Below are 1153433 nucleotides of genomic sequence, written 5' to 3'. Positions count from 1 at the left end.
TAGTTATGTCATACAATTGAAAATTAGGTCATGAATTACTGATCATATTTCCGATGACATGTGGCGAAAACTATTCACGAATAACGTTTTCCGCACGAAATATAATTCAAAAGTCTTACTACTTTTTTTCACAAACTTAGATTCAAATTAAAAATAGCATAGTCTCACATCAAACTCCTAAATTTTGTTCGGATCCGACTTTCGGTTCCGGAGTTACATTATAATGACAGGTGTATTAAAACAGGGTTTTTCTCACAAACACACGTATATTTCCACAGGTACATATAACAGATATCTGCGTTTCTGATATCTAATAAGAATTTTATATCGTCGGAACTTATTAGAGAGAACACCGAATGCGAATTATTTTGACGTTTCAAGGGGCATAATGCATCATTGTTTAGAGTCATGATGTCTTTTGTAAGAAAAATATTATAAAATTCTAACTTCGATGGAATTTCATAGGAGGATTCGTATAGTTAAACACAGCATTTTAATAACACTCAGAATTTAGCCTTACAAACTCATAATTAAATGTAATTCAATTAGATTACTATGGCATACAATTATGCCTATTAGAATATAATTAAGGTGACGTTTAAAATCGTTGCTTCGGGACGATAAAATTTGATCTGTATCTTCGTTAGTAAGAGCAGTACACACCAATAACATCTCTGTGCCTTGTACTCCCACGCAATGGGTGTGCATGTCGTGGCAATGATTACCCAGACCAGCGCCAGTGAACGGGATCCATTCGTAGTCCGGACCTCCGATTGAGCAGACGTGTTTTTCCTCAGCTTTTCGATTTCCATCATCAGGCACTGGCGCATCACCGCACGGCATCGGTAAGGAAACGACGATTCACCCTGTATAAGATACCGATGTAATTCAGCAAAGTTCCACCTGCTTAAATTTCCTATCCCGTCAACAAAAAATATCCCTTTCTTTTCCTCTAGCCAACGACAGATGGCCCACTGGTTAGGGATCCGCAAGTTTTCTCATCCTTCCCCTCCAGATAGTGTTATACTGTCGTGGGGTTAATGCGATACGATGCGGATTACTTTTCGATAGATGCATAAATAGGTAAATAAGGGAGGGGAAATGATTCGGGAAACTGTTAGAGTCGACAGGGGTTTGCCATAGGGGTAAACAGTGAGAGAGAAATTTAGTACGGACTTCGTAAACATGCTGGCCATAAATTACGTTTGTTTGCTTTGACCAAAGAGAAACTAACCTACATAGGATGATTTTTAAGTAACGTAAAAAAAGGTGTCGAGGTTTCTTGGAGCAATTCTGCATTCGTTTTTTTTTTTTCAGAAAACACCGTTTATTTTAGAAAAATCACGAAAATGTGCATTGATTGATCAACTGCACACAAACTGTTTTATAATAAGATTTTTTGGTGTTTTAGGTTATTCAACACAGTAAAAAAGACATGAAAATTTACTGTCAAAATTCGAATAATTGAAATAATCTGAATCGCCTTCATAGTGCACTGAATATACACAGAACGAAATTATGTATTTCACAAGTGACATAATTCTACAAACGATACAATTCATAACTAGTCAACTTCTCAAATGACGCAATGTTCCATTCGTACAGAAATTTACTGGTTCCGAGTGTAGTTTGCACTCGGCTAGCAAGTGAGGCTGTATGAATTTATATGCACGGTTTCTAGAGATGGGAAATATCGACAATAATCGGTTATCGATAATATCGATACTGGGCAGTCCGATATCGATATTATCGATAAATATCGATAATTTTGTCAGTCGAATGGTATGTAAAGAGCCGGTTTTCAAAGTGATTGCATAGCCTTCATATATGAGAAAGGCAAAAACTCCTCTAGTGCTGTGGTGATGCCTTTCTCTACACTGAAAATCATTTCTATCTATTGTTTGAGGAGAAATCACTCATTGTCGAGCTCTTCTATAAGCTACCCAAAATTAGGTCGTTATCTACTCAAACTTTGAGTTGTTGATCGGCAAAAATGGGTAGTGTGCTTTGTTATGGCATAACACTTGGACTAAACTTACATTTACCTAAATTTTGAGGTCATCACTCGTTACCAAAAATTGGGGAGATGCACTTTAGTTTATTTTGGGTAGGGTTCGATCCAAAATTAGGCAGCGGCTGGTAAGTCTGTCAGTCTCATTCAAACAGTTTTTTTATTACGATAATTTCTGACACGGATTCACTCTGATTCTTGACATAAATTCACCCAGATTGATTAGATTAGTGCACAAAAGAATGCTCAACAGTATTCCCAAAATCAAAAGTATCAGCAATAACAAAATTAACTTAGCCCTTGATCACTTCAGCGAATAAAAAACACACGATATGTCGATTATGTCACTAATACGATCATCTCTCCGGAACCAGAAGTATCAGCGATTGGATCTTAGAAATTGATCAATGATCTTAAAGTCGAAATTAATTCACATCTTAAAATTAGCTTCCAAACAAGACTGAACTTGTTAAACTTGGTTATCATATCGACATACTTGAATATACATATATTTTCAGATCTCGTCGAGCAGAGTCGAATGGTATATAACACTCGGGGTCTCCGCAGCTACGATCAGAAATCGGTTTTCCAGCAATTTTTATATATTTCAATAGAGAACGACAAACAATTGTACTATCTCTAATTCCAACAGAACTATGATGTTTATTAACACATCGTGTTTGCTCGTGTCCTTTTTATGGACACATGCCCAGGGAACACCAACATGTGTTCAAGCTTATTTTTATAGGGTCCCAAAAATTGTTCAACTTTCTTAAAAACGACAGGAAAATCAGTTTGAGACTTCTTAAAATTAAATCGTTGCATTTTCCTCCCGTTTTAAGAAGGTTTAAAAATATTTAGGGAACAAGATATCTCGAAAATGCGTCGGATTTTTCTTGTAGACGCTCTCGGATTACTCACTGTACCATTATCTTATACTCCGACTAAAATTGCTGGTTGCTTTTTTGTTGCATTTTGCTTGCTGCACAACGCAACCCCATTTTTTTACCATTGTCGTTGATCGGAAATTCGACAAAGAAATAGCAGCAATAATTTTTTCTAAATAAACTAAGATTTATCAGCGATAGCGAATAAACTGCTTTTGTGTTTCTCAATAATGACTATTCTATGAAATTAAGTAGAACCTAAAGTACTTTACACCCTATAGAGGATCAGTAGGGAGTTAATGTTAAGTTTACTTATTTCGGAGTAATCTCTCATTTAGTATAAACTTAACCATAACCATAGTTGCATTTGGAATTACAATTTCATGTTTTTATTTCGCTTGCGTAGTTATTGCTGTCGACCTATTGATTTTTTTATTCCATTCGTTTTAAAATCATGTAATTTTCAAATCACACAATTTTACATGTTCTTGAATATAAATTTGTGGAAAATATGACGCTCCATTTATGTGCATCTGATAAAATGTTAAATCACAAGAATTTTTCGAACTGTGTATAATATTGGATATGTGTAATATACTGGATAACTATGGAAAAAAATATTAGTATTTGCAGGAAAAGGATGTTCTAGGTCGCATCACATTCCAAGGTGGCGACTTCCGGTTCATCGATATTCGTTACAAACCATCAGAATATGGGTATTTTTGGAACGAAGTTTGAGGAGTACATGTTGGATAAAGATGTTTGAGGTGGTTCTGAATTTTAAGATGGCGACTTCCGGTAGTTTGATATTCTTTGAAAACCCTTACAATATGTGTCGATATTACGCGAACTGCTCGAATACCTTCACAGTATGCATATTTTCGGGACGGTTTTCATGAGTAGACATGCACATTTTCGAATTAGTAGTATAATATCTGCGACAGATCTAAACTATAGCCGGATTTAGTAAAAAAATACTAAAATACCGGTTAAATCAGATTATCAGGACTGTTGAAATTGCTGAACAAGTGTCCCAAATAAAGCGAAATTCTACATATTAATAACTAAAGCAGAATTCAGCACCACCTCAAACATCGCTCCCAACATCTACTCATCAACCCCGATATTGTAGGGGTTTTTAAAAATATTGTAAGGGGTTTTGAGGAATGCCAATATATCGGAAGTCACCATCTTGAAATTCAGATACATTTTAAACATCGTTTTGCGACATTTACTCATCAAATCCATTCCGAGAACATCCATATTATAAGGTTTTTCAAGGAATATCAATAAACCGGAAGTCTTCATCTTCAAATTCAGAACCACCTCAAACATCGTTTTCCGACATCTACTCGTCAAACCCGTTCCGAAAATACCTATATTTTAGTAATTGCCATGGAATATAAATAAGCCGGAAACGATTTCCATTGTATGAAAAAATCTTTTTTTACGAAGTAGGTTCGTAAAAAAAGATAACGTTATTTGGGATTTTGCTCGTAAAAAGAGTGACGTAAACAGAGGTAACGTAAAAAATGTTTACGTAAAAGGAGGTTTGGGTGTACTACTGATTTGAATATCGTGTAAATTTCAATAATTTTTTACTTCGTGGGCAGACTAATGTTGGATGTTGGCAGAGTGCAGTCATCTTTCAATGCATAACATGTTCTAAGATGCTGCTGTTTCATGCGAAATTGAAATGAGGAATTTAACATCTAGCAACTACCGAAAAACCGTTAACAGCAATCAAAAGCATCACATCCATACATATACTTGTTTCATCACCGATTAAATCCGCTGTTGCAAGTTGATTGCCATCCTCATAATAATTATATAGCATCCGAATTCATAAAACGAAAACACATCCACGGCAAGGATCATAAGCGACATGATGGGACGGCTATAAACATACCAATAAGTATTCCAACAACCTTGCAGAAGAACAACGAAAGTGATGAGCTAGCGAGTAACCACGGTAACTTTTAGGAGCTAATAAATTCGTCTCCTTTCAAAGGCGCAAACACCGCCCCCCGTAGCGAAAGTACTTACAATGCTAGAAATCGGTAACAATTGCCACAAAATGTGAAATTTAATTATTATTGATCATATAGCCCGGCTCGCTTATGAAATGGGGTCGTATTCGCGTTAATGGCAAACCAATATTGGTATGTTGCCTTAAAAATGTTCACACTCCTTATCTAGTAGGGAAGGCGGAAGTGTCCCCGAACACGACACAAACCAATAAGATGGTGCTAAAATTTGATTGAATTTCCCTTTGTTTGTCAGTGGGTCAGTTGTCCTTCAGACTATGTAAGAGAGTTTTCTGCCGCTGACACCGGCCAACAAAGAATCGTGGGGAAGCAAAATAAAATTTTACGATGAATTTGTCACTGAAGAACATTTTCAATGAGACCCGACTATACAGAGCCGACGTTTACGGCGTCTCCGGTCGGTAATTAAACAGGTTGCTCAACCAATTGAGCGTCACTCAGCAATTAGTTCGAAACAGGACATAAACCCACTCGACTCGATAGATGAGTTGATTGGATGGAATGTCGATTGCAGGACGCGAGACGTGAAACGCATCGGAAGTGACCGGCGGGGAGCGTGAAACGAGCATTAAAAATGCTTCGAACTAATGACATTTGAATGCCCTGCAAGCATGGGAACTAATTTCGTTGTCTGTGCTATTCAGACCGAACTTGCGGCAGCCAATAATGCACTGCAACTATTTTCAAGATCATTTGGAACAAATAAATACTTTTTTCCATATTTGCAATCAGCTTACTCTCCCCACAGCACATTTGACAAGTTTCCGTTCGAATCGAAGCATGTCCGGCACTCGAACATAGGCTGATTCAATATCGCATTGCTCAAATGTTATTCGAAGCAATGGCAATTTGCTGAACAAACGGAGCAGCTATATCAATTACCTCCTCCTATCCTCATGCCAACCCGGACCAACGGTCAATCAATCCCAGGTGCATTGCTCTAACCCTCGCAGTTCGCAGTTGTTCCGGTCTACCTGACTCGTGCTTCCGGAACAAATTTTGCGGTCGATTTCATCTGACCAAAACTAACCTGTCGATACCAGCCGGTGGCACATCATGTTCCCGCTGGGCATCAAGATTCAATCTCATTTCTACGATAAGTTCCAACTGAAATTTTCGATCCGTTCAAACAGGAGCTAAGAGTATTGAGAATAGTGTGCATCAACGGTGCACCGGCCGAGCAGCAGTTATACAGCTCGGAAGTCACTGCCCGCGACAAATTGACGATACAAGACCAGTCGCATTTGCAATCCCATCACGTCGAGCCTGTCTCGTTTGTTCGCGATGTCCGTCCTGGCAGGGTTCTCCCACTCGTCCTCCTCATCCTCCTCCTCCTCCTCCTCCTCCTCCTGTGAGTATGTGCTCGGGACATGCGTTGAAATAAGGCCGTGCGTTTTAATTTGATCTTCAATAGATTGGAAATAACTTGGAAATAAAGGTTTGATTTGCGAGTGATACCGGCAAAGGAACAAACGATAATCTGATTTTCAAATTATGAGTGCTTACATCCGGTATACAGACGCCATCGAGAATTAAATTAATGCAGTAATGTTCAGTAAACCTAGAAGTGTTCAAATAAGATCAAAGTATTCAGCCTATATTTTTCAGATTCAAAGGAATGGTGAATTATTCCTATAAGCTTCTATCAATTCTGCCCTTGGTGGCTCTTTTTAAAATCTTCTCTGATTGGTTACGAAAAATCTGTCAGTCGGAGACTGCACGACATCATCCGTTGGCCGTTAGCTCTGGAGTAACCCAAGGCTGTCACTTGAAGTCACTAGTATTTTTGTTTTACGCTTTTAGAATGCAGCGAGCGCAGAACAGCAGAAAAAAACAGTCGCTGCCGGGTACACAGCAAAACCACACCAAAAGCCTGCCAGTGAAAGTCGTCAGTTGTCATGGAAGTGCTGCTCAGTTAAGTTGTCCGGAATTTGAATCGGAATTCATTGCCAGTTTCAATTGCACCAACTGCTTCCGCCTGAAATGGATTGTTTCTTCTTCTTTGGAATCCAATTGAAAATCACAATAATTTTGAGTTAAATTTCGGACGAGTTTACCGAGTGTATACGCAAAGAGCCATCTTTGATCTAAATGCAAATCCTATTGGTCGTGACAAATTCAAAGCACATTTCAGTCCCACAGATCATCATAAAGAATGAATTGAATTTTCTCCATTTCCTACCAAAAGCATCAGATTCATCAAAATGGAAGTTGACAAAGTTTGTGCCATCACTAACACATTCAATTACGACGGACAACGCTCTTACGTGATGCGAAAATGAAAAATATACCATGCGAAAAAGGGTTGCACATACACAAATTAATCTGTATTTTATTTCTCCTGGAAAATACAGATTTGAATGTTGCGAAAGGAAAGAATTCTTAATATCGCTAAAAATCCAAGTTTGTTTAAAAAATATTTTTCTAAATATATTTCATGTTTATAAGGAGTGTATCGAAAATAAGCTATCCACATACATTTGTGTTGTACACATGTATTTGTGATGGTTTTTTATGCTCAGATCACAGCATGCTGTGCGTTTGGCTGTCAGCTTTCGTTTGTTTACTTATTTGTGCGGTTGAAATTCTGCGTTTTCAAAATGTCGCGTATTGAAAAGGAAGTGAAAATTAAGGTTCTGGGCACATGGCTAAGTGAGAAGGGTATTACTATGCGAAAATTGACGAAGCGGTTTGGAATTCATCATGTCAGTGTTAAAACCATCATTAATACGTTTGGAGAACACTATTCTTTGGATGAGCTACCAGGAAGAGGCAGAAAACCCGGTTCTTCCAACCCGAAACTGGACCAGAAAGTGGTATGTCTAACCATGAAGAACAAATCAATGTCAATACGTGATTTGGCCAAAAAAGCAGGAACGAGTGTCGGAATGATCCAGCGTATCAAGAGGCAAAATCAGTCGGTGTTGAACAGTATTTCGCATCGCACGCGTATAGCTCCTGGCTTCTGGAAAATTTTTCTGGCTACCTAGAGTTTCATTGATTCAAGGCTTCAGTCTTTTTCAAGGCTACCTGAATCACTAACAGTCTTTTTAAAGACTATCAATTAGTCAGCCTTTCTCAAGGCTATACAAAGAATGATATTAGAGTGACTAAGTGATACAAAAAGTGATATTAGAGTGACAAAAAAATAATCAGCCTTTTTTAAGGCTAGCTATTCAAAGAACTATTCTTCGAACTAATCAGTCTTTATCAAGACTTTTTCAAACTAGGAGTCTAATCGAAGACTAATATAGCCTAGTTAATATAATTTAAAATTTCATTCATTTCAAAAACGCCTGCGTCCAACCGGAAAGGCAACAAGCCTAAGGCTAGAAATAATTCAATACCGAATAAATCACAATCCGTTATTCAACATTTTTCTAATAACATTCACGATCTTATAGAATCTGAATGTAAAAATAAAAGACAACGGACGGATTTCCCTTCCGTTGATCCTATGCCGTCTAACAATATTTACGAGATTCTTCCTGAATCCGATTGTAGCGACATAGAAGAAAATTCTTCAAAAATTCCCAAAATGGACGCTTGTCGTTCTGGGAAGAAACAACAATCTATGCCACCAGTGACAGTGATGATTTCCGACTTCAAAGCATTCCGTACTGAACTTTCTACTTTTCTCCCGGAAGTAAAAGTCTCATTTCAAATCGGACGAAGAGGAGAATGTCGAGTCTTGGTTGATGGATTGGAAGATTACGAACGTCTTATTCGATATTTGTCCGAGAAACTTCATAAATTTTGTTCATATGATATAAAATCAGACAGACCCTTCAAGGCTGTCTTGAAAGGCTTATCAAATGATCAAGGTACTGATGAAATTCAAAATAAACTAAAAGAATTGCTTGGTTTTGCCCTTTCCCAAGTAATACTTATGAAAAAAGAGCGAATGGTACTTCTAAACCACGCTCTGGAATTTCCCATGAGCTTTACCTAATACACTTCAATCGAAGTGATGTAAATAATTTGAAAACTTTAGAAAATGTACGTTTCAATTCCCACTTTAAAATTCATTGGGAACATTATAAACGGCATAATCGTGTTGCAAACTTAACGCAATGTCGTCGTTGCCAAGGCTTCGACCATGCAACCAAAAATTGTCATATGGATATACGGTGTTTGAATTGTGGTAAATCGCATTCGAAAGACGTTTGTCCAATGAATGAAACCACTGATAAATTTTCATGATCAAATTGCGATGGAAATCATAAATCCAATTATCTGAAATGTCCTGTCAGGGAAAAAATTTTAAACGCTCGTTCAACGACCTTAAATTTACAGAACATACCTGAAAATCAAAAAAACCGTTACAAATGCCACGAATAATTCTTCTAAGGCACTGATTTCTTCGAATTTAAAACAAAAAGCAGGTACGCCTGAAAATTCGTCTTCTAACGAAAACAATTTATTGACAGGTAGATCGATCTCGTCATCATCTTCATCTATTCTCAGTTATGCTAGTATGACAGGTAAAAATCTACCACTTAATTCTTCTAATGTAAATAATCAAAACACAAGACCGCCTGGCAGTTCATATTCTAACGAAAACAATTTATCAATAGGTACATCGGCTTCTTCGCCTATAAATATTCCTTCAATGCCATTCGCTTCTTTAAATGAATTTGATTTAGGCGATATAACTGAAAATAAAATGATCTACCTACAAGATCAACTTTTTCAAATGATCATCCGAATGAATTCGACTTCATCACTTTTTGAAGCATTTCAAATCGGATGGCAATTCGTAAAAAATATTATAATGAATTTAAAATTTAACAGTGATGTTAAATAATTACTTGAATATTTTATATTGGAATGCTCGATCTTTGAAATCGAGTGAAGATGAATTTTATAATTTTCTCAAAGTTCACAAAATTCATATTGCCATTGCATCTTAAACCAAATGTAAAATTGAAAAGTAATCCACATTATGTGGTTCATCGATTTAACAGGTTTACTGGAATGGGTGGTGAAGTTGTCATTTTTGTCCAACGGCAAATTAAACATCGAATTTTATCTTCTTTCAATTCCAAAGTTATTGAAAGCTTGGGAATCGAAGTTGAAACCATTCATGGAATTGATTGCATCGCTGGAGCATATTTGCCATTTCAATGCACCGGCGAACAATTAAATTTCTTTAAAGGCGATTTGCAAAAACTCACAAGATATCGACCGAAATTTTTCGTAATAGGGGACTTAAATGCTAAGCATGTCCAGTGCCCGTCTACAATTGATCTGGTTCTAACGGATCAAAGTCACATTTGTAGTGAACCGATTACACATGCTGACTTAGACTCAGAGCATCTTCCAGTAACATTCAGACTTTCCAACGATGCTCTAATTAATCCAATTACTTCTATACTCAACTATCATGGAGCTGATTGGTTGGATTACAGATCTCACATTGAAAATCATGTGGATCATGAAACTATTTTAGAAAATTCTGCGGACATCGACATAGCAATTGATAATTTGAATCATTACATTATCGAAGCTAGAAATTTTTCAGTTCCCAAAGCTCAAACTAAATTAAATTCTCCTATCATCGATGACAATCTTCAACTGCTCATTCGATTGAAGAATGTTCGTCGACGACAATATCAACGTTCTCGTGATCCTGCTATGAAAAACATAGTAATGGATTTACAAAAAGAAATTAAACATAGATTTACTCTTTTGCGAAATGAAAATTGAATTTTGATGAAATTAAATCAATTATTAGGAAACTTAAAAACATTAAGGCTCCTGGTAATGATGAAATCTTCAATATTCTTATTAAAAATCTTCCCGATGTTGCCTTGAGACTCCTGGTTAAAATTTTCAACAAATGTTTTTCATTAGCTTACTTAAATAAAATTAAATAAATCTTCTGGGTTATCCACTGGAGTTGCTCTTCTAGACATAAAAAATGCATTCGACAGTGTTTGGCACAAAGGTTTAATAGCAAAAATGTCTGATTTCCAGTTTCCTATTTATTTGATCAAAATGATTCAAAATTATTTAACTGATCGTACTCTTCAGGTTAGCTATCAGAATTGTAAATCTGAATTGCTACCCGTACGAGCCGGTGTTCCGCAGGGTTCGAGTGTAGCTCCAATCTTGTATAATATTTTCACTTCTGATCTTCCAAATCTACCCGTTGGTTGTCAGAAATCGCTATTCTGTGACGACACAAGTCTGTTAGCCACAGGTAGAAATCTAAGAGTGATCTGCATTCGCCTACAAAGAAACTTATTTTTTCAGTGATTATCTTTCAAAATGGAAAATAAAACCAAATGCAGCAAAAACGTAATTAATTATCTTTCCTCATAAGCCAAGAGCTTCTTTTTTCAAGCCACACAATAATCACATTCTCAAATTGAATGGCTTGGAATTGACATGATCTGATCAAGCTAAATACTTAGGTTTAACGTATGACAAAAACTCACTTTCGAGGATCACATTGAAGGAATCCAGGCAAAGTGTAATAAATATATTAAATGTTTATATCCTCTTATAAACAGAAATTCTAAGCTCTGTCTAAAAGACAAATTGTTGATTTATAAACAAATTTTCAGGCCAGCCATGCTTTATGCAGTACCAATTTGGTCAAGTTGTTGTTTCACCAGGAAGAAAACGCTTCAAAGGATTCAGAATAAAATTCTGAAAATGATTTTTAAGCGTCCTCCTTGGTTTAGTACAAATGAGTTACACAGATTCACAAATATAGAACCATTAGATGTAATGTCACATAATATTATAAGCAAATTCCGACAAAAATCGATGCAATCTTCAATTGAATCGATTCGCTCTCTGTATTAGTTAGTAAGTTAGTATATAAGTTCCTTTTTTCCATTACACAATACAAGTAGGTTTAGAATTTTCCCTACACAAAAATCTCAGAATTGCGGAAGCAAATAATGTCCTCATGGTAATAACCAAATCATCTTGCGTATACAAATCAACATAATTTTTCTTTATTTTTACGTTTCGTCTTTGACTCATCAGTGCAGAGCAGTTCAAATTGAACTGCTTAGTGCTAAACTCGGCAGTTCAATTTGAACCGCTAAGCAGACGTAAAGTTTCTGCTATTTACAGAACACTTTTTGTTTTGCAACGAAGTGCAATGTCTTTTCTGACGTGCCGAACGAAAACGTGTTTTCGACTATTTCTGGCCGATGCAGGTATGGTCATTTAGGGGTTAGCCAAATTTTGTGCTAGGGCACATAACCGTTTTCATTATTTTTACGTTTCGTCTTTGACTCATCAGTGCAGAGCAGTTCAAATTGAACTGCTTAGTGCTAAACTCGGCAGTTCAATTTGAACCGCTAAGCAGACGTAAAGTTTCTGCTATTTACAGAACACTTTTTGTTTTGCAACGAAGTGCAATGTCTTTTCTGACGTGCCGAGCGAAAACGTGTTTTCGACTATTTCTGGCCGATGCAGGTATGGTCAATTTGAACTGCTCTGCACTGATGAGTCAAAGACGAAACGTAAAAATAATGAAAACGGTTATGTGCCCTAGCACAAATTTTGGCTAACCCCTAAATGACCATACCTGCATCGGCCAGAAATAGTCGAAAACACGTTTTCGTTCGGCACGTCAGAAAAGACATTGCACTTCGTTGCAAAACAAAAAGTTTTCTGTAAATAGCAGAAACTTTACGTCTGCTTAGCGGTTCAAATTGAACTGCCGAGTTTAGCACTAAGCAGTTCAATTTGAACTGCTCTGCACTGATGAGTCAAAGACGAAACGTAAAAATAATGGAAACGGTTATGTGCCCTAGCACAAAATTTGGCTAACCCCTAACTGAACATAATTTTTGCTAAATACCATCGGAAATATGATCATTGAATCATGATAACATTTTCAGTTGTGTAACATAATCTCAAATAGTTCAAAATTAATTTTTTCTGAAAAGTTTGGTATCAACGAGTATTAAAGAGGACTCATGCCGCGTGAATGAAGGTGAATCGTTTCAAGTTCTAGTAGTGAAGACGGGGAATGTTTGCACAATTCACACAATCGATCAACTAACTGATACTCGGAAGTGTGAAGGAAGCGTACTTGTTTTATTCTTATTTAGGAAATTCAGTTATGTCTCTGACATTAATCATCCGCTTTTCTTATCGAAGAGCTATCTTTTGAGGATTGGGAACAGATAATAGTGCTACCGGGCCAAATCGGATGAATGAGGAGGATGGATGTGCTATTGAAGCTCTAAATCATCTGAAATTCTGGTGATGCTTTTGGTTACAGTCAAAAATTATAACTTAACATTGCTTTTAATCGGACAAGCCTAGGGTTGTATTTGCGGCCACCATGTGCCAGTGTCACCTGGATGAGTTCCAACCCACCATCCGTTGTCGATTACCATCCGAAGACAGGCTGACCGTTACGCAAATGCGACGTCACCCCAATAATTGAAATTACCCTAGTTTTAAAAATATAGTTAATAAAAATTAGAAAATGCCCTACGCTATGTTAACGCTATTACAATTTAAGTATAATTTATTCATTCATTTATTGATTCATTTATAATTTAATTAATTAATTAATTGATTAATTAATTTATTTATTTATTCATGTATTTATTTATTTATTTATTTTTGCCTTTCTCATACAGAAAGTTTATGCAATCACAGTGAAAACCGACTTTTTAACCTTGAACCGGAGGGCCTAACTTTACATACCATTCGACTCAGCTCGACGAACTGAACAAATGTCTGTGTGTGTATGTATGTGTGTTTGTAACACAAATTGGCACGCGATTTTCTCGGATATGGCTGGACCGATTTCCACAAACATAGATTCAAATGCAAGGTCTTTTGGTCCCATAGGTTAATATTGAATTTTACTCCGATCGTACTTCCGGTTCGGGAGTAACGGTGTAAAATGTGCAATAAAAATGAATGAAGAGTGCACTTGATTTTCTCAGAGACCGCTCAACCGATTTTTTTCAACTAAAATTTAAATAAAAGGTCTTATAGTCCCATAGGTTGCAATTGAAATTCATCTGGATCCGACTAGGGATGTCGTAATATCGATCTATTAATCGAGTAATCGATTAATAACCCAGATAATTGAGTAATATTTAATCGATTAGCTTAAAACTAATATTCGATTATTAAGCTAATCAATAATTTAAAAATCCCATAATTATAATCGAATGAATAATCGAGCCCAGATAATCGAATAAATTTCAATCGATTAGTTTCAAAATTATATTCGATTATTAAATAATCGAATAATTCGAGAATTCCGACATCCCTAGATCCGGGGTTCGAGAGTTACGGGGTAATATGTGCAAAATGAACCAAAAACGTTCAATCGATTTTCTCAGAGACCGCTCATCCAATTTTCAAAAGTCTAGGTGGAAGGTCTTACAACCCGAGAAGAGTGTGAGATTAAAAAGAAAACTCAATTTAATGTTGTGCTGTTCGTATATATCGATTACTTAATTTGCTATCGTTTTGGTCGTTTTAACGGTTAAAAGATCAAAATTGAAAGCAAAAAAATGCTGTATGACTTCAAACTGGAAACTAGTTTTGCTCTCAGTGAAAGCACATTGAAAACTTAATATGATGTAGATTTTCTTGAAATGACACGTCACGAGCATAATCTAAAAATAGCACAGCCAAAAATGGTCCGGGATAGTATACATTTAGGCGATGTTACTCGCAAGAAAGAAAAAGGATTTTATGCAATCTCCATATTAGTCGCAAGCAAGAAAAAAGATTTCATGCAATTTTTACATTACCGCGGAGAGAATCCGGTTTCGAACTTAGGTAAATTGGAATGCGATCTTTTTGCGATTGCTATGGACTGTAAGTGCTAGCTATCAGGAGATGGAAAATGTTCGGTTAGATGACAAGCAGTGCTGTTTCACAATGTTGTATGCAAGTAGTTTCTGTCAGTGCACACTCGTTGCGTCGCTTCCATCGCGCAGTTAGTTCTTGTGTAGACTTATAATTTACGATCATTTGATGCAGAATTAGTCCTGTGACTCAAAATTATGAAGATTTAGTTAGACGGTTTCTTTAAAAAAGTGTGGTAAAATTCCAAGATCTATTAGATGATTGATAAAATACTTCTCATAGTATCTAGCGTTAGTGAGAATATGAAGTTCTAGGCATTTATAACTAGGAATGAAAAATGTTTTGAAGAGGTTCTTCGACACAGTTTGTGGACTACTTAGGAATATACAAATTAAACATATATTTTCTTGGTGTAGAGGAGCCACTAAAGTATTAATAAGAATTAACTCTAGGTTCTGAAATCTGAGACATTCAATGTTCGATGTTCGAGCTTCGTGAACAATGATTTTTTTCCATACTGTTGGATATAAAGTTATGGATATTTTCAGAACGGGTTTGGCGAGTAGATTATTTTCGTCATCCAGGTCCCCGATTTCTGGATGCACTGAAAATAATGGTCTAAAAACTTTGGAATGAACTTCGCGACGTCGTATGATTACAAATATCGAAAAAATTTTTTTTAAACTAAACGCAAAAATTGTTACAAATAGCATTATTTGCGTAAGAGTTGAAAAAATGTTGAAAAAAATCGTTTCTTCGCGGTTATGGTTGCGGTCAACTGCAGGATCTCGGCGGGATGTCAAAGCATTTTTGTAAATCAATCCTATTTTCAGGTCTTTCTTCGTAATATCAATCGATTTTCAACAACCGCAATCAGCCTGCTTTCGGCATGCGAAAGAAAATTTAACCAGAAATACGACTTATGAATTAAATTTGGGTAAAACGGGTTAAATAGGCTAGTACTGTCATTCCCATTGTGTTTAATTGGATTACAGATGTTTTGCACGTAATATGAACCAATATTGGTAGGTCATATTGGATCTGCCTCGGGATTGTGAATCTGGATTCAACATAAAATTATATTTGTGGGAAAATTGGGGTAAACATAACTGTCTGTCTTGTTTAACCAAAATTGCTCCAAACACCGATCAGTAGAACTTTTTTTTCTGTAAATTAATGGAAGAAGATGACTGGGAGTAAAACAGAATATAGTTGTTTGCCGTCAATCTTATTAAAAACAATCCATTTATCTAACTTATGAACATGTCAGGAATACCTTCCGATTGGTTGAATTGATTTTTTCCTGAGTTTCAAAGTAAAGTCAGAAAAAAGAGGAATTTGAGCAAAACGGGCATGATAGTGAATTTTGCGGATCTTCTAACTATCATAAATCGATTCTACAGAAAAATTTGCATAATAAATGCTTACTTTGAAAATATTTGCTTATGTTTTTATAAAATTATTGAGCAAAGTCGTATTTCTGATCGTTTTTCCCCACTGTGCGTCGTCTAGAGTACGATGGAAAAATCGTATAGAATTTCAGAGTTTGGATAAAAACTAGTGGAGTTTGTACGAATGTTAGTTGGTGGCCATAAGAAGCGACTTCTATTATACCGGTTCTCAGGTTCCGGTGCTGGAAGTACCTGTAATAGTGAACCGACTGTTTCATTCTGTATATTATACTGGTTAATGCACAAACAATCCCTTGGATTCTTCCAAAAATCGAAGAGAAACATTTGGAATAGAATACCACTGTAGTTATTATATATAAGAATATAATTGGTATGAGAAAAGCATCATTACATCACTACGTGGATTAAAACAGGTGTTTTATTTATTTACTTATTTATTTATGTATTTATTTATTTATTTATACATTTTTTGCTCATAAATATATCTTCCAACTGACCTATGTTGGTATTCATGAAATATTGTATGGATATTTGAAAATTCAACAATCTTTAAAAAAATCCATCTTCTTTTCTACTTTTTCACAAACACACATACTTACATATCATAATCTTAAATATATCTAATTACATAACATATATGGGTTTTAAAAATCGTTAGGTATAAAGAGGCGGGTGGGTAATGTCAGAGACATAACTGGATGTCGTGAACACGAAAACAACTGGCATGTTCATTAACACTTCCGAATATTAAGTAGAATTATGCAGGCATTCTCCTATTTCACTACTAGAAAAAGATGCACCTAAACTAAAATTTAGATTAGTTACATTAAACGTTTTGAAACACAATTAAATATTATGAAATAACCAGTATAGTTCTAGTATAGTATAATAAATATTCAGATTAATCTGTATACCTGGCAACCCAGTTTCGCACGGCATATTTCGAAACGACACCCATACTAGTATAAAGGTGTGTTCTACATCAATACTTTCATTTTAGCATTGCGTGAGTCGTATTTGAATGTGTTAGTGACGGTGCATGCTTTGTCTACTTCCATTTTGATAAATCTGATTCTTTCGGTACGAAAGAGATAATTCAATTAATTCTTTATATTGATCTGTAGCACTGAAAAGTGCTTTGAATTGTCACGACCAATAGGATCTGCATTCAAATCCGAGATGGTTCTTTGCGTGTACACTGATGATTTCAGCTGGCAGGCTTCTGGTGTGGTTTTGTTATGTGACCGCGGTCCGGCTGCGACTACCGCTCACTGTATTTCAGCGTGAAGTCTTCGATATTGCTCCCACAACCTAACTGAGCATCTCTTCCTTGACGACTGATGAATTCAGCTGGCAGGCTTCTGGTGTGGTTTCACTGTATGGCAGGCCCGATGTTACTTTTGTGTGTGTCTTCCTGCTGTAACCGTTGCTCACAAAATGATAGAAACAGTGGCACAAAATGATAGAAAAAAGTTGTTCTCTTCCTCAGAACGCGTTCTGATTGGCGGGTGCTGAAATGGATCAAATCAGACAGGTTTTTCAATTGTGTACTATTGAAAAACTTCAATGCTGTTGTAATATACGTTCAAGTTGAAAAATGTCGAATCTTTTGCTAGTTAGATTATATAAATACTTCCACAGATCACTGAGCTTTCAAAATACGAGAAAGCAATCAAGCGTCATGTGTTTTCCTCTTCGGTACTCGTTGATACCAAACATTTCAGAAAAGTTTAATTTTGTATTATTTGAGATTATGTCACACAACAGAAAATTTTATCATAAAATTGTGATCATATTTCCGATGGCATGTAGCAAAAATTATGTTAATACGTTAGATGCAACAAGAGATATTCAAGATCAAAAACTTATCGCTCTCTCAGGGGGTAAATTTTGAAAAGACGCCCTATAGTAAAGTGAGTCGTATTCACGACAAAGTTTATTATCTATTGTAATCTCTTAAGTCTTATTTTGAAAACGGCACTAGACACGGAGAAGTCAAAATGGTCACACACACACTGTTAAATACATTACACATCGCCCTGACCTTTGATTTCGTATGGAATTGCTCAAGAGATTCGTAACTCTCTAGAAGAGAACATATTCTACATTTTTATTTCAAAGGAACAGGAATTACCCACAGGAAATCAACACTTCAAGATATATTCCTATCCGTGACAGCCTCCTAAATGTCCCTGACTCAACTTTATTTTTCGATACATCCATGCAGCGCAAAGTGCGTGGAATCCCGGATCACCTACGCTCGATGGAAATCCCAAAAAAAAATTTCAAGTAAGTTTAGGCATATTGACTCTGAGAAAATGTTTTACACGGACGGATCACGAATTGAAGAGGCTACTGAATTTGGTATATTAAACAATAATGTTTCGACTTCATTTAGGCTTCAAGAACCTGCATCTGATTATATAGCAGAGTTAGCAGCAGTTCATTATAGTTTGAGTGTAATCGTCACATTATCTCCAAACCATTATTTTCTCTTCACAGATAGATCTTCTTCGCTCGAACGCTGCTGGCAAAAATGAACCGTTTTTCTTGGACAAAATAAAACAGTGCCTGAACGACATATTGAATAATAATTCTCAAATCACAATAGTTTGGGTCCCGGCTCATTGTTCCATTCCAGGCAATGGAAGAACCGATAGTTTAGCCAAACGTGATGCTTTTGAGGGTGAAATTTATGAGCGACCGATTTTTATCAACGAATTCTATAGCGCATCTCGCCAAAGAACACTTACCAGCTGGCAAGCTTCTTGGGATAGAGATGATCTTGGTCGGTGGATGCACTCAATTATTCCTAAAATATCGACAAAGGTATGGTCCAGGGGACTGGATGTGAGTACCCGAGCAAAATAAAGTAGCAAAATAATAACATGTTTTGCTACTTTGTTTCAGTAACACAGTTTGTTATAATTAAGGATCCGTTAGTTGCTTAAATAACATAACTGATAACAAAAAACTCATGAAACTTATCAAGAAAATAACAAAAGTTAATACATCTGTAACAAAATAAGAACAATTTCAGATTTGCGTGTGATAACAAATTTTGCTAGAAACTTGTTACTTTATGCTATGATCAGTAACAGAAATATAACTTATTTTGTTTTTGGTTTAATATGTCAAATTTTGTTTCAAGTCAAACAATATAATTTTGTATTTCAATCCATTTATTAAAGTAATATTTCAACGCATATTATTTGTTATAATTCAACTTCAAAAATGTCCCATTTTGGCATAATATGCAATTACTATTGCCATATGTCTTCCGGATTGTCTCGCAGATTCTTGTGCAGCAGTCGTTGGATCCATTCCAGTCAGTATTTTCCTTTCATAAAGGCGTTCTAAAACAGGTAAAAACATAAATGATTTTCTCATGCACACTTCAAAAATTTTACCTTTAACATAGTTGACCTTTTCTTTCTCAAGTGGTTCTTTCTCAGAATTATCGTTTGCCAAGGGCATATGAACTGATGAATTAGCATTGCTGACATCAATCGGTCGACCTGAAGGATTATTAGATGCTCTACCAGTTACAGTTCTGCCGTGAAATCCCTGTGGCCAGAGTTCTTTCATTACAAGTTTAATGAAAATGAAATCACTATCTCCAGCGTGATTCGAGAGCTGAGTTAATTTTTCCGCAGATGGATACCCGGGAACTGTCTTAAAATTGAAATTGTCTTTACTTGGCAATAGACGAGATGTTAATGCACATGCTAAACGGTTTGATTTAATGCGTAAATCACGATATACTGTCGTAATCTTTGTTAAACGTTTTGTTAAACTTAGAATTCTTTTACTAAGTATCTTACAATTGACGCAACCTGAAATCGATTAAGTGAATAATCAAAAAATTAACCAATGATACTATAAAAAATGGGTTTAATAACCTTTTGAAGAGTAATCGCCAACGTTAGCCATATCGTCAGTTGAGGAATCTGTAAAGCTGTTGGTTGCTGGAGATACCCTATTACTTAAGGGGGTCAATATAGACTGCATACGATTTTTTTTCTTTGTGGTATCTCTAATGATTGTTCGAATTGTTTTAGACATAGGTAATTTAGAACGAGAAACGAAATATTCGCCGTTGACATCATCCAATGAAATAAAGTCTGTATCCGAAGATTTTATTAATTTTGATTCTATTCTTGTAACAACTTTCGCATTATTGGTGACAGAAGAGTTGTTAATCTGCAAATATTCTACATGAAACTTAAAAAACTATAACTATTTTTCACTTAAGTAAATTTACCGGTGGATGTTTTCCAACTACGTTAGCTGTCTTCGTTTCTCTCAATAGATCTGAGTCACATATCGAATTCGTAATAGCTGATCGTCGCGAATTAACTGTGTTCAGTTTGGATTTTCCAGCAAATATGCCTTCAAACTGTTGATTTGCCTCTAAATTCGTCACGGCCGTCTCTTTTATGTTGCTGGGATAATCAGAGTTCAGATATCATTGACGCAGTTTATCTGATTTTACTGTAATATTTTTATTTACAGATTTATTCGTTGGTGTTGCTTCAGTTGAAATATCAGTAGAATCAAAATCTTGAAGCCTCACCGAAGCGCTTTTAGAAAAACTCTGAACAAAACAACTGTTGTAAATGTTATGTATGGAAAGTTTTTTTACATACCTCCACTGAAGAACAGCGAATCAAGGTTTTCGTAATTTTAGAATTTCGATTAAATTCCGAATTTTGATTTGCAATGCATGGTGTGCATGAACAAATTTGTCTTTTCTTTCGTAGCCGTACTCTGCAAGACCTCTTTATGCCAAGTGTATTACAATTTTGCGTTCTCCGTTCTTCCATTTCGCATTCTTCATCAGATTCTGAATGGTTATCGAGATATAGTTTGTCCAACTTCGACCTCTTTTTTGGTGAACATACACTTTCCTTTGAGCTATTCAAATCAGGTTGTTGCAAGCGAGCTCCACCTGATCGGGAGCCGGTAGCTGGTATAGGATGTTGACTTTCTGTTTGTTTTGGTTTCGGAGACCGTTTACTACAATCAGATTTTATGGCCGTTTTTCTTGGAAATTTCTGTACAAATTAACAATACTTAGTATAACGAAGACGTACAACAATAATTTTGTTACGAACCTGAGGGGAATCGCACTTTCCCGTTGCATCTGAAACATTGTGCTGATGAACATTCTGCGAAAAAATGAGGTTATATATAGTTGAAAGTTTTTCGAAAAAAATAAATATTTTTACCTCTTGCTCAGATCGAACTATATCAGCGACAAATGCAATGTTGTCACGGTTCGATTTCAAACGCAGGCTTGTATTTTGCTTCACAACTCTTGTCTTTTTCTTCTTCATGCTGTACCAGTTGAAAAACTGACCTCGATAGGAAAACGTGACCGTTGTTTTTCCGACAATTTTAATTATGCACGTTAAATCAAATATATAGAATTTTTAGTGAAATGTACTCTTCTCCTTGAACTTCCGAATTTCAACAATATTTGCTAACGATTAGTTATTCACCAAAAGGAGTTTAAAATATGATTTGCACAATCGAAGTGTCGTAATTTTCTGCAAAAAAGAGGCACACTGAGATTTTTATTTGCTTTTATGCATATTTCCGAAGTTTTGCGATGCGTACCTTCCAGATGGGAGATGAGTAATATGACAGACATAATTGGAGGACGTGAATACGAATAAAAATATTAATCGTTCGTATTAGTTGATTGTGTGAATTTCGCAACTTTTACTACTTCCAGAATTGAAGCGGTGCATTTCTACTAAAGATTGAGTTATTGGCAACAAATATTTTCTATCATACAATTAAACAATGCGGAACGAATGAAGTCAAAAATAGCAACATACGGAATTTTGATGCCGATTATTCCATTTCGGATTTGCATATTTCAGTACAAAAATGATCAAAATACTGTACGGAACCTCTGACACCCAGACAGAAGGGCCAAGTTGTGTAGTTCTCTATAATCTTAAACACTGTTCGGATATAAACGACAGCAAACACTGTTGCAAATTTTGCTTTAGAAAATTTCATAAAGCTAATAAAATCTTCTAGATTTGCACTACACTGATATTTTAATCTCCGATTTGCAAAGAAACAATCTTTAGATAACATTTGGAGCCATTAAAAGGGCTGATTTTGCATAATGTTCCCCATTGTTGTCCGCTTTTTGTTGTATTTTGCTCCAATGCAAACGACCTGCAGCTGAATGACGCAATCGATTTTCGTTGAAGGGATACTGGTTCTGCAAACGTCCCGCAATTGATTCAATACTGAACTGAATTATTGATACTGTAACTGGAACTGAGCTCTGGACCTGAACCAACTGGAATGATAGATTTACATAGTAGGAAAGCTTCGTATAGCTCTTTGGGAATATATTAATAGTTCTAAAAAGAACCGGTTTTTAGAATTCAGAAACTGGACCACAATTCAAGAGCTAAACAAAACTCAAAAACTCAATTGCCAAATTTTATCACAAATTCCTGATCACATTTCCGATAACTTGTAGAAAAAATATGTTGTTGGGTTAAGTACATCAAGAGATATTCGTGATAAAGTTCTGCCCATTCTTGTACAGGGTCACTTTCGTGTAGTTTTCCAGAGCTAGCTCACATATCCACACATTAAAAAGATCGAAATAACTTATCTAATTCATATCTTAATTCTGACTGAACTCATTTTCTCTGGCTATAATTAATAAACTACTCATAATATGAATATTTTCAGTTAGCGTGTATTCTGAATTGGCATATATAAGACCCTGTCAGCTTGGAGCGAAATCAATCTTCAGTTCAGCAACGCCATCGCACGGTGTCACCACAGACTAACAGACATGACAGTATGAGTAAATTTTTATAAAAATAATTTTTCGTTATGCACTAGTTCCACCTATATTGTACTGCGCGAACTATTTACTATCTGTACACCCCTTGTGTTACGTAAAAGTTTTTTTACTAGTTGGTTTCCCCTCGTTTGTCAACACCGATCAGCTGCTTGCAGGGTTGCCTGATTTCATCGAAATATTTGAAAATGAATCGTCACAATAAATTTTTGGATTACGTTGATAATATATTTAACTTTTTTAGCGATCTTGGAAGGTAAACATTTATTTTACTCAACGTTGTTCATCTAGACTATTTTTGATTGTGTTGGTAATTTTCACCCGAAATTAAGTGACGGCAGACCAGAAGCAAGTAAATATTGTAACAAAACGGGTTCGATTTTGTATTACGTTGTAGGATGAGAAGTAGGCACAATTCTGTATATAGTTTTGGCAATATGTAATTAATCTGTATCCTGCATGAAATTCGCATGGAGGTATACAAATCAATACATTACAGGTAATTCTGTATGAATGGCAACTCGGTTGGTAAATGAAAAAAATAAACACAGTCTAGATGACAGGCAGAATGTTTTTGATAGGGTAACGTGGTGCCATCATGACACATGTGAGTACTGTCCCAAATAAAGGAATATTCGAAATGACCGTTTATATGGTTAAAGAATCTAATTTGAGTGTCCTGTCTGTTAGTCTGTGGTGTCACATTCAACATATCATGTCAATTGTATGGGTGCGCAGTGCTACTATTTTGGCGCGCACGAATTTGACATTTCTCTTCCCTACTTCTGTGTACGAGATTCGATGCGAACTCGCCTGAGGGCGCCATGCTCGCAAAAAATGTTGTTGCCAATGATTTGTTCGGGAAATGTAAAGCTGGATATCTTGTTAATATGATGTCTTTGCATATATGCATGCACCAGAGATGCCAGTATCATAGATTAATCTGTGCAACACAAATTTTTGAATTGTTGCACAGATTTCTATGAGACACATAGAATTGTTAAACACATATTTTGGTTATTTAACACCAATTTGAACAGATTATATGATGGTGCACATTCGTGAAACCTTTAGCTCGGCAAAATCGATTTAGCAAGCAAAATTTAAAGCCTCCTTTACCTTCACAGATATTGGTACAACATGACATGGCTTCCCTGGCTCACACTATTTATTTATATGAGCTCGTTGACAAGAATATGCCGCTGCAGCTAATTTGAACGTAGTGAACATCTATAGTAAACAAATCGGTTCCAACCCCAATTTCATGATCACCCGTCAGAGGACTGATTCATATTCGTTTTCTACCATTTGTGGAACACTATGTAATAATAAGTTCTAATAAAGGCATTCAATTACTCGTAGGCATGAGCAATCGTCGTCCTAAACATAATTTTCTCAGTTTTCCGTGGTACGGCAAGAAATATGTAAAAAAGGTGTGTAAGTTACAATGTACAATGCACTTTGATTGAGTGATGTGCCTGAAAATAAAAACCTTAGTGTACGTACGTAAACAATTTATAAATTCATTGATATGCAAACAAAATCGTCAAACATATCTATCCGGAAAATATTTTCAAATGTTGCTTCCTTCTACATAGCAGGCTTCTGGTTGACCAGTTATTTTTTCTCATAAAATCTAGCAAAGTGACTTTGAAAACTCAATCAATTTATGATTATTTTGATCTTCCGCAGAGGCGCACACGAAACATGTGTGTTATCAATGACGTAGAAAGTCATCCATACACATCGAGGATTCCAAATTTGTCATTGAGTGACATTACTTCGGATGAACTTAGTTGGGAACAAAATGCGAGTACGCACAGAAGATCCATACGTTCTATTTGATTTAAAATACAGTCGAAAAATAAGTATAATGATTATGTGTGCTAATCCAATTTTTACAGCATCTCAAGTAATATGCATCGGTACACCTAGTAGCAAAATCAAGATTCAAAATCAAAAAGACGGAGTGATTTTATCACAACACACATCGTTTGGGGAATCAGAGGTGTCCGAAGAACTTAGCTCAACCGGTGAAACTTCACACTTGAATTATTTCTTTGGAGAGGTGATTATCAATTATTTTTCCCAAATTTGCATGAACACAAAATTGGAAAGCACATTTGAACTCAGGAATATTAAAAATACCTAATACTCATTTCAGAGGTTTCAATAATAAAACGAAGCATTTCTATTACAGGAAGTGTCTGGAAAATTCAATGAAGTTTTAAAACTGACGAATAGCTTGCAAACTTTCGATGTTATGTTTATGTTGCTGAACTTCTATATAAGACATCAATTGACCCAACAAGCATTGGAAGATCTACTGTCAATGATGAACGTCATCGTCGGCAAGAAAATTTTTCAGAAACCTTTTCAAGTTTTACATCTGCATTTCCCGATAAATTTGACGCAACAAGGGTATATTTTTGTAAGAATTGTCAATCCAATCTTGGGACTAAAAAACCTGTTAAAAATTTCCGTTGCTTTATGAATCAATGTTATAGTCAAGAATTTGACTACTTCATAACATTCCCGATCGAATGTCAAATCCGTGAAACAGTCCAAAGGTATGAGAAAGAAATACAACAATATTCCAAAGAAATATTAAAATATAACCTCAGTGATATAAGAAACGGATATGTTGCAAAAGAGATTATCGATAATGAAGACGGAAGATTTATAACTCTATCAGTGAATACGGATGGTGTAGAAGTGTTTGAGTGTTCAATGAAAACACCTATGTATCCTTTATTTAATTCTGGCTGCATTATGGATTTCTAATGGTGAACCGAACATGCCACTTTTCTTTCAAAATTTTTGTTTAGAAATGAGGAAACTTCGTGAAGGAATGTTCATAGACAATATTTTATACAAGATTGTAGTTCTCCAGTGTTGTGTCGATTCAGTTTGTCGATGTAAAATCCAAAACATGAAACAATTCAACGGCTATTTCGGATGTAGTTTATGTCTTCATCCAGGAGTAGCAATCGGTAAACAAGTTCGCTATCCATACCGAAAATGCCAAAAAAGGGATCACAGTAGTACTAAACAACATATGATAATTGCACAGGATACCGCCAAAGAACTGTTTGGTAGGCAGAAATGGTAATATTTTAATCGTATGTACAGAAATTTTATTTTTCAGGTATAAAGGGTTTACCGGTAATTCTACCGAACTTTGACATTATTCGAGGATTTGGTGTTGATTATATGCATGCTTCGCTCCTAGGAGTGACCAAACAAATGTGGAATCAGATTGTGACAAGTGACCTAGGAATCAATCGAAACGTAGTTGAGGAAAGACTAATCAGCATAAGATTTCCTAGCGTTTTCCCACGACATCCGCGAAAACTTGACGAGGTAGCAAAATTTAAAGCTAGTGAATGGGAGTGCATCGCATTATACTGTTTTTACCCTTTTTTTATGGTTTAATACCAAAAATCAACATGGAACATTTCAAGAAGTTTTCATCGAGTTTATTTCAATTGCTTGAAACAAACATTTCAGTTGAAACTGTAAAAACATGTGAAACAATGTAAGTGGAATTTGCTCAAGAATTTGCACATCTTTATGGCACTGATCAAGAGGTTTACAATGTTCATTTACAAACACATTTATCAGATGTCGTTAGGAATCTGGGAGCTTTGTGGAATAGTTCACTTTTTCCGTATGAGTCTGGAAATGGAATGTTATTGGATTTAAAAACAGGTCATAACCATCCTGTCGTTCAAGTAACTAAGAAATATTGTTTAAAACGTTTTTGTCATTATACACCAATGCCTATTAACTCACCGATCAAGAATTGGGTGTATAATCTATGGGAGCCACGAAAACTTCCTCGTTTGCGATATGATTCAAGATTTAAGTTCGTTGCAGACAGAGAAATACTTGATAAAGATATTGTTGCTACTAATTTTTCATATCACAGTAAGTTTTCCTTCAAAGGAATCAGATATTGCACCAAATTAACATGTGAAAAATTCAAATATGATGATTCTTTCATATTTTTAAACAATTGTTTCTTTCAAATACAGAATATTCTAACCGATGAGTATGATAACATATACATTGTAGGACAGGAATTGAATTCAGAGCGTGTTTTTAATAATTTATTTCTATACGAGTTCAGCTCCTTATGTCGAATCATCAAGATAAACAATACAATAAGACAATGTGTGAACATGACAATAAGGCAGGTAAACGAAATACTAAATTTCATCTCTTGTAAGTTTCGCACTCAAGTCGACTAAAAAGTACAAATAACTACAGATATTAGCAGCATATCAATCAATAATTGTAAGAGACATACGGAAAAATTTAAAACTTTAGAGACTAGCATAAATCTCCAAATGTTTTTTTAAGTTTCAGATAAAAGAGTTTGTGATAGTAATGGAATAAAACAAAATTATCCTTTTTATTTGTCGGTTATATTTTTTGGTAAGAATAAAAACTAACATAATAAAATTTAAAAGATAGCCCATAATGTGAACTCAGTTATTTCTTTATATTTTCCGTTGATGGCAACTATCAAATGAGTAACAAATTTTTATGTTTACCATTCCGATTATTGATAACAAGTGGATATCAAAATTTGTTACCTTCTACTTTTTTCAGGATTTGGAACCAAAACTAGTTTTTTTTCTGTTTCTTGTAACAAAATAAAATATTTTTCTGCATCCGGTTTGTTATTCTATTATACTCGGGTAGGGACTTCATTCGTGTGATGTCCAGACTAATGTCCAATCACTACACGTTAGATGCACATATCCTTCGAATTGGACTTTCCGAGACTAATCATTGTGCTTGTGGCGAAGGTTATCGCGATATTGATCATGTCGTTTGGACATGCGTGAAGTATCGTGATGTCAGATCTCAACTAATAAATTCCTTGGGTACCCAAGGTAGACTATCCAATGTCCCAGTTCGAGACATTCTTGCTTGTCGTGACCTTTCTTACATAAAACTTTTTTATCATTTCATAAAGACAATTGAAGTCAATTTAATAATTGACCCTTTTGAGGGTTAGTTCTGACTCCTACTGCGTCCATTAGTTCATCCAAGAGCAAAATTTTAATAAAAATGATAAAAATATACTCAAAATAGGTTACGAAATCAACAACAAAATGTATAAAAATTTCAGCTTATTTTATAATTTATAGCAGTTAATCGTTTGTTTCAAATAATATGATATTTAAAAAATAAGAGGAATATGTTTTATTAAACTAAAATCGTTGTTCTTTTTTTATTCAATAGAATAATATATATTTTTAGGCACACTGCTTAAGCTCTAAGATGCCAAGGGTATTTTCTAATCTTAATTAACGACTAACTTAAAACTAGACTAGTATCATTAGATTATGTCGTCTCGAATTTTCGAAAAAAACTTTTAGCTGGCGTTCGGCAGTGGACGGTGAATTGAATATTGCATGACTTCCAGATGGCGCTATCTATGGCCGCTTTCTTTCGGTTCGTGTGGGTCCGTGGGCTAAAATCGTTGTGACTATATTAGTATTATATTAGGATAAGAATTCTATGTAAAAGTGATGCTACGACGAAGAAAAAATTATGTAAATTGCCTTAAGAAATAAACGTATTTATAAAAACAAAAACAGGAATTGCCTGTTTAGTTAAGATGACCGATGATTACAAGCCACGTCCATCCGGATTCGACGTGGTCACCGTTGGTGTACTATGAGCATTGTTGTTGCTAAACGTGATGACATCGTTTCCTTCACATCAGCGAACGGAACTACCGACGTACGCGACTGTCGGAAGAAAACATTGCCCACACTCTCCGAAGCAGTGATGGTACTCGCAACCCTAATTTCCTCTAATTGCTGGATGGTTCATGCGGCGTACAATTGCGCGTTTTAGGGTGAACACCTTTTATCCGTAGTTCAGCGTTACAGTACAATCAACAATTGTGGAGGAAAATTTTTCGGAACCACCCTGCAACGGTCGGCAGGCAAACTACCCGCAGAAGCTACCGCACAAGTCGCCATAGGTAGGCTTTCCCCCGGTGCTTGTCATCGTCGTTTTCTCCCGGCAGGTAAATGTGTGTAGTTTTGATTGAAGATAAAGATGCCTAATGTTTCCCGTACAGCACCGCACATACACGAGCTGTCCGCGTCCGTTGACTAATGCGACCTCCGTGTACGGAAAACTCGTCCTCCTCCTCCTCCTCCACCTTCTTCTCCGACTCCTCACAGCACGTGCGTGTTAGTCAGTGGACACGTGAAGTGTGTGCCCGTGGAAAGTGCAATCCCGCGATAAAAGGCAGGATTCGTGGTACCATCTGTCCGTTGTCGTTCCGTATATGCAAATAGTCGCTTCGTGCCGTACATCTGTTCGGTTAACTTGACTGCTTCTATTCCAGAGTTTTGAAGCGGCTCGATGAAGATATTTACTGAATTATTCGTGAACCGCTTCGCTTTTTGTGAATCTGAAAAATGGAATTAGAGAAATCAAATCGATCCGCTGCATAGAATCGGCGAAATGATTTACAGCATATAAGTATTTTCACATCAACTTAAAAAAATAAATAAATTAATGAAAAAAATTAAAAAAATGAAACCATGCGATGTTGTGAAAAAATGCCATTCAACATCTATATCATAGTTATTCTTATATTGGCAAAGACTGAAAAAGTTCTTTCTATTTTTATATTGTGATGCAGCTCCATCAGACAGAAATTAAATTAAATCTCTTTTAATTAAATTATGTAGTATCAATTTCTCTAACTTATGAACAAAATAGCAAACGAACTTATCCTTCTGTTTTATAAACGTTTCTATATTGCATCTGTCAGTTGTGGCCCATTGTTCAAAAATAATTTCAGCAATACATTTTTTATCCATTGCTTTTAATAAACTTTTTTCCAATGAGGCTGAATCTATGCAATTTTCGCATTGTCGTAAAAACATTCTACTGTTACATTTTCACATGTCAAACTATTTGTGTGTACTTTCAATTCATTATATAAGCCATATTTTTTTAAGCTATGGACGATTAGATTCACCTTTTCGTGAATGGCACATACACACACGTTGTGGGTCCCTGAGTATGTTAATAGTTTGCAATTCTTAGGCCAGAGTTGAGTAAAGGACGAAAATCCAATTTGCATTTCAGTATTCAATTCCTTTAATCGGTTGTAGGCTTCTCGCAATGTAGTGGTCATTAGACTATTTTGAACAGCCCGGTGTTTTTCGTCCTTCCTAATTCTTACACATCTCCTTCGAATTGGACTTTCTGAGACTAATCATTGTGCTTGTGGCGAAGGTTATCGGTATATTGATCATGTCGTTTGGACATTCGTGGAGTATCGTGATGTCAATTCTCTCCCTGCATACCCAAGGTAGACTATCCAATGTCCCAGTTCGCGACATTCTTGCTTGTCGTGACCTTCCTTACATGAAACTTCTTTATCATTTCATTAAGCCTATCGGAGTTCCAATTTACTTTTTATTTTATGTTAGATTCCTTCCTCTTCCATGAGTTCAACTAATAGCCATTACATTGAATAAAAGTGATGAACTGATACAAACAAACCTGAAATAGTCATAAGATAAAGTACAAAAAAAATGTTTTTTACTTAATGTAATTTATTATGGATCAGGGTCATTCCGCCGAAAGGGTCATTTCGCCGATTCTTGTAATTGTGTTAATATTATAATTGGAATTGATTTCAAATAAACACAAATGAGTTTGATTCATGAACCTCAGAACGGAGTTCCCAAGGAAACTTGTTGACGATTAGCCACTAAGCAATTGCATAGGTGTATCTACCAAGCAAATGTATGTGGTATTTTCCGTTTACTAAGTGAAAAAAGACGGGTGGGTAATGTCAGAGACATAACTGGATGTCGTGAATACGAAAAAAGTAGCACGCTCCCATCACTTTTCCGAATATCAGTTAGTTGATTGATTTTATGAATTGTGCAAGCTTTCCCCTTTTTCACTAATAGAGTTTGAAGCGATGCACCTACATTAAAATACAGATTAGTAACATTAAACAGCTACTATTCTATAACTATATATTCCAAACTTGAAACAACTCCTTCTTAATTTGCCAATATAGGGGGCTAGGTACGACAAATTTGTAGTTTATTTTTATTGAAGCTATGGAGTTCGAAGATATCTGATTCTTCTCGAAATTTCAGTACGAGACGATTGCAATGGCCTGATCTGAAATGTATCGACGATCTTCGGTATGCAAGAGTCATTTTAATAATAATAATGATAGTAATAATAATAATAATAATAATAATAATAATAATAATAATAATAATAATAATAATAATAATAATAATACTAATAATAATAATAATAATAATAATAATAATAATAATAATAATAATAATAATAATAATAATAATAATAATAATAATAATAATAATAAAACAGATTAACCTGTATATATGGCAACCCTGTTTCGCATGGCATATTTTCACACGACCCCATACTAGTATAAAAATGTGTTCAACATCATCAGTTAAGCTTTCACATCGCCGTTCGTAATTGAATGTGTTAGTGACGGTACAAATTATTTTAATTTCCATCTTGATGAAAATCTGCCTTTCTACCGGTTTTCGGTGCCATCGTGCTGACGGTGTCTCGTACGTTCAGAGTAGCTGCTTTAACTTAAATGACGCTATTTCTCACATGACATTTCGTTTTATACCTGCTACTGCAGCTGTGTACGGACAGCCCTTTCGGCAAAATTCCTTTTCCTGTTCACAGAACGGGAAATAGTGAGACGACATAAAAAAGAGAGGTAGTAGAGCAGCAGCCAGTAATACTGAATTGACTGTCTAGCTGTGAACAGCATCTGATGGAATTTTTACGCAGAAACACGCAAACAGGAGGAACAGTTAAGGGCAAGGCAAAGTCCCGCTTGAACCGTGCTGGTCTGCAGTTTCCAGTTGGCAGAATCTATCGTCTGCTTCGGAACGGAAACCTCGCCGAGCGTGTCGGTGCCGGTGCATCAGCCTATCTGGCGGCAGTGATGGAGTACTTGGCTACCGAAGTGTTGGAATTGACCGGTAACGCTGCCCGTGACAACAAGAAAACGAAAATCATCCCTCGCCATCTGCAGCTGGCCATCCGTAACGACGAGGAGTTGAAAACCCCGTCTTTTTCAGGACGACCACATCACTGTGATAAAGAAATATTTCAGATTGCTTTCAGTTTAGCCAGTTCTGATACGCCTGAAAAGTAGAATGCGCAAATCAAGTAGAAACCTTTGTTCTGACAATTTGTTAATTTTTGTTTTCGGCCGCATACTAAAGTATTCACGAAAAAATACATTTTGATCTGTATACGTGGCAACTCTGTTTCGCAAGGCATATTTGTATACTAGTATAAAGATGTGTTCAACATCATCAACTCCAATTTCGCATTTCCGTTCGTAATTGAATGTGTTAGTGACGGTGCAAATTATTTTAACTTCTCGTGTGTTGCCGAAACAAAGATAGCAGTTGCTCAGAAAATGGTAGGAAAACGACAAAATTCAACTAGTTCTTTATGATAATCTTTAGCATTGAAAATGGCTTTGAATTGTCTGAAAAGCACTGAAAAGTGTTTTGAATGAGTCTTGCTGGACTTTTTGGCTGCCTTCCTATCGATTTTCGGTGCCATCGTGCTGACGGTGTCTCGTACGTTCAGAGTAGCTGCTTTAACTTAAATGACGCTATTTCTCACATCAAATTTCATTTTATACCTGCTACTGGCAGCAGTGTACGGACAGCCCCTTTGCCAAAATTCTTTTTCCTGTTCGCAGAACGGGAAACAGTGAGACGACAGGTCCTCAATGTTGCTCTCGTGTGTGTCTTGTTTCGGGAACAGTTGCACGTTCAAGTTGAAAATTTTCGATTCTATTGGTAGTTAGATTATTTAAATCCTTCCACAGATCACTGAGCTATGAGCTTTCAAAATACGAAAAAGGCAAACGCGCCTTACGAATTATCCTCTTTGATACTCGTTTATACCAAACATTTCAGAAAAGTTTAATTTTGAACTATTTGAGATTATGTCACACAACTGAAAATTTTATCATAAAATTGTGATCATACTTCTGATGGCATGTAGTAAGTATTATGTTGATTCATTAGATACAACAGGAGATATTCACGATCAAAAACTTATCACTCTCTCAGAGGGTAAATTTTGAAAAGGCGCCCCATAGTAAAGTGAGTCGTATTCACGACAAAATATCTTATGCGGCTTCGCCACATCGATTTGATTTGGGTGCTGTCCGACCTCGCTACCGCTCGTTCGGACCTAACTAAAGCAAAGAAATCTAGCCTTGAGTAGACCGGACAAACGAGGCGGTTACAGGTTGTATGCAAGAGATCGCCACTTTATCGAAATGACCTGTTCGGCGAAACGACTTTCGGCGAAATGGCTCTCGACGAAATGATCCGCTCACATTTATAATAGCAAATCGTTTGATAAAAACAGTGTTTATATTACACTAATGAATACCGACATACTAATATGATATTCGAAGTATATTAGATTTAAAATACTATGTATTGTGGATGCACCGGCGAAGAAAAACTTTTGTACCTTATGAAATAACCGTGCACGGAAAAAAATCCGTTACTGCCCTCATGATTAGAAATTTACGAAACCATTTTAACTTATCATGAAACCATGAGCAATAACTCTTCTTCCATGAAAATTAATCATGGTTCGAAAAAGCGTTACTTGAAGAATGCATTTTGTTCAAAGTTCGTAACTCTAATTTTCTACCCGGATATCACTTTGAACCCTCTGTCTCAAATACCGTGTGATAGATTGCTTAATAGATTAATGGTGAAGCAAAAAGCAGACATTGAAAAGCAAGACCTACTGAAAATGGTTACTTGATCCTGAAGCATGTTCATTTAATAATCATGTTGTTTTACCCACCGGCTGATAGAGAATTTGTTAAACATACCATAAAACTAAAGATAATGAACCGAAAATTGACATCACAAGAGACTAAGCACGGCTACGCTTTTCATTTGACAAACAACAATGTTCAATTTTGTTTGAATCGTTATAAATAACGATGTTTTGAAAACATAAAAGGAAAAATCGATCCGCGGTATTTGCAAGTTTCTTTTTAACCGGTTTGATGCACACGTGTTTTTTTCATGCAGTTCGTTCAAGGGTTTAAATTTAAAATCAAAACGGAAGCAATGAACTACAGTAAACACGTTATTTTGGGCGTTGTCGTTTTCAAAAAAACATAATATTTTAATTGTTAATGATTCTGATTGAAACAAGTTCGTTGTGCTTTTCACTGAATTTAGGTTGCAAAAATTACCATCGTAGCAGAAACACGCCTAAAGTTATACCCAACAACGTCAAGCGCGTTACGTTTAAATTTCAGCGAAATCAGTCCAAATGGATCATGATCCGAGAAGTTTTAATCATGGTATATTATCATAACATGAAAATATATTATTTTCCCCAAATCATGACACGTTTTGCTCATTTATAGAATCGGAATTTTGCTCGCGTAAAAAATGTCGAATTCTGTATAATTTTCCAAGTATGTAAAATTTTAGCAAACATTGGTAGTTCTCTAAACAGAGTTGTTGATGCCTTTTCCATTGAGAAATGTATTTATTTCATTCAAGCACAACACCACACTTACGGTCACTTCATTGTGAAGGAGTAGATAAGAATATTTGGTCTCTATTTCCTTTAAGAATTCTAAAAAAACTATAACCTCCATTATTTCATTTCAAAATGACGACATTGACGAAGCCTGTGTGAAAAAGTGAGTATACATGGTTGAAAGATCTTACTATCGTTAATCGATTTTGAAGAGGTTTCTATAAAGTAAAATGAGTTTCATTCGAGCCCAATTGGTAAGAACTGGCTTAGCCCATATCTGAGAAAGAAGTGCCGTTTTGGAACTTGTTCAAAGAATTCTATTCGTTTTTGCACCACCATGTATAGAAACACGCTCTTGAAATTACAGTTTTCAATTCATCACCCTGTAATATTTATAACCGAAATCCTGACAAAGTTCAGCTACTCGTTTGTGGCACTACTCAATGTATCAATTCATAGCATAGAATAACAGAATTTGAGTGCTCGGTTGGAATAGGTTTAAACACTGGAACTAGGAACATTGCTTGGAATTACTCAATTGATTTGAAATCATGAGCACTCAACTTACATATTATAGGAAAATGTGTCTACATAATCAAAGGAGAATAAATTAACGTCTATAAAGAGTGCCCCTCCCCGTGCAAGTGAGCATGGCTGATAATTTGAATACCAAGGAAGGAGTGGCTCTTCCGTGGTGTGTCTTTCTACTGAGCTATCGCCTAGTGGGCAATCACCAAAGGTGAAGATAATAAATTAATTGAATTAAAAGGAATCATCCTGGGCGAACATATGGGGAGAGGAAAAAAAAATGAAATAGAAAAATACAACAACATCCTCGCAAACCTATGGACATCCGCGGTCCGGACACGGAGAGGGGGTCAGCACTGGAAGTAGAAGTTTCATGTTGCACGTATTTATTTTTGACTGATGACACGGCGGAATTACGATAGGGCGTGCGGACTTGGCGCACACTTGTCCTTCTGGGGCTCGTTCATTAGCCGGCTCGTGTGAGAAACGGTGGTCATCGTCTTGGGTGTGGTTTATCCTTGGGGAGTCTTATGTTATTCAAATTAGCACTGTAGTCAACAGAAGAAACTCATCGGCCAAGCCTTACTTGGGCCGGCACTTACTTAGTGGTGCATGACTCAGCTAATCGGACTACGAGGCATTCACTTGGCTGGATTATTTTGCTTGTTGCACATTTCTCAATGCAACAGATTGCATTTTACAACCCAGCATGACATCTCACATGCCCAGTACAAAACGTTACGCATATTTCAGACTGAATTGCCAGTAACAACATCAGTCGAAGTGTTGCTCCTTCTGTACTTTTATACAATTTTTCTATTCAGTGAACATAAGTACTAGGAAAAAGAAAAAAAAACGAAAGAATAATTTAGAGTGGACAACTGTAGCACAAGTTCAGGTCCGGAAGTTTTACCGAAGAATCCTAGGGACATGTCCGACATCACCCCCTGAATGGCACGTGGGTCAGGAGGGCGAGGGAATCACCCTTCAGCTTTTATTACACCATCCACTCGTAACGAGTGAGCAAACAACCTGTGCCTGTGTACCTGTGCCCCATCCGGATAGCCCGGTTGCCGAAGGATCTTGGCTCGGGTTCTTTATACGTACCAATGCGTTTACAGTCTAACATAATGGGCTTATGCTCGGTCTTCGGAGAGAAAATGGTGAACACTTTGTCAGCTATAGGAAAAAGGTCGCCGTTGATGCTTAATTAAAAGTATTCTTTTTCTGCCACCTACCCGATCCCTCACGACGGTTGCAGGAATCAATCCTGGGAGAACCAATGAAACTAAATGAAGCGACACAATTTTATCTCAGCTTTTATGGATGATCGACGGCAATAAATTCACACCTAAACGCAAATTGCTCCACTGGAGCTTGAACGACTTCAAGGACCGGCACTGTGCTATTTCAGGACATGTGCGCCACGCATGGACACCTTCGGAAAGATTGTAATCTGTGAGCACCGTAAGAAGACCGGTGAATGTGGATCGGCCCGTAAGTTAACTAGATAAGTGTGAGATGTCTTTATGCACTTGGAATGAATTTATTCTTCTATGCACGAAATGAACCTATAAAAACTTATCGAATAAGGAAGAATTAAGCATACTACAAAACCACAAAATTGCTTGATTTAAAAAACTTTTTATTCAATTCGAAGGTTCTTGCGTTCAATATCCTGATTTTAGGTAAAGTAACTATAATTACACACTTAGGAAAAATCGTGTAAACTTACGTCTTTATGCACATAAAAACAAGCGTCGCAATTCACTTGAATTCCCAATTCAAAGCATGTAATGATAGGTGATATCATTAACTACACAGTTAATTTAACTGAAGTTTATATCTATACAGACACAAAAGCTATTTTTACATGTTAATGGACGTAATATTGTGTCATCACCGAATAAATTACGGAGTGCTCGAATTTATATCGAGCGTACATTTTATTTCTTCTAAGAGTGTATAGTTTCTAGAACAGCTATGCGAAAATTTAATGACAAGTAAGTTGAATTTACTTTGCCGTTGAATATTATTTACTCAAATTTAGATTGAATGTGGTTATCTTCATTTTAGTTTACGAAACGGAACTCTCGCTGTTCGGTGGTTTTGCTGTGATTTTACATCTTATTAGATGCACATAAATGGAGCATCGCAGTTCACTCAAGTTTACGTCGAAGAACATTTAATATTATGTCTAAAACTCCATGACATGAAACTCATTGAAATAAAAAAAAGAATACTGATTAGCAACCACCACGACTTTGGACCGAGAATCATTGGATCGCAAGTACGTCTGTTAATCGACTGAGCCACAGAAGCATGCATCTGCTTGGCGGGTAAAAGGTGCATTTGAATTCATATAGTCGCACCTGCTAGCAGAACGCAAGTTACAGTCGAAACCAGTAGAATTCAAGCTCATTTAACATTAAATCATCACAAATAAAATTTTCCTTCATTTGACAAATTAGGTCTTATTGAATTAAAATCTACTAAACCGATTCTTTTCAAACTTGACACATACTTTCTTGGTATGAAATGCCACCCCCTCTCATATTATGGCGGTTTTTCACCTCAAAATAGTGGAAAAATTTGTGAGTGTGAGTTTCGCTTCAAACAAGAACAATAGCATCCGTATTCAGCTGCTGGTCGTTCGCATTGGAGCCAAGTACACCAAGTACAGAAAAGTGAACAACGACGTACGACATGTTTACAAAAGAGCTACACGAAATATTCAACTGTTAAAATATGCAAATCGAAAATGAAAATAATAAGTTTGATAAACCGTGTGCAATGCAAACGCACCATTGTGTGTATTGGTTTGAATGCGTTTTAGTGACTTCAGATTATGCGAGTGGTGTAAGATATTTGTTTTTATTTTATTGATCATTACATCTAAATTAAATTAAAGGAAATTTTCGTATTCACGTTAATTCGGTTATGTCTCTGATATTACCTACCTTCATTTTTCGCCTTTCTCATATAGAAAGGTTATGCAATCACTTTGAAAACCGACTTTTGAACCGAGGGCCGAGTGTCGTATACCATTCGACTCAGTTCGTCGAGTAAGCAAAATGTTTGAGTGTGTATGTGCGTATGTGTGTGTGTGCAACTTTTTTTCACTAAATTTTCTCAGAGATGGCTGTACCGATTTTCACAAACTTAGGTTCAATTGAAAGGTCCATACGTAATTCCTGAATTTCATCCAGATCCGACTTCCGGATTGACATGAGAAAGACATAATTACACCACTAGGTGGATTAAAACAGGTTTTTCTATAATTTCTTCTGTGTTAAATAAAAGATAATAGGGTAACGGCTCCAGTAGTCATCTCAAATACTAGAACCGTTCGTTAAAGCGAGATCTGTTGTCTCTGTTCGATAGATTGCACTTAAGGGTAAGATGAAAAACTCTTTTCAATCCACCTAGAAGTGTGATACACACCTAGTAGTGTGTTACACAAGTCGACGGAACCCAATTACAAAAAGAGATTTTTCTCAAGCCAGTAACAACTATCGATCGTATAACCGCTTTCTCTATTCAAAACACGTGGAACGAACTCAGTCAAATTTGAAACGGAATCCAAAGCAATTTTGGTCTGTTGTTAATGGTAAACGCAAAGAGAATGGACTTCCTTCCTGTATGTTCCTTGAAAACGAAACTTCAAACACCATAAGTGACACATGTAATCTATTTGCAAAACACTTCTCGAGTGTGTTCAACTCCGATTCGGCTAACTCTACTCAGGTTGAATGTTGCCTACAAAACGTACCCCGAGGTGTTATACATGTCGACAATATTCGTTTTTCTGATGAGGATATTATGGTGGCAATTAACAAGTTGAAATCCTCTACATCGGCAGGGCCAGATGGGATTCCATCTATAATCCTGAAAAGATGTTCAAGGGTATTGTGTACACCTCTGAGAATAATTTTCAACCTATCATTGTCGCAGTCACGATTTCCTTTGAACTGGAAAAAATCATTTATGTTTCCTGTCTTCAAAAAAGGAGACAAACAAGATGTTACAAATTACCGAGGTATAACTTCACTCTGTGCCGGATCTAAGCTTCTTGAGATTTTAGTTGGAGACGTCCTATTTCGTGAAACAAAGTCGTATATCTCGAAGGATCAGCATGGTTTTTTCCCAAACAGATCGACTATCACCAATCTGACACAATTCTGTTCTTATTGTATTAAAAATATGGAAACTGGATCACAAGTAGACACAATATACACGGACCTCAAAGCTGCGTTCGATCGTGTAGATCATACACTATTACTAGCAAAACTTGAGCGTTTAGGAGTATCATCAAACTTCTCTGCGTGGCTTAAATCATACCTCATAGGCCGAGTTCTGTCTGTAAAGCTTGGAAACGTTGAGTCATACAACTTCATCAATATGTCGGGTGTTCCTCAAGGAAGCAACCTCGGTCCATTACTATTTTTGCTATTTTCAATGACGTTTCTCTCGTCATACCACCAGGATACAGACTTATGTATGCGGATGATTTGAAATTATTTCTTGTGGTACGATCAACAGCAGATTGCGAGGAACTTCAGCGGTACTTAAACAATTTCTGTAATTGGTGCAATCTCAACCTCTTGACTATAAGTGTGTCTAAATGCTCGGTAATTTCTTTTACACGTAAGAAAAGCCCAATACTTTGGAACTACAGCATCTCTGGTGAAACACTTGAAAGAGTATCAGTCTTTAAAGATCTCGGCGTGCATCTTGATTCCCAACTTTCATTTAGACATCATTACGCTCATATAATAGCTCAGGCAAATAGAAATCTTGGTTTCATTGTAAGGGTCGCCAAAGAGTTTAACGATCCGTACTGCTTGCGAGCATTATATTATTCGCTAGTTCGGTCTGTCCTCGAAGCATCAGTACATATTTGGAGCCCATACGTGAGCGTCTGGATCAATAGAATCGAAGCAGTACAAGCACGATTTCTCCGATTTGCTCTTAGATCTCTGCCTTGGCGTAATCCGTTAGAACTGCCACCATATACCGATCGCTGTTGTTTGCTCGGTATGGACACACTAGCCAAACGAAGGACCATATTCAGAGCGGTATTTATAGCAAAATTACTAAGTGGACAAATCGATGCTCCGGAGATTCTCTCTCAAATACATATCAATGTTCCTCCGAGAAGCCTTAGAGCGTGGAAAAAAGTAGAAAAAGTAGAAAAGATGATGGGTTTTTGCGCGCATTTGAAGATTGCTGATTTTCAAATGGGCTTTTCCCATCCATACACTATTTCATGAAGACCAACATAGGTCAGATGGAAAATAAATAAATAAATAAATAAATAAATAAATAAATAAATAAATAAATAAATAAATAAATAAATAAATAAATAAATAAATAAATAAATAAATAAATAAATAAATAAATAAATAAATAAATAAATAATGCCTTTCTCTTGTAGATTTAAGTAGTCTCATTAAAACATTTGAAAGATTTCGTCCTCGGCCATTAGTATTGTGAGTTTTCAAACGAATCTAAGTTTTTCAAAATCGATTCTTTTGTCTCCGAGATATTTTTTTTAATCCTCCTAGCAGTGAGATGACCTTTTTGTCAATCAGCGTGTGATTCTCGCGTGAATATTCTTCGTTGTGCTTAGTTTTCTTGAAACTATTTTAATGACCGTTTTTTTGAATGCATTGTAATTAAAATTTTGGAACTGCAAGACGAATCGAAGATAGAAACTGTATGAAACCTTAAAATTGTTCCTTTCAACCTAAACGTGTGGCAATCGATCAAGCATTTCATGAGATGTAGAAGTGAGTTCCTCTTCACAGTTTTTGTCCATATTCATTGTACTTCCAGAAACGGTATTCAGAGAACAGCATAACAAAAATAGTCCGTTTGTCCATGAATTAGTATGACGAATAAATTGAAATAGTTTTGAGCCCAACTGTGATGTTTTTTGGTATGTTCTATGACGGTTTGAATTTTAAAAACTCATCACCCTGTAATTTCAAAATTGGAAGTCGGAATTGAATAAAATTCACCAATTTTGTATGGGACCATAAGTTTATTTTAATTAAAATGTTTTTCAATAAAATGGCTTCGGCCTTCTTGTAGCTTCTATACTCCCGATGCATTCGGTAACGGAATTCGGAAATCGGTGTAGCCGAAGTCAGTCAATTTCGCCTAACGGATTGTTAAGCATTTTACTAGTTTCGAAATTTTTAAAAATCAGCGTGGCCATCTTAGAAAAATCGTAGTGCATTACACATAATTTGGTTATCTTCCGGGATCTAAAACCGAATACCAGTAAAACTGAAATGAGTTTATTTGCTCGTCGACTCTCAAAATCTGTGAACCCGATAAATTTATGTAGAATTTTTACACAAATACCCTGTATCCCCTGAACCGGAAGTCGGATCTAATTGAAAAAACCTGTTTTAATCAACCTAGTGGTGTAATGATGCCTTTCTCATGTACATATAATATTGTGGTATTCTATTCAAAAATTTTCTCTTCGATTTTTGAAAGAAACCAAGTGATTGTTTATGCATAACATACAGAATAAAACAGTGCTTTGATTGCGTGAGCCACCCTTAAGAGAACGAAATGGGTTCACTATTATATGCACTTCCGGCACCGCAACCCGAGAACCGGTATAATCGAAGTCGGTTCGTACGGCCACCAACTAACATGACACACAAACTCTTCTAGTACGCACCCTATAACTCCAGATTCGGAAATCGGATCCGGATGAAATTCAGGAATTCCGTATGGGACCGGAAGACCTTTCATTTGAATCTAAGTCTGTGGAAATCGGTCAAACCATCGCTGACAAAAGTGAGTGAGATCCATTTTGGTATATATGACCACTATTTCTGGTACTTCCGGAACCGGATACCGGGAACCAGGATAGCCGAAATCGGTTTGTTTAGTTGCTTACTAATAATGACTATCGATTTGTGTAGTTTTGAGATCAGTTTAGAAAAATTTTCACGTTTTTTGCTTCGCCGGTTTAAGTGACGGTGTACAATATTGAACACACTTTACCCTATAATTCCGGAACCGGAAGTCGGATCCGGATGAAATTCAGGAATTCTGTATGGGACCACGAGACCTTCCATTTGAATTCTAGTTTGTCAAAATCGGTTCAGCCATCTCCGAGAAAACCTAGTGAGATTATTTGACACATACACACACACACATACATACACACACACACACAGACATTGCTCAGCTCGATGAACTGAGTCGAATGGTATATGACACTTGGCCCTCCGGGCCAATTTTCACTAGTCGGTTTTTCAAGTGATTGCATAACCTTTCTATATGAGAAAGGCGAAACAAGAAGTTTTTATGAGACCTCAAGATCCTGCATTTCAATGTTAGATGGACCTAATCGCTTCAGCTATCTACTAGCAAATTGAGTGACATTATTTTAATTTCGTTACACATATCATCCTATAGTTCCGGAACCAGAAGTCGGATTCGAATAAAACTCAGAAACCTTTCACACCCAAACCTCCATTTACGGAATAATCGGGACTTCGTAAATCGAATTATGACGTAAAAAAAGTTTACGTTATGTGGAATTTTTAACGTAAAAAAAGATTTCCTTATGTCTGTAAATTATTTGATATGTATAATATAATGGATAACTATGGAACAAAAATCATCCTTTTCCTGCATTTGCAGGAAAAGGATGTTCTAAATCGCATCAATTTCACAGATGGCGACTTCCGGTTCATCGATATTCTTTACAAACCATCAGAATATGGTATGGGTATTTTTGGAACGGGTTTGATGAGTGATGAGTGAATTAGAAAACGATGTTTGAAGTGATTTTGAAATCCAAGATGGCGGCTTCCGGTTTATTGATAGTTCCCTAAAACCCTCACAATATGGGTATTTTCGGAACGGTTTTCATGAGTAGGCATTTACATTTTTGAAGCAAAAATACAATATCTGTGGCAGATCTAAACTGTAGCGGGATTTAGTAAAAAAGTACTAAAATACCAGTCAAATCAGATTATCAAGACTGTTCAAACCGCTGAACAAGTGCCGTACATAAAGCGAAATTTTACATATAAGGAACTAAAGCAGAATTTAGAACCACCTCAAACATCGTTTCCGATATCTCCCAAGTAGCCATTATTGTTCTAGAACTGAATTCATCAACTTTTTTCGCAACGACTATGCGATTGGAAAAGCGTACTTTTCTTGTTTGATGTGCAACAAGTTTCTTGTTTCAAATGTTTCACAACAGTGATATTTACTAAGTGGAAACCAGAATTGAAACTGATCAAATGAGCTTGTTGTAGAAACTTAATCCATTCAGATTTTTTAATTTGGTTTAACTAGCAGTAATATGAATGAATTTTACATCCCTTACAAAAACTTGTTTATTTATTTATTTATTTATTTATTTATTTATTCCATTTATTCATCTGACAATATAATGAGTCTTAATAAATATATCATTCAAGTTATAAAATATTCGATCGTAACACTTTCTGAATAAACTTATGTGTCGGTTTATTAAAATCGAAAAGATTTTCAACAGTGGAAAATGTTTTTATACATGTAGTTATCGGTTCATGGAATCCGAACGTCGCACAGTGGTTCGAATCAATAAAAACGTGGACATAAATCATTATCTGCCAAACCGTTCTTTTAATGCATATAGTTGCTTTGAAGAAATTATTTACAAATATATACCGCGTAATTTGATCCTATCATTAATTGTTCATGGCCTACTTTGACAAAAAATGTAACCATAACTTTTTTTTCTGAAGAGATAGAAATGTTTTTTCTTCTACAAAGTTTTAGAACTATTAAAAATAATTTACTTTGTCAAATATACCAAAAGTCTAGGTCGCACTGTTTCGGATATACAAAGCGTTTTTATGACAACCCCCTTAAAATCAGTTTTTTATTCATAAATTGTTTCGAGTTATTTTGTTATGCATACTTTGTTCGGGATAACTGTAGAATTTATAATATCGCATATTTTTGTTGAAGATAGTGCATAGGTTTGTTCTTTCCTGGCAAAGTTATGCAACATTTTACCTTTTTTTTACCTAGGATAAAACCTTGCACCGAAGCGAAATATGCAACTTTATGCAGCTGATTTTTACAAAATTTGTTGGAAAAGATGTGCCCAATATAATAAAAAAAAATCTGAGTGGAACTCGGTGGAACTTTTTTTTTAGGTCTTTTCAAAGTTAGTTTTAATTACTGAATTATGGCAACCCCCTTAAAACTAGTTTTCTAGTCATAACTTGTTTCGAGTTATTTTTTTATGCATACTTCGTTTGGAATAATTGTAGAAAATATAAAATTTCATAATTTTGTAGAAGCTAATGCATAAGTTTATTCTTTTCCTTGTGTCGAAGCGAAATATGCAACTTAATGCAGCAAACTTTAATAATACTTAATGTACCTTATCAAATTTATGTACCTTATCAAATTTGTACATGTACCTTAACATGTACCTTATCAAATTTATTTTCCAATGAGAATATCTTGAGTAATATTCGTGTGACTCATTTTCACTATGGCCATGCTGAAACCATGAATGGTTAAGAAACGGAGGGCACACAGTGGTCCAAACTGGAAAAAGACGGTCACAAGTCTGTACAGACTTTCACTGATTTTTAAGAGGTAACGTGTCTTCGAAGAAGTTTTACAAAATTATATAACGCTTCTTTTGAAAGTAGCACCTTAATTTTTGTTAAGGGGGTAGTACCGATTTCGAAAAAAAATAATTTTGTTTTTGACGAAACATTTTTTTTTCTATCTCATTTCAAAGAAAAAAACATTTCAAGTATTTTTGCTGAAGATATGAATAATGTGAAAAAAATATTTTTTGAGATATTCGCTTTATTTTAAAAACAGTTTTTTTGGATTTACCTACGTAGAATTTATCTACTACTACTGTATCTACTACAAAGTTAGCATTTAAATCAGTAACTTTTACCAATACTTTTCACAACCTAATCAATCAACTAGGTAGTTAATGTTACCTAATAAATCATTACAATATGTCACTTAGTCGCATTGCATTCGATCAATCAGTATCAGTCACGCTATCGTCCGAGTTTTCCGTATCGCTAATTTCTTGTTCTGTTGTAAGTTCTAGCATATCAATTGCTTCCAGTGACAATTTCTTTCCAGTTTTGATAGGTTTGTAATAAATATTCGAAATCAGTGGGTCAGACGCTACTAGGAGTCTACAAAAAACATCTGTCATCGTTTTTTCACGGCTGTTTTTCCTCGTGCCCAAGTTTGGATTTTTTTTATTTATTTATTAATTTTTAACTTTTTTCATTCAATAAACTATAAAGGTTGTTTTATGGAATCGCTTATTTGAAACCTTAGAAAAAACCGTACATTCATGCCTTGGACGAATTTTTGTATCTTTGTTATATTTTACAGACTGTTGAAAAAAGGCTTTGTGTGAAATACCCCATGGATTATTACTATACATGCTATGCATGTATGCAAAGATATTTCTATCCTATTTCCGCCTACCAGTCTGGACGCGCGTAAACATGCATAAACAAGTTCAAAATTGTTGCGATTTTTATTTTGTTACTTTTCATAATTGACAATATTAGAATAAATCTAAGTGGAACTAGATGCAATTTTAGGCCTTTTCAAATTTAGTTTTAATTATTGAAAATCCGAAAAATTATCAAAACTTCAACACATATTTAAAAAATGGAAAAATGTTTTCTGGACAAAATATGATAAAACATTGTTAAAGTGCAAATCTTAACGAAGAGATTTCATGTTTAAACGTGTAAATAAATTGAGTTATCGCGAAGCAACACGTTTTTTAAGACGAGATGTTGTTCGGGCGACGCTCACTGCAAAAGTGAGTTACAGAAATAGCAGACGCGTGGCGCCCTCTGTTTCTTAACCATTCATGGTTTCAGCATGGCCATAGTGAAAATGAGTCACACGAAGAGTACTCAAGATATGCTCATTGGAAAATAAATTGGATAAGGTACATGTTCTCCTATAAGTATTATTAAAGTTGCATATTTCGCTTCGGCACAAGGTTTCCTAGGTAAAAAAAGGTAAAATTATGCATAAATTTTCCAGAAAAGAATAAACTTATGCATTAGCTTCTACAAAATTATGAAATTTTATATTTTCTACAATTATTCCAAACGAAGTATGCATAAAAAAATAACTCGAAACAAGTTATGACTAGAAAACTAGTTTTAAGGGGGTTGCCATAATTCAGTAATTAAAACTAACTTTGAAAAGACCTAAAAAAAAGTTCCACCGAGTTCCACTTAGATTTTTTGTTATGATATTGGGCACATCTTTTCCTACAAATTTTGTAAAAATCAGCTGCATAAAGTTGCATATTTCGCTTCGGTGCAAGGTTTTATCCTAGGTAAAAAAAAAGGTAAAATGTTGCATAACTTTGCCAGGAAAGAACAAACCTATGCACTATCTTCAACAAAAATATGCGATATTATAAATTCTACAGTTATCCCGAACAAAGTATGCATAACAAAATAACTCGAAACAATTTATGAATAAAAAACTGATTTTAAGGGGGTTGTCATAAAAACGCTTTGTATATCCGAAACGGTGCGACCTAGACTTTTGGTATATTTGACAAAGTAAATCATTTTTAATAGTTCTAAAACTTTGTAGAAGAAAAAAAATTTCTATCTCTTCAGAAAAAAAAGTTATGGTTACATTTTTTGTCAAAGTAGGCCATGAACAATTAATGATAGGATCAAATTACGCGGTATATATTTGTAAATAATTTGCTCAAAGCAACTATACGCATTAAAAGAACGGTTTGGCAGATACTGATTTATGTCCACGTTTTTATTGATTCGAACCACTGTGCGTCGTTCGATGATATCCCAGTTGAAGTAGACTAGTAGAACGCTGCAATCGTTGCGTGGCGCGGAAATCAAGTAGAGACAAAAGTTTCGATGAGTCGATATCGCCATTGATTAGTTTTGCCACAAACACAGCTTGTTGAATTTTCCGGGGTTCCAATGAATCAAGACCTATCAGACGACAGCGATCGGGGTATGGTGGAAGGTCAAGCGGTTTTGCCAGGGAAGATTTCTTAGAGCCAGTCGAACAAATCTTTTCTGAACACGTTCAATCCGTAAGTTCCAAAAATCTCAAACGGGCTCCAGACTAAACTAGCATTCTCAAGTAGCGGTCGAACCAATGAACAGTATAATGCCTTCAAGCAACGGGAATCTTTGAAGTCACGTCCGATTTTAGCAATAAAACCGTGTTGCTTTTAAAATCAATGTTGAGCGATGTAGATTGAAGGTAAGTTTGGCATGTAACAAAACATCAAGGTCATTAACATGATCAACTCTTTGGAGCGTTTGTTCATCAATTTGATAATCAAAATGCAATGGATTCTGTATTCGGTGGAACGTTATGACCTGACATTTCGCAGTACTGATAATCTTTTGCACCAAGCAACAAATGTATCGAGGAGCTGTTGGAGCCAGACACAGTCGTCAATAGATCGAATTACATGGAGCAGCAAAATAGCATCATTGAAAAACAAAGAGAACAGATGTGGACCCATATTGCTCCCTTGAGGTACTACTGACACATTCGTAAACTGAGATGAAACGCTCGAGCCCAATTTTATTCATAAAATTGTACCACAAAAGCAAGAGTATAACCAATCAATGAACTTTTGAGTTCCACCTAATCGCGACATCTTTCGAAGGAGTATTCGATGGTCTATTCGGTCACACGCTGCTTTTAGATCCGTGTATACCGCATCGATTTGTACCTTTTCCTCCATACGCGAAATGCAGGTCGAAGTGAAATCTAATAGATTTGTGCTGACCGAGCGTCCAGGCATAAACCTATATTGTTCAGTAGAGATATAATGTTTAGTGCGAAAGAGCATCTCATTGCTTTCAATTATTTCGAAAAGCTTTGAAGCAGCAGATAAATTTGTTATGCCTCGATAGTTTCTTACATTACGACGGTCACCACTCTTGAATAGAGGGAAAATGAAGGATTGCTTCCAAATCTCATGAAAAATGCCTTACTCGAAAGATTTGTTGAAAATAATGCACAGAGGCTCAGCCAAAGCAGCAGCAGTGTGAACTGCCGCGGGTGAATTATTTGTCTAACATATCTAACAAAAATAACCTATCTGAAGCAATCGTGAAGCAAGTCAATTATAACAAGTTTTACTTGCTACTTGGGCTACTCATCAAACCCGTTAATGTTAGGGTTTTGAGGAATGCCAATATACCGAAAGTCGCCACCTTGGAATTCAGAACCACCTCAAACATCGTTTTCCAACATCTACTCATAAAACCCGTTCCGAAAATACTCATATTGTAGTAATTGTCATGGAATGTAAATGAGCCGGAAATGATTTTCCTTGTGTGCAAAAACCTCTTTTTACGAAGTAGGCTCGTAAGGAAAGTTTACGTTGTTTGGGGTTTAATTCGTAAAAAATGATTACGTTATTTGGGATATTGTTCGTTAAAAGAGTTACGTAAACGGAGGTTTGGGTGTATGGGAGCATAGGACTGTTCATATGAATCTAAGTTTGTAAAAATCAGTTAGGTCACCTCCGAAAAAAATTATTGAAATTATTATTAACACGCGAATTTGCTTATCTCGACGAATTTCTTCGAATGGAATAAGGGTGTAAGAAGTAGTGTTCTTCTAGTAATTGATGTTACTGGTAGTATAAATCAATATAAATATGAAATTGTTTTGAATTTTAAAATACTGCAATCTTTCTAATAAATATGTCATGTTCTAATGATTATGTTGCCAAAAACGAACAGTGCTAAAATCGGAACGTCATGAAAAAGGGTGCTGTGCATAGTTTTTTAGGTGCTAAGAAATAATTGCATGAAACAGTATTGAAAATCGTGTTTCACTTTGCTCCAAAACATCTCTTTATCATCAAGCGCGTGAAACTCCAACTACTGGAATAAGGCGAAAAGTCGCTTACACAAAAATATTGATATCTCCGTTAAAAATGGACAGATTTTTACAATCTATGGCTTGTTGTATAGCTATTATCGTGCGGAATCTAAATAAAAAAACATATTCTGTTTTCAAGGTCAATTGTGACATATATTGTGATAAAACCAAAAATTTTGACATAACAAATTCAAAAAGTAAACATCCGATCTGAAAACCATTCAATAGCGTTCAGAATGACGGGGAGACCTTCCATTTGCGACTAGTTTAATCAAAATCGGTCCAGTCATCTCTGAGATTTTGACCTCCTTGTTGACAACACACATACAGACACGGACATTTGCTCAGTTCATCGAACTGAATTGATTGGTATATCTCTGCCACGAAAAAAATTTGAGTTTGAGCGAATTCTATACCTATTTATTATTGCTATAAAAAAGGTAAAAAAATGTGTTTGCAGAAGTTTGCCAATGGCTTTTTACTAATTAATGAATTCCATCTAATCTAATCTCCTAACGTACTGAGGCATTGTGAAAAAGGTACTGCTCCTCACACTGTCGTAAAAAGCAACCGCAGGAGATTTTCCTATACCGATAAGGAAACTACCATGTTAGCCTACGGCTTTCTGTCCATCAGGTTTGCAAAACTATAATTCCGGTGACGACGCTAGGCAGTAACCTACTAAACCAATGGAATCATTATCTTAGGGTTTTAGTGTCCGGGAAAAAAAACCTGTTGTTCCAATCCAAACAAGCACCAAGGCATATTATTTGTTCATTTCGTTCGTCCTGTGCCGCCACGGCCTGGTTCCCCCACTAGTCGATCGCGGACGACATACCGGGGACACCCCGGGCCACCAGCATGCAAAATGCTGACCACATTTTACGCGGTTCACGCGGCCGAAATCCCTTTTGTGCATGCCAAGCTTACGTTGGCTTTGGAGGGGGCAAATTATATCTTGTCCTTCCTGTGTTGATTGCCCCGCGTACTTTGCTGTTGTTTGTCCTCCAGCGAGGAAACATGGTACAATTGCCTAATGGATTCGTTCGTTCGAACATGCGAGCCCCAGGTAAGATAAGACTGTAAACCCGTGGGTTGTTCGAGGAAAGAGGGCATAAACAAGAAAAAAAAGAAAAACTGGCTCGATTTGTGATTATTATGACCAAAACAAAAAATCCAAACAGTACATGATGAATAAAAATTGGTTTTACCCGGGCCGTTCCGAAAGATCAAATCTATTTTATTTACGATTGCCAGTTAGCAGATTTTTCCGGATTCCGGATTTTGCCCGACGATAACCTTTTCCTGGCTCACGGTATTCCCAAGTAATTTGCGTCACGCAAAGGTGAGCGTGCGGGTAGGCAATCATATGCATTATTGATGATACTTTCTCGCACTAGTGTCGCCAATAGGCGAGATAAATGACAGCGATAAACTACATATCCTTACACAGCTCGGACGGCCTTTGAACTTCTGGCTGAGTCACTTCGAATCAACGGAAGAATAAAATTCGAATCTACACAAATTCGGTCAAAATGCCGACCTCGTATTCGGTGCACGATTCAATTAGGTGATCTACAAAACACTGAGGTTTAACCCCTCTCACAAACCTTTCCTACGTGCCGAGGAATTGAAACAATTTAAGCTAAAAATGGTATTGATGCGTCAGACGAAAACTTTCGTCCGCTCGGCAAAATATTAAGCTGAAACAATGTTATAAAGAAACTTTTCCTAGCACCATTATCTTTATTGAGATATCTTTATTGTGTTTGGCTGTACAGAAAATCCTTTGCGTAAAGTTGTTCACCATGCACATGCAGCATTTGCCATACATCGCATCGCATCGTACATGATTCGAGCGTCTAATGAGACTCGAGTAGCAAGAAAATCCTACGTGTTTTTTTTTTCTACTCGTTTGCTCCTTGTTTCAGGGGTGAGTCTCCGAACAATCGGTACCGAGCCGGACAAAGTGCAGGTAAAAAACAACCCAATCGAAATTAAAGGAACCCACTAACCAGTTCAAACTTTTCCCATCCACATGTCTTCAAAAAAAAAGTGATGCTCACTCCGTGATGTAGTACAATGGCGCACTGGATGGTAAGCATAGTATAAAAACGAGATTCAAACAATTTGGATCTTTAGCTTGTTAGAAAACATATGAACACTTAGATGACCTATCTGGTGAAGGTGATTCTCGATATTCATGGAGTAGTAGTTAGGAGCTCTAGGGGGTGCCTCTTCTATCCGATTAAATTATCAAAATTTATAACAAATTGAGATATTTATTACACAAAACAGATGTAGTAATAAATTTGTCTTATTCAATTTATCAAATTATACCTATCGTTAGTCTGGGTTACAACTAAATTGTTATGAACTTTGATAAATTACTTACGATAAAAAACACTTTTAAAACAAATGTGGATTTTTAGCGGTGTTAAGAAATTTTTTCTTGTCGGAACATTTAAATCTGTATTTTTCAGGAGAAATAAAATACAGATTAATTTGAATATGTGGCATATTTAGAAACGACACCCATACTAGTGTAAAGATGTGTTCTACATCAATACTTTCATTTTCGCATTGCGAGAGAGCTTTGCCGTTGTAGGTGATTGTGTACGTGACGGCGCAAACTTTGTCAACTTCTATTTTGTTTGATGAATCTGATGCTTTTTTGAATGGAGAAAATTCAATTCATTCTTAATGGCGGTCTGTGGGATTTAAAAGTGCTCTGAATTGTCACGACCAACATTCTAATTTGATTCCAAAGAAGATGAAACATCAATTTCGGGTGAAATTAGTAGGTGCATTTGGAACGCACAATGAATAACTTCCACTGGCAGCCTTTTGGTGTGGATTTGCTGTATGCCCGACTGCGACTGTGAAAAAAAATATCAAAAAGTTCTTTAATAACTAATTTGCTGACAACAAGGATGGCTTTTATCTATCAAAGAACGCTCACTAACAACTCTTCATACGATTCAATCAGTGCCATCAAAAAGAGACGGATATCATTGGAGAAACAACAAACCGGTATGGTTTATTAAACATTGAATAGACACCAGTGCGAGAGCGAATTTCTCTCGATGACCTGTCTGAGAATCAAAGGTTAGCTCGCTGCTGTGGGGATTCTCTCTGCAGCAACAAACGGTAGCTTATTCTCGTCTCGCGATCCGATTATGTATGGGCAGTGGATAATTGCGATAGAATCATTTTACTATTGCCGCTTATTCTAACTATGTGCATATAACCTTTGTATAAGTTGTGTCTATAAAAATGTCTGTTGATGATCCATACAAGGGATTTGAAATATTGCAACCTAGTATGAGAATCGTCAAGTCGAATCATCGATCAGTCGAGAATCATCAAGTCGAATCAGTCGATGGGATAATTGTCAACTTGCGATTCTCTCTTGGTAAATTCTACACAGCACCAATCATTATCAGACTGTAATTTTTTTAAGGGCCGTGAAATACTCAGAGTGTGAAGTGGAGCGAAGAAATGTAGAAAAATTCTCTCACGGTTCATGCATTGAGGGACACGAATTCTGGTAGCATCTTCTACCGGATTGAAAATTTTGTATGCAATATTGATAAATATCGAGCAATTTATTAGTTGAATTAGAAAAATAAAATCTTGTTTTCAACCAACATGAATGGTTGAATTGGCTTCTACAATCTGCAGCTATTAGGCTCTCTGACAGCTCAATTACAACCACAAATGCAAATGAGATTGGTTTGTTTTCATCAGGAAACACAAGCATTAAACACGATTCAGACGATCAATCAACTTCAGTCGACGCCCAGATTAACTTATTCATTTTTTTAACTGAATATTGCTCACGTTTCCGACGTTAAAATGTTTCGTGAACTTGCCGTAGTGTCCTTTCATATGAATTGCTTACAATTAATATTAATGCTGTGTGTGAATCGCTTTTATATATTGTTTTGTTTTCATCAGGAAACGTGTTGGCCACCCATTTTTCAGTAGGGCCGCCGTTCATTTTTCACCGGGAATAGAAACCTCAATATGGCGCACTGTCACCGAAAATACGTTAACACTGTAATGACTACTAGCCACTAGATGGCACACTACTACCGAAAAGAATTTTGCAGTCGCGGTTGTCTTTTCTATATTGGCATGTATAAATATGAAAGCGACTTCCCGTGTTGTATTTGCGGAAAAAGACACAAATCACTGTTCTCTTCATTCGACTCAGCGAAATCGACTCTCTCATTGATAACTTCGAGCACTCGGAAAGCAAAACCCAAATTCAAGTAGGACTCCGGACCATGAAATAACAAGAAGCCACAAAAAGCAACCGCCTACTACGAGTATTCTACACTACTATGAAGGATCTTATTTTCTTGATCCAAACCTATGTTTATGAACCTACTTTTCTCATTGTTTCGATATAGGCTTCAGCTGGAAGAACTACAACCAGTTTGTTTATTCTGAGGAGCAGGGAAAAGCCCGATGGAGATGAAATATAGCAATCTCTCTCTCTCCAGCAGGCATAAAACCTCTTCATCTTTTGTATCAACAGATTACAATGATCCAACAGATACATTTACTTTTAAAACTAACAATTAAAACTAATAGTTAAAGCTAAACTACTAACCCTATAACTAGTAGATGACACAATATTACATCATTAAAGAGCAGCTTTCTTGAAATGCGAGATGGAAGAGAAAAGAGTTGAAATATAGCTAGGAATATACAACGAACTTCGTTTGACATATACAATCAGAGTGCAACATTCGAAACTCATTTCACTGTTCTACGTAAAAACATTATTACGCACAACCACATAAAATGTGCACAAATCCAGAATAAATACACTTTGCACTAAGAGTTTACGGCATCTTTACATATCGGTTTAGAAATTTAAATATGAGTATATCGTAACACATGCGAAAAAAACAAAAAAAGGCGGGTGGGTAATGTCAGAGACATAACTGGATGTCGTGAATACGAAAACAACTGACATGTTCCTTAACACTTCCGAATATCAATTAGTTGATCAATTGTATGAATTATGCAAGCATTCCCCTTACTGTGAATTTCACACAGCGAAAAGTGCAAAAATCAAATCAAACAGTTCTAGATTTGCACTAAATTGAGGATATTTCCCTTTGATTTGCGAGCAAGAAATCCTAATAATTCTTTAGAAAACTTTTAGAGCCATTAGAACGGCTGATTTTATGTAATGCTCTCCACCGTTTCTTTTTCACCAATGCAAATGACTGGCAGCTGTGACGTAATCGCTCTTGTTGGAAGCAAAACTAGCTTTGCAAACGACACAAAATACATCTGCTCGCAGTGGCGATAGAATCCAAACTGATCCAATTTTTGTTGTAGCTTTTTCACTAATGGGCGGTCCTAACGGCTATAAAAAAAGCCGCATACATAATTTCAATGTCGATTATTTCATTTCGGGTTTGCATTTCATTGAAAGAAACTATTCGGATGCTGTACGGGATTCATTCATGCCTTTCAGAAGGACCAAATTGTGGAACTCACTACGATATTAAACACTTTTCGGAACATTTTCTCGAACGATTTGTTGTACAGCAGCAGATATTTTGTTCTCTTCCTCAGAACGCGTTCTGATTGGCTGGTGTTGACATGGATCAAATGAGACAGGTTTTTCAATAGTGTACTATTGAAATACTTCAATGCATTTTCTATACACGCTTAAGTCGAAAAATTTCGATTCTATTGGTAGTTAGATTATATAAATCCTTTTACAGATCACTGAGCTATGAGCTTTAAAAATACGAGAAAGGCAAACGCGCGTTATGAATTATCCTCTTTGATACTCGTTTATACAAAACATTTCAGAAAAGTTTAATTTTGAATTATTTGAGATTATGTCACACAACTGAATATTTTATCATAAAATTGTGATCATATTTCCGATGGCTTGTAGCAAAAATTATGTTGATTCGTTAGATACAACAAGAGATATTCACGATCAAAAACTTATCACTCTCTCAGAGGGTAAATTTTGAAAAGACACCCCATAGTAAAGTAAGTATTCACGACAAAATTTTTTTGAGCTAACCCCAGAACTATTCCATTCGATAATCATTATCAGTAGACAGCCCAACAAAATGATTTCGGCTATCCTGGTTCCCAGTTTCCGATTCAGGAGGCACAGGAAAAAGTGGTCATATTTTCTCAAATGGTTCTCACTCTCTTTTCTCAGTGATGGTTTGACCAATTTTCACAAATTCACAATTCTTAATGAAAGGTCCTGTGGTCTTGTATGGAGTTTCTGAAATTCATCCGGATCCGATATCTGGTTCCGGAATTATAGTATAAAGTGTGTTAAAAATTTTATACCATCACGCGGGCGAAACAGAAAACGTGAAAAAATTATAAATCGGCCAAAAAACTACTCCAATCGGTAGTCATTATCAGTAAACGATCAACTAAACCGATTCCGGTTAATCTTTCAAGAATCGAAGGAAACTATTTTGAAGAATACCACAGTATTATATAGAATAGTATGTTCGATGTGAGAAGGATTAAAACAGGTTTTTAATGCATTGTTTTGCTTCGACACTTCTCATGAATTTTTGGTTAAAAAAAATAATAAAACCGATTTCTTTTTTGTTTCCTTTGTGCTGTCTTTCAGCAGTGATGGTGACAGACAGATAGAATCAAATTTCCTGATTTTAATAACAAAATTAGGTGCCAATGAGCATTTCGTTTTGGATGAAATTTTGCTGGTTTGTGTCCAGGATATTTTCCAACTAAACACATTCTCTAAAACAAAAGTTTTTTCAGTAAAGTAAATTCTGAATTTCAACTAATTTAATAGATATTCTGGAAATTTTGTTGTTGAAATCAAATAATTCAAAAACAGTAATACGAATTAGGCTCTGAGCAGACCCTGTCAGCTTGGAGCGAAATCAATCTTCAGTTCAGCAACGCCATCGCACGGCATCACATTCAACATATCATATCAATTGTATGGGTGCGAAGTGTTACTATTTTGGCGCGCACGAATTTGACGTTTCTCTCCCCTACTTCTGTGTACGAGATTCGATGCAGACTCGCCTGAGGGCGCCATTCTCGCAAAAAAAGTATGTGTGAGCTGGATATCTTGTTAATATGATGTCTTTGCTGAGAGCTGATTTCGGTCGTTCCGTGTACTTTTACATGCGGGTTGACCGAAAATTAAATTTTACTTCCTTGCTCCATCAATTTATACATGAATAGTCTTCCAAAGAAAATCAAGGGAAAACACTGTTTCTATCAGTGTTGGTGATTGCCGATAATTTGACACAAGCTACTCGATATTTCTCTATATTGTATACAACATTTTCAATTCGATAGAAGATGGTACAAGAGCTCGTGTCTCTCAATGCATGAACCGTGAGAGAATTTTTCTACATTTCTTCGCTCTACTTTATACTCTGAGTATATCACGGCCCTTAAAAAAATTACAGTCTGATAATGATTGGTGCTGTGTAGAATTTACCAAGAGAGAATCGCAAGTGGACAATTATTGCAGAAAATCGAATCGATGATTCGACTTGATGATTCTCATAATAGTTTGCAATATTTCAAAACCCTGGTGACATAACTTATACAAAGGTTTTATGCACATAGTTAGAATGCGCGGGAATAGTAAAATGATTCTATCGCAATTATCCATATGAAATTATAGAATCGGATCGTAAAACGAGAATAAACGACCGTTTGTTGCATCAGAGAGAATCTCCACAGCAGCATGCTAACCTTTGATTCTCAGACAGGTCATCGAGAGAAATTCGCTCTCGCACTGGTGTCTATTCTATTTTAATTGAATCATGCCTTTTTTTGTTGCTGCGATGATATCCGTCTCTCTTTTATGGCACTGATTGAATCGTGTGAAGAGTTGCTAGTGAGCGTTCTTTGATACGATAAAAGCCATCCATGGTTTCTATGATTTTGCTTCTACGACTTTTCAACCGAGGTTCGAAGGGCCGAATGACATATACCATTCGATTCAGCTCGACGAACTGAGCAAATGTATTTATGTGTATGTGACAAATGTTGTCACTCAGATGGCAAACCCGATTTCCACCAATTCAGATTCAAATGAAAGATCTTATAGTCCTATACAAAGTTCCTGAATTTCATTGGGATCCAACCTCCGGTTTCGGAATTATAGGCTGATGTGCACCAAGACAGTGAAAATAAAGTGATTCATTGTTCTCGGAGACGGCTGAACCGATTTGCACAAACCTAAATTCAAATGGAAAGACTTGCGGTCTCACACAAAGTCTTCAAATACCATAAAAATATCCCGATTTTTATTCAGATCCAACAACCGATTTCGGAAATAGGATGCTTAGAGTAAAAAATTTGAATTCAAGAGTATTTTTGCCATTCTCATATAGAAAAACTGTGAAACCCGATTTTTGAACGGAGGCCACCTCGATTTTCTCAGAGATGGCTGAATCGATTTTCACAAACCTGTATTCAAACAAACAGTCTTATGGTACCATAGATCACTATTGAATTTTATCCCGATCCAACTTCCGGTTCTGGAAATACAAGGCAAATTTATGAGTAAATGCGCACTCTATTTTCTCGAAATTTTTTTAAACGATTTTACAAACTAAGATGCAAATAAAAGGTCTTGAAATTCTCTAAAAAGTCTCTGAGAAGTTAATCCCGATCCGACTTCCGGTTCCGGTATTACTGTGCGATCAGCAAAAATTTTAAATTTCATTAGTATTTTTTTCACAAGCGATAGCGAAACGAGGTGCGCATATTTATAAAACTTGCTGTTAAATTAATCCAGTTGGCAGATATTGTTAGTTGAATGAATATATAAAACTACTTTGGGACTAGTAGTCCCCGGTTTCCGCTTCCGAAAACAGCGATAACAGTGAAGGAAAGCTTCAAAAACAGAACTCACTCCGATTTCTCAGCAACGGTAAGCCGATTTTCACGAATTATGATTCAAATCAAAGCTCTCATTGTCTTTAAATATACGGTGCAATTTCATCCAGATCCGACTTCCGGTTCCGAAATTTTAGGGCGATGGGTATCAAAACATTCAAATCGTCATTCAAAATGACGATGCAAAACTGGTACGCGTTGGTACGTGCGGCTTGACCCCGTTCGTAGCGTGCTTTGTTCAATTTCGTTTAGTATGCAGGGTTTAAATCTTTATTTTTCAGGTGAAAAATATGTAAGTTTGTAAATCTTTTATTCAATTTGTACCTACTTGTTGGTGTTACCACAAAATCATGATAACGATGCTTTTCTATAAAATTGCTTTTCTCATATAGAAAGTTTATACAATCACTTGAAAAATTGACTAGTGAAAATTGGCCCGGAGAGCTAAGTGTTCTATATCATTCGACACAGTTCATCGAGCTGAGCTATGTCTGTGTGTGTATGAATGTGTATGAGTATGTGTCACATAATGTAATTCATAGAATAAAAAGTTTCATAGTATCATAGGTTGCTATTGAATTTCACACCGTCATTTAGAGTGACGAAGCAAAAGAGGGTAAATTCTTCTAGATTTGGGTCAAAACTGATTCAATTTGTAGACTATATTAATTACTTACTAAACGAACCGACTTCGGTTATACTTGTTTTAAGTTCCCGGTTCCAGAAGTACCGGAAATAGTGATCAAAAACTTTGAAGACGAGACTCATTCAATTTTCTCAGAAATGATTTGATCGATTTCCACAAACAGGCACAAAAAAAGTTCCTTTAGTCTCATAGGTTACATTTAGCTTATATAATATCCATTGAAACCAATGATTTGTTATACTTCAGATTTGATTTTGTGATATTGATCGAGTAGTGCCAAAACCGTTAAGATGAACTCAAAGCTACAACCTTACGAAGCAAATCCCACATTTTGCTCTTCCTACCCTGACCCAAACTACGCCACTGAAGCTCCACACTGCAGAAAGACAAAGGAACCAAATGAAAGAAAATGATCTAAAGAAAGTCTATGCTCGAGTTCCAACTGGAAAACGATACTACCGTTTTGGCATGGCGAAGAGAGGAGAGGGTGGATGGCCTAGTGCGCTGTTGTGCCCTGTTGATAACCCTTTTCAGCACGTGGTGCCGTATCGCATCGAATCTTAACTTGGTTCCGTTCGATAGACTGGGAAGCAAAAGAAAGCAAAAGGATTGCTAGATTGTCAAAAGGATACACTTTGAGGTCGTATTTAATTTGATCTTATCTGTAAGTGGGTTCCCTCGCTCCTCGCTCGTCTTGCAGCAGGACCCGTATACCGTGTTGGGGTGGGTGGTTATGAGCAGATTGAGTCTATTTGGAAAACAAAGACCAGTGATTCTTCGAACCAATTTGCGCTTCCTTCTTTGTTGGTGAAGGAAGACGACTGTAGGAAACTTGAGTGAGCTTTTGCCGGTTTGCAGAATGAATATTGCAAGGGAAATGCAACTCTGCAAGGCGGAAAACGTTCGGAGTTATTTTGCTTAAGAAGTGTCAACGTTGGCACTTGCACCGGTGCTAGAGGATGAAAGGCCACATTTGCATAATTTGTTCATTCTTGTGACGGCACCCTGCTCAGCATATGTATGAGATCACAAGGATTTTGTGCATCCGGGTGCGCCGTGAAAATCGGCACGGCGATTTCACCCGGCATGTGTGTGTGTTGTTTGCTTTGGAGTTTAACTTAATTCGTCCCGTTCCATGTCGAGCTTGCTTTTCCTCATCCACACGTGATAAGCGACGATGACTCCAAGCAGGGATACGAAAGGTGCGGCGCCGTTGTAGTAATCTTTTTAATTTACTTTTAAAAGACGATATCACACCATTAGGACTACGGCACCGACGGTTAATGGGAGATAATTAGAAGCGATATGCTAATAAGGCCCCGACTATTCTTGCGGAATCATATGAGAAGTAACCCTCCGGATTGAGTGAGGTGTGGCTCGGTGAAATCATTCTGCATAGTCTCAGCCGTAGCCGGAATGTCCTTCCAGTTGCGACACAGCCCGTTCGGGAAGGGTGTGCTAAACATCTTCTTTATTGCTGGAAGTTGAAAAGTTTTCCGGTTGATCCCTTCTGGCTATTTCTATTTTATTAGCTGGACTCTGAATCAAGCACTCCGGTATTGCCGCTGCTGCTGACACCCATTCACATGCTAATCTTTCAAAAATGTCTTAACCCATGCCCGTAATCAGCTCCAGGACTCTTGAAACCAGTAGCCATTTACGGTACCCAAAAGCAATAAATAGAAATGAGAAGATTAGGAGTATGTGACATTAAAACAGACAACGGTCCGGAATTGACAACTGTCTTATTCTTAAAATAGACCGCTTCTGACCAGAGGCTATTTTGAAAGGAAATTAACCGAAATTTATTGAGCTGCCCAGATTTGCAACAACAAAGCGGGATATCCGCTCAGCAGGAGTGACTGATAATTTGTGTTACCCCTTCACTAGTCGGATCCAGTCGAGAGAAGTAGTACTTGCCGGTAGCATATTCAAATTGGGAAGAGATGTTCCATCGGATATAAATGCTATTGTTCCGATTTGATTCATCTGACTGGAGAGCATTCGATTCGGTGAGTTGTATTTAATGAAGCATTGGACAGCGGTATGAATATATGCTATTGGCAAAACAATACGAAGTAGCTTGAGGGCAGTAGACACGTAGGGTGCTGCTGCTAAGTATGTCAATGGAACAATAACAAAAAAAATGATTTGCATGATTTGAAGTTTCTCTTGTGTTATTAGAATTTTCGGAAATTTCTCCTAAAGTCATGTCACCTAAACTTATTCCTTCACAAGCCGGTTCGCCGAAATGATCATTTTGGAGGGAAACATTTCTCCGAAGGCCATGCCACAGAAAGTCGAAAAGGTGATTTCGCAGATTTAATATTATTTTAAAATTTTGACGAAATTGAATTCATGTAACGTATAACAAAATACGTAGGCTTTCAAACATGTCTTGTTGAACTACGAGACGAGAAGATCTCCAGTTTTTTTACTACTGTTATGTTATGCTTTAATTTGAAATATTGATAATTTTTTTTTTTTTCAATAGTATAATATATATTTTCAGGCACACTGCTTAAGCTCTAAGATGCCAAGGGTATTTCCTAATCTTAATTAACGACTAACTTAAAACTAGAATAGTATCATTAGATTATGTCGTCTAGAATTTTTGAAAAAAGCTTTTAGCTGGTATTCGGCAGGTGTCGGTGAATTGAATATTGCATGAATTCCAAATGGTGCTATATATGGCCGCTTCCTTTCGGTTCGTGTGGGTCCGCGGGAAACACCCCCAGGCTACGAAGGCCCGGCGGGTGGCCCGCATGCTGGTCATCGTCTGGAGCGTAGGACCGTAGGCGGTGATGGTGATGTTACGAAGAGATGAGAAAATAAAAAAAGTAAATATTGTGAAAACCGAGGTAAATAGGGGGTATGGAAACAAAATGTCTGAAAACTACAGAGATCTAATTAGTTGCCATCGAGATGGTGAAGAGACATGGAAGGGGGGAACGAAAAGTTAGTGACAAAAAAAGATCTTGTTAGTTCCAATGAAGATGGTGGACAGGGACGGTGATCTAGAGAATCGAGCGGATGTTAGTGTCGAACCTGTAGGTGGAGATTATACTTTCTGAGCGAGGTATAACAGATTACACTTGGATATTAATGTGTTTGAGGTACTGGTATATAAGAAGCATATAAGAGATATCCCGACTAGCCAACACATCTCGGACCGGAACTTCAGGTGGTCTACCTCGGGCCCTTAGGGAGTCCTTTAATAAAGACCTGGCGTCACGATACTCCGTACACGTCCATACGACATGCTCGATGTCCTGATAACCGTCACCACAAGCGCAGAGACCGCTCTCCACGATTCCAATACGCCGGAGATGCGCGTTGAAGGTGTAATGGTTTGACATGAGCCGAGACATCACACGAATGAAGTCACGACTCACGTTCATCCCCCTGAACCAAGGTTTCGTCGATACCCTAGGGATAATGGAATGCAGCCATCGTCCCAGTTCGCCATTGCTCCATGAAGTTTGCCAACTTTCGAGAGTTTTCTGACGAGAGATACTGAAAAATTCATTGAAGCAGATTGGTCTTTCATAAATATCACCTTCCAATGCGCCCACTTTAGCCAATGAGTCTGCCTTTTCATTGCCCGGAATGGAACAATGCGAGGGGACCCAGACTAACGATATTAAATAAGACCGTTCAGATAAAGTTCTCAAATGTTCCCGTATTTTCCCCAGGAAATATGGGGGATACTTTCCTGGCTTCATTGCCCGGAGAGCTTCTATTGAGCTTAGACTGTCCGTGACAATGAGGTAATGGTCTTTGGGCAAGGTTTCAATGATCTCGAGGGTGTACTGAATAGCAGCTAATTCTGCGACGTAAACTGAAGCCGGATCACTGAGTTTGTACGAAGCGGTGATGTTCTGATTGAAGATTCCGAAGCCTGTGGACCTGTTGATGTTTGATCCGTCAGTGTAAAACATCTTTTCACAGTTGACTGTTCTAAATTTATTATAAAAAATATTTGGGGCCACTTGAGGGCGCACGTGATCCGGAATTCCACGAATTTCTTCTCTCATGGATGTGTCGAAAAACACAGTAGAATTAGTAGTATCCAAGAAATGAGCACGGTTGGAAACAAACGAAGAAGGATTAATATTCTGAGCCATGTAATCAAAATACAAGGACATAAAACGGGTCTGAGAATTGAGTTCGACAAGCCTTTCGAAGTTTTCAATCACCATCGGATTCAAGATATCGCATCGGATTAGCAATCGATATGAGAGATCCCAGAATCGGTTTTTCAACGGTAAGACGCCCGCGAGCACTTCGAGACTCATCGTATGAGTCGACTGCATGCAACCTAAGGCAATACGCAAACAACGATACTGAATTCTTTCCAGTTTAATGAAATGGGTGTTCGCGGCGGATCGGAAGCAGAAGCATCCATATTCCATTACAGACAATATCGTTGTTTGGTACAGCCTGATCAGGTCTCCTGGGTTTGCACCCCACCAAGTTCCGGTTATTGTGCGAAGAAAATTGATTCTCTGCTGGCATTTTTGTTTCAGATATCTAATGTGACATCCCCAGGTGCCTTTGGAGTCGAACCAGACCCCGAGATATTTAAATGTGAAGACCTGAGCTATGGTTTCACCCCCTAGTTGAAGCTGTAATTGTGCTGGTTCTCGCTTTCTTGAAAATACGACCAGCTCAGTTTTCTCCGTAGAGAACTCGATACCCATTTGAAGAGCCCATGTCGACAAGTTGTCGAGGGTATCTTGTAATGGTCCTTGGAGATCGGCAGCTTTGGGTCCTATAATGGACACAACGCTGTCGTCGGCAAGTTGTCTTAGCGTGCAAGATGTGTTGATACATTCATCAATGTTGTTTACGTAAAAGTTGTATAAAAGGGGGCTTAAGCATGAGCCCTGAGGAAGACCCATGTAACTGAATCGTATTGTCGACAAATCACCATGTGCAAAATACATGTGTTTCTCGGACAATAGATTATGTAAAAAGGTGTTCAAAACCGGCGAAAGACCATGCTGGTGCAGCTTCTTAGATAGGATATTTATAGAAACTGAATCAAAAGCCCCCTTGATATCTAGAAATACTGATGCCATTTGTTCTTTACGAGCAAATGCCATTTGAATTTCGGTTGAGAGCAACGCAAGACAATCGTTCGTTCCTTTACCTCTGCGGAAGCCGAATTGTGTATCTGAAAGTAAACCATTAGTCTCGACCCAATTGTCTAGACGGAAGAGAATCATTTTTTCGAACAACTTCCGGATACAGGAAAGCATAGCAATCGGCCGATACGAATTGTGATCGGAGGCTGGTTTCCCAGGTTTTTGAATGGCGATAACTCTCACTTGTCTCCAGTCGTGTGGAACAATATTATCCTCGAGGAACTTGTTAAACAAATTCAGCAAGCGCCTTTTGGCAGAGTCAGGAAGCTTTTTCAACAAGTTGAATTTAATTCTGTCTAACCCCGGGGCCTTATTGTTACACGACAAGAGCGCAAGTGAGAACTCTACCATCGAAAACGGTGTTTCGTTTGTATTCGAAGTCGCGGCGCGGGATATCTTCTGTTCCGGAACAGAATCAGGACATACTTTTTTAGCGAAATCGAATATCCAGCGGTTAGAATATTCCTCGCTTTCGTTCGTTGTGTTTTGGTTGCGCATTCGTTGGGCTGTGTTCCAAAGAGTGCTCATCGATGTTTCTTTTGTTAATCCGTCAACAAACCGTCGCCAGTAACCTAGTTTCTTTGCTTTAACTAAGTTCTTCATTTGCTTATCTAGCGCTGCGTAATTTCTATAATTATCAGGTGTTCCATATTTTCTGAACTTTTTGAATGCTAAAGATCTTTCCGCGTTCAGTGATGAGCACTCTTTGTCCCACCACGGGTTGGGAGGACGAATGTTAGTATTCGCGCCGGGTATACGTTTCGTCTGAGCTTGAATCGCAGTGTCGAGAATCAAGCCAGCCATAAACGTATACTCTTCCTCCGGAGGAAGTTCTTGTGTTGTTTCTAGTTTCTCAGATATCGATATTGCGTAGCATTTCCAATCAATATTTCGTGTGAGGTCATACAAAACATTGATTGTTTCCGATGGTCTTAATCCGCTGGCGATTGAAATTACGATAGGCAGATGATCGCTACCGTGGGGATCAGGGATTACCTTCCACGTGCAATCCAACCGTAGCGATGTCGAGCAGAGGGATAAGTCCAGCGCACTTGGTCTTGCTGGTGGTGCGGGAATTCGTGTCATTTCTCCCGTATTCAAGATTGTCATATTGAAGTTGTCGCAAATATCATGGATCATAGCTGATCTGTTATCATCATGAAGACAACCCCATCCCGCACCGTGAGAGTTAAAGTCTCCTAAAACTAACGTCGGTGCGGGAAGAAGTTGCATGATACTGCTGAGCCAGTGGTACCCAACTGAGGCTCTAGGGGGAATATAGATGGAAGCAATACAAAGGTCCTTGCCTTTAATTGTGACATGACATGCGACAACTTCAATACCTGATATCGAGGGGAGGTTAATTCGAAAGAAGGAATAGCACTTTTTGATCCCCAAAAGTACTCCTCCGTAGGGATTATCTCGATCCAGGCGAATAATGTTAAAATCGTGGAAGTTTAGTGATACATCAAAAGTTAACCAAGTTTCGCACAATGCAAATGCGTCACATTTCAGATTATTTACTAAGTATTTAAAAGGATCTATTTTCGGGATGATACTTCTACAGTTCCACTGTAAAACAGTGATCGAATCCTTGACCTCGTTCGAAAAATTAGCCATCGAAGGAAACGATTGCTGAGAGGAGGGGCCATTTTGCAGTCAGCTGCATCAAAAACATTTTAACTTTTGGCAGGAAAGTCATCAAAATACCTTTTAGGGGGTCAGAAATGTTGAAGACGGAAAATATAAAGTCCACAATGTCACTGAATTTTACAAGTCCAGCACTTGATGTGTTTTCTGGTTCCTTGGGGACTTTCGGGGTTTTGGGTGTCCCCGGAAGTGTTGGATATTCTTTCTCCGATTTCAAGTCTCCGGAACTAGGAGCTTTTGGCTTCTTCTTTTCGTTTTTTTTACCAACACTTCCTTCTGCTGTTACTTTTGGAGGGCCTTCAAGAGATATCTTCGAACCCTTTCTAGGGAGTTTAGGAGATGATATATTTTTCCTCTTCCTAAAACTACGAGGGACAGTTGAAGATGTACCTTCTTGAGGATCGTCAGAGTCGCAATCGTCCGCAGACAAACAGGTGTAGGGGTTCTGTTCAGGTGGTGTGGCGATTTTCAGCATTTCTGCGAACGAGCGGTTTGATCGTTGCTTGAGAGATCGTTTCAAATGATCTCCACGCAATTTATACGCAGAACATGCTGTGAGGTCATGCGGGGCCGCCCCACAGTAAAGACACTTTTCAATGTCTCTGTCGCAAACGCCATCCGCATGACTTTCTCCACACTTCGAGCAGCGGGGCCGATTTCCACAATGGGAAGCTGTGTGTCCTAGTTGTTGACAACTAGTGCAATTCATTACCCGTGGTACGAAAAGTCGTACAGGTAGACGAACCCTGGCCAGGAGAACGAATTTCGGCAAAGCCGAGCCGGAGAAGGTCACCCGATACGAGTCCGAGTGGGGATAAGACTTTGTCCCATCCGCGGCGATCGATACTGAATGCAAACGTTTGCAGTCCAGTATCTTGACATTCTTAAGCAAGGGATCTTTAAAACATCCGACCCCATGTTTGAGAATGTCCTCGCATGTCAGACTTGGATCCGTGATCACTCCGTCTATCTCGACTTCGCGAGCTGGTATATAAACGCGGTAGTCCCGCGTAAAGTGATCGTTTCGAGCGATCTCATTAGCATGTTTCAGACTGGTCAACGAGACCCTGAGCTTATCGGGACGAATTTTTGAAATAAATTTCAATGTTGTATATTTCGACTCCAAGTCTTTAGATATTTTCAAAATATTAAGCGGTTTATTCTTCTCTTTGGTCCGAAAATAAACCACATAAAGGCCGGCCGAGGGTGAAGGCTCTTCGGGATACTGTTTAACCCGGTGAGTCTTACTATTTGGAGCAGATTTAAAATCTGTTTCCATTTTATCTTCGGGGGGCAGGGGAGAATTTAATGGACTTGCCATAGCGCGGTTGAGGTTCCGCGCAAATTATAGGGGGAGTCAAAATATAAGACGATAAAGGGACACGAAGGGAAAAAATATTATACTTAGCTAATGATCCGTAGCAACTCGGCCGCTGAGGCCAAGCGTTAGTTACAACGACCTCCGAGAATTAATATGCACACAGCACCGGTTCACGGCACCACACTAAACGTCGGTTCACTGTTCTTATTGTTTTACCACAATAGCACCCGGCACTGTCTAACGGTATTTATTGTTTATACTGTATTGATCTACTGCACAAGCTCACGAACAAAAGATCTGATATTAAATGACCTTGAAACGGATTAGAATGGATTAACGCACAGCTGCTCTAATGCAAACTACCATCCGATCGATACGACGGTCACGAAAGGAATGATGTAAATATTGATAATTAATATTTTCCTGCGTTCTGGCAGCACAGCCACAAAGAGGTATCAAAATGTTCAGTTAGGAAAAAATAACGAGGTGTGTTAGTTTAGTTGTTCAAGGCCGTGTTATTTCAACTTTTAGTTAAAATTTGACAGTCGGGCAGTTATTTTTTGTCTAGTAGATAAATTTACCAAAAAAAGTTTGACAAATGGTAAGTTATGTGAGTTTATTGTGCACTGGAAAAATGATATCAAGTGGTATAATACTTGCAATACAGCGAACATAAGAAGAACTCCGAGCCAAACTTATGTCGTTTGACAATGTATCTTTCTATTTTTTGACTGAAATATAAAAAGAGATTACACATAAGTCATTTTTACTAAAGATCTGAAATTAGAATTTAGATTTTCTCAGTGTCGGAAAATAACTATCGAACTGTCAAAAAAACGTGCTTCCGAGCAGGGTTATCTTTGACAACGACAAAATATCTGCTCGACTGTCAAAACTTAAACTTGTTCAACTTGTCAAGTCCTAAGAATCAAATGTAAACCAAGATTATTTGTGTTAATAATTGTGTATTACGTAAATTTTATTTGGTACGTATGTCATAGATCTATGTATTTATATAGGCAGTGCCACCGAAGTCGAAGTGGCTGGAGTGGATTAAGTTTAAAATAATCTTTTTAGCAATAATTTATTCTAAAACGAATGTTATGCCTGACTTTTTGGATGAAATATCAGCTTTGTTCAGTGTTTCACTAATGTTTTATGGAAAATTGCTTACATTTTATGAGTGTAGATTTTAATTACCCAATAAAAAAAAGCTAGCTACACTGCTTCTACTAAATATTTTCTGTTAAAAAAGAAGTTTTTCGAAAAAATAAATAGTTTTACTGTAAAACTAAAACTTTTACGACAACCTTCCATATCGATTGCGTTTCACGTGGTAAATTAAGGGTTACTATTTTGCGGGATTACTTATAAAATGGTCCGTAAATCTTTATTTCGCAATAATATCTGTAAGTAACTGAAACTGAAATAATTTTTCTCGAGCAGTTTTCAGCAAAACAGAAAAGTTTTAGACTAAGATTTTTGCTTTTCTTGAATTGCAATGAACTGACTTGTTTTTTTTTTCAACCATATGGAAGATCAATTATAGACGAACATTCAATAAGGGCGGAAGTGCCAAAATGTAAACAAAGTATATTACACTTTATTTTGGTAGACTTGCGAAAAAACTATATCTTCCACTTAAGCATGTGCTAAGAATTTCTATTGTTTTACCTAAAACCAAAGTTTGTTTAAAGTCATAATTCAAATGTTGTATTAGGCGGATGCTCTTTTTTTACGCCTTCCAACATAAATCGTCAACAAATCAAAACTAAACGTTTGCGGTTTCCATGCAAATACTTGGTAAATTGATGCCTGCATGATCGTGCATAGTTTGGGGGCGATTTGGAAGTATTTTTCTGTATAATATATTATACCTCTCATTTCCTTGTTGTTAGGCCACTTTCAAAAAGTTTTCGTCATCACGAAAAAATTGACAACATTGTAATTTCGCCGTGGCTTTTATTTTAGTTTTGTGGAACGAATGTGTTTACGCTAAGACCGAAAATATTTCGTCAAACGAGAAAAATATCTTTTTATCTCCATAAACAGGAAAATTCTTGAAATTGTCGTGCAATCTCTAAGATCATTGTTAATACACCAGGTAAATACGTATATTTGAGACTATATTCTCAAAATAAAATGAAATATTTCATATTTCTAGATGCAACTGATTATATCGATGGCACAGATTCATTTTAAGTGCGTACGGCATTATAAACGATAAAAAAGATACCAAATTAGTCATCAGTACGAATTCTGGCAGATATCTTCCATTATTGTAGTAAAGAAAATTATTATTCGTACGATAAAATTGTTGTATATGGAATGGCATAATTCCACGGCGAATTTAAAGTGATACCAGATTTAAGGATGAACAGATGGACGAAATGACCACGTTCATGCAAAACAGAGCGTATTTTATTTTTATCTATTTTAAGAGGATTGAAACTCTTATGTGCATAAGTTTTGTTGTAAGATTGTGAGTAGTTTTGTTTCAGAGGATATACACGTTATAAGTTATTGGGCCGTATGAATAAGATGTAGTAAAGTCTGTTGTTTGTAGTATCTTCTCAAAAACAAAGTCCACAGAGTATAACGCGGTTTGGTATGAATAAAAAACAAGTTCGAACATGTAGTTAATGCTACTTCCGAATTTAAGCATTTACTGCATAGCGTATCGACACAGAGTCGGAAAAGCTGGCATAAGCATGCACAAAGCAAGAAACGTACTTACATCTGTAAAAATGCCACTTTTTTAGTTTCTGTACTTCACTTTATCAGCAAACACACGAGTAGCAACCTCTAGAGCTACCTACCGAAAACTTGTAGTAAACACTACAGTTTGTAGCATATTTTGACAGGAACGTGATCCACACGTAGCATTTACTACCGAAATTCAAGCATGCTACGTTTTATTCATACGGCCCATTGTTTGAAACATTGGGCCGTATGAATAAAATGTAGTAAAGTCTCTTGTTTGTAGTATCTTCTCAAAAACATAGTCCACAGAGTAAAACACGTTTGGTTTGGTTTTAATTTTCTACTTCACTTTATCAGCAAACACACGAGTAGCAACCTCTGGAGCTACCTACCGAAAAATTGTAGTAAATACTACATGTTCGAACGTTGTTGTGTAGTAAAGTCTCTGCTTTTGACAGGAACGTGATCCACATGTAGCATTTACTAGCGAAATTCAAGCATGCTACGTTTTATTCATACGGCCCATTGTTTGTGAAATAGGATTTGATTATTGCGTCTCAAGTTCTCCAAGCTATTTTTTTTTGAATGCATGAGTTTGGAATTCCGCCAAATTCAAATGTTGGTCTAGAATCAGGAAAAAAACGCACAAAAGCACACATTATTGACATTACTCATACGCTTGCAAAGTTTTTAAAAAAGAACTGATGTTCTCAGATTGCCATGCTATACTTTTGGTGGACAACCTCGAAAAAGTAAAAAGAAAAACTCATGCGTTATTGAAGCAATAGGAGGTCCGAATCGCTGCAAAATGGCTTCAAATTAAGCGAAAGAAACAGTTTGTCTGAGACAATGCGCCTTTATGCAAGAGGTTCAAATTGCTTCTCCATCCATTTTATTCGCACGGTTTGGCTTCCTTGAACTATTATCTTTCCGTAAGCCTCCAGTTGGTATGAATTTTGCTTTGGAATCATCGACAGCTACTTCCGGATCCGGAAAGCGAAAACCGCGATAGCTAAAGTAATCTCTGCAGATTTTATTTTCAGTGTAAGGCTCATTTAGGATTTTTCGTAGTGTTTTCATTCGAAAACTTGTCTGAAAACCACAAGTAATTTTTGACACTTTTTGTAGGAATTGTCATTTTTCGACTATAGCCATTTGAAAAAAAAAGGTTGTTAAGCCCTTTTCAGAAGACAATCTAGATCAATTTTGAAAAGGCTAAGTATGCAAAGTGGAGTTTTGAGCCAACATCTACAGGGTGCTTCATCTTTTATGTTGGTATGTAAACACTGAAAAACATTCACATTTACCAAGCGAGCGATTGCATTAGGTATGTTTTGGAAACTTGAATTCAGTACATTTTTTGCAATGGATCGTTTCACACCGAAACAACGCTCTGAAATAGTGATACTTTACAGTCGATGTAAAGTATCACTCAGCAAATTCTTTTAGTTTTGCTTGTTATTTTCATCCAATAATGGTATCTTGAAACTTTTTGGTAGCCTTCCTTCGCCTTCTTTCACCTTCGTTTCTCGTTCCTTCACAGTAAATAAAACACCACCCTGTTGAAACCATCTCTACCATATTACTTCCAATAGAGCATAATAATCAAAAGTCTTCTCAATTATTCGATAAGTAATAATGTAAAAATCACTCGATTTCTACAAAACTGAAAAAGTCAAAAGTCAACCAATAGCTAGCAAAACTGCTGATATCAACTATTGATCCTTCGATACATTGTTCCAACCGAACCGCATATTCTCGGTAAGCGCAAGATACGTTTCCCCATCTTGTACTTGTAATTTGTTTGGCCAGTCTTATCTACAAACTTTGTCTAAATATTGACACAATCGATCGATGGCACCGCTTTTGCCCAGGCTCAGGCGTCATTCAAGGACCATATGTGACGGATAGCAATAATACAAGAGCATGGGTTATTTGTAATAGAGCGGGTAGAAAAAATTACGACTGCCGTGCTTACCTTCATTAGCTCAATCGCGTCGCTCCGCCGCGAAGTTTAGTTAGCATGTCCCGCTTTTGATAAGAAATCATTTAATGCGCCGTGCCACCAACGACAGCGACATCCGACGGCCGTCGATGATTTTCCCCCATTTTTCCGAATCGCTCCGTTTTCACCTGCTAGTTCACCCACGCGAGGCATTAATCAGTCCAACGTGTTGCTGGTGCTTCCAGGGATGGGAAGAGGAACCGACACACAATTTGTGTCCATACGTTCAATCTAATAAAATAAGCAGTTTTCCCTGTCATAAAAAGATATTTATCTTATCGGGGTGATATTTTTTTTTTCTGTTTTTCCTCGACTGAGTGGTTTACCTTTAACGAATTTTTCGGTCGATAATGGTAGTACTGAAAGAGAGTATGCTTAATCAATTTTGAGTGAGAGACACCAAATGAATTTCAAGAATGCACACTAAGATTTTATTTCGTCGCTCGCTAATTTCTTTAACGAAAACTTTTGGTAAACATCCAAAATTACCGAATTTTTGGTTTACGAATTTAAGTTTACAAGAATTATATAAATTTTTACAGTACGATCAGTTGCACGCAAATTTTTTATAGAATTCTGTTTAAAAAAGTACAATTGATACGGTAAATATGAATAGTCGCCGAGTACGGTTAAAGTAATTTTCGATTACCGAACTTCGGTGAATATAAAAACCAACGAAAACCAACTGTCAAGCAGTAACCATTTTGAGAATTTCCATTAGTTGACACCGCTGAATTTACTGAATGTTCGGTAGTTGTATGACAGGTCAACAAAATTTCCATTGTCGAACCCTCAGCAATAAATTGAAATATCGAACTGATTACCGAATTCGGTAAAATGTTTTTATTGTAACTACTATTACTATGTAGTTAGAATATCCCCCTGTAGAAAGAGTTCGCTTTTACAATCTTATTGCTTACACTTGATTTTAGAAACCCAGATTTAATGTATTTTCATTGCAAGAGTTGAATTTATAGTGGGATGAATTGAAAAAGCACAGTCCGAAATAAATAAACAAATCGTAGTCACAGTTATTTTGTACCATAAGTATCTCATGTGATGTTGATTAAAACAAAAGAGTTAGTCAACGACCAACGTCGCTGCAATTTGAAAAGTCTGCAGCACTATATACGAAATCTTCAGATTTACAGACAAATCTCGGTTAATTTTTCAAAAGGGCGTATAAGCCAGTGAAAGTTTCTCTTTAATCACTCTCTCTTTCGATTATTGTGATGTGAATAAAAAGATTTTCTTTGATATCACTATTCTGTTTGAAAGTCGAAAGTTTCGGGTATCATTTCATGCAAAGAGTTGAGTGATAAACGCGGAAACCGCTTGGTAATTAACAGAAGAGAAAGTAAACAAAGAGAAACTGTCACTTGCTTATACGCCCTTTTGAAAAATTAACCGAGAAATCTTCAGACCTGACACCCGCTTGTGAGGAATTCTGGCAACCGTCAGAAGACTGGTTGCATTCCGGCTGCTGTCAAAATTGTCCAGGCGAAATTATTAACTTATTGCCTTTCATATGTACTTTTTATTGAAAAAATAAAACCAAGGCGCTAAAACTGTAGAACCGATTCTGCCAATCTTGTATGGCAAGAACCCGACAGAAACAGAACCGTTAATAACCGCTAGGCGAAATTCTCTTCCGGAAACGGTTGTTGCATTGTTGCCAAACTTTTGCTGAAATACTGGCAGAATTCTGGCAAAAATGGCTGCCAGACATAGCCAGCCGTCTGGGGGGAAATCTGCCCGCCGCGCACAAGTGGGCATCTCTGGTCGGAATCATAGATGCCAGTTCTCAGATTTGCATGTGAATTTGACGATTTTTATTGTTCACAAACTTTGCAATTTTTTAGGCTTTTTACAGATTTTTGTATACAATCGTCAAATTTCTTGTTTGCTTTTCCTTGCCATGAAATTTAACACTTGTATTTGAGGATTTCCAGTATGAAGACTTGAAAATTTTACCTGCCATCTCTGCCAAAAGTTGGACACTTGTTTTAACATCTTCGCTGTCTGTTGTACAGTACAACTGACAACTGACAGTCAGTTGACAGGGTCTGCTTTAATCCAAACCAGACGATTTATTTATCTATTCGCTCTAATGCTTGATATAAAAATGCTGTAAACTTCAGTACAACTAGTACAACTTGTACTGAAGTTTACAGCATTTTTATATCAAGCATTAGAGCGGATAGATAAATAAATCGTCTGGTTTGGATTAAAGCAGACCCTGTCAGCTTGGAGCGAAATCAATTTTCAGTTCAGCAACGCCATCGCACGGCATCACATTCAACAGATCATGTCAAATATATGGATGCGCAGTGCTGCTATTTTGGCGCGCGCGAATTTGACATTTATCTCCCCTACTTCCATATACGATATTCGATGCGGACTTGTCTGAGGGCGCCATACTCGCAAAAAAGGATATTGCCAAAGATTTGTTCGAAAAATATGAGAGCTGAATATCTTGTTACTATGATGTCTTTGATTAAAGGCAATTACAGATTTAAAGCGTAAAATTCTCTACCAACAAGAATTATTTGTTTGTACACTAAAAGAAATTTTTTGGCATGAATAAATACATCAATAAATTTGACATCACTATTTCTGACACGTAACCTAGCAGTCAGGCCCGTACCCAGGATTTCGTTTCGGGAGGGGCCCACAAATAAGAAATAATGCGTCTAAGTGATGATTCTTGTGCCTTTAGTATTTTTTGTTTTATTTTTTATTGAAGAGTGAGTGCAAGTATGTAGCATTTTAAGTAAATATGTGCTCACATACTTCGGATTGGACAATGAGAGATTTAAGCAAAAATTTCTATGTGTCAAAGGGAAGGGATCGATTTTTACATTTCTTTTAGTCCTAGTCCCATAGTTCGGATTCGACTTCTAGTTCCGGGAAAGCTGAGTGATGAGTATTAAAACCTTCAATTTCAATGATGTGTTCTTATAAGCCACGATGTAAGAAGGAACAGATATTTCGAAAATATTCAGTAAGCACTTCTAGTTTTGCAAAATTTGTTGGTTATTTGTCGAACAGATGGTCAAGCCGATTTTAACAAGTTTATATTGAAGTGCCATATAATCTCACGTGATCCTATTAAATTTCATCGAGTCAACTTCCGTGTCTGGATCAGAAATGCCTGCAGATTTGTTTGTAAATCAGCAGATTTATAAAATAAGCTGTAGACATGTTTCAGTTGCAGCCTTTTTTGTAAAAATTTACCGATTTTTTAAATTGCCGCGATCTTTTTTTTTGTTCGCTATACCAATTCCGTGCTTCATTCTTTGAAGAAAATTTGGAGTTCGCGAACTTTTTTTAGAGTTTAAATTTTTGAATATATTTCAGATTTTCAGAGGAATATATGCATGAATATATTTGAAATTTTACAGGGTGATGAGTATAAAATTTAAATTCCTTATTGGGAGTGATGATGTAACAAAATAAAAATTTTCGTAGCAGCATTCAAAAACTCCAAAACGGAACTCACATAAATTTCTCAAAGCTCACACCGATTTTCAATCGCTCCAATAATTCACACTTATACTTATATTACCGAAATCGGTAATGTCCTGTTCTCTGGCGTATAATAATGGAGAAAGTCAACAGTAACCAACCGACACCATCATCATCATCATAGGCGAACATGCTTCTGAAGTGTGCTCGCGTTCATCTTTTTTATCCTGAGTATACAAGTGCAACATCCAACGGCAGGACATCTTTTTCATTCGCAGAATCTTGCTAAAACTATGATATGTTTGCTCAGTACTAATCTTCATGGCACTTTCTGATCATCCAGTACCATTTCCTTTAATTTTTACATTGATTGTAATCACTGTGAAACGCGACTTTTGAGCCTTGAAAATAAATTCGATTGCAAAAAGAAGCGGGTTATTTAAAACTGGTTGGTAAAATCTTCTAATTAGCACATCTTGTTAGTTGATAACCAAAAAACTCATTTCTGTTCCTGATTCCGGAAATAAAAGTTAAAAATCCCAAAATGGAAATTACTTTGTTTCCATTTCGGGAGGGGCCCGGGCCCCTTCGGCCCCCCCTCTGGGTACGTGCCTGCTAGCAGTTGAAATATTTTCAGCGTGCTAAGGCAACGAAAAGAAGAATAACGTTGGATGTTGGAGGAATGAGATGTCAGTTGTCAGGTCTTGTCTTAGGTATTCCGGTATAAGATTCTTTTAACCACTAGATCTGTTGCTTCAGAAATCGAAAATCAGGGACCAGAGTTTCCATGGCTAAAGCTCAGAGATGCGAGGTGAAAATACCTTCAGACAGCGTTGAAAAGTCTTTAAACTCGAAAAAAATATCTGCGGGCTTCCGGTTCTCCAAAACAAAAGATGCGCGGCATTGGTTTAGCAAGCAAAAAAAAAGACCGCGGGGATTTCAGAAGTCTGTAAACATTGACAAATGTCAGCGAAAAACGATATATTCAACTAAAATCAATTTGAGTACAATGGGTATTACGCAATTTTGGGTAAATATGCTTTTCGTAAAGTTGTGAGTAGAACCAAAGACATCATATTAACAAGATAGCCAGATCTCACATTTCCCGAACGAATCATTGGTAACACCCTTTTTTGCGAACATGGCGCCCTCAGGCGAGTTCGCATCGAATCTCGTACATATAGAAGTAGAGGAGATAAATGTCAAATTCGTGAGCGCCAAAATAGCAGCACTGCGCACCCATACAATTGACATGATATGTTGAATGTGATACCGTGCGATGGCGTTGCTGAACTGAACATTGATTTCGCTCCAAGCTGACAGGGTCTGGTAGAACCTACTCCCTTTTGTTGACATTTATAAATGAGTGTAAAGTATCTACACGCTTAGAAAAAATACTTAGAGTTTGTCATTTTCAAATGAGTAACTCTTACTCTAAGTTTAAGTTCAACACAAGAACTCATTTTTATGTTATTATTCGCAAGATCAGTCTAAAAGTTGTAATAACTATTTGTAGAAACAGGTTCTATTTTGTCGTGAATACGACTAACTTTACTATGGGGCGCCTTTTCAAAATTAGACATATGGAAGAATGGACAGAACTTAATCGTGAATATTTCGACTTGTATAAACTGCAGCAACATAAATCTTTCACTATTTCATCAAAAATATGATCAGAAATTTAGGATAATATTTTGTACAGTGTGAGATAACCACAAACAACTCAAAAATTAAGTTTTCTCAAAATTTGAAAACAACTCGGAAAATTCTTTACTTTCGCTTGGGTTTTTCGCGCAAAGACGACAATTTTGAGGTAGTCAGCCACATATCTTCAACTGAACGTTGTAAAAAAGGGGAAACGTGGTCAAAAATCGATCATTCCCTCTTGTGCGTTGGATGGAAGTAGATGTCAGGGCAAGAAGACGCATTCAAACCGCCGTCATCGGAGAGCAGACCTTCTGTGTGGTTGAAAAAAGAAACGTACAGGTCGTAGTTCTCATTTGCCTTCCGGTCGTCAAGGTGAGAAGACGCATTAAACCATTTGGCATCATTTGGCACTGCGAGCGGATATGTTGCGGTTAGTTTGCAATGCTAGTTTCAATTCAAGCAAGAGCGACAGCGTCAGACAGCAGAGCTGCTGATCGTTTGCATTGGAGAGAAAGAAAACGAAAAGTGGACAAAACTATATAAAATCAGCCGTTCTAATGGCTCTAAATGTTATCTAATGAACTATTAAGATTACTTCTTTGCAAATCGAAGGTAGAAAATAAACTAATCTGTACTCTAGTCTAGGTACATCGTTTAAAATTCTAGTAGTGAAAAGGGGGAAAGTTTCACAATTCACACAATCGATCAACTATCAATTCGAATTCGGAAGTATAAAGAAATCGTGTCAGTTTTATTCGTATTCACGACATCCAGTTATGTCTCTGACATTACACACCCGTACTTTTTTGTTAGTGAGACCGCGTATTTCAAGGATGAGTCGCTTAACGGTGTTGTGTCTGCAAATACCGGAATGGTTACTGTGATCTTGGTTGTGCAATCGACGCAGATATTGTGTTCAGCAGTGCCTAGTATTGTTCTTCAGAATGGAAACGATTTTTCCCAAATGTCATTTATGAGGAATAAGTGTCTGATTCGTGCCTGAGCATTACTAACATGTATGTTAATGTGTGATTGACACACTACTCCAAGCGACCGCCACTTGATATGATGTCTCGAAGTTAGAAATCAATTGTAAACGGAATTATAAATAAACACAGTAGGGTTATTTTAAGTATTGAGTGTTAATACTTGATATTTTAATACAATACACTCAGAATTTGTGTGCTAATTACGCTATTTTTGGCACATTTACAAATAAAGCATTACTCAGTAAACGGGTAGATTTTACCCAAACATCGTTTCCAGTGGAAGAACTCAAATTTGAGTGACTAAGGAGTTACTCTAAATTAGAGTTGTTCCACTTTTTTTGTAGGTGTAGTATTATTATTCGAGTTATATGGATCTAATTTTTTTTTAATTTACGTACGTTTCAATGCAAACCCTACATGGAACCAGAATAACAGTTTTCGAAAATAAGTTCTTTTCATTCACTCACTGAGTATTGAAACTTGTAGTAGGTACACTGGGGTCTCTTTTTACGCGGTTTTTTTTATCCGGTTTCTTTTTACGCGGCTTTTTTTACGCAGATTTCCGAAGTTACGCGGTTTTTTTTACGCGGATTTCCGAAGTTACGCGGATTTCCAAAGTTACACGATTTTTTTGCGCGGTATTTTTTTACGCGGTACGTATCCCCCGCGAAAAAAGAGACCTCAGTGTAATGTTAAAGACATAACTGCTAGATTGGCGTAGGACTGCTGTCGACAATAGGCAGATCACTTTAAAAATGTGCATCGATTTTGGTACATTGTTCTACTAATAAATTATCCATTTCAAGTAAAATCTCATTAGATCTTTGTAAAATGCTTTGGATTCTTAAAAGAACCGAAAGTTACCATTTCTTCTACTTGCTACACAGTTGACAATTATTTCCACGAGAAAACTTCCGGAAAAATCGGTTGCCCCTCGTTTGGCGAACGGCGCACAATGTAAATCTGCCACTTGCTTGAGTGCCCTTCCTCAGAGCGCTAACGTTCCGCACCGAGTCGTGGTACCCATTAAGTTGGACGTCGTATGGATTAGTGACGACACTTATCCTGATTGAAAATCGATTTTTTAATATCAAATTGATCTCCAATCCAATTAACTGTTTGCTTGACTCTATGTAAAGACACAGGCAATGGTTAGGAACTGAATGATTACGGTCAAATCATTGCGAATTATAGCACTATCATTTATGGACCTTAGAACTGTCAATTTGTATATGTATTCTCTCCGTTGTGTTCATACTTCATGAATAATGAATAATACATCAAAAGTTCAAAAGAGCGATTATAACGGCTACAAAAATACCAACGCATAGGATTTTTAGGTTGACTACTTCATTTCGGATTATCATTTTTCATTTTTCAGCCTAATTTAATCTATTTTTTTCTTTTACTCGCACGCAAACGACCAGCAGCTAAATGATGTAATCGCGGGACTCATTTCAGGCTATCAGAAGGTATTCCCCATAGTTTTCCATCTTTCGTTTTGTTTTCGTCCAATGCAAACGACCAGAAGCTATATAATGCAACCACTCTTGTTTGAAGCTCACAGAAAACTAGTTGTTGTTTTCTGCGTTCAGGCTTGAGGAACGGAACCTCATATTCACCTTTGACAGAAGCACCAGATGAATAATGCCGGGTGTAATTTCACTGTCTTGACGTAGATGGCGGTCTGCGCACTCGATGTGTCTCAGTTCATGGATTATCACAAACTAAAGCTAATAAACGTCCAAGAGGGTCTACAGTCTATTCGATTGACGTTGATGTTTCGTGTTTGGACCTACTTTTGCCTTTCTCATATAGAAAGGTTATGCAATCACTTGAAAAACCTACTAGTGAAAATTGGTACGGAATGCCAAGTGTCATATAGGGACCGTGCACGAGGGCGTGGTTTAGTGGCCGGCGACGACAGCGCACGAGGCGGCGAGTAGAAAAAATAAAGCTACCATAGCAAAACTTGTAAACTGAGTTTGAAAATACTATCTAGCGTATTTTCTCTGCGGATTTTTTTTCCGAACCCTATGGAATTATTCGCGTGTGGTGCGAACGATTGTTCAACACCGACTGACTATTAAGTTTTGAATCGAATTATTCATTCTGTATCCAAATACGGCCACGTCATTTTCTGTCATTGCAGTTGGATTTGTGTCTAATATTTGTCATATTCACTCAAATTCAAACACTCAAACGATATTCTCAGCACATTAAATGATTTTTTAATCGACTTGACCGGAAACACTGAAAAATATCTTGCTAAAACATTCTAATTTCAGACCATTAGTAAAAATTGCTTCTGTGTAATTTCTTTTTATACTTTCACTCAAAGAAAATACCCCAATAAAAAGTTTAAATATTTTTTAAATGAAGTAAGCTTATCTCGAAGTTATTTTTACTTTCGCTGAATTGCAATTATTACACCACTTGCTATTACTTTATTTTCAGAGCAAAATAGACCCAAATAATTTTCCATCCGTCAAACTTTGAAATGGGCCACAGTTTTAGATAAATTTAACTACTCGATAAAAAATAACTGCCCGACTGTCAAATTTTAACTAAAAGTTGAAATAATTCGAAGAAGGGTCCATACTCTTAGAATGGAGGAAGAATATAAATTGTAATCGTAAAAAAGCTAGCAATCACACGAGTAGCCAGTTTGACGTATATTGAAAATACGAGTCACGAAGCTAACAACAAATAATCATTTTATTGAAACGCTGAACTGTTTTGCCTTTCTCATATAGAAAGGTTATACAATTACTTGAAAATTGAATAGTACAAATTGGCCAAGTGTCATATGCCATTCCACTCAGTTCGTCGAGCTGAGCAATCTATCTTTGTGTGTGTGTTTCTCGAAAATGCTCAAATGAAAGGTTCTGCACGGAGTTTTTGAATTTCATCCGGATCCGACTTTCGGTTCCGGAATGATACGGCAAAGTGTGTTAAAAATTGTGTACGTCACTTGAAGAGTCGAAACGAAAAAAGTGAAAAGTTTTCTAAATTGGTCTCGAAAGTATTCCCGGTTTTCGAATAACAACGGCAGATAATAGTCAAAAAAGGATCTCACTTACTTTTACACTTAGTCCGGTATTCCTAATCTTAGGTTCAAATGAATGATCTTATGCTCCTACCGAAAATTAAGCATATTTTTTGGGTGCAACTAAAATCATGTTAGTTGATGGACATACAAACCAACTTCGATTATACGTTCTCGGGTTCTTGTGCCCGAAATACCTACAATAATGGAACTCCCTTCGTTTTCTCATCGATGTCAGAGAACTGTTTCATTCTGTAGGTTCTACTAGTTAATGCACAAACAATCTCGTTGGTTTATTTTAAGAATCGGAGAGAAATATTTTTAATAGTATACCACAGTATTATATATGAGAATATGATTGATGTGAGAAAAGAATCATTACACCACTATGTTGTATTAAAACAGGTTTTTGACTGTTTTATTCAGCGTGAACATATGGTAACAGTGTAAAGCTATGGTAGAGTTTTTTCGCCTATTCGCCACTAATGGCGCTACTTGTAACCGTGCACGGTCCCTATACCATTCGACTCATCGAGCTGAGCAATGTCTGTGTGTGTATGTGTCAAATAATCTCACTAGGTTTTCTCGGAGATGGCTGAACCGATGTTGCCAAACTTAGATTCAAATGAAAGGTCTCGTAGTCTCATACAAAATTCCTGAATTTTATCCGGATCCTACTTCCGGTTCCGGAGTTATAGGGTAAAGTGTGTTCTATATTGTACTTAAACCGGCGAAACAAAATACGTAAAAAAAATTCTAAACTGGTCTCAAAACTACACAAATCGATAGTCATGATCAGTAGGCAACTAATCAAACCGACTCCGGCTATCCTGGTTCCCGGAATCCGGAAGTACCAAAAATAGTGGTCATTTATACCAAAATGGATCTCATTAACTTTTCTCAGTGATGGTTTGACCGATTTCCACAAACGTAGATTCAAATGAAAAGTATTCTGGTCCCATACGGGATTCCCGAATTTCGTCCGGATCCGACTTCCGGTTCCGGAGTTATAGGGTAAAGTGTGTTCAATATTGTACGCCGCTACTTAAACCGGCGAAACAAAATACGTAAAAAAATTTCTAAAAAAATTATAAGTAGGCAACTATACAAACCGATTTCGGCTATCCTGGTTCCCGGTATCCGGTTCCGGAAGCACCGGAAATAGTGGTCATATATACCAAAATGGATCTCACTTTTCTCAGCGATGATTCGACCGATTTCCACAAACTTAGATTCAAATGAAAGGTCCCATACGGATTTCCTGAATTTCATCCGGATCCAACATCCGGTTCAGAGGTTATAGGGTAAAGTGTGTTGAATATTGTACACCGTCACTTAAACTGGCGGAACAAAACCGTAAAAAATGTTGTAAACTGTACTCAAAACCCTTATTCCCAATCTTAGGCTGAAATGAAAGGTCTTATGGTCCTACCAAAAATTACTGCATATTTTCGGATTCAACAAACAATTAAATCGTCATTTAGCGTGCGATGGTAAAATGGTATAAAATCATCAAAATTTGAATAAAAACTCGTAGAGTTTGTACGTCATGTTAGTTGGTGGCCGTACGAGCCGACTTCGATTATACCGGTTCTCAGGTTCCAGTGCCGGAAGTGGATATAATAGTGAACCCACTTCGTTTTCTTAAGAATAACCTACGCGAGCAAAGTATTGTTTCATTCTGTATGTTACACTAGTTCGTGCACAAGCAATCCCTTGGTTTTTTTCAAAAATCGAAGAGAAATTTTTTTAATAGAATACCACAATATTGTACATGAGAAAGGCATCATTACACCACTTGGTGGATTAAAACAGGTTTCGTGAAAAATTAAAGGAAATATTCAAACAGGGTAAAAGTTGTTAAGAAAACAAATCTGGAGTAATTTCGTTACACTTTCGTGTTGTGAAATTTTGAAAGTGCACCTAGGTGAGTATAGTAAAGAAGACGTAGTCCTACGTCAAAACACCTGATAAGGCATGTTACTGAAAAGGAAATTGAACGTTTTTAAAGTTCATTGTGTCATAATGTATTATTTCACCTATTACTTGGTTTTGGTATTCTCCACATCCATATTGGTGTCGGTAATCCATTTTACTTCTGTACCACATTGGTGAATAAAGATAAATTTAAACTAGCTAAAAAACTAAAAATTTTCAAATTAAAGAATTAATCTACTTGTACATGTGCAGTGGCATAATGCATATGGTTGTAGGGGTGGTGGTTACCCTAACTAAAACTTTCAGATGCATCACAATTAGCCTACACACACCGCCATTAACTTGACTGTTGGTTCGGTTAACCAAGGTACCGCGTCATTTCTCAGCTTCGGTTAACCCGAAGGGGGCTCACATCAATCAATGCCACTTGGATGGACAGTAATTTTTTCGCAGTGTTTGTCAGTGTGTGGGAGGGTGTGTGTGCGAGAGTAGCCGTATCTGAAATCCGGAGGCAAGCAAATTTGAAATTAGATTACTGCCTTCCCACAGAATTCAACTGGGTGCTGCTGCTGCTAGGATGGTGATGGTGAAAAGCACCCAAAAACAGCAAATACTGGACCACCGAAGAGTAATAAAAAAGACCAATATTGGAGAAAGTAGGCTCTGTGTCAATTATAACAATGCACATCGGTTGCTATCGAACGCCACCCCCTCCACCAACAAAAATGCGTTTTGGAATTCGTTGCGAAATTAGAGTTCATGCTGCATCCGGGTATATTTTTTCTGTGCCTCCAACATCTGGGTGCGTAATAATTCTTGATTGACGTTATATGTCCTGTAGCGCCCATGGGAGAAAGATTCAGCAAAAACTGGAAAGCTTTCGGTGGAAAATATCATGGACCGCGAATGCAATGCAGTTTCGGATGCACCGGCTGGACGTTCCAACTGGGACGTCTGCTGCTGTCAAGGATACCCCAACGCGTTAGGAAAGTGCGTCGAAAATAATTCGATTATGTTGCATAGTTTTTACTGCTTCGGGTGTCACAGGTGTTCGTATGACTCTTTTTTTGTTTTGTTTGTAAAACTGTAATTGGTATATTTCAGTTTCGATACTCATTTCTCGAGATTCAAGCCGCTCTAGCTAATTCCGGGGTACAAAGGGTCACATGTTGAGAACATTGGTAAAACTACCATATGCTTCACTGTTTTTCAAATAAAGTGAAGACAAAATTTCGGTATGAATGTACACGCCTACTTGAGGTTACCCAAAATTGGGTCAAAAGTCACCCAATTTCTTTAAAAGTATACCTATCGAGATTATCGCGAAATTTGAGTAGATTTTACTCACTTTTGTTGGTATTTGTGAATGAGTGCGAAATTCCATGTATTTGAAGACATCCTGCATGAATGGACGCAGGTTACCACGTAGAAACTCTTTACACCGACTTTAGTAAAGCTTTCGACCGAACTGACACACCATTAATTCTATACAAACTTCAAAAATATGGCATAGAGCCTAGCAGGCGCGTACCCAGAAAAAAATTTCGGGGGGTGTTTCAGAACATGTTGATCAATTTCCATACAAATGGAACTTTTTATATAATTATTTGAAATTTTTTTATTGTGGAGTCGTTTGTTGAAAATTATTCATTTTATTTTTTACTTATTTGAAAAAAAAGAGTTTACATAATCTCTTACTTTTTTGAGTTTCGGAGGGGGTTTGAACCCCTAAAACACCCCCCTGTATACGCGCCTGGAGCCTAGCCTTCTGGAGTGGCGAATCGTGTACAAGTAGTTCGCTTCCAAAACATAAACTCCGAGCCAATTAATGTAACATCTAGCGTATCTCGGTTCTCTCACCTAGGGCCTCTTCTTTTCATTTTACATATAAACGACATTTCCTTCATACTCAAAAATCTAAAAGTGCTTATATATGCAGACGACATGAAACTCTTCATGGAAAATAAAAAAATTAACGACGCTGTAATATTTCAGAACGAAATCAATCTATTCCACATTTGGTGCTGCAAAAGTCTACTTCAACTCATCGTAAAAAAATGCAACTCAATAGCTTTCAGTTGTAAAATCGAAACCCATGCTGTAGACATATTTTTAGTAATTAAAATAGTAGAAAAAAGTAAAATTGTACGAGATTTAGGTGTAATCTTGGACTCCAAACTAACATTTGTGGAACATTACAACACAATAGTCAATAAAGCAAATAGTATGCTGGGTTTTATCTAACGCTTCAGTCATAATTTTCAAGTCCCATATACTATAAAATTGCTTTATAGTACATATGTCATACCTATTTTAGAATATTGCAGCCTAGTATATGGAATCCATATAACACTATTCACGAAGAACGCATGGATCGTTATTGCGCATTTCATACTTGATTAGACTCCTGCGAAATAAATATTTGCACAGTCCGTTTCCCGCAGTACACACATACAAAAAAGTCCAGTATATGAAAACTAGTGATGCCACTTATGCAGATTTATACCTGAATTTAAAGATTTCTGATTGACGCCGTAGATATTCCATAATATGAAGCACGCTTAGAGCTAGAGTCTAAAAATTCGTAACATTGGCAATACAAAAACAATTTCTTTTATATGCACTTCGTAAATTAAACTGGACAACATCTTCTCTACCATAATATGAAGCACGCTGCATGCTCTACAATATACAAACACTTAAAGAACGCCGCGACTTTGCAATGCTTAATTTTATCAGCGACATTATTTCTCAACGCATTCAATCAGCTCCATTATGATCGCAATTAAATTTTTATATACCCAGCCGTCAACTACGTTCCAGGAAATTATTTTTAGAAAGACATACTAGAACAAATTATGCAAAATATGATTTAGTCAATCGAATAATGCGCCATTACTATCAATACTGCGAACGTCTTACTATGTCAAAAAATCAAATAAAATTTCAGCTTTCTCGTAGAAATAATGCGTAGTATGTAAGTGAACATTGTAAACAATGTACTATTTGTAGTCTACATTTGCTTGACGAAATAAAAAATAAATAAACGAATATCATAAACAAACTATACTAAATATTGTCAAACGTTCAAGAATATGGTTAGGATCTTACATGGAATAGTTTATTGCATTGATCAAAAGGTACTTTTACATACAGGATGTATCCGAAACAGTATTGCATCTTACCACCAAAAAACCACGACATTGGAAATCAATTTATATTTCACAGTGTATTGAAATCACTGAAATAGAAATTTTATTCATATTCATTATAATTTTAGTTCATAGTCATATAAAAACTTATAATCTTTAGTGGGGCTGGGGTCCACTAGGAGATCAATAGTACCTATTAGCTCTCTCCGGACAGTACCAGCCTAGATGCCGTGTGGAATCCGGCGGAAAAAAATTAACCAAGAATAGATCCACAGGGTTCCTGCTTCCATGTCGTAAAAGGCGACAATTGCAGGAGTTTCATTTTCCTTTCAGTTATCAGATATTTTCAATGTTTTACTTCTGATTACTCTATTTTACTAAATCATCTCTTTATTCAACCTATCAATTTCCGTCTAGCTTCGTAAAAAAGTTTTATTAGGAATGATTTCATCTTCCATGTTATTGATTGTCTCTCAGTATTATAAAATGAATGATAAAAATCAACCATTGCGCAAATCCGTTTATATTACAAAGTTAATAACAGAGATGACATGTATCGGTATATTGAATACATAGTAAAAAACACTTGATATTAATATTTCAAACAGTAAATTAATATTTTTCTCGGTAGCCGGCTGCCCAGATCAACTAATATAACCAATTAATAATTTTAATAAATAATTAAAATAATAAAGCGGAAATAATAAAGAATCAAGACGCGTGTGAAATCTGTTGACCTTTGTTTGGTGATTTAAAATGATTTTATAATAACTGTTTAGAATATTTTAATGCAATGAATCAACTTTTTTGTCTAAATCCTATTCGCTCGTTTATTTTGTATCACGTAGTTTCATTTATAAAAACGTGCTTAATCCACCTAGCAGTGAGATGATACCTTTTTTTTTTTATCAATCCGAATGTGTTTTTATTGCATGACTAAAAAAACGCGAAAGGTAGATGCATAAACGAGTGACTGCATACTCGACAGCCGGCTGTCCGGAGTTTTGTCAATTTCGGAGATTGACTGTTTTGTGCATTATATTGCCAGCACAAAGTAACACATAAAACGATAATACTTTAAAACATTCTTGGTAGCCGGCTACCCAGAGCAATAAACACATGATAACATTATTAAAATATTTACTAACAAAGTATCCTCTCCTGTGATGCATGTGGGAATGCAGAGGATTCCTCGGTTCTTAGTAGCAACATGCATCGAACTAACAATCCTTTCCCTCCCAAGTAGATCTGCATTCGGACGTGGCCGGCGTCGGTATTGATCAGCATGCATGGTTCAATACAGTTTGCACAGTGTGAAACAATGTGTTATTCCCAAACATGTTACTTCAAAAAATCATTTTGCAATCTCAATTGGTCCAGATCAATAACGGAGTAGCAACACACGGGCGGTCTCTAATGCTAATGCTAATGCTAATATAAAAACTTATAATCTTTAGTAAAAATGTACATGAAATTTAAATCCGTGTAACCATTAGAACAAATTCAGCAGTTGGAAATTTTACATGAGAGATCTATAATAGAACTGAAACTGAAAAAAAAAACGTATCTCCAGCAAGCCGTTCTAGTTCTATCTATTCGAACAGTTTTACTATCAAATTTAAAACTGGTATACACTGCCGATCTATTTTTTGTATTTTTGAAACAAGAGTACCTTATGATCAAAAAAGAACCGGAATTTTCCCGCGCTTGTCCAATCGGTAAACTTTTATTCTCTCAACATTGGCAACACATTTATACACATTCTGTCAAATTTTGACGCATATCGTACGATTAGTTTTTGTTTGGCGTCTATACAAAGAAGTTGAAAAATTTTCGTGTGGCGATTTTTATGATGGATGAAAATTACAACATAAACGGCAACGTCGTTTCAGTATTTCAATTGCATACTATTGAAAAATTGGGTAGAACCGACCTATGTTTTCATCCAACAATCCCAGCTGACCAAAATGATATCAGTCTCTTGTGATTTTTTGTGAAGGGTCGACGGTTTCGATCATTGGTCTACACCTATAATTTCATACAGTAGAAGATCTGCTTCGTTCGGCGAAGCTTAGCACAAACAGAAATAAATATATGCTACATAACATTGCTTTGCCTAGTTGATGCTTGCCTGTGAATGGAACAAGTAACTCGCCCAATGAGGTGATGACTGGATTGTGTATGCGTTCGCTCGCTGGATTGTCGCTTTTGCATTGTATGTTGGTGCAATTTCCTACTGTATGCGGCACACCGTATTCGCTTAGTTACTTAGTTAGTACAAATGAGTTTCACAGACAGACATATACAAAACTATTAGATGCGATTTCATAAGGAAATCAAAACGCCCCACAAAACAAGTTAGTTGGTGTGCTGTAAAGAATGATGCAAAATATTATAAATTACGTCAAACTCGGGCTTACTAAAACGCCTTTAATGAACAGAAAATAATATAACATGCAGTTTACAATATACAGTACGGATGTCGGTTAAATTTTTGCAAATGTCAAACCGTGAGAACCCTTTCGATTCGGTAGCTCATTTGTATATATTGAGATTTTATGGCACACTTTGGTTGAAATGATAACGATGCAATTAGTCTCGTGCTCCACCAAGCGGTGAGTGCGGTCATTTCAGAAGGTACCGGGAACGAACCACATTTTTCAAAAATATTTATATGCACAAATATGTCTTTATTATTTATCTTTGGTTCTACTGACTTGATCATTATTCATAGACGACGTTCGGTGAAATTTACAAATAATCCGTAGCCATATGAACGTCGTGAACTGTGAAGTGTTACCATTTTTCGGTAAATTTCACTGATAACTCGTATATTGAAGAAAGAACCTAAATTTAAAAAATATTACAAACAATATTTGTTTTAACAAGTCAATTATAATTATTATTATAATAATAATAATTATTATTATTTTTATTATTATTATTATTATTATCATTATTATTATTATTATTATTATTATTATTATTATTATTATTATTATTATTATTATTATTATTATTATTATTATTATTATTATTATTATTATTATTATTATTATTATTATTATTATTATTTTTATTATTATTATTATTATTATTATTATTATTATTATTATTATTATTATTGATATAATTGTTATTATTATTGTTTCAAATCCCACCCCCTTCCGAAACTCAAAAAAATATTAGGGTGCTGGACCGGACAGCTTAAATATCTTGTAGACCTTCAATTATTTCGATTCATGGACTGACTTTGTAAACGCGCTTAGATCTGGCGCGGTAGAGATGACTTAGGTAAACACCCAGTTGTAATAAATGTTTTTTTCAATTTCAAGAAGTGTCTGATTTAGCCCCGATCTCCCCTATATTATTAAACCGTTCAATTTATTTGGATATTCCGGCACGGAAATAGTTTTAAAAAAAAAATTGAAAATGAACTTACCTCTATTTTTAATATAAGCGATTCTGAGAAAAGCATCATTACACCACTAGGTGGATTAAAATAGGTTTCTCATTTTAATTTCTAGGCCTTAAACAAGATGTGACATCTGGTTTAAGTTCAATATGGTATTTAAATTTTTCTTGCTTTTCATGGGCCCTGTCTGTACTGTCAACAATTGACAGCTATTGACGAGTATGCGGAAATGTTTGCAGTGCAGTAAGTTTCTTCTACTTATTTATGAACGGTTTTATTTCCTAATAGTTTTCCCCGTCATATTAAAGAATGTTTCGCCTTATTTGGTCTAATACTAAATCATTCAACACTTTAAAGGTTTTATGAGTTTCTAACAAACCTGGTTAGGGTCTTAAGATTAAACGTGAAAATGATTATTTTGATTTCATTTGACCACTTCCTCTAATCCTGATGCAAACTCGGCGAATAGAATGAAAATGGCCCTTCGGTCAAAAAACAGTGTTTTTTTTTTAAACAGATTTCCAAAGTTACGCGTTCTCAAATCTTTTAAAGACGTTTCTCCCCAAAAATTTTTTTTCTTGGATCACACCATATCTCAATGTTTCATACATTTCTAAAACATTTGGCATCAATAAAAAATTGGTCTATTTCGGAAATCTCAATTTTTTTCCAAAATTGATTTAAAAAAAATTGTTATTGAGGTTACACCAGATCTGGACGTTTCATGCTTTTCTAAGATATTTCTTTAGTTTTGCGGATTTTTTCATGCGAATTTTCGAATCCACGCAATTTTTTTGCACGGCTTTTTTACGCTGTATCCCCCACGTAATAAGAGACCTCTGTGTAATACGTTGAAGGTGATAAAGTGGCTCCCGAGGCCTGGCTCCACAATTGAAACGTGAGTTGTTTTGTCTTGCCTTAGGTCCGAGCTGTTTTTTTTTCTAAATTTCGACTTTCAGATGATCAAATACTACTAAGAAAGAGAAGTCCTAACAAAGAAAATGTCGATTTTTTACCGTAAGAGCTTTTTTATTTTTCAGTTTAATCTCCATCTAGAGCGATACACTTCACCCATCGGTCCTCCAACATTTCCAGGTTCTTTGAAAAATAAAAACAGATTTTTCAAGGCATTCAAAACAGGCTTCCGTTTCTGCAATGAGCTCAGTATTCGACGAAAATTTCTTTCCCTGGAGAAATCTTTCCAAGTTTGAAAATAGATAATATTCACTGGGGGCCAGCTCTGGAGAATAAGGGGGATGCTGGACCAATCCGTACCGCAAATTATTCAATTTCATCGTTGCTTTTATGCTGAGTGCTGAAACTCGTCTTTTCTCATAGCTTGAAGAAAACGATCAGCGCTTATTCAAACACTAGTAGATAGATTGTCATGAAATTTGGTATGGGGTCATCTAATTGCTTGTTTTCAACAACAATATACACGGTTCTAAACTATTCACGTATTTTCTGTGAGAGGCCCGAGACTTCTCATTCCATGTAGTAATGCTGTGTACTATTCACTATTGATCGTTTTACCCTTTTCAAGCTAATTTAATGAACAAGTTTCCATTCGCTTCCCAAAATACCTTACCTCATCGATGTTTGCATGACCATGTTCAAATTCAGCATGCCAGCATGTTTGATCAACACACAAAATTCATTCTTTTCCGTGGTTTCTGATTTTCCTAGAGTAGCGTCACTGAAAACACAATAACTAACACACAATAATAAACCGAATGTTGTGAAATTTTATCAGATGACAACTGAGGAGAGTCTCTGTTAAACGCAAGAGAGATTTTCAATTAGTGACGTCGTTTGTCAGACCGGGGACTTGTCAGAAAAAGATTGGCCTAGCAACCTATTTTAACATTACTTAAGATAAAAACCTTTTTCAATACACCTAGTGGTGCAATGATGCCTTTCTCATATTACTTATATTGTCAAGAAATATCACTGGATTTTGCGAAGAAATGTTACGTCAAGTTAATAAGATTTATTTTGCATCGTCGCACTAAATGATTGAACACACTTCACCCTATAGATCTGGACCCGGAAGTCGGACCAGGATGAAACTAAACAGCAACCTATGAGACTATAGAAACTTTCATTTGAGCCTGTTTGTGGAAATCGATCAAATCATATCTGAGAAAATTGAGTGAGTCTCATTTTAAACTTTTTGAACACAATTTCCGGTATTTCTGTAACCGGGAACTTAGAACCAGTAATACCAGAGTCGGTTTGTTTAGTATGTAACTAATATAGCCTACAAATTGAATTTGTTTTAAACCAAATCTAGAAGAATGCTACCCTTTTTTGTATGGTCGCTTTAAATGACGGTGAGAATGTCAATAGCAAGCAACCTATGGGACTATGATATTATTTGACACATACTCACACACTACACGCACAAATACATACATTGCTCAGCTCGATGAGCTGTGTCGAATCATATAGAACACTTAACCCTCTGTGCCAATTTTCACTAGTCAATTTTTCAAGAGATTGCATAAACTTTTTATATGAGAAAGGCATAGTTATTATGATCTTGTAATAACACTAACAAGTAGGTAAAGCAAAGTCCTGGCATAACATTCCTTTTGTGGAATTTGGCCTTTCTGTTTCAACAGACTTCGAAGCCGATTCTTAGTGTACAGAATCATTGCATGGCTAGTACTATGGATCCTACTGACACTAAGAATCCTTCCAGGTCGGGGCTCAAACATATGACAACTGACTTGTAAGATGTAAGCACCCTATGTATTGAACCGCGAACCCGGGAGTAGGTACAAATTGAATAAAACAATTAGAAATTAACATTTTTTTTCACCTGAAAAATATAAATTTTTATGTGGCAACCCTGCACGCTATAGAGACCGAGCACGACAACAAGTAGCGCCATTAGTGGCGAATAGGCGAAAAAACTCTACCATAGCTTTACACTGTTACCATATGTTCACGCTGAATAAAATAGTCAAAAACCTGTTTTAATACAACATAGTGGTGTAATGATCCTTTTCTCACATCAATTATATTCTCATATAGGCTACCTGCGCAGCTCCGGAAGCGCCACCATGTGGAGCATAGCGTCTCCAGCGCGGTGCGCTGCATCGATCGCATGAAATGTCCAACAAAGTGTGATAGCTTACAAAGTTTACAATGGTCTCTATTTTCTTCATTTACATAAACACAACTGGAATTTCGAACACTTCTGTCTGCATTATCTGCAAAACCCAGATTTTTTTGGTGAGTTTCCACAAAATTTTTGTAAATATAAAAAAATAGGTGTAGGATTCGCTCGAATTTTAGGAAATTAACCGATGCAAGGAAGGCCATCCGATTCAGCTCAACGAACTGTTGTGTGTTGTTCACAAAGATGTCAAAGGAAAGGTCTTCTCGTCAGCCAGTACACAACTGATTGGTTCAGCGATTTGATGTTTACTTTTAAAGTTTTTTTTTTGTAATAGCAATAATTGGATTGCATAGTTTCAAGCCAAAGATTGTGAAAATCCATTCACTTTTAACAGAGTGCTCAGTGGTCCCAACCACATCAAAATACGTTTTCTGTTTGAGTTTCAGAAGTTGATTTTGGGGCTTCATTGCATTCAGAAAAACTCTTGTTTGGAACTGTCTTCTTCTTTGAATAAAATCAAAGTTGTCATTAATCCACTTAGAAGTGAGTTGTAAGTTTTAATTTGCATCTATTGCGTGGTAGTGAATTCAAGACTTTCGAAGAATTACAGAACATGTTACTACAAGAAAATATGCAAAACATATGAGCCCTCTAAAATGCATTGGTGTCGATATAAGGAGCATAATTGATATGAGGCCCCCCAAATGTAGTTTTTCCATCATAACTTTCTTAAACACACAGACGAAAAAGGGAATTGAGGGAACCACGTGGTGGATTCACAATTTATACGGGACTCACTATGCTCAGGCCTTAAATAAATATGAATATACACTTCTAGAAATGAGTGTCTTAAGATTCCTTACTAAACGTAGCACTCTAATATGCGTTAGTTGTTCCTTAGTTGTTCCCAAAACCTGTTGGGAGGTGTAAAAATGTTCTTTCATTATTTCTATCTGAAACAAATGATAACGAACGAGTCTAAAATAAAACACGTCATTTGCGTCACTTATATCATCATATCTCTGGAACTGGTAAGGATAGCCACTTGATCTTCAAACTTCACCAATAACTCAATAGTAGCTTTCAAACGAATCTAAGATTGTTTTAATTGGTTCAGCTTTCAACACACACAAACACACATACGCACACAAAGAAACATTTTCCTGTCTCGTCGAGCTGGTCGTCTGATCGAGCTCGATCAAAAGTCGTCTTTTTCCCTGTAATTCTATTACCCTTTATAGAAGAAGGCAGAAACATTGGTGCAAGAGTATTCAAATGTATGTAGTGAGGATAATACACATTTTCGCGCTTTAGCGAGCTATTTGTGCGCAAAACAGTTCCTTGGAGAAACCCATTGTCGCTCTTCCTTATTTTATTCCCTTCTTCAATGATTTACTAAGGAATTTAACGGATTGAAAGAGATTTTCAATAACCGTGCTATACTTCATCTGATTATGCAAATAATATTAATTAAAATAGTCGGGTTTAACTTGTAAAACCATGGTTAAGAATATTACAGAGTACCACGCTGACGACGCCAGCCATCACAAGGTGTCGCTTTAATCGCTATTTCGAGATATGCAGTTAGCCTATATGTCTACGCTAAATAAAATGGTCAAAAACCTGTTTGAATCCACCTAGTGGTGTAATGATGCCTTTCTCATATCAATCATATTCTCATATTTAATACTGTGCCATACTATTAAAAATATTTCTCTTCGATTCTTCAAATAAACTAAGGAGATTGTTTGTGCATTAACTAGTATAACCTACAGAATGAAACAGTTCTCTGACATTCATGAGAAAACGAAGTGTTTTCCACTATTGTAAGTATTTTTCAATATTATACACAAATCCAACTGCAATGACAGAAAATGACGTGGTCGTATTTAGATACAGAACGAATAATTCGACTCAAAATTCAATTGATGAACAATTGCTCGTACCGCACGCAAATAGTTCCTGGCTCCGGAAAAATAGTACGCAGAGAAAATACGCAAGAGAGTATTTTCAAGCTCAGATTACAGATTTTGCTATGGTAGGATTATTTTTTCCACTCGCCGCCTCGTGGGCTGTCGTCGCCGGGCCACTAAACCACGCCCTCGTACACGGTCCCTATATGAAATTGAACAAAGCACGCTGCGAACGGAGCAAAGCCGCACGTACCGTTGCGTACGTCATTTTGAACGAAGATTTGAATGTTTTGACACTCATCGCCCTATAATTTCGGAACCGGAAGTCGGATCAGGATGAAATTGCACAGTATATTTAAAGACAATGAGAATTTTAATTTTTATGACAATGAGAACTTCAATTTTAATCATGATTCGTGAAAATCGCTTAATCGTAGCTAAGAAATCGAAGTGAGTTTTATTTTTGGAGATTTTCTTCACTATTATCGGTGCTTTCGGAAGCGGAAACCAAGAACTAGTAATACCAAAGTAGTTTTATATATTCTCTAAATAGTAAGATCTGATAATTAGATGAATTTAGCAGTGAGTTTTTTAAAAATGTGCTATTCGTTCCGCTATCGCTTGTGAAAAAATACTCATGAAATTGAACATTTTCACCAATCGCACTGTAATACCGGAACCGGAAGTCCGATCTGAATCATTTTTTCGGGGACGTTTTAAAAATTTTCAAGACCTGTTATTTGTTCCTTAGTTTGTAAAATCGGTTAAGAAATTTCCGAGAAAATTGAGTGCGCATTTTTTAATAAGTTTGCACATATTTCCTTGTAATTCCGGAACCGGAAGTCGGATCCAAATGAAACCCAAGAGCTTTGTATGGGACCTTTAGACTTATCATTTCAATCTAAGTTTGTGAAAATCGGTTCAGCCATCTCGGAAAAAATTGAGTCACATTATTTGTCACATACACACATACATACATACATACATTCATACACACATACACACACACATTTTATGATCTCGACGAACTGAGTCAAATGGTATATTACACTCGGTTGTAAAGTCGGTTTTCACAGCGATTGCATAGCCTTTCTATTTTAAAAAGGTAAAAATGACATAACTATTCGTAAGAGGGCTTAGTTTTTTGACTCCTGAGAAATTTACATAAGCTGTCGAAGAACTGGAGCTTCATTTATCGTATAATGATGTGGATTGTTCTCAGTTTCCGACCATGGACTTCAATTCCCCTTAGAGAATATTAGCGATCGATTTGTTATTTAAAATTTAAAAATAGTGTTTAGAAAATAAATCAGTTATTGAAAAGTTGTCTTAAATGTCTTGCTATGATATCAAAGTAGTTCAACGATAAATGCATAAATACTTGCTGTTTGTTGTCTGAGTTAGACAGCAGCATTTTACATTCGGTTGCTGTTTTCTAAGCTTAATTTTTTCTTCATTTCCACCCGGAACCTGGATCAGCAGTGGAAGCAAAAGCTTTGGGCTCCAATGCGACTTAATTAGTGATTGTCTAATTGGCATCGACGTCCGTCAATGTGAAATGCAAATTACATTTAGAAAGAGATTGAAATTGTCAACATGACCGGAACCGGAGGGGGTGATAAACGTCAAGTCCTGTCCACATACCTAGCCGACTGACGACGGCCATTTCAAGCTATCTTGTGCTACTGTAGGATTGAGAAAAGGGACGTCACACCAGAGGAACATCGTACCATTGAGAAGTATCAACCGGAAAGAAAGTCCGATTCCGACAGTTTACACACACAGACACATACACCCATACATACACACTGATCGGCCGACTGACGACGGAGCTGGTGCATCTTTGCCGGTCAAATATCCGGTAGATTCGAAAAACATACACCGGTACTATCTATAGTCTAGCCGTACGACGAACGAAGTATGAAGATTGCGTCGCTAGCTGGTGCCGATACTATCGGGGACTTGGATAAGGTTTCATCAGGATGTCCGAGTGATAAGTTCCTGTGTTCGGTACATATGCATATAATTGTGTAACTCGTGTCAATTGGCTGTCGTTTGCGTTATTGGGAGTGTAGGTGAAAATATTGAACGCTTTATTATTCAATTATTTTATCTTGTCTAATAACATCTATACGGAAGCACAATTGATATTGTGCTATATAAACGGATTAGTATATGATCTGGATAGTTTGGAAACCCTTTGAAAATTGTGGAACTGTATTAAACTTTGAATTACGGGATAATACATTTTCTCCCAAAATCATTGTTCATCAATCAACATACATAAACATTCAAGCTGTAGATAAAAAGTAATAAGTAAACCGTGTTTACACTGTTGACTAAGCTAAAAACCAGTGCAAGATGGATTGAACAATTATTAACTACCTACAGAACTTTGAGTTGTATCAATAACTTTTAGCTTTTCAGCTGAGGCGTGAAACAACAATTGTAATATTGAAAATCGTCAACTGAACTTTCCAACTAGTTATGTATATAATTAATAGCATTCCGCCAATTATCAACCGAATACAGAATGCGGAGTTCTGTGAAAATGTGTGTCAAAGCCCTCAGCATGACCCCGCGCAATTATGTAATTTATATGTAGTTGATTGTACATTTTTGGCCCCGAATTTTCTATCCGTTCGTCACTTCCAAACTTTCCCTGACCTCGGTACCGGGATGAAAACCGCCGAAAGTGATGCAGGAAGTCAATTATTAACCGAATTTCCACACATCGCCGTTTCGGAAAGAGAACACAACGTCACAAAACACATGTTTTCGCTGTTTGCTCATTTTCCCCAACGCTATTTTTTTTTGTTTATTTCGCACAATCATTTGCATTCCCATTTCCCGGAGCAAAACTGCTGAGGCTCGTCAGAGGGGCGTCTGCTTTCCACACGTCGCCACAGAAGCTCATTGAATTTTTGGCAACTTGTTAATTTTCACGGCCAGGAAACTTGTTATGTATGCCGGTGCCGGCAGCGGTAGGGTGAAGACCCGGTGGTGGAAGGGTCACAACAAAAAAATAAAAATAAAAATAATATTATGACGACATGGATGGGCCCGGACTCATCGCTATCGCTACCGGCGTCTGTTGCACCGTACCCAGGTGCAACAGGCGCCAACAGTGATAAGTGGAACCAACAACAACAACAACAAAAAAAGCTGAACTCTCGGGAAAATGTTTAATGGAAAATGCGAATTTACTGTGTGCTTATAATGAACGTGGATTTCGGAAGGGTCTGACGGTGAAGCAACTGGTAAGTAGGGATAAAACGTACGCCTGAACGTATTTTATCCATGTAAATCGTTTTTCTGCTAACTAATATTCATGAAAAACGTACAGTCAAGGTCATTGGCAAATTACGATTTGGCAAGGAAAATGAGTAACCCAAATATACTCGCAAATTCAACCATACCTCATTCGTTGACTACATACGAATTTTTTTCCGAGAATCTTTATTTCAATAAACAAGTTAACCAAAATACATCTTTTAAACGTTTCAGAAAATAATTCAACTATCAACTATCTGTTTTGTTAGATTTTAGAAATTTTGATAGATTCGGTAATTATCACGACGGTTTTCTTACTTTTTTCATACTTTGCTTGTTTCTTTTTAGAGTGTATTGTTTACATCCGCTCCAGAAATGTTAGGTCTGCAGGTTTTCAGATAGTCGTCCAATTGTCGTGTTTTTTTCCCGACTAAACCAATTCCATTCGCCTAGAGTATGGAGCGCACTTTTTTAAGTTCGCAGAACTTTTTAATCCTGTCCGAAGATATTGAAGACTTTTACCCGGTGTCTCTGATCCGCTTAGTTGTGCAGTTTTCAATGAGATGTTAGTCAGGATGACAAGAAATCAGTAATCACGAGAGGATTGTGTTGCTCTCATACTAAATCATGGGTTTTTGCATAAAACTTTAAGAAAACCGATCGACAATTTTATCGAAATTTCAAAGTTGGAGCTGGACGAAAACCGGGTACAACGCGCAGGAAGCACTGATAGCATATTTCAACCGGAATTTTAATTTGATTCAAAAACCTGTTTCAATTCACCTTGTGGTGTGATCAGGTGCGTATACAAGAAGGGCTTTAGAGATTCAAACCCCTCCCGAAGCCTAACAAAATAATTATGTTATGAAAACTCTTTTCTATAAATACGACGAATTTTTTTTTTCTTGTCCCAAAAAGTCACTTTGCATAGGTTTTTCCAAAATTGAACCAAACTGTCTTTTGAAAAGGGCTAAACATTTTTAAAAAAATTTTCAAAGAGTTATTGTCGAAAATGATAAGTCCTACAAAACTGTGTTATACTAGTGAGTTTCACAATTTTTAATAAAAATACTGAAAAAATCCTTATCGTGTCTTACACTGAAAAACGTTGATTTTAAATATTTAAAATCGATTCACAAAACAAAACCATTATCGATTTTGTAAAAATTATGTGCCAAGATAGGTGATTAAGTTCCCTACCAAAAACTACAAGGATCAGTCCCATGGGGTTGTTCGAGCCATTGATGTGGAACAAGGCAACCAAAATTTCTAATGATCTACAATAAAAAAAGTTCAATCAATCCGAACCAACACCAACTCATCATTTGAAGACAAACACGAGAAAAGGTTTTAAATGCAAATGACAGTTTCTCTTTGTTTACTTTCTCTTTCGAGTATTATGTTACGGTCCAATCAGCAATCTTCCCATCTAACACTTCACATAGGATTATAGCAAAAACCATCAACTTTCGATATTCACTGTAGAATTTGTTGGAAATTACTGGAATTTGCCGTAATAATTGAAAGAGAAAGTAAACCAAGAGAAACTGCCACTTGCACTTGGGACCTTTTCTAATGTTCATCGAGATTTGTCTTGATTTGCATTTGTTTTTTTAACCGACGAAATTGCACCATTATCCCAAATGTATGCAATTATATCTCTGTACATACTTGCGATTTCGATAATTAAGCTTCTTTTCGCCAAGCTTGTGTTCAAGTTTTTTATACAAGCAGTTTTTTTAGCGTTAAAATCGTCAAAAGCGTCAAAACTTTCTTGGCCACCCGGCCACATCGAGAGTCATTTTACACATTTACGAGAGAGCATTGAGAGAAATGTTATACGCACAGCGAGCAACACGGTTTCACGCTAACAACTGGCCTCAGCCCTTCAAGCTTCAAATCGTTCTATGACACGTTTTTGTCTTGCACTCTAGCAACAACCTACCTCTAGCATGCTACGAGTAGGACAGAAACGTTAGCTTTAATTTCGCTTCTATTTATAGATTCGCGTGCTTCCAACAGCTTCGCTTTTGCATCGATTGACCAATCAGAGCGATGCTCTCTCTTTGATACATCGTTTACTCCTTCAAAACCGTCGTCTATTGCAGGGACATCCGGTATGCTAAAGATTTTTAGCAGTCAAATAGGACACTGCTTGCTACTAATCAAAATTTCAATCAAATATAATTGAAAATACGTGGCTTGATACATTCAAAAACGTAGAAATATTTCCTATCAAATGATGAAATAATATTAATAATTGATACAAAATAGACTGAGCTGTAAGTGTTTAAAACCTGACCACATTTCTACGTGTAGTTTTTCTTGAGTTTCTGATTTGCACCACTATATAGAAAATGAAGATGTGTTCCACATCAATACAAGATGGGCACATTGAAGGAAAAGACCTGTTTGAATCCAGCTAGTGGTGTAATGATGATTCTCTTAAGAAAACGAAGTGGGTTCACAAACACTACTAGTTTTTATTCAAATTTTGAAGTTATTATACGATTGTGCCATCGTACTCTAAATCCGTCATTTAAATTTTTGTTTTGAATCCAAAAATATGCAGTAATTTTTAATAGGACCATAAGACCTTTTATTTGACCCTAAGATTGAAAATATCGGTTCTGCAAACTCTGAGAGAAGTGAGTGAGATCCATGTTTGAGCATATGACTATTTTCTGCCGTCGTTAATCTAAAACCAGCCAGAATCGCATTGTTTAGCTGCCTATTGATAATGGCTATTGATTTGTGTAGTTTGGAGTCCAGCTTCGAAAATTTGTTACATTTTTTGTTTCGCCGGTTTAAGTGACGGCGTACAATTGTTTTCTCACTTTACCCTATTATTCCGGAACCGGAAGTCGGATCCGGATGAAATTAAGGAATTCCGTATGGACTCGTGAGACCTTTTATTGGAATGTTTGTTTGCCAAAATCGGTTCAGCCATCTCAGAGAACACCTAGCGACACATACACACACGGACATTTTTCGACTCGATGAACTGAGTCGAATGGTATATGGCACTTTTACAATTTTTACTAGTCGATTTTTCAAGTCATTGCATAACTTTTCTATATGAAAAAGGCAAAAATACCGTTCAAGCGAAGCAATGGCTTGAAAAGTGTTATGGAGACTCCTTTCCATCAGAAACAACAATAAAATGTTGGTTTGCTGACTTTAAACGCGATGTTGCAGAACGCAGTGGACATCCAAATGAGGCGTTAACACCACAAAACATGAATAATATCCACAAAATCGTTTTGAATTATCGAAAAGTGAAGTTTCGTGAGTTAACTGACATCGTAAAGATATCAAAAAAACACGTTGGCTCTACACTACATGAGCATTTGACTATGACAAAGTTCTGTTCAAAGTAGGTGCTGCATTTGCTCACTGTTGACCAAATACGAGAACGCGTTGATGATTCTGAGCAGTGTTTGGCCATGTTTTAACGTAACAAACCGGAATTTTTGCGTCGATATTTGACAATGGATGAAATATGGATTCATTACTTCACTCTGGAATTAAAACGATCGTCATCTGAATAAACAGCAAATGGCAAAGAAAAAAAAATTGTTTCATCAAGACAACCCACCGTGTCACAAGTTAATCAAAACAATAGTAAAACTAGAAGAATTGAACTCCGAATTGCTCTCACACCCACCGTATTCGCCAGATTTGGCTCCCAGCGACTACTGACTGTTCGTAGACCTGAACAAATACTCGCCAGTAAGAAATTTTTCGAAATTTCGCACGAATGAAGAGGTTATCGCTGAAACTGAGGCCTATTTTGAGGCAAAAGATAAATCGTTTTACAAATGTTGTATTGAGATCAGTGCTGTAAAACTTCATTCAATTCAATTGAAACTGAATGTGGAACACATTGACGATCTCTTTAATGCAGTAAACTTCACTCTCTGACACACACAATGTTTGCTGACGGCCCGAGTGATGACTGAATGCTGCTTTTCCGATTTGGATGAAACTTTGCACATTTCTTCAGTATGGCAAACCATAAGTTTTGAACCGATGGAGTGGTCAATCTGACTCACGACTGATTTTTAAAAAGGGCGTATGTATTTTTGCATATCACGTAAATTGCCTTTTTCAAATCGTTGTAACTCGGAAACCGTTAATTGTACAAAAATGGCGTTCAGGAAGAAGTTGTAGGAAATCGATTAGAAACTCTAAAAAAAATATAAACTGAAAAATTTTTTCATTTGTTTCTTAATAATTTCAAAATAATCCGAAACAGCTAAATAAAAAAAAGCAGGATTTTAATTTTTTTGATAATTTTTATTTTAAAGCTGTTATTAAAGTCTACAGTTTGAAGGTTACCCCATCCGTGCCTATATATTTTTTAGAGTGCCCTATTGATTCCCTACAACTTCTTTCTCGACGCCATTTTTGTACGATGAACGGTTACCGAATTACAACGAGACCCGTAAACAGCTTTAAAATAAAAATTATCAAAAAAAATCGAAACCTTGATTTTTTTTATTTAATTTTTTTTGGTACATTTTTGTAAGATGTACGGTTTCCGAATTACAACGAGACCCGTAAACTGTTTTAGCTGTAACTACTTCATTTTTCAAAAGGCACGGAAGGAATAGCCATCAATCTGTAGATTTAATTAACAGCTTTAAAATAAAAATTATTAAAAAAATTAAAACCATGCTTTTTTATTTAACTTTTTCGGATTATTTTGAAATTATTAAGAAAAAAATCAAAATATTTCTCAGTTTATGTATTTTTTAGAGTGCCTAATCAATTTCCTACAACTTCTTCCTGAATGCCATTTTTGTACAATTAACGGTTTCCGAGTTACAACGATTTGAAAAAGGCAATTTTCGTGATATGCAAAAATACATACGCCCATTTTAAAAATCAGTCGTGAGTCGGATTGACCTCTCCATCGGTGCAAAACTTATGGTTTGCTATACTAAGCCATGTGCAAAGTTTCATCCAAATCGGAGAAGGTCGAGTCTGATGATCTGCTAAGCATTTCTGGAATTGCAGATGGGACTTTTGGATGGAGATTTTTGATGTGGAACACATCTTTTTTTTCTATATAGGGGTGCAAATTAGGAATTCAAGGGTAAATACAAGTAGAAATATGGTCAGGTTTTAAACACTTACAGCTCAGTCAGTTTAGTTTCAATCAGTAATATTATTTCACCAATTGATTGAAAATATTACTGCCTATTGATATGAATGATCATAGCCATATATTTTCAATTATATATCATTGAAATGTTGATTAATAGCTAGCAGTGTCATATTTTGTCTGCAAAAAATCTCCGGCATACCCGGATTTCCCTGCCGTAGTCGACGCTTTTGAAGGAGTGAGCGATATATCAATGGGAAAGCATCGCTCTGATTGGCCAATCGATGTGAAAGTGAAGTTGTTGCAAGCAAGCGAATCTATAAATATATGCGAAATCATAGCTAACGTTTCAGTCCTACGTGTAGCATACCAAAGGTAGATTGTTGCTAGACAGCAAGATAAAAAGTGCCATGAAACGATTTGAAGCTTTACTTGGTATGCTCTGATCTTGTGTGATGCGAGTTCGGATGAAACTCCATGTTATGTCGTTTTCGTCTGAGAAATTTGTAACTTCCCCAAGGTCAATTTTGAGTGCTTCAGATTAATTTCTTATTTATATTTAATAAGATGAAAGCGATTAATAATGAGAAAATTTTTTTCGTTTCAACCGAAATCGCAGAATGGTAGAGAAAATTAACGCTATAAAAAATATGCTTGCATACAAAACTTGAACACAAGCTTGGCGAAGAGAAGCCTAAATATCGAAATCCATATCGCAAGTATGTACAAAATATAATTGCATACATTTGGTATATTGATGTAATCACGTCGGCTATAAATTTTGGTTGCCTTGTTCCACAAAAAATGGCTCGAACAACCCCATGGGCCGATCCTTGTAGTTTTTATGTTATGAGTGACATTATTTGACACATATTCACACACATACACATACAGACACATACATTGCTCAGCTCGATGAACTGTGTGGAATGATATAGAACACTTAGTCCTCCGGGCCAATTTTGACTAGTCAATTTTTCAACTGATTGTATAAACTTTCTATATGTGGAAGGCAATAAGTGTACTTTTAAAGAAAAGCATCGTTATCATGATTTTGTAATAACATTAACAAGTAGGTGGATATTGAATAAAAGATTTACATATTTCCAGTTTTTTTACCAGAAAAATATAGATTTAAATTTGGCAACCCTGCATGCTATACGAAAGTGAACAAAGCACGCTGTGAACGGGGCCAAGCCGCACGTACCGACGCGTACCAGTTTTGCATCGTCATTTTGAATGACAATTTGAATGTTTTAATACTCATCGCCCTATAATTTCGGAACCAGAAATCGGATCAGGATGAAATTGCACAGCATATTTAATGACAATGAAAGTTTTAATTTGAATCATGATTCGTAAAAATCGGTATTATCGGTGCTTTTGGAAGCGGAAACCGGGGACTAGTAGTCCCAAATTAGTTTTATATATTCGTCAACTAACTAGATTTGTCAACTAGATGAATTTATAAATATAATGTTTTATAAAAATGTTCACCTCGTTTTGCCTTCACTTGTGAATACATACTCATGAAATTGAAAATTTTCACTAATCGAACTGTAATACCGGAACCGGAAGGTCGGATCTGGATAATCTTTCCAGGGTTTTCTTTTCAAATTTCAAGATTTTTTTTTTGCATCTTAGTTTGTAAAAATCGGTTGAGAAATTTCCGAGATAATTGAGTGCTCATTTACTCATAAATTTGCTCATATTTTCTTGTAATTCCGGAACCGGAGGTCAGATCGGGACAAAATTCAATAGCGATCTATGGGATCATTAGACCTTTCATTTGAATCGGATTTTGTGAAAATCGGTTTAACCATCTATGAGAAAATTAAGTGACATTCTTTGTCACATAAACACATACATACATATATACATACATATATACATACATACACAGACATTTTGTATATGACACTTGGCCCTCCGGGCCTTCGTCCGAAAGTCGGTGTTTACAGTGATTGCATAGTCTTTCTATATAAGAGAGGCAAAAAAAGTTCAATCAGTCGAATGATACGTAGTGACGTATAAACTTTGTAGTCATCTGAACTTTAATGGTGTCAATAAATCAAATTAAAACTCAGCTTTATCGTAGAAATTATGTGTTTGAGTGGGATCGCTTCCTTGTTGTTTTGTGATTACCTACCTGTCTCGTTCGTTGTAGTCATTGATATTTTTGTACACCTCGATTCGCTGGATTCACCGTGCCATAAAAGTTATTTAATTTGTTCCATTTATAAAGCGGTTAGTTTCATGTTTATGGCTCCCAAATGCTTCGCATATTCAGCATTCGTTTTGGAATTATCATCATATTTCGATTTCATTGCCGTTTCAACCTTCCGAGCGAACAGACGTGCTTTTGTGAACTGCGAAACGCTGAAAACCAGTGCCGTGTGTGATAAAGCGATCGGACAATCGACATTGTACCGTTATTGTATAATAGACAATGGTGCTCGTTCCGCTGAGAGGTTTTCATACATAATACAATAGTGCAGTGTATAGACTTTGAATAGTGAACATTTGGAGTAGTGTCGTGACCCGGTGCTGTGTGCTTTTTTTCCTCTTAGAGGTTTTTGGCACACAGATACAACAACAATTCAACCAACGCGTGGCCCCAGCGGCCGAGTTTCGTAGCACACCGATTAGCCAAGGCCAGGCATTGGTGGCTATCCATTATTAAGCTAAGTATCATTCTCTTTTCCTTTTTTTCTGTCCTTGAAATTATCTGGTGGTATCCCAGATTTCTAACCCGTGCGGATACAATTCCGTGCCATGACAAACCCTGTGAAACAAAACCCTGACCCACCAGATGATAAAATGGAGACAACTGTCGATAGCAAAACTCGCATTAAGAGCTATCCCGACGGACTTGCACTCCCGGCCGGACCGTACACGGTTTATTTCCGGCCCAAATTAAATGGAAAAAAATTAAATTGTCTCCATATATCGCGAGAGCTGACGAAGCGATACTCTACTATCAAGAGTATTGACAAAGTACGCCCGGACAAGCTTAGGGTCTCGTTAACCAGCTCAAAACAGGCTAACGAGATCGTTCAGGGTGAGCTTTTTACGCGGGAATACCGTGTGTACATCCCAGCTCGTGAAGTCGAAATTGACGGTGTTGTCACCGATGCCAGTTTGACTTGCGATGACGTTCTTAAGTACGGGATGGGTTGCTTTAAAAACCCCCTACTTAAGAACGTAAAGATACTGGATTGCAAGCGATTGCATTCAGTGTCGATCGCGGGGGATGGTACCAAATCATACCCCCAATCAGACTCGTATCGGGTGACATTCGCTGGCTCGGCTTTACCTAACTACGTCCTCCTGGACCGAGTTCGCCTCCCTGTTCGTCTCTATGTTCCACGTATCATGAACTGCACCAACTGCAAGCAACTGGGACACACAGCGTCCCATTGCAGCAATAAGCCCCGTTGTGCTAATTGTGGGGAGGCTCATGCGGATGGCTCCTGCGGTAAGGGTACTGCAAAGTGTCTTTACTGTAAGGAGGGTTCGCATGACCTGATGGCATGTCCCGCGTACAAAGTGCGCAAGGATAGTTTGAAACGTTCCCTGAAGGAACACTCCAAGCGTTCCTTTGCTGACATGCTCAAGAGTGCCACCCCCCCTAAGCAATCAACGAACATCTATACCTGCTTGTCAACTGACGAGAGCGATTTTGACGACCCATTAGAAGGTACATCTTCAGCGGCCCCTCATAGCTATAGGAAAAGAGTAAACAAATCCTCTCCTAAGCTCCCTAGTAAGGGTACGAAGTTGTCTTCCAATGGGCCTCCAACATTTATGTTTAGAAGTAGTGGAGACAAAGCTCCGAAGCAAACAGTTCCTGGTCTCGGAAAACTCAATTCTGAGAAGGAATTCCCACCACTTCCCGGGACACCAAAATCCCCAAGTGCCCCTGAAAACCCAACAGAGAACCAGCTGGGTGCTGGGCTCATAAAATTCTCTGATGTTGTGGACTGGATTTTTAACACCTTCAATATTTCTGATCCTCTTAAAAGCCTGTTTATGGCTTTGATACCTACAGTTAGAACTTTTTTGAAGCAGTTGACTGCAAAATGGCCCCTTCTTTCAGCGATCGTATCCTTCGATGGCTAACTCATCCACCGAGGTCACGGATTCAATCACTGTTTTACAGTGGAATTGTAGAAGTATCATCCCAAAAATAGATTCTTTTAAAATTCTTGTGAATAATCTGAAATGTGACGCATTTGCATTGTGCGAAACTTGGCTAACTTCTGATGTTTCCCTGAACTTCCACGATTTTAACATTATTCGCCTGGATCGAGACGATCCCTACGGAGGAGTACTTTTGGGGATCAAAAAGTGCTATTCCTTCTATCGAATTAACCTCCCATCGATACCAGGTATTGAAGTTGTCGCATGTCATGTCACAATGAAAGGCAAGGACCTTTGCATTGCTTCCATCTACATTCCCCCTAGAGCCTCAGTTGGGTACCACTGGCTCAGCAGTATCATGCAACTTCTTCCCGCACCGACGTTAGTTTTAGGAGACTTTAACTCTCACGGTGCGGGATGGGGTTGTCTTCATGATGACAACAGATCAACCGCGATCTATGATCTTTGCGATAACTTCAATATGACTATTTTGAATACCGGAGAAATGACACGGATTCCCGCACCACCAGCAAGACCAAGCGCGCTGGATTTATCCTTATGCTCGACCTCGCTACGGTTGGATTGCACGTGGAAGGTGATCCCCGATCCCCACGGTAGCGACCATCTACCTATCGTAATTTCAATCGCCTACGGATTAAGACCATCGGAGACAATCAATGTTTCGTATGACCTCACACGAAATATTGATTGGAAATACTACGCAAATTCGATATCTGAGAAACTAGAATCAACACAAGAACTTCCTCCGGAGGAAGAGTACACGTTGTTGGCTGGCTTGATTCTCGACACCGCGACTCAAGCTCAGACGAAACGTGTACCTGGCGCGAAAACCAACATCCGTCCTCCTAACCTGTGGTGGGACAAAGAGTGCTCATCACTGAACGCGGAAAGATCTTTAGCGTTCAAAAAGTTCAGAAAAAATGGAACACCCGATAATTATCGGAATTACGCGGCGTTAGACAAGCAAATGAAGAACTTAGTCAAAGCAAAGAAACTTGGTTATTGGCGACGGTTTGTTGAAGGATTATCAAAAGAAACATCGATGAGCACTCTTTGGAACACAGCCCGACGAATGCGCAACCAAAACGCCACGAATGAAAGCGAGGAATATTCCAACCGCTGGATATTCGATTTCGCTAAAAAAGTATGCCCAGACTCTGTTCCGGAACAGAAGACCACCCGCGCCGCGACATCAAATACAAACGAAACACCGTTTTCGATGGTAGAGTTCTCACTCGCACTCTTGTCGTGTAACAATAAAGCCCCGGGGCTAGACAGAATTAAATTCAACTTGTTGAAAAATCTCCCTGACCCTGCGAAAAGGCGCTTGTTGAATTTATTTAACAAGTTTCTTACGGGTAATATTGTCCCACACGACTGGAGACAAGTGCGAGTGATCGCCATCCAAAAACCAGGAAAACCAGCCTCCGATCACAATTCGTATCGGCCGATTGCTATGCTTTCCTGCATCCAGAAATTGTTCGAAAAAATGATTCTCTTTCGTCTTGACAATTGGGTGGAGACTAATGGCTTGCTTTCAGATACACAATTTGGTTTCCGCAGGGGCAAAGGAACGAACGATTGTCTTGCGTTGCTCTCAACAGAAATTCAAATGGCATTTGCTCGTAAAGAACAAATGGCGTCAGTTTTCCTCGACATCAAGGGGGCCTTTGACTCAGTTTCCATAAACATCCTATCTGAGAAGTTGCATCAGCATGGTCTTTCACCAATTTTGAATAACTTTTTGTATAACCTATTGTCCGAGAAACACATGTATTTCGCGCATGGTGATTTGTCGACAATACGATTCAGTTACATGGGTCTTCCTCAGGGCTCATGTTTAAGCCCCCTTTTATACAATTTTTACGTAAGCAATATTGATGAATGTATCAACACATCTTGCACGCTAAGACAACTTGCCGACGACAGCGTTGTGTCTATTATAGGACGCAAAGCTGCCGATCTCCAAGGACCATTACAAGATACCCTCGACAACTTGTCGACATGGGCTCTTCAAATGGGTATCGATTTCTCTACGGAGAAAACTGAGCTAGTTGTATTTTCAAGGAAGCGAGAACCAGCACAATTACAGCTTCAACTAGGGGGTGAAACCATAGCTCAGGTCTTCACATTTAAATATCTCGGGGTCTGGTTCGACTCCAAAGGCACCTGGGGATGTCACATTAGATATCTGAAACAAAAATGCCAACGGAGAATCAACTTTCTTCGTACGATAACCGGATCGTGGTGGAGTGCCCATCCAGGAGACCTGATCAGGTTGTACCAAACAACGATATTGTCCGTTATGGAATATGGATGCTTTTGCTTCCGATCCGCGGCGAACACTCATTTCATCAAGCTGGAAAGAATCCAGTATCGTTGCTTGCGTATTTCCTTAGGTTGCATGCAGTCAACTCATACGATGAGTCTCGAAGTGTTGGCGGGCGTCTTACCGTTGAAAAACCGATTCTGGGATCTCTCATATCGATTGCTAATCCGATGCGAAATCTTGAATCCGAAAGTGATTGAAAACTTCGAAAGGCTTGTCGAGCTCAATTCTCAGACCCGTTTTATGTCCTTGTATTTTGATTACATGGCTCAGAATATTAACCCTTCTTCGTTTGTGCCCAACCGTGTCCTATTCTTGGATACTTCTGATTCCACTGTATTTTTCGACACATCCATGAGAGAAGAGATTCGTGGAATTCCGGATCACGTACGCCCTCAAGTGGCCCCCAATATTTTTTATAACAAATTCAGAACAGTCAACTGTGAAAAGATATTCTACACTGACGGATCATACATCAACGAGTCCACAGGCTTCGGCATCTTCAATCAAAACATCACCGCTTCTTACAAACTCAGTGATCCAGCTTCAGTTTACGTCGCAGAACTAGCTGCCATTCAGTACACTCTTGAGATCATTGAAACCTTGCCCAAAGATCATTACTTCATTGTCACGGACAGTCTAAGTTCAATAGAAGCTCTCCGGGCAATAAAGCCAGGAAAGTATCCCCCCTATTTTCTGGGGAAAATATGGGAACACTTGAGAGCTTTATCTGGACGGTCTTATTTAATATCCTTAGTCTGGGTCCCATCGCATTGTTCCATTCCAGGCAATGAACAGGCAGACTCATTGGCTAAAGTGGGCGCATTAGAAGGTGATATTTATGAAAGACCAATATGCTTCAATGAATTTTTCAGAATCTCTCGTCAGAAAACTCTCGAAAGTTGGCAAACTTCATGGAGCAATGACGAACTGGGACGATGGCTACACTCCATTATCCCTAAGGTATCGACGAAACCTTGGTTCAGGGGGATGAACGTGAGTCGCGATTTCATTCGTGTTATGTCGCGGCTCATGTCAAATCACTACACCTTCAACGCACATCTCCGGCGTATTGGGCTCGCGGAGAGCGGTCTCTGCACCTGTGGCGACGGTTATCAGGACATCGAGCATGTCGTGTGGTCGTGCGTAGAGTATCGCGACGTCAGGTCGGAGCTACTGGAATCCCTTAGGGCCCGAGGTAGACCGTCCAATGTTCCGGTTCGGGATGTGTTGGCGAGTCGGGATAGTTTATATATGCTTCTCATATACCAGTACCTTAAACACATTAATATACAAGTGTAATCCGTAGTTTCCTCTCTCTTGTCGAGGCTAAGAATAATCTTCACCTGCAGGTTCGAGACTAACATTCGCCCGATTCTCCAAATCCCTCGCCTGTCCACCATCTCTGTATGAAATAACAAGATCTTTTTGCTGTCACTAACTTCTTCGTTCCCCCTTTCTCCGTTTCTCCACCATCTCGATGTCAACTAATTAGATCTTTATCGTGTTTGGTCATTCGTTCTCATACCCCCTTTTTCATCCCGTTTTCCACAAAATTACTTCTCTATACTTCTTTCATTCTCTTAGGCAAAGGCATCGCCCACGGGAAAACTGCTTCAATCGATGAACAACATGCGGGCCACCCGCTGGGTCTCTGTGACCTGGGGGTGTTTCCCGCGGACCCATTGAAACGTATAATCGTCATCTAGAAGAAACTAATGCCATATTTAATCCACCGACCATTGCCGATCGCCAGCTGCAGACTGAATTTGCAGAATCGACCATTGCGACCGGAATTCGCCACTACCCTAATGATAATACCCTAGTTTTAAGTTAGTTTTAATTTAAAATAAGAAAATGCCCTTGGCATCTAAGAGCTTAAGCAGTGTGCCTTCAAACATGTTACTATTGAATAAAAAAAAAAATCATATTTCGATTTCTCGAATATAATAATACAATAATAATCCTTCATCGGTAGGATCAGTTCACGTGAATGAGACGGAGAAAAACAAGAAAAAGCTATTCGAAACTTGTAACTCAGGTTCAATTACAGGAGAATATTATTAAAAAAGTACTTCAATGGCAAATAGGGAATACCAAACTGTACTGAAATTGAAATGCATTGCAGGTTTTAATGAAACAAAAACATGTGAAAACTTTTCATTGGCACCATAAAAGAAAATTACCCAGAAAGGCGGATTGATAAAAAAGATGTTCGTCGATGATTAAAAAAAATCTCGTTGGTGGTGGCGGGGTTTGATTTCATAAACCAGTATATATTTGGTGACATCATCGTAGCATCATGACAATTCAACTGAAGGCTGTAAAGTTTGTGTTGGAAAAAATAATTGAGAAAACTTTTGAGTATACTTTCTTCAATTATTGGCTATCAACCGATCGGGCTGTGTTCAAACAATCTACCAAAAAAAAGCACAGAATACCAATAGCGTAAAAGCAGATACTCGTAAGCTCAAAAATAGGTCACGGCACTGTTATCGGTTGTGTATGTACTTGAAATAATTAAATCGCTGAGCAGCAGTCAATCACCAAAATTAAACTCAATCCGAAGAATTGCATGTGCGAAATATGCCAAAAAAAAATAACTGTAAACCACCCTCTTCACCTGTGCCTACACGAATCAAATTGAGCGAATTATATAATTATTGACAATCGATAGAACAAGCAACCGGAAAGGTTCAGTTCCGTCTATATGCTGTCACTTTAATGTGGGCTCGTACGACATGCACGAAAAATTTGTCCAAAAAATTTAAATATATTCGAAACCGGGTGAACTGTTTCATTTGATTGCTCGGTTGAATGAAACCACGTTCGCAGTCATCCTTTAAGTTCAATGATCCAATAGGCCAACCTGACACAGCCAATCGTCACCCACCTTCGGCTCGGAAATCGGAAAAAAGTGCTAAAGTTCACTTCCAAAAAAAAAACCCCGGCTGTAGCATATATGGAATTTCCCCTTTCTAGAGTACATAGCTGCAGCCTAGTGCCATTCAGCCAGAAAGAAAAGAAAAAGTGCATATGTTGCAATCGGAAAGGGGCCGAATACTTTTTTTCCTCTGTATCGCGTACTTGTCAATCCTTTCTTCTCCTGCGGAAAAATTGTGGTGCAGTTTGTTTCGCTGGCTAACGTTGCCAACGTCATCACCGTCATCGCCGTCATCATCATCATCATCATCGGCGATCGGTGGAAACTCGGCATCAAGGTTGATGCATTCGAGTGGCAAATTTGAAGACCTTCGCCGTTGGACGAGACGCGAACGGTTCGATCCCGTACATAGTTGCATTTTCCCAGCAATAAGCGTACCGAGTGGTAGGTAGTCTTGCATCACCGACCGTTGGTTATGGCATGCATTCACTACCCACCACCACCCCGACTGACTTGGCCACTGGAGACCGAATTTTGCGTTTTCAATCGATGTGTGTTGTGCATCCTCCAAAGGACGCCGAATGTGGAATGGAGATTTTTTTTCCTCATCATCATGAGACTAGCTTGGTTGAAAACAAAACTTTTCGGATAAGGGTCTTGCTGGTTGCTTTGCTTGCTAGGTTAGCTGAGCCATTCGATTTGCCTTTATGAGCGCATTTGTTTCTAGTATTTCGTAACGCATCTACCTGGTAATGAACAGATATCTAAAGGTAAAAGAAGATGGGGATTCTTAGATTTTAACTTCACTAACGCTTACTTAATTTCTGCTCGCGAAATATCGACATGTTCTCCTTCACACAGTTTGTATACATTAATTGACAAATGTTCTACTGAATTTGGGTAAAAGCTAACTCACTGTTCCAAATCTCTACAAACGCATTTGTTTATTTTGATAAGGGAAAATAGAAGAATTTTTAAAATTGTTCGTAATAGGAGACTTAAATGCAAAGCATGTTCAGTGGCATTGTAGACAAACTCTCTGCTAATTACTTTACAGTTCTTTATCTCAATAATCCGACTTGTTTCTCTTCCGTGAGAAACCCCTCTACAATTGATTCTAACAGTTCACATTTGTAGTGATGAGTGTGAGACTTCGACTCAGATCAACTTCCTGTAACATTCAGATCTCACATTTAAAATCATGTGGGTCATAAATTTATTTTAGAAAGTTCGGCGAACATCGACACAGCAAAAGATAATTTGAATCATTACATTATCGAAGCTAGAAATCGTTCAGTTCCCAAAGCTCAAACTAAATTAAATTCTTCTATCATCGATGACAATCTTAAACTGCTCATTCGCTTGACGAATGTTCGTCGACGACAATATCAACGTTCTCGTGATCCTGCTATGAAAAACATAGTTAAGAATTTACAAAAAGAAATTAAACATAGATTTACTCTTTTGCGAAATGAAAATTTCGCTAAAGAAATCGAACAAATTAAGCCACCAGAACATTTCGGGTTTCGTCATGAACATTCAACTACTCGTAAACTTGTTAGAGTAACGGACATGATAAAAGCAAAAAAATTTCTGGGTATTCAACTAGAGTTACTGTTCTAGACATAGAAAAAGCATTCAACAGTGTTTGGCACAAAGGTTTAATAGCAAAAATGTCCGACTTCCAATTTCTTATTTATTCGATCAAAATGATTCAAAATTATCAGACCCTGTCAGCTTGGAGCGAAAACAATCTTCAGTTCAGCAACGATACCGTGCGATGGCGTTGCTGAAGCATTTCATGTCAATTGTATGGGTGCGCAGTGCTGCTATTTTGGCGAACACGAATTTGTAATTTCTCTCGCCTACTTTTATGTACGAGATTTCTTTGTCATGCAAGCAAAAAAAGATGTTACCAATTATTTGTTCCAGAAATATAAGAACTGGATATCTTGTTAATATGACATCTTTGATATTATTAAACGGATCGTCAGGCCCGTATCTAGGATTTTATTACGGGAGGGCCAGTTGACATTACCAGCTCCGGAAGCAACGGAAAAAGCGGTCAAAAACGTCTGAGAATACACCAGAAATATAAAATTTTTAGTGCTCAAAATCTCAAACAGTTATACACATTTATGTTTCTTCACTGACTTCTATTAGAGTTGAAGATGTACTCGTCTTTTTTAGCATAATCGAAAGGTTGATGAGGGTATAGCGACTCAAGTTTCATTTTTGAGTTTTTAAATAAAATTGGTGACTGGCTCGAGATCAGGTTATTTACATTTACTGTTATGCCATTTCTGTCACACATTTCTAAGACCTTCTAAATGTCCATTAATAGAGCAGCACAATCCACAAGACTTATGGTCACACGATAGATTTTGAGAGGTGGTATTACATAGCTCTCTTACTCCGGATTCCGATCTTCCGAAAACAAACGTCAAAATTTCTAAAACGAAACTCACATCGAATTCTCCGAGATGTTTTGAGGTTGGGGTACAGATAATAGTTCGAGGAAGCCAAATCAAGTGAACAAGGTGGATGGGCAAATATTTGAAACACAAAACCGTTGATTTTAACCAAGCTAGCGGAAAGTCATTTCACAGCAATTTCGTTCTTTAATCGCTCCATTAATGCACGATAATACTTGCATTTCTGTTTTGAAGCAGTCCTTCAAACCATGATAATCCCAGAAAACCGACATCACGATCTTTCCTATCCAATAAGCCTCCTTTGAGGCACTCGTGCTGACTTCAGTCCATTTTCGGGTAATCATTCTGTTCTCTAGCGTAATATTATGGATTCCGCAGAACATGTATTCGAAGTGCACTTGCGTTCGTCTTTTTAGTTCTAAATAAGTATGTGCGGGATCCAGCGGCAGGATATCTTTCTCATCTGCAGAATCTTGAGCAACTATAGCATGCTCGCGCACTTCCTCCTTCCAGTCATCCAGTACAATTTTATGTATCATTTTTATTGTCGATTATTTCGTTCCGGTTTCAACTTCCATTTTATACAGTTTTCATTTGATTTCTCAAAACCACTATTTCACGTTGTAATTTGCAGTATCAACTGTCCCATAATATTCATCATACAGTTTTGTTTCTGTTTTTTTTAATTTCGGGAGTGCCTGATTGATCGTACCTTCTATTTTAGTATCGTACCTTCTAGTTCGAGTGTAGCTCCGATCTTGTATAATATTTTTTACACTTCTGATCTTCCAAATCTACCCGTCAGAAATCCATATTCTGCGACGATACAAGTCTGGTAACAACAGGTAGAAATCTAAGAGTGTTGTGTAGTCACCTACAAAGAAGCTTAAATATTTCGTTATTTTTATCAAAATGGAAAATTTCAGCAAAAACTAAATCAATTATCTTTCCTCATAAGCCAAAAGCTTCTTTCCTTAAACCAAACAAAAATGGCTTGGAATTGATATGGTCTGATCTAGCAAAATACTTAGGTTTAACGTAAGGCAAAAAACTCACTTTCGACGATCACGTAGAAGGAATCCAGGCAAAGTGTACTAAATATGTTAAATATTTATATCATCTTATAAATAGAAAATCTAACCTCTGTCTTAATAAAAATTATTATTTTTTATAAACAAATTTACAGACCAGCCATGCTTTATGCAGTACCATTTTAGTCAAGTTGTTGTTCCATCAAGAAGAAAACGATTGAGAAATGATGTAAATTTAGCACCACTTTGTAAATTGAGCTAACTTGAGTGAATGTTCATAGTGTCGTAATAAAAAAAATCCTATGACATCATTCTCCGTATACACTGGAATGTTGTATTTCATGTTTTCATGCTCCAGATAGTTCACATTGATATTGTTGTTAGCGTATTTGACTCTTTTTAACTCATTATTGAATTGAATATATTCAACATTACAAGCTTTATTCAGTTGAAGTGTATGCACTTGCTTTAAATCTAGATCCGACGTTTGCTCCGTAGGCAAATTTTTAAGTTTTGGGAATGAATGCAGAGTTTGACACAACTTGTAGTCAACAGCGCCGGTAATTTTTTCGCCCCATTGTATTTCGTTTGTTAGGTGTGCTCTCTGTTTCTGTTTTACCAGTCGTAAGGGGATATTGTTTCAACCGTCTCGGACACTGATGAATTTTTTATTCGGTTTTGTATGGCCACCGTTAGCAGCCAATACGGTTGTTATACGACGAGGTATATTATCGGTGCAATTCTCACATTTTTCCTGATCTGTTCGTTTTTTTCAGTCATTATTATGTACACGAATCCGATCCAGCTTGACTGTAAGAGCATGTTTAAAAGCTTCACATTTCACAAAGTCTCAAACATTCTCTTAAGGATTCATTTCTGGAGAATCCGCCGGCCAGCCAAGAACGGTGACTTTACGTTGATAACCGTTTGAAATGGTGTCATGAGTAACCGCGAATTTTAAACCATGTTTCCTTCATTAGAAGTAATAACAACTAAATTAAATCTTCTTCAATATCAGCCTTTGAAAGACTCACGAATGTTCCACTCATCACAAATCAAGCATACATTTACAAATCGTTCCGTTCAAAATGTAGGCGCATTTTACTTTGACTTCTAGAGGTACCTTCGGAGATGGCTGAACCGATTTTAACAATTTTTTATATTCAAATGGAAAGTCTTGAAATTCGGAACAAAATTCCAAAATTTCATTATGATACAACTTCTGCTTTCGAAATTACAGAGTGATTAGAGTACATTTTTTTCGTTTCAAGAGTGTTTTTCCACATATGACCATGTAAAAAGCAGCAATTCCCTTGAACGTTGTTCATAAATTTCTTTATTTTTTTTTTATAAAATTTTTTTTATTCAGGCCAATTTGCGTACAAGGTTTACGTGGCCGAATGAGCCATGTTTTTATTAGATGAAATAATTTTTTTACCGTTGGATCTCGTTGTCACCCTTTTTCTAGGGGGAGAGAAGCTTCCATTTTTATCTTGCGATGAGTGAGGGGCACTTTGTTCGTTGCTCGTCTCGTCCTCCATTGCCGCATCGGTGGTATCGTTGTTGGTTTCCGTTTTTTCTTCGTTTTCCTTGTAATTCGCATTCTTGGGTTGGTTGTTAGTTGCTGTAGACGCGCCTTGTTGTGCATTAATTGCAGTTGCTGGTGGGTTTGATGGTACAACAGGAGTACTGCGCTCACTAGTTTCCGTTGTTGGGCGGTTATCCTTATTTTTGTTTGAAGATGTCCTTTTTGCAGTTTCAGCGCAAGGTTTGCCGTAGTGTGCAGGTTGTTCACAAAACTGGCATGTAACCAGTTGATTTTCATACGTAATCAGCGTTTTACACGGATGTATCCCGTCTTGATCACAAATGATGTAAGATGGAATTGCTTTACGTAGTTGCATACGTGCCATACTTGCCTTTCGATGGAAAGAACTTCACCGTACTGCGACATACTTTCCCGAACGAACTCATCCCTGGTCTGCGGGGGAAGGTCATGCACGCGTACTTCTATGGCATTGTCCACCATGTACACAGGGTTTTTATATTTAACATTGTCATGATCAATACCCCGTTATTAACCGAAGCAAATGCAATTGCATCTTTTTCACGTTTGAACATAATGTACACACAGCTAGACGCCTTGTTGAATTGAATCTCACTTACATCATTAACTTTTAGATGCATTCGTTCCTTAAGCAAGATTTCAATTTCGGTTGCTGCTGGTCTAACTTTGCAGCGCTTGAAATCAATACAGATTGAATTTGGCCTTGTAGGCCAAGTTTCAGGCTTTGTTAAATCGTATTTGCCCATTTCGTACAACCTATTGTTCACTACACTGTATTGTCTTTGTTTCTATCGTCTCGACCGTAAGCAATTGTCGACTGTGTCTGATGACATGTGAGCATGAACTGATAAATTTCTCTAGTTTGAATGTCTTGTTGATAGATGACCCAATAATCTCATTTCAGTTATAACGGTCTTTAGTTTCCGGTTCCAGATGAACCGAAAATACACTGTTAGAAAAAATCTTGTGATTTTACATCTTATAAGAACCAAGAAACACAAGATCACAAGCACATCGATAACTCTAATGAACCACAAAAGCACATATCTGTTCATTGAATAATTGATACATATAAATCCATACAGCGGCACTTGGTAGCCAAGTGGTAATTACGTTCGGAACGTGTAAAATATTAAATATTAGTGAATTGTATCATTTATAGAATTATGTCACCAGTAAAATTTATAATTTTTTTTTCTGTGTGATAATAAAAATCTTTGAAACGGAACACATTTAAATTTATCAGAACCAGAGCTAATAAAAGTCATTTTCATTGACTGAAAAATAAACGAAAATGACAATAAATTATTGTCACTCTCAGTTTCGCTTGCAAACTATGAGAACGAAATCTATGTCCAGTCAATGACATGAACGGGACAGTAGTTTCAAAATAGTGTTTTTTCTTTCATTTGCCCTTTCAGTCATTTGCAGTTTTCAGTGAAAATCCTATAGTATTCAGTGTCGATATTCAACCAAAGCTGTGAGAATTGAAAACGACAGAAAAAGGGTTCACAATAAGTTTTAACTGTTGGTGCTCGAATTTGTAGTAGTTTTGGTTTCCAAAGAAGTTCTGGGATGTAATTACTTCGATTTGCCATATTTTAGTCACTTTTTATAGCCACATATTTTCAATACACCGATGCAAGAATGAAAATTTCAACTCTGCTGTTGCTACCTGAAGACGTTAGTTTGGTTTCGTCTTGTCATAGAGGAAAGAGTGACGTTGGCAATTATCCTCTCTCATTTTTTCGATGAGAAACTAAAATGCTTCGTCTCTCTTCGTTTGTTCTGGTGTCGGTCATTTGCGAATGAGACAGTAAAACATTGAAAATGAGACTGCTGAAATGGTTTCTTTCATTGAGAATGTGTGACAATTTTAAGCTCTGATCAGAACTGGTGAGGCCGATTTACAAAAACTTATTTTCAAACTTATCACACAGAACATTAACTAGGTTTTAATTTCATCCGGATCCGTTTCGCGGTTCCAATATTATATGATGATGAATGTTACAAATTGCATACCGTCATTCAAAGTGACGATGCAGATAACGTAAAAACTCTTCAGGACAGTGCTAAAAACTATTCCACTGTTTGACCAAACGATCCTACTTTGTCTTTACCGATATCCCCAGATATCCTAAGCGAAGCTCACTCCGATTTTTCAACGATGGCTCAGGTGATTTTCTAAAACTAAGATTCGAATGAAAGGTGTTATGGTTCCATACAAAATTCATGAATTTTACCCGGATCCAAGTTCCGATCCTGGTGGTAATGAGATCTTGAACTTTCAAACCATTGTTTCAGAACGACGATACCAAAAACGGAAAAAAATGTTCAAAATTTGATTGAACACTGTTCACATATTGAAAAGGTTATGTTCAAAAGAACTTCCTTGTTTCTATTCACAATTCAATGAAAAGTTTTCAAGGAATCTCTAATGTTTATGAATATATGAGTAATAAAAGAAAAGCATCCTTACATCACTAGGTGAACTAAAAAAGTTGTTTTTTTTTAAAGGATCTCCCCACAATATACGTTTATGAAAAAGGTATCATTACACCGCAAGGTCGATTCTAACAAGATTTTTGAGACATAGACAATAACAACGGAATGCTTCTATCGACAATTGTTAAAATCATCCACCTGAGGCACTATCGTGAGCGAAAAAATTGCTTTCTATTAGTCACTAGTAGAACTTTGCATTGAAAAAAATTCTCAAAAAACATAAGATCTGGCAGGATTCGCAGCAACGATTATTGATTCCCCATCGTTGAATAAAAACCAAATAATGTTGTATAGTTAGGAACAACACAGGTATTAGGGGACGGGTATAGCGTGATGGGTAAGTCGATGCCCTTTCACGCAGCCCACTTGGGTTCGATTCCCATCCCCGCCCATAGGGTCAGAAAATTTTTCTGGCCCGAAGAGGCGAATGACCTTAAGGTTAAAACCTCTATAATCGAAACAAAAAAAAAACACAGGTATTTAAATTTACTACCATTCTCCCACAACAAAGTGTAGCTGTGATCTTTTGTTCGCTTGATTACTTAGGTTTTCGTTAAATAGATCATTTGTTTTATGTAAACGAGTTCTAAATACTACAGTTTTAGAAAAAATGAAATTTACGCTTGACGTAAATTCAAGCATGCCGTAATTTATTCGGTGATGACACAATATTACATCTGCTAACAAGTAAATATAAATCGATGTAAGTTTCAACTAAATTAACTGTGAAGTTTATGATACGACTTATCCTTAAATACTTTGAATTATGAATGTAAGTGAATCACGACGCTTTTTGCCTTTCTCATATAGAAAGGTTATGCAACCACTGTGAAAACCGACTTTTGAACCGAGGCCCGGAGGGCCTAGTGTCATTTACCATTCGACTCAGTTCGTCGAGTACGCAAAATGTCTGTGTGTGTATGTGCGTATGTGTGTATGTAACGTTTTTTTCACTAGCTTTTCTCAGAGATGGCTGAACCGATTTTCACAAATTTAGATTCAAATGAAAGGTCTTGAGGTCCCATAAAAAATTCCTGAATATTATTTGTATCCGACTTCCGGTTCGGGAGTTATGGGGTAAAATGTGCAAAAAACGAACATATGTGTTCGAACTTTTCTCATAGACGGCGCCATCTATTTTCACAAACTTAGGTTCAAATGAAAGGTCCTGTGATCATATACGTAATTCGTAAATTTCATGCGGATCCGACTTCTGGATCCGGAAATATAGGGTAAAGTGGGTTAAAAATTCTATACCATCACTGAAAATGGGGATAAACCTTAAAAATTTTCAAAATCGACCTCAAATCTTTTTCAATTGATAGTTTTTATCAGTAGACGGTCAAACAGTATTATATATGATAGTATGATTGATATGAGAAAGGCATCATTACACCCCTAGGTGGATTAAAACTGGTTTTTTCATGTGCATCTATAAAAATGAAAAAAAAAATTAGTGTGTAAATGCCTCCAAAAACTCAATTAACGTATACTGCAACTATGAACCGCTCAGTCATGGATCCGAAAATACACTAGACTTGGAAGCTCCTAATATTGTCGTTTTTATCGTTATGAAACAGGAATCTAGTGGATAAATTCTTGGGTAAAGGATTTCTAAAAGATGCCGCATGGCTTCCGTGGTTGGTGGATTTATACCACCATACATAAGCTACCAGAAGTTCCACAATTACTTAAAACAATCACTTTCTTGCTGCTTAAAAGTACACGTGGTACTTTTGGAAGCTTGGAAGTACAGAACAAGTTCCGTGTGAAATTTTTCGCTGCATAGAAGCTGAACAATGTATTCTAGAAGTAGCTCAGAAGTTCGTCCCGTTGCGTCGCACGAATTTTCAACTGTGGAAAAACGAGATGCTTAGGATTCTATTCATGAACTTTGTAAGCTGCTTAAGCCAAGTCAGTTTCTTTTATCCGAACTTTTGGTTGGGTAGGTAGTGTTATTCATAGACAGTTAGGAATCGCTACCGACACTACATTTTCAAAAATACAGTCGATTTTCAATATATTAATTGAGTTTGGCAATTACTGTGTGGAAACGTATACTGGTAGAGCCAAATGAATGATAACCTCACAGAAAAGATGATTTTTTGGAAAATGATAGGACTCGAACCTGCGTTCTTATGCAATCCATGCATACGCGTTTACCATTTTCGCCACCCTGAGCTGTAGTAGACACAGTTCTACCACAAAACTGGGTTGGTAAGTGTATATCGAACAAATCCTATCTGCCTCACGACCGGTAGGATGACGGAAATGGTAAACTCGTATGCACGGGTTGCAGTCCCCAGTATATGTTTCCACTCAGTCATTGTAAAACTGAACTTAGTTATGGCAACCTCATTTCAAACGATCTAAAGATTATTAAATCAAATAAATTAATTGCATGTAAAATTCCATCAAAAGAGACCCATACCGTCCACTAGAAGCAAATTTTTTTCTATTCAATTATAATCAAGCCATGCATTGAGGGCATTGAAACTATCGATCTGGCAAGGGATGTGTTGTTAACGTTGTATATGCAGTGTCTGAATTATAAACTAATGAAACAATCAAAACTCACAAAGTTGCTCTGATTTTTTGTCAAACTTATTGTCACAGGATCAACCCAGTTTTATGTGACTGAGTTCTAGATAAAAGATGGCTCCAAAAGCTCCCCTTTCAACTGGCGGTAAGAATAAAATTGTCCTCGATCGACAGATCTCATTATTCATTTTTTTTACCAGCCTTACCGTAGTAGATACTTTCGTTCGGTCAAATCAAAAGTACAGATGGGTGCGAAAGTGAAGGCATCGAGAACCGGAAAAGGACCGATCCCCGCACACATCCAACCGGTACCACTACTGGACATTCGTCGCGAAGGACATTGACGAAGAAGAATGTGCAATGTGCATCCCAAACTGCAAGTCCGTTCTGAGTCACATTAAACACACAGAAAAAAAACAGATTCATATCCGCGGTGGACAAGGACTTATACACATGCACGAGTTGCATATAAGGTAAAACTTTTTTCAGCGTTTCAGTTTTTTGTTTTAGTTATCTCCTGGAGCGCCCGCGATGCATGCACAGGCTTTTTTTGCGCTTAAATCTGACTAGCGTAAACAAACTGTCCCAATATTGGAAAGCGTTTTAGCTATTGCGTACATAGGCCTAAAACCGAACACCCGATTCGGTGGAAAATGCGTCTTTCCGTGGCATTGCGCGAAAGTGTAAATGTGTGTACGTAGATATTCGCTTTATATATGTTAGGAAAACGCGTGCACATTGCGTTTACGCTCTAGGCCTGCATTCAGGGGAGATAATAGAAAATGCATCGCATCGCATCACAGGTTCGCAGGTTGCTAAATGCATAGGAAGTAGGGTAGGGTAATCTTTGGAAATAATCGATCGTTTTTGATCATTCCTGAAAAAAAAACTAATTTCGTGTCCGTCACGAAAAACGAACCATTCACGGTGAGCTTCTATTTTTGTTGACATCTTTTGTCATTGTCGCGGAAAGCGCGACCTTTCTCCTGTTGCCCGCGAACGGGAACTGTTGTATGTCACACACTTTGTCACGCTCTGGGTCCTGTGTGTAAGTGTGAAAGGCGGAGCGGAAAAAAGGAATAAAAAAGTTACCCTCCGATATACGGCAAATACAATCGGACGCTTGCGCCAGAAAAATGTATTGATGAAATATATGTGTATGAAGGCTTGTTTTTTTCCACCGATGATTTTCCGCGCCATCCACCGGTGATCAGCCCGCGCGCGCTATCGCGCTTAGTCCCGATGGGGTGACACACAGAAGGGAAAATTTGAATTTTTCGTTTCGGAAAATTTATGTATAAACAGACCAGCACACGCTCATGCACAGTGTGGAGAGGTCGCGAGAGTTCTATGAGCAAGAGAGCCAGAACCCCCCACCTAAAATTGGAATCGGGCGCAAACCTTTTTTTTATCCCACCCAGCCGCGCGGGTTGCATACATACAGGGATCCAGCTGCACGCTGTTTTTGCCTATAACCTTTCTCCGCACGCCACTGTCGCTACTCTGCAGTTGAGGTGGATTCTTCCATCAAACTGGGAAAACTCGGAAAATGATAAATTTTTTCCCGATCCACAAAACGCAGTTGGAAACGGGGGATTTTTTCCTGCTGCTGCTGCTGTACGTTTGCCTACCCTTTTCGATGTTCGGCTCGTCGCTTTTGGGGGAAAAAAAGCTGCCTAGGCTCTCCTGGTCCCGGATCGCTGGCTGGCTGACTGGTTGGTTTGAGTCCCCATATAGTATGTACGTGTATGTAATTACCCAGCGGTCAGTGTTTCTTTTTAGCGCATAATGACGCTCAGTCACGCTGTTCTAGCGTCGTTGTTAATACGCGTGTTATCGCCGTCCGTCGCGCGATGCCAAAAATACCGGCGTCAAATTTCTTATTTTTTCCATTATAAGTAAAAAAAATATCTTTAAACAATCGTCATCTACCAGCAGAAGTAAATCCAAAACACATCCAGTTCAGAACCAGACCAAACGAACAACATCCGGAATATATATAGTAATTAAAAAAAAATTATATGGATCACGAGCCGCGAGGAGCACCGGAGGTGAAAGATAGGGAAAGTAAAATTGCCAAAAATGTGCACCGTTAAAATTAATCGATAATTAAAGCGGAACGAATTAATCTCGTTAAGTAAATCTCGCCAAATGCGAACTGTTTCAACAACGTTTCGGAACTAGTCCTGGAAGCTCATAATAATATTCTCCGCAAGGAAAACCCATTTTCGAACACTCTTTGCATGATTTTGTACTTGTTTAGTGAGTTTGCATTCCGTTCAATTTCGGACCTTCGGAAAGTTCATCTCTGTTCCAGTTGAGCATTTCGAGAAGTTCATAATTCAGTTGGACCAAAACCAAGTTCGCGAGTTTCTGAAATACAAAAAAAAACAAGTCAAAACACTAGTGAAAAACTGAGTTCAAGCTAGTTTCAACGATGTAGAGCATAATGTTTGGACTCTAAACAATTGTATTATTATTAAAAAATAATGTGCAATACTAGATAAAAAATATGACCCTTCGAGGAAAACGACGCTAAACGCCGGACTGAACCAGCTAGCCGCGCCTAACCCGCGTATTAGCAGCCCACCCCGGAGTGACAATCGCACATCCGGCTGGGCTGCTCATTAGCCAGCGGTGCCGCCATCTGGTGGGTGAACTGTGTATTAGTGAACGGTACGAACGTGTGTGTGTGTTGTTATTGCCGCCCCGCCTCGCGTTGACATTAGCCGCCTGCTGCTCTAAGAAGCTAAACTAAACTTCTGCCGTGAAGAGCCTGTCCTGTGTGCTTTGTCCTGTGAGCGATCCTCGGCAGAAAACTGAACGCGCGCGGCACTGAGCCAACCAACCAAAAAGTAGATTGGACTAAAGTTGACAGAACAGTGCCAGCTCTTAACTTTTTGCCTAGGTAAGAAATACCCTCAGTATCAGCCGCATTCAAATGGTTTTATTCGGATTTCTTGGGAATTTCTTTGTTCCAGACGGTAATGGATTTTAGGTTTATGAAACTTACTGCAAGACAAAAGAAAACTTCCTGAATTTGCTCCTCTCCTAACTCAACCATCGGTTGCAGCGCGTTCGAATGTCCAAAACTGAAGTTGAAGTTGTGTTTTCCGAATATTCATTATACAAGTTTATCGTGAGCCAAACATCAAGCATTACCGTCCATCGGGTCTATTTCTGCTGTTCCGGCGGCGGTCACTCTCCGGATTACGCGCAGTATCACCCCTCTAATTTAGTCCGACTAATTTCCCTGCGGTCGATGCTATCTGATGGGTGCACAATTTAGTTTCCCATTCCGACGTTGTAGCCCCAGAAGCAGTGAAGCAGTGTGCGTAAGTCAAACGTTAATTGAAGTTGTAAAGTCAAACTAATCATTTCACCATTTCACTGAAATCAAGTGATTGAGGCTTGCCACTTGAGTTCAAATATGTAGATTCTTCATGAAATTGTTCCGACGGATAAGTTGGAATCAGTACACGAGCATTTTAAAAACCGACCATTAGGTTAAATTGTGCGTTGCCTCTCACGGCGCAAGAAAAACGGGTCACAAAATTAACCATCAGTTCAACCTAAATGAGTAGATGAGCTGATACATCGAACCGATTCTTTTTGGTGAGCTGATTTAAAATCCTGTGTAATTTTCAAATTTGCTATACGTTGGAAACACTACTGTCACCTACTCGACTGTTCGCCGCAATCTTTCAAAACGTTGCACTACGATCCGGAACGATAAAAAAATCCTTCTGCCTGGAAATATTCCAACTATAACAATTTCAACACTTATCACATGATTTTCCTAAGTGACAACTTTATTTCCATGTCACATAAATCACACGAGAATTTTATCAGAATAAAACCAAAATAAACTTCATTTTAACCAAAAACAAAACACCAAAAAAATGTGTCTCAAGTGAAAGCGGCACCCAAATCGTGATGGCACCTTGTGTCGATCGTGGTGACATCTGTAAGCGTTCGCCACGCTGATTGAGCAAATTTTACACACAGTTCATATGTTAGCCTGTATATCTGTTATCTGTTGCTGATCGGTTCGGAGCTGACTTCTCCACGGAACCGCAAAACAACCTAATTTTAAGTACATTCCACCCAATTTTAGGTAAAGTGGCTCTAGGTAGTTTCCGTAAGGCACATGCAAAAAAAAATACTTTAATATGAGTTATATCTACTCAATGGTAAGTTATATATCTACAGTTGAGTAATATTGACTCAATTTTAGGTCGATACGGGTCACTTAATTTTCGCTTAATGAACGAAACTCTCGCTGTTGGGTGGTTTTGCTCTTTGTATTTTGACAACAATGGAAGAAACGAATGAAAGAAAAGATAGTTTTTATTTTCCATGTAGGATTCACTCTAAGCAACCCTCTAAGAAAAAACGGAAGTCCTCCGATGAATTTCCGACGGTAGGCCGACACGGGACTTTCGTTTGCCGATTTTGAAACAAACCATTGAACCGAGTCCCGTTTTTTCGTTTCAACAGACCCGACAGACAGAGGTTCATTGTTGAGCCTAGTTTTACTGGAGAACTTTGAAAGTTTCTAACCACCCATATATTTTTTTTAAATAAACACTAATTATCTGTATGAAGAAATCACTCAATTTTCACACTATAATTATAGGATAGGAAATAACAACAAACCGTTCTAGCAAACTTAACGTGTATTTCGTTCAGTATGTCGATATGTTCAGTATGTTTTTCTAGTGATCCTACAACCAGAGATCAACGGAGAGCAAAATCGTAGATCTGGCAACGAGATAAACAAAACTAAAGCTCTGGCACCGCTTGCAGTTGTATTTAGGTGTGAGTTTGTTCGCTTGTAAAGTATCACAAAAATAGCAAAGCAAAGTCTTGACCAGTGCTGCTATATGTCACTATCAACGAGCAACTTTGCACGATGAAAATTGGAAAACTTTTGTCACTGGACTGCTGCCAATCAGGCTCTAAAAATCATCATACCACGCGTTTTTTTTTATAATGGCCAATAAGCCTCCTTTCAACTTCCACTTTCGAAAGAAATTGCATGCGAGCTATGAAAAATAGAGTATTAATTTTAACACGAGACGAAAGAGAAAACTTTTCTCTACCATTTACTATTATGACTTACTCTCAACCAGTGCCGAGTCATTCGAAATTACTCTTCAAAGTGAATGTTGATGGATGGCTTATTGGCCGTTATCAAAAAAACGCATGATATATTGTGTGTCTGAGAGCCGATCTGTCAGAACTTAAATTCTCTTGAAATTACACTCACCAGAACGCTCATTGATTGCCGATGTGATTAATATTATCTTCATTTCTCCTGTCACTGCTTTATTACGTTGTCTTTGACTGAGTATGCTTCTACTTGGTCATAGAACTATCGAGTATCTCATTTGACAGTCCCTTTCACCGTACCGATTAGAGTTGACGATGATTTTAGTCAGTTTGTCAAGGTCATTTGACATGACTGACAAATTGCAACTCTGGTCTTGGCATTACATTTCTTTTGTGGAATTTGGCTTCCTTGTTTCGCAGTCGATACATAGCTAACAGAACCATTGCATGGCTAGTATTACGATCCTACTGACACTAAGAATCCTTCCTGGTTGGCTGGGCTTGCAAGACCATTAAACCGCCAATCCAGGCTATCTCACACTTGTAGTTAAACATAAAGTTTATCGAAGCGAACGTACCTATTTTCATCTCACCCTTACAGGAAATTTACCGAACAGAGACATAAGTTCTCACTCTAACTAATGGTTTTCGAGTATGAGCTGAGATGAATGTTACCCTGTGACTTATCAAATGAGTTTGCAAAATGATTGAGCTCATTTAGAATTTTTCTCATTCTCCTACCAAAATGACCGAGCTCACGAAAAAAGTACATTTCCAGAGATGCAAGGTAAAAATTTCAAATATCTTCAAGCAGGGTTGAAAAAGTCTTTTAACTCGAGAAAACTACAAGGATCAGCCCCATGGGGTTGTTCGAGCCATTGATGTGGAACAAGGCAACCAAAATTTCTATTCATCGACATTTTCAATCAATCGTCACACTTTTGAATGCGCAACTGCACGAGAGTCTGTTTAGATTGATCTTTATTATGAACCAACATCAAACACGCAAACCCAAAATATAGACTCTATTCGTCTTGATTTGTATTTGTTTTGTAGCCGACGTGATTACATCAATATCCCAAATTGTTATGCAATTATATCTTTGTACATACTTGCGATACGGATTGCGATATTTATGCTTCTCTTCGCCAAGCTTGTGTTCAAGTTTTGTATGCAAGCAGTTATTTTTATAGCGTTAAGTTTCTTTACCATTCAGCGATTTCGGTTGAAGCGATAAACTTTTTCTCATTATCAATCGATTTCATCTTAAATCAATTTGAAATTCATCTTAAGTACTCAACATTTACCCTGGGATAGTTGTTAATTTCTCAAGCGAAACTCCATAACATGGAATTTTATCCGAGCTTTCATGACACAAGATCAAATAATACCAATTAAAGCTCAGTTCGTGCTGGCATCTCACCCGACTTCGTCGAAAATCGTTTACGGTCGAAACAACAGCAACAAAGACAATACGCCAGTGAACAATAGAGTGTACGGAATGGTCAAATACGATTTAACAAAGCCTGAAACTTGGCCTGCAAGACCGAATTCAATTTGTACCTATAGATTTCAAGCGTTGCAAAGTTAGACCAGCTGCAAATAAAATTGAAATCTTACTTAAAGAACGAATGCATCTAGACGCTAACACAGTAAGTGAGATTCAATTCAACAAGGCGTCTAACTGTGTGAACATTATGTTTAAACGTGAAAGCGATGCACTTGCATTCGCTTCGGTTAACAACGAGGTGCACACCGTTGAGTGTGACAACATTGAATACAAAATCCCTGTGCACATGTTGGACAATGCCATAGAAGTACGCGTGCATGACCTTCCCCCGCAGGCCACCGATATGTTCGTTAGGGAGAATATGTCGCAGTACGGTGAAATCCTTTCCATCGAAAGGGAAGTATGGCGGATTTTTTTCCCCGGCATCCGGCATGGCGTGCGAGTTGTACGTAAAGCAATTCCATCTTACATCATTTGTGATCAAGGTGGGACACGTCCGTGTAAAACGTTGATTACCTATGAAAATCAGCTGGTTACATGTCAGTTTTGTGAACAACCTGCACACTACGGTAAACCTTGCACTGAAACTGCGAAAAGAACATCTTCAACCAAAGACAAGGTCAACCGTTCAACAACGAAAACTAGTGAGCGCAGTACTCATGTTTCACCATCAAACCAACCAGCAACTGCAACCAATGTACAACAAGGCGCATCTAAAGCAACTAGCAACGAGCTCAAGACTACGAATAACAAGGAAACGAAACGAAGACGGACACCAACAACAATACAACCAATGAGGCAATGGATGACGAGACGAGCCACGAACAAAGTGCCCCTCAACCCTAATTCGGCCACGTAAAGCTTGTATGCAAATAGGCCTGAAAAAAATATCTTTAAAAAAATACCAATTAAAGCTTCAAATCGTGTTATGGCACTTTTTGTTTGCTGTCTAGCAACAACCTACCTCTAGCGTGCTTCCAACAGTTCTGCTTTTGCATCGATTGACCAATCAGAGCGATGATTTCCCTTTGATATATCGCTTACTCCTTCAAAACCGTCGACTATGGCAGGGAAATCAGGTATGCCAAATATTTTTAGCAGGCAAAATAGGACACTGCTCGCTATTAATCAAAATTTCAATCATTTATAATTGAAAACACGTGGCTTGATACATTCAAATCGAAACTTAGAAATATTTCCAATCAAATAATGAAATAATGTTAATAATTGATGCAAAATATACTGAGCTGTAAATGTTTAAAACCTGATAACATCTCAACGTATATTTTTCCTTGAGTTTCTGATTTGCACCTCTATATAGAAAATAAAGATGTGATCCACATCAAAAAGTCTGCGGATTTAAGTTCACTCTAAAAAAAAGGTTTAGCAATCCAGGTTCTGTAAATTAGGACGAATGTCTGCGAAAAACATGATTTTCAAAAGTGTACAACTGAAACATGACTGCAGTTTATTTCAGAAGATTAGATATGAATGTGGATATAGCAAGTGCCTCTAAAAAGGGGAGTGTAATGTTTGTCACGGAATAACTTCGAACTACTGAGCGGATTGCTATCAAACTTGACACAGATACGTTTTGTAAAATTCAAATATGTTCTTCAGGGTATTTGTGGGGAAAAAAGGGGTCAATATGAAGATGATAGAATTTTCCAAGAACGGTTTTTTTGCTAAGCACAGATATTATTTACACTTCAGATGAGCATCCCTGTTCCCTGTTTAGTGGAAGGGGGTTGCAAAGATCAAATTGTTTATATGATCGAACATAACCCTAAAACAACTGAATAGATTACCACCTAACTTGGTGCAAGTAATTTTTCTGTTCTGTTTAAGGTGAAATGTTTCAAATTTTGCTGAATCGACATTTTTCGGTAGGCACGGATATTCATTACAACTAAGAGATGGTCGTAAGGATATTTATACGCTTGAAATTATAGCAAGTGTCTCTAACAAAAAAGCTCTCAGTCTAATTGTTTGTGTATTTCGACATAATTCTATAACATCTCAGTAAATTATCACCGAACATGGCACTTTTTTATGAATATTATTATTTTTTCTGCAAGCTTAGATATTCGTTGCAGAGGTGAACCACAGATAACAGATATACAGGCTCACATATGAACTGTATGTAAAATTTGCTCAATTAGCGTGACGAGCACTGGCAGATGTCACCACGATCGACACAAGGTGCCACCACGATTTGGGTGTCGCTTTCACTTAACGCTAGATTTTTGTTTTGCTGTTGGTTAAAATGACAAGTTTTCTCGTGTGATTTATGTGACATGGAAATAAAGTTGTCTTTAGCACTTAGGAAAATCGTGTGATAAGTGTTAAATTATTGTAGTTTCAATATTTCTATAACAGGCAGGAGGATTTTGTTATCGTTCCGGAACGTAGTGGAACGTTTTGAAAGATCGCGGTGAACAGTCGAGTAGGTGGCAGTAGTGTTTCCAACGTATAGCAAATTTGAAAATTACACAGGATTTTGAAAAACAAAATGCTCGATCCTGTATATCTGTTATCTGTGGCTAACCCATAAAGCGCTAAAATCCCATGTCAACTTATGAAGTCAACAGTTTGAAACTAGGTAAGTACATGGAAGTATGTCGGAGTATGTCTTGTTGATTCCGATTGTTAATGAAAAATTTCCAATATTATATTCAATACTGCTGTGTATCTCAGCAAACATTGAATTTATCGTTTTAGAAACATAGTATGTATGAATTACGAAAAATGAGTATTTCAGTATGCTATATGCAATCTTCAGCGGAATATCAGTTCTGAGTATATACTATTATCTGTTACTATTTCGTGACATTAGTTACAAAAGTTGTAAAGAATTCAAATTTCTACATAAATTTAGTCGTATTTTTCTGATTTACTAGTGGATACAGATAAACACATACTTTTTATTCGGGGTAATACAGATTTTCTATGAAAATATCTGTTACTTCTGATCTAGAGAAACGTTATTGTATACTAGAGATAAGCCAAATCCGAGCACAGATTTCGATTCGTTTTTTACTTTGAAAAGTTAAAAAAATGTCTATACAAATCTTACTGATAGGTTCAAGGATGGCTTTTATCCTATCAAAAAACGCTCTCTACCAACTGTTCAGACGATTCAATCAGTGCCATCAAAGAGAGACGAATATCATCTCAGCGACAAAAAACCGACATTCTTCATCTAACATAGAATGGACACCAGTGCGAGAGCGAATTTCTCTCCATGACCTGTCTGAGCATCACGAGTTAGCAGGCTGCTGTGGGGATTCTCTCTGAAGCAACAAACGGTCGCTTATACTCGTTTCGCGATCCGATTCTATACGGGCAGTTGATAATTGCGGTAGAATCATTTTATTATTGCCGCTTATTCTAACTATGTGCATGTACCCTTTGCATAAGTTGTGTCTATGAAAATGTATGTGAATGCTCCACACAAGGGTTTTGAAATATTGCGTCGTAGTATGAGAATCATCGATTTGAATTTCTGTGATAATTGTGAACTTGATTCTCTCTTAGTAAATTCCACACAGCATCGATCATTATCAGATTGTTATTTTTTTAATGGTCGTGAAATACTCAGAGTATGAAGTAGAGCGAAGAAATGAAGAAAAATTCTCTCACAGTTCATGCATTGAGAGACACGAGTTCTTGTGGAATCTTCTACCGGATTGAAAATGTTGTACATAATATATATAAATATCGAGCAGCTTATGTCAAATTATCGGCAATCACAAACACTGGATAGGTTGGTTAGGGAATTTCGGACTATTCAATCGATTAGCAGTTGCGAAAGAAAAATTTACTTTTATTTCAAATAAATCTATCAGCCGAAAGTTCTACAGGGATGAATGCATGATAACACACATTACTGCATTTATAAAAACACGCCAATACCCCGTAAAGTTTTGACGTGATTTGGCTAAGTTCCACAACACTCGAGAGAAACTTCAGATAACAAGAACAATTTATTTGCGAATTTCGTCCGATAGAGCAATATTGGATAAACGTTGAGTGGAAACTGCAAATTACAGGAAAGTGAAACAGGAAATTTCAGGATGAAATAAAATAACCTCTGAAGATGAAGAACAAAGTGTTCCAAAGATGAGTGCAAAATTATTTAAGAAAAGTCCACCATTTAACAGAAATCAACACGGAACGATTGATGATTTGAAGCTACATTACCATCAAATGAAAGTTTGACTTCCTGACACTTTCACAATCGGTTCTTTTTGTTAACACTCCACAAACGAACCACTGGCATGCTGGTTTGGTGCGCAGTTTGTTTTGTTCTGTACGGAACAATCATCCCTCTGGATGGTGGATTTGTTTTTACATATTGTTGTTTTTATTGTCGATGGTGGCATTTCATTGTCCGCAGTGCACATTTCCGTTCATTTGTTCCGCTTGTTACTGCAGACATGCCACACGAAATTGCACCCGTAATTGCTATTGTTGGAGACAATTTGTTTTAGCATTTAGTGTGTGTTTGTGTGATTGTTGTGAGATCTTCCAATTCGGTGCGAACAATTGAGGAATTCGTTCGGTGAAATTTCATAACTTAAATTCAATCCCCGCGATCGATATATTTTATTAATTTAATAAAAATACACCGGAAAATGAAGACCCGGAAACGCGTCAAGTATCGAAACGCAAATTGTGAAAGGATACAATACCATACTATTGAATATCAATTCGCAGTTTAATTATTTTTTTTCGGCAAACATACCACATATTCCATCCATTCCATCGTCTCTTTTGCGTTCCACGACGTTGTCGGTGCTTCAATTTTTTTCTCTATCTCTCTCTCTCTCTCTCTCTCTCTCGACAGAACGACAGCAATCCCATTACTCAATCGAATAATTTATGATTTTTATTCTGTTTTGAGCCCGACGATGAACGACGGCGGCGTTGATGACGAACGTGCAGTTGTCCTTGTTGTTGTCGTCGATACTTGGGTATGAACGTGTGTATGTGTGGGTGTGTCTGTGTGCTTGCAGTTTTCCTGCTTCACTTTTCAGTTCAAATGTTATGCGATATTTCCGCAAGGAATGGAACGGGGCAAAATGCAGCCGGAAAAAGTAGCTCTACAACACCCGTGCGGATCAACCCGGTTTGTGGACGTTTTTTATTTTTTTTTGTTCTCCATTCGCCAAACGGTCGTTTGGTGGGTCTGTTGTTCGGTTTTATATGTCAATTTGGTTACATTGTCAGATTCGTCGACGGAGTCCCATCGGAATCTATGTCTTCTGTTTTGCACCGTTTTGAGTGATTGTAACACAAACATTTTAGGATAATTGAAAGCATCAGGCTAAGCCATTACATTGGGATCAGATTCAGTCTTCGAAATGAATTCTTGGTATGGCATGACGGCTGATCAAAGGACAACTTTTAAAATATAGGTTAGTTTCGGGATCGACTTGATCTGATTTGGATGAAACATTGTACACATTCTCAGTAGGACAAAAAACTTGGTATTAAATTCATTATGTGGAATTGGACATTCTGTTTCAACAGACTTCGCAGCCGGTTCATAGCATATAGACCCAAGTTACCACAACGTATAATATACCTACACAGTTCGAAATTATATGTGATTTTACATGTCATAAATTGCATATAAATGAGGCGTCGTATATCACACAAATTTATTTTCAAGAACATGTAAAATTGTGTGATTTGAAAACTACATGATTTGAAATCGAATGAAATAAAAAAAAAACAAAAGATCGTTGGCAACAGCGCGACTGGAACCAAGAACCATCAGATCACAAGCACTTCAGTTAATCGACTGAACTACAGAAGCCCATTTCTGTTTGCACTTGGTAGCCGAGTGCAAAATACATTCGGAGCAAGTAAAATTAATTACAAATGGAATATTGCGTCATTGGAGCAATTGAGTAGTTATGACTTGTATCGTTTGTAGAATTATGTCACCTGTAAAATTCATATTGTTTTCCGTGTTTTAGTTTTCATGAATCACTCACTACCCTGTAATGTCGAAACTACAAATCGCATCGAATTTGAATCTAAACATGTGACAATCGATTGCACATTCCATTAGATGTCGAAGTAAGTCCACTTTAGAGGTTTTCGTCATTATTTACGATACTTCCAGAGCCGGTATTCAGGAACCAGCATAACCCAAAATAGCTCGTATTTCCATGAGTTAGTATGACGAATAAACCGAAATAGTTTTGAACTCAACTTTGAGCTTTTTTGGTATCGTCATCTTCTATGACGGCTTGAGTTTTAAAACCTCATCACCCTGTAATTTTAAAATTGAAAGTCGGAATCGGATAAAATTCACAAATAGAACCATGAGTATAATTTAATTTGAATTTTGTTTATTAAAATCGATTTAGCCTTCTTTTAGCTTCTCTATTCCCGATACTTTCGTGCACGGAACTCGGAAATTGATGTAGCCGAAGTCAGTTAAATTCTCCTTATGGATTGAAAGCCATTTCATTAGATTCGAAAGTCTTAGAGAAATCGTAGAGCACCACATAAAATTTTTAGGTACCTTCCGGGATTGAAACCCGAATACCGGTATAACTGAAATAAGTTTATTTGGTCGTCGACTCTAAAAATCTGTTAATCCGATGAACCCGATAAATTTATGTGATTTTTTTTACACTAATCACCCTGTATCTTCTTAACCGAGAGTAGGATTTTATTGAAAAACAAGCAGTTTTTATTGGACCTTTATTTGAATATTAGATGGACGAAATCAGTTCAGCCATCTACTAGCAAATATTTTAATTTCATTACATATATCATCATTTAGTTCTGGAACCAGAAGTCGGATCCAAATGAAACTCAGAAAATTTATATGGGATGCCTATTTTATTCATGCCTATTTGCGTACAACATAAAAATATTTTGTGAATTTACATCTATTTTCATGTAAATATTTGGAGCAGGAAATCAAACATAAAGTTACTTTACAATTCTGTACATTTCAATATAATTTAAACACAAAACTACGCGTTAATTGAAGGACACAGTTCTATTCATTGAAAAATCAATACAATGTAATTTAGTTTTGCATCTATGATGTTTTTCAATCAAAGTTTTGAAACAACTGATGTCTATTCCACATTTCTATTGATTTACATGTCGTGTAAATTTCATTATTTCTTTCTGTGAAGCTTTACGTGGCCGAATGAGCTGAGATTTTAACTAAAATTTTTTTTGTGTTGGATCTCCTTATCACCCTTTTTCTAGGGGGAGAGGAGCTTCCATTTCCCTCCTGCGATGATTAAGGGGCACTTCGTTCGTGGTTCGTCTCGTCATCCATTGCGTGGTATTGTTGTTGATTTCGTTGCTGGTTGCGGCCTTGTTGTACATTGTTTGCAGTTGCTGGTGGGTTGGATGGTAAGCTGATAACTGCAGCTGGTGTACTTTGTTCTATAGGGGATACGTTGGATGGTTTCGTTGAAGGGGATACTTCATTGTTGTTGGTGACTGTCACAGGTGCTGGGGTTGGTGTGAAGGAAGCACCGTTGTCCTTTGGTGTAGTTGTCTCATTGTCCAGTTTATCATATGGCTTACTGTAGTGAACAGCTTTTTGGCAATATTGACATGTGACCATCTGATTATCATAGGTAACAAGTGATTTGCACGGGATTCTTGTATCCTGACCGAAAGTTACATAAGAAGGTATAGGCCTCTTCAAGCGCATGCGTAACAAACGTATGCCATTTAGAATACCGGGGGAAAAGTTCTTCCACTTTTCTTTTTCGATAGAGAGAATCTCTCCGTATTGGGGCATAGTTTTACGAATATAAGGATCGATGACGCCTAAGGGAAGATCATGCACACGCACTTCTATAGCACTATCTTCCATATATACTGAAACAGTGCACACTGTTATTGTCTTTTGCGAATTGAATTGAATCCAACTCTTTATAAAACTGGATGTAAACAAACTTATTTGTCTTATTTCATTGAAGTAAATGCATACGTTTAATGTCAAGATGCATTTGCTCCTTAAGCAAACCTTCAAGTTCTTGTAAAAACCGTTAAGCCATCTCTGAGAAAAATAAATGAAATTATTTTTCACACACAAATTTGCTTATATCGACGAACTTCTTCGAATGGTATACGGGTGTAAGAAGTTGTGTTTTCCCAGCAATTATCAGTATAAATCATATATGCCATCTCTCTAATACATACGGTCATATTCGAAAGATTATGTTGCCAAAAACTAACCGTGCTAAAATCTAAATGTCATGAAAAAGGGTCTCCTAGGTGCTACGAAATAATTGTGTAAAACAGCCGTGAAAATCGTGTTTCACTTAGCTCCCAAACATCGAAAAACTCCTACTACTGGAATAAAACGAAAAGTCGTTTTTCACAAAAATATCGATAGCTCCGATGAAAAAAGACAGATTTTAACAATCTATGGCTAGTTGAAAATCGATATTACCGCGAGGAATCTAAGTCCAAAAACATATTCTATTTTCAAGGCCAATTGTGACAGATATTCTCAAGAATCGGAAAGCACATCCGCACACGGATATTTGCTCAGTTCGTCGAGCTAAATCGATTGGTATATGACACTCTGCCTGTTTCTAAAGTTTAAGCGAGTTCTATACCTATTTTTTATATTTATAAAAAAGGTAAAACGCGTTGCATCGGCTACGTTACTTATAAAAATTATAAAAATTTGCACGATCGATTCATATGTAAACACCACTTCAATTCAATATGTTTTTTTCATTTCAATACATAACCAAAGCGATTTTTTTAAAGATTTGATGTGCAAATTCACTAAGATGCGAGATTGGAATATTTTTCACTTATTTATGATGTTTTTTTTTTTTTTGAATGTGATGTGTTTTGCTATGAAATCAAACTACACGTGTTAAACACTTCGTTTTCTAGTGGAGATGAGTACAGCACAAATGTATGTGCAAAACACTTGAATCGGTCAAATCCATTTCAGTTGAGATCTATGTGGAAAACAATGAGAGAATCACATGAAAGGCATATAGAATCTAGAGTTAACGATATATCTTATCGTTTTTATATGCATTTCATATAAACGTAGCATGATTTCCACTAAATATCAATAGTTTTTACACTCATTTTATGAGTTAAGTGTATATTTTCATGAATTTCATGTGTTCTACAATCAGTGATACACACTTAAAAAAATTCCTGTGATTTTACATCTTATAAGATGCACATAAATGGAGCGTCGCAGTTCACGCAAATTCACGTGGAAAAACTTTTAATATTGTGTCTAAAACTCCATGACATGAAATTCGTTGAAATAAAAAAAATACTGATAGCGACCACCGCGACTTGAACCGAGAGTCATTGGATCGCAAGTACGTCTGTTAATCGACTGAGCCATAGAAGCATACATCTGCTTGGTTAGTAAAAGGTGCATTTAAATTCATACACTCGCACCCGCTAGCAGAATGCAAGTTACAGTCAAAACCAGTAAAATTCAAGCTATTCTAACATTAAATCATTACAAATGATATTTGCCGTCATTTGACAAATTAGGTCTTTATGAATTACATCGTATGAGAAATTATGTCATCTGTAATATTCAAATTTTTTGGTGTGTAGATCAAATACTTTGCACATGATGCTGGCGCGCAAATTATTTTCAGTGTACCAACCAATTGATCTTCGAACTTGATTCGCAACCTTATAGTAGCTTTCAAACGAGGCTAAACTTGTAGAAATTGTTTCAGTCGAGTCGAAATATAAATAACACTAGGGACTCTCCGATCGTACGTCGAGTTTTCCTGCAATTCTAATACCTTTCTTAGAGAAAGGCAAAAATGTTTTAATGAGACTATGTGAATGACAAGAGAAAGACATTATCACGAAACTAGGTGAATTAGGAATCGCTTTTCTTTTACAACCTGTGGGATCATAAGACCTTTTGTTTGAGCCTAAGTTTGAGAAAATTGAGTTTGTCATCTTTGAGAAAATTAAGCTAGTTCGGTTTTGAAGTTTATAAACACTATTTACATTACTGCCGGAACCGGGAACTGGCAACCGGGTTAGTCTAAGTCGGTTCGTGTGGCCAGTAACTAATAAAAGGTACAAATTGAAAAGGCTTTGAACTAAATTTGGACGAATTTTTCGTTTGAAACATCGCTCTAACTGATGGATTGAAATTTTCAACAAACTTTATCTTGTTAGTCCGAAACCATAATTCGCATAAGGATGAAATTGAATAGCATCTTACGGGACCATAAACACACACACACACTAACAGACAGGATACTCAAATTGGATTCTTTAATCATTTTAACGGTCATTTCGAATCACATTCATTTTAGTTGGGACAGCACTCGCATATGTCATGATGGCGCCACGTTATCCTATAAAAAATTGTCCAGTTTGCCAGTTAATTTAAGGGAACTGTGTCACTTCTTTTATGTGCATCTATTATTATTATTATTATCAATGTCGTTTATTTATACCAGGCTTTAGCTATGTGCATCTGGAATTTTATATACCTGCACGGCAAAGCCAGCGATCGCAAAACAACTAAAGCCCCAAAGTTCGACGATGTTAACCTGTTAACCGATCGAAGCGCTGCCTACATGTCATTGTTGTGTTGTCGGATTTCTATGGAATGTTGGAAAGTTTACAAGTCGATTGTGTCATTCAGACTGAAGGTCTAGGGTTGTTCTGCAGCGGACCCATTCGCGAGTGTTTTTATTTATTCTTTCAGTGGTCGTGTTTCATCTCGCATTCCTGACAGCCGACCGAGCAGGAGAAAAGGAATGTTGGTGAGATCGTTCCATGGAGATATGTTATATTTTTCTTACTTATTATATTTCTCCTAAATATCGAAAACCAGATTTTGTTGAGATCATATTGTTTACCAAAACATATCCGGATCTCTTTCCCTCCCTACTAACAAATCTCCTATCCCGTGATGCTCATGGAGATACAGTGGTACCCGCGGTCTCTAGAAACAACGAGTATCGGACTAACATTCCTTCCTTTCCCTCAGTAGCACAGCCTTTGTTCGTAGCCAGCGTCGTTATTGATCGTTTAATAAAAAGTTAGGAGTGAGTGGGTATATGCAGTGAAAATGATTTGCTTCTCCCAAGCTTCATTTTCTTGGTTCATTGTACATTTCCACTCATTCGGTCAATCACGAAGTGCAACTACGGGCGATCTACTCCAGCTCAGCTCAGCTCATTTTATGCAAAGAGTTGAGTGATAAACGTGGAAACCACTTGATAATCAATAGAAAAGAAAGAAAACAAAGAGAAACTGTCACTTGCTGGAAGTTTAGCAATGACACCTAGCAAAGACATGTATTACAAACGAGTGATGAAATGTTACAGTTGAGCAATGACATACATCCTAAGATGAGAATGAAACGTTTCATTGAGGTGTAACTCATGCAACTGAGCAATGACACAAACCCAGTGCAGTTACCTGTATGCAAGGAAGCAAAAAATGTCTCAGTTGTTTTTACCAGATATTCAGTTGTTTGAACTTAAGACGCATATAGTGCTAGTCTCTTCGAGGGGAAACTAATCGTTCAGCGCAGATGAAATTAAAATATTTATGCTGTAGGAATATCTATTCAATATATGGAAAACTTGTTGTACTATTAACTCCTACATTCTTCTGCATACTTTCACTTACATGAAACGGCCACTACGTAACTGACATAAATGACGTTCATTTGCCATTGAAAATTTTCAACGTAAAACGTTTCTGGTGAAATGAAGAGGATATTTGTTTTGCATTATGCTGTCTTAGTTCTTAGCCAAGTGACAGCATTCGAATGCATTTCTTTTATCTGAATGGTTATAACAAAATCAACAGATATCAACAGAGATCAACAACATTTTAGTTGAAATAACCAAAACGTGAAACAACATTTGCAATGTTGTAATTTTGTGATCTGCGGGCTCTCCGTGTACATGATTTTTCGTACTGTGTAGATGAAATCAATTCGACAGTCCCGCGACGAATAGGCCTAACTGCAAATGACAGTTTCTCTTTGTTTACTTTTTCTTTTACGATTTAACGGATTGATTTGATATTTGACGCCTTACTCTTCACAAAACTTTTAGTTAAAACTACAAACTTTCGATTCATATTGGAAACCTTCAAGAAGTGGCAGTAATGGCTCCGAAATAATCAAAAGATAAAGTAATCAAAAAGAGACTCTCATTTGCAGTTAGGCCCTTTTATCGTGGGACTGTCGAATTGAAAGTAAAAAAATGGCGTTTTCGCTTGCAGCGAAACGAAACCTTGTGGTCGAAACAATTGCTGTCAATTGTATGGATTTGCAGCACTTGAGGTTGAAGCTGGGTTAGTTTTGTAATCAAGCGAAAACGTCATTGAACATTAAATAAAATTCACGCAATTGAATTGTACTGTTCTTCATTTAATCGTTGCAACTCGAAAACTATCAACTGCGCGAAAATTGTGTTCAACAATAAGCTGTACACTGAACATAATTTGCACACTAGTATCATGTGCAAAGAATTTGAACTATCACTACATGTATAACACATGGAAATCATGCTACATTTATCTGAAATTCACATCCAAATGATAAGATGTATCGTTACTTTTAAAATTTATATGAATTTCATATGAATGTCACATTGTTAGCCATAAAGATTTCAATTGAAACAAGGTTGACCGAATCAAGTGTTTTGCACATACATTTGTGCTGTACTCATTTTCACCAGAAAATGAAGTGTTCAACATATGTAGATCGATTCAATAGCGAAACACATATATCCAAAAGAGAAACACAACAAAGCTAAGTAAAAAATAATCTAATCTTGCATCTTACTGAATTTGCACATGAAATCTTAAAACTCAATCGTTTTTCTTGGGAAAAATAAGATAGTATCTGAATGACATATTGAATAATGATTATCAAATCACTATAGTCTGGGTCCCAGCTCATTGCTTCATTCCAAGCACAGAGAGAGCCGATAATTTAGCCAAATGTGGTGCCAAGGTGAAATTTTTTGAGCGACCGATTGCTTCAACGAATATTATAGCGCTTCTCGCCAAAGGACACTTGCCTACTGGCAAGCTTCTTGGGATAAGGAAGATATGGGTTTCAAAAGACTTCTCAGCCGATTCACAGCGTACAGAACCATTGCCTGACTAGTGCTACGATCCTACTGACACTAAGAATCCTCCCAGATCGGGGCTATAACATACGACAACTGGCTTATGACACCAACGTCTTACGCATTGACGTGCCAACCCGGGTAACTGTGAATGAATTCATAAGACTTCCATATTCATAAGATATTCATATTCTTGAGTTTTTCATATTAAAGAATGAAAAGCACGCTAGGTTGATGAATCGAAACCCCGTTTTTAGAGCTTACAACAAAAATGCTATAAAATCAATAATATCGAGGTATCTTATAAAATTTTAAAAGCTACATTTAACACTTGTGATTAGCTTTAGAACAAGTTCAGTCGAAGCAACTGTCAAATTCGTGACCACAACAGGAAATACACGACTATGGAAAATGCTTGAATAATTCATTGCCTTCAAGTGCAGGGCAATGCCCATAACAACAACAACAACAACGGATAAATTAACCTCACGGTTACTCCATTGGCAACATATCGGTGATCAGTTTAATTATTGAACTTTTTAGTGATTCTGCTGAATATATAGACATAGGAGCTGTTATTTATTAGGAGGTCGATAACTCAATTATCTTTCTCCGGAAATAATTAGCCGCGGACATCCGGCGGAGGTAGAGTATTTTAGTCGTAAATTGATTAATCGGATTTGCTTATTCCAATGCAGTGAGAATCATTTTTTATCGCCATTAATTCAATTCATACTTGTTTTTTGGTTTCCAAACTAGAAGATTGTTTTATTTTTTATATCAGTGTTGCATCGGGATTACGTCCGTCAGTAATCTATAGTATATCAATTTTGGCCGGAAGATTTTAGTTCAAGCAATATTTATATTGTGTTGCTATTATTCGTTTGACTATCGCAGAGACTCATAATTCGAATAATTCAAAAGTGATGAAAATGGTGACATCCAAAACGCAAGCTGCACAGTACAATTGATAATAATTCAAGAGCGAGCTGACTGTTCGAAGTTAGAGCATCTCAGTCAAGTCAGCTGATTAGATTTTTGGATAGTTACTTTTAAATAAAACTGATTAATTTATTAAGGCTTGTTCGTTGTCCTACTACACATTTGACTGGGAGCGGAACTAATATGATAAACAGAATGTAACGCTTGCAAGTTGCATCACAAATATTTGACGAAGTTTTCCTGCAAGATAATGAACGATGAAATTTATGTTCAGGGAGACTTTTGGCAGCTTCCCGGAATGTATTTTAATACTGCCAGACAACGGAATGGCATAGAGGAGCATTTCAGAACGAAGAAAATGGCCAAGTTTACTATAAAATTTGGCAGGCGATATGCAGATGCATCACTATTGGAACGGAAAACAAAGAAATATACCGTGAAGAATACCTAAAGATACACATGTTACCATTCTTACGCAGCCATTACGCTCCCTCGCTATTCTGGTCTGATTTGACATCTTGTCACTACGATAAAGATGTTTTGGGATGATATAAAGCGAATGTATCGAAAAAGACGAATCCATCTAACTGCCCGGAGTCTCAACCTATCGGGCCGCATTGGGCTCTTGTGAAGAGAGAACTATCTCAATATAAGCAACAAGCTGCAACTACTGATAAAAAAAAATCGAAAATTTTAGACAAAAGCAACTGAATCGGTTGTAGAGAAGCCTGCACGGACTCTAACGGCTGGAGTAAACTCAAATGTTCGTTGTTTCTTCATGCAACCTAGTTAGATAACTGTAATTAGTTTTAAAATGACTAATTATGCACAACTAAATGAATGAAAAACTCAAGTATCACACGTTATTACACTTCAATGACAGTAATTTACATGAAACAAATTCAACCGTTAGTGGCTTTAAAGTCCTAGAAAGGACTATTTTGTTACGAACGATTACGTTTGTATTCCAGGAAGAACGTCCAACAGCAGATATAGAACACAGAAGAACTAGTTTTTGTTCTTCTGCGTTAGGCTTGAGGAACGGAGCCTCATATTCACCATTGACTGTAGCAACAGTTGCACAATGTCGATTGTAGTTCCATGGATTGTCATAGACTAAAGCTAGCGAACGGTTATAGATTCGGTTGATTTTGATGTTCCGTATTGGGACCTACATAACAACAATCTTACACTTTCTTCCATTCGTTTCGAGAATATATAAATACTCAAACAGAGAAAAAGTTATTGAGAAATCAAATCTGGAGCAATTTCGTTACACTTTCGTGTTGTGAAACTTTGATAATGCATCCAGGTGAACATAGTGAAGAAAGACGTAGTTCTACGTCAAAACAAAGTTTGTTTCGCACAAATGCCGGAAAGAAATCTCTGGAATTCCAATAGCGTTTCGTATTAACACAGACTCAATTATACCTGTTTCCTTTTAAGTTCAGTAATTTTTCTTTACTTCTTGAGGTAATTTTATTGTCGAGGAAAATGTATATTTTTATCGTGAGAACAGAAGGTTTCAAAAAAATGCGCTATAAAATTTCAAAGAACAGTATCTCCGAAAATATTCAAAATAAGACTTTCAAAACAGGAACATATCTATTGATTAATACGAGAAATACATCGATTTTTCATAGAGTGCCCTACTTTACCTCAAACGTTGGCTTTAGTAACAGATTTACAATATAAGAATTTTTTATGTTTTTTATGTTTTTGGCGTTCATGGACGGCTTTAGTGACAGATTTACAATATAAGAATTTTTTATGTTACTGTTACTGTTACTGAACTATTTTCAAACTACTGGTTTGAAAGCTATTTTTGTGATAGAAAACAAAAGACTGTATTTAAAGATTTTTTGTCTAATTCTCTGGATAATTCACTTGGAATGCCTTAGGGCAGTTTCCTAGCACCAATTTTATTTATTATGTATATTAATGATATGAAACGATTTTTTGATATCAATTTATTTGCTGACGACATGGCTCTGTTTATTACATCTAAGGATTTGAATGAACCTGTTGCACCTTTAAACAAAGACCTACATTCTCTAGCACGTTGGTTAAAATTCAAGCAATTAAAAGTGGATGTCTCAAAGACATAATATATGATGCTAACGTTGAAATTGATGGTAAAATTATTGATCGCGTAAGGGAGAGATGAAGTATCTAGGAGTCATAATTGATGAAAAGGTAACATTAAAATCTCACATTAAGAACGTCATCTGGAAGTTTGCCAAAAATATACGCCGTACAATGGATGTACTTCCATGTTATTCACAGTAGAGAACACAATTTGATTTTCCGCAGAACATCAAATTCCGGCTACAACGAAAGTAATGGCTCAATAAAACATTTATTATTTAAAGAAACATATCATACCGGAGTACAAACAAATTTTATGCAGAAGCTATGTATGATGGTTGTAACAATGGAGAAGATAAGCGTTGCGAGGATCTTTATCCCGTAAGAATGCTCTGGGGGATTTCTTGTCACGAATATTCGTCGAATGTTGAACAAATTTGTTCTTAATATCGCGAAACATATCGCTACTAATAGTACTGTTGTTGTACCGTTGAATTCCATTATGTCACGTCATTACACTCTCACAAAGTCACTATTTTCACAGTCACTATTTTTCCGAAAGTGTATCAAACGTTATAATACAGATACGTATTTCGAAATGTTATTTACATCCTTGTTCAGTGGTTTTATAACGTTTGATACACTTTCGGAAAAATAGTGACTGTGAAAATAGTGACTGTGAAAATAGTGACTTTGTGAGAGTGTAATGACGTGACATAGTGGAATTCAACGGTACAACAACAGTACTTTTAGTGAGAATATTCTACTAACAGCTCAAACAGAAATTTAGCATATCGCTATGTTCGGATTTAATTTCTATTTGCAACTAATTCCACATATGAACACATACACTTATTTACATCACTCAGTTTTGCACTGAAGAATAAATGGCTACTTTGATGAATCATTGAATTTCGGTTGAAAGTTGTTTACCGAGATTTCGGTAAGTTGATATCACTAATTTGCTGATTTCAGCAAAACGACCAATTGCTGGTAAACACTGTAGTCAGCGTCTTTTTTCGCCGAGATAAAAATTAAGTTTTAAGTATGTACAACTCTAACTGAGTTCAATTATATATTTCACATGTGAAATCTGTCTTGTGAATAGATTTTAAAATATTTATTATAATTTGATTTCCAAAAAACTATGTAAAATCAAGAAGATTGTATTTTGACTTATTGCTATTTTTTGCTCTCTCATGTAGAAAGTTTATGCAATCATTTGGAAAGCCGACTAGTAAAAATTGGCCAAGTTTCATATTCCACTCGGCTCAGTTCGTCGAGCTGGTTTGTGTGTGTGTGTGTCAAATAATCTCACTAGGTTGGCTGAACCGATTTAGACAAACTTAAATTCATATGAAAGGTCTTACAATCCCATACGGAATTCCTGAACTTCATCCGGATCCAACCAGGGCTTGCAAATTGAAGCAACGAATGTTAACAAAAGAGTTTCACCCTCTGTGCTATTCACACACACAGATTCACATGTCAGATAAAATACACAGCGCAGCCCAAGCAAGGAGAGCTGCTTCGTTCTTTCATTGGTTCATGAATATGCCCGCTAGCTGACACCTATGTTTCATGAGGTTAGCATTTGATGAATGGTTCTCCTATTGAAGATGCCTATGACGAAACTAGATTCATTACTTTTAGTTCCGATGAATATTAATTTAAAGAACATTAATTTTAGTGTTTCTAGGATATATGCACAGTGTAAGTTCCCAAGAAACAAATTGGTTGGTTTGAAAATGGGCTCAAATGCAAAATTTCTGCTATAAAAAGTTTAAAGTATGTTTGAAATGTGATCAAATTTGGTCTTGGAATGCGAACATTATGTTCAAAAATGATTTCTGTAAACCTACACTGTTAGAACACCGTAAACATTGCCTATATGACTTTACTTCGCGTTTTGTAGCTCGCCGTGAAGCAAGGCCTTCTTTCTCGTACAATACTAACGAGAGCGAGCCCTTCATTTCATTACAGTGCCATGGATTGCTTAGTTCATGTGTTAACTGAGCTCTCAGCACAGGCAATTTACTAGGCAAGGGAATTGGTCTGCTCAGTAGCATATACTCTCACGCATCCAGTTTCTCTCTAATACAGGTCTCTCATTCAGCTTGTTTTTTTTGTTGCTTCGTTCGTTTGAGGATTCACAATACAAGCCCTGGATCCGACTTCCAGTTGTGGAGTTATAGGGTAAAGTGTGTTCAATATTGTACACCGTCACTTAAACCGGCGAAACAAAAACCGTAAAAAACTTTCTAAACTGAACTCAAAACCGTTATTCCCAATCTTAGGGTCAAATGAATGGTCTTATGGTCTTACCAAAAATTACTGCATATTTTCGGATGTAAGTATAGTTTGTTCGTCATGTTAATTGGTAGCCGTACGAGCCGACTTCGATTATACCGGCCCTCGGGCTCCGGTGCTGGAAGTACATATAAAAGTGAACCCACTTCGTTTTCTAATGGATGGCCAAACCGATCTGAGAACTGTTTCGTTCTTTATGTTATACTAGTTAATGCACAAACAATCCTGGTTTCTTTCAAAATTTAAATAGAATACCACAATATTATATATGAGAAAGGTATCATTACACCACTAGATGGATTAAAACAGGTTTTTTTTTGCAGATGTTAAAAGTTCTTATGATCTGTATGATAATGATGGAGTTTTTTTCATTATAATTATTTAAGAGTTAATAATAATAATAATAATAAATGAGTCAAAGACAACCTAGAAATGGGATATGGCTGAATTGAAAGACATTATTGTTTGAGAACAATTATGATTTTCTTAAGTTCAAGCTGGGATCTGTTGCTGATATTGGGCTTGGTTCTGCTCATTCGCAGTCTTGTTATTTCATCGTAGCTGGTGGTGATAACGAAGAAACGGGCCTGGTGAACTATCTGGTCGAGATATTGGGTTCGATTCTTAATTTGTTCAACGATCTTCCCGAGTTGGACATTTTCTTGATCAACTCTGGATAGTAATTGTAATAAGATATAGTATAGTAATTTCTTTTTGCTCGGCTGTTCTATTGAAGAAGAATCTATGCTTGCTAAGTGTGTGATATGAAAACGTTAATCAATTTGGCTTTTCCAAGACTAAAGACAGCTGGAACTCTGATTTCCAGTTTCACTCTACAGTAGGGCAACAACTTTTTGAAACAAGACCTGAGTACAGCAAATTCAAAAATTTCTGCACTCAATTGTTTGTTTTTTTTCATAAATACGTTTATTTCATAAGGCAGTTTACATAAGTTTTTCTTCGCCGTAGCATCACTTTTACATAATATTCTTATCCTAATTTAATTCTAACATAGTCACAACGTTTTGCATTTATTAAAACATATTCTCTTATTACTTAAATATCATCTTAGGTAACTCGTCATTAATTATGAAATCTACTCGGAAATATTATTTGAACCAAACGATTAACTTCTATAAATTATGAAATAAGCTGTTATTTTCAGACATTTTGTTAATAATTTCATAAACTGTTTCGAGTTTGTTTGTATCATTACATTATTTTTATTCTAATTTAGCTATTGGTTGAACTCATGGACGCAGCTGGGATCAGAACTAAGTCTTGAAAGGGGCCTTTATTAAATTGAAACTCCAGTTTTCTTTATGAAATGATAAATAAGTTTCATGTATGAAAGGTCACGACAAGCAAGAATGTCTCGAACTGGGATATTGGATAGTCTACCTTGGGTACGCAAAGAATTTATTAGTTGAGATCTGACATCACGATACTCCACGCATGTCCAAACGACATGATCAATATCCCGATAACCTTCTCCGCAAGCACAATGATTAGTCTCGGAGAGCCCAATTCGAAGGAGATGTGCATCTAACGTGTAGTGATTGGACATGAGTCTGGACATCACACGAATGAAATCTCTACTCACATCCAGTCCCCTGAACCATGCCTTTGTCGATATTTTCGGAATAATTGAGTGCATCCACCGACCCAGATCATCTTTATCCCAAGAAGCTTGCCAGCTGGCAAGTGTTCTTTGGCGAGACGAGCTATAGAATTCGTTGAAAGCAATTGGTCTCTCATATCAATTGTTTGTGTTTTGAATAATAAAAGAAAAACATTACCCAAGTTACACAATAAACTATGCGTCCCCATCAAATCCAATAATTTTAAAGGTACTGAACGGTGGATGGAGATAGCGATCGGTTTGAGATTTGAGCCCAATGTCTAAGCCACCGCATCCTCACGTTCGGCACACCACCCACCAATCAATTTCGGAACAATCTGACCCGATCTGACCTGATCACTTTCACTATCGCAAATCGAACCATCGAGTTCCACCCGGCAGGATATCCAATGGGAAATCCTACCGGCCAAAACCCTCAAGGTGGCGTACGGACGATTTTGTTGTTTTGATCGAAAGCATCGCGAAAAGTGAGTGCAGCAGCAGCAGCATCAGTCTCCGGGCTCCGAGAGAAGCGTTGTGTGGTCCACGACGTTTTCGGAAGGAATAGCAAAGTTCACTTTCGTTTTCCTTCCAAGGAGACCGACCGATTGCGACCGATGCAGCTGCGCAGTTTTCCCTTTCGGAGGCTTGGAGAGCTTTCTTGGCTTTGCCGGAGATGATTGCGAAGGATGCTCGGCGATTATTATAATAGCAATATAGTATTAAAGTTAATGTTATGTGTTGGGAGTCGGTGTTCGGTAGCAAACCGAACGGGACAAACCGGTATATAGGGTCTTCAGTACCAACACTAACACACTCACGCACACACACACGCCTGGACGGGTGGTGATGATGGGTTTTTTTTCTGCTAGTTCTGCGAGGACAGAGTACAATAAGATTAAGGAAACTGTCAAGCAGAGAAATTCTCGGCTTTCCGAAGGAAAACTGCTTCGTGCTGCTGCTAAAATCCGGAGCTTAGGTATATGGAGGGGGTGGAATTGTGTGAACCAGTGGGTCCTACCGGGAATAAGGGTGACGATGGAGGGGTTGTGAAACGGCTGCGCCCGACACGATGTGTTAGAGAGATAGTCTACATAATGCGGTGAAAATAGTGATGGAGGGAGAGAACCGGTCGGCCGTGCGTTTAGAAAGTGGTGGTCGCTCGGAGCGTAGGGCGCATGAGCACCCCTAAATTTTCCTACCGCTAATGGACGATGGTGGCAGGGGTTTTTCAACTCTCTGCACGCGCTGTTCCGGTGTTTCGTCTAAAGCTGTTTTGAGGTGGTGAAAGGACACGGGAGAAAGTTTTTTTTTTGCATTCGAGTGTGTGTTTGTGTGCGATTGTCGCTGTTTCAGTGTATGAGAGAAGAGAGTATACCGTGTGTGTGTGCGCTGGAGAGAGCGAAATATTGAGCAAGTGTGAATCAAGAAACCAGCCAACTCAGGCCGGATGGATAGAGTTTTCCGGGATTGGCGGTGACTGGTGGGTGGTGAACGTCGTAATCGTGAAGCTTTAGGGATATGACGCGCTCGGATGGACAGCCGTGTCTTCGCGCGGTGAGCTTGTCTGGAGCTGGTCCGCTGGTGTGCGTACGTTTTTGGTTGGTGTCCTGTCAGGTCTGGTCTAGTCTTTGGGTGTGAGAGTTGGTGTGTTCGTGTGATGATGGGCAGCAGCAGCAGCAGCAGCGCGCGCGTTTTCCTCTGTCTGTAGGAGTTTGCCTGTGATAAGCAGAGTTGCAGTGTGTCCGAGAGCACGAGAAAAACTGCCAGAGCAAGAGCAAGAGAGTCCAAAGCCCGAGTCGCCCTGAGTGTGAGGCACAAATTGTAAGGAAGGAAAATTGGCGCTCCCCATATTCTCAAGTCGTCAGTCGTTAGCCAAAAGTCGGACGAGATTGCTGCAAAATTAAAAACATCTTCGGTCACACGCGCGCATATAGTAAAAAAAAGAAGAAAGAATAATAACAAAAATAATTCCGACTTTATAGACTTTTACACAGATGTGTATATATTTTAGTGTGTATAGCTATAGTTAGATACAAAGTGACCGAAAAGGCAAGAGCAAGGAGCAGAAGCGCAGAGAAGCACAAGAGAAAATCGGACTATCGTCTCAAGTTACCCCTCTTATATATTATTATATATTCTTTAACTTGGAAAATCGGCTACGGAAAAACCACCCCTTCGAGAAATTTTCTCTATATAAAATTTAGTGTAATTTTCTTCTCTTAATAAATATTTACCCACACACCCGGCGTGATATCCAGCAAGCGGCAGTAAGACCGAACGTACACTTCTGCCTTCCGCCTTCTCCCGTTTCGGTTCGAGTCGTCCGAGAACTGTTAGGGGCCGTTTTAGTTTCCTACAATCGTTTCCCTCGTGTTGTTTGGTCGGTTAGATACCAAGGAGTTGTCCTTACGTATTATCATAGCTTCAGAGAAAGTCGGGCACCACATCTAACTCGACTCTCTTACGGTTCGGACCTAAAAAGCGTATATTTCTTAGCTCCTTGAACAAGAACGTCAAAATCTACCGAAATTTAAGAAAGAGTAAAAACTAAACCCGGATTCGAGTATATTGTGATTTGCTTCGAACAGCTAGCGAACAGCATAGTTATAGAAGAAGAAGAAGAAAAAACTGAAACAAGTCGTCAAACCAACCGAATCGTGTTGATTCCAGCAGCTCAAGAAAACTCAACATCAATAGCTCAATCTGCACTCAGCCTCACATCAGAAAATAAAAATGCTAGAGATGGATCAAAACCGTGTTTGAAATGGAACGAAATGATCGCTGAACAAAAACAAGCCAAAAATAATAAACAAAATATAACGCCGAGGATTAAGTGGTGAAAAATAAAAAATAAAGAATAAAGTGTTGCGCGCTAAAAACCAAAAAATCATGACCATCAACCAACAACGATCATCGGTGGTCGCCAGTCTGCTGAATTTAATGGATACAACCACGAACGGCCTGCGGCAGTCCAACGACGCGGCCGGACCTCGCGAATCAGTGTTCCCACCAAGCGAAATGGTGTTCTTGCTTTGAACAAGTTCTTTAGTTGACTTTTTAGTTCTACAAAACCCAAACAAACTGATCATACGAACCTAATAATAAACGACTATATCTAGTGTGTGTGACATGTTCTCCAGGAAAACCGATAAATATAACATAAAGCATCTTGTTTCATTAATCGTACACAAAACGGAACCCAATATAGTTGGACTCTGAACACAAAAGATGCTGATACCAGAATCCCGTACCAGGCGTCAACATGAAAAAAATACGCAAACTGGTCAATTTGTTGCAAAATGTCATCCGAAAGAAATGAGTGAAAAGTTATGTGAAATCGCAAAATGGTCAGACAATTACAATGACGATTGATGGCCTGCGGAGCCTCGATCGTGTATTGGACTATAGAAGCTAAATAGTAAAACAATAAAAAAAATGATAACACTAATATCGTAAAAAAAACAATATGAAAATTATTCCCCCCCAAACAAAAAAAATAACAACAAAACACGCAAATACAAAATGCACCCAAGTGCAGTAGAAGTGTCACCCCCCGAAGTTTAGTTTGTCGTATTTTTTACTACTGCAAAAATCAACCACGACCAAGACCACAGAAGACCAGTGAGAGTGAAAATTTTCCGAAAACGTTAGAAATGTGAAAAAAACATGACGAAAAGTCTGAGTGAAATATTTTATGTTTGAGCTAACCGAACAACTACTGAGGAAGACAAACGACATATTCAACAACAACAACCCAAAAAAAAACAACTATCGGAAAAAACAGCGTTCGGGATAAAGTAAAATAAAACAAAAACCGACCGAAAATCAAACGAACAAACAAAACAGAAAACAGTTTTAGTTTAAGTGTGCCACACAGCAAAGTGAAACAAACATTGAACAAGTGAAATTCTTGTGCGACCGATGGACGCCCTATAATCGATAACTGTAATGTGCGGACACAGCCCCCGTATGTAGACTAAGGTCCCGACGAACGCTAAAACTAAGGGAGCTACCCGCGTGGAAACGAGGAACTTCGCCATCGCATAACCCCGGATGACGAATTCATTCCAAGTTCCCGGAAATCTTCGGCCGACTCCCGACTCAAAACAAAACGAGAAAAAAAACCACAACAAGAACAAAAACCCAACGGACACAAGTGAAGTAAACGCAAAAAAAGTGAGTGTGTGTGTAGATTCCCGAAAACAAAAAAAAACTGGAATACTCGCTCCCTGCCCGAAGAAAACGAAAAGATAATAGTGAAAAATTATAAACTACGAGACATATTTAACCGAACAGAGAGTGAACAGCCAAAGCTTTAGCAAATCACAGACTGAAAGTGAAATTACCCTACCGTAAAGTGAAAGTGTGTAACGTGAGCTGAAAAGGACAGCGTGAACAACATAAAACGAAACAAAACAATTGTACAAAAGGTGCATTACAAACCTTACCGAAACAAAAAAAAAGTCTCTAAATCACCCCCGGTACGTGTGTCACATGTGTGCAAAATAGTAACCCACAAAAAAAATAGCAATCATCCTGCTCAACCCTTGATTCCCCGTGATTCAGCTTCATCCCGATTCGCATTCACAACTCCGTAGCCTTGTCCAGTCCTTGCTGGAACCGAAATAAGCATGACCTCATCAGAGAATGTACGATTTCCCGGACCTGTTTGACCCAAGTCCACTCTACCTCTAGGAAAAAAACAAAATCACTTTCGCCATTCTCATAGCGAAGTCATTCGTTTTCTTTTTTTCTTCTTGAACTACAACTGGCCTGGCTCAAGTCCAACGAGCCAACAGACAAAAAAAAACCCTCATTGACTGGACTAATAAATGTCTACCATTTGCGCCAATCAACTGGTAGCCATTTTCCTAATCAGTGTCAATTAGGAGGGGTTTGAATTTCCAATTCCCAAACAAAACAAAAAAACACGTCCCCCAAACCAGGCCGTTCAAAAGTCCCGTTGTTTACATTTTGTTGTCTGCCGTCTGTCGTAGAGAGGTAAAACAAAACCAAATCAGCCAGTCCCGCAAACTATACACGTGGCATTCGCTTCCCGTCATCCGGTCCCCACTAACTTCCGTAACGTAACGGCAAGAATCCCGCGTAAACGTCCTTGCCGTTGTCGTCGTCGTCGTCTGCATCCGCGTCTTCGTTCTCGCCGAAAGGGTGGCTGCCGGCAGTGCTCGTCCCGTGCGCCTCGTATGAGGCAAATTGCCACGGACAGGAGAAAAAAACGGAAGGAGAAGAAGAAGAAGAAAAAAGGAAGATCGGCACGTATTAGGAAGCTGCTGCTGCTACTGCTACTACTGCTTCCGGGCGGTTGCATTGCAGCAAGCAGAAGCGGAGGAGAGAAGGAGAGAGAGGGAGAGAAAAACGGAAAAAAGCGGTCCCTCGTGTGTCCGCATACGTGTGTGTGTTTGTTTGTGTGATGCAGTCAACATGCAAAAGCACCTGCTGCGAATTAAGCGGAAAAACTAAATGTGTGAACTGTTGCATAGCCCAAGTAACCGAACAAAACCGAGAATCGAAAACAGAAAAACAAAACGCACAAGTTAATCGAACAAGAACTGACTCTGTGTGGACGGTTTCACATATGGTGATGTATCATTCAAGAAAAAAAAACAACTAAACTAAATACTAACCGTATCAAACTATTAGGTTAAACGATTAATTTTTCACATTGATTTGTTTTGAGATAGGAAAGGCATTTTTTTTTGTTTGGTTACAAAACAGTGCACCGTGTAGGAAACCACTTTTTCGGCCGACGAAAATCAAAATTGTTTAGAGCGGTTTCTAGGGAAACTCGAAGGGTTCGCGAGGTTTTGCGGCGTTAGTTATGTTGTTGGCTCTGCTGGATTGGATCACTAGTTTTGGTTGGAATCTATCATTTCATCAGTTTTCTGTTACCATTCAGTTAAATAAAAACCATTTATGTTGTATTTTCCTTCTTTTTTTCATATCACATATCTGTTATGCTGTTTGTCTGGTAGGATTTCATTTTACATCAGTTTTTTTAAATTATTTTTTATTTTGCTTTTGTGTGAATAATGTTCGAACCGATTTTAAAACTTACTACTTCTATTTAAATTTTGATTTGTTTTGGCTTTTTTTTTTTGGTTACACTGTACCGACACAAAATCGAATGCATTCGCCTAAAATTATTCTTCAACGGTGCAACACAGTAAAGAAGAAAACGGAAGGGTGACATTTATTGAGAGAGCAATCAATACTTAAATGATTTGATTTACTATTTATCTATATGAAGGCCCTTTTTACCGTTCTCACTTCCACTTTCACATTCACTTCACTTACATGTCACTTCACTTGATTTTCCCAATTACCAGTATCACACATGGTGAAGTGATCACTGTAGTGGAAAAAACTCATTTTTTCAACGAAATGTGGGTGGCGTGATGTTCATAATGACATCAAGTTCATCCAAATAATTACTTTTGCCTTTGAAGCGACTTCCGTACTAAGGGTCTAGATTCACTTCTCTCGATTTTCACCGTGAAGTGATACCGATAATAAGGGACGAAAAATGTTTTAAACAGTCCCAGTCAGTTTGGAAATCATACTAAATTCCGAATAAAATTCTAGATGAGTTAACTGGGGTGGTATGAAGACAACTGGTTCACGATTAATTAGGTTTTTTACAGTCACTGCTAACCTCAATCGGATGAACACATTTTGACAGTTCAGCAGTACTGTTTGTAAACAGAAATTTCTTTTGTTTGTTTATTGACAAATTGGATCAGACCATTTACGGTCCGTATCGCCTAACTAAAGTTTTAAAACATTTGTTCACGATTGAATACGGTTTGTTTTTGATATTTGTTAAATAAAAGTGACTAGTTGCAAAGTGTAAAGATGATTGCGTTAGATGTGCTCTTCGATTTTTGTTTAAGCTTGTTTGTAAACAGTACCGCTGAACTGTCAAGGATGAATACTTGTTCATTTGTGTCGTCACGATAAAAAAAACCTAATGATAATGTTGATTAAGATGTTTGCCACGAGATAGCGTGATGGTGGTGCTTTCGCTTTGATATTATTACTCAAAAAATAATCACATTATAGTTACGTGAAAAGTTATATAAATATTGTTAACCGTACTTTTCTCGTAATTTTCAATGGAACCGAGAATCAGCTACGTGTTTTACAGGTGAAAAGTAACTGGTCACTTTTACCTGCTTGGTAGACGATCGTCATATTTAAATAAGCTACATGTAATTCAAATCTAATTTACATAATATTGCGACAACATTTATCTGAAGTCGTGTTACCTTCTATGATTGTTTGTGGGAATTCGCGTGGAAGCTTGTCTCGAAACACCAATAGGTGTAATAGAGACCTTCACATTTTCGTATAAATAAATAGGATTCTTACCACCAAAAAGGGCAATCGCGTGTTCGTAGATATCAACTAACAAGACGTTCAAACTGCGACATTCTACGCCAGATGTCGAGTTCTGATAAAATTCAAATTGCTGCCGATAAGACCGTAGGAGTGTGTTTGTTTCACTATCAACTGACAAAGTCCACAATGTTTAAAGATTTGGTTTATAGAAATTTCTTCTTGCTTTGTAGCATTTGAATGGATTTTTAGCAAAATTTCCAAACTACTTACACTCACTGCACGTAATTTTCAAGATCGAATTATTCACACTCGAATTTCACGTATATTGTTTAACGATTGGTCATTGATCCTATTCATGTTATAGAATGTTCGCATAACATTCATTTGTATCACGTTCAATATTCACTTTAACGTTTGAAAGCATTCCACCTGATTTTTCTAGTAATTCTAGATTTTTTATTTGAGTGTAGAGTTTGCACAATTGAACACTGATAAAAATTCGCATCGGTTCATATGTTAATAGCACTTCAATTCAATATACTCTTTCATTTCAATACATAACCAAAGCGATTTGTTTTAAGATTTCCTGTGCAAATTCACTAAGATGCAAGACTAGGTTATTTTTCACTTAGCTTTGATGTGTTTTCTTTTGGATGTGATGTTTTCACTATTGAATCGAAGTACATGTATTAAACACTTCATTTTCTAGTGGAAATGAGTACAGCGAAAATGTATGTTCGCTCGGTCTGCTGTGTTTCAATTGAAATCTATGTGGAAAACCATGTGACATTCATATGAAATTCATATAGAATCTAAATATCAACCGTTTTTACACTCATTTCATTAGTTAAGTGTATAGTTTCATGGAATTCATGTGTTCTACAAGTAGTGATAGTTCAAATGATCAGCACATATGCTAGCGTGCAAATTATTTTCAGTGCAGATGATAGAAACTTCTTATAGTTTAAAAAAGATTACTAAATTTTAATGCTGAATCACGGTGAAAAAAATGCTTCAATCCTAAGTTTGGTGCTTGTCCATTCTTGCCGAAATTTTCAGTGAAAATATTGCTGTTAGCTCGGAAAAGCCCAAGTGACAATTCGAATGGCTCTAGGTTTAAAATATAATTCATGAGGTTGTTGTAATTGATTCAGCAAATGACTACCTATTTAATGACAGTTATAATCAATGTCTGTCTTGAAAAATAATGTAATTGTGTTCAAGGTGTTTCGTAAACATTTAGAAAACCTTTTGACCGAACCAACCACTTATCAAAATTTTGGCCTTATCATTGGGTTCTAAATAGCATTCCAACTTACTAAGGATCAAATAACTAGTGCTAGAATAAAACAAGACATACACTCCGAATGCTTGAGTTTTACTCATAGCAAATTTGAATATTTTCAAGTACATTCATTAAACATTTGTTGTGAGCTACAGGATTTATCACTTCTTTGGTTAAATGATGCTGGTATTAGGGAAAATTTCAATGTCGCCATTTTGATGTTCTACTGTAGCATTTATGGACATCACAAAAATTCAAAAGACAATAAGGAGAAAAATATATGAATGACTTTGACGTTTCTTTTTTCAAAATGACTCCACAATTTTTGGCCCAACGAAGCTGTTTTATATCGAAATGACGATTTAATTTTTTTTTATAAATCATGCTGACTTTCGCGGAAAACCTTTTTATTTGATTTTATTTTATGGCCATTAGTTATAATTCTAATTTTTATCTATACATTCATGGTAAAATAGAAGCGTCCTTATTTTTCACATTTATGTCGTTTTTACTTGAGAAAACTGAAACTGACTCAGGGTAGTTTCATCAAAGAAACACTTTTCACTGTGTTGGTTTCGCACTTAGCAACGGGGGTTTGAACAAACCTGATATAAAATCCAGGCTCGAAACTGACTCGATTTTCAGTTCAACAACGTTGAAACTAGGTTTGAAACTAGCTTCAAACAAACGATTTGACAGCAAAAAACGGCATAGCACACTTGTTCAAGAAAAAATATTAACAAATTGACTATTTATTTATTACAGAATTTATGTAATCCAAAATTTTTTAATGAAGCTCGTAAGGTTGATTATGAAACTTTGATGAATTTTAACCGTAAGCTTATGCTGATTATTTATTTTGCTTAACAAACCATATGGAAAATGGTCCACTTAGTTGGTATATGATTTTATAGTTGTATTCAAGTCTTTAATGGAGTTTGAAGTTTAAATACTAGATTTCTCGGTTGATTTTTTAGAAAGCCGTAAGAGCAAGTGACAGTTTATCTTTGTTTACTTTCCCTTCAATTAAGTACCAAACGGTTTCCACGTTTATCACTCAGCTCTTTACTTGTCCTCAATAGCACAGACAATGAAAGTAGAAGTAACGCTTCCATACTGGATAATAAGCATTCAAGAGTTTCATAAGTTCAGGACTAGTGGACTATGTAAAAATCCATGCCATTAAGTGATACGGATTCTAAAAAAAACCTTTTGAATTTAATAATTGTTATCTTTATACTTCATAATTTTTCACATCGTATATATCAAACACTAGTCAGTGATGTGGAAGAATCTTAATTTTGTTTTTTGCATTCATTATCGACAACAATGTAAACGAGAATCTGAATCAGTTTTGAATCTGAAATTTTCTGTTTCTTGAAAATGATTGAATCGCTACCATATCTTTATATTCTCAGTAATCGTGTTTGAAAAAAAAAAATGTTTCGTTCAATTTTTTTCGCACCGTTTATTCAACACACTGATTTACGTTAGAGGCACAAATAACTGTTTGTATTATAGTTATTTCAATGATTTTTTCTACAAAATACAGATCAATATTATTTGAGCGTGCTTATCTACCTTCTTTATCGACAATGCAATCTGACCCAGTCAACTCGTCTGGAAATTGGATTGGAGTTCTGTATGATTTCTAACCGATCCGAGTTGGAATTCCGAATCCAATTCCATACGAGTTGACTGGAGACTTTCAGTTACGGGTTAACAGTGTGATGTTAGTAAAAATTTCTCGAAATAAATGTAATGCCAAGCCATTTCAATAGTATGGATGGCTTTATAGCTTTCTTTGAGATAGCTTCGTGACATAAAACGTGTTACGGAAGTTTTATGTCCGAAATCTCTGTAACCAAACGCAAATTATTCACTTTTATAACTGCGCAACGTTTTAGTATGATCGCAGTTTTATTCGCGGTCCTCCAAAAATACACCACAGAACCCCCAGAGTCAGGGTTTGGGAATAGTTGACATCGGAGGATCGGAGATACCAGGTCTCCAGATTTATCTGTAAATTTTTTTAAAGCTGCTGCAAACATTTTTCCAGAGGTTCGTAGACACTCTTCACAATTCACAGATGACTAATACTTTATAGAGAACTTGAATCTCGCAGAGTGTTTCTCGAGTTCAAAGAATTTTTCAATCCTGTCAGAAGATAGATATTTAAATATTTTTTCCTCGCATCTCTAACAGGTTGACCACGAGAAATCACATTAAAACTCATGGTCAACATTTTTAATAATGAAAAATGAAGTATTAATTTGAACACTAAACGATAGCGAAAACTTTTCTCTTTCGTTTACTATTATGACTTATTCTCAGCGAGTAGGGGAAAGTCTTATAAAGCGTCCCTGCTAGCCAAAATTCCCCCTTTCCTTTCTTAAGCATTGAAGACTTTTCTGAACCAAAGTTTTATCACTAACACTATCTTTCTGCTATGCAAGTTTGGTGGTTGTCGTTTGCAGGAAAGTATGAAAAACCTAAAAATTTCATGTGGCAGCTTTTCGATGTAAGGTTTTGCTTCGACTAAATAGATGTTTTATCCGCCATTTCTTTGACATACTGATTATTTCAAAACAGTAACTTTATGGACATTTCAAGAAGCATAATGCATCATTGTTGTGGGATAAAATGTCTTTTGTTGTGTGTCATGCCACTGACTTGTTGTGAGACATATTTTACGGCTGCTGGGGCATTATGTCTGAGGCGAGCGAAAAAACTAAGAATGTGGCCGTTTTGGAAAATGTGTTTATATCAATCAATTCTCATCTTTTCTATTGGAGTCATTGAAAATTATGTTCCTCATCCGTATTGCAATGAAATATTTACATTCTCGAGGAAAATATATCAATACACTTAAAAATATCTCAATGTTTTCTTAAGGGGGGCATATTATAACACTTTACCCTACCGATTCTTTCGGAATTCCCCTTCAAAGTGAATGTTGATATGTGGCTTATTGGCCGTCTTTCACGAAAACCGCGAGACTTATTTCTATGCTTACCTCTATGATAGCGCAGCACGGGATGTTTGATAATCGATTGATTTTTCTAGTAATTCATCGATTAGTTAAGTGATCGAAAAATGACCCTAGTAATCGATTGCTTTGAAAGATTATATTTGATTATTAGATAATCGCTCTTCGTAGTTCACCACAAAATACTCATGCGATTAGAACACCTAGCATACGAACCAATGTTCGCCATGACGTTCAAGCTTTGATTGTAATAAATTTCAGTGAGCATTGCCGCCATTATAGAAAGTCTGTGTAGTGTTGTAGTCCTTCTTCGTAGACATGCTTATTACCTGGACAAGTCATTGAATAATTACATTCATTTAGGTATTAACGGTTTGTCATCCGTTAAAATGCAGTAGAAAAATTCGTTTGTTCTGGAAAATTTGGAAAAATATTTGGTAAGATGCTAATCTTACTTCAATATGATTTTTTTGCTACCAAATAGTTCAATTTAGATCTATTTAATAGTTTTTTCTCAATACTTCCCAAAATACAATAGTTTCAGTGAGGCCTGAATTTTTTTGTAACAGTTTTTGCTTTTCAGCAGTTTTCTCCATTTCTAGTCTCTGATTTGGTATCTTTTTCATTCGCGTTTCTCTGGTATATTCAGTCATCGAGTGTCTTTTTGTGTTTCGTAGATTTTATACAATACTGTTTTTGTGGTTTGTGATTATAGTGATAATAATGTAGAAATGAGCTAAATAATTTCTATTCTACATTTCCGGTTTTCTAGAAAACAGCAAATATACTTAGAAAAAAAAAACCTAGCAACCCTAATACAAACATGTGCTTGTTGCAACTTTTCTTAAAAGAACTCCAATTTGTTTGCCTCATTTATCATTACAAATAAACAAAGAAATTAAGGAGTAGTCAAATTCCATTTGATTGCGTCGAATTTATGTTGGAATACCATTTGCATTTATTGTAAATCTCGCGCACGTTTAATAAAATTTTACTTTGATGCTTCACAAAATTATTATAGAAGAAGACATACATCGAGTGTTTTGTGCTTCACCAAATCATAATAAAAATTTATAAAGCATACTTTAATATTATAATGACATATAGAATGTTCAATTTTGGCATAGTGCAATATTGTTTTATTCTGCACTACGATGCTATTTGTCGTTAAATTCATTAATTGAAAACTTTAGTATCTTGCGTTAATCTGCCGTTATTGCACCACCATTGCATTTTAAAGTAGTCATTTCTATATAACTCGTTGGTTTTCGAATACCATAAATGATAATAATGACAAAAGCAATGTTTATAGTTTGCCATATGCTACTCGTTCGATCTTTTGGTTTCTGGTAGCATAGATCGCCTTTGGTATAAAAATTTATTGTTCAGCTAACGTAGCGTGAGTTGCTCTTAATTTAGTTTTGCCATAACGAAACGTGTTTTGATTATTTTATCGTTTGTCAAAACATAGTTTGAACTGTCTTAATTTAGTTTTGCCATAACGAAACGTGTTTTGATTATTTTATCGTTTGTCAAAACATAGTTTGAACTGTCTTAATTTAGTTTTGCCATAACGAAACGTGTTTTGATTATTTTATCGTTTGTCAAAACATAGTCTGAACTGTCTTCTGCAATATATATATTTACTGCGATTCAAATCCCTCTCAGGATTGAAATTGAAGCCGCAAATTATTATCGAAAAATTTATCCAGAAGATGGAAATTGTGAAGTCAAGCTTATTTTCTCGCTGTGTCGACGCAGCCGTTTCGAGCTCCACAAGTCGTATTATTGTTCTATTTACAGTAGATTTCACCATAGTCAGTGTTTGCCCAATCACTAGTATAGACCAGAGATGCCATTTATACAGATTTATCTGTATTATACAGATTTTTACAACCTCATACAGATCTAATACAGAATACAGATTACCTAAATTTAATACAGATTGATAGATTTCACAGGAAGTTATAAAGAAAAATTAAACTGTTTTCGTCTGAGCTATCTTTTAGTATTTGATTGCAGTGACGAGATGAAAGTTTATTAATCAACGGACAAATCACAAATTGAAGTAAAAATTGGTGTGCAGATATTTGATGATCAACACAAAAAAAACATTTAGACAGAATGAGCACGAGAAAGCAGAGCTAAACTTGGTACTGACCAAAGCGAGTAATACATTTACAGTAAATTAAAAGGACCTTGTCAGATGGAAAGCCCCATTTGGCTTGCTGAATTAGCAGGGCCCTTTGGCTTGCTGACATTAGCAGACCAAAAGAGGGAAGCATACCCCTCTTTTGGTCGGCTAATGTCATCCACCAGCTCGATTCAGCTTTTCGTGTTTATTCTGTCTGCGGCCTGAGAGTTGTATGACCTGACTTGAAGTTGCATATTATGTCAACTTGTAAATCTAGAAAAGTATATGGAATTGAAATTTGATTGTGGTTGAAAAAATATTCATATTAAATTTCGTCTTTACATATTGCTGTGAACTACGAAGATATGAAAAATAAATGCTCATTGAAAATTCATTTCATTGTAGAAATTTCATTTCATTTGTGAATACAGATATATACAGATTTTTATATAGGGTAATACAGATTCTCTCTGAAAATATCTGGCATCTCTGGTATAGACCATATATTACAGAAAATAAAACTTCCGCTTCACCCTCATTGAACATAACTCAACTGAGTGACACATCACTCAAATTCATGAAAAGTGCACGTACTCTAAGCTTGAATTACCACATATCTACTCACTTTTGAATTAGGGGCGAAGCTATCAAAACTTGAGTGTTTTTTACTCAAACTAAGAAAAAAATATTTTTTCAAAATTTGAGTAAGCTTAACTGATAATTTAAGTTCGTTGCACCCAAAATAGAGAAGTTCTTATTCGTTAATGATTATATACATGGTTTTCTAGTTAAAGTCATTCTTTTTTCTTTTAAATGGGAATCGTAAAAAGTGATTCAAACCATTTCCTTTTGACTGGTTTGGAAATAAAATTGATTAAAATTCCATTAAATGACGAAAGTTTTCATTGTTGTGTAGCACTTCTAAAGTGAAAAAAATGTGATTTTACACAAATGTACACCTGCTGCAATAACATTTCCTAAACATTAGAGCTTTCGATCAAGTATCTGGTAGGTAATCAAAACCGAAGTCCTTGTTATGAAAAGAGTTGCCTACAGAGAGAAACCGAATAAACAACAGAGCCAGAGTAGCACCAAACGACCAAGGTGCAAAGTGAATAAACATTGCTTTGTTGCTGAAAAAATTTGCTGAATTTGTTCAATAAAGACCTAACACATTATCTACAATTATCAATTTGTTGTTTTAATCGAGGAGCGTATGTCCAGAGTCAAAACTCAAACGTGTTGAAATTGCAAATCAAGTCATTTTAGCCTCACAAAAGCCAGAGCAAACACCAAAACATCACTCATGCATGACGCGTTTGTGATATTTTTTCTTTGCGTGACTCTTGTATCATGGACTCTGGTCAAAACTACTAAAACATTATCGTTTTTCAGACGTTTCATTTTCTTGTTAGAATATTCAAACGATTAAACAGCTGGAACCGATCCAATCCAGTGTATTACGCCAACAAGTACGCTACATGCAGCGCATTCCGATTAGAATAGGCACGCGTATACATTGCGCTACCGTCCGCAAGAGCGCACCATCGGTCCACTTTCAACCCCTTTTCGGCCAAACCAGTCCTCACCGAAACGGATGAGGATAAACAAAAAATAAACTCTAACCCCGTGTACTCGCCCAACAACAAAACGAACCGTGCTCGCCTTCATCCGACGGAATGAAAACGAAAACCTTTGCCGTAGCGTGTTCAAAATCAAATTGAATCCCCTGAAATTGAAACTGTTTGTTTTTAGTTCAACATCTTTGTATTTTCCACGATTTCTAACTGTTTCTCGCTCGTTGCAGATACTTCCACCAAACACACCGATTCGACGCTTACCCGAAGTATAACACAAAAGCCAGGTGAGTACCTTCTTGTCTGTTGAAATTATCCGGCTCCGAACACATTCCCAAGGCATCGGTATCGGCGCCTACAGCAGCTTTCGCGTAAACAATTTTAACACTAAAACAATTCCTTTTGAATCTAGCATTGCGATTGCCGTCATACTTCTTCCGATTCGTCAACGTCCGACTAGGAACGGCACGGAAGTCATGTGTTTTCGGTAAACACTTTTCTCAAGTCATTTATCGGAAACCTTGAATCGAAACCTAGCGTTTTTCGTCCCGACAGTTGATTGATTTGTTTTTGAATATTTTTTTTGTTCCACAAGTGAAGCAGACGGTGGTATCCTGAAATTGAATCCCTAATCAACGTTTGCGGAAAATTAAAACGAGTAAGCAATGCGTCAACACATCATCAATGTTCGAACCGCTCGGAAAGAAAGTTTGCTGGTATAAAAGAACCACACACTTCCGATTGTCGGTTTCCGGAACGACTAATTTTCTTAGCACCCCCGTCAACACCCTTCGTGAGTATTTGCATTGGATCAGGGTTCCGTTGCATTTGAAGTTAGTTTTTTTTCTCTTGCCACATCGTGTTTTATAAGCCCGAACCTGTCTTCGCTCACGAACAGAAGAAACGAGCTGTCTTCCGGATCGATAGTTTGGCATATCACTTCCCATGACCGCCTTCAACAACAAACGCGAGTTTCAAGTTTTGAATTGGTTAAAATTCTTTCTTTCGAATTGGTATTTTTTTCATTCATTCATTCCACCCACCCAACCGATCTAATTCTTAGCGATGCAAGAACGAAGCGGTTTCCACTGACTAACAAACGGAATGCAAGTCAACGGAGAAAGAATACACGAAGGTGTGGGATTCGACGGTGCGCATTGTAGCCAGTGGAGAAAAGCTGGTAACCGAAAAAAAGGAATAGGCGTACGGGGGAAAAAAGAATGAACCGCTTTGGTGTTATGTGTTGACGTGTTGTTTTTAATCGGAAGCGATGACCCGGAAAAACGTGTGCATATTTCGACGAGCTCCAATTTGCAGCACTAGTTTAAGAACATTCATGGGTGGTGCTGAAAGTGGGACTCGCAGTACGATAGCATGCTACAATGGATCAAAATTCAACAGCTCGCTACTAATTTTTCCAATGAGGAGAATAAAGAATTACATTATTGTAACCAAGATATTGCTATAATTTGATTGTTTTACTGAAAGTGTGACGAACTCTTCGAAACATTTTTGAGGATAATGTGGTCAAATACATTATGGAGCATAGTGCAAACTATCAATTTGGATAGTTCTTTTAATATTTTGAGCATTTCAGATCAGGTAGTAACTTGAGAACTGATCAGAATGGGAACCAATTAGTCTATGCTGAAAAAGGTGTAATTCACAATCTTGGGAAAACATCAACTGTTGAAAAGCACCAAAGCTTTTTCTCTACTGCTAGAAAAATCTTCGTGAAAAAAATATATTTAAACAATTTACTATAGAAATTCACATTTTTTTAAAGATTTTTGCTTTACTACATACCAAAATACGATCACTGAGACAAGTTACGATTTTAGAACAGAGATAAAGATAAAAGGTAAATATTTCAAATGTCTTCAGACACGGTTTGAAAAGTCTGTGAACTCAAAAATAAGTCTGTGGACTTCAAGTTGAATTTATTCTTTCCTATTTCATGCGAAATCTGTATGCGCGGTTAAAATCTGGGTAATACAAATAATCTGTATGATATGTTAGTCTCTGTTTAGGGAGCAGCTTTGACGCCATCGATGTTGTACTGTCTTTACCACAGGACTACTGATCCCGATGATACAACAACCAGTGATTGGCGGAGACTTTGTTATCATTCCAATTGAACTATCAGAAGCGCCTTGCTCGCTGTAAACCATAAAGTGATAAAGTGAGTTCGCTGAACCAGATTTATTAAAAGCTTATTGCAGATTGCTTCCAACGTTGATTTTTTGACACAGATTCTTAACCACACTCTTTTCCTGAACAAATATGATTACTGAAAAAAGGTTGATAAAATCAACAAAAAAACAGTTTTTTTTCTATAATGCTTTCTTGAATGTCTGCATAACTGGTAACCCAGCTTACGAATTTAATAACGAGCAGAAAAGTAACAAAGAAAAAAAAACAGAACCATATGATTGTGTTGTCGTTTACAGGTGTCAGAGTTCTGTCAGTTCAGAGCAGTGCACTGATCACACTTCTGACTGTGAACAGTTTCATACTATGCAGCTCGATTTGGTGTGAACTGTGCAATATAATATATCCATAATTTGAGATGATTCAGTACAGGACCAAATAGGAAGTATCCGTAAATAGGACTAATATGGTTAATCAAATTATACAATAATACGTGAAAAAGTAAACGAAATTGGCTGCACTGACAATGACTAGCCGCGCAATGTAGAATTTTACACGGGTGACGAAATGTTTTTATATGTTAGTGCGGTTGTCATTTTTTATCGAAAAACGTGCTTAATCCACCTAGCAGTGAGATGATACCTTTTTTTTATCAATCCGCATGTGTTTTTTGCATGAATATTCTTCGGTGTTTCAGTTTTCATGACATTATTCTAATGTCCGTCGATTCAAGTGGCAATTTGAGATTTTAATCACTCATTACTCTGTAATGTCGAAACAGCAAATCGGATCGAATTTGAATCTAAAAGTGTAACAATCGATTAAACATTCCATGATATGTCGAAATAATTTCCACTTTAGAGTTTAGGGTAATTTAAGGTACTACCAGAGCCGGTATTCAGGAACCAGCATAACCCAAACCCAATCGTATGGCCATATGACGATTAAATTGCAATATTTTTGAGTCCAACTTTGAATCTTTTCGGGATTGTTATCTTATATATCGCCTTGAATTTTAAAAATTCATCATCCTACAATTCCAGAATCGGAAGTCAGAATTGGATAAAATTGGATTTATTTAAATTTGAACTTTTGTTTCTGAAATTCGATTTGGCTTTTTTTTAGAAAACGATTGAGCTTTGAGAAACGATTCGATACTGGAACCGGAATTCAAAATTCGGTGTAGCCGAAGTCAGACAAATTTATCTGAATAGCTATGTAGTTTACATTTGATTTAAAATGTTTAAAAATCAGTGCAGACATCTTTGAGAAATCGTAGCGCAAATTAAATTTTTGAATACCTTCCGAATCAAAAACTGAGTACAACCAAAAATGAAATAAGTTTTTTTGGTTATCGACTATACAAATCTGCTAACCCGATAAGCCTGATTAATTTATGTGCAATAGACATTTTTATACTACTCACCCTGTATCCCCTAAACCGGAAGTTGAATCTGACTGTAAAACAAGATGTTTTATAGAATTTCAAAACTTTTAATTTGAATCTTAGTTGATTCTTAAATTTCATTTGAATCTTAGATCGGTTCAGCCATCTACGAGTAAAATGAGTTACGCAGTTTTAATTTCGTTTCACATATCATCCTGTAGTTCCGGAACCAGAGGTCGGAACCAAACATAATTCAGGAGTCTTGTTTGGGAGTATACGATTTTTCATATGAATCTGAGCTTGTAGAACACGGTTGAGTCATCTCCGAGAAAAATTGAGTGAAATTATTGGTCACACACGGATTTGCTGATCTCGACGAACTGATTCGAATGGTATATGGCTGTTATTTTCTTCCAGCATTTATTTCTGTAAGTCGTTTAAATCAATATAATTATGGAATTGCTTTCAACTTGAAAATTCGTCTGGTTTGCATATGTCATATTCGAACGATTATGTTGCCAAAAACGAACCGTGCTAAAGTTGGTCCGAGGCAAAATATCATGTTGTACACAGTCTTTTGGGTACTTAAAACCAAATGTATGTAACAGTATAAAAAATCGTGTTTTATGTTGTTCCCAAGCATTTCTTTGCCAGACAGCGCTCAAAACTTCTACTGCTGGAATAGGGGGAAAAGTCGTTTACACAAAAATTTCGATATCTCCGTTAAAAATGGACGGATTTTAACAATCTATGGCTTGTTGGATAGGTATTATCGTGCGGAATCTAAGTCTGAAAACATATTCTGTTTTCAAGGTCAGTTGTGACAGATACTGTCAAAAAACTGAAAATTTTGACATAAAACTTCGTATAACTCAAAAAGTAAACATCCTATCTCAAAACCATTCAATAGCGTTTTGGGTGACGGGGAGACCTTTCATTTGCAACTAGTTTGATCAAAATCGGTCCAGCCATTTCTGAGATCTCGACCTCTTAGTTGACAACACACATATAGACACACACACATACACACACACACAGACATTTGCTCAGTTCGTCGAGCTGAATCGATTGGTATATGTCATTCGGCCCTCCGGGCCTCGGAAAAATTTTCGAAAGTTTGAGCGAATTCTATACCTATTTTTTATATATATAAAAAAAGGTAAAACCGAAAAATGTGGGGATATATTTCGACAGGGCTAATGATATAAAAAACACAAAAATAATTGGCCTCTTGTCTCATTTTGTTTATACTAGAAGTGCACAAATTATTTGATTTATACTCTTAAAACATCACAAGTCTGAAATTAAAAATCAATTTTGCAATAAGTAAGCAAATATAAGAATTCGATTTATTTTGAAGAATTTCATTGACATTGACACAGAAGAAAAAAATCCTGTTTTGAGCAGGGAAATGTGAAGCAAGATCTCTTAATATAAATCAAAAAGCAGAATTTAAAAGGTGTATAATAAAAATAAAATTACAATTGTGGTAACTGGAGTAGCAGCCCGTGCCACTTTGTGTCAGTCTTGTAAACTGCTTTCATCAACATCGTAACATAAAAGCACTCACCGCAACTCACTTGCACAAAATGCTGTTTTACCTAAAATTGGATAGAATCCTATCAAATTGATTGATACGATGTCTAATGAAAGTGCCGCTATATTATATAAATGCTTAAAATGTGGGATTGAAAGAATCTACATTTATTGTACTGTGCATACTGTGAATCAAAAATTTTTCCTTTTCAAACACTTGGCCAAACACCAATCGACAAATTTCTATTCATGTTTTTAAAAAACTTACTTATCGATGTGATTTTTCATTACTGTATTTCTAAAACGCAATCATCCATAAATATTGCAATGCTATGCACATGGCGCGCTAATGCTCGATATAAGGCCCATAATTGCTACCGAGTGTGATTTTTTTCCTTGCGCTCAAAAAAATATTTAATTTTGATTGGATTGTAATTTTGTTCAACCGAATCACTTGCACCTTCTTTAGATCGAGATACATTTGGCCCGGTGTGACTTTTGTTCCCTTGGTTTCCTCATCCAACAATTGTTTTTTTCCTTTTTATAATGCAACACATTTCTATTCGACGGAATGACTGGGCGATATGCACCAAAACAATAAAAATAATGTCACCTAATTTTTTCGGAGACGGCTAAACCGATTTTCACAAACTGAAATTCTTCTGAAAGATCTTAAGATGCCATTAGAATATCCCGATACTTATTCTGATCCAACATCCGGTTCCGGATGACAGTAAGACAGTCCGATAAATAATTTGTTGAATTTTCTCCAAGTACGACTTCTGAAGAATTTCAAAGTGATACTACGAAGAAAAACTGTTTCAATCTTAGTAGTGTAATGCTACCTTTCTCATATTACTCATAACATCATAAATATCGCTGAGGAATTCTAAAAACAACTGTTCATTGAACGGAAACAGGAAAGTTTGTTCGAACGAAATCTACAAACCAAAACACCATATAGTTCCGTAATCAGAAGTAATATCCACAACAAATTCATGGATTACGTATGAAACTGTAAAACTTTGAAAACTCATAAGTTCCTGAAAATCGATAAGGCCGAAAAAAGTGAGTGAGATCCTTATTGCAGTTTTTGACCACTATTCCCAATACTTCCGAAACCGGATTGGCTGAAGTTGGTTCGTATGGTAAGCAACAAATATGACCTACAAATTGGAACAGTTTTGAACCTATAGTTAAAAAGAATTTTCCCTCTTCCACTTCGTCGCTTCAGAAGGCGGTATAAATCCAGTAGGCGCCAAATCCAGTAGATCCGAAACCAGAGGTCGGACCCGTATGAAATTCAGGAATTTTATATGGAAGCATAAGACCTTCTACTTGACCCATAGTTCGTGAGAATCGTTCCAACCATCTCTGAGAAAATATACTAAGTTTCATTCTGGAGTATTTGAACACTATTTTTCGGTGCTTTTAGAGTCTTTCTTAGGTTTTTTGCTTCGCCGCTAAAATCTAAAACTCTAAAATACTCTTCACCCTGTAATTCCGGTACCGAAAGTCGTACCCGGATAAAATTCCAAAATTTTGCTTTAGAGCATAAGACCTTAAATTTGAATCAAAATTTGTGAGAATCGGTCAATCTGTCGGTCTGTATGTGAATAAGTTATCAGAAACATTAAGTCGTCTTAAGACCTTCACTTGAATCTAAGGTTGTGAAAATCGGTTTAGCCATCTCCGAGCAAAGCGAGTGCACAAAAGTGCTACATACACAGATATTTTGCGTACTCAATGAACTGGTTCGACTGGTATATGACACTCGGACCTCTGGGCCTCGGTGCAAAGATCGGGTTTCGCAGTGATTGTATAACCTTTTCACACGAGAAGAGCAAAAATCCCGTAAAATAATATTTCTTTCTGAATATTGCCCGGGTTGGCGGTTCAAGCCAGTTGTCAAATGTTCGAGCCCCAACCTGGAAGGATTCAAAGCGTCAGTAGGATCGTAGTACTAGCCATGCAATGGTTCTCTACGCTAAGAATCGGCTGCGAAGTCTGTTGAATCAGAAAGACCAAATTCCACAAAAGGAATGTAATGGTAAGACTTTGCTTTGCTTTTTAATTTTAGGGATAATATACTCATGAAATTGAAAATTTTCCACTTATCACGGCTTAGCTCCGAAAACCGGAAGTCAGATCCAGATGAAATGTTCTAGAAGTTTTAAAAAAATTACTGGGTGACACATGAAAAATTTCGAATTAAAAAATGCAATAATGAAAAACCTGTTTTAATCTACCTAGCGGTATAATGATGCCTATCTTATATTACTCATAACATTATAAATAAAACACGGAACTGGAAGTATTATCTATAACGAATTCTGGAGTTCTGTATGAAACCGTAAGCCTTTTCCTTCCATAAGTTTTTGAAAAACGATTTCCAGGGTTGTTACGGTCGCGCGGATTTCGCGATTTTCTTTGCAAATATTTTAAGCTTGTGAGTTTCATGAAACCCCAAAAAATTAAAGATGGGGGAACGGTTCAGCAATTAGTCGAGCTGGCCGAATTGGTGAATTTTCACCTTAATAAAACCAAAAGTTACGAGAAGGCGGTTCTAGCAAATATTTTCTTCAATGGACAAAATTTCGATTTTATGCTCTCCGATCTCGAGTGGTACAAATTGCTATTTCAGCAGAGCTCTTATAAGGAATTACAAAAACTTTTCGATATATGTTATTGCGTTTCCCAATTCTAATGCAGAAATCGAAAGAAGATTTTTGTACTCAAATCTATTGATATCTGATGAAAGATATTGTCTCCGTGAAAACACATTAAATAATGCAAAGGACTTAATAAATGGAATGCTATTCTTCGATAATATGGTCACAAATTTTGTGTGTGATATAAATCGCAAAGAAAAGAAACGAAGAAGAAATAGTTAAAACGTTCATCTAGTGCTGGATCCGCGGGATTATATCCGTAGTGATAAGAAATTGTTCTAATAGTTTGTTGGTTCCACTACTTATATTTTGAATTGGCTTCCATCATATCTAACTGGTCATGAAATGATAGTGAAAATAGGAGACTGTAAAACCTTACCCGGGTTGGCGGTTCATTGCATAAAACGCTGGTCTTAAAAGCCAGTTTGAATGTTCGAGCCCCGACCTGGAAGGATTCTTAGTGTCAGTAGAATCGTAGTACTAGCCATGCAATGATTCTGTACGCTTTGAATCGGTTGCGAAGTCTGTTGTAACAGAAAGGCTGAATTCCACAAAAGGAATATAATGCCAAGACTTTGGCAACCTAACCATTTGCTGTTATCTCTGGAGTTCTTTAAGGAAATCACCTTGGACCGTTTATAATTTTATTGTATCTCAACGATCTAAATTTTTCGATCAAGTGTATGAAACTATATTTCGCCGATAACCTTCAAATATTTCATATAATCAAATCTGCAGCTGACTCAAAGCTCCTACAAGAACAGTTGCATAATTAAACTAATTGGTGTAACATCAACAATCTAGCATCGGATTCCCTATGCTAGATCTAATTATGGATATAACGAGCCTATTGTTAGTATGTGCCGCATATTTAACAAATGTTTCAATTCTATCGACTTTGTTTTATCACGTAATGTTATCAAGAAAACATTCCTCATGTTATTGTCTCAATAAATTTAGTTACTATAGAAGCACTAGATTTAAAAAAAATGTATGATTTGGATAAGTGTAATCTGTAAAAGATGAGGAGGTTTTATGTCTGCAGAAGGGTAAGTTTGACAGAAACTGTGGGCTTTTCCCTGCTACAAATAAAAGAATAAAAGATGAGAAGGAAAAGAAAGACATTCAGAGTAAAATCCGACAATGCGCTGTCTCAGAAAACAGAAGCTAAACAGGAGGCGATGAATAATTGAAACTGAAATTAAAAAAAGTAAATCAGATCATCCTACCTTGAAATTTTTCTTACTGAGAAGGAAGAATTTGCCGGGCAAGAAGATCTACCTTCACTGAAATCTGTTGAATTTCTTTCAAAATCGCAATTTTATTTTTACTGTAACATTTTCCGTACATCAGAGAGTATAAATTAACTAAGGACACCGAAAAAGATGAAGAATAAAAATGAAATCGTTTCTCAAAGTGACGTGATGTATGCGGACTTATTTATTGTTTATATGACAAACTTATACTAATCTTAGTAACGATTTTCAGCAATATGATTTTCCTACTAATAGTACTGTTGTTGTACCGTTGAATTCCACTATGTTATATCACGTCATTACACTCTCACAAAGTCACTATTTTCACAGTCACTATTTTTCCGAAAGTGTATCAAACGTTATAATACAGATACGTATTTCGGAATGCTATTTGCATCCTTCTTCAGTGTATCGGTTTTATAAGTTTATTGAAAGAATGCTGCAGTGAAGTTCCTTTTATACAAACGTAAGTAGGTAGAAACGTAAGTAGGTAAACTACAAAAGGAAAAAAAATTGAAAAGGTAAAACCAGGTAACAGAAAACTGGAAGAGTTAAGTGTTTTCTATGTTTGTTTTTATCTTGGATATGGGTAGTAACTGTGAAAATAGTGACTTTGTGAGAGTGTAATGACGTGATATAACATTGTGGAATTCAACGGTACAACAACAGTACTATTAGTGAGAACATTCTACTAACAGCTCAAACAGAAATTTAGAAACAGAAATTTAATGATTTTCCTGATACAACAAATGATAAGATGAAGGCCATTTTGTGTTTGAGCTAGGAGTTCAGTACAAGTTTTGAAACTTCTTGTTTTCCCTCACAGGTTCAATCCATTGAAAATGGAGCCAACACCTCAGCAATTTTAAATCAATAAGAGCTTTCTTAGTTGCCATCAATAACAGCACAATGAATGCTCATAATGAAAAATAAGGATAATTTGGATGCTTCTGCTGAATTTCTATTAAATCTTGACAAATATTAGAAAAGATTCCAAGTGCAAATGACAGTTTCTCTTTGTTTATTTTCTCTTTCAATTATTACTGTATTTTCCAACATTTTTTTAACAGCAGATCGAAAGTTGATAGTTTCAGTCGTTATTCTATGCAAAGTGTAAGATAGAATGATTGCTTATAGGACCATAATAATCGAAAGAAAGAGGAACTGTCATTTGCACTTAGGACCTTTTCTAGTGTTTTCAAATTTCAGAATAAGTATGCATAATGGTAAAAGTAACATCAAGTAACATGTTTGTTTGATAAATATTTTAAGAAATCTTAGGGGCCGTGTTTTTAGTTACCAGCCAATAATTTCCCTAATTGCACTTAAATTTGTCTCAGTAATGTCAAATTGTGACAATACTTGTTTAGTAATCTTGGTATTGATTCCAATAGAATTCACAAAATCGACAGAGCTGTCGACTTTCATTTTATCCACCGTTTGCAAGGAGTATTTAATTTCCTTCTTTGACAGCTGAAATTGCTTTTCCAGAGTTCGTAAGAGCCTGTTCAGTGTCAATGATAGGAGAATCAAATTTAGATCATCTCAGTCACTAGAGGCATAGATGGTTGTTGTTTTTCCAAAGTGACAAGCGTACATTTCAAGAATTGTAGAAGGATTTTGTTCTCTCGCCCAAACCCAACTCTGAAAGAATATCGTATATGTTGTTAGCAATGGTCTCTCGTCCTCATATGCACCTCGTGCACTGCACAACTGGTCAAATAGGCTCTGCGAGAACTTCTATGCACACATTCAGGAGAGGCTTCAGTGCCTTATGCTTATAGCAGTTGAAAACAAATTGCTGTCTCAGTTGCAACGTCGGAACGGTTCTGATATCATACCGTATATGAAGTGTACAACCCGTAAATTTTGTCACGAGACGCCACTGGTTGTTAGAAGTAATCGGGTTTGAGGGAGTAGTGTTGTGCTTTAGTTCATTCATTTTTAATTTTTAACTCTATACTATACCAAACTAAAAAAATTGGAATACACTAGAGATGGTCAGTCCGCGTACGGTCCAACAGAACTAGTTTTCCTCGAAGATTGGAGTTCTTTATTAAAGAATGATAGCTCACTGTTCTTCTCAATAGAATAGTCTTTCAAAACGTTTGCTGGTTTGAGTAATCTGTTAGAATTCTGCGAACTTTGTATACAAAATATACAAAAGATACAATGTATACAAAAGAGAATGATTATTGGTTGCAAAAAGATTTTATTATTATTGAATCTGTTAACTACAAAATATAATTTATAGCTCTCATATTATTTTCGAAGAAACATACAGTTTCAGAAAAACGAAAGAAAGGTTCAATAGAACTAATTCTTTCGGTACAACTATCAAGATTTCAACAGTTCTTTGAAATTAACGGTTTTGCCCATTTCTAGAATACATAACTTGCATAAGTTTAAAAAAGGACTGATTTTCCAGACAGTCTTTAAAAGACTGATTCAGTGGTAGTCTTGAAAAAGATTGAATAGTTCGTTTAGACAAACTGCTCATGAGAGTTTTAATCGTAGTTCTAAGGAGATACCCGAAAAACACTTATTTCTCAACTCTCGATGTGTTTTTGGACATGTTAAAAAACCGGGAATTTTTTGTCTCGTGCACTGGAAAAACCGGGAAATTGAAATCGTTTATTTACTTGCCACCCTGGTTTTTTCGACTTTGCGCGAATTTCACGCGTTTTGATTTTGAAATTTTTTGTAACAACCCTAGATTTCGCAATATAGAAAAAAAATCGGTCGCATTTGTCATAAAATAGCAAAAAGATTTACCAATATAACACACTAGTAGCAGGCATCCGTAACCGTTCCGTTTTCTTTATAGCGTGTACGAAATAGAACAAACGTTCTTCCACGTTGCACGTACCGGTGTTGTATTGTCATTCTATATGCCGGTTTGAAAGCTTTGACGCTCATAGCTCTTAACTGTGGAACCGGAAGTCGGATGAAATTTCACAGTAGCTTTAAAGACAATATGAGTTTTAATTGGAACCAAGATTTGTGAGAATCGGTTCAAGCATCACTCAGGTGTCGAAGTGAGTTCTATTTTTGAAGTTTTTCTTCACTATTTTTGGTGCTTTCGGAACAGGAAAAGGGGGGACCAGTAGGCCGAATTAAGTTTATATACCCCCAAACTAACAAGCTCCGCAAACTAGAAGAATTTAACAGACAGTTTTAGAGTATTTGTACCTGTTTTTGACTATCGTTCGTGAAAATATACTCATGAAATTGGTAACTTTTTACTTATAGCGCTTCAAATCGAGATGAAATTCAATAGTAGGGGGGTCCATATCACCTGCTTAGTAATATTCACTATCTTGATAAGTTGCACAATCAGTACCACAATATAGGACAGAAACCCCAAATTTTCCCCCAGAGATATCTTTTGAGCTCGAATCTAAATGTTATCACTCGGAACACAATGAATCCTGTATCAAATTATCTTCCGCATGGTTCTACATTCTATCTCTCTACATGAAACACATCAAACACATTATGGTAGCAAATGCTTTGATAGTAACATTGTTTCGATAGAAAAGAGGAATACTACACTTTTTCAAACCGTTCATTAGAGAGAGAGAAACGCTTGATCAAAGCACGTGAACTTACTCTGGTGACTGCAGCCGATAGTATAGTAGCAACGTAGCCAATCTTAATCAACCTGATGCTGTTCAGCCGATCAACACCCCAGAACACAAACAAAGCCTTCCCGGCACTGACTGGCTCAAAGAGTCGTTCATCAATACATTTTTCCAATCATACTAATGCATCCTGCATCCTCACGAAAGTAGCATCGATGCATCCAATCAAAGGTAAGACCCAATTGCTATCCGGTGACATTTTCAATATCCTTCCACATTTGAAGAATCATCATCCATCATTTGAGAGACAAAATTTATCCACAGGACTGTTGATACCGCCCCCCTTCCATTCTCCTCATATCGGACTGGAAGATATGGAAGTAGTGCCGGAGTGCCACTGCACAAAAGGGACGAATCTCACTTCCGGCTTTGCATTGCTGCACCACTCGAAAAGTATTCTTCCCATGATGGCACCTCGAGTGGCTGGAAGTGGGACGCAATCGCTCATTGTTCAATAAAACCGTGAAAAATGAGCAAAAAAAAAAACAACCGCAGGAACAAAACAAACAAACCGACAGAGACAAAAGATTACTAATTAGTTGCAATACTCGATGCACACCGAGAGTGAAAGAAGAACTCCTCTCCGGCCTGATGGTTGGCGAACGTTGTTCTTTTTTTTTCGTTGAAATTGCCAACATCGGCCAATTCCAGCTAGACAATAGTGCGATGATTTCTAAATATGGCTTCTCTGTTGTTGGCGCTCCAAGTTTCAGCATTTTACCGAGGGCCAGCAGCCACGATATTTTCCACACTAAAGCTGCGATTCTTGCGCAAAAATAACAACAACAACAACAGGAGCAAAACCCGAACAATAGAACAGCTCAATCCTCATCCCCCGCTTTTCCGCCTGCTCACGTTCGGAACAAAAAATCACTTGCTCGTGACGGCGACTCCAGGCAGTGTAAAATGGCGTTTGCGCTAATCTTTTTGTACTTTGGATTGGAATTTTCCATTTGTGTCCAGTGGAAACGGACAGTCACCACTTACCGGGGATATTTTTCTATTAGCTCATTATATTGTACAAGCTATCCGACTCAGTAGTACACACAACAATGGCGTGCGTAGGAAAATGAAAAAAAAACAGCAAGATTTAGTGCAGCAGATTATTCCGGAGAGTCAGTCGCATACAAAAAAAAACAACAACAGCGCCATGTTCTTTATGGATATTAAGCTTAATCATTTGCTTTGGATTTATACAAAGCTCTTCGCTCCCCTCCGAGCCGGATCCCGGCTTCGTCAGAAAACTGCTGAGCCGGACTGGACCGGAAATCGCGTTCACGCTCGCGATCGGTCGGTGTCGAGTTGGCTGGCGTCACGATGATTGGGTTGAATGCTATCTAATTTTGTGAGCGGCAATGATGATAGAGATACTTGAGACTTCGATCGGTCATTGAATAGTAGCTGACATTGTAGAACATAACGATAACTAAATAAACTATGCATTATTCTTGAAAGAGACCTGAGTCAGTTTTTGAGCCGTCAGACTGCTGTCAATTTGTTAGACCGTGCAACAAAAAAAATTGTTTTTGATTTATTATACGTACTTCTAAGTCGCTAAGATTTCCGCGTCTAAGTTAAGTGTAATCAAGGACGAAAATTGAAATATTGGATCTACAAATAATCTCAAATACTGAGGCCATAACTTCACCAACCCACATTTGCGTTTTTGGCCGCTTTGGACAGTTCTTACCGACTGCAGTCCACTCGGCTAACGACCTCTTCGACTCCGGCGGAGTGTAATGATGGATCCAGGTATCGTCCATTGTCACATATCGACGCAAAAAATTCGGTATATTTCGGTGAAACAGCTTCAAACAGCGCAAGGAATTAACGTCGTTTAAGGAAAATAGTGATATCTTCAAGATGTCAGCATTTTGGCGCAATTTTGATTAACGGTTTTCCAAAACGGTGGCCTTTTTTCACGGTTTCCGGTGTAATTGTCGCCCATTTTCAGCCATTGCTGTGCCAAACTGTGTTTTTTATCAAACAAAACAATGATAAATCAACATACGAAATTCTTTCGAAACGATTGTTTTGAGAATATCAAGACTAGTGTAAATCGTGGACCAAACCGGAATGTCATGAAATTTCGAAAGGTATGTTTTAAGGGCTGAGACCAGTAGGTCGCGTATAACCACGTGCCTCGCTCTGCGTATTACATTCCTCTCCATGCTCTCTCGCATACGTGCAAAATGACTCCCGATGGGCCGGATGGCCAAGAATGTTTTGATATTTTCGGTTACGAGTTTGACTACATCACATAAAATTCAATAAAGCTACCGCTTGTTTGACAGCCTTTCTGAGCCGATTTTATTTCTCTCTCATATTTCTCTACGTTACCAGGAAACTGGAGCAGAAAAAAAAGGCGCGTGCATAGAACACGACTTACCTTCACAAAAATAACATTAATTTCATTTTGATCGCGATAACACCTATGTTTTTATGCACTAATCGCATTTAAATTAAATTATCTAGACATTGTCTGGATAAATTTTTGATGCATGCCTTTGAAGGCGAGATATTCAATGAACAAGTTGGAAGTTACCGTTTTCAGCTATGCAATTCTTCCTTCAGAAAAAAGACATTCCCGAGCGCTAAAGTCAATGAATCATTCTGAAATTTTCACAGAATAATCTAAACTAATTTTCTAAGTGATTGTAAGTTGGGTTTTTTTTTGCTATTCGTCACCGTTTCTGAGAAAATCAGATTTGAAGCGTGAAAATAGCCCTCTAAAACACACTGGCCTTAGACCTTAATAGGTAAATGACACGCCATCTATATATCAGTTTCCGTACTTATTGTTACTTCGCTCTAGATCACAACATTTCCTATCATCTTCTCTACGAGAAACCAATACTGATTGTTTCGTGAATGAGTATTTTTCCAGTTTCCTATTCAAAAGTTGAATTTGAAATCAAACTGTATTTTTTTCGGTGGCAAAACTTATTCCCAATAGAAACTCAGTCGATATAAAATATCATTGTTCTTTGAGCGAAGATTGTCCCAGAAAGTAGGTCGAAGAAGAAATTGTGATGAAATTGGGAAGAAATTGAAAGAAGAAATTGTGATGAAATTGGGTTGAGAAATCTCACCGCAGCCACAAATAGCTTGCTAGACCATCACATTCTTGCCAAATTTTTTGCATTTCGCGAATTTTTCGTCTAAGATTGTATCAATACCTTCCATTCTCACATCATATAATGTTGTGGTTTCGGCAAGAATTTGTAGTCGAATTTCATGTAGGTAACACCGTCCATGACTATGCAGCTCGAATTCCCAGCAAGCATAGGATCGTATGCAAATTATGAGCCCAATCGATGTTTTTTGTTTCAGACAGCTATAAAAATTACTTGATTCTTAATTATTGCGAAATATCAGCGTCAGTTCGCATTCACATCTCATCCAAGTAAGTCGATAAAACAAAACCGCTTACGTTCGGGACGGAAGAAACCAAATACAGTATTGTGTAGTGAACAATAGAACGATCTCGAAATGAGTGAACCAAACGAACAAAAGCTACCGCCGCTACGAAAGAATACAATTATTGTTCATTTCAGACAGTGCAAAATTCGACCTTCGATACGAGATAACTTGAAGGTTTGCTTAAGAAGCAAATGCATCTTGACATTGAACGTGTGCATTTCCTTCAATGCAATAAGACAAATAATGTTGTTTACATCCAGTTTTATAAAGAGCTGGATGCAATTCAATTCGCAAAAGACAATAATGTGCATTATGTGGAGCACGAAAACATTAAGTACAACATTCCAGTATATATGGAAGATAGTGCTATAGAAGTGCGTGTGCATGATCTTCCCTCAAGCGTCATCGATCCTTATATTCGCAAAACCATGTCCAAATACGGAGAGATTCTCTCTATCGAAAAAGAAAAGTGGAAAAACTTTTTTCCCGGTATTCTGAATGGCGTAAGTTTGTTACGCATGCGCTTGAAGAGGGCTATACCTTCCTATTTGACTTTCGGTCAGGATACAAGAATCCCGTGCAAATCACTTGTTACCTATGATAATCAGATGGCCACATGTCAATATTGCCAAAATGCTGTTCACTACGGTAAGCCATGTGATAAACTGGACAAGGAGACAACTACACCAAAGGACAACGGTGCTTCCTTCACACCAACCTCAACCAACCCCAGTACACATGTACTCCCTATAGAACAAAGTACATCAGCTGCAGTTAACAACTTACCCTACGCCGGTGAAATAAATAACGATTGTTCCACCAACAACAGTGATGCCGAACCAATGAACGGGAGCGTGAATAGCGAACCACTGCTCCCTTCTTCATTCACTAGATATCAGCGAAAGCGCCTCTCTTCGATTTTCTCGCGAGCCGCCTAACCGATTTTCTTGAACTTTGACTCAAATAGTCCTATAGCCTGCTATTGAGTTTCTTCCAGATCCGATTTGCGGTTCCGAAGTAACGAGGTAAAATGAGCAAAACAATGAAAAAAGCACTCAGTTTCTCCGGAGATCGCTCGACCAATTTTCACAGGGTTATTTTAAAGTTGAATGTCTTACAATTCTGTAGGAACTCTGTCGAATTTTATCCGAATGCGATCTCCAGTATGAACTTTCTTGTTCCAATTTGTGTTTTTTTGATTTTTGAAGAATCTCTTGTGTGTATGTGTATGTGTGTGTATCAGAGATGGTCGGGTAAAAATTTATTCAAACCCAAACCTGCGATCAATTTTTCGTCCAAACCCGAACCCGACCCATACTCGATAAAAAAATAGAAATCTTTACCCGACTCGAATTCGAAAAAAGCGAAACCTGATCAAATTTTTTAACTGTACCTGTTGAAAATGAAAAAAATCGGCACCCGAACATGATTCGAACCTGATAAACATATCTTTTTCTGTACCCGATCCCGACCTATACCCATCGGGTTCGGGTTGGGTTTCGGGTACAAAAACCCATCTCTGTATGTGTGTTTGTCAAAAATGTAAATTAGATTCAAATGAAAGGTCTTTTGAACCTATAGGATGCTTTTGAACTTTACCCGAATCGAAATTCCGGTTCGGAAGTAATGGAGTAAAAAATACATTCGATTTTCTTAGAGACCACCTCATCGATTTTCTTCAACTAAGTTTCAAATTAAAGACTTCAGAGCCCCATAGAATGCTATTGAATTTGCCACGGATTCGGCTTCCGGTTCCGAAGTTACAGGGTAAAATGTGCAAAATGAGCTAAAAAAAAGTGCAATCGACTTTCTCAGATACCGCTCATTCCATTTTTACAAGCTTAGGTCTAACAATCCCAAATAACTATCGATTTTAATCCCGATACGACTTCTGGTGCCGAAATCACAGGCTGAAAAATATAAAAATTTCGTTTGCGGAAGCGTGTTTGGAATAGTGAAATATCACTATAATTCTTTAATTGAACAGGTTTGATTAGTTGATGACCACATTTACAATGTCTCCAGAAACGACTGGATCGATTTTCACCATCGTAGATTCAAATGAAAGGTATCATGTTCGCCTAAGTAAGTGTAGGATTTTATTCGGATACGACTTGCGGTTCTGGAAACACAGGGTTGAGTGTGTAAAAAATAGCAATTCGTCATTTAGAGCGATAATGCAGAAAACGGGAAAAAATCATTCAGGATAATTATGTGCTTAGGTCACATAACCGTTTTTATTTATGTTTACGTTTTCGTTTGAACTGCTATGTACTGATAAGTCGAAGGCGAAACGTAAACAAAAGGAAAAAGACGAACGAACCGATTTCAGCTATGTCGGTTTCCAGTGATCGGTTCCGGAAGTTCCGGAAGTCCCGGAAATAGTGATCAAAAATTCAAAAATGGAACTGTCATCATTTTCTCGGAGAGAGCTGAATCGATTTTCACAAATTTAGACTAATATGAAAGATTTTATGGTCTCATACAATGATATTGACTTTTGTTTGGATGCTACTTTCGGTTTCGGGACAACAGGGTGGAGTATGTTTAAAATTTATGCCGTCATGTGGAGTGAAAATGCAAAAGAAAACGGAGAACTATAAACTTCTCTTAAATCTGCTTAGAAATTGAAAAAGTTACGCTAGTTTATTTATGAAAACATTAGGTACAATTACACTACTAGGTGGCTTAAAACAGGTGTTTTGCCTTTCTCATATAGAAAGGTTATGCAATCACTGTGAAAACCGACTTTTGAACCGAGGCCCGGAGGGCCGAGTGTCATATACCATTCGACTCACTTCGTCGAGTACGCAAAATGTCTGTGTGTGTGTATGTGCGTATGTGTGTATGTAACGCTTTTTTGCACTAACTTTTCTCGGAGATGGCTGAACCGATTTTCACAAACTTAGATTCAAATGAAAGGCCTTGAGGTCCCATACAAAATTCCTGAATATTATTTGGATCCGACTCCCGGTTCCGGAATTATGGGGTAAAATGTGCAAAAAATAGTGAAAATAAGTTCACTAACTTTTCTCATAGATGGCTGATGAAACCGAATTTCACAAACTTAGGTTCAAATGAAAGGTCTTGAAGTCCCATACAAAATTCCTGAATATTATTTGGATCCGACTTCCGGTTCGGGAGTTATGGGGTAAAATGTGCAAAAAAAGAAAATATGTGTTCAAATTTTTCTCATACATGGCGCGACCGATTTTCACAAACTTAGATTCAAATGAAAGGTCCTGTGGTCCCATACGTAATTCCTGAATTTCATGCGGATCCGACTTCCGGAAGTGGGTTAAAAATTGTATACCATCACTGAAAATGGGGAAAAACCTTAAAAAATTCTCTAAATCGACCTCAAATCTTTTCCAATTGATAGTTTTTATCAGTAGACGGTCAATCAAACCGATTTCGATTATTCTTTCAAGAATCGCAGTATTATATATGATAGTATGATTGATATGAGAAAGGCATCATTACACCACTAGGTGGATTAAAACAGGTTTTTTCTATTTTATTGGATTTCAATCGCACAATTTGGATGTGCTTAAAAGTAAATTTGCGTAAACTGTGATGCTTTATTCAAGTACATCCCGTAATATGTCAAATCACCAGATTGGTTTGAACTGTACACGATGACAAAATCATTCACATTTGCTTTGTGGCACTTCTCAATTTTGAAGGAATCGATCCTGAGGCCAGAACTCATTCTTTACTGAACTGGCTCTTTGCAGTGCTTTAGTGATTCCGACTTTAGTAGAGCGACATGAAATGAGCGTTCGGCATAATTTTGAATAAATTAATAATATGTGAAAACTAAACATGCTCATTACTAAGGTATATAAATTTCAAATGTACTTTAACCATTACTATGTTTCATTACTGTTTGTTTAGTATTGAGAAGAACCTATTGCATTTCAGATAATATTTTGACATATCAAATTCAACACATGACTAGTTGTCATCTTAATTATTTTTTGGGAACTGAAAATCTTGAATAAATATTCAGAACTTTATTATGTGTTGAAGATTAATTAAAATTTAAGCTAATCTCATCAGTATTCTACAATCTCTATTTTATTATGCTTTATTGTACTTGCAATTGCAAAGAGCTCCCAGCTCCAGAACTGATCGCGTTTATTCACCTCAGTTTCCATATTTCATCATAATCATTGTTCGGAACGATAACATCCGTGTGCCTACTTAGTAAATGCAGTCAACCGTATAAGCAACGGGGAAGGAAAGGGCCGGAAATCCCACCGAGTGGCCGGCTTGGAGCCAGACTCTGACAACATCTCTTTTTTTTTGTTGTTGTATGTTCTACCCCACCCCTAACTTAAACCCATCTCGTCGACTTGTTGAAACCACGCTCTTATTATTTCGCCGCGTCCATTGTGTTCGAATTGCGACATCGGCTCCAGCGAGCGCGCGCGAGTCCGACGTTCCAGAGTTCCGCCCCAAATCGCATTCTCGTCGGTAAGCGAGAGATGGATGGGCCCTCGAAAGTTATCTGAATAAATACTTCCTCACATCCGGTGCTTTGCGGTTCACAGCACACATTCCGAAACGCCACCAAGCCGTCAAGCTTGGCCAGGGTTCGACGACGCCGACGATTACTGTGCTGATCAGATCTAGGTTCCATCATCATCATCAACAGCAGCAGCATCAACGTATGTGACAAGAGAACCTCTGGTCATTGCCGGTATGAAGTCCACTGAACAGGTTGCGTTTAATAATCGACCGGCCCTCCCAAGAATACAGCCCTGCTCGAAGGGAATCAAAGTCACCTCATCGATGAAGCCACTGTGCTGTGGTGCCGGTAGCGATGCGACGACTATTTGCTATGCTATTGGGAGGTTATATGACGCACCCACTCAACTGTCAATGATGAAATTTTTCAATTTGTGAAAGAATTTTGTTAATGACCAAAATGATTCATGCTATTTTTAAAATCTCCAAATTTTATTAATTGCAAAAACAAGCTTCCATTTACTTTCTTCCCATTTTTTCATGATGTTAATATGAACATTTTCATGTGTCAACTAATGGCATAGGTGTTGCATGGCTCCGACTTAATCAAGTTAGAATATGTTGAAACCAATTCCGTGAAACCTGACAGAGAAATTGTTGCTACCCAAAACGTTCATTTAATATGGTTAAGTATTCACAGAGTCTTGCGAAACGTTTGAATTTATTGAGAGTAGAAGATCGAATGTTTCAACAGAATCCATTGAAAACTGAAGTTCTTACTCGAAAAAAATTCGTCAGAAGTTGCTTCATCGAAAATCATTTAGAGGGAGATGCGCATTTCTTAGTCTGAATGGGATGATTCCATAAAAGAAATATATTTTGGTCTGTCAATGCACAGGTTAGCGGAAGACTAATGTCTCTAAAGAAAGTGGATCTGAGCTTCTGAATTCTCATTATAATCTAGCAAACAATTGAATAGTAAGGCACAATCGAGATTATTTATGATCATACACAATTTCATATTCAAGAATATGTAAAATTGTTTGATTAGAAAATCTCAAGGCTTGAAATCGGATAAAATAAGAAACAAAGGATCGATAGCAAGAGCGTGACTTGAACGGAGTAATCACAAAACACATCAGTTAATTGACTGAGACACAGAAGCACATATATGCTTAATGAATAATTGATATGTTACATATAAACCCATACAGTGGCACTTGATAGCAGAGTGCAAATTACAGTCGGAGTCTGTAAAATTATATACCAATGGAATATTGCGTCATTGAACAAGTGAAGACCCGGTGAACGACCGCAACTAGGTTAAAACCGGGTATAAATAAACGATATAAAAAAAAAAAAAACAAGTGAAGTAGTTATGAATTGTATCGTTAGTAGAATTGCGTCACCTGTAAAATTCATATTTTTTTCTGTGTAGTTGAGTTCGAATTTCGATGGATACCCCAAACTTCCGTCATCTGTTTCAAGGCTGAGCTGTTGTTCGTGGGTGCTTAATTTTGTTGAAAAAAATGCCCCTTTTTCACAGCGATAAGAGCACAAATCTTTCTACTGACACCTCTATCTGGTGTCCTTGAAACACCCGGTGCAAATTACTGCTAAATGAAAGGTTTCTCGTTTAAATATTTATGTAATTACACGTTTACAGTCAATAGGGCGGGGCTAACGAGACCAAAAGCTCAACAACTTTTGCAATGGTACCGCACAGTGATGTAAGACGTACTTACGCCATGCCCATCGATCTGAGTTACATGTTAATATAATCAATTTCTATGAAAAGCATTGAAGCAAAACTTGTTCTCGGATAATTTGCACGATATTGCCTAGTGATCGATGACAACCGAAATGTTTCCTAACTAAGGTTTAAATTTTTCGCTTCAAACGGAGATGACTACAGAACGCGTTGTTGCGCATTTTCTACTTGATTAGACTCCTTCGAGAAAATAATTTACACAGTCCGCTTCTCCCATTACACGCATAAAATTAAGATCATTCTATTAAAATTGCATTTTTATTTGACTTGACATCCCAGATGTAAATGGCATGTGACATTTGTACTAATAGTAGTGAGCGAGAAAAAAGTTTCTGTCAAAGTTTTTAGCGCAAGAGTCTCAAAATTCACTGCATTTTTAATAAGTATTTTATTTTGCAAGCGGTTCGCATTGCCAACTTCGTTTCTCGATCCACTAAGTTGTAACCTCGCTTAATGAGGTGTTGGGGCCAGGTTTGATGGGTTGAGATAATTTCGTCTGCTTTTCTTCGTGAAATTTAAGCTGACTTACAAGTTTTGTTGCTTTTTCGAGATATCTGGATACCTGGACCCTTGAGATTTTGGATTCTTGGTTTCTCAAGCTGTTGGAGTTTCGAATTCTTCGTGATTGATGTAGTTTTTTTTGTTTTTTTTATTGGAAATTCGAATCTTTTTGCCAATTAGACTCTTCAACTTCCGGTCTTCTTGAAATCGCGGACTTCGGAACATATCATAAATTATTAATTTCGAATTGGATTGGATTTTTAAAATGTTAGATTCGTAGATTCTTGCACTGCTAGACTTTGGTACCTTTGTAGTCTTTGAGTGTGAGACCATTGACTCTTGCACTATTGAACTTTGATTTTTGGTCCTTTTAGCTCTTGAATTTTTGAACTCTTTTACTGTCGGAATCTGGGACTCTGAGCTCCTGGACTATGCGATTCTTTGATTCTTGGGTTCTTAGTCTATTGAATCCTTAAACTCTCATACTGTTTGACTCGCACATCCTTGGACTCTTCAGCTCTTGGCTCTTGGATTCTTGGATCCTAGAACTCTTGAGTATCTGGACTTAGACTCCAGGATTCTAGGCCTCTTGGATTTTTGTTTTCTCTCGTGCTTGGAATTCTGTCTTCGAATTTTAGACCCTTCAAGACTTGGAACTTCTTCATTCTTGAATTTGAAGTAAACTCTCAAACTCTTTGGCTCTAAGTCTTCGTGACCCCAGAACTATTAGACAATTGGACTGTTGAAATTTTGTCTTCTTCCATTTTTACCTTTCTTATATAGGGCCGAGTATCATATAGCATTCGAATCAGTTCGTCGAGAATAGCAAATGTCGACATGTGTGTGTATGTCTCATTTTTGTGCACTCACTTTTCGCAGAGATGGCTGAACCAATTTTTACGAATTTAGATTCAAATGAAGGATATCAATTCCTACAAAATTCCTGACTTCCGGTTTCGGAGTAACAGTTAATTTCGAAAATCTTCTTAAAATCATCAAAATTTGGCTCAACACAACACAAATTGACAAGATTTTGCTATTTTTGTCCTAATGAACTTTCTTGTTTTTATACAAGATTCAATGAAAAGAATTTTTAAGAATCCCTTTAGTAATATTTTTGAGAATATGAGTAATATGAAAAAGGCATCATTGATGGATTAAAACATGTTCTTATTATCAAACTTTGGGGCTTTTGGAATCCCAACATCTAACAGTCGAACTCTTGTACTATTGGAAGTTTGGATTCTTGATTTTCTTGACTCTTGCACTCTTAAAATACTCTAAATTTGTAATCTGAAATTCTTCTCACTACCCTCTAATTCCGCACCGCAAACCGGATCTGGATAAAATTGGGGCCAGTTACCGTGTTATACCGTAAGGGTTTTATTCTAAATCTATCTATCTATCTTCCAACTTTTCGATACCATTTTTGTAGTACGATTTGTCCTTTGTCTCAAAATAGGCCTCAGTTTCAGCGATTACCTCTTCATTGCTTCTAAATTTTTTACCAGCGAGCATTCTATTGAGGTCTGAGAACAGGTAAAAGTCACTGGGGCCAAATCTGGAGAATACGGTGGATGAGGGAGCAATTCGAAGCCCAATTCGTTCAATTTCAGCATGGTTTTCATCGACTTGTGACATTGTGATTGTGAGCTCACGCGGCACCCATTTTGCACAAAGCTTTCTCATATCCAAATATTCGTGAATAATATGTCCAACACGTTCCTTTGATATCTTTAGCGTGTCAGCTATCTCGATCAACTTCACTTTACGGTCATTGAAAATCATTTTGTGGATTTTCTTCACGTTTTCATCGGTAACAGCCTCTTTTGGACGTCCACTGCGTTCATCGTCTTCGGTGCTCATATGACCAGTACGAAATTTTGCAAACCACTTACGAATTGTTGCTTCGCCCGGTGCAGAGTCTGGATAACACTCATCAAGCCATTTTTTGGTATTGGCGGCACTTTTTTCATCAAAAAGTAGTGTTTCATCAACACACGAAATTCCTTTTTTTCCATTTTTTTCACAATAACAATAGTAGCTTCACTCAAAATGCAATATCTCACAAACTAATAATCAGACAGCTGTCAAATTTATACACGTATCTTTTGAAGGTTGGTACTAACTTAATATGGTATGGATTTAATTCTAGTGGCGCCCTCTCATAGAAACGATACGAACTTTTCAGCCGATCTGTTAAGCTAGTTTGGCAAACAACTTGCAATACTGTGAGAGTTTTATTACTAGTTTTAAAGAATTTACTCCTTCTAATATCGTCGTATATAAAAATGACCTTCAAAAATGACAAATTGAAAAATTTCATGAGCAGTCTATGAGACTACAAGATCTTTTATTTGAATCTAAGTTTGCTAAAATCGGTTGAGCCATTTCTGAGAAAGCTGAGTGCACATTTTTGCATTTTTTTTTTTTTGTACATATCGTTCTGTAATTCCGGAACCGAGGGGCTGGGGTCCACTAGGAGATTGATAGTACCTATTAGCTCTCTCCGGACTGTACCAGCCTAGATGCCGTGTGGAATCCGGCGGAAAAAAATGAACCAAGAATAGATCCACTGGGTTCCTGCTTCCATGTCGTAAAAGGCGACAATTGCAGGAGTTTCTTTTTCCTTTCAGTTATCAGATATTTTCAATATTTTACTTTTGATTACTCTATTTTACTAAATCATCTCTTTATTCAACCTATCAATTTCCGTCTAGCTTCGGAGAAAAGCTTTATTAGAAATGATTTCTTCTTCCATGTTATTGATTGTCTTTCAGGATTATAGAGTGAATGATAAAAATCAACCATTGCGCAAATCCGTTTATATTACAAAGTTAATAACAGAGATAACATATATCGGTATATTGAATACATAGTAAAAAACCTGTTTTAATCCACCTAGTGGTGTAATGATGCCTTTCTCATAGCAATCAAACTATCATATATAATACTGTGGTATTCTTCAAAATTATTTTTCTTCGATTCTTAAAAGAATAATCGAAATAGATTTGTTTGACCGTCTACTGATAAAAATTATCAATTGGAAAAGATTTGAGGTCGATTTAGAAAACTTTTTAAGGTTTTTCGCTCTTTTCAGTGATGGTATAAAATTTTTAACACACTTTACCCTATATTTCCGGATCCGGAAGTCGGAACCTTGAAACTATGTTTGTGAAAATTGGTCGCGCCATCTATGAGAAAAGTTAGAACACATATTTTCATTTTTTTGCACATACACACACACACAAACACACACACAGACATTTTGCGTACTCGACGAACTGAGTCGAACGGTATATGACACTCGGCCCTCCGGGCCTCGGTTCAAAAGTCGGTTTTCACAGTGATTGCATAACCTTTCTATATGAGAAAGGCAAAAAAAAAATTTCTTCGATTCTTCAAAGAATAACCGAAATCGGTTTGTTTGACCGTCTACTGATAAAAACCATCAAATTGGAAAAGATTTGAGGTCGATTTAGAAAATTTTTTAGGGTTTTTACTAATTTTCAGTGATGGTGTACAATTTTTAACACACTTTACCCTATATTTCCGGATCCGGAAGTCGGATCCGCATGAAATTCAGGAATAACGCATGGGACCACAGGACCTTTCATTTGAACCTAAGTTTGTGAAAATCGGTCGCGCCATCTATGAGAAAAGTTAAAACACATATTTTCTTTTTTTTGCACATTTTCCCCCATAACTCTCGAACCGGAAGTCGGATCCAAATAATATTCAGGAATTTTGTATGGGACTTCAAGACCTTTCATTTGAATCTAAGTTTGTGAAAATCGATTCAGCCATCTCTGAGAAAAGTTAGTGCACTTATTTTCACAATTTTTTGCGCATTTTACCCCATAATTTCGGAACCGGAAGTCGGATCCAAATAATATTCAGGAATTTTGTATGGGACCACAAGACCTTTCATTTTAATCTAAGTTTGTGAAAATCGGTTCAGTCATCTCCGAGAAAAGTTAGTGCAAAAAAACGTTACATACACACATACGCACATACACACACATACACACACACACACTCATACACACACAGACATTTTGCGTACTCGACGAACTGAGTCGAATGGTATATGACACTCGGCCCTCCGGGCCTCGGTTCAAAAGTCGGTTTTCACAGTGATTGCATAACCTTTCTATATGAGAAAGGCAAAACACTTGATATTAATATTTCAAACAGTAAATTAATATTTTTCTCGGTAGCCGGCTGCCCAGATCAACTGATATAACCCATTAATAATTTTAATAAATAATTAAAATATTAAAGCGAAAATAATTAAGAATCAAGACGCGTGTGAAATCTGTTGACCTTTGTTTGGTGATTTAAAATGATTTTATAATAACTGTTTAAAATATTTCAATGCAATGAATCAACTTTTTTGTCTAAATCCTATTCGCTCGTTTATTTTGTATCACGTAGTTTCATTTATAAAAACGTGCTTAATCCACCTAGCAGTGAGATGATACCTTTTTTTATCAATCCGCATGTGTTTTTTTTTTTGCATGACTGGAAAAGCGCGAAAGGTAGATGCATAAACGAGTGACTGCATACTCGACAGCCGGCTGTCCGGAGTTTTGTCAATTTCGGAGATTGACTGTTTTGTGCATTATATTGCCAGCACAAAGTAACACATAAAACCATAATACTTTAAAACATTCTTGGTAGCCGGCTGCCCAGAGCAGTAAACACATGATAACATTATTAAAACATTTACTAACAAAGTATCCTCTCCTGTGATGCATGTGGGAATGCAGAGGATTCCTCGGTTCCTAGTAGCAACATGCATCGAACTAACAATCCTTTCCCTCCCAAGTAGATCTGCATTCGGACGTGGCCGGCGTCGGTATTGATCAGCATGCATGGTTCAATACAGTTTGCACAGTGTGAAACAATGTGTTATTCCCAAACATGTTACTTCAAAAAATCATTTTGCAATCTCAATTGGTCCAGATCAATAACGGAGTAGCAACACACGGGCGGTCTCTAATGCTAATAATGCTAATGCTAATATCGTTCTGTAATTCCGGAACCGGTAGTTGGATTTGGATAAAATTTAGTAGCTCAGTGCTCATTTATATGACTGTAAAACATCCCGATCCGACTTTCAGTTTCGGAATTACAGTCGGAACTTGAAATCGGATCGGGATAAAATTCAATAGCAAACTATTGGGTCAAGAGTCTTTTCATTTAAATCTAAGTTTGTTAAAATCGTTTCAGTCATCTGCAGGAAACTGAAGTACATACTCAAATATTCTCTGATCTCGACAAATTTTGCAGTTATTGAGATTGCATTGCCTTTCTATTCTCTTCGTGTACATCCTTTAAAAAAATTATATAGTTTATCCTGTTCGAAAATCTTAATTCTTCGGTCCCGTCAAAGTTTTCCGAAAATTAGCAGGAAGGAACTAATAATCATTGAGATTGGACTCTAGATTTTGAAATATTGGTGTTGTCGGTAAGATTGCTCTAATTTTAATTTTTTTTTGCACTTCATGAAAAAAACAACTTCCTAATTCCTGATTCCATCTTATACCTTGGTCGTATGGCTAGCTTAGAGTAAATCCTAGACCTCATATTCTATTCAAATCTATGGCATTTATGGAAGAGAATGATGAGTCGTCGTACGTCCGAAAAGTAACTTAAACATTCCAATTTCCCCTTCTCCTTCTCCTGTTGATATGATCAGTTTAAGGTTGGAATAGTACTCAGTTATCACGATCATTACAAACCAAACCCAATTTCGCGACTGTTGCCGATATAATAAATCAAATTTAGTTTGTTTATAAGTAGGTACTCAAAAGAGTACCTTAGTCTGCGTTCTGTCCCATTCAATCCGCTGCGTCGTATCGCCTCCCTCGGTAGCTGCTATTATTCAATTCTATCGACAAAGTTTGTTTGCAGTTGCTTTCCATTTTCTCATTGAAAGAACGATTTTATTTTGTAATAATTTTAAAAGTCCCCCTCTTTTCTCTGCAGCCAATTGTTCCAATAGAGTTCTGTTTTGTTTTTCTGCTATTATTGTATGATTCTTCCCATTCGTGCTGAGCTCTCGGTGGACTGACGGTGTTCGGCTGTTTGTTTTTTTTTTCACTGCAATTGCTCGGCCCCATGAGTTTAGCGCGCTGTAATTTAGTCCGGTTTTGGTATGTCGTTCTGATTTAGCCGTGCCTTTCCCCGCAGCCCGCAGACTGTCCCCCTCGTTCTGCTACTAGATCTTTCCTAATGTGGACTTCTGTTTTTGCCTCATCTCGGACTTCCCCTTTTACTACGGTGTGCAGCACTATTGGCACTTCCACTTTGCTCTAGTTTGACGTATGACCGCCCTTCCGCCACCGCTACACCGTCACGCAGTTTGGTGGAAATCTTTCGACAGTAGTTCCGGTCAATTTACATGCTTTCCGTAGGGTGGTGCTGGATAATTCCGACACGGTTTTGATTCTTGTCTGATTACTGATTGTTGTGATGGAAAATTCATTAGTTCTATCGGTCTTGTTCTCTTCACTTTATGCTATTTACATCTGTCTGTGTTTGTCATTAAGAATTATTCTCAATGTTAATCGATGTCCGCGGCAGGCTAATCGAATCGGACTACCCCACAAACCTGCAACAACACATCCATCACGCATCGCACCTTCTTTGCCGGCAACAATAATTCTATGAGCGGTGGACAGACTTCCGAAAAAAATGTCTCATTTTTGCTGCTACCCATATTGGACGAGGTGTCCCCCCTTTTTTTTTGTTTGATTCGTTCATTCGAATGACAAAGCACGGACACGGACGGTGAGCTTCTCCTGATGGATGGAATAGATTAATTTGAAAATGAAAAAAAAAATCAACGACAACCTGCTTAACACGATCCCGGGAGGGTGCGACCAGATTCTTGACGGAAATTGTAATCGGAAGTAAATTAAGTTTAACAATTTGGCCGATTGGGGTCAATCTTAGGAAAACGAAGCCAATTTTAAAAACTGGAACGGAACTTCGAATGTTGACACTGAGAAATGATGTGAAATATTGCATATCGCGTCCGCTACTAAATCACCGAAAAATGACACCGTCACCATCTGATGATGATGACAACAACAATGCATTATTAAAGAAGATAGATTCTCCTTGCCCCCAGAACTGGGCACCTATCGACCATGACGATGAGCACGTGACATCGAACGCACTGAACGGTGAATCCTTCCGGTCGCCAGTGGCTGAAAGTACCCACCTGATAAGTTAGTACCTACAATCGTACCTTTCGAAAACCCATTCTCTGATTTACCTGCTGATGAATGGGGAGGTGTTCATTTTCGTGCAGCAGTTGCCCGCAGTAGGAGAGCAAAGATCCGGTCTTAATTAGCGTGTCATTACTGATGCGACTGAAGCAACCGAACACGTGGTCATAATTAAGATCCCGTGTGCTGGTTGTTTTTTTTTATGGTTCCGAGCAGTCAGCGCATGTCATGGTGATGCGTGTCACAACAAGCGATGATACTGTTTTAATAGTTTGGATTGCATTTTCACGGCAAGGTGGTCAGAGTGATCACATCGATTCAGTTATATTTTGTTGTTGTTGCAATACTGCAATCGAACTTCTACCTCTACAAAGAAGTTGCCCAATTCCAACGGTCAATCAATCTACAACGAATGAAAATCATTACTGAATTCGCACGAATCTTCATAAATTCGTGCGCAACATTAAACGTTTTATTCGAATGTTTTGACTTTTTAAATATTCTACAAATGTTATATAAGAAGCATTCAAAACTATTTTATGAGTGAAGTATAAATAGTAGCAGTAAAATCAATGATTAACTTTACATACGAAAATTCAAAATGTCCTGTATATTTTTGTACATTATTGAGTATTATGATACCAAAGCAAAATTGAACGATAATTAAATTAGACCATCCATAACCTAAACCAGTGATTCTCAAATTGATCCCTACGGCCCACCAGTGGGCGCTAGTTTTTTCTAGTTGGCAGTTATCTCGAAATGGTCAACCGGTGGGCAGTGAGACTTATTTTTTCGATGTGGTCACTGATTAAGAAGGGAGTAAGGGATAATTTTCATCAAAAAACTACAAGGATCAGCCGCATGGGGTTGTTCGAGCCAATGTGGAACAAGGCAAAAAAAATTTCTAATGATCTACTATCAAAAAGTTCAATCAATCTTCACACTTTTGAATCTGCAATTGCACGAGAGTCTGCTTAGATTGATCTTGATTAGGAACCAAAACCGAGCATTGTTTGTTTTATAGCCGACGAAGTTACACCAATATCCCAAATGTATGCAATTATATCTTCGACCATACTTGCGATACGATTTTAATATTTAAGCTACTTTTCGCCAAGCTTGTGTTAAAGTTTTGTTTGCAAGCAGTTATTTTTATAGCGTCAAGTTTCTCTACCATTCTGCGATTTCGGTTGAAGCGATAAACTTTTTCTCATTATCAATCGAGTTCACCTTATATAAATTAGAAATTAATCTTAAGCACTCAAAATTTACCGTGTGGTAGTTGTCCATTTCTCAGGCGAAACGACACAACATGGAATTTCATTCGAGCTTGCACGACACAAGATCACAGCATACCAATTAAAACTTCAAATCGTTTTATGGCACTTTTTGTCTTGCTGTCTAGCAACAACCTACCTCTAGCATGCTACGCGTAGGACTGAAACGTTAGCTATAATTTCGCTTCTAGTTATAGATTCGTGTGCTTCCAACAGTTTCGCTTTTGCATCGATTGACCAATCAGAGCGATGCTTTCACTTTGATATATCACTTACTGCTTCAAAACCGTCGTCTATGGCAAGGGAATCCGATATGCCGGAGATTTTTAGCAGACAAAATAGGACACTGCTCGCTACTAATCAAAATTTCAATCATTTATAATTGAAAGTACGTGGCTTGATACATTCAAAACGAATCTTAGAAATATTTCCAATCAAATAATGAAATAATATTAATAATTGATACAAAATATACTTAGCTGTAGGAGTTTAAAACCTGACCATATTTCTACGTGTACTTTTCTTTGAGTTTCTGATTCACACACCTATATAGAAAATAAAAATGTGTTCCACATCAAAACACTTGTTTTGTATTTTTTTACGGAGAAACAGAACAGGCAAATTTATTCAAACGATTTTTACATTATAAAGCATCATTTAAATAATACTTAGATAAAATTCCGCATATTAATATTGCAAAATAATGCGGTAACAAAGTAACCCCAAAACCTCTTTTGAGAATCACATTGCGCGGCGAACACGATAACTCGGCGTAGAATTATCTGAAATCAAAAATGTTCTTAAATTTACCTAAAGTACGAATTATTTCTCCCCCATCTGTCGTTCTCAAGTTATTATTTCGATTTTTTTAACAGTTCGTGGCATATTTAAGCAGAAAAACGCGATCCTACGCTAAATTTTCCGTTAATTTTGAGGTGAAAAACGACCATAATATGAAAATGGCAAAATTTTAACAAGAAAGTATGTTCCAAGTTTAAAAAGAATCGGTTCAGTAAATTCTGCAGGATCGTGTTCACAAATTTCGAAAAAGTGGTTTTCAAAAAACGCGTTTATTTTTTTTTTACCTCAAAAAGAGCAAAAAAATATTTTTGGCAACTTACACTGATCGATCCTAGGTCCAAACTACAAGAAAATGTAAAAAAAACGATTTTCCAAATTCAGCTAAATTTGTTCCAATAATTGGAGCAGTACGTTTTTCACTGAGTGTTTGCTAAATTCGATCCATTTTTTATATTGAGTGCAATATTTAAGTTTGATGTTTTGATTACTGTTGTGTGTTGAAGAGTAGATTATACTCCAGAGATGGGAAAAAATATTCGCACTAACTGAAAATGATTCTAGATATGATCACTACGCTGTTGTTTCAATTTTGACAAACAGGGCTAATATACCATTAGTCATTTCATTAGTAGAGTCGCCATGTTATTTTTTCAACGAAGTAAACTTAATTACAAGTTTCATTAAGTTATTAAATTTCATTGAGACCAAAACTCATTTTCCGTATCTTGACCAACGACTAGCGAAGGTCAAAGATCTTCAAGAATATTGTCCGCAATTACAATCTCTTCAAAAGGACTTCACTTCGAGATTTGACGACATTCTTAATAGTTAGCTATCTTTGCTTGGATACTTTACCCACTCGATTTTCTTAAATTCAGATTCAAATGAAAGGTCTTATGATCCCATAGATCGCTATTGAATTTTATCCCGATCCGACTTCCGGTTCAGGAGTTACAAAGTAATATGTGCAAATCTATGAGAAAATGCGCACTCAATTTTCTTGGAACTTTCTCAACCGATTTTCACAAACTAACATACAAACGTCTTGAATTTCTTTAAAAAGTCCCCCAAAAGTTGATCCAGATCCGACTTTCGGTTTCAGTATTACAGCGCGATAAGTGGAAAATTTTCAATCCCATGAGTATTTTTTCACAAGCGATGGCGAAACAAGGTCCAACGTTTTGAATTGCTTTTGTCGTGAATTTGTCGTGAAATATGGAAGAAATCCTATGTGTTTCCAGTTTACAAAAGTGTCCAACTACCGTGGAATTGCTGCTTTGTGCGCTGTATCGAAGTTGTTTGGAATTATAGTTCTGAATTTTATAACACATAGTTGCTCTGACTTCATATCTGAGACTCAGCATGGTTTCGTGCCAAAGCGTTCAACTTCCACAAATTTAGTAATAAAAACTTCCCTCATCATACGTTCTTTACAAGCACGACTACAAGTAGATTTTATATACACCGATTTCTCTGCTGCGTTCGACAAAATCAATCATCACATAACGATCTCCAAGTTAAGTAGACTGGAATTTATCGGATAATTTTTTAATAGGATTCGATCATATCTAACTAGTCGTGAAATGATACTGAAACTGTACAACCTCACCATTTGCTTTGACCTTTGGAATCCACCTTGGACCGTTTATATTTTTATTGTATTCCAACGATCCAAATTTTTCGTTCAAGTGTATGAAACTATCGTTCGCCGATGACCTCAAAATATTTCATATAATCAAATCTACAGCTGACTCAGAGTTTTTATAAAAAAAAACAATTGTATAATTCAGCTAATTGGTGTAACATCAACAAAATGGTTTTACATGCCTCTAAATGCTCCGTTATCTCTTTTAGTAGCAAAAAGTCTGTATTCAAATTCGACTATAATATTCCACAAACTATTCATTTACGCGCATCGTCTGTTAAGGATCAGGGTGTTCTTCTGGATTCCAAGTTAAATTTTAAGGAGCACATAGGGTTTACTATCTCCAAAACCTCTAAGCTATTAGGATTTATTTTCCGTGTTACTTAAAAATTCTCTGATGTACATTGGTTGAAAGCTTTGTATTGCGCTTCATGTCACTCAACTCTCGAATATGCTGCTGTTATCTGGCCTACTTATTACTAATAGGATATCCAAAGCATTGAAGCGATTCAACGCAAATTTGTCCGATTCGCTGGAGATATCCTTTAAACTTACCGAGTTACCATGATCGCTGCAAACTGATTGGTTTCGATTTGTTATCTGTTCGTCGCGATGTTTGTAAGGCTACTTTTGTGGCAAACCTACTTCAGTCGTGAATCGATTGCTCCGAGTTATCGCAATTGTTACCATTAGACATTCGACGTCGTAATCTTCGATTCTAATTTTTCTTCGGATTCCCTATGCTAGAACTAATTATGGATATTACTAGCATGTGCCGCATATTTAACAAATGTTTCAATTCTTTCGGCTTCCACTTATCACGTAATGTTATCAAGAAATCGTTCCTCGTATTATTGTCTCATTAGATTTCGTTACTATAGAAGCACTGGATTTAGGGAAATGTACCGTTTGGATGATTGTAATCTATTGATGCAAAAGATGAGGATGTTTTATGCCTGCTGGAGAGCAAATTTGACAGAACTCCAGTGGGCTTTTCCCTGCTCCAATTAAAAGAATAAAAGATGAGGGGGAAAAGAAAGACATTCTGAGTAAAAGCCGACAACAAGAGAAGGCGCTGTCTCAGAAACAAAAGCTAAACAAGATAAATAATTGAAACTGAAATTATAAAGATTTAATCAGATCATCCTGATGACTATATTAATATTCTTCTTACCGAGAAGGAAAAGCTGGCCGAGCAAGAGGATCTTGAATGAAAAAAATGTCTTCGCTGAAATCTGTTCAAATAACAAAATTGTGGGCAATTTTATTTTCGCTTTTACATTTCCCGTACATCATTTCACGACTAGTTAGATATGATTAATCAAGGACATCAAAAAAGATGGAGAATTAAAATGAAATCGTTTTGAAGGGGTTTCTCAAATTTACGTGTTGTATGCGGACTTATTTATTGTGTTTATATGACAAACTTATGCAGATTTTTAGATTATATTCAAGTGGATTTTCAAGTTCTGCGGAAAGTAACACCTGCCTAAAAATAGTGGTGTGAACGCTTCGCACGAATATCGCGCGTTTTAGTTTACAACTTCGCGCGGATTTCGCGCGTTTTGATTTTGAAATTTTTCGTAACAACCCTGAATTTTCTCAGAGTCCGCTCATCCAATTTTCACAAGCTCAAGCTCATTTTAAAATAGTGTCTTACAACCCCATGTAACCCTATCGAATTTCATCAGGATACGATTACCGGTTCCGGGATTTCAGGTTGATAAGTATAAAAATTGTATTTTCAAGACACGGAAAAATCAAGCCAAATACTTACAAATAGTCGTACAATTCTTCAATTAGCCAGGTATGATTAGTTTATGACCAAATACGTTGACTTTGAGTATACCGGATCATCGTTCCTGGTTCCGGAAAACACTCTAATTTTTCAAAAACGACCAGACAGATCTGCGTAAACTCAGATTCAAATGAAAAGTATTATGTTTCCATGAATTAATGTAGAATTTTTCCAAATCTGTCATATCGAATGCTGCAAAAACGTTAAAAATTCTTCCAAATTTGATTCAAAACTGTTTCAATTTATAGGTTACGCTAGTTGCTGACGAAACGAATTATTTTAAACTATACCGGTTCCCGGCCCCCGGTTCCGGAAGTACTGGAAATAGTGGATGAAAACTCAAAAACGGAACTTCCTTCATTTTCTCAGAAACAGTTGGGTCGATTTTTACAAACTTAGACTCAAATAAAAGTGACAACATTAAAAAAAAAAATATACTGAATTTGCCCTTTGTTCGGATCTCACTTTCGGTTCCGAAACAACAGAATGAGATGTGTTTAAAATTTGTATTATTTTTTTAAATTCTAAATCCTATTAACATGGGTTGAAACTGTTAAAAATTGAATAGGTTTTGCTTATGTATGCCCAAGCAAACGTTTTTGTTCCTATTCAATATTCAAAGAAAAGTATTGTGAGGAATCCCTTAGTAATATTAATGAAAACATGAGTTATATGAGAAATTTTTTTTTCCGTGTGTGTGAAGTCTATAGAGCAACTGAGCATTGCATACTTCTTGAAAGATATCATTCCTTAAAGATGACATTCTTGAAACCGTGCTCAGCTAGGACGTACGCCAATATCGTTTAAACTGCGATTATATTTATATGATATTCGATTATTTTGGTTAAAAAGTTTTAGTTAAAAACCAACATAAAATCGCATTGTGTAACGTGATTGATTCGATGTGGTTATATCTTACCAGTTACGGTTGCCTCTTTGAAATACAGAACGCGAAACAATTTTACGAATTTCGAAAAATATTTTTTTTAAACAGTACATATTGACAAAAATGTATAAAATTTCAACTTATCCTCGTTCATGATTTCGTTCATCTTAACCTCATTTACAGGATTTTTTTGAAAATGAGAGTTTTTTATTTCACGAATCTAAAAACGTAGTCTTGCATCGTTGCTTCGTTGAAGCCCTATTGAAAATTTCGATGAATTCACTTTTATAATACTTTAAGCGATAAATTTTGTACTAAAAGAATTGTAAGAAAAAGTAAGGAATAATTTCAAACCTACAATGGAAACGAGTTTCGCACGAGCGTCCACCTTTTTGATAGATCGAATCGATTGGGTCTTCAGTTCCACATTCAGATATACATACAAAAAGAAATGACGACAGTGCTCCCGTTTTCAATTCCCCACCACGAAGACACACGGGAACCGATGCCGATGGTTGATCAGTCGAGCGTTGCCTGTTGGACCAGCATTCTCCGCTTTCCAGAAATGTATGAGTGCCCAGCTCATTCAGAACCAGTGAGCGTGTTTCTTTCATCGTCCAGAGTCGCGTTGTTGGGTGGGATCTCTAGCCCCACCCCACTCCACCGGTTGCGAACGAAGCACACGAAACAAAAATCTGAACAACCATTCACCATGTAGATCTGCTTTGACTGCTACCACACAACTGGACCGGGAGGAGAAATGGAAATGCGGGGTCAATCTGTGCGAAAGAAACGGTGGATTGGGCGCGATTCTCGCGAACCGGCAAGAGCGAGATCGCGCGTTGCAATATTTTCTTTTTCCGCTCGAGAGCTACTCGATATAGCGCTCGAAAGCTGCCTCGCCATCAACAGTTCTCCGGTTACCTGCACCGGTACCATCACCACCACCACCACCCGATGGTCGATCCCACGATCTAAGGCGGACGACAGTAAAAATGGCGGAAACAAGTGGACTGAGGCGATTCAAAAATAAGTAAACTTGCCTTTGGTCCGTTCGTGGCTGACGATGAAACTGGCCTGGCCTGGCCTAGCCTGCCTGCTGGTGAAAAACGCTGATGCTATCCACTAGGCGCACAAAGTTTGTCCGCGAACCGTATCTCCGGACTGGACTGGCCGTGCGGATTCGCGTTTAATGCACTTTGCTGCATCAGGTCTCTGCTTGGTTGAATTTCAAAGAGAACGAGGCACATTCCATCACACTCAAACGATTCATTATTGTGAAGAAGTGATAGTGGCCTCCAATACCGGGAATGGTACGATTCCCGCCGTTGCTTCTACCTCCGCCACCGTCGAGCCTTAGCGAGTGAGTGTACTTTCGCGAAACTCCGCGATGGGCTCACCGGCCAGATCTGCGCTTTGTCTCTAAGGATACTGCATTCGCTGCGTTCGGTAGGAACTATTATTAGAAACTTTCCGGGCTCCGGTTGTCCTGAATGGAAAAAGTAGTTCTTCGCCCAGAGTGCAGCAAGCCTATCGAAGTGGGACGCCGCTGCTATGCTTTTGAAATCTCGGGCACTCGCTAACGAGAATTTTGATGATTCGGCTACATATTGTGGGCACTTGGCTACGGTAGTGGCAAGTGGAACTTCTAGACTTTCGGCCGAATGTTGTCCTGTGAAGCTGCGAAACACTCCAACGCCAAGTAGTTCTCAGTAACAATTCTATTTAAGTTGGTTGTTGAAAGTCGGTTTTTTTGGTAGAAAATTGGGTGTTTTAATGAGATGGGAACGTTAATAATCCTATAAATTACGAATGAAATTTCTGTATAAAACGTGCCCAAAAAATCATAAGTCATGCTTCAAAAGCAAAAGCAGCCAATAAAACACTAGAGATTTCAATCGGTAAAATGAACAACACCAATCTTCAATTGTGCGGAACTTGTCCGGAAATGTCTTACCAGTTAAAGGGCTAAAGCATGCCGGAAGCGTTCTTGCCACCAAATTTCCGTTTCTTATTAACACCGACTATCAACCGATAAACCCGCACTACCGGAAAAGGTGGGAGAAGTCGTTTCCGGTTTCCACCTTGCAAATCAACAAAAACAGCCGCACACCTTCAGGAAATGCTCTAATAAAAGTCTCACGGTTTTGCTGAGTTCGCTTCTGGCGGTACTTTTTGTAGCTCTATTCGACAGAAGGGGAAAAACAATGCTGTTGCGTGATTTACCTGCTGAATAATGCATGTAAATTAGATGTTTCGATATTGCGGTGGGAACTCTAGTGAAGGATTTGAAATTCAGATTAAAAAAAAGCTACAATTGTCTAAACTTCAAGAAATAACTACAGATGAGATAAAACTATTCAACGGAATTCATTCTCAAAAAAATACATGCTACCGCCGAAGTTCACCAAATTAGCTGTCTAATAAATTCTCTAATTTAACGTTTGAGTAATCGTTCCTCATCGTTCCCCCGGAATAACTATTATTGCGAAACCGCACGAAACTCGGTAACGCACCCAGCCCGAAGTCCGTTCCGAGAAATCGAGCAAGCGGAACGTAACAACCCACCGTCAACCATGGGAAGGTCCTTCGCTGCCACCTCACCAAATAGTATAGCACTTTTTTTTTCTCTCTATCACCCGAAAGTATTTCCCAGGATTTCTTCACATTTTATTGTTTTTATTACAACCGGCCGAGCCGGGAATTGGCAAGCATTATTCCACCACCATCAACACGGCGGTCTGTTTCTTTCCCAGGCTTTCACGAACGAGGTGAAAATACCGGCACTGAACAGACATTCTCCTGTGAGGGTGGGTGCCGTATGGGAAAAAATTCCTTCATATTCACTGTACCTTGACGAATCCCACTGGTCTGCTGGGGTCTATCTGCTGGGTAAGCGAACAATTTTTTGCTGGCTTTCTTGCCTTCATTAATCAATTTTGGCTTGAATTAATTAAAGTTCGAAAAAGTGTCCCAATGCTTTTCATGTTTTGCACTCATAGTCTTGAGGCTGCCAGAAGACAACATATGTGTAGATGATCTCCTGTTTCTAGTAACTGGAAAGAAAAAGACTGCCATGTGGGATAAAGGCTTCGATAATCACGAAAGGGTAAAGTTGCTAGCTTGATTAGGTGGTGGAACTTTTTGGCTGGGGTTAAACTTTGATAAACTTTAATTGACTTCGTGTTGTCCGATGATCCGCAAAATTCTTATCCACTTGAATCTCTCGGCATCACGTGTGTGTGTGTGGGAAACGAAAGAATCCCAATGATTAATGAATATTGCTTGATGGCTTATGAATAGCGTACGTTTCATATCTGAGCAGTTTTTACAATCACTACAAAGTGTGAGAAGTGCGGGTCTGTGGTATTGAATATAAGGCAGTCAGTAGTAAAAACACGTCGGTCGAAAAGTCCACGGTCCGATGAAGAAAGTAACTCTTTTTTCAATGCAATTTTCGATAATATTCATCACATATGGCCTCAAAAATTCGCTTCAGTTTCATCGATAACTTCACCATTCGATTCGAATCTTTTACTAGCAAGCAAGTTTGAGTATAGACTAGAGTTGCTGGGGCCTGATTCTGGCGAGTATGGTGAAATCCCAGTTCATGAAAATAAGCCATCGCCGTAAGGAGTTGATAGTTTTTAGTTCTACGAACAATACTATCAATATCAATGATATAACCGGGCAAACTAGACTATCGCATCTCACGCAGCATATCTGGGTTCAAAACCTATTTCGGAAATAGAGTGGTAATGGTAATCTGATTCAAGCTGTATTTCACAATACAACTTTAACAACTAGCATTAGCATTAGAAAACCGCCCGGGTGTTGCTACTCCGTTATTGATCAAAAATGAAATCTTTTTCTGAAAGAACTCGCTTGGGAATAGCACGTAGTTTCACATTGTTTGAGCTGTATCTTGAATAAAATAAGAAACTTTCTTTGGGTATGTTAGTTCATAATAACCACAATAATATTTGTAAACAGTTATGTTATGTCAAGTTTATAATAGTTTTTCTTTATTTTGCATCGTCGCACTAAATGATTAAACACACTTTACCGTATGAGACTAAAAGAACTTTTGTTTGAGTCTGTTTGTGGAAATTGATCAAATCATCTCTGAGAAAATTGAGTGAGTCTCGGTTTAGACTTTTTGATAACTATTTCCGGTATTTCTGGAACCAGGAACTTGGAACCAGTATAGCCGAAGTCGGTTCGTTTAGTAAGTACTAACATAGCCTACAAATTGAATCAATTTTAAGCCAAACCTAGAAGAATATTACCATTTCTTGTATCGTCGCTCTAAATGACGGTGTGCAAACTTAAACACACTTTACCCTATGAAAGCATGATGAAATTCAATAGCAACCTATGGGATGATGAGATTTTTTATTTTATGAGTGACATTATTTGACACATACTCGCACACATACAGGCACAGACTCATACGTTGCTCAGCTCGATGAACTGTGTCGAATGATATAAGACAGTTAGCCCTCTGGGCCAATTTTCACTAGTCAATTTTTCAAGTGATGGCATAAACTTTCTATATGAGAAAGGCAATAAGTTTACTTTTATAGAAAAGCATCGTTATCATGATTTTGTAATAACACCAACAAGTAGGTACAAATTGAATAAAAGATTAAGTAATTTACACTTTTTTCACCTGAAAAATATAGATTTAAATGTGGCAATCGTGCACGCTATACGAAATTGAACAAAGCACGTTGCGAGTGGCAAGCAAAGCCGCACGTACCGACGCGTACCAGTTTTGCATCGTCATTTTGAGTGATGATTTAAATGTTTTGACACTCATTGCCGTATAATTTCGGAACCGGAAGTCGAATCGAGATGAAATTTCACACTGTTTTTAAAGACATTGAGAGCTTTAATTTAAATCATGATTTGTGAAAATCGGTAATCGGCTGAGAAATCGAAGTGAGTTTCGTTTTTGGAGATTTTCTTTACTATTATCGGTGCTCTCGGAAGTGGAAACCAGAGACTAATAGTCCCACAGTAGTTTTATATATTCACGAACTAACAAGATCTGCAAACTTAGCAGTGAGTATTATAAAAGTTAAAAATGTACACCTCGTTTCCCCCATCACCTCTGAAAAAATACTCAGTAATCTCTGAGAAAATCGAGTGACATTATTTATCACATACACACATACATACATTTGCTCAGCTTGTCGAGCCGAGTCGAATGGTATACGACATTCGGCCCTCCGGGCCTCGGTTCAGAAGTCGGTTTTCACAGCGATTGTATAGCCTTTCTATATGAGAAAGGCAAAAAGGTGAAATATTTCTAAGAAACTTCTCCTATTCGCATTGTTGTAAAAAACGCAAGGTGACGAACCACTACAGAAAAAATAAGATAAACAAACAACACACTTGCGGTTCGGTTTACTGCAAACCAAATTTAGATTTTTAGCTAGGATCAAAAATTGACACACGATTGACTTGTAAATTTTCTCACATTTTATATAAACCTGGTAACAAAAATCTGATAACACCGACAATGATACGCAGATGGCGCTTCAGTCGGTTGAGTTTAATTTTGGACGATAAATTAGCAGTATTCGTCGCTGGAACATTTTTTAGTTTCGGGAATCAGTATTATTCAATAAACAACACTTTTCACTAATCAACACACACTTGCAACAGCTGCACTATCACTCAAAATAACTGTTTCGACCAATCACTTCACTAGAAGTGTTTGAAACACATTGAAATTGGACTTTTTTGAGAGCAACACTTAGGCACCGCATCGTACCTTCCAGTGATGACAACTCTCCCGGTCCAACTTTCAAAACTAGGGGCAAGTAAAGTCAGAAACATTATTGCGAAATTGAGGTAGGCCGTTTTACAAAACATTGCTTCCGAAGTCGAGCATGTTCTTATCTGATCTGAAGAGAGGGCTACCGATTTTTGTGCTCGATACAGTAATACAGATAAGCTCTCTGAAAAGCGATAATTCAATTTTCATATAGATGAATACCGATTTTCAATTTTTGTGTTTGGTTGCATAGTGTTGAACCTAGTGGTGCGACCTGTTTTTGCTCTCAAAACCAGTTAGCTCACAATAGATTTTTCGAGATAGTTGTTTTACAGATTGTTTTTTTCTGCCAAATACAGTTATTTGAAAACATTTAAAAAAGAGTTACGATCATAGTTTCTTTATGCATTATATGCTGAAATGCATTTTTTTTGTTTGTATTATAGAGATTTTAACCTTAAGATCATTCGCCTCTTCGGGCCAGAAAAACTTCCTGGCCTATGGCGAGGTAGGGAATCGAACCCAGGTGGGCTGTTTGAAAGGAATCTAAAGCTTGCTTCAGATAGAATTGGAACAAAGACAATTGCCTGTATTTCAGTTATTTATTATTAAATTCAAGATCTTTTTTATACAAATGTAGCGTTTTCTTCATACTTTTAAGAAAAAATACGGATAAAATTATTCGTCACGGTTTCGAAGAAATTCTCGAATGTTTCCTGTAACACGGCTCATTAGGTTGTGCACACATTATTCGTCCATCGTTTTAGCTATCTTATTCCACCAGTTCGTCATCTGATTGATGTGCTTGACAACCTTTCCCTTTGCCTTGAGTCTCCTCTTCATTATTGCCCAGTATTGCTCAATAGGGCGGAACTGGAGGCAGTTGGGTGGGTTAAGATTTTTCGGAACAAACTGGACCCCTTTCTCTGCATACCATTCTTGAACGACTTTGCTGTAATGACTGCTTGCCAAATCTGGCCAAAACATTACGGGATGGTTGTGGGATCGAATGAACGGCAAAATTCGTTTTTGGAGACACCCTTTTTGGTATAGTTCCGATGTCATTGTCTTATTAGTAACGAAAACTCTTTTTTTTTGCGACAGCTGCAAATGCCTTGCCAAATCATAAATTTTCTTGCAAATTTGTCGGCAAAAACAAATTTAAATTTGGCTGGAACATCCCCACCGAGCCGTTGCAAAGTAAAATTTTTGATCTGGGATTTGCCCGAAGTCAGCCTTGACATAGGTTTCATTGTCCATCAGAAGACACCCGTCGAACTTGGTCAGCACCTGGTCATATAGTAATCACTGAAGAATGAGCGTTCAAAATTTTGACTGAAAATTAATTTGTAATAAACTCGAATTCTTAAACTTTGACAATAAAGATATATGTTCCTACTCATTTTCTCATTTCCTTTATAACACTGAAATTGTCGGTATGGATTTGAAATAGTCGGCATAAATTGGAACGAGACCAATACTGCAGCAAATGGTTTATATTTTGTCTGTTAGTTATATGTGTGAAGCAAATTAGGCTTTACGACAGTTCATTTACAACCACAACTGCAAATGAGATTGGTTTGTTTCCATCAGGTAATGTCAGGATCAAATACGATTCAGACGATTGATCAACTTCGGTCGACATTGCTTACAATTAATGTTGTCGTTCCGTAACCGTTCCAAGCCGGTGATAGTTCGCTGATGCCACGTGTGAATCGCTTTTACATATTGTTTTGTTTGCATCACGAAATATATTGGCCACCAATTGAAAACTGGGGTCGTCGCAAGTGAATAAAAGAAAAATCTAAATAGCAATTTGTGATTGTTTAGGGGTCTGGAAAAGGCATTTTATACTGGTTAACTGGACTGATCCTGGAACTAAACTTTGAATCTGGATACTGGAACTGAATTAATTGCCTTGAATCTGAAGCATTACCAACTGCACTGGCTGAAACGCCCTTTTCAATCAACTGCCTAAAATTAGACCGAAGACATCTCATCCGTAATGTTAGCAACAACTCAAAATATTTCATCCCGAATGTTGGCAGTTTCGTTAGCTTTATATAGTGTTTGACAGGTTGTTTGTTTGTTCGTTTGAAACGATACTGATAATGTATCTTCCGAACGAGCAGCTGTCGTCATTACAGATTTGCACAAAAGAGATTATTTTTACTTCATTTTTATAGCTCTCGGAAGGGCCCAATATATAGAATTTTCTTCGTTGTTGTTCAGTATTCGGTGTATTCTGCACAAATGTAAAGACCAGCAGCTGAATGTATGTGATTTTAACAACGCTTAAAGCTTAATAATCTACTCGGTGGCTTGATTCGTTGAGTTCTTCTGTTGCTAAATACTGTTGGTGGTATTTTCCTTGAAGATGAATTATACTTGTAGTTTCATTCTCTTGGCGTAGATGGCGCTATTGCTCCGCTCATGAATTAACTTAGACTGAAACCAGAAATCGTGCAACAGAATGTATTTATAGATTCAGTTGATTTTTATGTTTTGTGTTTGGAAATGTTTGTTCACTATTTGAAAAACGTATACGCATTAAACGTTATATTGACAACATTCTTACTGCATTTGTTTTGTGAAAATATTAAAGAAATTACTCAAACAGGGAAAAAGTTATTCGGTAATTTAATCTGGGAAATGTGAAATTTAGAAAATGCACCCAGGTGAGAATAGAAAAGAAAAACGTCGTACTGTCAAAACTGTCATTCATGCTGAATTGAAAGTCTTCCCATTACGTGTTTAGAAATCGATTTTCTCTTAAAACTAGGTCAAATAAATGAGTGAAAGCGACAAAGTAGTACCACAATTGATCGTAAACAGCAATCGGACAAACCAGACTGAAAGAACCTATTTCCACTAAATTTACTGCGTTTAATAAAGAGTGAAAGTTACATCCCATCTATCAACCACATCCGCATCGGAGAATGGGACTGTTTATAAATATTCCAGGTTTCACACCCCGTCAACCCTTGCATTTTTTTTTTGCATTAAATTGCTGAGTTTTCCCCCGATTCCTCCTGACGCAGCACTCATTTTTATGAATTATTAACTTGTAACATTTTCCCGTGTTTATTTAGTACATTATCCATAGCTAACTGCACTTATCACCCGTCCACGGACCATTTCCACCCCGGGATCACCAGTTTTGCGGACGTGAAACGTGTGCCGGCCGCGAGGGGTGTGAGTTTCGCAGCTCTTTTCCCCGGGGTGAATTTCCACCGATCCGCAACAATCGTCTAATGCTCGGAGCGCTTACGGGACATCCGGGAAAAAAAGCATATCCCGAGAGGGGCCGCAACTAGCTAAAGTTGTAATCCAACCGGTGGCAACCCGAATCCTACTTGCGTAGTTCAGAAAGGATTGACTATTAGTAGCGATAACAACCGTTGATTTCAACCGTATGGAAGCCACCTCAATCACCTCGGCTGGGATAGGACTGGTGCGGGGCAACTAATAGCAATGTGTTTTATTCTATTTATAACTGATTTGGTACTAATCGCTGTAGTTGCTGTTTGTGGGAAGTTACGCTGGTGATAGGCAGATAATTGATACATTGGAAGATTATCACGGCACTGGGAACTTTGACAAATCGGGAGACTTTGGGAACCGTCAGAGAGAGACAACTTTTTTTGAACCGTGCTATTATGGAGAAAGAACGATTTGACGGCTGGGAAATGAATACGCGCCTGAGTACCTTGATATCTTTCTCCTTCTTTCTCAAGGTCAATGTAAAGTAAAATTAACCCTTCCTTTTTGTGAGCTTTGACCTTATGTTTCAACAGATTTCCCAGCTGATTTATAGTGTACGGAACCATTGTTTGACTGGTGCTACGATCCTCCCGATAATAAGAATCCTTCCAGGTCGGGCCTCGAACATACGACAACTGGCTTGTTATGAAAAGGCAGGTGTCCATGAAAAAGTTTTTTTAAAGGTGTCGATTCATGAACTGTGGGGGCTTCCTAAGTGGCGCTAACCTTCCAGGCCCCCCAGTAGTTACGTCACTGACTTAAAATAAGAATCTTGGAATTTGTGCAACCGAATTGTAAAGTCTGTCGTAGGAGTTTGGCTCTTGTAACATAGAAATTAGTACTTATTATTTGGATCATGGAACTTGGAAATAAAGACTTATAGTTATAAGTATTTTGGAACATGAAACCTAAACCTTGAATCTGGGAACTTAAAACTTGGATCGATGAACTAAGAACTAAGAACTTGGCGGCTCATGTAACATAGAATTTAATACTTGTTATATTGAACATGGAATTTGGAAGTAGACACCTAAATCTCCGAGCTCTGGAATAGGAGCTTGAAACTAAGAACTTGAAGAGGGAAGCTTAAAAGATGAGAAACTTGTTACTTGAAACCTAGAACTTGGAATTTGAACTTATGGATTTTGGAGTATGGATCTTGAAACTAATTCAACGAAATCGTAATCTTTGTCTTAAGAACTTGTTGTTAACAACTTTCTCACTCTAATTTAATGTTTGTTCTATCTAACACATAACTTGGAAGTAGAGACTTGAATCCCAGAACTTGGAACGTGGAGCTTGGAGTTTGAAACTTGGGGTTAGGAACTTGGAGCTTGAAACTAGGAGCTTAGAACTTCGAACATGGAACTTAAAACTGGGAATTTGGAAATTGGAACTTATAACTTGGAATTCAAGGAGCTTAGAACTTGGGAGTTGTACTTATGGATCTAGGAGTATGGATCTTTCAACTTTTTGCATCTTTGTCGCTGACATGCGACTTGAAACTTAGAACGTGGAACTTGGAGCTAGGAATTTGGAGCTTGGATCTTGAAACTGGGTACTTGAAGATTGCAACTTGGAATTCAGGAATAGGAATTTGTTACTTTAAAGATAGAATTTGGAAGTTGAACCTTTCAATATTTGAACTTGTTCAACGGTACTTTGTCGTAGGAACTTAGTTCTTAAAACATAGAACTAAAAGCTTGTTTTATGGAATACAGAACTTGGGTGTAGCGTCATGAAACTAACAACTTGGAACTCGAAACTTGTAGCTTGGAAATTCGAGCTTGTAGCTTGAAATCTAAACTTCAGAAATAGGGATGTGAAACTTACAAATTGGAACTCCGAAGTTGGAATTATGGATCTTGGAATTTGTTCAAAAGAATTGAATACTTTGTCGTGAAAACTTAGTTCTCACAACTCTGGAACATGGAAATAATTACTTATAGTTTTAACTCATATTATAGGTTTTCTAACTGGATGCCTGGTCCTTGAAGCTTTTAACTTGAAATTTGGATATAAGAACTAAGAACTTGGCTCGTATAACTTAGCATTTAAGCTGGTTTTATCCAACAAAAACTTGTAAGTAGAGACTTGAATCTCAGAACTTTGAACGTAGAGCTAGGATGTTCGTTCATGGAACTTGGATCTTGAAACTGGGTACTTTAATATTTCAACTTGAAACTTGGGATTCACGAATAGGAGATAGGCTTGGAGATTATAATTTGTAACCTGGATTGCAGGTATAGAAACTTGAAATTACCTACTTGGAGCTTGGAAGATAGAATTATAGATGTTGAAACTTATTCAATGGAATTGAAAAAAAATGTCGTAAAACTCAGAATTTAATACTTGTAATACGAAACATAGAACTTCGAAGGCGAGACATGGTACGCAGAACTTGGAACTTGGCAACCGGAACGTCATAACATGGATTTCAAGAAGTTTAGAACTTGGGACTTGTAAATTGGGCCTGTGGATCTTTGAACTTGTTCAATGAATTTCGAAAGTTCCTCGTAGGCACTTGTCTAAAAAAATTGAGAATTTAATACTTGTTATATCCATCATGGGAATGAAGATATGACACTAAGACCTTTGAACTTGAAGCTAGGAACTTCGAGTTCGGAACTTGCAACTTGGAACTAGGAGCCCGGAACTTGGAACTTGGAATTTAAAATTTGCAATCCAGGAATTGAAACTTAGTAGTTGGAATTATGGATCGTGGAACTTGTCCAACGAAATTGTGAACATTGTCGTAAAAACTTGGCTCTTACTGCTCAGAATTTAATACTTGTTATGTTATATGAAACTTGTAACTTCGAGGTTGAAATATGATATTCAGAACTTGGAAATTGGAGCATGGGACCTGTAGCTAGAAACTTAGAACCTGAAGCTTGAAGCTTCGAGTTTGAAACTTGGAGCTAGGGACTTTGAAGTTTGAAACAGGAAACTTGAAAATGAGAACCTCATAACATGGAACTGATGGATTAGGCCTATGGACCTTGGAATACGAACGTTTGAACTTATTCAACGTATTTGGAGAGTTGTCTCTACAAACTGAGAATTTAGTACTTCCATAATGGAATTTGGAAAAAGAGACATGAAACTCAGAACATCATGTTCTAAGCTAGATATGTAGAGCTAGAAACTTTTTGTTTCAATTATAGAGATTTTAACCTGAAGGTTATTCGCCTCTTCGGACCAGAAAACGTTTCTGATCCTATGTGCGGGGTTGAGAATCGAACCCAGGAGGGCTGCGTGAGCTAGAAATTTAATACCTGGATCTTGAAACTTGGAACACACAAAACCACGTAAAACAATCTGCGTAAAAAAACGTTTAACTTCGGAAATCCGCTTAAAAAACCGCAAAACTAAAGAAAAAAAAATTGATGCCAAAAATCTTAGAAATGCATGAATCAGATATGTTGAAATCTCAAAAAAATCGACTAGGAACTTTGAGATTTCCGAAATCGAACATATTTTTTGATGCTAAATGTCTTAGAAATGCATAGAAAATTTCTGGATAAGTTTTATGCATTTCTAAGACAAAACAACTCCGGAAATACGCGTAAAAAAGCCGCATAAAAAAGACCTCAGTGCACGAGAGTAGAAATTTACAAGATGAAACTTAGAACTTGGAAGTTAAACTTACGGATCTTGAAGTATGTATCTTGGAACTTGTTCAATGGATTTGTAAACTGTCGTCGGAATTAGTCTCTTACAACTTCGAACTTAATACTCATTTGATGAAACATGGAGCTTAGGAGTAGTGACATGAAACTTGGAGCTTGGTGCTAGGATCCTGGAGTTAGAAATTTGGTGCGAGAAACTTGAAGCTTCGAGCTTGGAATTTGGAGCTTAAAACTAGGAGATTGAGGCTTGGAACATCAAATTCAAGAAAAGAAACCTATGGAATGAATGACTTGAACTTGTGGACATTGGAGTTTAATCCCTGGAGCTTGTTCAATGGATTTGGCAACTCGGTCGTAAGAACTCTCACAACTTAGTAACACTCTCACATATAACACTTGATATATGCGACATGTAACTTTACGATAGAGACACGCGTCTCGGAACTAGGAGCTTGGAGTTGAAAATTATAATTTGTCGTAGGAACTTCCCATCTCGAAGTTACAACTTGAAATTTGCGGCTGGATCATCAAAGTAGAAAAATGAAACTAGAAACTAGAAATTTGGAGCTCGGAAACTCCGCATAAAGCTTAAAAACAAAAAACTTGGAACTAGGAATAGGAGCTTGCAACTTGAACTGAAAAACTTGAAAGTCGTATTTAAAGGCTCTTTTCTTGATTCTTACAACTTAGTATCCAATACTTGTTATATGCAGCAAGTAACTTAGAAGTAGAAATTTGAATCTCAGAACTTGTAGCTTAGAACCACAACCATGGAACTTGGAACACGGAATAGGAACTTGAAGCTTACACTCTTGGAAAAAATTAAACTTACACTTGACGTAAACTCAAGCATGCCGGGGATGACACAATATTATTTCTATTAACATGTAAAAATAATATTTATGTCTGTAACAATGTAAACTTCAGCTAAATTAGCTGAATTATCTTTACATGCTTTGAATTGTAAATTTATTTGAATTACAACGCTCTTGTGCATCTATAAAGAAGTAAATTTATACAATTTTGGAAATTTTTAATGGAACTAGGAATATTGTTGTAAGAGCTTGGTTCTGACATCTCAGAATTCAATACTCGTTATATGCAACATGGAACTTGGAAGTAAAGACATGTAACTTAGAACTTGAAGCTAGATAATTGGAACTTGGAACTTCGAACCCGGGGTACTTGGAGATTGAAACTTGGTCCAGGTGGAAGAAATTTGACTTTTTAACAATAAATTTTTATTGTTTCATCTCTGCACGTTGCTGCATGGTAAGTTTGATTTAATTCAAACTTTTCATCATTGGTTAATTGACTGCTACAGGTTTCAATTTTTTCACTTAGATGGTTAACTGCGACCTAGTTTGGTATGATGGAAGTTGAACTTACGAATCTTGAAGTATGTAGCTTGGAACTTGTTCAACGGATTTGTAAACTGTCGTCTCTCACAACTTAGAAATTAATTCTCATTACATGAAATATGAATCTTGAAATTCGAGACATGGAACTCAAATTTAAAGTTTAAAACTAGGAGATTGGGATTTGAAACTTGGAAATTTGAACTTAAAACTTTTCAATTTTCGGAAAATAAGCTGCAACTTAGAAGATTGATTGATGGATCTTGGTTTATGTATCTTGCTATGTTTGATAAATGCTTTACTTGCTATATGCAACAAGAAACTTTGGAATAGAAACTTGAATCTCTGAACTTGGAACCTGCAGCCAGCAACTCGATTCTACAAACTTGAAGCTTAGAGAAAAAAATGAACACTTAACATTTAGGAACATGTTGGACTTATGGACAAAAGGGGTCATTGTAGCTCGTCCCGGGTTGGCGGTTCAATGCATAGGACGCTGGTCTTACAAACCAGTTGTCGTATGTTCGAGCCACGACCTGGAAAGATTCTTAGCGTTAGTAGGATCCATAGTACTAGCCATGCAATAATTCTGTACGCTAAGAATCAGCTGCGAAGTCTGTTGAAACAGGAATGCAAAATTCCACAAAAGAAATGCAATGTTAAGACTTTGCTTGTAATTGGAGCTTGTTCAACGGAATTGGTAGTTGTCTTAGGAATTTCTAACCTCGAATGGAATGGCGAGCTTGAAACTTAGAACTTGAAGATTGCAACATAAAACTTGAAATTTAGGAATAAGAACATGCAATTTGAAACTTGGAAGTTGGACTCGGAGTATAGATATTAGAACTTGTTCAACGTAAAAGGTATTTGTCTTAGAAACTTGACTCGTATTATTTAAAATTTGATATTTGCTATATTCAATTTGGAATTTGGAAGAAGAGACTTGAAACTCTGGAGCTTGGAATTTAAAATTAGGAACTTGGAGTTAGGCACTTTGAGATTGTAATTTGTAAATTAAATATTAGAACTTAAAACTTCAAGCTTAGAACCTAGAGCTTGGATTTTTTAGCTTAAAACAGGGAGCATAGAATCTAAAACTTGGATTTCAGAAATAGGAGCCTGCAACTTAGAAGTTGTACCATATTTGTATATAGGAGTAGGTATCTTGGAACTTGTTCAACGGAAGCGGAATTTGTCTTAGGAGCTTAGCTCTTGCAAGTTGGAATTTATTGCTTCATATATGCAACATGGAACTTGAAAGTAGAGACAAGAAACTCAAAACTCGGAGCTAGAAGCTTGTATATGGGAGCATGGAACTGGGAACATGGAGCTTGACTCTTCGAGTTTCGAACCTGTAGTTTGAAACATGCAACTTAAAACTTAGAAGTTGGAAGTTGGAGTTATCTCTTGTGATTTAGAACTTAGGACTCATAGCAAAGATGGTTGGATTTGGATTTGCATTTTAATCGTGTAGCGTAGATTTTTAGACTTATAATCTAGATATCAGACCTTGTAGCTGGGAGTTGAAATCTGAAACTTGATACCTAGAACGTGAAATTTAGCTTTTCTACGAGGCATAATCCCAAAGTAACGTCCATTTTGTCATAATATAAAATCTTACGAAATAGAAATCAAGAGCATATTCAGTTTCATACGAACCTATCATCGATCATTTTCAAGTATGTTTAGATTGTATGAAGGGTGGTTAAAAAGTTCCCTACCAAAATCTTGGCTCTTAGCTGCGGTGTAAATTCTATCGATAAGATTTAACTGGTGAAGATGTCTTCCCCGGTGAACGACCAAAAGGTTAAAGCCGGAGTAAAATAAATGATATTAATATTAATAATAATGGTGAAGATGTTTTTGCACACAAAAAAACCTTTTTACTTCACTGATTCGCAGACATTGTCGCTGTACGCACAGAACGGCAAATAACAACGGATTCTAGATGACCTCTAAAATAGCTGGACGAGTAGTTCACGAACAGATGCTTCAACGTGCCACGACTTGTTAACTAAAAAAAACGAATGGCTTTTACTTTTCGAATCGAATATCTTCGTACAATTAAAAATTTAGATCTTGAAGCTTGCAACAAAATTGAAATTGGGAATTTGGTACATGAATCATTATCTCTGAACAAGAAACTTACAGTTAGGAAATATGAAATCTGAAATCTCCTGAAACTTTCTAGCTGCAACTTAAGAAATAAAAGATTTAATCGTCAACAAAAATTTCAGTACTCATCGAAACGCCATTGAAACTCAACTAGAACAACTTGGCGAACTTATTCCGAGCAACCACAACAAAGCAACGGACGTTTTCCTTCCCACGAATCGACCGTTCTGAATAAATCCACCCAGCTGCCAATCCGTTCGCATCCATTGATTGACATTCGAATAATTATCCGGTCCTCCTTCTTGCACCTTAAGGAACCGCTAGAAGGATAACCCCCGAAATCGATCAATAATACGCCCTTTCCCACAGCCACCACAGGCATTAGCATTCAGCAGAAAATCGAAATCAAAAATCCGCTTTTGATCCGTTCGAAAGAAAACAAAAATCTGACCAGAAAAACCCCGAAAGGAAACCGGCAAAAATGGACCTTCTGCTTTGGTCTTTCAAGTGCGAGCGCGGGTGCGGGGTGTGAGACAGTCAGTTCTCAAGATGAGTAATTGAAACTCGTCTGCAAAATAAAGAAGAAAATTAAAACCCTTCGGTTTTCGACCTGGACCTGGAGAAATAGAAAGACAGAAAGAGAAAAAAAACTTATATTTGATCGACCATTGAGTCCCCGAAAAAGGGGTTGTGATTTTTGAAGTTACTGCGGTTGATGTGCTTTTTTTTCCTTTCTCTCTCTCTCGAGTGAAGTTGGTCTCCCGATAATGGGATCGGTTCAAGACTGAGGAAACGTACTTTTCCGTTGCGAAAGCAACTGTACTTAGAGTTTCGGACTTGCTCGAATGGAAGGCCTTCCACCTTTCCACCTGCCCGAGTCCCGAGTTCCTACTTGCAATGTCGGTTTTGTTCATTTTGGAAAGTTTTCCCGGCCGTCCATTCCGAAGCGAAAGTAAATCTACTTATGAACTGAAGTTGAAAGTTTTGCACCGGTCGCTGAAGGAATTATTGACAAGTCGAAGTGTGGCGAGAAGACAAAGGTAAAATTCCTTGTTCGGGGTTCGCAAAGGTGCGGTTGCTTGTGCGGTAAGATGTTTTTTTTTATGGGCTGGCAGGAGGTACTTCATCGAAATGATGCTGGTCGCTTTGTTCGGTTCCGTACACCGTAGACAATCAAGGTGCTAAACCGACGTGAGTCTGTCTCCGATCCATCATAACTGAGATGACACCTACTCAAGACAGCCCAACGACTTCAAAAGACAATCTGCCATTATTCAAACGGTGGAAGTTTGCATTTCGAAAAGAACAGATGATGCAATGAGCATGAAACCATAAAAACATTGTGATTTGAGCAGTTCGTTTGTTGAAAAGTTTCCCCCGGGGAGCCAAATTATGATGAAACTTATTCAAATCAGCTTTTATAGCAATTTCCAAACTGCGTGACCAATCTCATCCCACCCGCAACCAGAAAGCAGCAGACGGTTGTTCTTCCTTTGCAAGACGTCCTTGTTTTCCACTTCAACACCACGAGTAACGAGATAATTAACGCTTCTCTGCTAACTCTCCAGCAACGACAAACTCATCAGCCTTAAGAAATTCCACAAGATTTTCCACCCTTGAGGATATCAAAGGAGAACGGCTTGGCGTGCAAAACGCTGTAAATCACCCACCGTGAAATATATAAAAAAAAACGTTGCAAGGAACAAAGCAAAGTCGGAATTAATTACAAGAAGAAACACTCGGTTTTCGCTTCAGGACGGACAAAACTTCCCACAAGTGGCAAATCGTCACTTGGCTCTTGGTTTATCATGATTTTGTTTTTTTTTTTCGTTGGCTTCATTCTTCGTATAACTGCACAAAACCCTTTTGTTCTCCATCGTCATCTTTTGCTCTCCGTCCAGCTCCAGCGATGGAGAAGAAACCCGAGTCGAACGGAAGAAATCCCCAAGAAAGTGGCACTGGCTTCTTCGGCCTTGTTCTTACCTTGCGGGTCAATATTTTCTTTTGGTTTTGTGTTTTCGAGAGGAGGGAGCACAAGATGTTTTTCCTTCCGGTGAGGGTGGGAAGTACCATCGAACAAAGAAGATTTACTCCTGTTGTTGAACAAGTGGCGCAACAAGTTTTCGGGGTGGTACGTGTAAAGTTGTTAAGGGTGGCGAAGTGTTGTGCTGCAAGAGCTCTGAGACGATGAATGCTTCTCTCTGAAGAAACCGAGGACCGAGGGGTACACTTGGAACTGTACCCAGTAGAAGCGCGCATTGAACATGGAGAATGGAAATACTAACTTCCTACTGTTCACGATACGCGGACAAAGGGTGTGCCATTGTTGGCACTGATTTATCTACACAGAAAAAAATTATGAATTTTACATGTGACATAAATCTACGAACGATATAATTCATAACTACATGATTTTTCAAATGACGCAATATTCCACGCGCACAGAATTTTACACGCTCCGAGTGTAATTTGCACTCGGCTACCAATTACCGCTGTATGGTTTTATAGTTATCAATTATTCAGCAAGCATATACATGCTTCTGTGGTTCAGCCGAGTAAACGATGTGCTTTGTTATCTAATGTTTCTCGGTTCAAGTCCCACTGTTGCTATTGATCTTTTGTTCTTTATTTCATTCGAGTTCAAGGTATGTACTTTTCAAATCACACAATTCTACATGTTCTCGAATGTAAGTTTATGTGAAATACGACGCTCCATTAATGTGCATCTTCTAGGATTTAAAATCACAAGAATTTTTCGAGCTGTGTATGACAGTTGTTTCCAAGTTGTAAATCAGAACTAGTAAAGATTCTTAATTCATGTTTTTGTGAAGATATAAAACTGTAGAAAAAAGGCGGGTGGGTAATGTCAGAGACATAACTGGATGTCGTGAATACGAAAACAAATGACATGTTCCTTAACACTTCCGAATATCAATTAGATGATCAATTGTATGAATTATGCAAGTATTCCCCTTTTCCACATTTTTCGCAAAAACAAAGAAGGCTTCACTTGATCTCGATTACTGTGAATTTCACACAGCGAAAAGTGCAAAAATCTAACCAAACTGTTCTACATTTGCACTAAACTGAGGATATTTTCTTTCGATTTGCGAACAACACATCCTAATAGTTCTTCAGAAAACTTTTAGAGCCATTAGAACGGCTGATTTTTTATAATGCTTTCCAAACGATGCTTTTTCATCCATCGAAATGACTGGCAGCTGTGACGTAATCGCTCTTGTCGGAAGCGAAACTAGCTTTGCAAACGGCACAAAATACATCTGCTCGCATTGGCGATAGAATCCAAACTGATTAGATTTTTGTTAGGAGCTTTCTTTTACGTGATTTCGTTTGTAGCTTTTTCACTAATGGGCGGTCCTAACGGCTATAAAAATAGCCGCATACAGAATTTTTATGTCGATTATTTCATTTCGGATTTGCATAATTTATTGAAAGAAACTATCAATATGCTTTAGGGATTCGTTTCTAGCATTCAGAAGGACCAAATTGAGGAACTCACTACGATATTCACCACTTTTCGGAACATTTTTCTTGAACGATTTGTTGTACAGCAGCAGCTATTTTCTTCTCTTCCTCAAACGCGTTCTGATTGGCTGGTGTTGGCATGGGTTAAATGAGATAGGTTTTTCAATAGTGTACTATTGAAATACTTCAATGCTTTTGCTATACACGTTTAAGTTCAAAAATTTCGATTCTATTGGTAGTTAGATTATATAAATCCTTCCACTGATCACTGAGCTATGAGCTTTCAAAATACGAGAAAGGCAAACGCGCCATATGAATTATCCTCTTTGATACTCGTTTATACCAAACATTCCAGAAAAGTTTAATTTTGAACTATTTGAGATTATGTCACACAACTGAAAATTTTATCATAAAATTGTGATCATATTTCCGATGGCATGTAGCAAAAATTATGTTGATTCGTTAGATACAACAAGAGATATTCACGATCAAAAACTTATCACTCTCTCAGAGGGTAAATTTTGAAAAGGCATCCCATAGTAAAGTAAGTCGTATTCACGACAAAAAAATCAATAGCGGTTGTCATTTTAACTAGCATATGCATGCCAAGCAATTCTGTGTACCAAATGAAATAGAGGATGATTTACTGATTTACTGATTTGATTCAATCAGTCCTGCAAGGTAAAAACAATGGATAATGAATCGATTTGAAGGGTTGTTTGGTAATAGGCGATCTTCAAAATTCTGTTTGCAGGTAAATTTCGATTTGAACTATTTGTTGATGAAGCTCTCGAATGGATGGATCAAATTGTGCATAAATGAAACAAAAGAAGTGCTCAAAAAAGGCTGTTTTCTGAATTCTAGTAAATAACTAGTCGGATGTAATAAATTGACCCCAATTGAGGCGACTTGGTGCTGAGAATAATATTTCTGTATGTAATTATGTAGAAAAAAAACAACGCCATCACACCTACAAAAAAATGTGTAAATTTACGTCTTCTGAGACCGACATATGCAAGCGTCAAAAATGCTGAAGCACGAAAATTTACACATCTGTTTGAAAGGAGGAGTTTTTTAGACACATATTTAAATTATTTTTTTAAAATTCAGTCGTTTTAAGAATTGCATTAAGCCATGTGTAGATTTGCGTCATCTGTAGTCTGTGTTTGTGTTGACACAATATCACTTGATTCCAATGAAAGTAGTGTATCTAACAATGATTTGTTTTAGTCTTTTTGAGAAGTAGAGCCGTCTTGAGCTAGTTTAAAATTTGTTTATTTTCTAACGGGGAAAACCAATTGCAACTATGTAATGAAAGCTTCGAAAATGTTACCGCAGAGACGGGACGCGAACCCGATTGATCTTCAATATATTATGCTCGAGATCACAATCGTCACTGATGCAGCAAAAGAGACAAACACAAAATCTCAAATCAGCGTCTGACGGCAAAGCAGAAAGAGAAGATATAGACATGTGATGCTGTGTGTGTTGTATTTCTGTTGAATGTGCTTCCGTAGAGATAGGGCTATAATTAAATGCGGTGGCGACCAAGTAAAGCGAAGCATGCTTGGTTCTTCTAGTGCTAGTTTTAAATTTGATCAGTTTTCAACGAGGAAAACAGATTGGAAAACCAACCTGTGGATACAGCTATGAAATGGAATCCGCGAAAAAGTTACCGCAGAGACGAGACTCGAACACGCTCCAAAAGTGACCCTGCATGTGAAACACACGAGAAAACAGCCCAATTAAACAGAAGTCCCGACCATGTTCAACTTTGTTCGTGCGCTACGCGGCTAAAATATAGTCATATCTCTATGGTCAACAATTCCTGTTCGTCGCATCGCAATTCTATTTTCATTTTCCGCTTCACCGTTAGACGCCGGTTTGAGATTTTTTGTTTTGTCTTTTTTGCTGCCTATGGGATAGGAGCTAGCTACGAGTTCGAGTCCCGTCCCTGCGGTAGTTTTTTCGCGCTTTTCATTTCATTATTGTATTCGCATGTCATTTTTCCAGTCTGTTTTCCTAGTTGGAGACTGATAAAATTTAATCGTAGTTGACCCGGAACAAATAGTGATTTTTTCGAATTTCAATGAATTTCTGGATGAATTTGAACATTGCATTTCAAATGTCATCGTAGTCGGTCTTGTTTACTACACAACCCTTAAATATTTTGCCCTTGTGTGTTTCGCTTCATATTTGTACTGTTAAAATTCTGCACGCGAAGCATTGAAAGTTTGCTAAACTCACACAATCAATCAACTAGACAGATCACAAAATTACAATATTGCAATTGTTGTTTCAACTGAAATGTTGTTGATTTAACTAACATATCTGTTGATTTTGTCATAACCATTCAGGTAAACAAAAGTGCTGTACTCAAATGCTGTCACTTGGCGGAAAACGAAGACGGCAAAACGCAGAGCTAACAAAAATCCTCTTCACTTCACCAAAAACGTTTCATATTAAAAATTTCCATGGCAAATGAACGTCATTTTTGTCAGTTACGTAGTGGCCATTTCATGTAAGTGAAAATATGCAGAAGAATTTCAAAACAAGTTTTCCATGTGTTAAAGGGATATTCCTTCGGTATTAAGTTTTTAATTTCATCTGCAAGTAATGTATTTTCGGACAGTTCATGTTAATGTACCTAAAAACGCTTAACGCTTAAAAATTTACTGCTAAAGTGTATTTTCTTGAAAGTGCATCTGTAGCATTAGGCTTATCAGCAACATTCTTGAAAACGGAATCGAAAAAACTCCTCCAGCGAGCCATTCTGAAAGTGGAGGGAAAATTTCTTAATGCCCTGTGAACATATTGCAGGTGAATTCTCTCTTGGGAATTATAATCATCCGTGAGTTCAGTGATAAAGTTATTTTGCTATTTTTTAGTAATTTTGCTGGGATTGTGTCACTGCCCAGTTGCACGAGTGACACCTTACTGAAACGTTTCATTTTTCGCTGATTGAAACGTTACATTTTCCGGGTGTATGTCATTGGTCAACTGTAACGTTTCATTACTCGTTTGTGGTGCGTGTATTTGCTAGGGGTCATTGCTAAACTGCACGATAAATAAAAAATGACAGTTAGGTTAAAACAACAATCGATTAGTTGTACCAAATTTTAACCAATCAAATTCAGAAAAACAACTAATAATTTCAACAAATATCTAAATTCTGTTGCATTCATTCCATTCAACTGATCGGTTCAGAGTCCTACCGAAACCAAACGTCTTGCTGGATTCTTCCCCAATTTTATACATTGTTTATCCACAAGGAAAGCCAAACTTCTTCACTCTCTCGGCTCAATTTACATCGTTTAACATCGCCCCTTTTTTCGCTGGTATGGGTTTCCTTCCGAGGAGGGAAGAACGGATGCCCAGATTTACCCGAAGAAAATTACCGGTAGCGAATAACTTTTCACCAAGTTGAGGGCAAATAACTTGACTAGCAGATTATTAGATGTTTTATTGTTATTACGGGCAATAGGCAATAGGATCTTCCTTCGTTTCCCTCGGCTGTACTGTAGGAAGTGAAATTGTGGGATATCTTCAAGGTTACCCACCACCACCGCTTTTGGTAGGCAGACACGGGTCGGATGAATAGAATGTCTTGAATAAATTTTGGGTGAAAGATGCTTCTTCGACACTGTCGGTTGGGTTTGCTACTTCGAAGTACTTTGGCAACTAGAAGGGTGCATTATCAACAGGTTTCCAATCCGGAACAAAATTAGGGTGAACAATATTGACACAATTATTAATGCACTACAGCTGTTAGGATTTGTACCGGCAAAGTTTGCACATTCGCTCCATTGAATTTGGAAAGGGGGGGGGGGGGGGCAAAATCAGATTGATTATGCGTAATTCGGTAAATACCACAATGGCATTCCATCCCAGCCAAACAAAGGCCGAACCACTTCTGACGGCAGAAGATTCGCTTAGCTTGGCTTGCGCCCGACACGCGACACTTCGGTGCAAGGTAAACGCTTTGCCGCACGTGTGGAGTTTTCTTTTCCACCTTCATTTTCAAGCGAAAACATCGTCATTTATTTACGACACTGCGATTAGATTTCCCCACCTATTCGTGTGACTTTGTGTAGAAACGGCAGGCGGATGGCGTTTCTAGAATACTGTGCTTCTGAGGGTTCGCTATATATCTCTCTCTCTCTATCTCTCTTCCCTGATCCGGGAACTTGGTAGCATACAAGCGATTCGAACCGACGACACCTTTTCATTATCGCTTCATTACGAATTCCCTTCAGGCGTTTTATTACGGGTATTAAATGCAGAAAGAGAACTGTGTCTTACCGCTGAAAGTTAGAACAGCTGATTTATCGCAGGACGGAATACAGCGGTCTATTCCGAACTGCTGGTTCGCTAGGTTTCTCACTTGGTGTTTAAGTTAGTCTGGGTCGCAAACGACTGACTGACTCAAGATCAATGTGTTCAGACAACAATAAATGAATCTCGATGGGATGAGCCTATTATGCTTATCAAAGTAAAGAATTGCATGATTTATCTTAGCGCACAATTGCCCTAAGTGTACTCAAAGAATATTATCAAAATTCCCGGAAAAATTCCATAAATAGTATAATTAATTTTGTACATTCGGTTAACTTCATCGTAACAACTTCGTTGCAGTAATATTTGACTCTTCCAGAAAGACATCCCATTTTTCGTACTCATTGAGTCAGGTCTGGCCAAACAAGCTGCCTTAATTGTTCTTAGAAAATCAACGGAACCAGTTTCCCGACCCTCAACGAGTTGAAAACACGCGCCGCGCACAAGCCACACAACTCGATCCCTACCGCGAATCGAGCAGATGTTCGATTTGCGCATCCCAGTAAGTTAAGCGCAGGCAGGTATGACTGAGTAGCGACAAGAAGACCCTTGCGAGAGGCTCTTGGCGCGGGTTATACTCTTAGATAAGCACAGAACTGTGCACGCATTTGTCACTGTATGCAGCTTGCGCGTTTGCACTAGACCGAAGGGGACCTTTCGACCTAGAACTACGAAACTACGAAGCAACACAAGGGAACTCACCTACGGTGGTGTACTTCTTCTGTGCAGGGCTTCGATACGAGAACAATGGTGGTTCCTAATTCCTGAAGCATTGCCCTTCATCTCACGAATACGAATACGACCACGGCTCTCTTTTCCCCTATTTTTCTTTGATAATCAACAAAGGTTGGCTTTACGTCACCGATGCAGCTGCCGTTTTTGCAGACTTGCTGGTTCCACGATACATAGCCATTTCTTGCTTTGACAGTGTATGAAGAAGAAGAAACTTGTTTGCGCAGGGTAGATTCTGACTTCAAATCCGCGCTTATACCGTAGGGATGTACAGCGAAACTATCAAATCGGATTTTCCAATTTTTAAAATATCTGATTATTTGAAAAATGGTTTGGACACTTGAAAAATCAAAGTTAGTTGTGATTGAAAAGATTAATGTATTTAATTAATTTAACTCCTGGATAATAAAATTAGCATGCATTGAACTGCGAAACAAATACAAAACTTATGGTTGCTATATAAGAAGCAATAAAAATAAAACTTACTATCAATCGCTTAGTTACAAATAATTAGGCAATGAAATAAACTTGCATTCCAGTAGCGATTGATGTAAACATAGAAAAATGCTAATGAACGTAAAAAAGATGTACAGATATTGAAATTTTCACGGGCTTGAATGATGTTTATGTTGCTTTTTTTCGTTAATTGCTTGGTAGATTTTAATATACATATCTTTGGTTTTCATAAGAGTAATATTACCTGTATCCAAAATCGTTCTAATTTTTGGTTAATACATGAGCATATGAGATTGGCCAATCTTAGCTACCATTCTTTGAATACTGTTCTCTAAAATGTTTTATGTGTTTTACTTACGTTTCAATAGTAGAAGGGTTATTTGAATTTAAGTTTATTAAAAGTGGTTTATCCATCTGCAAGAAATCGATGTGAGTTCCATTTTGGAGTTTTTGACAACTCTTTCTGGTACTTCTGGGTCTGCAAAAGTTGTTTCGTTTGTCCATCAATGAGCAACTCTGACAAATTGGGATTGAATTTTTTTTTCTTCGGTTCTCCGCACTCATCTCTCAGCAATTTCAAACCCGTAAGTCGGATTCGGTATAAAATTCAATAGCAATTCAATGGTACCAATGGAAGACCTCTCAGTTTTGAAATTCGTCCCTTTATCTCGGAGTAAATGAAAGACATTATTTGACACACGCATGCCTACAAAATCACACTTAGATACACACATTGCTCAATTCAACAAACTGAATCGAGTGGTGACACTTTACAAAAAAATGTATTTCTATATAGGAAAGCAAATTGGCAAATAATCGCGCATGTTTGTTATAAAGCTTATAAAAATGCTTCCGAAACATTAAATTTATAAAGTAATTATTCAAATATTAAGCAACGTAAATATTTCAAAGGGATGTCAATGCAATTACATATTCTGTTTATTTGATTTCTCTCGATTATTTTTCTGTCATTATACAAACGTTCGTTAGCTCTCTAGTACTTACAGTAAAATCAAAGTTTTGGGATGGTACTTCTGTTAATTCCGCTATCTGAAAAATGTTTAGGTTAGAAAGACTTTCTATGTTTAATCTTTGTAAACACTAGTAAAAAATGTACTAATCATTTTCAAATCCAAATTCTTACTCTTCGAGTCTATTGTTATTGCGTATGTTTGATCGTATTCGTTTTGCTTTGCGCCGTCTGCCTTGGAAAGATGCATCAAATCTTCCAAACCACGAAAATCGATGTTTTCTCATAAAGCTGCCTGTTCGCCGAGATACTATCAAAGTAGTTCAATCCAATCTTGCGACTGGATTGCGCAGATCTACTGCAACCGCTAAATTCTGACATCCGTCGTCGTAATTTGTGACTCAATCGTTTTCTCAGACTTCTTCGTGCTAGTGTTAAAGTTTAGATTAAAATAATGATAAGATAAGACACTATGATGTATCATTTGGCTGTATGAAATCTGTTGATATAAAAAATAAGATGGTTCTATGCCTGTTGGAGAAGAAGAATGATAGAATTTCAGCTCCAGTAGGCTTCTCCCTTACTTCCTCACTCCCAAACAAACAAATATATTTATACCAATATTGACGAACCCTGCCAACTCCTCCGCGACTGCTGTGCTGTTCAAATAGCAAGCATAAAACTAGATAATGATAAAAAATGTGTAATTGGGTCTGGAGACTTTGTCAGTTTTTCACATTTTTCTCTAAAATATCAATTGCCAAAATAGAAAAACGTAAAAAAAGATTATGTGATTATGCCATTAAATTAAATTATTGTTCGTTCATTCTAAGTCCGAAAAAAAACTCGGAAATGCACTTCAGGAAACAACAATTTGTAATTGATTTCAAAATGATTTTAATATCTCATTTTCCTTATTTTTTATATTAGTCATCATAAACGTGCGTCCTCTACTAGTAAAACGTTAAGTTAGACCGCGAATTCGAACATTATACGTGTTTTTTTGCTGATAACGGCCAGTAGCCTTCTGTCTACATTCTCTAGGGTAAAGGGTTCCGGATGACTCGACTCTCGCTAAGAATCTCTGTTATGACAGTAATCGAAGAAAATCTCTAACTATTGATTACACAATTATTGTCAAAATCACTGCTAGAATTTGTTTGAATATTTAGTCAGCAGCTATTTTATGTTTCAAATTTTGTTTCTTATGTTTCAAATTTCAGTGACTTGAATAATCACAAAAATGTACGTGTGCCCAGTTTTGATCTTTCTCTAAAAATATGAAGTGCGCTTCGTTTTATATTTTTTATCACTATTTTTTAACCATCCACTAATCAGACCTGCAAACTTCAAGAATTATACAGCTAGTTTGCTCCGTTTTTTCTAGCTCATGTATAAAAACACGTGCTTGAAATTGAATTTTGTATACTTATCAGCCTACACAGAAAAAAAATTAAATTTACACGACATGTAAATCGGTAGTAACATGGAATAGACATGGGTTGAATCAAAAGTTTAGTTGAAAATTATCATCGATGCATAACTAAACCGGATTGTATTGATTTTTCAATGAGTAGAATTGTATCTTTCACTCAGTTTTGGTTTTAAATTAAATTGAAATGTACAGAACTGTAAAGTAAGTTTATGTTGAATTGTCTGCTCCAAATATGTACATGGAAGTAGATGTGAATTCACAAAATATTTTTATCTGTGTATATTTCCGGAAGTAGCATCTGAGTACAATTAGATAGTAATCAATGAGATTCGGAAGGCCTGTCATAACAACCTAAGATTATGGCAATCGGTCGAGAGGTTTCTGAAAAAATCGAGCGTAATTAAATGTAAGGCTATGGACATGAATCTAAGCTTGTTAACACTAGATATACGGATTTTGGTTATATACCTTTTCTACTGGAGTGAGCCAATTGGACTCACACAAGAAAGTTGAAGTTTTTTTTCAAAGAAAAAGTGCGAACGAACATATAGTGAACAAATGTTTTATGAGTCAAATTGGCTCGGTCCGTAAATCTAGTGTTAAAATCGGCTAAATTGTCTTCGTGGAAGTCAAGTGCACATTTTTTTTTCATTTTTGGAGCATTTTACCCCGTTGCTCCGGCACTGGAAGTTCGAAGACCTTTCCATTTCAGTCTGAGTTTGCAAAAAGAAACGAACCAGTAATTTCCAAGAAAATCGTGTGCATTAATTTTTTTTGTTCATAAATATACATGCACAAACCGTTATTTTTTATCTCGGTGAACTGATAAGAATGGTATATTGCACTCGACCCCCCGTGTGGAGGAACCACTGTTGTCTTTTGGTGTAGATGTCTACTTTTCAGGTTTTCACATGGTTATTAGCATAGTGAACAGCTTTTTGACATGTAGACATCTGATCGTCATAGGTAACAAGTGATTTGCACGGAACCTTTGTATTCTGCCCGAAAATCACATAAGAAGGTATGGCCTTCTCCAAGCGCATGCGCAACAAACGTACGCCATTAAGAATACCGGGGAAAAAGTTCTTCCACACTTCATTTTCGATGGAAATAATCTCTCCGTACTGGGCAGGGCTTGCAAATTGAAGCAACGAATATGAACAAAAGGGTTTCACCATCTGTGCTATTCACACACATTCGTATGTCAGGTAGAATTCACAGCGCAACCCAAGCAAAGAGAGCTGCTTCGTTCGTTCATTAGCTCATGAATATGCCCGCTTGCTGAGACCTCATGAGGTTAGCATTTGATGAATGGTTCTCATATTGTAGATGCCTATGAGGAAACTAGATTCATAACTTTTAGTTCCGATGAATATTAATTTAAAGAACATTGCTTTTAGTGTTTTTAGGATATATACACAGTGTAAACTGCCAAGAAACAAATTGATCGTTTTGAAAATGGGCTCAAATGCAAAATTTCTGCTATAAAATGTTTTAAGTATGTTTGAAATGAGATCAAATTTGGTCTTGGAATGCGAACATTATGTTAAAAATGATTTCTGTAAACCTACACTTTAAAAATAAATCGTGAACATTGCCTATATGACTTTACTTCGCGTCTTGTAGCACGCCGTGAGGCAAGGTCTTCTTTCTCGTACAATACTAACAAGAGCGAACCTTTCATTTCATTACATTGTCATGGATTGCTTAGTTCATGTGTCAACTGAGACTGAGAGCACAGACAATTTACTTGGCAAGGGGAATTGGTCTGCTCAGTAGCATATACTCTCACGCATCCAGTTTCTCTCTAATATAGGTCTCTCATTCAGCTATGTCAAGCAAAGTGTTCACAGTAGATGTTTTTTGTTGCTTCGTTCGTTTGAGGATTCACAATACAAGCCCTGGTACTGGGTCATAGTTTTGCGAATATAAGGATCGGAGATGCTTGAAAGTAGATCATACACACGTACTTCTATAGCACTATTTTCCATATATACTGGTTTGTTGTACTTGATGTTTACATTGTTATTGTCTTTAGCGAATTGAATTGCATCCAACTCTATAAAACTGGATGTAAACAACATTATTTGTCTTATTGCATGGAAGTAAATGCACATGTTTAATATTCATTTGCTCCTTAAGGATACCTTCAAGTTCTTGTATCGAAGATCGAATTTTGCACTATCTGAAGTCAACAACAATTGTATTCTTTCCTATTGGCTGCGGTGGCTTTCCTTCTCACATTGTTATTTTTCCTTTTCATATTGTTCTTCCATTCTTTTTATGAATTTTGTTAACGATATTTTAGGTGTACTTTTTGCATTTTGATATATATTGAAAAATTGCATTCAAATGCTTCAATCTAGATATGGGCAATTCATTAGGATTCAAAAGAGTTAGTTCTTCTGGAGGAATGAGTGGCCAACAAATAACGAAGAACGATAGTTTCTTCAGTTGTTTTCATATAAACAAAAGTGATTGAATTCTTTAAGAAAGTATTCATACACTTTCTGTATATAACGCAACGGTCGTAGTTTTCAAGAATGCGGTAAAAATTATGTACATTCGCGATCTGCATTGTTCTGCATTTCCATTTCCCCGAGTTTGTTACCAACGAAATATTATTTGCTCTTGCACGGCACATTCAAAATTCCTACAGAACGAAGGGTTCAAGAGAACTAGTTCTTTCGGTAGAACTATCAAGTTCTGAACGATTTTTTGAACTTTGAACTGTTTTGCCATCTGTACTTTAAAATATTCGCTTAGCTAACATCTCAACTGTTTACTCCTCAGCTCAACTCTGTTATATTTTGCAATATTTCTACATGAACGAAAAGGATGGTTTGGAAAAATTGATTCCAGAATATAAGATTTTGGTCATGTTCTTTCATGCAAAACAAACTTTAATGAAAAAAAAAATTTCCGAAGAATATTATATTTTGATCATCCCTAGACAAAAACCGATATCATTTGGCAAAACAACTCTCCCTCTGCGCAGCGCTACAGCAGTGTATCGAACGCAGAAGAAGATAAGACCCGGCCAACGGAACTTTACCACGAGAACGCACACTCGGTAACCGGCGTAGTACTTACGGCTAACGAAAACAACTTTCCAATAATTCCGTTCCCCGGTCTTGATCTCGATCGCGAAGGGGTGGGGTGAGTGATTCTCGCTTGGAATCGGCATCGGTAAGTTTTGGAATGCCGAAACTCACGCATACGCGTATATCGGCAGTCAGATGGCCGTTCTTCTAGTTCTTGTTCTCTGTTTAGTGTTTTTTTTTTGTTTGCTTTCACGGCACCCTCTTCCAGACCGACTGCCTACCAGGTAACGCTGTTCCGTAGGGTCCTCATTGTTCCTCAGGAAGTTACACCCGATAGAAAGAATTGAGTGAACGATCGGAACCCGAACTGGAAAGTGTACTAAAATTGGTCTCTTCTTCAATTTCATCACTAAATGTGAAACACACTGGAATCAGCAAAGTAGCTTTACAGGACAAACTCACAGTGAATTTTATTTTTGGTTCTGAATCGCGCATACATGACAGCTCGGGTCACCAACGACGTCTCGCACTGTTGAAAGGGAACAGAAACCCCTAGGTACAGAACAAGAAGAGACGAAGACCCTGCCACAGGGAACAGAGAGCTGCTCCTGCAGGAAACAAAAAAATTATAGTTGGAAATAATAACCTTGCATTTTCGCATAGATGAGGGTACAACAGAACGCGCAACGGTACAATCGGCTGACAAAGTTTAGGGCCCCTGCATGCATGCATCGTACGCGCGCGCGTTCGGCCTGAGTGTATTTAAGTTGGGCTGTGAGATATGCGAGTTTTTCGTCAAGGGTGATGGAACACCCAAGGACAACGATGATGACGATGAGGACGCGTGACAGCTGGACGAAAACTAAACACATCTGACGGATCGGCTGGCAAACTTCTTTGTTTGCCAGTAATTGGCCCTTACAACGCAAAAGGGGGAAAGTTTTCAACGACAGCCACCGCAAGGCTCGACGCGTCACTTTCTGGCCCTGGTCGAGATCCGTTACGATTTGCCCCAGTACGACATGAGCAGATGTTTGCCCGCGGAGGTTCCAGACACGAATGACTCAAGTCACTTTCCTTAACTTCATCGCAAGACACTGCTATCGGTCGGATTGGGATAGGCAATGGTTTTTTTCCCCTTCGCCTGGAAGAAAACGTTACGTCATTGTTACTTGTTTTCTTACACCATCGAGACACTGGTTTTTCCCCTTACAAGTTCTCAGAAGAATCGAAAGAAAAGGCACTCAATACATAGAAGGGAAGTGTGTTTGTCTGAAATTGTCGACCTTTAAATTTCTTACGTCACCGACGATTATTTCTTGAGGCGTGCCTCTAATTCGTGTTGGTGTGAGTGCTTTCTTGTAGGAAAATTTGTCGTTTATTTGTTAAGATTTTCGATCCAAAGCAAAACGAGATAGTAGAGATTCCTATAAGAAAGCTTTAGGTAAGAAAACGAACCTTTTCTTGTTGGGCTCTTTATTTCAAACTTCTGCTTCACCTACCATATGTTCTTCGGTTGGTTCTTCGGAAAGAAGAGGTCGTTTAACTTTGCGGAGGCGCTTGTTTGTTTACTTTTTGGTATCCCATTAGGCTATTAGGATGCTTAGACGGAGAATCATCGTTTGCTTCTTCCGCCGCGGGCACGTTGAGTTATAGGTAAACATGCTCTTTTTTATTTTCTGAAATTTCCGACCTTGCCACAGATCGGAACTAGGAAAATGTTTTCAGGAAATTGATGGAACAGATGTTTGATTCCGATGTAGCACTCGACCAATGTGAATAGACGGTTAGGCCCCTCTCGAACTTTTTTTTTGTTTGAAACTTTATGACGTTGAGTGGCGATCAAGCTTTATGCGTTAGTTGCTTAATTTGTTTTTACTTTTTATTCTTCCAGACAAACCGTGCCCCAGTACAAGATTGCCAACTGATAACTTTTCGTGTTTTCATTGTTTTCTTCAAGTGAGATATTTTCTAGGCGAACAACTCCGATTAATGACTGTTCTTTGAAAATTGTTTACGGTTGAGTGATTACGCGTTCGTCTAATTGATTATCCTTGTAATGTTCGATATTCTTATGGACAGTGTGGTGTCTATGGATGTTAACATGGTTGATAGATTGAAATAATAAACAGATAACTTCGAATGGTCATACGTAAAAGATATATACAAAACAGTTTGTACATTTAGTGTTGATTCATGCAACACTTTTTTCCATAAATACGTTTATTTCGTAGGCAATATACATAAGTCTTTCTTCGCGGCATCCACAATACATAGTACTTTAAACCTAATACATTTCGAATATCATATTAGTATGTTGGTATTCATTAGTTAATCTAAACACTATTTTATCAATCTAAACACTGTTTGCGATTGGCTATTATAAATTACAATAAATAAAATACATTTATTTTGTACATTTATTTATTTATTTATTTATTTATATATTTTAATCAACAGACAAACTAAACATGATCTTATAACTATTTAAGGCTTATTTGTATCAGTTCATCACTTTTATACAATATAAGATAGCTGGTTATTGGTTGAACTATGGGAGAGAAAGGAGTCTAACATAAAATAAAATTTAAATTGGAGCTCCAATGGACTTAATGAAACGATAAAGAAGTTTCATGTAAGGAAGGTCACCACAAGAGCAACAATCAAAATCTTTGAACGGCCAGTTCAGTCACCTAATTGTTTCCTTCGGAGACATCAGGAAAGCCATTGTGCTTCGGCGCAATATAAAAGTGTTTCGCTAATAGCGTTAACGTTACGTCTGTTTAGCGGTTCAAAATAAACTGCTTATGTTTTCACGAGTCGAAGACGAAACGTAAAGAATAGTTGATTCTATTTTTTTATGTACATTTCTACACTACTTTCCTACCACGAAGCATCCTTAGTCTAAAAAAACACTTCAGTCTAAGCGATGACCTCCTCATTCGATACAAAACTCTTTACTTTTTTTCCAAATCAGAGAACATAAAATAGTCGCTAGTAGCTAAATCTGGCGAATATGGTGAACTCGAATTTCAATTAACTTGTTTATTTGTTGCTGCATATTTTATCTCACAGTAGGTGTTTTATGAATAAACTAAAATTATTGCTAAATTTTCACGGAACACAACACGAAAAAGGTCAAGTAGCTTGCGGTAAAACAAATTGGACGACAAATTAAAATCAAAAACGCAGCAAACTCGTTGAATTGTCGACATATGCATCTAAATGGCTGATGTTGTCCATATACTACATATCAGTGAACAAAATTTCGTTCGCATTCAAATATACAGTGACCATAACCTTGCTTGCCACTGGCTCACCAAGTCTTCGGACACTTAGATCGGTTTTTACCAGCTGTTGGCTATTCGGTTCACTGCCGATTTTACCATCATGGATGGATGGATCCATATTTCAGCCATTGTAACGTATTGACGCAAAAATCTCGATTTATCACACTTTAAAATGGTTATGCAATGCTCTAATCCAACGATACGTTGCTGTTTTCAATCAACTCTGAGAAGACGTGGCACACGCATGAATTCTCTTCTAACAGTCTTTCTAGTAGACTTGTAAATATCAGCAATCAGTTGAAATTGAAAAAATGAAGGACCGAAAGGATTCTGGATAACATAAAACTGGTTTTATTTGATATTGTACTTGTAGCTAAGTTCGAAGTCCAAATATGACTACCACAGTGGGGTACCTCCAATGAAATTTTATCAGGTGGAAAATGTGTTTAAATGTGATCACCATCATTTTGTTAGTTACAAAATTTACAGTAACTCGCTTCTAGAAAAACTATTCTCAATCCACCCGGTGCTGTGCTAATGCCTTTCTCTTTCATCGGCACAATCTCATTAAAATAATTTTTGCCTTTTTATTGAGATAATTTCTGACACTAATTTGTGCTCATTATTAATACCAATTTATTCAGATTGATTCGGGCAGTTCAAAGCAGCATACTTCAGCGTTTATGTCACATATTCGGCAACATGTCTCAGATCAAGCGTATCAAAAATAATACATTTGAACTTAATCATAGGTCAAAATCTGAAATAATTGTACTGATAGGCAAAAAATAATTTGACGATTACGTCACTTGTACGATTATATATTTGAAACTTGACGTGACAGCCATAGGATGTTCGAAATCGACCCACAGTCCAATTGTAGTCTAAAATTATTGATATCGGTTTATCCATTTAAAAAAAAATTGAGCGGTAATGAGTTTTGACGTTTACGTCACATAAGCCATTATATCACCGGAACCGTAAGATGAAGCCATTAGAAATTCAAACCTGTATAATGAATCAACAGTAGTTTCCAAACGAGCCCAACTTCGTTGAAATCGGCTTGGTGGTCACGAGAAAATTGAGCGTTTAGTTGATTACGTTACTTATACCATTATATCTCCGGCAACAGAAGTCACAGCCCATTTGATCTTCGAACTTGATGAATTACCCAACAGTACATTTCAAATAAGCCTGAGTTTGTTGAAATCAGTTCTGCTATCTCTGAGAAAATTTAGGGGTAAGAAATAAAGCGCGTTTTGTCGTGTACGTACACTTATGCCATTATATTGTCATCTTGAACCAAAAGCGACAGTAATTTGAGCTTCGAATTTGATGAATGACTCTATAATATCTTTAAAACGAGTCCAAGGTTGCTGAAATCGGTTGCTATCTCTAAGAATACTGAGTGGTAATAAAAAAAACGTTTTGTCGGTTACATCACTTATACCATTATATCTCTTGAACCAAAGGTGACTGTCATTTGAAATTCAAACTTGAAGAATGACCTCATCGTAGCTTTCAAACGAGCCTCAGTTTGTTAAAATAGATTGCCATCTCTGAGAATATTGAGCTGTAAGAAATGAAGCACGTTTTGTCGTCTACGTAAACTTATACCATTATATTGTCATCTTGAACCAAAAGAGACAGTAATTTGAACTTCAAACTTGATTAATGGCTTGATAGTAGCATTTAAACGCGCTTGAGTTTGTTAAAATCGGTTGCCATCTCTGAGTACGCGCTTTTTCGGTTACGTCACTTATACCATTATATCTCCGACAACAGAAGCGACAGCCATTTGATCTTCGAACCGGATCAATGGCTCAATAGTAGCGAACTTAAGTTTGTTACAATCAGTTTAGCGATATTCGGGATAATTGAACACGAACAAAAAATCGTTGAGAAGAGCACACACACAGAAATTTTTTGATCTCGTTGAGCTGAGTCGAATGATATATAATACTATGGGTCTCCGAGGCCGTTCGAAAGGCGGAGCAATTCTTTTACCTTTCGATAGAAAATGAAAAAAAGACGATGCTGTACAAAGCAAATATTTCAAGCTCGAAAATGCAATGATAAAAAAACGGTTTGATAGATTTCAATGATTATAATTTTTTTTTGAAAGGTTGATTCATGAAATTTATTATGAAAAATAATTTCGTTCAAATGACCCCCATGGTTGGCTTGGCAGTAGCCAATCCGATCCACCCAATTTTTGAGTACATTTTCAATTGCTTCTGGCCTTATGCCATCAATAGCAATATGAATTTCGTGGTATATAAAACAATACATTAGACTGAAGATTATAAATACTAATATGTTAATGAAAATCTATGACACTATCAAAAACTACCATTAAATAAAATGAAACATATTAACAAATTCAAATACGGTAGCAACAAAGCTTTCGACCTTTTCTTATCGAATTTAGTCGTTCACTATTGTTTTGGTTTCATTATGCCAAAACTTCTCGATAATCTAATACCTTTTCGAGTGAAGTCGATGATCGAGTTCGAATCGAGAACCATAATACGAAACATGGTCGATTCGATAAAATTTTAGTCGAATCGAGATACATAATGCCACCCCAGATCACAAAACTCGAGGATTAAATGTCTTCACTAAGCAGATAACCCATGGGAGGATTTTTTTGCCAAGACCAGAATCAGTCTACTTAGACAAAACCATGCACATCTCCTACGCAACCCATTTGAATACATACACCCCTTACAAAGTGCAAATAATACAGTGTAATAAGTTTCCAAGTACGACTTCATCATCAGGTATCAAGAAATGTAGAAAAAGGTAATTCTCTTCAATCGCATTTTTTTGCAAACTGAATTACTGCCGGCGAAGGATGCTTCCGACGTGGTAACCCAGAAGCTTTTGCAAGCCATTCACTAAGAAAAAAGCAACTAAAAGTTTCATAAGACTGAAGGAACCAAGCAGAAATCAATTGCATTAAGAGGTAGAGATTTTCACAGACAGTGTTATGGTTTTATAAATTCCTATCTATGCATAACACGTGGGCTGAAAATTCCCGGGCCTAACACATAGATGGCGCTAGTTTTACTGCAGTCACATTTTTTCAGTTAATGACTTTAAACGTGGGCATAAAGACACCGATGATGCAGAACGCAGTGGACGTCCAAATGAGGCGGTAGCACCAGAAAACATTAAAAATATTCACAAAATCGTTTTGAATGATCGAAAAGTGAAGTTGCGTGAGTTAGCTAATATCGTAAAGATATCAAAAGAACGTGTTGGCTTTATATTGCATGAGCATTTGACAATGAGAAAGCTCTGTTCAATGTGGGTGTCGCATTTGCTCACTGTTGACCAAAAACGAGAACGTGTTGATGATTCTGAGCAGTGTTTGGCCATTTTTAAATTTAACAAACCGGAATTTTCGCATCGATATGTGACAATGGATGAAACATGGATTCATCACTTCACTCCGGTATCAAAACGATCGTCATCCAAGTGGACAGCAACTGGTAAATCTCATCTAAAGCGTCCGAAAGCACAACAATGGCCTTGGTATTTTGGGATATGTGTGGTGTAATATTTATCGACTATCTTGAGAAAGGAAATACTATTACCAGTGAATATTATATAGCGTTATTGAAGCCTTTGAAGGCTAAAATTGCAAAGCAACGACCACATACGGCAAAGAAAAAATATTGGTTATATCAAAAAAAATTTCGTGTCACAAGTCAATCAAAACAATGGCAAAACTACGTGAATTGAACTTCGAATTGCTCCCACATCCTCCGTATTCGCCAGATTTGGCTCCCACTGATAACTGAAAAAAATGCTCGCCAGGAACAAATTTTGCACGAATGGAAAGGATATCGCTGAGACGGGGGCAAATTTTGAGGTAAAAAATTAATCGTTCTACAAAAGTGGTATTGAAATATTAGAGCGACGCTGGAACGATTGCGTTGCTCTTGATGGAGATTTCGTTGATGAATAAGGTTAATTTTGAAACAAAAAAAAATGGTGTTCTTTTTGTTAAGCCCGGGACTTTTCAGCCCATGTGTTATTATATTTGTATACTTTATGTATTTCATCAAAAGTCCGTAATGTCAAATTATCAAAATTTTATCTAAGGATTTCGCCATGACAAAACTGCTTCCAGTATGGAATAATTTGGGATCGGAATAAAATAATAAATTGAATCCGAAAAAAAATTATACATTTTAATATTCCTGCCTTGGAACGAATTGTTAAAATTTACTTTGGAGAGGAGTTTTTGTGGAACCGTCTTGCATCAAAAATGTTAACGAAAGGGAAATTAATTTTATTTTGATTGAGGCGAAAATTTATGTTGCATTTCTTTGTAGTCATAAGAACCACTAGTCATTCAAATCCCCACTATCTGTGACGTGACTTGTTTTTAGTATATATTGATTATACGGAAAATATGTTTTTTTTTAATAGTTGGTACATGAAATGTTCAGAATATTTGAACTAAAATATTAAAGAATTCCTTTTCTATATCATAAGAAAAAACGTATGGGATATATTTATTATTCTTATGTCTAAAAGAAAGTCATGATTCGTTCGAAGATAATTTTGTCTGAGTGTGGACTTTTTTAAAGAATAACTTAAATTGAAAGCCTGCATTTATCGATATTGTTGACTTATGCAATGAAACAAGGCACCTCGGATATCCATTTCGCTCAAAACCCCATGGAAGGTAATTTTTCTGTTTCGAACTTTGAGACAATAAAACAGCCACAAAGGAGGAGGGTCGCTCGGTACTTGATTGTTATGCTTCTGCATTGCAAGGAAACAATTTTTAGAATTAGTTTTTTTGTGTGTGTATTCACTTCACTGCCATTACCTCGACCCGTAGCCAGGACTTATGCGTTTTAGTCTCCAGAAACTTGATTGAATAAAAACTCTTTATGTCGATCTCGTTCACGGGTGGATGCTGCTCAAAGGCAATATGAGCATGTTGAGGCAAGAAGAATAGAAGTTTTGCACCGGTTGCATTGCGCACACATCGTGTACCTGACTATAGCAAGTGAGTGCACCGAAAGGACCCTGGCCATCGTACGGAGAAAAATCCGTTCCTTTTGTTTTTCAATTACGAATATGTTGCTTCGACAAATCCCACCTCACCGGAACCGGATTCCAGATATGCCTCGAGCCACGGTTGTGGGCGGTGCTGACCGTGGAAAGGGTCATTGCGTTAATTGAGAAGGCAAAACAGGATAAAAGTACGTTCACTAGTTTCGAGCATTGAGAACTGCAGGTAGCATGCGGTTCGGTTTGGAGGGAACGTTCTTTCATCTCGACTCAACTTGACAAGGAGCGGAAAATTGGAAAATGCATTCTATGCAAATGTTGTCCCCGGTTTCCGTTCGGGTGCGGTCTCCTCCCATTTATTGGATAACACCGTCTGTTCAACCAGTGCAGTACAGAGTACAGTGCAGTAGAAACCAATTCTGGAATACTACTGGCAGTAGACAAGAGACAGCAAAACCGAAATTTGAAATGGGAAACCCTGGACCGAATTGTGGGTGGATTACTTTAAATGTTTGTTTGTTTTTTTGCTTTTCATCTCTCGAAACAGTGAATGTAATTCGTAGGAGCTAACTTGGAACGATGAGTTACAGATCAGACATTTATCGATTGACCTCGAACTTGTTACCAAAACTGGTATTCTTGAGGAATAGAAGAAATATTTCTCGAAAGGAAGTCACACCTGCTGTGCCTGCCGTCGACGATCGCACTTACCTGTGTAACGTCTTCGATTGGTTCTGCATTTCTGCTTCGACAGAAACTCTAATCAACTGTGACGCTAAAGAAAACCAGCGCCGCATTACTGCATTCGAGCGCATTCAGAGCCAAGAAAATGACTTGCTAAAAATTTCACCCAAATTTCACCAACCGTCGTGTCGTGTTCTCGTGACTGGTTTCCCGTTCAACGCAGCCACATTCTTCACTTTGCCTAGCGCAGCTCTGCTGGTGCCGAAATTAATGACGCCCAGCTGCCTTTTAATCCTTCCGACTGCCGGTTTCGTTTCCACATCCCCGAGGCCTTTCACACTTTCCACAATGCCATTGAGCGGAGGGCGAAAAAAAGGGAACCGCTTCAAGACGGTCGTCCCGGTCGAGACGGCAGCGGCGGCGGCGGCGGCGTCGGCAGAGTTCCCCGATGCAGTTCTGCATACAGCCAGAGGTCTGTGTGCTGAAGCTGACTGACTGACTGACTGACGACTTGAGCATCATTGTAATTTGCTTCATTGACGGAAAGGGGGCTAGCGAAGGCTCCCGAACTCCGGCGAACATTTTCGTTTTCGTTTATTTTTTTTCTCTATATTTTTTTCGTACACACTGAGAGTGCCCTACCAGATGCAGTTTGCTTATGTAATAATGCAAACTGCACTTTTCCACCCGCGGCAGCCGCACTGTATCAAAACTTTTATTTTAATTTTAATTTTTTTTTGTTTGTTTGCATGCTGTTACCCGAAAACGGTCTGTCTGCGGGAAAAAGTGGCAACTTGAACTGATACATAGGCATAAATCATAATTCTCCTCGAAAAATTCGCTGCATCTACCACCCACCGGCAAACGGTCGGTGACTTCGGTGTGAGGGACAGGAAACTGGCAGTCTTTTTCGCAGCCCATCCGGAAAATCCATCCAAATCATAAGCTTCGTCAGTTGTTTGGGTGTGTGCGGTGTGTGTGTGCTTGGTTTTTTGCTTTCGTACAACCCGGCAATTTTGTGCGAAAAAAAAATGCTAGTAACGAACTTTCCTCCTCGCACGGGTAGAAGTGTGTGATTATATGGAAAACTCCTTAAAATTTTCATTATAAGCCCACAGCACAGTGGAGAAAGAGATAGAAAGAATCAAATAAAAATCCTTATCAACCACACCGCCATTCCAGGGGACGCACGCTTTTCTCGACCGTACCACCAGTAGTAGTAGTAGTAGTAGTCCTGCACAACACAATATCTCCGGCCTTGTGCACTCACTCGTTTCAGGACGTTTCGGGAAGAGCAAAACCCGGACGGCGCGCACTGCACTCATTATTGCTTAATATGTGATTTTTTCGCTGAAATGAAAACAAAAATGCACTTTTGTCGAGTCCCATCCCACCGGCACGAGACGCCGCCAGTTCGCAATATTTAGCTAACTTCCTTGCGAAATTTCATCCCCCACAACGTCAGGTCAAATCTACAGCCTAAAAATTCAACCGCAGTGCATCGTTTGCAGCCAGGAAGTAATGTTGATTTTTGCAACTGCACTTGCACTACGACGAGAGGCATTAGGCTTGAAACTGGGATTTTTTTTTTGTTTTTTTTTCTCTCTGTGTGTGCAGATGTTGTACTCCAGAATTGATGGCATGCAACGCATCCTCTATCGGGATAACTACCTAAAATGGTCCACAGCCGATCGGGCTGCACCGAAGATAGGCTGGAACGATGGAGTATGCATTTTCTAATGGTTCAACGATGCGGAAAAAAATCCAACAAACCTTGGCCAGTCGGAGGAAGAATCTCCTGTGTCGTAGACTAGCGATTTGCGGTGGTTTCCAGCGTAATGCTGGCACATTCAGCTGAATTTTTGAAATCTGTTGCAGTTAATCGTTTTGCGTAGTTGGTTGATTTTTGTTTGGTTTGAAAACTCGGATTCGTTCTTCTTTAGTAAAGAAGCAGTAAGCCAGTTTTGAGTCAAGCTCGAGAAAATGTGAAAGCGTGAAAAAATAATATATACTTCGAATTGTGAGTTGGTCTAACTTAAAGAATTATAGAAACACTGAACACATGTATTGCATCAATGGGACAGGACAAAAAAGTGCTTCCGCTGTCTCTTTTGAATAAGAAAAACAACAAACGGAACAGTGCACATGTTAAGAGCTGTCAAGCTCTTAAAATGTGCACTGTTCTGACAAAATCCAAAGTTGTCTTGCGATTTTCGCAGATTTGACGCGTTTTCTGTCCAGGTTTTAGTTAGGTAGCGCCGGTATCACGGGAATTCTTTGAAATTTTAGAGATCAATTTTAGTTCTGATGAAAAAGGCCTTAAAAATCGTCGACCACGTCGACAAATCAATCCATTTTTATGCGTACAATATTGAAGCAATGCTTTCGAATGAAGTTAAATGTGATAAAGTGTTGATGGCTTCACCGAGATACAAGCTTGAAGCTCCTGGGCCCGAAAAATATATGACAAATATAATTCTGAATTGGTCTACTAGTTACCGTAGAATTAAAATCAACCGCTAATTGGTATTCAATATACTGAAGTGAACACGGTGGGTATACTAAAAATGACGTCCACGTACCGCAATCAGTGCAAAAGCGAACCGAAGAATGTAGCTTCTAGTTTTGTCATCCACTCGATCTCCAGTCAAACTACTTGCCTCGCCCACAGCGGTACCAGATCGATCGCGCTGGATTTCCGTATTCCATCTAATATAGGGGTTGGCAGAGGAAAAAAAAACGTATAACTTATTTTACATTGATTACATGTATTTTATATCAATTATTACGTAATATATGTAAAGGCGATTTTTTGTTTTAATATATTTATTATTTAATACGAAAACCTGTTTTAATCCACCTACTGGTGTAATGATGCCTCTCTCGTATTACTCATAACATCATAAATATTACTGTTGAATTCGTAAAAACAAATTTAGGAATTCCGTATGAAACTATAAGACTTTTCCTTTGAACCTATAAGTTTGTGAAAATCTATTTGGCTATCTTAAAGAAAAGTGAGTAGATAGTTATAGTAGTAGTTTGCAATTTTTGATCACTATTTCCAATACTTCCGAAACCGGATTCGGAGGACCGGAATAACCGATGTTGGTTCGTTTGTCAGCAACAAATATGACCTACAAATTGGAACAGTTTTGAACCTAGTTTAAACCTAGACTTATTATCTCATGCTCTATTTCGATTAAACCAATTAAACGAAATCTAACAAACGAAGCGAATTTGCGTTTCTGTTGCTTTGGCATACGTAAGTCAAGCTAAACAGCATGATTCAGCAGCATAAAACATGTAGTAGGATTATTATTATTATTATTATTATTATTATTATTATTATTATTATTATTATTATTATTATTATTATTATTATTATTATTATTATTATTATTATTATTATTATTGTCATCACTACAACACCGGGTCATTTCGCCGAAAGCCATTTCGCCGAAAGCCATTTCGCCGAAAGTCGTTTCGCCGAATGCCATTTCGCCGAGAGTCGTTTCGCCGAATAGGTCATTTCGCCGAAAGTCGTTTCGCCGAAAGGGTCATTTCGCCGAAAGGGTCATTTCGCCGAAAGAGTAATTTCGAATATATCAAATTAGTTTTTTTTTGTGTTATTATGCCTCCTGTATAACTGATGTGGCGCAGCCACATAACCGAAGCCAAGATGGCTCGGCGGCATAAAGCCGCCGCGGCGACGCCGGCTGAGTTGGCTGCCGACCCGCCGTCGGAAGCGGCGGCCTCTTGCATACAAACCTGTAACCGCCTCGTTTGCCCGGTCTACTCAAAGCTAGGATTCTTTGCTCTAGTTAGGTCCGAACGAGCGGTAGCGAGGTCGGACAGCACACGAATCAAATCGATATTTTCCATTTAGTAAACAGAAAATATCACATACCGTTTCTTGGTAGATACACCTATGGAATCATTCATTTATGTTTATTTGAAATTAATTCCAATTATAATATTAAGACAATTGCAGGAATCGCTGAAATGACCCTTTCGGTGAAATGGCTTTCGGCGAAATGACATTCGGCGAAGTGGACCATTCGGCGAAATGACATTCGGCGAAATGACTTTCGGCGAAATGGCTTTCGGCGAAATGCCCTGATCCGTATTACTGTACTATCGGCTGTGAAAATTGCATTTACATCGCCAAGCTTGAAATATCGATGTATGTTTATTTTTTGAAATAAATTTTAAATCATTGACAGTCTCTTATTCTTTCAGTTGCACTTATCATAAAATAGTTAAAATTTGCATCTATCGCCGCACCGTCTTTTACCAATATCACACATCCGTAGCCATTTCGTCTTCATCTTCTTTTACTTCTGGCTAGCGTTACTTCACTTGAAATGACACCGATTGATAGCACAGCAATTTAAGCTATATTGCCAGTTAATTTTTGTTTATAGTCCTATGGACTTTCTGTTCACTGGACTACAAGTGGAAGCCTCGCTGCTTGACAACGTCGAGTCGCCAAAGTACGGATAAAAATCCATTCCTTCTCGTAAAACACTCAAATTTTCACCGCACATACACGATACAACGTGTTCACTCTTTGAAGGTTTCACCGGAAATGTTTCGTTTTCTTTATGTTGTGTTTTCTTCTTCCACGTTGCACGTACCGGTGTTGTACACTCATCGCCCTGTAACTGCGGAACCGGAAGCCGAATCCGAATGAAATTTCACAGTAGCTTTTGAAACAATGTGAGCTTTAATATAAAATTTATGAAAATCGGTTCAAGCATTGCTGAGAAATCGGAGTGAATTCTTTTTTTGGATTTTTTCTTCAGCACTTTCGGTGCTTCCGGAACAGGAAAAGGGGGAATTTTAACATATTACTATGTAATTCCGAAAGCGGAAGTCCGATCCAAATAAAATTCAATAGCAGGCTTTGAGACCATAAGACCTTTCGTTTGAGTCTAAGTTTGTGAAAAAATTGGTTTAGCCATCTCTGAAAAAAGTGAGTGCATATTTTTTCCATGTTTTTGGTGTTCATCACAATATCTCTGGGAACGGAAGTCTGATAGGAATGAAATTCAATAGCAGGCTTTGGGACAATAAGATTTTTCATTTAAATCTAAGTTTGTGAAAATCGGTTCAACCATCTCCGAGAAAGGTGAGTGCATATTTCTGTAACATACATAAATATGCATTCACAGAGAGAGAGAGAGAGATTTTTTCAGTTTGTTGAGCTGAGTCGAATGGTATATGACATTCGGCCATCGGTTAAAATGTCGAAAGGAAAGAGCAACTGATGGATAAAAAGGTGCATGAGTGTATTGAAGGTGCAGAATACTTCAAGTTTGTACATGTACTACAAACATTGGGTGCGTACTGAAAGTTCAACAGTTAATTAATTCAACTGAGTTCAACTCGGGCAGGTTTTCAATGATTTAACCCAGTGAATTTTGTCGGCCGGAATTGCTTCCGATTGTCAAAACATCACATGATAAAGCAGGAAAACTTTCTGTACTATTACTTATATTCTTGAAAAAAACAGACTTTCTTGAAGATATGTATAAAATCAGTATTTGTCGTAAAATCCGTATAAAATTCACTCAATTTTACTAATCTACTTGAAAATCAATGGAATGCTGAAAAATCTGTATATCTGATAACCCTGCTTGACAAAAGTCGAGCGTTTACTGAGCTAAGTAGGCGTCAGTGCATAAATTCATATATTTCCTTTTGTGCGATAGTGCGTTCTGTCCAAAACGGTGCTCGAGGGTGACATCATTATGGCAAACTGTGATTGGATCGTGAAAACATACACAGCAAAAAATTATGAAATTTACAGACGACCCAAATCCACACATGACACAATTCATGAGAACGTAATCCGTGAAACGACTGAATCTTACCAGAATTATATAAATATACGTCAAACATACCCCGCTTTTAAAGCAATCGAGTAAATTTACTTGTTTTAGTACCTAAAAATGTGTTAGAATGTATTAAATATAAGTTAGATTTACTGTAATATCGAATCATTTTTGACGCTCATATATCTCGGTCTCAGAAGACGTAAATTTACACGATTTTTTCTAGGTGTGTAGATCAATTGGTATACTATTGAAACACTCAAACGACTTTGCTTTACATGTTGAAGTTTAAGTTAAACCGTGCGAACCACGTCCAACACATTCGTTCAGCTAGAGCACGCTCACCATACACTTCCACCAAAATACGACGACTTTCAGCAGCTGTTTTCTTCATATTTCGCAAAAAGACAATAAAAACCTGTTTTAATTCACCTAGTGGTGTGATGATGCCCTACTCATATTACTTATATTTTCAAAAATATCACCAGGAGATTCTTTCAAGAAGTTTTTTTTCAATCTTGAATAAAATAAGAAACTTTCTTTGGGTATAAATTAACATAACCTTTTCAATTTATATTTATTTTTAAAGATATTTTTATTCACGACTATTTGCGTACAAGCTTTACGTGGCCGATTGAGCCGATTTTTTAAATAATTTTTTTTTGAGTTGGATCTCGTTGTCACCCTTTTTCTAGGGGGAGAGGAGCTTCCATTTCCCTCCTGCGAGGATTGAGAGGCACTTCGTTCATGGTTCGTCTCGTCATCCATTGCCGCATCGATGGTGTTGTTGTCGATTTCCGTCTTCTTTTCGTTGGTAGTTGTTGTAGATGCACCTTGTTGTACATTGGTTGCAGTTGCTGGTTGGTTGGAGTTGGTTGGCTGTTAACTGCAGCTGATGTACTTTGTTCTATAGGGGATGATGATGGATTCGTTGAAGGGGATGCTTCATTGTTGTTGGTGGCTGTCACAGGTGCACTGGGGTTGCTTGGGGTTTGTGTGAAGGAAGCACCGTTGGCCTTTGGTGTAGTTGTCTCCTTGTCCAGTATATCACATGGCTTACCGTAGTGAACAGCTTTTTGGCAGTATTGACATGTGGCCATCTGATTGTCATAGGTAACAAGTGAATTGCACGGAATTCTTGTATCTTGACCGAGAATCACATTAGAAGGTATAGCCTTCTTCAAGTGTATGCGTACGCCATTTAGAATACCGGGGGAAAAATTCTTCCACTTTTCTTTTTCGATAGAGAGAATCTCTCCGTATTGGGACATAGTTTGGCGAATATAAGGATCGATGACGCTTGAGGGAAGATCATGCACACGCACTTCTATAGCACTATCTCCCATATATACTGGAATGTTGTACTTAATGTTTTCGTGCTCCACATAGTGCACATTGTTATTGTCTTTTGCGAATTGAATTGAATCCAACTCTTTATAAAACTGGATGTAAACAACATTATTCGTCTTATTACATAGAAGTAAATGCACACGTTTTATGTCAAGATGCATTTGCTCCTTAAGCAAACCTTCAAGTTCTCGTATCGAAGGTCGAATTTTGCACTGCCTGAAGTCAACAACAGTTGTATTCTTTCGTGTCGGCGGTAACTTTTGTTCGTTTGGTTCACTCATTTCGAGGTCGTTCTATTGTTCACAACACAATACTGTACTTGGTTTCTTTAGTCCCGAATGTAAGCGGTTTTGTTTTATCGACTGACTCGGATGAGATGTGAAAGCGAACTGAACCTTTTCAATTTGTAAACAGTTATGTCAAGTTAATATGAATTTTTCTTTATTTTGCATCGTCGCACTAAGTGATTAAACACACTTTACGCTATAGTTCTAGAACCGGAAGTCGGACCCGCATGAAATTAAACAGCAACCTATGAGACTATAGGAACTTTTATTTGAGCCTGTTTGTGGAAATCGATCCAATCATTTCTGAACAAATTTAGTGAGTCTGGGTTTAGATTTTTTGACCACTATTTTCAAGGGGAACGTGCCATTTGAGCCAATTTGTTCAGATTCCTGAACCAGTATAGCCGAAGTCTGTTCGTTTAATAAGTAACTAATACAGCCTACAAATTGAATCAGTTTTAAGCCAAATCTAGAAGAATGCTACCCTTTTTTGCATCGTCGCTCTAAATGACGGTGTGTAATCTTGAACACACTTTACCCTATGAAAGCATGATGGAATTCAATAGCAACCTATGGGACTATGAGATTTGTTATTTTATGAGTGACATTTTTTGGCACATACACACATACACGCGCAGAAACATACATTGCTCAGCTCGATGAACTGATATAGAACACTTAGCCTTCTGCGCCAATTTTCACTAGTCAATTTTTTAAGTGATTGCATAAACTTTCAATATGAGAAAGACAATAAGTGTACTCTTATAGAAAAGTATCGTTATCATGATTTTGTAATAAAACTAATAAGTAGATACAAATTAAATAAAAGATTTAGAAATTTACATTTTTTTTTCACTTAAAAAATATAAATTTAAATGTGCAACCCTTCACGCTATACGAAATTGAACAAAGCACGCTGTGAACGGAGCAAAGCCGAACGTACCGTTGCATACTAGATTTGCATCGTCATTGAACGACAATTTGAATGCCTTATAATATCGGAACCGGAAGTCGAATCTGGACGAAATTGCATAGTATATTTTAAACAATGAGAGCTATTTTATATCATTTATTTTACCCCGTCTACAACGAGAGCTTTAATTTGAATCATTATTCATGTAAATCGGTTCAATCGTTGCTGAGAAATCTAAGTAAGTTCCATTTTTGGAGATTTTCTTCGCCATTATCGGTGTTTTCGGAAGCGGAAACCGGGACTAGATATATTCTCTAACTAGCAAGGTCTATCAACTAGATGAATTTAGCAGTAAGTTTCATAAAAATGTGCACCTCGTTTCGCCATCGCTTCTGAAAAAATACTCATGAAATTAAAAATTTTCACTAATCTCACTGTAATACCGGTACCGAAAGTCGGATCTGGATCAACTTTTCAGGGACTTTTTAAAGAATTTTAATACCTTTTATTTTATTCTTAGTTTGTGAAAATCGGTCAAGATTTAATAAATTTGCACATATTTTCTTGTATTTTCGGAACTGGAAGTCGGATTCAAATGAAATTCAAGAAAATTATATGAAGCCACAAGACCTTTCATTTGAATCTAAGTTTGTGAAAATCGGTTCAGCCATCTCTGAAAAATTGAGTGACATTATTTATCACATACACACACATACACACAAACACATACACACACAGACAGTTTGTGATCTCGATGAACTGAGTCGAATGTAATATGACACTAGGCCTCTCGGTTTTCACAGTGATTGCATAACCGTAACATAAACTATTTTTTGTGAATACTGTGAATTCTAAAACTTTAGTGCTTTAAATTTTGACATACGCACACTATTATTAGTGCAAAAACCACATGTCGTTCACAACAGGGATGCCAGGTTGAACTGCTAGGCAGATTTTAAAAAGTTTGTGCAATCAAGCTTCTTCAATGGCAGTGGAAAATATCATTTTTAGTTAGCAAAAATGAAAGTCAAATATACGAAGTTGAAAGGTACGCAAATTTCAAAAATGACTATTTGACATTTATTTATTTGTCCGGGCCAATAAATATCTGCAGCGTTCATTAGAAATCTGTAAATTTGGAGCTAAATCTGCAAATGTGACATCACTGGTTTTCATTCGCTGAGCTTATTCCAGATGTTTTTCAAAGAAGGGCGAATCTTACAAAAGGTTAACAAACCGAGTTTCTCTCACTCACCAATTGCATAAATATCTCAATCTTAGTAATACAAAGAACTATAAAGGGCGAAACTGCCATTCTATTTGTTTACGTAAGTTTCACCTTCGTATTCCATGCCAACAAATAGGGCGATACTTCAATTGCTAGTAAGAAGGGGCGAAACTATTTATTTTCTTTGTTTTAGATGGTTTCCGAACCTTTTACTACTTGAAATAGTGAAATAGACGATAAAATTACCCGAAGATATATCTTAGTCGCGAAAACCAACCAATTTTACGAAAAATGCGCAAGGGCGTAGCTTCATAAATCACACAGAAAGCATAAAAGTGAACAAATCGAAAAAGGCGAAACACTTTTTATGTTGATTTATTCAGTAGATGTAGAAGTAAAATGGTAAAATTTGCATGCCTTTCAAAGATAAACCAACAATTCGTCGACTAATCATAAATTGATCTGAGAATATGCAATAATTTCTAAATAGGCTTTGAAACCAAAATCGAAACATTCATCGAAGTTTTTTCTCCATTTGCTGTCAATTTTAGATTCGCCCATCTTTGAAAAACAGCTGATTTGTGTTTTGAGGGAAACGAACTGTGCTAATAATTTTCCCGAAAAGTCTAATCAAGAAAAAAATGCACAGAATTCAAAAACTAAATTACCTTTAGAAAAATATACGCATGAAACATATTAAACACAAAACTACTCAGACGACACCTACACTGATTAACTCAACTGCAACTATTGACTTTTCTGACAGCTCACTTACAACCACATATGTAAATGGGATTGGTTTGTTTTCATCAGGAAATGCCAGTATCAAATACGAATCAAAAGATTGATCAACTTCAGTCGACGCCAAGATTAATTTAAGAAATTCTTTAGCCGGAAATTATTCACGTACCGGTGATAGTTGGCTGATGCCACGTGTGAATCGCTCTTACATATTATTATATTGGCCAGTAATTTTTCTCTTGGATCGTCGTTCTTTTTTCACCGGGAATAGAAACCTCAATAGAAGTATTCCCAAACGACTTTCACGAAAACGAATCAGAGATTTATGTTGTAATTGCTACTAAACATGTGTGATTTAAGTAAACCCGATATAAGAATCAAATTCGAAACTGACCCGAATCAGAGGACCCTGACAATGTCAGTATAATGATTTGCAACCAATAAAGACTGTATTCGAAAAAAATGTAATATGAAAATAAGGGAAGCAGAAGTAGTTTCGTGATCGACTGAAAGTGAAAATGACATAATGAACCAACTAATATTCTACTTGTATTACCATTGCGGGATGTTCCGTGTAGTTTTTTCCGATTCTAGCCTGTTTTCAATGAAGCAATATCAATCAAGCTCATCGCTTATTAGCATCGAAAATTGTTTCACCACCTTCTCGAGACGACATCCGGTATTACTTTTTATCCGAAAGACCGGAACCAGCAGCATTTCATCGATCCTTTGTTTGATACATCTTTACAGCAAAAAAAAAGAAAGACAACCATTCAAAGGACAAGACAAAAACAAGTAAATAGTGCTTCCTTCTAGCAACCCTTCGGAAGTATAATTATACGCAGTTCGTCAATTGTTCCACAAGTTTCGGTTTCTCGGTCTCTCGAGCCCCAGGGCGGAATGTTTGCGTAAGTCAGCCTCAGCCGAGTGACCTTTGGCTTGTATAGATTTTGTTTCAATTTCCAATCCCTCCTTCTTCGGACCCATCGGCTCGAACAGCAAGGTGTCCTGACTGTTTGACTGTTTAGTCTGTTTCGTCAACAGTTCAATCGGCACTCGGCGATGCCGAAATCCATTCATCGGAACCGAAACCCGTTGCAAGTCAATTCGGACTTTCTCATTCGAATCGGTTGACCACTGTGACACGCGGGAGGGTGCCAAATTGCATTATAATGACTGCTCATTATATTACTGAATGAGGAATGACGTTGACTGTTTTGTCAAGGTGTGAAATTGCATTCGGTTGATTTGTTCGATGCTCTTCCGGGTGCATTTATTCCGGAGAACCAGAAGTCTGAAAGCAAAGATGTGACTCGTTCTGGATGCAACCTGAAAACTGTGAAACATATGCCACGGAAGGCGATCTGTTTTTCGATGAATAATGATTGGATCGAAACAATCGGAGCAAAAATCCCTCATATCGTTTCTTCGACACGATTTTTTTTCTTCTGAGTTTCTGTTTTGCGCTCATCAGGATCCACATGCTTCCTTCATTCAATTCAGAGCAATGCCCGCATGTTGCGTATTTTTTTCATCCCTATGCCTTGATGCATTGATCCTTTTCGGGCTATGCCCTCTGCGCCTTGGTTTATGAACCGGCTGCGGCACGGGATCCAAAAGTGCTTCTTTTTTGGAGAACTGTCAGATGATCTATGCGTTACCATCTTCGGTGTAGATTTTGTTATTCGGATCGAGGTAATTTTGGCCCGTGCCGGAATCTGCTTAATTCATTCTGCAGGATGATTTGAGAATAAGAGAAAAAAAAAATGAGCAAAACAGAAAACCGATATGCCATATTGTGCCACTTTGGTTAGCAGACGATCACATCACAGATCAGTTTGCTGGGTAGGGATCGATCGCGAGGGAGGTTATTAACTATCAGGCGCTTAAGGGACCCACCGGGACTGTTGTTCATCGGGGAACTTGGCATGACTCGCAACAATTGAATTAAAACTTGATGTAAAATTATTGTAGAAATTCAAATTTCAGCCCAATTTCTGTGGCGAATTTGTTCCACCACACCAACAACCGATGCACCCCTCGTTCCGATGCATTACCATCTCGGTTTCGGTTCAGCGATGTTGCGGGAGGCGGCGCACCTTTCGTACCTTCCGACCAGAGGGATAGTGAGTGGCGTGAGGATGTCGAACACGAACACAGGAAAAGCAGATAGTATGTTCCGCGTCCCGAGGAACTGATGGGACACTGAAGATCTGCTGTTAGTTGTTCTGCTTGTATTATGGAACACCTGGCCAGTCGGTAGCGCGTGCTGTCCCTAGTGGCTGTTTAATAAGTACCAGTCGTTGATGAGAGTATTACTTAGTAAGGACATTTTACGGTGGGAATTTATTAAACAGCACAACGCGTTTTTTGAGTTTTGCCTGTTCAGAAAAACATGAGTCGAATGCAAAATTGAATGCTTCTGAAGATAGTTAAAGCTGGGTTTCGTGAAAGCAAATTTCATTTTCATTCAGCGAAGAGCAAAAAAAAATTGCCACATGACAGTTTTATCAGACCCGTACCCAGGATTTCGTTGAAAATAATTCTACTTCTACAATTTCATTTCCAAGAGTATTTTTTTAAAAGTGACGACGAAAAATAAGGGAAAGTCTTTAATTCTATCCAGTAATTTCTTTTAGTCATTTGGGGGGTTGGAACCTCTTGAGTTCCGGTTTGTGCTTTCATCTTTCAGTGTCGGTTCAGACTGCATTCCATCTGTTTTACTGAAAAAATGTTCTAGCAGTCTGCTAGTTCCATTATCGATATTATTTAACAACTCCTTAAGAGAAGGAATTTTCCCCGACTTACGGAAAGAATCATACATCTTCCCAGTTTTTAAAAAAGGACGCAAAAACGAAATTCCCAATTACCGAGGGATAGCGGCGTTATGTGCAGTATCTAAATTATTCGAACGGATTGTCTTGGACCTTATTACGCATAACTGCTCAAATTATATATCCGAGAGCCAACACGGTTTTATGCCGAAACGATCTGCATCTACAAATCTTGTATCATATACTTCGTTTATCATTCAATCCTTACAAGCACGACTACAAGTAGATGCCATATACACCGATTTCTCTGCGGCTTTTGATAAGATAAATCATCAGATTACCATTTCCGAACTAAGTAGACTTGGTCTCAATGGCTCTTTTCTGAGCTGGCTTAGCTCATACCTAATAGGGCGCAAAATGTCAGTGAAAATTGGTGACTGCTTTACATCACCGTTTGCTGTCAGCTCCGGAGCTCCACAGGGTAGTCATTTAGGACCATTCATATTTTGCTCTACTTAAATGATTTACATACTTTGATGATATGCAGGAAATTATCCTTTGCTGACGATTTCAAACTCTTCCAGGCTGGGGACGGGTATAGTGTGATGGGTAAGTCGATGCCTTTCACGCAGCCCGCCTGGGTTCGATTCCCAACCCCGCACATAGGGTCAGAAAGTTTTTCTGGCCCGAAGAGGCGAATGACCTTAAGGTTAAAACCTCTATAATCGAAACAAAAAAAAAACTCTTCCATCTAATCAAAACTACCAATGATGCTATATTTCTGCAGTCACAATTAGACATCTTTACAAAATGGTGCAGAGTAAATAGAATGACTATAAACGCCTCGAAATATTCAACTGTGTCGTTCACATGAAAACACTCAGTAGTTAAATTCGACTGCTCTATTTCACAAACCGTTCTTAAAAGAGAATCGTTCGTTAAAGACTTAGGAGTTATCCTGGATTCAAAAATGAACTTCAAGCAGCATGTGGATTACACAATCAACAAAGCTTCTAAGTTACTCGGATTTATTTTTCGTGTTACGAGATGCTTCGAGAATATACATTGCCTAAATTGCTATATTGTGCTCTGGTTCGTTCTACACTCGAATACGCAGCTGTTGTTTGGTCACCTTATTATCAAAATGATATTCAGCGTATAGCAACCATCCAACATAAATTCATTCGTTTCGCGCTTCGTAAACTTCCTTGGAGAGATCCCCTGAATCTTCCGACTTACTCAGACCACTGCAAGCTAATAGGTCTCGATCTATAGTCTATTCGTAGAGACGTGTTTAAGGCAACTTTCGTCGCAGATCTGCTTCAATCTCGAATCGATTGTTCTGAACTCTTACGCTCACTAGACTTCAATATTCGCCGTCGTGTTCTTCGAGCTCATACTTTTCTCCGTCTTCCTTCCGCTAGAACCCATTACGGTCACAACGAGCCTTTCGTTAGTATGTGCCGTCTATTTAATCGTTGCTCAAATGTTTTCGATTTTCACTTAACTCATAACAGCATAAAGAATTTGTTTCTAAGATTTTTGTCTCGCTAGCTATTAGTATTGTATTAGTATTAGTTTTAGAGATGAGAGGTTTTATGCCTGCTGGAGAGAGAGCTAAAATTTAATGATGCTCAGATCCAGTGGGCTTTTCCCTGCTCCAAATAAAAAAATAAACAAATGCACATGACTAACTTGAATTGTTTACGTTTTGCATTCAACTCAGCAGTGCATTACCATTGCATGCATTGTTGAACTACTCCAACATTCTTCGGTGGATTCAATCGTATCTTTGCAATCGACGGCTGGCAGTTAAGTTTTTTTGCTTTTTCTGGTATTCCACAAGGCAGTCATCTCGGACCACTGATATTTCTACTGTATTTCAACGACGTGAACTTTTCATTGAAAGGTTCACGATTATCTTTCGCGGACGACCTAAAGTTATTCCAAACTTTCAAGACTCTTGAAGATGCCTGTCTCCTTCAAAGTGAACTTGAAATTTTCTCCGAGTGGTGTGAAACTAATAAAATGACGCTAAATATCAGCAAATGCTCGATTATCACCTTCACACGAAAAAAAACACCAATTCGTTTCAATTATTGTCTTCGAGGATCAGTGATTGATAGAGTCAATTGTGTCAAAGATCTTGGCGTTCTTCTCGACGAACAATTGAATTACAAGCAGCATATTTCGTACATCGTGGCAAAAGCTTCTCGTTGTCTAGGATTTGTCATGAGAACCGCCAAGCAATTCACAGATATATATTGTTTGAAATCTCTCTACTGCTCGCTTGCACGGTCAACACTCGAATATTGTTCGTCAGTATGGAACCCTCACTTTCATAATGGAGCTTTAAGACTTGAATCAATACAGCGCAGATTCGTTCGTTTCGCTCTTCGTCGTTTGCCCTGGAATAACCCTCACCAGCTGCCTAGTTATGAAAGCCGTGCGATGCTCATCGGATTCGATACTCTACAAGTACGCCGAGATCTGTTCCGTGCAATGCTGATTGCCGATATTTTAACGAACAATATTGATTGCCCTGCACTACTTAGTGAAATCAACATCAACGTTCGTTCTAGAGCTCTTCGCAACAACAACCTCCTCAGAATGCCTTTACGTCGTACTAACTACGGAATCAACGGTGCCGTTATTGGATTGCAGCGAACCTTCAATGGCGTATCTATGGGATTCGATTTCCATTTTCCTCGTAGCAGAATAAAAGCGAATTTTTTGAATATTCTTAGAAATAATCATTAGGACTTTAGTTTGTCTGTTGATTAAAATATATAAATAAATAAATAAATAAATAAACTACTAATGCACAAACCGGAACTCAAGAGGTTCCAAACCTCCAAATGACTATTATCTACTTTCGGCACATCAAAATAGACATTTAACTTTTAGTGTAAAACAAACGCGTTACCAATAGCAATGACTTCACGTCTGCTTAGTGGATTATGTTGATCCGCGAGGTGGCATTAGTAGTTCAACATAACCTGCTAATGCACAGATGAGCTGAATGCAAAACGTAAATAATTCAATTTCTCTTAGTTCATGATTTTTCCTACAAATTTAATTCGAGTATACAAGCAACCCTGTTTCCGATTTCGGAAGCACCAGAAAGAGCTTGCATAAAGACTCAAAGAAGTCTAAATCGACTTTCTCCAACTTATATTCCAATGAAAGGTCTTATAATTTAAAATGTTTTCTATTTAATTTCACCAAGATCCAAATTACCCGGGTTAGTGGTTCCGTTCATAAGGCGCTGGTCACACAAGACAGCTGTCGTGTGTTCGAGTCCCGAGCTGGGAGGATTCTTAGAGTCAGTAGGATCGTATTACTAGCTATGCAATGATTCCAAAGTCTGTTGAAAAAGAAAGGCCAAATTCCATAAAAGAAATGTAAACTCAAGGCATTGCTTTGCTTTGAGATCCAACTTCTGGGTTCGGAAATACATTATTATGAGTTTTGTTCATGCATCCTTATTATCTTGGATTATAGTTGGCTTATCGCACAGGCTTTTGACTTTTTAACTATCCTCACATTCAACTGGATTCGTTATTTTCGAGTATTCAAATTAGGTTGAAGATTGAGTTCGTGATATTATTATGGAATTACACTTTTCAAGGTTCACAGTTATGCAATTTCTATCACACCAATCTAATGTGCAACAGTCGAAATTTGCATTTTTTTAGCACAACAATGCATCAGACTTGTGATAAAGGGCGATATTTTGAGATCATGAGCAAATTTCACTCTAATTGACGACATTCACAACTAGCATTAACAAGCGTGGTCTGAGGTGGCTCCCTTGTGGAACACTCGAAAGGAAGACTCAAAGAGTACCGCTAGGACTTGAGAAAAAAAAAACGGAAAAAAGCTATCTGAATTTAGTTCAACACTATTACAGTTCGTAGGTTTCATTAAATGATGGACATATAAACTTTCTTTGACTTTTCTTTTGACCTGTCTCAGGTTCGGAGGTAGTGAACCTTATATCGATTTTTTGGAGCTTGTTCGATATACACAAACTGAAATTCAAATTTTCAAAAGGCGGCGGGAATGGAAATCAACATTCTTCAATTTTGATCTAGTTTTGCCTTACAATTTAGCTATGCAACATTTTTGTACACTCAATTTTCTCAAAGATTTTTACAAACTTAGTTTCAAATGAAGGGTCTTCAAGTCCTATATAAAGTTCCCGAATCTCATTCGAATTCAACTTCCGGCTCCGGAACTACAGTATGATATGCGCAAATTAATCAAATTTGTGCATTAATTTTTCTCAGAGATGGCTAAGCTGATATCCACAAACTCAGGTTCAAATGGAAGGTATAAAAATGCCATACAAAGTTCTTCAATTTTATCTTGATACGACTACTGGTTCCAGAATAACAGGGTGATTAGTGCAAAAGTTTCAAATTTGGAGGTGTTCTTTCATAAATTTACATGGTCATTGCGAGCTGCAATTTCCTTGATAATTGTTCATAAAATTCTCTAGTTAACAGTTTTGACAACTGTCAAAATAATCTCACTTCAGTCTCCAGTCCCCAGGTTTCGGTTCCGGAATCACCGATAATAGTGGTGAAATATTCTCAAGAGGTGGCTGAGCCGATTTTCCTAAACTAAAAGAAGGTATCATGGTCATATAGAAAACTTCACGCGTTTTTTTATAACGGCCAATAAACCATCCATCAACATTCACTCTGAAGAGTAATTTCGAATAACTCGGCACTCGCTGAGAGTAAGTCATAATAGTAAACGGCAGGAAAAAGTTTTCTCTTTCGTCTAGTCTTAAATGTAATACTCTATCTTTCATAGCTCGCATGCAATTTCTTTCGTAAGTGGAAGTTGACAGGTTGCTTTTTGGCCGTTCTAAAAAAAAACGCGTGACTTTTCAATTTCATCCGAATTAGGCATCCGCTTCCGGAATTACAATGTAATGAAGGCCTAATTTTTCAAACCGTCCTTAAGGAGCGACGATGGGGAAACAGAAAAAAGTGTTCAAAATTTAGCTTAACACTGTTTACAGATTGAAAAGGTTAAGCTGTTTTATGTCCAAATGAGCTTTTTTTGTTTATTGTTTACTCTTTATTGTGGAGCAGGGAAAAGCCTACTGGAACTAGTTTAGTTGAAACTTTCTTTCCAACAGGCATAAAACCTCCTCTTCTTTTGCATCATCAGATTATAATTATCCAAATGATGTATAATACATAATAATTTAAAACTAAAACTTTGAAAATATACAATGATAAGAGAAAACTAATACTAAATAAACTATTCTAGTTACAATAACCCATTGAGACAGATAACTGAGAAACAGCATTATGAGATAGGCGTCTTTGCGACACTAAGATTTGAATAAAATAAGGTTATTTTTCTAAAATCAACCCCATTTAGGACGATACAATTGCTGCAATGATTTTCCAAAATTTTTTATCCCATCCGAAAAGTAATTTTTTTGGAGGCTCGGTGAAATACTCTTCCGCCAGGTCGATCATTTCTTCAGCGCGAGCTGAATTTTTGTATTGATGGATCAACTTTTGAGATATGAGAATAGATAACAACTTGAAGGAGCCAAATTCAGCAAACAAGGAGGGTGAAAATGCAATTACAGCCCTCAATAATTGATTTTAATCATGGTTGTGATACTCTTGTGTACCGTCTTATCGCCTTGAAAAAACAAAATTATTTTTCGACGTTTTACGGTTTCTGATCGTTTTTATTTTTTTGCGAAAATGCACGAAAAGTGTTCTTATTCAAATTTACAATAATCGAATATAATTTTCAAACTAATCGATTAAGTTTTAGTCGAATGATACACTGATGAAGGTTGTAAATAGCACATCGAAACTTTATTATCTGTTTCTGTTTCTATTTAGTAGCATTAATGGCGAAATAGCAAAAATATAAATTAAATTCATTTTGGTTTAAAGCGATTATCAGGATCAGAAGCTCGATTACTATGTTTTAGTCTTTTTAATTGCCCGATTACTTTAATAATCGAATATTATTTTGAAACTAGTCGATTCAATTTCAGTAGATTATCGAGGTTACTGATCGATTACCCGAATCATCGATCGATATTTCGACTTCACTAGTTATAACAATCCCAACCTATATTGGCCACTTCGAATCACCTATGCCAACTTCAGTTCATTACCGGTTTTTGGAGTGTAATAGCAGACCCTGTCAGCTTGGAGCGAAATCAATCTTCAGTTCAACAACACCATCGCACGGCATCACATTCAACATATCATGTCAATTGTATGGGTGCGCAGCCCTGCTATTTTGGCGCGCACGAATTTGACATTTCTCTCCCCTACTTCTATGTATGAGATTCGATGCGGACTCACCTGAGGGCGACATGCTTGCAAAAAAGGATGTTGCCAATGATTTGTTCGGGAAATGTGAGAGCTGGATATCTTGTTAATATGATGTCTTTGGTAATAGTGACCAACCGACGCCAGAAATCCACCCGATTTCACATCAGCGTGGCCAAACACCCTTCCGAAGTGCGCTTGCGTTCGTGTTTCCAGTCCTGAGTACTAATGAGTCATTTTTACGGGCATTTGTTTTTTCATCTGTAGATTTGTGCCTAAAGTATGGCATGTGCACTCAGTAGCAGTGCGGTAAAACTTCATTTCAATTGAATATTTTTTCACGAAAATGAAATTTATGGTCGCTGACTGTCAGCATATCCCTTCTCATTCAATTTACTTTTTTTTCCGAAGCACCCAGAATTCATCGTCAATTAAATAACCGTGCCTAGTTACCTGAAGTTTTGCTTGCTAAGTTTGTAGTGCCAAGTAGTCTACTACGTTTCATTGTCTTCTTTGTCTTCACTGTGGGTAGTGAGCAAGTGCAAATGAGAAGGCATATACATCAACTCGATAACCAAAACTCTCTCCGACCATAATGATAAATAGAGGGTAGCGGAAGAAATAAGAAGAGTTTTCATTTATCACCAGCAAATTAAAATCGATAATTTCGACTGTTTGAAATGTATTGGGATGTGTTTCGAAATATTAAAAATGAACATTGAAAGAGGGAACAAATAATTTATTTTTTTTTTTATTCAATATTATAATACAATTTTAAGGCACACTGCTTAAGCTCTAAGATGCCAAGGGTATTTACTAATCTTAATTACGACTATATTAAAACTAGAATAGTATCATTATGTAATGCCGGTGAATTGGATATTGCATGAGGGTCTCCCATATGGCGTTTGCAAATGTCCATGTTGGCCGCATCCTTCGGTCCGTGTGGGTCCGCGGGAAACACCCCCAGGCTACGAAGGCCCGGCGGGTGGCCCGCATGCTGGTCATCGTCTGGAGCGTAGGACCGTAGGCGGTGATGGTGATGTTACGAAGAGATGAGAAAATAAAAAAGTAAATATTGTGAAAACCGAGGTAAATAGGGGGTATGGAAACAAAATGTCTGAAAACTACAGAGATCTAATTAGTTGCCATCGAGATGGTGAAGAGACATGGAAGGGGGGAACGAAAAGTTAGTGACAAAAAAAGATCTTGTTAGTTCCAATGAAGATGGTGGACAGGGACGGTGATCGAGAGAATCGGGCGGATGTTAGTGTCGAACCTGTAGGTGGAGATTATACTTTCTGAGCGAGGTATAACAGATTACACTTGGATATTAATGTGTTTGAGGTACTGGTATATAAGAAGCATATAAGAGATATCCCGACTAGCCAACACATCTCGGACCGGAACTTCAGGTGGTCTACCTCGGGCCCTTAGGGAGTCCTTTAATAAAGACCTGGCGTCACGATACTCCGTACACGTCCATACGACATGCTCGATGTCCTGATAACCGTCACCACAAGCGCAGAGACCGCTCTCCACGATTCCAATACGCCGGAGATGCGCGTTGAAGGTGTAATGGTTTGACATGAGCCGAGACATTACACGAATGAAGTCACGACTCACGTTCATCCCCCTGAACCAAGGTTTCGTCGATACCCTAGGGATAATGGAATGCAGCCATCGTCCCAGTTCGCCATTGCTCCATGAAGTTTGCCAACTTTCGAGAGTTTTCTGACGAGAGATACTGAAAAATTCATTGAAGCAGATTGGTCTTTCATAAATATCACCTTCTAATGCGCCCACCTTAGCCAATGAGTCTGCCTTTTCATTGCCTGGAATGGAACAATGCGAAGGGACCCAGACTAACGATATTAAAAAAGACCGTTCAGATAAAGTTCTCAAATGTTCCCGTATTTTCCCCAGGAAATATGGGGGATACTTTCCTGGCTTCACTGCGCGGAGAGCTTCTATTGAACTTAGACTGTCCGTGACAATGAAGTAATGGTCTTTGGGCAAGGTTTCAATGATCTCGAGGGTGTACTGAATAGCAGCTAATTCTGCGACGTAGACTGAAGCCGGATCACTGAGTTTGTACGAAGCGGTGATGTTCTGATTGAAGATTCCGAAGCCTGTGGACCTGTTGATGTTTGATCCGTCAGTGTAAAACATCTTTTCACAGTTGACTGTTCTAAATTTATTATAAAAAATATTTGGGGCCACTTGAGGGCGCACGTGATCCGGAATTCCACGAATTTCTTCTCTCATGGATGTGTCGAAAAACACAGTAGAATTAGTAGTATCCAAGAAATGAGCACGGTTGGAAACAAACGAAGAAGGATTAATATTCTGAGCCATGTAATCAAAATACAAGGACATAAAACGCGTCTGAGAATTGAGTTCGACAAGCCTTTCGAAGTTTTCAATCACCATCGGATTCAAGATATCGCATCGGATTAGCAATCGATATGAGAGATCCCAGAATCGGTTTTTCAACGGTAAGACGCCCGCGAGCACTTCGAGACTCATCGTATGAGTCGACTGCATGCAACCTAAGGCAATACGCAAACAACGATACTGAATTCTTTCCAGTTTAATGAAATGGGTGTTCGCGGCGGATCGGAAGCAGAAGCATCCATATTCCATTACGGACAATATCGTTGTTTGGTACAGCCTGATCAGGTCTCCTGGGTTTGCACCCCACCAAGTTCCGGTTATTGTGCGAAGAAAATTGATTCTCTGCTGGCATTTTTGTTTCAGATATCTAATGTGACATCCCCAGGTGCCTTTGGAGTCGAACCAGACCCCGAGATATTTAAATGTGAAGGCCTGAGCTATGGTTTCACCCCCTAGTTGAAGCTGTAATTGTGCTGGTTCTCGCTTTCTTGAAAATACGACCAGCTCAGTTTTCTCCGTAGAGAACTCGATACCCATTTGAAGAGCCCATGTCGACAAGTTGTCGAGGGTATCTTGTAATGGTCCTTGGAGATCGGTAGCTTTGGGTCCTATAATGGACACAACGCTGTCGTCGGCAAGTTGTCTTAGCGTGCAAGATGTGTTGATACATTCATCAATGTTGTTTACGTAAAAGTTGTATAAAAGGGGGCTTAAGCATGAGCCCTGAGGAAGACCCATGTAACTGAATCGTATTGTCGACAAATCACCATGTGCAAAATACATGTGTTTCTCGGACAATAGATTATGTAAAAAGGTGTTCAAAACCGGCGAAAGACCATGCTGGTGCAGCTTCTTAGATAGGATATTTATAGAAACTGAATCAAAAGCCCCCTTGATATCTAGAAATACTGATGCCATTTGTTCTTTACGAGCAAATGCCATTTGAATTTCGGTTGAGAGCAACGCAAGACAATCGTTCGTTCCTTTACCCCTGCGGAAGCCGAATTGTGTATCTGAAAGTAAACCATTAGTCTCGACCCAATTGTCTAGACGGAAGAGAATCATTTTTTCGAACAACTTCCGGATACAGGAAAGCATAGCAATCGGCCGATACGAATTGTGATCGGAGGCTGGTTTCCCAGGTTTTTGAATGGCGATAACTCTCACTTGTCTCCAGTCGTGTGGAACAATATTACCCTCGAGGAGCTTGTTAAACAAATTCAGCAAGCGCCTTTTGGCAGAGTCAGGAAGATTTTTCAACAAGTTGAATTTAATTCTGTCTAGCCCCGGGGCCTTATTGTTACACGACAAGAGCGCAAGTGAGAACTCTACCATCGAAAACGGTGTTTCGTTTGTATTCGAAGTCGCGGCGCGGGATATCTTCTGTTCCGGAACAGAATCAGGACATACTTTTTTAGCGAAATCGAATATCCAGCGGTTAGAATATTCCTCGCTTTCGTTCGTTGTGTTTTGGTTGCGCATTCGTCGGGCTGTGTTCCAAAGAGTGCTCATCGATGTTTCTTTTGTTAATCCGTCAACAAACCGTCGCCAGTAACCTAGTTTCTTTGCTTTAACTAAGTTCTTCATTTGCTTATCTAGCGCTGCGTAATTTCTATAATTATCAGGTGTTCCATATTTTCTGAACTTTTTGAATGCTAAAGATCTTTCCGCATTCAGTGATGAGCACTCTTTGTCCCACCACGGGTTGGGAGGACGAATGTTAGTATTCGCGCCGGGTATACGTTTCGTCTGAGCTTGAATCGCAGTGTCGAGAATCAAGCCAGCCATAAACGTATACTCTTCCTCCGGAGGAAGTTCTTGTGTTGTTTCTAGTTTCTCAGATATCGATATTGCGTAGCATTTCCAATCAATATTTCGTGTGAGGTCATACAAAACATTGATTGTTTCCGATGGTCTTAATCCGCTGGCGATTGAAATTACGATAGGCAGATGATCGCTACCGTGGGGATCAGGGATTACCTTCCACGTGCAATCCAACCGTAGCGATGTCGAGCAGAGGGATAAGTCCAGCGCACTTGGTCTTGCTGGTGGTGCGGGAATTCGTGTCATTTCTCCCGTATTCAAGATTGTCATATTGAAGTTGTCGCAAATATCATGGATCATAGCTGATCTGTTATCATCATGAAGACAACCCCATCCCGCACCGTGAGAGTTAAAGTCTCCTAAAACTAACGTCGGTGCGGGAAGAAGTTGCATGATACTGCTGAGCCAGTGGTACCCAACTGAGGCTCTAGGGGGAATATAGATGGAAGCAATACAAAGGTCCTTGCCTTTAATTGTGACATGACATGCGACAACTTCAATACCTGATATCGAGGGGAGGTTAATTCGAAAGAAGGAATAGCACTTTTTGATCCCCAAAAGTACTCCTCCGTAGGGATTATCTCGATCCAGGCGAATAATGTTAAAATCGTGGAAGTTTAGTGATACATCAGAAGTTAACCAAGTTTCGCACAATGCAAATGCGTCACATTTCAGATTATTTACTAAGTATTTAAAAGGATCTATTTTCGGGATGATACTTCTACAGTTCCACTGTAAAACAGTGATCGAATCCTTGACCTCGTTCGAAAAATTAGCCATCGAAGGAAACGATTGCTGAGAGGAGGGGCCATTTTGCAGTCAGCTGCATCAAAAACATTTTAACTTTTGGCAGGAAAGTCATCAAAATACCTTTTAGGGGGTCAGAAATGTTGAAGACGGAAAATATAAAGTCCACAATGTCACTGAATTTTACAAGTCCAGCACTTGATGTGTTTTCTGGTTCCTTGGGGACTTTCGGGGTTTTGGGTGTCCCCGGAAGTGTTGGATATTCTTTCTCCGATATCAAGTCTCCGGAACTAGGAGCTTTTGGCTTCTTCTTTTCGTTTTTTTTACCAACACTTCCTTCTGCTGTTACTTTTGGAGGGCCTTCAAGAGATATCTTCGAACCCTTTCTAGGGAGTTTAGGAGATGATATATTTTTCCTCTTCCTAAAACTACGAGGGACAGTTGAAGATGTACCTTCTTGAGGATCGTCAGAGTCGCAATCGTCCGTAGACAAACAGGTGTAGGGGTTCTGTTCAGGTGGTGTGGCGATTTTCAGCATTTCTGCGAACGAGCGGTTTGATCGTTGCTTGAGAGATCGTTTCAAATGATCTCCACGCAATTTATACGCAGAACATGCTGTGAGGTCATGCGGGGCCGCCCCACAATAAAGACACTTTTCAATGTTTCTGTCGCAAACGCCATCCGCATGACTCTCTCCACACTTCGAGCAGCGGGGCCGATTTCCACAATGGGAAGCTGTGTGTCCTAGTTGTTGACAACTAGTGCAATTCATTACCCGTGGTACGAAAAGTCGTACAGGTAGACGAACCCTGGCCAGGAGAACGAATTTCGGCAAAGCCGAGCCGGAGAAGGTCACCCGATACGAGTCCGAGTGGGGATAAGACTTTGTCCCATCCGCGGCGATCGATACTGAATGCAAACGTTTGCAGTCCAGTATCTTGACATTCTTAAGCAAGGGATCTTTAAAACATCCGACCCCATGTTTGAGAATGTCCTCGCATGTCAGACTTGGATCCGTGATCACTCCGTCTATCTCGACTTCGCGAGCTGGTATGTAGACGCGGTAGTCCCGCGTAAAGTGATCGTTTCGAGCGATCTCATTAGCATGTTTCAGACTGGTCAACGAGACCCTGAGCTTATCGGGACGAATTTTTGAAATAGATTTCAATGTTGCATATTTCGACTCCAAGTCTTTAGATATTTTCAAAATATTAAGCGGTTTATTCTTCTCTTTGGTCCGAAAATAAACCACATAAAGGCCGGCCGAGGGTGAAGGCTCTTCGGGATACTGTTTAACCCGGTGAGTTTTACTATTTGGGGCAGATTTAAAATCTGTTTCCATTTTATCTTCGGGGGACAGGGGAGAATTTAATGGACTTGCCATAGCGCGGTTGAGGTTCCGCGCAAATTATAGGGGGAGTCAAAATATAAGACGATAAAGGGACACGAAGGGAAAAAATATTATACTTAGCTAATGATCCGTAGCAACTCGGCCGCTGAGGCCAAGCGTTAGTTACAACGACCTCCGAGAATAAATATGCACACAGCACCGGTTCACGGCACCACACTAAACGTCGATTCACTGTTCTTATTGTTTTAACACAATAGCACCCGGCACTGTCTAACGGTATTTATTGTTTATACTGTATTGATCTACCGCACAAGCTCACGACAAAAGATCTGATATTAAATGACCTTGAAACGGATTAGAATGGATTAACGCACAGCTGCTCTAATGCAAACTACCATCCGATCGATACGACGGTCACGAAAGGAATGAACAAATAATTTATGTTTACTTTGTAATTGATATTTCAGTTATCATGACTGGTTGACCTTTCATCCATTATCTTGAACAATTCGAATGTTTACATGAACTTCACTTGAGGACCGCTGTCTCATTCAATTGTAAGAGATATTTTGTTACTTCAAGAGATAAATTGACGGTGGTTAAACTGAGCTTCGGTAGAAAGAGAACCGAATGAAGGATGAGATGATTCCCATTCGGTGCGACAGCGACGGTTGTGTGCTAGAATGTGAAGTTTACTACAGTAGAGTGCTCGTCATTGTGTGCACACATTCTATTTCAATTGAATTGAATGAAGTTTTACAGCACTGCTCAGTAGTCAACTATGTTGTATTTGTTAGTTCACGTTTTTTTTTTACTTTCCGGTCGGCCAGTTCCATTTAATACATTTTTGACACTATCCACGGCAACCCAACCAGATAGCCTTCCGATTTGAGCATCAACGAGTGAGAAGTTATGGCCATTACCAAACTTTCGACACCATTATTTCCGGTGTAGTTGTGCGGATGCACTCGTCCCAAAATATTTATTCAATTTTTCTATGATTTCCTGCGACATTTTGCTTCTAAAAATATGTTCTACGGGAGAACGAAAATAAGTCTTATAGAATAGAGCCCAGTATGTCGAGTGTCATATACCAATATGTCTGTTTGTATGAGCAAAAAATATGCACTTGATTCCATTGAAAATAGCTTAACCAATTTTTTACTTACCTTTAGTCATATCCAAGGTCCTACTTTCCCTTAGATTCCTCGGTTCCAGAGTTATAGGGTGGTACGTGAAAAAAGAAAGCATTTCAAGAGCAAGTTTCAATACATGGCGATCTAAAATTGAATAAAACTCATTGGACTAGTCTTATAATTGTTATACCGTAAACTTCTTGTTAGCTAATGGCCAAAATATTGATTTCGAATGCATCGGTTTTCAGTTTCGTAAGAACCGAAAATTGTGATCAAAAACCCCAAAATACTCTTCACTCAACTCAACTCACATTTCATCCGGATTCGACTTTCGGTTTTAGAATTACGAGGCTATTGTGTTGACAATTTCAATCCGCCTTTTCTAGCAAGTATGCAGAAATCGAAAAAAAATACGTATAAATTTTGTCTCAAATTTGTTTCAAATTTAATGCAAATTTCGTCTCAAGCAAACCTTCATGATTTTATTCATGATTTAGTGGAAAGTTTTTTGAAGAATGCTGCTGCAACATTTATGAGAATAATAGTAATAGCACACGTGGTGGATTTAGACAGGCCTTTTCTATGTTCAATTATCGGCTGTCAAAACAAAACTAAAATTTGACAGTATAATCTGAATAGGCTACGCATTCGAAAGAACCCAGCGCCTGCGTTTCATGAAACTGCTTCAATATTTTATTGAGGTAATTAAACAATGTGCGCCCTGTAATATCAAACATAAAGACCGATAAATTGTTTCCTAGCGGTATCGAAATCTTCCCCTACAAACAGGATTGATTTCAACAGAACACAGTCGGTGGAGTGCTTTTTTCCTGTTTCTTCGCCGTTTCAAAACAACCTTTCTTTTCTGTCTTAAATCAATAAAAAGAATCCCCGATAACATGTGGCAAACCTACTCGGGGGAAAGGTGATGCACGATCACTGATGGTCGGTGGGTGGATTTCCATTCCGTTGCCATCTGACTCCAGGATTCTGTGTGTGAATAAGGTCTTTGTTATTGATATGTTACGAAGGAATTGCTTCTTATAGAAATGTTCGGAAATTTTAAGTAAAAATGTTTTAAACCCTATATTTGATTTTTTTTCCCATCCACCTCACCAGCTCTACGATAACGAGATATATACAAAATCGGGAAATTTTTCCATTTAACGACAATCAACCCAGCTATTACTGACCAACAGTAGTTATAGTAACAGCCTTTCAGCGAACGACACGACAGAAGCATCCCACAAATAGCAGTGCATTGTTGGACCCACACCTAGCGGGTTGGCGGGGGGAGGGTTGTCACACTTTCAACAATGCATAAATCAAAGTGTCAATTCTGACGGACACGCGACTTTTTCCCCCGGTTGGTGTCCGGCTGCTGTCGATCCCGTTCGTCAGTTCAACATTTTTTTTTTGGTTTGTTTTTCTGTTCGTTTCCCCAAAAACGTGCCCGAGTGCGAAAGCCTTCCGTCCGTCGTTTCGAGCTGGAGGTGTAATGTGCTCCATAAGCTCCAACTTCCGCCTTTCCGTGACAGTCCTTTTTTGGTTCGCATTTGTTTCTGTGTAAAGAATTGCGATGCACTCTCAACGAAATGCAAATTTAGACCCGGACTGAAGTGCGTTCGTATCAAAAAGGCCACTTGTTTTTTTCCCATGGATGGCTAAACCAATTAGGATCCAATGAAAGTTTAATATCCTCATCGTTTGCACTTGATTGTTGATTCGATCGGATTAACGGTTCCTAAATACAGTCACAAATAAAACTCCCGCATTATTCAGCTCAGTGAAAACATGGAACACATACTTTAAATACCCGGTACATTACACTAAAGTTCTGCTTTTCAAAGACGCATTCAATTTCGTTATCCTAACCCAGAAGAAGTTCCAAGAAATATATCTTCCAATATTTGCAACCAGTACTACCAAAATAACTAATAGGTGGATTGTGCTAGGCTGTTCAGAATGCAACAATGCAAATGGCTAACGAAATTGGAAAAATGTTACAATTTTTACGGAATATAAAAAGCAAAAAAATGGAAAGTCCACTCTTGAAAAAAAAACGAAATCCTCCCCGGAGGGAATTTGTTCAATGAAATAGTGTTATGTACAAAAAGTTTCTCCGATTCGAGTGGACTAACAGTGGATACTTCAGCATTCGCTGCGTCTCTCAGGAACAACAACCAATGGATTTGCTGAAAAATAATTAAAGAGATTCTGTATTCTCAGTGACATATTATTAATACAGTAGTTCTAATTTTTGTCGTAAACCAGATTAAATAAAATAATAAACAAGTAAAACAACGAAAATGATCGTTTGGGAAACAACATCCCACCCAGACAGGACCTGCAAGAATTCTTCAATATGAATATTTTCAGGATGAGTTCTATGAAAACAGGAACGGCGAAAGCGATAATCGAAGTCATTTCAAAATTAAATTCAGAAAATGCATATTTAATTAAAAGATAACAGAAGCAAGTTACTCGTTGTTTACTTTCTCTTGGAAACTTATTCCCAGATCGCACCGGGTAAAAAAATTGCATAAAAAATCGCGTTACTTCGGAAATCCGCGTAAAGAAACGCAAAACTAAAGAAATGTTTTTTTGTGCCAAATGTCTTAGAAATGCATGAAATGTCCAGATCTGGTGGAATCTCAAAAAAATGTTATTTTTTTAAATCGATAAACTCCAAAAATATGCTATTGACAACAATCGAAAATTTTCTAAGAGTCAGAGAGTAATGGACAACACCAGATCTCGACATTTCATGCATTTCTAAGACGAAACAAGAAAACTGAATAACTTTGAAAATTCACGTAAAAAACTGCGTAGCTTCGGATCCGCATAACTTTGGAAATCTGTGTTAAAAAAGTTGCGTAAAAAAAGCTTCATAAAGAAAGTTAATTTAAAAAAAAACACATAAAAAACTGCGTGAAAAAGGACCTCAATGTATTTTTTACTGGGTCGTACCTACACATTTATAAAAAATTGTGTAAATTTACGTACTCATAGATGCGCATAAATCTTGCGTAAATCTTTTTTTTTTTTAAGTGTACTTTTACCCTTCAACTCTTAGTACGAAATGATACCTTTGAGTTCAGTATCAGTACAGGAAAATTGCTAAAATATCTTCATAATCGCACCACAATATTCTGTAAGAGTGTAAACAAAAAGATACAGTCACTTCATCGAAAAGTAACATTTCATTGGCATATTTAAGTTGAAATGATGTACAGATGAGTGAATTTTTTTTTCTTCCAGCAAATTCATCCTGAAAATATTCATATTGTAATACACTGAGGTCTTTTTTTATGCGGTTTTTTACGTGACTTTTTTATGCGAATTTCTAGAGTTATGCGGTTTTTTATGCGAAGTTTCAGAGTTATGCGGTTTTTTTTATGCGAATTTTGAAAGTTGTGCGGTTTTTTTAATGCGAAGTTTCAGAGTTATGCGAATTTTCAGAGTTATGCGTTTTTTTATGCGGTTTTTTTATGCGGTACGTAAATTCGCATAAAAAAGACTTCAGTGTACTTTTAAAGAATATCAACGAAATGGAAACCGATATATTGGGTTTTGAGATGAATTCAAACTTTGTTTTTCAGAATCTGTTCCTCGAACTCGTCTTATAAGTACATAAATATTTAGCAAAATAGTTTTATGGCAGAAGTGGAAGAAAGTTTTTTTTTAACTTCGAGCTGCTCAAGCAAATTTTAATTCATTGTGAAACACCTGACGATTTTATAGAATCGATTTCAAAAATGCATCGTCGACTGTTGTGCGTAATTCATTAAACATCGAAATTCTTTAAAATTCATGTTTGAACATCTCGAAAACGGCTACTTCTAGAAGAAAGGTCACCAAGTGTAAATGTATTGTTTTTTTTTTGTCTGTAGAATAAAATTCGATTATTTAACAAAAACGAGGAACGATAAGATATTTCCCTTGAAAAAGACCACAACCAGTGGTCGAAACGTCGGGCAGTATATAACAGCCGTTCTTATTTAACAGACCGCTAAAGCCGAAACCATAGTAACGAGAATAATATCCGGCTAACGAATTTCTTAGATTAACTTGGCGTCGACCGAAGTTGATAAATTGCCTGAATCGTGTTTAATATTGGCATTTTCTAATTAAAACAAACCAATCTCATTGGCGGTGGTTGTGAACAGTCAGAAAAGTCAATTGATACTATATTTCTCGGTTGATCTTTCAAAAGGCCGTAAAAGCAAATGACAGTTTCTTGTTTACTTTCACTTCTATTAATTACCAAGCGGTTTTCACGATTATCACTCAACTCTTTGTATTAAATGATACCCAAAACCTTCAACTTTCAAACTGAAATGTAAAATCCAAGAGAATCTTTAAAATCACGTCACAATAATCGAAAGAGAAACTGTCACTTGCTCATTCGGCCATATGGAAAATCGATCGAAATTTGTGATTCTATGGAACTCACTTGTACTAAATCGATGTGAACGCTTCAAGATTATTTTCATCGTCATTTTTTCCTTTGTTCCTAAAACTTCCGTGCATGATCAGTTTGCTTTTTTGCGTAGACAACAATAGAGAAAGCGAATGGAAGAAACGGAACCTGAAATAAGTAAAAAGTAGTCAATTAATAGGTTTCATACTTACTTTCAGTGAGTTTTGCCAGCAGTAAATTTATGTTGTTGCCAATATTTTTATTCTCATTTCGAAGAGATATCAACACTGTACAGGGTCCGGCACTCGAAGTGTAACCAACTTCAGACCGCTCGCGCAGCTGATGCACGGGCATCAGCTCTCTAGAAATTTGCTAAATGACAGTTCGGAGTTGTATTGTTTACAAGCGCAAGAAAGCATTTTGCCAAAAGTGAACGCGAAAAAAAAATCTTGACTTGAGAGAGCGAAGGAGTTGCTTCGTTTGGCCGAAAGCGGTCAATTTCCGAACATTGTATTTTCTGACGAGAAAATTTTTCCAATTGAGCAATTCGTAAACTCTCAAAACGATAGGGTTTACTTGACCGACCGTTCATACGAGAATTTGAGTCATCGATTGGCCACCAGGAGGCAGCACCCGCAACAGATAATGGTTTGGGCCGCTGTAACCGCAGATGGGCGCTCTCCAATCGTTTCCATCGAGCCTGGCGTCAAGGTAAATGCGACATATTATCGGGAAAGTATTCTGGAGGTTGCTTTGAAGCCGTGGGCAGACAAACATTTCGGTGGCAGACCATGGTCGTTTCAGCAGGACTCGGCACCGTCTCACAAAGCTCGAGTGAACCAAGAATGGCTGAAAAACAACGTTCCGAACTTCATCACGTCCACACAATGGCTCTGGAATTCACCAGATGCGAATCCAATGGATTATTCTCTTTGGGCCATTTTGGAGAGCAAAGTCCGAACTAAAAGATACACCAGTCTCGAGGCGCTGAAAAAAGTTATTGTCCGCGAGTGGGCCTAAATACCTGCAAGTCACATTCGGCAACTTGCAATTCGTTTTTTGACCGTCTCAAGGCCATAGTCAAGGCAAAAGGTGGTCATATCGAGCAAAAGTGAATTGATTCTGAATTTTGTATTATTTTTACACATTTTGTACTTTGAATTAAGTAAAAGTAATTTTCCAAACTGAATTTATGGCCTTTTTAATTGGTTACACTTCGAGTGCCGGACCCTGTACATACAAAAAACTCTTGCCTCCATACGAAAGTCTACCGGTGAATAAGTATGCAATTGAATGGCGCTGCATCCGTGAACTTTGTGAAATTGTGAACATATAGCATTGAGTTAATGTCGAACTGTTTCACTATTTCGCGCGAAAAATTGCAAACTCGATACTAAATTATGACTTAAAAATATTTAATAGATTATATGACTTGATTTGACTGGCTAACTTCCTGTTCATTCGTGTGGACGATCCAACGTTGTATTTCAGAAAGATGAACTCATCTGTCTAAAATAACGAATTTCATCCTAAATAATGATCCATAAATCAATTCCACTACTGTTTTTAAGCAAATAGATTGTGTTCGTGTTAGAATACCCACGTTCTATCTGTATTATTTTGCTAGAACCAAGAATTTGTCAGCGTCAATGAAGATTTTCAGTTCCGGTTTTACAATAAGCGAAAGTGTATCGTTGACCATTTTCAAATGACCATTTTTTACTAGTAATAAATCTTAAATTAAAATAACTTTAGTTCTACAGAGTACAGGATGTACCATTTAGACAAGACCCATTAAAATGTTAAATTGCTTCTTCGTTCATCAGTCAATTTGGACAAATAGTCCAGATTCTGGAATGTCAAACTTTGCCATTTTAGTCATGGCTGTAATTGTAGCGATGAACATAGAAAACAATACTTTAATTGTTAATACTCTGCGTGCTTATCGTAAAAAATATGAGACATTCGACGTCATCGGAAATGGAGTGCCTTTTCAATTTTTTTTATATGAATGAGTGATAAGTTTTTGTTGGTGAATATCGCTTGTTTTATAAACGTATCCACAATTTTTTTCTCCACGTCGTCAGAGATATGCTCAGCAATTTGTGACGGAATTTTAAGTAGTATGAGATAACCACAAATAGCTCAATTTTAAAGTTTTCTAGAATGTTTGATAAGCATGGAAGGTAAAAATTTGATGCTTCATTCATTCTAGCCAGCGTAGTTGATTCGTTCGGTTCATACCAGAATCCAGATCTAGAGTCCAATTCTAGAAATCAGTTCTAAAATGCAGTCCTAGAATTCAAGACCAGATCTTATTTTTTATTTCCAGAATCTAGATATCAAATTCAGTTTTTCAGAATCAAAGGCCTGAATCGAGTTCCAGAGGTCTGGAACTGAGACCGAATTCCTGAACTTTAGGCTGGACTTTAGAACATTTTTTTGGAAATGAACTCTAGACTTGAATCAGCATTGTGAAACTGAATTCTGGAACTGAAATTAACGTTCATACCAGAATTCAGTCTTAAAATTCTTTTCCGGAATTCAGAGCTCTGAAACTGAGTTCCTGAAGTTATGGAACTTCAGACTGAAATTCAGATTCAAAATTCTGTTGTATTTCCAGAATTTAGTTCTTAAATGTATACTTCAAAAAAAAACCTGGGAATATATATCTTTTTAGATGCACATAAATGGAGCGTCGCAGTTCATGCAAATTTACGTGGAAGAACATTTAATATTATGTCTAAAATTCCATGACATCAGATTCATTAATATAAAAAATAAGAATACTGATTGCGACCACCGCAACTTGAACCGAGAATCATTAGATCGCAAAGTACATCTGTTAATCAACTCAGCCACAGTAGCACACATCTGCCCGGTTGATAAAAGTTGCACTTAAATTCATACAGTCTCACCCGCTTACCGAGTGCACATTACAGTGGAAACCAGTAAATGCAATCTTATCTAACATTAAGTCATTACAAAGGAAATTTTCCGTCATTTGAATTACATCGTATGAGGGATCAAGTCACATGTAAAATTCAATTTTTTTTGTGTGCGTACCAGAATCCAGGTTTAGAACTCAGTTCCAGAATGCAGCTCTAGAAGTTGGTTTTAAAATTCAGTTCCATAATTCTAGAAGTGCAACTGAAATCAGGAACTAGATCTGGATTCTAGAACTGAGTTTCCGAGCTGAATTTTAATTCCAAATTTGAAAACGCATTCATCCGGACACTGCAGAAGACGCGAATGCAATTTCCGGGCCTTTGTTGCTGCTCGCATCTTCTGTTCTACACTTTGTTTCGAGATTTTCTGCTTCTGGTAGGTCTTCAGGTGATCTCGCCTCTTGATACGCTGGATCATTCCGACACTCGTTTCTGCTTTTTTGGTTAAATCACGTATTGAAATTGGTTTGTTTTTAATGATTAGAGATACCACTTTCTGGTCCAGTTTCGGGTTGGAAGAACCAGGTTTTCTGCCTCTTGCTGGTAGCTCATCCAAAGAATAGTGTTCCCCAAACTTATTAATGATGGTTTCAACTCTGGCATGATGAATTTCAAACCGCTTCGCAAATTTTCGCATAGTAATACCAGTACAGAACCCTAATTTTCACTTCCTTTCCAATACGCGACATTTTGAAAACGCAGAATTTCAACCGCACAAACAAGTTAACAAACGAAAGCTGACAGCCAAACGCACAGCATGCTGTGATCTAAGCATGAAACACCATCACAAATACATGCGTACAACACAAATGGATGTGGATAGCTTATTTTCGATACACTCCTTACTCCACAAGATGCCTAGCAGTTAGAATCATATTAGCAATAAAAATATGTATCGATATCTTGTGCGTTTTTTTAGCTATCATTTAATTTCTTTGCTCATCAGCGCATTGAAATCGTAGACATTCTGCACTTTAAAATTGGGATGACATGACGGATGTACCTATTGTTTATTGACAGATATATTAGAAAAACATGGTGTTTTAGAAGGCAGTCGAACGGTTTTGCTAAATCTTAAGTACATGTACATCTAATGATTCTAAATTGAATTTTAATTCATTCTGTTTTTTTTAGGACATGGGATATCTGTTTAAAGCTTGAATTAAAAGGAATATTTTTAAAAAACAGAGGCGATTGTAGCCTATTCCAAAAACCGGGAATTTTTATCTCTCAAACCGGGAAAATCTAGGAAATTGAAATCGGCAATTCACTTGCCACTCTGATAATTTTTTTGGTTAAAATAACAAAACTCAGATGGCGTGTCAGGTACAATTAGTTTTGCGTTAGATTGTCACATTTCAAGGCAAATAGTTTTCTAGTTTCAACACGACACTGACTTTGCAATGCGTCGAGTTACATATTTTGAAAAAATCAATGTAAATTTAGGGTTTCAGATCTTCGCACATAGGAGCGTTACGAGCGAAGTATTTTGACATGAGATTGCGCATAGTAATGCAATTTTAAACGTATTGCTTAAAACTAACAAAGACTCGATAATACTTGCACCAACGCCAGAACGAATGTAATGCTCAATAACAATTTAATGAGTTATGCAGGTAAAGCCGAAACAAGACACTGCTACAGGCTTTCTGCCGAGAAATACGAGTCTGCTGGCGAAAGTCGTCGGCGCTGGTTTCTCCCCCACCTTTATAACGAAAACGTTCGAAGAAGCATATTAAAAGTAACGATTGACTAAATAGTGCGCAAAAAATGTGAGGGCAAGAGAAACTTCAGCGTGGTTCGTCTTGATAAAAGTGCAAAATAGAGCAGTTCAGCGAGAAATCCGGGTACTTAGTAGTCGAACCATTTGGCATTCGAGACGGCACGGCCAAAGCCAAAGATCCACCAGCAAGCGGGAAATTCGTTTATTCAATTTTGTTTCTTCCATACCGTCAGGTGCGTATGAACGCTTATCAAATGTCACATAAAACCCAAACCTCTCCCCCCTACCCCAACCAGTGTCAGTTTATTGGCTCGTGCCGAAACACGGCGTTGGACGATTGTTTAAAACTGATAACTCTTCGACTGTTTGGTTTTTCGGTTGCCCATTTATCTCTGACAACACCAGCCAGCACTCCATCGATCCCAACATTAAAAGGCTGTTATCCATGCAGTGTCCAATATCCCCCAGGATATACATTTCTCACAATCGTCGTTTAAACAAATCTCCTCCAGAGAAAGCCCTCTCGAAGCTTCGTTTCAAACAGAATTAATTTTTGTTTAGTCTCTCGCCAGCAGCCTCCTGCAGTCTTCTTCACGAGCCTACCACGAGCCGGCCTGGTGGTGCCTGTCGAGAATCTCTGAAAAACACGTTCGGACCACACCCATACTGCAAACATCCCATCTAACGTTGCGTTGCATTGCGTTGCGTTGGATATCCAATACCCAATCTCTCCTGTCCTGTCCCTTTTGGCAGTTGATCCTTGCCGTTTCGATATGTGCAGCAGCTTCAGCCTCATGTGTAAATGCATTGTGTGCGTTACTGACGGAGAGCTGCAACTCGGAAGTGCATCCAATGCAACTGCAACTCAATAATAACACAGAACGAGAGATTGAGCCTACATAAGCCTTCAAAGCATTAATCCTATTTTGTTCCCGCTACAACGAGGCAGCACCCGCTTCTCCAAACAACACTGCCATCGGTGCCCCGCTCGGAACGATGCACCAGCACTGCCAGTACATAACGTATATCAAACGCACATCCTTGCACAAGCAAAGCTTTCTCCCGCTTCCAGCTACTTTTGTTCGATGTCCGAACGTAGAACGCGTGAGTAGGTCCCCAAAAATCTCACCCCCCGAAACGGATCCCACCCAGATCGATACGGGGTGGTGATGCACTGTGCGTTCACATACGGACACGCACCAGAACTTCGGCATCGGCATCGGCATCGAAAACGTCGCCTCGGTTAACCCACCGGACGGATGCATCACCGAACGCGACCAAATTGCGTACCAAGAGCATCTCGGGGCCAAGAACTGATCGTGATCGGGAGTAGGCCAGGAGGCGGCATGACGCCAAACAATGCAACTCTGACTGCCAAGGGGGAAGCTGAATTGCCTCTTTTTTTTTGCTGCTGTCGTTGTTGTTGTTACTGCCTGTCTGTTTTGAATTCCTACGGTCCACCCGGTGCGACCTATAAGCTTAGAATGGTCCGTCCAGCTAGCAGCAGTTCCGGGGCCAATCGAAAATGCCTATGCATGTTTAACGCAACAGCATCCAGGGGGTGGTATATAGCCCACCCCGTTCCTGCTGGCTGCCGGAGAGAGTGAGATAGAGAGAAAGCCACCACCAGTGGAGTGGAGTGAGTGGAAAAACTTTCAACTCGGGAAATCCCGGAGAAGTGAAATGCATTTTTGCTATGTACTAGCAGACGCCACCGCCACCGTTGCCATCGCATCTTGGTCCTACTTTTTCGGGATGCATTTCTCGTTTGTTCGGCTAGATGGTTGCTGTGAAACCACCCAACCCACACTCGATTGCATTGACTGGTTGGCTGGCTGGTTGGTTGGCAGGCAGGCTGGTTAGCTGACCAGGATCACCGTCGGGAACGAGAATTGGGGTGGAAACAGAGCGAGGGGGGGAGGGGGCATTCCAGCGTCATACAGCAGAACCGCCGTTGCTGCTACCCAACCCCAGCCATGATGAATGTGCTCGGAAACGCATCGCCTCTAGTTGATCTCGATTTTTCAACTCTCATTCCTGCCTGCTATGGCCGTGCTCGGTACGGACCGGAAGTTAGGGGGGTGCGAGTGGCATTTGGCGGCAGCTACGGTTGGAGTAGTGCTTGCTGGTTTTTTTTTCTCTCTATCCACTTCGCTGTTCCTGTCGATGGTCCTGACCATCGTATTTTGGTTTTGGACTAAAATCTTGTCCTCGGCAAACAGATGCGTAGCGAATCTTGTTTTTTTTAGGAGTGCAGTTTCTCGGCAACATAAAAAGGTAAAGTCAATTTAATGATCTATTAACACTTTTGTGCGTGTGATACTGTCGCAAAAACTCATGTCTAAGCTGTATGAATTTGAATATGTAGATGATTTTTTATATGAGAATCGCAACAGAAAATGTTCTTGATTGAAATACAGACAAAATAAAGCTGAATATTTTCATGTTTTCTAAGAACGTTCGTTTGTTAGAGAATGATCCGGGCACTTCCATACAAAATTCATTCGCTCAAAATATTGGAAAAATTGGTGAATTACCAATTATCACTTTGTTAACAAGTTCACATCGAGGTAGAGTAATCAACATCAAAGCTAATCACCATGTGCTATAAAACTATTCTGTGATACTGAATATTCAGTTATTTTGTCGACCGTTCATTATGTAACGCTAATATATTTTCGGCAGATCTTTGTGTGACGTTTTGGTAGCCCAGTTCTGCGCCCATACATTTTTCAATGGCATATAGAAACTCAATGAAGATTAGAAAGGTTAGCAAACCAACACGAGTGTGAACAGAACTAGGAAAGGACACCCCTAAATCGCGAAGTCAGCAGAAAATTTCATAACTCACCAAACACAGTTCAATAAATGCCTTTCTGTTGTCGTTTAATCGGTCTCATTAAAACACTTTTTTTTTCGTTACGATAATTTCTGATACGAATCTCTAGCACACACACGGATTGACTTGGTTAGTACTCCTGGCTATAGCGCTTCCGTCGCATATCCGAAAACATTTTGGAAACCAGAAAGTATCACCAATAATACATTCGAACTAGATCATTGATCACTCTCTGAAAAAATGTACGTATCGAAAAAAAACGCGATTTGTCGGTTACGTTACTTATACGATTATATCTTCGGAACCGGAAGTATTCTGAAATTTGATCCAGTAGTAGCTCCCAAACAAGCCTAGGATGAAAACGATTTGTTTTAGTCTTTGTTAAGACGTACACAGAAAGAAATAATGAAATTTACACGACATGTAAATCAATAGTAACATGGAATAGACATTCGTTGAATTGAAATATTGATTGAAAACTTTCATCGATGCAAAACTAAATAGGATTGCATTGAATTTTCAATGAATATAACCGTATCTTTCAATTAATGCTTAGTTTGCGATTAAATACAATTGAAACCTACAGAATTGTAAAGTAACTTTATGTTTAATTGCCTGCTCTAAATATGTGCATGAAAATAGATGTAAATTCACAAAATATTTTAATATGATCAGTATCTAACGGGGAAACAGATTGGAAAACCGACATATGAACACAATGATGTAATGAAAACCGCGAAAGTGTTACCGCAGAGACGGGACTCGAACCCGTAGCCAACTCCTAACCGGGGAAAATTTTTTTACCAATTAAATTATCCTGCATATGAAAACACATGAAGAGGAAGTCCAATTGATTGGATGAATCTAAGCACGCTGTACTTAGCCACCACGGTATTCACTTACACTTACATTTAAGTCTAGGATGGTTGAAATCGGTTCATCCACCTTCAAGAAAATTGAGCGGAAACTAGAAAAAATGCGTATAGTCGGTTATGTCCTTGTATCAATACATCTCTACAACAGAAAGTGACAACAACGAGCCCAAACCTGTTAAAATCGGTTCTGCCTTCTCCGAAAAAAATGAACGAAGAACAAAATCTGGGAAAAGTGCACACCCACAGCCTCTTTTCCGATATCGACGAGCTGAGTCGAATGGTATGGAATACTAGGGGTTTCTGGAGCTCCGATGAAACGGCGACATGAAAAGAAATAGAAAGCATACTTAAGGATTGAATCTCACAGGGTAGCCATCTAGGGCCTTTAGTATTCTTGCTGTATTTCAACTTTTCTCCGAAAGACCTCTCGTCTATCGTTTGCTACCGGTGTCAAGATCTTTCATTCTATTTGAAGATGCCCGGAGAATGCAACTTTTATTCAATGGCACTTATGAGGCTTCCAAGAGTGCTGCAAAGTGCGGTCACATTCCGAAGCTTACAATTTACCACGCATTCTCGATGAAACTGTCCAACAACCTCATATTCATTTTTTGCTGCCTCATTCGTAAATGACTGCATCCACAACAAACGAGGAGAGACAAAGCATTTTCGTCTCTCATTGCAAAAAAGAGAGTATCACTGTTAAGTCATTCGTTCCTCAATGTCAAGACGAAATAAAACTAACGTCTGCAGGGAGAATCAGTAGAATTTCAATTCTCGTTTTCTTTTGAAAATCTTTGACGAGTCTCCAAAACATGATAAATCGAAGTAATTACACCCCAGAAGCCCTCCAGAAACCAAAACTACTAGAAATTAGAACACCAACAGGTGAAAGTCATTGTGAATAGTTTTTTGTCATTATCGATTCTCAAGGCTTCGGTTGAATATCGACACTGTATGCTGTGGGATTTTCACTGAAAACCGAAAAGGACTGCAAGGGCAAATGAAAGAAAGAAAACTATTTTGAAACTACTGTTTTACTTAAGTTGCGCAACTGAGAGTGACATTTATTTTGCGTCATTTTCGTATATTTGGAGTCGATGAAAATTGAATCATTTTCTAGCTCTGCCGGTATCACTTATAGTGACGATATTGAATCCGAACAAATGCTCGGCTATTACGACTATGAGGATGAAAATCACATGGCTTGAAATTCATTGTAGGGGAGACCAGAGATAAACCGGACAGCTTAAATATCTTATGCACCAGCAACTATGTCGATTCAAGGGTTGATTTTTGAAACGCACTTTTTTATGACAGGGTCAGGAAGTCAGTAAGCTGGATGATAGATGGAGTCAATTCAGTGTTGCGTTAATCGTGTTCATTAGAGATGGTCGGGTAAGTATTTTTTCAACCTCGAATCCTGCCCGTACTTGATCGAAAATAAAAAAACTTTTACCCGTACCTGATCCGAACCCGAGATACATTTTTCTTCCAAACTCAAATCCGACTCGTAGTCGATAAAAAATAAAAATGCTCACCCGTACCCGACCCGAACCCGAAAAAAGTTCCGAAACCCGATAAAACCCGAAACAAATACCCGGCGTGTCATCCATCTCTAGTGTCAATATTGCTTTCAGACATTTTCTTTAAAAACATTATTGTCAATTCAATTCTTTCATAAATCTAATTTTGTGTGTGTGCGTGTTCATTGGATGATAGCTTCACTCAGAACAAAATCCACCATTTTGATGTTCTATATCGTAGCAACTATTGACATCAAATAAACTTCGAATAAACTGTTACTCGGATTACTGTCTAATTAGTAATAGTAAGTTTAAATCTAGTTAGTGTTAAAGTAGACGAATTAGGTATAAGAAAATATTTGATTTGGATGATTGTGATCTGTTGATGCAAAAGAAGAAGATGTTTTATGCCTGTGTGACAGAAACTAACTTCAAACAATAAAAAAATTAAGTCCTGTGAAACCAAAATTAAATGAAATTTGTACATGAAAAAGTTTCTTTTTTTTTTTTGAATGTATGCTACCGTATTCGTATTGTAGAATATAATATTTAAGTTACACGGTGTGAAAAATGGCAACTATATAACGAAAACTATGATAAAGCAGAGTATCTTAAAATCTTTACTGCCTTGATGAATATTTATTAAAGCATCGAATAGTGCTAACACATGAGCAGAAAAGTCCCGACCCTAACAAAGAGAACACTATTTTTTGGTTCAAAATTAACTTTATTTATCAAAGTAATCTCCATCAAGAGCCACGCAACCATTCCAGCGCCGCTCTGACATTTCAATACCACTTTTGTAGAAGGATTTATCTTTTGCCTAAAAATATGCCTGAGTTTCAGCGATAACTTCTTCATTCGTGTGAAATTTCTTAACGGCGAGACTTTTTTTTCTCAGGTCTGTGACAAGCCAATAGTCGCTGGGAGCCAAATCTGCCGAGTACGGTGGATGTTGGTGTAATTCGAAGTTTAATTAATGTAGTTTTGCCATTGTTTTGATTGACTTGTGACACGGTGCGTTGTCTTGATGAAACAAAATTTTTTTCTCTGCCATATGTGGTCGTTCTTTGCAATTTCAGCCTTCAAACGCTCCAATAACGCTGTATAATATTCACTGGTAATGGTTTCCTTTCTCAAGATAGTTGGTAAATATTACACCACACACATCCCAAATTACCGAGGCCATAACTTTTCCAGCCGATTGTTGTACTTTCGGGCGCTTCGGACGAGGTTCACCAGTTGCTGTCGACTCAGATGACGATCGTTCTGATTCCGGAGTGAAGTGATGAATCCATGTTCCAACCATTGTCACATGTCGGCGCAAAAATTCCGGTTTGTTACTTTTAAACATGGTCAAACACTGCTCAGAATCATCAACACGTTCTCGTTTTTGGTCAACAGTGAGGAAACGCGCTTTGAACAGAGCTTTTTCATAGTCAAATGTTCATGCAATATAAAGCAAACACGTTCTTTTGATATCTTTACGATGTCAGCTAACTCACGCAACTTCACTTTTCTATCATTCAAAACGATTACCGCTTCATTTGGACGTCCATCATCGGTGTTTCTACAACCACGTTTGAAGTCAGCGAATCAACGGTTTATTGTTGTTTCTGATGAAGCGAAGTCTCCATAGCACTTTTCCAGCCATTGTTTCGCTTGAATGGTATTTTTTCCCATCGAGAAGCAGTGTAAAATTAAAACACGAAATTGTTTTTGATCCATTGTTCTGAAACTAACTAAAGCAGCGTCACTCTTAGCACAATAACTCACAAACTAATAAATAGAATATCATGAAATTTTAACAGCTGTCTATTAAAGGTTAGTATTAACTGCAAAAAGGTGACTGTAGTAAAACTAGCGCCATCTGTGTCTTAGCCCTGGGACTTTTCAGCCCATGTGTTAATTTGGTTGGTTTGTCTGCCGAAGACATTTAACTTCACAGGCGTAAACAATGAATTCTGTTTGTTTAGGGTTGAGTTGTTTAGTTTGTACTAGAATCTTTTAACCAATATTAGTTTCATGATGTTTCGTCTTCGATTCGTCAGTGTATGGCAACTCAATTTGAATGAGTAATCGCAAAGCTGGAATTTTCCATTTAAAACAACTTTATATTTTTTGTGTCTGCCATGCACTGAATAATCGAAAGCAAAAACAAAGGAAGTATTGTTCTGTTGATAGTTTTATTAGTCTCTTTCGAGTTTAACAGTTCGCTTCGATTGTGTTGTTTATAAAATCTTTGCCTAAAAAATAGAACAAAAATTCTACTTGCTTGGTTATACAGAAGATCAAATAAAGAAACAATAACAAAGACTCTTTGCCCTTTGTTTCAACGTACAACAAAACAATTGCGTGGCTAGTGCTGCGACCCAATTGACACTAGGAATCGTAGAGGGAACGATCGGGATCGCAGTTTACTATCCGACAAGCATTCGGTGTAGTGAACCGTCAACCCGGAATATGAGGTACCTCTCCGAATAAAGTGCACTCGTCTCATTTGATTAGTCGTTAATAGCGTGCTAAAAAATCATGTCACATCATCTTTAAAATACGCCACTAGCACAAACACACACACACTCATACCCGAACGAACGACATCACTGACGAACCATAAACATCACCAGCCATGCCGTGGTGGGCAAACCTAAATCATCAGTTATCCAAATTAAATCCCTCCATTGTTTCTCTCCCTTGAATATTACCGCTATATTTGCTGTGCATCGAAAAGGCAGGACAGGCGCCGGACAAAAGGACGGAAAAGGAAAGCGCGTGTGATCCGAGTCCGTTCTTGAAACCGGATGCAACTTCAGCGGAGCCTTTCGCCATGCGATTTCACACACGTACCGACATTGCCGACCGAGCAGGTACACAACAATTCACCAACCACTACACGGACAGCGGTAAATGAAATGTTCGCTCCCTGTTGACCATATACTTGTATGATATTCACAAGCCTTTTCATAGTCTCTCCTTCCTGCCGTCGTCCTTCCGTCGACGGCACACCGAAAAAGTCATCATCCAAACACCATCATCGTGTGCATCAAGGGCCGCAGCATCAACCTCCGCAGCGCGTACTCCTTCTGCAACTCTTGGATGCACTTTTTTCCTCCGTTGTCGCTGCCATCAGTCGTCAACCCATCCATCCATCCGTCCATCAGTTCAACACCATCGTAATGCCAATGTGTTTTTCCCGCCTGGCCTGGCCTGGCCTTGCAATGGCATGGCATGGCCAGCAAACGATGATGTCCTTGTGTTACCAGGCAGAACCTCGTTAGCCTTTTTCCTGTGTCTCTCCCGGAGGTGGTCCGGAATTCGGATCCACTCGGCCTTTTTTCCTGTTATCCCGACTCTCTAATAGCCTGTCAAAGTAGCACCTCACCGCGCACCCGACCGACCGACCGTTCCTTTCGGGACCGGCGAACGGGTTCCGTGCCATTCGCGGTTTTAGATTGGTCCGAATCGGGTCCGACCTGGCCAAGCTGCAGCTCACTTTTTTTTTTGTGTGTACCCGTGCTTATGCTTTCCTTCTCGCTTCTATTTAATTTTGCACATGCACATAGGCTTTTTTGAAATAGAAATTCCCTGGGCTTCGATGAAACCTCCCATCCACTCGTGCTCCCCGGAGATGGCATTGCATTTTGTACATAGGATTTGGAACGGCGAGGAAAAAAATAACATCCGCGGACATAATGCAACGAAGGCACAGAAATATCGATCGGCCGTCGAGCGGCCATCAGAACCTCGCAAGATGCTGACTAACTTTGGGAAAGCTTTTGCCGTGGGGATGCGAACCGCGAACCGAGTGCGAGCAAAATGGGGCCGGACGGGGGTTGATAATTGTTCAGTTGCCTGATGGATTTCACGCTCCCAATTTCCACCCATTACTTTGAGCTTCCTCCTTGCTGTTATCGATTCACAGCGTCCGTCGGCCGTCACCATGACCACTGCACAATGAATATGCAGTTGGAGATGGGGTAGAGAGAGAAAAAAAAACTGCAGTTTACTGTGAGATACGAACCGTAGAAATTACTGCACCGGATTCAGTAAAAGCAGGTTCGATAACCCGTCCATCTTCCGGACATTATCTAGCTTTGATATCCGAAGGTCTGCACAGGAGCCATTTGTTTTCACCCCCGAGTTACGGACTTGATAATTTGCGATCCACCAGTAAATGGAATAAATGAATCATTCAAGTTCGTTGACCCTCTGTTCGATGACGTTTCGCTTCGAAATGTTTGCGGTATGAATCGAATAGTACAGTGAATTTTTTCATCCATTCAGAAATTGTTATTACAAGGCGATTGTCTTATGTTTTAAACTAAATCGAAAAGGATTCTTACAGCTGGAGCAGGTTTAACAAAACAATAACACAAGCCATATATATACACTGTATACGTGTGTAGTTTAAAAAAATTGAAGAAACTTCTCAATCAAGAGCATTGGATCAATGCTTTTAATACTGATTCTGTATTCATTCCATGAAACATTTGTAACGACTGCAAAACAGACAAACTTCCAATTCATTTGATTATAAACTATATATTTGAACTGATTGCATTTTGCGAGGAAACTCTTTACGTACTTATGTTTGAAATTGAAATCCAAAAAAAGTCTGGCATTCTGGCAACCACTTCTCTAAACAAAAACAAACAAAAAGTCATAAACTGTTTTATCTCTTCATTCACTTAGCAAGGAATCATCTGCAAAGTCTATTGAAACCAAGGATGCCATTTATATAGATTTATCTGTATCATACAGATTTTTACATGCGCATACAGAATTCAGATTTTGTACAGATTTCCTAAACTCGATACAAATTTGTACATATTCCTCAAAAAACAATGGACAGAACAATTTTTTTTTCGTCTGAGCTCTCTTTGGTAGTAGTGACGAGATCAACTTACCAAGTCAATATTTTAAAAGTATATGAAATTGAATACTGATAGATACAGATTTTTCATTCTGGGTAATACAGATTTTCTATGAACATATCTGGCATATCGGATTGAAACTCAACAAAAAAGCGTGATTTAGTTCCAAGACATTGCTTCCTATTTCGCACACCAGTTTACTTTCACTCACTTGCAAAAAACGGCACATTCAGTTATTAATTCCGTTAAACTGTCATTTACTGCACGACCATTAGAATAAACATCGATCTATGATGATTTGCTAACATTGCCGACGGTTGGCAAAATTTTCAAACAATCAGACGTAATTCAGTGGATGATTAGCGTAAATGTGCAAAGTTGCTGTTGTAGAAAATTGAAAACTGTTGTTGCCTTACTTACATCCACTCTGTCGGACTGTCGTTCGAATAATCGAGTAATCGATTGATAACCCAGATAATCGATTCAAATTTTAACGATTAGTTCGGAACTAATATTCAATTATGAAATTATTAATTCGAATAATCTACCATTATTATTCGAATAATCGATTAATAATCCTGATTATCGATTAAAATTCAGCCGATTAGTTTGAAAATTATATTCGATTACAAAATAATCAAGTAATTGATTCATTTCGATCATCCCAAGACAAAAAGGCCTAAGTGCAAATGACAGTTACTAATTGAAAACTAAAGGCTCTTTAATTGCCTGGAATGGAGCAATGAGCCGGGACCCAAACTATTGTGATTTGATAATTATTATTCAAAATGTCGTTCAGGTATTGTTTTATTTTGCCCAAGAAAAACGGTTCATTTTTTTGCCAGTCATGTTTGAGCGAATGGCTTCAATTGCGCTCAGACTATCTATGAAGAAAAAATAATGGTTTGGAGATAATGTGACGATTACACTCAAACTATAATGAACTGCTGCTAATTCTGCTATATAAACAGATGCTGGTTCTTGAAGCCTAAAAGAAGCCGAAACATTATCGTTGAATATACCAAACCCAGTAGCCTCTTCAATTCGTGATCCGTCCGTGTAAAACATTTTCTCAGAGTCAATTTGCCTGAACTTACTTGTAAATATTTGTGGTATTTCCATCGAGCGTAGGTATTCCGGGATTCCACGCACTTCGCGCTGCATGGATGTGTCGAAAAATAGAGCTAAGTCAGGGACATTTAGGAGGGTGCCACGGGGTAAATCTTGAAGGGTTGATTTCCTGTGACATGGAATGTAATACCAAGGCTTTGCTTTGCTTTATAAAAGAACTGAATAATATGTTATTAATCTTGCTATAAATAATAATGTTCAATTTCGACATCTTGGATACGACTTAACCGATTGTCACAAACTTTAAAGATTTCAAGTGAAGGTCGTATAGTCCAATACATATAAAACTACTTAGCATTGTTCGAATTCAATTTACTGTTCTAGATGATGATGAATGGATTAAACTTATTACCGTTGACTAGTTCTGAGTGCAAAATAAATGGTTTTCCATACTTAACATACTGAACACGTGTTAAAAAATTCATCAACATTTTCTGCAAACAAGTTTTAGCTCCAACTATTGTCAAAAGTATATGGATTAGGCATTTGTTGAGGCCAAAACTCGATTAGTTTCTGCTTGGAACGAAAACGACATCAGAATTTTAAGCCACAGACAAACGAACATCAACTCCTTTGCTTTCCTGATTTGTTGTGAACTTCAGTGCTATTTAGTAGGTTCTCGACATAAATATTTAGATTCGAGCGTTTGCTGATACTTTGACAACCTCTGCTTGTCTGTGAAAATGGTTCCAAGCACTGACGAACAAATAAAAATCGACATTAAGACGATTCACAACACGTTTTTTTTTTCTTCTTCTGATGATTCCAATAGTTTCAATCCAACGGCAAAACCTTTTCAACCTAAATCTCAACTCGCACTTTATCCCGTATAATTGAAAAGAAAGTATTCGGAACCATCTCAATAGCCGAGAGGTCCCTTCTTGTTCCAAATGCAAACGAACGCAGATCAAAAGGAATTCTTGCAAACACACACGAAGAGAAGATCCGCTCACTGGCTGATGACAGGCTGCGGTCAATGGAAATCAATACCCGCACCCTGGAATGGAAAAGGATTCACGTTTTGAATGAAGAAAAGAAAACAGTCCCTGAACAACCAACAACAAAAAAAAAAGAGTTCAATGGATAAACGTGTGAAATACATTCCGCTTCGGTCCGGGGAAACAGGATACGCTTATTTATTTACATTCGTTAGCAGGGCAAGGTGACGAGTAGAGTACTGGCTGGTAATTCGCTGCTACGTTTCACGTATGAAGGCGTATAGGATCTGCGTTGTGAGGACAGTTTTGCCGGGGCAACCGGCATTCAGCAGGAACAGACAGAAGGATTAGGCAAGGGTCTGATACCAGGACCGGGCAGGCAGATGCAAATATCTGTTCCACTCTAGAAAAGTGCACCTTGACAGAGGAATGAATGGTGCGTTGTGTATTTTTCGCAAATTGATTAACCCCGTGTGCTCTTCTTTCAAGAAGCTCAAACGAAAGGATTCTCAAAACCGGACGCTGACAGGACTGCTGATGACTCAGTCAGATCGGATCACCTTCTGCGTGTGTTTGGTAAATGTTTGTCCTAGCAAAGCCGCATGTCGTTAGCAGCAAAAGTGATTAATCGTACCGGGCAATGATTCGTTGTCGGCATACTTTTCAGCACCTTTCTTCGATTCGAGAACACTGACGAAGCAACAGCTGCTTCAGAAATATGTTGATAATAGTTAGATGAATTGGAAGCTTCTTTAACTTTGGAGTGTCCATTGGAGAAGGCGGCAAAACAGGAGTACATACAGCAGCAGCCGCAAAAGATCAACGCAAGTCTCTTGACTGTAAATATCACGTTTCAACCAGGGGTCAAAAGATATCTGCACAGGACTGACTGTCCAGCAGAGCGATTCGGTCTTTTGTTCGAATGAGATGAAGTCGCAAATTTTAATTTATTTTCAATTTTGACAGAACAAACATAGGAGTATTGGATTTCCACAAATATCGGATACGTATCAGCTGCTGCTGGTAATTACTCTTAAATTTGAAAAGTGATGCATGTACAGGTCTTGAGTTTTGATTAGAAGTTCCAGTCGTAATCCAAGTATGTGTGTGTGTGTGTCGTGCCTTCCGTTTCGCTCCAAAATAACTGCTGCATTAAGCAGACTCAATGTGGATTCACTATGTCAATATTTACAACACACTTTCCGCAATCTATATCTGCAAAAAGGAAACCAAACACGGACCCGAGGCCGACTAAAAAGAAAAGTCTGAGAGATGTTGCAAATGCTTTCCCAGGCTATTTTGCCGTGCAGAAAGAAGTCCTACAAACACATATGGGAGATCCTGATTATTCCAGACAAATTATTCCTGTTACACAAGCATTTCTTTCATTACTTTTACTGCATGCGCCTCCTCTTGACGCAGGCCAGAAATGGATCTTCTATCCATACGAATATAAATCCCCACAAACGGACTCGAGTCCCAGATGCATATCTCTTCATTTACCTTCGTCCTCGTCGCGCGTCGTCGTCGTCGTATCATCGTTCGAAGACCGGCGCTAAAAAAGAAATCTCATCCTTCTCTGCATCAGCAATTTTCCGAGGAAAATGCACTACCGTTCCCCTTGGTACACATCCTTTTCCCACCCGAGTCCGGAGCTGCTGAACAAAATGCAGAATCCTACAAGTGTATTCATGGCGTAGCACCCATCAGCTCACCAAACAGCATCAGCAGCAGTACTTGCCAGCTTCGTCTTCGTCTTCATCAGATTCTACAGATTCCAGGCAAACAAAACAGCACAGAAAGCGGTAAGCATTTTTTGTTGTGTTCATATTTTCTGAAGGAAATCCTAAAAGCACTTTTCAAATAAGAACTTGGAAAATCCTTCCTCGAGACGAAACCCCCATCCCTTCCCGGTAACCCTTTCACCGTCGTACTACTGTGGCCTAGCTCTCCGGTAACTGGCAATTCTTCACTTCGCCAGCGGAGAAATCCGTACCGGCAGAGTGTGGCTCAGGCTAGATGAAAAAGTTGCATATTTATTCATTATTTTCTACTTAATAAGACTGCTGCAATTACAAACTTGCTCCAATACTGGCACGCTGTGTGTGTGTGTGCTTGTGTGTTTGTGTGTGCGCGCGCGATATCCTCACACGTGTAAAATTCACCCACACTTGTGCATTCTAAGCAGTGGATCGCAGATACCGAGATAGGCAAAAGGATAAAAAAAAGTAGGCAAATACCTACCGCACCGCATATTCCTTGAGTGGTGGTCCTTACTTGCTGATGCACTGACAGCCAAACAAAAGGGTTACAGTCAGTGGGAACTAACTCCCAGAAATCCATCAATCGAGTCGAAAAAATTAATATGTCAATATCAGAATTTGTTTTCCCCAGTCCGTAGCAGTTTTTGAAAGGCTTCAAACAACTTCGAAGTTTCAAATTTGTTTAACGATTGTGGTTAAAAGGTCGAACTGCTTTGTGTATCGTTCGCACCAAAAAAGTGGCAATTGCTAGACATCGAAGGAATTTGACAATTCGGTTCTTTTATGGACCAACAAATCGATTCCGAACAATTTTCAGATACTTTTTTCCATCGAAATATCCGAATCTGTAACAGAATAATCAAATGAATAATTTCTTCATTGATTATTCTGTTACAGATAGTATTTCAATAGAAAAAAAACCTTTTTTCATCCACCTAGTGGTGTAATGATGCCTTTCTCATATTACTTATGTTTGCAAAAACATCACTAGAAGATTCTGTCGAGACTTTTTTTTTCAAACTTAACTAAAATCAAAAATTTTCATTGGTATAAACTAATATTTCAATTTGTTAACGGTTATGTCAAGTTGATGTAGAATTATATGTGGCAACCCTGCACGCTATACAAAATTTAACAAAGCACGCTGTGTTCTAGGCGGTGGCGTTTTCTTCTTCCGTACCAACACGTACCAATGCGTACCGATATTTCCATTTTGTATGACAGTTTAAAAGTTTTGATACTCATTGCCCTATAATTTCAGAACCGGAAATCGGATCTGGATGAAATTGCACAGTATCTTTTAAGACACTGAGTGCTTTAATTTGATTCATGATTTAACTGTGCTGAAAAATCGGAATGAGTTCGGAAGGGGAAACCGGGCACTAGCAGTCCCAAAGTATATTTATATATCTACTGACGAACAAGGTCTGCTAACTAGATGAATTTATCAGTGAATTTTATAAAAATGTGCTCCTCGTTTCGCCATCGCTTCTGAAAAAATAGTAATGAAATTGAAAATTTTCACTAATCGCACTGTAAGGAAGTCGAATCTGGATAAATTTTTCGGGGACTTTTTAAAGATTTAAGACCTTTCATTTGCATCTTAGTTTGTAAAATCGGTTGAGAAATTTCTTAGAAAACGAGATAAAATTCACTAGCGATGTATGGACCATGACGTGTACATGCCAAATGATGTCACTCATTTTTCTCAGATATGGCTTGACCGATTTTCACAAACTTAGACCCAAATGAAAGGTTATGTTACTATTGAAATTCATCCGGATTCGACTTCCGGTTCCAAAACTATAGGGTAAAGTGTGTTTAAAATTTCAAACCGCTTTTAGTGACGATACAAAAAAAGCAAAAATTCTTCTTAATTTGGAATAATTGTTTAAAAATTGAAAAGTTTAAAAATTAACTATCTGATTTTTATACAAGTTCCGACTAAAGTTTTGTAACTGAATCCTGTAATAATATTTATGAAAATATAAATAAAATGAGAAAGGCATTTTTTACCTTGCGTTTGTCAGGCACGATGGTGTGCTGACTTTTTGGTAAATTTACTTTGTGTGACGTTCTTACTCATCAAATGATAATTGTTTTCATCAGTGAAGCAGAAGCACAGAGAACAGACATGCAAGCTAGTACAAACATTTTCAACTAAGCTGTGTAAAGCATACAAGTAAAAATCCGTTAAAAATACCGTTGCGCACGACTTTGCACGCATGAATAACCATTGTAGGAAAGCTCGAACGCAAGATCCCAAAAGCGCCTCTACAGGAGAATTGCTACTTGGTGATTGCTTTTTAAAACGACCGTCAATTTCTCTGTACTTGGATGTTAAATCTGTACTTGGATGTCTGTTCTCTGTGGCAGAAACTTCAATTTCTAGAAGAACGCACTCAACATTATTTCACTTCGACGAAGTTTAACAATTCGGCTTATTTTAGAACCAACAAATCGATCCCAAACTAATGTTTAGGATATTTTCTTCCATTGCAAGTTGAAATAAACCAACCTGCAATGGTTGAGAAAACATATCAATATTATTTTCGAACAAATGTTGGTAACAGTGTCTCAGATTTCAGTCAAACTTTCTGGACATGTAACTCGGTTATGGTCATATTTCTTATCTGGGGTTTCAAAAGTTTATCTACACTGTCTTTTGAAAAGGGCCAAGGGATATAATAAAAAAATTGATAATCTTGCCAAGAACTTCAGTATACTATATTTGCGCCGAATTTGTTAAACTTTTTATTCAGAATCTATAGTAAAAAGCTGTTTTAAACCACTTAGTACACTCTATGTTTCGTTGTCTTATTTACACAATGTAAAAGGGCCACATTACGCACTTCGTAACTTTATAATACTTGATTTAGGCTTACCAAAAAGTATATGTATGTGCCTTTTTGTCTGCGACCCTGCTTCCTGAAAGTAGTTAAAGTCAATGTGCACTAAGCTCTTTTCTTATGCGGTCTTTTTTATGCGACTTTTTATGCGAATTTTCAGAGTTATGCGGTTTTTTTATGCGGTTTTTTATGCTACTTTTTTATGCGAATTTTCAGAGTTATGCGACTTTTTTATGCGAATTTTCAGAGTTATGCGGTTTTTTTATGCGAAGTTTCAGAGTTATGCGGTTTTTTATGCAAATTTTCAGAGTTATGCGGTTTTTTTTATGCGAAGTTTTTTTATTTCGAAGTTTTTTATGCGAATTTTCAGAGCTATGCGTTTTTTTATGCGGTACGTAAACTCGCATAAAAAAGATTTCAGTGTATATAATCATGTTAAAATGTTTAATAATTTTTAATGAAAAGACCACATCGTATACAGTCTTCAACAAAAATGTGTAATTTTACGTTTTTAGTCAATGTTTCGAACACAGTAGACATTGAAAACAATTGCGAAAAAAGCTATGTACAAAAAAATGATATTAAGGGGTTGTTTCTTATATCCGAAACCTTTTTTCGTTAGACCTATAGCTTCTTCGGCGAAGTTTTTTCTCGTTAGAAGTTCTAAAACTTTGTAGAAGAAATCGTTTTTGCATCTCTTAAGAGAAAATTTTTTTTAAATGAACTTTTATCACAGTAGGCTTTGCACATTTTTAATGTGATCAAATCAGAAGGTATATTTTTGTGAATGAGAAACTATTTATATATAATCAACGGTTCAGCAGCTAAAGAATTAAGTTCACGTTTTTATCGATTCGATCCATTGTGTAGTGATGTTATAATGCGTTTCTCATACTACTCATATTTTCATAAATATTACTTAAAGATTCTTCAACAAATTTTTCGTTGAATCTTGAATAAAAACAAGAATGAAATCAGGTTAATTTTCGGAGTTTTTGAGAACTATTTTCGATACATCTCAAATTGGGAACTAGGAACCGACATAACCGAAATTCAGTAAGTATTTAAAATAGCATACGAATTCTTCATAAAAAATCGCGGTGAAAATTAGCGATTTCCTCATTAGTGCAAAAATTGCAAGAATTCAAATACAAATTAAATAAGTTTTTTGTTTCAATGCCAGCAAAAAACGCTTTTCTTAATTTCATGGACTTTTTTTAAACTTCAAATATTTCCCATTCGATGGTTATTCCCATTTTAAAAATATGAGTATTAAAAAAATTCTTTTCACAGGACATTTAAATTTTTGAATGCTGGACAAAACTTATATTAAAGGATAGGACAGTCAAAAATGTGTCAAAAAAAAATGTCAAAAGAGAATGTAATCAAAACAGAAAACACGGTTAAACTTGTTATTAAACCGAATAATGTTTTTTTTAAGTTGTAGCAAATGTGAATTACCGGCCTTTTCGTTTGGTTCCTTCCGTCAAGTTTTTCATAGCTTCCTCGGTCACTCTGCTCGCCATCGAACGTCTTGGATTGCATCTAGCTGGCAACCCACGTCTTTCTGAGGTTCCGCTTGACGGCTTTTCACCACCTGACGGTCGATTGCAGTCTTTTCTCGTAACAGCAAGATACCAAATCCTTCTAAAAAAAGACCGGAACTATTGTGTTACTTAAGAAAAGACCACGGAGCCTAAATTTCCTGATTAATGGTCTCGGTAATGATGTAGATGTCACTCATCAAACCGGGGGTGGAAATAATTTTTTGATTCACAGTAAATAAAAATAGTCAGTTTTATCTTTTCATATCACATATTTATTGTAGATATTATAATGAATTTTGATACAAATTATTTTTTATATGTAAAATTTTGGTTTTACTTAGAATTTAAAAATGTCTTCATCGTTATCAGTATCACTGTCTGATTCGGAATCAACATTTCAACAAAGTTAGGCTCGTTTTCATGCTACTCTGTGTTCATTAAACAGGTTGGAAGTTCTAATGGTTGTCACTCCGGTGTCCCGTAAACGTCAAAGCGGATTATAACTCAATTTTATGGGATATGGATTATCCGATATCAACAATTTTGGCCTCGTTGGGTGAGTTTATTTCGTCGTCGCATCGAAATTCCATGCGTTGTGATGTATTTGAAATTTATTCAGCAATACCGTTGTGGTGGAGTAATATCATCAATATAAATAGCTAATAATATTAGCATACATGCTGCTATGAATAATAATTATAATAATAAGAAATAAATATCCAATCTTTGTGCGTGCTATGCAGCTGATTAATATTACTCTGTTTAACTTGAATATCATACACAGAAGTAACTGGAGTGCAGGATTTTGCTACGCCAATTCAAACGCACTTTCAAACTTTAAAAATCGACCGATACCAGTTCCATTTTTTAGGTATAAACCAAAAGAATTTTAAATTTTTACATCGTGATTCAAATGAGCGACAACAACAAAAACATTTTCTGCGGCCTAACACACATATTCAAGTTAACATGAATAGACATGAATGAAACATTTATTTTTAAAGCTTTTTATCAGAAAATCCCTATGTGTGATACTGTTTGAAACATAGCAGATTTCAAAAAGTGATTGAGTGTTATATGAATAGCTAATAAGTCAAACTTATCGTCGAAACCCTTCAAGTTTTTTTATGTCGTTTATTTATTTTATTTAACTTCGAATGGAATAACAGGATAAAATCTTAGCCGGTACTTTCAGAGCAATTGTGTTGAATTTTGCATGGAAACTTTCTACGTGTTTCCCTCGGCTGCGGGATTTATTCCACATTTTGAATGTTATGTATTTTATCTAACAGACTCAAAATCGTTTGTTGTATTAATTAAACTTATGCGCTTGAAACCCATTATTTAACCTACAAGTTGTTTGAGATCTAAAAAATTTTGAATACTGGATATTAATGACGAGCCTTTCATTTTAATCTAGTTGTATATAAATTAGATATTTTTATCTTGACGAATTAAGTTCGATAGTATATGTCTATTAAAATATTTTTCGGAATCAAAAATCATTCAATTGTAAAAAATTACACCAATTATCGATATTATCAGGTTCGAAAAGTAGTTTAATGTAATTGAAATTACTAACGAGATTACTATAATTCACGCAAACGATTTTAAATAAATCTTAAGGTGGTGTTGATCAAGATCGCACAAGGATTTTAAAGAGATATAAAAGCTTTAGAATGATTGAATAGTTACAGATACTTTTTCCCAAGGGAAGTAATTAAACAAGTCTCAGAAAACACAACTGCCAAAAAAATGTAGGGTTTAATATTCTTACAAAATTGTATAACTGTTATTAAACTGGAGCGCTCGTACCTCGTTCTTGGCTAAATGCGCCGAGGGCGAACGAAGCGTTGTACATTCCTTTCTGCCGTGGTACATAAATGTGCGAACGAGTTTTGTGAGAGCAGCTAAAGTTCTTCGCCTGCGCATGGTTGTCTTCTGAGAATGAGAACAAATTTGTCTCAGCGCAATAAAAAGAGCGCATATGGTCTGCTTCTACTCTGTGTAATTTACAATTACCACAATTTAAAAATATAATCTTAATTTTAGTTTTGTTATCCAATTTTTTTATTCACAGTGTTCGTTTTATTTATTCACAATCAGAAATCTTGATTCACATTTTCGTGCGCAAAGTGGGCTTATTTCCACCTCTGCTTCAAACCAGAAGAACAGATGGCCTGCCATATGAAATATTTCCTTGAGAACTTCGACATATTAATGTGCGTGAGAGCCCGGTATTGTGTTCCTGTCTAGGAAGCTGTTTAAAGTCCATCTTGACGTAAGTTTCATTATCATGCTTAGCTGCTTTTTGTTAAACTGCCAGGTAGCAGAACAGTTTAACAGAAACTGTTATGCACTAAATAACTAAATCAAGTCCAGCTGGCGCTATAGCTCGATGCACGGTTGTAGACGACCCTCCCAGCTTTCTTGTGACATTTCGAACGTAGAGGTTGAACAATTTTTGTGGCCTCCGCTTTACGGTTTTCCACCTGATTTCCGAGCACTTTCCTTATGTTGGTGACAGTTAATTTGGCCATTTTCAAAACTTGACGTGCGAGTAGTTCGGATTTACACAATACACGAGCAAAATTTTGATGCGACGACGCTGTTTTTTTTTTGTTTCGTGAAATGATTTTCTCTATCAACCAGAACAGATCGACGATTCCGCCACTGCAACCCTGGTAGGCGGCACTGAGAATCTCCACAAAAAGGATACAAACAAACCAACACCACCATCTCTGCCGTCCTGCCTGCCCGCAAGACGAGATGCGGCTGAACTCAAGTGGCAGAAGAAAATTTCTTACGATTCTACGTCATAAATATGCAGCATGGGTCCTGTTTTCGCATTTGCCACCGCGCGCCGTCCCTCACCGATCCGATCCCCCTTTTAAATTGCAACCAGAATGCATAACTTTTGCCGCCCGCATTTTTTTTTTTTCTTCTAACGCTCACTGCAGTCATCTGGTAGTCTCGATGGGGGATGCAAGGGCGAGAAAGCAACGGTGGAGTCCACCAACGACGACGACGACGACGACGAACACGAAAAATGTGGGCCAAGTCAAATAAAAGCCAGCGAAGGACTTGTGCATATTTGAGATATGTATAGGCGCTCAAGTGGGTTGTCTGTGGGTGGCTGCTGTGGATGTGAACGGCCAACTGCAAGAACAGAACCGAAACCACCCGGTTTCTGCATGCAGTGCATTTTTCTCAGGCCTTGCGCCCTAAGATATTCCATCCGGGGCGATGATGAGTTGGAGAAAATGGTCCCATCGGGTGCGGAAAAGCAAGAACGACTACGATGATGATGATGATGATGATGATGATGCCGACGACGCTCGTTCTTTCGTTGATGAATAAACCGTGCAGAATGAACTTATGAGTTTTAATTACTTGCCTCGCAATGCATCTTTGGTTGATTTCCTTCCCTTCGTGGCGACGGGGTGGTACTTTTCAGTCCGTCCGAATGTAAGCAGGAGCGGAAAAAAATGGGTGGTTCTATGTTTGAGTTGGGTGGATTAACGAAAAATTTGTTGATCCGTGACAATCGAGCACGTAAGCCGCAAATTGTTAAGGTCTAATTCGGAGTGATAAATTTTATCAAATTAATATGAGGTCGGAGTTATTTATTTATTAGCATTATTATTTTTTTCCGTGCAAAAATTTCTTACTTCGAGAGGGCAACCATGCCTATGCGCTATGCAAACGACCGGATTAAGAGTAGTTGATGGGATGCGAAAGGAGCCCCCTTCCTACTTGATTCCTGGATTTCATCGAAACGAAAAAAAAATATCAATGCAAGAAATACCGAGCAGAAAGGGTTGAAGAAGTCGTTTTCCTTTCCCGCCGGTTGCCATATGCCACAGTCGTCTATCGGATCCGGGGTACAGACAGTCGCGGAATATTTTCTGTCTGCCACCACGAAAAGTGGATTGAACAGACAGGAAATCAAATAACGAGGTTGGCATGGAAGAAAAGTTAAACTTGATCGCGGCAATCGGATTAGTATTACTCAAAATAATCCTTCATACAGATTCGTTTCGTTCTTCTAAGGAAAATGTGTCCCAGCAATGGAAACTATTTTTATAACGAAAAAAGTAGAACCTAATAAGGTCACTTCCTTGGATTCATCCCGTGATCAACAGCAATTTTGTTTGGAGTAATAAAATTCTGCAATTGAAGATAGTTCCTTTATTTTCAACTTTCTTTGATATACCTTGATATACGTATTTGAGTACTGATTATACTATATTATTTTTACAATTTATTAGAGGTGTATGTATCTACCTAGATATCGAATTACCGGAAGATCTACGATACGTATGAGATGCGCATGGTTTAGTTCGAGGGGGCTATTTCTGTTCTTAGCTACGATTTTTCATTTAGGCACTCCACTGATTTTTGAAGATTTTTAGCTGTTAAATTGTGATTTCTGATTTCCTATTGGAATAAAAGTTAAAGCTGTCACTAATTAAAACACCCATTGAATATTCCAATCCAATCGAGAAGGGAGAAATATCCAAAATGTGAACGAAGTATGTTGCACTTTATTTCGATAAAATAAGTCAAAAACAATAACGCTCATTTCAATATGTCTTCGGAAATTCTAATATCTCGATCAAAATTGAATCATGGAACTTGAGTACAGACAAAGATTTTTTTAGAATAAATCTTTTTTGTACATTTTTTAGAACAAATCGTCATAAAAAAAGCTTTCTTGTATATGACGTATTTCTTGTCCTCTCGAACAAATGTTGACATCAACCTCTAAAGTATCTAAACTGTTTTTTAAAGGAGCCAACTATTTTTACCATTCTTTCTTCAAATTGCTATGGATTTCAGTGAGACCTTTTGAACGAGTATTGTACTAGCCATGTTCAAAATATTAGTTAAAATTTTCTAATAAATAAACATTTCTTCCCGCACTGAAAAAATCGATTTTTTAAATTGAAACTCAATTTTGAAAATAGAAATTTTTGATTTGGATGAAGTTCTGTCCCAAGATAGGTGTTATGTTCCCAACCATCCGTTTCATACGTTGCAAGATGGAAGCTTTGGAGGAAAAAAACACATTTTCTAACAAAAAACAATTTTTTTTTTGCTGTGTCTTCATGTCGAAAACCAAACTAAACTGAAGTGTACAGTCATCCAAGAATCCAATGATGAAACTTAATTCATAAGAAGACTTTACAGAAAACGCTTCTGCTACACAGATGAAAATATTTTGTGAATTTACAGCTTTTTTCCTCCACACATTTGGAGTAGGAAATTGAATATAACAACTTAACAGCTCCTTATCTTTCAACATACTTCATACGCAAAACTAAGCGTAATTTCCAAATTACAGTTCTAATATCCTGGATGATGGTTTTCAATCGAATTTCCGATTCAATTTACTTCTATTTCATAATACTGTCATGTAAGTTTCATTTTTTTCTGAGTAATTGTTTTAGTTTTATTTTGTAGTTTTCAGTGCAGGTCAAGATTATATTTTTTCTCAATATTTTAATTCGAAAAATTTACTAACTCTGTGAAATTCACTGGCACGATACTTTTTTGTTGGATGTGTCAGTGTTAGATCGGTCAAATTTTGGAAATAATAGTCAGTAAAGTGGCTTCTTTTGATAACGTTCATATGTCTAGAAAGTTTCTTTAAAAACCGAGAGGCCAACACCGAAAAAGATTTGGCACGATCGTTTCGTTTTTTTAGGAGCGAGTTGCTGTTTAAAAAGACAAATCTTGTTTTACATTAGGACACTCACGAATTGTCATCTTCGTTGTTTTCGTTTTAGACTTTGGCTGATGTTTTCTTCTACGGTATTAGTATATTCTAGAATTATACCACCTGTTAGGATTATCGGGAACTTCATTGTGTGAAGAATTACTCACCTAAAACTTTGTAAGAAAAGCTTCGACGTAACACACACATCATCGTGACGACATGATATGAAAACACAATGATTTTACAGTGCCTATTGATTCAGGGACAGAAAGATAGACGATATTATAGTTCTATATGATAATTTTGCGATTCTGAAAATAACTATTTCAAACCCTGCATATCACCTAAACACTCTCATTAATGAACACAAGCTATTTAATACATGCACCAAAACCCAATCTTGCCGACAAATCACTCACGCTCTCGCACTACATTACAATGCACAGTGGTCCGAAACGAGAAATTAGCGTGACAAAAATATTTTCACTAATAATTTTTATTTTTTTGTCGTTGTTGTCTTCACAAAAGTTGTTTGTAATCAAATGGCGCTCCTTTTGGTGAAAAAAGTTACTAGGGTGGTACTCATTTAGACTGAAATCTAACTTTTTTAATTGAACTCAAAAATGATTTTGTTGTACAATAAAGTTGTAGGAAATTTTATTTTGAGCAACTTTGTTGAAAAAAGCACCTCTCTAGCTCTTCATTTGATCGAGTTACATTAATTTTCCCGAGTAAAAGCAGGGTGGCTCCTGAAAAATCACTTTTTTTGTTCTAACTTTTTTGTGAAACGTTCTATGGAGAAGTTGTCTTCAAAAAAAAAACAAATCATAACTTTTTAAAAAACAATCATAACATTTTACTGATAGTTCATATGAAAAAACTTGGTTGATCCAAATTGTGCGCAATAATTAGTTCAACAACTCTTCTGAAGACAACTTTTTCGTAGAACGTTTCACAAAAAAAGTTAGAACAAAAAAAAGGGATTTTTTAGAAGCCACCCTACTTTTACTTGGGAAAATTAATGTAACTCGATCAAATGAAGAGCTAGAGAGGTGCTTTTTTCAACAAAGTTGCTCAAAATAAAATTTCCTACAACTTTATTGTACAACAAAATCATTTTTGAGTTCTAACTTTTCTCATAAATGGTGCGACCGATTTCACAAACTTAGGTTCAAATTAAAGGTCCTATGGTCCCAAGCGTAATTCCTGAATTTCATGCGGATCCGACTTCTGGATCCGGAAATATAGGGTAAAGTGTGTTAAAAATTGTATACCATCACTTAAAATGGGGAAAACCTTAGAAAAATTTCTAAATCGACCTCAAATCTTTTCCAATTGATAGTTTTTATCAGTAAACGGTCAAACAAACCGATTTCGGTTATTCTTTTAAGAATCGAAGAAAATTATTTTGAAGAATACCACAGTATTATATATAATAGTATGATTGATATGAGAAAGGCATCATTACACCACTAGGTTTTTATAATAATATAATTTTCCATACTTATTCATATCTTCTGTTTATTAAGTACTCGGATTTGATTAATTACACCTTTAGTAAGAGGCCGTTTTCAAATACATCCTTGACATATGGTAGAAATTTTAGCGCTATCTGTCAATTAGTTTGCTTACGGAAGCTATTAATGTGTGACTAACTCAAAAGCATTTAGTGATTTTTACTATGTTAAATTCGATTAAACATGAAGTTTATTGGAAATTTTGAGTTTTGAACGAAATTTAATGTATTGAAGCATTGAAAATGATACCCAAAGCTTACGGGTACACTTCCGTGTCACGAACACTGACACACGAGTGGTAAAAATTATTCAAAGTAAGTCGTAAAGTGGTCGCAAATTCGCCTCGTTCGGAACGTCCTTCAACATCAAATACCAAAGTAAAGGTTGCAAAAATCAAAAAACAATTGTACTGGAAGATCGTCGTGTGAATTTTAAAAACACCAGATATACAGATCAAGGCAAAATTGCCAATGCGATGTTCTCCTTTCCGTAGATATCCACTCCAATGCTTCCTGTTGCTCGGCCTTCACTCAACTTCACTTTGCCATCATTTAGCACTCATACGCTCAGCCTACACGCTAACTCAATCATACTCTAACACGTTGTAGCTTCTTATACACTCAAAAAAATAATCACATCATAGTTACGTGAAAAGTTATTTGAATATTTTCCACCCTACTTTTTCCCGTAGGTTTTAATGGACTGGAATTTAGAAGCTGTTTAATGCAAAATCCAGTAAGAGTTACGTGTTTAAGTGTAGTGTTCATATTACATTTATCTACCAGTTCATATAACATTTAGATACCAGGGAATTGTTTTAAATATTGGTTGAAGTTATATGGAGATTTTCTCAGATTTTCATTTAAGTCAATGGGATTTTTAACATGAAAAAATAAATATTTATTTCAGCATAGAAGATCAATGGACGAAAAAAAAAAAAACTACCAGCAACCGATTACTTCCTAGGAGTAGATTTGTAAGGCTGGAAAAAACGACATCATTGCAATATTCATTTAAATCAAAATAACAATTCCTTTTGTTGTGTAGTAAAAAATTGAAACTAATAATTATACATGAAGGATTCACTGTATGCCATTTTTAAAAACGGAAATTCACGTAGATTTTTTGACGTTTGGTCGTTTCACGTAAACCTTATTGGTGATTTTATTTATTTTAGGGGATGTTCGCATAACATTTATTTTCGTCACGTAAAATAGTCAATTTGACATTTGAAACCATTTTACGTGATTTTTCAAGTAAATAGAATGTGAAATTTTATTTGAGTGTAACTCAGGTTAACAAAGTGGCAACCAGGCTTACCATATTCACAGATTTTACTATACCACCACGGATTTTTCGTCTATTTTACTAATCAGATTCTGTATCACTGATTTTTTTTAAATTCACAGATTTCTACCAATATTTCGCAAACCTGGCAACTGTTTAGAACGTTTCCTAACGATTTTCACAGATTTAAAACGAAACTATGCATCACAGATTTTTCAATTTGAAACACAGATTATAAAATGGCAGTTCTGGTGTCAACCTTAGAGCAGAACTTCTGTTGTTTCAAAAAAATTGATTTCATTTTTAAGTGGATTATATTAACATTACAACAAGACTAACAAAAACATCTTGCAATTTAATACAAATCCTGATTCTATACAATTTATGCGACATTGGGTTCAAAATCAATTGGGTTTTGTCGTTGTAGCAGATAATCTGTGAAAGTTACGTTTGATAATCACATTTTTTCCGCTAGAGGTCTACGATCTTATGGCTCACAACACAGCTCTCAGTCTTCAGGAACTCGAATCCGCACGATTCAAATGTCAACCAACATAATTAAAGCCAATTAATGAAGCTTCGCTTAGTCGGACTTCCCCAAACTGCACTCCAGAACTCCAGGCACAATTTCGGAAGGGTGAAGCAGCAAGTGTGTTTGCGCTGTACTTGTTTGCATTATCCGACTTAATATGTAAATGCATCTCAAAAGAGTGCATCTTCTGAAAGGCAGAATTTTTTTTCGTGCTCTCTGCAGTTTCATACAAAACCCAGACAAGCAGAAAATCATATCTTTGACTGTTGTTTCCCCGCTCCTACCGGGGCCGCCGCACTGTTTCCAAACGTGGTAAATCGTTTGGCTTAAAATATAATAAATATATATATAGAGAGACGCAGTCAACGGTGGATGCATTTCACCTGTATTTTCCTGTCAATGAATTCCGAAGAGCAAACCTCGGAGAGATGCATCACTTCCCAAAGCCTTGCATTATTGTGAATGCATTTCTGCAATCGTTGCATCCGCTTTCAAACATTTTACCTGCTCCTCCTCCTCATCCTCCTCCTCATGCTGCTTCCAAAGGTTGTGGCGCTGCTGCCTTTCATCATTTCCCATCAAAAAATCGGTAAAAATAATCAAAACACTCTCAGGTTGGAAGTTCCGATTCGCAGAAAACACTCGGCACAGTTGGATCGTGCCATCGGTTCCGTCCAACCGGTGCCAACCAACCGAACGGTGGTTCAAATTCTGACCAAATCCTTCCCGGGTTGGCGCACACCGTGTTCGCCTATTCCGCATTAACTCCAGTTGTTGCAGACGTTGGTTAGCTTCAACCGCCCACGAGCAGAGGGATAAAATTCCATCCTTTCGCAATAGATCCACACTCATTCAAAACTCTCGTCAGAGGTCGGTCGGTCGGTCGGTATTAGGTAAAAGTTAGGAATAAAAAAAAATAATCCACGGCAAATTAAAATAAACTTTTTTGTATTTCTTCATTCAAAAACACATGCTCGATGCTCCTCAACTCTTCCGGTAGCGAATCGAACTCATTGAAAAAAGTACTTCGATGCATTGCATTCGCATAGCGCGCCACGGGGGCCCCGAAGCTGAAGCTGCTGATTGTGGTTGCGACTCGTAGCAGGTACCTTATACATTTTTTTTGTTCGTTTTCAAGTACTTTCACAGTGCAGTCTGTCCTAGTTGGAAAATAGGAAGGAATAACACTTTACATATGAATCACACAACCGAACGCTCCCCTCTAACTTCGCTCACTCGAGAGCTCGTCACTAAGAAGGCAATCCTTCCAAGTTATGCATGGTTCGTGAACTGATGGAGCGAGTGAGCTGATGTTAGACGTTTTTGCTGTGGACTTGGCAGCTTGGACTGGCGACATTTGTTATTATCAGTTGTACAGTTGCCACTCGTTGCCGACTTCAGCGTCGAATTCTAGTTGGAGTTGGCAATTCTTCTGAGAATCAGTTTCTAATGCCATTGGTAATCGTTATGATTTCGAGCAAACGACGTGTGAAGTATCTAAGTAAAAGCCTTAAGCAATACCTGTGCAACCTGTTAAAAAAGATTTGCACATTAGCTAGCGTCACTCGCAAAGAAATCTTTTCTTGTAATAACACATCACTCAATAAATCGGGTGGCTAACTAAGAAAATACCTTTTTTGGTATGAATCGATTTCATTCGTCAATGTAATCTTCTTCAAAAGTAATTATTCTCGATGCCGTACTTGTAGCAGGAGTTGTCTTTTGCCTTCATATTCAGCAATTAAGTCTTCGTGCGAGTTGAATTTGTGCATCCATCGGAACAACCAGTAATCAGAAAGAGCCATGTCGGGAGAATACGGCGGGAGCGGTAAAATGTCCCACTTGAGCGTATCCAAATATTTTTTCACGACTTTCACGACATGAGGCCGAGCGATGTCATGCAAGAGAATAACTTGATCATATCTTTGCTTGTATTCCGGCCGTTCTTTCCGTAATGCACGGATCAAACGCATCAATTGCAGCCTATACCATTCGCTCGTTATAGTATCGCCTGGTTGTAGTAGCTCCTAGTACATAACACCGTTTTGGTCCCACTAGATGCACAGCATGACCTTCGAACCATGAATATTCGGCTTTGGTGTTGATGTTGGGGTCAATGGAAACAATTGACCGGGCATAATGAAGTATTTTTATTCTTGGATTTATCTTGGAATATCAATTTTTCATTCCCAGGAACAATTCGATGTAAAAAAAAACCTTTGAATCAGCTGCTCGCTAGTGAAAAATCACCTTTCATTGTCTCTAGGTTTCAGTTCATAAGGCACCCAACTGCCTTGCATTTGAATCATTCCCATGGATTTTAATCGTACAGAAACTGTTTGTTGAGTCACTTCCAATGATGCTCTGCAAGCTGCTCTTGCGTTTGACTCGGATCTTTATCGAGTAATGCCTCCAACTGTTTGCTTTCGAATTTTTCTTGCTGTCCAGAACCTGTCTTCAACGCTTCATTCTTGAAACCATTCCCTACCTGATTTATCAGTTGGAGCATTATCATCATAAACATCCACAAGCAGTTGATGCGTTTCAGCTGAACTTCTCTGCCAATTGAAACAGTAAATTAAAACTTCCCGCAAATGCTACTTAGTTGACATAACATTGCTCATGATTAACACAGTGAAAAAAAAAGTTTTTTTTTAGCTCGAAGCAATATGAACTGAATATTAATGACAAATGTCTAACCTCTTGAAACTATCGACATCATCTGTTACTGTTCAATGTTAATAACAGCCAGAGCCATCTTTTGGAAACGGACCAAACTAATTTGTACTCCCAATAATATCTCGAAAAGTAAATTCAAAAAACCACAAACAATCTATGCATTCAATTGTTTTTCGAATAAAAGTAAATCGTACAAAGCTATAAAGGTTTTTTTTTCTTACGAGTAATTGCTGCAAAGTCAAAAAATTTAATCTATAAATTTCGATTTTTCTAATATATTAATTTTAAGTAATACCAAAAACTATACTACTAGAATTAATAAATAAGACGATGCAAATACCCACAGACGTGTTTTGATCGCGAAAATCAACCAATTTTACGAAAAATGCTAGAGGACTTAACTTCATAATTGTATTATAAATTGCCTGATTGTTAGTACAAGTTTTGTCTACGATGAATATATCAGTTGTCCTTCGAAGAAATAGGGAAACTAACATGAAAAGTAAATGGAGAAAAACGCCAATTCCTATTTAAGAAGTACCGGATGGAAGAAAAGTTTCAAATATCATCAAAATCATAAAATACTTATAACGAAATTGTCCCGGCTTGATGCTTTGAGAATGTTTGTTAAATGGCTGAGTTCTTATTTAGTTCTTATTTCTTCTGCGTTCACGAGTAAATCTGGTGTTCCTCAGGGTAGTATCCTAGACCCATTGCTGTTTGTGCTGTTCTTTAACGATGCTACTTTACTACTTGGCGTTGGATGCAAACTGGTTTACGCTGATGACTTGAAGCTGTATCTGGCAGTCCGACTATTGACTATTTCCGTAGGCTGATGTCGAAGAAACTTTTTAATTATTAGTACCGTGAAATGTCAAGTTATAACCGTTCATCGCAAAACCAACCCAATGATATTCGACTATCACATCGATTGGCAAACCCTTGGCAGAGTCGATGTCGATGTTAATGACCTCGGCATTTTATTGGATGCTAAGTTTATATTTAACCAACTCCGATCAACTTTGATTTCCAAAGGAACCACGTCAACTCGGCTTTATAGCGAAAATTAGCCGAGATTTCAAGGACCCGTACTGTTTAAAAGCGCGGTACTGTTCGTGGGTGCGTCCACTATTCAAAAATGCATGTTTAGCTTTGAGCCCGTATCAACTCGTTTGGAACTTGCGACTAGAACGTGTGCAGAAGAGATACGTCCGGCTCGCTTTGCGACATCTTCCATGGCAAAACCCACTGGATTTACCGCCGTATCCTGACCGCTTTCGTCTGATTGACTGGGAATCGTTAGAGTGAAGAAGAAAGATGCAGCAAGCGTCTTCTTTGGAATCCAATTGGAAATCACAATGAATTCGTTGTCAAATTTCGGACGAGTTTACCATGTCAGTTCTGTCTTAATGCAGATCCTGTTGGTCGTGACAATTTAAGGTACTTTTCAGTTCCACAGATCATCATTAAGAAATAATTGATTTTTTTCATTTTCTACAAAAAGCATCATTTACATCAAAATGGAAGATGATAAAGATTGCGCCGTCACTAACACATTCAATTACGACGGCAGCAAGGCTCTTTCACAATGCGAAAATTAAAGTATCGATGTTGAACACATGTTTATACTAGTATACCTAAGTGTCGTTTCGAAATATGCCGTGCGAAACAGGGTTGCCACATGTACAGATGAATATGTATTTTATTTCTTCTGAAAAATACAGATTCTAATGTTGCGAAAGGAAAGCATTTCTTAACACCACTAAAAATCCACATTTATTCACCTAACTTGATAATTTTCATCTTAGACAACCAAGTCATATTCCAAATTCCATCTCACCCCTAAAGAGAACACCCAACATCCTGATTTGCAAGAAATATCTGTGTTCGTAAGGTGTTCGATTCACAGAGAAAGAGATCAGTTAGACCTTTGACCTCTCTCTCCCCTTGTGAGATACACTTGCTGGATCATATGATCGTTTATTTTTCTAAATTTTTATTTGGAAGTTGAGATTTGTATCAATTTGGTACAAAGATTCGATTCGGGTTAAAAAGTGTTTTTCTAAATATATTTCATGTTTCAATGCGGATTAAGAAATCAAGTTCGCCCCATTTTTATGTTCTCGCTCCTTCACAAACTACTACGCTTGTAGGTACATGTATTGATATCGTATTTGCTAGCTTCCATTTCCCTCCTGCGAGGATCGAGGGGCAGTTTGTTCGTGGTTCGTCTCGTCATCCATTGCCGTGGTATTGTTGTTGATTGATTATTGCATTGAAGTAAATGCACACGTTTAATGTCAAGATGCATTTGCTCCTTAAGCAATCCTTCAAGTTCTCGTATCGCAGGTCGAATTTTGCACTGCCTGAAATCAACAATAATTGTATTCTTTCGTAGCGGCGGTAGCTTTTGTTCGTTTGGTTCACTTATTTCGAGATCGTTCTATTGTTCACTACACAATACTGTACTTGGTTTCTTCCGTCCCGAACGTAAGCGGTTTTGTTTTATCGACTTACTTGGATGAGATGTGAAAGCGAACTGAAGTTCGCAGATTAATTTTTGTTTCACAGATTCTCATTATGCTCCACAGATTAAAAATAACATTGACACAGATTTCGAAAATCGATCACAGACTGACAATGAGCCTCTAAAAGTTTTCAAATTACTAGGGAAAACACAATGGAAATGTATTTCCGACAGAGCGTTTGAAAGTTGGTCACAGAAGTGGAAGCGAGACCATCTTGTTTTTTTTGCTCCCCAAAATAGTTCCGATCTGTTATGTTGTTATGGAAAGTGTGCACAGATTTTGCACTGACTGATTTTTGGTTCGAACACAGATTTTTGAAAACAAAAATGACCTGGCATGTTTGGCTGTAAGGTCCGTGGCGAATCGCAAGAGTGATCTTCATTGGTTTGTAATATTTTGGATTTCACATACAGTCTGTTACATAAGAGCGTGGTCACGATTACTCGCGATCGGTGAAGTGGAATAGTGTAATTTTTTAACACAGAAGGCAGTAGTGTCCTTGATGCAACGCGAGAATAATTCAGCTGACTATTGTTTACTATTCGATCTCAACATTTTTTCAAAATGAGTACCGCGTACGGTTCGCGCTTGGAAACAGTTTTTTGTACACGAACCCGAAAGTCCCAAAATGACCCAAGCTGCCGCGGAGAAATACATGCAAAAGTCGAAACAGTTTGTGAGTAAGTTAGTGAATCGTTTTAAAGAAGTGAAAAATGTCGACGACGGGAGCTTGGGTTATTTTCGGGTGCGGCACAAAAAAACTGCTTCGAAGCGCGAACCGTACGCGGTACTCATTTTGAAAAAAATGTTGAAATCGAATTGTAAACAATAGTCAGCTGATTTATTCTCGTATTGCATGAAGGACACTACTGCCTTCTGTGTTCGAAAAAAAAAATCACACCATTCCACTTTTCCGATCGCGAGTAATCGTGACCACGTTCTTATGTAACAGACTGTAAATAGCAATGGATTAGTTTTTTCACATGAAACAGAAAAAAACATCATACGTTCCGACAATGATATACATCCGTGGACATGAGAACAGCTAGATCCTATTGACTTTCCGAACTTCTGGTGTACTCCATTACTAATGCATAATGCCCAAATTCATAATGGATATCACAATTGGAAGGTTCCAACTTTGCTAGAACACGAACCCTATGGAAAAGAACCTTTGAAAGTGTTCAAAAGTCACATCCCGTGTATTTTTCTAAACCACAATAAGTCTACACCCTAATAAGTCCGTTAATTATATGTAACATCTTCAAAATTGACAACTACAAAAATAAACTCTACTGTCTGATTTCTGTACTCGGAAACAAAAGTATAACTTTTCGGTACTACCGATCATGAGCTAGACTTCTCGGCGTTCAAAGGTGCCCTACCAAAGGTGCGTTTCGGTCCCAACGGAAAAAAAACAAAAACTTTCAAAAGTCAAACCGCGTGAATATTGCGGTGATAAGCCGAGACCGGCCGGTTTGTAGTTTAATAATCGACCACTCGCGAGTAAAACGCCCCCCGTTTTCGACCACAGTCCAGAAGATAGAACGAAACTCTCAAACAACAGAAAACCCGAAGATAAGTGGCCGTTGATGTGTTCTTGGGCGGAATTCATCGCTTGCTAACGTGTTGCCCATGCATAAGAAAACAGTACGATAAGTCGAGGGATATTAATTACACTTGATGCGCGACCCGTCGAGAGCCATCTGGATTTTGCCGAACCGGAGAAGAACCACAAACTGATAAGTTGTGACAAATTGGGATGACTTGCTTGCGGGGTCGTTAACGATAAGCAATTCGTTCGTGGCAGCAGCGGCGGCGGCGACGGCGGCGGCGGCGACGGCGGCGGCGCGCGCTCTCCGAAAAACGAATCATTCAAAAACGAAAGCAAAATGCAATGCGGCGGTTCTCTGCCGGTTATAAGTACGCTATCAGGATATAATCCACCCTGTTCGTTGCACCAGCCCAACTAAAAGTTGCACCACATTCGTACTAGACTAGGCCAGACTTGAATGACAGAACAATAGCGCCAAATTTTTTGTTTTTGCACCATCATTGGTCCCTGGGTCCGTTCGCCGTCCGGAAAGTTATGAAGGGAAAATCTTTACGGAATGCAAAAATATGAAAATGCACCACCAATCCTTCCGTTCTCGTTCTGCGCACCAGCACATGGGGTGCAATTTTCGCGAGTTTTATTTCTACATTCGGGCTTTCCCTACATCAACCCGATGCCTCGAACGACATTTGCATTATTAAAGAGTGTCGCGGTCATGTCAGATTTTCCTATTTTATCACTCCGTCTTTCGCAATGGTAAATAGTCAGGGGACCGGGCATCCTGTCAGTCAGTAAACGAGCCAGCAGCAGCAGCAGCACCATCTGTTTCGTCGGGACATCGCAGTGCATAACTGCTGCAGTGTGAAGCATTGGAATGCGACAGGGTTCCAGCTAGAAATAGCATCTCAGGGCCGTGTTCCGTTCATCGCCAAAACGAGAACCCATCGGGATTCATCATTCGTAAATGGTAGAATAACTTACTTGCGAAAAAAATAAAATACTGCTATGCTAGTCAAAGAGATCATGCTCCCGTTTGGCCGACAATGTAGAACTGCCCAGGCTCGATCCGGCCTATCTGAGCCAGGGCTGTAGAAGTGCAAAAAAAAATCGCCAATTTTTCGTGTTCCTAGTAAAAGTATTGTTTATTTGCTGACGTGGTGACTCCAGCAGCTCCCGTCCGCCGCTCACTGTCAAGCGAATGTCGTTCAAGTTTGTCGTGTTTTTTTTTATTTTTTGCACTTCGCCGAGAACCAGAATATTTCAGCTGATAACTTGTAGTAATGAGGCCAAAAGGAAATGCAGTGAAAATTTGTCGAAAGGAAGGGGTTGAGTGAGCCTCGTACCTACCCAACCGACGAAGTTTCGATGATATCGATTTTTGGCTTCCTTCTTCCCCGTCTCCGTCGCCATCATTCGCTGCCCCCCTGGCGGGTCTTCTGCAACCATAAGTGCACCGCAGCGCAAGATGAAACGCTTCGAGAAGAGACTTCCACCCCCTTTATTTTTCTCGGGCGAGTTGTTCGTTGTAGATCGTCGGAAAAAAAAAACAAGTGAAACAAAAAACTGTTTACGTAGACAACGGGTTGGCGGAGGATCTCCGGTCTCAGCAATATCTGTGCACGCTTCCTCCCACATCGTGAGCACGTACAAACAACGAAGTTCGTCCGTTGTCGTCGTTGTCGTCGTCGTCGACGACGTCGTCATCTTCCGGACCTCATTTGTTGGCAATAAAGAAAATTAAGACAAAACCCTTTTTCTGCGTTCACGGCCATCGCCGAGGGGAAAGAGTGTGGAGAGTGCAGAACAAGTACAAGCACCCACAGCAAGCAACCAACATTCGCAGAGAATGGTAGAAAATCTGATCCGAAAAAAGAATAAATTACAAGGGGAGCTCAACGTCGTCGTAGCTCGTGAGCTCCGATCCTTTTGTCACTACTTTTGTTCCCCACCTCCCTCATACACTCTTCAAGGACAGGCAACTGCAGCGAAGCAGCGTACTACCACCAAGTAGGTGAATTTCTACCGAAGGAAACTGCATATGTAATGTACGGTCCGTGCGGTAAGGACCTACTTCAAAAGCCTCTGTCTCAAGGGCAAGACGCCGCAAAGGGCTGTGCTGAGATGGTTGCAACAAAAGTGCGATTTCTGAAATAACCCCCCGCTCTCAGACGGTATCTTCATCTTCGCAATTTTCATCCGCCGTCCGACGGGGGAGAGAAAGAGAGAGAGGAAGTCTTCATGTGTGATTTGGCACGCAAAAACGTGGGGGACTTCAGCGTGAGCGAAACTGTGCGGCGGATTAGGGTTGATTTCAAGGTGGGCTTCCGCCGACCGGATGTTTTAGAAGGGGGTGGTTTCGTCTCGAAATAGGCGAAAGAAAAGTTTATTTATGCATGCGCGTTGAATGGTATGGAACGGAATGTACAATAAAAGATTTGTTTTTTATATACTACTTAACATGTTTTTTTCCTATGAATTCTTTGTATTTCATTCGAATTCACCAACAAGTGCGTCATGAGACTCTATCCAAGTGCAAACTAACGCTATAAAGTTAATTAAAATTGTGTGGTAATTATTGTTTGACACTTTGATGACAAGATCAAAGAAGAGCTTGCTGCTGATCATAAATCATATAACCAAATGGCTGAAATATCAGGAATTAGAACAAAGACAAAACGTGTTGAGGACATCGTCCAGGTACCATGCGCGCGGGTTGTTTAGCAAATTTTCGATGGAAAGTTTGAAAAATTTGCCAAAACCAAAAACACATAGACCTTTGAAAAGCTTTAACTATCTGAAGGGCAAAAATGACTGAAAAATTCTTAGGATTTTTCGAGTCTTATCAAAAATAGGTCTGAAAAATGAGTGTTTTTGTGATCTTTCACAATTATCTGGGAAAATAATTCAAACATTTCAACGAAATCGGTTATATTAAATTCGTTGATTTTCCATGAAAAGCGTAAAAAGGTTTTCCAAAAATGTGTCCGAATGTAATCCAGAATAAGATTCGTTTGAAAAAAAAAACTATTGAACTATTTTTTTCAAATAATTGTGAAATATCACACAAAAACTCATTTTTTCAGAGCTATTTTTGATAAGACTCGGAAAATCCTCTGTATTTTTCAGCCATTTTTGCCCTGCAGATAGATAAAAGCTTTTCAAAAGTTTGTATGTTTTTAGTTTTGACCAATTTTTCAAAATTTCCTAAAACCACCCGTGCGCATGGTACTTAGACGATGACCTTAAGCCCAGCTAGAAATTATGGTAGTCGACTGCCGAGAACAATTTCAGTTTCCAACTAATGGCAAAAAAAATTCATAATTGTTAACCAATTTCAAGCTCTAGGACTATGCTTTCGTTAGTTGTGGAAAATTCTAGTGTTAAATAACTTCAAAATTATGGGGACGGGTATAGCGTGATGGGTAAGTCGATGCCTTTCACGCAGCCCGCCTGGGTTCGATTCCCAACCCCGCACATAGGGTCAGAAAGTTTTTCTGGTCCGAAGAGGTGAATGACATTAATGTTAAAGCCTCTATAATTGAAACAAAAAAAAAAAAAAAAAAAAAAAAAAAAAAACTTCAAAATCCCCGACTAATAGTCACATTTTCATAAATCTTTCCAAAAAAAAAGCACTCAACTGAGTATCTCTACGTAATCTTTATAAGTCGGTGGATTGTAATGATAAATACTGTACACGAATGAAATGCAACAGATAAAAATGATCACTAAAATTTTGTCTAAATCCGATATTTTGAAGCTTTCAGAGAAAAATATTAGCTCTTTTTTGGAAACCTTATCTCCTAAGCGAAATTCTTGCACCTTGGACTCAATGCTACCCACCAAACCACGGGCAACACTTGTGCCATCTTTCTTACACACTTTCATCCAATCCAGTATTCTAAGTCTAATTCAAGATTGCACATTTGAGGTTCTCAAAACGCCAGCGAGAATCATAATATGAAACAATTCTGTTCATCAAAACAAATCCTGTACCTTCTTACGTTGTCTTTGGTTCGAACTCTAGGTAAACCTCTGTTCACCTACGAAAATTAGCTGGCCACATATCAATTTTCTTAGAAACTTGTTCACTACGGTAAACGTCGTCAGAAATAAAACAAAACCGACGAAACAATTAAAATTCTACATCAGTCCCAAGCAATGCCAGACTCCACTCAGCAATAGTTACATGAATACTAACAATAATTCACTTCCAGCAATCAGGATTTTTATCTTCTGGCACTAACTTTACGTATCGGCAAAAACAACAAAGTTCCGATCAAAAGCAACATTCTAGATCTCAGTATAAATAATAACTATGTAGAACAACTAAGAAGTCCTTAACTGTTTTTTTTTAATTTCAAATTTTAGTGATGAGTTAGGTAGCCCTAATTATTTTCTATTTGTATTGAAGGATGTCAATTAAGAAATTATAGAAAATATAATATTTAAATCGAGTAACATCTTTTGCTTTTATTCTAAAAGTAGATGATTTACATCCTCGTGTTAGAAAAGTTTCTTGTGAAAAACGCTATGGCCATTTTGCAAAAAAATAGAACTCATATTTATGTAATGAAAGAAAAAACCTTATTTGATGCGGGTGCGATCAATTAATGTTGTTTCAGATTAAAAGATGGCTTTTTCGTCCATTGGATTCTCGTCAAAACACTTATTTTTCAGGGCAAAACGACTATAAATACGAAAAATATTTGTAGTCGTTTTGCCCTGAAGATGAAGGTATAACCTTCGAAACGTTTGCCGTTAACCAAAATAAAGGTTTGACGGGAAACCAATTGACCAAAACGCCATCTGTTAATTTGAAAAAACAAACTTTCCGTTGACTCTTTAGTACATACCAATTTCAGGAAATGCACACCAAAAAAATTTGAATTTTACCGTCGACCCAGTCCCACATACGCTTTAACAATTATTTAAATTAACAGCTATTCGTAAAGATTCTATTTGTAATTACTTAATGTTAAATTAATATTAATTTTACTAGTTTCGACTGTTATTTTTCATTTGGTTAGCAAATGCGATTATACGCACTATTTACCAGCCAAGCAGATGAGTGCTTCTATGGCTCAGTCGATTAACAGAAGTACTTTGTGGTCGAATGATTCTCGGTTCAAGTCGCGGCGGTCGCTACCAGTATTCATTTTTTTTATTTCAATGAATTCCATTTCAATTTATGGAATCTAAGACACAATATTGAATGTTCTTTCACGTGAATTTTCGTGAGCTGGGACGCTGCTTTTATGTGCATCTAATAAGATGTAAAATCACAAGGATTTTTTCGAAGTGTGTACAACGTTACACACTAAGAAAAAATTATTCAAATTTAGGTCTCTACAGATGCACATATAAGGAGCATCGTAATTTGCTTAAATTTTCAATTCAAAGTATGTAAAGATAAACTTAACTCCACAATTAATTTAGCTGAAGTTTACATCGATACTGACACGAAAGTTATGTTTACATGCTAATAGATGTAATATTGTGTCATCAACGAAGAAATTACGGCATGCTTGAATTTACGTCAAACGTAAATTTTATTATTTCTAAATAGTGTACATATAAATGTGCACTTCCGACATTGACATTTTCAACGCTATAATTCCGGAACCGGAAGTCAGATTGGATGGATATTCAAAATGTTATCTTTCACCATAAACCTTTTATTTTAATCTAAATTTGTTAGAACCCGTTCAGCTTGATCTGAGAAAATTAAGTGACATCATCTTCACCATTTTATCACTCCGGAACCGAATTTTTGTAACTCCGGAACCGAAAGTCGAATCCGGATGCAGTTGAAACGAATGGTCTTCCATTTGAATCCAAAGTTTTATATATGGCGATTTATTATAACGGGATATAAATATGATTAGATATTATAAATATGAATCATTTTGATCGAAATTAAGATGATGAAAATCTAGATATTAGGAAGTAAAACAAAGTAAGTGGCTGGTTTTGACTGACTTACAACTGCATTCGTCTAGCTGTACGGACTCAAGCGTACTTTTTTCCTGCTAAGCAGATGCTTGTTTCTGTGGCTCAGTCGGTAGGCGTACGTATATTCTAATTTACTGATTCTCGGTTCAAGTTCAATCGTTAGCATTCGTTCTGCTACCTAAGAATATTTTAGTTCCAAAGTTTTTTTTTGTTTTCGATTATATAGTTTTAACCTCAAGGCCTCTTCGGGCCAGAAAAACCTTCAGATCCTATGTGCGGGGTTGGGAATCGAACCTGTGCGGGATTGGGAATCGAACCTAGTTAATCCTAGTAGGAGGAGTAGTAGCGTAAGTGTAATTGTGTCGATGACATAAAGCTCCCGATTTTTTCTTCCGCAATTTTTACAAAGAACAGAGATTAGCATTCACCTAATGAACCTCTGGCAAAAAGTGATATATGGAATAGACAACAGTTTTGGTGTTCGTACACTTTGATAATGCGTTTTCATGAACAGATTTTCGAAACGAACTATTATATTTTTTATAAAATTTCTTCAAAACTTTAAAACAAATATTTTTAAAGCGGTTTTTGGAAAAAAACGTGAAATTTGCTCGATTTCCTTCTCTCATATTTTACTTCAATCATAAAACAAAGTTCTCTTTATCATGACTCATTCTGTTTACAATCAGAATCCAACGATGTCTCAAGCACAATAACAACAACGAAAAAAAAAACAATGAATGAATCATTCACCGAAAATAATCTCCAGGCTAAGCGACTGTCGCCGGCCGCGCAGCGCATGCGATGCGTACTTTTAATTGATGAATTTGCATCTTCGTGGCGCGAATTTTTGCTCCCATAACGCATCAATTGTCGGAATCGTATTACATCGACCGTACCGAAGTGATACAATCTTGCCACTGTCGTCGATGCAACTGAGGATGAGAACATTCCCACACTGACTCACTCGGTGCGATGCAGTGCATTTCCCAGCAGTACCGTAAGGACTCAAATTTCTTTCTGGAGATAGCCATGTAATGGGAACTTCCAGGGTAACTTCTCGCTCGATCGCGCGGCACCGGATATTCTAATTCTGATCCGTGGTCAGACCCGACGACGACGAAGAAAGTGCTGCCGGGATAACCCTAATTGCTAGCGGCCGTGTTACTGCATTCGGAAGAGGACCAGGCCAGAGCGCAATCATTGATCGGACACAGTCGGAGAGTTAATTCTCATGATTTCCCTACAACCCAGCGTAGTCGCGACGGACGGCATATCTGGGTCGTGGCAGCGGCGGGAGACGGCGGCCGTCGTTAACGTGCGTCAAGTGAAATATGACTTGCTCGGTACGCTGATGCATTTACAACTCGGATGGAAGGGTGCTGCTGCTGCCGGTCACTATTAGCATCGTACATGACGGTCAATTGGAAGTGGAAGTAATTTCTGCTTGTTCCTGACAGCTCTTTTCAATTGTCGTGGAAGATGGTTACGGGATGGTTCCTGGATGGGAAGTGCAACGGCTGGTTTGGTTGTTGGCGCGGCAAACGTTGTCTTTACTGGTAATGTTGTATTGCCCTAAATGATGCGCCGACCATCGAGTGAGCAGCATTTCCGCAAAGAACGTGCATCTGGTCATAAGTTTATTTAATTTCATAAATCATAAGTAATTGTAGGCTCTTGCACACCACCACAAACCAGTACAAATGTGTCCCATGAGAACGAGGCTTAAGATATCGAACGACTAATTTGTTAAATTTTGGTAGTCGCAGATGCACCAATGCACCAGCATGTTTTTTACCCTTTTTTTACTGGTAATGCTGTGATTTACATACCACCAGGAGCTAAAGAAGACAGGATAGAAGATAATAAGAAATACATCCTGTAATGTGTTGCATTGTTTGTACTGCATTTGGTCACTGTTTTCACATGGGATCGAGGATGGCCATGGTTGAACTCTGAGTGGTTACGAGAAACATTAAATTATAACCAATTTAAGAGAATCTTTTGACTTAATTTCTACGGATAAGTTGGATTATTTTGCTACTTACAGTGTTTAAGTGGTTAACATTAAGCAGAATCATCCCTGTACCCCGTTTTGGGCCCGTAGCTTCGGACGTTCCGGAGTCTCACACGAGCCACCGAAAAAGGAAGTTCGAATCAAGAGAGCGTGATACTTAGGCTCCCGAAAAGAATTCACACGATCTTCTTCCTTTCATACCGGCGGGGAAGTTCAACCACTTTTTTTTTTGTTTTTCTTCTCCCAATACCCGAATGGAACGGAGGATCGGTTTACATTTTTGTTACGTCTTCTGCTGTACGGATTTTGTCGTTGAGGGTTTTGGTTATCGTTGTTCGTTTGCCGACTTGTCAAGCCGCACACTGTCTGACCGCCCGCCCGCCCGCACAAGTGAACGGGAATTGATATTAATCAGCACTTCCGCACGGATCTTAGACGTGGGCTTGGGAAACACTTGTCTCCCCCCACTTGTCGTATGAACCGGGACGGGACCGAAAGATTTTTCGACCGCAAACAGTTCAGGATCGGTGAGGATCCGACGGACGGTTCAACAATGGGGAAGCCCACCAAGCGATCCGATACTCGTCTCCGTTCTCTGATGTCTTGTGCGAAATCGGTGCAGAGATCCCCGGTTAGGGGTCATGTCAATTATTGTTATTTCATTGTTATTTCGGTTTAGTTGGTCAAACGATCTTCCCCCACTAGAGTAAACAGCATAGGAAGCAAATTAACCACTGTAACTTGATTTCGCTAGCTGATGAGCTTCTTTCCCTTGACAAGTTCCCATTGAGAACGATCGAGTTATGAGAAATGTTTGCTACACAGGGTAAATAAGAATTTCCGTTACGACTCGTGCAACTGTGACAAGTTGTGTTTAAAGGGACTCGGTTCTACTGAATGATAAGCATCTAAGAAAGAAATTTATAAAGAAGTTCGACTTAAACACTATACCCATTCCATACGGCACATCTGTGACCTGAGGGACGCGTGCTTGAAACGCCACAACCCGTCAATTATTTTATTTCCGCTCATCTGTTTCCATTCCTAAAGGACGGTCGTTCTGCTGGGTAAGCTCTGCCAAGACGGTGCTGCCGCATATGTCACCTAGAAACCGACTACGATACCTGGTTACGATAAGGAACGGTCCGAAAGGGTCGCAACAGGGAAACGGTATTCTTTTTGCGTGCTTTGTTCGGAACCCAAATTCAACTCTGCAGTCATAAGACGTCGACCCCTGTTTCTTTAAGACGTTTTACCTTCCGATAGCTCACCACGACCGGTGGTTTGTGTTGAGAAACGATAGAGAGGGGACAAATTTTCGAATGGTTATTGTTTCGGTCCGACTGTTTCTACCGGTTTTTTAAACCTACCGGAGTACTATACTTGTTTCGTGGGTTTTAACTTTGAGTTCCTGCACTTCGATGTTTGCAGCAGAATTCGCGGGAAGTTTTTCATTAACAGCTGGTTCAGAGTCATGATTGAAATATTTAAAGGGAAAAAAGAACATTGTTTACATTATTAAAACGCGGGATAAACACGATAAAAATGAAACTGAAATGTAAATAAAACAGTATCAAAACCAAAATCCAATCAAGCGATTTGAGAGCGCCGCAAAGTGATGACTTGGGTTTGTTTTATACACGGAGTGAATGTTATATAACGTCAAAATACACATCTGTGACCAACTAAGTTTAGCAATTGATACTGCATTCAAAGAGTAGAACTCAAGAACTGAACAGGAAATAAAGTCTTGCCCAAAAATAATCTTTAGTTATGTTAGAAACAAATTGAAATCAGAAAACTATCCGTCAAGAATGTATCTACAGGAAAACATTGGTAATAACTCATAAGAATTTTGTAATTTTTCCGCTAAATTTTTTCAACAAATCTACACGAAGTTTTCTGAAGATGACCGCGATCGTGAATATTTTAATTTCTTTCCAGAGTTTACTGACGATATTAATGTAAATCAAATCGAAGTGCTAGACATAATAGATGCCCTAAACAAATTGGATGTCTCTAAAAGTGCCGGACCTGATGGGATTCCACCCATATTTATGAAGAAAATAGCATTAGATCTTGCAACCCCTGTGTGCTGGCTTTTTAATAAATCGCTTCAGTTTGGAATTTTTTCCAGATACGTAGATTTTCAAAAATGGGAAAAAAGCAGACTATGATTGACATATGCAACTAACGGAGGGATTTCTATTCTTTCTTGCATTCCGCAAATAGAATTACTCACATGCAACATGGATTTTTCAAAGGACGTTCCACTACTACTAATTCACTTGAGTTCGTCCACTATACCCTGACCGCTATGGACAAGGGAAATTACATTGAAGCTTTTTATACAGATTTCAGCAAAGCATTCGATCGTGTTGACATACCCATGCTTATGTTCAAACTACAGAAATTGGGAATCTTACCAGGTCTTCTTAAATGGTTGTATAATTTAAGGGTAAAAAGTCGAGCCACATTCACGTCAGTTCCGGGGTCCCCCAGGGATCTCATTTAGGTCCCCTTTTATTTGTCTTGTTTGTTAACAACATTTCCTTTCTTTTAAAAAAATAAATATTCTAATATACGCAGACGATAAAAATTTTTTTTTGAAAAAGAGAAAAGTGAGGATGCCAAGGTTTATCAAGAAGAAATTCTTTCTTTTTATACATGGTGTAACAAAAGTCTTCTTCAACTAAATGTGAAAAAATGCAGTAGAATAACATTCAGTAAAAAAACGAAATACACCTGACTTGATACTTACTCTTGGAAGTCAAACAGTTCAAAAATGCGAAAGAATTAGGGACTTAGGAATAATACTAGATTCTAAAATGACTTTTGTTGACCATTATAATACAATCATAAACAGAGCAAATAACATGCTAGGATTCATAAAACGATTTTGTTACTGTTTTCACGATCCGTATACAATTAAAACATTATACATTGCCTATGTTCGGTCAGTACTAGAATGCTGTAGCTTAGTTTGGTCACCTTACTTAATCACATGGGAAGATCGAATTGAATCAGTTAAAAAACAATATTTGTTATTTGTACTTCGTAAAATAGGTTGGACAAGACTTCCTCTTCCGTCCTATAAAGCCCGCTGTATGCTGATCAGTATTCAAACATTAAAAGAACGCAGAGAATTTTCAATGGTCTCATTTGTAAATGACATTGTCTCGAATCGCATAGATTCCAGTCAACTCCTGTCCAAACTAAATTTTTATATACCATCTCGGCGTTTAAGAAATCGAAATATTTTTATTACAAACCAGCAGCGAACAAACTATGCAAAAAATGGGCCAATAAATCAATTGATAGCTGTATACAACAAGAATTCAGAAGCTGTCGATTTCACTATGTCAAAAAAACAAACTAAAACAATATTTCAGTTCTATTCGGTAAGCTAATTATTATTATTTAACTCATACTAAATTATACACTATTTAGTGATTCATTTAGAATAGTTTATTAATTTAAGACGATTATTGTAATTATCCTTATGGTCTATATTTGTTTGACGACAAATAAATAAACTAATTGTTGGCTGCTATGAAAATTGCTCACATATGTAGTTCAAAAGAAAATTTTAACAATGACAATTATTTATTGTCATAATTTAAACTGTTGTTCTGAAAGTATATTTTTTTACCCAAATTGTTTCGACTTCAATTATCACGGCATATTTATGTTCTATCCAATAATTTCTTCTGTAGGGACGACCATAGCGTGATAGGCGCCTTTCACCAAGCCTACCTGGGTTCAACTCCCAACCACGTAGCAGTTTATGTTGAACTGTTATGCCACCAAGTGTTTCAAAGATTTTCATCATTGTTTCCGGTACTTACGGACCAGAAACTAAAGAATGTATCGTTTAAAATCCGGACACACATTTTTTCTTAAAATTCGAGTTTTTATACGATTATCACGAACTTTTTGGGGAATAGAAGAAAAACAATTAAAGTTAATTTGTGCATCATTCATTTAACTTACTTCGTCCTTATATTCAAGTTCTGGGTCTTAACCCCAGCCATAATGTTCTGCCCGACCGCAGAATCGACAGTTTTTTTGCTTTTCTCATTTCTCCTACATTCTTCATTGCGTTATAATTTTGTAGAAGATGCTTGTTCATAATGACTCAGTATTTTTCAATGTAGCGCAGTTCCAGAGTTTGCACTTTTTTTATATCGTTTATTTATACCCGGTTTTAACCTAGTTGCGGTCGTTCACCGGGTATAGTTTGCACGTCCTTCGTGTAGGGGCATGATGCCAAATCCATCTAATAGATCGTTGGACCGTAATGAATCTTCAGGAGTGAAAGAATCCGCTTTTTGAGACATGCTTCTAAGTACAAAATTAAAACTAATCCTACCCAAGGGATCAAAAGTTAGATCAATTTGAATGTGTACGGATAGTTAAAATCGATATTTTCACCATCACGTAACAAGATCCCTTAAACAGTACAGACGATTCGAAAACAAAGCACAATTTTGAAAAGATTTTAAGCAATTTGTATCGTCACCTTTGAACGAAAATTTGAAATTTTTAATACTCATCACCTTATAATACCTGAACCGAAAGTCAGATCCGGCTAAAATTCAACAATCACATATAGCATCATTACATCTTTCATTTGAATATAAGTTTAAAAAATCGGTTTCATCATCTCCGAGAAAGCGAGGTGAGCTCTGTAACTATACTATATTTGAGAACTATTTTCGGACGGATGTAAATCTTTAACAATCGTCACCTTATATAATACCGGAACTGGCAATTGGATCCTGATAAAGTTTGGCTGCCTTTGATGACATGGTGAAATTATTAATTTGAATATAAGTTTAGGAAAATCGGTTGTCATCTCTATACAGCTATACAATCACTGTTAAAACCGAATTTTGAACCGAGGCTCGGAGGGCCGAATGTTATATACCGTTCGATTCAGCGCGACGAACTGAGCAAATCTCTCTCTCTCTCTCTCTCTCTCTCTCTCTCTCTCTCTGTGTGTGTGTGTGTGTGTGTGTGTGTGTGTGTGTGTGTGTGTGTGTGTGTTATTTTCTCGAAGATGGATTTCTCAAACTTAGATTCAACTAGGTTTTCAAATACCATACAAATATATCGATTTTTATTCAAATTTAACTTCCAGTTGCGGAGATAGAGTGCTTAGAGTAACAAGGTCAATTTCAATATTTTTCATAAATTCATAAGCTCAATATAGTCAATGGCAAAATAAACTCATATCAGATTTTCATAAAATCAAACTTAAATTAACAGGACTGATAGTCCCATAAATATATCCAATTCCGATTACCGGTTCCAGCATTATGAGGTGATAAATTTTCAAAATTCCAAACCGTCATATAAAATCGCATAAAAAAATATAAATTGTATTCGAAACCGTTCCAATCATGTTAGTTCATGGCCATACGAACTGGTTTTGGTTATACTTGGCCAGTCATTGATTTCGAATCGCCATTGGTAAATTCTTTTAAATTGGGCTTGATACTGTCATATTATCTGATGGTTAAATTTCACTTCACCGATATTCGGTTTTCAGATCCGAAAATATTAGAAGTAGTGGTCAAAATCTTCAAAATGGAGCTCACTTCATTTTCTTCCATATGATTGAATCGTATTTCAGTATTATGCAAAAGAAGCCTTCAAAACTGGTTTTCAAATCTTGCTGATACATATAAGAAATAATTAATAATGTGAGAAATACATCATTACACCACTAGGTGGAATCAAAAAAATGTTTTCACAATTTCCGGTTCTTCCAAAACTGAAAACCGATTAAATTTGATCATCTAGGGTAGCGGCTCCAGTAATAGTCTTAGCACCAGTAGTCATTTGATATTCGGAAACCATTAGTTAGAGTGAGATCTGCTGTCTCTGTTCGATAGATTGTCTTTCCGGATAAGATGAAATTAGGTGCTTTCACTTAAAATTTTCGCCTCGCTATAACAGAACATGTTTCGAACTATTTTTTCTGCAGTATTGCTTCTTATAGTCGAAGCAAAGATATTGTAAGCGATTTTATCACAATTCGTTGATTGAAAGTCGAGCAATCGGCAAAATAATATGGCGGCTCTACTAATGACATGCCATGCAATGGTTCTGTACACTCTGAATCGGCGGCGAAGTCTGTTGAAACAGAAGGTCAAATTCCACTACAGGAATCAGGAGGTTCGGCGAGGAAAAAAAGGTCCTGCTAACCCTCAGTTGGATAAACGTATACTGAAGGCGTTCGAGCAAAAGAAGGAGGTTTCAGTTCGGAATGTGGCCAAAAAAGTGGCCACTTAGAAGTGCTCTTCGTGCTAAAGAACGTTTGAATCTTCAAACCTATAAGAAGCAGAAACAATCAAAACGTAGTCCGAAACAAGAAGCATCGATCAGGCCAAGGGTTCGAAAGCTGTACAATACGATTCTTGCTGGAAACTTGAACTGCATAATCATGGACGACGAAACCTACGTGAAACTCGATTACAAATCCTTGCCGGGACCACAATATTATACGGTGCGAGAAGGGCAAGTGTTAAACCAGTCCGAGGCATGGATTGAAGTCGAAAAAAATGGTAAGAAAGCTATGGTCTGGAAAGCAATTTGTAGCTGCGGTTAAATTTCGAAACCCTCCATCACCACTGCTTCAATGAACAGCGAAATATACATCAAGGAATGTTTATAAAAACCGACTTCTACCCATGATTCAGAGCCACAAGGATCCTGTTGTCTTCTGGCCAGATCTTGCTTCTTACCACTACTCGAAATCAACGGTAGAATGGTATACAACCAAAAATGTCACTTTCGTTCCAAAAGACATGAATCCACCAAATTGCCCACAACTTCGACCAATTGAAGAATTTTGGGCATTAACGAAGGCACATCTTAGGACACATGTCTCGGTAGCCGAAACCATTCAACAGTTCGAAAAAGATTGGAAAAAGTGTCAAAACTTGTCGCCAAGAAGTCTGTACGGAATTTAATGAGGAACAGTCGCAAGAAGGTGCGCCAGCTAGTCTACAATGGCTAAGTAGCAAGTGTTGAGAATAATTTTCTGTTATTGTAGTCTAATATTATCAGTATATAGAATAAAATTTCAATATCTAACACTTGTGAATTATTTACAGCGAAATCAAAGTTCGTCCATACTTTCTGGGACAGTCTTTATGAGATCCTAAGACTTTCCATTTATACATATAATTTTTTTCAAAATCGGTTCAGCTATAATATTTTTGTAAATATTACATTGTAATCCGAATGGTATTAGGCACCCTCCGGGCCTGGATTCAGAAGTCGGTTCTAGTGTGCGGGCATAACCTTTCTATATAATAAAGAAAAAAAATACTTGTCGAAACATACTTGTGCCATCTATGAACTCGAACAAATAAGGTAAATTAAGTTAGAACCAATTTATAAGAAAAGCAACAACTAAATCGATATAAAAATCCACTTCAGCAAAACTTCAGTTTGTGTAATGCCGAAATATCAAATGGGTTACAAACAACAAACCAATTAGCACCCTCTCATTTTTCGACTAATGCATAAAGTGATAACACCCAATCAACGCAGTTCAATTGATCAAATGCCATTATAGATATAAGAAAAGGCAAGCAAATAACAACTTGTGAGTACTCAGTTTTACTCATCTCTTGACGATTATTATGCTGTTCGCTGTTCGAATCGAGCATTCTTTGCTCTTTTACCCGTACACCTTTTTTTTAAGCAAAATCAGTAGATGCACGGAAGCACCCGTAATCTCAAAACAACTAAAATTTTAGTTGTTTTACTGAATTTAACTTACAGAATTTTGGCACAATGAACGATTGTGAGTTCTTCTAAACAGGCAGAGAGGCAATGAAATCAATATTTATTTGAAGGAACAGGAGGTAGATCAGATGGATGATTGTGTGTGAAGTGTTCACTTGCACTGTGCAATTATTGCAGGGGAATGAAAGGCAAAACGGACTGTGCTTGCTATCTCTTCTGAATTATGGTGCCAGCCATCGAAAAAAATTGTATTTGGATGGTTTCTTTAATAATGTGGTATGTAATTTTTATAGCTTTTTATAGCTGTTTTCTAGTTATCGTGTACACCTGTTCAACAGATGTGGGTCATTAAGCAACCTTAGCTCAGAAACAACTTGATATATTTACAAGAAATTTACACTGTAGTAGCTTTCAATTCAGAATAATAGCTACAGAAAAGTTGAAGATTGGGAAACTCATTTTTTTTTAATCCACTCTCGAAAGGAAGGAACAAAACAGGAGAAGCTCCTCTTACGTTACTTCCCGTTTAATGTTTCGCATCGCAACAACCAAAAGTCATCGTTTCTTATGCAACTAACATCTTCCAAATTTGTCGGTGACTCACGATCCTAAATTGCTCATTTCCACTTGAATGCTTGAGACGGTATCAGATCATTGTTCGGACACTTCCTTCCTAAACAGAATCAGATCGACTCCAGAAGTGCGAAAAAACAAAATCCACGAATTATGGTTCCCCCTCCCTGCAAGCGCATTCATGAACTTGCAGTTCCTCGCTGCTCACTGCGATAGTGAAGAACATATGCGGGACATTCGACGAGCCACCCAACAACTGGACAACTGGACGTAAGATGCCAGGACAGACGACACACAAACGACGTTGATCTGCGTGCAAACATCGGCGTACGCAAATAAATTTTCTTCTTGTCGAGAGCGTGATATGAAACTTTTTTATTATCCAATTTACTGTCTCCCATCAACGGTTGCATCTTCGTCGGACGAACGTTCTTGGTCCCGCGGTTCCCCCGGCTGCGAAGGATGTGGTGTGATGATTCACACTTCAATCCAATTGAGGGTGAAATTGGATTTAGGTTTTTATAGTTCTTAGCTGAACGAAACCGGCTCCGTTCCAAGATTCATTTCTCTTACGATACAATTAAGCATGGTTTCAATTGATATTTACGAGTGACGGATCTTGGCCGAGTTGAAGGTTCGCGTGTTTTGAACCAGATCATCTCGTCATCTGGTCTCTTGGCGCCTTAATTAATTTACTCCTTCCGGATATCGCTTCGGCAAGAGTCTATAAATAGATCCGATGACTTTACGTTCGTCTGTTTTGGCAAAGTTTGTTACTCCTGCAGTGCTAACGAGTCGAACAGCTGACTTCTTCTAGCCTGTCCCTGTCTGCTCTGCTCACACACACTCAGACACAGCAGACCCGTTCGCATGACCCTTACTATGATTCCAACAACTCAGGCACAGGATGGCAATACCCCATATCGTACCTCTATCTTGAATGCATTCATATTCCTTTCCCTGCCCTGCCTGCCAACGACTCCGGTGCTCGTTTCGCTCGTCTTCCTTCCATCGTTCGAATGAACGGCAGAAGCAGCAGAGAAAAAAAATGCAACATCAGGAGACGCCGTTCCTTGCCGGGACCGGGCACACGCCGGTCCGATTCCAGGTGTGCATCGTTAATTTATGACTGTTTGATGTCGGTTTACGGCAGGATTCGGAATTAGAAGGCGCTCGCGGTATCGAAATCGTTTGGGGTGCTGAACTTCGATAGTAAGAACCGAACTATCGACACAAGGACATCCGTTTTTATTTTTTTGTACTTTAGACGATCATTTTCAAGGACCTGATGAATATGCCACTAGTATGCTTCATACATAGTTCATAGAGGATAACAGTTCATTACGTTCAACAATAAGATGCTATGCCAGTTAACAATTATTTGTAGTTTGATGCACCAGAAATTCACAAACTTGTAAGTCAAAATTTCATCTCTCATCGGTTCCTACAAGTTGACCCGATCCTGGAACGGCATCGACGAAATATAAAACTTAATGAAATAAGTAAATTTTCCCCATGTACTTCTTCTGCCAGATCTGTTCGTGTTCTTTTTTTTTTGTTCGCACTGCAGGCAAGTTTCTCCTCTTTCGAGTTACAAAAAAAAGAGGAGAAATTTTCCAGCAATGCACAGTACCTGTATATTGTCCATTGACAAAATACGAAGCGATAATGCAGGGTGACTCTGAAATATATTTGAATTAATTTAGTTAGATTCACGGGCTTGCAAGATTGCTTTCGGAATTGCGTTTCATTTCTACCAGAATAGCTCAATTGGTAGAACGGTTTCCCGGAAATGAAACGTAACAAAATTGAACGAATTTCAAACATATGCTCAGGCATGATTGATATTAGCAACGTTTTGCGGAGTTGTGTTGGAAATTCAACACACTTCGAAAAAACCTTGTGATTTCACATCTGATTAAATGCACATAAATTGAGCAACGCCGTTCACGCAAATTTACGTGGAAGAACATTTAATATTGTGTCTGAAATTCCATCGCATGAAATTTATTGAAATAAAAAAAAATGAATACTGATAGCGACCGCCGCGACTTGAACCGAGAATCATTGGATTGTAAAGTATGTCTGTTAATTGACTGGGCCACAGAAGCACACATCTGCTTGACTGGTAAACCAGTAAAATTCAAGCTATTTTAACATTAAGTCATTACAAATGAAAATTTTCGTCAATTGACAAATTAGGTCTTTATGAATTACATCGTATGAGGGATTAAGTCACCTGTAAAATTCAATTTTTTGTTGCGAATTAATGACCAGAATATTTCAAACGCAAATTCTTATTCAGAGTACTTTTTTCCAACTGTAATTTTTCGAAAAACTATTTAGATCAACTTTTTATGAGAACGAGTAAGCCGAAATATAAACAAAGTACAAGTATTTGAACAGCACAATTCAAAGACTACAACTTTTTACCCCTTTGTCGTATAGAATCGATTATTTAACAAGTGTTCCAAAAGTTCGAAATCATAACGTCTATTCCAAAATTATAATTTTAGTATAGTTGTAATTCTGGAGTTTTTTTTTACCGTATTGATGGTTTCCAAATCAATGCATTTCGCATTTTCTAGTTATCACATATATTTACTCATAAAACTGAATGTTGTGTCTGTTTTTATGCCGGATTCAGAAAATTTTACTGTCAAGTGAATTACCAGACATTTTTTTACATCCTTTTTCTTATAAATTTAGAGATATAGCATTTTTTCAATCGATCTCAATGTTTTGTGATTTTTTTACATTTTTTTCACATGCATGAAAGGTAATTTCACGCCTTGAAACTTAACCAATTTAAGTCATTCTTGTGATGAACAATAATATAACTATTACTTTAATATAAAATTTCTATGAATTGCATCATTTATGAAATTTAGTCATCAGGAGAATTTCGTCCCAGGTTGGCGGTTCAATGTATAGGGCACTGGTCTTACAAACCAGTTGTCGTATGTTCGAGCCTCGAACTGAAAGGATTCGTAGTGTCAGTAGGATCGTAGCACCAGCCATGCAATGGTTCTGTACACTCTGAATCGGCTGCGTAGTATGTTGAATGAAACAGAAGGTCAAATTCCACTACAGGAATGTAATACCAAGGCTTTGCTTTGCTAAATAATTCTGGGTTTCATTTTTTAATACGTTTAGCAAAAAATTATGAAATTTGCAGGAGATGCAAATCCAAATGCGCACATGACTCAATTCATAAGAATGTAATTTGAAAAATGGTCGAGTTTTACGAAAATGATTTAAATATGTTTCAAGCTTATAACGCCTTTCAATCAGACCTGTAAATTAACATGTTTCAGCAAAATCTACTGTAAAAATGAGTCATTTTGGACGCTCGTATATGTCGTTTACAGAAGATCTAAATTTACACGATTTTTTCTAGGTGCGTAGGGTTACACATAAAGAAAAAAAACATGTAATTTTACATCCTATTTTCTCGAAGATTGATCAAACGGAAGGCCATACTTTCCCATAGAACGATATTGAATTTTATCCGGTTCCGGAATTACCGCACAGATAAAAATATTTTGTGAATTTACATTTATTTTTGTGCACATATTTGGAGCAGGTAATTGAATAGAAAGTTACATTACAAAACTAACCAGTTTGTAAATATACAGTCTTGTTCAATGAAAAACTAAATGAATCTTAATTTAATTTTACATTAATCATGGTTTTAAATTAGATTTTCGTTTCAACTGATGTCTATTTCATAGTACTATCGGTTTACATGTCGTGTAAGTTTCATCTTTTCTTTCTGTGCGGGTAATACGCAAAAAAAAATTCAATTTCAAGAGCGTGTTTTTATACATGGCGACGCAAAAACCAAAGAAGTCTTTGAATTAGCCCTTTAATTCTTACGGAGTGTATGTCTCATCAGTTTTTGACAAAAAATTGATTTCGAAGGAGGCGGCCCGTTTGGCATGACAGTTATTTGGCATAATGGTCTTTTGGCATAATGGTGTTTCAATCGAGTGATGTATGGCAAGGAAAACTCGAACGAAATGTGTGGATTTTATTTTCGATCCAAATATTTTGATAATATTAGGTGAAATATCGGAGTTGTTTTCACAAACTTAGGTTCAAATTAAAGGTCTCACAGTCCCATGAACTGTTATTGAATTCCATCCGGATCGGTCAATCGGTACAGGAAAAAAATCTCAAAACTGTTTCAATTTGTTGATTATGTCAGTTGCTGGTCAAACAAACTAACCTCGGTTATACTGGTTCTGGAAGTACCGGAAATACTGGTCAAAAACTTCAAAAAGGAACTCACTTCAATTTCTTAGATCAAGACCTTATTCTAGACGGTCTTCTAGAATGTTATTGTTTCACCCGAATCCTACTTTTAGTTTCACAAATACAAGAAGAAATGTGTTTGAAATTTAAAAAAAAAAAACTTTTAATTCTCCTTTTTTTTAACAGAAAAAAATACCCATGGAAGTGGAAAATATATATGAATCTTAATCCTTTTTCCATACATTAAAATTCATTTTAAAATTATGAGATTTTTGTTGTTCGTGTCTGTTTCACTGAACTATTGTTATATTAAGAAAGTGCTATAATTTAGAGCGAAATACTGTTTACATTCATAGCTTATACTACTCTTAGAAAAAATGAAATTTATGCTTGACATAAATGAAATTTATGCTAAACATAAATTTTGCGTCTCTATCGATGTAAGCTTCAGCTAAATTAACTGTGAAGTTCATGATATAACTTAACTTTACATGATTTCAATTGTGAATGTAAAAGAATAACGACGCTCCTTTTAAATGCATCTATAGAGATGTAAATTTTTCTAAGTTTGTAGTTTAAACCCCAACAAGATATACCAAAAAATATCACCGTAATATTTATGAGCATATAAGCACAGTTCGAAAAAAAATTGTGATCTTACATCTTTTAAGATGCATATAAATGGAGCGTCGTATTTCACACAAATTTATATTCAAGAACATGTAAAATTGTGCGATTTGAAAATAACTTGGCTCGAAATCGAATGAAATAAAAACAAAAGATCGTTGGCAACAGCACGACTTGAGCCGAGAAACATTAGATCACAAAGCAAGACAGTTTATCCACTGAACCACAGAAGCACATATCTGCTTGGCTGTTAAATGATGCATATAAATTTATACAGTCGCACTTGCTAGCCGAGTGCAAATTATACTCGGAGTCTGTAAAATTCTGTACGAGTGGAATATTGCGTCATTTGAAAAGTTAAACTGTTATGAATTGCATCGTTTATAAAATTATGCCTCCTGTAATATTCATAATTTTTTTCTGTGAGTAATATCAGAAAGGCATTTTCACACCACTATGTGGTTCTTTTTGTACTGATGTTTACATCATGTAGAATTGTCATGTTACAATGATAAGTGATAGGTGATAAGTTTTATCTCAAATTCTACCTTTCTTACCATCCAATTAGACCGCTTTTTAATTTTATTTTCGTGATTTTGGTCAAGCAGAAAATATAAAAACTGTCATCAAGCACAACTTTTTACCGTTGTCAAGCACAACTGTTTCATATTTTCCAATTAACTCTGCCATGAATAGTAAGTACTTATATCTTTAAATGTTGTTTTGCCAAAATAAAAAAAAAACGATGATTCGGAATTACTGTGGTTACCGGTTTTGTTGTGAACTCTAGATTAAAATTCTACAACTGTCATGAATTATGCGCCTAGATTTTGAACGCCCCTGAGCTTCTTCTTTGGCTGTGAACCATTTCGCGGTTACTTTTAACTTTTGGATGAAACCTGACACTTGAGCGGTGTATTTTGTGTCGAGTAGGTCAATTCAACTAAAACTGCGGCCCATTTCAAAGTTTGACGGATGGAAAGTTATTTGATTTATTTTGTACTGGAAATAATTTCAACTAAAGAATTTATATTAGAATTTAGTTTGTAAGATTTTTTTTTCAGTGTCGGAAAATAATCATCGATCTGTCAAAAATTACCATGCTTTCGAGTAGGGTTATTTTTGACAACATCAAAATAACCGCTCGAGTGTCAGATTTCAACCAAAAGTTAAAATTAACCGCGGAATGGTTCATAGCCTTAGACTGCAAATATTTTTAAGAATTGTTTAAACTTTCGGTTATAATTCAGAAAAAAGTGTCCTAGAGCTAAAGCAAAGCTATTATATTCGATTTTATCACAATTCGTTGATTGAAAGTTGAATATTCGGCAAAATAAAACGGCGACTTCACTGATAAGAAGACTATTGGCACAATAGCCCTAATTATTTTACTGAAACCATAAGAAATGCCTTGGGCAAAGCTTACTTCGATTGGCAAGCTTTTCCCACGATGACAGAATAAAGAAACAAATCCAATAATAGCTGTTTTAACGATAGAGCCGGTGAGAGTGGAGGGGAAAAAGGGAAGAATCTTCCCGGGCCCGGACTTTTTCTGGGGGCCCGGAGGTTCGAAGATTAAAAATTGTTTATTATTGTTTATTATTGATATTCACATATTTGATATGTGAATTTTATTGTGAAGATAGATCTATTCAAAAATCTTTTGATGCAATAATATGCTCATGCTCACATGTTCGTTTTTTCTCGTGTATAGGGGCCCATCATATTGCAGTCCCCATGGGCCCAAATTTCCTCTTAACTGTCCTACTTAAGGGGGGGTAGGGTATAAATGATGAAAAAAATCATCATTTTTGGGATTTTTTTTCAGAATTGTCGTTCAACAAAATAAACTCGAATGTCGGCGAAGTGATATTTTCGAGAACGCTTTTTGAAAATCATGATTTGTGGTGTCTCAGCGCAGACTAATCAGAAGTCAACAAATCAAAGCAGAGTAAAAGTTTTTCTAGACTCCAACGTTTCTTTTCGATTTTTTTTTAATTTTTGGTGGTTGCTCAAAGTGAAAACTACGATTTTTCACGAAAAAAATTCACCATTTTGTAGCTATAAAAGTAATATAAAATCAATGGAAACAATTTATTGCTCGAAGGAGCCGTAGGGTCTAACATTTTCAAAAAATCATATTTTTTCTTTTATAATTTGTTATAATAAAACATTTCGAGAATGTTTTGTCAAGTTTTTAAGTCAATCGAAGCCGATATCTTGGGCCTGTGTGCCGAGCGCCCAATTCTTCGCAGTATAAGATAAGCATATATAAAGGCCCATAACTTGCTGAGTTTTGTTCCGATAGGCTTTAAAATTTCACAGAATTTTCTTGAAATGTTATACTATAAGAAAATATAAAAAAAAGATTTTTCAAATGTGTTAGACCCTATACCCGCCCCTTAACGGTTTCGAAACTATTTGTTTGCAAGATTTTGTTCTTCGATATCTGATAATACCTATCGAACTGTCAAATCAACTTTGCTGCCAGGTTTAACTATCAAAGTTTAACTAAAAATATGATATAATTATTTAAATCAATGTCAAGTTTTCACATGCCCAACTAACAAAAAATTAAACAAACAATTTGGAAAGTAAAGATGTTTTTCTTTTGTCGCGATAAATAAAAACAACTACTTTTTACTTCCGGAAATTCCCAATCCACCGAAATTTGCAGCCACCCCAGGCCACCGGGCTCTTATTGGTACCGAAAGAATCTTTCAGTCGGCGATAGAGAGACAAAATAAAAAAAACTAGGAATGCTTCGGGAATTTCGCGCACACCACTCAGTGACAGTCGAAACTTTTCCTTGCCCATTTCACAATCGACGTCAAGTTTCCCGACCGAAAGACTTCTCTTCTCCTCCGACACACACAACCACTACCACAAAGTCCCCTGGGGTGGGCCAACGTCAAACGGTAGGACGACGAAAATGAGAAGCAAAAAAAAAAAGAATATACACGCTTCACACAGCCAAGATATTCTACCTCCCCTCTTGCGGTAGGCACACAAAACACGCGACTGCTGCTTGAGTGCGCTAATACCGATGTCTCGCTCCGATCAACAGCCGTCACAGCGCGTATCTCGTTCTCGCTCGACTGTGTAACGGCTTTTGGTTTTCTTTTTTTGTGCCATTCCCTTATTAACTCTCTGTTCTTCGTGTGCTTCTTTTTTCGTCATCTTTCATTCCAGGTCCATGCGATGGAAGGGGAAACATAAGGCCGGGTTAAGAGAGGGGTATTGTTCGGAATCGTTGGAAGGGGCGCTTGCCAGTCGTCATCGTAGCCATCGTCGTTGCAGTCGTAGTCTGTGTTCAAGTCGTCGCATGTACTGCCACGATAGTTCTTGGTATTGTAGTAAGGAGATTAGTGGCAAATACGACCGGGTGCAACATCAGCAACGACAGTGGAGAGGGGAGAGTTTCTCCCACCGCGCGCTGGTCCGTGGGCCAATAAAGCTGTTTGCCACTTATGATGTCATCAGAGGAGGACAGTGATTCTTTCGGTTTATACGTCGATAAGTTGCTGAAGAAACACAAACGAGCCAGACAGCGCGTAGACGCGGGCGAACCAAGAAATAGTTATTCTTCGATCCCGAACTTCAGTTCAAGACCGTCCTTCATGAGCGGTGGTCTATACGGGGCTATTTTTAGCCAAAGCCAGCAGCATTTCGGTGGACTGTTTGGTCCCGGTGGTTACGGACCGGCCAACAAGATGCTCAACGAGTTGTTGGGTAGACAAGTGAAGCAAGCACAGGACGCCACAGATCCGGACAGTATTATGCTATCGGCGATCGAAGCAGCCAATGCAGTGGACAGCAATACCCCAACGAGCAAGCACGGATTTGAAAGTTCTACCAATCTAAACAATAATAACAATAACAGTAGTACGAACAACAACAATAACAGTGCTAATAACAATTCGCCCACATCAGATGGATCAGTGACCATGATGGGCCGAAGGAGAAGCAACAGTCAAAATAACACTGCCAATAGTGGCAATAACAATAGTAACAGTAACAGCAGTGGTGTTATAGACCTTGACGGTGGTTCTAGAACACCACAGCCGAACGATCTGGCGCATCATATGTTGCGCAACATCCTTCAGGGCAAGAAGGAGTTGATGGCCCTCGATCACGAACTGCGAACCGCGAGCAATCAGAGCAGTACGCTCGGCGACCGGATATCGCCGGATAATAATAACGTGATCAGTAAAAATAATAACATTTACGACATTACCAAGTGTGAATCAGTGAACGGTGGCAGTGGTGATGTTAGTGACTCTAGTGACCTAGGTGCTAATACTAATAGTGCTTCAACCAAAGTGAACCACAAAAACAGTGCGACCAATAATCAAATCAATAGCAGTGATAACAACAGTCAGTTGAATAGGCCAATTTCTATCGAGTCGCATGCCAGCAATTGTGATGATTTGCTAGCAGCGGATCTGGCACACACCGAACGGTTACTGAACGGTGGCATAAACTCCGGCAGCACCGGTAGCAATGTGGGAAGGTGCTCCAGTGTAAATCCAAAGCAAGAAAAAGCCGATGTGATTGATGAACTGGTGGCATCGCTCCCAGACGAAACCGATGAAACTATGCCTTCGCCTGGCTCGGGCAGTAACGGTGTGGTGATTACGAAGCAGGAACTAGATATCGAAGATTGTCTCGAAGATAAAGATCGGAATGGCCGAACGCCGAGTCCGGTGCAGTCCGGTAAGAATGAATCGGAATCACTGACACTGAAGCGAGCGCGTGTCGAAAACATTGTTTCGTCTTTGCGCGTCAGCCCGGCACTGTTATCCTCGCAGCAGGGACAAGTGAATGGGTGCAAAAAGCGTAAATTGTATCATCCACAGCAGCATGATAATAGTGCTGCTGAGCGGTACGCTGCAGCCGCAGCAGCCGGATTAAATCTGGGCCTCACACTTCAAAACTTTATGCTGGGCGCCAGCGTCGATCCGGACGATGACGACGACGAAATGGAAGTCACTCCGCATATCCATCAGAAACGGGTGGAGAAAGACGTACTTAAGTCCCAACTACGATCGATGCAGGAACAGCTAGCCGAGATGCAGCAAAAATATGTGCAATTGTGTTCGCGGATGGAGCAACAATCGGATACCCAGGAGGTGGACGATAGTGTCAGTGATATCATGGAAGACGACTCCAATCCCGATCTCACACCTGATAAATCTTTAATGCAAAGCTCGCCGGCATCTACCCCGATCAAGGACGTCAAGAATGCGGATGCGTCGAGTATGCTGCAAATGATGAGCAAAATGATGTCGGCCAAGATACACAATCAGCTGCCCAGTCACCCACACCTGCAGACCGGTTTCAACGGAACGCATCTCTTCCTGCAGCATATGCAGCAAGCGGGTCTACCGCACGACAGTATGAGCCAGCACAATCAAATGAGCAATGCTGCGATGTACCAGAAACTGTTTATGGAACAGGAAGCTCGGATGGTGAAAGAAGTTGCTGAACAGCAGGAAAGAAACCTGCAAAACTCCAACCAACAGCTGTTGCAACAACAGGCACTGCAGCAGCAGCAGCAGCAACAACAACAGCAGCAGCAAATGCAGCAACAGCAACAACAGCAGCAGCATCAAGAGAGAAATATGCAGAACGCAAACCAACAGTTACTGCAGCAACAGGTTCAAGTTCAACAGAATCAAGTATCTCAACCGCAGTTGCAATCACCTCCTCATCAGGTGAACCAATCACAACAGCAGCAGCAGCAGCAACAACAACAACAGCAGCAGCAGCAACAACAACACATGCAGCTGCAACAACAGCAGCAACAACAACAAATGCAACAACAGCAACCTTCTCAGCCGAGTCACATCTCGCCACCACAGATGCCGCAGATACCACACATGCCGCAGATTCCGAAAGGATCCACTATCCCCTCGGATCTGACGAATCGGCTAAACTTGATGCGCTCGAGCAACAGCTCGATAGGGCAAATGACCGGCACAGACCTGGAAGGGCTTGCCGATGTTCTGAAAACGGAAATCACCGCCTCACTCTCCAACCTGGTCGATTCGATCGTGACGAGGTTCGTTCACCAGCGACGATTCCTAGGGAAACAGTCGGAGGCAGCGGCAGCAGCAGCCGAACAGCTCAACAAGGATTTAATGATGGCATCGCAGCTTTTGGATCGTGCCAAGTCTCCGCGAACGAAGGTTTCATCCGATCGCGGGGCCAGCATCAACAACAGCAACAGTAGCAATCTTTCAGGTAATGGACCAATGCTTAACTCTTCTAGTCTTAGTAGTGCTCCGAATTCGAACGTGGTGAATCAGCCTTCTGCTGGGAACCCGATGATGGGTGGTCAACAGGGCAACGGGCCACGATTGAACGGAACCGCGTTTCCTCCGATGGGGATGCCGATGCATGTGAACAATGTGCCCCCGCACGACCCCAAGAACAACCTGAACCAAATCAATATGCCACCTCATGTTCGACCTTCTCCTTCTACAGCTATGTTCCAAACACCGAAGCCACCGCAGAACCTCAACTCGGTAGCCGCCGCCGCACTGTACAACTCTATGAGCGCCCTCGGAAACGGCCAGGTTAACCCGTTCTGTATGCCAGAACCACGGGAAAACCCAGAGCAAGCCGAAGCACTGAGCCTTGTGGTAACGCCGAAGAAAAAGCGTCATAAGGTCACGGACACTCGAATCACACCACGAACTGTGAGTAGGATTCTGGCCCAGGACGGAATCATCCCATCTGGCAATTCTGTTCAGTTAGAACAAAACAATAGCAATCAAGGTAGCAACAACACTAACAACAATGGCTTAACCGGCAACGGCAATAGTGTCAACAACAATAATAACAACAACAACAACAACAACAGCAGTAGCAAGAACAACAACCCCCAGCAGCAGTTCAACAGTCAACCACCGAGTGTGCAAGCGAGCACACCTACCGAAAGCCCCTCTCCACGTGGTTCCTACCATCAACCACCGCCTTCGATGCTACCCGTGTCGCTACCGACGTCGGTTGCGATACCAAACCCCTCCCTGCACGAGTCCCAGGTATTTTCGCCCTACAGCCCCTTCTTCAACCCCCATGGCCCCCCGCACGGTGGACCCCATGGACCCCAGCCGTCTCAGTTCCACCACATGAAGGTGTCCTCGAGCCCGCCCGGTATCAACGGTCTGATGGACCCACGGGACTCTCCTCCGCTACCACACCCGCCTACGATGCTGCATCCGGCACTGCTGGCAGCTGCCCACCACGGCAATTCGCCCGACTACGGTCACATCCGTGCCTCGATGGACGTCAACGATCGCAACTCGGACTGCAACTCGGTCAACGACATCTCCTACAACGGCATGGAGCCTACTATATCCTTTTCAAAGCAAGTCTATTTCTTAGTTTTAAATCGATCGATTTCATGCATACCAACATTCGATAATATCGTTTTAATTACTATTTGCGGCTGACTTCACAGGGTCGAGGGTTCTATTTCTACTTATTCGAAAAAAAAAATTGTATACCATCTTGCGTAACTTCTTTTTTTCATTTGTATTGTGTCAATCAAAAGACGAGGGGAACGTGAGCGTGAGAATCGTTCCAATGCTGTCTTGTTTTTTCATTTGCATTTATTGTAATTTCTTCCTTGATTATCGACCGGAATGCAAACGGAGGAATTTTCCAAGGTGCCACCTTTGAACATTATATAGTCACGATGTTTCTCCAGCATAAACTTAAATAAATTAAAAGCATTACACTAGCCTCCCTCAATCCTTTGGCTAATCAGATTTACGAACCACCGTGCCGTGCCGGTAAGGGGGTTCTTTTCTGCAATTTCTGCTAGAAAAAGCAATCACTTTTATAGTTTCTCCTCAGAAGGAATAAAATCGCTACAGTTATGGGAATACGTGATTACGCGCATTGCTTCCAATGGAATCCTTCCAAGTGAAACCGGCAAATTCCCGGACAGACTGCAAATAGTAATCAAACCGAAAATGCTGTTTCAATCAATACCAATACATTTCTATGTACCCACACGAATCAAAACTAGATTTTCCTTAACTCCGGAGCACTCGTCAACATTGACCCCGATGCACCTGCGCAAGGCGAAGCTGATGTTCTTCTGGGTGCGCTATCCCAGTTCGGCCGTGCTGAAGATGTATTTCCCGGACATCAAGTTCAACAAGAACAACACCGCCCAGCTGGTCAAGTGGTTCTCCAACTTCAGGTAAGTGAACAATATTTGCTATTCCTGGGCAGGCGATTAAAAATTTCTGTTCGGACGCATTCGTGCAAAATGTAACGGGCTAGGGCTCGCCGGATTTAATGGAATACCAGAACGTCTCTGAGGGACCGTTGCTGCTGACCATCGCGGGTTCTGGGGATTTTGTCTATTTACTTGCACCGCTCGTCCACCGTTCGTCAATTAATTAAATTGGAACTCGTTCATACGTATAGTTATCAATCAAAACGAACGGAAATAGTTGCGCTCGACCGACGAAGCGACCTGTGGGATTATTGGGATTGAGTGCCGGTTGTTGCTTCCGGTGGGCACGCATGCCACGGACCTGCCAATGTTCGGACATTCGGTGTATCCCGATGCGGGATGGGGTAAGGGATTAAATGGTGAAATTTGATTGATTGTGACATCGCCGGCCGGGTGGCCCCCAGTCGATCCGGTTGGCCTGATGGTGTTAATTATTCAGTGCTAATTATGAAGAGTTCTTCTAATGCGCGCGAACCAATGACAGGACAGACATACCCACGGAATTGAAGAACACGTATTCAAGCTAATAGTCAATTAGCCCGGGTGAGCAGTTGTTCGGTGACCAGTGACGAACTGACTTTCCGAATTCGAACAATTTGCTTGTTCGTTGTTTAACAATTCCGGTGAAAATTTGGTAGGCTTCTATTTGAAGGAAAAATTGTCACCTGGGTCCATTTTCATTCATTTAAACACTGTCGATCGCATTGTGATACAAATCGGAAAAATGCTACAAGTTCAAAATTCATTCGATTTTTTCACGCTAATTTTGTTGGTTTGAAAAATAATCCTAAATATGCACTTCTTTCTGATCTTACTGTTCTTTATATTTGAGTCAACAAATGTCTTATTTCGATGTAAACATTTCAAACGGTATTAAATACTTTCTTTAACTATCCCATACTTTTGTTTTTAACCATGTTCCATATTCGATGTACGTGCTACTGTGTCTGATTGGCGTTTTAGAGGGACTAAAACAAGATTCAGAGTGGCTTAATGGTAGCGCGTATGCACGGAATGCATAAGAACGCAGGTTCGAGTCCTGTCTCTGAGCGTATCTTTTTCCAATAAATCATCATACTGTTTGAAAAAATGATTTTCTCTTAGTGCCATTCTGCACAAACAACTTGGAAGTTGATGTTTGAAACAATGAATACACTCAAGTTTCTTTTTATACTGTTTGTCATGCCAATTCCGAAAGTTATTTGGGTGAAAATATGCATATTTCGGAAGTTATGCAGTTTTTTATGCGATTTTTTCAAAGTTCATTCAAGTTCAAGCGGTTCATTTTCCTCGAATTTTCCAAGTTTTGCAAATATGTTTATAGGAATTTTCAAAGCGGTTTTCTTGTTTCGTCTCTGCAATGCACGAAACGGCGGGATCTAGTGTTATCTAGTGCTACAAAAAGTTTTTAATTCGACTCACTGGGTCTTTTTTCAAGGCAACACCAGATCTTGACTTTTCATACATTTTAAAACATTTGGCATCAACAAAAAAAAATTTTTTTTCATATGGGGAATCTCAAAATTTTTCCCAAGTCCCAAAATCGATATTTTATTCTAAAATTTTATTTCGAAATTTCACCAGATCTCGATTTATCATGAAGTGTTCATGACTATAATAAAAATTTCCGCTCATTGTTTCTCTCAATATCCATTATTAATTGCTGAAGATGAGTTGAGTATCATTCTAAGTAAAAGACAAAAAAAATCTCGACCTTGGAACTTAAAACATTTGACTATTCTGTTCAGTGCAAAGAATATTATAAAAATTAACCCTCAAAGTCAGAAACATTTCCCTTTCGAGACATTTTATGTTGAAAGGTTTGACTCAATTTTTAGGCAAGTGTGCGCTTCCAATTCTGATCATATCTTAATATTGAACTACTTTAAAATCTTCGAAAAACCGCATCACTTCAGGATTTCGCGTGAGAATCCCTTAATACTTTTCTAAATTCTTATAGTACAAAAACTCAAAACTTCCCAAATGCACACGTAGAAGCACAGTTTTCTTAGATAGCATAACCCCATAAATTTGCATAAGCGACGCATTATTTTGGAAATCCAGATGAAAAAACTTCGGAAATTTGCAAAAAAATAGCATAACTTTGGAAATCAAACAAATAACTTAGGAAATCCAAATTGAAATAAAGCATTACTTCGGAAATCTGCTCAAAAAAAGCTTTAAAAATTGCATTACACAGATAAAAATATTTTGTAAATTTACATTTATTTTCTGGCACATATTTGGAGCAGGCAATTGAATGGAAAGTCTTGTTCAATGAAAAACTAAATTGATCTTAATGTAATTTAACATTAAAACCATTAAAAAAGATTTTCGTTTCAACTGATGTCTATTTCATAGTACTATCGGTTTACATGTCGTGTAAGTGGTTCAAATTGAACTGTTTAAGTTTGCAGTAAGCAGTTCAATTTGAACTGCTCTGCACTGGCGAGTCTAAGACGAAACGTAAAGATAGTGAAATTGGTTATGTGCCCTAGCACAAAATGAGGTTAATCCCTGAATGATGTCGTGTAAGTTTCATCTTTTCTTTCTGTGTATTTCGGAAATCTAAATGAAACAACAAATTATAAGAAAAAAAACAAATTCATGACTTCTGAAATCTGCATGAATAAAATCAAATGACTTTGGAAATCCGGGTTTCATAGAATCCGTATGTCATAAATCTGCGTAGCTGATTTTTCCGTTTTTCTAATACAAAACTCATAACTTCCCAAGAGCAAAGTTAAAAGCTCAATTATCTAATTACTTTCAGCCTAAAATTACAAAAAAAAAAAAAACAATCCGTATAACCTCAAAAACTCACACAAAAATCGCGTGATTCGGAAATCCACATGAAACTAAACTAATAGCTTAGGAAATTTGCTAAATAAAATAACACAACTTTGGAAAGCCGCATAAATAAGAACAAATAACTAAAAGTCTAAAAGTACTAAAGTAAAATCACATTACTTCGAAGATCTGCTTAAAAAGTCGCATTATTTGCGAAATCCAAATGAAATAACTTAAATTTTGCATAAAAACTCGCATAATAAAAACAAGTAACTTCGGAAATCCGGGTTTCGTAGAAACCGTATCTCGTAAATCTGCGTATAAGAAACGCATTTTTGTTTACGTTTTTATTTTCAGCATAAAAAACACATAAGTCGCATAATCTCCAATATTCGCATAAAAATCGCGTTATTTGGAAATACATATGAAAAAAACTAATAATTTCGGAAATCTGCATAAATAAGAACAAATATTAATAATAAGAAGAAGTTCAGATTGTATTAAATTAAATCAAAAATCTACTTGAAAAATGTTGAAAATTTCGCTTTAAAAAGTGAATTTTTTCGGCAATTCATATGAAAAAAAACTAGTAACTGCGAAAATTCGCAATAGAATCGCATAAGTTCAGGTATCCGCATAAACAACAACAAAAAACTTCGGAAATCTGCATACAAAATGCTTAAAAAACGTTGTACACTGAGGTCTTTTCGGCGCGGAATTTTTTATGCGTCCTTAAAAAAAATTCTATCAGATCTGGACGTTTCATGACAGTTGACATCAAACAAAAATTCTTCAATTTTACGTTTTTTTACGCGTAAACTTCGGAAGTCCATTTAAGTTTTTATAATACGAAACGAACAACACAAAAATTTGTTGTAAGACCGCATAAAATTGATCAAACCCAACAAAAAAGCGCGTAAAAACGAACTTGGTGGTGAAGGGTTTTGGTTATGCAGGGAATCTAAACCACAAGAGGAGAAACACATAAAAATAAATCGTCTGAAAATCTTCATAACTTCGGAAAACTGCATAAAAAACGAATAACTTCGTAAATCAACAATAAAAACCGCATAACATTGCAAATCCCAACTGTAATAAAGTCGGAAATCTGCGTAATACTTTGCTATGCTCTTATAATACAAAGCAAATCACTTCTCAAATGCAATGTGAAAACACAATTCTGTAAGATCGTATTAAATTTAAAATAAAACATTGAAACCCGTACAGAAACAACTTTGACGATGAAGTGTTTTGCATGCTGGAGACACGAACCACACGATGAAAAACCGCATAAACTTCGGAAGTCGGCATGAAAGTTTTTTGAAGTTCTGATAATACAAAACGAATAACTCAAAAATTTGTCGAAAAACCGCATAAAATGAATCAAACCTAATTAAAATGCACGTAAAAACGACATTGATGGTGAAGGGTTTTTTTTATGCAGGGAATCTGAACCGCAAGAAGAGAAACGCATAAAAAATCGCCAGAAAATCCCAATAACTTCGGAAATCTGCATTAAAAAAACGGTTAACTTCGTAAATCAACTATAAAAACCGCATAACATTGCAAACCCCGACTGTAATAAAGTCGGAAATCTGCGTAATAATTTGCTTTACAAAGCACATCACTTTTCAAATGCACAGTAAAAACACAATTCTGTAAGTTCGTATAAAATTTAAAATAAAAGATTGAAAACCGTATAAAAACGACTTTGACGATGAAGTGTTTTTTCGGTAATCTGCATAACAAAACAAATATTTTCGTAAATCAGCAAAAAATAAGCGATACCATAGGAAATACATTTAAATAAAACTTCAGACATCCGCATAAATTCGGCCATTCGCGTGATTTACAATAAACACATCACTTCTCAAACGCACACGTAGAAACACAATTTTCCAAGATTGAATTAAAATTTCATTTAAAAACACGTGAAAACCGTTTAAAAACGGCTTTGGCGATGATATGTTCATTTTAAATAGAGTTAAATTATAGCAAAATGTATAAAAACCGTATGACTTTGAAAACTCGCATAAAAAAAAAGTTTTAAAAATTCTTAAGATTTTTATAATACAAAACACAAAACTTCTCAAATGACGACGATCAATTTTTTTTGGAAAACCGCATAAAATTTAAAAACTCTTATGAAAAACCGGATGTTCTGGTGGGTTGTATAGGGAGCACACACCACAAGAAGGAAAACGATCCACAAGACTTCGGCGATCCGCATTTTAAATACTAGACACAAGGATGGCTTTTATCGTATCAAAGAACGCTCGCTAGCAACTCTTCACACGATTCAATCAGTGCCTATTCTGGCATGACTAGAATAACATAGAATAGACACCAGTGCGAGAGCGAATTTCTCTCGATGACATTTCTGAGAATCAAAGGTTAGGACGCTGCTGTGAGGATTCTCTCTGAAGCAACAAACGGTCGCTTATTCTCGTTTCCCGATCCGGTTCTGTATGGGCAGTGGATAATTGCGATAGAATCATTTTACTATTGCCGCTTATTCTAACTACGTGCGTATAACCTTTGTATAAGTTGTGTCTATGAAAATGTATGTGAATGTTACACAAAAAGGTTTTAAAATATTGCAACCTAGTATGAGAATCATCAAGTCGAATCATCGATTCGATTTTCTGCGATAATTGTCAACTTGCGATTCTCTCTTGGGAAATTCCACACAGTAACGATCATCATTAGACTGTAAATTTTTTTATGGGCCGTGAAATACTCAGAGTATGAAGTGGAGCGAAGAAATGTAGAAAAATTCTCTCACGGTTCATGCATTGAGAGACACGATTTCTTGTAGTATCTTCTACCGGATTGAAAATGTTGTATGCAATATAGATAGCAATATAGCCGCTTCTGTCAAATTTTCGGTAATCACCAACACTGACTAGACACATATTCAGTCCGAATCATGATCAACTTGCTTCGATAGGAATTAAACTGTACACAAGTCTTCAGTATGTCGAACCATTTGTTTAGCACGAATGGAGAGATCAATTTGCTGCAAGACTGATTTTTATTAAGAGCGAATGTGTTTTTTTCTGCTTGAAAATTTCTTTACATCGTTGTTACTCGTTACAAACTGTTATTAATAGAACAATGGAGTCTAAGATGATGTGATAGGAAATCGATTTTTTTTTTATTTGTTTAAGGACCTTCTAAACTTTGTCATTCAGGAAATCGATTTAACATTCTAGAAAATCTAAACTCTGAGGAAAAAAACCATCGCAAATTTTATTTTTCAATATTTTTATTTAAGACCTGTAATTGAAACCAAAACATTAACGATGATGCGACTCATGTCTTATGAAATTTTAAGATAACTCATTACCCGGCTCTATAATTTTCATAGACACTATAATTGATATAATCGCATAGATGCCTAAGAAAATTAGGTATAATATGCTTGAATTCAATGCTCAGAACTCGAGTAATGAGCAATATTTATTTATTGTACTATAGACCCTAATCAAATTTTGGCACCGTTTTATGGTAGTTCTTTTAGAGCCTGATTTCTGAAGATAATGATAATGAATTATCTCTTCATTAAACGTAACACTTCTATTTTGAAATAGTTTCAAAATTAAATTTAAAACTCTTATTTGGTAGTAAATAATCACATAGCGGGCGTAGTAACGAAAGCTTTCAAAAGATTTCTCTTTCTATGATGAATGTAAATTGTCACTGATGACATTAACAGATGATTGATTTTCAATAATCATCATTCCCAAACGAAAAATCGGACTGGGAAAAAGTTGGTGAGTGTATTCGTTTATTATCGTTAGCAATGATGTTGACAAATGTCCATGCTTTCAATATCTAAACTATATGCTCGAAATTTATTTGATGGCGCCATCTTTTGTTGAACGCGCGGCCCTTTAGTCAAAATCCAATAATTCAAACAAAGCAAAAGCAAGATCCTACAATCCGATGCGGAATTCGAGCTTCTGTAAAATGATAAAACATGGTGAACTCTTTAATCGATGTCGCCATTGTAGATTTCCATCAGGGGGGCGTCTATTTCCAATTCAGAAACTTGAAATTCCAATGAGATTCTCCCCATGTTGCAAGCTCTACGACGCCCAATCATCATCATAGAAGCATAATCACACTGTAACTTATAACGGCACATACCTAAATCTGAACTGGAATTTTAATCACCAAATCATGTCGGTTCCAATCCAATCATTTTCGAACAAAGATTGACTCAATTGTTAACTGCGTGTGGGACCTCGAAAAACGCGGAGCTGATTTTGGATTTGCGACAGTGCTCGGCCAGATCGATAACAGTTAGTCAATCGTGTGCCTGACGAGAGGTGGCAGTGGGGATCGTCAAATCGAGACGGAAAACACAATGCGCATCGTTAAGCAAGGCAACCAGCTAAGTTCCATCGTCCGTTCGAACCCGTGGAAATTGATCGAATGTAAATTTACTTTGCGTTCAGCTCGTTTGGCGTGATGCATGCAGTAAGGGAAAACGGTCAACCAGCTTGCCCAGTAAATTTTCAATTTCTTCTCCCCGTTGGATTCGCAGGGTCTATCAGTGGAACGACCTTTCTGCTGGGATATGCTAAATGGGAAAGGTTAGGCTATAAAATAGTCGGTTATAAATTATGTTTAGTTCAATCTGAAACACAGTAGGCTCCCCCCCAGGACGAAGTGTGAACTGGTCCTGTTACCTACCCGTGCTGGACGAAAAACGAGAACCGGGCGGAAGTGGTTCGACAACAAAAACCGACCAACGAGAATCTAATATGCAAAGCCTATTCCACGCTGCCCTGCGGTAGGCTGCGCTCAATACAGTGTAGCGGAATCAGGACCGGCCAAAAACAGTGGAATCGATTCGAATCTCCCAGCTATACTCTCGTTTGGACACGTTCCCATGTTAGTTAACTTGCACATGCAGTTTTTTTTTTGTTTGGTTCGTTGTAGTTTGAAAACAAATGCAACGAGAGGAAAGAAAGAAAGGAAAAAAAACGTCATTCGCGAGGCTGAATTTTGAAACACGAATGCAAACACGCGAAAATTTCACATTCATCATGTGTGCCTTCGCGGAAAAATCGCAGAATGGCCAGTCACTCATCCTAGCGGGACAGAATGCACAGTCGACAGGTTGGTCGGGTGTACCGACAAGTGGTAAGGGGGATGAAGTTGCCATGGTGTTTTTTTTATATTTCCGCAGTTGTATTGCCCAGCTAAAATCCCTTTTTGATGGGTGCATGTGTGGACGATTCCCCAGAAAATCCCTAACTGCCGAAAGACCGATAGAGGACAAGAACGGTGCCGTCCATAGAGTCTGCGGGGACATCGGATTCGCGAATAAAAGTGCAAAAATTTTCCGCCGAAACGTGCTCGGGCTGCGGTCATTTTCCCTTCCCTAGCTCCGTTTTCTTTCGGGTCGGCTCGTGGTGGGTGGTCGGCTCGATCGGCAAAAAAAAGAGCTGGGAAATAAATTGCGTCCATATTGGGTTAGAATTAATAGCATTTGTTATTTTGGCAAATACTGGCCGGGAAGAGATCGTCGGGTCCGAGTTTGCGGGCCTGCACTCGATGCACAGGCAAATGCATTTTATGGTTTATATCTGGCTGGTTCGCCCGATTTCGTAATGGAGAAGGAGGAGGAGGATTTTTGGGCTGTATTCAGCGCTTTTTGGCTCCCGCTTCAATCATGCCGTCCTCTGGAGAGATGTGCGTGTGGGTAGGCTCTACGGATCAGTGTTTTTGTGGTGCCGGTGCACATGCACCAGTCACCAGTCCTAGAACGATTAATCCTGGACCCGGACTCTGTGATCTGGACATTTTGCCGCCGTCCCACACAAAGGACGAAGAACGATTTGTGACTATACATATATATGTAGCAGGCGTTTTTGCCAGTGTTTGCAGGAAAATTTCGAGTCCCCTTCTGCGATAAAGTGCAATTGCAATTTAATGCCCATTGTGTGTATGTGCGAGATAGATATACACAGTGCCTGTCGACCAGTATGCGATCTCCGCCAACCAACCGATGGGGCCCCGGTTCAGGGAGGAAGGATACTTTTTGGGGAGACGAACACAAAATGCAATAGAAGCCTATCCCTCGCAGCTGTGGGATCCCACAAAAAAGGCGAGCTTCCAGGAGGTGTTTCTATTCTCTGTTTTTGCTGAAACGTTTTGTGCCTGTGTGCACCTACTCTATGCACCGGCCAAAAGCACACACTTTTTCGAGTGCAAACTTTGCCAAAACAAATAGACACTGTAGCCGGTAGGCCTCTCGGTAGATAGTAGATGCTTTGCTGTGCAGGAGGACCAACAAAAAAATAATTGCAGATGGTGTCCAGTGCAAAAAGGGCTTAACACTATTATCTTCTCGTTCATATTGTTGTAGCCGAACGCATTTACCGGACGATTGACCAGTAAAACTCGGCAACATTTTCAAAGTACTCTTCGCGCGTTAGCTCACCCACTCACACAAACATATAGCAGCAGCAGCATCAGAAGTGCAGACGACAATAAATCTCCTGAATCGAATCCATTTTTCGGTCTAAGGCTCTCCGGCTATCCGGAGCGGGCTGCTGCGGTTATCGGATTATTGTCATTTCTTACGGCTCATTGGCTTACTCGGGTTCAGAGCGGGTTGTACTTTAAAATCGGCTCGTTTCTTGCCCAGCTCAATTCGATGGGATTAGCCAAAATATTTAAATAGCCAAGGTTCACCGGAAAGGAATCCGGCACTATTTGTATAGCCAAATAACGAGTGATTGGAACACTGTATTTGCATTTTCTGTTTGCTGGAGTGTGGGAAGCGCATTGTACGAGAATATGAATGCATTTAACCTGTTTCTGCTGATGCATACTGGCAGGAGTTTATGGAAAAAAAGAAAGTGTATCCATGCATTTTAGGCATACAAGCAAATTACTCGCTTCACGGATTTTGCTGGGTGTTAGTTCGATGACCTATTGAATGTAGAATGTATGAAGTGTTTTTTTTTATTAATCGTAGTTCCATTCGACAGCTCGGCTTTGATGCAATGCTTATGATTATGATTCCGTTCACTAACCATTCCAAAGGGCTAGTTTTATTTTTTTTTTTTTTTTGAAAAATGACTGAACAGAAACTCTTTATTAAAGAATGATAATGCTCTGAAATTGGATCCTAAGAAATTTTAGAACTATATCAACGAACAGAGGAAATCTGTCTGGACTGCCCTCGTCTATACGTTACGGAGAGCTCACAGGTTGTAACAGGTCTCCCGCAGAATATTTGTCAACTATTCAAATCCAGGCTAGTACCAGAAGGCATACCGGCGATATTAGTAGCACCTCTTAACTCTCGGTTTCACTTATCGCTGATAACAGGAATATTATTTCCCGATCAGTGTCCTCTTTTATGTTTCTAGTTCACAAAAAAGGGAATAAGAAACTTGTCGTGGTATTACAATTTATCAGTGCGATTCCCAAGAACTTTATTTATCTAGAGCCAATCAACCATTGCACAGTGGGGGAAAAAGGATAAAAAACATTACTTTACTCAATAATTTTGCATTAATTACACTGAGCTAAATTTTCTTTTTCACATTATATGATATTCTAATGATTTTGCACTATTAGCATTTCCAATAATTGTTACAAGATGTGTTCAACATCATGTCAAATATATGAGATAATCTTATGAAACATAAAACTCTTCTTAACGTTATTTTTACAGGATTTCCATATAACGAATAAAATTTCCAGTATGAGTCAAATTTATTGGCGCGTCTTATAACCATTACTAGGTATCCGCACAACATACATTGGAACAATTTATGAAGCGCATATTATATTCACTTCGAATTTATTTAGATAGGTTCATATATATATATATATATATATATATATATATATATATATATATATATATATATATATATATATATATATATATATATATATATATATATATATATATATATATATATATATATATATATATATATATATATATATATATATATATATATATATATATATATATATATATATATATATATATATATAAAACTTTCAATGGAGGTCATACGAATAGCAGATAATTGCCAACTACTTCTTTTCTGTGAGGATTCAAACTTTACTAGTATTCCTTTCGATAAGGGAGCACCTCATGATATTTGCGAAAGAGAAGTGAGATGTCGAGACTGAAAATAAAAAAAAATAAATCTTACTAGACAGATAAAGTAATGAAATGTACCGGATATATATTTCATGGTCCGTTAACGCATATCCTTGAACGAAGTTGGATGAGCTGTCTTGTCAGCGATATAAAATTACATTGAGATGCGGAACTTCCTGAAAAAATGGTCTGGAGCAGTTGATGAATATCGAGGACACAACTATCGACTTTCATCGGATTTCCATATAAATTATATGGGATATTTTTATAACTTTCATTATGATAACGTCCATTTAGATTTGACGTACACATTAAATAAAGATTATAAGTTTCCATGTAATTTCTATGAATTATATTCTGCATATGATTCATATGACAAATCTAATGAATATAAATAAGATTTTCATTTCAGTGTAGGGTTTCGGCTTTAGCGGTCTGTTAAATAAGAACGACTGTTATATACTGCCCGACGTTTCGACCTTTGGTTATGGTCTTTTTCAAGGAAAACTGTAAGTTTATTGGTTATGAAAGATATTACAAAAACATTGAAAACTGTGTGTTAAATCACTATCTTATCGTTCCTCATCTAAATACCGTATGTCCACGAACGGTTGTTTACATAATAAGAAAGCTTCCTTCGTCTTCCTATTCTAAAATATACAAAAACATGTGTACGACATTAGCTTGTTTTACCACTATGCACTACCTAGCGTCATTTTCAAAGATGGTGGGTAAATTTGAATTTGACTAATCCTGACATTTTCATAAGTTCTATAAATGCACACTTATAACAAAAAAAACCCTGTGATTTTACATCTTATTAGATGCACATAAATGGAGCGTCGCAGCTCACGCAAATTTACGTAGAAGAACATTTAATATTGTGCCTAAGACTCCATGCATGAAATTCATTGAAATAATTAAAAAAAAGAATACTGAGAGCAACCGTCGCGACTTGAACCGAGAATCATTGGATCGCAAGTACGTCTGTTAATCGAGTTAAAGCAGTCGCACCTGCTAGCAGAACGCAAGTTACAGTCAAAAGCAGTAAAATTCAAGCTCATCTAACATTAAGTCGTTACAAATGAGATTTTCCGTCATTTGACAAATTAGGTCTTTATGAATTACACCGTATGAGGGATTAAGTCACCCGTAAAATTCAATTTTTTTGGTGTGTGGATTACTGTCAATCAGAACGAACACAAATATGTTAACTGTATTCTGTTTTACCCCAAATCTTTTTCTTCCATGAATTTACAGAAAAAAAATCCGCTGATTGGTGTTTCGGTCAATTATGGTAAACCAAGACAAGACAGTTCTATGTTACACATATAACTCCACCAATTATTTACCGGATAGTTTCCATGTTCCCACGAATCGTGCAACATGGTATTACCCCAGTTTTCCCTCGCACATAATTTCATGTTTAATTCTGCTTTACAATTCGGAAGTAAATTCAATTCAACCTATCAAAAGTGATTCATAGTACATGGAAACTTCAGTGATCTAAGTACATACAATCGGAATGACAGTACTAGCTTGTTTAACCCGTTTTATCCCAACTAATTTCATAATTCGTATCATCACTTAAACTTGCTTTAGCATTCCGAAAGGAGACCGATTGAGGTTGATTGAAATTACCAAGAAAGGTCTGAAAAGTGGATTAGTAATAGATTCCATGACCGCACAAATCATGTTATACCATTTTACCTCTTTTTCCGAAGTCGTTTCTCTGGTTAAACTTTCACGTCACGCACATTGAAGTGATCACTAGAAAAATAAATTTCTTAATAAAATGTTGGTGACGTGATGTTCATAATAACATTAAGCTCATCCAAGTAATTATTTCTTTCTCTTAAGTGACTTCTGTAATAGAGGCCAATATTCACTTTACTTGATTTTCACCGTGAATTGACACCAATAATAAGGATCACAATCTCTTCACGTGTAGTAATTCCGGTAATTATTCATCACGAGTTTATTCGTGATCAGGTTTCAAACAATGATGACACGAATAAACTGTCGGTGGCTTGCTTGTACTGGAATGGTGAGAAATAACAATGAAAAATTGGAATGATATGGAAATGACATGGAACATAATCTTATTTTGAGACATTAGTTTGGCACGAACAAAACATAACCTCACGAAATTCACTGAATGAACATCGTTTGACAGCTAACGGTATTTATTCTAATTTCAATTAGGTTTTTTACTGTAATGCTAACCTCGATTGGATGAACACATTTTGACAATTAGGTTTTGCACGATGACGACACAAATGAACTGCAGATGAATCAAGTTCATCTTTGACAGTTGCCGTGTACTTGTTTTGTTTTGCGACTGCAAGTTAAAAATTGAAAAAATGACGAAAAAGTGCCTGTTAAAAACGTATTCCACAGTGAAAATAACTAAAAAGATTGCCCTGTGTATGTTTCCAGAATCAAGGAGCGATTTATGTATGAATCTGTTGAGTGTGAGGCGACTTGCAATTTTGACATTCGAACGATGAACTTCTGATGAAATTTTAAACTGTAAACAAGTACACGTCGACTGTCAAAAAAGTTCATTCTGTTCATTTTTGTTAGGTTATGTCATGTTCGTGCAAAACCTAATTAGGTTTTGCACGAACAAAATGAACAGAATGAACTTTTTTTGACAGTCGACCAGGGCTTGTATTGTGAATCTTCAAACGAACGAAGCAACAAAAAACATCTGCTGTGAACACTTTGCTTGACATAGCTGAATGAGAGACCTATATTAGAGAGAAACTGGATGCGTGAGAGTATATGCTACTGAGCAGACCAATTCCCCTTGCCAAGAAAATTGTCTGTGCTCTCAGTCTCAGTGAACACATGAACTAAGCAATCCATGACAATGTAATGAAATGAAGGGTTCGCTCTCGTTAGTATTGTACGAGAAAGAAGACAAGACGCGTAGCAAAGTCATATAGGCAATGTTTACGGTTTATTTTTAAAGTGTAGGTTTACAGAAATAATTTTTAACATAGTGTTCGCATTCCAAGACCAAATTTGATCACATTTCAAACATACTTTAAACATTTTATAGCAGAAATTTTGCATTTGAGCCCATTTTCAAAACGATCAATTTGTTTCTTGGCAGTTTACACTGTGTATATATCCTAAAAACACTAAAAGCAATGTTCTTTAAATTAATATTCATCGGAACTAAAAGTTATGAATCTAGTTTCCACATAGGCATGTACAATATGAGAACCATTCATCAATTGCTAACCTCATGAAGCATAGGTCTCAGCAAGCGGGCATATTCATGAACTAATGAACGAACGAAGCAGCTCTCCTTGCTTGGGTTGCGCTGTGAATTCTACCTGACATACGAATGTGTGTGAATAGCACAGATGGTGAAACCCTTTTGTTCATATTAGGTTTTTTATCGTCACTGCTAACCTCAATCGGATGAGCACATTTTGACAGTTCAGCAGTACTATTTGTAAACAGCGATTTTGTTTGTTTGTTTATTGACAAATTGGATCAGACCATTTACGGTCCGTATCGCCTAAATAAAGTTTTAAAACATTTGTTCACGCTTGAATACGGTTTGCTTTTGAGATTTATTAAATAAAAGTGACTAGTTGCAAAGTGTAAAGATGATTGTTTAAGATGTATTCTTCAATTTTTGTTTAAGTTTGTTTGTAAACAGTACCGCTGAACTGTCAAGGATGAATACTTGTTCATTTGTGTCGTCACGATAAAAAATCTAATTAGGTTTTGCACGAACATGACATAACCTCACAAAAATTAACAGAATGAACTTTTTTGACAGTCGACGTGTACTTGTTTACAGTTTAAAAGTTCATCAGAAGTTCATCGTTCGAATGTCAAAATTGCAAGTCGCCTCACACTCAACAGATTCATACATGTATCGCTCCTTGATGCTGGAAACACATACAGGGCAATTTTTCTAGTTATTTTCACTGTGGAATACGTTTTTAACAGGCACTTTTTCGTCATTTTTTCAATTTTTAATTTGCAGTCGCAAAACAAAACAAGTACACGGCAACTGTCAAAGATGAACTTGATTCATCTGCAGTTCATTTGTGTCGTCATCGTGCAAAACCTAATTCGTTGCTTCAATTTGCAAGCCCTGCAGTCGACGTGTGCTTGTTTACAGTTTAAAAGTTCATCAGAAGTTCATCGTTCGAATGTAAAAATTGCAAGTCGCCTCACACTAGATATATCGCTCCTTGATGCTGGAAATACATACATTTAGTTATCTTCACTGTGGATTCCGTTTATAACAGGCACTTTTTCGTCATTATGCTATTTTTAACTTGCACTCGCAAAACAAAACAAGTACACGGCAACTGCCAAAGACGAACTTGATTCATCGGCAGTTCATTTATGTCATCATCGTGCAAAACCTAATTAGGTTTTTTACCGTCACTGCTAACCTCAATCGGATGAACACATTTTGACAGTTCAGCAGTACTGTTTGTAAACAGAAGTTTCTTTTGTTTGTTTATTGACAAATTGGATCAGACCATTTACGGTCCGTATCGCCTAAATAAAATTTTAAAACATTTGTTCACGATTGAATACGGTTCGTTTTTGATATTTATTAAATAAAAGTGACTAGTTGCAAAGTGTAAAGATGATTGTTTTAGATGTGCTCTTCGATTTTTGTTTAAGCTTGTTTGTAAACAGTATCGCTGAACTGTCAAGGATGAACACTTGTTCATTTGTGTCGTCACGATAAAAAACCTAATTCAGCGGTACTTTTGTAAACATACATTTTTGTTTGTATGTCCGTTGACAAACGAATGAGAACGTTCACGGTCCATATCGCCTAAATAGAGTTTCAAAACATTTGTTTAAGATTCGTTTCAGAGATTTATTAAATAAAAGTGGCTAGTTGTGAAGTGTAAAAATGATTGTTTGAGATGTGTTCCTCGATTTTGTTTAAACTTGTTTGTGAACAGTACCGCTGAACTGTCAAGGATGAATGCTTGTTCATTTGTGACGTCACGATAAAAAATCGAATACGTGTTATGAGGTTTTGCACGAACATGACATAACCTCACAAAATGAACAGAATGAACTTTTTTTGACAGCCGCCGGTGGTTTGTTTACAGTTTAAAATTTCTTCAGAGGTTCATCGTTTGAATTTAAAATTTGTAAGTCGTCTCACACTAAACAGATATTCGCTCCTTGATGCTGGAAACGCGTTCAGGGCAATCGTTTTTAGTTCTTCTCACTGTGGAACACGTTTTCAACAGGCACTTTTCCGTCATTGTTCAATTTTTAACTTGCAGTCGCAAAACAAAACAAACACACGGCAGCTGTCAAAGATGAACTTGATTCATCGGCAGTTCATTTTTGTCATCATCGTGTACAACGTGATGTTATTATTGAAACTGTAAAGAAACCACCATCATCTTGGAAAACCTAACCTAGTTTAAAACCTAATTGAAACTGAACTCAGACGTGTATCTGCCATTTCATTCCTTGAAATAATAAAAGGCAGGTGGGTAATGTCAGAGACATAACTGGATGTCGTGAATACGAAAACAACTGACATGTGCCTTAACACTTCCGAATATCAATTAGTCGATCATTTGTATGAATTAAGCAAGCATTCCCCTTTTTCACATTTTTCGCAAAAACAAAAAAGGCTTCACTTGATCTCGATTACTGTGAATTTCACACAGCGAAAAGTGCACAAATCTAATCACACTGTTCTAGATTTGCATTAAACTGAGGATATTTACCTTCGATTTCCGAACAAGAAATCCTAATGGTTCTTTCGAAAACTTTTAGAGCCATCAAAACGGCTGATTTTGTGTGATGCTCTCCACCGTTGTCCTCTTTTCATGGTTTTTCACCAATGCAAACGACTGGCAGCTGTGACGTAATCGCTCTTGTCGGAAGCGAAACTAGCTTTGCAAACGACACACAATACATCTGCTCGCAGTGGCGATAGAATCCAAACTGATTTATTTTTTGTTAAGAGGTTTCTTTTTACGTGATTTCGTTTGTAGCTTTTTCACTAATGGGCGGTCCTAACGGCTATAAAAATAGCCACATATAGAATTTCAATGTCGATTATTTCATTTCGGATTTGCATAATTTATTGAAAGAAACTATCAATATGCTGTAGGGATTCGTTTCTAGCATTCAGAAGGACCAAATTGAGAAACTCACTACGATATTCACCACTTTTCGGAACATTTTTCTCGAACGATTTATTGTACAGCAGCAGATATTTTGTTCTCTTCCTCAGAACGCGTTCTGATTGGCTGGTGTTGACATGGGTCAAATGAGACAGGGTTTTCATTAGTGTACTATTGAAATACTTCAATGCTTTTTCTTTACACACTTGAGTTGAAAAATTTCGATTCTATTGGTAGTTAGATTATATAAATTCTTTCACAGATCACTGAGCTATGAGCTTTCAAAATACGAGAAAGGCAAACGCGCCTTATGAATTATCCTCTTCGATACTCGTTTATACCAAACATTTCAGAAAAGTTTAATATTGAATTATTTGAGATTATGTCACACAACTGAAAATGTCATCATAAAATTGTGATCATATTTCCGATGGCATGTAGCAAAAATTATGTTGATTCGTTAGATACAACAAGAGATATTCACGATCAAAAACTTATCACTCTCTCAGAGGGTAAATTTTGAAAAGGCGCCCCATAGTAAAGTAAGTCGTATTCACGACAAAACATCCATTTCAATTGTATGGGATAGCTTCTCTGAAGATTATAAAAGATTATAAATGCTCGGTAGACTAAGGGTGATAGATGAACTAAATTTTACACGAACATGACATACATAACCTCACTGGATGAACGTCGTTTGGAAGCTATCAGTGATTTGTTTAAATGTTTATTCTAATTTTAATACGTGTAATTAGCTGCCAAACATGTGCTTTATCCATCATGAGCAGAGTTACCATATTCACAGATTTTTCTGTAAAACCACAGATTTTTTTGGCTATTTGCCACACAAATTGTGTGTCACAGAACACAGATTTGATCAAAATTTACAGATTTTTACAGATTTTTATGAATATTTCTTAAAAATGGCTAGTTTTTAAAATGTTTTTCACAGATTCTGGCAGATTATGATCGAAAATATGCAACACAGATTTTTCACGTTGGAACACACATTTAAAAATGACAACTCTGATCATGAGTTCTTTCGTGGCGTTAAACCAAACTGTTGATCCAAGAATGTCTTCAAATATGTTGTTTTCTGCAGAAAATACAACTATGTTATTTTCAAAGTCAAAAATTTATGCGAAGAGTTAAGCGTCAAAAATATTATGAATCCGTGAAAAAGAAAAAGCAAGAATAGCGAAACTGTCATTTGCAGTTTGGCTCTTTTCGTCGTGGGATGATAGAAGTGGCAATTTCTTTTTACTTATTGTCTGTTGATCACTGATGATTTGTTTTCCTTCCGAGCTGTTTATGTAAAACGACTCCCAAAACTAGCATTCCGCGATAAGTGCTAGATAGTCGAAGAATATTTGTATAATAACGCAGAAATAATCAAAAGAGAAACTGTCACTGTCGGTTTTATGACCTTTTGAAATCTTATCATCGAAATACTGACAGTGAATGGATAGAAATTTTATTTCCGTTAAGTGTATTTATTCAAAAAATAAAAATTCTACCACATTGATGGCGATAGGTCTTGCCATAGGTTCGGAGAAGATTTTACAGCTACATCCAATTTGTAGGTGCCTGCACGAAATCAAAAGTCCTTACCATGAGCCGCCCGCCAAACAAACCGTCTTGATTTAACTAAAGTCGTTAGTTTTCCGTTTCTCCCTCATTCACTCAGAATACGCCCCGGTCCGTCCTTTAGTGTCTCATTGAAAATGCCAAAACCCGCCACAATCAGCCGAAAATTTTAACAAGGTGGCAGTTTGAAGTACATGCCTACTATGCATTCCCGGTGCTATTTGGTTCAACTCCGAACGGGGAAAGGTTCCCATCAGCGCACACCTATCATGGTTTTCGACCATCATCGCGAAAGCGCGAGCCGTTCTTTTTTTTTCCCGTTATTCTTTTTGTTCCTAGGACAAAGAGCAGGCGACGACGACGACGATTACGAATGCCGGCCTCCTCGAAAGGAGTAAATCACGAAAGTAAAGTTTTCTGCAAACTTAATTAAAAATTGCCTAATTAATGTAATTCTGCTAATTAGAGGTGCGGCCATTTTTTCGAGCTGATGCTTGTGAATTTTTTTTCCTTCTTCCCCCCTTTCGTTGGACTTGTTTGATGGGAAGAAAACTGCCATTCATTGCGGGACCGAATTTGTTCTTTGGATCATTATTTGAAAATGAAAACTAGTAGGAGCACACGTCAGTTTAAAGAATTTTTTTCAGCTTTGGCCGGCATTTTTCAACTTTCTGCTACACAAGTCACATGCTGCAAACCTCCTTACCCATTCCGAAAACAAAAATCGATTTCCCAACGATTCTCATTCGTTTCAGAACTCGGTTGGGGGGTGATATATTCATTTCCTTGAGCACATGGCCATGGTTTTTTTTGCGAGGTACTGTTGCAAATCATTCATTGTGCAAGTCTGTCTTCATCGGGACTTTTTCTATTCTATGCAGATTTAACCCCTTTTGATTTCATCCGAAGTCCTCTTCCCACTCCGATTGCCGCCAGTTGGAAGCATTGTTATCCTTCATGTTAATTTGTGTGGATTGAAGGGGTTTAGCTGCTTGCAGGGGCAGTAGCCGGTGTTTCGGACCAGGATCAAGGATCTGAACTGGTGTAGTTAGCAAAATTGGAAAAAAATTAAATGTCCGTCCGACGAAAACGAGACTGGTTGGCGGGTGGAAGACGACGAGTTCTTGTATAGTAAAGACATATGAGTAAGGTCCATTCGACGGAAATACATTCAAATGTGGAATTTCGGTATTTTTGTTCAAAAACAGTTCATATTACCCAACTTGGAACGGTTTCTTCGATCGCAGACTAATAACAAAATCGGTTTACAAACGCAAACGAAACCCGGTTAATCTGCATAAAACGAAAAAAGGTAAACACGACTTAAGATTACCGATGTTCTTATCATACCATATTCCCATCCCCCATCCTTTCTCGAAGATCTCAGCCCAAACAAATCACCATAAGCGAAACACCCTAATGAATGACAAATCGGCGGGAAAATTACCCTTTTTTCTGTGGTATATCGTGAGACCCGACCAGTCCGGTTTGTAACGGAAAAGGGACGGGAAGAAATCATAAGTTACTTACCTTTCGGGGTCCCCTTCATTCGTTCGTTTACTTTCCCGTTGCCGTTTTGTCCCTCTCTCTGCTTGTGTCAGGAACACAATGGGTCGAGAAGGCAAACGTCTTGGAAGAAAGGTGTGCAGTTGCAGCTTGCGTCTTAAAGATTTCTTCTACCTGCAGGGATATCCGTTGTGTGCCAAAGTCTTTTGTCTAGTGGTGTATGTTTGCCAAAAAAAAATGTTATAAAACCGTTTGCAGGGATTTAGAAATATTGCTTTGCATTGCAGTCGTTGAACGAGCAGCTGTCCTTTTAGCGCCCCTTTCCGTTCTATCCATGCCAGAGAGAGAGAGAGAGAGAGAGAGCAATGAGAATGTGATGCGGGTTCAGTCAGCTGATCCAAATGAATCGGATTCTGAAAGCGGTAAAAACTAACATCAAATTTAGTTTGTGTTGGCTTTAGATTTTTTATTTTTGAGACATTAGTGCTGCATCGAATACTGATTCTACCAAGTGTAAAAGGCTACCAAAACAAATCCCACGCTCATACTGCCATCGCAATTCACTAAACCAAAACAACTGTAACCGTCAGCAAGTAGTGTCACTATCGTCGACTAGAGAGCACTCCACACTACCCGAGCGATAATTATAGTAATTAAATTGTTAGAATCTTCAGCCTAATCCAATGCACTGCTCGACCTTTCCCGCCTGTACTCCTTCAACAACGACCAACAGCAATCCAACAGCAGCGCCATCTTTTGCCGGTGTGCTTCAACTGCACCGGGAGTGGCACTTGTACCCCGGTACGGTATGCAACAGTGCCTTTTGCTCTCCTAATCCATGCCACCTAGCATCGTTCGTGTGAGTGGTTCCACACCTTCACAGAATGCACTCCGTCACTCGGTTGTGTGTCGTGTGTCGTCACAGGCGACAACGAGCACCGATGTGGCATCTTCCAACACCCTCAGCTTAAGTCTCTCCAGCCAAAAGGCAGGCAGAACGCCGCGGCACGGTTCAAGTGTGGCTAGGTCTAGTTGGCAAACACCGTTGGTGCTCGGTGGAGCCACTCCATGGCAGCAAAGTGTGAAATAAGTGCACTCACATAGTGCTACCTCCAGGATAGCTCCTTCTCCGTCACCGATCCCGTCCGCCGCCGCCGCCGTCTTCGTCGTCGTCGTCGTCGTCATCGTCATCGTCGAAAGATGGTTGTTTGTTTTGGTTCTTTTGAGCTTCAGCGCCTCCACGGAAATGGCCACTTGACAGCGAAGCCTCTCCTCTACCTTATATGCTAATGCCGGAAGGTAAGCCAGCCCCCGAACAAACCGGCCTGTAGCAGTAGTAGCAGTAAATTTAAATTACTAATATACTTAGTAAGTGGTTTGATAGTCGCATCCCTTACTTCAGAGTCCTCTATCAGAGATGTCCCCGGAAGCGGTAACGTGTGTTAGGTGGAAACATGATAATCGCTGCCTAATCAGTGAGTAATTGTCAGTACAATTGCACTCCCGTTGTCAACGGTGAAACACGACAAAGAAAAGCACTGACTACATGTGATTTCTATGGGTTGCCATCCACCGAGCAACGGATTCGACACTTGGAACAGTGGAAACCCATAGGAAAACAAAGTGACGGCAGTCCACGGGACCGTTGCTCCACAGACCAGTGGAAGGTATAGATCCTTTTCTCTGTGGACAGGCACTGCAAAACCAGCAGGCAGCCCCAAAAGATCACATGTCCTCTTCTAGCAATGCATACACTTTTTTTTAAAGAGAGAAAAATGTTTCTATGTTTTCTTTTTTGTGCCCATGTGTCACATCCCATCCCTCCTCCTCAGGCAGCCAGTGCATCCATCATCCGTGCACTCTGGCACCATCATGGCACATTCGGTATGGGGACTGCTGTCGTGCTTTGTTTTCTCGTTATTCATTGCACATTATGTGAGATAATGTCGTTTTTTCATGTTTCGCCCCCAGTGCCCCACCGTGGCCCTCCACTGTCGCGCGCGACACGCAGTCTCGTGTGACAGATTTTTGCACAAAAGACGTCAAAGGGAACTGCCAGCGGAAACGGGAAGAAATTTTTCGCGCGACCATCATCCGCAGTTCTGTGTGCGCTTTTGTTTGCATAGGCTCTCCTCACACCCACGGCACGGGCGCAGGTCCTCAGAGTGATGATGATACTTGGGGCACATTATCCATCCAGTGACAAGCGGGAGCGTTTGGCTAAGTTATTTTACCGGGGCATTAAAAATTCATCAGCACACTATAGACGACGGTGTAGCGCACTCTACATCCTAGTGGCGGAAGCGATCGTCATCCGGTTGAGTCGCACAATAGTAGCCTCGGTGGTGGCTGTCGGTTGCTGTGTGTGTGTGCTCCACACGAACGGTGTGTGTCTTCAATCTGCAAGCAGCCGCCAATTATTAATGTGATTTCTGCTTTCGACTGGAAATTCTTCACCCCCCTTCCATTGAGTGTTCTGTTTGTATTAGAATTTAGCATCCTTTAATGTTAAGAATAACGAATAGACAAACCGGCTTATATGCATCAATTACGGTCACCTCCCCCCAACAGGAAATATTTCACGCGTGGAAATATTTCAACCAACCCGTCACCGCTCTGCGTTCTCACGGTGTTTCTTTTCTTCAACGGTCGAAATCAGCCAAGCGCAAAGTTTTCCTCTCAGTGTCACAGGTTTCCATTCAGCAAAAATTTGAAAATAATAGAAAAACACTCATATATCTCCACCCCGGTTGGTATGCGATTGCAATCGCTTCGACTTTTTTCCCGCTTTCTGTTGCTTTCGATTCCTACTGCCACTGGCTTGCTTCGTCGTTAAAAAGCAAGAAATAACGAACTTTTCCGCTCACTGCACACTGCACCTCCTTACAAACCTCGTCCGTTGACGACGGAAAAAGCGCCAATAAGTCACCAAAAACAGCAGCAACAACAACAACTGCCCGGTACGGTACCCTACTTCTTATTTCTTCTTCGTAATTCGTTTGCATCGAAGAAATTTAAATGCCCTCATGTGCCTGTCAAATTATGAGAAGGGGGAAACGTTGAATCAACTGTAAGTACGCAGCACCGACGATGAGGATATCTTTCAATTCGTATGACCATCTTACAGACAGAACCGAGAAACGGTTGCGTAATAATCAAGTCCAAATGTGGGAAAAGGAAATTCACGGTGAAGGGCAGGAAAAAAATCAGTTTAGTTTCAGTCTTCGTGGCTTGAGGGAACCGAAAGTTAAACCAATGCCAGCGCATTCTAATACTCTAATGATTTTCTAATTGAATTGAATGAGTAAACATTCTAAGAATTTGAGGACTTGTTTTATTTTGAGTTTTTAGTTAGCTAACGAAATACATGTTATTGACGCTACAGCACTAACCTGGAATTCGCTACAGATTCCAGTGCAGCGATGATTCCGAGCGACGTCAGTTGAACTGTCATTTCCTATGCATCAATTGATTAAACCATGCACATATTTTGTTATCTTGATTTTGACCTCGTGCTTTTACAGAAAAAAATCAATTTTCTTGCTTCCACTATCGAAGCTCATAACAACAGAATATCACTTTCTGGGTACGTTTTAAGTTGATAGTGCATGTTTAGGAATTAATGGGTTTTAAACTAAGAATTCGTACAACTTTGAATGATTAACAAATCACATGAAAGTCTACATTACATTGGGACACTGTTAACTTCGCTGAAGCAACCTAGCAAAGCGAGATAGACTTCGCTCCCGATTTTTTTTTTCTGAGGACACAATATGTCAAAATGTCATTTTACACGCAGAAAAATACTCTGTGTTTCAAAAAAACGATTATATGTTCATCTAACCCTAAGACAAGACCTGACAACTGGCTTCTTATTCTTCCTTCCGAATCATCCTTCTCGCCTTTTTAGCCCTGTGGGATAAATACCAACGTATCGGCTACAGTGTAGCCATATTTACAGATTTTTTAATAACTTTATGCTAAGAAAAAATATTTATTTAATTAAAATTTTTAGACTCGGTTTTTGATTTGCAATAAACATGAAAATGTTTTGGTGAATGCATTTTAAATTATATATTAACGCTTAAAAACAATTAATTGAGCCTTGATAACAAAACACGAAATATCTCATGTTAAACGTAAAATCGAACCCATTGTTGACGTATTACCGGATCTTTTGGAAACCAGAAAAAGTCAAGTTTGGTGGAACACAGCAGTTCATTCTTCTCACACTTTCGAGTTTACACTAATTTAACAAATCTTTTTTGGTTATACTTTAATTCAATCAAAAGAAAAACGGCTTGATGCTGATTTTAATTACACAGTGCTGCCACTATAAATATTTAATGAGATTGAAAAAAAGTTGAAACAAACCAGAATTGTTATTGTCACTATATCAACAACAAAGATCTTTAGAATTACCCGGAATTTATTTATTTTACAACATTGTTCTCTGTGTGTACTCAGTTCGCACTTTAGCTCATTCCTTTAGCATGCAGGTTACTCACTTCTGACATGCTTACTAGCAATGCCAAAGTGTCACATAGTTCCGCAAATTTTTACAGGTCGAAAGATATATCGAAAGCATAAAAATTACGTACGGAAAGAACTTTGTTACATTGGATATTTGTGCACAGAAGCGGAGGCCAAGATCGAGAGAAGAATTTTGAATCATTAATTTTCTATTGTTTAAACATGTGTACGATTTTTGATTTCATTGGCATTGCTTTTCTAAAGTCAAAATGTTTTGACGTAGGACTACGCCGTTCTTTGCTGAAAACAGCTTCAGAATGTTTTTTAACGGTTGGTACATGTTGTTAATGTTAAGAAACAAGTCCTAAATTGAATTACAGACCAGAATATACAATATTACAAAATAATTATCATAAAACCTAACCTATGAAGTTCATTCAAACGTTTTTGTAAACTTCGTAAGACTATCGGAAGTAAAATAATGAAGAATTTCCTCCCTATATCATAAGACAAATGTATAGAATATATTTATTATGCTTATGTCTGAAAGTCACAATTCTTTCTTAGAGCTTAGCGTTTTGTCTGAGTGTGAGCATTTTATTTTAATCTTCAGCGTATGTCATTTAGATACAGGGTTGCCATATTCATGTATTTTGATGTGGAACACATCGTTATTTTCTATATAGGGGTCCAACTCAGAAATTCAAGGAAAAATACACGTAGAAATGTGGTCAGGTTTTAAACACTTACAGCTCAGTATATTTTGTATCAAGTATCAATATTATTTCATTATTTGATTGGAATTATTTCTAAGATTTGATTTGAAGGTATCAAGCTTCTTATTTTCAATTATAAATGATTAAATTTTTTATTAGTAGCGAGCAATGTCCTATTTTGTCTTCTAAAAATCTTCGGCATACCGGATTTCCTTGCCATAGACGACGGCTTTGAAGGAGTAAGCGATACATCAAAGGGAAAACATCGCTCTGATTGGCTAATCGATGCAAAAGCGAAGCTGTTGGAAGCACGCTAACCTATAAATAGAAATAAAACGTAATCAGTCCTACGCGTAGCATGCCAGAGGTAGGTTGTTGCTAGACAGAAGACAAAAAGGGCCATAAAACGATTTGAAGCTTTAATTGGTATGCTCTGATCTTGTGTCATGCAAACAGTGATGCCACTTTTTCCTGAGGTCAAATCCGTAGATTTGACTCCAAGTCTAATTATACTCGCACATGCTCCTTTGAGACGAGCTTGCCGTGAACTTATATGGGGAAAACTCACTAAATGTATCTAAAAAAATGTTTAGAATGAAAATTAGTACGTATCAAATACAAGTAAATCAATAAATAAAAAAAACTACGTAAAATCATCAGCTTGGAATGCCAAGCGATAAAGACAGGCTTCCTTAAAATGAGTACTCAGTGCCGGTAGATGTTTGATAGTTTTTATAATTGGACATACAAAAAAATCTGGATAAATGATGCGACAATATTGAAGCATTTTCCGTATTTGGCTTGGAAAAAATGCATTATTTTAAAATAATGAAAAATCAGTAGATTTTTAAAGGTCCAGAATGGTTTTTACGTAAAACTGATCGTCCGGTAAAAAATTGCATAATTATTGTAAATTAAAACTCATGTACCGAAAAATCGGTCATTTCTATAGATTCCTTGTCAAAAATATTACCGAACAAAGGAATTAAATCTTAGTGTGTATGTTTCATCGAAGCAAGCCATGACTGACCTAAAGGAACACTGCTTTGATGTTGCTAGACATGAATATTCATAAATTGCAGATCACCGGTAACTCAACGAGCGAGTGTTCTGCTACAAAAAGATACTCACATTGACGTTGGTCTCAGAAGAACGGTAAATTTTGCGTCATTGACTGTTATTCATTCTATTGGAATCCAATTCTCTGCACCGGAATTACGAGTGCTATCGACTTGAAAGAATACCCATACGAGTGGCAATGCAAGAAAAATCTTTTTTATTCCACCTAGTCATTTGATGATGTCTTACTGAGAATATAGAAATAGAAATAGTTTTGAACCAAAGTTAGAAGAGTTTTTGCAGCATCATTCTTAATGACGGTTTTAAAATTTGAAACCCATTTCTTTCTGTAGTTCCTGAATACCCGTTGTTTGTGAAAATCGGTAGAGCCATCTCGGAACAAAGTGATTGAGTTCCGTTTTGGAGAGTTTTGACCACTGATTCCGGTACTTCCGGAACCGACATTCCAATGTGAATATGTATAATTGTAAACTTGCCAGACCTGTAAACTGTTGGGCCGGCATTGCTTCTATAAGAACATCACTTCCAAAACAGTACTCTCGTCCCAAGTTTTCATAAAATGTCAGTCCGTCGTTTTGACATGCATAACTTCTCTGCTATGTTAGTATTCTATAAAAAAAAACAACAACACTTCCATGCCTATCTTGTTATTCGTCGTATCACTCATTTTTATCACAAAAAAAGACCATTGTCAACGTGTGTCGGGAAATTTTCCGGCCATGCTTCGGAGGTACTTTCTACATTCCCCCAAAGACGTTCAGCACAGTTGACAATAGGCAGCCGAGTAGTCGGTACACTCTAACACAAAGCTACTCAATCAAATGAGAGCCGAGTTGACAAATCCGCGCAGTGCCACCTGTCGTGAAAACTGTGACAACTTTTTCATCTAGTCCAAACTGCATAAATTCTCACTCAACCAACACGAAATTCTAACCAATGCCAATCTTTTGCCACCACAGGGAATTCTACTACATTCAAATGGAGAAGTACGCTCGTCAGGCGGTTAGCGAAGGAATGAAGAACGTGGATGACATCCATGTGAGCAACGACAGTGAAATCTACCGTGTTCTCAATCTGCACTACAATCGGAACAATCATATCGAGGTGAGTTCCCTTCCAGAGACCGTCAACGTCAGTCAACGAGGCTCGAATGGTTTTGCTATTCGCATCGCACTCCACTGGCCACGAGGTATACTCATTCATTTCTATTTTTTTTTTCTCCGCTTCCGCTCGGATGCGACACAGGTGCCCCAAAATTTCCGATATGTTATTGAACAGACACTGCGAGAGTTCTTCCGCGCGATACAGAGCGGGAAAGACACCGAACAGTCGTGGAAGAAATCGATTTACAAAATCATTTCTAGAATGGATGATCCTGTGCCGGAATATTTCAAGTCTCCAAACTTCCTGGAACAGTTGGAGTAAAAGCCTACAACAGTAACGAGATAGCAAAACAAACTTACACAGTCAGCGGCCAACCGGCTGCCAACACCAGAAACCTGCAAACACCGAATCAATAACCAAATTTACTGAGGGAAAAAGAGTAAATAATTAAAATTAAAAAGATAAAAAGTTACACTTTATTAATTATAAATTTAAAGCAAATTATACAAAATTGTTATCTAAACAAATTTAAAGCAAAAAAGAAATTTAATTTTAGAGAAAAAAAATAAGTAACACAAAGTATAGATATATTGTTTAACACGAACGAAAACACAACAAAACTAAACAAAGAACTAATAAGCGAAGCAAAACAAAACAAGAAGTAACAACATTTGTGGTTCCTATACTGTAGTGTGCTTGCGTCCAAGAAACAAAGCAACTGCAACAGAAAGTAAGAAACAAAACAAAAACAAGCGAAAAAAATCAAGTACTTATAGACGATATACTCGCGTTTAGGCCTTCATTTCCGAAAAAGTAAAAAAAAAATGGACAACCAAAATTTACCTAAAACATAGCAACAAAATTTCATCCCACTTCACAGGCATAACACAGCAACATAAAAACAAACCAAATCACGAATAGATTTAATGAAGTAAAAAGTGGAACAGAAACCTCAAAATTTAAGCTAAAACAAAGAAAAAAACAACTAAATTTAAACCCAAGAGTGTTTGACATCGTAAAACACACAAGGAAAAAACCTCAAGGAACAATGCGTATAAGCGGAACAATTTACGGATCACCCATTCGGAAGAGCGAGCAGTAGAAAAGAAAGGGAAGTATGAGCAATGTGATAGATAGAAAGAGATTGAGCGAATTAACACCAACCGTGAACTGGAAATTTTGGTTGCAGAAGGGATGCAAGAGCAAAAAAAAGTAAACTGTATTGCAACAAAAACCTATCGAGAGTTTTTGTAAACAAAATCAAACCCAACAAACCAATCGCAGGTGTGTGTGATCAGAAGTAGCAAACAACTGCATATGGTAAAAATGGATAAAAATATTGTAATTATTAAACCTCCCCTTTTGGGTCGTGGGCCACACGAGGGCAGGCGATTGCACCCACTCCCGGTTTTATTCTTGGTTCTTCTTAACTTAGACTGGTTGATTTTTTATCTTTTTGATTTTCAACTATCTTCTTTTTCCTAAACTAAGTTGCACCTAACTGATAGGTTCGATCGAGCAAATACTACTACGAAACAAAAAGAAAAAAAAAAACAAAACTAAGAGAGAATACATGTGTAAACATTTTGTTTTTGGAAGCAAAGTGCAGAAATTCATACTTTAGACTAGGAGATTTTCGGCATCCGGAAGGCCTCTCCGGTTCGTCGGGAATCCGGTCAAACACCAAAGAACGGTCTTCTGTCGCTGCGCAATAGCGTTACGTTCGAGCTGACGGGAAGGAAAAAAATATGACTGTTTTGTCTTGTATATACTACCACTATTTATTATTATTTGTCCAGATGTAATAAATTATTGTTTATTTTTATTGTATAAAATTATTATCTAAATTTTTAAAAATATGAACAGAAAGAAAAAAAAAAGTTATTTGATTCGTAGCGAGTTGAATTGTTTAGGTAGCAAAATTTGTTTTCCGTTTTTTCGGTACAACCATTTTGGCAACGTTAGGACGAAAATGGAGACGGTTCCAATGTTTGGCTATTTTCAGATTAGGTTCTAAAAGTTCATTCCTAGCTTAAAGTGCACTGTTTCGGCTCAAAGAAGAAAAAAAATTAAAATACAAAGTAACGCTACGGTAGAGAAGGGGAAGAGGGCTCACGACTCTCGGCAGCTCAAACGAAAAAAAAAAACGTTAGCCCATGCAGCAGATGATCGTACTTTTGCTGTACGCACCCGACGACGACGACGATGACGACGGAGAGGTTTTTCGTTCCAAAAGCGAACAAAAAATTAAACTAAATATCGAACGTTGTTGAAACAGACAAAATCAAGCAAAAAATTCTTTTGGCGAGGACGAAAAATTGTAGATAGCCGTGTCCGTAAAAAGTAAACTATTTTTACATTAACAAAAAAAAACAAGTATAATGTTAAGAAATATAAATTTAGACTTGAGGCGATGTTCTAGGAATGTACATTTTACGTGCTGTAACTTTGGAAGAATGTCATTATTTTACAATGCCGCAGTTGTATTGTTTACCAATTAAAATCACCATCTAATTATAATCAATCTTTGAAAACAATCGCAGGTCAGAGGAGGTCATTTTCATGCTTGAAGCATTCCGCTTTGATGTGGCGAGGATTTTTCGAAATTTTCAATCACACAACTTTTAGACAAATTACTAACGCTAGAAATTATTAACCAATAGTGCTATAAACAACTATGGCAACGAAAAATAAAATCCTTGCCGCATAGAAAGCAGCTTGCTTCGGGGAAAACCTAGTAAGACGTATAGATTTTCTTCTAAAAGTATCTGCATCATACCAAAGTTAATCAAAGGAAATTAAAACAATAAGTTTTCACTAGTCTATACTTTAACTGCAGGCGATTGTGATTCATTTTTTTTCTATAAAATACGCATCGTTGCATTTAGAATAGAGCATATTTTGGTTGTCAATCTACTGTCGACTTGAAATGAATAACGTATAACACGAGTATTTAGGGTGACGCAGGCGAGGAACGAATTCGTCTGTAATTGCTGGAACATCATCAAGACGAGAGAGGTACAAACTAGGTACTATTAGTGGTACGAGATAGCGTTATAGTGAGCCAACTATTCTCCTCCGAACTGTTTATTTCGATTTCGGACGAAAGAAAATGCCAGCAGAAATGGCTAATATATTCATACATGTTTTAAGGTGAGTTTCCTAGTCTTATATAATTCAGTTTACCGTTTCTGAAAGGAGGTAACACATTGCATCGTATTAAAATTAAAAAAAAAAAAACAAACATATTTTTGAAAGTATCAATCATTCTGTACGAAAAATAATTAATTTAAATTTTTGTAAAAATTAGTACACTAACCTATTCGGTAAGATTTTCAGCTTACTTAAACCAAAAATATGTATAACCGTTTATTTAATATGAAGTGAGGATATCAAGAAAAATGAGTTATTTTTGTAACTGAATTATGAATAACTATTATTATTGACATTAATGGAAAATGTACAAAAAATAATAAATTCTAATCGTATGAAAAGTTATCAATCAAAATTTTTATAATTTCCGAAAACTAATTGGCAAAACATCCGTTTTATTTTTTGTTGTTACGAAAAACCCTTTTTTGTTGAGTTGAATTCGTTTATTTCTATATCATGTTAGTTCCAGGCGTGGAACAAAAAAAAAAAAGAATGGAAGCAAAAGAGTCGGGGTCCTACAAAAAAAGCTTAATATAAATATTTATTATATCATGCCTTCAAAATTTTAACGACAATGTAACTGAAATTGTGATATTAAAAATATAGCTCCCGGACGGGCGGATGGCCGAGGAACCAGTCGCCTGGCCAGTCGAAAGTGTGAGCGCCCGCTCAGAGGTTCCTATAGATTTTAGACTTTACTAACTAACGCCTACTAGCGTGCGGATTCGGTTGTCCAGGGAGATACCCTTTTTTCCCTTAGAAACCACCGGAACCATGCGCCGTCCAAACACCGTGCTGTGATCGAGCGCCCCAATTTGCGCCGCCAAATATAGTAAAAAATAAAAGAAGAAAACGACACTTTCGACACCAGCCGGCCGGAAACCTTCGGAGCGTTCCTCGCGTGGACATCCGAGCCCGGAATGGAGAATAGTAAAAATTAAGGGAAATTAAATTTTTGGGAACTCAAATTAAAAAAAAAATAAAAACAGAAAAGTCTGAACTCACACAAAACTTTGGATATTTTTAGGCACGTGATATAAGATAAAGACAAAAAGAAAAGGCTTTCATTACTATCACACAAAATTTTACTGTTTGGATGTGTTTTGGTGGAAACAAGATTTGACAAAACTTTTGGAATCACGAGACAAGGCATTTTTCAGTTTGATTTTATTGTTGAATTGTTTGACGATACCGAGAATCTAGCGCCCATCTGTCAACGTATTTCGTTCCAAAGAAATCCCGATCCTGTACATCATCATCTTGACCAGTGTGCCGTACGGGAGTTTCGCAGGAAAAAAAACTGAACCGACAGCAAGTCACGTGAAAAACCTAGAACTCCTCGGAAGCTACGGTGCAGCGCTTCGAGATCCAGTGACCAAACAGCAAACACAAGCAGACATAAATGAAAATAGATAAGGCATTAGTTCATAAGCAACTCTCAACTTACAATTACAATATAAATGGTAGTGTTACATTATATTTCATTATTAAAACCAAAATATAACTTACTCTTATAATCAGTGTGTTTTAAACAATAGTATTGCAAGCAAACAAACAATAGCCTACTCACATCGTAAACAATAATCAACCGAACAGTAAAACAGAATTTCAATTGTACCACATCTCGGTCACTGGTTCCGAAGGAGTGTTGAATTTGGACGCTGCACCGTGGATCAAAGTTACCGGACAGGTCTCGGGACTCTGGGGGCAGAATAATTTACGGAAGCCGGTGAAAGTGACACGCGAACGTTTTTCTAACACAAGCACACACAAACAAACATTCACACATGCACACACACACATACATACATCCTGCCGACGGCCAAAGTTGGCCGTTCCATGGTTCCGTTGGTTCACTGACCCGCAGAGGATGCTTCGTTAGGGTGTTGGTAATTTCCGTTGCGTCGGAGCCAAACCGTTCGACCACTCGACCACCGGGACCCACGAACTTCTGCCAACACTGGTGTGCCCGGAGATAACCAAAAAAAAAACACTCCCGCCACCAATATTGGCGGAAGCAAAAGTTGTGGTATTCTGTGGTTTTGCGCGATTTTCATCACGGTCCACAACTTTACCGTTCCCTTATCCTACCATCAGGGCGTGGTCATCTCGGTGGACCACGTGGCGTACGAGACCTAGTTTTGGGTACCCTCTTAACTGACCGTCCTCGCCTTCGCCATGGTTCCACGCCATGGGCGGCCACACTTCGAACGGTCCCGCTGGTTTCCTTAGGAAAACGCATTCGCTAAGATCCCCGTCGTCCCGCTGTCCACTGTACCGAAGAAAAAAAACGAGTGCGCCCGTTTAAGTACAGTGGAATTACCAAAGATTATACGTGTGTTCCGGAGTGCAAACCGTGTCCGGGTCCATTTCGAGGGATGGTTATCCCGGATAAGCCAGTTGGTTCGACCTGCTACTTCAGGGACTGGTGGACAAAAAACAACCGATCGCGATTGGTGATGGTTCGATCTAGGTTATCAGATGGCGCTAATTTCCGTTTCTATTTGTTTGGAAAATGGATTTGTGTTTTTCGATTTTTTTTTATCTGTTCAAATACTCTATTACTATTTCTATTTTTTTGTTATTCAACCTCTGATTGGCATATGATTGGCGAACAATTGGCAACAATGGTAAGTGCTCAAAATTACTTCTCCATTTTCAGGAACAGTCGATCCAAAATTTCGGCGAAAATAAGTAAAACTTTTCCGATAGTTGAATCAGTCAATTTATTTTTTTTGTACAACCCTATTAACGTCATAAGAAAAATACAACACTTACGTTACGACTCGTTACCGTCAATGCATTTCGAACGGGTGCTCGCGAATTAAAGAGAGCATACTTAAAGGCGAATATGGCAGTGACGAATGGCCATGATGAAGCGAGCGTCAATTGGCGGTTAGGTCCGATCGAGAACGCATTAACGGTACTGGTTCGTATTCATGGCAAATGATAAACAACCTTGACACATCGATGTGATTTTCTTTTCGGTAAAGTAGATCAAAACTTTGAATAGTTGGCACCGAACGGTCAGCAGAAATCCTTACTCAAGTTCAATTAACGATACAATAAGCCCACGACAGCATTTAGTTCTAATTTATGCAGATGTAGAAAAATCCACAGTTACGTAAAAGTACCACAAACGAAAACAAACAGTTTTGCAAAAGAAGCACCCAAAATGTACACACAAGCTACTAAATTTAATGTTAATTCTCAGATGAAACAAAAAAACTATTTTAGGATTTCATTTCAATGGCTCACATTTATTTTAAGAGTGTGTTCAGTAAGTGCAATCTGATTAAATTCTAGATCGATTGCGATCCGTTACAACCACCAATAGAATGGAACTTAGTAATAGTTTTCAAACTCGGATAATATTTCATTGAATCGATCACCAGTTCATAATTATTTACAGCTACTAATCTCTTCCATTTAGGAAAAAATAACATCAAAATAATCCGATTTAAAACGAGCGAACGGTAAAACCACCGTCAAACGAAATGGAAGATTTCATTTGGATTGTGCTACATCCTACGTTAGAACGAGTTTTGGTATCAGAGAGCTGATACCTTTCAAAAATTAACACAAAATCGATCTACGAGTACTCAAGCGCAATGCTGAACCAACACTATTAGTCAATTCATCATTATTTTCTAGTTCCAATATAATCTTGAACGTAATAAAATTACAATTAGCGAAAGAAATGCGCTCAACCATCGTCAAGTATAAGAGATTAATTCCGGAAAAAAAACGCAATACAGTTTACAACATTCCAGAGATAATGATAGGAACAAATCACAATAAACAAATAGAACTAAACACACTTTGTTAAGCAATTATACAATCAAATGCGAAATACTGCGAAAGCACAATTACGTCTAGTGAACAAGTTTTGGACGTACAATGAACTCATTTCGAAGGAATGTTTGGCATACTTTTGACATTAATTTCTGCAGGACAAATTACATTTTTGGAAACAAGAAAGTTTGGTTCATTCTCGTCATTGTGTTTGTCAGGATAATAACAAAACAACAAAAAAAGATATCAACGAAACAACAGCTACAATAGAAATATAACCAAACAGGATTACCACAACCCCATGAAATAGGCTGAAAAGCTGGTGCAGCTTTTCAGTAACAGGAAACAAAAAACCAAAAATAAAAACAAACGGACTCGACTAAAGAGATTCAACTTCACTTAAAACGAACTCAGGGAATAATGATACAACCATTCGATATTTTCATATACTACCGAGCAACAACTGTTTTCAGTTTGACACAGATTTAAATAGCAAGTAAATACTAATGTTTAATTATCGTAACGATCTCAAATTCAAGTAAAATAGAATAACACATATATAATCAGTATTTGTATTTACAGTAAATATCAAAACATCATTGTATAAAAGAATCGAACATATTCCTCTCCCCCCCAAACCCAAATCTACACAACCAATAGATAAATACAATAAACAAAACCATCATCACACGTTAGAATTGTTGAAAAACTGGAAGCACCAGTGATAGGACAAAATTCCATGAAACTAACTGAAATCAAACTTTTTTCTAACTTTCTAACCAAGACGTACGCAATCAACATGCACAATGCCAACCAGCATAAAATGGAAAAACTAAACTGCGTTCAGAAATCAACAGATCGAACACGAATGTAACAGAACAAAACGAAAAAAAACATCACCACAAATCAGAAAGTTGGAAAAGTGGAGAAAACTTTTCTTTCTATAATTTACCTTTAGTTTTCTTAATACAGTGAAAAATTGCAAGCAGCTGCTTGAACCAGAGGAAAATGGTGAAAAAATATCTCCCTGCCGTGTGCACGAGCGGAGGAGAAAGCTGCTTGAATCTCCAGCAGGATTCAAAACACAGGAAAAGAATGAAAATATGGATATCAAATAAGATAAATAGGGAACCATACTATGGAGATCAGAAAGCGAAAAAAAAAAACAGACAAATTGATTTGATACTATTGTCCAAAGTAATGAAACAAAATTAAATGAACTAATCGGCGAGAGAAATATTGGGAGCCAAATTGGAAAACATTCCGAATGGTCGTTCTCTGTGACGACACAGGTGAGAATCGGAAATTGGTAAATCAAAATCAAACACCCATCATTACGAAATTTGTTGATTCTGGCAAAAAAAAAACGAAAACATCGATCGGCAGAAAACGTAAACAAAATTTTCCAAATTACTTTATTTGGACCAAATACAATACAACATCATAAGAGCTCAGCAAAAAAAAAATCAAACAGTAATAATTTGGTGAATTTTTTGAGAGAAAGAAAAAAATGAATAACACTAAACAAATATTCAAATTAAATATTGTAATGAGAAAAAAACTTAAAAAAAAAACAAAAAAAAATCTGTATAAATTTTTCAAAATATTTAAAGTGGTATTTTTATAATTCCAAATATCGATTGTTTATCAATTAAATTCTATTTTATTCGTTCTAATATGTAAGTTGAAATGAAAAAAATTATCGAAAAAATTGTAATATTAAAAATCTCCGCGACCGAGCAATCGTCGACAATGGACTGAAACGTCACAACGTGCAAACCGGCGTGTGCGCCCCCGGGGGACACCCGTTAGGCGCTCGATCCACCCATTTCCGGATGATTCGCCGATGCCGAAAGGGTACCGGGGTCGAGGTCCGAGTGATTGGCACTACTACTGGAAACAGATTCGCTCCCCACCCGGTCCCGCATTCGATTGGCGATGAGCGGAAATAATGCTGGGGAAACAGGAAGCGGACCACCCCGGGTTCGGTGCGGTACGCGCAATCGGTGCAAGTTCGCTGCGTTCATTCTAGCAGGCCAGATGATGAACCTCAGTGCACCTCGACTTCTGGGGTGTATCCAGAGGTGTTCGATTCCGGCGTGTCCGCGATTGATCGGTACGCACCCCATACACTTATACATTTAATGCAAGAAAATAAATTTAAATACAACCTCAAATTATAACAACCAAAATCTGATCACAAAAATTAACACAAGAATGAAGAACAAATTCAAAACCAATCAAAGAGAAGATCGCGTAACGATCGTTTCTTGGATTCATGAAAAATAATTATTTTTCGAAATGAAACGAAACAAATCTTAAGAAAATCGTTCGGCGAATCACTTTTCAAACAGTCTGGCTAATGAAACAAAAACAAAAACATCACAACGAGGACATCTAGAATGGGTTACGATAAGCAACCCAACAAAAATCCAGCATTTTTGACGCAAAATGATGAAAATCAAAATAAAATATAAGAATTTTATGTTAAGTTTAAGGACAAGATAAACCGGATCAATACATAAAATCTGATCATAAGTTTGTTAGATATGAGTTTCCTTACGAACAGTAAATATGAATTAGGGAGATTCATTTTTTTGCCGATGTCAAACACGTCCATCGGTTTGACGCAGGTATTATCATTCTTAGTCATCTGAAGACTTTAATTACAACTTTACTGAACCTGTTTTGTTTCCCTACAATAGAATTTTATACAGATTGCTGAGCAGATTTATAACGGTGACTAGTTCCTCTGAACTGAAAATTTAACCTCCGGCAAACATGATCTAAAATTGGAATAATTCGGCTCAATCATCACCGAGGAATGCATCGATAAATCTGCTCAGGGCATATAAAATGAACTGGAATAATTTTTCATCATTTAACAGATAGCAAATTTTTCATTTCCAATTGTGTAACCATCCTTAGTTTAAGCAACAAATAAAAAAAACATACACATAACAAATAACAGTCACGCATCAGAAATTTTCGAAAATTTCACAGTGTTTACCAAACTGCTCTCGAGACACAAACAAAAAATGTATAACTTTATCCAGGAAAAAAATTCCAAATTTGTTGATATAAATAACATCTAGCAAACAATTATCAGCGATACAACAACAACAACAACAACATCAACAATAATAACAACAAACATCAAATCTAATCACGGATGGAATGAAGAATACACACATCTCAGGTCAGGATTGACGCCGGCAACACCTAGTAGAAGAAGAATTATATAACAGTAATAATCGAACAATTTTCACTTCTATTTTTTGCAATAGTAAAAAATATATTCTCATTCGTCTCACAGCACCCCTCAGCTGGAGTTACTGGATGGCAATATATGGAATAATGTTTTTAGTTTGCAATAGAAACCGGAAATTACGGCTGGGCCTATTGGTCAGACAGGTTCGCCTACTGCTGTCCACAGTAACCAACCCGACTGAACCGTGGCCGATAGTTTTGGTCGTATGTTTTAATGACAATACAAAATGACATTTTTATTTCTCATAATTTTTCACTCAAAACCAACAACAACAACAACAACAGCAACAAACAAAAGCAGCAACAATTGTAACAACATCCTACAACAGCATCAATTCAAGGAATTAAAATTTGGGATGGCAAACAACAGCTCGCCGAATGAAAAATTATTACAAAATTGACAAGAACTTTCAACAGAAGAAAACAACAACAACAACCAATACGGATTCATAAAGACGATGAAAGTTTTCAACGTTTTTCCATTTAATTTGCAATAGACATAACCCAACTGAACGGAGTGATGTTACTATTCGAAGCGGTCCTGGAATCCAGATCATGAATCTGTCCCCGCCTCACGCTCTCCAACCGACAACAAAATAAAGTTATTCCCTCCATAGCAGCGGCGTAAACAAGCAGGTTAATTTTCCCCATTTGTCGAGCTGAACAAGCTTCAGGAGCGAATCAGCGGTTGAATGGAAATTTTGTAATTATTGTAAACAAACTGTACATAGATCTCTTCAACCGGAATGCTCGAAGCCATCCCCGGTAATTCCCCGTGCAGGACCAATCACTGTTTAGTAATATCACTCTTAGTGAAAAACTACACAAATAAAGCAAAAAAAACTGAAATAAACCGGAATAATTTAAAGTACAACACAACCATTTTTTAATAATAATATATTAAACTAACAGAAGAAAACAATAGTAATTAATGAAACAAGATGATATATTTATATTTTTATACAAATCTTATTACAGACAAAATCATGCAACCATAAAATCAGTATTTAAGCGAAAACGAAAAGCGAGAATACTACAAAACGAAACCAAATTTAAGCAAACAGGTACGAAACTAGAAAATAAACCCAGAACATCGGAGAAAGATATAGAGAGAGAGAACAGTAATGATTGAGCAAGAACAAACACACACAGATATATAGTCGTTTATATATTGAAAATCTTAATCCGTAAATTTACCATTAAGCATCCTTATTTGATACATTTTTCTTTTCCAAAACAAAAACAAAGCAAGAGACAACATAATGAAAAAAATAGAAATATGCGCGAACACTGACGACGAATCAACAAATTCCCGCTTACGAACAAGTTAAGCAACAACCCAAGCAAGAAAAAATCAGCAAAACTGAAACCTTAAAAAAAACAAAGCAAAAAAAATGGCAACACGTAAATCCACTTCTTAAAACCAAGAGGAAACACTCAGCAGACTGTTAAAAATGTGATCAGATATATATTATATATACTAATACAGTAATTTATTAGACAAAAAAAAGTATATTCAATGAGGTAAAATGCATTAAACAACTCACATTGTAGGAGTAAACACAAAAATAAAAAAGACACAAGTGTGAATGTCAAGAAAGCAGAAGAGTAAAACATAAGCTACATATTCATTAAGGTGAATCTTTAAGCGTAAAGAAAGAAGCTGAATGAATATAAACACAAACGTATATTTTACTTTTTCTTGTTCTTCTTTTTTTACAAATATTTGCGAATATTCGCTGTTTAATATTGAAATTTTATATACAAAATGTTTTTATATATACACCAAATTACGGAAGCGCACGCAGAAACAAGAAAACAAAGGTAAAAAACTCTAAGTGAAAGCTAGCGAACTAAGACGAAAATAAAAAGCAAATATTTATACCGTAAACGAGTAAATAGAAGAGTACACAGGACAACAGATCCGAGACGAATATATATATTTATACAACAAAGCATATAAGTTTACACATAAATAGCGCAATAGTGAAAAATTGTTAAAAAATACGAAAATTTTGTATTTCGGATATCGATTGCTGTTGATTAGTCGATCGGTATCAATTGGTTTGACACTTAAAGATAGTAAAATTCCAAAAGTTAAAAAAAAACTGTCAAGTTACAAATCGCAGCCACAGGTCCGGAATACAACATTTTCCTATTATACAAAAAAAACCAAACCGGATTTAGTTCACATTGCATCAGTTCATTTGAAATAGTCTCTGTACGTTTACCTTGGCGACCGAGTCTGACTCGGTTCTTTAGATTCGTGACAGCAATTATGCGAAGGACGGCTATATTCGAAAGGTGTCAACCGATATTCTCGGCACTGATTGGCATGTGGTCCTGACTTGGCCACCACGGAACCGTTAGTGCGGTTTCGTGGTGGCCAAAATAATGAGGATCCCATTTCCATGCGTATTTTTCATGTTGGTACGAGTAACCTTTGAACGTTGTTTACCTCACTATCATTACAATATTCGAATTCTGTCATTCCTTCTTGGTAGCATAAATCTTCAAATGTCTTCAGACAGTGCTGAAAAAGTCTGTGAATTTGAAAAACATCTGCGCACTTCAAGTTCCCTATAAAGTATGTTGAACGAAATCGGTGTAGCATGCAGAAAAAATATAAACTCCGCCGATTTTAAGTCTATAGTTTGAGACGAATATCTGCGAAAAAAACAGCTTTCAGAAGTCTGTTTGGTTTTTGGAATCTGCAGATTTTCTGTCAAATCTGCAGATCTGGCATCTCTGCTGCATACTTGAAATATTTCTAAAAACTTATCTGTGACTGCAGCGCCGCCCAAGCGGCAAGCATGGATACTGATACTGACTCCCAGTTTAACAATATCGTTCTAAACTGCTTAACACAAGACTGAACGGCTTTGAAACACTTTTGTTAAAAGTTTCACTGGACTGCCTTGCGGATATTCGCCATGAAAAAACCTGGTAAAGTGTTTTACATTTGTTCAAATTTAGTTCAATACACATTCCGTGATCAATTCATTAGATGTTACGTTTGATCGACGCAGTCCATATGCGAGAATTCACTGAACAAGAACTCAGTATTCAACAAAAGTTCAACGATTTTAAAACACTTAGGCAAGTTTCAAATATTCTTTCAAAATTTGATAACCTTCCTTATACTGTTTTTTGAAGAAAAAAACACGTTGAAATTTCTGGATTTTGAAGTGTAAAAAGTATCGTTCAGCTTCCAAATTTATACACCTTCATTCAAGTTTTCGTGATCTCTACGTAAATAAAACATTAGGCAACTATAATTGAGATTCGCTTATTGTATTCTTTAAAATATGATTTAAATTCACTTTTCTTCGTTTCCTCTCGAGAGACTTTTGCTTGGGAAAAATTTCAATTGAAGAATAACATTAGATTGAATTATAATTGTTATACGGTAAAAAAAACCTTTCTAATAAGAAAATTTCAATCAATCTTGAATCTTCTACTTTTCTAATCTGCATTGCTGTTACCTAATGTTTGAGAAAAACAATTTAAAAATATCGATCGTTCAATTAAGGCATGTATTCTTTTCGAATTCTGTTGATTCAATTGCCATTTTACACTCAGATTCCCTAATTCGAAGATTTACAAAACGTCAGTTACTCGAACTAAACCAAACCATAAGCAATTGCCATAAGAAGCGTGTTCAAATATGCTTTCGTACTACATAAGTGCCCCATGCTTGAATATGTCCTCCCAAAATAGTTGCTTGTTTCGATTATCCCACGAAGAGCAACGGAATTGCCAGTAAACGTACAGCATAAACAGGGATTTTAACACATAATTTTTGAACGTGAACCAAAACCAACACAATCTTAAGCCAGCAGATTCCAGCACTCACGTATTTCCCGTAGGAAAGTGTTGAAATTGTGATACCAAAACCACTAGGATAGTGATGAATTCTTACAGCTCTCTATCATCGAGGAAGGATGCTGGAGGAACGCATAACCAGGTGCACAATAGAATACAAATTCGATTAACACAACAAATTATTCAGTTCCATTTTCCTAACTACAACTTTTACCTTGTTTGTCGCGAAATGAAGAATAACAACGGACCAAAGTTCGCAAATTACCACAGAACTTGTCTACCAATCCGAAATCATTGACAGGAGTTAACCCACTTCGGACGCAGGATCAATCTACCGAAACCTTGATATGACCAGCTACGAGGGGAGTTCAAAGTGCAATCAGGTTGCCGTACCGTAGAAGATCGGAACCGGTTGGCAAACAATATCAGCCCTTTTCTTGTCTCTGCAGCACACACGCACATTGGCACATCTCGAACAGTGTTGGCGATATCCGTCGTGCGTCGTGCTATAGATCGAAACAGGGAAGTAATTGGTGTTTTACGCGCAATTCTACCAAGATCCACACTACAGAGAAGTTTACCATGGATTCTTACAAAAAATAAAACAAAGCAAAAATCGGAGTTCCACGTGCGAAAACAGAAACAAAACACTTCATTGGTAGTTTCAGCGTGAAACAGGAGAATTTAAAACGTGAATGATAAAATTTAATATTCGGCGATATTCTGCTCATTGGCGGTGACAGGCAGTATGAATCGAGGTTTGAATGGTTGACTAATTTTAACGAAATTCTCCTTGCAAAGTTTGATAGCGTAATTTTTTCCCAAAGGATCCTCCCAATGCCTGTATTGGAAAAGTAACTTACTCCAAAACCGAAGGGGTTCAAACCATTTGTACCAATTCAGTTCATAGTTTAAAAGTACCTTTAGACTCTAAAACGAGTTTTCTTTTAAGAGAAACTTGTTCATGACGAAAAAAAATATTTGAAGATACTTATTGTTCAAATGGTCGTTTTTTTTGTAACTTATTACTACCATTCTGTGGTATAATGTTTGAAGTCTATTCATTTGAAAAGCAAATCTGTTTCCTGAAAAAAATTGCAAACATGAGAAATTCAAGTTTGGAAAACAATCTTAGCAATAACTTGCAGGATATTTAGGATATTTAATTAACTCAGTTACGGGTTTAAAAACAATGTGTTTAGACATGGCTTCTAAAACACTCATTTAGATACGTAGAACTTTGGCTTAAGATAAAAAGAATTGAATCAGCATGCATCAAAATAAAATAAATTTTCTAATATAAGTCATTTATAGACATTCACGGATGCATCGTTTGATCAATCGATTTTTTAATTCATACAATTCGAAATTATTTTTGAAATTCTTATGGGTTCTAAATTGTGCTACAATAATTGAGGTAATATTGTCCTCTCCATGGTAAATTGAATGTGTGACAGTTCGAAATGTTCACCGGAATTTTAGAAAATCAGCAAACTGTCGTTTCATCATATTTGGTGAGGAGATTTGACACATAAATTTTCTTCGCAAAAAAGTCGACCGATGATTTAAAACTCTGAACACTGATCTCAGTGTTCAAGCGAAAGGTATTGTCGCTGCAGCACTAATCTGCAATTCGCTGGACAGTCCAGCGCAGCGACGTTGCCGAGCGACGTCAGTTGAACTGCCATTTCTTATACATCAACTGATAGAATCATGTTACTTTATACATATTTTGTTGTCTTGTTTATGAACCACGTGCTTCAACATAAATAAATACATTGTCTTGTCTCCACTATCGAAACACATAACGATGGAATATTACTTTCTGAATGCGCTTAAAGTTGATAATGTATGTTTGGAAACCAATGGGTTTGACACCGAACGTTACAAGGGAGTAAATTTTCGTACAATTATGAATGATTAATATATTGCATGACAGTCTACATACCATTGGTGCACAGTGAACTTCGCTGGAGCAACATAATCAGGCGAGAGAGACGTCGCTTCCGATTTTTATCTGCATGCAATGCCAGTTTTTTGCGACTGCTGCGCCGCACTCTTGACAAGCACAGGTACTGTAAACATAGTGGCGGAATCAATCTGCGCTGACATCAGCGCTGCCAACTATACCGATTTCTCGGTATTTATACCGATTTTTGGACTCGATACAGGAATACAGATATGCTCTCTCAAAATACCGATATTTCAATTTTCATACAGATAAATACCGATTTTCAGTTTTTGTGTTGGATTCCATAGGGGCAAACCAGGTCGAGCGACCTTTTTTTTTTTTTTTGGTCGCAAAATCAGTTTTCGCACTAAATTGATGTTTGATTTTTCGAGAAAGATATTGTACAGATAGTTTTTTTCGCCAAATACAGATTTTTGGAAAAAACAGTTGACAGCACTGGCTGACATGCAGTAGACCCTGTCAGCTTGCTCAGTTAACTCGTCTGGAATTTGATTCAGAATTCAGTATGATTTCCAAATGGAATCGCAACAACCGATTCCGAATCGATCCGAGTCGGAATCGGTTGTTGCATCTGATTCGAAATCCATTTGAAAATCATACTGAACTCCGAATCAAATTCCAGGCGAGTTGATTGGGATGGAGTCTGTATCACAGGTTACACATTAGATATTTGTGAATCTTGTGATATGCTGACAGATATTTTTCACAGATTCTTATTTTGTTTTTTGAGCATCACAGATGAAAGAAAATTGTTTTACTTGGAAACTCAAGAGGTTGCTAACTCTGTACCTCACCTAAATGATGAATTTTGTCAACTACGACATTTCATGCTTAATTTCTCGTGAATCTTGCTTCTGGTTTAAAAAAAAAACAAATATTTGGACGAAGATTACCTTCTGATATACTCAACTTGATGAATCAATTTCTTTCTGGTTTGACGAAAAACCATGTTATTTTATATCATCTGGGACATCGAAGATGGTGTTAAACATCGAAAATTCATTTGCTAGGGCCATTTTGTTGATTTAATGAGAACATTGTCCATGTAAGCAACGAAATGCTTTCTTGAATACAAATGAACTTAAAGTTAATTGTCATTTATTGACACTGACATTCATACATGATGCGTGATCCCTTCTGAATGTCGTTTTTCTTTTTTCATACATTTGAGAACAAATCTTTACTATAGCAGGAAAAAGTCTGTATTCTAACAACTTGGTGTGCATCAAGTACCGGTTCACCTAGGAAAAATTTGAAATTGGAAAACGAAAAAATGCATTTTTCTTCATAAACTAGCTAAGCTAGGGTTTCCAATTCCAGTTTTGTTCAATCAGTTTTGATGAAGATTAAGTTCTTTCAGATCACTTATTAAATTTTTGCAATACTTTCTAACATGCACGTACATGTAAATGTTGTGAACAAAAATATGAGTTATGTAGTAGAAATGTTTGAAATCAAAGGCATAATGAATCTGAATAAATCTGCCGTATGATTAAAAGAAAATCCTTCACTGAAATTAACTTCAATGAATGCTCACTTATGAAATGAAATAATATTCTCGTTGTAATTTTGGTAGTTATGGGGAAAATTGTATTCCAGCGTGTTTCGCTTTTTCGTTCCTATACACAAGATCCTTTGGAACCATTTGAAGCCCGTTCGACCCCTGTCATCGTCACTGACACGCAAAGTTTTCAGTTCAGCAACACAAACCACAAATCGATTGGATGTCGTTCTCTTATTATAGCCAAATCAGGACCGTTTCGTTCAGAAACTCTCCGATCCCGGACTCGTCGGTCCCTGGGGAGAGAACATTTTGTTGTACTTTCTAAGCGAATAGGTGATACTATTTTCTATTGTATGTGTACCACAGAAAAAAAAACCAAAACAATTAACAGAGTAAAAGTCTACCAAGCAGCAAAAACAGCACAGCCGAAATAGAAACAATTTCAAATCAATAATAATTTCAACAATAGTGCCAGAAAACTTTTAAATATTACAGTTTCAACAATACAATCTTATTTTCGATTGCAATAACACAAACGATATTTTTAAACAGAAACGATAAGGAAACCAAAATGAAAATTTACAATAGCCATAATAGCAAACAAAACAAAACAGCGGATAGAAAACAAACATTCACACGCCAGAAACTAATACAAATCAAATTTAGTGTGTGCATTTAAGGAGGAAAACTCATTGAAATGAAAAACCGCTCAAGCGAGTAGCAAAGAAACCACTTTAGTGTAAGCGTTCAGTTTTAAGTAAGTGTAGTAATTTTAATGCATTTGAACAATGCAGAATGTAGAAAAATTCCTATCAACTGTACACTAGAGATAGTACAGGATAACGCAATGAATGTCCTATTAACCGACAAAGACACACCAATCCGGTCCGATGATTAGTCGGAGCGAAAAAGAAATCAGTTTCATGGAATTTTCGACAGCACTATTTTCAACAATTATAACTACCACACACCGTCAAATCTAAACAATAGGAAGAAAATATCCTCCAACAAATCGATTGGAAAGGTTCATAAATCAGGAAAATGAATCATTGGTTTTAGATTTACTCTCGAATTCGTCAACCGTTCAATTGTACAGATACCTAACTTTTCAAACTACAAAACACAGAACGAATAGCAATGGTGTAAGTGTACCCTTCTGAAACAGCTGTAGGCTGTACTGATACCGAAATCAATACATGCTAGTAAACAAAGCAATACCGAGTCCGAGTGGGTCGATTATTGGCAATCGACCTACGGAATTATATCCCAAAATACATTCCCACAAGTAACAGCGAACAGTCTCAATAGCAAACAAAACAGAAAAAAAGAATCGAAAAGCAGTCGTCTTAACACACAGAGACTAATAAGCCATTTGGCTTGTTTGTACATTGACAGTTGAAATGAATACACTCATAAATGAAACCCGTAAGACAGTAAGTCGCACCAACTCGAGCCACTGCACGTGTTCGTAGCTCGTAGAGTGCCTAGCAGTTTCTCTTGGTCAGGTATGAGCAGTTCGCTGCCCGTTCAGGATCGCACCACAAACGCGAAACGTGCTTTTGCGGGTATCGATTTTTAGATGCGTGTCAGTGAGCAAATCGTAGTGGTGCGACGCTGTCAACGTGAAATTGTTCGCACTGGGAAAAGATGAGTATACTAAGCAAAAACATCACAATTCAGTAGCCGTAATGGTGGAGGAATGAACACTAGTATATGAATTTATCGAATGGAAGCAATCATTTTCTCAAAACAAAACAAAAGAAACGGTTCAGGATCAAACGGTGGGGTCTGTCTGGTTCGGGGCACCATCATATAATGCCGGGGACACAACCGTTTGATTCTACTGAGTTCTTTAAGAAAGAAAAAAAAAACAAAACAAATACAATAGGTCTGCGGATCCAACATCTGCTGACATCCTACTACACCGTCACTGTTGAATAAGAAACGATTAATTCAGACTAGGCGAGAGAGAAAGAAAGAGAAAACAATACCTTAGTTGTTGTTTTGACGCCGGACACTAGAGAAAACGTGTCCCGAAGATGCATTAGTAAACATCCGAATGAGAAACAGAAACAAACTGTGCGACTAAGAGTTGCATGAAATATGTATAGAACATGTTATCAATTTGGAACCAAACAACAAACAGCACGTGGAAACAAAAAAAAACGTTCATTAGAGTATGCCACAGAATATAACGATCATGCTTTGTCCTTTAGTTGAACTATATGTTATCCAGGAAAATAATTTCAACGAATCAAACCCTCGAAGCAAGTGAAGAAATCGTCTTGACAGTTAGTAAATAGAGTGAACTAAACCGAAGCAAAAACTAAAGCTACTGATTTGAAGTGTTAGAGTTGCGTTTGACAGTTTCAATATTTTTATCTACTTTTTCGTGGAAGCTAAAATCTACCTCAAATTATTATAAATTTTAAACGAAAAAAATTGCAAAAAAACACGTTGAGAAAACAACATACTAAAAATGTAAAAACATATTTTTAAATATTAGACAAGCAAAACCAACAGAAAGCGATCAAAATCAGTATGTTATCTTAATTGTTCATTCTTTCCGTGCTGAACCTATGTTAGTATCAGGTAGTCAGTTTGCATCAGTTACTCCAAACAATTCATACAGAGAACAGAAGAAAAATCGATTTCTCGAGCAGCGACAAATGAACGGGAAATTTGTAAAAAAATCTGAACATACACACATACACAAAGCTCAACACTGTCGGCTTAGCGGAGAACTAACCCGAGACAGATAATCCTACTAGATACGCGACGGTTTCAGTTCAGTGGGCAATTATATGCTGGTCAACAAAATTAATCTTTTGACAGAAATGTCACCGAGTACCGTCGAGGGTGAACGAGCAAACTTAGTTTTCAAATTGATACGCATGTTCTCGGAAACGTTGTTGAGCCGATCGTTTATTTTTCTTTTCTGAGACCCAACTGCGAAAAATATTAACAACAGTAATAGAAACGTAATCAGCACCCAAAAGCATCCATTGTTTTTCGTTCCCACACAAAAACAAAATCAAACCAACAATAGCCACCAGCCAAGTGAGCAAAGGTGCTCATGTTCTGCTTATTTCTGTCATAGCAAAACAAAATGGATCTGTATATTGCTTTGCCGAAACATGATTCAGGTTGAAACCATAGCAAAATAGTGAATGATTCGGTTTTAGTTGATATAATTATTTCAATATCTTAGTTGACGCAAAACTTTAGCGTTTTTTTTTTCTGAGACAGGATGATCCCTGACAGGTTCATCATTTTGTCGTCGGAAAAGCGTACTATCCGTGTTTTCTTCATAAAGCATATGTAAAAAGTGTTATGTTCTTGTGATTTTTCTTACCGTTTTCGCTAGTCGTAGGTCATGGTGAGTAAAAGCATATTTACCTATAGTAACTAAAGCTAATAATAACAAAATTAGAATTAAATAAAACAAAGTACTAGATGAAGCATCAATGATCCAAACGTAAACTAATGAAACATGCTAACATCTAGCGTCGTCCAGAACTTTCGAATCGCTGTGGTGTCGACTGTGGGTTACGTGGGAACTTACTTCCAAGCCTTTCAAAAAGAAAACGAACAATACCACAAAAAATCTAAAACTAGTGGCAAATTAGAAGCAATACATCCTATCGATTTGCCCACCACCGTCAACACTGATCAGCACTGCCATCTGCTGTAGGAAAGAAGTTTCTTCTCTCGGGCCTGGTTCCGGTGTCATCTACAATGACAGCATCGGCACACACCAATCACCACCAGGATACAGAGTGAACGCAGGATGACACCGTGACGATACTGCAGCCGATTCGAGCTAATGTTGGTGAGAACAGTTTTTTGGTTTTCTAACGTACAACAATCAGCGAAACTACACAGAAACATATACCAAGCAGGAATGAAATCAACACATACCTATATCAGCAAATTTCAATCAGATTTATTACGAATAACAGCCAACATTTCAGTTTATTGGTTTCTAGTAGACGAGTATAGGTGACCAGATAATAAAGATGTACGAAGATATCGAACAACTAACGAGCAAGTAAGCATACAATCTCAAGTAAGCAGCAAAATTGTTTTGGTTCGATTTTCGTTTGGGTACAGAGCAGACTACCCTAGCAAATCGGAAACGGAAGCGGAAAACGTGGTTGAAGGTTTGCTACCAGGTAGTTTGTTTCCGTCTCCATAGTCTCACATTTGACAGCGAACAATATATAAAGCAGACAAAGTTTCGGCCATATTTTGGAAACAATTAAGAAATAAACATTTACCGGACATTTTTAAGGATGTTACCCTTCGGAGCACCGAAGGCAACATTTTCACCGCTTTCGTTCCTGGGAGACCAGTTTCGTTCGATTTCAACAGATTAAGTTGATTTACACACAATTGCACACACTTTAAAATAACGTTAGAAGAACGATACCATCCCGCTGGCTAACACATCCTGCCGGAACGCGGGTTTAGAGTATTCGTGTTATGTGAGATAACATCAGGAAGGTAAGTGCAGGAATGCTAAGATCATCGAAACGGGAGATAAAATAAGAAGGACATTCCTTATTATTTCCATAAGGGTGCTTGAAAAAGGACAACAAATGATACTCAAATAGGCGGTCAAAATTGAACTCAAAATTCAACAGGTTTATTGTTAATTTGTCGAACGACGAAGAAAATAATATTGCGTAAAATGGAAATCGAAATCGTAATTGTCAGCAAAATTTTATATCAAAGAAATCATTGACTAGATACTAGTCATACTTCACAGCTGAAGGAGTTCACTGGCACTAGATTTCTATAGAAAATACCGCTGGGGTGAAGTGTTCTACATCATAACTTAGAAATTCAGTGAAATCCACATTATTCTTGGGCAGGTGTGTGAACAATCGGTTTCCAAATAAGTCGAACTTCGTATCGTACCATAGGACTAAACAAAATTTTATTCAGCGTACCGAACCCTGCTCGAACGTACTGTATTTTGTAGAGCTAAAATCTTATGCTAAAACTATTAACAAACTTTGCAACCAGTAGCGACCGGTTTGTCGTTAAAATAAAAAAAAACTCAGACCGACTGCATAACGTATCGAGACACTTCACCCTGCAATTCAATATTCTCAGTGCCAACCAAATCGGTCTTGCGATACAGCATCACTTAGCGAAATGATTTGGAATCAATTGATTTTCTCCTCAGTTACAGATTCCATCGTACATCGATACCGAACATAAACAACCAAACCAGCAAACAAATTTCGGAATATTTCCAATGCGACAATATATGAAAGGATCCGTCAGGATAACAAACCATAGCAAAATAAAAGGTGAAAAGTTTAAATACCTTCAGTTTAACAAATGATAGTTTTCGGAACTTTTGGAGACAATTTTTTTCGATTTTACGTTAATCAAAATGAAAACAAAACAGCAAAAACAATCTACAAAAGAAACAAGTAAAAACACGTTCTCGGCAATGTTTGGGATTCCCGGTCTAAAAATATCACGAAAAAAAGTACAAGCTTATTTGAAGCACCTTCGCGCCTTATCTTTAAAGAAGAAGAAGTATGAAGAAGAAAGAAGTAAATAAGAGTAAATTATAACAATGGAGAAACATACATTTAAACCAATTTTGAGGAAACAAATCTAAAAAATAACAAAGAGACAAAATCATTGTGTGTAATTTTTACCGAAATCTGCCTTAAATTATATTTTCTTATATACAAAAAAAAAATGAAGAAAATGTGAAAATCTAAAAATGTGAATAAACAAAAAAATAACTATTGAATAATTATCGAAAATCCTAACTAGTGTGATGACTTGCTGTACCAGAAAGCCAACGCAAATGCAGCCAAACGGAAACGTTACGAATTCGGGCGCAGTTGCTCGAACAGTAAAAACTAGAAACGAGCCCGACACCGTAACGAAAAATCTTAAGAATTTGATGTTGTTCGATATTTTACTCGGTCTTAGTTCGGTTTTGAGAAAAATCGTTTCATTGATTTTCTATTTGGAACAATTGACTGTGAATAAGTTTAATTTGAAAAGTCAAAAACGAAAGCATTATAAAAATTGAAGAAAAGAATGAAAATATTTTTGCATGTCACATCATTGATCAAACAACAACAACATTCTGAAAGATCGTGAAAGAAAACAACAAACGAATAAATCGAAAACTTCTTGAAACTAAGCTGATAACATTAGATCCACATCCTGTCACCAAATCCGTTCACACATGTAAGCATACTGGTATGAAGAATATTCAAGTCGAGCCACTGACATGTTTACTCGTGGGATGCGGAAAGTAGCCGATGTGAATACACTTACAAAAATGTACACAAAATGTAAATGCTGAAAATAGGAAAACCGGAAAACTAAACCGTGCTCACACTAGGCAATACAGAACGTAGCCAGGTATAGGAAATGATTGAATAGGCACAATCAGATTTTAGTTTTGTTTTTCAACATAAAATGCAGAACAGAAGAAATGGGTAAGCGAATTCAAAACAGGCTTACAAATGTAATCAAATTGATAAATGAATTGAATTACAAACAAACACAAACAGCAAAAGGGGGATAATGCGAGTATGAAAGAATCGCAAAACACACACACACACACATAAACACTTTCACTGAGAAGATCATCCTGAAGAAGCGAGGAGCTTGCGGATAAATCAGTAAATTCTGATGAAAACACTTGCGGCATGTGATGCCACGTGATTACTTTAATTTTCCAAACAATAAAACACGAACGAAATGGAAATACGTATGATAGTGTTTCCAATGTGGGATGTAGTATATGTAAAAACGTTGGAAACCAACCCATTCATCAGAGGAAGATGACACTTTCTTAATAATTATTATAACTAAAAGCTAAAGAAAATATATAATTAAGAGGCAGAAAAAAAACAGACAGTAATTTATTCCCAAGCAAAACGCAAAAAAAAAAATTAAAAACAAACTATATAGTCATGGTAGCGGTTATTTCTAAAACGCCAACAAAACTCTTGGTCACCCATCGAGTAACAAACAATTTCGGAAACCGGCAAATTTTTTCATATGCACGGTCGACCACGCACCTCGCACTGGGCTCACTAAGTGTGGGTGCCGTGGCCAGCCGGAAGAGACATTTCCGTTTTTATCCCTTGGTTCACAAACAGGTTTTAGGTTAGTTATCGAGGCAAGCTACACGTTAACAGGCAGCAGTAATACGACAGAGAAATAATCTTTGAGAGTTATGATTTACAGGATGCCACCACCGAATGCAGGCGCTTAGCGCTTGCAGTACGACTTTACTGTTGAGAGGTCTCGGCACCGGTCCGAACTGGGAATTGATTCTCCATCACCAGACCAGAGGCCGAGGCTTCTCCTCTGTTTAGCGGATCGTTCGTATGTGTTTAGTTGGCAATGTCGTTTACATTTCTTTTACAAACATATTTGAAAATTCATATTTGAAAGTGGCATTGTTTTCGAAAAATGATTATGAAATGTTTTGGTAAAGCGGGAATCACCATTTGGCAAGTGTCATCAGACATGCTGACAAATGGCAGAACCAAATTCAGAATAATACCCGATTTGTTATTTTGTTTTCAATTGGAAATTTTTCTGCGAAATTCAAAATTCTCAAAAAAGTACGATCGAAATCCATTAAACTAGTTGAATGACGTAATAGGATGGCTGTCGACTGTACCTATTTTATATTCAAACCGAATTTCATTTGGCGTGTCCAGATGATTCAACCTATTCATTTTTCTACTGTAGAAATATAAAAGCATAAAACGTTCAAGTGTTTCCCAATATATTGAAAATGCAAAATTATGGACGTTTTGCAACCAACTAATGAGACTAAGGCGTTCGGTAATGATTCAATATTGGTTGAATACAGGTCTTATGTTGGGTAATTTTCTTAACTTAGGATCGGATAGTTGTAGTGTCAGATCCAAAAAATTGCTTAGCATGGGACCTGTTCGAAATTAATATTGAACAGATATGAAACACTCGTGTCGGCCTCGAATTCATTCATTTTGGGTACATATTTGCATTTTTTTTTTAGTTTTCATTGAAGTCTGGTAGAAAAGCCCGGTGAATTACGCCATATAAGACTGTCCATCAATTCGTGATAGTACCGTCAACCAAAATATCAAAAACCCAATTTTTGACCATTTTTTTCCGTGCTGGGACGAAATGTGCTGAACTTTATACTGCGGGGCACAATATCCCTTGGGCTGCTGCAGCGCCGCACTGGCGGCAAGCACAGAACAATGGTGACGATTAAAATATCGCCAGGCAGGTATACCATTTTGACTGCAGATGACTTGAAATTTCAATATTTTGTTGATATTTGGTATTCACACATGATAGACAATTCGTGATCAGCATATATTTCGGAGAATAAATTTTTAAAAATGATGTAGAATTTATTCGTATTCTACTTCTGAATTTTTCTGATGCATGAATCATCTGTTTACCCTTGAATGTTTATCATTGCTAAAACATTCGTTCTTTTGTTTATTTTATAATAAGATGAGTCGCAACTAGTTGAAAATAACAACTGAAAATTTTGTGTTGTAAACATTCCTGATTTAAGGAGCAATCGACAACTAAGCCATTGAAACATATTCAATTTTCGATGATAAATTTGGCCAAATATTTTCGGACATTCGGTAGTGAAAATGCGTCATTCAACAGTTTGAATCGGAACATAGTTACAGAATAGAACAATCATTTACTTGTCTATTGGTAAACAAATGAACATTTCGACGACTTTTGACATACACGATGCAAAATGTGATCGAACAATCCTCTTCATGATCATTTTGACAAAATAACAGCTTCAATATGAATAGCAACGAAGTCTAAGCGAAAGCCTACACAAACGAGGCTCAGTTGCGATCGTGTCCACGCAAACAGCCGAGCATTCTCAAAACTGAAATAGCCATGTTTTTTATCTCTGACACAATCCAAAACCGTTTCTGCAATAGTTACAATGAAGGCAATCAAAAGAAATAATACCAAATCAACGTTTAGACTTTTGAGTTTCTTGTTTGTCGCTGCCAGCGAAAGCACGGCTAGTCAAACTTCTTTGGCGCGTTTCATCCTAACAGTTTCGATCAACCACGTTTTGGCAGTAAAAATTGCAATAGTAACACACCATAACCGAAAATCAAAATTATCAAAACGAAGAACTCGAAATTACATCTAAATTTACATGTTTTACGACCAAAAAACGGCAAAACAAAACACTTGGGCCACCACGTCCGATCTAAAGTGCCTTCAAGAAAAAATAATAAAAATATAAAGTGTTGATTTTTACAAAAAGAAAAGTAAATAAATAAGTTTTATATACAAAAAAAGAGAATGAAAAATAAATAAAAAACGGGCCCTTTAATAGACTTCTCGCCCCACCAAAATGCGCGGCTGTTTGTGTGCGATCCAGTGTTGTTTTTCTGAGTTATTAGGTCAATTTTACAACCACAGCGAAAGCGAGCATAAAATTGACAGTAAACACCCAGCAAACATGCAATAGTCAAACCGGATTCTTTAGTTTCTCACACATACACACCCATACAAGAACAGCAGCAGAAGCAAACCTTTAGAAATAACACGACGTATGCACTATGTCAACAAAAAAAAGTAATAATAAAAACTACACCTAAGATTGCATGAAAAACCAAAATTATACTGTTACGTACTACATTAACGTGAAAAAGAGAAAAGCTGAGAAAAACTTATCAAAATACTCTACAGTTTGACATAGGTGTGACTACCGGGCGTGAATTAGAACAGCCACGACTCCTCGTAGCAGCAAACTAATTCAAAATGGATGGCCAAGATAGAAAACTCATTGAAATATATCCAAAATGAGCCAAATGAGAAAAGATTACCTAGTAGTACTCAATAAATGAAGCATACTAAGACAAAACCAAATATTCAAACAAAACTACGAACACACGAGTCTATGGAAATATTATAAACAAACATACTACCAATTTCACTATTCGATTCGTGCTCAAGCTACATACTATTAGTTTCGTCCCTTCCACAAAGCACTTCCCTCGCCAGATGAGAATATATCTCGGAGATGACCATCTTTCCAGCGAGGAAATGGCCGACGTTTTCAAATGATTCAATATAATTTCACCTCCAGCAACACCAGGACCATTATTTCTTCCATCGACACTGAAGTGTATTGCAAAACCCAGTTTAAAACCTACACACTCACATCCACACCAATGTATTACTAATGAACAAGTATACCAACTAAATGATTGTAATTACACACTCACACAGCTACACAATAACACTCAAACACACATTCAAATACCATACAAAAAGAAAAGAAAAATTTCCAAAAACTTAACAAGAAGAGAGGAAAATTAAAGAATAAAAAAGATCAAATTTTAACTGTTCACAAACATGAGCAAACAGCATGATGGAAGCAGCACCAAGAAAATACTTTTTAAAACATAAATGCTAATTTTAAGTACACTTATACTTTCCTAAGCCGAATGCTAGGACAAACGAATGCAATATCTGGTGTGTGGAAACGTACAATGATCAAATGGGATAGTTTTCCTTATGTATTTTATTTGTTAGTAGAACAAAAAACAAGCGATAACATAACGATATAATAACAATTTGTTACAGTTTGATTGACTCTCAAGCCATCAGTTACCAGATATGCACGAGAGAAAGAGAGAGAGCGCAGTCTTAGTCTTAGTTCAATTATGTATAAACCAATGAATGCGAAACTTGGAGTACTTGTTTTGTTACAATAATTATTTGTTGATTCTATCTTTGACATTTTGTTTTGTTTAGTTCGCTTGCGAAAGTAACTCAATAACGGAACACTGATTTCCATCTTTAATTTTTTGATATTGGAAAACAACTGTATTGAAGAATCGTCAATTTACTTAAACCAAAATGTAAGAGGAAAACGAAATAAAACCAACAGAACACATTCATCAATGCTACTAATAATTATTGAATCAAATTGTAATTGAAACAAATGTAATGTGAACAAAATAACTAGGTTTTTATTTGAAATGGAAAAGATATCGCAAAAGCAGCAAAAATCCAATGATTATTCAAATTACAACTATACAAATAAGCTAAACAAGAAGAAAATGCAAATCCGTAACCGGCCCAGTGAGATTTTGGACCAGCCGCATTCGGCACTGAGTCAGAAACTATCTTTAGTAGCGTTAAGGGAGAGAATACAGTGACACACATACACACAGACAAATATATATGCCATGTAGTGGGCAGGCAGGTAGGATTAATTTCCACTGGAACCGGATTTGGTTTCAGAAACGGAAGCATGATGAACGAAGCTAATTCTAAAGCTACACCTTTTTGGACCAGAAATTTTCAATCATCCGCACCGGATGGCAAGACATTTGTGAATCTCGTTAAAATATAATATCATTTTCGGATTTTTTGGCTCTCTTCATCATGCCCTACGGGGTTTGAGCACGTTGCACTTCGGAACGGAACAGTACGGGACAGGCTTTTTTGATGATTCCTATAAATGGCTCATGTGTCCGATGAACGCTGGGACACTCGGTCTGCGGTCGGGTCTGCGGAACTACTTATTTTTTGTAATCTAATTTTAATAACACACACATATGTATTTATTCTCTATTTAAAAGTAATGAAGCAAAAAATGAAATAAACACAGTCACAAACAGTAAATAGTATCAAATAATCAGAAGTATTCAAAAATTATTTCTCAGCAGAACAAAAACCTACAGCAAAGCAGTACTTAAAATCGATACCTAAAAAAAACCAGGAACCAGACTAATGTAACATCTTGTAATTCACATGCATGTTTTAATGGCACAAGTTACAAACCAACTGAGCCGCAGTGGAAAAGATTCAGCTACTCTGATTTAGATTGATTTTTCCGTTACCATATTTTGGCACAATTTGGCGCAAAAAAAAATGCATGACACCGAAATACGTAGAAGACACTTGTACTAACTCGTAACTAGTATTTTGTCGACTCAACTAATATTTCAATCATGAGCAGCAATGCCAATATGAAGAAACGCGACAGATTCAAATCTGATGAGCGCAAAAGAAAAATATCACAACAGCAAAATATTTTCGGTACTTCTTGGGATTTATTATTTCTACTTTTTTATACGTAACCACCACAATTGTTTTTATAGAAAGTTTTGTGAGAGTAACACACAGACGTGAGAGAAAATACCAAATGAATTCGACCGCAGCGTTTCGATGTAGCGAAAACTAACACCACTTTGACGCATCCTCGAAACGCACAGCAGATTATAAGCAAGCAAGTGAAAGTGAAACCGGATGAGAGAGAGAGAGAGTAAAACCAAACGAACACACTCAAACAAACAGAAAATACAAACAATAACAAAAAAGAAATATTACAACCAAGAACCAATCCCACAAACAGCAAACGTTTATACTATGTACGACAAACAATAGACCAGAAGGTACCCGGGCACCTGCAAAGAGGAGATACGCTGACGAGTTCCTGTTGTAAGGAAGGTACGAAACGTCAGCGGGTTTGAACTCCCAGCGGTGGGTACGCATTTCTCGATAATTTTTTCTTTCATTTTTATCGACTCCAATACGATGAAGCTTTGAAATCACAGACGACGAACAGTTCCTGATTCAGCGGGAGCTCATTCGTTCGTGAAGAGTAAATAAGATTTGACATGGAGCTAAGATGTAAATATTTAAACACGTGTTTATGTACCTATTTTCATTTTTTTTAATCAAACACACACAAAACTTCTCGGTGCAGGATTTTTCTCACCGGGGAATATATTTTTAAGTTGAAATAGGATAAAGTACCTAAAAATATTTGAAAAAAAATACACCGAAAAAAATGTGAAAAAAAATCTTAAAACCCGTCAAAAATACAGTAGGTTGAGAATCTTTTGCGAAAAAAAAAAATGAAACATTTGTGCCAAAATTTCAGACAAAAAGAAACAAAAAACAACAGTAAATGCTGGTAATAATGACACGCTTACGAGCAAAATTGGATTTCGTTTTGTATACCTCCACGTCTAGGCCTGTTTTGAGTGCAGTATATTAGTAATTTTCGTATTCTATTGCGTTCTCCGCTTCACCACATGAACAGATGTGCGATTTTATTTTTTCCTTTGTACAGTTATTAAAGATCAAAGTGATGAAAACAACAACAACAAAAAAAAAACACACACAAACGAGTAAGAACAATTTTGGCGATTTTTCAATGCTCTTAAGCTTATTTTACTTTCAGAATTGCAAAGTAAACAAAATAGTCCAATCGGAACTATTCATATTATTGTGTCAAACCTATCGTAACAGATGAAAAAATCAAATTTAAATATTGCAAAAAAAATACAGTCACAGTTTGAAAGTAAATATAATCAGTACTAATTACAATGTGTATCACTAACAACAATTACTACAGTAATGTGAAATAGAACAAGTAATAATCGATATTGAAACTACTACACCTACCATCGCAAATATAAACAAACAGGGAAACGGTTGAAAATAAAACTCAAACACAGAAAACAACAATAGAAAACGGTTAATTTTGTGCAACTTCAGCTCATATAAGCGTTGAAGAGTGGTGTTTCCTCCCCCGTCGAAGGCCGATATAATACAGCTCTGGCCCCTGTATGTACGAATAAACTACTACTACTACTAATACACGCGAAGGGGACTTTGCTTTTGCGCTGGAATGATACCTCATATCGCTCATGATATTGATGTTTATTTTTTTATTTATTTCAACCTTGATTTTCACAATCGAATTGTCACAGGCATAGACAGAGAAGCATAGACAAGTGTGGCTGAACTTCAATGAATTAATCGCTTCAACTGTTATTGCATTTTAGAGAAGAAATACCAGATAAATAAAGGTTCGAAAGACGACGATTTGATTGTCGAATCGATTTGATCATAGGTTCAATCATTTAATGATAAAATCCCAGATAAACTCTTCTGTGGTTGCACAACCAGTTTGAGTTTATCGAAGGAAGTGATCTTCAAATACAAATAGTTTTGTTCAACAACTTATCTCACAATTCAAATGAATGAATATATCTCATTTTGTCTTTCAATTAATTCTTGATTTCCCAAAGAAATACGATAACAAGGAGTATTCCAAATATTCACAAATAATTGTCTCAACTGCAATCGTTCTAGAATGTTTCCAAATCTAACGATTGTCTAGATTCAATAATTGATCTGATGCGATTCCTCGCATACTCGTTTTTCGAATATCAGCTGTTTTTCAAAGATGGGAGAATCTTACAAAAGTAAACAAATCGAGTTTCCCTCATCTACCAATAAATGCTTCAAATTCCTGCAATTTTGCCTAAAAATTCGGATTCTACAAAACTCTCAATATTTGTAATACAAAGAACTATAAAGGGCGAAACTGTCATTCCATTTGTTTACGTGAGTTTTGCCCTCCGTGTTTCATGGCAACAAACGGGGTGATACTTCAATTGCTAGTAAAGAAAGGCGAAACCTTTTTTTCTTTATTTCAGATGGTTTCCGAGCCTTTTACCACTGGAAATAGTAAATGAGACGATAAAATTACTCGCAGATTTATCTTAGTCGCGAAAACCAGCCAATTTAATGAAAAATGCGCAAGGGCGTATCTTTATAATTCAAACAGGAAGCATAAAAGTAAACAAATCGGAAAAGGGCGAAATTCTTTTTATGTTGATTTATTCAGTGAATATAGATAGAAAGTGGTAAAATTTGCATCACTTTTGAAGATAAAGTAACAATTCATCGACTAATCATAAATTGATCTGAGAATATACGATAATTTCTAAATACGATTTGAACCCAAAATCGAAACATTCATCGATGTTTTTCTCCATTTGCTATCAATGTTAGATTCGTCGTTCTTTGAAAAACAGCTGATATATTTTCTACCAATTTACAAGCGTTTCTTCCGCTTCTAAAGCGCTGCCCAAGTGGCAAGCACAGAAGTTAACGAAATTATACGAAGCATGATCATGATATTACATTTGCTGAGTGGAATTTCAACAGACTTGACAGCCGATTCGTAGCGCACAGAACAATTGAGTGGATAGTGCAACGATTCCTTTAACACTAGGAGTCGTTTCAGGCCGAGACGTTTTACATTGAACCGTCAATCCAGTTGAATAAAAGAATTAGTTTGATATTTTTAGAGCTGGAGAACCTTGGCAACCTTTTCTTTGAATCCTGCGCTGTCAAAGTGGCAAGCATGGATTTAAACAACGATGAACATTTTCAAACTGTTCTTTGCAATGATACAAAAACTGGCCTGCTAGGCGAAATAATCGTTAACATTGAAATAAAAGTAAAAAATTAAAGGAAAAAATCGGTTTACGTGCTTCAAACTATAGAATTATTATGCTCTAAGAAGTGAGGGTTTTCTCTTGCGTTTGAACTTCAGTGAAGCAAATATCTCGTCCAAAAATATTCAAACTCGATGACAAATGTATCAGGCAGAGTTGCTAATGTTAGAGATTTATCTGGTATATCTAATTTCGATAGACACTTAAACAAACCAGATCTTTTGCTAGATTTTGCAGATCTCACAGCAAAAAAATTATGGAATTTCCAGGTGACGTAAATCCATATATGACACAATTCAGAAGAACGCAATTCGTAAAATCATTGAATTTCACAAGAATGATTTAAATTCACGTCAAACCTTCCCCACTTTTCGAGCAGAAGTGTAAACTTACATGTTTCAGCAGTTAAAAATATATCGAAATGCATTTAACTTTTTTAAGTCATGTTTGAAAAAACGAATATGCTAGGAAAAACATTTCACCATAGTGTAATTACGATACTTCACTTAAGTAGAGTCATACTGTACCAGAGATGCCATTTATACAGATTTATCTGTATTATACAGATTTTTGCATGCTCATACAGATTTAATACAGAGTACAGATTTTATACAGATTTCCTCAATTTAATACAGATTTATACAGTCTCACAAACAGTAAGAAGCTATCTTTTAGTATTTGATTCCAGTGTCAAGATAAAAGTCTATCAATCAATGGACAAATCACAAATTAATATGGAAATCTGCTGTGAAATCCATTTATTTTATAATTTGAAACCAATTTGAACTGATATTCAAGGAAGTGATGGCATCATGAAACTTTACTGTCAAACTGAGAATTGTATGACCTGACTTGAATTGGGTGTTGAAATTCCATGTCAAATTATGAAGTGAACAATTTCAAACTAGATAAATACATGGAATTACAATTCAATTGTTGTGGATTTAAACAAAAAAAATAAAACTATGAAATTTCGTCGTTGAATATTCTTGTGAGCGCGGCAATGACTGATTGAATCTACCATCCTACAACCACAATCTATTGGAATAACATCTTTTAGCATCATTTTGTTGTAAGAATTTCATTTTATTAGTGAATACAGATTAATACAGATTTTTTATACAAAGCAATACAGATTTTCTATGAAAATATCTGGCATCTCTGTACTGTACGTCTGTGTAGGGTAGAGTTGCCAGGTTATTTTTTCAAAAATCTGTCAAAACTTAAATTTATCTGGACTTGTCTGGGTCTACTATATATAAGGAAATTTTTGCCGGGCTTCATTTTCTGTGAACAAAATACAAAAAAAAAGCTCTCCCCACCTATCGTATAGAGGCCAAAACCGCAAAGATCTAGCGATCTGACAAAATCTAGGAACATTCTTGAAATCTTCGAAAATTCGGCAAAAGATCTGGTTAGTTTGAGTGTCTGGTGAAGCGAGAAAAATCTGACATTTTCCAGACAAATCTGGTTACCTGGCAACGCTGCTGAAGTGCGTCAAGTTGCTATGCATGAGTTTACGATGTGATGACGAGTCGAACCCGAAGTGTAAAGAAACGAACATACTTTTTTGTTAACATATTTGTTGCCAGTTTTTGTCAGACTTTGTCTTACGAAAAGCACAGATTTTAATGTTTAACATTTGGCATCCCTGGTATCAGAAGTATTTTATGCGTGTTCTTATTTTGTTGGGGTCATTTTGCGCATTTCAATAGAGATATTGAACCGAATTGGAAACGACAAATTATGGGTACGGATGTTTTAGTATTTTCTGATTTGATATTCATCAGAACTAGAAGATTGGTTATAAATAGATAGATTTGAACAAAAAAAAAAACGTTATTATACTGAAAACGAACTATATTTTGTGCCGAGTGAATGTCATTCACTTACACCATTTTTTTTCTAAAAATATTCAAGTATCTTCTATATCGCTATAAAGGTATTCTTACAATGAATTTCTAATAATAAATAGGAAATTTGAATTGTAAAATTGGATTTGCTTCAGTGTTGTGTATTTTATCCATGCATTCAAACAGTAACACATCGGTTGGTAATTTAATAATGGGAAATTGCACGAATAAAAACGACCAAGATTAAGAAAATATGTGGATCAAATTATATGTAATATTTTCAGTCTTTGGTTAGTTGCAAAAATTTTAACAGTGTATGTCGTTAAGTCTATAATGATAACACTTACGTTTAACAATAAGCTAATCATTCCACATGATTATGAACAAACTCTGATCGTTTGAGAAGTTTTAGAGAAAAATTGTATGATTCTTCTTACTTAATCACAAGCATAAATTATGATCTTAATATGTTTTCAATTCCAATAAAAATCTTGGTAAGTTTTTGATACTATCCCGATGAAACACGGTGTGTCCATCGAGTGACGGGTCACTATTTAGTAGACTGCTGGAAAATATGAAAATTAAATTTTGTTTCAAGATGACGCGTGACATAGCGATGCTGTCAATTTTATAGGACAGTTTTATTGAATAGGTACACACTCAAACGGCAAACCAGTTCTGTTGCATTGTGTATCCAGCTAAGTAGGCGAAATCAGTTCGAATTTAAAGGAGTCTACTGGCAACTAAACTGTATTTCTTTGATTTATTTCCATCGAAGCCAATTAGCATGAGAAAGAGGAAAAGAGGATGCCCCTGAGATCGTAGGCGTTCGAATCGAATCAAACCACGCAAAAGTTCAATACCACTCTCTGGCGTTTGACCTACTCAACACTAACAATAGACAGGTTTACAATAGTGCGGCCCATTCCAGGCAACCATAAATATAGATCAAAATTTATCGCAACATATTATTCGGACTGTTTGATTTTTTGGTAACAAGCTAAAAAAAAACAACATAACTGGCAAACGTTTTAGAACATGAACAGTTTTCGGGAACAAGTTTCGGTCAACAACTTTTCAAAGCGTTTAATATTCTTGCGTTGTTAAATTGTTATCGAGTGAAAAGTTCAGTTCACACGGTTTTGAAAGTTTTTAGACTGTTCGTTTGAGTTTTGTTATCCATGTTTGTTTCAATAATCAATGAACGGGAAAATATGCAGAAATATTTAACAAAACGGTTAAGATAAAGAACAGAAAAGTAGTGAACTGGAACAATTATTGAGAAGAACAAAATTGAGATTATGTTTTTGGAAATTTTATCAACAAGCGCAATAATCCAGGTAGAACCAATCAAAGCACAGAGTTCGAAAAATAAAGTCAGTCTACAGAAGAAAACAATCATTCAAACATAAAAAAAAATTTCTGTTCACTTCGGTTAACTGTTATGAAAAAGGTAGTAAACAAACCCAAAAAGAACATCGTGGAAAAATAACAAAATCAGAACGAAAATAATTATGCGCGAAAATGTTACTTTCAAAGGACAAAAATTCAAGAATACATCGTGGAAGGAAGCAAACCAAAATAATAACATTTGACATTGTACATTACTCTAGGAAAGCGAATAATTGCGACGATGTTCCCCGAATTGCCGTTCGTTGGAAAAAGTTCCTCTACGGGGTACGGAACAAAACAACTCCAAAACATCCCGACAAATAAACTGTAAAAATTGAAAGTGCTAGTGCAGAAACGAGAGCAAAACATATGACAAAAGAGTATTTTTGTATTACTATTTTGTAATCGTTGGTGTATTATAACTTTAAAGGCAGAGCAAAAACGTAAACCAAAAAAAACTACTATTGGAAAAGAGACATAAGATAGGCAAAATTTTTCTAGATAATGGTAATTATGAACATAAAATAAAATTTTCGGCAAAAAATACTCTAATTTAAATCGAAAAAAAAAGATACAACGTACATTTAGGCAAACTCATTCATAATCGCAAAATGCAACTACTTTAATCGTTGTACATAAGCTACAGGACGCAAACACCTAAGAACAGTCTGAGGGAGCCTTCCAACGATCGGCAGTGGGGTCACCTGGTAAGCGCAAATCTCTTCTCATTGCTAAGAGAATTGAGAGAGAAAGAGAGAGGGAGTCAAACGAAAAAAACGAATATTTCTATATATATTCTGAACAATACCTATTAGTTTAAAGCGAAATCAAGATGAAATCATTTTTCGAAAAATGAACGTATATGCGTAAACCCATTTACGTGTAAACTCGTGAGAAAAAAAACTGTTCGGATATCAATGCAACTAAAATGAAGAAAACAAAATGGGACAAGCTAATTTTAAGCAAAAAGAAACAAACAGAAGTTTGGACAGTAGAGCGAAAAACATTGTCGGATAATTATGGCCGTATGAAAAAACGTACAAAAAGTGAACATATTTTACGTTCCAAAGCGCTTTTTATTTTATCGATACATTAAGTAATGATCTTATTGTAAAATGAAGCGAATCTACGACTAAAACTGAAATCTAGTATAAAGTAAATTTTTGAGCGAAAGAAACGTTGAAGAAACCGGAAATCAGACAAGATGAAAAGATTTTGTTAAACGATGTAACATTTAACAATATATGTAAAAGCATGAACATACAACCTTTACGTTTGAGAATATTTTTTCTCGAAATTTCTATCAAAATTAAAAGTAAAATTTAAGAGAAAACCAAAAAGATGCGAGAAAACTATTCATACAAAAACAAAAACACAGAAAATTGTAAAAAAGTAACCAAACTGTAATATAATGGTCGATTTCTAGAGAAAAAAAAATTAAACATGAAGCCCAAAATAAACACTAAAAAATACCTACAAGTGGTTGACGCACATTATAAAACCGTTTCAAAATAGCGAAAAAGATCAAGACGAGAGAAGGTTCCAAAAACAAACAACATTCAAACCATCACATAGACGATGCGCGCAGATGCGAAAGAACAAAAGATCCAAAAACTGAGAATTTTGAGAAAAAAAAAGATTGAGCAGATTCGAGCCATGCGAATAAAAAACAGAAAACATACTGTAAACACATACGAATGTGAAGATCGATGAGCAGACAACTAGTTGAGAAAACAAAATCTGTTCCCATACATGAGGAAGATCATCAGAACAGAATAATTGAAAAATGCAGCAAGCAAGAACAAGCGATAAAAAAAACATCACATGATGAAAAATCTACATTTTGCATAAACGAAAAAATATATTTATGCTTATTATTTTATCTCTGTAACAAAGCGTGTCATTGTCCATACATGTTATTAGAAGTTTCAACTGTTTGGTGTAATAAAAATTAATAATAATGAATAAAGAAAATAAAATTATTAATAAAAACAGGAGTAAACAGTAAGTGCCGTATTAATATCACAGACTAACAGACAGGACACTCAAATTAGATTCTTCAATCATTTTAACGGTCATTTCGAATATTCCTTTATTTGGGACAGTACTCACATGTGTCATGATGGCGCCACGCTACCCTATCAAAAACATCCTGTCTGTCATCTAGACTGTGTTTATTTTTTCATTTACCAACAGAGTTGCCATACATACAGAATTACCTGTATTGTATTGATTTGTTTACGTCCATGCGAATTTCATGCAGGATACAGATTTAATACATATTGCCAAAACTATATACATAATTGTGCCTACTTCTCATCCTCCAACGGAATACAAAATCGAACCCGTTTTGTTACAATATTTACTTACTTCTGGTGTGCCGCCACTTAATTTCGGGTGAAAACTACCAACACAATAAAAAATTGTCTTTATGAACAACGTTGAGTCAAATAAATGGTTATCTTCGCGAAAAAGTTAAATGTATTATCAACGTAATCCAATAATTTATTGTGTCGATTCATTCTCAAATATGTTGATGAAATCAGGCATCCCTGCAAGCAGCTGATCGGTGTTGACAAACGAGGGGAAACCAACTAGTAAAAAAACTTTTACATAACACAAGGGGTGTACAGATAGTAAATAGTTCGCGCAGTACAATATAGGTGGAACTAGTGCATCACGAAAAATTATTTTTAAAAGAATTTACTCATACTGTCATGTCTGTTAGTCTGTGTTAATATCACATCTCAATACTGTTCAACTGATAGCAACAGCAAGTTGGTATTTCTATTGCTCAACAAATTAGAGCTTCCCGCATTTAACTCCTGCTGTTGGGTGGTTTTACTCTCCAATTTATTTAGAATTCCATATGGAATTCAGTATGAAACTCTAATCCTTTTGCACTCCATTGCGACAATCGATTCCGACTGAATTTCACCTCCAACCGATTAGTTTAGAAATTTATCGGAATTGTGTGAGAAAAAGCGAAGAGAAGTATCGATTCGTTTTGTACTTCTCCGATTTTGCACGTGCTTTTGTACTGATTTTTAGGTTAATTTGAAAAGTTTTGTATAACTGAATTTATGAAATCTTCAAGTTTTTCGGAAACACTGAACTAGTAAAGTTTTTGAAAATTCTCACATAAACTATTGAAAACTGCTAAGGCCTGCCTTAGTCAGTATCGTTCATTCCTCTAGCAGGTCCCCACCCAAGTAACAATTCGAATGCCTTATGGTTTTGATTATAATTTATAGGAGTTTTGTAATTGCTTGTTCAATCACTACTTGTTTTATAACAACTATAATAAGTTTCGCTTTTGACAAGTAATATCATAGGTTTTAAAGCTTCTATGAAACCTTTTACCTAGACTGGACTAAAAATAAATCAATTCGTACTAGAATAAAACCATGTAAACGCTCTTAATATTGCTTTAAATTTTCTTTAAAACATTATTGTCAGTTAAATTCTTTCATAAACCTAGTTTTGTGTGTGTGCGTGTGCATTTAATGACAGTTTCACTCAGAGCAAATTTGAGGGTTCTAAAGTACATTTATGAAACTCTTGTTGTGGGCTATTTGATTCATTGCTTCTTAGATTAAGTGTAATTTGCAATTAAGAAAATTCCATGGCCGCCGTCATGATGTTCTTTGCCGCAGCCTTTATTGACATCAAATAAACTTCGAAATGCAAAAACGAGGAAGTATGCTGGACTTTTATAATTCATGTTCAAAACGTATGCACAAGTTTAATCGCCACGAAATAGTTTTATACAAAAAAGACGATGAATCACAGAAAATAATATACATAAATCGGGGAGACTTTTGCAAAAACCGTATTTATTTCAAGGCGATTAGTTATAATTCTTATTTTTATCCATACATTCACGATAAAAATAAAAGCGCATGAAGTTTTTACGTTCGGTTAAAGCCTCAAACTTGTAAATAAAATCCAATGAATTCTTACTGATTGCATTCAAAGCAGACATGACACACATATAGTCAAGAAAAATATTATCAAAACGACAGTTTATTCATAGCGGAATTCATTCCATCCAAATAAATTTAATGTTGATCGTAGAGCTAGTTTCAAAATTTTCTTTAATTTGAAGTTTTAACGCAGCTTTATGTTGATTCTTCACTTTGCTTTATAAACCTTATGAAGAATGGTCCACTTGGCAGGAACATGCTCTTATAGAGGTTTTCAGTAGGCTTTCGTGGAGTTTAAAGTTTTTATGCAAGATTTATTATGTAGCATTGAAGATAGCTACAAGTATTTATTAATATTAAAAATGTTACTTGGGTAGTGCTCACCTGTGGGCGCTAGCTCATTTTAAGTGGGCAATAACTCTATTTGGTCAACAGGTGGGCAATAAGTCTCAAATAGTGGATTTTCCCAATACAAAAAAACTATTCAAGAAAGTTCCAAGCTAGTCTATTAATGACAAGTTTACATAGACATGAAGAAAAAGTTTCAAAAAATCGTTACTAAACCCCTGTTCTGGATCAAACCAACATATTAGCTATGTTACAGCTTTCTTTTCAGTAAAAGAGATTAACCGGCCCTTTAGTCACAGACTAACAGACAGGATACTTAAATTCAATTATTTAATAGTTTCAACGGTCATTTCGAACATTCCTTTAGTTGGAACAGTACTCGCAAAACATTTACACTTTAAAAAATTTTTATCACGTAGAACACATGATAAAATACACTACACTTATTAAATGAGAGTAAAAACTGTTGATAGTTAGTGGAAATCATGCTACATTATCTGAAATGCACATGAAAGCGATAAGATGCATCGTTACCTATAGATTCTATATGAATTTCATATGAATGTTACATTGTTTTTCATATAGATTTCAATTGAAACACGGTTGACCGAATCAACTGTTTTGCACATACATTTTTGCTGTACTCATTTCCACTAGAAAATGAAGAGTTTAACACATGTAGTTCGATTCAATATCAAAACACATCACATCCAAAGGAAAAACCCATCTAAGCTAAGTAAATAATAATCTAATCTGGCATCTTAGTGAGTTTGCACATGAAATCTTAAAACAAATCGCTTTGGATATGTATTGAAATGAAAAAGCATATTAAATTGAAGTGCTATTTACATATGCATCGGTCGTGCAAATATTTATCAGTGCAGTCTGTCATCTAGACTAGAAATTGGCAAAACAGTTCATTTCAAAGAACCGTTAAGTGATACAGAGTTCTTTTGATTGGCACATTGTCGCAAAGCTGAATTACCGGTAGCGACACCTGCCAAAGCTGAATGGAACCACGAAAAGGAGGATTCTTTCGTAAATTTTCATATCGGCAGTAGTGGTTTGCAACATTCTTATCGTTTATTCAATAGTACAATTAGATATAATCTATAAAAGTACACTCGGAGTAGAAGAAAATCGATTTCAAAGTGATTACCACTACTTTTTTTTTAGTGTGAACTACGATTAAACATGGAAAATCTTCAGAAATGTGTGAAATTGGGTAAGGTTAGGTTTATTCGGATCAGCATTTATTTAAACAGAAACCATTGTAATGTTGATTTCTCGAGTACTAGAATGTATAGCGATCGAGTACTATTTATTTTGGATACTTTATTTATTATTTCCAGAAATTTGAAAAATGGTATCAAACCAAGGCATATTGTCGCAAAACTGAAATGTATTGGCGCTGCTTGTTTAGAGATGATACTTTCAGCAAGAGCTGTCAAATCGGTAAAGTTTTTAATTTTTTCACATTTTTAACGATTAACTGGCAAATTCATTTTAAAAATCATAGTAGAAGTTGAAGAAAAATTTTTTACTCTGAGGTGGTAATGTTGATCTTAGTTCATTGTGCGAAACCTACCGTTTATTCAGAATAGAGCATTAAACTTTGTTTGATACCATTTTTCAAATTCCTGGAAGTAACAAATAAAGTATCCAAAATAAATAGTACTCGATCGCTACACATTCTAGTACTCAAGAAATCAACACTACACTGGTTTCTGTTTAAAAAAAGGCGGGTGGGTAATGTCAGAGACATAACTGGATGTCGTGAATACGGAAACAACTGACATGTTCCTTAACACTTCCGAATATCAAGTTGATCAATTGTATGAAAAACAAAGAAGGCTTCATTTGATCTCGATTACTGTGAATTTCACACAGCGAAAAGTGCACAAATCCAACCAAACTGTTCTAGATTTGCACTAAACTGAGGATATTTCCCTTCGATTTGTGAACAACAAATCCTAATAGTTCTTTAAAAAACTTTTAGAGCCATTAGAACGTCTGATTTTGTGTAATGCTGTCCACCGTTGCTTTTTCACCAATGCTAATGACTGGCAGCTGTGACGTAATCGCTCTTGTCGGAAGCGAAACTAGCTTTGCAAACGACACAAAATACATCTGCTCGCAGTGGCGATAGAATCCAAACTGATCCAATCTTTGTTGAGAGGTTTATTTTTACCTGATTTCGTTTGTAGCTTTTTCACTAATGGGCGGTCCTAACGGCTATAAAAATAGCCGCATACAGAATTTTAATGTCGATTATTTCATTTCGGATTTGCATTTCATTGAAAGAAACTATCCGGATGCTGTACGGGATTCATTCCTGCCTTTCAGAAGGACCAAATTGTGGAACTCACTACGATAATAAACACTGTTCGGAACATTTTCTCGAACGATTTGTTGTACAGCAGCAGATATTTTGTTCTCTTCCCCAGAACGCGTTCTGATTGGCTGGGGTTGACATGGGTCGAATGAGACAGGTTTTTCAATAGTGTACTATTGAAATACTTCAATGATTTTTCTTTACACGCTTGAGTGGAAAAAATTCGATTCTATTGGTGGTTAGATTATATAAATCCCTTCACAGATCACTGAGCTATGAGCTTTAAAGCACGAGCAAGGCATACGCGCCTTATGGATTATCCCCTTTGATACTCGTTTATATTAAACATTTCAGAAAAGTTTAATTTGGAATTATTTGAGATTATGTCACACAACTGATAATTTTATCATAAAATTGTGATCATATTTCCGATGGCATGTAGCAAAAATTATGTTGATTCGTTAGATACAACAAGAGATATTCACGATCAAAAACTTATCACTCTCTCAGAGGGTAAATTTTGAAAAGGCACCCCATAGTAAAGTAAGTCGTATTCACGACAAAAATATTGATCCGAAAAAACCTAACCTTACCCAATTTCACACATTTCTGAAGATTTTCCATGTTTCATCGTAGTTCACACTAAAAAAAGTAGTAGTAATCACTTTGAAAACGTTTTTCTTCTACTCCGAGTGTACTTTTATTGCTGATATCTATTTGTACTATTGAATAAACGATAAAAATTTTGCAAATCACTACTGCCGATATAAAAATTCCCGAAAGAATTCTCCTTTTCTTGGTTCCATTTTTCATTGGCAGGTGTCGCTACCGGTAAATCAGCTTTGCGACAATGTGCCAATCTCGTGGTGATTTATCATTTCATGGAACGACAGTCAATACTCCCGTGAATTGTTGAATGAATGATTTTAGTTAACTTTCAAACTTTAAATTAATTCTCATAATCGTTTTCTTACTTACATTTTTCTCAAAAAAACAAATGACAGTGCTTTTTAAACTCTCATTAGAAACCGAGTTAATTCCGGAATCCGTGTAAAAGAAGCCGTGTATAAAAAAAACCGTGTATAAAAAAAACCGTGTAAAAAGAGACCTTAGTGTACATGGAATATGTCAAAAATTTTTCCATAGCGCTATCTCGTAGAATAAGAATTTGGTATCTCGTTGTTTAAAATAAGAAAGCGCTGAAAGCTCCCCATCTATCACGCAATGTTGTTTCTACAGTGAATACGAAAGTTCATACAACATTGCGTACAAGTTCAAAAGCTTTCGAGAGCTTTTTAACGACACGACCGATAAACTGTGGTATTTATATTTTTTTGTAATCGAACGAAATAAAAATAAATATTTATAGGGTAACAGTACCATCAATCATCTCAGTTTCTAGATACATCGCATATATTAATATACGAGTTATACCGTGATATCGTTTCTTTGAGGCAAAGCGACTTGACGTTAGACTAGAGCTAGTGGATAAATGTGAAACAAAACGTGTAATTTATTGACGGAAGTATAGAAATAAAAAGTTTTTTTTTCTAATTGACGTTGAACATTAATCGAAAACATGTTTCTGTTTCAGTGTGACCTAGTCACAAAATGATTCCTTTCCCATTTTGCACATGCCGGGTCTCCGTAAATTTAGGTGCAGATGAGAAACTGTTTTCATCGACTCATTTACATTTTCATTTCACTAGCGCATTGCTGCTCTTTAGTTCTTCTGAATCATGATTGATTAACTCTAGTGCAATTCGTTTGAAATCGTAGGAGTTTGTAGTTTCGGCAGCAGGTGGATAGAGCACTAGTAGTAGACTACTCGGTTACTAATTAAAAATAAATAACTGAATCATTTTGTTCGAAGCTACCGTATGAATTATCTGCCTCGTGATTTTCGATTTCTTGCATGCAGTGCTCCACCATTGCGTGTAGGTGCGGGTGGCGGCACGTATCCACATCGCGAACGCGCACCGTATTTGATTGCTATTGAACACCGGTTTCTTTAATTCGGATACCGGAGAAGTAAATTATCCGCTTTGCGCCTGGAAGGCACCTTCTACGCTATGTCTTTTTTTTAATTTCGCAGCAATTTATGAGTCCCATTATTGGATTTAGGGTAACTGTCCCTCTTCTTGTCGTTCCCGTACGCAGTGCGTTTTGTTGTAATGTGAACAAACCTTCCGTTTCGATCGTTACCAAGATTACTCTGTATACTTATGTAGTTCTAGAACTGAAACTGTCTTCACAAAACTGCGTTTAGTTCGCACTTAACAACGGAGATGGAGGCAATCCCGATATAAGAATCAGTTTCGGAAGTGATTCGAATTTCGGTTCAATAACTTTGTAACTTAATTGTAAGCAATTCTTATGGAGAAACACAACGTCAACGTCGTGGAACATGTTGACGTCCGGTACGTGAATAATAATCGGCTAAAGAATTTCTTAAAATAATCTTGGCGTCGACCGAAGTTGATGAATCGTCTGAATCGTAGTTCCTGAAGTAAACAAACCAAATAAATCATTTGCATTTGTGGTTGTAAGTGAGTTATCAGAAAAGTCAATAACGTCCACTAGCAGCAATGGTGCAAGATATATTGAGGAATGAGCCCAGTGTTGGGAAAATCAATAGTCAGAAAAAGTTCATTTCATTATTACTCCTGAGAAAATCTGTTCAAGAGATTTTGTTTTCAAAGTCAGTGACTGAAAAAATCACGAGATAGCATACATAAAACTCTGAGAACCAATTACGGTCACAACGAGCCTTTCGTCAGTATGTGCCGTCTATTTAAGCGCTGCTCAAATGTATTCGATTTTCACTTAACTCATAACATCATAAAGAATATGTTTCTAGGATTTTTGTCACTCTAGTTAATAGTGTGGTATTAGTATTAGTATTAAAGATAAAAATGGTTCTGAGTGGAGTAGTAACAAATGTAATTTAAGGAAATGTTTGAATAATTATAATCTAAACAAATAAACAAATAAACAAATGAACAAATAAACAAATAAACAAATAAACAAATAAACAAATAAACAAATAAACAAATAAACAAATAAACAAATAAACAAATAAACAAATAAACAAATAAACAAATAAACAAATAAACAAATAAACAAATAAACAAATAAACAAATAAACAAATAAACAAATAAACAAATAAACAAATAAACAAATAAACAAATAAACAAATAAACAAATAAACAAATAAACAAATAAACAAATAAACAAATAAACAAATAAACAAATAAACAAATAAACAAATAAACAAATAAACAAATAAACAAATAAACAAATAAACAAATAAACAAATAAACAAATAAACAAATAAACAAATAAACAAATAAACAAATAAACAAATAAACAAATAAACAAATAAACAAATAAACAAATAAACAAATAAACAAATAAACAAATAAACAAATAAACAAATAAACAAATAAACAAATAAACAAATAAACAAATAAACAAATAAACAAATAAACAAATAAACAAATAAACAAATAAACAAATAAACAAATAAACAAATAAACAAATAAACAAATAAACAAATAAACAAATAAACAAATAAACAAATAAACAAATAAACAAATAAACAAATAAACAAATAAACAAATAAACAAATAAACAAATAAACAATAAACAAATAAACAAATAAACAAATAAACAAATAAACAAATAAACAAATAAACAAATAAACAAATAAACAAATAAACAAATAAACAAATAAACAAATAAACAAATAAACAAATAAACAAATAAACAAATAAACAAATAAACAAATAAACAAATAAACAAATAAACAAATAAACAAATAAACAATTAAACAAATAAACAAAATAAACAAATAAACAAATAAACAAATAAACAAATAAACAAATAAACAAATAAACAAATAAACAATAAACAAATAAACAATAAACAAATAAACAAATAAACAAATAAACAAATAAACAAATAAACAAATAAACAAAAAAACAAATAAACAAATAAACAAATAAACAAATAAACAAATAAACAAATAAACAAATAAACAAATAAACAAATAAACAAATAAACAAATAAACAAATAAACAAATAAACAAATAAACAAATAAACAAATAAACAAATAAACAAATAAACAAATAAACAAATAAACAAATAAACAAATAAACAAATAAACAAATAAACAAATAAACAAATAAACAAATAAACAAATAAACAAATAAACAAATAAACAAATAAACAAATAAACAAATAAACAAATAAACAAATAAACAAATAAACAAATAAACAAATAAACATAAACAAATAAACAAATAAACAAATAAACAAATAAACAAATAAACAAATAAACAAATAAACAAATAAACAAATAAACAAATAAACAAATAAACAAATAAACAAATAAACAAATAAACAAATAAACAAATAAACAAATAAACAAATAAACAAATAAACAAATAAACAAATAAACAAATAAACAAATAAACAAATAAACAAATAAACAAATGAACAAATAAACAAATAAACAAATAAACAAATAAACAAATAAACAAATAAACAAATAAACAAATAAACAAATAAACAAATAAACAAATAAACAAATAAACAAATAAACAAATAAACAAATAAACAAATAAACAAATAAACAAATAAACAAATAAACAAATAAACAAATAAACAAATAAACAAATAAACAAATAAACAAATAAACAAATAAACAAATAAACAAATAAACAAATAAACAAATAAACAAATAAACAAATAAACAAATAAACAAATAAACAAATAAACAAATAAACAAATAAACAAATAAACAAATAAACAAATAAACAAATAAACAAATAAACAAATAAACAAATAAACAAATAAACAAATAAACAAATAAACAAATAAACAAATAAACAAATAAACAAATAAACAAATAAACAAATAAACAAATAAACAAATAAACAAATAAACAAATAAACAAATAAACAAATAAACAAATAAACAAATAAACAAATAAACAAATAAACAAATAAACAAATAAACAAATAAACAAATAAACAAATAAACAAATAAACAAATAAACAAATAAACAAATAAACAAATAAACAAATAAACAAATAAACAAATAAACAAATAAACAAATAAACAAATAAACAAATAAACAAATAAACAAATAAACAAATAAACAAATAAACAAATAAACAAATAAACAAATAAACAAATAAACAAATAAACAAATAAACAAATAAACAAATAAACAAATAAACAAATAAACAAATAAACAAATAAACAAATAAACAAATAAACAAATAAACAAATAAACAAATAAACAAATAAACAAATGAACAAATAAACAAATAAACAAATAAACAAATAAACAAATAAACAAATAAACAAATAAACAAATAAACAAATAAACAAAGCTCTACTGAACAAATTCGCAACTGAATCGCAACTGAGAAATAATGGCTGCGATATTTTTGATACACGTAGGGTGGTCAATATGAACAACAATATTTTTGTCCACATTCCAAACAGTGATTATGGCGACAAAAGTTTGTGTTAATTCCAGTTGGTTGATTACACAGCGCTATTTAGATTAAACCCAATAAAACGCTTTTTGGCATGAATTTGATTTATAGAAGTAGCAGGAGCGCAGTGTCCCGGGTTGGTGGTTAAGTGCATAGGACGCTGGTCTTACAAGCCAGTTGTCGTATGTTCGAGCCCCGACCTGGAAGGGTTCTTAGTGTCAGTAGGATCCATAGTGCTAGCCATGCAATGATTCTGTACACTAAGAATCGGCTGCGAAGTCTGTTGAAACAGAAAGGCCAAATTCCACAAAAGGAATGGAATGCCAAGACTTTGCTTTTTAGGAGCACAGTATTGTCATCATGTCTCGAGCACACAGCACGCGCAGCGTTTAGATGGGGCATTTGAATTGGCGTTACGATAACCTGCGCTCATGTTACTTCTGCGAATGATATTCAAGCTAAATTGAATACCAGGCATACCAGGCTTTCTGAATGTTTTTATTAACGTTTTATGAAACCCGACTTTTTACCCGTGGCCCAGCTCGACGATCTGAGCAAATGTCTGTACGTGTGTGTGTCTGTATGTGTGTAGGTAACTAAAATGTGTACTCGATTTGCTCGGAGATGGCTTGACCGATTTTCAAAAACTTAGATTCAAATGGAATATGAAATATAGGTTGATATTAATTTTTACCCGGAATGGACTTCTGGTTCGGGAGTAACGGGGTAAAATGTGTAAAAAATGAAGGAAAAGTACACTCGATTTTCTCAGAGACAGCTGAAACGATTTTCTTCAACTAAGATTCAAATTAATGACCTTATAGTCCCATAAGTTTCTATTGAATTTCATCTGAATCCGACTTTCGGTTCGGGAGTTACGGGTAAAATGTGCAAAATTGACTACAAACGTGCAATCATTTTTTTTCGCAGACCGCTCATACAATTTTCACAAACGTGGGTTCAAATGAAAGGTCTTACAACCCCATATAATACCATATAGGATAGAGGTGGCATGAAAGGGACATTTTCGATTTCAAGATCCTAGTAGGAAATTGATAGTATATTTGGATTAGGTTAGAGTCGAATAGAAAGCATTTATCAATAAACTTTTGAAGTGAAATGCAATAACTGCCTATAGTCGAACCTTAGTTATTTGATTTCGCATTTTTAAAATATGGTTATTTTGTCCCTTTCATACATTGACCGTATTGAAAGGGACGCAATAATTTATGAAAGGGGCAGTACGTAATTCGATGGAATATGTTGCAATAATTACAAAAAATCAAACTTAAAAGTGGCTGGAGCTAATTGTTATGTCATTTTTATCTCAAAGATTGATATAATCAAACTCTTTTTTATAAACTTAAACAGAAATCAACTTTATTAAACTATTTTTCTCAGAAATAATGAAAAAAAGTTCTCCTTACTGGATATTCAAAATATTCAAAATAAAAGACTAATCAACAGTTTCATACTTTTCTTTTTAGACTTGGAATGCACTTTTTGTCCTTTTTGTTACTTCTGGGTTTGTTTGATTCCTGATCGGTTATATAGCTTTGAGAAATTTGTATCACATGTTTCAAGGTTATGTTATGTTATGTTTCTCAGTCTTGAATGTTTTTTCTCTAAGATATCCCATGTTTTCTAGAAGCAATCTATCTTTTTCAGGGGTTTCAGTTATAATTGTGGTTTTATCTTTACGTTGCTTTTTGGTGGTTTTTCGAGGTGAAGTTTTAGGAAACGGTTGGCAGGCTTCGGAGATATAAGAACTTCAGTATCGTAGTATCCAGCTTGTGACTCATTCAGAGTTTAGGGTCGTGGTTCATTAAAAGCGGAAGATCCAAGTCCTCTCCATTTTACGGTGGATGTTTCAGGTTGCGGCTCATTCGCAGTTAAAGATTTGATCGCGAAAAGGCCTTTTTGTAACACTTCATTAACTGCCTCTTCAATTTTGTGTGCATCATCCCGAGTTCTCTTTGTAGGTTGCATTTTTAATCTCAAAGGATGCAAAAACTTTATTAGAAACCATGTGTAAAATAGCAGTTTTGAAAGGGACATTTATGAAGGGGACGTCCCATTCATAGCCGTTTGTTGTGTCCCTTTTATAAATATCATACTAAATTTGAAAACTCAACCACAAAATCTACAATATTAAATCAAAGTTTATATACCTTACGTTTTCGTATCTGTAGATGTTCAGCCTATCTTAAACAGTAATTCACAGGTGAATAATGAACTTGCAGCACTCGATAAAACGTTTATCAATAATTACAGTATAATTACTTTTAATATTCTTCATCAACACTCGCAGGAATTCGCCATGTTTGAAATGACAGAAATATAAAGTTTACCGCGAACGATCCTGTGTCAAGGTTGCCATAGCATAGAAATAGTGTTGTGTTGAAACTGTTTTCATTTTACGGGTTACTCGAATTGTGCCTTTCAATACGTGTCCCTTTCATGCCACCTCTGCCCTAATTCTTCAATTAGACAAATATGATTAGTTTATGATTAACACGATGGCTTCGAGTATACAAGTTCATCGTTTCTGGTTCTGGAAGTACCGGAAAAGTGCTCGTGTGCTTCAAACCGGAAATCACTCTATTTTTTCAGAAACGTTTAACGGTTAAGTCAATGTAGAATTTTATCCAGATCCGGCTTCTAGTTCCGGAAATACAGGGCAGTGTGTATGAAATTGCAACTGGTCATATAGAGCGATAATGCAAAAATCGTTATCCAAAATTTGGTTCCAAACTGTTTCAATTTGCAGGTTATGCTAGTTGCTGCCCAAAATGAACTGCACAAATACAAATCCATTGCCGGTACTATGATTAAGAAATTATAAAAATCATGAAAGGTATCTTCTTATGGGATCACGCATATTACTGATGATTTTATGAGCAAAATTATGCATATCATGATCAATAACCCATCATTTTCTGATCGTATTTCCGATTGCATGGAAAAAGAATGATGTTGTTACGCTAAGGGCAACTCGAGATACTTGCGATCGCAAATTTATCACTCTCTCACGTGGTAAATTTTGTAAAGGCACCCGATAGCCGGTTGTCCGGCGTCTTCATGAATTGCAAGTTAACACACAGAATGATAAAACTATTAATCATTATCGGTTACCGGCTACCCATAGCAATACTCACAAGGAATTATTACTAGAATATTCACTACAGGGTCCGGCACTCGAAGTGTAACCAACTTCAGACCGCTCGCGCAGCTGACGCACGGGCATCAGCTCTCTAGAAATTTGCTAAATGACAGTTCGGAGTTGTATTGTTTACAAGCGCAAGAAAGCATTTTGCCAAAAGTGAACGCGAAAAAAAAATCAGTGATGGAGAGAGCGAAGGAGTTGTTTCGTTTGGCCGAAAGCGGTCAATTTCCGAACATTGTATTTTCTGACGAGAAAATTTTTCCAATTGAGCAATTCGTAAACTCTCAAAACGATAGGGTTTACTTGACCGACCGTTCATACGAGAATTTGAGTCATCGATTGGCCACCAGGAGGCAGCACCCGCAACAGATAATGGTTTGGACCGCTGTAACCGCAGATGGGCGCTCTCCAATCGTTTTCATCGAGCCTGGCGTCAAGGTAAATGCGACATATTATCGGGAAAGTATTCTGGAGGTTGCTTTGAAGCCGTGGGCAGACAAACATTTCGGTGGCAGACCATGGACGTTTCAGCAGGACTCGGCACCGTCTCACAAAGCTCGAGTGAACCAAGAATGGCTGAAAAACAATGTTCCGAACTTCATCCCGTCCACACAATGGCTCTCGAATTCACCAGATGCGAATCCAATGGATTATTCTCTTTGGGCCATTTTGGAGAGCAAAGTCCGAACTAAAAGATACACCAGTCTCGAGGCGCTGAAAAAAGTTATTGTCCGCGAGTGGGCCAAAATACCTGCAAGTCACATTCGGCCAAACGAAGCAACTCCTTCGCTCTCTCAGGGCATCAAGTCAAGGCAAAATGTGGTCATATCGAGCAAAAGTGAATTGATTCTGAATTTTGTATTATTTTTACACATTTTGTACTTTGAATTAAGTAAAAGTAATTTTCCAAACTGAATTTATGGCCTTTTTAATTAGTTACACTTCGAGTGCCGGACCCTGTAATAAACTACCCTTCCAAGTGATACATCCCTCAATTTGCGGTAGCACCAACTGCATTCGGGCATGGCCGGTGTCGGTATTGATCTGCAGTTCCGTTTGCAGAATGTGATACAACGTGTTCTTTCCAAGCGGTTACTAATGCCAATACCAATGCTAACTACTTCTATACGATCATTTATCAACCCGTTGGTATAAGAAAGAAGTATTTAAAATGCATTAGAATGCAAATTATTACCACACAGCATGCACTAAGCTGTCATCGTTTTAAAATTACAAAACTCCTGAACAAGTTGTTCGATCAGTTTGATATCCATGTCCCCGGTGCATGCAGCATACGATAAATGAGAAGTGACTGTGCTTCAACACAAATCACTAAATTCGGCCTCTCGGGAAGTTCGCGCCACGTTCATGTGTGCCCCTAGGGTAACGCGAGCACCTGATCGGCGAGGAGACTACAACAAATGAAAACATTTAATTAACTCTAAGAATAATCTGTTTGCGCTTTTCCGAGTGCAGATTAATGCGGTCTGTTGATTTACCACCTGCTGCAGAATGTCGACTTCACACCAAAACAGACGCAGAGGGCTTATTTACAAGCGCCATAGTTTCTACTCCCATTAATCAATTCTGCTTGTTGGCCGTCAGTGCAGTGGTGTGAGCTTAACTAATTACCATGATCAACAGCATTATTCTGTCGAGTGCGATCAGTTAAATGAATAATTCTAGATGATAGCTTCCAAGGGCCGAAAAAATAAAAAAAAACTATCGGCGATTTCCGAGAAACAGAGGAACACGAAGACAATTTCCAAATTTCGAGTATGGAACTAAATATAAACATTCAACTCCCTCGAACTTCACCAGATGATTTCTACGAAATCGTTCAGCAAACAAACCATCGATTGTTCCGGGAGTTGCAGTTTCCTGCGAACGCTGGTAAAACAAAATTTTGCTCATATCATCAACTTTTCGCGTGGGAAGAAGCGAGTGTGTCTATTTATTATTGAAAATGGGCGATAAATTAGTAGTGTTTAATATCCCGCACCAATCGGTTCCTGCGCGCGGAATTCTGCGGTCGTCGTTTTGTTTGGGAAACGGTTGAACCCATGTAGAGACAGGCCAGTGTCGGGATGGATTAGAGGACGGGGTTTAGGGTTTCCAGCAGGCCAATCTGGCACGTGTTTCCGTTGGTTAGTCTGTCAGTTCAAACACAGGTTGACTATGACCGCACAACAGTGTGCTTTTAATTTTCTGAACACCGTATCTTGAGTACTTACACATTTCATGATATCATAACGTAGAAATCACATTGTTCGTTATTGATTCTACTGAATTTGATAAAATATGGAAAGCCGATGGTACTCAATACAGATAGTGACAATAAGTTCAAGCTTTGATAAGATTTTTCAAGCACATTACTGATCACTTTTTTTAATTTTAGTGAGTCTCAATGAAAATGGACTCCGTAGCACCGTGGTCAAAATGTCCTTTATAAACACTACGACCGGATATGAAGCATCAGATTACCAGCTATTCCCAGGTTTCGTCAAGGGGTCGGTAAACTACCATGCGTCACAAGTTTTCATGTTTAGATTCTAATCTACACAGAAAAAAATTACGAATTTTACAGGCGACATAATTCTACAAACGATACAATTCGTAACTACTTAACTTTTCAAATGACATAATATTCCACTCGTAGAGAATTTTATTGGCTCCGAATGTAATTTACACTCGACTAAAAACTACCACTCTAGTAGATAGAGGTTTCTGTGGTTCAGTCGATTAACTGATTTGCTTTGTGATCTAATGTTTCTCGGTTCAAGCCGCGTTGTTGCTATATCGATCTTTTGTCTTGTATTTCTCATATAGAATGGCTATGCAATCACTGTAAAACCGCCTTTTTAACCGAGGCCCGGAGGGCCGAATGTGTGATACCATTCGATTCAGCTGCGACGAACCGAGCAAATGTCTGTGTGTATGCGTGTATGTATGTAACAAAAATATGCACTCACTTTTCTCGGAGATCGCTGAACCGATTTTCACAAACTTAGATTTAAATGAAAGGTCTCATAGCCGCATAGCCTGCTATTGAATTTCATCCAAATCCGATTCCGGAGATATAATGGAAAACTTTTTTCAGAGATGGCTCGACCGATTTTCACAAACTTATACTTAAATGAAAGGTCGTAAAGTCCCATAGCCTGCTATTGAATTTCATTCGGATAAAACTTTCGGTTCTGGAGATACATGGTAATATGTGAAAATTAGAGAAAAAATGTGCACTCAATTTTCTCGGAAACAGATTAACCGATTTTCACAAGCTAAGATTCAAATGAAGGTTCTTATAGTTTTGTCGTGAATACGACTTACTTTACTATGGGGCGCCTTTTCAAAATTTACCCTCTGAGAGAGTGATAAGTTTTTGATCGTGAATATCTCTTGTTGGATCTAACGATTCAACATAGTTTTTGCTACATGCCATCAGAAATATGATCACAATTTTATGATAAAATATTCAGTTGTTTGACAAAATCTCAAACAATTCAAAATTAAACTTTTCTGAAATGTTTGGTATAAACGAGTATCAAAGAGGATAATTCATAAGGCGCGTTTGACTTTCTCGTATTTTTAAAGTTCATAGCTCAGTGATCTGTAGAAGGATTTATATAATCTAACTACCAATAGAATCGAACATTTTCAACATAAGCGTGTATCGAAAAAACATTGAAGTATTTCAATAGTACACTATTGAAAAACCTGTCTCATTTGACCCATGTCAACACCAGCCAATCAGAACGCGTTCTGAGGAAGAGAACAAAATATCTGCTGCTGTACAACAAATCGTTCGAGAAAATGTTCTGAACAGTGTTTAATATCGTAGTGAGTTCCACAATTTGGTCCTTCTGAAAGGCATGAATGAATCCCGTACAGCATCCGGATAATTTCTTTCAATGAAATGCAAATCCAAAATGAAAAAATTGACATTAAAATTCCATATGCTGCAATTTTTTGGCCGTTAGGACCGCCCATTAGTGAAAAAGTTACAAACGAAATCACGTGAAAAGAAACCTTTTAACAAAAATTGGATCAGTTTGGATTCTATCGCCACTGCGAGCAGATGTATTGTGCGTCGTTTGCAAAGCTAGTTTCGCTTCCGACAAGAGCGATTACGTCACAGCTGCCAGTTGTTTGCATTGGTGAAAAAACAACGAAAAGAGGACAACGATGGGGAGCATCACACAAAATCAGCCGTTCTAATGGCTCTAGAAGTTTTCTAAAGAACTATAAGGATTTCTTGCTCGCAAATCGAAGGTAAATATCCTCAGTTTAGTGCAAATCTAGAACTGTTTGATTAGAATTGTGCACTTTTCGCTGTGTGAAAATCACAGTAATCGAGATTAAGTGAAGCCCTCTTTGTTTTTGCGAAAAATGTGAAAAAGAATGAACAAAATATCTGCTTGAATAATTCATACAATTGATCAACTAATTGATATTTGGAAGTGTTAAGGAACATGTCAGTTGTTTGCTTATTCACGACATCCAGTTATGTCTCTGACATTACCCACCCAACTTTTCTAAAAAAGTTCTAGAATATTTTATCTGGATCCCACTTCCGATTCCGGAATTATATCGTGATAAGTGGAAAATTACCAAATTCATGAGTATTTTTCACGAACGATGGTCAAAACCAGGTACAAATCCCATAAAACTTACTCATAAATTCTTCGAGTTTGTAGAACTTGTTAGTTTGTGAGCATAGAACCGTATATTCCCATTTAGAAGAAAGAAGAAGAAAACGCAAAACTAACGATGCGTGCTTTGTTCAATTTCGTACACGCTATGAATAAATCGAAACGTTTACGGATGTATGCTACTGGCGGGTGATATCGGTAAAAGACAGCTGCGGTTGATAAAAATTTTAGCTATTTTATGATAAGTGCGACCGAAAGAATTAAAAAAACGTCGATTTTAACAGCCGGTAGTTCACTAATACCGTGCCGGTGATGTTGTGATGTCAATAAAAATAATAATAATAATAATAATAATAATAATAATAATAATAATAATAATAATAATAATAATAATAATAATAATAATAATAATAATAAAAATAATAATAATAATAATACTAATGATAATAATAATAATAATAATAATAATAATAATAATAATAATAATAATAATAATAATAATAATAATCAAGGATGACTTTCATCGTATCAAAGAACGTTCAATCTTCACTCTTCACACGATTGAATCAGTGCCATCAAAGAGAAATGGAAAACATCGCAACAACAAACACCCGGCATGGCTCATTTAACATAGAATAGACACCAGTGCGAGAGTGAATTTCTCTCGATGACATTTCTGAGAATCAAAGGTTAGCACGCTGCTGTGGAGATCCTCTCTGAAGCAACAAACGGTCGCTTATTCTCGTTTCGCGATCCGATTCTATACAGGCAGTTGACAATTGCGATAGAATCATTTTACTATTGCCGCTTATTCTAACTATGTGCATATAACCTTTGCATAAGTTATGTCTATGAAAATGTCTGTTAATGCTCCACACAAGGGTTTTGAAATATTGCAACCTAGTATGAGAAACATCAAGATGAACCATCGATTCGATTTTCTGCGATAATTGTCAACTTGCGATTTTCTCTTGGGAAATTCCACACAGCAACGATCATTATCAGACTGTATATTTTTTCATGGGCCGTGAAATACTCAGAGTATGAAGTGGAGCGAAGAAATATAGCAAAATTCTCTCACGGTTTATGCATTGAGAGACTCGAGTTCTTGTAGCATCTTCTACCGGATTGAAAATGTTGTATACAATATAGATAGCAATATAGCAGCTTCTGTCAAATTTTCGGCAATCACCAACACTGATAATAATAATAATAATAATAATAAAAATAATAATAATAATAATAATAATAATAATAATAATAATAATAATAATAATAATAATAATAATCATAATAATAAGTATAATAATATTAATAATAAAAAAATAATAATAGTAATATTAATAATATTATAAAAACAATTATAATAATCCTATTACATGTTTTAATTTGCGGATTCATGCTGTTTAGCTTGGCTTACATACGCAAAAGTAACAGAAACGCTGGTTCGCTTCGTTTGTTAAATTTCGTTTAATAGAGCATGAGATAGTAAGTCTAGGTTCAACTAGATTCAAAACCGTTCCAATTTGTAGGTCCTATTTGTTGCTAGCATTTGTTTATATTTGTTGCTACTTCGGCTATTCCGGTCATCTCAATCTGGTGTTGGACGAATTGGAAATAGTGATTAGGATCTCACTCACTTTTCTTCAAGATGGCTGAATCGATTTTCACAAACTTATAGATTCAAAGGACAAGTCTCACAGTTTCATACGGAATTCCTAAATTCCTCGAAGGAATTTCTTCAAGATGGCTGAATCGATTTTCACAAACTTATAGATTCAAAGGACAAGTCTCACAGTTTCATACGGAATTCCTAAATTTGTTGGGGATCCTACTTCCGGCTCCGGAACTACAGGGATTTCTAGAGTTTGTTAGACTAAGTTCGAACAAACTTTTCTATTCAATGAACAGTTGTTTTTGCAAATTCTGCAGTAACATTTATGATGTTATGAGTAATATGAGAAAGGCATCATTGCACCACTAAGTGGATTAAAACAGGTTTTTTTTTCAATTCATTCGATTTCAACACATGTAGTTTTCAAATCACAAAGTTTCACATGATCTTGAATATAAATTTGTGATTATAATTTAAGACAATTTTTTCAGTTCTATGACATAGTCTCAAATAATTCAAAATAAAACTTTTCTGAAATGTTTTGGTATCAATGAGTGTCACATAGAAAAACTCATTTATATAATCTAACTACCAATAGAATCGAAATTTTTCAACTTGAACGTGTATTGCAACGTGTTAAGGGTCCAAATGACGAACAAATCGTTTTTGCGATTTTTTTTCAGAACTATCGTTCACCAAAATAAACTCGAACGTTTTGCACAGTACAAAGCATCATTCAAGCAACATTTTGTAATTTCCTCGTAGAAAAATATTGAAAAATGAGTTGGTAAAGAGATATTTTTGAGAATGGCTCTTAAAAATCATGATTTGCGTTGTCCACTGTCATTCACAGTGCAGACTAATCAGAAGTCAACAAATAAAAGCAGCATAGATAGAGTAGATGTTTTTATAGACTCCAACATTTCTGTTTGATTTTTTAATTTTTTTTAAATTTTTGGTTGTTGTGTAAAGTCAAAACTACGATTTTCCTTGAAAAAAGCCGTAAAACGTAGATGTAAAACTCAGACAAATTGAAGAGAATTCTATTTTTCTAATTTTTCGACACCACTTTCGGTGCTTCCGGAACAGGAAAAGAGGGGACCAGTAGTATCGAATTGAGTTTTTATGCCCAAAAACTAACAAGTTCTGCAAACTAGAAGAATTTATCAGAAAGTTTTATGTGATTTGTACCTGTTTTTGACCATCGTACGTGAAAAATATCTGGAATCGGAAGTCCGATCTGGATAAAATGTTCTACAAATTTTTAGGAAACTATAAGACCTTTCATTTAAATTTTAGTTTGTGAAAATAGACCGTTTCAGAGAAAATAGAGGGCACACTTTTTCTCTAATTTCCATATATTACCATGTACCTCCGGAACCGAAAGTCGGATCCAAATGAAATTCAATAGCAGGCTATGGAATCATAAGTCCTTTTATTTGAATCTTAGTTTGTTATCTTGAACATACTTGTGATGTTTTTTGTTTCGCAAGAAAGTTATATTAATAACGAAATAATAAAAACAATCATGAGATATTATTGTTATTATCATTGTTGGTTTTTGTATATTTTAAATTTGTGCCAGATTTTCCAATATTTTATTTTATTATTATTATTATTATTATTATTATTATTATTATTATTGTTATTATTATTATTATTATTATTATTATTATTATTATTATTATTATTATTATTATTATTATTATTATTATTATTATTATTATTATTATTATTATTATTATTATTAATTTCTTTTTTCATTATTGATTGTGTCGATGCTCAAAAAACCCTGAACTCAACTTGTAGATGGAAACGCATGGTATTTCGCTCTGAAGGCATGTAATGTATGATTTTAGAATTGAATACCATGCGTCTCCATCTGATGATAATTTGATGGAGACGCATGGTTTGGCGATTGATTTATATTTTCAAAAGTCTGAAATCATACCCGTCCACATTTTTTTTAATCTGAAAATAATACAGAGTAATGCACTCATAAATGTTTTTTTATGTAACAGATCGGCTGAAAAGTTCGTATCGTTTCTATGAGAGGGCGCCACTATAATTAAATCCATACCATTTTAAGTTAGTACCAACCTTCAAAAGATACGTGTATAAATTTGACAGCTGTCTGATTGTTAGTTTGTGAGCTATTGCATTTTGAGTGAAGCTACTTTTGTTATTGTGAAAAAAATGGAAAAAAAGGAATTTCGTGTGTTGATGAAACACTACTTTTTGATGAAAAAAAGTGCCGCCGATACCAAAAAATGGCTTGATGAGTGTTATCCGGACTCTGCACCGGGCGAAGCAACGATTCGTAAGTGGTTTGCAAAATTTCGTACTGGTCATATGAGCACCGAAGACGATGAACGCAGTGGACGTCCAAAAGAGGCTGTTACCGATGAAAACGGGAAAAAAAACCACAAAATGATTTTCAATGACCGTAAAGTGAAGTTCATCGAGATAGCTGACACCCTAAAGATATCAAAGGAACGTGTTGGACATATTATTCACGAATATTTGGATATGAGAAAGCTTTGTGCAAAATGGGTGCCGCGTGAGCTCACAATCGATCAAAAACAACAACGAATTGATGATTCTGAACAGTGTTTGGAGCTGTTATATCGAAATAAAACCGATTTTTTTCGTCGATATATAACAATGGACGAAACATGGCTCCATCACTTCACTCCGGAGTCCAATCGACAGTCATCTGAGTGGACTGCACGCGATGAACCGAACCCAAAGCGTGGAAAGACTCAACAATCGGCCGGTAAGGTTATGGCGTCTGTATTTTGGGATTCGCATGGTATAATTTTCATCGATTACCTTGAAAAGGGAAAAACCATCAACAGTGACTATTATATAGCGTTATTAGAGCGTTTGAAGGACGAAATTTCAAAAAAACGGCCTCATATGAAGAAGAAAAAAGTTTTGTTTCATCAAGACAATGCACCGTGTCACAAGTCGATGAAAACCATGCTGAAATTGAACGAATTGGGCTTCGAATTGCTCCCTCATCCACCGTATTCTCCAGATTTGGCCCACAGTGACTTTTTCCTGTTTTCAGACCTCAAGAGAATGCTCGCTGGTAACAAATTTAGAAACAATGAAGAGGTAATCGCTGAAACTGTGGCCTATTTTGAGGTAAAGGACAAATCGTACTACAAAAATGGTATCGAAAAGTTGGAAGATCGCTATAATCGCTATATCGCCTCTGATGGCAATTATGTTGAATAATAAAAAAGAATTTTGGCAAAAAATGTGTGTTTCTATTAAACGATACGAACTTTTCCGCCGAACTGTTAATGTCTAGAGTGGTATCAAAACTGCAAATGCGAATAAAATTTAAAATTTTGAGCATATTTTTTACATGAACAAAATCGGAATGGTAATAATGCCTAAATTATTCCGGATTTTTTTCAATTTTTTTGCTAAAGAGGTTGTTGAATAATATAAATAAAACGAAAATCAGAAGAACTACCCTAACTCCACAAATATGCCAGTTGTAGGGTTAAAATTTTGGGAAAATCATCTCCAATACAAATCTTTGCAAACAGCTCATATCAATTTAATTTCTATTTGGGGGCAGTTTTTATGTGCAAACCCGGCTACACGCTTTTGATTCGGAGCTCATATCGCTTCACATTATTGTTGAATTTCTGTTATGATTCAGGGTTTATATGCTACAGGTTGATGAGTACGGTTGGCTAAAAATTTCCAATTTGGGTAACGACTGTGCAAAATCTGAAGGATTGTATATAACATCGATCTGGTTTGCAAGTCTTAACAATTGATGATCAATCAATGTTCCATTATTTTCTGACCCGGCTTCCAGAAATCCCGCAAGTAGTGTTCAAAAATTTTCTAAATCGAACTCTCATTTCGGTTTCCATGGTTGTGAATTTCTCAGAGATATCTAGATTGAATCACAAACATTGATTCAAATAGAAGGTCTCTAATTTAAATAAGATGAATTCGATTAATGATCGAAATCGCAAAATGGTAAAAATAAACGCTATAAAAATCACTGCATGCATGCAAAACTTGAATATAAGATTGGCGACCAGAAGCTTAAATATCGAAATCCATTACGCTAGTATGCACGTAGATATAATTGCATATATTTGGACTATTGATGTAATTTCGTCGGATATAAGACAAACACCAATCAAGCAAACTTAATACATTTGTTACGCGGGGGATACGTGGGAGTTCGCATAAAAAAACGCGTAGCTTAGCAAATCTTCGTAAAAAAAACACTTAACAAATGCATGTAAAAAAAGCGCGTGTAATAGATCAATCGAAGAAGACTATCGTGCAATCGCGCATTCAAAAGCATGGCGATTGATTGAACTGTTTGATTGAAAATATCGTTGGAAATTTTGATTACCACATCAATAGTTCGAACTACCCCATGGGGATTTTCCTTGTAGTTATTTTTGTCCTCTTTGCTGTCTATGGTGGTAAAATCTCAACTCAGCATCGGACGGTCAAGCAGAAAGTGAAATTATTAAATTAATAATTCTTACACGTATATAAAATAAACATTTTGGGTTGGACATTTCATCGCGACTTGGTACGAAAACTAATGCATATTTTTCCAAATCACAAATTGGGAATTGTAGCAGAAGTTTGAAGCTGCACAATGGTATAGATTCCTTTGGTAAGTAGTTGTAATGGGTGTTTTTTTTTTTTCAATTTCTAAAAAGTTTCCGGTTTAGTCCCGGTCTCCCCTTTATCTTTTCAATATGTTTATAAAATGTACATCATTCCCAGAAATACGACTGTTGTTCTATTTAGTGCCAATTTTAAAGTCTAGTGCTAAACAACACATTCGGAACTATCCTGGAGTTGCTGTAATTAAAAAATAACTAAAAAAAACAGAAAATGATTTTTTTTAATAGTTGAAATACCTGACATTTTCAAAGGCCGTTCGAGTGCTAATTTGCTTTAATTCACTTCGAAGTTCACTGTAAATGCAATGGAAGCTGACAACCGTGGAAAACATTCTACACTAGTAATTTGAAGGGGAAAAAAGCTTGATCTAACACTGATTTCAGTAAAGCATTTGACCGCGTTGATATACCGTTGCTACTATAATACTATAATACTAATGCTACTATAATTTCATACTATAACATTTGAGTACAAACGATATTGTTTCAAGAAACGGAACGGAAGCCTTAAACAAACCATTCATTTCTCACATCCGTCCGTGCACCTCTACGGAGCAAGCAAACAAAACGCCCTAGGTGAAACCATTATCAGGCTGCCGGTTGGGTATTATACCATAAAATAAAAACTTATAACCTCAATTAGTCTGAAAATGGAAGTACCTGTCGATGAGCGATTAATGCAAAGCTGCGTACATAATTCAAGGTGAGATATAATGATCATCATAAAGTAATCTCGAAGGAAGTTTTCCACGCATGTCTACTTGGTTCGTTTAATTAGAAATTAATATTAATGTACACCACTTCGCATCAAAATTATCCAGCTGTACGTGGTTGAATGGTAGTTTAATGGTTCCTGTATGTCTAACCACTAATCTGTGAGAAAAGCGGTGGCTTAGATCATGAATTTTCATTTTTTGAGCTCTTCTGGTTTTCCCATGGAACATTGATGCTAATGTGTGCACTATAAAATTACATTCTCGATTTAACAGGCAAAGAAACTCCACAGATGATGGACTTCGTAAAGTAACTGTTTACTTTTTGAAGAATGATTTAATACAGGAACATGAATTCATTCACTTATTTATTTTGACGTTAACAAGCCTTACTTTGATATGGTTCGCCGTTTTAAAATTTCCTGTATGACAACGCAAGACAACGAAGTAATTTTGCGTCATGACAACGCAAGACTCCATCATAAAAACTTGTTTGGAATGACTGAAATAGGATGTTCAGCTTCACCCGTCATATTCACAGGACATTGTTCTATCCGATTTCCATTTGTTCCGATCCATGGATATTCAGAGCGGCGCTTCGAAAACTAAGAGTTGATCAATTTGATCGATTTTTTCATCGGATCGAAAGAAAACGATAAGACATTCAAAATAAACTTTACAAACTCCCCCGGTAAACGACCATAGAGGCTAAATCAGAGATAACATAATATTAAGTAGTGTAGTATGTGTAGGTGTCAAATAATCTCACTTTTTTTAAATATATGACAAACCCGATTTCCACAAACTTGGATTTAAATTAGACCTTTCATTAGGTAATCCCATACGAATTTTTCTTAGATATGGCTGAACCGATTTTTACAAGCTTAAATTCAAATGAATGATCTTATGGTCCTACAGGCTGCTATTGAATTCTGTTCAGATCCGACTACCGGCTCCGGATCTACAGAGTGAAGAGTGTGTGTAAGTTTTAAATCGTCATTTAGAGTGACAATGGGCATAAAATAAAAAAATCTTCTAAATTTGGTTCAAAACAGTTTTGATTTGAAGGTTATGCTAGTTCTCTTTTTACCTGAGGGATACGTACCGGATAAAAAAAAATCGCGTAATTTCGGAAATCCGCGTTAAACAACCGCAGACCTAAGAAATTTTCATTGATAACAAATATCTTAGAAATGTAAACGTCCATACAAAATTCTTGAATATTATTTGGATCTGACTTCAGGTTCCAGAACTATGGGGTAAAGTGTGCAAAGAAATGTGATAATAAGTGTACCAATTTATTTTTAACGAAAAATATCTTAGAAATGCATGAAACGTCAGATCTGGTGTAAAATTTTTTTTTTCGAATCAACTGTGGGACTTTGAGAGAGAATTTGAGACCGCGTACCTTCGGAAAGTCGACATGGGCTCTTCAAATGGGTATCGAGTTCTCTACTGAGACAACTGAGCTGGTTGTATTTTCGAGGAATCGAGAACCAGCACAATTACAGCTTCAACTAGGGGGTGAAGCCATAGCTCAGGTCTTCACATCTAAATATCTCGGGGCCTGGTTCGATTCCAAAGGTACTTAGGGATGTCACATTGGGTATCTGAAACGAAAATGCTTACAGAGAATCAATTTCCTTCGTACAATAACCGAAACTTGGTGGGGCTCTCACCCAGGAGACCTGATCAGGTTGTACAAAACGACGATATTGTCAGTAATGGAATATGGATGTTTCTGTTTCCGCTCCGCTGCGAATATTCAATTCATTAAACTGGAAAGAATTCAGTATCGTTGTTTGCGTATTGCCTTGGGTTGTAAGGCAATCAACTTCTGGGATCTCTCATATCGATGCGACATCTTGAATCCGATAGTGATTGAAAACTTTGAAAAGCTCGTCGAGCTTCATTCACAGACCCGTTTTATGTCCTTGTATTTTGACTACATGGCTCAGAATATAAATCCTTCTTCGTTTGTTCCCAACCGTGTTCATTTTGTGGATACTTCTAATTCTACTGTGTTTTTAGACACATCCATGAAAGCAGAAATTCGTGGAATCCCGGATCCTGTACGCCCTCAAGAGATCCCAAAAATTTTTAATAATAAATTTAAAGAAGTCGACTGTAATAAAATGTTTTACACTGACGGATCACATCTCGACGGGTCCACTGGTTTCGGTATATTCAATGAAGATTTCGCCGCTTCCTATAAACTCAGTGATCCAGCTTCAGTTTACGTAGCAGAACTAGCTTCAATTCAGTATACCCTTGAGATCATTGACACTCTACCGACAGATCACTACATTGTATCGGACAGTCTCAGCTCCATTGAGGCTCTCCGTTCAGTGAAGCCTGGAAAGCACTCACCGTATTTCCTGGCGAAAATACGGGAACAATTGAGTGCTGTATCTGCAAAATCATACCAGATTACCTTGGCTTGGGTCCCCTAACAGAGGGCGGACTCGTTAGCCAAGGTGGGCGCACTAGAAGGTGATATCTATGAAAGACCAATCTGCTTCAATGAATTTTTCAGTTGCTGTCGTCAGAAAACTCTAGCCAGCTGGCAAAATACATGGAATAGTGGAACTCTGGGACTGACTGAGTTGCTGGAAGCTACCCAACAAAGCATCCGAATCCGGAATAATCTCTTCCTTGCTACAAGCTGAAAAACATGAAGATTCATCGAACGCAAAGTGTGTCTAAAAGATGTATGCCACAAACGATGATGTATTCAAATTTCAACTCAATACTGTGTAGGTCCCACACTCCCTAAAGACTGTCCCAGAGAGTATGGACGCAACCAAAAACCGCTGCTATTTCGCAATGGTTCAGAATCTGTCAATTTTTATGGCTGCGTCCTGTTGTTTACACTTTTCTCTAACCATTTGTGCAGTTGTTTATTCGTTTTCATTAGTTTGTTTCAAAATGCGTGGACTTTCAGTAGAAAAACGTCGAAAAATGGTGTACAAATGGTGCACAGAACGCGGACTGTCACTGAGAAAGATAACAAAAATGGAAGGAGAAAGTGAAAAAGCCGTGCGAAATGCAATCAGGAAGTTCGGTGAGGATAACATCTTTGAGGATAAACCGAAAACGGGTCGGAAAAAGGTCCTGCTAACCCTCAGTTGGATAAACGTATACTGAAGGCGTTCGAGCAAAAAAAAGAGGTTTCAGTTCGGGATGTGGCCACAAAACTGGGCACTTCGAAGTCAAATGTTCTTCGAGCTAAAAAACGTTTGAATCTTCGAACCTATAAGAAGCAGAAACAACCAAAACGTAGTCCGAAACAAGAAGCATCGATCAGGCCGATGGTTCGAAGGCTGTACAATACGATTCTTGCTGGAAACTTGAACTGCATAATCATGGACGACGAAACCTACGTGAAACTCGATTACAAATCCTGGCCGGGACCACAATATTATACGGTGCGAGAAGGGCAAGTGTTAAACCAGACGGAGACATCGATTGAAGTCGAAAAATTTGGTAAGAAAGCTATGGTCTGGCAAGCAATTTGTAGCTGCGGTAAGATTTCGAAACCCTTCATCGCCACTGATTCAATGAACAGCGAAATATACATCAAGGAATGTTTACAAAAACGACTTCTACCCATGATTCGAAGCCACAAGGATCCTGTTGTCTTCTGGCTAGATCTTGCTTCTTGCCACTACTCGCAATCAACGGTAGAATGGCATACTACCAAAAATGTCACTTTCGTCCCAAAAGACATGAATCCACCAAATTGCCCACAACTTCGACTAATTGAGGAATTTTGGGCATTAACGATGGCACATCTTAGGAAACATGTCTCGGCAGCCGAAACCATTCAACAGTTCGAAAAAGATTGGAAAAAGTGTCAAAACTTGTCGCCAAGAAGTCTGTACGGAATTTAATGAGGAACGTTCGCAAGAAGGTGCGCCAACTAGTCTACAATGGCTAAGTAGCAAATGTTGAGAATAATATTGTGTTGTTGTAGTCTAATATTATCAGTATATCGAATTAAATTTGAATATCTAACACTTGTGAATTATTTACAGCGAAATCAAAGAAATGCATGAAACGTCAAAATCTGGTGTTACATGAAAAAAAAAATTTTTTTTTGAAAAAAAAAATCGAGAATGTTAGAGTTGACATAAACATTCTTTTGGGATAACATCAGATCTCGACGTTTCATGCATTTCTAAGACAAAAAAGGAAAGCCGCGTAGCTACGGAAAAAAAGATTGTTAAAAAGATCTCAGTGTAATATGAGAAAGGCATCATTTCACGAATTAAAGAAGTTTTTGCCATTCTCATATAGAAAGGTTATACAATCACTGTGGAAATCGACTTTTGAACTGAGGCCCGATGGACCAAGTGTGATATACCATTCGACTCACTGAGTCGGGTACGCAGAAAGTCGGTGTGTGTGCGTATGTATGTATGTATGTGTGTATGTGACAAATAATGGAACTCGATTTTCTCATAGATGGCTGAACCGATTTTCACAAACTCAGATTCAAATGAAAGGTCGTATGGTTCCATAGATCGCTATTGAATTTTATCCTATTTTTAGTGAAAAATTTTCAATTTCATGAGTATTTTTTCAAAAGTGATGGCGAAACGAGTGCACTTGTTTATAAAACTTACTGGTAAATTCATCTAGTAAGCAGACCTTGTTAGTTAGTGGATATATAAATCTTTTTTGGGACTACTAGTCCTCGGTTTCCGCTTCCAAACGCCCTAGTAATAGTGAAGAAAAGCTCCAAAAACGGAACTCATTTCGGTTTCTCAGCAACGGTTAAAACGCTTTTCAAGAATCATGATTCAAATTAAACCTCTCCTTGTCTTAAAATTTACTGTGCAATTCCATCCAGATCCGACTTCCGGTTCCGAAATTAAGGGGCAATGAGTGTGAAAACATTCAAATCGTCATTTAAAATTATAATGCAAAACTGGTACGCGTCGGTATATGCGGTACGGAAGAAGAAAACATCACCGGCTTTGCGTTCGTTCGCAGCGTGCTTTGTTCAATTTTGTATAGCATGCGGGGTTGCTACATTTGAATCCATGGTTTTCGGGTGAAAAATATGTAAATTTGTAAATCTTTTATTCAATTTGGACCAATTTGTTAGTATTATCATCAAATCATGATAACAATGCTCTTATATAAAGGTACACTTATTGGCTTTCTTACATAGAAAGTTTATACAATCACTTGAAAAATTGATTAGTGCAAATTGGTCCGGACGGCTAAGTGTTCTATATTATTCGACATGGTTCATCGAGCTGAGCATTCACTCATAGAATAAAAAAACTCATAGTTCCATAAGTTACTATTGAATTTCATCATACTATCTTAGGGTAAAGTGTGTTTAAAACTGAGCACCATCATTCCGGTCCGACTCCCGTTTCCAGAACTATAGGTTAAAGTGGGATTAATAATTTAGTGCGACGATGCAAAATAAAGGAAATTTTTATTAACTTGACATAACTATACCCAGAGAAAGATTCTAATTTAATTTAAAATTAAAAAAATATTCTTCACAGAATTTTCTAGTGATATTTTTTGAAATATAAGTAATTTGAGAAAGGCATCATTTCAGCACTAGGTGGATTAAAAAGTCATTATCCACACTTGAAAGTTCGACGGTTTCCGAGTTACAACGATTTGAAAAAGGCAATTTTTGTGAAATGCAAAAATACATACGCACTTTTTAAAAATCAGTCGTGAGTCGGATTGACCTCTCCATCGGTTCAAAACTTATGGTTTGCCATACTGAAGCCATGTGCAAAGTTTCATCCAAATCGGAGAAGGTCGAGTCTGATGATCTGCTAAGCATTTCAAGAATTGCTCTGTAGTTGTTTTATTTTTGATTAATGCTTTGTGAGTTCACCAAAAAATGTTTTCTCGAAAAAACTATCCAGCAATTACACTTAAACTATGAAAAATTCGACAATACTGTAATTTTTCTAATACCATGTCATATTTCAACGATTATGCTTGGAAAACCGAGCCAAACTAAGGTCGAAACGTGATTAAATTTGAAACATCAAGCTTTGTATAACTCAAAAGTTAAACATCAGATCTCAAAAAAGGCTCTACCAAACGAATAGACCTTTCATTTGCGACTAGTTTCATTAAAATCGGAATAGCCATTTTTGAAATCTTCGTCTCTTTGTTCTGTAAACACAGCTATTTTCTCAATTCATCGAGCAGAATCGATTCGGCTTTCAAGGCACCGGAAAATTTGTCCCAAGTTTGACCTATCTTTTACATTAATGAAAAACCTACAAGAATCAGCCCCATGGGGTTGTTCGAGCCATTGATGTGGAACAAGGCAACCAAAATTTCTAATGATCTACAATCAAACAATTCAATCAATTGTCACACTTTTGAATCCGAAATTTCACGAGATTCTGCTTAGGTTGGTCTTGATTAGGAACCAACACTAAACATTGTTTGTCTTGGTTTGTATTTATTTTATAGCCGACGAAATTACATCAATATCCCAAATGTATGCAAATTGTCATTATATCTTTGTACATACTTGCGATACGATTTTGATACTTAGGGCATATTCAGGAGTGTTCTAGTTCTAGATGCATAATTTATGTCAGTTTTAAAATTTAAACCTAGAAATTATAACAAAATAAACTGGCAGCCCCAGCAGCGTTTTATGTGTTTCAAATATAGAAAAAATAGAACGGCAGTGTATACCAGTTTTAAATTCTCTTAGGCTTCTCTTCGCCAAGTTTTGTACGCAAACAGTTATTTTTATAGTGTTAAGTTTCTCCACCATTCTGCGATTTCGGTTTTTCTTATTATTAATTCTTATCGTTAATTTATCAGGCAAAACGACATAACATGGATTTTTATTCGAGCTTACATAACACAAGATCAGAGCATATCAATTAAAGCTTCAAATCGTTTTATGGCACTTTTTGTCTTGCTGTCTAGCTACAACCTACCTCTAGCATGCTACGCGTAGAACTGAAAAGTTAGCTATAATTTTCCTTATATTTATAGATTCGCGTGCTTCCAATAGCTTCGCTTTTGCATCGATTGACCAATAAGAGCGATTCTTTCCCTTTGATATATCGCTTACTCCTTCAAAACCGTCGTCTATGGCAGGGAAATCAAAATTTCAATAGTATGTAATTGAAAATATGGGACTTGATACATTTAAATCGAATCATAGAAATATTTCCAATCAAATAATGAAATAATATTAATAATGATACAAAATATACTGACCTGTAAGTGTTTAAAACCTGACCACATTTCTACGTGTATTTTTCCTTGAGTTTCTGATTTGCCGAAAGTGAAAGTACACATTAACACAAAACACGATAAAGTTTCAACGTATTCTCGGTAGCCGGCTACCCAGAGCAACAAACACATGATAATAATTCACTAACAAAAACAACTCTTATTGTGATGCATGTGGGTATGCAGAAAATTTCTAACCATTCGTTCTTTTCCAAGCAGATCTGCATTGGCCGGCGTAGGTATTCATCAGCATGTACGGCTCAATTCACTTTACACAATGTGAAACATGTTATTTCCAAGCATGTTGTTTCAGAAAAAAAAAAACGATACAAAAATCGATTTCTGTTTGGTAATGCAACTTTCGAAGGATTTATAGAAATTCGATTTATGCAGCTAATTTTCATTAGCAAATGATGCCAAGAACAACGTGAAATTGAAAATGTCGAGTGAATGTCATCAGGACCAAGGTTGCTTCTAACAAAGTATGCAAACTCCCTGAAACTCTCGCTCCGTCTCACGTGGTATCGGCTATTTAGCCAAAGATAATTGATTGCTAATATTGTCCCCCGGTGACATTAATTTGTTCTGACGCTTCGGGTGGTGAACATGCGGGTTTAGCTATGTGCTTACGGTTTGTTTTTTATCACATACCGTCAACCGAACCGTCAACCGTCCGGCTCCAGAGGAACTTTGTGGTTCGTAACTTGAACCGAACTGCTCTCGACATCACAGAAAATAGTTATGATTACTCCAGTTTTGCCAATCGAGTGGAACCGAAGCTCGTCATCGCCGGGTCTGCGAAATAATTCCATCGCTTAGGCTGCGTGAGGCTTTCAAGACAGGGGATCGATCGAAGAACCAGCATTCGTAACCGATCCGTACGAAGCCATACCGCAATACAAACTTGCTCGATCGGTTAATTGCGGTGGTCTTCAACGAGTCAGTTAGAATGACAGAACCAGTTGTCTAGCTGGAAATCGACCATCATCTATCTTAATGTGGACATCAAAACCTGTGCGCCACCACAGCAAATAATTTAGTGTACTGCTTTTAGCAAAAAAAATGGTTTCTATTTTTTATGGCATGCCACTGACGTAAACTAAAAGTTGATGGCTTGACCTACATTTGGGTCTATGTTATTAACATGCAGTGTGTGCACTTGTAATTGACCTTCGAGAATCGACCCGCTTTTAGATATTAGATCACTTTTGCTAAATAAAAACTAGCTTTCGACTCACAAAAGCGTTTAATTTGGCGTTCGTGAGGTTAAAAGAAGATCTAGAATGGCGACACTGAATATTTCAAATTATTACCAACATGAGCACAGTAATGACAAATTAAACTATTTCCAATACCAAAATCATAGCACAATAAAATTGAAATGCACGGAAAGACCGAAATTAGCATTTTGGCGAAAAAATTAGTTGATTTTCTGATTTTAGTTAGTTATTTTTTGAGACAACTAAAAAAATTTTACTTTTGCTAATTTAGATTTTTTAATTCTAATTCTCTTAATAATAATAAAATATTTGTTGAAATGGCTATTTTTTTTAGTTGAATTCACCAATTCAACGTGCTGTCATTTCTTAGCTAAGGCACACTTCATTTTGATTCAACTAATTTTTTAGTTGAATTAGAGAATTAAAACGTTGTTTTCAACCAACCTAAATGGTTGAATTGGCTTCTGCAATTTGCAGCTATGTGGCGCACTGTCACCGAAAAAAACGTTAACACCGTAATGACTACTAGCCACTAGATGGCACACTCCTATCGAAAAATATTTCAGTCGCGGTAGTCTTTTCTATATTGGCAGGTATAAATACGATGTTGTATTGGAGAAAAAGACATAAGCGAAACATAAACTTCTTTTTGATAATTTGTCTTCTAAATCGCTGCTTTCTTCATTCGATTTCGCGAAATCGACTTCGCGAAATCGACTCTCTCACTGAAAACTTTGAGCACTCGGAAAACAAAAACCGAATACAAGTAGTACACCGGACGGCGTAGCCCGGAATGAGAAGATACAAAAAAACATCATTTGACGTGTACAATTTGAGTGCAACATTCGAAACTCACTTCACTGTTTCGCATAAAAACATTATTACCCACAATCGCTTCAACTGCGCACAAATTCTGAATAAATACACTTTCCACTAACAGTTTACGTCATTTTTACATATCGGTTTAGAAATTTATATAGGGATATATCGTAACACATGCGAAAAACATCTAAACAATTTGCGAGCAGTTTCAACAAGACTGTCCCTTTTAGCTTTTTAATGGATTGTTTTGCTTTGACACTGCTGTCCTTCAGTAATGACGGTGATAGATAAATAGAATCAAAGTTTCTAATTTTAATAACGAAATTAGTTGTCAATGAGAATTTCGTGTTGGATTGAAATATTGCTGGTTTGTGTCCAGAATATTCGCCAACTAAACACATTCTCTAAAAATAAGAGTTTTTTTCAGCACAGTAAATTCTAAATTTTAACTAATTTTATAGTTATTTTGGAAATTTTGTTGTTAAAATCAACTAATTCAAAAACAGTAATACGAATTATGCGCAGAGCTAATTTCGGTCGTTCCGTGTGTAAATTCAAAATATATTTGAGCTTTTTTATATCATTTATAATACCATTTTGGTCGTTCACCGGGGTATTTGAGTTATTTTCGAGTAAGCACTACTGACGGTTTCTAAACATAAACTGTATAAATAAGTTAATACATTTCGAACGAATGACACAATTAAATAGACGGCAACGACAACTATATGAACAAGTTTGCATACATTATAATTCAAAATTTGTATGAATAAGATGCAAAATTCGTTTATTTTGCTGTTTCAAAAAAAAAGAATACAAAAATTTATTTCGAGAAATTATTAAAATTTTCAAAAGTAAATATTAATAGGTTCTTAACCTACAAAAAATTTATCTATAAATTACGTAATAATATTTATTTATTTATTTGGAACAGGAAAAAGCCCGATGGAGCTGAAATATCACAATCTCACACTCCAGCAGGCATAAAACCTCCCCTTCGTTTATTTCGACAGATTGCAACAATCCAACAGATACAAGTATGTACTTAATATTATCAATTAAAACTTACCCTAGCTAACTAACTCTATAGAAACTAGATGACACTAAGCCCACCGTGACAACGATGGTTTTATTCGGAAAGAACCGGTTAAGTTTTCAACCGGTTCTGTTTTTTCGCATAGCAAAATTTTCATTGCATTGCAAACTTCAGGTCCGGTTTTGCATTCAAAAATACTTAAAAGGAATTTTCAAATTGAATATTATTTCTCCTATAGCAGTAGCAGTTCTTGTGATATTTAGACATCAGATTTAATAAGCTCAAGTTGTTGTCGTTTTTTGTTTCGATTATAGAGGTTTAACCCTTAAGGTTTTACGCCTCTTCGGACCAAAAAAAAAAACTTTCTTTCTGGCCCTATGTGCGGGGTTGGGAATCGAACCCAGGTGAACTGCTTGCAAGGCAGCGACTTACCCATCACGCTATACCCGTCCCGCCAAATTTTTGTTTAATTGTGTAACTTTTCTTGAAAACTATGCGTTGTCGAAGGGTTTCATTTTGACGAAAACGGTATCCAAGAAGAAGTTGTAGGAAATCGGGAGAATATGCATTGAAAAAAAATTTGAATGATTTTTCAAAAGATAAATAACAAAAAAAATTGCTTTCACAGTTTCTTACGAAATGTTTCGGATGTAAAATTTCCAACGTAAAATTTTCTGACGAAAAATCTATTACATAAAATCTCCGAAGTAAAGATTTTTGCCGCAAAATTTTATGGCATAATACAATTTCTAATGTAAAAGATTCTGACGTGAATTTTTGGCGTAAAAACTATCGACCTAGAATTTCTGAAGTAGGATTTTGTTGCAATCTGCCCTCTGCTATCAGCAACCTACTAGAGAAAAAACCTCTTATTCTCTTGAAAGATTCTCTAGTGAACAGAAGTGAACAAAACAAAACAGCATAGTTGGAGTGGATGTTTTTCTAGACCCCAACGTTTCTGTTTGATTTTTTTTAATTTTTCAAATTTTTGGTAGTTGTTACGATTTTTCATGAAAAAATCCGCCATTATGTAGATGTAAAACCTTCCCAAAGTAACAAACAACGAAAAGGAAAACGTTGAGGTCTGGTGTTTTATATGTAGAAAAAGTGTGCAAAATTTGAAAAAAATGGTACAGTAGTTTTTGAATGACGATGGACACGGACTTTTAAAACCTGCTTTCGAGAAAAACGCGTTCAAAGTTATAAATAATCAATTGAAATAATTTATTACTCCAGGAAGCCCGTAGGGTGTAACATTTTGCATAAATCATATTTTTTTCTTTTATAATTTATTATAAGAAAATATTTCATGACTGTTTTGCCAAGTTTTTAATTCAATCGAAGCAAAAATCTTCGTCCTGTGTAACTTGCTAAGTTTTGTTCCGATAGGCATGAAAATTTCACAGAATATTCTTGAAATGTTTTGCTATAAGAAAATAGAAAGAAAAACATAAAAGATATTTCAAAATTGTTATCCCTTTCTCGCCCTTATAGAAATCCGCTGTCCGTTACCCACAAAAAAAATCTCAGGCGATTTTTCAGTTCGCTAGAAAATCTCGATATCCGGTAGAAAAAGCTTCTCAATAATCAACTCAGAGAACTGCTCGAAAATATCGCTTGAAAAACTTCTCGCAAAAACTGCTAAACAAATTTCTAGAAAACTGTTCTAAGTAACTGCTAGAAATGCTGATCGAAAAAGTTGATCGAAAAAACTGCTAAATTACCTGCTCTAAAAATTTGCAATTCGATTGAATGAACTACTCAATCCATTAGTAAACAAAACTAAAACTATATTCGATGTCCGCTAGAGAAAATCGATATCTTTCATCCGCTCTTTCCTAGACAGAAGCATCTCGAAGAACTGCTCGCAAAATTACCCAGAAAAATACTTGAAAATACTGCCTGAAAAACTTGGAAAACAATTCTCAAACTATTCAAAAAACTGTTTGAAAAACTTCTCTCTGAAACTGTTAAATAAATTTCTAGAAAAATTCCTTTAAATAACTGCTCGAAAAGCTTATTGAAAAAACTCCTAAAATAACTGGTCTAAATAACTGCTCGAAAATACTGCTTGAAAAACTTCTCAAAAAAATTACTTGGAAAACAATTTAAATACTGCTCTAAATAACTGCTCGAAAAGCTGATCGAAAAACCCTCCTATCCACTACCGTTGCTCGATACCCGCTATCCATAATAAAATATTCCTAGGCAAATCCGCTAGAAAAATCGATATTCGCTAGAAAAAGCATCTCGAAAAACTACTCAGAAAACTGCTTGAAAATACCACTCGAAAAACTTCTCGCAAAAACTGCTAAACAAATTTCTAGAAAACTGTTCTAAGTAACTGCTAGAAATGCTGATCGAAAAAGTTGATCGAAAAAACTGCTAAATTACCTGCTCTAAAAATTTGCAATTCGATTGAATGAACTACTCAATCCATTAGTAAACAAAACTAAAACTATATTCGATGTCCGCTAGAGAAAATCGATATCTTTCATCCGCTCTTTCCTAGACAGAAGCATCTCGAAGAACTGCTCGCAAAATTACCCAGAAAAATACTTGAAAATACTGCCTGAAAAACTTGGAAAACAATTCTCAAACTATTCAAAAAACTGTTTGAAAAACTTCTCTCTGAAACTGTTAAATAAATTTCTAGAAAAATTCCTTTAAATAACTGCTCGAAAAGCTTATTGAAAAAACTCCTAAAATAACTGGTCTAAATAACTGCTCGAAAATACTGCTTGAAAAACTTCTCAAAAAAATTACTTGGAAAACAATTTAAATACTGCTCTAAATAACTGCTCGAAAAGCTGATCGAAAAACCCTCCTATCCACTACCGTTGCTCGATACCCGCTATCCATAATAAAATATTCCTAGGCAAATCCGCTAGAAAAATCGATATTCGCTAGAAAAAGCATCTCGAAAAACTACTCAGAAAACTGCTTGAAAATACCACTCGAAAAACTTCTCGCAAAAACTGCTAAACAAATTTCTAGAAAACTGTTCTAAGTAACTGCTAGAAATGCTGATCGAAAAAGTTGATCGAAAAAACTGCTAAATTACCTGCTCTAAAAATTTGCAATTCGATTGAATGAACTACTCAATCCATTAGTAAACAAAACTAAAACTATATTCGATGTCCGCTAGAGAAAATCGATATCTTTCATCCGCTCTTTCCTAGACAGAAGCATCTCGAAGAACTGCTCGCAAAATTACCCAGAAAAATACTTGAAAATACTGCCTGAAAAACTTGGAAAACAATTCTCAAACTATTCAAAAAACTGTTTGAAAAACTTCTCTCTGAAACTGTTAAATAAATTTCTAGAAAAATTCCTTTAAATAACTGCTCGAAAAGCTTATTGAAAAAACTCCTAAAATAACTGGTCTAAATAACTGCTCGAAAATACTGCTTGAAAAACTTCTCAAAAAAATTACTTGGAAAACAATTTAAATACTGCTCTAAATAACTGCTCGAAAAGCTGATCGAAAAACCCTCCTATCCACTACCGTTGCTCGATACCCGCTATCCATAATAAAATATTCCTAGGCAAATCCGCTAGAAAAATCGATATTCGCTAGAAAAAGCATCTCGAAAAACTACTCAGAAAACTGCTTGAAAATACCACTCGAAAAACTTCTCGCAAAAACTGCTAAACAAATTTCTAGAAATACTGCTCTAAATAACTGCTCGAAAAAACTTCCAAATTAACTGCTTTAAAAATTCGATTGAAGGAGTTAATCTATTCACTAGTGAACAAATTTAAAACTATATCCGCTGGCCGTTGAAGAAAATCGATATTTTTCATCCGCTATTCGCTATTTTCCACTTGTTAGAAAAACTAGACAAATCCGCCAATTACTAGAATAAATCAATATCGCTAGAAGAAGAGTCTCGAAAATACTGCTTGAAAAACATCTAAGAAAATTGCTTGGAAAACAATTTATAATCAGCTCTAAATAACTGCAATAAAAAATCCTAGGCAAATCCACAATCCGCTAGAAAAATTCGATATTCGCTAGAAAAACCTTTTCGAAAATCTACTCAGAAAACTGCTTGAAAATACCGCTTGAAAAACTTTTCGCAAAAACTGCTGAACAAATTTATAGGAAAACTGCTCTAAATAACTGCTCGAAATGATCAATCCCTTATCCACGGGAAAAAATATTATTTTCTCTAACCGCTATTCGCCACCCACAAGAAAAATTTCTTCTTCAAATCCGCAATTAACCTGAAAAAAATCGGTATTCGATATTAGGCAAAGCTATACTTGTAAAACCATTCAAAAAACTTCTTGCAAAAACAGCTTGAAAAATTGCTCCAAAATCTTCTAGAAACAATTGCTCGAAAAAATAATTGCTCAAGAACATCTACTATTTATTTATTTACTATCATTATATTCTTCGGATAAAAAATCTAAATTGAAAGTAAGAGTGCATACAAAAAAAATTGAATTTTGCAGATGACTTAATCCCTCATACGATGTAATTCATAAAGACTTAATTCATCAAATGACGGTAAAATTTCCTTTTAATGACGTAATGCTAGATTAGCATGAAATTTATTGGTTTCGACTGTAAGTTGCATTCTGATAGCACGTTCGACTGTATGAATTTAATTGCAGCTTTTAACAACAAAGCAGATGTGTCGTGGCGGTCGCTATCAGTATTTTTTTTTGAGTTCATGTCATGGAATTTTAGACACAATATTTAATGTTCTTCCACGTAAATTTGCGTGAACTGCAACGCTCTATTTATATGCATCTAATTAGATGTAAAATCACAAGGTTTTTTCGAAGTGTATGGCAAATATCTATTTGAGTGGAATAGTTCAACTGCTTTTTTCGTTTTTTTTCTAAAATGGTCAACATTGTCAATAGAGCCTTAACCAGGCCCGTGCGCAGGGGGGGTTTGGGGGTTTTAACCCCCCCCCCCCCATGAAGAATTTTTTTAAAATTAAGTTTCATGAACAATGGAGTACTTATTATATTAAAGTACAAATAACTTGACAATTCATACTACGTTTTCAGAATTTTTTTTACAGTTTCAATATTGTAGATGACGCAACTTGCTTTTTCAAATTTTGGCGCCTTTCCCACTTTCTGTCAAGTGTTACTGGAAATGGAGTCATCGATGTTACGCATTTGTATAGTGCGTGCCCGAAATACCGACTACCACCGCTCTCAATAACGCGCATCTTTTCTCTAGAGTAAAGCCCAATACTCACATGCAGGGGAACTATTTCTTTTATCGTTTTCGCTAAAAAAATGTTCGACAAAATTGCCCCCCCCCCCCTTTAATGATTTACGAGCCTGTCAGAATTCGTTTTACATTGTAAATATTGTGGCATCTTTTCGTTTTTTGGACACCCACCTCTCCCCTTGAAACCCCCCCCCCCCATGGATGATTCCTGTGCACGGGCCTGGCCTTAACCCATTGTTTTCAAGTGTGAATTAATATAGTATGATTGAATATCACAAACACTTGAATTGATAAATCGTGATACAATTGAAATCGATATGTAAAACAAATTGTTTTTCGTATGTAACTGATATAGAATTCCGAGTCATTGTAATTTCTTATCTTTTCTATGTGAATGTGTAATGAATGTAGCACGAGTTTCATTGAAATTTCGCTGTCTTGAATGATTTAAATGGACATTTTGTGTGTTTTATATGAAAAAAAAGTTTATCAGTTAAGATGTAGGTGTATGAATGAAAGTAAGCAGTAGTAAGAAAATTATTGATGGCAAAGAAATAAAATTGATTAACGTCAAAAGCGGCTGTACAAGGTCTTTTCGATATGAACGAAGAGATAAAATAAAAAAAAACTACAAAGATCAGCCCCATAGTGTTGTTCGAGCCATTGATGTGGAACAAGGCAACCAAAATTTTTAATGATCTACAATCAAACAGCTCAATTAATCGTCACACATTGAACCCGCAATTTCACGAGAGTCTGCTTAGATTGATTTTGATTAGGAACCAACACCGAGCATTGTTTGTTTTATAGCCGATGAAATTACACCAACATCCCAAATCTATGGAATTATATCGTTGTAACAGATCGGCTGAAAAGTTCGTATCGTTTCTGTGAGAGGGCGCCACTAGAATTAAATCCATACCATTTTCAGTTAGTACCAACCTTCAAAAGATACGTGTATAAATTTGACAGCTGTCTGATTATTAGTTTGTGAGATATTGTATTTTGAGTGAAGCTACTTTTGTTATAGTAAAAATACAAGGTGAGATGAAAAAACTGCAACAAAGTAAAACGCCATAATTTTTTCATTTTTTTTTAAATTTTATTGAATGAAAGCAAAAAATGTCGGAAATAACATCAAATTTGAGAATCGGTTTAGATTTGTTCGAATTGGCCACCTTTGGCACGAACTATGGCCTTCAAACGGCCAATGAAACCATCACACGCTGCCCGAAAGTGGCTCTGCGGTATTTTGTCCCATTCTCGGCGAAGCGCTTGCTTGAGATGATCGACACTTTGGTATTTTTTAGTGCCAACCTTGCTTTCCAAAATACCCCAGGCACAATAGTCCAACGGATTGGCATCCGGAGATTTTGGTGGCCATTGTGCGGTGGAAATGAAGCGAGGAACCTCATTTCTTAACCATTCTTGGGTGGCGCGTGCTGAGTGCGATGGTGCTGAGTCCTGTTGGAATGTCCAAGGTCTGCGGCCGAAATGTTTGCGTGCCCAGGACTTCAGAACTCCCTCCAAAATATTTTCGCGATAGATTTGCGCATTTATTTTGACCCCACGGTCGATGAATACGAGCGGCGAGCGACCATCGGCTGTTATGGCGGCCCACACCATCACCATAGCCGGCTTTTGAGTTCTGGTGGCCAACCGAAGTTGCAAATTTTCAGCTGACCTCTCTGGCAAGTAAACACGATCATTTTGTTTGTTTACAAACTGCTGGATAACGAATGGTTTCTCATCGGAGAAAACCAAATTCGGCAGTTCACCACTTTCGGCCAAGCGAAGCAACTCTTTAGCTTTTTCGAGTCTAACTTTTTTTTGCGCATCAGTAAGATCTTGCACTTTTTGGAACTTCAATGGCTTTAGTCCAAGCTCATTTTTCAATATTTGCCGAATGGCATATTGCGATATGTTCAGCTCACGAGCCATTTTTCGGCCACTGCGACGCGGATTTCGTTCAATTCGCTTCTTCACTTTTCGAACCATTTCTGCCGATGTTGCTGTTTTTTTTCGTCCACTTCCTTGACGTCGGGCTACGCTACCAGTATCACGGTAACGAGCGATGGTACGAGACACAAAAGATTTATTCACTTTTAAATGCTGGAGGGCTCTAACGATAGCCACTTGTGGTTTTCCAGCCAAATGCAAAGCAATCACACTATCACACTTGAATTCCATCACAAATAACTTTTTTTCTGAAAAATTCCCACCAAAATGCTTTTGTGCGCTTGTAAATAATATAATGAGCTGTCACTAGAATAAATCTGACAGCTGTGGGACGAGCGGTTTAGAAATGACAGCAGTCTGAAGTTGGTTGCAGTTTTTTCATCTCACCTTGTAAAGAGGAAAAAAGGAATTTCGTGTGTTGATGAAACACTACTTTTTGATGGAAAAAAATGCCGCCGATACCAAAAAATGGCTTGATGAGTGTTATCCAGACTCTGCACCGGGCGAAGCAACAATTCGTAAGTGGTTTGCAAAATTTCGTACTGGTCATATGAGCACCGAAGACGATGAACGCAGTGGACGTCCAAAAGAGGCTGTTACCGATGAAAACGATCCACAAAATGATTTTCAATGACCGTAAAGTGAAGTTGATCGAAATAGCTGACACCCTGAAGATATCAAAGGAACGAGTTGGACATATTATTCACGAATATTTGGATATGAGAAAGCTTTGTGCAAAAAGGGGGCCGCGTGAGCTCACAATCGATCAAAAACAACAACGAATTGATGATTCTGAGCAGTGTTTGGAGCTGTTATATCGAAATAAAACCGATTTTTTCGTCGATATATAACAATGGACGAAACATGGCTCCATCACTTCATTCCGGAGTCCAATCGACAGTCAGCTGAGTGGACTGCACGCGATGAACCGAACCCAAAGCGTGGAAAGACTCAACAATCTGCCGATAAGGTTGTTTCGTCTGTATTTTGGTATTCGAATGGTATAATTTTCATCGACTACCTTGAAAAGGGAAAAACCATCAACAGTGACTATTATATAGCGTTATTAGAGCGTTTGAAGGACGAAATTTCAAAAAAAAAAACGGCATCATTTGATGAAGAAAAAAGTTTTGTTTCATCAAGACAATGCACCGTGTCACAAGTCGATGAAAACCATGCTGAAATTGAACGAATTGGGCTTCGAATTGCTCCCTCATCCACCGTATTCTCCAGATTTGGCCCCCACTGACTTTTTCCTGTTCTCAGACCTCAAGAGAATGCTCGCTGGTAAAAAATTTGGAAGCAATGAAGAGGTAATCGCTGAAACTGAGGCCTATTTTGAGGTAAAGGACAAATCGTACTACAAAAATGGTATCGATAAGTTGGAAGATCGCTATAATCGCTGTATCGCCTCTGATGGCAATTATGTTGAATAATAAAAACGAATTTTGGCAAAAAAATGTGTGTTTCTATTAAACGATACGAACTTTTCAGCCGAACTGTTACATACCATCCATACGATTATGATATTTAAGCTTCTCTTCGCCAAGCTTGTGTTCAAGTTTTGTATGCAAGCAGTTATTTTTATAGCGTTAAATTTCTCTACCATTCTGCGAATTCGGTTGAAGCGATAAACATTTTCTCATTATCAATCGAGTTCATCTTATATAAATTAGAAATTAATCTTTAGCACTCAAAATTTACCCTGGGTAGTTGTCAATTTCTCAGGCGAAACGACATAACATGGAATTTCATCCGAGCTTGCATGACACAAGATCAGAGCATATCATTGAAAGCTTCAAATCAATTCATGGCACTTTCTGTCTTGCTGTCTAGCTACAACCTACTTCTAGCATGCTACGCGTAGGACTGAAACGGTAGCTATAATTTCCCTTCTATTTATAGATTCGTGTGCTTCCAACCAGTGATGTCAACCCTACGGATTTATCCGTAGATCTACGGATTTCTACCTTTTCTACGGATCTACGGATTAAATATTCATCTTTCGTCTGGTTGATTTCATCACTTCAGAAATTACTCTTCAAATTACAAATGACTTACTGACCATTATCCGAAAAAACACTTAAGTTGTTGTTTGTTTTTGGAAGCCTGGCTGTATGGCTCAGAGCACCATTTTAAGTAGAGAGTTAAATAAAAGACATTAAAATGATTTTATGCAAGTATATGAGTATGAGTACACTTGAAACCAAATCTACGGGTTTCACCTCAAGGAAAAGTAGCATCACTGCTTCCAACAGCTTCGCTTTCGCATCGATTGACCAATCAGAGCGATGCTTTCCCTTTAATATATCGTTTACTCCTTCAAAACCGTCGTCTATGGCAGGGAAATCCGTTATGCCGGAGATTTTTAGCAGACAAAATAGGACAGTGCTCGCTACTAATCAAAATTTCAATCATTTATAATTGAAAATATGGGGCTTGATACATTCAAATCGAATCTTAGAAATATTTCCAATCAAATAATGAAATAATATTAATAATTGATATAAAATAGACTGAGCGGTAAGTGTTTAAAACCTGACCATATTTCTACGTGTATTTTTCCTTGAGTTTCTGATTTGAATCCCTATATAGAAAAAAAGTTATGTTCAACATAAAAAAAAATTCCAAATGTTACTTCCATATTAAGAAAATATATGCGCGTCGATTGCAATCTAAGAGATCGAGAATTTTTATTTTTTTCTGTTGTATCCAACTAAAGCAAACACTATACGAAGAAGGGGCTGCAACACGGGACGGTGATTTTGGAACACGAAATGTAAAACTCTGCATACGAAATGGATTATCAAGAATCGGTGGAGCTAATTTCTGCCGGAGTCGTTTGCATGTACGAATAAAACACTACTCGGTTGATATTTCAAATAGCTGTATGCGCAAGTGACAGTCCCTCTTTGTTTACTGAAGAAAAATCTTGATATTGCAGTTTAATACAAAACTTTGCCTACTATCTGTTTCGAGAGATTTCACCGACGACGACAAGCACTTGAAGCTGCGCGATTACCAAACTAGCTGCATTATCATTATTGCAATGCAATGATTAAATTGCCTCGTAAATGATAACACTTTCCAAGGGAGCGTGTCTGCCGTGAAACCTTGTACTGGCCTAGTAACGTTCGGTCACAACACGGTTGGTGACAAGAGTGCAACCGGCGCAATCGAATCTCGGCAGATTAGGAATAATCATACCAGGATTGAATTGGATTGGAGTTTCACCGATAGGCAATCGCGTCATTTTTTAAATTTTCTCTCAAGCGAGAGTAAACACGCTGTTGTCTTTTCTTGTTGTTGATATCACTTTCTTTGTGTTTCTAAATGTTTTGATTGTAAAGATGGTGAAAAAGAAATTAATTGTTGGAGTAAAAATAACCCATGACAAAACCAAGTGCCCTTCTCGATTTACCCCCAAAAAGATAAATTCCGTATAGAATTTCCATTACGACCTAAGTACATATGACAGATTTTCTTTGTTTACTTTCTTTTTCATTTATGACGGAATATTATTGTACTTTTCGATAATCCCTTAAGTGAAGATTAAAAGATGATAGTTTATTAATTCTTTTCACATAGTAAGAGAGAAGGATTTCTAAGAGTACCGTAATAATCGAAAGAGAAAGTATACAAAGTGATTTGGTCTTTTAGGAGTTGTGAATTTTGATTTTACCAGGCAGGTTCTTGGGCTTTAAAATAGTTATAACCATCGCCAAACTGACGGAGAACCCTTCGATCATAAAATTGCGATATCGCAGTTTTTGATTTTTGCGATAGTTGATTTAACTAATTTCTTTTTGATTCAACCAATATGGTTTTTGATTTGCATATATTCGAGTAGTTGAAAAATATGTTGTTTTGAATGCTGTCAAATGCCGGAGACAGTTGAAAGCAAAACAACAATCGCAATGCAAAATCAACAAGATTTGGTGACAAATTAGAAAATTGTAATGAATGATTATTACGAGATCTTTCAGGTATGCGCAAAAATTGTATGCTTCAAATTCGATCATTGATTTACTTCCAACAGACTGTTTGATACCGATGATGATGTTCATGCATTAGCAATAAAACGCTTTTTGACATGCATTTAATTTGCGATTGAATTGCGCGTTTGAATTCCCGTTGCAAAATTCTAATTCCCAGCGGTTGAGCTCATATAAATTGACTAAAATTATCAGTGCATAACTTTAGTTCAACCGTTTGAAGGCATCATCTTTCAATACTCATTTTAGGTAAATTTAATAATTACGCTAATTTACTCGCCCCGCACTTATGCTGATTAAAAACGTTTTTCTACATCAATCATTTCCGATCGAATCAGAAGTATTTTTTTAGAATTTAGATCTTTACTGATCTCGACTTGACATGATCATGATCATACAAAAATCAAAATCACTTAGAGATCAGATCAGTTCTGATTTCGTAATGATAATTTATTCCTAGGTTAAGATCACTTGAAATCAGCAGTGATCGGTGGTTTTCCCAGCGTTAATGATTTTACATGTCAATATAAAATACTTTTTATATTTTAACAACGATATTTATTTCATGAATCTCAACATACCGAACTTATTTCAAATTGATCATGACGTGTATCAGTCAGTATATTTTGATTATTTTCGCAAATCAATAACATTGTTCGAGTTGATTCAACTATTTGCAAATGAAATAGTGAAACCTCGAATATTATTCTTCGAATGTCGATATAAGAATTCCGTCGATTTCCACGAGGCTCCCCATTTTACTCCACGAAAAATACTCCAGACTATTCCGTTGTATCCTTCATGCTTTACCGTACCTTGGATGTGACACTTCATAAGATTTTCATCCGATCAAATTACTGAAATTTGAGCGTTCCCAAGAGGCTTTGCTGTTCAACTCTTCTGGTATGTGACAACGACGAACAACTCGGCCAGAAATTGCTAGCTAAAGGCTTTCTCTGATCTCACCTTCGAGTTCAATTGCAATTTGAATGCATGTAGGGTTCAATTGTAATTTATAAGGGATATCAAATTGGTTCAGCAAAAAGACTTTCTTATTTTAATTGTTTTAAGAAATTCCACTCTTAATAACAGTATTAAACGTGTTGCAGGCCCGTCAGTATTAACATTGATTTTTTGGTAGCATTGCAAGACACCAAACATTAAATAACACTTTAATCGGAAAGACCCCGGACTGACAAAGAAAACAAATTTTCCCCCAATTTCGATTTATTTTTCATCAATGTGTTCTCCGTGGAGTACTACATACGTCATACTACACACTTAAAAATTATTACATCTTATTAGATGCACATAAATGGAGCGTCGCAATTCACGCAAATTTATGTGGAAGAACATTTAATATTGTGTCTAAAACTCCATGACATGAAATTCATTGAAAAAAAAAGAATACTGATAGCAACCACCGCGGCTTGAACCGAGAATCATTGGATCGCAAGTACGTCTGTTAATCGACTGAGCCACAGAAGCATGCATCTGCTTGGCTGGTAAAAGGTGCATTTAAATTTATACAGTCGAACCTGCTAGCAGAACGTAAGTTACAGCCAAAACCAGTAAAATTCAAGCTCATCTAATATTAAGTCATTACAAATAAAATTAGGTCTTATTAAATCACATCGTATGAGGGATTAAGTCACCTGTAAAATTCAAAATTTTTTGGAATGTACATACTTCGAAAAAACCCTGTGATTTTACATCTCATTAGATGCACATAAATGGAGCATCGCAGTGCACGCAAATTTACGTGGAAGAACATTTAATATTGTACCTAAAATACCATGACCTGAAATTCATTGAAATAAAAAAATGAATACTGATAGCGACCGTCGTAACTTGAACCGAGAATCATTGGATCGCAAAGCACGTCTGTTAATCGACTGAGTCACAGAAGCCCACTTCTGCTTGGCTTGTAAAAGGTGCATTTAAATTTATACAGACGCACCTACTAGCAGAATGCAGTCGAAACCAGTAAAATTCAAACTAATCTAACATTAAGTCATTACAGATGAAATTTTCCGCCATTTGACAAATTAGGTCTTTATGAATTACATCGTATGAGGGATTAAGTCACCTGTGAAATAATTTTTTTTTTTGGTGTATACGATTTCCTCTCATCATAAAAATAAACGTTTCGGTTTCAGCGCGCTTCTTTTGTTAACTCTGAGAACATAAATCAATCGTTGGGGCTAAATCTGGCGAATATGGTGGCAGCAATTCTGTAGAATTTTCAAAAAATCTGAATTTTTTTTTTCATTGCAAAAGGTCATGTATGATCTAAGAAATAATATTCCAAATAATGAAAAACGGGAAAAATTTCTAGACGTCTTTATTTCGAGTATGAGATACGATCTTCCAGCACCGAAAACTTTAAACTCGTTCATCTCAGAACCACGTTTTTTGAGCTTGCCAAGTAAATCTCGACCAATCGATTCAAAATTTTTATAGAATATTCTCGATAGTTATCTCCAGAGAGTGGATTTTGAAAAATGTGAATATTTTTTTATGAACAATTTTGTGATGTAAAAACGGGATTTTATTATCAAAGGACTGCTGCCATTTCACAGAAAATCAATTAATTTAAAAACCCCTACGTACCTCTATGCACACTGTAATATGAAATTAGAAAATGTTTTGTTTGAAAAAAAAAAGATCGCCATTTTGATTTTCAATTTTAAAATTTATCTTTATTTGTACTTAAATATACATATTAAAAAGCGCTTTATACAAAATTCGGATTACTCCATGTTTTGGATCCCAAAATAATTTCCCAAAAAAGTCCTTTTTTTCTACAGTGGTGTAACCCCTTAAGAACAATAAAAATATAATATCAAGAAAGACTACAGTGTTCATTTGAACCAAGTAAATGATAGGTATTCAATATACGATGAGATGGACATTTTATTTAGCCTATCAATGTATGATGGATTGAACCAGATTTGAAAGATTAAAGATTATCGGTTGAGATTTAGCTGTTGAGCGTGATTAGTATAGTATTATCTAACAACAAATAAAATTAAAAACTTTTCCATACCCGGCTCGATAACCGAATAAACGACAGGTAGCTGTTGAGTGAATCGCCGGTAAGTATTAATATTTGGACAAGCTATTCTCAAACATACGAGTTGAGAATTGATAGCAACCGCTGAAATGTGCAACCTTATCAAATTGGTACACAAGCGAATATAGATTGCATATGGTGTTTTTGTTTCCTCAATGGCAGTTGGCAACACGAGAGAAAGGCTTCTCTTTAGGTAGTATCATAGTAGAACGTTTGCCTCACTTATCTAGTCTTTTTTGACTTTTACAGTTCCTCAAACCTGAACTTTCATACCCATTCAATCCTACTTCTCATCTCTCACCTCTCTCTCTCGATCGAATTGCAGAGGAGCAATCGAGGAATGATCAGCCATGGCAGTAGCATAATATGGAGTACCGAGCCATTACCGAATCGAAATCTTCGGATTTACATAGGTACTAAAGATGTCTCGGGTCTTGAGTACGGGTTCGCAAAAAAAAAATTTATTCAGTTTCGGGTTAGGTATGGATGGTGAATTTTTTACCTTTTAAACGGATATGGGCTCTGGACTGACTGTGAGGCTTTTGATGGAGAATATGCCGATGAAAAAAGTTGATTTTGACCAAGAAAAGAGTTTTCCCTTTCCTTATAAATGTAAAAAATAGGTATAGAATTCACTCAAACTTTACGGAGGGGAGAGTTACATATTCCATTCGATTCAACTCGACGAGCTGAGCAAATGCCTGAGAGTGTATGTGTGTTGTTAACAAAGAGTAGTCGCAAATGAATGCCACGGAAAACCCTTCGATCATAAAATTGCGATATCGCAGTTCTCGATTTTTGCGATAGTTGATTTAACTAATTTCTTTTTGATTCAACCAATATGGTTTTTGATTTGCATATATTCAAGTAGTTGAAAATATGTTGTTTTGAATGCTGTCAAATGCCGGAGACAGTTGACAGCAAAACAATAATCGCAATGCAAAATCAACAACTTTTTTAGTTGAAATCTGTTCGCGTCGCTTCAAAATGTCAATGAAAACAACATCGATGATTAAAGCGTTTGGTGAAATTGTGTCCATTCGATTTGAGATTTTATGATTCCATAACAAGTGTTTATCTAACAGCGGTGTTGTGATAAAGTTAACCTTGTTTAAGATGAAAAAGATCTGGAGACAAATTAGAAAATGTTAATGAATGATTATCTCGTAATCTTTCAGGTATGCGCAAAAATTATATGCTTCAAATTCGATCATTGATTTACTTCCAGCAGACTGTTTTACTTCCAGCTGTTTGATACCGATGATGATGTTCATGCATTAGCAATAAAACGCTTTTTGACATGAATTTAATTTATAAAAGTAACAGGAGCGAAGGATTTCAAACACACAGAACGCGCTGCGATTGAATGGCGCGTTTGAATTGCCGTCGCAAAATTCGAATTCCCAGCGGTTGATGCACCCAAGCTCATATAAATTGACTAAAATTATCAGTGCATAACTTTAGTTCAACCGTTTGAAGGCATCATCTTTCAATACTCGTTTTAGGTAAATTTAATAATTTTGCTAATTTACTCACCCCTACGGGCACTTTTTCTGATTAAAAACGTCTTTCTACATCAATCATTTCCGATCGAATCAGAAGTATTTTTTTAGAATTTAGACTGATCTCGATTTGACATGATCATGATCGTACAAAAATCAAAATCATTTAGATCAGTTCAGATTTCGTAATGATAATTTACTCCTTGGTAAAGATCACTTAAAATCAGCAGTGATCGGTGGTTTTCCCAGCCCTAATGATATTACATGTCAATATAAAATACTGTTTATATTTTAACAACGATATTCATTTCATGAATCTCTACATACCGAACTTATTTCAAATAGATCATGACGTGTATCAGTAAGTATATTTTGATTATTTTCACAAATCAATAACTTTGTTCGAGTTGATTCAATTATTTGCAATGTCTAAAACAAATAAAACCGATTTATTTTTCAACTAACAGAATTTTGTTTCAATAACAACGCCAGGTATTTCAACTAAAATATTGGTTGAATTTGAAAGGTATGTGTCCTCACTAATTGACAGCATTTTTTTTTTCAACCAATTAAATTAGTTGTTTCAACCATCGTTTCTGCTAATCGAAAAACAAAAGTGGACAGTTTAGTTAAAACAACGATCGATTAGTTGTACCAAATTTTAACCAAGCGAATTCAGAAAATCAACTAATATTCTGGTTGAAATGGGATCGCGGGTGGTTCCGTGAGGTTCCCTCGTCGGTCTGAATCCAGTTGAACGCTTTTGATGTTTACTTTTCAAGTTGTACGAAGTTTTATGTCAAAATTTTCAGTTTTTTGACAATCATGTAATTTAGGTACACCTAAAATATGTATTTAAGATTTAAAACTTCAAATATGATTTTCTTTTTTGAATTCTTCTAGAAAATCAAACCGAATACTGACACGAATTCAAGTTTTTAAATTCAAAATCAATGTCATTTGAAGTTCATCAGATTAGCCAGGTTGCCAAAGCAAATAACAAAAAAGATCGTGCAGTTGCCGGGGCTCCAGTTTGACGGATTTTCTCTTCGTGCGTCTCTGATTATAACAGGGTTTCTGAAATTCATATGAAAGTTTCTATACAACGATCCTGAATTTTATTTGGATTCGACCTCAGGTTCCGCCACCAAAGGATGATATGCGTAACGGAATTCCGGTTTCCTCTATCTAAGATTCAGATGGAAGGTCTTAAGATACCATAAAAACGGGATATTTTTCAGTTTTACCGGTGTTCGGTTTTCGATCTCGGAAGGCACCCAAAAATTTTATTCGGAACGCACAACGATTTCTCAAAGAAATTTAAAAAATTAGAATCAAATGGAATGATTTACAATCCCTTAGATGAATTCAATTGACTCTGACTACACCGGCTTCCGAATTCCGCTTCCGAAATTGGAAAAAGAAAAACTCAATCATTTCCCCAAAAATGCCAGAACGAATTTCATTAACAAATATTCATATCAAGACTTATGATCCCATACAAAACTAGTGAATTTTATCCAAATCCGACTTCCGATTCTGTAATTAAGGGTTATGAGTTTTTAAAATTCAAACCGTCATAATAAATGACGATACCAACAAATCACAAAAGTTGGGCTCAAAACTATTCCAATTTATTCCTCATATTAATTCATAGCCATACGAACCGTTTTGGGGTTATGCTGGTCCCTGAATACAGATTCTGCAAGTACCTAAAATAATGACCAAAAACTCTAAAGTGGAACTAACTTCGACATTTCATGGAAAGCTCGATCGATTGTCTCTCGTTTAGATTCAAGGAAACAATTTTATGGTTTCATACCATTTCTGTTTTCGATCCAACTTGCAGTCCCAAAATTACAGGGTAATCAGTGATTGGAAGTTCAAACTGTCATTTAAAACGGCGGTCATTAAAATAATTTCATGAAACCTAAAACACCGATAAATATTCATGCTAAAAAACACATGCGGATCGATAAAAACAGGTATGTTCTCACTGTTGTATGTGTATTAAGCCCGTTTTGCATAACACAAAGCATCATTTTGTAGAAAAATATTGAGAAATAGGTTGGTGAAGGAGTAATTTTGAGGACGCTTATAAAAGTTCATAATTTGCGGTATCCCCTGTATCTCAGTGCAGACTTATCAGAAGTCAACAAATCAATGCACCATAGTTATAGTAGATGTTTTCTAAACCCTAACGTTTTTGTTTAATTTATTTTTCCGGCTGCTCGGCCATTTATTTTTCCGGCTGCTCGGCCATCCATGGAAGTTGACCATCAATGTTAACTTCCCTCTCTGAGCAGCCTAGATAGCCGTGTAGTGTCGGTAGCGGTTTCCCAACTGCTAAGAATAACGCTACGGTCCACCTGTACCGGTGGTATAAGTCCACCAAACAGGTAAGCCATATGGCAGCCGGCTGAATTATTTTTTACCAAGAATTGATCCACTGGTTTCCTGTTTCATGTCGTAAAAGGCCACCAAAATAGGAACTCCTAAGTCAAGGTGTATTTCCGTGCCGATGGCTGAATGGCTGCAGGAGGTTAAACAATGCAGTCGTGAACGGAATATCTTGGGGTTTTCCCTTACTGGATACACGCAATGCTTAGCAATCAACTTCTTTGATCATCGCTTCGGCGGGCCAGAGATTAGAAAGCTGAGTGTCTGTGGGTGTCCTCAAGGTGGTGTACTATCCCCACTTTTATGGAACCTAGTCGCTGATAGTTTGTTAAGGAAACTTAATAACCTTGGATTTCCGACTTATGGTTTTGCCGACGATTATCATATATTGATGACCGGTATAAGCATTAACACTCTCTTTGATTTAATGCAGCAAGCCCTGCGATCTGTTGAACAATGGTGTTGTCAGGTTTGGATTATCTGTAAATCCGGGCAAAACATCAATGGTGCTTTTCACTCATCGTAGGATAATTACAGGAGCTCGTCCGTTGCAGTTCTTTGGTTCAGGGGTCACTGTGGTCGATCAAGTTAAATACGTCGGGGTTATTCTTGACTCAAAACTGAATTGGTCTGCTCACATTGATTTCAGGATTAAAAGAGCTTGCATGGCTTTCGGCCAATGCAGACGAGCTTTTGGAAAATCATGGGGACTCAAACCCAGATATATTCATTGGATCTACACAACTATCGTTAGACCAATTTTAGCATATGGATGTCTTGTATGGTGGCAGAAAGGAGAAGTCGCGACAGTTCAGTCAAAGCTAAATCATCTCCAAAGGATGGTCCTAATGGCGATGACAGGAGCATTCACGACAACTCCTACTGCTGCTCTAGAGGCGCTACTGTGCATTAAACCACTACATGTGTTCCTAAAACAAGAAGCATTATCTTGTGCATACCGTCTTAGGGTTACAGGGCTTTGGAACAGTAACCCATTAGAATATGCTACCAGTCACACTCGCTTGTGGTCTCAAATGGTTCCGTGGGATGAGTATTTACTCGCTCCTAGTGACCTAACTCTCACATGCAGTTTTCCTTTTAAAACATTCAATGTGAGCTATCCTCTTCGTTAGGAATGATTGTCTGGTTGTCTGGAACGACAACTTGATGAACACATAGTTTGTTTTACGGACGGTTCTCTGTTGAATGGTCGTGCTGGTGCTGGTATCTACTGTCGTGAAATAGGCTGGAGCAGTCTCATTCACTTGGTAGATACTGTACTGTGTTTCAAGCAGAAATCTACGCAATTCTGTGTGGAGTACAATCGGCACTTCAGCAGAGGATCTGTGGTAAACGTATTTATTTTTGTTCCGACAGTCAGGCAGCCTTAAAAGCACTCAGTTCGAATGACTCACGGTCGAATCTAGTGATCGCATGTCGAACTCAAATTGAAGACCTCAGCATTTCAAATGCTGTTTACTTCATATGGGTACCCGGCCATTCTGGTATTACTGGAAATGAATGGGCTGATGAGTTGGCTAGAGCTGGTGCAACGAATGATTTCGTTGGTCCTGAACCAGCTTTACCACTTTCAACTAGTTGGATAAAGCACAAGATACGTTCTTGGGCTGCATCCAAACATGCCGGCTACTGGCGCAGCTTGCAAACTTGCGCTCAGACAAAAGCATTTCTACCAGATTTAAATCTGAAAATGTCAAAGTGTCTACTGCATTTCTCCAAGTATCATTGAAGTATTCTGGTCAGAGCTCTGACTGGACATTGCAAACTCAATTATCACATGGCTACTATTCAACGTGCTGAGTATTATTCGTGTGATTTGTGTGAATGAGATTATGGTACTTCATATCATCTGATATGTAACTGTCCCGCATTGACGCAGCTACGTATCCGGGTTTTTGGTTCTCCATACATGGTTGAGTCTGTGTATGCGGAGCTAAAATTGAAAGATATTCTCTCGTTTCTCACCCAATGTGGTAAGGAGCTATAGTCAGAAGGGTTCATCGTTCTTCCTGGAGTGAATGAATCCCTTCTGTATTCACCTTAAATAGGGTTTGGCAGATTGTTTGGCATCCTCTGGGGGGTACCGCATTTACTTCTGCTCGTACATACTGCGAGTCGTTCTGCATTCTTCCGGGAGTGCAGAATGGTGTCGCTTTTGTAAGATCTCTAAATCCTCTCGGGGGTTGGAGGTTTTATTAACAGCAGACTGTTCGGGACCTCGTAGAGGTTCAGAATTTCCTTCTGCTTCCACTAAATGTGATCCTCAGCAGATTGTTCAGCATCCCTTAGGGGTGCAGAATTTACTTCTGCTTTTATGTGTTTTTGTGTCGTCAATTTTTCCCATCCTCCTAGTCCAACCCTTACCATTTCCTTTCAATCCTTCCCTCTTATATATCGGGAAAATGATGCTAAAAACAAATTGATGGCAAGGCACAAATCTCCAAATATCAAGGGGAACGTGCCATTTGAGCCAATTTGTTCTGATTCCTGATTCCTGATCCCCTGTATCTCAGTGCAGACTTATCAGAAGTCAACAAATCAATGCACCATAGTTATAGTAGATGTTTTCTAAACCCTAACGTTTTTGTTTAATTTATTTTTATTTTTTTTTAAATTTTTAGTGGTTGTGTAAAGTCAAAACTATGATTTTTGGTTGTGTAAAGTCAAAACTACGGTTTATGATAAATGTAATCACAACCGATGAATTTGGTTGTGTTTTGAAAACATTGTAAGTTTTCGTTCTCCCGTGCATGCTATACGAAATCGAACAAAGCACGCTGTATGCTTAATTCGCAAGGCGGTGATGTTTTCCTCTTCCGTACCAGCACGTACCGGTTTTGCGTCGTCATTTTATATGACAGTTTGAAAGTTTTGACAATTTTCGCACAATAATTTCGGAACCAGGAGTCCGATCTGGATAAAAATGCACACTATCTTTCAAGACAATGAAAGCTTTAGGGATAATTTCAATCCAAAAACAACTTTTCTTGTTATTTTTAAAGAGATACAGCTTTAGGAAATGTTAAAATACAAGAAAAAGTAAAAAACAATTAATTTCCGAAACTGTTTATCCTATACCGTATCAAACGTCCAGGGACGGCAATTTCAATGAAATATTGGGAGGGGGGTGGCGGTTGGTGCCACGAAAAATTTCTACTTACTAGGAAACGAAAAGGTTAGAGCAAATAAAAAGCAACCAAGTAAAAATCACAAACATTTTCCCCTACTGTTCCAGTAATAACCAATATTCGAAAGTGGTAAAGTATATTTCACAGTGTAGTAAATTAGTTTAGAAATTTTAGTAACATAGTTAAGAAATGTAAAGGATTACGGAGACGAACCACGGGGATAACAGAAAAAAGTGTTATATCATAAGATATTGCTAACAAATTTTCTAATATTTATTCCAGTTGCCAGGGGGGGGGTACAGTACATAAGGAAATATCTCAATGTTTTCTTAAGGGGGGCATATTACAACACTTTACCACACCCTATTCGTCAAACAAATGTAGGATACAGACAAAAAAAGTTACAATGGTTTCTACGATTAGGTTTCAATTTTCCTTTAATTTGTTTCCTGGACCTAGTTAAGCAGTTTTTTGGCAGCTTTCGTTGTAAAAGCACATTATTATGTTCACAAGACCTTTTTGTGTCTTTACAGTATATTTTGGAACATGGTTTGTCACTTGGAAAGAATTATCATACTAAGCAGAGTAACTATCGCGAAGACATAAAAAAACTCAGATCAACCGTTATAGCACATTAAAAGAAAGTCACATAATATCACGATCACTAGCAGCAGTGGTGCTAGATTTATTAAGGAATGTACCATTCTTCGGAACTTGAGTCGGTTTTCCTTTAATAACTTTTTCTACAAATATCCGATTGTTTTGAGGTCTAAGATTTTCTTCATCGTTAAATTTCCTACGAAAATAGTACACGCGCTGATTTTTAGAGTTAATATGATAATCTCCAGTCGTTTTACTTTTGTGTAATTGATATCCCCACACTAAATTCCATACAAACTTTACCTTGTGTGCGAAAATATACCTTATGATCAAAAAAGAACCGGAATTTTCATTTTAAAATTCCCGCGCTTGTCCAATCGGTAAACTTTTATTCTCTCAACGTTGGCAACACTTTTATACACATTCTGTCAAATTTTGACGCATATCGTATGATTAGTTTTTGTTTGGCGTCTATACAAAGAAGTTGAAAAATTTTCGTGTGGCGATTTTTATAATGGATGGTTTCGGCTCGCCTTCGAAGCGCCATTCGGTCGATTTTTGTGCGGTTTCGACGTCATATTCATAGATCCACACCTCATCATCAGTTATGATGCATTCGATGAATGTGGGGTCACTATCTGCGTTGGAAATCATCTCCTTGGCCACATCAACACGACGCTGTTTTTGAATGAAATTCAGCTTTTTTGGCACCAGCCGGGAAGCGACGCGTTTCAAACCCAAAACATCAGTTAAAATGTGTTCGGCTGATCCATAAAAGATGCCCAACAACACAGCAATCTCTCTAATCGGTACAGAACGATTTTGCAACACGATTTGCTTCGCCGATTCAATGTTTTCTTCTGTAACAGATGTTGTTGGGCGGCCAGGGATCTCATCATGATCCAAGCTTGTACGACCTTTGAAGCGTTTATACCACTCGTATGCCTGTGTTTTTCCTAGACACGATTCACCAAAGGCCTTTTCTAACATTTTCAACGTTTCGGAACACTTAAATTCATTTGCAACACAAAATTTGATGCACGCACGTTGTTCTAAATTTTCATCCATTATAAAAATCGCCACACGAAAATTTTTCAACTTCTTCGTATAGACGCCAAACAAAAACTAATCGTACGATATGCGTCAAAATTTGACAGAATGTGTATAAAAGTGTTGCCAACGTTGAGAGAATAAAAGTTTACCGATTGGACAAGCGCGGGAGTTTTAAAATGAAAATTCCGGTTCTGTTTTTGATCATAAGGTAGTTTCACCGATCCACTAATCACTTTTTCCATAAATGTCTGATAGTTTTGCAGTCTTCAGACTTATAACAGAATTAAATGGTAATATTAAAAAATTTATCCTTGTGGTCTTCAAAGGTCTTCATTGTTAAATTTCCAACGAAATAGCACATGATCTGATTTTTAGAGTCTATAGGGCGATCTGCAGCTGATTTTACGTATTATAAAAAGTCAGTATCCCTATACTAAATCCCATACAATATTTAAACCACGGCACAGTGGTCCCAATCATGTCAAAAACGCATTATTTTTATTTGTGCGTCAGGGATTAATTTTGGAGTTTTCAAGTCTTCAGACAAATTTCTGATTGAAATAGTCCGCTTCTTTAAATATAATAAAAGTTGCCATTAATCCATCTACAAGTGATTTAAAAAAATATGTTGCCTACAATACGAGATAGAGCATTTATGTTTTTAGAAAAATCATCGATCATATTCAAACAAGAAAACATGCCAAAGACATGCACACTTTAAAATGCATTGTTGTCGAGATATGACGCACTGTTTATTAAGGACCCCCAAAATCAAGTATTTCCATCATAACTTTTTTCAATGAATTTTTATAATTTTCGGATGTTTTACAATTATATTTTTATTAACAAAATACATATTTTTGTCAAAGACTGTATATTTTTAAGTTCACAAACTAAAAAGTTGTTGAGCAATTTAATTACAAAATACTACATATTCAAGTATCAATATCTCGAAAATGGGGAAATATGTGGAACCAATTTCAACAAAGTTTGAAAGTATGGTCAAAACACTATTAGAAAAATTAGTAGCCACAACTTAAATTCACCTAAATTTATATGAAATCACACTTTTAAAAAAGCATGTTCTAACATAACCCAATATGCATGTAGCACCTTAACATATTGTATTCATTAACCTTGCACCTTAAATTCAATATTGATCAAAGTAAGCGAGAAAATAGGAGCAGAAAAAAACAAAATAAACAAATGCTTCTGTCTGAAGTTTTCAACTGCTCCTATTTTTTCGCCTACGATAAATATTGAATTTAAGGTGCAAAATTAATTAATACTATATGTTAAGGTGATACACGCATATTGGGTTATGTTAGAATATGCTTTTTTAAAAGTGTGACTTCATATAAATTTAGGTGAATTTAAGTTGTGACTACTAATTCTTCTGATAGTGTTCTGATCATACTTTCAAACTTTGTTGAAATTGATTCCACATATTTCCTCATTTTCAAGACATTGATACTTGGATATGTAGTATTTCGTAATTAAATTGCTCAAAGTTTGTGAATTTAAAAATATGCAGTCTTTGACAAAATATGTATTTTGATATTTAAGATATAAATGCTCTATCTCGAATTGTATGCAAACTATTTTTTTAACTAACTAGGTGTAGGTGGATTTATGACAACTTTGATTATATTAAAAGAAGCGGACTATTTCAAACAGAAATTCTTCTGAAGACACGAAAGCTCCAAAATTAACCCCTGAAGCACAAATCAAAATTTAGTCCCACCCTATTGTATGAGAGAGGTGGGACGGTAGAACGCCTTATCTCGCTGTCTAGTGGATTAAGATAGGTTTCGATAAAATAATATCATACTAAATATAAGGTTAGGGTAAGGGCTCCTTATTTCATCTCATTTGTAAGGACGTTTCCTAAAAAACCTGATTTAGCCACCAGAATCACAACGATTTTTTCATATTTCTGCTTAATTCGCCTTGCTCCACATTGGGAATGGATTCACATTCCTTGGAAATTAAAATAATAATTAAAATATAAGCCAAAAACACTGCTGATATGTTCACTACTGTGCTCCTAATTTCATCTCAAAGGTTTTGTATTCATCCTATCGTTGGTCTTTTATTCATCCCATAAATTACCAATGGCGACAGCAATCAAATCCAAAATATTGCACTATTACACTCTCAGGTTCAAAATGTAAGAATTTTCCTTAAAAAGGGCCTAATGCCAACTATGACACAACACACGATATTAAAAAAAACAGTTTGAAATCATTTCGACGTTTAAAATTTTTTGGATCGTTTTTATTACCTTTCATTTCAAATTTAAAATTTTACTCGACAGTTAATTTGGAGAATTAAAAAAAAAAAACAACAAAAGAATTGTTACTATTTAGGCATTAGCCCTTCTAAAAACAAAATGTAGAACCAGAGATGCCATTTATACAGATTTATCTGTATTGTATAGATTTTTGCGTTCGCGTTCGTTAAATCAGATTACAGATTTTCTAAATTTAATACAGATTTGAAAAGGTTCATAAAAAGTAAGAAGTAAAACGTTAGACTTTTCTCTCTGAGTATCTATTAGTATTTGATTACAGCACTTCCTTAAAAGTTTATTAATCAACGAACAAATCACATGTTAAAATGGAAATCTTTTGTGCAAATGTTTGATGATGAACACTGATAAACATTTATATTAAAATTTAAAACCAATTTGAATTTAATTCGAATTTGAATTTGATTCATTTTATTAGTGAAAACAAATAGAGCAGATACATATTTTCTATGAAAATATCTGGCATCTCTGTGCACAGCCGATGAAACTCACACATTTAATAGTGTTATGGTGACGTATAGCGGAAAGAAACCAGTGCTGCTAGATTTGCCACAATGGTTATTTGATTAGTATTTAACACGCTCTATTTGGTAATATTAGAATCCGAAACAGTTTTATTTATATATAAAAATCAATGATATAATTAAACTAATGTCACGGATACCAAAAAATACATGTTGATGATAATTTAAAGAAGAAAAAATAATTTTTTTTATTTAACATTATGAGAAAACTTGGCAACCTTGCGATACGAAATGAGATGAAAACAAAGCGCAATCAAGTGAATTAAGTGCAAATTTTCATCTCATAATTTTCATTGCTTTTATTACCTGATAGGTAAGTTTTTAATCGTTGAATAAACAAGTGGAAAGTGAACATTACTAACTATAAAGTCATCCAACATTGAATAGTTGTGTAATTATGTGCAATAGTGATCATGTTTTGAGACGAATCGATTAGTAAATATTCAGAAACACGATGAATTGTAAAACTTCAGACGAAAGTGGTTCCTAAATCAAAAAGTGAGTTTATTTTAAGTGAAAAAAGCGATCGTTGAATGTTTTTTAACTATTTTTTTCAATTGGAAAGTGTGGCAAAACCTAGAATAAATTTTTTTAAATGTTCCACAGTTTTGTTCAGGTACGTTTAAAGATATGATTGATGTTCAAAGTTATGAGGTGAACGAATGAGATGGAAATTGGAGCTGAGATTAAATAGGGAGCCCTTACCCTACATGGAAAATTTTTAATGCGGAAACATGTAACCGTTATTCGGGAAAGACCTTTGCTGGAAGGCTTTTTTTAGCGTACACAGAAGGTCAAGCTCTGCATTGAAGCGTAATGTCAGGACTTTGCTTCACTTTACTACCCAAAAATACTGAACCTTTTCATGCGTCGTCTGCATTGGAAACGATGCGGACCGGCTGCAAATTAATTGTCAATCTCTTTCGTCAGCTTCTTCATTCATATAATGCTTCATGGTAAAGCTAAGAGCAAGAGCGGACTCACAACACGCGATAGTTATTTTTGTTGTAGTTTCGGGACACTCAATGCAGGTGAACATTGTCTCACGCACTTTTTGCGGTTGGCAAAAACTAAAAATTCATTCCTTTAATTGATAAGCCGCTCAGTTCTGCCTTTTTTACCTGTAGTTTTCATAATATTTACTCCATCAGATTTGCATATAATTATAGTACATGTGCTGCACTGTCTTCGTATTTAATCATAGATCGGCTTGAAATGTTCGGCTGGATGGGTGCGAAGCCGATTGTTTTACTAGAACTAATGTGAAACGTTAATCAAAGCAAAAAATTATCTTCCGTCATCGAGTACGGGTGAACACATGCCTGACTGTACTTTCACACACATGCCCAATACCAAGGCAAAGCGAATTGCAATTGCACTACGGCTGCATGTGCACGTTTTTGCGGTCTTTGCAATAACAGCAACAACAAAATCATACTCGCATGGGAACCGGACCGTACTACATTGTATGAGAGCACACAGTTGCAGCTGGGGGACTCGTGCAATCGGTTCGTTTCAGCGATGAGTTTAATGGTTCTTAAAATATCCCCACCGGTTACCGCGTTTGTCACTGCTTCAGCAGGAGTGCTGTGTGTTTTGTCTAGCCTTCGTGGTGCGGTGGTATCCCGTGTGCAATGAGTTTTTTTTGTTGTTGTTTTGTTTCTGATTATGTTGATTAACTCGTTTAGTCGTGGGCTGCAGCAAATGTGCACTTTTCGGGTCCACTAGCAGCGCGTTGTGAGCTCTTCCCCGCATATTTCTGTGATAGCACATTGAAGAGGTACAGCTCGTGTAGTTGATTTTTTTCCCTTGCTACTCATTTCATGGAACGGCAATTTGTGATAACGAAAAGTAAAGAATATCGGATTGCTCCGACGTTGTTATGAAAGTGTGAAAACTTGTTGCATTTTCCGATCCGGTAACTTTTTGAATGTTTGAGTGCGTGGAGAAAATAAGTGAATGCTGTGAGAGCGCATCGCGCCGTTCAATCGCGAATATTGCCCGTTGTTATAAATTTGTCAACCGTCCTTTCTGAGTCCTTCTGACCACGGAAACAGGCAGCAACGAGTGGGTGGATAGTGCAAAATCTGACCTACACTAGCAGACACAGCTCTCAGACGCTCGTGTTTTCCATTGCCAAGCTTCGATTGTGTGATCAATATTACCATCTACGGTATCCGTGAATGCAGCAGCCAGGAAAGGGGTTTCGTCTTGTGCAAAGTTGCTTCCAAAAGTGCACGAGACGAACAAGGTAAGTGAGTAAGACGAGTAAAACGTATAACCAGTACTCGCGATGGTACAGCTGAAAGTACCAACAACATGCACAAATAACGAGAGCTGGCAGAGACATTGGATCGAGCAGTCAGCGGTACGTACTGATGCAGTTGAAACGGATCGAACGATGTAAAGAAACAAACCAGTGTTTGATTACACTGGAAGGCTTTTTCACTGTTTTGCGCTTTTATAAATAGAAAACAAATAGTTACACTGAGATATATTTTAACGCGGTTTTTTCAGGTGTTTTTTACACATTATTTCTGAAGTTATCCTTGCTTTGTCCTAGAAATGCATAAAACGTCGCGATTTGGTGTCATTCCGAAAATTTGTTTTTACTCAACTCTCACAAATTTTCGATTTTTTTTCAAAAAAATATTTTTGTGATTACACCATATCTCCACATTTCATGCATTTCTAACATATTTGGTAGTGTTCACCACATTATCAAAATTTCACTTCACGAAAGGGTAACGAAATTACTTCAGATTTGTTTTTTTAATAACTTTTTCCCTGCACGGAAAAGCCAGCGATCGCAAAACAACTAAAATACTTGTATGCATGAAAGCGAAAAAATGTCTCAGTTGTTTCAACCAATTATTCAGTTATTTGAACTTAAGACGCCAATTGCAATAAATATTTTTTACTGTTAGCCTCTTCGGAGGCTTTCACTGCTTGAACAACGAAATTTTACCTAATTAACTGCTTATATCTTTATCACTAAACTCACAATGGATATATAAATGAACCCAAAGATTACAATTCTCTAAAAGGAACTCACCAGAAAAATGGTCACAGGGAATTAGGAAATTTTTCCTTCACTTGCAGAATGGCTCGCTGGTAAATCTAATGCTACAGATACACTTTCAAGAAAATACAAATAGTACCACTTCACTTTAGCAGCAAATTTTTAAGCGTTAAGCGGTTTTAATAACATTGACATGAACTGTCCTAGAATACACTACTCTCAGATGAAATTAAAACAGTTATACTGTAAGAATATCTATTTAACACATGGAAAACTTGTTTTACAATTAACTGTTATATTCTTCTGCATACTTTCACTTACATAAAACGACCACTACCTAACTAACATAAATGACGTTCATTTACCATTGAAAATTTTCAATATGAAACGCTTCTGGTGAAATGAAGAGGTTTTTTGTTCTGCGTTTTGCTGTCTTCGTTCTCCGCCAAGTAACAGCATTTGAATACATCAGTTTCGAATGTTGAATGGTTATAACAAAAGCAACAGATATGTTAGTGAAATCAACAACATTTTAATTGAAACAATCAGGGCGTGAAACAAAAATTGCAATATTGTATTTCTGTGATCTGCGGGTTCTCCGTGTGTATGAGTATTTTCCGAATATTTTTCACAAAACGAATTAAAAAAAAGTAGGATTTTTGTTAATGCCACGTTTATTACACTACCACTGTTTAAATAGTAAAACATAGGCCCAAACACGAAACATTAAAATCAATCGAATCTATAAATAGACCCTGTTGCCCGTTTACTAGCTTTGGTCTATGATAATCCATGAACGGAGACACATCGGGCGCGCAGGCTGCCATCTACGCCAAGACAGAGGAATCAATGGCGAATATGAGGTTCCGTTCATCGATCCTTTTTACATCCTGCATTTACGCACAGAGTGTGGGACTCTCCACAGGACTACCACTGTATAATTGGAACTACCCACTAAAACACCTTGGATCTCCAACCCTACTACCCCGGAATTACCGTTAGGTATGACTTCGGGGTGGAAAGTTATCGGTTCTCAAAGCACCTTTCCCGGACTTATGCATCGTCGTGGACGTCTGCGTCGTTCTCTCCTACTTTTGGGCCATTTATCACTCGATTTTGAGCCACTCGTTTCGCTACAGGGGATCGACCAGGACGATGTCGAGGTCGGTCCGGTGATTCCTGTTGGAGCTTAGCTTCCTGTTCGCTTTCGCCTCGACGCCCCAGGACTGGTCTACGTCACGAACTACTCGGCTAATCTCCGACGATGGATCTAACCTACACTGACGGGAAAGTTATCCGACGATGAAAGTTTCCCCGGGACCGACGCTCCCGAAACGATTCGAACAGCAGGATGCCTGAGTCGGTCCAGTGATTGCGGTTGGAGGATGGCTTCCGGTTCTCGTCTAATCCCCGGCGAAGGATTTAGACTACACCGACGAAGAGTTACCCGACAACGATCGTTGATCCCTCTTTAGCGGAAGCCGTCGCGGCTGCCTGTTGTTCTGCGCTCCAATTCCGTCGCAAGATTCACGCGATCTGAGAGGTCGCGGTCGACACTGCGTTCCAGTACTCCTCGTTGTGGCACATCCCCTGGACTAGGTGCTCTGATGTAGTTTCTCTGCCACATACATCCAGTAGACTATTCCTTTGTGTCGCAAATTGGGGACAGGCAAACAGGATGTGTTCTGCAGTCTCAAGCTTATTTGGGCAGCCAAAGCAAGCAGGGGATGCCGCGTGGCCGAACCTGTGGAGGTACCACCTGAAACAACCGTGACCTGTGAGGAACTGCGTCAGGCCAAAGTTTACTTTGCCGTGGGGTCTGTTGATCCATCCGGAGACTCTTGGAATGAACCGATGTGTCCACCTGCGCTTAGTTGAGCTGTCCCATTTCCTTTGCCACTCGCATAGGGAGGCTGCGTTGGCAGTCCTACGGACGTTCCTGTTCTTCCGCGTTCCGTTCATCCATCCTAAACGCAGATAAACAACAAATAGTTCTTTTGTGAGCATATCTGCTGTTGGACATTCGTAGTGTAAGTTTCACTTCAAGCAACCGTTCTAATGGCTCTAAATGTAATTAAGGTTACTTTCTTTACAAATCAAAGGTAAAAATCATCAGTTTAGTGCAAATACATTCAATCGGACCGAAAAATGAAAAATGATTATCCGAAATAAAGTAGTCAAAACATACCTATATCCTCAAAATGTTATATTTTTGTAGCCATTAGAACCGCTCTTTTGAACTTTTGATCTATTATGTTCATCGTTCGCTCCGTTTGCAGTGCGGCTTTCGCTTCAAACAAGTTCGAAAATTCATCAAACTATGAACACAACGGAAAGAATACATATACAAATCGACAGTTCTAAAGGCCATAAATGATGGTGTTATAATCCGCGAATACGGTCAAATCATTTAGTTCAAAACCATTGTAGGGAAGTGCACACATTCAAGTGGCAGATTTACTTTGTGCGCCGTTCGCCAAACGAGAGGCAACCGATAAGTTCGGAAGTTTGCTCGTTGAAATAATTGTCAGCTGTGTTGAATGTGGAAGAAATGGTAAACTTCGGTTATTTTCAGAATCCAAAGCATTTTGCAAAGAATTAATGAGATTTTACTCGAAATTGATAATTTATTAGTAGAACACCTAATCAGGCCAAAGTTTACTTTGCCGTGGGGTCTGTTGATCCATCCGGAGACTCTTGGAATGAACCGATGTGTCCACCTGCGCTTAGTTGAGCTGTCCCATTTCCTTTGCCACTCGCATAGGGAGGCTGCGTTGGCAGTCCTACGGACGTTCCTGTTCTTCCGCGTTCCGTTCATCCATCCTAAACGCAGATAAACAACAACAAAACGAGTAGCATACCAAAATAAATGTGCAATTTTAAAGTGATCTGCCCCTTGTCGAAAGCAGTCCTACGACAATCTTGCGGTTATGTCTCTAGTATTACTTACTACAAGTTTTTTTCAAACTTTTTTTTAAAGATTACACTAGATTTGGACGTTTCATGCATTTCTAAGACACTTGGCATCAACAAAAAATCTTAGACTATAGAAATAGGTAAACTATTGGTGGCTATTTTAAGTGACTGTTATACGAAGATTTCCGAAGTAATGCGGTTTTTTACGCGGATCTTCGAAGTTACTCGTTGGTTTCTACTCGCATTTTGAAATTACGCGGTTTTTACGTGAATTTCCAAAATCACGCGTTTCTTTTGGAAAAAATTACGAGGATCAGGTTTGTTTGAAAACTGTTTGTTTTATAACCGACGAAATTACACCAATATCCCAAATGTATACAATTATATCTTTGTACATACTTGCGATACGATTTTGATATTTAAGCTTCTCTTCGCCAAGCTTGTGTTGAAGTTTTGTATGCAAGCAGTTATTTCTATAGTGTTAAGTTTCTCTACCATTCTGCGATTTCGCTTGAAGCGATATACTTTTTCTCATTATCAATCGAGTTCATCTTATATAAATTAAAAATTATTACTAAGCACTCATTTACCCTGGGAAGTTGTCAATTTCTCAGGCGAAACGACATCACATGGAATTTCATCCGAGCTTTCGTGCCACAAGATCAGAGCATACCAATTAAAGCTTCAAATGACACCTTTTGTCTTGTTGTCATAAAATGGCACTTTTTGTCTTGCTGTCTAGCAACAACCTACCTCTAGCATGCTACGCGAAGGACTGAAACATTAGCTATAATTTCGCCTCTATTTATAGATTCGCGTGCTTCCAATAGCTTTGCTTTTGCATCGATTGAAAAATCATCCAGTCCATAAATAAATAAATAAATAAATCAGAGCGATGCTTTCCCTTTGATATACTCCTTTGCTCACTCCTTCAAAACCGTCGTCTATGGCAGGGAAATCCGGTATGCTGGAGATTTTTAGCAGACAAAACAGGACACTGCTCGCTACTAATCAAAATTTCAATCGTTTATAAATAAAAATATGGGGCTTGATACATTTAAATCGAATCTTCGAAATATTTCCAATCAAATAATGAAATAATAATAATAATTGATACAAAATATACTGAGCTGTAAGTGTTTAAAATCTGATCACATCATTTTGCCATGTTTCAATTTTATCACGGATGGTTTTTGGCAACATGATCGTTCGAATATGACTTAGTATGATATAAGAAATATGGAAGTGAAACTATTTTCATAAAAAAATGCATTCAAGCTGTTTTCAGCTAAAATTGCTGGACGTACATAATTTAACGCATCCAATTCTGTTTACCGCGCCATTTTTTGCACGTTTTTCTATACTCGAATAAATATACGGATAGAAAAATAAATTAACTTGATGATTAAGTCACTTGGACAATTATATCACCGAAACTTGAAATATTAGCCATGTGATGTTCGAAATCGACCTTAGCCCAATTTGGGACTTGATCTTCGAGCTTAATCAATGACCCAAAAAAAATGTTCCAAAACGAGTCTAATTATGTTGAAACTAATTCACCCATGACTCCGGAACCAAAAATCACAGCTATTTGATCTTCGAACTTGATCACCGACATTGAGCTGAATCGAATTATTTATGGGTCTCCGTGCTCCGTTCGAAATTCGGGTTTTCCAGTAATTCTTTTACCTTTATGTAGAGAAAAGAAAAAAAAACAAAAAAAATGTTATAATGAAATTGGCTCGATGATATGAAAAAGGCATTGTCACACCACTAGGTGGACTAGGAATACATGTTTGAAAATAATTTCAATTTAAACTTGCGCTGGGTATTACTTTTACTAGTGTCAATTGAAAAGTAAACATTTCCCAGCTGAAACCACTTTTAGTCGTTTTTCCTGTTTTAAGGTAGCGCTTCGCCGTGGTCACGGGAGTTCGCTGTCTATCCCGGGGTTTCACGCACTTTTCCCAAAAATCGATTCGTATATAAATTGTGCCTGATAAACATTTTTATCGAAAGATTTCGTGCGAGTTATAAAAATAAATGAGTTATTCCTTATTCTTTCGCACGCACACAATGTCAACTCATGCATTGGAGTGTGCAAAATGCTACATGCGGTAGACGCTAACAACATTTCTTTTGTTTTCGTTGTCCGTTCTCTCTGCGTAAACGTTGAATATAGATGAGTAGAAAATGTAAGAAAGTGTTACTACTTTGTAAAATAATTTCTATTCATGTTTCAGTAGAACCAGAAATCAGTAAAGATTTTCATCGCTACTAGCTTTGACGCTTTGTTGAAAACGTAGCACATCCCTACATATGCGAGTTGTTTATAGCGAGAAAAGGAAAAAAGAAAACCAAATTTTAACAAAACTGCACGAAATCTCGCGAAAGAAAAGCTTTCTAACTGATATTTTTCGCCAAATGCATAGTAAAATCATTTACCTACAATCGTATGTTTTTGATTTTTCGTGAATCGGGTCAGTATTTTAGAAATTTGCAATTTAGGGTGAAATTTCGGCGACAAAGCAAGAGGAAGCAGTGAGATGTCTTGCTTCGACCTGACCACGGCGAAGCGCTACCTTTAAGTTCCTGATGAAAAACAATCTTCTAAACCAGCTACTTCCATCCAGTTTTTTTAATGAACCTTTTTCGAGACACTTAGACTTGAAATTCATAAGACTCTGTTTTTAAACAATAATGCTGTTTCATCAACTTTACACATTGAAGAACATTCAATTTAAATGATACATACAGTTATTTTTAACTTTATGAATCAGCATGACTCATTGAAAATAGTTGCGTTTTATGTCTAAGTATTTCAAAAACGACTAGTTATAGGAGGAAGATCAGCAAGTGTAATATACTGCTTTTTATCTGTAGAATCAAATTCTATTATGTAAATTACTATTTTTCATCAGAACGCTGAAAAAATCATTAAATATTATTTCAGCTCTAACATCAAAAGAACATGTTGGCTTCATATTACATGATCAGTTGACTATGAAAAAGCCCTGTTCAAAGCGGGTGCCGCGTTTGCTCACTGTTGACCACCGAAAACGAGAACGTGTTGATGATTCTGAGCAGTGTTTGGCCACGTTTAAACGTAACAAACCGGAATTTTTGCTTCGATATGTGACAATGGATGAAACATGGATTCATCACTTCACTCCGAAATCAAAACCGATCGTCATCTGAGTGGACAGCAACTGGTGAACCTTGTCCGAAGCGCCAGCACAACAATCGGCTGGAAAAATTATGGCCTCGGTATTTTGGGATGTGCGTGGTGTAATATTTGTCGACTATCTTGAGAAAAAAAATACCATTAACAGTTAATATTATATAGCGTTGTAAGAGCGTTTGAAGGCTGAAATTGCAAAGAAACGACCGCATAGGCGAATAAAAAAAATTTGTTTGATAAAGACAACACACCGTGTCACAAGTCAATCAAAATAATGGCAAAGCTGCATTCAAAGCTTTTCGTAAAATGTTATCCTTTTTTTTGGACGGAATTGGATTGTATGTTTATATTGATGATCATAAGGAAAAATATACATGAGAAATAAGTAATGGACATAAATTAAAATCATTGACGAATAGAAATAAGAGATTAGAATAATTAAAAGTTGGAAATTGTCGATAGAAAATATGATACCAATATTTTATGCATAAAATACCAGCAAAACTTTTAGCATTTAGAGTTCTTATCAGGATTTCTCACAGATTGACCCAACCCCGAATAAAACTCGTCCATCAGTATAGAATCTGTTGCAGATGTAAGCCATCCTGAAAGTAACAGACCTCTTCCCAAGGCTGATCAGGAGGAGCGTCAAGGTCCTGAAGGAATACCGAATTAATCCAAAATTCTCTAATAAAAGCAGCATTGGAGGAGTAAAAAATGAAACCAAGGGTAAGCGCGAACGCTGGTGGAGGAAAAGGTAGAAAGGAAACTAAAAAAGTTCACTAATGCGGTCGAAACTAATTCCAGAACAGTTAAAAAGACTTAACTAATGAAAACGTTTATTGATACAATAGATGTGTTTCAAACATTTTTCAAAACTCGGCCAACCTTTCCCGGCTCTGGGGTTCGTTGGCCGACTTTTTTCTTCGCATTTGATTGTTAATAACTATTTTCCTGATTTTCATACAGGAATGAAAAAACACACATGTGCTCAAAAGGTGTATCTTCATGACAGAGCAAAGCGTTTATCAAAATGTCTAACCAGAAAGCGTACAGAAATTCCGAAAGCGAAACTCGGTCAACTAACCCCGGTCTCCCCTATTAATGGTGGAGATACCGAGGTACCGTTACCCTGACCCGTCTATAACTGGCAGTAACTGGTGTTTATCAATTGGTCACTTACGAATGGTCTTCTATCTTGAGCTTATCATTGTTTCGCTAATCTCACTTTTAGTGAATGACTGAAAAGATTTTTCTGTGCACTTGAATCTGTTTCGACAGTAGAACCTAGTTCTCGTCTTGGCCAAGTACTATAAATCAAATCTTAGTCTAAACAGTGCATTCCAAGCACCGCGTTTAGTTATTAATAGGCGACATATTTATACACGCTCTGTTTTAGGAAAATATTTCTTATTTCGTTTCTTCAGAATGTTATGAAGATTCACCCAATTTTTATCAATCGCAAATTAGCGTGCAATTATTATCTTGCCGTGTACCGACGTACTTTCCTACGTACCATGTTTTGCGTCCTTCCCGCTGGCAAGCGCTGCTATACCAACAAACTCCCGTGTTCCTAAATCCATACCGATACCTTTTCTGTCACGCCGTCGAAGAGCGATATTCTATTTCGGACGGTTTTGCGAGCACACTCTTGTTGAGTTGAAGATGTAAGCAAAAAAAAAGAAAATCAGATTCGCGCGACTTGTGCTGGCGTGTACAAACACATAAATCGTAGACGAGTGTAAATATTGCAACAATGTTACCGAGACGGTTCGCGTGGTAGCGGCGGTACCTGAGCAGGTTCATCGTGGAACCCACTGCCGAACCGGTTATTTTGCTGTGCCCCAAAATGAACACAAATCACTCGAAAGTAGACGGGTTTGTCCAGTCCGGTTTGAAGTAGCGTTCGTTCGTACGTGAGTAGTACGTACATGCCACTAATACCATTGGACAAATCGTCACCGCTTCCAGCGAGAAACTCGAAAGTACGCGTGCGAGAAAGAAAGAGAGAGAGAGAGAGAGTTGCTTTCTGTCAGAAAGTAGTATCAAAATAAAAATAATTGCGAATCGAACACGATAACTGAGACCTACCTCGAGTATGTGATGCATCACGTTGTCTTCAGGACCGGCAATTCTCCCCTTAATGAAAGAGATGATCGAGAATCAACCAGGAAGTTTCGTTTTGCTGGTCACGTTTTCGAAGGTGAGCAAAGAAACAAGAAACTGTTACAATATCCATATTGGAATGTATTTAATTGAATGTCTTAGGTTCCCGATTCAAAGTTAAGTTTTGAATAGAAGTCCAAGTCGAATGTGAAAACTAAAAAATAATTGTTACGTAGTTTTGCTTGTGATGATGAGCGACGCTACAATTGACAACGAGATTTCCAGCAACCGTTTAAGGTACTTTCGTGAAAACGCAGTAGCGATTCGTAACGTGATTGATTCTACCCCAAATGTTCGTTATCTGTGATCATTCTATTAAAAGAAAATTTGCAATCGAGTTTGCACTTAACATAATCAAATTCATTTAGTAGAGCGGCATCGCCAAGTCGGATGAGATTAATTGGTAGATTCCCACTACTGAACCCTTTCTTACATTGTGACGGTTTACTTATCTTTATTAGTACTTTCATCATCACAACAATATTATAAACAACATCCTGGCAATTAATGACAAAGTTTACACCTTTCAAATTCTTCACACATACCATCAGCACCATTTGCCGGTTCCACCGAATACCGGCAATATTTTGACAATGATATTAGTGCTGATACGCTAAGCACGTGCGTTTTTTCTTTTTCGTGGAGCGTTCGCCGTGAGTATGCTGGTAGTGGGTACGCCTTCGGTGTGCCATCTCATATGAGCAGTATGCGTGAAGAACTGCGACTGGCAACAAACCGCGACGATAACTGCACCGATGCGAGCATGGCTAATTTTTGATCTATGGCTCTTACACCCAATGGGTCACTTTGGCGAGCTTGGCAGTCACGCGTGTTGCCGTGACGTTAATAGCATGGTGAACGATTTTTCTCATTGCGATAGTAAAGTAGTTTTCAGTATTTCCCGTATGGAGAAATGCTACGCAAAGACTGTACCCGTTAAAATGCAACAGACAAGAATGATCACTAAAAATAAACACATTTTAGCTATTTATTTATAAAATTGATTTCTTCTAATTCTTGTCGTTTTTAAAGATCTTCCCGGTTTTCTGGAGTTTATCCTCCATAATTTGGCGGAAGTATCCTATTCGACAAACTCTCACCAATTTGACGGGGTTTGCTCCTTCGAAACAAAACACAAAATCGTTGACTTCGTGCCACTCCATCACCTGTTTCGTCTGAAGGCACGATGCCAAATCCTAGTACTTCCTAGGAAATTTGTCATTTGAAGATCTGCTTCATTATCTGCAGTGCCACCAATAGTGTCGGTTTTTTCGGATCATTTTGAACAACTACGTTCAGCGAGAAGTAACAGATAAAAGAATGCCATAATTGTCGATTTTTTTTAAAAAAAGGTCCAAGATGAAAAAAATAAAAGGAGTTGTTGACTTTTTCCCAAGACTGGAAAGCTGTGACATAACCTAAAAAGTAATCTCTCGCCTACCGTGCGTTCTCGGAGTTACAATTTTTCATTTTGCTTCCACAGTCAGCTCGCCGATGGTTTGTCTTGGTATCGTTGATCGATTTTATCACACACCGAACACGGTCGAATGGTCGATTCCCAACTGTTTCGTGATCCACCTGTGAAACTCGACTGGATTTTCCACGATCGCGTCCATTTTTTTATCGAAACACTTCTTACATGGGACCCATCTCGCTAATCACCTGACAGAAATTTCATAGGTCACACACAGAAGAAAGTCTTGCATTATTTTCGAGTACAGTCTTTAATCGTTAGGAACGACGAGTTTCCCGCTTTCGGACGAAAAGTGAATGCGATAAATAACTCATACGGGATTCGGAACATTAATTCGAATCGTCGTGCGTCTCGTGCGTCGTACGTTTTTCGGCAGTACGTACGTTTCTCGGGTGGAGATCAATTTGGAGGATGGCCCGAAACAATGTTGGTTATTATATGCGGAGTAAAACGTTCTGCTAGTGGCCACTACCGGGATCATTCTTCATCGACAGTTTAGGATTCTGCTAACCTATTCTCATAATTGTATTTAAGTAGTCTAGCGATGCATTCAATTAATTTAATTTAGTTAATTTACATGCCACTGCTTTCACTGAACGCGAGGTGCACAATAATTTACGACTGGTCGATGGATCGAAAGGGCCAGGATCGGACGGGTTACCTCCGTTTTTTTCGTGATGGAGCTAACAACAAGCCTGTGTTTGATGTAATCGGAGAGAAAAAGTGCATTTTGTCGGTTATGCCACCTATACTATTAGATCTCCGCAACCGGAAGTGACAGCCATTTGATCGACGAACTGGATCAATGAACCAAAAGTAGCTCTCCAACAAGTCTAAGCTTGTTGAAATCGGTTCAGTATGAAGCAGATAGAAAAGTTACATACACGTGGATACACAGATGCTGACGTTGATCTGAGCCGAATGGTATGTAACACTAGGGGTCCCTGAAGTTCCGATAGAAAGCCTTTTTTCCTGCAAATCCAAGTCCTTTCTACAGAGACCGACAGAAAAATTTCTCGAATAAGTTGTTGAATAACTGTTGCTATAACTCAAAAGCGGAATTTTTTGCTGGCAATTGTAACGAATTTGTTTGGCTTTTCCTAGATTTACCTAGAAGCTTATACTATGGAGAAAGTGTACAACAAATTCCAGTAGAATTGATTGCGAACGATTTCAGTTATCGCATCCGCCAATTCAAAAAAGTAGTTTTAAGAAAAGCACATTTGAACACATAAACTCTATGGTTACAATTCGACAATTCGAAGGCCCGGCTATTAATTTTTGTCCTGATCCGATTTCCAGTTTCCGAGTAATGGAGAAAATTATTTAATGAAATTTTGAAAAATACTCACAAATTTCTTGTTCTCAGAACCGGCTGAACTAATCTCCAGAACTTAAATTCCAATGAAAGATCCCATAGTCTCATGGAAAGCTATCAAATTTTACCCGACATAAAATTTGAAATAGAACAGGGTTGTTATATTGATTTTGATTGGTTCTTTTCGGCAAGTATTAACTGAGAGAGACGAAAGATATGAAATGAAAAGACGGATAGGTATTCTAGATTGAATCAGTTATAAATTTAGAACGGAAAAGTTAGCCTAGGCAGGCTCATATAGGCATGATCAGAATGCCAAAGTTCAAACACAATAGGTATGGGGTTGGCACTTCTAACTTGGTGCCTAAAAAGCATTGGACACAGCTGCGGTGTCAGTAGTAAAAGAATAATAATCGCGTGATCGGATCCAAGCGAGAAGATTTGAATTCTATTTTGCCGGTGTCAGTAGCATAGTGTGGTGAAGAACTACACTTGTTACACGACCATACTTGGGGACTCGAATTTAGTGTTCGACCCCCTCAAGTAGAAGGTAAAATAGAATTCATTTCTTTCTTCTGATCATGCCTATATGAGCCTGCCTAGGCTAACTTTTCCGTTCTAAATTTATAACTGATTCAATCTAGAATACCTATCCGTCTTTTCATTTCATATCTTTCGTCTCTCTCAGTTAATACTTGCCGAAAAGAACCAATCAAAATCGATATAGTAGACATTATGCGGCAATTAAAACCAAATAACAGAACAGGGTTGTGTACGGGACACGACCGATCACGATGACATTTAAAATGCACAAGCAACCTTCTCTACTGCATTATCGAACCGCACCGAGTGAAAATCGGATCGATACTGATCCGTGATGCTAGATAATTTTGGCATATTTCCCGTAAGCACCAGCGGATTCAAGCACGAGACGAATAGGAGAAGACCGATTTTTGCTCACCATGCAAAATAGTTTCCGTTGAAAATTCAGTACCCTTTTTCCGGACGTTTCGATTTTATCACGACTTTAGACTCCCATGTTCCCACATAAGGTATCGGAGTCTCGTTTGGATCCGACTTCTGGTTCCGGAATTACAGGAGGATATATATAATGAAGTTGAAATAATGTCACTCGTTTTGATAGTAGATGCAAAATCGATTTCGTCCATCTAACATTCAAATAAAAGATCTTGAGGTCCCATAAAAACTGCTTGTTTTTTAAACAGATCCGTCTTCCGATTGAGGAGATACCGGGTGATTAGTGTAAAAACTTCATATAATTTCACAGATTTTGAGAGTCGATGACCAAATAAACTTATTTCAGTTTTATCGTTATTCGGTTTTCGATCCCGGAAGGTACCAAAAAATTTTATGTGAAACGCACGACGACTTCTCTAAGATGATAACACTGATTTTCAAACACTTGGAATCTAATAAAATGGTTACTAATCCATTAAACGAATTTCACTGATTTCGGGTACACCGATTTCCGAATTCCGTTTCCGAAAGTATCTGTAATAGAGAAAATTGAAGAAGGCCAAAACGAATATAATGTACAAATTATCAAATTAAAATAAATGGTGTAGCCGGGTTGGCATATAAAACTGCCCCCAAACAGAAAAAAATGATATACGCTGTTTGAAAGGGTTTATATTGGAGATTATTTCCCCAAAATTTTAACCCTTTGACTGCCATATTGGTGGAGTTAGAGTGGTTCTCCTGATTTTAGTTTTATTCAAATTTTTCAAAAACCTCTATAGCAAAAAATTTAAAAAAATCAGAAATATTTTAGAAGTTATTGGAAACTTTCTGATTTTTTATCAGAATTTTTCAAAATGTATTTCATGTGAAAAAAATGTTCAAAATTTTCAATTTTTTTTTAATCGGTCTAACAATTTTTTACAACTCTAGATTTTGCATTGAAAATAAATCATTTATGAGTACATTACGCTGTAATTTTTAAAAAATGTGGACGGGTATAATATCAGGCTTTAAAAAAATAAATCATTCGGAAAACCATGCGCCCCCATCGAATTGTCATCATCCGATGGAGACGCATGGTATTTAGTTCTAAAATCATATACCACATGCCCTTAGAACTAAATACCATGCGTTTCTATCTACAACTTGAGTTCAGGGATTAAGGAAGAATTTTCAAAAGGAAGGACCGGTGAGAAAAACATGAATCAGAACTTTTGACATATATTTAGGTTTTAATATACGGGTTCAAGTTTTTATTTATGAACTGATAAGTCATTTTACATTTATTTTACATTTATTGTATTCAAATCAAATAATAACTATATTTAGTAAAAATTCTAAAGGACAATTAAATTAAAGTTCTTTTGCAGAAAAAAATATTCCCAAATACCAGAGGCAAAATCAAGAAAAAATCAAAACCAAACGAAAAAGGCGGGTGGGTAAAGTCAGAGACATAACTGGATGTCGTGAATACGAAAAAACTGGTACGCCCTTTTTCACTAATAGAGTTTGAAGCGATGCACCTACATTAAAGTACAGATTAGTTACATTAAACAGTTACTATTCTACAACTATATATTCCAAACTTGACACAATTCCTTTTTAATTTGCTAATATAGGCAAGGTACGATAAATTTGTAATTTATTTTTATTGAAGCTATGAAGTGCGAAGATTTATGATTCTTCTAGAAATTTCAGTAAGAGACAATTACAATGGCCTGGTCTGAAATCTATTGACGATCTTGGGTAAGCAAGAGTAATTTTAATAATTATAATGATAATATTAGTGATAATAATAATAATAATAATAATAATAATAATAATAATAATAATAATAATAATAATAATAATAATAATAATAATAATAATAATAATAATAATAATAATAATAATAATAATAATAATAATAATAATAATAATAATAATAATAATAATAATAATAATAATAATAATAATAATAATAATAACAATAATAATAATAATAATAATAATAATAATAATAATAATAATCATAAAAATAACACTAATAATAATGGTCAAATGGCCAAGTTTCATAAAGAAATTTGAAATAATAAAATCAATCATACGAAGTATTGATTATTTAGCTCGATGGAAAATTATTGGAATATATCAAGAACTTTAACTCCGCTATCCGTAATATTATCACTAGCACTTCATAATTAAAATTGAAAAATCTGGCGCGAATTCATAATATATAAAAACCAACAATGATAATTTTATAATTATAATTGTTATTATTATTTCATTGTTATAAATTTCTTAAAAACAAAACACCAGATATATGTTCAAGATAAGTAAGCAAACCGTTATAATCAATAATTTTTAAAATATATGCCAAACACTATAGAAAAATTTACCATAAACATACCATATCGGATTTTGAATTCCGCTTGCTCACAACACTTTCTGAACAAATATGGATTTTTAGCGGTATTAAGAAATTATTTTCTTTCGCAACATTTGAATCTATATTTTTCAGGATAAATAAAACAAAGATTAATCTGTATATATGGGAACCCTGCTTCGCATGGCATATTTTCACACGACCCCATACTAGTACAAAGATGTGTTCAACATCATCACTTTCGCTTTCGCATTGCCGTTCGTAATTGAATGTGTTAGTGACGGTACAAATTATTTGAATTTCCATCTTGATGAATCGTTTGGTAGGAAATATTGAGATCTGAGATTGTTCTCGTGTGTGTCTTGTTTCGGCAACAGTTGCTCAGAAAATGATAGGAAAGCGACAAAATTCAACTAGTTCTTTATGATTGTCTTTAGCACTTGCTGGACTTTTTGGCTGCCTTGCTGGACTTTTGGGCTGCCTTTCTACCGGTTTTCGGTGCCATCGTGCTGACGGTGTCTCGTACGTTCAGAGTAGCTGCTTTAACCTAAATGACGCTGTTTCTCACATCACATTTCATTTTATACCTACTACTGGCAGCGGTGTACGGACAGCCCCTTTCCCAAAATTCCTTTTCTTGTTCGCAGAACCGGAAACAGTGAGACGACAGGTCCTCGATGTTGCTCTGGTGTGTCTTATTTCGGAAACAGTTGCTAAGCGAATGTTAGGAAAAATGAACCACTCAACTTTTATATGGATGCTCTTGTACAGAAGCAGACATCTCGTGTTCTGATTGGCTGGTGCTGTCATGTGTCGAATCAAACAGGTTTTTCAATAGTGTACTATTCAACAACTTCAATGTTGTTGCAATACACGTTCAAGTTGAAAATTTTCGATTCTATTGGTAGTTAGATTATATAAATCCTTTCACTGATCACTGAGCTATGAGCTTTCAAAATACGAGAAAGGCAAATGCGCCTTATGAATTATCCTCTTTGATACTCGTTTATACCAAACATTACAAAAAAGTTTGATTTTGAACTATTTGAGATTATGTCACACAACTGAAAATTTTATCATAAAATTGTGATCATATTCCCGATGGCATGTAGCAAAATTATGTTGATTCATTAGATACAACAGGAGATATTCACGATTAAAAACTTATCACTTTCTCAGAGGGTAAATTTTGAAAAGGCGGCCCATAGTAAAGTAAGTCGTATTCTCGACAAAAAATTCTAAAATTTTGAATATTTTTTACACATTAAATACATTTTTAAAATATCAGAAAAAAAACAGAAAGGTTTCCCATAATTCCTAAAATATTCCTGATTTTTTTCAGTTTTTGAAAAATTTAAATAAAATGAAAATCAGAACAACCACCCTAACTCCACCAATATGGGAGCTGAAGGGTTAAAATTTAGGGAAAATTATTTCCAATATAAACCCTTTCAAACAGCATATATCAATTTTTTCTGTTTGGGTGCAGTTTTTATATGAAAACCCGGCTACACCCTTTAATTTTTTTCTTTTTAATCTTTTTCATTGAATACTTAGTGTTCTTTCATGAAATTTTTGTTGAGCAATATAAAAAAAATGTTCGTTATGATTTTCAAAAATTTACATTATTATGAAAATATGTAACTTTTTCAAATATTATTTCTCCATTCTAAAAATTTGACAGTATTTAAATTTGGACCTCAGCTACAACATATCGAAAAATTAAAAAAAAATCAAAAAAATTTTTTTTGAGATATTTTAATTATAAGTATTTATTTTAGAATAAAAAATTAAACGAAAATTTTTTTCAACATTTTTTAAGTAGTCCTCATAATTGCCTAAAACTTTTTTTATCATAAAGAATGAATATGCAAAATTTGAGCCAAATAAAAAAAACACAAGAAAAAATCGACCTTCTATTTCGTATGGAATTGCTCTTACATAAGATTCACCGAAGAGTTCTTTGACAGATGACTGGAATTTGTATAAATGTTACGTATCGTTCGGTGGAAATAATATTTTGTAGATCGAGACCGCAAAAATCAAAATAACCACCTTCGCGTCACGATCAAAGTAAGAAACACGGCGCACTAGAAAAGTTTTTTTTCTCCTGTAATCGGCTTAGCGCAACATCGCGCTCAGGTACAGACGAATTGTCACCCGGCTAGGTATTGTTTGTTCGTCTTCATCGCAAAATGGCAAAAGACGTGCTTTAGCTCTAAGAAGCCGGCGGCAGCTGTCGCAGTGTTACAGATTCTTAGCGTGACGATGTTGGCTTAGCGAGCCGAAAGTGACCCGCAGTCGCTTCCTAAAAGCGATGAGTGAGTGCCTGCCTGCCTGTCTGCCTGAGCATAGAGGCATCGGAAGGATCGTATTAATTTATGCCATCGGGTTCCACAGATGCTCCCCTGGTCACACTCTTTCTCTGACTGCACCGATCAAAGTTGCTCTCGCTGCTGCTGCTGGTGCAGTGTGTACACATTCTCTTCCGTTATCATCCATGCAATTAAATAGATGCATACTGGGATGCACACACAACTAACTGCAGCTTTCGTGTGTTGGTATGCCAATTGTGTAGTGTAAACATTCGCTCATACATAGAAAGCGGTTCAGGGAAACGAAAGCGCGGAAAGGGGATAAGACGCGATTCGCGATAGTGCAATTTTGTGTGTATTCGTAGGGGGGCTACAAGTTCTCTATTCACTGTTGGTTGTGCCGTGTCGGAACGAACACACTCGCTTGGCTTAGCTTACTGTGGCACGACGCGATGATCACATAGTAATAGAGTCAGTAGACACGGGCAAATAGCAGTGCAAGAGAGCGAAATCGTAAAAAAGAAAAAAAACAACAAACGCAAGAGTATGCAAAGGGTTCTTCCAACACTACAAACACGGCCTGCTGTTTCGTATATATGTAGTGCTGGTTTGCTGCCATACGGTTTGGACAGGGGTGTGTAAAGTGAGTGTTGATGACGATATTTGGTTGGACGCAGCGCAGCGACCGGCCCTGCTAGTGCACACTGCCTTGTCCTGCAGTGTAGTTGCTCGTAGTCGTCAGTTTGTCATCGATGCACTTGGGTGTTGCACTTCGATTCCAATCTGGCAGTTAGTTCAATCGCGACGGCATCCGAGGTTAGACTGTGAAATCCTTTCCGCTCCGCAATCATCGTTCGACCTTTGAGTAGGTTTTGAATTTTGATTTGCTTCGATCGCGTTCCTGCCACTTGATTGCCACCGAGAGGATCGTGCATCGGCGGCATTCTGAATGCGGGGGAAATTTTGCATTTGTCAATTTGCAATTTTTCTGCTTTTCGTCAAGTCCGCCGAAAGTGACGTAAATCGATGGTTTTGAAAAAAAATCATCCAAGTAAACACATCGCACCACTGATCATCATCGTGTGCGGGAGTTAGATTCCGTCAGATCCCGAAAGTGACACCGATGAAGTTGTGATTCTTTCGGTTTTGGTTGCTGGACCGCGTTGTATGTTTCTTTCGTTTTTTTTTTCTTGCTGTGCGCTCTCGGACATCCTTCGCCCGGTTACCGGGCGCGTGTGATTGCACGATAAGAGTTCACGTGCCGCGAACCCCGCTCGCTCGGTGGGTGATGAGAATGTGTGCAAAATACTCCTCCGTGCGATATCATCTGTTGTGAAAATAAAGAAACTGAATCGAATTGATGCTCAGCTGCTGTGAGTGGTGGCAGGGGAAAGATGAATAGTGAACCAGAATATGTGAAAGAGAACGTGGCAACGCGAAAGTGTGCTATCAATAAAAAACAACATTGATAAAATTAGTTTACAGTCAAGTAACCGGAAAAATACTGAGTGTTTGTGGTGACAAATGAGATAATAAACAGTGAAGTTTCCACGTGTCAGTTAGCGGCTATTTTATTGTGGCAATAACGGAGCAGCAGTGCAGTGTGTTCGGTGCTGTCACAGAAAATTAGGCTGAGATTTTGTAGTGTTTTTTGTTATTGGTGCGAGCTCGGAACCGGTTACGATTAAACGTGCGAAGAAGCGCATAATTTTAAACAGGTAATAATCGAACCCAAACTAAAAGTCAAAGGAGCCAAACTAGCTTCGGATCTGTTCGCGCGGGTTTCCGAATGGATTTCCGAAAATTCTCCGAGGAGTTGACGCTAAAATGTGTGTGAACCTTTTTCTTATTTTGAATCTTATTCGCCTTTGTTAGCGCTTGGATGGTTCCTAATTCCAAATAGCAGATCACTTTTTCTGAGTCTAAGTTGTTGAAAATTACTACTGTTCAATAGTTTCCAAATGATGGGTAATTCTGAATACGATAATCACGATTTTTCACATATTAAACCTAAAAGATTCTTTGACATTATCAACTTAATTTTTCGCGTGTTAAAACAGTGCTCGTTTTCGAGAAACATGACATGGAAAATTGAAATTCTATATCCCTCATCAGGGCACTGAATAATGAAACAGATTTTTGCCTCTCCTTCGAATCCGGTTCTCTTGACGTAAACGATCATAAGGTTAAGGGAACAGATTGTTTGATTGAAAGCTTCACGGATGAAAAAATTATCAATATTATTATTGCATATTTGACACCGGAAATTGAATATGCAATAGTTTCGTAGTTCTTTACTCTGCAACCTATTTCGGGAGCAAATCAAAGCGGAATTCAATTCAGTTGCACATCAATCAAGATTCTCAATCTAAAGCAATACCAGAAACTAATAGCAGAAATAGTTGGCAATATTAGGATCGACTTGTACACACCTAGAAAAAATCTTGCAAGTTTATGTCTTCTGAGACTGACATGTACGAGTGCCAAAACGGACTCATTTTTGCAGTAGACTAAACAAAAATTTAATGTATTCTGGGCATATTTTTAACTACTGAAACATGTAAATTCACACGTCTGCTTAAAGGGTGAGATATGTTTTTTGACACATTTTTAAATCAAAATCTTGCAAAATTACGAATTACGTTTTTTTTTAATTGTATCATGTAAGAATATGTGTTAACTGTAGTTTCCATAATTTCATTTGATTTGCAGGTAAGTCTGCATCAGTTTGACTCGAGACTGATATTTAAATAATGGGCATGTATGTATTTTGGCATGAAAATTTCTTCCAATCGCCGAAAACGTTTAGTGAGAAAAGGTATCGAAGAAAAAGTTTTTTTGAAATCGATCGAGCTCTCTAAAAAAACGTGCTTAATCTACCTAGCAGTGAGATCCGCATGTATGTTTTCGCGTAAATATTCTTCGTTGTGTTTAGTTTTCATGAAATTATTTCAATGACCGTCGTTTCAAACCAATTGTTAAAATTTTAGAACGGCATTCCAGGTGAATCGAAGGTAGAAGTTGTTTGGAATCTTAAAATTATGACTTTTAATCTAAACGTGTGACAATTGATTAAGCATTCCCTGAGTTGTAGAAGTGGGTTCCTCTTTAAAGTTTTTTTTTCATTATTTATGGTACTTCCAGAAAGGGTATCCAGAGACCAACATAACCAAAAATAGTTCATCTATCCATGAGTTAGTATGACGAATAAATTGAAATAGTTTTGAGCCCAACTTTGAAGATTTTTTCTTTGATATTGTCATCTTCTATGATGCTTTTAATTATAGAAACTCATCACCTTGTAATTTCAAAATTGGCAGCCGGAATCGGATAAAATTCACCATTTATTTTATTTTGAATTTTTGTTTATTAAATTCGTTTTGGCCTTCTTTTAGCTTCTCTATTCCCGATTCTTTTGGAAATCTGTGTAGCCGGAGTCAGTTAAATGGATTGTCAACCATTTCATTTGATTCGCAATTTTTGAAAATCAGTAAAGCCATCTTATAGAAATCGTAGTGCTTTCCAAATATATTTTTTGTATTTTGGGATCGAAAACCGAATACTGGTATAACTGAAATAAGTTTATTTGGTCGAAGACTCTCAAAATCTGTGAACCCGATAAGACCGATAAATTTATGTGCAATTTTTATACCCATCACCCGGTATCTCCCGAACCGGTGGTCGGATCTGATTAAGAAACAAGCAGTTTTTATGGGACCTTAAGACCTTTTATTTGAATGTTAGATAGACGAAATCGGTTCAGCCATCCACGAGCAAAATTAGTGACATTATTTTAAATTCATTACACATATCGTCCTGTAGTTCCGGAACCAGAAGTCGGATCCAAATAAAATACAAAATCCGTATATGGGAGCATAGGACTGTTCATATGAGTCTTAGTTTATAGGAATCAGAGTAAATTAATGAAATTATTTTCACACAAAAATTTGTTATTTCTCGACGTACTTCTTCGAATAGTATAATGGTGTAAAAAGTTGTGTTCTTCCAGCAATTATTGTTGCAAGTATTATAAATCAATGTAAATATGAAATTGTGCAGCCATCTTTCTAATACATATGTCATGTTCGAACGATTATGTTGCCAAAAACGAACCGTTCTAAAATCGAAGCGTCATGAAAAATAGTGCTGTGCATAGTTTTTTAGGTGCTATTAAACAATTGCATAAAGCAGTATTGAAAATCGTGCTTCACTTTGCTCTGAAACATCGCTTATTATCAAGCACGTAAAACTACTATACTTATTCTACTGGAATAAGACGAAAAGTCGCTTACACAAAAATATCGATATCTCCGTTAAAAATGGACGAATTTTAACAATCTATGGCTTGTTGGATAGCTATTTGCCGTGCAAAATCTAAGTCGGAAACATATTCTGTTTTCAAGGTCAACTGTGACAGATTTTGTCAAAAATTTAAAATGTTGACATAAAACTTCGTATAACTCAAAAAGTAAACTTTCGATCTCAAAACCATTCAATAGCATTCAGGATGATGGGTAGACCTCTCATTTGCCACTAGTTTGATCAAAATCGTCCCCGGTTGGCGGTTCAATGCATAGGACGGACGCTAGTCTTACAAGCCAGCTGTCGTCTGTTCGAGCTCCGACCTGGAAGGATTCTTAGTGTCAGTAGGATCCATAGTACTAGCCATGCAATGATTCTGTACACTAAGAATCGGCTGCGAAGTCTGTTGAAACAGAAAGGCCAAATTCCACAAAAGGAATGTAATGCCAAGACTTTGCTTTTTGATCAAAATCGGTCCAGTCATGTTTGAGATACGTATATTTGCTCAGTTCGTCGAGCTGAATCGATTGGTATATGACTACTCGGTCCTCCGAGCCGCGAAAATTTTTTCTATAGTTTGAGCGAATTCTATACCAATTTTTTATATTTATAAAAAAAGGTATGGACTGAAAAAAGTCACTGCAGTACACTTCTTCAAGAATTAAAAAATAACAAAATTTAAATGAATAAATAAAGTAATTTTGAAAAATTGAAGAGATGCCTTTAATTTTTCAAAATTATTTTATTTAAAATCTGTTATTGAAACCAACAGATTAGTGTTAATGCAATTCGTGTGTTTTTTTTAATTGAATAGTTACAGCTGAAACAATTCTTCGTTATATTCAAGAATTCAAACTTATGATGAAAACTAGCCAATTGATCACTAGAAAATGATTTTACAGCAATAAATTTACTCATAGTATCCAGTTTCTTTGAATTAGCCATTCTCGAAATATTCAGACAAGAGCTTAGATTTTTGTTGAATTGCATCCTTTTTCTTCAAACTGATGTAACTTGGAAACTGTAATTTGTGATTTAAAAATTAAGATTTTACAGTGGAAATAGTTTTAAGCTTAGACAGTTTTACGTTTCTGGCGAAAAAAAGTACTGAAAACAATATATGAATATGAAAATGATTCAAAATTTAAAAACTTTTTTTTAATCTACCTAGAGGAGATTAAGTCGACAAATAAAGTTAATTTTGAACCGAAAAAATCGTGTTCTCTTTGTTAGGCCCGGGACTTTTCAGCCCATGTGTTATGTGTTAGAAGAATATCAATGTGAACATTTTTTAAGGTCACACAAACCAATGAGTTTCGCTATATTTGCTTTTTGTTGTTTTTCATAGGAACAAATTATCCCCTGGGTTTCGACTTCCTTTCAAGTTTATTAAGGAGTACAAAAAAAAATTAAGCAACAAGCTCAAAAACACCGTAACTAATTAGCAACTAATAAGCAACAAAGTATTCGCTGGGTTTCGATAAAAAAATTGAGCAAAAAATTAGAAATTACCGTTTAAAATTAGCAACTAATAAGCAAAAAATTATCCACAGGGTTTCGATTTTCTTTTAAGCTTAATTGGAAGAGGTGCTTTGTTAACTTCATACAAACTTTGCGAAGTGCTAAAAAACTAATTAGTAACTAATAAGCAACAAACTATCCATTGGGTTTCGATTTGTTTTAAAGCTTTTCCAGGAGGGATCCTTCGTTAATTTCATATGCACTTAACGAAGTACTAAAAAAAAATTGAGCAACAAATTCACAACAATCATAACTAATTAGAAACTAATAAGCAACCAACTGTCTACTGGGTTTCACTTTTTCTCATAGCTTATTTGGGAGGGGTGCTTCATTAATTTCGTATATACTTGTACTCAAAAAAATAAGAAAAATTCGAACAACTAATTCAAGATTACCGTAACTAATAAGCGACAAACTACTGGGTTTCAATTTGTTTTTAAGCTTATCCAGAGGAGGGGCTTCGTTAACGTCATATGAACTTAGCGAAGTACTCAAAAAATAATAAAAAAATGAGCAACAAGCTCAAAATTACCGTAACTAATTAGCAACTAATAAGCAACAAATTATCCCTAGGGTTTCGATTAGCTCTCAAGCGTATTGAAGAGGTGTGCTTCGTTAACTTCATATGAACTCAGCGACGTACTAAAAACATAAAAAATGAACAAAAAATTTAAAATTACCGTTGCTGATTAGCAACTAATAAGCAACAAATTATCCACAGGGTTTCGATTTGCTTTCAAGCTTATTAAGGAGGGGTACTTCGATGACTTCATATAAGCTTAGCGAAGTACTAAAAAATTAGCAACAAGCCCAAAAACACAGTAACTAATAAGCAACAAACTATTCGCTGGGTTTCGATTTGTTTTCAAGCTAGTTCAGGAGGGGTGCTTCGTTAATTTTGTATGAACTTAACGAAGTACTCTAAAAAAATTGAGCAACAAATTCAAAATTACCGTTACTAATTAGCAACTAATAAGCAAAAAATTATCCACATGGTTTCGATTTTCTTTTTGCTTAATTTGAAGAGGTGTTTTGTTAACTTCATATAAACTTTGCGAAGTACTAAAAAACTAATTAGCAACTAATAAGTAACAAACTATCCACTGGGCTTCGATTTGTTTTAAAGCCTTTCCAGGAGGGGTCATTCGTTAATTTCATATGAACTTAACGAAGTACTAAAAAAAAGAAAAATTGAGCAACAAATTAAAAACAATCGTAACTAATTAGAAACTAATAAGCAACTAACTTTCTACTGGGTTTCACTTTTTCTCAAAGCTTATTTGGGAGGGGTGCTTCGTTGATTTCATATATACTAGTATTCAAAAAAATTAAACAAATTTGAACAACTAATTCAGAACTACCGTAACTAATGCCCAACAAACTATCCACTGGGTTTCGATTTGCTTTCAAGCTTATATAGGACTGGTGCTTCGTTAACTTCGTAGGAGCTTAGCGAATTACTCAAAAAATTAAAATAAAATAAATTCAAAATAATCGTAACTAATTAGCAACTAACAAGCAACAAGTTATCCACTGGGTTTCAATTTGTTTTTAATCTTATCCAGAAGGGGGGCTTCGTTAACTTCGTATGAACTTAGCGAAGTACTCAAAAAATAATAAAAAATTGAGCAACAAGTTCAAAATTACTGTAACTAATTAGCAATCAATAAGCAACAAATTATCCATAGGGTTTCGATTAGCTTTCAAGCTTATTGAAGAAGTGTGCTTCGTTAAGTTCATATGAATTAGCAAAGTACTAAAAAAAAAGCAAAAAATTGAAAATTACCGTTACTAATTAGCAACTAATTAGTAACAAATTATCCACAGGGTCTAGATTTGCTTGCAAGCTTATTTAGGCCGGGTGCTTCGTTAATTTCAATTGAACTTAACGAAGTACTCAAAATGTAATAAAAAATTAACAACAAATGCAAAATAACCGTAACTAATTAGTAACAAATAAGCAACAATTTATCCTCTCGGTTCTTATTTGCTCTATTATGCACCGTCGCACTAAATGATTAAACACACTTCACCCTATAGTCGCGGAAACGAAAGTTGGAATTTGTCCAAATGAAACAGCAACCTGTGAAACTATAAGATCTTTCATTTGAGTCTAAGTTTGTGGAAATCGATCAAATCATCTTTGATAAAATTGATGAAGTCTTGCTATCCACTATTTTCGGTACTTACGGAACCGGGAGCTGGGAACCGGTATTGCCGAAGTCGATTCGTTTAGTGAATAACTAATTTAGCCTATAAATTTCAGGAAAGAATCGTTATCATGATTTTGTAATAATACTAACAAGTTGCTTGTATAAAAGCGAGTATCAAGGGTGGTAAAAACTACAAATGGTTCCATCTGCTAATGGCGGTTTATCTATAATAATGTAATACCTTTTCCCATTCGTTACACTTTAATTGCTTATCACTTTCATATACAGATTTTCGTTACAGAATTTTGATCTACCGATACAGATTTTCATATTTTTCTCCTGAACAATATAGATTTTAATGTGGCAACCCATCACGCTATACGAAATTGAAATAGGCGGTGGTGTTATATTCTTCCGTCCCAGCGCATACCGATGCGTACCGGTTTTGCATTGTTATTTTGTATGACAGTTTGAAAGTTTTGATTCTCTTCGCCTTATAATTCCAAAACCGGAATTCGCATCTATATGAAATTGCGCAGTATCTTTTAAAACACTGAGAGCTGTAATTAGAATCACCGGTTGAGAATTTCCGAGTAAATTGAGTGCGCATTTTTTCAAAGACGCGTGCATATTACCTTGTAACTCCGGAACCAGAAGTCGAATAAAAACAAAATTCAATATTAAGCTATGGACCTTTCATTTGAATCTGAGTTTATGAAAATTGGGTAATATTATTTGGCACATGCACACATTGCCAGACATTTTGTGGTCTCGACGAACGCTCGGCCATCCATGGAAGTTGACCATCAATGTCAACTTCCCTCTCTGAGCAGCCTAGATAGCCGTGTAGTGTCGGTAGCGGTTTCCCAACTGGCTAAGAATAACGCTACGGTCCACCTGTACCGGTGGTATAAGTCCACCAAACAGGTAAGCCATATGGCAGCCGGCTGAATTATTTTTTACCAAGAATTGATCCACTGGTTTCCTGTTTCATGTCGTAAAAGGCCACCAAAATAGGAACTCCTAAGTCAAGGTGTATTTCCGTGCCGATGGCTGAATGGCTGCAGGAGGTTAAACAATGCAGTCGTGAACGGAATATCTTGGGGTTTTCCCTTACTGTGTTAAGCGAAGCTCTGGCACAGTGGACGACTTCTTTCTTCGCAACTCGTGGGATTTAAATGATTAAAACATTTAAAAAAATCCTTACATGATTCGCTATAGGCGATTATAAGCCAATATATTTGGATTCTTGTAGTTGTTGTACGGTTGGTGCTGGAGGTGGAATGTTCGTTACTCTAATTGATAATGGTTAGAGTGGCACAAATCAATCTTCAGCATAAACGTACAGCAACTATGAATCTATCCAGACTTCTGCAAGAAGGTAAAGCTTCTATAGCTTTGGTTCAAGAATCATATGTCCAAAAGGGAAACTTCTACGTTGGAAAATTGTTAAACCCAGTCTTTGTTGCCTTCAACAAGACCGGTATGACTAATCCACGTGAAATGCCTCGAGCATGCATACTTGAAAATAGTGCTCTCGATGTTTCTCTCATATCGGAGCTCACAACTCGGGATATTTGTGCTGTCACAGTTAGTATGACTATTGATGGCATAGACAGGAAATATGTCTATTGTTCGGCATATTTACCGCATAACCAACCTTCGCCAAGCGATGACTTCAAAAAGGTTGTATCATACTGCTGCAAGAGTGATTTACCGCTTGTAATAGGCAGTGACATAAATGCTCACCATATCATTTGGGGCAGCACAGATATAAATTCGAGAGGCTCTGATATGATTGAATTTGTGAGCAGTACAAACCTGCACATAGTCAATGCAGGAAACCGTCCAACTTTTGCGAGATCTGGAAGAGAGGAGGTTTTGGACGTAACTCTCTGCTCTGATAGAATTGCGCATGAGTTGGTGAATTGGCTCGTCTCCGATGAGCTCGAACCTTCGTTGTCTGATCATAAGTACATCTTCTTTGATCATTCAAACGTTAAATTTGATATTATCACATATCGTAATCCCAAATCTACAAACTGGGACCTCTATGAAGAGGGCTTGGCGACTAGATTTTACGGGTACCAACCAACAATTGAAACCCCAATTGATTTGGAAAATGTTGTCGGCGAGACAAATTCACTCATAGTTGCAGCATATGAAGAGGCTTGTCCACTTCGGATTGTGCGAGCTACTAGAGGAACTCCTTGGTGGAATGCTGAACTTGCTAGACTAAGGAAACTATGCAGAAGAGCTTGGAACCACCGACGTAGAGATGGGTCGGAGGCATTCGTGTCGGCTCGAAGGGCTTACAAAAATACTCTTCGATCGTCTGAGCGAAGTGGTTGGAAAAGCCTCTGCACAAATGTCTCTAGTCTCAACGAGGGTAGCAGATCAAATAAGTTACTTTCGAAGTCTAAGGACTTTAACACGTTGACTGCCAACCTACGAGATAACTCGTATATTCCGTTCGGAAACGAATGGTCGTGGCAGTCAACGTGTTAATATCAGTTTCTTAAGAACTTCAGATGGTGAACACTTGTCTGATGAAGGTGATGTACTTCACTATCTTTTTAACACTCACTTTCCAGGATGTATGGATCCATCACCGACAGCTCTTCCTGAGACGTTTTCAGGTAGTTACGATTCTTGGGCCCTTGCTCGAAGCGTTGTGACGATTGAATCGGTCAAATGGGCAGTTGAGAGTTTTGCTCTGTACAAGTCTCCTGGAAGGGATGGAGTTTTCCCAGTCTTACTGGAGAAAGGGTATGAACATTTCAAACATGTTTTGAAGAAAATACTTACTTTTAGTCTTGCGACAGGATATATTCCAAGAGCCTGGCAGGAAATAATTGTCAAATTTATTCCCAAAGGCGGTCGCGACACTTATGAGGAAGCGAAGAGTTTCAGGCCTATCAGTCTAAGCTCATTTCTTCTTAAAACAGTGGAACGCATAGTCGATCACTATATCAGGAATGTTAGTTTGGGCGTGCATCCGCTACATGGAATGCAACATGCTTACCAGCGTGGAAAGTCCACTACAACCCTGTTACATGATGTTGTGTACAACATTGAAAAAGCATTCTCACAAAAGCAATCTTGCTTGGGAGTTTTCCTAGATATTGAAGGTGCCTTTGATAAAGTGTCTTTCAATTCAATTCTGGAAGCAGCCCGTGGTCATGGCATACCTTCAAGTATCACAAATTGGATACACGCAATGCTTAGCAATCGACTTCTTTGTTCATCGCTTCGGCAAGCAGAGATTGGAAAGCTGAGTGTCTGTGGGTGTCCTCAAAGTGGTGTACTATCCCCACTTTTATGGAACCTAGTCGCTGATGGTTTGTTAAGGAAACTAAATAACCTCGGATTTCCGACTTATGGTTTTGCCGACGATTATCATATAATGATGACCGGTATAAGCATTAACACTCTCTTTGATTTAATGCAGCAAGCCCTGCGATCTGTTGAACAATGGTGTTGTCAGGTTGGATTATCTGTGAATCCGGGCAAAACATCAATGGGGCTTTTCACTCATCGTAGGATAATCACAGGAGCTCGTCCGTTGCAGTTCTTTGGTTCACAGGTCACTGTGGTCGATCAAGTTGTATACGTCGGGGTTATTCTTGACTCAAAACTGAATTGGTCTGCTCACATTGACTTCAGGATTAAAAGAGCTTGCATGGCTTTCGGCCAATGCAGACGAGCTTTTGGAAAATCATGGGGACTCAAACCCAGATATATTCATTGGATCTACACAACTATTGTTAGACCAATTTTAGCATATGGATGTCTTGTATGGTGGCAGAAAGGAGAAGTCGCGACAGTTCAGTCAAAGCTAAATCATCTCCAAAGGATGGTCCTGATGGCGATGACAGGAGCATTCACGACAACTCCTACTGCTGCTCTAGAGGCGCTACTGTGTATTAAACCACTACATGTGTTCCTAAAACAAGAAGCATTATCTTGTGCATACCGTCTTAGGGTTACAGGGCTTTGGAACAGTAACCCATTAGATTATGCTACCAGCCACACTCGCTTGTGGTCTCAAATGGTTACGTGGGATGAGTATTTACTCGCTCCTAGTAACCTAACTATCACGTGCAGTTTTCCTTTCAAAACATTCAATGTGAGCTATCCTCTTCGTGAGGAATGGTTGTCTGGTTGCCTGGAACGACAACTTGATGAACACATAGTTTGTTATACGGACGGTTCTCTGTTGAATGGTCGTGCTGGTGCTGGTGTCTACTGTCGTGAAATGAGGCTAGAGCAGTCTCATTCACTTGGTAGATACTGTACTGTGTTCCAAGCAGAAATCTACGCAATTCTGTGTGGAGTACAATCGGCACTTCAGCAGAGGATCTGTGGTAAACGTATTTATTTTTGTTCCGACAGTCAGGCAGCCTTAAAAGCACTCAGTTCGAATGACTCACGGTCGAATCTAGTGATCGCATGTCGAACTCAAATTGAAGACCTCAGCATTTCAAATGCTGTTTACTTCTTATGGGTACCCGGCCATTCTGGTATTACTGGAAATGAATGGGCTGATCAGTTGGCTAGAGCTGGTGCAACGAATGATTTCGTTGGTCCTGAACCAGATTTACCACTTTCAACTAGTTGGATAAAGCACAAGATTCGTTCTTGGGCTGCATCCAAACATGCCAGCTACTGGCGCAGCTTGCAAACTTGCGCTCAGACAAAAGCATTTCTACCAGATTTAAATCTGAAAATGTCAAAGTGTCTACTGCATTTCTCCAAGCATCATTGCAGTATTCTGGTCAGAGCTCTGACTGGACATTGCAAACTCAATTATCACATGGCTACTATTCAACGTGCTGAGTATTATTCGTGTGATTTGTGTGAATGCGATTACGGTACTTCATATCATCTGATATGTAACTGCCCCGCATTGACGCAGCTTCGTATCCGGGTTTTTGGTTCTCCATACCTGGTTGAGTCTGTGTATCCGGAGCTAAAATTGAAGGATATTCTCTCGTTTCTCACCCAATGTGGTAAGGAGCTATAGTCAGAAGGGTTCATCGTTCTTCATGAAGTGAATGAATCCTTTCTGTATTCACCTTAAATAGGGTTTAGCAGATTGTTTGGCATCCTTTAGGGGGTACCGAATTTACTTCTGCTCGTACATACTGCGAATCGTTCTGCATTCTTCCGGGAGTGCAGAATGGTGTCGCTTTTGTAAGATCTCTAAATCCTCTCGGGGGTTGGAGGTTTTATTAACAGCAGACTGTTCGGGACCTCGTAGAGGTTCAGAATTTACTTCTGCTTCCACTAAATGTGATCCTCAGCAGATTGTTCAGCATCCTTTAGGGGTGCAGAATTTACTTCTGCATTTATGTGTTTTTGTGTCGTCAATTTTTCCCATCCTCCTAGTCCAACCCTTACCATTTCCTTTCAATCCTTCCCTCTTATACATCGGGAAAATGATGCTAAAAACAAATTGATGGCACGGCATAAATCTCCAAATATCGAGGGGAACGTGCCATTTGAGCCAATTTGTTATGATTCCTGATGACAGTTTGAAAGTTTTGATTCTCTTCGCCTTATAATTCCAAAACCGGAATTTGCATCTATATGAAATTGCGCAGTATCTTTTAAAAAACTGAGAGCTGTAATTCGTAATTGTAATCATCGGTTGAGAAATTTCCGAGTAAATTGAGTGCGCATTTTTTCATAGACGCGTACATATTACCTTGTAACTCCGGAACCAGAAGTCGAATGAAAACAAAATTCAATAGAAAGCTATGCACCTTTCATTTGAATCTGAGTTTATGAAAATTGGGTAATATTATTTGGCACATACACACATTGCCAGACATTTTGTGGTCTCGACGAACTGAGTCGGTTTTCACATAGCTTTTCTATATGAGAAAGGCAAAAACAATAATCGGTATTTGTACCCGAACTTGTGATCCAAATTTCTTTGTGCTTGGTTCGCTTACAGATAAAAACAAACAAACAATTGACTCGACGAGGCCCGGCGGAACACTTTTTTCCCCGAGTGGGTAGTTGTTAGAATTTAGTATTAAAAAGTGTAACTCCCGTAATCTATTCAACACCATTAGAAGGCCTTGTCCCAGCAAAGTTGGAAAAACTGGTTTAGGAATTAAAATTAAAAATTAGTGTTAGTCAGTGTTAAATCTGTTGAACAATGTTTTAAAAATGATACAAGAAATTTTTAAGCTTTCTTTATGGTAAATAATACACCCACTAAAGGTTAACTATAAACAGATTCGGATAAAAAGAAATTCCATTATCACGAAAATGTCATTTTTAGATCAGTAAACATGCAAAAACATCGAATAACTTTAACTTGCGAAAACAAATTACTGTGTTTTTGAAAAAAGATTATGATGTGATAAATAAAATAATAATTTATAAACAACAGGCTGGGATTCATTAGGAGATCGATTGTATCTATTATTTTTCTCCGGACAACACTAGAATAGATGCCATGTGAAATTCGACGAGAAAAAAAACTTAAACAAGAATAGATCACCTGGGTTCCGGTCTCCATGTCGTAAAAGCCGACAATCGCAGATATTTCTTTTCCACTTCAGTTATCAGTTTTTTCAACGTTTCACATCTGGTTGCTCTATTTCACTTAATTATCTCTTTATTCAACAAACAGTTTTTTTTTTGCAAAAATATTTTCTCATAATCTTACGACTAAGTGGATTCTTATTTATTTCCATCTAGCTTCTAAGTAAAAAGTTTCCTAAATCAGAAACTGAATTTTAATAAGAGAGGTAACATGGATCCGTATATTGAATAAATAGTAGAAATGTGCTTGTTTGTTCGATCAGTTATACGGTAACTTTGAGTAGCCATAGCTCACCTGTTACTTGACCAATTTAGATAAATTGTACATCCTCGAATTTTGTGAAGCTTGTAAATTATTTTATTTTTATTTATTCATTTATTTATTTATTTATCTGGGAGTAAGGAAAAGTCCACTGGAGCGGAAATTTAGGATCTCTCTCTCCAGCAGGCATGAAACCTCCTCATCTTCTATATCAACAGATTACTAAAATCCAACAGATATATTGCTTAATACAAAGGGTGTAATACCACGTAAAATTATGCCTCCAGGTCAAGTTGGTCAAGAGTGGCTGGTGGGTTGGAACTAAATCGTTGAAGGCCGCATTCTGCTGTCCGTGTGGGTCGTCGCGTTAAACACCCCCAAGTCACGAAAACTCGGCTGGTGGCCCGTATGCTGGACATCGCCGAGGACGGCCCTCGGAGTGCGGTGATTAATAGTAATGCAGATGAAAAGGAGAGAAAAAGAGAGAAGTGGAATTTCGAAGGAGTTCGATAGAGTGGGGAGGAGTTGGGGGGTGTGGGTCGAAAGAAATTGAAAGCGGCAAAAGATCATGGTAATTGATTCCACAGATGGTGGAAACATGGAGAAGGGGGGAGCAAAAAAAAATAGTAACATCATAAAGACCTAATTAGTTTCGAAGAAGATGGTGGACACAGCCGGGGGATTGAGAGAGTCGAGTGGATGTTAGAGGCGAACCTAAGAGTCAATATTATTCCTGGTTGAATGAAAGCAGACTTTCTAAGGGACCACTAAACTCAAAATGTGGATTGATGGTTTTTATGTACTTATTACAAATACTAAATCAACCCTAAAGCTAAATTTAGAATTTAAGTATTGAAGTTGGAAAAACTGTTCGAAATTATGTTTAAAAACAAACTTTTTATAGTGTTGTGAGATACGTTAAAATCGAATACACGAGAGCATCGGGTGAATAGACGACACATACTGGGGAAAAGTTCTTTAGAGCCATAATTAGTGCGAGCGGATTGAATTCCCAGGAATTGATGAGATCGAAGATTTCGAGAATGGATATCTAAATTTATTTTGCCTAACAATTCAGGGCAAATAATTGGAGATTGCAACACGAGATTGCCACGAAAATTGCCCTCTAAAGATCTCGACGAAAAGATAACAGATCTAGATGTAGATCGATCAGTTTGCAGCGTTCCTGATAGCTTGGAAGGTTGTTGGGATCTCTCCAAGGAAGACTACGAAGAGCAAAGCTAGTATATCATTATTGACGATCGTTTAGGAAGAAAAAACCAATGAAAATGTGATTTCAAGCCAAGGGGAGAGTCGCCTAACACAAACTATATTGTGCCTCTAAAAAAACATGTGATATACTGTGAGCCTAAATGTGCCACTCTGTGCCCCACGAAACAGCTGCTTGTCAAAAATGAGCCCTTTGTGTGCCGCAACTGTGCAACTGTATGAAATGAAAGTGCCAATATTGATAAATGCACCAACGCATTGTGTTAATGTGTGATTGGCACATTGTTCTAAGCGTCCTCCCCTTGTTTCAAGCTCAAAATATACCCTATCTGCAGCATCGTGAATAAGTATTGATAACTTCAACTTTATCGAGTCATAATATGCACTGAAACGAACGAAAAATAGGGTTGTCTACCCAAAGTGATAATGGAATCTGTAGATAGATGACCTCAGAAAAGATGAGGCTTTTCACGATGCTCGTAAATATCTCGAAATTCAAAGCAATGACCAATACATTTTTACACATAATTCGATTGTTAGAGATACAAGCTACAATTTTTGGTTATCTACCATTTTGCACCATCGAAAGACAGCCTTAAATAATCGGTGAATTTATATATAAATATTTCAATTTATTCTCATGTTTAAAGGAATGTATTGATGACCAAACTTATATATCCGTTCAAATAAGTTCAAGAAATTTGGTACAAATACAGAGCATTTCTTTTATTGGAACAAATTTGCCAAACAAAATCAAGTCAAAGCTTTTAAATTTTTTTATATATATTTTTTTATTTTAGTTAGAATTCAATTTTGACCACAATTAACAAAAAAAAAAAACAATTAATCCAACTAGTGGTGTAATGATGCCTTTCTCATATTACTCATAACATCATAAATATTACAGTAATTTTTGCATGTTTAAGTCAAGCTAAGCAGTATAAAACGTGTGATGTTATTATTATTATTATTATTATTATTATTGTTATAATTCACATCACTAAACCTCCGCACAGTGGTTTGAATCGATAAAAACGTGAACCTTATTCTCTAGCTGTTAAATTGTTGATCTGATATACATAGTTCCTTTGGAGAACTCATTCACGAATATATACCTCGTGATTTGATCACGATGAAAATGTGTAAGTTCATTCCAACAACTTTTTCTTCTTAAGAGATGGAAAAACGATGTCTTCTACAAAGTTTTAGAACTTCTAACGAGAAGAAGCTATAGGTCTAAGGCAAAAAGTTTCGGATATATAAAGTTTTTTCGTTAGAAACCACTTGAGATCAATTTTTTGTCCATAATTTTTTTCGAAATTGTTTCCAATGTCTACTATGTTCGAGACTAATTTTGGTTGAAGACTGTGTACGATGTTTACGCAGACCAAAAGACACATACATATACTTTTTGGAAAGCTTAAATCAAGTAATATTAAGTTACGAAGTGAGTAATGTGGTCCTTTTAAAATGTGTTGATAAGACTACGAAATAAAGAGTGCATTTTTTTCCCTTTTTCTGAGAAAAAACGTTCACTAAAACAACTATTTTTGGTTTATTAAAAGTATCTTTGTAGGAAATGTTCAACAATTGAAATTAGACATTAGTGTTGCTTTGGTGCAATGGTGTAATGATTGAAAATATACTTTCATGATTCATTATTTCTCATACTTTTGAAATTGGACCCAGGTGACCGAATCGCGAAGCTTGGAATTCAGATATATTTTTATTTCTTCAAATAAATTTCAATTCATTGACATTATTTCATTCTTTCGGTCGCACTTATCATTATTAAATTATTTGATCAACCACAGCACCGTCTTTTACCAAAATCACACACCAGTAGGAGACATTCGCATACGTTTCGTTTTCTTAATAGCGTGTTCGAAATAGAACAAATACGCATCGTTCCTGTTGTGTTTTCTTCTTCCACGTTACACGGTAATATATTGTCATTCTATATGACGGTTTGAAGGCTTTGACACTCATCGCCATGTAACTGCGGAAGCGGAAGTCGGATCCGCATGAAATTTCGCAGTAGCTTTTAAGACAATGTGAGTTTTAATTTCAAGATTTGTGAAAATGGGTTCAAGTGTCACGGAGAAATCGAAGTGAGTTCTACGTTTGGAGTATTTCTTCACTACTTTCGGTGTTTCTGGAAAAAGAAGTTCATATGCTCACAAACTAACAAATTTTGCAAACTTGAATAATTTATTAGACAGTTTTATGGGATTTGTACCTGTTTTTGACCATCGTTCGTGAAAAAAATATTCATGAAATTGGTAGTTTTCCACCTTTCACACTTTAGCTCCGGAAACGGAAATCGAAACAGGATAAAATGTTCTCGACATTTTTAGGAAACTATAACACCTTTCATTTGAATCTTAATTTGAGAAAATCGGTTAAGCCGTTTCCGAGAAAATTGCATATTTTTTCCAATTTTCATATATTACTCTGTAACTTCGGAACCGGAAATCGGTTCCAAATGAAATTCAATTGCAGGCTTTGGGACCATAATACCTTTCATTTTAATCTAATGGCGTTTTTCATTGAAAAACATTGGTGGCGTTGATTGCTCTGGTTTTGCACTTTCGAGCAGAAATGGCAATGAAACACCGTCAGAATATTGCATTTCGGTTCGAAAGTGCAAAACCAGAGCAATCCACGCCACCAGAGTTTTTTTTTTAATGAAAAACGGCATAAGTTTGTGAAAATCGGTATAGCCGGACTCTGGAAAAAGTGAGTGCATATTTTTTGCATTTTTAGGTGAAAAACTTTTTTTCATTGAATGTAATTTTTTTCATTGAATCCGTAACATCGCCATCACCGCCCACGGAAGACCGCTCAAGACGATGACCAGCATGCAGGCCAGCATGTTTCCCACGGACCCACACGAACCGAGGAAGCAGCCATAGATATTTAACGACGCCATCTGGAAGACCCATGCAATATTCAATTCACCGACCACTGCCAATCGCCAAAGCTGAAAGCTGGATTTTCGAAAATCCGAGACGACATAATCTAATGATAGTATTTTAGTTTTAAGTTAGCCGTTAATTAAGATTAGAAAATGCCCTTGGCATCTTAGAGCTCAAGCTGTGTGCCTAAAAATACATTAAATTATTGAATAAAAAAAAATCAATCTTGAGTTAAAATTTGATCATAACCAAAAATGGGTTTCTTTGTTGGTCGATTTTAAATTTTTAAAATGATTTGTTTTTCAGTGTAGGACTCGATTAGAATTTTTGTCAGTATTTTTACCTTTTTTTATATATATAAAAAATAGGTATAGAATTCGCTCAAACTTTAGAAAAATTTTCCGAGGCCCGGAAGGCCGAATGTCATATACAAATCGATTCAGCTCGACAAACTGAACAAATGCCCGTGTGTGTGTGTCTGTATGTGTGTTGTCAACTAAGAGGTCGAGATCTCAGAGATGGCTGGACCGATTTTGATCAAACTAGTCGCAAATGAAAGGTCTCCCCGTCACCCTGAACGCTATTGAATGGTTTTGAGATCGGATGTTTACTTTTTGAGTTATACGAAGTTTTATGTCAAAATTTTCAGTTTTTTGACAGTATCTGTCACACTTGACCTTGAAAACAGAATATATTTTCAGACTTAGATTCCGCACCTATCCCTATTCAACAAGCCATAGAATTTTAACGGAGATATCGATATTTTTGTGTAAACGACTTTTCCCCCATATTCCAGCAGTAGAAGTTCTGAGCGCTGTATGGCAAAGAAAAGCTTGGGAGCAACGGAAAACACGATTTTTATACTGTTACATACACTTGTTTCTAAGTACCAAAAAGACTGTCTACAGCATCCTTTTTTATGACATTTTGCCTCGGACCGATTTTAGCACGGTTCGTTTTTGGCAACATAATCGTTCGAATATGGCATATGTAAACCAGATGATATAAGAATTTTCGAGTTGAAAGCAATTCCATAATCATATTGATTTAAATTACTTACAGCAATAAAAGCTGGTAGAACATAAGTTCCATATACCATACGACACAATTCGTCGAGATCAGCAAATGCGTGTGTGACAAATAATTTAACTCAATTTTCTCGGAGATGGCTAAACCGTTTTCTACAAACTCAGATTCATATGAAAACTAGTATACTTCCAAATTTGGATCCGACTTCTGATTTCGGAACCACAGGATGACATGTGAAACGAAATTAAAATAATGCAATTCATTTTTCTCGTAGATGGCTGAATCGATCTAAGATTCAAATGAAATCTAAGAATCATCTATGATTCAAATGAGAGGTCTTAAAATCCTATAAAAATAAGTCAGATTCGATTTCTGGTTTAGGAGATACAGGGTGATTAGTATAAAAATGTCCATTCCACATAAATTAATCAGGTTTATCGGGTTTGCAAATTTGGATAGTCGATTACCAAATAAATTTATTTCAGTTTAAGCGGTATTCAGTTTTCAATTCGGAATGTACCCCCAAATTTTAATTCGCACTACAATTTCTTAAAGATGTCTACACACACCTCAGGTGAATTTAACTGATTTCGGCTACACCGATTTTAGAATTCCGGTTTCAGTATCGAATCGTTTCTCAAAGCTCATTCGTTTTCTCAAAAATGCCGAATCGAGCTTCAAAATCAAAAATTCAAGTTAAAGGACTTAAGGTCCCATACAAAATTGGTGAATTTTATCCGATTCTGGAATTACAGATGACGAGTTTTTAAATTTCACACCGATATAGAAGATGCAAATTGTTTGGCGTATTAATTTATGGCCATTCGAATCATTTTGGGTTATGCTAGTTCCTGAATACCGGTTCTGGAAGTACCATAAATAATGACGAAAAACTCTAAAGTGGAACTTACTTCGACATCTCATGGAATGTTCAATCGATTGTCACACGTTAAGATTGAAATTCGAAACGATTTGCAGTTTCGACATTACAGGGTAATGAGTATTTAAAATCTCAATTTGCCGTTTAAAACGAAGAATAATTAAAATAATGTCATGAGAACTAAAACACCTAAGAATATCCATGCAAAAAAACACATGCGGATTGATAAAAAAAAGTATCATCTCACTGCTAGGTGGATTAATCACTAGTATAATACTTTTTTGAAAAAAAGTTGGTTAAAAATGTTTAGCCATTCTCAAAAGACAGTCTGGATAGATTTTTGAAAAACTATGTAAGCAAAGTGACTTTTTGACACATGTTCAGAAAGTTTTTTTCAAATCAGAGAAGATGCTGCCAACATTTGATCGAGTTAGCGCGAAATTCGTCATTATAGAAGAGTTTTCATAACATAATTTTTTTTTTTAATTTTAGGAGGGGTTTGGACCCCTTAACCCCCCTCCCCCCTTGTATACACTGAAAACTTCCGGGACACGTGCGAAGTGTGCTCACCACCACCTAGTTAGTAGATGAATACTGATAGATCATAACTTAGTTTTCCCTTTATCTTTTGACTATTGTCTACTCTTGCATATGGCAAATCAAATTGTACTCTGAAATATTTCTCAATGTTTAATAAAACCACAATGGGCAAAAAAATAGTTGAATTTTCACTTTTGTCTGACATATTACGTTAGGATCGTGTAAATTTACCTCTCGAATGATGTAGAGATATGTCATGTCAGTAATTCCACAGCTAATGTATCTGAATTTGACAGCAAAACTGACAAAAATGCGGATTAGGATGTTAATTGATGTGGTTTCAAGTCTTCACTCCACGAAATACCGCATACTTTGATTTACGTCATTTGTAGTTTTCTAATTCTTTAAGATTGTACAAATTCGTGATTAATTTCGTTCAATTTTAATACCTACCGATTTTTATTGATAGAAAAAGCAGGATGCTGAGCGTCATTACCGAATATTAATATGTTTCATGTAGTTAACCTAGAAACACGTTCGAACCAAGAGCTGTCAAAAGAGATTAAGAAATTTACCTCCTTCCAATATATTTATTTACACACGCTCACCAGTAGCTTATTACAGAACATTAAATAAATGTTGGATATGATTAAATCCAACTGACATTCCCTCTGACTCTTTCCCCTATGCAAGTAATCAACATCCTAATTCTTCTCACGAAAGCGTCGCCCGCCGCGGGTAAAAAAAAAACACACGGTAAATTGCTCGGCATTTTTTTGCTCGGTTGCGCATGTTCTCGCAGCCAGCGGATCTGGTGCGGGTCTACTCGCATTGGAATTTCAATTACATCTGTTTGTTGTTTTTTTTTCTGCTGCACTGCCCTCTTCGCTTCCAAAGTCCGAGTACTACCTTACTTTGTAAATTGCAGATTGCAGACTGATTAGTTTCCACTCGGACTCAACTTCGGTGGCTATTGTCTGCGAAGGAATAAATGCTCCGGTGCAACATTTGACCGACTTAAGGAGGTCTCAAAGAGGGTGTGTTTGTTTGTTTTTTTTTGCCTTTCTCTATAGAAAGGTATTAGAATTGCTTGAAAAACCGACTTTCGAACGGAGCCTCGGAGACCCATAGTGTTATATACCATTCGACTCAGTTCGTCGAGATCGGAAAATGTCTGTGTGTGTGTATGTGTGTGCACTTTTCGAAGATATTTGAACGCGCTCAATTTTCTCAGAGATGGCTAATCCGATTTTAACAAACTTGGGCTCGTTTGAAAGCTACTGTCGTGCCATTGATCAAGTTCGAAGATCAAATGGTTGTGACTTTTGGTTCCAGATATATGATTGTATAAGTGACGTAACCGACAAAACACGTTGATTTTTACCGCTCTTATATATATAAGGGTGCCAAAATTTTGGGATCACCTCTATTTTCGTTAAGTTCTAGTGCTCAAAAGTTTAAGCACCTCGAAAAAAGCCTTCATGCAAAATTTGACCTAAATCGGACATGCTTAAGGGGTGCTGCCCGGTGGTAAAGGTTTGACAATTTTCGATCTTGAAAAAGCACCATAGGGGGGAGTACATGAAATTTCCAAAATCGAAAATTTTTTTTGATGCCAAAACTCTTAAAACTGCATAAAACATCGAAATTTAGTGTCATCTCAAAAAAAATTTTTTTTGAAAAAATCAACTTTCTGGGACTTTTTTCAAAAAAATTTTTTTTCGAGATGACACTAAATCTCGACGTTTCATGCAATTCTCAGCCTTTTGGCATCAAAATTTTTTTTTCGATTTCGAAAATTTCATGTACTCCCCCCTATGGTGATTTTTAAAGATATATGAAAATTCCACTAAGTGGACTAAGAAGGCTTTGTTTAGATTAGCATCACTGTTCTCATACAAATAGGCAACGTAAATGTCAAGCACTAGTTTGGAAAAATAATGCTGACTGTGTGACATAAACACTGAAGCATGCTTTTGTGAACTACTCGAATCAATCTGAATCAATTGGTGTCAAAATTAGTATTCGAAATTATTCAATGAACGTATGAAATATATTTTCATGAGACTGTTATGAAAGAAGAGAAAGGCTTTATCACACCACTAGGTGGATTAAGACGGGTTTTTTACTTTGCTATCGTTTAGGGTAGGCGGTTGAAAAGGAGTTCTAACTGGTTTCGTTTCTTTGCATGCATATTTATTAATAGTTCGTTTGCGACAGGGCAGTGCCTAGCAGTTCAAATTGAACTTAATTTAGTGGTTCAACTTGAAACGCTGAGCAGATATGTTAAAGTGTTCTCTTGATACGCTAAATTGAACAAAATTCACGTATAAAACTTTGGAAATAACAAAAAAGAACTATGAAATTGCAGCAGCCTAATGAAATAGAGTTGTTTTAAAGTCGTTTTTGGAAGAAAATAATTAGAAGACGTTTCTTTTTAATCTTAGTCTGTGAAAATTTTTTCAGCAGTTTTCGAGAAAATTGAGTTCATTTTTTTACATTTCTTACACATTTTATCTCGTTACTCCGGAACCGAAAGTTGGATTAGGATGAAATTCAATAACAGGCAGTGGAATTCTTTTCCTTAGACTATTTAAATAAATTTAAGATGGCAGGTTTCTAGAAAATCAAGGGCACTTAGAACATTTTATTTCATTATTCCGGAACTGGAAATCGAACCCGGATTTAATTCAACGACGTACTAGTGGACTTTTCGTTTGAATTTGTTTAATTTGTTCTGAGGTCTGTGGAAACGAGAGATTTGTTTGCAGTTTATAAAATTTAATTGCATATTTTATCATCACTTCGGAATCAGAAACCTGGACCTGGACAAATTTTAATAGCTACTATCAGAAAAATTTGTTAAGCGCTCTATGAGTTTATCGAGTTCCCTTCTATAGATGTGTTTTCGCACATTTTACTTCGCTACTCCGGATTCGAAAGTCGGATTCGGATGAAATTCAATGGCAAACATAGAAGCAACGAGATTCCTCATTCGATTCCAAGTTTTTATTTGTGGAAACCGCTTTTGTGGTGTCTGAGAAAATCTACCTCGTTGTTCTGGAACCGAATAAAACTGACACGCTTCTCATACGTTGCTGTAGAGCACAAATCGTTTTTATTAGTTGACTGATTGTGGGAATTGATTTTAGTTCTGGAATTTGAAACAACACGAACCCATACTAAAGTGTGACTTGTTCACGCCATACAAATGCTAACATGAAATTGAATAATTGAATAATTCTTGATAATAATGAAATAGGAAACTTTAATGCAGAAGAATTTTTGTTATTCGAAGATGACGAAGATGTCGATCTGTGTTGTTTGAGGGTGCGATACTAATACTGATTCTGAACACTAAATACCAAGCGTCTGCTGCCGAAGTTGGATGAAAATAAGTTTCACTTGTTCGGTACAATCAACACACTAAACAAATTCTACAACAAGTCCACTCGCCGGTATATGGACAGCGCAAAGGAAATACATTTGTCGAAGAATATTGCCGGTACGAACAATTACCCACCTTGGCTTAAAATGTTTTATCGGCCTTGGCCATGATTACATGCACTACTGAACTAACAATGCCTAGTCCTACTAGCAACCTACTGTAAAAAGACTGCCTTTTCCTTTTCCGCCATGAACGCACATGAAGAAATGGTCGAACTTCGACCATCTTCCATACTCGCTTGAAGTTGAACAGCGAGACTGATAGCATGACTGCCCTTTACTCATAAATAACTGCAATATTTTTTTTTCTGGCAAGAACCAAATGAACGATGCTCCGTACGATCTGTCAAGTTTCGCATCGCTTCGCTTCGCGTCGCGTGTCGCCTGTACTCTGGCTTCGCAAGATCAATGAAACAACTATACTGAACGGGTTAGAACCAAAAAAGCTCTAATTACGTTGCATATTAATATCACATACATAATTTATGGTCGGTGAAAGACTGCTCATATTACGGCAACTTGAAAATGTCTAGACTCAAATGGAAAAGTTCATATATGTAGGTCGTAAGCCATGGATATTTAGATCCAAATGTGAACTATTTATTTTTAGCCAATTCTCGTGTAAGCGGAACAGTTTTGAAAACGGTTTTGCATTTGAAGTGGGAATTATCCTTTTTACCTTTTGCATTAACACCTCGAATAATACTCGTTTCTTGGCTACTAAGCAAAACCCCATTATTTATGACAAGTTATTTAATAGAGATTTTTAGTGCTATTTTTATACTTTGAAGCAAGTTTGAACTTTAGTATCTACTAATGCGACGAATAAAGGTTACTATTCAGTTTTTTTGATACGATTAAAGATCCTTGAAGTAAAAAAAACGGTTTCCTTCGAAAAAATGGTTGGTAATTGGTTCACTAATCGCGCCTAGGTTTATTGATTCGTCGTCGTCGGGTGCATCGTTGTTATTGTTTTTGAAGTCGTCATCAATTGACTAACGTTTTTATACATTTATACAGCTTCTTTAGTATGATGTGCAGTTTCAAACTGAGCTAACAGAGTTAAGTTTGTTTTGTTAGTTATATATGTTATATATGAGTTAAAAATATATAATCGAAATAAAGGGGAAAAATTGAATTTATTTGTTTGAAACTTTCCAAAACAATTATTTTCTGAATCTTTTTCTCTATTCCAGTTCCAAACATAGTATCAAGTACAACGACTAAAATGGTGTATAGTTTTTTGATTTCTGATAAACAGAACAGCCGGAATCATATTCTAGGTAATGACTTCAACAAATTTCCAAAAATTGTTTGAATTTAAGAAAGATATGGGATAGGAGAACGGCTCCTTCATCTCAAAACTTTAAACATAAATCATATTTTCAAACGTACCTGAACTAAACTATGAAATGTTTATCTAAGTTTTTTGTCACACTTTCGCATTGAAAAAATGTTTTTGAATCCTTCGGTGACGATTTTATCCATTTCAAAATAATAATTCCCTTTTTCCCGTTTTGGAAACATTTTCGTCTCAAGTCGTACAGTTCGTCATGTTACTGAATATTTACAAATTGATTCGTCTCAAAAAATGATCACTATTTCACATAGTTACACCACTAGTTAATGTTGGATGACTTCACTTTTCATTTGTTTAATCAACGATTGAAAACTTCCAAAATTACGCGCAAACAGGGTCGGTGAAACATGTTTTGCCCAGGAGGATAATTTTTCGTACCTGGGGTACCGACCCACTATTTTGAATTATTGAAATGATATTTATCTCTTGAAAGTGTAAGATCGATTTTTTTAAATAATATATTGCTTCGTTGTAAATTTGCATGAAACAAGCAAATTCGAAGTTTAACATGTTTTCCGTATTTTGTTTCGAAACAAAATAGCATATTTAGGATGAAATGCAGCGAAATGCGCACGTCGCGTTCTGTTTTGTCAATTATTCAAAAACAAGACCGATTTTCGAAAAACCAAAATCACTTAAGTTTCCGCAATTAAATTTATCACAACTAAGTATTCTTAGAATTTTGAAATTTGGCTTTGCCGAACCGTAATTGGTTTTTGAAATGTATAAACGATTACTGTTCCGTTTCACGAGGATGAACTTAAAATTGAAAAATAGCGTTTGAAGCAAAATTTCTCAAAGAATTTGAAAAGGCAACTCAAAGTTATCAAACATAATATCATAATTTTCAAAAAGTTTCAATTGATTTTCATAAACATTTCTCATGCGGTGAATTACTATTTGGTACTGGTAAAGATACCGAAAATACTTGATTATTTTCTCGTTTTCAATCGTTCTTTTGAAGGAGCTTGCTACTAAACTCAGACATATACATTGTCAACATGTTAGTCAATACAATGGAAACAATATTTTTTTTGCAATTTTTTTTATTCATCAACATTATCACCTTTTAGGGTGATGCAATGGTTCCAACGTTTTTCGAATTTTTCAATACCATGTTTATAAAAAAAATTATCTTTCGCTTCAAAATAGCTTCAGTTTCAGCAATGACATCCTCATTTGAGCTAAATCTTTTTCCCTGGAGAATTTTTTTAAGATCAGCAAAGAGCCAGTAGTCACTGGGGGCTAAATCTGGCGAGTATGTGGGGTGGAGAAGCAGATCAAAGCCCAATTCGTTCAATTTCGCCATTGTTTTCATCGACTTGTGGCAGGGTGCATTGTCTTGATGAAAAAGGATTTTTTTTCTCTGCATGTGCGGTCGTTTTTTTGCGATTTCCTCCTTCAAACGCACCAGTAAGTCAATATAATAATCACTGTTGATCGATTTACCTTTTTCGAGGTAGTCAATGAAAATCACGCCATGCGTATCCCAAAAAACTGACGCCATGACTTTACTAGCTGACTGCTGCGTTTTCGGACGCTTCGGACGGCTTTCGCCAGCTGTGCGCCACTCAGATGACTGCCGCTTCGACTCTGGAGTGTAGTGATGTATCCATGTTTCGTCCATGGTCACGTAACGACGCAAGAAAGATTTTTTGTTGCGAGTAAATAGCGATAAACTGCTTTCTGAATCATCGATTCGTTGCTGTTTTTGTTCCATCGAAAGCAATCGCGGCACCCACTTGGAAAAAACCTTTTTCATGCTCAATTTTTCATGAAGGATAGTAAAATCACTTCCATATGATATCTGTGTCATCTCAGCAATCTCACGGAGCTTCACTTTACGATCTTTTATTATAATTTGTGTCACTTCACTCACATTTTCCGGTGTAACGGCTCCCACAGGTCTACCCGAGCGTTCCGCGTCATTTGTGTCGGTACGACCACGTTTAAACTCGGCGACCCACCGACAAATCGTTGCTTTTGATGGACAAGAGTCCGGATAACATTTTTCAATCCATTGTTTCGCTTGCACGGTGTTTTTACCCATTAAAAAACAATGTTTTATCAAAACACGAAACTCGGTTTTTTTTCATTTTTTAAACTAACTACAAAACGACTTTACTCCAACCTCGATAACTTAGCTATTTATGGTTGGATCGACTTAAAATTTTGACCCGTTTCAAGCAAAGGTTAGTACTCGAGAAAGACGTGGTTACTGGTTTACTACGAGCGCCATCTCTGCTTTAGTCTCGGGACTTATTGATCCATGTGTTATACATATAATTTCATGCTAGTTAATTTTAAATACTACCGGTTCATAGTTCTAGTGTAATACTAATTGATAACAATAAAGATTTAATAAGAAAATATTCACAAATCCTTTACGAATCAAATCAATAACAGTCTCTTTTTACGAGTACTCAAAACGTGTGGTAAGCCCACTGCGCTCAATCACTGAAAATATTCCTGGTTTCTATGTGTCGGTTTTGTCTGTTGTGCTTTGTGCGACGATTCGTGCAATTCAAGCGGTTAAAATTTTGCGCGCCTTTTCTGGAACTACATTTCACCTTAAGGTGAAATGTAACGTCATAAAATGCGCGCAATATTTTATCCGCTTTAGTTGAACAAACCATCGCACAAAGCATACCAAGAAAAACGGACACATAGAAACAAGAACTTTTTACAATGATTGAGCGCAGTGGGCTTCCCTCTCGTTATATTGGATTGTAAAAAAGACTGGACGTAAGAATAGTAAGAAGCCAGTTGTCAGGTCTTGTATTAGGTTTCTGCTACTGCGAGTTTGTGCAACCGGTATGATGAAATATTCACATACACAGCCGAAGACATTTCAAACCAAGCCAAAGAGGTCGACTCATGTATGTGCAATAATAAGTTCACTACATTTGCTCGGAGATCACTAGCTGGGGTTTTGAAAACTTAGATTGAAATGACCGTGCCCTCCGTGCATTTCTCACACCACCTCACTACGAAATAGTAGCGCGCAAGCAATAAAAAATGCTGAGAAGTTTATGTAAACTTTTTCAAATTTCGGTTATTTTACCTAAAATTTTATAATTTTGAGTTGCATTTTCAGATTCTTTGTGAAATTCTGCTACAAACACTACTTTTCAGTTCTAAAATCATCCCCGTGGAACGGAACAGTAACCGTTTATACATTTCAAAAGCCAATTACGGCTCGGCAAAGCAAAATTTCAAAATTCTAAGGATACTTAGTTATGATAAATTTGATTTCGAAAACTTAAGTGTTTTTGGTTTTTCGAAAATTGGTCTAGTTTTTGAATAATGGATCAAAAACGCGATTTTCGCATTCCGCTACATTTCACCTTAAGGGCTGAATACGACATAAAACTATTGTGGGGTTGTTCGACCTGTTGACGTAGGACTACCCAGATAGTTTCAAAATTACTGTCAATCTTTGTTTTGAACATTAGGGCAGCAGTATGTTGTGTTCCGTATAAATTTATTTGGGTCTGCAAATTTTCGAACACATTTCTTTGATAATTTTGGTTACTCTGATAATTTTGGTTACTCTGTTACATACATTGCCAAATTTCATCTCCATCGCATGATCAATTAAAGCATCCAATTAAATAAAAAAATAAATAAATGTATCAAGTGTCACCAAACCCAATATTGAATCAATTTGTTCCGCTGTTTGACTTGTAGGCTCACAGTATAATTCCATGTTTTGAGATTGAAACTCCAGTTCCTGGAAAAAGACTGATTCGAAAACTTATTTTTATCTTTTTGCCTTTCTCATATAGAAAGGTTATGCAATCACTGTGAAAACCGACTTTTGAACCGAGGCCCATTCAACTCAGTTCGTCGAGTACGCAAAATGTCTGTGTGTGTGTGTGTGTGTGTGTGTGTGTGTGTGTGTGTGTGTGTGTGTGTGTGTGTGTGTGTGTGTGTGTGTGTGTGTGCGCGCGTATGTGTGTATGTGTGTATGTAACGTTTTTTTGCACTAACTTTTCTCGGAGATGGCTGAACCGATTTTTACAAGTTTAGATTCAAATGAAAGGTCTTGAGGTCCCATAAAAAATTACTGAATATTATTTGGATCCGACTTCCGGTTCGGGAGTTATGGGGTAAAATGTGCAAAAAAGAAGAAAATATGTGTTCTAACTTTTCTCATAGATGGCGCGACCGATTTTCACAAACTTAGGATCAAATGAAAGATCCTGTGGTCCCATGCGTTATTCCTGAATTTCATGCGGATCCGACTTCCGGATCCGGAAATATAGGGTAAAGTGTGTTAAAAATTGTATACCATCACTGAAAATGGGGAAAAACCAAAAAAAATTTCTAAATCGACCTCAAATCTTTTCCAATTGATAGTTTTTATCAGTTATTCTTTTAAGAAGAAGTTTTTTCGGTTATTCTTTTAAGAATCGAAGAAAAATAATTTTGAAGAATACCACAGTATTATATATGATAGTATGATTGATATGAGAAAGGCATCATTACACCACTAGGTGGATTAAAACAGGTTTTTGTCTTGTCAACAGCACGCAGTTAATAAGGAGTGTATCGATAAGTAGTTAGCAATATCCAAACAGTTATTTTTCTGAAATGGCTTAATTTTTTGAAGCATGTTTTGCGGTGACATAATTGTTTACATGTCAATAACAGCTGCGCAATCGATTGATTTCGGTACGGTTTATCGTTTCAATGATGAGTCGAATTGATTCGGAAACGCGAAACAAAATTCTATACACTTGGTGCTCAGAAAGTGGTGTCACGTACAACGAAATTGTAAAACGGGTGAAAGTGCACCACACCAGTGTCAAAAATACCATCGAGAAGTTCGGTAAGACCCTTTCCATGAAGGATTTGCCCCGATCCGGTAGGAAAACGGGTCCCAGCCAGCCCGGTCGGGACATAAAAGTGGTTGAGTACATCAGGAAAAACTCATCGGCGTCGACGTGGGATTTGGCCAAGCTGTTCAACACCAGCATCGGGATGATTCAACTGATCAAAGTTCGGAACTCCCTGAAAACGTACAAGAAACAGAAGATGCCGAAAAAGTTCCTGATACAGCAAGTTCAGGCCAAAACAAGAGCGCGAAAACTGTATATCCGGATTCTACAGAATAAAGACGTATGCATCCTGATCGACGATGAATCCTACGCCAAGGAAGACTCTCGAGCGCTGTCCGGACCGCAATATTATACGAAATCGGTGTACCAGGACCTGGACGACGCTGACACCACGGTGGCGATGGAAAAGTTTGGGCAGAAGGTGTTGGTCTGGCAAGCAATTTGTACCTGTGGTTTGCGGTCGTTGATTTTCTTCACGAAGGGCACAATCAACGCCAAGGTGTACGAGGAAGAGTGTTTGAAGAAGAGAATGTTGCCACTGTACAAAAAGCATAAGGCTCCTCCTCTCTTCTGGCTTCAGCCGACTACGATTGTCTTCAACATAATCAGTGAAATGCATAAAAATGTAATTTTTCAATATTTGTAAACAATATATCGAAAACTGATGTCAAAATATGTTTTTTTTCGCTATTTACCTTTTTTATATATATAAAAAATAGGTATAGAACTCGCTCAAACTTTAGAAAAAATTTCCGAGGCCGAATGTCATATACCAATCGATTCAGCTCGACGAACTGAGCAAATGTCCGTGTGTGTGTATGTGTGTGTGTGTCTGTATGTGTGTTGTCAACAAAGAGGTCGAGATCTCAGAGATGGCTGGACCGATTTTGATCAAACTAGTCGCAAATGAAAGGTCTCCCGGTCACCCTGAACGCTATTGAATGGTTTTGAGATCGGATGTTTACTTTTTGAGTTATACGAAGTTTTATGTCAAAATTTTCAGTTTTTTGACAGTATCTGTCACATTTGAGCTTGAAATCAGAATATGTTTCCAGGCTTACATTTCACACCGTAATACCTATCCAACAAGCCATAGAATGTTAAAATCCGTCCATTTTTAACGGAGATATCGAAATTTTTGTGTAAACGACTTTTCGCCTTATTCCAGTAGTAGGAGTTTTACGCGTTTGATGACAAATCGCCGTTTTGGAGCCAAATTAAACACGATTTTTTATACTGTTACATACAATTGTTTCTAAATACCAAAAGGACTGTGTACAGCATCTTTTTTCATGACATTTTGCCTCGGACCGCTTTTAGCATGGTTCGTTTTTGGCAACATAATCGTTCGAGTATGACATGTAAATGATGATGATGGCAGCATTTTCGAGTTGAAAATAATTCCATAATTATTTTGATTGAAACTACTTACAGTAATAAATGGTGGAACATAACTCCAATATACCATTCCACTCAGTTCGTCGAGATCAGCAAATGCGTGTGTGACAAAAAATTTTCTCGGAGATGGCTAAACCGTTTTCTACAAACTCAGATTGATATGAAAAGTCGTATGCTCTCAAACAAGGTTCCTGAATTAAGTTTGGAACCGACTTCTGATTGCGGAACCACAGGATGATATGTGAAACGAAATTAAAATAATGCAACTCATGTTTTTCGTAGATGGCTAAGCCGATCTAAGATTGAAATGAAATCTAAGAACCATCTATGATTCAAATGAGAGGTCTTAAAATCTAAAACACCGAAGAAAACACATGCGGATTGATAAAAAAGGTATCATATCACTGCTAGGTGGATTAATCACGTTTTTATTCAATAACCAATGTTGCTAACTACTGTTCGATACACTCCTTATTAGTCAAAAACAAACTGATCAGCACCTCTCATCATCAACAAACTAAACGGTCATTTTCAGGGCATTTAAAATGGAAAAATGGTTCATATGGAACATCAAAAAACTGCCAAATTTCATAACAAATTTAGACAATAATTGTGTAGTCCTACGTCAACAGTTCGGAAATCACAAGCTTTCGACAAATTTTCAACCATTTTAAACAACAGTCTCGAGCACTCAATCACCGAAGAAATTCCGTATTTCTATGTGTCGGTTTTGCGCGATATGCTTCGTGCGATGATTCGTTCAATTCATGTGTCTGGAATGTTGTGCGCCTTATTTTTGCACAGAATTTTATCTTAATGCTCGTTCATACCAAGCATTTAAGAAAACTGAAATTTCAGGTTATTTTTGAGTATCTCATACCACTGAAAATTTTATCGTAAATTGCTGAATGTAATTTCGATGGTATGGATACGAAATTATGTTGCTGTTTTTAATACAACAAGATATGTTCCCGATTAAGTTCTACCCATTGTTGTATAGAGTAAGTTACTGGGTAGAACATTCTTGTGCATAGTATTCAATACTGCTTGGCTTCGACAATTTACCTTAAATAAGTTTCAGCTTCCCTGTTTTGGATATTTTTCGCACGAAGAAACAATATTTCACTGAATCTGAACTCGCACAGACCCCCTTAACGCAAATTATCCCAGTTCGAAAGGAAGGAAGTGTGATATCCTTCCATGCTGACCTTCTCGTTCGCTCGGGGAGATTCAGACGGAGGATTTTTTTCTTCTTCGCTTTCCTGCGTCGGTGTCGGAAATGGTGTTTCACGGAGTAAATAATATGATTGTTATTCAATTGTGGTCCGATTAGCAGCCATGTGAGGGTTTATGATTCTTCGCTCAAAACTAGAACGCGAAGCTGCGGTGTAAAGAATAGGAGGCGTGTGATGAATGAACAATGGGTTCGTTAAATAATGAGTTTACTTTAGAAAGCAGCCCAGTTTGGTGGTTGCAGTCCTTTCGGAGAAGTGGTCGTGTTGAAAAAAAAAACTGCCAAAAGTCTTGTTAATTACTATGCTAGTGATTGTACCGAATTCAGGTTGGAATTGTTCTAACCGAGCGTGGTTTCAGCCGCGGTATCGGGAGTGCTGTTCATTCACTGTTTGATCAACCAAATTTAGACGTATTCGTCATTGTCGTCGTCGATTCATGATATGTCTGGTAATTTTGTCATTAATATTCATCGATCAGCGTTATTGGTACTCGATCTACCGGCGAAAAGGAAAAAGCAGACACAGAATACCGGCAGACGAGAATAACGATCGCTTAGCGAGTTGAACGTAGAACAAACAAAAACGGAATCGTCGTCATGTTGCATACAGTGTTGAATGAGAATAAGCTAGTGTATAATTTTTTTCTATCAACATTTTTGCGGTGGTAGATTTTGATTTTTGTTTTGTGCAGTAGACTCGGAAGGTGTGGTTAAGTGCATTTGTAATAATATAAATTTTATTACAAATTCCAACAACGAATTCTTTGAAACTATTCACTGTACAGAAGTTTTTACTTTTACCCCAGAACACTCTTTCTCTCTCCGCTCAGACGAATGGAAATAAATTAGCATACGAATGTGTAACGTTCAATGCAGTGCGCTCGATCCAAGAAGCCACTTGGCACTTGAGCAACTTGCGACATTAGATTTCCTGATCATATCGCATAAACTAATGACGTTATCGCTTCGTACGAGGAAAATATTAACCTTCGCTGCAGACGTCTTACCATATACCAGTGCAATTGCCATTTCAAGCATTTTCCAATTCACTAACCATGAATTGTGCATTCGTAACAATATAAATTTTATTACAAACTAACTGAATTACCCGGCGTTGCTCGGAAATATTTCGTGAAGGCAAGGCCGCCAAACAGATTCTAGGAATTGCCCTGCCCATCGAAATACTCTGAATGTAGTGAAATACGGTAACCTGATTGAACATGAACTCCGTACATGTTCAGATTGCGCACGGCCAGTTTGCCATCTCAGATCTCACAATAATCATAATTTTTATGACATTCTCGTAAAATCGGGTCAATTTTACGTTTTCGGAATAATAGCCGATCATATGAACAATTTGACATTTGCAGCCCTTTTGGATGAGACCCTTATTTTATTCGCCCCCCCCCCCCTCGCCTTTTAAAAATTCTCCTAGGATCATCTGAAGTGCAAACAATATCCGTACTTAGCAATAAGTAGCGTTTTTTGGGAAATTCTATCAACTTCACATTAAATTTCCTTTTTTAGAACCACTCATTATATCCACTTATCCCCACCCTCCCCCTTCCTTAAATACCCTTAAAACCATAGTTTTTCAGAAAGTGGGTACGGTCTTCAAAAATTATCGATTCTCTTTTAAATAGACAAATTTCGTCATGCCCCCCCCCTCTCTCTCATGTTAACGATACTTGCTGCACAGTCTCATGAAAGTATCCTAATGATCATCTCTGAAGAGAAAGAAGTATCTGTGCCATATTTGTTGACAATCCGTTCAGTGGTTCCAAAGTTATACAAACATACAAACTTACATCTTTCTTTATAAAGGGGAGATCGGGGCTAGTTGGCCGGGTTTCGCTTCCGGAATTTCTGTACTCTTTTTGGTTAGACTTTTTGATAAACCCTTTGTTCTGTTATGAAGATACACCTTTCGAGCACACGTGAAGCGATGAAAAAAATCATCATTTTTGCGAATTTTTGATGTGGAACACATCTTTATTAGGGGTACAAATCAGAAACTCAAGAAAAACTACACGTAGAAATGTGGTCAGGTTTTAAACACTTACAGCTCAGTCTGTTTTGTATCAATTATTAATATTATTTCATCATTTGATAGGAAATATTTCTACGTATTGATTTGAATGTTCATAGCCATGTATTTTGAATTGTATATCATTGAAATGTTGATTAATAGCTAGCAGTGTCCTATTTTGTCTGAAAAAATCTCCAGCATACCGGATTTCCCTGCCATAGTCGACGATTTTGAAGGAGTAAGCGATGTATCAAAGAGAGAGCATCGCTCTGATTGGTCAATCGATGCAAAAGCGAAGCTGTTGGAAGCACGCGAATCTATAAATAGAAGCGAAATTAAAGCTAACGTTTCAGTCCTATTCTTAGCATGCTAGAGGTAGGTTGTTGCTAGACAGCAAGACAAAAACGTGCTATAAAACGATTTGAAGCTTCAAGGGCTGCTGCCAGTTGTTAGCGTAAAACCGGCGACACGACCTGCCACTCGAGTATCAAAACTGTATCGAAAAGTTAACTACCCCTCAGTAACTGGTAATGTCAAAACGGATTCGCTTGAAAAAATGTTGGAACTGGCAACACAAGTTGGTAAATTATTGATTTTGAAAAACAGTTACCAGTAGCCTTGGTAACTACATATGGAATGTAAACAAAAACAAGAGATTCTCACTTAAAACGAAACCACTGAGTGTAGTTGAACCACTGGCAGGTATTAAATTTATTATTTCAGAGTGTTTTGAGTCATTTTTTATGTAATTTGTATTTTTTTTTAAAGAACTGAAACAATACAAAAAATAGTATATCTTACTATGGAAGACTTAGCGAATTATGCAAGATTTCTACTAAAATCTGGAATTTCAATTTCTCCGTTTTCGATCGCCTCTCGTTCTTGTTGCTTTATTAAATCGAGCGCATCCTTACGATTCAAACCATAATTGTTCATGAAAATTCGGTTGGCCCATTCCCATATAAGAACAATATCAATAAATTCCGTAAACTACAAAAAGATATGAAAAATGTACAATATTACTTTATTTATGCTTTTATTACCCCCCCCTTTTTGTTGTACTGGAACTATTTTTTCTTCAAGTAATTAAGCCATGTATACTGCCTGTTCGTCTTTTATTATTGTGGACACTTGTTCCCAGGTCGCGAATTTTCCTATTGTGGTCGCAAAACGCCATTTGTTTAGTGGCGTCTTTTAGTTTTGGCCAGAAGGTTTTATTAGTATAAATTTACTTTATAACAGTATAGTGGTACCGAGGTTCCTCGGACGAATTATAAGACCATTGAAAAGTGAGATTACGAGTGATTTGTTGTATAATTCAATTAGGTGCAGCATATTTTGCAACTAACTGGCTGAGAACAATTCCGGTTGAGTACATATTTGATTGTCTGGAATTGGCGGGTAAATTCAATCACTGTCAAAAAGATTGGTTACGCCAATTGGGAGAGTTATTGGCTACTTTCTGAGAAGAAGAACGTCGTATTGAACAATTTTGTGGCTCTCCATTGATCGATAAAACGGTGAATTGACGCAACCGAGGGTGGATAGTTTCGCTTTTGGTACAGAATTTATCGGTCACAATACAAAACGATAGCAGTTTCTGGGAATTCTCTAGAACGAATATGAAGAAAATGACATTATATACTGGAGGTGAACTCACCACTAAAATAATCTGAAAATGATTGATAATGTGTACAAGATTTTAATCTGTTCAGAACGAAATGCAGTTCACAAGAAGAACTATATCAGAGAAATTTAAAATTGATTGTAGGAATAGCTTTTGTATCTAAATTTGTATATGCAATAGTGTGTAATTGTTTTTTGTATCTGAGTTTTTCATATGAAATAGTGTCATTGTTTTTTGTCAGTTTTAGAAAATCATGGTTATAGATAATTGTGATATCTTTCCTTAAGGAGGAAGAGCTGTAATGTCAGCGTTCTGAAAATGATTTTCTTTCAATGTAGATGTGCTTTGACACGATCATGGACAGAAAATAAACAGCTTAAATAATGTGTTCTGATGAAGAGCTGGTCTTTTTATCGGTTGATCTTCAAGCAAGCAACATCTTTTATTTCAACAGTACCGAAAGTCCTGAGGATTTTAGGAACAATCAAACAGTATGTAACGAAGGACATAATAGAACCAAATTATTTAGATTTCACTAATTCACTAAATAACCGGAAAATACAAAAAAACTCAAATCGGTGGAATTGTTAAACAACTATTTCAAACTGTTTGTTTATTTATTCTGGTACTCCTTGGTAACTAGTTCATAACAACTTAAACAGTGTTGCTCGAATAGTTAGTTTTTGTCATTCTCAAGGGGTCGGTAACTTATGGTAACTGGTGGTAAATCGCTCACGAACACTTTTTATTCCGATTTTTCTTCGGAGTGTCTGGTCGTGTCGTCGGTAAAACCGTGTCGCTCGCTGTGCGTATTGCATTTCTCTTCATGCTCTCTCGTAAATGTGTAAAATGACTCTCGATGTGGCCGGGTGGCCAAGAAAGTTTTGATATTTTCGGTTACAAGTTTGACTACATCACATAAAATCCAATAAAGCTACCGCTTGTTTGGCAGCCTTGCTGAGCCGAGTTTGTTTCTCTCTCATGTTTCGTTACGTTACCAGGCAGAAATGGTGCCGCCAGAGAAACGTACTTACCATTACAAAAATAACATTCACTTAATTTTTATCGCGACAACATATATATCGCATCTAAACTAAATTATTTAGATATTGTTAGGATAGATTTTTGATCCATGCTTTTGAAGGCGAGATATTCAATAAACAAGTTGAATGTTGCCATTTTCAGCTATGCAATTCTTCCTTCAGAAAAAAAAATTTCCCGACCACTGAAGTCAATGAATCATTCTGAATTTTTCACAGAATAATCTAAACTAATTTTCTAAGAGATTGTCAGTTGGGTTTTTTGATATTCGTCATCGTTTCTGAAGAAAATCAGATTTGAAGCGTGAAAATAGCACTTTAAAACGCCCTAAAACTCACTGGTCTCAGCCCTTAATTGCTATACTCTGATCTTGTGTCATGCGAGCTCGGAATTCCATGTTATGTCGTTTCCCCATGAGAAATCTGGATCTACCTCTGGATAAATTTTGAGTGCTTAAGATTAATTTCTAATTTATATTAGACGAAATTGGTTGATAATGAGAAATAGTTTATCGCTTCAACCGAATGGTAGAGAAACTTAACGCTAAAAAACCGCTTGCATGAAAAACTTGAACACAATCTTGGCGAAGAGAAGCTTAATTATCGAAATCGCAAGTATGTACAAAGATATAATTGCATATATTTGGGATAATGGTGTAATTTCGTCGGTCATAAAACAAATGCAAATCAAGACAAATGATGTTTGGTGTTGGTTCGGATTGATTGAACTTTTTGATTGTAGATCATTAGAAATTTTGGTTGCCTTGTTCCACATCAACGGCTCGAACAACCCCATGGGGCTGATCCTTGTAGTTTTTTTTCCAGAACTATCGTTTAATAAAATAAATTCAAATGTTTTACATGATAAAAAGCATCAATATTGTTCCATGAAAAAATTACAAAATGTTGTTCGAATGATGCTTTTTATCGTGCAAAACATTTGAACTTATTTTATTAAACGATAGTTCTGGAAAAAAATTCACAAAAATGATTTGCGGTGTCCACTGTATATCAGCGCAGACTAACCAGAAGTGAACAAATGAACGCAGCATAGTTAGAGAAGAAGTTTCTCTAGACCCCAATGTTTCTGTTTGATTTTTTTGAATTTTTTTAAAATTTTTGGTGGTTGTTCAAAGTGAAAACTACGATTTTTTACGAAAAAATCCGCCATTTTGTAGCGGTTAAACCTCCCCCAAAGTAAAAAACAACGAAAAGGAAAACGTTGGGGTCTGGTTTTTTATATGTAGAAAGTATGTTCCAAATTTGAAAAAAATTGGTGCAGTAGTTTTTGAATGACGATGGACACGGACTTTCAAAAATCTTGGGCCTATGCGCCGAGCTCTTGCTTCTTCGTAGAATGAGATAGCCATAGATAAAGGTCCATAACTTCCAGAGTTTCGTTCCAATAGGCTTGAAAGTTTCACAGAAAATTCTTCAAATGTTTTACTATTAAAAATATAAAGAAAATAATAAATGATTTTTAAAAAGTTTTAGACCCTTCCCCCTCCCTCCCTTAAATCTGTAGCAGATACTAAACTGATGGACGAGTTTTGTTCGAGGTGGGGTCAATCTGCGAGAAATCCAATCAGGAATTCTAAATGATAAATGTTTTGATGGCACTTGATTTAAAAAAAAATGGAATTATCTTTTCTATCGACAATTTCCAACTTTTAATGATTCAAATCTCTTATTTCTATTTGTAAGTGATTTTAATTTATTTCCATTACTTATTTCTCATGTATATTTTCCCTTATAATCATCAATATGAACATATAATCCAATGCCGTTCAAAAAAAGGGTAACATTTCACGAATATCCAAGTGCACTTTACCCAATGAATGTTTTCGAGAACAATCACGATTAACAAAAATAAAAGTAAGGTTATACTGAAAAGCAATATTCTATTTTGTAAAGTTTTGAATCCAATGGTAGCACGTTTCTGGAAATCAAATATTAATTGATCCACGTTACACGTATTACTTTACAAAGACAGAAATTTACTCACCAGTGCCGAAACAAGAAAAAACGTGCTCCTTCATAAACGACAACACAGTAACACCTAAAACTATGTCGGTACATGGGCGACCTTATGCTCCACCAAAATCATTATAGATGTCGCCACTGTGCACAATAGCTTTTTCAGAGAAACTACTTTGCCAATCAGCTGTTCGGCCAACTAGCCCCGGTCTCCCCTATACGGCAATTCCATGAGAAACTGATATACGATCTCTCAGAAGCTCGACGCACTGAGCAAATGTGTGTGTGTGTATTTATGTATGTGTGTATGTGACAAATAATGTCAGTTGGTTTTCTCAGAGATGGCTGGACCGATTTTCACAAACTTAGGTTCAAACGAAATGTCTTATGGTCCCATAGATCACTATTGAATTTTATACTTATCCGACTTCCGGTTCCGGAATTACAAGACAATATGTGAAAACCTATGAGAAAATGTGCATTCAATTTTCTTGGAAATTTTTCAACCGATTTTTACAAACTAAGATGCAAATGAAAGGTCTTGAAATTCTTCAGAAAATCCTCAAAATGTTGATCCAAATCCGACTTTCGGTTCCGGTATTACAGTGCGGTTAGTAGAAATTTTCAATTTCGTGAGTATTTTTGCATAAGCGACGGCGAAACGAGGTGCATATTTTTATAAAACTTACTGCTAAGTTCTTCTAGTTGGCAGATCTCGTTAGTCAGTGAATATATAAAACTACTTTGGAACTATTAGTGCCCGGTTTTCGCTTCCGAACGCACCGATAATAGCGAAGAAAAGCTACAAAAACGGAACTTACTTCGATTGCTCAGCAACGGTTAAGCTGATTTTCATGAGTCATGATTCAAATTGAGGCTCTCGTTATTTTAAAAGATACTGTGCAATTTTATCCAGATCCGACTTCCAATTCCGAAATTATAGGGCAATGAGTGTCAAAACATTTAAATCATCATTCAAAATGACGATGCAAAACTGGTACGCGTCGGTACGTGCGGCTTTGCGTGCCACTCGCAGCGTTCTTTGTTCAATTTCGTTAAAAATACGTCAAATTGTAGAGAATTCCAAAGCTTTCGGACTAGTTTTGAAAAAGTTATGGATAGTTTTATATAAAACCTATTTTAATCCACCTAGTGCTGTAATGATGCCTTTCTCATATTACTCATTACATCATAAATATAACTGTGAAATTTGCAAAAACAGCTGTTTATTGAATAGAAATAGAAAAATTTGCTCGGACCTAATCTCATAAACTCTATAAATCCTGTTTACCCTGTAGTTCCGGAACCGAAAGTAGTATACACAACAACTTAAGGAATTCCGCATGAAACTGTAAGACTTTTCTTTTGAACCTATAAGTTTGTGAAAATCGATCCAAGAAAAATGAGCGAGATCCTTTTTGCAGTTTTTAATCACTATTTCCAATTCTTCCAAAACCGGATTCAGATAAACGGAATAGCCGAAGTTGGTTCGTTTGCTACCAGCAAATATGACTTACAAATTGGAACAGTTTTGAACGTAGTTAAACCTATACTTACTATCTCATGTTCTATTTTGATTAAACCAATTAAACGAAATCTAACAAACGAAACGAACCTGCGTTTTTGTTACTTCTGCATATGTAAGTCAAGCTAAACAGCATAAAACATGTTTATTATTATTAATATTATTATTATTATTATGATTATTATTATTATTATTATTATTATTATTATTATTATTATTATTATTATTATTATTATTATTATTATTATTATTATTATTATTATTATTATTATTATTATTATTATTATTATTATTATTATTTTTTTTTTTCAATTATAGAGGCTTTAACATCTTAGGTCATTCGCCTCTTCGGACCAGAAAATCTTTCTGACCCTATGTGCGGGGTTGGGAATCGAACCCAGGCGGGCTGCGTGAAAGACATCGACTATCCCATCACGCTACACCCGTCCCCCTATTATTATTATTATTATTATTATTATTATTATTATTATTATTATTATTATTATTATTATTATTATTATTATTATTATTATTATTATTATTATTATTGTTATTATTATTATCATTATTGACATCACTACACAACGTGTACAAAATAGAACAAAGCACGCCTTGTTCGTTTTGTGTTTTTTTCTTCTTTCGGTGTTGTCACTCTAATTTTGAAAACTTTGACACTCATCGCCCTGTAACTGCGGAGCCGGAAGTCGGATCCGGATGAAATTTCACAGTAGCTTTAAAGACAGTATGAACTTTAATTCAAATCAAGATTTGTGAAAATCGGTTCAAACATCGCAGAGAAATCGAAGTGAATTTTGTTTTAGAAGTTTTTCTTCTCCACTTTCGGTGCTCTCGGAACAGGAAAAGAGGGGACCAGTAGTGCCGAATTAAGTTTTCATGCCCACAAACTAACAAGCTCTGCAAACTAGAAGAATTTATCAGACAGTTTTATGGGATTTGTACCTGTTTTTAACCATCGTTCGTGAAAAAATACTAATAAAATTGGTAATTTTCCACTTATAACGCTTTAGTTCCGGAACCGGAAGTCGGAGGCAGATAAAATGTTCTACAATTTTTTAAGATATTTAAATATTTAGATTTCATTTGAATCTTAGTTTGCGAAAATCGGTTCAGTTGTTCCACAGATAATTGAGTGTAAACTTTTTCTCAAATTTCCACATAATACCCTATAACTCCGGAACCGGAATTCACATTCAAATGAAATTCTATAACAAACTATGGGACCATAATACCTTTCATTTGAATCTTTGTTTGTGAAAATCGGTTCAGCCATCTCTGAGAAAAGTGAGTGCATATTTTTGTTACATACACACACACACAGACACGGACGGCCACACACACACAGACATTTGCTCAGTTCGTCGAGCTGAGTCGAATGGTATATGACGCGTTTTTATTTTAAAATAATTTTTTTGAAATTTTCAAGTCTTCGTTGTTTTTGCAACCTTGCGCCTCCATTTATTTATGGTGATTGTAATGGGAACACATTCTTACCTCCTTTAGATTGTAAAATAGGCCCAATGCAATATAAAATTATTTAATATATGCAATATGGCTATTTTTTATATAAAACTAACCATTTTTTTTTCAAAACTAGTCATAGAGCTTTGAAGTTCTCTACAATTTTACGTATTTTTACAAAATCAAACACTTTGTTGAACATGCAATTTCTTTATGAATAATGTGAAAAAAATTAGAATTAAAAAACTGATATTTTGAAACCTTCTAGTAACACTACCGAATATTGTGTTAAGGCCATCGTCCAAGTACCATGCGCGCGGGTGGTTTTAGGAAATTTTCGATGGAAATTTAGAAAAATTTGCCAAAACCAAAAACATACAGACCCTTGAAGAGCTTTTATCTTTCTACAGGGTGAAAATGGCTGGAAAATTCGGAGGATTTTTCGAGTCTTATCAAAAATAGCTCTGAAAAATAAGTGTTTTTGTGATCTTTCACAATTATCTGGAAAAATAATGCGATGACATAATTTTTTTTTTCAAATAAACCTTATGCTGGCAACAAGGATCACATTCGGACACATTTTTGGAAAACCTTTTCACGCTTTTCATAGAAAATCCACGAATTTCAAAAATTTCCACGAAATCGGTCATATGAAATTTGTTGATTTTCTTTGAAAAGCATGAAAAGGTTTTCCAAAAATGTGTCCGAATGTGATCCTTGTTGCCAGCATAAGGTTTTTTTTAAAAAAAATTATTTCATTCCATCGAATAATTTTTTCAAATAATTGTGAAAGATTACAAAAAACGCTCATTTTTTAGAGCTATTTTTGATAAGACTCATTTTTTTATATTTGTACATCAATTCGTTACCAAGATATAGATGATTTTATTACTCCGGATTCTAAATGGACCTAACTATAGAAGTCAATGAAGAAACATAAACGTGTATAACTGATTGAGACTTTGAGCACTCAGAATGCTATTTTTTTGTGGAACCAGAAGTCGGATTCGAATGCAACCGTTCATTTGAATCCATTCTATCATTCTACATAAATTTATGTGCGTTCTACTTTGGAATTTGTCGTCGTTTCTTCTGGAACCGAAAACCGGTGAAGCCAAGTTTCCAGAAATTGAAACAGTTTTGAAACAAGTGGAGAAGATTTTTCTGATTTTGTTGCATCGCTACTTTTGATGAGGATTTGAAATTTTCAGCTCATATCGCACTGTGTTTCCAGACTTCAGCAATTCCATTAGAAACTGATATACGATCTCTAAGAATTTCGTAATTCCTCAAAGAATCGGTCTCTATCGAAAAATATTTGATCAGGTGACCATTTACTTGTTAGGGTGGATTAAAAAATCGATTTTTTTCGATTTTCTCAAAAAATACAAATTTTTTTTAATTTTAACTTTTGAACAACTTGGCCGATTCTTCTAATTTTTTGGATATGATGTTAATAAATGCCTATAGTTTTTATAAAACATATGCAAACTTCGTAAAGCGTGTGAATATTACAAAAATGAAGTTTTGTGTTTTGGAACGTAATTTTTTATACCCTTTTAACGGTTTTGTTGGTGGGTAAACCAATGGGCAGTGTGTACTTTTATTATTATTTTTTTAAGATGAAATGTTTTTACATAACACATTCAAAACTTAGCGATACGTTATTTTTTTGTTTTTTAGATAGATTTGTTTGAAATTTTCAAATCTTAGTTGTTTGTGACCATGCGCCTCCATTTATGTATGGTGATTATAATATGAACATATTCTTACCTCTTTTAGATTGTAAAACAGGCGCATCGCAATATAAACAATATTTAAAATATGACCATTTTTTATATAAAACTATCCATAACTTTTTTAAAACTAGTCAGAGAGCTTTGGAAATCTCTACAATTTTACATTTTTTTCACAAAATCTAACACTTTATTGAACATACGATTTCTCTATGATTAATGTGAAAAAAGTAAAGTGAAAAAACTGATATTTTGAAACCTTTTCGTAACACTACCGAATAATGAGTTAATGGTTAAAATTAACAAAATGGTTTCTTCAGTAAAGTTATTAGAAATTGTGATGGCTACAATATTGTTAAAGACGAAAACTCTCTATCTGTACCCAGTAAACAGTTATATTTTTTTTATTTGTGTTTACACTCGTGCTGGAAAATGGTCGTTTATTTTCATAAAACCCCGCTACAACTTTGCAGAAAACACGAAAAAGGAAAAATTAAAAGAAGAGGTCGCCAGATAGTTAAAGGCCATGAAAACCGTTGAAAGGGTATACAAATGACGTTCTAAAATACAAAACTCCAAATTTGTAATATTCACATATTTTTCCCAAAAACTGCAGATATTTCTTGACAAAATATCCACAACTTATCTCAACAATATCTTTTTTAAAGATATTTTTTTAAAAAACACGGAAACTACGAAACCTTGAAATTTCCAAAAAAATTAAACTTAAAAACAAAATACAACGTCAATTTTTGGATATGTTATGTAAAAATGCCTAGTTAGGAGGGATAAAAAATCGACTATTTTCGATTTTCTTCAAAAAATAAATATTAATTTAAATCATAACTTTTGAACCACTCTTGGCCGATTCTGCTAATTTTTGGATATGTTAGCAGTCAACAAATGCAAAATATTTATTAGGAGAAATATGCGAATATTGTAAAGTTGAAGTTTTGTGTTTGAAAAAGTCAATTGCATAACTCCGGAACTACTGAGCGGATTACCACCAAACTTGGCACAGGTGCTTCTTGCTCTTCATAGATGGCTATAAGCGTATTTTTATTGGGAAGAGAACGTCATTAATAGGGGAGGGGTAATGAAAAAATTCATATAATTTGACTTGAAAGCTTTCAAAAGAATATAAAAATGACATAGTGCCTATTGGTCGCGATCCATGAAAACCGTTAAAAAGTTATACAATTGACTAATCGATTTTTTAGTCCCCATAACTAGGGAATGGTCACCCTAATGTCAAAATAAAAAAAAAACACGGGTCTAATATTTTTCGATGGCAAACGATTCTTTCAAATATTACGAAATTCTGAGAGATCGTATATCAGTTTATCATGAAATTGCTGTAAATATAAAGATTCCAACAACGAATTCTTTGAAACTGTTCACTGTACAGAATTTTTTATTTCTACCCCCGAAAACTCTCTCTCTCTCTCGCTGCTCAGACGAATGGAAATAAACTAGCATACGAATGCAGAACGTTCAACGGAGTGCGTTAGATCCAAGAAGCCATTTGGTACTTGGGCAACTTGGGACATTAGAATTCCTGATCATATCGCATAAACTAATAACGTTATCACTTCGTACGAGGCAAATATTAATCTTCGGTGCAGACATCTCACCATATACCAGTGCAATTGCCATTTCAAGTATTTTCCGATTCACTAACCATGAATTGTTTTCTTTCTTTTGTTTTCTTCCAGATTCCGATCCGCGCTGTGCAGAACGGTGAACTATTCGTCCCTTGTTTTTTGAACGACGCGTTGTCCACTCGTCCATTCGGCGCTACAATCGCGTTTAGCATGTAACATGACTGAAGCACTTGCTCCATGACCAGTAGTAGTAGTGCAGTAGCCTAGCGACTCGATGTTTTCTGAATGCGTCGTCTCTGATGTGTTATGTGTATTGTCTCATCTGACACCCGGTATCGATATCTGCTGTCTCTAGGGAGCTTGTACGATATTTCGACCTCATCGGAGATAGCGAAGCACTGACACGCGCGAAGACGATTGTGCTCGGTTAACATTATTAAGCTTATTACCCATTTAGGTACGCGGTATAGTGATTAGAATCGGTGCGGGGTCTACGGATTCTGGCATCGGCAGCGATATCTAGCGGGTTTTTTGGTTTGATCGTCCCGGGGTTCATGGTTTCGCAGGATCGCTGGATGGTGACGATGTCCGATTCGGGCTACGAATCCAGACCGGACGGCAACGGTGCGTCCAGTTCGAGCAACAACACCCAGAATCCTCGAACGCCCCCGAACTGTGCCCGCTGTCGCAACCATGGTCTGAAGATTGCCCTCAAGGGCCACAAGCGCTACTGCAAGTATCGCAACTGTGACTGCGAGAAGTGCTGCTTGACCGCCGAACGGCAGAGGGTGATGGCACTGCAAACGGCACTCCGCCGTGCCCAGACGCAGGACGAGCAGCGGGCTCTCAACGATGGCGAAGTGGCCCCCGAACCGGTACATAATATTCACATACCAAAGTTGTCCGAACTGAAAGAGATGAAACATAATTTGATGCATAATCCTCAGACGAGATCGTTGATCGACTGTGACTCGTCGACCGGATCGATGAACTCCACACCGGGCACATCGTCCATGGCGCTGCCACTACATCGGAGATCACCGGCGGCGGCTGTTCATCCCGGGGAAGCTCAACATATTGGAGGTAGGTGCCATCAGCTTGCAACTAATTGAACTGAAAGGCTTGAGACACCAGCCGCATGGTTGTGGCTTTTTTTTTGCCTCCATTCAGTTTAAATTTATGTGACATCTATAATTGTAGGAGCAACCTGCAATCTCGTCACATTAGCTTATTGTGCTTTTATGATAATTTTCACTTTTTTTTCATCGTGATGGTAATTAGAATGTATCGCGAGGGGTAGGGGGAAGGTCTCGTTTGCATTCCGACTAAAACCGGGTTGCGGTTTTCTACGATTGAACCACTGGCACATTGAGTTCGACAGTTAGAATTGCGTTTCGCAGAGGTATCTTATCTTTAGTCCTATGATCCATCGGCACATCGAGATAAATCGACCGATCGAACTCAGGTCTGTCGGAGCTAGCGCAATAACACGGAGTAGAAAGGCGTACGAGGAAAATGAAATTACAGCAGGCACCCACTTGTTAACTCAGAACAGAGTTTTATTTTCTGTAACTGATTGGTGATCATACTAAGTAGGGTAACCGCTCCAGTAGGCATCTCAGCTTCAGTAGTGATCTCTCATACGAAAACCGTTAGTGAGAATGAGATTTGCTGCTTCTGTTCGATGGTTTGATACGCTTCGAGTTTTCACGTATTTCGTTGTAGAGCCGAAGCAAAGATATTGTATTCGATTTTATCACAATTCGTAGATCGAAAAACGGCAAAACAATATGGCTACTGTACTTATTATTATTATTATTATTATTATTTATTATTTATTCCAATAATTCACCTGACATAGGTCCGTACCCAGGATTTCGTTTCGGGAGGGGCCAGTTTCACGAGCTTGTATTCAAATGAAAGGTTCCATTATTCCGTATGACATTTAATTTCATCGAAACCCAACTTTTAGGTCTGGAAACACAGTGCAATATGTGTTGAAAATTTCAAATCGGCGTTAGAAGTAACGATGCAACAAAATCAGAAAAATCTTCTACAACTTCTTTCAAAACTGTTTCAAGTTCAAGATCTTGTTAGTAGGTTGCTATACAAACTTGGCTTTACCGGTTTTCGGTTCCGGAAATAATGACGCAAAATTCCAAGAGTAAACGCACACATTGGGTGTAGCCGGGTATGCATATAAAAACTGCCCCCAAACAGAAAAAATTGATATACGCTGTTTGAAAGGGTTTATATTGGAGATGATTTTCCCAAAATTTTTACTCTTTAACTGTCACATTGGTGGAGTTAGGATGGTTCTTCTGATTTTAATTTTATTTAAATTTTTCAAAAATATCTTTAGCAAAAAAACTGAAAACAATCAGGAATATTTTAGGAGTTATGGGAAACCTTTCTGATTTTTTTTTCAGAATTTTTCACAATGTATTTCATTTGAAAATAAATGTTCAAAATTTTCGATTTTTTTTAATCGCACTTACAATTTTGGTACCACTCTAGATTTTACATCAAAAATAAATCATTTATGATTATGATTAATTACGCTGTATTTTTTCAGATTTTTAAATAATTTGGACAGGTATAATATCAGACTTTGAAAAAATAAATCATTCGGAAAACCATGCGTCTCCATCAAATTGTCATCCTCCGATGGAGACGCATGGTATTTAGTTCTAAAATCATATATCACATGCCCTTAGAACTAAATACCATGCGTTTTTATCTACAACTTGAGCTCAGGGCTTGAGTATTGACGTAATTAATAATGATAAAAGAATTTTACTTCTTATGTTATTTACTACGTATAAAAATCGAACTTCATAGGGTTTCGCAAATATAGTTCAGTGGTCTTTTTCTGGTGTTTCATGGAGTACTTTCTCATGTATAAGCTCAAACCCGTCTATTCTGTATCTCGAAGTCGTCTCCATACAGCTCAGACTATGACAACTCTTTGCCAGCCATTCGTGCGTCACCCTCCACCTTGCTCGCTATGCTTCTCTTTTTCTCGTGTCTGCCGACTCACATTCATGAACCATTTCCAAATGTTTGCCGACCATTATCCTGACGACATGCCCTGCCGATCGTAGCTGTCCAATTTCAGCTGTACGTGTGATAGTTGAATCTCCAAGCAGCTGTTGAAAACCTTGGTTTATACGCCGTTGATTAATTTCTTGTGGTGATGTATTACTTTTCTTGTATCGTTATACGCGGTCATGAATTAATGAATACACGAACTAATCAAACATCACGAATTCATTGCCACGCGCCATTATGCGATTTTGTTTCGACGGATTTACTGTCAGTCCGATCCCAGTCTGATTTATCCGTCTTTATGAGATTAAGCCGTTTGACTTTAGATGTCTTGTTACGCAATTTCAGGCAACTTGGCTATTCATATCATGTCGTACAGAACGTCGACGAACAGTTTGCCCGAAAACTGATAGTTTTTTAGATTTCGCTTGGTTTCGAATTTTCCTTGATTTTGCACTTGGTATCTGGGAATGCTTTTTTCTGCACAAGAACTGTAATTTAATTGTCCTTATGAATTTTTACCAAATATAGCAAAAATGTGAAATTAAAATTGTTTACAGTTTACCTATTTGTTGATTTATTTGATTTGAATACAATAAATGTAAAATGACTTATCAGTCCATTAATAAAAACTTTAAACCATATATTGAGGTGAAATGTAGTGGAATGCGCGCGTCGCGTTTTTTTATCAATTATTCAAAATCTAGACCGATTTTCGAAAAACTAAATTTTTGCAATACAATTTATGACAAATAAGTAATCTTAGAATTTTCAAAATTTTGCTTTGCCAAGCCGTAATTGGTTTTTGGAATGTTTAAACGGTTACTGTTCCATTCCACGGTGATGGTTTTAGAACTGAAAAGTAGTGTTTGTAGCAGAATTTTACAAAGAATCTGAAAATGACGGTCAAAAGTCTGTACTGAATTTTAAAAGCTTACGTGTCTTCGAAGAAGTTTTCCAAGATTATATAACGCTTCTTTTGAAAGTAGCACCTTTATTTTTGTTAAGGAGGTAGTGCCAGTTTCGAATAAAAATAAATTTTTTCACAAAAATCTTTTTTCTTTCTCGTTTTGAAGAAAAAACATTTGAAATATTTTAAATAATAATGTAAAAAAAAATATTTTTGAGATATATTCGCTTTATTTTGAAAACAGTTAACACGTTAATGCGCAACTTGAGCAAATTGTTGCGATTTTCTATTTTGTTTACTTTTTGACAATTAACAATATTTAAAAAATTCTAAGTGGAACTAGATTCAACACATATTTAAAAAATGGAAAAATGTTTTCTAAACAAAATATGATAAAGTATTGTGAAAGTACAGACCTTTACGAAGAGATTTCATGTTTAGTCGTGTGAATAAATTGAGTTATCGCGAAGCAATACGATTTTTAAGACTAGATGTTGATCGTGCGACGCCCACAGCAAAAGTAAGTTACAGAAATTGCAGACGCCCTCCATTTCTTAACCATTACTGGTTTCCGCAAGGCCATAATGAAAATGAGTCACACGAATAGTACTCAAGATATCCTCATTGGAAAATAAATTGTAGTAGGAATATATTTTCCTATAAGTATTGTAAAAGTTTGCTGCATTAAGTTGCATATTTCGCTTCGGTACAAGGTGTCCTAGGAAAAAAAAGGTAAAACGATGTATAACTTTTTCAGAAAAGAATAAATCTATGCATTACCTTCTACAAAATTATGAGATTTTATATTTTGTTCAATTATTCCTGTTGTTTAAAAAACCTGTTTTAATCTACCTAGTGGTGTAATGATGCCTTTCTCATATCAATCATACTATCATATATAATAGCGTGGTATTCTTCAAAATGATTTTCTTCGATTCTTAAAAAAATAACCGAAATCGGTTTGTTTGACCGTCTACTGATAAAAACTATCAATTGGAAAAGATTTGAGGTCGATTTAGAAATTTTTTTAAGGTTTTTCCACATTTTCAGTGATGGTATACAATTTTTAACCCATTTTACCCTATATTTCCGGATCCGGATGAAATTCAGGAATTACGTATGGGACCACAGGACCTTTCATTTGAATCTAAGTTTGTGAAAATCGGTCGCGTCATCTATGAGAAAAGTTAGAACACATATTTTTTTATTTTGCACACTTTACCCCATAACTCCCGAACCGGAAGTCGGATCCAAATAGTATTCAAGAATTTTTATGGGACCTCAAGACCTTTCATTTGAACCTAAGTTTGTGAAAATCGGTTCAGCCATTTCTGAAAAAAGTTAGTGCACTTATTTTCACATTTTTTTGCACATTTTACCCCATAATTCCGGAACTGGAAGTCGGATCCAAATAATATTCAGGAATTTTGTATGGGACCACAAGACCTTTCATTTGAATCTAAGTTTGTGAAAATCGGTTCAGCCATCTCCGAGAAAAGTTAGTGCAAAAAACGTTACATACACACATACGCACATACACACACATACACACACAGAGACATTTTGCGTACTCAACGAACTGAGTCGAATGGTATATGACACTCGGCCCTCCGGGCCTCGGTTCAAAAGTCGGTTTTCACAGTGATTGCATAACTTTTCTATATGAGAAAGGCAAAAATAACTTGAAACAAGTTATGATTAGAAAACTAGTTTTAAAGGGGTTGTCATAATTCAATAACTGAAACTAACTTTGAAAAGGCCTAAAAAAAGTTCCACTTAGATATTTTTTTATAGTATAAGGCATATCTCTTCCTATAAATGTTCTAAAAATCAGCTTCGGTGCAAAATAAAAAAAAGGTAACATGTTGTATAACTTTGCCAGGAAAGAACAAACCTATGCACTACCTTCAACAAAAATATGAGATTTTTTATTTTCTACAATTGTTCCAAACAAAGTATGCATAACAAAATAACTCGTAACAAATTATGAATAAAAAACTGATTATAAGGGGGTTGCCATAAAAACGCTTTGTATACCTGAAACGGTGTGACCTAGACTTTTGGTATATTTGACAAAGTAAATTATTTTCAACAGTTCTAAAACTTTGTAGAAGAAAAAGAGTCTCTATTTCTTCAGAAAAAAAATTTATGGATATATTTTTGTCAAAGTAGGCCATGAACAATTAGGGATAGGATCAAATTACGAGGTATATATTTGTAAATAATTTCTTAACAGCAACTATATGCAAGGTTGCTGATCCTATCAATGAAACAATATTCGTGAATTATTCTTCTCACCGGCGATGCTCTACCCGTGCGGCGAGCAGTTTTTATATATTCCGTGTCTGCTTCATTCATTCTTTCCTTCCACTCAGAGAATTGTACCGCTTGGCAAAGCAAGCAAGCATCATACATGTACTCTGTTGGCTCGCAGTGAGTTCGTTTCGAAGCGTTTAGGTAGAAAGCTATTCAGTGGTGCTGATGACTCGCGTTGAGTCGAATTTTCTACTCACGGTGATTCGCTCTCTGTGATGTATGGCGGTACAACTGAATGACCGCCCAGGATAAAATTTTATTCCTAAATGAAGCTTATAAGAAAGATTCGAATCTTTTTGAATTGTCTTCACTGCACATTTCTTCGGTGTTTGCTATACTTCAATCGTGATTTGTACCGTTAGGGACAACTTTGATACCTGCCAGAATATGTTATTGATTAATCATCAAACTGTAAAGGGTTATTAATGGAGCGTTTTTGTGTGTCGTAAATATGTAACTTTCACTCCTATTCCGTAGTTCTATAATAAATTCATTTTGTGTTTCGATCGAGTTCGAATTTTCCATACAAATTATACCTCATTCGAAATGCCAAATTGGTATTTTTCATTCGGTCGAATGTAGGGTTGTTTATTATGCCTGAGAAGTAATAGTCCCAAGTTTTTGTCAATTATTATTGTTTCTCTTGATCGTGAAACTATTTATATACCGATTACAAAGCCATTCGACGATCGTTACCTTAATAATTATAAACATATGTGATGACACTAATAATTGCTTTTAATTTCATGTCAATCATTCATAATAAACTAATAGTATTTGCATTGACTTCGAGACAAGTTGTGTCGAACCAAGTCAACTACCAAAAAGATTGAGACCAACTTTGATGATAAACACTATTAGTTCGTACAAATACTAGAAGAACCAAAAACACCAAATAATTCCGTCACATTCAATATACAGGGCGTTAGAGCTACAATATAATAGAAACTAAAACCGAAACCGAACTTCTACAATTTTGTATAAGGCACTAATTTGGAGGCCAACATAAGATTTTACTGAAGAATGATATTTCTATTATTATCAAAAGCAAACAAACTCTCTACAGTTACTTGTTGGAAACTGTGCCATGGATAATCGTGCAATGAAGACCTTCCGCAGTTTCCAATAACGAAATAAATATCTAAAAATCAAGTATCATACAATCAAACACAACAAAATTATCTGTCTCGTGACATTAGTGACGTTAAAAAAAGTGGAATTAAATGCATAATTTTTTTTCTTGATCATATATTCTCCTACTATCTCCTGATTATATGATAACAGAATTATATTTCATTTGGACTCTTTGTATGTGATCTTTGAAGTATTCACGTAAAATTTTTTTTGCTCAACATAGTTTTAAGGTAAATAATACAATGAGTAGTTTCAAAACTGAATGTGTGATATGAGTAACAAAAATTCTATCTGACAAATCGATTAACCACGTGGATTGTGTTATTTTTCAAATTGAAATCGTTTTCTCTGTAATATGAATATTGTAAAATGTTATGAAATTGAATTTACAATTTCTTTTAGCGGAGGTTCTTTTTTTAAAAAAAAGCTAAACCGATCACTTCGGGAGTCAATTGTAGAACATTTTATTTTCAATACATTTTAGACAGCAATATCAAATTGTAATCTTAATTTGATTTCAGCTCATCAATTAATGAATGCATTAAAATAGGACTAAGTTAATAAGGCGATACAAAAATGCAAAAGTAAATTTCAATGGAACATCTATTCGTCCAGTTTTATGTTGCGTTTTACAAAATGCTTCGACATCCTGTGGCAGTTGGCCGGAAGCACAACCGTGATTCTTAATTTAAAAGTCTTAATATCCTGATCGTAGTACAGTTATTCTAATCGATAATTTGCGTAGATGTATGGTAAAAGATGCTGAATGAGTATTTAGTTAGTAATGACTATTTCTTTGTTAGCCATTTTTCTTAATTGCTTTGTATTTTGCATAAGCAAGCAGTTACATGGCGTCTCAGTAGGTTCAAACGTTGTGGAAAACCCTGCACTCCTATTACTTCTATGAATCAAATCTATGCGAAGAAGCGTTAAATTGTGTTTAATATAATAAAAACATGAGAAAATAAATCATCCCTGGAATTAAAAGATTAGACTTGCCTCTATAATCAATATTCAGAATATATTTTTGTCACTCTATTTGCATTGCATATTGATATTGCGTATTGGACTTGATCATTCATAATCATATGTGATTTTAAAAAATATCACTGTAGATATTTCAGTCCATTTTCAAAATCATAAATAAAATAAATATCAAACCAACCCGGAAGAGAATCAAAAGTGTTGCTACAGTTATATGTGGAAAATGATTCCTTTTATTTTATTTCTTATACAGGGTGATTTTTTAAGAGCTTGAGAACTTTTTTAAACAATAAAACGCATAAAATTTGCAAAATCTCATCGGTTCTTTATTTTAAACGTTAGATTGGTACATGACATTTACTTTTTGAAGATAATTTCATTTAAATGTTGACCGCGGCTGCGTCTTAGGTGGTCCATTCGGAAAATCCGCTTTTTTATCGACAAATTTTGTTCAGCGATGAGGCTCATTTCTGGTTGAATGGCTACGTAAATAAGCAAAATTGCCGCATTTGGAGTGAAGAGCAACCAGAAGCCGTTCAAGAACTGCCCATGCATCCCGAAAAATGCACTGTTTGGTGTGGTTTGTACGCTGGTGGAATCATTGGACCGTATTTTTTCAAAGATGCTGTTGGACGCAACGTTACAGTGAATGGCGATCGCTATCGTTCGATGCTAACAAACTTTTTGTTGCCAAAAATGGAAGAACTGAACTTGGTTGACATGTGGTTTCAACAAGATGGCGCTACATGCCACACAGCTCGCGATTCTATGGCCATTTTGAGGGAAAACTTCGGAGAACAATTCATCTCAAGAAATGGACCGGTAAGTTGGCTACCAAGATCATGCGATTTGACGCCTTTAGACTATTTTTTGTGGGGCTACGTCAAGTCTAAAGTCTACAGAAATAAGCCAGTAACTATTCCAGCTTTGGAAGACAACATTTCCGAAGAAATTCGGGCTATTCCGGCCGAAATGCTCGAAAAAGTTGCCCAAAATTGGACTTTCCGAATGGACCACCTAAGACGCAGCCGCGGTCAACATTTAAATGAAATTATCTTCAAAAAGTAAATGTCATGTACCAATCTAACGTTTAAAATAAAGAACCGATGAGATTTTGCAAATTTTATGCGTTTTATTGTTTAAAAAAGTTCTCAAGCTCTTAAAAAATCACCCTATATAAGCCATATAAACTGCAAAATTTTCACTTTACAAAAGTGATTGTCCTCCAGCTCCAGTGATTCAACTCCAGCTTTTTTAAAATCTATCTGCCATTACTTGCCGCAAAATTTCAACAGCACGGAGTACGAACGTGAGAATAGTATTCGGTGAAATCTGAATAAACTGTTTCATTAGTTTTATTGCAGTAGGAAGTACATTATATGTACATTAGCATACGATTTTAAACGACGTTTTAAAGTGGACTATCAGTTTTATTTATCAGTTTAATTTTTATCCAACCCAATCGTTTCGCCATCTTCCAATGATAAGTAATGATATTACGTTTTCCAAGCTGATTTGTGATGTTCAACGCACACTTTTTATCAGGGCAATATCTACGAGACAATTAAACTAAGATAAATAAAAAAAATGCTTCCATCGCATCGCTAATTTTTGTCTTCAATTTTTTTCGTACACTTGCATTCATGATTGCTGGAATTTTGACTCGCAGTGAGTCAAAAATTGACTCAATGTAAGCGCTATTCGTGCCTGATGATACCTGCTCTTGAAATGGTAGAGAATGGCTCACGGCGGAATAGCAACCAGCATGAAAAAGCAAGATCTCTTCTCTCTCGCGAGTCGCTCAGGCAGTCACATATTAAGCAGAGCTTTTGCCTCGTCCGGCATTACATGCTTTGCTGTCTCCGTTCTTGAATCGTTTGCAGGCGGTGAGCGTTAATGAGTTGCGTGAGGCGAATTTCAGCAACCCTGACTATATGCATTAAAAGAACGGTTTGGCTGCTACTGATTTATGTCCACGTTTTGCCTTTCTCATATAGAAAGGTTATGCAATCAATTGAAAACCGACTAGTGTCATATACCATTCGACTCAATTCATCGAGCTGAGCAATGTCTGTGTGTGTATGTGTCAAATAATTTCACTAGGTTTTCTCGGAGATGGCTGAACCGATTTTGGCAAACTTAGATTCAAATGAAAGGTGGTCCCATATGGAATTCCTGAACTTCATCCGCATCCGAACTCCGGTTCCGGAGTCATAGGGTAAAGTGTGTTCAATATTGTACACCGTCACTTAAACCGGCGAAACAAAAAACTTAAAAAAATTTCTAAACTGGTCTCAAAACTACACAAACCGATAGTCATTATAAGTAGACAACTGAACAAACCGATTCCGGTTATCCTGGTTCCCGGTATCCGTAAGTTCCGGAAATAGTGGTCATATATACCAAAACTCACTCACTTTTTTCAGCGATGGTTTGACCGATTTCCACAAACTTAGATTCAAATGAAAAGTCTTCTGGTCCCATATGGAATTCCTGAAATTCATCCGCATCCGAACTCCGGTTCCGGAGTTATAGGGTAAAGTGTGTTCAATATTGTACACCCTCACTTAAACTGGCGGAACAAAAACCGAAAAAAAATGTTATAAACTGGACTCTAAACCGTTATTCTCAATCTTAGGGTCAATTGAAAGGTCTTATGGTCCTACCAAAAATTACTGCATAATTTCGGATGCAACAAACATTTAAATCGTAATTTAGAGTGCGTACCAGTAGAGTTTGTATGTCATGTTAGTTGGTGACCGTACGGATTATACCGATTCTCGGGTTTTGGTACCGGAAGTGCATATAATAGTGAACCCACTTCGTTTTCTTAAGGATGACCTACGCAATCAAAGTACTGTTTCATTCTGTATATTATGCGCAAACAATCTCTTGGTTTCTTTCAAAAATCGAAGAGAAATTTTTTGAATAGAATACCTCAATATTATATGTACATGAGAAAGGCATCATTACACCACTAGGTGGATTAAATAGGTTTTTATTGATTCGGACCACTGTGCATCGCATCGCTGTACGCATTTTCCAGTCGTTTACCAACCGAAGGAAGACCTTTCATATTTTAGTTCAAACTGTTTTAGTTTAGTTTACAAACTAGTCTGAATTAACTTCATAGATTTATTTTATTGAATACAGAAAACAGTAGTAATTAAAAAACAAGTTTCAATTTATTTTGCAAAAAACCGCAGCAGTTTAATGACAAAAGTTTTATTCGTTTTTGACAGTTTTCTTCGGATGATCTCTCGATTGTTTATATTCTGATCAGTGTCGTCTCGTTCTTATGTGCATCTCGTGCGCTGCACAAACGGTCAAATTGAAGGAACTAACTGCATCCCCATCCGCATTCTATTATTTTTTAGATTCTCTATTTAGTCGATGAAATCAGGTCGGATGGTACCGAATAGAAAATAATGAGCGATTTATCCACAGCGTAATATGCAAAAAATCACCCTAAGCTGCTTGCGCTTGCTGGTCAAACGATCTTTTCATATCGCATTGCCGTGGCTCTCTGAACTTGACCACTTTGCCTCGTGCACCGAGTTCTTGTCGCTGTGTTAGTGTCTTTTCCGTGGACATGTATTACTGCACAGATTCAAGAAGAGAGGGAATTACTCAGCTCAGCTCTGAGGTTTGTTGTTCTCTCTGACAAGTTTGGCTCTGTGAGAACTTGTATGCATGCACACCTTCAGGAGAGGCTTCAGTGGTTTGTACTTATGGCAGTTGAAAACAAATTGCTGTCTCCAGAGATGTTTGGTTCACAGATTAATCTAAGCTTCACATATTTTGAATATGCTGCACAGATTTTTACAGATTTCTTAAGTCAATGAGCCCCTTAAAGTTTTCAAATTGCTAGAAAAAACCAAGCATTCTACAGAGCGTTTTCTTGCTCAGACTGATATTTGGTTCACACAGATTTTGAAAAATGACCAGGCATCCTTTATTGTCTCAGTTGCAATGTCGAAGCGGTTTTGTTGATGATATTATTGACAGATTTGCTGGACGGGCAGAGCGCGGATTTCTTCTGTTGTATCGATAATACGAAAAAGTTTAATAAAAAATCCCATCTAAAAGTATGGCGATATTTCTTTGTATTGAAAAACACAAGCGAATATCGATTCCTCAATCTTCTAGTTTTCGCTTACAACGAACAGTCATATCTGATATAATCAGCGCACAACCCGTAAATTTTGCCACGAGACGCTACTGGTTTAGATATATTGACATGTTTTGAAGGAACGACTAAACGAAAATTCTCATTAGAAAAGCCAGGTACTTTTAAACCTGACGGCACTCGTTTCACTGTACGTCGTGGTTTTGTTGAGATTACTGGTGACAAGCAAAACCAAAGATTATGTCACACGGGTCCTGTGTTCTGTACCAAACGAAAGAGAGCAAATAATGAAAGCGGTCACAGACCGCATTTGCGGTATGTTCCACAGTAGTGTCAAATAATTACCTCCTGTATGGGAAAATCAGTGAAAACCACTTCGTAGGGCTGACCTTCTAGGAAGGAAAGTTATACTTCTTTACTACTTGCCTTACGTTTAAGAAGAGTAAAAATATGACGCACTGAGCCCAACTTGTTCGTGGTTAAATGCGTTCTAGTTCGGTGCGAATGTAAATCACTAATACCTGTAGGCAACTTACAACCGTAAGAGGTCTCTCCCGTTTTGCTGGACTCAGTTGACAGTCTTCTATAAAGGCGCCGTCTATGCGACGGAGGTACATAATGCGAATTACGTCCGTTTGTTAGTGTTTTTTTTTCCAAAGTGTCTGAAGGTGTCCGACCAGAGGTGTTGCACGCTTCGTTGCACGCCCTAAAATTACGCGACAAACAACCAGCACAAAAGGCGAAGTCTGCGAGAAACCTTTCTGCGCACGAAAAGAGATCAGGTTTACACCCGGGTTCGGCCAGTTTGCTTGTTGCACTTCCTTCTACGGCCGAACACGATCTCCCGGTGAAACTGGACCGACTGATTCGTGTAGAACCGGACTGGTAGAATGCAAAATTGACTTTCAATTGTGGAATCGATCCCACATCATTTCCTGACGGTAGCAAAATCGTCACAATGCGCCACCATCATTTAACCGAAAAGATTAATACACTCCCTGCCTTTGTGTTCTCTCATTACTGGTTTTCGTTTGGTTTGCTTGCTACCGTACGGTTTCGGTTGCTGGTCCAGTGCAAACTGCGCGAAAAGGCGAGATCACGGCGGGCGGGTTCTTGATTTATGAGTGTGCTCGCTGGTTGCGGCTGTATTAATTTGTAGCACCTCCCTAGGCATGAACCGTAGTACCATCTACTGCATCGAATGTCTCAATGAAGTGCACCCGTCGCCAGGAGGGAGAGAGATTTATGCTTGATGTCCGTGACCTGACCACGCAGACCATTTAACGAATTAGCGACTTGTTAGTGCAGATTGATGATAATTGTTTTGGGAATAGCACCGCGTGCGTTTGTAATGAGTCGCGACTGTTTTGGTATGCGATTGACGAAATGTTTCAGTTCCGTTCGGATTTATGTAGTAGAAAATTGAGTCGAGCTAATTAACTACGGTATACTATGTAGTGGGGATAATTGATCGGCGTTGTTTTTTTTATTTATTTATTATTATTTATTCGATAATGATCTAAGTTCAAACATTTATGATTTGAGTTAGGTGTTCAGTATCAAGTGGAGAATTGTCAGCGCTTCTAATTTATTTGATTTGGTTGGTGCGTAATTTATTGAATTTTTTTTTTTGAATAAAGTCATTTATTGAAAATTATTATTCTATAATGGACCTAAATATGACGAATTTCGCGCTAAATCATATACATAGTTCCTTTGGAGAACTCATTCACAAAAATATTTCTCGTGATTTGAACACAATAAAAAATGTGCAAAGCCTATTACGATAAAAGTTCATTTCAACAACTTTTTTCCCTTAAGAGATAGAAAAAAAATGTCTTCGACAAAATTTTAGAACTTCCAACGAGAAAAAACTTTGCCGAAGCTATACTGCCCATACTTGCATATCAGTCCCATATTGAAAATCGACAAGTTGAGAAAAAGATGAATACATATTTCGGAAATAATTCGCTTTTTTCCGCCACTGTGTTGATTAATCCGTTATACTTTAGAATCACATACATGGATTACATTATAAACTTTTCATCTGGAATGAAATATTGCATATTTTGTTACTCGTTTATGTAAAATCTGTTACGCAACAAGATGGGACCCATTTGCGAGTATTTTTGTTGACGAACGAAAAGATACTCGCATTCCAGTCCCATCTTAGCATGCTATGCTTCTTTCGCACGTGGCAAAATTTCAAGTTTAATTTTCCATTCGCGTGAATGTTTTAATCATTCGGTTTATTTAAGTTTATTATATCATGTCAGCTCTTCATGCAATTAAATTGTATGGTGGAGATACTTCCACAGAAGACAGCTCAACCGGTGATTTTGTAGGTTTTGGTCAAAGTGATGGCAAAAGAGCTGAAACGTTTGATTCTGAAGGAAGCTATTTTTGCGAGGAACTGCGATCGAAACGCAAAATATCCAAAAAGGAATATCGTAAGTTGGTTTCTGCAAAGAAGCGCCGTATTTTACATCCCCCCAATTTTATGCATTGTAACTGTCGGAAAAGTTGTACTAATGGGATATCGAAGAACGATCAATTCAATATTCATCAAGCGTTCTGGAATATGGACCAAAATGGTCAAGTGGCTTTTATTCGTGAAAGAGTAAATCGGACACCTATGAAAACGAGAAACAGTTATCATCATAAATTAAACGATCCTCGTAAATTGTGAGTGATAAACAATTTGACATTTCAAACATCTTAGAGAGCCAAACACATCCAAATGGTCTGGATGGACGTAAGAATACGCTCCTTGGAATAATTCTACCGTTAATCAAAGAAGAGCAAAAAGATTTATGGGTAAACTTACCTGTTAAGCGTACTTAAATCTGTAAATACATGGAGTTTCGATTGACATGGCTTGTTTTTGTTTTAGTTACCTACTTTATGAAAACTCCATACTATGATACACTCTTTTTTAGCAAACAAACATTTCCTGTATCCAAAGATCAATTCAAAGACAGTTTATCTTATAGCGTTTTCGTTTTCAACGGTGGCACTACACCGGATCCATAGTACTAGCCATGCAATGATTCTGTACACTAAGAATCGGCTGCGAAGTCTGTTGAAACAGAAAGGCCAAATTCCACAAAAGGAATGTAATGCCAAGATTTTTTATTACTACACCGGTGTAGGACAGAAATGATACCTTGATTACACCCAAGTTGGAGCGAGTATAGTCGATGCTCCACTACACATGTGCAGTGCTAAAAACAAAAATGGCATTACATTAGCGGAATTTAAGTATGCTCTGCCAGTGCTAAATACTGGCCCAGCAGCCTGAAAAAAAAATCATACAACATGTTCGTTTTTTAGGTACTAAAATATGCTTTTTAATGCGTGGGACTGATATACGAGTACTTTCCATATGGGACAAACCCGACTTGATATTTTTTTCACACTTTACTGAACTAACCCCAGATTATACCGCGGACCCACACGGACCGAAGGATGCGGCCAACATGGATATTCGCCATTTGGAAGACCCTCACCCAATATTCAATTCACCTCGCCTGCTGAAAGCTGAATTGTCGAGAATCCGCTACCCCGATACTACATTACATAATGATACTATTCTAGTTTTAAGTTAGTCGTAATTAAGATTAGTAAATACCCTTGGCATCTTAGAGCTTAAGCAGTGTGCCTTAATATTATAATATATTATTAAATAAAAAAAAAAACCACAGATTATTTTCGCAATTTCTGAAAGTAGGGTAAAAATAGACGTTATCCGCCGGTGTAACTCAAAAATGGCCAAAATCCATATGGGACTGATATGCGAGTATGGGCAGTATAGGTCTAACGCATAATGTTTTGGATATATGAAGCATTTTCGTTCGAAACCACATAAAATCAATTTTTTGTACATAACTTTTTTCGCAATTATTTTCAGTGTCTACTATGTTCAAGACAATTACTAAAAACGCAAAATTACACGTTTTTGTTGAAGACTGTGCACGGTTTGGCCTTTTCCTTAAAAAGTTATCTAACATTTAAACTTTTATATACACTAACTTTAACTATTAATCGGAAGCAGGGTCGCAGACCAAAAGGCACATACATATACTTTTTGGAAAGCTTAAATCAATTTATATAAAGCTACGAAGTGTGTAGCGTGGCCTTTGACACTCATCGTCCTGCAACTGCGGAACCGGAAGTCGGATCCGAACGAAATTTCACAGTAGGTTTAAAAACAGTATGAACTTTAATTCAAATCAAGATTTGTCAAAATCGGTTCAAGCATCGCAGAGAAATCGAAGTGAATTTAGTTTTAGGAGTTTTTCTTCTCCACTTTCGGTGCTCTCGGAACAGGCAAAGAGGGGGCCAGTAGTGCCGAATTAAGTTTTCATGCCCACAAACTAACAAGCTCTGCAAACTAGAAAAATTTATCGAACAGTTTTATGGGATTTGTACCTGTTTTTAACCATCATTCGTGGAAAAATACTAATAAAATCGGTAATTTTCCACTTATCACGCTTTAGTTCCGAAACCGGAAGTCGGATTCTGATAAAATGTTCCACAAATTTTTAGGATATTATGAGACCTTTCATTTGAATCTTAGTTTGCGAAAATCGTTCGAGTTGTTCCACAGATAATTGAGTGTAAATTTTTTCTCAAATTATTATCATATTATCATATAACTCCGGAACCGGAAGTCACATTCAAATGAAAACTATGAGACCATAATTCCTTTTATTTGAATCTTAATTTGTGAAAATCGGATCAGCCATCTCTGAAAAAAGTGAGTGCATAATTTTTTCACTTTTTTGGTACATATCATCCTATATCTCCGGAACCGGAAGTCGGATCGGAATGAAATTCAATAGCAGGCTATGGGACTATGAGACCTTTCATTTGAATCTTTGTTTGTGAAAATCGGTTCAGCCATCTCTGAGAAAAGTGAGTGCATATTTTTGTTACATACACACACATACACACACAGACATTTGCTCAGTTCGTCGAGCTGAGTTGAATGGTATATGACATTATAGTTGTTGAAATGAACTTTTATCGTAGTAGGCTTTGCACATTTTTTATTGTGTTCAAATCACGAGGAATATTTTTGTGAATGAGGTCTGTAAAGGAACTATGTATATCGGATCAACGGTTTAGCAGCTAGAGAATTAAGTTCACGTTTTTGTCGATCCAAACCACTGTGCGTTGTCCTCTTTTCGTTGTATTTTCACCAATGCAAATAACTGGCAGCTGTGACGTAATCGCTCTAGTCGGAAGCGAAACTAGCTTTACAAACGACACAAAATACATCTGTTCGCAGTGGCGATAGAATCCAAACTGATCCAATTTTTATTGAGAGGTTTGTTTTCACCTGATTTCGTTTTTAGCTTTTCCACTAATGGGCGGTCCTAACGGCTATAAAAATAGCAGCATATAAAATTTTAATTTCAATTATTTCATTTCGGATTTGCATTTCATTGAAAGAAACTATCCGGATGCTGTACGGGATTCATTCCTGCCTTACAGAAGAACCAAATTGTGGAACTCACTACGATATTAAACACTGTTCGGAACATTTTCTCGAACGATTTGTCGTACAGCAGCAGCTATTTTGTTCTCTTCCTCAGAACACGTTCTGATTGGCTGGTGTAGACATGGGTCGAATGAGACAGGTTTTTCAATAGTGTACTATTGAAATACTTCAATGCTGTTGCTTTACACGTTTAAGTCGAAAAATTACGATTCAATTGCAGTTAGATTATATAAATCCTTTCACAGATCACTGAGCTATGAGCTTTAAAAATACGAGAAAGGCAAACGCGCCTTATGAATTATCCTCTTTAATACTCGTTTATACTAAACATTTCAGAAAAGTTTAATTTTGAATTATTTGAGATTATGTCAAACAACTGAATATTTTATCATAAAATAGTGATCATATTTCCGATGGCATGTCGCAAAAATTATGTTGATTTGTTACATACAACAAGAGATATTCACGATCAAAAACTTATCACTCTCTCAGAGGGTAAATTTTGAAAAGTCACCCCATAGTAAAGTTAGTCGTATTCACGACAAAAACAAATTTTTGTTTCAATAAAAAAAATACGGTGTCGTTTTATCGAAAACTAAACTAAACTGAAAGTTATCATCATATTAGGTTGCCCGATATTTGCAAAAAGTATCAATAATGGACAAAAAAAAGTTGTAAATTGACTTTAAACGTGAAAACCGATTTTTTCAGTGTGGGAATCGGATTCACGAATTTCGTGCAAAATCGTGTTCGTAGTTGGCGGCATATAGACTCTATCACAAAAAGCCACTTTACTCACTTCAGAAGATTAATTTTCGAACGTAAATACTGAAAAAATACTCATCGATTTCTGAAACTCGTTCCACGGAGTGGTTTCTTGAGTCGACCGAATAGAAAAAAGTCGCAGGGAGCCAAATCAGGAGAATTCGGCGGTTACTGTATGGTATTCTTCTGTGTTACGAAGCGTTATCGTGGTGCAAGATTCACGAGTTGTTTTCCTACGAACCTGGTCTTTTTCGGCGAATTGCTTCACGCAAACGTCTCATAATGCCCAAGCAATACTTCTTGTTGACGGTCTGATTGTGTGAGGAATTCATGATGTTTTCGTCAGTTTTTCGATGTCGAAGGCCTACTGCTTCGCTCATCATCATTCGACTACTTCTGAAAAGTGAACGACTGTTTTCTTCAATTCAATTCTATTTTGAAAATTGTACAAAATCGAGGACACGCACAATCGCAAATGTACTCAATACAGCGTAGCTTTTACAAATGTCCAGGTGAAAATTTAATAGAATATCAATGATAGATGTGGCAACCTAAAAAGTCTAATCGGGTGACTGAGAGCGCCACACGGTGGTGATTCCTGGAACTTTATGATCAAGGTAGTAGATCATTCACAAATAGCATGAATAGGATACCCTAACAATCGTTCATGGGCTAACATAGTACAACTTTAACTGGTGAAAAATTTATTTAAAACTTAGCTCAAAACTATTTCAATTTGTAAGTCTTATTGGTTGATGGGCATACAAACTTTTTTTTGACTTTACCGGTTCCCAATGTCAGGCTCGGAAATAGCGATCGAAACCGTATTGGAGTGGCCTTGCCTTCTCTTTGAGAATGCATAATTAAATGTATTTTCATTTTTTTTTTGAATTTGTGTGACAGATAGTAGATCATTTTTTATACACTAAACAATCAGCTGTCGAAAAATCGGATCAGGGTCATTTTGCCGAATGACACTTCGTCGAATGGGCCACTTCGCCGAATGTCATTTCACCGAAAAGCCATTTCGCCGAGAGGGTCATTTTGCCGATTCTTGCAATTGTTTTAACATAATAATTGGAATTGGTTAAAAATAAACACAAATGAATGATAATACGTTAACGCCGGTTTTGTTGACTTACAATTGTACTTCTTGAATAAAGATTGATTCATGAACCTCAGAACGAAGTTCCCAAGGAAACTTGTTGACTTGTTAGCTACTAAGCATCAAAGCAATTGAATAGGTGTATCTACCAAGCAAATGTATGTGGTATTTTACGTATACTAAATGAAAAAAAATCTAATGCGGCTTCGCCACATCGATTTGATTCGTGTGCTGTCCGACCTCGTTACTAAAGCAAAGAGACCTAGCTTTGTGTAGACCGGCCAAACGAGGCGGTTACAGGTTTGTATGCAAGCAGCCGCCGCTTCCAACGGCGGCTCGGCTTTCGGCGAAATGATCTATTCGGCGAAACGACTTTCGGCGAAATGACTTTCGGCGAAATGACCCGCTCCCGAAAAAAACAAACGACTGTACCGCACTGAAATTTTACCTGATTGTCCAATAGAAGAATGGCCAATTACAGGAGCCGGTCCCATACCTCTCCTCTTCTCTGTGTACATAACTGATGATGAGCATACACGGAACCCGACAACTACTTAAATTTAAGTACTTTCCACCTAATTTCGGGGTGGCTGTAAGTAGTTTCCATAAGACACTTGGAAAAAACTGTTGGATTGTATTGACTCTAATGTAGGTTTAATCTCGGTTTATCTCAATTTTAGCTTATTGATATTATCTGCTCTTTGTGTTTCGATCACAATGGAGAAAGCAAATAAAAGAAAAGATTCGAAACATCCCAAAGTTATGTAAAATGTAAGACTGTGTACTCATCACATGAGAAGTTTGGTTTATTTATGTATGGAAACATGGTGTTCATCCACGATGTTATCAATTCAAATGCCCTGGCGTATTACCATCAACACCATTAACGATTACAGTCCTCATGCTCAACTCAACATATCAACTTCAACATAGTATTGCCGAGTATTGTCGAATAACAAATTCGCATTCGAAATTCCACCAAACCCCGCCAGTCGGCACTGAATTTTTCAATGCCGAGTAAATACATATAAACCCAATGAACTGAAAACGAGAACTATTAACGGGACAGTTAAGATGCTATCACTGTGTACATTCCTGCATGCTACTCTGCAATTGTTGGAGTCGTTACCACATGTATTGCTCGGCCGCCAATTAGCGATGATCTTTAGCCTTGCTAATCCGGTTCATATTAACTGCTTCGGATTTTTTTATTCTATTTGCCACACAGGCTAGTGTCCTGTTTTCGGTCTTGCATTGTATCGAAACCTCGAAAAAACACAAAACAGAAACAAAACCACTGACTCGGTGCGGCGGTTGGCAAGAATTCAAATCGAATTGCCGCGTGGTTCTGGCGGAGATGGACAGTACGAGATGATGCCATGTCAATGTCACCGTTCTGGTTTGAGCATCGATCGCAAAGGCTTCGGGCTGGTGGATTATCTGGCATAAGTTGAAAAACAAAATACCTGTGCGGTAACCGCAAATCCTGCTGACCGAACATAGTGGCATGTCACAATATTGTCTTGCTGCACGATTCGGACGCCTGGCTTTTATGGTTGAATAAAACGGCTGCAACGCTTAATTACCCATCCCCAGTGAACTCGTGGTAGCCCGAAACGCGCCCTGCAGAATACTGCATCTAAGTAAACATGAGCTTCATAATTTCGAAGTCGAAGCCAATCAGAACTTTCAACGCTTGAATGAGCGATACGGTTTGCAATATAATGCGTTATCATCCAGACATGAACAAAGTGCTAACAGTTACCGGGGAGCGGACCTGTCCACATCATTGCGATCGGTTAGTCGATGCAAAGGAGCGTGTGATGGTAGTCGGCCGGTTCGGAAGGTGTTCTTTCGGAGCTGTCGGACGCTTAGTCTGAGCTTAAAATTTGCTAGAAGAGTTGGTAATCAAATTGTGTTTCTTGAAAACTACTGCTTAGTAAAAATCGTAAGAACAGTGTAATAAACAAAGTGTAGGTATTATGTAATAATAAGAAATCAGTAACAAATGCAATTCTCCAACTTTGCATAACTACCTTAGAATGAAGTTCTTCTAGCTTCTAATTAAAAAAACGTTTTCAATCCACCTAGCAGTGAGATGATACCTTTTTTTATCAATCCGCATGTGTTTTTTGCATGAATATTCTGCGGTGTTTAAGTTTTCATGACATTATTTTAATGACCGTCGTTTTAAGCGACAATTTGAGATTTTAATCACTCATTACTCTGTAATGTCGAAACTGCAAATCGGATCGAATTTGAATCTAAAAATGTGATAATCGATTAAACATGCCATGATATGTCGAAGTAAGTTCCACTTTAGAGTTTACGGTAATTTAAGGTACTTTCAGAGCCGGTATTCAGGAACCAGCATAACTCAAACCGATTGGTATGGCTATATGACGAATAAATTATAACAGTTTTGAGTTCAACTTTGAAGCTTTTCCGGATTGTCATCTTCTCTATCGGTTTGAATTTTAAAAATTCATCATCATGTAATTTGAGAATCGGGAGTCATAATTGAATAAAATAATTAATTTTGTATGGGACTATAAGTTTATTTTAATTTGAATTTTTGTTTCTGAAATTCGATTAGGCTTTTTTGAAAAAAACGATTGAGCTTTGAGAAACGATTTTATATCGGAACCGGAGTTCTAAAATCGGTATGGCCGAAGTCAGATAAATACACCTGAGTAGCTGTATAGTTTACATTTGTTTCAAAATGTTTGAAAATCAGTGTAGATATCTTTGAGAAATCATAGCACGAATTAAATTTTTAGGTGCCTTCTGAATCGAAAACTGAATACCACTAAAACTGAAAAAAGTTTATTTGGTTATCGACTATCCAAATCTGCTAACCCGATAAACCTGATTAATTTATGTGGAATAGACATTTTTATACCAATCACCCTGTATCGAAACCAAACATAATTCAGGAACTTTGTTTGGGAGCATAACACTTTTCATATGAATCTGAGTTTGTAGAAAAGAAATTTTTCGAGAAAATTCAGTGAAATTATTTGTCACCCACGCATTTGCTGATCTCGACGAACTGATTCGAATGGTATATGGATGTTATGTTCTTCCAGCATTTATTGCTGTAAGTAGTTTAAAACAATATAATTGAAAAAAAATCTGCCATCATCTGGTTTATATATGTCATATTCGAACGATTATGTTGCCAAAAACGAGCCGTGCTAAAATCGGTCTGAGGCAAATTGTCATGAAAAAGGATGCTGTACACAGTCTTTTTGGTACTTAGAAACAATTGTATGTAACAGTATAAAAAATCGTGTTTTCCATTGCTCCCAAGCATTTCTTTGTCATACAGCGCTCAAAACTTCTACTACTGGAATGGGAGGAAAGGTCGTTTACACAAAAATTTCGATATCTCCGTTAAAAATGGACGGATTTTAACAATCTATGGCTTGTTTGATAGCTATTACCGTGCGGAATCTAAGTCTGAAAATATATTCTGTTTTCAAGGTCAATTGGGACAGATACTGTCAAAAAGCTTAAAATTTTGACATAAAACTTCGTATAACTCAAAAAGTAAACATTCGATCTCAAAACCATTCAATAGCGTTCTGGGTGACGGGGAGACCTTTCATGTGCGACTAGTTTGATCAAAATCGGTCCAGCCATCTCTGAGATCTCTACCTCTTAGTTGACAACACACATACAGACACACACACACACACACAGACATTTGCTCAGTTCGTCGAGCTGAATCGATTGGTATATGACATTCGGCCCTCCGGGTCTCGGAAAATTTTTCGAAAGTTTGAGCGAATTCTATACCTATTTTTTATATATATAAAAAAAGGTAAAAAGGTAAAAAAAAAACTCAAAATATGGAGATATATGTTTTTGGAATTTTACAAGAAATTTTCAGCTTCTCAATAGTATGACTAGAGTCAGAATTGTGAATTGATGACGCAAATTGACTTTTTTGGTCATGAAATATGCGTAAGCTTGATTTGAGCTAAGTAAAATTATACTGAAATTTAATTTAAGAAATAAACCGTGATTGACTTTTTTAGGCTACATCAAAAGAAACGGCAACGTATTCATTGATGAGAGGCAACCTCATTAATATCTTGCTAGGTTTGGAAGTTATCGGTTCACAAATCACGCCTCTGTCCATTGTTTCGTCGTTGTTATTGCTGTTTTCATCCGTTGCTGTTAGCAGCATAATTATGTGTTTGTTTTGTAATATTTTCGTCTGCATTTGTTAAATTTTTGGTTTCACTGTTATCCGTAGCAGACGTACTTAGTCGTAATACTTTATTGTAGAGTAATGTACGGTAGTGATAGGACGGGTTTTGTTTTTACCCCATAACTTCTGATTAAGACCATATCATATAGACTTATGCATATCATCGGAAGGCTAGAGACCATAGTTTACTTTTTGTCGAAGTACTACAGCAGAAAAGTTTTAAGACTATATTTGTAAAACATCGATTTTTGCGAAAAAAAAAATGCGCGGTTGTACTGGACAATTCGAAAAATCCGCTAAAAACGCAAAAAATTCTCAAAAACCCCAAATATGAAGAGATAATCAATTTAAATTTATTCAAGAAACGTTATAAGCCCGAGACGATGAACGAGTGCGGTTGTTATCCAAAATGGAGAATTTTGCATCGCGAATTATTGCGTCAAAATCAATTTCTTGCGATTCGACTGATGCATTTTTGACAGACAGGAATGAAATACCAAAAGATTAATTGAAGGCATGGAAAATTTAAATCAAATAACAAGTAAAAACTAAAAAGAAACGTGCAATTCTAACACTCTGTCCGTAACACCTTCTCACTGTGTCTTCCCTAGAAACTTGAAGACTTTGAGGGTCTGTGATCGATTTCGGAAATCTGAGTCATTTTTTGTCGTGAATACGACTTACTTTACTATGGGGTGCCTTTTCAAAACTTACCCTCTAAGAGAGTGATAAGTTTTTGATCGTGAATATCTCTTGTTGTATCTAACGAATCAACATAATTTTTGCTACATGCCATCGGAAATATGATCACAATTTTCGACAAGAGCGATTACGTCACAGCTGCCAGTCATTAGCATTGGGAAAAAAACAACGGTGGAGAGCATTGCACAAGATCAGCCGTTCTAATGGCTCTAAAAGTTTTCTAAAGAACTATTAGGATTTGTTGTTTGCAAATCGTAGGGAAATATCCTCAGTTTACTGCAAATCAAGAACAGTTTGCTTAGATTTGTGCACTTTTCGCTGTGTGAAATTCACAGTAATCGAGATCAAGTGAAGCTTTCTTTGTTTTTGCGAAAAATGTGAAAAAGGGGAATGCGTGCATAATTCATACAATTGATATTCGAAAGTGTTAAGGAACATGTCAGTTGTTTTCGTATTCACGACATCCAGTTATGTCTCTGACATTACCCACCCGCCTTTTTTTAAATTTGGGCAGCACTTGGCATCTCTGGTAGCAACTATAGAGTGAATACTACGCGTACAATCTAAACGCTCACTCTCTCAAATAGTATGTTATCACTCACACAGGCTCACGTCACACAATCGTTCAATCACAGTTAGGGAGTAAGACTCTTGGCAAGCGTATGAGTAATGTCAACAATGTATGCGTAAAAACAAATACCGGCGCTTCTTTTCCTGATTTTGATCAATAAATCTTCCATATGGTTGAAAAATAAGCCAATCAGTTCATTCTGCTTAAAATTGCTATCCAAGAAAAGCGAAAATCTTAGTATAAAACTTAGAAAATCCGTTTTCCTTAACACTGCTCTTGAAAAAATATTTCAGTTCCAGCATACTTCCACTAACACATTTGATTAGCAACAAATATATAGATTTCCTCTTGCAGAAATTATTGCGATCTAAAAATTTCCGTACCTTCTATAAGTAAACCCGCAAAATAGGAAGCTTAAATTTAACACGCAAAAGGCAATGGATATGGAATGTTGTCGTAATAGTATTTATTTTTCCTGCTTTTGAAATAGAAAATATTTAGTTTTGTTTATTTTGTGTAGCGCAATCTAAAACATATGCATTGAAGCAGTGTTGCTAACTTTTTTATTAGGGAATTAAAATCTACATTCATAAAATGTAAGCAATTTTCCATCAAACGTTGGTGAAAAATTGATCAAAACTGATATTTTATCCAAAAAACATTCATTTTATCCAAAAAACACATTTGAAAATAAATTATTGTTAAAAAAGATTGTTTGAAACTAAATCGTGCTGGCCACTTTGATAAAATGGTTGCATAGATATAGATCTATGACATACGTACCAAATAAAATGTACGTAATACACAAATTACCAACAGAAGATAACTTGGTTTACTCTTGATCCTTAGGGATGTCGGATTTTTCAAATTACTCGATTGTTAAAAAAATCGAGTTAATTTTCAAAATATTCGATTGAATTTTAATCGATTTTCTGTGTTATTAATCGATTACTCGATTATTGTTATAAAATTTTTCGAAGTATTCGATTAGCTTAATAATTGAATATGAGTTTCAAACTTATCGATTAAATATTACTCGATTATCGGGTTAATAATCGATCATTCGATTAAACGATCGATATTACGACATCTCTAATCACAGTTGGCTACTTCATACCACACAAGGAGCAAGAAAAAATTGGCACACTTTTTCCGAAAAACAACATTAATAGAACATATTATATTCACAAGAATGACGATATTTATTAGGTGAAACAAACGCAATAAATACCAAGAACCACGTGTTTAAAACTACCGTACAAGCAATGTCCCGCACTAGAAAATGACAGATATATTTTTCAACACAAAAATAAAAAGAGGTATCAATATTTTTAGTTGAATTTATGCTTCATTTTGAAATATCAATAACACACTTTACATGTAAGAAGGGGAGAGGTGACGATTAGTCCGCACATAACCTTTTTGCATTTCTCTATAGAAAGGTATTAGAATTGCTGGAAAAACCAACTTTCGAATGGAGCCTCGGAGACCCATAGTGTTAAATACAAATCGACTCAGCTCGACGAGATTGGAAAATGTCTTTATGTGTATGTGTGTGCACCTTTTAACAATTTTTTTAACGCCGAATTTTCTCGGAGATGGCTCAACCGAATTGAACAACGTTAGGCTCGTTTGAAAGCTACTATCGGGCCATTTATCAAGTTCGAAGATCAAATGACTGTGACCTTTGGTTCTGAAGATATGATGATATAAGTGACGTAACCGACAAAACGAGTTGTTTTTCTACCGCGAAAATTTTCCCGGAAATGGCTGAACCGATTCTAACAAGCTTAGGCTCGTTTAAACGTTACTATGAAATCATTGATCAAGTTCAAAGATCTAAAGGCTGTGACTTTTGATTTCGAAGATATGATGGCATAAGTGACGTAACAGACAAAACACGTTGTTTGTACCGCTCATATATAAAAGGTGATTTTTTTGAGGTTAGGATTTTCATGCATTAGTATTTGCTCAGATTTTTTGAGGTTATGATTTTCATGCATTATTATTTGCTCAGTATGCTCTGACATTTCATCATGAATAGACTTACTAACGAGCAACGCTTGCAAATCATTGAATTTTATTACCAAAATCAGTGTTCGGTTTCCGCTTTTTTATCGACAAATTTTGTTCAGCGATGAGGCTCATTTCTGGTTGAATGGCTACGTAAATAAGCAAAATTGCCGCATTTGGAGTAAAGAGCAACCAGAAGCCGTTCAAGAACTGCCCATGCATCCCGAAAAATGCACTGTTTGGTGTGGTTTGTACGCTGGTGGAATCATTGGACCGTATTTTTTCAAAGATGCTGTTGGACGCAACGTTACAGTGAATGGCGATCGCTATCGTTCGATGCTAACAAACTTTTTGTTGCCAAAAATGGAAGAACTGAACTTGGTTGACATGTGGTTTCAACAAGATGGCGCTACATGCCACACAGCTCGCGATTCTATGGCCATTTTGAGGGAAAACTTCGGAGAACAATTCATCTCAAGAAATGGACCGGTAAGTTGGCCACCAAGATCATGCGATTTGACGCCTTTAGACTATTTTTTGTGGGGCTACGTCAAGTCTAAAGTCTACAGAAATAAGCCAGTAACTATTCCAGCTTTGGAAGACAACATTTCCGAAGAAATTCGGGCTATTCCGGCCGAAATGCTCGAAAAAGTTGCCCAAAATTGGACTTTCCGAATGGACCACCTAAGACGCAGCCGCGGTCAACATTTAAATGAAATTATCTTCAAAAAGTAAATGTCATGTACCAATCTAACGTTTAAAATAAAGAACCGATGAGATTTTGCAAATTTTATGCGTTTTATTGTTTAAAAAAGTTCTCAAGCTCTTAAAAAATCACCCTTTATATATATAAGGGTGTTAATATTTTGGGTTCACCTCTAATTTCGTAAGGCGGTAGTGTTCAAAAGTTTAAGCACTTCGGATAAACGTTCCCATGCAAAATTTGAGCTAAATCGGATGTGGGTAAGGAGTGCTGCTCGGCGGTTTATGTTTGAAAATTTTTGATCTTGAAAAATCACCTACATGAAATTTCGGAAATCGAAATTTTTTGATGCCGAATTTGAATTACATGAAAGGTTTGAATTACATGAAAGTTTTTTTTTTAAATCGAGTCTCCGAGACATAAAAAAACTAAAAATTCTCTGAAAATCGATTTTTCAAATTTTTTTCGAGTTGACACTAAATCTCGGCATTTCAATGCGTAATTTTCCCTAAGAAGACATTAAATCTTGACATTTCAATTCGAAACGATTCATTTTATAGAAATAGTGATAACAGGAAGTCTGTCTCAATACGGTAAATATTGTTTCTTTAAACAACAAAATATGATATTTGTTAGTTCTTAATGGGTTAGTTTGTGACTATAAATTTTCCGATTTTATCTGTTCCACTAATTGTTTTATTACTTCTATCTGGCCTAATTTTTCGGCGTATAGTAGACGAAAATGTAATGATATGGCTGCGCGAAGTGCATTATTATCGAACGCAGTCGGCGCATTATTTAAAAAAAAAAATGAAATTTTATTTCTGATTACGATTACAATTTAAAACCTTTTCCACTTGATACACTGATATTCAGAGCACGATGTTTAAGTGCAATGGAGCTTATGCGACTATTCACTTCAACGGTTACTCAAACACTAAAGCTTGCCTGAGATAGAATTGGAACAAAGACAATTGCCTGTATTTTTTTTGTTTCGATTATAGAGGCTTTAACCTTAAGGTCATTCGCCTCTTCGGACCAGAAAAATTTTCTGACCCTATGTGCGGCGATGGGAATCGACTTACCCATCACGCTATACCCGTCCCCCCGCCTGTATTTCAGTTATTTGTTATTGAATTCAAGATCTTATTTTTATACAAATGTAGCGTTTTCTTCATACTTTTAAGAAAAAATGCGGATGAAATTATTTGTCACGGTTTCGAAGGAAATCTCGAATTTTTCCTGTAACACAGCTCATTAGGCGGCGCACAACTTCTTCGTTCATCGTTTTAGCTATTTTATTCCACCAGGTTGTCATCTGATTGATGTCTTTGACAACCTTTCCCTTTGCCTTGAGTCTCCCCTTCATGATTGCCCAGTATTTCTCAATAGGGCGGAACTGGAGGCAGTTGGGTGGGTTAAGGTTTTTCGGAACAAACTGGACCCCTTTCTCTGCATACCATTCTTGAACGACTTTGCTGTAATGACAGCTTGCCAAATCTGGCTAAAACATTACGGAATAGTCGTGGGATCGAATGAACGGTAAAATTCGTTTTTGGAGACACCATTTTTGGTATAGTTCCGATGTCATTGTAACGAAAACTTTCGTTTTTTTTTGCCACAGCTGCAAATGCTCTGCCAAATCATAAATTGTCGCAAAATCAAATTTAAATTTTCCTGAAACATCCCCCCCAGCCGTTGCCAAGTAAAATTTTTGACCTGGGATTTGCCCGAAGTCAGCCTTGACATAGGTTTCATCGTCCATCAGAAGACACCCGTCGAACTTGGTCAGCATCTGGTCATATAGTTTCCGAGCACGAATTTTGACCACACTATTCTGTTTTATGGTCCGATTTGGCTGTTTGCTAGCTCGATATGACTTGATTCCTTCCCGGAGTCGAGTTCTCTTCACGGTACTATGGGCCGCACCGAATTTTCTGGCCAAATCACGGTTCACGGACAGATGAGAATTCCTCTTAATCGTCTTCAAAATCTCACCACGCAGTTTCCGGTCGACAGTTCCACTCCGACGATTGGCTTGAGGCTTTCGAATCGTCGTCAATGTTTCCTTATACCGTTTGATAACGCGCCATGCGGTATTTCTGGGCAATTCCAGCTGTTTAGCTAGCCTAGATGCAGATTCCCGACACGTGGGCGCCAAGAACTTCCAAATCCGTCCACCAGGAGCGTCACAATATGAGCAAAAGTTTGTTCCAATTCTAAATGAAGCAAGCTTTAGCCTCATGTCAAAAGATAACCAGATTGTCAATCATGTCAAATGACCTTGATCATCGTTAACTGTAATCGGTACGATCAAAGTGTCTGTCAAATGAGATACTCGATAGTTCTATGACCAAGTAGAAGTATACTCAGTCAAAGACGTTTTTGTGTTCTCTCTCATGCTCCTATTCCCTGTTGAAGTAAAAAAAATCCATGAAAGTACTAACATAAACATAAATTCTGTATAAAATGTTCAAAACGACGAATGTAACAATGAGAGATTCTCTTTGTTTACTTTCTCTTTCGATTATTGCGAAATATTCCTGCATTTTTCGGTAATTTCTTCAGCGCAGATTAAAATATGATAGCTTTGGTTATTATTATCGGTAATTAATTAGAGAGAAGGATTGCTAAGAATACTGTAATAATCGAAAGAGAAAATAAACAAAGAAGTTTTGAACATTTTATACAGAATTGATAAAGTTAATTGTTATTTGTAAAATTCATCGGACTTCAGAGTTTATTGGTGTAAATGAATTTAATTCAATGTTTATGCTGCTTTATTAATATTTAGTCACATCGTAATCAAACAGTGACAGGAGTAATGAAGATAATATCAATCGCATCGGCAATCAATGAGCCCGGTCCCGGTGAGTGTAATATCAAGAGAATTTAAGTTATGACAGATCGGCTCGCAGATACTCAATATATGATGATAGGTAGAGCCTGGTTGGCAGCAGTCCAGTGAAATAAACTTTCCAATCTTCGCCATGCAAAGTTGCTAGTTGATAGTGACATTTAGAAGCTCTGAACTTGACACTGACCGGCGTTGTTAAATTTGCATTCTTAAATAAATCGAGGTGTCCCGCACTGCCGTACGTCCCACAGTACCGTACATTCCCTTGGTTATTTTTTAGCCTGAAAGTGCTGAGGTTACTTGGTATCGGTATAGACGAATTTTAGGTGTCTTTGGAAGTAGGTGTTGTTTTGTTCGATTCCTCGCAAAACTCACCGATGGTGGGAAGGCTTTTGACAGTATTGGAGATGTTCGTAAGTGATCAGCGATTTGAATTGGATTCTTTAGGATTAATTACCATTCCGCACGGCAGGGAGAAAAACTCCTCCACATTTCCCTTTCGATTAAAGGATTTCAACGTATTGCTCCATGTGTTTTGAATCTGAAGCCTAAATTCTGGACCTGGATCCTAAAACTAAATTCAAAATCTACACACCTAGAAATAATCGTGTAAATTTACGTCTTCTGAGACCGACATATATGAGAGTCAAAAATGACTCAGTTTTACAGTAAATATAACTTATATTTAATGCATTTTGACACATTTTTAAATGTTAAATATGTAAATTTACATGTTTGCTTAAAAGACGAGGTATGTTTGACGTATACTTATATCATTCTTGTAAAATTCATTCGTTTCACGGATTACGTTCTTATGAATTGTGTCATATGAGGATTTGTGTCATCTGTAAATTACATGATTTTTTTCTGTGTAGAGCCGGGCTTTGGGCCTGAATTCAGGGGCAGCTACTGAATTCTTAATCATGGTAAAATTAGTCTTATTCCCGACAAAAATTAATCTGAAGTGTAGATTTTGATTTGACCTCTTCTTGCAATCAAATAAACCTTAAAATCGCTCTGTGATCAAGGAGAAGACGATGCAAGTCAAGACTTTCAATAGATTCAATTCTACACCGTTTTTGCTTCGATGTTGAAGTTTGCAAGAAGATATATAATTTAAGCTCATATTCCATAGGAACTTCATCAAGTGTTAATTTATTTTTAATGCGCACATCCTAAAAGCATTCATTCCAGGCAAAACCAAAGCCCAAAATGCGTTGGTAAAAATGTTACAAGCAGAAGAACACGACCAAAGCGCAAACAAAGCCCCACTCCATTGTCCCTACACACCTGTTGATGGCCGCAACCAAGGTCGACTCGATACATTGTTGTGAGCGGATATGACCGTTTCGGAATCGTTCCCCCTCGAGCCTTCCAGTGATCGCACTCGGACGAAGTTGTAATGCAAAAAGATCCTATTCGCAGTTCGTTCGAGCACGGCACTGCTGCTTGATTTTCGTTCAGTGTCCGACCAAACGTAACGAAAATTCAATTTTCTCCTCCGGCACACTTGGCGGTGTTTCCATGGTAGCGCGTGTTTCTGCGAGTGCATGTTGAATACCTCAGTATTGAGTCCTTGGTGCGACGCCCACGGATTCCTACATTCAATTGATTCCAGTTGGAAAGTTCGTTGGGGCGTCACTCGCATGATGCATCTGACACTGACCCGAGATAACATTGTTTCTTAGAAGTTCCGAAGCGGAACATTGGAAGTTTATCCTGTCGCACTGCCGGGAGATCGGTGCGACCGGTCAAGTAATGAAAAAGTACCTGGCGAACATGAACATACATGTCAGGAAGCGGAATTCGCGTCCACTGGTTTCGGAGTTGCAGGTAATGACGTTGCGGTAGCGACTGATTATGATGGTCAATCCGATTTTCCCGGCAAATCGCGACGCGGCGGTGGTGATGAACGACGAGACCTATCTGGCAGAGACTGGTTGGGCACTACGTATCTTACTTCTCCCACGAAGGAAGTGAGCTCCAAAGTGAAGTTCATTTCACACACCACCGAGAAGGGGATATCAAAGCCGCTCTTCTTTCGCACCACTGCGTACTGGCCGTCAACGGGGAAATTTATAGTACGGAATTCCTGCCGGAAGGTGCGTCCTTCATCAAGAAATACTATAAGAGCGAAGACGCGATGTTTTGGCCGGATCTGCCCACTGCTGAATATCGATGTGGTACCCAAGTCGGCGAACCCACCCAACGTTCCCCATCGCGAATTTGTGGGCCAATCTGAAGCGTAAGATCTTTTTCAACAATTTTGTCGTGAAAACTGAGGAGGAATTGATAAATTAAGCGAAGAAAGAACTTCAGAACGTGCCTACATGTATGTTTCTGTTCGCCATGATGAATGTTTCGGTTAACTGCCGGAAGGCCATTTTTTTTAAAGAAAGCCTAAATAATTACCATCCATGCGCAATTTGTCAATTTGATTTTTTTTAATGCAAGCGTTAAAGATATGTTTCCGATTTATTCAGGAATTTTTAACGTTATTTGAACTTAAATTTAGCAATTCAGTCGACACTTACCAGGGCTTATATCGTGATGTCTCAAACGAACGAAGCAGCAAAAAAAATTTAGTGAGCCCTACTGAGCGGCTTTGGCGCCCGAGGCGAACTCAAAAATATTCGTCTCCACCAATTTTTCAACCAACACCCTGAAGACAAACTGACCTTATTTTATTTTTCTGTGAGGTTATCCCAGGCAACATTTATAATTTCAACTAATACATGTAGCAGTCTTGAGTGTAAAATCATAAATCTCGCATTGAAACTTTTAACTCCTAACCCTACTGCAATAAAGCTAAATGAAGAGTCAGAAAGAAACCTGCATTAAATCAGACCCTGTCAGCTTGGAGCGAAACCAATCTTCAGTTCACCAACGCCATCGCACGGCATCACATTCAATATATCATGTCAATTGTATGGGTGCGCAGTGCTGCTATTTTGGCGCGCACGAATTTGACATTTCTCTCCCTTTCTTCTATGTACTAGATTCGATGCGATCTCGTCTGAGGGTGCCTTGCTCGCAAAAAAGGATGTAGCCGAAATGGGAAAATTCGGGAAATGTGAGAGCTGGCTATCTTGTTAATATGATGTCTTTGGTTAAATCTAATTCAAAATTATTCACAATTAAAGAAAGTTTTAAAATCTGCGAACAACATTAAATTTATTCGGGTGAATTCCATATACGACTTTAATCATTTCTCTGAAATTAAAACAAAATGCGATTTCATTTTCTTGTGAATACGTATAGACAAAAATAAGGATTATAACTAATCGCTTAAACTGCATTAAAGCCGTTTTTTGCTGGCACTAGTTTGAACGCTTATAACTCAGTCATTTGTTGATGAATTTATATAATTTAACAATCAATCGATTCGGATACATTTAACCTAAACTTATGAGGTAACGTCGTTCAAGTATTTCAATTGCATGCCTTTGGAAAATTGGTTTGAATTGACCTAGGTTTTCACAAGCCAATCATAGTAGCAGCGCGTGAATGATGTCATCCTCTCGTCCGATTTGCGAAGTATGAACTATCGCACCAAAGGAAATCTATAAATATATGCTCGAAAACATTTCTGCTTTAGTTAACCCCTGGCTGTGAGCGAACATTCCTCGTAGGCCGGTGAAGGTGTTCGAGTAGTGAGTGGTTGAAAGTCACATCCATCCGTTCGCTGGATAGTCGCTTTTGTATGTTTGCGGTGTGTTCAGTATAGTATAGTAGTATTTTATTTTGATTCTCCGGTAACTAGCAGACCAATTTTCGGACCTAATTTGAAGCGCTTGTATCGCGGTGATTTGTTGATGGATTTGCCACAATTAACTTGATTCGAAACAACTCAATATTGTACTTTTGCAAATGCTTTAATTTGTCAACAGGTAGTGTGCATACTGAAATCTCCATTTACATACGAATAGCACGGTGACGCGCAAATAGATTCTATATAAAGTTGTGTTACGGTGATAATACTAGTCTATGGATCATAGTCTATAGCACACGAGCTGCTCTATACCTGCAGTGTGCTGTACTTTTCAAACCAGATTCATGAGCGTGTGCTATTTATGTACACAGATAAAAATATTTTGTGAATTTACATCTATTTTCATGCACATATTTGGAGCAGGCAATTAAACATAAAGTTACTTTACAATTCTGTTGGTTTCAATATTATTTATTCGCAAACTAAACGTTAATTGAAATATACGGTTATATTCATTGAAAATTCAATGCAATCCGATTTAGTTTTGCACCGATGAAAGTTTTCAATCAAAATTTCGATTCAACCCATGTCTATTCCATGTTACTATTGATTTACATGTGGTGTCAATTTCATTATTTCTTTCTGTGTAGTCCACCTACTGACAAGAGACAATACAAGAGCGGACACTGTGTGCTTAAAAATTATATTATATTATTAAATTAAAAAAAAAAACGGACACTCAAGTCAGCACATGAGCTAGCTCCCCATTCCAGCTCATGAGCCAGCAGATGAGCCAGCATCGCGAGCTGGTTCTTCGAAGCATACGACTCTCGATCTAGTAGCAACACGGCACACGAGCGTGTGCTTCAGACTTCGTATGCGTGTTTTTGAAAAGGTACAACCTAGGGCTGTATGAGAGCTGGTTCGTGTGCTGGGCAATCACTGATCATAGATAACAGTTCAGCTGAAAAGTTCGTATCGTTTAATAGAAACACACATTTTTTTGCCAAATTCGTTTCTATTATTCAACATAATTGCCATCAGAGACGATACAGCGATTATAGCGATCTTCCAACTTTTCGATACCATTCTTGTAGTACGATTTGTCCTTTGCCTCAAAATAGGCCTCAGTTTCAGCGATTATCTCTTCATTGCTTCTAAATTTTTTACCAGCGAGCATTCTCTTGAGGTCTGAGAACAGGAAAAAATCACTGGGGGCCAAATCTGGAGAATACGGTGGATGAGGGAGCAATTCGAAGCCCAATTCGTTCAATTTCAGCATGGTTTTTCGTTGTTGTTTTTGATCGATTGTGAGCTCACGCGGCACCCGTTTTGCACAAAGCTTTCTCATATCCAAATATTCGTGAATAATATGTCCAACACGTTCCTTTGATATCTTTAGGGTGTCAGCTATCTCGATCAACTTCACTTTACGGTCATTGAAACTTATTTTGTGGATTTTTTTCACGTTTTCATCGGTAACAGCCTCTTTTGGACGTCCACTCCGTTCATCGTCTTCGGTGCTCATATGACCAGTACGAAATTTTGCAAACCACTTACGAATTGTTGCTTCGCCCGGTGCAGAGTCTGAATAACACTCATCAAGCCATTTTTTGGTATCGGCGGCACTTTTTTTCATCAAAAAGTAGTGTTTCATCAACACAGAAAATCCTTTTTTTTCATTTTTTTCACAATAACAAAAGTTGCTTCACTCAAAATGCAATATCTCACAAACTAATAATCAGACAGCTGTCAAATTTATACACGTATCTTTCGAAGGTTGGTACTTACTGAACATGGTATGGATTTAATTCTAGTGGCGCCCTCTCATAGAAACGATACGAACTTTTCAGCCGATCTGTTACTTCATTTTCATCAAATGTGACTAAACACAATAAACTATTTCTCAGCATAATCCCTGAGACCCTATTATTGAAATAAATTCTACACTTGACCTGAAAAGTAATAAATACTGTAAAACTCAAAACATGTGTCATAAATATACTTGAAACACACATTAATTCATCATCAGAGCTGGACTATAACGACGAAGTGAGAGTTCGCGGGTAATATTTAACACTAACTGTATTTATTGGGACGACCACTACAAAAACTAAACTGGATAATAACGACTATGACAAGACTTAACAGGAACAAACCTTTCAACGTCACCTTTATCAATTTTAAATAAAACCTAAATGCATTCAAATTGTTACTTGGTCATAAATTATATGTACATAGCATGAATCACTACAAGTCTACAAGTGCTACCGTTAATCTGTTTATATTGGTGATGAGATGTCATCCCTGATCAAATGTCAAATGTGAACATAATGTCATCCCTGATCAAAATCATCCTGCATCCAGGTCGTTCAGCACCTCGAATGCGAAAAAAATGATGTGATGTGATGTGAAGTGAAGCCACCATCAGTTCAAGGACTTGCCAGTGGATGCGGGTAGACTTACAGTAGCCCCGATATGACTCATCCATTCACCTTCTTACTATAGCTGTTACCGAAAAGCGAACAAAAAGGGTTGGGCGGATATGTAAGTAGAGTCACTTACTCGTATTCCGCGGGAATAAAAGATGCTCTTCCAACCATAATATCCAGTGCATGGATGAAGCATATCGCTATACATGCTTGAACCCGCCTGATGGTTTGTTTGAGAAGGGCGCGTCAGACTCATTTCAAACCTTCAGAAGGAAACAAGTTTCCTTCAAGTGACTTTGGCTGGCTATCCACAATCCCTCGTCCAGTCATCAATTCGTCCGATGCCCTGATGCTGCCTCCCCTTTACGCCCCGTGCAAAATGTTTTATATTGATAAATACAATGAAACATAGTGTAATGAAATGAATATAACATAAAATGATATAATAGATTACAAAATAATATAAAATAACATAATATAATATAATATATTTTAATTTAATATAATATAATACAATATAATATAATATAATATAATATAATATATTATAAAACAATATATAAAATAACAGTTAATGAAGAGCGTCAGTTATGCTCTTCTATCTTTGCAATACTGCAGGAAGTAGAATATTTCTCTTCTAATAACAATAATATCCACATCTATAAAAATAATATATGTTATTATTATTGATGACAAATTAATAATAATAACAATAAATATTATAATAAAAATAATAATAAAAAACAAAATAATATAGTACAATGAAATATATAATAAATAATAGAATGAATAAAATGATATGTTGCGATATGCTATGATATTATATTACTTGAATTTATATGTTATTTCTCATCCTCTCATTCTGCCATCAACGCATTCCCTCGACCAATTGTCACCACAGACACACGTGTAGACATGAAACAGGAACCAGTGAGCATCAAGCTCGCCTTGTGACGACCTTGATAGTTAGTTTAAAGATTACTTTAAAAATGATAACTTATAAGGAAAACAAATTCATATTTTGCGCAGAGGTACGTAGTACTACTCATAATAAACCCTATAATATAATATAATATAATACAACATAATGCAATACAATATAACATAATATAATAGAATACAATATAATATAATATAATATAATACAATATAATATGATATAATGCAATGCAGTATAATACCATACAACATAGTATATCATAACATGAAATAGTGTAAGACGATAATATATGAAACAATATGCTATGATACAATATAACACTTAATGTTGCAGTGTAAGTTACGCTCTTCTAATAATAATAATAATAATAGATGATGTAATAAACAACAGAATTATATGTTGTAATATACTATGATAAACATTGCACTTTAGGATGGGCATCAACCAACAAGCCATTTCGCACCCTCTCATTCTGCTACTAACGCAGAAGGCGATAGCACCAAGTCGACGCCGTTCTATTGACCAAATGTCATCATAGACGCTCGGGGAGGCATGAGATAGGGACTTGTGAGGACTTAGTTATCTCACCATTTGACGACCAGGAGGTTTCAGTTCGGAATTTGGCCAAAAAAGTGGGCACTTCGAAGTCGAATGTTCTTCGTGCTAAAGAACGTTTGAATCTTCGAACCTATAAGAAGCAGAAACAACCAAAACGTAGTCCGAAACAAGAAGCAGGGTTCGAAAGCTGTACAATACGATTCTTGCTGGAAATTTGAACTGCATAATCATGGATGACGAAACCTACGTGAAACTCGATTACAAATCCTTGCCGGGACCACAATATTATGCGGTGCGAGAAGGGCAAGTGTTAAACCAGTCCGAGACATCGATTGAAGTCGGAAAATTTGGTAAGAAAGCTATGGTCTGGCAAGCAATTTGTAGCTGCGGTAAGATTTCGAAACCCTTCATCACCACTGCTTTAATGAACAGCGAAATATACATCAAGGAATGTTTACAAAAACGACTTCTACCCATGATTCGAAGCCACAAGGATCCTGTTGTGTTCTGGCGAGATCTTGCTTCTTGCCACTACTCGAAATAAACGGTAGAATGGTATACTACCAAAAATGTCACTTTCGTCCCAAAAGACATGAATCCTCCAAATTGCCCACAACTTCGACCAATTAAGGAATTTTGGGCATTAACGAAGGCACGTCTTAGGAAACATGTCTCGGCAGCTCGAAAAAGATTGAAAAAAAGTGTCAAAACTTGTCGCCAAGAAGTCTGTATGGAATTTAATGAGGAACGTTCGGAAGAAGGTGCGCCAGCTAGTCTACAATGGCTAAGTAGCAAATGTTGAGAATAATGTTCTGTTGTTGTAGTCTATTATCTATTATCAGTACATCGAATAAAATTTGAATATCTAACACTTGTGAATTATTTACAGCGAGATCAAAGTGCGTCCATACTTTCTGGAACAGTCTTTAGTACTAGAATGATATTTAACGACGGCTTAGTGGAGAAAGGATTAACACAAGGGTGCCAGTGAAGGACGCGACTGGTTAGCTGTGAACCGACCCCACTGATTAGTTAAAACGTTGGTTTTAACACTTCGAACAACTTCTTCAACTTTCGACGGTCAACCAGCCATCAACATTTCGGCATGAGCCGCTCATGAGTGCGTCGCATCTTTCATGCCAGCTGTGAGGCGCCATATTTACCGGAGATCAAAGCCGACATCCAAAGCATGAAAAACAACAAGGCTCCTGGAGTCGATTGCATATCAGCGGAGCTGCTCAAAGCTGAACCGAACCACGCGATCTGCTCAAATGTTGTATCAACTATTTCGGAATATCTGGGACACCTCGATATTTCCGGCCAGTTGGATGCAGGGCGTCTTAGTGAAGGTCCCGAAGAAGAGGGACTCGAGACAATTGGAGAGGTATCGTGTTACTGTGTATTGTTCTCAAAGTTCTGTGTAAAATTATCCTCAACCGGATACAGGAGAAGATCGATGCGACTCTCCGACGGCAGCAGGCTGGATTCCGTGTCGAAAGATCCTTATTGTCACGCTCCGTATTATCCTGGAGCAGGTCAATGAATTCCAAGAGTCCCTTTACTTAGTCTTCATTGCCTACGAAAAACCCTTCGACCGACTCAATCACAAAAGCCTGTGGTGCGCTTCAAGGCGCAAGGGAGTCCCAGCTAAAATCGTCAACCTCATCGAAGCGCAGTATGAGGCTTTCACGTGTAGAGTACTGCATAATGGAGCCTTGTCTGACCCTATTCGGGTAGTCGCTGGAGTGGCGCAAGGATGTATTCTATCACCGCTACTGTTCCTCATCGTGACAGGCGAGATAATGGTTGGTGCCATTGACCGTGTACCAAACCGTGGGCTGCTTTGGAAGTCTATCACTATGGAGCATCGCAACGACCTAGATTTGGCTGATGACGTTGTTCTTGTATCGCAACGGCGCTCTGACATACAGAGTAAGCTGAACAATCTCGTCGAACGCTCGTCAGCGGCGGGTGTCAACATCCACGTCAGCAAGACTAAATCGTTCTATGTCAACGTGGCCAATCCATCCAATTTTACGGTAGCTGGTCAAGCAGTGGATAAAGTTGAAAGCTTTCAATATCTCGACAGCCAGATAGCATCAGACGGTGGGACCAAGAGCGACATAAGCTCGCGGATTAAGACAGCAAGGTCTGCCTTTGCGAGTCTACGAAATATCTGGAGATCAATTCAGATTCATCTACGCACTAAGATCCAAATTTTCAACACAAACGTGAAATCTGTACTGTTGTACGCCAGCGAAACGAGGGGTATACAAGCTGAAAGCACGCAAAAACTGCAGGTGTTTATCAACCGATGTCTGCGGTGTATAATTCGTGCCTAGTGGCCCGACAATTGGATTTCGAATGCCGAGCTCCATCGTCGTTGTCATCAGAAGCCGATATTGACTGAAATTCGGGAACGTAAGTGGAGGTGGGTTGGACACTCACTTCGAAAGAGCGGAAACGAAATCTGCAAAAGCCAGCACTGGACTGGAATCCAGCCAGACATTTCAGCAGAGGTAGATCTAGGGGCTCATGGCGGCGGAGCCTGAACAAGGAATTTAAGCGGAATTTGACCTGGGCCCAAGGGTCAAGTCGAAGGCAAACAATCGCCCAGGATGGAAATCTGGATGCGGTAGATCTGCGGAAAACACAAAACATCTCCCGTGTAACTCCGGTTAGCAATCCACTCCATCATAGTTCAAAAGGTTATGTATTTCACACATAAAATCTCTAGTTGTTTAGTACAATTTGATATTTTGTTGGTTTCCTGTTATGAAAATTGTTTGTTTTTTATTATTGTAAGGCGTATTTAGTTACTGTGGTCGGTATGATGATGATGATGATGGATTTACATTTTGCTTGAGAGTTAAAAATAATGATCAGTCTACAAACGTTGGAGTCTCGTGCGCGAATCATGTAGAGACTATTTGGAAAGTGAACAGGACTATAACGAGATATGTTCTCTTGTTGTCGAAGAACTTTAGCATCCAGTGTGTCAAGTTTGACTCTTAACCTTGATCGCAAGGTTTGATTAGTAATTTGAAAAATAGAAGTAAACTAATTGGGATCAACGGTTGTTGATGGAATTGGGCTTGGTTCTTCTCATCCGCTGTCTCGTTACTCCATCGTAGCTGATATGTGTAGCGATGAACTGGTCCGGCGGAAAGGGCCAAGTGAATTACTGTCTGATATTGGTAAAAATATCGGGTTCGATTCCTGATGAGACCTAGAATCTTCCCGGGGTGGAAATTTTCTTGATGACAACGGGATAGCAAATCTGAAATTTTTGAATGGATGGATATCTGCTAGACTAACCAGATCGTTTTTTTTTGTTTACTGGTTAAGATATGTGTTAAAATGTCAATTATCATCTAGATAACTAGTTCTGCTTTAAGAATCAGAATTTATTGGCTCAAGTGGTTCGTTCCCTTAGTAATTTGAAGGTTTGTGTCTTGCCGTGGCTACTCATCCTTTCTTGATGGGAAAGTAGGGATAAAAGGAACTATGAAGTGAATTAGGTGGAAAAAAAGTGCAAAACAAAACGAAACAATTCGTTCTACTTCCTCGAAAGGATGTTGAACAATCTTCAGGAGTAAACATGTACATTTAATGGAACCTCCAGCTTCCAAAAGAATTAGAGATCTTACCAAAGTGACACCATTCTGCACTCCCGATTCGCAATATGTATGAGCAGAAGTGAATTTGGTACCCCTGAAAAAACCATTTAGTCAATACAGAAAGGATTCATTCACTCCAGGAAGAACGAAGAACCCCTCTGACTATTGCTCCTTACCACATTGGGTCGGAAACGATACAATATCCATCAATTTATGATCTCCATACACAGATTAAACCATGTAGATAGAACCAAAAACCCGGATACGTAGTTGCATCAATGCGGAACTGTTACATATCAGATGCTATGAAGTACCGTAATAGCATTCATACAAATCACATGAAGAATTCTCAGCACGGGCAATATTTCGATTCTAGAAATGAGCAAAACAAGTCAAGATTTGGGGAAAGTAGTATATTTTCTTGTTTTGATAATATACCATGGTTAAAAGCTCTCGGATCATGATCCATTCGGACTGATTTTGTTGAAATTTACGCGTAACGCATTTGACGTTGATGGGTATAACTTCAGGTGTGTTGCTACTACGATGGTAATCTTTGCAACTTAAATTCAGGCGCAATGTTTTAAAATATGAAGATTTCAAATATGAATTAAATGGAATGGTGTGATGAACGTATTTTTAACGAGATTTTAACGAATATCTAAAACGATATACATTTGAATAGCAAAATAGTGAAAAGCACGATGAATTTCTTTTAATCTGAAAATTTAAACAAAAAGGTTCAAAATCAAAACACTTGAACGAACTGCATGGCAAAACACGTGTGAATCAAACCTCATAAAAAACTCTATGTCGAATTCTTGCGGAAAAATTTTTCCTTTTTTTTTTTTCAAATAATTGTTTGCAAAAACGACTTGTTTAATATATTTAGGTGAGTCAATACACCTTGTGTTGTTATATCTATAAAACAAATTAATCAATTTCAGTTTTGCAATGACTGAGCGGAAATATATATATTGGAGAAGCCAAGTGAAAGAAAAACTAACAGAAAAGATGATTTTTCGGAAAAAGATACGCTCAGATACAGGACTCGAACCTGCGTTCTTATGCATACCGTGCATACGCGCTACCATTTCGCCACTCTGATCTTGTTTTAGTCACTCTAAAACGCGAAACAGACATAGTAGTAACGTACATCGAACATGGTCTAAATCCTGGCCGTCACCCGACCGATACCTTACATCCAAACATCTTCTCTGTCCATCAAACACTAGGTCCTCTCGCTTTATACCTATTTCTCCGTTCAAGCATTGAGTAGGATAGCGTATCTTTTTCCAAAAATTCATCTTTCTTTTCTGTTAGTTTTTCTTTCACTTGGCTTCTCCAATATATATTTCCGCTCAGTCATTGCAAAAACTGAACTTAGTCATGGCGGCTTCACGTCAAACTAAAAATTAATAAATCGTTAAAAATTAATCAAAACAAAATTTCTGATTTTCGTTAGATGGTGTTCTAAATTCATAGTCGAATTTATTTTCTTGTTAACGCTAGCTCTTGGAATATTATTCTAACAACAATCACATTAAATATGTAAGAATACATTCAGAAATATTCGTACACAATTTAACATTGATGGTTGCCAAATAAAAAGCGTAGTCGTGCTTAGTCTCTTATGATGTTCATTTTCGGTTTATTATCTTCATGTTGACAATTCTTTGTTAGCCGGTGGGTAAAATCGCACAATTATGAAATTAATATGCCTCAGGATCAAGTAAACATTTTCAGTAGTTCTTGATTTTCAATGTCTGCTTTTCGCCTTACCATTAATCTATTTAGCAATCCATCACATTACTTGAGACAGAGGGTTCAAAGTGCTATTGGTAGGTATAGGTATAGAAAATTGAGGTTACGAGTTGTGAAAAAAAAAATACATTCCTCAAGTAACGCATTTTCGTACCATAATTATTTTCACGGGAGCAGATTTCACGTGAAGTTGAAATAATTAGTTGTCCCGGGTTGGCGGTTGAATGCATAGGGTACTGGTCTTACAAACCAGTTGTCGTATGTTCGTATAGGTCGGCTATAAGGATTCGTAGTGTCAGTAGGATCGTAGCACCAGCCATGTAATTGTTCTGTACACTCTGAATCGGCTGCGAAGTCTGTTGAAACAGAAGGTCAAATTCCACTACAGGAATGTAATACCAAGGCTTTGCTTTGAAATAATTAGTTGCATGATTTTCTAGTCATGATAGAAATAACGGATTTCTTTCCATGTAGCCATGTGACAGTTGAGTTTGCAATGTCCAGTCAGGGCTCTGACCAGAATACTGCAATGATGCTTGGATAAACGCAGTAGGCATTTTGACATTTTCACATTCAAATCTGGTAAAAATGCTTTTGTCTGAGCGCAAGTTTGCAAGCTTCGCCATCAGCCCATTAATTTCCGGTAATACCAGAACGGCTAAGTACCCATAATAAGTAAACAGTATTTGAAATGCAGAGGTGTACGGGTTGAGTGCGACATGCGATCATAATATTCGACCGTGAATCATTCGAACTGAGTGCCTGCAAAGCTGCCTGACTGAAGGAACAAAAACGAATCGCGTAGATTTCTGCTTGGAACAAAGTACAGTATGCACCAAGTGAATGAGACTGTTCTAGTTTCATTTCACGACAATAGACACCAGCAGAAGCACAACCATCCAACAGGGAACCGTCATGAAAGATAATTGCTACGGTCGTCGCTGAATGGCGGCTCTGTATTCTAAACGAGTATAGAGTTGCACTTTCATGTAGATAAATAAGTATGATTACGGTGGCATCTCATCGAATTTAAGTTAATTCTAGGGCACAAATTTTGTTCATATTCATTTACAAGCCCTAAATTTTACACAAACACTTCCCATGAACATCGACTCATATTGAGCATTGAAATATTGCAAATAGTACACACTAAACTTCACACGGTAATTCTTCCACCTCGAGATGAGTTTTGAGCAATATCTTCATTCTACTAATCTTCATTCTACTAATATATCAATAAAAATAAACATTTGTTAACAGCGGAACCTTAAGGGACCGCTGCAATGAACCTTTTTTTACTGAAAAAAATTACCTACCGAAACTTCAACAGTTGAGATCGGTAATCTAATTTAAGTGTGTATGACAGATAGAGGAGCAAAAATTACAAGGAGACAGATGAGTGATGATAGAAAGCGAAAAGACAGGATATATGTAAATAGAAGGAATCGAGAATGATAGTCAATGCAGGAGGAAGAGCAACAATTTTGAAGTTTTATTATGCAAATAACAAGTGTACTGAACGGCTTCCGGCAAAATGACCATAACCTGTGTTTACCATAGCAGTCTGTATTGTGTCGCGAATTTCGTTGGCTTTTTTATCGTGTTGTTGAAGTCTAAAATTAAATTGATAAAACATTTCATTATCAGTTTGTAGTTTGCAGTCAGAAGAAGACATATCTATGAAATAAAAAAAACAAGAATCAACGAAAATGTTCGGAGTAATTCGATACAGGTACATCTAAAAATTATCGTATCCAATCATCAAACCATGCTTGATTATTCTCATTACGGTTCAGTACCCTTTGAGAAACTGTGAAATAAAAGCAAACATTCTTCTTCGAGCCTATGACCTGCTGACAATGCGGATCCTTCCAGGTCAGGGTTCCAACATACGACGACTGGTTTGCGAAGCTAGACTTTCAATTCTCGCGAGGCTTGTCATACCATCTCAGGGGAGGTACACTTGTAATTGCATCCTAAAGAATCTGTAAGAAAATGTCAGCAACACAAGCGTACAGTAGAGATGGCAGCATTTAGCTTCACAAGTGTTGAATCAAATACCAAAAAAAAAACTTTTGATCCCGCCGTTCGGCAAAGTTGCAAAGTATTAAATTGTGATCAACTAGACTCAGATCTGAAACCACAATTCTGAATAGTGATAACCTATATCGGATCAGAGCCTGCGGTCGAAATAAACTGCAAAGTAGCGTTTGTTGCCTACTTAAAAGCCGATCGAATCTCGCCGACCCGATAGTTTTGAATGTGAACAGCCCGAACTATCACTACTGTACAGCAGTAGTAGGGTAACAGAGGTATTTTGGTCACTTAATATATTTTGGCCCACCTAACAAATTTTATGGATTCAATCGATGTTAAGTAACCCATGTTGCATCCATTTGAAGCTAATCACATTAAATAACCTATTGCGGAAGGGTTTTTCAAAGATATTACAACATTTGGTGGATATTTTTACAAAGTGGGCCAAAATACCTCTGTTACTCTACTACTAGTAAAATAGTTGCAGCTCCGCTAGATTGCCATAAGAGCAAGGCGGGCAACGTGATGTGTGTGTGTGTGTGTGTGAGTGTCTTTTTCTTTACACGGCTCAGAATAGCGGCAACATGATTTACGATTTGTATCGGGACCGGTGATCGTTAAAAAGAAGTGATTTATATTCCGATCACAATAATGATAAGAAATAATATCATAAAAAGTATTGCGACCTCCATAAGCCGGTGCTGTCTGAGGATGAAAAATGGCGTGAAAACTGCTCGGATGAGTTGTTTACTGCTAATTATGATGCTTACCTTTCTCCACTGTGATGTGGTATAGCGTTTTTTATCTGATCGTTTTCCAATGACCAATTAAACTTCGTTAGTATCAGTGCACATATACCATGCTAGTCTTAGAAAACAGTAAAATTGCGAATTTACGAAAGGTTCCACAAGGTTTCAACCATGAATTGAAACCCGTGTGTCCAAATACATGAATAGTCGATGGAATATGATTTAAAAACGTAACACAACTAAGGTGATAATTAGCCAACAGAACAGCATCCACTAGATAGTATTAAAATGAGAGTACGCAAACGCAAAGTCGAGTGCCATTCCAAAACATTTATTAATGGTTAATGGCATTCGCTGGAATATCTTTGTTGACTTACTACATGTTTTCAGAATGTGATTAATAGTGAGTTCATTCGCATATGACACAAACAGCTCAATATGATCGTTATGGCAATGAAAAATTGTGTTAGGGATCGTCGTTGTACGTGGAAAGAAATATCACGAAGAAAAGACATGATTTCAAACTCCAGCAGCTGAATTTCGGTGACAGGAGAGTATATTTTCTCGAAGAGAAGAAAATCTTCAAATGTCTTTTGCTTCACGATATTCACTTGCAACGAATTTAATTTAGCAACTATGCTCGTGTCACGAATTTTTTTAAAATAGAAGGAAATTGCTAAGGGATTTCGTTTATATTTTTAGTTTGGAATTCCCGTCAAGTTCAAGAAGCAATTTTTTGACACTTGGAAAAGAAAATAATTTTCTCTTCAACTTTTTTGCGAACGAAACTCAGAAAGTCATGTTGTCAGGAAAAAAAATCTTGTTAGAACATAAGTAATATGAGAAAGGCATCATTACACCACTAGGCAAGGATGGCTTTTATCAAAGAACGTTCAATCTTCACTCTTCACACGATTGAATCAGTGACATCAAAGAGAAATGGAAAACATCGCAACAACAAACACCCGGCATGGCTCATTTAACATAGAATAGACACCAGTGCGAGAGTGAATTTCTCTCGATGACATTTCTGAGAATCAAAGGTTAGCACGCTGCTGTGGAGATCCTCTCTGAAGCAACAAACGGTCGCTTATTCTCGTTTCGCGATCCGATTCTGTATGGGCAGTGGATAATTGCGATAGAATCATTTTACTATTGCCGCTTATTCTAACTACGTGCGTATAACCTTTGTATAAGTTGTGTCTATGAAAATGTATGTGAATGCTCCACACAAGGGTTTTGAAATATTGCAACCTAGTATAAGAAACATCAAGATGAACCATCTATTCGATTTTCTGCGATAATTGTCAACTTGCGATTCTCTCTTGGGAAATTCCACACAGCAACGATCATTATCAGACTGTATATTTTTTAATGGGCCGTGAAATACTCAGAGTATGAAGTGGAGCGAAGAAATGTAGAAAAATTCTCTCGCGGTTCATGCATTGAGAGACTCGAGTTCTTATAGCATCTTCTACCGGATTGAAAATGTTGTATACAATATAGATAGCAATATAGCAGCTTCTGTCAAATTTTCGGCAATCACCAACACTGCCACTAGGTGAATTAAAAAAGGTTTTTTGGAGATAAAATCAATAAAACTATTAAAAATTTATCGACGTTGGAGCAATGGAGGAGGTATTTTTGGTGTAATAATATTTGCATAAGAAAGAGTGATATTGCCGGCAAGAAAAAATTAGGGTACTTCGTCACCGTCGATTTTTTTACGGATTTTAGTAATCCGTTTAAAATACCGAATGGTAACTTTGAGGAGCTTATTCGAATGACTAAATATTTGGCAGAGCAGTTTATTACCTTGTTAGATGAACACCTTAATGCAATTCCTCTAAATGATCTTCTTTATTATATTAGATGTGCATAAGTAATCCTGATTGATTACATCCCAAAATATGTAATTCTTTATGAGACTTCCCCGAATCTAGTTGGCGCTCGTTCTTAACTAAAATGAATGTATCTAACTGAGGAAAAGGCACTTGGCTGTTGGTAGACCGTAGTAGAGATGACTCGTATTAAGAAGTTGGTATTAAACTTTTCAGCCAACCATTCATTTGGACATTCGAGATAGCTTCTCAAAACTCCGACCCAGTTTTCGAACGGATTTCTTATATCCTTCAAAATTTACGGTGGCAAGGTAGCTTAATTTTTTCTGGCTGGCGGTGTCACTTTTTCTTTTGCTAATAAAAATGCACAAAGAATACCGCTTTTGCTAGTGCCTCCTATATTTTTAATAGGTTGACTGAATTTTATCTTTCTGGATTTGTTTCGCAAAAATGGTGAAGAGAAAATTATTTTCTTTTTCTTTTTCAAGTGACAAAAAGTTCCTTCCTGAACTTGACGGAAATTTCAAATTAAGAAAATAGGCCAAATCTCTTTGCCATTTTTTTTCTTTCACGAAATTTTGTGACCGGAATTCGGCTGTAGGAGGCTTACCAACAATTTTGCTATTTTTGTTGTAGTCTTGCGGTTACACAGGATAGTGCCAAAACTATATAAAATGTGGTTGAAATCGGGATAAAACAAATGACAATAATAATGATACATAAAATTGTACTTGTTGACTGGAAAGAGAGTGTGCGCTGGCATGCCATAGTTGGGTAAGATTTTGCAGATGAGAAAGACACCCTGCCGCAGGATCCCGCACATACTTGTTTAGGATTAAAACGGCGAACGCACGCGCACTTTGAGTACATGTTTGGCTGAATTCATTAGTATACGCCAGAAAACAGAATGAATATTGTGATGGTTTACCTTTGGAGGACTACCTTAAAACAGAAAACCTGTTTTAATCCACCTAGTGGTGTAATGATATCTTTCTCATATATATTACTGTGGTATTCTATTCGAAATGTTTCTCTTCGATTATTGAAAGAAACCAAGGGATAGTTTGTGCATAAACTAGTATAAACATAAAGAATGAAACAGTTCTCTGATCGGTTATGCCATCCATTAGAAAACGAAGTGGGTTCACTATTATATGTACTTCCAGCACCGGAACTCGAGAACCGGTATAATCGAAGTCGGTTCGTATGGCCACCAACTAACATGATGTACAAACTCTACTAGTTTTTATTCAAATTTTGGAGATTTTATGCGATTTTGCCATATGCAGTAATTTTTGGTAGAATCATAAGACCTATCATTTAACCCTAAGATTGGGAATAACGGTTTTGAGACCAGTTTACAACATTTTTTACGTTTTTTGTTTCGCCGGTTTACGTGACGGTGTACAATATTTAACACACTTTATCCTAAGGAGTGTATCGATAAGTAGTTCGCAACATTCAAACAGTTATTACTCTGAAATGGCTTAATTTTTTGTGGCTTGTTTTGCAGTGACATAATTGTTTACATGTCAATAACAGCTGCGCAATCGATTGGTTTCGGTACGGTTTATCGTTTCAATGATGAGTCGAATTGATTCGGAAACGCGAAACAAAATTCTACACACTTGGTGCTCAGAAAGTGGTGTCACGTACAACGAAATTGCAAAACGGGTGAAAGTTCACCACACCAGTTGCAAAAATATTATCGAGAAGTTCGGTAAGACCCTTTCCATGAAGGATTTGCCCCGATCCGGTTGGAAAACGGGTCCCAGCCAGCCCGGCCGGGACTTAAAAGTGGTTGAGTACATCAGGAAAAACCCATCGGCGTGGACGCGGGATGTGGCCAAGCAGTTCAACACCAGCATCGGGATGATTCAACGGATCAAAGTTCGGAACTCCCTGAAAACGTACAAGAAACAGAAGGTGCCGAAAAAGTTCCTGATACAGCAAGTTCAGGCTAAAACAAGAGCGCGAAAACTGTATAACCGGTTTCTACAGAATAAAGACGGATGCATCCTGATCGACGACGAAACCTACGCCAAGAAGACTCTCGAGCGCTGCCTGGACCGCAATATTATACGAAATCGGTGTACCAGGACCTGGACGACGCTGACGCCACGGAGGCGATGGAAAAGTTTGAACAGAAGGTGTTGGTCTGTCAAACAATTTGTACCTGTGGTTTGCGGTCGTCGATTTTCTTCACGAAGGGCACAATTAACACCAAGGTGTACGAGGAAGAATGTTTGAAGAAGAGAATGCTGCCACTGTACAGAAAGCATAAGGCTCCTCCTCTCTTCTGGCTGGATTTGGCTTCATCCCACTACACCAATTCCGTTCTGCAGTGGTTGTCAAAAAATAATGTACAATTCGTGGAAAAGGACATCAATCCACCGAACTGCCCGGATCTTCGGCCAATTGAAAGGTATTGGGCAATTGTCAAGCGGCACTTTCGGAAGGAAGGTACAGTGTCCCAAAACATGCAGGAGTTAAAAAAAAACTGGACAGCTGCCACCAGGAAAGTTACAAAAGTAACTGTGTAGAATTTAATGAAGAATTTCAGGTCCAAAATGCGAGCGTTTAACAGAAACTAGGATTTTCTTCAATATAATCAGTGAAATGCATAAAAATGTCAAAAAAACTGATGTCAAAATATGTTTTTTCGCTTTTTCATTCAATAATCAATGTTGCTAACTACTTTTCGATACATTCCTTAGACGCTAAAATTAAGAAGCCTAGAAACGCGGTTACTGGCGTCGGTTCGTAGATAGCTTAACGAAAGAAACATGTATGAGCACTCTTTGGAACACAACCCGACCAATGCGCAATCATAACACCACGAATAAAAGCAAGAAATATTCCAACCGCTGTATATTTTATTTCGCTAAAAAAGTATGCCCAGACTCTGTTCCAGAACAGAAAATCTTCCGCGTCGCGATACCAAATACTAACGAAACACCATTTTCGATGGTAGAATTCTCACTTGCGCTCTTGTCATGTAACAATAAAGCTCCGGGGGTAGATGGAATCTGAAATCTGCCTGACCCCGCCAAAAGGCGCTTGAGGAATTTATACAATAAGTTCCTTGAAAGCAATATTGTTCCATATGACTGGAGACAAGTAAGAGTTATCGCCATTAAGAAAACCAGCATCCGATCCCAATTCGTATCGGCCGATTGCTATGCTTTCCTGTATCCGGAGATTGTTCGAAAAAATGATTCTGTCCAGTCTAGACAATTGGGTCGAGACTAATGGTTTACTTTCAGATACACAATTTGGTTTCCGCAGGGGCAAAGGAACGAACGATTGTCTTGCGTTGCTCTCAACCGAAATTCAAATGGCATTTGCTCGTAAAGAACAAATGGCATCAGTTTTCCTAGACATCGAGGGGGCTTTTGGCTTAGTTTCCAGAAACAGCCTATTCGAGAAGTTGCATCAGCAAGGTCTTTCACCAATTTTGAATAACTTTTTGTATAATCTATTGCCCGAGAAATACATGTATTTCGTGCATGGTGATTTATCGACAAAACGATTCAGTTATATAGGTCTTCCTCAGGGCTCATGTTCAAGCCCTCATTTATACAATGTTTACGTAAACAACATTGATGAATGTATCAACACATCTTGCACGCTAAGACAACTTGCCGACGACAGCGTTGAATCTATTATAGGACCCAAAGCTGCCGATCTCCACGGGTCATTGCAAGATATCCTCGACAATTTGTCAACATGGGTTCTTCAAAAGGGTATCGATTTCTCTACGGAGGAAACTGAGCTGGTTGTATTTTCAAGTAAGCGAGAACCAGCACTAGGAGGTGAAACCATAGTTCAGGTCTTCACATTTAAATATCTCGGGGTCTGGTTCGACTTCAAAGGCACCTGGGGATGTCACATTTAGCGGTCACAGCCAGGTCAGAGCTAGTGGAATTCCTCACGTAGCCCGAGGTAAACCACCTGAGGTCCCGGTTCGGGATGTGTTGGCGAGTTGGGATAGCTCATATATCAGTACCTCAAGCACATTAATATACAAGTGTAATCTGTTATATCTTGCGCAGAAAGTTCCTTTTACTTCTCGACGATATTCTAACTGTGGATAAGAAGAATCTTCACCTACAAGTTCGACACTAACATCTGGCCGATTCTCTCGACCCCCTATCTGTCCGCCATCTCTATCAGAACCAGCAAGATCTTTTTGCGGACACTAACTTCTTCGTTTCCCGTTGTAGTTCGTGCTATGGCACAGTGTAGTTTCTAAGGACAATATTCCAAGTAATTCTTGGATCTTGGAATATCTCTTACGGATTTCCGCAGTCTCAGAATATACTTTCTTCGTATGAACGTAGTTAGGGTTTTCTGTGTTATTTACACTAAAGTCGAATGGAATTGAAAACACATTTTAGTGGAGATGATGTTCAAATTCAATTACTGCAGCTCGTGATCGAGCAAAAGATGCTAACAATTAGTTTCAACACGTTCGTTTGGACGCTAAAAGCTACTCAGAATATTAACAATCCCGAGTCTCCCACGTTTTTCACGCGACCGAAATCTCTCCAAAACTGTCCCGTTTATTATTCTGTCTTTAAATAATTCACACCATTGTATCATTGCATCAGCGTTCGAACTCAACATAGCAAGTCATTCGTCCAGACATTGACCAGAAACGAACGCAACGTATGGTTCATCTCGGAAAGGCTCTTCCAGTAGCATAGGCTTGCTTCTAGAGGAACACATTTCGTTTCGAAGTTGTCTCAGTTCGAATGTACCTTCAACTGCACCGGTCAGGCGACATTTCATTACAAGGGATCACCGTAGGCGAGATATGGGTTCGGCTTTGGAATCGATCTTATACCGCTGTACTTTGGCTTCCAAGTGTTTTTCCTGGTAGGTAATTAGTGCCCTGGGGGTCGATGTGTGGCGATTATGCCGATAATTGATTGCCATCATGTAATTTACTTGGGGTCTCCAGTACGAGGTCACGGGAGGAAGTTCAAGCTGCCCTTGAGTTAGGTGGTCAGTCTCTTTCAGTCGTGGGCAACAAAGAGCGGAAGCACAACGGTTACTGCTATTTTTACATAAAGGGGGCTCTTAAACTCATATTATTTATTCACTCATATATTATAGTTATAGTAATTAGTAACACCTGACAATTATCCCAAAACAACTTAACTGAAGCCTGCTTCTCGTTTCCCACAGGTACGTTCCACAGCAACTGCTCACGGCTTCTCCGTAAGTTTAGAAAAAAACTCTATAGAAATCATATATAATTCACGAACACGCAGTGCTAACTTTTTCAGTTACTTTCAAACAAATGTGTAAATCAAAAGCGACAGATCGACTTTTCCTCCTTTGCCTTCGATGATGCCATTCAAAGCGAACGAACTGCTCCTGAGTGCAGATAAAACCTAACCGGGGAGGTTAATTTCACACTTCATAAGTTACGTTCCGGACTGTACTGCAGTTATTGACGGTGCAGCTGCTGCAGTAGCTTCTGTGATGATACCACATAATAGCAATCATGACCGGTGCCGTCCGCCGAGGTGCAGAGGCAACAGAGGGAGGAGTCCGGAATCGTTCCTCGGACTTTTCTGTATGGCTTCAGCATCATTTGTATTTAAATGGATCATTTGACAAACAGTATTTACATAGACTGCATCACCTGAATGTCCGATTTCCCACCCCCGGTTCCGTTGCGAAGGTGCACGGATGCAATTCTAGGGTCACCCTCACAAAGGAAACGTTTGGTGGGAGGTGCGGCTGGTCGTTAATTGTTTAAAGCGGGATTTGCGACTGCCAAAGCCCCTTAGTTTATAGTTGCTGAAATTTTTGACATTCGTTTTTTTTTAATTAAAACTATGTCAGAATTCAAGCTAAAAATGATCTCATTCGGTACACTAAAAAGGATACACACTATCGGCACCTACTTTGATCAACTGCCAAGGCAAAGAAAGTGCAACTACTGTGATACGAATGTTGATTGTGAGGGCGGCAATTCTTAAAACTCACTCTTTCACCTGCTTTGTTGTGAGGTGCTTCTCCACAACAACTGTGACAAAGTGTCAACACAATTGCTATTCTTCTGGATGAGATTCTCGGAAAGTTACAAAAGAAAGAAATTATGAAATTGAACAAATCTCAGCATTTTGCATTGTGATTGAATGTGAAAAGGGTTTTTTTGTTCGGAGAAACCAAATAGAAAGTCCGATTCATGGGCTAGCAGCGAAGATGGTCGGGTATGCAAACTGTTAATATCGAGCTTGGTTAAAAATAAAAAAGGTGGGTTGGTTATGTCAGAATCATAACCGGATTGACGTGCATACGAATAACAATGGCTCACTGGAACTCAAACAAAAAACATTTGTAATAATAATAATAATAATAATTTCAATATGGAATATTCGAATATTCGAATCGAATTCTTTGCAATAATGCAGACGCTATCCAATACAATAAACACTAGAGTTATGTTACAAACAAGTAGAAATATTCTGTGAAGAATTTTATTCCTTATATCTAGAATCTCGCAGGGTAGTTTCCATAAATTTCACACCAGGTTTCGTCATTTCTAATTTTCGAAACATACAGATTTCAAAATTTTTTTCGTTGATTCAAATCGACACCCATACTAGTACAAAGATGTCTGCCAGCCATGTTTGCCGGCATCCTGCCAGAAGTCTGACTAGAGTCTGGTAACAATGCAACAACCGTTTCTGGCAGAGAAATTCGCCATGCGGCTATCAACGGTTCTGTTTCTACTGGATTTCTGCCATACAAAGCTAGCAGAACCGATTTGAATCGGTTCTACATTTTGTAGCACCTTGGTCTTATTTTTTCAATAAGAAGTACATATGAAGAGAAATAAGATATTACCCTTCAACATTCATTCATGCATTTGTTTATTTATTCGTCAAACAAATGTAGACTACAGACAAAAGAAATTTACAATGGTGTCTTATATGCCATACAGTATTTCTACGATTTGGTTTCAATTTTTCTTCTATTTGTTTCCTGGACATAGTTAGATCGATTTTTTGCAGTTTTCGTTATAAAAGCGCATCATTTGATTAATAGGATTATTTTTGGCATAATTTGTTTCATTTTTTTTCCGAGAATATTTGAAGACTTCTGAGATGACGACTAGGAGTATAAAATTTTAGTTGTGAAGGCAATGATTCAGATTGTACTCGTTAAGAAATAATGTCGTTGATAAAATAAAGCATTGTAGCTTTGCGGCGTTCTTCGAGTGTTTGTAAGTTTATGAGCATACAACGCGCTTTATATGATGGAAGAAGAAATGTAGTCCAGTTGAGTCTACGAAGCGTATACAGTTGAAATTGTTTTTGGACAGATTCGATACGTTCTACGTGTACGGAGGAATATGGGTTCCATACTATGCTGCAGTATTCCAAAATTGGCCTGACGTAAGTTGTATATAATAATTATATTGTGTAAGGGTCCTGAAAATTATGACTGAAACGTTTAATGAAGCCTAACATACTGTTTCCTTTATTGACAATTGTATTATAATGCTCCACGAAAGTAAGTCTTGAGTCAAAAATTACGCCTAGGTATCTAATAATTTTACATTTTTCTACAGGTTGGTTTCCTAAATATATGTTAAAAAAAGGAGACATGATTTTTCTACTAAACGTTACTGAACTACATTTTTTAACGTTCAGTTGGAGTAAGCTTTTATTGCACCAAATGTTGAATAAGTTAATTTCATATTGGAATACTTCAGCATCTTCAGCATTTGTTATTTCCATAAAGAGCTTCATGTCGTCTGCATATACAAGTACTTTTAGATGTTTGAGTAAGAAGGAAATGTCGTTTACGTACAAGATAAAAAGAAGAGGGCCTAAGTGTGAACCTTGGGGAACACCTGAAGTGACATTTATTGATTTGGAGTATGTGTTTTGATAGCGTATAATTTGTTTACGTTTTGTGAGATATGATTCAAGCCATTCCAAAAGTTATTGTTCAATGCCATATTTTTTTAATTTTGAATAGTAATAATGGTATGTCAATTCTGTCGAAAGCTTTGCTGAAGTCAGTATAGAGAGTTTCTACATAATTTCCATTGTCCATAGCTTTCAAAGTTATGAATTCCAACAAATTTGTTGACGTAGAACGACCTTTGAAAAAGCCATGTTATCTTGGAATTATGTAATTTTTTACTTGTTGAAATATTTTTCCATTGATAATTTTTTCAAACAATTTTGGAATGCACGAGATAATGGCAATTCCTCGATAATTACGTATGTCTGATTTTGAGCCTGATTTAAAGACCGGTACTAAGAAGAAGGATTTCCATGTTTCTGGAAATATTCCTGTTCTTAGAGATAAGTTAAAGAGATGGTGTAATGGTTTTTTTTTTTTTATTCAATAATATAATATAATATTAAGGCACACTGCTTAAGCTCTAAGATGCCAAGGGTATTTACTAATCTTAATTATCGTCTAACTTAAAACTAGAGTAGTATCATTATGTAATATAGTATCTGGCGATCGGTAGTGGCCGGTGAATTGAATTTAGGATGAGATGATTCCAGATGGCGATGGTATTTTCTATGTTGGCCTTCTTCGGTCCGTGAGGGTCCGCGGGAAACACCCCCAGGCTACGAAGGCCCGGCGGGTGGCCCGCATGCTGGTCATTGACTGGAGCGGTCTTCCGGTGATGGTGATGTTACGGAAGAGAATGAAAAAAAGAAGTAAATATTGTGGGAAACGGGGTAAAAAAGGGGTGTGGGAACAAAATGTTTGAAAACGACAGAGATCTAATTAGTTGCCATCGAGATGGTGAAAAACAGGGAAAGGGGAACGAAAAAGTTAGTGACAAAAAAAAAAGATCTTGTTAATTCCAATGAAGATGGTGGACAGGGACGGGGATCGAGAGAATCGGGCGGATGTTAGTGTCGAACCTGTAGGTGGAGATTATATTTTCTGAGCGAGGAATAACACATTACACTTGTATATCAATGTGTTTAAGGTACTGGTATATGAGAAGCATATATGAACTATCCCGACTCGCCAACACATCCCGAACCGGCACCTCAGGCGGTCTACCTCGGGCCCTGAGGGATTCCAGTAGCTTCGACCTGGCGTCACGATACTCTACGCACGACCACACGACATGCTCGATGTCCTGATAACCGTCGCCACAGGTGCAGAGCCCGTTCTCCACGATCCCGATACGCCGGAGATGTGCGTTGAATGTATAGTGATTTGACATGAGCCGTGACATAACGCGAATGAAATCACGACTCATGTTCATCCCCTTGAACCAAGGTTTCGTCGATACCTTAGGGATAATGGAGTGTAGCCATCGTCCCAGTTCGTCATTCGTCCATGAAGTTTGCCAACTTTCGAGAGTTTTCTGACGAGAAATACTGAAAAATTCATTGAAGCAGATTGGTCTTTCATAAATATCACCTTCCAATGCGCCCACTTTAGCCAATAAGTCTGCCTTTTCATTGCCCGGAATGGAACAATGCGAAGGGACCCAGACTAACGATATTAAATAAGACCGTTCAGATAAAGTTCTCAAATGTTCCCGTATTTTCCCCAGGAAATATGGGGGATACTTTCCTGGCTTCATTGCCCGGAGAGCTTCTATTGAACTTAGACTGTCCGTGACAATGAAGTAATGGTCTTTGGGCATGGTTTCAATGATCTCGAGGGTGTACTGAATAGCAGCTAATTCTGCGACGTAAACTGAAGCCGGATCACTGAGTTTGTAAGAAGCGGTGATGTTTTGATTGAAGATGCCGAAGCCTGTGGACTCGTTGATGTTTGATCCGTCAGTGTAAAACACCTTTTCACAGTTGACTGTTCTAAATTTATTATAAAAAATATTTGGGGCCACTTGAGGGCGCACGTGATCCGGAATTCCACGAATTTCTTCTCTCATGGATGTGTCGAAAAACACAGTAGAATCAGAAGTATCCAAGAAATGAGCACGGTTGGAAACAAACGAAGAAGGATTAATATTCTGAGCCATGTAATCAAAATACAAGGACATAAAACGGGTTTGAGAGTTAAGCTCAACTAACCTTTCGAAGTTTTCAATCACCAGAGGATTCAAAATGTCGCATCGAATGAGCAAACGATATGAGAGATCCCAGAACCGGTTTTTCAGTGGAAGAACGCCCGCCAGCACTTCGAGGCTCATCGTATGAGTCGATTGCATGCAACCCAAGGCAATACGCAAACAACGATACTGAATTCTTTCCAGCTTGATGAAATGAGTGTTCGCCACTGATCGGAAGCAGAAGCATCCATATTCCATAACGGACAATATCGTTGTTTGGTACAACCTGATCAGGTCTCCTGGGTGAGCACCCCACCAAGTTCCGGTTATTGTACGAAGAAAGTTGATTCTCTGCTGGCATTTTTGTTTCAGATACCTAATGTGACATCCCCAGGTGCCTTTGGAGTCGAACCAGACCCCGAGATATTTAAATGTGAAGGCCTGAGCTATGGTTTCACCCCCTAGTTGAAGCTGTAATTGTGCTGGTTCTCGCTTCCTCGAAAATACAACCAGCTCAGTTTTTTCCGTAGAGAACTCGATACCCATTTGAAGAGCCCATGATGATAAGTTGTCGAGAGTATCTTGTAATGGTCCTTGGAGATCGGCAGCTTTGGGTCCTATAATAGACACAACGCTGTCGTCGGCAAGTTGTCTTAGCGTGCAAGATGTGTTGATACATTCATCGATATTACTTACGTAAAAATTGTATAAAAGGGGGCTTAAGCATGAGCCCTGAGGAAGACCCATGTAGCTGAATCGTATTGTCGACAAATCACCATGCGCAAAGTACATGTGTTTCTCAGACAATAGATTATGTAAAAAGTTGTTCAAAACTGGCGAAAGACCATGCTGATGCAACTTCTCAGATAGGATATTTATAGAAACTGAGTCAAAAGCCCCCTTAATGTCTAGGAAAACTGATGCCATTTGTTCTTTACGAGCAAATGCCATTTGAATTTCTGTTGAGAGCAACGCAAGACAATCGTTCGTTCCTTTGCCCCTGCGGAAACCAAATTGTGTATCTGAAAGTAAACCATTAGTTTCGACCCAATTGTCTAGACGAAACAGAATCATTTTTTCGAACAATTTCCGGATACAGGAAAGCATAGCAATCGGCCGATACGAATTGTGATCGGAGGCTGGTTTCCCTGGTTTTTGAATGGCGATAACTCTGACTTGTCTCCAGTCGTGTGGGACAATATTACCCGTGAGGAACTTGTTGAATAAATTCAGCAAGCGCCTTTTGGCGGGGTCAGGCAGATTTTTCAACAAGTTGAATTTTATTCTGTCTAATCCCGGGGCTTTATTGTTACATGACAAAAGTGCAAGTGAGAGCTCTACCATCGAAAACGGTGATTCGTTTGTATTTGGTGTCGCGGCGCGGGTGATCTTCTGTTCCGGAACAGAGTCTGGGCATACTTTTTTAGCGAAATCGAATATCCAGCGGTTGGAGTATTCCTCGCTTTCATTCGTGGTGTTATGATTGCGCATTCGTCGGGCTGTGTTCCAAAGAGTGCTCATAGATGTTTCTTTCGTTAAGCCGTCTATAAACCGACGCCAGTAACCGCGTTTCTTAGCTCTAATCAAGTTCTTAATTTTAACGTCTAACGCCGCGTAATTCCGGTAATTATCAGGTGTTCCATTTTTTCTGAATTTTTTATACGCGGAGGCTCTCTCCGCGTTTAAATTTGTGCACTCTTTGTCCCACCACGGGTTGGGAGGACGGATGTTAGTTTTTGCGCCGGGTACACGTTTCGTCTGAGCTTGAATCGCAGTATCGAGAATCAAGCCAGCCAAAAACGTATACTCTTCCTCCGGAGGAAGTTGTTGAGTTCTTTCAAGTTTCTCAGATATCGAGGTCGCATAGCTATTCCAATCAATATTTCGTGTGAGGTCATACGAAACATTGATTGTCTTCGATGGTTTTGAGCCGCTGGTGATTGATATTACGATCGGTAGATGATCACTACCGTGGGGATCAGGAATTACCTCCCACGTGCAATCCAACCGTAGCGATGTCGAGCAAAGGGATAAATCCAGCGCACTTGGTCTTGCTGGTGGTGCAGGAATCCGTGTCATTTCTCCCGTATTCAAGATTGTCATATTGAAGTTGTCGCAAATATCATGGATCATAGCTGATCTGTTATCGTCGTGAAGACAGCCCCATCCCGTACCGTGTGAGTTAAAGTCTCCTAAAACCAACGTCGGTGCGGGAAGGAGCTCTATGATATTACTGAGCCACCGATGCCCAACCAAGGCTCTAGGGGGAATGTAGATGGAAGCAATACAAAGGTCCTTACCTTTGATTGTAACATGACATGCGACAACTTCAATACCTGGTATCGAGGGGAGGTTAATTCGATAAAAAGAATAGCACTTTTTGATCCCTAAAAGTACTCCTCCATAGGGATCATCTCGATCCAGGCGAATAATGTTAAAATCGTGGAAGTTTAAGGATATTTCAGAAGTTAGCCAAGTTTCGCACAATGCAAATGCGTCACATTTCAGATTATTTACTAGAAATTTAAAAGAATCTATTTTTGGGATGATACTTCTGCAATTCCACTGTAAAACAGTGATTAGATCCGTGACCTCGGTGGATGATTTAGCCATCGAAGGATACAATCGCTGAGAGAAGGGGCCAATTTGCAGTCAACTGCTTCAAATATGTTTTTACTGTTGGCATGAAAGCAATTAAAATGCTTCTAAGAGGGTCTGAAATATTGAAAGTTGTAAAAATCCAGTCCACAACATCAGAGAACTTGATAAGTCCAGCACCTAGTTGGTTCTCTGGTAGATTTTCTGGGACGCTTGGGGATTTTGTAGTCCCGGGAAGTCGTGGGAATTCCATCTCGGAATTGAGTTTTCCGAGACCAGGAGCTTTTTGCTTCGGTGTTGTGTCCCGATTCCCGTTAGCTGTAACTTTTCGAAGCCCTTCGGAAGACACCTTCGAACCCTTACTAGGTAGCTTATGAGAGGATTTATTTATTCTTTTCCTACAGCTATGAGGGACCGCCGAAGATGGACCTTCCAAAGGGTCGTCAGAATCGCTCTCGTCAGTTGACAAGCAGGCATATGGGTTCGTTGTCTGTTTAGGAGGGGTGGCACTTTTAAGCATCTCTGCGAAGGAACGCTTGGAGTGCTCCTTTAGGGAACGCTTCATTCGATCACCTCGCAGTTTGTAAGCGGGACAATCAGAGAGGTCATGCGGACCCTCCTTACAGTAGAGACACTTTTCAGCATCCTTACCGCAAGAGCCGTCCGCATGAGCTTCCCCACAGTTAGCACAACGTGGCTTATTGCTGCAATGGGTAGCTGTATGCCCCAGTTTTTTGCAATTAGTACAGTTCATTACTCGGGGTACGAATAGGCGAACAGGCAAACGAACCCGGTCCAAGAGGATGTAGTTGGGCAAAGCAGAACCGGCGAAGGTCACACGATAAGAGTCTGATTGGGGATAGGACTTTGTTCCATCCCCGGCGATCGATACTGAATGCAATCGCTTGCAATCCAGTATCTTGACATTCTTAAGTGAGGGGTCTTTAAAACAACCCGCCCCGTACTTAAGAACGTCCTCGCAAGTCAAACTCGAATCGGTGACCACACCGTCGATTTCTACTTCGCGAGCTGGCACGTAGACGCGGTACTCCCGCGTAAAAGGATCATTTTGAACGAGCTCATTAGCCTGTTTTGAACTGGTAAACAGGACCCTGAGCTTGTCTGGACGTATCTTATCAAAACTTTTTATAGTATTGTATCGCGAGGACAGGTCCCGCGATATTTTTAAAATATTTAATTTTTTTTCTTTCGATTTGGTCCGGAAATAAACCGCATAAGGACCGGCCGGTAGTGCGAGCCCATCCGGATAGCTCTTTATGCGAGACTTTTTATAGTCAAGGGAAGTCTCCATTTGATCATCGGGAACGGGGGGGTCAGAATTTAGACTAGACATGTTGCGGAGCTACCTCCGCACAGAATTAAGTGAATCGGGGAGAAATAGAACAGTCGAATGCAGGAAGGAAAAAAAAACTAAATAATGATACTTAACTCAAATCCAACGTGGGCCACCAAGGCCTAGCCCTCGTCGATCGGCGTATCGCCGCTGCGATGGTGTGCAAAAAACCTCCGAGAGGAAAAAGCACACTCTTTTTTAATCCGCACAGTGATATCACGTACACCGCTGGGCCTGTTTTGATCGATCGAACAATCACCGGCTAACGGTACTGTTTCGATCGTCCGCTCACAACAATACACTGCTTCAGTATATAATGTGCATAAAACCTCTCACAGGAAAAAGCACTATTGTCTATTACACAATAGCGATCTAGTTTTGATCGTCCGGTCACTTTATCACACACGGCACTGGTTTTCAACGCTTTCGCAGTAAACACAAAGCACGTCCGTTCACTCGGAAGGTTGAAACGGCAATGGTGGTGTAATGGTGTTCTGAGTTCAGTTGCTAATTGTTTCCGAAATATTTGTGATATTCCGTCATGTTCCGATCCCTTTGCTACGTTGAGGTTTTCTAGTGCAGTGAATATTTCTTGCTTTGATAATTGATTGACACTGATATCATTAGAATGTTCCGGTATGAAGGAAAAGTAGTCAAGTTCACGGTCTGTCTCGGCATATGATTTATATATTTCTTGGAAAAAATGTGCAAATAAGTTACAAATTTTAGTGCTATTATTTCCAATAGTTCCTTCTAGGTTCATCTTGGATGGAAAGTTATTATTCTTTAGTTTTTTTAACATAGTTAAAGACATTTTTAGGATGCTCTTTGATTTCGCCCTCAACTTTAAGATTATATTCTTCGTGTGCCGAGTTGATTGTTATTTTCAGGTCATTGCAAATGGCGAGGTAGTTTTGTAGATTGATAACACTTTTATCTTTTCTATAAGTCTTATGTGCTTTCTATTTTTCAGATTTTTCAATTGTGGGTTGAACCAGACAGGCACCCAAGTAGCAAATGTAACTTATTGAAATTTCAAGAGGTTCTACAATTGTTTTAGAATATTTTTTTATGTTAGATAAGTTCAGAAAAATTTTCAAATATATTAAAATCGGTTGTGCAACTTATCACCGTTAAGTTTTACAATACTACCCAAAAAATCACTATAGAACAATTTAAGGTACACCTGAAACAATTGTGCAGCAAATCAACAACTTGCCCACGTTGCACTAGCAGTTATAGAAGCTCTGCAAAAATTTTCACATCGTCATGTAAAAACGAAGTAACTAAAACAATCGTTCAACTTATCAAAAATTTACCAAATGACTGCCATAATTGTATCCGACTCAATATATGACGAAATGGTTGTTAATCTCTTGTGAAGAAAAAAATAGTGAAATTATACTCTCCGCAAGGCAAAAAATCGTAAGCCGAATTGAAAACCTCGCAGTAAAAACTATTTTGTTGCCGAGTCTGCATAGTCTTGGTTGCCTAATGAAATATTAGGTCAGTGTGTGCAGATTTCTTCATTTTTAAAAACACAATTCGAAACTTGCAAATAAGTTGTACCAGATTTATCTGCTTCAAATGAACGCAGAATTTCCCGACATGAGAATATTATCATGAACGTTTCAGAAATACAGCATTAAATATGCAATGAAAACAAAAAAAAAAACAATGAAATAATTTGTAACCGGTTTTTATCTCGCGAAAAAAATTAACAGACCTGACATCACTTTTTAAAGATATTGAACGAAAAGTTAAGTTCATCATAGTTACTCTCCTAGTTATATATTACCGCTTGAGTAACTTGTTTTTGCAACTAAAGCCTATAGGCTCACCAAAATAATACCTACAGTGCGTATCACAAAAGTCGGGTTCACTAAGATGGATGACTAAACTGTATTGTTGTTCAAGTCAACTATAGTTTAACAAAAATAAAAACAACTATTTTGATAAAAATAAAAACAAAAATTTCTCTTTTCAATATTTATATGTTTATATTTTTTTTTATATAGGTGAAATAAATCATTACGTTGGGTGAACCATTTTCTTTTCAACACACTGTTATCCTCGATGCCATATTGGAAAATATAGAAAAAAAATTAATTTCAAGATTTTTCATATTAAACGTAAACAGATTAAACATCAATATGATTAAAATCGTCTGAAAAGGTGTATGAATGTTTGATAGCTTTCTTATCCATATTTTGAACACTATTTCGATCATATACATTGAAAAGAATAGATTGTTATTTTCATAGAAACTGATGTGCAATCATCAAAACACGTACATTCAAAGGTGCTTGAAAATTTCAGGCGTACAAACACATGTTTCACAATAAAAATGCAGTTCGTTGTCGATATTCATAAAAGATCAATTCTACAATATGTAGTATTACCATTTATGTGTGTGCAGAATATTTTTAAAGTTCCATGTTTGTGTTACGAGCAGTTGTTTTGAAAATCAAATGTGAAACTTTTTTTTTTTTCAATAAATACGTTTATTTCTTAAGGCAGTTTACATAAGTTTTTCTTCGCCGTAGTGTCACTTTTACATAAAATTCTTATCCTAGTATAATTCTAAAATAGTCACAACGATTTAAATTTATTAAAACATATTCCTCTTATTACTTAAATATAATCTTAGGTAATTCGCCATTAATTATGAAATCTACTCGGAAATATTATTTGAACCAAACGATTAACTTCTATAAATTGTAAAATAAGCTGTTATTTTCAGACATTTTGTTGATAATTTCATAAAGTATTTCAAATTTGTTTGTATCATTACATAATTTCTATTCTAATTTAGCTATTGGTTGAACTCATGGACGCAGCTGGAATTAGAACTAAGTCTTAAAAGGGTCCTTTATTAAATTGAAACTCCAATTTTCTTTATGAAATGATAAAGAATTTTCATGTATTGGTCACGACAAAATGTGAAACTTATTCATTAGAGATTATGTTCGCTTTTTTGTAAACATCAATTCAATTCTTGTTTACATTACGTAGTAGTTTCCATGAGTTTCACAATTGTTTTCCGCTGATTTAATTGCGGCATTTGTAATGGGATCGATGCATGAGTTTTTGTATCAGTTGCACAATAATTGTGAATAAATGTTCGTAACAACGGAAGAACTTAAAGATATGTTGCACAACAAAGAAAAATTGCGCTTTTTCCATAACACAACAGTTACAAGAATAGTAATATAATCTTATTTGATAAATTGTACAATCAGTAGAAAAAATACAGGAGAGCAACTTAACGTGCTACTTGGGCAATTTGCCATTGTGACTTTTCTTCTTCTTCTTCTTTTTAGTGGTACAATTTCCGAAATTAAGTTATTAATAATTAGATAGAATTTTTCCACTTCTTCATTGACGTTTCCTTCCATGCTCAAAATATTTTGCCAGTTTAATGTACTTCGTCTAAGTTTTGCTTCTTCGAAATTTGTTTTGTGGTATTCCGGCACTTCCTCGTATTCTATTTCGTTATGCATAAAGATGGAGTATTCAATTGGTGTAGGTTGTTGATTTTTCATGTATGACAAATTGGATCAATTTCATGTATTCACTTTCATGGTTTTTGCATTCAAAGTTATTTTATTCGGTTTTTGCAGGAAAGATGTTTTTAACCGATTCTTGCATTGCAAAATCCATGTCCGGTTTTTGCTCTCAATGTTTTTATCCGATTTTTGCATTCAAAAATAATTAAACCCAAACAAAGTAGCATTTATCCGACTTTTGCATTCAGTCGTTTATATAATTCTACTATATTTTATCCGGACACTACTCCCGGCTCCGGAATAACAAACTGATAGGTATAACAATTCCATTTTCAGGGGCGTGTTTTTCTACATGACACGGAAAAATTCAATCAAATACATTCAAATAGCCGTATAATTCTTGAATTAGACAGGTTTGGTTAGTTGATGACCGAATACATTGATTTTGGGTACACCGGATCTTCGATTTAGGAAGGGTCGAAAAAAGTAATAGTGTAATCCAAACCGGAAATCACTCCAATTTCTTAGAAGCGGATGAACCGATTCTCACAAGCTTAGATTCAAATGAAACGTCTTGTGATGTCATACAAAATTTTGTTTTGATAGAACTTCCGGTTCCGGAGTTATTGGGTAAAATGTGAAAAAAATTGAAAAAAAAGCGTTCTGATATTTCACAAAGATGGCGTTACCGATTTTACAAACTAAAATTCAAATGAATGGTATTATGATTCTATACAAAACTTCTGAATTACACCTGGATCCGACTTCCGGTTTTGGAATTGTTGGGTAAAGTGTGTTTAAAATTCTATATCATCACTTAAAGTGGCGAAACAAAACTTTAAAAAAAAATTCTTAATCGACATCGAAACTACTCCAATCGTTTGTCATTATCAGTAGATGGCCAAACTAAGCGATTCCGGTTATTCTTTCAAGAATCGAAGGAAATTATTTTGAAGAGCTCCACAGTATATTAACAATGATAGAATGATTGATATGAGAAAGGCATCATTACACGACTAGGTGGATTAAAACAAGTTTTTCTTCGCAATCGTCCCAGCCATTTTTGCCAAAAATGTTACTTGAACACACAGACATGTTGCGATGCCGTCCTCTTCTCTATATGAGAAAGGAGAAATTGTTTTGCAGAGTGGATTTCGCGTTTTATAAAAGCTGATCAAAAACAAGCTAATGTTACGATGGCTCAATTTCAGTAATTGAAACTCCAATTACTACCAGCATATTCACCAGATTTTGCCCTGAACGACTATTTTCTGTTTTCAAAATCAAGTTTCATGAGAAGAGATTTGGGAAGAAATCTTTGTTTAAATGTAGTGTAGTGTAACCTGGAACCATTGTATTGCTCTTCAAGGAGAGTACATTGATAAAATTTTGAAAGAAGACTGATGCGATCGTCGTGTTATTTTGTTATTCAAAAATTGTAGCATATTCATCCGAAAGTATGGAGCATAATTAAGCCAACTGAAATTTAGACGTCTTCAGGCTAATGCCACAAATCCAACAATAGTATGATGGATTTTTACTCGTCTATCCAATGGACGTTTAGACCTAGCGGACCTGTCTAATTCCAACTTTCGGTCAATTTATCAGTGAACCACACTCGGTAGCGTCTCTCGAAAACACAGCTCAAGACTCGAGACTCGAGAGTGACTACCATGGATGGATGGATACTACCGAGAGAGCAGTCATTTGTGGTCTCAATTAGGAGAAGAACTGTCTGCAGACCGACTCCACTCGCGGCGAGGGCCACGGAACGTGCGTTAAACCATCAGTTCCCAATCTGTTTCCTATTGCAACCGCCGATTGCCGTCTGTCTGTCTGAGCGTCCGAGACATTGCAAACATTGGAGCGATGATTTATTTATTTTAAATTAGCAAAGCATAACAACGAAGGATGATACATCGTCGCTAACACCTTGGTTGTCATTTAGGATCAACAGTCGGGTCGAGAAAGTGCGAAACCTCCGCGGTAATCTCCGGGGCAAACACATTTAAAATGGCTAATGAGCTCTGAACAAACAATCTATTCCGAATAATACTTACCCTTAAGTTAATTGTTTACACACCGGGACAAGAAAAAAAATGGTTGTAATCAATACGAGACTAAGAATGAAACGTTCGCCATATCGATCATCGATAATGTTATTTTGATTGAACTTATTTCATCACTTCGAACCGCAATAATGGCTTCATAAATCGAAGTCGGTCGATTATTCAGCCTCAATTACCATCATCATGACCAAGGATGAAGCACGAACGAACCGAAGAGAAACCCCGCATCGTGAATAATGTAAAAAAAATTGTAGCATTTCACAACATTTCGCGGATGTAATTCGATGGCAATGAGGCCCGCTGTGAAAACACATTCCTGACCTTTTTGCTCTCCGACCCCACTTCGTTCGTTCTGTCCCGCAAGGTGCTATAAACGAATCTCGAGCGGGACGCAAAGAAGTCATTGATCATGGATCACGATAAATACTACACGGTACCCAGAAATATCCAATCCTGGCCGCAGCCCGCAAACGAGTTTAGTGAACGGATGAAATTGCTCTTTCCGCCGCCACTTCTGTTGACTTCGGTTCGGCGGGTTCTTACCCCGGACTTGCGGTTTATGACCTTACATTATTCTGTCATCCATGGGCTACTACCGGCAAGGCTTTTATAAAAAAAACTCCTACTGGAAAAGGGACGTTCACTATAACGATCCAGTTTGTGTATCAATTGATGTTTGGTAATTATATGTGACATCATTAGTGACCCAGTGGAATGATTTCGGCGTTCTTTCAAAAGACGGCGCGATGTGACGCAGAGTAAGGGGAAAGGGATTTCAACGTTTTTTTTTTCTTCGCAAGGTGGAAAAAAATCCACGGTTAACGAGAACAGATCAGATATCAATAGTATTTTAATTCTTTCTCTAGTCTCTGTGTCCAACTCAATACGGACTTCAGAAGTCAACATGGAACCGAAACGATTCTCGTTGGCGTCGCAGGTGCATTCGCAAAATGAATCCATTAGCCGAGATTCTGTGATACCCACATTGTAGATTATTACCAAGGTTCTGGTGGTTGGAATAATCGAAACATTGTCGCTTATAAATTAGTACAAAACTTCATAAGACTAGTTTGAGATCAGCTCTGGACTCCCAAGAATTCAAATACCAAGATTAAACGTAATATTTTCAAGTGATGGTAAGTTTGGTTTCTCTTATTAGTTAATTATGATTAATACAAGCTAAATTTGCAAACTTTTGATTTCACACCAGCCACCAATGCAATGTTTGGACCTACGTTTTGTCGTGAATACGACTTACTTTACTATGGGGCGCCTTTCCAAAATTTACCCATTGAGAGAGTGATAAGTTTTTGATCATGAATATCTCTTGTGTTTAACGTATCAGCATAAGTATCGCTACATACGATCGGAAATTTGATCATCAAATTATTATAAGATTTTCCGTTATGACATACAATTACAAATAATTCAAATTTAAGTTTTTTGAAATGTTCGGTATCAACGCGTATCAATGAAAATAACTTATGACGCGTTTCTCGTACCCGAGCCGACGGTTTTGATGTGAGTTTCGTTTTAAACAAAGGTAATTACATCGGCATTCAGCTGTTGATTCTTCGCATTGCAACAAAACACACCGCAAAGTAATCAACGACTGACAATTCAGCGCTTTTCAAGGCGATAAATGTTTACAAAAGAACTTTTAAAAATTACTCATCTGTTGAAATAAACATTTTATTGCACCGCCACAACTAAATTTCGTGTCGCATTATGATAGTTTCATTCGTTGACATAGTCAAATCCGAAATGAAACAATCAACATCAAAATTTAGTATGTTGCTGTTTCGCGTCGAAATCCTTTCACAAAAATTGATTCAGTATTGAATCAATCCGCACAGGAAGCAGTTCTGCTGCGGGTCGATCGCAGTGCGATTTTCGCTTCAAACAAGACCGATTGCGTCAATTTGACAAATCAGTCCTTTCAAGGGCTATAACATAATTGTTCACTAAAGTACTATTAGAATTGCTTATCTGTTGAATTATGCAAATTGGAAGTGAAAATAGTAAGTTTAGCTGCTTTGCAGTATGATAGACTTCAATTAGAAAGTTTTCGCATATTCTCGTTTTTTTTTAAATTGGATTTTTGTGTATTGGTTTGAATGCGTTTGTTGAGTTCAGGATTTTGAATGAAGCGTCAGAACGCAAGAGCAGATTTCCAAAATCCAGTTCTAAAATTCAGTTCTTTATCAATACTCCAAGGACAGATTCGAGTTGCAGAGTTCTGGAATTGTAACCAAATTCCAGAACATGACTATAAACCTGGGTTTTGGCACCTAAATCTGAAATTTAGATAAGCATCTTGAAACTAAATTTCGGAAAATGAATTCTGGACTAGAATTGAAACTGAATCCTGGTACTGAAATTGAGAGAAGAATTAAGTTCCAAAATTACTATCCGGAATTCAGTTCAGGAACTTAAGACCGAAATGCAGGACCAGAACTTAGATAAAAAATTCTGTTGTATTTCCAGTGTTCGATTCTAAAATACATGCCAGAATCCAGATTCTGAATTTAGAATTTGGTCCCAAAACTCAGTTCTATACCGCATTCTGGATTCTAGAACTGAATTTCACAGCTGAACTCTGGATCCGAATTTGAAAACTGCATTCTGAACTGTAACTCCGCCAGCTGTCAGAGAATTCAGTTGAATACCAGAATCCATGTCCATAGTTCTGCGCGAAAATTCAGGTTCAGAATTCGGTGTCGAACCAGAATCGTATACTCGGATTCAGTTCCAGAACACAGGTTCAGTTATCGGTTCAACAATCAGTCTAAAATTCAGTTTCCGAGTTCAGGTTTAGAGTTCAGCTCCAGAATCTAGCATCAAAATTCACTAGAACAAGGTTTCAGATTTCAGTTCTAGCATTCGGCTCCAAACTTCGGTTCCAGATCTAGAATTCATAATTTCTTAACATCAAAGAAACTGATTCATCCATTTTGTTCGTATTCACGTCAGTCGGTTATGACATAACCATCCGCCTGTTTACTACACCTGTAGGTTTGGTCAATTAGTGTTTTACCAGAGCCAACTTTTTTTTTTCGATGGGACGTACCTCTGAGCAATTGGAAGGGCTGGTCAGTTTCGGTATATTCGCGATGACACTTTCCGTATAACAATATACAACAATTTTGGTGTAATGGCATGATGCCAAATCTAGCCGAAATAGCGGCGACGAATCGTAAGAATTTAGAAAGGGCATTTTTTATATTCATTCGTTTCAACTAACTGTAAAAGTCGTAAAGTATCAAAGGTCAAGCTGTAAAATCGAGACTTGAGACACTTTTTGAGCAAACTTATAGAACGATTTATCAAAGCCAAGCAGATATTATATTAGGGAAAAACCTCGAATACATGCTGCAATAGCATCGTAAGTTCGGAACGATGTATGATGGAATCTTCGATGAAACAAGCCCGTTGATCAAAGAGTTCATTAAGAAACGCGGAAGTTATTCGTCAGTTCAAAATGTCAAGACCAATCAGGTGACGTCGAGCAGAGCTTGGTAAAACTGAAATAAGTTTATTTGGTCATCGATTTTCAAAATCTTTAAACCCGATAAACCCTATGAATTTATGTGCAATTGACATTTTGACACTAATCATCCTGTATCTCCTGAACTGGAAGTCGGATTTAATTAAAAAGGCGGGTGGGTAATGTCAGAGAAATGACCGAATGACGTGAGTACAAATAAGATGCATGTTCGAGAATCTGAATTGCTGACCTGAAATTCTAGAAACGAATACTAGAACTGAATTCTGAAACTCAATTTTGATCATTAAGGGGTTTTTTGTTTTGTGCAAAAAAGCACATATTTTGGTACAACTTTCTTGTTGAACTTGCACTTCTGTGTAATATCCAAAAGTGTTACATAAGTTGTGTAAACTTTGCGTCTGCTTAGCGGTTTAAGTTGGATTGCTAGGCGGAGATGGCAGTTCTACTTGAACTGCTTTAAGCACTGACGAGCCGAAGGCGAAACGCAAAGAAAGTTTTCAATTTTGATGCTAAACTCGGGAGCTGCATTCTGAAACAATTCTAGATCAGAATTATGGATTGTTGAATTTATTCTAAACTATGCCTTCTGGATCTGAGTTCTGAGTCCTGGAACTCAATTCTGGCCTTATATTCTGGACGAGGAACTGAAAATTTAGATCTGAATTTGTGGAAATGGAAAAGAAATTTCGATCTTGCATTCTGAAACTGAATTTCGGAGTTGAGCTCTAGAATTAGATTCTGTGCCTGGCCTCTGGTCTGAACGGAACGATTCAGCTACGTAGACTAGAATGAATGAAGCATCAAATTTATACCTTCTTTACTTATTAAAAATTTTAGAAAGTTCTAATTTCGAGTTATTTGTAGCTATCTCATACTACTGAATCAGGAATCAAAGCTAATTGACTCAAGTGAAACGTTCCCCTAGTCATTTGGAGATTTGGGCTTTGCCGTGGCTGCTCATCATTTTCCTGATGAAAGGGAAGGATAAAAGGAACTTAAAAGAGAAAAGTGAAGTAGGTGAGGTGGGAAAACAGCACGAAACAAACAGAAATATATCATTCTGCATCCACGAAAGGATGCTGAACGATCTGCAAGTGCCAAAATGCACATTCAATAAAACCTCCAACCCCCGAGAGGATTTAGAGATTTTACAAAAGCGACACCTTTCTGCTTTCCTGGAAGAATGTCAAACGATTCGTAAAATGTATGAACGGAAGTAAATTCGGCGTCTCATAAGAGTTGCCGCACTATCTGCCAAAACTGTTTAGGGTAGAAACAGAAGGGATTCATTCACTCCAGAAGGAACGATGAATTTCTCTGACTATTGCTCCTTACCATACTGAGTGAGGGACGATAGAATGTCCTTCAGTTTTAGCTCACCATATACAGATTCAACCATGTAGGGAGAACCAAAAACCCGGAATAGAAATAGAAATGAATTTACTATTGATGGCTTTAGATCTACTGGAATTCATATAATATGAAGTCATCGCTCGGCGAAGACCGGTTATACGGCAAATATGCCGAAAAATCGACTCATATTCTGTTTATGCCTTCAATTAGTCAGACTAACTATGACACGGAGTTTTGAGCTCTGCAAGGGCAAAGCCCACAAATGTTCCACTTACGACTGCCTTTTCTAGGCTCCTGCAGTCATTCACACGGAAACACACCTTGACTTGCGAGCTCCCGTTTTAGTGGCCTTTTACGACATGCAACAGGAAACCAGTGCACAGTGGGAAAAAGCACAGGAAACCCGCAAAGAAATCGGGAACCATGGATAAAGGCAACAAACAAGAGTGTTTCTTATGTAAAAACAATCCAAGAAATACAATGAAATGGTTTTTAATGGCCGCACGAATCGCCATCCTGCTCGTTTTACCCCAAATGCCCAGCAGTTTTAGGGTTTTCTGTAGTATTTGTTCTGTAGCTTGAAAAGAAATCGAGTGCGGTCTACTGAAATAGCTTGATTTTATGTAAAAATGTCTAGAGAATCGAATGGAAGAGTGTACACTGGTCGCACGAAACGTTTTGGTGGCTATTTTACCTCATTTCCTCAATGTCATAATATCTTATTTAAATCGTCCTCAAATCTCGATAATACTTATTTGAAGTTTACTAAATCTAGCATATCTTATGCAAAAAAGTCTGTAGATTAAAATGCGACAACTTATACTGACCGCACGAAACGTATTGGTGGTTATTTTACCCCAATTCCTCCAATATGTGAAATTTTCATCTAAATCACCATTAAGTCTTGAGCGAACCACGTTGAAAGCATACGAAAACTATCTTATATTATGTAAAAAAGTCTGGAGAATTGAATAGAAGAACCTACACAGGCCGCACGAAACATTCTTGTGACTATTTTACCCCATTTCTCTATTTCATGATATCTTATTGTAAATTGTCCTTAAATCGCGGTAAAACTTATTGAAAGTCTAAATCTATCTTATTTAAAAAAAAGTCTGTAGGATTGAATGCCATAACGTATTCTGGCCTCACGAAACGTTTTGGTGGCTATTTTACCCCAATTCCTCCTATATGTGAAATTTTTCATCTAAATCGTCCTTGAATCTCGGTAAAACTTATTGGAAGTTTACTAAATCTAGCTTACCTTATAGAAAAAACTCACAAAATATCTGTGTGTGTGTATGTAACAAATGATGTCACTCAATTTTCTCAGAGATGGCTGAACATATAATCATACTATTTTTTTGAATTTCATTTGAATCCGACATTCGGTTCTTAAATTATAATGAAATATGTGCAAACTTATTAAAAAATGCGCACCCAGTTTTCTCGGAAATTTCTTAACCGATTTCACAAACTAGGAAGCAAATAAAAGGTCCTAAAATTTTCAAAAAATCCGTAACAAGTTGATTGCGATTAGTATTTTTTCACAAGCGATTGCGAAATAAGGTGCACATTTTTATAAAACTTACGACTAAATTCATCTAGTTGGTATATCTTAAATATTACAAACTACTTTGGGACTACTAGTCCTCGGTGTCCGCTTCCGATAGCACCGATAATAGTGAAAAAAAAATCCAAAAACGAAGTTCACATTCCGATTTCGCAGCACGGTTAAGCCGATTTTCACGAATCATGATTCAATTTCAAGCTCTTATTGTCTTTAGATATGCTGTGAAATTTCATCCTGATCCGACTTCCGGTTCCGAAATTATAGGGCATTGAGTGTCAAAACATTCAAATCGTCATTCAAAATGACGATGCAAAACTAGTACGCGACGGTACGTGTGGCTTTGCTCCGTTTGCAGCGTGATTTGTTCAATTTCGTATAGCGTGCAGGGTAGCCACAGTAAAATTTGTAAGTGTAAATTTTTTAATTCTTTTATTTAATTTGTACCTACTTGTTAGTGTTATTAAAAGATCATGATAACGATGCTTCTCTATAGAAGTACACTTATTGCCTTTCTCAAACAGAAAGTTGATGCAATCACTTGAAAAATTGACTAATTGCCCCAGAGGGCTAAGTATTTTCTCAGATATGATTTGATCGATTGCCACAAACAGTCTAAAATAAAAGTTGTGCTTAATTTCATCCAAATCCGACTTCCAGCTCCAGAACTATAGGGTAAAGTGCGTTTAATCATTTAGCGACGAATCAAAATAAAGAAAAATTCTTTTTAACTTGACATAACTGTTTACAAATTGAAAAGGTTTTGTTAGTTTACACCCAAAGAAAGTTTCTTATTTTATGCAAGATTGAAAAAAAACTTTCTTCACAAAATCTTCTAGTGATATTTTTGAATATATAAGTAATATGAAAAAGGCATCATCATACCACTAGATGGATTGAAAAAGATTTGCAAGAATACTAATATTATTGGTTCTTTAGATAACATTTAGGGCCATTAGAACGGCCGATTTTGAGAAATATTCCCCATCGCTTTCCACTTTTCGTTTTGCTTTCCTCCAATGAAAGCAACCAGAAGCTGGATGATACAATCACATTTCTCGGTTCATTTTTCATTAGGACCCATAAGCAAGTGACAGTTTCTCTTTGTTTACTTTCTCTTCTATTAATTACCAAACGGTTTCTACGTTTATCACTCAACTCTTTGCATGAAATGATATCCGAAACATTCGACTTTCAAACAGAATAGTGATATCAAAGAAAATCTTTTTAATCACATCACAATAATCAAAAGAGAGAGTGATTGAAGAGAAACTGTCACTTGCTTATACGCCCTAATGAAAAATCAACCGAGATTTGTTTGAAGTGAAACTTACACTGCGAATGTCCAACACAGAAGAACTAGGGTAAGGGCTCCCTATTTCATCTCATTTGTAAGGACGTCGCCTTCAAACCTCGATTTAGCCACTAAAATCCCTATAACTATTTCATATTACTGATTCATTCGCCTTGCTCCACATTGAGATTTGATTCACGTTCCTTGGAAATTAAAATAATGTTCATATAACAGCAAAAAACACTTATGAAATGTTCACTACTCTGCTCCTAATTTCATCTTAATGGATTTTTATCCATCCTATCGTTGATCCTTTATTCGTCCTATAAATTAGCAATGGCGACAGCAATCAAAACGAAATATTCCACTATTACACTCTCAGGTTCAAAATGTCAGAATTCTTCTTAAAAACGGCCTAATGCCAACTATGAGGCAATATACGATATTTTTAAAACCAGTTTGAAATCATTTCAACGTTTAAAAAGTTTTCAGTCGTTACCGTTACCCCTCGCTTTAAATTTAAAATTTTACTGAAAAGTTAATTTGGTGAACTTTAAATAAAAACAAAACTGTGATTGTTACTATTTATTCATTAGTCCTTCTGAAAACAATGTGTAGAGCCAGAGATGCCATTTATACAGATTTATATGTATTGTATAGAGTTTTGCGTTCGCATACTGGTTTAAATCAAAGTACCGATTTTGTAAAGATTTCCTAAATTTAATACAGATTCGTACAGGTTCATATAAAGAAAGAAGTAAAAAATTAGACTTTTCTCTCTGAGTATCTATTGGTATTTGATTCAAGTGGTTCTTTAAAAGTTTATTAATCAACGGACAAATCACATGTTAAAGTGGAAATCTTTTATGTAGATAATTGATTATGAACACTGACAAACATTTATATTAAAATTGGGAACCAATTTGAACTATTTGAAGCCAGATATTTTCATAGAATATGTATTACGTTGCATAGAAAGTCTATATCTGGTCTATCTGTTTTCACTAATAAAATGATGTTATCAGATTTTATTAGTGAAAACAGATTTAACATCATTTTATTAGTGAAAACAGATAGACCAGATATAGAGTTTCTATGCAACGTAATACATATTTTCTATGAAAATATCTGGCATCTCTGTGCACAGGCCATGAAACACACACACTTCACAGCGTTATGTTGACGTATAGCGGAATGAAACCAGTGCTACTAGATTTGCCACAATGGTTATTTCATTAGTATTTAACATGCTCTTTCTGGTAATATTCGAAGCCAAAACAGTTTTATTGAAATAATAATATCAATAATATAATTAAACTAATGTCACGGATACCAAAACACATACTTTTTGATGAGATTTTGAAGAAGAAAAACAATTTTTGTTTTGTAACATTATGAGATTACTTGGCAACTTTGCGAAACCAAATGAGATGAAAACAAAGCGCAATCAAGTGAACTAAGTGAAAAACTTTCATCTCATATTTTTAAAGACTTTTATTGTTTGTCGGGTAGTTTTTGAAGTATTAAATCGTTAATTAAACAAGTAGCAAGTGAACATTACTAATTATGAAGTCATCCAGCATTCAATGGTAGTGTAATTGTGCGAAAAAGTGATCATGTTTTGAGACGAATCGATTAGTAGATAATCAGAAACATGACGAACTGTAAATCTTGAGACGAAAATGTGTCCTAAATTGAAAAGTGAGTTTATTTGAAATGAAAAAAACGATAACCGAAGAACTTAAAACCATTTCTTGCAATAGGAAAGTGTGACAATAGCTTTTATAATCATTTTAAAACATTTCACAGTTTGGTTCAGGTAGGTTTTAAAATATTATTCATGTTCAAAGTAATGAGGTGAAGGGATGAGATGGAAATAGGAGCTCATATGAAATAGGGAGCCGTTACCCTAGTTGTTATTTTCCTGCGTTTAGCTTGGATAAACGGAACCTCATATTCGCCATTGTCTGAAGCAGGGAAGCCAGATCTGCAGATTTGTCTGTAAATCTGCAGATTTCGTACATAGTGCTGCAGACATTTTTTGTTGTGCAGACTTTTGAAAATCGAGGCTTTCGCAGACTTTCGTCAAAATTTACAGACTTTTTCAAATTTTTACCTGGCATCTCTGGTCTGAAGCACCAGTTGAATAATGCCGGGTATAGTTCTACTGTCTTGGCGTAGATGGCAGCCAGCGCCCCCGATGTGTCTCCGTTCATGGATTATCATAGACTAAAATAAGCAAACGTGCAACAGGAGTAATTTTAATGTTTCATGTTTGGACCTATTTTTTCACTATTTAAGCAATATTTTCGTAATAAACGTGGTATTATTAAACAATCATACATCGTTTTCCATTCGTTTCGTAAAAGAATTTGAGAAAATACTCAAACAGGGAAAAAGTTATTAAGAAAACAAATCTGAAGTAATTTCGTTACACTTTAGTGTAGTGAAATTTTGAAAATGCACCCAGGTGAGCATAGCAAAGAAAGCCGTAGTCCTACGTCAATCGAAGTTTACTGGTTACATATGTAAAATTGTCATCACCACTCCAGAAAACTACTTTTGCAAAAGCCAATAGCTCAGCTGTAAACTGCACGTCGGCTTGACAGTAAATAAACGATGCGGATTATCCCACTATATTGTGCTGTCCACCTTCGGAAGACAATGACCGAAGGCAACGCATCAGAAGAAAACAGAAAACACGGATCTGTTCGCAATTATTGTAACATGGTAAAATATCCACCACTTTTGTCACCTAATAAAACAGTATCCTCCCATCATTTGCTGAAAGCGCGTGGCTCCAGCAGTCTAAGAGCCGGATAAAGTGACACTATGCATTGTTTCAGTCGCCGTTTCGACGCAAAACGGCCCCTGGGAGCACTGAGGAATGGGAATGGCCAAGAGGGTTAAAACTCTCGGACAGCGAATAACAATAACGGCTTGGCAGCTGGAGATCTTGGTTCCATTAAAAAATCTGTTTACACAGTCATTCCCGTTGCCTGGCAACGCAGTCCTTCCCCCTCCCCACACCTTTCAGCTCCCGTAATTGGTTTCCTTTTGCGTAGGTCAGTTTCTGAAACGAAAAGTCATTTGTTTAGTGTCAGACTCACCCGTTTGTTCACTTGTTTTATTCCTACGTACAAATGTCTAGAATTCTACGAACTATGAGCACTGAAAGTATATAGGCTCAGCAGTAGATATGGTTTCTTTTTGAATAATAGAAAGTACATAACGCAACTGCAAGCACGGGGAGTACGGGGCAAAGTTGGTTCCGGAAAAGGTAGCACCGAACTTTGCACACCTGAAGGCTGATGTCTGTATGCCAGCTTTTAATTAAACTCAATTCAGACAGGAATCTGTTCTGGGCTGATGTTTCGACACTTTTTCAAGGATAACTGGACGGAAACAGTTTTACAATCGATTACGACTACAGATTAAATAAAATTCATACAACGGTTAATGGAAGCTGCCTATGCCTATGCCAAGAATATTTTGATAGATTTTCCTTTTTGCTCTTAACGGATATTTATTTGATTGATGAAAATATGTAAACTTTCATGTTGACATCGCCTGTTTTAACAGAAGTTTCATGTAATTGCAACACATATATATATATTGCCAAAAAAGCAGTTGAATTCACACGAATATTATTACGCTAAGACAAACAACGCGATAAAATCAATAAATGGTTTAAGATTTTGAAGAGCAATGAAAATCAGTTGATATATGGATGATGATGTCAAACACCATAGTTACCTGGAAAGAGAGGTAGAAAAATACACAATATCTTAACACCCAACTGATTGAACATGTGTGATTATAGATTATGATTATTTTGAACACCCAACTCACGGAAAATCGGTGCACTGGATCGATTGCACAAAAAATCTGGTTGTAAGTATGATCAGAAAGTAGCGAGGCACGCGGATAGCGTTTTCGTTTACAACCACCGTTGTACACGGGTCTAGGGCAGAAAGGTAGGCCCTAATTGCACTTTAATTGGAGCGAGTATAGTCGGTGCTTCCATCACACTACACTAGTGCAGCGCTGAAAACAAAAATTCCATAAGATAAATTAATATTTGAACTGTAGAACGATTACGACGACAACACCAGACACTCCGAACAAAAAACTTAATGAAAATTGATTCTTCTCCAGTTACCATAATGTTGAAAGACCCCTTGTTAATGACAGAATAAATATTTCCAGCAACACTTTTCTGGTTGCTACAAACTCGTTACCAAGGATCCAATATTCTAACACAAATGAACAAAAACAAACCGCTTTGCATTTTGTGCCAATATCGAAAAATAGGTAAGTAAAAACCTTCGTTGAATAATCAAGAATTGTAATTTTTTTTGTTCATCTGTGCTCACTTATTATATAGGACTCGATCATCTGCCATGCAACAAATTACACACTTAAATTTTTTAGCTGAGTCTCGGCAAAAAAATGCCGAGATTCGCACAGCCGAGTAATCAGCAATCATCTCGGCAAAAATAAAATTACTGAGCGTCTCGGCACCCTCAAATTTGACAAACGTCAAATATTTGCGAAATCGTCAGCGTAGGATTTACTGTTTGCTCAGTGAAACATTCACTGAATATTCGGCAATCCAATAGAACGAAAAAATGAAAAAATAAATTACCGAATCATCAGTAATTGAAAATCTAGTCAATTAATTTTGTTTGTAATTTCTCAACATTATAAACACGTCATTCAGGATCAAAAATTCATTTTATTTAGGGGCTGTCCATAAAAGACGTCACGCCGCAAGGGGGAGGGGGGTGTTTCATAAAACGTGACCTTTTGTGACAGGGGGGAGGGGGGGAGGTTTTTGGAATGTGACGTCCAATATTTTCAATAAGCGCATTTTTGATATACCTAATTATATTACTGCTTTCCCTATTTCCTGAAAAAAATCTCCACAATAAACGTTCACATTCTATAGGGAAAAGTGTATTTGTTGATGTAAAAGCTTCTTCTTGTAAATTCGGAAATGAATGATGCAGGAAATTATTTCTGTTGTGATCAGCAAAAGTGCACGGAGGAGCGAGTAAATTAGTGAAATTATTAATTTTGCCTAAAATGAGTAAAAAAGAAAAAGATGCCTTCAAGCGGTTTAACTTAAGTTATGCACTGACAATTTTTTCAGTAATTTGATTTTCTAGCATTGATAATAGTATATCATAAGAATTTCTCTTATCTGGTTCTGATGCAGTTTATGCAATTGTACTTCATTTGAAAAAGGGCGGGAGATCAACGATTTCAGACGTAGATCATGTCATGTCTTATCTTGATCATATGTGATTTTCCTCCACCAACATCAAAGCTTATCGAATCATCCGATGATTGAACTTACATAAATCAAGAATCATTTTAGCTCAAAATCACTACCCATTGTGTGACAGAAGATCAGTACCGATATTGATCGATGTGATTTAAATTACACTGATCAACTGATCTTGAAAAGATTTTTCGGCAGTGATCTCGTTTTGATGAGGTCTTTATTTTCTTAATTTTCTCAGCCCTGTATGCTACACTAAGGAAATATTATTCTTTACCTAAAACAATAATATATCTGTGTACCCCTAGGAGGGATAAAACAGATGATTTAAATGTTTCATCAATTCCAACCAAATACTTTTGTTAATTTATAAAATTGATATTAATAATTATTATTTAAAGTTTATTTAAACCCGGTTTTAACCTTACTATGGTCTTTCGCCGGGTAGAGATATTAATAAAATAATTCCGATGATTTTGTAGTTTTAGGGATATTTTTTAATCTAATGACAGCATGTAATAAATCGATTTTTCCCTCATATTTGTATGGTTAGACATACATATTGAGAATGTATTGAGATGAAATTTATTTAATTTGAATTCGTGACATGTGACATAGGGGGGGTGGGGGGTCTTTGATTCTGTGACAATTTGTGACAAAGGGGAGATGGGGAGTCAAAAATCGTCAAAAAAAGCGTGACGTCTTTTATGGACAGCCCCTTACACTTAAAGGAGGCTTACAAATTTGTTGTCAGTAGTGCTTAAAGCCTCCACCTGAAAACATGTAGCATAGAAAAAGCGGCGTTTCCAGATGCGGCCGCCTTGTGTCGAGCTGGAAATATGAAAATTATATTGATTTTTGGCTTACAAAAATGTTCAATATTTAATGATGCATATACGGTATTGTAAAAAAAAGGCGGGTGGGTAATGTCAGAAACATAACTGGATGTCGTGAGTACGAAAACAAATGACATGTTCCTTAACACTTCCGAATATCAATTAGTTGATCAATTGTATGAATTATGCAAGCATTCCCCTTTTCCACATTTTTCGCAAAAACAAAAAAGGCTTCACTTGATCTCGATTACTGTGAATTTCACACAGCGAAAAGTGCAAAAATCTAACCAAACTGTTCTACATTTGCACTAAACTGAGGATATTTTCTTTCGATTTGCGAACAACACATCCTAATAGTTCTTCAGAAAACTTTTAGAGCCATTAGAACGGCTGATTTTTTATAATGCTCTCCAATGTTGCTTTTTCATCCATCGAAATGACTGGCAGCTGTGACGTAATCGCTCTTGTCGGAAGCGAAACTAGCTGTGCAGGCGACACAAAACACATCTGTTCGCAGTGGCGATTAGGGATGTCGTAATATCGATCGATTAATCGATTAATAACCCAGATAATCGTGTAATATTTAATCGAATAGCTTAAAACTAATATTCGATTATTGAGCTAATCAAATAATTTAAAAAAATCCCATAGTAATAATCGAGTAATCGATTGATAACTCAGATAATCGAATAAATTTCAATCGATTAGTTTCAAAATTATACTCGATTATTGAATAATCGAGTAATTCGAAATTTCCGACATCACTAGTGGCGATAGAATCCAAACTGATTCAATTTTTGTTAAGAGATTTCCTTTTATGTGATTTCGTTTGTAGCTTCTTCACTAATAGGCGGTCCTAACGGCTATAAAAATAGCCGCATACAGAATTTTTATGTCGATTATTTCATTTCGGATTTGCATAATTTTTTGAAAAAAACTATCAATATGCTGTAGGGATTCATTTCCAGCATTTAGAAGGGTCAAATTGCGTAATTATCTACGATATTAAACTCTGGAACATTTTTCGCAAAAAAAGGCGTCACTTGATCTCGATTACTGTGAATTTCACATAGCGAAAAGTGCACAAATCTAACCGAATTGTTCTTGATTTGCACTAAACTGAGGATAATTACCTGCGATTTGCGAAAAACAAATCCTAATAGTTCTTTAGAAAAATTTTAGAGCCATTAGAACGGCTGATATTGTGTAATGCTCTCCACCGTTGTTTTTTTCCCAATGCTAATGACTGGCAGCTGTGACGTAATTATTGAGTGTAACATCGCTTTTGAATGAATATCTAGCGACAGAAATATATTTCTTCAAATAACCTATTGTAGAAGAATCGATTTCAAACAATTAAAAATAAATGCTTTTTTTAAAACTGTTTCCGAAATATACGGGATCGATTTTACGCCCTTAATCATCGTGTGAAAACTGCTCCGTTTGCTTCTACACAGTTACTTTATCCAAATGTTTCGAAAACGCCTTTTTTAGCATATAAATTTTTCTCGGTGAACAAGATAGGACCTACGGTTCGAAGTATCTACAATGGAAGGGAAAATAGAAGTGTCTCAGCAATATTATGATTCAAAGCGCAAATGCCATTTTTTTCCTTCATGCTGAACATTCTTTATGCAATTTCGGGGTTTACTGGGCGATATCAGGAGTCATCTGGTCCATGAAACCACGGTCCTTCCGGCATTTGTATTGACCAACCAACCATCGTTCTTCTGGTTCGCACAAATCACATTTGATTTCTTTATAGACAATTCTGCATAAAATATTCAAAACGACGTATGTGACATTTCAGCTGAACCGAGAAAAGCGATGTTGAAAAATAATCGCACAATTTTAATTAATATTTAAAAATGAGTAATTGAAACAACTTCATCTCTTCACTAAATCGTCCAATTTGTATGCGTGCAACGTATCATAGTGACTAATTCACAATTTTCAACTACAAAGATAAATTTTAGGCAAAAACGACACTTACGTCGTTTTGTAATTTGATCATGTACATTGGATAGTATGATAGGTCGTTTTATCCTGGTTGACTTGACACACAAGTCGTTTTGCTTCTGGTAGTTACGTCGTTTTGCGAAAGTCACAGTGTTCATTCGTCGTTTTGTTACTCGCACTTGTGTGAAAGCCAGTTTTGCTCGAAAACAAAAGCTAGTTTTGCATATCAAGTGGAAAAAAATGACAGTCGACTCGTTGTTTTGATAATTTTCGCTTTTGTTTGACAAAGGATTCATAACGGTTTCTACGATTGGAAACAAAACAGTTTCTTTCCAAATTAATCAGCGTATTTTCAACAAGTTTAATAGCAACTCGATCCCAATAAATATCTCCAACTCTACAGCAAGTCTCACTTTCGTAATATCACACTAGATCTGCTTTTTCGTGAAAAACTATTTTGTCGCATGTCCGCACATACACTTTTGTTTATGCTTCGGTACATTGGTCAAAACATTGCCAATTGATGAAAGTAGCATTAATGATTATTTTTCATTGATTTCGACATACGTCAAATGTGTTGACAGATTTTTTAGTGAATCTATAGTGAATCGAGAAACGGTGTTCGGGTAGTGCGTGTATTAGGACATTCCTAACAAAATGCAATAAAAATCTCGGTTTATTTACTTTTGTTACTTAGGTCGTAATGAACATTTTATACAGAGTTTATATCTTATAGATAGACAACAAACGTAACCAAGGTTATGGTAACTGTTATTCAAAATCAACAGATTTCGGCCTTTGTTGCCAGTTTCAATAGATTTCCAGACAAGTTCGTTTTGACATTACCAGTTACTGAGGGGTAGTTAAATTTGCGATACAGTTTTTATAGGCTAGTGGCAGGTCGTGTCGTCGACGATTATGTCTTGTGAAAGAGACGAAGATATCTCTGGAATTTTAAATAATCCCGTCGTGGATACAGACTTGCTCCAATTTGAAATGAAGGACTTACAAGTTAGAATAAATCCACAACAGAACTGGCCAGAGTTATCAAAAACGATATAAGGACTTTAGCCGCGTGAGACAAGAGAGAAATCTCGGTTGATTTTTCATTGAGGCGTATAAGCAAGTGACAGTTTCTCTTTAGTCACTCTCTCTTTCGATTATTGTGATGTGATTAAAAAGATTTTCTGTTTGAAAGTCGAAAGTTTCGGGTATCATTTCATGCAAAGAGTTGAGTGATAAACGTGGAAACCGCTTGGTAATTAATAGAAGAGAAAGTAAACAAAGAGAAACTGTCACTTGCTTATACGCCCTTTTGAAAAATTAACCGAGAAATTTCCCCGCAGAAAAGTAAGATGAATTAAACTGTACCGTTTTCACGAATAAATAATAATTAATGAAATCTGAACTAAAACTGACTAAAGCTACGATCAGACTAGCCAGTTTATCTGGCACAGTTTATCTGCCACAGACAAGTAATTTTTCTGCAGTTTATATTTGGTCTGGCAATGTGATTACACTATTCACAGTTAAAGGACTGCAACAGTCAAGTTTGACTGCCGACAGTCAATACTTTGACAATTGTTATGTTTTACTGTGACAGACTTTTTGAGCATGTCTGTATTGTGATTACATTGATCAGACAAATCAAACTGGTTACAGACTTAAATATAGGGAGTGGGCTGTATATTGCAGTTTTTCTGCACAAAGTGATCACATTGAAATAATGTTTGTGGGGCAGAGAACTTTTCACGGAATATTGCATTATGATAAAATATCGATCTGACCTCACAAACGGAAGTTCGTTGCGTTGCTACTTGGTGTGTTGCGTTTCGAAGCAATTAAAGAAGGAATATAAATGTGATCCGGTTTTTTTTACCTTTTTTATAAATATCAAAAATAGGTATAGAAATCGCTCAAACTTCATAAAATTTTTCCGAGGCCCGGAGACGCATGGTATATTGGTTATTATTCTAGACAATTTCAAATACTGAACTTTTCCACAGTTCTTAAAAATATGAAACCGAAGCTCTTCGATGTATCTTAAAATCATTTAGTGAGCGTGGTTTTGTTAAAATGAATCGTTTATTTTGAATGAGAAAAAAAATAGTCGAAATAGTGACCATCTTTCTGGCAATTTGTGGATACCTCGAGAATCAGACATCCCATTTTCGACTTCCTCGTAGGAATTGAAATGGTGCAAAGTGGCTATTCGATGAAGACAAATGGTAGTCATTTCATTTAAATTCATATTTGTTTTCCTTACTTTTTTTACCTCTGAATGATTTACATTTCAAGTGATTCATTAATAAAATATTTCATCTTTGTTACAGTACTTTGGTTGTTCTGTTTCTTATTTCCTATCTGTATCTTGGTGTTCACTGATTTAGTGTCATTTGATACAAATAGTATTCGGAAACTAAAGAATACGACGGTGATGGAGAAGCTCCCAGTCAAGTGCTTTGATTGTATCCTTCCTGAACTTTGAAACTGATTTTGATTTGACTCTGCAGTATTTTTTTTCAAATGCAAGCATAATTCCAATGCTTTCCCCATATCATCTCTTTCTAATACAAAATTCGACAATTTTTAAATGATGAAAATGTACGATGTTGTTTGTTCTATGACTATGATGTATATTTGATATGTTTATCAGATGTCATAACAACATGAAAATTAAGATTCTTTCACATCATATGTTCATTATCTACACGTTTATGTTTTAACGCGCACATCATACGGGTATATCTTCTATTACTAAAAAATCCAGAGTGGCACCGAGCTCGAAAGCGTGAAAAAATATGTTTCGCAATTGATAAGTATTTTTCACGCAACAAATACATTTTCAATAAATTGTAAATTGAGTGGTAGATTCAAAAATCAAATGCAATAAAAATCCATAGAAGCATCCTACCTCCGTAAATATGACAATTGAAGAGTTGAAATTTTGGGAAGGTTGTCTCCAGTCCAAGCTCTTTCAAATATGGTATAACGGTATGAATTCGCTTTGGGGCATAGTTCAGATTTTGACAGATCCACAATTTTATTACCAAAAGCTTTGTAATCAATTCAATTATCGAACTAATGAACGAACGATAAGCTATTGTAAATTCGGTAAATATTTACAAAATCTAGAAAAAAAAATCAAATAAGTACATTTCCTGTTACCATTCAGCATTTTTTAATTTGGAGTAGTTAATACTTTTTTTTCATTAATTCATTATTTAATTTTTCATAATTATTTCATCCAAGTACAAAGCAAAACGTTCCAGTACTATGCTTCTGGAGATCCATTGCACTTTATCGTGAAGGAGGAGCTCGGAAAATTCAGTAGTAATATCTATTAACAATTCTACGAAATATGCGATAATCTTCATTATTTCGACCGGAAATGACGACATTGACAACGCGGGTTGGTGAGAAGTTAGTACACGTGGTTAATAGATGGAATTGGGGTCCAATACTCGTTAATCGATTTCGATTTTAAGTACTTTTTTGTAAAATAAACAATATTTGTGTATAGAACTAAAGAGCCACAGCATCATATATAAAAAGCCTTGGGCTATTCCCGGGTTTCTGTTTCTGAAATAGTGGTCATATACTCAAAAATGAAACTCACTCACGTTTCGTAAAAGTCGCTTGACTGTTTAAAGTACGATGGCCGAATCATATAAAAATTTATAAAATTGACTAAAATCAATACAGTTTGTAAGTTATGTTAACAGATGGTCATTCGAACCGACTTCATTTACACCGGTTGCAGAAGTACCTGCAATAGCAAAACTGTTTCATTTTGTTGGTTGTTGGTTGTGTGAATTGATTTTTTTTGTTTTCTTTCAAGAAGCTATAAAAATTATTTCGGATAATACCACATATATGAGAATGTGAGAATATGAGTAATACGAGAAAGCCATCAATACACCACTAGGGGGATTAAAACAGGTATTTTTATTACTATCTGGTTTCTACACATCAGAAAACAAATATATCACGAAACCAACCCTCTTGGGGAAAACCACGTGTACTCACTTCTCACACTGGTGCTTTTGCTTTGTGTTTGGATGAAATAAACAAGTTTTTGGTTGTCATAGAATCTGTGGCAGACAACTTCTGCACAACAGTTTCAGAAACAGTCAAATTTGTCTTTACAGTCATCAACTGTTTGTCTGTCGACTATGATCACACTGTGATTACATTGTCACAGATAGTTTGCACACTTTGACTGCATACAGATGGACAGTCAAGCCGATTTTGACTGCTTGCAGACAACTGCGAACCGATTACACTCTGATACAGTAAAACTGCACAAGTTTGTGCAGATAAACTGGCTAATGTGATCGTACCTTAAGAGTGCCATTTTCAATTAGCAGAAAAGAGATGCCAGTTTTGCAAATTTGTCTGTAATTTTGCAGATTTCCTAAATATGCTGCTGGAAATGTTAGCAGATAAAAAAATAACTGCACGGTTTCTCAAAAAAATAGACATTTAAAATTGATGCTCAAAATAGAAAAATAATTTTCATCTTTACTATGGCGGCACGACTGTGTGACACAGTGAGGCTATCTCATCCGTTGTTACATTCTTATTCTTAATGGCTACATTTGTTTTGTTTTGGATTGTGAATTTCTGTTAAAATAAACTACAAGAAATAGTCCTCGAACTGTTGAAGTAGAACTTCACAACTATTACTACAATCTTTGCAAACAATTGTTTTCAGTATTGCGCATTGTCCATCTGAAGCGGAACCGCGGCCAATATTTGCATGCAATCATCTTCAAACATTAAATTATATGGATCGTTTTATCGATTCCAATAAAGATTTCGTCCATTTTTGGTCACTTTTGTGTGTGTGTTTTTTTTTTTATCAAATCTTATACCTCTTAAGGACATCGTCCAAGTACCATGCGCGCGAGTGGTTTTAGGAAAATTTCGATGGAAATTTTGAAAAATTTGCCAAAACCAAAAACATACAGACCTTTGAAATACTTTTATCTGTCTACAGGGTGAAAATGGCTGGAAAACTCGAAGAATTTTTCGAGTCTTATCAAAACTAGCACTAAAAAATTTAGCTTTTTTTGTAATCTTTCACGATTATCTGAAAAAATAATTCGATGGAATGAAAATTTTTTTTTTCAAGAAAAACTTATGCTGGCAACAAGGATCACATTCGGACACATTTTTGGAAAACCTTTTCACGCTTCTCATGGAAAATCAACGAATTTCATATATATATTATTTTTCCAGATAATTGTCGAAGATCACAAAAACACTCATTTTTCAGAGCTATTTTTGATAAGACTCGGAAAATCCTCCGAATTTTCCAGCCATTTTCACCCTGTTGATAGATAAAAGTACTTGGACGATGGCCTTAAGGTGAAATGTAGCGTCATAAAATGCGCGCAAAATTTTATCCGCTTCAGTTGAACGAATCGTCACATAAAGCATACCAAGAAAAACGGACACAGAAACAAGAACTTTTTTCAATGATTGAGCGCAGTGGGCTTACCTCTCGTTATATTGGCTTGTAAAAAAGACTGGGCGTAGTGGATTTTTGAATCCTTCACAATTTGAATATATGCTAATTCAATCGTTATTGTTAGTGATTACTATCACACTAGAGCTATAAATCGTGAGTAATTATGAATGACTAACATGAGGTTATATGTATATGTATTGACCAACTTGCTAACCATGTATATGTCTGTTGTTTTTCAATGTTTATCACATTGTTTGTATCACGATGATACTTGGTTTGTATTTCATTCAGTAGCTTGTCAATGATGAAGTTATAGTTTTGCTATAAAAATTGCTAAAATCTAAAATAATACCTGTTATACGATATCACGCAGCCAGGCTTTATTACTTCAGCAACATCAATGCATTGAACTCAACAGAACTGGACATTATTAGCATTATAAATGACAGTTACTTAGAAAATAAACAATTTCTTACAATACCCATTTTATTGTATTCAACTCGTTTTTATTTCAACACAAAGCCCAATGCTGCATAAATTCGCGTCATAATTTTATATGTAATTTTTGCTCACGATATAATGCCATCGTGCCCACCGTGCATTTCTCACGCTACCTCAATACGAAACAGCAGCGCGCAAGCAATAAAAAAAATGCGGAAAATTTTAAGTTAACTTTTTCAAATTTCGGTTGTTTTAGCTAAAGTTTTATAATTTTGAGTTGCATTTCCAGATTCTTTGTGAAATTCTGCTACAAAAACTACTTTTCAGTTCTAAAAGTCATCCCCGTGGAACGAAACAGTTACCGTTTATACATTTCAGAAACCAATTTCAGCTCGGCAAAGCAAAATTTCAAAATTCTAAGAATACTTAGTTATGATAAATTTGATTTCGAAAACTTAAGTGTTTTTGGTTTTTCGAAAATCGATCTAGTTTTCGAATAAATGGTCTAAAAACGCGATTTTCGTATTCCGCTACATTTCACCTTAAGCAAACCTTCAAGTTCTCGTATCGAAGGTCGAATTTTGCACTGCCTGAAGTCAACAACAATTATATTCTTTCGTGTTGGCGGTAGCTTTTGTTCGTTTGGTTCACTCATTTCGAGGTCGTTCTATTGTTCACTACACAATACTGTACTTGGATTCTTCCGTCCCGAACGTAAGCGATTTTGTTATATCGACTGTCTTGGATGAGATGTGAAAGCGAACTGAGGTAGACTACTTGGCACTACAAACTGAGTAAGCAAAACTTCAAGTGACTAGGTACGGTTATTTAATTGACGATGAATTCTGGGAGCTTCTGCCACAAAAGTAAATGAATGAGAAGGGATATGTTGACAGTCAACGGCCATAACTATCATTCTCAGTTTGTCCAAGTGGGCTTAGTCTTTCTCTAAGAAAAGTGAGATTATTTGACACATACACATAGACATTACTCTACTTAGTGAACTGGCTATATGCCAAAATAGAACACACAAACAAGAGAAAAATCAAAACAGTACTGCGAATTCGTATGTCAATTGACAAATCTCATCACTTGACACACCTGGCTAATATGGACCAGTAGGTCTGAGCCATCAGAGAGTGAAAAAAAAACTTAGTGAACTGAGTCGATTGGTAAATAAGATTGGTGGTTTTTGTTGAATGTGCGATCCCAATGAAAATCTGGATCTGTCAGTAAGAAAACTTGCGAAAAAGTTTGGTTTGCCTGTAAAGACTGTCCCAGAAAGTATGGACGCTCTTTGATTTCGCTGTAAATAATTCAAAAGTGTTATATATTAAAATTCTATTCGATATACTGATAATATTAGACTAAAACAACAGAATATTATTCTCAAAATTTGCTACTTAGCCATTGTAGACTAGCTGGCGCACCTTCTTGCGAACGTTCCTCATTAAATTCCGTAAAGACTTCTTGGCGACAAGTTTTGACACTTTTTTCCAATCTTTTTCGAACTGTTGAATGGTTTCGGCTGCCGAGACATGTTTCCTAAGATGTGCCTTCGTTAATGCCCAAAATTCCTTAACTGGTCGAAGTTGTGGGCAATTTGGTGGATTCATGTATTTTGGGACGAAAGTCACATTTTTGGTAGTATACCAACGGTAGGATTTCGAGTAGTGGCAAGAAGCAAGATCTAGCCAGACCACAACAGGATCCTTGTGGCTTCGAATCATGGGTAGAAGTCGTTTTTGTAAACATTCCTTGATGTATATTTCGCTGTTCATTGAAGCAGTGGTGATGAAGGGTTTCGAAATCAGCTGCAAATTGCTTGCCAGACCATAGCTTTCTTACCAAATTTTTCGACTTCAATCGATGTCTCGGACTGGTTTAACACTTGCCCTTTTCGCACCGTATAATATTGTGGTCCCGGCAAGGATTTTTAATCGAGTTTCACGTAGGTTTCGTCGTCCATGATTATGCAGTTCAAATTTCCAGCAAGAATCGTATTGTACAGCTTTCGAACCCTCGGCCTGATCGATGCTTCTTGTTTCGGACTACGTTTTGGTTGTTTCAGCTTCTTTTAGGTTCGAAGATTCAAACGTTCTTTAGCACGAAGAACATTTGATTTCGAAGTGTCCACTTTTTTGGCCACATCCCGAACCGAAACCTCCTTCTTTTGCTCGAACGCCTTCAGTAAACGTTTATCCAACTGAGGGTTAGCAGGACCTTTTTTCGATCCGTTTTCGGTTTATCTTCAAAGGTGTAATTCTCACCGAACTTCCTGATTGCATTTTTCACTGCTTTTTCACTTACTCCTTCCATTTTTGCTATCTTTCTCGGTGACAGTCCGCGTTCTGTGCACCATTTTTATACAATTTTTCGACGTTGTTCTGCTGAAAGTTCACGCATTTCGAAACAAACTAATGATAATGAATAAACAACTGCACAAGTGGTTAGAGAAGAGTGTAAACAACAGGACGCAGCCATAAAAATTGACAAATTGTGAACCATTGCGAAATGGCAGCGGTTTTTGGTTGCGTCCTTACTTTCTGGGACAGTCTTTAAATACTGTCTATAATTGTCCATCATAAATCTTACACGTTCGCCAACAGCCAGGAAGGCTGTGAACAAAAATGGATCTCAGGAACCACCAGAACAACGCGAAGAAAATATTGCAAAAAAAACAGATCTTTCGGTACGTACTGTGTCTAGAAAAATAAAAATATCGGCAACTTTCGTGCATACAAGCAGTCAAAGTATTCCTTCTAGATCGGGGCTCGAACATACGACAACTGGCTTATAAGACTAGCATCCTATGCATTGAACTCTGGACTAACAATGTAAAAAAATCGTTCAACATGAAAACTCTACCGAACCGGCTAAAATTTGGACTCGCAAGTTATGTCGCGAATATTTTCCGAAGTTTTTCTGCGAGATCATGGAAGATGGAACTTATGTGCTGAAAGACTTTCAGCAGCTTCCGGTGTTTTTGTTTTGCTATGCAACGTAGTTGAGCATTACAGAACGAAGAAAAAGGTAAAGTTTAAAAAAATATTTGGTTTGGCATGCAGTATGCAACTGTGATCGAACAAACCAAAGCTTCATCACTACCGGAACGGTAAACAAGGCCATATACTGTGAAGCATGCTTAACGAAGCAAACATATATGAATAAGAAATGAAATTTCGATGAAACAATTAGGTACAGTTGCGTCTCCTACCATTTTTTCACCGGTGTTCCTTATTTTGGGTTGATTTAGCAGCATGCCTCATAAGTGACGATGAAATCGTCTAAAAATCGAAAATTTTCACGTCTATTTTTCCAGTACAATACGCTGAATTTTGCCCCACGCAGAATAGCACTTAATCGATGATGCAGTGCACTGGCAAGTTGACTATTATTAGAAAATTCAAGCTGGTAACAGTATTGATAGCAATTTTCTTTGTCCGACTTCAAGCATATGCACAAACAAAGCGAGAAAAAAAATCCTTTCCATAACAATATCATCACTTCCGCACCCGGAAGATACCCATACTCGTCGTGGGCCTGTTGTCAAGTTCACCCAGCGACAGTGGAAAATTAATTTACCTTAGAACACCTGTACACGTGTTTGCCAATCGAACCGCTGAAGTGGATGGATGGATGGGTCGAAGGCACTTATCTGGGCAAGTTTCAATATCGACGCATCGGGTTTAGTGTCGGGAAAGTGGAATAGAACGAATCGTTTGTTTATTTTTGCATTGTCCGGATCCGATTGCAGTTTCGAAAAGACAGATAGAAAGTTTTGTGTAGTTTTGCATTTCTCTGGGTAAAACTTTTGTGATACCTGCAGGAGAATTCGCAACGTGCAACAAAGTTGATGACGGGTTAAAATTGCAGTTTCCAGTTCAACGGAAACGACGGCCACGAATATCAACGCAGAGTAATTCCATTTCATTATCTTCACTCTTGTCAATGGAAAGTTTTAGAGGATTGTTTTCATTTTTCCAGATCGAGTTGAGAGGATAGTTGTTGTGCCTAGGGGGCGGCAGTTCTACAGTTTTGATCGCGTTGAGTTCACAATAAAACACGATAATGGATAATGAACGCTCGAGCGGAATCGAAAGCTACTGTTTGCTCTTCTCGCGGAAATGGTTGATTGAAAGGTCGTGTCTAAACGTTTATGGTTCGATTGGCTACTTTCTCATGACTGCAATGGGAAAGTCAGCAAATCGTCTTTCGATCTCGTGAGGCACAATAAAGTCATCCCGCGCTATCTCCACCCGTCAATCAGGTCGATTAGCAGTAGCTTTTTTTCTAAAGGATTTTCCGATTCTCACAGACACCAACTGATCAGTGGACCACCCATAGCTAATGTTAGGGTATCGTTATAGATTACCTGGGAATCTGACTGGAAAAAGCAAATCCTTTTTAAATTGAGAGGTTAATAATCGGTTCGAAACAGTAAGCACACTCCAACGTTAGTTCTTTGGTCCAGATTGTGTCAGCAACACGAGCCACAAGAAGCTAGGGCTGTTTTGGAAAATTTTCTTTCGTTCTCGTCGGACGGTTATCCCTGCACTAAATAAAGGGTGAGACTGGTCGCCCCAGGCAAGCAGACAGCCAGTCACATCACACGTCCTGGTTGGGGTGTGAAGGTCACAACGACCGGAAATATTCGCAGACGACTTTGTTTGCCGTTTGCTGGTCCCAGCATCATCCCGGCATCCATTGCCAACACGCGGGATATTTTCCTGTGCAAGGCAAGGGTTTAATGTGATTCCGGTTGATGGCAAAACAGTCAGGTTGAACCTAATTAAAATATGCATATTTAAAAAATGGAAAACATTGATCATTTTCCAGAGTCTGAGCTGAACCGAACCGAAAGACATTATTTAAAACCGAGTTGATAATTGCATTTCGGTTTGATCGTTTTCCACCGCGGAAATAAAAATTTCCTTGATTCAATAAACCATGTTATTTCTCAGCTGAATGCAGATTTCAAATTTTATTTCCCTTATCTCTGTCACTGCATTTGCTGGAACACCGTTGATGCGGCCAAGGTCGATACTGCACACAAAAGCGCACTTTGACGTGGCTGACTCAAGCGAAGATTCGTCCCCGTGCATGTGTGAGTGTTGGTTGTTTGTAGAACTGATAGGTACACCGAAAATCGTAAATAAAATTTACGAGCTGGAAATCATTGTCTTGTTCGCAACCGGAAACGGAAACAGCGTCATTGCTGACCGGTCGGTAGGATGAAGAGCTGGTTTTAAGACCTCAAATCTCAAGGTTTCTCAAAAGATTCCCGTTTTTTGTTGACTTAACTAAAGCAACTTTTAAAACAGCTCACCAATAAATTTTATGTCGTACCATTTCATTTTGTTCCAAGCGTCGAATGACATATCGCTGACTTGCTGCCGCCGCTCATTTGTCTGAAATTGATGCAAGTTCGCTTGGTTCTCGGATCAGTTTCTTGATGAATCGACCGACCCGGAATTATTTCCTAGTTGGGACGCGCACACACTCAAATACACACACACACACAGCCGACACTCTGTCAACCATCCCGACTAGACTGTAGAATTTACCGAAGCAACACTGAAGAACATTTTACGAGATTAGAAGATTCCATATCCACTCAGTCATCAATCGGAGAGCCGGAAAAACATCGCTGCACACTTTACTGTCCTTTCGCATGCTCCTGCAGACGCCGGATAGAGTGCACAGTGCAGAGGTTGGTCCCGTTGGTTGCACGGTGGGTTAATTCGTGGGATTGGAGGTGTCGATCACGTTGTTGGATGTTGGTGACATATTTTTCATTTAAATGTTGTCTAGGTGGAACTAGGACTTTCTATCTTCCTGAAAGTTTATTGATTCCGGAACAAAAACTGCAAGTGACGGCCCTATGGGATTGTTTGAACATTTGACGTAGGATTATGCAACTATTGTCAAAACCCTTGTTTCTTTTTAATTTTGGATTGCCTAGAAAAGGAACTTTGGATGCCTTGAAAAGGACCGTTTGGTTTGATGATCAAGGCTATTTAGCTTTTTGCCTAAAAACCAGACTAAAAAGCGGAAGGACGATGTAAATCTCTCGAAAAAATGCTCGAAAAACTTGTTTGAAACTGTTCGAAAACGGCTCCTTCAAAGTTTGTTCGAAAAACAGCTCGAAATAACCGCCCGATAAACATCTAAAAAAAGCTGCCCTCGAAAAATGGTTCAAAAAACCTTCTCGAAATAATTGTTCGAAGAAGTACTCGCAATAACTGCTTGAAAATCAGCATGAAAACAACTATTTGTAAAGTCTATTGAAATAACGGCTCAAAAACCAGCTGGAAAACAGCTCGAAGAACTAGCTTGAAATAATACACGAAAACAATTCGAAATCTGCTCGAAAAAAACTACTGCTCGCATAGTTGTTAAAAAAAAACAACTTGAAACAGCTCTTAAAATTACTAGAGATCTCGACACAATTACAAAAAAATTATTCCAAAGAAATACTCAAAGAATTGCTGCAAAAAACTACCTTAAAAATAGCATGACCAAACTGCAATAGAAAAAGTTCAAAAATATGCTTAAGAAACTCTTTTTTTTCCAGTTACTTAAGTATTTTTTGAACTGTTAAAAAAACTGCTCGAAACAAGAACTCCAAAACCAGCTTAAAATGACTGTTAGTAATACTTAGTTACTACTCGAAACAATCGCATATAGCATATAACTCAACAACAGCTTGAAAACAGCTGATCGCATGGGAAAAATTTTTCGATACAATTACTTGAAAAAAAGTTTCAAAAAATAATTCGAAATAATTGCTCGAAAAATATACTCAAAAAACTGCCGGAAAAAACTACTTTAAAAAAGCATGACAAAACTGCTCGAAAAAAAGTTATAAAAACTGCTTAAAAAACTAGAAAAAAAACCAGCTCGAAAAAACTCTTGACACAAGAACCCGAAAACCAGCCTCAAATGACTGTTAGAAATCACTGCGCGGAAAACTGCCCGTAAAAACTACTTGAAAAAACTTCTCGAAAACAACTGCTCGCAAAGTTGTTGAATAGCAAAACTGCTCGAAACAGCTGCATAAAAAACAGCTCAACAGCAGCTCGATAACAGCTGTTCGCAAGGTTGCTAGAAAAAACTGCTCGGAGTAACTACTCTAAAAAACAGCTTCGAAAAATTGTTCGAAATAACTGTTTAAAAAAATATTTAAAGAACTGCTTGAAAAAACTGCTTTAAAAATAGCATAACAAAACCGCACGAAAGAAAAGGTCAAAACACTGCTTAAAAATCGAAAGCAAAACGTCAAAAACTTGCTTCAAGAATTCCTCGAAAATCGAAACAGGCACCCGAAAAACAGCTTAAATTGACTGTCAGAAATCACTGCTCAGGAAACTGTTCGAGAAAACTACTTGAAAAAAAAAAAAAAAAAAAAAAAGACCGGCGAACGACCGCAACTTGGTTAAAGCCGGGTATAAATAAACGATATATATATATATATATATATATATATATATATACTTGAAAAAACTTCTCGAAAAAGAGATAAAAAACTACTGCTCGCAAAGTTGTTGAAAAAATACAACTCGAAACAACTGCATTAAAACGAAAGCTCTAAAACAGCTGATAACAAGGATGTTAGAAAAGATTGCTCGATACAATTACTCGAAAAATAGCTTCAAAAAATTATTTTAAATAATTTTCTCGAAAAAAAAATACTCAAAGAACTGCTGAGAAAAACTGTCCCAAAAAAGTTGGGCAGCTGCTGCTTAAAAAACTCTAAAAACGGCTAAAAAAATCTTTTTGAAACAGGTACTCCAAAAACAGCTTAAAATGACTGAAACTACTGCTCGAAAAAGATTTTGAAAACAACTATATAAAAAACAGTTCAAAAACGGTTGCTCGCAAGATTGCTAGAAAAAACTGTTCGTAGCAATTATTCGAAAAACGGTTTTGAAAAATTGTTCAAAAATCCTTCAAAAACTGCTGAAAATGCTGCATAATAAGCAGCATGACAAAACTGTTGAAAAGTTGAAAAACTACAAGTTTGTGTTTGAAAAAAAAACTGCTCGAAATACAGTTTGAAAAAATATTCGAAAACAGCTGCTCACAAAACTGCTATAGAAAATTACTCCACACAATTATTCGAAAAACAGTTCCAAAAAACTGATCAAAAAATTCTCGAAGAACTGCTGTAAACATAGTATAACAAAACTACACGAAATAAAGTTAATCAAACTTCTCAAAATACTCGAAGAAAATGCTCAAAATCCTGCTCAAAAATTGCTCAAAAAACTGTTTTTCGAGTGCTTGGAAACACAACTTAAAATGACTGTCGTAAATTACTGCTCCGAAAACTGCTTAAAAAACTGCTTGAAAAAAGCTCGAAAACTACTGCTAGCAAAGTTGTTGAAAAACAAAACTGCTCGAAACACTAAATTGCCGTTCGAAAGCAACTGCCAGCAAAGTTGAGTGAAAAAACTGCTCGAAATGTCTAAGAAATAATTGTTCGGAAATCTGTTCCAAAAAAAACTACTTGGAAAACTGCTCAAAAACAGCTGGAAAACCACTGTCTGCCAAGTTACTTGAGAAACTATTCTTAACAGCTAGAAAACAATTGTTTGCAAAGTGGTTTAAAAACTGCTCGAAAAACAGCTCAAAAATGTTCGAAATAGCTACTTGAAAACTGTGCGAAAAAACTGCTTGAAAACTGCTCGAAAGTACACCTTAAAAACAGTACACCTGGAAACAGTTTGAAAACAACTGCTCAAAACTAATACTTGAAAAGTTGCTTGAAAAAACTGCTCTCAATGACTAAGAAATAATTGTTCGGAAAACTACACGATAAAACTAGTTGGAAAAACCGTTCAAAAACAACTCGAAAACAACTGCCTGCAAAGTTACTTGAGAAACTGTTCCGAGTAGTTTCTCTACAACTATTGCTGGTTCAAAGGACTGCTCAAGAAGCAGCTAAAAAAATGTTGGAAATAGTTGCTTGAAAACTGATCGAAAAATCCGCCTAAAAATTCCTTGAAAAGCTTTTTTAGGAATTTAAAAAAAACTCGAAAAACAGTTTCAAAAAAAAAAAACAAACTATTCTGCTCGAAAAACAGCTCAAACATATTCGAAATAAGAACTGCTTGGAAAACTTTCCGAAAAAGCTGCTTGATAAAACTGCTCGAAAAGCAGCTCAAAAATTGTTTGAAATAGTTGCTTGAAAAACTGATAAAAAATACTGATAAGAAAACTGCTCGAAAAACAGCTTGAAATAATTGCTTAAAGCTAACTTCAAAGTTGCTTGAATAAACTGCTTGTAATGACTATAACAAATAACTGTTCAAACAACTGCACAAAAAAAAAAAATACTTGGAAAAACTGCCCAAAAAGCTTGAGAAACTACTAAGTACAGCTCGAAAATAATTGCTTGAAAAGTGGGTTGTTAGAAATAACTGCTTGGAAAATAAATCGTGAAAACTTTTTGCAAACTGCTCGAAAGAACAGCTTAAAAAAACTGCTTGAAAAACTGTTCGAAAAACAATTTAATAGCAACTGCTAGCAAAGTTATTTGAAAAAGACTGCTCAGAAATAGCTGCCCGCAAAGTAATTTGAAGAAACTGCTTGAAACAAACTGTTAGAAATTGCTCGAAACAACTCAAATAGCTGTAAAAACTGCTTGAAAAAAAAAACTACTTGAAAAACTGCTGAAGAAAACCGTCCAAAACAATTAACCGAGAAATTTCTCGAAAAACAGCATTCGATAGCGATATCTCTGTTAACATAACCTCTCGTGCGAAGTGAACGGCAAAGCAAAGCCTTGGTATTACATTCCTGTAGTGGAATATGACCTTCTGTTTCAACAGACTTCGCAGCCGATTCAGAGTGTACAGAACCAGTGCATGGCTGGTGCTACGATTCTACTGACACTACGAATCCATCCAGGTTGGGGTTCGAACATACGACAATTGGTTTGTAAGACCAGCGCCCTATGTATTGAACCGAGGTGAACGGCACGTAGATTAAATCCACAGAAGGTCCATTTGCTGATGTGCACAGCAGTCTTCTCTAACCTCAACCATAGACAACAAGGATCCAAGTAGAGAATTCGCCTATTGAGGCTCTTTGAGCAGCACGCAGCAATCGCTTCTGGGCTTTACGCATCGTACGTATCGTACGCATCGGCGATTTTTATCGAATTTTGCACCCGGTTTAACCGGTTCGTATAGTAAGTGGTAAACGACCTCAACCTTTACTTTTTGACATATCAGAGACTCGGATGATTCGCATCGGTGATGTCTAACGGCGTTTTTCATGGAAAAACACCGGTGGCGTGGATTGCTCTGGTTTTGCACTTTCGAGCAGAAATGACAATGAAACACCGTCGAAACGTTGTACTTCTGCTCGAAAATGCAAAACCAGAGCAATCCACACCACCAGTGTTTTTCAATAAAAAACGGCAAAAGAATCCTTCCAGGCTGGGGCTCGAACATACGACAATACGGCTTCTAAGACCAGTGCTCTATGTATATAACCGCAAGCCCGGGACAAAATGTATACCGTATGGAAATTATTTCCATCGATATTTCGCAGATCCTGCGCATTTCCGGAAAATATGTAAAAATAATATAACTGAATTATTGATCGGTTCCATTTGGGATCAACAAATCGATCAAAAAAATCGTCAATCTAGGCATGTTTCTGTCATTACCTGACCCTCAGTTGTCATTAACGATCGCTGCACGCGCTTTTAACCTGACATTATCCGCTCCATTACTTTAATGCTTGACTCAACAGTGTCTCAGGAAAACATAACCACATAGAAGTTAGCAATTAGATTTGTTGGATAAACATGAAGCGATTCATAGCGCTCCGTTCATTGACGGTATTTCATTCGCGGTTTTCGATAATAAGTTGACGAAGAACTCGTCTTTTCGGCTCTCGGTAGCTAAGAAGTAAGTATTAGTCTCTCAATCATAATGTTGATCAATGTGGCTGTGCGCGATTAATTCTTAATTTGTTCTTTTTCCTGTCATTGATAACTACTTAAACTCTAGAAGTCATAATTCTTACCAACGCAACGCTAACCCACTGTGCGACGAGAACGCACGGTTGAAAAATGTATTCCTGCATTTTATTACTGTTCCCGTGACTCCACCCACTTGCATCACTTCCTCTCCCTAACAACGGGGTCGTGGCCGTGGACTTTGTGTTCATTATCTAAATCACAACTAGTTACAAAGTAAGTCAGCGGACAGCAGCATGGCTTGGTGACGGGAAAAGGGTGTCTCATTGACCCAGATATATGATAAAAAGCATCAAGCATCGTCTTTAAAACTGATTAACGTCATACGACAGTCACTGTGCCGTTCGGTTGTGGACATTCAAAACGTCAATCGATTTTTTTTTCGGACTGGTCGGAGAGTCGAAAAAAATATTTATTCATTTTCTGTTCGCATGCTGATCTAATTTAGTCAAAACAAGTCACCGTCAGCGAAAGAAATAACGAAATATGCGGCTATACATCAACATAGTTGCTAAGTACGCCTGCACTCATGCACAGATTTTTCCTTACCGCATCATACCATCTACGTATTACTGCAATTAGTACCACTTTATGAACCAGAGTGAAAGCCCCTCTTTCCGGTCCGGTCGGTTCAGAATGCTGGGAATTTACAAAAAAAAACACACACACACACATACGTGCTCACATGTACTCCGAATACATTTGAGTGTTAGAGGCTAGACACTCAACACCTTCACCGAAGAATTTCCTTCGTGATGATGGACCGCCTGAGGATGCTGTTTTTAGGAATGCTATCCGCAGCACGCAGTTCTCATGTGAAAATTTCTATTCAAAACTCTACCTTAAAAATAATACCGAAGGTGAAGTGCAGTAACCACTCGAGTACTCACAGAAAGGAATTCAGCATATGATGATATGCTTTTTTTAGCGATAGCAGGATAGCAGGATATCGAAGTCCGTTCCCGTTTCCAGCATGCAGCTTCGCATTAACTGTTTGCGCGTGTTGCACGGAACTGGAACTTCCTCATTCATATGTAGTCACTGCTCGAAATTGTGAGTGTTTTATTTTTTTTTGTATTCACACAACACCACCGTTGGATCTGGGTTACTGGCTGCTTTTGTACGAGTATTATGACAAGGATAATTCCCAAACAGAAGGGTTACGCATGTGTTGCTGCCATGGGTAGCTGGGAAGATTTTTTTTCATCATTCATTTCGGATCCCTGGGCCAGTCAGTTGAGCACTGAATACGTACGACATTCTTGGAATTAGCCACTTGTCGGTCTGGTAGAATAATGGTTTTGATATGGGTTATTTTGAATCTGCTGCTGCAGGAAACTTGATAACATCCGGTTGGCTTAACGTAGCTAATTAGTTGGGACGGCTATTTAGCCACTGTGAAATCCTTGAAGTAATACTTATGTTACTATATACTATGTGTTTTTCAATTTGCTTAAAAGTAATCTCGATTGAAGCCGTTGCCTTTCACTGAAACCGACACTCCAACTTGTCTGGGTCGGTGATCCTTCAGATAAGACGCTGATCTTACCGTTGCCATTCTACGATTCGGTTTTGTCGAAGTACAGATGTGGATTCTGACTTCATGAATGGCGGAATTCCTGGTTTTAGCAAATTTAATTTCGTTTAACCGATAAACTCACTCGAAAACTTACGATCTGACAAGCAATATTCAGCTTCGGACATAATGTTCTTAAATTGCATAGACAAAAACTAAATGATCATTTGGCTGAAAAAAACTTTCGTCGAAACGGCATTCGATTAGCTCAGTTAACCCATTGCATTGATTGAATAGAGAAGAGTTTGATTTTATATGTTTCTCTGTCAAACTTTTCAAACACTTTGGACAGAATATCGTCCTAATTTTTCAGATCACAACTTAATCAACATGCTCAATGCATCTACACCAGTAGTGTTCGTGAAAAAATCTGGACAGAAAAACGGAGGAGGCGTCATGGCTGCCTAGAAATGGTAACAATCGCTTCTTTAGATTTTCTTCTAGGTATATTTCCTTGTTTACTGTTCCAGTAGTAATGAAGCTTTGGCTTACTCGACCACAACTCCATATTGCCTGCCAAACCAAATATTTTTGTGAAACTTGGTCTTTTTATTCGTCCTGAAGTCCACAGTTCGTACCAAAAGATCTGGTCTCTTCTGCAATATTTGCTTCATCTTCGTGTCCTTCTCAATACGCTATTCGACTCAGTTCGTCGAGATCACAAAATGCCTGTGTGTGTGTATGTGACAAATAATGTTACTCAATTTTCTTAGATATGGCTGAACTGATTTTCACAAACTTAGATTCAAATGAAAGGATACAAAGTTCTTGAGTTTCATTTGGATCCGACTTCCGGTTCCCGAATTAAAAGGTGATATGTGCAAATTTATTAAAAAATGCGCACTCAATTTTCTCGGAAATTTCTTGACCGATTTCCACAAACTAGGATGCAACTAAAAGGTCTTAAAAGTCCCCAAAAAGTTGATCCAGATCCGAATTCTGGTTCCGATATTACAGTGCGATTAGTGAGAATTAAAGCTCTAATTGTCTTTAAATATACTGTGCATTTTCATCCAGATCGGACTTCCGGTTCCAAAGTTATAGGGTGATGAGTGTCAAAACATTCAAATCATCAATCAAAATGACGATGCAAAACTAGTACGCGACGGTACGTGCGGCTTTGCGATGAAATTTCATTTTTAATCGACCACAGATCGTGAAGTTCCCAGAATTCATCGTCAGTTGAATAATCGTACCTAATCAATTGAAGTCATTGTCTTCACTGTTGGTAGTGAGCAAGTTCGAATGAATAGAATTACAAATGGAGTAAAATATAAAAAATTAAAATTGAAGGAGGAAATTATTAATTTATGTGTATTCTGTAATTGATATATCAGCTATCTGGTTTGTCTTTCATCTATTATCTCGAACCAATTCGAATGTTTTCATGAACCTTATTTTTAAAAGCCGCTCTCACACTATTGGAAGAGATATTTTGTTATTTCAAGCGATCAGCTGCCGGTGGTTAAACTGAGCTTTGATTTGAAGAGAATCGATTGAAGAACCGAATGCTGCCCGTCTGGTTCGTCAGCGAACGTTGTGTGTGTCAGGGTGTGAAGCTTACTGTAGTAGAGAGATCGTCAGTGTGTTTCACATTCGTTTTCAATCGAATTGAATGAAGTTTTACTGCACTGGTTGCCACATTAAAATTTATATTTTTGAGGTGAAAAAAAGTAAATTTCCAATTCTTTTATTCAATTTGTACCAACTTGTTAGTTTTATTACAAGATCATGATAACGATGCTTTTCTATAAAAGTACGCTTATTACCTTTCTCATACAGAAAGATTATGCAATCACTTGAAAAACTGACTAGAGAAAATTGGCTCAGAGGGCTAAGTATTCAATATCATTCGAAACAGTTCATCGAGCTGAGCAATATATGTGTCTGTGCGTGTATGTGTGTGAGTATGTGTCAAATGATGTCACTCATAAAAAATCCCCTAGGCTGCTATTGAATTTTACACCGTCATTTAGAACGACGATGCACAAAAGGGTAAAATTCTTCTAGATTTGATTTAAAACTGATTCAATTTGTAGGCTGTATTAGTTACTTACTAAACGAATGAAATTCGGCTATACTGGTGTCAAGTTCCCGGTTCCAGAAGTACCGGAAATAGTGGTCAAAAAGTTTAAAACGAGACGCACTCAATTTACTCAGAGTCGATTTGATCGATTTCCACAAACAGGCTCAAGTAAAAGTTCTTATAGCCTCATAGGTTGCTGTTTAGTTTCATCCGGATCCGTCTTCCTGTTCCAGAACTATAGGGTAAAGTGTGTTTAATCAGTTAGTGCTGCGATGCAAAATAAAGAAAAATTCTTATTAACTCAACCTAACTGTTTACAAATTGAAAAGGTTATGTTTCTTATATTATTCAAGCTTCAAAAAAATCTCTTACAGAATTTTCTAGTGAATTTTTGAAAATGTAAGTATTATGAGAAAGGCATCATTACACCACTAGTTGGATTAATAAAGGTTTTTTAAATGATTTTTCTTGATGACATACTAATGTTCTACGAAAAAAAAAGAACTTGAAAATGCGCAACTTTGCTTGTGAAAATTAATTTGATGTTGTCTGGTTCAAAAGTTATGAAGATTTTTTATATGAAAAAACGTTTGGTTAAAAATAACGATATCTTGAATTGAGGTGAACGAAAAAAGTTTGGGATCCAACAGGAACCCAAAAAGTTTGTTGAAGCTAGAAAATAACCCATACCCTCCTTGTCCCACCCTAGTGTACAGTCCAGGGAGTTTCACGTTTTATTTTGCGTTCTGATTGCGAGACTCAGTAACCCAAGTACTTCTCGCAGTACACTAAAATTAGAATCAGATCGTTAAATCAATCGATTAACATTAGCTACTGTCAGAATATATAACTTTTAATTCTATTAACACTAACCAGGCCTAAAAAGGTTACGAGGAGCACCAAGCCTAAAAAAAGTTGGAACGGTTAATTCGAACTGTCTTAGCACAGCCACAGACAACAGACATCCAAGTGGAGATTTCAATTTGTGTAAAAAATTTAACGATTGTTTTGAAAAGCAATCACCAAGTAGTAATTCTCCTGTAGAGGCGCTTCAAGCTGCCCAGTAATCCCTTATGGGCTCTTGCGTTCGAGATCGCATACAATGGTAATTCATGCGTGCAAAGTCGTGCGCAGTGGTGGTTTTTACCGGATTTTTATATGTATGCTACACTCAGCTTTTTTGAAAAAGTTTGTACTAGCTTGGACGTCTGTTCTCTGTGGCACAGGTGTTACTTCTCCAATTTCGATATATTTTGCACCTTCTAATTTCGCAAAGTTTGTGCATTGATTTAAGTGTAGCATCATTATAGAATATTGCACGGAAAAGCCAAAAAAAGCAAAACAACTAAAATTTTCTGAATTTGCTTGGTTAAAGTTTGGTACAAACTTGGTTTGGTTTTAATTAAACTGTCATATTTGATTTATCGTGCTGGCAGTTTAGCAATGACACCCAGCAAAGACACGCACTATAAACGAGTAATAAAACGTTACAGTTGAGCAATCACATACACCCTAAGCGCAAAATGAAACGTTTCAATGAAATGTCACTCGTGCGACAGAGCAATAACACACCCCCAACAAAGTTACCTGTATGCATGAAAGCAAAAAATGTCTCAGTTGTTTCAACAAATTATTTAGTTATTTGAACTTAAGACGCTTATTGTATTGACATTATTTTTACCGCTAGTCTCTTGGAAGGGCAGCTAACTGTCCTAGACATGTATTGTTCTAAAATACATTACTCGCAGATGAAATTGAACATTTATAATTACAGGAAAATTTATTCTGTACTTGGAAAACTTGTTTTACGATTAACCGCTATGTTCTTCTGCATACTTTCATTTTCATTACATGAAACGGCCACTGCGTAGCTGACACAAATGACGTTCAATTGCCATTTAAATTTTTCAATATGAAACCCTTCTGGTGAAATAAACCGAAATTTTGTTCTGTGTATTGCTGTCTTCGTTCTCAGCCAAGTGACAGCATTCGAATACCGCAATTTCGTTTACCTGAATGGAGAATCGTCACTCAGAGCTGTAAGATTGAAAGACACACATTTGACAGTATCACCAAGAGCCTGTTAAATACGATATAAAGCTAACATAACTGCCAAAAATTCGAATTAAATGTTTTGGGTTGTTGCTAGCATTACGGTTGGCAAATAATGCCAACGTAAACACATGGGCTGAAAAGTCCCGGGCCTAACAAAGAGAACGCGATTTTTTTGGTTCAAAGCTAACTTTATTCTTCAACGTAATTACCGACTAGCATTTTTTCAGGTCTGCGAACAGCTAGTGGATGTGAGAGTAATTTGAAGTTCAATTCATATAGTTTTGCCATTGTGTTGATTGACTTGTGAGACGGTGCGTTGTCTTGATGAAACAAACTTTTTTTCTTTTCCATATGCAATCGTTTCTTTGTCATTTCAGCCTTCAAACATTCCAATAACGCTATTCACTGTTAATGGTATTTCCTTTCTCAAAATAGTCAATAAATATTACACCACGCACATCCCAAAATACCGAGGCCATAATCTATTCAGCTGATTGTTGTGCTTTTCGCTTTGGACGAGGTTCACCAGTTGCTGCCCACTCAGATGACGATCGTTTTGATTCCGAAGTGAAGTGATGATCCCATGTTTCATCCATTGTTACATATCGACGCAAAAATTCCGGTTTGTTACGTTTAAACATGGTCAAACACTGCCAGAATCATCAACACGTTCTCATTTTTGGTCATCAGTTAGCAAACGCGACAAACACTTTAAACAGAACTTTCTCATAGTAAAATGATCATGCAATATAAAGCCAACACGTTCGTTTGCTATCTTTACGATGTCAGCTAACGGAGTGTAGTTTCCATGACACTTTTCAAACTTTTGCTTCGATGGAACGTTAATTTTTCCTAGCAAGAAGCAGTGTAAAATTGAAACACGGAATTGTTTTTCATCCATTGTTTTGAAAATAACAAAAGTAGCATCCCTCTTAGTACAATAACTCACAAGCTAATGAATAGAATATCATGAAATTTTAACCGCTGTCTTTTAAAAGTTAGTATTAACTGAAAAAAGGTGACTGCAAAAAAATTAGCGCCATTATGTGTTAGGTCCGGGACTTTTCAGCCCATGTGTTCAGACACCTAAAGATATTTTCAAATATGATCTTTGGGAGCGAACGATTTTCAGATTTCAAACATTCGGATACTTCGCTTCGCAAAGGACAAATTCAGTAGTCGAAACGACTACATTTACGGTCGCTTAGTTCTATTCAAGCATAAGTCGATATTTATGATCTGTTCGTTATTTTTCAAGTTGATTAATGTGACTCTGGTCTAAATAAAATGACTCTTTCGGTGGAATAACCGATTCGGTTAAACGACCGTTTCGGTGAAATGATCCATTCGGTGAAACGACTTCCGGTTAAATGCTCTTTCCCCCTTTTATGTAGGGTTTGATCTGCTATTTTGATTTCGTCCAGACGCTACGTCTTCAGCGCCATGATGGGATCTCGATAGTCCATCTTAACAACGAAAAACGTTATTAAACAGTACTCTATTTTATCGTTGAATCTCAGATACAATTTACATCCATAGGTAATTAGTGTCCCGTCCCTGGCGCTTCCATACAGTCTTCACTGGTTTGCACGCCTCTAGAATAGTTTTAATTCTTGGCACCGAACCAGACAATGCCGCGGCTCTTATTCCCCACACAAAGCATTCGTGATGTTGAAGTTCATGCACACAAAAAAAAACGGTCCACACAACTCAATTCAAAGTCCCTACCGTTGCATCCACGGTTGAGCTGTTGATTGAATGCATTCTTCTGTGCTCTTTCCAAGCGTAGTAATAGAAACTGGCTGGGCTGGTAAAATTGGTTGAAAAAGGGTTTGAAAACGGGTAATGAAAAAAAAAAAGAAAATACTGCTTCTGTTTACCCGCTCATTACAGTACATACTTTTCAATGTATGTACGCAATCATGCTCACCGGTGTTTGATGCTACGAACGATTGACTGAGCGCAAAGCATGGTCGAGAGAATGAATACAAAAAAAAATAACACCCAAGTTCAAGGACATAGCTCTGTAGCTTCTCGGTGAAAGCATCAACATCAGTGGGTTGTGCAGGCAGTTGGGCGGTTGTTGATAGTGGATGCCATGTGGCATAACTCACACACCGTTGTTCCGTTCGTGACCGTATCTGAACGTTGAAAGTCTGAACAGACTCGCCGAGCAGGTTGAAGTGCAGGGGTGCCGTTGTTTGGGTTCCATTGGTTGTTATGACGCGTAAATCGTACGGTCGGAACGTTTCCCGATCCGAACTATTGTTGCTCTGGTACTAACACAGTCTCAGAGTTTGGTCTTTCTAGTGGTAGTAGATAACGTCCTTCCCACTACATTGAAACCGTCGGTCCTGCCTGGCAATGTGTTTGTCGGTGAGTGCTGTGATTGGGGAAAAGTTCATCCTCGGTGGCGAGAGAATAAATTGTACCTCCTTCACCGATAAAGTGGGTTCTTTAGCATCCATTCCGAAGAGAACTTTGATCATTATAAAACATTTTTCTCTACCAGAACCTCATGCCTATCAATCAACTATCATCAAATCACATACTATTCAAATTATCACAGCACGATATTCCGAACCCTCGTGCAGCAGTCGCCCTGCGAGAAACGGTACATCCTTCAGGGGAACCAAACCTTGGCAACAATAACAAAACAGTCCAAATTATAAACCGATAAAATTACTCACAATCACACCGATTGTTGTGTGTAGCGAATCGCAAAAACGAAATCATACCTTCTGCCACAATTTCCAGTGTCTTGCAGAATATTCCGTTCCGTCATTAGCGTACGGCCCGCCAAGATATCACTGGCCCCGATGTCGAGGTCCGTCGCCGGTGTGCGCGCCAGCTCCGTGAAAAGTGGCTACAAAAGGAAAATGTGCTAATGCGCTTGGCTCGATCCATCGTGTCATACGGCCTCGGGCTGGCTGGGAAGCACCGGCGTACGTGCCGGCATACGTACGTAGAATTACAATTTCGACCCCTCCCATTTTCCTTTTTCAGCTTGCCATGCTTGCCAATGATTGCGCATCTCTCCGAAAGGGAGCAGTGTCGTGCGAAGCGATTGATTTGCTATAAAATAATCTACATAATTTACCCGATGCTGACAGGGAACGGGAAAAAATGCTAAAACTTCTCAGGTTGTACGCTGTTAGACGTTTGAACTATTAATCAGCATTATGAGTGTCTTCGTGGTGCAAAATTTCAGAGAACCGAAACCCGATCGAAGTACCGATCGCATGAATTCCGCATTCTTTAATAATAATTATTATTTCATTTCATCACTACTCAACGAAAGAGAGAGAGAGAGAGAGAGAGAGAGAGAGAGAGAGAGTGAAAGAGAGAAAGAGATAGAGAGAGAGAGAGAGATAGAAAGTATGAAAAAATTTATAAGTAAAACTGTTACATGTAAATTTAATGAAAAAGGCGGGTGGGTAGTGACATGCTTTTTTCACACCTCCGAATATTAAATATCGATATCTACTCCCTAACCTGTCTTAATTTACTCGAATGGTGCACATCCCTTCTTCGGAACATGACCGAACGAATTGTAGCTTTCCAGGATAGGCCTACTCCGCAGTCGACGACCCAGGTTCTCTACCGAGCATCACGTGGGCTACTCTCTCTTCCGGCATTCTTACTACATGTCCAGCCCACTGAAGTCTGCCGTGTTTTATAAACCTTCCAATGTCCGCATCTTTGAATACTTGGCATAGCTCATGCTTCATGCGTCTGCGACATTCTCCATTCTCGTCTTTGCCGCCGAGTATTGAGCACAAGATTTTTCTATCAAAGACGCCGAGTACTCGAACATCTGTTTCCTTCAACGACCATACTTCGTGGCCGTATAGGACAACGGGTAGTATCAACGACTTGTATAGAGCAAGTTTTGTGCGTGTTTGCAAGCTACGAGACTTTAGCTGGTTACGGAGCCCGTAGAAATCCCTATCATTCTCGCATGGCACTAGTGTTCCACGGTATATGAACTTGTCAACAACCTCGTATAGTAACAGTTCGGCTGAAAAGTTCGTATCGTTTAAAAGAAACACACACTTTTTGCCAAAATTCGTTTTTATTATTCAACATAATTGCCATCAGAGGCGATACAGCGATTATAGCGATCTTCGAACTTTTCGATACCATTTTTGTAGTACGATTTGTCCTTTGCCTCAAAATAGGCCTCAGTTTCAGCGATTACCTCTTAATTGCTCATAAATTTTTTACCAGCTAGCATTCTCCTGAGCTCTGAGAACAGGAAAAAGTCACTGGGGGCCAAATCTGGAGAATACGGTGGATGAGAGAGCAATTCGAAGCCCAATTCGTTCAATTTCAGCATGGTTTTCATCGACTTGTGACACGGTGCATTGTCTGATGAAACAAAACTTTTTTCTTCTTCAAATGAGGCCGTTTTTTTTTAAATTTCGTCCTTCAAACGCTCTAGTAACGCTATATAATAGTCACTGTTGATGGTTTTTCCCTTTTCAATGTAGTCGATGAAAATTATACCATGCGAATCCCAAAATACAGACGCCATAACCTTACCGGACGATTTTTGAGTCTTTCCACGCTTTGGGTTCGGTTCATCGCGTGCAGTCCACTCAGCTGACTGTCGATTGGACTCCGGAATGAAGTGATGGAGCCATGTTTCGTCCATTGTTATATATCGACGAAAAAAATCGGTTTTATTTCGATATAACAGCTCCAAACACTGCTCAGAATCATCAATTCGTTGTTGTTTTTGATCGATTGTGAGCTCACGCGGCACCCATTTTGCACAGAGCTTTCTCATATCCAAATATTCGTGAATAATATGTCCAACACGTTCCTTTGATATCTTTAGGGTGTCAGCTATCTCGATCAACTTCACTTTACGGTCATTGAAAATCATTTTGTGGATTTTTTTCACGTTTTCATCGGTAACAGCCTCTTTTGGACGTCCACTGCGTTCGCCGTCTTCGGTGCTCATATGACCAGTACGAAATTTTGCAAACCACTTACGAATTGTTGCTTCGCCCGATGCAGAGTCTGGATAACACTCATCAAGCCATTTTTTGGTATCGGCGGCACTTTTTTTCATCAAAAAGTAGTGTTTCATCAACACACGAAATTCCTTTTTTTTCCATTTTTTCACAATAACAAAAGTAGCTTCACTCAAAATGCAATATCTCACAAACTAATAATCAGACAGCTGTCGAATTTATACACGTATCTTTTGAAGGTTGGTACTAACTGAAAATGGTATGGATTTAATTCTAGTGGCGCCCTCTCATAGAAACGATACGAACTTTTCAGCCGATCTGTTACCCCTTCAATCTCCACCTCGGATCCTACACCGTTTGGGCTGCCTCGTTCTTTACCAGCCGCCATGTACTTAGTCTTGGTAGAGTTTATCGTCAACCCTATTCTCGCAGCTTTTTTCTTGAAGGGCACAAAAGCTTCTTCCACGCCTTTCCTTTCTTTGCACGCCGGGTCTTCGTATGGCACCTTCGAGCACTATAATGAACAACAAATTCGAGAGTGCGTCGTCCTGCTTCAATCCATCTAACGTCACGAAAGCATCGGATGTCGTACCAGCTATCTTGACGGTTGGTTTCGATCCATCGAGCGTCGCGTTCGTTACGTTTCACTGAGTCGTACGCTGCTTTGGAATCTACAAACAGATGATGAGTTAACATCTGGTCCGTCGTTGAACGTCCTTCTCGAAAACCGCATTGGTATTCGCCGGCAAAGAATTCTGCCAATGGACGCAGTCTGCTGAACAGAACTCTGGAATGTACCTTGTAGGCGGGATTGAGGAGTGTTATGCCTGGATAGTTTTTACAATCAAGTCGGTGACCCTTTTTGTAGATAGGGCATATGAGACCATCCAGCGAGTCCGAAGGCTTTTCGTCTTCTTCCCAGATCATTCCAATTACTTGGTGGAGTGTGTAGTACAGCCGGTCGCTTTCGACTTTGAAAAGTTCCTAAAAAGAATAACCGGAATCGGTTTGTTTGATCGTCTACTGATAAAAACTATTAATTGGAGAAGATTTGAGGTCGATTTAGAAAACTTTTTACGGTTTTGCGCCCTTTTCAGTGATGGTATACAATTTTTAACACACTTTACCTTATATTTCCGGATCCGGAAGTCGGATCCAGATGGAACTCAGGAATTACGTATGGGACCACAGGACCTTTCATTTGAACCTAAGTTTCTGAAAATCGGTCCCGCCATCTATGAGAAAAGCTAGAAAACATATTTTCATTTTTTTGCACATTTTACCCCATAACTCCCGAACCGGAAATCGGATCCAAATAATGTTCAGAAATTTTTTATGGGACCTCAAGACCTTCCATTTAAACCTAAATCTGTGAAAATAAGTGCACTAACTTTTCTAAGAGATGGCTGAACCGATTTTCACAAACTTAGGTTCAAATAAAAGGTCCCATACGTAATTCCTGAATTTCATGCGGATCCGACTTCCGGATCCGGAAATATAGGGTAAAGTGGGTTAAAAATTGTATACCATCACTGAAAATGGGGAAAAATCTTAAAAAAATTTCTAAATCGACCTCAAATCGACCTTTCCAATTGATAGTTTTTATTAGTTGCAGGTCAAACAAACCGATTTCGATTATTCTTTTAAGAATCGAAGAAAATTATTTTGAAGAATACCACAGTATTATATATGATAGTATGATTGATATGAGAAAGGCATCATTACACCACTAGGTGGATTAAAACAGGTTTTTTCTTTGTTAATATACTCAGTGGAGATAAACTTCGCATAGTTCTTTGGGAATATATTAATGGTTCGAAAAACCATTGTTTTGCCACCATTTATTGATCTACAGCACAACCTAAATTCTGAACATTCAGAAACTGGAACTGAATCCGAGTACAGACTCAGAATTCAGTTGCAAAATTCAGATTCGGAATCCGAAACAAGAATTCAACTAATGAATTTAGTTTTAGAATTTTGGAGCTAAACTCAATTTCAGAATTTGGTTCTACAACAGAATTCGGAAGTTGAATTCCGAACTTGAACAATGAAACCCTACTCAGTTCTAAATTCAAGTTCCAGAAGCCAGGTTCCGAACCTAGTTCCAGTATGCAACAGGTCTTGAAATTTAGGAATTAGGGCTGGGGCCAGTGTGTTTTAGGGCGTTTTCGAGGGCTACTTTCACGCTTTCAATTTGATTTTCTCAGAAATGGTGACGAATATAAAACAACCCAATTGAGAATTTTTTTTTAAATATATTAGATTATTCTGTGAAAATTTCAGAATGATCCATTGACTTTAGCGGTCGGGAAAGTCTTTTTTCTGAACGAAGAATTGCATAGCTGAAAACGCCGTCTTTCAACTTGTTCATTGAATATCTCGCCTTCAAAAGCAGGGATCAAAAATCTATCCTGACAATGTCTAGATAATTTAATTTAGATGCGATTAGTGCAGAAAAACATATATGTTGTCGCGATAAAAATGAAGTGAATGTTATATTTGTAAAGGAAAGTCGATTTTTTTTCTGCTCTTGTTTCCTGGTAACGTAACGAAACATGAGAGAGAAATAAAATCGGCTCAGAAAAGCTGCCAAACAAGCGGTAGCTTTTTTGGATTTTATTTGATGTAGTCAAACTTGTAACCGAAAATATCAAAACTTTCGTGGCCACCCGGCCCATCGAGAGTCATTTTTCACATATGCGAGAGAGCATGGAAAGAAATGTAATACGCAGAGCGAGCCACGTGGTTATACGCGACCTACTGGTCTCAGCCCTTAAATTGCGCACTCAGGCATTCTGGCTCAGAAGTCAGTTCCAAAACTCAGGTTCAGAATTCATTTCTAACAATTTGTTTCAGAATCCAAATCTAAAACTCATTCCCTGTATTTTTCTCCTGAACTCTTATGCTGAAATCCTAAATCAGAGTTTTAGATTCGAATTCGGAACATAAATTAAGAAACTAATTTCAGTTCTAAAATTCAGTCAAGAATACAGTTTAGTTCCAGCACCCAGGATTAGGATTCGGTTCCAGAGTCTTGGTTTTAAATGTAGAACACCTGTAATCTAGAACTAAACTCTGTAACTGAATTTTGACACTATACACAAAGTTAAGTTCAGAACTCAGGCGAACAAAGGTGAGAGCAATTTGGTTATTAATTGAATGATTAAATTACCGTGTCAAACAACATGCACAAATATGACTCAGTCCTATTGGTCACACTTATGGTTTATATCCACACATAGATAATGTCTATTTTACTAGCGCACAAAACGTGTCGTGTCGATTTTGCGCGATACGCTTTGTGCGATGATTCGTTATTTTGGCACTGAATTTCAGCTTAATGCTCTTTCATACCGAACATTTTAGAAAACTACTAATTTGTGTTATTTGTGGTTATCCCATATTACTAAAAATTCTACATATTTCCGATGGTATGGAGAAAAAATATATAGTTCTGTCCATTCTTGTACAGATTTAATTTTGAAAAGGTGCCCCACAGTAAAGTAAGACGTATGGGTTTGCGTCTGACGAATTTTAGATTTTCAACATGAATTACACTATTGACTTGTAAATTATCACACATTTCATATACATCTGAAAACATGCATCTGGTAACACCGACAATGATATGAAGATGGCGCTTCGGTCGGTTGAAATCGTTTAATTTTGGGCGGTAAATTCGCTGTATCCGTCGCGTGAACATTTTTTACTGTCGCGAATCAGTATTGGCCCTTACTACCGATATCACTACACGGTGAAAACCAAGTGAAGTGTTTGTGACCCTTATTATCGGTATCACTTCACGGTGAAAATCGAGTGAAGTGAATGTAGGTATTCATTACGGGAGTCGCTTCAAAGTCAAAAGTAATTACTTAGATGAACTTGCTTTTATTATGAACATCACGTCACCAACATTTTGTTGAAAAAATTGAGTTTTTTCCACTACAGCGATCACTTCACTCTGCGTGATACTGGTAATAGGTAAAATCAAGTGAAGTGATATGTGAGTGAAGTGAAAGTGGAAGTGGGTTGTGAGAATGGTAATAAGGGCCGTTATTCAATAAATAACACTTTTAACACTTTTCCCTAATCAACACACGCTCTTTCCCCTTCGCACCTATACTAAAGTACGACTTATTGACGACAATTATATTTTACCATACAATTAAATAATATGGAACAAATGAGAATAAAAAATGCAGCTATCAATGTTATAGTAGTGTTGCCTTTCTCACATACAAAGGTTGTGCACGTCACTCACTTTTCCCAGTGATGGCTGAACCGATTTTCACAAACTTAGTTTCAAACGAAAGGTCTTATAGTTACATAGCTTGCTATTGAATTTGATCTTTATCCGACTTCCGGTTCTGGAACTACAAGATAATACGTGAAAATCTATGAGAAAATGCGGACACAATTTTCTCGGAAGTTTCTCAACCGATTTCTACAAAACAAAAATGTAAATACAAGATCTAGAAATTCTTTAAAAAATCGTCCAAAAGTTGATCCAGATCCGACTTCCGGTTCCGGTATTGCATCTCGATAAGTGAAAAATTTTCATTTTCATGAGTACTCTTTCACAGGTGATGGCGAAACGGGGTGCAAATCTTCATCAAATTTACTGGTAAATTCACCTAGCTGGCAGATTTTGTTTGTAAATGGATATATAAATCTCTGGTTTTCGCTTCCGGAAGCAACGGTGATAGTGAAGAAAAGCTTCAAAAACGGACCTCCCTTCAATTTCTCAATAACGGTTCAACCGATTTTCACAAATTATGCTTTAGATTAAAGCTATCGTTATCCTGAAAGATGCTGGGCAATTTCATACAAATCCGAATTCCGGTTCCGAAATCATTAGGCGATGATTGTCAAAACTTTCAAACCGTCAAACAAAATGACGATGCAAAACCGATACGCACCGGTATAAAATGCTGGTACGGAAAAAGAAAACACCACCACGAACGAAGCACACAGCGTACTTTGTTTAATTTCGTATAGCATGCAAAGTTACCACATTTAATCTATATTGACTTTACACAACTGCTTACTAATTGAAAAGGTTATGATAGTTTATACATAAAGAAAGTTTATGGTTTTATATAAGTTTGAAAAAAAAAAGTCTTGACCGAATCTTCTAGTGATGTTTTCGAAAATAGAAGTAATATGAGAAAGGTATCATTACACCACTAGGTGGATCGAAAAAGGTTTTTTTTTTGTGGATTTACCTACTCAGTAGGAATGTTTTAATATATTTATTTTTACGTTTCGCATTCAGCTCATCAGTGTGGCATTCTGACCGCCAACAGGTTGTAGTCATTAAGGGGTTTGATGTTTTAATGGTTCTGAAAATAATCGATTTGTGGAGTTTATCCGATTTTTACAACTGTTGATTACTTGTTGCTACCAGCCAAAATACTGGACATTCATGAACTGGAACTGAATAAAAAAAATTAAATTTGGACCCTGATAGTGACACCGAATTCAGTAGCAAAACTTAGGTTCGGACTCCAGATCAAGAAATCCGTTTATGCATTGAGTTCCAGAACTCTGAAACTGAACTCATTTTTAGTATCCAGGTTCCGAATTTAATTCTAGAACCGAAATCTAGGTCCAGATCGCAAGGTCAATACTGAATTCTGAATCTAAATTTTAGAAATGAATTCTGAAACTGAAGTTAGAAATTAATTTCTGAAACTGAATTCAGGAATTAAATTATGGTTCAGAAGTCAGTTCTAAAATTCGGGTTTGAAGTTCAGATCTAAACTTTTGTTCCAGAATGTACATCTACAATTCATATATTCAATTTTGTTCCAGAATTCTGAAGTTGAGTTTCTGAATCAGAAAACTGCGGGTACGAATTTCGAGCTTAATTTGAAGCTGGCTGAACTTAAATTCAGTTCCAAAATTTAATCAAGGAACCAGTTCCAAAAAAGAACCTATACAATCTAGAATTAGGCTTCCGTTCCGTTAATAATTCAGGTGGATTATAATTCCGGTTCTGAGTTCAAAAGTTTAAGGTGAAATGTAGCGGAGTGTTCGCGTCGCGTTTTTTTAACAGTTATTCAAAAACTAGACAGAATTTCGAAAAACAAAAAACATTTAAGTATTCGTAGAATTTTGAAATTTTGCTTTGCCGAACCGTAATTGGTTTTTGAAATGTATAATCGGTTACTGTTCCGTTCCACGGGAATGATTTCAAATCCGAAAAATAGTGAAGCAAAACTTTACAAAGACTCTGAAAAGGAAACTTAAAATAATAAAAATTTAAACCGAAATAACTGCTTACTCGCTGCTGTTTCTTATGGTGGTGTTGTGAGAAATGCACAGTGGGTTCAGTGGAGTTATACCGTGAACAAAAACTTCAAATAAAAAAAATGACGCGAATTGGGTTTTGTGTTGAAATTCAGCTCGTATGCAATAAAATAAGTATTATAAGAAGTTCGTACACGCTTTTTCATACGGTGAATTACAATTCGGTACTAGTAAAGATACCGAAAATAAGGTAACGGTACTCCCCTTCATTAATCATCTCATATACGAAAATCATTAGTTAGAGTGAGATCTGTTGTTTCTGTTTGGCTTCAAGACTTAAGATAAAATTAGGAGCATTCGCTTTGAGTTTTTGCGTCGCTATAACAGCTGTATTGGTCAATTTTCGGACTACTTTTTCTGCAAAATTTGAAACATAACATGGTGACTCTACTAATGAGATGTCTATTGGTACAACCGCCCTACTTGAATGTTTTCTTGTTTTCAATCGTTCTTTAGATGGAGAATCTAAGCTAGCTACTAAACTCATGCATATACATTGGTTAGCATATGTGAGACACATACATATAATCTCATGTTAGTCAGTTATAAATACTTGTTTAGAATTACCGTACTTACCCATCGAATGACCCGCTAAAGAAAATTAGAGTGTAGAGTATACCCTGTAACCCCAGTTAAATTTGTTGGTCGTACATGATTGACATTCCTTCTCACACATTCGTCGCACATCACTACTACCGTGATTTACTGCTGGGGTGAAGCAGAAAACTATTAGAGTACACTTATCATAGATTGACCGTCGAAAAAAGCACATCGCTGAAAATGAAAGTTTCTGTAAAATTATTTTATTCATCTTTCTGACTACCGAAGAGTCCGCAACGAGTGAAGGAGTGCGATTTTTATAGAATTAACTATACCGGACACAACAATACTAATGGTTCATAGTTCTAGTGTAATACTAATAAAGATTGAATTGGGATATATTCAAATTGTCTAATATTCACAAATCCATCATGAATGAATCAGTCTATTTTACAAGCCAACAAAACGACCGTTTAGCCCACTGCGCTTAATCAATGAAAATATTCCTGGTTTCCATGTATCGGTTTTGCCTGGTATCAGACCCTGTCAGCTTGGAGCGAAGTCAATCTTCAGTTCAGCAACGCCATCGCACGGCATCACATTCAACATATCATGTCAATTGTATGGGTGCGCAACCCTGCTATTTTGGCGCGCACGAATTTGACATTTTTCTCCACTACTTCTATGTATAAGATTCGATGTGGACTCGTATGGGGGCGACATGCTCGCAAAAAAGGATGTTGCCAATGATTTGTTCGGGAAATGTGAGAGCTGGATATCTTGTTAATATGATGTCTTTGCTGGTATGCTTTGTGCGATGATTCGTTCAACTCAAGCGATTGAAATTTTGCGCGCATTTATGGAACTACACTTCATCTTAATTTTTGAATTATTTTATTTCCATTTTTGAATTATTTATGGTTGACTCACACTGTTAAAAATTTAATCATATTTCTGATAGCATGAAGCAATAACTATGTTAGTGCGACAATTATGCCTTCGGCTTTAGCGGTCTGTTAAATGAGAACGGCTGTTTTATACTACCCGACGTTTCGACCACGGGGTTATGGTCTTTGTCAAGGGAAATACCTTATCATTTATCGTCTGAAAATCGTATACCCAGACGAGAAACGATAAGATATTCCTCTTGAAAAATACCATAACCATTGGTCGAAACGTCGGGTAGTATGAAACAGCCATTCTTATTCAATAGGCCGTTAATGCCGAAGACATAATTATGGTTAAATACCTGTACGGTCGATTTATCATATTTTATATGTTAGTTCGCTTAGCACAACTCGAGATATACACGATTCTTCTGTAATTTCATCGTATGGTACTTATTGGTCTGATCCAGCTTATGTTGGTTATTAAACTTTTGTTTTGTTTCTGTGTGCAATTATTAAATTTTTAAATCCACAAACTATTTTCAGATTTTTGTAACAAATGATAACAAAATTGTTGACTAATTTCACCCGCTGGCAATACCAAATAAATATGTACTCAATACCAATGTTTTTTCATATTTTTCAGGTGAGGAATATGCCACAAAAACTGCCAAGATGACGACTCGTGAGTACTAAACATCAAAATTGATGATATTTTTTTTTTAATTTCTACATAAATAATTTTGCTTTACTTATCACAAAATGTACAAATCGTCCGTTAAATTGAAGAGATTCGTCGATAGCACCATTCGCAAGCAGGCATGCTCGAGGAATTTCACGTGGGTTAGTCATACCAGTCTTGATGGATGATTGACGATTTGCCATGCCATTAATACATCAAATAATTCGATTTGATAACATCATGGCGCAGGAGCATCATTATTCTTTTATTTTATTCTTGAACTAAAGCTATGGTAGAATAATCTTCCCTGAACACACGAAGAGGAGATGTTATTTGATAAATTCATGTCCTGATTGTTTGGCCAAAGTGCTAGAAGAAATAAATAAATTAGTGTAAATTCCACGTTCAACGCTCTAAAATACACCTTGATCTCACAGCTTGGTAGGCAGATCGAGTGCTCTTATTTCAAAGATAAACTCAAGATAACAATGTCCCATACGACCCATTGAAAAATGTTGAGTGAGTAATCGTGAACCAGTGGTCTCAGTAATAGTGTAATTCTATTGACCCTTCGTTAAGTTCTGGCAAAATGCCATGGAAACAATACATGTTACAAAGGAAGCAAACAAATGTATACATTCAGCATGAAATGATTTGTTGCTTCCATTGACTTTAATGCTTCGTGGGATAAGACTAAAATAAATTAAATAAATTCTAATCCGCAATTCTAGGTAATTTTCACTTTCTTATTTTCAGAAACATTGGATATGCGGCAAAATTGCTAAATATCGTACACACTATAACTTCATGTTTCTCCTAACATTGTCATCGTTACGACGCATGTAGCGATCAGACGCTTGTTGTTTTGCTTCAAATGATGATCAGACTGAAACTGAAAATGAACCGAGTTGGTCCTATTCAAATGATACATGAGAAATCGCAGACCAGTCCATCTTTCAGTTTACCTTTGCTAATTTGAAAGCAAAAAATACATCAATTCTGAAACTGCAGGCAAAGACATGTCGTTATATTTCTATCTGTTTCAAAATTTCTACGTTTAAGATTTGACTCGTGACTTTGCAATCAGCATTAACTGAAAGGAACGATTCCTTACCATACCAAGCGATGTGAAAAAAAGTTCCTCCCCGAAAAGCAACGATTTGCCCTTCAAAACCAAATTGAATTTGCCGAAGGGATATCATTCTGTTCGAATGGCATGTTATCGATTTCTCTCGTTGTTTTTTTTGCGTTGAATTGCTTGATAATGAACAGCCCCAACAAGTTATTCATTTGTGAATTGAATAAATCATTGCCTCAATAACGAATCCCCTGGAATGCGGTGCTAGGTTTTTGCAGTATGGAATTAATCGGTTGAATTTATTTCCCACTTACGCTAAACATGTATAGGAAACAGTTTTTGTCGCGCAGTTCAAAGTTCATGTTGATTTGATATTGGATGGTTTTATGATGACATGAACATATCTCATCAGTTGGTATTGAAGATTTTTCATTTTAAAATTATCTCCGTCTTTCGAACTCGACTCGATGAAGGTTGGTTTGAAGTATTTAAAATTATCGCTCTCCTCGATTGTTATAGTAAAAATATTTATAATTTATTAATCAAGTCATGAATTTTTAGAATTTTGGAAATGCTGCGGGAATGCGGAGAAAATAGTTGATGGATGCCTAATTTGTTTTGTTCGGAGAAATATATCAGTAACGAAAAAATCATTGCGACCAAAAATCGTTTTACTCAAAATATCATTGTTAGGACACTTAAGGAGTATATAGAAAAACTGTTAGCAGCATTGATTATTGAACAAAAAAGCGAAAAAATAACATATTTTGACATCAGTTTTCGATATATTGTAGAAAAATTACATTTTTATGCATTTCACTGATTATATTGAATAAAATCCTAGTTTCTGTGAAACGCTCGCACTTTGGACTTGACATTCTTCATTGAATTCTGTACAGTTACTTTTGTGACTTTCCTGGTGGCTGCTGTCCAGTTTTTTTGAACTCCTGCATGTTTTGGGACACTGTACCTTCCTTCCGAAAGTGCCGCTTGACAGTTGCCCAATACCTTTCAATTGGCCGAAGATCCGGGCAGTTCGGTGGGTTGATGTCATTTTTCACGAATTGTACATTATTTTTTGACAACCACTGTAGAACGGAGTTGGCATAGTGGGCTGAAGCCAAAGCCGGCCAGAAGAGAGGAGGAGCCTTGTGCTTTCTGTACAGTGGCAGCATTCTCTTCTTCAAACATTCTTCCTCGTACACCTTGGCGTTAATTGTGCCCTTCGTGAAGAAAATCGACGACCGCAAACCACAGGTACAAATTGCTTGCCAGACCAACACCTTCTGCCCAAACTTTTCCATCGCCACCGTGGTGTCAGCGTCGTCCAGGTCCTGGTACACCGATTTCGTATAATATTGCGGTCCGGGCAGTGCTCGAGAGTCTTCCTTGGCGTAGATTTCGTCGTCGATCAGGATGTATCCGTCTTTATTCTGTAGAATCCGGTTATACAGTTTTCGTGCTCTTGTTTTGGCCTGAACTTGCTGTACCAGGGACTTTTTCGGCACCTTCTGTTTCTTGTACGTTTTCAGGAAGTTCCGAACTTTGATCAGTTGAATCATCCCGATGCCGTTGTTGAACTGCTTGGCCAAATCCCGCGTCGACGCCGATGAGGTTTTCCTGATGTATTCAACCACTTTTAAGTCCCGGACGGGCTGGCTGGGAATAGTTTTCCTACCGTATTGGGGCAAATCCTTCATGGAAAGGGTCTTACCGAACTTCTCGATAATATTTTTGACACTGGTGTGATGCACTTTCACCCGTTTTGCAATTTCGTTGTACGTGACACCACTTTCCGAGCACCAAGTGTGCAGAATTTTCTTTCGCGTTTCCGGCTCAATTCGACTCATCATTGAAACGATAAACCGTACCGAAACCAATCAATTGCGCAGCTGTTATTGACATGTAAACAAACATGTCACCGCGAAACACGCTGCAAAAAATTAAGCCATTTCAGAGTAATCACTGTTTGAATGTTGCTAACTACTTATCGATACACTTCTTATCTCGATAAAGTGCATAACATGGCAGAAGTGGAAGATATTTTTTGCTTCGAAAACTAATATTGTTTAAGAATGGAGTATTACACTCGGTCCATTATCAATACTAAGTAAAGTATTTTAAAAAAATGGTACTCGATTTTAGAGCATTTTACCAAAGATACCATGTACCATATAAGCCTAAAAAATGATAGGACACGTTTCGTGAACCGATGAACTGTTCGTTAACATCTATTGACTGACCCCTCAGTCTCTAAGGTTCAGTGATCACTGATGGATACCATCATGGATGCACTATTTATTATTTTGAAATAAATTGCATAAGCATTAAAAGAAAGGAGCAAAACACGGTGCATCGTTTAGTAAAACCGATGTAGAGAATATCAGTAAATGAAGTCCTAGAACGTTGTCAGAGAGAAGAGCAAGAAGCTGGACAGAGTTGGAAACTGACGAAAAACTCACTCACCTTTTGAACATATTTCTAAAAAGATTTTCTTACTAAAAAATTCCTCCCGTGGTTGATGGACTTGACGGTATTGCAAACATCATCAGATACGATTAATTATTGTTACAATTTAATATAAATATGTGTTATAACTTTTAGTTTAATTATTGAGCTTATTGAGTGAGGCATGATTTGAACAAGATGTTGATTGCAATACGCTCCAACATCCGGGGTTGGAGAGGCCGGTAGGGCTTAACTGAGCTCTTTTTTATGTTTCATTTAATACTACCGGCCCTTATTACCAGTGTGAAGTGGAAATTAAGTGAAATGAACGTACCCCAGTCAGGTTTCACACGATAACGGAATAGTTGAATAGTGAATTAAGTTCATCTTTGACGTTTATTCTGTGAGGTTGTGTTGTGCTCGTGTGGGATCTGATGGATGAGGTGATATGTGAGTGAAGTGTAAGTGAAGTGGAATGCAAGAACGGTAATAAAGGCCACCGTTTCAGCTCAGGACCAACGATCGACCAATAGAAGAGATAGAAATAAGGTGACGGCACCTCCATTCATCTCAAATCCATTAGTCATTTCATATATGAAAACCATTAGTTAGAGCGAGATCTCTTGTGTTTGTTCGATAGATTGACTTCGAGAGTAAAATGAAATTAGAAGTATTTCGCGTCGCTATAACAGCAATATCGTACATATTCTGAACTACTTTTATGCGGTATTGCTTATCAGAGATGAAGCAAAGATTTTGTATTTGATTTCATCACAATTCATTTATTGAAAGTCGAGTAATCGGTAGAATAATATGCCTGAAATTGGTCACCAATTTGAATTATTTTGATCCAGTTGGGATGAATATTAATATATCATATTCGTCCTGAGCTTGGTGAATTTAATTCTAAAAGGAGAACTATTGTTATCAGGAATAGGAGTAAATTGATATCTTATTTTTTTTTTATTCAAGAATATAATGTTTAAGGCACACTGCTTAAGCTCTAAGATGCCAAGGGCTTTTACTAATTTAAAATTTACGACTAACTTAAAACTAGGGTTGTATCATTAAGTAATGTCATATTTGGGTCGCAGTGGTTGACTTTGGCAGATCCAGCCTTCATGTGGTGATCGGCCGGTGAATTGAATATTTCATGAGAGTCTTCTATATGGCGTTGGTGAATATTCATGTTGGCCGCATTCTTCGGTCCGTGTGGGTCCGCGAATTGATATCTTATGAACCGTTTATGAACTTTCAAACCTTTCCGATCCGGTGCGGTATCAGTAATGTTTACAAATTGCAATGACGGCGAAACTGATTAATCAGGTGTGAATACACTCTCAAATCGGGGAAGGTTTGAATGTACTTAGATTTCTCCAACTTGGACACAGATGTCACCTTCTAACTAAGAGTGTGAGATGTGTGTTTCTGGAAGAGAACGGTTCACGTGGACCATTTCATCCAATCACACCTAGTATTTCATCATGAAATACATGTAGTTCTTGTTTCCTGGATGCGTGCTCAACACTAGAAGGCCCAAAACTTAGTTTAGACCTAAACTACTCTAAAGCAGCCAAAATGATTGGAAGAGAGAAAGTCAATAATAAAAACTGTGACAGAATAAATAAAAGCTAGTGCAGTGTGCCTAAGTGCATATATCGTTAAATAAAGAATTAAAAAAGTTCACAGAATTTTAAGCAATCCTTCCATTGTTTACATATTGTGGCTTTCCTGGGCAATCTAGTGTTAAATGCGCATCCTTACGTTATATAATTTAACAAGCTTACTAACACCTGATTTTATTTTATTTTATTATATTTCATTTTATTTTATTTTATGTTCTTAACAAAACCGAGCCTGCTAAAACAAAGGATTATCATCGAAGATTTGAGACCAAGAAACAGACCCTAGACTGTTCTCAAGACGAAGCATAATAGGTATTTAATAAAGCTTTTGGTAAGTAAAATGCCTTAAGATTTTTAATATCACTTTTATTATTATTAATATTATTATTATTATTATTATTATTATTGTATTTATTATTATTATCAATCTTATTATTATTCCTTTATTCTTGATAATCTACTAGCTTGTAATATTAACAGGTGTCTCCGGTATAGTAGAAAGCAATGCAATGGGGCAAAAGGAAACGTATCGTAACATCGACAAAGATAGAAACAATTAGAATAGATTAGATTGGATAGTGTAAGTAGACCAAACATATCTACATTGATTAGGGAACTTCAAAGTAATAATCGTAAGTACCGCTTCAGACATAAAAGACTATATAGGAAAGCAGGGCCAAGACCGAAGCGGATACAGTGCGAAATTTTGCAAAGCTTCATCGACGACGACATTTAAGACACAGAAGCAGCTGGTAGGATGACAAAACACCAATACGATACAGACGCACGACTCAATGATTGACTGGTTACAGGGTGAAGCACACACTTCCTGCTCAAGTGACAAATTCTCTGGCGAACTTGCAATAGAAGATATTTGTATCTTTCGTTGCAAATTGATAGCCGTAAAGGAATCTGTCGCTTGGGTTACATGCTGGAGGATTTCCTTCTTCGTTACTAGTGTTCATTTGGGCACCATAGCCTAGTTCGTCTGGTATGGAAAGTGTGGATCGTTGTAACCACCCCCCTCGGCCAGAGCAGCCTATAAAGGAAAAAAAAAGATTTTCTTACTAAAAAATAGCTCTGATTACGTCCTAATAAATTTTTTACCCTCCGAAAAATTGTTGCTCATAACAACTGTCGAGATGAAAGATACAAATTAATCATCTTTTCCATTGGCAATCTAACGCAAAACTAATTCTACCCGACGCGCCATCTGAGTTTCGTTATTTGAACCATTCTTAGGATGACGATTAAATTATACACGGGCGGTCTTGAGGGGAACTCATATAATTTCAATTATATTGTAGAATTTTTCGGTTCTGTTACAAGAACTGTGCATTTGAAAATGTAAGAAAATTAATTTTCTTTTATTTCGTGTTATCATTTTTGATTTTATTAGATGATATGTAGACAAATATCGAGATCTGGAATTTGTTTCGGTTCGGTTGAGATTATTTTGAACGTTAGAGGAACAAATCAAAAGGCAGTAAAAAATAGTTCCCAGCCTAATTTCGCATATTTGATTCGGTTTGCGCATCTGTACGGTCCTTCAAGAGACATTTTATGATGTACGCGACGAATAAAATCATTTGAAAATGATCAACATGCTAAAATTGAAACTGAAAATTTTTATCATTTAAAATAGAATCTTTGGTGCTGCAAAAATAACAGAGTTGGAAATTGATTTTTCTCATACTTAAATTAACTTTTCGATTGAACAAATGACGTCGTAAATAAGTTATAAATGTTTTTCAAGTAGAATTTGGATTTCCCTTTATTTTGACAGATAAACTTGCAATCAGCATCCTCGCGCACGTACGCCTCTCTAGCTGTGAAACACAACGTTAGATCGCCCATATGAGTAACACTTTTTTGTGAATATGAGTAGAGTTTTGTTAATTTTTAGGTAACTTTTTCTAAGCGTAAATGTTGGTTGGTTTTAAATGAAATGTCAGATATTTTTATTGAAAATCGGTACTACTCTGTATAAAATATCTCTATTTCTCGAATAACATTAGATTAGATCCTAAGTGCAAATGAAGTCACTTGTTCTTTTGATTTTCAAGAGATTAATAACTAAATAACTAATAACTTTTAATCTGCACTGAAGAATTTATCGTAAAATATTTCGTAATAATTGAAGGAGAAAGTAAATAAAAAGAAACTGTCAATTGTACTTAGGACTAATACTAATAATCTAATGGCCATCGAGATTTATCTCTATTCACCGGTTCGCTGTCATGTTGATAGGACCAAAATCGGAACGTCAGGAAATTAGCTGATTGTAAAGTAAATAAAGCAATCAGTAATGCAATCGTATTTCGGTTCAACTTGTTTGTTACTCGACAGATTTATATTTTTGGTTCGATTCTCTCACAATAACTTGTCGGTTTACCTTCAATACAGGACGTTTTACTACATCAAATGGAAGTAATTTCCACAGTTTGAGTACCTTCGGCTTATCAAAACATCGCAGTGTTTGTGGCTCAAATCGCGGGGGCCCGACGTAAGTGGCATACTTTCAAATGGCGGATGCTAACATACCGGTGTTATATGACTGGTATTCACTAAGATGATGAATTTTTCTCCCTATGAAATAATGTTAAGAGAATTGCAATGAGATTTCAACACATCATAGTTTTACAACGAGAAATTAAAAAATATACATTCTTCATATATCGCAGCTTACGAGAAAAAAAGATTAAATTTAATATACGTAATTTTTATCCACAATCGGAATTCCGTTCAAAATTGTCTATGTTGAAATATATATTTCACTGCTTATCATCGAATATCGGCACATTTAAAGATCGGATTATGGTTTATTTTATTGATTACGAAATTGTATCTCGTCACTGCTTTCAAATCCTAAAATACAACACAGACGAAAATGAGAATTTGGTAAAATCTGCATTAAATTATTCCTTGGAATAACAATAAGTCGCATACAGTGTGAAGCCATCTCGAGCCAACCGAATCATCAAACCTACACTGATAAAAATCGACACACTGCGCATAAGTGTTTTTCAGTTAATTATCGATATAACACTTATACTTACAATTAATTAGTCAGACAAATACCAACAGATTTCAAACTTAATTTTTATGTGAAATACATTTTTATACTAATTGCAGAAATTGTTATTGAAATGTAATCAGTTAGATACTAAGTAACTACCAATTTGATTGAGATGATGTACTCGGTAAATCGGTTAAATCCAGGTATAAAAAAACGAAATAAATTAAAAATGATAGAGATGATTCAATCTATAAGATCAATATTTATTATATACATTTTATTTTCGTTAACCTCGAAGGATCCCTTATCGTACATGAACTGAATAATGTTGTTCGGCGATCCACATTTTCGATACCTGAAAGATAAGCCAACAAACACGTTTTATAAGTCATACAAAAGCCTATTTTAATCCACCTAGTGGTGTAATGATGCCTTTTTCATATTAATTATATTTTCAAAAACATCACTCAAGTTTCTCTCAAGATTCTGTTTTCAAACTCGAATAAAATAAAAAAAATGAAGAAACCGGAAGTCGAGTCATAATGAAATTGGATTCTTTTAAGACACTGAGAACTTCAATTTGAATCATGATTTGTGAAAATCGGTAGAACCGTTGCTGAGAAATCGAAGTGAGTTCCGTTTTTGTAGCTTTTCTTCCCTATTTACAGAGCGTTCGGAAGCGGAAACAGGGGAGTACTAGTCCCAAAGTAGATTTAAATATCCACTAACTAAAACGGTCTGCCAACTAGATGAATTTAGCAGTAAGTTTCATATAAATGTGCACCTTGTTTCGTCATCACTTTTCAAACAATACTCACGAAATTGAACAGTTTTCACCCATCGCACTGTAATACCGGAATCGGAAGTCGGATCTGGATCGAAAGCGAGCCGGACTGTCAACGTAAAAGGTAACAGCGGCACCCAATCAAGATGATAAGTGAAATCCCACGGCTGAAGTATGTCCTACTTAAGAGTCGTACTTAAGTTGTATACGACATTGTTAACCAAGTTAGGTTGCATCATTGTAGACGGATTTCAAGCAGTTTCCAGGGGTCAAGAGTTGCACCGGGCAACTAGAAAACTAGAACTTTACCCGGATCGAACTTCCGGTTCGGGAGTAACGAACAGTGGAGGTAGTGCCGATTTCGAGTAAAAAAATAAATTTGTTTCTTCAATGAAATTTTTTTTCATATTATATTTAAAAATGATCTTCATTTATAATGATAAAAATGATGATTTTTCATGATTTCATGAAAAGTCAATACAGTGAGGAAACTATCATATATAAAAAGAAATCTATACAAAAGAAGAGTTTATCCCTGACATGAATCGTTACCAATAAATTAAAACGATAAATTTGATATTTAACACCAACATGAATTTAGTCTTATAATTGAATTTAGTATAAAAACTTATGCTAAGGTTACACAGATAAAAATCAATTACCGGTACGATGATTTTTTAATCATGAAATCATGACCCATGCCTTCTCATGAAATTTCATAAGCAAATGATTGATATCATGAAAATTTCCATGAAAGATGTGTTATTGTGAATGATACCAATCATTTTGCTCATGAAATCATTACTTATTATTCATGATAGACATGAATCATGATTTCGTGATTTTTAATCATGGTACCGGCAATGGATTTTTACCCGTGTAAAGGCACGTATACCTGGAAATGCCGGTTCAATTTCTCATGCTCCAGAATACATGTTGAAAAAAATCAATGACAACTGGCCACTGGTTAGTTTCTTCAACTAAAATTTAAATCAGGGGTTACCAAAGTAATCGACATCCTTTTTGCGGGGGTCGACATAAACGAAAACTGACTATGGGGGTCGAAGAGGTCTAGAAATCGGCCCCCTATTTTTACCTTTTTTTATATATATATAAAATAGGTATAGAATTCGCTCAAACTTTCGAAAAATTTTCCGAGGCCCGGAGGGCCGAATGTCATATACCAATCGATTCAGCTCCGCGAACTGAGCAAATGTCTGTGTGTGTGTGTGTGTGTGTGTATGTGTGTGTGTCTGTATGTGTGTTGTCAACTAAGAGGTCGAGATCTCAGAGATGGCTGGACCGATTTTGATCAAACTAGTCGCAAATGAAAGGTCTCTCCGTCACCCAGAACGCTATTGAATGGTTTTGAGATCGGATGTTTATTTTTTGAGTTATACGAAGTTTTATGTCAAAATTTTCAGTTTTTTGACAGTATCTGTCACATTTGACCTTGAAAACAGATTATGTTTCCAGACTTAGATTTCGCTCGGTAATACCTATCCAACAAGCCATAGATTGTTAAAATCCGTCCATTTTTAACGGAGATATCGATATTTTTGTGTAAGCCTCATTCCAGTAGAAGGAATTTTGAGCGCTGTATGAAAAAGCAATGCTTGGGAGCAACATGCAAAACGATTTTTTATACTGTTACATATAATTGTTCCTAAGTACTAAAAAGACTGTGTACAGCATCCTTTTTTATGACAATTTGCCTCGGACCAATTTTAGCACGGTTCATTTTTGGCAACATAATCTTTCGAATATGCCATATGTAAACCAGATGATACCAGCATTATCGAGTTGGAAGTAATTCCATAATAATATTGATTTAAACTATTTACAGCAATAAATGCTGGAAGAACATGACTTCCATATACCATACGACTCAGTTCGTCGAGATCAGCAAATGCGTGTGTGACAAATAATTTCACTCAATTTTCTCGGAGATGGTTAAACCGTTTTCTACAAACTCAGATTCATATGAAAAGTAGTATACTCCCAAACAAGGTTCCTGAATTACGTTTGGATCCGACTTCTGATTGCGGAATCACAGGATGACATGTGAAAAGAAATTAAAATAATGAAATTAATTTTTCTCGTAGATGGCTGAACCGATCTAAGATTCAAATGAAATCTAAGAATCATCTTTGATTCAAATGAGAGGTCTTAAAATCCTATAAAACCTCTTACTTTTTAGTCAGATCCGACTTCTGGTTTAGAAAATGCAGGGTGATTAGTATAAAAATGGCCATTTCACATATATTAATCAGGTTTATCGGGTTTGCAGATTTGGATAGTCGATTACCAAATAAATTTATTTCAGTTTGAACGGTATTCGTTTTTGGATCCGGAATGTACCCCCAAATTTTAATTCGCACTACAATTTCTCAAAGATGTCTACACACTGCTCAGGTGAATTTAACTGATTTCGGCTACACCGATTTTAGAATTCCGGTTCCAGTATCGAATCGATTCTCAAAGCTCAATCATTTTCTCAAAAAAGACCAAATCGAACTTCAAAAACAAATATTACAGGACTTAAGGTCCCATACAAAATTGGTGAATTTTATCCGACTCTGGAATTACAGATGATGAGTTTATAAATTTCATGTAAATTGTTTAGCGTAATAATTTATGGCCATTCGAATCATTTTGGACTATGCTAATTCCTGAATACCGGCTCTGGAAGTACCATAAATAATGACGAAAAACTCTAAAGTGGAACTTACTTCGACATCTCATGGAATGTTCAATCGATTGTCACACGCTAAGATTGAAATTCGATATGTTTTGCAGTTTCGGTATTACAGGGTAATGAGTGATTAAAATCTCAATTTGCCGTTTAAAACGACGATAATTAAAATAATGTCATGAGAACTAAAACACCTAAGAATATCCATGCAAAAACACATGCGTATTGATAAAAAAAGGTATCATCTCACTGCTAGGTGGATTAATCACGTTTTTATATAAGTTGTTATTTGAAATATGTGCGCTACAAAAGTTAAGTTTATTTGACCATCCGCAGAAAGTGGTAAGTATTTTACATCAATATTAAAGAAAAGTAAGGAATTGAATTTTCAAAGGAATTTGTTGATGGGGGTCTGAGACCTAAGTTAATTTTAGTAAAGGGGTTCATGACCCAAAATTGTTTTTTTCAACCCCTGATTTAAATTAAAGGCCTAATAGTCCCGTAGGTTGCTATTGAATTTCATCTGGATCCGACTTCCGGTTTGGGAGTTACGGGGTAAAATGTGTAAAATGAATAGTTGATGACCAAATACATTAATTTTTGATACACCGGATCTTCTTTCCAGATTCCGGAAGTATCGAAAAAAAGTGATCGTGTACTCCAAACCGTAAATCACTCCAATTTCTCACATAACGGCTGAACCGGCTTTCATAATCTTATTAGATTTCAATGAAAAGTCTCTTGGTCCCATAGCCTGTTATTGAATATTATCCAGATCAAACTTTCGGCTCGGGAGTAACAGGGTAATGGGTAATGTGCAAAAATATGAAAAAGTGCACTCGAGTTTCTAGGACGCCGGTCAACCGATTTTGTCATGATTGGGACGTCTTTTCAAGATTTACCCTCTGAGAGAGTGTTAAATATTCTCATGTTTTATATAAACCACTTTTGAACTGAGGTCCGTAGTAGAGATTGTCGGGTCTCGGGTATTTTACCCGAAACCCGACCCGTACTCGCACCCGACGGGGTTTCGATCGGGTACGGGTAAAAGTTTTTATTTTCAATCGGGTACGGGAAAAAAATTTTACTGCTCACTCGGGTACGGGTCGGGTACGGGTAAATTTTTCTTTCTGGTCGATTACCCGACCATTTATACTTTACATAAATATGTTTACACGTTGACGAGAATTTTTTATTGCAAAACAGTCGTTCCGAAAAATAAACAATTTGATTCAAGGGGTTTTGACATTCGCGCCTAGGACCAGACCTGACAACTGGCATCTTTTTCCAGAAAAACATTTCTTTTCTTCATTAAAAAAAAACTATCACATCTTAGTTACGTGAAAAGTTATGTGAATATTTTCCATCCTATTTTTGCCTTTCTCTATAGAAAGGTATTCGAATTGCTGGAAAAACCGACTTTCGAACGGAGCCTCGGAGACCCATAGTGTTATATACCATTCGACTCAGTTCGACGAGATCGGAAAATGTCTGTGTGTATGTGTGTGTGTGTGAGTGTGTGTGTGTGTGTGTGTGTGTGTGTGTGTGTGTGTGTTTGTGTGTGTGTGCACTTTTCGAAGATATTTGAACGCGCTCAATTTTCTCAGAGATGGCTGAACCGATTTTGACAAGCTTAGGCTCGTTTGAAAGCTACTGTCGGACCATTGATCAAGTTCGAAGATCAAATGGCTGTGACTTTTGGTTCCGGAGATATGATTGTATAAGTGACGTAACCGACAAAAAGCGTTGTATTTGAAAGCTCTCAATTTTCTCAGAGATAGCTGAACCGATTTTTTTTAGATTAGCATCATTGTTCTCATACAAATAGGCAACGCAAATGTCAAGCACTAGTTTGGAAAAATGATTCTGACTGTGTGACATAAACACTGAAGCATGCTTTTGTGAACTACTCGAATCAATCTGAATCAATTGTTGTCAAAATTAGTGTCCAAAATTGTTTAATAAAAGTATGAAACATATTTTCATGAGACTGTTATGAAAGAAGAGAAGGACATTATCACACCACTAGTTGGATTAAGAAGGGTTTTTTTATAACATATTTAATAAGACACACTGCCATAGCTCTAAGATGTTGCGGTCAGACCCTACTTTTCACATAGGTTTTAATGGACTGTCTTTTTAAAGCTGTTTAATGCACAATGCAGTAAAAATTATTCGATTCATATATAAAATGTAGTGTAGTACTCATATCACATTCAGATACCAGAAAACTGTTATTTTAGATATTGGTTGGAGATTTTCTCAAATTTTCAAAACATGAACATTTATTTCAGAAAATCTGCATAGAAGTTCTTCTTATTCTTTTTTTATTGAAAAATTTTTTTTTCAGGCTTATTTGCGTACAAGCTTTACGTAGCCGATTGAGCCGATTTTTTAAATAATTTTTTTTAGTTGGATCTCGTTGTCACCCTTTTCTAGGGGGAGGGGAGCTTCGTCTCGTCATCCATTGCCGCATCGAAGGTATTGTTGTTGCTTTCCGTCTTCTTGTCCTTTGGTGTAGTTGTCTCCTTGTCCAGTTTATCACATGGCTTACCGTTGTGAACAGCTTTTTGGCAATATTGACATGTGGCCATCTGATTGTCATAGGTAACAATTGATTTGCACGGAATTCTTGTATCTTGACCGAAAATCACATAAGAAGGTATAGGCCTCCTCAAGCGCATGCGTAATAAACGTACGCCATTTAGAATACCGGGGAAAAAATTCTTCCACTTTTCTTTTTCGATAGAGAGAATCTCTCCGTATTGGGACATAGTTTGGCGAATATATGAATCGGTGACGCTTGAGAGAAGATCATGCACACGCACTTCTATAGCACTATCTTCCATATATACTGGAATGTTGTACTTGATATTTTCATCGGTTTTGTTTTATCGACTGACTTGGATGAGATGTGAAAGCGAACTGATCTTCTGCTTCTTCACATCTGGGTGGTGCCACCTCACTTGAAATGACACCGATTGATGGCACAGCAAGTTGGGCTATTTTGCCAGTTAATTCTCGTTTCTTTTCACTGGACTACAAGTGAAAATCTCGATGCGTGACAACGTGGAGTCGCGAAAGTACTGGTGAAAATCTTTTCTCGCGAAATACTCAAATTTTCACCGTGTTCACTCGTTGAAGGTTCCACCGGAGGTGGCAAAGAAGTTCAATGGCTGTAAAAACCACCAGCTACCGTTAACATTTGAACATTCGTGAGAAATTTTTTTGGATACAATTTTTTACTACAAAGCAAAACGAATTATGATTTTTAATTAAATTTATCGGTCAACTATGCCCGTTTTGTAAGCCTGACAAATCCACACCCACGATGGTGTGGATTTGTCAGGCTTACAAAACGGGCGATAAATTTAATTAAAAATCATAATTCGTTTTGCTTTGTAGTAAAAAAATGTAACCAAAAAAATTTCTCACGAATGTTCAAACTACTCACTGTTTACCATTTTCTAAATTGAATTTTCACACCGGGAATACACGTACATTGTTTGATGTTTGGACAATTCACGTAAACGAACTGATTATACTCTATTCATTTTAGGGGATGTTCGCATAACATTCATTTTCGTCGCGTATAATATTCAGTTTGACATTTGGAACATTTATTTGTGTGTCAAGATAATGAGCACGCTTACTTGTGGTTCTAGAGAATTGGATCAAAAGTCGAACTATTTCGTAAAAACCATACCTACCAAAAATTGAATACAACGGGTGTTACGACATTTTGAGTAAATATGCTTCTCGAAAAATTTTAATAGATATTACTCTCTTTTGTTGACATTTGTAAATAAGTATAAAGTACCCAAGACATTGGAAATCTATTCATTAATCTATTTTACTTATGTTTGATCGGGTACGGGTAAATTTTTTTGCTGCTCAATCGGGTACGGGTCGGGTTCGGGTATAAAAATCTCTATACCCGACCATCTCTAGTCCGTAGGGCCGAGTGTCATATACTATTCGACTAACAGTTCGGCTGAAAAGTTCGTATCGTTGAATAGAAACACACATTTTTTTGCCAAAATTCGTTTTTATTATTCAACATAATTGCCATCAGAGGCGATTATACAATACAGCGATTATAGCGATCTTCCAACTTTTCGATACCATTTTTGTAGTACGATTTGTCCTTTGCCTCAAAATAGGCCTCAGTTTCAGCGATTACCTCTTCATTGCTTCTAAATTTTTTACCAGCGAGCATTCTCTTGAGGTCTGAGAACAGGAAAAAGTCACTGGGGGCCAAATCTGGAGAATACGGTGGATGAGGGAGCAATTCGAAGGCCAATTCGTTCAATTTCAGCATGGTTTTTCGTTGTTGTTTTTGATCGATTGTGAGCTCACGCGGCACCCATTTTGCACAAAGCTTTCTCATATCCAAATATTCGTGAATAATATGTCCAACACGTTCCTTTGATATCTTTAGGGTGTCAGCTATCTCGATCAACTTCACTTTACGGTAATTGAAAACCATTTTGTGGATTTTTTTCACGTTTTCATCGGTAACAGCCTCTTTTGGACGTCCACTGCGTTCATCGTCTTCGGTGCTCATATGACCAGTACGAAATTTTGCAAACCACTTACGAATTGTTGCTTCGCCCGGTGCAGAGTCTGGATAACACTCATCAAGCCATTTTTTGGTATCGGCGGCACTTTTTTTCATCAAAAAGTAGTGTTTCATCAACACACGAAATTCCTTTTTTCCATTTTTTTTTCACAATAACAAAAGTAGCTTAACTCAAAATGCAATATCTCACAAACTAATAATCAGACAGCTGTCAATTTTATGCACGTATCTTTTGAAGGTTGGTACTAACTGAAAATGGTATGGATTTATTTCTAGTGGCGCCCTCTCATAGAAACGATACGAACTTTTCAGCCGATCTGTTAATACCGTTTTCATTTTTGAACCCACACGTGGTACGCGCCCTAAACAATAACTCATATAAAAAAGAAAAAATAAACAAACTCGCATGGATGTCGTGGTGCGACCCGAGAAAATTTTCAGAGTGAAACTACGCGATTAGAGTCCTATCTAGAGTGACCTCAGTTTGCTAAAACAAACATATCAAAAGTTGTTTGGGTGACTCTGGGTCAGCTCTCGGGCTGCTCTGATCAATAAACGAAAACGGTATAAGTTCGTCGAGTAGCGAAATGTCTGTGTGTGTGTGTGTGAGAGAGAGTGTTTATGTGGTTATATGACGTTTCTCGGAGATGGCTGAACCGATTTTCACAAGCTTAGATCCGAATGAAAGGTCTTCTGATCGCATACAAAAATTTTAAATTTTGTTTGGAGGGGACTTCCGGTTCCAAAATGTTCTACAAAATGAAAATATGTGTACTAATTTTTCTCAAAGATGGAGTAACCGATTTTTACAAACTTAAATTTAAATTAATGGTCTTATTATTATATACAATTGAAACTACTCCATTCGATTATCATTATCATTAAACGGCCAAAAAAACTGATCGACTATCATGGTTCCCGGTTTCCGATTCCGAAGGCACCCGAAACAGTGGTCATGTTTTCCCAAATGGATCTCACTCACTTTTCTCAGCGATGGTTTGACCGATTTTCACAAATTTAGATTCAAATAAAAGGTACTGTGATCCCATACGGAATTCCTGAATTTTATCATGGTCCGACTTCCTGATCCATAATTATAGCGTGAAGTGATAATAACATGATAATAACATTTAAAAAAATCCTTACATGGTTCGCTATAGGCGATTATAAGCCAATATATTTGGTTTCTTGTAGTTGTTGTACGGTTGGTGCTGGAGGTGGAATGTTCGTTACTCTAATTTATAATGGTTAGAGTGGCACAAATCAATCTTCAGCATAAACGTACAGCAACTATGAATCTATCCAGACTTCTTCAAGAAGGTAAAGCTTCTATAGCTTTGGTTCAAGAACCATATTTCCAAAAGGGAAACTTCTACGTTGGAAAATTGTTAAACCCAGTCTTTGTTGCCTTCAACAAGATCGGTATGACAAATCCACGTGAAATGCCTCGAGCATGCATACTTGCAAATAGTGCTCTCTATGTTTCGCTCATATCGGAGCTCACAACTCGGGATATTTGTGCTGTCACAGTTAGTATGACTATTGATGGCATAGACAGGAAATATGTCTATTGTTCGGCATATTTACCGCATAACCAACCTTCGCCAAGCGATGACTTCAAAAAGGTTGTATCATACTGCTGCAAGAGTGATATACCGCTTGTAATCGGCAGTGACATAAATGCTCCCCATATCATTTGGGGCAGCACAGATATAAATTCGAGAGGCTCTGATATGATGGAATTCGTGAGCAGTACAAACCTGCACATAGTCAATGCAGGAAACCGTCCAACTTTTGCGAGATTTGGAAGAGAGGAGGTTTTGGACGTAACTCTCTGCTCTGATAGAATTGCGCATGAGTTGGTGAATTGGCTCGTCTCCGATGAGCTCGAACCTTCGTTGTCTGATCATAAGTACATATTCTTTGATCATTCAAACGTTAAATTTGATATTGTCACATATCGTAATCCCAAATCTACAAACTGGGACCTCTTTGAAGAGGGCTTGGCGACTAGATTTTACGGGTACCAACCAACAATTGAAACCCCAATTGATTTGGAAAATGTTATCGACGAAACAAATTCACTCATAGTTGCAGCATATGAAGAGGCTTGTCCACTTCGGATTGTGCGAGCTACTAGAGGAACTCCTTGGTGGAATGCTGAACTTGCTAGACTAAGGAAACTATGCAGAAGAGCTTGGAACCACCGACGCAGAAATGGGTCGGAGGCATTCGTGTTGGCTCGAAGGGCTTACAAAAATGCTCTTCGATCGTCTGAGCGAAGTGGTTGGAAAAGCCTCTGCACAAATGTCTCTAGTCTCAACGAGGCTAGCAGATTAAATAAGTTACTTTCGAAGTCTAAGGACTTTAATGTCAGTTTCTTAAGAACTTCAGATGGTGAACACTTGTCTGATGAAAGTGATGTACTTCACTGCCTTTTTAACACTCACTTTCCAGGATGTATGGATCCATCACCGACAGCTCTTCCCGAGACTTTTTCAGGTAGTTACGATTCTTGGGCCCTTGCTCGAAGCGTTGTGACGATTGAATCGGTCAAATGGGCAGTTGAGAGTTTTGCTCCGTACAAATCTCCTGGAAAGGATGGAGTTTTCCCAGTGTTACTGCAGAAAGGGTATGAACATTTCAAACATGTTTTGAAGAAAATACTTACTTTTAGTCTTGCGACTGGATATATTCCAAGAGCCTGGCAGGAAATAATTGTCAAATTTATTCCCAAAGGCGGTCGCGACACTTATGAGGAAGCGAAGAGTTTCAGGCCTATCAGTCTTAGCTCATTTCTTCTTAAAACAGTGGAACGCATAGTCGATCACTATATCAGGAATGTTAGTCTGGGCGTGCAACCGCTACATGGAATGCAACATGCTTACCAGCGTGGAAAGTCCACTACAATCCTGTTACATGATGTTGTGTACAACATTGAAAAAGCTTTCTCACAAAAGCAATCTTGCTTGGGAGTTTTCCTAGATATTGAAGGTGCCTTTGATAACGTGTCTTTCAATTCAATTCTGGAAGCAGCCCGTGGTCATGGCATACCTTCAAGTATCACAAATTGGATACACGCAATGCTTAGCAATCGACTTCTTTGTTCATCGCTTCGGCAAGCAGAGATTAGAAAGCTGAGTGTCTGTGGGTGTCCTCAAGGTGGTGTACTATCCCCACTTTTATGGAACATAGTCGCTGATGGTTTGTTAAGGAAACTTAATAACCTTGGATTTCCGACTTATGGTTTTGCCGACGATTATCATATATTGATGACCGGTATAAGCATTAACACTCTCTTTGATTTAATGCAGCAAGCCCTGCGATCTGTTGAACAATGGTGTTGTCAGGTTGGATTGTCTGTAAATCCGGGCAAAACATCAATGGTGCTTTTCACTCATCGTAGGATAATCACAGGAGCTCGTCCGTTACAGTTCTTCGGTTCAGAGGTCACTGTGGTCGATCAAGTTAAATACGTCGGGGTTATTCTTGACTCAAAACTGAATTGGTCTGCTCACATTGACTTCAGGATTAAGAGAGCTTGTATGGCTTTCGGCCAATGCAGACGAGCTTTTGGAAAATCATGGGGACTCAAACCCAGATATATTCATTGGATCTACACAACTATTGTTAGACCAATTTTAGCATATGGTTGTCTTGTATGGTGGCAGAAAGGAGAAGTCGCGACAGTTCAGTCAAAGCTAAATCATCTCCAAAGGATGGTCCTAATGGCGATGACAGGAGCATTCACGACAACTCCTACTGCTGCTCTAGAGGCGCTACTGTGCATTAAACCACTACATGTGTTCCTAAAACAAGAAGCATTATCTTGTGCATACCGTCTTAAGGTTACAGGGCTTTGGAATAGTAACCCATTAGATTATGCTACCAGCCACACTCGCTTGTGGTCTCAAATGGTTACATGGGATGAGTATTTACTCGCTCCTAGTGACCTAACTCTCACATGCAGTTTTCCTTTCAAAACATTCCATGTGAGCTATCCTCTTCGTGAGGAATGGTTGTCTGGTTGTCTGGAACGACAACTTGATGAACACATAGTTTGTTATACGGACGGTTCTCTGTTGAATGGTCGTGCTGGTGCTGGTGTATACTGTCGTGAAATGAGGCTGGAGCAGTCTCATTCACTTGGTAGATACTGTACTGTGTTCCAAGCAGAAATCTACGCGATTCTGTGTGGAGTACAATCGGCACTTCAGCAGAGGATCTGTGGTAAACGAATTTATTTTTGTTCCGACAGTCAGGCAGCCTTAAAAGCACTCAGTTCGAATGACTCACGGTCGAATCTAGGGATCGCATGTCGAACTCAAATTGAAGACCTCAGCATTTCAAATGCTGTTTACTTCTTATGGGTACCCGGCCATTCTGGTATTACTGGAAATGAATGGGCTGATGAGTTGGCTAGAGCTGGTGCAACGAATGATTTCGTTGGTCCTGAACCAGCTTTACCACTTTCAACTAGTTGGATAAAACACAAGATTCGTTCTTGGGCTGCATCCAAACATGCCAGCTACTGGCGCAGCTTGCAAACTTGCGCTCAGACAAAAGCATTTCTACCAGATTTAAATCTGAAAATGTCAAAGTGTCTACTGCATTTCTCCAAGCAACATTGCAGTATTCTGGTCAGAGCTCTGACTGGACATTGCAAACTCAATTATCACATGGCTACTATTCAACGTGCTGAGTATTATTCGTGTGATTTGTGTGAATGCGATTATGGTACTTCATATCATCTGATATGTAACTGTCCCGCATTGACGCAGCTACGTATCCGGGTTTTTGGTTCTCCATACATGGTTGAGTCTGTGTATGTGGAGCTAAAATTGAAGGATATTCTCTCGTTTCTCACCCAATGTGGTAAGGAGCTATAGGCAGAAGGGTTCATCGTTCTTCCTGGAGTGAATGAATCCCTTCTGTATTCACCTTAAATAGGGTTTAGCAGATTGTTTGGCATTCTTTAGGGGGTGTCGAATTTACTTCTGCTCGTACATACTGCGAATCGTTCTGCATTCTTCCGGGAGTTCAGAATGGTGTCGCTTTTGTAAGATCTCTAAATCCTCTCGTGGGTTGGAGGTTTTATTAACAGCAGACTGTTCGGGACCTCGTAGAGGTTCAGAATTTACTTCTGCTTCCACTAAATGTGATCCTCAGCAGATTGTTCGGCATCCCTTAGGGGTGCAGAATTTACTTCTGCTTTTATGTGTTTTTGTGTTGTCAATTTTTCCCATCCTCCTAGTCCAACCCTTACCATTTCCTTTCAATCCTTCCCTCTTATATATCGGGAAAATGATGCTAAAAACAAATTGATGGCAAGGCACAAATCTCCAAATATCAAGGGGAACGTGCCATTTGAGCCAATTTGTTCTGATTCCTGATTCCTGATACTGTGATCCCATACGGAATTCCTGAATTTTATCATGGTCCGACTTCCTGATCCATAATTATAGCGTGAAGTGTGTTGAAAATTGTATACCATCACTTAATGGGGTGAAACAAAAAAACGTAAAAAAAAAATCTAAATTAACATCAAAACTGCTCCAATCGGTAATCACTATCAGCAGACGACCAAACAAATCGATTCCGGTTTTTTGTTCAAGAATCGAAGAAAGCATGAATTATATGAGAAAGGCATCCTTACACCACTAGGTGGATTAAAACAGGTTTTTTGTGATGCAGCACTATTTTATTAGGTACGTCAAACGTAAAGTTAAACTAAATGAGTGCATAAGTTCTGGAAAAATGCCAGGTTAGACCTGCTATTGCTTAAGGAGACACGTGTTCAGTCCTACAAGTGAAGGAAGACAATATGAATTGTTATTTATAAGGTTTAATCCAAAGTAGCTCAAGTGGAAACATGTTTGAGTTTAAGCGAAGTGTGACTCTTGGTTTCATTTTTTACATTCTTTTCATTCGCGGGAAAACGCCCGGTAAACATCATCTAATTGGCAGAAGATTCCCCGACCAGACTCAACACCGTGAGATGTCATTATTCACCATAAATAATTGTAGACTCGGTCGCTAGCTAGCGGTCGCACTACACCATTGAAATGATTTCCCACCGAAGTGACAATCTCGATCTTCCCATTACTAGTGACAAATTCATGAACCTAACTGCCGTTATTAATATTATGTTTCAGTCAGCAGACGTCCTTCTCGTCTAGAAATGTAATGTAATGTAAGTTATTTTAATGCGCTATTTGGTGAAAAACACCAGGTGGAATGAGATAAGACAATCACGCTCAAATGAGCGGGAACGGCTTGACAGTTTTTACTTTGTATGTTTCATTTTAGCAGAAAACTGCACTTAAAATAGAATTAATTGGCTGCATCGACAAAAGCAGTTTGTATAACTTCAACACTGAAGCAAACTTCCTTGCTATGCAAAGCATTTTGTCTCAATAATTGAATCTTATCATCAATCAAAAAACCATCATATTCAATGTTCACTCCTCGATAAATCTTTCGATCGTGTAAATTGCCCTGCCCTGGTCCGGTTGGGCGTCATTATGCTAACAAATTGATGGATCGACATCAACACCGCCTTCGGTGCTACCTGGATGCAGCCGGAAAAGATCCAACCGCACTGTCGATAATTTCCGCAAATAAAACAAATTGTGATCCCCGCGCACTGCCCCCAGGATACCAACCGTCGTGGGGGACCACGACCTCCTCTGAAACTTCCAGCACAGACACTTTGAAAGCTAGTCATCCCACGAAAAGCCGAACGAGCCGCATGTGGAATAAAGCTGTTGAATGTGAGTCGTAAAATAAAAATTTATGATTGTAATTATCAGAAGAGGTCCGGACCAGACTCTGGAGCTGCTTGCGTTGGGTTGCTCGTCTCCGGCACACAGGAAGATCAACCGTATCGATCCGGGGCCGTTGAGTATCGGTTCGAACGAGGCAAATAGTTTCAGCGGTTGAACAGAAAGATCGCCATCAAATGATGTACTCGAGAAATGCATTATGGGGCGCGATCTTCATCGGCTGGCTGGATCGACGGCACCTTCTTATTAATTTAGACCGACTACATTCAGAGACCGTTTGCAGAATATTAATAAACCCGTCCACGGCGCAGCTTCCCTCTCCCTCTGGCCCCAGAGGTCTCCGTTGATGATGATCAACGGCGGGAAATATGAGATATAGTTGGAAGAACTCCAAACTGGCTGTATCTAAAGCGGGATCGCGATCGTATAAAAAGTTGCACTATAAAACTAATCTAAAACCCATCGTAAATACTATAGGTAAGCATACAGCAGTGACATCCAGCGCCAACGAGAGACGAAATGAATCCACCCGTTTAGTGGTGATTAAAATGTATCGTCAAGAAATTGCATTGCATCCTTCGTGGAATATTATACACTCTTAGAAAAAAGTGAAATTTACGCTTGACGTAAATTCAAGCCTGTCGTACACTCTTAGAAAAAATGAAATTTACGCTTGACGTAAATTCAAGTATGCCGTAATTTCTTCGGTGATGACACAATATTACATATACTAACATGTAAATGTAAATTTTCCGTCTGTATCGATGTAAACTTCAGTTAAAGTTACTGTGAAGTTAATGATATGACTTATCTTTACATGCTATGTATTGTGAATGTAAGTGAATCGCGACGCTCCTTTTATGTGCATCTAAGAAGATGCAACATTTTTTAAGAGTGTAGTTCGTTCGGTGATGACACAGCATTTACATCTACCAACATGTAAAAATAACTTTTGCGTCTCAATCGATGTAAGCTATGATTTATTTTTACATGCTTTGAATTGTGATTGTAAGTGAATCGCGACGCTTCTTTTATGTGCATCTATAAACATTTAAATTTTTCTAAGTGTGTAGCCTCAACTGTTGATCTTATGTCGTTTTTCATTGAAAAACACTGGTGGCGTGGATTGCTCTGGTTTTGCACTTTCGAACAGAAGTGCAATTTTTTGACGGTGTTTCGTTGCCATTGCTGCTTGAAAGTGCAAAACTAGAACAATCCACGCCACCAGTGTTTTTAAATGGAAAACGCCATCCGGTGCCGAGGGTGTTTCAAAGTCTGCAGTAATTTTCGTTTTTTGGGAAACTAGTGGAACATTCGGAATGTTAGAACAGGGTAAATTTGCCGAAGTGCATTACCTGATTTGCTTCAGTGTATCAACTTGTTAAATGCTGGCTTTTAGACCACGTTTGGAGCAAGCCGTAGAATATAACTTTGGATGAAATGAAAAAAAACGACAAGGAACAGCCCTAAGACGTTGTTCGAACAGTTGACGTAGTACTCCACAGCTATTGTCAAAATCACAGTTAAGGGGTTACACCACTGTAGAAGAAAAAGAGAAGGATTTTTTTGGGGAATTATTTTGGAATCCAAAATATGGAATCATCCGAATTTTGTATAAAGCACTTTTCAATATGTATATTTTAGTACAAAAAATGATCAGTTCTAACAATTGAAAAACAAAATGGCGGCTTGGCGGCATTTCCGCGAAATTGCTGCATTTTTGATGGCCGGAAACATAAGTCAAGTAAATCTTGATCAATCGATTCAAAACTTTTATAGAATTTCTCAATAGTTAAAGACTGTCCCAGAAAGTATGGACGCACTTTGATTTTGCTGTAAATAATTCACAAGTGTTAGAAATTCAAATTTCAATCGATATACTGATAATATTAGACTAAAACAACAGAATCTTATTCTCAACATTTGCTACTTAGCCATTGTAGACTAGCTGGCGCACCTTCTTGCGAACGATCCTCATTAAATTCCGTAAAGACTTCTTGGTGACAAGTTTTTACACTTTTTTCCAATCTTTTTCGAACTGTTGAATGATTTTGGCTGCCGAGACAAGTTTCCTAAGATGTGCCTTCGTTATTGCTCAAAATTCCTCAATTGGTCGAAGTTGTGGGCAATTTGGTGGATTCATGTCGTTTGGGACGAAAGTGACATTTTTGGTAGTACATTCTACCGTTGACTTCGAGTAGTGGCAAGAAGCAAGAGCTGGCCAGAAGACAACAGGATCCTTGTGGCTTCGAATCATGGGTAGAAGTCGTTTTTGTGAACATTCCTTGATGTATATTTCGCTGTTCATTGAAGCAGTGGTGATGAAGGGTTTCGAAATCTTACCGCAGCTACAAATTGCTTACCATAGCTTTCTTACCAAATTTTTCGACTTCAATCGATGTCTCGGACTGGTTTAACACCTGTCCTTCTCGCATCGAGTTTCACCTAGGTTTCGTCGTCCATGATTATGCAGTTCAAATTTCCAGCAAGAATCGTATTGTACAGCTTTCGAACCCTCGGCCTGATCGATGCTTCTTGTTTCGGACTACGTTTTGGTTGTTTCTGCTTCTTATAGGTTCGAAGATTCAAACGTTCTTTAGCACGAAGAACATTTGACTTGAAAGTGCCCACTTTTTTGGCCACACTGGCCGAACAGAAACCTCCTTCTTTTGCTCGAACGCCTTCAGTATACGTTTATCCAACTGAGGGTTAGCAGGACCTTTTTTTCGACCCGTTTTCGGTTTATTCTCCAAGGTGTTATCCTCACCGAACTTCCTGATTGCATTTCGCACGGCTTTTTCACTTACTCCTTCGATTTTTGCTATCTTTCTCAGTGACAGTCCGCGTTCTGTGCACCATTTGTACACAATTTTTCGACGTTGTTCTGCTGAAAGTCCACGCATTTCGAAACAAACTAATGAAAACGAATAAACAACTGCACAAGTGGTTAGAGAAGAGAAGAGAACAACAGAACGCAGCCATAAAAATTGACAGATTCTGAACCATTGCGAAATGGCACCGGTTTTTGGTTGCGTCCATACTCTCTGGGACAGTCTTTATCTCCACAGAGGTACGTAGGGGTTATTATAAAATTGTGACCATTTTGTTTTATGAACAATTTTGAGATGAAGAAATGCGGTTCTATTTTCAAAGGGCTGCCATTTTACAGAAAATCTATTAATTAAAAAACCCCTACATGCCTCTGTGGAGATAATTATCGAGAATATTCTGTAAAATGTTTGAATCCATTGGTCAAGATTTGCTCGACTTATGTTTCCGGCCGTCAAAATGCATCATTTTCGCGGAAATGCCGCCAAGCCGCCATTTTGTTTTCCAATTTTAAAAACTGATCATTTTTTGTACATAAATATACATATTAAAAAGTGCTTTATACAAAAGTCGGATTACTCCAGTTTGTGGATCCCAAAATAATTCCCCAAAAAAGTCATATCATATATCATGTCAATTGTATGGGTACGCAGTACTGAGCCGGATATCTTGTTAATATGATGTTTTTGATGTAAACCTATGTGTTCCTTTGGGAGATATTTTTCCAAAAATAATTATGAAGAAATCTGGACGCCTCGGAAAAAATTGTAATTTGTTAGTGTTTATGATGAAAAGTTCTAATCACGTTCATCCAACAATTCATGATCACTCTACGCAGAATTTCGACTCTTGTTTTGAGCAAGCGATTTCTGTGGAGGTTTCTATGCCCGGCGAAAATAGAACGGCGACCCTAGTGAAAAATGAGTAACCAATATATTTCCTGATGAAAACAAAACAATATGTAAAAGCGATTCACACGCAGCATCAGGCGACTATCACCGGCAAGGAACGGTTACGAAACAACAACATTAAGGAGTGTATCGAGAATAAGCTATCCACATACATTTGTGTTGTACGCATGTATTTGTGATGGTTTTTTATAGTCAGATCACTGCATGCTGTGCGTTTGGCTGTCAGCTTTCGTTTGTTTACTTGTTTGTGCGGTTGAAATTCTGCGTTTTCAAAATGTCGCGTATTGAAAAGGAAGTGAAACTTAAGGTTCTGGACACATGGCTAAGTGAGAAGGGTATTACTATGCGAAAATTGTCGAAGCGGTTTGGAATTCATCATGCCAGAGTTGAAACCATCATTAATAAGTTTGGGGAACACTATTCTTTGGATGAGCTACCAGGAAGAGGCAGAAAACCCGGTTCTTTCAAGCCGAAATTGGACCAGAAAGTGATATCTCTAATCATGAAGAACAAATCAATGTCAATACGTAATTTGGCAAAAAATCAGGAACGAGTGTCGGAATGATCCAGCGTATCAAGAGGCGAAATCTCCTGAAGACCTACAAGAAGCAGAAAATATCGAATTAAAGTGTAAAACAGAAGAAACGAGCAGCAACAAGGGCCCGGAAATTGTATTCGCGTCTTTTGCAATGTCCAGATGCATGCGTGTTAAAGGATGATGAGACTTATGTAAAGGAGGACTCAAAAACCCTTCCAGGACTACAATACTTTACTGTCGTCATTGGGGAGGATGTGAGCGATGCGGACAGGTCGACTCAAGTGAAGAAATTCGGTCGAAGGGTACTGGTATGGCAAGCAATATGTACCTGTGGTTTGAAGTCAACCATTTTTTACACTGCCGGAACTATAAATGCAGAAATCTATCGATCTGAGTGCCTCCAGAAGAGATTTCTGCCTTTATATAAGAAGCATAGTACACCTCCACTGTTTTGGCCGGATTTAGCGTCGGCTCACTATGCCAAAACCATTCTAAATTGGCTTGCGGAAAAGAGTATAAATTTCGTTGAGAAAAATATCAATCCACCAAATTGCCCTCAGCTTCGACCCATCGAACTTTACTCGTGAAGAGGGTTTTCAAGAAAACTGGTAAGGCAGCTGGGAACATGCAGGAGTTCAAAAAAATTTGGGCTCAAGCGTCCAAAAAATGCTATGTAACGTTTGTCCGAAACTTGATGAAGAGCGTTCGATCAAAAGTTCGAAAATTCGTGAAGGAATAACTCAAATTTCATCCGGTTTTCATTATGTTCAAGTTTAACCTCGTACAATAAAGGATTAGTTTTTAGTTTGAATAAAATATCGTTTTTTATAATAATTTCAAAAAAAAGTTATGGATAGCTTATTTTCGATACACTCCTTATTTGTAAGCAATTCATATGAAGGGACACTACGTTAAGTTCACGGAACATTTTAACATCGGGTACGTGAGCAATATTCGGATAAAAACAATTAATAAATTAATCTTGACGTCGACCAAAGTTGATTGATCGCGTTCAATGCATGTGTTTCCTGGTGAAAACAAACCAATCTCGTTTGCGTTTGTTAATGTAAGTGAGCTGTCAGAATACTCAATAAATGCGAACGCACACATTTAAGTGCGAAAAAACCGTGCACTTATGTATACAAAACTGTCGTCTCTGCTAGAGAATACAATGATAATGGCTTGCAGAACGGGGTCAATTATACATTGTTCGCTTTTCATTGAAATTTCGATCACCAATTATTTAGGATATATAATTTCATCTATTTGAATCGATGCGTAGAAATATTTCCAAGCAGCAGGTGTAATGATATCGAGTATCTGCATGAAATTTGTTAAGCTGTAGATGTTCAAAACCTGACCACTGTTTGTATTGTTTTGTTTTTCATATCTCGAATTTTGCACTCCTGCATAGAAAACAAAAACGTAGTTCCACGTCAAAAAGAAAAACAAATAAACCTAGACATATGTGATTTCAGTGGGTCCGGAGATCATAGGGTTTTGATTTGTTTCATTCATTCTAATCTGCACCATTGACTGAGCGGGATATTTTAGCAACTGCACCACAGTCCACCCTCGCATATCAGTTTTATATGGAAAATCGTCAAAATGATAAAAATGTTATTTTCGAATTTTTTATGCACTAGCGCTACGAAAAAAGAACAATCTGGCACTGTTGCTCGGAACATCTCCAATACGTCACGAATATGTTGATGTATCTTGCACTCTATGGGATTTATATGCGAGTAATTTTAATGTACGGCAAGCAGAAGTTGATATTTTTCGTTAATACGACTTACTTTACTATAGGGCACCTTTTCAAAACATGCCCTGTACAAGAATGGGTAGAACTTAATCGTCAATATTTTAACTTGTACTTAACCTAATGACATAATTTTAGCTCCATGCTATTGAAAATATGATCAGCAATTTATGATAAAATTTTCAGTAGTATAAAATAACTACAAATTACTCATAGTTATAGTTTTCTAAAATGTTAGGTTGCAACGAATATTAAAGAGCAAAAATTCATGATGTCCTATGTCGGATCCAAATACTATTCAGGAATTTGGTATTGGACTACAAGACATTTCATTTGAATCTAAGTATGTGAAAATCGGTTCATCTGCTTCTAAGAAATTGGAGTGATGTCCGATTTGGAGTACACGATCACTTTTTTCGATACTTCCGGAATCTGAAACGAAGATCCAGTATACCCAAATCTGTCCAATTCAAGAATTTCACGGCTATTAGAATGTATTTGATTGAATTTTTCCGTGTCCCCAGAAAAAGAAATTTTTATACCTAGTAGTTCGTGATTCCGGAACCGAGAGTTGTATCCGGATGAAATTTTGTAGGATTACATGGAGTTGTAAGACCTTTGATTTGAACTTTCGCTTGAGAAAATTAAATGAGCAGTCTCTGAAAAAAATCGATTGCACGTTTTCAGCTCATTTTTCACATTTTACCCCGTAATTCTCGAACCGGAAGTCGGATCCCGATGAAAGGCAATGGCAACCTATGGGACAATAAGATCTTCAATTTGAATATTTGTTGAAGAAAATCGGTTTAGCGGTCTTTGAGAAAATCGAGTGCACTTTTTCTTCATTTTTTTGCACATTTTATCCCGTTACTACCGAACCGGAAGTCCGATCCTGATAAAATTCAATAGCATTATATGGGACCAAAAGACGTTTCATTTGGATATTTTGCATTTTTGTCTTAGAAATAAACGAAACGTCCAGATCTGGCGTAATCCTAAAAGTTTTTTTTGCAAAATATTCAAAAATTGTCAAATTAAAAAGTGTTAGAGAGTTGATATGAACAGTTTTTAAGACAAAACCGGAAATCTTTGAAAATTTGCGTAAAAATACTGCATAACTTAAGAAAAATAAAAAAAAATCGTAAAAATCGCGTAACTTTGGAAATCCGCACAAAAAATCGCTCAACTTCGGAAATCCACGTAAAAAAAGCCGTATAAAAAACGCATGAAAAACGCGTAAAAAAGACCTCTGTGTAAAGTTTGCGATTGCGTTCTTCGGAAAAGAAGGACCACCTATGGAAAAGAAAATTTTACGAACTCGACAAACTGAATCGAATTGTTGTGTTGCCTCAAATTTAGTATCGTAATGGTTTTTGTCAATATAAAAAAAAAAACAATCATTTTCTTAAACACTTTTCTTTTTCACTCCTTTTCTTTAAATACTATGAAATTGAGTGTGAATATATTTCCTGCGAACAAAATTAGTGCTTTTCGTATATGATGTGTTAGGGTATGAAAATAGTTATCGAACAGTCTAAAACAACCATACTTTCGAACAAGGTTATTTTTGACTACGAAAAATGTGGGTTTACAGCTTAAATAGCTTGAAATACCCATAGTTTACCAGTAAAGCAAAGATCAATCATGCGATTGTTGTTCACAATGCTGTAACTGACCGCGAATATCAAGGGAAGATGATGTTTTAGATAAGACAAATAATTTGATGAACATCTAATCTGTTTATGTTTACGTTTATCGCTTATAACGGGATAAAATATTGCGCAATGAGCCTTCGATCATCAACGTAAAATCGGTGAGCGTGACAGCAGTCAATATATCTTCGACGCTAGTCATCAAATCGGTTTACATTTTTTTTACATTTCGATCGACAGATATTCAGACTAACAATACATATAATAACATGCATGAGAATTGAGAATGGCTTGTGTGGGAAAAATACTAACATTTATCAATTATAATATTTCCGAATTAAACAAACCAAACCATCAAACAATACAATCGCGCAATATGTTGAAAGTCAATGTTACGATCTGCATCGACTGATAAATATAGGAACAGTCGGATCGTGTCAAATAAAAGTTGAACAAAACAGTGTGCTCTCTCATATCAAGCAAAGACTTGACGATTTCTGGATCCATGTTCCATTTCATACATTGGCTTCCGGTTCCGATCCGCTTTGAACGCTCCCGAAATGCTCAAACACCCGGCAGCAATTTTATTTGGGGAAAAAAGATCTTGGGTTTAGACAGACTTATTTATATAACTTTTCAGTTTACCAAATCATGAAATGCTTGTAAATGATGTATTATACGATATTGGTGACGAAACTGAGCACTGATTTTATTATTTTTTTAGCTTCGTTTTAAGTGTAGATCGAGGACTTGCTGTCGCGGGCAGGGGTGCGAAAATTTGACATTTTTTTATACTGTTGCCAAGCATAAGACAGTCACTGCCAACGATATGCGCAGCTGCTACGTTCAACAGTAGCCAACTCGCAATGGCACGAGAGCTTGGCGCAATCATGAGAGCCACGACACACGACAGCAATATTGAGAGCAGTTAATTTTGTCGCACTCTCTCACAGCAGTCAAAGCCACAGCGTTCGCTTTGTGGTAGTGTAGGTACATACTGGATAAGTAGCTGCTTTGTTCATTTTTGGTCACGGGTTTCGAGAATGTCACGAGCTCAAAATGTCATGACATTTTCATAACGGGACTGTTATATCCGCTGTGATTGATCTGTGGCGATAAATTTAATGCGAACGGCGGTGTTTTTATTATCGGTTCAATTTCAGTTTTGAAAAAATTCAATCACAAAGCTTGTTCATGCAGATGTTTCAAAGATATTACAATTATTTACACAAATTTCATACACGAAGTATCAGGAGCGCAGCTTTTGCCTTTCTAATATGACGCAAGGGCAAGAAATCTTACAGCAGAGAGAATAAGTTTTGCGCTCCTATTACTTCTACAATTCTTGTTCATGCTAAACGGGCTTCAATTGTTTGATCGAAAAAGTGCATCCAAATTCTAGAAGTCAAAGCATTTACTTTGCTTTTCTCACTGAACCGCTTCCTTCCAACGGGAGTGCAGAGAAACAAAACACGTAAGGATACACAAAAAAACCGTCTGCATTGGAAAGCAAGACTTTCTTGTGCATGTCCCCCTACACCTCATGAGAATCGACATAAAACGAATTTCAAAGTTAAGCCTTGTTGGCGACTGCCTCTCGAAAGTTGTTGAATTTGGAAGGAGCTACTGTTTATTGTGGCTAGCCATTCTCAGATTGAAAAGATTAGAACAGCTATCGATGAGAGCAAACGGCGACATTCACGAGAAAAAATGTCATGAGACCTATGACATTTTTCATCTCCTGCAGTCGTGGCGAAGTACAATCGGCGACTGCTGTCATTTGCGTAGTTTGAATGTCTGCTGTTTCGTGTCATTCTTTAGTACCGTTTGCAACCCTGGTCGCGGGGCTCCTATAACTATTAGAAACGTTCGTAATTACGGCTTGAGCATGCAAAAAATCGAAATTGAGTATAAGTTGTTATGTTATATTCACTCGGCATAGGAGTTATTTTAAAGGATGTTTCCTTTCTGGTAGCGCCTGTTATTCAAAGTTTATGTATTGTGTAACATGGTCCTAACCAAGGGGCTGATCGTTTTTTAAATGTGGAACAAATCTTTAATTTCTATATAGGGGTGCAAATCAGAAACTAAAGGAATAATACACGTAGAAATGTGGTTAGGTTTTAAACTCTTACAGCTCAGTCTACTTTGTATCAATTATTAATATTATTTTATCATCTGATTGAAAATATTTCTAAGTTTTAATTTGAATGTATCAAGCCATGTATTTTCAATTATAAATGATTGAAATTTTAATTAGTAGCGAGCATTTTTCATTTTGTCTGCTAAAAATCTCCTACACACCGGATTTCTCTGCCATAGACGACAGTTTTGAAGGAGTAAGCGATATCGCTCTGATTGGTCAATCGATGCAAAAGCGAAGCTGTTGGAAGCAGGCGAATCTATAAATAGAAGTGAAATTATAGCTAACGTTTCAGTCCTATGCGTAGCATGCTAGAGGTAGGTTGTTCCTAGACAGCAAGACAAAAAGTGCCATAAAACGATTTGAAGCTTCAATTGGTATGCTCTGATCTTGTGTCATGCAAGCTCGCATGAAATTTCATGTTATGTCGTTTCGCCTGAGAAATTGCCACTACCCCAGGATAAATTTTAAGTACTTAAGATTTTAATTATTTAAGATGAACTCGAATGATAATGAGAAAATTTGATCGCTTCAACCGAAATCGCAAAATGGTAGAGAAACTTAACGCTATAAAAATAACTGCTTGCATACAAAATTTGAACACAAGCCTGGTGAAGAGAAGCTTTAATATCAAAACCGTATTGCAAGTATGTACAAAGATATAATTGCATACATTTGGGATATTGGTGTAATTTCGTCGGCTATAAAACAAATACAAATCAGGACAAACGATGTTCGGTGTTGGTTCCTAATCAAGATCAATCTAAGCGACCTCTCGTTCAACTGCGGATTCAAAAGTGTGACGATTGATTGAACTTTTTGATTGTAGATCATTAGAAATTTTGGTTGCCTTGTTCCACATCAATGGCTCGAACAACCCTATGGGGCTGATCCTTGTAGTTTTTTCCCAAATAAGGATCATTTATTGGTGAATTGTCAATTCAACGGTCAATTCAACGGAAACGGAATTCAAATGCGACTATTCATTTCTCTGCATAACTTGGCAGACCGAAGCACGCAAATCAAGGCAAACTCAAGTTTCAAATGTACATGGTGCAACTGTAAAGTATCCAGTCAGATGGACCACCTTAGGTTCTGCCTTGTTTTTAACAAACATACAAAGTACCACTTCTACTCTTTCGACAGATTATAAAATTTTAACTTGTGATGTAAAGAAAACGAAACTTTCTAAAGGAAAGAGAAAAACAGATATTCCGCATCCTAGGAACGACGATGTACAAAGATAGTTTAAAGAAAAACTGATTCTGAACCATAAAGCTCCCGAACAATCTCGGTACCTCAGTAGAATAAGATTGGATGAGTTTATGTCAGAAAATCAACAAGGGTGCATTACTGAAACAGTCTTGTTTGCCTAATGACCGAGAGTGTCGTATGGCCTTAGCACAGCTGAAAAGCTACACCTTTTGGTCAAGAAGATCATCTCATCCCAAATAGCAGCATAAGTTAGCAGAAACTAAAGATAGTTTGAAACGCATAATACACGAACATAGAGAACGGAAAATTCTGGAATTTTTCAATGATCTTCAGCGATACCCAGCGGGTGAAAGAGTTCCCAGATCATTTAACTATTAAAAAACGTTTTCAAGGGAGTAAGAGACGAAGGATTCAGTCGCTGCGAATAGTTGATAGTAATTGGTTACCGGTATCCGAGGATTCAAACCCGGTTTTATTAATAGAGTCTACTGATGAAACTATACCAACGTCACCATCTTTTTCTAAAGCACAAGATATCATATTCAGAATACTTCCTGTTTGCGGACGAGCAAACTGTTCGTGATCTGCATCAACTTCTCTGTTGATTTTTGGGAAATCAATATTCACTAAGCTAAATGGAAGCAATCAATTGTGGTTCCCATCCCAAAAATTCAAATTCTCAAAACTGTAGATCAGTACTGCATATAAAGTGTATGCAGTTTGGATTCTGGAAAAGTTGTTTTTTTTTTTTGAGAAAATTTTAATGGCAGACTCGATTTTTGAAATTTAAATGTGCAATCTAGAATTCTGGAACTGAATTCTAAACTTTCTGGTTCGGAGTGAACATTGAAAATGTTGCTACAGAATTCAGAACTAGAATTCATATTTGAAATTGAATTCCTGAATAATAAATTCTTAATCGGAATTATGGATACGAAAACTGAACTAAAATTAAGGCACTAAGTTAAGTTCCATAGTATAATTTCAGAATCTAGAATTAGAATTCACTTCCACAATCTTAGTTTTAACTTTTGGAACTATATTTCGAAACTTAGACCGCCTATTTTGTTGCCGTTATTGGAAGCTCCTCACCACGTGGTGTCCCGTCCAGTCCCGTTTAACGCACAACAAGAAATGATCGATTTTCGATCATGCTTCGCATTTTAAATTCGTCCAGATGAACACCGGAACTGATATGGGTGAGCCTGACTATGTCGAAACCGTCGTCCGGGGGTGAAAAAGGCAAGTTAGCATGATGAGTTTTTCTTAAAGTTTCCAAAAATTTGAGAGTTAAACAATGTAAGTTATTTATGGTTATTTAACACTGTTGAAAATTTAAACATAAATTGCTGATCATATCACTGATGGCATGGAAAAGGAAATATGTGGTAGCGTTTAGTACAACTCGAGGTATTCACGATTAACTGATATCCATTCTTACACATTTGTTTTACTCTGAAATGCCATCCTAATTCTGGATTCTGAAACTGGTTTCTTGGCTAGATATTGAAATCGAATTTAGCAGACCCGTGCGTAGGGGGGAGGGGTGGATTTGGGGGTTTTAACCCCCGAATGGAAGATTTTTCAACATTAAGTTCCATAAAGGATAGAGAACTTATTATATAAAAGTGCAAATAACTTGACAACTCATACTTCCTTCTCAGAATTTGTTTTACAGTGTCAATATTGTGGATGACGCACTTTGCGCCTTTCCCACCTTTTGAACAACCGCCCCCTCCTTTGAATTATTCCTGCGCACGGGTCTGGAATCTAGGAACTGAAGTCTAAATCAGAATTTAATTTCTAGTTGCAGTTTCAGAATTTAATTCCCGATTGTAGTTTCAGAACTTAATTCCTAAATTCAGTTTTGGAATTCAATTCCAGAATTTAGAACCTGCATGTTGGAACTAAATTCGGAACTTGGATTCTAGAACTAGAATTTTGAGCCTCAATCAGTTCTTCTGTTCTGATTCGGAATTCTAGTTCATAATTCAGTTCTAGAACTTCTGGATACTGAAAATTGGCCAAGTTTCGAAATTCTAGAATTATATTCATAATCTGAATTCTTGATCTGGATTCCGAAACCAGAACTCTGCAACGGAATTTTGATCCTGTTTTATGTTTCGAATTTAGTTCAAGAATTCAGTTTCACTGCCTGTATCCTATTCCAGGTTCTGGTGTCGAGTAAATTCCGAAAACCGGTTCTTTCTAGAGCCATTAGAACGAAATTCCCAAAGGATTATGTGCAGTTTTCCTCTGCTTAGTATGTAAATACAGCAAAAAACTGCTTAAGGATGATTTATTAAGAGATATAAAATTTGATTTCAAAAAATCCTTTCTTTATTCCACTTAGTGGTGTAATGATGCCTTTCTCATATTACTTCTATTTTCGAAAACATCACTAGAAGATTCTCTCAAGATTTTTTCTTTCAAATTTAATTGATTGATTTTTTCTTTCAAATTTAATTGTGGCAACCCTGCTAGGCGGCGGTGTTTACTTCTTCCGTACCAGCATGTACCGATTTTGCATCATTTTTTATGACAGTTTGAAAGTTTTGATAGTCATCGCCATCTAATTTCGGGACCGGAAATCGGATCTAGATGAAATTGCACAGTATCATTTAAGACAATGATAGCTTTAATATGAATTATGATTTGTGAAAATCTGTTCAACTGTTGCTGAGAAATCGAAGTGAGTTCCGTTTTTGTAACTTCTCTTCACTATTATTGGTACTTTCGGAAACGGAAACCGGGAGATAATAGTCCCAAAGTAGATTTACACATCCACCAACTAACAAGGTCTAGATGAATTTATTAGTAAGTTTCATAAAAATGTGCACTTGTGAAAAAATCCTCATGAAAATGAAAAATTTTCAAAAAACGGAAGTCAGATCTTGATTAACTTTTCGGGGACTTTTTGAAGAATTTCAAGAAATTTCGTTTGCATCTTATCTTGTAAAAATCAGTTGCGAAGTTTCCGAGAAAATTTAATGCGCATTTTCTCATACATTGCCTTGTTATTCCGGAAATGGAAGTAGGATAAAGATAAAACTCAATATGGGACTGAGTCGAATAGTATGTGACACTCGGTCCTCCGGGTTTCCGTTTAAAACTCGATATTCATAGTGATTGCATAGTCTTTCTATATAAGAAAGACAAAACTACAAACAATTTGAGAAAATTGAAGAAATCTTTATTGGAATCGATATAACGATCAATATAGTTCAATGATTGAAGATGATTTCATGCAAATGTTGACCACGGCTCGCCTTGAAATGGCCCATGCGTTAGGTCCAATTTTAGCACACTTCTTCACTCAAGATGAGCAAAAATTGCTTTTGATAAAAAAGTGAATCTTCCTCCAAATTTGCCAGTGCCCATTCAAGATTAAATTATGAACCAAACGACAATTCTTGGTTAAATTATAGACCAAACTGAAAAAGTTTGACAATGACACAAGACCCGATTCACGCGTGATCTGTCAAAAACAGTGTTGCCAAAGAGATACCAGCAAAAAAGCACCTTTTATTGATCAAATATACCGCGGGAAGTCACTGAAACATTCATGATCGAGTTTTTCCAAACCAAATTTTGGCATGTTTTCGTATGGATGGATTTTCTTCAGTTCATTGAAAAATTGATCTTATTCCTAGGAAAACTTAGAAAACTGTGCAAAACTAACATTATTCCGTTTATAAATTGAATTAGCATCGTTGCAAAATAATTTTTGTATTTCACTTAATACTTCCAAATCGTCAAAATACAACGAAATCGGTTATAGGAATTTCGTTGATTTTCCATAAAAAGTGTGAAAAGCTTTTCCAAAATTGTGTCTGAATGTAATAATTGTAGCATTATTTTTCCAAATAATTGTGAAAGATCACAAAAACACTCATTCTTCAGAACTATTTTTGATAACACTCGGAAAATCTTTCGAATTTTCCAGCCATTTACACCCTGCAGATAGATAAAAGTTTTTCAAGGGTCTGTGTGTTTAAGTTTTTTGTAAATTTTTCAAATTTTCAATCGAAAATTTCCTAAAATTACCCACGCGCAGGGTACTTGGATATTATAGACCAAACTGAACAAGTTTGATAATGACACAAGACCAGAGGCACAGACTAACAGACATGACAGTATGAGTAAATTGTTATAAAAATCATTTTTCGTGATGCACTAGTTCCACCTATATTGTACTGCGCGAACTATTTACTATCGGTACACCCCTTGTGTTACGTAAAAGATTTTTTACTAGTTGGTTTCCCCTCGTTTGCCAACACAGATCAGCTGCTTACAGGGTTGCCTGATTTCATCAAAATATTTGATAATGAATCGTCACAATAAATTATTGGAGTACGTTGATAATATATTTAACTTTTTTAGCGATGTTGGAAAGTAAACATTTATTTTACTCAACGTTGTTCATCTAGACTATTTTTGATTGTGTTGGTAATTTCCATCCGAAATTAAGACCAGAAGCAAGTAAATATTGTAACAAAACGGGTTCGATTTTGTATTGCGTTGTAGGATGACAAGTAGGCACAATTCTGTATATAGTTTTGGCAATATGTAATTAATCTGTATCCTGCATGAAATTCGCATGGAGGTATACAAATCAATACATTACAGGTAATTCTGTATGAATGGCAACTCGGTTGGTAAATGAAAAAAATAAACACAGTCTAGATGACAGACAGGATGTTTTTGATAGGGTAACGTGGCGCCATCATGACATATCCGAGTACTGTCCCACCTAAAGGAATATTCGAAATGACCGTTTATATGGTTAAAGAATCTAATTTGAGTGTCCTGTCTGTTAGTCTGTGCCAGAGGTGCCAGGTCATTTTTGCAAAAATCTGTGATCAAGCCAAAAACCTGTCTGTGCAAAATCTGTGCACGTTTCCCGTTAATGATCGGAATCATTTTTGTGAGCAAAAATAAAAAATAAAAGATTATAATAATAAAAGGTCTCGCTAGTTCCAACCGCTCTGTTGGATATTCATTTTCTTTCAGTTTTCCCTTGCAAATTGAAGACTTTTTGGGCCTCATTGAAAGTCTGTGATCGATTTCAGAAATCTGTGGCATTTCTAAAATCTGAGCAGTAAATTGAAAACCTGGCATCTCTGCACAAGACATGATCTGTCAATAACAGTGTTGCCAGAAAGATACTCTTTAAAACATTGTTTGTATATTTATATATTTTCACTCTCATTTGTTCCGTATTATTTAATTTTATGGTTGAATATTTTTCCATAAATACGTTTATTTCTTAAGGCAATTTACATAAGTTTTTCTTCGCCGTAGCATCACTTTTACATAGAATTCTTATCCTAATATAATACTATATAGTCACAACGATTTGAGTTCAATAAAACATATTCCTCTTAATTTTTAAATATCAGATTAGGTATTTCGTTATTTACTGTTAAATCTACTTAAGAACATTATTTGAACCAAACGATTAACTGCTATAAATTATAAAATAAGCTGAAATTTTTATACATTTTGTTGTTGATTTCGTAACCTATTTTGAGTTTGTTTATTTTTATTACAATTTTGCTATTGGATGAACTAATGAACTCAGTAGGAGTCAGAACTAGCCCTCAAAAGGATCAATTATTAAATTGGAACTTCAATTGTCTTTATGAAATGATAAAAACGTTTCATGTAAGAAAGGTCACGACAAGCAAGAATGTCTCGAACTGGGACATTGGATAGTCTACCTTGGGTACGCAAGGAATTTAATAGTTGAGATCTGACATCACGATAATCCACGCATGTCCAAACGACATGATCAATATCCCGATAACCTTCTCCACAAGCACAGTAATTAGTCTCGGAAAGCCCAATTCGAAGGAGATGTGCGTCTAACGTGTAGTGATTGGACATGAGTCTGGACATCACAAGAATGAAATACCTTCTCACATCCAGTCCCTTGAACCATGCCTTTGTCGATATTTTAGGAATAATTGAGTCCATCCACCGACCCAGATCATCTCTATCCCAAGAAGTGTTATTTGGCGAGTCGCGCTATAGAATTCGTTGAAAGCAATTGGTCGCTCATAAATTTCACCTTCAATAGCACCACTTTTGGCTAAACTATCGGCTCTTTCATTGCCTGGAATGGAGCAATGAGCCGGGAACCAAACTATTGTGATTTGATAATTATTATTCAATATGTCGTTCAGACACTGTTCTATTTTGCTCAAGAAAAACGGTCCATTTTTGCCAGCAACGTTTGAGCGGATGGCTTCAATTGCACTCAGACTATCTGTGAAGAGAAAATAATGGTTTGGAGATAATGTGACGATTACACTCAAACTATAATGTACTGCTGCTAACTCTGCTATATAAGCAGATGCAGGTTCTTGAAGCCTAGATGAGACCGAAACATTATTGTTGAATATACCAATCCCAGTAGCCTCTTCAATTCGTGATCCGTCCGTGCAAAACATTTTCTCAGAGTCAATATGCCTGAACTTACTTGAAAATATTTTTGGGATTTCCATCGAACGTAGGTGTTCCGGGATTCCACGTACTTCGCGCTGCATGGATGTGTCGAAAACTAAAGTTGAGTCAGGGACATTTAGGAGGCTGTCACGGATAGGAATATATCTTGAAGGATTGTTTCCTGTGACATATGGTTAAAATATACTGCCATAAATCTTGTTTGAAATTAAAGCTCGACTAATTTTTCGAAGTTACTAATAACCAGGGGATTCAGTACCTCACATCTTATTAGCAGTCGCGATGAAAGCTCCCAAAAACGATCTTTCAATGGTGTATGGTTGAATATGTCAGTCATCAATAAGTTGTACTTTAGTAAAATTCGGGAATCGAATCAGTAAAAGTTGCAAAATTCCCACAATCACCTAATATGAATGATTATCTACAGTCGGAAGTATAAGTTAATAATGTCAGTTTTATTCGTACTCATGTCCTCCAGTTATGTTAGTTACACTACCCACCCGTCGTTTTTTAAATTTCAAATCTATAGATGGTGTTATTTTGAAATACAAAATGTTGTTTTATCCGACTTCACGAGTTTGGAACTCCGCATAAAATATCGGTGTAGGGTTCATCCAAAATGTCAGGGTTTTTAATGCAAATTATTCCGTTCTAGAGCAATTTGAAATGGAAAGTATTATGAAAGCAGCCGTAATTTTTACTATGGGAAGCGTTTTGTATAGAAGGATACAGTTGTGTTCTCTTCTCGAATAACACTGTGAATTTTACAATTAGCCACTATGTGAATATTTGTGTAGATTTTTAAAATCATATCGAAGCACAGATTAATCTGTGAATCTGGCATCTTTGCCTACTATGATTAGTTGAGCCACTTTTACCTGAGGTGAAATGCGTAGATTTGGTTTCAAGTGTACTCATACAATAAAGATAGGCTTCCAAAAATGAGCGATAGGTGGCGAATAGATTACTCTAAAGATGAAGTAACAATATTTTACGTGTTTTTCCGAATCATGGTCAGTAAGTCATACCTGCTTTGAAGAGTAATTGGGAGAAGTAATGCACAATCGATTGACTTCAAGAGGTTCATCCGTAGATTCGTAGAAAAGGTAAAAATCGTTAGATCTACGGATAAATCCACAGGGTTGGCATCGCTGCCGGGGAACCAATTTGTTAGCAGCAGCAGAAGAAATTCATATTCTTCGGTCACTGTTGGGTGTACAGTTCGGTAATGGTGCAGACATGATTTATTTATCGATTGGAAACGCTTATACTAATAACACTGATACTACTTAACAAATGGACGCACAACGCACACACCGTTTTCTGTCATACGAGACTCTTTACAGACTTTAAGAGACTTATTTTCTGCGTGACTGCATGTTCAGTCAGTCTAGGTAATTATCGAATTAAAAGCTTCAGCATGTTTGAACTATTAGCAACAGCTCCTGTAGTAGCACGATTTGAATGTTAACTCATTATCGGAAGACTACATTCGGTGACATTGCGCAATTGTCAATGGCCGGGTGGGTCGCACATACGCACGTCGGCTGAAATCTGACCTTTTCCCGGTACTTGTTACACGTGATACTAGGGACACAGTTTGCGCAACAAAACAATTGCATGTTACTCACCGACAAAACATGAAGATCAGTTATAAAATTACGCAGTACATTCATACAACGTTGCTCGGGAACCGCAAAATGTGTATCGCATGTTCACTGGCGGTTGGGGAACTATCGACTTGTTCGGATCGAATTTAATCCACTTTATGGAATTACACCGACCGTTTGCTGCACCGTGCATTCTCTACAATGTCATGGCGGGGTAGTCTTCGAAACGGTTGACCTAGGTCTGCCAATAGTCTGCTTCCATCACGAGCTAAATAGTTATGACAGAGTGCGTATCGGATTTCCACCGTTACGAGCTGGCGATTAGAACGATGTGATAATTCAATAATTAGCAGATTATTTTGGCACGGAAACGAGCATCTATATCCGCTTAAAGTGGCTTAACGTTGTAAAAGAACAACAACAACAAAAATGATGGGGTTTCAAGTGCATTTTGAAAAAAGCAATCGTTAACAACAGGGTTCTCAACTTTGTATAAGAGTTTAAAAAAAATGAGGTGATATGCACGTTGAGTTAACACAATGGAACGACTGTTTTCGATGGAAAGTGTCACTATTTCAGCACGTTGTTTCGGTGTGAAGCGATCCATGGCGAAAATTGTACTGAATTAACATTTCCAAAACATTTCTAATCTGATGCAATCGCTTGGTAGGTAAATGTGAAAGTTATTCAGCGTTTACATACCGACATAAAAGATGAAGCACCCTGTACATTATCTTGATATATAAAGTTCCAGGCTTCGTTTGGTACAATTTTGTTATCACCTAGACTAATTTTAGTTATAATTTTTGTTATTTTAACAACTAACCAGCAAATTAAAAACAAATTTTGTTATGTGAAATAAATATCTCAATTGGTTCTTAATTTGTTTCGAGCATCTGATCGGGATCTGTAACTTTCATTTACAAACATTCTTTACGGTATTGAAACATGGAATACAACAAGTGCAATATTATGATTCAACGAATTCATTGAAGCCTGAAATACCGGCCTGGGGACATCGAAAGGCTTCGCGATTTTGTTTCACCGAGTCTGTCTGTAAGGAAGCTTCCTTCATCATTTCCGTCTCGGCCTCGGAATCGGTTTAATCGGCAAGAAGTCTACAGGCACGCTTAATTATACTGTTCCGCGACCGCACCTCAATCAAAATACGATTGCGAAACAATCGAACCTCAGCCGGGCCAATCATCACGGCAATTACACTTACTTTTATATGTTTGTTGCCATTTGCCTGAATCGGAATCCGATCGCGGGGCGTCGAGGATCGGTTTCACCCTTGCGGATCGTACGTACCATTTTATACGGAGCGGCCGATCGGTGATCCTTGCAGGTACCTACTTCGTCTCGTTGCTGTGCGCATTTCATTGTTTACCGAAGACAGTTCAGCGAGGATTCAACAGCCTTATGCTCTTCGCAAGGCATATACGGCACCGCTTGTATGATTATTCGTCAGCCGGCCTACGAATGGCTAATTTTTCTTGATTTTGCTTTCAAGATCATTGCACACCACTCCGCCATCATTTCCATTTCATTCCCACGTTCTCGTCTTCGTCCCATTTGATTCGATTCGCACCGAAATTAAACCCAATCGACTGCGTTCCAAAGCACCCGAAAACCGTAGATTTACCTCGGCCACGGTCATCAACATATCGCGCAAATTGGTCACTTTCTAAGGGAAAAAAATAACATCAAATGTCTGTATTATTGCTCCAAAAACTTATAATTTTTAAAGCGTTTATGTAGCGAATCCTTCTGTAAAGGTCACCATAAGTCGAACCGCATTCAACATCCCATCAGAGAATGTAGGAGCGGGATCAATCAAACGCACCTATTATTGCTCCCCAGCTGTCAGATCGGGCTGGGAGGTGCAGAAGTACGAGAGTTGCGGTGACAGTAATCGAAATCGAATGCAGTGCCGCGTGAAGCATACACACAGACTAACAGACAGGACACTCAAATTAGATTCTTTAACCATATAAACGGTCATTTCGAATATTCCTTTAGTTGGGACAGTACTCGGATATGTCATGATGGCGCCACGTTAGCATATCAAATACATCCTGTCTGTCATCTAAACTGTGTTTATTTTTTTCATTTACCAACCGAGTTGCCATTCATACAGAATTACCTGTAATGTATTGATTTGTATACCTCCATGCGAATTTCATGCAGGATACAGATTAATTACATATTGCCAAAACTATATGCCTACTTCTCATCCTACAACGCAATACAAAATCGAACCCGTTTTGTTACAATATTTACTTGCTTCTGGTCTTAATTTCGGATGGAAATTACCAACACAATCAAAAATAGTCTAGATGAACAACGTTGAGTAAAATAAATGTTTACTTTCCAACATCGCTAAAAAAGTTAAATATATTATCAACGTACTCCAATAATTTATTGTGACGATTCATTATCAAATATTTTGATGAAATCAGGCAACCCTGTAAGCAGCTGATCTGTGTTGGCAAACGAGGGGAAACCAACTAGTAAAAAACCTTTTACGTAACACAAGGGGTGTACCGATAGTAAATAGTTCGCGCAGTACAATATAGGTGGAACTAGTGCATCACGAAAAATGATTTTTATAACAATTTACTCATACTGTCATGTCTGTTAGTCTGTGGCATACACTCGTACAAAAACTACAGTTTCAATTGACCGGGAATTACAAATAAACATGAACCGGTCGGCATAACTTCGGAACTGCACCTACAGGGCAAGAAGGGAGGCCAAATCGAGCCAGACGGCGGGCCGGCAAGGAAAATTTTAATGATGAATGATGATTAATGCATGTAAAACAACAATTTAGCTCGTATGTGCAATGAACACTTAACTGATTTGACTAATGTAATGGAAAGTTTACAGCTTACATTGATGCGTTTTTTCCATTTTTGATATACATTTCTTTTTACCAAAACATTTTGTATTGAAAACGTACTACAGTTAGATTAGGGATTAACTAATTTTACAATTCAAGTGGACTTTTGGTTACAATTTGACAGTTGAGTAGCTATTCAGTCTGTTGTTGAAAATAACACTGCTTGAGAGGTCTTAGCTTGAGAACGTGGTTATTTTTGACAAATCGATATATATTCCATTCAGGGGTTATCCTAAATTTGTGCGTAGGGCACAAAACCGTTTTAAAATTTTCTTTGCGTTTCGTCTTAATTATTTTCCGAAACTGAAAAAAATCTTGCTGAAACCCAGAGATGACAGTCAAAAATTTCAAATATCGTCAGACAGGGTTGCAAAAGTATGTAAATCCGAAAAAGAATCTGCTGTCAGCAAGTATGTCTTATTGGCAGCAATATCTCAATAAAGTATGATACGCAAAACTGACTTGGCGAACAAAAAAAAAACAAGGTCACGGCAATTTCAAAAGTATGCAAATGTTGAATGAAAATCTGCGAAAAAATCGATTTTCAAAAGTCTGCACAACAAAAAAAAGTCTGCAGCACTAAATACGAAATCTGCAGATTTACAGACAAATCTGCAGATCTGGCATCTCTGCTGAAACGTGCAAGACTCGGTTGATTCTTCAGAAGACTGTAAGAGCAAGTGACAGTTTCTCTTTGTTTACTTTCTCTTCTATTAATTACCAAGCGGTTTACGCATTTATCACCTAACTCTTTGCATAGAATGATGCTCGAAACTTTAGACTTTCAAACAGAACTGTGAAATGCAAGAAAAGTTTATAGTTTATTCAAGTTTATTTATTTACAAATGTTATACAGTTTCACACTTTAGTATTATGCTCGAAACATTCGATATCAACATGTCTACACTTAAGATTAAAATGTGATGATGATACACTTTATTTTTATGCGTGAGCATTTTGAAGCACAAATAAAGCGTACTTGAGATATTAGTGAAATAAAAAAAGTTTCGATTTTTAGCAGTGTATAGTATCAATCAAAGAAAGCACCCCAATAAGAAGACTTAATATAATTTTGACCAAAAGCTCAAATGATTCGCAAAATGGTCAATACCCTTAGCCTCAGAGTTAGACGAGTTACGTTCCGAGATGAATAAGACTTCCGAGGGTTTGGCTTGCACTACTGAAAAATAAAGTTTTAGTTTAGATAAGATAGAGTTTTTTTTAGAAGAGCCAAAGTTCGTTGTCAGAAAAGGAACTTTTCATTTTGCAATGTGTGAATTGTTGAAGGGGAACAAAATTGCGAATCTTAAAGAAAATTTTAATTAGATCATAACTGGAGTTTTTCGGAAATCGACTTTTTCCAGTGTAGATTTATATTTTTTTTAAATATTTTTTCTTCGAAAATTAGGCAGTTTTTGCAGTCAATGTTTTTGACCTAGGACTACGTCTTTGTTCCCTATATAAGGGTGATCAGATTTTGAACATCTACAGATCAATTAAATTTTTAACAGATGCTCTATTGTATCACACCTACGGCTTGAAAATATTTCTATTCTACGATTCGAGAAGATATAACTATATATTTCAGATAGTCGGAATTTATACTCATGGCATGCCTTTATTGTAACATCGCACGGAACGACCGAAATCTGCTCTGCGCCTAATTCGTATTACTGTTTTTGAATTAGTTGGTTTTAACAACAAAATTACCGAAATAACTATTAAATTGGTTGAAATTTAGAATTTACTTTGCTGAAGAAAAAAAGCTCAAACTGGACGCAAACCTGCAAAATTTGAATCCAACACGAAATTCTCAATGGCAAAAAAATTTTCAGAAAATTTTACTCTTTTTACCTTTTTATATATATATATATATATATATATATATATATATATATATATATATATATATATATATATATATATATATATATATATATATATATATAAGAAATAGGTATAGAATTCGCTCAAACTTTCGAAAAATTTTCCGAGGCCCGGAGGGCCGAATGTCATATACCAATCGACTCAGCTCAACGAACTGAGCAAATGTCCGTGTGTGTGTATGTGTGTGTGTCTGTATGTGTGTTGTCAACTAAGAGGTCGAGATCTCAGAGATGGCCGGACCGATTTTGATCAAACTAGTCGCAAATGACAGGTGTCCCCGTCACCCAGAACGCTATTGAATGGTTTTGAGATCGGATGTTTACTTTTTGAGTTATACGAAGTTTTATGACAAAATTTTCAGTTTTTTGACAGTATCTGTCACACTTGACCTTGAAAACAGAATATGTTGCTATACTTAGATTCCACAGCTATCCAACAAGCCATAGATTGTTGAAATCCGTCCATTTTCAACGGAGATATCGACATTTTTGTATAAACGACTTTTCCACCACTATTCCAGCAGTAGAAGTTTTGAGCGCTGTATGACAAAGTAATGCTTGGGAGCAACGTGAAACACGATTTTTTATACTGTTATATACAATTGTTTCTAAGTACCAAAAAGACTGTGTACAGCATCCTTTTTCATGACAATTTGCCTCGGACCAATTTTAGCACGGTTCGTTTTTGGCAACATAATCTTTCGAATATGGCATATGTAAACCAGATGGTATCAGCATATTCGAGTTGAAAGCAATTCTATCATTATTTTGATTTAAACTACTTACAGTAATTAATTCTGGAACAACATAACTCCCATATACCATTCGACTCAGTTCGTCGAGATCAGCAAATGCGTGTGTGACAAATAATTTCACTAAATTTTCTCGGAAATGGCTAAACTGTTTCCTACAAACTAAGATTCATATGAAAAGTAATATACTCCCAAAAAAGGTTCCTGAATTACGTTTGAATCCAACTTCTGATTGCGGTACCACAGGATGATATGTGAAACAAAAATAAAATAATGGAACTCATTTTTCTCGTAGAACCGATCTAAGATTCAAATGAGAGGTTTTAAAATCCGATAAAACATCTTACTTTTTAGTCAGATCCGACTTCCGGTTTAGCAGATACAGAGTGATTAGTATAAAATCGTCCATTTCACATAAATTAATCAGGTTTATCGGGTTTGCAGATTTGGATAGTCGATTACCAAATAAACTTATTTCAGCTTAAGCGGTATTCGTTTTTGGATTCGGAATGTACCCCCAAATTTTAATTTGCACTACAATTTCTCAAAGATGTCTACACACTCCTCAGGTAAATTTAACTGATTTCGGCTACACCGATTTTAGAATTCCGGTTCCAGTATCGAATCGTTTCTCAAAGCTCAATCATTTTCTCAAAAAAGCCCAAATCGAACTTCAAAAACAAAAATTACAGGACTTAAGGTACCATACAGAATTGGTAAGTTTTATCCGATTCTGGAACTACAGATGAAGAGTTTTTAAAATTCATACCGATATAGAAGATGTAAATTGTTTGGCGTATTAATTTATGGCCATTCGAATCATTTTGGGTTATGCTAGTTGCTGAACACCGGCTCTGGAAGTACCATAAATAATGACGAAAAACTCTAAAGTGGAACTTACTTCGACATCTCATGGAATGTTCAATCGATTGTCACACGTTAAGATTGAAATTCGATACGATTTACAGTTTAGACATAACTGGGTAATGAGTGATTAAAATCTCAATTTGCCGTTAAAAACGACGATAGTTAAAATAAGCGTAATAATCTTTTTACGTGGCAAATAATTAACTCAAATCAGGAAATCAACTATTTTTTTCGCCAAAATGCTGATTTCAATCTTTCCGTGCGTAAATTTTGTTGATCAGCAATATCGATATAGGTAGTTTTACCAGAGATGCCAGATCTGCAGATTTGTCTGTAAATCAGCAGATTTCGTTCATGGTGCTGCAGACATTTTTGGTTGTGCAAACTTTTGCAGACTTTTGAAAATCGAGTTTTTCGCAGACTTTCGTCAAAATTTACAGACTTTTGAAATTGTCGCGACCATTTTTCTTTTGCTCGCCAAGTCAGTGTAGCGTGTCATACTTTATAGAGAAATTGCTGCCAGCATGTCATAATTGTTAACTGCTGATTTTTTCGGATATACAGACTTTTGCAACCCCATCTGAAGATATTTGAAATTTGTACCTAGCATCTCTGAGTATTACTCTCAGTTTTACGCGTCAAAACGTACCCAAATTTTGACATTGCTATTTGTGCTACTCGTAAATGGGTATTTTATTTTAGCCGTGTCGAGATTTCGCTATCCAATACTCAGAGAAATTGAGCTTGTTTAAAATAACAAAACAATCTGTAGATTTTTAAATATAATTTCTGTTAATTCCAAGCTAGAATACGATGGTTTTGAACCAATTTCTCCCTTTTACATCAACAATTATATTTACTTGATTTGAAGCAAAATTTTCATCCTGGCTAACGAAAAAATGGTTTGTTCCGGCAGATTTTATTGTTGAAATAGATTAGCCATTTAATTGTTGTCAACAAAAGTTTAGTTGATGATATTGACAACGTATTTGTTGATTCAATCATGTTTAATATTTATATCAAGAAAAAAATTGGTTTATTTTATCTATGATCTTATTTGTGTAATGATACAACTAAATATTTTGTTTGAACTAACCGTATCAGCATTGTTTCTTATGAACCAGAGAATTTTTCTCTTCCGTAGATAATCAAAAATCTTTGCACGAGTTTCAGAAGGAAAATTTACGTGCTTCTTTCTTTTCATTGCCTTTTAACAGTTCAAGTGTATTTATAAATAATTCAAAATATTATTAAACTTGTAGTTCATTACATAACACGCTTTGCCTTTCTCATATAGAAAGGCTATGCAATCACTGTGAAAATCGACTTTTTAACCGAGGCCCGGAGGGCCGAATGTCATATACCATTCGACTCAGCTCGACGAACTGAGCAAATATCTCTCTCTCTGTGTGTGTGTGTGTGTGTGTGTGTGTGTGTGTGTGTGTGATTTTCACAAACTAAGATTCAAATAAATGGTATTATGGTCCCATAGTTTGATATTGAATTTCATTTGAATGTGACTTCCGGTTCCGGAGTTATATGGTAATATGTGAAAATTTGAGAAAAAGTTTACACTCAATTATCTCTGGAACAATTGAACCGATCTTCGCAAACTGAGGTTCAAATGAAAGGTCTTACAATATCCTGAAAATTTGTAGAACATTTTATCTAGATTCGACTTCCGGTTCCGGAACTAAAGCGTTATAAGTGGAAAATTACAAATTTTATTAGTATTTTTCCACGAACGATGGTTAAATGGGGTACATTCCGAATCCAAAAACACTAACCGGATTCGTAACGACACAATATATAATAAGTTAAGTGACCACTCTCTAATCTTAACGACCTTCAAATTATTTGTTGAGAGGGAACCAATGACCTTAACGAAAAGAATCGTTAACAATCGACAATTGAATCAAGAGTTCTTCAATTTCATTAATAGTATTGATGTCATAGACGACGTTGAAATTGTTCTACAAAATATAGTCCGTGTGCTCCCTAGTTGAAAAACATACGAGAATAATTTCAAAAACAGTTAAAATGAAAGGCTCTCATTGTTCCTGGATGAATTTGGGTGTATGGACACTGGTAAAACTTAAACGTAATTATCTCCATCGTGTTAAAGCAAATCCATAGGACCAACACCTTAAACAAATGCTATTACATATATCTAAAAAGGTCGATATCATGAAAAGAAATAGCAAGAAAGCATATTATGAAAACCTTCTTACAAAGACACCTCATTCAAAATTCTGGAGAATTATTAAAAATACATTCGGAATAGCAAAAAAAAAAGTGACAAGATTCGAAATGTTAAAAAGTTAATGTAAACTCTGAAATTTGTGAGATATTCAACAAATTTTTCTCCAATGTCGGCCAAGAATTAGCTGAAAATATTCGTATAAACCCAACTGTTTGTCGTACTGATAATGTTCGTCGTGTTAGTGACTCTATATTCCTACGTCCGTCATCTTCTAGCGAAGTCATTCTACTGATACAAAATTTGGAAAATAGATAGAGCAGTGGCCCCGACAACATCTCCGCAAGTGTGCTAAAAAGTAACCCTGTTATATTTCCTAGAATTCTCTGTCAATGTTTCAATGTAATTGTTCAGACTGGTTATTACCCTGACTGCCTTAAAATGGCTAAAGTTATTCCTGTTTACAAGTCTGGTGATCGTTATGATTGTAATAGATATCGTCCTATATCGACTCTGTCTGTCTTCAACAAAATCTTTGAAAAACTATTGGTTAATAGACTTCTCGAATTTTTAAACAAACATAGTGTCCTTTATAAATTTCAGCATGGCTTTAGACAAGGTTCTAGCACACATTCCGCTATCATAGAATTAGTAGACAATATAATGAGCGATAATGTTTGGTGCCTTATTTTTAGATCTCAAAAAAGCCTTTGACACTTTGGATCACAGTATTCTCTTGGACAAACTTCAGTGCTACGGCATCAGGGGCATCGCGAACTCTATTATCAGTAGCTACTTGACAAACAGAAAACAATTCGTGTCCATCGAGAGCGCCTGTAGCAATCTTACTGCCATAAACATTAGAGTGCCACAGAGTAGCAATATAGAACCACTACTATCTCTTTTGTATATTAATTATATAAGTAACCTGCAACTCAAAGGGACTCCGTGGTTATTTGCGACGACACAGCTCTATTTTCTCCTAACAATGACATCAATGCTATTATAAACTCAATGGAGAGCGATTTAAGTATTTTAGATCAATATTTTAGTGCTAATTTATTGTCCTTAAATCTTATAAAAACTAAATATATGATTTTCCGGTCCATAAGGAAAATAATACCAATCCATTGTCATCCTAAATTGGGACATTATATTATTGAAAAAGCGAACTGTTTCAAATATTTGGGTGTTTTTTCTTACCCCACGTTAACCTGGACTCAGCATATCAAACCAATTGGAAAACAGGTGGCATCCTACTGCGGTATTTTGTGGAGGGTCAAGTCATATGTTCCTAAGCGTGCACTTCTAAACTTTTATTTTGCTTACATTCATTCACAGCTCATTTATTTGGTATCGGTGCGCCGCTAGCTCTCATCTAAAAATCATCTCAATAATCATCTTCATGAACCCCTACTGTTTTCAAGCTTATTGTTATACTCCGATAATACCCATAACATATTACCTCTAGCATACTTATGTGATGTTCAAACATTACAACCCCTCAACTCACCATAATTTACAGTTTCCAACTTTAACTCACTCTCGAACTACACGTCGTAGTAACAACCTGCTTCGCGTTCGAGCAGTCACAAACATTGGTCAAAGAAGAATTCTCTTTGTTGGTCCAATCAAATATAACGCACCTTTATTTGACATACAAAGAACATCCAGCCGTGCCTTATTCGGGGCTAGACTGAAGTATCATTTTAAGCATAGACTGAACGAGATATTTAATTAATGTAGTATTAATGTATTGTTGTATAATTTTTTTTAAGTTAGCCTGTATCATTGTGGATCCCTTAAAAGGAAATCAATTCCACTGGGATTCCGCAATATTTATTAATAATGTTTAATTGCACATCATGAAAATACAAAGATCTCAGCGTTTCTCATTATATCCATTGTAACGTAAAAATTTCTTTTAGTAGTATTTTGTCAAATTTTTTTTTTGAGTTGAGATTAGTTTACGTCCACTACCACAGTGCTTCACAAATTTAAGCTCTTTGGTGTGGGGGAGTGTGGTGGGCAAATAAAAAAAAACGAATACCGCTTAAACTGAAATAAATTCAATTGGTAATCGACTATCCAAATCTGCAAACCCGATAAACCTGATTAATTTATGTGAAATGGACATTTTTATACTAATCACCCTGCATTTTCTAAACCAGAAGTCGGATCTGACTAAAAAGTAAGAGATTCTATAGGATTTTAAGACCTCTCATTTGAATCATAGATGATTCTTAGATTTCATTTGAATCTTAGATCGGTTCAGCCATCTACGAGAAAAAAGAATTGCATTATTTTAATTTCGTTTCACATGTCATCCTGTGGTTCCGAAATCAGAAGTCGGATCCAAATTTGGAAGTATACTAGTTTTCATATGAATCTGAGTTTGTAGAAAACGGTTTAGCCATCTCCGAAAAAATTGAGTGAAATTATTTGTCACACACGCATTTGCTGATCTCGACGAACTGAGTCGTATGGTATATGGAAGTTATATTCTTCCAGCTTTTATTGCTGTAAGTAGTTTAAATCAATATAATTATGGAATTACTTTCAACTCGAAAATACTGATATCATCTGGTTAACATATGCCATATTCGAACGATTATGTTGCCAAAAACGAACCGTGCTAAAATCGGTCCAAGGCAAATTGTCATGAAAAAAGATGCTGCACACAATCTTTTGGGCACTTAGAAACAATTGTATGTCACAGTATAAAAATCGTGTTTCACGTTGCTCCCAAGCATTACTTTGTCATACAGCGCTCAAAACTCCTACTGCTGGAATAGTGGTGGAAAAGTCGTTTATACAAAAATGTCGATATCTCCGTTGAAAATGGACGGATTTTAACAAACTATGGCTTGTTGGATAGCTATTACCGTGCGGAATCTAAGTCTAAAAACATATTCTGTTTTCAAGGTCAATTGTGACAGATACTGTCAACAAACTGAAAATTTTGACATAAAACTCCGTATAACTCAAAAAGAAGACATCCTATCTCAAAACCATTCAATAGCGTTTTGGGTGACGGGGAGACCTTTTATTTGCGACTAGTTTGATCAAAATCGGTCCAGCCATCTCTGAGATCTCGACCTCTTAGTTGACAACACACATACAGACACACACACAGACATTTGCTCAGTTCGTCGAGCTGAATCGATTGGTATATGACATTCGGCCCTCCGGGCCTCGGAAAACTTTTCGAAAGTTTGAGCGAATTCTATACCTATTTTTTATATATATAAAAAAGGTAAAAAGGTAAAACGGGAATAATATTAGAAATTTCTTTTTAATAATAGTGTATGATTTTAACAAACAAAAGCGTATGTTAAAATATTAATTATTTTAGGTTTGAATCTTTTCATTTACTTCAACTGAAAAATTTATGAACTCAAAGCTCTAATAATATTACCTTTATCTTATTTGGAAAGTTAAATTTACCTTGAAATTGTTTGATAAGAAATTGACAGGAACGCGCAATTATGATATTTGTTATATTTAACAAAATATTTATTGAAACAAACTAATCCACTGAGCAAAATCGAATATGTTGTTTAGTAGCTTCAAGCAATAATATTTGCAATTTCTAACCAGATTTTCTTTTGTTACTATTTCAATCAAATAAATCGTTGCGTGAAACCAAAATTTATGTCGTTTTCGTTTTTAAATTGCACTACACTGGTGTAGCGAAAGCAGACACTGAAACCATTCGTTTTTGCCAATTGCACTACACCAGTGCTACACTTTTTCTGCACCGATACCAATGGTGTAACACTCATCAAAAGTTTGGTGTAGCTCTGTGCAATGGAATCGTTTATTGTAGTCAATGGTTACTGTTTATGTTTTCGTCATTTTTGTTCGTTTATTGATGCCTCAGTGTAGCACTGCATCGGTGTAGTGCAAATTAAAAACGAAAACGCCTTTAGTTACTTTTACAATATTTTTCTCTGCGTGAATGTGTGTGTCCGCCAGAGATGCCAGATATTTTCTTAGAAATTCTTAGAATACTGTACCCTGTATTTAAAGATGTTCTCCTAAAAGATTTAGTTTGACACCGTTGAAGCATACATTGAGCCAATTTGAAACAGAAATCTCATGATTGACGAAACACACATCAGCGTAAAATTTTCTTTTCAGCAGATGCAATAAATTAATTCTTGTCACTAAGTTTCACGGCCCAACGACATCAAGGTTGCAAGAAGCAACCGATAACTCACAAATGCGCCATGGATAGTTGATTCTTTTTCTTCAAAATATCTCTTATTAATGCAGTCGAAACGAAGCATCCCACGAATATTCCGCAGTGGTTTGAATTCTGAACCGGCTCTGTATCATTCGATGTGAGTCTGTTGCACACTGGATCGAATCGGATCGAAATGTGACCAAAACTCGGTACTGCACATGTTATCATATTCCGATGCGTACTGAAAAGTGGAAAGATTTCGTAATGATTAAATTGTAGAACGTCTGTAAACGGTCCGTCAATTTTTACATTGTGACCCAGATCCTCGATACACGTGGTACTCTTTCTTACGTCAGGAGCAGTGCGCTCGTAAATCAAGCAAATGTCACTTTGTCACCTTTGGTCGTGACCGCACGTTCGGTTCGGTGTTTTTCGTTCTCCGTGCCGAACTGAGAAGAATTTCGAAAACGGCGCGTCAGCCAGCTGTCCATGAGCACATGCTCCAGCAGCCAGGTAGAAGCGAAAGAGGTGCAATTTTGTGCCTTTTTGAACTCTAAGCTCTAAGCGAATAACTTGCCCATCGAAATTGCTACCTGATGTTTCGCGGACGTTAATTATAGGCCTGACATGCGATAGCGTACGAACATCGTTTAGAGTGAAGTGTCCTGTAAATCGTCCAATTATGGGTTTGCTCAATTTCCTTCTTTGATCGCTCTGCCACGTGGGGAAGAGAAAAATTATCAGAAAAGTGTTTATTTACGTGTAATATGAACTGCAAATGGATTTCCATTAACGTTTGCGTTAATGATACATTACAAATAATTGTTGGGTGTTGATTCTTAATGCACCTTGGGCTTTACAAGTTTTATTTATAAATTCATGTAGTTTTAATTACCTTCGAGGTCGTTTCCAATTGTACCGAACCATTGCACAGTGAGGTAAAATGGATAAAAGAAAATACGACTTTACCCAACGTCATTGAAATCCAAGTAAATGTTTCCAAATACCAGTGGAATTAATTATTGGTAGTTAAACTATTTTCAAATCTCACAATCTTGCTCGTTTTGTCCCAATTTCTCACTTTTTCTTACTTCACTTCGAAGACTGACTGTGAAACTCGAAAAAATGGACTTTGATGGAACCAAAAAACTGTTAAACAGTCCCGTTTTACCCCACAACTCATGAAAAGAATTGGGGTAAAACAGTATAACATGATTCGTGCTATCATTGAATCTATTTGTAATCTACTTTTTTATCCAGTTTTCTACGTTAACATATGTAAATCGAATATGGTCAACCGCAATTATTTTACTCCCAGAATGAGATAGAAAGTTTAATTAACGATACGAATAATGAAAAAAATTCTGGTAAAACGGGTTAAATAGTCTAGTGCTGTCATCCTTACTGTGCTTACTTAATTTGTTGTTTTCGATTTATACACATTGAAATTTTGCAAATAACCCAATTCCACATATGATGCAATTCATAAAGACCTAATTTGTCAAATGACGGAAAATTGGCGTTTGTAATGACTTCATGTTGGATGAGATTGAATTTTACTGGTTTCGGATGGAATTTCCATGAATTTATATGCACCGCTTACCTGCCAGGTAGGTGTTTGCTTTTGTGGTTTAGTCGATAAACTGGTGTACATTGTGATTCATTGATTCTCGGTGCAAGTCGCCGCACGCTCGCTCTTAGTATAGTTTTTATGTGAACTGCGACGCTCCATATTATAAACTGCACAAGCACAAAATTCTTTCGAAATGGAAATATTGAAGTCCAACTACATATAATTAGGGGAGAGTGTTCGGTTACCGGCACCCTTTTATTTTAAGCTTATAACTTCTGACTAAATGCACATTGTGCGGACATATATGGGGCATTCCACGCAAAATCAGCCCCCAAATTTTTTTTTTCATCTTACTATTTTTTTTCGGTAAAGAACTCGAAAATATTCGACTCGTATTTCTTTATTTCGATATGGTACGTGGAATTTTCGAGATATGATTTTTTGAAGTTTCGCGTTTACAAAAAGAGTCTTTTTCAACAGCCTATACTGCAAAATTTAATAGAGATACAAAAATTCGTCCAAGACATAAAATGTGCGACTTTTTCTTAGCTTTCAAATGAGCCATTCCATAAAACAACCTTTAAAGTTAGTTTCATGAAAAAAGTAAAAAAATTATTATTTTTTTTTAAATGAAAAAAAAGAAGCCTTAAGGGCTTAACTCAATCTTGGCAAAGTTTCAGAGTGGAAAGATTAATACTTTCGGAGCAGTGAATTTTTCATTCACGACCCGCACGCGCGGGGCGTACCGCAGCGCAACTCGCTCGGATACGGGCTTAACTTGTCGACACATGCCGTGCCACTGATCGAATCCTAACTTTGACAGTTTATTGTTAGCAACGTTTCAGTTAAGATCGCGGTGTAAAAATGATTTCAAAAATCCAAAGTTGTTGCTGCAATTAATTTAACTTTAAAACTCATGTTAGTAAAAATCAAAAACATTCGTTGCGTCGGATTTATTCTTCCCTCCTTTTGCAATTTCGATTTTTTACAAGCAAATGATGCTTTGTGTGCACCGTGTAGGCAGAAAGCGAGTAAAATCGGGACAAAGGATTCACATGAGTATTGAAATAGTGTTGACATACAGTTTTGGAAAAGTTGCGATGTATCCTCTGAGACTGATGACAATGATGACATTGTGTCTATATTCAGATGTAATTCTTACATTTACTTACATTGTAACATTGCATTTCTCAAATTTTAAAATATCGATTGCCTTTTTAGAATGAACCATATTTGCGGTTATCTTACCGAACTAAAACAAAAATTTCATACAAAAGATGCAACTAAATCCGAGATAATGAGAATTTTAACTGTTTTGCCAAAAAACAAATTTTAAAAAGTCTGGAGATTCTGACGAATGTCTGCAAACGATCGAAATTTCAAAAGCCTGTAAAACGTCTTCAGACAAAAAAAATTGATAATTTACAGACAAAACTGCAGATTTGGCATATCTGCATTAGGAGTGTATCGGAAATAAGCTATCCATACACATTTGTGCTGTACGCATGTATTTGTGATGGTTTTTTATGCTCAGATCACAGCATGCTGTGCATTTGACTGTCAGCTTTCGTTTGATTACTTGTTTGTGCGGTAAAAATTCTGCGTTTTCAAAATGTCGCGCATTGAAAAGGAAGTGAAAATTAAGGTTCTGGACACATGGCTAAGTGAGAAGGGTATTACTATGCGAAAATTAGCGAATCGGTTTCGAATTCATCATGCCAGTGTTAAAACCATCATTAATAAGTTTGGGGAACACTATTCTTTGGATGAGCTACCAGGAAGAGGCAAAAAACCCGGTTCTTCCAACCTGAAACTGGACCAGAAAGTTGTATCTCTAATCATGAAGACCAAATCAATCTCAATACGTGATCTGGCTAAAAAAGCAGGAACGAATGTCGGAACGATCCAGCGTATCAAGAGGCGAAATCACCTGAAGACCTACAAGAAGCAGAAAATCTCGAAACAAAGTGTAGAACAGAAGAAGCGAGCAGCAACAAGGGCCCGGAAATTGTATTCGCGTCTTTTGCAGTGTCCGGTTGCATGTGTTTTGATGAACGATGAGACTTATATAAAAAAGGACTCAAAAACCCTTCCAGGTCCACAATACTTTACTGCCGTCGTTGGGGAGGATGTGAGCGATGCGGACAGGTCGATTCAAGTGGAGAAAATCGGTCGAAGGGTACTGGTATGACAAGCAATATGTTCCTGTGGTTTGAAGTCAACCATTTTTTACACTATCGGAACTATAAATGCAGAAATCTATCGATCTGAGTGTCTCCGGAAGAGATTGCTGCCTTTATATAAGAAGCATAGTACACCTCCACTGTTTTGGCTGGATTTAGCGTCGGCTCACTATGCCAAAACCACTCTCAATTGGCTTGTAGAAAAGGATATAAATTTTGTTGAGAAAAAAATCAATCCACCAAATTGCCCCCAGCTTCGACCCATCGAACGTTACTGGGCAATCGTGAAGAGGGTCTTAAAGAAGACTGGTAAGGCAGCTAGGAGCACGCAGGAGTTAAATAAAAATGGGCTCAAGCGTCCAAAAAATGTGATACAATACTTGTCCGGAACTTGATGAAGAGCGGTTGATCAAAAGTTCGAAAATTCGTGAAGGAATAACTTAAATTTCATCCGGTTTTTATTATGCTCAAGTTTAACCTCGTACAATAAAGCATCAATTTTTAGTTCGAATAAAATACCGTTTTTTATCATAATATGAAAGAAAAATTTGTGGATAGCTTATTTTAGATACACTCCTTGACACTGACAATTTGTCACTGATTTGTCGAAAAAAAAGGGTGCCGGTAACCGAAATAGGTAGACATTTTGAAAATTACGAAACACTATCACGAAACACTGAATAAAAAAATGGACCGATTTCACCTCATAAATATTCAATCCACTTGCCTTTTCGATTGATGATGTTCACGCAATTAAAATATGTTTTGAGCGCAGCAAAAAGTCCAAGCGTCTGTTTGCTTTGGTATTCGGTACAAAAAGAACGTGCTGTTATTACTTACACACACACACACACACACGCACACACACGCACACACACACACATGCACACACACACACACACACACACACACACACACACACACACACACACACACACACACACACACACACACACACACACACACACACACACACACACACACACACACACACACACACACACACACACACACACACACACACACACACACACACACACACAAACGCACATCACATTTATCGAAATGACGCTATCTAGTTTCTGTCAAACGTTACAGTGGGGTGCCGGCAACCGAACACCTTACCCTACTAGAGTAGTATTTGGCTAAAACGGTTTGACGAAATATGCAATCGATTTACCAAAGTTTTTTACTACAAAAACACTCTATTCAGTAATTTGCAGGTATCTCAGTTTTATGTTATATAGTCAAACTAGAATTCAATCCAGTACAGAAACAATGACATTTGGGGTGAAAGGAGCATGATAGCATTTTGTGCGGCGTTCCTAAATATAAATTTTTCAGACGATTTCACACAGAACAAATACTTTTTGGTAAACTGTCTCGTGCCTCCAAAAAAAGGGCACGTTTGTTATCCATTTTTCTCTACAGTTCATTGTGTGGATCGTATTGAGACTAAAAATCTTTCCATATCGGGGCTCAAACATACGACAACTGAGACCAGTGTTTTATGTACTGAATCGCCAACCTTTGAGAAGTATTAGAATGTGAGTATTTTCGGAATGAATTTGATGAGTAGATCTCATTAGAGGATGTTTGGAGTCGCTGTGTGACTCAGAGTCTGTTTTGATCAAGGTACGTAAGCAGTGATGCCACTTTTTCATGAAGTCAAATCCGTAGATTTGCTTTCAAGTATACTCATACTCTTATATTGACATGAACCTAACAGCTGGGAGCTCTTCCAAACATGAGTGGTCGGCGGCGAATAGATGTATAATTACTTTTATACCTGGACATGCTAAAAATAATTATGGAGACTAAGTAACAATATTTCACACATTTTCCGGATAGTGGCCAATAAGCCCTTTAAAGAATAATTTCAGAAGTGTTAATAACAACACCATACGAAATATTAAACATAAATAATGCGACTCCTGGAGAAATAATGTAAAATCCGTAGATTTCAAAAAATTCATCCGTAGATGCGTAGGGTTGGCATCACAGCACGTAAGCGAGCTGAGTTAAAGTATATGTTTAGTGCCAACTGTCACCATGACAACGAGCATAAATCTGAAATTTTTGGATGAATGCTAAAAATCGACCACTACAGTCATCTAGTGAAAAAAATAAGAAAAATAAGTTGTCTTCAAAACCTGATACGAGTGTTGTTACCTTCCCTTTGACAGCCTGATTAGTTCGTTGCACTTGATATAATTGAGAATTGAATATGCGAAAGACTGCATGAAATGCGACCACCTTACCCATTACGCTATAACAAGCATGGAATATTAATAAAGCGATCCACGCTCGTGGAAACTTGAATAATATCAAAGCGGGATCGTATGATACAGGCTGTACTCGAAAAACAGGCAACACTTTCTTTTGTGTTTTATTACATGTGTAAAAATTTAAGTATAACTACCTTAGAGTGTAATGTTTATCTTATATATATAAATAATATAAGCAAAAATGTATATAATTAGTGTTCTCTGGTATGCATGATTCTGTTTACAAATGATTTTTTTTTTTGAAAGGTCGTTTGATCGAAAGTTTCAAGATATGAGAGTCTAAAAATGTGTTTATTTTGGTAAGGTTTATATAAAGGTTTTAATCGGTTTAGTTGGTTAGTTTTTGGTGCATTTCTTCTAGTAAAACTCTCTCACTTTCCAGTTATCTTTTTGTTATAGGAAGAGTTACAAAACCAAGAACAGAAACAGGAACAAGTACAGAAATAACAAGAACAAGTAAAGAGGGTACGAATATTTTGTTGTAATTTATGAAAAGATGACTTTTTGGTCAGGGTTTGCTTAACAAAATATTTATTTATTTATTTATTTATTTCGTCAAGCAAATGTAGACTACATATAAATTGTTTACAATGTTCACTTACATACTACGCATTATTTCTACGACTAAGCTGGAATTTCATTTCATTTTTGGACGTACCAAGGTCAAGATGTTCGCAATATTGATTGTAGTGGCGCATTATTCGATTGATTGGGCTATATTTTGCATAATTTGTTATAGTATTTCCTTCTAAAAATAATTTCCTGGTTCGTAATTGACGGCTAGGTATATAAAAATTTAATTGCGATAATAATGGAGCTGATTGAATGCGTTGAGATATAATGTCGCTGATAAAATAAAGCATTGCAAAGTCGCGGCGTTTCTTAAGTGTTTGTATATTGATGAGCATGCAGCGTGCTTCATATGATGGTAGAGGAAATGCTGTCCAGTTTAATTTACGAAGTGCATATAAAAGAAATTGTTTTTGAATAGATTCGATGCGTTCTTCGTGAATAATATTGTATGGATTCCATACTAGGCTGCAATATTTCAAAATAGGTCTGACATATGTAGTGTATAATAATTTAATTGTGTATGGGTCCTGAAAGTTATGACTGAAGCGTTTAATAAAGCCCAGCATGCTATTAGCTTTATTGATTATGGTATTGTAGTGTTCCACAAAAGTGAGCTTGGAGTCTAAGATTACGCCTAAATCTCTTACAATTTTACATTTTTCTACAAGTTGATTTCCTAGATGTATGTTTATAGATATAGTTTCATTTTTCCTACTGAAAGTTATTGAGTTACATTTTTTTACATTGAGTTGGAGTAGACTTTTGCAGCACCAAATGTGGAATAGATTGATTTCGTTCTGGAATATTACAGCGTCGTTGATATCTTTAATTTCCATGAAGAGTTTCATGTCGTCTGCACTTTCAGATTTTTTAGTATGAAGGAAATGTCGTTTATATGTAAAATGAAAAGGAGAGGCCCTAAGTGAGAACCCTGAGGTACGCCAGAAGTTACATTAATTGGTTCAGACAGAATGTTTTGGAATCGGACTACCTGTACACGATTCGTTTAGTATGATTTGAGCCATTCCAGAAGAGTATGTTTTATGCCATATTTTTGTAGTTTGTGTAGAAGTAATGGTATGTCAATACGGTCGAAGGCTTTGCTAAAGTCAGTGTAAAGAGTTTCTACGTAGTTTCCGGCGTCCATTGCATTCATAGTGAATGTCATAAATTCTAAGAGATTTGTTGTAGTTGAGCGGCCTTTAAAAAAGCCATGTTGTTTGTTTGTTATTACATTTTTAAGTTGATGAAAAAGTTTTTCATTTACAATTTTTTCAAATAATTTTGGAATGCATGAGATAATGGCTATTCCACGGTAGTTCCGAATGTTAGATTTTGCACCAGATTTAAATATTGGTACAAGAAAGGAAGATTTCCATGCTTTAGGAAAAGTACATTTATTAAGTGATAGGTTAAAAAGTAGTAGTGTAAGTTCTTCAGCAAGATTTTTTAAAAATATTGGTGGTATACTGTCAGGTCCAGGCCCTTTTGAGGCGTCTAAGTTTTTCAGTGCTGTCGAAATGTCATGTTCTGATAGATAGTTTACAGAGATGGAGTTGGAAAATGCAGGTATGAAAGAGAAGTATTCACGGTCACGGTCAGTTTCTGAATAAGATGTATATACTTCTTGGAAAAAATTTACAAATTGATTGCAGATTTCTGTACTATTTTTCCCTACATGTTCGTCGAGGTGCATTTGAGATGGAAAATTGTTGCTTTTTAGTTTAGTTTTTGTGTAGTTAAAAAAGTTCTTAGGGCAAGTCTTTATTTCGTTTTCAATTTTGCGGTTATATTCTTCATGTGCTGTGTTAATGGCTATTTTAAGTTGATTGCATAGATTTAAGTAATTTTGAAGATGAGCGTCACTTTTTTCTTGTTTGTAAGTTTTGTGTGCTTTTTGTTTCCTATTTTTCAAATGTTTTAGTTGTGAATTGAACCATACAGGAAATTTGCTGTTATGATTTTTTCTTCTTCTTTTCATAGGCAAAGTTTCGGCTAATATTTTGTTTATAATGTGATAAAATTTGTTTACTTCGACGTCGACATTTCCTTCTGTACTCAGTATGTTCCGCCAATTTATTATACTTAGTCTACACTTGACTACTTCAAAGTCAATTTTATTGTATTCCGGCACTTCCTCATATTCCAAGTCGTAGGGAAGGGATGCATTGTGTGTAAATAATGAATATTCAATTGCGGTGTGAAATGCTTCATTTTTCCATAATGGCAGGTTTGATGCATTCACACAAAAGTCTTCTGTGCAATTTGTGAAAAGAAGGTCTAAATATGCGTTTTGTTGATTTTTTACGGAGTTTACTTGATGTAGGCCAAAATTAGAAATTTTGTCGAAAAAGTAGTGCAATGTTTCGTTTTCTCCTACGACTGGAAGTAAGATTGATTCATTTTCAATGTCAGAAATGAAGTCCGCATTACGTTGATTGAAGTCGCCAAAAATATGAAGCTTTACTTCAGGTTCCATATTCGAAATAATTGTGTCTAAAGATTGAAAGAATAATTCAAAGGAGAATTTGTTCGCATTTTCGGGTGGGAAGTAGACAGAGCAGTAAATATGTTCTTCTCCCAATATTGAGACTTTGGCCCATACATGCTCAAATTCTTTATATTTAGGAGTAATAATTTCTTCAGAAGTAAGGCAAGAGTTTATGGCTATGAGGACTCCACCTCCAGATTTTTTCTGACAGAGAGATAAATTTCGGTCGTGCCGGAATACGTTAAAATTATTTCCAAAAACTTCTTCGCTTCTAACACTTTCATCCCAGCTGCTTTCTGTTCCAAGGATTACGTCGAAAGAGGAGGTTATTAAATTTTGATGAATTTCTTTCATTTTTGCCGGGCTTTTCATGCGGTTGAAATTTTGGCAAAGACCAAAATTTCAGTCACATTTTGTCTATGAAGCGAAGAAGTTTTTGAGAATTCTGGAATACTTACATTACTAATTCCTGTTTCTATTCCTTCGTCAAAGGGCGTCGTTATTTCCGAAAATTCGGCCTTGTAAAATTGTGTTCGGCTTCCCGGATTAGTTGGAGTCGGCGGGTACGTTCACTTGTCAAAAATTTCCTTAGGTTTCATTCCATATTCCTTAGGTTTCATTCCATATTCCTGATGCACTTCGATGAAGATTCGTAGGAGGTGGTCAGGTGTTGTTGGAAGGCCTTCTGATGCTAATAGCATTTTTGTACTAGTTGGTGTCATACCCTCGATGCATACTGTTGGTTGTTGATTTTTCATGTATGACAAATACAGACGGACGACGTGCATTTTTTTCGGGTCACGAAGCCTTGCTTTTAAGAAGCGTTCGTCGTCATTTGCAGATTGTGAAGTAAGACGTACAATTGGAGGACGCATTGGATCAATTTCGAATTGGCTGTCTGTACTCATGTCCTGTGTTACTGTAGATGTATTTATGTTCTGTGATATAGAAGATGTGTTCACATAGTTAGTGGATGGTGCAGCTTCGATGTCATTACTTCCTAAGACCGGAGTAGTGTTGTTTTGAATACTTCTTGTTCCTTTGTAAGGGTTGATTGTTTCACCTTTTCGAAAATTTATGAATTTTGAGGCAATATCTGCACCTGGATGCCCGGAGAATTGAACCCGTGCAGCTGCTAGTAAGTCCTTGTCCAAGGGTAAGGTATGTTGTAATGACATATTATTGTTATTGTTGTGGCAAGTATTGTTACTATTAGTGTTCAAGTTGCTGTTGTAGTGCACATTATTGTCGTTGTTGTTGTTGCTGCTGCTGTTGTTGTTGCTGTTACTGTTGTTGTTGTTGTTGTTGTTGTTGTTGTTGTTGTTGTTGTTGTTGTTGTTGTTGTTGTTGTTGTTGTTGTTGTCGTGTTTGCTGTTGTTGGTGTAGTTGTTGTTTTTACTGCGTATACTGTAATTTGTATTATTTTGCTGTTTCCGCTTCCGATGTTTTCGTCTGAGGTTTGCTTTTTCTGCTTGTTTTTCTTGCAGTCGTCGAGTGCGCTGTTTTTTGTCATACTCGCTCCAGTCGCATTTCCATATTTTTTTGCTGCCGATGAAGCGCCAGCCTGACGTGACTTCCGAGTCAGCTTTTTCTTCTGGTGAAGGTTTAGCATACTGGGCACTGATTCCCATTTCTTCAGCAATACATGGATGAGCTTGAGGGACTTGCTCTTTCTTCATTATTGCTTCATTGCACAGTGCTTTGATGTCGTCCAAAAATTCTTTCGATGATAAGCTGCATGGTGGGTCGATACTTTTTATTTTATTAATATTTGTTTGCACGCCGTCAATTTTGTTTTCGAAAAAAGTAAACACTTTTTCAAGGTTTACTTCTGTCTTAGTGGACAGTTGCTTGTTGGCGGTTTTTATGTCAGCTAAAAAAGTATCGTCGCGTTCATTCAAAAGTGATGAAATGCGATTTATGACTTTACTGGCCGCGTTGCATGTATTAATGTTTACATTTTTTATGTCCGTTTCTAGCTTCAGCAAAAGAGATTCCATGCTTTCGAGAGCGTCATGTGATACTTTCATGCTTTTTATTTGTGCGAATAAAGCATGGTTTTCTTCAATTTGGGCACGGACTGTTTGGTTCAATTCCTGCTGTTGATGGATAAGTTTTTTCATTTGCAGTTCTTCGGCAAATTCCGAAAATAGCCAATTTCCGGCAAATTCCGAAAAAACATTTAAGCCGACGTTTCGAAGTAATATCCCTTCATCTTCAGGGTAAAATTGTCGAAAACTGGAACGGTTACCCTACAACAGTCACTTTCTCCACTCATTAAACCAGATTGAATAATTCATGTACGAAGGAAGTGACTGTTGTAGAGTAACCGTTCCTGTTTTCGACAATTTTCAATGTTTCAATCATCCTCTTAATTATTTGTTGTTAGGATATTCCTTCAAAACGTCGGCCTTCAACAAAGAGATATTCTTTCAAAACGTCGAATTAATAAACATTTTGTAAAGCAACACTTAACCAAAATGCCATCTTTTCATAAATTACAGGAACACGCACATACACTTAAAAAAAACCTTGTGATTTTACATTTCATGAGATGCACATGAATGGTTCGTCGCAGTTTACTCAGCTTTATGTGAGAGAATATGTAATATTGTGTGATTGAATTGACATGAAATTCATTGAAATAAAAAAAAAGATACTGCTAGCGATCGCCGCGACTTGAACCGAGAATCATTGGAATCACATAATACCTCCGGTAATTCACTGAACCACAAGAGAATTACTCCGAAACTTCCATTTACGAACTAAACGGCTGTTCGTGAAAAGCGGTAGTTCGTAAAAAAAAAGTTTACGTTATTTCGTAAAAACAGTTTTGTGTAATGAATGTGGAAACCCCACATTATAAGGTTATTTTCGGAATGGATGTGAAGAGTAAGTGCAAGAAAATGTTGTTTGGGGTCGTTTCAAAATCCAAGATGGCGGCTTTCAGTTTCTTGATATTCCTTGAAACCCCTTTCAACATGAATGTTTTTGGAAAGGATTTGAAAAATACGTGCGAAAAACAATGTTTGGGTTTTTTAGAAATCCAGGATCGTGACCTTAGGTTTATTAGTATTCCTTGAACGTAATATTCTCTGAAAACTCTATTCCAATAGTCACCGCAGCTCAGGTAGTACGCCAAACGGTCGGTCCAGTTTTTTGGTACATTTTCGATTGTATGCAGCTTTATTTCAGCTATGGCTGCACGAATGTTGTCCTTCAAGGCTTGAATCGTCTCTGGCTTGTCCACATAACACTTATCTATGACAGCCCCCCCAAAGATAATATCCTAACGGCTTCAAATCACAGCTCCGAGGCGTCCAAACGACATCCGAATTTCGGCTGATAATTCGATCTTCGAAGACTGTGCGCAGAAGATCGATCGTAGCGTTGGCTGTGTGGCACGGAGCGCCATCTTGTTGGAACCAAATGGTGTCCAAGTCTTCCTTTTCAAGTAACGGGAAGAATCATGGCTCGCCATTGACCGTGGCAGCGGCTCTTGTCTCATTTTCAAAGAAAAATGGACCAATGATGCCGCCAGACCAAAATCCGCACCAAACCGTATACACAACCATCAGCGGAAGGATAAAACTAAGTTTCTGTCAAATCAGAAGTGACATTAAGGTTACCAATGTCGAAATAGCCACTAGTTCAAAAAAAAAGTTAGATGGCGGACCCTGTATTATTATTAAATCCGGTCCAAAAGTATCTCAATTATAGAAGTTTTCTAAGAATATCAGGAATCGGAAGTGATCATCTTGGATTCGGAACGACCACATACATATTTACCGGATGTCGCCATCTTGTATTTCTGAAATACCTCAAACATCATATTCCGGAATCTACTCTCTAAACCCGTTCCAAAAATACTCATATTGTAGTATGTAGTTTGTATGGAATATAAATGAGCCGGAAATCGTTTTCATTGTATGCCAAAACCTCTTTTTAAGAAGTAGGTTCGTAAAAAAAGTTTACGTTGTTTGGGATTTGGTTCGTAAAAAGAGTTACGTAAAAATATTGTTGCGCTACGAAGTATGCAGGGATGCGTCACATAAGTTTTGTCACAATCTGTCAAGGCTTCCAAGCAAGAAGTGCTTCTGTCAGTTGATTTTTTTCGAATACAGTCTTTGAGCGTTCGCACAAAAGAGCGAATGCAACTGCTCAGGCAATTGCTTGCCACCCATCATTCAATCAAAGAAGTATTATAAATCGAACCGTTGATCACTCAATTGAAGTCACAATGGAAGTAATTTCATTACGCTTTCCTCTTTTCGCTTAGAGCAGTTCTGGTTTTCTGGGCAAAAACAGTACAAAGAATTTTCCCGATTTAAAGCTCTACGGCACGAAAGATCTGCGAAGAAGAGCAGAGAAGAATTCTTGCAGCATCATTACCGGCATTATAATTGGGTGTGACTAGAAGAATTGATTCAATTATGTCAGTCGCCAAACAGACGGATTGTCATTGTTCATCAGAAGTCATCTTCAATCACTGTCGCATATTCCAATACCTCCGATAACCCTTGGCTACCGGGGATTTCTGCTAATGGTATCAAAAATTGCATTCATACCCGTCAAGGATGGATTGTGCATTCGCTTGGAATGCCAATCTACTCCGTTTCCATGGAGACTCATTTTTATTAACTCTCCAGCATTCAACTCATGCAAGTTCTCAAACTGAAGCTCGATATTTTCAGTACACATCGGATGTGCACCGGAACTAGAGTGGGGATGAAAGCTATATTTGTTATGGAATGTTTGACACGTGCCACGCATCAGGTTGCGGGTAAAATTACAATGTAACTTTGTTGGTGTTCGCTATTGCCGCACGTCGATTGATGGACTGAAATTAAGCACTGGTTGAACGATTTTCGTCTCCTGCCATCCTCCTTCTCTGAAATCGCATTTCCCGGCATTTGTTGCGGTTAACGGGAAAGCACCAAAATATCCACAAGGCCAAACATACTGCCCCATTGCCTATTTTGTGTGCCCCAATGCAACGGAGGACATGAATCAATCAACGTTGAACGGGGTGTGTTTTGTTTAAGCACAGTCGAACACCGGCAAAACTCCCACCCACCGTCCGATTCGGTGTCACACCCAAAACCGTTTGTCACCACAACGCAACAATGCACTTTGGCTCGTCATGCCGTTTTCCGGAATCCAGTTGTTCAAAACATCCGAAAACAAACTGCCGCATTATCGAAGCAATTATCACACGTCAGTCATTTAGTGCACTGGCTGCAAAACACAGAATCTTCGCGAACCGCATCCAATTTCCTCCTGGTTGACCGGTACTCGCGTTCGACCTAGGCAAGGGAGGGGAGAGGGTGGGGTTTCGGCGGGAGGGAGGAAACAATCTGCTCTTCATTCGATCGTTCGTGACATCCATACTGCGAGGGAAAAAATCGCTCAATTAATTGATCGCGGGGAAAAAATCTATTGTTTCCGAACGCTACAATACCGGGCCCTGTCAACACCGGGCAACATTTGAATAAAATGTAAATATAATTTACTCGTTCGTCTCTAATGAGTAAAGCATCGAGTTCGGGTCTCCTGCAAATAACGATTTAAATGGGGTGCGTTCGATGAAAACTGCACGCCGAAAATCTCTTGCATGAAAAATTATTACAAAAATTATAATTTTCAATTAAAATTTAGAAGCTGCTAAATAAGATAAGAAGCATATCTAAAAAACGCATTATAATGTCAAGCATAATAGCGTCGAATGTAAACATTTTAAAAATGTCTGAAAATTGCTGAAACTGTAGAAAAAGAAATTTTAGCGTATCTTGTATAAGGAGTAAAATAGAAAAACAATTGCAAATACATAGCAGAAAGATCCAAAACCAAGAAAAAATACCGGAAATAACATATAAGTAAAAATATCAAATCAAAACTAATAATAACAGAAAAGATCGAATAATGACATTTTAAAATATTTCTGAAAATGGCTGAGACTATAGAAAAAGCAATGTTAGTGTACTTTATATAAGGAGTAAAATAGAAAAACAATTGCAAATACATAGCAGAAAGATCCAATGTCAAAAAAAGAAATTACCGGGAAAAACATATAAGCAAAAATACCAAAACAAAATTAATACCGAAAATTCCCAAGTGCCAAAATACTAAAATAACAAAATTCGGAAATATGTGATATTAAATCAGAAACAGAAACGATAGCATAATGTCAAGTAATTAACAGAAAAAATAGCTGAAGTAGTCAAGAAGCCAAAAGTAGTAGAAGTAGAAATAACCTTTTTAATCCCAAGATTTCCGTTTGAGATGTTAGTAGAATATTGTCACTAATAGTATTGTTATTGTACGGTACAACTACTTTTTAATCCACCTAAAGGTGTAATCATGGCTTTCTCATCTGACTTATTTTTTTCAGAAACATCACTAGAAGATCCGGTCAAATTTTTTTTTCAAACTTGAATAGAATCAAAAACTTTCCTTTTCAATTTGTAAAGAGTTATGTCAAGTTAATATAGATCTAAATGTGGCAACCCTGCACGCTATACAAAATTAAACAAAGCACGCTGTGAGCTAGGCGGTGCACAGTGGTTCAAAAGCGCAATTTCACGCTCTTGATTAATAACTCATACGAACGTGGTTTTTGAGATACAGTATCTTCAGCAAAGTTGCTCCGAATGATAGATATATAAACCTGTTTCTTTCGAAAATCTAAGAGAGACGACTTATTACGATTACAAGAAAGCTAACTTCAACGCAATGAATCAATTCCTATTTTCATTAAACTGGGAGACTATTTTATCAAATGAAGTAAACTATGCGGCTGCATCATTGACAAATATAATTTCATATTCTATTGATCAGTTCGTACCTAAGAGAAAATGCCATAAACCAGTTTACCTTCCTTGGTCTAATCCAACCCTTAAGCAATTAAAGAGAGCTAAGAGATCTGTCTTGAAAAAACTCACGAAGCGGCCAACTCTATATCTGAGGTCTCATTATGTGTCTCTTAATAATCGATATAAACGTCTGAATAGATCATTGTACAACACCCACCTTCTTCGAGTTCAAAGTAATTTAAAGAAAAACCCAAAGAGCTTTTGGTGTCATGTTAATGAACAACGTAAAGAAACAGGACTGCCTACTCATATGTCGCTCGGAGAGTTTAAATCATCTACCTTGCCTGATACCTGCAATCTATTTCAAAGGCACTTCAGTAGCGTTTTCTCCTGTGAAATCCTCAGCAGCTCCGAAGTATCTAAAGCTATAAACAACGTTCCTCTTCGTTCCCCTGTTGGACCACACCCTACTATTACACCGACTATGATAAGTAAAGCATGCTTTAAATTAAAAAGCTCTACAAATGCAGGACCTGATGGTATTCCTTCAATAGTACTAAACAAGTGCTTGGATAGCCTCGTCTTACCACTGACAATGCTGTTCAACATGTCACTTCAGTTGGGAACATTTCCTGACCTCTGGAAAAAATCTTACATTTTCCCGGTTTTTAAGAAAGGCAACAAATCAGATATTACAAATTACCGTGGAATAGCCTCCCTATGTGCTGTTTCCAAGTTATTTGAAATCATTGTTCTCGACTTCATAACTCATAAGTTCAATGACTATTTATCTGAAAATCAACACGGATTTATGCCTAAACGGTCAACATCTACTAACCTAGTAACTTACACATCTTTTATCATGCAGTCCATGCAATCTCGTCTTCAGGTAGACGCTATCTATACTGATTTTTCAGCGGCATTTGATAAAATTAACCATCAAATAACAATTGCTAAACTTGACAGACTTGGCTTTGGTGGTTCTTTACTGACTTGGATGCACTCATATCTTACTGGTCGTGAGATGTCGGTAAAAATAGGAAACTGTACAACATCACCGTTCGCTGTGAGTTCTGGAGTACCTCAAGGAAGTCACTTAGGACCGTATATATTTCTACTCTACCTTAATGATCTGCATTTCTTACTGAAATGTTTTAAACTATCATTTGCGGATGACTTCAAACTCTACCATCTGATCAAAGAACAAGAAGATGCACACTTTCTGCAAGCTCAATTGAATACATTCGTTGAATGGTGTCACTCCAACAAGATGGTATTAAACGCCTCTAAATGCTCCGTCATATCTTTTTCCCGCAAGCACTCAGTATTAAGATATGATTACAATCTTTCGCAAAATGTTCTTAAGCGTGAATCGTTCGTGAAAGATTTAGGAGTTATTCTTGATGATAAACTTAATTTTAAGAATCACATTGACTACGTGATTTCGAAGGCATCGAAACTCTTAGGCTTCATATTTCGAATTACCAAAAATTTCACTAACATACACTGCTTGAAAACTCTTTATTGTGCACTAGTTCGATCATCGCTTGAATATGCGGCTGTCGTTTGGTCACCTCATTATCAAACTGATGTCGATCGTATTGAAGCTGTTCAACGCAAATTCATTAGGTTTGCTCTCCGAAATCTACCATGGAGAGACCCATTAAACCTCCCAAGTTATAATGATCGTTGCCGACTGATCGAACTGGATCCGCTGTGTAATCGTAGAAACGTCTACAAGGCTGTTTTCATCGCTGATTTAATACAATCACATATTGATTGCCCTGATCTCCTACGATTGGTCAACTTTGACATCCATCGTCGCAATCTTCGTTCACATCCATTTTTACGAATCCCTCGTGCTAGAACTAACTACGGTTATAATGAACCGTTTCTCAGTATGTGTCGTTTATTTAACAGTTGCTCGCAGGTCTTTGATTTTCATCTCTCGCGTAATGCGATGAAACGCTTATTCAACGATTCCTTAACTATCCAGTAAATAATTGTTCACCATCTTCATTGGAAACTAATCAGATTCGCCGAAACTAACCTGTTCGTCCTCCCTCTCATTTTCTCCGTCTTCCACCATCTTTTTGTTCACTAATTAGATCTACATGCCGGTTCTAACCCCGTCGTTCGTCCACGCTCACTCATTGCTCCCTCAACTAACCTTCTTCTTCCATCTTTATATCCACTTTTCTCTTCTATCCCGCCTTTCAAGGAAGCTGCTCTGTAATGCTGTAATATTGTGTCATCAACTAGTTATATAGTTAGTGGTTTAGCTTTAACTGTTAGTTTTAATTGTTAGTTTTAAACGCAAATGTATCTGTTGGATCATTGTAATCTGTTGATACAAAAGATGAGGAGGTTTTATGCCTGCTGGAGAGAGAAATTGCTATATTTCATCTCCATCGGGCTTTTCCCTGCTCCCCAAAATAAACAAAAATAAATAAACAAAATAGACGCTATCTTTTGGCAAATTTTGTTAAAGTGATTAATCCCCCTAAAAGTGAGATAAAAATATTATTTTAGTTCAGGGCCAACATAGGGGCTAAGTTACTTCGACAAAGTAGTACAGAAAGTTATTTCAAATAAATTTGCTGAAGGTACTGTTTTCGTAACTTGAGTGTAATTCATGATATAATATATTTGCTGAAAAGGGTGTCCTAAAACCAGTTTTTGTAATAAAACACACATATTTTCAATTTATATGAAATTAAGTTTAAGTTTCGTCTTCGACTCATCAGTGCGTAAAGTTAATGCTATTTGCAAGACACTTTTTTATTACACAAGAAGTGTAACGTCTAAACTGACGTCTCGAACGAAACAAGTTTCGGCTCACTGGCCGTACAGATTGCGGATTATGTTGATCCGGGGGTTTGCGTCAGCATAATCTGCTGACGCGCTGATGAGTCGAAAACGAAACGTAAACTTAATTTAAAATGGTTATGTGCACCTAGCATAAATTTGGGGGTAAAAGCATGCTTTTTCCCCTTAAAATTATCAATTTATATGAGTTTTTCATGTTATACAAAGTTTTTTTTTTTTTTTTTTTTTTTTTTTTTTTTTTTTTTAAATAACTATTTATTGGAATATGAGTTAAAATTAAATTATTAAGATTTAAATTGGGTGTTCAGCCACAAGTGGTGACTTTTCAGCCCTATTATATATATATATATATATATATATATATATATATATATATATATATATATATATGATTTGGTTATTACCATGAAGACATCATTTGCTTCCGCAATTCTGAGATTTTTGTGTAGGGAAAATTCTAAACCTACTTGTATTGTGTAATGGGGAAAAGGAACTTATATACTAACTTACTAACTAATACAGAGAGCGAATCGATTCAATTGAAGATTGCATCGATTTTTGTCGGAATTTGCTTATAATATTATGTGACATTACATCTAATGGTTCTATATTTGTGAGTCTGTGTAACTCATTTGTACTAAACCAGGGAGGACGCTTCAGAATCATTTTCAGAATTTTATTCTGAATCCTTTGAAGCGTTTTCTTCCTGGTGGAACAACAGCTTGACCAAATTGGTACCGCATAAAGCATGGCTGGTCTGAAAATTTGTTTATAAATTAACAATTTGTTTTTTAGACAGAGCTTAGAATTTCTGTTTATAAGAGGATATAAACATTTAATATATTTATTACACTTTGCCTGGATTCCTTCAATCCTTGAAAGTGAGTTTTTTGTCATACGTTAAACCTAAGTATTTAGCTTGATCAGACCATGTCAATTCCAAGCCATTCAATTTGAGAATGTGATTATTGTTTGGTTTTAGAAAAGAAGCTCTTGGCTTGTGAGGAAAGATAATTAATTGCGTTTTTGCTGCATTTGGTTTAATTTTCCATTTTGACAGATAATCACTGAAAATATTTAAACTTCTTTGTAGGCGACTGCAGATCACTCTTAGATTTCTACCTGTGGCTAACAGACTTGTGTCGTCACAGAATAGCGATTTCTGACAACCAACGGGTAGATTTGGTAGATCAGAAGTGAAAATATTATACAAGATTGGAGCTACACTCGAACCCTGCGGAACACCGGCTCGTACGGGTAGCATTTCAGATTTACAGTTCTGATAGCTAACCTGAAGAGTACGATCAGTTAAATAATTTTGAATCATTTTGATCAAATAAATAGGAAACTGGAAATCAGACATTTTTGCTATTAAACCTTTGTGCCAAACACTGTCGAATGCTTTTTCTATGTCTAGAAGAGCAACTCCAGTGGATAACCCAGAAGATTTATTTGCTTTTATCATGTTCGTTACTCTGACAAGTTGATGAGTAGTTGAATGTTCATGACGAAATCCAAACTGTTCTGGTAAAAAAATTGAATTCTCATTTATATGAGTCATCATTCTTAACAAGATAATTTTTTCAAAAAGTTTACTGATAGAAGAAAGTAAGCTAATTGGGCGATAACTTGATGTTTCTGCTGGGTTTTTATCAGGTTTTAGGATAGGAATTACTTTAGCGTTTTTCCATCTTTTTGGGAAGTAAGCTAATGAAAAACACTTGTTGAAAATTTTAACCAGGAGTCTCAAGGCAACATCGGGAAGATTTTTAATAAGAATATTAAAAATTCCATCATTACCAGGAGCCTTCATGTTTTTGAGTTTCCTAATAATTGATTTAATTTCATCAAAATTCGTCTCAAAAATGTCATTGTGTGATAACACTTGGGTTGAAATATGATCATACTTCAGTGAGACTTCATTTTCAATAGGACTCACAACGTTTAAATTAAAATTGTGGACACTCTCGAACTGCTGAGCTAGCTTTTGAGCTTTTTCACCATTTGTAAGAAGTATTTGATTCCCTTCCTTGAGAGCAGGAATTGGTTTCTGAGGTTTCTTAAGAACCTTAGAAAGTTTCCAGAAAGGTTTAGAATATGGTTTAATTTGTTCAACTTCTTTAGCGAAATTTTCATTTCGCAAAAGAGTAAATCTATGTTTAATTTCTTTTTGTAAATCCTTAACTATGTTTTTCATAGCAGGATCACGAGAACGTTGATATTGTCGTCGACGAACATTCTTCAACCGAATGAGCAGTTGAAGATTGTCATCGATGATAGGAGAATTTAATTTAGTTTGAGCTTTGGGAACTGAAAGATTTCTAGCTTCGATAATATAATGATTCAAATTATCAATTGCTGTGTCGATGTCCGCAGAATTTTCTAAAATAGTTTCATGATCCACATGATTTTCAATGTGAGATCTGTAATCCAACCAATTAGCTCTATGATAGTTGAAAACAGAACTAATTGGATTAATTATAGCTTCGTTGGAAAGTCTGAATGTTACTGGAAGATGATCTGAGTCAAAGTCAGCATGTGTAATCGGTTCACTACAAATGTGACTTTGATCTGTTAGAACCAGATCAATTGTAGACGGGTTTTTCACGGAAGAGAAACAAGTAGGATTACTGGGATGAAGAACTGTAAAGTAACCAGCTGAGAGTTGATTATGAAGTATTTTACCATTACTGTTATTTTGCCTACAATTCCACTGGACATGCTTAGCATTTAAGTCCCCTATTACGAAAAATTTCGATCGATATCTTGTAAGTTTTTGCAAATCGCCTTTAAAGAAATTTAATTGTTCGCCGGTGCATTGGAATGGCAAATATGCTCCAGCGATGAAATAAATTCCATGAATGGTTTCAACTTCGATTCCCAAGCTTTCAATAACTTTAGTATTGAAAGAAGGTAAAATTCGATGTTTAATTTGCCGTTGGACAAAAATGGCAACTCCACCACCAATTCCAGTAAACCTGTCAAATCGATGAACCACATAATGTGGATTACTTTTCAATTTTACATTTGGTTTAAGAAAAGTTTCTGTCACAATGGCAATATGAATTTTGTGAACTTTGAGAAAATTATAAAATTCATCTTCACTCGATTTCAAAGATCGAGCATTCCAATTTAAAATATTCAAATAATTATTTAACATCACTGTTAAATTTTAAATTCATTATAATATTATTTGCAAATTTCCATCCGATTTGAAATGCTTCAAAAAGTGATGAAGTCGAATTCATTTGGATGATCATTTGAAAAAGTTGATCTTGTAGGTAGATCATTTTATTTTCAGTTATATCGCCTAAATCGACTTCATTTAAAGAAGCGAATGGCATTGAAGGAATATTTGTAGGTAGACTGCCATTAGAAGAAGATGATTTGGCCGGTCTACCTATTAATAAATTGTTTTCGTTAGAAGAAGAACTGCAAGGCGGTCCTGTGTTTTGATTATTTACATTAGAAGAAATAGGTGATAGATTTCTACCTAATATACCAGCATAACTGACATTAGAAGAAGATGATGACGAGGTCGATCTACCTGTCAATAAATTGTTTTCGTTAGAAGACGAATTGGCAGGTGCCTTAGAAGAATTTTCAGGTATATTCTGTAAATTTAAGGTCGTTGATTTGACTTGTTGTCTAAGCGAACGAGCGTTTAAAATTTTTTCTCTGACAGGACATTTCAAATAATTGGATTTATGATTTCCATTGCAATTTGAACATGAAAATTTATCAGTGGTTTCATTCATTGGACAATCGTCTTTCGAATGCGATTTACCACAATTCAAACACCGTATATCCATATGACAATTTTTGGTTCCATGACCGAAGCCTTGGCAACGACGACATTGCGTTAAGTTTGCAATACGATTATGCCGTTTATAATGTTCCCAATGAATTTTAATGTGGGAAATGAAACGTACTTTTTCTAAAGTTTTCAAATTGTTTACATCACTTCGATTGAAGTGTATTAGGTAAAGTTCATGGGAAATTCCAGAGCGTGGTTTAGAAGTACCATTCGCTCTTTTTTTCATAAGTATTACTTGGGAAGGGGCAAAACCAAGCAATTCTTTTAGTTCATTTTTAATTTCATCAATACTTTGATCATTTGATAATCCTTTCAAGACAGCCTTGAAGGGTCTGTCTGATTTTATATCATATGAATAAAATTTATGAAGTTTTTCGGACAAATATCGAATAAGACGTTCGTAATCTTCCAATCCATCCACCAAGACTCGACATTCTCCTCTTCGTCCGATTTGAAATGAGACTTTTACTTCCGGGAGAAAAGTAGAAAGCTCAGTACGGAATGCTTTGAAGTCGGAAATCATCACCGTCACTGGTGGCATAGATTGATGTTTCTTCCCAGAACGACAAGCGTCCATTTTGGGAATTTTTGAAGAATTTTCTTCTATGTCGCTACAATCGGATTCAGGAAGAATCTCGTAAATATTGTTAGACGGCATAGGATCAGCGGAAGGGAAATCCGTCCGTTGTCTTTTATTTTTACATTCAGATTCTATAAGATCGTGAATGTTATTAGAAAAATGTTGAATAACGGATTGTGATTTATTCCGTATTGAATTATTTTTAGCCTTAGGCTTGTTGCCTTTCCGGTTGGACGCAGGCATTTTTGAAATTAATGAAATTTTAAATTAAATTAACTAGGCTAAATTAGTCTTCGATTAGACTCCTAGCTAGCCTTAAAAAAGGCTGATTAATTTCTTAGTTACTCTAATATCACTCTTTGTATCACTTAGTCACTCTAATATCACTCTTTGTATCACTTAGTCACTTAGTTAGTGATTCAGGTAGCCTTGAAAAAGACTGAAGCCTTGAATCAATGAAACTCTAGGTAGCCAGAAAAAAATTCCAGGAGCCAAGAGCTATACGCGTGCGGTGCGAACGACTGTTCAACACCGACTGATATACAAAGTTTTTCATCACTAAATGTCTAGGACAAGGATATTTGAAAAAAAAAACATATCTCGCCTGCAGACGATCGCAGACGAGTAATTTTACCCCGGGATGAAAGCTCTTTTGAAGTAGTTTAATATGTAAGTAGTCTCATCTGCACCTTTCTGCGCCTTTTGATGATGGACAAGTTGAAATTTTGTTAAAAAAAAGTATGAAAAATGGCTCTATTTTATTAAACTGAAATGATAGCAGCATAGTATGTTTGATAAAGTTGTGTAGTTTTTAATAATGAAAAACTTTGTATAACATAAAAAACTCCTATAAATTGAAAATGAATGTGTTTTCTTCCAAAAACTGGACTTTCGGAATCGGAAGACGGATCTGGATGAAATTGCCCAGTATTTTTTAGGACACTGAGAGCTTTAATTTGAATCATGGTTTGGGAAAATCGGTTTAACCGTGGCTGAGAAATAGAAGTGAGCTCCGTTTTTCGAGCGTTTCTCACTATTACCGGTGCTCTCGCAAGCGGAAACCGGAGTAAGTAAAGAAAATAAGTAATGTAGATTTTTATATCCACTAACTAACAAGTTCTGTCAACAAGATGAATTTACCAGCTAATTTTATAATAAATTGCACCTCGTTTCCCAATCAATTTTGAAAAAATCTCATGAAATTGAAAATTTTTCACATATCGCGCTTCAATACCGGAACCGAAAGTTGGATCTGGATCGAGTTTTTGGGGACTTTTTAAGAATTTCAAAACCTTTTATTTGCATCTTAATTTGCAAACATCAGTTGAGAAACTCACGAATAAATTGAATGTACATTTTATCATAGATTTGAACATATTACCTTGTAATTCCGGAACTGGAAGTCAAACCAAGATAAAATTCATTAGCGAGCCTATAGGACTATAGGAGCTTTCGTTTGATTCTAAATTTGTGAAAATCGGGCACGCCATCTTTGAGAAAAGCGAGTGATAATTTTTTTATTTCTTTTGTGTATATCACTCTGTAATTCCGGAACTGGAATTCGGATCGGGAAGAAATTCAATAGCGATTTATGGGACCATAAGACCTATCATTTGAATCTGAGTTTGTGCAAATCGATTCAGCCTTCTCAAAGTAAATCGAGTGACATAATTTGTCACATACACACAGACATTTTGTGATCTCGACCAACTGAGTCGAGTAGTAAATCACAGTTTTCACAGTGATTGCATAAACTTTCTACATGAGAAAGGCAAAAAGGTACATAGAAAAGGGCAACAGTGTATAACTAACAGCAGAAGAGACGAAACAAAATTCAAAAGTAGTAAGACTGGAAGCTATAATAAAATTTAAGAAAATATTATCAAATGTAAACATTTATAAATGACAAAAATAGGTAAAATAGCATAAATAGTGCAAATAGCAGAAAATGAACAAGCAAAACGTGCCAAATCCACCTAGCAGTGAGATGATATCTTTTTTATCAATTCGCATATGTTTTCTCCATAAATATTCTTCGGTGGTTTTAGTTTTTATGAAATTACTGACAAAGATATCGGGTTCGATTCCTGATTTGTTCTAGGATCTTCCCGGGTAGGAAATTTTCTTGAATAACTCTGGATAGTAAATCGTAAATATTTCAATGTTTTTTTGTTCCCAGTTGTACTTTAGAAGGAGAATCTATACATGCTGGATTAACCAGATCGTTTTATATTTAGTTAACTGGTTAGAATATGTGATGCAATATTTATTATCATTCAGATAAATTGTCCAGCTCACACCTTTGTAGGGGTATGAGGCGGGACCATCATCATCATCAATTATTTTAATCACCGTCGTTTAAAATGACAGTTATTTTTGCAACTGCAAAACGAATCGAAGATAGAAATTGTATGAAACCTTAAAATTATTCATTTTCATATAAACGTGTGGCAATCGATTAACCAATTCCATGAGATGTCGAGTTCCACTTTAGAATTTGATATTATTTACTGTACTTCTGAAACTGGCATTAAGGGGCCAGCATAACCAAAAAAGGTTCGCATGGCCATGAATTAATGACCCTTATTCTGAATAACAACGCATTGATTTTTCGATCGAATGTGGTTCGATGGAGTCCTAGCTACCTTGGATTTTGCTATCATTATTGGGAATACAAATGAAATACAGGGTGCTCCATCTTTTATGTCAGTAAGTAAACGCTGAATAACTCTCACATTTATCAACCGAGCGATTGCATCAGATATGTTTTGAAAACGTCAATTCAGTACAATTTTTGCCATAGATCGCTTCACACCGAAACTTTACATCGAAAACAGTCGTTCCATTGTGTTAGCTCAACGTATATATCGGCGTCAGAAAGATACGACATTGACAGGGCACCCAGATCACCTGATTTAATCCCCCCGGACTTCTTTTTGTGGATTTATCTTAAAAAAAGTATACGCCAACCAGCCTCAAACTGCTGACGAGCTCAAGGCAAACATTCGTGCTGAAATCGATGCTATAACACCCAAGATGCTCGAAAAGGTGATGGCAAATGCAGGAAAAAGAAGGCGATTAATTTTCGTGAAATTGACATTTATTTTACACTAATCACCCTTTGTCTCCCAAATCGGAAGTCGAGTCTGTTTATAAAACGTGTTTTATTTGATTATTTTACGTTTCGCATTCAGCTCATCAGTGCATTAGCAGATTATGTTGACTGCTAATGCCACCTCGCGGATCAACATAATCCGCTAAGCAGACGTAAAGTCATTGCTATTTACAATGCACTTATTTACACCGAAGTGCTATGTCTATCCTGACGTCCCAGGCGAAAACGAATTTACGACTTTATGGCCGCAAACATATTTTAGTCATTTTTGTTTTGGTACCTCGTGGGTACCGATTTGTGCGGAAGTGCACATGACTGTTTTGATTATTTTACGTTTCGCATTCAGCTCATCAGTGCATTAGCAGATTATGTTGACTGCTAATGCCACCTCGCGGATCAACATAATCCGCTAAGCGTTTTATTTACCTAGTAGCGAAATGGTACTTTTTTATCGAATCAATATTTGTTGTCACTCGAAAGTTGTGGTTAGAAAGAATGGTAATCGATGGAATTATTAAAATAAATAAAATTCTTGATATATTTTTGAATGAATTAAAGTTTTATTTAGTTCGTTCCGTTTTCAAACGATGACTCAGACTGTTATGAATATTGATCAATAACACCCAAAAATTTGACAAAAAGCTATTATCTAAACTTTCTTGCATGACGAAACTTACGTTAAAGCCGACTTTTGTAAACTTATTGGATAAGTATATGTCGGTGTCAAGTCCCGGAAAGAGCAAACTATCCAAAAGTTCCTGATCTGCATGATAGCCACCATTGCCGGTCGTTTCCATCTCCTCCTCGTTCACAGGGAAAAATAAATTATAAGGCGGATCGGAAATGTTGATGATTTACCTACTTTCCGGAAGGACGATGACTCTTCATTCTCTCTCGATGGGTAGCGCGGAGTTGGAGATTTGGGTTGGTATGCGGTCTAATATTCGCTCTAAGTTGGGGATACGAGATCCAGAGCTTGAAACTGTCATTCATTCTTAATGAAAGAATAAAATCCAACAGCCTCATATTCGTTTTTTCACCGTTTCATTTGTAAATGATCGCCTCCAGCACAAACGAAGAGAGACGACCCACTTAGAAAAAAACGTTCAACGGTGGTCCTTCATTGGTCCAATACGTTCGATCATTGATCCAATGAAAGTCCAATCAATCGTTCAACGGGAGCATAACACGGGACCTTCGTTTGCCGATTTTGAAACAGACCGTTGAACCGAATGCCATTTTTTTCGTTCAACAAACCGGGAAGATAGAGGTCCATTGGAGCCCCGTTGGACCGAAAATATGATAAATCGAAGAAACTACACCCCAGGACCTCTTAGGAAACCAAAACTACCACAGATTCGAGCACCAACAGGTAACAGTCATTGTGAATCGTATTCGATCTCGATTATCGAAACTTCGGTTGAATATCGACACTGGACAGTATACGGTTTTTATTGAAAACCGAGAATGATTATTTTAAAATTATCAACTTCCGCATCGACATGTAGTACCAATGCCTCACTTTGTTATTTTAGCCTTTGGACCTTCGAAAGTTCAGTGCAATTTCAGCTCACAACAATCGCCTGTCTGTATAGCTTGTCAATCGTACCATTTTGTTTAATACTTATTGATAATTGCTTTTGTGGCAATGTTCTGTATTATAGAACAAACTTCCTGTTTGCACGATTATTTACCATTATCAAGGCAGCTAGCAAGCCCTTCTGTTAAGCTATGGGAGTTTTCGATATGTACCGATTTAATTGAGAACAATTGATCGTTCCCCACACACACACACACACACACACACATACACAATACTTTTTAAACTTGTAATTTCTCCAAGCCCGGGTACTCGATACCAGAGTCTGTTATTATTGCTGGTCGTAGAATTTGCTTGCCCGGTCTATTCTTCAAATATTAACGGTTAAGAATGTCTAGAAAGGCAAATTGCAAACCCTTTACCTCGCCTTCGATCAGGGTCCTACAATGTTGACATTGTTCTGCCCTTCTACCGGCCGCAGGGTGGCAGTGGGTAAACTAATCGGACACAGTTAGTTCTGTTGACTCGGAAAACTCTGAACGGCTAACCGTGGTCCTAGTGAATGAGTGAGTCGGTGAGTGACTGAAACCGAACAAACTTTATATCGCTGTCATCAACAAACGGCTCGCACGCAAGTTAATCGAGAATGTGTTCCGAGCTGAGGAACGATGTGGCGGTGGCGGAAAGGACATCGGTACCCTTTCAGTTTCAGTTGCGGGGTAATGCTGGTGGTTAATTTCTACCAACTTTTTGGCCCACTGACTGAGTGGGTTCTGATGACGACGTAAATCTGTGCTAAGAGAAACAGCTATTTGCTACATTGTTTTTCCTGGTATATGGACGTGGGTCGTTGTTCTTATTTTCGTATTATTCACGCTCGAAAATGTCTGTTTTTGTGCCCAATCCTCGCCATTTGCGGGAAGTCTTACTTTTCTGTTACAATTCGAAAAAAAATGCAGATGTTGCTCTGAGTAAAAGAACGTGTTAGGAATGGTTTCAACGTTTTAGAAATGATGATTTCGATGTCGAAGACAAACATGGCGGTGGAGAAGAAAAAAACCTTCAAAGATGAACAACTAGAAGCATTGCTTGATGAAGATTCCTGCTAAACCCAAGAAGAGCTTTCCGAATCGTTGGGAGTGAGTCAGCAAGCCATTTCAAAACGTCTCAAGGCCCTGGGTATGATTCAGAAAGAAGGAAACTGGGTGCCGTACGACTTGAAATCGAGGGACATCGAGCGCCGTCTATTTGTATGTGAGCAACTGCTTCAAAGACAAAATCGTAAGGGGTTTTTACATCGAATCGTAACCGGTGGTTCGATACGATAATCCTAAGCGCAGAAAATCATGGGAAAGCCCGGGCATGCTACTACGTCGAAGGCAAAACCGAATATTCACGGCGCCAAGATTTGTATTTGGTGGGATCAGCTCGGTGTGATTTACTACGAGCTCTTAAAACAGGTAAAACCATTACAGGAGATCGTTACCGATCGCAACTGATGCGCCTAAAAGAAAAACGGCCACAATATCAAGAGCGACATGACAAAGTCATCCTCCAACACGACAATTCTCGGCCTCACGTCGCAAAAGTGGTCAAAAAGTACCTGGAAATGCTGAAATGGGAAGTCTTGCCCCACCCACCGTATTCCCCAAATGTCGCCCCTTCTGACTTCCACCTATTCCGTTCGATAGCACACGGCCTGCCAGATCAACATTTTTAATCCTTCGAAGAGTGGTAAAAATGGATTGCTTCATGGATAGCGTCAAAAGAGGACTCCTTTTTTCGAGCCGGGATCCGAAAATTGCCGGAAAGATGGGAGAAAGTTGTCGCTAGAGACGGACAATACTTTGAATAATACATCACTAAACACTTTTTCGCAATAAAGCTTATAATTTTGGAAAAAAACGGCGGAAGCAAAGTTGTACACCTGATAATAATTACCCGATGAAAATAATTAGAAATAGATGACATAGACAGTCTTTCTGTGTTCAAATTCGCATTAAAAAGTCGCGTAACTTTGAAAATGCACGAAATGTCGAGATCTGGTGTTTTCTCGAAAACCAAAATTTAAAAAAAATGTATCCACCTAGTGATGTAATGATGTCTTTCTCATATTACTTATATTTACAAAGTTTCTGTCAAGAATTTTTTCAAACTTGAATAGAATCAGAAACTTTCTTTGGTTATAACCTACCACAACCTTTTCAATTTGTAAACAGTTATGTCAAGTTAATTAAGATTTAAATGTGGCAAACCTGCAAGCTATATAAAATTGAACAAAGCACGCTGTGTGCTAGGCGGAGGTGTTTTCTTCTTCCATACCAGCACGTACCGATGCGGTTTTGCATAATTTTGTATGACAGTTTGAAAGTTCTGATACTCATCGCCCTACAATTTCGGAACCGAAAGTTATCATAACGGATCTGGATAAATTTGCACAGTATCTTTTACGACATTTAGAGCTTTAATTTTAATCATGATTTGTAAACATTTGTTTAACCGTTGCTGAGAAATCAAAGTGGGTTCCGTTTTTGGAGCCGCACCGGTGCGTTTGGAAGCGGAAACCGTGGACTAGCAGTCCCAATGTAGATTTATATATCCACTAACCTACAAGGTCTGCCAACTAGATGAATTTACCAGTAAGTTTTATGAAAATTTGCACCTCGTTTCATCATCACTTTTGAAAAAAAAAAACTTATGAAATTGAAATTTTTTCACTTATCGCGCTGTAATACCAAAAGTCGGTTCTGGATCAACTTTTCGGGAACTTTTTGAAGAATTTTAAGACCTTCTATTTGAATCTCAGTTTGTAAAAATCGGTTGAGAAATTTCCGAGAAAATTGAGTGCGTATTTTCTCAAAGATTTGCACATATTGCTTAGTAATTGTGAAACCGAAAGTCGGATAAAGTTTAAAATTAAATAGTGAGCTCTACAGCCATGATACCGGTTGCCATTCATAACACCTTTTTACAATCTAAGTTTGTAAAAATCGGTCACGCCATTTCTGAGAAAAGTGAGTGACATTTTTTTTTTTCATTATTTTGGTGTATATCACTCTGTAATTCCGGAACCGGAAGTGGGATCCGAATGAAATTCAATAACAATCTACATAACTATAAGACCTTTCATTTGAAGCTCAGTTTGTGAAAATCGGTTGAGCCATCTCTAAGAAAATCGAGTGACATTATTTGTCACATACACACAGACATACATACATACATTTTTTCCTCTTCTACATCGCCCTTCTGAATGACAGTTTGAAATTTTAAGCAGCAAGACTATTTGCAAGCGTATGAGTAATTTCAAAAATGTTCCAAATGGTTGAAAAATAAACCAATCAGTTCATGTGGCTTAAAATTGCAAGTCCACAAAAGCAAAAATCTAAGTCTAAAACTCTTCCGTTTTCCTTAAAACTGTTCGAGAAAAATTATTTCATTTTCAGCTTACTTCCACTAACACATTTGATTAGCAACGAACACATTCCTATATGGATTTCTTGTTGCAGAAAATATTGCGATATAAAAATTTACGCACCTTCTATAAATAAACCCGCAAAATGGGAACCTTTAATTTAACACGCGAAAGGCAATGAATATGGAATATTATCGTAAAACTATTTATTTTTCCGGAAAACTACTTTTGTAACGGAAAATTTTTAGTTTTGTTTATTTTGTGAAGCACAATCTAATACAAATGCATTGAAGCAGTGTTACTTTTTTATTAGGGAATTAAAATCTACATTTATATAATGTAAGCAATTTCCCATCAAACGTTGGTCAAAACTGATATTTTATCCAAAAAGTCAGGCTTGAAATTCATTTGAGAATAAATTTTTGTCAAAAAAGAAACGCAATCGTGGAAGCCACTTTGATAAACTGGCTGCACTGCATATATGAATACCAGACTGCATAGATCTATGACATACGTACCAAATAAAATGTACGTAATACACAAATTACCAACACAAGTTGACTTGGTTTACTCTTGATCCTTAAACGTACTTCACCTTGTAACTCCGGAGCCGGGAGTCAAATCCGGATAAAATTCAATTTCTTTCTGTGAGACCTAATACCTTTATATTTGTGAGCCTAGGTTTGTGACAATCGGGGCAACCATCTCTAACAAACATGAGTGATTTTATTTGATATCTACATGCACACATACAAACCCAAATATTGTTCCACTCGCTGAACTGAGTCGATTGGTTGGCCCTCAGGGCCAACTTGAATTAATCGATAGTTCAGGTAATTGCAAAACTGATAACTTTGGTAATTCGCATAAAACAATACTCATAACTTCGAAAATTCAATTGAAAAAAGTCGCATGAAAACCGGCATAAAATTCAAATAAAAAACAGTTGCATTGAAAAACACATAACTTTGAAAAATTACATAAAAAACACATTTCCCCGGAAATTTGCATAAAAAATCATATACCTTTGAAAATTTACATAAAATAAACGACACAACACTGTAAATAAGCATGAAAATCGTATAAATTTAAACGTAACAAACCGGAATTTTATCGTCGATATGTGACAATGGATGAAACATGGATTTATCACTTCATTCCGGAATCAAAACGATCGTCATCTGAGTAGACAACAACTGGTGAACCTCGTCCAAAGCGCCCGAAAACATAACAATCGGCAGGACAGGTTATGGCCTCGGTATTTGAGGATATGCGTGGTGTAACATTTATCGGAAAGGAAATAAAATTAACAGTGAATATTGCAAATTGCAAAAAAACGACCGCTTATGGCAAAGAAAAAAATATTGTTCATCAGGACAACGCACCGTGTCACAAGTCAATCAAAACAATGTCAAAATTACATGAATTGAACTTTGAATTGCTCCCATATTCACCGCATTCGAAAGATTTGGCTTCCAACGACTACTGGCTTTTCGCAGGTCTGAAAAAATGCTCGCCGGTAAAAAAATTTCGCATGAATGAACAGGTTTTCGTTGAAACTGAGGCCTATTTTGAGGCAAGAGACAAATCGTTCTTCTAAAGTGGGATTAAAATGTTAGAGCGGCGTTGAAATGATTGCGTTGCTCTTGATGAAGATTACAATAAAGATTACAATGGAGTTGCACAAAAACCGCATAAAAAACCACGTAACTTTGGAAAAAAACGTAAACCGCATATTTTCTAAAATTCAAATAAAACAGACGTCTAAAAAGTCACATATCTTTGCACAAAAAATTGCATAACTTTGAAAGTTCGCCCAAAAAACGCATTACTTAGGGAAATTCGAACTATAAAAGTTACATAAAAACATGGATTGGTGAATTTAAACAGGTTTGATTTGAATTTTCACAGATTAAATTCATATCAAACCTGTATCAATATATCGAGTGGTGTAAAGATGCCTTTCTCATATTATTCATTATCTCCTATATATATTAAATCAAGAATGATAAAAATACTATAAATTATAAAACCTAGAAACCAGCCTTCAAGACTTCATTTGTATGATACTAATATATTTAAAAACTACGTTTGAATTCAAGTTTATGAAAATCGATTCAACCATATTTGAGAACATGAAGTAAGCTCCGTTTCTAAGATTTTGACCACTATTTCCGGAATTACCGGAAACCTAAATGAAAGCATGAACATTTATTAGTTTGCAGCAAAATTTAAAAGAATTTCGGATACTTTCTGAAGCTTCGATTTAAATGGCGCGCCGTGGCGATTTGAAATGAATGACGGATCCAATATAATTAAAACATGAACTACGAGTTGAAACAGTTTTGTGAATAACTTAGAAGATATTTTACGATTTTCTATGACGGTTTGAAATTTTGAAAACTTTTCACCTTGTAATGCTAAAACCGGAGGTCGGGCTAGTATATTCCTATGAAACTATCAAACTTGTTGATTTGTGTTTAATTTTATGAAAATCAGATACGAGTCTATTTGTTCTTAGACTGTCTTGATCTGCAAATTAGAGAATTTTATCAGTCAATAGTTTTACGTATGAAATACGTAAATCTCTTGAAATTGACATTTTTACTCTAGGCGCCCCTCTCCGGAACCGGACGTTGGATCTGAAAAAAAATCGAGGTATTCTTATGGTATCAGTTGAATCTAAGATGGTAAAAATCGGTTCAGCCATCTTCGAAACATTATTTTCACCTTTTTGGTGCATAGCACGCTGCAATTCCGGAACCGAAAGTCGAATCCAAATGAAATTCAGGAAACTTGTATGGGACCATAAGACCTTTCATTTCACCATCTCCGAGAAAAGTGAGTGACATTATTTTTACATCTTTGGTACATATCACCCTGTAAATACGGAACCAGAAGTTGAATCCAAGTGAAATTCAACTTGAAAACAGGGCCATAAGACTTTTTATTTCATCTAACTTTGTGAAAATCGTCGAGAAAAGTGAGTGACAATATTGGTCACACACACACACACACACATAAATTTGCTCAGTTCCTCGAGCTGAATCGAATGGTATATGATATTCGGCTCTCCGAGCCTCGGTTCAAAAGTCAGTTATCACAGTAATCGTATAGCCTCTCTATACAAGAAAGGCAAAAACCACATACCTTTTTTTAGCATAGACAAATCTTATTAATACTTTGATAATTCCATTAAGAATCACATAACTTTAAAAATTTGTATGAAAAATTCGCATAAATTTAAAAGTTTACTTTAAATCCACATTCCTTCTGAAATTCGAATAAAATAATTGCATAAAATCACATAATTGTGAAAATTCCCATTAAACAAACCGCATAACTTCGGAAACTCGAATTGAAAAGGTTGCATGATATACTTCATAGAATAACATGATATTGAAGATTCACATAAAAACACATTTCGTTGATAATTTGCATAAAAAACACATAACTTTGAAAATTTGTATATAAAATCGGTATAGCTTCCGAAATTCAAATGAAATAGTCACATAAAAACCGCATTAGAAAACCACATATTAATGAAAACTTTCATTTAAAATTCACATTACTGAAAATTCACATGAAAATGGCTCAAATGTAACATAATAAAAGGCCAGAAGACACAAATTCTTGCTAATATGTGTATTCGAATCAGGCGCGTATACAGGGGAGCGTTTTAGAGGTTCAAACACCCCCCTAAACTCAAGAAATTATATTATGAATACTCTTCTCTCTAAATATTTAAGTCAATTATAAAACGAACGATTTTCAACAAACGGCTTTATAACCAAAAATTTTTCAAGTAATTACATAAATATTTCCATTTGTATGGAAATTGATCAACATGTTCTGAAACACCCCCCGAAAAAAAAAATTCTGGCTACGCGCATGATTCGAATAAAATTTCTTCACACATCCGAGTATCGACGATCGTTTTCAATTGACGATTCATTGTGTAAATTCAGTACAGTTTCACATCTTCGCTTCCAGAAGAATTCAAAGCTTCTTTTTTTTGAATACGATGCGAATCGCGCACAAAGCAAAACTTCCAACACATCGACTTACTGGTATCTGCAGAATGTAGGGCAGCAAAATTACTCGGCAACAGATCTTTACACTGTGCGAAATAAATTAATACCTTAGCTAGTTATACAATGGAAGAAAATATCCAATAGTTCTCTAGGATCTATCTTGTGTTCTTGACAGAAGCGAATTGGAAGGAAGCTACTATTGTTTTACAAAGCAAATCTTACAGCTGGAACTATATATTATAGTATATCGGTGCGAATTATATATTATAGTATATTGATAATATACTAACCGAATGAATAGGCACTCTAGAAATACTGCGTCATTAAACATTTGCAGTCGATAAGGCGGGACTTACGAGATGGAGTCTTTTGATAAATTAGCCTTTGGGCCAAAGCCATAGAAGCTTTATCCCCTTCGACGACATGAATTCGGAAGTCCAATCTTGAATACATTTGTTTCGCCGGATATCACGAAGCTATTTGTTTTTCTAATCGCGTCGGCACGATCAGTGTTAGGATCAATCATTCGTCATTTTTTTTCATTCCAACATTAATAAACGACATATCAAAACGTAACAAACGATTATGCAAATTCGGCACGCCGATCGGATGAAACACGACGCACCATCTGTTTATTAGCTTTCTTAGTGTCAACCTTACTTGACATAAACTACGTTACGATAATCAATCTTCAACCGCCTACCGTTTTTTATTCTCATTTTATTACCTTTTCTTTCTTGTGCGAACCTGTTGCCGAATCCGGTTTTTTGTTAATTTGCTCTTTTCAGCATAGTGTGATTGAATTAAAAAAAGGACAACCAAACAACTTTTTGATGTGCTGACCGCCGGACCGAACACCTTCGAATTATCTTGCACCGTGCGTTAGCTTTTTTCTTTTTAGGCTATCCGCTGACTTGCTTTGTGGAATGTGGAAATGCACTGTTTTTAAATTGCCATCGAAATGCGGGCAAAATTCCTCTTCCTGGATGAATGGAGCGTGGTTCTGTCTTCTTCAGTCCTGTGTTGGGTTGCACTTCGGAAAGGTGAAAGCCAGTCAATGAATTATAGGAACGAGTGAAGTGACAATTAATTATTATCAGAACAGATGGAAACTTTCGGACTACCAGTCTATCGTATTGAATGAAGTAAACAGTTGTGGCCTGTTTTGAAATTTTGTTCGGCTTTCATATCCAGTTGAGATGAAACACTGGTTAGTAGCTTATTTTGTTACATTCAACCCTCGTGGAATTCCTCGTGCATGCCTTCCACAATGGTACCTTTTGATCTTATCGAGAATTCCTGGCCAATGCTTATCGAATCCTAATGGCGCAAAAGAGCCAAATTAATTTATTGATATTATTTGTTCGAGGTTGTTGTCGATTTACGACTAATTGAACCGGTAACGTTGGACATGGAATCAATTCTCAGCAGCTTATTCATTCTGTTTATTTAGTCGATTCAAAACTACCTGACAATGAACAGATCTTTTGCTGATAAGTCAACTACCTATAAGTTGGTCGTGAAATTTGGGTTACCTATGATCATAATTTTTTTATTTTTCTAAAGCGTTGGTTGCACAAATACTTTATCATCTCAGAAAAAGTACGTCTAAAAAGTTAGGGCTTAATCGGACAATCTGAATCGGGTCTGAGAAATCCATGTCATCTCGATTTTCTCTCTGGGATTCGAATTGTGATTGAGACTGGAGTTAGAAATTGAACTTCACCTACCGAATGTAAAACACGATTCGAGATTATTAAATACTACAATCGAATTTAAGTTAATGAAAATCGATTCCATCATATTTGAGAAAATGGAGTGAGCTCGATTCTAAAGACTTCGACCACTATTTCCGGAAACTAGATATCGGTGTAATGAAATTCGGATCTTTGAAACATCAGAGAATATGACCTACAGACTGGAACAGTTTTAAGCAAATAATAGTATTAAATAAATAATTTTTTGACACGTTGAAGTGTTTCGGTTTCCTATTCTGTAAAAAAATGTAGACGAACACAATATTTGAGTTTTACTAAAAAGAAGGCAAGCGAGTGATGTCAGAGTCATAACTGGACGACGTGAATACAAAAAAACTGACAAGTGTTTTTCTACACTTCCGAATATCGATAATTACACGTACTAGTTATTGTGTGAATTTTGCAAACTTTCAATACTTCACTTGCAGAATTGTAATGGTGCGAACACACGCGAGAAAAAAAGTGGGTGGTTTATGTCAGTGACGTGAGATGTACGTGAATACAAATAAAGGCAACAATTCGTTTATCATCTCACGGAACGACCGAAATTAGCTCTGCGCCTGATTAGTATTACTGTCTTTGAATTCGTTAATTTTAACAGCAACATTTCCAAAATAACTATTAAATTAGTTGAATTTCAACTGAATTTACTTTGCTGAAAAAAACTTTTGTTTTTAGAGAATGTGTTTAGTTGGTGAATATCCTGGACACAACCAGCAATATTTCAATCCAACACGAAATTCTCATTGACAACTATTTTTTTTGACTAAAATCAGAAAATTTGTCTCTATTTATCTATCACCATCATTGCTGAAGGACAGCACAAAGAAAACAAAAATGAAATCGGTTTTATTAACAAGTTTATTAGCCAAAAACTCATGACAAGTGTCAAAGCAAAACAATTCATTGAAAAGTTAAAAAGGATGTCGCACGTTTTTTGTTTCTTCCCACCTGCCGAGCTACGCCGTCTGGTGAACTGTTAGTAATCGGTCTTTGTTTTCCTAGTGCTCAAAGTTTTCAGTGAAAGAGTCGCGGAATCAAATGAAGAAAACAGCGATTCAGAAGAAAAAAAATAAAAAGAAGTTTATGTTTCGTTTATGTATTTTCCTCCAATACAACATCATATTTATACCTGCTAATAGAGAAAAGACAACCGCGACTGAAAAATTCTGTTCGGTAGTAGTGTGCCATCTAGTGACTAGTAGTCATTACGGTGTTCACGTTTTTTCGGTGACAGTGCGCCACATAGCTGCAGATTGCAGAAGTTAATTCAACCATTCATGTTGGTTGAAAACCACATTTTATTTTTCTAATTCAACTAAAAAATTAGTTGAATGGAAATGGAGTGTGCCTTAGCTAGGAAATGACAGCATGTTTAATTGGTAAGCCATTTCAACTAATATTTTATTGTTATTAAGGAAATGAGAATTAAAAAATCTAAATTAGCAAAAGTAAGATTATTTAGTTACTCAAAAAATAACAAACTAAAATCAGAAAATCAACTAATTTTTTCGCCAAAGAGCTGATTTTGGTCTTTCAGTGTAGGTTTACTACAGTAAAGCTAGGAATAATAAATTAAAACCTGTTTTGAAAACAAAAATTTTGTAGCGATTTCAAAACATCTCAACATAGCCGCCATCTTGGATATTGAGAATTCTACAACTATAAATTATATATACCTACCCGCCAAGCGTGGTTGATATCCACAAATTTAGGTTCAAATGAAAGGTCGTGTGGTCTCATATTGAATTCCTGAATTCCATTCGGATCCGACATCTGGTTGCAGAGCTACAGGGTAAAGATTGTTAAAATATTTATGTCGTTTCGAAAAGCGGTGAGAAAAACACATAACATCAGTTCGCTTTCACATCTCATCCAAGTCAGTCGATAAAACAAAACCGCTTACGTTCGGGACGGAAGAAACCAAGTACAGTATTGTGTAGTGAACAATAGAACGATCTCGAAATGAGTGAACCAAACGAACAAAAGCTATCGCCGGTACGAAAAAAAAATTATTGTTGACTTCAGGCAGTGAAAAATTCGACCTTCGATACGAGAACTTGAAGGTTTGCTTAAGGAGCAAATGCATCTTGACATTAAACGTGTGCATTTACTACAATCCAGTTTTATGTTTACATCCAGTTTTATGAAGAGTTGGATGCAATTCAATTCGCAAAAGACAATAACAATGTGCACTATGTGGAGCACGAAACCATTAAGTACAACATTCCAGTTTATATGGAAGATAGTGCTATAGAAGTGCGTGTGTATGATCTTCCCTCAAGCGTCATCGATACTTATATTTGCCAAACTATGTCCCATTCTCTCTATCGAAAAAGAAAAGTGGTAGAACTTTATCTCGGTATTGAAGAGGCCTATACCTTCTTTTGTGACTTTCGGTCAGGATACAAGAATCCCGTGAAAATCACTTGTTACCTATGACAATCAAATGGCCACATGTCAATATTGCCAAAAAGCTACTACAGTAAGTCATGTGATAAACTGAACAAGGAGACAACGGTGCTTCCTTCACACCAACCCCAAGAAACCCCAGTACACCTGTGACAGCCATCAACAACAATAAAGCATCCCCTTCAACGAATCCATCAGTATCCCCTATAGAACAAAGTACACCAGCTGAATTTAACAACTTACCCTCCAACCAACCAGTAACTGCAACCAATGTACAACAAGGCGCATCTACAGCAACTAGCAATGAACTCAAGACTGCGAACAATACGAAAAACGAAAGAAGACAGAAATCAACAACAATACGACGAGCCACGAACAAAGTGCCCCTCAATCCTCGCAGGAGGGAAATGGAAACACCTCTCCCACCAACAACGACAACGAGATCCAATACAATATTTTTTAAATCGGCTCAATCGGCCACGTAAAGCTTGTACGCAAATAGGCCTGAATGAAAAATATCTTTTTAATAAATAAACACGTAATATAATTGTCATTGTCAATAGCCGGCCAAAAAAATAATTTCGGCTTTCCTGGTTCTTGGTTTTCAATTAACTATCGAAGATTGTGACTATAGATTCAAAAATGGATCTCAGTCATTTATCTCGAAACACTTCGATGAAACCCGTTCTCGGATTCCTGTTTCGGAAGTACCTGCAATAGTGGAACTCACTTCGTTTACTAAGAAATGGTCTTACCGATCTGAGAACTGCTTCACCCTGTAGGTCATACTAGTTGATGGACAAATCTTTTTTTTTCAAGGATCAAAGAAAATTATTTTACGAAATGTGTATGAGAATATAAGAGATATAACAGAAGCATTATTACACCACTAGGTGGATTAACACAGGTTTTTCATCAAGACACCGCATCGTGTCACAAGTCAAGCAAACCAATGGCAAATTACATGAATTGACCTTCGAATTTCTCCCACATCCACCGTATTCGCCAGATTTGGCTCCCATTGATTACTAGCTGTTCATAGACCTGCAGAAAAAAAATGCTCGCCGGTAGAAAATTTGGCATGAATGAAGAGGTTATCGCTAAAACTGAAGCCTAGTTTGAGCCAACAGATAAAATGGTATATGGGACATTCCACGGAAAATCAGCCACCCAAAATTTTTTTTCATATAACTGTTTTCTTGGTAAAGAACTCGAACTAAAAAAAAATTAGGCCCAAGTTTGAAATTTTTTTATATTTGTTTATTATTTTTAACTTTTTTCATTAAATAAACTATAAAGATTGTTTTATAGAATCGCATATTTGTAAGCTAAGGAAAAGACGCACATTTCAGGTCTAGTGAAAAGTTCTGTATCCTGTATTCTAGAAGATTTTACAGTACAGGCTGTTAAAAAAAGGCTCTTTTCTGTAAACTTCAAAAAATTATATCTCGAAAATTCCACGTACCATATTGAAATAAAAAAATACGTGTCGTATATTTTCGAGTGCTGATTTTGCCTGGAATGTCCCATATAAGTGTTAAAGCGTTACGTTGATGTGTAAAGTTTATTTTGAACCAAACAAATCATGTTCTCTTTGTTAGGTCCGGAACTTTTCAGCCCGTGTGTGAAATGCGATCACTGACTGATATTACTGAGTGCGACCTGAGCGTTTCACCTTTTTCACCACTCAAAAAAATCCGTTGTTGCTGCTGTTTGCGAAAGGTTCTCACCATAACTCACCATAGTTTGGTAAACTCAATTTTTGAGTACTTTATGATTATTTCACATTGTGGAAAATTTTTATCAAACATTATTGATCATGTTTCTGATGGCATGAAGAAAGAATCATCTTGTTGCGTTGAGTACGACTCAAGATCTTGAACCTTGACCTTTTTCACTCTCAGCACCCTATCTCCGGAACCGGAAGTTGGGTCGGAAAAAACCGGGATTTTTTCATGGTTTCTGAAATCTAAGATGGTAAAAATCGGTTGAGTCATCTTCAAAAAAATCTACTGTCATTTTTTTCATTTGTTGGAACATTTCACCTTGTAATTTCGGAACCGGAAATCGGATCCAAACAAAATTCATCAACTTTGTATTAGACCGTAAGACCTTTCATTTGAATCTAACTTTGTGCAAATCGGTTCAACCAAACAAACGATTTGCATTTAAAATTGTACGACATTCCGCATTCAGGTGCTTCCAAGCAATACCTTGAACCGGTGAGCTAGGAAGTGTGAAAACTGCTATACAAACAATACCGCAATCGGCTGCGGACTCCAACTCCGGCTTCAGCTGGGATGCGAGGCAAATTGACTGATGGTGAACGATTATCCAGAACCACCTTCAATCGCTACCCGTCACCGCACGTGCTGAAACATATCTCGACACGTTAGAGGATGACGATGGCAAAAAAGAGAGAGATAATTATACATCCATCAATCATGTCTGCATTACACACGCTTCATTAGTTCCAGACCAGGCCAGGCCCCAGATCCGTTGGTGCGCGATGCGAAATCAAAAGTGAATCGATAAATGTGACTTTTCTCACGCAGTCGACAACGTTTGTTATTTTTTTTTTGTTCGAAAAGTTGCACTACTTTTTCTTCTTGAAACAATACCGTTAGGTGTGACACTCGTGCCCGGGTCGTGTGAATATTTAGCCGGCTCGAAATTCCATAATCTTCTTAAAAGTGTTGAAACCCTATTACCATTCTACAATTCATCGTTTGCTTGCTACAGGAACGGAACACATTTTGTTCGTCCTTCAATGGTGCCGTTTGGCGCTAAATAGTCTGGCTACTGACCGTCGAAACCAATCAATATAATTTATTAGTTATTGATGCAAATGTGCTTCGTTCATTTTAATTAGTACCACTACATTGGACGGTCAAGCGTGGAAAAAAACGATCTTTCAGCACGCGACTAGCGCTAGTGGTGAATTTTCCAGGGGAGTCGATAGATAGTATCGCTAGCGAAATTGGAAACGGTTTTCTCTCGAAATCGTCTTTGCCGGCGCACAGATCTATTTCGCCAACTATCCTCTGTCTATGCATGATTCATCATCGTCACCGGAACGATTTCTTGGTGGTGTTCTACAACTGTATCAGGATTAAAATATCATTGCTTCTGTCGGTGGTTCGTTATGCCAACTAATCGGTGTGCAGTGCCAAGCCTTAGCCAGCAAGTATCTAACAGAAATCGCAACATTTTCAATGTCAATATCGATCAATATTTATGCCAGCGTGTGTCAGCGGATTCAATGAAGACATCGACGAAAAAAATTTACATTGAATTAGGAAATGAAACAAAATGGTAAAAAGTTCCTGTAAGGAGTGTATCGAAAATAAGCTATCCCCGATTTTTTCTTCCAAATTATGATAAAAAACGATATTTTATTCAAACTAAAAATTGATCCTTTATTGTACGAGGTTAAACTTGAGCATGATGAAAACCGGATGAAATTTAAGTTATGATCGAATGCTCTTCATCATATTCCGGACAAGTGTTTCATCGCATTTTTTTAACGCATGAGGCCAAATTTTTTGGAACTCCTGCATATTCCCAGCTGCCTTACCGCAGTCTTCTTGAAAACTCTTTTCAAGATTGCCCAGTAACGTTCGATGGGTCGAAGCTGAGGACAATTTGGTGGATTGATATATTTCTCTCCGAAATTTATACCCTATAGCCGATGCTAAATCCGGACAAAACAGTGGAGGTGTACTATGCTTCTTATATAAAGGCAGCAATCTCTTCTGGAGACACTCAGATCGACAGATTTCTGCATTTATAGTTCCGGTAGTGTAAAAAAATGGTTGACCACAGGAACATATTGCTTACCATACCAGTACCTTTCGACCAAATTTCTCCACTTGAATCGACCTATCCGCATCGCTCACATCCTCCCCAACGACGACAGTAAAGTATTGTGGACCTGAAAGGGTTTTGAGTTCTCCTTTACATAAGTCTCATCGTCCATCAAAACGCATGCATTCGGACACTGCAAAAGATGCGAATACAATTTCAGGGCCTTTGTTTCTGCTCGCTTCTTCTGTTCTACACTTTGTTTCTAAATTTTCTGCTTCTTGTAGGTCTGCAGGTTATTTAGCCTCTTGATACGCTGGATCATCCTGACTCTCGTTCCGGCTTTTTTTGGACAAATCACGTATTGACATTGATTTGTTCTTCGTGATTAGAGATACTACTTTCTGGTTCAGTTTCGGGTTGGAAGATCCGGGTTTTCCGCCTCTTGCTGGTAGCTCATCCAAAGAATAGTGTTCCCCTTATTACTTATTAATGATGGTTTTCACACTGGCATAATGAATTCCAAACCGCTTCGCCAATTTTCGCATAGTAATACCCTTCTCACTCAGCCATGTGTCCACTTCCTTTTCAATACGCGACATTTTGAAAACGCAGAATTTCAACCGCACAAACAAGTAAACAAACGAAAGCTGACAGCCAAACGCACAGCATGCTGTAATCTGATCATAAAAACCATCACAAATACACGCGTATTACACAAATGTATGTGTATAGCTTGTTTTCAATACACTCTTTATTTCATTACATGGAAATACTGAACTGAAATAAACAGTGGGATCTCCATAATAGTGAGGTAAACTCTTGTGTATAGGACTTTACTTTACTTCAATACCCATTGGAAGCATTTGATGCCATATTGGGGTACTTTGGTGACAACGAAACACTTAATATACGAATAAAATCCCATAGAATATATGAATTCGGTATATCATGAAATCGTGATCGTCACTCATGGTTAAACTGAGTAACTCATCCTCTATTGAATTTTATTTTGATGACATATCTCGATCAAAATAAATACTCAGTTTACCCACATAACAAACGACCACGATATCATATGCACCTAAACCTTAATTTACGTAATAATCGGGACTTCGTAAATCGAATTATGACGTAAAAAAAGTTGACGTTATTCGGAATGTTCAACGTAAAAAAAGTTTTCCCTATGTATGTGTATTATTGGATAATAATGGATACCCATGGAACAAAAATTATTAGTATTTGCAGGAAAAGGATGTTCTAAGTCGCATCAATTTCCTAGATGGCGACTTCCGGTTAATCGAAATTCCCTACAAACCATCGGAATATGGGTATTTTCGGAACGGGTTTGATGAGTACATGTTGGAAAACGATGTTTGAGGTAGTCCTAAATTCTAAGATGGTTTATTGATATTCAATAAAAACCCTTACAATATGTGTCGATACTACTCGAACTGTTCGAATACCTTCACAATATGCATATTTTCGGAACGGTTTTCATGAGTAGGCATTTACATTTTTTAAGCAGTAGTCTAATATCTGCGGCAGATCTAAACTATAAACGGACATAGTAAAAAAATACTAAAATACCAGTCAAATCAAATTATCAAGACTGTTGAAACTGCTGAACAAGTGCCCTAAATAACTTTCAGAACCTATTCAAACATCGTTTTGCGACATTCAATCATCATATCCGTTACGAACATACCCATATTGTAAGGGGCTTTGAGGAATATCAACAAACCGGAACTCACCATCTTGGAATTCAAAACCACCTCAAACATCGTTTTCCAACATGTACTCATCAAACCCGTTCCTAAGATACTCATACTGTAGTAATTTCCTAAGAATGTAAATGAGCCGGATATGATTTTCCTCATATGCAAAAACCTCTTTTTACGAAGCAGGTTCGTAAAATAAGTTTACGTTATTTGGGATTTTGTACGTAGAAAGAGTTACGTACAAAGAGGTAACGTAAAAAAAGTTTACGTAAACGGAGGTTCGGGTGTATTACCAAAGTTATTTGGCACAATGATGCTAGAATGAAATGTAGGGGCGCTGCTTGTTTCAAGATGATTTTTTCAGTAAGAGCTGTCAAATCGGTAGGATAATTGATAATTACTTCACCTTTTCAACGATTTACTATACTTTACTTTACTATTTACTAGCAGGTAAATTCATTTGAAAAATCATAGTAGAAGAGGAGGGAAATGTTTTCACTCTGAGGTGGTAACGTTTATCTTGATTTATTGTGCAAAAACTAACGTTTATTTTGAATAGAGCATTAAACTTGGTTCAACACCATTTTTCAAATACCCGGAAATAACAAACAAAGCATCCAAAATAAATGGTACTCGATCGATATACATTCTATTACTCAAAAAATCAACATCACACATGTTGGTCTGAAAAAAAAAACTAACCTTACCCAATTTCACACATTTCTGAAGATTTTCCATGTTCAATCGTAGTTTACACTAAAACAGTAGTGGTAATCACTTTGAAATCGATTTTCTTCTACTCCGAGTTTACTTTTACTGCTGATATTTATTTGTACTAAAAAAAATGTTGCAAATCACTGCTGCCGATATGAAAATTTTCGGAAGAAGATAGTCACATTAAATCCAACATCTCGAACTAAAATGAAACAATATTTAAAATCGAAGATAGTTGATTATATTGTGTAGGTGTATCAGCCGCATGCTGTGGTTTGTATGTTGTATGTCCTGGTTTTGGATGTGTGAGCGTATTTTTAGTCCATTTTTTATTTATCGCTTTCGTTAGAGGTATACTCTGTTGTCGTAATAATGTGCTATGCTTATTTTCAAAATTCATTATTGTATCCAAGTATTGCTACTCTGTTACTATCATTCTAACCTGTTTTGTATTCAAATTTTTTAATTCTAATAATTCTTTTTTTTTTCATTCATTCATTCATTTATTCATTCACTTGTTCATTTATGTAATAAATTTCGTTTTACACTACTTTAGTCATTCATTTACTTATTCATTAATTTATTTATTAATTCTTTCATTAAACTTATTCATCAAATATTAAAAGGAGAGAAGGTTTTTGTACCTTTTGAGTAAGTACTGGTTCAACCGTCAGCTCAAGGGAGATTTTCCTGCTCCAATGGACAAATACATAAATATTATTTTTAAAACAGTTTATTTTTAAACATTTTAAGTGCCCCTTAATAGGAATCTTACATTCCACTGGGAGCTCTTGCTTAGTACAAAGAGTTAGCCTTCTTCGTTTTGTAATAACCTCAGCTTGATAAAATCGCGTTTTTTGTTTGTAGATGTTTTTTCCAAAGCTGAAGACTATGTGCAACCAGAGGGCTAATGTGAGCTTTTTGGTGCGGGGGAGTGTGGAGTGCCTTTAAAAAAACAAACAACACATCCCTCTTTCGTTTTTCACACACTCATTCATATCGTATTACGAGAATCGCGTGTTTTAATCACAGACTAACAAACATGTGACTATGAGTAAATTCTTCTAAAAATAACTTTTCGTGGGGCATTAGTTCCAAATCAGTACATTACGGATAATTCTGTATGAACGGCAACTATGTTGGTAAATGAAAAAGATAAACACCGTCTAGATGACAAACTGATTGTTTTTAATAGGGTAACGTGACGCCATCATGACATAGGCGAGTACTGTCCCAACTAAAGGAATATTCGAATTGACCGTTAAAATGATTAAAGAACCCAATTTGAGTGTCCTGTTTGTTAGTCTGTGTTTTAATGTCAACCAAACGTTCTATTACCGAAGTAGTTCTGGAGTGCACTGACCATACTCGCATATCGGTCCCATATCGATTTTTGCAAATTTTGAGTTTGCTTGAGGAATGAAATCTATTCTCAATATACTCTCAGAAATTGCAACACGAGTTGAGGGTTTGTTCAGTAAAATGTGAAGAAAATATCAATTCATGTCTGTCCCATATGCAAAGTACCCGCATATCAGTCCCATTCAGTGCAAATTTCAATAATTTCATTTGTTGCAATATTGGAATAGCAAAGGTGTATTACCGATATTTCATATAATAATACCATGATTTAGCATTAGGTAGCACAATAAATCAAAAAATTCGGAAATAAAATTTTGATCTTCTTTTTCTCGACATGCCGATTTTCCATATGGGACTGATATGCAAGTATGGGCAGTGCAGTAACGACTGCACCCCTCGCGAGTCGCCAGAACGCGTTTAGTGTCGGAGATCGGAAATCTTTGACAGTGCTTTGTTTACTCCTCTATTGGAAACACCGGCTGTAAGTTTGATCAAACTAGTCAATCGCGTTCGGAAATAACGTCAAATGGTACTGGAAAGAAGAAAAAATATTTTACCATACACCTGAAAACTCCGAAGTGGACCGGTTCAGTGGACACTGAAACGACGGTTTGTCGTCTGCTCATAATCTACAATTAACCTGATTAAAAACTGAAACCAGACATCGTGTCAGCTGTGCAGCAAGGTGCGTTTAAAAAAGCCAACCCCGGTCTTTAGATCCCAGAGGTATAACACCAACCGACGCGTACCAGTTTTGCATCGTCAGTATACTGACTACCGGAAAACGGTCCATCATCATAAAGACTATAATTTTTTTTCTTTCAGCTCTGCTCAAAACCGTTCAATTTGAGTGCTGAATTTGAAATTTTGCGCCAAATCGAAATTCGAAGTTGGCAGCTCTGCACATGTAGAGTTTGACACAAAACCCAAGTAGCGCACACGTTACTACTCTTCAATGACAGTGACGTATATGAAACAAATTCGCTGGAGCAAATTAAAGATACTACAAAGTGCATTATAGCTGCTATGTAACCTGAAATAGGCGGAGCTTGTGCGTCTTACCAAGCGTTTCCAAACAGGTTCTCAGTAACGAATATTTGATTTGGTCCAGCGCGCACACCATCATATAATGAAACAGAAGAAATACGTGTGTGTCCGGTTACGATTAGTTGGTTATTTTCCGATCCACACTTATGACCAAAGATTCTTATTCGATGATCTAAATGAAATATTTAATTCAAGGTTTTCTAAACCCATTGTATTGTAATTTTGACTGTCGACTAGAAAAGATTGCGATGCGATAAAATAGCGACAAAATGCCGCAAAAAAGCGAAACTATCATTCGCATCGACTCAACCTCTTCGAGACCACAAGCCAGAAAAAAAAATTTAAATTTACCGTTACAAAGACAAATTTCTATTAGCAGAATAATTATTAAGTAAACTTCAATCATAATGAATTCATTTTGATAATGCGCATGAGATCTGCCATCGACTACAACTTGCACGGATTTTTAACCGTGTGCTATTTATTTGACATAATGGTTATTTTGTGCTTAGTATTTTTCCTTTTCATTCATATTTTGTATTAATCGACGCCTTGGTCTTCAAAACCTCGTGCTTTACTCAAAACATTGTCGGTTTTTACTAGAAAAATAAACTATTACAAAAAAGCGTAAATAGTCCACTCTAAAAAGTTGGTCGTCTTTGACAGATATACATTTGTTGATGCTTTCAATGAACAATGAAATAACACTTGTCGCTAAGGAATATTACCAGTTGAAACTTCAATGGCCTCAATCAACCAGTCGATTAATTTTTCTTGTGGCACTAATGCTAATTAATTTCAATACAACAGACAGCGAAGGGGTCCAATATTCTGGCAGAGGTGAAATTTTGGACGTCTACGTATTAGAAATGCTCCTATGCGAGCCCAAAATTTGAAAGTATGACGAGAAAAACCAAACAAAAACCCTACATTACTAGCAAAAGTCATTAAATTGGACGATTGTTTATGAAAACTTCGAAAATCGGCAAAAAAGTCGGCTTAATTGCAAAGTCTGCTAACAAACGAAACTGCAAATTTTCATACCAATCTGAAAGCCTGACATCTGTGGTTCTGACGCTCATTATATCGCTATTCTGCGACGATTCCGTCACATTCTATGTCCAGCTGAAAACCACTATACGAGGTCTGTTCAAAAAGTACCCATTCTCATTTTTCTAAAAAAAATATTTATTTATTCGTCTACATCTATATGGTCCCCTTCAAAGTAATCCCCCCTAGATATAATACACTTATGCCAGCGTTTTTTCCAGTTTTCGAAACACCCCTGATAGTCACTTTTTGTAATGCTCTGTAGCACTCTCAGCGATTCTGCCTTTATCTCTTCAATCGATGAAAAACGCCGTCCTTTCATGGGTCTCTTCAACTTTGGGAACAGGAAAAAATCACACGGAGCGATATCTGGTGAAGAAGGAGGTTGGGGCATGATTAAAGTCTTGTTTTTAGCCAAAAAATCACGAATAAGCAACGATGAATTTTGCTGCCACTCGTTTCATGCCCAAAACATTTGAAAAAATATGATGGCATGAGCCAACTGATATGCCAACTCCATCAGCAACTTCTCTAATAGTGATTCGGCGATCATCCATAATCATTTTTTCCACTTTTCCCACATTTTCATCGATTATTGACGTGCTGGGTCGACCGGAGCGTTCGTCGTCTTCAACGTCTTCGCGGCCATCTTGGAAACGCTTATATCACTCGTAAACACTTGTTTTTTTCATAGCAGACTCACCGTAGGCTCTCTGTAATATTTCGCACACTTGGTTACACTTTATTTCATTTTTCACGCAAAATTTAATACAAATTCTCTGACTCTTCAATTCTTCCATTGTTTAAACTAACAAAAATCGCCGAGCTCAAAAAAAACACGTCTACACCAGCCGCTACAAGACAGAATGTAAACAATGAATACAGCTGAAAATTTCACTTACATTATGTACCAACACAATAAAAAAAAATTTTGACCACCGGACTCTCCAGACGCGCGCAATTAAAAAATTCCGGGAACTTTTTGAACAGACCTCGTATATACTTGAAATCCATGTGCTACTTGGTGATGGTGAAGCTAACCATTCCGATCAACAGAGCATAACAGGATTCTATCAAAATTATTTATGATCCAAATATTTATATCTCATTTTGTTATAAATATGATTCGAAATCAAAAAGTAAACATTTAAATTTTATTGAGATTATAGCAAGTCCCGATATTGTATTATGGGTCGTTATATTTCAGGTAAAACTATACTAGAGAATTGAGAAAAAAAATACGGATGTGTAATGTCAGAGACATAACAGGATGTCGTGAATGCGTGTTCTCGCCTTGACGACCGGAAGGCAAATGAGAACTACGACCTGAACGTTTGGGGGTTTTAACCACGCAGAAGGTGCGCTCTCCGATGCCGCTGTTTGAATGCGTCTTCTCACCCCGACGTCTGCTTTCATTCAACGCATGATCGATTTTCGACCACGGTTCCCCTTTTATAACGTTCAGTTGAAGAAATGTGCCTGACTACCTCAAAATCGTCGTCCTTGCGCGAAAAACCCAAGCAAAAGTAAAGAGTTTTCCGCGTTGTTTCAAAATTTTCAGAAAACTTAATTTTTAAATTGTTTGTGATTATCTCACACTGTTCAAAATATTATCCTAAATTCCTGATTATATTTTTGATGAAATAGTGAAAGAATTATGTTGCTGCGATTAATACAAGTCAGATATTCACGATTAAATTCTGCCCATTCTTCCATATGGCTAATTTTGAAAAGGCGCCCCATAGTAAAGTAAGTCGTATTCACGACAGAAGAGTTCAAACACTTTTGTCGATCATGTTTTTGACTTTCAATCCAAGTAGTGCTATGCTTCAATAAAGAGCAGTAGCAAACATGTTTCCCAATTTCATATATCTGTAGATGTTTTTGAAAACAATAATTTGGTATTTGATTTCGAAATTACGACCAAAATTTCAAATTTGAGAGCGTTCCTAAGCAATTCCTACTTGAATTGTGTAAAATTTTTATTCAAATAATAATTTCAAATTGAAAATGAATGAATCATTTCGGGACGCTTAAACGCAAAAAAATATTACCAACGTTTATTCATCTACATCATAAAATTCAGACGAGTGAAAGTTTTGATGTCATTAAATTTGGGTTCTAAAGACTATTTCATTTCGTTGTGCTTCGATTTCTTATCATTTTCATGTACAGATTTTCAATACAGATTTTTGATTTCTGGATACAGATTTACAGATTTTTCTGCTAAAAAATACGGATTAAAATGTGGCAACTTGCTTGTAGTGCGTTTTGCTTTTTCTTTGTCACATTTCGTTGCGGTGACCAGTTGGCAATCAAAGACAGTCAATGCGAATATATCGCAAGAATTAGGTTAGCAAAAAGTCACGCTGGAACTTGTTGTAGCACAGTAAGATGAGATGTGAATTCGTAACATTATTTTGACTTTGTTTTTTTTTTTTTTTTTTTCAATAGTATAATATATATTTTCAGGCACACTGCTTAAGCTCTAAGATGCCAAGGGTATTTCCTAATCTTAATTAACGACTAACTTAAAACTAGAATAGTATCATTAGATTATGTCGTCTAGAATTTTTGGAAAAAGCTTTTAGCTGGCGTTCGGCAGTGGTCGGTGAATTGAATATTGCATGACTTCCAGTTGGTGCTATCTATGGCCGCTTCCTTTCAGTTCGTGTGGGTCCGCGGGAAACACCCCCAGGCTACGAAGGCCCGGCGGGTGGCCCGCATGCTGGTCATCGACTGGAGCGTAGGACCGTAGGCGGTGATGGTGATGTTACGAAGAGATGAAAAAATAAAAAAAGTAAATATTGTGGAAACCGAGGTAAATAGGGGGTATGGAAACAAAATGTCTGAAAACTACAGAGATCTAATTAGTTGCCATCGAGATGGTGAAGAGACGGGGGAAGGGGGAACGAAAAGTTAGTGACAAAAAAAGATCTTGTTAGTTCCAATGAAGATGGTGGACAGGGACGGTGATCGAGAGAATCGGGCGGATGTTAGTGTCGAACCTGTAGGTGGAGATTATACTTTCTGAGCGAGGTATAACAGATTACACTTGGATATTAATGTGTTTGAGGTACTGGTATATAAGAAGCATATAAGAGATATCCCGACTAGCCAACACATCTCGGACCGGAACCTCAGGTGGTCTACCTCGGGCCCTTAGGGAGTCCTTTAATAAAGACCTGGCGTCACGATACTCCGTACACGTCCATACGACATGCTCGATGTCCTGATAACCGTCACCACAAGCGCAGAGACCGCTCTCCACGACTCCAATACGCCGGAGGTGCGCGTTGAAGGTGTAATGGTTTGACATGAGCCGAGACATCACACGAATGAAGTCACGACTCACGTTCATCCCCCTGAACCAAGGTTTCGTCGATACCCTAGGGATAATGGAATGCAGCCATCGTCCCAGTTCGCCATTGCTCCATGAAGTTTGCCAACTTTCGAGAGTTTTCTGACGAGAGATACTGAAAAATTCATTGAAGCAGATTGGTCTTTCATAAATATCACCTTCTAATGCGCCCACCTTAGCCAATGAGTCTGCCTTTTCATTGCCCGGAATGGAACAATGCGAAGGGACCCAGACTAACGATATTAAATAAGACCGTTCAGATAAAGTTCTCAAATGTTCCCGTATTTTCCCCAGGAAATATGGGGGATACTTTCCTGACTTCATTGCCCGGAGAGCTTCTATTGAGCTTAGACTGTCCGTGACAATGAAGTAATGGTCTTTGGGCAAGGTTTCAATGATCTCGAGGGTGTACTGAATAGCAGCTAATTCTGCGACGTAGACTGAAGCCGGATCACTGAGTTTGTACGAAGCGGTGATGTTCTGATTGAAGATTCCGAAGCCTGTGGACCTGTTGATGTTTGATCCGTCAGTGTAAAACATCTTTTCACAGTTGACTGTTCTAAATTTATTATAAAAAATATTTGGGGCCACTTGAGGGCGCACGTGGTCCGGAATTCCACGAATTTCTTCTCTCATGGATGTGTCGAAAAACACAGTAGAATTTGTAGTATCCAAGAAATGAGCACGGTTGGAAACAAACGAAGAAGGATTAATATTCTGAGCCATGTAATCAAAATACAAGGACATAAAACGGGTCTGAGAATTGAGCTCGACAAGCCTTTCGAAGTTTTCAATCACCATCGGATTTAAGATATCGCATCGGATTAGCAATCGATATGAGAGATCCCAGAATCGGTTTTTCAACGGTAAGACGCCCGCGAGCACTTCGAGACTCATCGTATGAGTCGACTGCATGCAACCTAAGGCAATACGCAAACAACGATACTGAATTCTTTCCAGTTTAATGAAATGGGTGTTCGCGGCAGATCGGAAGCAGAAGCATCCATATTCCATTACGGACAATATCGTTGTTTGGTACAGCCTGATCAGGTCTCCTGGGTTTGCACCCCACCAAGTTCCGGTTATTGTGCGAAGAAAATTGATTCTCTGCTGGCATTTTTGTTTCAGATATCTAATGTGACATCCCCAGGTGCCTTTGGAGTCGAACCAGACCCCGAGATATTTAAATGTGAAGACCTGAGCTATGGTTCCACCCCCTAGTTGAAGCTGTAGTTGTGCTGGTTCTCGCTTTCTTGAAAATACGACCAGCTCAGTTTTCTCCGTAGAGAACTCGATACCCATTTGAAGAGCCCATGTCGACAAGTTGTCGAGGGTATCTTGTAATGGTCCTTGGAGATCGGCAGCTTTGGGTCCTATAATGGACACAACGCTGTCGTCGGCAAGTTGTCTTAGCGTGCAAGATGTGTTGATACATTCATCAATGTTGTTTACGTAAAAGTTATATAAAAGGGGGCTTAAGCATGAGCCCTGAGGAAGACCCATGTAACTGAATCGTATTGTCGACAAATCACCATGTGCAAAATACATGTGTTTCTCGGACAATAGATTATGTAAAAAGGTATTCAAAACCGGCGAAAGACCATGCTGGTGCAGCTTCTTAGATAGGATATTTATAGAAACTGAATCAAAAGCCCCCTTGATATCTAGGAATACTGATGCCATTTGTTCTTTACGAGCAAATGCCATTTGAATTTCGGTTGAGAGCAACGCAAGACAATCGTTCGTTCCTTTATCCCTGCGGAAGCCGAATTGTGTATCTGAAAGTAAACCATTAGTCTCGACCCAATTGTCTAGACGGAAGAGAATCATTTTTTCGAACAACTTCCGGATACAGGAAAGCATAGCAATCGGCCGATACGAATTGTGATCGGAGGCTGGTTTCCCAGGTTTTTGAATGGCGATAACTCTCACTTGTCTCCAGTCGTGTGGAACAATATTACCCTCGAGGAACTTGTTAAACAAATTCAGCAAGCGCCTTTTGGCAGAGTCAGGAAGCTTTTTCAACAAGTTGAATTTAATTCTGTCTAACCCCGGGGCCTTATTGTTACACGACAAGAGCGCAAGTGAGAACTCTACCATCGAAAACGGTGTTTCGTTTGTATTCGAAGTCGCGGCGCGGGATATCTTCTGTTCCGGAATAGAATCAGGACATACTTTTTTAGCGAAATCGAATATCCAGCGGTTAGAATATTCCTCGCTTTCGTTCGTTGTGTTTTGGTTGCGCATTCGTCGGGCTGTGTTCCAAAGAGTGCTCATCGATGTTTCTTTTGTTAATCCGTCAACAAACCGTCGCCAGTAACCTAGTTTCTTTGCTTTAACTAAGTTCTTCATTTGCTTATCTAGCGCTGCGTAATTTCTATAATTATCAGGTGTTCCATATTTTCTGAACTTTTTGAATGCTAAAGATCTTTCCGCGTTCAGTGATGAGCACTCTTTGTCCCACCACGGGTTGGGAGGACGAATGTTAGTATTCGCGCCGGGTATACGTTTCGTCTGAGCTTGAATCGCAGTGTCGAGAATCAAGCCAGCCATAAACGTATACTCTTCCTCCGGAGGAAGTTCTTGTGTTGTTTCTAGTTTCTCAGATATCGATATTGCGTAGCATTTCCAATCAATATTTCGTGTGAGGTCATACAAAACATTGATTGTTTCCGATGGTCTTAATCCGCTGGCGATTGAAATTACGATAGGCAGATGATCGCTACCGTGGGGATCAGGGATTACCTTCCACGTGCAATCCAACCGTAGCGATGTCGAGCAGAGGGATAAGTCCAGCGCACTTGGTCTTGCTGGTGGTGCGGGAATTCGTGTCATTTCTCCCGTATTCAAGATTGTCATATTGAAGTTGTCGCAAATATCATGGATCATAGCTGATCTGTTATCATCATGAAGACAACCCCATCCCGTACCGTGAGAGTTAAAGTCTCCTAAAACTAACGTCGGTGCGGGAAGAAGTTGCATGATACTGCTGAGCCAGTGGTACCCAACTGAGGCTCTAGGGGGAATATAGATGGAAGCAATACAAAGGTCCTTGCCTTTAATTGTGACATGACATGCGGCAACTTCAATACCTGATATCGAGGGGAGGTTAATTCGAAAGAAGGAATAGCACTTTTTGATCCCCAAAAGTACTCCTCCGTAGGGATTATCTCGATCCAGGCGAATAATGTTAAAATCGTGGAAGTTTAATGATACATCAGAAGTTAACCAAGTTTCGCACAATGCAAATGCGTCACATTTCAGATTATTTACTAAGTATTTAAAAGGATCTATTTTCGGGATGATACTTCTACAGTTCCACTGTAAAACAGTGATCGAATCCTTGACCTCGTTCGAAAAATTAGCCATCGAAGGAAACGATTGCTGAGAGGAGGGGCCATTTTGCAGTCAGCTGCATCAAAAACATTTTAACTTTTGGCAGGAAAGTCATCAAAATACCTTTTAGGGGGTCAGAAATGTTGAAGACGGAAAATATAAAGTCCACAATGTCACTGAATTTTACAAGTCCAGCACTTGATGTGTTTTCTGGTTCCTTGGGGACTTTCGGGGTTTTGGGTGTCCCCGGAAGTGTTGGATATTCTTTCTCCGATTTCAAGTCTCCGGAACTAGGAGCTTTTGGCTTCTTCTTTTCGTTTTTTTTACCAACACTTCCTTCTGCTGTTACTTTTGGAGGGCCTTCAAGAGATATCTTCGAACCCTTTCTAGGGAGTTTAGGAGATGATATATTTTTCCTCTTCCTAAAACTACGAGGGACAGTTGAAGATGTACCTTCTTGAGGATCGTCAGAGTCGCAATCGTCCGCAGACAAACAGGTGTAGGGGTTCTGTTCAGGTGGTGTGGCGATTTTCAGCATTTCTGCGAACGAGCGGTTTGATCGTTGCTTGAGAGATCGTTTCAAATGATCTCCACGCAATTTATACGCAGAACATGCTGTGAGGTCATGCGGGGCCGCCCCACAGTAAAGACACTTTTCAATGTCTCTGTCGCAAACGCCATCCGCATGACTCTCTCCACACTTCGAGCAGCGGGGCCGATTTCCACAATGGGAAGCTGTGTGTCCTAGTTGTTGACAACTAGTGCAATTCATTACCCGTGGTACGAAAAGTCGTACAGGTAGACGAACCCTGGCCAGGAGAACGAATTTCGGCAAAGCCGAGCCGGAGAAGGTCACCCGATACGAGTCCGAGCGGGGATAAGACTTTGTCCCATCCGCGGCGATCGATACTGAATGCAAACGTTTGCAGTCCAGTATCTTGACATTCTTAAGCAAGGTATCTTTAAAACATCCGACCCCATGTTTGAGAATGTCCTCGCATGTCAGACTTGGATCCGTGATCACTCCGTCTATCTCGACTTCGCGAGCTGGTATATAAACGCGGTAGTCCCGCGTAAAGTGATCGTTTCGAGCGATCTCATTAGCATGTTTCAGACTGGTCAACGAGACCCTGAGCTTATCGGGACGAATTTTTGAAATAAATTTCAATGTTGTATATTTCGACTCCAAGTCTTTAGATATTTTCAAAATATTAAGCGGTTTATTCTTCTCTTTGGTCCGAAAATAAACCACATAAAGGCCGGCCGAGGGTGAAGGCTCTTCGGGATACTGTTTAACCCGGTGAGTCTTACTATTTGGGGCAGATTTAAAATCTGTTTCCATTTTATCTTCGGGGGGCAGGGGAGAATTTAATGGACTTGCCATAGCGCGGTTGAGGTTCCGCGCAAATTATAGGGGGAGTCAAAATATAAGACGATAAAGGGACACGAAGGGAAAAAATATTATACTTAGCTAATGATCCGTAGCAACTCGGCCGCTGAGGCCAAGCGTTAGTTACAACGACCTCCGAGAATAAATATGCACACAGCACCGGTTCACGGCACCACACTAAACGTCGGTTCACTGTTCTTATTGTTTTAACACAATAGCACCCGGCACTGTCTAACGGTATTTATTGTTTATACTGTATTGATCTACTGCACAAGCTCACGAACAAAAGATCTGATATTAAATGACCTTGAAACGGATTAGAATGGATTAACGCACAGCTGCTCTAATGCAAACTACCATCCGATCGATACGACGGTCACGAAAGGAATGATTTTGACTTTGTTGTCACCATCATAATCCGGCTTGTTTCGTTGTCTCTTTCATGAGACCATCATGCAGCATATGTTTTATTTTCTTTCTCTTTGAATAAGTTACAGGTGTTACTTGGGTAATGTCACTTTGCATACTTTGCTTTTTATCAAAATTGATTTCGCAGAGAAATGAAGCTTGTTTCAAAAACTACAGGGATCAGCCCCATGGAGTTGTTCGAGCGATTGATGCGGAACAAGGCAACCAAATGATCAACATTTTCAATCGAACAGCTTAATCGACGACACGACCTGCCACTCGCCTTTTGAAACTGTATCGCAAATTTAACTACCCCTCAGTAACTCGTAATGTCAAAACGGGTTTGCACATTTTTTTGTGAATCTTGTAACACAGTTCGAAAAACTGTTGATTTTGAATAACATAACCTTGGATACTAGTTATTGAAAATAAGGTATGTAAACAAATCAACTTACAAACTGTGCTTTTCCCTTACTAAATTTAAAACAAAAAAATATCTGCCGTCAATTCTGGTTCGAATTGACTTGTTTCAATTGCAAATATAGTGTTTATTCCAGATTCAACGAAACTTTTCTCCAATAAACTTCGCTACATTTATATCACTTTGAAGAGAAACGGTGATCCTATGAGTAAAAGTTCTTGCACCAGTGACGAGCTATAGGGTTCGTTGGGGGAGCTTTATCAATTACGCGTACCGAGGATCGAGGACTATTGGTCCTATATTTTAGTAGATTAATTTATTATTACAATTGCGCCTTACAATCAAACGTAGTGCTTTCTTAAATAAAATATTTTTATCCACGCTTACAATTGTAATCATTTCATGTCCATCGCAGCAAAAATGTAGAATAAACCCAAATTGCATGTAATATTTTGTTTCAATGTTGGTTGGTTCTACCGAGGTTGATAAACGTAATCAGTTTTCCTGTATATCTCACCCTAAAATTATAAAATTTGGGTTCGCATCAAACACTAGTCTTCTCGCTTAATACCTATTTCTCCGATCAAGCATTGAGTAGGATAGTGTATTTATAATCGCTTGTCATGGACAGAGAAGATGTTTGGATATAAGGTATCGGTCGGAGGACGGCCAGGATGTAGACCATGTTCGATGTACGCGCTATTGTGTCTGACTGGCGTTTTAGAGTGACTAAAACAAGATTCAGAGTGGCGAAATGGTAGCGCGTATGCACGGAATGCATAAGAACGCAGGTTCGAGTCCTGTCTCTGAGCGTATCTTTTTCCAAAAAAAAAAACATCTTTTCTGTTAGTTTTTCTTTCATTTGGCTTCTCCAATATATGTTTCCGCTCAGTCATTGCAAAAACTGAACTTAGTTATGGCGGCTTTACGTCAAACTAAAATTAATATATCGGTAATCAGAGTTTCTTTTGTATCACGGATTCTGATAATGATTGATAGCCCCACACGGACCGAAGAATGCGGCCAACATGAACATTCACCAACGCCATATGGAAGACTCTCATGAAATATTCAATTCACCGGCCACTGCCGATCACCAGCTGAAGGCTGGATCTGCCAAAGTCAACCATTGCGACCCAAATATGACATTACTCAATGATACAACCCTAGTTTTAAGTTAGTCGTAAATTAAAATTAGTAAAAGCCCTTGGCATCTTAGAGCTTAAGCAGTGTGCCTTAAACATTATATTCTTGAATAAAAAAAAAAAAAAATGATTGATAGTGCCCGTATTAGCTAAATGAAAATAGATACAAAAAGGTAACCGTTAATTTCTTAATCAAAAAATCAACTTAAGTACTCTCCTGCTCTTTTGATAGTACTGATGATGACTGTGGTGCTTGGTTCTGTCGTTCACTGCAAATAGTCACTCTTCCTCACAGAATTTAAATAAAGTCCACTAAATAAAATATTAGTTGAATTTTCGTAGCTTTCTTCAATTGTTTATTTATTTACGTTAGGGCTCCTTGGCAACTAGCTCATAACATATGAAGCAGTGTTGCTCGAGAATATTAATTTTATCATTAGCAAGGGGTTGCTCAATTTGTGGTAACTGATGGTGAATCGTTCAAGAACACTTTTCATGCCGATTTTTCTTCGGAGTGGCTGGTCGTGTCGTCGGCTTAATCATACTCCTGCAAAAAATACTTAACGATGAGTTACATTTACTCTACAGTTGAGTCGTATTGACTCAATTGCAAGTAGGAACTCTCATTGTTGGGTGGTTTTGCTGGTTTGTATTTTGACAACAATCAAAGGAGCGAATAGAAAAAAAGATTTAAAAGAACTCAAAATAAGTACAAAGAGTACAAATAATAGGTAGTTTTTATTTTCCGTGTAGACTTTGCTCCCATCTTAAAATATAGGTATATATATATATATATATATATATATATATATATATATATATATATATATATATATATATATATATATATATATATATATATATATATATATATATATATATATATATATATATATATATATATATATATATATATATATATATATATATATATATATATATATATATATATATATATATATATATAAATGGATTGGTGGGAAACATCATTACTTATTTTTGGACAAAATTCCATCAATATAATAAAATGCGTTTTTTGTGAATCGTCCATAAATTTATATCATTGATATTTTCAAAGAGACGATTTTTTAAATATTTTATATGAAAATTGCGAACATTATTAGTACAACATTTGAAAAAGATGTTAAAAAAAGTTGTTGGCCTTTTTTAAAAGATAGTTTAAAACAAAGCAAAAGAAAAAACAACCCCAAAAATTTCATTGCAATCTGAAATGGTGCTGCCAACTCCGAATACGTTTGAGTGTAAAATTCGTTTCTAAACTGAAAAAATCTGTTGTAAAAATTTAAAGCCGATTTACAAAAGAACACCATTTTTGATTTCAGTGAAATTTGTTTCCAGATTTTGCAAGATGAGAACTTTTAGGGAAAAACAGATTTTCTAACTGAAAATGTTTCTAATCCATTTCTGAAACATTTTCCAAACATTTCCTCACAAATTGAGTACCATTGGTTTCTTCGATGACTATGACTTTCATTTTAGTGTAGCTTTCGACATATAAACACTGAACAAAATTCGGTTTGAACAAGAGAAAAGTCTTCGGGGGAAAATCTTTTTTTCCTTAAAAGTGTTCATTTTATAATGTCTGAACGGTTAACGGGAAACATAATTTTATCAAAATCATAATCAGAAATATCGTTGGTTTTCTAAATCGACTTTGAATTTATAAAATCGACTTTCTTCAGTGCAGAACTCGATTTGGAATTTTCTCCGTTTATGTACCATGTGTTTTCTTGTAATAGTACTTTAATGGAAACGCAAGGTTGATTATTATTTTTTTATAACCGAAACAAATAAGCTGATTGTCGATATCATCACACATACTGTTTTGATATATTTCTTGGTGATCTTGATCAGCACTATGTGAGAAAAGAACAAATAAGTGAACTTTCCTTTTCCAGGTCATCCAAAGTTCCCAAAGAATTATGATTAAATGTGTATTTTGCATTATTGCAAATAAGAATATGGAATCAGCTAAATTACACACCTATTAACTGCCAGCACTGCTGAGTTTTGGCTAGTTATTTTGAAAGCTCCAGTTTTTAGCGAATTTTAGTCTGTTATATTGTTAAATCGATTCAAAATCATAGTGCGCTCATTACCTAACTATCGTCTCTTCATCTATTGAAAACATTTACAACCATTCAGTTACGGATTTCACCGTGATTTTGATTATTCTGTGGCGTTTGTCTGCCGACATTGAAGTGCTCATTGTGTACAAACATCTAAACAATAACAATCATCTCTAGCAATCATCTTGCTCTCTGCTGTTTGTCAGAGTCTGTGGTGAAGAACAGCGTAGAAAAGAATTGTTCCAAATGCAGCCAAGTAATCACCGGTATTGATTCTGTTGTTTGTCGAGGATACTGGGGATGTTTGTTTCATATGGCATGCTCTGGTGTTTCGCGCGCACTTTTGGGTTATTTCACATCGCACCGTAGAAACTTGTTTTGGATGTGTGATAACTGTGCTGGCATATTTGAGAACTCGCATCTCCGTTCTATAACTCAAATTGCCGATGAAAAGTCACCACTAACATTGCTAACGGCTGCTATAAATAATCTGCAAACTGAACTGAAACAGTTAGCGAAACCAGATACTACACTTTCTACGCGCTGGCCTAAAATTGTTCCTCGCCGTGCTGCTAAACGTCCCCGTGGACCCGATTTAGATAAGCAAACAATAGAGTGCCAGTCTGGCTCAAAACAAGTGGGAGCAAACGTTGTTTCTGTTCCTAGTGTTAAACCGACTAGCAAATTTTGGCTCTTCACGGAAACCCTCCAATCAAAATATTACGATCTCGCAATTTTTGATTTTTGAAGTTGTTGTTTTAACTAACAATTAGTTGATTCAACCAATTTGCTATTTGATTTGCACATATTGAAGTAGTTGAAAAATATGTTGTTTTTAATGCTGTCTTATGTCAAAAACAGCACAAAACAAAACATAAATCGCAATGGGAAATCAACCATTACTTTAGTTGAAATTCAAACGCGTTTCTTAAACATTTTCATGCAAATGAAATTCGCTTATTATACGTTTGTAAAACTCGTGAAGAGTAACTTTTGAATGATAGTAAATTAATGTTTATCATAACACTAGTTGTCAAAATATTAATATGATGATAAATTATCTACATATTCACTGCTCTGGTGTTACAAGAAGAAACGATTGATATAAAGTAGTGCTATGCACAGAACTGATAGCCGTTAGAGATATTACAATTAACAAAACGTGTTTAACCAAAACTAGAACCCAGTGAATTGTATGCGTTTGAATTTTGGTCTTAAAATCAACTTGATTCTTCATCGTGAAATGCATGTTATTGAATGAGCATCATGTTATCTTCAAGTCATGTACAAAAATCGTATGAACAAAGTGATTAAATTGAAAATGTTTAATATTCATTCATATAATCTGTTGAAACTGTAAGTTGCAATGGCTCAACAAATGAAAATCAGTGCATTCGGTTCGACTTTTTGCTCGTAGGTAATATAGTGGTCACAATTAGAAAGTTTCGTTGACACCAGCATTACTAAAAGACAGTATATTAAAAACAAAAATAAAAATGGTTTCAATGAATAATTCATTTAATATAAAGCAACAACAACATTAACTTTTATTTATACCGTCATAATATGATATATTATTTATATTAAATATTACATATTTTTTTATATATCTTAATATACCGAATTTTCATTTAAAAAATCAGAACGTATATCAATAAGGAATATTTTATTGTCATTCAAAATCAATAATTTTGCTTAAGTTGAAATAACTAATCGTAATTTCTAAAACAACTAAAACCGATTTGTTGAATCAAAAACAAGGTCGGTTGTTTCCAGCAGAAACATCAAGTTATCGACCAATTAGCTTACTTTCTTCTATCAGTAAACTCTTTGAAAAAATTATCTTGTTGAGAATGATGTCTCATATAAATGAGAATTCAATTTTTTTACTAGAGCAGTTTGGATTTCGTCATGAACATCCAACTACTCATCAACTTGTCAGAGTAACGAACATGATAAAAGCAAAAAAATCTTCTGGGTTATCCACTGGAGTTGCTCTTCTAGACATAGAAAAAGCGTTCGACAGTGTTTGGCACAAAGGTTTAATAGCAAAAATGTGTGATTTCCAGTTTCCTATTTATTTGATCAAAATGATTAAAAATTATTCAACTGATCGTACTCTTAAGGTTAGCTATCAGAATTGTAAATCTGAATTGCTACCCGTACGAGCCGGTGTTCCGCAGGGTTCGAGCGTAGCTCCAATCTTGTATAATATTTTCACTTCTGATCTTCCAAATCTACCCGTTGGTTGTCAGAAATCGCTATTCTGTGACGACACAAGTCTGTTAGCCACAGGTAGAAATCAAAGAGTGATCTGCAGTCGTCTGCAAAGAAGTTTTAATATTTTCTGTGATTATCTGTCAAAATGGAAAATTAAACCAAATGCAGCAAAAACGCAATTAATTATCTTTCCTCACAAGCCAAGAGCTTCTTTTCTTAAACCAAACAATAATCACATTCTCAAATGGAATAGCTTGGAATTGACATGGTATGATCAAGCTAAATACTTAGGTTTAACGTATGACAAAAAACTCACTTTCAAGGATCACATCGAAGGAATCCAGGCAAAGTATAATAAATATATTAAATGTTTATATCCTCTTATAAACAGAAATTCTAAGCTCTGTCTAAGAAAAACAAATTGTTAATTTATAAACAAATTTTCAGATCAGCCATGCTTTATGCAGTACCAATTTGGTCGAGTTGTTGTTCCATCAGGAAGAAAACGCTTCAAAGGATTCAGAATAAAATTCTGAAAATGACTTTGAAGCGTCCTTCCTGGTTTAGTACAAATGAGTTACACAGACTCACAAATATAGAACCATTAGATGTAATCTATATATATATATATATATATATATATATATATATATATATATATATATATATATATATATATATATATATATATATATATATATATATATATATATATATATATATATATGTATATATATATATATATATATATATATATATATATATATATATATATATATAAATTTATATATATATATATATATATATATATATATATATATATATATATATATATATATATATATATATATATATATATATATATATATATATAAAATGGATGTAAGTTTGTATGTTTGTAACGCGATAACTTCGGGACTACTGAACTGATTGCCAAACTTGGCACGGATACTTCTTGAATTTCAGAGATGGTTTAGGGAGTATATTTATATGGGAGGGAGCGTAGCAAGTGTCATTAACAAGGGAGGGTCATGAAAAAAATCATATAACTTGACAAGAGTCGATACGTTTTGAAGACCGTAGAAACATTTTGCATACCTTAGATATGACTATATGGGGGGTGGATGTAGCAAGTGCCTTGGAATAGGGGGTTTAGTTTAACCATGTTTAAAACGGCATAATTCCGAAACTACTGAACGGATTGCCACCAAACTTGGCACAGATACTTCTTGGTCTTCTGATATGGTCATAAGGATATTTTAATGGGGGAGGGAGCGTAGTAAGTGTTTTTAACAGGAGGGGTTATGAAAAAATTTGTTCAATTTGTCTAGAATCGATACTTTTTTTAAACCATAGAAACATTTTGCATAGAATAGATATGATTGTATAGGGTGGATGTAGCAAGTGCCTTTAAAAAGGGGGGTGTAATGTTCGTAATGGCATAGCTTCGGAATTACTGAACGGATTGCTATCAAACTTGGCACATGTGCTTCTTGCTCTTCAAATATGGTTATAAGAATATTTCCATGGGAAGACGGCGCGTAGCAAGTGTCTTTAAATGGGGACGGGTATAGCGTGATGGGATAGTCGATGCCTTTCACGCAGCCCGCCTGGGTTCGATACCCAACCCTGTAAATAGGGTCAGAAAGATTTTCTGGTCCGAAGAGGCGAATGACCTAAGATGTTAAAGCCTCTATAATTGAAAACAAAAAAAAAGTGTCTTCAACAAAGGTGGTCGTTAAAAAATTCATCTAATTTGACGAGATCTTCTTTTCTAATTTGACGAGATTAATCTTTTTGAAGACCGCATACACTTTTTGCACAACTTAGATATGATTATAAGGATATTCTATAAAATTTGACACAGTTATTTCTTGCTCTTCAAAAGTAGTCATAAAGTTATTTTTATGGAGGTGGAAGCGTAAGAAGTATCATTAACAGGAGGGGCCATAAAAAATGCATAAAATTTGACAAGAATCGACAATTTTTGAAGTTCATGCAAACATTTTCTATACCTTATATATGTTATATACGAGGGGGTGGATGTAGCAAGTGCCTTCAAAAAGGAGGATGTAACGGCATAACTCCGAAACCACTGAACGGATTGCTATCACACTTGGCATAGCTACTTTTTATCTTCAGAGATAGTTGTAAGGGTATTTTTATGGGGGAGGGATCGTAGCAAGTATCCTTAACAGGGGCCATGAAATTTTTTTTTAATTTGACGAGAATCGATACTTTTTGAAGACCATAGATACTTTTAGCACAACTTAAATATAATTATAAGGGTATTCGTGTGGGGTGGATGTACTACGTCCTTCTAAAATGGGATGTAATGTTTGTAATGGCACAACTCCGGAATTACTGAACGGATTGCTATCAAATTTGGAACAGATACTTCTTGCTCTTCAGAGATGATCATTAGGACATTTTCAGGGGGGAAAGTGTGTAGCAAGTGTCCTTAACAAGGGGGAGAGGGTCAATGACAAATTTACAAAATTTAAAAAGAATTGACATTTAGACTAGAATGAGAGGGTTTTGAAAATAAATTTTCATCCCCCATTTTTTGTAAAACAAGAGAGTGGCAAGAATTTTAAGGTCGTAGAGAAAGTATTGTTGTTGTTAATTCGAGTGCAACACAATTTCTTTAAATAATTTCAAAGGATCTGGGTCCTTTTTGCCGGGAAATTTAAAAAACTAAAGAAAAATAATCTTTATCTGTCTATGAACGCGAGTGTATTTAAGTCTGAGCATAAGAACGAAACAACTAAACGAATCGCCACCAAGTTTGGCACATGTACCAAAGGTGGGAATCGATATTTTTTGAAAAGCACAGATACTTTCTACACTACTCAAGGTAATCGTGGAGGAAATTTGTAGTAAATTCACTGACAAAAAAGAAGTTAAATCTAAATAGATTATACGGTTATTTTGAGAGTGAGAGAGTGTAGCAAGTGCCCCGAACATGGAAAGTGTAAGGAAAAATTGATCGGCGTTTACGAGTACAGCATATTTCTAGCAACTAAGTGAGGCTCACAAAAATATTCAAAGGAAGGGGGAATAAGTATTCTCAACATTAACCTGAATTGACGATATCATACAATCAATGTGCATTTGTTATGTAAATTGAGAAAACTGTCGACTCAAGGTGGAGGAAATAAGTTTACAACAACATTTGTATTAACTGAATCGCTATTCTATATGGTTAAAACCAGGGTAAAAAAATATTATATAAAAATGTTATTCTATAGTACGAATGTAGTTATGATGTTAAACAACCTTTCGTTATAAAATAATCATTATCAGAGGAAAAATTTTGAACAATTCATGATGTCATAAAATTTTTATAAAGAGGAGGGAATCACTTGCTAAGTGATTATATCCATGGAAGCCAAAGGTATTGTAGATCGATTGTGACGAAAATTGTGATACATATGAAACTCTGAGGTTACTAAGAAAGTATTTATAGAGAGAAAGGTGTTTTATATGTTTCTAACAAAAGAGATCAGATATAAAACTGATACAATTTGTCGAGAATACCATGAAAATTATGATTATTATGAGATCTGAGATGGGACACTGATCATTCGCAATCTGAACACGAACGGAGTAGTGTTCAATCGGGTTTCCGTCTAAGTTATGTTTCACTACAGTCAGAGTATTTCACTAAGCAGGACAATTTCGAGATTTTTTTTTCGGTCCTGCCTTCACGAAATATTTCCGAGCAACGCCGGGTAATTCAGCTAGTGTCACATAATATTATAAGCAAATTCCGACAAAAATCGATGCAATCTTCAATTGAATCGATTCGCTATCTGTATTAGTTAGTAAGTTAGTATATAAGTTCCTTTTCCCCATTACACAATACAAGTAGGTTTAGAATTTTCCCAACACAAAAATCCTCGAATTGCGGAAGCAAATGATGTCTTCATGGTAATAACCCAATCATGTATATAATAGGGCTGAAAAGTCGCCACTTGTAGCTGAACACCCAATTTAAATCTTAATAATTTAATTTTAACTCATATTCCAATCAATAGTTATTTAAAAAACGTGTTTAATCCACCTAGCAGTGAGATGATACCTTTTTTTTATCAATCCGCATGTGTTTTTTGCATGAATATTCTTCGGTGTTTAAGTTTTCATGACATTATTTTAATGACCGTCGTTTTAAGCCACAATTTGAGATTTTAATCACTCATTACTCTGTAATGTCGAAACTGCAAATCGGATCGAATTTGAATCTAGAAGTGTGATAATCGATTAAACATGCCATGATATGTAAGTTCCGCTTTAGAGTTTACGGTAATTTAACCAATTTAACCCAAATCGATTCGTATGGCCATAAGACGAATAAATTACAACAGTTTTGAGTCCAACTTTGAAGCTTTTCGGGATTGTCATCTTCTATATCGGTTTGAATTTTAAAAATTCATCATCATGTAATTCGAGAACCGGATGTCGTAATTGGATTAAAAATATTAATTTAAAGTTTATTTTAATTTGAATTTTTGTTTCTGAAATTCGATTAGGCTTTTTTTGAGAAAACGATTGAGCTTTGAAAAACGATTTTATACTGGAACCGGAATTCTAAAATCGGTATGACCGAAGTCAGATAAATTCATCTGAGTAGCTGTATAATTTACATTTGTTTCAAAATGGTTGAAAATCAGTGTAGACATCTTTGAGAAATCATAGAACGAATTAAATTTTTAGGTGCCTTCTGAATCGAAAACTGAATACCACTAAAACTGAAAAAAGTTTATTTGGTTATCGACTATCCAAATCTGCTAACCCGATAAACCTGATTAATTTATGTGGAATATACATTTTTATACCAATCACCCTGTATCTCCGAAACCGGAAGTTGGATCTGACTGAAGAGCAAGATATTTTATAGAATCTTGAAACTTTTCATTTGAATCTTAGATGTTTCTTAGATTTCATTTGAATCTTAGATCGGTTCAGCCATCTACGAGAAGAATGAGTTACACAATTTTGATTTCGTTTCACATATTATCCTGTAGTTCCGGAACCAGAGTTCAGAACCAAACATAATTCAGGAACTTTGTTTGGGAGCATAAGACTTTTCGTATGAATCTGAATTTGTAGAAAAGAAATTTTTCGAGAAAATTGAGTGAAATTATTTGTCACACACGCATTTGCTGGTCTCGACGAACTGATTCGAATGGTATATGGATGTTATGTTCTTCCAGCATTTATTGCTGTAAGTAGTTTAAAACAATAAAATTTAAAAAAATTCTGCCATCATCTGGTTTATATATGTCATATTCGAATGATTATGTTGCCAAAAATGAGCCGTGCTAAAATCGGCCCGAAGCTAAATGTCATGAAAAAGGATGCTGTACACAGTCTTATTGGTACTTAGAAACAATTGTATGTAACAGTATAAAAAATCGTGTTTCACGTTGCTCCCAGGCATTGCTTTGTCATACAGCGCTCAAAACTCCTACTGCTGGAATAGAGGGAAAAGTCGTTTACACAAAAATTCCGATATCTCCGTTAAAAATGGACGGATTTTAACAATCTATGGCTTGTTGGCTAGCTATTACCGTGCGGAATGTAAGTCTGAAAACATATTCTGTTTTCAAGGTCAATTGTGACAGATACTGTCAAAAAACTGAAAATTTTGACATAAAACTTCGTATAACTCAAAAAGTAAACATCCGATCTTAAAACCATTCAATAGCGTTTTGGGTGACGGGGAGACCTTTCATTTGCGACTAGTTTGATCAAAATCGGTCCAGCCATCTCTGAGATCTCGACCTCTTAGTTGACAACATACATACAGACACACACACACACACACACACACACACACACATACACACACACGGACATTTGCTCAGTTCGTCGAGCTGAATCGATTGGTATATGACATTCGGCCCTCCGGGCCTTGGAAAATTTTTCTAAAGTTTGAGCGAATTCTATACCTATTTTTTATATATATAAAAAAAGGTAAAAAAATAAAAAAAAAGGTCGGTTGTTGTTACTAAAATCTTTATTGAAATTGAAAGGTGTGTGTCTTGACTAACTGACAGCATCTTATTTTCAACCAAAAATTTTGTTATTTCAACCATCGTTTCTGTTGATCGAAAAACAAAAATGACAGTTTAGAAAAAAACAACAATCGATTAGTTGTACCAAATTTTAACCAATCAAATTCAGAAAAACAACTAAAATTTTGGTTGTTTCTCGATCGCGAGGGGTTCCATGTATCTTTCGAGGATTCGCCCTGATGTGTCGAATGACGAAATTTCTTCGATGGTTCGTGCTAATCTCTCCATGGTTCAGGATCCGGACGTTGTTAAGTTGGTTGCTAAGGGTGCTGACACTAGCAACATGAGCTACATCTCATTTAAAGTCGGGCTAGATCCAGCATTAAAATCAACTGCATTAGATCCTTCAACTTGGCCTGAAGCAATTATGTTCCGTGAATTTGAAGATTATTCGGTCTCAAAAGTTCCAAATCTTACTCCGAAGATAGCATCACCTCAAGGAACACCAATGTTGATCCTGACGAGTACCTCTCAACTACTTTGACAAACTCAACAATCCATCGTCCTGTGTTCCAGCTTATTACCTTTGTTGGAAATGAAGCCGTCCGCACGTTCTACCAGCCAGATGATGTACCACGCTTAGCTGTTTGCGCCTTTCCAGGTGAAACATTAACATCTGACTTGGACGAAGAAGCAGTTATTGACCACAAAATGCATTCTCACAATTTTGGCGAGGGCAAAATCCCAATACTGTTTCCTCACATTTCCAGCGTTGTCGTCTCAATTCAGTACCTGATATTTACAATTTGAGGATGTACTACCAAAATGTTTGGCTGCTGTAGATGGTGACTACGATGTATATGTTCTCACAGAGACTTGGCTTGACTCGAGAATAAATTCGATACAGCTTTTCGGTGCCGCTTTCTCCGCATATCGAATGGATCGCAACTTTAATAATAGCTTACGCAGTCGTGGTGGTGGAGTATTGATCGCTGTTTCAGCCACACTTACTTCAAGCGAGGTCATCCTGGATTGTTCTGCAACTGAGTCTGTTTGGGCTAAGATTTCAGCGCCAATGAAGAATTATTACATTGGAGCAGTGTACATTCCCCCCGAAAAGCGACATGGTGGTAAGCAAGCAAAGTCTTGGCATTACATTCCTTTTGTGGAATTTGGCCTTTCTGTTTCAACAGACTTCGCAGTCGATTATTAGTGTACAGAATCATTGCATGGCTAGTACTATGGATCCTACTGACACTATGAACCCTTCCATGTCGGGGCTCGAACATACGACAACTGGCTCGTAAGACCAGCATCCTATGCACTGAACCGCCAACCCGGGACGACATGGTGGTAGCATTATGCAAATACTTCTCGATGCTGTCGAACGAGTATCTTCTCAGGCTAAGGATAATGACGTCATCATAATTCTTGGTTACTTCAATCAACCTGGTCTCATATGGACCTCATCCGAGTACGGTTATGCTTATCCTGACCCAACGACCTCAACAATGGCTTATGCTAATCAAGTATTCCTAGATGGGCTGGCATTCCATGGTCTAAGACAAGTTAGCATGATTTCCAATCACCAATCGCGTTTTCTTGACCTCGTATTTATCAATGAGGCTGGTCTATCTGAATGCACTGTAACAGAAGCTCCTAGCGTTATGGTTCCACTTGATGATTTTCACCCGGCGTTAGAAGTAGTAATTTCTGCCAGCAGCTGTTCATTGCAATACGAAGAATTGATTCCGTTTGATCGCTTCAACTTTCGTGAAACAAATTTGACAACATTGCGTCACTTATTGTTGCAAATTGATTGGAGTTGATATTGATGCTGCCGTTACCCACTATAATCATCAATTGCATAATTGTGTTGAGAACTGTGTACCTACATGTAAACCTTACGGAATTTGAAACGTTTTCGTGCCAAAGCTTTGCGACGTTGCCCTATATCTAAGCATCGCTGCACTACAGCCAGTAACGAATATCGTATCTATAATAAATTTCTATACAATCGCTACGTGAATCGTGTGCAAAATAACCTAAGGCACAACCCTAAAAGCTTCTGGTCATTTGTCAATACGAAGAGAAATGAAATTGGACTTCCGTCTAAGATGATGTGTTACGATAATGAAGCTACAACAGCTATTGATAAGTGTTCACTATTTGCTAGATACTTTGCAAGTGTCTTTTCGACTGACTCACCCACTGCCATCGAACTTGAAAACGCTGCTCGTGATGTTCCCGCTGATGTAATTGATATGGACATTTTTCATATCTACGAGCAAATGGTTATTTCAGCCGTTAAGAAAATCAAGTCGTTGTATGCTCCAGGTATCAGCGCCATGCCATCCGCTATTTTGAAAAAATGTTCGGACATTTGAGCAGTGCCACGAGCGCATATCTTCAATTTGTCGCTCCAGCAGCAATCATTTCCAACTGATTGGAAACGATCTATAATGTTCCCGGTTTATAAAAAAGGTGACAAGTGTAACGTCGTTAATTACCGAGGAATCACGTCGCTGGGTGTTGAATCTAAGATCGTCAAATCAATCATCAATACTACTCTACTATCAGCTTGTCGCCATTATATTAGCAGTTGCCAACATGGATTCTTCCCTGGTCGGTCGGTTGAGACAAATCTCGTTTGTTTCACATCGTTTTGCACCGAGCAAATGTCCAACAAATTCCAGATAGACACGGTCTACACTGACCTTAAAGCTACTTTTGACTCTGTGAATCATGAAATTTTGTTAACCAAGCTGAGCAAACTAGGATGTATGACCAGATTTTGTCAATGGCTCCGAACATATCTCGTTAACCGTAAAGTTGTCGTACAAATTGGAAATACTGTGTCTGAACCATTTGCAAGTATCTCAGGAGTTCCTCAAGGAAGTACTCTAGGACCATTTCTTTTGTCGTTGTTTGTGAACGATGCTGTATTTGTCTTAAGACATGGTGGCAAATTATTTTTTGCTGACGATTTGAAAATATTTCTTGTTATTCGCAAAGAAGCTGATTGCCGTGAGTTGCAACACCTTGTTAATATGTTTTACGAATGGTGTGTAAGAAACAAAATGGATCTCTGTGTTTCTAAATGTTCCGTCATAAGCTATCATCGTACGAGAAGCATGTTTAATTTTAATTACACCGTCGCTGGCACTCAACTGCAACGCGTTGATCACGTCAAAGATCTAGGTGTTGTTCTGGATGAAAAACTAACGTACACCCGCCATCTTTCAGCAACGATTGACAAAGCAAACCGTTTACTTGGATTCATATTTTAAATCTCGAGTGAATTTCGCGACCCACTTTGTTCAAAATCACTATATTGCTCATCGGTTCGTTCACAACTGGAATTTGCGAATGTTGTTGGATGTCCATACAACGCTTTATGGATTCAAAGGATAGAAGCTGTGCAACGTAAATTCGTGCGTTATTCTTTACGGGAACTACCATGGAGTAACCCGTTGAGCCTTCCACCGTATGAAGATCGTTGTCAACTATTGGGGATTAAAGCTTTAGCTGATCGTCGACGTGCTTCACAAGCCACTTTTGTATCTAAGCTACTACTGGCTGAATATGATGTTCCGGATCTTCTATCACAGATTAACCTGTATGCTCCAGGACGTGTTCTTCGGCCTCGTTCATTACTGCACACTGATCTGCGGAATACCAACTATGCTAGCAACAGCCCGATTTTGGCAATGACTCGTCGTTTCAACAAATTCAGCGATGTGTTTGACTTCAATATGACCTCTTTACAGTTTCATCGTCGGTTGCTATAGCATAAGTTTAATTATTACCATTTTTAATTAGTTTTATTAGTTTATAGTCTAGTTCATTAAGACTTGTTGTCAGATGAGCATTGTCCTAATAATAATAATAATAATAATAATAATAATAATAATAATAAATCGAGTTCTCTGCACATAGGCTTTAGTTTTATATGCACATCGTCTTACTTAAATTCATTGCAAATAAAGGGTAAACGGAATCAAATTGCTTCCCAAGAAAATATTAAACAAAATGCTCCCGTTTGACTGATCTTCTCCATACTTTCAGGGAATCAAACAAAATAATTATTTCTGAGCGGTTTCAATGTTCGTCTTATTCCATTTCAGTATCATATCTAATGCACGAACCTTCTTCTTAACGTTACTCGTAAGGCCTAGAGACTAACATTTTCTAGTGGAAATTCATTTCTCTTCACATCGTCCTCCGATTTTACTTCCTTGCTATGTTTCTGAAGTGTTTGCTTCATGAATGGCCCAGTACTTCTCAACTGGTCGTACTTCCGGTGTGTTCGGGTGATTGAAATCTTTCGGTAAAAAAGTGACTTCATTAGCCTTGTATCACTCCAAAATATCTTCCGAGTAATGGCACAAGATTAGATCCGACCAGAAAAGCGTTGTATGTACCATTGTGTAACCTTTGAAGTTGAAGTAGGAGCTTTTGGAAGCATTCCTTTATGTTTACGTGTCCGTTGATCGTTCCGGTTGTCACAAACTGAGTGCTGCGTCTCCCACATGAGCAAACTTCATGTATTTTTTGGTAAACTTTGACATCTTCCGCTTTCTCCAGATTTCTGGGACATCAAACTTAAGATGAACAGTAGGATAAAGAACTCCTGGAAGTCTTGTGTCACGTACGTTTGGTCATCCTTTGCAAGACTTTCGATTCCATCTTTGTAATGATTGTAAAATTACTACACGTAATTTACACAATCAAGCAAAAATATCGATATCTTCGTTAAAAATGGAAGTATTTTAACAATCTATGGTTTGTTTGGGAAATCTGAGTGTCAAAAATGCCAATATTTTCTTCAAAAATGGACGGATTTCAACAAGATTTCTTCTTAACACCAAAAAAATTTAACTTTTTCCTGTAGATTTCTTCTACACACCAAAAAAATTTGAATTTTACTAGTGATTTAATCCCTCATACGATGTAATTCATTAAAACCTAATTTGTCAAATGACGGAGAATTTAATTTGTAATGACTTAATATTAGATTGGTATGGTTTAGACTGTAACTTGCATTCTGCTAGTGCGACTATATACATTTAAACGCATCTTACCAGACGTACTTTGTAATCTAAAGATGATCGTTTCAAGTTGTGGCGGTCGCATCCAGTATTATTCTTTTATTTTTCAATAGATTTCATGTCATGGAAACTTAGTCATAATATTAAATGTTCTTCCACGTAAATTTGCGTGAACTTCTGCGCTCCATTTATGTGCATCTAATAAAATGTAAAATCACGGGTTTTTTTTTTCGAAGTGTGTATGCACTATCCGCACTAGGCCAATCTGACCGATCCGAGCTCTCCGGCACCGACTTTTTGCAGTTTCGACAATAACTAACGCTCGTACATTTTTTTGACGAAAAACAGTAAATTTTGTGTAGAAATAAAAAAAAAACAATATATCGGTTTTGAAGAAAACCGTACATTTTGCAGTACGCATTTTGTGTAACAATAGTTCATGAATACGAGAGAAAATTATCATCAGAAAACTTATTTGCATAATTTCAATAGTTTTTCTTTTTATTTCTCTTTTGATGCTATTTTAAAAAAACTAAACTAAAAAATCCACGAATTAGTCTTTTTTTTTACACAAAAATTCAATTATTTATTTTAAGAAGCTGATTTATTTTATGTTGATTTTGATTTATTGTTTTTTTTGTTTTTTGTGGAAACAACTTTTTTTGTTTTAAATCAACAAAATTTTGCGAAATTGTTGTGACGCGTTCTGAACAAAAATAAATAATGAAAAAACCATGATAAAAAGAAGAGAAGACAATTCCATTTACAGTTTGCTTGTAAAGAAAAATTGGGCGAAATGGTTACTTTTGATTGCATCCTTAAATGACTAGTTATTTTGGGGGTTTTGCTCAATGATTTTTGTTGAACCGTTAGGTGGCGTTAGCAATTTCCTTTGAGTTAAGAGAATAAAAAACGTTTCACTCATAATCTAATCCATGGGAAATAATTCACGCATGTGAAAATGCTGGTCTCCCCTATTTATATTCGCTACGTGTTGTCACTGTTCTCTCGGACGTTTTGTATTGCGGCGAATCGAAATTCGATGCGTTTAAGATTTAAAATTCTGTATTAATCTTTTGATATGCAAAATACAGTACATTTTAATGGGAAAATACGGTACATATAAGAGTTAAAAACAATACTGCAAAATTCAGTACAGATACGAGCGTTAGCTATGGCTATCGGTGCCGGATCGTGTTCGGATCGATCGGGTCGGCATAGTGAGAACTTACCTTGAATGTTGTGAAACTCAATTCATAAAGCAACGCAATTGAACAGAGCCTCCGATCGTGGTCAACTTTGTACGGCCACTGCGTTGTTCAAATGTTTTGTCGGTCAATACAAAGAGTGTTTGTTGGATTTCCAAGCGAACTGACAAAAATACTCTATAAGTATCACTAACAAAACTTGCGAATTCATCTTCACTCTTTTAAGTTTTTTAACCGAGTATGATTAAATAAAAGGCTGGCGCACATTGACATTGCTTTCCGACTAATGCAAACATTTGGTATGACATCCGATATAAAGGGTGTACACAAGCAAATTGCATCACTTTCAAATGGCTGTGCTTTATACCCATAGAATACTTTCAATTAGCTGAAACTGTTTCAATATCGATATTTTTGCCCAAGCGACTTCTCTTTCTATACCAGCAGTATGATAATGCGATGGTTGCGAGCGAGGTCAAACACGATTATGCAATGGTGTATGCAATCGTTTCTAAGCATCCATAATCATGACATTTAGCAACGTTTCGATTTTAGCTCGGTTCGGTTTGGCAACATATTCGGTCGAAGCTGATATATGTATTAGAAAGATGGCAGTATTTTCAAATTCAAAGTTTACAGAAATGGTTGCTGAAATAACAGAACTTCTTACACCTTTCATTCGAATTAGTTCGTCGATTTCGATCGGAGATGGTATAACCGGATTCTTTAAATACTTCTTGTTTTTAATCAGATCCTACTTCTGGTTCCGGAGATACAGGATGAATAGTCTAAAAATCTCAATTTCACATAAATTATTCGAGTTTATCGGGTTTGCAGATTGTAATAATCGATGATTAAAATACAATTATTTATGTTTTACCAGTATTCGGTTTTCGATCCCGGAAAGTATCCTAAAATTTTATTTCGAATACACTATGATTTCCTAAAGATACCAACAGCACATCAAATGAAATGTTTTACAATCCCTTATGTGAATTTAACTGACTTTGGCTACACAGATTTCCGAATCCCGGTACCAAAAGCTTCGGGAATAGTTCAATCGTTTTCTCAAAGCATTCTCACATCGAATTTCATAAACAAAAAATCCAACCAAAAGAATCTTGCTTGCTCCGATACTGCCTATGATATTTATATACTTACTGAAACCTGGTTGAACGAGAACACTTTGTCTCATCAAATATTTGATAGCAGTTATACTGTCTTTAGACAGGATCGAAATGATCAAAACAGTAACAAAAAAACTGGCGGTGGTGTTCTTATAGCTTGTAGATCGACATTTAAATCTCGCTTGGTATCTCTCCCACATGCTGTTAGTGTAGAACAAATTTGGATATCTCTCTCTTACACGCATTATACTCTTTATTTGTGCGTTCTTTACTTCCCGCCAGATCGCGTAAATGATATTGATATGATAGAACGACATTTGTCTTCTTTTTCAATAATTATGGATCAAATGGGCTTGAATGAAAAAATTGTTCTTCTTGGTGATTACAACTTTCCTGGCATTAAATGGATTTATTGCTAATCCAGATATTTGTATCCGGATGCTACATGCTCATCGAAAACGATTACAACATCAAGACTCTTGGACGACTAGAGTACCGCAGGTTTAGTGCAACTAAATGGAATTCACAATAGCAACAATCGTCTTCTCGACTTGTGTTTTGTCAGTCAGGACTTAGTCAGTACCTGTACCGTATTTACTGCTCCTTCTGCTCTCGTTAAATAATGCCACCATCGTTCGCCGCTTCACGTTAGTCTGGTGGACTGTAAGCCAGTCTTTTATGAAAACATTGCTGAGACTAACTATTACGATTTCAAGATTGGTAACTTCAACGCTATGAATCAGTTCCTGCTTTCGTTTAATGGAGGTCGTTATTGTCAACTAATATTCCATTGATCAGTTCGTACCAAAAAGACAACACCGCAAATCAGCTTATCCCCCTTGGTCCAATCGTACTTTGAAGCAATATAAGTGCGCTAAGAGATCTGCTTTGAAAAAACTCTCTAAACGGCCATCGCTCCAGCTGAGATCTCATTATATGTATCTTAATAGTCGCTATAAACGACTAAACAAAATTTTGCATCACGCTTATTTACTTCGTGTGCAACGAAATTTAAAAAATAACCCTAAAAGCTTTTGGAATCACGTTAACGAACAGCGTAAGGAAATTGGATTACCAACTCATATGGCACTCGGTGAACTTCAGTCATCAACCCTAGTCGATACCTGTAATCTATTTCGAAGGCACTTCAGTAGCGTTTTCTCTAAAGAAGTCCTCAACAACGATCAGGTATCCGAAGCAGTCATTAACGTTCCTCGTCGTTCCCCTATTGGACCTCACTCTCGTATCACAACGACCATGATTAATACGGCTTGTTCCAGGTTGAAATATTCTACTATCGCTGGACCAGATGGTATTTCTTCAATAGTATTGAAAAGATGCCCGAACAGTCTCCTAACGCCACTGATAATACTTTTCAACGCATCTCTCGAGTCGGGAGTATTCCCCGTTTCCTGGAAGAAGTAATATATCTTCCCAGTGTTAAAAAAAGGCATCAAATCCGACATAACTAACTATCGCGGAATTGCTTCACTTTGCGCTGTCTCAAAGTTATTTGAAAAAATTATTCTTGACTATTTGACCCACAATTGCAACGACTACATATCTGAAACGCAACACGGATTTATGCCTAAACGATCAACATCTACAAATTTAGTATCCTTCACATCATTTATCATCCGATCCCTACAATCACGCAAACAGGTCGACGCAATTTACACTGATTTCACGGCAGCGTTTGATAAAATACATCATCAAATAGCAATAGCCAAACTTGACAGACTTGGCTTCAATGGTGCTCTACTGGAATGGATGCAGTCATATCTAACTGGTCGTGAGATGTCTGTGAAAATAGGAAACAGGATAATAACACCTTTTGCTGTTAGTTCTGGAGTTCCTCAAGGTAGTCATTTATGACCGTTCATATTTTTACTCTATCTCAACGATCTCAACTTAACTGTAAAATGTTTCAAGCTATCATTCGCTGATAATTTCAAACTCTATCATCTGATAAATGGTCTGGATGACGCATGCTTTCTACAAGCTCAACTTGATGCTTTCGATAAATGGTGTCATATCAACAGGATGGTGCTGAATGCCTCCAAATGTTCCGTTATATCCTTCTCCCGAAAGCGCTCAGTAATTTTGTATGACAACAACCTCTCGCAAAGCGTTCTCAAACGTGAATCGCTTGTGAAAGACTTAGGAGTAATCTTAGACAGCAAACTTGATTTCAAGAACCACATCGATTACGTAATTTCAAAGGCTTCCAAACTCTTAGGTTTTATGTTACGAATTGCTAAAAGTTTTCGTAACATACACTCCTTAAAAGCCCTTTATTGTGCACTGGTCCGGTCAATCCTCGACCCCATACAAAATTGCTGAATTTTAAGCGATTCCAATTCTGGAATTACAGGGTGATGAGTTTCTTTTGAAATTGTCATTGATCTCAACACTATTCCAATTTAGTCGACATTTTAATTCATGGCTATACGAACCGTTTTGACTTACGCTGTAAGGATTCTTAGTGTAAGTAGGATCGTAGGACTAGCCAATCAATGATTTTGAACGCCAAGAATCGTCTGCGAAGTCTGTTTAAACATAAAAGTCAAACTCTACAGAAGGAATATAACGGGTTGGTTTTGCTTTTTGGTCCCTGAATTCCGGTTCAGGAAGTACCGTAAATAATAACCCAAAACCCTCACCAAAATGACCAAAAAACCAGTGGAACTCACTTCGATATCTCATGGATCGATTTTCACACATTTAGATTCACAGAATTAATTTAATGGTTTCATACAATCATCATAAAAATAAACGACGACGACGATCATCAAAATAATTTCATGAAACCTAAACACACCGAAGAATGTTCATGTGTTTTTACACATGCGGATTGATAAAAAAGGTATCATCTCACTGCTAGGTGGATTAATCACGTTTTTTTTTATTTCAATGAGTTTCAAGATGTAAAATCACAAGGTTTTTTCGAAGTGTGTACGGTTTTAAGTCCCGTTGCTATTTTTTTTCGCGAATTATCATTCCTGATACTAGATTCACATGTGTTTTTTCTGTATGATTTTTCGTAGGGAACTGATGAGAATGAAAAAAATAGCGCTTTTGATGATCTACTTATTTGTTCGTTGTGATGTAAGTCACCATAAACTTGGATTAACTATTCCGAAGAGCGTCCGAGTTTACAGAACAGATTATTGAGACCGTTGCCACATATAGGTATTGAGAAGTGTTATTCCTCTAAAGATTTCATAACCCATTCTGATGAAGACTCTATTCATAGATCAGATTCGATCAGATTAGATTAGATTAGATTAGTTGATTAAATGCCGTTCGGTTCGTACTTTTATTGATAATTGTTAATATAACAATATGGAAGCCATATTAGTAACAGGAACAACTTTCTATTGAGTATTTAGGGTTAATCTTTTCCACAAAAGGGCGACGAGCGGATAGGTGAAAGGAAGTTTTTTAATTGGTTTAATAAAAAAAAATGGAGATTCCAAGTATCATTAAAAATAATAAAATACTACTGTCTGTGTTATAGAACAGAAAGTAGTGGATTGCAACAAATCGAACGCCTTCAAAAAACCGATCGGAAACTATTTGGCTTCGTTGAAATGACACTGTTATAGAAACGAACGAAAGCTCAGACGCGTTCTCACGTTGCAACTTTGCAAAAATGCACCGAACAAATGACATCAGGTAACGGACGGTGAGCCGTTTCCGACGTCTTTCCTTTCTAAGAAAGGTAAAAACACTCGACAATTTGCCAGCTTTAAAACGGTAAACTGCCACAGAGCTACAAATACTTACACTTGCTCCGCCGGTTCACCTCGTTGAACTTGCCGAGTCCCCGCACCGTTCCCTGGTCAGTTCGGTCCTGCGTTCATAACGAAGCAGACAGCAGCCGTCATCGGTGAATCGTACATACACACGATCCAATCATAAATAACAGTTACGGAAGCACTTGTAGCCGGCTTGAAATAGTTTTTCCCTCAACGCCAATCCACTGCACCATACCGCCTCCTGCATCCGTTCGTTCTCCATGGGGTTGAAATCTGAGGCGCGTGCACTAACACAATCGCAGACAGGTGGAATTGCATCACCGGCTTTCTGTGGGTGGGGGAGAGCGACCGGGAAAAATGCACTGGTAATCGGGTATCGGCAGCCGAGCAGCAGCCACCTATCTATCTATCTATCTATCTATACCTACGGATGTAACACACTGACAGCCCGGTAGTGTGCACTATTGTAGGTCAACTAGGTGGCCGGTTCCGTTGCCGTCATTCTCAGGCACATGTGGCATCCCGATGCATGTGTTGCACTTGTCTCACACCGTCCATTCTTTTTATCAGCCAGTTTTAGTGTCTTTGGTAAACAATGTCCCCCCGGCTCGTCTGTTGCCATAGGCATCGGAGAGTTGAAGAGCTGCCTTTGTTAAACTGTCAGCATAACAGCAGGGTAGACGCGTGAGCTTTGAATTCAAGTGAGATGGAATCACATTTTTCAATTCAACTTAGACAGGATCAAATATAGTTTGTCCGATCAATCCATGCTATTAGCAGAACTACTCGTCTTTGAGGTTGTTTTACTTTCGGAAGAAACTAGAAAGGATCAAGTCTAGAAGAACCTTGTTTGTTCGAGTTAAGCAAATAGGGTTATAGTTTTTGCCTTTTTTCAATGCAGGGGTTTTCTTCCGGCAATGACAGATTCATGTCACCTTTGAAAATCGATTCAGCTTGATTCAACTGTTTGCATGTATTGAAATCAGCACCGCGAAACTATAGTCTGCATTGGTGTGATTGGCACTGTAGTAAATACAGTATTCCCATGCACACGCTACGCGATGTGGCGACGATGCAGCGCACCGATGCCGTCTTCTTGCATGCCAATAATTCACGTTTGTCAATAATTCACGTTGGTAATTTTTAGATCAAAATTATTCAACAGACACATCATTATTTCACACGTAACCGTTTCAATTAGTGTTACTGTTAGATTATTGATCAAGTTCGATAATCATATGACTCACTGTTCCGGTTCTGGAGATATCAGCGTATAAATAACGTAACCGACAAATAGTACTTCAGATGTATTATTTTTAATACATTTTAATTGAGGAATGTTGACGAATATATGCGCTGTGCATTGGCTGGGATAGGTGTTCGGTTTTCAGGTGCGGTGAGTTTGGTCACAAGAGCACCGAATGTTCAAACAATGAAAATTGTTCCAACATGCAATGCTGCTCATAGATAATCTGACTGTACTTCAACTGATTTTAAATGCGTTAATTGTCTGAAAATGAACACGGAATGTGAAATTAATTTAAACACCAACCATCCAGCATTTAGCAAGCAGTGTCCTGTATATCTGAAATTGCTTGAAACGAAAAAGAACAACATTATATCAATGGAATAGCAACTAGTGGGTGAGAGGGATTCAGAAATTTTGCATCTGAACATAGCCGGTTTGTCTACTAATTATGTCGCAATGTGTCATCTTATAGAGGATATACACCCTTCACACACATCTAGTTGGTTCTGGTGCTTTCGATCAGTTCAGTGTTTCGGATTACACTGTAGCTTTTTGTTTGTCCCATTCCAGGCACACGGGTGGAGTTGTCTTTTACGCCAGAGAATCGATTCAATTCAGCATTCAATTAAACGAAGTAGCTGGATATTGGTTCTTGGGGATATCAGTTGAAAGAGGTATGCAGGTGGGGAATTATGAAGATGTATACCACTCTCCAAGTTCAAGCGACCCTCAATTTCTGGAAATTTTAAAAAAACAAGTCGGAGAATTTCGTCGATATAAGAAAAATAATTATTATTACTGGGGATTTCAATATTGATTGACTCAGTGATTGAGGTTCGAATCATTTGAAACAGTTAGCAGAATTCTTCAATTTGAAGCAATCTGTAAATGAATTTACAAGAGTTTCGACTTGTATCAAGAAGCTTGGGTTGTACACAGTTGACTGGCAATTTGGATTGCAGGGCATCTATTCTGACCGACGTGTTGAAGACGTATACAAAGAAATTAATAACGGAAAAGTACGTTGATTGGAACAGCTCAAAAACTTGGTACTGGTTGCCGTCTTGAAGTCCACTCTTACGGTTAAAACCGAGAGAGGTATAAACAGTGCATCGAAAACCATAACTTTTAACGGCATAGAAGAGAACACAGAACATATAGTTCAACAGTTATTTCAGAAATAGTGTTCAACAGATCAATCAAATTGATAGTCTCTTTTCAATGATGGAATTTTCTATAGCACTCCTGCCTTGTAACAATAACGCTCCTGGGTTGGACTGAATAAAATTCAACTTGGTGAACAATCTGCCTGACCGCGCAAAAAGACACTTGTTGGAATTGTTCGACAAGTTTCTGGAGCAAAATATTGTTCCAGCCGACTGGAGGCAAGTGAAAGTTAACGCCATTCAAAAGCCGGGAAAACCAGCTTCCAATCACAACTCAAATTTTTGGCAAATATTTGCTATTGTTTTATGTTAACCACGTTTCTATGTTTGCCTAGTTTATATGTTTGCTGAGTTTCAAAAAACCGCTAATATTCAATGCTTGCAACGTTTCTATGTTTTAGCTAGTTTCTATGTTTGCCAAGTTTCTATGTGTACCAAGCTTATATGATCACCAATTTTCTATGTTTGCCAAGTTACTATGATCGCCAAATTTGATTGTTTGCCTAGTTTCTATGTTTGTCAAGTTTCAATATTTGCATGTTTCTACGTTTGCCAAGTTTCTATGTTTGCCAAGTTTCTATGCTTGCTACCAGCATTAGTCTTAAATCGAATGGGACTTTTCAGTCGTACGAAACTAATGGTTTGCCATACGGAAAACTTGTGCAAAGTTTCATCTGTTTCGAAACATGGGAGTTCTGAGGACTTTGAATCGCTCTACTGATTTAGTCTCGCGTGAGAATCAGTAGAATATGAATAGTCTGCATCCGAATGATAAATCTCGAACTGGACGCTTTTGTTGTTCCACACTATTAATTATCAGAATCTTTAATAGGTAACGTGGGGATTGATTTTGATATTGTTTCGTTATATTTTTGTTTTGATTTTTGTTATGACGAAGAGTCGTGTCAAAATTCTGCACTCGTATCACGAAAATCCGAACTACCCGCAAATGTTGTATGATGCACAAACAACTATCAATGACGTAATAAAATAGTGTTCAACAGATCAATAGATGATAGCCCCTTTTCAATTATGGAATTTTCTATAGCACTCTTGTCTTGTAACAATAATGCTCCTGGCTTGGACAGAATTAAATTCAACTTGGTGATGAATCTGCCTGACCTCGCAAAAAGACGCTTGTTGGAAGTGTTCAATAAGTTTCTTGAGCAAAATATTGTTCCAGTCTAGATCGCCATTCAAAAGCCGGGGAAACCAGCTTCCAGACACAACTCATATAAACTCATTGTTACGTTGTTCTGCATCATATAATTGGTCGAAAAAACTATTCTTCGACGACTCGACACTTGGGTCGAGACGAACGGCTTGTTGTCAGGCTTCCGTAGAAATAAAGGAACGAATGAATGCCTTGCATTGCTTTCGTCTGACATCCAAATTGCCTTCGCTTAATTCCGTATGGAGCAAACAGAGCTGGTCGTCTTTTCAAAAAAGCATGATCCCGCGCTGCTTCAACTTCGTATGATGGGAAGAATGATCCAACAGGTTTTGACTTTCAAATACCTCGGGGTGGTTGGATTCCAAATGCACGTGGGAAGGACACATTAGGTATCTGATAACAAAATACCAACAAAGAGTAAATTTTCTTCGAACAATAACAGGATCTTACATCTATCACTTTCAGTGATACTCTGTTTATAACTTGAGTGTAATCGCCACACTATCTAGCAAAGTCTTGGCATTACATTGCTTTCGTGGAATTTGGCCTTTCTGTTTCAACAGACTTCGCAGCCGATTCTTAGCGTACAGAATCATTGCATGGCTAGTACTATGAATCCTACTGACACTAAGAATCCTTCCAGGTCGTCCAGCGTCCTATGCATTGAACCGCCAACGCCACACTATCTACAAATCATTTTTTTCTCTTCGTTTTTGGATTTGGTAAATGAATCGTTGTACACGGGGCACGTACCAAAAGTATGGAAAGAATCTCTGGTGGTTCCTATCCTCAAGGTTACTGGAACGGAACTTGTTGTTAAAGATCAGCTGATTAACTATTTGAACTCTAACAGTTTGCTAATACCGGAACAATCGGGATATCGTGAGGGTCACTCTTGCGAAACCGCTTTGAACCTAGTATTGGCAAAATGGAAGGAGAAAATTGAAGTCAAAGAGAGTATTTTTGCTGTGTTCTTGGATTCCAAGCGAGCCTTTGAAACAAATTTTAGACTCTTATTGTTGCAGACATTACGGTGTTTTGGTTTTCGTGGGAATGGCACATGAATGGTTTGAAAACTATTTACGTGGTAGATCTCAAAAGACTGTTTTTAACGATGTGGTGTCTAGTGCCATCGGTAATTCACTTGGTGTACCTCAGGGAAGTGTGTTAGGTCCTATTCTATTTATTATGTATATTAATGATATGAAGCGAGTCTTGCGTTTCTGTGATATGAATTTGTTTGCTGATGATACTGTTCTGTTCATTACAGCTTAAGATTTCAATGAAAGTGTGGTACAGTTAAGCGAGGATTTGCTTTGCGATAATTGAAAATTTAGCAACTGAAACTAAATGTCGCCAAAACTAAAGGTATATAGTTATTTCTTCTGTTAGTACCGGTCATGACGCCAATGTTGAAATTGATGGTGAAACTATTGATCACGTTAGAGAGTTGAAGTATCTTGGAGCCATAATTGACATTCAAATCTCATATTAATAACGTCTTCAAGAAGATTACCAAGAAGTACGGTGTATTATGTCGTTTGAAAAATGACTTACCGATCCATAGTAGGATCCTTTTGTATAAAACAGTCCAGTTTCACCACACGTTAACTTCTGCCCATTAATTCTGCGACTTACTAATAACACACAAATCTTCAACGATTTGTCGCAAGGTAATTTGAGGAATGGGTTCAGAAAACTAATTGGGATCGACAGTTGTGGATGGAATTGGGCTTGGCTCTGCTCGTCCACAATCGTCCGCTCCGAAATATTTGAATGTTATTTTGTTGTCAATCGGTTTTTTTTGAAGAAAGATCAATACCTCTTAGATTATTCAGATCGTGTTTTTTTTTGTTTACTGGTTAAGATATGTATTAAAATATAAATTATCATTTAGATAGCTCGTTCTGTTCACACCTTTGTAGGAGCATGAGTTGGGACAATCATCATATGATATACATCAAACATTTGTCTTTTTCGATCAAAACAAAGTTTCATTTTGTCGAAAAGTTGCAGTGCAAATCTCTTCAATTTACCAGACAAATAAACAGCAAACGCTAGCTTACTTCGGAAGCGTGTTTGGCCATTCTTTTTTTGGCGTCGACTGGTAACTGTTGTTGAAACTGGGATCCACTATTACACACACACACACACACACACACACACACACACACACACACACACACACACACACACACACACACACAATTCGTTGCTCGTTTTTCATGACAATACTCCGGTACACAAGAGTATCGCATCCATGGCTAGAATCAACTATTGTTATACAACTATGCGCCTAGCTTGGCTCTCTCGGACTTTCATCCGTTCCCAAATTTCAGCACGCACACGTATTTGGCGGATTTTACAGGTCATTTAGGTTTTGGTACCTCATTTTACTAAAGTTTTTGTCAGTTTGGGCGACTTTTCTTTACGTTTCGTCTTAGACTCGTCAGTGCAGAGCAGTTCAAATTAAACTGCTTAGTGCAAACTTAAACAGTTCAGCTTGAAACGCTAAGCAGACGTAAAGTTAATGCTATTTGCAAAACACTTATTAATTGGCACCGAAGTGCATGTCTTTGCTGACGTGCCGAATAACGTTTTTCGTTGAACTGTTTAAGTTTGCACTAAGTAGTTCAATTTGAACTGCTCTGCCCTGACGAGTCTAAGACGAAACGTAAAGAAAAGTAAGTCTGGACGAGTTTATTAAGATGGAAAATTCTTAAAATAAATTATTCTTCTTACATTTTGTTGATCAATCAAGGTTACTTTTCACCTAACTTAGTAAAAAGTTGTGGTTAAAAGCGTATGAAATTTCACCAGCATTATAGATTCTTCAGAGTATCGTGCATTTATGTTTGCATTACCTTCCATTTCGAAACGAATTTTGTCAAAAATTTACTCTTGAAAAAAAGGTTAATTACAAACTGCAAAATAACATATGCTTGTTTACTGATCCCACTCCTCCATTCAATTCATTCACACATTTGTGTTTCTGTTTCAATTATTTATTTTATGACATTGTACACGTATGGCACAGATCGATATAAGTAAGACATGTCCTTTGTTTATTGCATGCAACAAGCGTACATAAAAACGAACGCTGATTTATTTCATGTTCGTCTGTCGATGAATCATGGAACAAATCAGGAAATAACCTTCGATCGAAATTAAATTTATTGAAATTATTATTACGATAAAACACGCTTGTTATATTTCATAAAATCAAAGCTATTCGCTCAAACACTTAAACGTTTTGACTGTTTGAGTGTTTACAGAGGAAGCTACCTTCCCTAAATTCCTTTCGCGTTACTTTTGTAGTCACGAGGTCGACTAAATATAGAATTCGCTTCTCTAGACCGACATATCGACACCATGGGCCGTCAGCTAGACACTATCGCAAAAACTCTGTCGGGAATCTCTCGTATAGGAACTGTCCCCGTCGCCCTCCCGCCCGTCCACCGATGAATACAGCATGTTACAATCTCGCTTACAAATGAATTTCGCGAACTCAGCGAAGGTTCCTTCTATACATACATTTTCGTCCGTATCGACGAAACGTGAGCAAGAGCGAACGGAGATATTCTCCGGCAGCTTCTGAGACTGAGAGCTAGTTCGTACGGGGGCCGCATGTGTTCGGTCGGTTGGGTTCATTCATTCCCTTCGATACTACTTTCCAATGTCGTTTTAAAAGCCCTTTTGTTTGTAACTGCGCACATTACATTGTTCGAAAACGAAACGAAAGGTCGCCGATCGATTACACACGAAAATGCACCGTAAATGCACGAAGTCAACTGCAACAATGAGCTACTTTTTGTTGTGTTATAGCGCCAAACAAGCAGCCAGTCAGTCAGTCAGTCAGTTAGTCTGACAGGCGGAACAAGTGGCGTTATCGGTCTGTTCCGCTGTTCATCGCTGTTCCGCTCCGTTCGCCGGTGCACCCATTTTCTACGTTTGGCTTCCCCGATTGACGGGGGTTTCGTGATTACTGCCGTGATGAAGTCCTACGCGCTGCAATTCAATTGGTGCAGCACTGGCATGGTTAACCATTTTGCAGTTCCGAACCCATCTCGGATCGTGGTAAAATGATAGTTTCATGTCGATTTATATACTTGAGCTGACGAGTTTTGATACGTTCGGGCTGCAGCAGTAGGATCTTGCTTGGTGTTTGCTTTACGTCATACGGTTTCATTGTCTGTTATGACCGAACGGTGGTATTACTATCACCACTCACCGCTTTCCCCCAGCCTAATCTTCATCGTTATATTTTCAGAGTTTACTGGTTTTATGGTTGGTGTCACGAAAATAAACTGAACAAGTCCTCTGAATTAATACGTATTATTATTTTATGTTTCAAATACGGTTTCAAGCAGATTCAAAATTATAAAATAAATATATTTTTCTGGATAGAAGAAGATTTGACGTGTTCTGTCTGGAGGGATGCTGCTTGTTTGGCATGGATAGAAAGTTAAAACTTCTTGGTACTACTTAGAATATTAACCGAAAAATAATCTGGAGTTTGGTAGCATTCATTTTTTTAAAATAAATTATTTGTTGCAATTGTTAAGATTTAGGTTGGGTATTAAGGTGTAACTTTTCAGCCCTATTTTAAACATGATTTGGTTATTACCGTTAGGACCAGGGTTGGGAAAATCAAAAATCATTGGTGATCTAAGATCACTGCTGATCTCGTACATAAAAAAATCACAACTGGTTTCATCACAAGTGGTCTTAGCCAAGGAAAAAAATTCACAACTGAGCTGATCTCCAAGTGATTTTTATTTTTGTATGATCATGATTTATTGTTTTTCGGAATAATGTAAAAATCAAAACTATAGCATTCGATTCGGTGTGTTGTATTCAATGAAGCATTGGGCAGCGGTATGAGTATATGCTTTAGGCAAAACAATACGAAGTAACTTGAGGGCAATAGACACGTAGGGTGCTGCTGGTAGGTAGGTCAATGGAACAATAACAAAAAAATTGATTTGCTTAAGTTAAAGTTTTTCATGTGTTGTTCGATTATAATAAAAGTGATTTTTAAGCTCTTGGACAATTTTTTGTTAAATTCTCCTAAAGTCTAGTTCACAAGCCGGTTTGCCGAAATGATCATTTCGTAGGGAAACATTTCGCCGAAGGCCATTCCACAGAATATCGAGAAGGTGATTTCGCAGATTTAATATTAGTTTTAAAATTTTGACGAAATTGAATTTCTGTAACGTATAACAAAACACGTAGGCTTTCAAACCTGTTTTGTTGAACTGCGAGATGAGAAGATCTCCAGTTTTTGTTACGACTTTTACGTTATGTTTTAATTTGAAATATAGATAATTAATATTTTCCTGCGTTCTGGCAGCACGGCCACAAAGGGTTATCAAAATGTTCAGTTAGAAAAAAACGAGGTGTGTTCGTTCAGTTGTTTAAGGCCGTGTACCATCTCACGAATTATTTTAACTTTTAGTTAAAATTTGACAGTCAAGCAGCTATTATATTTATCAAAAACTGCGGTCCATTTCAAAGTTTGACAGATGGTAAGTTATCTGTTTTTTTGCACGAGAAAAAAATGATATCAAGTGGTATAACAATTGCACTACAGAGAACATAAGAAGAACTTCGAGTAAAACTTACGTCGTTTTACAATGTATTGTAGCTTTCTTTTTTTTTTTTTGACTGAAATATAAATAAAGATTAAACATAAGTCATTTTTACTATCAGGTGTACATCTTTGCTTCCGCCGTTTTCTGATAGGTGTCTGTACCGGCTGAGGCTGGTCAAAATACATAGATGATAATGCCTTTAAAGTGAGTGTGTACAATGCCTAACGAATTGTCATCGTCGTTTTAGTGACAGTTGTTCTTGTTTTCGTGTTATTCACGCTCGAAAATGTCTGTTTATGTGCCAAATTCTCTCCATTTGCGGAAAGTTTTACTTTTCTGTAACAATTAGAAAAAAATGCAGCCGAAGCGCATCGAATGCCCTCAGAAACTTACGTTGATGCTGCTCTGAGTATAAGAACGTGTCGGAAGTGATTTCAACGTTTTAAATATGGTGATTTCGATGTCGAAGACAAACATGGTGGTGGATGAGAAAACACCTTTAAAGATGAACAACTAGAAGCATTGCTTGATGAAGATTCGTGTCAAACCCAAGAAGAACTTGCCTAATCGTTGGGAGTGAGTCAGCAAGCCATTTCAAAACGTTTCAAGGCCCTGGGTATGATTCAGAAAGAAGGAAACTGGGTGCCGTACGAGTTGAAATCGAGCGCCGACTATTTGAATGTGAACAACTGCTTCAAAGACAAAATCGTAAGGGGTTTTTACATCGAATCGTAACCGGTGATGAAAAGTGGGTTCGATACGATAATCCTAAACGCAGAAAATCATGGGGAAAGTCCGGGCATGCTACTTCGTCGAAGGCAAAACCGAATATTCATGGCGTCAAGGTTATGATTTGTATTTGGTGGGATCAGCTCGTTGTGATTTACTATGAGCTCTTAAAACCGGGTGAAACCATCACAAGACATCGCTAGCGAACGCAACTGATGCACCTTAGTCGCGCGCTAAAAGAAAAGCGGCCTCAATATCAAGAGCGACATGACAAAGTCATCCTCCAACACGACAATGCTCGGCCTCACGTCGCAAAAGTGGTCAAAAAGTACCTGGAAACGCTGAAATGGGAAGTCTTGCCTCACCCGCCGTACTCCCCAGATGTCGCCCCTTCTGACTTCCACCTATTCCGTTCGATGGACTCCTTTTTTCGAGCCGGAATCCGAAAAATGCCGGAAAGATGGGAGAAAGTTGTTGCTAACGACGGACAATACTTTGATTAATACATCTGTAAGCACTTTTTCACAATAAAGCTTTTAATTTTGGAAAAAACGGCGGAAGCAAAGTTGTACACCTAATAAAGATCTGAAATTATAATTTTTCCAGTGCCGGAAAATAACTATCGAATTGTCAAAAATAACCATGCTTCCGAGCAGGGTTTTTTTCGACAAAGACAATGTGTTGGTAATTGTCTTTTACGTACATTTTATTTGGTACATATGTCATCGATCTATGTATTTATATATGCAGTGCCACCAGTTTATAGAAGTGGCTTGAGTGGATTAAGTTTAAAATAATCGTTTTAGCAATAATTTATTCTAAGACGAATGGTAAGCCTGACTTTTTGGATGAAATATCAGCCTGGTTCAATTTTTTACCAAAGTTTAATGGAAAATTGCTTACATTTCATAAATGTAGATTTTAATTCCCTAATAAAAAAGTTAGCTACACTGCTTCAATGCATTCGTATTAGTTGGCACAATACAAAATAAACAAAACTAGAAAAGCAGTTTTCCGAAAATATAAATAATTGTTTTTAAAAACAGTGGTTTTCGTGGTGGTTGAAAATCCACTGTTTCGTGGTGGTTGAAAATCCACTGTCGATAAAGGCCTCAGCGAAGGCCGTACGATGCGGCTATATTGGACAGTGTCAAATCTACATAAGGTGCGCGAGCTAAGAGATGCCACAAAGATTAGTATTGTGCGCACATGTCACAGTTTGGGTATCATTCTGTAGATTAGAAAGATATTCTTCTGCTGGGTGCCAAAATATGCCTGTTCAGACGAACGCGGGCGCACTTCGGAAGCGTGTTAAGCAATGCTGAAGCAGATTCGGTTGGACTGTTGGTTGATTGGTGTTGGTTAATGACTGTTTATGAAACCTAGAACCATTACTAAACATAAAAGAACAGAATGATTACCCGACAAAGAACTGATGTTCTGAGATTGTCATGCTATACTTTTGGTGAACTAAAAAAAAACGCTTGCGTCATTGGAGCAATGGAAGGTCCAAACCGCTGTAAAACGGCCTCACATGCAGTGAAAGAAACAGTTTGTCTGAGACAGTGCGCCATTATACAAGAGTATCGCAACAATCAAAGTTCCGAGGCTCAAATCGCTTCTTCCCCATCCATCTCATTCGCCCGGTTTGGCTACCTCGAACTATTATCCACTCGTAAGCCTCCAGTTACTATGAATTTCACTTTGGAATCATCGACAACTAACACATGGATCAATAAGTCCCGAGACTAAAGCAGATATGGCGCTCGTAGTAAACCAGTAACCACGTCTTTCTAGAGTACTAACCTTTGCTTGAAACGGGTCAAAATTTGAAGTCGATCCGACCACAAACAGCTCAGTTATCGAGGTTGGAGTAAAGTCGTTTTGTAGTTTGTTTAAAAAATGGAAAAAACTGAGTTTCGTGTTTTGATAAAACATATTTTTTTAATGGGTAAAAACACCGTGCAAGCGTAACAATGGATTGAAAAATATTATCCGGAGTCTTGTCCATCAAAAGCAACGATTTGTCGGTGGTTCGCCGAGTTTAAACGTGGTCGTACCGACACAAATGACGCGGAACGCTCGGGTAGACTTGTGGAAGCCGTTACACCGGAAAATGTGAGTGAAGTGACAAAAATTATAATGAAAGATCGTAAAGTGAAGCTCCGTGAGATTGCTGAGAAGACACAGATATAATATGGAAGTGTTGTTACTATCCTTCATGAAAAATTGAGCATGAAAAAGGATTTTTTCCAAGTGGGTGCCGCGAAGGCTCTCGATGGAAAAAAATGCACCCTGCCACAAGTCGATGAAAACAATGGCGAAATTGAACGAATTGGGCTTTGATCTGCTTCCCCACCCCCCATACTCGCCAGATTTAGCCCCCAGTGACTACTGGCTCTTTGCTGATCTTAAAAAAATGCTCTAGGGAAAAAGATTTGGCTCAAATGAGGAGGTCATCGCTGAAACTGAAGCTTATTTTGAAGCGAAAAGGCGATTTTTATAAACATGGTATTGAAAAATTGGAAAAACGTTGGAACCATTGTATCACCCTAAAAGGTTTATGTTATGTTGATGAATAAAAAAAAATTTGCAAAAAAAAATGTTGTTTCCATTGTTAGTCTCGGGACTTATTGATCCATGTGTTACTTCCGGATCCAGAAATGAAAAACCGCGACAGCTAAAGTAAGTTTGTATGGCCTTCGACAAACATGACCTACAAATTGGAACTATTGTGAATCAAATTTAGATGTTTTTTTTCAATTTTTTACGAATCAGAATGATGCGACCATCTCGACTACTACTGAACCACTTGACTGTTCGTGAATGATCTATGCATATTTTTTCAGTGTAAGGCTCGTTTAGAATTTTAAATAGGTTCATAGTATTCAAATTCGAAAATTTGAGTAATTTTGTTGAAATCATCAGTATTTTTGGACACTTTTTTACAAAGTTCTGAAATGGTGGCACTTTACATCGAAAACAGTCGTTCCATTACGTTACCCCAATGTGCAAATCGGGAAAAAATATCGCGGCAAAAAGACCCCATCTGACAATACTATTGATTTAACCAGACCCTGTCAACTTGGAGTGAAATCAATCTTCAGTTCAGCAACACCATCGCACGGCATCACATTCAACATAGTATGTCAATTGTGTGGGTGCGCAGTGCTCCTATTTTGGCGCGCACGAATTTGACATTTCTTCTATGTACGACATTGCTCGCAAAAAAGGATGTTGCCAATAATTTGTTCGCGAAATGTATAAGATATCTTGTTAATATGATATCTTTGATTCAACCCAACCAGCCTCAAACTATTGACGACCTCAAGGGAAACATTCGTGCTGAAATTGACACTATAACACCCGAGATGCTCGAAAAAGTTCATGGCAAACGCAGAACAAACATGATATTGTCTTCAAAAACTAATCCAAACAAATTTTAAGGAACCAAACTGAATAAAAATACATAACTTATAGAAATCGGTTGTTTTTTTCTCGATGTAATTCAAAGTTTACATACCGACATAAAAGATGGAGCACCCTGTACTTGTTCAAAAAGCTTAATTAACATTTGAGAGGGTGCTTCGAATACCCTTTTGCGCGAAATTCGTAAATAAATTTGTGAAAATCGGCTTATCTGAGAAGTCGATGTTTTTAAACATTTGTTTCGGTGTTTTCGGAGCAGGTACAGTTGAAGTAAATTCGTTAGGTAAATGACAACAAAAATTTGCCAACTAGAACTGTTTACTGTATAGTTTTGAGGAATTTGTCCCTCACACTCTTGAAATTGATAGTTTTTACACTTATCATTCAAATTTAAAGCTAAGTTACTAAAAGATATCTGCATGATCAAATGAACCTTGAATGACAATATCTTCAAGTAAATAAAATTACTCAAAATCTTTTGACGTAGGACTACGTTTTTGTTTCCTACACCGGTGTGCAAATTCAAAATACAAAAAATAATACCGTACAAACAGTGCCAAGCTTTTGAACATCTCAATCATTCTTAACTGGTCATGGCAAACGCAGAAACACCTTATCATTACACAAACTGCTTGGAAATAGTTCTACGCATCAATCATACATAACATCATATTTCAGATAATTGGTGATCGCAACTACAGTTAGTAACGAAAATCATTGTCATGGTTTCCTTTAACAAATACAACAGTTTCGTATACATAAGTTCCCGGTTTCCATAAGCTTTCGTTTTAATGAGTGCGTTCGCATTTAAGAAAATCACTCTTGCAAAACTAGATTCAGTACTCCGTGCGGAAAAAGAAAGGTTGCTACACATCGTTCAAGAAGTTCAGGTACTAACTAGGAAAGCATAATTCTGCAGGAATCGTTTTTATTCATCAACACTATTACCTTCAAATGACATACAATCTTTCTAGAAATTTTATAATTTTTCGATAATATTATGTTTAAGTGAAATGTATCATTTGGCTGATTGTAATCTGTTGATGCAAAAGATGAGGAGGTTTTATGCCTGTTGGAGAGCAAGTTTGACAGAAACTAACTCCACCGGGCTGTTCCCTGCTCCAAATAAACAAACAAATTAACAAAGCCAAATATTTTTCCTTGGCGTGTCTTTTTCTGATCAGCAAAGGACCAGCTGTCGCTGGAGGCTAGGCTTTTGCGAATAAGGTGGGTGAGGAAACAGATCGCAGCCCAATTCGTTTAATTGTTTTCATTTTTTTTTCATTGACTTATGACACGGCGCACTGTCTGGTTAACGATAATTTTTTTGTTCTTCTTATGAGACCGTTCGAGATTGTTTTCAATTTCGCACTTCAAACGCATCAATAATTCAATGTAATAATTGATTGTACTTTCCTGTTGAAGGTAGTCGATGTCAATTATATCTTTAGCATCTAAAAAACCGACGCCAAGATTGTTCCAGCTACATGTTACGTTTTCGGTTGGCTTTCCCAGTCTAAAAGCTGCTATAACGTCGGATAAAAATTGTGGATCCATGTTTTGTCCACTGTTTCATACCAACGCAATCCTGTTTATTGCGACAGACTTTTGTCGATTGTGAGCGAATTAGGCACCCATTTGGAAAATATCTTTTTTATACCCAGATTTTCTTACAAGATCGTAAAAGATCTTCCAGTTCATATCCGCTCATGTAATCTCACAAACTTTGATTTTGTGTTCAAACATTACGGTTATCAAAACTTTCCTAATTTTTTCCGGTTGACTGCTTCATTTGGCCACGTTCAAAGTACAGAATACCACAAAACTTCATTTTTAAAGGATCCGAGTAGGGGAAATACTATTCAAGCTATTGCTGGGTTTAAAAATGATGTGGAAATTTGACACATGTTCTCTGAAGGTAGGTACTTTAGGTTAGTTGGACATCACAAACGTAATCTGTGGGTCAGTCTCAGGACTTTTTGATCAATGTGTTATGCACATCCGCGGTTGGATTGTTTATGGATTTGCTTTGTGCGCCGTTCGAGAGACACATTTTGATCGAAAATCGGTTGTCGGATCGGATATTCGAGGAAATGCAGGACGACCTCGATGGTCATGGAATACTGGATGAACGAGTTCAGACCCTTTACATCATCAACCTCAACAAACTAAACGATCATTATAATAAAAATTCTCAAAGAAATAATTTTGAAAATTCTCTAACACAAAGAGGTTAAAAAACGGATCACAAAAGGCTGTGCCTTAATGTTGCAAACAAATATTGGCAGTGATTTTGAAACCAGCTGGGTAGTCCTACGTCAAAAGTTGGAACAACTCCACCGTTTTATGTCATATTTAAACCTTGGATGCGAAATTTTGTTTTGGAACTTAGTACCCAAAAAATCTTCAAACTTCGCATTTACACGATTCATGCAAACTAATTTGGAAACAAAATATTATAAACAAACGAGCTCGCACTTTTAAGGAATAAATATCATTTCCATTAGAATAGAGGGATACTTGAAAAAAGTGGGTTGTTCCCTTCGGTATGAAAAATTACCCACCTGGGTTTAACATGTTTCACCGGCCCTGGTGCACGGAGGGTGCATAAATTAGCAAAAATCAATAAATTTCCCTAATATGAGTATTGAAAAATGATGCCTTCAAACGGTTGAACTTCAGTTATGTACTGATAATTTAAGTCAATTTATATGAGCTTGGTTGCACCAATCGCTGGAAATTATAGATTTTCGGGAATCTGATGAATACACCACACCGGTATGCACGTGTGTTGATATAGATCAAGAAAGCACAACACCGCGATTATTCTGTTATCAGTGTTTGGTTTTGATTGCACTCGATACAGCGATTGAGAACAATCATAGCCACGTTACCAGAAGTATGGTAGAAAGAATGAAAGAATTTTAATGAGTTTGTTTGGTCGGTCGCTTCAGAATTTCATGCTTCTTGATGTATTTAAAATTTATTCAGAAACACCGTTTTGGCGGAGTAATATCAATAAAACCAGTAAATAACATTAACATATATGCTGTGATTAATAATAATTAGAATGATAGGAAAAACATGTAAAATCACAAAGCATGTCATGCAGGTGATTAATTTACCCTATTTAGCTTGAATGTCATACACAGAAGTAGCGGAAGTGCAGGATTTTGCTACAGCAACTCAAACGCGCCATTCAAACGCAGAGCCTGCTGTGTGTTCAAACCCTGCGTTCCTGTTGCTTCTATGAATTCAATTTATGTCAAAAAACGTTGAATTGTGTTCAATCAAAATAGTGCATAAACATCATCATCAGCATCAACCAAAGTCTTTTGTCGCTCTAATCACTATGTGGTGTGAAATTATTTTTTTTACTAATTTTCCTTCCGTATTGCTATTGCGTAGTGAATGACTTCAAATTAACAATATCAATGGGATTACGATCCAAACTTATTATTTTCCTAAAACCGTCATCTAGCACCTATTTCTCTCAATCTCTCTTAATCTAGTATTAATTTTATTGCAAATCAAACAACCGGTAGGGAAATCGAATACGGGGAGCATCACATGAAAATATATGTTGAAACTACGTAAACCGTTCCGAAACGAAACCGTAATTATTCCCAACTCGGTTGATTAGGAATTAAAGGGAATGTAAAGATACAAAATTTACAGTTTTCTATAATTTTGGAAGTCTCATTGACACGCGTTGGCTTAAGGTAGAATTTCCTGTAGGGTTGCTGTTGTCACTAATTTTCAGACGTAGATCAATCGGCACTCATGTCTGATCTTGATCATACAATTTTTTAGGCTCGATGTGCGATGCTGGAATTCGAACCTAGTTTTACTGTGTAAAAGCCAAACGTTTTACCCATAACATTTCAATCGTTTTCCGCAAGATATATCTTTTTATCTAAAACACAAGAATTGATATTGAAAAAGACTAATGAACGATTTTTGTTATCATTTCAGCAAATCACACAAGTGTATCTCCAGAACCTGCCAATCTTCTACCAGGTATGATAATTTATTTTTCGCAATGAAATATATAAAACCTATTCTTAAAACCTAGTGGTATAATAATGCCTTTATCATGTCATTTACACAATCTCATATTTTTATTATGATAACTTTTAACGCGAATTTGGGCTCATTTTTGATACAAATTCATTCATATTGATTCGGGTAGATAACACCAGTTAGCTTCAGCTCTAATTCCAATAATTTCATTTGAACTTGACCATTGATTAAATCCGATAAAATTGTGCGAATAGGAAATAGTGCTATTCGTCGTTTGCATCACTTATAAGATTATATCTGCAGAATCGAAAGAGATTATTGTCGAATTGGATCATGAATCTAATAGTAACTTTCAAACGAGCCTAAGGCGGTTGAAATCTGTTGAACCATCTCCGATAAAAGTAAAATTTGAATACTAATTACTCAATTTTTCGCTTATTTACAACAAATAAAATATTATTTAGCGTATGAGTCGATTTAATCCAAAAATCATTTCCAGTGGAAGAACTCAAATTTTAGCAACTAAAGAGTTACTCTAAATTCGAGCTGTTCCACTTTTCTTTTGCAGATGAGTGGGGTTTTACTCATTTTTGACGTAGAACTACGTCTTTCTTTACTATGCCCACCTGGGTGCATTTTCAAAACTTCAAGACACGAAGGTGAAACGAAATTACTTCAGATTTGATTTCATAATAATTTTTTCCGTATAGGAGTATTTTCTCAAATTCTTTCACGAAACAACTGGATGTAGGATTGTTGTTAATACCACATTTATTACGTGAACGTTGTTTGAATAGTGAAAAAATAGGTCCAAACACGAAACATCAAAATCAACCGAATCTATAAATACACCCTGTTGCACGTTTGCTAGCTTGCATAGGCTTATGTCAGCCTTTTAATTGCAACTAATAACAGATCGGCTGAAAAGTTCGTATCGTTTCTATGAGAGGGCGCCACTAGAATTAAATCCATACCATTTTCAGTTAGTACCAACCTTCAAAAGATACGTGTATGAATTTGACAGCTGTCTAATTATTAGTTTGTGAGATATTGCATTTTGAGTGAAACTACTTTTGTTATTGTGAAAAAAAATGGAAAAAAGGAATTTCGTGTGTTGATGAAACACTACTTTTTGATGAAAAAAGTGCCGCCGATACCAAAAAATGGCTTGATGAGTGTTATCCAGACTCTGCACCGGGCGAAGCAACAATTCGTAAGTATTTTGCAAAATTTCGTACTGGTCATATGAGCACCGAAGACGATGAACGCAGTGGACGTCCAAAAGAGGCTGTTACCGAAGAAAACGTGAAAAAAATCCACAAAATGATTTTCAATGACCGTAAAGTGAAGTTGATCGAGATAGCTGACACCCTAAAGATATCAAAGGAACGAGTTGGACATATTATTCACGAATATTTGGATATGAGAAAGCTTTGTGCAAAATGGGTGCCGCGTGAGCTCACAATCGATCAAAAACAACAACGAATTGATGATTCTGAGCAGTGTTTGGAGCTGTTATATCGAAATAAAACCGATTTTTTCGTCGATATATAACAATGGACGAAACATGGCTCCATCACTTCACTCCGGAGTCCAATAGACAGTCAGCTGAGTGGACTGCACGCCTATTTTTGCCTATTTTGGGGCAAAGGACAAATCGTACTACAAAAATGGTATCGAAAAGTTGGAAGATCGCTATAATCGCTGTATCGCCTCTGATGGCAATTATGTTGAATAATAAAAACGAATTTTGGCAAAAAAATGTGTGTTTCTATTAAACGATACGAACTTTGCAGCCGAACTGTTAGAAGCCATCGGAACTGAGATGACAACGATGATGGGACCCATCATCATCATTGCAGCGTACTGCCCCAAACAAACCAATCTTCGAGATGGTACGTGTGCATCATTGAAGCGAGATCTGGCTATGCTCACTCGACGACAGAACAAATTCATCATTGCTGGGGACGTGAAAGCACGGCATGAGCTGTGGGGAAACAAAAGACAGAATCGAAACGGATTCGTACTTGCCGAAGATTACGAAGCTGGACAACACAACATCCTCGCTCCGGATCAACCAACGCGACTTTCCAGATCGGGAGTTCATTCCATTTTGGATATATTCATCAGCAACATCGCTATAGACAGCTCTCCGGTTGTCTTCAACGAACTCACTTCCGACCACTTTCCAGTAATATTGACGTTGGGATCTTCACCAGAAACAGTGCCTATTCAACCTCGAAGGAACTATTATCGCACCGACTGCGTCCAATTTCAACAAATCGCCGACCAACTTATTAACATCGATTTGCCACTAGAGTTCCCGATGAAAATCGATGCGGCCCTATCTTCCTCCCAGCATTCAATCACAGTCGCTCGTGATAGGACGGTTCCAGTACAACATATGCCGAGTTCCTCTCTTCAAATCGACAGTGTCACCAAGAAACTCATCCGACTTCGGAATATCTACCGCAGGCAGTATCAACGAACTGGCATCTTAGATAACAAGACTTCTTATAACAACTTAACTAGGATAATCCAGGAAAGGATATCTGAGCTTCGCAACAGGAACTTTCAGCAAAAGCTTCGAGAAATTCTCCCACATTCAAAGCCCTTCTGGTCCTTAACGAAGGTACTTAAGAAAAAACCGAAACCTATTCCTCCTCTGATGTCACCCCAGGACGCAGCTGAAGGAATACCTTTAATCACACCAGTAGAGAAGGCAAATGCGCTAGGCCAGCAGCTTGTGTGTTCTCACAATTTAGGACTCAACATTGTTAGTCCACATGAAAGAGCCGTTGCTGATAGCGTAGCTGAGGTTGACCAATCAGACAGCTTGGTTCCTGAGGAAAGTAGAGTCACTGCGAATGAGCTGATGGCTATTGTGAAAAAATCCAAAAATATGAAGGCCCCCGGTTTCGACAACACATTCAACATTGAGCTGAAACATTTGAGTATTCGCTCATTTGTCTTCTTAGCTAAAATTTTTAACAGGTGCTGGGAGCTTGGCTACTTCCCTTCAAAGTGGAAGTTAGCTAAAGTTATCCCAGTTTTGAAACCGGGGAAAGATCCTTGCTTTTCCAAGAGCTATCGGCCCATCAGCTTACTCTCTGCCCTATCCAAGCTGTTTGAAAAGTCAATACAAAGGCGAATTCTTGCTTTTGCAGATGAACAGGATATATTTCTGGAAGAACAGTTTGGGTTCCGGAAAGGAAGATCCACCATCCACCAACTCACAAGGGTTAACAAAGTCATCCAGCAAAACAAATCAGTGTCCAAAACGACTGCCATGGCAATATTGGATATTGAAAAGGCATTCGATAATGTGTGGCACGATGGACTGGTGTTCAAACTGCATTGGTATAATTTTCCTATGTATCTTATTAAAATTATCAAAAATTATCTTGCAGATATAGCATTCCAGGTTTCTCTGAATAATGCATTTTCTGAAAGATTTACTATTCCTGCTGGTGTACCCCAGGGAAGTATCCTAGGTCCCGTTCTATACAACATTTTCACATCAGACATCCCACCTCTCCCGGGTGGTGGTGTTCTGTCACAATTTGCTGATGATACTGCCATTCTTTACAAAGGTCGTGTCATTAATGCTCTGAAGAATAAACTACAGACAGGTCTGGACGCTCTAACTGAATATTTTACAAGCTGGAAAATTGTGATCAATGCAGCAAAAACTCAGGACATCTTGTTTCCACATTCAAGATCTCCAAAACTTGTTCTATCAGACGAATGCAGAATACGATTCGGTGATGAGGTCATCCAATGGTCCGACGAAGTTATCTATCTAGGACTCACCTTTGACAGACATCTGATATTCAGGTCACATGTTGACAAAATCGTTCAAAAATGCAGCATACTCATTAGGTCTCTGTATCCGCTGATTTGTAGAACATCTAAACTATGCCTGAAGAATCAGATGGCTGTCTATAAACAAATCATCTACCCCGCAATTGAATACGCAGTCCCTGTTCGGCGGGGCTGTGCACGAACACACAAACTTAGGTTTCAGCGCATTCAAAGTAAGATCTTAAAGATGATTCTAAATCTACCCCCTTGGACAAGGACTAGTGAAGTACATGAGATGGCCTCGCTGGATATACTAGAACAAAAATTCGAACAATACTGCACGAAATTTGAAGAGAGGTGCTCAATCTCTGAAATACAAATAATTCAAAATTTGTACATATTAGGTTAGGGATTGTTTTAAGTAGGTTGATATTTTATTAATAATTAAAATAAATATTATGATTAAACATTAGTATGTAAAACAAGATTAACTAAAACACCTATTATTAATAACGAATCGTATGAACAACAAAGATGAAAGGCCAAAGGGTCAAAACACTTGTACTGTAAAATGTTGATATAATACACAAAAAAATAAGATTAATAAACAGATATGTACGTAAAAAACAGGAAAAGAAATTTTGGCAAAATGGCTGTCCGTATACCGCTGCCAGTAGCCGGTATAAAATGAAATGTGATGTGAGAAATAGCGTCATTTAAGATAAAACAGCTACACTGAACGTACGAGACACCGTCAGCACGATGGCACCGAAAACCGGTAGAAAGGCAGCCACAAAGTCCAGTAAGGCCCATTCAAAGCACTTTCCAGTGCTTTTCAGACAATTCAAACACTTATTTCCTACTAAAAGATTCATCAAGATGGAAATTAAAATAATTTGTACCGTCACAAACACATTCAATTACGAACGGCAATGCGAAAGCGAAAGTGATGATGTTGAACACAACTTTATACTAGTATGGGGTCGTGTGAAAATATGCCATGCGAAACAGGGTTGCCATATATACAGAATAATCGACATTATATTTATACATACATATATGTACAGATTAATCTATATTATTATTATTATTATTATTATTATTATTATTATTATTATTATTATTATTATTATTATTATTATTATTATTATTATTATTATTATTATTATTATTATTATTATTATTATTATTATTATTATTATTATTATTATTATTATTATTATTATTATTATTATTATTATTATTATTATTATTATTATTATTATTATTATTATTATTATTATTATTATTATTATTATTACAGGGCGCGTACCCCCGCTTGGCGGATGGGGGTGGGAGTCAATTTACACTTCGCGTATTGACAAAGTCGGACCATACCGAGATCGATAGTTCGCTTATAAATGTAAAAGATGAAAATTATTATGTTGTCTGGATCGATGACGGAGTGGACAGGACTAATAATGCTTGAAACTTACAATAGGTCATTAGGTGGTTTCGAGCATTCTTATGCCTGGAATTGGTCACCAATTTGAATTATTTTGATCCAGTTGGGATGAATATCAATATATCATATTCGTCCTGAACTTGGTGAATTTAATTCTAAAAGGAGGACTATTGTTATCAGGAATAGGAGTAAATTGATATCTTATGAACTGTTTAGGAACTTTCAAACCTTTCCGATCCGGCTCGGTATCGGTAATGTTTACAAATTGCAATGACGGCGAAACTGATTAATCAGGTGTGAATACACTCACAAATCGGGAAAGGTTTGAATGTTCTTAGATTTCTCCAACTTGGACACAGATGTCATCTTCTAACTAAGAGTGTGAGATGTGTGTTTATGGAAGAGAACGGTTCACGTGGACCATTTCATTCAATCACACCTAGTATTTCTTCACGAAATACATGTAGTTCCTGTTTCCTGGATGCGTGCTCAACACTAGAAGGCCCTAAACTTAGTTTAGACCTAAACTACTCTAAAGCAGCCAAAATGATTGGAAGAGAGAAAGTCAATAATGAAAACTGTGACAGAATAAATAAAAGCTAGTGCAGACATAAAAGACTATATAGGAAAGCAGGGCCAAGACCGAAACGGATACAAAGCGAAATTTTTCAAAGTCTTATCGACGAGGACATTTAAGACACAGAAGCAGCTGGTAGGATGACAAAATACCAATACGATACAGACGCACAACTCAATGATTGACTGGTTACAGGGTGAAGCACACACTTCCTGCCCAAGTGACTAACTCTCTGGTGAACTTGCAATATTCGGATCTTTCGTTGCAAATTGATAACCGTAAAGGAATCTGTCGCTTGGCTTACAAGCTGGAGGGTTTCCTCCTTCGTTACTAGTGTTCATTTGGGCACCATAGCCTAGTTCGTCCGGTATGGAAAGTGCGGATCGTTGTAACCACCCCCCTCGGCCAGAGTAGCCCATAAAGGGGAAAAAAATTATTATTATTATTATTATTATTATTATTATTATTATCATCATCATTGTTATTATTATTACTATCATTATTATTGTTAAAATGACCCTTGCATACCGAAGATCGTCGATACATTTCAGCCCAAACCATTGCAATTGTCCCGTACTGAAATTTCGAGAAGAATCAGATATCTTCGAACTTCATAGCTTCAATAAAAATAAACTACAAATTTGTCGTACCTACCCTCCTATATTAGCAAATTAAAAAGGAATTGTTTCAAGTTTGGAATATATAGTTGTAGAATAGTAGTTGTTTAATGTAACTAATCTGTAATTTAATGTAGGTGCATCGCTTCAAATTCTATTAGTGAAAAAGGGGAAAGCTTGCACAATTCATACAATCAATCAACTAACTAATATTCGGAAAAGTGATGGGAGCGTGCCAGTTGTTTCGTATTCACGATATCCAGTTATGTCTCTGACATTACCCACCCGCCTTTTTCTGGAAAAAGAAGCCAGTTGTCTGGTCCTGTCCTAGGGCCAGTGTTGGTGATTGCCGAAAATTTGACTGAAGCTTCTATATTGCTATCTATATTGTATACAACGTTTTCAATCCGGTAGAAGATGCTACAAGAACTCGAGTCTCTCAATGCATGAACTGTAAGAGAATTTTGCTACATTTCTTCGCTCCAACTTCATACTTTGAGTATTTCACGCCCTTAAAACAAATTTACAGTCTGATAATGATCGTTACTGTGTGGAATTTCCCAAGAGAGAATCGCAAGTTGACAATTATCGCAGAAAATCGAATCGATGATTCAACTTGATGATTCTCATACTAGGTTGCAATATTTCAAAACCCTTGTGTGGAGCATTAACAGACATTTTCATAGACATAACTTATGCAAAGGTTATATGCACATAGTTAGAATAAGCGGCAATAGTAAAATGATTCTATCGCAATTGTCAACTGCCTGTATAGAATCGGATCGCGAAACGAGAATAAGCGACCGTTTGTTGCTTCAGAGAGGATCCCCACAGCAGCGTGCTAACCTTTCATTCTCAGAAATGTCATCGAGAGAAATTCGCTCTCGCACTTGTGTCGATTCTTTATTGAATGAGCCATGCCAGGTTTTTGTTGTTGCGATGATTTCCGTTTCTCTTTGATGGCACTGATTCAATCGTTGAAGAGTTGCGTTCTTTGATACGATAAAAGGCATCCTTGCCTAAAGCATTACCTATTCCAAATTTTTAGTTACATTTTTTTTAAGCGTGTAGGTAAAGATACAGCCAGGGAAGCCATTTTTGCAGATATTCAACAATCGTGGTGTTATTATCTTGATTCGCAGATTTTTGCTAACTTGGAAATTTGTGATACAATTTAGTCGGCCGTTATCAAATCAAATCAAGAATAACATTATCGCATTGCATCGTTTTCTGTGCAAACTAGTGATTCAATTTCGTTCGTGCATATTAACGAAAAAGGCGCATAGTACAAGCAATAAACTTTCAGTTCACTCTCAATAAATCGATGCATCAATCGAATGCATTGATTCACTATAATTGAATGCTTCTAAATGAATTAAATAAACGAATAAAATAAATGAATAATTGAACTGAACAGTTCAGAACTGCGCACATATTTTTCTTCTTTGGATTAGTTTAATTTATTTATCAATAGACTCAATTAATCGATGTTAATAATCAAGCCTCACGAAAACTAATCGATTACAAGATAAACGATTACCTGAATAGATCAGACATTATTAATCAAAACCTTGTCAAGGCCGACCACTAGCAGCACTTTAAAACTGACTTACAGCAGACCCTGTCAGCTTGGAGCGATCTCAATCTTCAGTTCAGCAACGCCATCGCACGGCGTCTCATTCAACATGTCATGTCAATTGTATGGGTGCACAGCCCTGCTATTTTGGCGCGTACGAATTTGACATTTCTCTCCCCTACTTCTATGTATGAGATTCGATGCGAACTCACCTGAGGGCGACATGCTCGCAAAAAAGGATGTTGCCAATTATTTGTTCGGGAAATGTGAGAGCTGGATATCTTGTTAATATGATGTCTTTGCTTACAGTGAATACAGACATTAATGCCGTTTTCGCTCGATGCCGAACCTAACCCAGTTTCCACTTTTAACTGCTGTCAAACCGTTTGCTTGAAGCTAGTTTCGAACCTAGTTTCAACATTGTTGAACTGAAAATCGAGTCAGTTTCGAACCTGATTTTTATATCAGGTTTGCTCAGATCCCCGTTGGTTGCTTGATTTGTTTGATGAAACTATCCTGGGTCAGTTTCAGTTTTCTCAAGCGAAAACGACATAAGAGAATCGAGCGTTTTTTTGCTATCCAAGGTGTTCTTCTTCATTGACACCGGTTTTTTGTTACAATTGTTTATTAACATTCCGACTCTTTCACTGATCATAAATGGGAACTCAACAGTATTAATCATATGGGATTCGTCCAATTAGGAAGAATATCAACGTATATTTTATGATATTATTCTCGCTCTGCTAAGACAATTACTGTCGGACACCAGCGAGAACAGCAATACTTTTTGATTTGTCGCTGTATTTTGATTGCGCAGCTTACTATGATGATCGATTGCTATCCGGTACAGTTGAAATCAATCGACTCAAATGCCGAGCAGCAGCAGCAGCAGCAGCCTCCGGGCTTCGAAATCGCACTACATAAAATTTATGTTAATTGCAGCTACGTGCTACCGCACTTTTTTCCGCCGGCATTGCGATGTTTGCTTTCTTGTCGAACAGATCGTGAAACTCCGGCGAAGAATCAGCGAACGGCGAATCACGAGAAGTGCATGTTCAATCAAGATACCCGCCGGATTGTGAATTACAGGTCGAAAGAGGAATCAAGCAATTTCAATGAACTAATTATGTATCGAATGGGTTTAATCGCCAATCGATAAAAAACGAACGAACGAAAAAAAACGATACACGAAGTTCGGTACTGGACAGTGTGCGGAAGTGAGATCGTAAGTAACTAATATTTTCCGTGATCGTCCGAGCGAGTGAGCCACTGGATGTATGTATCGAGTTGGCCGTTTAACACTAATTTAACGATTTATTCCGAGTTGCCTCTTTTTTTTTTGTTATTTTGCTATGAAATCGATAATTTTCGCTCCACCTAAGCACGATTACATCAAATTGCTTTCCACAACAATTACGGACATGTGCAGCTTGAAACGATCAACATTCATTTTGTTTAGTTAGTTAGTTAGTTTTCTTTATGAAAGAGACTTTCAGCCGGTGGCTGGTTCGTCTCTATTCATTTTGTTTTTTTTCCGGTCGATGATACTTGATTTACAGTTTCAGTTTATGTTATAGCAATTGGGTTTGCGAATTTTATCCTCGATAGTTCCACGGCAAACGGGGCCTAACTGCAAATGACAGTTTATCTTTGTTTACTTTTTCTTTCACGATTCATCAAATTGATTCTATATTTGTCGCCTTTCAAGTTAAAACCACAAGCTTTCGATTTATATTGGAAACTCAAGAAACTGCTATAATGGCTGCGTAATAATCAAAGGAAAAGGTAAACAAAAAGAGGTTCTCATTTACAGTTTCAGTCCTTTCGACGTGGGACTATCGATTTGATCATTTTTACTAGCGAGTTAAAAAATCACAACTGTTTTGATTGGAATGTTGTAATGACGTGATCACGACGTTCATGAAAATTTAGCAAAATAAAATACAAATGTTGAAAATTGACAGATATCGTTCGTCCTGTGGCCTATTTACTTTACTTCAGTGATAAAACTAATCAACGACTTAGGCTTTCGATGTGCAAACTGTCTGACACTTTGAGCCAGAATCGCTCGCCAAAAGGCGCTGTATGCTTCCACAAACACCGGTGTTTGATCTGAAAACGGCAGCTGGATTCATGACAAACCCGAAAAGTAAACATCGTCGAATGCAACGGAAAAGTGCAATCAACTATGTACCATCGAATCGGACACTCACCCGCCGGTGCCTGCCGGCCAGTCCATGTGAACCAATATTTGTCCGTACAATGTACTGTAAAGGAGGCGACTTCAATGGTACAAGTCCTGTCGGACTGAGCATGATGTTCGCTTCGGTCTGTACCTAATCGCCGGACGGTTGTATTGTCCGGCTGAGCTGCTAATCGAATATGCTAAAACAGATTCAACCAGAACTGAGAGTCATGGCAAAAGTTTAACCCTTCGTGACTGAAGGTGCTACTTTCAGTTCCTCGTTTTTTTAGTTTTGTACCGAATCATGCAAACTCAGTCCGCGAACATATGAATTACCGCATCGCATCACCTTATGAATATGATAAATGTATTCTACAAACTGTTTTATGCTTTATGTTCGGTTTTTACTTACTGAAGGTTGCAATCGACAACAAAGTTCATGATACGAGAAAATGTCTTCAGGCGAATAGTGTCGCTGCAGCACTAACCTACAATAAACGGGAGAGCTCTGGCGCATCGAAGATTCCCAGCGACATCAGTTTATATAATTTATTTTTTATTTATTTTGCGGAACAAGGAAAAAAGCCCGCTGGTGATGAAACTCATTTGATCGCTGTCTCCAATAGGCATAAGACCTCCTCATCTTTTGTACCAACAGATTGTTCGCTTTCCAAATGATACACGTATCATAAACCGGAATAATACAACGAATAATCCATTTTCACTTGCAAAGCAAAGCAAAGTCTTGGCATTACATTCCTTTTGTGCAATTTTGAACTTCGCAGCCGATTCTTAGTGTACAGAATCATTGCATGGCTAGTACTATAGATCCTACTGATTTTCACTTGCAAGCTAACACTAATTGAAAGGCTAATCTGACATGCGTATCAGAAAAAAACCGTTTATTTGCATTACGAGATAGATGGAAATCGAAGGCATTGAGGCAGTAATTGAATGTTCGGCACATGCTAGAAAACGGTTCATTATAACCACAACGACAAAACCAAAAATTTTGATACATTTGTTTATTTGTTTATTTGTTTATTTGTTTATTTGTTTATTTGTTTATTTGTTTATTTGTTTATTTGTTTATTTGTTTATTTGTTTATTTGTTTATTTGTTTATTTGTTTATTTGTTTATTTGTTTATTTGTTTATTTGTTTATTTGTTTATTTGTTTATTTGTTTATTTGTTTATTTGTTTATTTGTTTATTTGTTTATTTGTTTATTTGTTTATTTGTTTATTTGTTTATTTGTTTATTTGTTTATTTGTTTATTTGTTTATTTGTTTATTTGTTTATTTGTTTATTTGTTTATTTGTTTATTTGTTTATTTGTTTATTTGTTTATTTGTTTATTTGTTTATTTGTTTATTTGTTTATTTGTTTATTTGTTTATTTGTTTATTTGTTTATTTGTTTATTTGTTTATTTGTTTATTTGTTTATTTGTTTATTTGTTTATTTGTTTATTTGTTTATTTGTTTATTTGTTTATTTGTTTATTTGTTTATTTGTTTATTTGTTTATTTGTTTATTTGTTTATTTGTTTATTTGTTTATTTGTTTATTTGTTTATTTGTTTATTTGTTTATTTGTTTATTTGTTTATTTGTTTATTTGTTTATTTGTTTATTTGTTTATTTGTTTATTTGTTTATTTGTTTATTTGTTTATTTGTTTATTTGTTTATTTGTTTATTTGTTTATTTGTTTATTTGTTTATTTGTTTATTTGTTTATTTGTTTATTTGTTTATTTGTTTATTTGTTTATTTGTTTATTTGTTTATTTGTTTATTTGTTTATTTGTTTATTTGTTTATTTGTTTATTTGTTTATTTGTTTATTTGTTTATTTGTTTATTTGTTTATTTGTTTATTTGTTTATTTGTTTATTTGTTTATTTGTTTATTTGTTTATTTGTTTATTTGTTTATTTGTTTATTTGTTTATTTGTTTATTTGTTTATTTGTTTATTTGTTTATTTGTTTATTTGTTTATTTGTTTATTTGTTTATTTGTTTATTTGTTTATTTGTTTATTTGTTTATTTGTTTATTTGTTTATTTATTTATTTGTTTATTTGTTTATTTGTTTATTTGTTTATTTGTTTATTTGTTTATTTGTTTATTTGTTTATTTGTTTATTTGTTTATTTGTTTATTTGTTTATTTGTTTATTTGTTTATTTGTTTATTTGTTTATTTGTTTATTTGTTTATTTGTTTATTTGTTTATTTGTTTATTTGTTTATTTGTTTATTTGTTTATTTGTTTATTTGTTTATTTGTTTATTTGTTTATTTGTTTATTTGTTTATTTGTTTATTTGTTTATTTGTTTATTTGTTTATTTGTTTATTTGTTTATTTGTTTATTTGTTTATTTGTTTATTTATTTATTTGTTTATTTGTTTATTTGTTTATTTGTTTATTTGTTTATTTGTTTATTTGTTTATTTGTTTATTTGTTTATTTGTTTATTTGTTTATATGTTTATTTGTTCATTTGTTTATTTGTTTATTTGTTCATTTGGTTATTTGTTTATTTGTTTATTTGTTTATTTGTTCATTTGGTTATTTGTTTATTTGTTTATTTGTTTATTTGTTTATTTGTTCATTTGGTTATTTGTTTATTTGTTTATTTGTTTATTTGTTTAATTGTTTATTTGTTTATTTGTTTATTTGTTTATTTGTTTATTTGTTTATTTGTTTATTTGTTTATTTGTTTATTTGTTTATTTGTTTATTTGTTTATTTGTTTATTTGTTTATTTGTTTATTTGTTTATTTGTTTATTTGTTTATTTGTTTATTTGTTTATTTGTTTATTTGTTTATTTGTTTATTTGTTTATTTGTTTATTTGTTCATTTGTTTATTTGTTTATTTGTTTATTTGTTTATTTGTTTATTTGTTTATTTGTTTATTTGTTTATTTGTTTATTTGTTTATTTGTTTATTTGTTTATTTGTTTATTTGTTTATTTGTTTATTTGTTTATTTGTTTATTTGTTTATTTGTTTATTTGTTTATTTGTTTATTTGTTTATTTGTTTATTTGTTTATTTGTTTATTTGTTTATTTGTTTATTTGTTTATTTGTTTATTTGTTTATTTGTTTATTTGTTTATTTGTTTATTTGTTTATTTGTTTATTTGTTTATTTGTTTATTTGTTTATTTGTTTATTTGTTTATTTGTTTATTTGTTTATTTGTTTATTTGTTTATTTGTTTATTTGTTTATTTGTTTATTTGTTTATTTGTTTATTTGTTTATTTGTTTATTTGTTTATTTGTTTATTTGTTTATTTGTTTATTTGTTTATTTGTTTATTTGTTTATTTGTTTATTTGTTTATTTGTTTATTTGTTTATTTGTTTATTTGTTTATTTGTTTATTTGTTTATTTGTTTATTTGTTTATTTGTTTATTTGTTTATTTGTTTATTTGTTTATTTGTTTATTTGTTTATTTGTTTATTTGTTTATTTGTTTATTTGTTTATTTGTTTATTTGTTTATTTGTTCATTTGTTTATTTGTTTATTTGTTTATTTGTTTATTTGTTTATTTGTTCATTTGTTTATTTGTTTATTTGTTTATTTGTTTATTTGTTTATTTGTTTATTTGTTTATTTGTTTATTTGTTTATTTGTTTATTTGTTTATTTGTTTATTTGTTTATTTGTTTATTTGTTTATTTGTTTATTTGTTTATTTGTTTATTTGTTTATTTGTTTATTTGTTTATTTGTTTATTTGTTTATTTGTTTATTTGTTTATTTGTTTATTTGTTTATTTGTTTATTTGTTTATTTGTTTATTTGTTTATTTGTTTATTTGTTTATTTGTTTATTTGTTTATTTGTTTATTTGTTTATTTGTTTATTTGTTTATTTGTTTATTTGTTTATTTGTTTATTTGTTTATTTGTTTATTTGTTTATTTGTTTATTTGTTTATTTGTTTATTTGTTTATTTGTTTATTTGTTTATTTGTTTATTTGTTTATTTGTTTATTTGTTTATTTGTTTATTTGTTTATTTGTTTATTTGTTTATTTGTTTATTTGTTTATTTGTTTATTTGTTTATTTGTTTATTTGTTTATTTGTTTATTTGTTTATTTGTTTATTTGTTTATTTGTTTATTTGTTTATTTGTTTATTTGTTTATTTGTTTATTTGTTTATTTGTTTATTTGTTTATTTGTTTATTTGTTTATTTGTTTATTTGTTTATTTGTTTATTTGTTTATTTGTTTATTTGTTTATTTGTTTATTTGTTTATTTGTTTATTTGTTTATTTGTTTATTTGTTTATTTGTTTATTTGTTTATTTGTTTATTTGTTTATTTGTTTATTTGTTTATTTGTTTATTTGTTTATTTGTTTATTTGTTTATTTGTTTATTTGTTTATTTGTTTATTTGTTTATTTGTTTATTTGTTTATTTGTTTATTTGTTTATTTGTTTATTTGTTTATTTGTTTATTTGTTTATTTGTTTATTTGTTTATTTGTTTATTTGTTTATTTGTTTATTTGTTTATTTGTTTATTTGTTTATTTGTTTATTTGTTTATTTGTTTATTTGTTTATTTGTTTATTTGTTTATTTGTTTATTTGTTTATTTGTTTATTTGTTTATTTGTTTATTTGTTTATTTGTTTATTTGTTTATTTGTTTATTTGTTTATTTGTTTATTTGTTTATTTGTTTATTTGTTTATTTGTTTATTTGTTTATTTGTTTATTTGTTTATTTGTTTATTTGTTTATTTGTTTATTTGTTTATTTGTTTATTTGTTTATTTGTTTATTTGTTTATTTGTTTATTTGTTTATTTGTTTATTTGTTTATTTGTTTATTTGTTTATTTGTTTATTTGTTTATTTGTTTATTTGTTTATTTGTTTATTTGTTTATTTGTTTATTTGTTTATTTGTTTATTTGTTTATTTGTTTATTTGTTTATTTGTTGATTTGTTTATTTGTTTATTTGTTTATTTGTTTATTTGTTTATTTGTTTATTTGTTTATTTGTTTATTTGTTTATTTGTTTATTTGTTTATTTGTTTATTTGTTTATTTGTTCATTTGTTTATTTGTTTATTTGTTTATTTGTTTATTTGTTCATTTGTTTATTTGTTCATTGGTTTATTTGTTTATTTGTTTATTTGTTTATTTGTTTATTTGTTTATTTGTTTATTTGTTTATTTGTTTATTTGTTTATTTGTTTATTTGTTTATTTGTTTATTTGTTTATTTGTTTATTTGTTTATTTGTTTATTTGTTTATTTGTTTATTTGTTTATTTGTTTATTTGTTTATTTGTTTATTTGTTTATTTGTTTATTTGTTTATTTGTTTATTTGTTTATTTGTTTATTTGTTTATTTGTTTATTTGTTTATTTGTTTATTTGTTTATTTGTTTATTTGTTTATTTGTTTATTTGTTTATTTGTTTATTTGTTTATTTGTTTATTTGTTTATTTGTTTATTTGTTTATTTGTTTATTTGTTTATTTGTTTATTTGTTTATTTGTTTATTTGTTTATTTGTTTATTTGTTTATTTGTTTATTTGTTTATTTGTTTATTTGTTTATTTGTTTATTTGTTTATTTGTTTATTTGTTTATTTGTTTATTTGTTTATTTGTTTATTTGTTTATTTGTTTATTTGTTTATTTGTTTATTTGTTTATTTGTTTATTTGTTTATTTGTTTATTTGTTTATTTGTTTATTTGTTTATTTGTTTATTTGTTTATTTGTTTATTTGTTTATTTGTTTATTTGTTTATTTGTTTATTTGTTTATTTGTTTATTTGTTTATTTGTTTATTTGTTTATTTGTTTATTTGTTTATTTGTTTATTTGTTTATTTGTTTATTTGTTTATTTGTTTATTTGTTTATTTGTTTATTTGTTTATTTGTTTATTTGTTTATTTGTTTATTTGTTTATTTGTTTATTTGTTTATTTGTTTATTTGTTTATTTGTTTATTTGTTTATTTGTTTATTTGTTTATTTGTTTATTTGTTTATTTGTTTATTTGTTTATTTGTTTATTTGTTTATTTGTTTATTTGTTTATTTGTTTATTTGTTTATTTGTTTATTTGTTTATTTGTTTATTTGTTTATTTGTTTATTTGTTTATTTGTTTATTTGTTTATTTGTTTATTTGTTTATTTGTTTATTTGTTTATTTGTTTATTTGTTTATTTGTTTATTTGTTTATTTGTTTATTTGTTTATTTGTTTATTTGTTTATTTGTTTATTTGTTTATTTGTTTATTTGTTTATTTGTTTATTTGTTTATTTGTTTATTTGTTTATTTGTTTATTTGTTTATTTGTTTATTTGTTTATTTGTTTATTTGTTTATTTGTTTATTTGTTTATTTGTTTATTTGTTTATTTGTTTATTTGTTTATTTGTTTATTTGTTTATTTGTTTATTTGTTTATTTGTTTATTTGTTTATTTGTTTATTTGTTTATTTGTTTATTTGTTTATTTGTTTATTTGTTTATTTGTTTATTTGTTTATTTGTTTATTTGTTTATTTGTTTATTTGTTTATTTGTTTATTTGTTTATTTGTTTATTTGTTTATTTGTTTATTTGTTTATTTGTTTATTTGTTTATTTGTTTATTTGTTTATTTGTTTATTTGTTTATTTGTTTATTTGTTTATTTGTTTATTTGTTTATTTGTTTATTTGTTTATTTGTTTATTTGTTTATTTGTTTATTTGTTTATTTGTTTATTTGTTTATTTGTTTATTTGTTTATTTGTTTATTTGTTTATTTGTTTATTTGTTTATTTGTTTATTTGTTTATTTGTTTATTTGTTTATTTGTTTATTTGTTTATTTGTTTATTTGTTTATTTGTTTATTTGTTTATTTGTTTATTTGTTTATTTGTTTATTTGTTTATTTGTTTATTTGTTTATTTGTTTATTTGTTTATTTGTTTATTTGTTTATTTGTTTATTTGTTTATTTGTTTATTTGTTTATTTGTTTATTTGTTTATTTGTTTATTTGTTTATTTGTTTATTTGTTTATTTGTTTATTTGTTTATTTGTTTATTTGTTTATTTGTTTATTTGTTTATTTGTTTATTTGTTTATTTGTTTATTTGTTTATTTGTTTATTTGTTTATTTGTTTATTTGTTTATTTGTTTATTTGTTTATTTGTTTATTTGTTTATTTGTTTATTTGTTTATTTGTTTATTTGTTCATTGGTTTATTTGTTTATTTGTTTATTTGTTTATTTGTTTATTTGTTTATTTGTTTATTTGTTTATTTGTTTATTTGTTTATTTGTTTATTTGTTTATTTGTTCATTGGTTTATTTGTTTATTTGTTTATTTGTTTATTTGTTCATTGGTTTATTTGTTTATTTGTTTATTTGTTTATTTGTTCATTGGTTTATTTGTTTATTTGTTTATTTGTTTATTTGTTTATTTGTTTATTTGTTTATTTGTTTATTTGTTTATTTGTTTATTTGTTTATTTGTTTATTTGTTTATTTGTTTATTTGTTTATTTGTTTATTTGTTTATTTGTTTATTTGTTTATTTGTTTATTTGTTTATTTGTTTATTTGTTTATTTGTTTATTTGTTTATTTGTTTATTTGTTTATTTGTTTATTTGTTTATTTGTTTATTTGTTTATTTGTTTATTTGTTTATTTGTTTATTTGTTTATTTGTTTATTTGTTTATTTGTTTATTTGTTTATTTGTTTATTTGTTTATTTGTTTATTTGTTTATTTGTTTATTTGTTTATTTGTTTATTTGTTTATTTGTTTATTTGTTTATTTGTTTATTTGTTTATTTGTTTATTTGTTTATTTGTTTATTTGTTTATTTGTTTATTTGTTTATTTGTTTATTTGTTTATTTGTTTATTTGTTTATTTGTTTATTTGTTTATTTGTTTATTTGTTTATTTGTTTATTTGTTTATTTGTTTATTTGTTTATTTGTTTATTTGTTTATTTGTTTATTTGTTTATTTGTTTATTTGTTTATTTGTTTATTTGTTTATTTGTTTATTTGTTTATTTGTTTATTTGTTTATTTGTTTATTGCTTAGTCTTATTAGGGCGTAGCGCCGTATTGAGCTAGTTTTATATTTGGTCAGTATCTAACGAGTACAACAGATTTAAAAATTGATATGCGAATACAACTGTGTGATGAAAATCGCAAAAAAAAAACTACCGCAGAGACGGCGCTCGAACCCGTAGCTAGCTCCTATCCGGGGAAATCGTTTTGCCAATTAAGCTACCCTGCATGTGAAACACATGAAAAAACAGCCTAATTGAGGGCTGAAACAACAGGCGGAGGGGTGAAATGATTACAAATGAACGCCGTGGCACCCGAGCTGAACATGTTCGGTTGTTTTGTTTAATTAGACTGTTTCTTCGTGTGTTTCACATGCAGGATAGTTTAGTTGGCAAAATGATTTCCTCGGATAGGAACTAACTACGGGTTCGAGTCCCGTCTCTGCGGTGGCTTTTTCGCGGTTTTTATTACATTATTATTCGAATGTCATTTTTTCAATCTGTTTTCCTAGTAAGATGCTGGTCAAATTTATTTGTTTTTGTTTTTTATTCATTATTTAAAGAAAAATGCATACTGTAAAACGTACTGTTTTTTTTTTCCAAAGTCGATGTACTGTATTTTCTTGATTTTTACGCCAAATGTACTGTTTTTCATCGAAAAAAAATATACGGGTGTTGCCCGATTAGAAGAAAATCGTTAAAGCATACCTTATTATGCCCTTGTCTCCGACTAGCAAAAGAGCTTGAAGTGATATTCGTGAGGTTGAATTAGGAGCTAAAATAGCTAAACAGAATATCCGCATGAGCAATATCAAAACAATAGCACAGTAACATTGAAACTGCAACAAACAGTGACTAAACTTAAAATATATTTGTATTATCTTTGAGGAAACCCGATTGACGGTTATGAAAACTATATTTCTATTTTTGATGCATACTAATAAATAAAATAAAACGATGTCTAACAATTTTGCGAAGTTTGTACATTTTAAATTCCACAATTTTAATGAATATCACACAAAATTTGAGTTTTTTTTTGTGGATTTTTACTAAAATTACTGAAAAATTTCCAAACTTCTCTAGAAGGTAATAAAATTTTCTGATATTCTATTTAATATTCCCAATAATCTCTATATTGCGGAATAATAGCAAAACAAGCTATCATACCAAATTGTAGCATTATTTTGCAATTTCAGTAATAAAATAATTCCTAAATAAGCAATGATATAAAAATAATTATAGTGTGATATAAGTTTGGTATTGCTTTTTATTCGGGTATCCATTACTTTAATTGGAGTGTGATGAAGTGACGTAAGTCGCCTAACCTTTACACTAACAAGTTCATAAAATGAACGAAATATCAATGACATTTATAAAAGTCAATATAGTTGATCGAGCACCCAGAAACGAGCAGTCGATTAAGAATCCATTACTTATTCCGTCTTTTCGATAATGTGGGTTTACAGGTGCCAATCACAAAGCGACGCTCGTGTAGCTCAAAGAGAATTATTGATTCGAATAAAACATTACAACTTCAAGGAATGCAAAAAATCTAAATCATCGTCCAATCAATCATTGGCCGTAACGCTATTTACTTGGAAATTATTTTCTAGCACTTCGTCTCCATTTTTCCCTGCCCGCCCGATTCTCTTGTTGAGCATCGCAGTGTCAATAGTCAATATGGAGCAGATCTCCAGTGGTTTGCAAAGGGACTAAACAGAGGACTCGAACTGTTGACAGCTGTCAGATTGTAGGCTTCTATCCATGATTGAAAGCTATGGGAGCCTAATGCAACGGCAGTATCGTTGAGGTAAAAAACGGTTAAGTTGAAAAGGTCGTTCAATTACGCCCTTTCATTCTTTCACTCACCCTCGCATTGCACGTAGGCATGCGAATCGATGAGAGAGTGGGAGGAAAGCAGGTATTCAGTCCCGATGACGGCTTTTGTTGGATTCAATCAAGCGCGTAAATTGAATGGACGGAAACAGTGTAACGAATATGCCACTTGACGGGGAAAATTGTATGCCACACATTAACTGAATCTCTCCTTCTACTGGTTTACCGTTGATCGTTACAGTATTGACTTTTGGCTGCCGATGTGATGAACGCCGAGGTGGACGGAACCGGTGCCATGTGCGGTAGAGGAGACATGAAAACCTGGTCCTCGGCCTTGACCTAGGCTTTCGGCGTGAATAATTGGTTTTTGTGTGGCTTCCGAACCCCGGTTTTGGTCATTTCCACCAGCAAGTGGCCCTCCACGCGCACACACACACGCACACAGTGGACGGATGTGCCACACAGGATTGAATTTTAATTAATTTTATTCCAGGCTTCGCGTTCACGCTGTGCTTCAAACCCATGTGGGAACATTAAATATTGAACGCATATTTTTATGACTTGAAACTATACACGGAAAACGGGGAAAACTAGAATAAAACATCAAAACGAAATCGTGTTGAAACTGTAATACAATGTATCGGTTTGTTTGACACCAGTGAGGTACCCCGCCGTTGCACCACCGCCATTCCCAGCCCCCGATACGATCGATTGTCGTGTAAATGCATTAATGGGACTGCTTCGGAAAAAAAATCCGTATCAACGCGGTTTGCTGGTCCCTAGCAGAAACGAAACTCGTAACCATAATAAAATATTCTGTCTCGTCTCTTTCCGTCTCTTGCCCGTTTTGTGTTTCTTCCGTTTTACTACCGGCCCCGTGCCCTGGCCGCTGCCGAGAAGTGTTTCCGACCGAGCGGCAATCGATGAATCATGTCATGTTTCTGACTCTGTTCGGACGCACGCGGTTTAATTTTCGAATAACAAAAACAAAAAAAAACAAAAGAGTAGAAAAAAACACATTGCAAGTCGGTCGTCGGAGTTGCGGAGAGAATGGACTTTAACAATTTAATGTTGCCATAATTGCATGGACTCTGAACAGTAATTGGAGGCCATTGTCCGTCGCGGCGGGTAAATGAGCAAACAACTAAAAAAAACGTCAAGCGTCTTCTGTTCGATCCCCGGAAGAAATTTAGGTATTCAGCGTCGTGAGTGATGGCGGAGCAGCAAATTTGTGTCGTTTAAACTTGAGTCGATACTGGAAAAAAGCGTTAATAGCGTGTCATCGGAAGTAATTTTTCTTCACCCCTGTAATCAAGTGTTCACCGCATTTATGCAAAAATAGTTTAATGCAATTAACGTTGTATTTTCAAAAACTTATATAAATAATAATAATGTTTTCAGTAATTGATCAAATTAATATTTATTTGTCAAAACTTTATGGATCAATAGCGGTGATATTAATCTTAAGAAAAAACGTTCAACGGTGGTCTTTCGTCGGTTCAATACGTTGTATCGTTGGTCCAATCAACAATCAAGCGCCATTTTTTTCGTTCAACAAATCTGGTAGACCGAGATCCGTTGATGAGAGCCATTTTCTATATGAGAAGTTGGAGCCCCGTTGGACTAGTTTTACTGGAGAATTTTGGAAGTTTTTATTCAATTAATTTTTTTAAAATGAACACTACATACGTGTAGAATACTTCTACTTTATGTAGAAAAACAACAAATGTTCTTGTTATATGAAGATAACACCCAACATCCACACTACTTTTGTAGGAGTAAAAACAACAACAAACCCTTCCGAGAGAAGAGTCGGCATCACTGGTAGCGCGATGCGGAGTCCTGGTGCTGCTCTCAATAAAAGTATAATTTCAATGTGTTGTTTTATAGGTATAGTTAAAAATTTGGTTGAAATAGTTATTTTGAGTGGCAGTGCAGGTGTGGCAAGTGATTGTCTAGTAGTGAGAGTGCTATTTATTGAATAATATTGATCTACGAAACTAAAGCGGCTCAAACGGCGGAAACTGAGAATTTACCGCCCCAAAATTCAACGATGTTAATCTGTTAACCGATCGAAGCGCCGTCTGCATGTCATTGTCGGTGTTGTTGGATTTCTATGGAATGTGTGAAAGTTTACAAGTCGATCGTGTCATTCAGAACGAAGGTTTAGGGTTGGTCTGCAGTGGACCCATTCGCGAGTGTTTTTATTTCATTCTTTCAGTGGTCGTGTTTCATTTCGCGTTGCTGACATCAGAGCGAGCAGGAGAAAAGGCATACTGGTGAGATCGTTCCTTGGAGATATTTTATATTTTTCTTATTTATTATATTTCTCCTGAGTATCGAAAACCAGGTTTTGTTGAGATCATATTGATTACCAAAACATAGTCGGATTTTTTTCCCTCTCTACTAACAAATCTCCTATCCCCTGATGCTCGTGGAGATACAGTGCTACCCGCGGTCTCTAGAAACAACGAGTATCGGACTAACATTCCTTCCTTTCCCTCAGTAACACAGCCTTTGGTCGTAGCCAGCGTCGTTATTGATCATTTAAGAAAAAGTTAGGAGTGAGTGTGTATGTACAGTGAAAATGATTTGCTTCTCCCAAGCTTCATTTTCTTGGTTCATTGTACATTTTCACTCATTCGATCAATCACGAAGTGCAACTACGAGCGATCTACTTCAGCTCAGCTCAGTAAAAACAGCAACAAACCGTTCCTTCGAACCGAACGATTACTTCGTGCAGTCTGCCGTTCAACAAACGCTCAACGACCAACAATACATAACCGCTTGCTGAGTGGGATATTGGAAATTTATTCAGCGCTACCGTGATGGTGGAATAATATCATGATTAATGGCAGCAAGTGCTGCGATGAATAATAGTTGTAATGATAATAAAAACATGATTAAAACCCAATTACAAAGCATGTTATGCAGATGATTAGAAAATATTAGCCAATTTAGCTTGATTAACGTACGCAGAAGTAACAGGGGTGCAGGCTATCGCTGCGCTAATTCTAGCGCGCCATTCAAACGCTGCGCTTACCGTGTTGTCGAGACATACTGACAATGCTGCACTCTTTTTATTTCTTTTAATAAAATTCATGCTTAATTGCGTTTTAATCGGTTTAATCTAAATAGTGCAGTGTCATCAACCACCTGGAATTAAAGCACCTTTTGTCGCTATAATCAATGGTTGGAATGTGGAAAATAATGTTGTTGTTCAAATTGACCAGTCTACGTGCTTCGAATATATCGCAATTATTAGTTCTCAGTTGCGGATTTATTCAGTAGAGATTTTTGCTTTCTCATATAGAAATGTTATGCAATCAGTGAAAAAAATCGATTTTTGAACCGAGACCCAGAGGCCCGACTCAGTTTGTCGTGTACGCAAAAGCGATGGCTTGACCGATTTTCACAAACTAACACGGAACGATCGAAGTTAGCTCTGCGCCTAATTCTTATTACTGTTTTAAAATCAGTTGATTTCAACAACAAAATTTCCAAAAAAAAACTATTAAATAAGTTGAAATTCAGAATTACCTTTGCTGAAAAAAAATCTCTTGTTTTTAGAGAATGTGTTTAGCTGTCGAATATCTTAGACACAAACCTGCAAAATTTCAACCCAACACGAAATTCTCATTGACAACTAATTTTGTGATTAAAATCAGAACATTTAAAAATCTATCTATCTGTCACCAGCACTGCTGAAAAATTGATGATGATTTGATGCGATTGGGTTGGCAGTTCAGTGCATAAGACGCTGGTCTTACAAGCCAGTTGTCGTATGTTCGAGCCCCGACCTGGAAGGGTTCTTAGTGTCAGTAGGATCCATAGTACTAGCCATGCAATGATTCTGTACACTAAGGATCGGCTGCGAAGTCTGTTGAAACAGAAAGGACAAATTCCACAAAACGAATGTAATGCCAAGACTTTGCTTGATGCGATTGTGCGTAATAATGTTTTTGCGTGGAACAGTGAAGTAAGTTTCGAATGTTGAACTCTAATTGTATATGTCAAACGAAGTTTGTTGTATCTTAGGTTGCAATTGCTTGTTGTTTTTTTTTAGCTGAAGGCTATATAGAAACAAAAAGAAAGGTACACAGAAAGAAATTATGAATTTTACAGCTGACATAATTCTACAAACGATACAATTCATAACTACTTAACTTCTCAAATGATGCAATATTCCATTCGTACAGAAATTTACTGGCTCCGAATGTAATTTGCACTCGGCTAACAAGTGAGACTGTATGAACTTATATGCACGATTTACCAGCCTAGCAGATATGCACTTCTGTAGCTCAGTCGGCTAACTGGAGTGCTTGGTGATCTAATGTTTTTCGGTTCAAGTCGCATTGTTGCTGTCGATCTTTTGATTTTTATTCCATTCGTTTTAAAGCCATGTAATTTTCATATCATTCATTTTTACATGATCTTGAATATAAATTTGTGTGAAATATAACGCTTCATTTATGTGCATCTGATAAGATATAAAATCACTAGAATTTTTCGAACTGTGTAGATTGTGTGTCTTAGCTAAAAAATGACAGCACGTTTAATTGGTGAGTTCAACTTAAAAATAGCTATTTCAACTATTATTTGATTATAATTAAGCGATTAATTTAAATTCTCATTTAAAACTCTAAATTAGCAAAGTAAAAATTCTTAGATATCTAAAAAAATAACAAACTAAAAGCAGAAAGTCAACGAATTTTTTCGCCAAAATACTGATTTTGGTCTTTCCGTGTAGGTTCAATTGAAAGGTTCCATATTGAATTCCAGAATTTCATCCAGATCTGACATCCGGAATTACCGGGTGAAGATTGTTCAAATAATGTGCACCGTCATTAAAAGCGGCGAAGTAAAAAACGTATAGTAATTTGTAAACTTGTCTCAAAGCTATTCCAGAGACTCAAAATGGATCTCAGTCACTTTTCTTGAACTGACTTCGATTATACCGATTTCGGTTTCAGAAGTGCCTGCAATAGTGGAGCTCACTTCATTTTCTCAGAAATGGCCTAACCAACCTGAGTAGCGTTTTACTCTGTAGGTTATACTAGTTTATGGACAAACTCTTTTGTTTTTCAAGAATCAAAGAAAATTATTTTGAAAAATACCGCACATTTATACATGAGAATATGAGAGATATGAGAAAGGCATCATTACACCAATAGGTGGATTGAAACAAATTTTTATTGATGAAAATATAATTGTTAAATCTTGCACGAAACAATTCGGTGTCGATCTGAAGCGTAGGGTAAAATTGCAAACGTAGCGAGCATCCAACCTGACTAATGTTCGTTTACTCTATTTTCAGTGGTCTCATCCATCATTTCAGCATCGAAATATCATCGAAGACTCTTCTTCCTTTCGCTTATTTCTGTAACGATATTTCTGTGGGTGAAAATTGGTCATCAAGTTTCGCTGACACAAAAAATCATTTGTGAACCTTGGGGTTCTGAGTTTTGTGGATGCTTGTTTCATGAATTAGAATCTCGGAAATGGTTTTTTCTGTCACTGAGTATTTTTAGAAAACATCTTGCATTCATTTTTTCGCGAGTAATAATGAAATAAACTTATCCTGATCATGATTTTTGGCAACACTGATCTGGATACACTGCGTATAAAATAATTTCATTTTGTCCCGTTAGGTTTTGCACGAACATAACATAACCTCACAATAATTAACAGAATGAACTTTTTTTGACAGTCGCCGTGTATTTGTTTAAAGTTTAAAAGTTCATCAGAGGTTCATCGTTTGAATTTAAAAATTGCAAGTCGCCTCACATTAAACAGATTTTTTCAAATATCGCTCTTTTATGCTGGAAACGCAATCTTATTAGTTCTTTCCACTGTGGAACACGTTTTTAACAGGCACTTTTTCGTCATTTTTCAACTTTAAATTTTCAGTCGCCAAATAAAACAAACACACTGCAGCTGTCAAAGATGAACTTGATTCATTGGCAGTTCATTTGTGTGGTCATCGTGCAAAACCTAATCCAATCTTGTCCCATCGTACTGAACATGCTAGAATATTTTGCACAGATATCAGATATCCAGAGTAACATATAAACTGTGTGTGAAATTATGATTGAATAACCTGGCAAACATTTCCAGATGTCGCCACAATCGACACCCTCTTTTGGGTGTGACATTCACATCATGATATTTTTATTATTTGCTGCAGGGTAAAATTGCAAACGTAGCGAGCATCCAACCTGACTAATGTTCGTTTACTCTATTTTCAGTGGTCTCATCCATTAGGGTGCAACATCATGGTCCAGATTCAGGAGCAGGTAAGCATTGAACATACAAATTTATACAAAAAAAACAAAGTTATTGGTTGACTATACAGAATTATAATTATAATTTCGGTTTACCACGGTTTGCCTCTCTTTATAAAAAGGTAATAGAAGTGCTGGAAAACCCGACCATTGAACGGAGCTTCGGATACCCATAATGTAATACACCATTCGACTCAGCTTGACGAGATTAGAAAATGTGTTTATGTGTGCTCTTTTCAAAGATTTCTTCTTCCACTCGATTTACTCGGAGATGGCGGAACCGATTTTAACGAGCTTAGGCTCGGTCGAAAGTTACTATCGGGCCATTGATCAAGTTCGAAGATCAAATGGCTCTCATTTCTGGTTCCGGAGATATAATGGTATATTACATGGAATGAAAAGTCCCGGGTTTCTCACAGAAAAGACGTGAATAGTTTCCAAAGCAAAGTCCTGGTATTACATTCCTTTTGTGGAATTTGGCCTTTCTGTTTCAACAGACTTCCCAGCCGATTTTTAGTGTACAGAATCATTGCATGGCTAGTACTATGGATCCTACTGACACTAAGAATAGTTTCCAACCATGTATATTTTTATTGAGAACAAGCCTCTTGATGGCTCAATACCAAATTTCATGACAATCTATCCACTAGTGTTTGTATAACATCTGACGAGTGTCAGACGAGTTCTAGTTTTTATCAAGCTATGAAAAAAAACGAGTTTCGTGTATTGATAAAACAGAAAGATAAAACAGAATGATAAAACAGAACGAATTGGTCCACCATCCCCCGTATTCTCCAGACCAGGCCCCCAGCGACTATTATCTATTTCCAAACCTGAAATGATTTCTCCAGGGAAATAAATTCTCGTCGTATGCTGAGGTTATTGCAGAAACGGAAACCTATTTTGAAGGCCTTGAGAAATCATTTTTTTTTCAAACGGCATTAAAATATTGGAGCACCGATGGGTCAAGTGTATCGTTCTAGATGGAGATTATACTGAATAATAAAAATGTTTTCGACTTTTTCTTTGTTAGGCCCGACGTAAAAAGTTACTATTGAGTAACTTGAGATGGTTGTCACTTTCTGTTCTGAAGATATAATAGCATAAGTTCCGTAACCAACTAAACGCACATGTTTCATCGGTTGAATTTTCTCGAAGTTGACTCAACGAATTTCGATAAACTTGGGCTTATTTAAAAGCTAACAATGTCATTCAAATTTGTAAGGGTTATGACAAACATTTTCGGTTCAAGATATGTAACGTAACCGACAAATCCCAGTGTTGTTCAATGCAACAAAATTTCTCGGAAGTAAGAGAGTGGATTTCGAAAGACATACACTCGTTTGTAATTTACTATTAGGTTGTTTGATAAGCTCACCATACTAATGGGCGATGGCATAATTTTATGAATGTTTCAATGAGACTATTCAAATTGCAAGATAAAGGCATTATCACACAACTAAGTGCATTAAGAAGGGTTTTTTTAATTCTTCTATGAGGTAGCTCTTTTCGATTTCGCTCTTCAAACGCATCAAATAACGTTGATTTACTTAACTGTATATTATCGGTCAATTTGTCAAATCTTGAATAAATGTTTTTTTCGGAGCGCTCAATCGATTTCCTATCATTACATTTTGGATACCAATTTCTACCTAGAACAGTTTCCGAGATACAACGATTCGATGTAATTTTCATGCAAAAATAACAATCCAGAAAATAAAAACAGAATAGTGTCTCTTCTTCCGAAAAATAGCTGTAGAAGTGTGCAAAGCAGTGTTGCGAAACTATCCGCAAAAGCCCTAGAAGAGAGCATGGACAAAATCTCATCCCGTTCAATATCGCTATACCCAGATAACCAATAAGCACATACTAATGCCGCATTATGACAGCAAATGATCGCTAATTGGCACTTCAACCGCTCTTGAGGCTGAAATAGGGCCGACTTTGGCAAAATATACGGCTATTCATAGATAATGCTTATTAATGACCGGTGAGCATTCTGAAAGCTAAATCGTTATAGTTTTAAAACAGATGAGCTTTCAGATTGAAGATGTAGAGCTATAAGAATTTTTGGTGCTCATAAAGGGCTATTTTACTGCCATGATTAGTGCTTACCGGTTACTCACACGTGATCATGAAATGATAATCATTCAAAATCATTCTCACAATTATCGGCCATGCAGCGATTTTCACTGAAAATGGTGATACTCAATATGGCGGGTGATGTATCGGAAATCAATTTCAAACTAATTTTAATATATCATGTTGTGATTAAAAACAATTATAATGACATCACAAAGAATGTTTCGTGCAGCAATTTCAGGAAGTTTAACACCATTTTAAAGGAATAATAATGCCAACACTGGTGCAAAGTTTCATCGAAATCGGAGCAAGTCAGTCTTGATTTTCTGCTCTTGATTCTTGAATTTCTCACGTAGAATAATCCCGATTGTTTAGAACAACAAATCGATTAGTTGCCCATCAAACCAAATCGAATAGAATATGTTTGTTTTAAGTCAGAATGTTTTTCGAAAAAACGAACGCCAGCACACTTCGAATGCATGTTTGGCAGGATCTATTATTATATACCATAGAAAAGAATGATTACCCGACAATGGACTGATGTCGGCACGAGTGCTTTCCAAGCGACACGAGTATCTTAAAGGAGGCTCAATGGGTCGGCAAGACCCACCTTGTTCACCTGAATTGGTTTCTTCGAGCCATTATCTGTTCCTCAAATGACTTCTGAGAATTTGATGTGAGTTTCGAGTTGGAATTTTAAACCACTACTTACTTACCTTACCTAACAGCTATAGTCCTGGGATGTCCTTTGCTGTATCAAGCATACGTCTCCACATAACTCGGTCAATGGCTGCTCGTCGCTAGCCACTGAAGGCACGGATGCTTCTGAGATCACCCTCAACATGATCGATCCACCGTGCTCGCTGTGCTACTTTTCTTCTTGAACCAGTCGAAGAACCATTTTCACTGTGCTGTCATCCGACATCCTTATGAGAAGCCCAGCCCATCGTAAACGTCCGATTTTAGCTGTCCGTACGATGGGTGGTTATCCTAGCGGCTGTTGCAATTCGTGATTCATACACCGTCTCGACGTTCCGTCTTCCAACTGCACTCCGCCACAGATGGTCCTTAGTACCTTTCTTTCGAAAACACTGAGGGAGCGTTGGTCCTCTGCCAACATAGTCCAGGTCTCGTGGCCATAGAGAACAACCGGTCTAATGAGCGTTTTGTAGATGGTCAATTTCGTGCGGTGGCGTACTTTTCTCGATCGGAGGGTTTTTCTGAGTCACGATTCCCTGCCAAAATACGTCTATGAATTTCTCTGCTGGTGTCATTATCGGCGGTTACCAGTGAGCCCAAATACACGAACTCGTCAACCACCTCGATATCGTCACCGTCTATCAATATTCGTGGTGGAAGGCGCAGTGTTTCTTCGCTAGAGCCTCTTCCTCTCATGAATTTTGTTCTTACGCATTTACGGCCAGTCTAATACACCTAGCTTAAGTTTTTAGTCCGATGTAGGTTTTCGTCATCTTCTCAAGGTTACGTGTCACAATATCAATATCGGAAGATCGTTCCACTCGTGTCGATCCTCGCTCTTTGAATCACACCTTCCAAAGCAATATTGAACAAGATACAAGAGAGTCCATCACCAGAGATTCGAAGGGACTCGAGATCGTCCCAGATACTCGGACGTAGCACATCACTCTATCCATCATTGATTAGACCAGTCGCGTCAGTTTATCCGGGAAACCGTATTCGTGCATTATCTGCCATAGCAGTTCTCGATCAATTGTGTTCTATGTCGCTTTGAAGTCAATGAATAGGTGATGCGTGGGTACGTTGTATTCACGACACTTCTGGAGTACTTGTTCTATCGCGAATATGTGATGCGTAGTGGCGCGGGCTCCAGTAAATTCCGCTTGGTACGACCCTACGAATTCCTTTGCTATTGGTGATAGACGACGGCAAAGGATTTGGGAAAGTACCTTGTAGGCGGTGTTCAGAAATGTGATAGCGCAGTAATTGCAACAATCTAGCTTATCGCCCTTTTTGTAGACGGGACATACCACTCCATCCATCCATTCCTGAGGTAGAATCTCTTCTTCCCAAATCTTAAAAATCATCCAGTGCAGCGCTCTAGCCAGTGCCTCTCCTCCATGTTTGAGCAGACCGCCTGGTAACTGGTCATTGCCCGCGGCTTTGTTGTTCCTCAGCATGCCGATCTCCTCACTTATCTCCGACAGATCAGGTCTGCCGTCGGCTGAGCGTGCACCCAGTCTGATTCCTGTGCCGTTCTCTATATCTTGTGTATCATTTTGGCTTGTGACGTGTAGCCTCTACGTGAGCGGTTCACCTTCTCATAGAACTTTCGCGTGTCATTTGCGCGGTAGCGCTGTTCCATTGCTTCGCGATCTTGGTCTTCCTGGTGGCGCTTTTTCCTTCGGAAAACCGTGTTCTGCCTGTTCCGTGCCTGTCTGTATCGTTCCTTGTTCGCTCTAGTGCAGTGTTGCAGCATCCCCGCCCTTGCTGCATTCTTCTCTTCGACCAACTGCTGACATTCGCCGTCAAACCAGTCATTTCCTCGATTCGATAACCTCGTACCTAGTACGGTTGAAGCAGTGCTACTCATGGCGGACCTTACATTCCTCCAACCGTCTTCAAGAGTCGCCGCGCCAAGCTGCTCTTCCGTTGGTAGCACTAGCTCCAGTTGTTGTGCGTATTCCTCGGCAGTACGAACGCTACGTAGCTGCTCGAGATTGAGTTCCGGTGTTCCTGTGCGATGAGTGTTGTGCACCGTCGATAGTTTTGAGCGCATACAAACCACGACAAGGTAGGAGGTCAGAATCAATGTTGGCACTGCGATAGGTACGGACATTGATGACGTTGATTTGATTTTCCGTATGATGATCAGGTGATCTCCAGGTGGCTTTGTGGATATCTTTGCGTAGTCCTTAGTTCGTCGCGTAGGTCTTTAAAGCACTACTACCGGAACCTGAAACCGACACCAGTGTAGCCAAAGACATCAATGCGACCTACAAATTTAGAAGATGTTTTCCGTTCTCCACGAATCGGAATAAGGGAGCTAGCTCGGACCAGCTTTCAAAATCTATTGCATCGTTATAAAGTCTTGTGTATTGTTGTGCTCTGTTGTGCTAAGAAATGCAATACAAAAAGCTGATCTCGGGCACAGTCACCAATTTTATTTAAATAATTAATAATGACACTTCCAGTTGGAAAACAGTTGTCTGTTGAAAACGCAGCATTATTCTGCGCAAGTTTTACGAAGTTTATTGTCTCAAGAAACATTACATTGCACTAGTAGGCAGTATTCTTGAATTCGGAGTTATTCTTTGAGCTCATGTTCACATCGGTCTTGGTTAAATCGTCTTCAATTTCCACGTGATCAGAATCGCTGTGCCCTCACCAACCTACTGACTCTTCGAAATAACTATTTGAGATGTTGAGTACTCAAAATTCTGTGTTTCTGTATTCATTTGTGAATATTACGGCCTAGTCATCTCAGGTAAATCTATGTGCGTTCTGTTTTAGATTTTTTTGCCGATACTTCCGCAACCGAAAGCCGATAAATCCAAGTTTGCATGAAAACCAACTAACAAGACTTTGAAATTGCAACAGTTTTGAACCAAGTAGAGGAGATTTTTCTGTTTTTGCATCATCGTTACTTCTAATGACTATTAGAAATTTTTACCTCGGACCTAGAAGTTGGATCTCGATTAAAATTAAATGTTATATGGGATAGTTACACCATCCTTAAGAATATGAGTTCCGAAAATAGCCCAACCAATATCTGAGAAATCGATGTGAAATCCATTCCAATGTTTTTGACCACTTTTTCCGGTGCTTCCGGAGCCAGTGAAGTCAACTGGCCCCTCTCGAAACGAAATTCTGGGTACGGGCCTGAACACATTTATATACTGACATTTTCCTTTTGTTTGAATCGTTCTCAACATACTTGTAGATTTTTCTTCTGTGCCCATGATAAATGACTGTTTCTCTGTTGTGATCGTTTAGGAAACGCAAAACTAACACGCACCGCGTCTGACTAAATCCCGTTACGGATCTGCATCGTTGAAGAATCTTTTCCTTTTTCTACCGAGTAAAGAAACCAAAAATAGAATAGTTGAACAAAAAATTCGAACCTTACTAGCGTATTCCAGATGAGTACTTATATTTCGCTGAACCCTGGAGAATAACAGGTTTTTTTTAACATTAAACCGCTCGGGTTCCAATCGTCGGATTAAATATATCATCTCAACAATAAAAGTTATTGAAACGAAAGCAATAAAACGGCCAACCGTGCAAAATCTCCAACCGCGAGGTGGCATTACAACGCGATTTTATATGGGAATCCGGTACGGTGCCGGTGCCGTCCCTAATGATCCTTCCCGGGATTGGCACAAGGGCAGGGCTTTTCGTGGTTGCGGTTGTCTTGGTTGCCGGAATCCGCCTATCACACCGTCACGCAGTTTCGGGGAGCAAAACACAAACACAACCAAGTCTATTGGAAGCGCATTTTCGGCGAGTTAGTTTCCCGAAAGACGAACTGAGAATAAATATATTTATATTTAAGTGCATATTTTATGCACATTGTGAGCATTTTACGACTTACGATTTTAGTTCGTTACGCTTGTTCACATTCATTGCAGTGCCAGTGCCTGAAGAGGTTCCCCGTTTCCATACCATTCGGCACTGGAAGATGCCCCGTCCGATGACGAAAGCGGTAGTAAAGCGAACCCTGGGTATATTGTGTACGTACACTTTTACGAGCTTGAAACTTTTTGATTTATGCATTCGGGAAATAAAACGCGCTCCGTGTCCGACCGGCGATGATGTGTTCGATGTCTGCCGTCTGTTTTTTTTCTTCTCTCTATGCGCAACCGAAATCCTTCCAAGACACTACATCCGAAGGATTCCTTTCGTCAGGATGGATGCCATTCGGGGAGGATTATCGTTGAAATGAAGATGAGTTTCGGGAATTGCAAACAATCAAACTAATGAATCGTTCGTTCGGAAAGATGCTCTAAATCAAATTTGGAAGGTAATAAGCTCTTCGGTGCATCGTTTTGTTGGAAATATCATAACTTTTGGGTGATTCGTTTTGCGAGAGTGCATGGATTCCGAAGACAAAGATATCGAGATTCAGTGGACAACATCCATTTGTCTGAGAAAGTAAGAATTTGTTCGAGAACGATTTCAGTTGTAACTAACTTTATTGTTACATAAGGTCGAAAAAAATGTTCAACAATTTCTGACAGTATTTTGATATTTGTACAGCTCGTTTAGACATCACGACATTACATCAAGTAGTTTCTTTTCTTTCGAGTAAAGGAAAGTATTTTGGACCATCAGTATATGCTCTGAGACCATGGGAGTTCGCATGAGATGATCAGAAGTCCTAGAATTACTTGGAATGATTCTCTTTGGGTTTATACTGCTTCACAGCAAGAACTACTAACAACCAATGTATATAGAAGTTATCGGTTAGGAGTTAGCTATGGGTTCGAGTCCAGTCTCTACGGTAACATTTCAGTGGTTCTCATTATATTCTTGCATTCGTATGTCAGTTTTTCAATCTGTTGTCCCCGTTATATACTGACCATATTTAAAACTAGCACAAGACGGCTTTACGCCTTAACAATTACTAAAACCTAAATCGTTGAACTAATCTATAAGTTCTCGACGTGAATACGTCCTACTTTACTATAGGCACCTTTTAAAAATTCCTCCTGTGGAAGAATGGGTAGAACTTAATCGTGAATATTTCCGGTTATACTAAACGCCACAACATAAGTCTTTCTCCATGTCATCTGATATATGATCAGCAATTTGTTTTAAAATTATCAACAGTGTGAGATAGCCATCAATAGCAAAAAAATTGAGTTTTATCAAACTTTTGGAAACAATGAGGAAAATTTATCTCACTTACTTGCCTTTTTCGTACCCGGACGACGGGTTTGAGGTAGTCTCAAGCGAGGCGAGCAGTCACCTTCAACCAGCAGTAGCTAAAATAGACCTTCTGCGTTGGAATAAAGGCACATTGGTATTGGATTCTAGACCTGAATTTCGGAATTGAATTCAGGCTGTGAACCCATTTCGCGGTTAATATTTACTTTTGGTTGAAATCTTACATTTGAGCGGTTATTTTGTGTCGAGTAGTCGCAGCCAATTCTTAGCGTACAGAATGGTTAGTACTACGATCCTATTGACACTAAGACTCCATCCAGGTCGGGATTCGAACATACGACAACTGGCTTGAACCTGGATTCAGGTCCACCTGAATTTTGAACTCAACTTTAGGCGTAAAATTTACTTTTAGTATTTAGATTCTGAATTTAGGTCCAGAATACAGATTCAAAAGTTAAAACTTAGACTCTGAAACTAAATCTTAACTCTAGCTTTTGCAAGTAGATTTTAAAACAAGTTTCTTTACTAGATTTTGGAACTGAGTTTAATGTTCTAATATAAGCTCGGAGTTTCATTCTCATTCTGGAACTGCATTCTGAAGCAGAATTCAAGATCTGAATTCTGGAACAAAATTTTAGATCAGAGCGAATTCGAATTTCGAATCTGACTCCTTAACCTGATTTCAGTTTCAGAATTCAGTGCCAAATTCAGTTTCTGAGCTCTTTCCAAGAATTCAGATTAAGTATGCAAGAATTCAATTCGGAACTTGGTTTCTGGAACTGAATTCGGTGCTTTAATTCAGGTTCAGATTTCAAATTCAGTTTTCAGTTCTAGAATTAAATTTGAAACCAGGATTCTGGCGGTGTGTGCATTTTTTTTTATCGTGAATACGACTTCCTTTACTATGGAGCGCCTTTTCAGAATGTACCCTCTGAGAGAGTGATAAGTTTTTGATCGTGAATATCTCTTATTATATTTAACGAATCAACATAATTCTTGCGACATGCCATCGGAAATATGATCACAACTTGATGATAAAATTTTTAGTTTTGTGACATAATCTCAAATAGTTCAAAATTAAACTTTTCTGAATTGTTTGGTATAAACGAGTATCAAAGAGGATAATTCATAAGGCGCGTTTGCTTTCTCATATTTGGAAAGCTCTTAGCTCGGTGATCTGTGAAAGGATTTATATAATCTAACTACTAATAGAATCGAATTTTTTCAACTTAAAAGTGTATAGCAACATCATTGAAGTATTTTAATAGTATACTATTGAAAAACCTGTCTCATTTGACCCATGTCAACACCAGCCAATCAGAACACGTTCTGAAGAAGAGAACAAAATATCTGCTGCTGTACAACAAATCGTTCGAGAAAAACATTCCGAACAGTTCTTAATATCATAGTGAGTTCCACAATTTGGTCCTTCTGAAAGGCAGGAATGAATCCCGTACAGCATCCTGATAGTTTCTTTCAATGAAATATTATATGTTGCTATTTTTATAGCCGTTAGGACCGCCCATTAGTGAAAAGCCACAAACGAAATCACGTAAAAAGAAACCTCTTAAAAAATATGGATCAGTTTGGATTCTATCGCCAATGCGAGCAGATGTGTTGTGTGTCGTTTGCAAAGCTAGTTTCGCTTCCGACAAGAGCGATAACGTCACAGCTGCTAGTCGTTTGCATTGGTGAAAAAACAACGAAAAATGGACAACGATGGAGAGCATCACACAAAATCAGTCGTTCTAATGGCTCTAAAAGTTATCTAAAGAACTATTAGGATTTCTTTTTCGCAAATCGAAGGTAAAAATCCTCAGTTTAGTTCAAATCTAGAACTGTTTGATTTGATTTGTGCACTTTTTGCTGTGTGAAATTCGCAGTAATCGAGATCAAGTGAAGCCTTCTTTGTTTTTGCGAAAAATGTGAAAAAGGGAAATGCTTGTATAATTCATACAATTGATCAACTAATTGATATTCGGAAGTGTTAAGGAACATGTCAGTTGTTTTCGTATTCACGACATCCAGTTATGTCTCTGACATTACCCACACGCCTTTTTCACTACGTGAAATGCATTTACGCACAGAGTGTGGAACTCTCCACAGGACTACCACTGTTTATGTCACATACCTTATGATCAAAAAAGAACCGGAATTTTCATTTTAAAATTCCCGCGCTTGTCCAATCGGTAAACTTTTATTCTCTCAACGTTGGCAACACTTTTATACACATTCTGTCAAATTTTGACGCATATCGTACGATTAGTTTTTGTTTGGCGTCTATACAAAGAAGTTGAAAAATTTTCATGTGGCGATTTTTATAATGGATGAAAATTTAGAACAACGTGCGTGCATCAAATTTTGTGTTGCAAATGGATTTAAGTGTTCCGAATCGTTGAAAATGTTAGAAAAGGCCTTTGGTGAATCGTGTCTAGGAAAAACATAGGCATACGAGTGGTAAAAACGCTTCAAAGGTGGTCGTACAAGCTTGGATCATGATGAGATCTCTGGCCGCCCAACAACATCTATTACTGAAGAAAACATTGAATCGGCGAAGCAAATCGTGTTGCAAAATCGTTCTGTACCGATTAGAGAGATTGCTGTGTTGTTGGGCATCTCTTATGGATCAGCCGAACACATTTTAACTGATGTTTTGGGTTTGAAACGCGTCGCTTCTCGGCTGGTGCCAAAAAAGCTGAATTTCATTCAAAACACAGCGTCGTGTTGATGTGGCCAAAGAGATGATTTCCAACGCAGATAACCAATATCCAATATCAGCACCGTACTCTCCAGATATGGCCCCGTGTGACTTTTTTTTCTTCCCCAGACTCAAATTGCCATTGCGGGGAACGCGTTTGCAAACCATAGAGACCATAAAAGAGACTTCGCTGCGTGAACTAAAGGCCATACCTTCGGCGGCCTATAAAACTTGTATGGAAAATTGGATCAAGCGTTGGCATGCATGTATTGCTGCAGGAGGAGAGTAGTTTGATGGCGATAATAAAGAAATTTATTAAAAATTGAAATTTTGCTTTTTTCAATAAAATTCCGATTCGTTTTTGATCATAAGGTACTCGGCATCATTTTGCATGAGAAGAGTGATGCTAATCTAAAAAAAAACCCTTCCTAAACCACTAAGTGGAATTTTCATAGATCTGAAAAGTAACCTATGAAATTTCATGTGGATACGACTTTTGGTTCCGGAATAACAGACAGATAAGTATACAAATTTCGTTTTCTAGAACGTGTTTTTATACATGAGATTGAAAAATCGAGCAAAATACTTTCAACTAATCGTTTAATTATTCAATTGAACAAGTTTGATTAGTTGATGACCAAATAAAGGGTGATTTTTTAAGAGGTATACGATTTGAATGTAAAAACGTGATTAATCCACCAGCATGTGGTTTATGCGTTAATATTCTTCGTTGTTGGAAATTATTGAATTGTAATTAAAATTTTTGAACTGTAAGACGAATCAAAGATAGAAATTTTATGAAACACTCAAATTATTCATTTCAATCTAAATGTGTGAGAATCGATTGAGCATTACATGAGATGTAGAAGTAAGTTAATCTTTAAAGTTTTGGTCATTACTTATGGTACTTCCAGAAACGGTATTCAGAGATCAGCATAAATCAAAATCGTATGTTCATGAATGAGTAAACTGAGGTCTCTTTTTAAGCGGGGGATACGTACCGCGTAAAAAAATACCGCGCAAAAAAACTGCGTAACTTCGGAAATCCGCTAAAAAAACCTCGAAAATAAAGAAATAAAAAATTTATTATTAGAAATGCATGAAACGTCCAGATCTGGTGTAATCTCAAAAATATTTTTTTTTGTTAAAATCGAATTTGGAACATAGAAAAATTTTGAGATTTCGAAAATCGAACATTTTTTTTGTGCCGAAAAAAAAAACGCGTAACTTTGGAAATCCACGTAAAAAAAATTGGAAGTTGGAGTCGGATAAAATTCACAAATTTTGTATGGAACCATAAGTTAATTTTCATTTTAATTTTTGTGTATTGAATTCGTTTTGTCCTTCTTTTAGCTTCTTTATTCTCGATACTTTCGGTCACAGAATTTGGAAATCGATGTAGCCGCTTCTTTTAAATCAGCCATTTTAGAGAAATCGTACTGGTTTCCACATAAAATTGTTTGGGTACCTTTCAGGATCGGTAACCGAATACCAGTAATACTGAAATAAGTTTATTTGGTCGTCGACTCTAAATCTGTGAACCCGATAAACCCGATAAATTTATGTAAAATTTTTACACTAATCAACCTGTATCTCCTGAACAGGAAGTCGGAAATGATTAGAAAACAAGTAGTTTTTATTTGAAAGTTAGATGGACGAAATCGGTTCAGCCAGTTCGAGGTTCGAGCAAAATGAGTGACATTGTTTTAATTTCTTTACATATATCATCCTGTTGTTTCGGAACCAGGAGTCTGCTAAAACTGATTTTCAGAAACCCTCTATAGAAGCATAGGACTGTTCATATGAGTCTAAGTTTGTTGAAATTAGTTAAGCCATCACCGAGAAAAATGAATGAAATTATTTTTCACACACAAATTTGCTCATCTCGGCGAACTTCTTCGAATGGTATATGGGTGCAGTGGCGTATTTAGAGGGGGGCGAAGAGGGCACTCGCCATGGGCGCAACGTTTAAAGGGGACAAACTAATCCCTGTGACCTCTTTTTGTTTTGCTCGCTCTAATCATCTTTCCGGAGATGGACTTCAGCTAAACCAACGAGGCGGGCGGCAAATCGGAAAATGTCTAATTTTGCCCCGGGCACCAAATTTTCTCGGTACGCCACTGTATGGGTGTACGAAGTTGTGTTCTTCCAGCAATTATTGTTGCAAGTAGTATAAACCAATATAAATATGAAATTGTTTTTAATTTTAAAATACTGTCATGTTTATGTTTATGTTGCCAAAAACGTGCTAAAATCGGAACGTCATGAAAAACAGTTTGAGAAAATCGATTAAATCTTTATTGGAATCAACAGAGCGATCAATATAATTTAACGCATCACGAAAAAAAATTGAGTGGATGAAAAAAGTGTCAAAAATAGACAAAACTAGTTTTGTATAGGATTTGAAAAGTAGCGTTAGGTCAGAGTTGCGCGTACCTAGTTAGTGAAAGACATGGGACAAACAAGCTTTGAATGCTTTCTCTAGTAGGTAGTAAATTTTTATTAATTTACTGAGAGCTAAAATGAATTTTTAATAATCATTTGTGTCTGTCGCAATCATATTCGCGTGAGCCCGATTGTAACATATCCCTTATATTACCCACAACCGCTCCCTTTTTAATTTCCATTTCCATAACCCGGAAAAATAGTATTGATTACTCTTTCAGACATCGCACTGTTTTAACAAGATCAAGAAAAATAGCGTGTCAAATGTCCAGCGCCAATTTGGTCCAATTTCATTTTCGATTTTATCAAGTGCCGGGGTAAATTGAATTTTTATAGCTTCGTTTCGCCATAAAAACTCGTTTAATGTTTGCGCTCTCGAAGTAACACCGCGGGATGACTGTCGCGAAGCACAGTGACAGTTCAAACAAGTGCCGTGTGTAACCAATTTCACGCTGCATTCGAATAAGGCCCGAATTAGGTAGGTCCATTATGCACCGGCAGAATCGGCAGCCGCATTGACGGATGGCCGCGGCACCGACTGCCTGAATGGCGCTTTCGCGCGGACCGTTCTGGTCTGGCAGGTAGCGAATATTTTATTGAATAATTAAAGCACCATTTGTAAATTTTACGATCACAGCCGGTGGGTTTGTTTTTACTTCCCCGCCTTCCGTCCGTCCATCCCATTGGCTGGGTAGTCCCGAATGAGTGCGCGTGGTTGATTTGCGCTGCACTTTTCGGGTGTGCATGTCTTGAGTAAACCACTTTCGTGGCGGGTAATTGAAAAAAGTACAACAATTAAGTCGGAAAGTCGTAAAAGCTTGATGACGCTTCGGACAGCTGAGATGCAAAGGTGCCCGATTGGGAACGCACACGGTGCTTAGACTTTAGCGTGCAAGTAGTTAAAAACGCTGGAAAAACCTACTGCCATACCGTGGACAGCAGTTTATTATTCGTGCAAAATTTCAATATCGGTTAGTTGCAAAGTGGCCCCGAGCTCTAACACTGGCAAGAATGTCTATAAAAAATGGGCCATTTAACAACCAACGGTTTGGTTTTTTATTTATCTGACATCGCAGATAGTTTGTAATCTTTATGGCGACCTGGTCCTCGAAGTGTCCCGCTTACCTAGGATTTTACGATCGCACTTTAATGATTCTGTCGAGGATCAATAACAAACACAAAACGCGGCCAACCAATCTAACACATGGCAACCTTTTATAGCCACTTGACCCCGGGTGACATTTTTCGCTAGGGTCAAGATGTTCTAATGTCGATACTAACATGAACAAAAATTATTTCAATAGATCTACCATCGGACAACTGTAAAATATTAATGAACGTTGAAAACTTATCGTTGTAGGGTATCAAGGAAATTCGGTAAATGAAATTCTCATTCATTTCTTGAAAATGCCAGCAACATATTCAGTTGATGCCAAAGCGAAACAATCTTCAAGCAATTTCTTTGTTGTGCTTCGCAAAGAAATTTTCGCCTTTGTACGAAAGAACAGAACTGCTTTTAAATTACTCTGGTACAATTTTATTTTTGCTACCACCTCAAGGTATCTTTTCAAACAATAAACTCACCCGCCATCAGATTCGAAATAATTAAACAATAAAAGCAAAATTAAACCAATTACTAACGAAACCGAATGAGCATGCAGTTAAGGCTAAGGAGGGAGGAGCTCTGACCAAGGGCCCGAGATGATGCATGTTGGGTGCACTGGCTGATGAAAAATAAAAAACAAAAACAAAAAAAAACACAGCAAAACTCGTCCGGCCTTCGCCCATTGGTGCGGAGGAAAATGCCAACAACAATATAATTGAACGAGCGGAAGTGGGTTGAGTTTCGCTTGCTAATTAAATTTTATAGTTTTCGTCGGGTTCGGTTGCCTATTGCAAGTGTAAATACGGTCCGTTATTTCTTCTCTGTACACTACACATTTTTATTGGTATGAAAAGCAGCTGAACCACAAACCGAGCCTGTTAGATTCATCAAATGGTGGCACTCACGTGTGTGGCATAATTTATACATATGTACATAAGGAAAGTGCGGCTTTTAGATTTCATACGATTGTATGTGGAAATTGTTTATTTTTTGTGTGACCATACTTCGGTGCTGATTTTGTGAAACCTCGGAGAACTGGTGTGATTCTTTATGGCTTTTAAGCTGGTTATTACCTTGACTCATAGCAATATTCCATGCAAAAGTAATTACACCCATTCCAAACTGTCACTGCGTTGCTTCCATGTTCCCAAGTGTATTCAATTAAAAATGCTCAAACGTCTCTTATTAGCTCTCGACGAGAAGAGTTGGCATGATACTAACTATTTTCTAAGTCAAAGAAAACTATCAAACAATTGGCGAAATAGTACGTTACAACATTCTGCCAACAATTAAGATACCCGCGAGTGTGAAACCACTCGAAAAGCGCAAACCGTAAATGTACACTGTGTACGACTGATTATAGCATGTATTACTCCCTATTGGCTGGCCACGCTTCCGTGATTACTCCTACAACTTGTGATTAAGTTTAAAGTAGAGCCTACCCTATTGGGTAGTTTTGAATGCTAAAAGAACTGTTTTAATCCACCTAATGGTGTGACATGCATTCTTAGTACAGAGTCCGGCACTCGAAGTGTAACCAATTAAAAAGGCCATAAATTCAGTTTGGAAAATTACTTTTACTTAATTCAAAGTACAAAATGTGTAAAAATAATACAAAATTCAGAATCAATTCACTTTTGCTCGATATGACCACCTTTTGCTTTGACTATGGCCTTGAGACGGTCAAAAAACGAATCGCAAGCTGCCCGAATGTGACTTGCAGGTATTTTGGCCCACTCGCCTCGAGACTGGTGTATCTTTTAGTTCGGACTTTGCTCTCCAAAATGGCCCAAAGAGAATAATCCATTGGATTCGCATCTGGTGAATTCGAGAGCCATTGTGTGGACGTGATGAAGTTCGGAACGTTGTTTTTCAGCCATTCTTGGTTCACTCGAGCTTTGTGAGACGGTGCCGAGTCCTGCTGAAACGTCCATGGTCTGCCACCGAAATGTTTGTCTGCCCACGGCTTCAAAGCAACCTCCAGAATACTTCCCCGATAATATGTCGCATTTACCTTGACGCCAGGCTCGAAGGTCTGAAGTTGGTTACACTTCGAGTGCCGGACCCTGTAATATTACTGTGTAATTCTTGAAAAAAAAAAATGCTCATTGAAGTTTGTTCGGGCGTCAACTAGTATAGCCTAGAAAGCGGAATTGTTCTTGAGCCAATTTAGATAATTTCGACGTGAATTCGTCTTATTTTACTATGAGGCGCCTTTTCAAAATTCGCTATGCAGAAGAATGGTTAGAATTCTATCGTGATTATCTCGAGTTGTACTAAAACCTACAACATAATTTTTTCTCCATGCCACCAAAAGTATGGTCAGCAATTTACGACGAATATTTCAACAGTGTGAGATAACCATGAACAAATAAAAATATAAGTTTACTCAAACTTTTGGAAACAATAAGAAAAACTCGGACGACGGACACATATCGGTCCTGATCTTGAACAGAACGGGTTTAAAAAGTAAACCGATCACTTCTTCTACGGAAGTGCGAAGCTACGTTAGACGGAACTAGACATCGTGGTGAGGACCTTCCACCAGCAGCAGCACAGACAGACCTTCTGCATAGTGTAAAGATTCATTTGGACTGGATTTTAGACCTGATTTCAGAATCTGGATTCTGCTCCACCTGAGTTCTGAGCTTTATTTAAAACTAAAACTCTGGAGCCGAATCCTAATTCTGTATACTGGAACTTGAATTTGGGAACTGTATTTAGTGCTTTAAATTATAATCGCTAATTGAATCCTGAACTCTGATTCAACTTCAGAATTCTGCTACAAAATTCGAGATGTGAACACTAGATCTGGATTCTGGAAAAAGATCTAAACTCATTCATTTCAAGGATTCAGAACCTACATGCTGGAACTAAATTCAAATATTGGATTCTGGAATTACATTATGGAACTGAACTTAGTACACCCAAACCTCCGTTTACGTAAACTTTTTTTACGTTACCTCTTATTACGTAACTCTTTTTACGACAAAAATCCCAAATAACGTAGTCTTTTTTTACGTTGAAAATTCCAAATAACGAAAACTTTTTTTACAAATCTACTTCGTAAAAAGAGGTTTTTGCATACAATGAAAATCGTTTCCGGATCATTTATATTCCATGGAAATAACTACAATATGGGTATTTTCGGAACGGGTTTGATGAGTAGATGTCGGAAAACGATGTTTAAGGTGGCTCCGAATACCAAGATGGCGACTTCCGGTTTGTTGATATACCTTGAAAACCCTTATAATATGAGTATTTTCGGAACGGGATTTATGAGTAGATGTCGGAAAACGATGTTTAAAGTCATTTCAAAATCCAAGATGGTGTTTCTCAAAATCGGTAGCAAAACGAATGTTTTCGGAACGGGGTTAAAGAACAGTTCTTAGTAAACGTTGTTTGAGTAATTATGACTTACTTTCAAATACTTTATACTATTGGTAATTTCGGAATGGATTTTACGAGTCAATATTAGGAAGAAAGTTGTTTCAAAAAAACTTCAGGAACTTTAATCCAAATTCAACATAATATTAGCTTGACACTTACAATCGAATTGTCAAACAAATACATAAATTGATGAAAATGCTTCGATGTAAATTTTTTAAGGTTTATTCTTTGGTGAAAGGAATGTCAATATTTATTTTTCAGTATTGTAGTAAATATGATTTATTTTAATAGATTCAATTTTTGAACTGCTGTTAAAACTGTTAATTTCGTTTTCGTTGACTGATTTTGAAATCATCCTTAAACTGTTGACCCATAATTTTATTCCGGTAAATCACAAAAAAAAACGAATGAGTCAAACAACTAGATTCTAAAATGATTTTGGTGACTTTTTCGCAGAACTGAATTAGCCACTAACAGTTCCTCTTCATATCGTTACACTTACAACGAGTGGAGAAATGAGCCTGCGAACAACTTTGTATTAGAAAATAAAGAAAACAAAGAGGAACTATTATTTGTTGAAACTGTTTTTTTGAAATTTTTCCGAGAATTTACATAAATATACTTGAAGTCCACAATTCTGATGTATGTGGTTTAAAAAAATACATCAATCAGTGCTACGAATTTTTAGGAATGTGTTTAGTTGGCGAATATCCTGGACACAAACCAGCAATATCTCAATCCAACACGAAATTCTCATTGACAACTAATTTTTTTAATAAAATCAGAAAATTTGTTTCTATTTATCTATCACTATCATTGCTGAAGGACAGCACAAAGAAAACAAAAATGAAATTGGTTTTATTAACAAGTTTATGACCCAAAAACTCATGCGAAGTGTCAAAGTAAAACAATCCATTAAAAAGCAAAAAAGGACAGTCTTATCGAAACTGCTTGCAAATTGTTTTGATGTTTTTTGCATGTGTTACGATATATCCATATATAAATTTCTAAACCGATATGTAAAAATGCCGTAGACTCTTAGTGGAAAGTGTATTTATTCACAATTGGTGCGCATTTGAAGCTATTGTGCGTAATAATGTTTTTAAGTGGAACAGTTAAGTGAGTTTCGAATGTTGCACTCAAAGTGTGCTCAAAGTTTTCAGTGAGTGAGTTAATTTCGCGAAGTCGAATGAAGAAAACAGCGATTTAGAAGAAAAATTTTCAAAAAGAAGATTATGTTTCGTTCATGTCTTTTTCTCCAATGCAACATCATATTTATACCTGCCAATATAGAAAAGACAACCGCGACTGAAATTTTTTTCGGTAGTATTGTGCCATCTAGTGGCTAGTAGTCATTACGGTGTTAACGTTTTTTCGGTAACAGAGCGCCATATAGGTGCAAATTGCAGAAGCCAATTCAACCATTTATGTTGGTTGGAAATAACGTTTTATTTCTCTAATTCAACTAAATAAATAGTTGAATGGAAATGAAGTGTGCCTTAGCTAAGAAATGACAGCACGTTTAATTGGTGAATTCAACTAAAAAAATAGTCATTTCAACAAATATTTTATTATTATTAAGGGAATGAGAATTAGAAAATCTAAATTAGCAAAAGTAAGATTTTTTTAGTTGTCTCAAAAAACAACTAACTAAAATAAAAAAATCAACTGATTTTTTCGCCAAAATACTGATTTCGGTCTTTCCGTGTATTAATTGAACATATACAGATTAATACAGAGACACTTCAAATTGGCATACTATGACATTTATCAATGTCGTAAAGCTACAATTTTCATTCTCATGCACAAATCGGTCCATATCAGCATGGCCACGCTTAAGATTCAAATATAATGACATTCGCTAATGGCATATGGCGACGTACTTTCATACGCGAAACATTTGAAACAAAACGGTGAGCACATTTTTTTTGACACACTTTCCCTATTATTTTGGAGCAGGAAGTCGGATCCAGATGAAAATGAGAAGGTTTGTAAAGGACTATTAGACCATCTGAACCAGTTTGTGGAAATCGGTAGCGCCATCTCTGAGTTAGTACACCAATTTTATTTTTTTACACATTTAACCCATAACTCCGGAACCAATAGTCAGATCCAAACAAAATTCAGGAATTTGTATAAGACCTGAAGAGCTTTCTTAACTGATCCAAGTGTGTTAAAATCGGTTTATTCAACTCCGGAAAAAAGTGGTGTACTTATTTTCACATTTTGTATGAGACCTCAAGACGTTTCATTTGAATCTAAGAGTGTGAAAATCGGTGCAGCCATCTCCTATAAAATTTAGTGTAATAAAACGTTACATACATATGCGCACATACACACACATACATTTTGCGCACTCGACGAACTGAGTCGAATGGCATATGACACTCGGCCCTCCGGGCCTTGGTTAGAAAGTCGGTTTGCATAACCTTTTTATATGAGAAAAGCAAAACACATTTAACAAAACTGTTTTCAATTCTAAAGTTTTCTAATTTTTAGCTGCATATTTTAATCTACCGGCAGGTTTTTTGCAATTGTTTCAATATTCTTTACGGATTTATTAGTACACAAAAAGTGATGGCATATAATAATCTCAGAAGTACATTTCCCACGCTTAAATAATAAAGTTCCGGTTTAGACTGACCGATTTAAGAAAACGTACATATATTTTTGACACTGTTTTGCAACGCGGTTACTTTTATCTCAAAATAGTTGAGATCACTTTTCCTATATCACATGATAGAAATATGTTTGAAAGCAAAATCTAAATGTCACTTATGAATGCATATAGTCTTATTTAATTCATTGAATGCAATTGAATTCAACATCTATTTCGATTTTGATCACTGTTGAGTCGTATAAATTCCATTATTTTTGCGTTTCTCTATAGAAAAAAGTACGGGTGTGTAATGTCAGAGACATAACTGGATGTCGTGAATACGAATATGACACGCTTTATTTATGCTTCCGAATTCGAATTGGTAATTGATCGATTGTTTGAATTGTGCAACTTTCCCCTCTTTCATTACTAGAAATTTAAACGATGCGCCTAGACTAAACTACATATTAGTTACATTAAACATTCTGAAACGCAATTAAATATTATGAAATAAGCAGTATAGTTCATTATAATAAAAAATGGTGGCTCTGAAAAGAACTTTTTATGAAAGCGTTCGTGATGAAGAGTGACGAGTTGAGTTAGTTCAGCACGCAGACTCTGAATTCTAAACCCATGTTCCGGAACTAAGCTCTGAAACTTGAAGACCGCCATGACTACCAGAATGAGTTGTATAGAGTACAGTGAAGTAAATTTCCGCATAATTCTTTACGAGTATTATTATGGTTCTAAAAAGAACCGAATAGAAGAAGTCTGGAATAAAGAACTGGACCCTGAGTTCAAGAACTAAATTTAGAACCAATAACAGACTCAGAATCCAGTTTGAATTCTAGAACTGCAATTTCGAAACTGAAATTAGTTCCGGAATACAGTTTCAGCACGCAGGCTCTGAATACTAAACCTATATTGCGGAACTAATATCTGAAATTTGAACTTCTCGTTACGACTACCGAAAAGCAAATGAGAGTTGCTACCTGAGCGTTTGAGGTTTTAACCACGCAAAAGGTGCACTCTCCGTCGCTGCTGGTTGATGGTTCAACTCCCACGACGTCTGCTTCCACCGAACACACGAAAAGAAATGATCGATTTTCGACCACGGTTTCCCTTTTATACGCATTCAGTTGAAGATATGTGCCTGACTGCCTCAAAATCGTCGTCCTTGCGCGAAAAATCCAAGCGAAAGTAAAGAGTTTTCCGCATTATTTTCAAATTTTGAGAAAACTTAATTTTTGAGTTGTTTGTAGTTATCTCACATTGTTCAAAATACTATCCTAAATTCCTGACCATATTTTTGATGAAATGGTGAAAGAATTATGTTGCTACCATTAATACAAGTCGAGATATTCACGATTAAGTTCTGCCCATTCTTCCATATGGCTAATTTTGAAAAGGCACCCCATAGTAAAGTAAGTCGTATTCACGACAAAATATAGATTTGAATGAAAACAAAAATTTGTTTAGAGCTCGGAAACACTTAGCGTTATATATCATTCAACTCAGCTCGATGAATGCTGAACTAAAACATCTTAGTTCTATTTTTAAATAACCACAATTTTCCATCCAAAAGCGTTCAGTATATGTTTGAAACGTCCGTACTAGTGAATAAACACAATAACCAAATTGATTTTATCAAAAACTCATTGAGGATGATTTTCGGACCTACCTTCCTGTACAATTTTTGGTTATATAAAAGGTTTACTATCACCTCATTTCGGGTGTAACACCTATTACCAGTCACCATGTGTTACATATATAGATAGTGGAAGGTATCAAGGGAGGACTATGACTTAAACAATGAAAACTAAATGAATTGAACTCGGAAACTGGATTCTAAAATGAGTTCAGTTTCAGAATTCTTGGACTTAAAACAAGAACTGAATTCTGATCTGAATTTAGAACCAGCATTTTGTACAGGCGCATTTCCAGAAATTTTTGTTGGAGGGGGCTCCAGAATAATATGATAAATATGATATCGTTTGTTGGATTATTTGGATAAAATCGTTTGTTGAAAGTATTCATTTTATAATTGACTTAAATTTGACGAATTTCAAGCTGAATCATATTCGTAGTTGACAGAATTTCCTCAGATTTGAATGAAACTTTTTGAACATGTAGACTTTTTCATAAAATGTCGCACTGCATACTGCACTGCATAGTTTCTAGCACCTCATGCACCGAACTTCCGCTTGAAAACTCTTGCTGTTGCTGTCTTCTGTGCCTTGGTGTGTTGCTGTTGTTTTCCAGAGACCGATATCAATTCTGGCGGCTAGCGTCAATTTGCTGGTCGTGCCGCCACTTGCTCTGCAGCTTAGAAAGCATCCGTGTGACTGCTGTGTCGACCACGTTCCATGTGCTTTCCTCGCGACACATCTTTTAAACGACGTTGTCCACTCGCTCGTACGTTGTGCATTTCCCTACGTACTTCCTCGAATCTAGAGCATTCGAATAGCACGTGTTCTGGTGGCTCATCGACGTTGTCGCACTCCGGGCACCACGGTGATGTTGCGTGCCCGAACCGATGTAAGTACTTCCTGAAGCAGCCGTGGCCGGACAGGAACTGCGTCAGGTGGAAGTTTACTTCGCCATACTTTCTATCTACCCACGTCGACAGGTTTGGGATGAGCCTATGCGTCCACCTGCCTTGCTACGTCTCATCCCACTCGTGCTGCCACCACGCCATCGAGTTGATTCTCACAATCTTCCTGGCGTTTCTGGTATTCTTTGCCAGGGAGATGCAGATTGGGATCATCCCGGCGATAACGCATACTGCCTCCGACGATATTGTTCTATACGCACTCGAGACTCGCATGGCCATCAGCCGGAACTCGCATGGCCATCAGCCGGAACACTGTTCAGTTTTTCACGATTCCGCTTTGTTTCCAGCGCCGCACTTCAAGCAGGCACCACATACCGCAGTATCGATGAGGAAACACTAGCTATCAGGCATCTTGTGCTGCTTCTCGGATTGCCGACGTTTGGCATAATCCTCGCTATAGCGTTCATTGCCTTCGCCAACTTCTCACAGCCGTAGTCTACGTGGCTGTTAAAATTCAACCGATCGTCGATCAGATGCTTCAGATCACGCTTTGGTGCTATCGTGTGTCCTATGACTTCTATTCCCATCCGCTGAACCACCTTGCAATTGCTGTCTAACAACACCTCCGTTTTATGATGATCAATATGTAGCTTGAGCTCTCGATGACGCCCATTGTCTCCGACATTGTTACCTCCACTTCTTCGAGTGTCTCGCCCAGCACCGTTAAAGTTACATCATCAGCAAAACCCACGACTTTCACTTTCCTAGACAACTGAAGTGTCAAGACGCCATCGTTTCAAATAGATGGATCCTTGAGGAACGCCCGCAGTGACTCGCATTGACATCTGGCCTTCGTTCGACTCGTACACCAAGATTCTATTCTGGAAATAGCTCTTCAGGATCTGACACAGATAGTCGGGGACACGCATTCTGTGGCGATGACCTCCTAGCTGGCGTTGTTGAACGCGTTCTTCACGTCTATCATGATCACGGCACAGTATCGATCTCCTCTTCGTTTTTGTTTGGATGCCGTTTCAGTACTCTCCAGCACTGTTCAAATCGCGTCCACCGTCGATACTCCTCTGCGGAATCTGAACTGTATCTTCGACAGTCCGCGTTCGCCCTCCCTACATTTAGTCAACCTGTTGAGGATGATTCTTTCCAGGAGTTTCCCGAGTGTATCCAGCAGGCATATAGGCCTGTACGATGCCGGATCCCCCGGTGGCTTCCCTGACTTTGGCAGCAATACCAGTTTCTGAATCTTCCAATTTTCTGGGAAGCCTTCTTTCTCACCATACGGTGTTGGCGGCCATGAAGTCGGGTTGTGCTTCGGAAAGAGACTTTCCACGATTACCTTCAGCTTGTTCGGACACATTTCAGCAGAAATCGACGGCCCCTTGATCTTTGCCATCACGACTCAGTACGCATCCCCCCAGGGATTAATATATGCTTCTCGGCACGGTTCCTTGTAGCAATTCCATTTGCTACGCTTGATCTTGCGCTTAACAGCAGCCCTAGCTTCCCGAAACGCCACCAAACGCTCCTCTCTGTCAGGCTCCTTTCTTGCTCTCTGAAACCACCTCCTAGCTCTGAGACAAGCAACGCGTAGAGTGCTGAGCGTCGTCTATTCTTTGTCTCCAACTTTCGCGGCATTGTTGCGTCACTAGCCATAGCCATCCTTCTTGTTAGCTCACCCCCATCAGTGTTCTCTGATCCGCTATCCGGCCGAAGTGCTTCAACGAAGAAATCCTTGTCGAAGGCGTTCGTTTTCCATATTTTTTACCGGTCATGCTTCTCCGGTTCACCATATGGTTCTGTTTCCCAATGCAATATCTAATCGCCTGATGATCACTATGAGTGTAGTCCTTGCATACTCGCCAGTTCATGGTAGCCGTCAGTGAAGGACTACAGAACGTAACGTCGATATCAGACTCCCTCCCGTCTTTTCGGAATGTGCTATCGGAGCCTTAATTACACAAACGTACATCTAGCTTCGCTAGCGCTTCCTGCATGATATATCCTCCTGTGTTGGTGAATCAACTGCCCCACTCTACAGCACAGGTAGTGAAGTCACCTCCGATGATTACCGGCTTTCGTCCGGTCAAACTGTCGGTTAACTGGTCCAGCATATGGCTGAACTGCTCCACTGTCCACCTTGGGGGTGTGTAACAACTGCATACGAAGACGCCGTGGATTTTTGCGATCACGAAGCCTTCAGAACACTCTACCACTTCTTGAAACGGGAAACTGCTCATAACCTGTATCGCAGCCGCAACCATTCTATCCACCACCCAGTTGCCGTTATCAAGGGGAACTTGATACGGCTCTGAGATAATCGCGACATCACACTCAGTTTCCGTCGTTGACTGCCACAACAGTTATTGTACGGTGTCGCAATGATTCAGGTTTATCTGGGTATTGTCCATTGTTATTGGCCTGTGATCGCCGGCAGGGCATCTGAAGCCACCTGTCTTTGGTCGTGGACCAAAGCATGCACTTTGGTTTCTGCGAGTAGTCTCTCGCAACATGACCCGTCTCCTCGCATTTTCAACACAACTTTTCTCGGAGATGGCTGAACCGATTTTCACAAACTTCGATTCAAATGAAAGGTCTTGTGATCCCATACAAAATTTCTGAATATTCATTGGATCCGACTTCCGGTTACGGAATTATGTGGTAAAATGTGCAAAAAATTGACTTCCGGTTCCGGAATTGAAAAAATTGTGTACAAATCTATGAAAAAATGCGCATTCAATTATTTCGAAAATTTTTAAACTAAGATGAGATCTTGAAATTATTAAAAACATCTTCGAAAAGTTGATCCAGATCCGGCTTCCGCTTCCTGTGTTACAGTGAGATTAGTAAAAACAATTCAATTTCATGAGGATTTTTTCACAATGGATGGCGAAACGAGGTGCCCATTTTTTATAAAATTTACTGGTGAATTCATCTAGTTGACAGACTTTTTAGTTGTTGGATATTTAAATCTACTTTGGGACTACTAGTGACCGGTTTCCGCTTCCGAACGTACCGGTAATAGCGAAGAAATGCTCCAAAAATGGAACTCACTTCGATTTCTCAGCAACGGTTAAATCGATTTTCACAAATGATGATTCCAATTAAAGCTCTCATTGTCTTAAAAGATACTATGCAATTTCATCCAGATCCGACTTCCGATTCCGAAATTGTAATGAGTATCAAAACTTTCAAACGTGCTGGTACGGAAGAAGAAGAAAACGCATCCGCCTAGCACACAGCGTGCTCTGTTCAATTTTGTATAGCGTGCAGCGTTGCCATATTTAAATTTTTATGAACATGACATAACTGTTTACAAATTGAATTGTTTGATTGAAACATTTATTTTTAAGTAGGTTAATTGAAGAATTCGAAGTACAAATATGATGTTCAGGAAACTAGTTGTCATATATTTCAATAAATACTAACCGTTGTGAATATATTCAAAATAAATTTGGTTCAAAGTACTTTACCTATATGGTCGATGCCACGGCGAAAAAAATACTAATGTTTGTTGCCTCAAGAAATAAACGTTTTTACAAAAATGTCGTACTTTAGTATAAATGAACCTTTACAATTCTGTAAGTGGAGCAGTAAAAGTTTCAAAATTCATACAATCAATCGACTTATACGAACGATTATTGATATTCTGAAATATGAAAAAATATATATCACTTTTATTCACGTATTCACGTCCTCCTGCTATAATTCTGCCAGAACTCCAGCCAGAGTCAGACAACAATGCAGCAATCGTTTCCGACAGAGAATGTTTCCAGATTAACGGTTCCTACCGAATCGTTGACTTTCAAGACCTGCCCTACAAGAGAATGACATAATTCTGCCAGCGCTATTTCGACAGCTGCCGGATTTCAGTCAGGTTTCTGTCGGCTGCCAGATTTCCTCATTGAGGTTTTTAATCCCCGTTGAAATAAGAACGATGACCCCAGTGAAATATTGGTGGCCAATTTATTTCGTAATGCAAACAAAACAATATCTAAGAGCGGTTCACACGTGACATCAGCAAACTATCACCGGCTTGGAACGGTTACGGAACGATAACATTAATTGTAAGCAATTCCTATGGAGACACACAACGCCAACGTCACGGAACATTTTGACGCCCGGTACGTGAATATTATCCGGTCAATTAATCTTGGCGTCCACCGAAGATGATTAATCGTCTGAATCGTATTTAATACTGGCATGCAAGCAAAACAATCTCATTTGCAGCACTGGTTGTAAGTGAGCTGCCAGAAAAGTCAATAAGCGGGTCCAATCAACAGAAAAGAGCTACACGCTGAAAAAAATTTGCTCAGAATCTGAGTACTAAATAACTTTTTATTTAAAAGGTATTTTTATTCAAGCCTTTTTGCGTACAAGCTTTAAGTGGCTGAATTAGCCGATTTTTTAAATAATGCATTTTTTGATGTGGATCTCGTTGTCACTCTTTTTCCAGGAGGAGAAGAGCTTCCATTTCCCTCCTGCGAGGGTTGAGAGGCACTTTGTTCGTGACTCGTCTCGTCATCCATTGCCGCATCGGTGGTTTTGTTGTTGATTTCCGTCTTCTTTTCGTTTTCCTTGATGTTCGCAGTCTTGAGCTCGTTGCTAGATGCTGTAGATGCGCCTTGTTGTACATTAGTTGCAGTTGCTGGTTGATTTGATGGTGAAACAGGAGTACTGCGCTCACTAGTTTCCATTGTTGAACGGTTGATGCAGATGCATTCGTTCTTTAGGTAAGATTTCAATTTCATTTGCTGCTGGTCTAACTTTGCAACGCTTGAAATCTATACAAATTGAATTTGGTCTTGTAGGCCAAGATTCAGGCTTTGTTAAATCGTATTTGACCATTCCGTACACTCTATTGTTCACTGTACTGTATTGTCTTTGTTTCTGTTGTTTCGACCGTAAATGATTTTCGACTGCGTCGTGTGAGATGCGAGCACGAACTGACTACTAAATAACTTATTTTCGAATGAGGGTAAAACCAGAGCTAAATAAACGAAATTAAGCGTCTAAGTATGAATAACGATCATGAGTAACTTCTACTCTTAGTTTGAGTAAACTTTTTACCTATGAAGCAAAATTAGAGTATTTAAGGTCTATTTTTCGCCTTCTCATAAATATGTAATAACTGAGAGAACTGATTTTTGAACCGGGGTCGAAAGAAATACTGAGCAATTTTGAAAAAGCATATGCTAAAACAACCTAAAGTAGAGACGAATGTAGAAACAAGCACCAGTTAATATTAAAAAAACTGTCTATTCTAAGATAGTGCAAATCCATATAGTCTAGGTTAGCGCATTCGGATGTAAAGGCGAAATAAATTATATGAATGATGCCAAAACTAACTTCAACTGTTTCGTTTTACTCTCTGAAATTTCTTTGGTAATCGATTAAAAACTCGAATTTTCAAGTATGAATTACACTCCTTAGAATCAGTTCTAATCTAATGTTAATGGTATTGAACGGTCTCGAATATAAATAGTATTCACCTGTAACCGCAACAAGCGGCCATAAGCGTTTTCAAGCTCCACAACAAATAGTTTTAGTTAAACACAAACCGTTCAAAACCTAATTTTATACTCGGTTCTCTCTTGCCTAAGCCTAATGCAAAGAAACAATTCATGTGTGTAATAAATATAACCAAGGCAGTTAGGTAACACATACTTCTCAGGATGGCTTCCATATTGGGAACACTTTCCAACTGCGCGAATCCATCGCCATCACTGTCACCACCATTAATTACCGAAATGCTTTTGCGTTCTTCGTGAGGCACTCAAAAAATGCGTTCACACGCCCTCCCGCTGCTACGAAGAGCCCAGTTTGCTGCTAGGAGTGGCAAATGGCCAAAGACAACATCCATCGAGTTACTTTTTATGTCCAGCAGAGCGTTTAATGGAGAAACCATTTGTTGCGTAGAGCCCCCGTAGCTTAGACCGCCTTCAACGTGAGACTCAAAACCCCGAACTAAGTTTGTTGTGGTGTAGTAAATAGAAACAGAAAGAAGGAATAGCCGATTTGCTGAGGGATAGGATTTCTTTTTCTTGTTTGTGTTGCTATACACCATTGTCACGGTTGGCTGAATCGGTTTACCTGCAGGTGGGCAATCGTCATTGAATTCATAAAACCATAACCGATAACAATCTACAATGCGCTGACCAATCCTACTTTTTTCTTCATATCCACGCCCATGAATAGTAAAAGGTTTAAAACATAAAATGCTTTGACCATTGATTGAGATATTATCAATCTGGTTTATATCAGTGGAACGGTTCCGGAGATACAGGTTTATAGTTATTTTGACGTAAGACGGCAGCTTTATTTTCTAAAGTAGAATGCAAAAGCGAAATCGAAACTCGGAAAATAAAACCGTACAACCAGTGGTCAGGTTTTAAACATCTAGAGTTCGTCCAATTTTGAACAATTTTTCGGTAATACCTACTGCTTCGAAATATTTGTTTGGCTAGATTCGAGTAGATAAAACCAAGTATTTTAGATAATTGTTAGTCTAAACTTCAATTAGTAACAAACACTACCTAATTTTCCCTCTTTTCTAAACCAGATACTCGTAAATGCCGTGGCGACAATTACATTACACGCCAAGAACTGGACCATTTGTGAATTTATTTTGTACGTCGCTTTGATGTTTGATGATCTTGATTAGAACCTCTCATCGCCAACACCAACAAATTAAACAGTCTTTTTCCAGGGCACTCGAAACTGTCAAATCATTAATTTCGAAAGTTATATTTGGCATAGATACAAATAAGTATAAATGGAACACTAAATAATACTGCTGCCAAAATATTCAGAACAAAAATTGATTTTGACAGCAGTCGTGTGGTCCTAGGTCAACAGTTTGAACAACCTCATAGAGCTGACTCTTGTAGTTAGAATGAAGTGGTTCGGTTAAAAATAACCATACATAATGAATACAAACATGCCACTCTGTAATGCGTACCAGTTCCTAACGTAATGCGTACCGTAACATTCCTAACTACACCTTCCATAACCAGTAATATTATCTCAACGCTACCTCAGATAGCATGTTTCCCGTGAAATGAATGACTGGTTGGATCACTGAATGTCATTCATCCTTGTCAACTAATTACGCTAATCGTGAGCTCATCTGGCACCGCTTCGGAACGTTTCAAATTGTAGTTAAAGGGTGTATCCGATGAAATTGATACATGCATATTCCCGGGTAGAAATGATTTGCAAACCAATAGCAAACTTTATAGTGGAAGCCATATAAAGCAATGGTAAAACTTAACATTGTTTTGTTTGAAATAAGAATTAAAATATTAAAAATAATAATCAAATCTGCATGAAAGAATAACCACAAAAGAAACAAATTCTGACATTGTAATATCAAACCAGGAGAAAATATTTATAGAAGACAAATGTCTCAGGGAGTTTTTGTTTCAACATTCATACACCCAAACCTCCGTTTACGAACACTTTTTTTATGTTACCTCTTTTTACGGAACTCTTTTTACGAACCAACTTCGTAAAAAGAGGTATTTGCATCCCATGGAAACAATTTCCGGCTCCATGGAAATTACTACAATATGGGTATTTTCGGAACGGGATTGATGAGTAGATGACGGAAAACGATGTTTGAGGTGGTTCGGAAATCCAAGATGGTGACTTCCGGTTTGACGATATTCTTTAAAAACCCTTACAATGTGAGTATTTTCGGAACGGGATTGATGAGTAGATGACGGAAAACGTGAATAGTCCTTAACAGTCAAACACCTTACTGGGATCGTGGGAATATCGGAAGGATCAGTAAAAACCAGTTTGAAAGATCATTTGGGCCTAAAAAAATTAAAGCACGATCGGTTCCAAAATCACTCTCTGTGTTTTTCACCAAAACTTCAACCAATATCGTTCCGCAATCACCGTGTTCGCCTGATTTAGCTCCGTGTGACTTCTGGCTATTCAGCAAACTCAAACGACCGCTCCGTTTTAAGTGAATTGAAGACATCAAACGTGAATCGCTACACGCATTGTAGGCTTTACCGGAAATTGACTTTAACAACTCTTTCGAGGATTGGAGGAAAACGTTGGCACAAGTGTATTGGAGCCAGGTAGACGGGGACGAAATGGATGTGGAAGAATAAAAAAAGCATTTTGAAATTATGAACAAAATCCACAGTAGTATACTAACCCAAAAAAATCACGGTTAAGTCATCCATCACGATGCAAAACGATTCAGAGAGGCAGGTTCGTGTAAAGTTTCCGGAAGCTGGGTCATTTTTCTTGGAAATGGCTATATCGATTTTAACTAATTTTGATTCTTTTACAAGAAGCTGTTTATCCGTACAACGCTGTGAAAACTTCCTGTTCCGAAATTACTGGGTGATATGTGCAAAGCACGCTCTCAATTTCCTTAGAAATGGCTGAACAGGGGAGAGGGTCATTTCACCGTAATCCATTTCGCCGAAAGCCATTTCGTCGAAAGTCGTTTCGCCGAAAGGGTTATTTCGCCGAAAGGATCATGTCTCCTGTATGTTATGTCTCCCGTATAATTGATGTGGCGCAGCCACATAACCAAAGCCAATCATTTACATACATTTGACTGGTAGATACACCTATGCAATTGCTTTGATGCTTAGTAGCTAATAGTCAACAAGTTTCCTTGGGCACTCCGTTCTGAGGTTCATGAATCAATCTTTATTCAAGAAGTACAATTGTAGGTCAACAAAACGGGCATTAACGCTATCATATTATTTTGTCTTTATTTGAAATCAATTCCAATTACGATTTTAAGACGAATTCATGATTCGGCGGAATGACCCTATCGGCGAAATGGCTTTCGGCGAAATGGCTTTTGGCAAAATGGCATTCGGCGAAGTGGCCCATTCGGAGAAATAACCTTTTCGGCGAAATGGCTTTCGGCGAAACGGCTTTCGGCTTCCGCTGAACAGAATGGTCTTAGATTCATTAGAAAAGTGCATTGCACCTTTGAAATTTATTTGAACCCGCCCTCCAGTTTCGGGACTACAGGAAGATATGTGCAAAAAATTGCGAAAAAAACGCACTACATATTCTTGGTGATGGCTGAATCGATTTTCATCATCTTAGATTCAATTGAAATGTCTTACAAATCCATAAAATACCATTGAGTTTTAAGAAGATATGACGGTTCCGAAATTACAGGATGATAAGTAGAAAAATTGAAATTTAATCGAAAACTTGTTTTTATATTTATGTACGAGATTCGATGCGGACTCGCCTGAGGGCACCATGCACGCAAAAAAGGATGTTGCCAATGATTTGTTCGGGAAATGTGAGAGCTGGATATCTTGTTAATATGATGTCTTTGATGTAGCTCTGTGCAATGGAATTGTTTATTGTAGTCAATGGTTACTGTTTATGTTTTCATCATTTTTGTTCGTTTGTTTATGCCATGGTGCAGTGCGCATCGGTGTAATGCAGTTTAAAAACGAAAACGACATAAAACAAATACAAATCAATCAATGTTTCTAATCAAGATCAATCTAAGCAGACTCTCGTGCAACTGCGGATTAAAAAGTGTAACGATTTATTGAACTGTTTGATTGTAGATCATTAGAAATTTTGGTTGCCTTGTTCCACATCAATAGCTCGAACAACCCCATGGGGCTGATCCTTGTAGTTTTTTATCCGGTTGGTGCTCGTATCTATACTAGTTTTAGTTTCCAAAGAGTTCTGAAGTTGTGCCGAAGTGTAATAACTTTGAAACTTCAAAGATTTCCTTAACAATGAAGAAAAAATGAGAATTTAAATTTGACTGAATTTACCTGACGAGTGACGTTTGGTTTGACATTCTCTTTTGTTGAAGTGAAAAACGAAAATGTTTCGTCTCTGCTCGTTTGTCTTGAATGCAACCATTTACGAAAGAGACAGTGAAATAAACGAAGCTGAGGCTTTTGGATTATGAATAAGTGGAATTTTTAAGCTCTGTTAACTGCAAAGTTTTTTAAAAATATCCCAGAAATGTTTATGAGAGTATGAGTGATACGAAGAAGGCATAATCCCACCACTAGGTGGGCCAAAACAGAAATTTTTGCGAACAATCGGTAAGATGTCTCTCGATTTTGAATTGTTGTGCAAAATGTTTTCACATTCAATTTCTTGTTTCGACGGCAAAACTGGAACTGGTGAAATTTGACAGGTATAAACCAAATACATTGAATAGTGAGTTTTCAGTTACTCATACGGTTCATACGTTTTTCGTTGTGCCATTTTTATCGAATACACCCTTTACACATGCCCCAAGACGTTTCTTGTCGCTTCAAAGTTGTCGCTACGTTCGTCTGCAAGTAGAAAATGAGAAAAGTCATATGGTGCTTATGAACTACAATGTAATTGCATTAAACAGGCGATTCGTTTTGCTCAGCGAGATCATACCGGTGAACTGCATTTGTCATCTGTAACGGGACCAGCAATGAATGAAGAAAGGAAAGATTGAGAACTAGATGAAGATGCTGTCTTGCCACCTGTATTTCAGCTATAAAGGTCTATTTTACAAGAATGTGTCAGCATAGTAAATGGAAATTGTGTACAACATTGAAACTCTAATTAGCAACAACAGCGACTGTCATTCGGCCGACATTAGAAACATTAACTAATTTACTAATACTGAAGGAACACTGCATGTGACCTAGGATAGGAACCAGTTTCGGACCAGCTCGTGATTGATTGAAATTGGCATAAGCAAGTACTCGACCTTGAAATTAATGATACAGCAGGAAAGAATAAACTCGTTGTCTAGATCACCGGCGATGGTTTGTTTTGTTTTCAATGTGGGAGAAACTAAGTGTGTTCAGTTGATTACTGTTTGCAACCATCTGTAAATGAAGTGAATGTAAGGTTTTTCCGAACTACTTGCACTAACAAATTGCATATGATCGCTCCATTTTCGTCATGTAATTGTTCATAACGCACCAAGTATTATTGTTCGGTCTCGTTAGTTTCGTAATGCTGCGAGTTTTCGCTTTCGTTCACCCAAACAAAACACGACTTCCATTGCCTCCGGTGGTCGACAAGATCAAGAGGGCAATCGAAATTATGTGTTCAACAACGAAACACAGAACTGCCTTGTTTTCCTACAACCGATTTACGATTTCATCTGCCTGTTGAGGAACAGAAAATGTTAGCAGCCAACGAAGGAACAATTGGCACCCGGCCAAAGACGGAGTCCTCCCCGATTGCCAATCGTAACCGTCCGTGACCGTGACGGGGGAAATTCGCGTAGAAAGCCTTGTATTATTGCTCGGTTTGCGGCAGGCTCGGTTCCGCGGAGTACGTCATCGTGTTTTCCGTCCCGCATCACCTCCCCGCAAGCCCAACAACAACAACGCCGCGTAGCAGAACATGATCGTAAATTATATTATGATTTTTATTGTACCGCTCTCTGTCGACGCCCCTCCCCATCAGCATGCTCAGCTCCCCAAACCCAGAATCCCGGGTGAAACGAACGTAATTTGCTTTAATATTATGGCTTTCCAGTATTGTTATTACTGCTTCTTTTTTTGCTCTGACTTTTCGTTTCTGGTGCTTATTATTTTTGTTCCTTAAATTTTATTAACGCCGGTATTTTACAATCCTTTTTCTCTATGCTGTTACCGAGGATCAAACTCGCGAGAGGGTCACTCCACTATAACACAAGTTTCTGCCATAGCCAGAGTAAAGTACCACAAGTTCCGAGCATCGACGTTTGTAATAAAACTAAGAATATCACTGCAGCCTGACGGATTGCAGGAGCAAAGACGAAAGAAGTTCGTTGGGAAGTGATCTGGGAGGTGGGGTGGAAGTTGTTTGGCAGAAGTTTATACAAAATTGCGGTTTTGCAGTTGTATGGTTTTATGATCCAATTAGTTAGACTCAGTTTTGCTTAGGAGTTACGGTATTGGTCCGCGTAGATGGGTTAGGTTTCATATGGGAAAAATATATCGAGTGGTATAATGAGCGCGTCATATTCTACGTCATCGTTTGGCGACATTATATTCAAGATTTGGTGTTCTACAGACGTAAATACGCCTTACTTTAGTGTGGAGAGCCTTTCCAGACTACGACCTGTGAATTAATGTTTTTGTATTTATTGTTTACTGTAGGGCAAGGAAAAGACCACTAGAGTTAGTTTCGGTTAAACTTGCTTGCCAACAGGCATAAAACCTCCTCCGCTTTTGCATCCACTGATTACAATCATCCAAATTGCTCGATTTTTCTTGAATGTAATGGTTCTAATGAAACTAAAACTCGTCACGAACACATAATAAATGTGGACCAATCAGTTTCAAAGTGTATAAAAAAGGGTAACGAAGTTCGAAACGTATTCAAGCGTAGAGCTGATTCTTAGAATTTAATTTAGAATATGTGTGAACAACCGAGCTGTGCTTCAGAACAGTAACTTAACTTAACTTAACTTAACTTAACTTAACTTAACTTAACTTAACTTAACTTAACTTAACTTAACTTAACTTAACTTAACTTAACTTAACTTAACTTAACTTAACTTAACTTAACTTAACTTAACTTAACTTAACTTAACTTAACTTAACTTAACTTAACTTAACTTAACTTAACTTAACTTAACTTAACTTAACTTAACTTAACTTAACTTAACTTAACTTAACTTAACTTAACTTAACTTAACTTAACTTAACTTAACTTAACTTAACTTAACTTAACTTAACTTAACTTAACTTAACTTAACTTAACTTAACTTAACTTAACTTAACTTAACTTAACTTAACTTAACTTAACTTAACTTAACTTAACTTAACTTAACTTAACTTAACTTAACTTAACTTAACTTAACTTAACTTAACTTAACTTAACTTAACTTAACTTAACTTAACTTAACTTAACTTAACTTAACTTAACTTAACTTAACTTAACTTAACTTAACTTAACTTAACTTAACTTAACTTAACTTATTTTAACTTAACTTAACTTAACTTAACTTAACTTAACTTAACTTAACTTAACTTAACTTAACTTAACTTAACTTAACTTAACTTAACTTAACTTAACTTAACTTAACTTAACTTAACTTAACTTAACTTAACTTAACTTAACTTAACTTAACTTAACTTAACTTAACTTAACTTAACTTAACTTAACTTAACTTAACATAACATAACATAACATAACTTAAGGAAAGGATCAGTGTAAAGAATCTACCTTTCGTGCCGGGTTGGTGATGCATCGCATATGGTGCTAGTCATTCAAGCCATTATCGCGTACTTTTGTTGATAAACTAAGATGTTTTTAGCAAAAACATTGCCAAAATGTTTGCTAAACAAATTGCAAATTTAGTGTAAGGTAGATGCTACAACGCCATCAAGTGCCATACAAACTTGATCCTTTGAGAAAATGGAATGCGAATGAACTTGTCGGTTACGTCACTTATACGATTATAGTTTTGGAAATGAAAATGTTCGACATAAACTTTGTAGATTTTTTAAATAACCTAATAGTAGCTTTCAAACTAAGGTTAAGGTTGTTCAAATCGATTCAGCCATCTTTGCGGAACTTTGGCGCATTGATAAAGTGCGATTTGTTGGCTACCTCACCTACAAGATTACATCTCCCGAACCGGAAATGTTTGTCGTAACCCTTCCGAAAATTATCAACAACCTCATAGTTAGCTAAATAAGCTCAAATCTGTAAAAAAAAAAACATTGAGCCATGTCCGGGAAATTGAGCCGATCAAAAAAAGTGCGGTTTGTCGGTTGCGTCACTTATATCATTCGAAACTGGAAGTGACATTTGATCTTTAAATTTGATCAATGGCCCAATAGTAGTTTTCGAACGTGTTGAAATCGATTCAGCCACCACCGAGAAAATAGAGCGTTAAGAAAATAGTACTTCCAGTCGGATATGTCACTCATACAGTTTACCTACGGCAGTGACAGCCATTTGATCTTCAAACTTAATCGATGACCGGTCGAAAACAAGTATATTGCTTCCAGTCTTTAAAATCATATTCTGTTATTTAATTTGCTATTTTTTCCAAGAGCTTTGTAATTGCTTGTAAACTCACTAAGGTCTTTTTACGCGGTTGCAGTTGTACGCAGCTTTTTTACACGGATTTCCGAAGTTACGCGGTTTTTAGGAGGATTTTTTAAGTTACGTGTTTTTTTACACGAATTTTCAAAGTTATCTGGTTTTCTTGTTTTGTCTTAGAAATGCAGAAAAAAATAGATTGTTTTTAGATTACACCATATCTCAACGTTTCATGCATTTCTAAGACATTTGGCACAAAAAAATTTGTTCGATTTCGGAAATCTCATAAGTCGCAAAGTCGATTTTTTTAATCGGGACGTGCATTGCGGATATATTTGGCATAAAAATGCATTGCGGATATATTTGGCATAAAAAACTGTCTTTAGTTTAGCGATCTTTTTTACGCGGTTTTGTTTTGCCCGTTACGTTTCCTCCGCGTAAAAAAACCTCAGTGTATTGTCAGCTGAGAATTCTGACGTTTTTGAAAGATACTTATGTCAAAAACAAATATATTGCTTCCAATCTATAAAATCATGCTCTGGCTTTTTATTGGCTATTTTTTCTCAAGAGTTTTGTAATTGCTTGTAAGTACACTGCGGTCATTTTTAACGCGGTTTTTTATTCGTTTTTTACGCGGATTTCCGAAGCTACGCGGTTTATATATGATGATTTCCTAATTTAAGTGTTTTTTCAACTAATTTTGTAAGTTATCCGGTTTTCTTGTTTTGTTTCAGAAATGCAGTAACAAATAACGTTTCTTACATTCCTAAGGCATTTGGCATACAGAAAATTATTCGATTTCAGAAATCTCGAAAGTCGCAAAGTAGATTTTTTTAAATTTTTTTCGGGATTACACTAGATCTGGATATTTCATGCATTCCTACGATATTTTGCATAACAAAAAATTTCATTTGTTTAGCGGTTTTTTTACACGAATCTCTGAAGTTACATAGTTCTCTTTTACGCGTTTTTGCGCGGTACGTGTCTCCTGCGTAAAAAAGACCACAGTGTACTGTCAGCTGAAACTTCTTATGTTTTTGAAAGGCTCTTATCAAATTCATTTCAAACGTTAATTGTCTTAACTAGTTCAAAATCAAACAAAAACCAAAAAATATATATATATATTAAATTATCATTTTTGTAGACTATATTTTTTGGTTAGTTTCATATTTATTGCATACAAAATCAACTTTCTCTTCTGTGTACAAAGCGTTTAGAGTGTTCAATTGATTTTTTACGGCTTTTTCCTGGGCTCTGCGATTTGAAACAAGTGAATGCAAAAATGCATTCGTCCTCTTTAAAAGTTAAAGGTTTTTTTTTATCGACTATTCCAGTCACCATCGAGAGGCGAATACGGATAGCAATCTACGAGAAAACAACCGCTTCTAATTCATTCTAAGTTTATGGATATGGATAAAGAACGACATTTTTGCTTTTTTCACACATGTCACATTGTAATTGCAGAACCAAAGAAAGGAAAAAACAAGTTAACAAGAAAGGAAAAAAAACGTAGTAATTTATTGTGAAGACGGTACTACCACTTGGTTGTAATATATTGAAAGATGGCTTTTTGGTCAAGTATTGCTTCAAAAAATTTTTATTTTGCGTTAAAAGTCGACGTTTCAAAGTAATATCCCTTCATCTTCAGGGCAAAAACGACAACAAATATTTTCCGTCAAGTGGATCGAAACATTGAAAATGATCGAAAAAGGGAACAGCTACTCTACGGGGAAAGTGACTGTTGTAGAGTAGCCGTTCCCGTTTTCGATAATTTTTGGTGTTTCGATCCACTCGAAGAAAAATATTTGTTGTCGTTCTTGCCCTGAAGATGAAGGGACATTCCTTCGAAACGTCGACTCTGAACGCAAAATAAATATTTTGTAAAGCAACACTTGACCAAAAAACCATCTTTCAATAAAGTAATATTTTATTTTGGAACGATAAACAGGTCGAATGCAGCTATGAGCTCGATTGTTTACAAGACCGGCATCAAAATGCACGAAATTTAGTATATAAAACTTTGAAATTATTATTGCTGTGCTGAAACACAGAACTTCCGATCAAAACAAGGAAACTTCTACATCTAGTTGCTTGAATTGTTGACGTAGGACTATATAATTATTGTTGTAAATTTTCCCCTATAAATAATACATATGTATGTAGTCAAAATTTCGTTTCTGTTGGTATCTTTTTACTTAGAACATATAATTACTTAAATGATATTTCAAAGTTTTGTAATTTCAAATATGTGTACTACTGAGTTTTCAGATTCAATGTTTCCCAAAGCCATACCAGCACACTTAAAAAAAACCTGTGATTATACGACTTATTAGATGCTCATAAATGGAGCGTCGCAGCTCACGCAAATTTACGTGGAAGAACATTTAATATTGTGTCTAAAACTTCATACATGAAATTCATTGAAATAAAAAAAAAGAATACTGAGAGCAACCGTTGCAAACTTGAACCGAGAATCATTGGATCGCAAGTACGTCTGTTAATCGACCGAGCCACAGAAGCATGCATCTGCTTGGCTGGAAAAAGGTGCATTTCAATTCATATAGTCGCACCTGCTAGCAGAACGAAAGTTACAATCGAAACCAGTAAAATTCAAGCTCATCTAACATTAAGTCATTACAAATGAGATTTTCCGTCATTTGACAAATTAGGCATGGATTACATCGTATGAGGGATTAAGTCACCTGTAAAATTCAAATTTTTTTGGCGTGAATCTCTCAATTTTGCTCAACGATGCTTACTGGTATTACTGTAATAGTTTATTTTAATTTTAATTCTTTTTGCCTTTCTCATATAGAAAGGTTATGCAATCACTTGAAAAACCGACTAGTGTAAATTGGCCCGGAGGGCCAAGTGTCATATACCATACGACTCAGTTCATCGAGCTGAGCAATGTCTGTGTGTGTGTGTGTATGTGTGTGTGTGTGTGTGTGTATGTGTATGTGTGTGTGTGTATGTGTCAAATAATCTCACTAGGTTTTCTCGGAGGTGGCTGAAATTGACAAACTTAGATTCAAATAAAAGGTCTCGTGGTCCCATACGGAATTCCTGAATTTCATCCGGATCCGACTTCCGGTTCCGGAGTTATAGGGTAAAATGTGTTCAATATTGTACACCGTCACTTAAACCGGCGAAACAAAAAACGTAAAACAATTTTCTAAACTGGTCTCAAAACTACACAAATCGATAGTCTTTATAGTTCTTGGTATCCGGTTCCGGAAGTACCGGAAATAGTGGTCATACATATCAAAATTAATCTCACTCACTTTTCTCAGCGATAGTTTGATCGATTTCCCCAAACTTAGATTCAAATGAAAGGTCTCTTGGTCCCATACGGAATTCCTGAATTTTATTCGGATCCGACTTCCGGTCCCAGAGTTATAGGGTAAAGTGTGTTCAATATTGTACATCGTCACTTAAACCGGCGAAACAAAAAACGTAAAAAAAATTCTAAACTGGTCTCAAAACTACACAAATCGATAGTCATTATTAGTAGGCAACTAAACAAACCGATTCCGGCTACCTTGGTTCCCGGTGTCCGGTTCCGGAAGTACCGGAAATAGTGGTCATATATACCAAAATAGATCTCACTCACTTTTCTCAGCGATGGTTTGACCGATTTCCACAAACTTGGATTCAAATGAAAGGCGTTCCGGAATATACGGAACTACTGAATTTCATCCGGATCCGACTTCCGGTTCCGGAGTTATAGGGTAATGTGTGTTCAATATTGTACATCGTCACCTAAACTGGCGTAACTAAAACCGTACAAAATGTTATAAACTGGGCTCTAAATTGTTATTCCCAATCTTAGGGTCAATTGAAAGGTCTTATGGTCCTACCAAAAATTACTGCATATTTTCGGATAGAACAAACATTAAAATCGTCATTTAGAGTGCGATGACAAAATTGTATAAAACCTTCAAAATTTGAATTAAAACTAGTAAAGTTTGTATGTCATGTTAGTTGATGGCCGTACGAATCGACTTTGATTATACCGGTTCTCGGGTTCCGGTGCCGAAAATGCATATAATAGTGAACCCACTTCGTTTTCTTAAGGATGGCCTACGCAATCAAAGCACTGTTTAATTCTGTATGTTATACTAGTTAATGCACAAACAATCTCTTGGTTTCTTTCAAAAATCGAAGAAAAATTTTTTGAATAGAATACCACAATATTATACATGAGAAAGGCAGCATTACACCACTAGGTGGATTAAAACAGGTTCTTTTTCTTAAGAATCGAAGGTTGCACTTGCCAGGCATGAAGTTGCTTTAAGTTGGTTGTCCTGTCACGGACGGTTGACTTCTAATTACTACTCTACTTTACCACTCAACCAACTCTACTATACCTACACAAGTGAAATCCGAACCAGTAATTTCACAGCGATACTGTAAAACAAAATAACCAGCGTACAATTGCTACAATATTTCAAATATTAGCGAATTGGTTATCAATCTTCGATGTTTCGTGGCGAGGGCGGCTCAAAACAGTGTCTGTACCTGGAGCGAGCGGTTGAAAGGAAAAACGTCTGTTTTCTTGAACTGTTTCCCCAGACTAGGTTAACAACAGTCACAATGGATTCCTTGTGATGTCTGATAATTATTTTCATTGCAATTATTTTGCATTATTAATAAAAAACTGTTTGAATTTTCAAAACAAACTTCATCATTTTATTGCGTGCACCTCATTAGCACTTTGCTCGATGGGTGATGTGTGGTAATATCCTACCGCATCTTGTCCTCCCACAAATCTCTCCTGCCAGTCACGGTTCAGCTACATAACCCACTGATTTGGTGGGAAATTCCACCCCAACACTGATAAGCCAATCGGTGCAACGAAAAGCGATGGCACACCCTTCCTGATGTTTGACTGATGATGATGATGATGATGATGATGATGATGATGATAATGATTATGTTGTAACCGTTGGCCGCTTGTGCTGCCTTGCCAGCATGGGAAAATAGCCCGATGTTTAACGAAGTACCCGGGTCGAATAAACGAACATAAATGACTCTTGCGCGAGTTGCACTGTGGGTGGGTGATTGGTTGGTTGGTTGATTGGTTAGAGGGAATGTACAACGTGTAAGTTGGCAATGATAGTCTGACTGCTGGGAAAGCGTGGCACATCTTCGCGATCACCGTAGACCAACCGACCGACCGACCGACCGTCCGACCGCAGCATAAACATTAGCAGCAGCAGTTGCAAGGTAGCGAGAGCGAGCGGGAGAGCCATAGAGACTAGAGGAATTTGTTGAGTCACAGCCAGCAGAGCAAAAGAACGGGGCTAGGTTTCGTGTGGAACAGTTACAGCAACAAGCCAGCGAGACAGAACGAGTAGGCAAGAGTGCATTCGGCGATTGTGGGGCGACGAGCACAACTGTGAGAAAACTTTGCTGCGCAGCCAATAGACGTTTGACTCCGCCTCTCTTTGGCATGTTTTTTTCCGATCAAAGTTTGTTCCCTCGTCGGTTGTGCTTTTCGTTCTTACGCTCGCTTGGTTCTGGCCAACGGCCGTGTGCGAGTGGCGGGGTGCGGCTACTGATTTATGATTTTATTCGGATGCAGCAAGTTTTCTGCTATGTGTAATAATGGTTTTGTCTTGGCTTGTTCTATTGGAGGAAAAAAGTTTTCGGTGGAAGAACGGTTGAATCGTAAAAACTGCTGGAAGAAGAGTGGATGCAATTCTGCAAATTTGCAGAATAAACGATAATAATTAGATTAGTAGTAAGAATAACAAAATAAATGATTGTGACGAAAACTAAACAAAAGGTTCGCTAACAAGTTGAACTCATGACAAGTGACATAAAATTCAAAGAACCACTTAAGACTAACAAATTTATCGGTTCTATAAAGAGCATCGATAGCAAAAAGGCAAACGTCGCAAACAGTGGCGTACCGAGAAAATTTGGCGCCCGGGGCAAAATAAGATTTGCCGCCTCCATCGTTGGTTAAGTAAGCAAAAAAATGCTGAGCTCCGGAAAGATGACTTGGACGAGCAAAACAAAAAATAAGGTCCCAAGGATAGGTTTGCCGCCTCAGTAAACATTGTGAAGAGGACACAATCAGAGTGTAATGAAAGAGAGTATTAAAGTTTGAACGGCAAGTTGAAATTGAAGACATTGGAGTGTTACCCCCTTCATTTAAATTCCAGATATTATTCATTTGTTCAATTGAACACCCTTTCCTGAAAATGTTTGAGTAGGATGTTATAGCGTCTTCTCTGAAATTCGAAAATTATCGATTGTATACTGATTGTACCATATCAAAGACAATACTAGAAAAAAAATTAACAGACAGAAAAGATCACCGGCAATTCATTTTAAACAGGATGAAACTTTTCGGAAAAAGACTAAATGCCTCGTTAATTCATTTGTAACACTTGCGCTGGTCGTACGGTTGTACGGTTTTCTAATGTCGTTTTCGCTTGAGAAAACTGAAACTGACCCAGGGTAGTTTCATCAAACAAACATTTTTCACGAAACTGTGTTGATTTCGCACTTAGCAACGGGGTTTGAGCAAATCTGATATAAAAGCCAGGTTCGAAACTGACTCGATTTTCAGTTCAACAACGTTGAAACTAGATTCAAAACTGGTTTCAAACGGTTTGACAGACCAAACCAAGTACTTCTTCGCAAATTCGTCACTTCTTCTGTTACCTTTGGTTGAAGATGAGTTTTTCGCAGGTTCAGGGCAGGGCTTGCCATAGTGAGCAGGTTGTTCACAAAACTGACATGTAATCAGCTGATTCTCATAGGTAACCAGCGATTAACATTGGTAACCAGCCTTCCGCTCTGACCACTAATTATATAAGATGGAATCGCCTTATGCAGTCACATACGCAACACTCGCACGCCCATTTCGGATACCCGGGAAAATAATTCCTCCATACTTCCATTTCGATGGAAAGAATTTCTCCGTACTGCGACATATTTTCTCGAACGAAATGATCACTAGCCTGCGGGGGAAGGTCTTGTACACGTACTTCAATTGCAGCGTCCACCATGTACACAGACGTTTTGTATTTAACATTGTCATACTCAACACTGTGAACCTCGTTGTTAACCGAAGCGAATGCAATTGCATCTCTTTCACGTTTAAACATAACTTAAACTGAATCTCATTTACATCATTAACGGCTAGATGCATTTGTTCTTTATGTAAGATTTCAATTTCGCTTGCTGCTGGTCTAACTTTGTAGCGTTTGAAATCAATACAAATTGATTTTGGACTTATAGGCCAAGTTTCAGGCTTTCGTAAATCCCATTTCGTATACTCTATTGTTCACTGCACTGTATTGTCTTTGTCTCTATTGTCTCGACCGTAAGCAATTTTCGACTGTGTCGGATGAGATGCGAACACAAACTGAAAATTTTGTCTATGTAACCATTACATTCTAAGCTAGTTTTACACGAAATTTAATCAATTTTAACCCGTGAATTCAAAATTAAACACAAAAAAAATTGCTCACCAATGTCTTTGGAGTGTATGCAACGAATTAGAGATAGAATTACTCGAAAATCAAAGATCTATAAAATGAAATGAAGCACATTATTTTGGTTGGGTTGCCTGATTCTTTAATCAGCAACATTTCTTTTTCGATTAGACGAGTTATTGAAGACTCGTGACTCCCAAACTGTAGGATCGGATTCCCCATTGGAACGCCAACTTTACATAAAAAACAGTAACATATATTTCAATATCTCTTCGAATAATATATCTTGATTTTGTTTGAACCATACTGTAAATGAGTTTTTCAAAGGATATAAAGGGTGATTTTTTAAGAGCTTGAGAACTTTTTTAAACAATAAAACGCATAAAATTTGCAAAATCTCATCGGTTCTTTATTTTAAACGTTAGATTGGTACATGACATTTACTTTTTGAAGATAATTTCATTTAAATGTTGACCGCGGCTGCGTCTTAGGTGGTCCATTCGGAAAGTCCAATTTTGGGCAACTTTTTCGAGCATTTCGGCCGGAATAGCCCGAATTTCTTCGGAAATGTTGTCTTCCAAAGCTGGAATAGTTACTGGCTTATTTCTGTAGACTTTAGACTTGACGTAGCCCCACAAAAAATAGTCTAAAGGCGTCAAATCGCATGATCTTGGTGGCCAACTTACCGGTCCATTTCTTGAGATGAATTGTTCTCCGAAGTTTTCCCTCAAAATGGCCATAGAATCGCGAGCTGTGTGGCATGTAGCGCCATCTTGTTGAAACCACATGTCAACCAAGTTCAGTTCTTCCATTTTTGGCAACAAAAAGTTTGTTAGCATCGAACGATAGCGATCGCCATTCACTGTAACGTTGCGTCCAACAGCATCTTTGAAAAAATACGGTCCAATGATTCCACCAGCGTACAAACCACACCAAACAGTGCATTTTTCGGGATGCATGGGCAGTTCTTGAACGGCTTCTGGTTGCTCTTCACTCCAAATGCGGCAATTTTGCTTATTTACGTAGCCATTCAACCAGAAATGAGCCTCATCGCTGAACAAAATTTGTCGATAAAAAAGCGGATTTTCCGAATGGACCACCTAAGACGCAGCCGCGGTCAACATTTAAATGAAATTATCTTCAAAAAGTAAATGTCATGTACCAATCTAACGTTTAAAATAAAGAACCGATGAGATTTTGCAAATTTTATGCGTTTTATTGTTTAAAAAAGTTCTCAAGCTCTTAAAAAATCACCCTTTATTTAATCTTTTAAGGAACAAGACACTTTGCAAACGTATGAGTAATATCAACAATATGTATGTTACGTAGGGACAAATTTCGGCACTTTATTCCTGATTTCAATCAATAAATCTTCCATATGGTTGAAAAATAAACTAATCAGTTAATTCTGCTTAGAATTTCAATTCTAGCAAAGAAAAAATCTTAGTCTAAAACTCTTCCGTTTTTCAAAAAAAACTGCTCGAGATAAAATATTTTACTTTCAGCTTACTTCCACTAACAATTAGCAACGAACACATATCTATATGGATTTTTTCTTGCAGAAATTATTGCGATATAAAGATTTACATACCTTCTATAAGTAAATCCGCAAAATGGGAACATTTAATTTAACACGCGAAAAACAACGGATGTGGAAGGTTGTCGTAAAACTATTTATTTTCCCGTGAAAATGCTTTTGCAATAGAAAATATTTAGTTTTGTTTATTTTGTGTAGCGCAATCTAATACAAATACATGGAAGGAGCGTTGTAACTTTTTTATTAGGAAATTAAAATCTACATTCATAAATTGTAAGTAATTTTCCATCAAACATTGGTCAAAACTGATATTTCATCCAAAAGATCATTCACTTATTCTATAACTTCTTACCAAAACACGAGACTCTACAACAACAATAAAATAGAGAGTTGGTTTTATACCACTCGAGAGTGTTTCTGTCATCAGCTTTTGCATTTTTCAGATTTGACAAAAGTTCAAAGGTATATAAGGGGAAGCTATCGAACCGGAAGTCGGATCTGGATGAAATTGCTCAGCATCTTTGAAGACACTGAGAGCTTTTATTTGAAAAATGATATGTGAAAATCGGTTTAACCGTTGCTGAGAAATCGAAGTGAGTTCCGTTTTTGGAGCTTTTCTTCGCTATTATTGGTGCATTCGGAAACGGAAACCGGGAAATAGTAGTCTCAAAGTAGGATTATATATCCACTAACAAAAATAGTCATGAAAATTAAAAAAAAACACTTTTCGCGCTGTAAAACCGGAGCCGGAAGTCGGATGTGGATCAACATTTCGGGGACTTTTTAAAGAAGAACCAAGGTCTTTTATTTGCTGCATCTTAGTTTGTAAAAATCGATTAAAAAATTTCCAAGAAAATTGAGTGCGCATTTTCTTATAGCTTTGCAAGTCGGACTCGGATCCGGATGAAAATCAATAGCAAGTTTGTGAAATCTAATGGCGTTTTTCATTAAAAAACACTGGTAGCGTGGATTGCTCTGGTTTTGCACTTTCGAGCAGAAATGACCATAAAACACCTTCAAAAAACTGCACTTCTGCTTGAAAGTGCAAAACCAGAGCAATCCTCGCCACCAGTGTTTTTCAATGAAAAACGGCATAAGTTTGTGAAAATCGGTTTGGCCATCTCTGAGCAAAATGAGTGACAATTTTTTGTTAGATCGGGATTACATTCAATGGCAGTCTATCGGATCTTAAGACCTTTAATTTGAATCTGAATTTGTGAAAATCGGTCAAGCCATCCTTGAGAAAATCGAGTGACATTATTTGTCACACCCACAGACATTTTGGGATCTCGACGAACTTAGTCGAATGGTATATGACACTCGGGCCTCGGTTCAAAAGTTGGTTTTCACAGTGATTTCATAGTATTTCTATATTTCTGCCAATTTCACTTTTAATACAAACATTAGTTTTGAGATCAAATCAGGGTCAAATCGCCGAAAGCCATTTCGCCGAAAGTCGTTTCGCCAAATGCCATTTCGCCGAATGCCATTTCGCCGAAAGTCGTTTCGCCGAATAGGTCATTTCGCCGATAGTCGTTTCGCCGAAAGGGTCATTTCACCGAGAGGGTCATCTCGCCGAAAGGGTAATTTCGCCGTAAGGGTCATATCTCCTGCATGTTACCCCGCACCCACATAACCGAAGCTAAGATGGCTCGGCGGCACAAAGCCGCCGACCCGCCGTCGGAAGCGGCGGCCTCTTGCATACAAACCGCCTCGTTTGCCCGGTCTACTCAAAGCTAGGTTTCTTTGCTTTAGTTAGGTCCGAACGAGCGGTAGCGAGGTCGGACAGCACATGAACTAAAACGATGTGGCGTAGCCGCATTAGTATTTTTTCATTTTCACTTAATAAACGGAAAATATCACCTACATTTGCCTGATAGATACACCTATGCAATTGCTTTGATGCTTACTAGCTAATAGTCAACAAGTTTTCTTGGGAACTACTTTCTGAGGTTCATGAATCAATCTTTATTCAAGAGTACAACAATCAATCATTATTCAAGAAGTACAATGGTAAGTTAACAAAACGGGCGTTAACGCTATCATCTTTCGTTTGTCTTTAATTTAAATCAATTCTAATTACGATTTCAAGACGATTTCAGGATTCGGCGAAATGACCCTTTCGGCGAAATGGCTTTCTGCGAAGTGGCATTCGGCGAAGTAACCCATTCGGCGAAATAACCCTTTCGGCGAAATGACTTTCGGCGAAACGGCTTTTGGCGAAATGGCCTTCGGCGAAATGACCCTGATTCGAATAACTTTTAGAAAAAAAACAAGCGATTTCTATAAGTGAATTATTTTTATGCAGTTTGGTTTCTTTACATTTTTTTTGGACTAGTTCTTGAAAACAATATCAATAAAGTAACCACCTATATTAGCAATTACAAAATGACTCCTTTTTTATGCGTTATGCGTCCTTTTTTATAGCACTGATTTCAGCCCGAATGTTTGCCTTGAGCTCGTCAATAGTTTGAGGCTGATTTCGAATTTGTATAGAAAGGTTCATCTATACCATATGACTAGTTTTATAAAATTTCTATATAACTTTTGATGAAAGTCATCCCAGTTCTATATAGCAGTTATATATAGATCAAATTATTGCTATTTGATTGAACAAATGATACGTATATTATTCAAATTAAATAAAAATACTGGGACTATGGTACTTAAGGGAATCAAAAACTACAATAAAAATAATTGTCTTATCAAAAACTTTTTGCTTCGTTTGCGTTTCATAATATAAATTCATTTTGATATGTCAACTGAACTTACTTCTTTCGGACTGGCTGATTTCATCGGATATTTACTGTTACCAGACGAATCAGATGCACCATGAATAGGTGATAATCGGAAACTACTTCTTTTTTCGAGGATTTGAACTATAGGGGAACGGTGGGTAATAGTGCGCGGTACATATTAGTGCGCATCTCATGGTGAGCTCCTAAAATTCCCTATTATTAAATTATTAAATTCCCTAATAATTTTATACCAAAACGACAGACGTAAATAATATCTGTCATTAGAAAATAAGCTTTATATTTATTTCTAAAAAACACGTTTTTCTGGTTTCGTAGCAGCTTTTAGACCCAAACGAAATTATCATCGAGTATTCCGAGTATTACGGAGAATTCGAGTATTCTAGTACTACGGAAAATTCATTGTGAGCATAATTGTGTAGCACTGCGCACTATTACCTTACCTTGCGCACTATTAGGAACAAAACACGATTATTTTGTGGCCTTTATGCTCGTAAGCAACATAAAAATTGTGAAAATTAGGATATTGGAAAACAAGCTTTTATGCTTCCGTAGACGTGTTTATGAGCTTGATAAAAGTAATATTTTATTTGTAATACTTCAAAATGCTTCGATGCGCACTAATCGCCACTTCTCCCCTACTAGTCTTCAGGTCCATAAGGGAGCACCTCCTGATAATTGCCGATAATTGTGGGGTTCCGAAACTATAAATAAAAATTTAAATCCTCTTACACGACAGACAGTGCGATGGAATGTACCGGATATTCATTTCATGGTCCGTTAGGGCATATCCTTGAACGAAGTTGAATGAGCTTGTCAGCGATGTAAAATAACGGAACTTCCTAAAAAACTGTCCGGGGCAGTTGATAAATATCGAGGACACAACTCTTTCTTCAGCTTCAAGCAGTATGATTCACGACTATGAATTCTACGACGCATATGCCAAATCGAGTGTATATAAAAACAGTTTCTTATTTCAGTGTACTTTCTGAGCCACTTGAGCAATGCAAGTAAAGCATGCGAATGATGTATGATTCAGATGGTCCGTCTCCTTCCGTCACCATAACCGGAATGTCAGCTTCCGTTAAAATTAGCCTCATACTTTCTTTACCGGAACGTTAAGTGTGAATGTCTCCATAAGAATGCATGCAACTAGTTTTGACGGTGACGGAGATCGACTCTGACGGAAGGAGAAGGATCGTCTGAATCGTACTTAACTCGATACGCTCTAAGGTTAATGAACGAACGGACGCCTAAACAGAACTCAGCTGATATTACAAACATTAAATGGAATGCATTTCGGATTAGAATTTCAACTGGCATCAGCGATTACTCAATAGTCTAAATCAAACATTTATATGACTGCTATTACATGTTCGTTTTTTCGATATTCTATCAACTGTGAATTGTGAAAAAACAAAACAGTTTTGTTTGTTTTTTTTTCGTGCAACTTACTAATATTAAAATCCAAACGACACAACACCGAATGTGACAGGTTCTTTGTGCTCGGTTGTATATTTATGTATCGCCCAATTCATTAGCTCAAAATGGTCGAAACCCGAGATGGAGCTAATGGCAATACATAATTGATAAAGGTAATTATTGCCATCATCAATCTCAGATCACTGTGTAACTCGCTAAGTTCGCATGTGAATGTCAAGTGCTTCAAGTCCACTTCAATCCATTACTGATTTGACGATTTCATCTTGCTGGTGCGGACCTCCCGTCAACTGTCAGAGCCGGCCGGCATTGTATTGCGTGGTGCATGACGGTGCCATTTATGGATTAAATCCCACATCAGCGCCAGCCGCGGTCACGATAAAGAAAGGCAAAAAATCTCGATCAGACCAAACACTTCCAGCTCGAATTAATCGTGACATAACAAATTGCTACTTCGTTTTCGTCCACAATCGCCCGGATTGTTTTGTTCTGGTTGTAAACAGGCTGCACGCTTCTCGGAAGAACCTGAAGGGGACCGAAGAGCCAATACAGAGCGACATTCCACAGCGACAGTCCAACCACACGATCCGGTGAATCGATCCGGGGCCACTCGTGCGTCAGAAAGATGATGCTGATTGGAGTTGCTGTAGTTGCATGTTACAGTTTGTTTAGTCTTAAAGCATAAATCATTGCTCAATTATTCAATTTATGACGGCGCGAGGGACGACATTGACTTGTGTGTGTATGTGTGTGTGTTTGTGACTAAGGGCGGTCGAGAAACGTGGTGCCAATGCGTCCAATCGGTTGAGTAGATCGAATGACACAGCGCGTGGGACATTCACTGAGTGAATCAGCGGCCTAATGCGCGACTTGCTCAGGCTCGTTCGTGATGAGGACGGCTCTAAGCGGGAGAAAGGTTTTCAATGATGTATTTATTAAGTGCTGGCGCATGGAAAATTGTTGTTTGTTTTATCCATTGTTTATATTTGCATTCATTGCATTTGTAATGTGTTGTTGGAAGAAGATTAGAGCTATCGCAGTGCCATACAATTGATATCTTGATTCGTGTTCTTGTTTTCTCTACACCTAACGTTAATAGATTTGGAACTAATTGGTTACGGATCATATTCATTCGGTTGGTTTTCATTACGACAATTTAGATTAATTTAGTTGATATATGCACTTATTAATTAGATACATACGGAGATGAGTACTTCTACACACAGAAAGATGCAAATTGGCTTTGCACCCAATCAGTTAGTTGAATTCAACAGCCAAAACATTAAAACAGCCCATAAATATATTGTTATTTTGTTATTAGTGTACTTCAAATCCCCGCCGTTAATCTTAGGTGACATTTTAAGCTGACAGAAATCTTGGACTCAATTCAAAACGATCAACACAAAAGAATGCATTGCTAGTTTTGGAACTGTGCCATATTCCTACTGACAATTCAGCTATTAACTTCAGAACTGATATGCATAATTTGAACGCTGTATGTACTCCCCGAACTGTTGCTTCATCTCACACATACTAGCTATAAGTCTGGCTTTCATCTATTAAAAAGAATTTTTCCAATAGTTTACAACATTGCCCTCAAGCAGATTCTTAACATTGCCCCAAAGCACTTTAGTCACTTGATCCTCGGAATCTCAATTTCGATCCTAAATATCAACAAAACAACATCGGATTCGTATTCAGCGGGAAATTTCACTTAAAAACCCTTTCTACTCTATAAATTTAATTGTAAACAACTTATAAAATTTGTGCTTGCAGTGTGGAACAGTCGTTTCCGTACCAATTATTTCAAATCTCAATTCTCGATAAACATTAGATTAGACCCCAAGTGCAAACGACCGATTCTCTATCTATAGAGAATTTGCGAATTTTATACTTGATTAGACTACTTCGAAAAAAATATTTGCACAGTCCGTTTCCCGCGGTACACACACAAATAAGCCCTGTATAGAAAAACCGCCACGTATGCAGATTTATCTCTGAATTTATAGATTTTCTATCAACGATTCAAATATTTATGACCGCACTGAATAATAAGGATTTTACGTACACACCAAAAAAAATTGAATAATACAGCTGGCTTAATTCCTCATACGATGTAATTCATAAAGACCTAATTCGACAAATGACGGAAGATTTCATTTTTATTGACTTAATGTTAGATTAACTTGAATTTTATTGATTTCGACTATAACTTGCATTCTGCTAGCAGATGCGACTGTATAAATTTAAATGCAGCTTTTACCAACCAAGCAGATGCATGCTTCTGTGGCTCAGTCGAATAACAGACGTACATACGATCCAATGATTCTCGGTTCAAGTCGCAGCGCTTGCTATCAGTATTCTGTTTTTTTTTTTTATTTGAACAAGTTTCATGTCATGGAGTTTTAGACACAATATTTATGTGCATATAATAAGATGTAAAATCACAGGAATTGTGTATCGTATCGTAGGTCACGGTTATGTGCCCTAGCACTAAATTTGGCTAACCCCTAAATGACCATACCTGCATCGGCCAGAAACAGTCGAAAACACGTTTTCGTTCGGCACGTCAGAAAAGACATTGCACTTCGTTGCAAAACAAAAAGTGTTCTGTAAGTAGCAGAAACTTTACGTCTGCTTAGCGGTTCAAATTGAACTGCCGAGTTTAGCACTAAGCAGTTCAATTTGAACTGCTCTGCACTGATGAGTCAAAGACGAAACGAAAAACTAATAGATTCTTTTTGTTTACTTTCTCTATCGATTATATCTGCTTTACTATACAAATATTCACTACATATCCGACGCGGTTTGAAAAATGAAAATATTGTTAATCGAATATTTTGTAAGTAAACGTGAAAATTGGAGAGTTATTAACAGAAGAGAAACTTTCAATTCTTATATTTGACGTTATGATATTTTCATGACGATTTATACTAATATTGGTGTGTGTGATTGTTCTTGTCAATATTTTAAGCACTTGGTCCTTGAAATTTATGACATCCCTAATGATAACTAAAACTATCATCTTTTAATCCGCAATGAAGAAATCGTAGAAAAATTCAAGAATATCCCGTAATAATTGAAGGAGAAAGTAAACAAGAGGAACTTAGCATCTAATGTAATGCTCATCGAAAACTATTTCTAGTCGTTGTGAGCACATTGTGTCTTGTGCAAAAACATGTGACTTCTTACACTCTTCGAAAAAAGTGATACACACTTAAAAAAATCCCAGTGATTTTACATCTCATTAGATGCACATAAATGGAGCGTCGCAGTTCACGCAAATTCACGTGGAAGAACATTTAATATTGTGTCTAAAACTCCATGACATGAAATTCGTTGAAATAAAAAAAGAACACCAATAGCGCGCAACCGCCGCGACTTGAAACGAGAATCATTGGATCGCATGTACGTCTGTTAATCGACTGAGCCACAGAAGCATACATCTGCTTGGTTGGTAAAAGATGCATTTAAATTCTTACAGTCGCATCTGCTAGCGTAATGCAAGTTACAGTTGAAACCTGTAAAATTCAAGCAAATCTAACATTAAGTCAATACAAATGAAATTTTCCGCCATTTGACGAATTAGGTCTTTATGAATTACATCGTATGAGGGATCTATGAGTGTGTATTTACAGTTGGCGTAAATTCAAGCATCGGATATTGCATCTATTAACAAGTAAAAATGAATATTGAGCCTACTTGGATTTTAATGTCACCTAAATTAACCGCAAAGTTAAGGTCTGAGGACAGAGGGTCGCGTGTTGGGTTTTAAATCGACCACGTGGCTCGCTCAATTCCCTTTGCGCGTCGTATTTCTCTTGTACTCTCTCTCGTATATGAGCAAACTGTACCGGGTTGCCAGCATACATTTTATTATTTTGATGAGAAGTTTTATTACATTAATCTATCGTTAACATTACATGGATTCCAATGAACAATGAAAAAATATTCAACTTTCACAAAGATTGAATGCGAAACAAAAAATGTGTTTATATACAATGAAACGTCTGTGTGTTTGGCAGTCTTGTCGAACCAATTTTATTTCTCTCTCCATTTTCAGAATGCTATTAGGAAACCAAAGCGAAAAAAAAACTCAATTAATCATTCTGAAAATTTCACAGAATACTCTCAACTCAATTTCGAAGACATTGTCCTGTTGTATTTTTTCTGACTGAAGAACTGCTGAAAATTGGAACGCTCGGAAATGCATACCTCTACTTGTTCATCGAATATCTCGGCTTTGAAGGCTTGTATCATAAATCTACCGTGACAAGTCTATTTAGTTTGGATGCGATTAGTACATAAAAACATATATGTTACCGCGATAAAAATAGAGTCTTATATTTTTCGGTGAAACAAAAGCAGTTTCAATGTATCCGCCATTTTTTTCGCTTTGGTTTCCTGATAGCATTCTGAAAAAGGAGAGAGAAATAAAATTGACTCGAAAAGGCTGCAAAACACACAGACGTTTCATTGTATATAAACACATTTTCTGTTTCGCATTCAATCTTTGTGAAAGTTATATTTTTTTATTGTTCATTGGAATCCATGTAATGTCTAACCCATACGATAGATTTATGTGATAAAACTTATCATCAAAATAATAAAATGTATGCTGGCAACCCGGTACAGTTTGCTCATATAAGAGAGAGTACAAGGGAAAAACGAAGGCAAAGGGTATTGAACGAGCCACGTGGTCGATTTAAAACTCAACACGCGACCCTCTGTCCTCAGACCATAAGGTGAAATGTAGTCCCAAAAAATGCGCGCAAAATTTCAACCGCTGAAGTTAAACGAATCGCCGCACAAAGCATAACAAGCAAAACCGACACATAGAAATCAGGAATATTTTCAGCGATTGAGCGCAGTGAGCTTACCACAAGTTTTGTTGGGTGGTAAAACAGTTCAGTGTTTATTGTTATTGATTACTATTACACTAGAACTATGCGAATTTATAATTGACTAACACGGTAACATACGTGAGTTTAGTAGCAAACATTCTCCTTCTACAGAATGATTGAAAACAAGAAAACTTTCAAGTATTTTCAATATGTTTACCAGTAGTGAGATGAAATTTACGTAAAAGTCTTTATTCGACACGCATGATAGAGCGCGGTCGAATGTCGTTATCAATTAAAACACTGTTGAAATAAGAAATAACTGAACATTCACTGTCAATATATTCCATTCCAATTGAGCTTAGTTGTCGTTGTGTGACTGCAATGTTGCATAAATTCGTGTCATTATTTGATATGTAATTTTTGCTGTCGATATAATGCAACCGAACCCATCCAGCATTTCTCACACCACCACAATACTAAACAGCAGCGCGCAAGCAATATAGAAAATGCTTGAAAGTTTATGTTATAATCGGTCTGGTTTTTGAATAATTGATCAAAAACGCGACGCACGCATTCCGCTACATATCACCCTCATGATATGATAGGAGTAACGTTTACATGTCTTGATCTGTAAATTTATGTGAATTGAATTGTAAGGGTTCTTTTATCCTCATCTACACACTTACCAGCCGTTACCTACTTTTGAGTAGAAACTTAGCATTTTTTTGGAAATTAGCGTATTACATAAACCAGACTTACGAATGATGACCTCAATATTTAGGTAAACGGAAGATTGCCCAAAGTGTAGCCATGACCTATTTCTTTACGATCAAATTTAAGTTTGAGTAGATAATGATTCAGTTACAGCCCATTATGAACACAAAATGAATAAAAAAGTACGGGTGTGTAATGTCAGAGACATAACTGGATGTCGTGAATACGAATAAAACTGACACGATTTCTTTATATGAATTGTGAAACTTTCCCCTTTTTCACTATTATAATTTTAAATGTTTTTTGACGTCGATTATCTCATTTCTGATTTGCATATTTCATTGAAAGAAACTCAAGATGCTGTACAGGATTTATTTCTGCCTTTTAGAAGGATCAAATTGTGGAATTCTCTACGATATTTAGCACAGTTCGGAACATTTTTTTCGAACGATTTTCGCACAGCGAAAAGTTCACGAAGCAAATCAAATTATTTTGTATTTTCACTAAACTGATGATTTTTACCTTCGATTTGCAAAGAAGTAATCTTAATAGTTCTTTAAATAACATTTAAAGCCATTAGAACGGCAGATTTTATATAATGTTGTCCACTTTTCGTTTTCTTTCTCTCCAATGCAAACGACCAGAAGCTCCGTTGCATTATGCAATCGCTCTTGTTTGAGTTGTTACTAGCTTTGCGTACAAACCGCAACACATCCGCTCGCAGGTGCCGAATGATGCAAAACTGGTTGAATGCGTCTTCTCGCCTTGACGATCGGAAGGCAAATGAGAACTACGACCTGAGGCGTTTAAGGTTTTTTCAACCACGCAGAAGGTGCGCTCTCCGATGCCGCTGTTTAAATGCGTCTTCTCGCCCCGACGTCAGCTTCCATCCAACGCACAAGAAGAAATGATCGATTTTCGACCACGGTTCCCCTTTTATAACGTTCAGTTTAAGATATGTGCCTGCCTACCTCAAAATCGTCGTCCTTGCGCGAAAAACCTAAGCGAAAGTAAAGAGTTTTCCGCGTAGTTTTCAAATTTTGAGAAAACCTAATTTTTGAGTTATTTGTGGTTTTCTCACACTGCTCAAAATATTATCCTTAATTCCTGATCATATTTTTGATGAAATAGTGAAAGAATTATGTTGCTGCCATTAATACAAGTCGAGATATTCACGATTAAGTTCTGCCCATTCTTCCGTATAGCTAATTTTGAAAAGGCGCCCCATAGTAAAGTAAGTCGTATACACGACAATAAGTGACTTACTTGAAGTTTGGGTGGTACTCTCATTTTTGTTCGTACCTATTTCTCGTCTTTGATGTGATCCAAGTTTGAAGACAATTTTAGATTACCTGCTAAATCGTGCTGCATCCGTCGAAACAACCAGTAATCAGAAAAAGCAATTTTAGAAGAATACGATGGGTGTAGCAAAATGTTCGACTCGAGTGTTTCCAGAGTAACAATTCGATGTAAAACACCGATGTAAATGTAACTTTGAATCAGCTACTTGCAAGAGAAAAATCGCCTTTCAATATCTCTCAGCTTCAGTTCATAAGGCACCCAACTTTTTTGTTTTTGAATCATTCCCATGGTTTTTATTCGTACAGAATCTGCTTGTTGAGTCTGCTTCCAATATTTCTGCAAGATCTTCTTGCGTTTCACTCGGATCTTCATCGAGTAATGCTTCCAACTGTTTGTCTTCCTTTTTGCCTTTCTCATATAGAAAGGTTATGCAATCACTGTGAAAACCGACTTTTGAACCGAGGCCCGGAGGTCCGAGTGTCATGTACCATTCGACTCAGTTCGTCGAGTACGCAAAATCTCTCTCTCTCTCTCTCTCTCTCTCTCTCTCTCTGTGTGTGTGTGTATGTGTGTATGTAACCTTTTTTGCACTAACTTTTCTCGGAGTTGGCTGAACCGATTTTCACAAACTTAGATTCAAATGAAAGGTCTTGTGGTCCCATACAAAATTCCTGAATATTATTTGAATCCGACTTCCGGTTCCGGAATTATGGGGTAAAATGTGCAAAAAAAATGTGAAAATAAGTGCACTAACGTTTCTCAGAGATGGCTGAACCGATTTTCACAAACTTGGATTCAAATGAAGGATCTCGTGGTCCCATACAAAATTCCTGAATATTGTTTGGATCCGACTTCCGGTTCCGGAGTTATGGGGTAAAATGTGCAAAAAATGAAAATATGTTTTCTAGCTTTTCTCATAGGTTTTTTTACGATTTTCATAAACTTAGGTTCAAATAAAAGGTCCTGTGGTCCCATACGTAATTCCTGAATTTCATCTGGATTCGACTTCCGGATCCGGAAATATAAGGTAAAATGTGTGTTAAAAATTGTATACCATCACTGAAAAGTCCGAAAAACCGTAAAAAGTTTTCTAAATCGACCTCAAATCTTCTCCAATTAATAGTTTTTATCAATAGACTGTCAAGCAAACCGATTTCGGTTATTCTTTTTAGGAATCGAAGAAAATTATTTTGAAGAATACCACAGTATTATATATGATGGTATGATTGATATGAGAAAGGCATCATCACACCACTAGGTGGATTAAAACAGTTTTTTTTATTAGAGAATTCAGAACGAGGCCTGTCTTCAACGCTGAAATCCCATTAATGAAACGTCGAAACCATTTCCTACATAATTCATCAGTTGAAATATTATCACTATAAACATACACAAGCTTTTGATGCGCTTCAGCTGCACTTTTCTTCCGATTTAAACAGAAAACTTAAACTTCCCGCAAATGCTCCTTACTTAACCCAAAATTACTCATAATTAATACAGTGAAAAACAAGGTTCTTTTAAAAAACTCGAAGCAATATGAACTGAATATTAATCACAGATGTCTAACCTTATGAAACTATCGACATAAAGCTGTTACTCTTCAATATCCATAACAGCCAGAGCCATCTTTTGAAAACGGATCGAACTAATTTGTACTCTCAAAGTTTCTAAAATTTGTTTTTTTATGCACAATCATTAGAAGAGACAAATGGTAAAATTAGTTGAACATTGATGGGACAAATTTCGCCCGTCATGATTTTTCGTGAACCTCAAGGAAATCATCGGGGAGGTAATAAGAATAGTGAGAATAAAAAAATAAGAGATTTTAGACGTTCGATTCATAGAAAAATCCTAAATTTTAAAAAAATTAATATTAAAAATTATCATAGCGTCACCTTCTAAATTTTACATATTCATTGGAGCTCGAAAAATTGGTTTGGATATCTGTCGACTTGATTTCCCATTTTACCTCACGATGGAAAAAGTTAAAAAAAGATTACATCTCAGAAAAAAGGGTATAACATGATTGTTCCGATATGTTGTCACAAAATATTATAACAAACATAGAGAATAGATGGAACACTCATTTCATCAAGCTGGAAAGAATTCAGTATCGTTGTTTGCGTATTGCCTTGGGTTGCATGCAATCGACTCATACGATGAGCCTCGAAGTGCTGGCAGGCGTTCTTCCACTGAAAAACCGGTTCTGGGATCTCTCATATCGTTTGCTCATTCGATGCGACATTTTGAATCCTCTGGTGATTGAAAACTTCGAAAGGTTAGTTGAGCTTAACTCTCAAACCCGTTTTATGTCCTTGTATTTTGATTACATGGCTCAGAATATTAATCCTTCTTCGTTTGTTTCCAACCGTGCTCATTTCTTGGATACTTCTGATTCTACTGTGTTTTTCGACACATCCATGAGAGAAGAAATTCGTGGAATTCCGGATCACGTGCGCCCTCAAGTGGCCCCAAATATTTTTTATAATAAATTTAGAACAGTCAACTGTGAAAAGGTGTTTTACACTGACGGATCAAACATCAACGAGTCCACAGGCTTCGGCATCTTCAATCAAAACATCACCGCTTCTTACAAACTCAGTGATCCGGCTTCAGTTTACGTCGCAGAATTAGCTGCTATTCAGTACACCCTCGAGATCATTGAAACCATGCCCAAAGACCATTACTTCATTGTCACGGACAGTCTAAGTTCAATAGAAGCTCTCCGGGCAATGAAGCCAGGAAAGTATCCCCCATATTTCCTGGGGAAAATACGGGAACATTTGAGAACTTTATCTGAACGGTCTTATTTAATATCGTTAGTCTGGGTCCCTTCGCATTGTTCCATTCCGGGCAATGAAAAGGCAGACTTATTGGCTAAAGTGGGCGCATTGGAAGGTGATATTTATGAAAGACCAATTTGCTTCAATGAATTTTTCAGTATTTCTCGTCAGAAAACTCTCGAAAGTTGGCAAACTTCATGGACGAATGACGAACTGGGACGATGGCTACACTCCATTATCCCTAAGGTATCGACGAAACCTTGGTTCAAGGGGATGAACATGAGTCGTGATTTCATTCGCGTTATGTCACGGCTCATGTCAAATCACTATACATTCAACGCACATCTCCGGCGTATCGGGATCGTGGAGAACGGGCTCTGCACCTGTGGCGACGGTTATCAGGACATCGAGCATGTCGTGTGGTCGTGCGTAGAGTATCGTGACGCCAGGTCGAAGCTACTGGAATCCCTCAGGGCCCGAGGTAGACCGCCTGAGGTGCCGGTTCGGGATGTGTTGGCGAGTCGGGATAGTTCATATATGCTTCTCATATACCAGTACCTCAAACACATTGATATACAAGTGTAATGTGTTATTCCTCGCTCAGAAAATATAATCTCCACCTACAGGTTCGACACTAACATCCGCCCGATTCTCTCGATCCCCGTCCCTGTTCACCATCTTCATTGGAATTAACAAGATCTTTTTTTTTGTCACTAACTTTTTCGTTCCCCTTTCCCTGTTTTTTCACCATCTCGATGGCAACTAATTAGATCTCTGTCGTTTTCAAACATTTTGTTCCCACACCCCTTTTTTACCCCGTTTCCCACAATATTTACTTCTTTTTTTCATTCTCTTCCGTAACATCACCATCACCGGAAGACCGCTCCAGTCAATGACCAGCATGCGGGCCACCCGCCGGGCCTTCGTAGCCTGGGGGTGTTTCCCGCGGACCCTCACGGACCGAAGAATGCGGCCAACATAGAAAATTACCATCGCCATCTGGAATCATCTCATCCTAAATTCAATTCACCGGCCACTACCGATCGCCAGATACTATATTACATAATGATACTACTCTAGTTTTAAGTTAGACGATAATTAAGATTAGTAAATACCCTTGGCATCTTAGAGCTTAAGCAGTGTGCCTTAATATTATATTATATTATTGAATAAAAAAAAAAAATAGAGAATAGATTATCCTATATAACGTAAATAATTATATGTATGTGTGTGTGAAAATTTAATACCCGAAAAACAAATACTGAAAAAATATAGTCCATGCGGTCGAAAATATTAGTATGTAATTTGGGACGTCATTTCAGTAATAATGTCAATTGTGTGAGAAATATACGGTGTTTTCTGACAATTAGAAAACCAAAATGATAACAATTTATTTAAGCTTGATGTTACTGATCCCCAGAGGAAAGTTTCCATTCGTAGTAGACCCCTTCACAAAAAAAACTCTCCTAGAAAATGGAAGAACTCATGAAACGCGCACAAACTTTCTTCTCGGGAGAATAAAAAGTGCTCTAGTTTATTCGCGTGGGAAAAAATACGGATTTATATGAAATAAAACTAATACTTTTCCCTTGATTTTACGTTTCGGCTTAGACTCATCAGTGCGTAGCAGTTTATGTTGAACTGCTACCTCCGACCTGACGGTTCAACATAAACCGCTAGGCAGACGTAGAGTTAATGCTATTTGCAAAACACTTCTTTGATATTAGACCTTTTAATACTTTTCATTTAAACAGTAAAGTTAGTTGTATCATTACACAAATAAGATCATAGATAAATTGAACAATTTTTTTTCTTGACGTAAAGGTATAGCAGGATTGAACATAGACATTGTCGATAACATCAACTCAACTTTAGTTGACATGTAAAAAATAGTTAGTTTGTTTGAACAATAAAATCATCCGGAACAAATGTTTTTTTTTTCATTTGACTAGACAAAAATTTTGATTCGAATCAAACAAAAAACATTGTTTATTTTGAAAGGAGAAATAAATTCAAAACAACCATGTTTTAGCTAGAAATCATTATAAATCAAATTTAGAAATCTACCTATAGTTTTGTTATTCTAACTTTGCTCAAATTCTGTGTGGGTATAATAAACATTTAAAATCGAACCTAATTCCCTTAGTTGCTGTATTGTTTCTCCTTAAAAATTGCATATGAATTTATATGTCATTATTGAAATTATTAGAAATATTATAAGATTAATTAAATACAAGATAGATCGTTGTTAAGCACATTAGCGCAATAGAAAGTTTTTTTTAGTTGTCCTAAAAATACATCTAATTAATTTTTAGTTTTACGTTTCGTCTTTGACTCATCAGTGCAGAGCAGTTCAAATTGAACTGCTTAGTGCTAAACTCGGCAGTTCAATTTGAACCGCTAAGCAGACGTAAAGTTTCTGCTACTTACAGAACACTTTTTGTTTTGCAACGGAGTGCAATGTCTTTTCTGACGTGCCGAACGAAAACGTGTTTTCGACTATTTCTGGCCGATGCAGGTTAGGTCATTTAGGGGTTAGCCAAATCTAATTAATTGTTTTGCCAAAGATGTATTAAATAATTGTTTTGTTCTTTCCGTGAAGCGATCTGACCATTCCGATGCAAACGTTAGGCCAAATATCTCCAACCGAACAATTCATCATTTCTTTCCCGGGGGTCATTCAGCGTGTTATTCTGACACTTTGGCTATTCGTCTCAGCTAAACGGGCCTGGATTACGCTTCATTTATCTTGTAACTCTCCCGTATAATTTTCTGTTCAGTAGAGATTCAATGGATTAAAGACTGTCCGACTGACCTGCACGTGACGTGTTCAGTTTTCAATTCATCCAAGCAACCAACCTCTCAGAGAGCTACATCAAAGTTGGCAGTTGTTTTAATCTTAGCAAGTAATGGAGTGGTTTTTGCTGTAGCTATGAAGGAAAGGGACTGGTTTATCGTTGCGGCGGTGTTCTGTTACTTGTACATCGAGTAGCAGATCCGTCAGATTCATTTCGTCAAAACAATAGATGATGGATAATCAACCTGATTGAAATTGGTATGCTTCATTCACATCTTAGTTTGACCACTTTTTCTACATTTCAAACGCAATCTGGTTTAATCTATAATCTAACGGGAAGCGTTTTGTTCGGTCGAAACTTCCCATTCGAGACCTAACGTAGCAACCCAAGAAATATTTCTCAACTGACTTATACAATCCGTCATTGTGAAGTGTCATCAATTGCACGGCGGCTGAGCTGAGAAGCATAACGTTGTTCTCATGGGGTGAAAATAGCCTTGAAAGATAAATTTGCTGATTAAAGTTTGCTATTAATTAGTTGTTCCGCTCAACGTACAATGGTTCGTACATAGAAACTAATTACGAAACACCGTCATCAGCCATTTGTCATTTCCTCAGACTTCGGTACTCGCAGCGACGAACGAAATATTTTCAAGCCTGCGGTTTTTCAAACGGCGAGGAATTTTAATTCAAACAATCATAAAATTGAGTAATCACCATTCAACGCTTCCCGATGTTAGTTATTGTTTTGCATCGAGTGACAGTATACCAAATATATTATATATCAATACGGATCACACACCATCACGTGACGAAAAAGACTGTTAGCTCCGTCATGCTTAATAGTTTGCGTTTAGCGTGCACCTAGAAGTGAAATGTCAAAAATAATTGAGCACGATGTCCACATCTAGGTGTGAACATTTTTATATTTAGGCATGTTTTTTTTTCTGACGAAAGTAAATATCGCCTATAAATAATGTAGAATTACGCTCTTTTAGACAAATCGTCTTCACTTTCAAGAGTTATAAAGTAGTATTGCTCATGAATGTTATGAATAGTGCTGAAAAGGCGAAATGCACATTATCTTTTCTCTCAGGGGGGCAAGTTGGAATGTAAAAGAAAATTGTCGTTTTAATAAATAGTCTATGAATTAAAAGTTCATATACTAAGCGATCTGTCCCTTAGTGTGAGATGTTTTGTGAATAGTTTAAACTTTAAGTGAAAATTTGAAATTGCGATATTTATTTTCTAAAAAATAGTTGAATTCACTCAACAGACAAACCGTTCCAAAATTGGACAAATAGAAAATTTGTTTAGCTCTGAAAAGAATAATAAATAGTATGATAAGTGCAATACAGTAATCATAAGAATAATTTATACTTATTACTATTACTTCAATTGATAGCTTCCGTTGAGGCGAATTTCAAGTTACTTTTTATTTATATACTAAATTATTTTGTTTTGAAGCATTTATTTATTTAATAATCTACCTGATATTGTGTATTTATATCACTGGAACCGTAATCATTAGCACAGTAAACATGAATACAAATGGATTAATTTTTCAAATCTAGAAATTGTAGTACAAAATTCGGAACTGTTGGTTCTGGAACTAACATTAAGATTAATTTGTTTAGTTTTGCGTGCACATTTCACACACATTTATGTAAATAGGGATTTTTATAAAACAATGTTTTCTCTTCCGAGTTAGTATCAGATTGCTATTATAAACCGAATTTTTATTTCGTTTAGCTTATTTTTTCGTTTAGTGTATATCGAGAAATATTCCATATATTTGTCATATGTGCATTAAAAAATTTGTAGTGTATAAGTAACCTTTTTTGCACCGCACTTTACTGTGATGTCCCTCGTGAATCGAAAGAGGGATCCATATTGATATATAGTATATTTGCAGTATACAAACAATTGAAACAGAGCTAGTAGTAGTCATCTCATTAATAGAATCGCCATGTTATTTTGCGGATTACTCGACTTTCTTCAATCAAAGAATTGTGATAAAATCAAATAAAATATCTTTGCTTCGGCTCACAGAAGGAATGCCGCAGAAAAAACATAGTTCGAAAATTATGTAATACTGATATTATGATGACGCGAAAACTCCTATTTTCATCTTACTCTTAATGTCAATTTATAGAATAGAGGCAGCACATCTCATTGTAACTAATGGCGTTGGTATATGATATGGCCACTGGAGCTAAGATGAATGGGGGTACCGTTACCCTATATTCAGTTGTTTTGACGTAGGACTACGTCGTTCTTTACTATACTCACCTGCGTGCATTAACACGGAAGTGTAACAAAATTACAACTAGTTCATCTGTGAGTATATCGGCTGTTGGACGTTCGCAGTGTGAGTTTCGCTTCAAACAAGAGCAATTGCGTCATTCATCTGCTGGTCGTTTGCATTAGAGCAAAATGCAATGAAAAGTAGACAACTATGGGGAACATTATACAAAATCAGCCGTTTCAATGGCTCTAAATGTTATCTAAAGGAATATTAAGATTATTTCTTTGCGAATCGTAGGTAAAAATCGTCAGTTTAGTGCAAATCTAGAATAATTTAATTAGTTTTGTGCACTTTTCGCTGTGAAAAATTCGCACCAAAAGAGCGCAAATAAAATTAGCATTTGGCTACTTATCGTTCGAGAAAAATGTTCGAAAAGTGTTTAATATCGTAGGGAATACCACACTTTGGCACTTCTGAAAGCCGGAAACGAATCCCGTACAGCATTTTGATAGTTTCTTTTTTTTTAAATATTGAGATGCATAAAATGTTTAATTATATGAGCGTTACAAACTTACAAAAGACTTTTACTGGCGCCCTTCTTCCTGGAATACAAACGTAATCATCTGTAACAAACTAGTCCTTTCCAGGATTCCAAAGCCACTGACGGTCCATTTCAGGACCCCAAAAGCAACTCATTTAGAAAACTGTCTTAAACTGTCCGAAACCGAATAGTCCTTTTCAGGACTACAAAATCTCAAACGATCAAACGGTATCAATGCAGTAAATATCTATGCACATCTCGAATGCAGTCCTACGTCAATCTCGCATCTATATCTCTGACAACTTCAAGTTTTTGCATATTGGTTTCAGCTTGTACCAAGTGTAAGAAGATTGAGCTTCTGTGACTAGTTTGGTTAAGTTGTCCTTACATTTCGTTTTATAATCGTCTTTCTGGATTGGTGCTACAATGCGTCTAGTTCTAACCTTACAAGTCGGATGTCGTATGCTCGAACCACGTTCTGGACAATTTATCTAGTGTCAATAAAATCGTAACACAAGCTTGTGTTACTTTTGCTAAAGGCTAAAATGGGACAGCGAGGTTAGTTGAAATATAATGATCTAGTTTCTCAACAGTAATGTTACTTCGCAATTTGCTTTGGTAAACTTCGAATCGTCACTCACTGAATCTCTTTCTCTAGTGAGCATAAAACCTCCTCATCTATCATACCTACAAGTTCTAAGTTGTTGATAATTGTTGACTAGAAAATTCCATTTGCATTTGCATCTATTTTCATGAACTAAGGGATTCTAAGAAAAACTTTTCATTGGATGTTGAAAAAAAAAATAAAAATGTTTGTTTAATCATGAGCTAGCATAAGTTTTTTAGTTCGTTGGTCACGAACTAAAATTATGGTCCATATTTAGAAGAATTTTTCGATTTTTTTTTTTCACTGAATGGTGCATTGTTAGAGAATGCATAAAGACGCCAGATACATTTTTTGGCATGCGGCGAAATACGAAACAATGATCCGCGAAATATGTTTGATTCGTGATACTTGTCAGTTTAGTAGAGAAGTAAATGAATAACGTGTGCCCTAAATATTTATGTTATTACCCTAAGATATTATTTCGTATCTACGTGAGGATATTTTTATCAAAGAGAAAACTTTCCAATCTAAATCGACAAGATTTAGCAACCGAACTTAAACAACGGTTTAAATTTTTCTTGAATCGGAAAATATGAAGTAATTTTTGATTGCATCACAAGACCTTTCATTTGACCCTAAGATTGGGAATCTCGGTTCTGCAATCGCTGCAAAAAGTGAGTAAGATCCATTTTGAGCATATGAATAATCTCCCGACGTTATTATATTATATTATGTTATATTATATTATATTATATTATATTATATTATATTATATTATATTATATTATATTATATTATATTATATTATATTATATTATATTATATTATATTATATTATATTATATTATATTATATTATATTATATTATATTATATTATATTATATTATATTATATTATATTATATTATATTATATTATATTATATTATATTATATTATATTATATTATATTATATTATATTATATTATATTATATTATATTATATTATATTATATTATATTATATTATATTATATTATATTATATTATATTATATTATATTATATTATATTATATTATATTATATTATATTATATTATATTATATTATATTGTATTATATTATATTATGCTGTTGTATATTGTTTTATATTATATAATTTTATATTATGTTATATCACAGAGAACAGATATCCAACAGACATTCATACGTGGCAATTCGTGTGCAACGATGATTTTAACGGATATTCACTTGTATGCTTTACACAGCTTTTTGAAAAAGTTTGTACTAGCTTGGATGTCTGTTCTCTGTAGTTATATTATATTATATCATGTTATATTGAATTGTTATATATTATGTTTTTGTACTACATTATATTATATAATTTAATAGTATATTATATTATATTGTGTTATATTATGTTATATTATACTATATAATATTATATTGTATTATATTGTATTATATTATATTATATTATATTATATTATATTATATTATATTATATTATATTATATTATATTATATTATATTATATTATATTATATTATATTATATTATATTATATTGTATTATGCTCAATTATATCGACAACGGAAGGGGCAGGGAGTGCATCAGGGTATCTTACAAGTGAATGACTGGATGAAGGAGTGAAATGTCAACCCGATTCACAGGGGAAAGCTGTGTGTTTTCCCCAGAAGGTCTGAAATGAGTAAGATGCACCCTTCTAACAAACAAACCATCAGGCAGGTTTAAGCTGGTACAGCGAATTCTTTTATTATATGGCCGGATGTTATTGCTGGAAGGCGCCGGGTCCTCAAAGCCCATTTTGGCCTTCTTAACAGCAGTAATATGAAAGTTATCTGATAATCAAATTCGGATCTACTGTAAGTCTACCTGCATCCACTGGTAATGCCTTGAACTGATGGTGGCTTCACACATACATACATACATACATGAATAATCTCCCGACGTTAATCGAAAACCGAGAACCAGAATAGCCAGAATCGGTTTGTTTAGCTGCCTACTGATAATAGTTATCGATTTGTGTAGCTTAGAGTTCAGTTTACAAAATTTTTACGGTTTTTGTTTCGCCGGTTTATGTGACGGTGTAGAATATTTAACACAGTTTACCCTATAACTCCGGAACCTGAAATCGGATCCGGATGAAATTCAGGAATTCCGTGTGGAATCACCAGACCTTTCATTTGAATCTAATTTGTCGAAATCGGTATTGTAGTAAACACTACATGGTCGAAAGTTGTTGTAGACAGAAACGTGATTCCAGTATGCGAATTCAAGTAGTTTCAATTCAAATCATGATTTATGTTCAAAACCGTGCTCATGGGTAGAGATAGTCAAGCAAACATTTTTTTCAAACTCGAACCCGACTTGTACCCAATCGAAAATTAAAAAAATTTACCCGTACCCGATCAGAGCCCGAAATTCATTTTTTTTTTCAAACCCGAAACCGATCTGTCAAAATTCAAGAGAAAACAAATTTCTACTTGTGAAATCATTTACAACTTATTTACAGCGTCATTTGTTCAAGCAAAAATAGTAATTTTAGTGCGAGAAAAATCATTTTCCGCCTCTATTACTGTGTTATTAGCAACACCCAAGATTCCATTTTAAAAAACGAAAATTTTCAGTTCCCATTTTAACATGTGAGAAAATGCTATGTTGATTATTGTTAAAACATCACTTGAAGGGCCGTGAAGATACGCAAACCTAACCAAATATGCAATATTATGATGATAAATAGTTGTTTACCGCACTTTGGATTTATTCCTCAAGCATTAAAAAAAATTCATTGGGTTATACGAAACAAAAAAAAAATTTTACATTTTCAAAAAAATAGTTCCTGTGACAGATCCTAATACTCTACAAAATAATCGAAACCATATGAGTTCTCCACAGCAGGCTGTACGCTTAGAAAAACATACTCAGAGTTTGCGTACTACTTACTCATTTTCAAATGATACATGGAAACGTCAAAAATTGAGTAGTTACCATCAATTACCATGAGTAACTCTTACTCTAAATTTGAGTTCAACGTAAGAACTCGTTCTTCGTTACCGTTTGTAGCAACAGGTGCTATTCTTTATGCATCATAATATTTGCTTATGATTTTCACTACTCATTTTCCCTGAGTGAAGCAACCGCAACTTGATATGATGTTTTGAAGTTAAAAATAATTGTAAGCGGAATCATACATAAACACAGTAAGGTTATTTTAAGTAAGGAGTGTATCGAAAATAAGCTATCCACAAATTTTTCTTTCAAATTATGATAAAAAAAACGATATTTTATTCAAACTAAAAATGGATCCTTTATTTTACGAGGTTAAACTTGAGCATAATGAAAACTGAATGAAATTTCCGCTCTTCATCAAGTTTCGGACAAGTGTTGCATCGCGTTTTTTGGGCACTTGAGCCCAAATTTTTTTGAACTCCTGCATGCTCCCAGCTGCCTTACCAGTGTTCTTGAAACCCTCTTCACGACTGCCCAGTAACGTTCGATGGGTCGAAGCTGAGGGCAATTTGGTGGATTGATATTTTTTTCAACAAAATTTATACCTTTTTCCGCAAGCCGATTGAGAGTGGTTTTGGCATAGTGAGCCGACGCCAAACCCAACCAAAACAGTGGAGGTGTACTATGCTTCTTACATAAAGGCAGCAATCTCATCTGGAGACACTCAGATCAATAGATTTCTGCATTTATAGATCCGGTAGTGCAAACAATGGTTGACTTCAAATCACAGGAACATATTGCTTGCCATACCAGTACCTTTTAAATTTCTCCACTTGAATTGAGCTGTCCGCATAGCTCATATCCTCCCAAACGACGACAGTAAAGTATTGTGGACCAGGAAGGGGTTTTGAGTCCTCCTTTACATAACCCTCATCGTCCATCAAAACCCATGCATCCGGACACTGCAAAAGACGCGAATATAATTTCCGGGCCCTTGTTGCTGCTCGCTTCTTCTGTTCTACACTTTGTTTCGAGATTTTCTGCTTCTTGTAGGTCTTCAGGTGATTTCGCCTCTTGATACGCTGGATCATTCCGACACTCGTTCCTGCTTTTTTGGCCAAATCACGTATTGAAATTTATTTGTTCTTCATGATTAGAGATACCACTTTCTAGTCCAGTTTCGGGTTGGAAGAACCGGGGTTTCTGCCTCTTCCTGGTAGTTCATCCAAAAAATAGTGTTCCCCAAACTTATTAATGATGGTTTCAATACTGGCATGATGAATTCCAAACCGCTTCGCCAATTTCCGCATAGTAATACCTTTCTCACTTAGCCATGTGTCCAGAACCTTAATTTTCACTTCGTTTTCGATACGCGACTTTTTGAAAACGCAGAATTTCAACCGCACTAATAAGTAAACAAACGAAAGCTGACAGCCAAACGCACAGCATGCTGTGATCTGAGCATAAAAAATCTGTTTTTATCCACCTAGTGGTGTAATGATGCCTTTCTCATGTATAATATTGTGGTATTCTATTCAAAAATTTCTCTTCGATTTTTGAAAGAAACCAAGAGATTGTATGTGCATAACATACAGAATGAAACAGTGCGTTTCTCGCGTAGGTCATCCTTAAGAAAACGAAGTGGGTTCACTATTATATGTACTTCCGGCACCGGAACCCGAGAACCGGTATAATCGAAGTCGGTTTGTACGGCCACCAATTAACATAACATACAATTCTTGGTACTACCATAAGACCTTTCATTTGAGCTTAAGATTGGGAATAACGGTTTTGAGTCCAGTTTACAAAATTTTTTACGGTTTTTGTTTCGCCGGTTTAAGTGACGGTGTACAATATTTACACTTACCCTACAACTCCGGAACCGGAAGTCGGATCCGGTTGAAATTCAGGAATTCCGTATGGAACCATGAGACCTTTCATTTGAATCTAAGTTTGTCGAAATCGGTTCAGCCATCTCGAAGAAAACCTAGTGAGATTATTTGACACATACACACACAGACATTACTCAGCTCGATAAACTGAGTCGAATGGTATATGACACTTGGCCCTCCGGGCCAATTTTTACTAATCGGTTTTTCAAGTGTTTGCATAACCATATGAGAAAGACAAAACTATCACAAATACATGCGTACAACACAAATGTATGTGGATAGCTTATTTTCGATACACTCCTTATTGAGTGTCAGTTACTAAGTATTTTAATACAACATACTCAGAAAAGAAGCAATTTTTACGTAAATTTGATATATGCGAAAAAAATGTCACTCAAAATTTGAGTGGTAATTAGTCAATTATTTCTAGTCCAGTTCAGGCTCATGTACAAATGAAGTATTACTCAGTGAATGAGTAGATTTTACCCAATCATCGTTTCCAGTGGAAGAACTCAGATTTGAGTAACTAAGAAGTTATTCTAAATGAGAGTTGTTCCACTTTATCTGTAGACGAGTGAGATCTTACTCATTTTTGAGTAACTATTTCCAAGCGTGTGTAGAAAATTCAATCGTCAACTTAAGAAAGGTTCAAATAATGAAACTTATGTCGTTTTCGCTTGATGCCAAACCTAACCCAGTTTCCACTCTAACTGCTGTCAAACCGTTAGTTTGAAGCCAGTTTTAAACCTAGTTTCAACGTTGTTGAACCGAAAATCGAGTCAGTTTCGAACCTGGTTTTTATATCAGGTTTGCTCAAACCCCCGTTGCTAAGTGCGAAATCAACAAAATATCGTGAAAAGTGTTTGTTTGATGAAACTACCCTGGGTCAGTTTCAGTTTTCTCAAGCGAAAACGATATCAGATGGCGCGTCAGGTGAAATTAGTTTTGCGTTAGATTGCCAAATCAGCTGCAATCGTGGCTTGCTTCGATGAAACATGCACAGATTCGAAACGCATTGCTCTAGAACACTGGACAAGCCAACTGTAATTTCACTTCGCGAGTAGAAAATGACATAACCGAGTATAAGAAAAAAAAGTTGGAATTAATGCTACTACAGGGTGATATAAAAGTGTTGTCAGTATTGCGGTAGTAGTAGCGTGGTTTGATATATTGAATATTTTTCTTTTCTGATTCAAAAAATGCTTCCATCCAATTAGTTTTAAGTTTAATATGTGCTTCATTCACGTGACGTGACAAGAAAATTTATCCTGAGGTATCCACTGTTTGGTATTCTTTCAGATGACGAACTGGTGAAACGATCTCAGTGGCTACTGGAGAAGCTCAACTACCCCTGGGAGATGATGCCCCTGGTTTACGTGATACTGAAGGGATGCGACGGAGATGTCCACAAGGCGCACCAGCGGATCGACGAAGGTATGGGAGACTGTTGCCGACAGGAAGGATATTTGTATCACATCACTTAGACGTTGTGGCGTGCTTTCAAGACAGATGGATTGCAAGAAACCCCTAATGATTGGTTGGACAGTTTATCCAACTGTGTTGAGAGTTGTGCCATTCACTAATCAAATTATTAGCTTTCAGCCAAAACTCCTTAGATGATTTCGCCGTCGCTCACAATCGGAGATGGAAACTCCCATTGTGAGTCGATGCAAAATCATTTTTTCGATTCATTTTATACGGAGCAAATGAGGAAAATTTTACGTTTGGAAATGATTTATTACTCTTATTGAATCCACAGTCGCCCCACAAAAAAAAAACACCGATGGAACCCTTAGGTATTAACAAATGTCCGTAATTTTCGAATAAAGATTTCATTTTTTGGCTATAATTTGCTTGCCACTTGATTCCAACCAATCCAATTGACGGTGTTAGTGCCAGAAAATTACAAACTACTTCGCAGTTCCATTTGATTCCACACAAATGGCTCATCCAATGAATAAATGAGTGAATGAATGAATGCATACGAATTATGTCGTAAAATAAAATTTTATGACTGTAATCATTCCGGCGATACAACGCAAACCACTCAGGTACACGGTTTTTTTTTTCTCAGACCAGAAACGTGCAGCGGGAGGAAAAACGCCGTTATCTTTTGAGTATTATAATTTGCAGGGGTCGGTTCTCCGTTCGAGACTCATTTGTTTCCAATTAACATTACAACACAGTATAATCAAGTTAATATTGGCACGTGCTTGATTAATGGTTGAACGTGAAATTTATACCGAACGAATGTGTGTTCGGGTGATCGAACTTAGATTGTAGCTTATCGGAAATCTTGGGTATAAAGCGAAACACTTTGATAAAAATATACACTTATTTCAGTGGGAAATAATTTGAAGCAAAATAGATGGACAGACAAACTCAAACGTTCGGTGAGAAGTGAAATATAACAGTAGTTTGATCACAGCTTGTCTCGGCGGGATATCTGGCTGCTAGTCTCTTGTCAGTTCTGGAATAAAATATATTATCAGCACAATGATACTGATGATAAAAAGTTATGGCTTACCCACTATGGAAGGCATGACTTTACGAAATGACCAATTCTTCGAGATGATCTTCGGTGTAATTTAGAAGAAAAAGCTTTTAGTTAAATGATTCTAGCCCATTACTTGTAGTTAAATACGAGAATATTTCTCAAGTATTCTAATATATAATCATTAGTACCTTTTAGTCGGTACTAGCCTCAGATAGGTTTTCAATTCTAACTTCGAAAGGGTTATTACTCGTTTAGTTGCTAATACCAAACATACATACCTCTGCTACTTAGTGCCAATTGTCGAAGAATTACTGTTGAGTTTAACGTTTCAATCGAATCAAAACTGATCACAAGTTCCGGTAAAAACATACCTTAATGGCAAAGCATACAGTAAGCATTTCACGTGGTTTTATTGTGCCAATTAACATATATTCAGTTTTTGCAATGACTGAATGAAAGGAAACATATACTAGAGAATCTAAATGAATGAGAAACTCACAAAAAATATGCTTTTGGATTTTTTAACAGGAAATATCGTACACAGCATAGTACACGTTGCCGGAAGTTGATGACCTTTGCCACAAACCTGTAACTGCTTTGTTTGACTCGTTTTTTTTTTCTTAAAACAAATTATTCGCTGGCGCTTAGAAAACGAGAAAGTTCTGCGTTAAAATTTGTTTGATTGGAACCCACAAAGCAAATGCTTTGATACTTTCTAATCAATTGGGTCAATTAGCTTGGTTAGAAAGTCCATTCTGAAGATTATAAATCTATCGAGGAATTTAATGAAATAGTCAAAATTTTAGATACTCGATTTTGGAATAACTCATTGGGGTTTGAACGCTAATAATTTTTATTTTTCTAGATTCGAAACCAATTTCAATACAATCAATTTGGAGTGATTCTGCAAAAGGAAATTTTCGATAGAATTCTTTTTTCGGTAAAACGGCCTTTGTCAAAACTCAATTTTACGGGTCTTGCGATTGACACTATGTCGAATTATGAAAGTTCATAATCGCTAGTTGTCATTTTAGTCGCTCTAAAGATTGAAAAAATGCTGACTTTGATAAAAATATACAGCTTTACAAAAAAAATCCGAACAAGAATCGATTTAAAATAGTTAAGCTTTCATACGGGATATTTGTAGCTAGAAGAGGAAGTTCTCAAAAACAGAAGATCATGTAAAGCCTGTGTTTCGTCATCGGCTGAAACGACAGTTGTTAAGAAAATATTCACAGCTCACTCAAACAAAACCATGCGCATCTCTCATGTGAACGGAGACGTCTCATTTGTGACCATGAAAAACCACCACATTTTTTTCAATCGGTGTAGGTTTGTAGCACTACCCATGCAAAGGTTCTGTACATTAAGGAGTAAGACACTTTGCAAGCGTATCAGTAATGTCAACAATGTGTGCGTAAAAACAAATTCTTTGCCTTTTTTCCCTGATTTTAATCAAAAATTATTGCGATATAAACAATTTTGTACCTTCTATAAGTAAACCCGCAAAATAGGAACCTTTAATTTAATACGCGAAAGGCATTGGATATGGAATGTTATCGTAAAACTATTTATTATTCCGTAAAACTGCTTTTGTAACAGAAAATATTTAGTTTTGTTTATTTTGTGTAGCGCAATATAATACAAATGCATTGAAGCAGTGTTGCTAACATTCATAAAATGTAAGCAATTTTCCATCAAACGTTGGTGAAAAATCGATCAAAACTGATATTTCATCCACAAAGTCAAGCTTACCATTAGTTAGAGAATAAATTATTGCTAAAAGAGATTGTTTTATACTCAATCGTTCAAGCCACTTTGATGAACTGGTTGCACTGCATATATAAATACATAGATCTACGAAATACGCATCAAATAAAATATGCGTAATATATAAATTACCAACACAAGTCATCTTGCTTCACAATCGGCTGCGTAGTCAGTTGAAACAGAAAGTCAAATTTTACAAAAACAAAGTAATAGGCTTTGCTTTTTAGTTTCACACACTCCAAACAAAGTGCGAATAATAATACAACATAACGATTGAAGTATGTTTTGATACTCCGGAAAGATAAATAAACAACTCTCTTCAAGTTCTGGATATTTTTTTCGCACAATGAAAATATCGGCCGGGTGATGAAAGAGTCATAACCAGAACAAGTGATAACGAATAAAGATATCGTTCAAGTTTTTCGATGCTATACACTTTTGAGTGCATTTATCTCGCACGCAAAACCGCAGTTGAACCATATAAGCTTACCATATTAATGGTCCAATTCCGGTTCGATAATCTGTGACCGTATAATGAAATTCGAAATTTAAGGTGTTTTCTACGAGCGCTTTTACGAAAAAGTCGGTTTCATAGTTGCACTTCTGTTCTTACCATAATACTAGTTCTGGACCAGTAATAGACTAATTCTATATCTGGGTAAAGTTCCTGGCTTATAAACTGTATTTTTTGTTCTCTAGGATCAGGATCTGTATTAAAGACCAAGATTCTGCTTCGATTTTCAGTTCTAGAAGCTGAGTTGTAGTCTGAACCTGACATTCAGTAATCAGGCAGAATCTAGAGCTCTGGTTTAGAACTCAGTTCATGAATCAAGTTCAGAATTAAGCTCCCGAATCTAGGTTCGGAGCTTTATTCCAGAATCCCAAAGACTCTGAACCTGAAACAGATGTTGGTCTGGACCGGAGTTTTAGTTCCAGAACACAGGTTTAGAATTCCGTTCCAAAATCCAGATTCTCGGGATCAGATTCTGCTCCTGATGCTAGGTCCGGAATTCAACGAGAGAATCCAAGTTCAGAATTCATTACCAGAATCTACTTCTGAATTTAGTTCCAGAATCTAAATTCGTTTTCAGCAATCTGGATCTAGATTCTGAATCAGAATTCTAAAACCGATTCTGGTTTAAATCTGAAGTTTAGTTCCAGGTTTAGAATTCCGTTGCAGAATCCAGGTCCCCAAATTCAACTCCAGTGTCTAAGTCCGGAATTTATTTTAAGAATTCAATTCCCGAATTCTGTTTCGAAACGTAATTCCAGAATTCTGGATTCTGAGTCAGCATTCTAGAACTGAATTTTAAAGCTAGAAGTGATTCTGGTCTGAACCTGAAATTAAAATTCAATTTCAGATCCCAGATTTACGATTCAGTAACAGAATCCAGGCCCCGAAATTTAGCTCCCGAAACCAAGCCCGGAATTTATTCTAAGAATCCAGTTCCCGAATCCAAACTCAAAACTTAGTTAAAGAATTCTGGATTTGAACTCTAAACCAGAATTCTAGAACTGAATTTTGGACCTAGATTCTGGAACTGATTCTGATCTGAACTTGAATTTTAATTCAAGAACTCAGATTTAAAAAAAAACAGCTCCAGAATGCAGATCCTGATTCCAGGTCCGGAATTCAACTACAGAATCCAAGTTCAGAGTTTATTATTATAATGATTTTAGTTCCCGAATCCAGGATCTAAACTTAGTTTCAGTAGTTTGGTTCTGGATTCTGCACCAGAATTTTAGAAAAGAAATTCGAAACTGATATCTGAAATGGACTTCTGGAACTTGTTCTCCTTTGAATCTAAATTCTGGTTCAGACCTAAGACTTACAATTCAGTTTCAGATTTCATTACCAGAATTTACTTCTGAATTTAGCTCCCGAATCCCGAGTTTCAGTAATCTGGATCTGGATTCTGAACCAGAATTCTTGAACTGAATTTTAAAACTGGAATCTGAAAATGAATTCTTAAATTGATTTTTGTCTGAACCAGAATTTTAGCTCCAGAACTCAGGGTTAGAATCCAGCTCCATAACCCAAGTCAGGAATTCATTCAAAAAAATCCAGTTTAGTTCACGAATCCCAGTTCCGAGAATCTGGATCTGGATTCTGACCCAGAATTCTAGAACTGAATGTTGATGCCAGATTCCGGAACTGATTCTGGTCTGAACCAGAATTTTAGTTTCCGCCAGAGTTGCAATTTGTCAGTCACTTCGAATGACCTTGAGAGACTGATTTAAATCATCGTCAACTGTAATTTGTACTGTGAAAGTGACTGTCAAAGGCGATACTCGATAGTTCTATGGCCAAGTAGAAGCACAATCAGTCAAAGATAGGCGACTCTTTTTGTGTTCTCTCTCATTCTTCTATTCCCTGTTGAAGTAAAACAAAGAGTGTACTAACATAAACATAAATCGGTGAAGTTCTTTGCAAAAAGTCATCGGACTTAAATGTTATTGGAGTGAATGAATATATAGAATTTTAGATTTGACATACCGGCTCTCAGGGATCAGTGTAATTTCGCCGAAAGCCATTTCGCCGAAAGGGTTATTTCGCTGAATGACATTTCGCCGAATGGGTTATGGGCCACTTCACCGAATGCCATTTCGCCGAAAGCCATTTCGCCGAAAGCCATTTCGCCGAAAGGGTCATTTCGCCGAATCCTGAAATCGAAATTGTGATTGGAATTGATTTAAAATGAAGACAAATTAAGGATGATAGCGTTACCGCCCGTTTTGCTGATCTACAACCAACAGTTCCCAAGAAAACTATTAGCTACTAAGCATCAATGCAATTACATAGGTGTATCTACCAGGCAAATTTATGTGGTATTTTCCGTTTATTAAGTGAAAATGAAAACAATATGTAATGCGGCTACCGGCTTTCGGACCTATTTATAGCAAAAAACCTAACTTTGAGTAGATCGGGCAAACGAGGTGGTTACAGGTTTGCATGCAAGAGGCCGCCGACCCGCATCAGTTATACAGGAGACATAACATACAGTAGACATGACCATTTCGGTGAAATTACCCTTCCGGCGAAACGACTTTCGGCGAAATGGCATTCGGTGAAACGACTTTCGGCGAAATGACCCGCTCCCGGTTCTCAGACACTCAATACATGGTGATTTGTAGAGTCTGGTTGGCAGCTGCCCAGTGACATAAGCTATCCAATCTTTATCGTACAACGTTGTTAGTTGATACCCGTTCTGGTTCCCGTTCTCCGGACCAGAACTCACAAACTTAGATAAAATCGTCTAAATCGTGATTTCTGGACTTGAGTTCTGGATCGCAATTCAGGTTCCTATATTCTAGTTGCGCAACTGGAGCTGTGGTTTAGATCTTAATTTGAGTTCCTGAATCCAATCAACGAATACGGTTCCTGAATTCAGCCTCAAAATTCTCAGCTCAGGAATTGCAATCTGAAACTGATTTCTGGACGTACAACTGAATTCGGAAACTGTTACTGAATTTTGAGTTCTGAAACTGGATTCTGCATCTGTATTGTGGGCCTGTTTTTGAACCAATCAAAATGAGCCAATTTTGACTTATGGTTGGCCGACTGACAAAAACGTCCTTCTCAGTCAATTGCTCATGCTAGAATGAATGAAACGGATCAAAGTTCCAATAGGTAACGTGGGAATCAAGTGTCGCTCACTAAATAAAAAGATAGATGACTTTTTCAGTTTGAATGAGGCCGAAAATTTTGGAAAACTGTAGTTTTTATGAATTTATTTATTTTAGGTAATTTTGGTGGTTATTTCAATGAAAGATTTATCATAAATTGTCACCCTACTCTACACATTGTAAATTTAGAAAAGGTCACCTCATAGTAAAGTAAGACGCCATTCGCGTCAAAATTTCGATGTTCTTATGCAAAACTTGAAACTAAACATAAACCAATACACCAATATAACATAAACCAATGGAAACAAGTCATAAGTCGCAAAAATTAACTCAATATAAGAGTTTCAATCTTGTCCCATTTTCTTCCGCTGCACCCTGTACTTTCAGTTATTTAGTTTTTGATGCGGGATTCCACCACGAATTCAAAGCTACTATTGTTGTCTACTTTTTTAACATGGAATAGACAGTCGGTAGGCCAAATTAATAACAGACATGTTCATTAAAGGCAAAATATTTGGAATCCATATCGTCGTGAAATTAAAATTTCTCTGTTTAGATATATCGATTGCATTGCCCTCATTTCTCATTTTTTTACCACTCACGGAATCTATAACGAAGTTCTAAAATCAAACTACCAATACTCAATTCGAGTGAAGATTTCGAGCATAGTGTTTCTCATCTTTCGATAAAAATTTTCGGAACAACTTTCCTAGGATTCCCAATTATCATCGATTTTAAAATAAGCAATGTAAATCAATTTCCGCAAAAATGAACGAATATATTTTACTCATTTGCTACCGGTTTTACGACAACAATCAACAATCAAACCAACGGCCGATCCGAAAGGATCGGTCCACCAATCATCATCAACCGGAACGCCAGGAACAAAACCGAGCCTCAACGTCAACCATCAATCAAACCAACCGAAACCGAATCAAATCCACGGCCCCCCTTTTTTCCGGCCCCTTTATCCGAAAGTAATGCCACGTTTCTTTGTTCTGTTCCTCCCCCTTTCTACGTCTCGTGCCGCAGGTCAAGCCGTGGTCAATGAATACTCACGATTGCACAATTTAAACATGTTCGACGGTGTGGAGCTGCGCAGCATAGCGCGACAGTCCGGATGATAGACTTTTTACACGACGGCCCCGGTTCCACCGTTCGGACTGCCGACACTGAAACAGGAACACACGGATCAAACACACTAGCATTAGTAAGAAATAGTAACAAAACAAAACATACAGAATGAAAAACCGTCAGTTCAAACTAGCGATAGTAAGAAGCAATTGTTCGAATTTAATAACGCTTAAACAAACGAGGAACAGAAGTGCAAACAACGCAAGTAAGTACAACGATCGTGAGTATTCAATTGAAAACTGAATAAAAGCACAAACGAACAAGTGAACACTGAACTGAACAAGAGTGGAACTTAGCCCCTGTCATATTGGAATGTCGAGGTTACTATTTCATTGAAACCGTACTGAAGCATCCAAAAAAAACAACAACAACTTTCGGTAATGTAACTTCCAATTCTAACTTTTTCCACCAATATTACATCGACTCTTACTGAACGTCGGACATGATTCTCAAACACCCTCCTCAGTGATGATGCTATTCAATGAAAATGTCGACATGCAACCGTTCTGGGGCTACCACGTGTAGCTTTACTTGCGGGACGGTGTTCCTAAAGTGCAAACAAGTGAGATCAAATATAGTGCAAAATAAGTGTTTAACGAAGAAGAAGAAGAAACCGATGTGTGTTCCCATCTACCATACTCCTACGATCGCAGAGTGCAGCGCGGCCCGGCAACTCGTGTGTTTCTTTGTTTGTTTCTTGTGTGCCGGTACGACTCACCCAAAACAAAACAAAAATAGTTTCTACAACGGCAAACAACCAACAGCAGCAGCAGAATCGCCCAACATCAGCAGCCGAACATCAATCAAATGCAGCTCTTCAATCAAACCATCATCAATCAAACATTTGCGAATCGCTTTCCGATTCGATTCGATTCGATTCGATCCATTGATCGTCTCAATGAAGTTGACAGGTACTACATGAAACATTCAGTATACCATTTGAGAACGGTAGGATGCTAGGATTTTCAGGTAAAATTTTCTGTAAATTTCAAGTATTCCTTGGAAATTTACAAAAACGGTTGGCAATGCTCTAGGTAACTATGAGGGAAGCATGCACCGTAAAAAAAACTGTAGAGTTTTTGTTTTATTTCGAAAACTGAAATTTAAAAATCGATTACGGGATTACGATTACGAACTGCGGAAATATCTTATAAACCAACAATTATTTCGATCCATGGATTGACTTTTTAAACGCGATTTCATGTGATTAGCTGGATGACGTTGAGTCAATCCTATTTGACGTCAACCCAAGTAGCAATCCGCAACTAGTTCATATACGACAAAGTCCAAACTATGTTGCAACAAGAGCACGAATATGTGTTTTATGTTATACTGGTTAAAACATGGTGACAGCAATGTTTCATCATAACATAACTAGTTACGAAATAGTTATTTAGGTTTCCAATCATAACATCTTTGTGTCATATTGAATTAAATATAATTTATAAGCTATCGTTACTTAATCCAAACATATTTTTAATCACAACAATGCTTCTAACCACTAGTTGAAAATAAGTTTATTTGACGTCAATAGTAGCAACCCATAACAAGTTTTGATACCACTTAACCCAACTGTGTTGCAACAAGAGCACGAACATGTTTTTTATGTTATACTGTTTAAAACAAGGTGACATCAGTGTTTCTTTATAACGTAAACATCAAACTAACTATCATTTGTAAGTTATCGTTACTTGATTCTAACATATCTTTAATCACAGCTATGTTTTTAGCTACTAGTTGAAAAAAGGTTTATTTTCCGTTGCGAAACCATTATAAATACGTTAGCGTTTATGTGAATTGTTACTGTGAATTGATATAGCAATAACTTAGATATTATAAGATTATAACATATAATTTACTCATTAATTCAGATAGTTATCGGTAAGTTTTCCCAACGTTATCATAACTAAAATGCAAACAAAACAACCTTTGTTGACTTGAATATGGCGAACACAATATGGAGTCTCAAGAAGTGTATGAAACGTAAAAAAAACCAGGATATTACTTTATTCAAAACTACTTTTTGCCGAAAATAGTGAAAGGCAGGATAGTCATTTTTGTTCTATGCACTGTCATAAACACGAAGAAAATAATATAGGGATTGAACATCGATTGTGATAATATTATAGTTCTCATGATATATGAATTTTAAATGATGAGAAATCACTCTACTTGGAATAATTTTGAGCATTCTGAACATAGGGTTATTTTGTTGTTTATTTTTTCTATCTTCATAAACAGATTTTGATTGAAGGCGCATAAAAAACAGCTAAGTAAAATTGAATTCCGCTCGACAATTTTTGAATCGTTGTGAAATTTGTACCTTGTATCAAGTTTGGGACTTAAAGTACTCTTTTGCTTTTTTATTGATGATAGAAAAGTATTCTGGATTCATTCAATGTTTATAATGTCGATGGTGACTAAGTTTCAACTAGTTTACTAGGAAACAAATTATTTTCAAGTTATGGAAAGATAAGTTATTTCAGTATGGCATTACAACGTAACGACAACATATTTTTAGCCGATTTAACAACTAGTAGAAACTGCGCTTTTTGAGTCATGCAAGTGGTTAGATGTTAGTAACAATCACTCAAATATCTGGTTGCAAACTAGTCACAAACAAGCTAGCATAACATAAATTGTTACTTGGGAAACGTACACTTTTTTCACTGTAATCTGGTTAGTGGTTCTGGTTGGTGCTTTTAAAAGCACATATCATACTGAATTCAGCTCAGCACAACAGTTAGGCAACTTAGGTTCGAGCCCCGTTAGTTTCTAGAAAATGTACGGACAAAAATAAATTTCTTCTTCCTTCTACTTTTTCTTGATGGTACGGCCTTATACTTCTGCTTGAAACTCTCGTCGCTTTCAAAAATGTACTGTAGTTTCTTACCGGCTACGAAAAACTGTATTCTACTGCGAACGACAAAATGTATTCTACCACTGTACCTTACTTTTTCCAATGCTTTAACGCCTTATGACCTTCTGAGTATGTTCTGAGACTATGGTAACCCGTAAATAAGTAAACCATTGATTTTACAGCAAAAACAATTGATTCACAATTAGATCTATGGCTTACAATACATTTTATTGTATTTTGACAAAATTTTTTACATTTCCAACGATTCAATATATTGTTTCTTCGATTCTACAATTGAATTTATTGCACACGTGGTGTTTCAAACCATTAGCAAACTGTACATTTGATTGTTTTCCAAGAAAACATGTATGAGAAAATTTTATGATTTGAATTGGTACGATACTTAACAACCTATACATTCTATTTTAGAAAGAATGTTCACAATTATTTGAATAGTGTATAACAATACATTAAAATATTTTTCAATGGTCAAAGCAAAATTGTGGAAGGTTTTTTAACAGCAAATCGTATTGTTTTTCTACAACATTTTTATTCGAAAATGCTTAAGAGATGTTCCACGATCCAAGAACTACTTGGAGTATTGTCCTTAGGGACTACACTGTGTCACAGCAAGAACTACAACGGCTATAACTTTTTTTGTTTGTGGTTCATACTATAGCTACACATTGCTTACTTGTCTATTTATAGCTGTTCCAGGTAGGTTCCCAGTCGTCCAAGAACTTCAGTGAATACAGGTCTTAAGATCTATACGAACATTCAACAGTCTATGCAAAGTTTTTGAATGCTGCTCACAATCGTAGAGCTAATAACTGCTTATTTGTGTATTTTAATCTTTTCTCGGAACATTCCCAATCATCCAAGAACTTCAGTGAGTACAGATCTTAAGATCTATACGAGCTTACAGCAGTCTATGTATAGTTTTTGAATGCTTCTCATAGTCGTAGAGCTACATACTACTTACTTGGGTATTTTGATCTTTTCTCGGAACATTCCCAATCATCCTTCAATCAGAACTTCAGTGAATACAGGTCTTAAGATCTACACGAGCATTCAGTAGTTTATGTATAATTTTCCAATGCAGTTCATAATCGTAGAGCTTCATATTGCTCACCTGTCTATTTTCGACTGCACCTGGAACATTCACACGCGTTCGAGAACTTCAGTGAAAACAGGTCTTAAGATCTACATGAGCATTCAGCAGTTTATGTACAGTTATTCAATTCTATTCATAATCGTAGAGCTATATACTGCTTACTTGAGTATTTTGATCTTTTCTCCCATGTGGTAACACGAATATGGACCGAGAACGATAAGTTCGTTACTGCCCTTATTCTTAAGGCCTGAACTCCAGGTAGTTTTTGGATGACCTAGAGCAATCACAATGATTCTATTGATCGCATGTTGTTATTGTGTTGATAATGATTTCGTTTGTGGAGCTACCACGTTATTTTGGGGATTACGCCACTACCGATCAACAAATTATGATAAATTCGGATGAAATATCTTCGGTTCGGCTCTGAGAAACCAGATTATGGCATAGTTGTACATAATACTTATGTTAGGGTAACGGCTCTCTATTTCATCTGAGCTCCTATTTCCATCTCATACCTTCACCTCATTACATTGAGCATGAATAATATCTTACAAAGTACCTGAACCAAACTGTAGAATGTTTTAAAGTGATTATTCAAGCTATTGTTAAACTTTCTCATTAGAAGAAGTGGTTTTAAATGCTTCGGTGATCGTTTTTTTTTAATTCAAAACAAACTCACTTTTCAATTTAGGACACATTTTCGTCTCAAGATATACAGTTCGTCATGTTTCTAATGTCACTGTTTCGCACAATTACACTACTTGAATGCTGGATGACTTCATAATTAGTAATGTTCACTTGCCACTTGTTTAATTTACGATTAAAAACTTCAAAAATTACCCGACAGGCAATAAAAGTCTTCAATATTATGAGATGAACGTTTTTCATTTAGTTCACTTTATTGCACTTTGTTTTCATCTCATTTGGTGTCGCAAAGTTGCCCAGTTTTCTCATAATGTTACAAAAAATTGTTTTCCTTCTTCAAATTATCATCAACAAGTTTTTTTTGGTATCCGTGACATTAGTTTAATTATATTGTTGATATTTATATTTCAATAACACTGTTTCGGCTTTGAATATTATTAGAAAGAGCGTGTTAAATACTAATGAAATAATCATTGTGGCAAATCTAGTAGCACCGGTTTCTTTCCGCTATACGTCTCCATAACACTGTTAAATGTGTGTGTTTCATCGGCTGTGCACAGAGATGCTAGATATTTTCATAGAAAACATGTATCTGCTCTATCTGTTTTCACTAATTGAATGAATCAGTTAAAATTGGTTTAAAATTTTATTATAAATGATTATCAGTGTTCATTATCAAATGTTTGCTCAAAAGATTCCCATTTTAACATGTGGTTTGTCCGTTGATTAATAAACTTTTAAAGAAGTACTGCAATCAACTATTAACAGATACTCAGAGAGAAAATTCTAACTTTTTACTTCTCACTTTTTATGAACCTTTGCAAATATGTATAGAATTTAGAAAATCTGTAGTCTGATTCAAATCAGTATGCGAGCGCCAAAATCTAAACAATACAGATAAATCTGTATAAATGGCACCCCTGGTTCTATATTTTGTTTTCAGAAGGGCTAATGCCTAAATAATAACAATTCTTTTTTTTTGTTTTTTTAAGTTCTCCAAATTAACTGCCTAGTAAAATTTCAAATTTAAAACGAAAGGTAACGAAAACGATCCAAAATATTTTTAACGTCCAAATGATTCCAAACTGTTTCTAAAAATATCGTGTGTTGTCTCATAGTTGGCATTAGGCCCTTTTTAAGTAAAATTCTGACACTTTGAACCTGATAGTGCAATATTTTGGGTTTTGATTGCTGTCGCCATTGCTAATTTATGGGATGAATAAAGGACCAACGATAGGATGAATATAAAACCTTTGAGATGAAATTAGGAGCACAGTAGTGAACATATCAGAAGTGTTTTTTGCTGATTTTTTAAATATTATTTAAATTTCCGAGGAATGTGAATCAATTCCCAATGTGAAGCAAGGCGAATTAAGCAGAAATATGAAAAAATCGTAGTGATTTAAGCGGCCAAATCAGGTTTTTAAGGTAACGTCCTTACAAATGAGATGAAATAGGAAGCCCTTATCCTAATTTTCAGTATAAGTATTATTTTTCAATAAAAATAATATCAATTTTCAGAGAACTCTACTGTTTTTTGCTACTTAGCGACCGTAAAAACCACTATAAATTGCTCTGAATGGTTTAGAATCGCAAGTAAAGGTTTTTCTAACGTGATTTAACACCGATAATCTCAAACAATTGCTATTCATTATTTTCGGTGAGACATGAACCTTCATATTGCGGTTTGATTGTGGATTATATTTTATTGTTAACCGCACTCATTATTCCGTTAATTTATTCTTAAAATAACAAAACCTTCAAACAGGCAGAGTTCCGAACATTTCCATTCCGAGGGAGTTTTTCATTCATTTCGATCGAAATACTAATTGATTTTATTGTCTGATCTTCACTCATATCCCGGTCCTATGGCATTTTGAAACTAGCTTTTCAGCTTGATACGAAGTTAGTGAGAATCGAACAAACCATCTCAAAAATATCTTTCGTCCACTACTTCCAGGGTTTCCGGAACCACACAGAATAAAATATTTACATATATTTTCATGCACATATTTGTAGCAGGAAATTGAATATAAAGTTACTTTTCAGATCTTCACTTTTCAATACATTTTAAAAACAATAATAATAGGTTATTAAAATATGATATATAATTCATTGAAAAATCAAGGCTTCCTAATTTACTTTTACATCGATGATGGTTCTCAATCAAATTTTTGATTCCAGTGATGCCTATTCCAAAGTATCATTGAATTACATCATTCGTGTAAATTTCTTTTTTTTTTGTTCAGTAAAGTCGAATTGAGTTTACTTATCCATCAACGAACAGAAGTCCAGTAAACATCAATAATTGATTGGACTAATCACACAGTCACTATGCGAACTAAGTGAACTGATTCGAACGGCATAAGACTTTCGGCCCTACGAGCTTCTATTCAAAAGTCGATTCTCACAGCGATTGCATAATTTCTTCATATGAAAAACATAAATAATTCTGCAACTTAATAATTATACTTCAAACAATTTTTGGTTCGACAAAAATACTTCATTATTACATTATTATTTCATTAATAATAATACTTCATAAGCATTCTGAATAAGCGAAAACCATCTTTGATATAGCGAAGAATTTAGCATATGTGCTGCGCTTACTGTTCTTCGATACCGCGGTAAAGTACATTTTTCTATCGCAGCAAGCTACATTTTTTGTGCTACAGTAGTGCGAACAAGAAGACAGTCACCCGCATACGCATGGCTGCCAAATGGCTGACTAAACGCTGCCAGCTGGAAAAATATGGCTGGCAGACATTCTGGTGACCGACTGCCTTACCACTGCCAGATATACAACTCAAACGATACAACCGTATCCACCAGGATTTTTCCATATTGAAATCTTTGACATTTTCAGCGAAGGTGAGAAGATGAAAACGCTCGGCTAACTTAGATACAGGCGACTTCGTTTTGTCAAATTGGATTTGTTAATGATCTTGGTGTTTTGTTAGATGCTAAGCTTACCTTCAATCTACATCGTTCATCTATAATTTCAAAGGCAACACGGCAATTAGGTTTCATTGCGAAGATCGGGCGGGACTTCAAAGCTCCGCATTGCTTGAAAGCGTTATATTGCTCCTTGGTTCGTCCTATACTGGAAAATGCTAGCCTAATTTGGAATCCGTATCAGCTGGTTTGGAACTTACGGATTGAACGCGTACAGAAAAGATTTGTTCGTCTTGCTCTAAAAAACCTTCCTTGGAGGAATCCGCTTGAGCTCCCACCGTATCCCGATCGTTGTCGACTGATCGGACTCGACTCATTAGAAAGACGCAGAAAAATTCAGCAAGCTGTTTTCGTGGCAAAACTGATTAACGGTGATATCGACTCTTCGAAGATTCTGTCTCTACTTGATTTCCGTGCTTCACAACGATCGCTGCGCTCCACCAGTTTACTGCAGCCGAGATTTCATCGAACGACGTTCGGGTATTACGAACCGATAACATCTTGTTTGAGGACGTTTGGCACTGTTGAACATCTCTTCGATTTTGGTGAACCAACTCACAAATTTTCGCAGAAAATACTACGTTCTACAATTTTATGACTTGACTGATACATATTCATTAAGACCATTTTATTGTCAGATGAATTTCATAATTATAATTATAAATAAAAACCGTCACTGAATCAATTTTGGTAGCCGTCTGGTGGCCATGGCTGCCCAGGTAGCCAAAACGCTATGCGGGCAAATGTAGAAAGATAGAATTTCTGCCTATTTCAAGCGGCTGTAATTTTGGACGCGATACTGTCTCGCATCATGCCTACTGTAATAGAATTTTAGCTTAGATGCAGCAGCGCGGTACAGTACGAATAATAGAAAATGAAGCTGTAGGTAAACAGACTACAGCAATAAAAAATGGTAGGCAGTTTGCATCCCTGAATTCAAAACAATAACACTGAAATTGTCAAAGCGTTAAAAACTCAAATGGTATACTGCAATGTTTCCCAAAAACTGTCGTTCTTTTTTATTTGCAAATTATAGTATTTGTTTCTGAAATGTGTCTAATTTCTCCAAAACTTATATAACCAAACGATTTCTGTGCACATCTATTGTAATCACAATAATAACATTTCTTTCTCTCTTTATCCCATCTGCACCGTAAACTACTTGGGTTTCCCCCCTCCCCTCCCATTAATCACAGGAAAATCCGTCATCAAGTCCTACGAGATACTACTGGGGCACCACGATCAGGACAGGCTGTTGGAGGACGACGAGAACATTTCGGTAACGCGAACCAACTCGACCTTCCGGTCGCGGTCCAGTTCACGGTCCCGGTCACGCCAAGCCGACACTCCCCGTGATGATGGCGTTCTGAATCTGGACACGAAAACGAGAAAGGTTCCAGCCGACGAAGAACGGTTAGCGTACGACGAAACTAGCGCTCGCAGTAAAGAGTCGGAAGAGCTGAAGTCTCGACTGGAAAACGTGTATCAAAGTAGTGTCGAACGGCAGAGCAGAAAGAAAATAAAGCGGTACAGTCCGGTCGAAGATGTGGACACTGGTTCTGAGCAGAAGACACATCGGGATAATGACTATCCGAACAGTTTGGAAGCGTTCCGAGGCGCAAAAAGCAAAAAACCTCCGTACAAAGAAGAAACGGTCATACACCCGTACGATGGCGACAAGGACAAACCCGAATCGCTTCTACCAAAGAATTACATGGAGCAATTGGACCTTCTGAAATATAAATGCAATGGAGTGGAACCAAATAATTTTCCACTACCATTTCCTATTCCCCATCCGGTATCAGAGGGCACGAATCGAGTACTATACCCGGCCGAGTTCCTGCCCTATCTGCTGCAGCCGTATCCCGCGAGTGGCAGCGAATCCAGCATCCCGATGTTTCCGAACCATTTCGTCGGATACCCGCATCAACGACTCTTCGCGGTTTCCGACGATTGCTATCCGAAGGAGGCGTTCAAGGTACCAATTCCGCACTTTTCACCGAAGGCTTCGCAGTCCAAGGGTGACCCGTTCTATCCACATCGGATAGAGCCAAGCCTGCCGCCAAATCAGTCCTCTGTTGCACTCATACACTAATCGTAACCGCATCGCGCTTAAGGTAACCAGAACTCGGACACGGTTGGCTGGTTGGGATCTGACACGGAAACGCTTTGCTTTTGTGCTGCCGCTTTGCTACGCTGTTCGATGAAGGTGAGAATTTTTTTCTACTAAAAATTTTCCGACGATTTTTCATATTCAACCTTCCAAATATATATAGAATTCGCTCAAACTTTATAAAAATGTTACCGAGAGTGTCATATGACAATCGATTCTGCCCGACGAACCGAACATATGTGATAAGTCTTATGCTACCATACAAAACTTCGGCATTTTATTTAAATTAGGCTTCTGGTTCCGGTACTACATGATGATATGTGTGTTGAAATTAAAATTATGTCACTCGTTTTGCTCTTAGATGTCTGAAACGACTTCCTCCTTCTAAGGTTCAAATGAAAGTCCTAGGATCCCATAGAAACTTCTGTTTATTTAAATTCAACTTCCGGTTCATGAGATACATGATTAGTGATTAGTAGTGAAAGGTTTGCATATTTTACTAGTCTACGACCAAAAAAATTCATTTCAATTTTATCGGAATTCGGTAAAAATCATCACAAAAATGATGCAATGAATGCACTGATTTTCAAAAATATCGAAACAAATGAAATGGACCAGGCGCATATACGGAGGGTGTCGGTAAGGAATTCAGACCTCTCCCGAAACTTAAAAAAATGATTAATAAAAACTCTTCTCTATAATCGTGGAAAACTGTAAAACGGCTGTCTCAGTCTTACAATACAAACAAATGTTGTTTACTATCCGACGTTTCGGCCTTTGATGCAGGCCTTTTTCAAGGAAAACTGGAAAATTTATTGTGTTACATTGACAAAAACATAGAGCGTTGAACAAATAATACAATGTAAAAACTTACTAAAGTCTATCGTTTATAGTCAAAATATGTCGATGTCTGACGCTACGTTGTCTGGTCAATTTTAGAACATGCTTTAAGATACTACGAGAAAATGGTCATTTGCATAAATACTGAATCAAAAATTATTTAAAACAATTCTTACAATTGACTGCATAACAAATATTTTGTTTGCATAAATCACGTACAGTATCACAACTACTTAGTTTAACGACTATTCTGAAGCTTTCATCATGGTGATCAAAAACAATAAGCTTATCAACGTTATTAAGTAACGTTATCGTTGAAAAGCTCAGCAAAGTGTTGTGTAGAGTACGGTAGTATTGGTGTTAATCGGAGAGTTGTCATTTCTTATCGTATTTGATGGATTTGATAGAATGTAGAATACCAGCGTAAGTGGTGTTGAGGCCTTGTACATCGGTGCGATGATTAACTGTTTTGGTAGTATTGGAAATATGACACATTTCCAACAGAGGCAAAGCTGTAGATCGCAAAGATCGATCTATGATCTTTGTTTTCTCCAATGCAAAATTGTGTCCTTCATTGATGGTGTGATGAATGAGTGCTGTTTTCTCTTTTAGCCTTGATATTTCTTCATCTGCATGTAGTGGTGGATTTTCAGTTAATTTTAAAAATTGATTAATGTTGGATCGATGACCACTGAGTCTGGTTTTCAGTTGATTGGTCGTCATTCCAATGTATGCATTTTCACAGTCATTACAGGGAATGCTATAGATGACGTTGGATTGTTTAAATGGATCAACAGGATCACACATTGTGAATACAATGAAATGCATTTACCCATTACTCGAAGAACATAGCCCATATACTCATAAACTACAAAAACTGGTTGAACGTTTTAAAAAAGGACTTCTGAACATAGAAGCAGTACAGCATACGTACTACAAACTAAAGCAACTGAAACTCAATCTCCAGGTGTGTCAACAACAAATGCAGAACGTTACTACAACAGAGCTCACTTCCAAATTCATAATCACCCAAAACCAGTCATTCGATAAAAAAAAAGACGTACACAGAAAAGGAAAGCCGATTCCAAAAAATCCAAATCCAAAATTTCATAACAAGAACCAGAACAACTCGAGATAATAATCCTCTATACAATTTTTGTCAAACGGCATCAATAACAACTAAAAGATTTCTCAGAGACAACCAAGATGTATGTATCCTAGAATCAGACAAAGGTAAAAATATGGTCATTATGTATCAACATGATTACGAATGTAAGATGTCTCACTTACTGGACAGTACAACATACAAAATTCTCCCTAGGGATCCAACATCGACCATCCAACGAAAGAATAACGACATTATCTCTCGCATGTACAACTTAAAGCTCATAGATCAAACAACGTTACGAAAATTAAAAACCAGTACTGCACTTTGTCCTTCCATCTACGGCCAACCCAAGGCACACAAACCCAATCTGCCTCTACGTCCTGTTGTTCCTAACATAACCGCCCCAACATACAACTTAGCGAAGTACATAGCAGTGATTTTGAAACAGAGCTTCAACAGTAGGAGAAAGTCTTATAAAGCGCCCCTGCTAGTCAAAATGCCCCCTTTCCTTTCTTAACCATTGAAGACTTTTCTGAACCAAAGTTTTATCACTAACACTATCTTTTCGTAGGATCTTTCTGCTATGCAAGTTTGGTGGTTGTCGTTTGCAGGAAAGTATGAAAAAACTAAAAATTTCATTTGGCAGCTTTTCGATGTAAAGTTTTGCTTCGACTAAATAGATGTTTTATCCGCCATTTCTTTGACATACTGATTATCTCAAAACAGTAACTTTATGGACATTTCAAGAAGCATAATGCATCATTGTTGTGGGATAAAATGTATTTTGTTGTGTGCCATGCCAATGATTTGTTGTGAGACATATTTTACGGCTGCTGGGGCGTTATGTCTGAGGCGAGCGAAAAAAACTAAGAATGTGGCCGTTTTGGAAAATGTGTTTATATCAATCAATTCTCATCTTTTCTTTTGGAGTCTTTGAAAACTATGTTCCTCATCCGTATTGCAACGAAATACTTACATTCTCGAGGAAAATATATCAATACACTTGGAAATATCTCAATGTTTTCTTAAGGGGGGCATATTATAACACTTTACCCTAAATATAACATTGCCGATAGTTTTGATTTTTCGAAGTATATAAACATGATAACAATACCAAAAGACTATATTTTGGTTTCGTTCGACGTAGTATCGCTTTTCACGAACATTCCAAAGAACTTATACCGTTTTCGTTTTTGAACCTAGACGCGGGCTACCTTGACTCCGAGTAAAACGAACACGTGGTACGCGCCCTAAATAACAACTCATGAAAAAAAGAAAAAATAAACAAACTCGGCTGGATGCGTGGTGCGACCCGAGAAAATTTTCAGAGCGAAACTACGCGATTGGAGTCCGATCTAGAGCGACCTCAGGTTGCTAAAACAAATATATCAAACGTTGTTTGGGCGACTCTGGGTCAGCTTTCGGGCTGCTCTGATCAATAAACGAAAACGGTATTAGTCATTAACAACATAATCATGAACTGGCCTAGCATCAAAACAGCAACAAATATTAACTTGGATTTGTTCTTAGAGATGGTTGAATTCTGTCTTAACAACAGTTATTTCCGCTTCCGAGACAAATTTTATCTACAAACGTTTGGAACCTCCATGGGTAGTCCGCTATCACCAATATTAGCTGACATTGTCATGGAAACCCTCATCGAAACAGTGATTAAAAATGTACCGTTTAAAATACCGGTGCTCCGCAAATATGTTGACGATTTAATTCTATCGTTAACTCACGATCAAGTCCAATACACATTACAAAAATTCAGCAGCTATAATAAAAACATCCAATTTACCGTAGAAGTAGAATCAGAACAAAAACTATCCTTTCAGGACACTTTACTAATACGAAATGAAGATCAAACCATAAGCACACAATGCTATTCAAAACCTATTGCATCTGGAAGATTGTTAAACTATCATCCTCGTTTCATCCAATGACAATGAAAATCAATGTAGCCTTAAATCTCATAAAACGAATTACCGCTACAAACAAATCAGCAGATCAACAAAAACATATCATGTATCAACATCTGAAGCATAATGATTATCCATCATCACTCATAAACAGGCTTATCAACAATTTTCACACAAAGCAGCCTCACAATAACACACAACCATCAAATTCAGTTGCTAAAGAAAAGACCGATATAACCCAGGAGACAGAAACTGAAATCACCGATAAAACCACTATGCCAACCAACGATATGCAACAACAAATTCAATATAGATCCATACCATTCATACCCATTCTCAGCAAACAAATTACAAAAGCACTAAAACCGGACTTCCCAACAATGAAACTGAGCCATAGACCGATTAAAACAACACGATCTCTACTCCGACCGATTAAAGATCATGTTGATCCATTTAAACAATCCAACGTCATCTATAGCATTCCCTGTAATGACTGTGAAAATGCATACATTGGAATGACAACCAATCAACTGAAAACCAGACTCAGTGGTCATCGATCCAACATTAATCAATTTTCAAATTTAACTGAAAATCCACCACCACACGCAGATGAAGAAATATCAAGGCTAAAAGAGAAAACAGCACTTATTCATCACACCATCAATGAAGGACACAATTTTCCATTGGAGAAAACAAAGATCATAGATCGATCTTTGCGATCTACAGCTTTGCCTCTGTTGGAAATGTGTCATATTTCCAATACTACCAAAACAGTTAATCATCGCACCGATGTACAGGGCCTCAACACCACTTACGCTGGTATTCTACATTCTATCAAATCCATCAAATACGATAAGAAATGATAACTCTCCGATTAACACCAATACTACCGTACTCTACACAACACTTTGCTGAGCTTTTCAACGATAACTTTACTTAATAACGTTGATAAGCTTATTGTTTTTGATCACCATGATGAAAGCTTCAGAATAGTCGTTAAACTAAGTAGTTGTGATACTGTACGTGATTTATGCAAACAAAATATTTGTTATGCAGTCAATTGTAACAATTGTTTTAAATAATTTTTGATTCAGTATTTATGTAAACGACCATTTTCTCGTAGTATCTTAAATCATGTTTTAAAATTGACCAGACAACGTAGCGTCAGACATCGACATATTTTGACTATAAACGATAGACTTTAGTAAGTTTTTACATTGTATTATTTGTTCAACGCTCTATGCTTTTGTCAATGTAACACAATAAATTTTCCAGTTTTCCTTGAAAAAGGCCTGCATCAAAGGCCGAAACGTCGGACAGTAAACAACATTTTTTTTTTATTCAATAATATAATTATTTTTAAGGCACACTGCTTTAGCTCTAAGGTGCCAAGGACTTTTTCTAATTTTATTAACGACTAACTTAAAACTAGGATAGTATGATTGGATAATGTTGTATTGGGGTCGCAGTGGTCGACTTTGGCAGATCCAACCTTCAGCTGGCGATCGGCACCGGCCGGTGGGTGGAATATATCATGAGTCTTCCAGATGACGTTGGCCGCATCCCTCGGTCTGTGTGGGTCCGCGGGAAACACCCCCAGGCTACGAATACCCGGCGGGTGGCCCGCATGACTAGAGCGACCTTCCGTGGGCGATGATGGTGATGTAAATATAACGAAAAAATATAGAGAAGTAAATATTGCGGAAAACGAAGTAAAATGGGGATATGGGAACGAAATGACTAAGAACGACAGAGATCTAATTAGTTGACATCGAGATGGAGAAGAGACGGGGAGGGGGGAAGCGAAGGTTAGTGACAGCAAAAAGATCTTGTTAGTTCCGATGAAGATGGTGGACAGATGAGGAATCGGGATAATCGGCGGAAGTTAGTGTCGAACCTGCAGTTGAGAAATAATTCTTAGCCACAGTTGAAACAACGTCGATAAATAGGAGGAACTTTCTAAGCCAGATGTAACAGATTACACTTGTATATTAATGTGTTTGAGGAACTGGTATATCAGAAGCATATATGAACTATCCCGACTCGCCAACACATCCCGAACCGGAACCTCAGTCGGTCTACCTCGGGCCCTGAGGGATTCCAATAGCTCCGATCTGGCGTCGCGATACTCTACGCACGACCACACGACATGCTCGATGTCCTGATAACCGTCGCCACAGGTGCAGAGCCCGTTCTCCACGATCCCGATACGCCGGAGATGTGCGTTGAATGTATAGTGATTTGACATGAGTCGTGACATAACGCGAATGAAATCACGACTCACGTTCATCCCCTTGAACCAAGGTTTCGTCGATACCTTAGGGATAATGGAGTGTAGCCATCGTCCCAGTTCGTCATTCGTCCATGAAGTTTGCCAACTTTCGAGAGTTTTCTGACGAGAAATACTGAAAAATTCATTGAAGCAGATTGGTCTTTCATAAATGTCACCTTGTAATGCGCCCACCTTAGCCAATGAGTCTGCCTTTTCATTGCCCGGAATGGAACAATGCGAAGGGACCCAGGCTAACGATATTGAATAAGACCGTTCAGATAAAGTTCGCAAGTGTTCCCGTATTTTCCCCAGGAAATATGGGGGATACTTTCCTGGCTTCATTGCCCGGAGAGCTTCTATTGAACTTAGACTGTCCGTGACAATGACGTAATGGTCTTTGGGCAAGGTTTCAATGATCTCGAGGGTGTACTGAATAGCAGCTAATTCTGCGACGTAAACTGAAGCCGGATCACTGAGTTTGTAAGAAGCGGTGATGTTTTGATTGAAGATGCCGAAGCCTGTGGACCTGTCGATGTTTGATCCATCAGTGTAAAACACCTTTTCACAGTTGACTGTTCTAAATTTATTATAAAATATATTAGGGGCCACTCGAGGGCGTACGTGTTCCGGAATTCCACGAATCTCTTCTCTCATGGATGTGTCGAAAAACACAGTAGAATCAGAAGTATCCAAGAAATGAGCACGGTTGGAAGCAAACGAAGAAGGATTAATATTCTGAGCCATGTAATCAAAATACAAGGACATAAAACGGGTTTGAGAATTAAGCTCAACTAACCTTTCGAAGTTTTCAATCACCAGAGGATTCAAAATGTCGCATCGAATGAGCAAACGATATGAGAGATCCCAGAACCGGTTTTTCAACGGTAAGACGCCCGCCAACACTTCAAGACTCATCGTATGAGTTGATTGCATGCAACCCAAGGCAATACGCAAACAACGATACTGAATTCTTTCCAGCTTAATGAAATGGGTGTTCGCGGCGGATCGGAAGCAGAAGCATCCATATTCCATAACGGACAATATCGTTGTTTGGTACAACCTGATCAGGTCTCCTGGGTGGGCACCCCACCAAGTTCCGGTTATTGTATGAAGAAAATTGATTCTCTGCTGGCATTTTTGTTTCAGATACCTAATGTGACATCCCCAGGTGCCTTTGGAGTCGAACCAGACCCCGAGATATTTGAATGTGAAGACCTGAGCTATGTTTCCACCCCCTAGTTGAAGCTGTAGTTGTGCTGGTTCTCGCTTCCTTGAAAATACAACCAGCTCAGTTTTCTCCGTAGAGAACTCGATACCCATTTGAAGAGCCCATGTGGATAAGTTGGCAAGAGTATCTTGTAACGGCCCTTGCAGATCGCCAGCTTTGGGTCCTATAATGGACACAACGCTGTCGTCGGCAAGTTGTCTCAGCGTGCAAGATGTGTTGATACATTTATCGATGTCGTTTACGTAAAAATTGTATAAAAGGGGGCTTAAGCATGAGCCCTGAGGAAGACCCATGTAACTGAATCGTATTGTCGACAAATCACCATGCGCGAAATACATGTATTTTTCGGACAATAGATTGTACAAAAAGTTATTCAAAATTGGTGAAAGACCATGCTGATGCAACTTCTCAGATAGGATATTTATAGAAACTGAGTCAAAAGCCCCCTTGATGTCTAGGAAAACTGACGCCATTTGTTCCTTACGAGCAAATGCCATTTGAATTTCGGTTGAGAGCAACGCAAGACAATCGTTCGTTCCTTTGCCCCTGCGGAAACCAAATTGTGTATCTGAAAGTAAGCCATTAGTCTCGACCCAATTGTCTAGACGAAACAGAATCATTTTTTCGAAAAATTTCCGGATACAGGAAAGCATAGCAATCGGCCGATACGAATTGTGATCGGAGGCTGGTTTTCCTGGTTTTTGAATGGATATCACTTTCACTTGTCTCCAGTCATGTGGAACAATGTTGTCCTCAAGGAACTTATTGAATAAACTCAGCAAGCGCCTTTTGGCGGGGTCAGGCAGATTTTTCAACAAATTGAATTTTATTCTGTCTAATCCCGGGGCTTTATTGTTACATGACAAGAGCGCAAGTGAGAGCTCTACCATCGAAAACGGTGTTTCGTTTGTATTTGGTGTCGCGGCGCGGGTGATCTTCTGTTCCGGAACAGAGTCTGGACATACTTTTTTAGCGAAATCGAATATCCAGCGGTTAGAATATTCCTCGCTTTCATTCGTTGTGTTATGATTGCGCATTCGTCGGGCTGTGTTCCAAAGAGTGCTCATAGATGTTTCTTTTGTTAGGCCGTCTACGAACCGACGCCAGTAACCGCGTTTCTTAGCTCTAATCAAGTTCTTAATTTTAACGTCTAACGCCGCGTAATTCCGGTAATTATCAGGTGTTCCATTTTTTCTGAATATTTTATACGCGGAGGCTCTCTCCGCGTTTAAATTTGTGCACTCTTTGTCCCACCACGGGTTGGGAGGACGGATGTTAGTTTTTGCGCCGGGTACACGTTTCGTCTGAGCTTGAGTCGCGGTGTCGAGAATCAAGCCAGCCAAAAACGTGTACTCTTCCTCCGGAGGAAGTTGTTGTGTTCTTTCAAGTTTCTCAGATATCGCGGTCGCATAGCTATTCCTATCAATATTTCGTGTGAGGTCATAGGAAACATTGATTGTCTTCGATGGTTTTGAGCCGCTGGTGATTGATATTACGATCGGTAGATGATCGCTACCGTGGGGATCAGGAATTACCTCCCACGTGCAATCCAACCGTAGCGATGTCGAGCAAAGTGATAAATCCAGCGCACTTGGTCTTGCTGGTGGTGCAGGAATCCGTGTCATTTCTCCCGTATTCAAGATTGTCATATTGAAGTTGTCGCAGATATCATGGATCATAGCTGATCTGTTATCGTCGTGAAGACAGCCCCATCCCGTACCGTGTGAGTTAAAGTCTCCTAAAACCAACGTCGGTGCGGGAAGGAGCTCAATGATATCACTGAGCCACCGATGCCCAACCAAGGCTCTAGGGGGAATGTAGATGGAAGCAATGCAAAGATCCTTGCCTTTGATTGTAACATGACATGCGACAGTTTCAATACCTGATATCGAGGGGAGGTTAATTCGATAAAAAGAATAGCACTTTTTGATCCCCAAAAGTACTCCTCCGTAGGGATCATCTCGATCCAGGCGAATAATGTTAAAATCGTGGAAGTTTAAGGATATTTCAGAAGTTAGCCAAGTTTCGCACAATGCAAATGCGTCACATTTCAGATTATTTACTAGAAATTTAAGGGAATCTATTTTTGGGATAATACTTCTGCAATTCCACTGTAAAACAGTGATTAGATCCGTGACCTCGATGGATGATTTAGCCATCGAAGGATACAATCGCTGAGAGAAGGGGCCAATTTGCAGTCAACTGCTTTAAATATGTTTTTACTGTTGGCATGAAAGCAATTAAAATGCTTTTAAGAGGGTCAGAAATATTAAAAGTTGTAAAAATCCAGTCCACAACATCAGAGAACTTAATAAGTCCAGCACCTAGTTGGTTCTCTGACAGATTTTCAGGGACGTTTGGGGATTTTGTTGTCCCGGGAAGTGGTGGGAATTCCATCTCGGAACTGAGTTTTCCGAGACCAGGAGCCTTTTGCTTCGGTGGTTTGTCCCGATTCCCGTTAGCTGTAACTTTTCGAAGCCCTTCGGAAGACACCTTCGAGCCCTTACTAGGTAGCTTATGAGAGGATTTATTCATTCTTTTCCTACAGCTATGAGGGACCGCCGATGATGGACCTTCCAAAGGGTCGTCAGAATCGCTCTCGTCAGTTGACAAGCAGGCATATGGGTTCGTTGTCAGTTTAGGAGGGGTGGCACTCTTAAGCATCTCGGCAAAGGAACGCTTGGAGTGTTCCTTCAGGGAACGCTTCATCCGATCTCCTCGCAGCTTATACGCAGGACATGCCATTAGGTCATGCGGACCCTCCTTGCAGTAGAGACACTTTTCAGCATCCTTACCGCAAGAGCCATCCGCATGAGCCTCCCCACAGTTAGCACACCGGGGCTTATTGCAGCAATGAGAAGCTGTATGCCCCAATTGTTTGCAATTGGTACAATTCATTACTCGAGGTACAAAAAGACGAACAGGCAGACGAACCCGGTCCAAGAGGATGTAGTTGGGCAAAGCAGAGCCGGCGAAGGTCACACGATAAGAGTCAGATTGGGGATAAGACTTTGTTCCATCCCCGGCGATCGATACTGAATGCAATCGCTTGCAGTCCAGTATCTTGACGTTCTTAAGTGAGGGGTCCTTAAAACAGCCCTCTCCGTACTTAAGAACGTCCTCGCAAGTCAAACTCGAATCGGTGACCACACCGTCGATTTCTACTTCGCGAGCTGGCACGTAGACGCGGTACTCCCGCGTAAAATGGTCATTTTGAACGAGCTCATTTGCCTGCCCTGAGCTGGTGAACAGAACCCTGAGCTTATCTGGTCGTATTTTATCAATACTTTTTATAGTATTGTATCGCGAGGACAGATCCCGCGATATTTTCAAAACATTCAATTTTTTTTCTTTAGCCTTGGTCCGGAAATAAACCGAGTAAGGCCCGGCCGAGAGTGCAAGCCCATCGGGATAACTCTTTATGCGAGACTTATTGCTGCCAACAGAAGTCTCCATCTGATCATCGAGAACGGAGGGGTCGGGAGTCAAATTTGACATGTCGCGGAGCTACCTCCGCGCAGAAATAAATGATTCGAAGGGGGGGGGGGGGGGGTAATGAACGGTCGAATGAAGAAGAAAAAAAAATATACAAAATAGTACTTAACTTTTAATCCAACGGGGGCCACCAAGGCCAAGCCCTCGTCGATCGGCGTATCGCCGCTTCGAGGGTGTGCAAAAAACCTCCGAGAGGAAAAAGCACACTCACTTATAATCCGCACAGTATAATCACAATGGCCACTGAAATCTGGCCTTGATCGATCAAACAATCACCGGCTAACGGTACTGTTTCGATCGTCCGCTCACAACAATGCACTGCTTCAGTGTATAATGTACAAAAAACCTCTCACAGAAAAAAGCACTATTGTCTATTACACAATAGCGATATAATCTAGTTTTGATCGTCCGGTCACGTTATCACACACGGCACTGGTTTTTTTCGCAGTAAACACAAAGCACGTCCGTTCGCTCGGAAGGTTGAAACGGCAATGTAAACAACATTTGTTTGTATTGTAAGACTGAGACAGCCGTTTTACAGTTTTCCACGATTATCACCCCAGTCGAAATCAAGTATAACCTCTTCTCTATAAATACGACGCATTTCGGGCCAACTCGAACAAATGATGGCAGCACCCTCTCTGATTTAAACAAAACTTTCTGAACATGCAGACTTAGGTTCAAAAAGTCACTATACATGTTTTTTTTTAAATGGACCCAAACTGTATTTTGAAAAGAGCTAAACATTTTTAAACATTTTTTTTTCAAAGAGCTTTTGTCGAAAATGATAAATTCTACGAAAAAGTGTTATACTAGGGATTCTCACAAAATCACTCAAATTGTTTATGAAAATACTAAAAAAAAATTCTTTTCGATTCCTACACTGAAAAAATAAATTTTAAAAATTTAAAATCGGTTTACAAAACAAAACTATTATAGATTTTTATAAAATTTTCTCCCAAGATAGGTGATTAAGTTTTCTACTAACCGATCATACATTAAAAGGAAACCAAATTTTTCAAACAAAAACTTTTTCTTGTCCAAACTGAGTTTTTTTTATCCAATGTCTTCTTATTAAAAACTAAACTAAACTGAAAGTCATAATCATCCAAGATTCAAATGAATCTCAATTTGTGCGAAAATTTCATCGAATACCTTGTTGCTAGTTGCTCGTTATTTGCAAAAAGTATCAGTACTGTATAAGAAAAAGTTTTTGTTGTAGAATTTTTAAAGTCTGCCAACTCCGAATACGATTTTGCGCGAAATTCGTCTATTCGAATCCTACACTGGAAAAAAAATTAAAGTCAATTTACGTCAAAAGTACACCCCTTTCGAATTCAATGAAATGTATTTTTCCCTTCCAACCGTCCATGTATTGTAAGGCGGGCATTTTTAAGAAAAAAAAGTGTATCTAACTAAAACTTTTTCTTATCCATCCCGATCAGATGGTAATAACAGAATTATAACAACTGGAGTAATTTATTTCAGAAGTGTTTTGTAACAAATTTGGCTGGTAAGCTGTTAAAATAACAAAAATCATTACAAAAAAGACTCTAGCGGGAACCAAATCGTAACAGATTTTGGAACGTTTGTATCACAATTATTATTGAATTTGATATAACTACAGAAGTCCGAAAGCAGAAATTTAAAACAATAGTTGTACAAAATTAGGTAGCAATTTTAACACAGAAAAACTATATCACAGCTAACTTTTAGGATCGTTTCAATCCAAAATTGTTGAATGATTTTTTTTATTAAATGAATAATTTATTTAGTGTTCTTATTTCTTCTTTTAGATTTTTGAAATTCTGATCATTATATTTCGATATAAAGTAACGGAAGAACTCATTTTTTTCAATTAATGAACTTCATCATGAGTCTTGCAAATGAAAATAAAACATCATAACTGACTTTGTAATTATATTGTTATCATAAGTTTCAACTTTCAACTGTTTTCATTTGTTAAATCTCTCAAAATAACACAATTTTTTATACATATCAACTGTTGATATACATGTGTTATGATTTTGTTATGTGTATCTGATCGGGATTGCTGATGCTTTTTGCAAATATCGGGCAACCAGTGTTCTGTGAAATTTCCTCTCAAATTGAGATTCATTCAATTCTTGCATGATGACTCTTAGTTAGCTTTAGTTTTCGATAAAAAGACACTGTAAAACTTTTTTGTAATAAAAAAGTTAATTCTTGAAAATTGATTTTAAACTAAGGTCAACCTTTTTCAGTGTAGGACTCGATATGGAAGTTTTTCAATATCTTTTATTGGAAAATTTGACTGATTTTGTGAAAATCAATAGTATAATACTTCTTTACATACCTTGTCATTTTTGTCAACAATTTGAATAAAAATGGTTAAAAAAGTTTAGCCCATTTTAAATGACAGTCTAGACCAAAGTAAAGTATGCAGTGTGACATTTTAGGATAAAGTTTACAAGTCCAACTGCAAATATGCTTTAGCAGTTTTGCCAACTGCAAATATGAATTATAAAATGAAAAACGTGCTTAATCCACCTAGCAGTGAGATGATACCTTTTTTATCAATCCGAATGTGTTTTCATGACATTATTATAATGACCGTCGTTTTAAGCGGCAATTAGAGATTTTAATCACTCATTACTCTGTAATATCGAAACTGCAAATTGGATCGAATTTGAATGTAAAAGTGTGACAATCGATTATACATTTCATGATATGTCGAAGTAAGTTTCACTTTAGAGTTTATGGTAATTTAAGGTAATTCCAGAGTCGGTATTCAGGAACCAGCATAATCCAAACCGATTCGTATGGCCATATGACGAATACATTGCAATAGTTTTGAGTCCAACTTCAAAGCTTTTCGGGATTGTCATCTTATACATCATCCTGTAATTCCAGAATCGGAAGTCAGAATTGGATAAAATTAATTAATTTTGTATAGGGCTATAAGTTTATTTTAATTTGAATTTTTCTTTCTGAAATCCGATTTGGCTTTTTTTGAGAAAATGATTGCGCTTTGAGAAACGATTCGATACTGGAACCGGAATTCAAAAATCGGTGTAGCCGAAGCCAGATAAATTCACCTGAGTAGCTGTATAGTTTACATTTGTTTTAAAATGCTTGAAAATCAGTGTAGACATCTTCGAGAAATCGTAGTGCGAATTAAATTTTTAGGTACCTTCAGAATAGAAAACGGAATACCACTACAACTGAAATAAGTTTATTTGGTTATCGACTATCCAAATCTACAAACCCGATAAACCTGATTCATTTATGTGATATAGAAATTTTTATATTAATCACACTGTATCCCCGAAACCGAAAGTTGGATCTGACTGAAAAGAAAGATGTTTTATAGAATCTCAAAACGTTTCATTTGAATCTTAGATGATTCTTAGATTTCATTTGAATCTTAGATCTGTTCAGCCATCTACGAGAAAAATGAGTTACACAGTTTTAATTTCGTTTCACATATCATCCTGTAGTTCCGAAACCAGGGGTCGGAACCAAACATAATTCAGGAACCTTGTTTGGGAGCGTACGAGTTTTCATATGAATCTGAGTTTGTAGAAAACAGTTGAGTTATCTCCTAAAAAAATTGAGTGAAACTATTTATTTTGAAATTATTATCACACACGCAGTAGCTGATCTCGACGAACTGATTCGAATGGTATATGGATGGTATGTTCTTCGAGCATTTATTGCTGTAAGTAGTTGAAAACAATATAATTATGGAATTGCTTTCAACTCGAAAATTCTGCCATCATCTGGTATGTCATATTCGAACGATTATGTTGCCAAAAACGAACCGTGCTAAAAACGGTCCGAAGCAAAATGTCACGAAAAAGGATGCTGTACTCAGTCTTTTTGGTACTTGGAAACAAATGTATGTAATAGTATAAAAAATCGTGTTTCACGTTGCTCCCAAGCATTGCTTTGTCATACAATGCACAAAACTCCTACTACTGGAATAGGGGGAAAAGTCGCTTACACAAAAATGTCGATATCTCCGTTGAAAATGGACGGATTTGGACAATCTATGGCTATTTGGATAGCTATTACCGTGCGTACCATTCAATAGCGTTCTAGGTGATAAGGATACCTTTCATTTGCAACTAGTTTGATCAAAATCGGTCCAGCCATCTCTGAGATCTCGACCACAGACCCCCCCTCCATACACACACTCACACACTCACACACACACACACACACACACACACACACACACACACACACACACACACACACACACACACACACACACACACACACACACACACACACACACACACACACACACACACACACACACACACACACACACACACACACACACACACACACACACACACACACACACACACACACGAACAATCGACCCTCCGGGCTTCGGAAAATTTTTCTATAGTTTGAGCGAATTCTATACCTATTTTTTCTATTTATAAAATAAGGTAAAAAAATGAGAGGATGGGTACAGCGTGATGGGTTAGTCGATGCCTTTCTCAGCTGGGTCCGACCCCGAACATAGGGTCAAAAAGCTTTTCTGGCCCGAAGAGGCGAATGGCCATAAGGTTAAAACCTAAACAATTAAATTTAAATTGAAACAAAAGAAAATGAAAAAATTTCAACAAGCGACTTTATCCAAAAAAATTTCCAGAAAATATATACATATTTCTATGCGTATGGAAATTATCCACCATGTTCTGAAATCCCCCCCGAAAAAATATGTCTGGATACCCGCCTGTAATGGGCCTAAGAGATTGTACCTTCGGTGAATCTAATTAACTTTGGCTGTAACGGTTTCCGAATTTCAGTTCCAAAAATAACGGGAATAGAAGAGTTGATAAGCGGTAGCAATTACGGTGAAAGAATTGGGGCCTGCTCCGACAAATACACGTATGTTGTCGATTGAGAAACAGAGTAGAAGTTATTTAGTTTTCTAAATCAATTTTACTCTCTTTTTGACATTTGAACAAAATAAGCAAAAGTGAGTGAGCATAAATTGCTCACTTCAGAGTAATATTGAACTAGCGTGTTAGTAATTTTCTCACGAAAACGCCCGGAAACGATGCATGTAAACACCGGATTTTAATTTCTTTTACTTATATTTATTGTAAGGCGCCTTTTATAAGTTCACTCTGTACAAGAGTGGATAGAACTTTTTCGTGAATATCTCTTGTTGTATTCAACGTAGTAACAAAATTTTCGCTCCATATAATTGGAAATATGGTTGGCAATTTATGATAAAATTTTCAGTAGTATCAGATAATCACAAATAAAACAAAATTGAAGTTTTCTAAAATGTTTGATAAGGCGCGTAAATTTTCAACCGCATGAATTGATCGAATCATCGCACAAAGCGTATCGTGTAAAACCGGCACATAGAAACACGGAATATTTTCAGTGATTGAGTGCAATGGCATTACGACATGTTATGTTCGCTATTAAAAGCAAACAGTAACTTTGTATGGTTATAAACCATGACTATTTTTAATTGGTTTATATGAGGGAGACATATTTGAGCATGTTGTTTAAGACGGTCAACTTAGTTATTCAATTTATAACCAAACTGTTCTTATAATATTCTCGCATACGGCGAAATTGTTCATTCTTTATCACAAACCAAAATCTCTGGCATGATGACAATACTTCACCTAACAGATTCCAACCATGTATCATTTTATAATTGAACTGAACAATATTCAATCAAGATCTTTTTTTCATGGAGTTACAACTGGCTTTTCACTAAAATATTTTGCTTTCGAAGTTTTTGTCATATCAGTGTTCAAATGAATAATATTTTACCATTCCTCGTGAATTTTTGAAAAGAATTATAGATACTTTTTGTCCACGCTTGGCGAGTGGTTATCATAAATGTATAATTTAAGATTTCTTGAAATCGAAGATGACGATTTTCGGTTTGTCGACATTCCTTCAAAGCGCTTTTTTCAACACATAACTGTATAGAAATTTTAATCGACTTGTTCGAATAACTCATCGGTCAAATTATCCTTCGGAATGTTCACCTACATAACTTAACCAACTTATGCCGTAAGAATAAACAATCAGAATGCTATTTAGCACATAAACGTCCGGAGCTGGATTGAAATGTCGGGTTTAGGAATGATGACACAACATTTGTACGTCAGAAAGGCAGCAATCCTGAAATTGTGTTAAAATATTTTCCGTTAAATTATCCGTTGTTTCCCAATGTAGGAACTCGGTATTCATCATGACTGTAAATACCACTGAAATGCTCGAAGTTCCTCGTCGATGACTCATCAATAATTTAAATCCAAATCAATGTTGTTTATAAATAGCGCACAGCTCAATTCCTAGTCGAGCAATTGGTATAGGAAAAGTTTTGATTTGCTACTGCTGCAAGAGAAGGGGAAACCTCCAATGAACTGATATGTTATATGTTTTCGATTCTAGTCTATATTTAATTGCAAATCAAATCAAAGTCATATGAAATTTCCGCGCCAAATGAGTCCTCATTTAGTGATGCCATTGAACCGAAAATGCAATTCGATTATTTCAAAATTGCACACAAAATATGCGTAGCGCTGCTTTCTATTTAACGGCCCCCCTCTCTGCAATGTAACGAATGTGGTAAATTCCTACACTTGCTATTAGGGTACCAATTAGTCACAGTTGATATGAGCGGCACCTCGCAGCTCTGCATTCCAATGTGAATTGTAATTCATTTTTGATGAATATCCGACATGAAATGGAGAGTCACCGGGAACTCATTTCATTTATATTTAACATAATTTGTGAAACGACACCGCATTAAAAACAACACATGTTGGCCCCAAAAGTACGCGAGTCATACCGACATTTTGACTAGAGTACATAGAAACCAACTCAAATTACAAAGTAAACCTGGTCTGAATTAGCTCCACTTAGATGTTGGCCATTTTGTTTCGCTTATTTGTGCGATGTTTGTTGGATAATGTTCGTAGCAAAAAACGCACTCCCAAGCGAAAACAAAAAGTTATAACGATTTGCTCCAAAGATCTAGCCTGCATTGCGGCAACAGCATTCGCATCGATGCACATTTAGCAAAACAGCACTTCGCTGGAAAGAGATATGCTTGTGGGTTTACGACAGAATTTTACGATCGCCATAAAATCGCATTTAGCGCGTCTTGTACCAGAAACTATCCCATTCTCTACTTCCATCCAAGAAGGCCTTCGAATCTTGCTTCGTACGCGCGGAATCGATACACCAAATAGGGGCCAGAAGAGGGGGAGGATGCTTTTTGCAAAACACTGCAGTAAAGTAGGAAATTATTGTCGGTTGCTGTCGGTATGCGTTGTGAGTTCCTAGCGCAGACGGAATCAGCTGCCCGTTTCTCCGGTATGGGTTCGGTCTTCTAAGCCGCGAATCCGTCAACGCTTTTGTCTTGTTGTCGGTAAAGTTCAATAAGCGGGTTACCGTAGTCTTTGATACTGATGCTTGTATATTTTTATGGTAGTAACTACAGTAAAAATCGCTGTTGCTAATCTCACGGTTGTTAGGAATCTTCACACATGAGACAATCCCTCAATCGGTTCGCAGGCCTCTGGCGATTAACCTTTGGGCTACGGGCCGTTCAAGGCAAGACTGGTCCCAGGGTCTTAGGGTTCATGAGTACCGATAAAATATAATACGTATTCGTTCAAATGTGTGATCAAACTCAACTGTTGCCTGTGTTGTGGAAAAGAAAATTCAGTCATCTTACAATTGTGCATCTTTTTTCAAGCATCGGAACTACAACCAAACATATTCATTGTTATTTTAAAAAGTTGTTAAGAATTGAAAGAGCAAAAACAAAGTCGAAAATACAGTCGGTGTTGAACAGTCGTTCGCACCGCACGCGTATAGCTCTTGGCTCCTGGAATTTTTTTTTTTCTGGCTACCTAGAGTTTCATTGATTCAAGGCTTCAGTCTTTTTCAAGGCTACCTGAATCACTAACTAAGTGACTAAGTGATACAAAGAGTGATATTAGAGTGACTAAGTGATACAAAGAGTGATATTAGAGTGACTAAGAAATTAATCAGCCTTTTTTAAGGCTAGCTAGGAGTCTAATCGAAGACTAATTTAGCCTAGTTAATTTAATTTAAAATTTCATTAATTTCAAAAATGCCTGCGTCCAACCGGAAAGGCAACAAGCCTAAGGCTAAAAATAATTCAATACGGAATAAATCACAATCCGTTATTCAACATTTTTCTAATAACATTCACGATCTTATAGAATCTGAATGTAAAAATAAAAGACAACGGACGGATTTCCCTACCGTTGATCCTATGCCGTCTAACAATATTTACGAGATTCTTCCTGAATCCGATTGTAGCGACATAGAAGAAAATTCTTCAAAAATTCCCAAAATGGACGCTTGTCGTTCTGGGAAGAAACATCAATCTATGCCACCAGTGACGGTGATGATTTCCGACTTCAAAGCATTCCGTACTGAGCTTTCTACTTTTCTCCCGGAAGTAAAAGTCTCATTTCAAATCGGACGAAGAGGAGAATGTCGAGTCTTGGTGGATGGATTGGAAGATTACGAACGTCTTATTCGATATTTGTCCGAAAAACTTCATAAATTTTATTCATATGATATAAAATCAGACAGACCCTTCAAGGCTGTCTTGAAAGGATTATCAAATGATCAAAGTATTGATGAAATTAAAAATGAACTAAAAGAATTGCTTGGTTTTGCCCCTTCCCAAGTAATACTTATGAAAAAAAGAGCGAATGGTACTTCTAAACCACGCTCTGGAATTTCCCATGAACTTTACCTAATACACTTCAATCGAAGTGATGTAAACAATTTGAAAACTTTAGAAAAAGTACGTTTCATTTCCCACATTAAAATTCATTGGGAACATTATAAACGGCATAATCGTATTGCAAACTTAACGCAATGTCGTCGTTGCCAAGGCTTCGGTCATGGAACCAAAAATTGTCATATGGATATACGGTGTTTGAATTGTGGTAAATCGCATTCGAAAGACGCTTGTCCAATGAATGAAACCACTGATGAATTTTCATGTTCAAATTGCAATGGAAATCATAAATCCAATTATTTGAAATGTCCTGTCAGGGAAAAAATTTTAAACGCTCGTTCGCTTAGACAACAAGTCAAATCAACGACCTTAAATTTACAGAACATACCTGAAAATTCTTCTAAGGCACCTGCCAATTCGTCTTCTAACGAAAACAATTTATTGACAGGTAGATCGACCTCGTCATCATCTTCTTCTAATTTCACTTATGCTGGTATATTAGGTAGAAATCTATCTCCTATTTCTTCTAATGTAAATAATCAAAACACAGGACCGCCTTGCAGTTCTTCTTCTAACGAAAACAATTTAATAATAGGTAGACCGGCCAAATCATCTTCTTCTAATGGCAGTCTACCTACAAATATTCCTTCAATGCCATTCGCTTCTTTAAATGAAGTCGATTTAGGCGATATAACTGAAAATAAAATGATCTACCTACAAGATCAACTTTTTCAAATGATCATCCAAATGAATTCGACTTCATCACTTTTTGAAGCATTTCAAATCGGATGGAAATTTGCAAATAATATTATAATGAATTTAAAATTTAACAGTGATGTTAAATAATTATTTGAATATTTTAAATTGGAATGCTCGATCTTTGAAATCGAGTGAAGATGAATTTTATAATTTTCTCAAAGTTCACAAAATTCATATTGCCATTGTGACAGAAACTTTTCTTAAACCAAATGTAAAATTGAAAAGTAATCCACATTATGTGGTTCATCGATTTGACAGGTTTACTGGAATTGGTGGTGGAGTTGCCATTTTTGTCCAACGGCAAATTAAACATCGAATTTTACCTTCTTTCAATACTAAAGTTATTGAAAGCTTGGGAATCGAAGTTGAAACCATTCATGGAATTTATTTCATCGCTGGAGCATATTTGCCATTCCAATGCACCGGCGAACAATTAAATTTCTTTAAAGGCGATTTGCAAAAACTTACAAGATATCGATCGAAATTTTTCGTAATAGGGGACTTAAATGCTAAGCATGTCCAGTGGAATTGTAGGCAAAATAACAGTAATGGTAAAATACTTCATAATCAACTCTCAGCTGGTTACTTTACAGTTCTTCATCCCAGTAATCCTACTTGTTTCTCTTCCGTGAAAAACCCGTCTACAATTGATCTGGTTCTAACAGATCAAAGTCACATTTGTAGTGAACCGATTACTCATGCTGATTTTGACTCAGATCATCTTCCAGTAACATTCAGACTTTCCAACGAAGCTATAATTAATCCAATTAGTTCTATTTTCAACTATCATAGAGCTAATTGGTTGAATTACAGATCTCACATTGAAAATCATGTGGATCATGAAACTATTTTAGAAAATTCTGCGGACATCGACACAGCAATTGATAATTTGAATCATTATATTATCGAAGCTAGAAATCTTTCAGTTCCCAAAGCTCAAACTAAATTAAATTCTCCTATCATCGATGACAATCTTCAACTGCTCATTCGGTTGAAGAATGTTCGTCGACGACAATATCAACGTTCTCGTGATCCTGCTATGAAAAACATAGTTAAGGATTTACAAAAAGAAATTAAACATAGATTTACTCTTTTGCGAAATGAAAATTTCGCTAAAGAAGTTGAACAAATTAAACCATATTCTAAACCTTTCTGGAAACTTTCTAAGGTTCTTAAGAAACCTCAGAAACCTATTCCTGCTCTCAAGGAAGGAAATCAAATACTTCTTACAAATGGCGAAAAAGCTCAAAAACTTGCTCAGCAGTTCGAGAGTGTCCACAATTTTAATTTGAACGTTGTGAGTCCTATTGAAAATGAAGTCTCACTGAAATATGATCATATTTCAACTCAAGTGTTATCACACGATGACATTATTGAGACGAATTTTGATGAAATTAAATCAATTATTAGAAAACTTAAAAACATGAAGGCTCCTGGTAATGATGGAATTTTTAATATTCTTATTAAAAATCTTCCCGATGTTGCCTTGAGACTCCTGGTTAAAATTTTCAACAAGTGTTTTTCATTAGCTTACTTCCCAAAAAGATGGAAAAACGCTAAAGTAATTCCTATCCTAAAACATGATAAAAACCCAGCAGAAACATCAAGTTATCGCCCAATTAGCTTACTTTCTTCTATCAGTAAACTTTTTGAAAAAATTATCTTGTTAAGAATGATGACTCATATAAATGAGAATTCAATTTTTTTACCAGAGCAGTTTGGATTTCGTCATGAACATTCAACTACTCATCAACTTGTCAGAGTAACGAACATGATAAAAGCAAATAAATCTTCTGGGTTATCCACTGGAGTTGCTCTTCTAGACATAGAAAAAGCATTCGACAGTGTTTGGCACAAAGGTTTAATAGCAAAAATGTCTGATTTCCAGTTTCCTATTTATTTGATCAAAATGATTCAAAATTATTTAACTGATCGTACTCTTCAGGTTAGCTATCAGAATTGTAAATCTGAATTGCTACCCGTACGAGCCGGTGTTCCGCAGGGTTCGAGTGTAGCTCCAATCTTGTATAATATTTTCACTTCTGATCTTCCAAATCTACCCGTTGGTTGTCAGAAATCGCTATTCTGTGACGACACAAGTCTGTTAGCCACAGGTAGAAATCTAAGAGTGATCTGCAGTCGCCTACAAAGAAGTTTAAATATTTTCAGTGATTATCTGTCAAAATGGAAAATTAAACCAAATGCAGCAAAAACGCAATTAATTATCTTTCCTCACAAGCCAAGAGCTTCTTTTCTTAAACCAAACAATAATCACATTCTCAAATTGAATGGCTTGGAATTGACATGGTCTGATCAAGCTAAATACTTAGGTTTAACGTATGACAAAAAACTCACTTTCAAGGATCACATTGAAGGAATCCAGGCAAAGTGTAATAAATATATTAAATGTTTATATCCTCTTATAAACAGAAATTCTAAGCTCTGTCTAAAAAACAAATTGTTAATTTATAAACAAATTTTCAGACCAGCCATGCTTTATGCGGTACCAATTTGGTCAAGCTGTTGTTCCACCAGGAAGAAAACGCTTCAAAGGATTCAGAATAAAATTCTGAAAATGATTCTGAAGCGTCCTCCCTGGTTTAGTACAAATGAGTTACACAGACTCACAAATATAGAACCATTAGATGTAATGTCACATAATATTATAAGCAAATTCCGACAAAAATCGATGCAATCTTCAATTGAATCGATTCGCTCTCTGTATTAGTTAGTAAGTTAGTATATAAGTTCCTTTTCCCCATTACACAATACAAGTAGGTTTAGAATTTTCCCTACACAAAAATCTCAGAATTGCGGAAGCAAATGATGTCTTCATGGTAATAACCAAATCATATATATATAACAGGGCTGAAAAGTCACCACTTGAGGCTGAACACCCAATTTAAATCTTAATAATTTAATTTTAACTCATATTCCAATAAATAGTTATTTAAAAAAAAAAAAAAAAAAAAAAAAAAAAAAAAAAAAAAAAAAAAAGTCGAAAATCGATCAATAGCCGCCAATTCATTTTTTATCGGTGCATTTTTTTCATTCTAGTTCCGACCATAGCCAATTCGATACAGTATATGACATTGTTTTGCTTTCCGATGATTGATTGCCAAGAAATGATGACACCCTCCAAAAAAATCGAGCTGGTTTGAGCAACTATTTTCAGAGCTACCATGTTGAAAAAAAAATTTTTTGGTATCAATGTTTGGTATGAATTGAACGAATCATCGAACAAAGCGTATCGTGCAAAACCGGCACAAAGAAAGACGGAATGTTTTCAGTGATTGAGTGCAGTGGGTTTACGACACGTTTTATTCGGTCATGAACTATTTTTTTCCATAAATACGTTTATTTCATAGGCAATATACATAAGTTTTTCTTCGCCGCGGGATCCACAGTACATAGTGCTTCAAACCTAACACATTTCGAATATCATATTAGTATGTTGGTATTCATTAGTTAATCTAAACACTGTTTTTATCAAGCGAGTTGCACGGAAAGACAGAAATCAGCATTTTGGCGAAAAAATTAGTTGATTTTCTGATTTAAGTTAGTTATTTTTTGAGACAACTAAAAAAATCTTGCTTTTGCTAATTTAGATTTTCTAAATCTAGTTCCCTTAATAATAAAAAAATATTTGATGAAATGGCTATTTTTTTAGTTGAATTCGCCAATTAAACGTGCTGTCATTTCTTAGCTAAGGCACACTTCATATACATTCAACTAATTTTTTAGTTGAATTAGAGAAATAAAACGTTGTTTTCAACCAACATAAATGGTTGAATTGGTTTCTACAATTTGCAGCTATATGGCGCTCTGTCACCAAAAAAACGTTAACACCGTAATGACTACTAGCCACTAGAAGGCACACTACTACCGAAAAAAATTTCAGTCGCGGTTATCTTTTCTATATTGGCAGGTATAAATACGATGCTGTATTGGAGAAAAAGACATAAGCGAAACAAAAACTTTTTTTTGAAAATTTTACTTCTAAATCGCTGTTTTCTTCATTCGACTTCGCGAAATCGACTCTCTCACTGAAAACCTTTATACAAAAAACATCATTTGACGTGTACAATTAGAGTGCAACATTCGAAACTCACTTCACTGTTCCGCGTAAAAACATTATTACGCACAATCGCTTCAAATGCGCATAAATTCTGAATAAATACACTTTCCACTAACAGTTTACGTCATTTTCACATATCGGTTTAGAATATATCGTAACACATGCGAAAAACATCTAAACAATTTACAAGCAGTTTCAATAAGACTGTCCCTTTTAGCTTTTTAATGGATTGTTTTGCTTTGACATTTCTCATGAGTTTTTGACTAATAAACTTGTTAATAAAACCAATTTCATTTTTGTTTTCTTTGTGCTGTCCCTCAGTAATGACGGTGATAGATAAACAGAAACAAATTTTCTGATTTTAATAACGAAATTAGTTGTCAATGAGAATTTCGTGTTGGATTGAAATATTGCTGGTTTGTGTCCAAAATATTCGCAAACTAAACACATTCTCTAAAAATAAGAGTTTTTTCAGCAAAGTAAATTCTCAATTTTAACTAATTTTATAGTTATTTTGGAAATTTTGTTGTTAAAATCAACTAATTCAAAAACAGTAATACGAATTAGGCGCAGAGCTAATTTCGGTCGTTCCGTGTGCTATTATGAATTACATGAAATAAAATACATTTATTTTGTACATGATTTTGTAACTATTTCAGGTTTGTTTTTATCAGTTCATCACTTTTATTCAATATCATATAATTGACTATTGGTTGAACTCATGAAAGAGAAAACAGTCTAACATAAAATAAAATTTAAATTAGAACTCCAATGGACTTAATGGAATGATAAAGAAGTTTCATGAAAGGAAGAACACACGCAAGCAAGAATGTCGCGAACTGGGACATTGGATAGTCTACCAACGCAAGAAATTTATTAGTTGAGATCTGACATCACGATACTCCACGCATGTCCAATCAGGTATCAAAACAAATTGGCTCAAATGGCCAGTTCCTCTGGATATCAGCACAATGATTAGTCTCGGGAAGTCCATTTCGAAGGAAATGTGCATCTAACGTGTAGTGATTGGACATGAGTCTGAACATCACACGAATGAAGTCCCTACTCACATCCAGTCCCCTGAACCATGCCTTAGTCGATATTTTAGGAATAATTGAGTGCATCCACCGACCCAGATCATCTTTGTCCCAAGAAGCTTGCCAGCAGGTAAGTGTTCTTTGACGAGACGAGCTATAGAATTCGTTGAAAGCAATTGGTCTCTCATAAATTTCACCCTCAATAGCACCACGTTTGGCTAAAATATTGGCTCTTTCATTGCCTGGAATGGAGCAAACCATTATGATTCAATATGTCATTCAGACACTGTTTTATTTTGCCCAAAAAAAAACGGTTCATTTTTGCCGGCAGCGTTTGAGCGAATGACTTCAATTGCACTAAGACTATCTGTGAAGAAAAAATAATGGTTTGGAGATAATGTGACAATTACACTCAAACTATAATGTACTGCTGCTAACTCTGCTATATAAACAGATGCAGGTTCTTGAAGCCTAAATGAAGTCGAAACATTATTGTTGAATATACCAAACCCAGTAGCCTCTTTAATTCGTGATCCGTCAGTGTAAAATATTTTCTTAGAGTCAATATGCCTGAACTTACTTGTAAATATTTTTGAAATTTCCATCGAGCGTAGGTGTTCCGGGATTCCACGCACTTCACGCTGCATGGATGTGTCGAAAAATAGAGTTGAGTCAGGGACATTTAGGAGGGTGTCACGGATTGGAATATATCTTGAAGAGTCGATTTCCTGTGACATATGGTTAAAATATACTGTCATGAATCTTGTTTGAGATTGAAGCTCAACTAGCCTTTCGAAGTTATTAATAACCAGGGGATTCAGTACCTCATCTTATTAACAGTCGCGATGAAAGCTCCCAAAAACGATCTTTCAATGGAAGATCAGCCAATTGTCTTAGTGTGCAGGGGGTTACGAGACAGCTGTCAATGTCGTTTACATAGAAATTATACAGGAGCGGACTGAGGTATGAGCCTTACGGGAGACCCATGAAGCTAATTCTGAATGTTGTCAAATCGCCATGTGAAAAATACATGCATTTCTCTGACAAAAGATTGTGCAAATAATTATTTATAATCGTTGAAAGTCCATGTTGATGGAGCTTGTCTGAACGAACATCAATGGAAACCGAATCAAATGCTCCTTTAATGTATCTTTATTTCTACGGAAGCCAAACTGAGTATCTGACAACAAACCGTTCGTCTCGACCCAAGTGTCGAGACGTTGGAAAATAATTTTTTCGAACAATTTTCTGATGCAGGACAACATCGCAATGGGTCTATATGCGTTGGAATTGGAAACTGGTTTCGCCGGCTGTTTGTTGAACTTGTTGAACAATTCCAACAAACGTCTTTTTGTAAGGTCGGGCAGATTCTTCACCAAGTTGAATTTAATTCTGTCCAACCCAGGAACGTTATTGTTACAAGACATGAGCGCTATGGAAAATTCCATCATTGAAAAGAGGCTATCAATGGAACCATTATTTGGAAAAGATTCCCTAATAATGCTATGCGTATGAACAGAATCTGGACAAACTTTCCTCGCAAAATCAAATATCCATCGGTTCGAGTATTCCTCACTCTCACTTCCTACATTACGATTCCTCATTCGTCTGGCAGTATTCCAAAGAGTGCTCATTGAGGTTTCTCTTGACAAACCTTCGACAAAATGTCTCCAATAGCTACATTTCTTGGCCTGAGGTATGCTCTTATACTTGGTTTCTAAAATCAAGAATTTTTCAAAATTCTGATGAGTTCCTCCTCCTCGTCTTAAAAACGTCTTTTGTTACAAATTTTGTTTCGCGTGTTTAGCATCTGAGCACTCTTTGTCCCACCAAGGGTTTGGAGGCCTTCTGTTAGACGATGGACCTCTGTGCGTATGGACGGGATGGCCTTCGTTGCTAGCTTTTCAGTCGGAAAACGTCCCGAATATTGCCTTTGCTATGAGCAGTTTAACTACCTGAAGCTTAGAATTGTCTCGGTAGCAGCCTTTAACACATGAGCCATTACAATCAAAACACAACCTGTTCACTTGAATGGTTTTTACTGAATAATGGTCGACCTATTGATTTCCATTTTATTTTAATTCGAAGCAACCATTCCATCGAAAAATTCGAAAATAAAAATGATTTTTCATTGTCAAAAAGGTTAGCAATTTGAAAAAAAAAATTTGATGATGTATTCCTAGTTCAAATTTTTGGAACAGTGTGATTAAAAAAATTTTAATGTAAAAAATATAAGACCAATGTCTGTGTGTATGTGTCAAATAATCCCACTAGGTTTTCTCGGAGATGGCTGAACCGATTTTGACAAACGTAGATTTAAATGAAAGGTCTTGTGGTTATATGGAATTACTGAATTTCATCCGGATTCGACTTCGGGTTCCAGCGTTATAAGGTAAAGTGTGTTAAATATTGTACACCGTTACTTAAACCGGCAAAACAAAAACAGTACAAAAATTTCTAAACTGGCCTCAAACTACACAAATTAATAGTCATTAGCATCGATTCTATCTCGGGTTCAGAATCCAGTTCCAGAATTTGGGTTTAGAATCTAGGTTCCAAATTTCATTCCCAGAATGATGCAGATGCAGAATTCAGGTTCATAATCCACGTCCGAAATTCATATCCAGAATCCTAGCACTGGTCGAAAATCTAGATTTCATGTCCAAAATTCAGTTTTATTATTCAGGTCCAGAACCTTCATCCGGAATGCTGGTACAGATTTCAGGTTCTAAAATGCAAGTCCAGAAATCATATGCGGAATCTAGGTTCTGAATTAAAGTTCAGAATTCAAGTCCAGAACTCCGGTTTCTAGAACCAGAATCCAAGTTCAAAATCCAGTTCCTAATTCAGAATACAGGTTAAATTTTTTTTACTGAATCCAATTCCAGAACAGATTTAGAATTCTTGTCCAGAGTTCAAATACAGAATCCAGTTGTAGAATTCTGGTCTAGAATCCAAGTACCGAAACCAGATCCAGATCTAGAATACAAGTCCAGAATCCAGAATTCTGGTTCAAAATCCATTTGCAGAATCCAGGTCCAGAATGAAGATCCAGGATCAGAGTTTTACTCCGAACCTGGCCCAGAAAGCAGGTCCAAAATGTACGTGTAGAATTCAGACCCAAAATTCAGATCCAGAGTCAATGTTCAGAATTGAGATCCAGATTTCAAGAGCAGAGTCCAATTTCATAGTTCATGTCCGAAATCCAATTACAGAATTCAGGTTCAAAATACATTTCCAGAATCCAAGTACTGGTGCAGAATCTAATGGCGTTTTTCATTGAGAAACACTGGTGGCGTGGATTGCTCTGGTTTTGCACTTTCGAGCAGAAATGGCAATGAAACACAATCAAAATATTGCATTTCTGCTCGAAAGTGCAAAATCAGAGCAATCCACGCCACCAGTGTTTTTCAATGAAAAACGGCATAAGATTTGTGTCCAAAATTCAGCTCCTGCTTTCATGTCCAGATTTCAGTACCTTTACCTTTCCAAAACCCAGGTTTTCATTACAGGTCCAGAAATCAGATGCAGAAACCAGTTCCTGAATTAAAGTTCTGAACCCAGGTCCAGAATTCATTCCCAATCGCTAGAAACAGAATCCAAGTCTAAAATTCAGTTCCTAACCAAGAATTCATTTACAGAATCCTACTACAGAATACAGAACTAAAATATATGTCCAGAATTCAGATACTGAATACAGTCCTAGAATTCTGGTCCAGAATCCAGACTCCGAATTCAGGTCCATAATTCAAGTCCAGAAATCAGATGCAGAGTCCAGGTCCTGAATAAAAGCTCAGAACTAAGGTCCAAAATTCATTCCCGGCACCAGAATACAAATTCATAATTCAGATACAGAATCAAATTCTATAATACTAGTGTAGAATCTAAAATTCAGGTAGAATTTGGGTTCATAATTCTGTTTCAAAATTCAGTTTCCCAAGCCCAAAACCAGAATCCATAAGTAAGTCGAGAGTTCAAAATTAGGGCTCAGGTTCATAATTCATTTCCAAAATTCCGCTTTCAAAGTTCAAACCCTGAATCCAAATTCAGAATTCGTGTCCAAAATCCAGTTCATGTACTCAGGTTCAATCGTAAAAAAATCTTGTATATTATAACCATGGAATTTTAATGTTGAGCGTAAAACAGGTTTTGGAACTTTCTTGAATGTTGAGCCATTTCGAAATATATTTAACGCAGGAATATGCTGGTTCTTCCTTTCGCTTTATGGGGTAAAACTTATGAGGAGCTGTCCACTTTTTTTATTTAACGGTATATTTTAATTGAAGCACACTACCTTAGCTCTAAGATGCCGAGAGTATTTCTTAACTGTACCTAAGACTAGGATAATTTCATGAATTGTACCGTTGTTGTTTTTGGTTCACATTGTCGTATGCTGACAACCGAAACTCTGGGGGATCCAGTCTCCAATTTTAGTCGGCAGTGGCTGATGGGATGAATCTTACATGGGGATTGTCCAGATGACGTGGGCACTTGTCGATGGTGGTCATATTCTTTTGTTCCTGTGGGAACTTACCACTTGGCTGCCATATGATCTTATAATGCTTTTGTGGTTTTAACAGTTTCAATGCGGGATTTATGATGTAACCACAGTATTATATATGGAAAGGTATCATAACACCACTAGGTGGATTAAAACAGGTTTTTTTTCTTCTATTTACCGAAAGTTATCGAACAGCGAAATTCAATCAGAGTATGTCAGGCTAAATTTAATGAGTTACTTCAGTACTGTAATAGAAAGAATTGAAGATGAATTTGATGACAGATTTCAGCAAATGAAAGTAAACAAAACCACTCGAACATTTATAATGAATCCTGTTAACAAAAATAGTAACGACATGCGCTTCAAACCATTTGGAGTTTATAACTTTTTTTCATAGAAAAACTTTATTTATTCACTTACTATTTATTGTTTTTTAGGAAACTATTTTATTGACTCTTTGAAAAGTTAGAAATTTTGTAAATAGCGTTTTTAGCTCTTTCGATTCGGAACGAATCCCGACAAGTTTTTATAAATTGGCTTTGAATTTCAAAGCTAGATTTTTTTTTCAATTCCACCTGTAATCATTTCTACGGAATTTTTTTTTCTTGACACAATTTCAATTTTCGTTCAACCAATGACGACTGCAACTAATGACGTATTCTCGATTTTCACAGGTTCGACAACTTGCGCATGGTGCGTCTCTCATTCCTCGCCACTTGGTTACCACGGTCCCCGGTTGACCTTCACGGATTGGATTCTCGAATATTAGATGGGAATTATTACTCAAACTATCCGGAAAATTTTAATTGAAACATCATTCGAGCTTATTAAAAATTGGCCATCATCTCAAACCAAACGTTCTGTGTTTCTTCAAGCAGATTCTAGCACCGCGTCCTATATTTTTGTTTTGCTTGTTTTGATCTTGAATGTCCAACTCATTTACTGTGATTGAAGTACGGAATTAGACTTACGCGATTCTCAACAAATGAAAGTTGAATGAAACATCGTATGCAAAGAAGGTGTGGGCCGTTGTAGAATCTACATAATCGTAGTTGTTTGAACTGTGATAATAAATTAAAAAGGTCAAACTTGGGCTCGAGCGGAGGTTCTATGGTATATGATAGGCCCGAAAAACGTTATGTATTAGCTCACTGTTTGAACGTGTGATGTTGAGTTAGTAGATTGCCTAAACTAAGATGATGTGAATGGAAGCGGAAATTGTGATCCTCGCCGGCAGGTTGACGAGAAGCCCACTGATGTTCTCATGATAAAGTAAAAAACTGTTCGCCATTCGTTTTCCCTTTTTCTTCTCCTCAGTGTTGCCCCTACCTTTCAGCACATCTTTTGACATGCGAGCCAAAACCAAGTTTGTAAGCTAAGTGAAGCTGCTTTCAATCTGTCGAAGTGTTGTCGTAATACGCAATGCACAGATAGCCATATTTAAATAGAATATAATTCGTAGCAAAAGATGTGCACTTCCATTTACCGTTTATTTCTACTAGAAGTCAAACTTTTGTTCTTCGTTTTTGTTAAGTTTCCTAATACGGTTACAATTACGCTACTTGTTGAAATGTTCAAATCCTAATTTGTTCCGCAGAGCAGAGCTACGGCAAACAAGTGTTATCTTAATTGTACAGAAAAAATGTAAGTAAAGTACAATGATTAAAGCGTGAAACAAATTAACTCCATTTCAAGTTCTGTTCGAACAATCTGGAACATCTCCCATGGTTGGTGTTTTTTTAGCAATTGGAATGTGATATTCAAGTAGCAGTTTGCTACTGCTTCGACACTGTGTGACTTCCTTGGATAAACCGAACAAATGTAAATCAATTCAAACGAAACCCCCCCACTGTAACAATACTCTCTATCGACTTAAAATTGTAAGCATACCAAAACTTCTGCAACAACCGAATCATTTTAATTTCTCAAAATAAAGTTTCCTATCCAAATTTTACGAACATCATCCCCAAGCTTGTACGGTTCCAAAAATAATGCATCGTCCAATAGCAAGAAAAAAAAACTTCAACATTTCAAATTGCACTGTACAGTCAAAGCACTGGTTTGTACTGAGAACAAAACAAACAAACAAAAAAAATCTACAAAGCTGAATGTAAATATAGAACCTTTCTTATCTTCCGCCGTTTAACAACTCTCGCTACATGTGTCTGTAATTTAATATAAAACCCAAGCATAGGCAGTAAATTGATAATAATAAATGAACAAAGAATGGTGCAAAACACAAACACAGGAACGTAGCAAATCAAAACTGACAACTGGAGGAAAAAGGTTACTTACGAAATGACGGTAGACTATGAAAAACCCAGCAATTTAAAATGTGAAAACCAGTTGATTCAATACTAGAATACTAAGTTAAAGCTGTAAGCTAAGCTGTTTGTAAAGTCGATGAAAAATCACACCACTCTTTTTGTCCAATGCGCGCTGAGTGAATAGGAACACGGTATAGGACCGTTTCATTCTTTCGAAAAGTGCTAGGAAACCTAAGATTTTGCATCTCGATGTGGTAGCGCCAGGTGAGTGCACTACCGGTACTGGTCGAGTCGAATGGAACCTATCCATTCGGCTGCCAGCAATAGTTTCAACGATTATAATTATGAATTATGGCAAAACAACAGTAACCGTAATAATGAAAATAAATTATGATTTGAAATATGGATTTGTTGTGGTCGCTACTTGTCGAATCCGAAACTGTCCGTTACAGTCTATGCGTATAGCAAAATGGTAAGTAGAAATTTCCCATTGAAAACCCAAAAATTACTCTACAGAAAATGTGCCTTCATGAGTTCAAAAATTCTTTTCTGTGAAAATTTGTCATTTCAGAATTATAGTGAGTTTCGAAATTGACACTTCGACACTTCATTTTTATAGTTTTTTTCTTACTATCATACATTTTTATTAAAAAGCAAGATTTTCATTGTTGAGCAATTCTGCGCCAAATCGTCCATAAATGGCAAAATTCTGGAACGACCCCCTTCGATTTGCATGAAACTTTGCATGGGTGTTCGTTATATCAAATTAAGTATTTTTCACTGTTCTAGAGATTTTTTTCGCACAAGACTAATTTATGAAAAGGGCGTATGTGATTTTAGCCACATTATTATTATTAGAAATCTATAGTTTCTACAAAAGAAAAAGTCGAATAAGAAGTTGTAAGTAATCAACTGACCTTTATAAAAATCCTGTTTTAATCTACCTAGTGGTGTAATGATGCCTTTCACATATTACTCATAAGTTCATAAATACTGCTGTAGAATTCACAAAAACAACTGTTCATTGAATAGTAAACCTATGCTTTATTTAGATTAAACCAATTAAACGGAATCTAACAAGCGAAACAAATCTGCATTTCTGTTACTTCTGTATATGTAAGTCAAGCAAAACAACATGAATCAGCAGCATAAAACATGTAGTAGGATGATTATTATTATTATTATTATTATTATTATTATTATGATTATTATTATTATTATTATGTCAATCTATATGGCGATTTGAAAACTTTGACACTCATCGTCCTGTAACTGCAGAAACGGAGGTCAGATCTGGAAAAAAATTTATTTTAAAAATTTACGCTTTAAAGATAATATGAGCTTTATTTCAAATCAAGATTTGTGAAAATCGATTCAATCATCGCAGAGAAATCGAAGTTAAATTCAATTTTTTAATTTTTTAATTTTTTTTCAACGCTTTTGGTGCTTCCGGAACAGGGAAAGAAGGAACCAGTAGTGCCGAATTGAATTTTCATGTCCACAAACTAACAATCTCTGCAAGCTGGAAGAATTTATCAGACAGTTTTATAGGATTTGCACCTGTTTTTGACCATCATTCGTGAAAAAATACTAATAAAATCGGTAATTTTTTACTTATCACGCTTTAGTTCCGGAACCGGAAGTCGGATCCGGATAAAATGCTCTAGCAATTTTTAGAAAACTATAAGACCTTTCATTAAATTCTTAGTTTGTGAAAATCGGTTGAGCCGTTTCAAGGAAAACTGAGTGTACACTTTTTCTATAATTTTCACATATTACCATGTAACTCAGGAACCGGAAGTCGGATCCAAATGAAATTCAATAGCAGGCTCTGAGACTATAAGACCTTTTATTTGAATCTTAGTTTATGAAAATCGGTTCAGCCATCGCTGAGAAAAGTGAGTGCGTATTTCTGTTACATACATACATACATACACACACACACACATACACACACACACACACACACACACACACACACATATACATACATATATACACACACAGAGACATTTGCTCAGTTCAACGAGCTGAGTCGAATGATATCCCTCTCAGCAGGCGGTTCTATTTTGTTGGTAGTTGAGCGCTTGTTGAACGACATACTGCACGAAATATTCATTCTGTTTTCTTTTACCGGTTTGTTGTTGTTTTTCCTCTTGCAAAAATAGTGTGAAAATCAGGTATTACCTTCATATAGAAAGTAGATTTGTTGTTATTCTACGTGAAGTAGGAGTATTGTACAGGTATGTAGTGTTAGTTTAAAAAAAAATAAGTGGAGAAAACTTCGAAAATTGTCCAGTAAAAATAGTCCCACAGGGCTCCAACTCCTCATATAAAAATGGCTCAACAATGGACCTCTGTCTGCCGGGTTTGTTGAACGAAAAAAATGGCATTCGGTTCAACGGTCTATTTCAAAATCGGCAAACGAAGGTGGTGTTTCAAAATGGCCTCCCGTTGAACGATTGATTGGACGTTCCTTTGTCCAATGATCCAACGTATTGGACCAACGAAGGACCACCGTTTTTTTCTAAGAGGGATATGACATTGGCCCTTATTACCGGTATCACTACACGGTGAAACCCAAATGAAGTGATTATGACCCTTATTATCGGTATCACTTCACGGTGAAAGTCGAGTGAAATGAATTTAGGTCCTTAGCACAGAAGTCGCTTCAAAGACAAAAGTAATTACTTGAATGAACTTGATGTCATTATGAATATCACGCCACCAACATTTTGTTGAAAAAATTAGTTTTTTCCACCACAGTGATCACTTCACTATGCGTGATACCGGTAATAGGTAAAATCAAGTGAAGTGACATGTAAGTGAAGTGAATGTGAAAGTGGAAGTGAGAACGGTAATAAGGGCCATTAAAACGGTTAAAAAGTCGGTTTTCACAGTGATTGCATAGCCTTTCTATATGAGAAAGGCAAAAAATATACACTGAAAAAAAAATCTGATTTTTAGTGAAATTGAAAATATAATTTATTTTTCAAAATTCTCAGTTATTTTACTGCACGATTTTTTTAATATTATATCACAAAAAACGTCAATTTACAAGAAAACCAAGTTAAAGACACATAAAAGTTTCCCGAGGAAAAACCTATCTAGGAATAAATGTATCTGAGTAATAATATTATTCTCCAAGCTACTTTCAATGAAAAAGCTCATAGGAAGCTACTTCCTAAATGCAGACATTTTCAAAATGTATGAGGAACTAAATCAAGAAAATCGATATTTCATGAGTATACGCCATTTTTTAAATTAGTCTGGGTTCTCCATCGCCAAATTTATAATTTTTATAATTTTCGTGAAATTTTGAATAAATTATTCGTTGACATCAAGACGATGCAAGTAGCTGTTTTCGAGATATTTTGAAAACAAAATCGAAGAAAATCGATCGTTTATAAGAATACACATTTCTTTTTATAAATTAGATGCGGTTTTCCATAAGCAATACCAAGGCGAACTGTATTCAAGTTGCAAAGTACAACATTGAAGATATAATATGCGAAGAATAATAAGACAATTGTCGTTTTACAAACCAACTTTATTTATTTTTTTTTATTCAAAAGATAATTTTATCCAGACCTATTTGTGTACAAGCTTTACGTGGCCGATTGAGCCGATTTTTTAAATATTATTTTTTAGTTGGATCTCGTTGTCACCCTTTTTCTAGGGGAAGAGGAGTTTCCATTGACATTGACATTTGGCCATCTGATTGTTATAGGTAATAAGTGATTTGCACGGATACAAGAGTATCTTGACCGAAAATCACATAAGAAGGTATAGCCTTCTTCAATTGTATGCGTAATAAACGTACGCCATTTAGAATACCGGGGAAAAAATTCCTCCACTTTTCTTTTTCGATAGAGAGAATCTCTTCGTATTGGGACATAGTTTGGCGAATATAAGGATCGATGACGCTTGAGGGAAGATCATGCGCACGCACTTCTATAGCACTATCTTCCATATATACTGGGATGTTGTACTTAATGTTTTCGTGCTCCACATAGTGCACATTGTTATTGTCTTTTGCGAATTGAATTGCATCCAATTCTTTATAAAACTGGATGTAAACAACATTATTTGTCTTATTGCATTGAAGTAAATGCACACGTTTAATGTCAAGATGCATTTGCTTCTTAAGCAAACCTTCAAGTTCTCGTATCGAAGGTCGAATGTTGCACTGCCTGAAGTCAACAATAATTGTATTCTTTCGTAGCGGCGGTAGCTTTTGTTCGTTTGGTTCCCTCATTTCGAGATCGTTCTATTGTTCACTACATAATACTGTACTTGGTTTCTTCCGTCCCGAACGTAAGCGGTTTTGTTTTGTCGACTGACTTGGATGAGATGTGAAAGCGAACTGTACCAACTTTATTGTTTCCCATCGTCACCAATACTCATTACAGTTTTCTTGTTTAGAATATATTAATAATAATAGAGCTGAACTTTAACTAACCATCAAGCTTTATTTTTGCACATTTATCTATAAAATGATAGCTCATTGCTGTGTCTATTCAAAGTAGTTTCGCAGCATTCTTACTTTCTGTTACTGGAATAAAGCAATGATATTTTTGTGCACTTTGAATCGTATTTATTTGTTGATAAATATCTTTCCATTCTACAGCACCATTGTCACATTTCTCTTATGACATATAATGAAACAAGATGGCTGTGAAATTATCTTGATTCCTTTTAGAAGCCCAATCGTATGAAGCATTCGCATTTGTTATTGGATGTTCTTCTTCTCATTTTCATGCCAAGCTAGCTCTTGTTGCCATTCTCTTCAATGTTCCACCAATTGCATCACGTGGTCCCTTACCGTGCGAGGTGGCGAAAAAATGCCACTCCGTATCAATGTTGTATTATGTTTTAAAACATGTTTTATTTCGGCTATCCCATATAGAAAGGCTTTACAAACACTGCGAAAACCAAATATTTATTTTATTATTTTCACTTTTATCGGAGATGACTAAACCGATTTTCACAAACTTAGATTCAAATGAAAGGTTTTAAGATGCCATAAGAATATTCCAATTTTAGATCGGATCAAACCCCTCTCGTCATATATGTAGAATCTTTAAAAAATAATATTTAAAGGTTTTATTAGTGTATGATTGAATGAATCGAATGTTAGTATCCCGATACCCTGCCTTCGGTTCCGGAAGTACCAACAATAGTAATCAAATGTGATTCACTTTCTCACATACGATTGAATAGATTTTCACTAATTTTAATTAAAATGTAGTAAGGGAGAACGAGTATAGCGTGATGGAAAAGTCGACGACTTTCACGTTGCCCACCTGGGTTCGATTCCCAACCCCGCACATTGGGTTTCTGGTTCGAAGAGGAGAATGACCTCAATGTTAAACCGCTAAACACGGTTATAATCAAAACAAAAAAAAAAACGGTAGTATATCAATGTAGTACACAGAGAAAAATAATGAAATTTACACGAAATGTAAATCAATAGTACGAGAATCTTATTTAAAATCATGATTGATGCAAAATTAAATTGAAATGTATTGATTTTTCAATAAACAAGACAGTTTCAAAAAACGCTTGGTTTTGCACATTGAAAAATAAAGGATTGTAAAGTAACTTTCTATTCAATTGTCTGCTAGAAATATGTGGACGAAAAATGATATAAATTCATAAAGTATTTTTTAACTGTGTAGTATTATGCAACAGAAATCTGCAAAACTCCTTTGTAAACTTATTTAAATTGTAGTATTTCGGGAAATTTCTGCTGTAATACATAGGAGAAAATGAATACTACGAGAAAAGGCACTAGGTGGATTAAAACAGGTTTTCGGATTAAATTTTACATAAGCATTACCAATGGCCGAAAAGCCAAATTTGCATCATCAGTTGTGACCAGTTGAAGTTATACTTCTCAAATTTCATTAGAATAACCCAAATACAACGGTGTTACAAAAAGTACATTTAACTAATAAATGAAATAAATTTGGAATGAAATGCGAATATAATTTGGTAGGGTAACGGCACTCCGTTTCATCTCAACTCAAGTTGTCATCTACGAAAACTAATTGTCAGAGTGATGTCTGCCGTCTCTGCTCGATAGACTTACTTTCAGGGTAAGTTGAAAATAGGTGCATTCACTTCGAGTTTTCGCGTCGCTATAACAGTAGTGTTGAACAAATTTCGAACTATTTCTGTCTGTGGATTTGCTTTTTGGAGTGGAAAAGTGAAAAGTTTAAACGCTCCTTGTGCCCCCAACTCCATATGCCAACGTTTTTTTTTTCAATCCTCGAAACAGTTGTTAAAGTCAATTTCCGGAATAACCTTCAATGCGTGTAGCGATTCACGTTTGATGTCTTCAATTGACTCAAGATGGTTTCCCGGAGCGGTCGTTTGAGTTTGCTGAATAACCAAAAGTCACACGGAGCTAGATTAGACGAACACGGTGATTGCGGAACGAAATTGTTTGAATTTTTGGCAAAAAAAATCACGAAGAATAAATACAGTAAATTGAGTGATTTTGGAACTACCCGTGCTTTTACTTTTCTTAGGCCCAAATGATCTTTCGAAGTGGTTTTTACTAATCCTTCCGATATTTCAACGATCCCAGTAAGATCTCTGACTGTCGATCGTCGATTCTCGAGCACCAATTTTTTGTTTAAATTGGTGTGTTCATCATCAGCTGATGTTGATGGCCGTCCTGGACGTGGTTCGTCGTCAACGTGAACAACTTGTACCAGTCAAAAACACAACATTTTTGTAACATTTTGAACGTTTCGGAGTCAGAAATTTGATTCCGTACACAAAATTTAATGGAACTTCTTTGTTGAATAATTTCATTTATTGTAAAAATCACCGATTGCGCTTTTAATACTTCAAAAAGACAGACCTATACTCAACACTAATGAATATTTTGACGTGACACTCACAGTCATACCAACCAAGAAAAAGAAAGTTTCGACGAATATAATTCAAAAATCTTACTACTTTTTTTCCCACACTAGTACATATGTATGGTGGATGCATCGGAATGCATACTTGTTGATTGGTGATGACGCCCGTTCGTATTACTTTTTCACTCCACAAACTCAATCTGCAACCCTCAACCGGTGACCACAATGTCTGCCAGTCAGGTTTTGCTCCTACTCAGTTGTTTTTCCTCCCACTGTGTTTTAATTGCAAGCAGGTAGTAATTGCGAGACGATTAATTTAACCGAGATCATTCAACAACAAAGGTGTCGATTGAAAAAAATAGTAACAAAACTTATGAGTGCCGTGCAAAACTACGTTCCTGTCTGCTGTACAGGTTGAACTGAACATTTCTGTATGACGGTAGTCATGGATGATCCCTAGTTTTCTGTTACAAAGTGTCGACTGATTGTTTACTGATGGGCCATAGCATCATCTGATTTAATTATTATTTTTATTGTAGGAGACCGCTAAACACGGTCAAATGGCATTTGCCTTGAATTAGTTTTCAAGAACGCCTACGATAGTTCAAAGTTTGAAATTACATCGTGATGTAGTTAAATATTCTTATTGAGCTTTTGAAGCGGTAAATGATACATTTACGATGAGTTTTTTTTCAGAGATATCGGGATATTATTTGAGAATATTTACTAAATTTTTTTTTTTCAATTGCAGAAATTGGACAGTACAATAAAATGAAAAAGAGCTTACGAAATTATAATTTTTTCCTGTCTCAACCTAGCTGACTCAAATCTAGTTTCTAAAAACGTTTGAGAAATTTTCCCGGAGCTTTCATGGAACACAAGGGAAATAGAGTGAAATTTTCTATGCAAAGTTCTACGTGAATATATTAAAAACCTGAATTTAATTCGATTCTTGGATTGACTTTGTAAACGCGCTTAGAGATGACGCGGTGAGAAAACTTGGATAAAAAAAAACCCGTTTTAATTGATGTTTTTTTCAATATCTATAAAGTGTCCGATTTAGCCCCGTTCTTCCTTATATCATGAAAACCACCACCAAAATTTAGCCCGGGTTGGCGGTTCAATGCATAGGACACTGGTCTCACAATCCAGTTGATGTATGTTGGAATCTCGACCTGGAAGAATTCTTAGTGTCAGTAGGATCGTAGCACTAGCCATGCAATGATTCTGTAACAGATCGGCTGAAAAGTTCGTATAGTTTCTATGAGAGGGCGCCACTAGAATTAAATCCATACCATTTTCAGTTAGTACCAACCTTCAAAAGATACGTGTATGAATTTGACAGCTGTCTGATTATTAGTTTGTGAGATATTGCATTTTGAGTGAAGCTACTTTTGTTATTGTGAAAAAAATGGAAAAAAAGGAATTTCGTGTGTCGATGAAACACTACTTTTTGATGAAAAAAAGTGCCGCCGATACCAAAAAATGGCTTGATGAGTGTTATCCAGACTCTGCACCGGGCGAAGCAACAATTCGTAAGTGGTTTGCAAAATTTCGTACTGGTCATATGAGCACCGAAGACGATGAACGCAGTGGACGTCCAAAAGAGGCTGTTACCGATGAAAACGTGAAAAAAATCCACAAAATGATTTTCAATGACCGTAAAGTGAAGTTGATCGAGATAGCTGACACCCTAAAGATATCAAAGGAACGTGTTGGACATATTATTCACGAATATTTGGATATGAGAAAGCTTTGTGCAAAATGGGTGCCGCGTGAGCTCACAATCGATCAAAAACAACAACGAGTTGATGATTCTGAGCAGTGTTTGGATCGAAATAAAACCGATTGTTTTCGTCGATATATAACAATGGACGAAACATGGCTCCATCACTTAACTCCGGAGTCCAATCGGCAGTCAGCTGACTGCACGCGATGAACCGAACCCAAAGCGTGGAAAGACTCAAAAATCGGCCGGTAAGGTTATGGCGTCTGTATTTTGGGATTCGCATGGTATAATTTTCATCGACTACCTTGAAAAGGGAAAACCATCAACAGTGACTATTATATAGCGTTATTAGAGCGTTTGAAGGACGAAATTTCAAAAAAACGGCCTAATTTGAAGAAGAAAAAAGTTTTGTTTCATCAAGACAATGCACCGTGTCACAAGTCGATGAAAACCATGCTGAAATTGAACGAATTGAGCTTCGAATTGCTCCCTCATCCACCGTATTCTCCAGATTTGGCCCCCAGTGACTTTTTCCTGTTGTCAGACCTCAAGAGAATGCTCGCTGGTAAAAAATTTAGAAGCAATGAAGAGGTAATCGCTGAAACTGAGGCCTATTTTGAGGCAAAGGACAAATCGTACTACAAAAATGGTATCGAAAAGTTGGAAGATCGCTATAATCGCTGTATCGCCTCTGATGGCAATTATGTTGAATAATAAAAACGAATTTTGGCAAAAAAATGTGTGTTTCTATTAAACGATACGAACTTTTCAGCCGAACTGTTATGCTGTGAATCGGCTGCGAAGTCTGTTGAATTCCACGGAAGGAATGTAATGCCAAGACTTTGCTTTACCCCCAAAATTTTGTTCGGGGTAGGCGACTGGATAGTTTACTTAGTGCAAGTGGAGTTTCGTTGCTTATTTCGTGTGTGCCAAAACAAACTATGAGTTGCCTAATCTTCAATTACGTAGGTTATTTATTTCCTATGTATTTAGCTTTGGCAACAATAATGGCGTTTTTCATTGAAAAATACTGGTGGCTTGGATTGCTCTGGTTTAGCACTCTCGAGCAGAAATGACAATAAAACACCGTCAAAAAATCGCACTTCTGCTCGAAAGTGCAAAACCGGAGCAATCTACTTCCCCGGTGATTTTGAATGAAAAAAGCCATAAATATGGATGGTTATAAATTAGGAGTATTTTTAATTGACTAATATGAGGGAGACATTTTCGTGCATGTTGTTTAAGACGGTAAATTATGTCATTCAATTTATAACGAAAGTGCTCTTATATATGCGCTTCTCGCCTATAGAGAAATTCTTCATTCTTTGTTACAGATCAAAGTGTTTGGCATTAGCAAATCGAAGTCTTGGGCAAGTCATTTGGTTCATTATCGAGAGATGTGATACTTGTTGTGAACGACTGATCACCTATACATATATATATATATATATATATATATATATATATATATATATATATATATATATATATATATATATATATATATATATATATATATATATATATATATATATATATATATATATAATTCCTTAAAAACCAGTTCGCTTTCAGTCGACAAAACAAAACCGCTTACGTTCGGGACGGAAGAAACCAAGTACAGTATTGTGTAGTGAACAATAGAACGATCTCGAAATGAGTGAGCCAAACGAACAAAAGCTACCGCCGCTACGAAAGAATTCAATTATTGTTGACTTCAGGCAGTGCAAAATTCGACCTTCGATACGAGAACTTGAAGGTTTGCTTAAGAAGCAAATGCATCTTGACATTAAACGTGTGCATTTACTTCAATGCAATAAGACAAATAATGTTGTTTACATCCCGTTTTATAAAAAACTGGATGCAATTCAATTCGCAAAAGACAATAACAATGTGCACTATGTGAAGCACGAAAACATTAAGTACAACATCCCAGTATATATGGAAGATAGTGCTATAGAAGTGCGTGCGCATGATCTTCCCTCAAGCGTCATCGATCCTTATATTCGCCAAACTATGTCCCAATACGGAGAGATTCTCTCTATCGAAAAATAAAAGTGGGAGAACTTTTTCCCCGGTATTCTAAATTGTGTACGTTTGTTACGCATGCGCTTGAAAAGGCCTATACCTTCTTATGTAACTTTCGGTCAGGATACAAGAATCCCGTGCAAATCACTTGTTACCTATGACAATCAGATGGCCACATGTCAATATTGCCGAAAAGCTGTTCACTACGGTAAGCCATGTGATAAACTGGACAAGGAGACAACTACACCAAAGTACAACGGTGCATCCTTCACACCAACGCCAAGCAACCCCAGTACACCTGTGACAGCCACCAACAACAATGAAGCATCACCTTCAACGAATCCATCATCATCCCCTATAGAACAAAATACACCAGCTGCAGTTAACAACTTACCCTCCAACCAACCAGTAACTGCAACCAATGTACAACAAGGCGCATCTTCAGCAACTAGCAACGAACTCAAGACTGCGACCAATACCACCTAGACGAGCTACGAACAAAATGCCCCTCAATCCTCGCAGGAGGGAAATAGAAGCTCCTCTCCCCCTAGAAAATGGGTAACAACGAGATCCAATACAAAAAAATATTTAAAAAATCGACTCAACCAGACACGTAAAGCTTGTACGCAAATAGATCTGAATAAAAATATCTTTTGAATAAAAAAAAAATTCTTAAGAGCTCTTTAATACTCAGGTACATTGTAGTTTCTATAGACAATACGAGTAGTACAAATCTGGCTATTCATAACAATACACTACAACTATGTGAACCAAAACCGAGTATGTTAGATTCTTAGAAATTTTATTTTACTTTTAAATTTATGACTTATAATGTAAGTAGTGCTCATAATGTAAGTAGTGAAACGGAGAGATTGCAAAGATCCAATTCAAACGTATTTTTCACTACAACATTATACAAGACCGATAGTTTAAAGTTTTTTCAAATTCTGGTTCTAATGACTTCGTCATTTGTTATGACAACGATCGACAACGAACTGCATTTTTATGGTGAAACATGTCTTCGTACGCCTGAACTTTTCAAGCGCCTTTGAATGTACGTGTTTTGATGATTGCACATAAATTTCTATGTTTGTTTTAATTTATCATTTTCATACACATTTCATATTTCTCACCGTGCAGATTTGCAGATTTTCTTTCTGAGAAATACAGATTTTAATGTGGCAACTGCCAAATTTAGATGTTTATGCATTTCTAAGACATCTTACATCAAAAAAATTTGTTTGTGAAATTAATAAAATAATTTCGGAAATCTGCCTGATTCCAGAGATCAAAATTAAAAAGCCACATAATAGAAATCGCCTGAAAAATTTCACAAAAAGTCATAAAAGAGTCATTTGTAAAATATATCATGTCTCGTTAATGCCTGACTCAAAAGACGTAAATTAAGGCGGTTTTTACTCAGTGTGAGTGTGCGATTAATTCTGCCAATTTGGAATTACATGGCGTTCCATAAGTTCGAATACAATTTAAAAATGTTTCAAGAAATAAGAATACAAGATATTTGATATTTGGAGATATGAATGTACCTACCAACTGAACAAATATTAATGTTGTACTGAAATATGAAAGCCTGTTACAGTCATACGGATTTATGTGTACGAATACGTTCATCACGAGACCTGCAACATTTTAGACCATGTTATAAGTTCAATGTCTAATGTTCATCGTCTTGAAAATCATACCATTTCTAGTGAACTAAGCGATTATTGCTTAATACTGACAGAATTCAAAATGCATTACGGTTCAAACAGGGTTGCGTTATCAGAAAATGTACTTAATAACGATAAACTAAACAACGATTTTAAAAACTACGTTGATGGTATTGAATCTGTGGAGGATGTCAACTCATGCCTGCAAAATATTGTAATAAAATATAATTCCATATTGAAAAATTGCACCACAACATTTTCAAAACACGTCAATATCAAAGAGGCTATTGAACAACACGCCACACTGAAAGGTTTCGAAAAATATTAATCTGCTACTGGGAAAATCGCAAGATAAATCAAATATATCTTTGAATATAAACGGAAACTGTATAACTGATACAAAATTACTTTTGTGAAGCTTGTACGAACACTTTACTACAGTTGGTTTGAAATTGCTGGAGGACGTCACCCCAACTGAGTCTTGTCCACTGCAACACATAGACCCAATAGCAACCTCGCTTTTTCTGCATCCTTCTTCAGTGAACGAGGTCATACTTCTCATTAGTGAGCTGCAAACAAATAAAAGCCCTGGTCCTAACCATATTCCAGCGAAGATTATCAAAAATAATGCCTTATCCTTTGCTCGAATCTTATACGAATCCATTATCATAATGAATCGGACGGGGTATTTATCCAGCATGTCTCAAAGTCGCCAATATCGTCCCAATTTTCAAATTCTACAAAACCTTCAATCGTCCAATAGCGACTCTCTCAGTTTTTAATCAAATATTTGATAAGTCGTATTAGTAACTTTCTAGATAGACATAGAATACTCTATAGCATGCAATACGGATTTCGAAGTTGTACTGCTTCAGTACAACTCCCAAGTAGCACGTTAAGTTGCTGTCCTGTATTTTTCTACAGATTGTGCAATTTATCAAATTAGTTCATATTACTATTGTAGTAACTGTTGTGTTATGGAAAAAGCGCAATTTTTCTGTGTTGTGCAACTTATCTTTAAGTTCTTCCGTTGTCACGAACATTTATTCACAATTATTGTGCAACAGATACAAAAACTCATGTGTCGACCCCATTACAAATGTATCAATTAAATCAGCGAAAAAACAATTGTGAAATACATGGGAACTACTATGTAATGTAAACAAGAATTGCATTGATGTTTACAAAAACATAGCAAACATAATTTCTAATGAATAAGTTTCACATTTGATTTTCAATACAACTGCCCGTAACACAAACATGGAACTTTAAAAATATTTTGCACATAAATAAATGGTAATACTACATATTGTAGAATTGATCTTTTATGTTTTAGTAAATAGAAAATCGACAACGAACTGCATTTTTATGGTGAAACATGTCTTCGTACGCCTGAACTTTTCAAGCGCCTTTGAATGTACGTGTTTTGATGATTGCACATAAATTTCTATGAAAATAAAAATCTATTCTTTTCAATGAATATGATCGGGAGAGTGTTTAAAATATGTACAAGAAAGTTATCAAACATGCATACACCTTTTCAGACGATTTTAATCATATTGATGTTTCAATTAATCTGAAAAATCTTGAAATGAATTGTTCTTCAATATTTTCCAATATGGCATCGAGGGTAACAGTGTGTTAAAAAGAGAATGGTTCACCCAACGTAATAATTTATTGTACCTAAAGAAATAGAAATATAAACATGTAAATATTGAAAAAAGAAATTTTTGTTTTTAGTTTTATCAAACTAGTTGACTTAAACAACATTCATTCATCTTAGTGAACCCGACATTTGTGATACGCACTGTAGGTATTATTTTGGTGAGCCCATGTGCTTTAGTTGCAAAAACAAGTTGCTCAAGCGGTAATATATAACTATGAGAGTAACTATGATGAACTTAACATTTCGTTCAATATCTTTAAAAAGTGATGTCAGGTCTGTTAATTTTTTACGCGAGATGAAAACCGAATACAAACTATTTGATTTGATTTTTGTTTTCATTACGTATGTAAGGATGTTTTTTTGAAACTTTTATGATAATATTCTCATGTCGGCAAGTTTCACATTCATTTCAAGCAGATAAACCTGGTACAACTTATTTGTAAGTTTCGAATTGTTTTTTTTTTTTTAAATGAAGAAAACTGCACACACTGACCTAAAATTTCATGAGGTAGTCAAGACAATGCGGACTCGGCAGCAAAATAGTTTTTACTGCGAGGTTTTCAATTCGGCTTATCAGTTTTTGCCTTGCGGAGAGCATAATTTCACTCATTTTTCTTCACAAGTGATATACAGCCTATTCGGCATATATTGAGTCCGGTACAATTATGACAGCCATTTGGAAAATTTCTGATAAGTTGAACAATTGTTTTAGTTACTTCGTTTTTACATGACGATGTGAAAATTTTGGCGGACCTTCTATAACAATTGTTTTAGATATACTTAAAATTGTTCTATAGTGATTATTTTTCGGTATTATCGTGAAACTTAACAGGTATAAGTTATACAACCGATTTCAATATATTTAAAAATCTTTTTGAACATATATAACATAAAAAACAATTACAAAACAATTGTAGAACCTCTTGAAATTTCAATAAGTTACATTTGCTACTTGGGCTGTTGCTATAACTGAGCTCGTAGACAAAATTTTCGAGGAAGCTGACTCAAAAAATATGTAGGTGCATTATTTTTAGATCTAAAAATCGTATTCGATACTCCTAATCATGAAATTCTCCTTCAGAAAATAGAAATATATGGACTCAGAGCAGTCACGTTCCCAGAGGAGGGAAGATAGGGGGGGGGGGGGACGAGGGACCCTGAAATCAAAAACAAAAACAAAAAAGAATTTTTTTTATACGAAGCGAACAGTTTCAAAACTAAATAAAATTTATTTTAAAACCGGGGAGAAATAAACGACAAAAATAATAAAATTGTACTGGATGACCGGAAAGAGAAAGTGCAATAAGAAGAAAAGTTTTCATAGTTGGGCAAGATTTTGCAGAAGAGATGGATCCCTCACATACTTATTTATAACTAAAAAGATGAACGCAAGCGCACTTCGAGTACATGTTTGGCTGGATCCATTATTAAACGCCAGAGAACAGAATGATTACCCGACAATAGACTGAAGTCGTACTTCAAAGCGACACGAGTGCCTGGAAGGAAGGCTCACTGGGTCGGGAAGATCATGATGCCGGTTTTCGGGGATTGTCATAGTATACTTTTTGAAGTATACCTCAATACAAGCATTAGCGTGCATTTATAAAGCGATTAAAGACCAAAATCGCTATGAAAGGGCCTTATATCAACCCCATGAGCATCGTTACTATGGTTGAAATCATTGACTTACTCGAACTATTATCTGTTCCCAAACCTAAGGTCATCGCTTAGAAATCGATGTGAGTTTCATTTTGAAATTTTTAATCGCTACTTTCGGAGCCTGAAACCGAAACAAGTATAGCCAAAGTAAGTTGATATGGCCTACGATACAACTAAGATGACCTATAAATTTAGAAGATGTTTTCTGTTCTCCACGAATCGAAGTAAGGGAGCTATCTCGGCCCCATTCCCAAAATCTATCACATCATCACAGGTCTTGTGGATTGTTGTGCCCTAGAAATGGACGTTTAGAAGGTCTAAGACATGTGGGACAGGAACGTTAAGAAGTGTAATACAATAACCTACCCTCGGTCACAGTCTCAAATTTTATTTAAATACTAAATTATGATAGTTCCAGTACAAAAGTTAAAAGTGTCTGTTAAAAACGCCGGTAAAAGGCGCACCGAAAATTATGTACATAAAATATATTCAGCAACATTTTTTTTATCTGAGGGCCCCTCCCGAAACGAAATCCTGGGTACGTGCCTGACTCAGAGGAGTTGCTAACAGCTTTTTTTTCATAAATACGTTTATTTCTTAAGGCAGTTTACATAAGTTTTTCTTCGCCGTAGCATCACTTTTACATAATATTCTTATCCTAATTTAATTCTAACATAGTCACAACGTTTTGAATTTATTAAAACATATTCTCTTATTACTTAAATATCATCTTAGGTAACTCGTCATTAATTATGAAATCTACTCGGAAATATTATTTGAACCAAACGATTAACTTCTATAAATTATAAAATAAGCTGTTATTTCCAGACATTTTGTTGATAATTTCATAAACTGTTTCGAGTTTGTTTGTATCATTACATAATTTTTATTCTAATTTAGCTATTGGTTGAACTCATGGACGCAGCTGGGATCAGAACTAAGTCTTGAAAGGGGCCTTTATTAAATTGAAACTCCAATTTTCTTTATGAAATGATAAATAAGTTTCATGTATGAAAGGTCACGACAAGCAAGAATGTCTCGAACTTGGAAATTGGAAAGTCTACCTTGGGTACGCAAAGAATTTATTAGCTGCGATCTGACATCACGATACTCCACGCATGTCCAAACGACATGATCAATATCCCGATAACCTTCTCCGCAAGCACAATGATTAGTCTCGGAGAGCCCAATTCGAAGGATATGTGCATCTAACGTGTAGTGATTGGACATGAGTCTGGACATCACACGAATGAAATCCCTACTCACATCCAGTCCCCTGAACCATGCCTTTGTCGATATTTTCGGAATAATTGAGTGCATCCACCGACCCAGATCATCTTTATCCCAAGAAGCTTGCCAGCTGGCAAGTGTTCTTTAGCGAGACGAGCTATAGAATTCGTTGAAAGCAATTGGTCTCTCATAAATTGCACCCTCAATAGCACCACGTTTGGCTAAAATATCGGCTCTTTCATTGCCAGGAATGGAGCAACTAGCCGGGACCCAGACTATAGTGATTAGATAATTATTGTTCAATATGTCGTTCAGGCACTGTTTTATTTTGCCCAGGAAAAACGGTTCAGTCTTACCAGTCATGTTTGAGCGAATGGCTTCAATTGCACTCAGACTATCTGTGAAAAGGAAATAATGGTTTGGAATTAATGTGACGATTACACTCAAACTATAATGAGCTGCTGCTAGCTCTGCTATATAAACAGATGCAGGTTCTTGAAGCCTAAATGAGGCCGAAACATTATTGTTGAACATACCAAACCCTGTCGCTTCTTCAATTCGCGATCCGTCCGTGTAAAACATTTTCTCAGAGTCAATATGCCTGAACTAACTTGAAAATATTTTTGGGATTTCCGTCGAACGTAGATGATCAGGGATTCCACGCACTTCGCGCTGCATGGATGTATCGAAAAATAAAGTTGAGTCAGAGTTGCTAACAGCTTAATTCATAGTTACTTGGAAAACAGAACCCAACATGTCTCCTTTAAGAGGGAAATAAGTTTTTTGAAAAAAGTAAGTATTGGTGTACCACAAGGAATTACTATTGGACCTTTGCTTTTTCTACTGGACATCAATGACATAAGTAAAATTCATCTTTCTGGTACTCCGAGATTGTTCGTGGATGATACGGCTTCGTTTTATCCAAATATCAAAGCAGATCCTACAAACATATTTTTCGAAAATTTTCTTTCTTTGAACTTACAAAAAACAAATTACATGATGTTTAGATCGCCGAATAAAGTTTTTGCAAATCTTCCTAATTTTGTCATGGATGGCATTGTCATAAAAAAAGTGTAGGTATCTACCTATATACCAAATTGTCTTGGAAATGTCATATCAAAGAAATGGAAAAGAAAGTCTCAACCATGTGTGGAATTCTAAAACCTGTAAATAGCTTTCTCCCGCGAAAAATCTTACCTATGTTTTATTTTGCCAACATTCACCCTCGCTTGAACTACTTGACAGTCGTTTGGGGTAGAGCCTGTAAATCAAGACTAGAAAAGTATCAAGTTTTACAAAACCGATGCATTAAGATCATTTATATCTTACCTTTGTTATTTCCTACTGTCGAATTGTGTCATGAATTTCCCCATAAAATCCTGCCTATTCAAGGTACGTGTGACGAACAAACATTATTGTTAGTTCACATAATATTACATGATCCACAAAGTATTCACAGTATGATTTTAAATACAACACCTCGAATGCACAACACAAGGCAAACAAATCATCTATCGCGACCAGAGCTAATAAAAGTCATTTTCATTGACTGAAAAATAGACGAAAATGATAAGAAATTACTGTCACTCTCAGTTTCGCTTGCAAACTATGAGTACGAAATCCATGTCCAGTCAATGACATAAACGGGACAGTAGTTTCAAAATTGTGTTTTTTCTTTCATTTGCAGTTTTCAGTAAAAATCCCATTGTATGCAGTGTCGATATTCAACCGAAGCTGTGAGAATTGAAAACGACAGAAAAAGGTTTCACAATAAATTTTAACTGTTGGTGCTCAAATAATTACCTCAGTAGGCCTCGCCAAAACTGGACGCGATAAAAATTTGTCTGTCAAGTTTTTCTGTGAAATTTCACGACAGAAAAAAAATCAAGAACCGTGGAACAGCCTGTGTTTGGATATCGGCACAGTATCAACTTGGACGTGTTGCTGAAGCAGCAAGCAGAGCAGAGACGTCTAGCGTTGATTTTTCCGGATTCGATTGGATCGTTACCTCTTCGGAACATTGCTGTTATCGTTCCTGATCATTTGGATGAGAGTTAACAAAGCTAACTCATCGTGACTGGAAGACGTATCAAATTCAATTTAGTGTATCTTTAATTAAGTATTCTTTGTTTCCTTATTTTTGTGTTATCTTTAAGTTTAGTATTTGTTCTTTACTTTCATTTTATTAATTTCACGTGAATTACTTTCATTTTTTTTACGTGAATCCATCTAAATCCATGCTGAAATCATTATAATGGATTTAGATTCAATGGAACCGATGGATACTATCAAAAAACCTAGACTTAAAATTTATCCCTCTATATCAACCGGACCATGGGTGGTGTATTTCCGGCCCAAAGGAAAACCATTGAACATTTTGAAAATTTCACAAGATCATACGAAACGATTTTCGGCCGTGTCCAAAATTGAAAAAATCAGACCAGATAAATTGAAAGTCGTTGTTTCCAATGTACAACAGGCAAACGATATTGTTAGATGCGAGCTGTTTGTTCCACTGTACCGCGTATACGTGCCCGCTCATGAAGTGGAAATAGACGAGGATTTGTTGAATTATGGAACTGGTGGCTTCAGAGATTCTTTACTTCAGAAAGTGAAGATACTCGATTGCAAGCAATTGAGCTCAGTATCAATCACTGAAGACGGAACCAAGTCTTATCTCCCGTCAGCGTCGTTTCGAGTAACTTTCGCCGGGTCTGCTTTACCTAACTTCGTCCTCTTGGACAGGGTTCGTCTTCCTGTTCGTCTATTTGTGCCACGTGTTATGAACTGCATAAAATGCAAACAATTAGGTCACACCGCTTCTCACTGTGGTAATAAAGATAGGTGTGGTAAATGTGGAGAAAATCATGAGGACGAATCGTGCAGTAGAAATTCTGAAAAATGTGTCTACTGTGGGAATACTCCTCATGATATCTCTTCATGTCCAACATATAAATCACGCGCAGATAAACTGAAAAAGTCTCTTAAAGAGCGTTCCAAGCGTTCATATGCTGAAATGCTAGAGAAAGCTACACCACCGACCAATACTAATCTCTTTACTTGCTTGTCAGCTGACGAATGTGAGTCTGACGATCCCCAAGAAGGTACATCTTCTACTGTGCCTAGAAGTTTTAGGAAGCGAAAAAATATTTCGTCCAACAAACTTCCTTGTAAAGGCCCGAAGATATCTTCTCAGGGACCATCAAATACAACATCTAAACTTAGTGCTCCAAAAAAAACAAAGCAAATTGCTCCAGGTCTAGGAAATCTTAGATCCGACAAGGAGTATCCAGCACTTCCTGGAACATCGAAACCCCTCAGTGTTCCACGAGATCAGTCAGAGAATCAGACCAGTGCTGGGTTTATAAAATTTTCCGACATCGTGGAGTGGATCCTATCTACTTTCAACATGCCTGATCCTTTTAAAAGCTTTGTGATAGCTATTATACCCACAGTTGAATCATTTTTGAAGCAGTTGACTGCAAAATGGCCCCTCCTTTCAGCGATCATATCCTTCAATGGCTAAATCATTGGAAGAGATTAAGGATTTGATCACTGTTCTACAGTGGAATTGCAGAAGTATCATTCCTAAAATAGATTCTTGTAAATTCTTAATAAACAACTTACAATGTGACGCATTTGCTTTATGTGAATCATGGTTAACTTCTGAAATACCCCTCAACTTCCACGATTTTAACATTATTCGCTGGGATCGAGAAACCCCGTACGGAGGAGTACTTTTAGGGATCAAAAAGTGCAATTCCTTCCATCGTATTAACCTCCCCTCGATACCAGATATTGAAGTTGTCGCATGTCAAGTCACAATGAAAGGCAAAGACCTTTGCATTGCTTCCGTCTACATTCCCCCAAGAGCCTCGATTGGGCACCGACGGTTTTGCGATCTCATAACTCTCCTTCCTGCACCAACGTTAGTTTTAGGAGACTTTAACTCTCATGGTACGGGATGGGGCTGTCTTCATGATGATAACAGATCAACTTTGATCTATGATCTTTGCGATAACTTCAATATGACCATTTTGAATACGGGAGAAATGACACGGATTCCTGCACCACCAGCGAGACCAAGTGCACTGGATCTTTCCATTTGTTCGACATCGCTAAGGTTGGATTGCAAGTGGAAGGTAATCCCTGATCCCCACGGTAGCGATCATTTGCCGATCGTAATTCCAATCACTAGCGGATTGAGATCATTGGAGACAATCAATGTTTCGTATGACCTCACACGAAATATTGATTGGAAATACTACGCAAATTCGATATCTGAGAAACTAGCTACAACACAAGAACTTCCTCCGGAGGAAGAGTACACATTTCTGGCTGACTTGATTCTCGATACCGCGATTCAATCTCAGACCAAACGTGTACCCGGCGCGAAAACTTACATCCATCCTCCCAACCCGTGGTGGGACAAAGAGTGCTCAGAGCTGAAAGTAGAAAAAACTTCAGCTTTCATCGCGTTTAGAAAAAATGGAACACCAGATAACTATCGAAAATACGCGTCGTTAGATTTTAAAATGAAAAGCATAATTAAAGCTAAGAAACGCGGTTATTGGCGTCGGTTCGTAGAGGGATTGTCGAGAGAAACATCAATGAGCACTCTTTGGAATACGGCCCGACGAATGCGCAACGATAATACCACGAACGAGAATGAGGAATATTCGAACCGCTGGATATTCGATTTCGCTAAAAAAGTCCGGAGCTGAAGATCACCCACGTCACGTCATCAAACAGGAACGACACATCATTTTCAATGGTAGAGTTCTCACTTGCGCTCCTGTCATGTAACAATAAAGCTCCGGGGCTAGACAGAATCAAATTCAACTTGTTGAAGAATCTGCCTGACAACGCCAAAAGACGCTTGCTGAATTTATTCAACGAGTTCCTAGAGGGTAATATTGTACCACACGACTGTAGACAAGTGAGAGTGATCGCCATTCAAAAACCAGGGAAACCAGCCTCCGATCACAATTCGTATAGGCCGATTGCTATGCTTTCCTGTATCCGAAAATTGTTCGAAAAAATGATTCTATTTCGCCTAGACAATTGGGCCGAGACTAATGGTTTGCTTTCAGATACACAATTTGGCTTCCGCAAGGGGAAAGGAACGAACGATTGTCTTGCGTTGCTCTCAACAGTAATTCAAATGGCATGTACTCGTATTGAACAAATGGCTTCAATTTTCCTAGATATCAAGGGGGCTTTCGACTCAGTTTCTATAAATATCCTGTCTGAGAAGTTGCATCAGCATGGTCTTGCGCCAGTTTTGAATAACTTTTTGTATAATCTATTGTCCGAGAAACACATGTATTTCGCGCATGGTGATTTGTCGACAATACGATTCAGTTACATGGGTCTTCCTCAGGGCTCATGCTTAAGCCCCCTTTTATACAATTTTTACGTGAACAACATTGATGAATGTATCAATACATCTTGCACGCTAAGACAACTTGCCGACGACAGCGTTGTGTCTATTATAGGACCCAAAGCTGACGATCTCCAAGGACCATTGCAAGATACCCTCGACAACTTGTCGACATGGGCTCTTCAGATGGGTATCGAGTTCTCTACGGAGAAATCTGAGCTGGTTGTATTTTCAAGGAAGCGAGAACCAGCACAATTACAGCTTCAACTAAGGGGTGAAACCATAGCTCAGGTCTTCACATTTAAATATCTCGGGGTCTGGTTCGACTCCAAGGGAACCTGGGGGTGTCACATTAGGTATCTGAAACAAAAATGCCAGCAGAGAATAAATTTTCTTCGTACAATAACTGGAACTTGGTGGGGAGCTCACCCAGGAGACTTAATAAGGCTGTACAAAACAACGGTACTGTCTGTAATGGAATATGGATGCTTCTGCTTCCGATCCGCCGCGAACACCCATTTCATTAAACTGGAAAGAATTCAGTATCGTTGTTTGCGTATTGCCTTAGGTTGCATGCAGTCGACTCACACGATGAGTCTCGAAGTGCTCGTGGGCGTCTTACCGTTGAAAAATCGATTCTGGGATCTCTCATATCGATTGCTAATCCGATGCGACATCTTGAATCCGATGGTGATTGAAAACTTCGAAAGGCTTATCGAGCTCAATTCTCAGACCCGTTTCATGTCCTTGTACTTTAATTTCATGGCTCAAAATATCAATCCTTCTTCATATATTCCCAACCGTGCTCATTTCTTGGATACTTCTAATTCTACTGTGTTTTTCGACACATCCATGAAAGAAGAAATTCGTGGAATCCCGGATCACGCACGCCCTCAAGTGGCCCTAAATATTTTTAATAACAAATTCAGAACAGTCAACTGTGAAAAGATGTTTTACACTGACGAATCAAACATCAACAGGTCCACTGGCTTTGGAATCTTCAATCAGAACATCACCGCTTCTTACAAACTCAGTGATCCGGCTTCAGTTTACGTCGCAGAATTAGCTGCTATTCAGTACACCCTCGAGATCATTGAAACCTTGCCCAAAGACCATTACCTCATCGTCACGGACAGTCTAAGCTCAATAGAAGCTCTCCGGGCGATGAACCAGGAAAATATCCCCCATATTTCCTGGGAAAAATACTGGAACATTTGAGAGCTTTATCTGAGCGGTCTTATTTAATATCGTTAATCTGGGTCCCTTCGCATTGCTCTATTCCGGGCAATGAAAAGGCAGACTCATTGGCTAAAGTGGGCGCATTGGAAGGTGATATTTACGAAAGACCAATCTGCTTCAACAAATTTTTCAGCATTTCTCGTCAGAAGACACTCGAAAGTTGGCAAGCTTCATGGAGCAATGGAGACCTAGGACGTTGGCTATACTCTATAATTCCAAAGGTATCGACGAAGCCTTGGTTTGAGGGGATGAAAGTGGGTCGCGATTTCATTCGTGTGATGTCCCGACTTATGTCTAATCACTCCGAGTTGGGTACGCATCTCTGGCGAATTGGCCTCGCTGAAAATGGTATCTGCGCTTGTGGCAATGGTTACCACGACATCGAGCATATTGTGTGGTCATGTGCCCTGAATCATTTCGCAAGATTACAGTTAAGAGACTCCCTTTGGGCCCGAGGTAGGCCACCAAATGTGCCGGTGCGAGATGTACTAGCAATTCGCGATTGCACTTATATGTACTCGATTTACATCTTTCTGAAAAATATTGGTTTATCAATCTAGTTACTGCTTTTCTTTATTTACATCCTTTACAGTTCACCTTTCCCCAAAATGCCATATGGTGACGTACTGATTGGTTTTTGGTAACCACACATCGGAAATTTTGTGCCAAAATGAAACGAAGATTACACGAAGTTTTTGAAGTTATTACATTATTATTATCTGTTTTTTGTTATTGTATATTGTTTGAGTGTGTATGTAACTATTTGTTTTTTCCATACTAACCTGGAGTAACCGCCAGTAATTCGGCTCCCTTTTTTAACACTAACCTTAAATTTTCTATAGTTTAACCATAATTGCATTCCCCACTCTTTAACTCTCCCACCAACCTTGTATGTGTATGTATATATGTTAAATAATAATTGTAATTATATTGTACGAAAAAATACAATACAGACTTTGGCACCTCTGAGCTAAAGCTATGTGCCATATCAAATAAACGATCTGAAGAAAAAAAAACTGTTGGTGCTCGAATTTGTAGTAGTTTTGGTTTCCAAAGAAGTTCTGGCATGTAATTACTTCGATTTGCGATATAGCCAATTTTTAATACATCGATGAAAGAACGAGAATTGAAATTCTGCTGATGCTCCCTGAAGACGTTAGTTTGGTTTCGTCTTGTCACAGAGGAAATAGTGACGTTGGCAATTTACAGCTCTGATCGCGACCTCGAGTATACTCAAGTTTTGGTCAAAATCGATTTACTTTTAAAGGCCCTGCAAAGTATAACAGCCTATAACTTCTGCACAAACCGGTACCTACGAGGTACCGAAACCTAAATGACTAAAATATGTTTGCGGCCATAAAGTCGTACATCATCATATATCTTATGTGTAAACCGTCTACAAACAGCTAATTGTAATTTGTTTCACTATAGCGTTGAAAAAACATTTTATAGTTTTTAATTTCTGTGCTACTTTCAAAGGATACTTAGTCCCCTAGAAGTATAAGTTCCGTTTCCTTTCTGTTATGTATTAATGTTCTCTCAATGATAGTGTTTGTAAATAATTTGATATGTTTTTAGCCATTTAGATTTATTAGTAATGTATTTGTAAGAACTTGAGACGTTTTTCAACCAAATTTTATACGGCACGCACCTGGTCCATAGTGCCCGTTTGATGTTCGCTCTGCTTGATATGTTCGACCATACATAAAAATCCTGGGAATTAAGGTCCGGAGAGCTAGCAAGCCAAATTAGTTGAATTCTCGACTTCGCGCTTGGACAATATTCACCGTGTGGGCCGGTGCGCTGTCCTGTTGAGAGATGTAATGGTCATTCCCGTAGAGATCTCGAAGTGCTGAAGCTACAACTTTATCCAAAACTGAAATTTATTTAAAAAAACTTTTTGTTTCATTTTCATATCATGACACCTCAAATGTCACCTAAAAATTTTGTTATATGATGGAATGGAATCTTTGAAACAATATCGCCGGTCACCTCTTCTAAATCAACCTGTACAAAATGTAATATTGTTCGATGGCACTAAGGTCCTGGATCTCGACATCTTTCGAAGAATCACTTTCTATGTTTCCTGTCTCGTAAACTCATATTCAAACAGAAGCGAACACATCTGAATTAGAGCCTTACCATTTATTGAAGCACCGTCACCCGAAGCCTATTCATTTTAAATTCCACAAAGCATCGACTCCGTATATATTCCAGGAAATTCAATTCCATATCAGCCCTCTTCCAGATGCAGACCAGATTCTCCGGCTTGATTTGCACATTGGCTACTCCATAAGCATAGATGATGCGCTTTCCTGAAGGCCATTCACGCATTCGGAATGCTATGAATTGTTTGCACAGGGATTTCGCCCCTTGACCAGCAGCATTACAAACAAACCGTTCGGCACGAGAAAGGTGTTAAATTGTAAACATATCAGAATCACACTCACACCCGATCCCGTTTTACTGATGCTTGCAGCAGGGGATGCTCACTTCAAAGAGAATGACAATGTTATAGGAGATGACAGAAAACCTTAATTGCATTCAAATTAGTTTCCCTCACGGGAAATGGTTCGGTTGTTGCAATGTGAATAAATGGTTTACCGATGATGATTGCATCCAACGAATCGGATTTGGTGGACCGATTTCTAATAGTTTTATCTGGGATTATGTTCGTTGGGGGAGTACTTTGCTAGGTGGTGAGTGGTTTCATGTGGAAGTTTCCTGGATCTGTAATTCTCAATGTAATTAAACGTTGTGAAAATAAAAATCATGGCATGGCATCTTAGCCCACTTACTTTACTACTATCAAACTTGAACTATTTCAATTGAAATTTAACCATTTCGATAGATTCGTTTTGCACCAGGAAACTGATCATTACGTTCATTTAGTTCATTTTTCATTTTTGAACAATTTGGCTTTGGCTTCTTCTCACAGAGACGAGAATTTCGAACACATGTGTTCGCTTTGCATTTCCTGTAGCATATAAACAGAGCCTCCTACACAGTGATGCCATTTTTTCCTGAGGTCGATTCCGTAGATTTGGTTTAAAACTGTACTTATACTCATAATTACATGAAATAAACAGTTTGAAGCTCTAAGTTCATCTGTCAACAATCACTTTGAAGAGTAATTTATGTAGTATTGATTTCAACACCAGATGAAAGATAAAGCATTTCCTTTTCACTATCACTGTTTTGACATATGGAATATCAGATCAGTTGTTACCAGAAAAAATGCGAAATTTTATTAGTTCGCTTAGATATCTGGAGAAATAATGCAAAATCCGTAGATTTCAAGAGGTAGAAATGACTGAAATCCGTTGGGTTGTCATCGCTGCTCCTACACAAACATAATTAGTATTGAACTGACTAGCTCATCAGCTAGGTAGAACTTTTTGCAGATTTATCTTATGCACCGTTCGCCTCACACAAGATGCAACAGTTAAAAATAAAGATCTGCCCTTCAATGTAGTTATTCCGAGCTGTTTCTCCAGCTACTCTCGAAAAAAAAATTCGAGCGGTTTTTCAGGTCTAATGTTGGAGCAGTTTTAGCAGTTTTTTCGAGTAGTTTCTCCAAACAGTTTATCAATTCTTTTACAAACAATTTCATGACAAGTTTTTGTAAACAATTTACTCGAACAGTTTTTCGAACAGATTCTTCAATCAGTGGATTTTCAAACAATTTCTTAAGTAGTTTTCTAGAACAAGAGCGAACAGTTTTTCAATCAGTTGTTCAATCAATTGGTCGAGCAGATTTCCAAACAGTTTATCTAGCAGTTTTCTAAAACAATAGCAATTTTAGAGCAGCATTTCAATCAGTTTTCGAGCAAATTTTCAAACAGGTTTGGCTTCTGATTTTCAGTAGTTCTTGGAGCAGTTTTTTCAAATAGTACTTTTGAACTAGTTTTTGAGCAGTTTTCCAAGCGATTTTTCGAGCTGTTTTAGAGACTTTTTTCTGTTTTTTGGACAGCCTTAAATTAGTTTTTCGAGCAGTTTTTTAAGTAGCTTTCTTGAACAAGAGCATGCTGTCAACAATTCGAACAGTTTTTCAATTAGTTGTTGAATCAGTTTTTCGAGCAAATTTTCAAACAGTTCATCTAGCAGTTTTCTAAAACAAGAGCGGTTTTAAAGCAGCCTTTTAATTAGTTTTCGAACAGATTTTCAAACAGTTTTTTTGATCACTTTTCCTAGTACTTTTGTTGAAGTGCGATTTTCGAACAGTTCTAGAAGCAATTTTACCGAACAATTTCTTGAGTAGTACTTTTGAACAAGTTCTCGAGCAGTTTTCCAAGCGATTTTTCAAAGTTTTTGAAAAGTTTTTTTTTTATTTTTTGGACAGCTTTAAATCACTTTTTGGAGCAGTTTTCGCAGTTTTTTCGAACAGTTGTTCAAACAGTTTTCTAAAACAAAAGCGAGGCGTTTTTCCGAACAGTTTCTTGAGCAGTAGTATTGAACAAGTTTTCAAGCACTTTTCCAAGCAAAGCAAGTGAGTTGTTTACGAGAAGTTTTTCTATTTTCTGAACAGCTTTAAATCCGTGTTTCTGCAGTTTTCATGCAGTTTTCTAGAACAAAAGCGAGCAGTTATTCGAATAGTTTTTCAATTAGTTGTTGAATCAGTTTTCGAGCACATTTTCTAACAGTTTATCTAGCAGTTTTCTAAAACAATAGCGATTTTAGAGCAGCCCTTCAATCAGTTTTCGAACAGATTTTCAAACAGGCTTTTCCGAACAGTTTTTCAAACAGTTCTCTTAACGAGCCATTTTTTTCGAATTTTTTCTATTCTTTGACAGCTTTAAAGCAGTTTTTCGAGCAGTTTTTCAAAAAGTTTTTTCAAACAATTAACAAGGAGTCTTCTAGAACAAGAGCGATTTTCGAGCAGTTTTTTTTTTCGAACTGTTTCTCGAGTAGTACGTTCGAATAGGTTTTCAAGCAATTTTTATAGTGGTTTGACTTCAGAAAAAAATTCGTTGTTTTTTCGAGTAGCTTTTTAATTGGTTTTTCGAACAGATTCTCAAACAGTTTCAAGCAGTTTTCAAGCACAAGAGCGATTTTCGAGCAGTTTTACGGAAAATTCTGTTTTAGAGCAGAGTTTTCCTGTATCATTAGGTTATTTTTTCAATTAGTTCAATTAGTTTTTCGCCAGGCGATTTTTCGAAAAGTTTCTCTAGTAGATTTTTCAAGTAGATTTTTTATAAGTTTATTAGGCAGTTTTCCTTGCAATTTTTTTTGAGCAAATTTTCAAGCAATTCTGTAATCACTTAGGCACAGATTCGAATGAAAGCTTTTATTGTCTCATAGCCTTCTATTGAATTTTATCCGGTTCCAAAGCGACGGGCCAAAATGTGCAATATAATAAAACACCTGTTTCAATCCACGTAGTAGTGTAATGATGCCTATCTCATATCAATCATACTATTATATTTCTGTGGTATTCTTTAATATAATTATCTTCGATTCTTGAAAGAATAACCGAAATCGATTTGTTTGACCGTCTACTGATAAAAACTCTTGAGAGGAGTAGTTTTAAGGCCGATTTAGAAAATAGTTTACGTTTTGGTGAGGGTATAAAATTTTTAACACACTTTACCCTATATTAACGAAAACGAAAAATCTGAAGGTTAGGTTTTTGAAACTCGGTCAAACCATCTCTGAGAAAAGTAAGAGAGATCCATTTGGGAAAATATGATCACTATTTCCGGTGTCTCCGAAATCGTAACCCGGAAACCAGGATAGCCGGAATCAGTTTGTTGGGCCATCTACTGATAATGACTGCCGATTGAAGTAGTCTTGAGGCCAGATTTTTGTTTCGTTTTTTGTTTCGCCGCTCTAAGTAACAGTATACCATTTTAGACATACCCTATCATTCCGGAACCGGAAGTCGGAATCACATGAAATTTTGTCAAGGACTATAAGTCCGTTCATTTGAACTTAAACTTGTAAAAATTGGTCATCTCTGAGAAAAGTGAGTAAGTTATTTAAAATTGGAATTTTTATACCAATCACCCTATTATTCCGGAACCGGAATTCAGACCCAGACCAAAACCATAAGTTTTGCAAAGGACCATAAGACCATTCATTTGAATCTAAGTTTGTATAATTCGGTCGCGCTATCTCTGAGAAAAGTTAGTACACATATATTCATTTTTGCCTTTCTCATATAGAAAGGCTATGCAATCACTGTGAAAATCGACTTTCGAACGGAACCTCGGAGACCCATAGTGTCTGTGTGTGTGTGTGTGTGTGTGTGTGTGTGTGTGTGTGTGTGTGTGTGTATGTGTCCGTGTGTGTGTGTGTGTGTATGTGTGTGTGTATGTAACAAAAATATGCACTCACTTTTCACAGAGATGGCTGAACCGATTTTCACAAACCAAGATTCAAATGAAAGGTCTCATAGTCCCATAGCCTGCTATTGAATTTCATTCCGATCCGACTTACAGTTCCGGAGATATAGGATGATATGTACCAAAAAAGTGAAAAAAATATGCACTCACTTTTTTCAGAGATGGCTGAACCGATTTTCACAAACTAAGATTCAAATAAAAGGTATTATGGTCCCATAGCTTGCTATTGAATTTCATTTGAATGTGACTTCCGGTTCCGGAGTTATATGGTAATATGTGAAAATTTGAGAAAAAGTTTACACTCAATTATCTCTGGAACAACTCAACCGATTTTTGCAAACTAAAATTCAAATGAAAGGTCTTATAATATCCTAAAAATTTTTGGAACATTTTATCAGGATCCGACTTCCGGTTTCGGAACTAAAGCGTGATAAGTGGGAAATTACCAATTTTATAAGTATTTTTTCACGAACGATGGTTAAAAACAGGTACAAATTCCTTCAAACTGCCTGATAAATTCTTCTAGTTTGCAGAGTTTGTTAGTTTGTGGGCATGAAAACTTAATTCGGCACTACTGGTCCCCTCTTTTCCTGTTCCGAGAGCACCGAAAGTGGAGAAGAAAAACATCTAAAACTAAATTCACTTCGATTTCTCTGCGATGTTCGAACCGATTTTCACAAATCTTGATTTGAATTAAAGTTCATACTGTCTTTAAAGCTACTGTGAAATTTCATCCGGATCCGACTTCCGGTTCCACAGTTGCAGGGCGATGAGTGTCAAATTCTATTTCGTACACGTTGTGTAGTGATGTCAATAATAATAAAATAATAATAATAGTTATAGTAATAATAATAATAATAATAATAATAATAATAATAATAATAATAATAATAATAATAATAATAATAATAATAATAATAATAATAATAATAATAATAATAATAATAATAATAATTTAACTACGTTCAAAACTGTTCCAATTTGTAGATCATATTTGTTGGTAGTAAACGAACCTACTTTGGCTATTCCGTTTATCTGCATCCGGTCTCGGAAGAATTAGAAATAGTGATAAAAAACTGCAAAAAGGATCTCACTGACTTTTCTTGGAGATGGCCAAATCGATTTTCACAAACTGATAGGTTCAAAAGAAAAGTCTTACAGTTTCATACGGAATTCTTTAATTTTTTGTGGATACTCCATTCGGTTCCGAAACTACAGGTTAAACAAAATTTGTAGAGTTTGTGAGATTAGATCGGAACAGATTTTCATATTACTATCCAATAAACAGTTGTTTTTGCGAATTTCGCGGTTATATTTATGATGTAATGAGTAATATGAGAAAGGCATCATTACACCACTAGGTGGATTAAAATAGGTTTTTTTTCTCGCATTTTACCCCATAACTCCGGAACCGGAAGTCAAATCCAAACAAAATTCTCAAAAGTCTCACAGACTATTAGGATAATATTACTAAACATATCGGAAATCGCCAGACAAACAAAAAAAATCTGAAAAGATCAGACAAACTCTACGGAACGGTGCAAAAAACTGTTTCAGTATATAGATCTCAGTCAGTTGATGGCTAAACAATTTTGCTTAGTCTATACCGGTCTCCAGTCTTCGGTATTGAAAATACTGAAAATGATTATTAGAAACTATAATAACAGAACACATTTTGATTTTTCTGGGATAGTTAAACGATTTTCAACAACTCCGACTCAAACGACTCTTATAGCCTCGTGGGTTGCAATAAAATCTAATCCAGATCAGACTTCCGGTTCGTGAATTATAGGATAAAGAGTGTAAAAATATCAAGTCTTTATTTAGAATGCGGAGCAAAATACGTCACGTACGTACGTACTTTTTTTTAGATAACTATTTATCGGAATATGAGTTAAAATTAAATTATTAAGATTTAAATTGGGTGTTCAGCCACAAGTGATGACTTTTCAGCCCTATTATATACATGATTTGGTTATTACCATGAGAACATCATTTGCTTCCGCAATTCTGAGATTTTTGTGTAGGGAAAATTCTAAACCTACTTGTATTGTGTAGAGAGGAAAAGGAACTTATATACTAACTTACTAACTAATACAGAGAGCGAATCGATTCAATTAAAGATTGCATCGATTTTTGTCGGAATTTGCTTATAATATTATGTGACATTACATCTAATGGCTCTATATTTGTGAGTCTGTGTAACTCATTTGTACTAAACCAGGGAGGACGCTTCAGAATCATTTTCAGAATTTTATTCTGAATCCTTTGAAGCGTTTTCTTCCTGGTGGAACAACAGCTTGACCAAATTGGTACCGCATAAAGCATGGCTGGTCTGAAAATTTGTTTATAAATTAACAATTTGTTTTTTAGACAGAGCTTAGAATTTCTGTTTATAAGAGGATATAAACATTTAATATATTTATTACACTTTGCCTGGATTCCTTCGATGTGATCCTTGAAAGTGAGTTTTTTGTCATACGTTAAACCTAAGTATTTAGCTTGATCATACCATGTCAATTCCAAGCCATTCAATTTGAGAATGTGATTATTGTTTGGTTTAAGAAAAGAAGCTCTTGGCTTATGAGGAAAAATAATTATTTAAGTTTTTGCTGCATTTGGTTTAATTTTCCATTTTGACAGATAATTACTGAAAATATTTAAACTTCTTTTTAGGCGACTGCAGATCATTCTTAGATTTCTACCTGTGGCTAACAGACTTGAGGATAGGAATTACTTTGGCGTTTTTGCATATTTTTGGGAAGTAAGCTAATGAAAAACTCTTGTCGAAAATTTTAACCAGGGGTGGCATTATGTATCTCGATTCGACTGAAATTTTATCGAATCGACCACGTTTCGTATTATGGTTCTCGATTCGAAGTCGATCATCGAGCTTCGTTCGACTTCACTCGAAGAAGTATTAGATTATCGAGAAGTTTTGGCATTATGGAACCAAAACAATCGAGCTCGTAAACGACTGAACTCGATAAGAAATGGTCGAAAGCCTTATTACTATCGACTATGAGTTTTCGAATACGTTTCTTTTTTATTTAGATAGTTATCGATAACATCTTAGATTTTCATAAACATATTAGTATTGATAATCTTAATTTTAATGCATTGTTTTGTAAATCGTTATATATATTTTGTGTGTTTGGCATATTATGTACAAGTCGAACCGTTTAAAAAGCATATTAATTAAAAACTGCGTGGTGTTTACTTAAAATAACAAAAGTAAGTCGAAACTAACCTATGCCCAGTAACTGTAGTTTGTAATAAAATTTCTGAATCCTGTGGACAGAAAACGTCGCTCAAACGGATTGTAGGAAAAAGCTTATTCGATCGATAACAATGAGCAAATAATGTTTTTACCCATATATCTAACTCAAGTAAATTGAAAAATTTGTCCAAACACCTTGAAAGTATTTAGAATATGCAAAAAGCATCACATTCTCGTGCTATTAGCGTGTATTTGACTCTAGTACCTAAATAGATTATGAACACTACAAAAATGGGTTGCTCCTGGTATGTTAGCTAAAGCAATATCTCCTAATAAATATGATAAAATACTACAAAGAAAGTTGCAAAACCTACAAGCCTTTGATTAAAACTACACATATGGATGACGTAAATTGTATTAGACTTGAAACAATACATGAAAACTACAGAATTTTTTTTATTATAATTTTAAAAGTTCATCGATAAATTGTGTACAAGAACACGCTTGAAAAAATTCTTTACGTTTTCAAATGGAGTGGAAATGAATCTGCTTCTTGATTTAAATTTCAGAAATGTGTTCATGTTAATTTCGTGCGGCAACTTAAAACCGCAGTATTACAAACAGTTTGCTTCTTTACAGTACTTGAACTGAATAAATGTAATCGAAAATACTCAAACAATAATTCAGTTTAATTTTTTCATGATTGCAATGTATATGGGTTTTTTAACCTATGTATGTTATGACCAGAGATGCCAGATATTTTCATAGAAAATCTGTATTGATTCGTATAAAATATCTGTATTTATCTGTATTCGCTAATAAAATGACATTTCTACAATACAATTATATTAAAAGGTGTTATTCCAATAGATTATGGTTATAGAGTGGTAGATTAAATTTCATATCTTATATTATATTCATCGACGAAATTTTATAGTTTTTTCCTATCAACAAAAATTGTATTATGGTGCCATAAACTTGTCTAATTCGAAAATGTTCACTTCATAAGTTAAGATGGATTTCCAAAATCCAATATGCAACGTCGAGTCAGGTAATACAACTGTCAGTCTGGCAATAATGTTTCATGATGCCAAGACTTGTCTAACTTTTAAGTCCAATTTAGTTACAAATTTTAATATAAATGGATTTCAGTGTTCTTCATTAAATATCTGCACAAAAAATATATATTTTAAAAAGTGATTTGTACGTTGATTCCTAAACGTTTATCTCGTCATTGCAATCAAATACTAATAGATAGCTCAAATACTAATAGATAGTTTAATTTTTTCCTTAATACTTTTGGTGAAATCTGTATAAATCTGTATTAAATTTAAGAAATCTGTAAGAAATCTGTACTCTGTATTAAATCTGTTTGCGCATGTAAAAATCTGTATCGAACAGATAAATCTGTATAAATGGCATCTCTGGTTATGACAGTTCGAGCAGTGTCAGTCGAAATCTAGTACCACATTGTTAGGATCTCGATCACGAGGTCGAAAGCGATACGTAATGCCTCAGTTCAGTCGAATCGACTTCAAAAATAATCGTTTCGAGCAACTCGATTCGAGATGCATAATGTCAGCCCAGGAGTCTCAAGGCAACATCGGGAAGATTTTCAAGAAGAATATTAAAAATTCCATCATTACCAGGAGCCTTGATGTGTTAAAGTTTTCTAATAATTGGCTTAATTTCATCAAAATTCGTCTCAATAATGTCATCTTGTAATAACACTTGGGTTGAAATATGATCATATTTCAGTGAGACTTCATTTTCAATAGGACTCACAACGTTCAAATTAAAATTGTTTACACTCTCGAACTGCTGAGCAAGTTTTTGAGCTTTTTCGCCATTTGTAAGAAATATTTGATTTCCTTCCTTGAGATCAGGAATTGGTTTCTGAGGTTTCTTAAGAACCTTAGAAAGTTTCCAGAAAGGTTTAGAATAAGGTTTGTTCTTTGTTTGTTCAACTTCTTTAGCGAAATTTCGCAAAAGAGTAAATCCATGTTTAATTTCTTTTTGTAAATCCTTAACTATGTTTTTCATAGCAGGATCACGAGAACGTTGATATTGTCGTCGACGAATATTCTTCAACCGAATGAGCAGTTGAAGATTGTCATCGATGATAGGAGAATTTAATTTAGTTTGAGCTTTGGGAACTGAAAGATTTCTAGCTTCGACAAGATAATGATTCAAATTGTCAATTGCTGTGTCGATGTCCGCAGAATTTTCTAAAATAGTTTCATGATCCACATGATTTTCAATGTGAAATCTGTAATCCAACCAATTAGCTCTATGATAGTTGAATATAGAACTAATTGGATTGATTATACAGGGTGATTTTTTAAGAGCTTGAGAACTTTTTTAAACAATAAAACGCATAAAATTTGCAAAATCTCATCGGTTCTTTATTTTAAACGTTAGATTGGTACATGACATTTACTTTTTGAAGATAATTTCATTTAAATGTTGACCGCGGCTGCGTCTTAGGTGGTCCATTCGGAAAATCCGCTTTTTTATCGACAAATTTTGTTCAGCGATGAGGCTCATTTCTGGTTGAATGGCTACGTAAATAAGCAAAATTGCCGCATTTGGAGTGAAGAGCAACCAGAAGCCGTTCAAGAACTGCCCATGCATCCCGAAAAATGCACTGTTTGGTGTGGTTTGTACGCTGGTGGAATCATTGGACCGTATTTTTTCAAAGATGCTGTTGGACGCAACGTTACAGTGAATGGCGATCGCTATCGTTCGATGCTAACAAACTTTTTGTTGCCAAAAATGGAAGAACTGAACTTGGTTGACATGTGGTTTCAACAAGATGGCGCTACATGCCACACAGCTCGCGATTCTATGGCCATTTTGAGGGAAAACTTCGGAGAACAATTCATCTCAAGAAATGGACCGGTAAGTTGGCCACCAAGATCATGCGATTTGACGCCTTTAGACTATTTTTTGTGGGGCTACGTCAAGTCTAAAGTCTACAGAAATAAGCCAGTAACTATTCCAGCTTTGGAAGACAACATTTCCGAAGAAATTCGGGCTATTCCGGCCGAAATGCTCGAAAAAGTTGCCCAAAATTGGACTTTCCGAATGGACCACCTAAGACGCAGCCGCGGTCAACATTTAAATGAAATTATCTTCAAAAAGTAAATGTCATGTACCAATCTAACGTTTAAAATAAAGAACCGATGAGATTTTGCAAATTTTATGCGTTTTATTGTTTAAAAAAGTTCTCAAGCTCTTAAAAAATCACCCTTTAGCTTCGTTGGAAAGTCTGAATGTTACTGGAAGATGATCTGAGTCAAAGTCAGCATGTGTAATCGGTTCACTACAAATTTGACTTTGATCTTTAAGAACCAGATCAATTGTAGACTGGTTTTTCACGGAAGAGAAACAAGTCGGATTACTGGGATGAAGAATTGTGAAGTAACCAGCTGAGAGTTGATTATGAAGTATTTTACCATTACTGTTATTTTGCCTACAATTCCACTGGACATGCTTAGCATTTAAGTCCCCTATTACGAAAAATTTCGGTCGATATCTTGTGAGTTTTTGCAAATCGCCTTTAAATAAATTTAATTGTTCGCTGGTGCATTGAACTTTGGTTTCAACTTCGATTCCCAAGCTTTCAATAACTTTAGTATTGAAAGAAGGTAAAGTTCGATGTTTAATTTGCCGTTGGACAAAAATGGCAACTCCACCACCCATTCCAGTAAACCTGTCGATGAACCACGTAATGTGGATTACTTTTCAATTTGACATTTGATTTAAGAAAAGTTTCTGTCACAATGGCAATATGAATTTTGTGAACTTGGAGGAAATTATAAAATTCATCTTCACTCGATTTCAAAGATCGAGCATTCCAATTTAAAATATTCAAATAATTATTTAACATCACTGTTAAATTTTAAATTCATTATAATATTATTTGCAAATTGCCATCCGATTTGAAATGCTTCAAATAGTGATGATGTCGAATTCATTCGGATGATCATTTGAAAAAGTTGATCTTGTAGGTAGATCATTTTATTTTCAATTATATCGCCTAAATCGACTTCATTTAAAGAAGCGAATGGCATTGAAGGAATATTGGTAGGTAAACTGCCATTAGAAGAAGATGGTTTGGCCGATCTAGCTATTAATAAATTGTTTTCGTTAGAAGATGAACTGCAAGGCGTTCCTGTGTTTTGATTATTTACATTAGAAGTGGTTATATGGTAGAGTTCTACCTGTTACACTAGCGTAACTGACATTAGAAGAAGATGATGACGAGGTCGATCTACCCCTAATAAATTGTTTTCGTTAGAAGACGAATTGGAAGGTGTACCTGTTTTTTGTTTTAAATTCGAAGAAATCAGTGCCTTAGAAGAATTAGGCGTGGCAATTGTAACGGTTTTTTTGATTTTCAGGTATGTTCTATAAAATTAAGGTCGTTGATTAGACTTGTTGTCTAAGCGAACGAGCGTTTAACATTTTTTCCCTGACAGGAAATTTCAAATAATTGGACTTATGATTTCCATCGCAATTTGAACATGAAAATTTATCAGTGGTTTCATTCATTGGACAAACGTCTTTCGAATGCGATTTACCACATTTGATAAGCCTTTCAAGACAGCCTTGAAGGGTCTGTCTGATTTTATATCATATGAATAAAATTTATGAAGTTTCTCGGACAAATATCGGATAAGACGTTCGTAATCTTCCAATCCATCAACCAAGACTCGACATTCTCCTCTTCGTCCGATTTGAAATGAGACTTTTTCTTCCGGGAGAAAAGTAGAAAGCTCAATCCGGAATACTTTGAAGTCGGAAATCATCACCGTCACTGGTGGCATAGATTGTTGTTTCTTCCCAGAACGACAAGCGTCCATTTTGGGAATTTTTGAAGAATTTTCTTCTATGTCGCTACAATCGGATTCAGGAAGAATCTTGTAAATATTGTTAGAAGGCATAGAATCAACGGAAGGGAAATCCGTCCGTTGTCTTTTATTTTTACATTCAGATTCTATTAGATTATTAGATTTTATTCTATTAGATTATTCTATTTATTGATATTATTGAATTATTTTTAGCCTTAGGCTTGTTGCCTTTCCGGTTGGACGAAGGCATTTTTGAAATGAATGAAATTTGAAATTAATTTAACTAGACTAAATTAGTCTTCGATTAGACTCCTTGTTTGGAAAAGCCTTGATAAAGACTGATTTTGTGGTAGTCTTAATAAAGACTAATTAGTTCGAAGAATAGTTCTTTGAATAGCTAGCCTTAAGAAAGGCTGATTATTTTTTAGTCTTGAAAAAGACTGATTATATTAGAATATCACTCTTTGTATAGCCTTGAGAAAGGCTGACTAATCTTTAGTATTTATAAAGACTATTAGTGATTCAGGTAGCCTTGAAAAAGACTGAAGCCTTGAATCAATGAAACTCTAGGTAGCCAGAAAAAATTTCCAGGAGCCAAGAGCTATACGCGTGCGGTGCGAACGACTGTTCAACACCGACTATAGTTGTTTAAACTAAACCAACGTATTGGTCTGCATTACATTAGATATTCCGATATTGAAAGAAGTGATATTGTATTCCACCAATTTCTCTTATTAACGATTATGAAAAAGGTATCATCACATCAACAGGTAGATTAAAACAGATTTTTTGGTTCACTATTGTGCTCTCATTTTTTAAAATTAGTAAGTTGCAGAGTATAAATCAGGTTAGTGGATATGATGCTGTTAGCTTAGTTTAACGTTTGATTTCAAAGAATTACGCTATTATGTGATTGGTACGATACGGTTATGGTAACTTCTGAAAACTCGTTTGAAGATGGGTTTTGCAGAAACATTGCAGTTGAACTTATTTAGCAAACTCCCGCCCCAAAGTTTCTAGTGCACGGTTATAAAATCCTATCTAAATATTTTCTCATTATCTATCTCTGATGGGTAATGGTCACTATTGTTCGCCGGTATGAAATAAACACCTTCACAAACATTATCGCCGCATACAGCACTCAGTTGGGAGAACATAAAAAGCTAGTTTAATACACAACGAGTTTCATTTTAATGATATCTGCTGCTACCAGGAACGATCTCCTTATACTTCCCACATGAACCATTCCGCAACCGAAAGGAACCCGTTGATTAGCTGCTAACCACATCAAGTCGCATTCTGTTTCTGGTAACAAACAGCATCGCGATCCGACCAAAGGGCAAGAATGGCCCACTGAACCGGACCACTTGCAGTCATTTGGGACGCTCTTTTCGACAACGGCTGCAACGTCGGAAACTTTGCTAAGCGAATAAAATTTGCCGTCTTGCTGCTCTTTGGTCCGAATGTTGAAATTCTTTCCATTCGGTACCGTTCCACACCGTACAGTGCTCCGGCTGGCAAAGGCACTAATTTGGAATCGAAACTTTTCGCCAAAACGAAAAGTTTTTCCCAGCCATCAACGTCTCTTGCATTGCATCAATTTGGATTGTGTACCAGTGGAACAAGTTCTTCCGTGCTTCAACTTTTGGCAGCTCCGGAAAGGAACAATGAAACACTCAGCAAGCTCACACAAAGGTGGAAAATGAGCACACATTTCCTTACATGCTGCTCAACTCCTCGTACATAGAAGTACTGCCGAATGTTCGACAGCAGGACTTGCTGGGTTGGAGATGGGGCAAGGACCGCGATGATACCGTTTGAATTCTTCCCATATTGATGTTTCGGTAGCCGGGAGATTGCGATGTTGTTTCATCACCGGAAGAAAACTCGTTACGTTTTATTAGATCTCGATAAGTTGTCGCATCGTTTGCCGCATCGAAAATTTGAGATACGTGATAAACTGAAACCAACCCGGATGAGGACAGGTTATGAACAGCGGTTGTTGTACGGAAGCTTGTTTTATGTTCGGAACGGACGTGTTGGCATTTTGCTCGAAAACACACTGTAAAACTCTGTAAAATTATCAAACGTTAAAACTTGTTATATACTCGGATCAGTTCAGACTAGTTTCATACGGGGAACTTTACGGTAATTACGTTCGACTTTTTATTTCAGTCGTCCGCAATTTGGCCCGGGAATAAACTAGTCTTACGCGACATGTGATATTCATTCTAAGATACGTCCAAAATCTTGCAAGTAATACAACATAATACATATTTTTTACGTACACACCAAAAACCGATTCTCGAGGTCGGTATAATAAAATGCCGAATTAGTTTTTTTTTATTATTTCAATGAGTGTTCATGCCATGCAATTTGCAAATCACACAACATTACATGTTCTTGCACGTAAATTTACGTGAACTTCGACGCTCCATTTATGTGCACCTTAGCAGATGTAAAATCACAGGGTTTTTCTTTCGAAATGTGTATTTAAAAATTTATACATGTCTCGTTCAAATGTCAAAGCCTGGTAAAACCGATTTAAAAGTGCTAATTGATTGTTGAATGAATTGCGTGATAAATATTTAAATCAATTGTTCGTCCATCTCTTAACCAACCAAATCTCGCTATTAGCAGTCACAAAAAAGAGACAATGTGAAAATTATGCAACCGAACAGTCGTTTTCCTATTGCACAACGTTCCATCAATAACTACGCGGCACACTGTTTACGTTTATTCAATAAACGCCTCCAATATTTGTGTTTAATTATCCGAATGAAATTCTACATCCCCGAAGGGGGAGAAGCGAGCGCTTGTCGTTCGGTGCGGTCGTAATTATGTTGTGATTGTCATTGTCACCTGTGCGATAAACAATCTACCTACAATTTATTCCTACCTTGTGGGCCCCCACCTAGCATTGGGGGGAGGGGGGAGCAACATTTTTTGCATCCAACAGTTTCGATTATTGCTGTTATAGGGATGTTCGATACTGTTGATTGCTGACAAATTTCGATGAAAAATAACAATTTATTTTTATTATTTTTACGTTTCGTCTTTGACTCATCAGTGCAGAGCAGTTCAAATTGAACTGCTTAGTGCTAAACTCGGCAGTTCAGTTTGAACCGCTAAGCAGACGTAAAGTTTCTGCTACTTACAGAACACTTTTTGTTTTGCAACGAAGTGCAATGTCTTTTCTGACGTGCCGAACGAAAACGTGTTTTCGACTATTTCTGGCCGATGCAGGTATGGTCATTTAGGGGTTAGCCAAATTTTGTGCTAGGGCACATAACCGTTTTTATTATTTTTACGTTTCGTCTTTGACTCATCAGTGCAGAGCAGTTCAAATTGAACTGCTTAGTGCTAAACTCGGCAGTTCAATTTGAACCGCTAAGCAGACGTAAAGTTTCTGCTACTTACAGAACACTTTTTGTTTTGCAACGAAGTGCAATGTCTTTTCTGACGTGCCGAATCGGCCAGAAATAGTCGAAAACACGTTTTCGTTCGGCACGTCAGAAAAGACATTGCACTTCGTTGCAAAACAAAAAGTGTTCTGTAAGTAGCAGAAACTTTACGTCTGCTTAGCGGTTCAAATTGAACTGCCGAGTTTAGCACTAAGCAGTTCAATTTGAACTGCTCTGCACTGATGAGTCAAAGACGAAACGTAAAAATAATAAAAACGGTTATGTGCCCTAGCACAAAATTTGGCTAACCCCTAAATGACCATACCTGCATCGGCCAGAAATAGTCGAAAACACGTTTTCGTTCGGCACGTCAGAAAAGACATTGCACTTCGTTGCAAAACAAAAAGTGTTCTGTAAGTAGCAGAAACTTTACGTCTGCTTAGCGGTTCAAATTGAACTGCCGAGTTTAGCACTAAGCAGTTCAATTTGAACTGCTCTGCACTGATGAGTCAAAGACGAAACGTAAAAATAATAAAAACGGTTATGTGCCCTAGCACAAAATTTGGCTAACCCCTAAATGAATTTATTTTTGTTTGTTTTATCTTCCGATTATTATGGTATATTCCTAAATTTTGCAATAAAGATTTTTTTAGGACAGATAGAAAGATAATATTTTGGGAGCCGCGATTGTTTTTTTTCATAGACGGTCAATAAGCCGCTTGTCAATATTTACAAAAACAATACGTCGGTAAGATGTACTTTGACCTTTTTGAAACAATGTTAATCAATTTACCTATTACAGATGGACTATAACGCACAAAAAAATTCGCACCCTCTCATTTTGCTTCTAACGCAGATGGCGAGAGTTCCCAATCGATACCGTTCTATTGACCCAATGTCATCTTAGACCTACAAGGAGACATGGGATAAGAACTTATGAGCTCTTAATTATGTTAACTTTTGATTACCAGTTTACATCAAACAGTTTTAGTTATGTAAAAATCGATTAGTTTTTAATAAAGGAGCCATCTATTGACAAGCAGCGGAAAATCAGTTGCGCGCAGTAGTATTAACAGCAGGGTTCGATCGCTTCAAAATGCATTAATATACCCAATAGTTTGTGGTATCAATAAGTGCGATTAGATATATATTGTATTGCAATATTTCATACTGTACATACAGTAATCGGTTTGAATGAGGTTTATTGATAATTTTGTGAAATTTTTATTCACGGTTCGAAAATATCATCGAATAGTTGTAGATCTTTACAGAAGTAGTGCCGCATCCAGAAATGACTAAATACTGAAAATACAACAAAACCTACACTAAGTAGCATTTTTTCCAAAAATATGTTTAATTCTTAAGGAAATTTACATAAGTAGCATCACTTTGACATAAAATTCTTATCCTTATATAATACTAATATAGTCATAACGATTTGAGTTTAATAAAACATATTCCATTTTATTATTTTTTAAATATCATATTATTTGAACCAAACGACTAACTGCTATAAATTATAAAATAAACTGAAAATTTTATACATTTTGTTGTTGATTTAGTAACCTTTTTTGAGTTTGTTTTATCAGCACATTTATTAGTTGAGATCTGACATCACGATACTCCATGCATGTTCAAACGACACGATCAATATCGCGATAGCCTTCGCCACAAGCACAATGATTAGTCTCGGAAAGTCCAATTCGAAGGAGATGTGCATCTAACGTGTAGTGATTGGACATGAGTCTGGACATCACACGATTGAAGTCCCTATTCACATCCAGTCCACTGAACCATGCCTTTGTCGATATTTTAGGAATAATTGAGTGCATCCACCGACCCAGATCATCTTTATCACAAGAAGCTTGCAGCTGGTAAGTGTTCTTTGGCGAAACGCGCATGATACAATATTTTCGAAGAAAATTTACTCTTTGTTGGCATTTTGTTATCAGATACCTAATGTGTCCTCCCCACGTGCATTTGGAATCAAACCACACCCCGAGGTATTTGAAAGTCAAAACCTGCGCAATGATTTTTCCCATCATATAAAGCTGAAGCTGCGCGGGATCATGCTTTCTTGAAAAGACGACCAGCTATGTTTTCTCTGCAGAGAATTCGATACTCAGATGAACACCCCAAACGGACAAGTTATCTAAGGTATCTTGCAATGGTTTTGCAGATCACTAGCTTTGGGTCCAGTAACTGAAACCACGCCATCATCTACCAATTGTCTTAGTGTGCATGGGATTACTAGACAGCTGTCAATGTCATTTACGTAAAAATTATAGAGGAGCGGACTGAGGCATGAGCCTTGCGGAAGACTGAATGTTGTCAAATCGCCATATGAAAAATGCATGCGTTTCTCTGACAAAAGGTTGTGCAAATAATTATTTATAATCGCTGGAAGTCCATGTTGATGGAGCTTGCCTGAAAGAACATCAATGGAAACTGAATCAAATGCTCCTTTAATGTCTAAAAATACAGATGCCATTTGTTGTTTTTTTAGCGAAGGTAATTTGGATGTCAGACGAAAGTAATGCAAGGCAATCATTCGTCCCTGTATTTCTACGGAATTTAATTCTGTCCAACCCAGAAGATTTATTGTTACAAGACATGAGTGCTATGGAAAATTCCATCATTGAAAAGGAGCTATCAATGGAACCATTATTTGGAAAAGATTCCCTTATAATGCTATGCGTAGGAACAGAATCTGGACAAACTTTCCTCGCAAAATCAAATATCCATCGGTTCGAGTATTCCTCACTCTCACTTCCTACATTACGATTCCTCATTCGTCTGGCAGTATTCCAAAGAGTGCTCATTGAGGTATCTCTTGACAAACCTTCGACAAAATGTCTCCAATAGCTACATTTCTTGACCCGAAGTATGCTCTTGTACTTGGTTTCAATCGTGGAGCAGGGAATTTGTGCATGTTGTTCACGACGGTCAATTTGCCGCATTATTCGTAAAATACCGGCCGATATGTTGGAGAGAGTGTGCCAAATTTGGATCTTGCGAATGGGCCATCTAAAGTGGAGCCAAATGCATGAAGTCATCTTCAAACATTCATATAACACATGGATCAATAAGTCCCAAGACTAACAATGGAAACAACATTTTTTTTGCAAAAATTTTTTTTATTCATCAACATAATCACCTTTTAGGGTGATACAATGGTTCCAACGTTTTTCCAATTTTTCAATACCATGTTTATAAAAAAATTTATCTTTCGCTTCAAAATAAGCTTCAGTTTCAGCATTGATCTCCTCATTTGAGCCAAATCTTTTTCCCTGGAGCATTTTTTTAAGATCAGCAAAGAGCCAATAGTCACTGGGGGCTAAATCTAGCGAGTATGGGGTGTGGGGAAGCAGATCAAAGCCCAATTCGTTCAATGTCGCCATTGTTTTCATCGACTTGTGGCACGGTGCATTGTCTTGATGAAAAAGGATTTTTTTTCTGCATGTGCGGTCGTTTTTTTTGCGATTTCCTCCTTCAAACGCACCAGTAAGTCAATCGTCCTTATTCTGAATAACGACGTATTGATTTTATGATCGAATGTGGTTCGATCGAATCCTAGCTACCTTTGATTTTGCTAGCGTTATTAGGAATACATATGAGATACGATCGTAAAATCGATACGACGTTATTCAGAATAAGGGCGAATATAATAATCACTGTTGATCGATTTACCTTTTTCGAGGTAGTCAATGAAAATCACGCCATGCGTATCCCAAAAAACTGACGCCATGACTTTGCCAGCTGACTGCTGCGTTTTCAGACGCTTCGGACGACTTTCGCCAGCTGTGCGCCACTCAGATGACTGCTGCTTCGACTCTGGAGTGTAGTGATGTATCCATGTTTCGTCCATGGTCACGTAACGACGCAAGAAATCTTTTTTGTTGCGAGTAAATAGCGATAAACTGCTTTCTGAATCATCGACTCGTTGCTGTTTTTGTTCCATCGAAAGCAATCGCGACACCCACTTGGAAAAAACTGGAAATTTTTCATGAAGTATAGTAAATACACTTCCATATGATATCTGTGTCATCTCAGCAATCTTCACTTTACGATCTTTCATTATAATTTTTGTCACTTCACTCACATTTCCGGTGTAACGGCTTCCACAGAACTACCCGAGCGTTCCGCGTCATTTGTGTCGGTACGACCACGTTTAAACTCGGCGAACCACCGACAAATCGTTGCTTTTGATGAACAAGAGTCCGGATAACATTTTTCAATCTATTGTTTCGCTAGCACGGTGTTTTTATCCATTAAAAAACAATGTTTTATCAAAACACGAAACTCGGTTTTTTATTCCAAATTTTTGGTAGGATTCGACTTAAATGTAGTTGTTTTGTTTTTTTCTTTTTGAAAAATAGGTGTAGATTTCGCTTAAACATTAGAAAAAAATTCCGAACAACCGATTTACGATTGAATTTGAATATGGCATTTTTATTGCCACCGTTATCGTAAAATTCACACATTCTATCAATTAGTTCGTACGATTATCGATGTTCGGAAGTATGAAAAAAGCATGCCAGTTTTGTTCGTATTCACGTCATCCAGTTATATCTCTGACATTACCAAGGATAGCTTTTATCGTATCAAAGAACGCTCTCCAGCAACTCTTCACACGATTCAATCAATGCCATCAAAAAGAGAGGGATATCATAGCAGCAACAAAAAACCGGCATGGTTCATTTAACATAGTATGGACACCAGTGCGATAGCGAATTTCTCTCGATGACCTGTCTGAGCATCACGGGTTAGCATGCTGCTGTAGGGATTCTCTCTGACGCAGTCATATTCTCGTTTTGCGATCCGATTCTAGATGGGCAGTGGATAAGTGCGATAGAATCATTTTACATGTTACATGTGCATATGACCTTTGTATAAGTTGTATCTAGGAAAATATCTGTGAATGCCCCACACCAGGGTTTTGAAATATTGTAGCCTAGTTTGAGAATCATCAAGTCGAATCATCGATACGACTTTCTGCGATAATTGTCAACTTGCGATTCTCTCTTGGTAAAATCCACACAGCGCCGATCATTTCCAGACTGTATATATTTTGTTAAGGGCCGTGAAATACTCAGAGTATGCAGAGGAGCAATGAAATGTAGAAAAATTCTCTCACGGTTCAAATTTTCGGCAATCACCAACACTGGCCACTTGTTTAATTAACGATTAAAAACTTCAAAAATTACCCGACGAGCAATAAAAGTCTTCAAGAATAAGAGATGAAACTTTTTCACTTAGTTCACTTGATTACGCTTTGTTTTCATCTCATTTGGTTCCGCAAAGTTGCCAAGTTTTCTCATATTGTTACAAAAAAAAATTGTTTTCCTTCTTCAAATTATCATCAACAAGTATTTTTTTGGTATCCGTGACATTAGTTTGATTATATTGTTAGGCTTGGAATATTACCAGAAAGAGCGTGTTAAATCTAATTAAATAACCATTGTGGTAAATGTAGGAGCACTTTTTTTTTTTTTTTTTTTTTTAATAACTATTTATTGGAATATGAGTTAAAATTAAATTATTAAGATTTAAATTGGGTGTTCAGCCACAAGTGGTGACTTTTCAGCCCTGTTATATATATATATATATATATATATATATATATATATATATATATATATATATATATATATATATATATATATATATATATATATATATATATATATATATATATATATATATATATATATATATATATATATATATATATATATATATATATATATATATATATATATATATGATTTGGTTATTACCATGAAGACATCATTTGCTTCCGCAATTCTGAGATTTTTGTGTAGGGAAAATTCTAAACCTACTTGTATTGTGTAATGGGGAAAAGGAACTTATATACTAACTTACTAACTAATACAGAGAGCGAATCGATTCAATTGAAGATTGCATCGATTTTTGTCGGAATTTGCTTATAATATTATGTGACATTACATCTAATGGTTCTATATTTGTGAGTCTGTGTAACTCATTTGTACTAAACCAGGGAGGACGCTTCAGAATCATTTTCAGAATTTTATTCTGAATCCTTTGAAGCGTTTTCTTCCTGGTGGAACAACAGCTTGACCAAATTGGTACCGCATAAAGCATGGCTGGTCTGAAAATTTGTTTATAAATTAACAATTTGTTTTTTAGACAGAGCTTAGAATTTCTGTTTATAACAGGATATAAACATTTAATATATTTATTACACTTTGCCTGGATTCCTTCAATGTGATCCTTGAAAGTGAGTTTTTTGTCATACGTTAAACCTAAGTATTTAGCTTGATCAGACCATGTCAATTCCAAGCCATTCAATTTGAGAATGTGATTATTGTTTGGTTTTAGAAAAGAAGCTCTTGGCTTGTGAGGAAAGATAATTAATTGCGTTTTTGCTGCATTTGGTTTAATTTTCCATTTTGACAGATAATCACTGAAAATATTTAAACTTCTTTGTAGGCGACTGCAGATCACTCTTAGATTTCTACCTGTGGCTAACAGACTTGTGTCGTCACAGAATAGCGATTTCTGACAACCAACGGGTAGATTTGGAAGATCAGAAATGAAAATATTATACAAGATTGGAGCTACACTCGAACCCTGCGGAACACCGGCTCGTACGGGTAGCAATTCAGATTTACAATTCTGATAGCTAACCTGAAGAGTACGATCAGTTAAATAATTTTGAATCATTTTGATCAAATAAATAGGAAACTGGAAATCAGACATTTTTGCTATTAAACCTTTGTGCCAAACACTGTCGAATGCTTTTTCTATGTCTAGAAAAGCAACTCCAGTGGATAACCCAGAAGATTTATTTGATTTTATCATGTTCGTTACTCTGACAAGTTGATGAGTAGTTGAATGTTCATGACGAAATCCAAACTGCTCTGGTAAAAAAATTGAATTCTCATTTATATGAGTCATCATTCTTAACAAGATAATTTTTTCAAAAAGTTTACTGATAGAAGAAAGTAAACTAATTGGGCGATAACTTGATGTTTCTGCTGGGTTTTTATCAGGTTTTAGGATAGGAATTACTTTAGCGTTTTTCCATCTTTTTGGGAAGTAAGCTAATGAAAAACACTTGTTGAAAATTTTAACCAGGAGTCTCAAGGCAACATCGGGAAGATTTTTAATAAGAATATTAAAAATTCCATCATTACCAGGAGCCTTCATGTTTTTGAGTTTCCTAATAATTGATTTAATTTCATCAAAATTCGTCTCAATAATGTCATCGTGTGATAACACTTGGGTTGAAATATGATCATACTTCAGTGAGACTTCATTTTCAATAGGACTCACAACGTTTAAATTAAAATTGTGGACACTCTCGAACTGCTGAGCAAGTTTTTGAGCTTTTTCACCATTTGTAAGAAGTATTTGATTTCCTTCCTTGAGAGCAGGAATTGGTTTCTGAGGTTTCTTAATGGAATGGAATGGCAAATATGCTCCAGCGATGAAATAAATTCCATGAATGGTTTCAACTTCGATTCCCAAGCTTTCAATAACTTTAGTATTGAAAGAAGGTAAAATTCGATGTTTAATTTGCCGTTGGACAAAAATGGCAACTCCACCACCAATTCCAGTAAACCTGTCAAATCGATGAACCACATAATGTGGATTACTTTTCAATTTTACATTTGGTTTAAGAAAAGTTTCTGTCACAATGGCAATATGAATTTTGTGAACTTTGAGAAAATTATAAAATTCATCTTCACTCGATTTCAAAGATCGAGCATTCCAATTTAAAATATTCAAATAATTATTTAACATCACTGTTAAATTTTAAATTCATTATAATATTATTTGCAAATTTCCATCCGATTTGAAATGCTTCAAAAAGTGATGAAGTCGAATTCATTTGGATGATCATTTGAAAAAGTTGATCTTGTAGGTAGATCATTTTATTTTCAGTTATATCGCCTAAATCGACTTCATTTAAAGAAGCGAATGGCATTGAAGGAATATTTGTAGGTAGACTGCCATTAGAAGAAGATGATTTGGCCGGTCTACCTATTAATAAATTGTTTTCGTTAGAAGAAGAACTGCAAGGCGGTCCTGTGTTTTGATTATTTACATTAGAAGAAATAGGAGATAGATTTCTATCTAATATACCAGCATAACTGACATTAGAAGAAGATGATGACGAGGTCGATCTACCTGTCAATAAATTGTTTTCGTTAGAAGACGAATTGGCAGGTGCCTTAGAAGAATTTTCAGGTATATTCTGTAAATTTAAGGTCGTTGATTTGACTTGTTGTCTAAGCGAACGAGCGTTTAAAATTTTTTCCCTGACAGGACATTTCAAATAATTGGATTTATGATTTCCATTGCAATTTGAACATGAAAATTTATCAGTGGTTTCATTCATTGGACAAACGTCTTTCGAATGCGATTTACCACAATTCAAACACCGTATATCCATATGACAATTTTTGGTTCCATGACCGAAGCCTTGGCAACGACGACATTGCGTTAAGTTAGCAATACGATTATGCCGTTTATAATGTTCCCAATGAATTTTAATGTGGGAAATGAAACGTACTTTTTCTAAAGTTTTCAAATTGTTTACATCACTTCGATTGAAGTGTATTAGGTAAAGTTCATGGGAAATTCCAGAGCGTGGTTTAGAAGTACCATTCGCTCTTTTTTTCATAAGTATTACTTGGGAAGGGGCAAAACCAAGCAATTCTTTTAGTTCATTTTTAATTTCATCAATACTTTGATCATTTGATAATCCTTTCAAGACAGCCTTGAAGGGTCTGTCTGATTTTATATCATATGAATAAAATTTATGAAGTTTTTCGGACAAATATCGAATAAGACGTTCGTAATCTTCCAATCCATCCACCAAGACTCGACATTCTCCTCTTCGTCCGATTTGAAATGAGACTTTTACTTCCGGGAGAAAAGTAGAAAGCTCAGTACGGAATGCTTTGAAGTCGGAAATCATCACCGTCACTGGTGGCATAGATTGATGTTTCTTCCCAGAACGACAAGCGTCCATTTTGGGAATTTTTGAAGAATTTTCTTCTATGTCGCTACAATCGGATTCAGGAAGAATCTCGTAAATATTGTTAGACGGCATAGGATCAACGGAAGGGAAATCCGTCCGTTGTCTTTTATTTTTACATTCAGATTCTATAAGATCGTGAATGTTATTAGAAAAATGTTGAATAACGGATTGTGATTTATTCCGTATTGAATTATTTTTAGCCTTAGGCTTGTTGCCTTTCCGGTTGGACGCAGGCATTTTTGAAATTAATGAAATTTTAAATTAAATTAACTAGGCTAAATTAGTCTTCGATTAGACTCCTAGCTAGCCTTAAAAAAGGCTGATTAATTTCTTAGTCACTCTAATATCACTCTTTGTATCACTTAGTCACTCTAATATCACTCTTTGTATCACTTAGTCACTTAGTTAGTGATTCAGGTAGCCTTGAAAAAGACTGAAGCCTTGAATCAATGAAACTCTAGGTAGCCAGAAAAAAATTCCAGGAGCCAAGAGCTATACGCGTGCGGTGCGAACGACTGTTCAACACCGACTGAAATGTAGGAGCACTGATTTCTTTCCGCTATATGTCAACATAACGCTGTTAAGTGTGTGTGCCAGTGCTGTCAACTGTTTTTTTTTTTTTTTTCAAAAATCTGTATTTGGCGGAAAAATCTATCTGTACAATATCTTTCTCCAAAAATCAAACATCGATTTAGTGCGGAAACTGATTTTGCGACCAAAAAAAAAGGTCGCTCGAAGGTTAAACCCTATGGAATCCAACACAAAAACTGAAAATCGGTATTTATCTGTATGAAAATTGAAATATCGGTATTTTGAGAGAGCATATCTGTATTCCGAGAAATCAAATCGGTATAGTTGACAGCGCTGGTGTGTGCTTCATCGGCTGTGCACAGAGATGCCAAAGATTTATTTCTCACTTCTTATGAACTTTTACAAATCTGTATTAGATTTAGAAAATCTGTTAAATTTAGAAAATCATTATGCGAATACAAAAATCTATACAATACAGATAAATTAAGATAGTATTAGGCTCTTTTTAGGAAAAATTCTGACATTTTGAACCTGAGAGTGTAATAGTGCAATATTTTGGTTTTGATCTAAGACAAGACCTGACAACTGGCATCTTATTCTTCCTTCCGAATCATCCTTCTCGTCATTTTGGCCCTGTGGGATAAATACCAACGTATCGGCTACAATGTATCCATATCTACAGATTGTGTAATAACTTTATGCTAAGAAAAAAAAATTTATTAAATTTAAATTTTCAGACTCGGTTTTTGAAAAAAAAACATCTCGTGAAAAATTTTACCTTTTATTAAAAATTTGACAGTCGAGCAGTTATCTTTGGTCGAGCAACTAAATTTAACTAACACATCGGTTCATTTCAAAGTTTGACGGAACTTTCTAGGACTGAAATTATAAGTAGAAATCATATTGACGAAAGTAAGGTTTTTTGACAATGACCAAATAACTAGTCGTTTGTCAAATTTTAACTAAAAACTGAAATAATTCGCGAGACGGTCCACAGATCTTGAAATTTACTTAACTTAAATATAAGAGCTTGAAATTATTGAAATGTTACCAAAAATCAGTAAAGCTGCAATTGTTTCATAAAAGCGGAACTGAAACCATATTGAACCTAAAAGTAAGATAATTCTGAAAATAAAAGAATGAATTTAAAACGTCAACTATTATTAGAGTAAAATCTACTGAATGAGTTTTGATTAGCAAAGAAAACAAAGAATTATAGAAAAAACAGTAGAGGAAATTCAGAAGGTTTTGGTAATCGTAAGGAGGAAGGATACTTTTTTATAGTATGTAAAAGGTATTTCATACTTAATTAAACTCCTGCGGTGCATTTTCAAAGTTTCAAAATTCGAACGTGTAAAGAAATTATTCCACATAAGTTTTACTAATAACTTTTTTTCCGGTTTGAGTATTTTCTCTTATTCTTTAACGAAACGAATGGAAAAGATGTAAGATTATTGTTAATACCACGTTTATTAGAAAAACATTGTAGTGAGAAAAAAAAGGTCTAAACACGAAAAATCACAATCAACCGAATCTATAAATACACCCTGTTGCACGTTTGCTAGCTTCAGTCTATAAAAATCCATGAAAGGAGACACATCGAGTGCGCAGGTTGCCATCTATGCCAAGACAGTTGAACTACACTCGGCAGTATTCAGCTGGTGCTTCAGTCAATGGCGAATATGAGGTTCCGTTCATCCAGCCTAAACGCATAAAACAACGTCTAGTTCTTCTGTGAGCATATCTGCTGTTGGATATTCTCAGCGTAAGTTTCGCTTCATACAAAAGTGATTGCATCATACAGCTTCTGGTTGGTTGCATTGGAGGAAAAAAAATGAAAAGTGGACAACGATGGGGAACTTTATACGAAATCATCCGTTCTAATGGCTCTAAATGTTATCTAAAGAACTATTAAAGTTACTATCTTTGCAAATCGAAGGTAAAAATCGTCAGATTAATGCAAATCTAGAATAATTTGATCAGCTTCGTGCACTTTTCGCTGTGCGAAATTCGTGCGAAAAAATATGTATGTTAAATGTTTAATATCGTAGAGAATTCTACAATTTAACCCTTCTGAAGGCCAGAACTGAATCCCGTGGAGCATTTTGATAATTTCTTTCAATGAAGTATGCAAATCCGAAGTGAAATAAACGATATCAAAATTCTATATTTTGCTATTTTTGTGGCCTTTGGGACCGCCCATTTGTGAAAAAGCTACAAACGAAATAACTCTTAACCAAAATTGGTTTAGTTTAGTATTTGTCGGCAGTGCGAACAGATGCGTTGCGGTTCTTTCGCAAAGCCAATTTTGCTAAGAGCGATTGCGTCATACAGCTTCTGGTCGTTTGCATTGGAGGAAAACGAAAACGAAAAATGGACAACGATATTCGCATCTAACGAATGCATATAAAGCCAGCATGCGGCACGATATTGAACGTAGAAAATAATACCTTCTGAATGCCTGAAATGAATCTCGCGATTGCATCATTCAGCTGGTAGTCGTTTGCGTGCGAGTAACAGAAAAAATACATGAAATCGGTCCGAAAACTGAAAAATGATAATCCGAAATGAAGAAGTCAACCTTAAAATTCTATACGTTGATGTTTTTGTAGCCGTTAGAACCGATCTTTTGAACTGTTGATCTAATTTGTTCATTGTTCGCTCCGTTCGCAGTGCGACTTTCGCTTCAAACATGTGCGGAAAACTCATCAAAATATGAACACAACGGAGAGAATACGTATACAAATCGACAGTTCTAAGGGCCATAAATGAAAGTGTTATAATCTGCAATTACGGTCAAATCACTTAGTTTCTAACCATTGTCAGTGTCTCAACATAGAATCAAGCAAGGAGTTAATTGGATTTCCTCATATACATTAATTTGATTTTATAAAATCGATTTGTAATCAGAATAGGTGTCGTTACTAATCCATACGACGTCCAACTTCAAGGGTGCCACGACTCGGAGCGGAACGTTAGCGCTGTAGGGAAGGGCACACAAGCAAGTGGCAGATTTACTTTGTGCGCCGTTCGCTAAACGAGAGTTTACCGATTTGTTCGGAATTTTGCTCGTGGAAATAATTGTCAACTGTGTTGAAAGTTGAAGAAATTATAACCTTCAGTTCTTTTCAGAATCCAGAGCATTTTACAAAGGACTAATGAGTCTGAAATGGATGATTTATTAGTAGAACAAGGTACCAAAATAAATGTGAATTTTTAAAGTGATCTGCCCCTTGTTGACAGCAGTCCTACGTCAATCTCGCGGTTATGTCTCGAACATTACCTACTACAAGTTTTTTTTCTCCGCTGATCTCAAGTTGTAGGGTTGAGAGTGCCTAGCTTAACTAGGTATGATTATATGTCATCGTAATTCTATTAATCCCATAAGGAGATAGAACATCGGTATCCCTATGGGAACAATCTAAACTGTCCATCGCAAAAACTTTCGCCGCATTTTCATCGGTTCTACGCCGTGGTCAATTTAGCATTCAGTCGAGAAAAATCCATCCACTCTTGCATCCGGACAGTCTCCCTGCAAGCAATGCAACACCATGGCGGTATTGGTACACCGGTGCAAATGTCCCTAGCTCTTCCTAGTGGCGGTTTTTGCTCCCGATTTCCAGTCTGTTGTTCCAATGTTGCAGCGTTCTAGAGTGGAATATTTTGAAGCCCCAAACCGCGAACGAGAAAAAACTGGTTCACTACAACTCGGTACAGCGTCCTGTTTTCAATTGCTGCTACTGATGGGTAATATGGAAGGGAATTTCCTCAGTTTTACGTCTTTGGAGAAAGGCTACATAATTTTCCTTGCATCTGGAGTAGTCAGACCAGTTTCGTAACCTACTAGCACATTTTCCAACATATTATCTGTTGGAATAATTCTCGTGTATTTACCGCGTCGTTCAATTGATTTCAGAGAATTGAATCCCACTGCTACGTGAATTGGAAATCCCGTTCTGCTGGGTTTTCACAGCAATGTGATGTTCCTGCACGCTCCCAACTGTGACGGATTAATATTCCGATGCTCCACCGCAACCGGGCGTTCGCTCTCTAGCGGAAATAAAAACAGTTCCCCCGCGTTCCTCCAGCTGGCGGAGACCGATCATTACAATATGTACCACAAACTAAGCCCAATCCAAATAATTATATTTCAATTGTTTATCACGATAGTGTTCGTGACTGAACTGACTGCGGGAAGCGCGCAAGGACAACCATGGTGAGTGGATCACGAGATTCCCAATCAGACGATCCTTTCTGGCATACGACTTCGTAGGTTTTTCCTTCACCACTTCGTTTCGATGCTCCGATTTTCAGAGTCCAAATAGTGCCCCAATTGATGTGCACCGGATTCTGTAACAGTTGTCCATTTGGGGGATTGATTTCATGTAAATTCCTTCATGTGTAAAGCTTGTGTGTGCAAATAAAACCGAACGGAATCGGCAAATAATAAAAAAAAAACGTTCTCGACAAAGCAAGCGGCGTCAGATTCGATTGACTTGTTCCGCTTTTCAGCTGTGCACAGCAGGCTGCGCAATATGGTTTCGTGGTTTGAATAATCTCCGAAGCGAACCTGTCGAATCGGCGGCAATGGATTTGTCTTTCAAAATTGATGCGGCGCGCACAAAACAGATTTTGTTTATTGTGAACGGCAATGGATTTCCTTTGCAGAACAAAGATTAGATAAGAGACAATAGTGTTTATTCTACGGGAATTGTTTGTTTAGGTTGCGCTGTGGTAAAACGATGATGGCTATACAAACACGATATCGTCACTTTCGCAGCGTTTGCATTCGCGTTCGCTATTGTAGACATAACAGTGATCGCTGGTTTCAAAACTGCTCCATGAAATGTCATTTTCTCTAGTCCATTGACCGGAATTCTGAAAACCGACACAGCATATGGAGGATTTTCGTGAATGTTGGGCCATTCTACACTGAAAGAATTTACCGGCCACAAGCGGAAGGGTTTTTGCTTCATCCGATCCCCATAACGATTTTCAGATGGTTTTAATAAGTCGGCCATTCAATTTCCCCTCTGTCAAAAAAAAATTGATTTGTATGAATATCATTGAAAATTTGTTTGAAGCACATACACTTATAAATTGAATGAATCCAAAATGTAGATGATTTTCGTTTCAAAATTAATCATCACAGCAGCCATATAGGAAATACTATTCATTTTGTAGTGCGTATGATGTTCGCACATATAATCGCATACCATAAACCGAATGAATTTAATCTACACCAATCGTCGGATGATATTAAGGAGATTTTCATGTAGTTTTATGTATTACAGAGTCCTTATAATGCGGATGATATTAAGATGGATTAATATTGAGATTATACAGCTGGAAATGAAAATAAATTAAAATGCAAATGACCTACAATTAAAAAAACTTTTAATTATGCTCCACTTCCATTTTTGAACATTTCTATGACAGTTGAATTTTTTTACAATTGTATTGGAGTTCAAAGTGTCAAAAAGGTATCACAGTATATGGATATTTTTCAAAATCGATGAACTGATATGTAAGAGCTCCTAACAAAGGGGGAAATGATCAGATTTGATAAGAAAAATATGACGAAGAATGTCCCACACACTTTCGTCAACCAAGATGTTGGAACGGATTTTGGCGTATACTATTATAGTTTACAAAAATTGATAAGATTATTCGCAAGAGTGTTTTGGTCTGGAACCGCAGGATGCCTAATAAAACTATGAAATATTGCACGATCAATTAATTTTAGGAAATTTCAATTTATTTTATTCAAATAGTGACAGTCATAAAAAAAATTAATTTAATGAATAGAATTGGTTGAAGCTGCAATTTGTTTTTCTTTAATGGATTTAGATTTTTTTTTAAACATTTTCACTGAATTAATAAAAACAATAACATTGAAAGAAGAAGATACAAATAACACTGATAAAAACTTTCTTGTCAAATTTTGATCATTTTTCATTCTACTGAAGAATTCTGAGTTTTTTTTTTTCTTTAAAAATCGTCATTCATTTCAATTCAGTTCTTTGGCTCGATTTTCTATTAAACATAAGGGTCGGAGGTCGGAGCAAGTCTCCTCTTATCAAACTGATTGTTTAAGATAGTAGATACAAATAAAATATAACTGATCCGATATACGGATTCAAAAGGTTTTGAATTTAATAAATCAGGAGGGCAATATACAATCCTAGAAAAATAGAATTGGCCACAATAATTGTTTGTCTAAAGCAGGAATCACCCTTACATTACGTGAATTCTAAGTCTACTACAGACTCTTACTTCACTGAATACTCCCCAAAGTACTCTGACACCAGGTTTTCCAATATTTCCATCGAGCACCATCCTCAATCACTGATTTCGTATCACCACCACAATACGTATTAAATAAAAACCTTAAACGTATAACTTCGATTAAAAAACGCGTCTGTCATTGACTTTTCTGACAAGTTATCCAAACATATTTTAACAATTGAAGGAAACGCACTGATAATTAATAATAAAATCATGCTATGTTATTTTTCCTTCAACATTGCGAATCATCAAAGTTTCATTTAAATTTCGAAAGAAGAACTTCTTCTGTGTTCGATTGTATGAAACACTGTAAAATGAAAATACTACATGCATGGAAAGATTTTTGTTACGGGAATATCATATAACAAATTCATTTCGATTTTATCAATTTTACATACAATTGTAATACAATTCCATATAATTATGCCAATCATATAAATGATGGAAGAAAATCAGAAGAAATGAGTATGAAACTCATTTTTCGCTCATCATAAAATTATTCGAACTGTTCTATAATTCATTATTAGGAATAAACTCTTCTCAGGGATTAAATGACAATGGGTAACATACATTCAGTCTGATTCATGATGATTAACACACAGTTCACTAACATTTCAAATGAAATTGACAGTCATATAATATATGAATGGTAATCACACATATAAGAAGTAAAACTCACTGAATATTGATCATATGATCATGCAGATTGTTATATCATTCAATAGTCGGAATTCTCAGTTATTTATCGCATTGAATGAAATTTCATTCAATATGCGGCTGGCGTTTTCTTTCAGTGAGAAGCATGAATGACCTTCACCCTGTAAAAGAATGGGTTGAACTAAATATCTCTATCTGAATCTATCTGAATATCTCTTGTTGTATTTAAGGCAGCAACATAATGTCGTCTGTATACTATCGGAAATATGTTCAGCAATTTATTATAGAAATTTTAGTAGTATGACATATTCATACATATTCAAGAATGTTTTGTCAAGTTTTTAAGTCGAAGCAGAATTCTTGGGCTTGAGAATCTTGAGATAAGCAAAGATAAAGGCCCATAACTTGCTGAGTTTTGTTCCGAAAGGCTTGAAAATTTTACAGAATATTCTTGAAATGTTTTACTATAAGAAAATATAAAGAAAAAATAAATGATTTTTTAAATGTGTTAGACCCTACCCGCGCCTTAAACAGAAAGGCTATGAACTGTCAAAACCGACTTTCTCGGTAACAGCTTAATCGATTTTTACAAACTAAGATTCAAATGAAAGGCACTATAGGTTTTAAAAAGTTTTTTAGAATATTTTATCTGGATTTGACTTCCGGTTCCGAAACTCAAGTGCGATAAGTGAAAATACTTTTTCACAAACGCTAGCCAAAAACAGGTGCAAATCCCACAAATCTGACTGTTAAATTCTACTTGTTTGCAGAACTTGTTATTTTAAGAGCATATAAACTTAATTCGGCACTACTGGTCGCCCGATTCCTGTTCAGGAAGCAAACAAAGTAGTAAAAAAAAGCTCAAAAAGTAGACCACTCTTCGATTTCTCAGCAACGCTTGAAACGATTTTCACAAATATTGGTTGAAATCAAAGCACAAATTGTCTCAAAAGCTACTGTAAAAATTCACCCGGATCCGACTTTCGGGTCAGCAGTGTCAGTGTCTGCGAAGAGTGTCAAAGCTTTCAAACCGCCATATAGAATGACAATACAACACCTGTACGTGAAACGTTGAAGAACGTTTGTTCTATTTCGTACAGGCTATAAAGAAAACGAAACGATTACGGATGTCTGCTACTGGTGTGTGATATTGGTAAAAACGGTGCTGCGATAGTTAAAAATCTTTGCTATTTTACGATAAGTGCGACTGAAGGAATAAAAGAATGTCGATGAATTGAATTTTATTTGAAAAACCTGTTTTAATCCTCCTAGTGGTGTAATAATGTCTTTCTCATATTACTCATAAGATCATAAATATTACTGTGGGATTCGCTAAAACAACTGTTCATTGAATCGAAATAGGAAAGTTTGTTCGGACCTTCAAACTCTTCAAATTCTGTTTACCCTGTAGTTCCGGAACCGGGAGCAGTATCCGCAACAAATTTAGGAATTCCGAATGAAACTGTAAGACTTTTCCTTTGAACCTATAAGTTTGTGAAAATGGATTTGGCCATCTCCAAGAAAAGTGAATGTGATCCGTCTTACAGTTTTTAATTACCATTTCACATTCTTCCGAAACCGGATTCAGATGAACGGAATAGCCGAAGTTTGTGCGTTTGGCAGCAACAAATATGACCTACAAATTGGAACAGTTTTGAACGTAGTTAAACCTATACTTACTATCAAATGCTCATTTTCGATTAAACCAATTAAATGAAATCTAACAAACAAAACGAACCTGCATTTCTGTTACTTCTGCATATGTAAGTCAAGCTAAACAGCAGGAATCAGCAGCATAAAACATATGGTAGGATTTTTATTACTATTATTATTATTATTATTATTATTATTATTATTATTATTATTATTATTATTATTATTATTATTATTATTATTATTATTATTATTATTATTATTATTATTATTATTATTATTATTATTATTATTATTATTATTATTATTATTATTATTATTATTATTATTATTATTATTATTATTATTATTATTATTATTATTATTATTATTATTTACCAATATCACACACTAGTAGCCTACCTCCGTAACCCTTTCGTTTGCCTTATAGCGTGTACGAAATAAAACAAAGCACGCATCGTTCGTTTTGTGTCCTCTTCTTCCACCGTACCACCACGTACCGATGTTGTATATAATGTCATTATATATGGCGATTTGAAAACGCGGTCAGATCCGGAAGAAATTTTACAATAGCTTTAAAGATAATATGAGCTTTAATTCAAATCAAGATTTGTGAAAATCGGTGCAACCATCGCAGAGAAATCGAAGTGAATTCTCTGTTTGAGTTTTTCTTCATCACTTTCGTTGCTTTCGGAACAGTAAAAGGAGTAAAATAAGTGTTCATGCCCCCAAACTAACAATCTCTGCAAACTGAAAGAATTTGTCAAACAGTTTTGTAGGATTTGTACCTGTTTTTGACCATCATTCGTGAAAAAATACTAATGAAATTGGTAATTTTTTACTTATCACGCTTTAGTTCCGGAACCGGATACAATGTTCTAGCAATTTTTAGAAAACTATAAGACCTTTCATTTAAATCTTAGTTTGTGAAAATAGGTTGAACCGTTTCAAAGAAAATTGAGTGCACACATTTTGTCGTGAATACGACTTACTTTACTATGGGGCGCCTTTTCAAAATTAGCCATATGGAAGAATGGGCAGAACTTAATCGCGAATATCTCGACTTGTATTAATGGTAGCAACATAATTCTTTCACCATTTCATCAAAAATATGATCAGGAATTCAGGATAATATTTTGAACAGTGTGCGATAACCACAAACAACTCAAAAATTAAGTTTTCTTAAAATTTGAAAACAACGCGGAAAACTTTTTACTTTCGCTTGGGTTTTTCGCGCAAGGACGACGTTTTTGAGATAGTCAGGCACATATCTTCAACTGAATGCGTATAAAAGGGGAACCGTGGTCGAAAATCCATCATTTCTTTTCGTGCGTTCGATGGAAGCGGACGTCGTGGGAGTGGAATCATCAACCAGCAGCGACAGAGAATGCACCTTCTGCGTGGTTAATAAAAACCTCAAACGCTCAGGTCGCATCTCTCATTCGCTTGCTGGCCATCAAGGCGAGAGGACCAGCCAGCAGCAGCAGCGGGAGTTAACCAGCAGCGAGAGAGAATGCACCTTCTGCGTGGTTAATAAAAACCTCAAACGCTCAGGTCGCATCTCTCATTCGCTTGCTGGCCACCAAGGCGAGAACCAGCAGCGACTGAAACAGGATTCTGAGTCTGTTATTGGATCTAAATTTAGGTCTTGAACTCAGGGTCCAGTTCTCTATTCCAGACTTCTATTCGGTTCTTCTTAAAACCATAATAATACTCCTAAAGAATTATGCGGAATTTACTTTACTGTACCTCTATACAACCCATTTTTGTCGTGAATACGACTTACTTTACTGTGGGGTGCCTTTTCAAAATTTACCCTCTGAGAGAGTGATAAGAATCAGAACGCGTTCTAAGGAAGAGAACAAAATATCTGCTGCTGTACAACAAATCGTCCGGGAAAAATGTACCGAAAAGTGGTGAATATCGCAGTGAGTTCCTCAATTTGGTCCTTGTGAATGCTAGAAACGAGTCCCTTCAGCATATTGATAGTTTCTTTCAATAAAATATGCAAATCCGAAATGAAATAATCGACATTAAAATTCTGTATGCGGCTATTTTTATAGCCGTTAGGACCGCCCATCAGTGAAAAAGCTACAAACGAAATCAGGTAGAAACAAGCCTCTCAACAAAACTTGAATCAGTTTGGATTGTATCGCCACTGCGAGCAGATGTGTTTTGTGTCGTCTGCACGCTTTCGACAAGAGCGATTACGTCACAGCTGCCAGTCATTAGCATTGGGATAAAAACAACGGTGGAGAGCATTGCACAATATCAGCCGTTATAATGGCTCTAAAAGTTTTCTAAAGAACTATTAGGATTTGTTGTTCGCAAATCGTAGGGAAATATCCTCAGTTTACTACAATTCAAGAACAGTTTGCTTAGATTTGTGCACTTTTCGCTGTGTGAAACTCACAGTAATCGAGATCAAGTGAAGCCTTCTTTGTTTTTGCGAAAAATGTTCCAGAGTTTAATGTCGTAGAGAATTACGCAATTTGACTTTTCTGAATGCTAGAAACGAGTCCCTTCAGCATATTGATAGTTTCTTTCAATAAATTATGCAAATCCGAAATGAAATAATCAACATTAAAATTCTGAATGCGGCTATTTTTATAGCCGTTAGGACCGCCCATTAGTGAAAAAGCTACAAACGAAATCACATAAAAGGAAATCTCTTAACAAAAATTGAATCAGTTTGGATTTTATCGCCCCTATGAGCAGATGTGTTTTGTGTCGTCTGCACAGCTAGTTTCGCTTTCGACAAGAGCGAATTCGTCACAGCTGCCAGTCATTAGCATTGGGATAAAAACAACGGTGGAGAGCATTGCACAATATCAGCCGTTCTAATGGCTCTAAAAGTTTTCTAAAGAACTATTAGGATTTGTTGTTTGCAAATCGTAGGGAAATATCCTCAGTTTACTACATATCAAGAACAGTTTGCTTAGATTTGTGCACTTTTCGCTGTGTGAAATTCACAGTAATCGAGATCAAGTGAAGCTTTCTTTGTTTTTGCGAAAAATGTGAAAAAGGAGAATGCGTGCATAATTCATACAATTGATATTCGGAAGTGTTAAGGAACATGTCAGTTGTTTTCGTATTCACGACATCCAGTTATGTCTCTGACATTACCCACCCGCCTTTTTTTCTCTAATTTTCACATATTACCATGTAACTCCGGAACCGGAAGTTAGAACCAAATGAAATTCAATAGCAGGCTATGGGACCATGAGACCTTTCATCTGAATCCTAGTTTCCGAGAAAAGTGAGTGCATATTTTTGTTACATACATACACATGCACGCACACACACGGACACATACATACACAGACATTTGCTCAGTTCGTCGAACTTTTGGCTCTTCGGACCTTCGTTAGAAAGTCAGTTTTCACAGTGATTTCATAGCCTTTCTATATAAGAGAAAGGCAAAAATAAACATCCAACATGCCATAGGAAATTTTAGAATTTCGAATTCCTCCGACCTCCGGTTCCAGAATTACAAGGTGATTAGTTTATTTGACTTTTGAGTTTCAATTTTGGGTTACTTTCTCTCTTCAGATACAGCGTGACCGATTTTCACAAACTTAACCATATAAAGCTTTAGAATGAGAGTTTGAAAAAAATTTTACCGCCGCCTAAAGCGACGAAGCAAACGAGCGGAAAATTCTCTTTTTTTTTTATTCAAAGATATATTTAATAAGGTAATGGTACAAAACTGTCCTTTTCACTTTCCTTCAAGATGGCCAAATCGATTTTCACTAACTTATAGATTCAAAGGACAAGTCTTATACAGAGCTGTTTCATACGGATATCCTGAATTCGTTATGGGCACTACTTCTGGTTTCGGAACTACAGGGTAAACAAGATTTGTTTTATGATGTTTTGAGTAATACGAGAAAAATATCACATTATTTCAAATAAAAATGGATTTTTGGTCAATTTGTTTCTCGTCAAAACATTTATTTTTCGTTAACGGCCATTCGCCAAAAAGCCATCTTTTAATTTGAAACTTATTATTAATTAATATTATATAAAATGCTATATCTTTCAGATACAACAATTTACCGAACATGTTTTCAAACTTCCAAAAAGTTAATCCTGAAAACAGAAAAATACGAATATTTTGCGCTATAAATTGAACATGTTTGCTTTCAGTTTTACGTCGGTCGTCGCCACCATTTTACTTACAGTATCACGAAAAATTCAATTATTACTAATTTATGGTAAGAATCGACATAAATGTATTTCTATTATGTTCCATAACAAATAGGTTTAGAATTCTCTCAAACTAAAGACCAATTTTTAGAAGTGTGAAAAAGCATGTAAGTTTTATTCTTTTTCACGTCATCCAGTTATGTCTCTCCCACCCGTCTTTTTATATTGTTTTTGACAATATATTTGTCTTGTCCTTTTATTCGTTTTTGACAACTTAATCGTTCGAATATGACATATGTAAACCAGGTGATGGCAGCGTTTTCGAGTTGAAAACAATTGCATAATTATATTGATTCAAACTACTTACAGCAATAAATGCTGGAAAAACATAACACCCATATGACATTTGAATCAGTTCGTCGGGATCAGCAAATGAGTGTACGACAAACAATTTTACTCAATTTTCTCGGAGATGGCTCAACCGTTTCCTACAAACTCAGATTCATATCGAAAGTTGAATACTCCCAAACAAGGTTCCTGATTTACATTTTGATCCGATTTCTGGTTCCAGAACTACAGGTTGATATGTGAAACGAAATTAAAATAATGTAACTCATTTTTCTCGCAGATGGTTGAACCGATCTAACATTCAAATGAAATCTAAGAGCTGTCTAAGACTCAAATGAAAGGTCTTAAGATCCTATAAAACAGATTGCTTTTAAGTCAGTTTCGACTTCCAGCTTAGAAGACACAGAGTGATCACTATAAAAATGTCCGTTTCACATAAATTAATCAAGTTTATCGGTTCTGCAGATTTGGATAGTCGATAACCAAATAAATTTATTTCAGTTTCAGCGAATACCGCTTCGATTCGGAAGGTGCCCAAAATTTTAATTCGCACTACGATTTCTCAAAGATGTCTACACTGATTTTTAAACATTTTGAATCAAATGTAAACTGCTTATTAAGTGAATTTAAGTGACCTCGGCCGATTTTCGAATTTCGGTTCTAGTATCAAATCGTTCCTCAAAGCTCAATCGTTTTTTGAAAAAGACCAAATCGAATTTCAAAACTAAAATTTAAATTAAAGGACTTAAGGTCCCATACCAAATTGGTGAATTTTATCCGATTCTGGAAGTACAGGGTGATGAGTTTTTCAAATTCAAAGTGATATGGAAGATGACAATCCCAAAAAGTTTCAAAGTTGGACTGAAATCTGTTGCAATTTATTCGTCATATTAATTTATGGCCATACGAATCGTTTTGGGTTTTGCTGGTTCCTGAATACCGGCCCTGAAGGCCAGTGTCCTACACGATAAACCGCAACGCCGGAGAATAATTGTTTTTACAAAACCCTTTTTTCCGTTTTCAAAAATTATACCGTTTCTCCTCAATGCCACATTACATTAAAGAATGGATAAATTTCAATTTGGTTGACGACTTTGTCTTACGGAAACTAAACTACCAATTACGAAAAGTTTGAATGCATGCCGAACATGTTATCGGACGACCAAACAGTTCAAACTGATGGAGAATGGCGGAACAGTGGGAATAACAGGCATTTTGTTTTCATATATCATTGTCATTTTGTACCGGGCTGTTAAAACAGGTTCACTAATAATAGGCCTTCAAATCATTAGCGTATTTCATTCTGGGTCCTAATTTGTCTCACTCCTCATTCTGGAATAATTCAATAAAACTATAATTCTGTCCGTTTGCTGCTCGCTTCCATCTCACTATTAACGGCAGAGGTAGACAAGAATAACATTAAAATTCTTAGTTTATCTCTTACTCAGGAATGCTGTCACTGGACGTAACAAAGCTGACACATTTATTACTTAATTTCATACAATTTTGCTTTGAACTAACTTGATAATGTTATACATATTTTTCCGTTCGATTGCTTTTAGATGAACTTGATAATAATATGAGCCGTAAGCAGGTGTTTCATTTATCCGTTGTCTCATTCGTGAAATGAAGAAACTATTACAAAATGTCATTTCACGGGCAACTGGGAGATCATGAAAATTATACGCTTAAGCAATGAACTGTATATTTAAATACTTTCAACTTTTTTATACTTTCTATTGTCGTCAGATAATTAAAAGCAAAACTACACAACGGGAATTTCTTGCTGCTAATTGAACCTGCTTTCCATCCTTCGTTAATCGAACAAAATTGTATCTGAGATGAGTATTTAATTTTACGTTTCGTCTTTGACTGATCAGTGCGTAGCAGTTTATGTTGAATTGCTCGCACGACCTGACGGCTCAACATAAACCGCTAGGCAGACGTAAAGTTAATGCCAGTTGAGTAGTTTTTTTACAGCTTTTTTGAACCTTTGAAATAGAGATGCCATTCATACAGATTTATCTGAATTTACCTTGATCAAAAAGTTCCCACCGTGTGGCGCTCTCATTCACCTGATTAATTTTTTTAGGTTGCCCCATCTGTCATTGATATTCTATCACATTTTCAGCTTGATACCTGGACATTTGTAAAAGTTACACTGTATTGAGTACATATGCGATTGTGCGTGTCCTCAATTTTGTACTATTTTCAAAATGAAAATGAATTTGCAACAACAAGTTTACGTTAAATTTTGCGTTGAAAACGGTTTCAATGGTGCGACGACATTGCAAATGTTAGAAGAGTGTTTCGGCAACGTTTATCAGTGGCACGAACGTTGGCGTGAAGCAATTCGCCGAAAAAGATCAAATTTGTGGACAAACAACTCGTGGATATTGCACCACGATAACGCATCGAACATTTGGCTCAACAGGGAACGAATACCATTCAGCAACCACTGAATTCACATGATTTGGCTCCCTGCGACTTTTTCCTATTCGGTCGACTCAAGAAACCGGTCCGTGGAAGGTGTTTTAGCACCCGAGATGACTGAATCTAGGAAATGTTTCGAGGATTGGATCAAGCGCTGGCGTGTGTTGCAGTCGATGGAGAGTACTTTGAATATTGGGACAATGTCGAATTTCCGAGAAATTTTTGATCAAAGTAATATATAAATTCTTAGTAGTTGAAGTTTTGGCGGAGCCTGCTACGCCATCTCACGGCATCACATTGGATTACATTTTGGCGCGCATGAATTTGGCATTTCTTCCTCCACATGAATTTGGCATTTCTTCCTGTACGAGATTCGATGCGACCTCGCCTGACGGCGCCAACATCGAAAAAATGTAAATGTATGTGATTTGTTCGTGAAATGTGAGAGCTGGATATCTTGATAATATGTTGTCTTTGGTTTTGGTGATTCCGATTGTTGATGAAAAATTACAAACATTCAATTTCGTCGTTTTCGAGTGAGATATCAATATTGAACACTCATTGAATTTGTTATTGCTCTGAAATGTTGATATAACATACTCTAAACATCACTCCATTGTAAAAATTTCGATTTTATTGTGAATGCAGATAATCTGTATCTATATTCAGCGTACTACAGATTTCCTTTGAAAATATCTGGCATCTCTGCATTGAACTCATAATCACCAGAGATGCCAGGTTCACTGATTAATCTATATATCACATCTTTAATTTTCTGCACAGATTTTAAAAATGACACATTATCACCGATTTCTGCAATCGATCACAGACTGACAATGAGCCCAGATTTTGCACAGACAGTTTATTGGCTTGATCACAGATTTATTTTAAAAATGACCAGGCATCCCTATTAATCACCTTCAATTGAACCACACAATTGAAGACACGAGAAAAGGTCCTAAGTGCAAATGACAGTTTCTCTTTGTTTACTTTATCTTTCGAGTATTACGGTTCAATTAGCAATCCTTCCATCTAACACTTCACATAGGATAACAGCAAAAACCATCAACTTTCGATAGGCACTGTAGAATTTGTTGGAAATTACTGGAATTTACCGTAATAATTGAAAGAGAAAGAAAACCAAGAAAAACTGTCATTTGCACTTGGAACCTTTTCTAATGTTCATCGAGAATTGTACTGTTGAACGAAAAGAACTTATTGCGCATTTTATACTTGATAAACCTGGAAAAATACTTGCACAGTTCGTTTCCCGCAGTACACGCATACAAATAAGCCCAGTATATGAAAACTAGTGATGCCAGACTTATCTCTGAGTTTACAAATTTTAGATTAACATTGCTGATATTTAAGAATTTTACTTATTATCAAATGTTGAATGGAGATGTTTGAATTTACTTCTTTAGAACATTTGACTATATTTTTCCCGCTGTCACTGCAACAGTTTGATTGCACAAACTTTTTAAAACCTGCTTAAAAATTTAATCTGGTATCTCTGATGTGAACGGCACTTGTAGTGAAATTGTTATCCGAGAGTCTTGGTTTTTTCTTACCTGAACAAAATTAAAATACATAGGCAGAATTCTCATTGCAGCCGAATTCGAGCAGAATTAATTTGAAAATGAAGAAATTAACTATTTAACTGGCAGATTTTTCCCAAAAAATTGAAATTATCAACGAAATGGTTGATATCCTTAGAAATGCGTTATTATCACACCAGTCGAATCACAAAAATCGAACTCGGAATGCAGCAAGGCGCCATCGTTATCCAATCTAAACTAGTCTGATGGTACTGTTGCATCGTAGCTCGGCAAAACTAAATCGATTCCCCAATTACCACAGACAATTTCGTCGGCTAACGTTAGCTCTAATTTCTGGCTCCCAAGTGAAACTGCTTCCCAATGCGGCAATTGGGCTCAGTAAAAAGCTCGTTCTAATGCAGAAATAATCGATTTTCATCTGCGACTAATCACAATCCCTCCGCAAATAATTCAATCATTGAATTCATTTTCGCGATGGCAAACAAATAGCAAACGATGCGCCCCTTCAGTTGTGACAAGAATTGACAAAAAACACTAGAGTATCTGTACTAATAATATCTCAATTTCGGTAAGACAAGTAAAATTTCACAATTTATATTACATTATATTATATTATTTTACATTGTATTATTATATATTATATTATATAATATTATTATAGACCATTTTTTCTAACGTTTCTTAGAGTGTCCTCGTAGGGTAACGGCTCCCTATTTCATCTGAGCTCCTATTTCAATCTCATCCCTTCACCTCATTACTTTGAACATGAACAATTCCTTACAACGTACCTGAATCAAACTGTAGAATGTTTTAAAATGATTATTCAAGCTATTGTCACACTTTCTCATTGGAGGAAATGGTTTGACATTCTTCGGTGATCGTTTTTTTTTTTTCATTTAAAACAAACTCTTTTTTCAATTTAGGACACATTTTCGTCTCAAGATTTACAGTTCGTCATGTTACTGAATATCTATTAATCGATTCGTCTCAAAACGCGATCACTATTTCGCACAATTACACTACTATTGAATGCTGAATCAGTGTTCATCATCGAATATTTGCACAAAAGATTTCCATTTTAGCATGTGATTTGTCCGTTGATTATTAAACTTTCAAAGAAGTACTGCAATCAAATATTAACAAATACTCAGAGAGAAAAGTCTAACTTTTTACTTCTCACTTTTTATGAACCTTTACAAATCTGTATTAAGTTTAGAAAAATCTGTAATCTGATTTAATTCAGTATACGAACGCCAAGATCTATACAATACTGATAATTCTGTATAAATGGCATCTCTGATTCTGCATTTTTTTTTAGAAGGGCTAATGCCTAATAGTAACAATTATTTTTTTTTGTTTTTTAAGTTCTCAAAATTACCTGCACAGTAAAATTTTAAATTTTAAACTATAGGTAACGAAAACGATCCATCATATTTTAAATGTCGAAATGATTCCAAACTGTTTCTAAAAATATCGTGTGTTATGTCATAGTTGGCATTAGGCCCTTTTTAAGGAAAATTCTGACATTTTGGACCTGAGAGTGGAATAGTGCAATATTTTGGTTTTGATGGCTGTCCCCATTGCTAATTTATTAGATGAATAAGGGACTAATGATAGGATGAATATAAAACCCTTGAGATTAAATCAGGAGCACAGTTATGAACATATCAGAAGTAATTTTACTGATTTTTTGAATATTATTTTAATTTTCGAGGAATATGAATCAATTCCCAATGTGGAGCAAAGCGAATTAAGCAGAAATGTGAAAAATCGTAGTGATTTTAGTGACTAAATCAGGTTTTTAAGGAAATGTCCTTACAAATGAGATGAAATAGGGAGCCCTTACCCTAAATATTGTTTTCAATTAAACAACAAATTTAGTCCCAGGAATCAGATTTAGAATTCAGCTCCCGAATCATGCTCCACAACACTGAACATGTACAGGAACGTTATCCAAGAGCTATATGCGGGATTAAGGTCTGAATTTCCTAAATTTTGTTTCAGAATACAGATTCAACATTCTGCATCAGCACCTTCCAGAATCCAGGTCCAGGAGTCAGTCCATATTCTATGATTTTTAACCTAAATCCTGGAACTGGAACGGAACTCTCTGTACTTAAATGATGTAACTGGATTTTGAAACTGAACTTTTGGTGTGACTCTTAGTACTAGCTCCAAAATTCAGTTCCAGAATCCAGGTCTAGAATCCAGGTCTAGAATTCTGTGCATAAATTCTGAAACTGTGCATAAATTCTGAACCTAAATCCTCGAGCTAATTGTGGACCAAGACTTTGGTGTGAACCAAATTTCGGTTAAGAGTTCAGGCTTAGAATCTGTTCCACAGTGCTGATTGGGAATTCAGTAAAAGTTTTATAAGTCAGTTGCAGAATTCTGTAATTGGATTCTGGACACAATATTAAATGCAGGAACTTGAATGAAATTCCGAGTCTTGAATCTGGAACTGAATTCTAGATATAGATATCAGTATGAAGTTGAATTTAAGATACAAAATCACTGTAACTGAATTCTGATTGTAAAGTCTAAAACCGATTTCGGGACCTGGGCTTAGGTTTGAACACAAACTTTAGCTCCAGAATCCATGTTTAGTATTTTATTCCAGAATCGATGTCCTGAACCCAGGTTCAAAACGCAGATTCAACATTCTGGAGCGAGAACTTAGTACAGGATTCGGGAACTGGTGCTGTGTTCTGGACCTAGACCGAATCTGACAATTTTGATAATAAATCCCAAAACTGGAACTTTATCGAGAAACTCTAACTAAATTTTGGAAATTAATTCTGAACCCGAACTCAGGCCTTGAACTGGATTTTGGTCTAAACCTGATATATCTGAACCTTCTACAACTTTCCGGCTCATCAAATCATGCATAACTTGCGTTGTTATACCTGATGCTGGAGACGGAACTGAGTTTTAATTCTACCTTATTAGACACCGCTTTTGTTTGGAGTGTATACAACTAACACTGGATTTAATCACTAGAACCTCAACGATGCGTGGGAGATGTGCATTGTTTTATCTAAGTGAAATGATCGTTTGGTTATCAACGATGTTTCACTCGATGAGTACTCTGGTTTTTATTGAAAAGTAATGTAATGTGGAATCTGATACCCCATAGAAACTTGAGCTTTATATAATTTGCTGGGAGTGTTATCTTTTCCAAACATTGACCGTATATTTCAATCCATGTATGACGAGGGGAGTAGCAAAACTGTCAACAAGTTTGTTATACTTTATTACAATAGATCAACTCGAAAACAATAAACCTTAATTCAACGTGTCATAATGTATTGATAAAAATTAACATTGATGTAAGCCATCTGATATTCAGAACAAGTCTCGTTGTTGAGTCTTCCAGCATGAATTGTTTAGAAATTTTTACTAAATGCTAAAAATGTCTTATGTAGTTTCAGTAAATCATCGTCTACTTCTTGAGAAGAAATAGTAAAACTTTCATTTTGTTTTTGACTAGTATACTCTCAAAATGAGTTCACCATTATATCGCTTTAAAAAAAAATTATTGTCGGTTCTCGCTGTGGTTGTCATTTTTCCTATTTTCTTGGGACTTTACTACAACAGCAATACAAAATGGAGTTGATTTGATGCAAGTGGCTAGCGGTTTTTCTTCAGTTATTTAACTTTTAGGAGAAATATTAAACCTCATGATCAAAGGAACAGAAATTCTTCCTTGACATATGTCTGTTAATATGTCTTGACATATAACTGTTAAAATTATTGCTAAAAAAAGAAATTGTTCAACAACACCCCCGGTATGATTTATTACCGAATCATAACAGTTAGAAAGAGCTCCGGCGTAACATCACGGTATATTACCATGACATAAAACCACGACAAAGATAGAAGAAATAATCGTACCCGGTTGAACAGGAAGTATTTGATTTCTTAAAATTCCAATAAGATGTAATATTTCTGAGCTGAGCTGAGCTGAAGTAGATCGCCCGTAGTTGCACTTCGTGATTGATTGAATGAGTGAAAATGTACAATGAACCAAGAAAATGAAGCTTGGGAGAAGCAAATCATTTTCACTGTACATACCTACTCACTCCTAACTTTTTATTAAATGATCAATAACGACGCTGGCTACGACCAAAGGCTGTCATCGAACATATGATTTCAAATTATTCTATACTCTTGACAATCTCAGATGAAATTTGAAATTTTCAGTTCACATACAAATTTGATTTAGATGATAAAACATGAGTAAATAGACTAGTCATAAAACTTTTGATCATAATTTATCAATTATCTCAAAATCCAACCCAAAAAACAAAGAATATCCCAGATATGAAAACAGTACCCAACCTCTCTTCTTCGAATTTGGTATTTCATGTTACGATTTCTCCGTAAATATCAATCAAACATACCACGGAAAGTTACTGAATCATTCATGATCGTTTTTTTTACCAAATTTTCACACGTTTTTGTATGTTAGTGTTCGATTCATAAGAAAAAAAATAAAAACCCTGCATTTTATTCGAATCTTCAAGCAAAATCTGAAAATTATCACCATCGCTTAGTTCAAAGCTCGCCACTCGGGCAGTGCAGCGATCGCAAAAGAGTTGGTTGGATTCTTCAATTGGGATGACGGACAGTTAGTTCTAGACCTGTGCAAGTGGTTGGAAGATTTAATACCAAACAGAATATGACGAAATGTTTGGTAATTAGATGGACATTCGTATTTGAATATGGTAATAGAAATAACATTAATAAACACGTTGTAAAAATTGGTTGCACTGCCAACTTTGCTGAACAAATACTAGCACTACCCAGGTACCAGTTTCACACGCTTTTTATCTCATCTCTTCTAAACAAAAAATAAAAACTGCCTACGCACAGAAAATAATATTATGAAAATAAATAAATCTCGGATAATTAGAAAGCTTTTTTTTTGAATTCTCATATAGAAAGGCTATGCAATCGTTTTGAAAATCGATTTTAAAACCGAGTTCCGGAAGGCCGAATGTCATATACCATTCGACTCAGATCGCCAAGATCACAAAATGTCTGTGTGTAAGTATGTGTGTATGTGACAAATACTGCCACTAAATTTTCTCAGAAATGGTCGAACCGATTTTAACCAACTCAGATTCAAATGAAAGGTCTTATAGCTCCATATGCAGTCATTAAATTCAATCCGAATCCAACTTCCGGTTCAGGAGTGATAAGCACCAAAACAAGTAAAAAAAGTCACCCACGTTTCTCAGAGATGACTGAGCCGATTTTCACAAACTTAGATTCAAATGAAAGCTCCTATACAAACCCCATACAAAGTTCCTTAATTTCACTTGGATATGACTTTCGGTTCCGGAATTACAAGGAATTATGCGCAAATTTATGAAAAAAATTCGCACACAATTTTCTCGGCAATTTCTAAACCGATTTTCACCAACTAAAAAGCTAATGAAAGGTCTTGAAATTCTTTAAAAAATCCCCGCAAAGTTGATCCAGATCCGATCTTCTTAGTTAGTGTATATATATAAGACTACATTGAGTCTACTAGTCCCCAGATTCCGCTTTCGAAAACACCGGTGATAGTGTTTTTTCTCGAATCATTATTGAAATTAAAACTCGCATTATCCTTAAATATACGTTACAATTTCATCCAGATCCGACTTCCGGTTCCGAAGCTATAGGGCGATGAATGTCTAAACCAGAGCTGCAAATTGTCAGTCATGTCAAATGACCTTGACAGACTGACTAGAATCATCGTCAACCAGAGCTTAAAATTGTCACGCATTCTCAATGAAAAGAAACCATTCCAGCAGTCACATTTTCAATGTTTTACTGTCTCATTCGTAAATGATCGACACCAGAACAAACGAAGAGAGACGAAGCATTTTCGTTTCTCATCGAAAAAATGAGAGAGCATAATTGCCAACTCTTTCCTCTGTGACAAGACGAAACCAAACTAACGTCTTCGGGTAGCAACAGCAGAATTTCAATTCTCATTCTTTCATCGATGTATTGAAAATCTGTGACGCTTAGCTATAAAAAGTGGTTAAAATATGACAAATCGAAGTAATTACATCCCAAAATTTCTTTGGAAACCAAAACTACTACAAATTCAAGCACCAACAGTTAAAACTTATTGTGAAACTTTTTTCTGTCGTTTTCAATTTTCACAGCTTTGTTGGAATATCGATACTGCATACTATGAAATTTTCACTGGAAACTGCAAATGACTGAAAGGGCAAATGAAAGAAAAAACACAATTTTGAAACTACTGTCCCGCTTATGTCATTGACTGGACATGGATTTCGTTCTCATAGTTTGCAAGCGAAGCTGAGAGTGACAGTAATTTCTTGTCATTTTCGTCTACTTATCAGTCAATGAAAATGACTTTTATTAGCTCTGTCGTCAACTATAATCGGTCAGAGTGTCTGTCAAACGAGTTACTTGATAGTTCTATGGCCAAGTAGAAGTTTACGCAGCCAAAGACAGACGACTTTTTTGTTTTCTCTCTCATTCTCCTATTCCCTGTTGAAGTAGAAAAATTCCATGATTCTCTTTGTTTACTTTCTTTTTCGATTATTGCGACATATTCCTGCATTTTTCGATAATTTCTTCAACGCAGATTAAAACACAATAGCTTTAATTATAATTATCGGTAATTAATTCGAGAGAAAGATTGCTAAGAATACCGTAATAATCGAAAGAGAAAGTAAACTAAAAGAATCTCTCATTGTTACCTTCGTCGTTTTGAACATTTTATATAGAATTGATAAAGTTCATTGTTCTTTATAAAAAGTCATCAGACTTCGGAGTTTATTGGTGTAAATGAATTTAATTCAATGTTTATGCTGCTTGATTAATATTTAGTCACATCGTAATCAAGCAGTGACAGGAGAAATGAAGATAATATCAATCGCATGGCCAATCAATGAGCGTCCTGGTGAGTGTAATACCAAGAAAATTGAGGTTATGACAGATCGGCTCTCAGACACTCAATATATGATGATTGATAGAGCGTGATTGGTAGCAGTCCAATCTTCGTCGTGCAAAGTTGTTAGTTGATAGCAGAGATGCCAGGTCTGCAGATTTGTCTGTAAATCTGCAGATTTGGGGTATAGTGCTGCAGACATTTTTTGTTGTGCAGACTTTTGCAGACTTTTGAAATTCTCGCTGACTTTCGTCTATATTTACAGACTTTTGAAATTTCCGCGACCCTTTTTTTTTTGCTCGCCAAGTCAGTTTTGCGTGTCATACTTTATAGAGAAATTGCTGCCAGCAAGACATACTTGCTGACTGCAGATTTTTTTTTCAGATTCACAGACCCTGTCTGCAGATATTTGAAATTTTTACCTGGCATCTCTGGTTGATAGTGACATTTAGCAGCTCTGGTCGAAACATTCAAATCGTCATTCAAAATGACGATGCAGTTTGATGCGCAACTAATCGTTTCGTTGTATCAAACAGCCAAGATTTTTCTTCGTGTATTTTTTGACTTCTTTTTACTTAATTTTGAAATGTTCTGAATCTTTTCTATTGTTGTTTAAAGATAAAGAACAAAACCACCAAACAGCGAGAGTTTCGTTCAACAAGCTAAAAGCAACTGAGGCACATTCAACCTAAAATTGAGAAATTGAAAATAAAACTGAAGTGATCTTACCACATAGTATACTTAGTACAGTGGCTACTTTTTCTAAAACTATGTTAGGTTGTCTGATTAATCGATCAATAATCGTACATCATTAGTTTGGATTGCAATTATCTGAATCGCGCGCTTAATTAAATTCCAAGATAATTTTACTGATTAATTGCAATCATATTAGTTGAATATGGAAACATCAACGGCTTCGTATAGTTAGTAGTTTAACGTCACTATGACTTAGATTTATTTAGACATTGTTTAAATACTCTGTCTCATTACAACCAGAAGTTTAATGAAATAATTTAATACTATTACCATCATCTTGCTAAACTGTAATTATATTATTCCTTGAGGTGAGTACAGATTGAAATGACGCCCGCAATATTGTTGAGATTAATCTCCGTGATTAACAACCCCCGTAGAATCATTTCTGTATGATTATCGTCTAATAAGGTAACTCATTTTTAAGCTTTGTTGTTCCTAGTTAACCGAACACGTTTGGCGTTGCTTCGTAATGATAAAGTAGTCAACATTCCCGCAATGTGTTTCACTATTTACACTTACAGTTCATCAATAAATTCTCTGAAAGCAGAACACCATTCTCGACAACCGATAAGGGCTTTGAGAAACAGTTAGATGATTTAGCTGTTGAATATTCATCAAAGCTTCTACTACTAAAATGAAAATTGAAAATACGAGGCACCACTTGGCTAACCAAAAACATTTCTAGTACATACAGGTCGAAATACACAGCGAATAGCAACGAATGCCAGCAGATCAACTATGGGATGGCACGAACGTAATGCATTAGTGCACTTATCCTGCAGTCATTTGAAGGGATATCACGCTACCGGTGTGAATTTTCAGCAAACCGTGCCAATAAAATGCTAGAGAAATGATGCGGTAGATTTTACTTATGGAGAACTGTAAAAATGGTTCTCTCTTCCTTTTACGATTCACATTCCCGAAAATATAAAACCGTTTCCATTATAGAAGCTGTTATCCTGGAGTTCTTGTGTTTGGTATTTGATGAAATACATTCGACTTTTTCTTTCCATTAGAGGTTAGCGATATGTGATACTCTGTCAGCGTTTTGAGCTCTACATTCACGGTCATCGTTCTATAAGTAGATTTGTTGCGTACCTTTCAACCTGAACGGGTGTCGTCAGAAGAGTACAACAAAAAAGTTTTAATGACATCTTTTGTTACCGACTGATTGGATTATGGCTGGCAAGAATCGAACCGTTCCGAACATTTAATTAAACTTAATTGAAAGTAGTTAATATCCAGCCCTCTTCGGATACTGTGGCACCTTGGAAATATATGTATGCAAATTTGAAGCGTGTCACGTTGTTTAGCTCCGTTGTTTGTAGGATGGTGTATTTTGGAACGATAGGCACCGGGGACTACTACGATTGAAATCTGCATCCTACAACGAGTTCCCGGACACCTTAATATTCAACATTTGATTGCAAAGTATGGCAGAGCGAAATGGCTCTTAATTAAAAATTTCAACCGTCAAAGAAGCATTCATCCAATTTGGAATGTCAGCTCGAATGCTTAAAACTCAGTAAATTGATAGTTACGTCTTCATTCATTTATAAAAACGCCGGTGAATAGTTTAGTGAGTTACAATATCATATTCGACTTCGCACATTTTAGTAAGCTTCGTGGCATTCCGGCACACACAGCTGGAGTAGGCTCCCCGGGTGCAACGTTTTTTTTCAGTACAGTCGACTTTTTTTAATAACTATTTATTGGAATATGAGTTAAAATAAATTATTAAGATTTAAGTTGGGTGTTCAGCCACAAGTGGTGACTTTTCAGCCCTATTATATATATGATTTGGTTGATACCATGAGGACATCATTTGCTTCCGCAATTCTGCGATTTTTGTGAAGGGAAAATTCTAAACCTACTTGTATTGTGTAATGGGGAAAAAGAACTTATATACTAACTTACTAACTAATACAGAGAGCGTATCGATTCAATTGAAGATTGCATCTAGTTTTGTCGGAATTTGCCTATAATATTATGTGACATTACATCCAATGGTTCTATATTTATGAGTCTGTGTAACTCATTTGTACTAAACCAGGGAGGACGCTTCAAAATCATTTTCAGAATTTTATTCTGAATCCTTTGAATCGTTTTCTTTCTGATGGAACAACTACTTGACCAAATTGGTACTGCATAAAGCATGGCTGGTCTGAAAATTTGTTTATAGATTAACAATTTGTTTTTCTTAGACAGAGCTTAGAATTTCTGTTTATAAGAGGATATAAACTTTTAATATATTTATTACACTTTGCTTGGATTCCTTCAATGTGATCCTTGAAAGTGAGTTTTTTGTCATACGTTAAACCTAAATATTTAGCTTGATCAGACCATGTCAATTCCAAGCCATTCAATTTGAGAATGTGATTATTGTTTGGTTTAAGAAAAGCAGCTCTTGGCTTATGAGGAAAGATAATTAATTGCGTTTTTGCTGCATTTTGTTTAATTTTCCATTTTGCCAGATAATCACTTTTGACAGAAGCGAATGCAGACCACTCTTAAATTTCTACCTGTGGCTAACAGACTTGTGGCGTCACAGAATAGCGATTTCTGACAACCAACGGGTAGATTTGGAAGATCAGAAGTGAAAATATTATACAAGATTGGAGCTACGCTCGAACCCTGCGGAACACCGGCTCGTACGGGTAGCAATTCAGATTAAGAATTCTGATAGCACTTGAAAATTTTAACCAGGAGTCTCAAGGCAACATCGGGAAGATTTTTAATAAGAATATTAAAAATTCCATCATTACCAGGAGCCTTCATGTTTTTAAGTTTCCTAATAATTGATTTAATTTCTTCAAAATTCGTCTCAATAATGTCATCTTGTGATAACACTTGGGTTGAAATATGCTCATATTTCAGTGAGACTGCATTTTCAATAGGACTCATAACGTTCAAATTAAAATTGTGTACACTCTCGAACTGCTGAGCAAGTTTTAGAGTTTTTACGCCATTTGTAAGAAGAAGTTGATTCCCTTCCTTGAGAGCAGGAATTGGTTTCTGAGATTTCTTAAGAACCTTAGAAAGTTTCCAGAAAGGTTTAGAATATAGTTTAATTTGTTCAAATTCTTTAGCGAAATTTTCATTTCGCAAAAGAGTAAATCTATGTTTAATTTCTTTTTGTAAATCCCTAACTATGGTTTTCGTAGCAGGATCACGAGAACGTTGATATTGTCGTCGACGAACATTCTTCAACCGAATGAGCAGTTGAAGATTGTCATCGATGATAGGAGAATTTAATTTAGTTGGAGCTTTGGGAACTGAAAGATTTCTAGCTTCGATAATGTAATGATTCAAATTATCAATTGCTGTGTTGATCTCCGCAGAATTTTCTAAAATAGTTTCATGATTCACATGATTTTCAATGTGAGATCTGTAATCCAACCAATTAGCTCTATGATAGTTGAATATAGAACTAATTGGATTAATTATAGCTTCGTTGGAAAGTCTGAATTTTACAGGAAGATGATCTGAGTCAAAGTCAGCATGTGTAATCGGTTCACTACAAATTTGACTTTGATCTGTTAGAACCAGATCAATTGTAGACGGGTTTTTCACGGAAGAGAAACAAGTCGGATTACTGGGATGAAGAATTGTGAAGTAACCAGCTGATAGTTGATTATGAAGTATTTTACCATTACTGTTATTTTGCCTACAATTCCACTGGACATGCCTAGCATTTAAGTCCACTATTACGAAAAATTTCGGTCGATATCTTGTGAGTTCTTGCAAACCGCCTTTAAAGAAATTTAATTGTTCGCTGGTGCATTGGAATGGCGAATATGCTCCAGCGATGAAATAAATTCCATGAATGGTTTCAACTTCGATTCCCAAGCTTTCAATAACTTTAGTATTGAAAGAAGGTAAAATTCGATGTTTAATTTGCCGTTGGACAAAAACGGCAACTCCACCACCCATTCCAGTAAACCTGTCAAATCGATGAACCACATAATGTACTTTACAATTTGACATTTGGTTTAAGAAAAGTTTCTGGCACAATGGCAATATAAATTTTGTGAATTTGGAGGAAATTATAAAATTCATCTTCACTCGATTTCAAAGATCGAGAATTTCAATTTAAAATATTCAAATAATTATTTAACATCACTGTTAAATTTTAAATTCATTGTAATATTATTTGCAAATTGCTATCCGATTTGAAATGCTTCAAAAAGTGATGAAGTCGAATTCATCGGATGATCATTTGATTTTGTAGGTAGATCATTTTATTTTCCGTTATATCGCCTAAATCGACTTCATTTAAAGAAGCGAATGGCATTGACGAATTGGAAGGCGTACCTGTTTTTTGTTTTAAATTCCAAGAAATAAGTGCCTTAGAAGAATTAGACGTTGCATTTGTAACGGTTTTTTGATGGTTGGTTGATTCGACTTGTTGTCTAAGCGAACGAGCGTTTAAAATTTTTTCCCCGACAGGACATTTCAAATAATTGGATTTATGATTTCCATCGCAATTTGAACATGAAAATTTATCAGTGGTTTCATTCATTGGACAAACGTCTTTCGAATGCGATTTACCACAATTCAAACACCGTATATCTATATGACAATTTTTGGTTCCATGGCCGAAGCCTTGGCAACGACGACATTGCGTTAAGTTTGCAATACGATTATGCCGTTTATAATGTTCCCAATGAATTTTGATGTGGAAAATAAAACGTACTTTTTCTAAAGTTTTCATATTGTTTACATCACTTCGATTGAAGTGTAATAGGTAAAGTTCATGGGAAATTCCAGAGCGTGGTTTAGAAGTACCATTCGCTCTTTTTTCATAAGTATTACTTGGGAAGGGGCAAAACCAAGCAATTCTTTTAGTTCATTTTTAATTTCATCAGTACTTTGATCATTTGATAAACCTTTCAAGACAGCCTTGACGAGTCTGTCTGATTTTATATCATATGAATAAAATTAATGAAGTTTCTCGGACAAATATCGGATAAGACGTTCATAATCTTCCAATCCATCAACCGAGACTCGACATTCTTCTCTTCGTCCGATTTGAAATGAGACTTTTACTTCCGGGAGAAAAGTAGAAAGCTCAGTATGGAATGCTTTGAAGTCGGAAATCATCACCGTCACTGGTGGCAAAGATTGATGTTTCTTCCCAGAACGACAAGCGTCCATTTTGGGAATTTTTGAAAAATTCGCTTCTATGTCACTACAATCGGATTCAGGAAGAATCTCGTAAATATTGTTAGACGGCATAGGATCAACGGAAGGGAAATCCGTCCGTTGTCTTTAATTTTTACATTCAGATTCTACAAGATCGTGAATGTTATTAGAAAAATGTTGAATAACGGATTGTGATTTATTCCGTATTGAATTATTTTTAGCATTTGGCTTGTTGCCTTTCCGGTTGGACGCAGGCATTTTTAAATGAATGAAATTTGAAATTAAATTAACTAGGCTTAATGTCACTTTTTGTATAGTCTTGAGAAAAGCTGAATAATTGTTAGTTTTAAAAAGACTGTTAGTGATTCAGGTAGCCTTGAAAAAGACTGAAGCCTTGAATCAATGAAACTCTAGGTAGCCAGAAAAAGAGCTATACGCGTGCGGTGCGAACGACTGTTCAACACCGACTGATCTCAACAAACCCTGATTTTTGATACTCAGGAGAAATACAATAAGTAAGAAAAATATAAAATATCTCCAAGGAACGATCTCACCAGTATCCCTTTTCTCCCGCTCGCTCTGCTGTCAGAAACGCGAGATGAAACACGACCACTGATAGAATAAAATAAAAAAAATCGCGAATGGGTCCGCTAATGGACCAACCCTAGACCTTCAGTCTGAATGACACGATCGACTTGTAAACTTTCACACATTCCATAGAAATCCGACAACACAGACAATGACATGCAGACGGCGCTTCGATCGGTTAATAGGTTAACATCGTCAAATTTTGAGGCGGTAAATTCTCAGTTTCCGCCGCTTAAGCATCTTTAGTTTAGCGGATCAATATTATTCATTAAATAGCACTCTGACTACTAAGCACACACTTACCACACCACCTGCACTATCACTCAAAACAACTATTTCAACCAAATTTTTAACTATACGTGTCAAACAACACATTGAAATTATACTTTTTTTGAGAGCGGCATCAGGACACCGCATCGCACTCCCAGTGATGCCAACTCTCCTTTTCTAATGCCAACATTGAAAAACGTGTAAATAGAAATTTGATTGAAAAATATCGGAGAAAATATTAAACCTTTTTTCTTTTTATCAACCAGGAAAGTCAGCTATTTTTAATATTTGTTAGCAGTGAAAAAGTTACCGTGCAAAATCTGTTCAAATTCTGTTATGGGATCTTACATAAAAACCAGTAATGTCATTCCAATTTCGTTTTATTGTCATTACTACCCTTGCAAGTTCATTAAAAATATCATTACTCGCTATTAATGATATTATGTGATGTACCCTATAAGAACCATTTTCATGAAAATACAAGTGCAATGTATAAAACACTTTTCAGTTAAGTTTTCATTGACATTCAAAAATTCTGTGTCTATGCTATCTTTCAGAAATATGTGAAAATCTATGTAATTCTGAAAACTACAGGAAATCTGTGAAGTGCAGATTAATCTGGGCACCTGACATTCCTGCTGCACGCTACCAGAAATCACTAATTTTCAAGTTCTCTTTTGTTTAGCTCTTCCTTCCCAGATAACAATCGAAAGAGCGAATCGTGGGTGGCATTTAAAATAAAGACTCAAAAGTTGGTACACAGGCCGTAGAGTACTATTCGGTTTCCGTATAGACAAAGACATCATATGAACAAGATATACAGCTCTCACATTTCCCGAACAAATCATTGGCAACAACATTTTTTGCGAGCATGGCGTCCTCAGGCGAGTTCGCATCGAATCTCGTACACAGAAGTAGGGAAGAGGAATGTCAAATTCAGGCGCGCCAAAATAGCAGCACTACGCACCCATACAATTGACATGATATGTTGAATGTGACACCGTGCGATGGCGTTGCTGAACTGAAGATTGATTTCGCTCCAACCTGACAGGGTCTGGTATAGATCAACCAACTTGTCAACGCGATACATGATACCAACATTTCAAAGCAAAATTAGCTTAATCAACGGGTGTTGGCGGAGCGAATCGCGCATTGCACGGACTGCACAATTGATTGCCGTGCTGGTTTCGAAATGAAAGACCATTAGGTCTGTTGTCGAGTGGTCCAATTAGTCGCTGTGGTTTTAAGACATGACATGCAATGGAACTAATCGTACGAATAAGACAAATTAGCTAGCCAGTGTCGTGTGAGATTCGGTTTTCGAATTTGACCGCTCCAAACGGTTCTAGGCATATATAATATGTATGTCAGAGTAAGATTCGTTTAAATTAGATTATGAATAAAATATGAGGTTATAATTTGGATTCCGATTATTTGATGCGTTGATATGTTATTTAACGTGTGCTCGACAGAGCAATTTGACATGATTTTCTGATTTCTAAGTCGACCAGATGAGTTCTTCAAATGAGTATGTATATGGGTAGAATCATCGAGATAAGTTAAAGGATAAAAGTAAACTGAACCAGAATACGGGATAAAACAAATATCATAGGCAAATGAAAACAATGTTTCTAACATTTTTTGACGTAGGCCTACGTCTTTCTTTACTATGTTCACCTGAATGCATTTTGAAAATTTCTCGACACGAAAGTGTTACGAAATCACTCCAGATTTGATTTATTCATAACTTTTTCCCTTTTTACCTTTTAATCTCTAATTCTTTCACGTAACGAATGGAACAAGGTGTAAGATTGTTGTTAATATCATGTTTATTATGTATACATTGTTTAAACAGTGAAAAAACTAGATCCAAACACGAAACATCAAAACCAACCGAATCTATAAATGGACTCTGTTGCACGTTTGCTACCTTCGATCTATGAAAATTCTTGAACGGAGACACATAGAGTGCACCGGCTGCCATCTACGCCAAGACAGTGAAACTACGCCCGGATGTATTCAACTGGTGCTTCAGTCAATGACGAATATGAGGTTCCGTTCCTCAAGCCTAAACGAAGAGAAACAACAACTAGTTAGACATTCGCAGTGTGAGTTTCTCTTCAAACGAGAGTGATTGCATCATCCCGCATCTGGTCGTTTGAATTGGAGAAAAATAAAACGAAAAGTGGACAACGATGGGGAACATTATACAAAATCAGCCATTCTAATGGCTCTAAATGTTATCTAAAGAACTATCAAGATTACTTCTTTGAAAATCGAACTTAAAAATCATCAGTTTAGTGCATATTTTGTATAATTTGCTTAGTGTGCGTGTGCGAAATTTGCACCAAACGAACATTAGCTATCATTTCACTTCATCGCGTTCGAGAAAAATGTTAGAAACAGTGTTTAATATCGTAGAAAATTCTACAATTTGATCCTTCTGAATGCGAGAAATTAATCAAATACAGCATTTTTATAGTTTCTATCACTGGAATATTGAGATAAATGATATATTGAAATGTATGAGCGATTGCGTCATCATCCAGCTGCTGGTCGTTCGCTTTCGTGAAAATTACACCGAAAGGTGAGCGATCAATGAATCGGTCATTCTAAGGATTTCCCAAAAGATAAAATAATCCGTTTAGAAAAAAATTCGCACTCCTATGGCACTCCTATGGTGCGAGCTTCGCACTACGAAAAGTGCACAAACCTTATCAAATTATTCTAAATTTGCATTAAATTGATGATTTTTAATTCCGGTTTGCAAATAGGCAACCTTTATAGTTCTTTAGAAAACATTCGGAGCCATTGACAAGAGCTGATTATGCATAGTGTTCTCCATAGTTGTCCATTTTCCGTTGTATTTTGCTCCAATGCAAACGACCAGCAGCAGGATGACGCAATCGATCCTCTTTGAGGGGAAACTGGCTCTGCGAACATCCCGCAATTGATTCAATACTGAAATGAATTCTTGATACTAGAACTGAAACTGAGTACCAGCAATTAATTTCGAACAATATTTTGCTGCAAAACTATAACAGAACAATACTACAAATGGTTCGAGTAGTAATTGTAAATCAGGGTGTATACAAACGTTTATATGTATACTGTGGTATTGAGACTGTGGAAATATTTCACTGATGGATTATAAACAAACCATTTCTTTAATCGTTTTCGCTAAAAATTGTTAAAGAAAATTCCCATTTTTGTGTGGTAACGTTACTTAACAGCCTATTCGGTGTATTGTAAAATCGGGCCTGACCGTAATTGAGATAGACAATGAGATTACCTGGAACGCCTGTTTCATTTACTAAACAATAAGAGAAAATGGAACGGAACAATAATTTATCCTCGAAATACCATTCCTGTGGACGTAATGATTTGGTTTCGATTTAATTGGGCATACACTCACCAGCGTAGTTTAGTACGGTGATGCCAAACTCAGTGCTCACTTTTGAAAACTCGGAATGTGAGTTAGGTACGCAATTTGGTGTCAGTGATGTTCTGTTAAGATTAATGTGTTTGTTTAGATCAGCGAAGAGTTCCATCTTTACCATCATTTTGCGGATTGCATCTTAAATAATGAAGTGAGCTTCTGAATAGAAAAAAACGAACCTCATGAGCGAGTAGTTCATCAAAGAGACCATGTCAAAGAGAAATCTCTGCTTAGAAAAATCGCGAATAAAAGTTGACACGTGAAAGAAATTCCATCATAAACACAGATCAAACTGATACTGTAACGACCTGTTTGTTCAGTGTAATTAGTTGTGATGAATAATATCATACCAAAGTCGAATTTCTACAGATGTCTTCAATGTTCATATCGATAGCTAAAAGCCAAACCCATCCAAAATGACTGTTATTGAAGGTTCATTATATCGATGTCAAATCACTTAATCGACATTATTTTGCACACGAGATATGTATGACTCTTGCTGTGCTCATCCGGTGGTATACCGGTACGTACGTTCCAGAAAATCGTTCACTTGTCCGTATTAGGGATATCATCACCGCATCCTGTTATTGTTTCCTGATAGTACCACCTTCATGGGATGCTGGTCCGGCAGATGCAGTTCTCTGCTGTACGGTGCGTATCACTAGATAGAACAGAACCTGAAGTGTTCGTTCCGTCAGATACCATGTGCAGTATCTAGCACATTCCATAGAGACACGTCAAAGTGGTACGGTCCCTTCCCCTACAATTGCTTTCATCAATTTGATCAGGTGATGATGAAAATTGTTGTTGCATCGTTGCTGTGAAAATCGGAACATCCGAAGCGAGGCAAACGCTGCCACGACGGAAAACTGGATCATGAGTTGACAGCATCCCGAACCATTCTTTAGTTCCGGGTTCATTCGGAACATGTGAAAAGAAAGTAATCACATTGCAAACAACTGAACAATATGTGCACAGATGAGATGAGCAAAATGTATGCAAATTTATGCTTTGTCCGAGGTGTGAAAACGTTTTCTCGGTTTTCCCTATTTCCTGCATATTGTATAGAATGAGTGCACTGCGGCTGCGGTTTTTGATCCTTGTGGGTGGGAAAATTCGTGAAACACTAATTCTGGGCGATGAGGTCATTTTTTTTTTAGTAAGGGGTTTCATTTTTTCTCTGTCCCGAATAGCCAACACTCAATTGATAGTTTGTCTTTTTTTGCGACTTGATCAAAAGCTACGGTACCAAGCATAAAAGGAAGCCTTAAAATTCACTCGGGACTTGAAATTTGCATTTTGCACCAGTTGTGCATTCGCTGCGCTGGAATGATTCTTTCAAAACTGTATAAATATTTACATTTTTCATCCCGAAAAGTATATTTTAGCAATCGTTGTCTTAGTTCTGTTTTACGGAAACAAGGACACCTGCACTTTGATTGCAGCAGTGCATAATATTATGTAACCATTTTCAGTTTGTAGTTCTCCAACATTCGTTTCTTACAAAGTATTCAACTCTTAGTCCATTTATTTTGTGACAAAGTTCGACGTTAATTATTTTTAAAGCAATTCATAATACGTTTAAAGTATGATTTTGTCGTGAATACGACTTACTTTACTATGGGGTGCCTTTTCAAAATTTACCCTCTGAGAGAGTGATAAGTTTTTGATCGTGAATATCTATTGTTGTATCTAATGAATCAACATAATTCTTGCGACATGCCATCGGAAATATGATCACAATTTTATGATAAAATTTTCAGTTTTGTGACATAGTCTCAAATAATTCAAAATTAAACTTTTCTGAAATGTTTGGTATAAACGAGTACCAAAGAGGATAATTCATAAGGCGCGTTTGCCTTTCTCGTATTTTTAAAGCGCATAGCTCAGTGATCTGTGGAAGGATTTATATAAACTAACTACCAATAGAATCGAAATTTTTCAATTTAAACGTGTATAGCAAAAGCATTGAAGTATTTGAATAGTACACTATTGAAAAACCTGTCTCATTTGATCCATGTCAACACCAGCCAATCAGAACGCGTTCTAAGGAAGAGAACAAAATATCTGCTGCTGTACAACAAATCGTCCGGGAAAAATGTTCCGAAAAGTGGTGAATATCGCAGTCAGTTCCTCAATTTGGTCCTTGTGAATGCTAGAAACGAGTCCCTACAACATATTGATAGTTTCTTTCAATGAATTATGCAAATCCGAAATGAAATAATCGACATTAAAATTCTGTATGCGGCTATTTTTATAGCCGTTAGGACCGCCCATTAGTGAAAAGGCTACAAACGAAAACAGGTAGAAACAAGCCTCTCAACAAAACTAGAATTAGTTTGGATTGTATCGCCACTGCGAGCAGATGTGTTTTGTGTAGTCTGCACAATTAGTTTCGCTTTCGACAAGAGCGATTACGTCACAGCTGCCAGTCATTAGCATTGGTGAAAAAACAACGGTGGAGAGCATTGCACAAAATCAGCCGTTCTAATGGCTCTAAAAGTTTTCTAAAGAACTATTAGGATTTGTTGTTCGCAAATCGTAGGGAAATATCCTCAGTTTACTGCAAATCTAGAACAGTTTGGTTAGATTTGTGCACATTTCGCTGTGCGAAACTCACAGTAAACGAGATCAAGTGAAGCCTTCTTTGTTTTTGCGAAAAATGTTCCAGAGTTTAATGTCATAGAGAATTACGCAATTTGACCTTTCTGAATGCTAGAAACGAGTCCCTTCAGCATATTGATAGTTTGTTTCAATAAATTATGCAATTCTGAAATGAAATAATCAACATTAAAATTCTGAATGCGGCTATTTTTATAGCCGTTAGGACCGCCCATTAGTGAAAAAGCTACAAACGAAATCAGGTAGAAACAAGCCTCTCAACAAAAAGTGAAGCCTTTTTTGTTTTTGCGAAAAATGTGCAAAGGGGAATGCTTGCATAATTCATACAATTGATCAACTAATTGATATTCGGAAGTGTTAGAGAACATGTCAGTTGTTTTCGTATTCAAGACATCCAGTTATGTCTCTGACATTACCCACCCGCCTTTTTTTCCGTCAGACATGCTAAATGTCTCTTCACCATATTAAATGTGCTTAAACAACCAGCAAACCGCGAATTGATTATAAATCTAAACAAAACTAATCAATCTTAAAGCCTTCAAATTAGATAGCAATTTATACCAAATTTCTGGGTTATAAAGTAGATACTTACTGATTCGAATGGTACGATTCAGAAATGCTTTATAGTTAGTCAAACAAAAAGGTTGTCCAACAAGCTGGCAGTGGATTGGACTAGATTTATACAAATGCTACTCGAAGTGAATTTCGACATTAGCTTGAAAGGACTTTCCCCTCACTACCGACCAATAATGCCTTAGGGGAGAGAGTTGGCATCACTGGGAGTGCGATGCGGTGTCCTGGTGCTACTCCCAAAAAGTATAATTTTAATGTGTTATTTGATACGTATAGTTAGGAATTTGGTTGAAATAGTTATTTTGAGTGATAATGCAGGTGTGGCAAGTGTGTGTTTAGTAGTGAGAGTGCTATTTATTGAATAGTGTTGATTCGCAAAAACTGAAAATGCTCGAGCGGCGGATACTGTGAGTTTGCCGCCCCAAAGTTCAACGGTGTTAATCTATTAACCGATCGAAGCGCCGTCTGCATGTCATTGTCGGTGTTGTCGGATTTCTGTGGAATGTGTGAAAGTCGATCGTGTCATTCGGACTGAGGGTCTAGGGTTGGTCTGCAGCGGACCCATTCGCGAGTATATTTATTTTATTCTTTCAGTGGTCGTGTTTCATCTCGCGTTGCTGACAGCAGAGCGAGCGGGAGAAAAGGGATACTGGTGAGATCGTTCCTTGGAGATATTTTATATATTTCTTACTTATTATATTGCTCCTGAGTATCGAAAATCAGGTTATTTGAGATCATATTGTTTACCAAAACATATCCGGATCTTTTTCCCTCCCTACTAACAAATCTCCTATCCCTTGATGCTCGTGGAGATACAGTAATACCCGCAGTCTCTAGAAACAACTCAATAGCACAGCCTTTGGTCGTAGCCAGCGTCGTTATTGATCACTTAATAAAAAGTTAGGAGTGAGTAGGTATGTACGTTTCCACTCATTCGGTCAATCACGAAGTGCAACTACGGGTGATCTAGTTCAGCTCAGCTCACTACCGACCAATAATGCCTTGGGCTCTGGTGGTTATTATTATTTTCTATTCCCATAGAAGTTATTGATTGTATGATTTCTTAAATTCTTGGTTGATTTTTCATTTTTTCGGTTGGGCGTATAAGCAAGTGACAGTTTCTTTTTATTTGCTTTTTCTTCTATTAATTATCAAACGGTTTCCACGTTCATCACTCAACGCTTTACATAAAATGATGCAAAAAACTTTCAACTTTCAAACAGAGTAAAAATCAAAGAAAATCTTTGGCATCAAGTAAAAATGACATTAGTCAATTCAGATCAATGCACAGTGGTTCAAAGGCCAAATTTTATGCTCTCAATTGATAACACATTAACCATTTTCTATTCAACTCACTGTTACCATCGATGCCATATTGGAAAATTTTCAAGAAAAATTCATTTCGAGATTTTTCAGGTTCAATAAAACATTAGTTTAATCAAAATCGTTTGAAAATTTTTAGAATATTTAAATACACGTATTTTAAACACCATTTCGATGATTCAAATTAAAAATAATAAACTGTGATTTTCACAGAAATTGGTGTACAATCATCAAACACGTTAATTCAAAGGCCTGCTCCAAATATGTGCATGAAAATAGATGTAAATTCACAAAATATTTTTATCTGTGTACTTGGGTCTTTTCAAATATCTTTGTCCCTGACATTCACAATGATAAGGTTCATTGTATATAAGATCAGATTTCAGTATATATTCGTTACTAAGGTTAATTGTCGCAAAAATGCCTATAAATAGAAAAGTTTTGTAGCTGTTTTGTCATGATATTTAATAAAACCTTTTTTAATCAACCTAGTTGTGTAATGATGCCTTTCTCATATTACTTATATTTTCAATAATATCACTAGAAGAATCTGCCAAGAATTTTTTTTAAGCTTGTATAAAATAAGAAACATTCTTTCCCTGACATGGTTGGTTGACTTGACGGTATTTTCCAAACATCCTCAGATACAATCAATATGTGTTACAATTTGATAAAGATATGTGTTACAGCTTTTAACTTCATTACTTAATTAAATGAATAAGATATGGGATGACTTGAATAAAATGTTGATCGCATTACACTCTAACATCCGGGGTTGGAGAGGCCAGTAAGGCTTAACTGAGCTCTGTTTTATGTTTCATTTTCATACTACCGGCCCTTAATACCAGTGTGAAGTGGAAAATAAGTGAAAAGAACGTATCCCACTTGGGTTTTACACGATGGCTACAAAAAAACGGTGAAATGTAAGAGAAAATGCAAGCAAGAACGGTAATAAAGGTGGCCATTTCAGGACAGGACTAACGATCGACCAATAATAGAGATAACAGAGAGGTAACGGTTGTCTGTTGTCTATGTTCGATAGATTGCCTTCAAGAGTAAGATGAAATTAGGAGCATTTGATTCGAGTTTTCGCGTCGCTATAACAGCAGTAATGCACAATTTTCAATTTACTTTTCTGCAGTATTACTTCAAAGAACCGAAACAAAGTATTCGATTTTATCACAATTTATTTATTAAAAGTCGAGTATTCTGTAAAATAACATGGTGATTCTACTAATGAGATGACTATTGGTACATTATCCCTTGTTAGAATCTATTAGAATAGAAATAGTAATCCAATGTGTGTATGTATGTATGTATCTATATATAAACGCTTGTATGTATGTATGCAGGGCTTTTTCCACTTCTCTCTAAAAGGGAAGCTAATGCACAATTTCTTCTATCTTCTCCACTATGTTTTAAAAGAAAAAAATAAAGTTAATTCTTGTTTCATACCCTAAAAACATAATATTTTATCAAAATATAATAGCAGAATTTTAATCAGTTTTTATTGTTGTAAAATAGTAGCTTTTGTTTACAACATGTATGTATGTACAATATACATTATATAAAAACCAACAAATACACGATGATGACGAAAACTACAACTAAATTCATAAGACACACAAATCTTTTTTAATTAGCACAAAAAAAACAGTGACCAAGTGGCCGTCATAGCTTAGGAACGTCTGTGTGTTGATTTAAAATAGAAGGTCATAGAAGCAAATCTTATCAAGGCTATAGTGCAGAACTGAATCAAGGAACTGCTTAATAAGAATTGTTGTTTATTTTGCATTGTCGCACTAAATGATTGAACACACTTGACCTGATAGTTCTGGAACCGAAAGTCGGACTCGGATGAAATTAAACAGCAACCTATGAGACTATAGGACCTTTCATCGACCCTAAGTTTGTGGAAATCGATCAAATCATCTGTGAGAAAATTGAGTGAGTCTCGTTTTAGAGTTTTTGACCACTATTTCCTGTACTTCTGGAACCGGGAACTGGGAACCAGCATAGCCGAAGTCGGTTCATTTAGTAAGTAACTAATATAGCCTACAAATTAAATCGGTATTTAGCCAAATCTAGAAGAATTTTACCCTATTTTGCATCGCCACTCTAAATGACGGTGTGAAATTTTAAACACACTTTACTCTATGAGAGCATAATGAAATTCAACAGCAAACTATGGGACTATGGGTTTTTTTTTTATTTTATGAGTGACATTATTTGACGCATATTATACACACGTGCATACAAACACACACATACATTGCTCAGCTTGATGAACTATGTCAAATGGTATAGAACAGCTTTCCGGGCCAATTTCCACTGGACAATTTTTAAGTGATAGCATATACTTAGAAAGGCAATAACTTTACTTTTATAGAAAAGCATGATGATTTTGTGATAATACCAACAAGTTGGTTTAAATTGAATAAAAGATATGCATAATTTTCACCAGCAAAATATCTATTTAAATGCACGCTATATAAACTTGAATAATGCACGCTGCGAACGGATCAAAGCTGGTGGTGTTTTCTTCTTCCGCACCGCACGTACCGACACGTACCAGTCTTGCATCATAATTTTGAATGACGATTTGCATGTACTGACACTCATCACCCTATAATTTCGGAACCAGAAGTTGGATCTGCATGAAATTGCACAGTATATTTAAAAACCATGAGAGCTTTAATTTGAATGCTGATTCATGAAAATCGGTTAACCCGTTGCTGAGAAATCGAAATGAGTTCCATTTTTGGAGCTTTTCTTCACTATTATCGATACTTTCGGAAGCGGAAACCGGGGACTGGTAGTCCCAAAGTAGGTTTATATATTCACTAATTAACAATATCTGCCAACTAGAGGAATTTAGCAGTAAGTTATATAAAAATGTGCACCTCGTTTCTCCAATGCTTGTGAAAAAATACTCATGAAATTGAAAGTTTTCACTAATCGCACTGCAATACCGGAACAGGAAGTCGGATCGGAATTTACTTTTTGGGGATTTTTTAAGAAATTTTAAGACCTTTTACTTGCATCTTAGTTTTCTGAAATCGGTTGAGAGATTTCCGAGAAAATTGAGTGCGCATTTTTCATAAGTTTACACATATTTCCTTGAAACTCCGGAACAGGAAGCCGGATTCAAATGAAATTCAGGAAAATTGTATGGACCTTTCATTTGAATCTAAGTTTGTGAAAATCAGTGAAGCCATCTCTGAGCAAATTGGGTATTTGCCACGTACACACATACATACACCCACATAAACACACATACACACAGACATTTTGTGATCTCGACGAACTGAGTTGAATGGAATATGTCCCGGCTTTGGTTTTAAACTCAGTTTTCACAGCAGATGCATAGCCTTTCTATCTGAGAGAGTCAAAAATATAACGCGGCTAATTTTCTAATTTTTAATTAACACCCGGTCCCGTATTGTGAAGAGTAAGGCATTTATAATGCCAAAAACATCATAAATGTTTAGCGTTGTTCTCGTTTCATTATTTTTACGTTGATTTCAACTCTATTCTAGAGAGAACCTAATGAGAACCTGCCGCTTTATCCAATTGAGCTATAGCAGTATCATACATTTTTCCTCATAGTATATTCCACATTCGTGCACATTTTCAGGAATTGTAAATTGCATTATTTTATTGATCCAAGTTGTTACAAGTGAAAAATTATCCTTGTGTACAATGTAATATATTTTATCTATTCACCGAATCATTAAATCAAACATGTTGCTGTAATCCAAGATTCTTGATCAGGACTGTTCATAAATTCAATTTATACGAGTTCCATGGAAGTTGAAGCTACTTTTGATGTGAATCAGAATAATCCAATTAGCTTTACGCGAAATAAAACTTTTGAATTCACTCTACGGTAAGGAGAGCATTATAAAATAAAACCATGCAAAACTATATTTCAACTATAGCTATATTGAATTCAGGTCAACTTGTCCAGCAGAAGTTCTTTACGAATATACTTTGTAGTTAAAAAAAACTGTGTTTAACGTTGAAACAACAACATACCACAACACAAAAGTTGTTTTATATAATTCGCACTTTACCGGTTAGCATTTTTAATTATGGGTTCGAATACTTCAGAAATTCGAATGCATGCTTTTGCAAAGTTGTCCCACTTCATGTTCCGGTAAAGATGTATTGAATTAAAAAATACAGAAAGCGAACAAAGTTCAACAGTATGGGAAAGGAAAATTTAAAACTGATTATACAACTTCGCTTCACGTACAACGAAATCATTAGACGCATCAGTTACTTCTGAAACTTAAAATGAATCTACGATACTTCCGATCATCCATCTCATCGCTACAATAAAGTTGTTAGCTTGCTAGAAAAATCCTTCTAGGAAAAAGTTTTATGCACAATCGCAGTTTGAGTTTGTTGATACGCAGTTAAGAGTTGTTATGTCTTCACATCCTTTTTGCAGCGTATTTTCCTACTCTCCAGCTCCTGATGGATGACGATTCTCGGTTATCGAAGAGTGTTAATGGGCCCGTTAGATTTTAAATAAATAAATTAATGCGATGAACTTTCTTTGTTATTTCCTTCCATCGATAAATATGAAAGCTCATAGAGTAATCGTGTTCTTATTCAATTCAGCTCTATATCCCATATATTTCATCATTTGAAGATTTTCGTACTAGATCCACACTCTTTATTCGAAGTATGTGGTTCTTTCGTTCGATATCTGAGTTCTACTGGCAGAAATATTAACCCCCAATGATTAATCGGTTGAATGTAAGTAAAATTTCACATCATCAATAAACGGTGATCAATTAATTTTTCAATGTGCACTTTTCAGAATTACGAAACAATCGAAGCAAAACTTCACAGCACACCACCAAAATATTCATATAGTAACATGGTTTTATCGATTGAAATTGGGAATAAGAAATGTGAATAGGAAATGACAGTTCAACTGATGTCGTCAGGAATCTTCGCTGCACTGGACTGTCCAGCGGATTGCAGATTAGTGCGGCAGCGACAATATCGTCAAGTATCGTTCCACCGCGATTCGATCCTCAGCGGTTGATCATATCTTCAATTAAATCGACGTCCGTTCCGTGGATCACCCGCCGATGCTGAGTAATTGAAGTTTTATTAGTAGGAAATAAATTACGCCGTTCGCTCATCGTATTTCAGCGTAACCCAACGAAGATAGGAGTGACTGGCTGCAACAACTAGCTAATTCCCAGCAATGCAATTCGTTTGATTTGAATCCTGCGTTTTTCGTTTTCGTCTCTCTCATCACAATCATGTTTCTTACCAACAAATCCAAACGTTGTTTACGATGCGCTTACTTCCCTCTAGTTTTATTATTTAGTATATAAAATTGAGAAGAAAATCTTGCTTCGGTTATTTTACACCACAATCGCTTGCCGTACATGGGTCGGGCTCGTCGTAAAAGTCCACACCCTGTCGATGTTTTCCCCGCAATGAAACTTCTAAATCCAAATATCCTCCGCGATAAAGAAGTAAAGCTGCAAACACCCACCGACGATTCATGTAGGATGATGATTAAAAATGCCGCTCAAATGTTGGTTGTCACCCCGCACTGTGCGATGGCTCAATGCTGGAATGCAGGATGCTCTTGAAAGGGTATCGTTTCTAGGAACGAGCTGACCAACAGGGTTCACGTCAGTAAAAATCTGTATGTGTAATCTGTATTCACTAATCAAATCGAAATGCTTTGAACATTTTCAAACTACATACTGCAAATATATAAGACAACCAAGTGCACTAATACATCTGAACTAAAAAATTCAAGGAACGGACCAATGGGGTTTTTCGAACTATTGACGTTGAACTAAACAATTATTGTTAAACTCACTCTTTGTAGGTTTTTGTGATCCACAGAAACTTATATGTTGTAATGCTACAAAAATTCGAAAATAATTCTTTGCGAATTATTGATTACCTAAAAAGGACCGTTTAGTTTTTTGGTACTAACGATGAAAGTTACTGATAACGTTAATCTATCACTCCATGATCTATATCATCCAGCGTTTTTCGAAAAGGAAGGATCAGCGGTCGCGGTGTACAAACAAATCAACATACGGTTCAATTTCTGATGTGCATAGCTATCTTTTCAACAGCATTCACGAACCGCACAAATAGCAATTGATTGAAATATTCCCTTTCATTTTTATGTTAAAAATAAATATTTTAAGTTATGAACATTATTTGTGATTTATCGTCATTTTAGTATAAATCAGCTACGTTGCGTCAAAACTAGTTCAAGGGTTCTGAAAGTGAAACAAAAAAGCTCGATTCAAGTATTTGATTTTTTTTTGAGATTTTCGAAACGAACATTTTCTTAGCCTTTGTCTTGGAATTTAAACCTTCGGGATCTAATATTTCAAAAAAAAAATCCCAGATCGAGACCTAAAATTTCAAAATTTATTTTAAAAAAATTCGACTGTAGAGCTTAGAAAAGTTAGAAATTATTCTTTTGCCAAATGTAATAGAATTGCATGGAACATCGCGATCTAGTATCATCTCGAAAATAATTTCAAAGAATCGACAATGGAACTCGGACAAATTATGAAATTTCCGAAATCGATTTTTTTTATGGCGAATGTCTTAGAATTGCATGAAACGTCGTGATCTCGTGTTATATAAAAAAATATTTTTAAAAACAGCTGTCTAAAAAAATTTTCAAATTTCAGAAATAGAAAATTCTTTTTTTTTAATGCCTAATGCCTGAAACTTCAAGATCTAGTGACAACTCAAAAACTTTTATTGGAAAAAAATCGACTCTGGAAGTCAGAAATCGAAAATTTTGTTCATGTCGAATGTGTTAGAATTTCATAAAATGTCGAAATCTGTTGTTATCTTGACGTTTAAGGTGAAATTTAGTATAAAAAAAGGCGCGAAAAATTTTAACCGCTGGAGTTGACCGAATCATCGCACAAAACATAACAAGACAAACCGACACACAGAAACCAGGGACAGTGATCGAGCGCAGTGGGCTTACCACACGTTTTGTTGGCTTGCAAAAAAGACTCATTGATTCATAATGGACTTTTGAATCTTTCACACTTTGAATATATCCTAGTTTAATCGTTATTGTTAGTAATTTCTATTACACTAGAACTATAAATCATGAGTAATTATGATTAACTAACATGAGATTATATGTATATGTATTGCCTAACTTGCTCACCATGTATATGCCTGAGTTTAGTAGCAAGCATGGATTCTCCTTCAAAAGAACGATTGAAAACAAGGAAAAATTCAAGTATTTTCGGTATCTTTGACTGTACAATCTGAAATAATACCTATTATATGATATTACACAGCCATGCATTATTGCTTCAGCAACATCAATGCATTGAACTCAACAGACCTGGACATTACTAAACATTATAAACGACAGTTACTTAGAAAATAAACGATTTCTTACAATTCCCATTTCATTGTATTTAACTTGTTTTTATTTCAACCTAAAATCCAATGCTGCATAAATTCGTGTCATTATTTGATATGTAATTCTTGCTCGCGGTATAATGCCACCGTGCCCACCATGCATTTCTCACACCATCTTAATACGAAACAGCAGCGCGCAAGCAATAAAAAAATGCGGAAAAGTTTATATAAACATTTTCTATTTTCGGTTGTTTTGGCTAAAGTGTTATAATTTCGAGTTACATTTTCAGATACGTTGTGAAATTCTGCTACAAACAGTACTTTTCAGTTCTGAAAACATCCCCGTGAAACGGAACAGTAACTATTTATACATTTCAAAAACCAATCGGCAAAGCAAAATTTCAAGACTCTAAGAATACTTAGTTGTGATAAATTCAATTGCGAAAACTTAAGTGTTTTTAGTTTTTCGAAAATCGGTCTAGCTTTTGAATAATTGATCAAAAACGCAACGCGCGTATTCCGCTACATTTCACCTTAAGGCAAATTTAAGACATTTGGCATCAAAAAGGAACTTAGTTTCTCGAAAATCTCGAAATTCCCAGAGTCATCTTTTTTTAAAATAAGTTTTTCGATATGACACTAGATCTCGACGTATCAGACAATTCTAAGACTCGACAGCCAATTCTAAGACTCGATGATCAATGTCGCATCTCAAATAAGAAAAATTATCAGAACTCCTACAAAAACCATTGCCTCTCATGCAAGGCGAACGGTGCATAAAATCCACCGAAGGCTGATGAGCATAGAATCTTTTTCCACCGCACAGAATGCACGTCAAGTCATTCAATACTAATTTCGATTGTGTGAAGAGGCTCAATTTAAATAGTCGCGCCTCTATTAGAGGAAGCTATGAGTACGGCTGGGTAAACAAGGAAAATTATACATTGTTCGTTATTTATTAATGTTTCGACCATCTACTATCTCAAACATATAGTTTAATTCGAATCAATGCGATCTGACCACCGCACAGTGGTCCAAAACGGCAATTTCATGCCTTTATTTATTTTTTAGCAAAACCGTAGACTTTTCATCATTGGTGTCTTATGAAAAGTTGCACGGGTTGTTACTGCGGTTTTATGTACATGGACGGCTATGTTCCAGTACACGTGTAAAGACAGATGGCATGGCTGCTCGGCCATCCATGGAAGTTGACCATCAATGTCAATTTCCCTCTCTGAGCAGCCTAGATAGCCGTGTAGTGTCGGTAGCGGTTTCCCAACTGGCTAAGAATAACGCTACGGTCCACCTGTACCGGTGGTATAAGTCCACCAAACAGGTAAGCCGTGTGGCATCCGGCGGAATTATTTTTTACCAAGAATTGATCCACTGGTTTCCTGTTCCATGTCGTAAAAGGCCACAAAAATAGGAACTCCTAAGTCAAGGTGTATTTCCGTGCCGATGGCTGAATGGCTGCAGGAGGTTAAACAATGCAGTCGTGAACGGAATATCTTGGGATTTTCCCTTACTGTGTTAAGCGAAGCTCTGGCACAGTGGACGACTTCTTTCTTCGCAACTCGTGGGATTTTAATGATTAAAACATTTAAAAAAATCCTTACATGGTTCGCTATAGGCGATTATAAGCCAATATATTTGGTTTCTTGTAGTTGTTGTACGGTAAGTGCTGGAGGTGGAGTGTTTGTTACTTTAATTGATAATGGTTAGAGTAGCACAAATCAATCTCCAGCATAAACGTACAGCAACTATGAATCTATCCAGACTTCTGCAAGAAGGTAAAGCTTCTTTAGCTTTGGTTCAAGAACCATATTTCCAAAAGGGAAACTTCTACGTTGGAAAATTGTTAAACCCAGTCTTTGTTGCCTTTAACAAGACCGGAATGACTAATCCACGTGAAATGCCTCGAGCATGCATACTTGCAAATAGTGCTCTCGATGTCTCTCTCATATCGGAGCTCACAACTCGGGATATTTGTGCTGTCACAGTTGGTATGACTACTGATGGCATAGACAGGAAATATGTCTATTGTTCGGCATATTTGCCGCATAACCAACCTTCGCCAAGCGATGACTTCAAAAAGGTTGTATCATACTGCTGCAAAAGTGATTTACCGCTTGTAATCGGCAGTGACATAAATGCTCACCATATCATTTGGGGCAGCACAGATATAAATTCGAGAGGCTCTGATATGATGGAATTTGTGAGCAGTACAAACCTGCACATAGTCAATGCAGGAAACCGTCCAACTTTTGCGAGATCTGGCAGAGAGGAGGTTTTGGACGTAACTCTCTGCTCTGATAGAATTGCGCATGAGTTGGTGAATTGGCTCGTCTCCGATGAGCTCGAACCTTCGTTGTCTGATCATAAGTACATATTCTTTGATCATTCAAACGTTAAATTTGATATTATCACATATCGTAATCCCAAATCTACAAACTGGGACCTCTATGAAGAGGGCTTGGCGACTAGATTTTACGGGTACCAACCAACAATTGAAACCCCAATTGATTTGGAAAATGTTGTCGACGAGACAAACTCACTCATAGTTGCAGCATATGAAGAGGCTTGTCCACTTCGTATTGTGCGAGCTACTAGAGGAACTCCTTGGTGGAATGCTGAACTTGCTAGACTAAGGAAACTATGCAGAAGAGCTTGGAACCACCGTCGCAGAAATGGGTCGGAGGCATTCGTGTTGGCTCGAAGGGCTTACAAAAATGCTCTTCGATCGTCTGAGCGAAGTGGTTGGAAAAGCCTCTGCACAAATGTCTCTAGTCTCAACGAGGCTAGCAGATTAAATAAGTTACTTTCGAAGTCTAAGGACTTTAATGTCAGTTTCTTAAGAACTTCAGATGGTGAACACTTGTCTGATGAAGGTGATGTACTTCACTATCTTTTTAACACTCACTTTCCAGGATGTATGGATCCATCACCGACAGCTCTTCCCGAGACTTTTTCAGGTAGTTACGATTCTTGGGCCCTTGCTCGAAGCGTTGTGACGATTGAATCGGTCAAATGGGCAGTTGAGAGTTTTGCTCCGTACAAGTCTCCTGGAAAGGATGGAGTTTTCCCAGTGTTACTGCAGAAAGGGTATGAACATTTCAAACATGTTTTGAAGAAAATACTTACTTTTAGTCTTGCGACAGGATATATTCCAAGAGCCTGGCAGGAAATAATTGTCAAATTTATTCCCAAAGGCGGCCGCGGCACTTATGAGGAAGCGAAGAGTTTCAGGCCTATCAGTCTAAGCTCATTTCTTCTTAAAACAGTGGAACGCATAGTCGATCACTATATCAGAGATGTTAGTTTGGGCCTGCATCCGCTACATGGAATGCAACATGCTTACCAGCGTGGAAAGTCCACTACAACCCTGTTACATGATGTTGTGTACAACATTGAAAAAGCTTTCTCACAAAAGCAATCTTGCTTGGGAGTTTTCCTAGATATTGAAGGTGCCTTTGATAACGTGTCTTTCAATTCAATTCTGGAAGCAGCCCGTGGTCATGGCATACCTTCAAGTATCACAAATTGGATACACGCAATGCTTAGCAATCGACTTCTTTGTTCATCGCTTCGGCAAGCAGAGATTAGAAAGCTAAGTGTCTGTGGGTGTCCTCAAGGTGGTGTACTATCCCCACTTTTATGGAACCTTGTCGCTGATGGTTTGTTAAGGAAACTTAATAACCTTGGATTTCCGACTTATGGTTTTGCCGACGATTATCATATATTGATGACCGGTATAAGCATTAACACTCTCTTTGATTTAATGCAGCAAGCCCTGCGATCTGTTGAACAATGGTGTTGTCAGGTTGGATTATCTGTAAATCCGGGCAAAACATCAATGGTGCTTTTCACTCATCGTAGGATAATCACAGGAGCTCGTCCGTTGCAGTTCTTTGGTTCAGAGGTCACTGTGGTCGAACAAGTTAAATACGTCGGGGTTATTCTTGACTCAAAACTGAATTGGTCTGCTCACATTGACTTCAGAATTAAAAGAGCTTGCATGGCTTTCGGCCAATGTAGACGAGCTTTTGGAAAATCATGGGGACTCAAACCCAGATATATTAATTGGATCTACACAACTATTGTTAGACCAATTTTAGCATATGGATGTCTTGTATGGTGGCAGAAAGGAGAAGTCGCGACAGTTCAGTCAAAGCTAAATCATCTCCAAAGGATGGTCCTAATGGCGATGACAGGAGCATTCACGACAACTCCTACTGCTGCTCTAGAGGCGCTACTGTGCATTAAACCACTACATGTGTTCCTAAAACAAGAAGCATTATCTTGTGCATACCGTCTTAAGGTTACAGGGCTTTGGAACAGTAACCCATTAGATTATGCTACCAGCCACACTCGCTTGTGGTCTCAAATGGTTACGTGGGATGAGTATTTACTCGCTCCTAGTGACCTAACTCTCACATGCAGTTTTCCTTTCAAAACATTCAATGTGAGCTATCCTTTTCGTGAGGAATGGTTGTCTGGTTGTCTGGAACGACAACTTGATGAACACATAGTTTGTTATACGGACGGTTCTCTGTTGAATGGTCGTGCTGGTGCTGGTGTCTACTGTCGTGAAATGAGGCTGGAGCAGTCTCATTCACTTGGTAGATACTGTACTGTGTTTCAAGCAGAAATCTACGCGATTCTGTGTGGAGTACAATCGGCACTTCAGCAGAGGATCTGTGGTAAACGAATTTATTTTTGTTCCGACAGTCAGGCAGCCTTAAAAGCACTCAGTTCGAATGACTCACGGTCGAATCTAGTGATCGCATGTCGAACTCAAATTGAAGACCTCAGCATTTCAAATGCTGTTTACTTCTTATGGGTACCCGGCCATTCTGGTATTACTGGAAATGAATGGGCTGATGAGTTGGCTAGAGCTGGTGCAACGAATGATTTCGTTGGTCCTGAACCAGCTTTACCACTTTCAACTAGTTGGATAAAGCACAAGATTCGTTCTTGGGCTGTATCCAAACATGCCAGCTACTGGCGCAGCTTGCAAACTTGCGCTCAGACAAAAGCATTTCTACCAGATTTAAATCTGAAAATGTCAAAGTGTCTACTGCATTTCTCCAAGCATCATTGCAGTATTCTGGTCAGAGCTCTGACTGGACATTGCAAACTCAATTATCACATGGCTACTATTCAACGTGCTGAGTATTATTCGTGTGATTTGTGTGAATGCGATTATGGTACTTCATATCATCTGATATGTAACTGTCCCGCATTGACGCAGCTACGTATCCGGGTTTTTGGTTCTCCATACATGGTTGAGTCTGTGTATGCGAAGCTAAAATTGAAGGATATTCTCTCGTTTCTTACCCAATGTGGTAAGGAGCTATAGTCAGAAGGGTTCATCGTTCTTCCTGGAGTGAATGAATCCCTTCTGTATTTACCTTAAATTGGGTTTAGCAGATTGTTTGGCATCTTTTAGGGGGTGCCGAAGTTACTTCTGCTCGTACATACTGCGAATCGTTCTGCATTCTTCCGGGAGTGCAGAATGGTGTCGCTTTTGTAAGATCTTCAAATCCTCTCGGGAGTTGGAGGTTTTATTAACAGCGGACTGTTCGGGACCTCGTAGAGGTTCAGAATTTACTTCTGCTTCCACTAAATGTGATCCTCAGCAGATTGTTCGGCATCCCTTAGGGGTGCAGAATTTACTTCTGCTTTTATGTGTTTTTGTGTCGTCAATTTTTCCCATCCTCCTAGTCCAACCCTTACCATTTCCTTTCAATCCTTCCCTCTTATATATCGGGAAAATGATGCTAAAAACAAATTGATGGCAAGGCACAAATCTCCAAATATCAAGGGGAACGTGCCATTTGAGCCAATTTGTTCTGATTCCTGATTCCTGATTTATTAATGTTTCGACCATCTACTATCTCAAACATATAGTTTAATTCGAATCAATGCGATCTGACCACCGCACAGTGGTCCAAAACGGCAATTTCATGCCTTTATTTATTTTTTAGCAAAACCGTAGACTTTTCATCATTGGTGTCTTATGAAAAGTTGCACGGGTTGTTACTGCGGTTTTATGTACATGGACGGCTATGTTCCAGTACACGTGTAAAGACAGATAAAAAAATTAACTTTTTACTGGAAGCAGCTAGAGAATTTTCGTTTTCGACAATATTGTAGAAAATTAAATTTCGAGTAACTCTACTTAAGAAAATTTTTTTCTAACTCTAGCCGTTAATTAATTTTAGGTGGTTTAAATAATAAAGTTTCAAAAATCAGTTTTTTTTGTTCTAACAAGTTTTATATTCTTCTGAGAGCAATGAATTTTTCTACAAAACTAGATTTTGTGTAAATACTTAACAGTCTATAACATTTCAAAGTGCTATGATAAATTTCAAAAGAGTTCTGAATAATTTTATGTAAAATACAGTCGAAATTCAAACTTATATATCGCAGAAGAGTGCAAAAAGTAGCAGATCAAACAGTTTAGGTTGGATAATTATTTCGATTTAGAACAAAACCTCGAAGGAATGGTTTGTATCCGATTGTATCCAAGGATTTCATCAATAAATATAACTGGAAAATTGGAAGCCGCTGTAATATAAAACGAATATAATAATAGTTATAATAATAACAATAAGAATAATAATAATAATAATATTAAGAATAACAATAAGAATAATAATAACGATAATAATAATGATAACAATAATGATAACAATAATAATATGTAACTGTGAATATCTTCAATATATTTTAGAAATATTTGGTTTTTATTATAATTAAATAAATTTTTCTTAGCTAACACATTGTTGTAAATGTAATCCAATTTGAAAATAACACAACATCAAAGGAACCGGCGATTCTCGAGCTCCAACCTGTGAACATTGGTGGATGTGCTGTATAACAAAGACAAATGTGGCGTTTACACTATTGCTGGTAGCCAGCATACTGGTGCCAGTATACTGACACGCCATCAGCTGGCAATGTTTACACTATTGCTGGAAATTTCTTGCTGGCAAAATTTGTAAAAACTATAAAAAACAATAAAAATCATCTTTAAAATACTTAAATCATCATGCTCATTAATGATATTGATCCACTTTGCGCAAACGAATGCTTTTAACTAAGAAAAACATGAAATACGTGCGAGAATCGCCGGTTGCTTTGATGTTGTGTTATTTTCAAATTGGATTACATTTACAACAATGTGTTAGCTAAGAAAAATTTATTTAATTATATAATATAAAATATTATATTAAAAAATATTTCTAAAATATATTGAAGATATTCACAGTTACATATTATTATTATTATTATTATTATTATTATTATTCTTATTATTATTATCGTTATTATTATTCTTATTGTTATTATTTCTATTATTATATTCGTTTTATATTACAGCGGCTTCCAATTTTCCAGTTATATTTATTGATGAAATCCTTGGATACAATCGGATACAAACCATTCCTTCGGGGTTTTGTTCTAAATCGAAATTATTATCCAACCTAAACTGTTTGATCTGCTACTTTTTGCACTCTTCTGCGGTATATAAGTTTGAATTTCGACTGTATTTTACATAAAAATATTCATAACTCTTTTGAAATTTATCATAGAACTTTGAAATGTTATAGACTGTTAAGTATTTACACAAAATCTAGTTTTGTAGAAAAATTCATTACTCTCAGAAGAATATAAAACTTGTTAGAACAAAAAAACTGATTTTTAAAACATTATTATTTAAACCACCTAAAATTAATTAACGGCTAGAGTTAGAAAAAATTTTTCTTAAGTAAAGTTACTCGAAATTTAATTTTCTACAATATTGTCGAAAACGAAAATTCTCTAGCTGCTTCCAGTAAAAAGTTAATTTTTTTATCTGTCTTTACACGTGTACTGGAACATGGCCGTCCATGTACATAAAACCGCAGTAACAACCCGTGCAACTTTTCATAAGACACCAATGATGAAAAGTCTACGGTTTTGCTGAAAAATAATTAAAGGCATGAAATTGCCGTTTTGGACCACTGTGCACCGTTTGCATTTTTTTTTTTCGTATTTTGAATTCTATTCCTATATAGAATTCAAAGAGTAGTCCAAGAGTAGCCAATTTTCCGGAATGATAATCCTTTTCAGGGTGGAAGGGGAACCTTTCCAATGGCTGTTGGTCTTCAAGAAGCTCGCAAGATTGCTCTCTGATAATTAGATCTTTGGTAGGTTCAATCCAATAGGCGAATCTGTATTCTGAATTACTGTAGAATTGCATTTTCATGTGTATCAACCGCAAGAAATTAATGTTTTCATAAAGTAATTGATGTTTTGGTGCCCCTGGACATTAGCGCCCGAGGCGGTCGCCTCACTCGCCTCACCCTCACTACGGCACTGACTGCCATCTCTGTAAAGGAAACCATGATAATGGCTTGAAATATAAAGAAAATTAGACATTGCTCGTTATTAATCGAAATTTCCACCTCCGATTATCTAATATTCATAGTTACGTCTACTCGATGCGTATAAATATCTTCAAGAAGTTGGAGCAATGTAATCTAAAATCTGTTTAAAATAAGTTGTGCTGCATATGTTATTTTCCGTATATAGAATTGGTCCCCGTGTAAGGAAACAAAGACGTAGTCCCCCGTCAAACTAATGCGAATTATTCTACAAAAAGGTTGTCAATGCTTACGATTCGACATTTTCGAAATAGCGATTGATTTTGGCTTATCAATCAAATTGATTTCGTTTGGTAACTTACATATTGGACTAGTCAGGAGGCCAATATAGCCCAATATAAAAAAAGCTTAGCGTTATTCGAATCGTTGCTCTGAACAACGGCTTAAACTTATCAACTTGTAATTCTGAAACTGGAAGTCGAGTCCGGATGATATTCAGTAGAATTATATGGCAACATCAGACTTAAAGATAAGTTTGTGAAAATCTGTACAGTAATCTCTAGATTGTTTACGGCACATCCGGAACCAGAATATGGGGACCGGTAGAGCCGAAGTCAGTTCTTAACATGTTTAAAAAATTGAATTAGGTTCGATCTCAATATAGAAGATTTTTGACGTTATTATGCATCGTTGTTTGAATCAACGTTATAAAAATGTGGGCACTTATCAACCTGTAACTCAGGACCCGAAAGTCGGATGATTTGTGTAAGTCCGTATTATGTACGATTCAGACGATCAGTCTCCTTCCGTCACAGTAAACCTCCGTCACCGTCACTATCTACATTAATTACATGCATTCTTATGGAGACATTCACGTCACCGTCCCGGAACGTCTTGGCGGACGAAGCGTGTGAACGTTCCGGTAAAGAAAGTATCAAACTAACGTGACGGAAGAAGGCGGGCCGTCTGAATCGTACATTACCCAGCAAGGCCTACGACCTGAAATAGGTTTTAGTTCAGTTTACGTTTAGTTTAGCCCGGGTTGGTGGTTCAATGCATAGGACGCTGGTCTTACAAGTCAGTTGTCGTATGTTCGAGCCCCGACCTGAAAGGATTCTTAGTGTCGGTAGGATCGTAGTACTAGCTATGCAATGATTATATACACTAAGAATCGGCTGCGAAGTCTGTGGAAACAGAAAAGCCAAATTCCACAAAAGGAATGTAATGCCAAGACTTTGCTTACTCAGTTTACGTTCTATGGATCGCTGCTTAGAATGGCGGTTCATAATCACCTTCTAATTCCGGGACGGAAAATCAGATCTGGTTAAAACATAGAATATATTTGTAGTACTGTACGATCTTTCATTTGAATCTAAGTTTGTGAAAATCGGCATATCCATGGTCTGGCATTTTTGGAACCGTTTAGCTAACCTGAAGTATCCATCTTAGATTTCAGAACGACTTCAAATTAGAGCTATGCGCCGATCTAAAATATCAATTCCAGCGGTGCCAGACCATTTTTGACCGACGGTGGCGATGAAAGCCATTCTCGTGAGTAATCGTCGGTGACGGCGGCTTTATATTACTTACTACTGAAATCGGCGTAGGTTATTATTACACATTGTTCTAATTTTTCTAACACAAGCACAGAACTAAGTACAGAAAGTACTGAAACAGGTACAAAGAAGCGGACACCAAGCCAATCGCCGGCCAGGAGGTTTTCGTCGGCAAGTTTTGCCTGGATGTTCCGGAGTAGCATCGGAAGAAGAAAGTCGAACATACTTTATGTATTGCTTTTTTTTATTCAATAATAATATATTTAAAGGTACACTGATAAAGCTCTAAGATACCAAGGGTATTTTCTAATCTTGAATAACGACTAACTTAAAACTAGGGAATTATCATTAGGGTAGTGACGTATTCCGGTCGCAATGGTCGATTCTGGCAGATTCAGCCTGCAGCTGGCGATCGGTAATGGTCGGGGGATTGAATATAATACGAGTGTCTTCCAGATGACGATTCTACGTATCAATGGGTCCGCGAGAAACACCCCCAGGCCATGGATACCCGGCGAGTGGCCCGCATGTTGGTCATCGAATGGAGCAGTTTTCCGTGGACGATGATGGTGATGTTGCCTAAGAGATTGAAAGAAACATGGAGAAGTAATTTTGTGGAAAACGGAGTGAAAAAAGGGGGTATGGGAACGAATGACTAAAAACGACAAAGATCTAATTAGTTGACATCGAGATGGTGGAGAAACGGAGGAAGAGGGAACGAAAAAGTTAGTGACAGCAAAAAGATCTTGTTATTTTCGACAGAGATGGTGGAGAAATCTTTTTTTTTCCTTTGTATTTTCTTATAGTAAAACATTTCAAAAATATTCTGTGAAATGTTCATGCCTATCAGAACAAAATTCAGCAAGTTATGGACCTTTATCTTTACTTATCTCATACTGCGAAGAAGTAAGAGTCCGGCTTAAAATCTTATCAGAACATTTATGAAATGTTTCATGATAACAAAATACATGAGAAAAATATGATTTATTGAATTAATTGAATGAATCATTCAAAAACTACTACACGATTTATTTTCAAATTTGCACACACTTTCTACATCTCAAATACCAAACCCAAACGTTTTCTTTTTCGATGTTTGTTACTTTGGCAAGGTTTTACAGTTACAAAATGGCGGAATTTTTCGTGAAAAATCGCAGCTTTGACAGAAAACACTCCAACCTTGTCTATTCCCTGAAAGTTTCAAACATATTCCACCTGAAATGAATAAAAAGCTGATAAAAGAAAGTCTTAACAAAACTGAAAATAATTCAAAGCTTTCCTAATTATTTCGTTCATTTCTGGCTGAAGCTTAACCATTTTCAGGTAGCGCAGCTAAGATTTCGGGTTTGCAAATATATTTATAAATTCGGAGATTTGATTTGAAAATTTCTAACTAATAATTTACTATCTTTTGGGATAATAAGAAAACAAAAATTACTGTTTAATTCAATCTTGAAAGATATCTTTTGATAAACAAAAATTTCCACTGCCAGTTTGTACTGGCCATAATAATAAGAATAAGATTACATGTCAGATGATATAAGTTTTTTGTTCGATTGCCGCAATTGTTTGTGTTTCATTAGTGCACGCTTGACTCAAATAATAAAAACTGCCGTTCAGCAATTCCGCAAGAATTAAAAAAAAACATAGGGAAAATTCCAATGATTTGATGATTTTCATTTAGTTCATCCCTGGCATAGTTTATCACATCTAGAAGAAATACACTCAATAGGGTGGTTCGTATCTATGTCGAACACGATGCTATAGCAATTTTTAATTTGGATCTTCGCATTTAGGTCAAACTATATCGAATTAACAGATTAAAACAGAACAAAAATACTGATTTTAGATGATAGCCAGAAACAGCATCGCTCGAATCACTCTATTTGCGCTGGAAGACATAACTCCTTTTAAGTCGTGGATCCCAATATCGAACGCTATAAAGTCATTTCCAACGCTTTTTGAATTATAGCCGAACGGTATTTAATTTTATGACGACGAATGTTCACTGCATCGTCTTCACCTGCAAGTACACTTCTTTTTTTCTGTCCCGATTCTCGTTTTATGTTTGCCTGCGCTGTTCGCGGGATTCGCTATCTGATTCGTTGCAGCGAAAAATGACTCCTCTTCATCCCACTCGGCAAGCAGCAATAGTAAAACATTTTATTGGATTTGTGACGGTGCTCAAAAAAAAAAAGAAGGCTAGCTACTCTTCAGGTGAACGATGCAACAGAAGACAATTGCAGACCGTACGTAACTATTCACTGCTTTGACCTGACCTCAGGAAACACTTTCATAGATCACGGCACCGAAATGAGCCATTAAAAGTGAGTCGGTATTGTGTTCTGAAATCCTCCCATCCCCATCAATGAGACAATTGGATGCAATGTAATTTGATTGTTTATTGCGATGCACTTTTATGACGTACTCGTTTTAATTCGAACTGTTCGTTATCTGTCCTACCAAGGAACCAGCAATGGATGAAATGAAATTTCCCATCATAAAAACAATTCATTAGTTTAACATCATTAAAACTGAAGCATGCGGGCAAGTTTTGCCGCCCTGTAATCATGCTATCGACGCATCGACTCGTCACATTTGGATGTTTTCTTAGATTTATTTAATTCGATTATTTGCATCCAAACACCTCCAAACATTGCCCGGTTCAGTGTGCAGCCTGTTCCTCTGGCTGCCAGAGGGTAACTTTTAATTTAATTAAACTTCCATCACACGATGACACTTCGGTATTACTACGAACAAAAAAAGCCATTCTCAGCACATAATGGTTCCGTTTGTAACTTATAATTTGCAATTTGGAACGGCTAATTTGTTACCTACTTCATTTGAGTTTGAAGTTCCTCGCACTTTCGCTGATTTTTTTCCGCTGCTGTTTCATGTGAATACAAGTGCTCATTTGTTGGGTAAATTATGGTGCCACGTAATTGGATCAGTTGCTTAATTTATTGCATTCGTTTTGCTCTTATAGATTCTCTGATTTTACAAAATCGTAATATCATAAGTATTATTACTGTACGCAACATTTCCAATTCAAATCCGTACAAAGCTAGTATCGGCCGATTGAACACGGTCCTAAGCACACACATTAACTAGGCTACGTTGCCCACTTGAACACTGAGTATGACATTTTCTCGTGGCAGTGGAATGTTTCCACGCAGTCTTTCCCCCGCGTGAGTAAATATATGTGTCCATGCCATGGGGATTGTAATCGGAAGTTTTTACCACATATTTGGACGTCTTTGTGATCAGGGCGCAAATAAATGCAGCTATCCATGCCCAATGACTGAAAACTATATCTAGCATTATTCAATTGATCCTTTTCAGCAGAGAAAAGCGCGGAACGATCTTATTCAGCAGTGACATCTGACGCCTTTCCCAAGAGAGCTTTGTGCGCCGTCTACACCAAAAAAGAGACAATTATTTTCTTCAAGGAAGATTCACTAAACCTTCTTAAACGTGAAATAAATTAGGCTATTCGGTTCATTTAGGAATTCAATGTCGATCTTATAGAACTGAATGATATTTTTAAAAAGCGAATCTACACTCTAAGATTCGATTCCGTTGTTCGGTAATTTTTTGACGAAAACTTTCGGTAATCAATAGAAATTACCGATATTTTGGTACATGAACTTCATTTTACAACAATTATGCAAATTTTAACCGGACGATCAGTTTTACGCAAGTTTTCATTACTGAGTTCTGTAAATAGATATACAATTCATACGGTGAATTTGAATAGTCGCCGAGTACGGTAAAAACCATACCGTCCGTATGGTAAAATTATCTTCCAATAACCGAACTTCTGTGAAAACTGATTGTCGTGAAACTAACTGTCAAACAGTTATTAAAATTTTCAGTGTCTTTTTATTAACCAAACGAAAAAAATCTTGAAGAGTTCATCGAATGGATTGAGATACAGGTGCTAAAATTTTTAAAACATGTAAACAACTAAAAGCTTTTTGTTTACTTATAGGCAGCAAAAAAAAATTTGTATCACTTGTCCAGTTGCTGCCTACACAAATCATTCGAGGATAATTTCTGGTGGACTCGACTGATTGTGCAGTGTTTTGGAAGGCGCTCATAATTCCGGTCAGCCGGAACATTTGTCCCTTTTTTGCGTGGAATAAAACCATAGCCACAACAGGTTGGATTTTACTTCATTCGTTTTTGTGATTTTGTGTTGGTTTTTAAAATCCGAAAATCAAGAATTTTAACCAAAGGAAAACAAAAATCCAAAGGAAAATCCATGTGGTTTACAGTTTACGGTAGTTGTTTGACAGTTCAGCAATTACCGAACGATCGGTAATCAATTTAACTACCGAACTGATTTCAGCCGTTGAAAACTCGGTAAAAAATAACCAAGTTCTGCAAAACTTTCTAAGTGTGTACTTTTTTTTATCTCGTCATCCCCGCCTCATTTACTGTATACGCGTAATGACGCTCCTGTTTAAGGGACGGGTAGGGTCTAACACTTTTGAAAAATCATTTATTTTTTTTGTATTTTCTTATAGTACAACATTTCAAGAATATTCTGTGACATTTTTATGCCTATCGGAACAAGACTCAGAAAGTTATGGGCCTTTATCTTCGTTTATCTCATACTGCTAAGAAATAAGAACTCGGTGCAGTGGCCCAAAACATCTGCTTTGATTGACTTAAAAACTTGACAAAACATTCTTGAAATGTGTCATTATAACAAGATATAACAGAAATATTATGCTTTTATTGAAAATATTAGACCCTACGGGCTCCCTTGAGTAGTAAATTGTTTCCATTGATTTTATAGACAAAAAATTTTGAACACGTTTTTCTCGAAAGCAGGTTTTGAAAGTCGTCATTCAAAAACTACTGCACCAATTTTGTTCAAATTTTCACGCACTTTCTAAATATAATAAACCAGACCCCAATGTTTTCCTTTTCGTTGCTTGTTACTATGGGGAGATTTTACATCTACAAAATGGCGGATTTTTTCGCGAAAAATCGTAGATTTCACTTTGAACAACCGCACCAAAAATTCAAAAAATTAAATTAAAATCAAACAGAAACGTTGGGGTCTAGTAAAACTTCTTCTTTAATTATGCTTAGTGGACACCGCGAATCATGATTTTTAGGAAGCGTCCTCAAAAATGCCTCTTCACCGACTTATTTCTCAACATTTTCCACGAAAAAATCACAAAATGTTGTTCGAATGATGCTTATTAACATGCAAAACATTTGAATTGATTTTGTTGAACAATAATTCTGAAAACAAAATGGCAAAAATGATGATTTTTTTAAAATTATTCGGACCCTACCCCTCCCTTAAAGATATCCTTTTAATATAGCTCACATTGTAAAGGGTGATTTTTTAAGAGCTTGAGAACTTTTTTAAACAATAAAACACATAAAATTTGCAAAATCTCATCGGTTCTTTAATTTAAACGTTAGATTGGTACATGACATTTACTTTTTGAAGATAATTTCATTTAAATGTTGACCGCGGCTGCGTCTTAGGTGGTCCATTCGGAAAATCCGCTTTTTTATCGACAAATTTTGTTCAGCGATGAGGCTCATTTCTGGTTGAATGGCTACGTAAATAAGCAAAATTGCCGCATTTGGAGTGAAGAGCAACCAGAAGCCGTTCAAGAACTGCCCATGCATCCCGAAAAATGCACTGTTTGGTGTGGTTTGTACGCTGGTGGAATCATTGGACCGTATTTTTTCAAAGATGCTGTTGGACGCAACGTTACAGTGAATGGCGATCGCTATCGTTCGATGCTAACAAACTTTTTGTTGCCAAAAATGGAAGAACTGAACTTGGTTGACATGTGGTTTCAACAAGATGGCGCTACATGCCACACAGCTCGCGATTCTATGGCCATTTTGAAGGAAAACTTCGGAGAACAATTCATCTCAAGAAATGGACCGGTACGTTGGCCACCAAGATCATGCGATTTGACGCCTTTAGACTATTTTTTGTGGGGCTACGTCAAGTCTAAAGTCTACAGAAATAAGCCAGTAACTATTCCAGCTTTGGAAGACAACATTTCCGAAGAAATTCGGGCTATTCCGGCCGAAATGCTCGAAAAAGTTGCCCAAAATTGGACTTTCCGAATGGACCACCTAAGACGCAGCCGCGGTCAACATTTAAATGAAATTATCTTCAAAAAGTAAATGTCATGTACCAATCTAACGTTTAAATTAAAGAACCGATGAGATTTTGCAAATTTTATGTATTTTATTGTTTAAAAAAGTTCTCAAGCTCTTAAAAAATCACCCTTTATATAGTTCCACAACCGGGCGATTTTATTTGCTTGCGTTTGTTACACAATAAAGTTACACTTTCAGTATTCAATATCAGTATCAGTATCGCACCCAACGACATTAATTTAGCCAGGGAGGGTGAATGTCATGTTCCACTTCCTAAGCCTACTTAAAAGGTGCTTTTCAGAACTGCAATTAAAAAAATATTTGTATTATATCGTATAATTTAATTGTGCACATCCAACAAAATTGTATTTTACATGTGATTTTCATCTCTAATACGATGTAATTTGTAAAGACCTAATTCATCAAATAACGAAAAAATTTATTTGTAATGTCTTAATGTTAGATTAGCATGAATAAAATTCATGCATAAATTTCGATTCTCTCTTACATTCGACTAGTGCATGCGACGGTATGAATTTAAATGCACCTTCTATCAGCCTAGCAGATATGTGCTTCTGTGGCTCAGTCGGTTAACGGATGTACTTTGCGATCCAATGATTCTAGGGTTCTAGTCACGGCGGTCGCTATCAGTATTCACTTTTATTTCGAATTTCATGTTATGGAATTTCAGACACAATATTAAATGTTCTTGCACGTAAATTTGGGTGAACTGCAACGCTCCATTTATGTGCATCTAAAAAGATATAAAATCATAAGGTTTTTCTCGAAGTGTGTATAATTACATCGTTTCAAATTCTGTGAATGAAGAAGATAAAAGTTACATATAATTCACACAATCAGTTATCTAATGAGAACGACTATCGGAGGTCAGCTCTTCAAATGATGGGATCATATTTAGGACAAAATTCTTTACACAACCATGAATCTTCGAATGCACGCTTATACTGGCTTTCTTCCTGAATTGTGGAAGTTCTTCAAAAGTATGCTATGCCGATCCTAGAAAACCGAAATTATGATTTTTCCGTTTCATTGTGACACCCTTTGAAATACTTGTGCTGACTTGAGTCTATTGTCGGGTAATCATTCTGTTCTCTGGCATATAATAATGGATTCAGCCAAACATGTACTCGAAGTGCGCTTGCGTTCTAAAATGTTGCGCATACAAAGATTTGTAACCCCTCTAACTTACAAAAAAGTAACGCATGTAATGCTTCGTAACACCTAAAACATATTTAAAGTAACGAATGTATTGCTTCGTAAGGCCTCAGAAAAATAATGCATATAACGTTTCGTAACGTCTTTAACTCACAAAAGAGTAATGCACTTCACGTTTCTAGAAGTAACGCATGTAACGTATATAACTTACAAAAAAGTAACGCATGTAACGCTTCTTAACGTTTATAGCTTACTAAAAAGTAACGCATATAACGCTCAGTAATGCCTATAATTTACAAAAAAATAATGTGTGCTACGCTTCGTAACGCCTATAACTTACAAAAAAGTAACGCATGTAACGCTTCGTAACACCTATAACTTACAAAAGTGCGACGTATATAACACTTTGTAACTCCTATAACTTCCTTAAAAGTAACGCGTCGAGACTCGTTTACCGCAAGAACCTAACCTTATAACGGTTTTTAACATTCATAATTTACACAAAATAATTAATATAATTTGTAACTCAATTTAAGAAAATTATCGTATGCAATGCTTTCTAGTTTTTTTAACTTCACGTAACGATTCCCATCTCACAATAATTTCGAGTGAAACACTTCATCAAATGGATTTTTTTTCTATATTAAGGATGGGTAAGTCGCACATATTAAGTGACAGTTAAGTGCCAATGAATGGACTATTATTATTTGCTCATTTAGCTTTAACCTTGAGGGCCATTCACGCGATTAGACGATGGTTACCGTAATGAATTGGTACTGGTATTTCACACTATTTTGGTGAAGAACTTTCAAATTGGTAAGATTGGTGGTCTTTCCAAGCAATCAAAAGCTCCACAGTATCTGAAAGGTAATCACTTTCTTGCTGCTTTAAAGTAGACGAGGCATTTTGGCAACTTGAAGATACAGAACAAGTTCAGATATTCTTGCTGTTTGAAGGCAAAAGAAGAGATTCTCACTGTTGGAAAACTGAAGTTCGTTCCGATGCGTTGGGTGAATTTTCTAGTGTAGATAATTACTTAAAAACCTGTTTCAATCCACCTAGGGGTGTAATGATGTCTTTCTCATATTACTTATAACATCATAAATATTACTGTGGAATTCTTTCGAACAACTGTTCATTGAATAGAAACAGAAAAGTTTGTTCGGATCTAATCTAACAAACTCTACAAGTCCTATTTATCCTGTAGTTCCGGAACTGGAAGTAGTATTCACACGAAATTTAGGAATTCCGTATGAAATTGTAAGACTTTTCCTTTGAATCTATAAGTTTGTGAAAATCGATTTGGCCATCTTGAAGGAAAACGAGTGAGTGAGATCCTGTTTGCAATTTTCATTCACCATTTAAAATTCTTCCGAAATCGGAACTAGAACGGTATTACTGCACTACCAACTGTGAAAATTGCATATTTTTTCGTTTATTCGTTCGCATCGCACTTATCATAGAATAGCTAAAAAATTTATCAACCGCAGCACCAGTCTTTTACCAATATCACACACCAGTAGCAGACATCAGTAACCGTTTCTTCATAGCGTGTACGAAATAGAACAAAGCACGCATAATTTGTTTTGTGTTTTCTTCTTCTTTCGATGTTGTATATATTTTCAATTTATATTGCGATTTGAAACTCATCGCCCTGTAACTGTGGAACCGGAAGTCGGATCCGGATGAAATTTCACAGTAGCTTTAAAGATAATAAGAGTTTCAATTGAAATCCAGATTTGTGAATATCGGTTCAAGCATCGCAAAGAAATCGAAGTGAGTTCTATTTTTATAGTTTTTCTTCACCACTTTCGCTGCTTCCGGAACAAGAAAAGGAGGGACCAGTAGTGCCGAATTAAGTTTTTGTGCCCACAAACTAACAAGCTCTGCAAACTAGAAGAATTTATCAGACAGTTTTATGAGATTTGTATTTCACCATCGTTTGTGAAAAATAATAATGAAATTGGTAATTTTCCACTTCTCACGCTTTAGTTACGGAACCGGAAGTTGAATCCGGATAAAATGTTTTAGCAACTTTTATAAAACTATATGACCTTTCATTGAAATCTTAGTTGGTGAAAATCGGTTGAGCCGTTTCAAAGAAAATTGAGTGCACACTTTTTCTCTAATTTTCTAATATTACCATGTAACTCCGGAACCGGCAATCGGAATCAAATGAAAATCAATAGCAGACTATGAGACCATAAGACATTTTATTTGAATTTTAGATTGTGAAAAACGGTTAAGCCATATCTGAAAAAAGTGATTGCATATTTTTTTCCATTTTTTTGGTGTATATCATCCTATATCTCCGGAACCGGAACCATTCTATGGGACCATGAGACTTTTTGTTTGCTCAGTTCGTCGAGCTGAGTGGAATGGTATGGCGAGACGAAGTTCGACGGGTCAGCTAGTTATATATTGTTTTGATTTACGCTCCGACCAGCGACCATTTACAAGGATTGATGAGAAATACACAAATTCGCACATATTTCCGTTATCACGGTTCTGAAAGTATATTTACATGTTTATTTGAGAGGACCAATTTCACGAAATCGTTCCGAGAAATGCTAGATAATTAAGATCATTTCTTGTTATTGTATCTTGATAGTAGTTTTCACCAGAACCAGTAGCAACAGATACCCAAGCTCTCAAAATTTTGAGCAGCCTGCTGATCATTTGCAGATGTCGCCGCGATCACCGCTGTTTTGGGTGCTGCATTCCCATTTTCGCCTTAGTTTAGTTTTCCTTATATCGATGGAACTCACATGTAATTTAAACGACGTGAGGATAAACACGAAGAAATTGTGTGAGAAATGTTTCAATCCTTAATAGACAAGAGAACATCGTTATCGCTCCGGAACGAAGTGGAACGTTATCTGAAAATAAGGCGAACAGTTGAGACGACGGCAGTAAGTAGTTCAATGGAAAGCAAATTCAAAATTTACACAACTGTTCACGCCTGTATATCTGTTATCTGTGCCATGGGCAACAACGACGACATCGAGTTAATTAAACGTGCTCGTGCACCCAAGCTAAAGGATTTATTTCAGTCGTTTTGTCAACCGCGCTGTAGGTATATGAATGACCTCAGACTTAAACCACTATTTGGGGTACGCCGTATGTTCCTCACTGAACTTGTTGGCATCATGACCACCAGTCACCGTTCCATGCTGCGTTAGGGTGACGACACCGTGCATCGTGCGATTTGTGATCCTGGCTGGGTTTACGTTTGCGGACCCCGTACGGTACAGTTTCATGTACACATTGCGCGGTCGGTTGTTCGAGGTTCGAGGTTGGTTCATTGAAAAGGAAGATAATCATGCCGTGTGACGTGACAACATAATAACATCTAATTCTCATGTAGATACATTTTAAACCATTTGCATTTAAATGCGTTCGCTCGGGATATCGACGAGGTCGAGCGTTAATGCAAAGCGACAAAGTGAAAGAAGTGAAGTGCTCCGGTGGTTTGATAATAGGATTGAATTGACCTACCTCGAGCGAGGTACGTTTTCAACCATTGGAGCGGAACCATACGCTTGCATCTACGAACTAAATCATGCCGATGCTATTGTTGCTCGCCGGACTACAGCAATCAGTGCCGGATAGGAAACGGTATCAGCATGGTCCAGCAAAAACCGGCACTGGTGTTTCAGTAAAATTACTCGTTTCGTATTTATAAAGTAGCCTTCGGTCGCCGCCTGCGTACACCGACTGCTTTTATTCTTTTTATTTCGTGGGATGGTAGACGTTTTCGAAGGAGTAAACTTGAATGCGGAGTTCAAGAACAAGGCACACCGAGTACTCTCGGTTTGGCAGAATGATACTTTGAGAGTGCGATGTAATTGGACTAAACGTCCTTCTATCCGTGCATCGCTGCAAGCTTGAATCAATTGTCTGCTATGCCGTCTCGCAAATAACGTATACTCTGAGGGCCTGGTATCGCACCTTCCCATATAGGTTGGTATCCGAATTCCGAAACAATAATCGAAAGTAAACACACACACACACACACACACACCCATTCTGTTTCATCGACGGATGCAGCTACGCAACTGCCTCGTACTAAACGAAAGTGAGTTAAATGGTTCCCCGATATGTTAGCATGTGCTCTGAGGGGTTGATGGATTATTCTATTTCAAATATATTTTCGTCTTGTAATATTTGAATAAAATACCAAACTTTAATTTATATGCTCAGCAATTTTGCTTTAAATTACGATTAGTAAAAATCAGTTTCGGATGAAAGAAAAATCCCGAACATTTCCATAATTCGAATGATTATGTTTACATACCGACATAAAAAAATGGAGAACCCTGTATATGTAATTAGCTGATTTACCCGGCGTTGCTCAGAAATGTTTCTTGAAAGCAAGGCCGAAAAAATCCAAGAAATTGTCCTCCCCATTGATACTCTGATTGTAATGAAAAACAGCTTGACGACAACCCGATTGAACAATACTCCGTTCATGTTCAGATTGCGAATGATCAGTGTCCCATCTCAGATCTCACCTTTCTCTCTATAAATAACTTCTTAGTAACCTCCGAGTTTCATATGTATATGTGCTTGTACATACTTGAATTATTATGTGTATGTGCATGTAATGTACTTCCGTACATTCTCGTCACATTCGATCTACAATACTTTTGGCTTCCATGGCTATAAACACTTGCTACTGCCTCCTCTTTACAAAAAATTTTATGATAATTATTTCCACGTAATTGCTCAAAGTTTTTCATTTGATAATGATTATTTCATAACGCAAGGCTATTTAATATCATAACTACATTCGTAGTATAGAATAACTTTTTTATATCATTTATTTTACCTCGGTTTTAACTATTTTGGTCGTTCTCCGGGGAGGAAAATCTATGGGAGAAAAAGATTCGGTTAATACAACTTTGTTGTAAACTTATTTCCATCGCTTTGAGTCGACAGTTTTCTCAATTGACAAAAAAAATGCACATTGATTGTATGATTTCGTCAATTCAGATCAATGTTGAGAATAATTATTCGCCCTCTCTCTTGTGAATAATTTTGTGAACCTCACTTAGTTGCTAGAAATATGCTGTACTCGTGAAGAAGTACCAATTTTTCGTAAAACCCGATCAATTTTCCCTTCCACTTTCCATGTTCGGGACACTTGCTACAGTCCCTCACCCTCAAAATAACTTCATAATCTTCTTTGATTTAACTTCCATTTTGTCATTGAACTTACTACAGATCTCCTCTTCGGTACATGTGCCAAACTTGGTGGCGACTGGTTTAGTTGTTTCGTAGTTATGCTGAGATTTAAATACACTCGCATTCGTAAGCAGATAAAGATTAGTTTCCCTTAGTTCTTTGAATCCCTCGGCAAAATGGAACCAGATCTTTTAAAATTATGGAAATAGTATTGCGTTGCATTCAAATTAACAACAACAATACTACCTACTACGACCTTGAAATTTTTGCACTCTCTTGTTTCACAAAAAATGGGAGATGAAAATTTATTTTCAAAAACCCCTCCTTCTAGTCTAAATGTCGGTTCTCTTCCAATTATATAAATTTTGTCATTGACCCCCTCCTCCCATGTTAAGGACACTTGCTACGCACTCTTTCCCCTGAAAACATCCTAATGATCATCTTTGAAGAGCAATAAGTATCTATGCCAAATTTGATAGCAATCCGTTCAGTAGTTCCGGAGTTATGCCGTTACAAACATTACATCCCCTTTTTAGAGGCACGTACTACATCCACCCCACACGAACACCCTTGTAATCATACCTAAGTTGCGCAAAAAGTATCTATGGCCTTCAAAAAGTACCGATTCTCGACAAATTAGATAATTGTTTTAATGAACCCCTTTGTTAAGGACGCTTGCTACGCTACCTCCCCCTCCCCCCTAAAAATATTTTTATAACCATCTCTAAAGAGCAAGAAGTACATGTGCCAAGTTTGATAGCAATCCGCTAAGTAGTTTCGGAGTTATGCCATTTCAAACATTGCACACCCTTTTTAAAGACACGTGCTACATCCACACCCCATATAATCAAATATAATATACACAGAAAGAAATTATGAATTTTACAGGTGACATAATTCTTTAAACGATACAATTCATAGCTACTGAACTTCTCAAATGACACATTATTCCATTCGTGCAGAAATTTACTGGCTCCGAGTGTAATTTGCACTCGGCATCCAAGTGAGACTGTATGAATTTATATGCACGATTTACCAAGCATATATGTGCTTCTGTGGCTCAGTCGACTAACTGGTGTGCTTTGTGATCTAATGTTTTTCGGTTCAAGTCGCGTTGTTGATGTCGATCTTTTGATTTTTATTTCTTTCGTTTTAAAGCCATGTAAGTTTCAAATCACACAATTTTACATGTGCTTGAATATAAATTTGTGTGAAATATGACGCTCCGTTTATGTGCATCTGATAAGATGTAAAATCACAAGAATTTTTCGAACTGTGTATGCCAAATGTTTCTATGGCCTTAAAAAAGTATTGATTCTCGTCAAATAAGACAATTTTTTTCATGACCCCCACCTGTTAAGTTTCTCCATTAAAATACCCTTAAGACAATCTTAGGAGAGCAAGAAGTATCTGTGCCAAGTTTGGTAGAAATCCGTTCAGAAGTTCCGGAGTTATACCATTTTAAACATTACATCCCCCCCCCCCCTCTTTTTAAAGGCACTTGCTACATCCAGTCCAGTCATATCTAAGGTATGCAAAATGTTTCTATGGTCTTCAAAACGTATCGATTCTCGTCAAGTTATATGAATTTTTTCATGACCTTTGCTTTGCTCCCTTCCCTAGAAATATACTCTCTAAACCATCTCTGAAACGCAAGAAGTATCTGTTCCTAGTTTGGTGGCAATCCGTTCAGTAGTTCCGAAGTTATGGCGTTACAAACATAATAGCTTACATCCATTTTTATATATAAAGAAGATATTGTTTCGAGTGTTGTACAAGAACGGGGATTGGAAGGCATCTCTATATGGAAGCCCGTCAGCAGCGACTGGTCTTGCTGATGGAAGTTCCAAAAATCGCAATAATTGAGCTATAGCCATGAAAATTCATACCCCTTCAATAATCATTCGTTCAAAATTTCAGTCACTAATCAGTGAATTGATAAAAAAACTGCGGAATTTCAGTAATCGCAAATGCAAATCATATCTGTCAAATGAACCTGTCCTCAGGAGTGTATAAGCAAAAATGAAATCATCAAAAATGAATAACAAAGTAGATGGTTTTTAATTGATTCTTCTAAACATAATGAACATAAAAATAGGGTAGACGAAGACTAAGCCGGACACTGTTAGGAAATTGAAAAAAGCATCCAGTACAACCAGGTTTTTACCAAGTTATCTATAACGTTGTGTAGCTTCAACCTTCAGCTGATGCAATTCTCAACTTGTGGTTTGAAAAAAGATGCATAAATTTCCCTAAAAAGTCGCGATGAAGTGACGAGCCTAAATTCAAAAAATTCAGAAGCTGCGGAGCTGAACCGGACATTTCTTGGAAATTCGAAAAAAACAACCATTACACTTAGCTTTTTACCCATTTATCTATACAGTTGTGGTGTAGTTTCAACTTTTAGCTGCAATTCCCAGTTTGTGACATGGAAAAACAAGCATTAGTTTTTTTACCAAGTCACCATAAAATAATTAACCCACCGAATACGGTAGGGCGCCAAAATTTAAGATAATTTAATAAGCGTAAAAAAATGATTGGATTGTCTGTTGGTTTCAACCTTACGTGAGACATAATCCTCTTCGCTAAAAATATAGAATGAATGTTTCGATATGATCCATAATAAATTTATTGTTAATAAGTGATAGGAAGTAGAGTTGAAATATACCCGATCAGATGCACATAACAAAATCATAACACAAATATATCAACAGTTGATATGTATAACAATTTGTGTTATTTTAAGATTTTTAACAAATGGAAACAGGTGAAATTAAAAAAACTAAAACTTGTGATAACAATATAATCACAAAATCAGTTATGATGTTTTATTTTCGTTTGAAAGACTCATGATAACGTTCATTTATTGAAAAAATGAGTTCTTCCGTTGTTTTATATCGAAATAATCATCTGATCTGATCATTATGATCAAAATTTCAAAGAACTAAAACAAGAAACCAGATCACTAGATAAATTATTCATTTAATAAAAAAAATTATTCAACAATTTTGGATTTTATTACCATCTGATCGGGTAGATATCAATACTTAGGTTTGTTTTAACAATCCGGTAAGAATTTCAAGTCGAAAGTTATGTGTCCGATTGAGCCGCATCATTTTTGCCCGGTTAGCCCCGCACAGACAAATTATTTTTGAGACATAATAATAATTTTATTTTCATGTAATCGAAACTGGATTCAGCACGGAAAGAACGTGTGAAAGAACTAACCAGACCGTCATTGCGATGCACATGAATGAATTTACTCAACAAAATAAAAAAAATCACTCAAAAAAACGTACAGCTTTTGACACGATCACGATTGACGCCAAACTGAGTTGACGCAGTGTCATCCAGCTGATTGACGTCTGTCAGTCACATGAAGGCGCGTTTACAAATTCAATCCATGGAACGAAATAATTGTTGGTTTAGAAGATATTAGAGCTGCCCGGTTCTGAATTTCTGATTGTATTTGGATATAATTGATTTCTGTGCATCATAATGACGGTCTGATAATCAAGAATCCAGTGATTATTAAGTACTTTTGATTACAGGGAAAATAAAATTATTCAATTGCAATTCGAAAATTAATTGTCTCTGCGGGGTAAACCGGACAAAAAATGAGAGGTTTATCCGAACACATAATTTTCGACTTGAACTTCTTAATGGATTCTTGAAGCTTGTCTAAATAATGATATCTATATTTCCGTTCTACTTCTTATAACTTATTTTTAATAAACTAGATTTACAAAAAATTTGAATAATACATTCATTATATATAGCGAAGCAACCGAATAGTCTATAATAAAGACTCTAAAGTCAGTTCCAACATCAATTATTTGGTACTGGAGGGCGTAAAGTTTCGAGGCAATACCTAGATTCTCAGCGAACAGGATTAGGGGAAAGTATTATACAGAGTCCCCTGCGTGCCAAAACGCCAAATTTTTATCACTTACACTAATTTTTTCATATTATCTTTCTGCTATGCAAATTTGGTAGTTGTCGTTTGCTGGAAAATATGAAAAATGTGAAAATATCATTATGCAGCTTTTCGATGTAAGGTTTCTCTTCGACTAAATAAACATTTTTTCGCCATTTCTTTTATGTACTATTTTAAAAAAAAACAGTCACTTTACGGGCAATTCAAGGGGCATAATGCATCTTTGTTGTGATGCAAAATGTTTCTTATTGTGTGGCATAACACTGATTTGTTATGAGGCACATTATACGGCTGCTGGGGCATTATGTCCAAGACAAGCGAAAAAAATGAGAATGTGGTCGTTTTGGAATCAGTTCTCATTACCAACACCGGAATCATCGAGAATCATGGTCTTCAGCCGAAATGTAATGAAATACTCACATCCTCGAGGCATATTATAACACATTCCTAAAGGCGGCGTAATATAACACTTTCCCCTAAGCTTTTGCTTCGACATGATAAGCATTTTATTTGTATAATATCTCTATTTGCGGTACAAACAAGCAGAAAAATAAAGCCATTTCTAATGCATGTTTTTCTAAGTCAGAAATTGAGATGGTAAATTGGAAATTTGGTAAAAATCTAGGTATAATGGGTGTTACTTCAATGTCCATGTACTGTCCGGTTTCACTCCATAGGGTCTCCGGTTTAGCCCCGCTGATTCTAAAATTTTGGGTTGGTCACTTCTTCGTGACTGTTTACGGAAACATCCATCTGACACCGGTATGTGAGCACCAGCCATTTGAAAGTATACCGATTACGTTGAGCCCCTCGCGTTTCGAGCCCCAAACGTTCCTTTTATGTGCACTAATCAAGACATAAATTTACATGATTTATTCGGAACGATGTTTGGTCCGATCTAAAATACGTGTAAACTTACAAATATGTTCGAATGCATTGAATATGTTCTAGATCAACTGTAACAGTGAGTCATTTTTGACGCTCGCATATGTTTACACGATTTTTGCCTTCCTCTATATTATTAGAATTGCTGGAAAATCCGGCTTTCGAACGGAGTCTCGGAGACCCATAGTATTATATTCGACTCAGCTCGACGGGATCGGAAAATATCTGTGTGTGAACTTTTCAGATATTTTTACCGCTCAATTTTTTCATAGATGGCTAAGCCGATTTCAATAAGCTTAGACTTTTTTGGAAGCTACTTTGGGCCATTGATCAAGTTCGAAGATCAAATGCCTGTCGCTTTTGGTTCCGGAGATATAATGCTATAAGTGACGTAACCAACAAATCACATTGCTTTTAACGCTGCTTTTTACCGCGGTTGAACCGATTTCAACAATCTAAGGCTTGTTTGGAAGCCATTGATCGACGAATTTCGATAAACTTAGGCTCATTTAAAAGCTACAATATCTTTGATCTAATTTGTAAAGCTATGTCAAACATTCCCGGTTCGGGAGATGTATTCTTATGAATGTCATAATCAAAAATACGCGGTGCTTTTCAATGCGTCTTTCTCGACAATGTCATAATCAAACTCAAAAGTGTCTTAGACACGATTGAAATCTTCTATTAGGTTATGAACATTTTCTACATTTCTGAATTTTCCGTGGTGATGTGTCACGAACAAGAAAGCAATAAAATATACACGCTGCCAAAACCCTACCTAATTTTAAGTACTTTTCAGCCAACTTAACATTAAATAAAAGAGGTCGATAATGTTTCCATATGGTGCTATGTAAAAAAGTACCAAATAGCAAGTTCTACTCAACAGTTAAGTTTTTCTATTCAACTTGAGGTTAAAAGTTGTTTTATCTAATTTTAGCTTCTCTCATTGAACTGCCGTTGGTGGGTGCTTTTGCTCTTTGTTTTCTGTAAACAATCGAAAACGCGAATGAATGGCGACAGCTGAAAAAAAACAATTTTGTATCCACCTAGAGGTGTGATGATGCCTTCTCATATCAATCATACTCTCATATGTAATACAGTGGTATTCTTCAAAACAATTCTTTTCGATTCTTGAAAGAATAACCGGGATCGGTTTGTTTGGCCGTTTTCGTATAATAGCTACAGATTGGAGTATTTTTGGGGTCAATTTAGAATTTCTTTTTCGCTTAAGGGACGGTATACCATTTTTTACACACTTTATCCTATTACTCCGGTACCGGAAGTCGGACCCGGATAAAATTCAAGAATTCCGTATGAGACCACAATACCTTTCAAACCACTGCTGAGAAAAGTGACATGCTTTCATTCAAGGATGGCTTTTATCGTATCAAAGAACGGTCTCTACCAACTCTTCACACGATTCAATCAGTGTCATAAAAGAGAGACGGCAACAAAAAACCGGCATGGTTCATTTAACATAGAAAGGAGAGGTGAGAGCGAATTTCTCTCGATGACCTGTCTGAGCATCACAAGTTAGCAAGCTGCTGTGGGGATTCTCTCTGAAGCAACAAATGGTCGCTTATTCTCGTTTCGCAATCCGATTCTATATGGGCAGTTGATAATTGAGACAGAATCAATTTTCTACTGCCACTTATTCGAATTATATGCACACAATAAACTTTGTATAAGTTGGGTTTATGAAAATGTCTGTGAATGTACCACACAAGGGTTTTGAAATTTTGAAACTTAGTATGAGAATATCGATTAGATTTTCTGCGATAATTGTCAATTTGCGATTCTCTCTTGGGAAATTCCACAGCAAAATTTTTTAAGGGCCGTGAAATACTCAGAGTATGAAGTGGAGCGAAGAAATGTAGAAAAATTCCCCCACGGTTCATGCATTGAGAGACACGAGTTCTTGTAGCATCTTCTACCGGATTGAAAATGTTGTATACAATGTAGAGAAATATCGAGCAGCTTCTGTCAAATTATCGGCAATCACTAGCACTGCTTCCATGTCCGAGAAAGTTATTCACGTTTGTCTATAATATTGACTCGAGATTGCCAGTTATCGTTCAGATACACAAGTTAGTTTTCGCATAGGTGGAATGACATTTTCTCTTAGAGAGTAAAATTTCATCCATGTACCCCCTGGTATCAGCCAATATCAACAGGAGCAATTCAGGCGAGCTGTTCAGAATTAAAACAGAAAGAAATCAACCTGAACGTAAAACGAAACATTTAGGCGAAATTTAACCTAACACAAGTTGCACTAGACACCAGACAACGCGCGATGATGGTGATGATTGCGTGATACAAGAGAACCTAACAGAATATACTCCCTCTTCATTCTCTGTGCAATTCCACAACCGCAACAAACCAAACGGAAGGAAATCCCACATTCCTTACTCACAAAGGCTGATATGTTACGGCGGTGAGTGGAACGGCATGCTGAACATCCTTACCGTGTTTATGCAGGCAGCAGTAAGTGAGCAGTCGGTGGCGAAAACATCGGACTCACTGTTTTGACAGCATCGCTGAGAGTAATTTTATTTGTTCGTCAGTCTAATCGAGATAAAGCCCCGGTGTTGGGTTGTGGTTTCTGCCAAATCCAGAAGTGTGTAATTTGGCTTTCGACATCTGGGATGCAGACGTGTCGGACCCAGTCTCCCACTGCACTGCACTGGTATTTTGTCTGGTCGTGGAACTGGAACGATCGGTGAAACTTGGTCATTCTAGAATTCAGTATTACTTGAAATGTATGTGTGAGTGTTTTCTTAACACCTTTAGAAATATTAATCACGCTATGTGCATCACATGTTCTGCATGTAATCAGAATCGAATAAATATTTTCACAATGATACTCATTATATTTTCTTGCGGATTCCATTCTTCATCATGTTGTAGGAGGTATTATAATTTTGTAAGCCAAACAAATTACCTATTTTTTGAAAACACTGTTATATTCTCCATGTCGTAGATATCAATTTCAATGTAAACACCCGTTGATAGGCCGCCACTCACTACTCTTGTGTGAATTATGCAAACTTTCAATGTTTCGCTTGAGGAATTGTAACGGTGCAAAAATAAAATAGAACACACGAGAGAAAAAAAAGTTACAGGGGACAAGACCGATTACGATGACATTAAAAATGCAATGTTCAATTCGTTCACACATTCATTAAAATTTGAGAAATCAACAATAAATTATTAGTGGCTATGTAATATTTGTAATAACATTTTCATTTTTAAATTGCACTACACCGGTGTAGCGGATATTGCACTGAAACCGTTTGTTTCCGACAATTGCACTACACTACTGCTAAACTTTTTCAGTTCCGATACCACTGATAGCAATTATCAACAATTTTGTGTGGCTTTGTGCAATGAAATCGTTTATTGTTGTCAAGAATTACTGTTCATGTTTTCATCATTTTTATTCATTCATTCATGCCTTGGCCTACTGCCTACTGCACTGGTGTGGTGCAATTCAAAAACGAAATCGAAACGAAGGTAAGGAATTGATATGAAAATAATTTCAAAACCCGTCTTGAAAATACTAATTATATAGCGATTTCAAAGAATATCCACCAAATCGAAAGGGGCCATCTTGGCTTTTAAGAAATCTACAACTGTCGTAAAGCCCACTGCACCGATTCTTTTCTGTATTTCTATGTGTCGGTTTTTCGCGATACGCTTTCATTCGTTTAATTCATGCGGTTGAAATTGTGCGCGACTTTTTTGGCACTGAATATCACCTTAATGCTCTTCCAAATCGAACATTTTAGGAAACTTCAATTTTGTGTTATTTGATACTACTCAAAATTTTATTATAAATTGCTGATCATATTGCCGATAGCATGGAGAAAAAAATATGTTCTTGGGTTAAGTACAAGACGAGATATTCACGATTAAGTTCTATCCAATTCAATTATACATTTTTGTCGTTTCAAAAAAGTCGAATGTTGGCCTATTTTTTCCATAAACACGTTTATTTCATATGCAATATACATAAGTTTTTTTTCCCCGTGGCATCCATAATACACAATACTTTAAACCTAATACTTTTCGAATATCATACTAGTATGTTGGTATTCATTAGTTAATCTAATCACTGTTTTTATCAAGCGTAATGAATGTGCTCCTAGAAAGTAATAATTTGAGGGAAGCATTATTATTTTGTTTTTGTTAGAAGAAACGTGTTGCGTAGTCGCATCGAATGCTTGTTGAGGTATATGGTGATCAGAAAATCATGCGAAAGATAGTTTCAACGGTTCAGAAATAGTGATTTTGATGTGATAAATGAAGAATGTGGAAGACCACGAAGAAAGTTTGAAGATGCCGAATTTCTAACCATTTGAAAGCTTTGGGAAAACTCCAAAAGAGTGGAAAATGTGTACCACATGCATTGAATTTAAGACAGATTGAAACCCGAAAAAACGCTTGTGAAATTTTGCTTCGAAGATACGAAAGAAAATCCATTTTGCATTGAACTGTTACTGGCGATGAAAAATGTTTTTATTTTCAAGAATCCTAAACGATAATGCCTTTCTGTTATCATTCAGACAGTCTTAATGAAACGTAAACTTTTCGCTTCTCGTACGTTGCTTATCCGACAATATTCTCGAAACCAAAAGTATCCGTAGCAATAAATTTGAGCTTAATTTTTAGTTACTTTCTGAAAAAAAATGTTGGGATTCAAAAACACGTTATAGGTTACGTCACTTATACGAATACATCTTTAGACCGGAAGTAAGGGAGAGTGTTCGGTTACCGGCACCCTTTTATTTTAAGCTCATAACTTCTGATTTAGTGCACATCATGCGAACATATATACATCAATCGTAAGCTAAAGTCCCTAGCAAATAACTGATTAGGAAACTAAGTCGATTCCTTTGATTGAAAAAACTTTATTATCAACAAATATACTATATATCAAAATGGATCACTCCTGCGATTCACGAGGGACATCACAGTAAAGTGCGGTAGCAAAAACGGCTACTAATACACTACAAATTTTTTAATGCACATATGACAGTTTTCCCAATCAGTACACTGAACCAAACAACTATATGAATATATGGAATATTTCTCGATATACATTGCACGAAAAAATAAGGTGTAAATACGTTTTGGAATCGTAATCAGATACTAAATCGAATGAGAATATTTTGTTTTTATAAAAATCCAGATTTATATAAATATGTGTGAAATGTGCACGCAGAACTAAACAAATTAATCGTAATGTTAGTTCCAGAATTTTACCAACATGTCCGAATTATGTACTACAATTTCTTGAATTACAGTTGCGGTGATAGAAATATACAATATACAAATAAATGCTTTAAAACAAAACAATTTAGTATATGAATAAATTTTCGTTTCTGTAATTCGCTTCAACGAGAGCGAAATTGACGAAAAGTTTAAACTATTCGAAATTTTGACTAAAAGTTTAAACTGTTCGCAAAACCGTTCACAGCAAGGTACAGATCGCTTAGTATATGCAGTTTTAAATCATAGACAATTTTTAAAAATGACAATTTTCTTTTACATCCTAGCTTTCCCTGAGAGAAAAGATTATGTGCAGCTAATTTAAATTCAATGTCATGAACGCAATGAAAAAAATATTGCAATCAAAATAACTTGATATACACCGTTCATTTCTTTTTAATTTTGCTCTACACATCAGAAGTGATCTGCCAAACATTGCCTTCAAAGCCTATAGGTTTCGCCTTTTCAGCACTATTCATAGCATTTAGGAGATAAGTTAAATACTACTTCATAACTCTAGAAAGTGAAGACGATCGGTCTAAAAAAGCGTAGTTCTACATTATTTATAGGCTATATTTACTTTCGTCAGAAAAAATAACACATTTAAATATGAAAATGTTCACACCTCTATGTGAGCATCATGCTCAAATATTTTTTACATTACACTTCTAGGTGCACGCTAAACGCAGACTATTAAACATGATTGAACTAATAGCCTTATCCGTCACGAGATGGTGTTACTGTGATGTCATTTTAGATTTGTATTGAAATCGTTAAAGTGATCCATATTGATATATAATATATTTGTTATCAATTTAGTAGTGATAAATTTTGGCCATTTCAAAAAAGGTGTTCGGTTACCGGCACGCCAAGGAATTTCGGAAAAATATAAGTAAAGTATGCAATTATTTAAAGGAAATCCGGAATTTATACTTTTCGGAGACGTTTTGGACAAAAGTCTTCATTGTCTGATGGTGACTTCGCCTTGGCTTTCTTGACCGATGTTTTGGATCGTGGCACCATTGTTGTTGATTAGGCCGGTCGTCCACGTTTTTTCTTAGCCGCTCCATCTGCTGCATGAGAAGCTAGGTGTTTGGCCAAAATTTGACTTGCTTTGTCTCGACAGCAGCCTGTATATCATTGACAGTTTTTGGCGATTTGTCGAAAAAATGGAGTGCCGGTAACCGGAATCGGTAGACATTTTGAAAATACCAAACAAATCTTTGGTTGCGAAAATTTTGATAGCATCCGGTATAAAATTACGAAATAGATCGATTTCACCTTATAAATATTTAATCCACTCACCTTTCCGATTGATGCCCTTCCATTTATGATACTATAAAAAAATCAGAGAAAAACTTTTGTGTTGATTTTCGCGTAATTAAAATTTGTTTCGAACGCAGAAAAAAGTACAAGCGTCTGTTTGCTTCGGTATTCGGCACGAAAAGAACGTGCTGCTATTACACACACACATGACATTTGTCGAAATGACGCTATCTGCTTTCTGTCAAAAGTTACGGTGGGGTGCCGGCAACCGAACATCTTCCCCTATCTTTAATTTGACCTTCAAACTTGATCAAAGACGTAATAGTAGCTTTCAAACGATTCTAGGATTATTGAACTTAGTTTAGCCATCTCTAAGAAAATTGAGCGAAGGGACGAATAGTGTTTTATCGGTTACGACATTTATATTATTATATCTCTCAAATTGACAGTCATTTCACCTACAAACTTGATTTACTATTCAAGATAAGCTTTCTAAGCTTGTAAAAATCGGCTTAGTCATATCGAAGAACATCAACGGGGAGTAAAAACTGTATTTTGTCGGGTAAGTCACTTATATCATTACATCTCCTGAAACGGAAGTGGCAGCAAATCGATATTCGATTTTCATCCATATCCCAAAAGTAGCTCTCAAATGAGTCCAAGATTGTTACAGTTGGCTCAGCCATCTCCGAGAATATTGTGCCTAGCAAAAATTCTTTGAAAGGTACATACACAATACATACACACAGGCATTTTCCGATCGCAGCCCAAATGGCTGATTCTTAACACAAGTTCATTTAGATTCGGGTAGTTGAATAAAGCGTATTTCAGCGCGTACGTTGCATATTCGACAATGTTCTCGAAACCAAAAGTGTTTAAACATTTAAACTTAGATTTGTCGGTTATGTCACTTCTACGATTATATCCCCGGAAATGGATATGGAAGTAATGTTATTTTCGAACAGGATGCACAAACCAATAGTAGCTTTCAAAATTGGTTCAATCTTTTCTATAGAGAAAGGCAAAAAGGAATCTAAATTTTATTCACTATATTTCAAACTAGTTATAAAAACTAACATTTGACGTAAATTTGATGAGTGTCTTTCCAAAATTTAAGAAACTACAGCAAAATCTGTTTAGAGTTATTTGAATAACTTGAAGTTTCTGGTAGTAAATTGTCATTTAAACATCAAACTTTATAGCTCAAGAGCTGAAAAACTGCAGATTGTTATCGATAACCACAGATTACCACAGAGAACAGACATCCAAGGTAGCTGTGTAAAGCATTCAAGTAAAAATCTGTTAAAAATCACCGTTGCGCACGACTTTGCACGCATGAATTACCATTGTTTGGAAGCTCGAACGCAAGAGCCAAGAAGAGATTACTGGGCTGCTCGAAGCGCCTCTACAGAAGAATTGCTACTTGGTGATAGCTTTTTAAAACAGCCGTTAAATTTCTTACACACATTGAAATCTCTACTTGAGCATCTGTTCTCTGCGCGATTACTTATAGGAGAAATAACACCATTGACAAATTTAAGCTGTAAAATTATATTCTGGTGTTTGACTGACTATATTTAATAAAAATCAAGAAGTTATGCAAACATCTTCGAATTGTTCTAACTGTTTTCATAATAAGCTTAGAACATTTTATTCCTTCGATTGATTTTCAAATTCTTGAAAAAGGCATTCAACCAAGGGGTACGACACTCCGTGGTAGAAAAAATCTGCTATGAACAATCTAAAAATTGACTCATCGAAATACTATTAGAATAATTGAAACTGCTTGAACCTGAAATCTTAACCGATTTGCTGTCATAATTTCGAGCAATTTTGATGTTCAATAATTTATCAAATACTACGTGAGTGATCGAAGAAATAAAATCAAATCATAGATATTTTTGCAAAATTAAGTTGAAAAGATGCTAGATTGAATGGTCGCCAGATTAACCGAAATAATCGAATTCGAAAAAACGGTCTGCTAGCCCAAATGCTCCCGTTCCTTTCTTAAGCAGTCAAGACTTATCTTACCCAAAGTTTTATCACTAACACTACTTTTCCTTCGGATCTTTCTGCTATGCAAGTTTGTAGTTGTCGTTTGCTGGAAAGTATGAAAAAACTGAAAATTTAATTAGGCAGCTTTTCGATGTAACGTTTTGCTTCGACTTAAAAAGCGTTTTATCCGCCATTTCTTTGACATACTGATTATCTCAAAACAATCACTTTACGGACATTCAAGAACCATAATGCATCATTTTTTTGGGGTAAAATGTCTCTTGTTGTGTGTCATGACACTGATTTGTTGTGAGACATATTTTACGACTGCTGAGGCTTTATGTCTAAGGGTGAAGCCAGAGAGAAAGCGAGACGCGACGGGAAGCGAAACTTGACAGATCGCATGGAGTCGCGGGGAAGAGCTCCGTTCATTCAAGTTCAGCAGAAAAATGACATGTATGTCCGAGTGAGAGCGAATCGCTTGTCACTTTCTCTCTGTCTCCACCCTAAGGCAAGCGAAAAAACTGAGAATTGGATCGTTTTGGAAAGTGTGTTTATATCAATCAATTCGCATCAATTCTCAATTTTGCCAATTGATCAGTAATCAATATTATGCTTTTTCTTTTTTAACGACTAAGTTTAGTAGTCAATATTTCTTTTTTCTTTTTGCGATATTCTCCTAACCAGAGATCATTTTTTTTGTAGAAACAGACAATGCAAATTATAGAATGATAGTACTCAAGGGAGAGCAAGGATGTGAAAATATAGAACGGAAAAGTTAGACGTGACAGAGGGTCATTTAAGCAAGCAGAAATCTTCTAGTAACTTAACTTTTACCTTCTACCAGAGGAGTTGGGCTTAGGCATCTGAACAATGCGAATCACCCAAGTCTCTGGTATGTCGGAAAGTAGTGATAAAGGTCTTTTACCATTTACTATCCGAACCGGCAAAAGAGAAGTTACTAGAAGTTGTCACTTTCTACTTGCGACGGCATTCTCACACACAATGAGTTCTTCACTGCATGGATATTTTTTCTTTATCTCTATACGGCTAGTTGAATATCGGAATGGAAGGTTTGTGCGAACTATTGCTTATGTGCCTTTTATGTTTTCACTATCGGTAAGTCATTGTAGGATATGTCGAAGAATCTTAACGGTATGTCATCCAACATTTTCACTTTTGAATTTCACTTCGTTGCTTTTGCCGAACATTCAGTAAATTACTACTGTGAACAAAAAATAGTAAGACTTTGTTTACAATTTCAAATTTCTTCCAAACCTATTTCGTTCCCTTCAAAGTAATCCTCCTCGGCACCAATACACTTGTGCCAACGTTTTTTCCAAGCCTCGACACAGTTGTTAAAGTCAATTTCCGGAATCGTCCTCAATGCGCGTGGCGATTCACGTTTGATGTCTTCAATTGACTCAAAACGTTTTCCCCGGAGCGGTCGTTTGAGTTTGCTGAATAGCACACGGAGCTAAATTCGGCGAATACGGTGGTTGCGGAACGATATTGGTTGAATTCTTGACGAAAAAATTACGAAAAAGTATGCGATGGTGCAATATCGTGGTGCAAAAACCAATAGTTGTCGGCCCATAACTCCGGTCTTTTTTTACGAATAGCTTCGCGCAAATGATGCATAACACTCAAATAATATTCCTTGTTGGCAGTTTGGCCAGCCGGAAATCGCCGATTGCACTTTTAATACTTCAGACGTACAGACGTACACTCTCACCAGCCGCTACCTAATTTTGGGTCAACATCAACTAAAGTGCATCTCCCCAATTTTAGGTAACGAGTGATGACCTTAAAATTTAGGTAAATATTAGTTTACCTATATGCCAAAACAAAGCACGCTACCCATTTTTTAAGTCAAAGTTTGAGTAGATAACGACCTATTTTTTGTAGCTTATAGAAAAGCTCGACAATGAGTGATTTCTCCTCAAAAAATAGATAAAAATGATTTTCAGTGTATATTAAACAGTAATGAATAGATGTCACTGACAGTCATACCAACCTAGAAAAAAAAATATTTCGACGAATAATTACTACTTTTTGCCCACAGTAGTATATCGTTTTTTTTATACCCTGCTTTTACCTAGTTGCGGTCGTTCGCCGGGACATTCAGTAAAGGTTATGCCGAACAGACAGTGAACTGATTGCTGACGATTTTGGTAATAACTGACGTTTATCAAATTGGAGATTACCGAGATTGTCCACCATTTTGCCAAGATGGTTACAGAGTATTCGACTGTGCGAATTTCGGCGATTATTTTGCAAAGATTCAGCAAAAAAGTGAGTGCGTCAAGTTTCAATCGGAGTGTGTAAAGTCTACTGACTTGCTACCCATTTCTGGATTTGCTTAAACTGTATAACAGAATATACGAGCCTGTGACAAAATAATGTTTCATGTCGTTAACAAATACTAGCTACTACAAACAAATAATTCGTTGTTAAAACTGCTTAAAGAATTCAACGTTTCCTTGGCAAAAATGATCATCAATTAGCAAGATTTATGTACACATTGAAATCTTTAAAAGAAAGTTCAAACAGTTGAATAACAGTTGAACAATAACGGAAATATATTTTATGATTAATACTGGACTAGATTATGAGATTAATTTGGATTGTTCATAAGATTATAACAATTTAAATTAATTGATCTGAAAATTTGGTTGTGACTAAGGAGCTAGGACCTCATCAGTTTCATGGTATTGTAAATGAAAGTACATATTTCAAACCACAGAACAGAGCGCATCGAACGAGACAGTCGGAAACAAAAGCAAACTTCATATTAGAATTGAGCGAATTGCCGTCTCTAAAAATTCTAGTTTCGTTTCGAATATAAATTAATGCCCTCCATTCCGGCACCAGTCACTCAGTCGCGAGCTCACCTTTACGGCCATTAAGAATAATCCTGATGGAGCCATAAACACTTTTTAATATCCTTACGCGAAGTAAAATTTATCATTAGCGTCTGGTTGCAACAATAAATCCCGTATGCAGGAAACGAACATAGAAAATTGCATTTCCTTTAGCTTTGGCAGCGATACGGTTGTGACAAGTGGCGGCGAAACAGCGGAGGCCGCGTGGGAGACGGTATTCATCAACCAAAGAGTAACGATCACAGCCCCGGAACGAAGAAGGATCGTTCGCCCAAGTCGTCAAAAAAGATTTTAATGGCTCAAAGTTGGAGTTTTGCTAGAGAAGCAGAAACCAGACCGCCAGCGTGCCAGTATAAGGAAGCTTTTACGCCTCACTGCACCGAAAGCACATATAACAGCATTTATACACACATCCTCGTGAGCTTGCCTTCCACCTCGCTGTGCTGGAGAGTCGATTTTATGACTCTTTCCGCTATGTTCCCAGTCAGAGATATCCACGCAAGCGATTTTTTTGAATTTCTTTATTTTAACCTCTTTTTGGAATAAAGTATGCTTTTACGAGTGCCATTTTGAAAACAAAATATTATTTTTAATATTGTGCATCTCTTGATCTCCACTGAGCATAAAGTTATTATTGGAGTTTCCACTGAATCGCAAACATGTGTCCGTGTAAATAAACAACCGACTCGGTTCGGAAGGACGTGTCCAGCGGAGAGCACCAACAAAAAAAAACTTAGCAAACCATCACAAAAAAAATATCAGTCGAAATCCAATCACTCCGATCGCCAACCCTTCGGGCCACAAACTCGCTGATTCTACAAACAGTGCTACTTCCCGAAAGGAAGAACGGCGAACGACAGCAAATATTTCTCCCGAAATCATAAATCTCATAAACACATCAAAAGCATATCCGCGATGTAAGCGAACTGGTCGAAAAATCATAATTAAAATGTCGGTTGACTCTGGGGCTTTTAATTTGAAAGAGTGTATTTTTCAACTGCTCATACTGCTGCGTAAAGGCAGTTTACGGTTGGTAAATTACACATTATTCACTCTTGCGGCGGTTTTTTTTTGCCGCAAAACAAATGCTTCATTATGTAATATTTGGTAACATACCGCGATTTCAGAATTTATAAACGCTCGCTATCACCATTCAACTATGAAATAGCAATTGAAACCGGGCATAAGTCGTTACTGCTAACCCGAAAGAATTAAATATCAAAAACATTAATACTCAACTGAGAAAACTTAGAAACCAATGCATTTTCGAAAAATAAAAGTAGTTCTACACAGTTCAAAAAAATCTAATGATTTTACATGAGATGCGATGCACATAAATGCAGCGTTGTATTTCACACAAATTTATATTCAAGAACATGTCGAATTGTGTAGATAGAAAATTACATGGCTTGAAATCGAATGAAATAAAAAACAAAAGATCACTAACACCCCCATTACACAATACAAGTAGGTTTAGAATTTTCCCTACACAATAATCTCAGAATTGCGGAAGCAAATAATGTCTTCATGGTAATAACCAAATCATATATATATATAACAGGGCTGAAAAGTCACCACTTGTGGCTGAACACCCAATTTAAATCTTAATAATTTAATTTTAACTCATATTCCAATGAATAGTTATTTAAAAAAAAAAAAAAAAAAAAAAAAAAAAAAAAAGATCACTAACAACAGCGCGACTTGAAATAAGAACCATCACATCACAAAGCACGTCAGTTAATCGACTGCGCCACAGAAGCATATATTGATTGAATAATTGAAACATTTAAGGGAGTAAGGGATTGTAATTTTTTACGGAGAAACAGCTTAAGCAAATTTATTCAAACTTTTTTTACATCATAAAGTATCACTTGAAGAATATTTAGGTAAATTTCCGTATATTAATACTGATAAACTAGGCGGTAACAAGCATTCCCTAAAACCTCTTTTGCGACTCACGTTGCGCGGTGAACACGATAACTCGGCGTAGAATTATTTGAAATCAAAAATGTTTTTAAATTTACTTAAAGGACAAATTATTTCTCCCCGCTCAGTCGTTCTTAAGTTATTATTTGGATTTTCAACAGCTCGTGGCATATATAAGCAAAAAACGCGAGCTTAAGCTAAATTTTACGTAAATTTTAAGGTGAAAAACTACCATAATATGAAAATGGAAAAATTTCAAAAACGTATGGGGGAGGCATTTTATACCAAGAAAGTATGTGACAAGTTTGAAAAGAATCGGTTTAGTAGATTTTGCCGGATCGTGTTCACGGACTTCGAAAAATTGGTTTTCAGAAACCAGGAACAGGAACTCCTCTATCTAGATTACTAAAAAAGTCTACTGCCAAAGTTACCAAAACCTTTGCAGTCAATTTTAAAATAAACCGTACAATTCGAAAAAAACATGTGATGTTACATTTTACATGCACAAACTATGAGAGTCACAGTTCACGCAAATTCACATGAAATACAACGTGATTGGAAAACTCCATGACATTAATTTTGACAGCGACGACTTGAACCGAGAATCATTGGATAACAACGTACCTCCGTTAATCGACTGAGTCACGGAAGCACACATTTGCTTGGCTGGTAAAAGGAGCAAACAAATTCATTACAGTCAGAACCAGTACAACTCATTCCAATCCAGTTTTCTTTCATTTGACAAATTAGGTCTTCATGAATTGCATCGTATATGGGATTAGGTCACCTGTAAAATTCAAATGAAAAATTCGCAAATGTAACCAAATATTTAAATTGACGTAAATTCAAGCACGCCGTAATTTATTACATCTAATAACATGTAAGAATAAATTTTGCATCTCTATTGATGTAAGCATCAGCTAAATTACCTGTGAAGTTGATGATATGACTCATCTTGCTTTGAATTGTGAATGTAAATGAATCGCGACGCTCCTTTTATGTGCATGTATAAAGATGTAAATTTGTGAACTTGAGCTTGAGCTTGACCGACCACCCCTGGTTGCTACTCCGTTACTGATCGGGATTAGCTGAAATTGTACAGGGAATTTTTAGATGATCCGACCTGGGACTGGTAAATCATCCTGCAATGTACATCTTCTGGTAACCCCAGAATTCATTTAGCAGTACCGGCGCCGGCCAGGTCCGGACGTAGATCGTCTAAGGAATGGGAAGGGATGTTAGTCCAACACTTGTTGTTATTAGAGGCCGTATATACTACTGCGCACTCCACAAGTGTCACGGGAGAAGGATATTTGTTAGTATAACTTTCAGTAATGGTAGTAACGGTATAAATTTCAGTAATGTCAGTAACGGTTCGAAATGCTCGGATGCACCACTAACAACAATATCCGACACTGAAGTCCCGGGAAGTCGTGATTAACAGTTCTTATTAGTGAAAACTAAAGGACAATTGGAAATACTATCGCGTAACGAAAAAAAAACCCTATTTTTTCTGAATGGAATTACCTGCTACAAAATAAACGAATGAATAGTATTTAGACAAAATAATTGATTCATTGTAGTGACATATTCTAAAAAGTTTTTGTAAAACCTTTTTAAATCACCAGACAAAGGTCAACAGATTTCACGCGCGACTTGATTTTTTATTATTTTCGCTTCATTATTTTATTTACTAAAATTATTAATTGGTTATATTGGTTGATCTGGGCAGCCGGCTACCGAGAAAAAATTATTAATTTATCAAACAAACAAGTATTATTTTACTATTTATGAAATATGCCGATATATGTAATCTCTGTTATTAACTTTGTAATATTAATGGATTCGCATAATTTGAACAATAGTTGATTTTTCTCATTCAATTTATAATCTTGAGAGACATGCACTGACATAGAAGAAGAAAACATTCTTTCTCCGAAGCTAACCGGAAATTGATATGTAGAATGGAGTTGAATGAAGAGATAATTTAGTAAAATGGAGTAATCAAATGTGAAACATTGATAAACATCTGATAACTGAAAGGAAAAAGTAACTCCTGCAATTATCGCCTTTTACGACATGGAAGCAGGAACCCAGTGGATCTATTCTTGGCTCATTTATTTCGCCGGATTCCAAACGGCATCTAGGCTAGTACTGTCCGGAGGAAGATAATATGTACTATCAATCTCCTAGTGGACCCCAGCCCCTGTATAAAGATGTAAATTTGTGATACAGTAACAAATTTTAGCAACCTCTATAATCATTCCTCTAACATTCAGAGCAACCTCAAACAAACCGGTACTGATTCCGAATCGCGATGTTAGGTATCATTCAGACTCCAAAAAGTATATATGGAATAGAATAAAACAGATCAATTATAATATTAGTTGTCCTTAGTATTAACAAGTAGAAAATATAATCATCATCATTCTATTGGTTCTAATAACGAAACTTAGACGGCACACCAGATAAAACCAGTTTTGCGTTAGATTGTCAATTAGACACTCTAAAAAATCTATGCACTGTTAAAAAGTCTAACGTCTAAAAGTTAGGAATCATAACGAAAAAATATGGGAATCCCAGCCGCGTTCAACTTGTGTTTCAAATGTAGAAAAAAATAGAACGACAGCACATACCATAAGGAAAAAATTATGAATTTTACTGTTGGCATAATTCTACAAACAATACAATTCATAACTACACTCTAAAAAAAATTTGAATTCTACAGGTGACTTAATCCCTCATACTATGTAATTCATAAAGACCTGATTTGTCAAATGACGGAAAATTTTATTTGTAATGACTTAATGTTAGATGAGCTTGAATTTTACTGGTTTCGACTGTAACTTGCGTTCTGCTAGCAGGTTCGACTGTATGAATTTAAAAGCACCTTTTACCGGCCAAGCAGATGCATGCTTCTGTGGCTCAGTCGATTATCAGACGAACATGCGATCCAATGATTCTCGGTTCAAGTCGCGGTGGGTTTGATACAAAATTCTTTTTTTTTATTTCAATGAATTTCATGTCATGGAGTTTTAGACACAATATTAAATGTTCTTCCACGTAAATTTGCGTGAACTGCGACGCTCTATTTATGTGCATCTAATAAGATGTAAAAATTTTTAAGTGTGTACTTAACTTTTTAAATGACGCAATATTTCACTCGTACTGAATTTTACAGACTCCGAATGTAATTTGCACTCGGCTGCCAAGTGTCGCTGTATGGATTTATATGTATCAATTATTCATTCGGCAGATGTGGGCTTCTGTGGTTCAGTGGATTAGCTGACGTACTTTGTGATCTGATGGTTCTTGGTTCAAGTTGCGCTGTAGCTAAGTGATCTTTTGTTTTCTATTCTATTCGATTTCAAGTTATGTGATTTGAAAATCCATCAATTTTACATGTTCTTGAATATAAATTTCTGTGAAATAAGACGCTCAATTTATGTGCATCCTTTAAGATATAAAATCACATAATTTTTTGAACTGTACAGTTTTATCCTTTACAGTAGAATTGTTCGAAAAAATAGAACTAAAGAGCCTTGCTGGGGATACGTTTGTTTTAGTTTCAGTTCTACTGTAGGCCTTCCAAATATAACTGCCAGACGTTGAATTTGCTCTAAGAATTCATAAATTGATCAATCCGACCAATCTAATAATAGAAAAAAAACGCATCTAAGTTTTTTTCGATATTTATTTCAAACTGATTATTAAAACCAACAATTTGGTGTTAATGCGACTAATGTCTTTTGAAGCTTTATGTAGTTGCAACTAAACAAATTTTAGTTGTTCGCAAGAATTCAAGTTATTAATGAAAAACATTTATTTAGACACTAAAAAATGATTTCGTAGGTAGGTAGCAAAAAATTTCGTCATAGAATTCTTTTGCCTTAAAAGTCTCAATTCTCGAAATATTTTGACATGAAATTCAAGACCACGAGCATTCAGCTCGTTAAATATCACCGTTTAACGTTATTGTTCGGAAACTGTTAATTGTACAAAACGGAGTCGAAAAAAAAGTTGTAGGGAAATAATAGAACTTTTTAAAGTTGAAAATAATTTCGAATTCCTTCAAAAGAGTTCACCAAGTTACCAACAAAAATCAAATTAAAAATATAAATATTTCAATTCACCTAGTGATGTGATGATGTCTTTCTTCTATTACTCATATTTTCGTATACATACATTCTTCAAAACACTTTTCATTAAATCTTGAATAAAAACAGGACTGCAGTCAGCTAGGTTTTTTAAAGTTACTATTTCCCCCAATCAATTACTACTTCCGGTACTTCCGGAACCGGTAATAGAAAACTAATATAGCCGAGATAGGTTTGCTAGGTCTGCGAACTAAACTACAATAATTTTTTATTTTTTTACGTTTCGCATTTAGCTCATCAGTGCATCAGCAGTTGATGTTGAACTGCTAACGCCACCTAACGGTTCAATATAAACCGCTAAGCAGACGTAAGGTATTTGCTATTTGCAAATCACTTATTTGCACTGATGTGCCATGTCTATTCTAACGTGCCGAAAGAGCAAAACGGCATACTGGCAAAAAAAGCATGTTTCCAATGATTTGTTGGGGAAATGTGTATCTCCAATTTACTGATATCGGTAAAATGATCGATTGCCGTTAACCACGGTAGTTTATAAAACCGGAAAAATATCGGAATAATATTTTAAGTTTTTTTTGCTGTGTTTTCTCAGTACCTTTTTGCGCCGAGATAAAATTTAAACAATTATATTGCTGAATCTCAGCGAATACCCCGAAATTTGCACAACTAAGCACTCGGTAACAGTCTCAGTAAAATATATAGTTACTGAGAATCTTGGTAAACTTTAATTTGTTAACTGTTAAATAATTGCTAACAAATCGACTGCACATAGTTTTACAATGGGAGTGATAGTAATAGTTTGTTTAACTCGTTTTACCCCAATTTATTTCAAAAGTCGTATCATTGTTTTAATTTTTTTTTCGCATACCAAAAAAAGGCTCATTGCAGTTAATAAAAATCGATTGATTTTACGGAGAAAGCCCTGAAATGTAGAGTACAAATAGGTTCAATGACCGCACGAATCTTGTTATACCGTTTTACCCCAATTTATTCTATAATTGAGTGTTTTGATAAACATTGATCTACAATCCAGAACCAGATCCAATACGAACTATCAATATTGGTCTATATTACGTACAAAACTTCAGTGTTCCAAATACACATAATGGGAGTACTAGTCCATTTAACCCTTTATTTCATAAATTGTAACGCTGAGTGAACTTCCTTTGGTTCTTTTTGAACCATAAATACGACGAAATTGGGGTAAAGCGGTATAACAATATTCGTGCTGTCATTGAATCTATTTGTAATCTTATTTTTAGATCTTTCTTCGTAACATCAATCGATTTTAATCAATCGCAATCAGCCTCCTGTCGGAATGCGAAAGAGAGTTCACCCAGAGGTACAACTTATAAAATCAATTGGGGTGAAGGGGGCTAAACGGGCCAGAACTGTCACTTCCATTATGTGTGTTTGGATCACTGAAAATACGTGTAATATGGACCACTATTGATAGATCAAATTAGATCTGCTTCGGAATTGTAAATCTGAATTCAACATAAACTTATATTTGTGGGAAAATTAGGGTAAAACGATGTAGCATGAAGCATGCGATCATGGACACTAACTGTTAACTATTTTTTGAGGCTTTTGACTATCTGTTAACTATTTTTTGAGAAACATAAAACTGTCTTGTTTTACCATAATTTCTGTAAATTCATGTTAGAAGATGACTTGGGTTAAAACAGAATACAGTTATTTGCGTGTGAATTTGCTGCATCGAAATAATCTATTTGGAACAAATTTGTCAAACAGTAACTTAGCTACGAATTGAAATACAAACCATAATAAAAATACCACTTCATACTAATTCAATCAAGGCAGTGCATGTAATTATCATCTCTCTTGCAGTTTTCGCATAGCATAGCCGTAAGCATGGCAGAAGTTTTGTTCGTTATTCGTTACAAACGTACCTTCTTCGTTGTGTGTGAGTTGTTTTTTATTGTCCCGATGTCCAAAACCGACCGTCGTCTCCAGACGGTATTATTTGCACACTTTTATTGAGCTAATTTAAATATTAATAAAAATGACCATAAAGCTGAAGCCAATCATCGCCCATCCATCGTGGATGGGAGCGAAAACGAGCTGCGTCCAAGCACAAAGAATTTATGCATAGAACCCATTGGTTATGGTAGGGATGTTCAAATCAGTTCGGGCTAAAAACTAAATTACAAATTTGTAGGATGCAATTTCACAACGTTTTGACGATGGCATCAGGATGTAAAATAATGACAAACTAATGTGATATCCTGCGGATTTCGATTATGCATAGTTGATGCAAATAACCTGAACATCTCACCTTATCAAGAAATAGTTACACAGAAACGGCAATGTTACAACAGTTGAGTCTTTTTCTATTTAGTTTTAATATTCTCTAGTCTTTATTGCTTCCTTTATTCGTGACTCAAAATGATGGATTCTCGTGAAGTGTGGACTAGCCGATGTCTTACGCTGACAGAGGGGAGATACTAGCCAGTGGAACCAAATGCAGCCGTAGGCAATTAAATAGCCATACTTCTACAATGTCACCCAGCACGAGTCCCATTCAACCGGACGAAAAATATGCAAATCTCGTTATTGTCTGCGATAAAAATGCGGCTATCCGGATAGGGTGAGGAACCGATGAATCCACGTGGTCTGCACCCGGAAACGTCTGTCTGTCTAATGCTGATCTAGCTATGCATTTTTTGTTTTATTGCTTTTAGAAGTTTATCAGTCTTAAGTGGGTTCATTTAAACACATTGGATAATGCATTCGTAGATTTTTCTCATGCACAAATCAATTATTATTTTCTAGTTATGGTTGATCATTTGGGCAGTTATATTTTGCGTTGGAAAAACTGCTCCACTCAGAAACAACATTTTAATAGGGATCTACAAGCCAGTTACAGCTTTATTCATTTCGTATTTTGCGATTTGTTTCAAACCGAAAAAATTCCCATAACCTGAATGACAAAAGATATATACTTAATAAGAGTCAAGTTCAATGCAATGTAGATCATTTCTTCAAAGAGTTAGTAAATTTCACAATTGTCAAAAAACTCACGAAACGTACAATTTCGAGAATATTCAAAATAAATCGACCATCAATTTCATACTTAGGGCGGTCGCATTCGATTGGAATCGATGATTTTGTGAAGAAAAAGCAATCGCATGCGAATTTCAATCAAAGAAAAAATTCTTTTTTTATATTCGTCTTTAGAGATATTCCACTAGAAATTGACTGAGATCGTGAGAGTATCAAATCTAAAAGTTGGAACTAAAACGGCATCCCTATGAGGCTGAGATCGAATCTGTATATCTTCTTCAATCCGTGGAATTGCTCTGCCAATTGAGTAACCCTGGGCACTGAGCACACTTAGCTAGATTTTATGTTTTTTCTTGCCCCTGATGGTGGCCTGAATGCAAGAAAGTATTTACCAACATTAACCCGGCTTGAAATTCTTCTCCATTGGTAACACGTTTTGAGGAAAATCCATTTCGATGTTTTTTGCAGCGCTATAAGACAAAATGCTGTCAAAATGACATTGTACAAAATAGATTTTTGAAAATATAGGAAAATGTGAACTGTTTCTGAATATACAAAGAGTTGGAAAAGGATCACATAAAAAAGCAGGGCTCAAATTCTCCGATTTCCATTTCCAGGTTTGGGATCGGAAATTTTCAGATCCTAGACAAGACATGGATCAATAATGTAATAAGCTTGTATACGTATCAAAACCTGAAACTGGTCTAGTAATACAGCAAGTTCAGGTACAGATCTAAATACAAGAAAGCATTCTGGGCCTGGATTCTGACACTGAATTTTAGAAATTAATTTTGGATCTATATTCTGGATCTGAATACGGGATGATGAGTTCAGACTTGAAGTCTGGCCCTTAATACTGAACCAAGTTTCTAGAACTGGATTATAGACCTGAATTCAAAACCTGTGCTATGTAACTAAATTTTGGACCTAATTACCCTTGATTTTGGACATGGATTTTTATTTGAATTGGGCCTCAATTTGGACCTAAATTTGGAATTTTAGGGTAAGATAGGGACTTTGATTTTGAACTTTCTGGAATTTGAAATATAAACATGAATTTTTTACCAGGACTTGAATTCTTTATTTGAAGTTCTGGAACCTGGATTCTGGATCTGATAACTGAACCTGGATTTTTTACCCAAATATCAACTTTAATTTTGGACCTACAACACAGGCCTGAAATCTAAACCTGAATTCTGGACCTGGATTCAGAAGCTGAATTCTAAAACTTTTTCCTGGAACTAAATTCTAGATCTATATTTGTTGAGATAAAACTTGGATTCTGGACCTGAGTTCGTGATCGGGTTTCTATACCTGAATTCTGGACCAAGCTCTTACTTTTGGACTTGGATGCTACACCTGGACCTGAATTCATAGCCTGGATTTCGGACCTTAATTTTGAACCAGAATCTGAGTTATGGCTGAGTCTGGACCTGAATACTGAGTCCGGCTTCTAGACCGAGATTTAGGAGTTGGATTTTCAACCCACATCACAACTGTAATTTTGGAGCTGCATCTGGATTCTGGACCTGAAGTCTGAATGTGTATCTGTATTGTGGAACTGAATTCCGGGCCTGAATTTTAGACCTGGAATCTAAACCTGCGTTCTAATGCTGGATTCATTAATATGGACCTGAAGTCAGAAACTGAGTTCAGTGCTGGAACTATACTTTTGACCTGGATTCTGAACTTGACACCTTGCTTTTGAACTTGGATTCTACACCTGGATTCGGGACCTCAATTTGGGACCTAATTTCGGGTCCTGGGTTTTGAACCTTGATTTTGTACCTGGACCTGATCTTTAGATTTGAAGTCTGAATCTGTATTCTGGCCCTGAATATTGATACTAGTTTGGATTTTTGACCTCAAGAACAACTTTAGTTTTGAACCTGCACCTGGATTCTAGACCTATTCTGTACCTGGTTTCTGGATCTGAAAACCTGAAGTCTGGAATTGGATTTTGGAACTGACATCAAGACCTGAATTCTGGACTTGAAGCTGGGTTAAAGAGCTGAGTTTATCTTTTCGGACCTTGAATTCTGGTCCTGGAATCTGGATTTTGGACCTGAATTCAGAGCCTTCATTCAGAGTCTGGAAATATATTTTTAATCTGGGCCTACATTTTGAATTCTGGACCTAAATTCGAAAACTGGTTGTAATTCATAACTTTTCCTGTGTGTTAAAATCTATACCTCAATTATGGACCTGAACGCTGGATCAGAATTCTGGAGAGGAACTCAGGATCTGTATTTCATACCAGGATACTGAAACTGAATTTTAAACTAGGATTTCACACCTGGATTCTGGACCAGGAATTTTAATCTGGGGTGACATCATGCAATGAAGCTAAATCGGTGTTTTCTTAAAAGCACTCGTACAACAAATCCTTCATTTCGAGTTTCGTAAAGCGGCCGTTCTACCTTTTATAATTTCCATTTTTGTTTCAGCACTATGATTTACTGTAACTAATTCAGTACAATAACGTAAGCTCATTGCCGTTTCAACCTTCCGAGCGAACGGACGTGATTTGGATTTACTGCGAAAGCATTGAAAACCAGTTGTGTGTGTGTGATAAAGTGGTCGGACGATCGAAACGATATTGTGTGATAGACAATAGTGCTTTTTCCTCTGAGAGGTTTTTTTCGCATTATATAATAGAACAGTGCCTTATTGTGAGCGGTGGATCGAAACGGTACCGTTAGCCGGTTATTGTTTCGGCGATCAAGGCCAAGTGTGCGGATTATAAACAAGCGGCCATTGTGTGAGGATTATAAATAAGTGTGCTTTTTCCTCTCGGAGGTTTTTTGCACATCATCAAAGCGGCGATACGCCGACCGACGAAGACCAGCTTGGTGTCCCCCGTTGGATCTTAAGTTAAGTACCGTTACTTCGATTATTCGTTTTTGACCATTATATTTCCCCCCGAATTACTTGTTTCTGCGCGGAAGTAGTTCCGCGACATGTCTAATTTAAGTCCTGGCCCCCCCGCTCCCGATGTTCAAATGGAGACTTCCCTTGTCTGTAAAATGTCCCGCATAAAGAGCTATCCTGATGGGCTCGCACTACCGGCCGGGCCTTACGCGGTCTATTTCCGGACCAAATCAAGAGAAAAAAATTTAAATATTTTAAAAATATCGCGAGACCTGTTTTCGCGATATAATACTATAAAAAGTATTGATAGAATACGGCCAGACAAGCTCAGGGTCCTGTTTACCAGCTCTAAACAGGCTAATGAGCTTGTTCAAAAGGATCCCTTTACGCAGGAGTACCGCGTCTACGTGCCCGCTCGCGAAGTAGAAATCGACGGTGTGGTCACCGATGCGAGTTTGACTTGCGAGGATATTCTTAAGTACGGGGCGGGTTGTTTTAAAGACCCCTCACTTAAGAATGTCAAGATACTGGATTGCAAGCGATTGTATTCAGTATCGATCGCAGGGGATGGAACAAAGTCTTATCCCCAATCAGACTCTTATCGTGTGACCTTCGCCGGCTCGGCATTGCCCAACTACATCCTCTTGGACCGGGTTCGTTTGCCTGTTCGTTTATTTGTACCCCGGATAATGAATTGTACCAATTGCAAACAACTGGGGCATACAGCTACCCATTGCAGCAATAAGCCACGTTGTGCTAACTGTGGGGAAGCTCATGCGGACGGCTCTTGCGGTAAGGATGCTGAAAAGTGTCTCTACTGTAAGGAGGGTCCACATGACCTCTCTGATTGTCCCGCTTACAAACTGCGAGGTGATCGAATGAAGCGTTCCCTAAAGGAGCACTCCAAGCGTTCCTTCGCAGAGATGCTTAAAAGTGCCACCCCTCCTAAACAGACAACGAATCCATATGCCTGCTTGTCGACTGACGAGAGCGATTCTGACGACCCTTTGGAAGGTCCATCTTCAGCGGTCCCTCATAGCTGTAGGAAAAGAATGAATAAATCTTCTCATAAGCTACCTAGTAAGGGTTCGAAGGTGTCTTCCGAAGGGCTTCGAAAAGTTACAGCTAACGGGAATCGGGAAAAATCACCGAAGCAAAAAGCTCCTGGTCTCGGAAAACTCAATTCCGAGATGGAATTCCCACCACTTCCAGGGACTACAAAATCCCCAAGCGTCCCTAAAAATCCACCAGAGAACCAACTAGGTGCTGGACTTATCAAGTTTTCTGATGTTGTGGACTGGATTTTTACAACTTTCAATATTTCAGACCCTCTTAGAAGCATTTTAATTGCTTTCATGCCTACAGTAAAAACATATTTGAAGCAGTTGACTGCAAATTGGCCCCTTCTTTCAGCGATTGTATCTTTCGATGGCTAAATCATCCACCGAGGTCACGGATCTAATCACTGTTTTACAGTGGAATTGTAGAAGTATTATCCCAAAAATAGATTCATTTAAATTTCTAGTAAATAATCTGAAATGTGACGCATTTGCATTGTGCGAAACTTGGTTAACTTCTGAAATACCCTTAAACTCCCACGATTTTAACATTATTCGCCTGGATCGAGATGATCCCTACGGAGGAGTACTTTTAGGGATCAAAAAGTGCTATTCTTTTTATCGAATTAACCTCCCCTCGATACCAGGTATTGAAGTTGTCGCATGTCATGTTACAATCAAAGGTAAGGACCTTTGTATTGCTTCCATCTACATTCCCCCAAGAGCCTCGGTTGGGCATCGGCGACTCAGTGATATCATTGAGCTCCTTCCCGCACCGACGTTGGTTTTGGGAGACTTTAACTCACACGGTACGGGATGGGGCTGTCTTCACGATGATAACAGATCAGCTATGATCCATGATATCTGCGATAACTTCAATATGACAATATTGAATACGGGAGAAATGACACGGATTCCTGCACCACCAGCAAGACCAAGTGCGCTGGATTTATCCCTTTGCTCGACATCGCTACGGTTGGATTGCACGTGGGAGGTAATTCCTGATCCCCACGGTAGCGATCACCTACCGATCGTAATATCAATCACCAGCGGCTCAAAACCATCGAAGACAATCAATGTTTCGTACGACCTCACACGAAATATTGATTGGAATAGCTATGCGACCTCGATATCTGAGAAACTTGAAAGAACTCAACAACTTCCTCCGGAGGAAGAGTACACGTTTTTGGCTGGCTTGATTCTCGACACCGCGACTCAAGCTCAGACGAAACGTGTACCCGGCGCGAAAACTAACATCCGTCCTCCCAACCCGTGGTGGGACAAAGAGTGCACAAATTTAAACGCGGAGAGAGCCTCCGCGTATAAAATATTCAGAAAAAATGGAACACCTGATAATTACCGGAATTACGCGGCGTTAGACGTTAAAACTAAGAACTTGATTAGAGCCAAGAAACGCGGTTACTGGCGTCGGTTTATAGACGGCTTAACGAAAGAAACATCTATGAGCACTCTTTGGAACACAGCCCGACGAATGCGCAATCATAACACCACGAATGAAAGCGAGGAATATTCCAACCGCTGGATATTCGATTTCGCTAAAAAAGTATGCCCAGACTCTGTACCGGAACAGAAGATCACCCGCGCCGCGACACCAAACACAAACGAAACACCGTTTTCGATGGTAGAGCTCTCACTTGCACTCTTGTCATGTAACAATAAAGCCCCGGGATTAGACAGAATAAAATTCAACTTGTTGAAAAATCTGCCTGACCCCGCCAAAAGGCGCTTGTTGAGTTTATTCAATAAGTTCCTTGAGGGCAACATTGTTCCACATGACTGGAGACAAGTGAAAGTGATCGCCATTCAAAAACCAAGAAAATCAGCCACCGATCACAATTCGTATCGGCCGATTGCTATGCTTTCCTGTATCCGGAAATTGTTCGAAAAAATGATTCTCTTCCGTCTAGACAATTGGGTCGAAACTAATGGCTTACTTTCAGATACACAATTTGGTTTCCGCAGAGGCAAAGGAACGAACGATTGTTTGGCGTTGCTCTCAACCGAAATTCAAATGGCATTTGCTCGTAAGGAACAAATGGCGTCAGTTTTCCTAGACATCAAGGGGGCTTTTGACTCAGTTTCCATAAACATCCTATCTGAGAAGCTGCATCAGCATGGTCTTTCGCCAGTTTTGAACAACTTTTTACATAATCTATTGTCTGAGAAACATATGTATTTCGCGCATGGTGATTTGTCGACAATACGATTCAGTTACATGGGTCTTCCTCAGGGCTCATGCTTAAGCCCCCTTTTATACAATTTTTACGTAAACGACATCGATAAATGTATCAACACATCTTGCACGCTAAGACAACTTGCCGATGACAGCGTTGTGTCTATTATAGGACCCAAAGCTGGCGATCTGCAAGGGCCGTTACAAGATACTCTTGCCAACTTATCCACATGGGCTCTTCAAATGGGTATCGAGTTCTCTACGGAGAAAACTGAGCTGGTTGTATTTTCAAGGAAGCGAGAACCAGCACAACTACAGCTTCAACTAGGGGGTGAAAACATAGCTCAGGTCTTCACATTTAAATATCTCGGGGTCTGGTTCGGCTCCAAAGGCACATGGGGATGTCACATTAGGTATATGAAACGAAAATGCCAACAAAGAATCAACTTTCTTCGTACAATAACCGGATCGTGGTGGGGTGCCCATCCAGGAGACCTGATCAGGCTGTACCAAACAACGATATTGTCCGTGATGGAATACGGATGCTTTTGCTTCCGATCCGCGGCGAACACTCATTTCATCAAGCTGGAAAGAATTCAGTATCGTTGTTTGCGTATTGCCTTGGGTTGCATGCAATCGACTCATACGATGAGCCTCGAAGTGCTGGCGGGTGTTCTCCCATTGAAAAACCGGTTCTGGGATCTCTCATATCGTTTGCTCATTTGATGCGACATTTTGAATCCTCTGGTGATTGAAAATTTCGAAAGGTTAGTTGAGCTTAATTCTCAAACCCGTTTTATGTCCTTGTATTTTGATTACATGGCTCAGAATATTAATCCTTCTTCGTTTGTTTCCAACCGTGCTCATTTCTTGGATACTTCTGATTCTACTGTGTTTTTCGATACTTCCATGAGAGAAGAGATTCGTGGAATTCCGGATCACGTGCGCCCTCAAGTGGCCCCAAATATTTTTTATAATAAATTTAGAACAGTCAACTGTGAAAAGGTGTTTTACACTGACGGATCAAACATCAACGAGTCCACAGGCTTCGATATCTTCAATCAAAACATCACCGCTTCGTACAAACTCAGTGATCCGGCTTCAGTTTACGTCGCAGAATTAGCTGCTATTCAGTACACCCTCGAGATCATTGAAACCTCGCCCAAAGACCATTACTTCATTGTCACGGACAGTCTAAGCTCAATAGAAGCTCTCCGGGCAATGAAGCCAGGAAAGTACCCCCCTTATTTTCTGGGGAAAATACGGGAACACTTGAGAACTTTATCTGAACGGTCTTATTCAATATCGTTAGTCTGGGTCCCTTCGCATTGTTCCATTCCGGGAAATGAAAAGGCAGACTCATTGGCTAAGGTGGGCGCATTAGAAGGTGATATTTATGAAAGACCAATCTGCTTCAATGAATTTTTCAGTATTTCTCGTCAGAAAACTCTCGAAAGTTGGCAAACTTCATGGACGAATGACGAACTGGGACGATGGCTACACTCCATTATTCCTAAGGTATCAACGAAACCGTGGTTCAAGGGGATGAACGTGAGTCGTGATTTCATTCGCGTTATGTCTCGGCTCATGTCAAATCACTATACATTCAACGCACATCTCCGGCGTATCGGGATCGTGGAGAACGGGCTCTGCACCTGTGGCGACGGTTATCAGGACATCGAGCATGTCGTGTGGTCGTGCGTAGAGTATCGCGACGCCAGGTCGAAGCTACTGGAATCCCTCAGGGCCCGAGGTAGACCGCCTGAAGTTCCGGTTCGGGATGTGTTGGCGAGTCGGGATAGCTCATATATGCTTCTGATATACGAGTTTCTCAAACACATTTATATACAAGTGTAATCTGTTACATCTGGCTTAGAAAGTTCCTCCTATTTATCGACGTTGTTTCAACTGTGGCTAAGAATAATCTTCACCTGCAGGTTCGACACTAACTTCCGCCGATTATCCCGATTCCTCATCTGTCCACCATCTTCATCGGAACTAACAAGATCTTTGTGCTGTCACTAACCTTTTCGCTTCCCCCCTCCCCGTCTCTTCACCATCTCGATGTCAACTAATTAGATCTCTGTCGTTTTAGTCAATTCATTCCCATATCCCCTTTTTACTCCGTTTTCCGCAATATTTACTTCGCTATTTTTTTTTCTCATTTTTTTCTGTAACAACACCATCATCGCCCACGGAAACTTACCAACAGCATGCGGGCCACCCGCCAGGTATTCGTAACCTGGGGGTGTTTCCCGCGGACCCACACGGACCGAAGAATGCGGCCAACATGAACATTCACCAACGCCATATGGAAGACTCTCATGAAATATTCAATTCATCGGCCACTGCCGATCACCAGCTGAAGGCTGGATCTGCCAAAGTCAACCATTGCGACCCAAATATGACATTACTCAATGATACAACCCTAGTTTTAAGTTAGTCGTAAATTAAAATTAGTAAAAGCCCTTGGCATCTTAGAGCTTAAGCAGTGTGCCTTAAACATTATATTCTTGAATAAAAAAAAAAAAATAACGTAAGCTGTAAATGCAGTAATAATAATGAATGCCAAAGCGTTAAATAATTACATCATAATTACTGATTTTTTTTTTGTAAAATTCTGTTAATACATTTATGCTGAACTTCGGTGCGCAATGTCTAGATATTATTAGATTATAGATTCTAATCGCATTGAATAGAGCTGAAAAGTAATTTTACAATCATTATAGTACAAGAACCTTTCCGTCTACGGTTCCGGAAGTCATAGCGATACCACAGCGAATATGAAATAATTTGTACACCTTATACTGCATCCATTATTCCGTTGCCACGACATGTTATTTTTGTCAACGTACAATTGTGCAATTATAACAATCATTGCCCCCGTGGAAAAAAATAATGACCCACTGCATACGCTTTCAAGCGTCATTGTCATTGCCGATTGAAAGCAATTTGCATTCAAGGGTGGACTGAAAGCTTGCGCCATTTTTATTTTGTTTCACCATACCCATTTCACACTGAACCAAAGTTGAACAGTCGAATCATTAAAATATACTTACTTCGTTGCTAATTGGATTATTTTAATTGTGTAATTAACCCATCCTACGTACAACGCCAAATAATGGGCCCCTAGAGGGCGGAGCCTTCAATGTCGGCTACACCCATTGTGTTGTCAGGCCTCTGTGTTTGTTTTTAACCGTACAGAATAAAATGCGTTATTGTTCACTGTATTGAGATTGAATGAATTCTAACAAATGGTGTATGATGTCTCAGTGAACTCCAATGACAAACATAGATATTTGCATGGACCACAAAAATAATGAATATTAAATACAAACAGTTGAGTAGGCTCCTAGTTTTTTTGTCAGTACATTGTTTGCTCATTTTTTTAGTCCAAAGGTAAGTTTTCCAGATTTACCAAAGATGGCGCCATCGATAGATTTCAGGCAGCCATGTCAGATCTCGTATTTCACATTGAACGCACAGTCACTATCAAAAACATGCCAAAAGTAATGTGTTCGCATTACATTTCTTTTGTAGAATTTTACCTTTCTGTTTCAACAGAGCGTTCAGAACCCTTGCATGTCCAGTACTACGATCTTACTGACACTAGGAATCCTACCCGGTCGGGGCTGTCAAAAACATGCCATCTATTATTTTCGTGGATTTCTATAAGCGCCCTGTGCTTTTTTTTAAAAAAAATAACAATTTGCTGGAATGCCTCAAATCTTTAAAAAAAATATTATTTTGGTTCGTTGTGACGAAACAACCAACCCACGTCTATTATTTGTTTCTAATTAGGTATTATACCGTAAGTATTCTACTTTTAAGAACCCTGTTTTAATCGCCCTAAGGTGTATTGATGCCTTTCTCATATCACTCGAATTCTCCCATAAAATAATATGGTATTTTTCGATATAATTTTCTATGCTTCCTAAAAAAACAAAAAAAAAGGTTGATTGTTCATCAACTTGTACAACCTGCAAAATGAAACAGTTCCGCCGCTTCTGGTGCTTGTGGATTAGGGAGTCAGGATAGTAAGATTCACTTTGTTTGATTTTCTATTGAAATCCACTATCGATAGGAAAAATTTTGAGATTTGTTTAGAATTTCATTTTCCGCGTTTTTTTTCTTCGTCGCATTGACCGACGGTATAAAATTTTTAATATTTTCCACCTGTAATTCCGGAACCGGAAACTGGATCCGGATGAAATTCTAGAGTATTTTTATGATAATTTGAACCTACGTTCGTGAAAATCGGTCCTACTATTTTTGGAAAAATATGAGTTCCAATTTGAAGTATATGACCACTATTTCTGGAACTTTTGGAATTAGAAACCTAGAACCAGAATAGTCGGAATCGGTTTATTTGACCTTCTGCTGACAATAACTACCGACTTAAATAGTTTTGACCCTGGCTTAGAATTTTTATGTTTCACCACTTCTTTCTAAGGTTCTTAAGAAACTTCAGAAACCAATTCCTGCTCTCAAGGAAGGAAATCAAATACTTCTTACAAATGGCGAAAAAGCTCTAAAACTTGCTCAGCAGTTCGAGAGTGTCCACAATTTTAATTTGAACGTTGTGAGTCCTATTGAAAATGAAGTCCTATTGAAATGAAGATCATATGATCATATTTCAACTCAAGTGTTATTACAAGATGACATTATTGAGACAAATCAATTATTAGGAAACTTAAAAACATGAAAGCTCCTGGTAATGATGGAATTTTTAATATTCTTATTAAAAATCTTCCCGATGTTGCCTTGAGACTCCTGGTTAAAAATTTCAACAAGCGTCTTTCATTAGCTTACTTTCCAAAAAGATGGAAAAACGCTAAAGTAATTTCTATCCTCAAACCTGATAAAAACCCAGCAGAAACATCAAGTTATCGTCCAATGAGCTTACTTTCTTCTATCAGTAAACTTTTTGAAAAAATTATCTTGTTAAGAATGATGACTCATATAAATGAGAATTCAATTTTTTTACCAGAGCAGTTTGGATTTCGTCATGAACATTCAACTACTCATCAACTTGTCAGAGTAACGAACATGATAAAATCAAATAAATCTTCTGGGTTATCCACTGGAGTTGCTCTTCTAGACATAGAAAAAGCATTCGACAGTGTGTGGAACAAAGGTTTAATAGCAAAAATGTCTGATTTCCAGTTTTCTATTTATTTGATCAAAATGATTCAAAATTATTTAACTGATCGTACTCTTCAGGTTAGCTATCAGAATTGTAAATCTGAATTGCTACCCGTACGAGCCGGTGTTCCGCAGGGTTCGAGCGTAGCTCCAATCTTGTAAAATATTTTCACTTCTGATCTTCCAAATCTACCCGTTATCAGAAATCGATATTCTGTGACGACACAAGTCTGTTAGCCACAGGTAGAAATCTAAGAGTGATCTGCAGTCGCCTACAAAGAAGTTTAAATATGTTCAGTGATTATCTGTCAAAATAAAAAATTAAACCAAATGCAGCAAAAACGCAAATCATAATCTTTCCTCATAAGCTAAGAGCTTCTTTTCTTAAACCAAACTATAATCACATTCTCAAATTAAATGGCTTGGAATTGACATGGTCTGATCAAACTAAATACTTGGGTTTAACGTATGACAAAAAACTCACTTTCAAGGATCACATTGAAGGAATCCAGGCAAAGTGTAATAAATATATTTAATATTTATATCCTCTTATAAACAGAAATTCTAAGCTCTGTATAAAAAACAAATTGTTAATTTATAAACAAATTTTCAGACCTGCCATGCTTTATGCAGTACCAATTTGGTCAAGTTGTTGTTCCACCAGGAAGAAAACGCTTCAAAGGATTTAGAATAAAATTCTGAAAATGATTTTGAAGCGTCCGCCCTGGTTTAGTACAAATGAGTCAAACAGACTCACAAATATAGAACCATTAGATGTAATGTCACATACTATTATAAGCAAATTCCGACAAAAATCGATGCAATCTTCAATTGAATCGATTCGCTCTCTGTATTAGTTAGTAAGTTAGTATATAAGTTCCTTTTCCCCATTACACAATACAAGTAGATTTATAATTTTCCCTACACAAAAATCTCAAAATTGCGGAAGCAAATGATGTCCTCATGGTAATAACCAAATCATATGTATAATAGGACTGAAAAGTCATAATAATAGTGGCTGAACACCCAATTTAAATCTTAATAATTTAATTTTAACTCATATTCCAATAAATAGTTATTTAAAATAAAATAAAATATAAAATAAAAAATAAAAATTAAAATGTTTCACCACTTTGAGCGACGGTATAAAATTTTTATCATTCTTCACTTTGCAATTCCGGAACGTTACTGTTTTGTACGTTATAGACGTTACAAAGCGTTACATTTTTGGGAATCATAGGCTTTTCGCAGCGTTATGTGCGTTACTTTTCAGTAAGTTGAAGGCGTTGCGAAGCGTTACTTTTTTGTAAGTTAAAGGCGTTACGATGCGTTACTTTTTTGTAATTTATAGGCGTTACGAAGCATTGCATTAAATACTTGTAGATGTCTTCAATGCTACATAATAAATCTTTCATTAAAACTTTTAACTCCACGAAAGCCTACTGAAAACCTTTATGAGAGCATGTTCCTGCCAAGTGGACCATTCTTCATAAGGTTTATAAAGCAAAGTGAAGAATCAGCATAAACCTGCGTTGAAACTCCAAATTCAAGAAAATGTTGAAATCAGCTTTACGACCAACATTAAATATATTCGGATGGAACGAATTCCGCTATGAATAAACTGTCGTTTTGATCATATTTTTCTTGACTATGTGTGTGTGTTATGTCTACTTTGAATGCAATCAGTAAGAATATATTAGATTTTATTAACGAGTTTGAGGTTTCATGGGCTTTTATTGTTATCGTGAATGTACACAGCTCGAAAAAATCTTGTGATTTTACATCTTATCAGAGGCACATAAATGGAGCGTCATATTTCACACAAATTTATATTCAAGAACATGTAAAATTGTGTGGTTTGAAAATTACATGGCTTTAAAACGAAAGGAATAAAAATCAAAATCAGCGACATCAACAAAGCGACTTGAACCGAAAAGCATTAGATCACAAAGTACACCAGTTAGCTGACTGATTTATGAAAATTATTTCCTGTGATTCACCGTCATTTTTGTATAAAACTATTTCGTGGCGTTAAAACTTGTTCATACGTTATGAAAATGAATCATGAAAGTCCATTATATTTCCTCGTTTTTGCATTTCGAAGTTTATTTGATGTCAATAAAGGAAACGGCAAAGAACCTCAATGGCGGCCATGAAATTTTCTTTACTGCAAATTACTCTGCAACTAAGAATCAATAAATCAAATAGCCCACAACAAATGTGTCATAAATGTACTTTAGCACACCTCGAAAAATTCTTGTGATTTTACATCTTATCAGATGCACATAAATGGAGCGTCATATTTTGCACAAACTTATATTCAAGAAGATGAAAAATTGTGTGATTTGAAAATTACAAGGCTTTAAAATGAGTGGAATAAAAATCAAAAGATCGACAGCAACAACGCGACCTGAACCGAAAAACATTAGATCACAAAGCACACCAGCTAGTCGACTGAACCACAGAAGCACATATCTGCTTGGCTGGTAAAACGTGCATATAAATTCATACAGTTACACTTGCTAGCCGAGTGCAAATTACACTCGGAACCAGTAAATTTCTGTACGAATGGAATATTGCGTCATTTGAGAAGTTAAGTATGTATGAATGGTATCGTTTGTAGAATTATGTCACCTGTAAAATTCATAATTTCTTTCTGTGAACCCTCGAATTTTCTCTGTGTGAAACTGTCATCCAATGAAAACGCACACACACAAAACTAGATTTATGAAAGAATTTAACTGACAATAATGTTTTTAAGAAAATGTTTGAAAGAAATATTAAGAGTGTTTGCATGGTTTCATTCTAGTATAAATTGTTTTATTTTTAGTCCAGTTGTTAGTCTAGGTAAAGGGTTTTATAGAAGCTTTGAAAACTATGATATTACTTGTCAAAAGAGACACTTATTATAGTTGTCATAAAACAGGTAGTGATTAAAAAATCAACTACAAAACTCCTATAAATTGTAATCAAAACCATAAGGCATTCGAATTGTTACTTGGGTACGTAGCGTTACATATGTTACTTTTTTGTAAGTTATAGGTGTTACACGCTTTACTTTCATGTGGGTCATAGTGTTGCAAAGCGTTACATGCGATACTTTATAGTGAATTATAGGCGTTACAGAACGTTATGAAGCGTTACTTTTCTGCAAGTTATCCGCATTATGAAGCGTTAAATGTGGTACATGCGTTACTTTTCTGTGAGTTATTACGTTACGACACGTTACAAGCGTTACTCATTTGTAAGTATCAAGCGTTACATGCATTATTTTTTATAGGTTCTTGGCGTTACGGAGCCTTTCCTGCGTTACTGATATGTGAGTTATAGGTGTTACGAAGCGTTACATGCGTTTCTTTTATCAGTTATATACGGTACGAAGCGTTACCTTTTGTAAGTTAAATGCGTTCAGGAATCAGGAATCAGGAAGCGTTCCTTTTTGTAAGTTACAAGCGTTACAATACGTGAGATGTGTTACTCTGTATAAGTTTTTGGTGTTGCGAAGCGTTACATTCGTTAGTGTTTTGTGAGTTTTAGGCGTTTCGTGCATTACTCTTTTGTGAATTACAGGCGTAAAGAAATGTTATAAGGGTTACTATTTTGTAAGTTATAGACATTACGAAGCGTTACATTCATTATTTTAAATAAGTTTTTGGTGTTACGAATCATTACATGTGTTATTCTTTTGTAAGTTATAGTTGTTACGAATCGTTATATGCGTAACGTTTTTTGTAGGTTTCAGGTGTTACAAGACGTAACATGTGTTACGTTTGTGAAAGACACAAGCGTTACGAGGCATTAAATTCATTACTCTTTTGTAAGTTGATCACCTAGATATCTAGATCTAGAGATCACCGTGAGATAGATGTTTGGAGCGTTACGTGATGGTCGAAACTCCCCTGCAGATAAAGCACGAAGCGGCAGGTCTTACGAAGTAGAACAGGGTCAAAACCAGATGAAACCGGGAAATACATAATAATACATAAAATTGTACTGAACGACCGGAAAGAGAAAGTACACGAGCATGCCTTATTTTAGTAAGACTCTGCAGATAATAAAGATATACTTCCGGTAGATTCCACACATACTTATTTAAGGCTATAAATACGAACGCAAGCGCACTTCGAGTACATGTTTGGCTGAATTCAGTATTATACGCCAGAGAACAGAATGATTACTCGACAACAGACTGAAGTCATCACGAGTGCTTCGAAGAGCGTCTCAATGGGACGGAAAAATCACAACGTCGGTTTTCTGGGATTGGCACAGTATAGTTTTGGAGGACTACCCCAAATCAGAAAAAGCCAGTATTAGCGTGCATCAATGATTGACGATTGAAGACCGAAATCCCTGTGAAATGGTCTTACATGAAAAACGTGAGAATCGCTACCGCGGTTAAAATCTACGGTTTAAGTTTCAATTACTTGGGCATCACCCTCGTTCACGTGATTTGACTTCCGACCACTACCTCCGGAACCTGAATCCGAAACAAGTATAACCAGAGTAAATTTGTATGACCATCTACTAAGATGACCTATAAATTTAGAAGATGTTTTCCATTCATAAGTAATTTTCAGTAACATTATTTTTTTATCTGAGAGCCCCTACCTAAACGAAATTTTGGGTACGGGCCTGAATAATGGTATTATAAAAATCGCGCTGTAACAGGAGACCGTTCGATAGAAGTGAAGATTTACTACTTTTATTAATTTTCGAGATTTATTTATTTTAAGTAGTATCGGTTTTACCTCTACATCAAGCCAATTATGACAGCTCAGCTGTACCTTTCCAGGAAAGAGCTTACAATGAATCCATCGCGAGTCGAATGCCACGCCAGATTTTGTACAGCTGTTTCCCTAAATATTTCTAATAATATAGAAGGAACCACATTGTCTAGCGCTTCTATTAAGTCATCCAGCTGCAAATAAATAGATGCAAAAATGCAATGATATATACAATTCTACATAAACGAATTATTACCCGATCCAGTTCATCTTGATTGTTTGTTCTAGCTGCAATAGTTGAAACGGCACTGTAGAGAGCTCCTGAACCAAGAATGCTGTAATAAATCATGAAGTTGAACTAACTGCTGTTTAGTGTACGCATTTATTCTACTCACTCGATGACATAATCGTGCGATTCAATAAGGAAGTCTATCAATGCATCCACTCCATCTCGGCTAGCAGCTGCTACTGAGTAGAGCACCCTATTTCGTTCCGACATTGTGTAGTTCATTTGAAGATCTCCACCAATGGATGTCATCAGGAAAGCGTTCAGATGTTCTGGATTATTGGAGCAACCCAATGCATCGATTAGCATATTCCTTTGGGTTTGGTCGGTCGACGCTTTCATTTTATCGTACAGATACGTGAAAGCTTGTTGTGTAGAGTTCCTTAGTCCAAAACAATGTGTGACAGCTGCAATATCCGGATGGATCGTACCATTACGCTCTGCTGTTTCCTGAAGCAGGCTCCGAGTCCGGTTCAGGCAATCCGTGTTTCCTATCGTGCATGCCCACGTTGAAATAGTTTGCTTCAAATATTTATGCAAATGTGATTCATCGTCGGCCACGTCATCAATCGTTAAAGTAGAGTAAACTTCACTGATCAAATTGCCCACGAATCTTTGGTAGTTATCGTAGTTTGCAGCTCCACGTAGACGATTGTAGAAATAGCTTACGATGGGACTTGCCGCCGTCCATGGATGATATTCCAATTCGTTTTGAAGATAGGCCATCAAATCCAGCACCACTTCCAGGTCTAAACGATTCGAACGAGCCAACTGGAATGCGTCATCTAACAGCTGAGCCCGATTCAATCGATGAACGGAAGTATAATTACTCTGTAGCGCATCGATGATTAGGTACCAATTCCGGATGTCATAGTTTACGCGATAGAAACCAGTTTGTTGTTTGTTTAGAATAATCCAACTTTCATTCGAGGCAGTTATTGGAAAGCGTGCGGCTTTCTCCGTCAACCAGTTCCAAGTGAGATTTTCGAAATCGGGCATGGTCTGCTCAGCTATGTTGTACGGAACTATCCAGACGGTAGGATCATAGTTAACGATTCTATTGTTGAAGAACCGATCCTGGGATAGAATTAAATCACCCAACTCATAGTTTCGACGCACTTCCAACACCGGGTAACCCGTCTGATCGGTCCAGCTGTGAACAAAATCACTAATCGAAATGTTCCCAGGGAAAATGGATGAACTGTTAACGGCAAGTTCCATCGCATCAATTAGATTTCCAGGATTCACAGGTTTCAACTCATTTTCGATTAAATAGATATGAATCATTTCCTGCCAGACACTGTCACCCAGCACATTCCGAAACATATTCAAAACTGAACCGGCCTTTGAGTACGCGACGTTATCAAACAGACTAGAAATTTCATATTGGCCGGCTCCACGGCTGTAACTCATCGGTCTAGTATAATCACGAGAATCTGCATCCAGAGCCCATTGGACCACATCCAAGTTAAACATTTCGAAATACTCCTGCTCTGGGAAAGCCAACTGCGCCGCATAGTATTCGTACAGTGTAGCGAAACCTTCGTTCAGCCAAAGATAGCTCCACCATTCGTTAGTCACTAAATTTCCGAACCACTGATGGATGTATTCGTGAGCGATGATCGTTGAAATCCACGTCCGCTGCCGGAACGTAGATATCGATGGATTGAACAATAAATATTGTTCCCTGATAAAAGGAATACAGATTCGTTCTACAACCGTACTAACATCATAAATAGCGCACTTTTACTTACCCATATTTACACAAACCCCAATTTTCCATGGCCCCAGCATCAAACCCAGGAATAGCAACTTGACCCAATTTCGGCATATAGCTACCGTATGGAATTCCAGTATACGTGTCCATTGCTCCGATAGTTAGCACACCAGCGTCCAGGGCGAATTCAGTTTCGTTGATAGCATTTGGACGTGAGTATACAGATTGTGTAATGTATTCCGGTATTGTCATGTGCGATCGGTAGGTAAAATCGGAAACTAGAATAGCCAACAAGTAGATGGACATCCGCTGTGTGGTAGCGAAAGTGGAAATGTCATAATCCAGAAGACCTTCATCCTCGTCGTACGTCTCACGGGAAATACGAGGCATGTTCGAAACCGCATCATAAGACCGATGGTGAATGACACTAAGATCTACCGTGACCTTCAATGCTGGCTCATCGAAACATGGAAAAGCACTACGGGCACTAACAGGTTGAAACTGAGTCGCCGCGAAGTATCGGCGTAATCCGCCATCATTGACGTAAGACGCCATGTACAGCCCATCAGTTCCGTATCTCAGGTACCCGGTGTATTCAATACACAATATATAGACTTGGTCGACCTTCAATTCTTCCTGAGTATCATACAAAATAAACTCTCTCCAATCATCGGTGGTGTGTTCCAACTGTTCCAGCAACACTTCATCACTACCATTTCCAGGCTGCGCATACAGTTCGGATTTTGTCAGGTTAAGTCCTCTGCTATGTATGTATATCGAACTGGTAGGTTCGGTAACTGTAAAGTATAAGTCCACTTTACCACTGAAAGGACGGCTTCCTTCGTGGACGTCGGTCCTTATCTGCACCCAGTAGTGAAAAGGAATGACATTTCGCGACAGTCGGTACGGTTCTTCCCATGGATTCCGCTCGGTAATATTGTGCTTTTTTTGAAGTTCGAGACGGCTGAATTCCTCATCCACACTAATCAAATCCGGCAAACTATAATCGCCACGTGTTCTGGGGTGCGTGAATCGTGTCAGACCCACAGCAAAGCAACTAATCAAATAAAGGAACTTGAGAAGCATCATTGCGAGTCGAAAAATGAAGTTAGACTGACTAAAAAATTGTTCGAATCTTCAACATAAATACCCTGGTCAGATAACGGTCCTTAATTCTGTTATCGAAAACAATTCATGGCGTATGATTTTCCTAATCTAATCGACGGACGATTGTGTACTGGTTGATTTAGTAGTACTAAATTGAGGTGACATCATCTAGTCTGCAGATTTCGTAACTGATCAACAACGAGCTCCGGAAAATCTAGTGAATTGTAAATTATTTCTAACGGACTCCGTAAAAAGTCTCACTTTCTTTCGAATAAAACTATTCAATCGGAACGAACAAAACCTTGTAAAACAATTTGGACGGTGATTAAAGCTCATGAAAATTATCCGACTCTGAGTAGTTTAAGAAGAAAGAATACATCGGTGACATAAACCTTTTGTTGGATTTTATTTTGCACCATTATAGGTCTAACACTAACACACCATTAGTTGAATTGTATTATCAACTTCCTCTTCTAATCGTTACTGATACGACTAAAGGGTGCTACAATCAAAAATTGGTCAAACAAGAATGTGTGCGAATCTTTTCGATAAGAAATCAAATTATTTTTCTTAATCCAATTCCACTCATGCAGAATGAAGCAAAAATACTTACTCAAGCTAGCTAATTATCCAAATACTCATCTCTTAGGCTTTATGATCAAATCATAAACGTTGAGTTGAGTTCATGTTGAAAATTGCGGCGAGTCGAATTTGAGCGCGCGAATTTAACAGCACTGCACTCTCGCATGATTTTTGACCTCTATACCGTAATACAGATATATTCTCCAAACATTCCGATAATTTATTGTCCATAGAGATAAATATTGTTTTTCGATTTTGGCTAGAAGGACACAATGTTGTGGGATCAGTAGATTTGCGCACTTGAATGAACACCGGTCACCATTTTCTTAGTACATATGTTGTAGACATTTGGTTACAGATAAAGTTTTGTTCCGAGTACAGATATTTTAAAAAATGACCTGGCAACTCTGAGTGAGGTATACATTTGACATGCACAAAAAATAAAAATTTCTGTTAAATTTTTTTTTCAATATGGCTGGTCAGAAAAAAAGCTGCTCAAACTCGTTCTATTTGTTGGTGGGTGTCATCATTTCTTGAATCGGAAAGCAAAACGCATAACAGTTTCATTTAAAAAATTATTAAAATTTTGTTTCGAACAATCGCACAGTGGTTCGAATCAATAAAAACGTGGACATAAATCAGTAGCTGCCAAACCGTTCTTTTAATGCATATAGTTGCTTTGAAGAAATTATTTACAAATATATACCGCGTAATTTGATTATATCATTAATTGTTCATGGCCTACTTTGACAAAAAATGTAACCATAACTTTTTTATCTGAAGAGATAGAAATTTTTTTTCTTCTACAAAGTTTTAGAACTAGTAAAAATAATTTACTTTGTCAAATATATCAAAAGTCTAGGTCGCACCGTTTCGGATATACAAAGCGTTTTTATGGCAACCCCCTTAAAATCAGTTTTTTATTCATAAATTGTTTCGAGCATTTTTGTTATGCATACTTTGTTTGGAATAATTGTAGAATTTATAAAATCGCATATTTTTGTTGAAGATAGTGCATAGGTTTGTTCTTTCCTGGCAAAGTTATGCAACATTTTACCTTTTTTTAACCTAGGATAAAACCTTGCACCGAAGGGAAATATGCAACTTTATGCAGCTGATTTTTACAAAATTTGTAGGAAAAGATGTGCCCAATATCATAAAAAAAAATCTAAGAGGAACTCGGTGGAACTTTTTTTTTAGGTCTTTTCAAAGTTAGTATTAATTACTGAATTATGGCAACCCCCTTAAAACTAGTTTTCTAGTCATAACTTGTTTCGTGTTATTTTTCATGCATACTTCGTTTGGAATAATTGTAGAAAATATAAAATATCATAATTTTGTAGAAACTAATGCATAAGTTTATTCTTTTCTGAAAAATTTATGCATAATTTTACCTTTTTTACCTAGGAAACCTTGTGCCGAAGCGAAATATGCAACTTAATGCAGCAAACTTTAATAATACTTATAGGAGAACATGTACCTTATTCAATTTATTTTCCAATGAGAATATCTTGAGTACTCTTCCTGTGACTCATTTTCACTATGGCCATGCTGAAACCATGAATGGTTAAGAAACAGAGGGCGTCACGCGTCTGCTATTTCTGTAACTCACTTTTGCAGTGAGCGTCGCCCGATCAACATCTCGTCTTAAAAATCGTGTTGCTTCGCGATATCTCAATTTATTTAAACGTTTAAACATGAAATCTTTTCGTAAAGGTTTGTACTTTAACAATACTTTATCATATTTTGTCTAGAAAACATTTTTCCATTTTTTAAATATGTGTTGAAGTTTTGATAATTTTTCGGATTTTCCATAATTAAAACTAAATTTGAAAAGGCCTAAAATTGCATCTAGTTCCACTTAGATTTATTCTAATATTGTCAATTGTGAAAAGTAACAAAATAAAAATCGCATCAATTTGCTTTAGTTGCGTGTTCAAGCATAACTTGTTTATGGGTGTTTACGCGCGTCCAGACTGGTAGTCGGAAATAGGATAGAAATATCTTTCATATATTTGCATACGTGCACAGCATGTATGGTAATAATCCATGGGGTATTTCACACAAAGCCTTGTAAAATATAACAAAGATACAAAAATTCGTCCAAGGCATGAATGTACGGTTTTTTCTTAGGTTTCAAATAAGCGATTCCATAAAATAACCATTATAGTTTATTGAATGAAAAAAGTTAAAAATTATAAACAAATAAAAAAAATCCAAACTTGGGCACGAGGAAAAACAGCCGTGAAAAAACGATGACAGATGTTTTTTTAGACTCCTAGTTGCGTCTGACTGGAAAGAAATTGTCACTGGAAGCAATTGATATGCTAGAACTTATAACAGAACAAGAAATTAGCGATACGGAAAACTCGGACGATAGCGTGACTGATACTGATTGATCGAATGCAATGCGACTAAGTGACATATTGTAATGATTTATTAGGTAACATTAACTACCTAGTTGATTGATTAGGTTGTGAAAAGTATTGGGAAAAGTTACTCATTTAAATGCTAACTTTGTAGTAGATACTTAGGTAATAGAGATAAATTCTACGAAGGTAAATCCAAAAAAACTGTTTTTAAAATAAAGCGAATATCTCAAAAAATATTTTTTTACATTATTCATATCTGCAACAAAAATACTTGAAATGTTTTTTTCTTTGAAATGAGATAGAAAAAAAAATTTTTCGTCGAAAACAAAATTATATTTTTCCGAAATCGGTACTACCCCCTTAACAAATATTAAGGTGCTACTTTCAAAAGAAGCGTTATATAATTTTGTAAAACTTCTTCGAAGACATGTTAGCTCTTAAAAATCAGTGAAAGTCTGTACAGACTTGTGACCGTCTTTTTCCAGTTTTGGACCACTGTGCGCCCTCTGTTTCTTAATCATTCATGGTTTCAGCATGACCATAGTGAAAATGAGTCACACGAAGAGTACTCAAGATATACTCATTGGAAAATAAATTGGATAAGGTACATGTTCTCCTATAAGTATTATTAAAGTTTGCTGCATTAAGTTGCATATTTCGCTTCGGCACAAGGTTTCCTAGGTAAAAAAAAAGGTAAAATTATGCATAAATTTTCCAGAAAAGAATAAACTTATGCATTAGCTTCTACAAAATTATGAAATTCTATATTTTCTACTATTATTCCAAACGAAGTATGCATAAAAAAATAACACGAAACAAGTTATGACTACAAAACTAGTTTTAAGGGGGTTGCCATAATTCAGTAATTAAAACTAACTTTGAAAAGACCTAAAAAAAAAGTTCCACCGAGTTCCATTTAGATTTTTTTATGATATTGGGCACATCTTTTCCTACAAATTTTGTAAAAATCAGCTGCATAAAGTTGCATATTTCGCTTCGGTGCAAGGTTTTATTCTAGGTAAGAAAAAGGTAAAATGTTGCATAACTTTGCCAGGAAAGAACAAACCTATGCACTATCTTCAACAAAAATATGCGATTTTATAAATTCTACAATTATTCCAAACAAAGTATGCATAACAAAATAGCACGAAACAATTTATGAATAAAAAACTGATTTTAAGGGGGTTGCCATAAAAACGCTTTGTATATCCGAAACGGTGCGACCTAGACTTTTGGTATATTTGACAAAGTAAATTATTTTTACTAGTCCTAAAACTTTGTAGAAGAAAAAAAATTTCTATCTCTTCAGATAAAAAAATTATGGTTACATTTTTTGTCAAAGTAGGCCATGAACAATTAATGATATAATCAAATTACGCGGTATATATTTGTAAATAATTTCTTCAAAGCAACTATATGCATTAAAAGAACGGTTTGGCAGCTACTGATTTATGTCCATGTTTTTATTGATTCGAACCACTGTGAATCGGTTAGAATCATTCGAACAATAAATTTCCTTTTATCATCAAACAAATTCTAGTTAAAATCCACTGTTTTTTTTCTTGCATAAATGTAAGATAGAATTGGGTCAACAAATAAATTACCGATAATCTCAGCTCAAGTTTTGTTGATATAAAATTATCGTTTCATTAATTTTAGCAGTGAAATTGGTTGTTGTCAACACTTTTTTTTTCATTTATCTTGACCATACTTTTGAAATCGGTTTATTATATAAAAAAACACAAAAAAACTTACTTACTGTTTGGTAATTAAAAAAAAAGTTTTTTTTTTTGCGCGTACTATTTGACTCAAATCGACGAGATCGGAAAATATCAGTGAGTATGCGCCTTAATTTTTTTTTCTTTTTGAATAATTAGGTTACTATCACTTTACAAAATTAGAGAATATCCTTTTTATTGGTTCCCTAATGTGTATGCAACATAGGAGTAACGATTTGTGGTAATTCCAGTATGCTTTTAAAAACAAATAATTTCTTTCTAAATCAGATTGTATAGAATTCGAATAAAAGAAATTTTTTAATTGATCAAATGTTTTAAATGAATAGATTAAATCTCTTTGGTATTCCAGGAATATGGGTCTCTGTCAGTCAGTCCATATAAATATCCAGTACCTGTAAACTTGTAAAGAAAATGTGGCATGGAATGCTCTACAACTTCTGAATTGTCATTGGTTACGATTGAACTGTTCTCTTACGAAAAAACATTTGTTTATGGAGAAATGCAAATAAAATTTCAGTAACAAAACGTGAATAAATTGTCTTATTTGCATTTTTCTAGCATTGATGACAGTTGGTTCAGCCACATTCAACAATTTCCCCAACATGGCTTGCGAGTAGATCGGATTTCGCGATATGCGTGCAAAATTTTGACGCGTTACTGCTTTTTCTTCAGCGCCATTGTCACAACTGAAGAGTAAATGTCAAAATAAAACAGTACATGTGAGTCGTGATTCTAGTGCCCGATAGAAAGATGCGTTAGAAGTTAAAATTAACCAATTTTAAATCGCAACACCCTATTATTCTAGTGACTTCCAACAATATTGATTAGATAACGCCCTCATAAAATATCATATAGATTATCTCTGAACATTGTGTCATCGTAAAACTGACTGCCGATTAATTATTGAATGGCTCCAAGATTTCCCGACTACGCTGCATTGTTAACGATTACAGTGCGTTTCCTGTGTAATTGGCTCAGATAATGCGATATATTTGCATGATCACAATCATTACGTAGCATTGAGTATCGGAATCTGAAAAGATGTAAAACTTAGGTATTTTCTTTTGTTTTGCACATTTTTCGAAATAAAAATGGCATTTTTCATAGAAAAGCAGTGGTGTTGCCATACAACAGCATTTTGCAGATTGCTTACGAAGCCGAAGCAAAGATATTGTATCCGATTTATCACAGTTCATTAATTGACAGTTGAGTAATGGCCAAGACATCACGTTAACAAAATATCAAGCTCTCAAATTTCCCGACCAAATCATGGGCAACATCCTTTTTTGCGAGCATGGCGTCCTCAGGCGAGTCCGCATGGAAACTGGTTCCTGAAACCGACGCATTTCGTTTTGGTTGCGTTTTTGTGAACAATATGTTAAGCTACGTTCATACCATACAATCAAACCACACTAGTGTCAAAAGTTAATTTCTTCAAACCCAATATAAATATAACTCTAGTCTAGTATTCTCTATAAAACAAGTAATTTGATCTCTTTTTGAATAAGAAAAAGAAATTGTGGTTTATTATAGTTTGATTACATTCCATCGAAATCGTTTCCTTATGTTGGTGCAACCGCATGAAGAAAAATATGAACGCGTGAACACTGCTTAAACACAGCATTTGACAGCGAACTACAACCAAAGAACGAAAATTTTCGGCTTCAAGCCAATTGTATGCAGATGACAATCGTGCCACCGGGGTATATAAAAGTAGGGGAGAGAAATGTCAAATTCGTGCGCGCCAGAAAAGCAACACTGCGCACCCATACAATTTACATGATATGTTGAATGCGATGCCGTGCGATGGCGTATCTGAACTGAAGATTGATTTCGTTCCAAGCTGACAGGATCTGGTAATGGGCAAAATAATATGGCGGTTCTACTAATGAGATGACTATTGATACAATACGCCTACGATTTCTAGATGAATAAACCTAACGAACAAAAGCACCCGACCAGGTACTCCTGCGTCAATTGATTTCAAACGTTGCAAAGTTCGATCAAAAGTGAGTAAAATTGAAACCTTGCTGACGGGAAAAATGTACCTCGGAACGAAGAATGTACAAAAGGTGCAACCGAACAAATATAGCCATGTAGTTTACATACAGCTACTTCCCAAGTAACCACGAAATGGTATGTATGCTTTGTAGGAGTACATAGAACAGATGTAAATCAATGGTGTCTTATATCTACTTTATACATGCATTTTAAGCGAATATGGGATTTTGCGGTTTCTTGGGTTCCTTGCTACGAATCAATTCACTGTGCACAATAATAATGTGCAAGCCATTTTTCCACATCTTCATAACTAGTGAAATGCTGATCAGCAAGTGTGTGAGTAATCGGTGAGAATCAATGATAATTGATAGAGGCCAAGTCTGGAGAGTATGACAAGTGGGGTTCCCACCTCAGTTCAAAAATGACCACTGCCGGTGCACAGGACACATAAATAAGTAAGTCAGTTTGGGATTCTCAAAATTAATCGATTTCTCATATTCTGTAATGATCCGTAAACTGCAACAAATATCCTTTGTTTCATACCGATAAAGCAAAACATAACTCACTGTTTAACTTACAATGAACTGGTTTCCCCACCCTCTTGCTTCTTCTAATGATGTGTAGACGATCAGAAATGGCTTGAAGACTAGTGTTGAGCCTCTCCAACATTTGCTTTTAAGTTTGGATCTTTGGTCAACAATTCTTGCAGTTCGATATCTTTTTTTTATTGACCTGTGCGACCCTTTAATACTGATCCTTGAAATCCTTGAAACCGAAATTCACAAGCCCTGAGTTAGAGATAGAGTTCCATGTTAGCTTAAAAAAATTTGATGGAATTCAGCAGTCCTCTTTTTCAATACAAAGTATAGAAACAACACTTCCGCATATACTCTTTAATTGGCAATAATTTTGACATGTTCACTTCACTCAATATACACTATCACCAGCCGCTACCTAATTTTAGGTCAAAACCTACCCAAAATCAGCTAAAATACATCTTCCCAATTTTTGGTAGCTAGTGGTAACCTCAAATGTAAATTTGCCCAAAGCGTTATACCATAACAAGGCACGCTACCAATTTTTTACGATCAAATCAAAGTTTGAGTAGATAACGACCTAAATTTGGGTACACGGAAAATAAAAACTACCTATTATTTGACTTCTTTTTATTTAATTCTGAGTTCTTTTGAATCTTTTCTTTCATTCGCTCCTTCCTTGTTGTCACAATACACAAAGCAAAACCACCCAACAGCGAGATAAGCTTCAAATAAGTAAACCGTATAAACCTGAAATTGAGTCAATACGACTCAACTGTAGAGTAAATAAAACTCATCTTCAAGTATTAGTTTGCACGTGCCTTACGGAAGCTATCTACCAATTTACCTAAAATTAGTTTATTGAACGGAACCCCCAAATTGGGTGGAATGTACTTAAAATTAGGTTGTTTTGCGGTTCCGTGTAGCTTATAGTAGAGCTCGACAATGAGTGATTTTTCCTCAAAAAATAGGTGAAAATGATTTTCATTTTATATGACACTAACTTATAGCCAAGAATGCCAGGTCATTTTATCAAAAATCTGTGATCAAGCCATAAAACAGTCTGTTCAAAATCTGTACACGTTTCCCGTTACATAATTAAAACAAAAAAGTTTCGCTACTTCCAACCGCTCTGTCGGATATTCATTTTCTCTCAGTTTTCCCTAGCAAATTGAAGACTTTTTGGGGCTCATTGCCAGTCTGTGCTCGATTTCAGAAATCTGTGTTATTTTTAAAATATGTGCAGACAATTGAAAATCTATGAAACGCAAATTATTCTGTGAACCTGGCATCTCTGCTTGTAGCTGACAAAACAGTGTTTCCAGAGATATCTCTTGACAATATCCCGCATTGTTAACAGCAATAATGCCAGATATTTTCATAGAAAATCTGTATTCTTTGTATAAAAAATCTGTATTAATCTGTATTCACTAATAAAATAAAAATCTTACAAAAAAATGATGCTAAGATATGTTATTCCAATAGATTGTGGTTGAAGAATGGTAGATTCAATCAGTCATTGCCGCGCTCACAAGAATATTCAACGACGAAGTTTCATTTTTTTACCCACAAAAATTGAATTATAATCCCATATATTTATCTAGTTAGAAATTGGTGACTTTATAATTTGAAATGGAATTTCAACGCCCAATATGCAACGTCAAGTCGGTTCATACAACTCTCAGTTTGACAGTAAAGTATCATGATACCATTACTTCCTTGAATAAAGTACTGTCTCTGAGCGTATCTTTTTCCAATAAATCATCTTTTCTGTTAGTTTTTCATTCATTTGGCCTCTCCAATATATGTTTCCACTAAGTCATTGCAAAATTTAATTAATTTCAATTTATTTCTTTAATAATTTTTGCGAGATCTGCATAAATCTGTATTAAATTGAGGAAATCTGTATAAAATCTCTACTCAGCGTATTAAATCTGTATGAGCATGTAAAAATCTGTATAATACAGATAAATCTGTATAAATGGCATCGCTGGTTAACAGGTACACCTGGTCAGAGTTGCCATTTTAGTTTTACGAAATCTGTCTCAGTCTCAAACATTTATCTGGATTTGTATATGTTTAACGGAAAATTTGACGGGCTTCGTGTTTTCAGTGGGCAAAAAAACAGATCACACCACCTATCGTATAGAGGCCAAAACCGTCAAAACTCTGGTGAGATCTGACAAATCTGGTAAAATTAGTGAAATCTGGTAAAAGATCTGGTTTGTTAGAGAGTCTGGCGTAGCGAGAAAAATCTTGTATTGGATTTTAATAGGAATTTGCATTTGGTCTCTCAAATCATTGCGGAATGAAAAAAACATTCAAATAAAACTATTCCAAGAAACTCGAGGAAATTGATGAAGGAGAGTTCTTTCGACAAATTAGTGGAAAAGAGCAACAAGATTCTTAACAAGAATAGATTCGGATAACTGAAAGCTGAAAAAAATAAATTACAGTATTTGTTATTTCGGCTTTTAACTATATCAAACTAACTAGAGATCATGAGAGGAGAAAGAATATGAAATTATAGAGCCATAGTACTCAAGGAAGAGCAAGGATGTAAAGATAAAGTGCGGAAAAGTGAGACGTGACAAGGGTCATTCAAGTAAGCAGAAGGCTTCTCGTATCTAAATTTTTACCTTCTACCAGAGGAGTCGAACTTAGGCATCTTAGCGATACGAATCATCCGAGTCTCTGATATGTCAGAAAGTAAAGGCATAGGTCGTTTGCCAGCCGGTTCTCATAATCTTTAATTAGTTTGATATCGTTAAAAGCCGAAAAAGTAAAAACTACTGACTGGCCAGTAGTTATAAATAAAAAAGTAAAAAGTAATTGTTATTTTCAACTAGAATTAAGTTGCATCCCAGTGAGGCACTTTGTTGTACGCCGGATGACACATGGCTTTTAGACTGGCTCAAACCAGAGGAAGACATTAGGGACTTTAAACCTTTTAAGCGCTTTTTTAACTCACTAGAATAGTTTATCTAAATAACCGTGACTAACTATTTGTTAGTAGTTGTTACTAACAAACCAATGCAAAGACAATGAATAATATTCCTGTGCTTATTGCTAGATGAACACGGTAGATTATTAGTTTTTGCTTGAAAGCTGCATGAAATGAAAACAATATTTCAGGCATTCGTGATGACGTATCGGTAGATAATCAACTGACTCACAATCCAATTACTGCTATAATCACAACTTATTTCGTGTTACATGCGGTATTAATTTTAATTTTAATTAAATTGATTTCTATTATTTGCCAAGCATAAACATATGCTGAAGCACAGTTCCAGTATCAAGCGCATGAAATACATTCGGAAGAGAAACATTGTTCATTTGTCGAAACTCCTGAGTTAGACTGCTCGAGTGCCGCCGGTGACCGACCATGTGTACCAAGCCGGCAAGCCCAACCAGAAATGGTGTTTGTCCGCCAGCAAGCTAATCAAAAACGACCACCGTAGTGACGTTAATTAACTCCTGGTGTCACAGTTGTTTTGGCAGGGGTCTCGCAGATATTTGCAAAATATGTGTATATATCAGCATTTGTTTATCAATTTGTATTCAAATTGGGCTTATTTGAGTCATAGTACTGATAACCGCTATACAGGCTCGAATATCACGATGTATAAACCAGCTGTTTTTTCAAAGGATGGCGAAATTACCGTTGACAGCAAATTGAGAATAACATCGATGAATGTTTTGAATTCGGTTTCAATCCCTATTTAGGAATTATCGTAAATTTTCCCATCAGTGTTCGAAGAGTCGATCAATTGTTGGTTAATCTTTATAACGCATGGAAAATGTTCCACTTTCCTTTCATTTTCACTGAATAAATCAACAAAATAAGTTTCGCCCCTTTTCGATTTGCTTACTTCTACGCTCATTACATGTATTGTAATGTTACGTCCGTCTGCATTTTTTGTGTAACTTCCGCGATTTAGACAAATCTGTGGGTAATTTTATCGACTCATTTATTATTTTCATTAGATGGAATTTCGGAAACCATCTAAAATTACGAAAACGAAATAGTTTCACTCTTTTCACATAACAATTGAGGTATCGCCCTGTTTGTTGGTATGGAACGCGAACAGCGAAACTTACGATTAGAAACGGGATGATAGTTTCGCCATTCGTAGTTGTTTTTACTACCAAGATTGAGATTTTTACGGAATCGAAATTTTAAAGACTAAATTGCTTGATTTTAAAGCATTCATCCGCTGAAAAGAAAAAACTCAATTTGTTTGCTTTTGTAAGATTCGTCCTTCTTAAAAAAACAGCTGAAATGTATGATGATGGCATGATAAACCGTTTTTGGTTATGTTATGGTTTCTCACGAAATTAAGTATGGCGCTCAGAATCCATACATGTAAATATCGGAACTAATGCTGTGAACAATCGCGCGAATTACTTTTATACCGTTTTCGTTTTTGAACCTAGACGCGGGCTACTCTGACTCCGAGTAAAACGAACACTTGGTACGCGCCCTAAACAACAACTCATGAAAAAAAGAAAAAATGAACAAACTCGGCTGGATGCGTTGTGCGACCCGAGAAAATTTTCAGAGTGAAACTACGCGATTAGAGTCCTATCTAGAGTGACCTCAGTTTGCTAAAACAAACATATCAAACGTTGTTTGGGCGACTCTCGGTCAGCTTTCGGGCTGCTCTGATCAATAAACGAAAACGATATTAGTCAGCCCGGTGGCAAGGATAAGGCGCTCAAGCAAGTGCTATCGCAGCCAACATCTGGGGCATTTGGTGGGCAAACAGAGCGCTCAAAGTATGGTAAACAAACATTCGAGCATTTCAAATCGAGTAAAATTTTAGTTTCCTTATCGTAGTGATGATATTCTGATCGATAATCTGTGGGGTAGTGAGATGAAGGGTACTGAATAAACAAATAGTTTGTAATATCCTATTTTTTGTTAGCCATTCTTCATTGTTTTGGTTTTTGAAGAATGATTTTGAAAATCGAGTTTTTCGCAAACTTTCCTTCTACTTTTGCCGACTTTTGAAATTGCCGTTACCTTTCGTTTTGTTCGCGAAGTCAGTTTTGCGTATCATACTTTATAGAGAAATTGCTGCCAACAAGACATACTTGGTGACAGCAGATTCGATTTACAGACTTTTGCAATTCGGTCTGAAGATATTTGTAAGTCCCATGCTATAACGTCATGTAACTGTAATGTAATGTAACATGACGTTATAGCATGGGGCTTACAAATATCTTCAGACCGAATTGCAAAAGTCTGTAAATCGAATCTGCTGTCACCAAGTATGTCTTGTTGGCAGCAATTTCTCTATAAAGTATGATACGCAAAACTGACTTCGCGAACAAAACGAAAGGCCACGGCAATTTCAAAAGTCGGCAAAAGTAGAAGGAAAGTTTGCGAAAAACTCGATTTTCAAAAGTCTACACAACAAAATATGTCTTCAGCACTATATACGAAATCTGCAGATTTACAGACAAATCTGCAGATCTGGCATCTCTGCTCGAAAGCATGGTAATTTTTGACAGATCGATTGTTATTTTCCGACACTGAAAAAATTTTAAAGAAAAATTCTAACTTCAGACCTTTAGTAAAAATTTCTTGTATGCAATTTCTTTCTAAACTTTCAGTCGAAGAGAATACCCCTATAAAAAGTTTCAATACATTGTCAAACGAAGTAAGTTTATCTCAACGGTCTTCTTGCGTTCACTGTATAGCAATTGATAAACCACTTGATATCATTTTATTTTCAGTGCAAAATAAACCCAAACAATTTCCATCCATTAAACTTTGAAATGGGTCGCAGTTTTAGTCAAATTCAACTACTCGATAGGAAATAACTGCTAGATTGTCAAATTTTTACTAAAACTTAATTTAATTCGCGAGATGGTTCACGGCCTAAGAATGGTTCGGAATTTTGTTTCTGAGGGGTGTAGTTTACCTTATGATCAAAAAAGAACCGGAATTTTCATTTTAAAATTCCCGCGCTTGTCCAATCTGTAAACTTTTATTCTCTCAACGTTGGCAACACTTTTATACACATTCTGTCAAATTCTGACGCATATCGTACGATTAGTTTTTGTTTGGCATCTATATAAAGAAATTGAAAAATTTTCGTGTGGCGATTTTTATAATGGATGAAAATTTAGAGCAACTTGCGTGCATCAAATTTTATGTTGCAAATGGATTTAAGTGTTCCGAAACGTTGAAAATGTTAGAAAAGGCCTTTGATGAATCGTGTCTAGGAAAAACACAGGCATACGAGTGGTATAAACGCTTCAAAGGTGGTCGTACAAGCTTGGATCATGATGAGATTCCTGGCCGCCCAACAACATCTGTTACTGAAGAAAACATTGAATCGGCGAAGCAAATCGTGTTGCAAAATCGTTCTGTACCGATTAGAGAGATTGCTGTGTTGTTGGGCATCTCTTATGGATCACCCGAACACATTTTAACTGATGTTTTGGGTATGAAACGCGTCGCTTCTCGGCTGGTGCCAAAAAAGTTGAATTTCATTCAACAACAACGTCGTGTTGATGTGGCCAAAGAGATGATTTCCAACGCAGATAGTGACCCCACATTCATCGAATGCATCATAACCGGTGATGAGGTGTGGATCTATGAATATGACGTCGAAACCGCACAACAATCGACCGAATGGCGCTTCGAAGGCGAGCCGTTGTTCTAAATTTTCATCCATTATAAAAATCGCCACACGAATATTTTTCAACTTCTTTGTATAGACGCCAAAAAAAAACTAATCGTACGATATGCGTCAGAATTTGACAGAATGCATAAATCAAATAAACATAGATTTCTCACTGTACGGTGACACTAACAACACCTCTAGTGACAAACGGGTGTACTTTTTTCCATTAGCTACTGTGGTTGTGTTAAATGCGCAGGCAACTTTTTGCATGCATTTTAGGAGCATTTACGCACCCATTCTCCACCAGACGGTGCTTTTGGTGTCACGGGTTGCTCAACTACATTACTATTACACTGGGAAATCTATGTTTATTTGATTTATGCAGAATGTGTATAAAAGTGTTGCCAACGTTGAGAGAATAAAAGTTTACGGATTGGACAAGCGCAGGAATTTTAAAATGAAAATTCCGGTTCTTTTGTCGTGAATACGACTTACTTTACTATGGGGTGCCTTTTCAAAATTTACCCTCTGAGAGAGTGATAAGGTTTTGATCGTGAATATCTATTGTTGTATCTAACGAATCAACATAATTTTTGCTACATGCCATCGGAAATATGATCACAATTTTATGATAAAATTTTCAGTTTTGTGACATAATCTCAAATAATTCAAAATTAAACTTTTCTGAAATGTTTTGTATAAACGAGTATCAAAAAGAATAATCCACAAGGCGCGTTTGCCTTGCTCGTATTTTTAAAGCTCATAACTCAGTGATCTGTGAAAGGATTTATATAATCTAACTTCCAATAAAATCGAAATTTTTCTACTTAAACGTGTGTAGCAAAAGCATTGAAGTATTTCAATAGTACACTATTGAAAAACCTGTCTCATTTGACCCATGTCAACACCAGCCAATCAGAACGCGTTCTGAGGAAGAGAACAAAATATCTGCTGCTGTACAACAAATCGTTCGAGGAAAATGTTCTGATCAGTGTTTAATATCGTAGTGAGTTCCACAATTTGGTCCTTCTGAAAGGTATGAATGAATCCCGTACAGCCACAGACTAACAGACAGGACACTCAAATTAGATTCTTCAATCATTTTAACGGTCATTTCGAGTATTCCTTTATTTGGGACAGTACTCACATGTGTCATGATGACGCCACGTTACCCTATCAAAAACATCCTATCTGTCATCTAGACTGTGTTTATTTTTTCATTTATCAACAGAGTTGCCATTCATACAGAATTACCTGTAATGTATTGATTTGTATACGTCCATGCGAATTTCATGCAGGAAAGTATATATATAATTGTGCCTACTTCTCATCCTCCAACGCAATACAAAATCGAACCCGTTTGGTTACAATATTTACTTGCTTCTTGTCTGCCGCCACTTAATTTCGGGTGAAAATTACCAACACAATAAAACATAATCTAGATGAGCAACGTTGAGAAAAATAAATGGTTACCTTCTAACATCGCGAAAAAGTTAAATATATAATCAACGTAATCCAATAATTTATTGTAAGGATCATTTTCAAATATTTTGATGAAATCAGGCATCCTTGCATGCAGCTGATCGGTGTTGACAAACGAGGGGAAACCAACTAGTAAAAAAACTTTTACATAACACAAGGGGTGTACAGATAGTAAATAGTTCGCGCAGTACAATATAGGTGGAACTAGGGCATCACGAAAAATTATGTTTAAAAGAATTTACTCATACTGTCATGTCTGTTAGTCTGTGTCTTAACTATACGGTGAATAATGATGCAATTCGTTTAATTTTAACCATCATTTCCATCACATTGTGAAGCGATACATTGTCTTGGAGAAACTTTTTTTTTCTTCGACATATGTGGTTGTTTTTCTTTCATTAACCATAACCTTCCAAGCTGACTGTTATGCCTTTGAACGCTTCAGACACTCCCACTCAGTTGATGATCGTTTTTACTCCGAAGTGAAGTTATGGATCCATGGTTCATTCATTGTTACATATTGACGTAAAAAAATTGTTTTGTTACTTGTAGACATGGCCAAACACTGCTTAGAATCATCAACACGTTGTTGTTTTTGATCGACTGTAACACCATTTTCGTTTTTGAACCTACACGCGGTCGACTCTGACTCCGTGTAAAACGAACACGGTACGTGTCCTAAACAACAACTCATAAAAAAAATAAACCAACTCGCATCGCCCGGCGAACGACCGCAACTAGGTTAAATCCGGGTATAAACGTGCGACTCGGGAAAATTTTCAGAGCGAAACTACGCGATTGGTGTCCGATCAAGAGCGACCCCAGGTTGCTAAAACAAACATATCAAAAGTTGTATGGGCAACTCTGACCAATAAACAAAAACGGTATAAGTAAACGCGCCACCCACTATAAAAAGAGTTTTCCAATGGTCAAATGTTCATGCATAAATGTAATCACACTGCCTTCTGATATTTTTATGGGCTCAGCTGCCTCACACAATTTCAATTCACGATTGGATATAACTAATTTGTGGAAGTTTTCTATGTTTTCTGGACCACGTCAATTGAACGACCAGAACGTTCACCATTATCGGTGTCTGTACGACCACGTTTGATATCAGCAAACCAATAACAAAGTGTTCTTTTCGATGAAGAATTGTCATATGGATTTAGTGATGGCATGTGTGACAGTCACACAACTCATTGAGTGATGTGTTATAATCGTGCAGTCATGTGGTAGCTAGCATTAATAGTTTTCACACAAAAATCGTTTACAGGAGAACAAATCGTAGGTTATCAATTATTAAGAACCGCAGTCCCACAAAAAAAACGAAAATCTGTAAGCCAAAACGGTCAATATTGTTATCTCTGCCTTCTTTTCAAATTTTTCTGGATTTGCACTAAACTGATGATTTTACCTTAGTTTTGTATACAAGTAACCATCTTTATATAACATTTAGAGACATTAGAACGGCTGATTTTGTGTAATGTTCCCCATTGTTGTCCTTTTTTCGTTGTCTTTTTCTCCTATGCAAACGACTAGCAGCTGTATGCCATAGTCGCTCTTATTTGAAGCGAAGCTGGCTTTGCCGGGTGTGGTTCCACTTGACGAATATGGCAGTCTGCGCACTAGGTGTTGCTCTTTTCCTGGATTTTCATAAACTGAAGCTAGCAAACGTGCAACAGAGTCTATTTGGGAGCGGGTCATATCGCCGAAATCCATTTCGCCGAAAGTCGTTTCGCCGAATGCCATTTCGCCGAATGCCATTTCGCCGAATGCCATTTCGCCGAAAGTCGTTTCGCCGAATAGGTCATTTCGCCGAAAGTCGTTTCGCCGAAATGGTCATTTCGCCGAAAGGGTTATCTCGCCGAAAGGGTCATTTTGCCGAAAGGGTAATTTCGCCGCAAGTGTCATATCTCCTGCATGTTATGTCTCCAGTATAACTGATGTGGCACAGCCACATAACCGAGCCGACGCCAGCTGAGTCGGCCGCCGACCCGCCGTCGGAAGCGGCGGCCTCTTGCATACAAACCTGTAACCGCCTCGTTTGCCCGGTCTACTCAAAGCTAGGTTTCTTTGCTTTAGTTAGGTCCGAACGAGCGGTAGCGAGGTCGGACAGCGCATGAACCAAAACGATGTGGCGTAGCCGCATTAGTATTTTTTCATTTTTACTTAATAAACGGAAAATACCTACATTTGCCTATGCAATTGCTTTGATGCTTACTACTTTGAACTACTTTCTGCTTTCATGAATCAATTTTTATTCAAGAAGTACAATGGTAGGTCAACAAAACGAGCGTTAACGCTATCATCTTTCGTTTGTCTTTAATTTAAATCAATTCTAATTACGATTTCAAGACGATTTCAGGATTCGGCGAAATGACCCTTTCGGTGAAATGGCATTCGGCGAAGTGACCCATTCGGCGAAATGTCATTCGGCGAAATAACCCTTTCGGCGAAATGACTTTCGGCGAAACGACTTTCGGCGAAATTGCTTTCGGCGAAATGACCCTGATCCGTCTATTTATAGATTCGGCTGATTTTGATGTTCCGTGTTTTGACTTATTTTTTAAATATTTAAACAATGTTTACATAATAAACATGATATTAATAACAATATTACATTCGAAAATACTTAAACAAGAAAAAAGTTATTAAGAAATCAAATCTGGAGTAATTTGGAGCTGATAAAGAAACTTGTTGATTAACCCGCGATGGGAAATGGGTATTGAAAACATGAAAAAATACTCATCCTGTCAGTCCGGTACCCAGGATTTCATTTCGGGAGGGGCCCAAAGATAAAAAATTATGTTGCTGAGGAATGCTAATGTACATAATTTTCGGTGCGCCTTTTACCGATGTTTTCAACAGACACTGGAACTATCATTATTAGGTATTTAAATTAAATTTGTAACTGTGACCGAGAGAAGGTTGTTGTGTTACATTTCTTAACGTTTACTATCATGCCATTTCAGTCGCACATGTCTAAGATCTTCTAAATGTCCATTTCTAGAGCATTAAAATCCACAAGACTTGTTAAAGATTTTGAGAAGTGGTCCGAGATTGCTCCCTTACTCATGTACGTGGAGAACGGAAAACATCTTCTAAATTTGTAGGTCATATTAGTTAGGATGTACAGGTTTCAGTATCAGGTCGCGGAAGTAGCGGTCTAAAATTCCAAAACGAAACTCACATTGATTTCTCAGAGTTAACTTGAGGTTATGGAACAGATAATAGTTCGAAGAAGCCAAATCAGGTGAACAAGGTGGATGAGCAAGTAACTGGAGCCCTAAACCGTTGATTTTAACCGTAGCAACGAATCTCAGGTACTTCATATAAGGTCTTTTGACAGCGATTCCGGTATTTAATTGATGCTCCCTTCCATGCACTCGTGCCGCTTCGAAGCACGGCTTCAGTCTATTGTGATTGTGATTGTGATCATTTTGTTCTCTAGCGTGTAATAATGAATCCATCCAAACATGTACAAGAAGTGCACTTTTCGTTCGTCTTTTTAGTCCTAAATAAGCATATGCGGCATCCAGCGGCAGGATAACTTCCTCATCTGTAGAATCTTGCAAAACTATGGTAAGTTCGCGAACTTTCTCTTTCCGGTCATCCAGTACAATTTAGTGTCTTTTTATAATTGTCGTTTATTGTACCCTGGATTTAACCTCCAGTTCATTTAGTTTTGACACTGTTCTCTTCGTGTCATTCATTATTATTCTGATTTCGAAAGAGGCCAGGGCCCCTCGCCCCCCCCCCCCCCCCCCCTCTGGGTACGTGCCTGCATCCTGCAAATACTTTAATCTTAAAAAGCTCCTATCTCAAATTGAGCATAAATTCATTTGAACAATGATGCGTTCTCAATTAAAAACGGTTAATCTTTTAAATTGAAAGGACCTGCCAACTTTTCGATACCAGTTTCCGAGCTACTTCTTAAATGTAGCAATGAGCTTAAAATAACCAGCTTTATTTTGTGTGTCGAATTAGATTCATTTTTACGAGAAAAAAACTGTACAAAATTTAACCTTTCATATGAAATAAACTAAATAAACTGTCATGCAATGCAAAAACCTTTAATCGAAATGATGTCATATATTATCTGTCATCAACGATTTATTTAAAAAAATACAATTCAAACCTCGAATATTCTAAATTCCACAACGAAAGAACACAACAATTGTATCAACAAACCTCATGACACACAAAGCTTACCTTCGCCGCTTCCGAATCTTAGAATATGCCGAAACGAAAGCACGTTCTGTTTGCTAGGGTAAGAAAAGGATACACAACTCAAGAATTGTGACTAAAAACCTCTCCGAACCATTCCTTTTCAGTTCCCAGTAGAGCTTTGTGCGGCTCAGAACAAGCACAATGTTAATCATCTCCGAGTTCTTATTCAACTTATGTGAAATGGTACACACGGAAACGGGATGGTTGGAGTTCTTTGAAAAAATAATGATAGATTTTGCTAGGAGATCATTCTCATTTCAATCTGATGGTATAAAGAGAATGATGACATCTCATCAGTGATGTTGGCAACGACTCAAAAAATGTCATCCGAAATATTGACAATTCCTTAGGCTTGTTTGAAATGACATTGACAGGAAACGACTAGCTATACACTCTGGCTTGAAAGGCTCTTCAATTCAAATTTTCCAACTGAATATTTTGGGTGTAAAGCTCAAACACCGTTGCTACTCCCCACGACGTAAAATACACTGGTGGCGTAGTAAGACAGGTTTGGTTGTGTTGGTAATTTTCTCACGAAATTAAGTATGGCGCGCCGGGATTCAAGCATGTAAACATAAACAAATGACCATTTCAGATCGGGATTTCCCTTCTAAGTTACTCCAGTTGTCGCGCAGCCTGGCGAATCTTTGGCACTAATTGAAAATCTGGACAAGGGCTTGCAAGGTAACGTCGAAATATAGTAAATTTTACACACATCCGATTCTGTTCATTTCGTTGGAGGAAGGATTTGGCGGATCGCACTGTGGTATCTATTACAGTTATTATGGATAATGGAGTGATTGTGCAGTGGGTGGCATTTCAAATGCAGGTGATGAAAACGATTGAAACATCCCGGAACAAAACACCGCATTTCATTGTCAATATTTTCGCAAACATAACCAACTCTAAATATTTTCATAAAAGCAACTTCCGGAACGTCATTTGTTTATGTTTTTTCTTCTTCACGTCTCTCTGTTATTCCAAAATAAAATGACAACCGCACTAACACATAGAAAAACGTGATCACCAGGGTATTTTACATCGTGGCTACTCCCACTCTAGTTCTTTTCTTCCTTCCCATTCTAGCTTGACTATTTGTTAATGTTTTTCATGTACACCGCAACACAAAGCATTGAAGATGGAGACGAGCGTTGAGATAACTTTATAAATTTAACCGGCAAATAAACATTCATCTTAAATGTATGCTAGCTCGCTCGGTAGATCTGAAGTGGATCTGGAAGTAGTGCACAGTGGTTACCTGCTAGAATATAGGATGCAAACTAGATAACATTAACCTCAAGTAGTCACTGTGTTACGGACCTTTGCGCTCAGTACAGTGTGAGCAGTAATGCTCGTTAGCACAAACCGACCGATGAATGAGTTTCCTTTCCTTTTTAGGGTCTCCGAGGGACATTTCGGAGAACCACATTCTGTTTTGGATGTTAAGTGGGGATACACAACGATGCATTTCAGTTGTTTATGTTGGTTTGGATGATTTATGTGGAGATGGTCAACAGTATGTTAATGCAAAGTCTAACGGCTAATAAGCAACGAGTTTTATCATACAATTTATTCCTTCATTACATTACTAATAAATCAACTAACCGAATCATATTCATTGATATGTCACAATATTCAATGCCATTTAAATTTAACATGCAAAACCCAACAATCGTTTTTCATTGTCGTTTGATTTTTGTCCAATACAGGTCCAACCGTTCTTTTAGACGTTGCTCCATAGTGGTTAACCGACGGGGCTGTGTGGTCCAACCACAGACTAACAGACATGACAGTATGAGTAAATTATTATAAAAATAATTTTTCGTGATGCACTAGTTCCACCTATATTGTACTGCGCGAACTATTTACTATCTGTACACCCCTTGTGTTATGTAAAAGTTTTTTTTTACTAGTTGGTGTCCCCTCGTCTGTCAACACCGATCAGCTGCTTGCAGGGATGCCTGATTTCATCGAAATATTTGAAAATGAATCGTCACAATAAATGAATTAATTATTGGATTACGTTGATAATATATTTAACTTTTTCGCGATGTTGGGAGGTAACCATTTATTTGACTCAACGTTGTTCATCTAGACTAATTTTTATTGTGTTGGTAGTTTTCACCCGAGATTAAGTAGCGGCAGACCAGAAGCAAGTAAATATTGTAACAAAACGGGATCGATTTTGTATTGCGTTGGAGGATGAGAAGTAGGCACAATTATGTATATAGTTTTGGAAATATGTATTAAATCTGTATCCTGCATGAAATTCACATGGACGTATACGAATCAATACATTACAGGTAATTCTGTATGATTGGCAACTCTGTTGGTAAATAAAAAAAATAAACACAGTCTAGATGGCAGACAGTATGCTTTAGATAGGGTAACGTGGCGCCATCATGACACATGTGAGTACTGTCCCAAATAAAGGAATATTCGAAATGACCGTTAAAATGATTGAAGAATCTAATTTGAGTGTCCTGTCTGTTAGTCTGTGGTCCAACGTCCAACAAAATGCTTAGTTTCTATAGGACCCTAGTTGTAGGTCGGACTCGGTTGTTGCTCCAGATTCGGATCTCATTTGGATACCATATTGGACACCAACACAAATGCGTCAATGCTTTATCGGTTAACTTATCAACTTTGTCAGAAACATCACTTCTACTCAAGATCAAAAATGTTAACAACTTTGCCAAAGCGTACACTTGTTATTTCTTCTTCTTAGTTGCCTGCTAGTGTTGCATATATTATTAATTTACAGACTGTTGATTCGATGCAAGTGCCGTGAATATCAAGTACTCTATGGCGATTGACAGCCCATGCAAATGTCTGGGATTATACGACTAAAAAGGTAGCGTGATGATTGATATTACACGCTCTGACTTGATCAGACATTTATTATGTTTGTATCAGAACTAACAATCGTGTTCAATAACTAGTTGGACAGATCTAGACAGGACAGTACTGCAATTGATGGTATCTTCCACCGAATAAATATATGCCATGTAGGCCAAAAGCCCCCCCCCCCCCCCCCTTCTTTTTATGTCAAATAAGACTTTTTTACGATGGGACGCCTTTTCAAAATGTACCCTCTGAGAGAATCACAAATAATTCAAAATTAGAGTTTTCCTAAATGTTTGGTCAATGAATATCAAAGAGGAAAACTCATGACACCTTTCTCGTAGCTAAAGTAAAGCAAGTGCATCATCATTTACCAGTTCCAGTATCAAGAATTCAATGCAGTATTGAATCCATTGCGGGATGGTCGCAGAGTCAGTTTCCCTTCAAAGAAGATCGATTGCGTCATCCTGCTGCTGGTCGTTTGCATTGGAGCAAAATACAGTGAAAAGTGGACAACGATAAGGAACATTTTGAAAAATTAGCCCTTCTCTTAATCCGCTTTCCGAGCCAGTTTCGGACCAACTCGTGATTGGTTGAAAATAATATAAGCAAGTAGAAGTTGTTGAAATTATTATTGAAGCAGGATGGTTCTGCAAATCGCTTGGCTTCCCAGGATACAACCGAATGCTGTATTATGAGCTTCAAATCCGCGACTTCGATATCGTAGCACTGATATTTGTTGGACGGGACAGAAAGTGTGGAAAAGAGGGCATCGAGCGGCTGCCTTCTACCAGAGCTGTGGCACAACCAGCGTTCTAGGAACGGGATTTATGGTGTTGGGCAAGATGCGTCAGCGCGTGATTGGGTGGCAGCCAATCAGTGATAGGATGTGCGTATTGAAGATCAAGAGTTTCTTCAATTATAGCATCAATTATAGACGAGACCCGATGACGAGAAGGAAGCATTTTACGCGCAGCTGGAACGAATCTACGACAGCTGTCCACGGCGCGATGTAAAACTCGTCAGCGGCGTCATGAATGCTCAGGTAGACCGGGAGACAATGTACAGGCCCGTGATTGGGCTGGAGAGCCTGCACGCGGTAACAAACGACAACGGTCAACGATGCGTAAACTTTGCAGCCTCCCGAGGAATGGTAGTTCGAAGCACCTTCTTCCCCCACACAGATATTCACAAAGCCACCTGGAGATCACCTGATCAACATACGGAAAATCAAATCGACCACGTTCTCATCGAAGGGCGATTCTTTTCCTACGTCATCAATGTCCGCACTTATCGTAGTGCCAACATTGATTCTGACCACTACCTTGCCGTGTTTTGTATGCGCTCAAAACTATCGACGGTGCACAACACTCGTCGCACAGGAACGCCGAGACTCAATCTCGAGCAGCTACGTAGCGTTCGTACTGCAGAGTAATACGCGCAACAACTGGAGCTAGTGCTACCAACGGAAGAACAGCTTGGCGCGGCGACTCTTGAAGACGGCTGGAGGAACATAAGGTCCGCCGTGAGTAGCACTGCTGCAACCGTTCTAGGTACGAGGTTATCGAATCGAGGAAATGACTGGTTCGACGGCGAATGTCAGCAGTTGGTCGAAGAGAAGAATGCAGCACGGGCGGGGAATCTGCAACACCGCGGAACAGACAGAACACGGTATTTCGGAGGTAAAAGCGCCGCCAGGAAGACCAAGATCGCGAAACGATGGAACAGCTGTACAGCGCAAATGACACACAGAAGTTCTATGAGAAGGTGAACCGCTTACGTAGAGGCTACACGCCACAGTCCGAAATGTGCAGAGATGCCAGTGCTAACCTTCTCACGAACGAACGTGAGGTGATCGACAGGTGATCGCAGTACTATTGCGAGCATCTGATGAGTAACAAAGCCGCGGCAATGACTGGCTAGAGCGCTGCACTGGATGATTTCTAAGATTTAGGAGGAGGAGATTCTACCGCAGGAATAGAGTGATGTGCTACGTCCGAGTATCTGGGACGCTCTCGAGTCCCTTCGAATCTCGGAGAGGGCTACGACAAAATGATGGACTCTCTTGTATCTTGTTCAATATTGCCTTGGAAGGTGTGATTCGAAGAGTAAGGATCGACACAAGTGGTACGATCTCCCGAAAGTCCGTACAACTTTTTGGCTTCACTGACGATATTGATATTGTGACACGTAACCTTAAGAAGATGGTGGAAACCTACACCGGACTGAAAGCTGAAGCTAGGCGTATCGGCCATAAATGTGTAAAAACAAAATACATGAGAGGAAGAGGCTCTAGAGACGAAACACTACGCCTCCCACCACGAATATTGATAGACGGTGACGATATCGAGGTGGTCGACGAGTTCGTGTATTTGGGCTCACTGGTGACCGCCGATAACGACACCAGCAGAGAAATTCAGAGACGTATTTTGGCAGGAATTCGTGCGTACTGCGGATTCAGAAAAACCCTTCGCTCGAATAAAGTACTCCACCGCACGAAATTGACCATCTACAGAACGCTCATTAGACCGGTTGTTCTCTATGGCCACGAGACCTGGACTATGTCGGCAGAGGACCAACGCGCCCTTAGTGTTTTCGAAAGAAAGGTACTAAGGACCATCTGTGGCGGAGTGCAGATGGAAGTCGGAATGTGGAGACGGCGTATGAATCACGAATTGCAACAGCTGCTAAGAGAACCACCCATCGTATGGACAGGTGAAATCGTACATCTACGATGGGCTGGGCATGTCATAAGGATGTCGGACGACAGCCCAGTGAAAATGGTTCTTGAATCTAATCCGACTGGTACACGAAGAAGAGGAGCCCAGCGAGCAAGGTGGATCGATCAAGTGGAGGGTGATCTATGAAGCATCCGTGCCTTGAGGTAAGGTAAGTTAATCCACTTTCCGAGCCGAGCTCGTGATTGGTTGAAAATGACATAAACAAGTACAAGTTGTTGAAACTATTATTACTGCAGGATGGTATAAAAATTGTTATCAGTATCGTCGGTAACAATGTAGTTTTATATTGAGTATTTTCTTTTTCTGAATATCTTCTTATAACTATTATTTTTTTTATTTAAGCTCAATTTGTTTTAAATTTCTGCCAATGTGTCAAAGTATACGAATACATTCAACAATCACTAGATGCAACAAAGAGAAAGCTTGAAATCGCGAAGCGTGATATGAACGAGAATATGAATTATTTTGGTTATACTTGAGAACAACACAACATCTTTGGATGTTACTATTTGTTAATATTTTTCTCAGATTGAATATGTTGGACACTTTAGTTAATAAAGCTGCCAAAATAATTTGCTCAAAAATAAGTGCTTTAGAATTTTTTAATTGCTGTTTCCACTAAACGTTTTCTTTAAAACAAGCATCTGATAAAAATGTGTTCAGAGTTACGCTGAAAATCATTTTTACCTATTTTTTGAGGAGAAATCACTCATTGTCGAGCTCTTCTATAACCTACCCACAATTAGGTCGTTATCTACTCAATCTTTGACTTGATCGTAAAAAATGGGTAGCGTGCTTTTTTATGGCATAACACGTCGAGTAAACTTACATTTACCTAAATTTTGAGGTCAACACTCGATACCTAAAATTGGGGAGATGTACTTTAGTTGATTTTATGTAGGTTTCGACCCAAAACATAGGTATCGGTTTCAATTGATGTATAAAAGGCATGTTATAAGGAAAGAACATTTTCAGGTCACCTCTTATTCGCAAGAATAAGTTAGCCGTTTACACCCAGATCATCGCTCCAGTGCTTCAGTAAGCGTTGCCTGTGTGAGGGAGGTGTGCCGTTACACATCGGAACAAAATCCGAGTGCTACAGAACAGAGCCCTGAAAATGATTCTGGATCTTCCGTGGTTCACCAGGACTTCAACAGTTCATCAAATAGCAGACGTTACTACCGTCAACGAGAAACTTATTTCAGCCAATAGAAAATTTCAAGAAAAATGTGCAAATTCTGAATACCCTCTGATTAGTTCACTATTTTAGTAGTCCTTGTAGTTTTAGTTGTAGATTAGTAATATAAATCAAACCGTCTCTCAGTTAAACTGTTAAAAAGAAATTTAATCAAAAATCATTAACTAGAAAATTACCGTAAATTAAAAGATGAAAAGTATCATTACTACATCACTTGACATGTAACATCATACAGAAATGTAGACCAAAGAGAAACAATAAATATTTCATGTAAAAAAAAGAACATTTTCAGAATAAAAAACCATCCCTGTTGGTCACACTGGTTGCGAGGGATTCATAATTCTCGGTTGATTTTTCAGAAGGCCATAAGAGCAAATGACAGTTTCTCTTTATTCACTCTCTCTTTCGATTATTGTGATGTGATTAAAAAAATTTTCTTGGATTTCACAGCTCAGTTTGAAAATCGAAAGTTTCGGGCATCATTCTATGCAAAGAGATAAGTGATGAACGCGTAAACCACTTGGTATTTAATAGAAGAGAAAGTAAACAAAGAGAAACTGTCACTTGCTCTTACGGCCTTCTGAATAATCAACCAATAATTAGGTTTTTCACCTTCACTACTAACCTCAATCGGATGAACACATTTTGATTGTTCAGCAATTTTGTTTGTAAACAGATATTTTTTTGTTTATCTGTTAACAAATTGGATGAGGCCATTTAAGGTCTATGTTATATCGCCTAAATTGAGTTTTAAAACATTTGCTTTGTTTTTCGATTTTTGTTTAAGCTTGTTTGTAAATAGTACCGCTGAACTGTCAAGGATGAATGCTTGTTCATTTGTGGCGTCACGATAAAAAATACAATTTATAACAGGGTGCAACCGGAATAATAAATGTTTTTTTCTGGAAAAAGAAGCCAGTTGAACCATGAACCATCTGTCAACATGCACTTGCAGATTTTTGAAGCTGCAGACATTATTTCGCAGAATTTAAAAATAACAGCTTTGTTTTTGCATGCTAATCCAATTCCGTGTACCATATTTGTTAGTGAAATGGAAGCCTGCAGACATTTTTTTTTCAAATTCACAGACTTTTTCCGCCTTGGCTTTGTTGCTAGATTTTTGTAAAATTTTGACGGTTTATGCTAGGGTGAAGCTAGAATGAAGACAACCCGCGACGTGAAGAAGAACCCACGATGTAGAATTTACACTAGTAACGAGATAGAGCTGTTTTTTTTTGTATTAGTAATTTTCTCACGAAATTGAGTATGGCGCCGGGAACAAAATATGTGTTGTCGACTATTCGACATAAATTTACAACTCATCAAGCATTTCTCTCAAGATCAAGGCACCCCTTAAGAAAACATTGAGATATTTCTAATTGTACTGATATATTTTATTCGAGATTGTAGGTATTTCTTTGCACTACGCCTGAAGAAAATAATTTTCATTGATTCCGGTAGAAGTGATGAGATTGATAAAAACACATATTCCAAAACGACCACATTCTCAGTTTTTTTCATTTGCCAGCACCCGTATAATATGCTTCACAACAAATCAATAGCGGCCCTTACACGAGTCATTAAAAATGTCATTTTAAATGATGACTAACTAATGATGTAATTCAAATTTGTTAGAAATTTCGTCATTAGTGCACCACTACACGTTCATTAAAATGATATTTTTTTTAGTAATGACATTTTTAATGACTCGTGTAAGGGCCGCTAATGGTGTGCCCCACAACAATGATGCAATATGTTTCTTGATTTGTCGATATAGAAGAAATGCAGATAAAGAAAATATTTTTTGCACCAGAAATCATGCAATTGATTTCAAATTGAATTCAATTACAATCGGAAACCAACACCTTTGATTCCTCCAACGCTACATTTTGTTTTAATAATCGTTATAAATCTTTAAAACAGTATTTTAACTCGTAACATACTGTTGAATTGTGTGAGTGAGAGACATTAGCGGCCCTTACACGATCATTAAAAGTGTCATTACTTAAAAGTAATGACACTTTTAATGATCGTGTAAGGTCTACGAGTTCAGTAATGACACGAGTAATGATGGAATTCCGGATTTTCCACCATTACCAACATTATTTCATCTTCTTATTTTTTTGTGGAAGTGCTGAATATCTTCAGTTGTATTAGATGAGAAAATTTGACAACCATGAAGTAAACATTCTCTTCAGAACTATACGAGAAAAAAATTCTACAAATGGCAAAGTGTAGATTTAAATTATTAATGTTTCATTAACTCTAACGTTCCAATGGCAAATCAAATTTATTTTCAGCTAAACGTAGATAAAGAATATTGATAATATTCTTTAATTGTTGAGGGAAAGTTATTCTGGTTACAAGCCCCGTGCTGGAGTAGTTAAAAATACTCATCATTAATAATGAGCGTGTAATGCTAAAAAGTAATGATGTACAGTAATGCAGTAATGACGAGCGTTTGAACAAAAGTGTCATTACTTAGTAATGACACTTTTAATGATCGTGTAAGGGCCGCTATTAGCACTGCTAAAAGTTAATAATTAAATTTCAACCGACCATTAGACTTTTATATGGTAAAAATGCTTGTTTAGTCGAAGCAAAACCACAGACTTACAGACAGGACACTCAAATTAGATTCTTCAATCATCTTAACGGTCATTTCAAATATTCCTTTATTTGGGACAGTACTCACATGTGTCATGATGGCGCCACGTTACCCTATCAAAAACATCCTGTCTGTCATCTAGACTGTGTTTATTTTTTCATTTACCAACAGAGTTGCCGTTCATACAGAATTACCTGTAATGTATTGATTTGTATATGTCCATGCGAATTTCATGCAGAATTCAGATTTAATACATATTGCCAAAACTATATACATAATTGTGCCTACTTCTCATCCTCCAACGCAATACAAAAACGAACCCTTTTTGTTACAATATTTACAATATTTTCTGGTATGCCACCACTTAATTACGAGTGAAAACTACCAACATAATAAAAAATAGTCTAGATGAACAACGTTGAGTCAAATAAACGGCTACCTTCCTACATTGCGAAAAAGTTAAATATATTATCAACGTAATCCAATAATTTATTGTGACGATTCATTTTCAAATATTTTGATGAAATCAGGCATCCCTGCAAGCAGCTGATCGGTGTTGACAAACGAGGGGAAACCAACTAGTAAAAAAACTTTTACATAACACAAGGGGTGTACAGATAGTAAATAGTTCACGCAGTACAATATAGGTGGAACTAGTGCATCACGAAAAATGATTTTTATAAGAATTTACTCATACTGTCATGTCTGTTAGTCTGTGGCAAAACCTTACATCGCAAAGCAGCCTAATGATATTTTCCGTTTTTCATATTTTCCAGCAAACGACAACTGCCAAACTTGCATAGCAGAAAGATCTTACGAAAAGATAGTGTTAGTGATAAAACTTTTGTTTTGAAAAGTCTTAAATACTTAAAAAAGGAATGGAGACGTTTTAGCCAGTAGGGCCGCTTTACAATACTTTCCTCTACTCAGAGGGGGGAAAGGGGCCCTGGCCCTCCCGAAATCAGAAACAGAAACGAATATATGTTTGTCTGGATCCATTTTTTATGTGTCGGAGAACAGAATGATTACCCGAAAATGGACTGAAATCGGCTCGAGTGCTTTGAAGCGGTACGAGTCCCTCGATGAGAGGCTCAATGGGTCAGATAAATCGGCTTTCTGGGATTGTGGATTTCCTTCCATTGCTGTCAAAATACAAAGAGCAAAACCACCCAACAGCGAGAGTTTCCCTGAAGTTGAGTCAATACGACCCAACTGTAAACTAAACATAAATTACCATTGAGTAGATATGACTCATCTTTAAGCATTTTTTGCACGTGTCTTACGGATACTACCTAGAGCACCCTTAATACCTAAATTTAGGTTATTGAACAGAGTCCCCAAATTGGGTGGAATGTACTTAACATATAACACATATAGAAAAACCTCTACACCAGTGTAAATTTTAAATCTTGGAGCGAACCAATACGTTCACTTGATTCCCGCCAGAAATTGTCATGCATATCAGAATAGACACATTGCATTGCGAAGCGACTAGTGACACGTACTCTGACATATATGTTTGCTGGAATTAAACGAAAGGTCGTGCTATCTGTCAAGTTTCGCATCGCTTCATTTCGTGTAGCGTGTCGAATTTACTCTGGTACGCCTTCACTCTGGTAAGCCTTCACTTTGGTTCACCTTTACTCTTAGAATTCAGGAAAGAACTGTTTATTCACCTTAACTCTGTAATTTTTAGTTAAAGGAATTTTTATTACCAAATTTTTATTCTCCTAAAGTATTTTAAACGAAAATGCATGACACCATGCAAAATCTAAGAAGAGGAAGAAGATAACGTAACGGAAATCTAGTCCGCCTTTCCGCATTCAATTTCGACAATTTTCTGAACCTATCGAATAACAGTAAATTTTTTTTAACCGAATGTTACTAGAATCCTAATTATTACGGAACGAATAACGGTTGAATTTCAATGACACGTTGTTAAATGAGAATAAATTTATTCGTAAATTCGTCATTATATTATATGAATGATTCGATGTCAGGCCTTCACTTGGCTTCATTTGAATGAAACATTTATTTCAGAACAGAGTTCTATTGTCATAGTTCATGGCAAGCTAAAATCACAATCACAGTTCTCGAGCTCGAATTGAATTGATTTGAATAATTCAGTAATTATTCACAATAGAAACTCAGTATACTCTAAAAATCTTGTTATGCGGTTTCTATAAACTCTACAACACTGCGGTGGGTTGCCATTGATTTGCTGATTACAAGCTGCGCACGACAGCGCATCCTAAATTGACACTAACTCAATTTCGTGTCTTGCCGTACAGCTGTATGAAGTCCACTTGAATGAATGCATTGATGAAAATGCTCCCTTTCCTTCGTCAAACCACTTCGTCCTAGTCACAACCGGCAAAGAGCTGCCAATGTTTTTCACACCAAGCGTGAAACACAACATCCAGAGGGAGAAAACAAACATTGAATACATCATATATTAATAAATTCTGCATAAATTGTGTATTCAGAAGGAATAGTATAGAACTACGCGGGAAAATGTAGAACGAAGTAAAAAATTCATGTCATTGGCGGTGAAGTTGTTGCACTGTCCAGGTAGGAAAAGAGTGGCAAAGGAGGTGACGGGAGTAGCAGCGACACAGTTGTCCAGACGTGATTGGCATTGATTTTGTGCAGAATATATGGAAAAAAAAGTTTGCATGTTTCCATACATTTATGATAGTCAATAGTCAGGAAGAAACCTTGTTGCAGGACTAATGAAGGCAATATGCAGGTCAAAGTGAAACCGCCAATGATTAATCGATATAAGTCAATGCCTAAATCTAATAACAGCCCTCAATCTTATGTAAAAAAGAGATACGTAATTAAGCACTTTGCTCTATGTGTGGGAGTGATTGTCATTTTTGTAGAAGCTTAAAGAAATATTGATAATTTTTCAATCTACACTGTAGCACTGTACGTTGTGATTTGTTCCGTGCAAACAATAATGAAAGTTTCCACCTTACAAAAATCGTCTTGATCGATGGTCACACGGCTCACATGTTCAACACGAACCACGTTCGGCGAAGCAGGTGTTGTAAGCTGATAGGACAGGTGCTATAAGTCGTAATTTGCATTCACTAAGTTGATTTCGTTGCTTCCGTTCTTTCGTTACAAATTGTAATCAGGACTAAATTATCACTTCGGTTTTCACTAAGAATAACAAATTAAAATAACAATTTAAGATCAAGTTCTGGAGCGTTCCAGTTAGAGATGCAAAATTTCGGATCTGAAGATTATCAAACAAAAATTAACAAATCTCAGCAGCATTTTAACTGGATGTTCTATTTGATTCTAGCCCTTTTTAACTTCTGCATGAAGCTTGTTTTTGTCTATGATTTTTGAATGAATTCTCTAATGCAATTCACGAATTCGAAACACGGTTCTCCCCACATAATCGAAATGACGGAATGAGTAATGAATTCTCAAATGCTCGAGATTTCAGTGCTCGATTGTTCAGTGCTAGAATTTTCGCCTAAGTTGGATGCTCAATCAACCCGATTGAGAGTGGTATTACAAATGCCATTGAATAATCACTCATTCTATGAATGTGTTAGTGTAAAAGTTAGTCGACTTACGCCTCTTCACTACACTCCAGCTAGAGAAATGGATGATACTAACTAAAATATGACTTTTTGTTCATTTTCAGTGAATTTCAACGGTTTATGGTGTAATTCTAATGCCGTTTTTCATTGAAAAACACTGGTGGCGTGGATTGCTCTGGTTTTGCTCTGGTCTGCCGGGTTTGCTGAACGAAAAAAATAGCATTCGGTTCAACGGTCTGTTTCAAAATCGCCAAACGCCGTGTTGGCCTCCCGTTGAACGATTGATTGGACGTTCATTGGACTAATGATCCAACGTATTGGACCAACGAAGGACCACCGTTGAACGTCTTTTTCTAAGAGGGTGGTTATTTACTAGTTCTGTGCACACTTAAATTTTATTGCTGAATCTCGGGAAAAATATGCCGAGATTTGCACAGCCGAACTTATCAGTAGAAATTTTGCTGTTAGCTCGGCAAAAGCGATCGTAATTGAATCATGAATTGCCGAGTCATCAGTTTTCGAATAATAAATAGATTTTTCTTTTTATTGAATGAAATAATTATCACAAAATCTAGGGTTGTGGAAAGGGAGTGTTTTATTAATGATGATATTAAATCAGCATACAAAAAAACAAACCCCAAAAATAACATAATGGCTAAAAAAATTATTTCTATTATTCCCTAACGCCTCTGCCTGGAAATAAGCGGATATTTAATTTATACATTCTCTAGCTTCACGAGTAATGGCGACGTGGTGCTTTGCAAAACGGACAAGAGGTATTAGATGACAAATGTCTCACCGAGTTTCAGTGAAAGCTAATTTACTGTTCAAAATCTTGGCAAGTGCATTTGCTGATTTCGGTGTATTTGTTGTTCACTGACAAGTTCAGCATAATATTATGCAAAACTTTTGCAAAAAGTGCTTTACCGAGATATTAGAATATTACTTGAACGAATTTGGAAAAAGAGCATGCACGGTTAAAAATCCGTAGGCGGCACCATGATCAAGAAATTATGAAAATCATGAAACATGTCTTCTTATGAGATTATGCCTATTACTGATGATTCTATGAGCAAAATGATGAGTTATTGCTCATGAAAAGTATTGTATAAGTTGTGTCTATGAAAATTTTGTTATAATATCTAGATTTAAATTTTAAAACTGACATAAATTATTCATCTAGAACTAGAACACTCCTGAATATGCCCTTATAGGTTGTCTATAATATAACTGAAACTGGAACAAACAACCCCCAGCAAGCCGTTTTAGTTTTATTTATTCCAACACTTCTACTGTCAAATTTGAAACTGGTATACGCTGCCGATCTATTTTTGCTACATTTGAAACACACACTCAAATAAAAATTCACGTTCGATTCACTTGAAAAATCACGTAAATTGGTTTCAAATGTCAAATAGAATATTTTACGTGACGAAAATGAATGTTATACGAACATCCCCTAAAATGGATAGAGTCATCACATAAGGTTTACGTGAATTGACCAAACGTCAAACAGTCTACGTGAATTTTCAGTGTGAAAAACTCGATTTTGAAAATGACAGTGGTTCTCAAATTGTAAGTAGTGTAAATATTAGCCAGAAATGTTATTTAATTACAATTTTTTACTACATCGACCGGACCATTCCAGTATGAAAGTTTCCATGTGTTTAGCTGCGTGAGTTCGGAAGTTCGCGCTCCTCCCGAATGCTTCAAACAGATCGTTGGTCTACCGAAAAACGAGTTCAAAATCAGTATGAAGCTAGAGCTAGAGACACTGGAACCATGTAATGCGACTTCAACCTGCATCGGTAGTGTTGTGGGAGTTCTCGTATCTCGACTTCGGCTTTGGTTGGATGGCAGTGACAACACGATTTCTGAAGACTTGCCGATTCGAGATCCCACGACGTTATTAGTTGCTTTTTATTTTCATCCATTAAATTCTATGCTAATTTTCTGAAATAAATGTTTTATTTTTCATTTCCTAGATTTATATAAGAATCTGAAATCTCCCTTTTGACTTTAACCAATATATAAAATAAAAATTCTCTGGTATCTAAATTTGATATGAACTGATAGGTAAATGTGATATGAGCAGTACATTACATTTTACCTATGAAACACGTAACTTTTACTGGATTATGCATTAAACAGCTTTTAAATGTCAGTCCATTAAAACCTACACGGAACCGCAAATCAACCGAATTTTAAGTACATTCCACCCAATTTGGGGGTTTCGTTCAATAAACTAATCTTAGGTAAAGTAGCTCTAGGTAGTTTTCGTAAGACACGTGCAAAAAAATACTTAAAGATGAGTTATATTTACTCTACAGTTGAGTCGTATTGACTCAATTTCAAGTTAATACGGTTTACTTAATTTTAGCTTATTGAACGAAACTCTCGCTGTTGGGTGGTTTTGCTCTTTGTATTTTGACAACAATTGAAGGAGCGAAAGAAAGGAAGTACTCAAAATTAAGTAAAAAGAAGTCAAATAATAGGTAGTTTTTATTTTCCGTGTACATGAAAAGTAGGGTGGAAAATATTCACATAACTTTTCACGTAACTATAACGTGATTATTATGTTGAGTGCAGATAAAAAGCTGCTGGGGCTGCCAGTTTATTTTGTTATAAATTCTAGATCTAAATTTAAATAATTTACATAAATTATGCATCTAGAATTAGAAAACTCCTGAACACGCCCTAAGCTACTTCTAGAATACATTGCTCAGCTTCTATGCATTTTTGAGAATGACATAACATTACATAACACATTTAATGTACAAAAAATATTTGATGAAGGGATCTTGGCCGCACTGATGAAGCACCGATCAAGGATGGCTTTTATCGTATCAAAGAACGTTCACTGGCAACTCTTCAACGATTGAATCAGTGCCATCAAAGAGAGTTGGAAATCATCGCAACAACAAAAACCCGGCATGGCTCATTTAACATAGAATCGACACCAGTGCGAGAGCGAATTTCTCTCGATGACATTTCTGAGAATCAAAGGTTAGCACGCTGCTGTGGGGATCCTCTCTGAAGCAACAAACAGTCGCTTATTCTCGTTTCGCGATCCGATTCTATACAGGCAGTTGATAATTGCGATAGAATCATTTTACTATTGCCGCTTATTCTAACTATGTGCATATCACCTTTGCATAAGTTTAGTCTATGAAAATGACTGTTAATGCTCCACACAAGGGTTTTGAAATATTGCAACCTAGTATGAGAATCATCAAGTTGAATCATCGACTCGATTTTCTGCGATAATTGTCAACTTGCGATTCTCTCTTGAGTAATTCCACACAACAACGATCATTATCAGACTGTAATTTTTTTAAGGGCCGTGATATACTCAGAGTA

At 36.8% G+C, this 1153433-nt stretch overlaps 4 protein-coding genes and 1 long non-coding RNA gene across 18 annotated transcripts; 3 read left to right on the top strand and 2 right to left on the bottom strand.

The window, feature by feature from the left end:
- Positions 1-19335: 19335 nt before the first annotated feature.
- LOC131440153 (uncharacterized) lies at positions 19336-20642 on the bottom strand. Its single transcript, XR_009231347.1, has 4 exons — positions 20436-20642; positions 20074-20374; positions 19582-20007; positions 19336-19527 (listed from the first exon to the last, which is right to left on the bottom strand). It is a non-coding gene; the product is annotated as an uncharacterized LOC131440153 (long non-coding RNA).
- A 103189-nt stretch (positions 20643-123831) lies between these two features.
- LOC131440151 (homeobox protein prospero) lies at positions 123832-405396 on the top strand. 4 transcript variants are annotated; one of them, XM_058611199.1, is made up of 7 exons: positions 150571-153198; positions 164292-164348; positions 334702-337755; positions 337999-338884; positions 339551-339727; positions 367173-367317; positions 367459-405396. In XM_058611199.1, the coding sequence occupies exons 3-7, from the start codon at positions 334980-334982 to the stop codon at positions 367636-367638; spliced, it is 4164 nt and encodes a 1387-aa protein (XP_058467182.1). In that variant the 5' UTR covers positions 150571-153198; positions 164292-164348; positions 334702-334979; the 3' UTR covers positions 367639-405396. The 4 variants fall into 4 exon arrangements, with proteins under 4 accessions (XP_058467180.1, XP_058467179.1, XP_058467181.1 ...); XM_058611197.1 differs by lacking the exon at positions 150571-153198 and adding an exon at positions 123832-124921 and having other exon boundaries at positions 334702-338884; XM_058611196.1 differs by having other exon boundaries at positions 150570-153198; positions 334702-338884.
- A 62576-nt stretch (positions 405397-467972) lies between these two features.
- On the top strand, positions 467973-954108 carry LOC131440137 (uncharacterized). 11 transcript variants are annotated; one of them, XM_058611191.1, is made up of 9 exons: positions 486911-487910; positions 533000-533763; positions 533836-533971; positions 652808-652846; positions 805755-805799; positions 832054-832101; positions 904012-904146; positions 920511-921523; positions 952109-954108. In XM_058611191.1, the coding sequence occupies exons 2-8, from the start codon at positions 533443-533445 to the stop codon at positions 921407-921409; spliced, it is 1623 nt and encodes a 540-aa protein (XP_058467174.1). In that variant the 5' UTR covers positions 486911-487910; positions 533000-533442; the 3' UTR covers positions 921410-921523; positions 952109-954108. The 11 variants fall into 11 exon arrangements, with proteins under 11 accessions (XP_058467172.1, XP_058467170.1, XP_058467168.1 ...); XM_058611189.1 differs by lacking the exon at positions 486911-487910 and adding an exon at positions 467973-468231 and having other exon boundaries at positions 533346-533971; XM_058611187.1 differs by lacking the exon at positions 486911-487910 and adding an exon at positions 467973-468231 and having other exon boundaries at positions 533244-533971.
- Positions 921560-927483, top strand: LOC131440150 (uncharacterized). Its single transcript, XM_058611195.1, has one exon. The coding sequence runs from the start codon at positions 925258-925260 to the stop codon at positions 926158-926160; it is 903 nt and encodes a 300-aa protein (XP_058467178.1). The 5' UTR covers positions 921560-925257; the 3' UTR covers positions 926161-927483.
- Positions 954109-1114422: 160314 nt separating the features above from the next.
- Positions 1114423-1117531, bottom strand: LOC131440121 (aminopeptidase N-like). Its single transcript, XM_058611175.1, has 4 exons — positions 1116467-1117531; positions 1114822-1116399; positions 1114683-1114761; positions 1114423-1114620 (listed from the first exon to the last, which is right to left on the bottom strand). Exons 1-4 carry the CDS (start codon positions 1117516-1117518, stop codon positions 1114477-1114479), a joined length of 2853 nt encoding a protein of 950 aa, XP_058467158.1. The 5' UTR covers positions 1117519-1117531; the 3' UTR covers positions 1114423-1114476.
- Between the last annotated feature and the right edge of the window lie 35902 nt (positions 1117532-1153433).

Source organism: Malaya genurostris, chromosome 1 (genome assembly GCF_030247185.1).
Source record: "Malaya genurostris strain Urasoe2022 chromosome 1, Malgen_1.1, whole genome shotgun sequence".
Taxonomy (NCBI): Eukaryota; Metazoa; Arthropoda; class Insecta; order Diptera; family Culicidae; genus Malaya; species Malaya genurostris.
This window is presented reverse-complemented; position numbering and strand designations above follow the sequence as displayed.

Bases quoted from the DNA above. Each gene is read 5' to 3' on its own strand.
- LOC131440151 (XM_058611197.1), top strand. From the start codon at position 334,980: ATGATGTCATCAGAGGAGGACAGTGATTCTTTCGGTTTATACGTCGAT. The intron at 338,885-339,550 runs GCAAGTCTATTT...AATCAAAACTAG, and splicing joins CCTACTATATCCTTTTCAAA to ATTTTCCTTAACTCCGGAGC. The intron at 367,318-367,458 runs GTGAGTTCCCTT...GATGCGACACAG, and splicing joins ATCGGAACAATCATATCGAG to GTGCCCCAAAATTTCCGATA.
- LOC131440137 (XM_058611189.1), top strand. From the start codon at position 533,443: ATGGTTTCGCAGGATCGCTGGATGGTGACGATGTCCGATTCGGGCTAC. The intron at 805,800-832,053 runs GTATGATAATTT...CTCTATTTTCAG, and splicing joins ACCTGCCAATCTTCTACCAG to TGGTCTCATCCATTAGGGTG. The intron at 904,147-920,510 runs GTATGGGAGACT...CATTAATCACAG, and splicing joins GCACCAGCGGATCGACGAAG to GAAAATCCGTCATCAAGTCC.
- LOC131440121 (XM_058611175.1), bottom strand. From the start codon at position 1,117,518: ATGATGCTTCTCAAGTTCCTTTATTTGATTAGTTGCTTTGCTGTGGGT. The intron at 1,116,400-1,116,466 runs GTAAGTAAAAGT...TCCTTTTATCAG, and splicing joins TGGGGTTTGTGTAAATATGG to GGAACAATATTTATTGTTCA. The intron at 1,114,762-1,114,821 runs GTGAGTAGAATA...GATTTATTACAG, and splicing joins TCGCACGATTATGTCATCGA to CATTCTTGGTTCAGGAGCTC.
- LOC131440150 (XM_058611195.1), top strand. From the start codon at position 925,258: ATGCTATTCAAAACCTATTGCATCTGGAAGATTGTTAAACTATCATCC.